Source organism: Lagopus muta, chromosome 5 (genome assembly GCF_023343835.1).
Source record: "Lagopus muta isolate bLagMut1 chromosome 5, bLagMut1 primary, whole genome shotgun sequence".
Taxonomy (NCBI): Eukaryota; Metazoa; Chordata; class Aves; order Galliformes; family Phasianidae; genus Lagopus; species Lagopus muta.
This window is the reverse complement of record NC_064437.1, coordinates 43,289,841-44,443,273: the sequence shown is the minus strand read 5'-3', so window position 1 is coordinate 44,443,273 and position 1,153,433 is coordinate 43,289,841. Positions and strand designations below refer to the sequence as shown.

The 1,153,433-nt window shown below is 36.0% G+C and overlaps 5 protein-coding genes and 2 long non-coding RNA genes across 44 annotated transcripts in view; 4 read left to right on the top strand and 3 right to left on the bottom strand.

The window, feature by feature from the left end:
• Window positions 1–304,475, top strand: part of LRMDA (leucine rich melanocyte differentiation associated) — a 641,727-nt gene extending 337,252 nt beyond the window's left edge. The window contains exons 3-7 of the mRNA XM_048945601.1: window positions 15,437–15,563; window positions 25,432–25,571; window positions 35,745–35,871; window positions 202,597–202,681; window positions 302,326–304,475. Coding sequence (XP_048801558.1) covers window positions 15,437–15,563; window positions 25,432–25,571; window positions 35,745–35,871; window positions 202,597–202,681; window positions 302,326–302,405 — 559 coding nt within the window. The 3' untranslated portion in view covers window positions 302,406–304,475. The remainder of the gene's footprint in view (window positions 1–15,436; window positions 15,564–25,431; window positions 25,572–35,744; window positions 35,872–202,596; window positions 202,682–302,325) is intronic.
• A 31,619-nt stretch (window positions 304,476–336,094) lies between these two features.
• On the top strand, window positions 336,095–348,639 carry LOC125693980 (uncharacterized). Its single transcript, XR_007377345.1, has 6 exons — window positions 336,095–336,141; window positions 336,210–336,308; window positions 344,965–345,032; window positions 345,445–345,559; window positions 346,835–346,853; window positions 347,501–348,639. It is a non-coding gene; the product is annotated as an uncharacterized LOC125693980 (long non-coding RNA).
• Window positions 348,640–421,081: 72,442 nt separating this feature from the next.
• Window positions 421,082–857,365, bottom strand: KCNMA1 (potassium calcium-activated channel subfamily M alpha 1). Of its 31 annotated transcripts, XM_048946538.1 has the most exons (33): window positions 857,217–857,365; window positions 856,514–856,728; window positions 732,757–732,921; window positions 654,511–654,572; window positions 594,518–594,611; window positions 591,186–591,297; window positions 575,346–575,421; window positions 570,740–570,815; window positions 568,571–568,741; window positions 566,697–566,788; window positions 554,223–554,333; window positions 552,218–552,323; window positions 550,852–550,934; window positions 547,796–547,865; window positions 545,354–545,509; window positions 539,087–539,196; window positions 536,628–536,696; window positions 532,624–532,635; window positions 526,952–527,038; window positions 524,066–524,142; window positions 488,795–489,088; window positions 484,673–484,766; window positions 473,819–473,942; window positions 470,722–470,946; window positions 467,370–467,562; window positions 447,628–447,741; window positions 446,839–446,922; window positions 444,250–444,380; window positions 436,533–436,727; window positions 434,891–435,009; window positions 432,811–433,035; window positions 430,685–430,713; window positions 421,082–425,399 (listed from the first exon to the last, which is right to left on the bottom strand). In XM_048946538.1, exons 2-33 carry the CDS (start codon window positions 856,694–856,696, stop codon window positions 425,245–425,247), a joined length of 3,894 nt encoding a protein of 1,297 aa, XP_048802495.1. In that variant the 5' UTR covers window positions 856,697–856,728; window positions 857,217–857,365; the 3' UTR covers window positions 421,082–425,244. The 31 variants fall into 31 exon arrangements, with proteins under 31 accessions (XP_048802495.1, XP_048802489.1, XP_048802490.1 ...); XM_048946532.1 differs by lacking the exon at window positions 857,217–857,365 and having other exon boundaries at window positions 856,514–857,159; XM_048946533.1 differs by lacking the exon at window positions 857,217–857,365 and having other exon boundaries at window positions 421,082–425,396; window positions 856,514–857,159.
• RPS24 (ribosomal protein S24) lies at window positions 516,941–1,076,306 on the top strand. Of its 6 annotated transcripts, none has more exons than XM_048946566.1 (7): window positions 516,941–516,972; window positions 1,071,638–1,071,704; window positions 1,072,035–1,072,244; window positions 1,072,756–1,072,866; window positions 1,073,695–1,073,712; window positions 1,075,391–1,075,428; window positions 1,076,215–1,076,306. In XM_048946566.1, the coding sequence occupies exons 1-5, from the start codon at window positions 516,956–516,958 to the stop codon at window positions 1,073,698–1,073,700; spliced, it is 411 nt and encodes a 136-aa protein (XP_048802523.1). In that variant the 5' UTR covers window positions 516,941–516,955; the 3' UTR covers window positions 1,073,701–1,073,712; window positions 1,075,391–1,075,428; window positions 1,076,215–1,076,306. The 6 variants fall into 6 exon arrangements, with proteins under 6 accessions (XP_048802523.1, XP_048802524.1, XP_048802528.1 ...); XM_048946571.1 differs by lacking the exon at window positions 516,941–516,972 and adding an exon at window positions 606,504–606,508; XM_048946572.1 differs by lacking the exon at window positions 516,941–516,972 and adding an exon at window positions 652,632–652,635.
• On the bottom strand, window positions 923,530–1,025,387 carry DLG5 (discs large MAGUK scaffold protein 5). Of its 2 annotated transcripts, XM_048946528.1 has the most exons (34): window positions 1,023,775–1,025,387; window positions 987,701–987,769; window positions 973,410–973,575; window positions 969,090–969,233; window positions 968,421–968,604; window positions 963,692–963,951; window positions 959,920–960,232; window positions 956,103–956,333; window positions 955,173–955,357; window positions 954,485–954,610; window positions 953,666–953,798; window positions 952,397–952,524; window positions 951,928–952,103; window positions 951,386–951,489; window positions 950,934–951,026; window positions 948,992–950,011; window positions 947,123–947,261; window positions 945,082–945,226; window positions 944,480–944,601; window positions 943,351–943,440; window positions 942,413–942,581; window positions 939,175–939,252; window positions 938,364–938,526; window positions 937,342–937,475; window positions 936,820–936,984; window positions 935,694–935,877; window positions 934,638–934,786; window positions 934,187–934,357; window positions 933,461–933,657; window positions 932,568–932,711; window positions 932,261–932,388; window positions 930,542–930,651; window positions 928,652–928,761; window positions 923,530–926,456 (listed from the first exon to the last, which is right to left on the bottom strand). In XM_048946528.1, exons 1-34 carry the CDS (start codon window positions 1,024,076–1,024,078, stop codon window positions 926,353–926,355), a joined length of 6,138 nt encoding a protein of 2,045 aa, XP_048802485.1. In that variant the 5' UTR covers window positions 1,024,079–1,025,387; the 3' UTR covers window positions 923,530–926,352. The 2 variants fall into 2 exon arrangements, with proteins under 2 accessions (XP_048802485.1, XP_048802486.1); XM_048946529.1 differs by lacking the exon at window positions 939,175–939,252 and having other exon boundaries at window positions 1,023,775–1,025,385.
• On the bottom strand, window positions 1,036,011–1,069,826 carry POLR3A (RNA polymerase III subunit A). Of its 2 annotated transcripts, XM_048946530.1 has the most exons (31): window positions 1,069,710–1,069,826; window positions 1,069,437–1,069,572; window positions 1,068,300–1,068,437; window positions 1,067,546–1,067,717; window positions 1,066,579–1,066,733; window positions 1,065,410–1,065,649; window positions 1,064,331–1,064,493; window positions 1,064,017–1,064,153; window positions 1,063,506–1,063,609; window positions 1,062,627–1,062,768; window positions 1,062,020–1,062,160; window positions 1,060,994–1,061,063; window positions 1,059,931–1,060,058; window positions 1,059,121–1,059,259; window positions 1,058,797–1,058,961; window positions 1,058,339–1,058,511; window positions 1,057,090–1,057,201; window positions 1,056,335–1,056,453; window positions 1,054,906–1,055,043; window positions 1,053,771–1,053,941; window positions 1,052,957–1,053,070; window positions 1,048,684–1,048,770; window positions 1,048,516–1,048,598; window positions 1,046,165–1,046,335; window positions 1,045,492–1,045,585; window positions 1,045,297–1,045,389; window positions 1,044,644–1,044,808; window positions 1,044,162–1,044,326; window positions 1,043,724–1,043,855; window positions 1,042,268–1,042,400; window positions 1,036,011–1,039,767 (listed from the first exon to the last, which is right to left on the bottom strand). In XM_048946530.1, the coding sequence occupies exons 1-31, from the start codon at window positions 1,069,751–1,069,753 to the stop codon at window positions 1,039,619–1,039,621; spliced, it is 4,173 nt and encodes a 1,390-aa protein (XP_048802487.1). In that variant the 5' UTR covers window positions 1,069,754–1,069,826; the 3' UTR covers window positions 1,036,011–1,039,618. The 2 variants fall into 2 exon arrangements, with proteins under 2 accessions (XP_048802487.1, XP_048802488.1); XM_048946531.1 differs by lacking the exons at window positions 1,067,546–1,067,717; window positions 1,068,300–1,068,437; window positions 1,069,437–1,069,572; window positions 1,069,710–1,069,826 and adding an exon at window positions 1,067,099–1,067,203.
• A 43,053-nt stretch (window positions 1,076,307–1,119,359) lies between the features above and the next one.
• On the top strand, window positions 1,119,360–1,137,099 carry LOC125693979 (uncharacterized). Its single transcript, XR_007377344.1, has 4 exons — window positions 1,119,360–1,119,445; window positions 1,134,283–1,134,399; window positions 1,134,990–1,135,152; window positions 1,136,537–1,137,099. It is a non-coding gene; the product is annotated as an uncharacterized LOC125693979 (long non-coding RNA).
• The last annotated feature ends 16,334 nt before the right edge of the window (window positions 1,137,100–1,153,433 follow it).

Sequence of the window (1,153,433 nt, the reverse complement as noted above, 5' to 3'; positions counted from 1 at the left end):
TGAAAGATTAAAATCAGGTAAGAAAGAGGAGGGAAGGGTGGGAGAAGGGGGGAATGAGAAAGAAATTGTTTGTATCTTGTCCAATACACAAACACTGAAAAAGAAAAGAAAAAGCAAGACCTCTTATTAGTCTTACAAGTTGTCAGTTTGATTAGTGAACGGTTGCCTCTCTCTCTTCTGAGAAAACACTGCATCTTTAAATGAAGTCCATTCTTAAACGTAGAAACCCCCGCATTGTGTCTGATCGTGCATAATTGGACTGTCTTTTAATACAAGCAGAGGCACTTGTTTTTGAATATAAACCCTGCACCTCAACAGGTCAGGGAGATAGTAAAAACCTGTTGTTTGGCTTTGTCTTGGGGAATAATGGAGTCACTAATCTACTTGATCTCTGGGAGTCAGATAAAGAAGAAAGTGAACGATGCATACATTTCAAAGATGGAAGGCACTTGTAAAAGCAATTTCTTTGGAGGAAAAAAGTAGAGCAAAGGCTGTTGGAAACCTTTTAATTAGTACTAATTACCTCAGCAGAAAACGTTGGAGGCTTGAAAGGATTTGTGTCAGCAAGTGAAAGATCAAAGATTGCGGCGCTCGCATTTTAATCTGTTGGCTATAAAAACGAATAAGGGGGTGGTAATGGGGCCCATGAGAATGACAACCCAGGTGGTGCAGGGCTTAATCCCTTCTTTACTGCGAGTGCCCGAGGCCTAGTTCCAATTACATAATAAGATGATTTAATTTTTGCTTTAATTTTAAAAAATTAAGTTTATTTTAACCTTCAGTAAGGACAAGACAAGGTTTCCAGACAAAATCCTGTCAATTTATTTCTTTTAATGCCTCAAGTTCAAGCCTTTACTTAGCCATTTTTCCTAGATGGCTGAAGTTGCTGTATGCTAGGCTGTGGGACAGCCAAGGTACTTTGATGTGGTCTCTGCAAACAGGGAGGTACTGGCGATTGGTGGCCCTTGTGATGTCTTGGAAGTACAGGAATGTGAGGACTGAAACTCACTGCTTTTATTTATTTTCTGGGTTTGTTTTTTATTTTATTTTATTTTTTTGTTGCTCCTGTTTTTTAAACAAACTGCCCAGTTGCATCAGTAAAAATGAGTTCATACGCATGTGTGCTCTGATGCTACACTTTTCTGTCTTCTTTCAGAACACTCTGGCTGTGTTCGCATTAGCATGTGTGAGGTAAATTTCTGCATCTTTATTTCTGTGGCTTGAGCAAATTATGTGCACCTCAGAAATCTAATTGTCATTGGATTCCTCCATGGGCAAAGAGTGAGCATATGGCTTAGTCTGAAGATATGCTGATGACTACAGTGTAGACTTCAGATGGATAAATTCAGGAATCTCCAGTGTTTCCACAAGGCAAGGCCAACCGTTCCTTTGAGGGCAAGGGGGATGCATTTCGAAGTAGCATCAGGTTTACGATTCAACTCATGCAGAGAGGTGCTGTCTATATGCTGTGAAAAGGTAGAGGTTGTTTGTTTATTTATTTATTTGATTTGTACTATTGCTTACCCTCTGAGGATTCGAGTACAGTAAGTTGCAGTCACTTGTGCATTTGTTTTTATAGGCAATAGGACTGAAAATCTGAAGACAGTAGCAACATAAATAACCAGGTCTCTCTTCTGTGTCACATTAAAATTTTTTTTACTTGGCACTTACTCAGCAACTAAAGCTTGAAATAAACTGCTTTTATCTATAGACTTTGAGTTTAATGTTGTTTTATATTCAAAATATGCTAACTTAAATGTGTATAGGAATTAGATAATTGCTTGATAATGTATATAATAGCTCATACTCAGCCATTAGCCTATTCTGCCTGCAATTCAGCCTTTTGCTTCTGTTTCTTATAGTCTTAATTTTTATTCTAATATGACAGAAACTGCTGTTGATTTTAAAATAATGTTATTTAGAATGAACACTTCTGCTTTCTCAATTGTCTCTGTACATGTTGGCATGACATTAAAACATGAAAGAAAGCAGATTTCAGATTTCAGTTTTGTCTTCCTTTTGCTTGTCTTTTAAGTATGTTGTGTCTCTTCATTGGAATGGGAAAGTAACAACTAACCCTGGGTTTGAATCTCTTTCAAGGCAGTAGAGATGGTTAACACTAGCCTATTTCAGTATGTCTCTTTTCTATCCAAGCACTCCATCGCCCTGTGAAGCTGCTCAGAAGGACCCAAGCAAAGTGCTTCTGGTTCTTCTGCTGCTTCAGGAAATTTTGTGATGGTCTCCATGCTCTGTAAGGTGACTGTGGGACTTGTTATATTGCTCTCTGATGTGAAGCATGCTTGAATAAATACAGGCAACTGTGACAACTCAGTGTGGTCATAAAATTTGTTTTGCTGGTCACCTTCACATTCTAGCAAATATCCAGTTCTGTGCCTTTTAAAGGTGGGACTTTGCTGGATTACACTTTTCCGTTCAGATTTTATGCAATCTTAGTGATTTGGGAGGAGAAAAACAAATCTAAAAAAAACTATCTTAGATTCTTCAGGTAGTTCTCTTGGACTGTAAGACTTTCCTGCTGCCTTTCCCTGCCAATGATTTATGTGATTCAGTTTTAAATATACTTGCTGTGTGGCAATGCAATGCCAGTACAATGACAAGAGAATTAAGTCTGGAATTTTTTGGTGATGTTCTACCATTTTATAACCTATGTATTGAAAGTATTGTTGATTGTCCGCCGTGTACATTTCTAAGAAATGTTATTTGTTGCAGAGAGTGACAATCTTCATCTTTTCAGAGGCTGAATTCTAGTGTGATGTTTTGACCAAATGTGTTTAACTATTAAATTGTTTATGCTCCCATTCCTGAAGTAATGTGTAAATACTACTCACTATATTGTACAGTATGCACAGTAGGAAAATGATCAAAATAAAAAATAAAATGAACGTTAAAAATAAACTAACGTTCATTGTTTTGACTGTGCTTTTGCTGTTTACTGATGTAAATGCTTACGTGCGTAAACAATTTTAATGAACATTACAGTTGTTGTTTAACTGAAGTGCTAAACCAAAAAAAATTCCAACAATTTGTCGAGAGAATTAATGAACAGTTTATATTAAAGCATTATAAAAAAATTAAGATCAGACAAAGATATAAGCACATGATTACCTCTGAATTTGAACTTTTATGTAAATCTTTGCAAGACTGCCACAAGGCCCAGTTGCACAAAAATTTCTAGAAAGAGTCCTGAGCACTAATCATGCAACAGAGTTTGATTGAGTCCAGTGTGTGGTAATGGTTCCCAAAAGTCACGGAGTGTTTCCTTGCTTTCTGCTCTTTGCAAGAGTGATTTATGAGTTTACAAGTTCCTTCCCAAACTCCATAATTGCCTCGACAGTTCCCCAGATGGACTGTGTCCAAGTTGGTGTAAAACAGTACTCCTTGCAGCTGGGCCTTCAAATTCATCTTGAGTTAGATACAGGACTCCTTGTTCTTATTGTCTTTATTTAGATTTGCTACATCTCTAGTAACATAGTACCCTGTTAAATTGTACTACCTTCCCCTCAAACACCAGACATGCCTGAGAGGAAACCAAACATATTGGTAAGACTTAACACAAGGTTTTAGTGTTAGGAAAGGAAACAAGGATAAATACAAAACTTGATCTTAGGATATACTTAGTACCTTTCCAATTGCTCAGTCAGTCTTCTCTCGGATTCCTGAGATGGTATTCAGAAGGTTCTACTTCAGGTCCAGGTATTTCAGCAGTGCCTCTCCTCAGTCCTATTCTCAGTTCTGATTTAGTGCTAACTTGTGATCCTTGCGGAGTTTAAACCAGAACCTTTGGTGATCATACTTGGAAACTGCTAGTGATTCTGTTTTGCATCTACTGAGCAGCACCTCGTTACCCTTAGAACAACTATTTTATCTTTCTTTCCAAGTATGTCAAAATGACTAGATTCATCACACCCCAGCTAGGTTTGTTCATCTGAATGGGATTCATACTTTCCTGCTAACTGTTACACAAAACAAATACATCAATTTCGCAAATGATCTCTGTTAAGTTGCTTACTTTCTCGAAAGAGATGAAACAGGATATAATGTTAACACAGATGACGCACCCTGTAACAAAGTTATTTTGTTTAAACAGGCCCATGAAGACATGTTTCCCTTCTTACTGCTTGGCAAGTGGAAGCTTGCAACACCAGAACTGTGTACCTCCAACAGGCATCAGGAAAAAGAAAAAACAGTCACTAGCTTGTGTATACTTGTGCTTTAGTATAAGGCACATCTGTATGGAAGATGTGCGGCTTAGCGGTTAGGTAGTCTACTTGAAAGGATTCTAGGTATTCTTATTTGGTTCAGTCATGCACATATATTTTATGCTTTTATCCTAAGTTTTATGGATCTAATAATCTGCTTACTACCTTTTGGGGCTTAAGTGCTAGTTACAATAAGGAAATCTGTTACAAATAATGCTTTGAATGCAAAAAGGAACAGAGAAGATTAAAGATGAAAATGCGCATTACACATAGAGATCACTGAAAGATTTTTAACTCTGCACTTGAAGTTAAATTACCTAAATTGTTATTAGGTACTTAAGTGATTTGATCTTTTTTGAGGCATTAGTCTCACAGCTTTTTATTTTAAGGTCTGTAAAAACTGTTGTTCATTCCCTCAATGCATTTTATAACAGTAGTCTTCTAATTTCAAAGCCAGAAGCATAGTTTTCCAGTGCAAACACCTGTTCTAACATTCAGCCTAAACCTCAAATGGTGAACAGTGACCTTTTTTGCCATTTCTGGACATTTTTTGGACTGATAATTTATCATAAACATGTAAAATACGCTGTGAACTTAGTATTTAACAATTTTTTTTTTTTAATGTATTAAGAATGCTGATGAATGAAGCATTTAGAGAATATTAGAAGGTTTTTTTGTGATTCAAATAAACATTAAGGCACAGTCTGGATCTTTACCTTGAAAGCATAAGGTGGTGGAGTATGGTGGAGTATGCTTAATTTTATGCATTTTTTTTAAGTATGTGTCAAGTTCAGAAGCTTGTGTGAAAAATTTTGTTGATGTAATTGATAAAATGCTTTTTTTTTTTTTTTTTTTCCAGTTATCACTGATGTGATTTTAGGAAGTTTGAGTGCTTCGGGTGTTAATTGAATTACTGATTTTTGTCCAAGAAAGTGCATGGTTGAAGTAGATAGTAAAAAGTAGTAGAAGTAAAAAAGGGAAAAAAAAAAAAAAGCAATAAATGTATCTCATGTCAGTACTTTAAATATGCATGAAAATATTTCAGGCATATCAACTTAAGGATACCTGGGATTTTTTCTGATCAGCAAATCCGTGTAAGCTGGAACATATATTTGCTTTTAACATTTTTTTGTTGTTGTTCTTACCTGCAGGTAACATTTAGAAATCTTTGTTAATATTGACAGCTTCGATATTTTTAGTGTTCTTTTCCTCCTTCTCCCTTGTTACAAATTTCTTGAAAAAATTAAAAAGAAAAATGAATTCAGCTACTTTATCTTATTTTGCTGTACAGCCCTAGAGTGTTCTGATGATCCTGGATAAGCTGGTGTGGCCTTTAGGGAGACACACATCAAATGTAGGCAGACAGCTCCTGTGTCTGGTAACAAAGACTGAGGAGGTCAAAACTATCCCAACAGGCCTGAGCAGGTCAGTTAGAGGCAAATGTTGGAAATAAAATTTGGTGGGGAGGGGAGTAAGAGGCCTGGGTCAAGTCCTGTTCAAAAAGTCAGCTTTGTCAAAAGCTTCAGTCACATTCTTACCTACAGGCAACCTCTGCTGATCCCAACTCATTAATCGAACTGGAGAGCCGTCTTGACCCTGGCTCCTTCTCTTTGAAGTGTGGTGTCCTCTGCAGCATGAGGAAATAATTTGCTGCCTGATTCAATGAGCCATCAGTAGAGCCAGCAGACCTAATGACATGTGAGAATATTAACCTCCTACCACGAAGAGCTGTGAATCTTGAGAGGCAGTCTATAATTCACCCAGCACTCCTGAGCCTTCCCTTTCTGTCTTGTTCTTGCACTCACTTTCTCACTCACAGGGAGAGGGAGGAGAGACCCTCTTGTCGTAAAACTTTATTTTCTTCAGTAGTGGGAGCCTTACTGTGCTGCTTGATAATGAGTTACTTTCCTTTTGCAGCTGGATAAAATTTATATTGAAAACTAGACATCCATCTTACATATACTAATTTCTGTTTAAATTACGACACAAGCTATGTAAGTGACATTAATAAGGGGGGGGTTATCTGAATACTTAAAAAAAAAGTAGAGAATTCTGTGTTACCTTATTTATTTTTCATCATCAAAGGAAAATAATAAAAACAGGCAAACCTAACAAGGATGCATAACATTGACTGTTTATCCTGTATAACATATTTTCTAGCTGCTCTTAGTCAAGAGGATCTTTCTCCAATTTCCCCGTTTTTTCTTTCTTTTTCTTTTCCTTTCCTGTTTAAAGGGAAAAATAGTTCTACTTGCCCAAGTACTATGTGTTATATATATGCACATTAAAGGGTGTATTCTTGCTCTTTGCATCTTTAATGAAGAAATAGATCATTGGCATAATCCTTCTGCTTTAGAAGTCAGGACTGGTTTTCCTCTTGTTGACTCTTTCAGCTTTTTTAGTCACAGATTTGAGTATAATTGTCTGGTAAGCTTCAGAAAGTAAGCCACCGCTGTTCATGTTGGTAAATAATGAAAAAGGAAAAGCAAAAATGACTCAGTGTGTAAACGATTTTCCCCATGAAAATGATGGTGATTATCGGTCTATTGTATATCCATAGGTGTACACATATAGAGTAAAATATCACTGTCGAATGTTGTTGATTTTTTGTTCAGTTTTGGTTTGTTTTGTTAAAGCTCTTTATTTCCTTTTGTAGTGCTGGTTGGTGACACAGAAGGTCAGGATGTGGGTACAAAGGGGAACAGTATCAGCTGGAATCTTGTCTCCAGTCTAGCAAATACTGGACCAAAAGGACTAGACTGGCAACTTAGTATTGCCTGTGCTAGAAAGGACTGTAGTTTGCTTGTTTATTTGTTTTGCTGTAGCCATACTGGCAGTTTTTTATAATTGATAGAAACTTAGCTTGCAAAAGTAAATTAAATTACACTGTGAACAATTCTTTGTGGTAAAAGATGTTTCTCCCTGGGGAGTGAACATGAGTAGTGTAGTTGTAAAGCCAGAATCTGTCAGAAACTGGTTCTGAATTTTATTGGGTTACAATTAGAAGAGTTATTTTGATTGTGGGAGTTGTTGGTAAAATTATTGGTTTTTTTGTGCATCTGGTTAAGGAATAAGTTATCATGCTGAAAGGATAAAGGAAGTAAAGGAGACCTGGTAGGTAGTAGAAGAGAAGAAAAAATAAATGGTGGTTATATGCCATATAAGAACTGCTAGTGTCTGGGGTACGTGCATATGCAAATCTCTATGGTTTTCAGTTGTTGTAAAGATATTTTTTAACATCAGGAGGTTCAGTGTTATGTCCATTAACAATTCTCCGCTATCATGCTTAAGCAGTCTATTAGTCGTTCTCACCTCTTAGAGCTGGTCACAAAGGCCAGTCCCCTTGCCTCCCTCTGCTTCATCTTTTTTATTAAGTTTATTAAAACTAGTCAGATTATACTTTCTTATGGCACAGGCTGTGCTTGGTCCATTCATTATGGTTTCTTATCTTGGCAGGCAATCTGAATTGAACGGCAGCTAGTCCATTATGCACATATGAAGCCCATCACTCCTCCAGCAATGGCCAATTCATCAAACATTTATCTTTTGCCCTCTGAGCAGTGCGTCAATTTGCTTGTCAATCCTCAGCCTTGGTTGTTGTGGAAGATGGGAGAAAAATTACTTTTCTTTCCCCCCTTCTCACTAAACACAAGTAGTCGAAATGGGCTTTACTCTATTCACTCTACAGGCTTGTTACTCCCCCTCTCTGTGCAAAAAGGGGAGCGGTCAGGTTACTGTCTGAATTGCAGAGTGACAGATTGATCCAAGATACAGTCCAGCTTTCATTATGGCACTGCCTTTGCACTTGAATTTGCTCATATTTTCACGATAATACTGTTTTTATAAGATTCTCAATATATGGAGTTAAGAAGAGCTTTTAAAAATAAATATGTTTTTAGCATTTTATTTATTTTTTTTAGCAGGTAAGTTTATATTTTGTAAATTCTGATTCATTCTTTTGCTGTTTTCAATCATTAATGCTTGTTTGAATTCTTCTGAATTCAGGAAATGGAAGTGCTTGATTTTTTTAAAATTTTTTTTTAAATTCAGTTTTGGAGCCACTTGGTTTATTATGACTGAATTCCATGTTAAAACTGGGGGAAAAGGTGAAGCAAGAAATGTGTTCACATCCAAAGCTTCGCTTCTAACTCCTCTGACCTTGTTGTCCATCATTAATACTTCTAGGAAATTTTAGCAGGATGTGCTTATTGTATACCCGTATGTTTAAGTTCATATTTAAGACTTGCCCGTTGAGACTGTGAATTCACCCTCCCTGGGAGTATTCAAGGCCAGGCTGGATGGGGCTTTGAGCAACATGGTCTAGAGGGTAGTGACCCTGCCTATAGCAGGGGGGTTGCAATGAGATAATCTTGAAGGTCCCTTCCAGCCCAAACCATTCTATGATTATAGTATTTCTGAAGGGACATACACTGGACTACAAGGGGCTTCCTTCCAGATTGCCTTTTGTAAAATATGAGTGCACACTGTCACTAACTCTATGCTGGGTAATTTTCAGTTGTGTTTTGCAAATTGTATTGTGTTACTTGATACTTGCTCAATCATTAGATGACTAAGACCTCATTTTTTGATCCATTTTGTATTATTTTGAAATATTTTGTATAGCTTATGTGAAAACTGTCTTGCTACAGGCTATATTTTTACATTGATTGTCATTTTATTTAAACTTACTCAAAATTATAGCGGTAATATCCTGTAAAATCTTAGTGTGTTTAATCCTAAAGATGTATTATAAAATAGTTGAGCAAAAAGAAGCCTAACATAAAAGATATAGCTTGAACTCTATTATTCAGATATCCTCTTGAGTAGAGATGTATTAAATACGCAGTGAAATCTGTGACTTTAATTAGCAGAGAAAGTGAATCTCACCCCAGTAAGTGTGGTTGTTTAGGTAGACCAGAAAAATATATGTATATAGTATTTTTTAACTGAAATCTTGGTAGGAGTGAATGGTTTTAGTGTTAAAATGGTTGACTTCGTGGTTTTGAGAGCTACTGAAAACTGTAATTAGGGCTTGTCGCTTATTTCACTATTTAATGCAGCCTTATGGGATATAGCTATGATGGCTTATTTTACCTTAATGTTCTAAATTTTTCTAATTGCATTGCAAGACTGTAGACAAATAGGCAATGTTCATCCCTCCTCAGTGTATGTACTTCACTGAGTCTCACCTGAAGGCCTGCATCACCTTTTGGAAATGCGCATTTGTTGTTGCTGGCTCCTAGGGATTACAAATAACTAGATCTCTACAGATGTGCATCAGTATTTTTCAATAATTTGTTATTTGCTTAATAACAAAATTTCTCCTTTTCTTTAAAGAAAACTAGATTCTGTATTTCTGTTTTAGAATTGGTTAAAAAAAAAGTATTTGAAAATGTAAATTGTAAAATTCTATATTTAGAATTCAGAAAGTCAGAATATGTATTTTTGTCTGTCTATTTACTGAGCCTTTTGTTTGTGTATTCTTTGAGGTTTGAGGATGGGTTGTGGCTTGTGAGAGTTGAGGGTTTTGTGTGTTTTTTTTTTTTTTTTTTTTTTTTAAGCAACAAAATTTGCTGCATGAGACTCAAAGCAAGATGATAAAAACAGTTGAGGATTCTGGATTTACATTAATCCCTATCATTTATATGTGCTTACATAGCTTTAGTTTGATTGTTCTGCAAGATGTTTTCATGCCTATCTTTTTTTCTAATAAGATATCTCAGATAGTTTCATGATATCAGCATATAAAGAAAGGGGAAGAATGAGAGATGGATATTCATTTCATTGTACATTTGAGAGTTGAATATGACCTTTAATATGAAAAGACTCTGAGACTAATTGTAGATCTGGTTAGTCATCTTTTCTTACTGAGATCTTCTTCTGTCGGAATGCTGGAAATTGATTGACTGAAAGTGATGCAAAATGCTACTTCTAAATGTCTTGTGAAATGCTAACTTTCCCTCTGATATTACACAACTAGATATTTCATGTTTTGGTAACATTGGGAAGCTGTTTCTCCATTGAGCAGAATTGTGTGATTTATATAGTCTAAATTTGCTCTTGGCTCACACTAGAAGGCCAGTATGCAGGTACTGATATTTCAAAACATTGACCTGATGACAAGCTGGTGTATACAAGAGAAAAAATGTTTGCTCTTTGAAACCAGAAAACTAGACTGACAAAATCAATCTTTGGTACTTTAATGCTGGAGTTTGGGGGTTCTTTACTTTCTCTATTTTTTAAAAATCTTCTCCTTCCCCTTTGGTCCAGAAATCACATAAGAACTCTGTTACATCATCCTTTCTGTTTTCTGTTTGAATGTATTATCCAGCTGCTTTGTTTTCTTTAAAATGCTTTATTTAGTTTTCTGTACTTGCATGGGAGAAGTGTGTTTAGAATTGAACCTCTGATAGAGATTTGAAAGTAGAGAGTTGAGTCAGAGACCTCAGTCCAAGACAATTTGCATGGGAGATTCACCAAACTTCTTCCGTCATAAGAATAAAATTGGATATAGCTTTCTCCTCCCCCCCCTCTTATTTGTGTGTTATGATTCAGTTTAAAGGGAAGTTAAATTTGAACAGAAATCAGATCAAGTAAAACTGAAATTACATTATATTTATATATATATATATTTTGCATTCTCAAGGAATTAAGAAAAATGTTTTCTGTTTTCTGTTATTTATTATTACATACACATATATGTATATATATGAAACCAACAGCCTTTGTCATTTTTGGCTGGCAGGTGCTAAGGAATAGAAATTAGATTTATATTTTTAAAATGCTGAAATTATCTAGTACTAGGGTTTTCATGTTGATGCTGCTCTCCTGTAACCTGTTAAAACATATAAGGCAAGAAAAAAGATGTTAAAAAGCTCTTGTAATATAGCAGCTCTGTCTTTAACTTCTGGTAGTGGCTATCTCTTGTCAACAGAGTACAAATCAATTTAAAAGCAAAAGCCAAACTCTCTCATTTACATACTGTTAACTGCTTTCACTTTTCCTGTTAAACAGGAGAAAAAAGTCATTAGATAGGAGTCAGCTGTCTTATTAGAACTGGAGTGAGGTAGAATATGAGAAACACCTTTTTAGAATGTACTTCTGAAGTTCTTCAGGGCAGGAACAACAGCATTGTACCAAGGTTTGTCCATCACTCCATAGGTGCTTCTGCTTTTTTTTTCATTTATGCATTTTCACGTTTTCATTGTCAAATATTACCGAAATGAAGAGCTGCCCTTTATTTTCATTGTACCCAAATCCCATCGGGCCAGGGGGATTGTGTAAAGTACTGTAGCTGGCAATTGCCATGCATGCACATAGAGGGAAAAATCCCTGCCGTGACATTCCTTTATGATTAAAACTTTGTGAGAAATCATGATTGAACTATGGAAAAGAAAGCTGGGAGAAATCAGGCTGATTAGTTGAAGGACTTGGATAAAATGACACTTCTGAGACCTTTGTATTCTAAAGGATTATTTACTGTCTGCTTACAGAACATCTTAAGTCGTTTTGCAGAGGGAATCACTTTCCTGTTTAGTGCAGTGGCTTTGTAAGCTAATGAGGGCAGAGCGTGAGCCACAGGCAATGATGCTGCAATATTAGCTGTGACAGGGAGCTTGATCATAATTATCTTAACGAGGATAGGGTTAATTACAGTGGAAACTTAAAGTTTTTTCTGTTTGAATGAGGTGGCACTGAATACGTTGTGATGTTTTGTCGGTTTGATGTGACTTTGGAAATTGCAATGGAAATCTCTTGGCAGCACTTGCTCTCCTCTGGGAGCATTGCGAGCCCCGTGATGAGGTAACTGAGATGGTACCTGTAGGTGAGATAATGGGTGGATTTTCTGTCATTGCAGCAGGGAAAAGCAACCTGCAGTATACCTTAGTGATGCTGATTAGCTTTCTGAAGCTAGAGAAAACAGCTATTTGCCACTGCCCTTCAGTGCTGGTTCTGATGTAGTGGTAGGGTCATGTGCTTGTTTTAATAAGCCAAGAAGTGGAGACATTTCCTCCACTGTGAACTATGAGAAAGCAGGCCAGATTTAATTTTAGGCTGGTTCTTTTTCTCAGGGGATTTCCCTTATTTAATACTTTTCGTTTGCAGTGTTTCTATGCTTCTTACTATGCCATGTGGATGGGTGTCCTATTTTATAATGGACTCATAAGACGATACGGTACATTAATATAGCTATCTTACTCTAAGATAAATGCTGGCATTTTCTACTAACTTCTACCTCAGCTTCTCTGAATGCTTTCCATGTACTAAGTCACAACTGTAATTCTTTCTTATGTAGGTGGTGTTATCCTCCATCTGCAAATGGGAAATTGAGGCATGTAGAAATTATGGAAGAAATTTCAGCAACTCACCTAAAACTTATTGCACAGATTGTACTTACAACATTTTTTTTTTTTTTTTTTTTTTTTTTTTTATCTCAGAGTGCAACTGCTTGGCAATATTTCCTTATATGTTATGATGATAGATGTTGTTGCCTTGGATTTTAATTTTAAAAATCAGTTTAAGAAGCAAAAATCGGAATTCTATGAATACTGGTCTAAAATATGGATGTAAATTTATGTTTAAATTTATATTTACACCTTCTCCCTGTACTGTGTCAGCCCCTCTCATCTCTCTGGGGTCTGAATTTAGCTGATTAAATCACCAAGTGCACACTACTCCGATGACATGAAAACAACAGTTAATAAGCAACCCTCTGTGTAACACAGCTCCTTTTTAGCTGAACAGCTAATAACATTACATGGCAAAAATTATCAAAACTAGACAGGTGTAAGGAGATTTGTGCACAATTCTCTCTGCCTATCGATGAAACCAGTACCCTTGTATTCAGCCTAGGCTTGTGAAAGAAAGGCTGTTTCAATAAGCAACTCCCTCTAGTGTTTCAGGGCCTTTTGTCCCACTTCATGGCTTGTCATTTTGTTTTATGCCTTCCCTGCAGCAGTTTTGGATGTGTGCTTTCTTCTCCTTGCCCGTTGCCAACCATTTGCCGATTCTTATGATAAGAGTATTATATTTGCATAACATAACTCAGGAACAATGTGTATTTTGATGCTGACACTGACCAGAGCCCAAACAATGTTTTTTCACAAAGGACCTATTAACATCTCATAAGGCTCTGTGGTGTTGACAAGGAGGTGGCCTTCTCTGAACTCCTTTGGCAAGTCAAAGTCTTACACTAAAATGTGAGATTTGGAAATAATCCACTATTTATATAATAAAGATTATTTAAAGGGAATTTACTGAACTAGGTTTGTCAAATAAACTGAAATGAAAAACTCATAACAGCTTGATAAACTCGCAGCTGCTTCCTCTAGATTATTTTGCCTTTTAAAGGTACTTGGGGGAAAGCACTGTCTGAAATGTTCACTGATCTCTCTTCTGATCTTGACTTTGGCAAAACAAAGTTTGTTATGATCCCTTCACTGAAATAACTACTCAGTCTAGCAGCTCTCATCTGTAGATGGGTTATGCAGGCCGAATTGAGCTTTTCCAAAAGAGCTTTCTAAGTGCAAGTGCAAAAATATGACTGCTACTCTGACGGTTGTTTTGGTGTGTTTAGAGTGGAGGCTTTTGCTCTTGCAGCTTCGGAAACTAGTCTCAATATATCATATAGATATGCCATAGGGGGTAGGCTTTGTGAATTTTCTTCAGGTTTGGCTGTCCAGCATCAAAATTGCATTAATAACAGTGGCAACTCCCTCCCAGAATGCCAAGTCAACTAGGTCTGAAGTACTCTGGAGTCCTTAGATTGGAATATACTTTTCCTGTGTTGTGATAAGTGTCATTGAAATGTTCATAATTTAGTGTATAATAGTTCAAAGGTTACAAATTTGATTTTCCAGAAAAAAAGAAGAAAAAAAAACACTGTCTGAATGCTTTGTGATTTATGTGGTCAGGATGTTGCATCTACAAAAATACTATTTTTATTATTGGACAGATGAATGCTACATTGTCTAATTAGGAACACATAATATTTGTATTTTCCTCCAGCTGTAGTGTCTGTAGAACTCTTTAACAGGGACCTTAGATGGATTTTGATCTTTGCCAAAAACTGGGGGAGAGTGAGGAAATCCCTTTGGTATAAATGTCACTGGAAAGTGAATAAATAGTATAGACCTTATTCCCTTATTCATCACATGTTATAAAGCAGCCAAGAGATACAGTGATGATCTTCCCAGTGGTAGGCATAGTAGATCAGCTGTCAAGTCCTGCAATCTCCGCATATCTTTAGGTGTCTGGTAGGTGAATGAGCTGTGAATGTGTCTGTGCCTATGATCTGTATACTGCGCCTCTTGCTTGATTAATATGTGTTTTGTTTTTTTTTTTCTTGCTGGAATGTGCAAGCATTAAGAATTGAGTTTGGAATAGATGCTTTAACAAGGTACCTAAGTGTTCTTTTAGATTTTTGGGGTTTTTTTTTTCCTCCCTATACTGTATTATCAGGGGAATGAATACCTCCAGAATCCTGTTTATTTACAATCCATCATCTCACTTCCATGTTGTGAAATGCTCCTTTTTAAAGCTGCTTTCTGCAGTCTGACCTGTGGCTTGATAGTGGGACAGAAAGTTCCAAGAAGAAAGTAAATGCCTTTTCTGTCTGGAGTAATTCTGCATTTTATTTTGTAGAGAACATTTTACGTTGTTTGCAGAGACTCAAGGAGAAGCAAATTAAGTGGTTAATAAAAGGAGAAAAAAAAACCTTTTTCCATTTCCTATTATTGCATGTAGGGTAACAGCTAAGAAATGATACTTGAAGTTGTATTTATTATTGTTAGTGGGGTATGATATTTCTTGGCAGAAATGATGGATGACAACTTAAATTTGTGTCCAGGGAATGAAGGTGAACTGTGACAGAGTTATTTATCTTGGGAATGGAGGTTAGGGTCAGGCGAGGCTGGGTGCCTGAAGGCACAAGACATTGACAAATTCATCCTGCAGGCCCCATATCTGAAGCCTTTTGTTTTGGATCCTGGCTACTCACTAAGTGACCCCCATCCTTCATCCTGCCAGCATGTGAAGGATGTGTTGCAGTGCCAGCACTCCCTTTGCCACTAATGCTTGTCATTCACTCTTCTGACAGGCCCAAACCAAAACTATTCCCACTCCTGAAAGGGAAGGTTAAAATATTTATTTCAGCTCATAATGGCCTCCCTGATTTAGTGGAGTATCATTTTTCCTGTTGCCTTTGTCGTTTGCAGGTCACTAGAAGGACTGAAAACATTCACTTACTTGGAAGAGCTGATCTTGGACAACAATCTACTCGGAAATGACCTTCTGCTACCCAGGTTACCCCACCTCCACACCTTAACGCTCAACAAGAACCAAATATCCTTTCAAAGAAATACCTGCAAAATGTCAAATGAGTTTTATGTGTCAGCCAAATTAAAGTACGTGAAATATAGTTCATGTGCAGACAAAGCATTCTCTCGCTTGGCACCTGGAATACTTCATAGTAATTTATTATAGGTCATTCATAAATGAAATGCACCATTATATCTTCCTGTTGCTCCATTTTAGTGAGAGATCTAAGTTATGGCTCTGAAGAAATCTTTTTTAATAGATAAAATAGAGAAAGAAAATAATGTCAGTGCTACTGGTGTGCTGCAGTTCTTGTGTTTGCTTGGGGTTCTGTTGCAGGCTGACCTCTAGTGGAATAGAGGGAGCAATGAAATGATATTAAGTTTTTATATACCTCAGTAGCTCTTCAAAGTAAATAATAATAATAATAATAATAATAATAATAATAATAATAATAATAATAATAATAATATAAAAAGAAATGAAAAAGCAATCAAAAATGAAGTTGGTATTAGGCACATTTTCGTAACTGCAACCATTAAATCGAGTTGCTATATTCTTGGTGTTCTGGCTCTGTATAATTCATATGAAGTGCTCCTCAAATCATATATTTAAATATTTCAATGCATGGTTAAGTCCATTCACAACCAATCAGGCAGTTCTCTGTATGTCTGAAGTTAGTGCATGCCTACTTAAGTTTGTTCAGCATAAATATTTCAGCATTTGCCTGAATACTATGGTGATTCAGAGACCCCAATTGGTAGGCTTATATGTAATGGTCTGTAAAAGCTAATTATCTACAAGGACTGGACATGGACTTGATTATTAAATCATTTCTCATGTTTTGACCCTTCTGGAGATTTGAAGATGTGTAATTTATGATTTTACAACAGTGAAGGGCAATCAAATTTTGGCCAAAAGGCCAACTGAGACCTACAGAGCACAGGCTGTGAAAATATTCTCTTTCTAATTGCAGAGTGAGGACAAGGCTGCTCAACTCCAGGCTTTTGTTTCAGACAGTGTAAACAGAGAGCAATTTACCTCCTACTGGAGCAAAATCCTCTTACTGAGGAGCAAAGTAATAACTACAGGTTCTATGATTTCTGCACTTATTTTTGACTTTATAAATAAATAAAAGTCGCCAGAGCAATTTATATACTCAGCCCTGGAAATTTGTCAAGTGTCTCATGAACCATAAGAGTCATCACTTTACTAGGTAAGTGCTAAATTTCTGGTTAATACCGGGACGCTGTTGGTCACTTTGAATAAATGTTTGGTATTATTACTTGCTGCCACATGTAAAATCTGAGTTCAAAGGTCATGCTTTGGTGAAGTATGTATAATAACATTTTTGATGATGCTGTGGATGTCTGATGCGGCATGTTTCCATCTACAAAGCAGGATGTGTGAATTTGGCAGTAAGATTCCTGAGTGTGTGCATGCATGTATGTGGGATAGGAAGTGTCAAGGAAGAACTTTGCAATTATCAAAAGGAGGACATGCATATTAAATAAGAATTAGTTGAACAAATCAGGGGAAAAAAAATTAGTTAGCAGTAATCTTTGAAGAGGTTCTGTTGGGTTTCACAGTCAGACTTAAAATCAAGTCAGTAAACTCAATGTCAGTGATACAATGATAAGCAGGGTTTGACCTATCCAGATATTTTTAAAATTCAGTCTTAAAACTATAAAATTGGAAATTTGGGAGTATGGAGCTACCCATGTTATAGAAACAGCGTATATACATTTTGTAGTATGTTGCCAATAATTTAAGAGAGGAGTTGCAGAAGTGCTTGTTCGATGGCAGTGGTTGCAATTCTCAGTGATCTCTCAAGGTGTTAATCAGTGATCTTTGATGAAATTTTGCTCTTTCTGCACTTCATCCTTGAAAACAGTTGTTCACAAACGTAACTACTGCCAAAAAGCGATGACATGAATAAGGTGTGACTGTGAAGAGAAGGATATTTCTCTCTGGTAAGAGAGAGCTTATAAAAGTCTGGTAAAGATATATGATCACTTTTTTATTGCAAGTCTATACAGTTCCATTTGAAAAGTCACAAGCAATATGTTTATGTCAACTGAAAGTAGAGTTGCAAATAAACTAAGAAATTGTTGGGCAATCATAGAGTCATAGAATGGCCTAGGTTGAAAAAGACCATAATTATCATCTAGTTTCAATCCCCCTGCTATGTGCACGGTCGCCAACCACCAGGCCTGGCTGCCCAGAACCACATCCAACCTGGCCTTGAATGCTTCCAGGGATGGGGCATCCACAACCTCCTTGGGCAACCTATTCTAGTGTGTCACCACCCTCTGTGTGAAAAACTTCCTCCTAATATCTAACCTAAACTTCCCCTGCCTTAGTTTAAAACCATACCCCTTTGTCCTATCACTATCCACCCTTGTAAACAGTCATTTCCCAAAGAATCATAGAATGGCCTGGGTTGAAAAAGAACCACAATGATCAATCTTGAAACCTATTCTCAAATTCCAGAATCACAATGGAAAGCACAGCTGCACATTTATCTGTGTTCACAGGACTGTTTAGACAATGTATTAAAAGCTATAAACTTATTTGCCATAACTTAAGCTTGCTCTGCATTACACCCCATGCCCTGATTTCAGTCTAGATGGGGTTAATAACACACCAGTATTTGGTTAGTGCTGAAGGACTGAGTGGGGCCATTTGGCGGGAAGAGTCTCCATGATGGTGCTGAGCAGGGGGTGGCTGCACTGTGATCTGTGCTGGGCTGCGGATTGATCATGCCTGAGAGAAAAACCAAAATGCTTTACAAGTGGGAAATGCAGAACTGAGGCAGAATGGTAGTAACGATAAATGCATTGCTTATGGCAAAGATGCTAACCGTGCTTCAGATTTAGGGATGATAGGTTTCTGAATATTTGAACATGGCATGGATTGAGTACCTCAACTAAAGAATGTCCCAGTAAGTATTTCTGATTATCATCTGTCTCCACAAAGTTTTTGTCCTAATGCCCAATTCCAAACCATAGATTATAAATTATTGTGCCTGTGCTTGTTTCTATGTTGTCCTAAAGTGCTTGAAGACCTAGAAGTCCCAATCTGTAACCAAAATCCCATTGTGTTAAGTGCAGAGGACTTGATGTTTACATTGAGTGAACACGTTAAAGACATTATCTGTAGATCTTAACCTCCACTAAACAAAGATATGAGCTGAAACAATACAGCAGTATTCCTGCATTTGGTCCTGAGAACTCTCTATGTGACACTGACAAATGTGGCTAAATTTGAGTGTGTAGCTAGAGAACTACAGTACCTGATGAAACAAAAACCTCAATGAATTCTGCAAAATGTTTTGAATTTACTTGAGTCTTGAGCCTTTTTTTTTTTTCACTCTTCATCACCCTCAAGACCACCTTTTTTCTTACACAATGTACCAAAAAGTAAGCAATGTGAATGTATGATGCTAAATGTCTGCAAAAGGAGGTAGTACAGGCAATTCATTCTCCTGTTCTAGAGCAGTAACGGACAAATTTGACTCCAGTTGTCAGAACTTCTAAAAATGATGAGCCACTGCATTTTTTTTAATTATCTTTGTATTTTCTTGGGAATCTTGAACAACTGGAAGAAACAGTGTCAAAAGAAAATCTTTGAAGTACATGATATATGTTTTTTGGATTGATGGATCACTCTAGAGAACCAGAAAAATAATTTGCTTGTGGAAATGGAAGCATTCTGACTTGTTCTCAACTTAGAATAGAATAGTTCAGCTGGAAGGGAACATCACAGATATCTAGCCTAAGTGTGTGACAGCTATGGGGATAATCAATAGTTAGAATCTAATATTGACAGTACTATCTAAATGCCTCTAATTGTATACCTAATGACATTGAAATATGTTCTTAAAACTTCCTGCCTGGGAACCCTGGCCTTGCGGAAAGACATTTGAATTCCCTGGAAACTCCAGTTATGCAAAGAAATCTAATGCTACTCCACTAGACAGAATATCCTCAGTATTCAGCAAATGGGAAGCTCACCATAAGATGTATGGACTTAGTTAATTACCACTTGTGTTGCAACTTTTCTTTCTTGAGCGAGGTGGTTTTAAAATCAGTGAGCAAGACCCTATTTCAGGGCCCAGACAGGGCTCAAGCTAGAATGCGGCGTACAAATGACTGTATGTGGCATCCTATTGCAGAAGAGGAAGACTTGCATAATGCAAGCTATTTCTGTGGTTATCCAACCATGAAGACCTAGCACATTCTAATGGAAAAGCATTCAGGTGGCAAAGATCTTTTCATACTGCATTCAGAGGAGAATTGGTAACTTCTGCTTCAAGGCTATTTGCCTGTAGAATCACTTGTAATTGCTGCAACATATTTGTGATAAAGTTAATTAAAGCAAAAGATGTTACAAATTTGAAAAAATACAGGTAACTTGCTTGTTTAAGACTCTGGTAGAAGGGCTATCCAGCTCTTTTAGTTTCATATTGATTACAGAACCTACATGACATGTGGTTGTCAAAAGACTTCTGAATGACAGTTTTTGGTCTTTCTGTATGGTGGGCTAAAACTTTATGTGATATTTCTAATATTCTCTAAGTAAACATTTCATAAATATTTTGAATATAAAAGTGATTGCTCTTTGCTTTGTCTCTTTGCTTCCAAGAACTTCTGAAAGCTCTAATCACAGAAAGTCATGAATGCAGATAGCTTTTCCTCAACTGTCTGAGCAAAAAAATTGGCAAGGCAAACTACAAGCTTTTTGAAAGAAAATAGCTGTACAACTTGCAAAGCATTGAGAGTGAGAGAGTTATTAGTTTCCTTAGAAAGTCAATTAATTTGAGTGTGTGACTGTTAAAAAAAAATATACTAGCAGTAAAAAAAAGTTTACAGAAAAAAATTGCAGTTTCCTTAACGAACTTTGACCTATATTCATGGAAAAGAAAACCAGGTGGTGAGATGTGAAATTCATATTGGTTAGTTTGTTTGCACAGGTCTATGTAGAACAGCATTTTAATGCACTTCTATAGAATAATTTAATGTAGAAACTGCTACCAGAAATTGTTTCTGTTACCAGAGGTTTGACCAGCAAGTCACATTGCTCATATTTTGCAAAACTGCTGAAAAAGCAATTTTATGAACCAAAAATAAGAGAGTAAGAGAGAAAATAGTATGGAATACGGGGAATGTTCAGCATCATTCCTGATGATGATGTTGAATTCTTATAACAGTTAGACAGTTACAAACCAAGTTAATTCTTACCCAGAGAAGGGAGGTGCATCATTTGCCTTGAACATTTGGCTTGCTCTTTTTGCTTTCTGGAAAACCTCAAAAACTATGTTATTGAGTAGAAGTCAGTGAAAGTGAAAAACACAGATCGTGCTTATTTGTAGGACATTTTTGGTTGCATAAAATTTGCACCTAGAGTTTTATTATATTGCTTAGCAGGTTAACTATAGGTTAACTGGGCCAACTAGGTTTTTCAAGTAATGCTATTGATAATGTTTTGGTGCTACTGTAGCTTATTTTTTTAAAAGAAAGTAAGATGATCAATTGTGTGTGCTTGTGCATATGTTTGTTGTGAGCTTCCTACTATAAATATATAAGCATGTATGTGTGCACACATGTAAAATAATTAGGAGGCTTTAAAAAGTTCATCGGAATATGGAAGAACCAGTTCTCTTTAAGTATTTTCCTAATATAAAACTGAAAACAGTGCAAGAAATCATAATCTTCTGATGAGGATAGAAATTTAAAATACATTTAATAGATTTATGTTAATTGTTGGAGGCCAGGCTGTGTTTTTGGAGGGGATCATTACTGTATTATTGCTAAGAATTAACTTGTTATCTGAAGGGTAGGCAAGTTTAGAAGAAAAACAAAAAAAAAAAAACTTACACATTTTTATTTTGGTCATTGTTCTTCGGAAAGAAAGGCGTTAATAGACCAGTAATGACAACACTTGAATGAAGGTGGTATGCTAAGACATTTTAATTATTTTAACAGAGACAATTTTGAACATTTTTCAAACAATAGAGACTACAGTATAAATATTTTGATCACTGCTATGTATTTACTTGGTGATCATTGATACTGCCTTCAGAAAAATGAATTCAGGGTTTATGTCACTGATCTTTAAATAAGGAAAATTTCCCTTGCACTGTACATGGATTTTATTGTGGCTTTCATTTTTGGAAAGAATATAGATGAGGTTGACCTTAGCAATTACACAACAGAGTTTTGCAGTTCTTTGGCTCTGGTTGCATCACGATGGCAACAGTGAATCATGAACAGGAAAAAGAAAATTAAATTTCCAACTTGCTTTTGATTTTCTTCCTCTGTATATTTAACACTGTTTTAGAAACACTTTATAGTTTTGCTGGCCTTCCACTATTTTTAAAAGAAAACAAATATATGACCTTCTAATTAACTAAATACTGCACTAGAAGTACTCTATGACTTATGTCTCATCTCTGAAAAATACTTAGTCATGAAAATTTGAACAAAGCTTAATTTATTTTTTCTCCTACCTGCTTTGTGAGGAGTAACTGTGATGGCAGGTAAACGGAACTTCTTGGAAAAATATTCTGTACCTTCATTTGCTTTTTTTTTTTTAAAAAAAAAAGGGGGATGGAAAAAGAGTTGAAATCCTACATAACAGAAGTTTTAATTAATGAACTTCAGTGCAATTATTTTAGTTGTGATATGATGTCCTATTCTGGCAACTAAAAGTTGACTATCACAACCTGCAGGTTGATTGGTGGACCAGTGTTCCTATTATTCTGTGATTTTGGAGCTGTTCCAAGTTTGCAAATCTTCATCTTTTACATGAATTAGTGACCTTCTATGTTTCAAGTGATTATGTCTGATTCTTGGGTTTTCTCATGTTTCTGCTCCTGTTGCAACTGAAATCAAAATAATGCTAGGGTGCTAAGTATCTATCTAATTCTACAGAGGAAAATGAGTAAATGATAAGAAAGAAAATGTCTGGAGGGCAACAGCTACATGGTAAGATGTTGATGTGTGCTACTTGTCATGCTTTCTTGAGAGAATTTTTATGAGAGAGTTTCTGTACCAAAAAGCAATGTGATTTGGATGTGAAATATTAGAATCTAGGCACTAATTTCCATCTTTGAGGTAGATTTATGTATTTGAGACGCAGGATATCAACTACTATTTAACCAAGCGCCTTAGTGAGTATGGTATGTCTCCCCTTTGCTTTCTGTAGGACTAGGATTTGTGGTATTAATCTAAGTTGTCATATATTAAATATCCAAAAGTATTTTGATATTTTCCTCTAACTCTGTGTGGTCAAATGGGAGTTAGAAGACATCTGTCTTAATCAATAATCACAAACTTTGGGGAGAAAAAATTCTAACCCAGAAAAAGAAAAAAAAAAAAAAAAAAAAGAATTTCAACTAAAAATCCTGAATTTTTACTTCATATAAGAGTCAAAAAAGTTTATTTTCTTTTTTTTTCTTTTTAAATAGGGAATGGACAGATAAGATGTAAGTTTTGCAACAGCTAACCCCCTGTGTGTCATTGCTGTAATTGAAATAACTGCTGTTCTGCTTTTTGTAATAATAAATTACTTATCTAATGAAACCTTTGTGCAATTTAATCAGTCCTGAAAGAAATTGTTTCTCCTGGCTGAAAGTGCTAGATGCAAGCACTCCTCTAATAGTCTAATAGAAAATTTAAAAAAATCTTATTAGTAGAATATGTGCAGAAAAAGAGTTTGTGACATTCCACCAGGGCGAGGGAGGTAATCCTGCCCCTTTATTCTGTGCTGGTGAGACCTCACCTGGAGTAGTGCATCCAGATGTGGGGTCTTCTGTACATGGACCTGTTGGAGCACATCCAGAGAAGGGCTACAAAAATGATGCAGGGGATGGAGTACCTCCTCTACAAGGTCAGGCTAAAAAAGCTGGGACTATTCAGCCTGGTGAAGGAAAAGCTCCAGGAGACCCGATAGCAACCTTTCAGTATCTAAAGGAGGGGCTATAAGAGAGAAGGGGGCAGACTCTTCAGCAGGGTCTGTTATGACAGGACAAGGGGAAACAGTTTCAGACTAAAGGAGAGAAGACTTAGAATTGATTAGAAGAAAAATGTTTATTATAGTAGAGGTGGTAAAGCAGTGGAACAGTTTGCCCAGAGAGGTGGTGGGTGCCCCATCCTTGGAGACACTCAAGGTCAGGCTGGACAGGGTCATGAGCAACCTCATCAAGCTGTAGGTATCCCTGTTCATTGAAGGGGAGTTAAGCTAAATGACCACTAAAGGTCTTCCAACCTTCCAGCTTGCAAATGAGTCTACAATTCCATGGCCTTCCCATCAAATTTGTGTCCTTGCCGAAAAAGTCATGAAAATAATTTGTTTTAAATGTTTATGTGTGGTCTAGAGGTCTAGAAATGAAGATGAGAATTTTGTCTTTATTGTGGCTAAGATGCCACATATTATATATTATGTGATGCTTCGTGATTCAGTTTTTCTTACGGTCTAGTTAATGATTTGATGGCTGTAGCATTCCATAGTCACATATCTAATTCAAAACTTGAATTTTTCTCACTCATGCAAAATATTTAAGTGCAATTTTCTCAGATATTTTGGTAGAGAACATTAGCTTTGAGTATAACTGCTGTTTTTTAATATGCTAAAATTAATAATTGTCGACATGATCTTATGTTTGGAAATAAAATGAAATTTCAGAACAAAAAGAAGACAATGTTTTTAACAGTGAAGCTGCTCTTTTCATTCTGTATTGCTTCTGTTGCCCTTAAGATATTGAGGTGAAGAAATAAAGTAAATTCCATCACCTAAAAATAACAAAGATAACAGAAACACATAAATCAAGTATAAATAATAGCAACACAAGTGAACTGAGGATTTAAAATAATAGTTGTGGTCTGTAACAGCAGGAGTAGATAAAAACAGAACAGTGAAATAACCTTAATGGTTTTGAATAATTACTACTATTGTCTAAACCAGTCAGGTTTTAAGCACCAAAAACTACATACACACGTACATATGGCCTCTTTTTTTTAGAATTTCAAGTTTTGCATGTAAATTGAACCAAACAACAGGGTGTAGTGTGATTCTCTGAGACTGCACTTCAATAAAAATTTACTGTAGTTGTTCAATCAGTATATTTCAGTATAGTTGAATATTGTTATGCTTAAACCTAAGCAGTGATGTCCAATATTGCAGTGGTTGAAAGATTAATTTCTGCTTGTTTGTTTGTTTTAATACATTTTACAATGTTATGTTCCAAGGAACACACTTAAGTTGAAATGTCTCATAACACAAAGTATAAGGCTATTTTAATTAAAGATATGCTTTATGGACTTCAAAACTTCACGTATAAAATACATATTGAATTCTTTAAGTTGCTTTTATAGAATCATTTATTTGCATGTACTAATTGAGTAATTAAAAATGTATTGCCATGGCACTAAAAGTATTTATATTCTGAGAGTAAAAGTGGATTGTTGTGGTTTGACTTAAAAAAACAAAAAAAAACAAAAAAAACCCCTCGTTTTCCAGTGGACTGAATATATTAGTGATGAATGTTCTGTGAAACTGTTTGTTTCCATGCTGGAAAAGTTTCATGGCAATAGCAATTGCTAGCCATTTTACCACACAGCATCCATCATTTTGTCAAAGTTTTAATGTTCTGTAGTGAACCACCTAGGAAAGAAAAGACTGACAAAACAGCCAAATTATTTCATTCCATGCCAACAAACTGACTAAAGTTTATCCCTGTTTGCCCTTGGAACAATTAATGTGACATTTCCCCGAATGCCATACTAAATTTGATTGTCAGTTATTGAAATGTATGTTTAAATCAGCAGTGATGCAACTCTAAATGCTTTTCCTCAGACATGTCATCGAATCCTTAACACACAACCTTTGACACATAACAGAATTAGAAAGCCTTTTGGATCATTTGGCTGAAGTTGTGCCCTCACTGCAGTATCTCAGTTTGCTTGGAAATGTGGCCTGCCCAAATGAATTGGTCTGCAAAGAAAAGGATGAAGATGACTACCAGAGGTACAGGTTAGTGTCTTCAATTATATATATAAAGTATGTCAGCTTTGTTTTTAATACTGAAGAAATACTGAACTAAATCCAACTCATAGTCCTGAACAAACCATTTACTCTCTCTCTTCTGAAGACAGCGTGCCATGTTCTGCCATGAAACGCCTATGAATTTGAGTAACCCAATTTCAGTGCGATCCCTCTTAGAAAATATTTTGGGACCTATTTCAGTGATGTTCAGATTTAGCTGAGCAGGTTTACACAGGCTTTCCTGAATGAGGATGCTCATATGTATTTGCCTATGTCCCCTCCTTCTTTAAGGCCAAGGTAAGGCAACAGTTATATATACTAGTGGTAACAGCTAAGAATAAAAAATAATAAAAAAAGTCGCTGTACTAAGCCAGTCTCATTGTCTCCTGTAAATGTCTGATTATGGTGAGGCATTTATTCTATTAGAGGTATCAAGACACAATTAAAGAACACAGAAGAAAGGACTACTGTATTGTGGTTCTTTACTGAGAACTGTTGGTTTTTAGAATCAAATCAAATAGGCAAGCCATTTCTATAATGTAATTTTAATGAGCTAGATTGCACATAAAGTGGTTGTGAGTATAGGTCCAAAGCTTACGGAATTTCTGCTGAAGTGACAACTTTTCATAGCTGTAATTGTTAGTCAAGTAAGACATTGATTATTATTATTACAAATAATTTCTTCTTGTTCACATCTGGTTCAAGCTTCAAGTCTCTGTGTACTTGCACTTGAGCTGAAAACGGCTCTCTGTGAGGCAAGTTGCAGCCAAGCGGTACTGGTCAGTGTGCTGACGACCTTAGAGACCGAACTCACTTCTTGTTAGCAGATAACTTGGAATATTCAGAGTTACAAAACTCCTGAAAATATCTTCATGTAATCCAAAGTATTCTGTAGGAGCTAGTATGAAAACAGCACAAAGTGGAGGAGACCAAAAGTGGATTTATTAGGAAGTTGCATGAATTGGATACAGCAGATTGTTGCTCATAAATACTGTAGATTAAAACAGCAGCAGAACTTTTCTGGGTGCAGATACATTTGTTTACTTTGTTCCACATTTTTGAAAAGGATTTCTTGGTTATCGTTAATCTAAAGATTTTTACCTCCTAACAAGTCTACTTTTGAATCTAACATATCTAGAGTATTTTAGTTTTCAACAAGTAGAGCAGCTAAAATTTAATAAAATATTTTCCCATTGCTTTTGCATTTATGTGGAAGATATGTCTACTATCCAGCTTACAGGAGTCTAACAATGCTGTCTCTGTATAAATTTATGTGACATTTGCAGTGGAGAATTGCTTAAAAATGAATGATATTTCTTCAGTTTACTGTTTTTCACTTTAAGTATGTTTTCTGACAATGTCTCCTATTAATCATTTAAGCAAAAATAGTACCTTAAAGGAGCCATTCAGAGGCAAGAACCTATGGTTCATTTAGTGCTGTCTGAAAAAATTCTTTATTGATTGACATCCTCTGTGGTTATGTGATGTAATATTTATAAAATGTCATGCAGCCATACATCAAAACAAGCGTGTCTCTTGTTTCATTTCAATGCAAAATGTTGATTTCAGGGAGGTCAAGGTAGTTGTAGGTCACATCATGGCAAACCACCATGTCAAAAGTGTGAAATGATTGCATTTATGCATCTGCTGGAAACCGCAACATTGCCTCCATTTTCTTTCCTCTCAACTTTTCAAAAACTTGGGTATTTTTTCCATGTAAACTGTGTTAATTAAAGCTTGTTCAAGAAAGACAAATGGACTTCCAATTTGTTGAATGATTTATGGTTCTGCTGCTGTAATTTAAGCTTCCTGAAAATTTTCCATGATTTTGTTACATTATATAACTTGTATTTGCAAGACAGCATTACATTCAAAGGCAAACAAACAAAAATGTTTAGGTATGTGTGTACGCACATGTATAAATACTCATTCTGTATGCATATAATGTGGGTGTGCATATATATATAAATTGTCTTTACAGCAGTATATTTACATAAAGAATAATGATGAAACTGATTAAAAGAAGTCTACTAGTTATTCAGTTTTTAATACGTGTTCTGCAGAAATTTAGACATTTTCTTTCTTTCCAAAAATATACAACTTTAACTCTACAGAATAGATGTATTGCTACTAATCTTAAAAGCAAATAATTGTAATGGTTAGCTTAGGCATTTTTTTTAGGTTCTGAAGTAACTTTTTTTTTAAGCTTTTAGAGAAATTTTGTCACATTGAAAACATCAAAACAGTGTATTTCTGTGAACCTCAATGAAATAAACATTTTATTAAATACTTTGACTCTTTTTTGCAGTGACCACTGGAACCACAGCTTCATTTTTCATTGAGCTTTAATTTCATTCCTACTGAGTTCAATTAGAGTTCAGGCTGTTTAATTCCTCAACCAGAATAAGAAAGGTGCTGGAAATCAAAGCTTTACTTAATCTTCACATTCCAGCAAACTAAAAAGTCCTATAAAACCTAAAAAATTTCAACTGTAAAAAAATTATGCAAAATTAAGTTTTTAAAACTTCATTAATTTACAAATAAATTCACAGCAGAAATAAAAGGAGTATATGTAACTATGTTTTTTTTTTTTTATTGAGGTCTAAAGATCTGGATCATCAAGTAATTCACCATTTCAATGAGCAGTTCAGTGCTATAGCTTGTCTTTTGTTTTGTTTTGTTTTTTCATTGCAAATAGGTTTTATCCAAAAACACTGTGACTTTCTTTCAAAACGATTGCTTTTTTTCTCAGAAACATTTGAGTAGGTTATTTTTTGGGAAAAATAATAGAAACAGTAAAATGTTTTGTTTTGTTTTCCATGCCCTGTTATTTTTCCTTACCTTCAAATGTGTAGGAGAATAAATTGATGACATTTCTGTTTGTTAATGAAATTTTTCTTGGAGAAGGAAAGAAAATGAAAAGCTTCATTCAGTGATATTTTTATAACCAAACTTGTTTGGTGTTTTTTTAAAAGTATTGGGTGGTTGTTTGTTTGTTTGTTTTTCCACTATTATAAAAGTGCTTTAATTTATTTCTGTAAGAAAATATTGTGCTAAGACTCCTATTTTTTTTTTAATTTTATTTGTATTTTTTTAAGCTTTCCAGTTTTGAGAGATGATATTTTGTGAAAGTTTATCTTGGGGTTGAGAGTAAAAGAAAATTTCAGAATTTCTCCTCACTGCTGGAATTAGAATCAGAAAATACAGTGGCAATAGGAAAGACTGAAAATCTTTTGCCTTAAACGGGAAGCAACAAATACGCAGAAAAACCACTTATGAAACAGTACATGTTCTAAAATAACCTATTCTACAATCTCTACTTTGAAGATTGGGTGAAAGCACAGGTCATGACCTGGAGATCAAAGTAACAGAAGTCAACACAGTAATTGCTGGTTGCTTCTCTTGTACCCGCACTTGGTCAGTCCTGTGGGTGTATTGTTTGCTGTGAAAACTTCAAACAGGGTGTTACTGAACTGTGAAAAATCATCTGGGTCAGAATGTATTACAAAGCATTTGCTAATGCTGCAGGTGACCTCACCTATTTTCATTAAAGTGATATGATTGTGAAGGATGTATACCATGTGTGAAGTTTTCAGTGCTTGTTCATTCTTTGTTCCTTATTGACATTTCCTGGAATGATGCATTCATTAAGTGCTGTTGACATGGAAACAAGGGCAAGGGGAAACAAATGCCTGAGTTTATTTTAAATTAGCTTAAAAGTGCCTATATGAGATATGCTATCTTTGGCAAGGGGAGCAAATGATGATAACCTTATGAAGTTCTCTTAAGATATACCAGTAAGAAAGGAAGAACAAGCATTTTGAATGGATACCTTTTCAAGCTAATTCAGCTATTCCTCTCCCAAAGGTTTGATTCGGTGAAATGCTAGGACATCTTATAGACTTTTCAGCTTCCTTGACATTTATAAATATACATAGTGCATTTGTAACCTTCTCATTGCTTTTAAATAATCTTTTCAAAAATTTTTAATGGTAATAAAAATACATTTTCAAGAAGAGATAGGACTCTTCATGTGTCAGTTCAACTATCAATGAACTTAGTAATGCTGCTCCCTCTTGGAAGGAGAAATTTCAATTTGTAGCATTGTGATGCATATTTTATGCACTTCCTGGTATGTTTAGGGGATTTCCTTCTGTCTGTATAATTTATGAATCTATGCTACTTCACTAGTTACACAAGACATTATAATTTCTACAGTACTTGGAAGAAAACTGTATTTAACAGATATCAAATAGCTTCCATGTGAGGCTAGCCATTCTAAAGACTTGGGAGCAAAAGCTACTATAATTTGTTTTTATCAGATAGGTAAATTGATGTCCAGAATGCTCCAATTTGTCCATGCTAACACAGTAAGTCAAAATATAACCATGGTTGTTATGTGTATATGGATAGAATGTTCTAATTCATAGAGATTCCTGTACTGAAGTAGAGCAGAGAAGATTATAATATGTGGAGGACTACATGACTGTCATCAGGTAGTGCTAAGTTTGTATTGAGGCGGTGATCCTGTAGCATCGTGCTCACTGTTCTGGAAGATCTTGGTTTAATGTCACAGAATCACAGAATTTGTAGGGGCTGGAAGGGAGCTCTAGAGATCATCTAGTCCAACCTGCTGCCAAAATAGGCTTCCTAGACCAGGTTGCACAGATAGGCATCATGATCTGGCTTCCTTAACTCTGTGCTGGGAGACATTTTGTCACAGACGGAAATTCTGCAGCCAACAATGTTATGTTCTGCCTGGTGTAGGTTTTGAAACTTTCTTTTGTTGTTGCTTTTTTTTTTGGTGGTGCACAAAAAAGAGTTACTGATAAATCTGGTTGTTTCCTGAACTTGTTTGTTCATAATCTTACCTCTCCCCATTTGAATGCTGATGCAGCTTTGCCTCTTTAGGTTATTTATTATTGCTAATTTACAAGAGTGTAACTGAGAGCATAATCAGCTCTTCAAAGTTGGAAATAGATACATTATTTTCAAATTCTACAATCATCAATAAGAAGGAATGCAGTAACACAAGTATTGTATGGTTCATTAGATGTTAGTTATGATACCAATAGAGCTAGACATTTCTGCATTCTTCTGGGCAAATGCTTCTATACTTTTTCAGTTCTAGATTAGTTCTGAGTTTTAAACTTAAAGCATATAGTTCCCTTTTTATTCCAAATTTCATTAATACAAGTGCAAAATGAAGGGCTAGACAAATTCTAATTCTTATCAAAGTCATCCACTGAAGCTCAAAGGAACGGTTTATTTTATCTAAAACTATAACATATCCAAAATTTCTGTTCTTTTCCTATAATAGTAGGAGAAAATATAGCATTTCTTTCCAAAGTACCTTATTGCCACTTTAAAGATTTTCTTGTAGTGTGGGTTACGGGCAGTGCCAGTATCTTTCAGCATCAGGAGACCAGCCATATTCTGTAACTTGTTTGCTTTTGCCTGGGAAAGTAATAAATGAATCTAGGCCTTTTGATGCTGTGATGTTATATGATTTTTCTTATTATGGTGTTCACAGCATAGGAATTTCCTGGAATTATTGGATACTTGTGTGCTAATAAATAGCAATAATTAATCTGAAAGTTCTTTTTTCACGTTCCTTTCTGAATTCCATTGTGTTTGGAAGAAGAAAGGTTTTGCCCCACTGAGCTTTTGCAAATGTCAATAGCAGCTGTATCCCAAACTCACAGTATCCCTTTGCAAATGCTCCCTGAATTTTATCCCTCTTCTCCTAAATCTTGACAAGCCTGTATAAAAGTTATCAAAAATAATACTGATCACATGCAACACTTACAAAATTGGCAAATTAATTGTTAATCTTCACTGTCATTTTCACTTAACTAAGACTGAAAAACATGAAATGTTATATATATTTTTTTCCTATCCCTGAGTGTTCCCATTTCTGTATGATAGGTATCTATTGTTAATTTATTTTCACAGAACTCTTGACACAGGTTATGGTGTGGGGTGATGATTCTGGACAAATGAAGATGCAACTTTTCTTATATAGTTCATTTTCTTAATCTGCTGTGAACCAGAACATCAGTTTATAGGCAGTGACAGATGGATATCTAAGCACCTTCTCTCCAGTGCTCATCTTTATCCTCATCACCGAAGATGATTACTTTCTTTCATACCACTGCAAATATGTTAAGCGCAATAACAGTAGTCTCAGAGCACATGGAGCAATGCTATGTTTCAAAGTGATCTAAAAAAGAATGGAGGTGAGGGGAAATGCTGCCTGTCAATCTCTAATCTAAAATAAATCTTCCTGAACTTAGAATATAAAAAGTAGATGGATCTTTCCTCATTAAACAGCATTCTCTTAACTAGTGATTTTACAGTCCAAAACAGGTGCAATGTGTCATGAAATTTATGGATCCTAGTACATGCCATAAAGTATTTTATGATGGCTGCATTCTGTGTTATTAGTAGCTGTCTTTTTCTGCAGCCATCAGTGTTTGATAATACTCTTAAAACACCCAAAATTACTTACCTGCAAGCAACATTCCAGATAGTCCCTGTTGACAGTTTGAATAAGTTTAGTGCCCTTTTGTTGTACTTTACCTTCAAAACAGACTGATTGAACCATCAATAGCTCCTGAAAGCTGACAGAGGCATGTCATCTGGTCTAACCCTCTGATAGTAGGTTATCTGTGGGAGTTAACCTCCCTGCATTGTTAACTGAAATGTTTTATGTACTATGCAACTTTAGGATACTGCTGTGATAACCTTAGTAACTAAGTCATACATCACAGTAAAGAGATTTTGTGCAACAAATAACCCTGGATTAAATTTACAAGGGTTGAATTGATATTGTAAAGTGTTCATTCCAGGAATTTGGTAATCCTTTTCTCTACTTTTATGGCAAACTTTTGTTGCATTTAGATTAAACTACATCTTCATATTTCTAGCTAAAATATAACCAAGAAATCCAACAATTTTCTTCAGCCATTGAAGGAAAACCTGCCCTAACCTTTCCACATAATTCAGATTACTTTTATGCCTTATTTAGTAAGAGAAATCTGAATAAGTAGAATTGTGTTTCAAATCAATTTTAAAAAGGATCAGTCACTGACATATCTTTGTTTTACTCTCAGTATAAATGACTTAACCTCAATATTGTCCTTTAATATTTGTACTAAATTTAAATTAAAAAAAAACAAACAAACAACTCTGGCTTGTCATGTAGTTTGTTGCTTAGTTTATGTGGGTGGGTTTTTTTGTGTTGTTTTTGGAATTAGCAAGTACTGGTGCTAATTCTGTTTTTGAAATGCAGTCAGGATGCACTTAAAAATACAGAAATACATTTGTATCGAGGAATGCTATTATAATTTTAAGCTCTTTTAAAATGATTGAGAGACTGACATTAGGGCTGTGATCCAAAGTCAGCAAAGATGACAGTGCTGTCTTAGTCTGTTGTCATTTTTGTTACAGCCTGCTTTTCAGTGGCATATTTCATTCCATCATTAAACATTTGCTGATTTTCCAATACTGATGTTTTCTTCACCTGAATATTCATCTTTTCTCACCCTACACTTAGTGGGTGTCTTTATTCGTTTTTAGCTTCACTCTTCTTCCATCCTGACATATTGTTTCCTTCTGTACATGTCTTCATCTCAAAGAATCTGTTGTCATCAGAGCTTTTCTGCCAGTAACACAAGATGGGTAGATTTTCCTCTACTGAAAGATAAGGGCTAGCAAAATGCCAGAGAGGACTGGAAGGGCAGGCAGGAGAGCTGGGAGGAGAATGTGAATGTGCCTGTCTCTACTGATCAGTAGTATTGCTTAAGAAATGGCCTCAGAACATGATGTGTTTTCAAGGTGATTCTCCTCCATATTCTTCTTACACTATCATGTGTCTTAAGTAGAGCGACCACTCTCTGTTCTTGGTGAAGTCAGGAGGGAGGTCAGTGGAAGTGCAGCCAAGGAACTCTGGAGGCCCCACTTTGAACTATTCAGGCACTGGAAGAATCCCTTGGGAGTCTGCCCTGAAAGTTAAGGAGGTCCAGGAAGGCTGGATGTTCCTTGAGAAGGAAGTCTTAAAGGTGCAGGAGGAACTGTCCCCATGTGTTGTAAGGTGAGCTGGAGGGGAAGAAGTCCAGCATGGATGAACAGAGAACTTTTGCTGAGACTCTGTGAGAGAAAGAGCTTACCTCCTAAGGAAGAATGGGCAACTCAGAGAGAGTACAGAGAAGTTGCTAGGATATGCGGGCAGAATATTAGAAAGGCAAAAGCGTAAACTCGTCCTGGCAACTTAGTAAAAAACAACAAAAATTTCGTTAATAAATATGTTAATAGTAAGAGGAGGGCTGAGGAGAACCTCTATCCTTTCCTAGATGTGGAGAAGTATGATCACTGAGAACAAAAAGAAGGCTGAAGTCTCCATGCTTTCTTTACATCTATTTTTGATAGTCAGACCAGCTATCCTCAGGGTAATCTATCTCCTGAACTGAAAGTCTGGGATGGGGAGCAGAATAAACCCCCCATGATCCGGATGGAGGATGTTGGAAACCTACTCCATCTAGACTGTCACAAGTCCGTGGAGCCAGATGGCTGAGAGAATTGGCAGAGATGGTTTCCACCATCTATAAGCATTCCCGGTCAGCCAGATAGATCCCACATAGGTGAAAAGTTGGACTAGATGATTTTAAACATCTTTTTCAACCTTAATTACTCTATTATTCTATTCTATGATTCTATAGTCAGGATTCTCATTTAAATGGTCTGAGTTTTTCAGCACTGAGCATTTTCAGTTCACTCATTAACAATTTTATGAGGCTATTGCTTTAAAAGAAAGTTGTATTTGGCTGAATGATTTCTTTACAGTATTACATTTTCCTTGGTTGTAGGTGGAGAGACTTACAGTCTTTTTCAAGTGCCCATCTGGCCTTGAGGACGGAATTATAAGATAACTCTTACCTTTTAAAAGAATTTCTTTTTTAGAGAAGTTCTGTTTCAAAATACTGTTTTATGCATGGTTTTCTGCTACAATTTCTTCTTTCCACTGCCAGATGACTTTCTTTTTTTCACAGACCTTCTGACTGACTAGATGTTTATGAAAAGCAGCTAGGCATGGGGGACATTATCAAGCACTTTTTTACCCCCCATTCAGGAAGCTGGGCACTTCCTCACTTTGCAATGGCTGCTTCACATTTGATTGACTAAATGTAAATAACATGTATGTGAGGTGGTTTGGTATTTTGATTTGCTATAGTCATGTGTCTTACTTTGTTTCTGATCTACTGTGTTCTCTGCCTCTCCATACAAGGAATTGATGGTACTTTTTGCAACTAAAATTTTGCTGCTCTTTGAGTAAAAAGGATATATAGGATACTGATGAATACTAATGGAAACTTTGAATTGTGAGAATATTTTTTGAAAAATGGTCTCTCCCTGAGTGCTTCCACATTCAGTCCTTGCCTTATGATCACCTTGTTTCCTGGCAGGACCAAATTGAAATTCTGCTTCCAAATGTGGCAAAACTTAGTTCTGGAGAGTAGACTCTTGGAAAAACTCTCCACGTCTTCTTTTGACAAATTTTTGTTTGATGCTAAGAGAACGCTGACACACACTCCTGTCAAGACGAAGGAGTGTATTTCAGAATGTATGGAAGAAGAAAAATCACATTTCCCCCTGATTTACTATTCACATGAGACTCTGATGTTGCTGATAATTTAGTTTTTAGGAAAATGTAATATAAATGTGAAGAAGTGTTTGCAAATGGTTGTTTGCTGGAAACTCTGGTGCCTCAGATCAGTTTTTTCCCTGCAACATGGAATGGAATTCTTAAAATTACTCAGAAGTTTAAACCAGCAATCTAAAAATAATTTCCAATTTATATTATTCCTGACTATGCCTCATACCTCAGTAATATCTTTAGATTATATACATGTACAAGGTGACAATATTCTGACCTATTTGATCTACATGTTATTAAATTGTTATGGGCAACCTATAAAAAGTTTAATTTCAGACAAAGTATAGTAACTTTTCACATGTTACATTCCATGGAAAGGGCATGAGAGAGGACAGAGAGAAGAAATAAAGACTCTTTGCTATTTATTGCTGTTGCAATAATTTAATTTGTGAGTATATCTTTGTTTATTACTGAATTTTAACTCTATGCTTGTTACTATCTGCCAGGTACTTTGTTCTGCACAAATTGAAAAACCTGAAATTTCTTGATACTCGGCAAGTAACCAGGAAGGAGAGAGAGGAAGCTCTGGTTAGAGGTGCATTCATGAAAGTGGTTAAACCCAAGGATGCTAAGGTAGGAAAGCAAAAGAAAAAGGAGACAATATATTATTCATTAATACTGTTTTAATACAGCTCCAAAATCCAATATGTGTCACTGAGCTTAAAAGAATGTTTTTTTTTTGTCTTGTCTAAATATATGTAAAAATGATATGATATGCTATTGTAAAAGAATGCAGTTTTTATGACAAGTTTTTCCCTGCCATCTGTGTTATGCACAAATGTCTGTTGCAGGGCTCACACCTACAGTGTTTATTAGCCGTTAGTGGAACAGATGATTCTAATTTTCTATGATATTTCTTAATGTGGTGTCCTGCTAATAAGCACTGACAACATCAGAAAAAGTTTAAGTAATCTGAGCTTTTGATACCACTTCATAAACTCAGTGCATACTGCTGAGGCAAATAATGTAAATGTGATTTCTCCACTTTAGCTCTTTTTGCTTTTGTTGATCAATACAAGATAACAACACTGAGTTTGAGTGTTGCAGTGCTGTAGATCTTTCTTAAAACTTCACTCAAGTTTTTGGTCTACCTGTTGTCTGTGTACTGTTTTGTACCATTAGTAATTTATTGCAGATTTCCAGTAATGCTGAATAATAACATAGTATTTGTGGAAACGCACTGTTCAGTAGCATAATACTGTCACTAGATAAATACATTATCACAAGTAAAATTGCTGTGCATAATAAATCAATTCAGATTGATCCGTAGGTAACTATTAGAATGCTAATACTTCAGATACAAGCATAGGTTTTGAGCATTCTTTATTTCTGTCTTCAGTTACTTCAGCTATCATATGTGTGCTAAAGGAAATAATGCATGTTTAAGCTGTTGTGGATATCTTCTTCAGAGCAAACCATCTTTACTGAATCTGGCAAAATGCAAGAGTTGAAATGTATTAAGTATGGCATGTGTATGCTGTGTGCTTTTATAATTCTTCCATCCCTATTTTATATCAGATGTAGTACTCTCTTAACTTTATTGCCAATTAGATTTTTCACTCAAGAGTCTGCTGTTTAAATTTTAACCAGTTCAATAGTATAAGACCTTTTCTGGATGAAACCTCTTTCCAAGTCAGCAGCTGAGAGTAAATTACCTCACAAAAGTAGGGATAGCACTTTTATGAATCCTTTGTGTAGTTTTGAATTATTTGCCCACTGTCGTGATTAAACCTACATTTATTTCATCAAACTTGTCAAAGACACAAATTTATTGTTATTGTTGTTTCATTAAATTTTTTCCCCCCTTCTTTATAAATGGTTTGGTACAAATTGCTGATGGTAAAATCACTGTAAATGCTTTTCATTACATGAAATAATGCTTTTTAAGGCACTACCAAATTATCCTCATCATATGAAATTATACACATGTTACAGAAGTGGCTAATTTGAAACAAAATTTAAATTGGGTGCAGAACCCAATCTGAGATATTATAAACATCTAAAAATTGTTTTGAATTCATGCTCGTTTCCTAGGATATTCATGCTTTATGTCTGTGTGCAAACTCTGTGAGAACACTGAAAGTTTCCTTTGTGCAAAGATATTTTCAAATGTTGATATGTATGCATGCAGTTGCTTATAGCTATACTCAAAGACAATGAGAAGCAGCATTCACCTGTGTTGCAAAGATGATGTGCACAATAACTGTGCTTTCAACTTCCATCATATGCTATCTATTGGATATATAATGATTTTTGTTCTCCAGCCTTCAGGTTTCCTTATGAAATTAATCTGGTGTATCAGCATGGTCATTGATCCCTCTGTTATGTAATTGTTGAGAATTTTGACCGGCTTCAGCCTAATTTAGCGGACAGATACTGGTAATATATCCCAAGCTTTCTGAAACTAGCTAGAGGATAGTACACTGCAGCAGACTCTGCATTGGTCTTCAGAAACAAACTGCATAAGGTGTTGACCTAGTGATGCAAGAGCCAGCTGTTAACAAGCTTCCTCCGTAGATCTTTTTCTGTCTTCCTAAGTTAGTATCTACCATGTCAGACTGTGTTTGCCAGGAGTGGAGTTAGAATCATTAGCGTTTGTTATTAGTGGATGCCGCATGGAAATATGTAATAGTGTAATATGAAATAGTGTAATATCAACAGTGAACCAATCAGACTTACTTTTTCTAGAGGAAAAAAAAAAAAAAAAAAAAAAGAAAGCTAAACTAAATCTAAGTCCCTCTTTCCATTGTGGTAAGCAGGAGATGGTATGGCTTATTCAGCATAAAAAGCACACTGATGATCTAAAGAGGCTGCAATCTGGGGAGTTGTTTACATCTTACTCTTGACGCAAAAAACGTGAGAGTGCAAAATACCCCATGAAGAAAAAAATATACAAAATGAGAATAAAAACAAGAAATTTCCGACTCGCTTTTGCTGAAATGCAAAAGTATGTGGCAATCACCAGTCATCACTCATAAATATTTGTATTTTGTACAAATTTTTAGAGTTTCATTTTTCCCTCTTTTTTTTCATATTTGTAACAGAACACTATTCTTTCACTTTGCTTCTTTTCATCCTTTGTTTAAAATGCATCTGTTTGTGATATGGCTCTTATGGTGCAGTCATAATGAAAGATGCAGTCATTTATTAGAAAACAGTTTAATATTACAATGCACGGTTCCATCTCTTTATGTAAGTGAGCTAAACTTCATTTTTCTGTGATGCTTGTGTTTTCTTTTGTCAAAATATTGAACATAGTATCATGTCTGATTTTAATAAAGATTTGGTAAGCCTAGCTGGAGAAGAGGCATTGAGCCAGATGAGGTAGCTATATTTAATGACCAGACCATGACCCCATTTCACTGACATAAGTGTAGATCAGAGTGGAAGATGCCTGTCCAGTGTGAAGTGTGTTTCTGGGCTTGACAGCTCTTCACATCAGAATGACAGCTTAAGAATACGACAGTCAAAATTGCTTAATTATGTCCCAGCTTTCTAATTATTCATCCTGCTCTTATGAGTACAGTTGTCATTTCTTTGACATAATTATTTAAAACTGTACTCTCCCTTAGTTCATAGGTTGTATGTGAATTGTGCTTCCAAATGTTTAATCTCAAAAATTAAGACATGAAACAGAATATCATTTGAAAATCCATTTTAAGATGCCATATGTTTATATTGTATATGATATATATAAACAAAATGAAGTGATGAAGTATCAAAGGGATCATAATTTCATTTTTTTAAAGGTCTGTATCCGTGATCATTTAATCTAGATGATAAAATGTGGGTATATTCATTATATATAAAATGTGTTTCTGTGCTTACATACTGTTTTAGTTCTCTTTAAATTTGTTGCTTAGTACTGAGTAAGAGTACTTGCTTTTAAAAAATGTGTATATTTCCCTGTATTTTGCAATCCCTCTGCCCAACAGCTTTTTTTTTTTTTTTTTTTTTTTTTTAAACTGTATTTTCAAGGTTAAGATTTTTGTCAGTTATAGTGGCAAAAGCAACCAGTGTATATTTGGTCAGATATAGCAGTCTTGAAGTTCATAGGACCAAATCATATGTGGGTATACTTCCAAATTGTTTTGTTTTATAGCATCTTTACCAGGAACATCTTGTCCAGTGAATATAAAGGAAATTCTGTACAACAAAAGTATTTTGATTTTTTTTTTTTTCCTCTCGGATGTATTATTTTCTTCACAAATTATAATCATTTGTACTTCCTTTTTTCCAAGGAATGAAATGAAGACCTTTAAGTAGAAGATAAGTCTAATATCTGTTTTTTGTGTCGTTAACAGTATGTGATTCTTGCTCATGCTGTGATCTGGAGGATAGAGAATGTTTGTTTTATTATGATAGTTAGACTAAATATTTAATGGTGCAGCTAAAGAACTAAGGAAATCTAAAATCTATAGTTCTGGTTTTAGTTTGTCAGTTTTCTTTTGTTTAAGATCATAGGAAGTTCTATAATATAAAAGTGACTGATGCTTTTAAAAAAATTCCATTACAATCAGATAATTGTAGAGGGGCTCCAGGGATTTTTGTCCATAACTATTTTAAAAAGTCATAATTTTCTTAAATATATATCCTGTCTCTTCCTAAGATGTACACCAGGCCTTTTTACTAACATGTCTCATGGACTGCTATTTACCTCTATCTGAATTAAGAAAATGGGGGCTACGTTTAAAGACTAAATAAAAGGTGACAGATAAGACTTTGTCAGCTCATAGTTCTTATTCTCCTACCATCACTGTGTAGAAATCATGGCTTATGTGCTTAAAGCATTTGAAGCTGATGTAGAACCAAGGACTTTTAAAGTGTAAAGACCCATTTTGTCAGTGAATTGCTAGATAGTAAGGTACCTCTTTGAGATAGCTTCTACAAAATAGACCTCCTTATGGTCCATTATGTCAAAGTTTCATGTAGTAAAAAAGAAGAAAACCATGAATTTAAGATTCCAAGGTAGACTATGATGCAGTAATATTGACTTCAAGACACTGTAACTGTGATGCTATTCTTTGACATGCTGAGCTGTCCATTTTGCACTTGGAAAGCGTAAGCATTTTAAGGAACTGTCCATAATAGTTGTCTGTTTGCCAAATGTATGTGAACTCAGAACTTAACACCGTGAGTCCAGAGACAGAATTTGAACAGTCCTATTCATAAATGCAAGAATACTCTGTTCAGAAGACTTTTTACAGTCAGTAAAACTATCCTCAATTTTTACAGTAACAAAAAACGAGTTCTCAAAATATGGATATGATAGCTGAGAGAAAACATACTTTGTGAGATCTCATGGCGCTTATAGGGAAAATTATGATATGAGATTTTAAGAAATGGGAAATCTAATTCCAACTGTGCACAGTCTGATTAAGTGGTTTAAGAGTGTAACTGCAAAGTTATATATTAGACTAATAAACGGAAAGCTGGTATTTCTTCAAATGACTGATGAAGGTCTGTAGGAGATACCTATGAGGTTGAAGAGAAATGTATGTGGACTTACGAACATTCACTTACAGTACAGGAGCTTACTGGGCAATAAGTGGGGTAACAGTGGATTGAATCTTGCCTGATGTGAAGTCTATGGATAAAACGATTCAGTAATGAGTGATATGTAGTAGCACCTTTTCCTACTGTTGCACATCAAATTAAATGTACATAGGAAGGAGGGCTGTAGGAGAAATAGATCTTTCTGTCTTTGTGTGTGATCGGCAGCAGATCAGAGTAGTGCTTGCTAGGTAATATGTTGTCCTTCTGTTCTTCAGAAGCTTAATGATAAATTTAGTCTGTCTTTGAATTTGCACATCACGTGGGAGAACTTTTACCTCTGGAATTAGTAATGGGACCTGCAACTGTCTTCTAAGGCCAGCAGATAAAAAGTTGTCTTCCAAGTGCTTATAAGGACAACAATGTTAAAGTGCTCAGAAAGCCAGCTTGGAAAAAGTAGTGAAAGGAGATAAAAGCAGAGGTCAATATCCAAAGGAGAGTAGAAGAAAATTATGATAGTAAAGTTGAAGATGAAAATTTTAGTTAGGAAGAGTTTGAAGAGTAAGCACCATGCATACAGCATTGAAGACTGCAAGCTAAGAAATTTTAAGGGAAAAGATTTTTCTTTTCTTCTGTATTTTGTGTCTTGGCATATGACAGATCGCAAGATTAGAGAGAGAGCTTTAGTCTGGGAAGTTTAAGAAAAACAATGAGTTGAAAATGTGAGGACTAAGCTGAAAGCACACAGCTATTGAAACAGTAAAAGAATGTATTCTCTTTGCCTAACCAGCTGTAATTCTGTCTGTCATGAATGAAGAATAGATAGGTGGGTCATGGGTGTGTTAGGGTAAAAGGAGGAAAGACTTTTTCTCAATTGTTTGTTCTCAGGGCAATATTTCTTGAAAAAACGGTATGTATTTAGTTCTTTGGGAGGGTAATATGCAGATTACATTTCAGTATCTCATTGTATTGAAGATACAGTATGAAAAGGGTGGTATCACTTTCATAAAATATTTCCTTCAAAAAAATTTTATGATTTTCATGAAGTCAGTGTCCTTTTAACCAATAATGATCCTGATGCACTTTTCACGTAGAAGGTGTGTTAGTCTTGGAGCTATGGCCTGGTTCCAATTCAGGTAATTACATTCTGCCTCCATGGATTTCTCTGCAGTCTGAATTTACTAAGACATTCTTCTCCACCTTCTGCCCTAAAATATTATGTACAGTCACAGAGTGCTAGTTAACCAGCTGCTACTTTGCACCTGAAAGGTGCCTATCTTTCAGTTGTAATCCCTTTGTAAGAGTTACCTAATGATTCTAAAGCACCTGGAAGTTCTCTGATGAATGGCAATAGGCAATGTGCATCCTTAACACATCTGCTTAATTGAAGAAGCTAGCATGACAGGTTGCTTACCACCTCTGTTTTATACATGCTCTGAAACTAATGCCTCCTATTTTGTTGTATTGTCCCATGACATCTGAGACAAATATTGGCGAGATGGCAGTAGAGGTTGAAGCTTCCCACCAGTATTCTGTTACATTTTGTTAGCATGTGACAGATGGCAGCAGAGGGGCAATCTGACAAAATGGCGTCTGACATGGAAGCATGAAGGTGTGTCATTGACTTCATCCATGCAGAAAAAATGGCACCCTTTGACATAAAAGCTTACTGAATGTTTCTGAAGACCAAACGGTGGGTGTTAGCACAGTTAGTAAAGTGAGGAGGTGTTTTTCAACAATGGCGACATTGACAGTGGGTCACCTCCACTGGTGCAGGGTTTTACATGCACAGCATGAAGGGTCTTCTTCATCACTTGAGAAAAAGTATAGCTAATCATGGAAACTGTTGAAAAAAAATATTTCGTAGCAGAAAATTTGTTCTTTCAAAAATTCTTATTATGCTCTTTGTATCTGTTACAATTTCCATGGAAATAAAGAGAGGATGTTATTTTTGGAGCTACTTACATTTAAGTGTGTGTGTATATATATATGTATATACATATATATAGTGTCATGCTTCATTCACCATGACCCCCAAGTACCTCTTGTTAGGGCTGCTCTTAGTGAGTTCTTCTCCCAGACTGTATACATACTTGGGATTGTCCTGTCCCAATTACAATGCTACAACACATTGCACTTGGTCTTGTTGAAACTCATTAGGTTAACATAGGCTCATTTTCTAAGCTCATCCAGGTCCCTTTGAATGGCAACTCTTCCTCCTGTCATATCAGCTTCTCTACTCAGCTTGGGTTTGTCCACAAACTTGCTGAGAGTGTACTTGATCCTGCTGTCTGTGTCACTGATAAAGATGTTAAAGCTCCCAAGACAGACCTTGGGGTGACACCACTCATCTATTTGGACACGCTTGAAAAATGGGCTCTCATGAACTAATGAGGTTCAACAAGACTAAGTGCAAAGTGCTGCACTTGAGTTGGGGCAATCTCAAATATGTATACAGACGGAGAGAACTCACTGAGAACAGCCCTGCAGAGAAGGGCTTGGGGGTCCTGGTGAATAAAAAGCTGGACGCGAGCCAGTGGTGTGTGCTTGCAGTCCAGAAGACCAACTGCATCCTGCATGCATGAGGCCCCATCTAGAGTAAGGCATCCAGGCCGGGGGTCCCCAGCACAACTGAGAAGTGGCAGAGGAGACCACAAAGATTCTCAGAGGGCTGGAGCTCCTCTCCTATGAAAAAAGGCTAAGGGAGCTGGATTTATTCAGCCTGGAGAATAGAAGGCTCTGGGGAGACCTCCTTGTGACCTTCCAGTACTTGAGGGGAACTTATAAAAAGGAGGAAGACTGACTTTTTGTACAGTGATAGAACAAGTGAGAAATGGTCTTAAACCTAAAAAAAGGAGATTTAAGTTAGATATTAAGCAGAAATTCTTTACTCAGAGGGTGTTGAGGCACTGGCACAGGCTGCCTAGAGAAGTTACGGATGCCCCATGCCTGAAGGTGTTCAAGAACAGGTAGAGTGGGGCCCTGGGCAGCCTGATCTGGTGATTGGCAACTCTGCCCATGGTAGGAGGTTTGAAACTAGATGATATTTAAAGTTCATTCCAACCCAAGTCATTCTAAGACTGTGATTTTTGGGTTCAGAACTATGGAAATTTCAGTTATTGGATTCTGCAAGCATGTGTTCTGGCTTTTGGCTTATTGCCATGGAATTGCCAGGTCACAGCTTGAACTAAAGGCTGGGCACCAAGTGAGAAGGTGTTGCTAACCAAGGGAGCTCAGGTGCAAGCAATGCACCTGAGTGAACGGAAGGTGTAGAACTTGGCCGTCATTTAAGGGTTAGCAGCTGAGGGAGTGCTATCTCTCTGGATAGAGATAGCACTCCTCTTGAGCTGATACTGATCATCAGAAAGGGTGAGCAATTTTCAATTTTTATTTTTTTTTAACCTTATTTTTCTCTGGGGTTTATATCTCTTCCTTTTGCTATATGGCTTGTAATCAACTGACTTATTCCAGTTAACAAATTGCTGTTCAGTAGGATGTAATATTAGGATATCAGACATTAGTGCAAGAATCATGATTTGTTTTCTATTCCCTATGGACCAATGTGACTAGAAATTTTTTCTGTAAGTTTTTGTTTGTTTGTTTGTTTTTGTGAAAATGGAAATGCTGCTATTATTCAAGTAGCACTGCACTCCTTTGTGTTTCCTTCTTTCAAAAATCTAGCGCAACGGGTCTTAATATCAGATGATAGCATTTTTGGGGATAGGAGATGTTCATATGTTGCACTTTATTCCCCTTTTTCCCACAAAAAGGATTTAGTATTGCTTGCACCAAATTCTGGGCTGGCCTGCATCTCTTCTTTTCTTTCTATAGATGATAATCTTTTTTTCTTAGAGGCACTGTATGTGTCTTGTGCTCTCAGTCATGATGATGAGTCATTCTCATTGAAATAGAAGTTGAATTGAGTGTAATTGTTAGAATATATGTTAATTCCTAGCCACAAAATAAAGATCCAATTATATATATATATATATATATATATATATATATATATATATATATATTTTCCTGAGAGGTAGTATGATGTTAAAGAAAGATTTCTGAGACAGAAAATCAGAAGCCAACTATCACTACTGCTGTGACTTTATGCCTTGTTATTTATATTTCCCATCATAACATCCTGCAGTTCACTAGGAGTTAAAGAGTTAGTGCTGCAGTTCTGGTCTCAAAAGAGAAGAGTGAACTACAGATCCCTTCTGCGACTTCATTATTCCATTTCTGTTTTCCGTTCAGAGGGAAAGATAAAACTGACTGGGAGTCACGAGGCTGTTTTCTGCTCATCTGTGCTCCCTAGTTGTCTTGCCTACAGCATTAGTGTGAGGCCATTGGTTTTGGACACTCTCTCTCTCATTTTATTTGATTTATTAGCTTCAATTCCAATTATATTGTATTACATTGTGCTATCTTCCATTCTGATATCATATTTAGTAAATTAGTTTTCTTCCTTAGCTTGTTGCTGCTGTTTTTCTTTCCCTGGGCCCATCTCCCTGTCTTCCCCCTTTCTTGGGGTGTGAGTCTATGGGTCCCTGTGCCTCATTAGTCACAGAACTACGCCAGGCTGGAACGCACTACTGAGGACTTTACTTATAATTTAGCAAATGTGAAGCATCTGGTTCAAAAGTTGGAAATAGCTGCCCCACTGACAATATTTTTTCTTGTTTTGAGTACAATTAGATGTGAAATGGTTTTCATGGCAAATTCTACAGTGCGTACTTGTGCTGTGGTGTTAAGCTGTCTTTGCTGTTTTACTGACCAGTAAAGGTCACCAACTGCTGGAGATAAACATGGTCACAAGGGCCACTGCAAATGAAAGCAAAAATAATTTATGATCATCCTGGTAGCGTGCCTTCTAGGAAGGGACACTATGCTCTCAGGATGATAATGATGTAAACCGAGTTCAGTGTGATGTTATCCAAGTTATTACGCATTTTCATCTGTAGAGCTTTTATTCAGTGTTTGAGGGTTTGTTGTTGTTGCTGCTGCTGTTCTTGTTTGTTTGTTTGTTTTAGAAAGGTGGTTTTCAGATATGAAGCTGAATAGTGTGAACTTCTGAATAGTTTTATTTGTAATGTTCTCAGAATTATAACATTCTTTCAAATCAATGAATCTATCATTGCCATAGTTCTAGGTTGGTGATGTTTTGAAGAAGGAAAACAAAAAGATAGGTGTATAGGGCTTCAATAATATTTGTTTTCTTGAACACTCATGTTCAATTCAATATCATGAAAAGAATAATTGTGAGAAATATATATTATTGATTAAAGATTATACATTATAAGACTTCTCGTCTTTACCTCTCTATATTCTCTTCTGTTTCTGTAGTCCTTTTTCCTCTTATAAATCCAAGGATTTCTATTACTGGAAGTTTCTCCCAGTGTTTGTAGGTAATTTCTCTGTGTTTCATAGTACTCTTATTTCTCTGCTGTAAATTTCACCTCATTCTTACTTTCTTCTTCCCCACTACTTGATTATTGAGGAACGTAGATGCTGAAGAGAAAGTAGTTACTTGGAAGTAGTTACATTTTACTAGATCTTTGATGTTGTGATGTAGAATACCAATAACCAAAAATCATAAAACCATAAATCTTCCCGTGTGATTTGAATGGCCATGTTTTTTTCTTTTTTTCTACCTTCACTAATATAATTCTTTCAAGAAATTTTCTCCTATTATGTAGTTAATTTCTTGTAGTAGTGAAGTTCCTATACTCCATCTTAAGAAATTAAAAAATAAGAAACAGTTTGTGTCATTCTTTGCAAATAGTTATTCCTCCAATATTTGTTTTTGTCTGTCATTAGCAAAGCATTTTTGGTTGTTCAGTGGCATTTTTAATGATGTCTTTGATAATGCTATAGGCTCCAATTTCACAGAGGTGGATTTTATCATACATAATTTCTTTTGACATCAGTGGAATTGTAGTTTACAAAAATCGTGTTACACATTAAGGTTTGAAGATCTAGGGATAAAGGACCATGACTTTGCCATATACAAAGTGGTGCAAGCACAAAATTTAGCATTCTGCTGTGAGATTAACATAGCGTTTTTAGTGTTGACATAGTCAAATTAGATGGGTGGAAAGAGAGAACAGGAACAAAGGAAAATAAGATAAATATACCTGATATTGGTTAATATTTTTAGTCACCTTGGAAATAATGGGCAGGAATAAAAATACAAGTCTAATGCCATGTTGTATGAAGCAGGTGCCTCTTGGGATGGTAGGTCAAGTGCCTGGAAGAAGCAAGCCTTTCTGGAGTTAGCAAGGAAGGCCAGGCCTAGATACCATAAGGTGGCTGAATCTCTTCTTTCCTGTTGCTCTAAAAAGTTACTGTATACTGCAAAATATTGCCAGTTTAAGAACCCTAGAGCATTATAATAATAATCCTCCCTCACACTGATATCATCAGCCAAAATGTATCCAAGAGGCACAGAGGACTGGTTGTGATGAGGTCATCTGTTAAAAGCTCAAATACTCAAAGTCACTCTCTCTTCATTAATGAGTAAAAATATGATCAATCTATAGTTGGTTTATGGGCTGTTTCAAGAAAAAAAGTACTAATAAAAGTACTAAAAAAAGTTTTCAGAGAAGGACTGATATTTCTCCTTCTTGTCACTCTTACCAGAAATACATAGTCCAAAAGTATATTTTGTAAGAAATACTTCTTTGCTTCATGTGTTTTTAAAACTGCTCCATCTGTAAAAGAAAAAGGATGTAGCACAATTGCATCTGCTCCCTTAAAATCATACTGAGCGTATAGATTCTGGTTCTTTGGTGTTAGCTGAAGCTAATATTAAATTTGTGTTGTTGAAATACAGGGAAAATAGTTTTATTCCATGTCTGGTTGGAGAACATAGTGTTAATTATAGTTCATCCTAATGAGGCTGGTCATTGAAAACATTGCTTGGTTTTGTACAAAGCAACAGATTTTCACATGACTTTAGGAGTAGTAGAACAGTCTTTGTGCACTCAGCTTGCACACCTGAAATCTTTACTGATCTATGTGGAATGCATGCATATGCTCACATTGATCTAAACATCTTTTAAAGTGCTTCCATCAACTTTTATTTCTTTAAACTTCAAATTTTCACCCCTGCCACTTTACAGATCAGTGTTGTGCCTTTCTTGAAAACCTTGACTGAAGACTGTTTGGCTGTTTTTGCAAATAATTTCAGTGACATAAAACATGGAAGGTCTGCTGACTTTGGTTATGCATCCCCATTTCAGGAGAAAATAAGAGGTTCAGAATGTGGGAAAAAAAGCTTGAAATCATGTGTGACTAATGACTAGCATCCTGTTTGAAGAAATTAGAGTATAAAGCTTCTACGAGAAGTTGTCCCAGCTTATTATTCACGGAGTACAGGAACAAAGTATTCATAGGAAAACACACACATTGTAATCAGCTCTGCTATTAGGAGTTTTTTGAGAAATAAAGTTTCAATCACATTTCAAAAAAGGCACTTCTTTGAATCCTGTTCTGAGAATGATCTGTTTTGGAGCCAGGGTTTTGTATGGCTTTAGCGGGCAGTGAATCTGTCCTTAAGTTATTTGAATTTAATTTTTAAGTTTATTTAAGGTATGGTTCATTTTTAGTGTATCAAATGGCATTATATCAAAGTGCCTAGTAAATACATGAGACTTTATGTGCTGTCTCAAAGATGATTTATTTCTCTTCAGTCTTGGTGGGGCTTGCAAACCTTAGGCATTCTTTCTCATCAAAGAACCTGTGGGCTATTTGCTTAATGATTAACTTACAGTTACCATTGTGTTTCTAATTTATGAGCTTGAAGCAAAAGAAGATGGAGATTTCTGTTACGTCAATAAAGCAAACCATCCTGCATATCTTACTCTGGCAAGTTTCATTAGGAAATGTATCATTTGGGTTAAAATAAGAAGTATATTCATATTTGGAGAATTAAGATTTTCTTCCTTCCCACACTGTAAGACTAAATATACAACTTTTGTTCACATAACGGTTACAAACAGTTCACTGTGTAGGCCAAATTCTCTCTAATGCAGTAAAATTAAGAAATAATATGCTTTGAAAGTGATTTATGAGTGTGGTTAAACTGCCAGATTTACAAAGAAATAGTTCAGATCTTGGGAAGCCTCAGGAGTCACGTCAAAAATGAATTTGACCATGATTTAAACTGCTACTTTTCTTACATGACATTTAATATGTGTACTTTGGAGGCCCATATGTCTTTAATAAAATAGCATTAAGTTTTAAAAATGATATGAATGCAGTCAGTTTCTAAATTCATAACCTTTTCCACAACTCCAAAATGCTAACCAATAAGGGAGTCATACATGCAATAAAACATAAACCTTAGAAAATAGTTTTTTATATAGAACGGTTAGACAGTTGGCAGCTGTGCCATAATGTAATAAATACATGCAGCCAATGTGGGTTTATCAGCCTTTGTTTACACTGTAATCAACTGGGACCAGACAAATAATTATAACTGACGACCAAGGGTCATGAAAAGTGTGTTTTGTCCAGTGAATATGTTCTTGCTAGGTGAACCTTATCGTGTTAAGAAAAGTAATTTATTAAATAAGAAATGCTGTAATATGCTCCCAGCTGTATTTGTCTGAAGATATAACATTTATTAGGCAGCCATGGACTTTAAGACTGTTCTGAAGAAGTAACTACTTCAAAAAATATGGAAAGGCATAGTTTATAAAGGATATCAGTACTTAGCAAATGGTGGTCAAAAGAGACATAAAAACAAAAATAAAGAGTTCAGTCTATATTGGAGTTTAGACTCAATAGCAGAAGAAGTATGTTTTGAGGGGTGTTTATTTGCAATGTGATGTATTTCATTATTTTTACCGAAATAATCTTTAAGATTATTTTCTGAACCAGAATCTAACCTGGCTTTCTAGGTATCTCCAACTTTTATTCAGAACAGCATTCTGTTCTGAGATTCATTACTCAGCGTGCGTAGAACAGTACCACAGTCCTAATCACAAATTCTAGCTATTCTGATGTTCTAATGAAAGCTATTGAAATGATATTGGAGTCAGGAAAGGACAGATTTTCTGTATGCTCTTAGGAGTGTGTGGACGTGAGGGATAAAAACTTGATTGTGGTACACTTTTTTTCCTCCAAAATGGTTTCACAGATTTGATTTCTCGTTAGTGTTGTTCCAGAAAAGCGGCAAAAACTAAATTAAAGAAATCTGCACTGAGATGTATTAGAAAGCATATATTCAAATGCTAATCTTTAGTCGTCCAGAATTATGAGTCCCTTAGAGCATCCAGAAAATTATTAACAGCATGTAATCCAGCTCAGTGTGAATGCATCTTTACTCTGTTAGCCAAATCTTTATATAATACAAATCATTCTACCTATAAAAGCACAAATATGTTATTGTTCTCAACAGGCAATTTAGTGCAGCTATAGGGAGGGGAATAAGAGAAAAGAAGATTACAAGCTAGCTGATCATGCTTTTATTTCTCTTAAATCTCTCTGCATTTCTCTGTGGTTGTACTTGTTTAAAGATTGTATGCAACTGTGTTGTCTATACGATTTGGAAGGCAAATCAGCCTAAATAACGAATTTCAATGGGTGTAGTTTTTAGGGGATTTGATGCATTTATAACAAATGCACATTTTCCCTGCAGAAGAGGAAACCTATAATCTTTTTTTTTCTTGTAATTCTTCTGAAGACTTAAGTTTTGCTTTGCAAAACTCATTTATATTTGCACCAAGTTGTGAAGCTTTATTTGCAGAAGAGCTATTAAAGTTAATTATTTTCTGAAGGGTTTTATCAAAAGGACTATTAGTGTGAATATGTAAGGGAAGTATGTGAACAAGGAAGAAAAGCGTTTTATTGAAATAATACATGACTATCTCTGGTCATGCTGTGAGGTCAGGATTTTCCTCTGGTGGTGTTATTTCAACATGACTGAGTTTAACGGGTAATTCTGTAAGCAAGAAAGTGGATTCATCCTAGCATAACAGTGCAGTTTTGGTTTTCTTTTGTTATTGCATTCTGCTATTTTTTTCCTCTGTTGTTATTTTGCCAACAGACTGGTGCTTGTAACTCAGACTGTAAAATTTCATCTAAGTAAAGATAATGGTCTTGTTCTGTATGTTTTTCTGTTTTCTAGTAAACAACTGTCATTATAGGTACTGCCCATATCATACATACCTAATTGCTAGTGATTAGGTTTTCATATGAAATACTTGGTATAGGTAACTAGGCAGCCTAATATTATTGGTTGTGAGCATAACACGTGTACTAAATGTTTGTTTTAAAGTAAGAGTTGGAGGTATTGGCACTGGAGTAGTCTCTCTTGGGGGTGGGGGGTAAGGGGGGAGAAATGAGGTACAAGCAGTGAAACTGTGATTCTGTGGAAAGATAACATTCTTGAGTTTGAAACTGTGTGTCACTTGCATGCTTTGCAGTTAGCTACAGGTCAAGTCCATTGGACTGTTGTACAGAAAGCATGAAATATTTGTACTGCTGAGTCTTAGAGCTATTCTTGGAGAGCTTCAGTGAGTAAGGAAAGGGAGAAAACAACAAAACAGAATGGATTTTACTTTGCTGATTTATTTTTTAACATGAAGCTGGAGATATTATTTTTTCATAGCCACTTGTTGATTTCAAGTCTATAGCAACAAAAATTTTGGATCTTTTTCTCTCCCATATGTTTACCAGTTTCTCTTGAGAAAAACTCTTCATATAAATGACAGCTCTTTTTCTCTTCTCTCTCCTCCACCTCCCTCCAAGTATAAATGAATAGATATGTTGTTGGTGGAGAGTTTGCTATGTCCTTTTGAGGTCATATTTTGGCATATGGGGAAGTTTTTTTTTTTTTTTTTTTTTTTCATTTTTCTCGTATGATAAACCTCTAGTGGAATATGGTTTGGCTTGTAAAATCTGCACGCAGAGCCAATGGTTGTCTTGTCCCTTACAGCCTTGCCTTCTACCTCCATCTTAGAACTTAGAGGAAACCAAAGATCACTGATTGATACATTATCGTAGTGGGATTACTCAGAATCCATGGAGTTCTAATTAAATTAAAAATGTTTCAGTGAAGGCCTTATAAATCTTAAGGAAGTTTAGTGTGGTCTAGAGGAACAAGGCACGTGACTAAAAAGTTTTTGCAGTTTTGCAGCTGGGAAACAGTTATGTTGCAATCTAGACTGTCCAGCAGTCTCAAAGAAGGTCACTGGAAGTTATTTTCAAATCTTTTTTTGGTCACAGGATGTTGAAATGCTTTATTTAGATGATAGCTCAAGTTTTTTATGTGATGAAAAGTCTCAGCTGAATTTTTTTGCACTTAGTTTGGCTACTTAAATATTTGAGTAGTTTCTTTTGGTCTATATATTGGTAATAATGGTGAAAACACTGCATCATCAGGGTGAAATTTAGCTAGAAGCATTGATGCATCTCTTCAAGGATGTCAAAAATATTCTTTCATTTACTCTCAGACAGATGCTAGTATATCAGATATGCAAAAAATAGTAGCTACTTAAGAAATACTTAAATTGCTTGTGTATCATTTTCTCATCTGTAATGGTGGAATGTTTTCAGTTGGTAGGAGCTTGCTATATTGGAAATAAATCTTGTGGCTGAATTTTTAGGCTTAGTTTGACTGGTGCCTAGGCTGGGTTTCTTGTAGGCTTTCTGTGCTGGTCATCCTCTACTCAAAAATGAGGAAAAAAGACCAGCAAAGTTGTGTTTTCCCATGCTAGTGGCTTTGAAATACTATCCAGAAGAACAGCTGGGGAAGGTAAGAAACAAATCTTGTGAGGTAGTTGGAGTGCATGAGGTACTATTAGTAGAAGGATGGTAGCATGGCTCTGATGTGATTTGTGTGCAGATTGTTTGTGTCCTATTACCATCCCTCCTGGACTTAAGAGGGTGTTTTTCTGAGGGCCAGGAGTGGCGTTGTTTTTACAAAATCTCTTCCTTCTCAAGGTTCTGTATATGAGAAGTCTTTTAAAGCCTTGTGTCAAATCTGCTCTTTGTGTAAAGTCTTTATAAATATTTATATAGCCCTAGTAAGGAAGAGTCAATCCATTAGAATGCTTTAGGCTAAGATTAGGACTTGTGAAGCCTATTTAGCTAGATTGGAGTTTGTTTTATTTAATAACATTAAAGCAGTGGTAAAAGAAAGCTTCTTTATCAGATAGTGGTAAGATCCATGAAACAGGTTTATTAATGTCTAACTATCAAATTATATTTGCCACAGAATTCACGAAAATAGCAGAGTAATTGCCTGTTTGATTTGAGGTAGATTAACATGTTAGTTGATATCAAAGCTGCTTCCTCTGTGTGCAGATCATTGAGGTCAGCAGTAGCCAACCCTGCTTTTTTTTTCTTTTCCCATGCCTAACAGAGAAGTGTTGGTCTAAGGCTGTGTGGTGGCTGTCTTTCTCCCTTCTCAAATACACGCTACTCCTAATTTTATGACTTTCATTCAAAAGTGTCTTGTGATTGGAAGTTGACTCATGTAGATATCTGTGACTAAGTGAATGTTTACCTAAGACATATCCTGCACATCAGCAACCAGGTAGTGGTGTTAGTCCGTTAGGTTTTGAAGCTGAATCCATTAAAACTGCATCCTAATCCTGTATACTGACTCCTTGTTATTTAGAATTTACATCATTCATGTGTAAGATATTTCATTAAAGTGCCAGAATATAAATCTTGTAGCAACTTCTTAGTCTGAACAATTATAATAGAACACCGAGGTTTCATTGAACTTACTGGCAGTTCTGACACTACTTTCAATGAGGTTAGAGTTAATGGGAAATTTTGAAAGTACTACTCTTAGATCCTTGGAGGGGAAGGTTTGATTATACTCTTCTTTAAATAAATTCAGGTTTGTTTTTTTTTTTTTGTATGTGTGGCTCCATAATTTTTGTGAAGTGATAACTGAAAATGGTTGAAACACACCTTGACCTAGTGTATTAGTAATGAAATAATGTTTTGCTGGAAATAACATTTGAGGGATTGAGGGAAAAGCTACCTTTTTAATAAAATGGTAAGCAATTTTAAAGCTAAGAAACTGTTATTTTTTTAATGCAATGCTGATTACCTCTATAATATTACATATTTTTCAAAGATGCAAAAAATTGTTTTCCAAATATAGCTGTGAATCTCTTTGAACTGAGTGAGGATTACATTACTAGTATGAGTAGACTTCCTGAAGAAAGACTGCGTTTCTACAAATTTCTTTCCTGTGTCTGCTTGTATCTTCTTTCCTGTCTGTCTTTGCAAAGGTGCAGAAGAGAGTTTTGAAATTGTGACCTCCATAAAAGAGATAGAAACCAAGAAGTCTAAACTGTGTTTAAACTATCATATGGTACTTTATTGAAAATCCTTTACTTTTAACTTATTCTCTCATGACAGCATAATGATTACAATATTTATACTACTTGTGTGTTAATTAGTCCTTCAGTGATATCCGTAGTCTAGATTTAACAGGATGTAAGAATTTCTTTGTTTTAATCATTTTAATATAATCAAAAGCTTAAGAACCATGTTGAATTATATATGATTATATCCTTTCGCTGATATTGGGATCTATTGATATGGTACTAATCCAGTGCTGCTAGAAGCCTTAGGATTTTGCATAAGGCAGACCTCTGATAGCATTGGAAACAAATCTACTAGACAGAAGCTTAACTTTATGGTTGTTCTTGCAGATGTACGTAAAGGGTGAGTATACTTCAGGTTCAGCCACATATGCTACTTAAGGGATACCAGCCACTGATGTGTGGATGTCTATTTCCAGTAACCATTCAACCAGAGACCTTTGAAACAAGCATTTTCTTTAATGTTAGGTATATTTATTATCCTCTGGATCTCTGGTATTTTTTTCAGAATCTTACAGTATTCTCTTGGCAGCAACATATGTGAGAATCAAGGTTGTAGCTCTTGAACCCATTGTATTGTCATAGTTCAAGAATACTCTTGAGTTGAGGATTATACAATCTAGAAAACAGTTTTTGCTATTCTTGTGATGTTTTTTTTTCTGTGTATCTAGAACATATTGATCCCAAATTAACACATGTGTGAGTTGCTATCAGAAGCTGATCATCTACTTTGCTGAAGAGCTAAAAGCACATTACTTAGGAAAAATAGCAATTTATGACAGTAAGTGGCAGTAAGCAAGTGGTTTGACTGAAAAATTTGGGAACCATTGGAAAAGGGAAAGTGGCAAGGAAATAAATGATGAAAAATCCTGGGAGAGGAAGACACGCAGATTACCTGCAGCAGCAGAATATTTGAGCCAGATAAGAAGATTTTATAGCTGAACCATTAGATTCATTTTGGAGAGGCTCTCTAGAATGGTGAACATTAAATTGACTCACCAGTTTAAAAAATAAATAAATAAATAAAAAATTCCCAAGCAAATGGACAAATAGGGGAAAAAAAAACAAAACAAAACAAAAAACCCGCTTGGAACTTTATTTGCAGAGATGCATAACAGAAAAAATGATAATGTTTTCAAATGATTAGAATGACCTCTATATTTGTGCCATCCGGTTAAATTTAGTGTCCTTTCATCTGTACTTTCCCTTCTCAAGCAGACTAGAATACCTTATTTTGCAGATGTTAACATGCAAGTTCAGGCAGGTCACGCACAATGAATCCTCTAGTTTTACTAGTCTGTATAGGAAGGATTGCTTAGCTTGTAAAACAGCAACTAAGGAGTGAGTCAGTTTGTTCTTCTGGGTGATGGTCTGGCTGTTGTGAACAATCTGATAATAGAATATCTTCCTAGATATTCATTCTATACTCGTTCTAACTGCTCTCAGAATTAAAAGTGAACGAATGCAGTTCCTATGTTCAGAGCCACTCCCAGTGCATATTGTTGTTTGGGGTTTTTTTGTTGTGTTTGTTTGTTTGTTTGTTTTTTAAATTGAAACAAAGATAATCTTATCCTTCTTTTGTTTTCCAAAGTAGGGAAGACTGACTCTCATATAAATGGTAAATTTTGGAATAACCCTAAAGATGATGTCAAAAGGACATAACTGAAGTACTTCAGAAGACCATAAAAATGCATAATGAAACATTAACCTGAACTTCTGTGACTGCAGAGAAGTCTTCTTCTGTACCCCCCTTTGCCATTGCCATTAAGATGAAATGTAGACTCCATTAGAAAGAGTTGTATTTTGAAGAATAATTGATTCTCTCTTTAATGTGCTTGTTGCAGCTATGCAAAAAGTTATTTCTCTTTTTTTTTTCTTTTTTTTTTTTTTTCTTTTAACTGACTTTTAAATAGAGTCACTTTATTTGGAAAAAGGATATCTGCTGGCTTTTGTCACTCTTGGCCCTTTGTTAGGTACTGGGTAGGCTGGACCTACAACTCTTACAGCTGCCCATGAGAAGTGAAACCAGCTCATAGCTATGGAGATGACTGAGGAAATTCTCAAGCCCACAGTCCCTTTTTCTAAAAATAATGCCGTTATGTTGCTTTGAGCAACGATAGGGAAAAAAAAGTTGCAAAAAAATCCCCATGCATCTATAATAAAAGCACTGAAAAGATGAGTCACTGTTAACTGGATGGGAGGAAACTAGAAGAGTGAAGCAACTTACATTTATTTATCTTGTGATATCAGAAAAGTGCTCATCTGGAGCAATGCTAAGGAAATTTAAGACAGTGAAAATGTTTCCACTGCTGAGAAGCTGCACAGAAATAAAACCCTATCTGAAACCTCATTTGCACAATTCAGTGAGGCCTCACTGTTGTGTTTCCCAGTCACTGAAACACAAATATTAATGCGCACTTATCAAAACCAGGGACTTTAGTTAGCTGCTGTTCAGCAGATGTCAGACTGCTTCTGCCTTTCAGAGAAGTGCACCTCCAGATCCAGAGAGCTAATGATAATAAATGCTTATACTTGTTTTAGAATCCGTCTTGAGTTTAATGCTTTCAAGTATTATACAGCATTTTGTATGTAAGCTTCATTCATCAGAAGTGGACACATTTTTAATAGAAACTCCATGAATGTTGTTTTATCACTGCTTTTGTCTGAAGATTGCCAAAACCCTTTAAATTTTACATATCACTTCAAAGATAGGAAGAGGTCACACAGTGAATCTTGCATCCAAAGATTAGCTGTGTTTGAAGAGCTGAGTCATGTTTTTCATATAAATCATATGGAATGGCTCATTATGAACACCTTGTAAAACTCGAAAGGCTTTATGATTGTTAATAGCAACTGCAATAGTGATTTACTGGCTAATTTGAGACGAAATATGTTGCAGTGTGGGCTTGGAGAATGTGTTACCCTATCTGCATAAATATTAGTATATTATTGGTTGTTCACTACAGAAGCAAATGGAATGTCTATTACCTTATATCTTCCAAGTAGATTTGACATTTCAACTTTTACTTAGGACTTAAATCAACCTGGTTAGTGACAAACTGTAAAGTTGAATCATGCATTAATTTTTTTCCATCCATGTTATCCATCACTGTACTAACCTGTGAACTAAATGTAAGTTGAAACAGTGGTAATCACTCTGTAATTGCAATTTATTCATTTGAAGACTGTCTTATTAGTGTAAAAATTTTTAATAATGATTGTGATAAAACTTTGATGTAACCTAAAGGTGTGCAATGTAAGACATTTAAAATGGCCCCAAGTGCAATATTAACACGGCCTTTTAATCCATGTGAAAGGAGATCAGTCAGTTTTGATTATATTACCTAATATAGGTTAGATTCTCTTCTGGAGTTAAAACTATACTTCCTGGTTCTAAATGTCAAAATTTGTGGGAGACAGTGCAGTATATTCAAATCTGTTGAGGGATACCGGGCAGGCAGCATTGCAAAGAGGAGTTAGGTATTCAATCCTTAAATGTGATGGGCAATGCCCCTTCATGCTTGCACTGTATAAGTGTGCTCTGCTATGATACTTTGTCCTCTGTCCATCAGAACCTAAAAAGGTGAACTCCCATGGCAGCTCAGTTCTCAGATTTTCTGCTGGATGTCTTAAAAAGTATACTCTTCAAAAAGAAAAGTCATCAAGAAATATATTGAACAGGACAGTCCCCAGTGCTGACCCTTGGGGAACTCCTCTTGTATCTAGTCACTAGCTCTGTTTAACTCCTTTCTCTGCCATTCTCTGGGCCTGAACCTCCAGCCATTTTTTTACCCAGCAAAGAATGTACCTGTCCAACTCACAGGGTATCAGCTTGCCCAGGAGAATACTGTGGGAGGCAGTGTACAAAGCTTTGCTGAAGTCTAGGTAGACTGCATCAACTGCCTTTCATTCATCTACTAGGTGAGTTACCTGGTCATAGAAGGAGATGAGGTTGGTCAGGCAGGACCTGCCTTTCATGAACCTGTGCTGAATGGACCTGAGCCCCCAGCTGTCTCATGCATGCTGTGTGATCTCCCTCAAGATGACCTGTTCTGTAACCTTCCCTGGCACCAAGGTCAGGCTGATGAGTCTGCAGTTCCCCGGATCCTTCTTGTGATCCCTGTAGATGTGAGTCACATTGGCAAGCCTTCAGTCCTCTTATTACTTTGTTGTTTTTTTTTTTCTAATCCTTTAAATGTGCCACTTTTTCTTAGTATTTCTTCAGTAAACTTCTCATCTTCCACTAATTCACCTTTTTTTCAAAGAATTATCCTCATTTTTCTTTTTTTTTTTTTACCTTTCCTGTGATTGCTTTGTTGAAGTAGCACAAATTCCTTGTGTTTCCAGGAAATCCATCTGGTTTTGCTAAGCCAGTAATTGCAGCTTATTTTTACCTCTGTGTAAGGTGATGAAATAATTAATCATACTTAACAGCTTGAACTACTGTTAGATTTTGGACTATCCTTTTGTTAAATGATGCTGCTTTTAGAGCACCTGCATAACATACCGTGTGTATGTTTTCAGTAGCCTATAAGATAGGATAAGATGTATTGGGAAAAAAACAAAAAAACAAAACAAAAAAACACAATGAAAGAACAGTAATCAAAGGCAAAAAGAAGTTTGCTGAGAAATAGAAGTTATTTAAATGTACAGTGCATAAAGATGTGTCCCAAACTCTGTGTTTGCCTTAAATATTGAAGATTTCTTGAAATCGCCTTATTGTCATGTGACTCTGTTGTAAGAGTATTTCTCAATGTTTTTTCTGTCACAGTAAAGTTCCTAGTAGAGTAGTTGCATTCAAACAACAGTATGAGTTAATCTTTTCAGAACAGTTAGGTTATGGGTGACAACTGTAGAATGCCAAATGAAAGAAACATTTTGGTGTTACACAAAATGTACTATCATTATCATTTTTATTGACATACACTCTTTAGGAGTACGTTCTTTGTTTTATTTACATTTCGTGAGGAATATTTTGAGCAGTTTAAAAATATTAATGTTATCAGACTAAATAGTTGAATAATATGTATATCACTCTAAAAGTAATACCTCCTATCTATTTCCATGGATATGACATCAGATACAAAAAGAACAATAACACTATTGGATAGAGCAAATTCTCTGCTATGAAGCAGTATTTTTCAACACAATCATCACCACTAGTTGATTTGTGCAGATGAGCTCATCAAGATGCTCTTTATTTCACGCTGTGACTGCTGTACATCACAACACTGCTGTCTGGAACCTGGCTTGTCTCTTACCTTGATGTCAGTACTGCTGAAATGCACTGCTTACTGCCTCACTGTTCTCACGCCTATTATTTGGTCTCCATAAGTGTTCAGTAAATATCAATGAATGTCAATGGGTGCCATTTTTTTTCTGCATGGAGGGATTCAGTGACCCATATTTGGTTTATACTCACTTCCATGTCAGCTTCCATTCTGTCACAGCGCCCCTCCACTGCTATCTATTGCACAGCAACAAAGTGTAATAGAACTTATGTGGGAAGATTCAAGCTCTACTGCCATTCCACCAACAACCACCTCTGATATCGTGGACAAACATAATAAAGTAGGAGGCATTGCTTTTGTAGCAGCCCAGTCTTTTTGTGAAGTGAGCAGGATATCTGGTGACGGTGGTTCTGATTTGAAGAGCTATTGTTCATCTGAATACAGATTCTAGGATAATTCTACTAAAAAGTCATTCCCCTGAAGGTGTATAAATCACCTTAATAAAACTCATTGTGCTTATTACAGGCAGTATCTTATGTGGTGATGATCTTAGTATGCTGTAATGGGTCACTGACAACATGTGGAGGTTCTATCGATTTCAACTTCCAGAATTAATATTCATATTGTTGGATATGTGAGTAGTCTGAATTCCATCTTGGGAGAGAAATAATTAAATTTATTTTCCTAATTAAGATCAGATTGCAAGGTAGTAATTAGCTATAGAAAATAGCCTACTATTATTCAACATAGGAATTACTCCCAGAGGTCAGGTCTTGGCAGGTAGTTGGACATTAGGATTTTTAGAGAGACACGTTGCCCCAACCTATGGAAAGTTTCATACCTAATTTAACAAACTTGTAGTTAGGCTTGTTGGGATTTCGGTTATGTCCCTGGTTTGAAAGTTTTAAATTTGACAATAAGAAATAATTTTGAGCTGAGACACTTTTTTTTTTTTTTTTTTTTTCTCCTTTTCTTGGAACCTCTGCTCAAGACATTACTGAGAAATAAATACAAAAGACTTAATGATTTATTTGGACAGAGACAGCTGCATAGAAAACTCCTGTGATTTTAGGATTACTGGAAGAATTAACTGTTATAAACCACAAAAGCATGCACATATGGTGGAAAAAAGTAGCTCAAAAATAATGTAAAATTTGACAAAGAATATGTGCAAAGACATGTACTTATTAATTAAAAATATAAACTAAGGAGTATAACTAAAATATGTTTGTATTGAGAAGAAAACCAGTATCATTATACTGTTTCTCAAAGTTTATAGGCAAGTAGAAATTAAAATGTAACTTTTAGGAGGATGCAGGAGTTTTGATGTCTTTTTTAATCAGAAGATTTGTATGTGCTTCCCACTTCATCACGATTAAAAAAAAAAAAAGTCATTCTGTAAGTTTAAAAAAACAAACAAACAAACAAAAAACACTGCTTACCTTCCCAGACTTTAATCAGCTTAATAAAATAGGTAGCTCATAGTTAAGAGCACAGGAAAAGAAACATAACATAAATTATAAATACACACATATGAGATCTCAAATTATAAGTGCATCTTTCTAACCACAGATAGAACACTAATTTGTTTAGCATGAAGTTAATGCAAAATACATAATGACAGAGTGAGCATTAGTTAATATCTACACATTGATTGGCATTTTTTTTTTCCCTTTTCTCAGGCAAAGAGGGGACATAATATCTGTCTTTTGAATGCAGTGAAAAGAAAACAGAGCTTTACAATTTCATCAATGAATCCTGCTTTCATATATGCTACAGAAAAGATCATAATTTCAAAATAGTTCAACTTCCATTACTTTTAAGTTTTTGTCTTTTATCTCTGGTATCTTTCTATGCTCTGTCCTCACAGTGTTCAGAGGGAGCTGAATTCCATTCCCAGTTTAGTTTCCTGGTAGATCAGCTTGCAGTGAATTATTTTTGTGGATAACTCTGTGTGCTTTTCAAACTTTTATTCAAAGTAGATTTTACTAACTAGTGGCAAGGTCAGCATCTGTTGCAGAATTCATTTTGTATTTCTACTTTCATTCAAGTAATGCATTAGCATTATTGGAAATGTGTAGTGGTTACTGAGAATTTCTACACCTGTGAATCTGTGAGAGAAAACCTGAAATGTACTTATTATTCAGATCTAGTTTTTATGTTTTGCCCACCACCTTCCTGGTGTGCAAGATCTTCATCTTGAGAATCAGCTATCACTTTGTAAGCTAGAATCATGATACCTCAAGCTACTATATCTGCAGCAGTGAAGTTCTTGCTATTAATAATTAAATTAAAATATATTGCTTACACTGTATTTTTTTTTTATTTGGGCTTAATTTAGGCTTTGATTTTAAGCTTAGGCCATGTAAGTTTAGCCTCTATGCTTTTCCTTGAAAATGGTTTCTCTCTGCACCCATGCCTCCTGTGCTATGCTTTGTCCTCAGTTAAATCGATTTATAGGTCCTGGTAAAGAAGAGCAGAATCATCATTCCAGTGACTATTTGGGAAACAGTACAGCATCACTCTTTTGTACCTGAGTTCAGAGGCCAATTGCATAAGCACAGTGAGCTTTCTGCTGGGAAGAGCCACATCTTAATCCAAAGGTTGTACCTTTAGTTTCATCTTCCCATAAATGTAGCACAGGAAGAGTATGCTTGCAGACAGGTTCTGTTTTCATGTAAGCAACAACAGCTAGATCTTTCTCAGCCCCCATGGTTAAGTCTTTGTACTTGGTAGTAACACCAAAAGTCCCAGGTTCAGACAGCTTGAAGAGGTGTGGGGGTTGATATATCACGGAGTTTAACAATATAGAGGTATGCAGAAAGTGGCACAATCTGTGATCAGAACAGTGGAAAGTATAAAATACAGGAATAAATAAAAATAAATAATAAATAAATAGAATACCTTGTGCAATCTCCCAAGTAAAAAGGGAAAACAAATAACAACAACAAAACTAGTAAGCTATTTTTCTTAGTTTCTTTTTTGTTTTTTGGTGGGTTTTTTGTGTTTTTTTTTTTGTTTTTTTTTTTAGCCTATGGCAACTGGCTTATTAATAGCTACTTCTTTGGTGCAGCTAATATAAGGCAGTTCTTAGAAAAGCATAGTACTAGAAAGGAATTGTAAAATGAAGACCTCAGAGACATAGAATTAGAATTAAGTCTAAGTTAATTCTGTCTTGGTCATGTGTTAATGGAAAAGCATTTAGTACCTGTGATGTGGATCTAAGAAAGAGATCAAAACTAAAAAATCAAAGCAGCAAAAATGTGTCCTCCTGTTGTTTATATTGTTGCTTTTTTTTTGTTTGTTTGGTTGGTTGGTTGTTTTTTTTTTTTTCTTCAAATTTGTGGAACAAATCTAAGTGTTCTCAAAAAGCAATTAGATTACTTGGTTTAATGAATTCATCGTTGGAATTATTTTTTGTGAACTCTGCCACATTTCTTGTGCGTTCCATTCATTTTTTCAGGAAGGTGTGTTTAGTATAATCTGTGTTTATTTCACGTATTTCTTCAGTTGGAATTCAGCCACATAAAATAAGTGCTATGTTTATTATCCCCTTTGACTGCAGTATTTGAAGAACATTCCCTCTTGGACTTTCTCTTAAAGCCTTTTTTTGCAAGGGTTCTTTATGTCCAGGCCTGTTACTCTTAACAAGCTGAGATGAAAAGATATGTGTCTAACTTGCATTACTTGAATGCATGCTCCCTTGTTTCTGAACTAAAAATGTAGACTTTAGAACTGCTTTGTTACAGTAAGATTCTTAGGAGGTTGTGTACAAAATGGGCTAAGAGAAAAGCTCTTTTGGAAAGTAAGTTTGCCACTAAAATATATACATACGTAAAATGTGTTTCTGTATTGCTGAAATCATTATGTGTTATCATATAATAATATGACTAATGAGTTTTGAAATTAATCTTTTTCTATCCTAAGCTTAAAAACAGTTTTATAGAAAAGTATCATTTCCAGGAAATATATATATTTTTTTTCATTGCATTTTGCGAAGACAGTGGAATGTTTAATTGGGAGCTTGTGCATAGCTCCACCGGGCTTCCTTTGTTTTAGAATGGCAACTCCACTACGTACTGAAGAAGTGGCCACACAAAACTGTTGAGAATTGTAAGCTGAGCTGCTGAGCTTCTTCTGTTGGTGTAACCATGAGGGTAGTATGCTGATCTATTGCTAACTTAGCCTGAATTTGGAATTCAAGTTTTAGGAGACTTAGCTTGCATTTACTTTTTTAACTGCTTACAGACTGGACTTTGGCATCTTCAAACAGCACTCATTGTTTCAGAAGAGAAGGGGTGTCATTATTTCTTGGGATAAGATTATTTCTACACGCAATTAAAGGACTAGGATTAAGTATTCACTTTATGAGAAACTGCTTAGTGAGTAACTGCTCTTTCTTCCTAGGGCTTTGCAGTTCTGCAAAATTTACTGGTTACAATTAATAGCCACTTTTCTGCACTTTGTTTTGCCTGTAAGCGTGAATTAACTGCATCTGAATTTACTTTTCACTAAAACAGAGGAAAGTGACATGGAATGCAACTACAAAAATATACAAATATATAGGAAAGGATCAGTTTTTGTTATATAAAAACACATAGTTAATGAGAGCACAAATTTTGAAAAAAGCCACAGTTTAAAAGGCTTTTGGTAAAATTTGGAGGAAATGGGGGGAGGGGGGAAAGACATGATTGAAGTTCCCCCTCAGATTCCGAATTCCTTATGTTCTCTCCAAAAACTCAGGTAGATCTCAAAACTGAATATGACTTTTAAGTTCATATCAAGTTTTGGAACATCAGAATATACAGAGCTGTTGATATATTGTTGGAAGCATGGAATAGCTTAAACTTGTAAATCAGTCAGGAATGTACTTTCTCACAGCTCACAGTGTGTACTGAAGAGAAAAGCGCAAGTTCAGTGAGAGAGAAATAAAAATCTTGCCTTTAATGCAATGGCCTTTCATTACAATAGCCAGGACTGTATTCACAGGGGCTTGAGACAGGTTATCAGAAGTATCTTGATAGCTCTGGTTTCTGAATAACGACTCAAGTCAGTGAGAGTTGTTTCTATCTGCCTGAGAAGTTATTAAAAATATTGACTGGCCCTTGTCTCAATATCTGCAAGGATGTAAGTCTTAGCAAATCAGCCTAATCTCCTACCTGTAGAGTGATAATCATGATTAATGTTATCCTCTACCAAGATTGCAAGTGGAGCAAATAGTTTGAAAAAAGCTATACACAGCTGGAAAAGTACTGATTTTTAATAGGAGTGCTTTCGTGGCTATGGTTAAATAAATCATTGTTGACTTTTAAAGACTATTTGGCTTGTATTGTTCTAGATTATCCAGAGGTTCATTTCTTTCCACTTTTATTCCCAACAAGGATGGTCCATACAGTTCTTTGAGAACCCAAGCTTTTTAGGAGCAACATGAAGTTCTTGTTCCCAATACCTTGGGCATGTGATGTGTTGTGCCCAAAGTTATTCCAACAAATCTGGTGAATGCATGAGAATGCGTGGGTGTGTAATTTGCTGAAACCTCGTATAAGGGTGGTGTCATGTCTACTAAAAAGATGTATTCTTTTAAAAGGAAAAAAAATCAGTATATTTGATGGTTCAGATATTACTGCAGTGTGCCATCATATCATCTTATAGAAGACAGTATGGATTTATTAGGGGTAATTTGCATTCAATCTTTGCTTTAGAATGATGAAATCTTAATTTAAATGTCATTTATTGAACCTACTAAAATAATCTTAAGAGCAGAATAGCTCTTAAGAATAAATGAATTACTTTCCTTAATCTTAATTTGGAGATTGTTATTTTCTTGACAAAGTGCTGCACCTGGCAAGAAAGTCAAATCAGTACTTGATAGAGGTAGCCTGTTTGAAGGTATTAATGAACAATTTGAAATTACAGTCATTATTTGCTTTATTGGAGACTTCATAGAAAATTTGATTTACACCAGCAACAAGCTTTTTGGTGCAGTGTAATAATCTAAAACTGCAGGCTACAGACTAGAGAGCTTTACTGCAGAAGGTTCATTTAAAAGTCATGTTTCCAATACAAATTATATGCAGTTGTGCAAACATGTCAAAGTTTGGTAAATTAGATTTGTTTAATCTAAACAACATTTAACTAAAATAATAACACAAATTCAAAAAAAAAGTCATTATGCTCCCACTTTCAAAAAGTTTGTATAACAACACAAAAAAGAGCTCAACCGTAATTGTGTGGAGATGGATCAAAAAATTGTCAAATCTCTGGAAAGCCAGTTCATAAATAACCTTTCATTTATTTTACTGGTCAATGTTCTAGAGACACTGTAAAGATGCTGAAACACAGGTATATTATATTTCATTGATTCATTGATGCCTGTACATAAGGGTTAGAATATGTGAGATAAGAACTAACTTATTAAGGAATTATTTTTAGCACGTGACAGTTAAAAGAGTGGAAAGAAATGATCTTCCAGGCACAAAAACAATGTTACTTTTAAAAAGGCATATCACAAAAAAGGATTGTTACAGCTGTAGCATCAGTAAGCTCTACTTCTGTAGATATCAATATTACTGCCCTTCTCCAGAATTCTGTGTGTCCTATTAGGAGCTGTACAAATAGATGTAGTGACTTATTTCCTCAAAATTTAGCATTTAATATATTGTCTCTGGGAGAATCACAAAACCTGGAATTAGTATTTGCATGTAGACCTCTCAGAAAAAAGTAAATACAAATCTAATGAGTACTATGAAGTGTGAATAAATTTTGTAACCATAATTGCTGACAATTAGAGGCTTTTGTAGAATCCCATGAAGTACTGAATGCTCTTGCCCTAATCCAGGATGTTATTTGCGCACATAACTGGGTTCTGTTGGTGTCTTCAAAAGCTAACTTACCCTCAATTCTTCATCTGAATTCCAAGATAAACTGAGATGAGATACTGAAAACTTATGATAATTTTGGAATCAAGGAAGAATTCTTTGTGTCAGCCTGATTTGGAACAATAGAGTCCAAAACTGTGGGCAAAGAACAACAGGTTCTTTCCAAAGAAGTCTGTGCACTGCCACAGTTTGACAAGAGTCTGCCAAGGGGCTTAAAGGTCAGTACATACCAAGGTAATGAGTCCAATCTAATGCCTAGGAGAAATAGGCTTTCCAGCTAGAACTGGAATGTTTAATTGCATTTTGAATTATGCAGATTCATGAGATATATTTTGCCATTAACTAGGGAAGGAAAGGGCTGCACAGAGAAAAATCAGATGAAGTTCGTTGTTACTGATCTTGGGAGGAAAGCAGAGCTTCACCAACTAGAAGATATCTGAGGCATCTGTACTGTCTTATACTAATACTGGCTAAAATGTTTGCACTGAATTTATCAAGATTTTTCAAAGCAGAAAAAAGATTATAAATTCACATTGACTTAACCCTCCCCCAAAGCAATGTTAAAACTCACCACCACAACCCCATTATTAGTTAATGAGTAACTTGCTTGTGAACCTGTGCTCAGCTGTGACATGGGGCCTACCTTCTACTTTCTTTTTTCAAAGAGGGCTAAAATGTATATGGCTGTTTCAGTTTATCAAGAGTTGAAATAGCTAACTGATATGTACTGAAGCATGGAAAATTGTAAGGGCTCAAAGTCAGTTTTTGTGTCCTCATTTATAGGTCAAATTACATACAAATGTACTTGTTTTGCAGTTGCAACTACCACTTGTCTGTAGATTCTCTGGAAAGAGCTTTGGTTTAAAAGGAAGAGAAAATGCTGTTCTACTGTTGATGCTGGTGTAGCTACTGGGGCCATTTTGCCTTCCATGGAGGTCAGAAATTGTTGGCAATTCCCAGTGTTGGCAAGGAAATGTCTGGTTTTCATAGCATCACTATTTGTTTTCATTTGGTCTCCTTCCGTGCAGACTATAGGCCAGTAAACCCTTTGTACACTGACTGGTGTAGAATGTTCCAGGTTCTCATAGAGCTTAAATTAGTCTTAACTCCTCAGTGCTGCCTTTTGGATATTAAATTTCTCAATGTTTTGCTGTGCCTTTAGCCCGAGGGTTCCACTGACAGAAAGCAGTGTTTTTATTCCCCGATTGCTGTCTCTCTATAATTTTCGGTGTTGCATTTTTCTGCATTAGTGGAGGTATCTGTGTTTGAAAAAGGATTATATTAGTCAAAACTTAACACAGATGATTTACTCCCTTTCCATACTAACTGACAGAAGTCTAAGCTGTACATAATCTTTTGTAAAGTACAGTCCTTTTGCAGCATATTGGAAATTTCAGAACCAGAAGATTTAGCTTCTTAATACATCTAATTGAAAAGCTGTTGATTTTTGACAGTGGCAGCCAGTAGTGGTATAAGCTGCCTGAGATTTACTGATTCTTTGTTTATTTAACTGAACAGATAATTTTCCCTTATATTTTTCCTTACTTAATGATGATGTTTACTGCAGAGGACAAAAATGAGCATTCCTTAAAGAGTTGTCTTGAAGGCAAAGAGAAATCATTGCCTTAAACCTGAATTTTGAACACTGTAATTTTGGATAGCAGATTTAAGCAGATAACCAATGTTTTATTGAGTATTTCCTGTAACACTGATATATCAAAGGTACAGCATGTCTGTGCATCCTTCAAGTACTCAAAGACAGTCTTTCAAGTATTTTTCCAATACTCTGAAGGATGAGTTATCAAATCTGAGCATATTTTAGTCAGATATAAAACTATTTTGAGTACAAAATACTAGAGCTGCCTCTCAGTAAAGATGCTTGTGTCGCATTTTATTTCAACAATAGCTTCCATAATTTTTGCAGTTCTATCAGCGTGAACAGTAATAAAAAACTGGCACAGACTTTCTAGAGAGATGTTCCCAAAGGCTTTTGTTGATAAGGTATTGAAGTTGGGTGCATTCTGCATTCCAGTCAGAAGAATTTTTGTCCTGTGGTAGTTCACAAGTTCACAGGTAAAGTTAAAAGTTACTTGCCGCTTCTCTTCTAAAGCGAGCTGTCTGTATGTCTGCCATGGAAACCTTTCCTGAGATTTCCTAGTTGTCAAGGATTGGGTTCAGAGTTCATACAGCTTTTTATTGTGTCTTTTTTTAAGGGATAGAGGCTGATTTGCAGCACTATTTAAAGCAAAGATGCCAAATGAAAGTTCCTCGTTTTAAGTTTGTGCTTACACAAAGCTTCTTTGTGGTTTTTTAGGCCTGTCAGACTTGTCAGGCGTAGTAAGAAAAAGTATATTGTTTCCAGCACTTGGATTCCTTTCCTTCTGACATCTGCCACTCTGTAAAGATGATAAATTCCTGCCTCATTAGCCAGGGGTGTGGGATTACAGGCTGACAACACATTAATCACCAGCTTCTGTGGCAGGCTGACTAGCAATAGGCATTGTTAACAAAACTTTTCTAATATGTCACTCTTCTCTATGACAGCCTGTAATCAATCATCTTGATTGACAGTGCTGATAGATTACACTATTTATACTTTGTGTAATGAAAGATAGCGTTTCCACCTACTGTCATTTCTAGGCTAGCAATGGAGGATCACTGAATAGAAACAAACACAACAAAAAATCCCAGACCTCAGCTTGGCATTGTGAAGTTAAGTCAGACAGCATTGTAGGTCTTTTGTGGTAGCTTTCAGATGAGGTGTATTGTTGGGGAACCTGGTATGCACAAGCCTTGAAGTGACTTGAACTGAGTATCGCAACTTGGTTGCGATAAGCTGTCAGGTCAAGTTCAGGCAGGTAGGAGACTGTTAATCTGGCAGATATAGTTTCCTTTTCCCATCCTGTCTTTCTTCTCCAGCTGCACCCCAGCCCAGTCAAGACGAGAGATTATTCAGATGTTGATGAAGTATGTGTACTTCATGATTTAGAAGGCAAAATTATACGTGTTTCCTGTAATTGTATGGTGCAAGGAAAGTAAACACAGGGAGGAAGTGTAAAGCCAACTTGCCAAGAGCAGAGTCTATGTTGAAGCTTGTTAGCCTGTTAAACTTAGAAAACTAGAAACAAAATCAAGATTAAAGTACATAATGAAATAACTTTCAAGTTGAGAATCACTTGATTACGGCCTTTAATTACTCTTAATATTCTGAAATAAATTGCAAGTTGTATTGAAAAATTTAAGATTGGCTATCAAATAAGTACTACAGTTTACTGTAAAAAAAGTTTTAGTATAGGTTTTCTTTTCAGTCTACTTTAGTTTCATTTGATTTAAGTAAAAATAAATGCTGCTTGAATGTTATTACAGAAGCAGTTATCTTTATGAATCTTCATTTGTATCTACACCCTGGGATTTTTTGTTATTATTTGTATCAGTAATTTTATTTCTTTATCTGTCTACCGATGTGTCCTTATGTGCTGGATATTGGTGTTCTGTTGTTTTGGTTTTTTTTTTCCCCCTCATTTGAAAGGTTCATGTGCTCACTCACAGTAAGAAGCTTAAAATCAACCTTTTGATAAGGAAATAAGAGCTAGAGCTTCAATTACAGTATTAGGGAGTTGAGCTAAATTTAGGCAGTTGGACAGGAACAGGGGTGAAGTTCATCTAAACTTTAATCTCTCTGAGAAGAGTTTCATTGTGAGGCCACAATGATTAATGAGAAACCTGACCATCTGATTAAGCCCCTCTGTGTCACAAGACATGATTAGTAGGTGACAGAGACTGTAACAGTATCCAGCCAAGCCTTGTTTCTTTCACAGCTCAGACTGTTATATGATTAATGTCCCCAAGGGCTATCTCCAGGTCAGGCAGGGAGAACCTGTCAGAACAGGTGGAAGTGACAAATTCTGTTGAAGCTTCTTTTGCAAGAGCAGCAGCACGCAAGAATGGATGAATGGGGAGGATTCCAGATGGGCTGGTTGACCTTTCTGTACTCTGAACAGACACCAAGAGCATCATGGGAATGAAACATAGTAAGTATCAAAAAACTGCAGATGTTCCATAGTTATTGAAGAATTATAGCATTGCCAAGGTGGGTTGGTAAAATGCACCACACATCTTACAAGTTATCGCCAGAGGTTTATGCTTTCTGATATGCTACAGGAGACTGTAGATCTAGCGTGTATGTGTATAGACTAGATAAAATACCACACACTGTGTTTTATGGCATGAAAGGAAGATTCTTTGCTTCAGTACAGATAAGACTTGATAGAGTTGATGCTTTAGTGTAGCATTTTCCTGTGCTAGTATATATAATCTATCTCATTCTCATCAATACTGCTCCATTTAGGGCAAGACAATCTTGGAAGTTAAAATAGTTTATAAAAAATCCTCATTCCTTTTTATTAGGTGGTGGTGATCTAGTAAGATATTTTATATCTTCCAGAGTACTTTCACCTCATAGGTCATAGGTTAAAATCCCAGCTCAAGTATCTTGACGTGCTCTACCTTGCGTTATCTCACAACACAGGATTAACAAAGGAGATTGTTAATAATGCCATCTTTCAAAGAAATACAGCTTTTCATGTTATCATACAAATGGTGTAATATATCTTTGTTGTGCTGCAGAGGGAGAGATGTTAATACTGGCATCTCTAGGAAATTCTATCAGCGTGAAGTTAATATTTGAAATAAAACCAAAAATTGAAAGCAGAGAATAGAATCTTTTTTTCCCGAATGAAGAGTTTTCTTCTGTTCTAGTTTTATTTCTGTTGTATCATTACTGTTCAGGTTTTGCACTATTTTTAGCTACTTATAATCTTCATTTCTTTTGCTTGTTATAGCATATGCAGAGTAACTTCTACTACTTTAATGTTTCATGTCAATTTTCTCATACATTATAAATGTTTTTTTTTTTTTTTTTCCTCATCCTTACCTTAGAGAACAATGGTTTATTTCCAGTTTAGAGATAGAAATGTGCAGTTCGCAAATCAGACATAGCATGCACAAGCTAATTTATTGCGGGCCATCATTAGGCTTTTACATTCAATCCATCAACTTTAGTCTGTGCTTTCACCACTTCAAGAGGAGCCATTCTGAATATGGGCTCTAATTTCCGTGGCTCTAAGATTTTCTGCTTTTTGCCACTGTTTGAACTGTCAGAGCCAGGCTTAAGTATGGTAAATGCCATGCTTCCCTGAGCAAATCAGCTTCCATATGCCATAACTTACACTTTCTGAGTTGTTACTGGCTAAGCAAAAGGTCGTTTTTCAGGGTGGTTTTCACAGTAGAGAATTAATAAAGGAAACAGACACACTTCAGTGAACCAGTGACCAGAGATGGTAAAACTCTTCTGTGTGCACAGTCACAAAGTGGCAAATAGAATATGGATTAGAAAATAAGCTCTAAAAGTTACAAAAGGACTGGAACAAAATCCCTCCAGAGATTCAAGTCCAGGACTATTTTGATTTCTATTTTCTATTTTTGCTGAAAAATCCACAAACTCAGAAATTTTAGTAGAATAAAGATTTTAATAGCTATTTCTATTGCTATATCTCTTACTATGTTCCCACAAAAATGATGATAAATTGTGATAACTTCTCTTGTTAATAGTTTGCCTAGCTATTGTTTGTTCCAAACTTTACTGTAGTTGTTTTGTTTTGTTCTGTTTTCTCCAAACTCTTGTTACTGTATATCCTTTCCTGTATGGTGTTCTGTAAATCAGAATGTGAGCCTGGATATGAATTGCTTGTCAAATGCAGGAGGAAACAAGACTGACTTTTTAACCCCCTGTGCAACCCAGAGTGAAACTGAAAGCTGTATCAGCAATTAAAAAGCATATAATTTTATACCTAAGAGAGGCTAAACAAGAGTGTGTTAAATTTAAGGGTAATTTGCTAAACCAGATGCAGAAAATCAGTGTCTAGTGGGATATTCTGAAGTTACCCAAGTCCTTCCGTGAGGTTTGAAATCAGTTTTTCAATGTGACTGCACTGGCAACTTATGCTATTTATCTCCTATGGTCTGGTGCCTGAAGCACCTGAGTTGAATTTAGAATCATAGAATCTTTTGAACTGGAAGGGACCGTTAAAGGCCATCTAGTCAAACTCCCCTGCAACGAACATGAATACATACAGCTTGATCAGATTATTCAAGACCCTGTCCAGCCTGAATTTGAATGTCTGCAAGAATGAGGCATCCACCACCTCTCTGGGCAACCTATTCCAGTGCTTTACGCTCATCATAAAAAAAACCAAAAAAAAAAACCAAAAAAACCCACTTTTTCCTTATATCCCATCTAAATGTCCTTTCTTATGGTTTGGAACCATTTTCTCTTGTCCTATCACAATAGAACCTGCTAAAGAGCATGTCCCCTTCTTTCTTATAGCTTCTCTTTAGATACTTAAAGGCTACTATCAGGTCTACCCAGAGCTGCCTTTCCTAGGTTGAACAGCCCCTGGTCTTGTAGGGAAGGTGTTCAATCCCTTGGATCATTTTTGTGACCCTCCTCTGGACACGGTTCAACAGGTCCATGTTTCTCCTGTATGGAGTATTCCACATCTGGATGCAGTACTCCAGGTGAGGCCTCAACAGCGCAGAGTAGAGGGGCAGGATCATCTTCCTCACCTTGCTGACCATGCTTCTTTTGATGCAGCCCAGGATGTGATTGGCTTTCTGGGTTGCAAGGGCGCACTACTGGCTCATGTCCAACTTGCCATTCAACAGTACCCTAAGTCCTCTTTGGCATAGCTATGCTCAATCCTTTTGTACCCCAGCTTGTATTATAGTGGGAGTTTCAGTGACTCAGGTGTAAGACCTTGCACTTGGCTTTGCTGAATCTCGTGAAGATGTCATGGGCTCACTCCTCAGGCTGTCTAGATCTCTCTGAATAGCATTGCATTCCTCAGGTGTGTTGACTGCACCCCACAGCTGGTGTCATCTGCAAACTTGCCAAGGGTGCACTCGATCCCACTGTTTATGTCATTGATGAAGATATTTAAGAGCACTGGTCCCAGTAGTGCCCCCTGGGGTATACCACTTGTCACCAATCTCCATCCAAACATTGAGCCTTTGGCCACTCTCCAGGTACAATCTCACAACTTGGATGGATGAATGGACTAGTTCCTTGTCCATTGAATGGTCCACCCGACAAATTCATGTCTTCCCAATTTGGAGTGAAGAATATTATGGGGATCTGTCAAAGTCTTTACTGAAGTACAGAAAGATGATGACAGTGGCTCTTCTCTTGTCCACTCATGCAGTTATACCCGCATAGAAGGCCACTAGGTTGGTCGGGCAAGACTTGCCCTTGGTGAAGACGTGCTGGTTGTCTGATACCACTTCCTTGTCTTCCATATGCCTTAGCATGGCTTCCAGGAGGACCTGTTCCATAATCTTCACTGGCAGAGTGGTGAGGCTGACAGATTGGTAGTTTCCTGGGTCATTCTTTCTACCTTTCTTAAAAATGGATGTGATGATTTAGAATTGCCCTAATGATTCTTAGATTGTGTATTTATTTCATAATATACCTAGGTGTATTTCTATTCTTATCAGTAACAATAATGAAAGCTTAATGTTGTTTTCAATAGAGTTTGCAAGCGCGTATGTTTCCTTGTCATGCAGAACATGTGTTTGTACTGTGTAAGCATCTTGTGAAATAGCTGTAATTGAGAAATATGATTTCAAGATCAATGAAATGTTCCTGTGTGGAAGAGCACCTGCAATAGAATGGACGTGATCATCCAAAGGAAAAGCAAAATGGAGCTTTATTTAATCTATGTCTCTTTGAAAAACAATCCATTAAAATATTCAAGTGGTTACAGTATATGACATAATAAGCTGTCCATGATGTGCATACCAGTTGCACAGTGATATTTTTCTTCAAACCTGTTTTGAGCCTTATGGAAAATTGCTACTATGTTGCCTAATGAATGTGCCGGGGTACATCTGGTTTTCATCCGAGATATTTACTAACACAAGGAATGAGAGGAAGCAGTACGACAGCACTCTTCACAAGTGTAACTGTGCCCAAAGTGACCTTAATGTGAACCTCTGCTTCTTCAGAAAAGCCTATTTCATCAACAACTAGCTGAAACTATGCAAGAAAGACAGTTCTTTAGGCTGACAGAATTATAGTGGGAGGACTTCTGGATAGAGCTGTCATAGATGAATCTGCAAATTCTTTCTAGTATACGCAGCCACAGCTTTTGACAAAGTCTGTGTACATGGACAGCAGACCTAAAGGTACAATTGGATCTGTCTTGCCACTGCTGTATTGCTACAGGAGATCTTGGCTGTTCTTTGCCAAAAAAGAATATGAACTGAAAATGAGTTGACGTTTTCATGGTACTGAAGCTTGCAGAGACAATGTAGTATACTATCAGCAAGACTGCACTGCTTGACTATTCTGTAAGCACAGGTCTGAATTCTGGTTGAGATGTACCTGTGGAAGGTAATTTGTAGTTTCATGCAGTTTAATCCAGGTGGGTATTTCTAATACATCTCCTCTTTCCTGTCATCTTTACATAGACAATAAAGATGAATTTGTCCTTGTATTCTTGTCCAAATTTGGAGTAATGACTCATTACCAGCTTGTGGACCTGGGCAAAAAGATGACCACTTAAAATTTTGTACTCTAGTCATTAAACTATGTAATAGGTAGAGGTGCTCTTGATCATCAGCTTATTCTTGTTACAGGAAAAAGGTGAATAGAAGAAAAAGTACTGTAATGTTTCAGGATTTTCTGTAAATTGACAGGGTTTTTTTTGTTGATCTTGTTTGTTTTGTTTTATTTTTTAATATACACATTTACTGTGTGAATTCTGCTCAGCTTTATTTCTGCCTGAAATTTTACTGTGCTGATAACAATGTATAATTTTCTTGGCATAATCTGTTGTAAAATTTGTATCAGGACTGTACAAAAGAGAATATTCCTCATACTGTACTAGTTCCCATACTGCTTTTCAGTAGATTTTCAAAGAACACAAGGAAATATGCCAATAATGAGCTTAGAAAGTATGTATGAAGTTCCTGATTTTGTGACATAATTTTTTTCTTACTTTTACTCTTCATGTCATCTTAATTAGTCCCAGTAGGAAATATTGATTTTTATTTATTTATTTATTTATTTATTTTAAAGCTTTGTGGCTAACATCTGTTGGTATTCCTGGGGTCATTCTTGCACTGTCCTATATTTGACATTTCTTGTAAAAGAAGAGGCATTTGTTCATATTGACATTAGCTGCCTTTGTGTCTCTCAGTGGTGCAGATGGCCTGTGAATAAAGACATCAAGCTAATAGGCAAGATGACAAGCCTCGATAGTGCTGGTGCTCCTCATGCTAAAGTGGCAGGGCAGCATAGATTACTTTTGCTGGAAAGGTGCTTGGTCTGCTAGCCCTAAAGCATATGTTTAGTTAAAAATGCAGCAGGATCCTGAGAAAAGAATAGTACCATGAAAATCCCTAGATGGCTACAATCATTTCTTTTCTTCAGTGTTGTATTTTGTATTTCCTTGAGTGGCAACACTTAAAGCAAAGTATAAGCAAATGGAAGAGAGATACCTAATTTACTCTAGATAGTGAGTGGGACTGCTTAAAGCGTTAGGATAATGCATTGCTGAAAGGCTTTTTCATTGCATTGTTTGCTTGTGCGATATTGTTAGAAGGAAACAATAAGTCTCTTGTGGAACAAGAAAGATGAAAACAGAAATAAATCTATATGAAGATGTGTTAGATACACTGTAAGTGCAGGTTAAAATACTGTCATGGGAAAATGCCATGGAGTCCCAAATATGAAATGTCTGTGTTGACCTGTAGCAGTCATTTACACTATTCTGTGGAGAAGACACACTAGAAAAACTTGGAAATGTAAAATCTAAAAAACAAAGCATGAAAGAGATAATTAGGCTGGAAAAAAAAAAAAAAAAAGTAAAATTAATATGTTGACAGAGTTTTGATGTGGCAGTTGTTTGGAAGAGTTAGTGGCTTAGGGATCCTAAGTCTGTGTGCTGTAATAGTCCTTTTTTTTAGAGCTCATATAAGATAAAATTAAGCTAAGTTCAGAGAAATCAAATGGATTTTTCTTAGTAAGGGCAGGTTCCAAATGCAGGCTTTTTATGCAAAACGTTTACAAAGATATTAATGCATTTTCAATATTATCGTAATGGTGTTAAAACTGGAAAAAGGGGGAAAGAAGGAATATAGCTTCTCCTTCCCCCTACTTTTAATGGAAATTGCTTTAGTTTAAGTAGAGAGGCAACATTCTCTTCTCCAAGTTTTGACACCCACTGTAGAGTTAGTAAGCTCTAAAACCTAAGTGAGCAACACAATCAAGAACAATCATATATATTGTGGAATGTTTCAGTCTACCATACCTAGGAATTGCTGTAATTTTCAGGAGTTTAGTATCATCTGTTCTCACTTGCTCTGGACACTTTTTGAACTAGATGAAAATTATTTTCAACTACTTTAATAAGGGATTTTAACAGCTTTACTTCCCACTTAATAGAGCTTTGAAGGAAAATACCTGCATCAAGATACATTTACACCAGCGAGGATTTAGGAGTGTTTTTATCTGTAATGTATAATAATATAAATATTGATGACATGAGACAGTTATTGTACTTCTCCTTTGCCTTCTATCCTCACCTCAATTTTAAGAATTCATTATGAAGCAGTCAGGTAATAACTTTTAGATGAGGTTCTCAGAATTTTCAAATGTGTTAGCTAAATTTATTTGTGTATCTCTTTGAAGGAGAGGAAAAATTGGCAAATTACACTTGCATGATTTGTTGAGATTATGTCACATATATTAGATGCATGAAGTGACATGCAGGCAAAAGTTCAAAGCTGATTTGGAAATTTCAAAGTTTAATATTTGAATTTCCAGAACTGCTTATTTTAAAAAGTGTACTTTGAAAGAGCTACTTGGTGACCAAAGTAGAATTCTTTAAGGGGAAAGTGATCCAAAAGGTCTTGGCAGTAGTTGTAGCTTCTGGGAGGAGCGTAAGAAGCTTTACCTGCAAAGATTTTGATTCACGCATTTGGTTTAAGAGTCTGCAAGTCCAAGGATGTTGACAGAAATGGTGCCTTATTGTATAGCTACCCGATTTTAGGCCACTTACCATACTTGAAAACCAGCAGTGACTAAGGCTTGATAGTGCTCAGTTTATTGAATTGAAGAGCAGTTTTTGGATAAGTGGTCTTGAGTATCCACAGCTTTTATCATCTTAAATATTTTATTCCCAGCTAAATAGAATTGCTCTTTCATGGCTTCTCTGTCAGACCTGTTGTCCTTTGTGCACCTGATAAGATCTCTAGATCTCTTCTTCCTGTTCTTCATCATCTAAGTGTCTCATCAGAACAGTGTACACCCAGTGTACTCATCAGTACACTGTACCATGCAGTCTCCAAAATACGGACTGCCACTGGAGAAAACCTGCTTTGCTCTGTATGACTTCTTCCAAATCTAATTTGTTGTGTTCCTTCCTCTGTTAAAATTAACTGTCAAGGAAATTCTAGTCTAGACCTATTAGGATGTTCTCTGATAGTCTTTATATAGTGACTGTAGTGACTTTGTTTGTGCATGGATAAATTGGCTATTGATAATTTATTCATATAAATCTTATTCTGACAGATTATGAAGCCACATGATTTTAATAGGGAAATTGTATTGTTCATGCCTGTTTCTTGAAAGTGCTGGTAATTGTACTGCCTTAAATATATATATATAAAATTATATATATACATATATATATACACATTATATATATATATATAATATATATATATATATTATATTATATATATATATATAATAAAAATTGACAGCCACAAAGATGATGCTTGAAGACCATGTGTCAATCCTGCCAGTGAGAGAAATCTTCAGTTTAATACTCGTATAGTAGGCTGTCTTTCACTATAAGTATGATCTGTTTTACACAAAGGAATCTTTAAAAACTATGTAGTCGTTTGTAACAAATAGTTTTAAACATCCCTTAAGGAGTTGTCTATTCAAAGTCTTTCTAGTGCTAAAAAGACAGTATAGCAGAAGACATTATGAGAACCTGAAAAGAGACTAATTTTTGTATAAATATGACAAACTTTTTATCTTCAGTTTTCACTATATACAAGTGCAACATTTCTGGAAAATACAGACCCAGTTTTATTTATGCTGATGAATTTGGGAAGCTGGGAGAACATGTAGGGAACTGTACTGCTAGTTCTTGGTTCTAGCCAGTAGCACTCAGAGATGCTTGCAGGTGTACCGGAGCAGTGTTTGTGTGTGCAGGCTTACATAATCAATGCATATGTGTATATTATCTTGATGTGAAATCAATTTTAAAAAGCTAGCTGAAGAGTAACTGATCCAGATATTGCTGAGCAGTGCTTTGATTGTAAGACTGAGAGGTTGGATCACTCACTTTCCTTAGAGCAGAGCTCTAACCTCTTTGGGACCTTCTTCATCTAAATGCAGGAGAAAAAAAGTGTTGTGAATCAAATATGGTTTTTCACTTGTGCCTTTACATTCTTCTGCTTCCTACTTTGATTTATTTTAATGACTTTTTGTATTGTTTTATTGGTATTTATAAGCAAGAATTTTCTGTGTAGGTTGCATTTGTCCCCTTCTCCTTCAGTCACACATTCCCTTATAACCTGATAGTCCCCAGGAATTCTCTCTTTTGAGAGAAGTCTTTCTGATTTCACAGAATCACAGAATTGTAGGGGTTGGAAGGGACCTCCTGAGATCATCGAGTCCAACCCCCCTGCCAAAGCAGGTTCCCTACCGTAGGTCGCACAGGTAGGCATCCAGGCAGGTCTTGAACATCTCCAGAGAAGGAGACTCCACCACCTCCCTGGGCAGCTTGTTCCAGTGCTCCGTCACCCTCACTGTAAAGAAGTTCTTGCGCATGTTTGTGCGGAACTTCCTATGCTCCAGTTTCTGGCCATTTCCCCTTGTCCTGTCTCCACTCACCACTGAAAAAGTGACTTCTACATGTCAATGGCTTTTACTTAAAAGCATCTTAAAATTATTTGTTGTGTTGACAATAAAATAAAATACTGTATAATCTGCACATAGAATCATTATGGTTGGAAAAGACCTCTAAATCATCTAGTTCAACTGTCCACCTACTAACAATATTGCTCACTAAACTATGTCCCTCAATGTCATATCTCCGTAGTTCTTGAACACTTCCAGGGACAGTGACTCCATCCTGGGCAGCCTTCTCCAGTGCTTGATCGCTCTTGTGGAGAAGAACTTTTTCCTAATATCCAACTTGAACCTCCCTGGCATAACTTGAGGCCATTCCCTCTTGTTCTATTGCTGATCACTTGGGAGAAGAGGCCAACCTTGCCACAGCTTCATTTCAGGTAGTTGTACAGAGCTGTAGAGAGGTGTCCCTTGAGCCTCCTCTTCATCGGACTGAGCAATCCCAGTTTCCTCAGTAGCTCCCCATAAGACTTGTGCTCCAGACCCTTCACAGCTTCAATGTTCTTGTCTGGATATAACTGCAGCATAGGAAGTTCCGCACAAACATGCGCAAGAACTTCTTTACAGTGAGGGTGACGGAGCGCTGGAACAGGCTGCCCAGGGAGGTGGTGGAGTCTCCTTCTCTGGAGATGTTCAAGACCTGCCTGGATGCCTACCTGTGCGACCTACGGTAGGGAACCTGCTTTGGCAGGGGGGTTGGACTCGATGATCTCAGGAGGTCCCTTCCAACCCCTACAATTCTGTGATTCTGTGGATATGCTCCAGGGCCTCAGCATCTTTCTTGTATGCTGCTCGCTGTAATGATTAGCAGTGTGCTGCTATCTTGTCATCTCACGAGGCACTGGAAAACTTTTACTGATCATGTTATGATTAGTTTTGATTCCTCAGTATGTGAGCCTTGAGTCACTGTTAAAAATAAATAAATAAAAATTTAAAAATCTTCTAAGGTGCCAAAAAGTGTTCCATGATGGGAAAGCAGACTAACTGTAGTGTGTTTCTAAAATTCCTTTTGAATTACATTAACATGAAGCAACAAAAAGTGTAGTTTATATTACTTATTTCCACTAGATCTGGACTGTCACATATCGATTTCCCCTTATAGTAAGTATTTTTTTATAGTGACTTTTTAAAAATTGATCAGTCTTTGTCTCTAGAATGTCTTAATTTTATAGTGCATTGCTTCTGAGCTGTGTTTGCACAGTATGTTTTGCAGGACCTTGTGATATTCCAAAGGGAACATATGACACCCCACTGACAATCAGTTTGACAAGGTCTTGTGGGTGGAAGCCTGCTTCAATTTGATACTGCTTATACTGCTTTGCTGAGCTGAAGTGTTTTGAGGCAAATCCGACACGATAGGTGCAAAGTAAACACTAGGAGAGGTTTTTGGATGGACTTTCAGTTATGATTCATTGATAACTTTGCCGTAAGATATGGTAGATAGTGCAAGTTTTAGGGGTTTCAGAATATGAGTGGCAATAGTTATAGGGGGAAAACAAACAAACACTGATTCACATAAGTACGCAGAAAAGGGCCTGCATTAGCTTAAAAAAAAAAATGGAAAAAAAATTAAGAAAATCTGTTGCTCTTGAATATTCTGTCATATAAGGACAGCATAGGGATGTATGGAAACCATGAAAAGAAAGAACTTGCATTTGTTGTTTGATGTCTCATCCACAAAATCTTTAGAGGCAGTGTGTAGAACAAACATGATGTGCCACTTGTATTTTAACATTTTCAGCAGTATTTTTTTAGTGGTTCATACTGCAGAATGCAAGTACATTGTAGCTGAGTGTACCTTGATCTTGTGAGTGTATGTGAAACTAAAATGTTTATCTCAAGCTGCATCTCTACAGTGTACATACTGCTGTTTAAGTATCATAGCTGTTGAACAGTGAGGTAATGTTGGAAGGCAGCTAGCATTATATCTGTTTAAATTTTTTGAAATGCATCTATTTAGTAGACTACACTTCACTGAATTCTAGTTTTATTACTTCTAATTTCTGGTTACTATTTTTTTCCAGCACTCATTATGCCTATTATTATGTTTACCATGTAATTTAATTTCCTTAACATTTTTACTACTGTGGAACTTTTTGTATGCATTAAAACCTGAGTACGTATACAAAATTCACAAGGAACAATCTTTGTTCCCTTGAATTTTCATTGGTGAAATACAGATTTTTAGGAATCTTTTTATTCCCAGAAATAGGTATGTTAATTCTTTAGAATTTGTCTTTATTTGAGTAAAGAAAAAAAAAAAAGAAAAAAAAAAAAGTAAGTTAAGAAGGGGTTTATCTGGTACAAATCATTGCATGATTTTTTGAATTGATTGTGATGTGCCAAGTAATCCAAATGGCAGATGAAATTTATGTTGGGTGTTAGTAAAACTTTTTAATACAGTTAAAGGAATTGAGAGACAGTGTGACAAGCCTTGGGCAGTAATTACTTGAAGCAACCACTCTGCTTGTATTGCTGAATGAATTGCCAATACAATTACAGCCTGTGTTGCATCCTGGAAAACTTGGGCCTTTTGCATTTGCATCCTGGAAAACTTGGGCCTTTTGCATTACTAGCTTTTGTTAGTTACTGTAAATAGTCTCTTTTGTTTCAGACAGTTTAGCTGTTCGTTTCAAGTAAAGATTAGCTTTCTTGTTAGCAGAGTCCTTTGAAAGAATTAAGTTTTTGATCTACATTGTATATGTTGAAACCAGTGTACTATTTTAAAAAAAAAGTTAGTGAGTTGGTAAAATGGGTTTAAACCACTACGAATCTTTTAAAAACTTTTTAAGGTCTGTGAGAAATACAAGCAAGTTCAAACAAATTCTCAGCTTTATTAAAATAGAACCTGAAAGTGTCTGTTGATGCTTAATCCCTTCATTTAATGAGTGAAATGCTTAGTTCTCACATCAGAAGTTTTACAGGTCTTACCTCAAGTTACATGGTATTTGCTGTATTTTGTAGAAAAGGCGTAAGTATGCTGGAGCAAAACTGTTGCAGTATCTTGCTGCTCTGATGCATGTTTAGAGGTTCACATCTCCAATTTGGGTCCTAAACTGCATTTATGCTTTAACCACAGTAAACTGGCGCTTCTGTGGAATGTGAACAAAGTTTTAAAACTTAATATACCATAAACCATAGGTTTTGAAATTTCCGCATCAAATAAGTATCAGGAGCATACTTCTTTGTTCCACTTCTGTTAATCAGTTGAAGAGAAATATATCCACTGATCTTTTATTGATTTTAGTTTTCAGCTAGGAATTTTGGAATTGAACAGGTTAATGTAATTCTGAAAGCCTGTGACAATATTGTATACTGCTGTCCTCGAAATGTGTGTTTATAGATACTGGATTTTTGTTTATTGGCCTTCTAATATATGTCTCCTGCAGCTTGGACATGTTTGTTTCAATTGTTGAGTTAATTTTTACTGTTTCTGCTGTTCTGGCTCTGGAGATAAGTGTTGCCTGCATTTTGTACTAATAAGTGCAATAATAAATGAAGATGGACGCATCAAACAATTATTTTTCTGAGGTTGCTGTCACAACTTGATTGTCTCAAAAGGTAAATATTGGTTGAGAGGTGTTATCATCTTATGGTAACATTTGAAGAGCCTAATGCACTTCAATACTCAGGTACACAGTAATAAAATTTCTCACAAGTCAATATCTAACCGGAAAAAAGTTCCTTAGAGATTAGAATTAGATAAGAAACAACATGTTTGGGCTTATTATGAGATTATTACACTGAATATCTGTTTTGTTTTCAACTATAATTAATATCAATGTGACACAAAGAACCACAGAAAAAATCAAGAATGTGAGAACTGCCATTTGGATAGTCAGTAGAGGAAATAGCTCTTAATTCAGAGCTCAATCAGGTTAGTTATTTGATTTACATGTTTCTTGCCAAATGACATAGATTAAGTTTGTAATGGAGTAGAGAATTTAACACTCTTGAGATGATGACGCTTTTTCAGGGGCCCAAGGATATGAAATTGTCATAGATCCTCGTAAAAATCCAATGAAGTGCTTCTTAAACGTCCTATTCATTAAGCATATGTGTAGCCCAGGGGACAACACTCAGAACTAATGACTAAAGCTCTGCTCATTGCATATGATGTGTGTATGAGCAAACATTCATTGTGAAATTTTAAACTCATAGCTGTAACTGGTAACAGTTACAATAAAATCATAGACTTTACACGAAAGGTTAGATCTCACTGGTAGTAGATCTCAATTGGACTGTAGCTTGGTACTATTGTGTCAGCTCTAGCCCTTATTACTTGTACCTCAAACGTGCAGTCTTTCACCAAAACTTTCCTTCTCAGAACCTGCCTGACAATTAGCTTCTCCACGACCTCTTTCCTGCCTTCTGTCATTATATGAAAACCTATTATTTTCTTCTGTCCTAACTTCTAAGGAAAATGGTTGTTGCACCCCCCCCCCCCCCCCCCCCAAAATCTGTGTATGCCATATGAGAGGTTTTTCTGGTATATATGCTTCCATTTTTAAAAACCTGGCTTCTTGCCTTTTGCAAAATAAAGTTTTCAATTTCTTCAAACACTGTTCTCTTCCATCTTGAACAAGGCCAAATTGTTTTCCCTGTTCTTCAGTCCATTAGTTCCAATCGAATTCCATCTCACTTAGTGAATCACTTAAGAAGTACTGATAGCCTGTTGCCTCTCCCGTCAGAAACATATAGCAGAAGTCTTCAGAGATAAATTATTGTGTTGGGAGAAAAACATTCCCTAATACTCTGATAGGTTCAATACACACACAAAATGAGAGCCCTCAAAATTTTCCAGAACGCTGAAGGAGAGGTGCTAGCACAAGGCACCCTGCTTTCTTTCAGCACAACTCATCTGCACCAACAGACCTAATTTTATCAGAAACTGTGTGTGGAATCTTGGCTGGTCTTTTGCCTTATCTGTAATGTTGGAATGATCATTCCAGTGTATTTTGGTAAAGTAACTCATTGAATGCAGTCACTGTACATTTTTAAAAGACAATAGAAGTTTCTTAGGATTTTATTTCATTTTATTTTTACATTTAATCTGTTCCTAGTCTGTTTGTTTTTTGCCATTTAGTATATGGATATATTCTTCAGTTGTTGTCCATCTACAGAATAATTTAAGACTGCACTTCTCATGTTTTTGGAAACATTTTCATAGAATCTTAAAACCCTAGTAGGCCAAAGAGCAACACAAAAACAATAGAAACAATTTTATAAAACATTTTGCTCATGTCAGAAAATAAAATGGATGTCATGCTGGCTTTTTCACTTGAGATCACTACAAATAAACTTCTGCAACAAATGTCCTGTATGTATTGCTGAGGCTGCTGCAATCTATGTCTTCTGAACAAAACATCTATAGAGAAATACAGATTCCTGTACTTTGCATAGGATAGCTACTTAATGCTCTGCAATGCCAGACAATGTGATAATCTTTTTGGATCTCATTCAAGAAAAAAAAAATTGTGTCCGAGCTCTGAAGTTCAGGATGTGTGGGTAAAGAGTGTTGACATGACATGGATTCTTTTTCTATTAAGTTGTCTCACTTCTTCCTATTCACTGAAGTTGAGGAAATTTCAAAGAAGTTGTTGTAATCTTCATGGAAATTCATTTGTTTGGGGAGGGTCAAAGAATACTCTTTTCCTCTGCTTACGCTGAATTTTGTTCTTTAGAGTAATTTCATTTTTGAATAATTCACAGGAAAAACTGATTTAAATAAGAGTTGGCAAGAGATATACCCCTCTGTATTAAAATGTTGGGTTTTTCTTTTTGTTGTTGTTTTTTAATTCTGGTGTCTTTTAACTTAAAACTGTGCATGTTTTACCTTCCTCACACCAAAATTAAAAAAAAATGCAGCTGTATTTATCTTCTGGACAAGTCCCACTACTTTTATCTTTAATCTACTTGTATGACTGCTAATAGCTTTAATACAGTTTCTAATAGGCGTCTATCCAAACAGCAAATGGTTATATTTTAGCGTAAGAATATATGTTGAAACACTAACGGAATATGAAGTGACTGTCATGCCCCCACCAAATCTAGAAATCAATGTTGAGGAACAGCTTAAATCTTGGCCTCCATAAACTGTACCAATTCATAAAAATACAAGAAAGCAACCTTACTGGTGATATCAACTGGCACATTTTTGCCAATGTGGTATTAAATCATTTGCAGAGTAAATAAGTGGTAAGCTTCAGATGATGATTCTTTTTTTTATTTGCAGCTAGTCATATGGCAATTAAAAGCATGCTTACCTCTCTTGGATACTTCACTTAAGATATTTCATTATTTGTTCTCAACATTTCTATAAGATTTTATCAAATACATCATAGTCTGATAAGTTTGTTCTGTGTATATTGTTACATGCATGAAGTATACACTGTAAGTCAAAACCAGTACGTTTCACCATCTTTGTTTCAGCAAGCAATCACTTTGTTCATCAACACAAAGTTATAATAAAACATTCCCTTACTTCTTTACAGACCACAAAGCTTAATTTAATTAGTAAGCTCATGTGGTTTGAAAATTGCCAACAAGGGTTATGATGCCCAAAACAGATGTCTACAAAGTATGTTAAGTAGTCAAATGCTCAATAAATTTAGAAATTAATTAATGGTGTGGAATCTTACTTAATGAACTATAACAATTAATATTAAATGAAAGTCTTATTCTTTGGTTCACTGCGTGTAATGGTGCCTTGTAATAAGGTTGAGGATCTGACCAGCTCAGGAACTTCGTAGTTGGAACTGCCTCTAGGTGAATCACCAGAGCTCTGCTCTTTTGTGTTTCAGTGCCAGCAAAAGCTGTGCCACACCATTATGAGGTAATTACTGCCTATTCAAACTTTAAAAGTGGTAGTCAGTGAGAGGAGGCGTAAGGATGCATAGAACATTGAGTCATTTACATTGGTAGCAACCAAAAATGATTTTCTTGGAAGAATGAATTATACCAAGTTGAACTTCAAGGCAGTAGGAGACAAGTTGAGATGATTAATGTAATTTTGATAGTTCGCAATTTTTATCATGATTATGTTTGCATGTATGTTTATTCTTGAGACTGTATATTTATGATGGTTTTAGCTGGAGATCAAGGTTACTCTTAATCTAAATGTGAGGGATCGCTGATCTTGAACCAGCAAACTGGCAAAACAATAAAACAGCTAGTAAAAACTTGTCTGTGCTATGAGCTCAACTTATCTGTTTAATACCAGCCAAGTTAGAAATCAAGAAAAGTAGAGTTATATGTGGAATCTTTGACATTTGCCAACTTTGAAGCCTTGCTGTCAGAACAAGAGTTGCCAGTTGGAATAAACAAAAAGCCTTTTTCAAGGCTGATAAAATGTGTTGGAAGTGGCAGCTAGATTAAAGCCTCCACATCAAAATGAATACAGAAAAAGCTCTTTTCAGGACTAAAGAGGAGATTCAAGTTGTCAGCAGCCAGTCTGAGTCTGGCAAACAACATAAAACACTTAGAGCTAGAGAACTTTAATTAGAGCTCTCTTCAGGCTAAACAAAAGTTCTTAGTCTTCATCTTTGATAACTCACTGATTGGTTTCTGTTTTAGCCACAAGTATTGATATTAACTTTGACAAGAGTTCACGTGTGTGTGCTGTGTAATGAAGCCCTGTATTGTTATATAAGCAAGAAGTTCAGTCTTGTTGGACGCAATGGATAATGAAGGTGATACATAGCAGCAGTGGCTCAGAAAGCAGATCGTTGTTTTGTTTTGTTTTTTTTTATACTGTGTTGGTTCTGTTTTACTATCAAAGAGTCTTCCAGTAATAAATTCCTTCATGTTTAATCTTTCCCTCAGAGCAAAATCACTGTATGTAATTTTTACTAGAGTTTATTACTTCTTATGAAGCGAACTTGGCAAGATTTGTAGATGGACCAGGAGTGTTATTATATACTATTAGTTTCAGTGTCAGAAGGGTTTTTAAAAAGATAATTTGGTTCAAAAGCATGCACTTGCAAATTGAAAAATTAACTAGAAATATATGTCAACCAATAGCATACTATAAAATGAGGCATGTTATTTATGAAATGCATTAGAATTTGATCAGGAATGTTTTAGAAACAATATTTTTGTACTTTGATCAAAGTGTGATCATTTTGACCTTGAGTGAAATTACTCATTAACCCTTTCTTAGATTTTAAGGAAAGGTCCCTGTTTTCCTAGCAATGATTTGGATTGTTTTCCAGATTATATCTCAAGTCTTTCTCACTCAGAATTTGTCATGTATACATGATGGTGAGTCTATAGTTTAATATTCAGTGCATTCTTCTTTAATTTAAGAAGCACATATTTTCTGTTGAGAATAAGAAGCTATTATATATATATAATATATATAGTATATAAAGCTGTTGAGTTGTTATCGTATCCATTGAGTATGCAATTAATACTTTCAATAGAAGCAAGATGCACACCCACATGACTAAGTGAGGTGATTCAGTATAGCAAATCTGTACTATTACAAATGCCGTTTAAATTTCTCCAAATGATTCATTGAAATTAGAGCTATAGGAATCTAAATTCAAGTAACTTAATTTTAAGGGGAAACTAATTAATGTATTTTTCATATTTATAAAAAATGGGTCATAAATTTGTGCATGAATTAAAATGGGCCTTTCTTAGAAGGTCTGTTTGCCAGTGATCTTTGCTATCTTAGTCCTCTCATTGAAACTATGTAAGTTTCTCAAATATGGAGAAAGCTCTTACCAACTAAAAACATAAATACCACTTTGGTAAGAAAATTTCTTCCTTAAAATCCTTATACATTTTATCTGCATGTTTTCATTTTTTGACCAGAAAAGCATAAAAAAATTAGGACTAACAAGGCAGCTTCAGGAAATATTTGATAAGCTTAAAGCCAATTAGGCAAGTAGCAATAGTAGCCCTTATAACATTTCTGGTGTTCTTTGAATACACATTTGTAGTAGTCATTTAGACTAAGATACAAAAATATACATATATAATTCTTAACAGAATTATTTTAAAGATTGCATATTTTTTTCCGCAACATGCAAAATGATTTCTATGCATTTCTTTATACCTAGTGCACTTCTTAAACTCTGGTATTTTATATTGTTTATTTCTTAAAGATAATCTCTTTAGAAACTGCCAGGTGTAGTTTCTTAATATATTTATTTTTCTGCGTTACTCTTCTTAGCTTTTTCTAGCTTCCTTTTCTTCCAGCATTTCAGAAAGGACATAACAGTAGCTCCTAGATCTGTCTTCATCTTTTTTGCTGCTCAGATTAGCCTGAGAGTATACCAAAGTTATTTTAAATAATCGTTTGTTCCAAAAATCACTATGGTTATAGTTATATGATAGCTAGTGCCTAATTTGTTGTTGCTGGGTCTCTTTAAGTTTTTTGAAGCTAATGGAGACCACTAGGCTTTTGACCAGGTCTTTTGTCTTTTTGTTTTGACTGACAAATAAAGTGAAGGCTTTTTTCCCTTCATAGCCCATCTTTAGCATGTTCAGAAGTGTTGTGCTTAGTAAGCTGAGGATTTGGAGATACTGAGTAAGTCATAGAGAAATCTCTTCTGTGTCAATGTTGATTTTAGCTGTCAGGCACTATCTTTGCACTAAAGATTTTCAGCCTAGCTGGGAAAATATATATAATGGAGATACTGAACATCGTAGACAAACATCTCTTAACACTTTCAGTTCCACCCATAACAGAACAAGGGGAGCTGAGGCATCCTTCAATAGCACTCTCATTTCTTGTGTCTCAGCATCTTGTCAGAGAAACACTTTCAATTCTTGTGGTGGCAAGGCTTAGCTTCAGTCTGAGTAGAAAATTAAATTACATTAAGGATGGCATCTAAAGCTTTGGGATCCCACATCAACCAGGATTGCACAGATTTCTGTTTTCCAATGGATTTCCAGAGTAGCTAACATAGATTACAAAGAACTGATCTTGTGTCATGAACTTCAAGTTTATTCTGAAATTATCTGAATTTCTGAATATTTTTAAGGCACTGCATAAAATTCACTGTAGTCAGCTAGTCTTAAACCCACAGAGAAGAGAGAAAGGTCTTGTAACAAAGTGTGGTAATGGAAGAACTTCACAGGATCTGATTTTCAAGGGCTGTCTCTAAACTTTCAGTCATTGATCTTTGTTGAGGGTTAACTGCAGCTAAGCATCCCACAGCTGCTCACCCACTTCCCTCATCCTGTTTTGGATCATCTGCATGGCTGTTTCCACTTCCCAAATTCTTGCGCATAACCAATCAGTTCTCTGGCAGGGTAGTGATATACACCTTCCCAGTCTGAGATGGAAATATTCATTGCAAGGCTATGCAAATAGTGTCTAAAAGGTTCAACAGCATCAATAAAGAGGAGAATTCTCTTTGAATTATTACTCAGTATTTCCAACTAAAATGTCTTCTAAATCATTGGCTTACTAGCACAACAATCCCAAAAGCAGAGAATCCCTTGATACTGGGCAAATACGGTTCAGCAACAACTAAAACTTGGATGTTGTCAGCATTGTTTGAGTCAGAAATCTAGATGAGATCACCACAGGAGCTACAATGAAAAAAGTTACCTCCATACCAACTAGACCCAGTGCAATTACGTACTTCTTACTTCTCTGCCTCTGCCCCAAGTAGTTTTGAATCTTGGCTCTTCTCAAAGCCAAGAAATATAAACAGGTTATGTTGTTATATACATATATATATATACGTATGTATGTAGCTACATATAATAAAGATAAGGCAAAAATATATATCCATTTCCCTAATCTATATTAATCATAATCTATCTCACTTGACAGTTAATGCCTTTAACCGTCTTTGCGGTTAAGCTTCAGTGAAGTAGAAAGTAAGTTTCAGTTTCTTTGCAGCAGCATTTGGGTGGCCTTTTTCTGTCCACTACTGGAGAAACCTCTCACCCTGAAGGGATTTTCTGTGTGCATGTGGCACACTGAATGCACACAGTTACACACGACTTTCTACGTGAGGTCTTTGGGAGGGAGAAAAAGAAAGAGAGAAAGAGGATGGGAGGGAGCCAAATACAGTTTAAAATAAACAACTTCTAAATTAACAAAAAAAATGTTAAATACAGATCATCGGCTCAAACCATGACAGCAGATTTAATTCCTTCCTCCTTTTACCTGATGGAGATGCGCCTGCAGGGCTCGCATCAATTACCTGTCGACATGTGGAAAATGATTGATGAGCTGCCTCAGGCACTGGAGTATACTTTGTCAACCACTCATAATTTATACATCTTATCTCTGCCAGAACAAAAGACAGGACAGCATGCACACTGGAAGGGGAAAAAAAAAAAAAAAAAAAAAAAAAAAAAAAAGAATAAAACCTGACTGTTTGGGTTCTAGTATGTAGCATGAGTTGATAACATTGATGGCTATCTACTTGCTCCTTCATCAGACATCTCCTGCCACTTTCTACTGTAGCTGCTTGCTTTTGCTAGGCTATCTGACCATTCCCTGCTGGAAAGATGCTGACATAGAAATCATGGAGCAGTCTAGAGTTACATTTTAATTACACTACTATCTACAAGAGTCTCTGGAGCAGTGATGTTTGCTCTGACCTTTTGTTTTAATCAGCACTCTCAAGGCGTGCTGTTAACCACCACTGACAGAGATTGATAATTTATACAGTGGGGTCGTCTTAAAAGCTTTCATTTAGAACCATTACAGAAATCAGATACTTTTGCATCCAGACATCATTTTTGAATATATTTCAGCTAGGTGAGTTTTATAGCAACACAATAACCCAATTTGAACCTTAACCTCAAATTGGAATTGAACCCAAAATAATATTGTTATTTTTTTTCATAGTCTTATGCCTTTTAAGAATCTGTGGAAAACTCTCAGGTTAAATGTTCCATATTCTAGTTGAATGCTTAAGGAATAGCTGTTAATTTAGGGGGACGATGGTGTAGTGTTTGGATGCCAACCTGAGACAACACACATAAGGCTAATTTCCAAAATATTTAATATTTAGAGTCTTTCAAGTCCCCAAACTGAAAAGCAAATATCTCTTGTGACTTCTGAAAATTTTATTTTCTCGTTAAATAATCAAATTTAATGTGATTGTTATTCCACTCTATTAAGTTATTATGATATTGTATTTTCTCCTCATTGTCTATTGCATTTGGAAAAAGCTTTTTAGGGGTGTTACACTGTGTTTGCTTTGAAAACTGCACTGAAGTTGTCGACAAGTCCAATTTATTGTAGCATGGGATTGTAAGTATCTGTGCTGCTCTGAATCTATACAGTAATAGAGAAGGGTTAAAAAAAAAAAAGAGGAGGGGTGGATAGTACAAATGTAATCTGAGTTGAAAATTTCATAATAGAATGTTTAAGAATTTCAGAAGTCTTACTAAACACAACACGTTGTGCGGTCTTGTGGTATATAAAGTGCAGTGCTCATATACTGCTAAGCTTTGTTTGTATAAACATGTTATCATGCACTCCTCTTGACCACTGTTGTCACCTTACTATTTTTAGAGATAATTGCCCTGACATGTCTGGAACTTTTCAAGACTTCTGAAAAATATTCCATTTCTTTAAATAAATGCATTTGGCACTGCTTTTTACCGTGTGTGGATTGAATGAGGTTATGAGGTATCCTAATAACAGCTTTAATATATAAACTTCTGGTCTGTAGCTCAATATTTAAAAAATAAGATGATGTAACAACACTCCTGATGAAGGCAAAATTTTCACATTCATAGCTTTTATCAGTGAATGCAAGCACATAGCTTTCAACCACACAGATCTATTTTGTCTGCTTTTGTGTTGTTTTTTTTTTTAACTGTGCTCCAGGACCGTTTTCTTGATTCTGTCATGTGATCTATCCAGCAGTGGATCAGATTACGAAGTGGCAAGAAATTAAATTAATTACCACAAGCCCAAACTTGCAGTCATACATAGACTTCAATAACAATCAAATATGTGTATAATGGCTACTGGTTGTTTAATTCCCAAACGATTATGCACATAATGCTCAAAATGCTATTTAGCTTTCTCAATAAAGCTGCTGGAAAAATGACTATTTGCATTCTACGTCAAAGGAAGATTTCATTTTCCTTGTAGCATCATATGTGTGTTTGTACTTCCTTGTTACTAAAACAGACCAAAAAATACAGAATTGGTAAATACAGAAGCAATCAAGAAAGAGTCTGTACTCCAAGATATGCACTGGGACCTTATTTAAGTGTGAAAGTAAAAACGTGTTTAGCTGGTGAATATGATAAACAGGAACTGAAGAAAACAAAATGTTTTGGACAGGCAGGTACTTTTTATGGTTATAAGCAGCATTGTAAGAATGCTGCAGCCCTTTTAGTAAAAACAAAATGGAAATTGTTTACTCATTAAACCCATGAGACTCATAAGTGGTGAGCTAGAAACTTAGTTTCGCTCAAGTTCTGAGCAGATACAACCTTGCCTTGCTTGTGCTTCAAGCTGAGAAAAAGCTAATAAATGTAGAGACTGCTGAGTCTCAGCCTGTGAATCCAAGTGCTTATCAGGGTTTCTTAGCTTTAGGATAGCACAGGACTTAAACAGGTACATGGCATTTGACTGGTTTGATGTGGACAGTGTAAGCACCTTTCTGTCTGTATTGCTGTATTTAAGTCTCTTTTTCAGCAGGTTTCCCTCATAAGCATAATGAGCGCTAACATGCATTGATCAATATGAGAAAGATTTTCATACAATATTACTTTGAGAAAAGGTTCTATATTACAAAGGCTGCTTTAAAGAGATGCATATTTTAGCCAGCAGGGGCACAGTATTTTGGTGTGGGAGAAACAATTTTGTTTTTCCTTTGCTATCAGTGTGCTACATGATCTTGAAGACATTTCTATCTTTATACTGTTTTTTGGTTGTCTTTTTTTTTTTGTCTGACTTGTTAAGTCAACTTGTATATTGCTCAATACAAGGCCTGCATACTGCTCTGTGATTGTGAACAATCTGTTCTGGTGGTGGTGGGCATTGGTAGGGACATTGGTAGTGCAGCTAGTGCTGCTATAATGTGAGTGACCACTGCGGTGTCTTTGGGTAACAGAAACTGCTAGGTTTGGCAGATCATCAGTAATCATTTAAAGAATGAAAAAGGTCAGCCAGCTTTGTTAAAATCTTGCCTAATTTCTAAGGGTATATAACTACTAAACTGTGAAAACAGCACATTTGTTTAATTTCTGAGAAGCAGTTACATGTTTTGGAGTAGTGTGACAAATCTAAGCTAATATTGCCTGCCAGATAACACCACTCGTACGATTTTTTTATGTCCTTATTCAGCTTCTATGAATTATGTTTTAGAGATACGTGGTACAAACATACTGACTCTGTGGTATACTAATCCTTGTATCTGGCTGAAATGGACTGAAGAAAAAAAAGAGAAAAGTCTGTAGTTTGTTTTTAAGTATTTTATTTCTTCCAAGTGCTGAGCTGCTTGTTGTTGTTGTTGTTTTGTTTGACAGGGTACTTGTGGATGGAACAGTTTTCCATAAGGAATTGAAATCATACATCAAATGTATTGTTTTATATGTAAGCCACTTGAGAACAATGAAAGCAGTTGCTGGAACCCAAATACCATTACAAATAGATTTATTATAGTATGTTTTCTCCCACCTTTTTCTAGAAGTTATTACTTTAATCTTCAGAATTTATGTAAGTAGGCTTATAGCTTTTATATGCTTTATGCATTCACTTTTGAGACTTTTTAGCTATTTAGTGGCATGGTGTTTAAAACAAGTGTTATCAAGGAAATAATTTTAGCTTTACATCATTATTTTTTTTTTATATTTCTCTCTGAATGCTACATATAAAATAGCCAGATGGTAATATAAAGGAATTATTGCAAATGTCATGGAAACTTATCTTCACAATGCCCTTTAGCTTTGTGTGTTCATCTCAACCTGCAAACATCAAGAAGAGATAAAGATGTAATATCCCTTTGTCACAAAATTATATAAAATTTCAGTGTCTTCAAACTTTAAATGCATCTAAGAAAAAACTTACTAGAAATACATGCAATTAAAGTAATTCTAGCATTTGTTAAAGAGTGGAAATGCTTTTAAACTGCTCTCCCTTCCACAGCAAGAACAAAGCAGTTCTGAAGAGAAAATAATTCCCAAACCATAATTATGACAAACTAGATCAGATGTTCCTAAGAGAATACATCTTTATTTTTCTGTCATTTTAATATTAAGCCTAAATTGGATCTCAAAGGGGGAGAAATTTATTTACATATTATTCACCCGGAACTTAATACATTCAATAAGCATCAATATGGAACAACATATTTCATTTACAGAAATATCTAAAATATATTAGTCATTATACTGGATGAACTAGAGTCTTGAAATTTGTTATGGTCTCCTGATTTCATAGGATACAAGATTTCCAGTTACTCAGAAAGGAAATATATTTGAAGTTTACTATTGCAATAGATGGAAAAAACAAACGAACAAACAAACACAAAAGCTGATTAGATTGCTGCTATAAAAGGTTTTGTGTTTCCTCAGCATTTTTCAGTTTTCTGGTTCCTATGGCCATGGGCTCTTAGTGTATTTTAGGTGAGCTATCAGATGAAATCTAGTACTGGTAAAGTTGGTGAAACAATAGAAATACATCGTTCTTGCTGAATATTCAACTGATGTCCAAAAATACTGGAGGTGGTATAAATGGTAGGTTGTGAAGCCATGCTCATCATTGTTAACAGACACAAGATTATTAAGCCTCTCAGAGTTGCCACCCAGAGGAGGTGGTTGTGTTCTAGAGATTGACATGAAGAAATTAGAGAAGTAGATATCTCAGTGGAAAAAATAACAGTAATGATCAAATGAAGACAAAAACCATGAAAACAAATTAAGGAGGCTAAAAGAGCCAAAATTGTAGTTGTGTTGAACCAGACTGGTAATCAAAATGTTGTGATTGAGCAGTGAGCAATTTCCTGCTGTATAGGGCAGTCCTTATCTTCTCTGTGAGAGTGGCACTGAATTAATTGTTATATTTCAAAAATGCATTTATTCAGGAAAAAATAAAGGCTATTTTACTTTATAGATCTTCTTGTCATGCAGCATCATTGAAATCTGATGAAATTATGTCAGCAGGATTCAATTTTACTATTAAGTAACTCTCTACCTTGAAATCTGTGGCATATATTTTAGTTAGAATTTGGAAGAAAACAAGGCATATAGTTAAGGTGCCATTGGGGTATCTTTAAAAAAAAAAAAATAATAATCATTTGACACTTAATTTGGTTGAATTTCTTAGGTTGAGCCTGACATCAAATGATAGAAAATAAGAGCAGACTTATGTTTCTTTGCTTACAGCTCCTCTTTTTTGTTGCAAACAAAAAATCAGAATGGTCCTTAACTGTGCCTAAGTGATTCTACTGCCTTATACTTCAGGATATAGATCTGTGATTTGGCATACTTCCTTTTTACTTCTTGAATAATTTCCTGTGTGCTATTGCTACTGAAGCAGTTTTGGTAAGAGCAGCTTTGTTATTGAAGGGACATTGGCTATTAAGTGGATGCTTCAGCAAACCAAGTCCAGGCTACTTCCATGAGTAACTAGTCTGGAGGGAGGATGGCCTGAGATAACTGTATGCCCTGCTACAAATACCAGGATCTTATGGCATTTTCTCTCTTTTCCTTCATTAAATTTCTATGGTAACAAAAATCTTCTCTTTCAGTATGTTCCATCAGTTTTCCACCTAAAACCTTTATTTTAAAGAATAAGGTTTCCAGGGCCCTTTTAACTTTCCTGTCTTCCTCAATATTAAAGAAACGTGAAGCTACCTTCCTTAATATTAATGTCAGCTTTCTTACCATGCTCTTTGGAGAGATGAAAACATTCATGCATTCAAATGCAGATACAAGTAATGATTGAACTTATAAGGAAACATGGGATTGTTGATGTCAGATCCTTGTAGGAAAGTGATTGTCCTGATTTAAGTTTTTAAAGATTATTGGAATTCTGGGGTTGTGCGATAAGTATTATATCCTGCCTTGCATAAACTTTGTTGACTGGATTTATCCTTCTTCCTTTAAAAGTAAGTTCATTTTTTCCCCATAAGAAATAACTACAGACTTAGGAAACAGCACATCATCTAGACTGAGCCTATTATATAGAGAATTGAAGAATAATCTTCCCTTTTTCCTTTTAATGTTGTCACGGTATGAAGGCAAATGGTGGACACAGCAATTCAGAACCTGTGCTGTCATTTATTTCCCAATGTGTAACAGAATTTGAAATGTAGTTTCCAGATCCATGCCAAGAACCTCAATTAGTGCCCCATGGCTACAGAATATTCCTAAACAATTGAAATTGCCAGGTTACAATGTACTTCTGGAAGTGGCCATTAATAAAATAAAATAAAATAAAATAAAATAAAATAAAATAAAAAAATCGCAGGAGCAAAACACACCAATCAGACCTGATACTCTGCTTGTCTGTGTTGTAACTAACAGATTTTTGAAGTGTGTGTAATGTAATATATAAAAATAATCCTACTTCACTATATAGCTTTAGAAGAAAATGTATTATAATTTTTGTGTGCATATCAATGAGTTTAAAAAATAGAAAGGAAATCTGAATGAGTAGCACACAAGAAAAGTGAATATGTAAACATAGTTTTGTGAGTTTTTTAAAATATTAATACAAATATTTTTAGTCTGCTGTTAACTGGTGAGAAGAGACATTTTTCTCTGTTCTTTAAAGAAAATCTGAATTGAACATAATTAGCATGATCATTTTCATGGATCATAGTAGTTCTGTATGTCTGTTGGTAGAGTAGCTCCTTCACTTGATTCTCAGCTCCTCTAGTTCCTTCTTTAGAGAGTTGCAGAACCCAATGTCCTAAATCCATTGTCATTTTATTGCAGTGCTTGCAGAGAGAGCAGTTTTAGCCTTCCAAACTAAAGTATAAAAAATTGGATTGCACATTTGGAGTGGAATGAAAATGGTGCATAGAGAAGTAGATCATTTTATAGGCTACTGTTCTATCTTATGGAATGATAAATAATGGTGTAAAATATGTTTTCCTTTGCATATTTAAACTCTTCAGTGTACATAAATGAATTTAAATTCAAAAATGAGTGCTCAGCCTTGCTGAAGGATTTGGAGAAGTGCTTTCTTCCTACTGTCCTTTTTAATAAATAAGCTACTCTGAATACAGCTTCTTGTATAGATCTTAAATTTTAACTGGACTTTGACAGATTTGAATTTAGTCTGGGCACTGTAACGGTCTATACTGTCACTGCTTGTCTTCTGAGTTTAAAGTGATTTGATATTTTTCGTTCCCTATCCTCCTCCCATCACCTAGGAGTTTTCTATGTTTCTTTCAAGAGCAATATATGCAACATAAATTGACTAATTTCTTTAAGTGTATAAACTTGTACTTGATCTGACTGAGATGGACTTAGTTTTCTTCTTAGTAGCCTGTGTTGTGCTGCACTTCGAATTTATGACTGAAGCAGTGTTGACACCAGCTTGTTTAACCAGCATTTTGGTTAAGGCTGAGCAATGCTTGCACAGTGTCAAGACTGTCTATCTTTGCCCGATAACGGCTTGGAGGGGACGTAGCTGGGATTAAACTTTATTATGAATTAAGTAACACTGATTAATCTAATCTGATTAAAAACTGTGGAGACATGTAATATGACTTTCCTACATTCTTCTTGCTCCTTTCTCTAAGTATATACTACTGTTTTCAATTAAATTCTTTCTAAATAAATGTTCATTTTACAAGTGGTGCATCAGGTGTAAGACAAGTTCAGTATTTTTGTTTCAGCTTAAGGAACTCAGATCAAGTTATTTTAATTATGTTATTGCCTTAGTTGTTTTATTTGTTTGTTTCTCCCTTGGAATGAATCAGGTTAATACAAATGGCTTATTCTGAGATTTGCAGATTCAAAATAAAGGTTTTGGATCAACTGAAGACATTAAAGGATTCCTAAACAAACAGATTTCTATTCATTTTTCCTGTCATTTTCAACTACTACTCCATATAATGAAGAACTGTCTTAAGTACTTGAGATTGATGCTTGTATTCATTCTTTGATAGCTGTATATTATCTAGCTGTTTAAAAAGGTAATTATTTGTTTTATGTGTGGTTCTAAACATATATACATATATATCAGCATTGTGAATAGAATAAATTAGCAGTAACATCCTTAAAAACAAGACAACTCCATTGATTTGATACGCTGACTCTTCTCACAAGATCTTTCACCCTTGTGACTTGCTATTTGAGATGCGTGTTTGAGTTAGCAAGAAATCATAGATAAGTAGAAAACATCTGGTTGTTTCAGACATGTCCATGTTTGACAGTTAAGTTGTAGTATAAATATTTTAATTTCTAATTTTATTTGCTATTAGAGTATGTGTCACACTTGGTTATTATTTTCAGAGCTTCCTCTCTCAATTCCAGTCTTTTCTAGTCATTATTCACTTAAGTACAACATCTCGCCCACTGGCAGAGATGTGCTCTAAATGATCTAATATGTCTCCTCTGTCTCTAACTTATGTTATTCTATGAGTGATAGTGCAGTGCAGGAGATCAACTGTGAGTTTATTGAAGAAAGACAAGGTACTAAAAATGCCTCCATGTCTTAGATGTGGATATACGATTGTATGTGGCAGTTACCTGTACAGACGACACCTGAACATTGGGAGATTACTTATATTCCTTCCTCTTCTGGTCTCTAAGGAAAATGCTTTCACTGTTGAAGCTGATACCTCTTAGCTACACAGATGATCAGTTTTCATTGCATTCCTAAAGTAAAAACTGTGTGTTGGCATGTGTGAAAACTGATACAGAACACTTCCTTACACAGCGTAAGTCTCTTACCTTTTAGGATGTCAGGAGAAGAATAGCACTTAACTTTTTTTTTTTTTTTTTTTTTTTTTCTTCTTTCCTGCGTTTCAAATTTCATATTAAAGCTTTGGAAAGGAACTGCAAAGGACAAGAGTAGAAGCTATTTTTAAAAGGTATTCCACATTACAATCAGACCTGCCCTGCTTTGATACTCAATCTGAATTGGGTTGAGAATTCAAACTTTGAAAAAACTTAGGCAAATTCTACAGTGTTTCTGTTTTATATAGGACATTTTGTGTAGAGCTGCATATAGATAGAGGTTTAGCTCAGAATATATGCAGTCCATCTGGACCTTTCAAAGGAATCAAGAGAAATTGTTTACTGAAGTTCAATTGGAGATTTGATGTGGCATTGGAATTAAAAATTCTAAAAATATAACATTTTTTATAACATGCAATTATTTATTCTGCTCAACTATCAAACAAGTTTCTTTTCTTATACATGCAATAAAATGAAACAGTCTTGAAACTTGGATAAATCTGTATTTGTAAGAGTTCTCTACAGTCTTCTTTTAACGTCTTCAGAAAACTCAGGTAATTTTGTAATGTATATACTGGTCCAGATAGCATCAACATATAATCTCATAAACTCATCTGAGCATATTTAGTTGCTAATGGATGGATTTGTTTCTTTTCCTCCAAATAAACAAATATCTAAAGATTATTATGTGTTTTTTTATTGTTTGTTGTTTTTTATTGCTTTTTTTAAACATTTTATGCTGTATGTCCAGTTTTGTTAGAGATTCAATAATTCTCCTGTGAAAGTTATCTTTGTATTAAAAAAAAAACCCACACATCTAACAAAAGAAATGCAAGAGAGCTTATTTAAAAGAGCATATTTACTTTGTCTATGTTAAACTAACAGAATTAAAGTTGCCCAAATAATAAAGGTACGGAACTATATGGTATTTATCAACTTAATGGCAAGGTTTTTGATTCAGAAACCGGAGATGTGTATATAGGGTGTTAAGTTTCTGGAGAAATCTGCGAAGAGTGTCTGGGAATGTTTGTTAGCTCATTTAAAGAGGAAAAAAAAAAAACAAAAAACAACTGAGTATGAGTTGCATTAAATTTAAAAGCTGTCACAATTTTTTTTCATCTGAAAGGCATCTGCCTGAACTGCAGCCATTTGAAGACAAGGATAAGGCCTGTCAAGCTCCTTCTCCTGGGCCGTTTGTGTTACTGCTTCATCTGCTTTGTTTGACATCTCTAAACAACTCTTTAAAAATGTCGATTTTGGCACGCTCCACAAAGGAGAACTGAAGGGTGTTGTTTAAGTTATTTGGGCCTTCTCTGTTTTTCTTTTCGTGGCACTAAAATGTGCATTTCTCCTCCGCCTTCCCCCAACAAATGTGTGTTTTAGCCTCAAATGACCCTAGAATCTTAACATGTCAGAGTGTTAATAAAGAACTGAGGCTGTCATAATGTGGGGTTAAATAAAGTCTTCATGAGCTGTCTATTAGGCTGATTTTTTGTTTGTCACTTTCTGTAGTTTCTTTATGGATGCAGCTTGTCTTGGTTTGTGGGCAGCCAAGCAAACGGGCTTTGTCTTTGTTCACTGCTCTGTTTAATTCTCCCTCTCATTCATTAATCATTCCTTTGACTATTTATACCAGTGGCAAGTATAGCTAACACACTTAATGTTTTCCTTTGTCTCAGTGGCACTCTTTGTGCAGGCCAGAGGAGGGCTAATTATTAACTGTAAAGTGACATTAAAAACACATAGATAAGCACACAAATGCTGCATCCAGTCAAATGCAGCTTTTTTTTTTTTTCCTTTAACCTTCAAATTCTTGAGGCCAAATTAATTTTTCTTGCTCTGAATAGTTGGGAGTTCACAGTAGCAATGCCAATGTCTAGATAATTAATGAAGAAGCTCTGTAAAACCGAGTGAGTCTGCCAGTGTCAGGTTTTTTAGTTTCATTTCTGGACAGTTTGTACCTTACTAGGCAAAACAGGGATTAAAATTGCTGCTGTTTAGTTGGAAGCAGTTCTCTTTAAAGGTCACATTCCCCTGTTTATAGTTACTCTATATATGCAAGGATCAAAATGCGTTTTTTCTTTTGTTTTCTTACGATGTGAAAAGTTTTAGAAAGAAGCAGGGAAGAAAATGCTATCCATGAGGTTGTCCTGAAATTGGAAATTTGATCTTTGTTTTTTGAAACAGTAGTACTGATTTTCTCTCTTGTTTTCATGAAAGTCTTTGTGGCCCTCTTCCTTCTTACTCATGATTTTGTGTCACATTTATTCTGGAATAAAAAATAAAAACTGTGATATCTAGATGAGTCCCGAAGCTGAGGGACCTCATACTTTCAGTAGGCAAAGTAACCTTGCCCACCAGTGACCCATAGAATGGAGCTGAAGTCATTGTTGTATCATATTTTTGGCTGTCAGCATGGGCAAGGTCCTGTTGAATGAGAAAGGGAGAAGTTGTGCTCTCTTATTTAAGCCTATGTATAAATGAGTAAACCTTCATTTTATTGTTACTGTCAAATTATGTCTTTCAAAACGTTTCATATTGGCAATAATGCTGAGGGTATGACAGTGCACTGTTTCTCAGTAGACCATTAGTTACTGATTACTTTATGCATGTTTTACTTAGGACACTGATATTGTGAATGCAGAGAAGACTTTCTTTGCAATGAAATTGCGAGTGGTGGGAAAAAAATTTCACTTTCGAAAGGTACAGTGACATAAGTGATTTAATGATACTTAGATATCTGTTTTCTCTGCAATGTGCCTGAACAGGCTTTTCCATTTAAAAACAAACGACTCAGAATGTTATGTTGTGTTATGTTTTGAAAAAACAAAGATTGCTTTTGTACCACATGGTACTTTCTTGTCTTCACATGTGCCTAGTACAACTCACCCTTACCATTAATAGTCACATTGAATAAGCTAAACTAAATCAATCTTGCTATACTATTATGGAAGTATTTTGGTTTTTTTGTTGTTGTTGTTGTTTTTTTTTCTGGAGTAAATTTCTTGCACTTAAATTAATAATTTACCAGCCTGGATATTGATATTTTTCATATCCCATTTTAGTAGTGAGGTTCGTAAAGCAGGAGATCTTCTTTAAGGAAGTTTTCCTGGAATCATGAATGAAATTGTTCTCTAGTTAGGCAAGTTTGCTGGAAGACAGCAAAGCTTTTAGGTTTTTCATTAAGGTTTTGACTGTGCAGCTTATACAAGACTTGTCCTGTCTTTTAGGTAGAATGTCATCAGCTCAATAACAAAAAGGAGGCTAGAGGCTTTGATATTTCTATGTACTAAAAGTAAGAGATAAAAATCTCTGGAGAAAAGAGGTAAATAAAATTAATTCATTTAAACAGAATATATAGAAATGCTGTACCTCAGTGTATGGCATGCACAGGCGATTTGTTAGATGAGATGAGATTAACTTTGTGATAAGTTGATTCATTAAGTAGAGCTATTACTTCTAGCAAAGTAGCATTTTCAAATAATCTTAGAATTTTTTTTTTCTGTATGTTGGTTTCCAGGACATGCTTGCTGATAGCAACTCTAATTAGCACACAGTATTTTAACAACTTCACGATTCTAGTGAAATCCTGATGAACTTCTGGAATCAGAAGATATTGGGCTTTGACTGCAAGAAATGTGGAGAATGCAAATCTGTTCTTCTCTGGTGCAGAAAAGCTGTAATGATATAATAGATGAAGCTGACCATAAACTTTAGGTTGAAGGAGCAGTATTTGATACTGATTTTATTTTTTACTCATTGTTCTATTATACTGACTTTTCTACGGGGCCTGCTCTTGAGTTAAGGTAGCTGAAATCCGTGTTCACAAATTTAATATGCTTATTCATTTAAATGTGCTGTGCAGTTATGGATCCTTTCATTTCTTCCAGTCTACATTTTCTTAGTTGTGTTTATTGCATCAATCCTACTCAATATCATCATTTTCGTACACTGAGAAAGCTGTAAGAAGACAGAGATGAGTCCATAACTCAAGTTACATCACACTGAATACTATGCTGTGGTGAATAAATTTAAAACAAAAAAATTCGATCATTCCAATATGTCACATTTTCCTGAAGCGTTTCTCTCACAGAGAACATTTTTCATGTTGAAATTATTTATGAAATGTTTGTTAAAAATAAATAACAATGATTTACACTGTGTCAGCAGATGCACCGTGAACATCCTCCGGCATAATCCAGAGTGTTGATTCTTGTGACCCAAGGGTGACAGTTTTGATCAGCTTTTCTTTACAGTTCTCTTGTCCTGTGGAAGTGTGAGGCAACAATCGTGATTAGCCAAGAGGCACCAGATTACGGATACATGTGCACACATGTGCATGCAAAGTATTTAAAATAATTTAAAAGTACCACGATTAGGATTTCCATGGATTTTTTAGCAAAGTAATGAATGTGGATTTATTTTATTAGAGAGCTTCTGAATAACTGACTTAATAAACACAGGATAACTAGATATTAAGCAATTGTGTTGGAGATAGGGGAGTTGTACCCAGTTCACATTTCTGCCTTTGACCTGTTACGTAGCCTTATGGCCTTAGGCAAATGGTTTAATCACTGTCTGCTGCTGTTTTCTTCTCTCACTTTTTTTCTTTGCCTTGCCTACTCATCTCATAACTTTTGGAAATCTAGAACCATTTTTTTTTATTATGCTACTGCATTCCACTAAGGAATCATTAATATGAATAGACAGTAATTTTATGCTGAAGGTTAGAATCTCCCAATTCAGCAAATGCACTTGGGACAGACCTTTACAGAATAACAAAGTTGAGGGTTTTCAGAGATTTGCTAAAAGTTGTTGATTCTCAGATACTAGATAGGATACATTATATTTGTGTACAGCGGAGCAAAATACAGATATTTATACATAATTTAAAAAAAGATTAGGAGAGATACAACCAATAACTCTAGGTGTTATCCAAAGCAGTTTGGAAGAATGGTAAACAGTTGCCTGGAAGAGGAGATAATATTTGTTTTAAGTGTTCTCTATTCAAGTATCTTCAGAAATGAATACTATATCCCTAGGGAAAATAAATAAATAAAACCAGAACATATTTGGATAGTCCAATTTGTCTTATCTCTGTTCTCAGACTATGCAGTCTGCCTCTGAGATTGTATTATAGCAACACAGTTATTTTTCTCTTGAAAATTAGATTGAAAAAGCAGATTGATTATCAGTATTACAGAAAAAGAAATCAATTCATACGACTCTATGTGTCACTAGTAATGGCTTCAGGGTTTCCTTCAGAATGTCTTCAGATTATTGTTTGTAATGTCTCTCTGACCTTCATCATGCACAGTGTGAAGCAATAGAACTTAGGACAATCATACTAATTTTAGAGTAAATAGTGTAATTACTTTTTTTCCTTGCTTCAGTATGTGTTGGACCATGTTAAGAGAAATTTAATTGTTACTCATCCTTTCTATGGCTTAAATACACAGTAACTGAACATCATGGCAGGCTGCACCTGAGGTCTTTCAGACCTCTTGTAAACAATTTTGATTAAGGATTTTATGTTGTCATTATGAATAGCATTGACAGCTGCTTTTTCTGTAAATATTTTTCAATATTTAAAACGCTTACAAAAGTTTAAAAATAGTGCTTTAAACTTACTGAAAAGTATATTCAGAAGTTTGTGTCTTAAACACTCTAGATAGATGCAGACTATCAAGAAAATGGAAGTCAGTCTTCCAGTCCTGAGGAAATATTGGGCTAGAAACTAAGACATTTGTGCGTGATGTGGGGGAAATGGGAAAATCCAGTCACTTGTCAAGCGTTTGGCTGCAAGAAGAGAGTATGTACTGGAGGATTAATTGGAGAGATATGTGAGAGAAACTGTCCAAGTCTCAGGCATTTCCATTTATATGAATAAACAATGACAGAGAAATGAAAAGCTTTGCTTTCTTAAAAAAAGTTTATTCCTCTTGAGGTAGCTTCTAGTTGTCACTGAGTCTAATTTTCTTCCATAAGGTAGGAAGGCTTTAAGCACTGATCTTGTCCTTTCTTTTTCAGTGTAATAATAATTATTATTAAAGTTACACTGTTTTCAACATTTGCATGACTGCTCAGAGTGAATTGTAAGTGTGAATAAGGATTGTCAGCTGGGATACTGTCTTTTCCAGATAAGTAATGCATTACTTTTTTGTATTCTTTTGCAATTTGTGCAGCCACAAAGATAGTTACTGTGATGTTGTCTTTATGGTATGCATCTTGATTTTTATGTTTTTAATTTTATATGGCTTTTTATCCCAGTTATCCTTGTCAATGCTGGGAATAAGTTTGAATAAAAATTAACAGGACAGCATTTGCAGCATTTGTATCCTATGGGAGTGACAAAGAAGTGAAGAAGCAAAAAATCTGTAAGATAATTTTAGATTTAAGATTTCTTGTGAGACTAGATTTGCTTTCTTTCGTGTCTCACACCCTATTATGATTATTCATTACTGTTAGCAGTATATGGATGCTGTTGAGTTTAATTTGGTACCTTGATAAGATTAAAACTAGACAAAGACTGTGCGACTGTCCTTTAGATTCATTTTCTGTATTCAGTCATGCAAATATTCCTTGTTGGTGAATAATCTTGCCAGTATTCCAGTATTTTGAGAGTCATCCTCTGCCAGGAGTTTGTGTAACTCTCCTAAGCTCAAGGAGGAATAAGTTAGACATCAGTATGCAGAGGACATTTAATCTTTCGCGTGTCCTTAGCAAATGCCAATAGCATCTGTTAGCCTAATAATGTCTGTACTTTTGTGTCTTTAAACTATCATCTTTAGGTCTTATTTTTTATATCGTCCAAGAAGGTGAAAATGTTTGAGTGTTTTTTCTTGTTTGCTTTTAAGTAGGACTTGTTAATATAAAGTATTAGAATGTAAATGTTTAATTCTCTTCTCATTTTCCTTCCATTCAATATTTTAGATCTTACTAAGCATTTCCGTATTTGTTAATAAAGATGGAGTGAGTTCTGGCGTTTGAATAATTTGCTGCCATCCATATATCTTGATGCTGAAAAAACACTCTATCTGGGTGTGTATGTATCTCCTTGTGAGCTATGTGTACACTGTCTGCGAACAGCAGTGCTTTTTGTTGAGTCTGTCCAGAAATCACTGCTCAGTTGTTTTAACAAACAAATGGAAACCATCCAGTAAACTAAAAATTGACTAATACACTACTTCTCTGAGTGGCTCTACCAGCTTTCCTTTGTGATTTTGAATATCTCCTCTCTTCTCTTCAAAAGTTGCATGAAGTATATGAATTATTGTGATTCCCTTTCCATTACTATAAAAATTTTTATTTAACATGAGCTGGTCTTGAAATTCATGTACTTCTGTGTAGAAATGGATAATAGGAAGGCAGAACCATAGTGTGTTTCATGTATTAATGAGCAGGTCTACAAAAGGGATGTTTAGAGCAGAACCTGCTACGTGAGATGAAAGAGTCGGTAGTGTATATAAATAAATAAATAAGGAAAATGGGGAAAATCAGAAGATCATAAAGATAATTGCATTACGCTATTTCCTATAATGATGATAAAGCAAATTGTGTTGTTTTCCAGTCATTTTCCACATATATCTGTAGTAAAGGATAAAACTGTATTTTTACGTATGCATGGGTTTCACTTCACTAAACAAAAGAGGTAGTTGGGTGGAAAAGTTAATAATTGTATTGAGCTGCGCAGCAGAAGAATCTACTTTTAGCTAAGCTTACATCTGTGTATTTTTATGTTTAGTGTTTCAGAACAAAGTGTTGGCTTGCATGATCTGCTTTCAGTTACCAGAGATAAGGGCAAATGTCTAGATTGAAACCTGGGACAGAGTAATAACTCCTGACAGGATTCCTATTTTTATAGTGCACACATGGAAAGAAGCAGGTATTGGTTTATTCAGTCTCTGGTGTTAGGTACCTGTTTCTCGAGATGGAAAGTTCTAGGTGGTGACCAGCAAGTTAACAAGTTATTAGGTTTTTCAGCATGATATTATCGTAATCATTATGATATATGATTGTGATTATTTATTTATTTATTTATTTATTTCTACTTTGAGATTTAGACCTAACTTTCCTAACAACAGAAATTAACGCTTAAGAATTCTTTTCTCTCTTTAGTACTCTCTTCTCGTTCCTGGTGTTTTTTATTTGTTTTTTTTTGTTTTGGTTTGTTTTTGTTTTTGTTTCTTCAGCCAGGTCTCTATGCAAATAATTTACCTTGTAGGAGAGAATGAAGCCTCACATTTTGTCCTGAACAATTAAACTGCACAGTATCTTATTTTTACTACTGTTGCTAATGATAACTTTAATAGAACTAATGTTACACTGTTCTTCTAAATCTTGATCTCACAGAGTATGTTTGTGTATGTATTTTTTCACATTCTACATAGTGATAGTGCAGATGACCCCTAACTATAAATGCTTCTTGATGCACATGTGGATATTAAAATGTGAATTGCAAAGGAATCTAAAACAGTGATTATTGCTGGTTGGCTATCAGTATTACCCTCCTTGGCTATATGAGGTACATATATAAACATTTATCTAACATTATCAACTTTCTGACAACTGTAGCCTTTTTTTTTTTTTTTTTTCCAGCAAACAGAATATAGCATTCATCAGTGCTCTGATGGCAGTGTTAAATAGGAAAAATCACCTTAGTTATAAAAATGCAGAGTTAATACAAAGAGGAAAGAAATTACTTTGATGTTGTATCGTATTAACCTTTTCAGTTTTGTTGCTTAATTGCTTGTCCTTATGCTGAAGTAGAGAATGGAAAAGAGCTCTCATTCACATGGCCGTGTTTTGCCATTTCAAGGAATGGCAGAGGCTAGGAATTGCAGAGAAAAGAACTGATAATTCTTACCCAAACTATGGTGAGAAATATTCTTCTCCAGCAGCCAACAGACTTCACCTGGTGTCTGTTTTCACAAACCCCAAAAGACACATCTTTAAGGGAGAATGCTATTAGCCAGTACAGATTGAACACCCTGATCAGCAGTGTGAATGGAGGCCCAGACTGTAATTGAGACGCATGTGGCTCTGTCAGCAGGTGATGGCAGACAGACACACCTGAATGACAGTGTGACAGGGAGCAGAGACAGGGGGCCCCATTTAGCCACTCTTACTGCCGGAGTGATGAGCGCACGGGAACACAGTCTGTGAATTATCAGCTGGCCAGAATGAGATGAGGCTTAGGGAGGGCTGCCAGACAGTTTGTGATGTGCTACACATTTCTTTCAGCAGTTACTATTTTGCTATGCATAGCCCTTTGCTATTAAGCAGACAGAACAGCTCATATCCTGTGGACGGATTATAGATATGTCATATCACTGAAAAATTGTTTGTCTTCCGCAGGTGTATGGGATGCCTTCTAAAGCAGGCAGAGCACATGACACTTTTCAACACTCTTTTCGATACTGATTTGGCATTCAGGGTCTATCAAAGGAGAAATCTTTCACATGCAATTATGACAGAAAATAAAGGTGATGAAGTGTTGTATACAAAGAATGGAGAGAGATCAAAGGACTGTAATGAAAACTGATTACAATAAAAGAGCTGCTTCAACCCTGAGAACTCTACAGAACTGCTTGGGGCATGACAACACACACTTGCATGCACAAAGAAGTTGCAGATAAAATCACAGGCACTAATTCATAGGAATAAATGAAGAGAAGAATACATAGCTATTTGCTTGGATGTTTTTTAACATATTAAGGCACTAAAATGAGATGAAAACACGGGTCTAATTTGGAAAATTTTGATTTCATACCTCTGTAAAGGCATCTTTATTAAACATAATGTGAAAGTTTTTAAAATTTATAACTTTTCTTCTGATAAGATTGCTTATAGGATTGAAGAATGTTTTCAATTCTTCTATTGTTTTCTTGGATAATCTCCTGGGGGTCACACACAGAATAAGTCACTTATCTAAGTTTAAATATTAGCAAAGAGACTGTTTAGTACTGTTAGTTGCATAGTGCTGAAGAAATTGATCAAATTTAACCCTCTATGCTTTTGACTTCTGTTCTGGTTTAGACTATTCAAATGAATTTTCATTGACTTCAAAGTTTGTTTCCCAAATTCCTGAGTTGAGTACAGCAATCATTCATTGCACAGTTTCAGTCAGCAGTTTTACATCTTCTCAAACTTAGGGCTGTGGTTTATGCTAAGCGCCTTTCACATGGTTCAAAGTTTTGTGCAATTGAGTTCTTTTCTTAATATATGTATTCTTTAATATCTTGCCTACGTATTTGTAGTGAAACAACTATCATTTTGCACAGGGTAAGGAATTGTCACTCTAAAACTGTGTGATAGAACTAAGTTCTGCCAAGATTTCTCATAAGTAGTAAGCTAAGCTTCAAGTCAGAAGGAAGAAGCATTTTCTGAAGATTCTGCAGAGTGTAGGTGTTTTTTTTTTTTTTCCCCAATTATATTCCGAATGAGAAATTTTATTTTCAGTCTCAAACCAGAAAGTTTTACCTGAAGCAACACTGACTCAAAATGGTTTTGATAAATGATTTAGCTCCTTGCTGTGTGTGAAACAAATATGATTCAGTATTTGAAACATCAACTACAAAAGTAGAAACACTGATGTAATTTTAGCAAAAGCCTGAAAAGCAACTTCCCAGTCCTAATATCTTCAAGATGTCTGTCTTCTGAGAATTCAATTTTGTCCCTGTGAACGTAAGACTTACTAGTACTTAAACCAACATATTTTGCCCCACCAACTAATATTTTAAAAATACTGTATCTCATAAGAACCTAAAATGCTACTTTTTATCAACTGTTATGTCATTCAAAGTAAGAACTTTGTAAGAGATGCAGTATGTCTAAGAATGAATGCCCAATATGTTAATGTCCAATCCAATTGAAATGTGGTTGTGTAAAGTGCTCAAATTTTCTCCAAAATTTCTGTTTCATTAGACAGCCAACTAGTGTTCTAATGAGTGTTGACTGCATTTCAGGTTGCTTATTTCTTGCTATTGCATACAGCTGGTAGAATACCACACCAGGGCTGGTAGTCCAAGACCACCTCATAAGACTGAATGAACAAGTTTATGGAGCCAAAATGCATGGTTCTGAAGGAACTGATTGATGTGGTTGCTAAGCCACTCTCCATCATATTTAAAAAGTATTGGCTAAGTCCTTGGTGACTGGAAAAAGGGAAACATCAATTACCATTTTTAAGAAATGGAGAAAAGAAGACCTAAGGAATTACAGGCCAGTGAGCCTCACCTCTGTTTGGAGAACATGGAACACATTCTCCTCTTAAAGCACACGTGAGACAAGGAGGTGATCTGAGACAGTCAGTATGGCTTCACTAAGGGCAAGTCATTCCTCAGAAATCTGCTGAACTTCTATAATGGAGTGATGGCATTGATGGACAAAGGAAGCGTAACTGATGTTGTATACCTCCATTTGCTCAAGACCTATGACACGGTTCTGCAGCATATCCTTATGTCTAAATTGGAGAGATACAGATTCAAAAGAGGGGTTTCTTGGTAGATAAAGGGGCACTGATACTCTCCAACATCTCCATCAGTTACATAGACAAGTACAAGGTGTTGCATTTGGGTCAGGGCAATATTAGACATCAGTACACACTGGGAGGAAAACTCATTGAGAGCAGCCCTGCAGAGAAGGGAATTCTTGTGAATGAAAAGCTTGACATGAGCCAACATTATGTGCTTGCAGCCCAGAACTGCCAGCTGTATACTGGGCTGCTTCAAAGGAGGATGGCCAGCAGGGACAGAGAGGTGACTATCCCCCTCCACTTTGCACTTGTAAGGCCCCATCTGGAGTACTGTGTCCACATCTTGGGCCCCTGGCACAGGAAAGATGTTGAACTGTAGTAGTAGGTCCAGAGGAGGCCACAAAGATGATCAGAGGGCTGTAGTGCCTCTCCTATGAAGAAAGAGGCTAAGAAGCTGGTCTAGTTCAGCTTGTAGAAGAGAAAGCTCTGGGGAGACCTCATTGCAGCCTTCCAGTATTTGAAAAGGAGCTTATGAACAGGAGGGAGTCCAAACTTTTACGTGGGCAGATAGTGACAGGACAAGGGAGGGTAGTTTAAAACTAAAAGTGGGAGATATAGGTTAAATGTTGGGAGGACATTCTTTTTTTCAGAGGTCGATGAGACACTGGAACAGGTTGTCCAGAGAAGTTGTGGAACCTCTATTCCTGAGATGTTCAAGGACAGGTTGAGCAGCCTGATCTGATGTTTGGAAGGCCTGCCCATGGTAGGGGGTTTAGAGCTTGATCGTTAAGGTCTCTTCAACTCAAACCGTTTTATGATTTAACTCTGATTGTGCTATGATTTGTTTCTGTCATTTTAAAGCACTGATTCTTTCTTTGTATCACTGTCAAAGAGAAGAAAACCTCTCTAGAAAGGTCAGTGTTCAGAGAGTTTACCACTGATAATAAGAGTGTCTTTAAAAGTGATGGCAAGAAAAATGATGACGACTTTATCTATGTTGTCTGTTTGCCCAATTTTCCCTAATGATGATTATGCCAGTGAATACCATCAGTCCATATATCAGTGGCTGTAGAGGATGTCTGGGTCTTTAGCATTACGCATTTTATGTTCATATGTTGAAGGGTCGGATTTGATGGTCTCCAGAGGTTCCTGTTCCTTAGCCCTACAATTCTGTGATTCTTTTTTTTTCACTCTGCTTTCAGTACCATTTAGAGTCATGTTCTTAACTTCAAATAAGGAAAATAAACATGATTAGATAATGGTCTGGGTTGAGTGTGAAGAGTTTTAAGGCATTTAATTTGATGAAATGACCACTCTTTTTTAAAATCACTGAAACCATAGCAACAACTTGTGTTCTAGAGAAAAGGGCACAGCAAGCTAGCATTTGCTTAATTTTTGTTGCCCTTTTCATGACCGTGATATTAATATTTCAGACCAAGTATCATTTGGTTATTGAGAGATTTACAGTACCAACTGTCAGAAAATGAAGCTAGTAGAGATTTAAACAAATTTACCTCAGAAAGATTAACTATTTGAGCTTTGACTCAACCTTCTGAGAATCAACTTCTTTTGCAATAACCTAGATCTGCAAATGTAGGTGTTACAGAGCTTTCAGGATGAAATGAATTGGAACAGATTTCAAAGTGTTGAATGCAGTAAGAAAAAAGTGTAAATCATGTAAACAAAAGTATACTGGAATGACCTGGGTTGTACGTGTATTTCTATCCGCTTAAACTGCATAAATTACTCCTAAAATTGTCCAGTGCTGTTGATCTGAAGAAGACATTTTATCACCTGTAAGTGCAATGAAATCTTTGGAAACTGATTGATGTTGTTCACTAAGTATGTAGATCGCATTTCTTGCAGTTAAGAAACTGCTTCTACTGCTTAACACACTTGAGCTTGCATTGCTATCAAAAGTTGGCATTCAAAGTATTTAGTCTGTTCTATATCTTTTAAATATATATTTTTAAGTTATGAAATAAGAATGCTAAGCACAATTTAAGGTTCTTCTTGAGAAGGGAATCTGTTGATGTTTTTTTATAACTCTATTATACTTGATTCAACTCTATTGAATCAAGGCAATAAGTAATAGAAAAAAAATTGAGATTTAATTATGGTGTTTGACAGTCTTGAATGTTCCTGACAAGTTATTGCTTGAACTAAAATTTAATTTCCATAATAATTAAAATGGAACAATAATTAATTATTGGATCTCTGTCCTCTGAGAAAAGATCTTGAATTTCTTGCATTATGTAGTACTCATTTCAAAATTAGTGAGTTGTCCATTCAAGTCTCAAAATAAGGTACAGATATATTCCAAAGTGAACAGCTTACAACTTAATATGCATTGTTCAATCCTTATATATATTGTTCCATAGCTACAAAAATCTCTTTATGTGAAAAATAAAACATGCTCAGAAGATAGCGTAATTACATGAATGTTATGTACTAAGTTTCTTTTATATTAGTGAATTGAGAATAATATTATAGACAGCTTATTTTAAAAAGATGATTTGTGAAATTGGTGTTAATGATTTTTTGGCAGTGGGTGAAAGATGAAGTGATTCTAAGCCTATTTTAACAGTAAGATTTTCTTGTATAGTTTAGAACTGCTGAAGCATGTTTTAAATTATGAAGGCTCCTCTGAAAGTAATGCCTTCTATTTTATTATATTGGCCCACAACATCAGAGATCAATGTTGGTAGCACGGCAGCTGAGGTTGAACCTTCCTACCAATATTCCATTGCATTTTGTTGCTATGTGACAGAGGTAAGCAGTAGAAGGGCAGTCTGACAGAACGGTGTCTGACGTGCATATTAAGCAAAGGTGTATCACTGTTTTCCTCCATGTAGAAAAATGGCACCCATTGACATTCATTGACATTTGCTGAACTCTGATGGTGACCAAATAGTGGATGTTAACACAGTGAGGTGATGGGTGGTGCATTTCAGCAGTAGCGACAGCAATGTGAAAGACAAACCGTGTTCCAAACTACCATGCAGATTTTATGAGCTGCATACAGGGCCTTGTTCATCACTGGAAAAAATGCATAGCTAATGGTGGTTGTGTTGAAAAATAGTTTTTTATAGCTGCGAATGTGTTCTAACAAATATTGTTATTTGTGGTCTTTGTATCTCTTGTAGTTTCTATGGAAATATAAAGTGTTTGGATAAACTTACTTCTGCTTCTAAACCTTCTTCTACTTGAACTAGGTACCTAAAAATCTTTTCTTCAATGCTCCATGCCCACTACACATTTTTATTTATTTATTTATTTTTAAAAAGCTTGTAACTGTACTAATTCTGTGGTGCCATGGTGCTTTCAGGTAGCCTAATCAGCTCAGTGGGAGTATCTTATCAACTCACAGCAGAGATGTGACACACAATGTTCAAACTTCTAGAATCGAGGCCTAGGAAACAAACTTTTGGTAAATTTTGTTCTCATTACTGTTTGTAGCTTTGCTACAACCCATGTGTATTTTTCTACAAATTTGTAATTTTTATTTTTTTTTGCTACAACCCATTTGTAATTTTCTAACAGATTTCCTTCAGTTAAAATCTTCTGGTTTTGCATGTTTATTTTTTTAACATGTAAAGACAAAATATGCATCTTTTTTGCTATAACCACAGAATCACAGAATCACAGAATTGTAGGGGTTGGAAGGGACCTCCTGAGATCATCCAACTCCCAACCAAAGTCCAACTCCCCTACCAAAGCAGGTTCCCTACACCAGGTCACACAGGTAGGCATCCAGGCAGGTCTTGAACATCTCCAGAGAAGGAGACTCCACCACCTCCCTGGGCAGCCTGTTCCAGTGCTCCGTCACCTCACTGTAAAGAAGCTCCTTCGCACACTTGCGCGGAACTTCCTATGCTGCAGTTTCCGGCCGTTTCCCCTTGTCCTGTCTCCACTCACCACTGAAAACAGTCCAGCCTCACCATTCTGCCCCCCACACCTTAGACACTTATAGACCTGGATCAGGTCCCCTCTCAGTCTTCTTTTCTCAAGGCTGAACAGACCCAGTTCACTCAGCCTTTCTTCATAGGAGAGATGCTCCAGGCCCTTCACCATCCCTGTGGCCCTCCTCTGGACTCTTTCCAAGAGATCCCTGTCTTTTTTGTTCTGGGGAGCCCAGAACTGGACACAGTACTCCAGATGAGGCCTTACCAGGGCAGAGTAGAAAGGGAGGTCATTAAAGACTGCTTTTGCAATTATACTCTTCCAAATTATCAGAATGAATATCTGAAGTTCACAAGCTAAACGTTCCTCACGCTGTTTCTCAAAATATTTTTGTTTGTATTAGTTTTAGAAAAGACCTCTATGAAGAAAAAAAATAATATATATATACATATATACATATATACATGCAGTGTATGATATCTTCTCAAAGTATTTTTATACAGAATGCTAGTTTTATTGTTATTGTATGTTGTCAGCTTGTAAAGATTTAATATATTGTCTTTTGCAGCCTTCTGCAATATTGCATGTTTATGAATCTGCCAAAGTGTAATTGTAAGCAATTTAAATCATACTTGACCTGTATAAAACATTCAGAAAAATGTGGAGTGTACGAGTCCAGTAGACATGAGCTTTAGAAGGACTTGTATCTTAGGAAATATTAGCCTTCATCTGCTGTAGATAATGCCATTCGTGGATGTTTGTAGACACGCCAAAAATTCCTTCCCAACCACATGCCTGTAGTTGATTTGGCTCTTCTGCTAAAGCAGCAGTGTGAAGGCTGCTGAAGTGAAGGAAAAGTGCGGTAGTGCAAAAGGCAACCTAGCCTGAGAAACTGAGATCAAAGGATCCCCTGTGGCTTCTAATCCTGTCTCTGACTTCAACTTCCATTTAATTAGAGTCAAATCACTGAGGCCTACATTCTAAAGTGTCTGCTAATTTTTGGCTACCTGACTTTGGGATATATTGGGCTATTTTTCTCACTCTGTGTATCTGCATCTTTCAGGAGTTACATGGAATTGTGGATACTCAGTACCCTTAAAAATCCTGTAATATTTAATTTTTCACTAAGGAATGAGAGCTCCAAACCTGCAGACTTGTCAATGTCAGCCTGCTCTCTGGATTAATTTGCCAGAATTCACTTGCAGATCTCACAAGACTGTGTCAATACCCATAAAATAGCAGAATAATTGCTGAATTTCAGAGGAATCCATAAATGATCAAGTGATGGAACAGTTTTCAAAGGTTTTGCTGCTCTATTTTTTTTTTTGTTTTGTTTAAAAGAGAACAAAACAACAACAAGCACTAGGCTTTAAAAAAAAAATAAAATGCACCAGTCTGTAGCGTCAGTACCAGGGGCCAAAGTTTTAATGGAAATTGTATTTTTGTAGTTGCAGCTTACAAAACAATTAACTTTTACCAAAGTCCCCTCTTGCCTTTACAGTGTAATCACAATTAGTTATGCTAAGAGGGAGAACTTTTGTTTTGTTTTAGAGAGTAATCAATCACGACAATGCTAATCTTGTCTGGATATGTTTTATTGTACCATAAAACAATGACATACTATATTGTATATTTGAGTGCTGCGTGTCTATGTCTAACAATGTTGGAGCATTCAACTATAATAAATTTAACTCCTCAGGGGTATTTGTCTGAGGGTGAGTTAGATCCTAACTATCCACACTGAAGAAGGTAGGAAATCTGTAATTTTCATTTATTCTGAATTTTGAATAACAAGTTCATATTCATAATAATGACAGTTTGGGCAGGAGATAGGGGATAGAAATGTATAAATACATCAAGCTGTTCCTGCTCTCTTTCTGTATTTGTTGAGATCTCCTTTTGTTCATGGTATCTGCAAATGTTTGCACACACCTTAGTTGTATTTCTTAAGACTTACAAAGTAAATTTGTTTATGCTCCCTCCCCCCTCTCCAAAAAAAAAAAAAAACACGAAAAAAAAAACAAGACAAAACAAAACAAAAACAAAAACAAACAAACAAAAAGAAAGAAAACCCTCAAAAAAGAGTTTATTGCTTTTGCACTGCCAGGGATACTAAAATATTCCAGCCCAATAATACCAATCCAATCATTCCAATCACTCCTATGTAACATGACTTATTAAAATGGGATTTATTGTCAATTTAACAAAATATATTGTTTAATCAAATGCTCAGTATAGGTGTTACAAACACAATGTGAATCTTGCTAAAAATAGCAGCAGATAATAAGATTTTTATTAAACAGATCTCATATAATTTGTACTATGAGATGCTAGTATTGTTTCGTTTTCCATTCTTCTTGTTTGAGGAAAAATTTTATAAGTCAAAAATCATCTGTTGCCCGAGGTAAGGCACATTAACTATCTATTGCACTAAGGCTGCTTTTACAGTAACATGCACAAGATAGGCAATTGCCATCAACAGCCACTAAATAGGTATTGTAAGAGTTTTCAGTCACACATAACTTAGTGCACATCTGGAGGAGGGATGCTTCATTAATTGTCTATGGATTAGGACTCATACTTTACTTGTCCTGAGAAAGCAGTATCCCTTTGTGTCCTTATTGGGTGCTTCCATGTATCCCCATTTTAAAGTCATTTGCTTGTTTAAATGTAACTCCAAAAGAAAGAAGGCTGATCTCTTGTTGGATTAAGTCAAAAGAAGAATTTTTCTTTGAATAAGATCTAGCTATGCCAGAAAACTCCACTGACAAATATCAAAACTTGCAAAAAAAACAAACAAACAAACAAAAAAACACCCCAACAACACAACAACAGAAAATCTAAGTCTTTTGTGAAGTGGAAAAAGAATTATAACAGCATTGCTAAAGTACAGGTGGCAGGAATTTTCAGTCACCTCAGAAGTACTTAATTTTCACAAGTGCAGCCCAGCAGCACTGCTTACTTTATTTCTGTCTTGGGTATAGCAATCTACATTTATAGGGAAACAAAGTGGTAGTTTTCACTTTTTGTCGTAGCATGGCTGATTCATTGAGACATTAGAAGTGGTTAATGACTATCAAGGTACCAACATTTTGTGGTTGGAACGTAGAAGTAAGCAGTCAGCAATGAGTAGCTCAAATGTTTTATTGCAACCTGTCTAGTTTAAATGGAATCACCTGTTTCTGTCAAGTAAACACCAGCCATCCTATTTAACTCAAATACAGAAGTCTGGATCAGTACAAAAGTTACTTTCCTACATAAACCAGGCATGAAAGATTTCTCAAATTTTATTTTCAGTTGTCCACAGCATCTTTTCTAGGCTCAGTTGCAATGAAAATCAAAAGTAGAAGCACATTTGAAGAGCATCCTGGGAAAGAACTGTACTGATCTCTTTCAGATAAAAAAAAAAAAAAAGCTGAACCAGAACAAGGAAACCCAATAAAAATCTTTAAGGCCTGTGTAGAGTACAGGGTTGGATTTCTGGCACAGCCCTGTTAAGGGTTGGAGTGCATCTTTTTGCAACTTTTGAGCAAATGTACTGAATAAAAGAGCTTCACACATGGTAGAACTCTGGCTCTAAAATTGTGAGCAATTCTATAGTAAAAGTGGTGCATGGGACAAATGTGTCTTTGCTGTGGATTAGTCTTAGCATATGTATATTCTCAGTTTTGTATTTCTGTTCTTAAAAAGTGTCAGTTGCCTTATGTTCAATGCTATCTTGTGTTCAGATTGATTAAACTCTGCCTGTATCTGTCGTTTACTTTTCTGACGGAGAGGGGAGATCTCACTGAGCTTTCAGTACGGTGCTAATTGCTAGCACTTGACTGATTCTTTATTATCCAGAAGATAGCAGAGACCTGATGTTTCAAAACTGGTTTTCTGGGTAACCTTCTCATGTTTCTAAAACATGCTTGTGCAGCCTGTTATCATGGGAGGATGTCTAATAACTAGTGCATGCTTACTGAATCCATGGCTTTGGCTTACTCCTACTCTGGTGGCTGAAAACTGTGCTGCTGATAATGGATCTCCACACTGTACTTGCTTGTGCTCCAAGATGCAGCTGCTTTGAGATTTCTTCAGAAAAACAACAAATATCCTTCCATGCTGATATGCTTCTGCTAGGCTTCTAGTAGGCTTCTGAAGGACACAACTCTCAGTTTATAAGTTTATAAGTTGCATATGGAAGTGCTGCATTTCTGCACCTACTCTACACTCACTTTCTCTTCTTGTAGATGCTCTAATAAATCCTTTTGTCTAAGAGAAAATATCTTCACATCATTAACTTATGTGAGTCTTTACTTAGTGTTTGTAGGAACACAGTGAAAGATAGTTTGAAGTTGAGAAATTACCATAGTGAATGCCATAGTGGTTTTTTGTTTGTTTGTTTGTTTTGCATAGTTTTCCTGGCAGTACAAAACTGAACCTTGAAAGATTTTCTGGGAATTTAAAACATATGCTCCTGATACTGAGAATCCAGTAGGTTTACCATGATGGCATAAAGAATTCTGGTTTTAGTTTAGCTGTAGTTATTCACCTAGAGCCATAGACAAAGAGGAAAGGTAAAATCTTGGTTTTAGGCATGTATGAGCCAGGCACCCTATCCTTCTTAAGAGTCCTCTTTGTGTCATAAATATTAACCATCTTTTATCTCAGATTATGTCACCGATTAGCATAAAATCTAGTTAAATTCAGAGCAGTTTTTCTCAGCTAATATTTAACTCCAATGCTGCTCGTCTTCTTTCAGATGTGAAAAATGATTTGCACATCAAAATCTCTGTCCACTATTCATAAGCACTTATACGTTATTACCTCTAATGTTCTTTGCCCTCCTTGCAGTGCATTCGTGCCTGTATTCCAGAGTTTACAACAACTCAATTACTTGCTTTCTGATATAATAGCAACCTTGAATATATGAGGTCCATCTTTTTCACTGGATTGATTTAATTTGCTGCTGTCTATTTGAAAGCAGTTTCTTAGTTTTTAGGTTTGCTGGGAAAGCTTTGCTACCCTGTAGTTTTTACCTGCTAGGGAATGCCACAACAGAATTTTTAACATTCTTAAATCAAAGCGTGGTGCCCTTGGGCATAAGATGCTTTGTTTGAGTAATTAAAAACAAAAGTAAATTTTACTAGATCTTTGTGTCTAGCTAACAACTGCATTGTCTGGTTGAATTACAAACTACAGTCTCTATCTTCCTGGATTTACACTTCTGAGACTTTTGTATTTCAAGAGCTTCACATTTGCTGGACTGTTATGACTTTATATATGTATGTATATATATATATATATATATATATCTTGTTGCAACCTTGAGTGTGTATCTACACAGTGGTTTTCATAAAATTTCTCCTTGGTGAAGCACTGCTGTGGAGTAGCATTGATGAGAATTCTAGTAGAAGAGGAATAAGCATTTTTACCACTATGTCATCTACCCTCTCTGACTGACCCCAGAGTGCTAATATTCTGACAGCTGATAGTATCTTATCTTTTATGGTATTCATACAGTTCTCTCTGTTGGAAGTGGTGCACAGATGGCAAATTACAAAGGAAAAGCTGATGTGAACAAGCTAGAAAAATATTGTGTCAATCATCAGTGAGCCATCAGAATAGAAAAGGCTATGTCACTAAAAATAAAGACTCTCTAGATAACCTGCTTAAACCAGGAGGATTGGATTACTTGATTTCTGGAGGTCCCTTCCAACTCCATGATTCTGTGATAGTGTGACTTCTTGTTTTAAGGACAGTACAACAAGTTGATATCCATAAAAAAAGGAAATGGCAATTTGAATGCCTATATTCTCTGAGTGTTTGCCAGAGCAAACCATGGTCTATAGATCAACTGTTCCTGCAATGTGTTCACACTAGTAGCAGCCTACTTGAGAAGTCAAAATCAGCTCCGCCTTCTTTAAGGTGTGCAGTAGAGGGCAAAGGTAGGTATTTTTTCACTTTGGCAAGCGACCTTTTTGTCAAAAAATATTAGCAGGACTTTTAGTATCTAGAAACCTAAATGTGAGGGATTGGCTGCTTGAAATGATTCTTGAGTGTTCATAAGCATTGATGGGACTTTTTAAAGGATGGCAAAAGTTGTGGTTAATTGGTAATGATTAACACTGTCTGAAACGTGATTCGTTGAGTTTTCAGAACACATAATTGTTCTATGCAATCCAGAGCAGCATTACTCTTTCATCTATATTAAGAGATCAGAAAAGAGAGATTTACAGCTTAGGTTGCCCTGAGCCACACATAGCTAACTTAATTTTCCTTTCCAAGGGAATTTAAAGATTGTTGTTGTGACTGGCTCTTGGTGGATTATGTGTTATTTTGAGGTCACCTGTGAGTTTTTGTTAAATGATTGATTGACTGAAATTAATTATTCTGTCAGGACTGTAATGGAGGTAAGATTGAGAACACTGATAAATTCAAAAGCTCAAGAAATTCTTATAAATGCACTTATGTCTTTTTCAATTTAAATAAATTGGGCATAAAACATGTATCTTTTATGGTGTTTTCTGTCCACATGTTTTTCCATGCATAACCAGAGTTTTTTTTCTATGGGGATCCCAACCTTTGAAGAGAAAATACAGCCTTGATATGGAGCAGTACTTAGCAGTCAAGTATGTTCTCTGACGTATCCTAAAAATATGAACTTAAATTCTTTCTTTTTTTTTTCCCCTCAGATAAGCAGCTCTTTTGTTCTCTTTCACAGACTAATTTCAATTAAAGTTATGGATGAAGTGAACAAAGTGCAGACAAAACACACAAGATTAACAATTGATTTAACACTGGAACTGATACTAAAAAGGTGGAAACCTTGTATGAGTTATATCTGTAAGACTGATCTTCATTTAAAAAGGAGAGAAGGGAGAAAGTCAAGGAATGGCCTTTTCAGCTCCTTGTCCTTGTCTAAAATATGCCTGGTCAATTGACCTCTTAAGCATGTGGCAAGGTGAACATATTTTTGTTGGCCCTTAAAGGAGATGGGAGTTAGTAGAATATGGCAGAAGGGAATACTCTGTGTTTTGTAGGTATAGAGCTCTGAGGTTGTGTGACAAGTGTAGAAGGGTTGGCTGCTATGAATTTTTGTTCTCTTTTCATGTCAGAGGCACCTAGGCATGTGAATGAGAATTAGTTTTACTTTCCTTGTGAAATGCGATGCAGTGATATAGAGGCAAAATGGAGTTGGTCACCAAAGTCCTTTAGGTCTTTGTGGACATTCTGGTAAAAGAAAATATAGTTGTATTCTTCTAGAAATCATTCTCTTCTTGGAAAGTAAAGTCATTTGAATGATGGTGCTATTTATTTCACTTTTATTATAGATTCTTTAAAAATGAGTAGGCCTTTTCAAGAAGAATGATATTAAGATCTATATGACTGAGAGTTTGGGTTCTCTGATTAGCTTATAGTTAACCTTATTAAATCTTCCTATTTTGTACAGGATTTCCTGCCTGCAGTGAGGACTAAACATACCAAAATTATTTAAGATGCTGTATATCCCTTGGGAAGGATTAAATTGTTAGTGAATCAGTGAGTTCATCAGACATACAAATTTCACTGATTACTGAAAGTTCCCTTTTGATTATTATTTGTGAAATATGTGGTCCCTAGAAGTGTTTATCCATTTTAGTAACACATCTTGAAAAGAAGCTGTGTTAACAATGTATATGGGAGCTGTTGAGTCATGGCCTGAACCACTCATTGATCACCTGAGGCAAGGACTGAGTCAGCCATGGGAGCACAGGTGAAGGCAATTCAGCTGTGTGGCCGGAAGGGGTGGAGCCTGGCTGCACCTCTCCTAGACCCCTATTTAAGGGCTGACTGCACTTGAAGATCCCTGCTTTTGGAGTTTTCTCCTGTGAGTCTAGGACATGGGTAAACATTTCATTTTTTGATTGTCTCTTTCCACCATGATAATCTTTTTAACTATAAACCTGTAGAATACCATCCTAACCACGCTACTCTTTTAACTGTACATTTGTTCATTGTACAAGTGTAATACTGTGCAGGCACTGCCACAACGGCAGATGATCACATATGTGTTATCCCTCCTAATTTAGCTGTTTTGCAGCTGCAAAAACAAAAGTTAAAAGGGTAATAAAACGTTTTCTTGTACAAGTCAGTATGTTTTTACAGTTAGAGTGTGACCTGCTTTCCCCTTGAGAGCATCGATATATGTGTGGGCAAAGGTTCACTGAATGTAGTAGCAATCTTTCTCATATTTGTGTGTAGAAGATGCTGGACTTTTCTTCAGTTTATATTCTAGCAGTGGGTGAAAAGTGTTGATTCGTATATTGTTTCTTGGAGACTGATAGCCCAGTTCATTTTTGTGGGTTTTTTTTTTTTTTTTTTTGCCCATTGATTTTGTATGTACAGAATCTTTTTTATGTTCATGAAGTTATAATTTAAATGACATATAGGAAGGCAAGATCTAATGCCCTGAACAGATCAATTTCCTGAGATCCTGAAGATCTGAGGTCTTTGTGTCAGATCTGCACACAGTGATACTTTCTAAAATGTAATAAATTCTTTTGTGAAAGCCACAGTTATTTTACAGCTCTTTTACTGAACTATTGTGTAAGTTCTGGCTATATTACTGTAACCCATTCATTGTTTATATTCCTTAAATCTGTTTCATTTAAAAGATAGAAAGCAACCTTATTATACAATTTTGTAATCTTATATGTTTCAATGGTATTAAATTACTGTATGGTAGGTAACTGTGGTCAGAAAGCCTCCGAAATTTATTTCTGCAACTTGCATTAATCAATGAAATCATAAATGGAGTAATAACTTGGTCTAATGTAAGCTTGACCTAAATTGTAATTGCTATGTAATTTGTACATAACTGAGGTTTGTTTTGTGTGTGTCTTTATGAAAAGAGGCTGTTTGTTTTGAAAGAAAAGCATGAAAGCTGAGTGTAAATGCTCTATCATTTGTGACTGTCAATACTGAAACCTAGTTTTAAGAGAATTTGCTGTTAAATATGTGTTTTATTCTTGCACACTTAATGCTGCTAAAGATGTTTTATAAAAAGCCTTATAGGCTGCTCGTTGTCGGTCTTAGATTCATTGAATAAATATTTGATGTAGATAAGGCTGTGTTTCTTGAAATTCAACGTGTTTCTGAGTTACTTCGGAATTATTTTACTTGCTTTTATACAGATATATAGATATATATACAAAGTAAATGTATGTGTATATGGTGAAATTTTAAGCACAGAAAAATGTTTTAATTCTTAAATACATCATGTTTTTGGTGAGAGGTATAAGCATTGGTCTTGTTTGCAATTTCAGCAGCTATTTATTTGCACTGCATTATTTGTGCTAGATTGTTTATTCTCATACATTCTTTCTTAACTAGTGTCTTGTCTTAAACTTCAGTATATCTTCAGAAAGTTTGATATTAGAAAATTTGGAAATTTGTCAGTCACTGGAGGTGGATCTGTAGTTAATGCAACTTATGCCCTAGCCAGAAAGTGGTTGTTTGCCTTGCACGGTCCTTGTATGTTATCAGATCCTAGCGATTTCCAGAAAAGACTCAAAGAAACTCCACAGAGGACAGTTACGGAAATTGTTTGCCCCTGGGTAAAGTTTCTACTTAACCTCATCAGTTAGTTGTTGACTGATGCATAAATACGTGCGTGTCCTTGGAGCCTGATCTAACTGTGCATATGTTCGTGTCTGTTGGGATAGCTGGAAATGGATGATGGGCTCCACATTGGAATCTGTAAATGAGACCGTAGTTAAAAGTAATTTGATGGAAGTTAACTGAACTTTGCAAGTCCTTTCTAAAACTAACACCTTAGAGAATGAAATTACACATTTTCAGAGTTCTGCGTAAAAAGGCATTCTAAGGCATCACTGTGGTATTCAGTGGTATTAGACAAACTTCAGAAACTAATTGTATAATCTTTTAGGGAATTAATTGGAAGTCATTTTCATGCAGTTTCTTCATTGTTGCAGGTAAGTATGAACTATCTGGGACAAGCCACTGCTGATGTGACTGAATGTACTGCTTGATATTGCACTTCACTCCGTTGAAGCTCTGGGGTTTGCCATAACTGATCAAGCTCCCCTTAGGAACTTAAGGGTATTCTTATGCCTTGTGAATTCCAGTGATGTTACTTTTTTGAACCGTTGAGCCACTGAAACTAGAACTTGAAGCTTTATGTATGGTTATCAAAAGACCCCCTTCTTACTTTTTGCCTGTTTCCTCAGTTCTATTGCCTGCAATGTTTGCAGTGGATTTTCAGTCTGAACTATAAGTCTGTCACTCTCTAAAATGAGACCAAGATGGTCTTATAAAACAAAAAATAATAGAAAAGCAACAGAAAAAAGGTACAAACTTTTGATGCAGGAGGACATCTTAATGTTCATTGTTTTAAAATATCTATTGAAAATACAGAATCGAAATGGTACAGAATTTGAAAAATAAGCATATAAGTTAAGGGACTGTTTGTGAACCAGCTACCCCCTCTTAGTGCCTGCTTGGTAGACATAGCAGACCCGTCTGCTGTAGAGCTTAATATAAATTTCTGCAAGATGTTACTAAGTAAACTGGGATACGAAATTTACTTTAATATTGCTGTCAGTGTTTCACTGCAGAAAAAAAAATGCTATTCAGCACACTAATTAGAAAATACTAAACATGATTGACATTGTGTGATATCAATTAGTGGTTTGCTGAGGAAATCTTGTGAACAATGCCCTGAGGTGTAAATTACAAGAGTTACTCAAGTGATAGATGTGGTCAAGAGTGTTAACAAACTGGCCTTGAGGGTGAGTAGAGTTGTTGCAGCAGCCTGTTACCTGTTGCAAAGATCTGTGTGTTGTCTCTGTGGATTATTTGCTGCTCTTGATTCTCTCACCCTCTCTGCAAAATAGATCTTTTCATAATGCCATCAGAATTTTTCTTACTGTTCATCTTTAGTTTAAGTTGAAAATTACAGCAAACTGTTAAAAGCTCACAAGTAACGAAGTGTCATGAGGTTGTCAATCCAGGCACTGATACAGTATACCAAAGTACTGCTGATGACCTCCATACACCTGATTAGGATCTTCATCTGCTTGCTTCTGAAAACTTTTTTTCTGGATTTTGCCATCATAAATATTTTGTTGGATTTTTTTGCCACATTCATTCTTTTTTTGTGTGTGTGTACACTTGTGTTTGAGCTTCAGTTAATGAACCGTAATTTTGTCTGTGCTATTTGACCTTTTAATATAAGTATTTCATAACATGGAATGGAGATTAAAAAAAAAAAAAAGATAGTTTTCACATATGATATACAGGCTTTTTCTGATAAAGAACATCACGTTATGTTTAGCCTAGGAAAATGTTTAAGTTGTTGGTCTTGAGAAGAAGAAAGGAGAGGGATCTCCGTGATGGCACAATGGATCCAGGACAAATAAATCAAGATCAGTGACTGGAGTTTGGAAACTTCTTTAACATTGAATTTAGGTGGTATTTTTGAACACTGAGTTTATAAGGTACTGTTTAGTGTAGTGACTCATTAACAAACTTATTGTATTTTCACGCTGAATTATGCAAGGTTATTGAAGAGTAGGAAAAGCACAACAATGAGTTTAGATAATTAACCCTGCAAAAAAACTAGTTATCCCCTTTAGAAATATTTGCACGCTATTAAGTAACACTTGAAATGTTACTTGTCCTCCACAGTAGAGATATAATTGTTACATCATGGGCAGAAATGAACATGGCTGAGAAAAATGTTTATGGTTATTAAAAATATATATATATATGTATCTTGCTAAAAAGAATGATAATGGATGATAGTTGCTGAGTCATTGAAATTTTATCTCTAGACAGGAGATCATCTTCTGCCTTTAGGGTCTAAGACAGTGTATCTGTAACTTCAGGCAAAGTAGGAGGGAAGTGATGATCTGAAAATCTTACTATCTGCATAGAATGCTCCTTTTCTCCACTCCCTAGTGGGACTTCTCTATACAGGATAAGCATGCTTTTCTTCTGCTGCATTCTGATTTGTTTAGGTAGCTGTTGGAAGCACCACAGCCTCTGTAAAATGTGACATTATTTGCTATGATGTTTAAAATTCTGCAGCCCTTAAGACTTACATGTTTTAATTATAAAAACTGAGGGAACTGGGGCCACCAGTCTAAGCCACTTTCTGTTTCAAGGGATTGCAGGCATGATGTTCTGCCTGAGCAGTCAGCTCCATAGCAGCTTCACTCCAGTGCTGGGAATGACAAGACATGCACTTAGAGAATTAGTGCAAAAGGTCAGTGATTCAAATAACTGTTACCTTGGCAAACATCATAAGTTCATTTTGACATCTAGACAAAGGTAGAAGAACAGCCTGCTGATTTATATTGTCAATTGTTACGCATAGACTCCACCAATATTTTCTATTTCTACCATGTAGAGCTACTATGAGTATCTAGCATAACTCTGTAAAATTTAAATTGTTACAAGTAACCACCATATGGATATGTGGTAGGGGTTATGCAGTATAATGCATGCATATTTTACTCTATTATTGGTATACAGATGTTTATTCAATATTGCATTTCTAAGTTAACAAAATATGCTGAGACATAGGAGGACAAATGTTCTTCTATACATGCTTTGGATTCTGAGCTTGAATGTTGGGAATCTCTAGTTTTGCACATTTCACTTTATCTTATGAACTGGTTCATTTTGATAGCTGTGTTTTCCTGAAGCTCAGCCTTCTAGTCTGTGTTGATTCTGACCTGGAAGTTTTCCTTCTGAGAAGGCCAGTCAGAAATCACAATCTCTTGCTCTTGGTATCCTGGCACTGATGGTCATCCTTCTGCAGAATATTATTCACATCTGTCTTAATTTGGAACTCTTTATTTTACATCAAGTAGAGCATAATCTTTTCTTTTGTTCCAGTCTGAAAATGTTCTTATGTTGCTACTTTCTTCATGCTACCCTCTTAGTCACTAATAACTTTCAGCTCCGCTTGTCTTGAAACAAAGCAAGTTGAAGATTATTGGAAAATAGAGTTGAGGAAAGCCATATCACTTTTCTGCCTGTTAATTTCATGTCTTTGTGAAGGCTGTACTTTTACTGGGGAAAGGAGGACAATGGATTGAATGTACTGAACGTCTGTTTCTCAAGAGAAACTTGAGCAGTAGAGGGGCGACAGCTTTCCTCCTCTGCGAAGGAGCTGTGTCTCTGTCAGCAGCAATTATCCAGCTTTTGGTTTAGACATCCCTGCAACTTAAAGGAATAAGAGAACAGATCTTTGAACTGACAGGTTAACTAGTTTCACAACGGTAAAAAGAAGAATTAATTCAAGGGTTTTAGAGTCTCTCATTCCATTCTGTTGTGACTTCTGTTCCAACAACGTTCTCTCCTTTTCCTTGTTCCCTCTGCCTTTCTCTCTTCTCTATTCTCTTTCATATTAGCTACGTGAATAAGAAATCATCGGAAATACACTTTGAAATTAGATTTTTGTGGTCACTGAAATAATTATACATCTAGGCTAACTATATTCTTTGGCTATGGAGAGATATTTGCAACTGGAACTGGTTGGGGTTTTTTTCCCTCCAGATTTAATGGAAGTGTTAATAAGAAATAGTAGCAGTACTGTTATTACGTTATAATAAAAGCCTACAGAATAAGCTACTTTCACATGGTTTGCAACTCTCTCCTATAATTTTTAGTATCTTGCTTTTGTTACTTGTCATATTTCAAAGGGCGCTTCTTTACAATGACAGAAGTCTGCAAAGTTAAATTCAAGAACATGTAAACTGAAAATGGCTTTTTTCATCAAAATTCAATAACCTTTTAAATCCAAAATTTACTTTCTGTTTTTGAAGAAAAAAATGGCTGATGTACTTCTAATATATTTTTTTTAGTATTAAGTGGTGCTTCTCTAAATGAACTAATTGGGAGAGAAATTGCTTCTGAGATCCTAGTCTGGGACTCCATTGATATTCATGGGTGTTTCTGTCATTACCAAGTAGAGATTTGCATTTGTCAGGTTTCTGTGTGAAGGCACTGATATCTTACTGCAAAAAGGAATGTTCTGCAGTAAGATAGAGCAACTGAAAAATGAGCTGCTGACAAAAATAATAATTAAAATGGGTTCAAATGTAAGCACAGGATAAACTGAATCCCAGTAAAGGAGTTCAAATTTTGAATGGTGGTTGAACTGATGCAAAGTTTGCGTGGTGGTTGGTTTCATTAAGTTCTTCTCATAAGCATTTTCCCATGCAGACTGCTGCCTATTTCTCAGTTTAAAGCTTGACTTTGTTGCTGGAATCTAACTTCTGATCCCTGTCAAAGTGGTGTAAGAGGAAATAACTGTTGTGAAAGGTGCAAGGTCATCTTGTTGTCTCCTGGATTGTCACATGGGATTTATCTGTCCTGCAAATAACTTGTCTTCCAGGACCATTTGTTTGAGCTGGATGGTTTATTCATTAGTATCATAGAGAACTGATTTTGACATACAGTTTTTCCAACACTATCAGTAGACTACAGACCGAATCTACTCCTGTAGCTTTCAAGGCTCATTATGAGTAACTAAAACAGCACAAAGAAGCTATGCTTGTGATGTTGTCTTTTACTTGTATTGAAGAAAAAGACTGGGGAAGATTTTTATATCTAACTCCCCTTTCTGTGTGATGTGGTATAGTGGTAACATATATAGTGTTAACTTGTATATATAGTTCTGTAATAAATTTCAATTTTAAATATATTTTGGATTTGTTAGTTGTGTACTGGCCTGTAAATTAAATAAGGCTTTTATTTCTACTTCTGATCCAAGTTGAAAGTTAGGAAATGAATCGTTTCTTTTTCAGTAGTTAGCTGAAATATTTTTAAACGCATACTCATTTATTTTTTTTTTTCTGGGAATGTATTTTGGGCAAAATATAGACCCCCATCATTTGCTTCCAGCTTCAGACTATTTTTTTTTATTTTACTCTATGCTCTTCAAACTCTTTTTAAAAAGTTACTTTTCTTATATCACAACAAAGAAATATATGTATATATCTAAAGGCACAGTGTCTCTTATTTGTATTGCTGTCACAATAACCTTTAAGTCATGGGGCATTAACATGGATAGTCATGTATGCATTAGTGCAACCAAAGACATGCAGCCCCTAATTGTGTAATGATGCATAGACCATGGCGTCACGCAGTTGACAGATCATTTTACGTAATTATAATGTAGTATTTGAAAATTAGGCAAAAATACACAGATTCTGTGTGGAAACTTGAACCAGAAAACAACATTTCTTTAATAAAAACTAATGGAAAATTACTTAATCAGAAGAAAACTAGTGCAATTTTTACTTCTTTGTTTGTATATGTGGTATATCCTTTATGGGTATTAATAAATTATTCTTGGTGTTGATTTTATAACTACTGACTATGGATTTATCATATGCTATGCCATAGCAAGTTTAACATCCTTCTGCCCCCTTTCCCATTATAAATTTCAGTAGTAGTGAATAGTAGTGAAACCACTTCTATTCTTTTACATATTTATTTATTTATTTATTTATCATTTGTATATATGTCACCATCAATTAAAATCAATCTTTTGGTCTAAAATGGATTAAGTTAACCATTATAAATGTAAAAACATTATCAAATGCATCATGAATCTTGGACCTTGTGGAAAAGAGAAATGGAGGGTTGAAAGAGTGTGGAGGTGATTGCCGTTTTCTCATTTTGTAATGATGAGTACTTTGCTGATGTTTGTGGATTATATGTAAAATTTTTTTCTTGTTCTGTTTTGTGCTGTCTGTAGGTTTTTTTGGCTCATCTGGCAGCAGGGATGCTTTTTGTTGTTGCTGTTTTTAAAAAAAACCCTTTTTGAGTAAAGCTTCCTGACCGTAGAATCTGGGAGGAAACTTTGCTGTAAAAGTATTGGCAACTGAACTTGCATTTATTTTATTTTTTTAAGCCAAGAAAAACAGTAGCTTGAAAATTACAATATATACCTTAGGAAAAAAGGAACCAAATAAAAAACCCAACCTTGTCCAGATATTATGCTGTATATTTAATGAATTATTAATATCCCGGTGCTTGCATCACTTTTGCTAGATTTTTATCAGGTTAATCTTTTGCTGAGAATGTGAATATGCTAAATTTCTTACAAAATTTCAGAGACGGAGAAAGTTTACAGAGTAGAGCTGAGTATTTTATATGAAAATCATGTTTCCACTGCAAATAATTCAATCTCTTTTCTTTTTTTTTTGTATTGGTATATTTTTCACAGATCCCACAGGCACCAGTCTATTGTGTAAACATCCTCCCTTGTAAATACATAGACTTTTTTGGCTGTTTTTGTGTTTGTAGGAAATGAAAGTCTGAAGCTGAGAAATAGTTTTTTCTCTCATAATTTCCAATTTGCTCCTCTTTGATATATATCTTTCTCTTTTCAGGTTCATTGGCTCAACTAAAGTGATTAAAAAATGAGAGTTCATCTAAGAGTGTTCTGTATCTTTACTTTTAAAATTAGTGCTGAAAAATGTTATGAATGTTCAGACACAGGACAGTATCAGGAGCTATGTGACCAAGGCTGATGTTGCATTCTCTGGGAATACGTGGTAAGAAAAGCAGTCAGCAGTGTACCAGGACTGGTACTCAATTTACCAGAATAAATTGATGACCTAAGTTTATGTGTTGGGATTTTTTTTAAGTGGAGACAAGATTCAGACTTCACTTCTAAAAATACTGCCCAACTCCATTGTAAATTAGAAAGAGAATATCTGAGTGCGTCTAAAATGAGGGTACACGTTCCTGAAACGTGGAGGGAGGGTTTTGAACAAATTTCAATTTGTTTTGAATTTGCTGACTACACATTATAGATCTGCTTCTTCTAACTCCATCATGTATTTGTGGTATTTCACACTGTTAAGATTATATATGCATTAACAAAATTAGTTCATATGAGATTACAAAGAAAGAAAAAATCCTTATGGAACTCAACAGAATATATTTATTAAAAGTGTAGTCCCGGAGCAAGTAATTTTAGTTAATTCATTTGAATTAATAATATAACTTTTATTGCTTTTTTTTTTTTTTTTTTTCCATAGCATTCCTTGCAATAGTGTAGTCTTATTTCCTTTAGAAATGTGTTATGTCAGATGAGGAAACAAGTAGACAAAAGGTACAGGTTTCTTTATTGGATGTGTTTGTTTTTTTTTTTTTTTTAAAAAAAAAAGGAAGCTAGATTGTAGCCAAAATGAATAAAAACTATAGTTCAGTCCACTTAATGACTTTTTCATTCTTTTCTGAAGCCTATATTGGGGGTTTAGTCTTATATAAGACAACTGTTGATTATATGAAATCTTGAAAATGAGTGATTTGTGTCATCTGACTGTTTATTAACAGATAAAAAAGAAAACTTTAAGTTCCTTAGATGCATGTGAATTTTCTTAGGTGATGCTAAGGAATGGCAGCTATAATCTTTAATACCTAAGGGAAATAGTTAACTTCATCTGTTAATTATGCTAGGTATATCTTCCCATGTTTTCGCAAAATTAACAGCAAATTTTTAATGATCAAGGATGAAATTTTTACTTCTAAGTTGTTGTCATTTACAAATGATGGTATTGCTCAGGCATAGGTAACCAGGGATTGGATTTGGAGCAGATGATCATTTTTCAACAAAGCTAAATTTGCATTGTGAAGTGCACTAAGAGCTATCTATTGCAAATGATTGAGAAAGGCTTTGGAAAACTATTTATCAGTCCATCCTATATTTTATATATTTATATATATATATAAATATATATATATATATATAGCAACTCACATGTCCTGCCCTCCTGCAGAGACAGCCCTCATGTGAGTTCTGCACTTAGTTTTTGCAGTGGAGAACTAATGCCAGTAGACGGAATGCATAATGGAACAACTGTTTTAGAAGATTCACCAACTGCCTTGATGGGTTATGATTTTTCAGGTTGTATGTTGTGTGGAGCATTGGGCATCCTATCATCTCATTGACTGCATTCTGGTATAAGTACATGGTGAAGGTTGTGTTTGTGTATACCCAAAATGTTATCCCATTTTTTTAGGGATTAATGTGAGTCAGAATTCTAAGTACATTTTCATATCTGGAAAATATCTAGATCATTTAACGTTGAAGAAATATTCCTTATGTTCAGGTGTAGAGAAAGTCTGCTGCATAATAATACTTAGAGATTGTTTGCCACTGGACTGTTTTGATACTATAGTGAAAAATCTGCATAATTGCATTTTCTGTTGTATTGGTTTTCAAATATTTGTATTATAATTGCATTGGGGGAGGTGCTGCCCAATGGAGGGGTGTCATCCACTCAGTGTTTGGTCTTCATAATGTACCTGCTGATTCTGCATATCAAGTACAGATCACCGGAATTAATTTTTGACCTCTTCAATATACTGCTATTATTGCATTTGTCTTTATTTAACCATGAAAACAACATATACTGAAGAATCTTCTAGATGATGAGATTAAATACCTTATGTATGTACAATATTAGAAATAGTTTCCTTTAATTTTTTCCTTCTTGGGTACGTTGCATGTTATGTTAATTCTATAGTTGTACATCTACACTCTTCTCTTGTTAGGACTGATTTGAAAATAGGAAGTAAATAGAACAGATTCTAGAGAATTGAGGAGAATATTGTCTTGTTTTTCAGGTATTAATCAAGGATAAAGTGATTTATAGTCTGTGCTCTGCTATTAGATTTGCTAATATTGCTGTCATATAAAGAGTAGCTGTACAAAGAAGATTTCAATTATACTTGCAAAAACAACATTAATCCTGGCATTTCTAATTGCTGATTTTATTTTATTTTATTTCCCTGCCTCTGGTAGAATGTCTTTTTATGCATTCTATCTTTATGTATTACATGGATGGATTGATACAGGTAAAGTTAATAAATACAGTTATAAACATTAATAATTCACTTTGATGACAGTTCTAGCAGGGTATAATTCAAATTCTTTTTCACCAAGCAGTTATTTAAAACTGAGGGCTAATGTTTTCTCTGAAAACAAAGTCTTCAATAACCATCATAAGATCTTAAAGAAAATCACATGGGATATTGCTGTAGGGCAGAAATGAAATTCAAACACGACACCAATGTATGACATGTAACAGAACTGTAAAGTAACTAAAGGAATCAAAACAAGCTCTCTGTCTTGGGAGTAATTGTTAAATAATTTTTGATAGCTCGAGAAAGATATGTGATTGTTTGTTAGTGGGGCATTCAGCAAACATCAGGCAAAATACATTTTCTAAAAGAACTTGTGAGCTGAACAGACTTGTGATGAAATAAGCATTCCATATGATCTTCTGAGTGAAGAGTTTTTCAACTTAAATACATGTTTCCTAATGCTTTCAAGAGACAGCATCATAGCTAATATATAAGAAATATTCTCAGATTTATTGGTCAAAAGATTTGTGAGGGTACAAATGACTGTTTTGGTTTATTATTTGTTTTGTTTAAATAACGGTGACTTCTTAAGACTCTTTCCATACCCTAATCCTTTATGCAGTATTTCATTTCTATTAGTTCTGTGTGTAATACTACTAATCATCTTGTTATCAAGATATTAATGATTCTGCTGTAATATCATAGTGCTTTGGTCTTAAAAGTAAAGGATGACTGAACTAAGCTAACACAGAAGGCATGTTTAGTAGGCATATTGGATAAAGTATGACTAATGAAATTTGCCTTTCAAAGCCATTGCTCCAAATTGCTGAAATACACTGTTTTGGTACATTGCTATTTTTTCTTAAACTATATGGATGTCTACAGTGTATGTAACCTTCTAGTGGGAAAGTAAAACTGATTTTGCTTTTTGGTAGCTCTTTATCATGAAGTTTAATTTTGTTAATTTGGAACCCTTCCTTTAATTCTTCATGTCACTAAATTATACGAGATGTTCCAGAGCCAAACCATCTGGATTCTATAAAAGCTGCAGAGAGATCAAGGACATTTCCAACTGCTTTTATTGACCAGAGCACCTCGTGAGTCTTTAATGGGAATAGTAGGGGTGGGCTAGTTTGAAAACTAGAAAATTTGGTTTTCACAGCTCAAAGTGGGCTTACCGATGGTCCTTAGAAGTAAAGTTAGCTTTCTATGCTCTGTTTCATAAACCTTTTATGAAAGCAATAGTATAAATAAGGTAAAGGTCCTCTTTGTTTCTTACTGAATTAAAAGGATATTCCGAAAATTTGGAATTTAGTACTTTAGTTCTTCACAAGCTCTGTATGATAGTTGTAAAACAGTCACATCAGGTTGAAATGCCCCAACCTGTAAGGACTTGAAATGAAACAGATTCTGTCTAGGAGTTGCTATAAAAATGGTGGTTGGATAGGACTTCTCTTCACACATTTATTTATACCTTCTCTCTGTCACAATAAATTTAAGTAGAAAATGCTCCTTATATTTATGAAAGGAAAAGTCTGTCAAGAAGTTTTAGCAGCTTAGGGAACCAGTTGCAATCATCAGTATTTCTGTGTTTGTATTCATCAATTTATTTCAAGTCTGTTGTAAGTGGATAAATTAGCTTATTCTGAATTTTAATTTTAAGATCCCTTAGCGTAGAATAGTTGCATGTTGATGGCTGTTTCTTGTCCGTAACTTGCAACCACAGAAAATTTTTACTTGCAGTTTGAAAAATTACTTGTAATGTTGCAGCAGTTAAAAAAGCTGTGAATAGAAGAACAGGAATAATAAAACTCTTTGGTATGATTCTCAAGATGACCAAGATAGCAATCTCAGCTTTAGAACACTCTTTGTCTTTTGACTAGATGAAGGCTTGTTCCTTTAAGTAAGCGACTTACGAGAATTTGATTATAAATCAGGAGGAAAATAACATAAATCTTCAATTGCTTCATTTATGTATGTCCCTTGCTTTCATACTTCTTTCAATTTCTATATGCCCTATTTGCCCCATGACATCTTGATACAGGTGATAAACATATAGAGCTTTATGACCCTGAATCTGTCTGGAACCTATTATATGTCCTAATGTCAGGTTCTCTCAGGGCTCAGTTGCTGTAGATATATCTTAAATAATTTTAAGATCTGATTGCCTTGTAAATGATTTCTGACTTGATCCATGTTTCTGTTGGCTGCTTTGCTTCAGGTAGTTTTGGAATAATATTGAGGTGAAAAAAGGGAAAAAGACAAAAAAAAAAAAAAAATCTGCTAGAATCCATGAGGTATGACACAGTCAAATATTTGTATTCCTAATTACTTGGGAACCTAAAATTCAGACCCGCTGAAATCAGTCAAAGCTATTAATAAATATAGCATGTTTTGTGTATGAGCTGCTGGTGTGGACCACTGCTGGTGTCAGTGTGAAGCATGCATGCAGATCACAGTAGTAATCTCCAAGCAGAAAAATAGATGCAAGCCTTCACGGAAGGACTTAGCATAGGTGTTGTGCCCTGGCTGAAACATAATCCGGGATGCTCAGGTAGGTTTGACATCCCAGATTGTGTGCAGAATCAATATTGCTAATGTCTTCCAGGTACTATGTGCTTCAGTGTAGTACCTGCCTTGAACAAGAGAAAGACAAATGCATGCTGCTTTTTTTTTTTTTTTTTTTTTTTCCTAGGAGTAGCTCTGCATAACTGGTGTGTGTATGAGTGTGAATGAAGTAGGGCAATGCAAGAACAAGTAGTTTTGCCCTGGTTGCCACAGCAATAAGCTATCAAAGATTTGCATAAGGACAAGAGTTGATCCATTTTGTTATTAGAGTATCATATTTCTGTAGTATAACCATTTATTCTGCATTAAAAACTAATAAATTCAAAGTGTGATGCTCTGAAACATGCAGTATGAATGCAGGCGTAAATGTACAAATAAGGCATAAAAGGAAAATAAAACAAAAAAGAGTGGGCAGATTTACCACCCACTGCCCAGAACTATGAAAATCTCCATCGTTATTGCTGGTTAAGAGAGGCAGATCTCTGCTTTGGCTTAATTACACATAATTTGGCTGACAGTTGAAATACAAACCTAAACATCCAGCCAGATAAAGATACACAAAATTAAGTATTTCATGCGGTGTCCAACCCCTTCAATCTTTATTAATAAGTTAATTACATTAATTACAGCATGATTTAGAGTATTGGTAGTACAAAAGGGGGAAGGATGATAGACTCCGCTCAGTAATGAGCTACGTAGCCATTCTATTAGAATTAAGACTATTAACAGAATGCAAAATAGCATAGTGATTTGTAAATATACCACTTTAAAATTCCTGTTCTTTCTAATTTTCTTTATCAAAATCCAGCAGGCATCATTTCAGAGATCAGTCCAAATGTGCCACATTATGAATCATAGAATATTCTCAGGCTAAGAAGATATTTGGGTATTTTGGTATTTCTACTAATTTTTCCCTCCTTAAGATTTGTTGCTATTGTTGCTTACTGGGTTGTATTTCTTCCCCTCCGCTCCCCTGCCATCTGAAGCAGTAAACTAGAGGTAGAAAAAGCTGAAGTTTCTTCTCTTCTGTTCCATTCCATGATGCAGCAAAACTTTTTTCTTTAATTGATGTTTTGAAGCTCTTGTATGTCAAATAAAATCTAAAGATCACACAGAGGATGCATGCATTGGGTCTGGTTTACTGGCTTGTAGCCTCTTCTTTCAGATAATGCTCTCCTTAAACACCATAAAATGGAACATACCTTGGCAGTTCTCGAGAGAAGTACTTGCTAACATGTTTGTTTAAGTACAACTGTATAAAATGGCAATTTGTGTGTATTGCATGTGTGTTTGGAATTATAAGAACCATTTAATGATAATTAGATATATCTACATTGTACCTCATGGAAGTGGGCTGAGTAGAGCCTTATAGCCTATAATGGTCACTACAAGTCATTTTATAAATATAACTTTTCTACTTTGGCTCTTACAGAACACATCAGACAATACTGGTTTGCAAGGGTGTCAGCTTTCTTTATCATTTAACTAAAGAACTTATTGGAATACTTGTAATAAATTTGGAGTATGTTTTATTTGGAAAAATAATTATTTTTGAGTTGAAATCTTAAATTCAAAGGAATGGCACCTCTTTAACAGCCAAGTTGTAGCTGCTATATTTAGTTAAGAATACTTTAAATTCAAATTAAAATTTGCTTCTGCAGCTTATTTTAAACATAATTTTAGAATTGTTAGAAGGCTCTTTCTGTGGAGCTGTACCTTTGGGAAGAGTAGATATCTGGTGATTCTTGCACAATGTATTATTCTTCAACAGGTGGCTACAAATACACATTCATGTAAGAATATTCCTGTAAAATTTCATAAATTGCTTCAAGATATAAAATTGAAATTATTTCAACTGTTTCTGTAATAAGATTTACCATTACTAAGATTTAAAACTATTTACAGGGAAAATATTACCATTCCTCTTGGTTAGAACCGACAGGAACAAATAGAGCTAACAGTAGCATTTTAAAATGCAGATATGGAAGAAAATGGAAAGGTATTCAAAGCATTCCTGTTTGGGCTTGTATGAGTAGTCATTCAAAGTTAAGGAGTTGGTTTTCAAGGATTCGGGTGCTTTGTCATTTCTATGCTGCTTCACTGAATGTCACTGTCTGCCTGGAAGACATCAGTAACTAAATCACTGGAGTGCCTGTCTAAAATGTTTGACTGTAGTTCTACTTACTGTCTAAAGAAACTGAATAGCTCTATGGTGTAGACTGCAGGTGCTACAGAAAAGTGCTTTCCTTATTCTTGCCATGATAAATTATGGATTTGCCCATTGTAGTCCCTTTATTACCATTCTTTCCTTTACTACAGTCACCTGTCATCTGCCTTTATAATTCGGTGATTTGATGCTTATTCTTTGAAGATTTCCCAGATGCGATCTCTTTATACTTTTTTTAATACTTCCGAACTTTTGAATGCCTAGTTAAAAAGCTGTCAACAGTGATAAATATCCACCTAAATGTCTCCATATTGTCACAGTGGTGATACTAAATACTTTAAGAATTATAATGATGATATTTTCCATGGTAGTACTCTTAGATTAAAAGATGCCAACCAAGGTTGCAAGTCTGGAGTATAACAAATCAAAGGCATGCTATGTAGGTTGTTTATTAGTCTAGGAGTAATTTAGCAGTGATAAAAGTGAAGGAATGTTCTTCGCAAATTTAGTCTTTAATTCCAAGTCTCTGTAGATCTCTTTTCTTAGATTTTAATTGTTTTTAAATTTATATTGAAACTGAAAAAGATTGACACACGTGCACACAAAGAGATCTTAAGTAGGCAAAATCATAGCAGCTAGAAGGTGTGACTATGGTCCAGAAAAATTCTTTATCTTTGTAGTTCTTTTATTAAGTCTTGATTAATACAAATACAAGTCTTATTTTTTTTTTTTTTTTTGCTTGATTTTAGAATATCTTTTCTCAGTTTTCTGTAAGCCCAGTCCTTGTACTGAATACAATTGTGAGATTTGTCACTTGTTTGGCCTAGTGACAGCTGCTATGATACATACTGTAAGCACAGTAATGTAATATACATTACATAAATAGCAATTACAAAAATAGCAGAAATTATCTTTGCTATTCTTTTAATGATAGGGTCTTAAAATTCACTTAGGTTACTTTAGTATTTTTTGGTTTTGGAATGCTTGGGGCATTCTGTGGCTGTTCAAATCTAATTGATAACTGTAATCTGAAGCTTAATGCCCGATTTCAAACTCTAGGCATAGAGTTTCAAAAGGCATTTTTTATGAAATATTTTTACTGAACTCCATTCTTCTTTGTCGCTTTTAATCAATGGATACCAAAGTACTGTTTCCTAAAGAGTGCTTCCTGAGAACAATTTGCACTGAATTATGAGATGGAGAATGTATAAATTCTGTGATTATTTTCATTCCTTTTTGTGTGATTGTCTTGATAATGTAATGATTTGGGGAAATAAATATGGGCAAATAAATATAAAATATAGCAGAATGTATTTATTATTTCATTAAAGAATGTTAGGTTTCTTGCTCTGAAGTTTTATTTTGCTGCACAGGTATCTAATTTTGAACTTGCTAAGATGTTCAGAATGTACTTAGGCTGCTGTTTGGTGTTTTAATGGATTTGTGAACATGTATAAATTATGCCATAAAGTAAAAGGCACTATATAAATCTGCATTATGGCTGAATGTAGAAATAAGGTAGTAGGAAACTAGTATACTGAGAAAGTGTTATAACAGTAATAGCTTTTTCAGTTACTTCTGAACTTGTTCCTTCACTGAACCTGCTGAGAATTTTTCTCTAATGTTGATGAATAACTGAGCAGTGAATGTTCAGGTGTGTCTGTGGTTAGATCAGAGCTATATGTCCAGCTTTGAATAAGTACCTATATTTGAAGTGAATTCTACTATTGTAATATTTGGTGAACAGGATTTCACTGGGAACTGATCTGCGTGCAGTGAGAAATAGGTTCTTTTGCACTCTATTTGTAATGGAGTGGAAAATTACATTTGCCATTGCAAGAACAGCCCCATTAGTGAGAAAGCAGATTTTCTTGCGGAGAGCTGGAATGCACCTCAGGCAGTATCAGGGTGACAGTCCAAATAATGGCAGTTTGGAATGAACCTGAAGATACTGAAATGAAAAAAATGTTTTTCTTCATACACTGTGGTTCCTTCGTAAACTTATTGCTACGTAAGGAACAGTTTGATCTAAAAGAGCTTGAAAGAAACATGCACTAATTCTTGAACAACTGTTTTTAACTTGTTTTGAGGCTGCAGCCTACTGTTGTGCAAAGGAAGTGCAGTGTATTATGCCAGATTTTTGTTTTGTATCAGAAATGCAATTACTTACAATTTCCACAAAGTCCAGTACAAAAAACTGTGAGGTTATAATGTGAAGAAGTAGTAGATCTATCTGATGTATCAGGAGTTTAGCGAGAATTAAATGATCTTCAGTTTCATTTCTATTCAAACAGTCCAGTCACTCGCTGAGTATACAGTCAATAACTTCTGTAGGAACTGATCTAAGTGGTAGTATTCAGATCAACATTAGTAAAATATTTGCTCTTGAAGACTACTGAAAATACATAAGGATGTGAGCCTTGATGATCTGCAGATCCCAACCTACTGAGACGAAAATATCTGGGTTTTATTAACCCTTCCTTGTTTTGCATGTAGACTGCCATTTTACTGCCATAGTAATTTCTGGTTGAGTTTTTCTTCAGTTTTATGCCTGTTGCAGGAATGACCTGTTTTATTTCATTCCTCACCTGCAACAAACCTTTGACTCCTCTTTAGGAATACCAGCTTAAATTTTGAATAGATTCCCTATTGTAGAATACATGTAACAGTTTCCATTCTGTGGTAGTTACTATCTGTGGTCAATTTAGCATCCCTCCTTCCTTCCCCTTTTTATTTTGTTTTTAACCCCTCGTATGTGTTGTCTGCTATTCTCAAGTGTTGGGCTCTTGAGGACTAGTGTCAGGCCAGTTAGTGAGTTTCAGATAAAATTATTTTTATCATTACCTCTGTGTTAGGTTTCTACTGGATTATTTTTTTTCCAGCATTCATTCTAAGGCCTAGTTTATGTAGTAGAATCTGTAATTGAACTGAAAAAAGTTTTCCTCAATTGAGGGAAGACCGAGATTTTCCATATTCAGATTGGTTTCTTTATTTGAGAAAGCTTTTATCATACAAAACTACAGTAAATTAACAGGTCCTAATATGCATGCTTTAGGGAAAGGAAAGTATTGCATTTTTTTATTGTTACAAGGGAATTTAAAAGAATGATTGCCAGGTAATGTCTTGGCCCACTGAAGCAACTGTTAAGATTTCTAGAGGACATGTGAGCAGCTTACATAAATTTTAGTTTTTCTTGAAATGTAATCAATTTTTGAGCTAAGAAGATCTTATCAAAGAGGAATGCCTACAGCTGCATGATGAAAGTCCCATGTACTGTAAGGTTTTCAGAGTATAACTATAATCAAAATATTTCATCTTATTAGCAATTTTTTTCCCTAAATTTATCTTCCAAAAACTAAAAAGCCTGAAAACTTATAACTAAAGTGATGTATCCTGGTTTTATTTTATCTGATAAGAAGGTGCAAACACTGTGGGATGAAATAAATACAAGTTTCTTGATGACACCATCTTGGCATTTCTGCATATTCTTTTCTAAATATATTCTTTATCATAGCTGTCTTGAAATACTTTTAATATAATTAAAAGCACAGAATGAGTGCCAGACTTGTCAATTCCAACAACAAAGTGCTGAAATTTTTCAGTGAAACTGAGAGATCCATCTCCCACACGTTGTAATGAATAGGTTCATAAAAGGAAAATAGTTTAATTACATTTTAGTTCGTGGATTGTTAATAGGCTGGAGTATCTAAATTGAATAATGTGATTCTGGTAATAATTATGTGTAAATGAACTTGTTTAAATGATATTTTACAGCTTCTTTATAAAATTACAGCTAGAGGCAATCCAGTGATAGACAGACAAAGGCCATGCAAAAATTATCATAAACTATTAGCTTGTTTGCAAAGGGTTTTATGTTAATCTTTTAGTACTTAAAGCACTCTGCAATTAACATATCACGGGGAGCTGCCTCGCAGCAAAGGCATGCAAATTAAAGTGCTCAGATAAAAAGCTATCCACATAAAAAAAAATCAAAGAAAGGATGGCATAGCACTCGAAGGGTACTGGTTTTATATTTGAGATTAAGGAGGTGTAATGATTGTGTTATCTAACTAGGATTGTAATTAAAGCTTTTCTCCTGCAGACATGACAATAGATACAGCATTGATTTCGGTGTTTTAATTGTGAAAGTCATTTTATTTCAGGGCAGAAGATATGAATAGCCTAAATCAAAGGGCTAGAAGATTGCTTTGTTGATAGTACTTGTTCAACAGCTGCCTTGTTACTTAATACACAAATGGAGAGAATGGTGAAAGAGATCCTGGGAGGTGCTCTGTACTGTAATTCTTCTGCTGATTTCCTTTCCTTTTATGAAAAAGGCAACGATCAATGTACTGATTATAAACAAGTAATCTTTTCATACATCACCAGTGTTTTTCCCCCTTAATTTTTTTCTGAACAAAAGTAGTCATAAAAGCCTTGAACTAACTTTTACAACTGCTCTTTCCAAACTACAAAAGTTTTTGTAATAAAACCATCATCTGCTCTCAGAGATATCACACTTTCAGTGGGAAACAAAAAGTCTCCATGTGGCTATAATTCCTGTTACCAGAAATGCCACCATAACAAAAGGTATGTTCTTAAGAGAATTGGGTGTTAGATTTTATTTACACTATGTTTGTGGCTATGCAGTCTCTGCAGTGTTAGACGAAGAAGGGGTGAGTTTGTTTTCATCACTGTAGTAACTTGGTAGAAAGTGAATGTTCAAAATAAATACATCTGGCTGGTTTTGTGACTGACATATAACTGTTAGTATGCTAGAGGGGAGTAGGAGCTCTTCTCAGCTGCTTGTGCCAGTGGGCAGCTGCACACCTAAACGGGCAAGGTCTGGGTGCATTGGGCTGAAATGGAATTAAATGAGGCTGAATCTAGGATGGATGCAGTTGTTCAATATGGAAAAAGATTTATATCAATAAAGCTTATTTCCTCTCTGGTGGGGAAAAAAGTTAACTCAATATGCAACTACAAGCACATTGGAGGAATTGTATGCTTCATTTTACATATTCACTATATACATATATATATATATTCATTACACATGAAAAGCCTGCAATTTTTTTTTTTACTGTTATAGAAAAGATTCAAGTAATTTAATGAGAGAATTCTTTTTTCCTAACTAAACCAAAACAGCGATTAAAATAGTGTAGAGTCTCACAGAACAGGAACAATCTCAAATTCCCTTGGTGCCTTTCTATGAGACTCAAATACACATAAATAAGCCTGGCTTTCTGCCAGTAGACCTGCACATTTCCTAATTTGAGTTTAAAGTAGAAGACAGTATGTCATGAGGGAAACCATTCCCTTGTAATTTTAAGAAATGAGGACTGGTGACAGTAGGACTAGACTCTGCTGATGGTCCCCACCCTTATTTTTGCTGGAATATTGGGTTAAATTCACAGTTTCTTTCCCATAATCTTCAAAGCCCTCCATGGAACTGGCTCAAACTACCTAAGAAATTGCTTTTCTCCAGCTGCAGTGACAGATTCCCTTGACAGCTACGTTTCAGAGGAACTATGTAACTGTCAACTGTGAGGATGATGCTCATGAGAGCAGCAGACAGAGCTTTCTCAGCAGCTGGCTCAAGGCTGTGGAGCTTAATTCTGGAAAAGAATAGAATGACCACAAATCTCATTGCTTCCAAACCTGTGTAAGACTTGCTCATTCAGCTGTTATCCACAGCCAAAGAAGAAATGATGATGATTAAAGTAAAAGGTGGAAGAGACTGCAGACAGGAAAATTTCTTGGGGGAAGTGAAGAGACAAGACCATCTGTCAACTTGCGTAGAAGGATGGTTATAACCTTTGTTCAAATAAGATATGCTCAGGATCATGGCTTGTTAACTGTGGAAGTGGTGCAAACAGAAACTTTGTATAGATGGGCTATGATTTTTAGCCTGACTTTTAGGCCAAGGGTTTCAGTAGAATCTATATGTGGTGCAATACTTAGGAAACTTAAATTGACAAACATTTAGGAAGACTGTGTGTTTACTATTTATGTTTGTGTGCATATATGAACTACTGGCATTCATCTACTGATTATGCTATTAATGTAGAAAGATTTTAGGTTTTGAGATTAGTCATACTCCTTTAAGTCCAGCTCTAGGTAAATCAGTGAATGGAAGAATCACAGAGCTAATTTGTATAACCTCAATTACTACAACAAACCCCCTCATTTTCCCAATGCAGTGCAGTAACAGCTTCTTGCCTGAAATACTTAGGAAAAAAAAGGTGAGGAGATATAAAAAGATCTTGTTAGTGTTTTGCAACAGGTTGTGTAAGAATTTTCACTATCAGTTGCATGGTTGGTTTTTTTTGTTTTTTGGTGTGTAAGGAGCTTTTTTAAGCTTTGTTGAACCAAGATGAAGTTTTCCCTTTACTCTTATGAGTGCCTTTATTTGTAGGCTTCTATCTCCTTACAAAGAACTTTAAGCTAGGATACTCTCCCACCCAATCTTGTTCTTAATTCATTGTGGAAAATCAGACCGAAGATAAATATATGTCTAGATAGGTGGTGGCACATTTTCCTATAGCCCTGTGTGGGCATTTTCAGGATTTACTTTTAAAGGGCAGAAGCTCTCTCCAAGAAAGTGCATCAGATAGTGTAAAAGTATTTCAGGAAATTCTGAGAGCTCAAAGAAATTATAATTTTATAAATTTATAAAGAAGGAAATTGTTTCTAAAAGAATACCTTCATTCTTCAAGGAGGAGGAGGGAGGAAGGAAAGCATTTCAAGATCTCTTAACTGTCTTTCAGGTATTTGGCAATGCAATGAAAACTGTACCAACAAGACCTCTAAAACATCTTCAGAGGTCTCTGGTAACATAAACGACCTGTGTATATCTTCTATGGGGAAAAACAATTCTTGGAAGTCAGGTGCCTTACGGTTTCAAGACCTATATTGATCACTAGAAGCTTACCAGTATCTTGAGTCTATCAAAGGGCTTGGTCTCTGAGGAAAAAATGGATTTACAGCACCTCTCTTTAGCATTAAGTCTACATGCTCATTGACACTAGCAGATGCACATTTTGAAGGCATTCCAAGAGTAATCTACTTTGGCCTAAGTGGTAATATTCTAAGTAATGCTATTTACCTGTTCCTTCTGGATTTGGATTTCTCCCTGTCTTGAATGATCCTCGAATTTAACCAGACTCAAACCCATCTATGAAACAAACCCATCTATGAAAGTTCCTCTATTATACTCTCCTGATGAAATTTCCTGTGTTTTTGTTAGCCTCTTTGACCTGTAGGATATACTGAGTTCATTCCCGAAATGTTTCAGGCTTGGTATTTTTCTCAATTGTAGCATCAAATTTTTTCTTCACCTTTTTAATGAGGAATTCTGCTGCTGAGGTCACCGTTGCTTCACTAGGTCTGAAGTTGCTTTGCTGAATTTTCTTTCTTCCTGATAACTGATGGAAAGAGTTTGTATTCAGTGTTTCGGTCAAGGGCCATCTGCACTAGTGCTTAATGCTTGCTTATTATTGTTATGTCAGTGCTCTGTCTTAAGAAGCTCAATTATTAATATACGGACTTTGTAACCGTACACTTAATAATAATTCTCTTCCAAGTTAATGTAGAGAAAAAAAAAACTAATGAATGAATAAAATGATGACTACCATGTTTAGCAGTTGTTAAAGATGTAAGATAAGGCAGAAGATTAGTATAATTCCAGTTCATTCCGTGTTGCAGAAAGAATATGAATTCCTTGAAGGTTAAGAAATTCCTGCATCATTGAACATCTCAGTTTATGTGGAATAAGTCATATAACACACATATTCTGTATCAGGGACAATGGAAGGTCATAATCCCTAATTGACTACTATTTCTCCGGACATCCTATGGAAATCAATACAGCAAAGCGCTAATATTAGATTACCTTTATATTCAGAAAGCTGTGTATATATATATATATACATATATATAATATAGAAATAAAATATATAATATACATATATATAATATAGAAATAAAGGATTGTGGTTTTTTTAAGAGCAGTGTTGAATTATTAAATTGAAGGAAACATTTTGTTTGTGTGTACATGCTCAAGTTTAGACTTTTATTCATGGAATTGTCTTGAAATTGACTGTTTCTCGAATATTTCAGATATGCCTCTTTTGCAAGATCTGATCTTACGAGTTACTCTTGCTGGGAATTTCCACCTTTTAGCTCCCTATGCAGTATAGCATCCTATGGAAGGAATTCTTCAGTGGGACTGAACTCTTAATTGTTGAGAATTGTGAGCTTGGAAAGCTTACAGCACTAGATACTGAATCAAAGGGCCTTCTGCCCGTTTTGCTTTACTTTTTTGAACATTACGTAGTATCACCTTGGAAGCATGTTTTAAAAACACTTTCTTTTACAATCATTACCATATTACGGCTTATATAGTATATTTTGCAAGAGGTTAACATTTCCAAAATATTGGATAATTTAGGATTACTAATGAACATGCTGACATGTGTAATATGTTTTATAGAAGGTGGGTGAAAGTTAATGCCCTTTATCTGATCCAGGCTGTCTGCACTTGCTGTGTTTTCACCAACGGATACCCAACCACAAGTTTATGTAGCCTTTTAGGCAGTAGTTATTGTCTCAAATGTATACACAGCACTTAAGAGAAATGAGAAAACTTAACATGCAAATTCAGCAACAGCATCATAGAAGAAATGGGGAACAGTGGATAGACGTGAGGCGCTAGGGTGGAAGTCCTTTGGTTCCTGTCTGGGTCAGACTATGGTTGTTGAAATGGCTTGATTTCCTTGAGCCTTGATGATTTCCTTGATGATTCAGTTGTCATCATTATCTTTAGAGTAAAATCTGAAACAAAGAAAGAGGCATAGCAATTGAGCTTGTCCTTTAAATGTCAGCAGGTTTTGTGGTTTAACCCGACAGGTAGCTAAGTAGCACACAGTTGTTTTTTACTCCCCCTTCCTAGGTGGGATGGGGTAGAGAATTGGGGGAAAAACAAACAAACAAAAAAAAACCATAGAACTTGTGGGCTAATAAATAAATAAAACTATTTACTAAGATAGAGAAAATAATACGTATGTGAATGTATATAACATGTGATGCACAAGCAATTGCTCCCATCCCCTGACCAATGCTCAGACAGCCTCAGAGCAGCAGAAGGGAGAGAGATGAACTCCCATTCTCTTCAAAACTTGCACTTGATGTCATGTGTTATGGAATGTCCCTGTGGCCAGTTTAAGTCAGCTGTCCTAATTCCGTTTCCTCCCAGCTCCTTGAAACCCTTTCGTGAGAATGGCCTTGGCTCTGTACAGCGCTGCTTAGCAGTATCTATAACCATCAGTGAATTATCAACCTTGCTTTTCTCTTGGAACCAAAACATAGCATTATACCAGACACACTGAAAAAAACAGTTCCATCCCAGCTGATGCTAAGACAGTAGGTAAGCAAAGGAAAAGTTTTCCCTGCTTTTCTTCACCTTCAATCTATTCACTTGTAGTCTGTTTACCTGCACCATGAGGAGAAAAAAAAAATTAACGAGGAAAAATGAATTAAAAAGTGAAATTATGATCTCGCATTGGTCTTAAAGAATGAGCCAAGTGCTCTAGAAAGTAAAAAGCTTACTAAGCAAATCTAATGAGAAACAAACAGTTCTATATGTTCACTTCACCTTGTGTTTAGTCTGAAAGGAACAAAGCAATCCTTAGAAACGACAGACAATATCCTCCCCTACACTTAGCAGCACAAAAGATGGGTGGGAAACCTGCTCAGTTCATGTAACGCGTTCCATTTAATCTATGTAGAACAGAAATCTCTGAATACCCAGGAATGCTCATTTGAGTTAAGTAGCAAAGCTGTGCTGAATCTTTCAGTACTCTCATTTATAACAGAAATAGCCTGCAGACTCAACTGTTTATTTATCAGTTGTTAATTGAGTTGATGTTTACTCATGATTGCAAACAGATGATTAATTTATAGCTGAGTTTTATTACTATGATAGTGAAAAGATCATTAGAAAGAAAGATTATAATAGGGTTCTCTGCACTTGTGAGGCTAGTAATAAAGATTGACTAATATAATTAGATAAAGCTTTGTTACAAATACTGCTAAATTGAATCTGGACTTTATTTAAATGCACTGGCCTGTTATCTAAAACGTATTAGCAGGGTGTGTGGGTTAAGTAGAACCCCTGCCTACACCATTTGCTGTCTTCTTTAAATGGCTCTATACTTACTGGTTAAATTGCAATATTATGCTGTGTACATGAATATTATTTTATTGAAAACTCTAAAAATATTATACTTAAAAAAAAAAAAGCTTTCAATTTTAATGAGATGCTGTCCAATCTTTTTTGCTGATGATGACTTGGTCAAACAATTCAAGAAGATGGTGTTAGACTTCTGAGCGTGGTAACACTTTTGCATAATTCTATGCAAAAGAAGCCGGAGTAAGATTTCTGTAGAAATACAATGACATTTTAATGGAGGTTTTTTTGTTTGTTTGTTTTCAATTTTGTAGAAGCATAGAAGGCAACAACAGAGGCTGAAGTGAGATAGCATGTCTCAGAACATAGATCTATTCCCTGTACTTCCTTTTCCTGCCCCCCTCCCCCCCCTGAGTCTAGAGCTTTGACAAGATTTGTATAAATCTTTATTTAAACTTATGCTGTTACATTATGAGCATTTCTTCCGATATTGTTTGACTAATATGTTTTATTCCTGTATGACATTAGTATGGAGAGGCTTTTGGTTGCTCATTTAGAGGTGTGGGTGCATATGTAATCTGAATCTAGTGGAAACAAGAATAGGTGAATATTTAAATTAAAGGTGAAACGGGATACAGGCAGAACCTGTAGCTGTGATGTAGCAGTGGTATTTACAAGTTGTTTGAAAAGAGAATGGTGTCATAAAAGTACTGCAGTGATTATATGGGGACTATAAAAACAAGTGTATTTCTGAGAACCATGAAAGTTATGCTTGGATCACTTTGTAGTTTCATGAAAATTGAAGTTTTGGGGGCCCTGCAAAAATTTCACCCTTTTATTGACAGATTCTCTACAATAGAAAAAAGCTTTTTTCACCTTCTCTAGCCTTATATACTTGAAGACTTAACATCTTCTCAAGGTACTTCAGTTACAGACTGCCAGATTGTGAACCCTTAAGCTATGCGAAAATGGTCTCATCCTGAAAGGTGCTAAGTTCCAAATGAAGCATCTCTAGCTCAGTACTGACTAAGCACGTATCAATGTCTGTTTCCAAATTACCACAAAGCATTTATGTGATCAACTGAGACTTGAAACCATTATATGTATTATGGGAAGTGAAAAGTTCTTGCTCTGTGGTTAGAAAGGGTACCACAGGGCTGTGTAGTCACTGCTGTGCTGCTCTGCTAGCTCTAAGCTCCATTTTCTGGCATGTGATACTCTTCACAGCAAAACCAACAGGCTGAAGTTCAAATTTCTTTGCCATCTGAAAATTACTTCAGGATTTTAGTAGTGAAAAAAAATCTTAATTTCTATTTGGTGGCATTTTCTGTTAGAGGAAGAGATTTGGAATAGACTATGTTATACATTATTTTATTACTAAATAGACAATATTACTAAATAGACAGTAGAGAAATCAGTTGGAATACTGAGACTCTAAATACAACAAACTGGACAGATATTTGAGCTAAAGGGTTCTTACACAAAATAATGTCACCATACTCTGGGAGAGGTTCTGGACACTGTGGAAACTTCCCACAAAAATTTTCTGCTAGTTTGAGCCTTGTATAGCAAGTGAATAGAACTTCGTCTTGTCTGACTTGATAGGATGAGATTTTTATCGTGATTGATAAATTGCTTCAAAAATATGATTTGTCTTTCCTAGAGAAACATTTCTTAACTCTGTGAGGAAAATAGAATCTTTCCATGCATTCTATAAATCTATTGACAAGTTTATCATTATTAGTTTATACCCCAGCACTTGGTCTCAGAGCTGTCAGATTCATGATACTGAAAAGTAAGTTGTCATTCTCCAAGCACTCTTGTCACTGGCTTGGCTTCTGAAATAGAAGGGAGATATTAAAAAATAAATAAATGAGAGAGAAAAAAATGAAAAGAAACAAAAAAAAAGAAAAATGAGTGTCATGAGAAGTAAAGAAGGAAGTGTCTGATAATGGAGGGAAGGTAGAGAAATGTAGAAAAATAAAGAATTTGAGAAACCTACATGGTAGAAATGTATTTGAGGAAATTGGAAGGCAGGTTGGTAGAGACTGCATTGCTCTGTTGCAATTTTGTTTTCTATGAGAATTAAATGTGTTTTCCTTATGAAAAATGTGCAGTCCAAATCCCAGCATGCAGGTTGTTCTGAATGGGTCTCAGTGAAGTAAAATAGCCTCTTGTAGGTGATTCAGAGAATTCCAGCATTAACTGAGGGAATTACTTTGGGTTTCAAAACAAACTTATATGGAACAAGCTCAAGGCTTTTTCTGAGTGGCTGGAATTGGCTAAACCCAGAGAGAGTTATATTAAATCCTGTTACGTATGAACGCATGAAGGCATAACTACATATTAAGTGTTGGTGGAACAATTTTCATAGAGATTTTAATTTTCATTGTAGAATTTGTATCTTCTTCCAAGAACCTATTATAGCAATGCCTAGAATCAGAATTCCAGTTGTAATGTATCTGTAATTCAGGCATTACATTATTTTAATTCTTAGGAATCCTGTGATAAGATAGAATGGAATGCCTCTGATTTTCTGCTATTATAATGTAGAATTGAACTGGTAAAAATAAGTCATTTGTTATTGCTTGATTCAACATTTTTCCGTTCGTTTGGATTTAGCTCCTTTATTTTTTGTTTTATGCTCTAGAGACAATAAACATGGGGACAAAAAGAGTAGGTATTTCTTATAAAAGTTTATGAAAACTGGCACATAGCTGGCATGTGAAAAGCTGTAATGATATTAAAATGTTTGATAGATCTGACAATGGTATACTTGCATGGATAAATCCATGCAGTCCCAAAAGACATCAAATGGGTACTTAAACCCTCTCAAATACACAGACCATTTTGTTCAGTTGTTGAACATTAAGCACAGAGGAATTAAATAATTTTAGCTAGTGTATATAAAGAACTACAGGTTGACTTGTTTTCTTTTCTTCTAATCTTCTTCAAAGTTTCCAAGTCAGCTTTTCACTGAAGAGTATACAATATTTTAGTTGTTTGATAAGTCTTACAACAAGAAAAGAAGAAAAGGCGGCATAGTACAGCTGGTGTTTTTAAAGTAAGTAGTTGTTTGACAACCGTAGAGATATTATAATTGTAATTCATTGAGCAAAGCTCTATGTGGAAGCAGAAGTCCCTGTTGGAACTACTCCATAATTTTCCAGCTGTTATCTGTTTTCTTCACACAAGAAGGCCTTGAATTGCATCTTAAGCCTTCAGGAATGCATGGTGTGCTGGATATAGCCTGTATTTAATTCGGAACAAGAAAATGAAGCCAATGTAAACTCCAGTTATTGCTGGGCCTTTTCATTTCTCTGACATCAGACACAAAAGGTCATGACTGCTTATATCTCATTTAAAACACCAAAAAAGATTCAGAAAACCAAAAGATGAGTGTCTCGATTAAATACTTCCAGAGAAGCAATCTGTTCACAAGTGCTACCTATAGCTCTTTTTATATTCATATGCCATTTCTTAGCAATGATGAAATTAAGAGGTACATTGAAGAAAATGTTCATCTCTAAAGCCTGAGAATAGTTCAGTTCATGAATGCAGTGTTCATTCCACTGTGCAGCAGAACAGACTTGTTTGTTCTCTCTCTGACTGAGTGCAATCATGTGACTGAAATTTTCATGAAAAGGTGGAGCAAAAGTAATCAAAACCCCTAAATTCACAATGGGATTGTGATCCATCATGCCCAAGTTAGCCTGCTATATTTTTAACAAATCAGAAAAGCTAAAACTAGTTTAGTGTCATTCAATCTACAACAGAACTGTAGAGCAAAGGATTAGTTCAGCTGATGTTTGTTCTTTCTAATGCTTTCTGTTTATATTCTTGAAAGAAGGTTATCATTTATATTACCGTCATTAGAAGTGTGTGAGATTGAAACAAGATGGGTTTAAACAAAACAACCCAGCAGATTTCAAATTGGTTTGCAAAAGAAAATCAGTAAAAGAATATTGCTGGGGAGAGAGCAGTTCAAATATAGAATAAGTAAACTGATTAGTAGAAAAGCAAAACATGTCTTCAATTTGAAAGTTATAGTGATATGTATCCTGGAAGCTACTCATTGCTAGTACTGAATGTTCTCATTTCTTATTGCGAGTTTATCAGCTTCTGTTATCTAATTCAAACATTGGAACTGCTAAAGGAATCCTCATTGACAGATTCTTTAAGTGTAATTGTAAAAGTGATCTTAAGGCTATTAAACGAAAACATGTTTGTGTGAGATTTGTTTTTAAAGATCCCTTGACATTTTTTTCACTAAATATTAGTCCTACGGTATCTTCAGTAATTAAGTGTTGTTGACTTCAGATTTATTAAGTGTATATAATAACTATATGAACTGCTGTTGTTATCTATTTACCCAGAAAGTAATGAAAATGTAGTTCAGGTGATAATTTTTCACTTATATGAAAATAGTATTTCCCTTAGGAAAACATGTGATATGCCTTGAAGTTAGCTTTTAATTAATATGCTTGAATTTGTTTGAAAACCAGACAGAAGACCTGTGTACTAGAAGTGTAAGCAGATACTCCGTTATTTCTCTTCCTTTTGTTTCTCTTCTCTCCTAACAAAGGACAAGAAAGAGCAATAAACATGAGTTTGGAAAAGCCAGGTGCTTTACAAATTACTGAAATTTGTGGTATTTCCTAGGATAATGTTTAATATATCATTGCTTTAGGCTGACAAATTTTAAGACTTGTTTAATACGAAAAGTTGGACCTCTCTAATTCTATGCATGTGACCAGCTGTAGTCAAAGGGCTTGGTTAGGGAATATGATGTTGGGGTCTACATTAACTGGAACCAAATGAAATTCATATTTTTCAAATATTTGATCAAATTTGTGTGTTTTGATGTCTGACATTGTCTTAAACTTATTTAATTTGAAAAATACTCTTTTTTTTCTGACGTTCACCTTTGAATGTCTCAAAACAGCACTGAAAACAAGGAATTCCAAAAGAGAGTGAGTGGATAAACTATTCCCCTTTGTGTTTATTTTCAGGGAAATTTGTCTGTTCAGCTCTCATCTTAAAAAATTCTCATAAAAGTGCATCCATAAGAAGAAGAAAGTAGCCAACAACTTTCAGATGAATATGGTCACATTTGAGTTTAGGAGGTCATGTTGTGGGAAAGACATGGGACTCTGCTCTGTGTATATAAGCCATGCTTTGCTCGATTTCTGAGTGCTTAGCTAGTGATGGATGATTTGGTCCCAATGTTAGCTCTGTGTACTGACAGTCTGTCTCTCTGACGTACTTTGAACGATGGATGAATTTTTATATGGCTTTACATGACTATTAGTGAAAACAGGAGCAAGCTATTTCATTGCCAAATCTCAGATGGCCAACCTGGTGCAACTACTATAATTTTTGTAGGTGACTTGAGAAATGTAGTTATTATCCAGCGGTGGGGAACAATGAACGTGTTAATGGCAGGACTGACAGGGCTGCACTTGAGGTTTTCAGAGCAAACAGCTTAGTCAGCAGTCACAGGTGGAAAAAATACCTTTGACTGTGAGAAATATCAGAGATGCTTGATTCAGTTTTTACAGTACTTTGCCAAATAATTTTACCTCCGGCTTAGTCCCTCGCAACTGCAAGGTGGTTTGTTAAGAAAAAGCTGATCTGGCATAGAGGGCAGAAGGGAAGGTTTTATTGAAGCTTTGAACATGGCTTTCAAATGCTTTTCTTTGTACAAAGTTGTTCTGGATCATTCTCTTGATCAGAGACTTTATCCTTCATTCTTAATGCCTGGTGTTTTCAGGATCTGTGCTTTTGTGGACTTAAGCAGAGGTATTTGTACAGTATCTTTATTGGAGATTTATTTTTAAGAGTGGCCAGAGTTACTAATTTTTTAACTGCTATATGGGGCTGTGTGTTGAATCAAATCCTGGCCACGTAAAATAAAACTGTGATACAAGGCATCATAGGCACATGATTTCTAGCAAAGCAGTTATGAGTGAAGAAGCTCTCTATAGTCCTGGAATCTTTACACTCTGTTCTGCATAACGCACCACTCTCCTGTCCTCCACTTGGTCTGCGGTTAAAGAGAAACTCTTTACCTTTTAATTCATTAAAACAAAACAAAACAAAACACAAAAGGGAAATGCCATAGTGCAAGATGAGTCTGAATGAAAGAACTGCAAATGAAAAGCATAACAAAGAGGTACAGTATGGTGATCGATGCAAACACATTTAAATTCCTTATATCTCCAGAGATAGTCTTTCTGTTTTTAATCCTGTTATCTATGAATTTAGTTAAACTTTTTAAAATGAAATTCAAAATTTAGGCAGTTTTGTTCAGATCACAGTAGTTGCAAGCAGGAGAAAATTTTGAGATGTACTTTTAAAATGTTATTGTAGAGAAAATATTGAAAAATCAGTACCGCTTTAATTATATGGGATTAACAGATGAAAGGAAAGTGGTCTCTAGGTAGGTTACTTTAAGATAAAATATTTGGTCTTATTAAACTAAGTCTAACACATACCTTTCTAAGTTCTTAAAGTATGTGAACAGGATCTGGTTCAATGAAAATTAAGATTTTTGAAGGTTTAGGCAATGTGTTATACCACATGATCCTGTGAAATACCATTTGTGATTTTCAAGTTCATGCTGAAATGAATGTTAAAATAACATTTGTATATTGTGCAGATTACTGGAAGTTGAAATACTTCTAACTGCCATGAACGTGTTTTAAAATCTAATGTAAACTGCGTTCATAGATAAAACGCTAGATCAAAGGTTGATGAGATGATGATAGAACTATATGTGGTAAGTGAAGTCAGATTTTCCCAAGAAGCCTTTTCTGTATTGTAAGTCTCTGGAATTAGATTTAAGAATGTAAAATTACTGAAAGTACAATTTTCTAATGATTTTTTTTTTTAGTTTGTTTTACATTTACTATTGATAACAAATATTATGGAACTAAAGTTGTGTTGGTGTTGGGTTTAATACCAAACCTTTAAAATAGTTTTTATCAGTGTCAGGTTTGCAGTAAATGCTCATATGGTTGAGTCTCTTTGAAGATGCCCTATAGGCTCTTTCAGATCAAATCACACCTCACAAAACCCCTCTAATTGAGTCCAAGTTCCTCTTTTGTAGGTCTTTGAAAGCTTTAAAAATAGTGACTGAAAATAAGCCATCCTTTTAGAGGAGATACAGTGTGAATTGGGTCTCTGTGAAGCTGTTTAGAAAACATGCTTCCTATTTAAGGTTATCTTCACACATTTCTTTCAGTATCATGTGAACATTTAGCAAAAAAAGCTGACATTCCTATCATAGTGCTGTGTGTATTCTTCTCCTGTCCTACTCAGCTATTTCCCACATTTGTCAAGGCAAAGGTTGAAGGGGGTATGGACAAGGGAAATAGGTCTCCCATTCATTCCTGTCTGTCAGGAGTTCACTTTGTCATGATAACATTCAAGGAGTATATTTATCTATCCAGCTACTGGAGGTTAAAGCAAGGGTAAAAAAAAAAAAAAAAAAAAAAAAGGGAGAAGGGAAGAAATCATGTTTTAAAAGTTTACAAATTCTACTGCAAAGTCTGTAAACAGAGAGAGGCTTGCTTTGGAATGTGTAAAATACTGCTGCATTGATAGTGATGGGACTGTTAGCTGCTACAAATCCACTCATATAAACAGAGGAACTCTTGCTGCAGATTGGGTCTGTTTTGGCTTAAAGTCTGAGGAACACATTGCTTTCAAAGTGAATTCTTAGGTGTCACTTCCCATAACTTATAGCAGAAGATTACAAAGCTACTGATATAACATATTAGTTTGATGGACAGAATTATACCCCAACGCTTCCTGCTCTCCCCAGTGACGCACACTAACTTAGTGTGCTGTGACAGCTGCCTTGATTTACCACCAGGCTGGGAGGCCAAGTGGGAGAGGGAACATTCACATGAACGCAGGGGCTGATACTGGCCCACAGCCTAGTTTATAAAGCTGCCCTGTAATTCACCACAAATGTGTCACCATTAAAAGGGAAAAAAGGATTGCAGATAATAAATACTCTTTAATTTATTAGCTAACAACAAAGAGATCAGAGCCAGTTGTGATGTGATTGTTTGACATAATATTGTCAAGGAAAAAAGCTAAGTTGACCAAAGATGTATATTACACATTCAAGCAGATGCATCAACTCTTGGCTTGTCACAAGCAGAGCTAAACAAAACGCCAAACAGAGGAGAGAACTGGCAAACAGCACAGTCATTTATCTCTGAAAGAGACATATTCAAGAGCAAGTGAAATAAGACATAGTTCTTTGGGTTTGGTCAAGGGCCAAGTTCTAACTATTATAAATTAAATGTTTTGTGTATCGTATTTGGCAACTGCAGCAGCTCTTACCATCTTGGTCATGGTAGGAGAGCGCTAGATTTTCCTGTCTCCTTTTGCCAGAATGATGGCTTTTGTTGTGGTGGACAATATTAGAATGTGTCCATGCATACCAATAGCCACAATGCATGCTATAAATAAGGCATATAGATTTTTCAAATACAAAAAAGAGCTGTACACATTCTACAAAATCTGATTTTTCCAAAGAAAACTTTTAAAAGTCATGACTCAAAAATTTTCCCTCTCTAGCTTTCTTGGGTTTACAGAACATAGTCATCAATAAAATTATTTCAGGTTCATATGCTTTTAATCTGAGTTTTGAAGTTCATGTAGTTTATTTTGAGGAACCTTTGCTTTTTGTTTTATATGAGCATTGTTCATGCCACCACAGTTAGTTCTGTGTCAGCATTTCCATTATAAATTATGCTCGAGTGGTTTGGATGTCAGCTATAAAAAAGTTTAGCCCTACTTTGAAAACTGATGCACAGAACCAGAGCATGCAGATTATATGTTTATGCAAGCACATTTACACACATTAAAAAAAAAAAAAAAAAAAGATTATTTAAAGTTAGATTCATTGGTGTTATCCCAGAATAAGGAAATTGTGTTGTACAGTGCCAAATGTGTCTCATCAGTGCTGCACAGGGTATTTTCATTTTGGAGGCAGGAAAATAAAATGGATGGTTCAAGCTTCTGTCTGTTCTTCATTCAATGCAAAACTGAAGTAAATTTAGAGGAGTATCTCCAGATGTGTTATAGTATAACTGAATGCCAACATTTAAGAATGGTGTAATATAATCTGTCTTCTGTATAATACTCTGGTGCACATACTTACAACAAATTAAACACACAAATCTGTAGCTGAAAAATATTTTGATTGAGCAGGAGCAGCATTTTTTCCTGTGCTATTAGAATAAATATCGAGGTGGTCAAGGTGCTCTTGTGTACGTCAGGTGTAAAAGAAATATTGTTCTGTTCCTTCACTTTTCAATTTTTCAGAAAAATGAGAAGTTAAAAGGTGGCACCTATTACCTCTGTTAAATAGAAAATGTTCTGTGAATATTGAGGATAAGATCTAGACATCACTGAAATTATGAAGTCAAACAACTTTTTATATCACACGTCCCTCATGCTAAAACTTTGCACAGACACATTGAATTGTTGGAATTTTGACTACTTATAGTACGCTGACATTGTCTTACAACTTTCACAGATTAGGTTTAGAATCAAAACTGAAACTGTATACATATTTTTAAGCACCTGCCTTTTCTCCATTTCTCTTGACTGCTAGATCATGCAGCAGCCAGCTGCATGGTGAATGGACTTGCTACAGCAGCATACAAGAGTGCATGCTCTCTGTGGCAATGTGGCTTTTCTGATGTTGAACAGACAGGAGTCTCTGCAGAGCTGTGAATGGAGCAGTCATTTCTAGTACATCTAATCTTCTCTGTCCTTGGGGCAAAATGTGTCGTGTTTCACATGTATATCAGTGATGAGTAATTAAACTAAACTTTATGAATTATAATATAAATTAAAAAGAGAGGATGGACTGTGCCAAAGTTGGGAACTTAATCACTCCAGTTTTGATGAGTAGGACAGTCAGTTCCCTGGAAGAGGGAACCAGAATGTGCTAAATTTGGAAATGGAAGATTTAGGAAAGAGAGCAGTGTGGAATCCACTTTGTGGCACTGCAGAAGATTAGTGGCAATACAGATGGATTTGTAGCAGGAAATCCTCTATGAATTCTTATAGCTATTACCTGGAAGGGATTTTTTTATTTTTTTATATTATTTATTTTAATGCAAAGACAGGAAAAAATGATTTATAAGAGTCTGGCGTTCTTGCAGTCCGTGTCTTCATTCCCAGTGTTAGGAAAATAGCTGCAGCTAAGGGCAAGGATTATTTTACACTTATATGGCAGAATAATTTTGATTTTTTGCTTATTTTTAATAATAGCATCACACTTTTTATAATTATTTTGAAAAGTAATGATTTCCTAGTGCCCTGCCTTCTAAGTCAAATTTTTATTAGAATCTCAAGTGCTATTTAAGAAAAAAGAGGCAAAAATTTAAAATTCCTTTTTCTCTAAAATTCCTTGTGCAAAAAAAGTCCCATAAATATTCTAATTTTCCCCAAAAAACAAATACACAAAAAAGAGGATTAATCAGTATTTCACTAGTAGTTAATAATTTAAGGCTAACAACTGTAGAGCTGTTGCAAAACAATACCCTCTGATTTTCAGGGATTTGAGTTATGTTCTTGAATCAGCCAACTTCTTATGAAATGGGATTCATCGTCTTATTCCTAAAATTCATGAAAGAAAAGAGTGTAGATACTACGAAGGTGAAATAAGATATAAAAGAGACTATTCTAGCCTGCTATAGTTTTAAAAATAAGCTTTATGGTCTTAATTCCTCTTGAAATATGACACTTAGAAATTCAGACACACTTCAAATGAACTTAGCAGCATACCATGGTGTCGTCTTGGAATCATTATAAAGTTAAAGATGAAATTATATGTATGCATACTTATTAACAATAAAACCATAATATTTTACCTCTGTGACTTCTAAGCATGAGGTAGCTTATGAAAAATTAATGCAAGAACAGATGAAAAATAAATTGTATCAATCCTATATAAAGGCTGTAAAAACTTAGAAATGGAATGCAGAAGTGTAGCAAAGCTGATATGATGTGTAGTAGAACACATGACAAAATGGATGTAACAAATACGAAAAATGGATGCAGCATTGAGGGCTTAATGTAGCTTTTAGCGAAGTTGACATAATTTGTACTGAAATAAATAAAATATAGCAAAATAAATATACATTGTAATGAATTGAATAAAGCAGATAACAGAATTGATTAGAAAGTATGCTGAACTGAATAAAACATAAATGTCATGTACTGAATCAAATAAAAAATATGAAATTAAAACATTATGAATTTATTAAAGCAAAAAAAAAAAAAAAAAAATCCAAACCATGCTGAGTGGAAGACAACATGTAATGTGTGATGATCAAGAAAACCCTGAGTATTACTAGTCCATTTCATGGTCACATGAATAATTTCGTCTTTTTGGCTGCATACAACAAGCAGAGAATATCATTTAGGGGCTGGATTTTGGAGAAAGAAGATGTGCATTTCGTGTTTGGCCCTACCATGCAAAGCTAGTTTCATGTTATGAACATCTTTCTCAGTTGCTTTCTATCACTCCCTCTCACTTCCTTCTCTTACTCTTTCACCCCTATCTTGTTTCTCACATTTCTTCTCTTCACATACACTCTCTGTCTCCCCTCACACACCTCTTTCTCTACCTTTTGTTCTCTCTTTCTTTCTGTATGCTGTCTGGGTAGCAATAATTCCCTCATCCCATTTTTCCATTTCTCGTTTATGAATTTATCAGGTTCTGAACCTGTTTGTGTGCAGCCATTCCATCTTGAAGCTGACCTTCAAAAGAAACAAAAATGATATATTAATTTTTAATGACTAATTGAAGAAGTGGAGAAAAGCTCAGATGAAATGTAACTTTGTGGTTCTTTTAGGCTTCTTTAATTCCAGATTTTTTCTTCTGTACGAACTGTATCAAACCTTATATTCCACATAATCTGTTTTGCAATTCTGAGTTTGTTGCAGATGATTTTCAAGAGTCTTGTTTGCATTTGAGTGACTTCAAGCTTTGCCAAGACAGACTTCAAAATTTAGGTTATCTTCTCTTTCAGTACTTTCTTTTTTGAAATTCAGTTCATCAAAAACCCAAAATGTTGGAAGGCCAACAAGCTCCTAACTTTGTACTTCCATTTCTTAACTATTAATCTTAGACTTTAAATGAAAGCTATTCCTGCTAAGGCTGTCTTTGACAGTTTGCCCTATTGAGTTCGTTTTATTATAATCTATATTCTAAATGAAGTGTTCATTCTGGTTTAACCACAGCCAAAGATGATGTGATAGTTTCCTAGTGAAGCAATACTCAATATAGGAAGTCCTCAATTAAAGAAAGAATGACAGAAGTAGATTGGTTTGTGTGGTAGATAGCTAACTTACGTAGTTGTGTAGTAACAAACCATTAAAAGGAAAACAGTGTTCATGGATTTTTATATTCAAAGCACATCAAGATTGTATCAGAGCTAGACTACCTTAGTCTCTTCCACTTAATGAACTTGACGTACTGTGCTTATGCTGCTAAAAATCACAGTGTAACAGGATATGTAGAGCAAAGCAATTGGTGATGAAGACTCATTATTTCCGCTGTAGATATTGCAGTAATTGAGAAGTGGAGGACTTTGTTTGTTTGTTTGTTTTGTTTTAATACTTTTTTTATTTCCCACTCTAAATATACAAGGGGAGAGGATGCATTGTATTGAATGGGAGGGAGGAGTCACTGGGTATGCATAAATAAACTACATATTAAAAAAAAAAAAAGACAAAAAATCAACAGTGTTTTAGCCTTAATACAATAAAGAAGCTCACTTCCTTATTTAACAGTAACACTCTATTTGAGTCTGAAATGTTGGTGTCGGGCAGTATGAAGTGCTAATCAATATGCTTATAGCACTAACTTAACTGATGAGTTCTTTTTGAAATGTAATGGTTGCTGCATAAAGAAACCTGAATAATGTTCACTATATGCAGTAAATTTTACCAATTTGGATTTTGTTTTAATTCCTAACCCCTTAAAAAATTGTCTTCAGGAGCTGAAGTGAGGTGAAGCACCAAGAATTTTTTAAGCTGTGAACTCCAGTTCACCACTGCCTTTTTTTTTCCTGCTTGTATGTCTTTTGTGTTTTTTTTTTTTCCTTTTGCACTCTATTTTATTTATTCTACTTTGTTATTATGCCCTACTAATTATAAATTTAAAAGTTCTCATCTTGTTACTCTTTACTGTACTTTCTGAGGGTTAGCATTGGCAACATGTCTATAATGAAAGAGGTAGTACACTGCTCCTGACTTAACCTCTTGTGCTTGTACCTCTGACACTTGTTGGCCATTCCAATCCATTAAACAAGCATTAGTCAACTATATACTGAAACTGCCACAGCTCTCCATCAACTGGAAAGACATTAAGCTTTCACAGCGGGAATCAGACAGCCTTCAAAATATAAAGGAATATCTTGCAATTTTTAAACATTCAAACCATATTAATTCTGGTGACAGTTATCCCTTAAGTCATTTCAGGCAGTTGCACACTTCTCTACTTTCGCAGCTTTCATGTGCAGATCATGATTTTTTCTGATTGAAATATTTCCCGTTTGTTATACTTGTATTCATACTGGGAATGTTTTGAATCAGAAGAAAATATTTTATAAGCTCCCAGGTAATGGATTAAACAACAACTAGTGCCTTTAAATGGCACTTTAATGTGACTTTTATGATATTCTAATCTTCGAGGTTTAAATGGATTTGTTAGTTGAAATCAAGTAACTTTCAAGGGCAGGCCTATCATCTCAGTTTCAGTGTAAGTTTATTGGATATTTTTTTTAGTAAGTTACTGAGGAAATCTAAGTAATTTAAACAAGCATATCAAAAGTAAGGTTTTTTTTTTTTTTTTTTTCTGGCTAGTTTAGTCTCTTCCGTGTCCCTCTAGTAAATTCTTATTCAGAAGCCATTAGTTTGCACAGATAAATTTTAAAAAGTTGTCTGCTCTGTGTTTGGAAGTTGAATTTGAGCAGTGTATTGTTAACATCCTAATCTAACTTTTATTTTCTGGAAAATTCAATGGAGTAAATGAAAATTAAGAGTAGTTAAAGGAAACAGAGAAGCAGAAGGCACATGCATAACTTCAGTGTAAGGCATCTGCTGTAATAGTTTTTGTGAGCCAATCTTATAGTGGCTTTAATTTGACTGGTGACCTCTGGAAACTTAACTGTTACATATTACAGCTCTTGAATTTACTCCTGCAAAGAGTGTAATCTTGGCTTGCCATACGAATCATCTTTTTTTTTTGTTTGTTTGTCCTTTTTCCCACTGGGCTAAATTATCAAGGTGTATTTAATCATTTTCATTTTTGTTCATAGTTTTCAATTTTGATGCTGGGTGTGCATCAAGGACATCACTAAGCTTCATTTCAAACTATGGCCACAATGAGTATGTCCATTCCCAACTACAATAAAACATTCATAAATCAAGGAAAAGTGCTGTCCTGTTTAAAACTACTGAAATGAGCTTTTGAGCATTATGCTTACAAGAATGTCAACCTGTCACAGAGTAAATCAGCAAAGTGTCCTTAAACCTTTGTTACATCAGGGAAATCTCTGACTTCATGGCTTGAAGCCTGGTTATTCATTTACTGCCCCATTTCCTCCCACTGAAATACACAGGCATGATTATTATTTTGTTTGGACAATGCATCATTCTTAATTCTATTTTACTTATGGCTAATAATTATAGGTTTTATTGCTTAATCCTCTTTAGATTTTGTCAGAAAATAGTAAATGAAACTTCTAGTGACTCTGGGGCTCTGAAATTCCACAAATAGAATTACTGCACTAGGAACAGAGTTTGTTTTCCAGTATTAGTAGATGCTAATTTACAGAATTTTACAATTAGTGTTCCTGTCTTGCTTGCGATGTTTTAATTCTTCTCTTTAAGGTCAAGTTTCATATGTGCAAGACATCATTCCCAGAGAGTGGCACATAATACTAATTATGAGTTGTCCTGCACCATACACATCAGATTTGGTACTTATATTTGCTGGTATTGGGCATCTCTTTTATCTCTGAGATATTTTTGTCAGATTGAAATTTGCTCGATCTCATTGTCTGTCTTCTTTCTAGCTGTTCAATAGAAACTGTCCTAGAAAGTTCCTTTTGTAAACTAGGTTTTTGTAACTGCTTTCTAAGATGATATCACATTGAATTATGAACTCTGACAGCCCTGCTCTTTTGTAAGAACCTTCTAAGATTTGAGGATTTCTTTGGTAGAAGAGACTACATTCCACAGCCCAAAGATGGATGGATCAAAAGTCATGGAAAGTATTTCCATTAGAAGGTATTTCCATTGCAAGGCAACATTTCATTCCTGTTATTCCTGAACTCCAAGGAGATGGGAGAAAGGCAATTGTTCAGAGGTGATTCAGTTCGGCTTAAAGTAGTCAAGGGAATAGCTGCAACAGGATATTAACAGTAATTGTTTTCTGGTTTTGTACCTGACAAAGTAGTTAATGGTAAATTGTTTTAGATTTCCTTTAACCACCTAGTTCTTGTAATAAGTTTGGTGCATCAGAATAGATCAGGATTAAAGTTTGCATTTTTATGCTTTATGGTATTTCAATGTCTATTAATCTTGAGTTTGATCCCTGAGTTTCTTTTGTTTGTGACTGATTAGTTTTAGGGATGTCCTGGCATTCTTGTGGTATACGTTGTCCTCAGTTTTTCATGTTTAGTTGTCAAGCATAACTTGATTTTTAATTAGGTTTTTTTCTCTTCTCCAGGTTACATAGTGTGTATATGTATACATACACATACATATGTGTGTATATACTGAACTACTACTGCAGAATGTTAGTTAAATCTGAATTCGATAACTGCAAACTATTCTTCCAAGAGGACTACAAGTCAATCTTGTCTTTTTGTATGTCATCTTTTTACAGTCTTTTGCTGGCTTACTTATATTTATCAATTGTCTTTGTTCAGGCAGATAAGACTGTCATACCGGGTGCATAACTGACAAAGTAAATCAAGTGTTAAGTAGGCTATGTTAATTTGCATAATCCTTTTGCAAATCCTTCTAGGTGCATCTTTGTTAATGACTTAGATGTAACATTAGAAGAATATGGTAGAAAGAGAATATTGATGACAGTCTAATATTTCTACTGTTTATTTTGTTCACAGCTCATTTTCCTTGTTTTATTTAAAGGTTGATTAGCAAATGTTATGTTGATAAACAAATTTTTAAAACCTGGTAACTTAATGTTACCACATGAAATATATATAATAAACACAATGTTACCAACACAATTAATAAAATTTTCAACCATACTATTTAACATAGTTAATAAACTATGTATCTTAACGTCACAGAGGAAAGGTAAAAACTATACCTCCTTTTCTGTCTTTGTAAGTTTTATTCTTTTATCTCTGTCTCAACGTGTAGCCAGTTCCTCTTGACTCAAGTTACTGAACTTGAGTAGGAAAGCAAATTACACCATTGCTTAAGCTTGGAAGGGTGTTTTCATTCTATCTCCTCTTCCCAAAAATGGTTTTTGTTTTTTCTAATGATATTGTTTTCTAGGGAATTGAATTGTAACTTTTTTTCTGAAACAGTTATTGAAAGAACATGTGACCTATTGCTTCCTCAGTGTCATTATGAAAAATGGGAGTATATGTGCAGAATCCAGTTGTGCTACCTGTAAGCATGCCATGTTACATGAAAGTTCTAAAGGACATTAGCTGCCCACTCATATAGATTCAGGAAAAAAACCAAAACCCAAAACACCATAAAAATGTGGCTTGATAGTGCTAAAATAACAGAAATTACAACAAGCATGAACTCTATGGAAAGAAAATGAATGTAGATATTGAATATTACTATGCAGTTTACTGAAACAGTCTAAATTATTATTTCTCTGTTAGTTCAGGTGGTGAAAGGAATTTCCTCATGGTGGTATATCCCCCTTCATATCTCTCTCCCTCTCTCCCCATTCCCTCCTCTCTGTCCTCCTCCCCTGCATTTTTTTTTTTTTTTTTGCTTGCGCAGTCTGTGTCAACTCAGAAATATAATGCTATTTTTTGATTTGTGTTTATTTGGGGCTTTGAATTTACCCACTCAAATGGAGAAAGATTGGATACCGCTTCTTAATTAAGTAAATTTACACCTGAAATGAATTATTTTTATGTATGAAGAAACAAGTGAAGCATTCTGAAAGATTGCTTATGCTCCTTTAAACAGGCTGTAATTTTATTGAACTAAATAATTAATCAGAACAAGATTGTTCTGCTCAGAACAGTATCTCCAAAAATGGTACTTTGTGTTATGCTACTTTACTTCAAAATGGTGCTCCTCAGTGGAATGCAGTTACTGTCTAGAAATGAGCATGTGGCTATTTCTATCAACTAATTGTTTTAATTCTTTATAAAGATGGTCACTGCTTATATTATTTCCAATTAATCTCTAGCATATTTAAAATGAGGCACTAGAATATTAATGAATTTTAAGAGACCTTCAGGAATTTGATCCAGTAACAGTTCTCAGTTTCTCATTCAGTGTTTATCTTGTTTTCTGTGACAACATTTTTCAATATTATTGCATAATTTGTTATCATATACTCTAATCTGGTGACTCCTGCATAGGTAGACTTCTGGAATACAAAATGAGATTTAGCTTCTAAAGTTTCTGGTCTTCCCGTCTGCTTGTGTCTAACACTTATCTAGCAAAGGCATTGAATGTTTTCTGGTATTTATAGATGATCCAACAAATCTCACAAACTCATTGTATGAGTTGCCTTGTTAAAATTATCTTCTTGGAATGGAAAAATATGTCTTTGATGCTTCTATCTAGTTTGTTCATAATTAATCAACTGTAGTTTTAATTACACTTTCATAAAATCGCTAAAACCTGGAAAGTAGATAATATTTTTCCATGTAATATCTAGAACAAATATATTTTCAACTCATGAGGAATGAGTACTTTCCAAAACCCCACAGAGGAATTATATGGTCATATTTCTTGTTTGTTGCTCCTCTATCTATTGTCTCCTAATGGAAAAAATCAGGCTGAGGAAAAGGTACAGCTTCTTTGGCTTCAGTAGGGCTCAGCAGTGTACGATCAGCAGTGTACGACCAGGACTGAAAAAACCGCTCTAAACAAATACGAAAACAAGATATTTATTTACTTTTCTAATGTTCTCTCATTTTCTTATTGCAATTAGTTACGTAAGATGACTTGATGGGCTTCGACATGTGCTGAAATAGTTCCACTTTGGAAGATACCTAAGTGTCTGGATGTCTTTAACATATTTTGGGCCCATTTTCTGTCTTATTACATGAGTTCTCCAAGTATGGAAATTGAACCTTTTCTACATGCAGCTTGAATAAAAATTTCTTGTCAGAACTACTGTTGCTTTCATATTGAAACAAGTAGATGCAGACAAATGAGGAGAACGGAGCAGGATAATTCATAGGAGTGATAATAAGGCAAAAATACTTAAAAGGATGAGTAGGTTGTGGATGTTACCTTAGGGATCCAGCCTTGTATCTTTACTGCATTTTTCAAGAGCAGTGGTAGCATGAATCCTGTTGTCTGTTGGTTTGGAAGTGAGTACTGCTAGTCAAAACTGGGATGCTTTTATTATAGTATAAATAGAAACTAAAAGCTGTAATATAGAATTTAATGTTTTTATTATTTTCTATGAACTTACGTATGGCATCATTTCATATAGATTTTCCCCAAGTTGGTTATTCCAAATTCTTCTTCTCTAACTTAAGGAGTGGAGGGAATGGGTTAGGTGACCTTGGTGTTCATTTACTTCTTTGTCTTTAAGTTTAATCTTTGTTACTGGAAAAAATAGTGATGTTAGTAGGAGATAATTCAGTGTGATTTGAAATTTATGTTGTGGTTTGGGAAGTACAATAGTTTTTGATGACTCCCGTGACTATAGGGTAAAGGGAAAACACATTTAAGTTAATAGACTTTTTTTTTTAAAATGATATTTTGGAAAAATAGTGTTAAGCCAAGTTATACACACATTCTGGCATGTTAAGGGATCCCATAAGTAAGCAGAATAGGAAAATTTCCTTCCCCACCCCCACTTCCCAAGGAGAGGATGTAGTAATAAACCTTTTTTTAATGATTGCTTCAGAACTATTTTTTTCTTTTTTTTTTTCTTTTTGAAGTATTTAAGCTTAATTTAGTTCATTTAAATGCTTTTCCAAAATTTCCTTTAAGAATTTCACTTTTTTTTTTTTTTTTTTCCAGAAACCTAAAATGGACAATCATTTTCTGTATTTTCAGATATTCAAAACTTGCTGAGTAACACTGTATCAAGCTGCAACTTGATATGTGAAATAATAGTAAAATAATTCATCCATTATATAGATTACGTATAGAACTAACGTAGCTAGTTTGGATCTAAAATAAAAAACTTGCCCAGATTTTCAAGTTTTTCCTATGATGCAATGTCCTTAATGCTGAAGTAACTGAGTATTTGTTAGCAAACTGAAGTAAAACTTAACTTCTTTTGCATCCACTTCTGAAAATTTGAGATTATTCACATAACATTATTGAAGAGCCTTCAAAACATGTTCAGAAAGGCATTGGAGTTTGTTTTTTAACACGTTCCGAAGGCTCACTGTCTTTCAAACAAACATCTGTCTGCTTTAGAAATAGGGACAGTGAGAGGTATTTAAGTGTTTTATTATTCTTATATTATTCTTTGAGAAATGTGTAATATTTTGAAATGTTTTTCTCATATACTATTTGATGATTGTTCCAAACACCATGAACCATCTATGTCCTAGACTGTTTGTTTTTCTTTTGTATTGTTTCTCTTTTCAGAAAGAAAAAATGTCTTGAATCAGTCATTAGAAGAAGAGTTCACAACTCATGTCAGACTGGTGTAACTCTCAGAAAAAGGTCTAAAATAAACCAAGCTGACTCTTCTTCAAAAGAAAATGAAAACAGCAGCCCTTAAAACAGAAACAACTGTCCTTTTGACTTCATATCCTCCACATATTGTCTTTGATCGGAACTATTAGACCTCCAGTCAAGGTTAAAAGTGTAATTTTGTTTAAAAAAAAAACAAAAAAACCCACACACATACAAAAAAACACACGCACACAAAAAAACACCCAACCATAGTTGTTTTCTAGATAGTGAGCTCAGTAGCCCATAGATGTAATGAGCATCTTCCCTCCTGAGGGTCCCATGTTGTTTTCCGGTGGGCTAATGGAAAGGCTAAGAGCCTTCTTCACTGTTGCCCTATTTGACCTTGTTGAAGTTATGTAAGTTATGAAGTTATGTAAGTTTGTAACATAAAATAACAATGAAAACACAAATGTTCAAATTAGAGGACATGAATTGATCAGTAAACCTCATTTCTTATTTTGCTGACCTAGTCGTGGCATGGTAGGGAGATATAGGCCAGGAACTTGTCTGAAACTGAGTAAGGTAGCAATGAGGGACAAGAGAGAGGTAATAATAAATAGAGATTAAAAAAACATTATTGTATCTATTGTTCAGATCTTGCAGTAGAGGTCTGGGGCAAAAAAAAAAATCATAATCTGACCATTTAGTAAGAATTTATGAAATTAATTAATTTGACAAGGGTGATGAATATTTACTAGAGCTTAAGTATTGTGTCCGTACCTGCAGTGAGGTTTTTTTTCTGTATTAGGGTTCTGCTTAACCAAGGAAGTTAAAGTATTGTATGATTTCTCATGGTACATTGCACATGCCAGGAGCAAAGAACATGAGTGCCAATAACTGCCTCTAATTTCTCCATTCATTAAAAATAATTCTTTGTCTTCCAAGATCTCCAAATCATTTTTATGTCACTTTTTGTGGTGAAACTTTTTCAGATAATTTTCAACATAGTTTCCAGTTCCAGTATGGATTGTAGTGTTAGAATTCCCTAGGAGCACTTTTTTACTTTATTTGTTCTTTTCTTTCTTTCCCCTTTTTTTTTTTTTTTTCCTGAAGTGGTCTACCATAACTGTACAGCAGCTTATAAACCCTATCTGTTTACTCAAACTCTTTGCAATGAAGAGGACAATGAGGAAGTTGTATTTGCAGATCAGTTATTTGACTCTACTTTCCTAGGCATTTTTTCACACTTGGAAAACTGTGATGAGGATTTTCTGCCTTTGTGTGTGTGTGCGCGTGTTGATTCCATCATTGTCAACGTTGCAAAGATTTCTAGAGCTGATTATATTAATGAAATTTTTAATATTTACAACTCAATTTTAATGGAGACAGATTAACAGAAATGAACATGAATTAAACAACAATAATGTAACTACCACTGTCAAACCATTTTCTCCTTACTGTTACTGTGGTCATTGCCTGCCTCTGACAAAATTAAACCATGTAAACAGTGGCAAAAACCACACCACATTTTAATTAATACTCTAATTTTATCTGCTGGAAAAGGCTATTTCATCTTGTAGTCAGCTATGACTGGGATATATTTTCTTTTACTTCAGGAAGAGGGTGTGCACAGGGAAGGGGGTTGGAAGAAGGTTAAAATAAAAATTATGAAGTACTTACAAATGTGCATGTTCTCATGCAGGCCAGTTTTATGTCTATAATAACCCAAAGTAAGTAGCTGTATTCATGCCTCTGTCAATCTATCCACTTCGATTCATATGGAGGTCATATTTCTATATTTTCTTCTGCACTGCACTGCTGAAAATGTTTTAACTGATATGAAGGCACTTTGGAAAGTGCCTTATTCATTGTTGATTGTGAGAAAACCTCCACAACAAACAGTTATCTCCACCCATTGAGTATGACTACCTGACATGTTTTTGCCTATGTGATAAATATGTATGCAAAATGTACTTTAAGAAACCTGAAATCAAAGTCGTTTTGAATGCATGCCTGATCAACACTGTTTACTTATTGTACCTGGTATAGTTCTCAGCTTTGATAATGAACCATTTTTCCCTTGGAATGGTACAGTATCCTTTCAAGCACTGTTAACATTAAAAACAGTGTTTTGGTGGAAAACTTGCATATTTTCAGGTGAAAAATTGATAATCCTATGAAGTTTCTGTAATTGTATGAATTTTATTTCTGTCCCCAGATGTCAGAAATCAAAATCTGCATAAATATATTTTGTGTAAATCCGTTGGCAGCTGCTCTCCAGTCAGGTTCTTTAAGATATTAGCCTGTCTTTGAGTTTATGACAAAGTTAAAAATTATTCATTAAACTGACCTGCAGTATATTCAGTAACTGTAAAATTGCCTTGCAGTTCTATTTGGTTTGTAGATGTGATCACGAGTAAATTTTTAACTTAATTAATTGGCCGTTTCTGTTGACAAGAAATTTATGTGGTAATAATTTGCTCGAAATAGATGCCGACTGTAGGAAATGAGATATCCATCATAGGCTTGTGTTCCACCAGCTGCACAGTGGCTATTATGAAAGTATTTCAGGCTGCGACGACCCCACTGTTTGTGCAGTCAGGATTATATATACCCACGATCCATTGCCTGCCTGAGAGGCGCTCATGGAGGTCTATGATAACAAAGACTTTGTGATTTATGGCTTGCTGTGAAAGCAGAGCTTGATGAGATTAAACAATTTCATAGCACAAGTGTTTCTTAAGACCTGATTTGTAGTTGCAAGCTGATGGTAAATCACATTTATATATCTGAAAGCATGCTCAGCAGAGGAGTGCAATTACAGTTTAAGACAGCTACTTTTTATTTAATTTTTATCCTGGTTTTGTCTCTTTTATATCCCCTTCGTCTGCAAACCATTCACCTTCACAAGTCCTTCCTTGGTTAGAAGGCTTAGGAATGAAGTCTCTGATACTCTTCTTGCTTGTATGTGCTATTAATAATAATAATAATAAAATCTTAGAGGCATTTCACTGTAGCGTTTACTGGTTTGTCCTGACTGAACTGGGTTACTCAGTTCAGCTACAGTTCTACATTTGGTATTCTGTTCAAAATCCAGCATACTCTTAGGCAATTTCTAATCTCACAAATATTTTTAAATACTAGTTTTACTGTCTTGCATGCTGTATCTTATATTTTACAATTTTTAATTTTTTTTTTCTAGTTTTTCTTTACTTTTCATACAGAAGACACTTATTTCTAGTTACATTAATTTGCTTTGAGTTTGAGTGGATATAGCTTTATCAGAGACATTTTTGCCATGCTTCAGAAGCAGCTCCTGCGAAGTATTGCAGCAAAGCTGTTTGCATCAATATTAAACCATGATTTGTGGATCTGAGAGGTTCAAAAACAAAATCACAAATGCTTATAGTACACTTGGCTTAGATGGATGGCTTATTACTCTTCTGACTCAATACCAGATTGAAGTTCAACATGAAATCCCCAATAAAACTGAACAGTTTCAGCTGTTGCTACAAAGACATTTTCATCCTAAAAGGAGAAAATATGCATGTGTTAAAAGGAGAAAAGTAATATAAGCCACGGAGTTACCATTCAAACTCTTTTTGCTGGTATAATAAATAAACCTAGTTTCTTGGTGTGCCAAATATTTCTGGTTATAGTTATACTCTGGCTATGAGTAGCTCCTTGCTTCCTATCTGCTCTCTCAAAGGATCTCATCATCTGTAGTCTATTTTTCAAGGTTAGTTTTATATTGGAAAGGGTGGTAAAGATAAGTTATGCACAATGCAAATTCTGTATTAGAATTGAAATCTTTTGGTTATGCATCACATTACTTGAAATAATGATTGAAATAACTTCTGTGTCACAAATGAAAATAGTAATTCTATTACAGAATCAGAGGGAGAAGACAGAATTTGAGCAAGGTAGTATTGTTTAAATTGCTTTATAATAAGTCAGTATTAAAAGCAGATAAGGCACTTTCGAGATACATGTTTGTTTTTACTAGTGTTTGTATGTTAGAAAGGTGAATGCTCAAAAATTTAAGTTAACCAGGCATATTCTTTTTAGAATCAGTTTTTTTATGCACATTTCTCATTACAAACAATTCACTTAGCTAATGTATCATAGATGTTGAGAGGTCTTTTCTACAGGCTCTAGGATGAGTTCAGGTGGTGGCTTACAGATAATTTTTTTGTTACTTTGGTTGGTATTGGGGCCTGTACTGTAAAGGAAATAGTGTTGCCAGTAGAAGCAGGGAAGTGATCATCCCTCTGTAGTAAGCACTGATGAGGCAGCTCCTTGAGTATTGTGTTCAGTTCTGGGCTCCTCTCTAGACATCAAGGCCCCTGGAGCATGTCAAGAGAAATGAGGGTGGTGAGGAATCCTTAGCACAACACTTAGGAGAAGTGGCTGAGGGTGCTGGGATTGTTTAGTCTGGAGAAGAGGAGGCTTGGGGGTAACCTTATTGCTCTCTACAACTACCAGAAGGGAGGTTATGGTGAGGAGGAATTTAGCCTCTTCTCCCATGTGACTAGTGATAGAAGTAGAGTGAAAGACCTCAAGTTGCAGTAGGGGAGATTCTGCTTGGACATTAGAAAAAATTTCTGCTCTGAAAGTGTAGTCAGACACTGTAATAGGTTGCCCAGGGAGGTGGTGGAGTCACCATCCTTGGAGGTGTTCAAGAAATGTTTAAATGTTATACTAAGGGGCATAGTTTAGTCTGGAAATATTGGTGGTAGGTGGATGGTTGGACTTCGATGATCTTGGAGGTCTTTTCCAAACTTGGTGATTCTATGATTCTAATTTTCAACTTAAAAATTTGAGTCAGGCAGTAAATAAGTCAGTAGAAAATGCACAAAAATTGAATGGATAATTTTCAGAGTTAAAGCTTCTCTTCCATTAAAAACAACAACAGCAACCCATTAATTATGAAAAAATAGAGTGGAAAACCATGCTGATAGAATACTTTTCACGTGATATTGATGAGGTTTTGAGAGTACAGGGATCTTATCTGAATTTTTTTAAATAAGAAGTTCATCTTGCTTGTTGTGACTTTTGAATAAGTCCTATCATTTTCATCCAAATATTTAAATCACAATTTAAATATTTGAGAAAATAAAACCCCCTCAGATAATTGTATCCCTCTTAGACAGATATGTCTCATGCCTGAGAAACTGATCTGTTTTGCCCCAGATTATTGTGGTTTCTTCTAAATGAGTGAGCATAGTTGGCAAAATAAAATTTATAGTAAACTATGCATTCGAGTTATAGATAAAAATGGTTTCATAGAGAAAAAGATATGCCATTCAATACCACTGCTGGTTTTTTATTAGGTATTAAGTACGAGATTCTAGCTTCTCTCTTTAATCAATGGGAGACAGATGAGAGAAGATATTTCCCTTGCTTTTAATAGATGAGGCCATGTAATGGAATACCTTATGGGATGTTTGGTATTCTTCCATGTGATGAACAGTTGCTGAAGAATGATCAAGATCAGCTCCTCAGGTAAAATGCCTCTTACAACTGAAGTGAATTACCAGTCCTCTTACTAGTTGCCTTGCCAAGGCCCCAGGGTTATTTTCCTTGCAAAGGCCAATGTATCAGAATGAGCTACAGGGGGTTGAAGAGCTGATGAAAATGATAGCGTGTGAAGTGGAGTTAAAGAAAGGAAATGGAATGTTTGACTTCTGATAACATTAGGTGGATGCCTTTAGTTCATTCCAGCTGTATAGCATCTGATATTGAAATGGTCTCTTTATCTGGTCTGACTAATTTCATTTTAAATTTACATGCTGTGAAAAGGACGTTCAGTGATTCACAAATTTTTACCTATTAGAAAGAAGTTGAAGCTATTTTGTCCTCTTACATTTAGTCTAATCCACTTCTTGTTACCCTTTTCAAAGGATCTGATATAATAAAAACTATGCTTAGCATGCATTCAGTCATATGTGAGCTAAATTTTGGCAAGAATTCCATGGCTTAGGACAGTGGAATTTTATATTTTTTTGGATATATGCATAATTTATCTTTGATTACATTCTAATAATGTCAGAGCAAGGAACTGCACTTGCTCTCAGACATATGGTGTTTGGTGCGTATGGGAGTGTTTCGAGTCTCTTTTGCTTTTGTGTCTGTTTTTGTTATTAACATATCTGCCAAGCAGTATATCCAATAGTAACAGTGATTTGTTTGGGTCTTTTGGATCTTCCTCCCGTGATCGGCGATTTTCTTAATTAGCATCTCTGAATTTCTTGCTTGTGTAGTTTTTAAAGCTCCACCTACACGGCTATTCTCTGTCACCAGGATTATTTCGGAAAGTTGTGTGTGAACTGCCTCAAGCTGGTGCACTGTCATAGCTGATACTGAAAAAATAAATTTTTCCAAGATCGTATTGGTAAGCTTTAATATGAACACAATTTGCAGAACAGACTGTAATAGTATGGCTTCAGTATAATTTTGAAACCTATTACATTTGGCAAAGTTTATCACTTTCTAGTTTCAACATCTTTTACTCTAAGATAGGCTAAATAAATTTTTATTTGTGGAAAAATATATAAATATATTTTTTAAGCCTCTCTACTGGATGAAAGAGTTTTTTACACCCCCTGCCCATTCTTTTCATCTTTATTTTCCTTTTTCCTTTCTCATTTCCTCTTATCTCTTTTCATTATCTCTTTCATTTTTTCTTTTCTTTTCACTTTTTTTTTTTGCTTTTCTTTTATTCTTCCTTCTTTTTTCTTCCTTTCTTCTTTCTTCTCCACTCTTATCTTCTTTCTAATTATGATTATTATATAATCATATATTATGTATATAAGTATACATTCAATATTAGATAGGAGTTGTTAACTTTCTTTTCAATAGTCTTTAGACAGCACTGTGCTCAGGTGGACTATAGTGCAACTGAAATGATCAGTGAATCTGAAATCATTAGCAGCCTCGAACTACTGCATCCCAGCAAATAAAACATTAAAACAACATGATAGAGCCTTGAGTGAAATGGGAACCTAGAAACACCTGAAGACCAGATGGCCAAAATGGGTGTTCGGCAAAAGCTGTGTAGATTTCCGGTCTTTTGAAGTCAACCTAATTCTGACATTCCTTGAGAGTAAGCTAATATGTTTGACCAGACATGCTAGAATGGATCAGTTCTCATCCTCAAGCACAAGAGAAAGGAAATCTGCTTTTTCAGGTGCTTTCCTGTCTGTCACATAAATAAAATCTTGTGTTGTATAACTAAAAATTAGGATGTATGTGTATATATATGTATATATATATACAGAAAAGGATGTGGTCAGGCTACTTTTGCCGTTTTTTTCTCATGGTTTACTAATCCTTTTGAAACCTAAAACAGTCATGTTTGCAGCATGGTGTTGCTTTGCTCTTTCCTAATTTGTTACTGTAGAGCTGTTTGTGGGTTATTAACTCTAGTGACAGCATTTGACATAGTTTATATTTAGCTAGTCTTGAAGAACATTAAAAACACTGAAGAATGAAATTTGTTACCATTGGAGTCAGTGGTAAAACTTGCTACATTTCACTCCTAAAATTAAACAAACAAACAACAACAACAACAACAAAAAGGAATAAAAAAGCTGGGAAAAAGATGTGCCTGGAAATCTGGATCAAAGAGATAAGTTGCTTGGGTTTTGCATGCCTGGAGACTGTGGCCCTATTTCAAAATATATTTGCATGCCTCATATATATATACAGGGTATTTGCGCATAGTGAAGAGTAATCCTGTGCAGAATTAATAATTCACAAGACAGGGCTGACAAATGCTGTAATGGGGAACTGATATGCAGAGCTGAAACCTTACTGTGAGGTTAATGGTAATGGCTGGAGTAGAGCTGAGTAACCACATCTAGTCTGCAGTGTGTCTTAGTGTACTGCTAGACAACACGCTGTCATGCCTTGTCTTTTTCTTCAAACAGAGACTAGTTCAACGTGTTGGATGCTCTGAGACTGTACTGGTCCTAGAACATAGGAACAGCCCTCTTGGGAACAGTACTCTTCTCTGTTCATGTTTTTTGGGTGATGACTGTACAGTGAGTCAATTTAGTATGTTGAAAATTAATCTTATTTCTGTATTATTTTTCTTTGACAACTTTCAGATAAATCAGACAGGTTATCTGACATGGATGCAAGTGTCAGATCGTGGGAGAGATGGAGATGCATAATACATTTCATATGGGAAAGAGTAGGAAAGCTTTCTGGGATGCATCTGGGATGCATTTTAATTATGTAGTTTAATCCAATTGTCAAATTGCATTTTTAATACATTCTTGTGTATCTCTAGCATGATGGTGAGTGACCATGGTACAAACTCTTAGGTCACAGTAACAAGGTAATTAGAATCAGATCATCTATCTTCCAATCAAGATTGAACTCAATAGCTTCATATTGAATGTGAGATAAAAGCTTGCCCTCTGACAGTTGTGGTAATGCTATTAATACTCCCTAAGTTGTTAACTCAGATGTTTGATCACATAACAAATCCAAAGTGGGAAGGCAGGTGAATAAAGCTTACATACTAATGACAAAATTAACATCTAATTTGATGCTATAGATAAAGACAAACTAAGCACACAAATTATGTACTTAGAGAACTAAATTTGTAGACTAAACACTACATCATTAGAGATTATGATTTGAGAAGTCCGTCTCTATGTTCTGCTATTAAAGATGAGATAACTCTGCAGTGTTTGCTGTTCATTAAACATATTATTTGCAAAACAGTATTTTACAAAAGAGAAGTTTTAGAAATCTGTGATGTCTTTTACTATTTCACATTTATCATTGTAAGACTGTGGCTATCATTGTAAGACAAAGGCTGCGATGAAAGGAAAGAAGACCTCATTTTTGATTATACAATATTAAATGAGCATCGCTATAAATAAATTAGAAGTTCTCTCTGGTCTTGAGATGGATGTTACATTTACAGCATTTGGTTTTTGCTTTCTTTTCCTTAAGTTCTTAGAACAAATAATACTGTTACTTCATCTTTAACTTCAGATACTCAGTTGCAGACACCTGGGATCATGTAATGAGCAACGTACATTTTATACACATACAGTCATAAGACTTTAGAATGTCATCTTAATCTATACATGATAGTGTAATAACTGAAATGTTTTACCATTGTGTGGGATATTTTGTAAGTGAAGTTTTAATGGGTGAATCAGTAACACCTGGCTGTCTGGAATGCTTTTTTTTTTTTTCCCCTCGTTAGACATTTAAATACATCTCTGGAAGGCCCAAGGGGTGTGATGTGACATATAAGCTCTTAAAAGGAGGAAAATTAGTTCTTGATACCATAATGATCAGTGGGATGAACGTTTGCATACTTAGCATTAATGCTGTTAAATGTAAGAGTTTGATTAAGACTCTTAAGGTTTTTTCTTTCTTTCTTTCTTTTTTTAATGCCCTTTCTAGTTTCACTTTGTGAAATTAGAACAGGAGCTGATATTTTTGCTTCTGCCTCTGGAGGAAACTCGAATCTTTTTATAGCCTTCTTTCTTCTTACTGCTATTGTCTATGTTTTCTTCTCAAATAATCTGTAACACCAGCAGAGCCTCTTAGCTTGTAAGTATATTATACACCTAAGTACCAACCATGCAGGAATGCAAATTCAGTGAGATACTGCTCCTAACAGAATATGTACTGTTACATTCTTAAACCCAGTAGAAAATCATTTTCTATTATTGTATGAAAGTGATGTATTTCTAACTTTTTTCCTTGTTTTTTTTTTTTTTGAAAAATTTTTAATTTTATCCATCTTTTTGATTTTGTATTCTGTCAATTGTTTCAAGCGTATAAAAGATGAGAGCAGTAAAATTGCTATAATTGGAACTTCCTGCCATAAGTGCATAATTTTGTCTTGATAGTTGCACGTACACACGTGCACATGGGACCTTAAGATCTTCTTGTGATGCCTCCTCGTGCTGTCACCTTCAGTGTTTATATATACACACCACTTAATTTTAAGATTCAACATTGTAACATATGTTACAAACAAAATTCGTGGGGATCCAGTGTATTGATGTCTAATGGTCAGCGAAGAAAGTTAGACTTTATTCTTTTCTGCAAAGTAATGAAAATAACATTTCTTCTTCTACTTAGATTTCATTGGAAACTATACTTTTGATCAGTGCATAGTGGATAAATAGTGGATTTCCTTCTTAAGTTGAAAGGCAGGAAAACCAGAACACCTCACACTTGTATACATGGCCAATGTATTATGTATCTGCGATGCATGCACTTGTGTGGCCCTTTTCTTAATAGATTTCAAAGCAGTTTCCAAGGTTGATTAGGAGTCCAGAAACACAGCAACCAGGTAAGCCTTAGAATTCTCATTTTTCAGAAAGAACAAAGAATGAGACAATGATTTAGAAACAAGCTAGAGAGAGAAACCAGACTTTTTTTTTTATTCTGAAGCTCCTGCTAATCCATGGACATTCCCTTTCTGGAGAGAGGCTAGAACACTGGTATTCCATTTTACATAGCAAACTTATGCTTGCAAATGTTTGTTCTCAGGTCCTCACAATTCAGTATCAGACCACAAACACATTTAAGAGAATAATTTGTTCCTTTTCCAAATCAAACCCAACATGCATTGTTTAATAGTGCAATGTGAAAATAGCTGTACAGATGTTGTTTTCCAGTCTTTTTTATTATTGAGTTAGGCTTTGTTTCTGAATTTCACTTCAAATTGTAAACCAATTATTTTTGCATATGGATCAATGTAAATTTAATAAACTTTATAAAAAATTTATATTAGAACCAAGATACTTTTTTCTGCATCACAATATTTTCTTGCTACATTAGAATGATGAATATATTTCAAATACAAGGTTAGATTTTACCATCAATAGTTTAAGTATTAAAAACTGGATGACATCATAAAGCAAGTAGTGTTTACTAATTTTGATTAGGGAATAATTTACATAAATGCGTTAAAATAAATGTATACTTTTAAAACGTATTTCATTTCTGATTCTTTAATATCATTTCAAAACCTTTATTTTTTTAAGATAAAATTTGTGCTTTTGGCATATCTTCTGTATTCTAAGTGTATTCAAATAGTTTACAGTTAATTAGAAAGTAAATTATAGAATAACTCAATAAAGCAGTCCAGGTTGTATTCAGATTTCAGTATATTCTCTTGATGTGAAATATTTCCATCAGATTTTAGATTTGCCACCTGTTTCAGTTGTTTATTTTTTCAGTTGTTACTGTACAATGCTTTTTGATTCTCACAGTGGAAACTCCTTCCATCTCTTGGTTCTTGGCAAAACATCTCCCTGCAGAGAAGCTTTTCAGTTTTGCAGAAGCATTTCTCTGGTTCTTTGGCACCCCTACACATATCTTCAAGTGTAGGTTCCCCACAATTGCCTGCAACACTGTTTGGTTTTGATTTCTTCCTTCTCTGAAGGTATCATGAGTTTGACAATTGTGCTCTGATTTACTTATTCCCAAACATCAGACTTTCTTGCTAGTAAGATGAAGATCTGTGCTAAAAATTAAGGCTGAACATTTAGGTACCATGCTGGAAGTGAAGTTTACCAGTACACCCTTTCTTTTCTTCTTCAACTTCTTTCCTTAGCTACTAAACACTGTTCTCATTATTACTGGCAAGTTCCCAGGTGAATCAAGCTAGGGCTTTGGCTCAGAGTTTCAGGTATTCATTCATCTTCTGAGTGCTGTCATCTGCCTTGTCACTAAAGCCAGACTTTCCAAATTCTTCCCATCTTTCTCTTTCATTCTAGTCATTCTTTCTGCTTCGTGTTGCAGCCTTGATAACTCATATTTCTTGTGCATTTCAAAGGTTAGACTTTAAACAGAGGTGTAATTGATTTCAACATCTCTCAGTAAAACAATTTTTTTTTTATTCTGGATACTTTATGATTATAAGTTCTTTGTTCATAACTTTATTATTGCGCCATTTGTCTCACAACACAGTCTTCCAGGCCCAGTTGAAACCTGCCAGCATACTCCTATTTAATCTGAGTCAAGACATCAGTTAAGCAAATACTTTTGTCAGGTTTTAGATGCCTGTACAGACAGATTGTAACGCACACAGATAACCAATGTGGCAGCGACTTGCTTTGCCTGGGCATGCTTCTGCAATACAGTTAGATCCTCCTTTCCCATGTATTTCTTGAGCTTTCAGGTTTTGCAGTGACCATAAAGCTTGCACGTAAATGTCAGTGAGGAACAGTATCCAAACAATCTTATTTATGACAGTATTTTAACAGAATGCTTATTTTTAGGTAGATGGACAAAGCTTTAAAGGTTCTGATTATCCTTGCAAATAAATTTAATTTAACTTTGGTGAAAATAACATGCTTATGTAAAGTTTTGACCTGTATACTGGTGTTCTCATCCAGTTGAAATATGGCTGAGAATTCTTTATTTTTTTACTGTATCAAAAGTGCACAATTGTTGTAGAATAGTTTTAAATGTTTGAAGATAAACTTTTAAAACAGTTTCTGTATCTTACAAAGACTTTAAATTTCTTATATAAAGTCTAATTGGAACATGCCTTTCCTAATTTGATACAAGGATCTCTTCACTTGCCTTAAATTGTTGTATTAATGGAAATGTTATTTACATTACTGGTTTTCAGTTTGCAATTCTGTTAAATGCAGATAATTAGACTTTCCCAAGAATGGATTCTTCCATTTGGAGGTTTCATTTCTAGCAGACGTGAAACATGCGAAATCAAAGAACGGAAGGGACTGTTTCTGCTACGAGTCAATTATAGACGCATGAAGTATAGCTTTGTGGTCTTTCAGTTAAAGAGGTAGTTGTTTACAGTAGATTTTAAAAATAATTAGTGGAAGTTCTGTGCTCTTCTTAGGTTAAGAAGTTAGTCCATGTTACTGACTGGTTTATGATAGGACATGGAGGAATCTTGTTGCTTTTAGGATGGATTCAGAGACTGAAAAATGAATAAAGACTATCTTAAAATTTAGGGTTTAATGCCTGTGCTGAGAGTGATGAGAAGGTTTGACTTCAAAATAGATATTAGGAGACCATCAATGGTCAAATCCTGGAATGCCAGACAGAAAATAACAGACAGTGGTGAAACGAAGTGCATTTTTCTGCCATATTGCTCAATCAAGATAATATATGCCTGTGTAATAGATAAAGGCTACCTCTACCTGGGCATTTCCTACCCTCCTCCAACATATATTTAACACGTATACTGAAATATATCTATCTGTGCATGAGACAATTATTAGGCATAAACTTGATTCTTAAAAGTTGGAAATAATGTTGCCCTAACTCTAGAATATGATGCTAGGCGAGCTTTTAGAACTGAATAATGTTTGACTATATGTTTTGCATGAATGAAGCGAAATTTTAAAGGAGATGGAAGCTATAGAAGTGTTGGTATGGTTCTTCTATTGTCTAGAAAACAAAATGCAAATTGCAAGGAAAATCAAAAGAACAATAGGGTCCTAAAAAACTTTTTACTTGGGTTAGTATGCTAATATTTATGTAGGAACAGTCTGTAAAATCAGTATGAAGCCTTTAGCCCAAAAGTTGATTTTCAACCTTAAGAAAAAAAGTCAAACAGTGATTTCTGTCTAGAAAAAAATTTCACCTTGTGATAGGAGTTTGATATGCATCTAGATAAGTTAGAAGAGAGAATTCAGCTGTTGAATTATGTTTATAGATCTGGCCTGTGATGCAACATCCTTCCTCACATAGCCAGTGCAAGTTCTTCACACTTTGAATAGACAAAATTGACAAAGGAATTATGTCTTCATTAATTTCAAGAGCAGTACTAAGAAAAGTATTGAACAATGAAATCAGGGCATGGAGTTGGGGACCACTGCCTCATAGTATCTCTTACATTTGGACATTGCTTGCATTTTCCACAACATGAATGATGAACCTTTTTTCTGGTTTCAAGCTATATGGCTAGGAGTTCACCAATCACTTTTTCTCTGTATCTCATCTCCATGTGAGATAAACCTTTCTGACCTATTTTGTTTTATATTTCTTCTTTTTTTTTTTTTTTTATAGACTGTTTTTTTTCCTATTTTCTTAACGGTCAAAGCACTCATTAGAAATGAAGGGTAAAGCAACATTAAGTTTAAAATTAATTGAATCATTTATTGCAGTTCTACCTTTGTGTTATGTGAAGCAGAGAATATTTTGTTTTGTTTTGTTTTCAGTTCTTTCATCCACAGAGAAATAGAGATTAGCCTTTGGCTAAAGCAGTGCTTTCAGGCCCTTTTAGCATTCAGTAACTGTTTACTTATCCAGGAATAAATGGGTAAAAACACAGTTAAAGGTTCCAGCTGCAAAGTCAGCTACCTTTTTAAAATTCAACCTCATGAGCTCCGTTCAGTTGAGTGCTTGCTGGTATCAGCCATTAACTGCCTGTTGTATGTAACCTCCCCTTGTCTTACACAGAGCTACACACGAACCTCTGGTACTACACAACAGACCCTCAGTCCATGCCATGTGAGAAACAAAAGCAGTTTAACTTGTGATCAGTGATCATATGATCCTTTTACAGGGCGCGAGCTCAGTCAAGTAGAACTAGTAAATCATTAAATATTCACTCAACACCATTCCTGCTGAGCAGAGCATCACGATGATATTTTTTCTCTAAGTTGCCAGACCAACATTACTAGCAGCCTGCATTTGTATAGCTGAGATTACTTCAAATACTGAATTAATTTTAAAAAATATAAAACTCATTCCAGAGTACAGGATATTAGTTAAAAGCAATAATGGGTTGCAAAAAATAATATGTTGCATTAAAATTGTCTCTGTGGAAGCATGCTATACAATAGCTATTCTGATAGATGCATTAGGCCTACTTCAGGAAAAGACTTAAACTCACCTCAGTTCAGAACATTGTGTAAGAATAGACTTACATTCTGGCCTGAACAAAATAAAGCTACATAGATGTCTCCTGCCCTGACAGAATATTTTCTGTATATTTTACCCTTACAATTTATTATGCAAAGTTTATTGCCTTTTTTCCCCCCAATGAATTTCATCCAACATCTGGAATCAGCATTTTTTCTTGGTTTTATTAGCTCCGTTAATTTTTCTTTAAGTGTGACTATTTCAAAAAACAGCTGCTGCACATGAAATATAGCTCTTTTTCATCAGTCTTCTGATTTGAAATTAGAATAGTTCACCTAGAAGGGAACTACAAAGATCGTTGAGATAAACTGCCTGATTAGTTAGCAGGGCCATCAAGAATTTAAAGCATATCACTGAGGATGTTGTCTAAATGCCTCCTGAATGCTGACAGGCATTGGGCATCACCTCCTCCTGAGGAAGCTGTTCCAGTGTTTGACCACCCACATAGTGAAGCAATTTTTGCTAATGCTGAGTCTGAGTGTTTCCTGGTTTGACCATTGCTTCCATGGCTTTGTGCCATTTGCAAGAGCAGAGCCCAACAATGTGCTCTCCTTCCTCTTCTCAGGGAGCTACAGGGAGCAGTGAGGCTGTCTCCGGACTCCTCCATGTTAGGCAACTGGAGTGCCCTCAGCCCCTCCTCAAAGCACGTAACTCCTAGCCCTGTTACTGGCTTTGCTGGATTCCTCAGGCATTTTTCACCACTGATTTTAGGAGAATGTATTTTTGAGCCATATTAAGTGACTATAGACAGGCCCTGTTTTAATTCTTGTTAGATGAATATCTGACATTTAGAAACATTCCCAGAACTGCCTATTTTGTGAAGCTGTGAAAGTCTTTCTCTAAGATTGTTTCATTGTAAAACTGTAAACTTTTTTAAAGAAAAACTTCCTTTCTCTTTTGAATGAAAATAGAGAGGAAGGAAATGGATAAGGTAATGCTGTAGAATTAAAAGTAGAAACAAAAAGTCAAATTTATTCTGAAAGATGAGAAATCCAGAGATGTCTCACTGAAAAATCTTTTGCTTACTTGAGCTTCATTTTTTGTTTTTCTCAATGAATTTGAGGCTGGTAAAGTGCAAGTAGCAGTGGTAGTGATGTTGTAATTGACTTTTATTTCAAGTAGCTGAGCTGGAAAAGATATTATTTTCTATGCATTTCTGATGTTCATATATTTGTGACTGTTCATTTCAGGTTGTGTGCAGATACAATAGAATATAATTTTGAAACTATATTAAAATAGGTAATTATTTTTCCCTCAGATTAGAATTGAGGTTAAATTATTACTACATTAAATATCACATTTACAGTAATCATGATTTAAATGATTGTTTCTTTTCTCAGTATTATAACCATAAATTAAGAAATTGTAAAAGGATCTATATTAACTTCTTTTTAATAGTACAGAAAAACATTTGGCAGTTCTGTTTCCAGCATGACTTATAGGGGAAAAAATTAGTATCCACACACCCTTTTGAAAAACAGAAGTTTAAGATACTGAAGAATTTTACATACGTGATGTATTTTGGAGAGCAAACCAATACTGAGACATCTTAACCAAGCCAATCTCTTAACCAACACAAGACGTGTATGTGCTTGCTGTTCTTTAAGTAAAAATGATTAAATCTCTGTAGGTGCATGTGTGAATAATTTGCTAAGCAATACAACTGCTTAGGGATCACAGAAATAGGAATAAACCTGATTCCTTTGTTGTCACGAAGGGAAATTAATGAAGTAATGCTAGTCTACAGGTGTCTATCTGCAGGTATGCCTTCTCTAATCTTCTCTAGCTGAAATGCATAGAAGTGAGAATGCTAAAAAGTAACCATTTGTTGGGTGCTCCTTTTTAGGAGGAACATGAAGTAATGAAAGTTGGGTATTTTATATGATACATAACTGGGAGCTTCTCTAGTACTATTTGTGATGATGTAAGAAATAAAATCACATTAAAATCAGTATTTTAGCCATATTTAACTGTGTAAGCTGCTGGGGACATTTTTCTTTTTGTATTATATTATTCTGCCCTGTAAACATGTAATCTTGTGCATGTGAAATCAACAGGAGCTTTGACTACAGTTTTTTTGTTTTAAAATTCAGTATTAGATGACGCAGTTCTTGAAGCCCAATTTAATAATACCTATTTTTAGTGGAAAGTGCTGTTTTATTGCAGTAATAAAGTATTTGAGTAATACAATCATATTGTAGCTTGAGTGCTGGATTCAATTGCCAAAAAAATTTAAAAATGCGTTGTTTAGCACAAAGGTGATTCAATGAGAGAAAACATGGAATCCAGATGCAACAGTTATATTTGTACTTCAGGAATTGAGAAGTTTTGGTTTTTTAAATAGTGCTGTTGGAGCAATTGTTTTGCCAAGTCTAAAACATTTAGTGCATCAATCTGTTTCTAGTAATTTAATCAATAGGTAGGAGCTACAGAAAATGAATTCTAACATGAATAGTCAAAATGTGACATTTCCTTTTTAACTTTGGTAGTTTATGCCTCCTATAGACATAATAACAAGAGTCATGCCAGGCAGTAAGTAGGTGATGAGACCCAGTTCCACTGTGGAAACCACACAGTGTTATGAAAAGCCTTTTTTTGCACCTTTTCCAAATGTTTCACAATCATTGTAAATGAAAATCAGTCTTTCATTTAAATCAGTGTCTGAGGATTGAGGATATTTACCATGATATTTATTTTTGTTTTTCCACTCTGTTCATTTTGTTTCACTCTGTTGTCTAGGAATTTGTGGTTAGAGAACAATTAACTCTCTGTTCTAAAGTGTAGATGTATGGACATCAGATTTGCTACCATGATCTCCATCTTCCATTTCTATATGAAGTATGGAACTGAGGGTACCAGTCCTGCTTTCATGCTAGTATGCAAGTTTTTTTCTGCTAAGTTCTTGTCCTACATAAACAGGAAAAACAAACAAAACAAACAAATGAAAAAAACACCGACCAAACCAAAAGCATTTATTCCAATGGCATTGCCCTTTCGAAAGCTAATACAATGTAGGAAGTGTAAATTCTAAGGAATACATGTAAAGTTCAGACAATGGCAAAGAACTTCTCTTAGAAATGCTATAGTGCTTTGATAAATTACTGTCACTTCAGAGTGTCACTTTGAGAGTGACACATCTTTATATTTTATGTGTTCATGGAATCACACAGAGTTACTGAATTGCAGGGGTTAGAAGGGACCTCTAGAAATCAAGTCCAACCTTACTGCTAAAGCAAATTCCCTACACAAGTAGGCATCCAGATGGGCCTTGAACTATAGAAGGAAGCTTCAGAAACTCTCTGGTTAGCCTATTTCAGTACCTCATCGTTCTTACCACAACAAATTTCTTCCATGTTAGTACGGAACTTCCTATGTTCAAGTTCTAGGCCACTGCTCCTTGTCCTGTCTTTCACAGTATCTCAGCTGATCATGAAGTAACAATAGATTATGAAGGAAAAAAAAAAACAACAATATTTTTTTAAAAAGTGTAGAATTTCAGATCATAGTGATTTACTCTGTTGCTTTTTGCGCTTTTACTCCTAATACAAATTCAAGCACTTGTTGACAGAATTTGCTGTATGCCCCAGGTTTATTTTCTCTTCCTATTTGGTTGCTGAGTCATTCTCTTGTCTGTAGTAAATCTGTGTTGTCTGCTTGTAGCATTAGTATTAGTTCTACACAGTTTTTGTGTGCTAAGGATAAGAAAAGGGAAACATTCATGCCACTCCCCCACACCAGTTTAATGATCCATCCTTATTACCATAATTCCCTTTGAAGTTTCTACTATTCCACAATAGGCATAACACCAACTTATGTGAACAGTTTTAAAATTCACAAAGTATTTGTTACACTATATAAAATGTGTATGCTTTTTCTGAAAGTGTCATCTTATTAGCAACTGCAACCAATTCTGGTTTAACTGTTGTTTTAAGGAAACAGATAGATGACACCACGAATAATAAACGACCTCCTGTTCATTTTGTCCTTTGTCTGCTTGCTCAGTGCAAGCCATGGGCTTCAGTATTGACTTCCTTTTGGTTTTGTAATAATGTTTAACAAATATTGCACTTATTTATTCTTTTATTATGAAGATAGAGTAGTAGAGATTAATCATGGCATACATCTAGTAAATTAAGCACCAGTGAACAGGTTTCATGTTGATGAAGTAGACATGCTCTGATGGAAATCTTGTTTGTTCTGTGCTGTATAATGTTTTCTATTGATGAGATAAAACAAAATCGTTAGAGATAAGGTTTCCATATTTGGAAAGAAATATTGGAAAACCAGTAAATAACGAGACAGTGGAAGTCAGACTGGATATGGGCAAGCAGTATTCATTTTTACAAAGCCAGGTGAAAACACTGTGTTTTCAAGCTATGATTATAGACCAGGGACTTCATCCTAGAAATCAGTAACTCGGAAAAGGACTTGTGGTTATTCAGCTGAATGCGCTCTCCCAGCATACACATCTGATATAGTACTTTAAGATATGAAGTATGAGGGGGAAGTTTGACTCCATCCCCATGTTTATTTGTGGTGCAACTATTATGAGAATACAGTGTTTAGTTTTGGAGAAACTTGTGGTTCTAGAAAGGCACTGGAGGACTAAAAAAGACGACTGATTTGAGGGGGGTAGGCAAACAGATTTCTTAAAAGAATAGATGACATAAGTTATGGTGAGAAATTCCAGGAAATTCTATCTTGGGTAAATAAGGGAGTCTAAAAAAGTATCATCTCTGGTGCCTATCTCATGGATATGAAAAGAGCCACCTAGTTCACCTGAAATTCTACACACTCACCACAGGAAAAATGAATTTTAATGGCAAGGCTAGTTTGTTGGAAAAAGTGTCTTAGAGTTCAGATAGGCTGTACATGGCAGGTTTGTATCTGAAACTGGAAGCGCTCAGTACATCAGTACTCAGTAAGCCTTATGAGAAAGTTGAGTAACAGCTGAAACAAAGAAAAACAAATCCACAGACATCTAAATGAACAGTGACTCCTATGTTTTACAAAAAATAAAATAATTGACCTCTCATCCCTGAACTATATTATGCCCTGAAGATAAGCACATTTGCAGGGAATAGTTTCTAGAGCTGAGGGATAGACTTTGTCAAGTACTTCATTTTACAGGTAAGAAACACTAGTTAGAAGTTTTGCTCATCTAGGACCAGAATCCCTCAGAGAGGCAGAATCCATTGTGTTTTTGGGAGGAACAGTGTTCATTAAGTCCATTATCTCAAGAAATAAAAAATTCCCATCAGTGGCCACACTCCAAAGCCAACTTTTGAGAAACTCATTGCCCTTTCTGAACTCCTCACCACTACATAAAATTTAAAAATGAATGTAATTTCTTAATAAGTTCAAGAAATGTTATTATAAAAATTGATTATGTGATGATGTTCACCCTGCTCTAATCACATGTTTACCAAAACACAAATAAAAACAAGAAGTCTCAGGCAGCTCTGCACTGTTTATATAGGACATTATTTTAGATGGAGTTTATGTAAATTCAAATCTGAAAGCGTCACAGCTTAACAGTTTTTATTTTTGTGTAGAACACTTTTGCTTTTGAGAACTTTTCATACATTTGTATTACATTTTCCATAGCTATTTTTGATTCTTTCTCCCTCCTATAGTGTCTAGTGCCTCCCAACATCTTTAGCTTGATTCAGTAAAAGGCAGGTAAACATACTAATTTGATACTGCTCACGTGGCACTATAATTTATTGCTTTTGTATCTTTCATCTTTAATTTTTGAAGATCTCAATATTATTTCCTGTTCCTTTGTTTAATCATTCCCACCGGCACTTCTGTTTTCTAAGCAGGTAGTTTACAAGTTAATATATCACTTAGCCATATGATTAATGTTTCCCAATTTTCCTGTACTTGTATTACGCTATGTCAAGTCAGTCTTAAAGCCTAAATGCACTTTCCATGACGGTTCAGCTTTAAAATTGGCTGTGACATTGCCTTCTTCTGGCTATCCACTCTGGAAACAAATCTGAACGTAGACTTTTAAAATCATATGCTTTGAAGAAGGTTTTACATATTGGCAGGTGGTAGCTGAGGAGCCAAATGGAAGACACAAAGCGAGTCCTGTTGTACACGCTGAGCCTTCTGTCTGGGAAAAAAAACAACAAAGTCATAAAGAGAGATCTCACTTTATGAACACATGAACAGTTCATCCCGCCAGCTGTCAGGACATAACAGGGAGTCCATTTCTAATTGGGATCCAGATGTGAGACTCTTCAGAAGATATTTTGTCTGACTGTTGTCTCCTCCTCCCTCGAATCTTGCAAAGTTATCTGTAGGCAGGTCATTAACTCTACAAAGAGAAAAAACAGAAATCTGTTCCACGGTCTTCCTTTTTTTCTTCTTACTGTTATGTTGGTGAGCATTTCTTATGGGAACCAGTGTCATCTGCCTCCTTTCTGGTTCCTGTAAGCATATTCAATTAAATAATATTTTTCATGTAGCTAAAAAAAGTTCCTTTAAAAGTTTTGATTGTAAAACAGTGCTCTTGTTCCTGCTGTATTGCTGTACTGCTTTGATGCAGTGGTCACATTCTCGTATTATCATGATGATATACCACAAACCTTTGAGTTTTTGTATGTCTTTCTTCACAAATCTATTAGTTTGTGTTTGTTGATTGTTGTTTTTCCCATTTGCTGATGACTAAAAGTGCTTTAAAAGAACATTCCAGCATTTGACAAAGCTATTTCTGCAAAACTGTCCCTACAAGTATCGGAATGAATGTCATGTTTGAGTTATTGATAGAACATTTTCTATCTGGAGTTGTATGTTTTTTGCTAAATATCGTTTTATACCTTGTTGTATGTTTTGAAGGAAATAATATTTCTGTATCTTAGCCCATATTGCAAGCAATATCCGCACTAGATTTAAAACTCAAAATTTTCATTAAACATCCTTTTCCACTGGCAGCTTTCCCAACATTCTGAAATCCTTCAAACGGCACTGTACAACATGAAGCTATCATATAAACTTGATTTTATGTTTGCCCAGAGTCAAGCTACTTAGTGCAAATAAAATTTTGTGCCAGTCAGCTGGAGATGTGTTACAGCCGTGTTAAAGCCTGGCCTGTTAATTACAAATGGTTTGCCTGATGCACAGACTCCATGGAAAAACGTTTGCTTTGGCACTATGTAGTTTTTCAGTGCAGTCACCAGAATGTTGCACAATAGCAATTACAGGAATAAGGAGAATGCCCAGGCTGTTAAACACTTCAATGCTGATACTTTTTTTTTTTTTTTTTCTCCTGATAAAAGCAACTCAGTTAAGAGAATATTCAAGTTATTGTAGCAATTAGTTTTTCTAAGATGTCTATCTATGTGAAATGTTTCACGGTAGAGGAAAAAAAGCCAGCAACTCTGTGGTGGGATTCAAAGTTTATTACATTTCTAGGCTACATTATCCTTGTCAGCTAGATTAAAGCATTCTCCTAGTTTCTGTCCTATATTACCATAACAAGTGAGGAAATAATGTAGTGTTGTTACACAGAGCAGCTTATAAATTTTGACATAAGTGTGAGAGAAATCAGTTGAAATGTGAAGCAACCAAGAGGAATAATTAGGAACAGCAGAATGATCTCAGTAATATGACAACAGTTTCTAAAGCACCCCACAGGATTGAAATCATCAGGTTTGCTTGACCTATATCTTTAATAATACAGCTCATTGCCCTTGTATTGAAGCTAGAGGGTAGGACAAAGTATAAGCTTTATCATGTTTTAGAAGAAATTGCAAAAAGTTTATTTATTAACATAGCACAGAATGGCCCATTTCTTTGATTACCAAACAGGAAAGCATGTTGGGCCACAGTTCACCACGCAGAACACTTCACAGTCAGGCTTGGCTGGCAAAAAATATTATGTAACACTCACATAAGATAAATGGTTGCACTGGCAGTGGAAATAACCTTCTGTTTAATTAGAAAATAAGAGCTATATGGGACAATAAAAATGGTTACTGCTGCCCTCAGTCACTGTTTAATAAATATGATAGTGCTGAAGATAATGCTAAGTGTTATTTATTTGTGCAATATCGCAGGTTCAGTAATTGTTCATGTTCTTGATAGTTACCCTGCATGTAGAATGAGTCCCTTACACATTTTCTTTGTTTAATTCTTTAAAAACCAGGAGGATTTTTTAAACCTTTTAACTGGTTTTAAAAGACATAGTTGGATAATGGAAGTTTGTTCACCTCTGTAACTAAACTGTGGGTTTTCCTAGCTGACCCTGATAACTAAGCTTGAAAAATAATAGTTTTGTACTCTTCTGTCTGGGTTGTGTACCTGTCTTGAATGTTTTTGTGTCTACAAGAGTAGAGCATAATTTGAATTTTTTTATGCTATCCATTTCATCATGGCTATGTCTGTAGTTAGTGCAGTTCTATGGTCTCGCCTCTAGCATGGGTTTCACTTCCTTTGGAGTTGTGAGTACTGAATGTTCTCCAGGGTACAGTGCTGAAAACAGATGATTTCAGTGAAGTGTTCTCTCTAAAGGGAATAGTTTTTACTAGTAAATCGAGCATCAAATTGTGTTGTGTGCATAGGTATCAAAACTTTCCCCGTGTAGCATGTTTATGAAATATGGTCTTTATTACCAGTTTCATGTACTTAGGAGTGCACACGTATTTATCAAATGCTTGATAGAAAAGCAGGGTAGAGAATGCATTTCACAATATATTTTTACAGGCTTGGTATCCCAGACCTAATGAGTTTTTTCTCAGTCTTTCTATTTTGAATCTACAGTAAGTACAGGGATTTGGAAAAGGATATCAAAGACTTTGCCTATATTTATCCAAGGGTAAATTTCAGAAAATGTTTCATGAACAAGTTTTAGCCCCTCCTTCCCTGCTTACTTCCCCTCCCTGAAACATAGGCTGTATGTCAAGAAGCAAAACAAAACAAAACCCCTTTTCTTCACACAATTCACTTTAAGCTTCAAAATCCTCCAAAATCCCCAATCTCCCTTTGCAGTCTGGTTCCCACTCTCCAGCTTTCCTCATCTCCCTCTGAAAGAAAAAAGCTCTTCTTTAAGGGACTGATAGGTTGTAGAGCGATGCTTAGCAACAACATTCCTGTGCCTTAAGTAGCTGCAAGCCCCTAGCTGAACCCTTTGATGTGACTGTCAGGGCAGATTTATTTTGTTTTAGCACATTGTCTACTTGTCCAGATGTATCAGGAGATAAAAAGGAGTCATGTTTACAGTCTTTTTGGTGAGTGGGAGGAGGAGGAGGAGATGTAATTAAATCGCATTTTTGATGAATCTCTGAGAGATCAAGATGAGGAAAACAGGAATTGGCTTGCACAGAGAGGGGAAACACACACTTGCCAGTCCTAACACCTGACACTGTCAGAAAACGAAGTGTAAAGCTGTAGCACAATGTGTTGATTTGTTTCTGCTGAAGCCTTTGACTTTTTTCCTGTGCTGGCTCACAAGAGTCCAGAAAGGCCCATTAGATAGAAGAGGTAGTGAGCCACAGGCTTCTTTCTTATGTGTCTTTTTTAATACGTTTATTTGTCCAGGTGGGAAATAAGCGTGTTTTTCTTTAGAATGTTAATGTTGTAGATGACATATTCCAGGGCTTCAGGCTGCGGTAAGTGGATGTCAGTCAAATCCAAAAAATAAAAATAAAAGAAACTTATAAAAAATTGAACCTCAGTGATCTTGGATATACAAATGTGCTGTGTAAGGCAGGCCATGCTGAATTCTCCCATGAAACAAATACCATGGATAAATCCATTTCTGTTTATTTGCTTTTTAACTTGCACATTTAGCAACACCACTCTGAGCTCTATTAATAACCTGCAGTGTGCAGTGACAAGTCTGATTCCAGCATTCGGTATGCTGTGGGTATGCCAAGTGAATAAAATGCTAGTTTTAATCTGCTGTTACAAAAGTTACTGTTTTTGCATTTTAAATAGATTACACTACAGCACCCCCTTCTGCTGACTCAGTAGTGTGACAAGAAGTTTTAGCTGCAGTTCAGTTTTATTCCCATATGGCAGAATGAAAGTGCCTTAAAAACATTTTTAACTTTCCATTTTCTCGGTTCTTGTGCCTGTTAAGCAATGTGATTATTAGTGTAACTCAACAACAGTTATTGGGCTGTCTAGTTTAGTTTTTGGACCTTTCTTTCATTTTTGAAATATTGTCCGTACATCTGGAAAAAAAAAAAAAATAGAGCAACCCAGAGGCTGCAGAATGAATAGCAAAGCAAAACTGGCCTTCTAACATTGCAAGCAATTATGTTTCGTCAGGGAGACACACGTGCAGTTTTGCATTCCTCTGATTGTTGTTGACTTGAATTTGTTTGAAAGTGATGGCATTATGTTACTGATTTAATTTATGAAACAGAGGTTCCAATCCAAAAAGCCAAAATTTACCTGACTGGTTCCTCCTTGGCTTTTGGAGAATGAGGACATCAGGTGGACATCAGGTTTGCAAAAGCAAGAGTAGAGGTTCTGAGTCATTTATATTTCAAAATAATGTTCCATGAAAAATAATATACCACAGTACTACTGATAAAGTGTTTTGGAAGTTTTTGTTTTTCTTTTGGCATAATATGTGTGAAATTCACGTAGAATTCCTCACAGTGTACTTTTATGTTCAAGATAACACATTCTGGAGTTCGTAATATTTGACAGAACGTAGAGCATTTCCAAACATTCTCCTAGAAAGAAGGCATTTAAGTCTTCTGTCATTCAGGAGGATTTAGACAAGAACTTTTAAGGAAACTGCTGTCTTTTGTAGTTGTGATATCATAAGTTGAGAAATATGTAGAATGACTGGAGGAGAGTGACAATCTAACAAGTTATCAATGTATTTCCAGTCCCATAAGTGACTTACCTAGCCTTTGGCACCTTCTGCTGTAGAACTCAATCCTGTTCCCTCCTCATTCAGAGCCACTGTGCAGTGAGTGAAACACAGGGAATAACCATGCTTCAGCATTGGGGAGGGGGAATCTTTGAAGAACATTAGCATCTGCTTACATCTTTTGGCTCATCTGTGGTTTGCTCTACCAGACACCTCAAAGAAAGTGTGTGACTTTTCAGAAATTTCTGGCAAGACTGTTTTCTGTTTCAGAGTATAACAGGATTGTTTGTTTGTTTATTCACTAATTTTTTCATTTGATTTTACTAGAATGTGCACTGAGTGAATGCTTCTGCATGCTGCAAATGCAAGCAGTGTAGCATGTATGTTCCCTGAAGATTAACTGATAAAGATGCTGGTAAAGAAATTTAAGAAAAAAATGTAAATTTCTTGGATGAGTTTACTTAGAAACAGCTGGATGTTGTGTTGAGGGACATGGTTTAGTGGGAGCTACTGGGAATAGGTGAACGGTTGGACTGGATGGTCTTGAAGGTCTTTTCCAACCTTGGTGATTCTATGATTCTATGATTCTATGATTCTACTTTCCCAAACTCAGTACAAAAGTCAAGGCAGTGATTTTCCCTTATTCTTTTATCTTTTTTTTGAGTCATATGTCAATAAGGATTCAGAAATCTATTTCAGAGGATAGTAATTAGCAACTTCAAATTTGTTTTGTGGTGTAATTTCAAATTATTTTATTTTCCTTTTAAAACTAGGCATTAAATTTCACATGAATAGATTGTTGGGTTATATTAATAGTTCTTGTTTCATTCACTGTTGTGTTGCAAGCATTGGTAAGTGGTCCTTTAGGGACAAATTCCATTATCTAGCATAATGAAAAATACTGAGCCACTTGAGGTGTAAAATATACAAAATATACAAAAGAAAATGTTACAGTCTGGGCTGTGATTAGGGAGAAGTTTCCTACAGCTTGTAAACCAAATGAGCAGCAGAATCTCTTGCATCCTTTTTGCTGCTAAACACAGGTAGCTAAGATATAATTTTTAAACAGATAAAATGCAAATATCCTGCAATAAGAAGCTACTTTTTTTTTTTTTTTTTTTTAATGCTGTAATTTAAAATAAAAAGCATTAGGAAGATGCTGAAATACTTGGCTTTGAGAGACAGAAGTTGAAAATACTTGATCTTAAAAGTCAGAAAGCCTAATGGGTGTTTTTGTATGCTATATGTTACAGTAGAACAAATCAATTCAGGCTTCTTAGATGCAGTCATTGCCTTGTGATTACATTTGTGTAAAGTCTTTGAGCCTTTGATCAAAGGCATTTGTGACTAGGTCTAATCCAAACTCTTTAAGGTGTTTAACTTGCCAGGGGTGGGGGTGGGCGGGTGGGGGCTGATAACAGCTGGGATTAAAATTTAGTTTTGCTGAACTTTTGTATTGAAAGGATTTCTATTATACACTGCTTCCTTTTCCATATAGAAGATGGATCATTGAGTAAACCTAAAAGGGAAAGAGGATATGGGAGGAAATGGGTGGGGACTTTGAATTAATCTTCTGAAGAAAAATGTTTGATCAGCGAGTAGGAGAGGATGAAAACCTCTGATGTTGACAGCAGGCAACTTTCTGACTAGTGTCTGATTGACAACTTTGATGCTCCAGTGGGGAGCTAGACTCCAGCCGTGCTCAGGCATCCTCTGTCTGTGGGTGGTAGTGTTAATAATGTGGCAACTGGAAAGATTAATTGTGGACAAGCAGCAGGATTACGAGGAGGGTTTCACAGGTCTAAAAGGAACAGTGGTAGGAAGGCCTCTGATCTGTCAGCCCAAAAGGAAATTAGTTAGGGCAGGCTGGAGCAGGCTTTAAAAAAGAGGAGGGGGGAAAGGCGGGAGATGGAGTAATGGAAGAAGAGAAACATTTTAGATATTAACGCAAAATAAAAAGGATATTGAAGTAGGTTGTAATGGGATGGAGGCAGTGCTCTTGAAAGACCTTAATAAACTACATCCTTTTACAGTACATTCTGAGTTCAGATTGTTTTGCAGAGAACTGCTAAGAGAGTTTTGTTTTCAATATGAACCTAAGGATAAACTCAAATTTTGAATTTTCAAAGACCTCTTAAAAGCAAAATATACAGGAGAGAGTTTACTTAAACTGTTCCTGTAAGTAACTGTCTGCTGCATGTTTTACTTCCTCCTCTTTTTGGTAGAAGTAGGGATTTTGCCAATAAATTCTGTGTTACCATTAAAGAGGCCATTCATCATGCTTACTAATGTTATTAATCAAGATACACCACAGTACCCTTAAAATGAGATCATTTTGATAAATCATGTATGACATGAAAAGACTTTATTCCTTTTAAGTGCAATTTAGTCTGTAATTTTTTTCCCTCATTTATGATTCATGGGAGAAACATGGATAAAATTCCCCTGCACATTTACACCTTATCTTTGGTAATAATTCAAAACTGCTCTTAGATGAAAATTCAAGGTCTGATTCACCAAAGCTGAATGCCAGGTCATTATTTTCTGGCATTCAGTAGTCCAAAAATAATGTCCATACATTAGGTGCTTTTCACAATAGTTGAATTTGGCTGCACACCAGACATATCGATTACACTCAATTAAGCTTAAATGCATAAGAATTATCTTATATTCATTTACATCTTTGATCCAGTTGCACCTTGCTTTCAACCTTGCAATTTAATATGAAATACAAACCAAAAGTTAAAGTAAATTCAAGTGAGAAGTGATAATCTCTCTTATATGAGAATGAGAGAAATATTTTTGAAATGCTTTGCGTCATCACCTCCGCTACTTCTGTTAAATAAGCAAAATCCTCTTTTCTTTTCTTGTTAAAGGTCACTGGAATTGGTAGGTCAACCAAAATATAAGATCACTCTTCTCCTTGTCTTCCTGGTCCTACAATAATTTGGTCTATTCCATTAGCAGCATCTGAGATGAAAATAGCATGGCAAAATATCTTTAATGAATATTTGCTTAATTCAAAGTCACACTCTCAATTATAGCTGAAACACTTGTGATATTTATTAAACTCAGAAAAGTCAGAAATGAGTTGCAGCATTTTTTTGCTAACACAGGTATGGATTTATTGGATAAATGCTGGTTTATTCTGACATTTAGAAATATAAAAGGGAAATGACTAGTAGAGAAATTTAATTTGGAAAGAGTCTCATTTAAGATTTGCTGTTTCTTAACCCATGAGTCAAAAAGGATTGGCTTATCTGAAATTCAGTCCCCCTTTATTTTCTTCAGCAGCTGAAAGTACTTGAAAGAATGTGTGTGGCTGCCAAAAATAGCAGTCCATTTGTATTTTTTGAACCATTGGTCTCTACCAATTTGTTTCGATGCAGCAGATGTATAGTATATCCTGATATTACACAAAATGTTCCCTTAGTAGTACCAACCAAATATTGTATTTTTATTCCTTGAATAGTAGAATTCAGGCATTGAACTAATATACTTTTTCTTTAGTTCACAGACTCTTGAGAGTCAGTTGCCTCTATGGAGCTGATTTCAATTTCCTCTGAAATTTAGAACGTATTACCATATTCATTTTTTCCCTTTGTGCTTACCTTTATGTTTGCATACTGGAAAAACATTTTTCACTTTCACATCGTACTAAAAGTTGTGCATGACAGACTTAAGAGTTCAGATTCCTGATTGTTATTTTACAATTAAGGTTATTCGACTTGTAGGCAGAAGAAGACGAAAGCCAATAAATCCTGTAACCCTACCTATACCTGCCCTTTCATTCTCCTCTTTTCTTATGAATTTTCTTCATTATTGATAAGAAAAAAGCTTTTTTCTCTTTAGTTAACAAAAAAAGAAAAAATCTTTGTAATGAGATGCATTTGTAAATTAAAATGATTAGATTGCAGTAGTCAGATTTTATTTGTATTCTGGCTAAATTACTTCTTTTATTTTAATTTTTTTTAATGGTTACTGATAAATGGAAGTCAGTCAGATCTTTGTGATCTTCATCAGAACATGATATTTAGATTAACAAAGTAATACCCTTTCCTTCCAAACAACACTTGTTTGCTGTTCTCCTGTTTTATTTCATTACTATGATCTGGTATCTAAAATCAGATTTTTAAATAAATCACTGATTCTATGCAGGGGAAGGAGCTCATCTCAAGTAAGCTTACAGAGATCAGGCAAGTTGTGGCAAAATCAGTCCCCCTTCTCTTCTTCCCCTCTTTTATTAAAGTGCCTTTAATTCATGCTGCAAGTTTAGTAGATGCAAGTGCTAATCTGTTGTTGGCTGTGTTTAGTTGTGGAGCAGGGGAACCGGGAAATCCCATTTCATCAGGGAAAACTGTCTCCTGTGTATTGTGCCATGTCACTTGTTTGTAATTCTAAGTGTAGCAGCATAATGATTGGTTACAGAAGCACTGGCTTGTTGGAAACCTGCATCCTAATTCACAAAAGGGGAAAGAAAAGCAAGAATTTTTGTTTTTGTAGCCTGCTCTATTCTCATTGTCTGCCTTTACTTATATTTCTAGTTTCATTCTTTATCCCTTTTTTTTCAAACTTTGTCTCTTTCTTTTACTACTTTTCTGTATGGTTCCAGAGTTCATGATAAAGCAGATACGTTATAAATAAATTTCTTCATTCCTAGAACAGTGTTCGAAGACTTGGTGTACTGTTGCTTCCAGTAATGTCTTCTGCTACCATGAGGTTCTCAAAGACATCATAGTGAAATTAAAGCCTCATTGTGCTTGGTACTGTGCAAATTTATGGGAAGAAACATTCCCTCTGGAGTAGTGTTTGATACTCTCTACAAGCATGTAATAAATTCAACCCACAATGAATACTTTTTTTTTTTTTCTGTTAATATGGCTATGTGTCTCTTCACATGTGAATACGTGATTAATGTACATAAATTAATATTTCATCCATAAATGAGTTTCTAGTTATATCTACTTTATTTATCTGTTTATTTATATATATAATGCTGAGCAGGTCTGTGGAATATATCTATATGTTTTATCTCAAATGAGAACAAATCTAGATGGTCTTATACACTGAAAGCCTAGAGATGTGAGCTACTGTAGCCAGTACTAGGGAGTGAATTGACAAGCTGCTCTCCTACTGGTAGAAATACTCTTAGGTAAAGTTTCAAATGTGTAGAAATTATTGAAGGCTGTTGCCATTGTGTTTCTGGCTAAGATACATGTGCCCACATGATTCAGGATTAGTCCTTAAACTAAACAGAAGATTGTGCAAACTTTTATATAATTTACTAGACTTATAATAATCAGGTTCAAATATTGTTAAGCCTTGACTACAGGTGCATTTAGTAATAGTAAACAAAGATTTCCCTCGGTGGCTTTGTATTTGAATTAAATATATTTAGCTAAGGAAATCTCCCTCTGTATGTGTGCACTGAAACAATTTTATTTACCATGTCACTTACTGTAAGTGTTTTGCATATCTGTTAAACTCTTCTCAGGAAGCTGCTAAAATGCTGCTATTTTTCCTGTATTGTAAAATTTGTCACAATAATATATTGATGACTGCTACTGTTACTGCTATGTATAGGTGTGTAAAGAATTGACGCATGTCGTAGAAATAACAATGATCTCTCACATATCAAGGAGAAATATTACTAGAGAAATATCTGGATCCAAATACAAGTTATGTTACGTGACAAAAATAGAAGAATATAAAGTATTAATAAGCATTGAGGATATTCCATTATAGCCAATATCGCATAATATCATGCTATATCTTACTCTTCAAGAGAACGTATGATTTCCTAATCCCCACAAAATCTACAGGCTAATGTTAAGACAGATAGAGACTTCAATTTAGCAAATTTTTGGCTATGTGCATAACTAAACCTGTGAGTAACTTTATAGGCCTTGTAACTTCTATGCTTTGTACTATGTACTATGGCTGGAATGCTTGCAGAAATAAGTGCTTCTAGTAATAATACTATTAGAATTTATTCACTTAGCTATTTGGTGACCTGTACATATAACACTGAAGATACTTCTTATTTTAACCAGCTTTTTGTAATTACCTTCTGCATTGCAACATGAACTTCATATTTCACCAATACTCGAAGACACAACTGTCACATGCCAGTGCAATCACTGTCAAAATATTCTTGTGACTATCGAGAGTAATGTAATCTATACAAATCTCTTTGGAAAATATTTGGGGCCAAATGTCTTCCTGCAGTAGGGAAAACAAATTGTCATTCTGCTGGTGCACAGGTTTAATCAGAAACGTGATTCAGAGTTCCAGGCAATGTTTGTACAAAACAATCCTAACCCTGGATGATATTCCATAGAATTAAAGTTGCTCTAACTGAATACTTAGCTCAAAGGTAATGAAACTGTTCCATATTTGACAGGGAATTATATACTATACGTAAAATTGCAGCAAAACACCAATAAACAAACCTTTCCGTTCTTGCTTTTCCTAAAATTTGAAATAAAGCTCAATTGCCCCTTCACTCCAATCCGCTTTTTAGAAGCTCTTGTTTTGCTCAGTCAGTGGTTTATTGCTGAAAAGGCAAAGTCTCTTCCAGTAATTTTAGGAAAAGCTATCATCAAGCTGTCAACAGTCTAAATTGAGATTAAAAGTATCAAAGAGAAACCTTCACTATTATCAAAGTCCCAGCTAAGTACACTTGAATAGGCAGATAACATCTAGGGTGTACAGTATGTGACCACTTATTCCTCCAGTTTTTGAAATGATTTACAGGGATGAAGTCTTATGCTAAATAGGTAGTGACGTTTTTATTCTTGTCTTACCCAGAATTTCCAGACCAAAAGAAAACAGATAGCTGTGAACACATACCTGCTCCTGGAACTTATTTCAGGTGTCATATTGCTGGATGTTAGAGGCATCCATCTGATCCTGTGAGGTATTAGATATCCTCAGATTATATTGGTTGTCACAGATAAGATCTCCAATCCCTTGTTTGTCCAGTGTGGGTAGGGCTGTATGTTTACAGTTCACTAAAATCAAGAGATCATTCACTTTGTCTGAAAGCAAAAGGTGTATTTACAGTATTACCTCTGTGAAAAGGAGGGTGCACAGTCACTGGTAAGAAAGTGAGCAGAGGATTTTCTAGAGCACTCTTCATACCTCATACATAGCATCATTGCTGTTTTGGCAAACCTGTCTGTTTTAACACATGGTGTGCTCTCCTATTATATCCTGATTTTTGCCAAGGACTAAAATAGGACTGTATGGTCTGACAAACCTGTCTAAAATTCAAAGCTGGCCTTTGAAAACAAAAGTATACAAATCTACTCAGTCACTTACCCTTGCACATTTTAATGTACTACAATCTGTACAGCTATAACAAAGATTTCTAAGTTCTCAAACAAAATATTGGAGATTTTCATTGTTTTGGACTTCTCCATGTTGTTCTCAAGTTTAGTTTGGTTAGAAGCTTTTTTTTTTCCCAAAGACATTTTAGCCCTATCTTATGCTTTCATCTTAACTAGCCTTTGTAAATCTGGTTTTGAATTCATTTCATATACACAATTAATTAAAAATAATAAGAAATTTATGTGAATTGCTTTGAGTGACTTTGCAATTTGTAAGCCAAAATAACATATAGAAATAACAGGAATAGAAGATAACTATTCTAAGATTCCTCTTAAAAATCGTTATGAAATTCAGGAGTTTAGTTTTTGTGTTTTGTTTTTTTATTTCCTTTGTCTTTTCTATCAGAAATTATCGTATAACTTTTAGTAGACGTTGTTTCTGAATGAAGCTGGGCATGTCACTACCATGCTATCTATCCAACTCAAACAAATTTTTAAAATACTATCATGATGATTCCTATTCATCAACAAGATCCATTATTTTCATATCAGCCAAGAATGAGATTTCACAGCTCAATAACTAAAAAGCAAGATGGTAAACATGGCTTTCCTTGGCTTTATGTTGCTCTTCAGATGAAATCTTCTTCAACCAGATTAAGACTGGTTTACAGAAAACAATAACTGTGGTTTAATGTTTTCAATTCAGAATCATAGGATCTTCAAATTTTTCTTTATTATGGGGGGAAAAATGAGTTTCTTTTCTTCTCCCTTAACATTTTCTTTTAAGGATTCTCAGTAAGTCTTCTTGATATTTCTTTAAGTGTTTTAGAAATCTGACATGGGTTTCACCTGTTCATTATTAATCTAGATACTTGTACAACTTTTGAACGTTATATGCATCATTCTTAAGAGATCCCTTTGCTTAGCTTACAGAACAGTGGAATTTTGAAATCTAGTTTTTGTTTTGTTTTGAAAAGTATAGCATCTTATTCCAGCTTTCTATTTTCTATCTTCTTTTTTTTTTTTGCTTGTGAACGTGTAAATTCCTTCAGGTAAAAATTTTTCTATTTCACTAAAAGGAATGTGTTTAATGCTGCCCAAAGTTTTCCTGGTTAACTTGGTAATTCTGTAAAGCTGTGAACTGTATGGCAATATTTTCTAGCAATGAAATTTAATATACTAGTGCAAACTTCTGAGTGCAGCTTCCTTGCAAGATTGAAACTGGTTTCAGTGAAAACAAATTAAGCTTTCTTTCAGTTCTCAGTAGTCTTCCATGATTGCTGATTTTGTGCACCTGTATGTACATCAGAATACTCATTTACAGGTGAATTGTCTCTGTTTACTCAATGACCTTTGCTCAAAACACTGATAGTATTTGTTTTATCACACAGGCCTCCAGCAATGCTGCCTCAGTCTCTCCAGAGATGAGCTATACACCTCTACCTTCAGGATCCAGAGACCTCACCAATCACAGAGGTAAAATCTAAACTTTATTGACATAGATTCCTCTAAGGTGGTAAACTTCACAGTGAGGCCCTCTATGTATCAGTTACTGCTCTATTGGTGCTTTACTAGAAAGGCACTGTGTTCTCTGTAATATATGAGAAAACCATACATTTCAAGATTACAGATTTTAAGTCATATTAAAGAGGAGTTAAAGGAAGTCTACTGGGAAAACAAATCTATAGATAATAACATTCAGTGGTGGGTTTTTTTGTGTGTGTGAGAAAAAGACATCAAGAGGTTAAAGTACTTACATGTTTCTAAGTAGATGATTACATGCAGAGTTGGTAATTTTGAGAGAATTTGTGAAGTTTCTAATATTTGTAAAGAGACAGCTTTTTGGCATTTTAACAATTTAGGGCTATAATTTTGAAACGTTAACATGTTTTCATTGCAATAAAATGGGATTCATTCTTTTCTGTTTTTAAGCCATAAAGGCAGATCAGTGTTCAATTTCCTTTTTCACCAGTAATTACAGCTTAAAAAGCACCTTGGACAAACTCTTGAATTCCTTCTGCATACCTATGGAGCACAAAGTTCAGGGAGCAGGTGAAAAACTGGAGCAGTCAGGAGGAGCACATTCCAAGCTCTTTCTCATTTATTCTGAAAAAGAAGAAATGTATATAGCTTGCAACGTTTTTCAGCTTGAAACCAGAGCCACAACACTCAGTGTTTTCCACATTGCACATTTGATTAGATGGAGACTTTAATATTTCAAATGTTTTTCAAATTGAGACTGCATAAATGATACGTGTAGAGGTAATTTTTATACTAGGATATCAGAATCGAAGTCAAACCTGTATTTTATTAATTAATGCTAACTGGATTTTAGTGTGTTTTCACATTGTACAGCATTCTAGATTAAGTCAGCATTAGCAGATGGCTAATTATTTGAAAATTTGAGAAAGAACCAGTCAGACAATGACTCAGATGGGAAGGGTGAGGAAAGTAACTGATTAGAAAGTAACTTGTGCCAGAGCTTAGATAGCTACCGGGCTATTTCCTGGTATTTGTGTAGGTTGATATGGTGTATGGGAAATCAGATGTCCTGAAGGTGCTGTAGTGTGTTGTGTTCTGCCGGAGATCAGGAACAAGAGGAAGAACTGAACCCAAAGCCTGCAAATCATAAGTCTTCGCTGTCCTACCCCTCCCCCTCACCATAAATACATATATAAATAAAAATCCCAAGGAATATGCATGCAGTGGCTTTGATTTCAGGTGATTTCTGGTAAGCATATCTACTTTGAGGTTGGATTTCTGCTGTTAGATTAAAGAGGTAGTAAGTAGACAATAAGTAGGACTAAAGAGTGTTATAAGGATCTTTAAAAATTAATTAAAATATATAATAATAATAAATATTAAGATGCATGTATCCTCAGACCTGTTTATTTAGATAATGATAAATTAGAGATGTGGCTTCATGGCTGGCTTTACCATAGAGATGCAGCAGCTTTATGTATCAGAAGTTGTCTGATAGGGGATTGTCTTCTGTAGCAGTGTAGCAACATTGTTGCTCTAGTAGGTACTACCTGTGTCTATGGGTCTGTTTGGGTCTAGAGCTTATTGTTGTCTTCTCAAGGGTTTGAGAGTGCCTACTCTCTTGCTATGAAAGTGTAAAATAATATTCCTCAAATTACCAACTTTTTCCCCTTAGCTCTTTGCATAATTCTGTATTTCTCCTGTCTTTACTCTTCCCAGAAACACTCTGCTTTGCATGCTAAACATGTGCTGAAAATTTTGTTGATTATTAAGTACAATTATACATTAAGTGAACAGAGAAGTATGTATGATCCAAAAAAAAAAAAAAAAGTGTAAAATTGGCATTAAAAGAGATGATGACATGCTCCAATAAGTTTTAGAAATAAATATTATATATGCCTATATATGTGCATGTATTCATGAGGAAGTCATTAAGAAATCTTTCCAAAATTCCAGGTGTTGTAAATAAAGCTTGGAACAACCTACTGGCAGGGCTTATTAACTCCATCAACATCTTTTATACAAAGAAAAATGTCCAAGTTCACAAGCCCATAAAACATTAATTGGAGTCAATAGAAAAATATCCAAGAAAAAGTGAAATACTGAAATATGCTATTTTAGGTTTTGTTCTGATTATCTTTGATTTTTTTTTTTCTTCATGAATGCTTTCAGTGTTATAAAAAGTGATTGAATCAGCTGCTGCACATGTTAAATATTGGCTATTTTTGACCCAAAATGAAAAGAAGCATGCTGTATGATTGTATGTGCTTTCATTTGTCCCCAGAGAAACTTGTTTACCAAAACCTGAAAGGCCAGCAAATTGTTTGGAGAATTGCTGTGAATTGATTTTTGGGGGTTTGGGAGGGAGATCAGGAACAAACTGAATGTACCTGAATGGCAGAATGTTACTTCAATAATTTTTACTATATGTTACTGTGAATTTTGCTAGGGGAACAAAATCATGTTCTGGTGGTGTTGCAGCATGCAATTTAAATCTTTTGTATTCATATATTCAGCATGTTATTTCCAGATGAATTCTGGACTTTTGGAGTTTATTGTTTTAACAAATAAAATTCAGAAATTAAAAAAAAATCTCTTTCTCACTGTCAGAACCCACAGAAACAGCATATAATAATGCTGTGTCGGTGTTGGAATGTCAGGGAATAATCACTATAAGTACTGCATCAAATGTTATGATGCTTGAGTGTCTCAGTGCATGAAGAAAGCAACAAATTTTGAATACATATTTGTAAGCCTTAAAAAATTTCTCCTTACTGTGGGGAAAATTGTTCTCCTTATCTTCCATATGCTGAATATTTACTCAATTCAACTTACGTTTCCTAGAAGAAAATGTATTGACTGTCTTTGCATGCTCTGGGCACCTGAGAGTAATATGACTTGATCCTTTATGAGACCTAATTAATGTCCTTCTAGGCAAGTCTTCCAAAGTAGCAATTTTACAGCTAGCTTTATTATTGGTTTATTTTCAAAACAGTGATGGCAAATTCTGAGGGGCCTTTTTAAAATTAGTATTTTATATTTAATGCAATATTTATTTTTATTTGATTTTAGACATTAGTGATGTAGTTGTGTGAAATCTGTACATTTCTCTTACCCAGATTTAAAAAAAAAAAAAAGCAAGCTTATAAACACCTCCCCATCCATGCTCCCTTTAAAAAAAAAAAAAAAAAAAAAAAAAAAAAAAAAAAAAAAAGAGGGGAAAAAAAAAAAAAAAGAATGATTTCTGTTGTACTAGTTTTGAAATTTACTAATGAAAGAAAATAAAATGGGCCTCGCTTTTCTTCTTACTTGTCCAGATGATCTAACAAAATGTCTAAAAGGAAAGCCATTTTTTTTATTGTTGTAGAAATGTATTTTTTGTCATTTTTGGTTTGTATGCCACTGGTACTCTCATAAACATCAATTTATTGAGTATATACTAAGTCTTCAAATAATGCTTTGAAATACTTAATGTAGTTACAACTGATGGAAAATAAAATTGTAGTGTTATAATTTTGAGGATTGCATTCTTAACTTGCAGAAATATGCTGCTTTCTCTCCTTCCCAAGCTATATTGTATATTCATTTTATGTAACTGCTATGGTAAAAAAGTTTTTTTGTTACATTCAAGCATTCAGATTTAAGTTTTCTTTCTAAAAGGGCAGTGCTTTCCATTTGCTGGTAAAAATAGTAATTTATTGTGTTACCTCTTGAGAAGTAAAATTATGAAATAATAGAAATAATGAAAAATTGTGCTGAATGTGCTTTGTGCAAACAGTATTTTATAACATTTTCTAGAACCTGATTTACTTGAAAACCTGTTCATTTGCCAAAGGTATTTGGTTCCCAGTAACATTTTACAAATGGTCTTTTTTTCTGACATCTTACTTCTGGGAACAAGTAGTGGTAAGTCTGCCCCATGGGTTACTGGTAGAAGGAAGAAGAAGCAGTCTCCATTAAGAGCTAAGCCTGTATTTATGTATGTAGTTTTTATAGCCTTAGATTGGATTTATGCCAGGTTTTAATAGTTCCAGTCTATTTTGTCTTTTAAGAACTTCCTGAACAAATCCACTGTCCTGTTTTTTTAAATACTTGGTTAATTATCTAAGCATTCTGATATGCACAGAAATTACCTTTTCTCTTTTATTTTCTCACTTGGAATTATGTGTACCGATATGGGGAAAAAAAATATATTATTTATTCTAAGAATATATTCAAATCACCTGAATGAAACATGTTCTTTTTCAAACAGTCCAATTTGAGACTGAAAGTCTTAAACTGCATTCAGAAGCAGTGCCTAAAAATTCAGGGATGGAATATTTCCTATTAGCCTTCTGAAGGTAATCTTATAAAACAGGTGTTTGGTTGTTTGTTTTTTGTTTTGAATGAAAATGAAAGAAAAAGAAAAGGTATCTTCCTGCTCTCAGTTTCTCTTTTCTTCTGATGAGTGTGGTGAAGAATTGTTTTGGAATGAAGACTTTTCAAAACTTTAGCATTCATGGTCAAGCAAGAGCATGTAGGTGTGCAATCTGTTCTAGAGACTCCTGGACTTGGCACTCCAGTTTCTTCGTTTGACTATTTGTTTACTTTACTATTGTACTCAGTGGATTTGAGTTATTCAATTTTTAGTGATAATTTTGTCTATGCAGAATGCTTTCTGGCTGATTTTTATGGTATGCCATACATGCAATCCAGCCACTGGCTGTGTAGAAGTTATGTGCTGGGCCAAGGTAGAAGTGTTCTTTTTTCAAATGCATAATGAGCATCATGTGATCCAGATTTCCTAGAAGTTACAATCCGATAGGCATCTAAAGAGACTTACTACTTTCAGTGAATGGTGATGAAGATAGGAGATAGGATAACCTTACTTTCCTAAGGTTACCAAATACCAAGGAAGCTATTTGGAGAAACAGAAGGAGTAATTGTGCGATGTGTGAAAAGTTCCAAACTGTCCTCCAGGGCTTTACCTGTTCTACCAGTGTTTTCTCAGCATGATCAGGTTTTAGACTTAAATATTCTCTAGTTCATCTAAACTAATCACATATATTTGTCCTTCAAGGATCAGGTCTAAATTTTTTTAATGATGCTTCAGATTTTCAAGTAAAATTATAAGAATAATGTATGCTTTTTAATAATAAATATTAATAAACTAAGTCTGTATTTTTGAAGGCCTTCAATTTGATATCCTTGCACTCTGAAAAGCTGTTCTATCTTTAAATCACAGGCATAAAAAGAAAAGGAAATTGGTTAGCATAAAAACTTACTTCCAGAAAGATAATTATCCTGTTTATATTATCATTGCAATCTTCTCTGTTGTTAATATTGACACAGTTGTTAGGTACTCATTGTATTTTCAAGCCAGAGGCTTATTTAGAGTTTGAAATTGATTGTTGGGAAAGTCACAAAGCAATTTACGTAGCAACTTATCATAATTAGTTAGGTTTTTTTTAATGTGAACTCACTTTATGCTTGTCAATTGATTTTTCTCTGTATCTACATAAAGCAGCTCGTTGTGTGCTGTCCAAAAAGAGAATAATAACCATAAAAATAACTGTGGGTAGTGTTTTATCATTCAGTTAATCTGATAAATTTTAAAATAAATTTTAACAAAAGTTGTATATGTATGTATATAAAAATATTTACATTAACTCATGTAATACTTCAGACTAGGATGAATAAGAGAACTGCCAATAGATGTAATATCTATCAGGAAGAGATGCTGTGAACAGTGGCAATTTTTTCATTGTTTACATGAGGAGTAGCCGTATTTGCAGTTTTTTAGCTGCCTTATTTTAAACTCTGTACCTCTTAAGACAGGATCTTCAGGATGTTCTTACCATGAGATGACTGACTAAAAAAAAAAAAAAAAAGTTTGCATTAATGGACAAATATTTCCTGGGGGCGGGAACATTCAAAAATAATTTGTGGCACTTCCTATAAATGCCAGGAAATATGTCCCAGTCGTGAGTTTTGCTGGAAATCCTCTTCTTTTGGCACTGTGGGAGAAGACTAAAACATATGTGTGCTATGAAAAAATCAAATTTCATTTGGCTTGCTTGCTTGAAATGAGAAATTGTGTTCTACTAGTACCTTGTTTAGTTCTTTGGTTTGGAACATCAGCATTAATGGAAGCATGAGGTATATTACAGACGAATGGAAAGTGAAGTATTGGTGAAGATGAGTGCCAATGTGAGGGGATACTTGGTTAAGGAAATATTTGGTTTTTGTCTCTTGGTTTCCCCTGAAAAAAGAAAATCTGTCAGTGGTTGGTTGGAGTCCTCAAAATTTGGAGGTGTAAGGAGGTAATACAGACTCTGTTGTGAGTTAATTTTTTTTTTTTTTTTTCTGATGCAGTTGCTCTGTGGGGATGGAGGAGAATAGGTAGATTGGTGAAACTATCTATGAGGGGAAAAATGCTAGAAGGCGTCTCCTTGAAATGCTTCCACCTGATTGGAGGCCCGCGTATGTTATTTGCCTTACGTCTGCAAATGCAGTATCCAGCTTTCCTCCTTGTGACACACAGTTACAGATGTTGTCTTTCAAAGGAATTGAGAGGTCCAGTGCACGTTAATTCACTCTCAATCTTGGAGTGCCTTCTTTCTGAGCAGTAATGAAAAAGCAGATTAAGGAGTATCTCATGTAGTACCTCTCCTGAGCCTTAATCTAGTTTTTGATGGACTAGAACCACCACAATTGCAGTGGTATTCTGTGGATCAATTTTCCCCACTTGCTAAATAGTGATTGTCTCTGCCAGAGACATGCTTTCATTTGCCTGTAAAGCACAACGACTTTCCCAAATGTGGAATGAATTGTGATTGGATTTGAGTGTGACCTTGACTAATATGGTTCAAAAGATGCATTTTCTGGATCATTGAATTCATGTTCTTGTCACTTATACGGTAAACAATTTCTTATCTATGTACTAAAGGAATGTTGGAATCGAATCAGGATACTGGGGATTATTAAAACTTAAATATAAAAACACATAATTATTTTGTATATTACAATGATGAGAACAACCGGTTGTGTGTAACGGTGGTTGTGAAAGAGTAGAGAATGATATATAAGGTACCTTACAGTTTTGTGCAGTCTTTCCTGATGGTCAGAAAAGTTAAGATTCGTTTTTAAATGACATTATAGTTTTAATTTTTGAGTATTCTGTGTTCTGAGTTTTGGAAGTGAACTCAAGGGTTGTGACCAAACGGACCTGAAGTATGTGCTAGGAAGATCACTTTCTGGAGTGCTGCTTTTCTGGGGGAATGCGATACTGGTATTCCTATTTAAGGCAAGAGTTTAAAAGACAAAATAGAGAAATTAAGTGGCTTATCGAGTTTGGGTTAAAATTTTATTCAACATTTAACCAGTTCGGCACAAAACTCCTGTTTTATATCCAGTGAGAATTAGAAGTGTAAGATTCAAGGAGCATTTTAAAATTCCTTTCAAAATTCTTTTTTCTTGATATTGTTTACAATTTCATTTTTCCACAGTGCATATCTCCTAAACTGACTGTTAAAACCCTAACTACTCTCTCTGTCTCTCTTTTCATTCAGTATTCCTCACATTTCTGAGATTACAACATTCTCCATGTTTGCCGAAACTAACCTAGTAGCCTGGGCCTTAGTCACCAATATAAATATCACATTTATATCACAAACTGAATATAATTAATGAGTAAAAATGTGGATTTTTGGGTAGACTGGAAAGAGTCTCATGTTTCACAACGTGGCTCTTTTTGTCATGCCAGCTATAAGAAATCATGAACATGCTCAAGCTTCAAGCAACCATGGCTATAAGTTGGCATAAAACAGAAAACATTGCTTCCTGATTGGAAATGGGATCCAGAATTATAAACCTACCTGAAATCTTCTGTTGTTATGCAGATCAATTAGTGATGCAAAGAGTGTGCAACTGGTAATTTTATTGAAAACAAACAAACAAAAAAACCCTGTCTAGTAGGTTTCCCATTTGGCTTTATAATAAATAATCCTTTATGATAAAGAAGACCAGTTGCAGGCACTGTGAAATTACAGCCCTTCAAGAGGAAACATTCAAAACACAGAGTGCTGCGAGCACACATAGTCTCCTGAGAGATCTCCATGTTTGGTTAGTACTCCAGCCTAGCCTGTTTTTTGCAGGAGTCCTCCAATTTTATCACTAAGGCATTTTTACAGCCCCATTGGAACAAATAAACAAACATCTGGAATCATGTGGTATATTTAATTAAAAACTTTTTGTTTGGCCAGAAATAGTAAAATCATGAAAAATTGCCTGTCTCCAGGCTCAAAAAGGCCAAATGATAAAGCTGTTGGCTACAGACAGTTTTACAATATATTGAAGTTCATAGATATGCACACCTGCTAAAAGCCCCCCTCCTTCATATTGATTCATAACCATTAATGAGTGTTTAGTGCACAGATCATAACCTTTGTTTAAATAAGAATTTACTGTTTTTAATAATGTATAGACATGTGTTACTGTATTGCATACAGGCATACAGCCTGTACCATTCTCTAATACAGAAACAGAAAAAAGCTTTATACTCTTAGTTAAAATGTGTGTGTGTATGTATATATATATGTATATATAATCTTTACAGTGCACATTCCGTTTGAATATTCTGTCAGGTGATCATGTTTTAATTCCAGAGGCAGTAAATATCTTCCTCATGTTAGCAGTGCATATATCAAATGTTGAAAATAAGGAAGATGGTATTTTGGGGTGCAGAAGGAAACAGTAACTTTTCATCAATTCACTTAATGCTTTTTTTGAGGAATATTTCAGGAGATTCTTGACATTTTCATAGGTGAAACTGTTTGCTATGATCTGAGATATTTTGAACTGCACATACCAAATGGTCATAAAAAATTCTGTAGCCTGGGATTATTATTTATGAAAACTAATTAGCCTAATGGACTGTTAATCATTTTGTATGCACTATAGGACTTTGAACATGCAGCATAAAGTCTTATTTTTCATGGAATAATGGAATCATAGAACAGCTTGAGTTAGTAGAGGCTTTAAAGATCATCAAGCTCCAACCCCCATGCCATGGACAGGTTGCCACCCACTAGATCAACCTGCTCAGAGACCCACCTAACCTGGCCTTGAACACCTCCAGCTTCTCTGGGCCTCATGTTCAAGTGCCTCACCACCTTTTGAGCAAATAATTTCTGCCTAATCCAAATCTCTCCTCTTTTAGTTTAAGGCTATTCCCCATTGTCCTGTCGGTTTCCTATTTACAACCTCCTGTGACCCAGCTAGAAAAGAAAGAGCAGATGGGGCTATCTGGCTTTGTCATACCTGCTAGTTTCTTCTGTCATGGGCTCCCAGCAAGCAGCAAATCTCTCTAGAGAGATTATCTGAGCAGTAAATGGCTGCCTCAGTGCCCTTCAGTGTGGAGTCTCCAATAACTAAGTCCCTCTACCTTATTTTGGTAGCTCTGGTTCAGGTCTTTGGTTGGACAGTGTTAGTGTGGTTGTCCCTTTCTGGATCTTAACTCTTATCCGCACACTCTTTCCAGCCCCAGAGCTTTATGTTTGCTGGTTAGGGGGACTCCAGGAGTAAGGGGGTGCATCCTCCTTTTGCTCAAGCAGAGACAAGGGTTCAGTCTCCTTCATCTTGCATGTTTTTGCCATCTCTCTCATCAGGGCTGGAAGCTTACTTATCTTTCTCCCCTTGCAGGGACTTAATGCAGTGCTGTTGGTCTGCCCATGTCACTGCACGGTACCACACATCAATCTCTTTCTGATTGCTGGATATTTCTCAGTCTTGTGATTTCCTCTCTCAACCTGGCCACCTCTCAGAAAGTTTCTCAAGCTGGGCACACTTGCATCCATTGCACTCCTTTCTTCCATCAAGCCCTTTGGTGGCTTCAAGTTTTGAACTTGTACATCTCAGTTTCTATATTACTGAAACCTGCACTGAGAAAATGATATGCACACAGGAAGTACTGCTGCAGCTGAATATTGTTCACAATTCTATGTATTGCTTATGATGAAAATTATTTGAACATTCCATTTGGAGCTACGTTTCTCCAGTGGGTTAGGTCTCTTAGCAGGAGGGGATGCTTACATGACCTTGGCAGCTCTCCTGCAGTTAGTGTTACTGAACTGAATGAAGGGGATGTTGAATATCATCAGAAACAAAGTACTAATTCCTGCATTGTGTAGAAGCGTACTTAGAAAAAAAGGAGGAAAGTTTGGACAAATCAATTTCCTATATAATCAGAAAAGCAACCATCTGCATAACAGGAATGAAACTGTTTATTCCCTTGTGCGTCAGTTCTTTATGGTGCCCACATCATGCTGTAAAGTGCGTTTATTCCAAACTTTGAACAGCCAAAAAGATGCTATGTATTTTGCATTTCTTTGTTCACTATGTGCGGTGTGTAAGGAAGCTGCAGATGAAGTTTCTTTTCTATAATTTTGCCTTCAGCAAAGAAAAGGGTATCTTTATATTATTTCACTGTGTGAAATGCAAGAAGAGAAAGCTGTCAACATTTTGTAGGATATGAATATCTGTATTCATGATCTAATGATATGTTTGCTGATCAAAGTTCCTTTCAGAGCTCTGAAAGCAAATGTTAAGTAGTTTGACAACTTCCCCTTTTTCTCCTATTTTGTGATGGTTTTGTGGTCTTTTACTAGCCTCTTAAAATACTAGCCTCATAAAATAAATGATGGGCATGACATCCTTCCTTAGCTTTGCATTCCCTTAAGCAGAAAGCTTACACCTCTGGAGAAAAGAGGGAAAGAGAGGAGGAAAGAGGTAAACAATGCGTGTAACAAGGGAAAAAAAATTTATTCCCTTATGCAACAGAGGATGATCGATTCTTTTTTTTTTTTTTTTTTTTTTTTTTTTTTGCTGATACCTACTACCTTGCTGTTTGCAGTGTGTGAGATTTTGAAAGTTATTTCTGTTTACAGAGGAGGAAATTCTTTTACTGCATGATTGACAACATTGGTGTGTTTTGTAAGATCCTTTTAAGAAAGCTTGTCTATGACTCTAAAGTGCCTAGTAAAGCTAAGCAATCACCTGAAAGACTCCCCACCTGTGGCTACATAAAACTGAAGTAAAGAAAGGAGAATAATCCATTGTGTATGCACTTTCCCACCTGCTGAGAGCAAAATGCAATGCAATTTTAGTACTTGCATGCCACTGGGGAAAATAGACTTCTAAAATCACATAGCGAAGCACTGGAAAAATTCAGTGAATTCGTGCTAAGCATTGTGTTATAAAACCTAAGGAATCACTGTCTCTACTTCTCAAGTGAAACAGATTTGTATTGCAGTTCTGTTGGAATGCCTACCAAACATAATGATGATATTTAGAACAGTAGGCTGTAAAAACTGTGAGCCTGGTGAATAAGAGTCCTTTTGCAGGAGTGCAATGCAGAGGGGGATGCAAGCAACCCTTGTGTTGTCTATATAAAGACCAAACAAGACTGCAATCTTTCAATTTTTCTTTTTACTTCTAATTAAGTGTTGGGGAGGGGGTAACGTACAGTGAGGTGGAATGTGAATGCAGCCTGAGTTAGCTCTTTCCAAACCATTTGTGTTAGTAGATGTGATTTCTCACAATTATCAGAGAACTAAATTAGTGTTCATGCCTGATCTTTATGCTGGATTTCCCTGCATTAGCTTAGTTTCCTCAGCACCAACTGCTGGTGCTGAGGCACTATACGCAGTCAGAGATGTGCTTAGATAAACTACATCTGTCTCATCTATACTACTTCTTCATAGGAGGGAGGCAATTCTCAGGTAGTGTTTTTGCTGAACTGTGAGGGGGAGCAGCCTGTCTTAACAGTCATTTTTGTTCCCATGAAATAAATGAAGCAGACTCAATGGAAATCATCCCTTGGGACCTGCTGAGAGAGCTGGAATCTATCTGAGAGCAAAATTGGCAATCAACCCCCCCACCAAATAAAACCCACCCAATTAATTCAGTCGGAAGATCTTTTCTGTCTATGTAAAGGTAGTGAATGATGAATTCATCAGAGGAAAGAAAGAGAGCAACTTTATAATAAATAGATTAAATATAAGGTATTAAATCATTCAGAAGCAATTTGTGCTAATGACAACCATTATTGATGTAAAGTACATATGTTAAGAAAAAGAAATGCTGGACGGAAATGACAGTAAGATAAAGTGAGATATGTAGATATCCGCTCAGCCTCTAATTGTACATTCAAAGTTTACCTCCTTATAGGGATATAGTTATGGGTATACCTTATAGGGATATAGTATGATTCTAGGTAACAATGACAGTGGAAGCGTGGAGAATGGTTGAAGGAGTCCCTCTCCTAACTGTTAATTGTTGTACGGGGATTTTCATTTTTGTTTCACTCTGTCATGGTAAAAAAGTAATCTCTTTAGCAAGATAAGTTTAATAGTAAGTTAAACAGGGTCTATCTGATGTATTTTTCATTGAAAAATTAGTAAATGACCTTAATTTTGAGAGGTACAAGAAACATCATTCAGGCAGAAAAAGTTCCTATGAGAGGTTAAAATACGAATCACATTTTGATTTAAAAAAAAAAAAGAGAGAAAAGGTATGTTCTGTAGAGTATGAAGAAAGTTTGAATTAGTTGTGGAGGGGGGCTTGTTCAGTGAAAACACACTGCATGGCAAAATGTATGAGAAGTCTTGAGTGCACTTGTAATGCCAAATTATCATGGAGTCAAGTTTTTTTTTGCCTGGTTTTTTTTTTTTTTTTCTTCACTGTCATAGGCAGAAAAGGAAGAATTAATACTGTTTCTGTGAAGTTACAGTGGTTCTGGATTTTTTCTTGAGCTCAAATGTAGAACTTCAGTGCAGAGACTTTGGAGGGCGCCAATTGCTGTATTAGTTTACAAACTTGTGCAAGTTGATCCCAAGCTGACATCTTGGGAGGGCAAACAACATCTGACTCATGAAGTGAGATCTTGAGAATAATCAGCCCTGTTCTCAAACCTGTATAAATATTTTGGTTTGTATTGCATCAATTATTTAAAATTCAAAACGAATCATTCTGATAGCGTAAAATTTTATCTGGTTCATTCTTCAGAAGGTATTTTTGAATAAAGGTGCAATAGCAAGTTCTAATTGTTTTGTGTTATGAAAGTCAAACTCTCATTTCATTATGAATATTTTGTAATTATGGAGGTGAAGCAAAGACTGAAATGCAAAGCCAAAACCAAACTACAGTTGTACAAACTAACATTTATATATTTAAAGTGAGATAACTAATACATTCCTTAAGTTTTTGCTTGTTTTGTAGTTGTTTTTCTCTTTAGGGGCTTTAAAGATATATGTCTGTTTTCCTGTAAGTTCCAAAGTAAGCTTTTTAACAGCAGTTCACAGGTATTTTGAAATGTCTTAAGTATGAATCTTGAGGTAAATCTTTTTTTCTTATTTTCAAATTCAGTTCTGTTATTAATAGAATAGACATCTGACTTATGTTTCTTGCCTGTTCTTATATTTGATAAACTTAATACAAAGGATTTTTCTATCATTTGATGGAATGGTTTCTCTGATCGGTAGGTTAGAAGTATTGTCTTGAAAGCAAATATGTTAATAAAAGAAGGGAATCTCTAGACTGGTTTCTCTCTCTGGAGGCAGCTAGACCAGCAGAGACTATGGGGAGGAAATCCATACACATGCTGGGCACTTATTTAAACAACTAGCTGCAGGTGTTTTAGCCATATACATGTAGCTGGATATATAATGAGACTTCTCAGATTTTCAGCAAAGTCTTTACTTTAGAGTAGTGAAGTGTTGAAGGACAGGGGAAACAAGATAGATATACGCGTTGAGGTTATAGTGTGTATAATACATTCTCTCTTTTATTCATCTATTGTCTATTGAGCTTGTGCACAAAACAGCTTCAACTCTATAAACCTTTCCTCCCTTTTCCATGATAGCTGCAGCTGTATCCCATACTAATAAATTAAGGTATCTTGGGAATAAATTTATGTGAGTGTGGAAGCTTCTAAAATTCCTTTCCCTATGAGTGAAATGTAATCTTCAGAGTTGGCCGCAGATTGTCAGTTTCATATGATATCCTAAAGTGTCAACTCAAGTAGCCTAAAATTTGTTGGCTACTGTGGGAGTAACTCAGGGTGGAGAATTCTTTTAAGTATCAACATTTCCTGTAGTATCTAGATAGATGCAAGGAAGCCTTCGTCCAAATGTTCGTCATGATTTTTTTTTTTTCATGTTTTTTGCCAAACTCAATATGGCAACAGAATTCTATTCAAGATGCATACGAACTTTCTGCTCCTTTTTAAATGTATCTTAAATATTTTGGTTAATTCATCATCATTGGTATGTGTTTTTTGGTGATTCTTGATTTGGAATTAGACTTGAAAATGACTAAGAATGGCTTGATGAGATTTAACCTCTGTATAGAGAGCTTTATAGATAAAATGTTTAAATTAGAAGGGGGGAGGGGGATAGTGAAATAGATCATATTGTAATTTCAGTAATCAAATGCACTGAAATATGTCATCAAAAAGATACTTATGAATCTTAAATCTTAAGATGACTGTCAGATTTCCTTTTATCTATTAACAATGGCAATCAATTTGAAGATGAAATATACGGTCAGAGCTTCTGTCTCTTTGACAGTCACTCCAATATTTAGACAAAAAATTGCTCTCTCACAGATTCATTAGTCAACTCATGCTTTTTACCTTTTCCCTCTTGTAACTCCTAATATCCTTTGAGAAGCAAAGACAAGTAGAATTGAGCGTTATCTCAGATAAACATAAAAGAAATTACATGTGAGTATGTAAAGTCAGAGGAAATTTAGAAACAATCCCATACATTGCTTGAATGAATAATAAGACTGCATTTGATGATTTTGGATGTGCTTTTGAGCAAATGCACAACATTCTCTAACTGATTTAAAGCCTTCTCCTACATTTACCCGTGCCTATTGCATAGCTGAATAGTATTTAAAAATCTTTGTTTTATTCATATGGAGTTACCATGATGTTTAATAATAATTAAAAAAAAAAAATAACAGCACTTAAGACAGCCTTGAAGAGCTGTTTCGGCTAACAAGCCAGAGAGATTCTGATTAACAAGGCGATCTGCTTTTATGAAGTATCTTTTATGTAGTATCTCTGGGCACTTACAGTGCAATAATCTGTAGAGCTTGGCTAGGCAAAGCAAAAGCTTCAAAAGAAAGAGAATTTTGAAAGTGAGGAAAGAAGATTAGCTTGATCTAATGTCTTAAGGCACAAAGCTTTTGGGTACAGTTCACAAAGAATCTGGCACCTACTGTCTTCAGTCTCTATGTTAGTTTGTGGAAAGGTATAAATATCTGCTCATGGGATGTGGTTCTTTCCTTGTCTTGACTTCAACCCACTCAGGCTCAGCATTTATCTGAACACCTGTGTGGCTATGTCATATGCATCCTTGACTCATGCAAGAGTGATAAAGAAAGGTTACTTATTGAAGTTCAGAATAATTCTACCTTCTTTTTTTGTTTTCTCTTAAAAAAAAAAACAAAACAAAACAAACAAACAAAAAGCCCACAAACCTTATCAATAACAGTCATGACTACTGGAAAGTTAATGCTGGACACTGCAATTTCTTCCTGAAATACAGAAAGAATTCTATAGACATACACCAGAAAGAAGTTGAGGGGGTTTAAGTCCTAATATATTTCAGTTACTGTTCTTGAGGATGTCATGCTTTCTCTTTTTGAATATATAAGTGAAAGTGGTTTTCATAAGAACTTCTGTGTCAGATTGCCCCTCTGCTGCCAGGTGTTGCACAGCAACAAAATCCCTTGTAATGTGGCCAACAGGATTGGAGAAGGGATTGTCCCTTTGTACACAGCACTGGTGAGGCCATACCTTGAGTGTTTTTCGGTTTTCAGGCACCTCATTAAAAGAAGGGCATTGAGTTGCTGGAATGCATTCAGAGAAGAGCAGTGAAGCTGCTGAAGGGACTAGAAAGCAGTACACATGAGAGATGGGTGAAATAATTCAATTTGGAGAAAAGGAGACTGAGGGGAGACATCATCACTCTCTACACCTACTTGAAAGGAAATTTTAGCCAGGTTAGAGTCTCTCTTTTTAGTCACAAATGATAGGACTGAAATAAATGGACTCAGTTTATGCCAGGGAAAGTTTAAATTACATATTAGGAAGAATTTCCTCATGGGAAGGGTGGTTAGACATTTGAGAACGGGCTGCCCAGGGAAATCGCGGAGTTGCCACCCCTGAAGGTATTTAAAAGACATGTTTAATGTAGCACTTAGAGATATAGCTTAGTAGTGGACTTGATAGTTAGAAGATGGTTGAACTTAATGAAGTCCAGGATCCTTTCTAGCCTAAAAAATTCTATGATTCTATCTCATTTGTAGTGATTTTTTCCCCTTTGCTGTTGTACAACTTGATAAATGAATACAATTTCAATAAATGGTTTTCATTTACAAATGTGATATCGTGCCCTTAGAAAGATTTTTTTTATTTCTTTTTGTAGTTTTTGTAGAAGCAATTGCAAAACATGATTTAAGGGAAAGAGCAATACTGTATCATTTAGTGTATTCAAACCCACTATTCTCTAAAGGGTATTGTGAAGAGAGTGGCAGCATCCCAGCTCAGCTTTAATGAGCAGGTGATGAGCAAGCCAAGGGCTTTTTCATCAAAGCACAAGTTTTTTCCTGTCCAGTAAACCCAAATATCAAAATGATCCACACTATACTTTTCTGAGTTGTTCACAAAAATAATTAAGCGTTATGTGATCACTTCTGATGCTGTGTCATTTCATTGCTGCAGCTGATGTTATTATGGCTATAAACTACTACAGCATAACAGCTGTTTATCAAAATATTCATGAAAATTTTCTGTGACAGGAGAAATGGGCATACTTGTAATACTGTTTCCAGGGAAAAAGATGCATGTGCTTAGATTTAGTCAAAATTATGGCATACTGTTCTGAACTTGACAGAACTAGTTCAGCATATAATCCATACTAAAATAGGAACAGAGATATTTAAACACTAATTCAGTGCATATCAGTTTGTATGCAAAGACTATATTTAAGATATTTCAGAACAGGTTTTTTTATAGCAAATGCTACCCAAACTATGGCATGTATCCCAGTAATGGGATATGACTAAAGTCTGTATCTAGGGTCTAAGCTGTGGTTCCATTATTTGCTGTCTCACCTAGTAAAACAACAGTGGATGTTGCATGCATTTTTGATTGATGAGGTACTGAGGAGGATTTGGGAGACTAAAAAAAATCATATTATAATAAAGCCTAGAGAACAGAGGGAAATGGTGCCAGGAATGTATCTACAATTTAGGGTAAAGAAAAATAAGGAGTGTCCATAAAAATAAATAACCATGATGTTAAATAGACTGCAGATCATTTGCACCTTGAGGATTTTCTCAGATTTCATGCCAGTAAGGAAATGTGGTAATAAGCCCTCAATGTTTTTGAGTTTCTTGTGCACAAATTTTAAGTCATTTGAATAGTCCTAGAAATATTTGTAAGTGTGAAGGGGAGTAGAGGAGGAAGATTAAGAGAAAAGTCTCAAAAAGGTTGCGCTACTTTGAAGAAATGTTTTATGTCCAGATTGTCCTTGTTCATATATATATATTTTATATTGTCTCTGAATCTTTCATAGCTGATAATGCCATTCTGAAATCCATTTTGAGCACTTGTAATTATTTCAGTTCTATTCAATAAGAATTCATTTTTGATCACTCTAGACGTGCGAAATGAATCAGTGTGATTTCTGGCCAATTCTTACAGCAATCTTTAAATTTCTCTCTCAGCTTGTCCTTCAGTGTGCCAGTCAAAAAGAAAAACGCTTTGTGTCTTTCTTAACTTAGAAGCTATTGCCTCTAGGTACTTTGGGCTGCAGAGTGAAAGTTAGCTTTTCCTTGTAGGATAAAGTGACGGATCAGCTTTCATAGTTAAGGAAATAAATGCACCTCCCCAGTGTGTGGCCTTGCTTAGTTCTTCTGCTTTATTACAGAAGAATCTACTTGATTAAAAAAATTACCACATCTGCTGATTTCTAAATATCATTCATCTATTTCAGTATTTATTCACAGCCGATGTTATAATCTGATTTGTATATAATACAGTAGTATCCACATGTTCTAATCAACATCCCATAGCTTTCTCTTCTTTTCATTCTTGAGCTTTCATTGAATTTGTTAGATGATTGCACAGATCAGTGATTTCCATCTTCTGTGCAGATTCAGGCAGTTTGCAAATCATTTGGTTGTCATACTGTTGTGTAAGAATTTTTGCAGATATACTCTTTCTCTCTGACTAAATTTGTTGAATCATACTGAAAGGAAATTTGAAAGCAGTGGATTTTTTAGTAAATCTTTATTAGTTCAGTGAAAGGTGGAACAGTCAACAACTTTCTCCATACTTAAGCTCCCAAAGCAAGAAGGAAATTTATTGTCTCCATGGATACATAAACTAGATTATTTTCCATCATTTATCTGAAAAGTTGATGTTCACCATGGTAATTAATCAAACTTTTTTCATGAAGTGTATCTGGCAGGACTTCTTGGCTTCAGCCTTTGAGATTCTGAGTTTCTTCATCCTCTAGGAACAGTGACTCTTCTTATTGCACATCTGAAAGGAATGATGTTGCTTTACTCTTGGATTGTGATTTCACTTCTCTGAGTTGTGTGTATCTTCAAATTTTTGTAGATGGGAGAGGAAAAATGCTACTGTTTATAAATATCTTTGTATTGAAGTTTCTGTTTGCAAACTATAAAATAATCATTGATATGTAAGCAAAGCAATGAAAGCAGAAGACACAATAGTGGGGAATTTTATTAAATGTTACCATTAAATTAAAGATTTCATTAGCAATACAGGTACTTTACCAGACCTTTCATGGGGAGTGAGGGGATAAATTATATGGGTTTATTTATTTAATGTACTATGTGTTAACTGTATTGTGTTATTTAACCTCATCAAATGCCTGGTTAAATGAAACATAGATTCCTAGTTCTATTGAATATTGTTCTTTTTAATAACAGTGTAATAACATTTCAGACATAAAAATAATTTCATTGTAAATGTAAGGGGTTTTCAACAGTGAATTTAGGTAGTATGAAGAGTTCTTACCTTGCATTCAGTTCTGCAGCATTAAATAAATAACAAAAAAATCCCAATTCCTTGTTGAAATAAAAAGAAGTTGCAAATGCTTATGCTTAATTACTGGAATTATTTATTCAAATAAAAATCTTTCAGTTCAGCTTACTAATGCAGAGGTAGTTATCTAATAGCTGATCTTTCCTATTGTCGAGTTATTATTTATTTTTAGTTACTTGTAATAATTATTATTTAATAGCATTAATTAAATTACCTGCCCTACACTTGAGGGGGAGGGTGGGGGGAAACACCATTTTAGCAGTCATCTTAACTGGATTGTGTGGTTTTGCCTTTTCCTGTATAAGGATGGTTCTAAGCATGTAAGTAAAAGACTTATTGAATGAAAGACTGTTTATTGGAACATAGGTTAATGCTATTTGCAAGCTTTATGTTGCTAAAAATCTAGCAAAGATTGAATTTGGTTTAATATTTCAGTGAAAAATGTTGTAAGGCAGAATGCCAACAGGAGATGCATTAATAATCTATGAACCTGTGGTAGCCAACTAATTTGGGACATTATAGGAAATCTTGGCTTTATGTTGGCCAATATTTCTAATATGAGTTTCCATCAATAAGTGCAGGAAATACTAAACGGGGTTATTAATCTGCAAGGAAGAAACTAAAATTCAGAGATCTGGTTTCTCTTCTGGAAGAAGTTATAGGCATTAAATTTTAATCCCCTGCATTATAAAAGGAATCATACATTGTTTCTGTGGACTTCTGAGGAAAGGTTTCTCATTACTAATTAGTAGCAAAGTCTCACTAGTTTTCATATGTGATACTTCTTTTCCTCCCATTTCTGATTCAGTCTCCCACATCTCTGACTGAATGAAAACCTTTGAATTATTATTTAATAATAATTTTTACTGCAACAACTAATGATGATCATGTGGATGTACACATTTTTGTCAGTTTTTCTTCTTGCCTCTGTAATTCTATAATTGTTCTCTGATACAAGGAATTATCCAATTGAAAATCAAATTCCACAATATTCTGAGAAGCAGAATAGAAATATAGATCAATTACAAGTGTTAGTGGACATTCATGATCTCAGAATGTTTACTGTCCTTGCCAGATCTACTTGCTTCCTTGTGGCTTGCCAAGAGTGCTTCCTTTACGGGCTGATAAATTTGGATGTGATGAAGGCTCTCATGTGGCTCATATTTGGGGTTTGTGATTAAGTGAACACAAGGAAATTTTAGGTTAAAAAATGGTTTTGATTTCATTTCAAAATTTCTTTAACTGTTTTCCCCGAAATCTACTCCTGTGTGTAATCTCACCATTCCATTTAATAGAAATTTCTTAGTTTCTCCTGTCTCATGAAATTTCTACGAGCTTTCACCACATTGTCATATAAACAACTGTTCCCATGTAATATGAATTGTTATAAAGTTTTCTTCCAATTGTTCCACTTAATCAGGTGAATTAGTTTATTCCTCCAGATCCACTTTTTTCCTCCCTTTTTGTTAGAGCTTAATGCTCCTTTTGTGTTCTTACACTGTGTCTTGGACTTTCCTTACTTCACTTGCAATTTAATACCAGTTCTTCCTGATGTGAACTGACATTGTTTTTCGTCTAGGAAGATTTTTGAAACAAAACCACTGTGCTATGCAGTATGATTTGACAGTGGTCAAAAGCTGTCCCTATGGAAGTGTATCTATTTGACCATCCCACCGAGACTTGCAGTCCCAGGTCTTTTAGTTCCTCTCTGAATATTTTGTCTGAGCTGATTCATCTGGAATAACTTGTGAAGAACTTAGTAATTGTCTGCAAGATCAGTTTACTACCAGTGCATCAATATAAAGCACATAGCCAAAGTTCTGAGAAGAACATGAAAGCATTAGGGTGTTACAGTCCTTTTAGACTGCAAGTTCTTATATAGCTGTCTAGTCATTATGTATCCTATAGATGCTAATCTCTTACAGGACACTATGTAATGTTTTAACTCTATTCTATACTCCTGCCCCAGTAACAGATTTCCATTGAGTTAGAAAACTTCTGGTATAAATTCCTTTATCATCTGTGTCTGCCCCTAGAAATTTGATAGGAAATACACGGGAGTAAAAATGATTCCACAAATTATTCTTATATTTTATTAATTTTATAGTTCAGCTTCCCTCTTGCTTGAGAAGTTTACTTTTATTGGATTCTACTGTGTTAATCTCCTTGGAATTTAGTGAATATCATACCCAAAATAGACAAGTGCTGCATTCCAAGAGGGATTATCACCTTCTACTAGCAAAGCATGAGCTATGGCTTGCACTTTTTGAAGAAAAAATGAACAAACAAGGAGTTTCTAGTTTCAAATCAAAATATGTCCACCAGCACTAGAAAATGAATAGAAACTTCCTGCAAGCATTCACAGGTAGTAGAACAGAGATACCTGCAGGGGAGGATTGTACTTTTTCTAGCACTTAAAAGAAACAAAGTGAAAAAAAAAGTGTGCTTAAAGATGATGATGATGATTAATTTATGTTCTTGGTTTGTATATAACATGTCAAAGGAATTATGTACCTTTCTCTGATTCATCTGGAATAGGTAATAACTTCTAAGGTAAATTTAGGATATTACTCCGTGAAAATAATAGTCCTTATCCCAGACAGAAAGCAGACAGAGGTTTATGATTTCAATCAGGAGCACCCAAACAATGTCTCTGGCCATATGTGGCCTGCTAGACCAATTTGTCCATCCTGTGTTCTTTTATTGACTGTAGCCTCTCTCAGGAACCCCTTCAATGCTGGCACGGAGTATGCAGTAGCCCTGATGAATTGTTCAGTCAGTGACAGCCTGTTCCTGACTAGTCGTCTTCCCATGAGTCCTTCAGGAATAGGCAAATACTTAGTTGTGTAAATGTACTATAAAGTTAACACTTAAAGTCTGAACCTGCTGCTTATGTGCAGATCACCTTACCATACTGTGTATGTGCTGTAGGTCTGGTCACTGGACAGAGAATTTGATCAAACTGGGGCTTACTTCTCCTGCAGAAAAGCTAGATAAGTTCTACTGGTTTAGGGAGTGAATTAAAGCTGAACTTTCCAGGAAAAAAATGATTGTCCTCATTTACCACATCTTACTATTAAAATTCTGATCTATTTGTTTGAAATCTGAAAATTTATTTAAGATTTAGTTACAGCAAGTTTTTAAAACATTAAGTGTAATTATAATAAAATCCAATGACATTTTAAAAAGGTAAATATTGAGGGTGTAAAACAATGAAATTAATAAGTGGTGGAAATTGTATTTACAATACAACATTTAAAAATTGATAAGGAACATTTTGAGATGTTCACTTGCTAATATTTTCTTGAAAAAATGTCAGAGTTACCTTTCAAGTTTCTGAAAGGATCTTTCTCAATCTCAAATGTATCCTGAGTGTGTAAGAGATGTATTATGCCTAAGCATAATGTGAATCAAGTGGAAACATTTTCCTGTTACTTTTACATAATTATCACAGCTGTGTTTATGTTGGTCACTCTGAAAATAATACCTCCTATTTATTTCCATGGAAACTACAACAGATACAAAGAACACAATAACACTAGCTGATAGAGCAAATTCTCAGCTGCAAAGCACAATTTTTCAACATATTCACCACCGTTAGCTATGCACTGTTGTCAGTGATGAACAAGAGTCTGCATGCTGCACCATCTGGAACCTGGAATGTCTTTCATGTCACTGTCACTGCTGCTGAAAGGCACCATTCATGCCTTCACTGTGCTCACATCCACTGTTTGGTCTCCATAAATGTTCAGTAAGCATTAATGATTGTCAGCGGGTGCCATTTTTTTCCTCATGGAGGAATTCAATCACAGATCTTTGCTATGTATGCATTTTCATGTCAGACATCATTGTGTCAGACTGCCCCTCTGCGGCCATCTGTCACACAGCAAGAAAATGTAATGGGATATTGGCAGGAAGGCTCAACCTTCACTGCCATACCACCAACATCCATCTCTGATGTCATGGGCCAACATCATAGAATAGGAGGCATTACTTTCAGAGTAGCCTGTGTATGTGTGTTGGTTTTATGTTTTGGGGGCAATGGAAGACTTTTCTAAGGCTCTGTGAAACTAAGGATTTTCAAATAATCTTAAGCTGTTTATCATGATTATTTATTTATTTATTTATTTAGCCATAGGATAAGAAAGGTTTAAACATGAAAACAAGCTATAATTATTCACCAAAGCCTATTTAGCCATCTTAGTTTCTGCTAATTGATATTTGCATCATATGTCTATGTGGTTATATGAGATACCTGGTATTAATGAGGAAAGAAGTTCATCAGGTAAAAAGTTGAGTGCTGGGCTTCACTCCTTTGTTTCAGTGGCAAGCTCATGCTCTGTCTACCAATATTCAGAAGAAATTCTTCCTTATTATATTCTCAGGGTTTAAACCTTTTCCCACTTCTTAGTAGTGTAATTATTACACACTTCTAACATACCAGAAGAAAGGGTGACTTCATTCTTCAGTAGCATCTATGTGTTTCTTTTTCTCAAACTACTCATCATAACCTGTAGAACACAGCTCTTAGTCAGTAATCCATCACTCACAATATATTGATATAATTTATTTCAAAAGACATGTTAGTCTGAGTGAATTATAGATTTCTGTAGAAGAAATCTTCGGAACTTGCAATAATGCTTGCAAATATATCTTAAAATGTTTCTCCTACATCAGTATCATAACTAAATATCTATACACCTTTTAAGTAGCCAGTAATGTATGAAGAGAATGGATATTCATATTGAATATTTTAAATAGATAAGCATAAATATGTTAGAACAGTCAGAAGAGGATTAAGTACTATGTTAGTGTGCTTTGTACTCAGAGAAGTGTTGGTTTTACCTAGCATAGCTGTTTCAACTGCTGTACTTAATTGTAGTCTAGCCAAGACTTGAGTAAAGAGTTTATAGTTCTTGGTGAAACAAAAAGATAAAAAGTAACCTACAGCTCTCTATGCTGAGGATTTTTTGTGCGTGTGTGTGTTTTTGTTTGTTTGTTTTGTTTTTTGCCCCTTAGGGATTTATCAAATCCGGTGGGGGTTTTTTGAATATTTGTTTTGTTTTTTATGTTATTGTACTCTATTATCACGGTTTTGTTGTGTAATTAATTCTGTCATTTATTCTTCTGGATTTTTAGAGAACTGTTAGAAGTATTAATTGAACATGAAGTGATCCAATGGCAGTGGAAATCTTATAGTAGTTATTTCTGTCAATGGAACTTGTTAGGTGCAAGCAGAAAAAAACAGTTTTATATATCACTAATGTTTTTCCTACTTTTGAGTAAAGATGCCTATAAAAGATGAAATGTATTAAGTATTTCATAAGATACTCAGATATCTATTTATACAGTGTATCATAGTTGGAATGCTAAAAGTTGAACTAGATTCTGAAGCAGATGAAAAAGCACAGGTCTTTACAATAAGATAAAAATGTAAATTTTACAAAAGAGCATCAATACAGACATTGATCTTCTGTCTCTTTGTGGTCTAGTAATTGCTGAGGAAAAAGTGTCTTCTCATTTGGATTACAGCTTTCACAAGCATGCTGTAATCACTGGAACAATGTAATGACTTCATCTCCCTGAAGAGTTCATCCCATTGTAGTTTTCTGAGAGAAGTTAGATATTTACTCTCACGGCATGCAACATGAAATTCAAATTGAGTAATGAAAGCGGTGTGATTTAATTCTTTTCTAACTTCTGCTGGACACAATTCCCAGAACTCCAGTACATGTAAAGATATAAGTAAAATAATATTAGTTTGACTGAGGTTACATGCTTCCTGCTGCAATGCTTATACATGGTTATGAACATGAATAGAATGTGAAGTGTGTTGACCTCTTCATTTGGATCCAAAAGAAAAGTAGAAATGATGGGAATGTTAATGGGTCATGTTCTTAATTCTCAGGTGATGACTAAGTTTTTCTCACTTTTACTTTTCCATATACCTATTTCAGCAATTATGTCTGCTGAAGTAGTGCAGATTACACTCTTTAAGTAACGAGGCCTTACAGTTTGTCCTCCATTCTGTTATCATGATGACATTTGCTTAGCTCTCCTTTTTTGTCCATCCCAGATCCTGTTTTACTTCTCTCCTTTAGCATCATAATCCTTAACTCACTATTTGACTGTTGCTAGTAGCCTCTTACAGTTTTTCTGTTGATAATGTGGAAAAATGTTTTTGAGGACAGGATATTTTCTCTCAGGAGAAAATATAGTCACTGTTGAAGATAATGAAAGCTAATCTTTTAGGAGAAAGTTAGTGGATTAAGTAGATTCACAGAGTTGGGGCTAGAAAGTGTATATGTGTGTGTGTCTCATGATATCCACTGATACATGACAGCAAAAAAGAGAGTTTGCGATATAATAGGACTGGAAAAGAAAACTTGGAGATTGAGCATGTTACCCTCCCTAAGAGTGTCTGATGAGAGATCCTAATGTTGAGTAACTTGAGTAAATTTTTTGAAAGATATTTGTAGATTGTTAGGACTTCACTATATGTCAGTGAAAGTGGACAGATGTCTAGGCAAAACTTGCCTTTGCACACACACACAGAAAGGTTAAATAGGAGTTATTTGACTAAGCAAAAGGAAGAACACTAGTTGAGTAGGGACAGTACATTTGTGAGTACTGCATATATGTCAGGCACAGAAGAATCATTAATATCCTTCAGAACTAATGAATAGCTGAACAGTAGAATACAGCATGGAAAATATAGTTAATTTACAGAAACAGATAGGGAACAAGGAGGGGGAAAAAAAAGAAATGAATGCAAAATCTACCAGAAGGAACTGAAGCTGAATATAATTTCTATAACTGGGGAAAAAAAAAAAAAAAAAAAAAAAAGAATAAATAAAAAAAAATCTAATGATCTGTCTGGTGGAAAAAGCTGTCTATTGAAAACTGCCTAGTGAAAGGAGACAGAACTGTCATGGATTGTTGTCCATGTTACATATAATGGAGGAAAGAGAATGAAATAGAGACAGAGACTGAAATAGTGACAGAGACTTGGTATTGGGAAAAGCTGCAAAATGGACTTTTAAAATTGGTAACTAGACTCTTATTTTGAAAATGGTCTTTAGCCATCAAAGATCAGTATGTAAGGCAGGGGGAACTTAGAGTTGACCACATAAATGCCTGAAACATGATGGAGAAGTTTTGAGAAACAGTTCCTATATTGTTTGGCTAAAAAAAAAAAAAAAAAAAAAAAAAAAAAGAGAGAAAAATCACGAACATACCCTATGCAAGCCATAGGAATATAGTGAATGCTAGTTGAAATGTTGAAAGATAAAAAGATTTATTCACCTTTGCTGCAGTTAAAGAGCTTTGGATCATGAGCACAGGAGATTTGTGGTTGTTTTGTTGTTGTTGTTTTTGTTGTTTTGTTGTTGTTGTTTTTTTTTTTTTAATTTCCTAGTGTCACTAAAGTCACCCTCAACTTGTTTGATCTTTTTGACTTCTTTTTTTTTTTTTAATCATTAACTGGACAAATGAAGGGTTCGCTGTTATTTCTTTTCTTTATTAAAAGCACTGACATGACAAAATAAATACAAATTTTGTATCAACGCCTGTTTTCTTAGCTTTGAGTAAGTGCAGAAGTTTTATGCTCAGGTGTGGTGAAGTTTATGTGAATTTTCGACCTGCATGAAATTATAGCTATTTTCAATATTATTTTGCCAGAACTGCTCAGTTTTTCTGGTCTAATTGAATCTCTTTAAAATAGAGAAAATATTATTTGAATTTTCAAATGATGCCCTAATTTCAATGAAGTCAATTCAGGTTTTCTGCTTTGGATGAAGATGAAATTATGAACAGAAAAATACAAAGCAACAACAAGAGCAAGAAACAATGCAAAGCAAACAAACAAAAAATCCAGTGTTCAGAGGTTTCTTTGGAAAACCAAAGACTTCTAAATGTATTCAAGCAACAATCTGAAGCTTTGTGTCTGGTAAAATATGCCTCATCTCTAGAGAGAAGTTCTGATAAGTCCAAACATGTTTTTTTGTTTGGTTGGTTATTGTTTTTTTTTTTTGTTGTTTTTCTTGGTTTTGTTTTTGTAACTGCAACCAGGTTTCTTCTAATTATATTATGCCCTGTAGATCAAAATGATTTATTTCTATATGTTGGACATTTGAATTCTATTCTACTCTTGCCAGTGTGTTTTCAGCTATGCCAAAACCAAGCAAGTCTGTGATTCCTTTGCAACATCAGAATGAGGACATTTGTCATTGAGATTTATTATGGGACAGCCAGCCAGATGGTTTGGTATTTTAAAGGTGAATTGTTGAGTCTTGATGGGCTTGTGATCTTTTAGTTAAAGAAAACTATATCAGCTGCTCACTGAAAAATATATATATTTTTTTCCTTTTTAGTAATGTAGAAAGCACTAATATAATAGCAGATGTAACATAAATTGTCATTTTTAGAAATGAAACGAAGTCATGGTCAGTTCCACTGATCACATTATAATTATAATATGATTTTGTTTAGCTTTGCACTGAAACAAAGCAACTTTGTGCTGATAAACAACATGCACAATAAATGACACTTTAGAAGGGCAATTTTAAGATTCAAGTTCATAATATTTAGTCATACAAAGGATGTTTATTTTGCCAAGCTTAAAGAAGCTCCCAACTAAGATGAACTGTAAACACACCACTCACTGCCTTACCATGCTCACATTCACTGTTTGATCTTCTTAAATGTGCAACAAGCATCAGTGAATGTCAATAGGTGCCATTTTTTTTCTGCATGGAGGAATTCAGTGACATACATTTGCTTCATGCATTCTTCCATGCCAGATGCCAGTCCATCAGACTGTCCCTCTACTGCCATGTGCTGCATGGAAACAAAACGTAGTGGGATATTGGTGGGAAGGTTCACCCTTTACCACCATTGAGCCAATACTGACATCTGACTTCGTTGGCCAACATAACAAAAATAGGAGGCGTTAATTTCAGAGCAACACTCATACGTTTATGAAAGCATCAAGTAATATCTTCAGGGCCACTTCATTATAACTGTGTGGCTGCTTGTTGCAATATGTGCATATATAAATTTTAAAAAAGAAAAGGCAGAAAACAAGTTAGAAGAAATGGAAAAGTAATGATTCAAGACATCACATAGTATCAGATATTTCTATGTTGAAATCCCAGAAGTAGCACCTGGAGGCATAAACTTACTGAATGTTAGTAAAACACACCTTTGATTTATCCAGTGCTACAGAAGCCTGAAGTCACTCTTTTTCATTAGTGCCTAATGTTTCCTGAAATAAACATTTAGCAAACATTAAAATATATATACCTGTATAATTTTATAACCTGTTTTCTTTGACAATTATTTGCAGATGATGCATCTCACTACTCAGCTTTAATGATTAGCATTATCTTTACAGATTTAAGTATTTCAGGATTCTCTAGGAGGTTGCAATGTGTTATTTAGACAGGCAATTTTTTGTCCTGTCTTTAAGACTGTCTTTTACCTTCACATTTCTATGCATCTCTTAAAGTAGTCTTTTCTGATCTGCTAAATTATGTGGCCCTGTATAGAGTGAAAGCTTAGGAAGCCTTTATCTACAGTTTTCTCTGTGATGGCATTTATGCAGAAATGTGTAGTCTGGGATTGTTGTTTAGGAATGCAGTCTGTCTTATGGGTCTTAGATTCATAGCATTCTTCTCCCAATGAAGAAGTGGAGAGACAAATTGAATGGACAGCCATTACTAAGCTACTCCTTTTGAAGGCAAAGCTGTTGCTCCAAATGAATTGTACAATCCTCTAACTTAACTCCAAATAAGCTTCATATGTGTAACCTATCTGTATAGCAAAACCTTTTTTCAGATGTGATACATGAGTGTATGCTTTCATTCTACTGAAGTGAGACATAAGCATAGTTTACTGACACACCGACTGAGAGTTGGGATCTCACATTTCCAAAAAGTTTTGTTTGGAATAGGCTTACTGTACTGGAGAGATTTTGGGAAGAGATCAGTGTGTGGGTATGTCATTCTTCTTACCATAAAATTTCCATCGAAGCGAGAGTTTGTAGCACTTTTCCTTAATGACAGAATTTATTACTCTTAAGTTGAATATCTGAGTGTGACTGGCAACCAGGGAAGAAAAGGAGGAGCTGCAAGGAGAGTGATGCCTGAGGTTTCAGAAATTGGCATGAGTTCCTCTTTGTTTCCCATCTGGTTAAAAATGAAGGTATCTTAAAACAGAATTGAAATATTCGCACCTACTTTGTCATCCTTTCAAATAGTGTCTATTCATCAAAGTAAATGTCAATTATATACCCCTTCCCTCCTGTCTTTTAGTAGATGAAGGGATAAATACTTTGACTGTGATAAAATGATGAAGTTGGTCCTGAAGGAAAAGCACAATGCAAAATTTGTATTGAAAAGTGTGGGTGAAATATCATTTGAATTTGAGAGGACAAGGCAGTTCAATTTAAGAATTTGATTGGCTGATGAGTTTTGACAAGCAATGTCACTTCAAGAAGATTCGAATGAATGAATTCCAGAGGTCAGATCTAACATCTGACTCCCAAATACTGTAACTTTGTCCTGTAGTGGTCTGATTTGAACTAGGAAAAAAAACCACAGAACTGTGTGTAATTATGTGGTTAACCCTAGCACTTAGGTTTTTTTCTGTCTTTGCAAAGCTTGTAATTTAAGAAGGTGATCAGAACAACCAAAAGCCTCAGATTTTCCTTCTTCATCCTTATAAAAAACCCATCTGATTAATAATGGAACTCAATAAATTGGAAAATAAAAAATTGAGCTGGTAGATTTAAAGTATAGTATGTTCCTTATATTAAAATTGGATAGCACTAGAAAATGTCTGACTCCACAGGTTAAGGAAATATTGGTGGATGTTTCAGACAAGATAGAGTTGCAAAATCATTTAATTCTTTCTATTGATGTTATATTGAAAATGAGAAAGTAGTGCTATGTGGTTGCAACTCTAGGCTGGATAGGTGTGAAAGCATAAACGTAATCCCTAGCATACTTTCAAGTGTCGCAGTCTTTCTCTATCAGCCTTCAGATATGTCGATGTGACTGCATGCATACTTTTGTGTGGTATCTGTTCATTCAAGCTTGAAATTTGTGGATGACTGTGATAAATGGTTCTCTAGATCTCGTCTCCGGTCATGTTTAGATTTGGCTTTGCATCTGCTGTGTTCAGTCTATGACAGGGTAAGAAGGAGCATTTCATGGCATTCTGAGGAACTATCCATGCTGTCCTTGTCTCCCTTGGAGGCAATCTACATTTCAAGATTTTGGCAACAAAACGTATTATCAGTTTAATTCCCAATGTGTTATTTTATACTGTTTGAATATTCATTTTTAAGATCAATATCATTTTCCGCCGTGTTTATATTTGAATTTTATTGCAGTTGTAACTAGTTTGTGTATATCTAACTCATGTAATGTGCACATGGCTCCCTGAAACTATGACAAAAGGAATTATTAGAGTCCAAAGCCTGGAAGGTTGACTGGATTTGTTGGACAATTTTTTAATAGATAACAAGTCATTAAAACCATTATTCTATTTATTATTTATTTCTTCTGGCTTTTGGTTTCACTGCTATTTTCCCCAAAAATTACACCCTCATTTGACATTCTCTCAATCTAGCTCTGACCTGGGAAATGGTTTGAAGGGAGGAGTTACTACTAGAAGGACTCCAAAACTGCAAACTGGTGAGGCTTTTTGTGGAAATCATCTAAGCTCAAAGCTTTCATTTTCCTTCTGTAGTGCTTTTGAGCTGGAATCTGGTCAATGAATAGTTTTGCTATTGGCTTTATTGATCAATCAATTGGTCTGAGTTTCCAGGAATTAGGAAGAGAAAAAATGCTATTGTTTCTAACTGTAGTATTAGTAAGATCAATACAATTTTCAGTTTGATTTATTTGCAACAATTTCCTGCCAAGCTACAGTTGGCATCACTGATTAACACAGTGATTTTTCTTCTCCCTTTTTCAGGCAACAACTTCATACCATTGTCAGGCCTTCAACAGAGGCTTTTGTTCCTCTTCTCTCCCTTGCCATGTCATTTTTGTCCATAGAAATCTACATTTCCATCAGTATGTCCATCTGGCAGGCAAACTTTAGGTGAGATTTGGCTGAGAAAAATAATAGGCTGAAAATTATCTTCAAGAATTGATAACCCTTAATGAAAATTATGCGCTTTCTACAATAATGGTTTTAATATTTGGATGCACATGCATATGTGTGTTTGTGTATGTGATGGAATAGACCAAAATATATAAATTAATGTGTGCTGGAAAAGTGCTACATGGAAATTGTAATTTGATTACCTCAGATTCTCATTCTCTTTGATGGTCTACGAGTCTCAGCTGAACTAGAAATCTATTTTAGAGACACATTTCTCTCCTTTAGAGGCCAGTAATGTGTCAATAAAGTAACATAGTACCTTTTCAACTCATTGGCAGCTAAGAGTAATTGAAAAACCTGAGAAATTTCAGAATTACTTTAAACCAGCAGTGCGAAGAAAAAATATGATGTAAAATATTGCTTTCTTTTATTTTTTTCCCCAAATATTTCTTATGTAGGTTTTTTTTTGTTTTTTTTTTTTGTTTTCTTCTCAGCAAATTAAAATCAAATTCTCAAAACTCTTTATTGTCACCCAGTCTCCATTTTGGATTTTCACATGAAAAGTTATGTTTGGTTGTAAGCAATATATCCTAGTGACTCCTACAGAAATTATCTTTACTATAAAGGTATACCAGGAAACATATTGAGAAATATGCCATGCATTATTCATTTCTTCATTTGTTTTTAGTGTTGAAAAGAAGATCAAAATAGCAGCATTTTTGTTTTTAATACAATTATGTTGTTTTTTCACCACCTGCGGTCTTTTGACCTTCAGTCCATTGCTGAGAAGTCTCACATGCTGAATGTTACTATCACCAAATTTCACATGCCTCAGAGGAGTAGCTGATAATTTATTTGGATGAAAAAGTGGAAAGTTTTGTTTTTTTTTTCCCCCTGGCCTTTTGCTTAAAGAAAAGTTTATAGTGTATCTTGTATTATCTAATTATGCATTGAAGAAAATACTTTATTTTGCACAACATCTTTGCATGTTCAAATAACCAAGAAGCTATTAACTTAGTTCTTTTTTGCAACATAAATCAAAATATTTTTATTTTTGTAACTAACATAGGCTAATCCATTCTGTACCTAAGCAGCAATCCTAGTTTGTTTCTTGCTGACGTGTTCTTGCCATACCAAACTTCCTTCTAAAGAGAATTTGTGTTACTGGAACATGATGAAGAGCTACTGCTGCATGTTTCATTCAGTATTCAATGCTGAATATTTTATTCACAAATAGTATTTTATATAATGTGCTAAAAATTAATATGCTAAATGGAAATTGCATGGGAGCAAATGCTTTTTTTTCTTTTTCTTTTTTCCCTTCTTTATTTTGTGTAGCAGTTCATTTACCTTTTGTTCATTTAACTTGTTTTTCAGGCCACCCCCTTTGTATTGGTTCTTTATCTTAAATATTGGATATGCAATATGTGGATTTTGTTTCCCCTTTTGGCTACTATTCTTCATTGTCATTCATTTTTCTGTTGTGTTTTCTGGAGAATGTCCCAGTTCCATCTCTTCTGTGGTTGATATTATTGATGTCATGTTGTCCACATTAATTACTGGTAGGTGGAAAACACCTAGCCAAGTATACCTCACATTTCTTACTTGAATGAGGTGTCTTGCAATCCATAGCTCTGAGATCGAGTGAGCTGATTTCATGTGCCTAGCACTGTTAGTTTCAAAGCAGTTTTGGCAATAAAAATGTTTTGTGGTTTTGGGCATGACATTAACATTTGTTTTCTCTTAGTTCTTTTTCCATTTCCTTGATAAAAAGTCTTTGATGCCCAAGGGAGCAATCTTTTCTTTCATATTTCCATAAATTGAGTATTCACTTAGTTTTTTAAGATAGTACGTGTGTAGCCCTCCTGTTCACAATCTGCATTTTTATCTCTTTGCTTATGCTTACTTCTGGTGGCCCTATTTTCCATGTATGCATGTTAGGGTGTCTCTATGTTAGTTATATCTCAGTTATCAGAAGCTTGCAGGACAGAGGGAGTTTTAAATTAACAACTCATTTTAGGAGGCAGAATTTTACAGCTGTCACACAAGGTATTTTGCTTCTCTTTCCTAGTTTAATGGCTCACTACCTGACTGGTATCTCATCAGCCTAATAGCTGTCTGTCAGTTACTGCTATTCTATTCCAGGGTGATTTTTTCTTTTTCTTTTCTTATTCTTTTTTTTTTTTTTTTTTCTTCTCTGGATCTTCATTATTTCACTGGCTCCTTTATGCTGATGGAATCTAGCTAGATGTTTGTTTAAAATCAGAGATATTTCCTTCCTCCATTACAAGTGTGTTATAGAATTTACTCCAGGCTTTAGCATCATAGACTGCAATTCTGAAGCTACTGAAAGAGAGCAGTTTGTGTTTTCCACTTGAAAGATAGACATGAATAAACTTAACAAAATGTTAAAATCAATTTTTAAACCAACGTTTTAACCAACCAACATTCCCAAACATAAGGAGAAATTTAGAAAAAAACCAAACCTACTACTAGTTGAGTGTAGTTATTTAGTAACTTATACTGATGAATTATGTGAGGAATCATGGACTTTTATTTTATTTTATACCAGCCACTCTAGGACAAGGAATAGATTGTGTCTGAGTGTGTGGTGATGGAGTATTGGTAGTCTTTTTGTAGAGCAGGGAGGTATATTGGGGAAAGGAAATTGCCACAGAGAAAAGCCAGATGAAAATGTTCTTCTTTTGCAAAATGAGATGCTTGAGATACTATTCTAATGTGCTTTGCACAGCATTTCACTAGAGATTCCCATGTTTTTGAATGCAGAGAAAATAGTGTGGCAATACGTATTAGCTGTGTTCAAACTTTGGGCTGTATTTCACTTTGCATGTTTGTGAGTATTTATCTGCCTATGGCAAGGGGTTTTTGGAGCTGCAAGAACGTTTAGGTTCTTTCAACCCAAACATTTCTATGATTCTTTGGTGTACACCTTTTAGGGATGCTGGAAGGGAAAGGGACTTGTGATTGAAGCCTCAGACTTAAAAAAGACTGCATCTTTATTGGTTAGCTTTTGGTTTCTTGAACAGCTAAGTATTTCCACATGGAAACAAAGTTGAATTTAGAAATTCTCGTTGTTTACTTGCTTATGGGGAGTGCATGAATATAATATGTATAAAATATCAAACAATAAAAGTAATAGGCTCTATGGGAAAGAGAATTATTTTCTTTTGAAACCATGATGTCATGGTCTTACCTCACCTTTAGTTTCAGCCAAGCAAATAATGTGTACTGAGCTCTCTATCATGTACCATTATAATTAGCTCTGTCAGGTCTTAGCCCTGCAACCCTCATGCAGATAATATGATAATATGTCTTCATAACCAAGTGACCTTACATGCACAATATTTCTCCCCTTATGAAGATTGCATGTCAATAAAGTAATTGAGTCTCAGAGGCTGCAGCGAGTGAAGATTTAGATGATTGGACTTTCAGGGCAGTGATGTATGACTGTTATTATTCTACTTGTCAGAGAGCTGCGTACGAGCGAGGATGGTCAGAAGATGACAGGGATGAAAGGTTGCGTTTCATTAAAAAAAATATTGCTGTTAATCACCACTCTATTCTTTTCAAAGTCATAGAGGAAAGAAACTCCTTTTTCATTTTAGCTCTGTTTAAGAATTTAAACATGAACATGTAGTAGTCTTTCAGAGCCAGTTATCCAGCTTCATTATTGCTTAATTAGGGAAATAAATTATTATTTCACTTAATAAAACACAACACAATGACAGACACAGAGACCACCTGTATACTTTTATCGCATCATTTTAAATTAAATGCATCATGTTAAGCATTAACGCACATTTTGCCTACAGCTTTAAGTAATTATAACAAGTGCTATGAAGCTAGTACAAAATCAAACCATGCTCAATTCAACTATTTTTGCTTGTAATAATTTGTTTGGACAGTTGCAGTGTTTGAAACATTTATATTTTCATACTTTGTAAAAGCAAATATTTTTTTTCTCACCAAGCCATTTTGTAGTTGTAAATTTATCTAATGATATCATAACAGCTGGAAACTTGTAGCTTCACAAGATTTTGTTTCATATTTAAACAGCTTAGAAATTACGCTTGAAACATAGTGTATTTCCTTCTGTGAAACTTTTCTTTGTTGTGCATTATCTTGGAAGTATCTGCAATACATTTTAAAACAGATAGCGTATGTAATCACTTACTTAATAGTTCCTAATGATTTGTATATAGTAGGCCTTTCCTATATACATGAAAAAGACCGAAACAGGCCTCGAGTAGTATTTACTGGGTAGTGCTATATAATGAACTGTGAATGTAGGTTTTGGAAGGCTGATAAGCAAAGAAGCTTGACAGTGCTTTTAGTGGTGGAAAATCCTAACGAAAGCACATATATTCAGAAGAACTGTTTTCAGAAGTCTTTAAATCTTCATGGTTAGGAGATTGACTGAGATATAGCAGCTCTGATGGAGAAAGAGCTTATTACATGATTTTGGGCTATATACAGTAAACCAATAATGTATCTTTTCAGGATTGAATCCCATAAGGACAATTTTCTAAGCACAAGCAATAGAAAACAAGAATGAAGTCTCTGTGTGAAAAGTGAAAATGATAAGCTGTTTTACAGTTCTTCAGGAGCACATTTTTAACCTAGCATGTAAATTGTAAAGGTGCAGACTCATGGTTGTTTGCAGACTCATCTTCACTATTGTTAATGATTTTTTCAACAGTAATGTTCAATGTGATTAAGGCCCTTTTGTTCTATTTGCTGTAAGAATATATAGTTATAATCTCTGTTCCAAGGTAAAATGGGTAGTTGAGTAAGAGTATAGAATGCTTCCAAATTACAGGTATTTAATATCCATATTACCATGTGAAAGTCAGGAGCACAGAACTCTCGACTTCTTTGTTAAATAGTTTGATCATTATCACTTCTTTCTGCTCATACACAAGGTTAGGAATACAACAGTTGTTAGATCAAGGAAATTCACATTTCTTCTTAAAGTTAGTGTCTCTTGACACAAGTTTTCTTGAGTCAAATCACAGCTGTTAAGTCAGCCACAGTGTCAACAAGAACGCTGATTGCTTTCTCTCCTGCAGCTGTAGAAGAAAATCTTAGGCCCTGAAAGTCGTGGAGAGTTCAAAATGTGCAGGGGTCACTAAGGAGCTGGAGGAGAAGGAAGGAATTACGAAACTAACTTGAACAGAAATGCAAAAAGAAAAGCTAATAACCCATTATATTTTTATATGTCCTTTTAGATAAGGGAAGAAGATTGAAACCTTCTAGTCAAATGTCTGATGTGAGCTATCTGTATCCCCTATCAATGTGACATCTGATTTGCTGTTAACAGTTATTGGTGTTGATTGGCACACCCCACACAGAAAGCCAAATGCAGTTGTTTGGATCCCTCATTCTTTTATTTCTATCCTTTCTCCCTGTTTTCTGCCACAATGTCATGTTAAGTTATTGTTTGGTGGCACAAGAGGAACCTCTCAAGTACCAAGATACCAGGCTTCAGGAACAGCATTGAAATTAAAATAATAATGAGAACCAGAAATCCACGCAGAACCTCTTCTCAAGAAAGGAGGCAACTAGTAAGTGTTGCTAGTGGATGCTGTGGAGGGAGAACCAGAGGTGAATCCTGTGGACAAGCAGGTATAGGATAGCTTGTCTCAAAACCCAGTTACTGGCACACTGAGAAGATCAGTGTTGATGTCTGTCACTTTGTACACATCAAGGTGCTTATTTGAGAAAACAGAGTAGTCAGTGATTCACTGGTGATCAATCCCAATATGAAGAGCAGTGTTGTTAAAACTAAAGTCCTGTATTTTTCTGTTTTTCTCTGTTTATCATGCTAGCCCATCTTTCTGTATTCTCTTTGAAGAGAGTGGATACCTTCCCTCTATTGCTTTGCCTAAGCTTATTACCTCATGTTCTAGAGCTGTCTAGATCTCTACATATATATTCAACATCATGTGTGCTCTCTTCTCGCACTGTTCAGGCAGTTAGTTGAGACACAGTTTTCAGATTAATTAATGCTGCTTTTTATATATGGCTGTTTGGAGGGTAGATCATTTCGTAAACTTGTAATTGGAACTTTGGATATTTGTTGCATTCTGAGATAAGAAGTTTGAATAATGCTGCAGCTATAGCCTATCTTTGTATGTTGTTCTTTTGTTGTTTTTTTCTTTGTTGTTCTTTTTTTTTTTTTTTTTTTTTGTATAAATACAAGCTTGATGTACAATACTGACGACAATAATTCTATTTACAGCAATAGCAAGAACAAGAATTGATATAGCTTAACAGTTTCCATTTGTCTAGAATTGTCTGAAATTTTTAGCTCTCTGAGATAATTTAGTGCCTTATTTCTGTCCAGAGAAAAAGATTCATTGGCTGTTTTTCTTGTTTTGTTTGTTTTATTTTTCAAGTATTTTCTCAGGTAATCTCATTGCTTTTCGTATGTTTACATGTTTCATGCATTCATGCAGTACAAACCCATTCAGACTGTCTGTTCTATAACTCACAGATCTTATATTTCATATAATGATCTCTTAACTGTGGTCAGTAAACTGTGTTAGCTAATGCTAACTGATTTACCCAATGATCTGTTCAAACTGTTAATCAATATAAGGTAAAATAATAATAATAATAATAATCTAATTCTTTCTGGCTTCCACTTTCAGTTTTATGAGCTATTTTTTAATATTAATACAGAATATTAGCCCTTTCATATTTAGTATTTAGTTCTTGCATAGAGTAGTTATGTAGTTAAATGGACTCCCTCCAAGGTACTTCCTCCAATAGTTAGGTATTGGTGGAAATATCTCATAGCCTGTAGCTTTTTTCATCACCTTTCCAGTTTTTCAATTGCTTTATAAAACATGATCATCAAAACAGTTTGTACTAATCTAGTCTCATGAATGAAAAGCAAAGTCATTTACCAGTGCTATTCTGTGTTCACATACAGAATTATTTCTTAAACTCACCTTGCTTTAACATTACATTAGCAGATTTTGTTGAAGAACTCGTCCATGGTGTTCCTTAACTTATTTTCAGAGGCTCTGTTAGTGTTATGTAATCTTTATGAATATGACCAATCATTCCTGACAAACACACGTAGATGATGATGACACACCAATAACTGGCATTTCTGTTATAAATTTTGATTTTATTGGCACCTCGTGGTACTAATTCATTAATAGATGTTTGTTGCATAGTGAATTTGTATCTGGTTTTTGTCTTTTCATCAGAAACTATACCATTTGTTATTAGAGTGTCTGAATAAGACTCACTCTTGTTTGTGTCAGTCTCTACCAGATGTTTCTACCACCACCAAAATTTGGGATGTTTTCTCTGTCCAGATAAAAGTAGGAAAAGGTGAGATGCTGGCATAGTGCAATTATACTGCACATTAACTCATCTTCCAGAAGTGACCAAATTTTCTGCCAGAAGGCTCAATATACTGTAACTGGGCAGAAAGAAACACTGGCCCTGAAGAAGTTTGTAGTTCTTATCTCCTCTTTGTTCTGAGAATCTGCATTGTTTTGTTTCTAGCAGTATGTATATCTCTATATAAGTATACACTGTAGAATTTATGCTTAAATAAATCATGAATATATGTAGGTCACTCTGAAGGTAATGCCTTCTTTTTAGTTTGATGCAAACTACAATAGATATGAAGAGCACAATAGCATTAATTGATAAGAGCAAATTCTCTGCTACAAAGTGCTATTTTTCAACAGTCACCACCATCAGCTATACATTTTTCACCAGCTATGAACAAGAACCTGCATGCCATCTTTGTGAAAATCTACACCAGCAGTGGTGACCACTGTCACTGTCACCACTGTTGAAATGCATGACCCACCACCCCACCATGCTCACGTCCACTGTTTGATTTCCATAAACCTTCAGCAAAGGTCAACGAATGTTAATGGGTGCCATTTATTCTGCATGGAGGAATTCAGTTACGCACCTTTGCTTCATACGCACTCCAATTCAGACACCATTGTGTCACACTGCCCCTCTGCTGCCATCTGTCACAGCAACAAAATGTAATGTGATATTGGTGGGAAGTTTCAACCTCCACTGCCATATAACTAACATCCACCTCATATGTCACAGGCCAACATCATAAAGTAGAAGGCATAACTTTTGGAGCAGCCCTCTCAGTTGTCTGGCTTCCCTTCATGAAATAGTGATGTCTTCCAACCCTTTCTGCTGCTTTTTACTGTGATCTTGCAGCCTGCCTTGGGTTTAGTCTTTAATTACTTTGTAACAGAAATAAAAGTGATTGGTGGCTTACCAATGTTTTCTTCACACCTGTGGTTTCTTTTCTACCTCTTAGTACTGTGAAAAGAATCCACTTTCATTAAATGTAGCACAACTCAGAAGTCACTTCTAATTTGCATTTTGTGAAAGTTGCTGCATAAAAATTACTCAGATATTCTTTGTATTTTCTCAATACCCTGGACAACTCTAGGGACAAAATATCTTTTTTGTTTACCTTTTTGAGATGCAATCAATTTACCCCAAAATGTCCTTGTTTTGTAAATCAAATTGCTGTGCTACTGTATTTCACATTTCAACATTTATAATTACACAAAAAATATCCGTAGCTTTTATGATATATGGAGCTTCACTTTGCAGTTACTTATTATTACAGAAGGAACTGGGGCTATTTAGTCTGGGGAAGAGGAGGCTGAGGGGAGATACTATTGCTCCCTTGCAATACCTGAAATGTGCTTACAGCGAGAGCGGGGCTGGTCTCCTCTCACTGTTGACAGGCTAAAGGGAAATGGCCTTAAGTTGTGCCAGGCTAAGTTTAGTTGGATATCAGGAAAAACTTCTTTACAGAAAGGGTTGTTAAGCACTGGAATAGGCTTCCCAGGGAGGTAGTTGAGTCATCATCCTTGAATCTGTTTAAAAACCACCTGGATGTAGTGCTCAGTGACATAATTAAGCAGAGGGTTGTTAGAGTTAGGGTTGTATGGTTAGGTTGTGGTTAGTCTTGATGATCTTTAAGGTCTTTTCCAGCCTGAACTATTCTGTGATTACAGAGAAATGGTCTAGAAGTGTTTTACTCAGAGATGTATCTTAAGTGTCCATGCTAGCAGACAACAGAGCTCTTGCCACACTGAAGAATTTATATGTAGTGATGATCTAGAATGTAAAAAGACAATTTGGGGAAGGTATTTACGTTTCTGTAAATATTTCTTTCCCAAAAAGTTTTGCTAGCTGTATCAACATTTTTATTTTGAAATCTCTGTATGACTATCACAGAGATTACCAAAAGGACAGTTTTCTGATGTGTTAGAATTAGTGATGTTGTACTAATAATGCAGTAGTTAATCAGTCTGAGCATCAGAAAGACATTCCCGGGGAAAGACTAGACACGGAACAATTTGTTCTTTCAGCAAGATGATGTTAACTACCAAGTGTTTCTCTAGATTTTTATTTGCATGTCCTCTAAATATCCTCTTCCAACCACTTCTTAATACTTCCAAAAAAACCCCAAAAGTAACAACAACAAAACAAAAACAAACAAAAAAAAAAACCCCAACCAACAGCTGTTTGTGATGATCATGACAGACTGATCATCACATCATCATGGCAGTATACACAGAAAAACTGTAGTTTTTATCAAAGAAAACCTGTGGAGTTCTTCAGGTGTATCAACTTCACTCATGGTCGACTGCAGTTTTTGTGTGACTTGGCATTAGAAGTTAGCTTTTGACCAGGAGCATTCTTCAGTATCTAAGTTATTTTGGCAGTCAAGGTACCCTTGTGTAGTAACAGCTGCTGACTGAAATTTAGCATGTTCTTTACCAACCTAACTGGTACATTTCAAGTATTTAACACAGTTCTCGTAGGTACTAAGTGGTGTTTTTAACCGTTTACCAGTGGAGATATAATCTGTTTTATTTAAGCCGTTATTTTTATTGTTGTTTTATGTCTCTCCATGTATTCTTTGTACCTTACTCTGAAGCGCTGCTGTGCCTCAGACAGACATAAAACGTGTATATTCCAACTCTATTACTTGCATTTAGATCTTTGTTCTTAACTTGTTTTTCACACGTGGTCTTTGATACCTGCCTGTGTATAGAATACATTCTCCCTGTGGAGAGTAAATTTTATGAATATGCAATTTAATAAAAGCATATGTTATAAATGTTAACTGATGTACATGCGAGCCACTACATTATTGAGTTCTTACTGATATTTTGCTTACTGAGTTCTTTGACAGTAGTGTTCCTTCACTCATAAAGATGTGAAGTGCACCCAAAACTGCTTTAGGTGTTGGTCAGCTGAAACTAAAATTGGGGTCAATGAAAATTTGTTTTGAGTTGATGAATATTTTAAAACCTGAAATGTGCTTATCCTGCGACTGGCCAGAAATACGCACTCCAAGTTTTCTCTCTTGCATGTTGTTCAGAAAAGTGCCAGTGAGGTGGATGTCCTCTGAGGGCTCATACAGAAAGGCCATTCTGTCTGTCTGTATCACAGTGAGAGAAAAGTAGATGTTCATTGTAACTCTAGCCTTTAAGAGCTGTTGTTCTTAGAGGTGAGCTGGAGAAACTTAGGCAAATATGCATAATGAAATAGTTGTTCAATATGTGTTTGGCCAGAGTAGTCCTGCTGACATTTACAGATAAATAATCAGAAACTATTGGATTCTTTTAAGGTAACACATTTTCCTGGAATACACATCTGACAAATCTGGGTGGTTTCTTATTACAGAATTTAACATGCATGAATATTACTAATTCAGAATACATTAGTAGCAACTTCTTTTACTATTTTTTTGAGGACATGTGTTAGTGCCTGTGTTATTATTTGCAAATAACTTTTTTGTATTTTTAAGGCTCTTTTTTGGAGATTCTCAGCATACTTGTACAATGTACAGATAATGCATCTAGATTTGATGTTAATTGGCATTGCTTCTGGTAATTTTGCTAAGTATATAGTGTATCAGGTCTGGGTTTATGTAAACTAAGCATGAATTCCATGGATCTTCATCAGAAGGTTAGTAAGGTTATAGGAATAACAGATCTTGTTATTTAAGGAATAGAACTAACCAGTGAATCATCGTGCTGTAATATGCATGCAATGAAATAGAAAATCCCTGCGGTTTATGGGGTAGAGCTCTTATCTCTTTTCAGTGGAGTTCTGTTGTAACCGACTATCAAGAAGAATTTTTCAAAAGTTATTTAAGAAAGCACAGTACTTAAACTTCACAACTTGAGCTAAAACTCTTTCAGTTGTTGTTTCATCAGCACGTACCCCTTTATACACAGTGAGGACCTTCTAAACCATCCCATCAGAATCATTTTCTGTTTAGCAGCAACTACCTCAGAGAGAAAAGTGATTCTATTCTTCCACCACATCTCAACAAAACACAAGTACAGAGACGTTTTGATGTCCAAGTGCATGTATCTCCTACATCACATCAGAGATGAGTGCTCAAGCCAAAGCAAGTGTGGAAAGTTTGGGAGGGCAGAAGATTGGCTCTTCCCACAGCCAATTTTATTTAGAATAATAGCTTGTTTCCTCCTTAAGCCTAGATAGTAGAACAAAATTGCTACTAATTAAATAGAGTGTCACATCAGAGTTACTTTATGAAGATTGTGGGTTTAGTTTCATTTGTCAATACCAAAGGATCGTGCAAGTAAGCACAGCGAGAGGATTAATATGACATTAAGTAGCATGTTTTAGGCAAATTAATTGCGAGAACGAGGAATAAAAAAAATATTTTGTATGGTAATATCTTAAAATGTAGTCAAAAACATTAAAGCACAAGGTTTTGGAATGATAATTCAGAACTATGTGTCAGCCATCACTGTTTTCTCATTGAATTTATGATGTTTTCATTGTTCTTTATGACAATGAATGTACAAAAATATTCAAGAAAATACTACTACATTTTCATTTAATCATATATGTAAAAAGAAAAAACAATCTAAGATGTGCTAAATTCAGTTCTGGTTTACACGAGAATAAAAAACACAATGTTACCAATTCCTGAAAGCAGCAGAAATTCTGGATATGACCAAAAGCTTAAAGCAAATATTTTAAAAATGCATAATATTTCATTAATTGTTGAAAAGCTGTTTTAGAAACAGAAAAGGGCTTAGAGGAAAATATGAATAAGTGTACTCTGTTAGGGAAATTGTAGGGTGTTAGCTTATAGGGGGAAATGGAGAAGAATGGTTCTGTTACGCTCAGTAAATCAGAGGGAATTAAGCCCCCAGTTCAGCAATCTGTAATTAGTTAATCCTTGATACATGTATGTAACACACTAATGTCCCATTGGCTGTGATAGGATGGTTGCAGTATCAGCAGCATCTTTGCTTGTGTACTTCACTCTGAAATATCACCACACTGTAAGTCTCTGAAGAACAAACTGAATGTGAAGGGTAGATGTGGCCATCATGGTGAAGTGGGCATGGGCACAGTTTAAAGCCGGTAGACATTTAGGACAAGATGCCATGTCTTAGTGCTCTGACTCTTCAGAAGATTTATTGTTAGGTTTCTTCTGTGCTTCACTAACTGCGTATTTATCTATATAAATAAATAGTTTATAGAATTAATAAATAGTATATAGAATTAATAGTTTATAGAATAAATAGTTCTATGTTTGTCTGTCTTGGTTTTGTTTCTTTCTTTTTCCTGTTTGGAACTAGAATGCTTTGGATGTGAGGGTTTTTGTTGTTGTTGTTTTAATATATATTCTGTGATCTAGGTGAATAATCCTGCAGAAAATCTGAGATCTCAGATTCTGAGCCTTTCTGCTTTTACATGCTAGCATGAGAAAAGATTCAGACAGACGGATTACATCTTTTACTGATGGCTGTCCACAGAGTTAGAAATGAGTCAGGATCTAGAAGGGAGCAGAATTTGACCAAGAAATTCAAATATAGTTTCAGTTGCATTGACATGTACGCAGAGATGGTGCAGCAAAAAACTTTTAGCTAACCTTCTGATACTAAAATTAAATGAGAGGAAATACTTGTTCCTTTAAAGTCAGCTATGTTATTTGCATCAGGAGATGACATTTTTCCCTCTTTCTAATTAGGCTAATTGATTTTTTTTTATTTTTTATTATTATTATTTTCTTGGGTTTCCAAAAATATGACGTTCTATAGTCCTTTATTCTAACTTCTTGCCCAACTTTTTTTTTTTTTCCCCCCATCATATTTCACTTGAAAAGTCATTACTGGGAATGATTTCCAGCCAGAGTGGAATAGGCAGTCTTCTCAGATTGTATTTAATCCTATGCTATTGATTGTGATACATGGTGTACACTGTGTTTGATTGTCCATATTATAGCACATTAAACTCTATTGTAAATCTATCTGTTGTTGTATAAACAGAATGAAATACGGCAACTCATCTATCAGGTCTTCTAATTCACCTCTGAATGAATGAAGTATTTTTTGATGTTATGGCTATATTTGCAATTGGAAAACTGGTGAAATCATAATTTTGAGCGAGGAGAATATTTGGGAACTATATTTTGAAATTTTAGTTCTCAAATAAATGTCATGGTATATTCCATGATTGTTTTCATATATTTGTATAATACAAATAGAAAAAATACAAATATATACATATATACATATATATTTTTTAGGCAGAAGACGTGAAAAATTAGGCACTCTGTACCGTCACAACAATCCACCTCAAAGATGACTGCTAGGAAACTTCTTAGATGTTTTCACTTCTCTTTCATAAAAAACTGTCTTGGATGAGAAGGCTTAACTTTATCGTCTTTTCTTGCTGTCATAAATTGAAAATCGTGTCGCATTCTTCTTCTTACTATTATTATTATTAATCCCTGCTGTTGAAAGAAGTCATAAGAGTTAAGAGGCAAAGGATTCTCACAAGACAGAAGTATTGTATTGTATCTGGTATTGTTTACTGTTCTGTAGTCACTGACAGGATTCTACCCTAACAAAGAATTATATTAATGTTTTCAACAAGGAAATTCAGCTGGAAACAGCAAACTGAGAGGGACTGGAGTAAGGAGGAATATGAACCAGGGTTATCATCTAGAATTCAGAAAAGGAAAGAGAGAAGTAAAATGACCTGACATACCTCTCGAAGAGGAGCTGTATCACTCAAGGGCTGCAACCTCGGTGCCACACACACACGTCTTTGCCCCACCTGCCAGGGATACAGACAGGTCTGTTCACAGAGCCAGTCAGAGCATGACAAATGTTCCTTTACCTTTATGTGGCTAATGGGTCTGATGCCTCATGGACTACTGCTATTCTTGTGTTTCAGATAAGTCAGTCTGCATTCAGATGCACATCATTGTAGATTGCTGTCATTCAGGATTTTGAAGTACAATACCTTTTATAGCAGTTTGTTTCACTAGCAGTCAAGCACTGTTTTTTGGGACCTATTTTCAGCAGCCTAAGGCTAGAAAGCTCAGTTTTTCAACAACGTTGTTTACTGGAAAGAAAAAGCTGCATGATCTTGGTGACAACTTGAAGACTGTTGTCTCAATAACTAGTGATAGGACTCTGTTATAGTGACAGGACTGTGCTATAGAGAATCAGCTCTTCTGTTTGTTTTTCTTTTCCTTCTTCATTTTTTATTTTTTTTTTTGTTTGTTTGTTTTTAGTTAGATGCTATGATAACAAACTTGTACAGCCAGGATAACACTAGAGAATAATAAAGTGCATTAAAAGGATTGTAAAGTCCACTCTTGTGTGCTACACTCTTTGATGTTAGAATTTTATTTTTATTTTTGAGAATGCAAGAAATGTTATCTGTGATTTACACTGTGTGACTTTTAATGAGTTCTGGCCCTGGTTTTGCCATCCTGGTGTACAACAATCACTCTGAGCTATTTTTACTTTTTAAAGCCAGGTTTCATTAAAAATACTGACAGAAAATGCATACTGAAATAAACCTTTATTAATTTTCATGTAAACATAATTCTATCATCCATTAAAAATTTGAACATTTGGACATACATTTTATTATTCCATAGAGACATAGGAGGGCTTGAGTTGGAAGGCACCTTAAAGATCCTAGAGCCTTGAGCAGGTAGCCATCCACCAGACAGGTGCCCGGGGCCCCATCCAAACTGGCCTTGAACACTTCCATGAATGTGGAGCATCCACAGATGTTCTTGCCATTCTGTGCTAGTGCCCTCTCATTAGTGAATTTCTGCATAACATCCAACCTGACTCTCCCCTCTTTTACTTTAAAGCCCCCTTATCCCATCACTGTCAGACTGTGTAAAAAATTGGTGCCCCTACTGCTTGTAAGCTCCCCTCAGGGTACTGGAATGTCATGATGTCATGAAGGCCCAAAGCCTTCTCTTCTCAAAGCCAAATAAGCCCAGCTCCCTCAATCTTTCTTCATTGGTGAATATATATTATACTTTTGGCCTTCCAGGCTGCAAGCACTCTTGCCACTGCTGCCTATATCACTGCACAGTACCAGACATCTATCTTTCATTGCTGGATACTTCTCAGCCCAGTGATTTTCTCCCCAGTCTGACTACCTGCGCAAACAGTTTTCCAATTTAGGCACGCCTGCACTCATGACACCCCCTCTTCCCTTGGTCCCTTGGATCACTTTCACATTCTGGAATACCCCACAAGTGAAGTTCTGGGCAGCTTGTCACTCCTCAGGAGGTCTGTCTGGGTGAATGGCAGCCTGTTTGTTACTAACTGATGTTGACTATTTATTCATAATTGATCTTGACTGATTGGAACTATAGTATCCTTAGCCAAAGAAAACAATATTCTATAAAAGGCATTTTATGCTAGTGAGGTCAAGAGTTCCTGCTGGTGTTTTATTTACTTCAGAGCACTGATTACTTCAGCAACTTTGGGATTTATTTGTCTGATCCAGGACTTCCCTATGTTCAATTGTCTGTGGTTATTTTTATTCTTTCAGTGTTTCTTTGCTGAAGAAAAATGTTAATTCAGAGCTTTCAGGACAGTTGCAGCCAAGATTAGTAGTACTGTCCTTCATCTAGAAATAATATGGTGGTCATCATAATTATTGATATTTTTCTTTGGTTATATGAATCTTTCCAATTCTTGTGCTGTTGCCTTTTTCTACTCCTTTCTTCTCATCCTGTCTCAAAGTCACATAGACAGATGACCATAATGCCTGCCTTTACTTCAACACTGTTTTTTCTTATTTCTTTCTTCTGATATATTGCTCACGGTGCCTCTAGAGACTGTCTTTAGTCTTTCATGGCCAATGGCCATACAGCTTCAGAGATGAGCAAAACACTGATGCTAGTCAAATCAGTAACAGTACTGCGTTACGCCAATTCCTTGTTTAAAATACACTCCTGAATCAGAGAGAAAAATAACAATGTGTGCAAATGGTGTACATTATTTATATTATTCATGTATAGTAATAAGAGAAGTCTTCTAAAATTATAAAATTATAATTCTATTATAATTCCTCAAGCTAAATTGCTGCATGCATCATGTGACGCACAAGTAGTTTTAACACATGTCATTATAGAACCCATGGTAAACTACTTCTTTCACCATTGAATTGTTGTCACATCAGTCTGGTCTAGATAATTTTAACTCATTCAAACTTTTCATTCCCAAACTGTCAGAAAACAGTAGGATTTACAGTGCAACCATTTCAGATGTACATATTACTGACTTAGGAACATTAATGTTTAGGTTTGTTGACACATTTTATATTCTTTTGTTATTCAGATATTAGAAAAAAGAGCAATGTGCTGCTGGGAGCATCTCGCTTCATCATATATTTTACTCAATATTGTAGTCTAGTGAGACTTCCTGAGACAGATATCTGCTGGCCCTGCCTTTTGCTTTCACAGTCATAACTCCCTGTCTTTTTTCCCCTGGGGATTTATCAAGTCTCTGGTGACAGCAACAGGGCCAGAAGGAGCAGCATGGAGCTACATCAAGGGAGGGTCAGGCTAGATAGCAGGAAGCGTTCTGCCCCGGAGGGTGGTGTGGATGGAACAGGCTGCCCACGGTGGTGGTCACAACCTCACACACTGGAGATAAGCAGCACTCAGACAACACTCTCAGATATGGGGCTTGGATTTTTTTTGGTGCTGTGTGGAGCCAGGGGTTGGACTTCAGTGATCCTTGTGAATCTTTTCCGATTTGGGTTATTCTAAGATTCTATGAATGCTTTGTTTATGTACATAAGAAAGGGCTTTCTGTTTGTCATAGTAGTGTGAAATTAAATTAATGCACACACACAGCTTCTGAAATTATAGTAATAAATTTGGGATTCTGAAATCCAGAGGAATCACAATAATTAATTATGTCCTTAAACAGTAGTCTTTGCCTTTTATCCTTAGATTAACTTTCTTAAGCAACTTATTTTCACGGGAAACTAAAATCCCATCAACAGCCAATAAGTCCTGGATATACAGTGCACTGACAAATGTGATCAATGAAAAAAATGCCTTGATATTTTGAAATATTTTTTTTTCTCATGCTCTCATAATTATTGACTGAGTTTTCATTTAATTTGTGTGTATATGATCAGTGATACTTTAGGATGCATTAACAGAAGAGTAATGTAATTCTACTAGATATAACATTAGAGCTGCTTTATTTTTAACCCCAAAAATAAGCATGCCAAGATCAGGAATTCTGTGAAGCAGTTACTTTTTTTTTCTCCTGTGTAAGCAAACAGCTGCAGAATTGAAATGTTGCAAAGAAATTTACTTGTGCAAGTATTCTAAGAGATACTGACATCTCTACCAGCTCTGAGGCTCAGATAGACAAGCTCTTCTTATGCTGTTGAATACCAGACGATTACCTGGCAGCTGACGATCATTTTAGGTTATGGCAGGAGGAGATTAGCTCAAATTTATAACAGCTCACATTTTCCATTTTTTTTCAGTTTTCAGAGAGGCATGGAAATTATATTTGTGAATCCCTAGGGACTCTCACATTGGTGTCAGCTTTCAGATTTTGCAAGATACATCTAAATGTGGACATAAAATGTAATGGAAAGAAATGGAAAAAATATCAGTTTCTTGATTCTTTATTACTGCAGAGTTAAGAAAGCAATTCCTCAGGCTATTACACAAATCTTAAACTGAGAATAAATGTTAGGATGAAATCAGATTCCTTACGATTCCTTTTGCCTGTGCATATTTTTCAAAGACTCATCTCCGGAATAGAATAGCCACAAGTGCTTTGAACATTTTCTGGCAAGGCTGTACCTCAATTAGAATTTGGGAAAAACATTTGTTTGAAGATCAATTTTGATGACAAAAGCTAAGTGTGTGATACATGTGTGCATTTGCCTCTTCATTTCCATATTCACCAAATCTTTATCCACCTCAGTATTAAAAGCTAATAAACAAAATACCATAAAATATTTATATTTATTCCTTAGAAAATATTCATTTGAAATTGACAGCGTACAGGAATATATGGCATTATGAATTAAGCAACTAAATTGCATAAAGCCTTTTCTCTAGAATGTTGTATATAAAAACTGTATGATGCTGTATGATTAAACAGGCCTGGTTAACCACCTTGTGAAATGCTGTGTCAGCATACTATCAGTACATAATACAAAACACATTTGGTGCTTTCTCATGGTCTGTTCCTGTAGATGCTAATATTATAAGGAACATAGATGAAGTTGCTGTCTAGGAACTGAAGTGACTGAAAGCATTTCAAATGTTCAAAGTTTAGACTCTCTCAATCTTCGTTTTTCCAGTGTTTGAAATCACTCAGAATGGAGAACTCAGTTTTACAAATACTGCTGATCTTTATGTTGAGCTTGACGTGATGATATAAACTCCTGAACTTTGGAAAGCACATATGCAGATACTAATGTCATGACTTTTTTTGTTTGCTTTGCTTTGTTTTGTTTTCCTTAGAAATATTATCATCTATTTGAATCCATTAAAAACAGAGTGCTTTTATAATTATTAAAATTATGGTTGGAATTTAAAGTAAGCTGAGAATATGTTGGATAAGCCAGAGTGAAGGAAAAGGATTTTTTTATAATTTCAGTGGCATTCCATTTGATTCAGACTGGCAAAAATTTTGAAAAATCTGCACTTCTCCAGAACATAAGTAAAATAAACAAATTAAGGAAATCTTTTGTTGCATGTCAGTCCATTAAAAAACACTGTGAACCTCCTAAACTGGAGTTTAAACACACCAACTGGATAATTGCAGAATTATTTATGCATCTTTTCAGTGTCATTTGACAAAGAGTGAAAATGTATTTCCTATATACAATTTAAACAGTTTCTGAGAAAATTGTTTGGAGGAATGGCCATATCATACTGTTAGAAAGATAAGACGTATGGTGTGTAGGTCATGTCAATGGGGAGAATCTGGTTGACCAACTTAATGCATGTTAGAACCTCTCTTCTATTCTTTGTTTTCCTTGAACTGCCATTCAATCAAAAATTCCTTTTGTTTATCATGGAGAGAAACTTTATGGAAATAACTTCTCCCTCCACCTGCCTGGTGTACTCCTGCAATAGTGATCATGATTCGTCCATGTATATGTATGTATTCTCTGTTTGATTTTGTAGTGTATTAAGCTGGGTAGTAAGTGATTGATTGTTTCTGGATAATGCTGTGTACACAGTTACTGGGAAGTCTGAACTAATATTTGACATTTGTAGCTTGGAAATGTGCCTGAACTTGCTGGTTTGTGCTGCAGCTTAAGTGTGATTTATTGCATTTGTTCTTTGAAAGGTGCTACAAGAAATGATTTGACAGATAGCTGCTCATAAAAGCATAATTAACAGGAGATACTTTTAGATTCTACTACATAGTGATATTGCTTTTGTAATTATATTGTAAATATTATATGGAGACTTTTTTCTTACCTATATATGCTAAAAATTGTTTGTTTGTTTATTTAATAGTCTATAACTCAATTCGAGTGGATGAGTAGTAATGAAATTTTATTATAATGATGTTTCCTGCTCTAAATGAATAACTTTTGGTTATTTCTTAAGATCACAATCTGCATGGACAGTAATGGTGAGACAGTTAACTCATCTCTTAACTCACTACTTTCTCTGTATAGTGTTTAAAGAGGCCACCGTTACCTTTCAGTAAGAAAAAAATATATGAAATAGTTAGTAGCAAACGTATTAAATAACAAGTATTAAAACATTAAATGCTAAGTAACTCATTCATGTATTGGAATGGGCCGCCCATGGAAATAATGGAGTCTCCAGTCTTGGTACTATTTACTAGACTTCTGGATGTGGCATTAAGGGACATGTTTTAATGACGAAAATCAGTAGGTATTCCAATTAAAACATTTACTAATATTAAATATTATTTAATATATTAAGTAAAAAAATGATGTGAAATAGCTGGATAGTAACTTAATAGTGATGTACAGTATTATCAGAGAGATAGCATGGAAAAATTTTACCAAGATGTATGGAATCATTTGAACTGAGAATACAGACCAGTGCTACGATTTCAGTTGGCAGAACTATTTAGTTATATACCTTTAGCTTGTACTTCTCCTGTTTTGAGTATTTTCAGTGTGTTCACCATTTATGTGAACTAGCCATACTTTGTGCAACTATCCATCTTGTGTGAAGTGTGAATCTCCAGAAACTCCTGTTTGGAATGGATTTCAATTTTCTTGACATTTCAACAGCTTTGTAATTTTAAGCCAAGAGCTGAGAAAATTACAGTATCTGCATGAGAAACTCATAATACTATGTAGTTTTTTTGGTATTTTAAAAATTTTGGGGTGCAGTTGCTAATTATGATTATGTAACTTGGAGTAAATCAGTATTAATATGAAAATAGGGCCCACAGATATTGATGGACAAAGCTGTTTTAAATTTCTGAAAGTAAGTTTTTACATCTAAATGTGATTTTAAACATCTAAAAGTTAGTTAAGTTTTTAGAGCACATTGTCTAATTTACTATTGCTTATATCCTTGTTTTCCATGTCAATAATAGCAAGGGCATGAAATAATGTGTTTGAAACTAACATTTTGCCTGTTTAAACAAGTTTTTCATATAGCTTCACTATAAGTTTTCCACTCATGTTTCATGTTCACAGTAAGCTGTCTCATCACAGCTAGTTTTAATTTATCCCCTTTATTTCAATCCTCTTCCTGTTATCTTTTCTTCTTTTAAATCTTGTTTTGCTTTATATAATGATATTTCTTTTCCTTACATAATGTTGCCAAGGCTCTGACATAATTTTGTATACTACTCGTTATATGCAGTTTCAATTACTTCCAAAACTATTTAATGCTCTGTTTTCTAGTATCCATCAGAGATACTTTCAGCTAGGACTATTGCATTCAGGATCTTGCTGCCTCAGCTATTCAAAGAAGCAAAGAATACTACACCCTGTATATCATCTTTATTATCAGTTATCTGCTTGTCTCTTCATTGTAGAACTCAGTCAGAAGCGTTATTACTTCTGCTTATTCCAGTAAGTCTTTTGCATTTTCTTGTTTAGCTGAGTTGGTGCTTCCTCTCTCCCTGCCAGTTCTACTGTTTTTATCTTGTTCTCTCCTGGGTATCTGAAATTGGTCAGTTTCAGTGCAACAAGAAGGTGATTTTGAAAATCTGTTTTGGACACTTCTATTTTGATATTTTTATGTGTATTTTAGCTATCTCTACCAAGCAGCATTGACTTTGTGTTTAAAAAGTACATGTAGGCTTGGATCTTGAAAACTAACAATAACTTACACAGTTGACTATAATTGTGTGCGTAGTATAGCACAACTCATAAGGAAGCACAGATGAAAGTATTAACAAGATTCATTTCAACATGCTCACTAAAAACTGAGAGCTGCACTCATGCAGCTGAGAGTTAATGTGGACTTTGATGACTAATATGCTACATATTCTAATTGTAGTGTTTATAACTTATTTCTGATACTATCTTTTATGATGCTGTAGATATTTCCATTTCTTCTTCCAATTAGGTAGCATGCTTTTGGCTGATGGAGGTGGGTTTTGTATTGAAGGAGTGAAAATCAAAGCCATGCCTTATCACCTCAGCATCATCTATGCTACAATCATTAGAATCCTGTACAACTGCCTCACTAGTTTTTGCCACTGGACTGGAATGACAACAGAGCCAGTTTCTGCCCATCTTTATTTCAGCTCCAGACTCCTTTTCTCTACAACACCCAAACAAAACCTGGAACTTCAGTGATTCTATGATTATGTGTTTGTAAATACACAAGTCCCTCTGATTTTGAAAAAACAGCATCTCACGCGTTTTATAGCTATGTTAGGAGCAACAGAAATAATCCTGTGTAATTAGTTTCATATTTAGTGTTCATGATGAAAAAATAGTTGATTTAGTTATATCTTTTGTGCCTGTTTCTTGAAGCTTACCCGCAGTCTTACTGCTAGAAGAGCTGGTGGTGGGTTTTTTTTCTCTTTTTCACTGCTAAGAGTTTCAAAAAACTGTATCAGGGAAGTGCTTTTTTCCCCTTTCTCTGTCAGGTCATCTTTATCTTACTGTGGTCATGTTAGAAAACCTTTGCTGTCTCAAAGGACAATTACTTCTTTTCTCTTTATTTCAAGTCCTTTGTCCAGTCAGACTGGTAAATTAGTACAAAGTGCTTGCTCAGAACAAAACTGGAATGATGTGATTTTATTAAATGAGGTTTGCAAAGGCTACCGTAAAAGTGAGGAATGATTTTCAGTCACTTCTTCTGAACCGTGATCAAGTTCATGTCCCTGAGAGAGCTTTAAAAGATCTGCAAGCACTAATTGTTTGCTTAATGATTTGGCCACCTTTATAACAAAAAAAAAAAAAAAAAAAAAAGCTAAACTAAGTTTTTCTTTACTGCTTTGAGTCATTGCTCTAAAATCTCAGTGTTTAACAGTTAATCAGAAACCTGAAGTCATTATTTTTGATAGCTTTTTGATATTTCCTAATCTTTTCACAGCATTCCACTCTTGTCATTAAAATAATGATTACACTTGTAGAGATGCAGGCCAAGAATAAAATATAACTGATGTGTGATTGCAATGATTAGCTTTATCATCTTTGTTTTTATTAAAACCATATTGTTTCACATTTTGCTAACAAATATTCAAACTATTACCTACTGTAAATTGAAGCTTTTTAGCCTGTATCCCAGGGACTTCAATAGTGGAACATCTGTTTTATTTTGAGAAAAATATGATAAGCATCTGTTTGCATGGAAAATGTGAATGGAACCAGAGCACATTTGTTTGCAGTGTTATGGATTATCTGGTCTTACATTGTTTATGAATAAATCATGCAGGATGGATAGCACTGGTAACCCCCATAGTATGTTTTATACTTCGTTTAAAGCATAAATTTATGTATTTGTGATTTTTCCTGTAGACAATCAAAAATTTATGTTCTAAATAAAGAAGCAGCCGGTTGCATTTCTAGGCCAGTATTTAAGCTCATGGATACCATAAATTCTTTTAAGCCAAGCCATACTCACTGTATAAAAATATAGGACAATAGTTACTAAGAAAATTAAAAACTTAGCCTAAGCTCAGGATAAACAATATATGTTTATTTGAGAAATAATGTTATGTCATGTAATTGTATTGTGGTATAACATGGATAGAGTTAACTTTGCATGTGTAGCTTGAAAAACACATCTTGCAAGCATTCACGACTATCTGTGGTACTTCTTGCCATAAATTGTTAGTATAGACATCAAAATATTTTGTATTCAGGGGAATCTGTAGATGTAGAAACATTTTTGTGTTCAAGGCAATGGGGAGAGCTCAGCTTGGAGCAAGACAGTTTCTGCAAGCATTTGAGTTGTGTCCGTTTGTTCTGTAGTGTTTGGACTATTATATTTTAAAAAATTTGGTCTGCATTTGGTTGTAGGTGAATGTATGAATCTAACATAGTCTTTTGGTTCTGCAACACAGAGAGATGTATTCTGCTGGACAGTTTATGGGCTGATTTTATACTTAGGAGCTTGCTAATGTTATATGCTTGCTCTGGGACTGCCATTGCTTTATCACTTTTTGATATTCCTTGGAGCCAGTATTGCTGGGCTCAGTGTGTTGAAGATAACTAATGAAGGCAACTCAGTGAAGCCTTAAAATACCTTGTAAGAGTATGTAAACCTTTCAGTGGATTTGTATGCTGAAGTCAGCATGCAAAAAGATTCTGTTGGAGCAAGCAGATTAGGACTCTAGATGTAGTACTTTGCCTAGTACTAACCACAGGCTTTGTGAAAAGTAGACATCTAGTTCAGTGATTACTAAGGTGATCTAAATCAACTGCTTGCTCTCAGCAATCAGGGTTCTCTCTCTGTCTCTTGTGACATGCTGCATACGGCTTTGTATGTGTGACATGGTACGTATTAAGTTCTAAAATGTTAGCACAAATTTGGTTTGCTATCATGAGTGCTGGAATGAGTTTGGGATTGAGTGAGATCTCCTAGCCATGCATTCACATTCCTCATCTCAGCCAGTGATTTATCTGTTCAGCTGCTTAACTAGAACTGGAGATGGAACATATATTTCAATTAGGCAAGTGTCTCTATATTGTGATTTAGTTAATTGAGTTTCTCTGTCCTGCAGGAGTCATTCTTTCTGGTAAGTTGAATCTTTAATCTTTCACCTTGTTTTGGGGATATTTTAGGTATCTTTCATGTTATGGTTGTGGCTTTGGGGCCTTTTTTATTCTCTTCATTTCTCAAAGTTTATCTCCACAATAAATTCATCTGCAAAACAGACTGAGAAAAAATCTAGGGCAATATTCCTCTAACATTGCAAGTAGGATGCAAATTTCTTCATCCACTGTTTCAGTGCTCTAAAAATATGTCGATTTTTGCAATGCATTCCAGGTCAACTAAAAAGGAAAAGCCAAATGAAATACCTTTTATGCATGTATAAGAGATGGAAAAAATATTTCTGAAAGGAAAACTGGGAGGGAGAGAGAACTTTGTATTGTGCTTTCTGTTGATTTCTTCAATCAGGAATAAAGCAAAGGAAGCCTTTTTCCCCACACACCTCCAGCTGTTAAAAACAGCTGAATCCTTGCTAGAAGGGGTCAGTGAAGAGCCCTGACGGCAGCACTTGTTGATGTAAAGTGTCTGGGCTTGGTGTTAAAGGTGGCGGGATCTTTCCTTGCTCCACCATGGCTTTCTCGTAGCAGAAGAAAGGCAAGTAAGGTAAAATTTTACTGTTCTCTGTCAGTTCACAATTGATTTAAGGTTCCTAGAGGAACATGTGTTAGAGAAACACTGTAGAAAATACTTATGTTCTGACAGCTTCCACAGGAGCAGAATAAAAGTGCTCCATTCTGCATCTTTCTTGTGGAACAGCCCAGCTCATTTGCACAAAGAATTGAGCCAACTATTGGGAGATTGTTTCTTAAAAGCTGCTCATTGGGTATAAATGGTTGCTTAAATTATATCAGTCTAGATAATACACAGTAATTTCTGTAAAGTGTGGATATTTATAAAGATACCAAATATCTATGCTTTATACCATGTTCTTTTTTCCTGCGTATTTATTGCTTGGGAATAGGGATAAGAGTAAATAAAATAGAACAGGTTCTAACAAATAATCTAATGAACAGTTCTGGACTATTTCATTTAATTGTGTACATCACATACTTTAGAAAGATATATATATATAAAATATGATTTTATTACCGTTTTGTACTTAACTATTTTGACTGTACTGTCTCTTTTTAGCTAAGATAACTAGGGACTATATAATGGAGGGGGTGTTGCAGATTACATCACGGTTGACACAGGAGTTAATCAGCTTCAAAATATTTTAGTCAGGCTCTTGAAAATAGTGACTTTAAAATCCTAAGACAGTTAAAATCAGTTCATTTTGAGTTTATTTTATTGGGGTTTATTGGGGTTTAAGGGGTTTTGAACTTTTGCATTCACCATCCAAAAAACTTTTGTCCTAAAGCACTTCCTTGCTACCACATGGTTCTAAAATTGCATATTTCATGGGCAGCACGTAGGCTGAACAAGTATTGACCATATTAGAGGATGCCAGAGGATGGAGAACAGAGGCTGTGTTATGACTTTATTAACTTAAACTCTTGAAGTATATCTGCTTAAACAATTATAAAAGAGCAATATTATCATGGTAAGAAAGATCCAGCCTTGATGAGGCCTATTTGGATAAATTGATAAGAGTAAGAAAATTCCAATCGCAACCTAATAATGAAAGTTTTTAAAATGGTGATCAATATTTGAGTTTTAGCTCTGTGTTTTTTGTATGATTTCTATTTATGAAAATAGAAATATTGAGGAAAATAACCTCAATTCAAGAAGGGATTTTTATTATCATAATGAGTTTTTACTGAGGTTATGTTACAGTTGCAGATGCATGGTGAGATATGATTGAGATTTAGTAAAAGAAGCACATACAGAGAAAATCGAGTCTTTCTTATAATACTTCTTGTCAATAATATTGGGATGTATTTTCCTGTCAAGATCTTCTGTTGTTATTATGACTGATGACGGTTTTATCTCTCTCTGTATCTGTTCTTGAACTTGAGATGTTCACATGAAGATGTTTGCTCAGTGCCCTATGGGATGCTAGAATTTTGAGGCTGTGAAAGGTGCCTTTTTGTCTCTTTTCAGAGTCTGTCTGTCTTCATTCTTCCCACTCCTACAGGAGTTTTGTGATGGAAAAAGTTCACTTATCTCTCTTGTGTAAGCCTAGCTTTCCTACCTGGTACACATGTGAGATATAATGGAGTAATGACAAGAATTGTGTGTTACAACCATGCCGCTACACCTAGTTTCTAATTCTTCCCTTCAGGTCTCTCTGGCAAATGTGCTGGAGTCCAGGCAGAAAACCAGGCTATGGTTTTTGAGTGCTTGAAAATGTTTATTCACATGCTGGACTGGGAGTCTGACAGCTCATATGTCTGTAGTAACTTAATTGCGTGTGTTTCTATGGGCCCTTACCCATAAAAAAAACCCAGCACCATATTAATCATAGACTTGCAAGTGTGGAGATGCTTAGGCCATACAGAGATGGTAATGGTTGGATTAGTAATATCCTCTTTGGTGGCATTAATCTGTACCATGAGGCATGCTCTGATGAAGGCTCTTTCCTTAGAGAGGATATGCAGCCTACTTGTTTCTTCCACCTCTTCAATCTATGGTGCTGTCCTTCAGAGCATCTTCTGTGAGAGACCAGAGAGTTCTGGCTCAGGGCAGAGCACAAGGAACTGCTGAAAGCTGCATGCTGTAGTCTACAGAGCAGATCAATGTCCCATTTTGGGGATGCATTGTAGGAAGGGGTGGTGAAAAACTATGTGCATGTATGCAACACGGTTTTCATGAAACATAGAAGGTAAGGGATGCAGAAATATAGGAGTGGCATGATTTTGGTGCAACTGAAGGACTGGAGAGGTGAGGTTATTAACTATTGGGGATGTTCCATCAGAACACAGATCTATGTGAAACTTGAATGCCAGGAAAAGTTGTAAGAAGATAATATGGATTTTACTGAGTTCCAGATTAAGGTTCTGATGGCTAAAATAAATCTCAAGAGTCAAAGCCGTATTATCTAATATTCAGTACTCTCTATATTTCCAATACTATCAGTCTTGAGATTTTACTTACATGTAAACATTTAGATGAACTTTAAAGTGCTTATTGATCGTCTATGCACAGCATGATTTATTGGTACTTTTCTCAGATTTCATAATATTAATTTTCTAATTGCTCCATTGATTTGCTTTCAGCAAAGAAAAACCCCCAAACCAAAAACACCAACACCTGGGGAAACTGAAGACTTTTTTTTTTTGTGTGTGTGTAGTATAGCCATGTGCAGAAACATGTATGTAATGATAATAGGAACATATAGCAATTGTAAACCAATGTAATTGATTCTGAACATGAAACCACAATCTCTACTAAGTGCATTCCTGCCAGGAATCTGTGCTGTACAGTTTGTAGCATTATGATAGACTGCAGTGGTGGTTTTGCAATTTAATTGCTCATATGTGAAGGAACATTAATCTCCTTAGGGACTGAAAGCTTAAAGCAGACCAATAAAAAGTTTTTTCTTTTTTTTTTTTTTTCTTTTTTTTTTCTGAAGGCAGGCTCACATGCCTGTGCAGAGCTTTCTTAATATCTATGCATTTGGGGCAAGTTCTTCCATTCTCTTTCTGTAACAGCTTGCAGCATCTTGCATTAAATAATTAAATATTCCCCAATTTTAAGCTGTCTGCCTCAACCTCATTAAGTATGTGAAAGTTTAAGCTTCTCAACTTTATTTCATCTTTACCTGAACATCCCATTTTAAAACATTTTCATTCTGCATAAAGCACATGATTGGCTTGTTACCTGAATCAGCAGAAAAGTAGTCCATTACAGTTTGTAAAGATGCTTTATTTACATATTTAACACATATATTAACATTGCCTGGTTTCTAAACATTAACATTTAACTTTTTTTTACATTTTTTAATATTACCCGTGTTTCTAAACTTCCCTTTTTGTATTTACTTTGTAGACAAAACAATAAAAGCATTTAAACATACTTTGAATTCCCTTGTGTTGCAGTCTTAAAAGAATGAAAGAGACACTTAGAAAAGCTGCAAGCTTCAAATGATTATCAAATTTTTTAACCTCTGTTAGCTTGTTAGCATTCACAAAATGCAATGAGTTCAAGGATATGCAAAGCTGACTGTGTACTTCTAATTTTCATAATTAAGAAAAAAAGTAGTGTTGGTCCTTTAAAGTAAAACTCGAGAATAGAGGTTCCAATGGCTAAGTTCCTGGAAGTTAGTAGTTTGTTTTTAATATTAAAAAGAGGATATGTATTTTAATAGTAGGAACAAAACAGTAGTGAAAACCTCACTGCAGCAGTCTCTTGAAGTTGTACTATTTTCTCTTATTTTGTATCATGTGAGCAGGAGTAGTACGGAATTTAACTAAGTGGAGCATTTTGCCCTTAGTACTGTATCATTTTGACCCACAGTATAAAACCTAATTACTGCATCCAAAGAAGCGTTAAATAGATTTCATGCTGTTTAATAAAGGCCCTATGTGTTTTTGTCTACTGAAGAACATTAGAGGGAATGTTCATAGTGCATGTTTCTACTCCCTCTTTCACAATTAAGGTGCAGTTTTACATTGCATCTGCCTCAGGAAGACTTGGTAACTATTTTGCTCATCACATCTTTCCTCTCATTGTTATGCTCTATTTGTTTTGGTGTTATTGCATAATTGTGTTAAAATAGATTCTTAATGCATATCTTTACTGCTCACTTCAAATCATGGGGGGCAGCTATTAGCATCAACATATATCAGGCCGTTCTGACCTGGGATTCAGTAATTCTTTTTTCGTGCTGATCTGTGACCAGTAACTAAGAAGAAGGAGTTTACTTTGTGACATCTGTAGCCTGAACCTTTCCATTCTTGTGAATTCTCATTAAAATGTGAGATTTCCTCCCAAGGGTCGCCATTACTGTCAGATCTACACAGCCATAATGGTGACATTTTGTTTCTTATTTCATCCTCTAGCTGGCCTTTTCTGGCCTAAAGCGTATGAAGTACAGACCTTCTAGGCTACATACGCTGAAGTTCAAAAAAAGAAAAATACCACCTTAGAGAAGGGCAGAAGAGCTTCTTGAATTTTGCCCAATTTTGCACTCTTGCTCATGAAACTATAAAATTTTCTAAGGAACTCATTAAGGAATACCTCACTGTGTCTAGTTAATCTATTGTCTGCCTATTGACAAGGTCTCCATTTTATTTTTCTGTTTGCTAGGCTTATCTTTGGCTTTAGATCAGTATTTTCAGAAGCTTTTAAGTGATTTGAGGTTTTGGATATTTTTAAAATATGTTTATGTGAAATGTTATACATTATTCTCATTTAATATTCTGTCAAACATTTATAAAATTTGCAAACTGTACTGAAGTAATTTTCATAACCTGTGCACTGTATAGGTTCATGGCAATGTGAATTGATGTAGAGAACATTGTTGACAAAGCTGTGAATCAGGCATAGAGCTTTGTTTTCCCTTAAGATAATGTAGACATTTGATCAAGACTTAGTGATACAATGTTTTGATGTTTGCTAATTGGAAATTATAAAATGAGTAAAGGCATAAAACTTTTAAGTAGTAGTGATATCCAAGTTTTTGTCCATAGATCACTCTAAAAGTAATGTCTCCTGTTTATCCATGGAAACTGCAGCTATGCAAAGAGCACAATAACACTACTTGATACAGCAAATTCTCAGCTGCAAAACACCATTTTTCAATACAGTGACCACCACTATTCATGCATTTTTACCAGTAATGAGCAAGAGCCTGCATGCCGTGCTTGTAAAAATCTATACCAGCAGACCCACTGTTTCACAGCTGATATGACAGCATCAATGCTAGGAACATACTACCCAGGCAGTCCATTTTTGTTCAGCCTGAACAGATGGAAGTCAGAAGGAATCCAATCCAGTCTAAATGGTGGGTGTGGTAGGACTGTCCAGCTAAGATTGGGAATGTGCTCCCTGGTCTTCAAACTGGTACGAGGCCTGGCATTATTGAGTTGCAATAGAAAGGTTGTCCTCTTCTCTGGCCTGACTCTGGAAGTTGGAGCCTTCAGTTTAGTCAGTGTTGTGACATAGTGATCAGAGTTGGTGGTTTATTTAGGTTCAAGGAAATCTGGAAGGACTATCCGTTACCTATCTCAGAAGGCATTACACATCACTTTACCTGCAGAGGGCTGCATCTCGAACTTTTTCTTTAATGAGGAATTCACATGTTGCCATTCCACAGACTTCCATTTTGGATCTGGCTCATAGTGGTGACATCACATCTCATCACCGGTAATGATGTGATCCAGGAAACTGTCACTTTCAGCTTTGTATTTGTTCATTAAGTTCTGTCAAATGTGTACACAGTGTTTTTTCCTTTCCTGTTTGAGCATTCATGGGACCTACCTGGCAAAAATTTTACTACGTTTTATTAAAATAGTGTTGAACTGTGAAGATGAAGTCAGCATCTATACTTTCCTGTATGAAACACATGCCTGTACACACTGTACTCTGCAACCGTTTCACGTGTGAAACCTCATTAATTACACAGACAGCATACTTCCTTGCTGTCGGAAGTTTCTAGTAGGTCCTCTTAAGTAGCTCCTGAAGTTTGAAAGTTACATATGACTGTGGTAAGCTCTGAGGGAATAATCCTTCAGTCAAAGAAGCCTTTTACCTATTCTAAGTTTTTCTCAAAATCTGTATCTTCCCTGACCATCACTTTCTGGGGTACTAACTTATCCTTGCTTTTGAGTTTTGAGTCATCTCAAATATAGATGTTCTCACCCAATATTATGTTTTATAGGAATATGATGTTCTTTTTTTTTTTTTTTTTTTTTTTTCTCTTCATGAAAACAAGCTTCAATTAACCTACCAAAAGTGCAGAGGTGTGTAAATATACATCAAAGTGTTAGCTGCAAAATGTCGTGGATATGTTTTACCAATTCAGGTTTACCTCGTGTCTTCTTCCTGTGGCTTTGTCCTCAAAAAGAGTCATCTTCTGGCCTACACTTTCCAATCAAGATATGAGTGTTTTATCCTAACCAGAAGATGGTTAAAATCAGCATGATGCCTTTTTCCTTTTTGAGTACTAGATGCTTCGAGACCATTTAGAAATGTTACCACTTTTTCAGGTAAACTGGAACCTAATCTGTTAAGACATGGTAAAGATGAAGTAAAGAAAGCAATTAATATATATATTTTTTCTATTGATGTGTTATAAAAGGAGCTTTTTTGTCAAAACTAAGTTGTTTGATATTCAGGCATCATTGTGTCTGTCTGGTCTCTCAAAAAACTCTTCTATTAGTGACTTCCTAGATGGTAAAGAAAAAACTCCACAGGATTCTGCTCAGTTTCATTTAGAAGGCAGTTAGTCCCCCCTTTCCACAAAGCATGTTACTCTCCTACACTTTGTGCTTGTCATTCTACATATAGTTCAGCCAGGGAGAAATGCCTTCTTCCACACTGAACTGAATAGCACAACCGCTCTGATCTGCTGAGCTTTCGCCATTCTAAATGATGGAATCTGACAAATTAGGTTGGATCACATGTGTACTGATGTGATTGTCTTCAAGCTACATAACCAAATCCATGTGCGCTGTAGGTTGAGACAGCTCATTAAAAATAAGTCCACTGTTTTCTTTTTATCTTCACTAAATCAGGACCTAAAGGGTAAAGCAACAGCATTTGTAAATAAAGTAGGTTGTTACGGTCATGCTCATTTTAAAGGAGCTTTGTGTATTACGTAAAGAAATCCTGATAAGTGACTTTATTCCAGACAATTAAGTATTTCCAAGGTCTCAGTGCTTTCTGAAACTATTTCATGTAAATTTAATTGCAGAATGAGATGTTTAAATCTTCTATTTTTGCATACTTTAGAAGCTAACTTTTAAAATATTTTCTTAAGTGAAGCTTTGGTTTTGACTTCTTTAACTGAATAGTACAATAATAAATTAAGAAAGACGAAATTCAGAGAAGACATTTTCACTGAATGAAAATAGATTTATTTTGGAATTTTCTGTCATGGAAGACATCGTTCTTTATAGGTTAAGTTCTCAGATGGACTGAACTTAGAATATTTAGATCCTTTCTGAAGCAGATTTTTTTGTCTTGTGCATATTAAGAAGTTAATAAGTACCAATACATGCTGTTCAAGAACAGAGAAATTATTTCTGGGTGTTGCATGTTGCAGGGTGATTAAATGCTTCTGTACTTTAATTCATCAACGCTTAACATCTGCTGTTAACAGTCCCTAAATCTTTTTGTTTATTTGTTTATTTTCCTTCTAGACACCTATCTCAAACATGAGATAATCAGCAATACTCAATAGTTTAGCTAAGTCATTAAAAGCTGAACAACAACTGGGATTAAATAGTTTAGTATTAAGCACTTAGCTTTGTAATGTTGACATAGGTGTTCAGAATTTTTTTTACTAAAAAAAATATATTTTTATATACTCTTCTATAGTTGCAAAGGAATAGTTGCAAAGGAATACCTCGTCAAAAAGCAAGCAGACTTGGGGTACATTAGGAATAACTGAGCTGGACACCAAAATGATTATGGTTGTCAGTGTTTAACAGCACTCAAAGCATACCTGCAAAATCATTGTTTCTGCTGTAGTTGAAATAGGAAGTGATTATGTGATGCGTTATATACCTTTATGTCATAACTGTCGGTGAATGTTGACTCTTAAATGGGCATCACTGTAATCTACCCCATCAGCTTCATTGCAAGAACAATATTGCTCTTTTATGCCCAGCAAATGAATAGCTCTGGGTTTTGCACAGTGAATACATTTGACATGGGTTCTGCAGTGTTATGAAATGCATCCTGGATCCTGAAGTTTCTGAAGTTTTACACTGAGTGTATTTCTTAATGATATACTTGCTGTATGGAGAACAAGTAAGACTTATGGCATTAGTGTTGCTTTATGCTTTTGGCTGAGGCATGGTGTTTTGTTGAAAGCAAACGTTAGATGCTACATTTTTGAACCAAGTACAGAAAATGTATGTTGCCCCACATAGAAACCCAGACCTCTCTGATGTATAGTCATAGGTAAAAATGGTGTATGTACATAAATGCCACTGTTATAGAAATTAGAATGTTGAGGCCACATGGAAAACCATTTTTAATGCTCTATAAATTGGTAAAGACTGCTCTGTTTTCTTCTCCATTATTAGTTAAAAATCCATGTGATAAAACAATACACCTTACTTGGTGTATTGGTGCATAGCAAGTGTTTTGACATATGTTCAGCAACTTGTGTGTCAAGAATAACATGTTTATAAAGATTGCTTTCCATCTACTCTAATTGAGGTTAGTAGATAAAAATTTGTATAGATCTTACGATGGTCTACATTTCTTCTCAGGCTGTTTCTCACTGTTTCTTTGCATTTATTTATTAATTTGAAAAGTAATACTACAGTAACTTTGCGTATTTTGCATTCTGTTTCAGATGATAGCGATAGGTTTTTTATCCAACTAAATAAATTGAGAAGCACAGCTGATTCAGAGTGTTTACATAATCTTTCCAATGTCAACAGTCATTTAAATTATCCTAACTTTATACTGAATCTCCAAAATCCAATTATCAGCTAATAATAAGTGTCAGTTTTACTCTAAACCTTTAATGATAGGTCACAAGGGATGTTGTACCAGAAGGATTAAATCGTTGTAGACTCTAGCTATGCCCAGCCTTAAATTACTAGCCTCTTATCTCTTGGTAACAGAGCTACTATATGTTTTGTCACCATTTTTGCTAAATAGAATAAATGTCACCAAAATTAATTTCATCTTTCTTAAATTAGCTTCTTAGTGTGATTTCTCTCTTCAGTCAAAATTTATTTCCTGAAGAATTTAATTTCCATCTTAATCTATTTTCTTTGAGAAAAAGGAGGGTGAACCCTCAGGAAGAAATGCCTTCTAAATCATTCTGTGGTTAATTTTGAAATTTGCCCATTATTAATAATTGCTGATCCCTGTAGGATAGAGTGTTTTAAGTCACTGTATACTTAAAATTAGACCGGTTCTGCCTAGTTCACACTGGCTATGTTCAAGGCAATAAAATCTGAAAAGGGGGAAAATCCTTCTTGTAAGGAAACATAGTGCTCAATCATGTGAATACAAGCTTTCCCATTTGATGGATGATTCAAGGGAATGCTGTAATTAACTGATTTCATTTAGTTGCATTTATTAGTTTTTAATCATTAAGGACACATTCAAGTGAAGAAAAATATACTTATTGTAAGGGAATAGTGTAGAGGGAAGAAATGCTGCCTTGAAAACCAGGCATTGAGAGATGGCAATGTTGTACAGCATAGTGACAGCAATTTTGAACTGAATTGCCAGTGTCCGTAAAAATAGTTCAATAGAAATGAGAATTTAAAAATCATTAAATATGCAACTATTGGCAGACTGCTTTCTATTACATTATCCTTTCTTACAGTTTTGATGATCTCAGTTCAAATTTTTTTAAAGTTACAATGCAGTATTTATCTTAAAAACAAACAAAACCCGTAAATTGAAAGAAGGGGGCAATTGGAAAAGGTACGATTTGAAAGATACACCCAAAGTGACGGGCTCTTTCTGAAATTATCATTCAGCTAGTTTTAAGCAAAACAGAGTATATGGTAAAATCAGAAAGAAAGGAAAAAAAAGAAAAAAAGATCTTTAATGCTCATAAATAAAATCTATTTGAAAATATTGAAATCTAGAGGGAGTATATTGGCTGGAATAGTAAAATATATTAAGTGCCTATGATTTCCTGTTAGGAAATATGTTCCTCTTTAAGAATCTTTAGCATGAAGATCAGGGGTGACTAGAAAGAAAGAAGCTTCTGCCAGCTGCACATGGTTATCAAGGTTTTGTAAACTCAATTAGTAGAGAAAATATATCCAAAATCTGATTAAATATTAGTGCTAACAGGGCAGAAAATTAAACAGAGCATACACATTAATAATCTATTAAATGTTCTGTCAACTTTGAACAGCTGTAGCAGTTGTAATCAGGCATTTCTTTGTGGCATCCTACAGATTTGTATTGGAGTAGAAAGTTGCTACTAGATTAGTGCCGTGGATGGAAAGTCAGAAGTGTCTTATAGTCTTCTGACTGGAAAGGGGATCTGTGTATAGGAAAATATTGCTTTTGTGTTTAGCAGAGCTGCCAGCTCCACTTCTATTTGAGGTGTTAATATATTGAGGCACTGTATCTATATTGTGATATTTATCTGGAACATGGCTGAAATGTGACCTCGGAGAGAGGAAAATCATTAGAACCTCTGCAGGTATATAGCTACCCCTGCTGCCTTGTCACTTCTGAAAAAGAAAACGTGCCAGTCACATAGGATAAATGGAATGTTGCTTTGCAAACAGAATTTTGTTATATAATTAATTTATTATATTTTGAGGACTTGAGCTTTAAATTCTTTCATGAGGGAGATATGGTACACGCTAGCCAAAATAAGTAAAATGAAAATATGAATGATCTAAAAAAAAAAAATTTTTTTTTAAATTGAATAGTGACTTCTTGACATAAAAGTAGGAACCAAATGTGATGGACAAATTCAATCATATAAAGAAAGCATTGTAGGGACTATTAGATGTGTTCATATTGGTAATCAATTCCATGCACGCATAGAGGAAAGCACCAAACAAATGGAGTAAGCTGATTATGACTAAATTAACCTGATGATCATATTCTTCCCAAAGCATGACAGAATAACACACAGTGTTCTGGCCCAGTGTTTTCTCTAGAGTGTGGCTAGAAATAGATGTCTGGAGAAGAAATGAACAAGGTAATATGATACTTTGCTGCAGTACTCTTTAGTTACTGACCTGCAGTGGATCTCCAGTCTCCCCTGAAGTTACTGTGTCCTCTAGGTCCAAAAGCCTTTGGAGCAGAATTTCACATTTAATTTTTGATGTGTGAAGAGCCACATTTTTCTGTTTATTTTGAACCTGATTTCTGTGACTTTCTTTTGATGAGTACAAGATCTTGAACTGAAAAAGACCAATTGAAACTTAATCCATCCTAATCTATTCCAAGATGTACAATTCTGTAGGGTTTGAGTAATTTTAATCCTAAATGTAGTGAGGCCAGATTTCTGGGCATTAATCATTAAGCAAAGCAGAACACATGCAATCACCACTGGTACTAGAAGAAGGTGGGCTCTCTCTTTAGTCAATCACTACTTGCTTTCAAATCCTACTTCCCCGTCCTTAATATAAAAACAAAAATGTGCTAACAATCATCTTTCTGAAAGAGAAGGTTCTCCTTCTCTGAATGCCTTGGTTTTTTTTGTTTTGTTTGTTTGCTTGTTTTAATTCCCTCTTGGGAATATTGGTTTAATTTTCTCTTGGAGAATGCTGCTTTCTCTCTTTTGCATTTTTTGTTTTATGGATTTTTTGGTTTTGTTTTGTTTTTGTTTTAATAACTTATTTTGCATAGTTTTCACTTAATGGAAATGGAACAAGACAGCATAAGTGTGGAAAAACTGAAATCTTTGTTATATTGAAACTACAGAAGACTGTGAAGAAATGGGAACCTAGAAGAGCTACAAAAACAAATTTAGAGATGAAACTTCAGTTTAAAGCTCTGGTTCAAATTTACTCTTGAGAGCTAAAGTATAGCAACATTCTGCAAACAGTTAATGATAGTATGTGCTTTGTGTGTTCTAAAACATACTCAAAAGATATTTTTTCCGAAATATATTTCTGGTTTTGCTAAGTGGTACGTCTTGATTTGTTAGATAATGTTTACTGTGCTTTCATGGTTGTAAATAATCATACTAATTTGGGCAATGCTAAATGTTTTCTTTCAAATTCTAATCTTATCTAAGTTTAGTCAGAGTTACATCCAGTTAAAAATCATTTTGGTAAGATTTAAGGACATATTTCTAATCTAGAAATATTCTGGATTGAGTTAAGCTGTATCTTTTTTAAGAATAATTTTTAAAGTGACCATTAAGTGATCATTATTACATTAGTCATCTCTCTTTTGTTCCTTTTTAGTCTCTCCTTTGAGTTGTTTCTCTGTTCATCTTCATACAGGCTAGATTAAATATATGAAGAAGAAATAGTGTTCTGTTTTGTCCTTAAAAGTCCAAGTGCAAGTATTTCTTTTGCTCTTTTTTTCAGTTAGCAGGAGTACAATTTACTGCACAATGGCACAATCCCAAATGTCCTTGCTGTGCAGTGAACTCAAATTAGGATTAAAGATTGTCAATTTTATTCTGAAAAGCAATGCTTAGATAATATTGGCCATCTACCAAAGCTGCACAAGCTTGAAAAGTTTTGCTGAATGTGCACAGAACTCCATTCAAGCATGGGCAGTTCACACTGGCAAAGGTCAGCTCTCTTTCTCATTCTATAGGGCCCCTAATTTTTCATCGTTAGTGCTTGTAAAGATTGTCATAGGGTTTCACAAGAGATAAGCAGTGAACACTGGTTTATAGTATGATGGCACAAGGGCTACTCAATATTTAGAGTTATATGCCAGGGAATGTTTGGAGATGGAGGAGGCTGTGGAGAATAATAATAAGCATTTCTTTCCATTTTTGTAGAAAACTGGGCTTTTCATAAAATAACACGTGTTAAGTCCATGCTGGGGTGATCATACAAGTGCATTTCCCCTTGATTTCCTCTAAGTGAACAGCACGCAACAAACAAATGGGATTTATTCAGTTTAGGGGTGGGAAAGAAGAGAAATCAATTGCACTATGCTAAGACAATAAATTACGTAGTTGAACTAAATGAACAGAACTAAAATCAAACACCGTAAGCAAATTTTGCATTGCGTACTGTCATGTACTACATGTATTTTAGCAAATAGCAATAACTGACTCTTTACTGCAAGTTTGCTTTTTTTCCACCCCACAGCTGAGAAAGTATTATACTATGCTGAGATGCTTTCTTGCTTTCAGATGAGGGTTATTTTCTGTCACACTGAGTTATGTTCTATTTGAGTTCTTGACCTTTTTGTGGCAAGGCTGTAATGGAAGCCTTCCCTGCATTATCTTTTATAGTAATATGGCTATGCAAACATGGATATATCAGGTTATCCCTCTAGTGAAGAGGCAGTCTATGACAACTTTTTTTTATCTAAATCTAGACACAAAACTCTGTGGTCTGATGGTCACTACAGAAACATCTGCACTTGTTTGTAATGTTAAAAATTATGGGCAAAGTCATAAGGTTAAATTGGGTCATAGCTAAGCTGGAATATGTTAGCCTTGCTCACCGTTAAAGGTATCGTGAACTCAGTCTGCTGCCTTTGCAGTGGAGCAAGTGATGGGGCTTGCACAGGCTATTCCACTAGCTCAGATGTAATGATAGTGACCCTCAGCAAAATATGTCAAAAGCAGTTAGAAACTGAAATGAAGATTAGCATCCTAAATAGACACAAGCATTTCTGTAATGGCCATTTGTCATGGCTTGAAGAACAGATTCAGCATCAGTGCTACACTGTAAAATTCAAGCTTGTCCTGTATGTGGAGTATCATCAAATGGTCTGCTTCTGTGTTCTTTTATTATCCTTGCCATGTGTGCAAGGATGGCTATGAGCATTTGCTTTTAAAAATATGAAAAATGAAAAATTTTAAAAATATGAAAAATACTGGAAAAAAAGGAGTTTTTTGAGGGGTGTGTCAGTTGAACCACTCTCCAGTTTTCACTAATACTAATCTCAAACCTGGATTTCCCCAGCCCATTACCTTTTTTTATACACAGTGCTATTCTAAGTATGTCAGTTTCTTCTCAAGATTTGACAGTAGTTTAGTTGCGTGTGTATGAAACAACACGAAGTAGAAGTTGTCAGTAGTCAGCTGACAGGCTGACTAGTTTACATTCATATTAGAACTGCTGCTCTTTCTGTGATAGCTAAAAGACCTGGATCTTCCCTTACAGTCTGTTGCAAGATGCAGATAACAGGTGATTTTTTTTTCACTTATTCCATCAGATAAGTTCTTGTTTGATTTCCTCTTAAATGGTGCTTATAGCTACTCCAAAGGAAGTAACGGAAATGAGAAACAAGTGGTCTTCTTTTTTTGAGTCTGCGTTTGCATCATTCATCAGAATATATTTCCTTCTAACCCTGAGTACGTTTAGGGATGCACTGGGGCTTGGTGATTGCAAGTGATTCCTCACTTTCTCAAACTAACTTCACATCTTATTTCCAGACATAATGAAATAAACATGATATTTTGTGGTGCGTTCCTTTTCTTCCACTGCATGTAGATGTGTAGACTATGGGCAAAGTCTTTTTTTCCTTCCTGCCTTTTATTTCCAGTAGAGCAGTAATGTGCAAACTGAAAGGCAGAAGGGCTTGGTGTCTGCCCACCCTAGCAAGTAATAAAGGGAAGGCTTGGCTGCATACCAGCCATCCCCTGCCTGTGTTAATAAAATAGTTCCTATTGCTTTTGTATCATCCCAAGAGGAATCCAAGTAAAATTGTGTCCATATTCTTTGTAAGGCCCTACACCTCACATAAATTCTTACGTGAGTCGTTAGCCACCTACAGTGTGGTTTCCGCCCACCCACAGTTTTGACCTGAGCAAGATCACTTAGCTCAGTGAATACGTGGGTCTCTACTGTATGAAAAATGAGAATGCATGTGACAATAGACATCTCTTTATTGCAGTGGTGAAAGGTTTTATTTGGCTAACGGAACTTTGAATCGAATTTTAACAGATTTGAGGTGGGTAGGGTATGTGTATAGCTTCACCGGATTAATTAAACACCATGCTGACTGGCTGCTGAATTTGAAGAGGCTTAGATAATACGATGGTATCTTTTCAGTTCTTACGTAGATGAGATTTACTATGCATGTATTATAAATCTGAAATTTATAAACCTCGTTGACTTTTTTAGTCCCCAGAGACTTAATTCTTGTTCACCCTGGAAATCCCTGATACATTTTTATTTATTTATTTATTTATTTAAATTACGGCCTCATTACAGCCAAAGCATGGCTCCAGATCCTGTCTAGTGTAAATTAGCCAAGTCTTGTGACTAACCCTCACTGATTATTCAGACTGTAAATTGAAAGGCTGTTCTTTCCAGCTGCCTCTTCAAATATATTCCAAATTTTGACCCTGGTGTTAGAAACATTCCCATACTAATGCATTATAAGGCATTTCATTTACTTGTTTTTTGTAACTTCCCCTGGTTAGTTCAGTAGTCTCTCAATATGTCTAAGACTTGCATGGACACACGTACAAACGTAATGCAGTAAATTTTTTCATCAAAGGAATTATAAAAAAGGTGTTTGCAGATAATCAGAAGAAGTGATGAAGGCTGGGTTTTACAAAAACTGTGAATGCCAGATGAGCTTAGGTTTCAGTCGGTTTTTTGGAGTTTTTTTGGCTGTTTAATTTTTTGAGTGTTAAGAAGATCTTAATGTTTGAAGTTTTCTAAAGTACTGCAGTTAATCTGAAGAGCGTCTCATAAAAGCAATTCAAAGTAAAACAGAAAAATGGCTTCACTGAAGATTTCAGACTCTAGTTAACGAGTATCTTTTTTTCCTTAATGTTTTGTAATTCAAATTCAAACCCACCTTGGTATTATTGTGAACTGTGTCAGTTTCACAACTTGTTGTAGGGGTTGCTTTTTGTAACAAGTTTGGTTTTGATTTTTTTTTCCCCAATTTTAACATATTGGAAAGCCCTGGTACCTAATCTTTTACACTTAATCCAAAACAGTTTATTTATAGTTGCCAGAAGTAAGTTCCTAATGTCATCTTAATTAGAAACATGTGGTGAAAAACAGGCAACTCTTAAGCTGACACTATTTTTGAGTTAAAATCTGGCATCCCCTTTCTACTGACAAGCCTGACAACTGCAGCAGCAATCACCTCATCAAATCTCTCCGTTGTGTCTCTCCTGGTTTTTGGCATCCTTCCTGTCTAAATTTTTATCAGATGAGTGCTTTTTTCTTGGCAAGTATCTTAAATACCTTCTTGTAGCTTTATCTCTGCACCGTCACCCTTTGCCCTTAATGTCATTTCTCACATGTAAGACTGTGGCAGAATTCGAAACAAATTAGTTAAGAATGTAGATTCAAAGACCAGCTTTTCCCCTTGATTCAACCACTCCCTTCCTCCCCTGCTTTCTAAACACCAACATGTCAGAGATACCACAGGAGTGCTCAGTTTTTAAGATGCGTTTCTGATACTTTAAAAGCTGTATTGCTTTTCTTTGTCTTGCTTCTTCATGCCATTGAAAGAATGTCGGCCTGTGTTATCTAAACTTCTAAGTTTCTGAAATACTTGATAGGTTGTGTTAGGATAAGAGTGGAGGGTATGGTAAGGATGTTTTAGAACACAGCCAAACTAGATATCACTTTGCAGCTTTTCTGAAAGCTGGACTGGAATAAACTTCCCTTCAATAATTCTGGTATTTCCTCTTCCAGTGGCTTTTGACTGCAAAGTTGATTCTGAACCTTGAAATTCAGATAGACACACGCACACAAAAAAAGTTTCCTGAGAAAGTTATCTAAATTAATTTGTTTCTTCAAGTAAATTCTTAAATATTGAATGACACATGCAATCTAAATTCATATGAATAATGATAATCTTAGCATGTGTCCTCAGAAAAGTCTTGTTTATCCTACATGACATCAGTTATATGTCTTTGCTTAAGATCAGAAATGTGTTCAATCTCAGATGACATTTGTAAGTAAGTAGAGGAATAGAAAAGAAGAGTTCTGTCTTCCCCTTTATATATTGTTTAAAAATGAAAAATAAGTTTCATGGAAGCAGAATCCTATTTGGTCTTTTATTCTTCAGCTGGGTGTACAGTTTGTCAAACTCCTAGAATTTATAGTTCAATACTCAGCCTAAGTTAAGACTGTTTTTTGTAGCTTAGATGGAAAAAAGAAAAAAAGTTTTTTAAAAAAAAGAGAGAGAGAGAAAGAAAAGACAGGAAAAAAATGCAGACAGTTTTGAGCCTTAAACAAATCAATGGGCCCCAAAGTAGTGCTACATAGGCAGTCGCATTTTGTGATTTAATAATTTTATAGCGTACCTATCAGCAAAGTAACTATAAGGAAATTGACAAGCGATGAGGGCTTTTCTGGTCTAAGCCATAGATTCAAATGTGTGGTGTGCAATGTAGATAACTCATCCTTCATGAGAAATGTAATACTTGGACACAACTAGCAATCATTTTTCACATATACTTTGGACAGGACTCTTTAGAAAGAAAAAGCTTCCTGGGAGGACCTTTTTTTCAATATTACAGAGATGTTAAAAAGTTTTTTGACACCTCTATCGTGTAACTTTTCCGTGAGACTGTGGTATTAGTATAGAAAGCCAGATACAATTGCCTTGAGTTTTAATCCTAGAGATACCACAAAATTACAGACAGTGTAAGCAGCTTCAAATGCCAACGCCAATGTCAAGGACAGCTTCTGTGGGCAAGATTCCATGTCCAGTAATTTCTGCCTAGTAGTTGTACCATCGGCTGTTGATGTGTAAACAAAACTGAATCTACTTCTGACAGAAACTGTATCAATGTTGCATATTCCTATTTACAAGTTGCTAGAGTGCCACTAGGTTTTAATGTAGTTATTTTTTACATTACTAAAAAAGATCTAGTTAAGCAGTTAATTCAGTAATGAAGGGTGCTGACTCCAATTCTCAACTATTTTTGTATTGTTTAAATGCTTTCTCTTATGCATAGTTGTTTAGGGAAAAATATTTCTTCTGTTTCAAATGATACATTGTAATTGAAATTTTTATGGCAAAGAGGAAATTTATTTTATCAAATTCCATTTTGTTTGATACTTCATTATCCTTTAGGAATACAGGAAATAATTGTAACATGGAGTAGGGTTGTGTTGGTTGTTTCTGTTTTGAAAATAAATTTTTAAAGACATTGTTACAATAGAAATTAGATTCATTTTAATTAGGAAGAAGAAAGACATGTTTCAGTCAGAAAAAAAAAAAGATATTGAAGATTTTCAGATCTTCATCTTTTCAAGAGGACAGTCCATAAAAAATAAGCAGTAGCATTCTAGATGTACTTTCAGAGGGCACAGCACATCATACCACCACTTAGTAATTTGTGAATCTGTACTGCAACTTGGCCATTTTACAGATGTTCTTCAAATGTGCAGATTACTGTCTAAGAATGTGTCTGTCCAGATCTTGGGCACTCAGTTCCTCCTCTACCTGCGGAAGGAGTGCAGGAGTCTGATTCAACTTTAAGTTGTAATATATTCTATCAGAGTAAAGTGTTCCCGCTGCATATTATGTTTCTGACCTACTTCATACTTGAAATATAAGATTTTCAAAATGTGAGCACAAAATGAATCTTGCAGAATTGTATTTTCAAAAGTAATTTATACAATAGCTCTTGCTGAGAACACTGCAAGCTGCTGAATGCTCAGCAAATAAAACCCCTCTTCAGGGTGCCATGAGCAGGCAATAAACTTCAATGGTTTTGAATTTGAGTAATGGAGCATTAAGGAAACATACTAATTAAGGTAAATTTGGCAATTTTATTGGATCCAGTTTTCTAGTTTCTTTAGTCAATGAGGGTCAGCGTAAGCTGCTGGACACAGAGTATTTTGAGATGCTGGCTGCTTCTTTTCATTGCCTATTGGGAGTTAAGCTCTTCTGAATATCCAGTTGTACTACTAAGTTCTTTTGAAAACTCCAGTTGTAAATCCTAACTTAAGCAACTAATGAATTGGGCTCATTTTCCAGTACTCAACACCAACTCTCCCCTTAAAAAGTAGAAGCAGCTGAGTGTGCTGGGTTTATTTCTATTAATAGACATCTTAAAACACCTGGCCCAGGGGTTCAAAGTGGCTAAGAGCTAGTCTCTGAGGAGATCAATGTGTTTCAAGCTTTTAAGAGCAAGAAATGCACAAAATGCTGATCAAGGGCATGAGTCGGAAAATCTCTAGCTGTATGTGCTTTCATTAATAAAACTGCCTAAGCATGCAATACTCTGTGGCTACACATGTTAGGAGAGGCTGCCATCTTGGCCATGCTGTAGCTTTGATGGCTCAGTCCTTTCCCAGCTTAGTGATTTGCAAATCCTAAATCACTTGGGAGTAACAATGCACTTGGCAGTGAGCAGCATGCACCCCAGCACAGGTCACAGCAGTCACAGGTACATTCACCAAAACACCAGACAGAAGAATAACAACATGCTAATGAGAGTTGGAGGGTATTGTAGAAGTCTGAAGGAGGAACAGGGTTTTTCTCTACCTTCACAATGCCATCTGACAGTTTAATTTTAACTCTCTCACCAGTGACCTCTAAGGAGAAACCTCCTATTAGCTCTCTCTTACGCTGCAACTCACAGTGCTCAGTGGTACACCCTGTTGACCCAGTTTTGGCAAGTGTTCCCAAGCATCATCTCAGTTGGAGATTGTATTCCCTATGGAGCACCACTGAGCTCAGTTTGGCTCACCAGTGCCTGTGCAGCAGCTTCTTACCCAGATAGTCCAGGACGTGGAACAGAGCCCTGTTTATTCCCAGTACAGAGATGTACGAAATGGGCTTTGCAGTATTTTGCTGAATGTGAGTTTAGACTTTGGAAATATGTTTTTTCTTACAAAAACATTGTAGTGATCTGAGGTGCTAGCTATAAACTCAGAAAACATTACGGTTCTCTTTGTTACCAGTTCAATATTTTTTGTGGGTTTAGATCCATATGTGAATTTTTCTCAAGTATTTAAATTAGTCAAGAATAATATTTAGTGACATCTGCAAATTTAATCCTATAATACATTACATTAATTTGGAAATCACATCAAATTAACTTACAATTTTAGTCACTGATGTAGACTATCAAGACTTCAGTGAGGCTTTAGACGTGGTGCCCCACAACGTCCTTCTCTCTAAATCAGAAAGATTTTGATTTGATGGACAGACTGTTTGATGGACAAGGAACTGGTTGCAATATTGTACCCAGAGAGTGATGGTCAGTGGTTCAGTATCCAGATGGAGGTCAGTGACACACAGTGCCCCGCAGGGGTCAGTATTGGGACAGAGGCTCCTTGATATCTTCATCAACGCACTCTCAGTAAATTTGAGGATGACTCCTAGTTGTGTGGTACAGTTGACATGCCTGAGGAGAGGATGCCATTCAGAGAGACCTAGACAGGCTCAATCAGTGGGCCGAGAAGAAACTCATGAGGTTCAGCAAAGCCAAATGCAAGGTCTAACACCTGGGTCATGGCAACCCCCATATCAATACAAGCTGGGGGATGAAAGGATAGAACACACCCCTGCCAAAAACGTCTTGGGGTACTATTGAATGGAAAGGTGGACATGAGCCAGCTATGGACCCTTGCAGCCCAGAAAGCCAACTGTATCCTGAGCTGCATCAAAAGGAGCACAGCCAGCAGGGTGAGGGGGGTGATCCTGCCCCTCTACAATCCTACTTTGTAGTGTAGCCTTCTTTTCTATGACTACTGTTAAAGGCTGATTCAGTCACCACTTTGCACTGCAATTCCATGTTGTTACTTAACAAGAAAAAGCATTTTTGGGATTCTTTTTCTGTTAGGATAGAGGACAGCCAAGACTTTAATTGTCTTGACACATTAAAATGAATATGAATGGTAACTCTTTAGTTTACCACCAAATGTACTGCTAGTTGTTTTCCAGGCTCAGATAGAACATGTGCTGCAAGACATAGGCCATGGCACAAATGGACTATCAGCCTGTTTTTGAATTTCTAACTCTGTGTCATTTGAAGGATCAGTCTTGATGTTACTTAATACATAACTATGTGCAGAAGATGAACTTACAATCTTATGTGTTGATAGAAGAAAGTATTAAGATTTGAGATGCTGACTTATTAAAAGATCTTGTGGAATACTAAACCAAAGATCTTAAAACTTTTATTCAAAGATAATGTTTAACACAAGGATTTAAGACCAAGTGCCTGCCTCAGTATATGTAATGCCAATTTGTAGAATCTGTGCAGAGAAAAAAGTTATAACAATAATGTTAGAAGAAGGTTAAGTACATCTTTATGAAAAAACAATATTGCACAGGGTCATTGCTGTTATTCGCTTATTGCACTGTAGCATGTGCAGCATCCAGGTCATTGCCAGTGCAAACCAGACAAGCTTAAGCTGTGATGAGTGATACTGAAGGGGGGGCAGGGAGAGGGGTTTATGTGTGTGGATCTGGATTGTCTCAAACTCGGACCCCAAGCAGAGATCCAGTGCTGGCAAATACAGTGAGAGTCTGTGGGGGAACTCTGCAACTGAAGTCTTCAGGGAATGGAAAGAGTAGTTCCAGATAGGCCACCTTGACAAAGGTATTAGGTGTAGCAGGACATACTGGTGTTCTGAACACATTGACAGTTATGAGCTTTTTAAGCAAATGTTTCTCATTTCTTTTTTCTCTTTGTTAGTTAAGTTGGATTGGGTGGCTGGTGCTGAAACAATTTAATCCTTGTCTACAAAGCAATTTATTGCAAGTTATTGCATCCTATTTCAATTGATTGCTTTATTGTTGTTGGCGTGTTCTGTGCTTTTTCTCTTACAAATTTCATTTTGCAAATGTAGTAATAATATTTTACATGTGTGGAGAGCCTTTCATCACAAAATGCTTCACAAACTAGACAGAGGTTTTGCTGTCAGTTGTTTGAAAGAGAGTGATGCTGGCACAAGGACTTGCAGTCATTTTTGCCCATGTAGTCTGGCCAGGCTGAAGCTTTATCATGCTATCTACTTTCTTGTAACCTATATTGTCACCTGAGTAATAAATAGCCAACTTCCATTCCTGGCTCAGATGCATTTACTGCTCTGGCTTAAAAACTGAAGTACTTGCTGGGTAAGAAAACACTTTCAATTATACCGGCTGCCAGCCTCTTTGTCTGACTGGCCTAGAGAAAAAAAAAAAAAAAAAAAAAGAAGAAGGAAAAGAAATAAACTTCAGACATAAGCAAATGCATTTTTAAGTGTTTTTATTTTCTCTTTTTTTTCTGCATTGCTTCAGGAGAATGTGATTTTAAAAGCTATCACTGATCCAGATCCTGTATTTGACCAATCTCTGTTGGTTTTAAAATTTGCATTTGTCTTATATTTGTTACATTGTGTGCCAGATCCTAAAAATGAGACATTATTAATAAACTTGACCAGTTAGAGGTAAGGGCATAAGATTTGGTGCTCTATAATAAGCTGGCCCTAAATTTCAAAGCAAATCCTTAAAAAGTCTACGGCATTCAGTGAAAGAACTGAATTAATTTGAACTGAACTGCACGCAACCTTTTAAAAAATAAATCTACTACCAATATGTATAATAGTACTCTCTTAAATATTCAGCTTCAGTTACTTACTTTAATTCAGTGGATTTTTCACTGTCTCCACATAACTTCTGTGTAAAAGGAAAAGATAATCTACTGTTCAGACAAAAGGCTTAAGCTCAGCTGATCTGTCTTCTGTTTCCTTTGTATCATATTCTTGCATTTTTACTCCATCTCTAAAAAGGAGATGACAGGACTTCAGTGCTTCATGATTGTGTAAAGATAAATACATTTATAGTGAGCTGTTCAAAATGATTTAGCCCAGCATATAATTAGGTTCAATACAGACAGATGCTTTCGTATTACAAGTTGGGATATTGGGTCTTGGGAAACTATGGAGGAACAGATTAATGATCTTGTTCAAAGTACTTAGAAGTGAAATGGTTAATAAAATACATATACAGGCAATATTTAGGTTTCAGAGTTAACACCCTATTGAGATGATTGAAAATAGTTCACATCTTGCTGAACTGTCATTTTGAGCTGTCTGCCAATTTAAGAACATATTGCTGCCTCAGTTAACATATGGTTTGAGTTGATACAGTTTTCTGCACAACCATGAGAGCTAGACACATCATTATATGAAAATGAAAACAAATGGCTGAGTCCTGGGCTCTGCCGCTTTCGGCCCCCCTGGTGCAAGTATGAGTTCAAAGCCAGCTCCTCTTCCCCTTTGAAGATTCCTGCAGCATGACAGAGTTCCCGTGTACCCGCTCCTGTGCCATGGGGCTGTGGCACACACAGCCTGTGAGGTTCAACAGCTGGATCCCAAGCTCTTGCTGCATCTTAACTGCATCATATTGTAAGTTAGTGCTAGCAATAGAAAAATAAACGTTCTAAGGAAACACTCTTTGGTGAGCACAGTGAGGAAGTTTCTGATATCCACAGAAGTAAGGCTGAAAATGCTTCCACCATATATAAAATGGCTCTCTTCTTAGACACTTGCAAATGTTTTGCAAATTACATGAGATATATGTATGCATATATATATATATATATATTAAAAAAATTATGTAACAGAAATTCCATGGTTGTACTACAGGTTGTTTTGCTCTAAGATATAGTTTTACCATTGCATTTTTTTTCTACTTAAGCTAGGTAAATTTTGCAGTATTTCCATCCCACATTTTATCAGGGTGTTTTCATTGCTGAAACTCCTGGCATGTCTCTTGTCGTAACAGGAAATTATTTCACTGCAAACAGATTACATTTAAATTATTTTGAAGGTCTTACTAAAGCTGATAAAACCAAAATAAAATAAAAAACATGAAGCTGAAATTCATCTTTTCCTTGCGAAGTGAGGCAAAATGCAGACCAGAGTGATTTGAGTTACATGTATAGCATAAAACTATCCAGATTTGGATAAATGGACTTTGTTTTCCTTGTCCATATGGCTTTGTAACTGGCTCATTTCCCAACATTCTTTTTGACTCAACTTTCAAATTCAAAGGAAGCCAAATATCTGACCAAAATGCATTTAATTTTCTCCTGCCTATTAGAAGTAAGTATTTGTGCAAAACGAAACCACAAATCAGCTCAGACTTGCTTGTGAGATTGATGAACCACAATGAATCGTTTGGTGAACTCAGTCTAAATTTCAAGTATGCAATAAAACACAAAATTTTATCCAGGATTCACTTTGAGTGCATCCCTGCCTGTCTGGTAATTATTATTTTTTGGTCATTTAGTTTTGGGCACTTAGAAGGCAGTCAACTGACAGAAACGCTTCTTAGCAATGCCACCTGCAGATTGCTTATATATATGTATAGTGGTATGCAAACTGCCAAAGCATGTACCAAATGGCATTTTTTGTCTGGTTATATAACTGCAGGGAAGCATTTATTTCTTTGAAGCTCTGCTACTTGAGGATATAGGCTAAAATCTTGTGCTGCTTCATAGAGGAGGCTGTGTTTGGGTCCAACACCACCACCTCTGCTCCCCTTGAACTTTGTTAGAGTTTGTTTCCCATTGTGCCTCAGAGAGCGTCCTGTAATGGGTTCATGGCTCATGAGCTGTGAGGAACCGAGGCATGAGCAGGTTGAGCGTCACATCAGCTTTGCATTAGCAAGGAGTTCAACAAGAAGTGCAACCCTTCACAGTTGATGTTTTGTCATTCACGTGCAGATGTGCTATACTTTTGATTGTCCACTTCCCCAGACTTTCTGAAGCTACATCCTTATGTAGCTTACTGTGTGGCCTCTTTTGCAGCTTTGCCATGGGTTACACCATGCTAGGGTTATGCCAGTTTCAGGTGCTCTCTCTGTGTTTCTCCTCACCTGGGTTGATATTCACCAGTAAGTTAATCACTGGTACCAGGAGCAAATTGTTTCATACTTCCTTTCTTTCATATATATGCATAAATCCATGTTTTAAGATGGCTGCATAGGGACTGTTGCTGTAGGCAGATATCCTAGATGATGTATTAAGCCCACCTGGAGATTTTATTGTTACAGGGTGCAACAGGGAACCAGTTAACTTTGTCTTACATGAGATCTTTGTTTTTTTTCGGATCTAAATTACTGCCAAGGACTCTAATGTCATACCCCTATGAGTTTAGATTACACTGTGACACTGTTTTATTTATAGGTAGAGAAGAGGAAGGAAACCAGGATGCATTTCATTGATCTTTCTGTGTTGTAATTGTAAAATTCATGGGTTTTTTTTTTTTTGGTTTTTTTTTGCTTTATAGCTGTTCTCTTTCCTTTTCCTTATTTAATATGCACTTCATACTGTGCCAAGGGGTCAGCAGGGCAAATCAAGGAGCCAGATGGCTTACCTCTACCCTAAGGAAACATACCAATATTTAGCTGGGCACTTTACCAAATAAATGCAGGACTGGAATCCACAATAAATGTGAGATTTGGTTAAAACCGTATCTTTTTCCTAGATTCACAGCTACAACCTCCTTAAGGCATGAGCTTTTTATACTTCACTGCCACTTTCCAGCTTTCTCTAAGTAACTGCATCTTAGAAGATATTAGAAGGGGGTGCAACTCATTTTATTTATGGCCTTTGCACAGAAATTGCACAGAAACAAGTTTCAGTTATTTTAATCTGACTGAAATAAGAAACCATAATCCATGGATGAAAAGACAGTGGACAAACTCAGTTAAATCCCTCGTACCCTGAGGACATATATTTTGTCCATTTCTGGTTTTTTATGTTCCTTTTTTTTCCCGCTATTATTCCCAACTTTAACTTTTGAAAAACCAAGCAGTTTAAGTGGCCGGGCCTGGGGAGCTTATTTGTATGCAGCACAAATTTCAGGATCTGTTCCCAAGCCTGTGCAGAGTGAAAAATGGCCTGCATTTTCTTGATAGCCCATGTGGTTGTAAAGAATAAATGGCTAATGAATTACAGATGAACATTGACGCAAATTAATCTTCCTGATGTCCCTGGGTTATATGGCAGCCATTTAAAAGTTTAATCAATACACTAAAGTTGAAAACATGCAGGCACTGCAGTTGTTTGGATGTAATAAACATCAGAGGGAAACGGGAGGCTTGTACCCAGTCCATGTATCATAATGACAGGTATTTATGTTTAATGGACTAAATATTTTTTATTGGAAGAGAGCAAATGTCAGCTTAACTTTGTAAGCCCCGCATTCAACTTTCCTTTGAGGTTGGTGAGAGACGGCTGACATGTCATTGAAAATGAAATGTAAAAAAACCAATTGAGACAAAGCGAGGATAAGGAGCTGTTTTGCCGACGAGATGTTGCTTTAATGCTCTGCAACTATTCATTAAATAAAATGTAAACTCTACCATTTCAAACGTTGCAGTAAAATGGTTTACTAGGGCAGACTTTTAATGGTTATTAGGGAAAACAAGAGCCAACCACTGCCAAATATTCTTTTCTGGGAAACATTTTATTTGAAAAGTCTTTTCCCAAGTTACAATTTCAGAAGATTTATAATTACAAAGTTCCGCCCCCCCCCCCCCCCCCACACACACACACTTCTTTCTTTTTGAGACAAAGAAAAACAGAAAAAATAACTTTCAGAACAACCATTTGATGATTTTTTTTTCCCTCCTTTGAACAGACTAATAGCTTTATATAAGCTTCCCAGAGGCTTGGATATTAATTGCACTTGAAGTCAATAAATCTTAGAGCCATGTGTGTCCAGGACTTACCCATCATTGCTATAAATGGGGAAGGATGCTATCCAAGACTGCCAGATTCACCAAGCTTACACAGTTGCTTGGCTATGCAAAAGCCCACAGGAATTTTTCTGTAGATATTTAAAGTCAAAAAAAAAAAAAAAAAAGTTATTGTCATCATTTTGTCTTATAAGAAGACAACCTTCTTCCAAATTAAACAAAAACCCTCGTAAGCAGAAGAAAAAGAGAAGATCTTGTTTTAGCATCTTTATGTAATCTTTTTTATTGCCCTGTTAGCTAGTCTTACCTGAGCGGACCCTTGAGTGTCTAGAATGATCTCCTGAAACTTCTGGCAATGTGTGCTGTAGAAGCATTTCAGAAAAGGAGTATGGTCTCAAGTTGTGGGTTTGTTTCTCTTGTGACTAGTTAAGCTGATCATCTCTTAAGCTTACCATCTCTTTCAAATATTCTGTTCTGTTAAATCATTGCTCTTAATAGTATAGTGAGTCATCTGCTAAAGGTTTGATGCCTGGCATCCCACTCCATGATACATCTTCAAACATACTGTATTGACTTCACCAATGACTGCATAAGGCAGACAGATGTATTGGGGGAGTGGCAGAAATCTCATATTTCTACAGAGGTACCTCATTTCTGTTTTTCAGGTAAGCAATTTTATTTTAACAGCAGTGTTAGTCTCAGCATTAGCTTGTTATGTTGGCATCAGGTTCTACCTCAGATAAGATGGCTACTGATACTGAATAAAGCCAGATCCTGCTAAGTAATGTTGTAGAGAGATGGTGTCATGTTTATAAGGCGTTATACACTGCTTCCTGATGATAAAATAATTGTTAAAGAAGCATCTGGAAATGTTAATCTTGTCTACTCCATGGAAGATGAACTATTTGCATTTTTAAGCAAGCTTATAAATAAATACGTCTACAGCATGTAAAGCAAAAGAATGAAAAGAAGACGTTGGCCAGACAGACTGCAAAGGCAAAAGAACTCAGTGTGGCACTGAATAGAAATCTCCCTTTTCTGACCCCGTGTCACTTGCCCCAAACTGAGTAGCTTCCCAGTCTGAAGGAACCAGTGTGGCCAAATCTGATGATGTTTAATCTTTCTCATAATCTTACATCCTGTTGTAGGCAGTGTGTTGCTCCTTCCATTACACTGCCACACCACACTATGGCTAGGATTTACCTGGAATGCAATGCAAGACAGATGAAGCAATGCATACTGTTTACTGCCCATTGGAAATGGCCTATTGCATAGATCTGAGCTGACTTTGATATGACTGGTGAAAGGGAAAGTTGGAGCCTGATAATGAAGCGTCAAAGACCAAGAAGCAGGATTGCAATGTCCTAATGTATTACACTAAAGTTTAATTCGGTTTCAAAAATTGTCTTCAGTTTCATAAAGCTCAAAAGCAGTGTTGCTGGTAATCTTTAGTGACGTGTGAAATAAAACAGCAGGTATGTATAGCAAAACATTAACAAGATAGCACTGGACAGAAGTGGTGCTAGCAGAAAATTAGAGGTAAAGAGTGGGTAACATTAGTTTGATTCTCTCTGTCAGAACACTCCCTTTTCAGCAACTCTTCACAACAAATATGAATCTTTTGTAAAATGGTATGTTGGTTAGTACAAGCACCCTACTCCTACAGCAGAAGACACTCTATTTTCTTGGTCAATCCATTGTATGATCTAAGTAAACTACTCCTAGTTAGATTTTTATAAGAAATTTGAATTTCAGGCAAATAAATCCTTTTTATTGTGGTTTCTCTGTATTTAACTTCTACAGAGAAGCTGCTGAAGTGTATTATAGGCTTAAAGGATAAAATAGAGGAATTAAAAAAATCTGAAAAAAAGATTTTTTTTTTGTAATGCAAAAGTATTGAGAACTCTAAAATTTCACGTTGGAAATGAGGTTCAACTTAATTGAAAGAAAATATATGAGGATGCACAAAAAAATGGCCCAATGACAGAATTATTACTGATTAAAAATGGCATTTTTAGAGCATGTTTCTTTCAGTTCAAAGTTACATGGTTGCATCTACATACCTAAATACAGAAGCCTCCCACAAGCATCTTGAAGATTTACCAGTCCAGAAACACAAATCTACCTGCTCACCCTTTGCCTTAAATAAATGATGATGAAAAAATTTAATGGTGTTTTGTCTGTCACCAAAAAAAAAGGCGCCTAAGACTACAGGCTGGATAATGCTTTGCAAAGCTGATGCGTTTTGTACATTTATGTAGATACTGCTGTTTAACTTTTTCATAACACTGATGCAAAAAAGATGCACGATCTGTCTGTTATATAGTTATAGGTGTTTTTAAAATTATATAGAACTGTTGATCTAAAATGACTTGAATCTAAATGAAAAAGAAGCTAGGGAAACATGGGTTGGCAATTTGCCTTTTTCTATATCATGTTCATGCTGAATTCCTGAGAAATATGAATGTGGTGTTTGAGGGTGATGCCAGTCACAACCCTCTCAAACTGGGATCTACAGCACTGACAGCTATTCAAAAATGAAATATATTTTGGTTTTGGTTCTGCGTAATGAGTCTATGACAAAAAAAATGGTTTACTTGTAAGTTCTCCTGCAGGTGTAACTCTGCTGTCTGTCAGTTCATCCTGTATTTTATTTTGATGGAGAGCATTAGGGAGGGAAAAAAAAATCTCTTCATCAAAAAGCTTAACAGGAAAGAAAAGTCTCAACACAATGTCATGTATAGCTGATTATTTGTGATGGTTAAGAGAATTATCTGAAAACAAAGAAGTCTTTCACAATGAATCTAAAATAAAAAAGCTTTAATAACATTTACATCTGTGTATCATCCATGTCTCCAAATGCAAGTCATGAATAACACATAAACTAGAGTATATAGGGAACAGAAGTGCTAGCACATCATTTAAAATCCAACACACCCCATCATCAGTGGAATCAAATACACAGCAGGAGTGGTTCCAGTTGATAGACACACAATGAAGTCATTGAAAATGAAAACATATTAATTATGTTCCTTAAGGTTAAAATAGTAATGGTTGAATTCTCTAATCGTAGAATAATACTAATGCCCCAAACCCATGCAGAAAAAGTGTGCAAGGTTTCAAAAACTGTGCAAGATTTAGTTTCAAATTCACGTATTTGGGTCTCACCCATGGCTGACTCCACAGCATGGGAGGCAGCAAGGAGGAGAGCAGGAAGTGCAAAAGAAAGACAAAACCAGAGAGAATTAAAAAAAAAAAAAAAAAAAAAAAAAAGATGTTCTTGGTCCAAACAAGCCTCTTGCACTACGTGAGCTAAGTGTAAAAATAGACCATTTATGAACTGCAGCTGTTATGTGCTTAAGCAAATCCTGCTGGGAGAACTGCTTTGTAGAACACCTCTGCTAACACAGTCACAGAGATCCCTTTAATGGAGGAATTCAAAGTGTAGTGTGTCAGGGAAACCTCCTCCTTTTCTGAATTTTTTTTCTGAATTTGAGCTTACTGCAGGATGTGATCCTACCTTGTCATTGCCATAGATTTCTCTTTCCTTAAATGTTTTTTTCTAGTTTCATTATCTTTTTTCTGTGTTGAATCAAAACAACGGAGGCTGGAGGCAGAGTATGTGTGTGTTGAGAAATGAATAAGGGGGGCTGTGAGGGGATGCTCAGGTTGTGTGATAGAAAATGATAGGTGTCAAAAAAAATATCAACAACAATAAAAAACACCTCGTGTCGTCATGGTCATTTTCTTTGTATTGAAGCATTTTTTTGTTTGACCCTGGGGACTAGTAAGATAACTCTATGGTAGTTGATTTTAGGTATATTCTTTCTTTACTTTTCTTTTTTCTCCTACAAATCCTTATCTATGCAGCCCTGACACATGACTATTGTACCTCGGCTCCTAACTGTATTAACTCCATTGTGTTGGTGTGCTGAGTGCTCTGATCCTTAAACATCTTTATGCAAAAAGCCAAATCCTCCCAGCAGCAAGGGGTTAATTGTCTTCTTTCAATGCACTTTAAAACTCTCAGCTCTTGGGAATGATGTTTCCATGAGGGTTAAATGTAATTACAAAATAATACAGGTACTCTGTCTTATTTTCGGTGAGTGATAGTTCAGTCCTCACCGTTGTTACTGCCTGTGTTTATTTTGGGGCTCTTCCTTCAGCGTACTTGATGCAAGGTATTTGCAAATATGAGCCTTTGGGCTTTAAATGTGCTGCTTCTTCTGTTTCTTATTCACTACAGATTATGTATAATTGATGACCCGCATTTACAGACATGGGTGGTATACAGATGTAAATGTTATTATAGCTTTTATATTTTATGTTCTCTTTGAAAGATCATTTTGTCTTTGAATAATACTCCTGTTCAGATTTTGGGGGGTTTATCTCTAAAAGAGAATATGAAATGGATATTGCACATCGTATATTTCTTAAAAGTAATTCGGAATTTTAGGGTATGGGATTGGCGGTGACTGATACACTGCCTGGATGAGATATATCCCTTTGAAAATAACAGCGCCAGTACATGCCTGCATCTGTCTAACCTCATAATTCACTTTCACATTGGGTTATGGATGTCTGCATTCAGTGAGTCTATCTTCCCTTTAGGTATTATTTCAGCCCTTTGAGATAATAAGGAAAGTTTAATTGCGTTGTTAATTGATTTTTTGCACAACATTATTACCTTGATTGATTGCAGAGTTGATGAAAATGTTAGACACAGGCAGTGTAAAGTATCAGCCCAGTAAGGAGTGGGAGCCTTGTGGAGAATAGATAACCTTGATGTTAAGAGCTATATCCTTCAGATATGTCTTCCCTTGACATATTGATGGCCCTTGAAAAGGGAAAAGCTGATTGTATGCAGAATGCAATCATTAAACCCACTTCAGCTGGCTGTTGATTAATTTGTTTTTTCCTGAAGGATCTAGTTAAAGAGAAGGCCTCACTAGTATCAACAGCAACCATTTTCCAGCTTCAGATTATTCTTAACCCTCTCCTAGAAGAAAGAAAAATGATACTGTCTTGGTTTAGACAGGCAAATTGTCTGAAAACATTCAGTCCAACTGCAATTTGGGGATTATAACACTCACTTTGCCCCGTTAACTACTGCTTCCTTGACGACCTCTCCTCCCCCAGCCTTCAGTATTCAGCTGCACTCCAGCCGCGGCTAGCAGAAAGCCACGTTTGATGTTTTCTGAGTAGGGTGAGCGTCTGTTCTCAGCAGAGATGCCAACAGGGAAGCCAAGCTTTTTTTACGCAAAGACTGAAGTATTTCAGTAGCATGTAGCTGCTTCCCAGGAGCCTCTCTGAAAGGACCAGGGAGTTTGCTGCACACACGTAAGTGGTTAAACTTTCCTTATCCTTGAAAAAGATCTTTCTTGAATCATTTTTTGTTATTGTTTTGAGATCTTTGAGGTCTTCAACAGGGCAGTTGTGTTGTGCATTGCTGCTGTCAGAGAGTACAAAGGATGCGATGGAAATCACCGTGCCTGATAGCACAGCTCTCAGCATTTCCTCCTCCAGGACAAAACCAGGGTTGCCCCAGGTTTGACAGCAGCAGTGTTGTACCCTGTTCTTGGATGTGTTTAACCAAACGGGCTGCATGCGACCAGCTTTCTAGGTGTGAATCCATGGGATGGCCATTGAAGGACAAACTGATACCTGCAGAGCACTTTCTGGTTCTGTGTTTCGGTGGAAGCCATTGTGAGAGCAAAGGTGAAGAGCACTACCTGTGAAAGCCATTGACTAAGTGGCCTTCCCGTGACAGATGGGGCTTCTTTGGCAGAAAACCCTTCTCTGGATTGGGGGACGGCTTCTTTTCAGAGCATTTCTTCCTCTTGTATCAGTAAATGACCCAAGCAATCTAAAACGTTTATGTAGCTTTAACCGAGCAATTGAATGTCTTGGAAACAATGCTGCAGTCTTTATCTTTTCAGTTAACCAGTTAAAGGGCATTTGGTACAGAAGTGGCAGCAGGTTATTGCTTCCTGTTTACCTTGGTAGTCTCAGAGACAGTTGCTGTTAATTTGTGCTTGTGAGTGATACAGTGATCAGTGTTGCTTGATTGTTTGGCCAGATGTGTTTTATTAGGTCCAATGTTCACATTTGCCAGTTGGCTCCTTTTTAACACGGGGACATGTTAACTTACAACATAGTCAAGTCTGACAAATTTGAACCAGCCAAATAAGTGAGTAATATTTCAAGCTGTCAAAATGGGTGAATACTGATTAACTGACACACTCCAAAAGCTCTCACCAATATCCGTGCTCCAGTGGAAAACGTTTACGAAGCATAATACTTGTTAGAAAGTCTTTGGTGCTTTGACTAAACTTTAATGACTCTGACCCTAATGGAGAGGTTTTAATGTGCCTCTCTTGAGCTATTCCTTAGCCTCCTATCTTTTATCTTTAGCAAAAGCTTCCACAGAGGCTAAAAGTACTCTTGTAAACTGCATTCTGCTGTCCTTTGTGATTTAAACTTCAGCCCCTTTCTCATTAGCATGTTTTGAAAAGAAGGCTGAGGAAGCGGAGGGGGAGGGAGGGGGAGGGAAGAGTTGGAGATAGGAAACAATGACAATATTTTGGCATTCAGTACTAGGGGCGGCCAATGTTGGGGAATTAGACTATGACCAGCAAGTATTTGGCGTAGCAGATGGTGGTGTAGATGTGATATAGCAGAGAACTAAATTATATTAAGAGACAGAAGAGGCTTGGTCCATAGAACTAGGTATTTGCTGAACATTTTGGCTGCTTGCATCCAGATGCATTTCTGATTTCATTTGGTGGCATACAGCAGCAGAAGAGGGAAAAGATCTCACTGGCCATGTGGGGTCTGGATGTATCTCACAGAATGCTAAATGCCTTCAGCTTCCACTGCAAATCAAGGGAACTCAGGTCCTTGTAGTATCAGCTCCTTAAGAGTGCTTAGTTCTCTGTTAGAAAGAATCTTAGCAATCCTATCATTAGCGATTTGTTAAATGTTTCCTTTGTTTCCGGGGAAGGAGTTATGGAAAGAACCGAGTAATGGCATGCAAAGAAGTTTCCCTTAACTGCATCATAATGTGACAGCAGCACTATTTCATTAGCCTCTTTAATTTTGTTTGAGAGACTTTCTTTCCCAGCTTTTAAAATGAAAAGTAACTTGTCTTTATTTCACCTAACTCTCCTGAGAAATTTCGAACCAGTTGAGCCAAACTGAATTTTGAATTTTTTTATTTTTTTATTTTTTTTTCCCTAATGTGAACTTCTCCAGCAGGAACACATTTGAGGTCCGAAAGCAAGTTTTACTCATGGGATGAGCCAAATTCGTGTCTAAACTCTCCAGAAGGACTCTACTGCTCAATTTTTTTTCATATATGAATTTGTAATTTTATTGGAATGCTTGCAGACTTTCCAAACAATTATTCCAAATGTTTGCTTTCTGTCCCATAAATCATGGTACATTTGTTTAATTCTATCATACTTACTGAAATAACTTGCTTCCTTTTTTTTTTCCTTCCTATTTTTCCCCTCACATTTTATTCCTAATGCAGTCTATGCATGGTAAAAGTTTGTGAAGTACAATGTAATTATACTCACTTGTTGTTTTCTTAATGACTCTGTCATTCTTAATGGTTTAATTCCATTGCTGATTAATGTGCATATCATTAGTAGAATGTATACCAAAGTATAGAGCAGCCTACAGAAATGCTATTTTTGCATATGTTAGCCAAATTAACTGAAAATATTTTAAGTTAGTGTGGTGAATGTATGCTGAACAGCTGAACTTTAATATACATTAGAGAGAGGATTTTACAACCTCCTTGCCCACCATTCCAAATATAATAAAAGTGTCTCTTAGCATCATTTCAATGGTCACACTGGTGCTTTATCAAAAGCAATAGAAAGATGGTTCTAACATTAACATAGCCCTAACATTTACATTTCGCGAGGCCAGCAAGTGTCACCCCATGCTCTGGGAGCTTGTGGTGTGCTCAGCCATCACCTCCCTCCCATACAGTTTGAGTCTTTTGTTCAGACCACTACGTGGTGACATCCTCTTTGCAGCCATCTGTGTACACAATCTGATGCTCTCCGAGTTTCTTCCACCAGCAGTCAGACTCCTGGGCGAGAGGCTGAAAGCATGAACACAGGCTTTGATCGAGACAGAACAAGAAATTGGCTGCAAAACCAACAAACAGTATTGCTTTAATTGCCAAAGTGGAGTATTTCGCTGGCTGGCGCATTCGTTCGTTAGACAAATGCATGCTGCCCTCTAGTGCTGTTGCTGCCAGCTGCTGGCTGGGGCCCCTGCTGGTCCTCGGTAGTTGCCGTCAGCAGGGAGCGATGGAGCTGCTCCGACACAGCTTGAAAGACGAGGGGATATTTAGCAGTCGGTTGGTATTGGGTCCTTACAGTTATTTGGTCAGCCTTTAGTCTACTGCTTTTATTTAGACTACGTATAAGCAAATGGGATCTATGAGGAAATGTTAAAAAGACGAAAAGAACTGTTAACCCACCTGTCTTTTTCTCCATCTCCCTCAAGAGTGGAATTCTCTATATATAATTTTAAGTACGATTTCACCTGCTATATCGGGTGTGCTTGTAAGATATTTCCTGTGTATTTGGGTTTCTTTAAAATTGCATATACAATTTATGTGCCTGAAAATTTAGAAACATCTGCTTAAAAATTTCAGCACATTCAGTAAGAAATATTTTGTTGTAAAGCCCGTGTTAAGTCAATCCCTGTCACTATCTCAGAGAGTGAGCATAGTAAGGATGGAGGAAAAAGAAAAACAAAAACAAGAAAAACATTCACATTTTACAGTTTACATTTGGTACTTCTTGCTTCATTTTCTTCAGAGTGAGACACCCTCTACCCACCCCCAGCATATTTCTCTGATGATGGTTACAATAAGCATGGAAAGCTTCCAAAGAAATCCCAAGTGTGGGACCTTAAAGTGTAACAATGATACCCAGAGGAGTATGGGACTGGTTAATGATTTAAAGTAATATGCCCTAAATGCTCCTATTTTAGCCAACAGTAAAGATTCTGTAGACAGCACATGGCCAGATCAAAGCTGATCATGTCAGTGTCATTCAAGGAGGGACAGATACCCTCCTTTTCCCCCTTTTCTTCCCCCTACCCTTTTTTAAACAAAGTATGACATCTGAGGAACAGTGTGTTGATTGTTCCACTGCCAGGATACGCATAATGGAAACATTAGCTCCAAGATAACTTTTAATCTGTCAGCCTAATGGCTCCTTAATGTGTAGAGGGCTTTAAATGTATGTCAGCCAGGGCTGTATAAAGTAATATAGTTTGTGGCCTGAATGGATCTAGATGACTCTGCACCATGACACAATATGGTTTATTATTAAGTATCAGCTCATCAGCTTATTCCCACGGACTTGGACAAGCTTCTCAATTTTCCAGTAACAGATTATGTGAGAAAAAGCTTGCAGTGCATTTTTTTTCTTTTCTCTTTTTTCTTTTACTCCCTCCCATCTTCCAAATTACAAGTTTCATCCCAGCTGCTTTGAGAGCCCTGAAGTGTATTTACAGCAGGCTGCACTTTATCACACATCAGCTTGACTGCTAGTTTACACTGAACATTTATGCAGCTCCCTTGGCCTGGGATGCAAACTTCACATCTTTGTATTCCTATCACCTTCACTGCAAATTTTTCCAACATCCTCTCCCTGTTGACTGCTTTCCTTCCCAACCCCCTGCTCTCACTTCTCCACATACTCCCCCTTCTCCCACCTTCCAACAGGCCAGTGAGACTTGACATGTCACAGCACTTGTCTGTGCAGGATACTTGCAATAATTCAGAGTCTTAGTTTCCCTGCTCTGATTCTTCTCAGCTCTAAAATAGGTGTGTAATTCCAACACCACTGCCACAGAGTGGATGTAGATTTAATTTTGTGCTGTTCAGTAATTTCATTCAGTCTGAGGGACCACTTCATGCTCTGTGTGTCCAGAGGAAAATATCATCATTTTTTGGAATCCCTGCACAGGGAGCAGAGCAAAGAGGTAATTCATCTCCCTGAATGCAAAGGCTACCTTTCTTTTAGCAGTGCTACCCACAGAGGGAGGGTGATGATCGGGGCAAGTTGCTTTTTCCATCGGGGGAACTTATAGAGAGGTACAGGCTTCCCATTAGGTGCTCACAAACATATAGGTCAAAATAAGCAAGACAAAAGAAATGGATACAGGATAGTGACGCAGACATGGAGAGAGACGTGACTGTAAAAGATGCCCACTGTACTCATCTCTCCTTCAAAATTCTTATAATGGGGAAATAGACCAGCGGGAATTTCCATAGAAAAGGATGAGAATGGAAAGGAGGGGTTTCAGAGTGTGAGGGCCCTGGGAAATTGGCTGTCAGGGGGACTGAGCATACTGACAGGAGAGTGGGAATTTGTGTTCTGTCACCACTGGAGTGACCCTTCATGTGTGCACCTATTGCTAGAAACGACTGAAAGGGGGGTTAGCCTGCATGAGGACTGGACATGTCTCAGTCTCTTGCAGCTGTAGCGCAACCAAAGTATTTTTGTTTCCTTGTTGGCTGTATGAGCCTCTTTCTATTGTTCCCACTGCACTGGTTTAAGGAGTCTTGACCTTTTGCCTTGAATCCCACATGTAGTCAGGCATTCTGGGAGCTGCAGCCACAACAAGCAGGTTGAATGGTAGTGGGCATGGATTCCTCCATGTTGACACTAACAGCTGCAGCTCTTCTGTTCTTCTGGATCACGTTGCATTTTTTAGCTTGAGCTCTTCCATACTGACAGTGATTTGTTTGCTGCGTGGCACTGGGTTTTATGTTGGCAGGACATGGTGAAAGCTCAAGTAGATCTCTTGGAGTTACATACTTTGCTGCTCCAAGAACACTTAGTGACTTAGATGGTCCCTTACACTTATCTTCCAGCTGATCTCTGGTTCCTGTGTCAGAAACTTTACAGGCTGGAGCATATTCAGTAGGAACAATTGTTCTGTTTCACCAAAAGCAAGTGTGAAGAACAAGAAGTCCTTCTATAACTCATGCCATTTCTGTCCTTCATTAAGTTTATCATTATAAAATTGTAACTAAATTCATAATGGGTCACAAAACCCTCAAATGCATTCTTTTCTGCTTTTGGCTTTAACAGTTCACAAAAGGTAAATGATTTATTGTTCCTAATTCCTCATACTATTGTTCTTGTTTCTACATACCTACAAAAACAACTGGAAGGCCTGACAACAAATAAATGAATGCCTAGAATGTCTAAAATTTAAAGCAAGTGAATGACCTTTGAAGATTGAGTGACTTGGAAAGGCATTCAGTGTTTTTGAGAAAAATAAATGAAGTTCATTTTTTACATTTGTAAAGTATCTCCCTTGTGTTACAGCCACATGACTCAGTAAAACTAAAAGCTCACTGCTTGGGCCCATGTCAACTTTCTGTTTATTCTCTATTTTTCTATCACTATCACTGTTGGGTAGTTAGCATCTTCCCTTCCTCTCACATTCTCCTCAAGTCCAACCTTGTGTTCTGTGAAGCTTTTCATGAATCTGTACTGCGCAAATATTGGGCTGATTTGCCTGAGTTTCAGGCATTTTTTAAAAAGTTTTATTTTCTTGTTTTAAAATAATTAGATGGTCCATTTCAATTAGTTTGTGTCAGAAAATATTTCTTGAGGATAAAAAAGCAAGTATTTTGAAAATGTGTTTGAAAATACTTTGATGCTTTTTACGGCATGTAGTTGCTTTCATGTTCTTAATGATGATTATAGAATAAATAGCTCAGGTATAATTAGAATGATTTTTCATTTATCTTTTTTAAAAAGCACAACACTAGAATGACTGTGAGAGTATATGCATAATGCTGATTGATCAGAACAAAATAGTCTATATGTTACCAAATATATGTTACTAAAAGTCTGAGACTATTAGTTTCCTAGTTTCTTGACAAACCCTAGTGCTTCACTTAATTTAAAATAAAAGAAATTATCAAGTAGATGTAAAGTTGTTAATATTCCATGAAGACAAACATAAAAAGAAAAATTCTTGAACTCCTGACCAAAAGGATTTTTTTTTGTTGTTTCAAAACAGCTTCACTTATACCTTTAGATAAAGGGATTTTAGACTTGGAAATTACTGCAACTGATTTGCCTAAATCAGTAGCATTGTAGATGTGAAATTATTTGTAGATAAGTATTTATTCTCCTCTGAATGTTGTAGGTAGGGAATTATTTCCTGTGAAGGAAGTTCGTATTAATATTTAAGGGAATTTTGCAACTTCTGTTCATTAATTGTAGAAAATGCCCAAGTGCTTGTGGGGAAAAAAAATAAAAAGAAAAAAAAAAAAAAGATAATGGTATTGATATTTCATCCTGAAGGGTCTCAAAACAATTTGCAGATTGGTAGTATAACCACAGTGAAATGCACCCAGCTTCTTGGTGGAACATGGCAGCTGTTTAATAGCCCATAGCAAAACTATACAACAGCAGGTTGTGGAAAAAGAGATGAATATGGATCAAATACAAATTGGCAGTGGAGGATTTAGGTACTGTACTCAAATTAAACTTAGGCAAAGTGAAATCCCATTAGAATATTGAGTCTATGTATGAACAATCTTCTCACTCTGTCTGACCACAGTGGGCTAACCGCATGTTAATCTACATGATAGGTAGGCAAGGGACTGTATGCTGAAATGCGTTACCTGCTGTATGCTGTAAACCAATGTGTTTGGCAAACAATTTAAATTGTGAATACTTTGTTGTTCGCAGTTGGAGAAGGGTTTGTTAAAAACATTTGATGTTAAAATGGGTGCCTGAGGGGCATCTTGAGCAGATGTGACAATAGTTTTGAGTGGGAGAAGCTGAGGTTTTGACTTGACTGTTTAGTTTTAGCCATTGCTTTTTAAAGAAAGATGAATGCTGTCAGAGAAGGCTGTGCTGCTAGCAGATGCCCCTCACAATGATGATAGAAAGGTGTTTCAAATAGATGCAGAGCAGTTATTTATTAGAAAAAAGAAGTGTGACCTAAGAGAGACCATGAGATACTACCAGATAACATTTCCCTTAGGCTTCTGTTGGCTTCAGCTGAATTTGGACCAATAGCTGAGTCCGTCTTATCTATAAATCTAGTGCATCTCACTGCAAATTCTTTTTACTATTTTCTACATAATACATGAAGATCTACAAACTTTTCTTACTCTGGGAAAGTGTCCGGAGACCCAATTGCACAGTAGCTCTCTGAAACACGTGCCCAATTTAAAAGGAGCAAACATGACTTGAACAATTTTTCATGCGCTTTAGTATGCATGTATGTATTTATTTATTTATTTGGATAATTGGGTTTTCCCTCAGCTAGGGAAAAGCTGGTGTTGCTGACATTACAATGTGTTTGTGAAGAAAGACTGATACCAAAACACATGCAAGCAACTGCAAGGTCATTACTTACCAGCATAATTAGAACATCCATTCTGAAAAGGAAAAACATTTAAAAGATAAAGAGTGAATTAAAAAATGATTTTTTCCAATGCATTTTTTTCATAATTATAGTTTTAACAGCTTGTGGTGATGGTAGAAGCAGCTACTTAAGAAAAATTAGAAGCCTCATTTGGGGGAAGATGATCCCTCAAGAGACCTTGTGTTGTCATTTCTCAAGAACCATGAGCAGAAACCTCATTCAGGATGCTGTATGTTGTTTTGATGCATCGGAGGTGTACTTAGCTTATTATGGCCAATGCTGGATATTTTAATTAAAAAACAACACAAAAGTCACGGATTTATTGTTTCCCCCTTGTTCCTCCCCCTGTCTGTGTGCAAAATCTCAAGTGTGCTCACGCCCCTGAACTGGAAGAAGAGAGTAGAATTGCAGATGGGCAGGATGGCAAACTGCAGAATGCTGAAATTCATGTACAACTTATCTTAGCATCAGACTCCTTACTGCAGCTTTTTGTAGTTCTTGGTTTTCTGCAGATGTCGAAGGGAGGTTGGAGAAGGAGAGAGAAAACAAAACAAAACCCAAGCAGTCACTGCATTTAATTTATGAGCCAGGTTATTGTTTTACAAATAACCTTTATGATAAATAGAGTTTCATGGCAGCATTTTCAACTATGCTTTTATCAAGACTCTCTGAGCAGTGTGTGTGTAATATGCCTGGCAATTGAATCACAGCTGTATGCCTTGGTAGGGAATCTCTGTGGAGACAACACTTCCTTAATTTAAACAATTGTAGGCTGCAGGAGTTCAAAAATTTCAGCTGACTTTAACTGTCACTAGCCCAAGCACCTTTATCCCCAGGCGAGCAGCAGCAGCTGGATTTCATTTCCTGCTGCCAGACTGTCCGACATCTTTGCTGAACATCCCAGGAACCGAGCATCTTTACTTTGAGGATTTTATTCAAGGTGACAGCTCCTCACACTTTAGCGTTCAGATCACCTCAAGTAGCTGAGATATCAGTGAAAATGAGAGCACTTCTCCAGCAAGCTCCAAATTTAGATTGACTGAGGTTATCCTTAGGCCTCTAGACCCAACCTCCATGACAGAACAGGCCTGCCAGTAACTTTAAAACTACACTGGAGTTTGTAATGATGTCTGGGGAGAAATATTCTGCTGGAGCAGAGGAGAATACTATAAGCGATAGGAAATGATGTCAGATTTAGTTAGGGCTGAAGACAGCGCAGGAATATACTTGGCATAATATGGCACTGGTATCTCTGTCAGCATCTCTGTTTTCTGTCACCGCACACAATTCGGGGCCTGTCTGTAGTCCTGACAGTGTCTTTTCAGATCAGGTTATTGCCAACTCGGAGACTCACTCAGTGCAGCACCATACAGCCCCCTTTGTTTGAAGTCTGCCCTTTTGTCATTAATGCACTTGATGTCTATTTAAATCTGACGGTGAATGCAGTATCTGTTTTCCTGTCAAGAGATCATTGACAATATTAATACCTCATGTCCTTGCCTCATTTTCTAAGCGCTGACACCTAGCTACAGTCTCCAGCATTCATCAAACAGCTCTCTCTCACCAGCATCTCTATAAACAGTCTTGCTTCCAGTCCTCAAGAAATGCGGCAGACCTCAAACAACACTTCTATCAATGCCAGGGAAAAAGCAGTCTGAATAATACCATTAATAAACTGTTCATATCCTTTACATTTAGAGCTCCAAACGGCCTTGTTACCAACCTAATGCCTGCTGCAGTTTGACTTGGAATACCATCTGTTTAGGGGAAAATATTTGCTTTTTGCTAGATGCTTGTTTAGGAATGAAAACACCGTGCTTTACATGTGGAAACTGTTTTACTATTGAAATGATGGAAATTGAAATTATGAAAGCTCTGTGGAGAAAGGGAGTGGGATCAGGCTCTGCACCATGTTGTCTCCACTTCTGCTTTCCTGAAATGTGTTTTTCACAATGAGTGACAGGACAATCAATTTTTTTTTCTCTGTAAGAATGGGTTACTGTCCTGTCTTAGAAGGAAAGAAGAGAATGGGTTACATGGCCACAGCCCATGCCTTTCAAGACTTTAGGTTCTTATCTGGTGCACATTACACTGGAGAAATAGATGCAGAATATAAAAACTTGCATACTTCATTGATTCTGGAGGTGGCTACAATACCTGCTATGTGAGTTGTGGAAAGCCAGAACTACAGGGGGTAGAGGGTCAGCTCCTCCCCCATCTTTACCCTTTACGTATGGCAGTGACTGTCTCCTTTTGGCGAGGTTATGTGTGCACTTATGGGGATGAGCTAGGTATGTCAGTACTTGCTGTGCTAGACATTCCCAAGATAGAGGAGACTCTTTCACCTTACTTCTGTATGTGAGAGGTGACTTTAATTTGACTGTATGTGCCTGGGGGAACAAAGAATAACTCTGCTAGTAAAATTTAGCATCTTTGAGGATGTTCACAGGTGGGATGTGACTGTGAACTTACGCTTTTGCATACCACTTAGTACCACCAGAGGGGATGCTTTTGAATAAAGTCGTGAGATCTGCAGGTATGTATGTCTCAGTCACAGCAGTTAAAGCTTCCTCAGGCATCTTACCTCCTGCATGTACAGAGAATAATGTGCCTACTCTCCCAAAAGCAGTGTTCTGACTGATTTTTGAAAGCATTCTCCATGTGCACAGATATTTAGCATAGTTAACTATTGGAATTGTTTATTATTCACTGGGAAAACCATTTAAACATAGAGTATGGAGACTGCAGACAGTACAGAATGTGAGTCCAATCCATGTTCTCTGTTTTTCAAAATCTGCAGAGGGTTACTGTGATTTAAAATACAACGTATGATGTACCAACGTGATTCAATTTTTGAAGACATTTATGGATATTTGTTGAACAGGATAGCTCACACAGGTATCTGAGCATACATTTTCCCTGTGGGTTACACGCTGCTGATTGAAGTGGTAATAGTGGATATTTCCAATGAACAAACTTTCTTTTACAAGACAAGAGAACCATTCTCTTCCCTCTTTCAAATTTTTCAATTGTTTTTGTGCTTCTGCATCACTTTCCTAATTGTAATTTCCACCACTTTCCTAATTACAATTCATTTCCTCTTTCCTGTAGGCATCTTGGGAAAATGTCGCTACATTTACTATGGAAAACATTCCGAAGGCAACAGATTCATCCGAGACGACCAGCTATAAAACACTGCATTCTTTCGTGCCACTTCAGTCCCTCCACACGAGAAGCACAAATTGAATCTAAATTTTAAGCCTGTAACTAAAGTCCTCTAGTGCCTTCTGCTGACTTTGCCAGGCCTGTCAAGATCATCCTTCCATCTCAGTCTGAGTAGTCACATAGAGATTGACATGATTGCCTTTAAGCAGGTCCCATCCACCAGCGTGACAGACAGCTGTGGCAGAGCACCCAGCCTGACAGGAGGAGCGCATGATGGATTGCCCGGTCCAGCTGCTGCACGCAGGAGAGCCGGGGTCACACCTGGGCCTTCACTGAGCATGCTCCATTGGCTGGCGCCACACAAAAGCAGCATGTTTATCTCCCCCTCGCCTGTTGAGTGAGAGTGCTGGTGATATCAAAGTGTTTATAAAAGAGTAGGGCTATAATTTCAGATGAAAAAGCCCCTTATCTGCTCTAAGTTTTTTTTGTTTTTTTTTTTCTTGTGAATTAAGTGCTTTTGTTTCTATCATCTCCTATATGCTCACACAAATCCTCTTCACAGGGTATTCTTGGTTTTTCCACAAATGAACCTGTATGGATTACTCTTTTTTTTCAACACGAAAAGATATATCCAGAAAATATTTCATCAGTGAACAATCAATTTGTATTTTTGCTTATAAGGGAAGGAAAAAGATTTGAGCAGTTTTACAGACAAACAAAATTTTCTAGTTATTAAATAACATCTCAAATTTGTTTACCTTGATCTTCAGAAGAGGGGTCATTTTTAATACTGCAATAGTAGCATAGGTTCTCTCTGTAGTTGGAAAGGCACTCAATTACAATATTGACAGTGTATATTATTCCTGGTTTATTATGCAATATATATTTTAGTTGTGTAGAGAGTGCCTTTAGAATTAAGCACTTAAATTTGGAAGGAAAAAAGGGCTTAAAAAGTGGGATGTAAAATAAAATTGCCACCAGATGGATATGATTACTCAGCAGGGAAAAATGTCAATAAAAGTAACTGGCGGAATTAACATAATTAACAGCTTTACTAATATGTTCTGGAGAAAAGTTCAGTGTAATCCCAATTTGGAGTCTACATAAGAAAGGCTACTGTGAAGTTTTCAGTGAAAAACCAACAATGCATATCCTATTTCTTGATTCTCTGAGAAACGGATTGAGATACTTGGAATCATGAACATCTTTCTGTGAAAAATGATCCTGATAATTAACAAATATATCATGTTCAATGCTACTAGTTACAGTGTGATTGGCACAGGAATATGCAAAAATACTGTCCTCTGGACTGTTCACAATGCATGCATATTGTTCCTGGCTGAGTGTCACCACTCTCTGGCTGCGTTTGGCTTGTCTGTAATTAGATGGTGCTCTTAATTTACTTTCCTTAAGGATAAATGTTAATTTTTAGAAGTTGTCCACTGTTTTTGCGCGGAGAAGTGAACTGGATGTTTAAGCCAATCACAAAATTTGATCTGTGTAAAATAGTAAGACTGATGGAGTGACAGAGGAAAGTTTGCTGCTGCTGAGGGTTTGAGGCCTTGCACAGTAACTGGAAGACTTCATTTACTCAAGAAGTCTGTAATAAATCAAGCAGATACTTAAAATCAGTGATGAACAATATAGAGTGATCTAGTTCATACCACTTGCTACACAAACTGGTGTTTGGAAAGTAGGCTTTGGTCACTTGTAATGAGTCTGCTAATGTCCTGCATAGTTACAATAGTTACAATGTCCTGCAAGTTATCCTAGGAGATACTAGAGAAAGGAAAACTACAGGCCCATTTTTTTTTCTTTTTTTTCTTTTTTTTCCCCCAGAAATAGTTCTTAAAAGTATTTATGGCACTTGTCTTCTCTCTTGGCTACTGAAATAACAGCAGTTCTTGTTTGTTCATATTATATTGTTCTTTTTGAAGCCTACACGTGTTTTGGCCATGGCATATTATAAGCAGCAGGTTCTGAATACGGGTGTTTAGAATAACCTAATGTCACTTTCAGTCTGGTTGCATATATGTTCTTGTCTTTATAAAAGGCTTTAACCCTGCCTCAAACAATAAACAGCACTTGCAAACTGACCGTATGATTTTTCCATGTTTATTTTGCTTGTTTACTTTGCCTAATGTCAAAACTATTTGTATCATTTTCAGAAGTGTTTTCTTCCATGCAAAGCTTTGGAGGCAAAAAATATTTTTGGAATGAGAGATCTGATCACAGTGCCATCCATTTTCGTTTCTGTTTTGACTTAAGGGATTATATACCTATAGTTAAATATGATAAAGCCCTAATTACTACTTGCTTAAAGGGAATTCAAATTAAATGTCACTGATTATGGAAAATCAAAAGGATAAAAGGATTGAGCCCTGCATCCCTAAACATCTAGATGGGGACTGGGGGGGTAAATCCCCACCCGCTGTGAGGACAGAGCAGGTCCGAGACAGCCTCATGAGACTGAATGTGTACAAGTCTATAGGGCCGGATGGCGTGCATCCCAGGGTTCTGAAGGAGCTGGCTGAGGTGGTTGCCAAGCAGCTTTCCATCATATTTGAAAAGTTGTGGCTGTCAGATGAGGCCCCGGATGACTGGAGGAAGTGTCATTTCACTCCCATTTACAAGAAAGGGAGCAAGGAGGACCCCAGGAACTACAAGCTGGTGAGTCTCACCTCTGTGCCTGGGAAGATCATGGAACAGATCCTCCTGGATAACATGCTTGATCACATGAGGAATGGGCTTGTGATCTGAGAGAGCCAGCACAGCTTTACCAGGGGAAGGTCATGCTGACCTTCTGTGATGGAGTGACGGCATCGGTGGACAAGGGAAAGGCGAGCCATGTCATTTACCTGGACTTGAACAAGACCTTTGACATGGTCCCCCACCACATCCTTATCTCCAAATTGGAGGGATGTGGATTTGATGGGTGGACCACTCGATGGATAAGAAACTGGTTGAAAGGCCGCAGACAGAGGGTAGTCATCAATGGCTCTATGTCCAGGTGGAGGCCGATAATGAGCGGCATCCCCCAGGGGTCTGTCTTGGGCCCGGCGTCTTTAACATCTTTATCAATGACATCTATGATGGAATCGAGTGCACCCTCAGCAAGTTTGATGATGATACCGAGCTGAATTGTGCAGTTGACACGGTAGAAGGAAGGGATGCCATTCAGAGGGACCTCGAGAGGCTAGAAAGGTGGGCCCGGGTGAACCCGATGAGGTTCAACATGGCAAAGTGCAGAGTTTTGCACTTGAGCCGGAGGAATCCCAGGCATCTGTACAGACTGGAAGGAGCAGTCCTTGAGAGCAGCCCTGTGGAGAAGGACCTGGGGGTCTTGATAGATGAACTCAACGTGAGTCAGCAGTGTGCCCTTGTGGCTCAGAAGGCAAATGGCATCCTGGGTTCCATCAAAAGAGGGGTGGCCAGCAGGGACAGGGAGGTGATTGTCCCCCTCTACTCTGCTCTTGTGAGGCCCCATCTGGAATACTGTGTCCAAGTGTGGAGTCCCTAGTACAAAAAAGACAGGGAGCTGTTGGAGAGGGTTCAGAGGAGAGCCACGAAGGTGATCAGGGGACTGGAGCACCTCCCCTATGAAGACAGGCTGGGTTTGTTCAGCCTGGAGAAAAGAAGGCTGCGGAGTGACCTCATTGCAACATTTCAATACCTAAAGGGAGCCTACAAACAGGAGAGGAATCAACTCTTTGAAAGGGTTGATAACTGCAGGACAAAGGGAAATGGTTTTGATTTGAGGGAGGGGAAATTTAGGTTGGATGTCAGGTGGAAATTCTTTACAGAGAGAGTGGTGAGGTGCTGGAACAGGCTGCCCAGAGAGGTTGTGGATGCCCCGTCCCTGGAGGTGTTCAAGGCCAGATTGGAGAGGGCCCTGGGCAGCCTGGTCTAGTATTAAATGTGGAGGTTGGTGGCCATGCCTGTGGCAGGGAGGTTGGAGATTCGTGATCCTTGAGGTCCCTTCCAACCCTGTGATTCTGTGATAATATATGAATAACAAATCAATGTTAGAATATTGTTTAAAATCAAGTATGCAGGTTTATTGCTTTTTATATAAACATCAATCTTTTTTAATATGTGTAACATTTTCTTTTCAGATGTTTTTGCTTCTTCTGCACAATGTATTTAACCCACTGGTTTGGCTAAAGTGGGTTTAGCTGATGGAGATAATTGGGCACTAAGAAGAATTGAAGATATCTTCAAACACCTGCCTCTTGAATGCTGAAATGGAAGTCCATAAGAAAAACAACAAGGAAAACCCTGAAACAAACCTGCCTTTCCATACATGCAGTTAGCATTTGTAAAGCCCTTCAACCTTTTTTTTCCATGTTTTCTACTTTGTCAGAAGTTCCATGTGTTCTGTATGGATGGACTATGACGGAAGCTTGAGCAAAAGTCTGCCAGCTCTTAAAAACAGCACAGTTAGTAAATTGTACACAGACACATGCAAGAGCACTCACAAAGAAAGGAAAAAAGGTAAAAGTAAAATGTATGTTGTTATGGGAAGACTTTTAGCTTTAGTAGTCTATTCAACCTTTGCAATGGAGATAGAAGCTTTTGTATTTTCTGGACTTCTCTGAGTACAACTGCTATTAAGATAATTAAGGCAAAATACAGGTTTATTTGGTAGCATAATCACAATAATAACAAGCATCTATTGTGCAAACTGTGCTTATGATGTTTTATTAGTGCTCCTTTCTTTAACACAATTACTTGTTTAGAAAACTCATTGAATTTCAGCAAAATGCACTGACTTTGTTGAGCCCTGCAAAGTTACTGTAACAGTGTGGTTTATTTGAGTCTGCAGTGTAACTTGTATGATGTGGAAAGAAAGACTTTCCTTCACATCATCCCATGTTTCAGCATTACCTGGCATCCAGAAGAGTACTTGGATTTAAGGAGGGGACACCTGTGTTAGAGGCAGCAGCACATGCAGGTGTCCTGCCAGCAGTACTACCCTGGTGTGCCCTATTAAAAGGCAACCTTTGCATGCTCTTTTGTAATTGAGGTGTTTCTTAGAAAAGAACACCTTCTGTTCTTGCTATCCATTCCCAAATCTTTCTTAAAACTGTCTCTGGCCATAATACCTACAGGTGACTTTACTATAGGGTGCTGCAACCACAGCTTCCATGCTGGGATGTTGTCTCCTCTTTCTGAATTCTTTCTGTTGGTCGGTTCCCATCTGTTGTTTCTTGTTGAGATTAAAGTTTTGTGCTGATGAAAGCATGTACGTGAGGACGCGGCAAGTGGTAGCTTCAGCAGTGCTGGGGCACAGCACTGTTTCCTTTTTCCTCAGAGGAAACTTCTCTCCAAGAAAAAGATGGCTAAGTGGCTGTAAATTGTAGCAAAATACAGTGTGGAGGAGTCATTCAGCATCTATGGCAGTCCGAAAAAGATGGCCACCTGTACTGTGTAGGCTTTAAAGCTGTTATGTCTTGACAAGATGAGAGTTAGGATTATGATCCTGTACTCCTCCTCTGCCCTAAGGGTGAGGTGGTAGCTACCACCACATTTCTGAGTCTTCAAAGAAAGAAAATGTGCTGTACAAACCAACCCTGAAGCCCCTTAGTTAACACCTCTTGGTATTGCTATGGAAGCAGTTGCTGCCTTTGTGACTCCTGGGTCCCAAAATACCTTAGTGCTCTTATCTTGAAGCAAAAATGTTAACCTGTGCTTGACCAGCACTGCTAAACAAATAGTGTAGGTTCATCTTTACTGTCTTATTTGAGGTGAGCCTCCTGCCAACATCCCAGTATTTCTTTTTATTCCAATAAGAGGTGTATAGTGAAGGCTAGTGGGACAGATGGAGGGAAAATGACACAGAGAATTGTCTAAATCACTGGATATTGGTCTTCCTGTTTAACTCTGAAGAAAGAAGCAAATCTACCCTGTGCTCACGACATTTATTTCTACAAATTACAGGGTTCACTTATTGCTGATAAGTATGTTAATTTTTTTTTCCTGTCAGCTATATTCGCATCTTGGGAAAAGTTTACCTCCAGCAGAGCTTTGCTAGATGCAGCATTTGTGGTAAGGTTCTGAATGAGTGCATTTTGTATAGACTCAGACTGAGCCTCACCACTGTTGGCATATGTGGCATACGGGAAAGAAAGAGATTAATTTAAACTTTCCTGGAATATAGCTATTTGTAGGATCAGTCTGGGGAAACCACAATGACTCAGGTGATATCAAGTCAGGGTTCTTGCATGCTCTGCTAGCTGTTGTCCTCTCTTTTTGTCCTGCCCTGTCTTTATGTCTGCCCCAGTTATCATGTCAGTGCTTCAGTGCTCTGCAAGCGATGACATGAAATAGCTAAGTGCTCCCATTTTGTTTTTCAGGTGAAATTTCTGCTTCTCCGTGATATAAATATTGAAATGCATAGTTTGCTTTTTATAGTGTCTTTACATATACACCTGGTAAACATTACCTCTCACTGCATAGTCTTCTTCTGGTACTTAGTTAAAATCTTTCTACTCGTTATAATAGGAATAAAACCAAATAAAATATGACTGAGAAAACAACCATATACTGCAGGACTGTGGCTGTGCTAACCAGTTCTATGACACAGATGGGCACTGCTATATACAAGCAGGTCTAAATCGCTTGAAGGGCCAAGCTGGCTTATGCCATCTTGTGTGGGACCTCTATTGAGTTAGCCTGTAACTGAGTAACTGATATGGCCTTTGATTCCTTATTCCACTCTGGCAGTATTAGGCAGTTAGAGACTATTTTCTTACCTACAGTTAATACTCATTTTACTTCTGATATTATTAGAAAAGACTACAAAGATCTCAGACAGGTCCACAAAAAAATGACTTCTTCCAACCATTTTTAACTTGTTCTTAAAAAATCTTATGACTATTTTATTTGGCATTTGTTATGTGAGAATGTGCAAGGTACACCCACCACTTCTATCTCATCAGATTTACTTGAATTAATATCTTTTCCATGCATGATACTAAATAACTGAATCTTTCTAAAAGTTACCTTTTAGGTTAGGTGACTCTTGTGGACTTGCCTCTGGTAGTGTTGTCAACCTGGAGTTGACCCTTTCTTAGAGTTGCTGACAATTAGATTAAGGTTTCAGATCAGGATTTTCACAAGCCTTCAAGGAGCAGATATTTTTAAGGACAAACTAAGTCATGGTCATGGCACATTCACAAAATATCATCATCATCTCAACATCCTTAGCATTTTAAGGGAAAAGCATGTTGGAAAATATATTTAGTTCCAAGTTGTTTGTGTTCATAGATTATAATGTAAAAGTGTATTCTATCTTATCGCATTCCATGCAATGTTACAGCTGTGAGAGTAAGTTTCTAAGTATGTTCTAAACATCCTCCCAGCACAAGTTTAAGATTTCTTGGAAATACTTTACATTCTAATTGAATGTTTTGCTGCCAATGCAAAACCATGTTTTATATTAATTTTAAATTTGTGTAGAGAAAAATAAATAATAATTAAAAAAAAAGAATATCTAACTGAAATTGATATAGCTGGTATAACTTTTATTTGCAGTTTTACTGTTACTTTTAAATTAACACTATTTTTTGCAGTCCAGTATTTAAGGTTAAATACAGGGAAAACAAAGAAAGGTTAATATATCTGAATACAAGCTGCTTATACATTTTATAGGCTTCTCTGATTTTAAAAGACCTTTGCAACAATGTGTGCATCCAGTTATTCAGCATTTAGTGTATATATCAAGTCAGGGGACAGTTGTAGACTTCAGGGAATTTTCAAACACACATGCTGTTCAACCTCAGTAATTTTCTTTTTACCTAGGAATTGTTTTCAGAAATTCCCATATAATGAAATTTCTGTTTAAGTTGATAGCTGTAAATGAGGGCACAGTTGCTTCATTTCCTTTTGACAATAAGCCAAATTCATCCCTGGTGGAACTCCATTGACTTAACTCTACTTGAGCTAAGCTACACTGGGGATGAATTTGGCCCAGCTTGAGGTTTTTTTTATTCATCTTTTCTTTAATTTCCTTTAGCTTAGTAGTCTATTTAGGGTTGGTCAGAGGATTACAATGCAGGAGAGGGGAAAAGAAAAACTTCTCTGCTCAAGATCATTTCCTTTTTAATACTCTACTGATTTAGCCATGACTTGTAATGTGTTTCAGGTAGCCAAATTTCAACATCAATTTTGGAAGAAAGTTCACTATACTTCGAGTCTGTTTCCTTGGCTACTTCCCAAACCACCAAATCACCACCTACTCTACAATGTGGATATTACAAAAGGCAATTGAATTGTTAGTGAGCTTAGAAATACAGATAAACTAAAGTTATCAATTGGTGCCTGATGTGTTTAGTTTGAGTTCCACTAATTACACACCTCTTTGGCCATTACTTCACATGAAGGTGGAGCTGCAATATCTATAATATCTAACATACCTCCCCCCCAGCTACTGCTCGTTGCACTTGGGTTTCTCAGAGTTGGGTGTTTTCCGTTCATGTGATGCTCATGCCAATTTTTTTATTTTTATTTCTTTTTTAAATAAGTTTTGGTTATTGTGGATTCACACCCAGTAAGTTTCAGTTTTGAGAAGAAGCTGAAAGTGTTGTTCAGCCAAAACCACTACTGAGCTGTAAGTGGTTTTCACCTGGAACTGTAAATCAGCTACATTCACTGAGGGGTTAGCAAACCTGGCCTGAATGTCAGACCTCTAGCAAGTCTCCCAAATCAGGCTAGTTCTGGCTTTCATTATGAAAGCTTTGCACAGATCTAGCTAAGCCCTCATTTTCCACTTTCAGATAAATGCTTTTTCAGCTGTATTTATGAGGCTTAGGAGTAAAAAACCTACCAGCTGTTAATGTTAATCACAAGTTTACAGTATAAGCACATTCTGAGTCTTATCCTCTTCCCTTTCATGTCAGGAGCAAAGCTTTCAATATCAATGGCAGTAAGAGCAAATATCACAAAACACAGGAATACACATGCAGTTTAAAAAGAAAAAAACAGGTCTGCTTTGAGCTAATGAAGCCAGGAATAGGATGCAGTAGTCTTGCGTATTTTGCGCTGTATATGCATTCACTCTCATCAAGAAGCACTCAGTGGCAATATGGAAGCAAGCACAAGTTTCAGCTTAATGCTGGAATTATTTGAATTTTCTAATGAGGCATCAAAAAAAAAAAAAAAAAAAAAAAAAAAAGGAAAATCATGCTCTTTGACATAAAGAACCAGAATATGCAGTAAAAAAATATGAATGTCTATCATCAGTTGTAAGAATAAAGCCCAGATTTTTAGTTCTGAGGCAGCAGCTGGCTGATAAATTCCTGGAGGGTTTGCCAGTTGAAACACTGTTATCTATCAGAATGGAAATTAATATTATTTTACAGAAGTTTAGTCTATTCCAGAAGTAATTATTCTTAAGCACTTAGTTAGATCCGATGTTTTCGGTGTGTGGATTTTACTCCAATGAAAGCATGCTGGATTTGGTCTATAAGACATTCTGTTACATTTGTCATTTGGTTTTTAAAACTGCAGTTCTCATTTTACTGAATTGAAAAGCCAGACGCGCTTTCTGAAAACTGAGCAAACTTTCCAGACCTCCAGACTTTTCTAACATATGGATTTATTTTTTTTTTTTTACAAAAAGGTAGAAGTCTAGATTTGAGGACTATTCAACAGGAGAGGTGGTTTCAGTTTGTGCTTGTTTTAGTGGTTTACTTTTGAAAGCTACTAAAATAAAAAATATATGATTCTATTTCCATATTGGAAAAGTGTAGATAGTAACATGCCCTTATCTGATAGGATGCTGAGACTAAATTAACTAAAACATTCCTGTCATCTCTGTTTCAAGAAGATATCACAATAATTTCGTTTTCACTCTGTTTTTATTTTGTACAAAACTTTCTACTTTAATCCCCTTTAAAAAAAAAAAAAATTAAATTCCAAATAAATGCCACTGTTAATGTCATTGTTACACTTCATCCCTAAGGGTATTGCAACATAAATAACAATGATAACAGTTATAAATTTTTGAGCAATTTAAGTTTGAGGCCATATTTTCAGAATATTATTCTCATCCTTCTATCCAATGTGCTTGAAAATATCTCTACAAAAAAACAAAAACAAACAAACAAACAAACCTGTGGTTTTGTTTGCCTTCAGAATCAGGGCTGTGTCATGATTGCATAAATTGAAGTAGCTCTTGGCTAATGCAGAATGCTATCTTTTATAAGAAGTCTCCTATCCTGATGACTGCATCTCTCCTTATACCCTCAGAGAAGAAAGGAAGCATCATAATAAGTCTGGGAATCTTATTTCTCGTTGCTTAACCAGTGATGCACAATTGAAAATAGCAAGTATATTCTGGTCCTTTATATCTTTCTTTCTGTCTCTCACTCACCAGTTCTCCTCTTACGTTGAATACTAAAGAAAATTCTTGACTCTATGCAGTATAATTCTGGTTATTTGTTTAATATCAACTTTTTTTATTTGAACTTCAGAGCATCAAGGCAGCATTTGCTTCAAAAATAACTTATTTGGAGTTTAGTAGAAATTTTAGTAGAAATTTTTAAAGAAATTTTGCTTGCAATGATGGTCTTCCATCTAGTAAAGAAATAAATGGTGATCCAGTGCCTCAGAGTTAAAAACAAAACCAAACAACAATATCTGAATGTCAGGGTTGAATGCACGTTGTGGTGTGTACCCAGCAAATGCTGGCTGCGGCACTGAGGAGTGAATCACTCACCTATCCCAGTGCAAGAGTAGATAGCTTTTTAGGTTTGGCAATGCTCTCTACAATGTCTCAGGTTACCCTCTGCTAAATGTCCATCTCACATCTGAGTCCTGCTTTCTTTGCTGTCAGATGTAAATGGGCAGAATGGTTCCCCTATAAAGCAATCACTATCCCTAGAATCCCTCTAGAGGATTTATCTAGTACTAGTGGGAATCTTTGCCTCTATGATATGTATTCAAAAACACATGATTAAATTGCAAATTTGCACATATGTTCTAGCTCCTGTGCCACCATTGCATCTCTCTTCTTGATTATTTTTTTTAATAAGAAGCTTAACTAGGAGCCCAAATAAATATTTTAATAAGCTAAAATTTTTGTATGTCCAACTGCTAGTCAAATTTGGCTGAAACACTGCCAGATGAAATGGGCAAAGAGAGCCCCAGAGTAAAATTACACAGTGCTTAACTGTGTGAAACGTGTGGCTGCCCATACACAGTCACAAATAACTCCAGGAGAATCTGAAGAACTCACGCTGCCAGGGAAAGAAAGAAAAATGGCTGTACCAATTAAACCCAAAAGGAAAATGTCATAATGAAAGAGTCCAGTTTTAGTCTTTTTGTTTGTTTTAATTTTAAAAGACAAAGAAACCCCAATGTGATATTACAGAATTACATATATGTAATTGATTATTATGTAAGACTGCTCTGGTCTTCTGAACTGGGTTTTCAACTCCTGGAGTCCCGCCCTGTTACCCCTTATTATCCATTAGCAGATCAATTTTCTACCTTTACAGTTTATATTCTTATCAAAATATTAATTCTACCAAGCCTTGGAAAAAGCACCCTATTGTACTGTGTATTTTATATGCCAAATTATTCCACTTTAATGGAAAAAGAACAGAAACATTAAGGAATTCATGTGTATCTGAGTTGTGCACATCAATCTTCTAAGGCGGCACATAACAAAGGTCAGAAATAGCCTAGCGCTGTGTTTTGTGTAGCGCATCATTCTATGAGAAAATGTGCCCAAGTTCCTCCTAAAACATTGTTTTCAAGCATGGTTACTACCGAATATATTTCTAAATGACAAGGTTTATTTGCCTGCATTTTGATATGTTTAGGGGAAACTCAGGCTGACAGTTAGAGGAGGCAGGAAGAGGGAGCTACAACAAGTTCCACCCAAACACAAAATGTCATCTCTTCCCCAGCTAGGATACAGAAGCATCCTGATGAAAAAAAGAGCAGACATTTAAAAGTTTCTGACATGTGTCACAGATGCAGCCATTGAGCCACTGCTCCTGATGTAGCTCGAAATGACAGCATCCGAGCCATTGGAACTGGCTGCGGGACATTCAAAGTTTGGTGTGTGTCGCATTTAATACTTGTCATGGCACATCTAGAGAATAAAAAAGACAAATGGACACAGGCAGTAGTGATAGTTCAGAAAGCTTAAAATAAAGCTTCCCAGTCTAATTGATATTATCAAGCTGTGCTAACATTTACCAGCCACCAAGTAGGCAGACAGGAGGTCAGCACCCTTTTTTCTGGAAATCTTCCCCCAAGTCAGAAGCATAAGTCTTTCAAGCTTTCTGTAAGGGTGACCCAAACACATGAACTGTGTACTCAGAAATAGTATTGACTTGCCAAAGAAACTCCTTAATAATCAAAATGTATAAATACTGCAAAGCTTCAGATGCTGATGAAGCAACTTGTCATGCATGCCTCCCTGTTATTTATTAACACTAGCTGAGAATCCAGCCAATAATTATGATTATTGTACCAAAGAGTAAAATTTATTGATTTATTGATTCTATAACTCTGGATATTTTACAACCTGCTTTTTTGATTGCATCCTTGTAAAGGTGCAGACAACTGAAAATAACATTCCTTGCAAGGTATAATCATGTTAAGCTATCAAGATGACTTTCTTTGAAGTAGTGCATCTCTTAATGCTGGCCCCCAAATTTTCTGTAAATAAAACTGATTGTTTGAAATGGCTCAAGGATTGCAGCAAAGATCACTTGAATCAAGAGCTTCATGTCAAGTTTTCCAGAGAATTTATGGTCAGCAGCCCATTAGCTTGTCATTGATTGCAGTGGATGTCTGCCTACTCCTCATCTAGCTTCCAGTTTAACATAGGGGCTACTTTTCTCTTTAACAGCCTGGGAGGTGAGTACAGAGGATTCAATTTTAGCATTTTCCAAATACAATCAGCCTCTGATAATGCGAATCCTCTGGCAAGTCAAAGTGGAAAAAAAACTCTTTTATATTAAAAAGTCAGAGGTACCTACAGGCTATTGGAATGGTTTCTACTTAAATCTTTTGGCTACCTAGGCACAGTGATAAATCAAGCATGGGTTTAACAGTATTTCCTTCTGTATATTAAAACAGACATTATAGATGTTACGGTGGAGGAAGAGAAGTTTCGATGAATGAATGTGTTTACATTTTTTGTTCAGCTTAATGAGAGGATTGGCAGATAAATTTGTTTGTTGCCTTAAATCTATCCATTTTGTTAATTTAGAGGAATGCTGTTTTGTTGTCTGAGATTTAAAAACATTTTTTAAACAGTCTTCTTCACTTTCCCCCCAAAAATACAGCTAAAAGTGGAAAACATTGTAAAAACAAACAAACATTACCGTACTTCTATCTTGAGTTGGAAATACGAAAGTGATAAATCATTGAAGATCTCCCTTTTTTTAACCTCACATGAAAAATAGCTTTAGGAGAAGTCAAGTTGGCATGCTAATATAGACCTGGACTCTGAATGTTTCTCTCTATGACAGCCTTAATATCAGCTACACTGACATTCAAACTTGCTTGACTTGGGTGCCCTCTGGAAGAAAAGGATGCTCAGAATTAGACTCCTCCATTTCATCATTTCTTATGCCTTGAAGGGTATGTTTATGAGGGATTCGCTTGGCGAACCTATTGTTGTGTCTAAACTAAAGGAAAGGCTAGGCACATAGTTCAGTGGTGAGGTTGCAGCAGGTACCAGTATTGCTGACGGACAAAGCAGGTAGATGCTGCCCATAGGGATTCTGTACAGAAGATAATCTGCCTCAATACCAGTGCAGGGGAAAAGATGATCTTTGAGTCTATCTTTCTGCATAAGACAGGTAAAGTGGAACTCCTCTGGAAGGTGGAGTTTGCCTCCAAAATTCTCCTCTTCAGAGATATGTAGTCAAGAACTATGGAGATAACAAAGCCGAAGAAGCATGGCATAAATGAGTGGACAGTGAGGTGGGTTGAGAACTGGATGACTGGCAGAGCACAGAGGGTCGTATTGGCAGTGCAGAGTCTGGTTGGAGACCTGTAATTAGCGGTGTTTCTCAGGAGTCGGTGCTGGGTCTGGTCTTGTTCAGCACCTTCATCAATGACCTTGATGAGGGGATAGTGGCCACCCTCAGCAAGTTTGCTGATGATATGAAGTTGGGAGGATTGGCTGACACATCTGAAGGCTGTGCTGCCATTCAGCGAGACCTGGACAGTCTGGAAAGCTGGGCAGTAAGAAACCAGATGAGGTTTAACAAAAGCAGATGCAGAGTCTTGCATCTAGGGAGGAATAATTGCATGCACCAGTACAGGTTGGGGGATGACCTGCTGGAGAGGAGCTCTGCGGAAAGGGACCTGGGTGTCCTGTGGATGACAGATTGGCCATGAGCAGCAGTGTGCCCTTGTGGCCAAAAAAGCCAATGGCATTCTGGGGTGCATTAAAAGGAGCGTGGCCAGCAGGTCGAGGGAGGTGATCCTCCCAATCTACTCTGCTCTGGTAAGGCCTCATCTGGAGTACTGTGTCCAGTTCTGGGCTCCCCAGTACAAAAAAGACAGGGACCTCTTGGAAAACTTTCAGCTGGTTTTGACTATTAGCACAAATTGGTGCTGAGTGGTTGTTCACCACAGTTGGTTCAGAAAGGAATTAGAATGGGAGACTGAGATTGTAGGTTCTCTTCACTTTTGGATAATATCTTCCTGCTAAGCTGCTTATAGTCTGGAAATATCTAGTTCTGACAAGGTTTTTGTATGTGTTACATTCTTACACACATTGAAATTATGAAGTAAAAACAGACACATGAATTAGTAAGAAGAATATTGTAGGGGTTAAAGCGTGGGGAATGCCTCATGCTCTTATAGTAATGATAATGATGAGCAGTAAGAAAGTCAGAGTGGTTGGAAGTATATTTTTAAACCAGTTTTTTAAATATTTGTGACTATAGTTGGCAATCTTCATAAATCACATATAAGTGTTTAATGATCATTGCTAGTCATTGTGTTCCATGGAGCAGAGATGAGGTTGTGGCAGAAGGTCCATTCCTAAGTATTTTTCTTCATTGTGCATCACCTACTATTGAATACAGGGTTTGGTTATTCTTTATCATAATTGAGGAATTAGTTCAAAGAAATTAGAAGAAAGTTCAGAACAGCTTCATTTGAATTACTGTGTCAGGTTTCATCCATTTGTTTTTTGTCTCGTGCAGAACTTCTTTTGCTGTCAATTATGCAAAAAATTTCATTATTTCTCCCTATAACAGAAACTCCTTTTGTTGATGGTGGTGTTTCTTTTTGTCTTGTTTTTTGTTTGCTTGTTTGTTTGTTTGTTTTGCAAGATAATTCCAGAGCATTTATGTAAGCTAGAGTTTTCTTATTTGCCTTAGTGGGAGTTACCCCACACTTTGCAATGGATCATTGGCACTGCAAAGGAAGATAAGTCAAAAGAACCCTAGAGAGCAATGTTGATTTTAGGTATTTCTCTTCTGTTATAACTCGAATAGCATTCACCTGATTGAGTTAATTTGCTACCTTGTAAAATAAAGCCATAATTGTCATTATTAAGTGTAATTAACTCTACATCTGATCACTGTGCATAATAGAAAAAGACAAATATAGCATAAAAACACTTCAATATCATAATTACTGGTCCATTTGTAGTGCTCTTTTTAAATATGCAAATGCAAAGTAATTTGATTGAATGTGTTGAGCAATGTTGCTTTTTACATATCCTGTGCCAATTACAGTCCAAGATCCAGTCCTTTTTAGCAACATTTTTGGCTTCAGATGTTCTTTTAATGGCTAACTCTGAGAAGGAATGAAAATAAACAGCCCCATAAAGTGTGCCAGGGCCACTCCATAATGCCATTTCCTAGACTTGTACATTCTATTTCTATTTCTAAGAATACTTTGAAAATTTTTATTTATTTAATCTATAGATGGAAAACTTGAAGTGTTAAACCTAGTTATACAGAAATTCAGTTGGAAAATAGTCTTTGTTAGTGAAGTGGAAGGAAAAGAATTTTATACTGTACAGCAGTAATTCACTGCATTTTGGACCAGATTCTGCCTTAACTGCAGGTCCAGAATGGACTTAATTGGTTTTCCTGGTCTGTTGAAGACCCTTGATTCTAGTGCTGGTTAGTTGCCTGGCTAGTGAAGAGAAGAGCAGTTCCAAAGTTTTTAAGGCCTTCAAGATGTCAGTCTCAGAAAAATCTTTTGCCTCATAAATGAAGATGTGCAAAAGCCTGAAAGCTTTCCTAAAAGTAGATAAAACAGCTTGGATCTTTTCTTCTTTTGGGAATTGGCCATTTTTGTCTGCATTGATTAAAGAATCTAAATTCAATGAGATTGCTTGGGAAATGAGCTAATTAATGAGAAAAAAGATTTCAGGATTTGGCACTTGGATAGGAATGTCATGGACTTTAATGGGATTATTGACCAAGGGAAGAGGTTGCAGGACCTCAAGATAGGCAGTTTATGTAAAAGAATCTATTTAACTTGCCTCTGAAATGAAACCACTGTAATGATTAGCCTTTCTGAGGTCTGCCTCTTTATGCTCAGGTGCTACCTCTTTTTCTGCACTGTTTTTCTAGTGCTTATAGCAGCATTACTCCAAGTGCTGCTTCACTCAGGGTGCCACTGATTTTCAGAAGAAATAAATTTCCACATTCCTTTAACATTTGGTAGTGAGGTTTGGGGTACTTTGTTTAGGTTTATTTCTGTAGTGGTCACTCCAGTAAAGCAAAATAGCAGTTACAAAAAGGTATTAGGAAGGAGCAGGAATGCAGGGGCAGTGGTGGAAAATTTGCCCATGGATGGGAAAACAACTTGCTGCGGTGCTGGACTATCTTCTGTACTCTCTCACAGAGATTGGTTGCCTTTTTTAATATAATAAAGGATGAAATGGTTAAATACATCACAGTTTTGCCAATAATAGGTGTTGGCGTATAAGTCTAACTGGCAGTCAGACTGCCCAGGTTATTGATTTTACTGTCTAATAGCTGAAAGAGATGTTATCTTGATTAATTAGAAGTCAAAAAGAAATGCATCTTGCTTCTATTAGATCTTCTGGCATTTGCTTTCTTTTTTTCCTCCCTCTCCAATGTTGTTGTACATGTACCTTTAAAATGTTTTAAACAGAAAAGCTATCAAGGTCAGCAGTATACAAGCCCTACTGACTTTATTTCAGCTGTCAGTGAGTCCTTAAAGCATACACTGATTTTGGTTGTGGAAGGCATTCTTTTAAAGCATAATGCTGTTCGTTTAACCTCTACAAATGAAAATTCAGTGGGCTACTATTCTTTGTGCTCTTGAAATAACTTATTACCTCATTATACTATTGGGCAGAAATGCTGACATGCTGTCTGAATATTACTTCATATATTTACTGATGGTTTTGCAGGAAAAAAATATTTTCCTGTTTTGGATTACTTCGTGTTCTACAGACTTGCTTAATGCTTACTGTGAATAAGCTTTATAAAGACCAATTCAACACGAACATAAAAATGTAGAAAACTTCGTATCAGCTACCTGAATTATGGTCAGTGAGATGAAAGGAAAGAATGATGCATGATAGATGATAGGAAAAAAAAAGTCCAGGTTTATTCAGGGAAAAAAAAAAATCAACAACTTGTAGTGATATATCACATTAATATATCACATTAATAATAATTTCCTGGTGGCTGGTCCTTTATATGCTCTCAGAAAGCCAGCACAAAAAAAAAAAAAAAAAAAAAAAGGTCTTACTGCATTTATAAGCAATTTACGTCTCACAGACAGAGTTCATCTCAATCTCATGAGTAATCATTTGTTTTTGCTACAGTTTTTCTCTGTGTTAAATAAGAGTATGATATATTTTACATTGGGTGTGATAAAATGAAATAACTGTGTTTGTATTTCATAACATTAGAAGAGATCTTTAGTGCTAGAATTGGTCTGATTTCAAAAAAGTTATAAAAATGCAAAGAACACATTTCATATCTTTTCGAAATCTTGGGAACCCCATAAATACAGTAGCTTTCTGCTCGTAACAATATGTGCATTAGAACAGAAAACACAAAGCACTGACAAAAACTTTGCTGCTTCGCCTACTGTTTATATGACTTCCTTTTTTCTTACTTTTTCCACAGTATTTTAGCATATAGTTACTCTGTTTATAAAATGCTGAATTCTTTCCACTAGGTCTTGTTGTCATGAAAGAATAGTGACTAAAGAAGAATGGCCTCCAGCACTGCACAATTTATAGGTGTGGAGTGGTTTAAATATCCAATTTGTAAAGCTTCAAACTCAATTTATGTACTGATTTTCTGGTGGAGTTTAGCTAGACAAAGTGTAAAATGCACAAGACTTCTAGTCAACTACTGCCCCCACTTTGCTTGGCAACTTGCTGTTCACCCCTGGGAGCTGGTTCAGTCCAAGCAAGTGTTTTCTGAAATAAGGATTTCAGATATGCTCTGAAAAGGACAGGAGACAAGCCCTTGCTCACTGAAATCAGCTTTCTTACCATTTATGCAGATACGTATCATTTTTTGCAGATAAACAAAATGAAAATTTACCACTGCAACTGCAAACGTCCGCAGTCATTTTTTACTGTAGACCTGTTGAAATACTGACAGCAATTTTATTTAATTGAAATTCACTTTTGTGCTTCTGATCGTTGTCATATGGAATGCACTGAAAAGCAGGCTTAGGTGGTGGTGGTAGCAGCCATCTTGCATTGCACTGCCACCTTCTGTTCTGAAAGTTCTTCCTCTAGGCTGGGGTATAATTCAGAACTTAGCTTTTATTTGGCGACTGTATGTGAGGGGATGCCTGCTAGTAACGACTGTAGTGCTGAATCTTGTTCTGTAAAAACTTGACTGAAATTCGCTCTATATCAGCTTTATCATATATCTGGTATGTATATGGTTGTTTCCATCTGGAATAGGCACTGAATCTTTGTCCAGCTATGAGCCAATGCATTTACTTCAAATTCTTACAGAGAAATGGAAGTGAACTGGAGTGCAAAACAATAGATACTGAGGAGTGCAGGCCAATGTTGTTATTATCATTATTTTTATTACCCATCCCTCTATATAAGTGATACCCAAATTTGTTAAAAACTGGCAATTTTTTTTAAGTATGTAGGTGTTTCAAAGCCTAACCATTACAATAACAGGAAAAAAAAAAAAAAAGAAAGAAAGAAAGAAAGAAAGAAAGAAAGAAAGAAAGAAAGAAAGAAAGAAAGAAAGAAAGAAAGAAAGAAAGAAAGAAAGAAAGAAAGAAAGAAAGAAAGAAAGAAAGAAAGAAAAAGAAAGAAAAACAAATCACAGATGTTTTAAATCTTTATGGTTACAACCACAATATTGAAAAAGAGACCAAGTAACAGTCCAAGCCACTTGCCTTGGAGTTGGTGGTGTGTGGGAATTGTTGCTAGCTTACATATGGCACAATAACAAAGAGACCCTGCACATGTTCAAGGCACTGGCCTACACAGTCCTGAATTCCCATGCAGGGGAGCTGACCAGGTCCTCTCTTTTCTTCTTGTATTTCCCCTCTTTTTCAGCCTTGCAGCAGTGCTTCTGATCCATTCTTCTTCCCCAAAGAAACATTTCTTCTTAGTAATGTTACCCTCCCTTCGTGAAATAAAGGAAAATAAAAACTGTAAAATATTGATTCTGGAAGCTTACATAAGGAAAATACAAAGTCTTTCTTCTGAGTTTTGGAATTGCTGTCAGAGGGCTGCCTCAGCTGTTAAGAAGGGCCCAGCTAATGCAGTCAGGTTCGCTCCATCTGCCACAGTTTTGAGTGACAGGTATGGCCCAGTGCACATCCACTGAAAACCAGCATCAGGGAATGACATACAGTTTGATAACATAAGATGCTTAGGTTTTTTGGCTCAAGTGAGATGTTCAGAGCTAATAGCCCTGTGAGCAGAGTTTCAGCTGTGATCTGTACCTTGAGATATCGGTTGTGTCTGGCTCAGGAAAAAGGAGAAAGAATGAAAGCTTATTTCTAGAAAGGTTTCCGATGAGCAGCATTTGTCATTGAAGGGGAAGATGGGTATAATTAGCTTGTCAGTCTAGTTTGGGCTGAGCTAGCTTTCTGTGGTAAGAAAGATGGACTAACTGCCAGAAGAGCTGACAGGCAGTCGATAATGCAGCAATTAATGTCATAAATAATTCTGGAACCAATTATATCAAAATGGACTCCAAGCTTTAAAAAGGAACAGAATTCCCTTATTCTTCCTGCTAACAGCAAGAAGCAGCTTTCATTTTTCTCTGTAATTACTTTTCGTTGTATATAGCAATAAAGTAGGGCTTTTCTGTCCATATTTAAAACTTGTCGTTCTTGCCTTCTGCCTCTTCCTAAACCCTCTTTACCTCACAGGACAAGGTTGTTATAGCAGATCTCCACTTAGGTGAATGTATAATCTTTTCACATGGTTGTTACATGGTAATTTCAGCTGCAGCTATGACTAGGAGCCAAGTTTTCTCAAATGTCATGGTCAATGACAGCAGAAAGCACTAAACAGTGGCATTTGGAAATAAAGACATTTGAGAAATAAATTGATTTGTCTTATTATTTTAAAGGTTGCTCTGACTTTGCTTACACTGAACTTATTGATTTTTTTCCTCCCTTCTTCCTGTATGGTTACAACTATGGAATCCAAGCCAAACTATTCCCTTTATGCTGCAAACACAACTCAGAGCAGCCCTGAGAGTTAATGGGCAATCCCTTACAAAAGACAGAGTTAGAAGTACTCTCTAGAGTGATATTCTCATTAGCTGTCTTCCCATGTTCTGTAACACATATGTAGATAACATAAAGTCTGTGCTGGAAAAATCCCACACAGTACTGCTATTGCTAATGGTCTTTTCTGTAGTCTCATCTGCTGTTTAAAAATAATAATTAAAAAAAAAAAAACAATAAAAAACTGTAGAAGAAGTAAATTACTGTAGCATTCGTTCACAGCTTTGTTCAGAGCCTGACAAACGTTTCCAACTTTTCAACTATGGTGGCATTTGCTCCTGGGAGGTTGGGGAAAATAGTTCATGAAGTTCCCACTGTTTTAAAACCAGAAACATCTGTTGGTGTCACATGCAGTTTGTTGGCGGGATCCAAGACTAAAGAAATCCTGCAGCTGATCAGCTCGCTCCTTAGCAGTAGGTGTCAGTATGGTGAGTGGTAATTACAACAGAGAGTTTTAGAGGACACATGATAATTAGGCCAGCTAACAAAAACATAAACACTGACATGTACCATACCTAAAATGAGAAATGCGTCTGCTATGTCTGCACATTTTTTCAGACTGCAACAATAGAAGCGTAATCGAGCCCTGAAAAAGGAACAAAGGCTTTCAGATTTGGGAAATGCAGCTCACTGTTTCAGTAGGAAGAGGGAGAGAAAGAGTGAGAGTATTTTGTGGTGCGCAAAGCCCAGGCATTCAGCAGTGGAGACCCAGCTTCCCTTCCAGCCCTGCTACACGGATGATGCTGAGTTACTTTGGGGCTGCCATGTGCCTATCATTGCTGATTCCCTGTGTGAGAAGTGCAGAAAAGGCTCACCTTGCAAAGGCAATATGAACATTAGTGCTTTTAAAGCTTTCTTAAGCAGTTGGAGACCCTCCACTGGAAAGGGCATGGAAATTCGGTATTATAAAAAGGAAAGACTATCTGTTACACATCTTATTTCTACTCTGCGGTCCAGTAAGGCATGAAAACAAGGAACTGTGTTTAAGTAATACTACCTTTGTTAAAATACAGCACATATAAATTAAACTCAGTTTTTATCCAAATGACCCACTTCACCTGCAGATTACGAGAATTGTTAGAAAAGATAGAATCTTTGAGGGATGGCTCTGCAGTCTTTCAGTGGTTGTGCTCTCAACATTCTCTTTGCTCTGTTTCTGTATTTCTGGTAATAGTACTTCACTACTCTCAAGCCCCAAGTCATTAAATGTACACTTTTTCTTCTAAGGAGATTTTGATGCTTTTCTTGTATTCATAATGATTTCAAGTGCAAAACTGAAATTGGTCGTCTGCAGTCTGAAAAGAGTGATCTAGCAAGTGGTATCATTGTTTTGTCTGCAGGACACCTTGTCACTTCTTTTCTGGGAAAATTCAGTTCATTGTTCAAGTAGACTGTACAAATAAGACAAGCAACTGCACAAAGTGGCAAATTAAATGAGACTAATTTAGCCACCACTCTGTGATGCTCTTCTCTGTCTTTTACCGGTCTTTCTCTGCCTTCTAGTCTTCTGCCTTTCTTGTCTTCTCTGCCTTTTACCTCAAAACTTCTTTTGTTGCACCACTGTTTGCACTGCTTGTTATAATCTGGCTTGTCTGAAAGACCTGGTATGTCCAAACCATGACAGATTTTTCTGAAGTTGAATTCTTTATCATGCAACCAATTAAGAAGCCAATCTGATGGTGGAAGAGGAACAGAAGGGAAACGGGGGGGGGGGAAAGGAAAAAAAAAAGTTGTACTAGTTCAGCATATCTAGGTCTTTGAAATATGATTGTACACATCACAGACATTGATTCCAGTGGTTTGAAAATCTGACCTTCATTAGGTGCCTAAATGAGAATTGAGGAACTATAATATTGTTGTCTTTAGACCACGAGCTCTGAGGGCAGTATGATTTCATGTGAATTTGTGCAGTGCTGTTTCAAAAGGGATTTTCTGAATGACTTTAATAGAAACAGTAAATAATAAAGCATGAGTGCACAGGATATGAGTTTCTTCCTAGCACATTTGTTGTTGAAAGAAGTGTTTTATTTTCTGCAGTGTCTCCAGCAACCAGACTAACATACATTTATTTTTAAAGCATATATCATATTTTACGATTTGGCAGATAGGTGTGTTTAGAAATGTTTTGGTTCATGCTATGTGTGTGTATATATACCTATATATCTATATATACATATGTCTTTCCTGAATCTTTCTAGCTCACGTCTTGAAATTGCAGGGAACTGATCAAGGTAAAAAAGGGAACATAACAGAACAGGTTAAGGTAATAGTATGTATGTAATAGCATGCTAGCTACTAATAATAGTAAAACCTACTATGCAGCATAATGTGAATAGGTCTATGAATCTATACTTGGCTAAAAAGAGGGGGAAAGTAAATCTTGCTAAGGAAAAGGAAGAAAAGCGTGTCAAGTATGTGGAATGCTAATTACTGTAGTATACACAAATGGTTATTTATTAAGCTATTAGACTTTGTATCAACTAAGTTATGGACACTAATGCTAGCACTTCTGTTGATGTTGATGGTGTACTTTAGTGGACACCTGAAAGTTTCACATTATACACTACTGCAGTTTGCATTTGCTTACACAATTCTTGAGTAAAGAGGAAGGACAAATAAATTAGTCTTATTATGATATTACAAACCCTCACAAAAAAATTTGATCTTGGATTTAATTTTTAGTTTGTAATGGCTTTGTTGAGGGAGAGCTTAAAAATTAACCAATCCTTTGTCCTTCCATAAGACTGCCTTCAAATGCTCCTACAGAAATTATATAATTTTAATGTTTTGAGTTTTGAAGAGGATTAGCTCAACATCACTTGAATTCTTGCAATCAGCAGTCCTACTTTTCTTTGGATGAGTAATAATGTCAGGTGTGTTTTTGGACAAGTCTTGAATCTGCGTATGGAGGGAGAATCTGCTATCCTGAGTTAAGACCCAAATGTGGATCTACACTGGGACTCAGAGAGATCATATCTTCTAGAACTGAATGAATTCAATTAGCACAGTCAAAAGATGCACAAAGAAATCCAAGAGAGGGATGCTGAGAAAGTCTTTTCTCATAAAAAACGGAATCTGATAATAATATAGGGCTATTTCTCTCTCAGCAAATGTAAAGCATATATGCTGTGCCTTTAAATGGATGAACACTAAAACTACCAAAAGAATTAGGACACCTTCCAGTTCCTCTTTAGAGTAGACGGTAGAAAAGTTTTAAATTACTACTGAGATTATTTAATCATTTTCCTTTCAGAGACTTTTGCAGGATTAATGCTGATATCCAGTAATAAATTTTAATTTCACCCATACTTTCTCCTGAGGTGCCTTTTTTTGTTGACTGATTCCAGATAAGGGTAGTTGCTCGTGATTCAGCATTAACAGGATTATTGTTTCTTGTCCTCTCCTTCTGCTGATGGGGTTCAGTTTCTTTCCTTCGGTTAATGTGTCAAACACTTCCCTCTCTCCCCACCACCTCTTTCGCTTCCCAAGTAACTAACTTTGTTGAAATACATAAGAAAATAAAAAAGTACACAGTGTAATCAAGAATGAAAAATAATATTGTATACCACAGTAAATCATAGCCAAACAACACAGGTATAATAGAAATACCTTTCCTATGTCTGATCCACTAACACATACTTAGTCAGATAACAAATAACATATTCTTGGAGAGAGTGCCCTGGATTTGATTTATTTCTGAGTATAAGTTTATATGAAAGGCTGCCAAATCTGCCTGTATAAATCTCAACTATCTGAAAATGTTGTGTATGAGGGAAGTGAAAAATTAAGAAGGTGTTTCTATCCTAATAGGGTATGGAGGCAAAAGGTTCTGCTTTTAATCCATTTTGGATATGCTATTTCTCTGCTTGGTACCTGGGAAGAATTAAAGCAGAGCTGGAAAAAAAATACACATATATGCTGTGCCAAATTCTGGTTTTATTTTTTGCTGATGTAAATCTGGAGTAGATCCACTAAAGACTTCAGAATTATTCTGGCTTTGTCCTAGCATAGCTGACAGTGAACTGAGAACCTTTTAAATTAAATAATGGTTAAATCTCACATTGTTAGGATTTTACAGTTTGGTTATAGTGGCCATTGTTTGTTTGAACAAATGAATCTAAAAGAAATCATCTGAAGATACGTGTATACCACTGAAGAAATGAGAATAACAAATCAAGGTCAATATGAAAATCAAGAGTAAGACAATAATTTCTGTAACTATTGTTTCAAAATGTATATTCTTGTCTAGCAACACTAGACCTCACTTAAAGTGTCCGTTTAAACAGTAGAGAAAGAGACATACAGGGCTTGATTATGCCACTTCAACTCAAGTGTAAAGTACTACCATAATCCAGGCATAAATCCTTCCAGTTTGTAAACTCTTCCCCATGGATTGTTATTTCTCTCACTTAATTCAGTGGACATCACTGGAGTTACTCCTAGCTTGTACCAGGAGAATTAGGCACTCTGTCTCCTGAGTGGTTTGGTGAACAAGACACTCTGTGTGACAAAGTGTGTCAATTAGACTGAAGTACTTGCAGAGCCCCAGTTCATCTGGGATTTCAAGGTAGTTTGTTACCTCCAAGGTGGGGGGTTTTAGTTGAATGTGTCATCCTACTCAAATTCATTAGATGAAAAGTGAGTATCATCTTACATTACATAGGTTCAGCTGGAATGTATACAATGTCAGCAGTATGGGAGAAGAAAACATGTGTTGAATACATCTAGTGTGTCTTGGGTCTCTGAAGGTCACTCCACTAAAGTAATATATAGTGCTAGTGCTAGTGGCTCAAGGTCAAGTCAGCTTGCTTTTCATAATGCATAAACCTGAAGCTTGCTCAGACACCAATCATCTGACCTAAACCTTGGAACAAATATTTTACTAAGTAAATCAGTGAGCATGCTGGCATTTCTATTAACCTTCAATGCACTGGTGACAGAAAATGAATAATGATAAATAATAACTCAGGCCTGTAAATCATGCTTAGCATCAGAGGCAAAAGAAAAAAAAAAAAAGAGGAAAAAGAAGGAAAAAAATAAGGAGTCTGCTGTACTACCATCTGCTAAGCAGGATGAGCCTGTAAGAAAAAACCCACAACAGAGGGAAAAGTGCTCTTTCCCTCTCCCTCCCACAAGTGTTCCCTGGGCTTGAAACTTGGGGGTGGAATACAGAGTGCTTTTCAGAAGAGAGCACTTGAAAGTGAAAAGCGGAGTATATGCAAATTGCGGGGAGTCAGAGTAAGAAGCACTCGGTGAGACAAGTTGGTAGGATTGTTTGGCAAGTCTTGAAATAAGTGAAGTCTTTTCTCCTTCTCTTCTCCCACTGTATGACCATTAGCAGCTGTCTGGTGGTGAGCAGAAGATAGTAGACCTACAGCAATTTACCGAGGTTGAGAAGTTGGTTTTTTTTTCCTCCAATACTCTTTTATTTCCTTTTCTTCTGTTTTTCCTTCCAGCTCTTTTGCTAATGATTAAGGTCATGTATCCACAAAATTTGCCTGAAGAAAATGTCGATCAAGTAGTACAACCTGAAAATCATTTAGCTACTGTTCTTTCGCTATGATACCTGCAAATGTTTCTGCTTGATTCAGAAGTGGCCTGCTACTTGTATCCTCTAGATTTTAACTAATATAATTTTAGGGAAGAAAAACATTAGTATTCATGTGTTATAATGTTTTTATAAGGTATTTATTTAAAATGCTATTTGCACTTTCCAACTTTTCTGATTTTTATTATTATAATATTCTTCTGAAATATTTTTGATAGAAAATATTTTTTTTCTATGAATATATGGTTTAAACCATTTATGTTTAATTCAGTGCTGTAGCTTAGAATACGTTTGTGATGAATTGTCAAGTCAGAGAACTTGAGAGCATTTTGCTAAAAGAAGGGAACATAATATGCATTTTATTAGGTTGCTGCTGACAAGAAAATACTGGACACCCATTGAGCAGTCTCATCCCTTTAAGGAAGAATGTCCTATGACCCTTGCATAACAATAAAGTTAGAGAATAGGAGCATAAACTGATGTTTGCTGTTCATGGAATAACAACAGGACGTATATTCAGGGCCATTTACAAGTTGATAGAAAAAATGTAACCACTTGTTTCTAGGCTCATATTGTTATTATGCTTTAGATTGTTGGAGGGTCACAAAAAACAAACCTAGGTAGATAGATGAGGAAGAGTAAGGTCTAGGAGGAGAAGATAAACAGAGTTAAGTGCTATATTTAGTGTTTTTAGTTAATTTTTTTTTTTTCAAAAAAGAGTGTCAAACAGAGTTTGAACTTTTCAAAATTCAAAGGAATTCTTTCTTTCCATTGACTCCAGTCCAAAATTGCAGGCAAGATGCATGCATAAAGTTCAGGGTCATATCTGAGTTTAGATTCCAGGCTATTCTTTGTCAGAAAAAATTCCAAGTCCCTGACCACAGTGTACATTTAGTCAATTTCTTTCCTTTGACCAAAATACAAATAAATGCATTGTTTACAAGCTGAACTTCTGTTATTTCAAATGATTGTTTTTGAACAATATTCCCAATTAGATTACACGATAATATCATGTACATTATGGCCACAATCTGACATTCAAAACAAAAACAAACAAACAAAAAAAGAATGAGTCTACATGGTTCTAAAATTCTTTTGCATGTACAGGTAAAATCATATCTTGGATGCAGCTCCTATTGATTAGGGAAGACTTTTCTCCATATATAATTTTTTGTATGGATCTGAAATCAGCATCTCACCTCTTGAAGTCTCCTTACTCGAAAATAAATAATAATTAATAGTATCTGTGACAATCCTAATGCAGGAAATCTCTTGGTTCCAAATCAATTTTTGTTATATCTATTGCATTTTTAAATGTACCTACGACCCTTTCTTGACTTGGTGCTCTGAATAAATTAAATGTAGATACATTACATATCTCGTTCTTAACTAGTAGAAATTATAAGGTTGAATTCTTTGTGGACTCTGAAGATTCTTCTCTCTCTTTGGATACTAACCAGTTCTCATTTGAAGTCAGACATTTAAAAAAACGCAAGAACTACTGACTGTGTATGGGAATTGTTAACAAATGAAAGAAGGAAGGGAAACCTGTTCTGTCAGTATCTAGGACTACATATCATCAAAGCAAAATTCAAAAAGAGTACAAGATGGCTCAGTTAAGACAGACAGCCTTGGGATATTAAACCACCAAAGGAAAGCCTTTTGAACTGAATAAGTAAAACTTCTCATCTGTCGTTCTGGTATAGTGTAGGTATGGTGCAGTTCTGTATTTGCAGTCTTGCCAACAGTGCTGCAAAATATTCTTCATGTTGAGTGGTGAAGTTTTACATCAGGCCCCAGAAATATGAACAGGGTCTATACATGAAATATGATGTTGTAAAGCTGAGACATGACAAATAAACACTTCTACCACTTTATGTTATGGGTGCTAGCCAGAAAATGTTGCAGCAAAGGAAAACATTCATACCCTAGATGCCAGTATTCTTACCAACAAGGATGGACATCATAAGTAGCGACTATCACATGATTCCTTGCATTATTGGTAAAACACTTTGTAGATCAGAACATACGCTGTACAGCTCCATTTACATGCAGAGCTGCATCAGGTACTGAGCACGCTACGTGTGAAAAGATATAACTTTAAAAAACCTTTGTGAAACCAAAGTGGAATTGGTTTTGAAGCAGGTATTATAAGTGTCATATTGACTATTTTCAATTTAGTACATTAATTAGTTTATCTCCCTCAGCATATCTAAAGCCGTAGTTGATTCTGGTGGCTCACATGCTGTGGAATACAAGGGAAGTTGTGGAAAGTCTGGCATTTATGTCACTGCCAAAGTACTATGTGTTTAAAATCAGCTTGGAAACTAAGGCAAATTATAAGTGAAGAATACTGCCATAAGAAAAACTTATGCCAAATTCCAAATTCCAAACAAGTACAACAAATAATTGCAGCTTTATAACCTTTGGCTAAATTCTTTTTTATTAAAGAGCTATGTCATGATCTTGGAAAAAAGACATCAACAAATTATTTCCCTAAATTGAATGTATGGAAACCACTCCTAAAGAGAAAACTTGTTATCCTCAGAAATTAGGCACAGTTAGCTGCTGCACTATACAATGAATTTTGCAGATCTCCTTAGGAAAAATCAGCCTTGTACAAAAGGAACCATCATAAATATAATTTATTTTGTCCTTTTCTACACCCTAACTTGCCCTTGAGAAGGCATTGTCCATTAAACAAAAGTAAGCCTAGCTTGTATGTGTTAAGTATTTGATGTTGACCATTCCCAGCAAAAGACCAAAAAAAGAATTTCCAGGTTGTAATCTTCTATAACTGGATTGGTAATATAAATATTATATCTCATTTCTCAGACTTTTCCTGAAAAAAAAAAAGAAAAAGAAATAATTTGAGCAAGAATGAATCAATTTTAAAATAAGTCAAAGAAAGAAAGAAACAAACAAACAAAAAACAAGCAAAAGGCAATTGAAAATATGGGTGTGAATAAGAGTTTATATTATTTTCTTTGTACTTTATTAAGCTGTCTCAGTGCCTGAGGGTTCTCATAGGTTGTTCACAATTTTTAAGATTTTCTTTTTGTGTGTGTGTGCTTGAAATGAACTATGGATTAAAATAATAATTCAATCAGTATATGATGAACAATAAATAGATATGGAAATAATGATAATGTATATAAATAGGCCTGTCCTTACTGAACATGCAGTCACAACATGACCTTGAATATTCTTCTAGAAACTGGAAAAGGAATGGAAAAATATTGAAGTTTTCAGTAATAATTGAACTCAAGGACAAAAAGATTTTTTTTTTTCCTCTAATGTCAGCTGTTCATAAAAATTTATACTCTGAAAAGAATGCACGAGTGAAGAAGGTTCCAAGTAAAGGAAATCTGTTTTCCTTTGAAAATTGCCCTCTTGGGTAATTGACCTAAATTTGGCTATATTACAACAGAAAGGTTTTTGTTTATTTTTATTTTTTTAATGGTTCTTTAAGGTCCAATTTGAACTGCTTTCTTGTATATTAAACTGTTCAAAATACAGTATGTTTACAAGGAAAGGGCAGGTATGGGGCCAGGGTCTTTTCAGTTGTGCTCTGTGACAGGATGAGGGCCAACGGGCACAAAGTTCCATCTGAACATAACGAGAAATTTCTTTACTTCGAGGGTGACAGAGCACTGGAACAGGCTGCCCAGAGAGGTTGTGGAGTATCCTTCTCTGAAGATATTCAAAACTCACCTGGGTTCTTCCCTGTACAAACTACCCTAGGGAATCTGCTTTAGGAGGGGATTGGACTAGATGATCTCCAGAGGTCCCTCCCAACCCCTATGATTCTGTTCTTCTGTAAAGGCAAATATTTGTTTCGTAACAGATTTTACAGGCGGCTGGCAGTACATTTACCTCATGATTTATACACTGAAAAATGTCTTTTATATGATACACGTGCACCTAGCTCTTTAAAGAGAATATAGTAGTGTTTAGACAATTGTTGTGTATGTTTCTGCATCCAAAAATTTGATATTTCCAAGAACAATAATCATGGATTGGCTTTAATATTAGGACAGAAGAGAGAATAAGTGCCTCATGACATTGTGAATTTCCTAGCTTACGTTTGAAAATCCCCAGGTTAATAATATTCATTTTATCTTTTAGAACTTCTATGTGCTCTCTGAATTCTTCACATGTCAAATACCCAAAGATAAATAAGCCATTATCCACATAAATAATAGCCAGAATTTTCAAAAATTACTTACACTCAAATTAAACAGCAGCTTCTTATGCATCAATGTGTCTATAACTGATAGCTCTAGAATTCCTTTCACAAATGAATTATTGGCCCTTCAACAATTTCACGTGTATTTACAGGCAAATGAGATATATGGCCTCTACAGACATCTCAATGAACACAATCATGGTATCACAATAGATCATTTTACACTAGTGTATGTTCAGCTCACATAATTTACCATTGGTAGGGCTAGGATTAGCACGGCTAGATTATATGGATGCTGCATAGGAGAGGTTTGGTGCATTATGCTGATGCTTTGGACTTTAAAATGTTAATATTGCAAATGAAAGGTACACTTTGTGTATCATAAATCTAAATGTCTGTTCTTCCTATGTGCCCAATAAATACACTTCTCATCAACTTTTAATTATGCTATTTGCATTTTTCTGTCCTGAAGAGGATAACACTCTGTAAATCATCCACTTCTAAAGTACACTACAGCATAAGTTTAGTTAATTAAACCATATATTTTATTAGTACTTACACTTCCATCTTTTAAAACTATACACACTGACAGAAAAAATAATATAGAGAGGTTTGTTATTTATTTATTATTAAGATTTATTTTATTTATTACCATGACAATATTAAAAAAATTTAGCAGGGTTAGATGTGCATATTGCCTAGTAGCTTTTATAATAAGAACATCCAGCCTCAAAAACTTATTGTCTATCTACTGCTACAAGAAAGGGAAACTTCCTGAACATGTTGACTTTCCCATAGAGCCACTTTCGCATATTTAATGCTCGGCATTTTCAGAACTTTATTAGATATATTCTCATCGAGTAAATAATTTATTATTTTGATTCATTAAATAATATCTCCTAAAATGAAATTCACATTTTGAGGAATTAGGAGATTTTTTTCCTACTCTTCTAACTTTTGAGTTTCTATTTGTTTATTGGATCAGCTTCTGGTCCAGTGTAGATGCTAGCGTAGCGGGAATAGAGTAGAGTCATTCCTATTTGAGGATTCCAGGAGAAGCCATGACACATATGAAAAATAATTTAAAAGTATTGTGACACAGTAGTATTATTTTTGTAAGACATTTGAACACTGTAGCACCAACAACCTTTGGTTGAAACAGTGTCCCCAACTATTTGCTGCTCAGATGCAAAACAAAATAAAAACAAACAAACAGCAACAACATCAACAACAACAAAAACAACAAAAAAAGAGAGTCCTTTTACATCTGGCTAAAATTACGAGATTTTGGCTTATATTTGGTATAAATAAGACTCCCAATTTACTTGAATTTGATATGAACTTTGGTATTATGAGGTATTGCTCTATATTTGGTTCAGTCTAAAACAGCGTATGAAGATTCTTTATTCAAGAATGACACAATCTTCTTTTTCTCTTAATTACTTAACTAGGGCAGCTAAGAATCCCATACGATGCTTATGCCTCTCAGGGTGCCTGTGCTTTATTGATAGCATGGGCTCTTCCCTAGTGTACATGGCACTATGGCTAAGATCAATCTGGCCTAGAGCTCGGAATAAGTATGCCCGGCTCAAGCAGGAGCATTGCAGCTTGCTGCAGACTATGGCATTTATTTAAATTATTATCACTAGTCATAGAGGATCAAAGCAAGGAGAAGCTACTCTTTCATTCCGTGGCAGGGAGGGCAACATACTACTCCTAAGGCAGACATTGCCTCTGTAATGGATGCCAGTGGACCGGGACTGCTTGCTGATGTTCTCCAGTCAACAAGCACCTACAGCTCTGTCTGCAGAGGGTGTGTGTGTTAGGACCTATAATCTTCATGTGGTTTACATGGTGGTTGTGGGCTGAAGGAAACTGAGCGTATTGGAATGGAATGAGCCTGTGCCAAGCAGCTTCTCTTCTACTTTTCTCACTTTTTACAGGCATCCTTTCCATCTTCAGGGATATTTTAGATGTGTTTTAAATGTATTTTCTTTCTGTTCAATTAATAACAGACTGTTATTAATTGAAAAGCTTGAAGCAAAGTGTCTTCTTCTCATTAAGTGTCTGGGATTTCTCAGGATGTCAGAGTTTCAGTCTTTAAGAGGACAAGCAGCAGCATTTGCCAGGGCCTGGCTCACGCCTTGGTGAGGGGCACAATTATCCCCATAGCTCCACCACTGGGGAGAGCCACACTGCACCCAAACATGAATGTTTAGGGTTACAGTTTAAACACCAAGCACCCTCTCTCTGTCACATGCACACATATGAGTACATTCATTATTTGTATTTGGAGAGCTGAGGAAAGTGAGACTGAGGAGTTAAATCCTAACGGGGATTGCAGGGCCTCAGCTGGAGAATCTCCACAAGCTTGGAGCAATCAAATACAGCTGAGGCCAATTTAAAATAAAACAACAACAAAAAATCTGCCTGGTCTCATAGCAGGGAGGAAGGGGGATTTGTAGGGTTGTTCTCAGAACAATGGCTCTAGAGGTATACATAAGGCATGTGTGTATTAAGGCATATGTCAAGTAGGATGTTTTTGTATATGAGTTTGTATGAGGAAAGGCAGGGTATTTGTTTGATTAAGAAGCCCAGAAATAAATATGTAACATCAGAGCTTTTCGTTGTTTAGTCAGGGTGCTCTGTGATCTTCCTGATGTGGCTTTTTTTTTTTTTCTTTCTGGCCCTGTGTAAAACATGGAAGTTAGGAAAAAGAGAAAAAGAGCAAGTGTATTTTTACTTATTTATTTTCTTCTAAAATATGTAATTCATCTCACCAGTAAAAGCTCCCTTGCTCTACAGTAGGCTTGTTCAGAATGTTGAAATTTAGGTTGTTTGTTAGTATTTAACTTGATGCTGGAATTTCTTGTAAAACTTTGCAAGTAATTCACAATTGCATTTTGTGGATTTCTTATGAGCAGTTATTGTGCTTAGGTTTTAAGCATACATAGGTTAAAAACTGGAATGCGAATCAACATAGGTGCACTGTTATTTTTTTCCCCAGAACTAGCATATTGATATGTCATTAAGATTTATAACCTTTTCATTCTTAGTCCAATAGTTACAGATTGCCTTTTTTTCTTGCACAAATGCCAATAGACTGTATTGTTCAATTTGTGAAGAGGGTGTAGTAAATGTTAACAATAAACTGGCCATTCTGGGATTTTAGATGGGAAGCTTTGGAGGAAAAAAAAAATAACTGAGGGGAAGGGGCTTCAGGTATATTTTTACACTTGCTTGATTTTTTTCTCTGCTTCCAGGTTGTATGGGAATTACCAAGTCACAGACTGAATCAATGGCTGAATGTCAGGTGGTAAGTGGTTAACCTAGGGAGCTCAGGTGCAAGCAATGAACCTGAGTAACCAGAAAGGGTGGACTTAGGGTCCACCCCTCTTCACCTTCATTTAAGTGTTAGCAGCCAAGGGAGCAGCGTCTCTCTAGAGATTGTTATTTTTGAGCTGTTGCCAGTCTTGGAAAGAGGTAAGGTAATTTTTCTTTGTTATTTTCTATTGTTTCATATTGTTTATATGCTCGTAGAAAGCACTGCTCTCATTTTTTGCCCTATGTGGGTAGGATAAGGTGAAGCTCAACTGATCATATAACTAATGGTATCATACTGCCTTAAAATGCCCTGTGCATACCTGATACTGTTGTAGAACAAATATCAAATTTGACTAGCATGGTAATTGCACTCAACAGAAATGCATGTCTTTTTTTTTCTTTTACTTTTAAAAGGCAAATCTTACACTATGTTCATTCAAAGGGTTCTGAAGCTTTGTTTTTCCCTAGAAGATGTCCTAGATTTTATTCTTTAATGTTGTTCCTAATTTATTAGATGTCCATGTTTCCCTGGATAGTACCATCTTTAGAGTTATACATCATCAGAGTGACTCATTCCAATGATGTATTGCATTAATACATCATCAAAGCGCCTTGCTCTGCTGTTGCACTAATGATATGTTAGTATAATACATCATCAGAGTGAACTGCACTGATGATGTATTACTTAGGTGGTGATGGCATTCTGTGAAGAAAAGGTTGAGGAGCAGGTTCAATACAGTCACAGGAGAAAAATTAGTCAATATAGAGTATAACTGTTTCTCTGGTAGTGATGCTGATGGTAAATTAGCACCATAGCCCCTGATCCGTACCCTTGCAGAAACACTGAGACATGCATTATCCCCAAAAGAGGAATGAATTCAGAACACTCAACTAAAGGATTTTTACAGAAGAGAGGAGAGGTATAACTATACATATCACTGGAAAGTTAAAGGTTATACATATAGCTATAATTACTGGCTACTGGAAGATTGAATGAATCAAACAGAGCCAGAAAAGGACACGAGTCTGCATATGTTTAGGAGCTGCCTCTGTGCTGGAGAATGAGACACATTTGGAAGACTGAGATATAAGGGCTGTAAGTGAACTGAGTTGAAATGGCTGCTGCTTAGAAACATCTAACAGGGATATTAAAATGTTGCAAAGTATCTAGAAAGGCTATGCCATGATATATTCTTAACTTTTTATTATATTCTTGTCTTAAACATGTTAGGCTGAAGAGCAGAATATGTTGCTGCCTCAGTTCAGTGATCTTTTTATGAACTCAGTAATTGATAAAATTTCTAAGTGAGGTGTGCATAGACAAGTGAAGATAAAAGGCAGTAATACCTGGTCACAGAATCACAGAATGGCCAAGGTTGGAAGGGACCTCAAGGATCATGAATCTCCAACCTCCCTACCATGTGCAGGGCCACCAACTTCCACATTTACTTCTAGACCAGGCTGCCCAGGGCCCTCTCCAATCTGGCCTTGAACACCTCCAGGGATGAGGCATCCACAACCTGTCTGGGCAGCCTGTTCCAGCACCTCACCACTCTCTCTGTAAAGAATTTCCACCTGACATCCAACCTAAATCTTCCCTCCTTCAACTTAAAACCATTTCCCCTTGTCCTGTTGTTATCTACCCTTTCAAAGAGTTGATTCCCCTCCTGTTTGTAGGCTCCCTTTAGGTACTGAAAGGCTGCAATGAGATCACCCCGCAGCCTTCTTTTCTCCAAGCTGAACAAACCCAGCTCCCTCAGCCCCTCTTTGTAGGGGAAGTGCTCCAGTCCCCTGATCACCTTCGTGGCTCTCCTCTGGACCATCTCCAACAGCTCCCTGTCTTTCTTGTACTGGAGACTCCAGACCTGGACACAGTACTCCAGATGGGGCCTTCTCACAAGAGCAGAGTAGAGGGGGGCAATCACCTCGCTGTCCCTGCTGGCCACCTCTCTTCTGATGGATCCCATTTGGTCTTCAAAAATTGTTTTAAAATGTCTTTACACAAGATTAGAAGGATGAAACTGTATGCATTCATAAATAGCTGAAAATTCTGATGAATATTATGACTGAACTACATTGGTATATTTCTAGAAATGATGTGTTATAAATGTCACTATATAAATGGCACTTATTTGTTTTTACGTGCACCTATCTCTCTTCAATTTCTTAGTACAGAATTGCAAGTTCTCTTCAAGTTTAATTAAAGTCTAAATTCTAGGCCTTCTCACCACTGTGATTGCCCAGCTTTACAAAGGGCAGGTCCTTTTCTCTTAACTGTATTGGTACTTAAGGGCTCCCAGAGTGATCTCCAAAGTAAGGTGTTGGAGCTGCTAAACTGTGAGTTTGCTTTCCAGAGGTACGTAAGTGAAAATGTTAAAAGGAAACCCATCAGAATTGTAGAGTGCCGAAAGAAGTTGTTATATATGGATTTTATTTATTTAATATAATAGGCAGACTGTGACATGTATTTTGTTTTCATTTGGTAAAGAAAAATAACACAGGCATGAAAACAGTTGTCATTCTGCTCATGTTCGCTCTGAGCTGGTTCTCTCATTATCTCCTTCATTCTTGTGCTTCTTAACTTCTTCCTCCAGTTTTTCACACTCTTTTGCATGTAAGCCTGGTTTAATGTCTTTCTTATAGCTGCTGCGCAGGTTCTGCAATTCTCTGTGTCTTATTTCCCATTCCTGGGTATGCCCTCACCTGGTGTTGTCTGGTGAGACTTTCTTGGGTGTGTCAGAAATTATACAGGCCCTATGGGTGTGAGCACCCTATGCAAGAGAGCCTGTGCACAGCATGGTGCTGCTCTCCCTGCCTCAGAGCCATACTCTGGCTGTGTAGACAACACATCAACTCCCAGGCAGGTTGCCTTTTAACTTTGAAACTGAGAGAAATTCTCTTTGTGCTCTGTACCTTCGAGTACTTCCTATATTTACCATCAGCCTCATTCTTGATGCCAAACATAAAATGAATAAATGAAACAGCCTCTGATTTTTTTCTGTCTGGACTTATTTGGATGGTAGTAATGCTGTAAGGGAGGACAAGCGTGCCATCCAGCTGCCTGAAATATGAATTAGCTTTTTAGAATGAACCATGTTGTAACAGTTCCTAAAAAGTCACGATGTTATGTGGCAATGTTCCTGATACAGCAAATCATCGCTTATCTTTTCTTTCTTATATTGTTAGATTCTCTTCCCAGGGACTGAAATTGCTGTTTTAAGCTTTTATTTGGAAATTAATGCTTCAGAGTTGCTCAATATTTATATCACTACTGTAGGTATCTTCAAAGTAGCTTTCTTCTGATCCTTTATGATTTCCCCATGAGAAACAGAACAATATAAAATATTTTAAAAGATATCATGAAAATAGCAAACTTATTTTAGGTCCACAGACTTCTGACATATATATTAGACAAAATAAATGTGATAACATTCCAGAAAATGCAGCAGAAACATGAAAAATTTCTTAAGTGGTGTTTAAAAAAATATTGAAAATGATAATTCTGATCACTGAAATATTGAAAATATCTTTCTAATTATCCATTTGTGGATTTGTACTGTTGTCATGTAATTGCAAAGAAGGCGTAATGAAGGAAGCTGTAAATATCCTGAGAATTACTAAGGTTTCTGTGGGGTGTGTATGAAATAGTGTGTACCTGTTTGCTTGACTTCTGTACTCCTGTTGGCAGTAATGGCTTTTAATAGTGTAAGAACTGGAACATACCCTTTGGGGCTGGACAAACCAAGGCTGTTTTTACATGGCTTATGTGTATGTGTTTTATATCATCTGAGACAATCTGCCATAACAAAGGACAAAACATGATGTTCTATTTTTTTATAAATAAAGCTTTTGTTAAGATAGAAATTGCCAATTGCAGAAATACAGACATTCATGATTTATAAACAATAAACACTCCTTCTGGCAGCCTGCCATGCAGGTCCTTTTCTAAACTGTGAATGAGAAATGATGTGGAAGTTACAAACAGTACAGCTAACAGACCCGATAGGGTTTGAAGCAATATTGGTGGCAACCCAAATGCATGTTAGATGCTGTTAGGTTTGAATAGTTCAGAGATATAATACAAGTACCTGGAGGTGTCTTTATCAATGAAATGTAAAATGAAATATAGTCTTACAGCTGTGTGGTAAAAGCAGTACATCATCTGAGACTTTGTCTTTCCAGTCTTTGATGTAATGTGAGGATGTAGATAAACAATTAGTTACCTGCACATCTGGATTTCAGGTGATTGAAACTTCAATAAGCTTTATGCTTAACTGCAATTTTGCATAATTTTTTTGCATAAATTTTAAGTGAAAAACTGTGGGAAGTTTAGGCCTCAGACATGCCGTGTCTAGCAAACAGTTGGACCACTCGCTTCTCTGAATCAGGCATCCAGCTCTAACAAGTCAATTTGTTCTTTTTCTGGCCTCTTCTGACTCAGCTTACTTGCTTAGATTCACCTGTGATGTTTCCTTCCTCTTGTGGTTACCCTGTCAGTGAAAAGAAGATATCCAACTTGAAATGGGTAACAGCTGCCCAATATTATGTTCACATATTGCTCAGGCTTCTTGAGTGAGTGGGAAGAGGTGCTAACCGTTCAGGCTTTTCCATTTGATTTCATATATGTAAAACTTATTCAAATTTGATTTGGAGGAAAAAGCCATTTTTCAAAAGTGTTTGTGCTTCTATCTGGATGCTACACTGCTCTCATAGCATTTCTGAATGTGAGTACTTGCATGACTATACTGGTAGGAGATCCAGTGCTCTCTAATTGCTTTGAGATATCTGGGTTTGATTATGCTCTAGCATTTTCTTGTCTACTCTGACAGTTTTCCTGTGTAAATACCTATTGTTTTATAGCAGTGTTTTTGTTTTACTTGGTTTACTGACACTGCACAAAATAAATATATATGATCTTGAAGAAGTGAGCCGTTTACTAAAGTTCAAATATTTATTCAGAATAAGTCTTAATTTTTGAGAGGAAGTTAAGAAGCTAAAGACTTCTAATTTATTCTATTATTATTATTTTTTTAGTTAATTTTTTTAACTTCTCTATTTGTAACTTATATACTGAAATTGCAATTCTCCATTGATTAAAAATGAAAAAGTCCATTGTTGTTTTTTTTTTTTTTTTTTTTTTGTCATTTTAGTGTTTCAGATATGGTTTGTTACACTGGCTAAAGGCCTGAACAGAAGCTCACTGAAGTCAACGGAAGTCTTTCAGCTGACTCTTATCAAACACTGGATCAAATACTAAAATGCACCTCTTTCTACTTAAGTACAGCAAATCCTTTACAATGTTATCAATAAGGGAATGCTGTAAGAGAAGAACAAATTCATATGTATACATACATTTTTTGCTCATGAATGTTCCCTTAGGGTAGGGGACAGTATAATAGTGTAGCAAGCATTGCAATAAATCAATTTTTAAATTTAATTGCATATTATTTTGTTTTTATGACATGTCAGTCCATTAATAGGTAAATATTCATAAAACAGATTAAAAATTGCAAATCTGCCAAATCAAATATTTAAATATGATCATCCCTCTGCTGAATATAAGGATATGAAGTTCCTAATTTGGCTGGAATAAAGAACAAAAGTATTTTTGCTTTCATTAACTGAATACACATTTCCAAAAGTGAATGATGAGCTGTGATGTGTGTAAAGAAAGTCTATCTCAGTACTTCAAAAATTAGAATGTTTATTTAAAATTGGCAACGCTAACATAAATCTCAGTCATTCTAGCTATGATAATGTCAATTTACATATGTAGTCATTCAGTAAAGAAACTGCAGAACCTTACTTAGCTAGCAAGTTTCACTATTTAATCATTCATTAATTAGCAAACTGGGTTAATTAGTAGTCTGACATTAATGATTTTTTTCATTCACTGACTTCATTGAATTGCTAATTCATTGTGTATTAACCTCTTGTAACCAAATTTGGCTACTTTGAAGGTAACTTACATAGGTTCCTTTCTTTGCTGAGTTATTACTTAAGTCCGTTGGTAATGATTCTCTAGTTGTGTCTATTTCATTATTTTCTACATTACAATCATGATGTAGTCTCTTGTTAATAATTGAATGAACTCTTATCTTTCTCGATTTTTTTTTTTTTTTTTTTAACTAGGTATCCCTTATTTAATAACCTCATGATTAGTATATCTGTTCCAAACCTCAGTTTATATGTGTATGACCCAGTCTTATTGTCATGCTAGGTAAATTAACCCTGTTCTTGACAAATATGTTGAATGTAACAGGCCAATGCCTCTTTACTTTGAGGGTGACAGAGCACTGAAACAGGCTGCCCAGGGAGGTTGTGGAATCTCATTCTCTGGAAACATTCAAAATGCACCTTGACACCTTCCTGTGAAACCTCTGTAGGGAACCTAATTTAGGTGGTGGACTAGATGATGTTCAGAGGTCCCTTTCAACCCTTATGGTTGTGGGTTTTTTGTTTCATTTCCCCATACAACTGAAAAATGAGATGTTCCTATAATGTCTATAGCCATTTTGATATCAAAAGGAACTATTGTAGAAAGGGAGGGGAAAAAAAAGTATCTCATCTAGGCTGCAACTTTCTTGTTTCCTTTGGGAAGTAGGTGATGCCATTGTGTCAGAATATACGTTCAAATGTAGAATATGTTGGAAAGGTTTCATTCTTTCATTCTTTGGATGTATGTATGTGTAACAGTATAATAAGCTTTTAGACTTGTAAATGGTTGGTTTCGCAAATTAGTAATTTCATTCCAGTGTTTGGTTTACATTAATGCCTAAATGATGATGTCAGCCAGGTTTGAGTCTCTTTCGTATTAGCTAATGTAACAAGGAATATCCTGTTTCATTCAATAGTATTACTCCCTCCCCACACACAGAAGGAAACACTGGGTATATAATATTATTTTCAAAAGGAGAAAGCCAATTTGTTAAAAAGAACTTGTTGGATTAGAAGGCGTGTTACGTAGAAGCTCAGTGAACTAATGTGAATAAAGTTATGATCAAAATCCTTTCTGTATAGGTTGCTAGTTGAGAATGAGTTATTGACTATAATTCACATAGCAAAGGGGTGACAGCAAGTCAGAAATTTCTTGCCCTTCTTATTTTCCGTCTGAGAGTTCAGAGTAGCTATCTGGGTAACTGAGAAAGGGAATCTTTAGCGGTTCTTGACATGGAAATCATGTGAAACTGCTTCAGGAGAGGGTTGGGATGATGTTTCTTCAATTTGATTTAATAAAGTACTTCTTATTTGCTTTACTTTTGATTACTTCAGCCTTTTCTAGAATCAAAGAATCACAAGGTTGGGAACGACCTATAAGATCATCTAGTTCAACTGTCTTCTCATTACCACTGCTACCACAAGCTACTAAACCATATCTCACAGCTCTTCATCCAGATGCCTCGTGAACACTGCCAGGGATGGCAACTCTACCAATCATAGAATGGTTTGAGTTGGAAGGGACGACAGGAATCTTTGAATTCCAACCTTCCTGCCACAGACAGGGCATACAACCGCTAGATCTTATACTAGACCAGTACCCCATCCAACCTGGTCTTGAACACCTCCAGCAATAAAGCAGCCACAGGCTCTCAGGGCAGCCTGATTCAGCACCTCACCACCTCTCTGTAAAGAACTTCCTTCTAATAACTGGGTACTTGGGCTGCAGAAGTTTCATCCAAAGAAAGCTTTTAAAAGCCTTTATCTAAGAGACTGAAGACAAAGTATTCCTGGAAATTAAATTACTTCCAAATTTTCTTTTATCTCTTCAGCATACTACAGAATAGTGCTTTTTAAGCCTGAAATTTTATTTTATACAGAAGTTTATCTGGTACTGGCCTTTCATTCCTTAACAACATGCTCAACTAAGTATGAAGCATTGGAAATTTCTTCAACATCCTGTATCAGCCTCTGTCACCTCATGTCATTATTGCTATCCCTAGTTCTTAAGTATTCAGGAGATAAGTCCCCACATGTTTCTATGTTCAATATGACTTCAGCTTGATGTCAGACATTTCTGTCAACAGTGAAGAAAAACTGTTACAGAAGTTCTAAACCATGCATACAGCTAAGAGCAAATCTAATGTCTGTACAATAAATTTCCTGGGCTTCAAGATGCTTTTTATCAAAGACAAAGTAAATCACAAAATAAAATGATAACAAAGTAACAAGATTGAGACTTGAGGGAGATGAGTTCCATTTGTGGCCAACAGCATCAGAATTCAGACTGAAAATAATTTGTTAAAATTAGAACCGGTTTAGTAGGTTCAGAATGAATATTTTATTGCATTCATTATCCTGTCATCAGTAAATTGTCTGTAAGTAGCTAGTTCCTTTAATCTCTTAACATGCTTTTCTTTTTTGAAAGCAGAATTTTGATTTTTTTCTAGTGAGCTGAGGTTTTTCTTAAACTCTTGTTTCCTATGTTTGTGACACATTTTTTGATATTGTCAAGTTATCTGACGCTATGGTAGAAGCTTAGCTCTTAGACAAGAGAACTGCGTTGGATCTGCACATCATGAAAGAAAATACTATGAAATTTTGTTCGAAGGGAGCAGGAGCTATTCAGTGTTTAGATAAGCACTTCTTGTTACTAGCTTAGTCTGGCTGACAATCCAGGATGAACCTTTATGAACCTTCTTTAGAACTCATAGTTATTTGCCACTCTTTCAATATCTTTCATCAAGTACTAAATCTCCTTACTATATCTCAAAAGTCCATGCTTTTTACTAAACTGTGGCATTTTCAACTAATCAAATCTTATCACAGCTATGATGCCATAGACTGAGTACCGTTCCATGTTATTCTCTTGTTACAGGCTCTTTTCTCTTTTACGATGAAAATTATGTGGGAGTTTCCCCTGTACATATTGGAAAAAAAGCCTGAGTATGTCGGTGTTGCTTTCCACATTCACAGATAAAATGGTGGCTCAGTATAGTCATGGAAGAGAATGATTACTACGTAACGGCATAGACTTATTGAAGTTTGTATGATTCATAAAATTCTGTGATTGTTTTTGTGAAGTTTTCCTTAGAATACTACTGCACTTGGTTATAGAATGAATATATGACCATCTGCAGTTAAAATATCTACTGGTAAATTCAGTTCATTTTAGTGTTATCTCCTAGGATTTATATATAGCTTAGGAACCAACAATTTGTTTATCTCTCTATTTATTGCTTCATTTAATAGTTGACAAAAGAAATATCATGTTATCGGTCAAATCTTTTCAAATAATTTCTGGGCTGACAATATCATGAGATTTTAGTACTAAGCATTGTTCTTTCTGTCAATACAGAACTTCCATTATTGATACCCTTACTGATTGCAGAATGCTTTTCATGAGCATGAAGATATTTGCATTGAGGCTTTTGAGTGCTTGACTTCACATCTGAAGAGTGTAACTGACAATGGTATGTTCCTGTTTAAAAAAAAAAGACAAAGGGGGGGGGGGGGGTAAATAAATATATATATATATATATATATATATATATATATATATATATATATATATAAAGAAAAAAAAACTAATTCTGGACTTTATTTAGTTTCTTATATTCCTATAATTTCAAGGAAAGTAAGGGAAATATTTCTTATTTTGTTCTACTCTCTGATACCCTAGGATTTACAGAGGAAGGCTGTAATATTTATATAATGTTTTTAATATACATTTCTGTCAATTATACACTCTGAAACATGTTCAGAATCATACAATTAAACTGAATATTAAAAAGTATAAATTATTATATCAGTAATGAAATAAGGAGCACTATGCTTTGAGTGGTGTAACCAATTATGTATTTCCTCATTAATTAGTTGCATCTGTAGTAGAGGACTTTATGAAACTGAACACATATGGCTGTCTTACACAAGTCTGAAAATATACAACTTCTAAAATATACCAATTCAGTAAGGGTAAGAGAAGTAGGCATGAAATAAAGTCAGAAACCTTTCATATTTCAAGTGGAGGGTAGAGGGGTAAATGTAAAGTCCTGGAACCAGAAGATAGACATGAAAATCTGAAATAAAAGCCAATGTAAATAATTATTCTTATTGAAGTGTGTTGCAAATGAAAACATAGACTTTTTTTTTTTTTTTTTTTTTTTAACTAAGTGGAATTATCTTGATCACAAGGCCATTATTTACTTTTCTTTTTGGGAGTGTAATTAGGAAACTAATTAGACAAATACTGTTAATAATTTATTTAATAATATTCAAAAGGCTCAGAAACAAACACAGTTCTCAGTACATGTCTGTGAACTGCATTTGTTTAAAAAAAAAAAAAAAAAAAAAAAAAAACAACTAACACTGTATTTTATTATGAAACACAGGGAGGGGGGGAAAGGGGAGGTAATGTGATCCACTTTGGCTTGCAACTCTGATAACCAGTCTTGAGATAAAGAATGTTGTTGGTTAATTCAATAGTAAATAGGTATCTGATTTCTTTGGCCTAGGAGTTCAAGGTAGTTGGATAGGATGTGCACATCCTACAGCCTTTGTTCAGAATGCAAGACTGTGAAAGTTCTATGCTGAAATGATTAGCCAGCTGAAATTACATAAATTCCTCAAATGTTTCCTCCAAAATGTTTGGGATGTCTGGGGGAGTGGGGTGGTGGTGAAACTTGTCCATTAACTTCTGTTTTAATTTCATTCTTTCTAAATTAAAACTCTGATCTACTGATTTGGAGAAGTGGCAACTTTCTAGAGGTAAGTCTAAAACATATAATGCTGAAAATTTCGTTAAGGGATTTTTAAAACTTTCCAAGGTCTTCCTGTATGTTCTACTGTCTCTTATTTTTAGGGGGAAAATTGCATATAATTTCAAACAGATTGTTTTGTCTGTATAGGATCTTGTGTAGATTTGATTAACACCACACTGTCAAGTCTTTAGGGTCGGGGCAGATTGTATTAGAAGCATGACAAGTAGTTAATGAATTTGCATTGACTAATCCATACAAAGCTAAAGATTTTTCTGTCAGGATTAATGTCCAAAAAAGAGTAGGACACACTATTTGATACATTATCTTGCACTGAATCACATTGTTATTGGACATAAGATTAAAGAACTATGTTATTTTGTTTCCTTCTGTAGATATACAACTGTTATTTGCTATGATGCTTATGTATAGTCATTAAATTAAGAACTCATTTAATCATCAGTGATGTTCTCTTGTAACTTCTCAGTATAAGGCACATATACTTGCAGTAATGGGATAAATACAGAGTCTGGCACACGTCCATGTCCTAATAGCTACTGCTGTGTAGCCATTCAGAATCTTAGAAAGTTTGATATATGCCTTCAATTTGAACAGAGCTGTCAGAAGAGTTGGTAATGAAACATTTTGTGCTTTCAGATGTTGCCTAGATATGTCATGACCAAGAAGAGCTGCTGTTTCTTAAGAATCTAGTGGTCTAAATGAAATAAATATTCTGCAGTCCTGTGTTATTTCAGGAGTCAGAATTTGGTGAAAAATATTGTTCCGATTCTTTTTAGGGGGAAATAAGATGTTGCTAGTATTTTCTCAAAATGGTGAGAGGAGATAATGTAGGCCACTGGTACTGAAGAAGAGAAAGAGACTGAGAAAGATATATCATCGGATTCAGAACAAAATTTTGTACTCTATGCAAAATAAATCAGTGGAAAAAAAAAATAGTATTGTTGTCATAAGGGCTGTCAATTAAAATCCTGATTAAAAAAATTACGGTCCACAACAGCATGAGAATGTAGAGTTAGGGCAAGACATTCTCCCTGAAAGTATTATTATTTTTTTTTTTTAATTAAAAAAAAGGTGATTGCTTTGTTTAGGACTAAGTCATATAACTGAGTGGAAAAACTCAGACATTAAACACGTCTAATGCTGCCCATTTAAATAAGGCAGTTTGTGCTAGTTACATAGAATCATGGAATCACAAAGGTTGGAAAAGACCTTAAGGATCATCAAGACCAACCACGACCTAACCATACTACCCTAATAACCCTCTGCTAACTCATGTCCCAATTGCTCATGTCTCATGAGCAATTCTAAGAGGATACTGAAAAAAAAATGTATTTTGAACACTTATTTGATATCTTCAGTAAATCTTGTTATCTATTATATACAGAGTGTCTATGTTTAAAGAAAACAAAACAAAACCCCAAAAACAGAAAAACAACCGTACAAGATTTCCAAACAACAGATTACTGTGTTCCAGATAACATTCAAACTAAATATCACGGCAAGATATTAATAGGAGACAAAATAGCAAAATACTTTCATTTGCAGATTTTTTTAAAAAATTGTTTAGGGATTGTTGTTTATTTGTTTTTGGGTTTGTTTTCTTTTTGTTGTTTGTTAAGCTAACAATCAATAATTCTAAAAGAATACATAATCTGGAACAATATGATCTAGGTATTTTAAGAAGAATCAAGACTTTGGTATTGTGATACATAAATGATGAAAATGGCATTTCTGTTCCCAGTGATGCTGAAGAAAAAAGAATAGAGTATTAGGATGTAATAGGGAAAGATTAAAAAGCAAAAAGGGCTGTTCTACAAATCTATGGTATGTCTGTATCTTTAGCATTTTTACATTTTGGTGTGCTGTGCTGAATATTCTGACTTTAAAAAAAAAAAAAAAAAAAAAGGAAAAAACTTCAGAAAATTGAAGTCAGTTTGAATGTTCTAAGGAACAGAAATGAAAACTACACTGGGTAAGACTTTTCAGTTGAAAAGGTATTGGGGGAGGAAATAAATCAATCCATTCAGATGAGAAACTCCCACCAAATCAAACGCTATCAAGTCCACTACCAGAAGCTGTGTGAATGTAGTGAAAAGTTTGTGTTTTTTATGTATTTGAATTATTTTTTGAGAACTGGTGATAGATGGAACTTATTTGATTATGAGTCCAGTAATCTCTTCCTCTGACATACAAATGATGTTCACATTCTGATCAAAAGTATCTATTACTGAGTTCGTTTATTTTGCCATTTCAGAAGACAGCTATGTCTTCTCTTCCCCTATATCAGTTGGTCTTTGGGAAATGTTTTGTTGTCTGGGGCCCAAATATAGTTCACATGTGAATTCGTTATGGGGGAAATGTTTGGCAACATGTAAAAAAGCTTGAGTATGCTCAGTGCTGCTGAAATACTATCCAGAAGAATAACATGGCAATATAAAGGCTAAAAATTAGTTCATGAATAATACTGGCCTATAAGATAAGAGCAATGGAAGGTTGTAAATTAATACCTAGCGCACATCCTTCAAAAGTGGGAAAATACTGAATGTGATTTACCTTGCTAGTAAAGCTGTTGGCTGTGTAGATTACATTCATCATTATCACTTATAACATCCATCTCACGATAAATGTCACTGGCTGATATCAACCATTTTGGTTCCTGAGGTGAATATGATCATACAGTTCTTGTAAATAGTACTTATTCTTGTCTCCAGCCTTCTCATTTTTGATCAACTCTCTACTGTAAATGCTTGCCACCTACTTGTGTACCACATGGTACATCACAATGCATTTATGTATTGTATTTAAGTACTTTCTCAGGTGCAATAGCTCTTTTATCTGTGGACAGATCTCTGTAACTTAGGTCAATCAAATGGCAAATAATTCTTCTGGGCAAACTTCAGCACTCCAGAGTCTAAGAACCTGCTCAGGTTCTTATCCCTTCTTGGTCCTCTGTTTCCCATTTGTGACCATTCAACTCATCCATGCCAAATAATCTCTTTTAATATGATCTAAATTTTAATTATTTTTATTGTGTTTTCCCCAATTGCTTATATGTTTAGTGAAAGCACTCCTGAGTAAAGATTCTTAGTGAAATCATAATTATTCCCTGTGGCTGTTTTCCCTGTAGCTTTTTAGGCTTGGTAGTTTTGAGAGTCAATTAAAATAACACTGTTTGCAACTCTGATATATGAGCTGTTACAGTGTATTGGTTTCAAACTTTCTAAAAATAATCTTAGAGAACATGCATTTGTGGTGGAGTACAAGGAGAATTAATTTTAACTTAGTCATTCTGAAGAGATCATTTGGTATCATGGGACATTCAAAAAACTGGGTAATTTTTCCTTTGCCAGGATACCCTTTTCAAGATGCTCTTGCTGTTTCTTTGAAGAAAATAGAAGTGATATCAGAAGTATACAGATAATGTTGCTGTTTGCATTCTCTTAAGCTGTATATAAAATTGAGGCAAATGAGGTAGTGCCCCCTTAAGCTCTTTGGAGCTGTAAGAGGAAGGAACACTCAAAAGTGTAATGGAGGCAACAGTTTTAAGTGCTTCATTAAGGAAATGAATCAGTGCTTTGCCATTAGATTTAGAAAAAGTCTGTTTAATTTATGGATTAAACAATTTATTTTTGACATAAATCTGTGTAGTAGTTAAATATCTTTTGAACATATTTGATTTCCAGCTAAAGAAAAGGATTTCTCTGTGGCTGAAGAACAATTATGTAAATCAGAGATCATAACCACAGCTTAGACTATTTTAGTATGACATCCTGAGTACTGGAATGCAGAGAGAATTTTGGAGCATTATGCAATTATGCTTTGTACTGTGTCAGGCCAAAGAGTGATGTGAATTTTGTGGTTGTAATTTTGATGGCTTCACCTGTCCACTCCATGCCTCCATGCTTGCCTCGTCCAATGCTCCCAGTAGTTTGAAATGTTCACTCTGTCAGTCAGTGTCTACTGGCACCGTTACTTTGCAACTGAAAGATAGTAAATTTCTACAATAAAGAGGAAATACTTTAATGTTGTGATGAACAATCCAAGGGGGGGGGGGAGGAGGGAGGAGGAAGGCTGTTTAGAGTGTGGGATAATATGGCTACTAAGGATCAAATTCATGAAATGTTCTTGATTCAAATAGGGATGGTGAAGGACTAATTTGTATATATTGTTTTCTTTGAATTATGGTTACCAAGTTGTTTTGGTAGCTCATGTGAAGCACTTGTTTTGCAACTAAATAGCACTATTGTTGGTACTAGTTCACACTACCATCAAAGAATAGGCAACTTTCTCTTGATTCAGACTCATTACTAAGAAGGATTAAAATAAAAAAGTCATGTTTTCTTATTTATTTTGCTTTGCTTCTAATGAGTTCTGTTTCCAGTATATATAATGATTTACTGAAGACCCCTGGATAAATTATGGATCTACTGGCTGTGTACTGTAGCTTGCCAGAAAGGAGGATGCACACAAAGATATTAGTGGAAAATAATTAAGTAGAATTCATTACTTGACATCAAGCTATAACAAGTCTAGCAAAAGCTTGTTGCAGATCTTAAATCCATCATGGCTTACACTGTTGAGAAAATAAGAGTATTTCATGGCAATGCTGTAAGATGAGACTGTTCTTAAATGAATATTTTTGTGGGTGTGGATCTGGATTTTACTGTCTAAATCTAAGTTTCTTTCAGAGTTAGCATAGTGTTCTGACTTGCACCGTTTTTTATTTGTGTTATGTTTCCTCTTACACTTTGTGAAAATTCATTTTTGCTCATCTAGGCTGAGAATTTGGGCTCTATGTAAACTACTGTTGTTAATTTGAATATCTCAGTGTGAAAAGACTGCTATTTTAATTGTGTATTCCATTCAGTAAGAATATCAAAGTCAGAATCCAAAGTACTCAATTCACTCCTTCTTGCTTCTAGTATTCTTTCATCATTCAGCTAGGAAAAGACAATTAAATTTTAATTCAGTTAGTCTAAAGTTTTTAAACTCTAATTTATTTTGGAGGACATTTGTAGGGATAGATACGGACTTAAACCAGAAGTTTGGAAAAAAAATTCCCTAGTGGAACTCTAATATTACCTATTTATATGCCAATTTCCAATTTTGGCATACAGACATAGTGAACTTGTAACTCAGGTTGATTGTTATCGTACTGTATGCATTGTGAATTGAAAGGGGAATGCATTCCTCTTGGTCCATCAAGGGAGTTTGCTGCTGCTACTGTTCATCAGTTCACAGAAACTGCCAAAATCAATGTCTGCCTTGCCCTCCTTATGTCTAATGCACTTTCTCTATAATCTCTGGGGGTTACACCAAGCTTTTATAACTGGTAGCTTGGTATAGCGAGAGAGGAAGGCAAGGTGAATGAAAAAAAAGATACTAAAGTTTCTTACTAGGACACTAGGACCATTGGTCTTCATCAGAGCCACCTTTGTGAAACACTGATCTTTCCAGCAGCCTTCAGAAAGTCATACTTTGCCACTAAGTGGAAAACCACAATTATGCTCTGATGGATGTTCAAGATTACAGTATTTCTTATTTTCACTTTTTACAGTTTCAAATAAATGTCTCCCCTGTTTCCTGCTGCCTTACTGCTCCCAAAGAGTACATTCACATGAGTGGAAAAAGTCTTTATGAATGCTCATGGGATTGCTAGACTATCTGTTTTTGTTACGTCTTTTTCTACTGTCTTCTAAAGTCAATAATTCATCTACATCTCTTTTCCTCTGATATTCCAATCTCCTATCTGTCTGTATGTCTGTTCAGTTTTTGAGTTTTAGGATCAGGGTGTTTTTTTCTTACTAGCTTGCTTATTTACCTATGAATCACTTCCTCTATCTTGTTTTACTGTTTTTTTCCATTGAAAGTTTCAGTCCTGCTTATAACCCAAAGTTAACAATTCTGCTCATTTCATTACTATTACATTCCTAGAAGAAGCAACTACTCCAGGGCACCTTGCTCATAGAAACTAATTACTACAATTACTTCCTGCCTCATGCACAGACTGTTCTATTCTTCAGACTATCCCATTTCTTTGACATTTCTCTATTTATTATAATTTACAGACAAAAACAGAGTTTTGAATGTGTTAGGCTTAGTTTTCAGGCCATATGTACATTAAGAGACTAGACTAAAAATAATAAAATAAGCTGTATATCCATTACTGATTAATCTTCAGGAGCCTCCTTCTAAGGCTGATATTGAAAACCTTAAGTGAAATCTCTAAATTCCCTGTTCCATGCATGGGAAGACAGCAATCTCACAACAGCAGATATAGCTGGTATCCCACTGACTGCTGCTCTTCAGACTGCACTGTGACAGAATCTAAGCACAAGTTAATAAGAACTTGACAAATTTTCTTCAAGGAGGAAGTAGTTTTCAATTTCAGTACTGTAGTAAACTTGTATAAATCTGGAGTTTTATTGTGATGATTTTATTAATTCATCAGTTTTGCACCAAAGCAACAAGATTGGTTTTAATAGGGTATTTCATGGTTTGCATTACTGAAGGACAGAAAACCCATTTCTTATATAAATTTCATAAGGTCATTTACACTTTCCTGTTACTGATGTTCCTTATGGGTTGTATGTTAGCTTTTTCAGTAATCTTTTATTTTCGCCTTCTTTTATCTTTATCCATGTATTTACCAGTAACTGTCTTATTTGTTCATTGACAGTGAGAGAATAGCTAGAAGTCTTACTTTCTTTCAGATTCCCTTTCCTCCAAAAAACAGTACACTAGCAAAGAATGAGTAAGAATAAAATGTAAAGGTAAATATATAAATGAATCTCTATAATGTCTCAATAGTTGCAAGATAACGAAGCTGTTAGATCTGCATCAGACTGTGCTTCCTGATCAGTAGCAGATACAGTCTGTCTGCTACCAAGTGAACAGGTACGAGGAAAAGAAATTAGTTTCTGTAAGTGGCCTTATTTATATAGCTGTTATCTACTCTGCCAGTATCAGAGATGGGACAGTTCATTTAATGAACAAGTTTTTAATAACTCTGTGTTGCTACTCAGATTTCTATTTCTTTTTGACTAGTAAGCAGCATTCATTTCTACTTATATTGCAGATCCTTTTCCCTTATTTTATTGACTTCATGCTTTTATCAGAATCAGCACAGCTTTTAATGTAACTAGTAAGCCTGTCATTAGGGACTTGATGGAAGCCTTCCTCAAATTGTAAATAAATTATACTTTATGTACAGCCATTATCATCCTTCTCTGGGGGTTTCAATGGCTCCACGCTTTTGTGGTATAGGCCATATCCCTTTAGGCAACATATCCCTTCAGGATATTTCCCTTCAGGCATGTTATACTTGTTGTAGTCATTACAATATTACTTTGATTATTCTCCAAATTACCCCTCATTACTGTACATTTTCTTTGCTTTCCTCATTACAGATGTAAACATGAAGTGTCTTGTTTTTTTGTTGTTTTTTTTTTTTTCAGTCAGCCTTCCATTCAATTCTGTAAAATACAACTTCTCTCAGTAATTTTTAATGGATAAAAAACAAACAATATAAAACAGCTAAATAACCAACGTGTATTTCTCACCATATGTGCTAAGTTTAAAATACAAGGAATTGGAATATAGTTTATTTAATTTACTGTGTTTAAGCAATGGATTAGCTGCAACAGCATAGTAAAAGGCATAGGCATCCTTATGGCTCTATTAGGAAGTGTTATGAAATAGGCCTTGTTCTACATCTTAATTGTCTACTGACCTGGGCTCTTTCATATTTATAATAAGAAAAATGAATTCCAGAGGTGAAGAGACTTTGCTAGGAATTTCCTGTCGACATTCCCTGACATTTATATTTAAGGACTAAAACATTGTAGCTGACCTCAGTTGTCACAGTGGAATACAGGGGAAGAAATAGGTTACTTAATTACAGTCATTCAAAACCTTGCCAATGCTTAACAAGTACTATATTATGATTCCCACTGGGTTATACGGTTTTGTGAACATCAGTGCTATTGTCTGTTACATCACCTCCTATGGGAACATATGAGGATTTATCATTGAAAAAAATTTTTATGACAGCATCTTGAGCTGACATATTCAGAAATGTTTTACGACCTCGGTAACTTCCTTTTTAGTTCTTTTTAATATTAAAGTTATACCCTCAGCATTATACACGTAATAGGTACAATTAACTTTCATCAGCATCAGTCTGATTATTGCACTCTTTTTAAAAAATGATTGAAGATTCAGAGAAAGTTGAGTCTCCACTTAAAAATCATTTCTTTCTCAGTGCTTATCATGGAATACTGCTTATGAGTGTCAAGTGTTCCTCTTGTCATTACCTTTTATAAGCTCATCAGTTGATCTTAATTTTCGTCTATCTTTTAATTCACTGTCCATGTATAATGTAGTTTTTATTCTTCTTCCATAGAAGATGTTATCATTCTATCTTGGGTAAATTTCCCTTTTCCTGTGCAGGTCTTTGGTTTTACAAAATCTCTGGAACTACAGTTTTTCTCTGAAATATTTTTAATTAAAGAGTTGGTCTTCTACAGGTTTGTTGGTTTATTTATGTTATATTGTTGAAATTCCTTAGGAGTGTTTAGTCATACTTTCAGGAAGAAGTTTGGCATCAAGTGGAACCTCAGTTTTGTTCTTCTGAAATTGACTGTGTTCCACTTTGTATTATGATCAGACTGCACAACTCACAAAATTCTCATAGTAGCAGTTAATTTTTGAATTATATTTCCTATTGCATGGGTGGTAAAAGAGCAGGAGTAGCGATCTTGAAAATGCATGGTGGTAATTAAAATAATCTGTATTCACATATAAGATAGTACTACTGCTATCTTTGAACAATTTAAATAGCTGATGAGAATATAAAGCTAAGCCAGAAACTATGAAGGATGAAGAAAAACTTTAATTATCACTGAAGATTTATGTGTACTACTCCTTTCTCTTTTATAATTAATTTACATTACCTTTATGTGGCTACATCTAGGAAGTTAACAGGCTAAGTTATGTCATGCTAGGAAAGTTGGAACAGATTGGGTTTGGCTTTTCAGTCCTCTTTCAGTGAAGAAACAAGTATTTCTTTTGCAACTGAAGGTAAGGTGCATTCTGCCAGGGCAGAGACAATGCTTATTTTAAGAGCTTTGTTTCTTAAAGATCAATTTTTGAGGTCTCTGACAGTAATATCTCACTATATTTTATATTTTTGCTGTGTAGTTGGTATGTCATTTAGGCTGAGTATCAATTTAAGGAGATTCTTTAATTTGTCTGGTGTTATCAGTACTATTTCAAAGAAATTTTGGTTGCCACGTGGACACATGCTTGATGGGAAAGGAAAATTAATTACCATGAATTTTATGTAGTTGGTATAGTTTTTCAATTCTGCTCCTCTTTCACCCCACTGTGATTCTCTGTGTGCTGCAATAGCACAGAGCTCCAAATTCAGAGATAACTGAGAAAAAGTAAATAATATTAAGTGAAAGGCTCTTACTGTTGTTATGTGGAACTTGAAAGACATTTAAATAAATGATGAATTCTAAAGGATGCCATTAGCTTTAAAAACAAGCCTTTGGTTCTCTTTGAGTAATGAATTTCACAGAACTAGCAAGAAAATAAATTATATTTCAGAAACCTCACAAACAATTTATGGGGCCAAAAAGCTTGGATGTTCTTCTTGAGGGACTCAAGCCTTGCGCACCGGAGGAGCCTGCCTGGGGATCTGTTTAGCAATCAGAATACCTCAAAGAGCCTGAATTGGTAATATAAGATAAGCAGATGTTTTCCGTAAGAAAAACAAACAAAAAAAATCCAAGAAAATATGATAAGCGAATTCTCTTCCTTTCAGTTTTCTGAATAGCCTCCTCTGTATTTCATGGTAGTCCTTTTACAACTTTTAATTTCAATTCCTGAAATCTGTTGAATCTATGATGTATTCAGTGATCATTTGGATTTGTCTCAAATAACAGATGCTTGGCTGTGGCTTTACTTTGTCACAAATGAATTACTATGCTAATAATTTTAGGTTACTTGTTTTTTTTCTTGTTAGCTTTCTCATTTTGCAAGCCTTCTAGAAGAATATTCTACCAAAAACTAAAAAATAAATAAAAAATTCAGCTACCTGTTGATAAAATCTATTTGTTTACATGATAGGTGACTCTTGCTAAGAGAGGATGTCTCTCCTAAAATTTTGTGGTTTTGGAATAATCATATACCATAAGAAAAAAAAAAACAAACCAGTACTACCTGACATTTAATTAGGCAAATATATAAAGTATGATGTCAAAAGGTTCATTGTTGAAAAAGTTTTTTTCCAATAGGCATTATTCAAAGCCTTCTTTGTATTTCAGTTTGTTTGATCTGGAATGGGAAAGTTTAGTAATAATCTTAACTTTTATTTATATACAAGCGTCAGGAAACGTATGTTTATTTTCTCACTACTCCTTCTGGCTTGTGTGAGGGCACCATTCAGATGAAAATTAAAATATCATCTCTTGATAGAGACAGTAACTGTCATCACTGTTAATTATGAAGTACCCAGAGGAATTCTTGCCTGACAATCAGGAAATGACTCAATTTTGATGATATCTGTGCTTGTTAGAAACTGAAAGAAGTGCCTTATACTGTCTTTTAAGATCTGTGTGGTATCACAAACACAAATTTCCATCTTCTCAGAGCTAATGTTTAATGAAAATAAAGTCACTGAATTTTAAGTAAATTAGCTTTTTTATTTTCCAGTTACTGGAATTTTAGTTTGCTTTTTTTGATGCTTTTCCTTCCTTTAGAATATTCTGCTATTGTGTCAGCTTTAATATGAATTTAGAAATAGATAATATTATCTCATTATTTTCAGCTAACTTGAAATGGAGTTTCAATCATCATATAAAATGGGAGAAGTGTTAGTTGCGTTTCAGAATTAACATATAAAAATCTTGCCTTTTCCTAGTGTTCTTTCTCATGCCTTCATATACTGTTAGAGTAGAAAGTAATTCAAGATTAGTGAAACATGGTCAGGTTAATTAAAACAAGTAATTAAATCATTTCCCAGTGAAAAACCTTAATGTTTTTGAATTCTTTCTATTGGGTTGTACAGGCCTAGTACCTATTACAAAAGCTGCCATGAGAGACATGGAGAATATTGTTAACTGTACTTTATCAAACTACAGCAGAGCATACTGGAACATCATGTATATACCATATTTTTCGAAGATTTTTATCTAGAGTATATTTTGAAAAACGTTTAAGTAAAAAAGATCAAAAGAATATTGTAGGTTTTTTTACATTAGAGGAAATTTTATACTACAATGTTAAATTTGTTCAAATATTTTTTTTAGTTTAAATGAAAACAAATGAATTGCACAAGTTTACTGATGTGTATATGCTCTACCCAAATATTCAAAACAATGAGCAATGATGTGAACCTTTTCTGCAACATAAACTAATAAAAGTAAGAATAGAACTCTCAGTTGGTGAAGAGAAATGCACATCATAAAACCTGATGTTGAAGAATTAAAGTAAGCTCATATGACTGTATGACATTAGTAAAGCGTTTAGAATACAGACTGAGAATTTGTGAAGAAAGTCCAAAATTCTGTATACTTTGTCTAAGATTTCCTCTTACCACAAATATGATTAAGAATTCATTTCTAGAATGTTATCTTTTCCTGTTTTTAGATTATGAGTGACAAACTGTTTAAAATTTTCATTGCCTGTTGAATAAAACCAGAGTCAAATTCTGAGATATTTAAATGTATTCTATATTTTCTAGCTTGTCTGGTTACAGTTCAAAGCTTGTTAGATCTGAGATGCAGAAATGAAAGTCCTCTTGTCATATACAGCATGGCCAGCATTGTGGCAGTGCTGCAAACTTTCCCTGTCTGATCTGTCAACTTCTGGAGGGCATGACACTCAGCAGCTGATAAAGTGCTCTATGCTGAAACCAAAATTATGTGTTCTAATGAACCTCAGAAATGCTGCTGTCTTTGAAATGTGACTCCCTGTCCAGTGAGAAGTGGACTGTTTTCACAGTATTGAACAGCCACTAGATGATAATGACCTTCAATAGCTACAGCTTGGGGCTAGATTTCGGTTTGATACTAAGAGGTGAAAAGCTTTCAGACTCCGTACCAGTCCCTCGAGCTATTTAGTCCTCTCAATGACTTATTTCTTGGTAAACATAAATCCCCTTTGTCCTCATCATGATTGTTACTCTGCAGTGGGTTTTGTACAGGCTTTCTATTGTATCTTTATGGTAGATTTCCTTTCAGTTTGAACCCCTAGTCTATTCTCATTTCATATCATCTGAAGAAAAAAAATAGTGCCTCTTGGTAAGAGAAATTATTGTTTACTAACATCAATTAGCTCCACCATTGCTAGGCTTTGAATCTTCACTGTAAAGATTTTGGGCATCTGTGTATTTCTTCTTTATCCTCAGTGCAATCCACAGCTCAAGCTCAGCAGTGCAGCATGTTTCTCTGCAATCTAACTGGCAAAATTCAATTCAAATCTTTTACAAATGTTGTTGGTAAAAGTACATCTTTAAAACAATATATGCTTGAGGTTGAAACAAAAAATCTCTCAGTTTTACTCAGAGATCAGATTTTCTCATTTACATGCATAAAACATTCTTTCCTCCTTGTAACTTCTGTCTTCCCTTTGATTGAGTAGGTCAATAATGTAAACTGATAAACTGCAGAGAAACATGATACAGACATGAAGACTTTCATCATACTGATAATTTTTGAACGGCTTTGGGTGAAAACCTTTTATACCTACATGCTTACACGTCTTTGCTTTATTCTGAGTATTTAATAAGCATTTTCATGATAGCCTCTATATATTGTGGGACATAGTGTAGCACTATGTATTTGTACTGGAAGCAACAGATCTAAAGCATCTTTAATGTAAAGGATATTTGATACAAACATTACACAACTGGAGTAAGACCCCCTTGTGTAGGCTGGTAGATATCTAATAGTTCCATTTCATTAACTTTTTTTTTTTTCCTGGTGAAACCACTGGCTGATTACTCCTGTATTTAAGGTACTTTTTTGCATCTGCACATTTACTCAGAAGTTGTTAAATCCTGTTACAAATATAAATTAATTGAAATCCTTAGAAACATAGCTTGGAATGTATTTTTAATGTATTTAACATAAATTGTATTTGACTCTAAAGAATCAAGTAGATTGCAAACATGATCAAAACAAGAATATAAACTATAAAACCTTGTGTGCCTTTGTTGTTGTACTTTAATTCTGTTAATCGCCCTAGGTAAAGATTAGCTGCTGTTGTCAATTTAATTCAGCCTCAAACAAAGCAACAAGGTCACTTTTTTCCTTTCTTTCTCTCTCTCTCTTTTTTTTTTTTTTTTTTTTTTTTTTTTTTTTTTTTTTTTTTTTTTTTTTTTTTTTTTAAGCAAACAGGATTGAGTTGTCATGTAGTTCTAATAGGCAGCACAGGGAATCATTAGTCCACCTCAACTCCTTGACTGATGGGCATTTCACTTCAGTCATCTGACTGAGCACTAGTGGCCCAGTACTATTGACACTATGTCAGAGCTGAGAGAAAATGCCTTAATCGGCTCAGACACTCTCTGCATTGATTTGACAAGTTGCTGTAATGACCTTCTTGTTTTTCTGAAGGATTACTGTTTACCCAGGGAGGTGCTGCTGAGTGCATATACTGCATTGTCATGGAAACAATTATTGTTGCATCTTGATCCTATTAATGCTGTAGTGTGTGACACAGATATGAGAAGCTGAATATTTCAATGAAGTACAGTGCACCTCAATAATACTGATCATTAATCATTAACCAGTTTTTCAAAATTTATGGCTAGTCCTGCACAGCTTGGTGAACATAAATTAAATTGCTGTAATGACTTAAGGTTTTGTCCTGCCTTATCTGAGCATTTTTTGAAGCCAAGGCAGCGTCTCTTAAGGATCAACTTGCCTCTGCTTCTTATGTCTTGCATGTTTGTTTGTTTGTTTGTTTTTATAATTTTTTTGTTCTGTGATGTAAATTCCTGGTAGAAGTTTAGTGAGCTCATTGCTGAAGAAGAATATAAGCAAAATAGGGTAAAAAGAACTCCACATATGAAACATGAATATCTATCAAAACTTTTTCTGTTTTGTTTGTTTTGTGGTAATATTATGTGGTGTATGGAACATTTTCTGGATTACATCAGAAGTGTGGCAGACTATAGCTAATACTATATTGTTTTTTTCCTATTTTATTGTAGCTTTAAGATAATGACTATATAAAACATATCACACATCTTACAACTTTGAAATCTCTCTTTTTCAGTACAAGCATAAATTCCTTAGTGGTTTTCTTCTGACATTTGTTATACTAGTGTGCATTAGTCTTGTCTTGCTTTCTCCAGAAATTAATTTCTCAGTACAGTACATTTGGGAACAGGTCGAAACAACCTGGCTTATACCAGTGATTTCAACAAAAAAGAGTGAAAGAGAGAACTGATACAGACTAAAGCATTCTAGAAGATTAGTTTGTTAGACCTGGTAGCTGATTTCCCGGAAAAGGCAGTGTAGCAGACTCTCTCTCAGGCTAGATCTAACGATTAAGTAGCAACAGATGTGGTTGTTCTGACAAATTTGAGCAATTTCCTGTACATTGATTTTTGATGAGAAGAAAAGAAAATCCCTGATGTTTTTTATGTGAAGAATCATATTTCATATATGGCTTAGTAACTGAGAAATATTGTTGAAAAGCATGTCGATAGAAGGCAAGCTCTTAGCCAGTGATCATGAGTTGCAAACGAAAGAATGATGCTATTGAAGTAGCACTCTAGGAAGAGGGTCTTTCATTTGAAGATGAAGAATTATCTCCATTTTATTCACCGTTTTTTATGTTACATGTTGCAAGAATGTGCAGGCTTAGAACCAGCTATGCCATAAGTTGTCTAACTGAACAAGATGGAGAAATCGGCTTCTAACTGTAGTAACACTCACTGTTTTTTCTCCATTCAAGCTTACATATAGTCATCAACTAGTAGTTTGGGATATGAACAATAGGTTGTTTAACTTGGCAAATAATGAAATGACTTTCATAGTACTTGAAAAGTACTGAGAAATATTTCTTCCACCATGCCATCAGTTTTGGTCTGATTGTGTAATCTTTAATATTTCTACTCTGAGTTCTCTTGATGAGATATTGTCATAATATATTTGTCAGTTCATTGCGTGATGCAGTGTGCTAACTGCTCTTTGTAGTATTCCTTGAGAAAGATGTTTAAAAATCACAGATCTTGAAATATTTACGTTTTCAGCTCACAAGACATGAACGTTTCATCTATTAATGTCTTCCATACCACAAATGCAAGCGTCTAAGGGTTTTTCCACTGATTAACTATTTCAAATGTTGTCTAAAGAGCAAAGATGGTTATGATTGGTTATGATTATATTTTCATTTTTTTAATGGAGAAGAATAAATCCTTTACAAATACAGAATGACTGGAAATCTTAGGAAATGTAGAATATGTTTTCACATTTAAAACTATTTCTGGGGTCATTCTCAGTATGGAAGTGTTCTCTTTGAGCTAAGGAAATTGTTTGCATGAGGGCTTACTTGAGCCAAAGTAAACTAATAAAATGACTTCTGCCTTGGGAAATATTTGTCAGATTGAGATTCTGAGCTTTTGTTTGTTTGGAATTTCCTAATACCCTGTTGCGATCATGAAAATTATGGGCAGTGCTGAATAAACTCTGGAACTAGTAAGGGTCAGAGAGTCTAAGCAAGTACTATATTCACTGCTTGAAATTTGTATGTACTAAAAAGGGCTTGGTTTCATTAGTTAGAAAAAATTGATTGGGACAAAAAATGATTATTTTTCAACATTTATCAGTTGCTAATTACATGCAACAGGAAATAGAATCCAGGAATTTCCTTCCCTGACTGAAACAAACTTATGTTACACACACCTTCTTACTCATTGAAAATACAGCCTTGGGTTGTCAATTTTAAATAACCAGGCATAAGCAAACATAATTAGTAGCATTCCATATCTTAAAATTCTCTATGGATTAATCTTATGCATTTGTAAATACGCTTATGTGTGAGATGTATATTTAGTTCATGCATTAAATAAAATATGCTTCTATATGTAAAGGAATAGAATATGTACCTATTGTAAAGTATATTTATGGATTTTGGGTAAATAAATATTAAAAGAATGAACTCCAGAAGAGATTAACGGAAAGTCTTCTATTAGAAAGTATGCTCTCTGTTGTATCCATATCTTATTGCCCATGATCCCTAGTAGAACAGTGAGTGAATGTGGAATTATTGTGAAACATATATGAAACGTACTCAAAACTGATACCTTGGGATTAGGAAGGAATACTTAAATGGTGTGAAAATATTGATTTAGGCAAAAGTTATATTGCACGCAACTGAAAATATATCATAAAGTGTCTCATGACATTAAAAGTAGAAATATAATCAGTTTATATTTGTTGGTTTTTTTGTATGTTTGCTTGTTTGGTTTTCCCCCAAAGGTATTATTGAATGAGCCCCTTCAGGCTAAGACAGAATATTTAGGCTTAACTTTTTCTGCTTGCCTGTTGACTAAAAGTTGCTTTGGCTTTGTTTGAAAGTTGAAGCATACTTCTATATTTGGAAGAAAACTTTCCTGAGTTCTAGTTTTGTGGGTCTTCAAAAGTGAAAGCATTCTTGAGGCCTTTTCTATCTGTGAAGGTAAAGCAGCCTTCTATGATTTGTTGTTTAACCAATCTGTATGTTGTTTCATTTTAATAAAGCTATAACATCTAATAGACATCAATACTTCACATGCACTCATTTGAGAATTGCTTTTAAATGCTAAGCATTTGCTGTCATCTAAAAGACTCCTACCTGATCAAATCAAGAACTTAATTTCACGTGTCCAAAGTGAAAACTTCTGTGATATCTTATTTTTTTCCCTAAGAACATTGACTTTTCTCTTATAAATAAAAATTTTACCCTTCCTAAGGATTTCTCTTTATTCATTTTTTTTTTTAAACCAATATCCACAGCTGTTGGGAACTTACACAGAATTGATTTATATAGAGATGGATTTCAGCATCTAGATGTAAGAATCAATACAGCTGCATTCTATATCTTTAAAACTTCTTCAGCCTTTTCCTGATAGGCTTTAATGGGGATCCTCATTATAGAGCTTGATATATAGAGAGGCAAGGAAAGGAGGGGGTATCTTTCCCATGTACACCAGCCAGTAGGATTGCACAGCAGGGACACATTTCTGCTAGTCTTTAAACCCCACTCAGGAGTGTTGCTTTCTTTGTTTGAGTAGAACTTGTATTTGGAAACACCAGGACTGGATTCCTGTGGTTTGTTTGTTTGTTTTTTTTTTTCTTTTTTTTTTTTAAAGCAACTAGTTTTATAAATGGTGTTGTGAGGAAAGACTAGGTTATGACAGCTAAGCGCTAATCTTCCAGGATTCCATACTTCACGAATTATCTCTAAGAGCTAAGAACTGAAACTTCGGATTGGGCCTGCTAAGAAGAGGCAAGGTCAGAGAAAACAGCGAGACAAAGTTGTCTGTTAAACTTTCTTCTATTGTGTTATTTCTGCCCTTCATACAGTCTTACTATTGCTACAGTTAAAAATGATATTAAAAAAAAAAAAAAAAAAAAAAAAGCACTGGTGAACCATTTGATATTATTAAGTAAAAAGTGTAAACTTTAAGGCTTGGCTGACAAAAAGATAGCTTGACACTATGTGCAAAGTAAGAAAAACTGTAAGTAGACCAGCTGCTGCCTTGCATCTGAATGAGTCTGGAAGGTAGACAGATGATTCTTTCTACAAACAGACAATGAATTTGTCTCTGCATGAAACTAACCACAAACTGCAAAATTTTTTTCCATCCCAAAATATATAGAAAGAATTGGTGTAGGTGGGGAGGGGGGGAGCAAAAGGTCAGTTTTGGTATTTGAGGCATGAATTGGGTCTTGTATTGATTGCGTGCTTCACTTGCTATTGTCTTAGCTGTCATCAAGACATCTTCATACCTATCTTAGAGCACTTAGAGTGTTGTAATGCCAAGTAGTCATGGGAATGTTGTATCTCTTCTCATCAGCCATACCATGTGCTGGTTTTTGTGCCACTATGACAATAGAAAATAGTCCTATCTACAGCCAGATTGCTAAAGACTAAGTTTACATGATTAAAAGCAGATTGGACAAAACTTGTAAGGATGAATAAGTTTTTACTGGCAGGATATTGGTCTACGTATTGTAAACTCAGTGGATATTTGAGATGATTATTTTTTGTTTGTAGTATGTAAGTTCATAGGTCCATAATATTCAGTATGAAGCCACAGAAAATACAGTAAAGGTTCTCTAAAATAAATCCGTCTTGTGGCATACCAAAATTTTCATGAACAGTAATTATTAGTCCTGGTCTGAACAACAGCTTGTTGCTTGCTGCCCACCTACAAATTTTTTTTTTTTTTTCAGCTGAGACCTCAATATTTGCTAGATATTCATTTTTCCTAGAGGAGAATGTAAGTACTTGTTGAAACCAATATTCACATTTTCAAGTAGAAGTTCCAATTGCTAGTCCAGTAGTAATAAAAGATGATTTATGCCAGGATTAAAATTTTAAGAAATATTTAACAGTATATGATACAGAAAGATTTCAGGTGTGTGTCACACACAGTGTATCTACTTTGGTTCTGAATTTTGTTATTTTGTTTCCTCTTGCTTCCTATAGCAGAGTACCCAATTTTCTTAAAACTGAAGTCTGATCAATTTTCATTTTGCTGTTTGCAATCAAGTATTGTGTAGCTATTCAATTTTTTCAAGTTGAATAGCTATGAGTTTTGCCAGTTTTCAATAAATGTATGCTCTATCATCACTCTTCTCCAAAGCTTTTATTTCCCTTTTGTGGGTCTTCTCAATTCCACTTAATTGTAATTCTGTTTGGGCAAAAATATTATATTTCGTTTAATGACATCCCACTGTGCAGCACAAAGAAGCCTCATCTCTTCTAAATAATTTTTTCATTTTTTTAATTATTGTGTATGAATTGCGTTTCATTTAGTAGTCATAGAAAATAAGAATTTCCCAAAGATAACTGCGTTGAAGGCAATTGGGAAAGTATAAATCTATTGGCAGTTGGGTGGAACTCCTGGAGACTAAGAATGTGAGCAAGTATTCATCTGAATTTTCTACTGAAAATGTTACATTTCTGGCAAAAACAACACAACAAGACTTGTTTAGCTAAGAGGAGCTGGATAGTGTGTTGTTGTTCTTTTTTTTTTTTTTTTTTTTTTTTTTTTTTTTTAAGGAAAGGGTATAAATAAATGATGCTTAGCAGATTTTCCTTAATTAAGGAATTGCAGTGAAAACTTTTTTATGCAACTATCAAGTACAGACATAGACCTCCCTACGTCTTTTAGCAGAGAACAGTATCATTGCATAGCAGTGAATAACAATATTTTAATGATACTGAGCTATATTTTTGTCACTTCATTCAAAATATCATTCTGTTTTGTTCCCTAAGTTTTTGGATTTCTTCAGCACATTTTCCCCAGTTACATTTTTTCACTTTTGTAAAGAGATAGTACAATTTTGCACTTGTAATCTTGACCTTAATTTAGTTTGTCTTAACACTTCTCAAGGTAATTTTTATATGTCATTATGGTGAAAAAACTGTCTTTCATTAGGACGCACCATGCACTCTTCTTTCTTTTCTGCATTTGGTTATTTAAATCTTAAGCCGTGATTATGCCATTTGTCTGCCAGAAAGTAAGGAGGACTGTACACATGAAACAGCAGTTGTGCTCTGGTAGCTGCCAGAATACATCTTTGTAGAAGCGAAGTAGCGTAGAGCTGTGGTAGATGAGTGCAGATGACATTGCATTTGGGCATTACCAGAATGACTACAAAGTAGGGAAGTATGTGAGCTTCCTCACCTTATTATAGCTTATATCAAAGTTTTGCTTTGTTAGAGCAGAATGTCTGGAATTATTTTGATAGAATAACCTTTGAGGTTGCTAAGGGTTTGTAGCAACTGCTTTTTAAAACCAAGAGTTGATATAATTGCTGTGGCAGCTTTCCTGTCTTGATTTTCCTCTCTCTTGTGCCAGCATGTGAATAGTAATAGGTCCATCAAACTAACTGGAATGAGTAAAACAATCCAAACTTGATTTTAATCCATATTTGTGTTACTTCCTATGCTTACACACTTTTGAGCAATAGAAAAAAATGTTTCTTGTTCTATCTATTTTCAAGAACATTTCTGAAGTTCTTAAGCCACAGCCTATGTATTGCAAATACTATGCGTGTTGCTTTTTATTTTGTTAACTTCAGTTGTATATCTAAAAAACATTATTTGGTTTAATCATTTAAATGTATCGTTAGTACTTCAATCTGTTTCTGTTACTATTCCATTTTGTCTGCTGCTCTAATTGGTATTAAATTGCCTAAATTTCAGAAGTTATTTTTGAGCAAAGGTGTATGGTGACCTCTCTTTTGAAGTTTCTTTTTGAAAATGCTTTCCATACCTTTCAATTTCAATACCTTTCGATCTAGATTTCTTAAGAGTAGTTTGGAGGAGATGCTTGTAGATTTACTGAAGTATTTCAGTAGCTCTGTGAGGCTTTTTGTGTGCGTGTGTTAGGAGTACTTTGTGGATTTTCTTTCAATTTTCTGTGTAACCTACCATGTAAAGAACAGACATTTTCAAATAATTTTGTGATACCTTTCACATCTTCCATTGAGACCTAGCAACCTTTTCCACTATACAGCAATGAGTGGCATATCTGTCAGCAAGGGAAGGAAAGGAGAAATCATTTTGATATTACGGCTTTCAGTACATTGTATTGTTTAACTGAATATGTTGCTTATTGTTTGTGCTGACCAAGGTAGTAAATAGAGCTAAAGCTGTTGCATATTGCTGATGAGAATACGTATCTCTTAGTGCTCCAAATCACTTCTCTCCTCCTTTCCCCATTTAAACCAACCAAATGTTTTCCTATGTCATTATATGCACATGAATTACTACAGAGAGGAAATATTGCAAATCATTTTTCTACATTTTTGGACATGAAACTCTTTTTTGACTTATTATAAATTAACAGCTATAAATTCCCTTCATCTGTGAACAGTTAGATTGCATTATTCACCCAATTGACTATAGCAGTTAAGACAATTACCATCAGTGATCTAAATATATGTTTCTGTTGGAATGCAGAAAATATTTCATTATTAACATGTTCTTATAAATCCAGCTCTTGTTGAGATGACAGTCAGTTCACTTTTTTGTCAACCAGTTCCAATTTGTTCTTTTATTTGATTACTGTTTGCAAGTTGCAAATTCATTGAAAACATCTTTGAATAAGGCATGCAGGTGTGCATTAATACTGCATTTTCCTAGATAGATCACCTGTTCATGATAGCTGTAAAATCATATGCTAAAATATTCATGGCAAATTCATCTAAAAGACTGTGAAATATTGTATTTCAATCAAAAGAAATAAAGTGTTTCTTTTGCAGTAGTTGGAGTTTTTGAATGAGATTTTTCAAAGCTGTGGAGAACCCAGAGTCATTTATTTAAACAAGTATTCAAACAGAATTATTGAGGTTTCTTTTGATACACAAGAACCAATAAGTTTAACTGGTGTAAACTGTTTCAGCTTCACTTTTTGTCAAATTTCAAATGTCTCCTCAAGGTTAGATGGATTTCATACCATTTCCAAATGTTTGCCATGCTGATATGTCATTCTTGAAAATAAATTAAAAAGTAATGCTGGAATTCTCTGGCAGAAGCAAGTGTCTGAATTGAAAAGTCAGCTGTTTTAGAAGTTTGGTATTGCACTTCCATTACCTGAGGAAGTTTACTATTACTATAATTAATGAATTCATTTTTATCATTCTCAGATTCACCATTTCTATCATCTTTAAATCTCCAGAGGTTGCTCGTGTTTAGAAAGACATTGTAACTTATATTCAATATTGTGTTCTGTAGTGGGAAAATCTATTTCCCCTTTCCCTCTAGTGAAAACGAGAATTATCATAAAGATATGCCTCTTGAATAAGGTACGCAAGCCAGATGAATAAAACTGCCGGTCTAGTTCTTACAGGAGATGTATGGTAACAAATTCAATCTTGTAGGCTGTGATGGTCTGTTTTCATACCGGAATCAAAACCACATATTACTACTTCTAACATTTTGGGTCCTATGATTTTATACTTTGTTTTCAATCAAAATATTTATAATAATTTTGAAGTATGGGAGCCTGAATTTCATGGAATCACTGAATCACAGAATTGTAAGGGTTGGAAAAGACCTCCAGAGATCACTAAATCTGACCCCCATGCATAGCAGGCTCCCTACAGCAGGCTGCACAAGTTGGTGTCCAGATGCGTCTTGAGCTTCTTTAGAGAAGACTTGACAACTGCCCTGGGCAGCCTGTTCCTGTGCTCCATTAGTCGCAACATGAAGGAGTTGGAATTTTCTATGCTCCATTTTACAGATCTTTCCCCTTGTTTTGTCCCCACAGACCACAGAAAAGCAGTTGGCCATGTCCCTTTGTCTCTCACGCTTAAGATATTTATGAACATTAATGGGATCTCCCCTAAGTTGTCTTTTCTCAAGGCTAAACAGACCCAGCTCACCCGGCATTTCCTCACAGGGGAGATGCTCCAGGGCTTTCATCATCTTTTTGGCCCTCTGCTGCACTCTTTCAGTGAGATCCCTGTCTTTTTTGTACCAGGGAGCCCAGAACTGGATACAGTACTCCAAGTGAGGCCTGCCCAGGCCAGAGTAGAAGGAGAGGATCTCCTCCCTTGACCTGCTGGCCACACTCCTATTAAGGCACCCAGGATCCGACTGTGCTTTTTGGCCACCAGGGCACACTGCTGGCTCATGGCCAGCACTTAAATGAATTACTGGGTTGTTCTCATCCTTTTAAGAAAAAGGAAGTGGAAAGAATTCAGGTGCAGAAGAACTGTATTGAGTTTTTCTTGAAAAGCCACAAAGACTGTAATAGCTAAGAACTTAGAACTTTTTATTTTCAAGTTAATGAATTGCTATCATTGTGCAGCTACTCTGCTGTATTCATCTGATTGTTATGGTTTTTGTGTGGTTAAATGTAAGTCAGTTTTCCCCTCAATTCTCTTTACTGGCAAGCACTGCATGGAAGAGCGTGTACGTATATAGATTGGTCTGAAAGTGATGCCTCCTATTTATTTCCATGGGAACAGATACTTTGTATCTGTTGTAACAACACTCTTCAGTAGCGAACCTTCTCCGCTGCAAAACACTATTTTTCAACACAGTCACCGCCATTTGCTATGAATAGTGATACAGCAGAGAACGAAATTGTGTAAGCTGTGCTTGTAGAAGTCTGCATGGCATTTTGGGATGTGGCTTATCTTTCACATCTCTGTCACCACTGCTGAAACGCACCACCCACCATCTCACTATTCTCTGCTTGGTCTCCATAAAATTTCAGTGAATCTCAGTGAATGTGCATAGAAGAATTGAGTTTGACGCCCTTTTTTAATCCTCACTTCAGTCAGCTGCCATTGTGTCAGATTGCCCCTCTGCTGCTGTCTTTCACATGGCAACAAACCGTACTGGAATACTGACAGGGAGGTTCAACCTCTATTGCCGTACTACCAACACCATACCACCAACATCCACCTCTGATGTTGTGGACCAATGTAACAATCTGGGAGGCATTACCTTCAGTGCAGACCTTGTATGTTTGTTTGTCAGCATTCAAATTATAGATCAAGAAGGATATACATTCAAGTAAAAAGCACACACTTCAATGTATCAACTACATTGTTGTGCTGCATACAATCACAATAGCACATGCTGGCATCTTTTTTCTTGTTTTTTTTTGGTTTTTTTTTGTTTGTTTTTTGTTTTTGTTTTTTAAGAATAACTTTATTTTATGTTGACAATACAATTCATGCTTCATTTTGTCTAGAATTTTACGCTGCTTTAAGTCTGCCTATAGTCTTTTGTTACTGATGTTGCAGCTTTTCTTATCAGTTTATTTTTTCCAACAATTAACTTTTTCAGAACTCAGAAAAGACAAATACAGTAATTACATGGCATAGTTAGAAAAACTTCTATAATGAGGTAAGATTTTCTAGATTAATAAATACCTGAATGTGAGCCTGATAATCTGCTTAATTAATCACTAAGTTGTGGAACCGCTGCTATTCATATGTCAATCTAGGCTCTTTTATGGAAGTGATTCAAATTAATTGCTAATGAAAATGTGAAATTTAGAAGTAGCTTTTTGACTTTCAAGTGACAGGGCTCATATTTAAGTCAAGAAATGTGACAGTTGATGACAACACAAAAGTACTATGAATTATTTACCAGATCATGTGAGAATTATGGCGTCACCCTATTGTAATAGTTCATAGATAAGTGTGAAAATAAACAGTAGCAATTACACATTTAGATATCTAGGATGTCACTTAAAATATAAGACGGTCTGTCTGAAATAACCCAAGGATATAATTCTAGAAGTGTAGCAATATTAAATAAAGAATTCTTTGACCTTGCTACATAGATGGATTTACTTTTCCTATTGTTAAAACCGTAATTCTTTAGAAATTTGATGTCTTTATTAAATATTGTAATCTACTAATGTACTTTAATGGATATTCTTTTTTTTTTAATGCAGTTAACATGCTTTCTATTACTTAATTCTTTGAACTTAAGCTATTTTTTCTGTTGAGCTTGTTTTCATAACTTTGCATTTCCAGCCACACTTCAATGAAAACTTTATGCAGATATAATGAGATTTATTATGTTAATGAAATATCAGTTGTAAGTGCACTAATCAACAATTAATTTAATTAAGGTACATATGAGACAATACTGTTATATAATGAACTGAAAACTGCACATTTAACACATGAGTATTTAAGTTTTCATTTATAAATTTGTTAGGAATTTTTAGATCATGTTGTTTTAGGGATTTACATGACAAATAAAATTCAGGTGTTAGTCAGAGAGGTTCTGAAATAGGCATTAAGTGCCTGAATCATTTTGACAATCACGTAGAAAATTTAAGCAATTTTTTCTGCACTGAGAATGAAAGTATGTCTTCATGGAAGTGAAATAAAAATCTGCAGGACGCTTATTGTAACCTTTGTGGTTCAGAACTCTAAGAAATACTATGAGATGAAGTTATATGTGAGAAAACATTATATACTTGAAAATTTTTCCTTAAAAGAGATTGTGAATTATGGAAGTACTTTTGTAATTCCCTTCTAAAGCCGGATCATTCTATAAACATGCTCTTAAGATACCTTACTTATTAAGGACTATGTTCTACTAATAATGAAGTTACCTCATTTGCTGTGAGTGAAAAATATGTGATGTATTTTGCAAAGTGTAGCTTGTATTTTGGATCAGTGTAAAATTTTTAAGTCCATTTAATATGCATACTTTGTCTATGCAAAGCACATTGACAGCTATTCTGTTTCATGCCATTTTTATCATGAGGCCTTCAGGAACTTCAGGAGCATGCTGTCCTCCTCATGATTAATAGGAAGGAATCTAGTCAGTTCAAGCTGTTGGTGATTGGTTTGGGCTATGTATCCTATGAAGAGCTATGAATGAGAAAGTCCAAGCTTCCTATTGGAATAGATTTCAGATGTCAATATGCTCTGTTATTTTAGAGAGAGTATTTCTGAATGGGCATAGGCAGTCTTTGTCTTGTACTTTAATCATATTAATATGATTAAAGTAAAGTGATTCTGCTGTAAATTTCAAAGTTGGTTTTTTTTTTTTTTTTTTTTCATTTTGGAGCACACATTCTTGCACGGGTTTGGATTTAAAAAATCATGTTTTCATGTTTTTATGGCAAATTACATTTAATATTAATAATTTCAGTAAACTTTTTTTTCAAATAATAATAAAATCATGTCAGAAAATACCTCAGTCAGTTCTGGGAATAATGTAACATTCTAAAAAAAAAAACACCCTGAAATACATTTCAACATGCACAACTAACACAGAAGTCCACGTTGATAAACAAATGAGATGTAGCAATTCTTAAAGAGGCACATAGATGTAACCTCGGCAGTTCTTCCCAGAATTACCTCAATTTTGTTTTCTAAAAAAGCATGCTGTGCCATGTTATATTTATAGTGCCAAATCAAGGTAGAATAACTTTTTAAATGGTTTCAATCAGTGCAGAGTAAAGGTGAAGTTCATACTCATGCCTAATGGATCATATTCATTACCTCAGGAAGAACAATTGAAATTATGAAAATATCATAACAAATGAAAATATTTAGTGGAGTTCCGTTTTTTAACTGTGAGAAGGAAGAATTTTCAAAAAATGAATTTACCTTTTTTTAAAAAAAAAGTGTTTAAATTGTAAGTAGAACTAATGGTCCTCAGTATCTCTCTTTGTATCTCAATTTTGGAATGAATCTTGACAACTAGCTTCTAGTCTCTAGCTAACTTAAAATGGCTTATATTAAGGGAGATGAATTGCCATCTTTATGCAGTAAATATTCAGTATATGGTTAGAAGTAATAGAAGTTAATAGCAGTTGGGACTTTAAAAATTTTATTTAATTATTTCATATTGTTACAGTAGCTTGAAATAACTTTAAAAAGCACTTCCTTTACTTCTCTGTACAACTGCTATGAATCATTATAAACAGTAATTATATGATTAATTAAAAAAAAACACAACACGTATTTAGCAGTGCAGTTAGGTTTAAATTGCAGTTGTAAGGCAGTATTCTATATGAGCACTAGTAAATAATTGCTACAATATTTAAAAGAAATGCTATTCATAGATAAATTTTGTATAGTCACGTGCTTATACAGTGAAATGAATTGTAGGCCTTCTCTTTTATACATAGTAAGAGGAAATATTGCATTCTCTGTTTTAAAACTATGTTTATTATACATTATACATATCAAGAAATAATTCTGTACATCCTCATATCTTCCTTATTAAATCACATAAGTTTTAAATGCTGGTTGGTATTTTTCCAGGAAACTACACAGAGTACCAGATAAGATTGATTTCTAAATATGTTTTCAAAATCACAGGTTTGGCTCTTGTGCTTTCTTTTGCCAGCACAACTAAGATCACTTTTTGATTCCATTCTCTTATGATTGAAACAAATGAAAATACCTATAAAGATCGAATTTCCTCTGATAGGATCTTGATCTTATCAACATGCTGGGTAGACATAAGCTGGTTATACTTTAAAAAAAAACAACCAAACAAAATCAATCAAACAAACAAACAAAAAAAAAACAAAAGAAGAAACACATACACACGCGCGCACACACACACAAAAGTTGTTTTTTTTTTTTTTTTTTTTTTTGCAGAACACAAACTTATTCACAGCTGAAGCCTCAGTGATAAAAATATCTCAAGCAATATTAAAAGAAATCCTCTTTTGCTAGAGAAACCCCCGCAATTTATGTTAGTAAATCTCTGCAAGAGTGCCTGCAAGATTTTTTTTTTCATGTGTATTTTGCTGTAGGTGCTAGAGTTTTTTGCAGACTTTTTCCTTGGAATCTAATGTTGGAATAATTTCTGTGAAGAGGCAAACATTTTTCCATTCATTCATTGCTGATCTTGGACATCAGCCATACAAAGTAAACTAAATCTCCTCTGTGATAAAAACAAGGCAGAAAATCTAAGGCAGCTTATTTATTAACTGGAGTGCTACAAAGTGACATGATGCTCTTGTTGACCCAGGTCAAAAAAAGACAGACTTCAACTCTTTTGCACCAGTCTTATGATCAATATGCATTTATTTTTTCTCATGCAACTCATATGGAATAACTCAAATGCTACAAAAAACAGTAATGCATAGATGTTGTTTCCTGTTCTTGTTTAAGAGCAGCATCTTTGTTCATTCCTTTTTTCAGGACTTCATAACCTACCTAGGCCTCATTGCAAATTGTTCTCAAAATTTCACAGGTTCTATTATATTTGTCTTTTCAAATTGTAGGTATTTTCTTATAAAAACTGTAAATTACTATGCCATGGGTAAATTATTTAATGGCTAGTGACAAAACACAAAAGGGCTTTCCCAGTGAATCTTGCTTTTAGTTCACACAAAAAGAAACATTTTTTTTAGATCTAGTATGTTAGAGTTTGATGTGGCTATCTCTGTTGAAATTCCCATTTAAAGCTCCAGTTCTTGTTATGCCCCAGGTAGTTCTGAGAAGGAGGCATGTTCTCCTTCCTCATGCCCCCAAAATATACTTTACCTATTCTATTATCACACTGCTTATAGTAAATGTAGTACCAAACATAAATTACTGCCCAGAAAGGATATAACTACTTCGGTTCTGCAGAGCTGCTTGGTGGAGGGGAGAGCATTGCATCAATTTTTTTACTTTTCAAGCTTAAGGGTTGTGACATGACATTAGTCCAACTTACTGAGTATAAAACTATATTAAATCAATGTATTACACACACCTCAAATATGCCTCAAATTCAGTTCATCTACCATTATTGAAAAGTATCAGATTTAAATCTTAATAATTCTTTACACTAGAGTGTTGTTAATGTCATCATTATTATTATATTTCCCTATCTTCAATATACGATAGCTGTTAGAATTCAAGCAAAAAAAAAATCATTGGAAAATTTGCATTTGATATAAAATATTCTAATCTATCACAATTAATTTTCTTTCCTGAATTATGTTAATTATCCTCTTCCCCGCCTGGGAAGAAACCCCTATTGCATTCTTGACTAGATTTAGATCTAAAGCTGGTTCCCTGCAGTGCAAATCTTTGATAAAAATTCCATGCTTACTCTCTCTTTACTTCTGTCTTTTGTACGCAAAGCACAGTAAGAAACTAAATGAAAGGTTTGGCTTGATCAACAGTTTTTGCATACAGAAGACATCTGGTATTCCTTTAAATAGGAAAAACAAAAACAAAGCACAAAAAAAATTCCTAAGCTCTTGCCCATGGGCAGTTAGGCTATGCACATGCAATTTTGAGATTAACAGCTGCACTGAAAATCCATTCATGATCGACTGCTCAAGTTCATACACATCAAAAGAAATATCTTTGACAAGCAGTTATCTTTCAGTTGTTTCAAAGGTTAACATATCTCCTTGAAAACTTCAATCTCAAAAATCCTATAAATCCTTTATTATGAAATTTATGGATGACCCCTCCCTGGAGGTGTTCAAGACCAGTCTAGATGAGGCTTTGAGCAGTCTGGTCTTGTGGGAGGAGTCCCTGCCTATAACAGAGGGTTTGGACCTAGATGATCTTAAAGATACACCTTCCAACTCAAACTATTCTACAAAATTATTCTATTAAAATGTTCATTGTTACTGAGGACCTATTCTCCTGTATACAAAAAATTTAATGTCTGATTTATCAGAAGGATAATTCCTTTAGTCTGTTGACAGCCATCACCATACTGGCTTTTCCAGTCCATTCCTCAGTGGATAAGAAGTTGTGTTTGCAAGTTACTACCATTTGCACTATTTTATGTAAGTCTTAGTTATCTAGTTTATATTTTCTTCGATGAGTTTTGCTAAAGTTGTGAAGCTGTCCTCTTTCCACTCTGTTTCAGTTTAAAACACATTTCCTATTTCAACTAAGTCCTCAAGACAATAAATTTTCTCTCCTTTAGTTTTCGCTCATACTTGCAATGCATGGTCATGAGCCCTGCCTTACCTGGGACCTTGAAAGTGCCATCTATACCAAAGAGAAATAATTCACTGGGAGAGTGGGAGGAACCAGTACAGTGCTGGGTCTGTAAGCACAATGCTTTAATGTAATGGTTTCAGTTTCTTGTTTATCTGCCTCTTTGTTCATTCATCACAGCTTATCTTCTTGATAAATTATAAATTTATCAACACAGTCAAAGAGTATTGCTAATGCTGACATCTTCTCAAATGCTAAGTTTCTTCTGAATTGGTAGGCAGGAGGTGCATGTTATTTGATGTTTTTTTTCTATTGCCTTGCAGTTAGTATATGTAAATGTTGTAGTGTAATTTGCAAGTTCCCCTTTATACACTTGACCTGGGGAAATTTTATAAAATGCTAGTGAAGTGTCACCAAATCTCTCACTTCAAAATTTTGTTTCCAGTTTGATAGATGCTGTGAAGTCAAATTGCAGGACAGAGGGAACGATGAAATGTTGCTTGATTGCAACAACAGTTCTCTAACAGTTCTCTAGACAGAAAGGTTTACTGGAATCTGTTTCCTTTGTATTTTTACTTTTGTAAAATTATCATTTACAGAGACACAGCATGCTCAGAGGTTTGTTGACACAGGAACTAGTTTAGCAAGAATGATTCTGCTAGGTGTAAAATGTCCCAGTCTTCTATAAGGACTTAATTAGATTATACATAAAAGCGATTGTGTTATTCTTCATTCCTCCAAACTCTTAGTTATTAGCAAATTATAACTACAGTATAACTAAATTTCCTCTGGAAATCCTATCAATAGCATTTTGGAACAAGGGAAACTACAGCAAGTAACCTACAGGGAACAGGTATATATTAATTATAAACGAATTTCTATGTTCTTGAAGACAAAGCATTAAACTATAAGCAAAAATATTTGGCTCCTTGCATATGTTTGAAGGTCATTAAACAACTTTCCTGGTATCAGGTTGATACATTTGAACAGTGCTAGAGTAGATCAATGATAAAAGGACGGGAGGTTTCATCCTAAATTTGCATAAAACGAAAAATCTTTTGAGAACTTTTCTCTTTCTTGAGCAGAAGAGCCACAACTTCGCTTACACAGAGTGCAAGTGTTTTTCCCACAGTTACACATACGTGTATTTGCAGAATGCTTAGCTCTCTCAGGGTTATCCTTTGAGTGTATAAATCACAATAGAATATATTCAGTCATGATTCAGGAAAAAATAATTTAGAGAAGTCACATTAAAAGAGCATATTGTGTTTCCTGATTTGCAGTTGCCGTGAGAATTTGTTGATCTCACCAGTATCCAGAAGATGTAACGGTGTAAGGAAACTGATGCTGACAGTATGCACTAGCTCAGTTTGGAACTGCTGAAGCTCTCAGCTAAATCTGGGATGAAATTTGTTATGCCTTGGAGTTTTTCCCTTCTCATCTCACTGTTTCTCATTGATTCATTATTTGCTAAGACATTCATTGAGTTTTCCACTATATTTTATGCATATATATGAATACTAATAATGTCAGATACTCATGCAGCAGAAGTTTGAATGAAGTTTGTCTGTTTCCCTGTGACATTCTTGTGAAGAAAATTCTATGTGATATCTCATGCTCAATACTTGTGCTTGGTTGTCTTTGAATTGCTAGTCTTATCTTGAAGAAACATGTCTTGCTCAGCTCTGAACCAGGTAGCTTATCTCACCTCTGAGGCTGCACATCAACCTGAGGTCTGGAGCGAAATGACTTCTGTGCTATCAGATCAATTTGTTGTGAGCATCCCACATCACAATACTAGCACTCATAATTCAGCTGGCTCTAGCAGTTTATTCAGTAGAATGCTAGGCCTACATCTGTGGGAGCACTGAATTATTTCTTCTCTCTGAAGACTGAGAGTCAGAAAAGATCCCTTCAGGTCAGGACTGAGGTCTCAGAGTGAAGCCAACAGTGAGGCAGCTAAATTTTACTTCAGTGTGTTGAGTATCCAACACTTTTCAAGGCTAAAACACTGAAGGTTATGAGGCTAATCTTCCCAAGAGCAGATGATCATAGAAACTAATAAGACATACACAGATTGCATGTGGTTTCCTGATTATCCTACTTAATAACTGCTTTCTATGAAATTGTGACCTTTACTCCGTTTGCAAAGAGTAGCATTTATTGTGTGAGTATCCAGAGATGCATTTGATCAGCTGAAAAGATTATTTTTTATTTCCCTTCTTAGAAACAGTTACATTGCCCTTCAAAAGCTTATTTCATGACGAAGGCATGTTCAACAAATTTGACATTTAACATGCATGTAACAACTCATCTTATGCACAGTTTTCTTTTATGCTGATAATCAGGGTTATTCTTGTAGAAAAAATAAGTAGTTTTAGTAGTACATCTGTCAAAGTATTTAACTCTTTGGCCACCAATCTTGAAGTTGATATCTGATTACTATTTTTATTTCTGTTACAAATTTCTGAAGAAAAGCAGATGATGGTGTGTGATGATATGTTATGCTTCTAACAAGTTACAGTAAAATAACAGTTTAGATTCAGAGCACTTCTTCGGATATCTACTTAAACGTGTGAGATAATGTGCCAAGCTGATAGTGATCTTAATACTTACAGGACTGATTTATTTATGTGCTATCATTCCTTAAGTTAAAAAATGGGTGTTAGCGAAGAACTTTTCAATGACTACTTTTAATTTGAATCAATATGGTAACTATTAACATTTGTCAGGTAAGGTTTTTTTTTTTTTTTTTTTGTTTTGTTTTGTTTTGTTTTGCTTTTGACTCTAGCTATTGAACATGTTGTTGCTTACTCTCAGAACTTAAACATACACAAAAAAATGTATCTCAAGTATTGCTAAAAGCAGAGAGATTAAGAAACTGAACAGGTTCAGAGAAACAAAACCTTTTTTCTGTTCCACTGCTTCCTGAAAAGGCTGTTAAAGCAGATCTTGTCTAGTAAGTTGGCCAAAATTCATTTGCTAGCAGCAGCATCTGCACCCCTTGCTGTGAATAAGATGAGAACTGCTGCTCGCACTAGGGCATACTTGGTGTTTTTCTGTAGCTTTAAATGTAATTAAAATAGGTGGAACATCTATGACAAATGTAGGAGGAAGTATAAAGAAAATCGGAGAGATTTCAAATGTTAGAGAAGTGAAGAAAACATTATGGATGAGAGATAGTTATAATTATTTTGCTAGACTTCTACCTTACTGATGCCCCTGCACTTGTTATCAGCTCAGAAGCTGGGAGAATCTATCCTCCTATCACCTACGCACATTTTCTCTGACACCTTTCACTTACACATATACATTGTGCTCCCCATGGAGTTTTTAATCTTGTTGTAAAAATGACTCTTTCAGGGATATGACTGTAGAGGCTGAAATGTTGATTACCAGTATTAACCGTTTCTGGAAATACCAGTCTGTAAAGATGCTTACCCCTCTGGTGCACATATAGGATATGTGGAGAGGAATAGACACAGGGTGTGTGGTAGTGTGTGGGACAGGGGAGGAAGAAACATTTATTTTTTGCCATTTTGGCAATGATTTATCATTTTGTGGTCACATTTTAAAAATACTGTTGAATTCCCAAACCAGTTAATTGAGTCTTCCTCATTTGGTAGTGCTCTGTACTGGCTTCATGAATATGTAATGAAACTTTCCCTTGTGCCTTCATTGTCAATATTTGAAAGCACGTCTGCAGGGAAGTCTTTAGACATCACTCCGGAATCCCACTTCCCTCTCAGCTGCTTCTCTCCATATTGATGGCATACAGGATAAACAGAACAAGTTAATTTGTAATCTTAGATAGAAAATGATAGCTGCACTGTTTCTGTCATTGAGCACACTGCCAGTTTAAACAGCTGATTAGTCAGCTTCTGTGGAATCGATCTGAATCAGTTCCACCTGCATGCACCCACCAGGAGCCACTTTATTGTAAATCAATCATTCTGAAAACATCTCACAAAGGGGCCAGTCCTCACTAACAAGCCATCAATTTAAACTGTCTGTCTGGTGCACTCAAGAAATTAGAAGTGCAACAAACATTTATTCTAAAATTATGGAGAAGTCATTTCTTTAAGCCAGAATCTGTAACTGTTTGGCTGTGGTGATGATTTTCTTGCTTTAAAAATTATAATAATAATAATAATATGCATCAGGTTACTTTTCAGACATCCTGAAAGCACATGTACTATTTAATGGGGAAAGAAAACCACAATATGTTGGGAATTTTAACAACAATGGATAGCCTTTATTACTGGAAGGCAGCATTAACAGTAACTCAGAGACTTTATATCCTGCCCTCGTGCCCCTTGGGTGTTAAGATCGATCCCTAGAGTCAGAGAATTTCTCTTTATACTTTGACGTGATGAATTAGTAAATTATGCTTGTGCAGAGAGTGGGTCTTCCAGCTGGCAGTAGTTGGAGAAGTTGCCCCAGAGGGGAGATACAGATATATGTCTTAGTCTCCAAACTCTTCTTTTAAGACACTTCATACTGCCCTAAATAAAAGAGAGTGAAGAAGGCATATCCTACCTTTTTTTTTAATTTTTTTTTTTATTATTATTATTATTATTTTTCCCCTTTTATTGACCAGCCTGGGCATTTCACTTATGTCAACAAAAAAGCTGTGAGAGTCAGGTTTTCAGGTTGAGTGCATTGTTTAGAATCTCTGGAGTCTTATTCAGCTTGAGAAAAATATGGCAGCACTTAGCTTGCAAGGTGCAGCGCAAAATACGATGTGCAATGTTAGGCTGTATAATTACATGTTGCCACATGATTGCATTGTCAACACTCTGTCTGATTATGAAGTAATTACTTAGTTACTGGCTTTGATGCAAAACCTCTCTGAGAGTTGTGTATTACACAAGTGTCCCATTCTTGGAAATATAGTCAAAATAAAAGTTCATTGAAATTTATGCGCTAGCGCAGAAGGTAATTTTATACTCTCAGATGATGTTGAGCCTGATTTACTCCTGATAAACCTCAGATGAAATCTTCTTATTTATTGTAGGCTGGTTTGGTGAGATATCTGTTGTATGACTGTAGAGTATTCACAGCAAATTTGAATCTTTGGATTATCCCTCTGGCATAGTTGGAGTTTGAGTGGGTTTCGCAAATTTAATGACTGTAGGTCATACACGAGACTGTCTCTCTAACCAGCCCTACTGAAAAGTCATAGATATGAACAAGACAATGCCAGATGGTAATTCACTTTACCATTTGACTTTTTTATTATGTGGATAAAATTATATATATAATATATATAAATATATGTAATAAATAAAATAAATAAAAAATTATTTTTTATATTTTATATATATATATAATGTATTTATTTATTTATTTATATTTTATATAATATATATAATGTATATGCCCTCCAAAAAATGGAGGATCAGGAGCTTGGGAAGCCTATTTCTTCTCCAGTGCAGGAAATCTCTTTTAGAAACCTGTTCAGAATTGAGGATGGTGAAGATCCATTTACACCTCTGGTTTGTAGGGCAATGACAGCAAGACACTGAGAAAAAAAAAAAAAGCAGTAATCACATCCTTGGATATAGCATGTCAGATGCTCTGTGGCAGGATTGATATCACTTAGGTAGGAAGAAGTGCCAGACCTAGTTGATTTCTAACCCAAGACACTCAAGAAGAGAAGATCTTTTGGCAGTCAGTAAGATGTCTCTGGGTTGAAGGAAAACAAGTTTTTGAGGGATCCTCTTTCCTCTATGGAAAATTCCTATGCAACTTTTCTGTTAAAACTTTTTAATCTTACCTCAAAGGAACTTCATCTGTCTTCCTGGTCTTTTGAATGAGACTCATACTACTCAGCTGTCTTCAGGTAGAGCTGGACCAGCTGCTTCCCATGTCTGCTGCCTGGTTGTTCTGTTTAAATGACTTCCTCTATTATGAGAAGCCTATACAAGGAGACCATTTTTTGGTGTTATCAGTCAACTCACATTTTGACACAGGCGGTATTTATGCCAGCATTAGTCATGATTTCTATTTAATTAAATTTGTGCTAATCTGATCTTCAGCAAAATCCTTTTACCCATTTGTCGTCATATTTCTAACTGTAGATTTTGAGCTAAGCATGGATAGCTTATAGAAACTGAATAATGGTATTATAGTTTCCAGAAAGAAGAATGAAGTCAATCCACAGATGAAAACATAGGAAAAAAATTCCCTTAAACCTAGCTAGAAATCCATTACTGCACATGTATTAATTACTCTCTGCCCTCCCAGTTTGAATTAAGCTGTATATTCTTAGAATCATACACTCACAGAATGACCTGGGTTGAAAAGGACCACAATAATCATAGAGTTTCAACCCCCTGCTACGTGCAGGGTCACCAACCACTGGACCAGGCTGCCCAGAGCTGCTTCCAGCCTAGCTTTGCATGCCTCCAGGGATGGGGCATCCACAACCTCCTTGTGCAACCTGTTCCAGTGTGCTACCACTCTCAGTGTGAAAAACTTCCTCCTAATTTCTAACCTAAGCCTCCCCTGTCTCAGTTTAAGACCATTCCCCCTTGTCTTATTGCTGTCCACTCTCATAGTCAGCCGTTCCACCTCCTGTTTACGTGCTCCCTTCAAGTACTGGAAGGCTGCAATGAGGTCTCCCCGGAGCCTTCTCTTCTCCAAGCTAAACAATCTCCGTTTCCTCAAACTTTCTTCATAGGTGAGGTACTCCAACCCTCTAATCATCTTAGTGGTCCTCCTCTGGACCTGCTCTAAGAGCTCCATGACCTTCCTGTACTGGGGGCCACAGGCCTGGATGCCATACTCCAGATGGGGCCTCACAAGAGTCAAGTAGAGGATGAGAGTCACCTCACTCTCCCTGCTGGCCAAACCTTTTTTAATGCAGCCTAGAACACAGTTGGCCTTTTGGGCTGCAAGCCGCATACTGCTGGCTCATGTCCAGCTTCTCATCCACCAGGACCTCCAAGTCCTTCTCTGCAGGTCTGCTCTCAAGGAGATCTTCCCCCAGTTTGTATAAATACCTGGGATTGCCCCAACCCAAGTGCAGCACCCTGTACTTGGCCTTATTGAACCTCATTAGGTTTTCATGGGCCCGCTTCTCCAGCCTGTCCAGGTTTTTCTGGATGGTTTCCCTTCCTTCCAGTGTATTGACTGCACCGTTCAGCTTGGTGTCATCCACAAATTTGCTGAGAGTGCACTTGATGCCATTGTCTATGTCACTGATGAAGATGTTGAAGAGCACCAGTCCCAAGACTGACCCCTGAGGGACACTGTTTGTGACCGGCCTCCACAGAACCATTAAATCACAGTCTTTCGGCTGCGTACAGCCAGCCAATTCTTAATCCATCAAACAGTCCATACTTCAAATCCACACCTTTTCAATTTAGAGAGAAGGATGTGGTGACAGACCATGTCAAAGGCCTTGTAGAAGTCCAGGTAGATGACATCCACTGCCCTTCCCCTGTCCACTGAAGCAGTCATTCCATCATAGAAGGCCAGCAGATTGGTCAAGCATGACCTTCCCCTGGTAAAGCTGTGCTGGCTCTCTCGGATCACACGCTCATTCCTCATGCGATCAAGCACGTTATCCAGGAGAATCTCTTCCATGATCTTCCCAGGCACAGAGGTGAGACTCACCAGCCTGTAGTTCCCAGGGTCCTCCTTGCTCCCTTTCTTGTAAATGGGAGTGACGCGACCCTTCCTCCAGTCATGCGGAACCTCACCTGACAGCCATGACTTTTCAAAAATGATGGAGAGTGGCTCGGCAATCACCTCAGCCAGCTCCTTCAGAACCCTGGGATGCACGCCATCCGGCCCCATAGACTTATACACATTCAGTCAAGAAGAAGAAAGAAAAGAGATGTTATCTTGGTGAGAGCGATGATATCTACAGACATTGAGTTCATTGTAATTACTTATGAAAACTTAATTTCTCAATTTCTGCCTAGACTGGTGGTTTTCTTACTGACCATATTTTAGTTCATTTTAGGGTGAAATGGAATAACTGTACACTCTGTTGTACACAGAGCCATCTATCTTTTCTTCTCTGTCAAGTAGTTGATGTATTATGGATTTTTTCCATGCTTTTGCTAAGGAACCAGTAAGGAGATGACTAGCCAAGACAGAATAATGTGATGGGACAATGCAGTTTCATTGAGTACAAGTTTCATTTTCTTTAGGACTCTGATATGAAAAATCCTACAGAAGGATGTGTATGCTTTCAGTCAGTGAAACTGTGCATTTCTCTACTGATATGTCAGAGCTCCCTGGCATGAGTTGTTGACTTCAAAGTATAAAATAAAGCCACACTTACCAGAGTTCAGAAGAGCAGCATTAACTATAAAAAAAATAAAAATAAATTCTCAGAAATGCAAGGAGCTACACTGCAGGTACATGCATTATTAGCATGATGCTAGCTTATGCATGAAGTATTGAAGGGTTGAAAAGTGAAAACAGTTCCATCTATTCTTGCCAAAAGAAATTAAAGTAGAAAACCATACCTTTCTAACCGTCTTCAGTACAGAAGGCATATGTAGTCTTAGTTATACAATGCAAGTGCTGCTCCAGAAGTGATGCCTCCTAGTTTCTTATGTTGTCCATGATGTCAAAGGTGGCTGCTGGTGGTATAACAGCAGAAGATGAACTTTCCCACCAGTATTCCATTACATTCTGTTGCTGTGTGACAGATAGCAGCAGACAGGCAGTATGACAGAATGGTGTCTGACATGGAAGTGAGTATGAAGCAAAGATCATAGAATCACCAAGGAAAAGACCTAAAAGATAATCCAGTCCAACCATTTACCTATTACCAATAGTTCCCACTAAGCCATGTCCCTCAACACAACATCCAGTCTTTCCTTGAACACCCCCAGGGTCGGTGACTCCACCACCTCCCTGGGCAGTCTATTCCAGTGCCTGACCACCCTTTCTGAAAAGTAATACTTCCTAATGTCCAGCTTGAATCTCCCCTGCCGTAGCTTGAAACCATCCACTCTGGTGCTATCACTAATGGCACAAGAGAAGAGGCCGACCCCCAGCTCACTACAACTTCTCTTCAGGAAGTTATAGAGAGCAATGAGGTCTCCTGTGAGCCTCCTCTTCTCCAGGCTGAACATTCCCAGCTCCTTCAGCCTCTCCTCATGTGGCCTGTGTTCCAGACCCCTCACCAGCTTTGTTGCCCTCTTTTGAACACATTCCAGGGCCTCAATGTCTTTCTTGCAGTGAGGGGCCCAGAACTGGACACAGTACTCGAGGTGCGGCCTCACTAGTGCTGAGTACAGGGGAAAAATCACCTCTCTGCTCCTGCTGGCAACACTGTTTCTGATGCAAGCCAGGATGCCATTGGCCTTCTTGGCCACCTGGGCACACTGTCAGCTCATATTCAGCCAAGCATTAATCAATACCCCCAGGTCCATTTCCTCTACGCAGTCCTCCAGCCACACTGCCCCAAGCCTGTAGGTTGTTGTAGCTGAAGTGCAGGACCCAGCATTTGGTCTTGTTGAACCTCATCCCACTGGCTTCAGCCCAGCTCTCCAGTCTGTCCAGACCCCTCTATATGGCCTCGCTACCCCCAGGCAGATCCACACTTCCAGCTAATTTGGTGTCATCTGCGAATTTACTGAGGGTGCACTCGATGCCCTCATCGAGGTCATCAATAAAGATACTGAAGAGGACAGGCCCCAGCACTGACCCCTGGGGAACACCACTCATGACTGGTCACCAGCTGGATTTAACTCCATTCACCACCTCTCTCTGTGTCCGGCCCTCCAGCCAGCTCCTTACCCAGCCAAAAGTGTACACATCCAAGCATCGAGCTGCCAGCTTCTGCAGGAGAATACTGTGGGAGACAGTGTCAAAAGCTTTGCTGAAGTCTAGGTAGACCACATCAACAGCCTTTCCCTCATCCACCAGATGGGTCACTAGATCATAGAGGGAGATCAGGTTGGTCAAGCAGGACCTGCCCTTCATGAACCCATGCTGGCTAGGCCTGATCCCATGGTCATCCCGCACATGCCGCATGATCTCACTGAAGACAATCTGCTCCATAATCTTCCCTGGCACCGAGGTCAGGCTAACAGGCCTGTAGTTCCCCGGATCCTCCTTACAACCTTTCTTGCAAATGGGAGTCACGTTGGCAAGCCTCCAGTCTTCTGGGACCTCACCAGTCAACAAGGAGCGCTGACAGATGATGGAAAGTGGCTCGGCTATCACCTCCGCCAGTTCCCTCAGCACTCTCAGGTGGATCTCATCTGGCCCCATAGACTTGTGGCAGTCCAGTTGGAGTAGTAGGTCTCTGATTGTTTCTTCCAGAATCACAGGGGGTTTAGCGTGCTCCTCAGCTGAGATTACCAGGTCAGAGAGAGGAGTATCCTGAGGATAATTGGTCTGACTTTTAAAGACAGACGTAAAGAAGGCATTCAGAACCTCCGCCTTTTCCTTATCCTCAGTGGTCACGCTCCCAGCCTCACCCAGAAAAGAGTGGATATTCTCTTTTGTCCTCCTCTTACTGAGAATGTATTTATAAAAGAGTTTCTTATTCTTTTTCACCCCAGCGACCAGGTTAAAAAGCTGGGCTTTTGCCTTTCTGATTTCACCTCTACACATCCTAATGACTTCCTTGTATTCATTCTGAGTTGCCTGTCCCTCTTTCCACAGGCGGTAGATTCTCTTTTTCTCCCGGAGCCTCAAGAATAGCTCCATATTCATCCACACTGGTCTTCTTCCCCGCTGGCTCATTTTGCAGCTCAGGGGGACTGCCTGCTCCTGTGCCCTTAAGACTTCCTTCTGGAAGAGGAACCAGCTCTCTTGGACCCCTTTACTCGCCAAGACTGAATGCCAGGGGACTCCCCCATTAGTCTCTTGAACAATTCAAAGTCTGCCCTCCTGAAGTCCAAGGTAGCAGTTTTACTATTCCCCCTCCAGGCTCCACCATGAATCAAGAAATCTATCATTTCATGGTCACTCTGTCCAAGACAGCCTCCAACTTCCATATCTCCCACCAGACCTTCCCTGTTTGTGAACAGCAGGTCTAGTGGGGCAGTTCCTCTCATGGGCTCTCTGACCAGCTGCATCAGGAAGTTATCCTCTATGCATTCCAGAAACCTCCTAGACTGCTTCTTCTGTGCTGTGCTGTACTCCCAGCATACGTTAGGGAAGTTAAAGTCCCCCATGAGGACAAGGGCTGGCGAATGTGCAGCTCGTGATAGCTGCTCATAGAATACCTTGTCTGTCTCTTCATCCTGGTTTGGAGGTCTATAACATACGCCCACAAGGGTGCCTGTCTTGTCAGCCCTTCCTCTGATCTTTACCCAAAGGGATTCAACGTTATCATCCCCAGTCACAATCTCAGTAGCATAAAAGCATTCCTTAACGTAGAGAGCCACACCACCACCCTGCCTTCCTTGCCTATCCTTCCTGAAGAGTTTGTAGCCATCCATTGCAGCGTTCCAGTCATGGGAGCAATCCCACCACGTTTCTGTTATGGCAACTAGGTCGTAGTTTGCCTGCTGCACAATGGCTTCCAACTCTTCTTGCTTGTTGCCCATGCTGCGTGCATTAGTGTAGACACACCTCAGCTGAGCCCCTCACCTCTCACCTAATCCCAATACCACTTCCCCAGGCTGATCTCTAGAAGGCCTGGCTTTATCCCCTTCCTCCTTCCTATCTAGTTTAAAGCTCTCTCTACAAGTCCCGCCAGCTCCTGGGCAAGTATCCATCTCCCTTTTGGAGACAGGCAATTCCCATCAGCAGACCCCAAGCCAGGTGCCAAGTAGAGCACCCCATGATCAAAGAATCCAAAATTTTTGTGCTTGCACCAGCCTCTCAGCCATGCGTTTATAAGATGGCTTTTCCCGGTCATCTCAGTGTTTGTCCCTGCCACCAAGGGAATACTGGCAAACACTACTTGTATGCCCGCTCCATCAACTAACTCCCCCAGTCTCCTAAAATCATTTTTTATAATCCTCAGGCTTCTATTAGCGATCCCATCACTGCCAGCCTGAACTATCAATAAAGGGTAATAATCAGAAGGGCGGGGAAAACTCAAGGCTGGGGAGTTCTCTAGAAATATCCCTGACCCAGGCCACAGGAAGGCAGCACACCTCCCTACAGGGAGGGTCAGGTCAACATATTGGACCCTCTGTTCCTCTCAGACGAGAGTTGCCTACAACTATCACCCTCCTTTCTTTCTTGGAGGAGGCAGTCTTCAAACATGGAGCTGACTGCCTCACCTTAGGCAAGCTTGGCAGCAGTGCTCCCACGTCACCATCACTCACCACTCCCTCTGGTTTCAGGGCTTCATATCTGTTACAGGGAGGGACCAGGGGAACCAAGGTAGGTTGGGATTGGGGTTGCCTGCATCGCCGGGCTAAGACCTGTTGCCATTCCTCCTCTCAAGCTGTCTCTCCCTGTTTGACTATGACGAAAGAGAGGGTCCATTACTCCCTCAGTCTGGGAAATGTAATCTCTGTGCCTGTCTCACAGAGAGTCATTCCACCAGTCAATCTCCCTCTCACACTCTCTGATGGTTTGCAGTCTATCTACCTCCTCCCTAAGCTCCACCACTAGGTTGAGCAGCTCATCCAGCTGCTCACACCACACTCAAGTGGCATCCTTCCCCTCCTCCCCTGGCAGCAGCAGGCTGAGGCACTCCTGGCAGCCAGAGACCTGAACTGCCACATTATTGAGCAGACCCTCTGTCTAGGTTGCCACAGTTTTTGCATGGGAAGCATATTTCCTGGTGAGGACCATGTTTGAAGTGGTGATGTCAGGGCCTATCAACATGAGAGCAAATCACCTGAGAAAAAAACAAGAGCACTCACCTGTGCTGACAAGATACAGCTTCCACTGCCACTGCTACCTTATTGAATAGGCAGTGCAGGTAGCCCTCATACACTATCTCCACCCTAGGTGATCAGAGCAGCTCTCCACACCTTCTGTGTTGTGTTGTGTGGGTGGGAACTAGTTCCCACGCTCCCTGGTCTCTTTTTATCCACACAGCAAATGGGTCAAGGTCAATCTCCAGAGACAAAGAGCAGGCAGTGCCAGCTCCACCCCTGGTGAGTCAGGAGCCTACCTATAAGCTGCTAGCCCAGGCAGAGCACTGTTGCTGGCTCCAAAAAAAGTCTAAAAACCAGTTTTTTGGTTGCTTTGCTTTGCTCCAGATCTCTTGCCTACTGCAGTTTTACCTGCTCAAAGCTACTCTCTGTAGCAAAAGACTGATGACTCATGGTAAGTAGCTTGAGTACTGCCACGAGGTGTCAGCTCTGCCGTGGTGAGTCAGGAGCCTGCCCACAAGCTGCTAGCCCAGGCACAGCACTGTTGTTGGCTCCAAAAAAGTCTAAAAAAGAGTATTTTTGGTTGCTTTGCTTCACTCCAGATCCATTGCCCACCGCAGTTTTACCTGCTCGAAGCTACTCTCTGTAGCAAATGTGCCATTTAATTCGTCTTTAGTTAAAAGATGTGCCATTTAATTTTTCCATGCAGAAAAAAAATGGCACCCATTGGCATTCATCAACACTTGCTGAATGTTTAAGGAAGCCAAATAGTACGTGAGAGCACAGTGAGGCAGTGTGTGGTGTATTTCAGCAATAGTGAAATTGATGTGAAAGAGAAGCCACCAGGCAGCCATGCTGAGTTTTACAAATGTGACATGCACTTCTTTATCACTGTAAAAATGCATAACTAATGATGGAGACTGTTGAAAAATAGTGTTTTGTAGCTGAGAATTTGCATTATCAAATGGTGTTTATTGTGCTCTTTGTATCTGACGTAGTTTAGATGTATCTAAATAAGAGGCATTGTTTTCAGAGTGATCTACATGTAAAAAAGGTGCTTTAGCAAAACAGTGAAAAATTGCCATTATTTCAATCCATGCTTATGCATATTTTTTTCCTAAGCCATTGATGGTTAGAATACCTTCTCCAGTAGGCCACTCATACTTTAAGCTGCATGTCTAGTACAGCTCTGAAAGCAGCTCTATTATACATCATTTGGGGCTTTTCTATTTATTATTATGCAGTATTAGTTGTGCTTATTTTGCAAACTAAATAAACTATGTTTGCATTTACATGCTAATTTTGCAAATGTAACTTGGAAATGGGAATAACAGTTTCTTTTTATATTTTTTACCTTGACCCTGGTTACAGAAGTTGAGAATTGGCAGATATTTCCATAGCTCAGTTGAAACAGTTCTCCAATCCAAAGTCTAAAGTACATATTTCAAAATAGTATGGATTATGCGTAAGCTAAAATGGATTGCGCTCTAGCCTCTGCAACATTTCAGAGCCAGTTGAGCTACAATAATAAAAAGTGATAAAATGTATGTGTATCTGTCAAGTGAGCAGATCTAATTTAAGATACATGTGCAAGAAGAGGTAAGCAAATTTTGTTCTGTTACTTTGGTTTAAGTCTTCTATTATTCCATTGATTTAAACTGAATTTCTGTGGACTTATTCCAATGTAGTTGTGATCACATTCAAGTCTGTGAAGCAAAACTCAGCGCTGACATGAATGATGGTCTAAATTACACTACCTGTTCTTTCACAATGTATTTCTGATCAGCTGACACTTCATGTACTTCTTATTCACGTTCTTACTCATGTCAACCCAGCCTATTGTCTAGCTCTCGTAACCATTTATTCCAGTCTGTATTTTACTAAACTTGACTTCAGGTGAGCGATTTCAGTATCTTCTTTTATGTCATATCATGTGGTTCCACACTTCTGGCTATAGAACAGCAAGAATTAACTGAGAGTTAAGAACATAAAGAATAATATATAAAAACAACTGTGAGATCTGTTTATTTTTAAAAAAAGCATACACTGTGTCTTTGGGAACTATTTTGTCATATCCTTTGTTTAGATTAGATATGTGACTATAATATTTATTCCTAATGGAGAATATCATTGAAGCACTTTAATAGTTTCTTTGAGAAGTGTTGGGTTTTTTTTTGTTAACTTTCAGCCAGCAGTTTTTTGGATGGTATGGATTGCTCAGTGTATTTAAAAGCAAAGAAATGGAACCGCTCTTGGGAAGCTTTGGAATCCTGTTATTTACCATCATTATTATTATTATTATTATTATCAGATTAAATGCAGAGCTGTATGTAAAGATTAACTGTGCCTAGGCACCCTGTCCAACATAGCACTCTAAAGAAGGCTATTCTATTAATTATAAAATCTATTGATCTCACTAGTAAGAGGAACAGGACCGATCAATCCTCCTCAGCAATGAAAAATCAGGCAGTCTAAAATGCTAGTATGACAACAATGTATAGTTTGGGACCTAAAAAGTGCAATGACAATAACAATAAAATTCCCATTTATGGAGCACTTTGTCAAACAAATATCTCAAGGCACCATACAATAAAAACATAAGAAAATGAAATCAAACAGAGCCATACCTTGATTGAAGGGAAAATCATTGATCTTTATTCCTAAAAGTACAATGAAAAAAAACCCACCTTCATCTCTGAGGTGAGGCATAAAAGTTAGAAAGCTTTAGAGTCCTACAGAAAATGTCCTGGAGACAATTTCTTTTCTTGTCCATTCTAGACTTGTTATGGCACTACACAGAATTGAGTGCGTGAAACAGTAGATTGAAGCATAGCTATCACCTTCTAGTCCAAAGGGTAATTCACAATTACAGAAATGATTTTCTAAAATATTTCTAGAAGTATTATCTGCCTTAAATTTGAGAAATGGTGCAAGAACTTAGGGCTGATCTGTTCCTTTATCTGATTTCTCTCCTTTTCTTTTTTGCAGCCCTCTGTCTTTGTTTCAGATTTATGCAGGCAAGTCTAATAAATTAATTTTGTATCAGTCACAGTACAATCCCTCCTTTTTCTGCTTTCCTAGTTCCATGCTCCCTTCTATTGATGCCAGTATTCCTGTCTTGCATCGAGCTGCATGACATTTGATTATAACTGTAAGCTCAAGTGCAAAGTGTTTTCTCCATTCTTCAAATGTAAATGTAGGCACCCCCAAAACTGTTAATTTTCTAGTTAGGTATGTTAGGTAAAGAGAGTGAAATACATATAAAAACAGACAAAGAAACCATTATTAATGCTTAATTCCTTATATTTGGGATGGGAGAAAGTTTTGCTCTTGTTTATTATCATTTGCAATGATGTACATGTTAATTCCATGGGACTATACAGCTACTTATATATGTCAAATGTTTATGCTTACATTTTTGACCACTCCTCCATAAATCCAATGAGATAATAATAACAACAAGGAAAATGACTGTGAGAATAATTGCTTTTTTTCCTAATCCTTAGTTTGCAGTTAATTTTGATTTTCAAGTTGAAAGCTCAACAGCTCATACAAGTGAACTAACAGATATGGATCTCAGATTCAGATCTTAGCACTGCTTTTAACAGTACTCTGAGACACTGTTACTGGAACACTGCTATGAGTTCCCTACTCTAATTGCTAGAATGTATATGCAACATCTTTCAGGAGAAAGAGCCCTGAATGAATTTCATTGTAATAATTTTATTATTTGGAGTCTGAAGTCTTGAATAGTGAATCTTTACTGAACATGGAATATGCTCTTTTTCATGTTTTTAAATGTGTAATTCTTTGCACTGGTTTTACTTGTTTCACTACCAAGGAAATAATTGGGCCATAATGTCCTGAAAAGAGTGTCAGAAACAAAAACCAATAGTACTTCTAAATGTAAGTTTAGATTATATTGCCGATAATTCCTGGTGGCTAGCATGAACTGTTCTGTCTTCACACTAAAGCCACTTTCTGGACATCTAAGTCTCAGTATCATTAATATATCTAGACAGCCTGGATACTGTTTTTCAAGTAGAACTCCAAACATACCCTGTATCTGTGGCTCAGAGCACTGAAATAGATATGTTGTAAGAAAAAGAGCTAGAATTAAGCTCTGAGGAAGATCTCTGGAGTGATAACAACGTGTTATGGAGCTTCCTACAATATCAAATAGAGACCATTAAGAAAACAGACACTGGCAGCTGAATTCATTCAAGTCCTTATATTTTATAAGAGTACTATATAGAGTGTTGCAGTGACCCCAAAGAATTATCTTCCTCTCAGATAACAAAAAGCATGGTTTGCTAACATAGAAACTGCTGAAATAGAAATCAAAGATTTCTTGGCTCAAGGCACATGTATGGCTTCATGAGCTTGAGCACTATGAAGCGCAAGGAATGGGCCAGGCAAAATGCGCAGCCCACTGCAGCTAGACACTGTCACAGGTCACACATAGGTTCTGATCATACAAAAATTTGTCAAAACAAAAACTGAACCAAGTGGTTTCTGAGGCTGAAGGTCAGATATTGCTTTACATCTCATCTGTAATGCCAGTGGAGCTGGAGAAGCCTATATACAATTGAGCTGCTGCAAGATTTCTCTGAGTCTGTCCCTCAAACGTAGCATGAGCAGTTGACTTTCTGCATGACCACTTCAACCTTGTAAATTTTTCATGTGACTGTTTCAACTCCGAAATGATTGAAAAATAAGTTGAGGGAGTCCCTGCTCGTTACCTAACAAAAAAATGGTAACCCTCCTTTCTATGCTCCATATCTATTGTCAACAATCAGATGCAATGAATAAGCAATAAGCTCAGGACAGCCACAGAAAATATCATTTTCCTTAGTTTCAGCTCTAATTAACTTTAGTCATGTAAGTTTGAACATTTTATTATCTTTAGACATTATTACTTATATGAACCAAAACACTGCACAGTAAAGATGCCATGTGGAAGAAGCCATCTGCAAAGTCATCACCATTGATGAGTTTCATCAAACTGATCAACGTAAGTTGTAATAGCCTGTATAACCAAGATGTTATAATCACAATATAATTGTGTATAATCAATAGATATCAAGATGTTATAATCGCAATATAATCAAGAGAGTAAGGCAAAGCAAACAAGGATCACAAAAAGAGAATAAGTGGAAGAGCTTACCCTTGGGTTGAGCTCACCAGAAGATACCAAAAGAGGGGATCTCCAGAAGAGATCCTTCCCCCCTGCTAGCCAGCTCTTAAATAGGTCCAGGAGGGGTGGAGCCAGGCTCCACTGGCATTTGCCTTCACCTGTGCTCCTCTGGCTGACTCAAGGCTCACCTCAGGTGATTAATCAGAGGTTCAGGCCGTGACTCAGCAGTTCCCATACATAGCCCTACTTTTGTAAATTCTACATTAGCAGCACAGTTTGATCCTACAAATTGTTCTCTAGAAACAGAAGACAAAACATAGTCCAGAAATGGTAGGCAGTAATCTAGAAAAAAAGATCTTACCTCAATCAGGAGTGCATTTTAAATATTCCCCAGGGTAGAGACAGATCTGAAGTTAAAACCTTTTGTTCAGCAATATAAGGCAAATGTTCATATAGAGAAGCATATTAATAGGTTTAATTTCTCCAAATTTAAATATGTATTTCATTTCTCTAGGCATTTAATGGAAATCTACATAAAAGAACAAATCAGACTTACTAAAGGTCATGATCAAGGATTTTCTTTCCTTATCAGGAAGGTTTAATCCTTAGCAATTAATTTTTAAAATAAACTTTGTTTGTTTGTTTGTTTTAATCAAAGTATATTGCAAAATACTAATCATTGTGGTTTTGGACATGTTAGTGATAAGTTTCTGTATAGAAGTGTTTACATTTTATTTACTTTTGAAGTCAGCTGTAAAACAGAAAGAACCATTTTTGTGAATGTATTTTTCAGCAGCTGCAGTCACTGAATTCATCTCATGTTCATTACCATTCATTAAATAACCATGCTAAGTCAGCATCAAGAAGTTCTGTGCTGACCATATGTACTGATAATCTATAATTTTATCTCAGCTATATTACAGAAATTATATCAGATCTTTCTTACATGTAATTCAAATGTACTGATATGAACAAAGGCTTCCATTAACTTCAGTTATTTGTTATATTTCAGATCTCTGGGACCAATCTAGTGTTCTGCATTATTGCAAGAGTTTCAGTTTGACTAGGATAACTGGTAGGGCATACTTTGTGTCAAACATAATATGATAGTGTGCTTTCAGATTTCTGCAAAAGCAAGAATATCAAGATGTCCACCTTGACATCTTGGTTTTTTTTAGCAATGCCGGATTCAAAATATTGAGAGCAATAGCCATGCTGTGTAAGTACAACCCTTTTTTTAATTTATACTGGAAAAACCAACGCTTCACTAGGGATAATCTTGCATAGTAAAATATACTTTGTCAAAGTTCATCTTGGGGCAGAATCTGTAAGTTTTCAGTCCTACTTCATGTTCTTTTCATATACATTTACAGTTCATATAACTCCCTGTGGCTCATAGGTGGTCCTTGTAGGATCATCAAGAAAACAAATCAATTATGCCCCATTGAGTTTGATGTACTGTTTCTTTATACAGTCATTCATCTCCTACTGTGTAGTAATAAATTGGTGGGACATCAGAATCCATCTCTCCCTCCAGAAATAAAAAAAAATAACAGATCTCAAATTGCTCACATTTAGTGATAACAGTATCAGTCTTCTTGTTTTGGACTCAAGATAGAGCATGTGCTATACTGTACATGTAATGGCGTAATCACAAGTGTTCTCCATTAATGACAGCTTAAATGTAAGAGTCTAAAACTTTCTGCCCTGAGAGACAGAGAGCTTGCATAGGTAGAATCTGAGATATCTTCATCTTAATAACTCTCTATTTTGTAATGTAAATATTCTTCACTAACTAGTTTTAATTAGGGAAAAAAAAATCCTGCTTTTAATTTCATTAACGTGCTCTTTTAGCACACCTCTTTTTGCAGAATAAGATATCTTTAACAACAGTGACATGTATATATTCAGTGTTTATTATTAGATTTAGTACTGTTTTTAATTGAGAGAGTTATTAAACATCAATCATATTGCAGCTAATAAATAAGAAGAATCATGGGAGCAAAAGCCCATGTGGCTCTTTAATACAAAAATATTTATTATGTGATGCTTTGAAATGATTTACAGGAACTGAACATTCAGTTCATTACTAAGGTACATATGGGAATAGTGAGATTGACAAAAGATGCATATTGTACATGAGACTCTGCATTTAGATTTAAGTCTCACGTGAAAATTATATCTCAAAATGATGTGAAGAATTGAATACAAGTCAACAAATTGATTACAATGTAATGAATTAGTTAAAAATTAATGAACTGACATTTTATTGTACAGTTGGATAGAACATTTAAAGAGAGGATATTAAAGCAGTAGGTGCTGTGAAATACACAGACTTATGAAAACAGCTACTTCTAGTTTGGATTTTGAAGCCAGTGAGGACAGATTCTGTGGCATGGAGGTGGAGCAAGGAGAGCGGGAAATGTGAAGAAGTAGCCAAGAAAACTTTGAATTTACTAATAACTTTTGTAGCTTTAGCTAATGCCAGAAGGTGTCACCACTGACACCAGTAGAGGAGGACCAATAAGGGGAAAGAAATCTGTAGAAAAGGCTGTGTGTAGAGAGGGAAAATGATGAAACCTAGCGGCCTGCAGTGGTGGGATGGGAAAGATACATAATATGATAAAGCTTGGTAACTAGCATGTGTGATTGAAGAAACCAATGAAGAGATAACATTTGAAAGCTTTACAGCTTGGAAAGCTGTTAGCAAGCTGGTGTCCCCTTCATCATTTTTAATTTTACTTTTACTGCCCTTCATTTGCTTTGACGGGTTGATGTTGCCATGGTGCAGTTGAAATTGTCATAAAAGTGCTGTTACCCTTTCAAGATGGCTATTTTTTTCCTAGGGTTTATACCACACTTTATAGTTATGTCAGAAGGTTTACTTGGTTTATGAATTCTCTGAGCTCTGACACTGCTCTGAAAACTCTGGGTTGCAATTTAGCTTTTGCGTTTTAATTTGTGAGATTTAACAACCACTACACCAGTTTGTTACATCCCTACATAATTACAAAGCTCATTTAAAATACATCCTTTTGTTAATGAGGATAAAATTTAAGCTTGTCCCTCACCTCTTTGATCTCCTGTTTCTTTGAGAAAATAGAAACACTTTCTCACTCCAACTACGAGGTTCCTTTTTATACTTATTTTCCAACTTTCAAAAGTTTTATCTAATATAGGAAAATAATTTTAAAAGATACTTTTGCTCCTTAGGAAATATAATACCGTGTGGTCATAGAGATGCTTTTATACATGTAGTGGAAGTTGATTCATGTCAAATGTGATTTGGTCCCATGGTGCCTTTGTAATCAACTAACTTCCCTTTTGCCTACTCTGTAGCAATTCAGATTAGGGATCTATGAAGTGAAATGCCTGTCAGTGATGCTGTGATTTAAACTTTTTGCAAGATGTGTTATAAAACCAATGTACATGTTTTGGTAAATCTGAAAGGCTGTTAGTCATTAAAAACTGTGTTATATGACCCTTACTCAATGTGAACAATAGCCTCACTTCATAATTTGTGTGGGACTTTGGGGAGGAAGAGGTTGGAAAGGGCAAGAGAGGAGTGAAATACAGCTCAGTATGATGAATGATTTCAGAGCTGGGCCCTGCTACATTAAAGTTTAGAAAAATAGTTCATGAAAATAAGTCCTGTAAGAGAAGCTGGTGTGATTCATCCATTCACTATCATTTTTTGCTATTGTTTTGAAAGAAAATGTGAATTTAGTAAGTGAACTGTAGCTGACTTTCATAGCAATATTGGTGTTAGAGGAAGGAAGGAAGGAAGGAAAGTTCGAGACACAGCTCTATTGACTTCATGTTTATTTCATTCTGCAGAGTTAGAAACAAAAATTTAAAACTCCATCTTTGCTATCATCTCTTCCAAAAAGGTCCTCTAGTAAGGTTCTGGAAAAGATACTAAACTGTGTGATTAAATGCAATCTGAACTAATCCAGAAACTCCTGTTCATCCAAACATAGCTTTTGAGTAATCAAAACTTTAGGCCTGCTCAGAATTTTCTTGTTCTAACTTCCAGAACTAAAGTAAAATTAAAAGAGTAAACAGCATTTAAATGTCAAATAGCAGCCAATAAGTGAATAGAACAATACCCAGGATCATCCCTACAAGTATTATCACATGCATCGATTTCTTTAAGTACTTTGGTGAGACAGTGTATTGAAAGACAGCAGTCAGGTATGATTTCATGATGTTTTGGGGAAAGTATACAGAAAATCTCATATCTAGACCTCAGGAGATCTACACAGTAGATCTCTATATACATAATATGTAGTCTAGATCTAAGAATAGCTATTACTACTGCCTTCCACAGCTTTGCTTTTATTTTCCACTTTTCATTTTTTTAATTTTTCACTATTTTGTGCTATAGTGTACCAGCCAGTACAGTCATCCATATGCATAGCACAAGCACTATTTCCTCACATATAACTGAGTTATATCCCGTAAGTGATACAAGAACTGAGGTAGTTTTTCTGAATTTGTTATATACTGAATAAGTTTGTAATTTGATTGACACTTTTACACAATTGTCATTTAGAAGAAAGCTTATCTTAGAAATATGAAAGATTAGAAAATTGCATCTGTGTATATCAGTCATGTAACTATAGATCTGATCGGGTCATTTGAATAAAGAATATTCATTTGCTCCTATTTACATTTGTAATTCAGGGATAAGTGAAAGGGAAGTGAAAAACAAACACTTTTGATTCAAGGGTACAATGACAGTATCAGTTGTTGTATTTTTATTCTTCCTCCTAAATTAATGGATTAGTTTCCATCACTCTTAGCACAGTATTAAATAGCTCAATATTGTTATTTTATTTGAGTTGAATAACAACGTAAATGTCATCATAATCCTGATTTGTCCTTAAAACAGTATCATTTCGGTTTGGTCTCTTGTAAAATATTTTCCTCCTTAATTGCCTTTCCATTCAAAAAGAAGACTTACAATGGCTACCATGGTACAGCTGTAAAACAATTCATTGTATCAGTCACAGACTCTCATAATAAAGCACCTTAATAAGACCAAGTTCTGTACTTTGTGAAGGCACAAGATAAATTGAGTTCATAGTCCATTATTTGAACAAGGGTATCTGATTTCTGGCAAATCTATCTGAAAGAGTATTGTAGAATTGTATTTTATCTTTAAGAAATGTGTTTTCTAAAAGTAAGATATTTACTTCTGTTGCAGTAAAGGATTTAAACAGAAGAAATCTTTCTAATGTTTGCTGAATCATGTGAGAATGATGAGGTAGTAGAGAGCCATACATCAAACAACTTAATATTTTATTTTATTTCAAGAGGGAAGGCTGAGTACAGAATGCCCAATGGTTTTGCCAAGAGTACATTCTCTCTTCCTTATTTACCAAGCTATATATACCGTGAGGAAAGTGGCAGACCCTCTTAAACTTTTTCTACTGCTGAAATTTACAGATGTGTACATTTACTTTTTCTTTTGTAACAAACATCAGAATGCCAGTGCCAGAGACTGCATTTTTCCAGCCCTGTTGAGCAGCTATGGTGTAAAGGAAAGGAAGACAGCTATATTTTTTCTGTAGCTACCTTATCAATTCATCCTCTTTATGTAGTGGAGAGCTGGAAATGGGTGTAAAGGGAAGTCTGGCTTTCTTCCTAAGCTTGTTTTTTGTTTCCTTGCTCTGTAACACAGGTAGGATTTATTTTGGTAGGCATTTTCTAATTAGGGGTCTTCTGAAGCAGGCATTAAACAAACCAATACCAAGAACTCATTCTCAGTGTGCCTATGCGGCACCATCAGGCAATTACTGAGTTTTACTGGAGGAGATTCAGATTTACAGTTTTACATCTGAAAAATGCTATACTGCACAGAGATTTCCTATGCAAGTTCGTTTGGCTTTGGCTCAAATAGCATAATCAGATTTAATCTTCCCATGTAAACACTTTCTTCTAATCTTAACCAGAAGCATCAAAATATTTATGTGTCAGCCAATGCTTTATTGATAGTTCCTGATCCACGAATAAGATACAGATAAGATTTGAGCTGGCCAGAGTTTCTCTTTATATAAAGTTTCTTAAGAGATGTTAAGAAATGAGATATTTTTGCTCGTACCTTACCATTTCCTTCATTTCAGTGCCTCAGGGTCTGTGCTTGTAATTTTAAACTTCTGTTTTATGAATAGAGCTTTTTCACTTAGAAATAACAGATTAGATAAGTTGAGTGGGGAAAAAAAATGGTTATTATAAGACTGCGGCTCTCTACTGCTATGTTTTCTACTACTTTATTTCTGTGTATGATTTTACTTTCCCAGTACAGAGCAAATGAACTGTGCTCAATCACTCACATTCTCTTCAATCCTAGTGAACAGGCAGCCTGTAGAATCATTGCAAAGTCATTGAGGTGAGGTTGAGACTGAGGAACAAGAGGAAGGTGAGCCATTAAAATGTACCTGCAAATGTAGGGTTCTGTAACCATGAATGTTAACAGCAATTGAGTTCAGTGGTACAGTTTCTCCTTGTCCTGGACAAAGACTGTCTACATAGCCAGGTGGAGATAATGGACCACTGAAGTCCTTCTGGTAAAAGCAGTTTAATTCAGAGCAATAGGTGTGATGCTGTAGGCATTTCAGTGATTATTAGAAAACCTCCACCAGAAGTGAGAGATGACAAAGTAAGGAGACCAAGGAAAGTGTTCATAGATGTTTGTCTGAGCAGTTAATATTACGATTGGATGTCTCCCTCCTCTTTCTTACTTGAATAAGGAATAGTTCAATTCTTTTTGAAATACTAGAAAACATGTTGTGCTACTAACACACCAGCAAAATTTTGTAGCACTGTGATTGACATGACATTACTACTGCAATTATTTTACAATAGTAAAAGCTTTGCTGATATCCCAAATCAAGGGTATGATTAAACACAAAATAAAATATATGCTATCATGATGGGAACAAAGGGAATGTTATCTCTGGAAAAAATATTCTTGGGAAAAAAAACACTGGTGTTGATTTTCCAACAAAAAAATTAAAAATATATATGTTTGCCATATTTATAATACAGTTCTCATGCTTAAAAAGCATCCTGCTGACTTCACTTATATTGACAGAATGACTATCATAAATGTCAGGATCAATAATCACAGCAACAGTTGAACGTAGATTCAGCTCTGCTAGAGCTATCCTTCTGTTCTATGTGCATGTGGATGTTCATACAGTGGGCCTCTAGTCCAGAGGCTTAAAAGCTGAAAGTAATAGTACTAGGTAGACTTTTATATGTTTGTTTATCTAAGATACATGTTTCCTTGGGATAAGACAGTGATAGAAATTTGGGGAATGATCTGTATTCAGAGATAAGAATTATTGTATTTCATGATTTTACTAGGCTGTTCTGAATTGCGGCTGGGCCTGCCCAAACAGTAAATGCAAAGAAATTGAACTGTTTCATTTTTGAATCCAAAGCTGTCAGATTTCTGAGTCCTCAGATTGTAATTTTTGTTTCAGCTTTTCTTCCCTAACCTTAATTGTATTTTGAATTTTCCATGCCTGGCTTAACATCCAAGGTTTCCTAATATTGGAAGTTTGGGGATCTTGGGAGTGTGTTTCTGTTGAGGACCTTTTCTTGAAAGAAATTTATCACACATAGCTGGGTGGACTCTGGTGCAGCTGAAGTGTCTGATACTAAGGCAAATGACATTGCTTGAAAATGATGGCCATGAAATGTAAGTACACTGCAAATCACTCAGCTGCAAAGTCTTGGAATAAAAGCACTGTGCAACTGATGTATGGACTGATGCTGCCATTTAATGTGGTTTCCCAGCAAACCTTTCATAAAATTCATGACTGTAGCTGACCTCTGTTACTGTGTTCCTCTTAAGGGAAAAAAAAATAGGCTATAATACAGCTCTCTAAGGCAGTGCACTGAAAAGTGATGTGAAGCAAGGTGAAAGGAATCATGTTCACTTCACCACAGACAGTAGAGGTGTGCCTGTAGTAAAACAGTTGATTAAATGTCACAGCATATTCGACAGCCTTCCAGGTTGACAAGGTTCTCTTCTGACTGGCTTCAAAGTAGGAGGCTGATTCAAATCCTATTACCTGTGAGAAGTCCAAAATTGCTTTACACTTACGAAAGTAAAAGCAAAATCTGCAGTCAGATGCCACCAGCAAAAATACAGCTTCTTTATGTTTACAGCTTCTTTACAGTATTATTACTATAACATATGAAACATGATGTTGCTTATACTGTTTTGGTCTTTTATTAGATAAAGTTATTTGGCTTCTGGCTTTTGTGTGGCTGTGAGTGCTGATGTTTCCTGAAAGCAGAGGTTCTGGTCCATCCTAGAAAGTCTTAGCTTCTTGAGCTTCTGTATTACTTTTCATGTTCATTGTAGCTTAAAGACAGTTAACAGTTGCTGATGTTAATATATTAAGTTAAAAAATGCCACAACAAGCTGAAGCAGAGGCTAAAGAACTGATGGTCATGTCTGAGTCATTTCCAAAGAGAGAGGAGAGGAGTGCAGTGGGGGCAAACAGCTAGAGGGACTCTGGTACCATGATAATATGGAAAGAAGAAAATTATATCTTAAACAGACAGATTTATCTAGATGGCACATTTAAAAGAGGAGACATGCTGAAGATGTCCTCGTTTTCCTCCTGTCTCTGTAAAATGGTAAATGCAAATCCAACTCCCATTCCTACTTTCCCGTCTTTCAACTTCCTGCCTTCCTCAAAGGAAGCTCCTTTAGAATATGAGAGCTGAGAAGACATAATCTTTCATGTTGTAAGATGATTTGCTTATTTTATAAAACGCAACTTGCCTCAAAGGAAAGTTATCAGTTACTAGTACACATTCTTCTTGTTATCACTAACTAAAAATAATTTAGCTCTTCCATTCCCTTAGATTGTTTTAGTAAACAAATATGTGCATAATGATTTTGTCCATGTGTTAATCTATACCAACCTGATGAAAGTATCTTGTGAATACAAACTGAGGAGACTGTGTCACTCTCAATCACCTGTGTGATTTTGATACCCGCACTATCAGTAGAGCATGCCACAGTGTATTTGTTTGTTTAGGAGGTGATGAATTAGTTCCCAAAGTCTGTGGCAAAGTTAGGAGCAATTGCTTTCTTCTTCTTACCTCTGCATTCTCTCTCTTATTGCATATGTGTATGTGTGTATATAATGAGGGAGGGTGGGAAGAAGATGCAGGAAAGAGCCAGTTTCCTGAAATGTAATGAATGCATTTTCTTCTAGGGCAGTAGGGTTTGCCTACAGAACAAAGTGCCTGCACAATTTTTTGCAGATCAACTACCAAAACTGCTTTCCCTGTTAATGATGTAGTAATTCACAATGGAAGCTACAAGTCAGAGCTTCCACTGTTCCATCCCATTCCTAGCCCAAACAAGCTGTACAGTAATACAGTGCAATATTGTAAAAAAAAAAATTACAATATAATTACTTCATTTGATTCCTGTTTTCTCTGGGCTATATAGTCCTTGGCTGATGCTTTATTTACTCCGTAGTATTCTCGTTTTGTAGTTAATTTCTAGCTCTAAGGTCGATCTAAGTATGAGATGTTCCTTCCGGAGATGAATTGTGAATGGTAACAACTGGACAGTGTAAATGTTGATATTTTCTTCTTTACTATTCTAAAAATCTAGCATAGAGAGAGAAATCGAATTCAGCTTAATCTCCCTAAATTCAGATTTTGAGTTTGATGTCATTACTTCGATGTCTGAGTAAATTACAACAGAATAGTTGCAAGGTGAAGCAAAGCCATGCTCAAGTTGTAATTCTCCAGGATTTTTTTTCCTTTTCCTTTTCCTTTTCCTTTTCCTTTTCCTTTTCCTTTTCCTTTTCCTTTTCCTTTTCCTTTTCCTTTTCCTTTTCCTTTTCCTTTTCCTTTTCCTTTTCCTTTTCCTTTTTCCTTTTTCCTTTTTCCTTTTTCCTTTTTCCTTTTCCTTTTCCTTTTCCTTTTCCTTTTCCTTTCTTTTGTAACCACTGAAATGCAAGGAATAAGATTCTGTATATTTTTAATTTTGTGAGATTATTTTTCAATAATTTAATATATTGCTTCTATTTAAAAATAATACTATGACTTATAGACAATGTTAGGGATTGTGTGTCATGCTGGCATAATCTGTACTGTACCAGGGTATTAATCAAAGTGTAAAAGTTATAGCTACTGTTCTAAATATTTGTTTCATGAAGACAAAGAGTTTTAACATCCATTCAGCACAAGTGATTAATAGAAATTGAAACAGAGAAGTACCACACTCAGCAGATCCTCTTTCTTTTCCTTCTTCTGGACAATATAAATGTGCTGGTGGTGCTAAATGCCTTCATACATAAGTGAGTACAAAAAGATTAGTCTTTAATTATTTCTGGCGTATGTCCTTTAAATTCAAAGCCTGTAAATTGCAATGGGCAAAGGGTAATATGTCTTAACAGGTTACACCTCCCAAAGGATTTGTTGATTGACATCAAAATTGTTTCCCCTCCCTCTTTTCTGACTGACAGAATGGCAGGTGTGAAGTGATGGCAGTGTGCTGTAATAATGTGTCAAAAGACCTTAAATCAAGACTAATGTGGCTTCAGTGATAAGCTCCCAAACGTTTGTATGGCAGAAAAGGGGACTGTAGGGCAGATTCATCTTGGGACTACTATATCTTTGCATTCTCTGAAAGTGCTTTTTAGTTTGGGTCCTTGAAAAGTTATGGGGTAGAAGTTTTATAAGTATTTTTCCTTACAAAGTCGTAATCGGGAGACAAACATTTCTATGTTTGTTACTCTAACAAGAAGAACTTAATTACTAGTGTTTTCTTTGCACACCAATCTTTTAATAGCAATGTAATCCAGAACTTGGAACAGAAAAAATATACTTGTTTCAGCAACAGTCCTGCCTGGAACAAAACCCAACATTTAATACTCGAAGAAACACTAGAAAGGCAGTAAGCATAAACAAGGGTGAATACTGCAGAGAGATTCATATGAGCTACCTATTTGGTGTAGTTTGTACAGTGTTTTTCAACATACAGTGAAAAAGAATTCTGAGTTGAAAGGATGATGAGCCCAATTTACTCTAAAAGAGTGGATCTTTGCAAAAATATACATTTAAAAAAAGAAGAAGAAGAAGAAGACAGTATCACAGCAGCAGCTGTACTCCAGTAAAATGAAATAAAAAAACAAAAAACAAAACAGAAAAAAAAACCAGAAAAAAAAAACCACAAGAAACCCAGAGACCATGTACAGAGCCCAACAATGGTTTGAATTCTGCATAAAGGCAGAGAGACTTTCTCTGATCTTCCCAAAGATCCAGATCTGTTTCTAATTATGAGAGCACTTAAGAGGAGTAGTTGAGAGTACCAAATGCAGATTTTTGTGTGAAGAATTCAAAATGTTTTTATGTGTTTCTACAGTGTCTCTCAAGATGAGAGATCTTGCATTTCTTATACAGGTTTAGCAAGAATGTTATGAATTTTAATGAGGAAAAAATGGAAGTCCTGTTGATTATTTCTCTTCTTTGGAAAACAATTTTTGTACATTAAAACTTTAGGGCATTTTAAGATAATAATTATCTAGACATTTTCATGTTAAAAAATTATAAAAAAACATGAAATATGTTACTTGTATTGTCTATTTAAGTAAAAGCTTTTCTATATTAATAAATGCAAATATGTATGTATAATATTAATCTCTATAAACAAACAGGAAAGTCATTTCATGATACGTACATGGTGCTAAGAAAGAGATTTTTCCCTTTAAGTTTTCTGGAGTCCATTGAGGATAACTTCCTGATCAGATCAACCGGAGATGATGTGTTACTGGACCTGGTGCTCCCCAATGCAGAGATCATCAAAGGGGTTAAGATTAGAGGCAGTCAGCTCTAGAGTGACCATGCTCTGTTTGAGTTCATGATCTCAAGGAATCTGGGCCTGGCAAAGAAGAGAATCAGTATACTGAACTTCAGGAGAGCAAATTTCTGGCTGCTTAAGCGATTATTGGATGAGATTCAGGTTGGATATTAGGAACAACTTATTCTCAGGAATATGAAGGCATTGGAATGGACTGCCCAGAGAAAAGGTGGAATCACCTAGAATCACCAGGTGTTCAAGAAAATTGTTAAGTATGCCGCACAGGGACAACTTAGTGGTCTTCTCCAACCTTTATAATTCTGAGATCACCTAATAAACTGTCCTTAGGGACAGAGGAATGAAACAGAGCTGGCAGCCCTCTAAGGACTCCTTTCTCAGAACACAGTAGCTCTCCATCACCTGGCATAAGAAATCAAGCAGAAGAGGCAGGAAACCAGCATAACTAAGTAAGGAGCTGTTGGTAAAACCGAGGAAGAGAAGGAAACTTACAGGCAGTGGAAGCAGGGATAGGTGGCATGGGAAGAATACAAGGATGCTGTCCAGACATGCAGAGATTGGATCAGGAAAATCAAAGTGAAGATGAAACTAAACTTGGTGAGGAATGTGAAAAATAGCAAAAAGGGATTTTACAGATACATTGGCTCAGAAGAGACAGACAAAGGAGAGCGCACTCCTTTTGATAAATGAGAATAAAGAACTGGTTTCAATGGACTTGAAGGTACTGAGTGAGTTCTTCGACTTGATCTTCACTAGCAGTCAAGCTTCTCATGCCTCATGTCCTTGAACCTCTATGGGGTGTTAGGGGAACAAAAATCCCTTCCACTGTAAGAGCAGACCAAGTCCAAGACCACTTCATGAGTACAGGCATATGGGGCAAAATAACATCCCAGTGTCCTGAAGGAACTGGTGGATGTGATTGCTAAGAAATTCTCCATCATATTTGTAAAGTTATGGCTGTCAAATGAAGTCCCTGGTGAGTAGAAAAAGGAAAACATAACTTCAATTATCTATAGTGGATTGATGTCATCAATAGACAAAGGAGAAACAAATGATGTCATCTACCTGGATATGTGCAAGGCCTTTGACATGGTCCTGTACCACATCCTTGTCTCTAAATTGGAGAGATGAAGATTTGAAGGCTGGGCTATTCAGTGAATAAAGAATTGGTTAGATGGTCATAGCCAAAGGGCCAAGATGATCAAGGCTTCTATATCCAGGTGGAGGCCAATGGTGAGAGGCATCCATCTTGAGTCTGATGCTTTTTCATGTCTTTATCAAAGACTTTGACCGTGGGATCTAGTGCATCCTCAGCAAATTTTCTGATGAGACAAAGCTGAGTGGAGAGCTTGACATGTTGACATAAGAGAAGGAAAGGATGCCATCCAGAGGGAACTGGACAGACTTGAAAAATGTTGCCAGGAGTATGTGCTTGGGCTGCATCATAAGAAGCCAGCAGGACAAGGAAAGTGATTGTCCCCAGCTACTACGCTCTTGTGAGGCCCCATCCGGAGTATTATGTCCAAGCCTGGAGTTCCCAGCCCAAGAAAAAAGCAGAGCTGTTGCAGTAGATCCAGAGGAAGGCCAATAAGATGATCAATGGGCTGGAGAACCTCTCCTATGAAGAAAGGCTGAGGCAGCTGGGCTTATTTAACCTAGAGAAGGCTCTGGAGAGACTTCACTGCAGCCTTTCAGTACTTGAGTGGCGCTTATAAACAGGAGAGAGGCTGTCTTTTCACATGTCCTGATAATGATAGGAAAAAGGAGAATAACTTTTAAGTAACGGACAGGAGATTTGGGTTAGATGCGAGGTGGAAATTTTTCTGTCAGAGGTTCATGAGTCGCTGGAATATTTTGCCCAGAGAAGGCCAGGTTGCATAGGGCACTGGGCAGCCTGAGCTGGGGGTAGCAGTCCTGCTCATGCCAGGATGTTTGGAAATATATGGTGTTTAAAATTCCTTTTACTGTAAGCCATCCTATGATTTGAACAAGAGGAAAAAGATGGATGGAAAAGTATTGGTGTTTTATAAATGATGTGATGGTTAACACTGAAGTGTGCAGGCCAGCACGATCTAGTTGGTGCTGATTAAACATAGTTATACTTTGCCAGTGTGGAGAGTGTACAAAGGTTAAATTAAAAACTCTGAGTACAAATAGCAACAAAGGCTAATTATTTCTTTGGCCTTAGACAACATCAGATAAAAGGTGAACCAACCTGGCAGGGCAGGTGGAAGATACTTCCAATATTTACTAGTGTACAACTCCTGACCTTTGAGGAAATAGAGGTTTTAGGTTATCAGGACTCTTCAGATAAATTAAACTGAAGATAAAATAAGTTAAGAGCTTTATTTAACACTTGTACGTGCAATATCTTGTTTCAGGCTCAAACCAGACAGTGACAATGAACTAGGTCAAGAGACACTAGAGGGCAGGTCTTTTTGGAGAATTCCAAGGAATTTTGTGCCTCCACCTACATATATAGTACTCCTTAGAGACGCTTCCCAAAATGTGCGTATGGAAATCTTGTAGTCTTCAACAATACGTAATATTTGATAATAGATACTGGAAAGGATTGTATGATACTTCACTGTGGGTCAAGAAAAAAAAATTTGCTATGTAACACTGTTGTTTCTAGACAAGCTCAATTGTACTTACAACTCCAACTGCTTGCTTTGGTATTTAGCAAGTGTAATAAAATTAGGGAAGAAGGCAAGGTAACTCAGGCAGCCAATAAAGTAAACCATTAAACAAAACTAAAGTTAACTAAAAGTAAAATAATAAATTAAATTATTTCTATCTGACAGGCAACAGCTTTGGAGAAAACAAATTTTTCCAATTTACCAACTTTTCAGTGCAAAACTAGAAGTTGTTTGTTTATGTCTGAAAAATATAGCATGCCAGCAACCCACCTTTACAGAAGCATTATAATCCTCTGGCCCATTATCGTGACTTGAGATCATGTCCATGGAATTTCAGTACAAATTTTTCAAGTCACGCATCTCAGATGTGCCAACATTCAAGGCAAGGCCTCCAGCACTTAAAACAAAGCACACACTCACACTAAGTCAGATGCTTGCATTACACACTATTCAAATGAAAATACACTACTAATTGGGGTGGATAATATTTCATTTTTTTGCCATTTGAACACTTAAATTGAGAGATTGATTTCAAATTTTTTTTTCTTGGATTAGGAATAATAATTGGGAAAATGTCTGTTGAAAATAATTGGTCCTTTGTTTCTGGAGTAGCATATTTTTGTGTCTGTTGTTGCTGTACAATGTGAGCTTATTAATTGTTAGATTGTTTGGTTTTTTAGTTAAAGCAGAAATGCACTATGTTAAAGATTTAACTTCCACCTAAGCGGCCTTTTCAGGAAATTGTCCTTTGAGAGAGATTGGTAAAATTTGACAATAATCTTAAAACTTGTTTTTCCCTCTGAAGCTTTAGTTAATCCCTATGAAGTAAATTTAATCACTGAACTGAGAAGCTGAGCCTTTAAATATGGTTCTTAACTACACATCTTATTGAAACTTAAGCGTCACTTCCACTGTGTTGGTTGCATGCGTGTTTATATATATTAGGAAAGCAAAAGAAATATTTTTCATGCTTAGATATTTATTTTTCTATGCTTATTTCAAAATAGGGCTGGCATACAAGCAGACTTTTTTTTTTTTTTTCCTCCATTATGAGAACTACAGTTTGCAGGCTTTATTCTTTAGATGACTAATGACCAAACTAAGAGGGTTCTCACAGTAGTAAGGCTTGTTTCTGGAGCCAGAAAATATTTGTTTTTGCTTACAAAGACAGTGCATGCCTCTTAAGGTGTGTTTATTTGAATTATTTCTTTCTTTAAAGACAATTTACATCTCTGACTTGTGGCACAGTATAACCATTGCTGTGGGCTGTGGCAACAGAAATTTCCCAAATCTAGGCATTCATTTGCATTAATTAAATCTCTATGTGTTACTCTCCGCTCCCCTCTTTTCTAATCCTAGTAATTTTTGTGCTTTCTAAAATCAAGCTGTTTCAGATATGAATAAATCTGTATGTCAAACCCACCCTCTTCCCCACAAATACACATTTGAATATGAATGTCAGGGCCTGTGCACATGCTTAGTTTCTGTATGAGAGCATTCTTCCTATCTGGAGAAGTGATTTGACTTCTCTGTATTGCATTAGACCACTGTCATTAATGACAGAGGTGTCATTTTGATGTGATCTGTGAGGCAGTAGAAGCTTTGAAGTTGAAAGATAGAATAGACATGGATAAATTGTGCTCTGAGTATGCTGCTATTGCACTATTATTGCTGGCAATTATTTCACCAAGTGACACATCTGATAAAAAGTCATCCGCCTTGCTATGGAAAGAAATCGCAGTTCGCTGAAGCACATGGTAGATCTGTCGATTTTAAAGCCTGACAAAAAGCTCATTAGTTTTGGCGTGATCATTCTGTACCAATCTTGAACTCCTTTACAATTGTTCTCCCTGTTCCCTTTGTTTTCAGTTGGTTTTCTTTACTGAGATAACACTTCCTCTTTTGTATTTTAGTCTTTCACCATTTGCTATCTTCTCCTCCATCCTACTTTCCCCAGCACAAGCCTTGTTAATGATGTTCCTCACCCCTCCCTTAAATGTACTGAGCAATGTTTATTTCTTTGTTGGTCTCATGAAGTGGTATTTTTTCAACTTTTTTTTTTTTTTTTTTTTTTTTTTTTTTTTTAATTCACAGAGCACGTGAAGTCTATGCATAAGTAGCAGCAGATCCCAGGTAATTACATTTTATATTTTATATTACTTTTAAGTTAGACATGATACAGATGTGTTCCCTCAGGTATGCATTATGTGTAGAGAACTGTATTGTAGCATATCAGTATTGTGAGGCTCCACCTAAAGTAAATGCTCCAAATAATGGGGAGCCTGTAGAGCTACTGGCAAAATTCTGACTGGAATTTATTTATATTTAATCTTTTCCTTGGATGTCAGTGTGTCTGTGAAGGAGGAAGAGGGGACAACTGAGTGCAAGCAGAAATCCCTTTAAAATCTACTCTGTGACCAAGTAAAACATAAATGAAAGTACATGTTTAAGAACTTAGGGTAACAGGAGAAAATAAAAGTTTCATAATTCATCATCAGATATCTATTTTTCTGGCTAGACAAAGAAACCAACAAATAAAACCAGATATTTTATGGCAAGAAAACAATTACACTGATCAGCATTTTGAAAATATGAAAATAAGATATAATGGAATGAGATGGCCATAGTACTCATGAAAAGTAAACACAGCTTTGGAGTATGCTCTGTGAGATTCAAACACAACAATATGTCAGTCTCTAACAGCATGAAATTTACCAGAATTGTACTATTCAGTCTGGGGGATTTAAATATTGAAAGTCTTATAGACAGTATTATTTTTGCTCTAAATTGATGGTCTTAGTTAAGTCCTTATAATTATGCTTTCACAGCACTTATTACCAAGGGACAGGTGATTTAACTGACCATAGAATCTCAGTCCCAGTAGAAGCAGGCCTGTAGGTCAGAGATGTAATGATAAAACAATTGCTAGAGAATGATGAACTAATTCTGCAGCCTCTAATAACACTAAATTGATTACGAGAGACATACTAGAAAAAAAATTAACCAGCTACCTATGCAAATCATACTGCAGATATAGTTATCATTGTGATTGCAAGTACTTTTTTTTGAGAAGGGGAGGGGAAGGGATTTCATCATAGCTGAGGTCATATATAAACTCTTCTGTGGTCACTGTACACCACACCACAATGTTTTAGAGGGACAATAAGAATAAAGTTTGTGTCCATCTCTTGCAAGATTCATACACACTGTCAGCTTGAGGTATAAAAGACACTGTTTTGTAGAGGACTTCTCTGATGTGCATTCTTCAGGTATATTTCAACAATAGAAAGAAGTAATAGAAGTATTAATGTAAGTAATGTAAGTATTACATGCAACTTATGGTTACACATCGTAGGAGGTAAAAGCAAGAATGTATTGCTGATAGAATAGCTCGCTGATAGAATAGCTCGCTGATTTCCCTACAAAATGCCCTGCAGCCATTCAAGCATGCAGTAAGAGGGCTATTTTTTTGAAAGTCCAACTACAACAAATTGAATCAAATTACTGTAAAAAAAAGTTTCAGTGCTTGGCACTACAATCTTCTCTGCAAATTCTTTGGACAGATTCTAAGTCCAAGAAAGCATCTGCAAAACCTACAGTGATGAATTGATATATCCTTGCAGAAACTGATCCAACGCTGCAAGGAAACAATGAATGCTGAAGCAATTAGTGAATATAAAAGGATTTCTTTGTCATGCTTACCATCCATAGAAATGTCTGAGTTACTTAGCTACCAAAAATCTCTACATAGCTTCAAATTCCCTCTTATATTAAACCTTCTCAGCTATAATTATTATACATAATTAAGTATCTCTTTTCCTTCACCTTCTAGTCTCATGTTCAGTCCTCGTGTTTTGTAATAATTTGATCTGATTTTCTAAAATGCTGTTTCTCAGCAAGTCATTCAAAAGTGTGAGGATGTAAGTCAGGTAGCCTAATGTGATGACTTTCTGGGTTTCTCTCAGTTTTTCACCATCTTTCACACTCTTTATTTCTCCTTTGCAAGTACGATGAAAGGCTGGAGGATTGTATTAACCTAGTAGAATATTGCAGAAGCAATGAACATCTTGCATTATGAAAATACAGAACAGAGATGGCTGATCACGGGTGATGTGGAATTGGAAATTTATTTTAAAGCACACTTCAGTAAGTGTATCACAAGGAAAAGTTATCTTTGAAACAATCTCTTCCTTAGCAGGAAAATGTTATGTATGTACAGATCATCACCTTTCTTGTCTTTTGCTGATATTACAAAGTTATCTTTAAAGTAAAGGAACCAGTACTGTTTCCATCAATTTCACATTAAAGTATCATGATCCTGGCTTTTAAGAAATATTTGCATTCAAGTTGTATACTGGGAGGGGGGAAGAGGAGAGGATGCATAACTCAGCCTCCCCACATGGCTCATACATTCTACATTTAAAGACTTTGATCTATGCTTAAACTAATACTTATTGGTTTGTTTTTCACTGTACCTTGAGGTAGTGCATTTCAAAATATATATTGTGTCTAATGTTTAACAAGAGGTTAGAAGTGTGCTGGATAACATTTGAATGAGTACAATGAGAAAAAAAATTGTTTACTGTTCCTCAATAGTAAATTTCAAGTACAAAAGGTTATTTTACAAACCTTTACTGTGATTTGATTTGCAGGCCTCTATGGAGAGTCTAAGATGACAAAAATGTTAGAAATAAGAGTTTCTTCTTCCAAGCAGGAAGAGAAAGTGGGAACTGAATAAAGTCATAAAAAAGTGCTCTGGAGTGTTCATCTCTCTCCAATACATCCACTGGGACACTCTGAACTCACTCTCCCACTGATCATAAGATCTTTTGACAGAGATGGAGAGTGTCTGGTTACTGGACACTAGTGTCTAGTTGCTGGAAATAAATGAGAAAGTAGAAACAGGCAAACTGCACCCAAAGGTAGATGAAAATTTTGGCATAATGGATGTTCCAAAAAGAAGTTATAATAATATATATATATTTAGACCCTATGATGGGTGGGAGCTGGGAGAGGTGAGAAGGAGTGTTTTTAAAGTGGTTGATCATGTATTAGAGCCAGAAATAATTCTCAGGACCTGGCTTAGCTGCAGAAACAATACATAGTTTAAGCCCTGAAGGATATATAATTAAAGTCTTTTCTAATGTATCCACAACTGCATAACTGCATAAAATCCTTGCAGATGAAATCTGTCTATGTTATTTCCAATTGTGTTATGTTTGGATATTATTTGATATCATTTAATATCATTTAGTTGCTTTTTTCCATCCTCCCCCCTTCTCTCTCTCTCTCTCCCCCATTTTCTTTCATAGTCAGAGTTTATTAGATATGTAATACCTCTTTGAAAGGTCTTCCAAAACCTTTCAAACTCACTTGCTATATGAAAGATAACATGAAACTAATACATGATACAAATAAGTTCTGAATACTAATTCAGAATAATGGACTCCATGAATCCTTAGAAAGGCCAGTGTAAGTTGACATAGTTACATTTGAAAAATAAGCAGCGGTGCCAGGTCTGGAGTCCCTTTCTAGAAGAAAGAGAGACAGCTAAATGACAGAGGATAGACAGGAAAATATTGCCTTATAGATTAGTTTTTCCTCTTGATCCCCTGGGGACAGTAACAGCTTTCAATCCCTCATCAGTCACCATTCTTTCACAGGATGAGGAGGAAAGGAGGAAAAGAGAAGAACTAGGATAAAAACTTGAGTAACTCTATCAAATACTTCCCATGAGTACACAAATCCTTTCTTCTGATACACTGTAGAGATTCTCTCACTAGCTCATATTTGTAACTCATCTATATCTCTGTAGGATGAAATTACATGGTAAGTTCTCTCTCGTAACAAATCCAGTCTAAGTTACAGGTCCCAGCTGTGCAGCCTCTACAGATTTCTACACTAGAGAGCCAGCAAAGTAAGGCATTCAGCAGGCCCAGCAAACGGACCTGAATGAGAATCCACACTGTTGATTTGGGCTCGAAGTCTCCCTCTGCCCATGCCATGCCCCAAGCAAGGTTCACAAGCACAAGCTCACATCCCATCTTGCTTAGCTCAGCTCTAGGGATGGCCAGGGGTAACATATCTCTTCCAGTGTAGGATAACAGAAGCCCCATTGACTAAAAGCAGCAGGATTGACTTGTGACCTTTGTCTATCTGGATCACTGTTTTATTGTTTAGGCAATTACATGTTAAGCTTTCTGAGGATATTCAGATGCTTTGTTGCACGTTAAATTGTAGTTCATATACACATACAAAAGAATAAGCTGCCAGGAGCTGCTGATACTTCTTTCATTTTAATAGCTAGTCACATTACTTCTCTCTTCCTCTCTTTTTTTTTTTTTTTTCCCACCTGTTTTTTTTTTTTTTTATCTGTTTTTAGAGCAGCTTCATATTCCTGTTTGGACTAGGCTCACCTTGCAGCAAAATATTGTGGCGCAGGCAGTCAGTCCTCTAGTCTCAAATCATCTGAGCTCCTCACATTTATCAGTCACCCTGCTTCAGGCTCCTTAGATCCATCTTTTGTTATAGGTGTGAGTCTGGGGTAGGCTCTGCATTTCGACAAGATGGCTGCATACCAAAATAGGCACCACTGCTTAGGTTTCTACTGCTAGCTAGGTGGCAGAACTTAAGCTGTTACAGCTTGCTTTTTTTTTCCAAAGGGGAAAAAAATTAGCCAAGTTACAGGTATGGTAAGCAGCTGTTTATTTGAAAGCCACATTCATGTATATGTAAAAACTTCTTGATAAAAAAAAGCTCATTCCAATGAGCCCCAGAGTGTAAAAAAAAGCTTGCTCCTATGAGCCCTACAGTGTAGGTCCTCATGATAAGGCTTAACTTTTAACTAGGAGGGAATGTGCTGTTTCCTGATGATGCGGACTGTAGCCTACAGTGCAGATAGTGGGATTACCAGCTTATAGTAAAATGTTTTATATTATTATTTTTATATTCTCTGCCTTTCCAGAAGTTGTAATGACTTTACGTTTAGAGCTCAAGGCCACAGGATTAGCTGATTGATTTATGAATTAGTACATTTTTCAAAGAAGTTAAGAACTACATAGCTTATTTAGGCCATATTAGTTCACACTGATTAGAAGCAGTCCAATGCCAACTATCTGACATACAGCTCTTTCTGTGATAGAATAGTACAAAGAATCAGATGATACATAGCTTTTCCTAATCAAGAACATCCCACCACCAGCGAGCAATACTGCAATGGCATGACCTTACAGCGTTAATATCTGCAGCTATAAGGGATGTAATCCTGGCACATGTGCTGCCCACAACTGTTCCATTGTCACAGAATCACAGAATCACAGAATTGTAGGGGTTGGAAGGGACCTCCAGAGATCATCGAGTCCAACCCCCCTGCCAAAGCAGGTTCCCTACAGCAGGTCGCACAGGTAGGCATCCAGGCAGGTCTTGAACATCTCCAGAGAAGGAGACTCCACAGCCTTCCTGGGCAGCCTGTTCCAGTGCTCCGTCACCCTCACTGTAAAGAACTTCTTGTGCATGTTTGTGCAGAACTTCCTATGCTGCAGTTTCCAGCCGTTTCCCCTTGTCCTGTCTCCACTCACCACTGAAAACAGTCTGGCCTCGCCATTCTGCCCCCCACACCTTAGATATTTATAGACCTGGATCAGGTCCCCTCTCAGTCTTCTTTTCTCAAGGCTGAACAGACCCAGTTCACTCAGCCTTTCTTCATAGGAGAGATGCTCCAGGCCCTTCACCATCTTTGTGGCCCTCCGCTGGACTCTTTCCAAGAGATCCCTGTCACTGTCTGGTGGTAAGATTTGCCTTTTTTTTTTTTTTTTTTTTTTTTTTTTTTTTTTTTAAATGTTAACTGTGTCTAAGGTTTGTAGTGCTCAGGGAGAGAGTGTCCAGTGATAGCCATCATTCTTGTTTTTAACCTGTATCATATGAGATCAGGGAAGGCAGCACAGTTGGTCTACCAAACAGTAATATTGGTAGATTTCTGAAAGAATGGCATCATGTCACAAAATTTTCATCACTGCTCTTGTCATTAAATGAATCTTGTTTCACTGTTGCTGTCAAAGATGGTGAGCTTGTACAGATAACAACAGGGACTGCTGGAAGGTGCAACAACTGATATTTGGCTAATGACTCACTTAATAGGAGTGTCTCCGAACTTAGAAATAGGCCTGAAGATCCTCTACCTTTCAAGAAAGATGGTGAAAAGGGTGAGATGGTGGTGAGGGACAACAGGAAAACAAACAAACAAACAAACACCCCAAAAAACAGCTTTTTATTTGTTTGCTTTGTTTTCTATTGCTGTAAGAAGATTATAGCAACTCTTTTAACTCCCCTTCAAACTGTGAAGCAGTAATTTCATTCATGTTCCCCATCCCTAAAATCTAGCTCTTGATCAGAACTGTTATTTATGTCCCACACCTCCCTCTGGGGCATAAAAATAACCCACAAAAACACCAACCAGCAAACAAACAAGGAAACAAAATCAAGCTCATCTAAAAAAGAAAAAAAAAATAAAGCAGCTTTACACCCTCTATATGTTCTAGGCAATACATATTTTCTAGTCTCAAAGGTATGCCTTGATTGTGCAAATCTCTACTTATGAAAACACCTCTTCATCTTATCATACATTTGCAATTATATAACAGAATTATTTGTTTATCATTATGTACTAGAAAATGCAAACGTATCGTATTGAACCTGCTTTGGCAGGGGGGTTGGGCTCGATGATCTCTGGAGGTCCCTTCCAACCCCTACGATTCTGTGATTGCGTAGTTAAGGTACTACCGTGGAAGTATAGCAGGCTTGCCTCGTAATCTGTAAAATGTGTAAGCAGCCTGCCTGGTCACTGAAGCCACTTGCTAATTAGGACTATGTCGTTTTTGGGAGGAGCTGCAGTGTGTTTCTCAATTTAATCTTTGTATCAGTGAGTAATAGAATTGTAGATACAAAAAAACAGCTTTGTACCTTAGCTGTTCATTGGTCAGGTTTGATTCTACATATTTCCTGTCTGTATTTTGGTAGCAAACAAGATCTATGATTAATTAAAAATGTAATGTTCCTGTACTGAAAATTAACGGTGTTGACTTTAACAAGGCTAGTTTAAATTGCAAAATCTCAAACACATGTATATAATCTTACAGATCTCAAAGAGTCTGGCTTTTTTATAAAATAAAAGAACATACATCTGCATGTACAGTTATGCTTGCTTTCCCATCTGAAATAAAAGAAGTGCAATTAAAATTTGGCAAATAAATTTAACATATATAGATAATGTGATGGAAAGTATAGCAACAATAGCTGAATGGCAAAATCCCAGGTTACAGCAAACAAGAACGAGACCAAATGCAGCAGCTGTGGACACAGAAACAAAGGAAGAAAAACTTCTTACCTTTGGAAGGCCTTCAGTAGGCAGGGATCTCCAGCAAAATACCCTTACCCCCACTGTCAACCTTTCAATGAGGCCTGGGAAGGGGTGGATCCCAGCTCTACCCCTTCTGGTCACTCAGGTGTGTTGCATGCACCTGAGATCCCCTGAGTTGACCTGCCTTCCCACCAGGCACTCCATCACTTGTTCAGGCCATGACATCATTTCCACTAAACTGTCAATCATGAGAAATCAAAAAACTCTGTCCATCGTAACCTGAACTATTTGAGCTGAATTTGTTGAGAGATGCTGTGTTCAGCCACTTAAAGCAGCTAAATTGTACCACATTGCAAAAGTGATTGCATAACTAATGTAAGGATGATATTTGTTACAGCAGCAGAACTGTTCACTTATAGCTCTCACAAATTCTGTAACAGCAGCTGATATTAATTATTTTTAGAAAAGGGCTGGTCTTGGAGAGCTGTTTGACATCTGTGTCATTCTTAGTTCAAAGTATTAATAATAATGGGTTTGTGAATAAAGTATTATTGACTTGGTGATGCATATTACATTGCTTTTCAGGGCACAATCTCAAAGAGGGAAAAAGAACACAGAAATATCTCCTTGTTTTAGAACACAAATACATAAATTTTAATCTGAGAAAAATACAAAATGAAACCATGTACAAGTTATGTACAAACCTTTTTTACAGGACAATATATTTATCACTGGATATTTATTACATATGACAAAGTCAGGTAGATCATTTCTGAGCACCAGCATTTGTTCTCTCTCATAAATCCATAATGACAAAAAGTAAAATGATGAAGTCATACTCCTTTTTCTTGATGAACTTTCTTGTAAATTGATAGCTGGTTCACAGAGTACTCCCCCCTATGCCCACCCCTAAACTATAACTAAATAGATGCAGCATTAAAATATATTGTATGCATAAGTTTGTGTATTTATTTTCTGAAAGAAGAAGAAATCAGCCTTGAACTCTGTGGAAATGCAAAAGTTATGGTTATATCAACTATTTTTGACTGAATTTAGATTATTTGCATTGGTTAAGCACGTATGTCCCAAGAAAAACCATAGCAGAAGCAACATTTTTGAACATCTGCTTGAGATAACTTCCGCTGACATTTTTGTGTCATTCCTTATAGTTATTGTCCAGTTAACAAAATGCTCATATGCCCAATTTTTAATTTCTCAAAAAGATATTTTTCTATTATATGCACTCAACTGCCTATATATTGTGTTGTTTACTGTTTTGTTTTGTTGTTTTTTTTTTTAAGTTATAAAGCTCTCCTCTAAATTGATTGAAGCAGTAAGAAGCTTTCTTTTAACCTCAGTGAGGCTCTAATTAGATACAGCGTTACTCTTTTTAGATTCTTAAGTTAGATATTACTGTTAATTAGATAAAAAAAAAAATATGTATTTCCTTTCTCCCCCCAACCCCATCCCTTCTCATTTGACAGTTAACAGTAGTACATCATTAGATAAAGCAGAGACATTAGACCAGCAGTCCTATCTATTGATTTCAGTGGAACTTACTTGGTTATATAGACTATTGAACACCATAGGCTATATAGTTTCAATGTGGCCATATGTTCTATAGTAGAGAAGATCTATGTGTGCAGGATAGCTGCATTAGTTATATAAATGTAGCTTTGATAAATGCTGGGCTAGAATTGTCCACACTATAGGCCCATGTAGGTTCCTAGGCAGTGGCCACAGCTGAACAACTCCATTCCTTTCTTCATTTCAAATGGGCTGTACTGACACCTACTAATATTGCTCAGTAGAAAAATTCTACAGATTTTATGCCTTCTATTAAAAAACCTAGAAATGAAGCATGCATTTGTAACAATTTTTAAAATTCTTGCTTAGCCTGGATTGATAAAACAATTTTATAAAAAATAAAAAGTATGTTCAAATGCTGGGGAGAATGATGGTTCACATGGCAGAGAGAGGAGAACAAAAGAATGAATATCAAGAACTCTCCTTTCACCTGACATGGGTTGTGTTTTTTCGTTTTTTTTCATGTGTCTGCCATTGCCACTGACAGATGTTTCCAGGCCATTATAACTCAGGGGAAGGATTTCTTTTTTCACTTTGTCCAGCTCTTCCCATTTCACACAATTGCTTTAAGTAGATTTTAAACTTGAAATGAAAGTTGGAACACACACACATTATTGATCCTGAAGATATTCACAATGATAACACCCTTAAAAATGAAATCCACCACACCTCAACTTTGTTATTTGCTCATTTCAAATACATTGGTATTCAAAAGCCATTATGAACATACTTCATGGTGATAGCATGTGTTTGCTCTGTTTTCGGAGTCCATGTGAGTAGGCTGTAAAAGGGAAGTTGTTTACAAGTTTATGAATTAACTGGTGAGTGAACAGATAGTGAAAACAGACATGCAGAATTACCTATTTCTTAAGTTATTGCTTTTATCATGCATTAGTTTATGCATCCAGTTATTGCAGTACTGTCTAGACACAGTTCACAGATGCACACACATACAAAACCCAACAAAAATAGTCCCTGTGAATGAGAACACCTTCTTACTCTTTCCCTTCCTTTTCCTTCCCTATAAGGACTTCAAGAAATGACAATACTCCTACTTTGCCAAAAAAAAAAACCACCTCACCAATAGCAACTACCTCTCCTTACTATCTGTCAAACTTTAATAAAAACTTCAAATGCTCTTGTTGCAGTGTCTCATTGCAAATTACATACAAACTACATTTTCTCTTTTCTGTGTTTGGCCAATTACAGTTGCACTTTTTCCCATGCATATTTGAGTGATTGTGTTGCTTTTTTTTTTTTTTTTTTTTTTTTAATAAATGAAAAATGGGGGGAAAAAGAGATTTAGTGTGGCCTAAACTTTGTACAGCCGCATCTACTGCAGCAGCCTGTAAGCTGGTGAATGCTTGGCACCTTTTTTCAGAAATCTGTGGGCTCAGTAAGGGCTTCATCACTGTTAATTTTATGGTATTCACCTTGAATAAGTAATGCTTCTTTTCCCATCAAACATAAATAGGGAATAGCTGTGAGCTAGGAATGCTCTGGGTTTCACTGACACACTCTCACTCCTTGTCCCCATGCTCCTGTCTTTTGAACTAGCAGGGCTTGCAGAGTCTCTTTATACCATAGGCAGAATAATGACCTTGTCCATGTACTTGTAGTACATAACAATACCCTGGACAAAGAAGCTTGTACTTTGAGCCATATGACCAGAGCTGTTGAGTTGAAAAAACAACAGCTGTCAACATAGGGGTGACATTTTTGGAAAATCTTTGTAACATTCAAGGAAATGGTTGAATCATTTCTTCTATAATTGAATTCTCTATATTTTCTATAAGCATTTTCCTTTTTTTCAAAAAATATATTGTGTACCCATCACCTTACAAGCAACAGTAAAACAGTCACATTGAGGTCTTTAGCATCATATTTAGGTTCTAAACATCTTTTTTCCACATTCATGTTTGTTGTGCTTGGATGTTTGAGGATGTGCATGGTGCTTTGCCCAAAGCTTTGGGTGCTGAATTAAAATACCAGACAATAGACAGAGCCCTGTAGGCTTGCAGGCCATACGCAAGCAGGTGAGCATGTGCATGCGTGAGGAGGGGTCAGTACTGTGCTGTCACTGCAACACCAGACAATTGCCAACCAACATACAGATTCTCTTTGCTCAAACCAGGCAAGACTGGTAGGTACAAGCTCTCCATACGCTAGCTCATAAATAACATATTTCCTTTCACTTTGTGTATGTCTTCTCCTCACCCCTCCATAAAACATAATGCCATGCTTCTCGTGATGATTCTGGCTGGTAGCAAAGGCTAAGACAAACCCCAAATCTGTGTGCATGTATCCATACTTGGATATATATGTCAACACATATACGTCAATACATATGCGAACACACATTCACATGTGCACACACAATCCAATACCTGATTTAAGAAAAATTGTTTAGCCTGGATTGATCTTGCATGCAACTAATGAGAAAGTTAAAATCCAATTTTTTCTCTTCTCATTTGACAGAAGGTGAGAAATATTTAAGAGGTTCAAAAATTTATTTCTCTATCAATCATCATGTTTCCTGTCACCTATTACGTGGGCCACTTTTCCAGCCACTTGCCTTAATGTAATATATGATATTTCGAAGCATTGGTGCTGACCTTATTGTGGTGTTTAATGGCTCTAAGCAAAAGATTTCCACTGGACTTCCACTTACTTTCCACTTACACCTCCCTCCATCTAATTCCCAGAAACCAGTCCTGAGTCTCTGATCACCAAGAAGAGGAGAAAATAAAGATCAATGATTACTCTTAGGCTTTCCACAAATGGGAAGTGTAAATAGCGTACTTATACCTGTATTTCTCTGTTTCTTGCTCTTTGTTTATTGATCTGTCTTCCTACCTTTACATATAGAGTGATCAGAGCTTGTCCTTTAGTTGTGTACAGATGGCAGCATGGCATTTTGATGTATGACAGTTAAACTGGACAGACGCACAAACCTTAGTGATGGAGGACTATTGTGTTTGATTCATTAGTGCTTATTATAATTTGAGTACTCACTTCTGAAGGAAGGATATTCAGAAATGGCACCATCTATGATAATGTACACATACAATTAAACAGCAGTCTTCTAAAAAAAGATAATTTGTGTACAGATGTGAAACCAAACATACATTTCAGAAATTCTCCCGTATGGAGGACCAGCTTTTTTTCACTGTGGTTAGTATGAATGCAGTTCATAAATGAAAAAGGAGCACTGACTTCAAAGTAAAGGCTTAATGTGACCCAACACAGAAACTGGTTGCAGATTACAGCATGTTAATAGCTCAAGTAGCAGAGATTGGAAGAACTCACCAGAATTGTCTTTTGTTTTGGGAATGTGAAATATGATAACCACAGTCTAAATAATTGTAACAAAAAACTGCTTAAATTGTTTTGTTTCTTTGCAGGAGAGTGAAATATCCTAAACAATCCAATTTTACATATACTGTATAACAATTCCTGTTGTTTTTGTTTAAATAACTACTCTACAAAATGTAACAACAAAGTAATCACAGTCCAAGAAGTCACTCCAGACTAAAGCCTGTTAGGTGGTAGTGTGGCTATATTTGTACTGCAGCCAGTGGACAAACATTGAAGCTGAGATAGTTTAGCTTAAATGTTGGATTATATAGTGGACATAATTGTTTTCACAATAAATTAGTATCATCTGCTTTTTATTTGTTTGATTCACTGATACTTCTCTAAAGATAAAAATACCACGGTGTGTTTTATTGTGGTATTTCACAGTTCTGCAAAATTACAAAGCCTCAAGTTGACTTGCACAATGGAAATCTGCTTTTCCTGATAATTGGGTCCTAGGTTTTTGTTTTAATCCTCAGTAGCACAGTCCTATTTTTTTTTTTTAATTTTTAATTTTTAATTATTCACACAGTCGTGTCAGATGTTGCTAATCTGAGATATAGAGAGTATTACTGAATCATTTAGAACATCAAATGCTTGGGTGAATAGATACTGCAGCACAGATATGAAACATCTTTGTCTGATGGCTGTAAAGCTTGTTGGCAACTTTGTGAAACTGCTGGCACAAAAGGCACCTGTCAAAGGCCTTTTGTAAGTTAACATTATAGATACATTCATTGCTTGTACTTTGATTTGGTTATTTCTGTACTTTTGTATCTGGTATCCCAGCAAAGTAAAATGAAAGAAAGAAATAAAGGAGGGGAAAAAATGTTAAAAGATGATGTTGCTTGGTACAAGAGTCAACTGATAACATTATGTTGAGAGATTGTGAAACTGAAGCTAAGCCAGATGTTTCTATTCTGACCTGAACTCATCGAAGGAATCTCAGTGTGCCTCCCACTGAGGTATGTGCTATTACCAAAGGTCTGGAGATAAAGCTCATGGCTGATCAGGACAGATATGGGACCATCAGCAATTCTGAAGTAAGAAAACAACAAAATATGGTCGATGAGAAGACATATGCCTTATGAGTTCATGCACTGTTTATGCACCCTGCCTTAAAGCACTGTAATAGGTGGCAAAAGAAGAGGAACTGCCTGGAATTGCCGACAGCTGATGGCCAACAGGCAGCACAGAATTGTCACATTTGCCATTTGTAACAAGTGCTATCTGGGAGCACCTTGCCATGTCCCTAGCTCAGGGTGGTGTTTGCTATGCTTAGTGTCACAGAAGACGCACGCCTTCTGCAGGGATTGCTCAGTGTGGGGTGGCTGGACCTGACCATGGCCATGGAGTTGAGCTATGTATGGTAATAAAACAAAGGACTTCTCAACAGAATGTTACACATACAAAAATATGACTTTCAACTTTGAAAATAAATAAGTTCAGTTTATTAAGAGCTGGTGTCAATGCTGAACAAAATACACATCCTCCAGTAAAGAAACATGTACGTGAACTATTTTTTTTTCTGGTTTTTTTTTTTTTTTTTTTTTTTTTTTTTGATTTACTAAAATACAAGTTGGACCTTTATTTATTTATTTTTAAATGTATTTTTTGTCTCCCTTAATTAAATGTCTTTATTACTGTGACCATCATTCTCCTTTATGCCAAAGACTGAGGTGTGGTTGTTTTTCTAATATTTCTTAGGAGTCTGGCCACATATGCAATTTTTTTAAGGGAAAATACTTGACAATGAAAAAAAAGAAAAAGAAAAAATATATTTTTTCTAATAAATAAAAATAATTTAAAATGCTAGAGGCTATACATGACTAGTTCTGATTATGTTCATTTATAAATGAAATAGTTTCCAAAATATGTGGAAGCAATATTAAAGGCAGACAAACAAAGATCTGTCTACTTTATTTTTCCATTACACTTGCCCTTCGTAACTTCTCCATCAGTGGTTCAGCATGTAAGAGGAATAAATGTCACATCACCATTCATGAAGTTTGTCAGGCTTTAAAAAAATAGTTCTGGCCTCGGAGTCAACATTCATCTTCAACTTCTCTGATTGGTGGTATCAAGCTGCTTGTCGATTTGTATTGATTGATCTGATTGGCCATGTGGGTGCTCATGGGCTTGATTTGAATGTTTCTGGGATAGGCATTATCCGGCTCATCTGTAAACCATTTCTTTTCTGCTAAGAAGCAAAATGGGTAGAGACAGAATAAGGAGGGAAAATAAGAATTTTAATTAGTGAAGCACGCAGAAGCAAAAACACCAAAAAAAAGAGGGGGGTAGCAGTCAGTAAAGTTTATAGAGAAAAGGCAATCAATAGAAAGTGACTTTGACTAATTAATAGCGATACAGTGCATTAGATTAATACCTCTGAAAATAGTCTTTATGGATGGAGCATGACACATTTGCACATTTGATAGAAGTTAAACAAAACTGACAGTTTGCTTGTTGTGAGAGTTCTTCTTGTTTTCATGCTCAAGTGAATGCCCTCTGATTCATTTATTGAAAAAAAAAAAATACAATAAGTACAAATAAAAGGCTAAACTGAGAAGCCAGGGAGAGCAGGTGGGGTAAAGGTTGTGCAGAAGAGAGCTTGTGAGTCCTATACAGAGAAGTACCCCAAAAGCTGGGGGGCTTCTCTGTCCTGTTTCAGCCTGGAGGTGTTCACACTCATGCAGAGGAAGACCTGAAGGACATCTCACAGATCCTGGTGCCAGAGGACATGGCATGGGTTTGACATGGTTACTGAGCAGCCCGGCTGTGGGTTTTTGCCCTGTACAGGAGGATGCAATCTACCTGGTGCTGCAGGTGGTAAAGGCTCAATCCTGAACTGATTAGTTGTGATACATGACAGCAAGGCATGGGAAGCAAGGGTTTACTAAGATATTAGTGGGGCCACCAGCCCTTCGGTATGTTTGCGCAGAGCCTGTTTCCATCATCATGGGAAGAGTTTTATGGCACTGCTCTGGGGTAGGCTGGGAGAAGGAGAAATTATAACATTGCAGCCACTCCCTCACTGCATAGGATTATGGCCGCTGTTCTGCATTGCTCATAATGCAGGTATGTACAAAAGCTTCACAAAATTCACAAAACAAAGAAAGGATTTCCTTAAGCCAGTTCTAACACTGGTGTCATTCCTTAATGGCAGGTATGTAGCTTTGCAGGATACCTAAGTACTTTGAGTACTTAAAGACTCCTCATCATCATGCAATTTATGGTCATCAGGTGCTTGTTCTTTAACACATTGTGAGCAGGGTTTTCCTTCACCCATCTCTCTTTCTCTCCTTATCCAGTTTCCAGAGGTGGGTGTGCAGAGCAATGAGTTCAAATGATGCTGGGGATAGGATTCTGCAGCTGTGGCATTTTCATTGTTACATGCCATGTTCAATGTATGCTACATCAGAGTGGCTGTGCTTACATTTATGCAATACTTCTCATCCCTGTGGGAAACTCAGAATGCTTTGGCAGCTTCACTGTCTCACTGCATAATACAAACTAGCACTTCAGCTTACCCCTGAAATGCTGCTATCTCAGGGCTCAAATCAGGGAAAGAGAGGGGTGCTCCTTTATTTAAAAAATAAAAAAATAAAAAAATAATTCATCTCAGACCAAGCTCAGGAGGCAGAGCTTAGAACAGAAATTGGAAGAGCAGAAAGAGAGACAACTATCCAGGCACAAATGTGTAAAAATAAGCAACTAGCTGTGAAGTTAGGGCTCTGAAGAAGGGGATTAATTTCCAGAGTCCCTTTACTCAGTCACTTTTACCTGCTGTGGATTTTAAGCATCTACTTATGACATTCCAACCCCAGCAACCAACCCCTAACTCAGGAAAGCTAATCCATTATTTTTACTGACATATTTGTTATATGTGCTTATGCATTTATAATAATTTTTAAAAATTATAGAAAGGAGTTGTATCATCATTATTTGATGGGGATTACTGAAATAGAATGACTGCACTGGTTTTCCTGTCATTATTAAAAATATGATTTTCTTTTTTGGGAAATATCTGACTCATTTTGGATGAAGGTAAATATTTTCCTACCTGCTTAAAGTTGCCTGAGTCTGAGCAATGTTTTCTTTCCCATGTCTCTCTCTCTCTCTTACCTATTATAATTAAGTTCCCTTTGATTTGAACAGATTGGACGATAGGAATTCATAATGTTACATCCTGCACACTGAAGCTAACTGATTAAGTGCTCTAAATTATTCTTCCTGACAGAATGATAAAGTTACAATCTGTTCAGAGATGATCTACAGCTTGCCAGACTCCTACTGCTTCTTTCTACATTCATTTATCTTTTTGTCAAGCAGTTTAAAAAAAAAAAAAAAAAAAAAAAAAAAAAAGCCTCAATTCCATAGATCTTTTAAAGTCATCAGAACATCTGAATTATTAATGAGACTTTAAGGGAATGGCTCCTGATGGGAGCTGGTTTAAGAAAGGTTGTAGGAAAAAAAATCTAGGAATGTGTACACATCAAAATAATTTCAGCTCCATTTAAAAAACCATTTAGTTCAAGTGTGACACATGAACCATTATGCATTTGTGAAAACCAATTTTATGTGATCTACGATTAAACTAACCTTTCAGAGAGGTGTAAAGTGTGATGGTTATCATGTTTTAAAAGCCTTGCAAGATCACATAAACAATTTCAAACTAACAGTTTTCTAATGGTTTGTGTTTAAAATGATTTTGAGGCAAGTTAAGCACTGTGAACTTTTATCTCTAGCTTCTTTTTGAACATACAGTACACAAATTTTCCTTACAAACAGAACTTGCTGCAAATTCATGCAATCTCAGAGCAAGAAGGGAAAGAACTGTGCTGGTGCTAAGGATGAGCAGCAGCGTGCTGTTCAGCAGCAAGTGAAAAGCACTTGCTTTGCCCCTGCTTTCCCCAGAACTGCAGAAGAAGGTAATTATATGTTAATCTTTACAATAAAACTCATGTCCAGGGAGCCGATCTTTAGAAACTGACACCATCAAGTCTCCTCATGCCTTCACCCGGCAAGTAATAAATACAGAAGATAATTAGTAAATGCAGAAACCTGTAGATTATTTTCTTTGACTTCTTTTGCTTTTTAAATTTCTTTTTGCGAGCACTGAAACCTTAATCCAGGCATTACCATCTCCTGCATCAATGCTTAGACCCGGCTTTTCATTTCTCCTGTCCTTCTTCTACTGTCCAAATTGTCTTTAATAACATAATGATGAAACTGCTGTGGAAGTCCATTACTCACTATACTTACCTTTGAAATGGGAGGAGTGACTTTCTCCATCTTTCCATCTGATGTGTTCTGTTCCCAGTTACTAAATATTCTTCTTGAATCCCTTACACACTTTTAAGTCTTTTTTGTTATGTTTACAGTGTTAGCACAGATCTTTACACATCTTACAAAAACACTTTTTCCTTAAAAGTCTAGACTATTTTTTTTTTTAAATCAAGACTGCAGTTATTGATTTATCCACCAGAATGTGGGTAGTCCTCTGTTGCGTCCTGTCTGTTTCTCTCCTTTTTGGCACATGCATACTGATCCTAACCATACGTTACATTGAGAACAAGCCTAGTTTTCAATATTTTTTTTGTTGTTGAATTTTTTTTTTTTTTTTAATAAAAGCTCTTTAAGAGACATACAAATCCTTCTACCCTATTTGATGGATTTCCTTTTGACACCATCAGTTGAGAGACTTTGGAATGTCTAAGTAACTTCAAAAGTATCACAAAGCTGAAAACAATCACCTTCTTCTCAGACATATACTTGTATTTGTTATGGGTTGTCAGCACCCAAATGCATTCACGGAGGTCTTAAGGGCTTGCATCACAAAAAAATAAATAAGTACTAATAACTTGTGTAAGACTTCCTTGAAGCATAAATCAAAAATTAAAAATAAAAGATTAGTTCAATACATCTATAACAATCTCACAGTTCTCTCAAACAGCTGTTTGGTTTTTTTTTCCCTGTCTTTAAAAATTCTGGCCTTTGAATAAATGTCACTGTGAAAAACCTTCTGAATAGGGCAGAGGTGAAGAAAGTACCAGCTAAAGATGATGCTAAATTTTACTGAGTCTGTATTCTCACCATAATCCCAGATTACCTTACAGTTGTTTAAAAAAGGATTCGTATTTTTTTATTTCGTGACACCAGTTTCAAATGAGGCTGAAAAGGATGCATTTGGGTTGTCCCACAAATTACTCACTTGTTTAAAATTAAGCCAACAATTCTGCTGCACAATTTCTTCCTTTATTAGAAAAATAAAAGTTTCTCCACCTACTTTAAAATTCTTGTTTGGCAGATGAATATTTTATGTGAGGTAGGTAGGAAGTAATTTGCAGGAAAAGAGAAGGAAGAAATTATTCTTGCTCCCTGTCAAGGCCTTTAGTTTGGTCCTAGGCAGCTAAAATTTTGGGACAAAAATACTATTCTGGACTTGCTTTTGTTGATTTTTTTGTTTTTTTAGGTTGCAAAACAAATTCTACCTTTGAGAATGGAAAATGTCTGACTCCACCAGTGGGAGCTCATGCCAAATATCTTTTAGGTGTGCAAGGTGCCAGATCCTCTACATTTAATGACCAGCCTTCCAATTTCATCAGTATATCCACGTCAGAACATCTTCATCTCTTCAATAAACAACTGTTGGTCTGTATGACTATATTTAATGTGAAAATTGAATGGAATAACTGAAAGTAAGAACTAATTCTGCAGACTTAAGATCAGAAGACAGAAGAAAATTAGATTTCAGGATGATCAAAAGAATTTAGATTTTCACCCATATTAGGCATTCTTCTTTTGTTCACAAAGAAGACAAATTGTTTCTCTAATGTAGACTGTTAATATGTCTCCTATTTGAGCTGCACATTTACTATTTTTTTAATAAAATCATTATTATTTAGTAGGTGACAACTGGCTTCATATTAACACCCTTCCTTCCTCTACTAAATGGAAACCAGATAAAACATTAATGGGAATGCATTTTGGTGTCAAAACCATTAACATTCTTCCAAAATGCATAACTGTTCTCCATTATCTTCAGTTAATATTGCCAACATAAAAAGATGCTCATGAACATACACAAGGGATGGGAGAGAAAAGAGGGGAAGAAAGGAGCTGGAATGAGGAATGAGAAATTAATGTCTGCACCAGGATAGGCATCTTCATTGAGTAGGAACCTGGATGTTTATAAGAGGACACGTGCAATTAGAAAGGCAAGCTGATGAGAGGATAAAAATAAAACAGGGTTGAGCAACAGCAGCAGCAGCAGCAGCAGCCAGTTTTACTTCTGGATTGGAGGGAAAAATAAAGGCAAAAAAAAAAAACAAACAACAACCAAACAAAGAAACAAACAAACCAGTAACTGAATAAAGTTTTTAACTACTTTTTTGTTTAATTCCACAAGTTTTCACAAGGACAAAGTTATAGAAGGAAACCCACAGCAGTTGCTAGGTCATGCAGAACCATTAATTGTCATACCTTGGCCCATTCTATTCATCCTTGTTGCACTTTAGAAAAAGAAGTAAGCTATGTAAGTTTTACAATGCTTTTAAATTGTCATATTTCCTGTAGAGCACTTTAACTGGCACATCCTTATAGAAATAAATATTCTCAGGGCAAAACACGGTAACTTTCTTTGCAAAAAGAAAAACATGAATTTGTCTTTATGATCAAAAGCAACTGTAATATATTGATTTGTAGGTGAGCAACCAAAATTTGCAACATATTTCACTGACAGGACTCACAGCTGCATTTGAATGCACACACACATATATACTGTATTCCAATTGTTATGCTTAATACTGTGCAGTGGCTCTCTGTAGCCCACTTATATGGTTACAGGTTTTGTCAGTAAAAGTGCTTGGCTTCATTGTCAATTCACACAGCAAGCAAATCTTCAAAATTACCATGCTTGGGGAAGGGGAAGGTAAAAAACAACACTAACCATAAAAGCACCTTGTCTGGGTTGGCAGATGCAATGCTAATCACTCCCATATCCAAGTTTTTTCTTTTTTTTCTCTCTGCATGCTTTCTTGCTGGGTAGAGAGTGAAGGTGGTACAAGTTTCCAGCCTTCCTACCCATCACCCAGGGAACTTCGTCACAAAGCCTAGAACTATTTCTAGATTTCAGAAGGTTGGCATTTGAAATTTAAAAATAAGCCTCAAGTACCATTTTTGTGGCTCCCTAGGATAGGTTTATTTCCTCTACTTTATGTAACTTCTTGCAACAAGCTCTGTTTGGCTGGGTGAGTCATTGGTGAGAATACACAAGTGCCTAGAACATGATGCCTCAGTACAGTGTATGTTTCCACCCCAGCTCTCTTGTTCTGCTTATTCATTAGCCATTTTGGCACAGCATCTTTTCTTCCCAAATGGGAAGGAAGCTCACAGATCTTAAAGGCACTCAGTTGTCCTCCCACGTATTCCTGCTTACCATGTACTGGCATACCTGCTGAAAAGAACTGGCTAAAACATGGCTTGGGATTTCTGGAGGATCTTTGCAAATTAGGACTCTCATTGGAAGATTTATACCACCACTCTACCTTTGAAAAGTTAAACTACCATCTGGGGAAAGGAATAAAGTCCCCTGGGAACTGATACTTAAGCATAGAAAAATGCTTGCTCTTTTCTGAACATTATTTATTCTGTACATAAGGTGACTAATTCACCTTTTAAAGACGTAAAAGTCCCAGCAAGGCAATTTTTAATGACTTACATCCAATATTTATGATACATATGGCTTTTTATCCCAAATGTCAAAAGTGAAAGAAAATATAGCTATTCATGTGGCAGTATAAATAGACAGAATAATAATTTAATATGCAATTAGACTCTTTCTAAACTTAAATTAAACCATTGGAGTTTTACAACTCTATGCCCAGACAATGTCAATGTTAAAGGGAAAAAAAACACTAACTCCAAAATGCTAGTATTTTAGAGAAAGTCTTCAAAGAAGCAGAAAAGTCCCTGATGTTGCTTTGGTATACAGCAGGTGCTTAACAATAATCTATACAAAGAGCACAAGTGCTATATAATTTAAGCTTAGCTAGTGAAAAAGCAGTAGGTGTGCTATTGTTTTTGTGGGCTTTTTTTTTTTTTTTTTTTTTTTTTTTGGCAATAGGTGAATTTCATAAGCTTCATATAAATGTATCAACTCCTGTAGATGCAGTTATAAAAACCTACTGCAAAATACATCAACACTTCTGCACTAAATGACTTTTTTTTGTGTAAGTCTAACACCAAAAACAAGTGTTCATGTTAAATATAATCTATTTTCTGATATCTAGGTAACTGCAGTGAGTTATTTATGTTTTCAGTGTGCCTATTAGTTTTAGATTTTTTTCTCCCCTAGTATTATAAATAACTTTTGGTCCGTCTGCTTTGTTGCTGTTGTGCTTAAGGGTTTTATGGTGGTGAAATAAAAATGACAACCACATGCACACTGTCATACATATGCAAAATATGTGTACAAAAAGGGAGAGCTCCATGGGAAAACAGGGAACATTACTGTTGGAAACATTAATTGGGGAGAATGGGTGGTGAATGCAAGTTTCACACACAGTGGGAGCAGATACACATATCAAAGTCTATCTTCCTGCACATACTTCTGTTTTTCCCGGGAATCCCTGGTCTTGGTGCGGTTCGGTCGGTTTGCTGTTGATGGGATGGAGTGAGCTGATGAGCTCTTCTTGCTGGAAGAATAGGAGGAATGGGAGGAATGAGAAAGACTGGCCCGGGATTGGCCAGCGTTGTGGTCGAACTGCATCAAACAGAAGATCAAGTCTGTCGGCACAAGCTCAAACTCATACGGTGGGTTTGTGATAACATAACTGCAAAGAAAGAGGGAAGAATGTTTAGATTTCAACCAAAAATTTCCTCTAGAGATGGACATCCCATGAACATTTATAAAGATTTCTGTTTCTTGAATGTGTACATGATTACAGTTCACATAATACCACACTTTTTTCAATGCCATCTTATGTCAGATATCACTCTGAAAGTTTGCTTAGTGGAACAGATATGTTGACTTAGTAGGATGTTCTCCAAGGAAGCCACATCATGATTTTTCTGAGAGCACAGCATACAGCTTATCCTCCTTTCTCTAGCTGCTTTGGAATGCATTGCCTCTAGTAAACTGATACAAAAAACAATATACCTACCAGAAATGACACTTAAAGCTGGATTTTACTTAAATATAATATAATAGTATCAACTGTTGCTCGTATTACCACTACACATAAAACAGGTTAGGAAAAATAAGTAAAGTTAATTCCTTTTTTCATTTCACCTTTGTGGTCAGTTTCATGACCACAGTTTCATGACAAAGAAAAATACAAGGATCCTATATTGATAGATATACATATACAGGCCTGAAATAAAAACTTTGTCAACCTCAATGATCCCCCACCTGCAACCAAACCTCTTTCAAAGACAGTAAAGGCTTTTAGATCTTACTGCTAAAATCTTTCATGTGTATAAATGCGTTGTATTTGAACAATATATTTGAGCAATAGGAACTTTCTTTATAAGAAAGGAATGAGTAAGAATTCTGAAACACACAAATTCTTTTCAAATTCAATGTTAGCAAGATATCTGGTTTAACTGCTTCAGAGACTATAGTCACTTATTAATTCAACTAATAATCCCAAATAAAGCAAGTACAGAGTAAATCTAAACTGAAAATCATTTTTCTAAACATTCCATCAAAATTGTTATGGATGAAACCACTTCAGTGGGATGTAGTGTTGCTTATTGTTTATTGCCATGTCTAGCCAATGCTTTTTGTAAAGAATGAAATAGTAATGGATGGCATACTTATGATAGTTCTGATGTGGGTTTATGTGCATATTTCTAGTGGGTGCACATTTCAAGTAAGCTGCCAAATAGCCTTTGGGTTGCAAAGATTGAAATGTATCCATTCTGTTCAAAGTACTGAGTTCAGCCTCAGTTTTACCATAGTTAAAATGCAGTCTATTAACAGAGGAATCTACATTTATGGGAGGAAATGGTGATTATATAAAACACAGAATCACAGAATCAGAATCACAGAATCACCCGGGTTGGAAGGGACCTCAAGGATCATGTAGTTCCAACCAAACTTACACATTCAGATCAGGTTGCCCAGGACCCCGTCCAACCTGGCCTTAAACACATCCAAGGACGGGGCATCCACAACCTCCCTGGGCAGCCCGTTCCAGGGCCTAACCACTCTCCTAGTAAAGAACTTCCCCCTAACATCCAACCTAAATCTTCCCTCCTTCAACTTAAAACCATTTCCCCTAGTCCTGCTGTTGTCAGCCCTTTTGAAGAGTTTACTCCCCTCCTGGGTGTAGGTTCCCTTCAGGTATTGATAGGCTGCAATGAGGTCACCCCGCAGCCTTCTCTTCTCCAGGCTGAACAAGCCCAACTCCCTCAGCCTGTCCTCATAGGGGAGGTGCTCCAGCCCTCTGATCATCTTAGTTGCCCTCCTGTGGACCCTTTCCAAAATCTCAAAAAAAACCCTATGACTTCAATTCCCTAAAGTGTTACCACAAAGTATTCAAAGATTTAGCTTTTGCTGCAAAATTATATATAAAAAAAAAAAAATAGGAGAAATCTACTTATTTAGATTTCTTACAGGCATTAGGATATCCTCATCCAGAAGTATGAAGAACAGTGAGAGAGATGTTCTAAGATCACACTTACCGTTTAGTGCATTGGCTGGGAGTACTTAGATGAGCATCCCTTAATCGATAAATTCCAAAGCAAAGCATGTTATATGTTTTCAGTGCTTTACAAAATAGATCTCCATAACAGCCTCCATCCTAGGAAAGGAAAAAAAGAAAAAAAGAAAAAAGAAAAAAGAAAAAAAAAAAAAAAAGAAAAGAAAAGAAAAAAAAAAAGGAAGAAAAAAAGAAAAATAAAAAAAGAAAGAAGAAACACTGTTGCTGTTGTTTTTTTTTTTTTTCCTCTTTTCTTATTTAAAACCATGACAGAGAAGTAGATTTTCAGTAGGAGTTTGTACCAAAATGACAATGTATAGACAGCCTGTTTGTGTCACAAATGAGAGTCTTTTATCAAAGCAAATGAATAAACTAAATGTTTTACTTCAAATAAGTAATTACTTCAAGTGATCATTATTTTGGAGAGCCTAGATCCATGCAAAGTTACTAAACTGGCAAAAGTTAATGATCTGTTTTAAGATGGAAATGCAAATTTTGGTATTAAAGAATGCATAATTCTACAAATTACATAAATTATAGTTTTAAAATTGTTAGTATTTGTGACCCTTTTAGGAAGCAGCCATGTTATCATCTTGACAAACTCACTGAGGAGAGCAACCAAAACAAGGGATCTGAAGAGTTAAATAATTACAGATCTCCCACTTTAAAATAGTGATGATAAGTATGCCTATTTCATAAGCAGTATAAAATTATTGCCTTGAGTAGCAAAAGCATTAATTTATATTTGATAATTTGTATATTTAAAATATTCTTAAGTAATGGTGAGTGTTCAGTACATTCAGTGTTCATTGACACAATGCAGTTGAAGATCTGGCAAAGCAGCAGTTGGACTGGTATTTTTCATTTTAATTGTGAAAATGTTATTCTGAGTGCCCACATGTTCTGATGAGCTACTAGTCTCAACTATGAATGGAGCTTTACAGGTATTGACAGGTTTTTTACCTCCATCTGTGTGTTCTCATTGGCTTTAATTCTTAATCTGGTGTTTCTCAAGAAGAGTACAAGATTTGGCCCAGAAAACATTTTTAAATACTACTTTATCCAAGCATGCCATTTTTTTAAAATGTTCTACTTTAAAATTTTAATTTTCCTCTTAGGACAGTTGAGTGAAAGTGTCAGAAAACTAGGATTTCACAAGTATTTTAGTCCATTCAGAAACAAACAAACAAACAAAAAAACATTATAGTTTTGTTTGCCAGACAATAAGTGTATTAGAAGAAATTAAAGCTCTATGGAGAGACTAAAAAAACTCATCAAAACCCAATAAGGGTACAGATATTTTCATATATAGACTGGATTATTAGTAGGACGGTTATTTTCTCCAAGTCAGCTCATGCATATCTTTAAATGAGTAAGAAGAGCCATAGGACTTTTCACTCTGCTTGAAATACTCAGGAAAGTAGACTAGCAAGTCATATAACATCTTAAAAAGAATAAGAGCAAACCTGACACCCCACGTATTCAAGTGTCAAGCCATCTAAAAGCTTTATTATTTGAAACTAACTAACAGAAATCATGCACTACGATAGTTTTTTAATTCACTCTTACAGAAAATAAATAGACTTCATACCAGCTTTGGTCCTACATGTGTCTCATGCTCTTACCCCTAAGTCTGCAAATGGCCCATCGTACAAAGCCAACTGAGCAACTCGACACCTGTCCCTGTTTGCAAGTGTCTGGGGCGTGCTGTAACCTCCTCTCAAAGCATTTTCCTCAGCAATCAGTGCTTCCAGCTCTGGTGTGGCTCCTCCTGTTACCAATGTCCGTATCAGTGTGAGGATATTGTCATTGAAGTATGTCTGCAGAGATAAAAGAAAGCTCTTTAAGCAAACACCATTAAAGTCACAACTGAAGACATCCAAATTACAACTTTTCTGGGTTTCTGCTGTTTAAAGTTCTTGGCTGTCTCTTCAAATAATTTTATATAGAAAGTGAAAAGACAGCAGCCTCCAATTACTCTATTTTCTTCTATCCCATTAGGCTTCTATACTAGATCCTTCCTTTTAAACACCAATTCTGGTTGATTTTTATTAAAGTACAAAAATTTGAATGATTTATGTTTCCTATAATTGGCGTTAGTAGTGATGCAATGACTGCTCTCCTTCTCATTGCCTTCATGTCTAATAATGGGCTTTAGGACATGTAATTGTAAAATTCAGACCACATTTAAAGCTTACACAGGCTAGATTGCCTTTTTACTCTTGTCACCAATTCGTTGGGGAGCTGCCTTTGTGCTGCAAATGTCATTACTTATTACTGTGGCTGGACTCTAGCAGTCTAACTGAGGTATTGTACTAAACATCTTATTACGAGACTTGACAGTGTTCAGACATAAGCATGTATCAATTAAACATCTTGAGTTCATTCCAGATAAATGTATGATGAGTTTGGGATCCTGGTGGTCCTTTTAAAAAACTCTAGGGTATAGGGTAAGTGTGGTTTATTAGGGAAGATTTACTCCACACTGACATTTTGCCAGCATCTGTAGCATTGCTGGTCTGTCAGGCAAACAATGAGCATTTTAAATATTAATTTAATGCCAGATGAATGACTTTCAAGTTCACTTAAAAGTATACTAGTATAGTTCAGAGATACACAGTTAAGTATCTGCAGTGCAATGTACTGGGCAAAAAATAATGATCACCAGAAAAACAAGACACCATCATTTACAATGACACCAATGTCTGGGTTTTCAGAAGCTTTCCAAGTGCAGCATATGAAAAGAAAATGAGCTAACTGTAGTATACATGGGATTCACATTATTAGATTTATGACTTTTGTTGATTTTAGGACTTGGACCAAATGTAATCAGATAACATGAAAACGAATACTGCATTCTCAAACAATGCTTGTTGTGCAAAGACCTCAATAATACTTTTCATTGAAATTCATTATTTTTCCCATATAATGCAATTGTTTGTAACACACAGTAAACTGAGGTACAGGTTGAAATGTTTTATTCTGAGATCAAAACACAGAACTGGCTCCCTATCCATGTTGCTTTGATATTCTTTCTTTGCATAATGAAACCTCAGTTCTATTGTTTACTTGAGCTGACAGATAAAACAGGAGAAAATGAATGCTATGTGGCAACATTTTTCACTGTTACATCGAAATTTCATAACTTCAAGCTGCTTCTCTGCTTATTTACATAGGCATATATGCCATTCACCTGTTGACAAAAATTAAAATGAGAGGAAAATACTATTATTATCATGCAAACCCCAAACCAAATACTTGCATCATATCAGCTCCCATATATTTTAATTTAACCTCAGTATGGCAGTACATGTTTTTAAATACAAAGTGTACTGTGACGGTAGTCTGATACTAGCAGGAGGAATTACTCTAAAACAACAGCTAATCTCAAACCAGCTCATACATGTGTGGATGAAATGTGTAATAATTCAAGGGTAACACAAACTTTTCTTAACATAAAGTAAAATCATTGTGACTCCTTGCAAGAAGGAAAGTCTGGAAAGATTATATGATGCTTAACAGGAACTGCAGTGGTGACAGGTAAGACAATCAGGTATTAATGCTTATTTATTCTTCAGTTAATTACTTCTTACTTGATTTCATGGAGGTAAGAATCGGAGCTGCTTTCTTTTGGCAACTTGCTATACTTTTTCAGAAATAAGAAAATCTCAGAATCGACAGATCTGCATTAAGTTTGGTCTCTTTTCTTGGCCTTTGCCAGTGTATATTATTTACCAGGCAGAATTAAAATAATTAGCATAATTCCTTAGCTCCTGTAGTTTAATCAGCAATGTTTCTTGACACCAACTTCATATATATAAAGACATACACTGACAGATCTAGAGGTTGGAGACATTGGAGAATGGTCTACTAAGAAAATACTAAGAAATTACAATGGGGCCACTTTGCTCATTGTACCATAGATCTCATATTAAACAGAGAAATGAGAGACAAATTTTAAGTGACGTATCAAGGCAGGCACCTGTCATAAAGTTATTAATAGGAATTAAATAAAATGAAAATGAAAATAAAAGTAAGTAAAGTAAAATAAAATAAAATTAACCTCCACAATGTCCATTACAACTAAGAAAAGATGGGCCCAATTCTGACTTACATGCCAACCATGAGCAACTCTAAAAGCCATAAACTGCAATGAAACTGGTGCAAAAGGGAAAAGAATCCAGCCTATTGTCAACATAGCAGAATGTTGTCATGCAACAAAGGCCTCTCACTGCTAGACAAATGTTAAGGCAAAGCTAAGATACTTATTAGCAAAGAAGGAAACATTAATTTTTGAACAATGGCTTAATTTGGGTTTCAGACCATGACTGATATGGATGTCACCATTTAATCAGATGGATGAGTGCAGCCAAATGATTGTTTTCTTCAATTTCTGTCAATGAGTGTAAAGATTCCAGCTTTCAGGATGGATAGTGTTAGCACTGCAGATGACCAGAAACTGTCCACCTGCAACCAAGCAAGGATGGGTGAAAAGGAAGTGGTAACTTGGCATCTTTTGCTAAATAGTGTTGCTTCTTCCCGTACTTTGATTTAACACTCCTCAGGAAAGTCCTATCTTTCTTTGCTTTTGATTGTCACAAAAATCATACTCCCTTTACAACCTCTTGCCGGTATGGAATTGGGGAACATTGATCTTCATGTTTGCCTTTTCAATCCAAATCGTTCCTATGATTCTATGATTTCTATGATTATAACGCTGAAAAGCTGAACTAGCTGATATCCATTTCCTTTGGAATAATAATACACTGAAATTAATTTGAGAGTGATCTCGTACTTGCTCTGTGGGAGGGTACATGGCCTGGATATGCCAGTACTTGTAAGGAAACACTCTACAGAATCACTTTGGAAAGGTGCTGCTGTACTTAAAGTACAACACGACATTCTTCAGTTATGGCAGTGAATTACTTTTCTTGGCTGTTAAATCATAGCTGAAAATATATTTGTTTGCTCCTGCCATTAACTTTACCCTATAATGAACATCTGCATAGTGTCACTGTAATCAGCATCCACAGTGAGAATATGACACGGTACAGGCTAAATAAAGAAAAAAGAAAATGCATCATAGACACTAAAAGTGAGCAAATAACAAGGAAATTCTGGCACAGATATCTGAGCTAGCACTGCCACCTAGCCTATGCGCCTGAAGTGTAGAGTAGCTCTTTCCAATGATTTGGGGACCCTTTCCTTTTTGTTCAATTATTTTTTAAAGTATAATTACCAGAGTGCTTATATTTTGCAGTTGAGGCTGTCAAGTCTCTTCAACTAATTGGTCCTTCACAGAAAATTTAACCAAAAATTAGCACATCTTTTAATAACATTGCTTTAACTTTAATGGCATTTTGCTTTTCATTTATAATTACTCTGAAATTGTCATTTTCCAAGCCATATCTGCCATTTTTTATGTTTGCTAGTGTGCTTTTTTTTTTTTAATGAGTTCATTCTAAGAATGCAACTCCTCCACTGCATGCAGTTTTTTAATATCTTTTTCAAATAATTTTTTTAACTTCTTTTTCCAACTGGAGGAATTCTGATAAACAGATAATTTACATGCAAACATAAAGACTGACTAAGCCAACATCAAGGACTTCTACTAAGAACAAACGTGTATCAGATAGAATGAAGAGCAGAAAAGTAACAGCAGGGTTTTAGTGTCTGAAAATGGATTGATTCCCAAAATATTGTCCAAACTTTAAAGAAGTTTTGAGCAGTTTGAGCTAAAAGATGCTGTTTGCTGACTTGCACAAGACTCGTGTTCCAAAATGTCCATATTATAGATTAAAACAGTTTCTTTTCTGCATAATGAGACTATGTGAGACTATGAGAAACTCTTGAGGAAGGGAGAACTCTTGAATACAAGATATACAGCAAAGTAGCTTTGTAGCTTTGAACTGTTGTTCTCTTTCACTGTTAAGCTTTTTTTTTTTTTTTTTTTTTTTAAAGGAATAGGATTTTGTAATATAAAAGAAAAAGCAAGACCCAAGGTAATAGCACAAGGAAATAAATTCTATAATACCGGTTGTTAAACTGCAGTCTGTTTCTGGAGATCCCTGCCTCTAGGCTCTGGCACTATTTAGGTGTAAGCTTCAGGACCAAAAGGAGACATGGACAAGCTTTGGCTCTCAAGCCAACATTGCAAATATTTAAAGGTACTGCATTTATAAAACTAATTAGTTCACATGCGCAGGATTGTCTGTTATAACTATGTCATTATCACCCAGAAAAGGAAAAAGTTCACAAAAACAAAAGAAAACAAAAGAACAACCACCAAACCTTGTTTTTCTTAAGCTATCTTTTTTATACATTCCAATCTAATGATTTTCAATTATTTTCAATTTGGTGATGACTTTGCTTTTCAGGAGTGGCCTCACCTCGAGACTAAAAAACTGCATATATTCTTTTACTGGGTTTGCACGCATTATGACATTACAATTATTCATATATCATTCAAGTCACTGATGGCAGTAGATGCCTCTTTGGAGTGACAATAATGCTTAGCTGGCATGATTTAACAGCAGTCACTGTTCACTTAAAACATGAACCATGCGTGCAGTCTTCATACAGAGTACACTCATACACTTCTGCTGAAGCCTGAGGAGACCTCTGTTACCAAATCATTGAAAGGACACTGCAGTTTTTGAGCTCATTATTATCTTCTGAGCAATGATCTTCAAACTACCACATTGTGAAACACAGGCTTTGGAATATATTGCTTTTGCTGCAGAAGACAAACCAGATAGCCTGTAGGCAGTCTTTTGAAAAGTGAACTTCGTTAAGCCTTTTACCTTTCAAATAAGAAAATAACATGACTTCAAATTTGAAGTGTACAGTATTGTCATTTTATAGGAAATAACACGAAACCAGCAGAAGATAGTGCCTTCCAGTATTCAAATTTGAATCAGAATTTAACCGTACTTTCTGAGATTTGTTAATCCACTATTCCTATATTAATACATTTATAAAAAAACAGGAATAATCAATGCCATTTAACACTTTTGAATTAATATTCAATGACTTGATAGTTTAACTGAAGTGCCATATTTAGCAATATGACTTGTGAATACAACCTGGCATAGAAGCTCATGCAAAAGGATTTACTGTGCAGTACTTATTTTGCCCCTCTTTTTCTATGCATAAACCTCCATATGTAATTTTTAAGTTGTCTGGAAGTCAGAAAGAATACTGCATGCATGAATATTATTCCACTGTCTAATCTTATTCTATTATCTAATCTTTCTTATAGCTGTTTTACTACAAAACTCCAACAATGTAAAAAGCGATTCATTCTTAATGGAGCAGTTAATCCATTGTGCATTTGTATTTTAGCCCATGTGAGGTATTCACATTCCTGAAATAACAACAGAGATCATAAGTTGGAACTTTGCTATAAAAATTAAGTAACAATAAAATTGAATCACTAAGTGGATTGAATATTGAACTATTTTCTTCCCTCAAAATGAGCTGGCAAAGAACAGCATGAGGTGCATTATTTCCTTACAGCACAGAATTCCTGTGTAACTAATAGGATGAAAAAATAACTGTTGATCTCACAGTTTCAGATTTTGATTTTACTTTGCCACTACTGGGTAGAAACTAGGCAGAATAAATAGATATTATTTCCTAAAAATAAGCATACTCTAGAAAACAAACAAAACAAAAACCAATGAGATAATACAATGCAAGTAGATTAGTTTGACTGAGAAACACTCCTTTCCTTGGATGACCCCTAAAAGGAAAAATGCTTGAAAAAAAAAGTCTGTTGAAGAAAAAAATGTCAGAAATGGAGGGACATGTTACCAAAAACTAGAAGTCTATGAAAGGCAGCAAGAACTTAAAATATTGTGAGGATTATGTGACAAGTTCTGAGGAAAAATTCTAAACAGTAATGTTCTCTATTTTTCTGATTGAATCTCTGTTATCTAGATCATGTATCTTTGTACAAGAAAGCAATGACATCCACAACCTTTTGCTTTCTTTTTGGGGGGATGCCAGTCATGATCAGAAGAATTAATACAACCCTGGAAATGGCCTTCAGAAAGATTCATCCAGAGACATTGCTTTAGATAATAATGTGGGTATATAAACAGTACTCAGTATAACAGTTTGGAATCTTCATGTTAAATTATTCCCATTTACAAGGAGAAAATGATAAATATATTATTCATAGAGATTTTAATTAGAGAAGGTACAAAGTTTAGATGTGCTTGCTTAGGTTTTCTGAATTTGTTAAGTCTGCAAAACATGGCCAATAACTTTCAAAAAATGTATTTTCTGAGTTTACTGCAAACTCCTACGCTGCATTAGAATAAAATTTTATCAGTGTAGACTGATACTATTCAGCTGTGGATGGAATGTATAGGGAATATAGTAGAGAATAAAAAAAATGAAATAGGTATGTAAACTTGTAATATGAATGAAATATCAAATAACAAAGATCATTGTGAATTTTTCTTAAAAGCAAAAAACTTCATTCTGAATTTAGGTGAAGGTCAGAATTGGCTCTTAAAGAAATCAGTCTGCTCATGTCTAATATTATGCGAGGTTTACAACAGATGATTGCTGGCAACATGGAACTGTATTACAGGGAGAGCTCAGAAAGCCTATACTCAGATTTTAAAAGGGATATGTCCTTGCTACTTCTAACAGAGCTTAAGGTTCCTCTGAAGTGTAGCCTACAGAGCAAAACTGTTCTGAAAAAAAGCCAATATGAAACAAGGGAGGATGAAAAGGAATATGACCAAGATGTTTGCTTTGAAACTGTACTAGAGCTGCAAACCAAAACCCTAGTGTAGGCATTACTAAATGCCACCATCTGTAGGTTCCAGCATGCACTTATGCCCTGATTCATATGACAATTCATTTGAAAAAGGGATTACAACCTCTCTTCACAAAAGTAGAGTCCACTTGATGTGCACATTGGCTTTTGTATTTAGTACAGTTCTATCAGTGTCCTGCAGCACCCACAGTACTGCTGAGGGCTAGAAGAAATTAAAAGTTTAAAATATGGTTGTTTTGCACAGTGTTATGTACAGTGAGCATAGACCAATGCACTGAATTTGGAGATACAACGCTTTTGGAAACTATTACCCTTTAAGTTGGATAGGAAACTCTGCTTTTAAAAACTGTGGGTTCATTGTGGTCCTAGGTATCTTCTTTGTTTTGGATGCAGGTCTCTGGGTCCAACAGAAAAAAATTCTAGTAAATGTTCTGGAATTCTCTTGACATTAGGAACTATATTCTCCTGACTATTTGCACTACAAGAATTACATTTTTTACTATTTCCCTGTAAGTCTGATGGAAAAAAAAAAAGTTTTGTTCACTTACTGCGCTCATGAGAGAGTCCAGCACGCTGACAGCAAATGCGGTTCCACATGCAAAGGGCTGTGTGAGGTACAGTTCTGTGTCTGGGTCATCATCATCATCTTGGTCCAAGAACTGAACATTTGAATCATTTACTGAAAACAATAATCATAATAATACAATCATAAAGTGCCTCTAGGTCACCAGTATATGACCTTACATATTACACAGTCAGAAAGAAAAAGGAACAGCTTATGTCTGGAAACACAGACTTGTGCCTTTGACGTCACTGAAAATGAAATCAAGATGGATGTGAAAATGTGCATTTACATATAAAAATCTTTTTATCGGTATCCTGCTTGTGAGAGGTGACTCTTGCTCTTGGTAGTTGACTATCCCTTTGCTGTAAAAGTAGCCTTGTGGCAATGTCTGCCTGCACACAAAAGGGATACACACAGCTCTTCTATATACTGAAACAATCCTGGTATTGGTCAGGTATAGTGGCTAAGGTTGTATGCATGCATGTACAGTGAAATGTCATCACAAGACACCAAGTCAAAACCTCTTTCTAAAATAGAGGCTGCCCATAAAGTTCTAATTTAGCCCACAGGCATCTGTTAGATGTGTTGCTGTGATTCTTACTGGACTGGTGTTAATGCATTTACAGCTCAAAAGAGGATAAACTATCCCTTTAACATGCATTTATCTGAATGAATAAACAATATTCCAACTATTCTGTTGCAGCACTGCCTTTTGCTCAAATATTTGTCTCTATAACCTCACTTCCACAAATTCTGTATTAGCCAGTGTGAAAAAGGATCTATATTGGACTGCTCTAGAGAAAAGCACAAAGTAATATTTGTCATTTAGACTTTCTCTGGCATTTTATTGTCACAGCTAAGCTCTGTGGCTCTACTTCATACTACTAAAAATAGTTGTTTCCTTGACATCAACTTATCAAGTGAATAATATTACATTACATATTCAATTTCCATATTAGCCCTCCTTAGACATGAAAGCATGGACTGCTTAGCAATGTCACTGAAATAATATTTATCTTATTAAATGACAAATTAATTTAAAGTCCTGTGCAAGGAAGGAAACTCAGAAAAGTTTTTGGCATTTTCAATGGCATTCTTTGACTATGCTCCTAATCCTTACATGAGCCCATCTGTTGATCCAAGTCAGGGAGCTTAGAAATCAACATGACAGCTGCTATTGGTCAGATTTTAGCTTTGGACTTCTAAGTTTAGGAATTCTGTCTGCAATTCTGGTCATCCTGTGTAGCTTCATTTTCTATCCACTCCTTTCTCAGCCTGTGTATACTACCAAATTTGCCACAGTTTGCTAGCAAAACATGAATATTTACAGATAAAGGCTTGTTATACCCCTCTAAAAGGCATGAGCGTTGCTATCTTTCTCTTGCTGAGCTAGCACTTGGCTATGTTCATACAGCAAATCAGGACCAGAGATGAAGTAGGATTTAAAAACCGTATCTTCCCTCTTCCAGATGTAACCATGCAAACATAACTCCTCAGCATTTTAAATGGAGAAGCGTTCTGCTCTATGAGCTGAAAACTTTCACCCTAGTAAACGCCAATATCTACACTATTCCTTTCTTTATATAATGGCTATCAATTTATCCTCCAGGTTCTTGAGCAAAATAATATTTGAAAGCCTGATGTATCATTTCAAAATGTACTTTTTGAAGAGCTCATGCCTTAGTTTAATTTGCTCACTGTGACCAGGCACTATTGACAGTAGCATTCTTTTACCACTTACATCTGGCAGACTAATACCTGACTTTGACACCTGCTTACTACTTATGCATGGTGTCAGCTTCCACAGTACTACAAATCCAATGTGAATCCTGGGAGTGCTGCTTTATCCCCAATATCTTTATCTGCCTGATGAAAGTTAGCTGCTACTATGTCTATGAAAGGTCTCTAGGCTGGGTGAGGTAGGCCTGGACATCTGCTGCTGCACCGCAGGAAATGCTAATCAAACACTGCTCACAAAAGCTTCTGAAATCTCTCTTTATGGGGAGGGAAAAACACAGAAGCTTCAATGCTTTTTTTGCAGCTTCAAAACCTAAGGTTCAGAGAGATGGCCTACTCCCCCCAAAAAACAAATAGCTGAAGGGAAAGTGTGATACTGGGGGTTCATTTCTGATATCTTTTACTTCTTCTTTGACTTCCTCTGAGCACCGCTAAGGCATGTCCACCAAATTGACAATAGGCTGAAATAACAAACAGAGAGAAAGAGAAAGAGAGAGAAAAGGAGAGAAAAATTGGCAGGCGGAGGAGGGGCCCAGGAGGTGGGAGCCCAGGCCAGAGAAAATGAATTGGTGAGAGGTGCTATGAAAACAGCCGGCAGGTCAGACGAGTGTGATCAAAGGTTTACTGATGCTGCGTGAAAAAAAAATCATTAAGATAGGCCAGAACAAGACAGTCAATTTCAACCAGAACCACAAATAAAACACATTCAAAGCAGTGCCATGAGGGTAGCCCCTCTGATACAGCCAGATAAATAAAAAAAAAAAAAGCTGATGACAGTAAGAACAACAACAACGGAAAATAAGACAGTGATGTGAAGGAAAAAGGCACTTCTTACCCAGTTCAGTTATCATTAGTATGTGGGTTCCACTGTTTTTTTCCTGACTGATTGAAACCAAAGGCAGAAGTTTGCCAGGCTTAGCTAATAAGTAAAGTATTTAGGGGGAAAAGAAAGTACAGAAAGAGAATAAAGTAAGGGAAAAAGACAGGTAAGGCTCTAAAAAATAAAACTGAAAAAGAAAATAAAAGGACAAAGGACCACAAATCAAGTTTGTATTTGCCATGAAAAAGCAGAACAGCTTCTGCACTTCACATCACACCACTTGACAACATAAATACCCACAGTCAGATTGGAAATCAGAGCCTGGTTACCTACCATCACCATATTCTCAGGGGTAAAATATCTCATACTGTTATACAGAGTTTGGTTACACATGATTAAATGGTTCTGGACCATGAAGAGATAAACAAATAGCCTCTTACTATTGACTAAATGCACAGGAAATGTCTGCTCATACTTACTATGGGGTATTTTGGAGATGTTTTTTTTTATAACCTCATCCCAAAGAACTCTGCTTATTTGTTACATTAGGTAAAAAGCATCTTGTCTGATAGTTTGTTTAAAGAAAATGGAGAAAACACAGAGGAAAGAGAGAAATATATTTCAGTTGTTCAAATAAAGTGAAACAGCTGTTACTAATCTTTCCTTGGAAAGAGCAATTCAAAGGAGTTATCAGAAAACACGGCAGTGTAACATGCAATATAGGGAATTTTCCTGATGCCACATAAGAAGGAAAGTGGGAAAAAGACAGGGAAACGTACATGATAGGATAAATGCTCTTCTTACCTAGCTCTGTTATAATAGGGATGTTGGCTCCTGTCGTAATGGAGGGTTGACGTAACAGGCCGTGGACAGGACTGTTGTCTGGAGATGACCTATCCATACCAGGGGGTGTAAAACCTGAAAAATAAAATAAAATAAAATAAAATAAAATAAAATAAAATAAAATAAAATAAAATATCAAAGATATTTAGACATTAAGTCTGTATAAAAATGAAAAATACTTTTTAGGCTGATTGATATAATGACAGAAATTAAAAAAAAAAAACAAAACACCATCATCAAGGAATTTCCTACCCATTATTTTTAAGAGAAGAACAATAAAGACATCTGACTTTTTTTTTTTTTAAAGATTAACTTGATCTTCAACAATAATTTCTTAAAAGCATAATCCTTCAGAAATATAGGTCATTTAAACAGAGTAAGGTAGTAATTTGGTAATTTGGTAGCTAATGGAGAAGCTGGAACACATTTTTTTATCCTGGGTACTCCTTATATCAAAACACACTAAATGTTTTGCTTGCTTAAATATGAATAAAAATAATAAACACACACACACAAAAAGCAACTTCAATTTTAGAGAGGTTTATTTTTCTTCTCCTTTTAGCACTTGTATTTGTTTTGAATGGGATAGTTAATTTTCATGGCTACCTGACAAGTTAAACCACATTATTTCAAGTAATCCTGAAACAAGTATTCTTCCTCAAATCTGAATTAAGATTATAGTGTTCTGTTTCTAAAACAGTAGTTCAACCCCAGTAGCTAAGTGTTTCCATTAGTAAGTCTGATGTTTGATCAACATGCAGGATTTAGGATTTGCTGTTTTTCAGGAGCAGTAAAACCAACAGTATTTTGCCTTTCAGACATACATTGCATATGAACATTTATGAAGATTACAGTTACAGAAATACTGAGATGGAAGGGTACATTCTAACAAAAAATAGAAAAGATGGGAGGAAAAAGACACAGATTTTCAAATGTTATGGAAAAGTGATGCATGAAAAGAAACTAGAAAGAGGCTTACACCTTTGGGGATGTATAAGAAGGTAGGAAAGACATCAAGAGGCACTCAAAGGAGAAAAGATCTGGAAAGCAGCAAGGCTTATCTCTAGCAAACTGATAATCTTTATGTTTTCAGCCTTATTCTCTGCACAGTTTGAAATGAAGGTCTTGGAACTAAGCTTTTTTTCTTTTCTTTTTTTAAATTGCAAAAACAAACCCAAACCAAAACAAAAAAAACAACCTACACAAAGCCTTTGGAGTTGGATTGTAAATGGTTGAATATTGGTGGTTATACAAAACTTTATGCAACAGTTACTCTAGAAATTCACAGTTTGTCATTTATTAAAGCTGTAGAAAGCACAGAAATGCTCATCTCATAACATCATTGCAGAGGTGATGATGAACCCTGAGTTTGAATTTAGGACTTCATTTAAGACCACTGTCAAAAAAGTGTTTTTAAGCAAATATTTGTCAGCTACGAATAAAAATAGGCCACACTTGCTTTAAAATACACATTTCTGAGAATCTTTTTTTTTTTTTTTTAAACTGCATTTTGCCTGAGTTCCTTGACTTCAGCCCAGGGACAGATTTCTGTCTCTCTCATTACTGACCTGAAATAATTTTGATTTTTTTCTTATGCCAATTCTAAATTAATCACAGAAAAATTCCTGATGTAACTTCATTGTTTTCTTGCAGTGTGGAAACTTTTTCCCTCAGTTAAACTTGTTGGTACAGTCATCTGCTACTGAACTCAGAACAAGATGACATAGTTCATTCTTCAGCTACTTTGCAAACCAGAAAATCTCTAAACTCAACTGTATTTTTTAACGTGTAGCACTGGCTTTATATTGGTTTTTGTGAAGAATTTTCAATTCTTTTCCAGTAGCAATTACCCTCACTATTAAAATTGTCTCTAAACAAGTCAAACTATAAAGATCGCTTGATCTAGACTTCTTGATGTAATGGAATTTTTTATTTCATGTTCAGTTTATTTCTCCCTAAATCCCGTCTAAATGAAATATATAATAGATAACTAATAAAACTGGAATCACTAAAAGACTTAGCCCTCCAAAAGATGCCAATATGAATTTCCTATTTACAGCATGAGGTCTGTAAGGAGAGAATGTTATACAAAATCGCCAGTGCTTCTGCACAAGGTTTGCCATTCTCAAAGAAAGTACACAGAAGCAAGCTAACAGTCATCAGTTTAATAGAGAGGTACTCACATTACCAGGGTGGCTGGTCGGTCAGTCTCCACCAAGATCTCATTACTGATGGTGGTCAGCTGGTATAGAGTCTGCCCTGGGACTACCCCTGGCAGATACCAGCTATGGCAGGTCAGCAAGATGTCCACTAACCCAAGCACCCTAGGGCAGTACTTCTGGGGCCAGCCATGAAGGAACTGCTGCCCTCTTTTTCCTGATGGCTTCCTCTCCCTATCTCAGGATGCACTATCTAAAACATCTTTCACTGAATCAGACTCTCCAGATGATAAGAGCACATCAGTATTTCCCAGTCAGCTACAAGCAAATTGAAGAAAGTTGGCATAAATGCTTCTAAATGTGTAAATTCTTCTTACCCACCTACTACTGCAATGTACACACATGCAGGCATGCACCCATGTGCACACACACACATTCTCCATACGTGGCTGTTTGCATCCACCTCTCTCTAACCCCTCAAATATTTGTCTTCCTAGACAAATGTCTAGAAGTGTTAGAAGATTGAAGTAAATGTGGCATTTCTGTTAGACACAGACTGTCAGGAGCTCTGTAATTGCACACTGCACTCAGTGCATTCAGTCTGAAATGCAAGAAGCATGTTAAAGGGTATTTTTTTCTCCTTGAATGAAAAACAGACTCATGACTAAATATTTCTCATTCTATGATCTGGGAAGATATAAGAAATATTTGCTATTTTAATTTAATTTCCCTGCCTGGGATTAATTCAGACACTTCTACAAATCGACTTCTGAAAAATATACAACTACTGGAATATTTTCAAAAAAAGAAGAATTGGAATTATTAAAGATTTTGTGTGCCTATATTTAGAGTCAAGGCATCATCCACATTCAGGCCACACTTCTGCTCCCAAGTCATAAGGTAAACTCTACGGATAGGCTTTCTAATTTTTTTTCCCTCTAGAAGGAAAAAAAAGTGCAGGAAAACTAACCTGCTTTATCAGAACTTTCATTTAAAGGCATGAAAAACTACAAGTGACAGCTGTGCAGATTCAGTGAATGTGACATTTTTGAATTTCTTCAACTTGACAAGTAAACACCTTAAATCGGTAATGCTATATGCATAATACATGACCTGTATTTTGACATCCATCATCAAATGCTGACTTGAGAAAATACAGGCTTGTACGTCAAGGAATAGCACCCATAAAGCAGGGAGAAATTCAGGTCACAGGGTATTAGGAAAAGTCTATTTCATTACAGAAGCTGAAACAAGCTAAGGCATCAGATTTAAGATCCATTTTCTGCTGTGAAAAGATCCAATTCCTCTGCACAGAGCATTCATTTAGAAATGACATGCTTTCCTCACAGCCTCTTTTCATTTTCCTTTTCATATTCCATTTTCTCCTTCAGTCCCCAAACCTTGTTCCATTAATGCTCATAAAAATAGTAAAGCAGGGCTGATAGTTGTGATCTTCTTATAACCATAGTGTCTCCTTGCTCAGCAAACAACTGAGGGAGTTACAGCTACAATTGCTCAACAGGATCAATCTCTAGAGTAAAATTCACACAGGCTCCTAAAGCTGAAGTCATTGTGTAAGGAAATACAATGGCAACTGGGGTCTTCTGGAAAAAAAAAAAATAGAAAAAAAAAAAATCTGGGGTCATCCTACCACAGCTGGCAGTAGTGCTTGCATCCATAAGCTCCAAGGAAGGAAATGTCTTGGAGAAATCAGGAAATTCAGGCACAGCTTCACAGTGACTTCTGCCCACTGAAAACACTGGCAATAATTATTGTTTGCTCTGCTTACACAAGGTTTGGAGAAACTCATCTGATGGCCAAATGATCTACTGATTGTGCTGGACACAAACTTGTTTTTTATTCTCATGCAGTTCACTTAACTGAATAACATCCTGTGAAATGCAGTAAGACCTGCTCTATGTAGCAGCGAATAGATCCTTTTAGTTTGCTGGTGTTACACTTTAATGGAGTTTTAAAATAGATACAAATTTGGCTGTTGGAAGGATGCACTGGAAGAATACTTCTGTCCCAGGAATCCAGATGAGCATATTCACAAACCAGATTTTTATGCTACAATTATCAAAAAATCTTCTGTTCCAGAGAGTCATAAAAGATAGTTTACGGCTCCTAGCCCCTTTGCTATTGCCTCCTTTTCCTTTCAAAGGATACATATTTTATTAAACTGGAAGTATAAAGGCAGAATGTAGTTTACGAAATAGAAAACTCTAAAGGTTGTGATCCTGTCACTAAAGTGCGTTGTAAATTGATAATGCCCTTTAATTAAGGCTATTCTGGGGAAAGGTGCCATGGGATTCACTGGCTAAAGCAAGCAGTGAAGTCCTCAAAAATATAATTTGTAAATCATACATGCTATGAACTAGCTCTGGCTCACCTGAGAAGCATGAAACAGAAACCATATTTTGGGCATAGTCAAGTAGCATGCAGGCAGTGAACTACCAAACACATCACTGACAAGTGAATATGGAGAAATATGAGACAAGGATTTTCATTAAGCAGAGTCAGAAAAAAAGAAATAATTCTCTTACAAAAGGATCTCACATCTCTATCCCTTTGTTACTGTTTGCTGACAATGTTCATTAATATTCTGTTGAATTCAGTGCAATGATAGACTATACCTGTTATTCTCTGAAGTACAGCCACTGGGGTACACCAGAAAAGTTCAGCAGCAGTCATGCAGCTAAAAAGCTGCTGACATTCATGGGAATCTGTTACAGTCATTCAATTTAGAAGCAATTCTAGCTTCAAACATCCCGTGCGGTCTCAGACAGAGAGATGTAGTTTGGCCTCAGAATCTGAATATCCTAAATTCTGATACCAGTTCTGACTTCTATTTTAATTTGTGCCTGAAGATTTAAAAATTCTTTGGAGATTATCTCTACAGGTCTTGAAGAGAAGAGGAATGCAGGAAAGCAGAAGTGCCTCTGTAAGCTCCTCGCTCTCTCAAGCTGCAATCTCAGCAGCATCTGCACAGATGCTCTCTTCCACATCTGGGCCCAAACTACAAGGAATGAGCCCAAGCTACAAGGAATGAAGAGTAAAGAGGATATCTGTCTCAATTGTAACAAGCCTCCAGTGCACTGAGACTGGAACAACCCTTAGTGCAGTGAAGGCTGAGAACACCTCTGCAGAGAAAAAGCTGTTCATCTTCCTTCCAAGAAAGTGCTCTTCTCTAATGCCTATTCATTCCCATTCTGTTGAATTACTCATAGTGAAAACATCCAAACCAAAACTGTAATGAAGGCACAGGACAATGCTGACATTTGCTCTTCCAGCTGTTCCTGGATGTGTTAGCAGACCCACATGTTGAAAGTGTAAAGGACTGCTCTAGTGAGGCAGGGTTCAGTTGTAAAATCAACGATTAAGGGCAGGATTGGAGTTTCATCATCTTGAGATCTGGGGCTGAATGACACCATGTTGTTTCTGTTTTCAACTTTGAGGCTTTTTATTCACAGGCACTTATCTGAGTCCTTTCCCAGTTTGAATCTCATTTAGAGTTTCACTATCAACCGCTTACAAAACCTCATTATTAAGTCCTTCTGGAAATGCCTGATCTTTACACAAAATCTCATACAATAATTACCCAGACCATAACTGCGGAGGTTTACCATAAGCTTACATAATTCAAAGCTACCAAAACAAATGGAATATCTTTACCAAAATCTTTCAAAGCATAGTCTTGATATTCTCTTGACACATTCTTTGGTTTTTCTCATTTTGTTCAGGAAGTACCAGTAGAATTAAAGACATATTTGAAAAGAGGTAGAAGAGATACTTATATTCATTCATTCAACATGTTGTGGAACAGTAATTATCCAAAACACTGTGGAGTATGCTTACATCCATAACATAATCAGAAATGATAATTCCTGCTTTTCTACACACTTTAATTAAAACATTAGTGCTCAAGGTGTTCATTTACTGAATTGTTCCTACTCTCCACCTACCATTTTAAAAGGTTTCTATGCTAGGTACTTCCTAAAGTATAAAGTTGTTAGCATCTAAGTATAGCACAGGCTTGCAGCTAAAATAATTTACTATAAAATGATGTCAAATCTTTCTCAGTTTGATCATTAATCGACCTTGCACATCTAGACCCCAAACAAAAATAAATAAATATGCTGAATAAAACTTATTAAATAAATCAAGCTATATTACCTAGTTCACAGAGACAGGTATTCAATAAATACAAATAAAACAGAAAGCTTACCATTAAAAATGATATATAATCACGTTAGGCAAGATTCTACATTATGTCATTATGTCGAATAAAGTAATTTTTTTCCTTAGTAAAAAGGAAGAGCAAAGCCAGATTTCATATCAAGCAAGTAATAAAAACATTTTGATAAATACGTGAAACAATGCTGTCCAACACATGATTGGCAACTACTGAAACATAAATTAAACAAAGTTCCCATTGCTGCTTATGGGAAAATTATGCAGATTAGAATTTGATTAGGTTTATATCATGAGACTCAATTTGGACTTTTAATCTATTAAGCTCCAATAAATGAGGCATCTGAATAGCTCCCCTGAGCTGCAACAGTAATAACCACAGCAGTCATTTTTTGCAATATGTATTCTGACAATTTCTTTAGCAGATGAAGTTAAGAAAATTCCACATCTTTAAGTACAATTACTTTATAACTTTACAAAATTTCAGGTGTATGCAGGGAGGAAATAGATCCATACAAAATGCTTAAACAGACATTTTTTGATAATCAACATCTGTCACTCTGTTCTAGCAATATTGTTTTTCCATTGACTTGGATTTACTTGTGTTAGGCTTCATGGTCTGTGTGGGCTAAACAGTGCCAGCAGACTTTTAAATTGCTCAAGCTGGAATTGAGCTGGAAACCTATGATAAGATGTCATTAAGTTCTCTATAGGCTGAGTCAAAACTAAAATCCCACATTCAAGGCTGTCCTGGGGATCAAAGATTTAACTGTGAAGGCTAAGGCCTCATTTTATCAAAGAAATCTGAACTGGATTCACAGAAGTGAGTGCTGAGACAGGTTGGATTCAGATCAAGACCACCTCTAATTTATATGGCAAAAGTCTACTGCACATTTCCTGCAGTTTAATCTCTATACAAGTATCCATAAATTCTCAAGACTCACTTCATTTTGTAAAAAGCAAGTCTCAGCAAAGAGTGCCAACTAGGGAGCATTTAGCATCATGTCAGATTTCACCAAATCCTGTCACAACTGTTTAACTGACAGGATGCCATAAAACCACATAGACAAATGTCAGTACACAGGTGACTCCCAAAAATTAAATTTCTAGGACTTGATTAAATGCTTGGAAGAAAGGGAAACTTTTTTTTTTTTTCATTTTAGTGTGAATATGTTTTTAAATATATTAACAGAGAATTATATTATTAGCACAAACATAGCATCAAACATATCAAGAGGAAACTACGTATCAAAGAGAAGTATGTTAACATAGAATTTAAATATTTTAACAGAAAATAATTTCCTTCTGGTCTGCCATACTAGAAGAAAGATTCTCCATAAGCCAACATTTTTTAACAGAAGTCCAAGTTGAACTCCTTTTTGTCACTCACACATTGCTTTCGGTAACACACACAACTTCAGAGTAATAGCTCTGCTAAAGATATGTCATATGCAAAAATGAATTTCATATTCTGCCGAACACGAACTCAACTAACTTTTCTGGAGAAAAATTCTTCTCACCCGGGTGCAATAGGGCTTGGAACTAGGTGATTTTTGTGGTCACTTCCAACTCAAGCCAATCTATAACTCTGTACTACATCTCTGCTGCAGTCTAATCAGAACCTTGCGAATAACACACTGTGCTGAATTTTAAATGGGAATATAGAAATTGAAGAGTTTTAGAGATTTGAATATATTTTTTCAATGTATCAATTCAACAGCACAATTTTCAGAAGTATCACTATAACTAAACTGTATGTAAACCAGCCCTGAACCTGCCATGAACAATAAAGTAAAAAAGTACCTCCAGAAAGTACTTCCACTCAGCCCTCTAATTCTGAAGTTCACAGGAATGGCTAACACATCAACCCAGCCTTATACTCTGTTCATATCAATAAAATCTCCCTGTTCAGTATATCATATATACAGAATGGCACGTGCTATTTTAGTTTCAATATAAGTCTAGCAGGTACTAAAACTGGTTATTTTCTTGCAACTACTCCTGATTCTGACTGAAAATGCACATACAATGAAATGTCCTGATTCTTTCTACTCCTTTTTTTCACATACAAAATATATAAATAGAAATTGCACAGTTAAGGAATACTGATGTTACCCAATTGGCAAGGTTTGAGAACCTCTGCTTCACTCAGTATAGCCTCTAGAATCAAGAAGGAAAAACAAACTTTCATTGACTAAGTTTGCAACATTTTCGCTCAAAATTTTTCCCCTCTTCACTGAATATTAATCATAGAAAGAAAAGAAATTCAATCATCATTACAGAGTATCTCACATTATTTTGAATTTTTGCTAAGATCCTTGAGGATTTGGCTTATCTCACGTAATTCAAATATATTTGTGTATTTGAAAAGTACCAGCATAAGTTCATTTACACACACCTGACATTTATTTAATTTATATGGTCTTCAAAATGCATTTTTTACTAGAAATCAAGCTGGCGAAGACAATAACAATAGTAAACTGTTTTGTGACATTATTTAAGCAGTGAAAATTAAGTGGCAACTATATAATGTATGACATGGTATCCAGTACGCAATACAATCATTCTGAGAATTTATGAGCTCTTTTTAGTTTTCAGCATAATACTGACTATTTACTGTCACTCGCTCATCTAAACATTACTGCGGGTTTCAAAAATGGCTTAATAAAATATTTAAACAATATATTAACTTTCCTACTCAATATTATTTATTATAAAGTTAAACAGACTGTTACAAATTGTTTTCACATTAGAATTTCAGTAGTACCAGTATGAGTGGAAATAGCCATCCTTTCAAGTATGGGCTTTTAATATTTCTGAGCATCTATTTCTTGTTATTTGATTCTAATCAATATTCAACTTGGAATCTGGATTTTTTATGAAGTTTGAGGTAGTTCAAAAAGTTTGAATCTGAAATATAAACCTGCAGATAAATAACATGCTCTACTTCAAACTACACAATGTCAAAAACTTAGTCTTCCTTTACAGTTGATATGGCCAGTCACAGAACCATAAAAGACAAAAATGTTGAGTATATAAATACACACACAAACACATGCACACACACATATAGGAACTTATTACTGAAAAGTTTCAAGTTATGCTTCTAAGAAGATATCTTCATATGGGAACAGCTAGAAAAAAAATTATAAGTTACTGAGTATTTACAACAAAGATGGTCTTTAAAATACAAAGGTTAAAATCCTAAACAGAATGGTACAAGTATCTTATATGAATTTAATTTTCATTAAAGCATAAACTGTTTTTGAGCAGGTTTATTCTTGTCAGTAAAGGAACATTTATTCTTAAGAATTTCTGATGTAATTGTAGCATTATTAATCCAACCCATCTGTTCTCAAAGAACACAAGAAACAATTCCCCTAAGTGCTTTTCAGCATCTTTATGACACTGGTTTCAGAAAAATTTCTTTTTTTTTTTTTTTCTGGTTGGAGGAGAAATTTTTTCAAAAATTTCTTGCTATTTTTGCCCTCACTTCGAGATTAATTCTAAGTCACAGAACATATATAAGATATAGAGATATAAATTTAGCAGAAATAAGAAATTCTATGAAAGCACCTAATCTGATTATCCTATCAATGTATTTGAAGAAAAACTGTAAAACAAACAGGAAATCCATTTGAGGCTGCTATGAAAGTAATGTCACCTATTTTATTGTGTCCATGATGTCAGAGGCAGATGGTGGCGGTACAGTAGTAGAGGCTGAACCTTCTCACCAATATTCCATCAAATTTTGTTGCCATGAGACAGATAGCAACAGGGGCAGTCTGAAAAAATGCATCTGACACAGTAGTGCATATGAAGCAAAGATGTGTCATTGAATTCCTCTATGCAGAATAAATGGCACCCACTGATATTCATCAATGTTTGTTGAATGTTGATAGAGACCAAACAGTGGATGTGAGCAGTGAGGCAGCAGGTGCTGCATTTCAGCAGTGGTATCAGCAACAGTGAGTCACCTCCATTGGTGCCGATATTTACAAGGATGGCATGCAGGCTCCTATCCATCACTGGTGAAAATGCATTGCTAATGGTGACGACTATATTGAAAAATGTTTTTTTCTGTGTCTGAAAATTTGATCTATCAAATAATGTTACAGAGATCTTTTTATCTGTTGCAGTTCCCATGGAAATGAATGTAAGGCATTATTTTTGGAGCAACCTATGTATCTACATTGCAGAGATACTTTGTCTTCTAATACTAACAAGTAATCATGACCCTATATTAGTAGTACAGTGTTTGAAATCTGAATCTGAATAACAACCAAAATTCAAATCAGTCTGAGGAGTTCAATCTCAACTATACTCTCGTAGGAGCTACCCTACATCTCTAAGAAGAGTTGGCAAAAGATCACAAATTGATATGTTATACTACCTCTTGTATCCAATGAACCACAGAAATTCTATATTAATATTGGGGATTATTGAATACAAATAAATAACTAGTCAAGAACGAAGTTCACCCTTCCTTTAACAAAAAAATCCTACTGTACCATTTGTAAAATTCACACCCTTTTCGGGTTCAGTTTATTCAGATTTTAAAAAGAAAGGCTATAAAAATACAGCATTAGGAACACAGAAGGTATCAATCCTCAAATGAAAGCAGATCCTCAGCATGGCCTGCATATCAATCTCTGATGATGCTAAAAGTTTTGGAAGGTTGTAGGTATCCTGAAACTACCAAGCTTTAGAGACTGCCTATTTTGCAAAGGCTGGTCTGCTTCAAATTCAACCGTGTTAAACTTCAAGTCTATTCTGATAGAAGAATATGCAACTATTTATTAAGTTTTGTCCAAATGCTGGCTGTCAAATGGCAGTTCTGCAACTCACTAGCAGAAGTTAGCTTCCACTCTTCTACAACGACTATTACACCAGGATTTAATTGCTATAAACAAAGAAGTAAAATCTAGCTTTCTCCTGGAACCTTTCTAGTTCCAGTGAAATCTGCAGGATTTCACCAAAGCTTCCACACTACATACAAAAACAGTGACACTGATCTATGAATTCAAGTATGTCCTTCAAAATAAGCAATCTTCATGCATATAAATTACAATTTATTAAACAAACAATACGTACTGAAACAAGAAAGCAGAATTAAGCTCATGAGGCTGCCTGGTACGGCATATAACTTTCAAACTATCTTGTAATCCTGTAATATATTATCTATATATTCCATTTTCTTGAAGTTATCTTCATAATCAGGATGCTATCACAACTATCATGGGCATTGGAACTATTTTTAATTTTAATTTAAAGAGCAATTAAAGAAAGACAATGGATACACAAGATAATAAAGTAAGTGATTAGCAGGATGCAAATGACATAGGCTTAATGATAATACCCTATTCTATTCTCCAAAGGGCCTGTTGAGAGGAGCCTTTTCTACATGTGGTTGTTCAGCTAATGTGCCTCTGCCTACAATTACAACATTGCTGACACCATTAACCACTGAAACAACATCACTTTGTGAAATCCTTGTTGTCTCATTAAAATGCAAAGGGTCAGATAATTTACCACATTGTGTGTCTTCTTTCGCAGAGGGTAATTAGCAAGCATTACCCAGTATGAACTCCTACTGAGAACTAGTGAAACTCTGTGAAATATTAAAAAATATTAAAAAAAAATATTTGATGGAAATGTGCAAGATTAACAATGATAATCTTAATATACCTTTATAGTCAAGAGGCCTTGAAATATAGACTTTTTATATGTTGAATATCAGAAGACGTTATGGTTGGCTGTTTTAGAAACTAATCTTTAAATTTTCAGAAATTTCAGAAACTTATGCAATCTAGATCTTGCTTAAACAAATCTAGACACGTATCTCCTGCAATTAAGAACATTAAAGAAACAAAGAAACACAGCTGCAGAACACCTTAAAGTTTCTTAAAGGCTTAAAAAGCAAATCTTTTTTCAGAAAGACTTTTTGCAGCTGAACACACAGATTGGAGCAGTACATTCAAATGTCCAAGTTCCTGTTAATTGAAGTCCTATACCATCATTTAAAACAACCTTGATAACATTCACTATTGGCTTATATCTCGTCAGGGAGCAGAATGATCTCTTATTCTTTAAATGGAAGTTTGGGGACATAAAACACATTCCAATAAAAGTGAACAGAAAATTATGAATTCATTAAACTACTTTGGTATCTTGTGCTATATATAATATTTATATTCCAACTACTGTAAAATATGCTTTAATATCTTTAGGCAACTATAAGGACTTAAATATTTATAAAATGGCTAAAGATAAAGTATAGCTCTCTTATTCCTACATACAGATGATGTAAGGCATGCAATCAAAGACAATAACACTTTCAACCCATTTGTCATCTTAAAGGAGCCTTTCAACTTCAGATCCCTTGTGTGCAATCTACATAAGAGTTGTTGCCTACATAGGCAACTCCAAAGGAGTTTGCTCCTTAAAAACTACCAAGAGTGCTATACTTCACATAAAACAGGGTTTTCTGAAAATGGAGACAAAACTATAAATTTGCAGGCAAAACAGCTCCAAGTGGGGCTTCAAAATACTGCTGTATTTATCTCTGGGACATCTGGGAACAGGAAGCATTTTGATTTAATATTTCATAACATAGAGGCAATTGCTTCCTTGCCTAGTGTATAATTAATGCTCATAAAAAGAGCAGTTTTTTTACTCCTCAGCATCAGAAATGCACGAAATAGTGCACCTTCATAATAAGGGGTTTGCTTTCAAGATGTTGAACAGCAAATAATAATAAAATAGAGTCACCATGGATTTATAACAGTCATGGGATGGTTAAATATATTTATAGTATACGTGTGAAATAACATGCTTGATGTACTGTGCTATCTACCTCTTTTTGCCCAGTTTTATCTTTCTCTGGCTGAAGCAGAAGACGTCCCGAAAGCAGAGGAGAAAGAAGCAATTGTGAAAGTTTGATAGCATTTGGGCTAGAACCTACAACCATTTCTCATATACATGGAAGTTGTATAAAAAAAATGCGTCTCTCCAGCCATTCCCTAACACATTTTTAGTTTATAAGCAACAGAATCAAAAATCTCCTTTCTTAGCAGTTTTTTTTCTCATCGTGGGAGAACTTTGAGGGAAAGAAGAAACTGTTCTCCATGCATTTAAGCTCCAGCAGCTAATGTTAGGATCCAGCTATGAGGAGAAAAGAGGAAATGTAAATGGTGCTAGGTGGGAACTTTTCTCTCTGGAGTTCTCGTGAAGAGTGGAAGGCTGGTAGTGTCCTGTTTGAAAGAAGGAAATGACTCCTAGCACAGACATCTTTGACATCCATGAAACAAAGTTAAAAGAACAGTCTGTCTCTCTTACTGTCTCTTTATTTTATTTCTGTCCAAATCTTGCAAAGACTTAGACATAATCTAACATTACACAGGTGGATAGTTTCACTGAAGTCAGAGAGATTTATTAACAGGTATAACATTAAGGACATAACTTAAGTTTTGAACAAGAAAAGCATCTGATTGTAAACCTGCCAGGGCAAAGGCTATATTTTATTCCTGTATATATCAAGAGTATGACAACAAGCTCTTAATTCCATCTAGAGCTCCAATATGCTACAATGAAATAAAAAACAGCTATCAGCTGATCCATCTGGTTCAGCAGGATAAGAAGTCGTGTGCATGTTGAGAGTAATGCTAAGTTACTTACTTATCATAGTGACCTAATCTTCAAATATGGGATTTATTTTCTTTTTTTCCTTTTTTTTTTTTTAATTAGCTACAATTTGTTATTAGTTTGTTATTATGATGTAGGACACATGCAGGGAAATTAAAAAACCCTTATCTAGTTTTTCAATGACTAACTTCATTACTTGGGATGATCAGTCCTGGTTTCGAAAAATAATGAAACAAAACTACAACAAACATTCCAAAATTCAGTTGGTTAAACAATAACAACCAACAAAATGAAATAATAATAATAAAAAAAGCCAGATGTTATTTTTGTCTATCTGCACAGAAGAATATTTACAACAACTGATGATAGCAATAGTATGCGGTACATTCAGGAACACAAAACATAAGAATATGCTTATCAGGTGTAATCTATGCGCTGAACTATCCAACCTGATGAACCAGTAATCCAGATGTATTTGAAAGTAAGGTACTTTATTTTTATTTTTTAATGTAATATAACAAACGAAACATGAGAAGCAGTGCTGGGTTGCCACAAAATGCTTTCCCTATCAGCACAAAAATAACTGCATTTATGATCAAATAATACATTTTGAAATCTTCATTGAAAAACTTATGAGTGTAAAGTCAGACAAAAAAAAATCCACATTCATAAAAAAATCCTCCTTTAGAAATAATCAGCTCAGAATTTTAATTTTTTTAACATCTGAACTTATAACAAACATCTCTAAAATTATCTCTAACAATTATCTCTGAAATTGACACAGTACCTTTGCTTTTCAGACATTTATCCTTCCCCTTGTTTTCCACTTCAAGTCCTGATAATACTATACTTCCTTCCTTTTGCTAACATTTCATAGATAAAACAATGAAGAATAATTAATTAATAGAGGAGAAAGAAATTGCTAACTCCAAGAACAATGGAATGTAGATCTGAAATTTATTTTAATAAGAATGTTCTTGCAGCAGATTGGTAGACTTAGTCCATCAAGAGTTGCAATAATATAAGAATCTAAATGAATAATCTAATGAAACTCAGTGGCCTTATGAGTGACAACATCTCTTCCTGTACTATCAATCATAGCTTAAGACTCCTCCAACAGAAAATGATTATGAAACTAGAAGTAATTTTAAAGGAAACCTTAAGAAAACGAAACAAGGCTATTTGGACTTGTGCAAGTTTATTTTAGCTTGCATAGTCTGTGCTTGAAATTTAGTGTCTATAATTCTGTGTATATTAATTTGATTTTATAGGATTTTCTGCAGAAAATTCCTGCCATGACATATTATTCAGGAGTTGATCCCTTCTTTTTTTTTTTCCTTTCTTTCTTCTCTCTTGTTGGAGGATTTTATTACAAGAACAGTCAATGTAGGCCTAGAATGCCTCTCTTGTTGAAGTAGCATTCCTAGGGAAAATTCTCAGAAATTGAAGTGGTTTATAAAACAGTTGCATTTGTCACTAAGCTGAAATACATCTACTCTTCTGTACCATGAGTTGTCTTGTAATGCCCATTGAAAAAAATGCTACTATACAGCCCTTCCTTTCCGTACTTTAGACTGGTTTGAAACCATAATATTTGTTTTTTAACTGTTTAGTAAGGTGGGTGGGTTTTTTTGTTTTGGTTTTATTTTGTATTTTGTAATGAAACATACTGTTCCTATTATATAGGCCTGACTCAAAATAAGATGTAAATCACTATCCAATAAAAGCAAATTACTGAGTTTGGTATCTGAATTTATAACCCAGAGGCTACTCTGGTACAGTATTTATAAATCTCTAAACTGTTAAGTATAACTGTCTGGCTTTTGGGAAGAAAGCCAAATAGCATTTTTAGTTACAACTCAAGAAAAATATCTTGTGTTCATCTGGTGAGTAAAACAAGTAAAGTTCCCACAATTTAAGACTCTGAAAGAAAGTACAGGAAACATGAAAAACTAGATAGGAATAGTCAATAAGTGTTACTTGAGGAAGAAAGGATGGAAAAAGTATGGGAAGATCAACAGAATGGGGGAAGAATTACTGGGGCTCCCTGAATTTACTGCCAAGGCAGAGCCCATCCCAGACTCCTTCCCAGGTGCTTTGGAGGAATGGAGTACAGATGCTTATCATGGATCTAATATTCTTTGATCTTCTCTCCAAAACACATCTATATAAAATAATTCATTTTCTAGTTGAGGGAACACAATTAGAATCAGAAAGGATCAAGCAATAAGAACAAATCTGCAGTATCTGAGGTTGGTTTTTCTTTCTGCCAACAAAAATGTAACTTTTTATAAACCTTTCTAGGAAGATTATCAATGAACATCTTGTTAAAGATAAAAAGAGGACTCCACTTATCACAAATAAAAGATCTGAGTTTATGAATCATTCTGTGAAGATGTAGCCAGAAATCCAACTTTACCAAATTTTATATTTCAGAAGTTGAGATGTCCTACGGAAAATGGCAAGGTTTGCTGCAGATTCAGTGGGATATACTTTGGCTTTGTCCTTGGAATCTACATCTCCCAACTCATTCTTTGGACATCAGATTCTGCATTCCTCCCATTTAGTGAGTCTAAAAAGTTGCCCAGTCAGATTAGAAACCTTCAAAAGCCCTTAAAATAGTTTCAGCATAAGAGATTTTAACAACAGAAGTCCAATTTGAAGAATTTCCTTCTCTTTTTGAGTAGAATAACACAGTACACTTTATGTAGGGGAGTCTAGTAAATCCTTCCACAACAGTTAGGTTTTTCCTTCTAATATATGCTGCTCCTGTGTTGTCACCAGCTAGACAGTGATGATGAGCATAGATTTGACAACTTAAGTAGTTTAGTCTCATCTGTTCTGGGTACTCCAGGGTCTGCAGTAATTCTGGTCCAGAATTTATTTTGTTTTCTCTGCCTTGGAATTGTGAGGACAAGTAAGCTACTTATTCCGTTTCCTTCAGAAGGTCAAGGCACTGTACTCCCAATGGTTAGTAGATAATACTAATATTAACAGTATCAGTTAGTATTCAAGACAGACAGACCAGAGAACAAAGATGTTGTCAGAATATTTACCAGGTCTGGACAATTGATGCAAGCCAGCTCAAAAGCTGAAGAATATTTTAATGATATGAAGAGACACTACCAAGTCTTTGTTTCTGCGTGATAACTCCTTTGTCCTTAATAAGTTCACCTTGAACAACTAATGAGAAAATACTTCGTTGATATAAACGAGATTAATTCAGGAGACTTTCTTTTATCAGTTAATTTAGCTTGGTTATGTGTTTAAAAAAAATTCTGGTAACCAGAGGCCTTACTGTTATAGAATTTTGCCTACCAAGAAAATTTGCCATGGCATGTCCTTTGCTCCTTCTACAAGCCCCTTTATCACCAATTTCATATGTCCAGTTGTTGTTATGATTCTATCTCCCTTGCTGGAAAGGGGTGGCTTTGATGGATGCAGAAGGTTGGCTAGTTCTGAATGTTTATGTGACTAGGGTGGAAGTGACTTTGGAGTTAAGGGAGGTGAAGAGGATGAGCCCCTGTAGAAAAGGGAATGAAATCTCAAAATTTGATAGTTCTTTTTTCCTCATATAAAGAGAAGACAAAGTATTTATAGACATGGCACTATATTTCTGTATAGTATGACTATTTCATACTGGCTTATCAGGATTTATTTAAGAATCAGATCTGTATCCTGCTTATGGCACACCTTTTGTATTTGCAACATCTGTTACTGAAATGAAATAGTCACAGGCAAAAATTTGAATGATCTTTATTCATTCAATAACCTATAGATTAAATGACTGTCAATTTTTTTCAGAGAATTATATATGAGGTATTCCTATGAGATTGCACTTAGTGACTAGAGCATTATATTGACCTTCTGCTTGGAGTAGCAAGGCTAATTCCCTCGTTAATTTCCCTCACCAAAAATCTTGCCATGTAGGCTCTGTGTTTCTCACATATACTGTTCACATATATTGTTTTATTTTTATTTCTTCTCTTTTCAACACCCTCTCAAAGGTCAACTGATGTTCTTTCACAAACCGAGATTTTCTACTGTCAGTGTTCCTGTGATCAAAAATAGACATCACGTAAAGGAGCAGCACAGAACCCTTTCAAGGGATGGTAGTGGTGAGGGAAGTCATTCAAAATGATGCATTCAGAACTAGAAAAGCTTAAAGTAGCAATACTTAAGTTTGCATAAGCTAATGTGAACTGAAACATTTTCCCAGAATAAGACCCATGAAAAAATAACCAACAAGCTGGTAGTAAATTTTTGGTTTTGAGATCAAAAATATCAAATCCCATTTAACATCCCAGTAAAAGAAAGAATCTGAGTGGCTGTATTCCATTTTTCCAGTGAATTTCTAGTAATGACCACAAGTCATCATAATGGGAGTAAGTCAGACTCTTTTTATAATTTTTTCGTGGTAATTCTAAAATACTTGGGGTTGCCTTGTTTGTGGGCCCTGGAGTTGAAACTTCAAACAAACATGAAATGGAAAAAAGATCTTTTTCTCCCTCTTTAAATAAAGTTGTTATCCAGAAAACTATCTAAACTAGTTTTGAAAAATTCAAATTCTTAGTTTTCCAGTGAAACTCCAATATGAAATTCCAACACACTCCGCTACCTTTTTCTTTTCCTAATTCTGATGAAGTCTTCTGTATTCAAGCTCTTTCTATGCATAAGAAGTTAAACTTTTTCCTCTGATATTTGAGTCACAATTTCTAATTCTTGATTACAGTGTGGAGAGAGCAATTACCAAACTTAGTTTTCACATTCCTTAAGGGAGAACTATCTCGAGTTCATGCTCACAGGAAAACTGCAGACCAAATCACTATCTCTTCTACACCTACAGTTAAATCAGGGCTGGATCCAGAGAGAATATTTGCTGTACCACTTACTACGTTCATTAAAGGTAGGACTTCAGTTGCATAAGCTGCAAGACCCTTCAGGGATGGAAAGATGATTTTTTTTACACTGATGGTCTTTGCCAGGGTGCTTATGAGTGCTTTGCAGCTGCTTTGCACAGGCACAGTTGGTGTAAAATAGCCTTTGGCTACCAAGGAATCAGTCCCACCCTCTCAGCAAAGACTGAAGGATTTTCTTCAGTCTTTAAATGGGATGAGTATATGTCAAAGCATGGGAAAAAATCAGCTTTGAGTTAATTCAAAGTGGCTTTTTGATCAAGAAGGCACAAAATAAAAAGACATTTAATCTTAAATTCTTGTTCTTTTTGTTTTACTTTTTGACTTGTGTTACTAAGCTTTTTTTCTCTTTGGCTCCAATGCTCCAATGTGCTTCACATAAAAATGAAATCTTGTTAGACAGAAGCAGCAGGTATTCAAAATTTAATACAAATTAGCTTTGGCTACATGAAAGCAACTGCCCTGATGAGAAAACCACTGAGCAGGGCATTGTGAACACGCAATGATTTTTAGATTTTTTTTTAAGCAAAACTTTAACAAAAAGAAAAAGAAACATGCAAAAAACAAGAAACAGTTTCATGTTCATTCATTTTTACTCTGCAGGATGTGCTTTGTGATGTAGCAGAGAAACTACGTGACTGCCCCTTTAAAAGCCATCATACCAATCAGCAGGTTTAACTGTCAAGCAAGCTGATGTAGGGCTCTTTGAATTACTGAGTGAGGGATATTCTTCCTGCCAGGTCCTGTCCCCTGTAGGCACTGCAGAGAAGTATTATAGGGCAGTCCTTACCTTGGGAATTAGCCTGCAAGACCCCAATGCTGTCATCAAACTGCATAGATTTGATGTTGAGTGACGCCAAGATGCATTCCTTGTCCTGCAGCGAAGCATCATCAATATTATTCTGATTGGCTGACAGGATAACGCACATGTCGCAGAGGTTGATGTTGACAGCCCTTAAATCAGCCCGACTTAATGGTGTACCCTTCGGCACAGAGAAAAAAAGATTGGAGGGGTTGGGGGGGGGGAAGGTTGCAGGAGAGGAAAAAAAAAGAAAAACAAATTAAAGATTGAGAAGGAGCTTTGGGAAATTATTTAACAAGTATCTTTTTTATGCTCTGACATTAAGCTGGTCTAACTATGTGCCAGGGAATAGGAGATGTGTGCTAATCTAAAGGGTAGTTGGTGCTGATGGCAGCATTTTAGGTTCAGTCTCAATACTCAGTCAAGCTAATACTAACAAACAAGAAAGAGGAATAACGCCAGCGTTCTGCATCTCATCGGTGACTTGAAATTGTCTTGATTTAAGTTGCTATCATGTGGCAATCTCTAGCTCTCTGAATAACTCTTGAATAACAAGAGGCGTGTTTTAAATGTTCTTTTATCTACTACCAAGTCACAATGTTTAAACAGAAAAGTACTACGTGTCCTACACATCTGAAATGTAATCAAGATAAAGCTGTTATTTCAATCTAGACCAATACACAAAAAAAGATCTTAATCCTTTTCAACGCATGTTTTTGGTACGTCTGGAAGGAAAACACATTGATCTTCAAGGTTGTGTGATCAAACTGTTTGCAACAGAAACAAGGCTGACAATGGATATAACTAATGTATCACCCTCTGTTACCACAATTCTCAATTAGAGATGGCAATATTTAAAATTAAACATTGTGGTAGGCCATGGGTTTCATAGTTATCACAACAGAGACATGACACTTAACCAATTACGTTTTCTTTGATGATAAAAGTTGTCTTCACATACAACAGTCTGTATACCTCTAGTTACAAAATTTCCTATCTATTTCATAAGGGCTGCAAGATCCATGAAAAACAGCATGATTTTCTATGGAAACAAGATTCTGATGTGCCACATCATATGGTTTGGCACCCAAAGAGCCTAATGATAATGAGATTAAGCTGTACCTTTTGTAACACAATGATTTTCACAAAACACAGCCAAGATCCTAGACTGTTAGCTCCTAATCAATCATGGTGAGCATCTCCTGAACTCCACTCAAAATACTCAATGCAAAAGTGAATTTAAAACATGAAAAGTAAAGGCAGGACTCAATTCTTCAGTGACAGCCACTTAGTTTCAGATGACTGCATAATTATTTCAAGTTACTTTAAATAATTTGAGGCCAAACACCTTTTGGAAAATAGCATACATTGAATGGATAAGGTTTCACCATAAAGCACTCAAAACTTAAGATATGATTATTTCTGCCACCTTAATTCTGCTCTTTGTGTCTGTACTATGCACCAAGAGAAGCAGGATTCCTGTGGGGAAAAATAATATGTAATCATGTAATTAATTAAAGACTTACTCTTAATGACTTTATGCAAAGGGACAGAACTAAGTCTGCCTGAGGATATTTAAAATTGGTATTTGCTTCCTTTTAAGGAGTTTACTCAGCAGCTTAAAAATATCCTTAAGTATAAACTTTATATGAAATATCCAAGGTTTTTGTTTGTTTCAAACCAGAACAAATGTTTATATACTGAGATGCAACAACATCCCCTATCAGAGATTAGCAGCAAGCTTTACTTTGTGAACAAAAGCATAGAGAATAAGGAAATGGGTTTGAGTGGCCTCCATTTAACATACGACTTCCACCAGTATGATCTCAGTCACTTTAGTAGACATCTAACAAAATAATGCTGATAATTTTAACTTAATATCACCATTCAGAATAAGATAGGCTAGGACAAATAAATAACTAGATAGATAAATAAACACATAAAAGCCTTAAAGTCTGCATGGTCTTTAGCATCCTTCATTGCTGTATAAGTAAATAACTCCTTTATACATTCTGTATTTTTAAATGTGAATTAATCAGTCATTTAAGCTGCTTAACCTGAAATTTGTCTGAAATTCTCTAAAATTGGGTGCAAACTGATTAGAATAAGTAATGCCGCTTCAGAATTTCAAATAAAAACTTTACAAACACACAATACATTACTGTATCATATTAGATAGCTTGGAAGTAGCAGCTAGATTCCATTCTGCTCCAATAGTACTATCAATTTAATTCTGATTCCTTATTCTTTAGCCTTCACAGTGACTGGAATTAAAAGGGATTGGCAGGAAGAGGAGGATATTAACAGACTAAATCTGATATTTACACCATTTTTGTGACAGCGGAGAATCTTGTAACATCTGTTGGGTCAATTTCCAGAAAAAAAAAAGCCAAGGACTAACAATAAAACTGTATTTAATGTAACAAAGTCTGAATTTATGAGGAAGTGAAGGCTGTCTTTCCATTCTACTGCTGTTTTCTTGATTATGCAGTTCAGATTACAACCATCATTTATTCGTTTTCAATTGTTGAAATGTAGTTATTAGGAACTGGTAAATTCATAATTTTTCACTGAGTAAAACATCCAAACCCATTTTATAAAGAATAAAGCATTGCTCTTGTATTTATATCTTAGGGTCATTTCCCTCCTGACTGGATCTCTGTGGGACATTTGAAGTTTTGAACATACCAGATCAGTAGCGTGGAGGTCTTCACTGTTTTGTGTGCACAAGAGAATGATACTAATATAGAGAAGTGGAAAAATAGGACCTCTGAATTCTGGTTTCAGTGGTTATCCTACTAAGATCAATAAGAAACCTTTCCTTAATTTCAAAATGGTAAGGATATTTTAGAATGGATATGGTAGGAATTGAAATGCTATGACAATTTTCCTATAATGTTAGCCAACCTCCAGTATGTTGTAAAAAATATAGACACACATTATGTAGGGAGTGTACAGTAACAATATTTTTAAAAGGTTTTGTGAGTATAAATACAACTATAATTTCATAAATAACAACTGTCATTTCATGAGAGAAATCACACCAGAACAGACTACATGCAGTGCACTGCAGTGAATGTCTGATATGTAACACAACCAATACGTTTGATAGCAGCTGAAATTCATCCAATGAGGATGATGAGGCACTGAACACTGCAGCAAATATCTTCTAATAAGGTCTCACAGGGCTCTGTTTTCATGGATACAGTAAAGGGAAAAGCTAAGTCCTCAGGCCTATAAGTAGACAAAAGTAAAAAAATGCCTCTGATCAAAGTCCATATGAATCTGTCCAGTTGGTGTCCTAAATCACAAAATATCAATAATATGGCTTTGGACTTACAGGCAAGATTGAAACCTTGGGGAAGTTATGCAGTGTCTCCCATTCCCTTCTCAGGTATTCAAGTGAACCCACAAACACAATGTGCTTGAGTTCATGGTAGTGAAAGTTGCTGGCTCGTAATGGCATCACTAAATTTCTTAATCCAATCAAAGCAGATTTAACATCCCCAAATATGCAAACGACTACATGCCCACTTAAAACTGTCATCGCTGCTTCACTTCGAGTCTAAAAAACAAAACAAAATGAGAAGGGAGAAATGAAACAAAGGGAAGCTTAAATCATATACTGAGTTTTAAATCATGAAAAATGCAACTATCAATACTGTTTATGCACAAAGAAGCATTTCGATAATAGGCTGTTCATTTTCATACTTATTTATCCTTCATTAAATATGCTCAGAAGAAGAAAATTCCGTTCTTGGTAACAAATCCTTCAGCGTTCAGAAAGACGCACTGGACCAAATTCTGATCCTTTATATGTTGCTGCACAAGTGGATTAAGACTGGTTATAACAACAGAAGCACTGTGTATTTAGTTAAGAACAAAATGTGACCTACAGTGCACTTAGCTGTTAGGGGGATTATAGGAAATATATGCAAAATCATGCCCTAGCTTACAAATCTCTAGTGTTTCAGGATCAATTTGAAAATGAAAACAATGAGTGCCCAGTGGTCTTAGTAGGTCTTCATGGCATCACAGGAACCTTGTGTGTCTTCTTATTCTCTCAGGGTCAATACACCTATTTTAGGACAAGCTGCTACTACCATGAGAAGCATTTGAAGAACCCTCTGCATGGCTCTGCTTTACAGTGAATGCCCACTGCATTTCACAGAGCTCCACTTAGTAAGAAACATCTCATGTGCAAGGCCGTGACTAATAGTAACTTCTCAAGCCAATCAGACTTTTGGAGTTGCTGAAAAAAAAACAAACAATAAAATAAACACCAACTCATGGAGAACATTTAAATGATGCTCAGAATTACCTTCTCATCTCAAGACAAAAATTACATTTTTGCACTAATCTCATCAGTGGCAGTATCAGTTGAGTAGGCAATTCAAAAACCACTGTGATTAAATAAAGTCATTATGAAACCATGATCTTCATATCTCGAGCCAATCTTAATATTACTGCATTCCATCAAGTAACTGCAGATCCACTCATATCATATATCATATTGTAAAGAAGTTTTGGCAATGAATAAGACTGCAGGGAACTGCAGTTTTCTCCCCTCAATTATCCATGCTGTAAGCCCTGTTTCTGAATTGTGGAAGTTTGACAACATATAAAACGGACCGGAATATGAAGCAGAATTGTTCATTACACGACAATTAGTAATTTTCTAATTTGTTAAAAAAAATAATAATACATGAGCTTTCATTTTCTCTTGGGCAATTAACATGGCTGCCCATTTCTATCATAACAGTGGTCTTGGCTCATAAAACAAGTGAACACAGAAGTGAATGCTGGAGTTGAGCATGTAAGTCATCCCATGTATGTACACATGGGTCTGAGCTACTGAGATTTTAGAAGCCAGAAAACAAGATCTTACTCTATAATCATTAAACTGTATGTAGTTATGTATATTTATATGGCAAAAAAAAAAAAAAAAAAAAAAAAAAAGGAGTTGTTACTACCTGATAACACTGGAAACTTGTAGAGTCAACACATACATTGAAAAAGAATTATTTTCTGATTGAGGCATCATCAAACATCAATTAGAAGACAACTTCAGAAATCTTTAAATTATATTCTAGTTTGTATGTCTGTGATCTCTAAGGATAATGTTAAATTTGCATAGATCATAATGTAGGCATAAATTGTAGACTGAGTTTGAGAATGTGTAGGGAAGCATTTTGTTTATAAAATCTTCAGCAGTGATGATGCACGAAACAGAAAGATCCTGGCCAGAGTCACAAATTCAGAAGCTAATAGGGAGAAAAACTGAAATGATATCATCAAGAGATAAGAAGTGAGGCAGTCCATAATGACATTTTCAGATAAATATTCTTCAGAGTGGGACAGCATATAAAGGTCATTTTGAGTCATCTGCTAAAATGCGTTCAGAACATGAAGGCAGATTTCTACTGCTGTCTATTACAAAACACAATGCAGCAGATCTGCATTTCCTTGCCTGCTGAATACATATAAACACAGACTAATTAAAATTGTTCAGCTAGCTCTGTCCCACAGCTCAGCCTCTGAAATTTAGAATTGACTTGCTTGACTGTCTAAACACTGATACTGCAATACCAAGCAATGTCATGGTTATTACAGAAACCCCTGAGGAGAAGGGGAAACAAGCTTTTTACCCCTGATTGTTACAATAAACCAGGGCTGTCACCATCACTGGATGCACCATGCCACAGTGCAGGAAAATCTAAGAGAACAGGCTGAGGAAAAGCTTTATAAAGTGCGACAAACTGAAGATCCAACAGGGAGTTCATTTCAAATATCATCAGTTTTGTGAATGAGATCTGGAGTTAGTTACTTGTTACTTTTAGGTATGAGTACATGAACACAAGTGGCACAAACCTTTACTGAGCAAGATAGATTGTGATAGGCCTTCTAATTATTTTTAATGACTTGAGTCAGTTTGATGGCTTCCTCAGTTAAACAAACGAAACAAACATAAAGTAGGCTCTCACTGAAACATGCTATGAAAGCAGATTAGTGATACTACTTACTCTGGCCTATTTGGGCATCTTGACATGTTGGAAATTGAGAGAGAAGTTTAAAGAGAGCAAAATTCATATAAATAAATAAAAGATAATGCAAAACAATGCCTGCTATTATTAGAATTGTTACTACCTTGCTTGAAGAGACAAATGGGGTAAGTAAACATTTAAATATTTCCAGCATGAATTCTCTAAAGATTTAAACTCAATATGCAAATTTCAACTTATGAAAAAAAAATTTGGACCACTTTTATTATTATATTTGGCATATGGGTTTACATAACTGCAGTTCCTTAATGGAAACAGTTAGCTTCAATTTCATAATTTCACTGTTTCTGTTTTCAATATGATAGCACAGTTTATAAATTAATTGATTAAATATCAGTTTTATCAGTTCAAAAACCTCTTCTCATCAATACCTACCAAAATGACCTTTTCAATATCCTTGGCCGGACACCAATGAAACATTCCTGTAGAGTCATATTTTTTCACATTGGCATCCATATTGTCAATCTGTTCATTGCCAGGAATTAACAAGGGGTCATGCCTGGGGAAAAACAAGTTGAGGACAACATAAGTGGAAAATATAATGAATTATGCATGGAAAGATATCCCAGGAGCAATGTACAGAGGGAAAAAAGTAAAAAATGAAATGAATTTACACTTTAACATGCTTCCTATTAGGCACCTTAAAACAAAAGCTAAAAGCAAAAAATGGTTAAGGTTTAAATATGAAGTGCAATTTGAAATATTTTCTATATGTTTTCTACACCAATAACCATTTGGCTTTAAGCAGGGCTTTCTGACACCATCATGTCTATGAAAGTTTTTTTTTTCCAGTCCCACTTCTCAAAAATAAATATCAGAGTTGCTATTAGAATCTGCAATGAAGTAGAAGGGATAGGAACACAGCCCCATGCTGACTGACTGGCATAAGTATGGAAAGCCAATTGCTTGCTTTTACCACATACAACTTCTGACGTGATGCTCTTCACAGTAAAAGCTTTAACAGGCTGCACTTTAAATATTTTAGCAATTTGCCCAATCATATTTTGCATTCCCAAACTGAAGCCCTTTAAAGATTCAGCAGTATGTCATTTTAGAGCAGACTGACTAACAAATGCGCACATCTGGAATACATGATTTTAATACCAAACAACAATGTCCATTTTTTTCTGACAACTGTATTTGTGATAACCTCTTAAGTGTTGTGAAGTTTTTTTGTTTGGTTTGGTTTCCAAAAGATTTGAAAGCTGAAGGCTTTTCAAAGAAGAAGGAAATCAATATTTTTATAAACTTGCTTTCCAGCAACATAGCTACACTCAAGCACAGATACATACAAGAGAGAATCCTTTAATTATATACTAAGAATCAGACATTAGACTGAGAAGCAAGTGACTCAAGAACTCTTAGATTACAGTGAAGATCCCTCTGTGACATCATTAATTAGTAGCATTAAATGAGGACCTTGTTTGCAAAGCACAGGAAAAAAGGACCCCTGAAATCTTAAAACTAAGCAAGGAACAGATCTGAGTCTGGCAGAACTATAGTCCTAATGTTTCTGTTGTGAATGCTAGAAATATTCTAATAAAGAACAAGCACAAAGAGTATATTAAAGAATAAAATATTTTGCAATATAGGAATGCACTAAATAATCAGAGGCAGGCAGACAAATTTTAAAGGAGTTTCTTTTCTGCAATCTTTTAAAGAAAATATTGGTTGATAGTAGTTGAACTCTCAAAACTGGCAAGTTTCCTGCTTTTCAAGCATTTGAGCATGCAGGCTGTGGTAAGGCACTTGCTTTTCCATTGTCCACTACAGCAAACTTTGAATGCCGTTCACGGTATAAGTTAAATTACACTGAATACTGTCTAATAAGTTATCATGCTTATGGCAGTTAAACATTTATGGCTTAAGAAAGGCATATTCTCTAATTCCTTTTAGGTTATTAATTTGTGTAATTTCACAGATGTTTTAAATAGTTATTTTTTATATAGATGTATATGTGTTTATCTATCTATCTATCTATCTATCTATCTATCTATCTATCTATCTATACTATTGAATGTTTTCCATGTCTGTCTCTGTTTCTAAATAAGAAACTTGGTCAAAAGTTGAAGAAAGCATCAAGAGCATCAGCTGTGAGATGGTTTTCTTTTTTATTTTTTCCCCACGCTTTCACAAGACAATTCTCCATGAGCCTTTCCTAGAGTAGTACTGAAATAAAAGCAAAGTTCACTAATCAAATATTCCAAATTTTCTTCTTCTCTTTCTGTTCATCAGTGAAACTACATTAAACCAATCTAAAAAATGCCACATTCTTACTTCCTAATCAGTGTGCCCTGTCTTCTCTGAGACTAAACAGATCAGCTGAAGCTTTAACAAAAAAAGAGTACTTAATAACACTCTAATCTTTTCACAGAAAGGATACATATTGAAAGGTGATAACAGATATTTGACATCAAATGATGTTCTGCTGTCTTAAGGTCTGAAACAAGTTTTAGTGTATGAGTGCTCTAAGTCTATCGTACTTCTCTCCGATAAGGGCTTTGCATACTATTTAAGGAATATTCAAGGTAATTTGTGCCAAAAATAAATTAGAATTTTACTTAGATATTTTGCTTTCTTTTTATTTTAGAGCTTAGTGCTATGGGAGGAGCAAAGAGTATGAATAATCGTATATAAGTTTCTATTGATGTTTTAGGTAATTTTTATTTTTATTTCTTATATATGTTACTTATTTGCAAGATAGTAAACTATCTGGATCCTCTACTTTCACTTGGATTACAGAATCTTAAAAGCAGCAAGCAGGAAGGGACATGCAACAAGAAAGTATGCAAATAGATTCTGTTGTACTACTTTTGTTGTACAGGAATTAAACACTGCCTGAGAAGGACACTGTGATAAGACTAGTGACACTATGTTACAGGATCTCCGTTCTTTTGTATATAATTGTACTGATTAAATTTGAATCACCTGAGCTACGCTAATATTTTCATGTTTTTAGTCAGTAATTTTTTATCTTCAGTAAAGCAATCACTGGAGATGCCTTCAAAGGTTGAAAATTGTTTATTACTAAGCTTAAACTTTTTCCTCAGATGACAGAAAATATTTAAAAACAAAAATGATCTCCAAACTTGTTTGTGTTTTAATTCCTGCTCTTTTTATGAATTGCTACATTAATAGCACACTATTACTACTATAGATATATATATACTGTCATAAATCTGATGATGAAAACCCGTTTCACAAATACGCAAAATTAATTAAGACAGACACAGAGAGGCCAGTGCTGTCAAATCTGCCTAAGGGGCTTAACACCTTCTTCCCATTAAAATCCATGTCGCAAGAAGTATTACAGTTGTCCTTACAGCCAAATCAGTGACTAAGTATTTCTAGAGCCCTTCTATCTGCCTTGCCCTTGAAGATGTGCCTGTCAAACTCTGCCTGAGTTGCATTGGCTGGTTATTCTGGAAGAACTGCATTTGCATTGCAGCCACGCTGCAGACATGATCTCCAGAGATATTAAGATATCTTGATGGCTTGAAAAAAGCTTGAAAAATTCACACAATGTTTGTTTTGACTTTATGCTTGCGTTGGCTTGCAAAGCATCTGGTCATTCCAGCTAGGAAAATATAAGCTTGTGGGAAAAGAGAAAAAAAAGTTGAGTTCCTCTCATTCATAATCTCAGTTTAAATATAACTTCTCTGGTTCTCACGGTGGATACTATATACATATGACTTAAAATGGAGAGCAAAATACAATCCTTTCAATTTTTGAAAAGCATGTTACATCAGTTATGATAAATTAAACTTGAGAAAGATAGCAAAAAGAAAGTATCAACCCCCAGAAGCTTGACTGGAAGACAACAGCAAAACCATAAATCCCATGTTCAGGAAACTTGCTACGAGAAAGCCAACATTACATTTTAAGGAATACTTTCCTTGCAGTATAACTAGTGCAAACCCTCAGTTTTTGAGTCTGGATCTTCCATGTAATGACAGAAGGACAGAACTGGGAAGACTGACAATTGTAAGCATATCCTTTGTCACCTTGTCTTAACCCTGCAGCTGTCACTTAAGTGCAATTGTGCATGAGAGAAATATACATTCACAGATCTCCAGTGGAATTCTTCTGTATTTTGGGAGCTAGGAATTAGAATACCACAGGACGAGTACAGACCCTGATGTTTTTTGAAAACTTGTAGTCTTCACATCATTAAAAAAAAATTACTTTTTTTTGTTGTACCCTTATATAAAAATCAGTGGCAAAAACATCCCCAAGAGCAACACATCCTCTCTTTTTCACATTCTTGTAAAAGTCTGCTGTTCTACCCTTCTCATGCAGATAAACCATACGTAGACTTTGTACACAATATGACAGTAAGCTGTCTGCTACTTGAGATTCAGGGTCTTGAAACTCACCATGCATATATGCCATGGACTTTTGAGTTTTCCTAATTGATTTTGTGTGTGAATGCGGGTGTGTGTTTGTGAGTGCAAGCACACACATAACTTTAGAAGGAAGGACGTGGTTTGCTGAAGACAAGATTGAAGGCACACTAGAGAACGTTTCATGCCTTTAAAATTTCTCCTACAGCTATCCTAACAAATTGTGGCAATTAACATGTTGTTAGTGTTAGATGTATGCAGCCAGTGCAGGTGCTAATAATTGAAAAAGCATTTAGAGCTTTTACACCCTGGCTGAATATTTCATGATGTGCTGCATGTTTCACTATTTACTCAGTGGGCCTCTGTCACTTCAATCTTCTCTGACTGCTTTGACTGGTGCTATAAAGCTCAACCAAGATAGAGTGACGGCTTGTCACAGGCAAACTTCACCGACTCCTGCAGCTCACTGGGACTAGCTGTGAAGGTTGTCACGACATTCTGATGGAATTCAGCAAATGTTTTGTGACTAATACACCCAACATTTGTCGGCTACCATTAGCCATTACCTGTGACCCTCTGCAGTCTGTGTGAAAGGCATTAGTTTGTAATGAGAATTTGTTGCCTACGTGTATCATACTAATGACACTTCAACTGATCTTTACTTTCACAGGTTAATCAGCAGTGAAGTTTGTAAGGATTCAGTGTACAGATGCAAGGTGCTTTACAGAAGAAAACTGCATGCAACTAGAGAAAGAAAACCTGGAGTTTTATCATTAAATGCTTTTATTGTCACATACAGAATCCGTACTAATACTGGTTTCAACATTACTCTGCCTTATTCGTTCCCTAAATCAGCAAAGAAGAATGTACCTAATACAGAGATTATATACAGCATCAGCTTATGGGTTGAAACAATCCTCCTTCCTCCCTATTTCTTCTTCCCTCCACTCAAATACCAAAAAAGTTTTTTTGTGTGTTTTCTTTGTTCATTTTTTCATCCTCAAAAGAATTACGGATGAGTTCACATTAATTTATCAAGACTACCAAGGATGCTGATATAGGGCTGCTTACTGAAAGAATTTTGCTCATTAAAGTATCTTGATACCTCAGGACATGCTCAGATTATGCTTCTGAATTATGAATCTCTTTATGTAAGAAAGTAACAAAATACTTAATTTTCAGACTTTTATCTAGGAAATTCAACAAGGAGGAGACAAGGCACAAAGCCAATACATCTTTTGGTTTTAAAATTTCCCATTCACATCTGCTCAAGCGACAGAAGAAGCAATTGTTGAGTGGTAGGAGAAAGAACCTGAAAAACTAATTTCTCATTTGTAAAATATAAATGCACAGTTAAGTGGCACTATAAAACATAGAAGTGTTTTTTTCTACTTAAATGAAGTGTACTCTTTAGAACTTATGACAAAAACTACCTCTGTTGCACACCAGCATTACAATAAATCACTGTTTTCTTTAAACCTTGTATAAAGCTGAAGAGCTTTTTCTTTCCTTTGCTTTGATCTGAGTGGGTCTCCTTTTATTCTGAACTTCATAAAAGGCCTTGTTGATTTTTCCACTGGAAAATTCTGCTTTCTTTCTTGACACTACCCTCTCATCTCAAAAACATTTGCAGAAGACTTCACATTTCAATTTGAGAGTGTTCTTATTCTCGTGGTTTGCAACACAACTACTAATGGTAGCAACAGAGGGTTAACATACACTACCTCCCAAAACCACCCAAAACTTTCGTTCTATAAATTTGTTAAAACAGGTCTAAGACAACAGAGGGACTACTGAACTGTTCCTGATGCTTGTATTGGTAGAAGTGAACTCATAAAACAGAACCAAGAGGTGAATTGTGCTACTAAATGCCTGCTTTGTCACAGTTTAGTTATCATTTCATGTTACCATTGCATAACGTTAGCCTTAGTAAAGCCTTAACAAAGGATATAAATTCAGAGCTCAGTATGAAAATTTCCAAGTACTGAGGTCACAGATAGAAACAGTTATTATGGCTAATCAGTGAGTTTTACCTCTTCAAACCTTACCTGGTTTAGGGTAGACTCAGAAAATGATCAGATTAAAGTCATTTTAACAGTTATTGTTTGAGAAACGTTCCCCCTCTAGACCTCTCACCATTTTTTTTTCACTTCTTGTGGAAAGCTAAATTTTTCAGCAAGAGGAAGAGTAGCACTACAGTGGCAGGGACTGAGTGGCACTGCTGAGTGTACGTGCTACTGTATGGCACTGGGTAGGCAGATGAGGAGATGAATGTGCACAGTCACTGTTCACATGCTTAGAATATTATAGCCAACTTCAGGAAAACAGACAGAAGGTTTCCTTCTCACCTTCAGACAAATAATCTCATAATATCTTCATAAATGTATGCCAAAATCTCACTTTTTCTGTGTTACTTAGCTGGACTCTGAACCAGTTTTATGGTTTGGTTGAGAATTATTTTGGATCTTTGATAAAGCAAAATCCTCAGGCTTAAAAAATTCTCCTTGGCATCACACTGAAAACCCAGTGTCCTCTGATGCCTGGTTCTTATGTGATCAGGGACACTAATGATAATGACCCTTTGCTGAGTATGCTACTTGTCTAGAGGCCTATGTCAACTACACCACTACATTCAGAGTGGACAGGGACAAACTATTTGTTTGCTCTTCAGGCCCCTTGGGCCCTGTCATATACTATTTGCTCCTGCATTAAGAGGTAGTTTGATTCAGCTGGGCTGACATTTCCTTCAACTCAGTGTATTCCACTCATGCAGTAGCAGCCACCAAAGCATTAAGTGAGGACTTGAGCCCCAGCAACAATCCTTTTAAGGAGCTTTTTTGATTTAAACCCAGGGCTTTTCACATTTTATTGGTTACTCTAGAATTGAAAATGACACTTTTTTTTTAAACTAGCTTTGCTAGTTGATACTCAGGCAACACAGTCTCCTCAAGTTTAATGTGGCTATTCATGAATAACACGAATCAAAACCTTTGACTGTCAGATGATGAACAGATGATCTGATTTCACTTCCTGACACCAGGAGCATCAAATGGTCTCACTTTCCTCTCTAGCACATGAATAAGGAAACTTGATATGTGATTATTTTTCATGACTTTCTTTTCTTTCTGCTTTCATTTTAGTTTTATACCTCATTGTAATAGGACGCCCTTGTGTTTACATCTTCATAGAAGTATTATTTGTTTTTTCCTGATAAAGTTTAACTTACATTTGAAGTGTGTGTTTAATGGGGCAGCCTTCTGCTGAGGAAAAACAGGTAGAAAGTAATCATGACAGTGCAGAGTGGTTTAATATTTATCTAGTTAATTTTCATTTATTGTTCCTGATTGATCATTTGATTCTTTCAGTGTCACATTAGTGTGATCTCATTCGATGTGATGCAGGAGTTAGTTAGAACGGTAACTTTCCAAATGTGAATCTAAAGTACATGTGATACATGCTGACCATTTTTGTATGGCTTTTTTTTTTTTTTTTTTTTTTTTTTTTTTCAGTTAGTAACTTATTGACATCTAGAGAAAACAGTATCAAAAGATGGGATTGAAAAGATGTCTTCGTTCCAGCTATCAGCATCAGGTTTAATCATAGAGATTTCTATTTATGTGTGAGTGAATCTCAAAGACACCCACCTTCTGACCAGGTCTAAATAGGCAGATCTCTTTGTCACAATCTCCCAGGAAATGCCTATGATACAGATTCTGTTCTCTGTTCTGCTCAAACGGTAGCAGGAATCCAAAAGCTGCAGCTCATGGCGTTATACCTTCTTCCCTGATTTGCTCCAGCTACTATGGAAATCTAAAATCTATACAGCATTTTAATGTTATGTTAACTATAAGGCTGCTCAGAAACTGATTCTGTAGTTGCAGACCTGATTTCAATTTAAAACTTAAATTTCCTCATACTATTTCTCTACTTGTACTCTATTTATAGAGATAAGCTCTATTAGTTTTCCTGTTCTCCAGGTCTTCTATAGACCCAGGACCACAGCTGAGGAAATAGTCTGCCAGCTGTTTCTGTGGGAGAGTACGGGTGAAGCTGCCTTTGAAAACAAGCTCTTAATGTAAATTTAGGAAAGACACTGCAAAGGTAAATATCAGCTGCAGATATGACAGTGTTTTAACTGATTTACTTCTTGTGTATTTTCAGTTCATACACTGAATATTTCTGGGCAGGAAAACAAGTAATTGTCACTTTGGAAATTTGAAAGTATACAAAAATGCAGATAATATAGTCCACGTTTTTTATGAAATAGCTGAATGGTGCCTGGCCATTGTACACAAAGCTAAACTGTTTTCTTCATATTCTATTAGTTTTCTCTTATTTAGCACCTTGAAACAAAAGTTAAGACAACACAGATTAAGGGTAAGACAAGTAGACCATTGGATCTGGGAGAAGGCTGAGGGTGCCAAGACAGGGCTGGTAAATAAATTTAGCAGCAAAAAAGAAAAAAACAATGTCTGGATCCGGAAGCCTAGCAAGTTCTCCGCTTGCTGCTCGACCCGTATTTAGCAATTCTGATGTGCTACTGAGCAGACAGCTCAGGCTCAGGACGACTACTCTCCCTCAGTCCCTCTTCAGCAGGCAATGAAAGCAGGCTCCACTTTGAAAATCTTCCCCCATCATGCAAACTGACACAGGCATGCTTTTCAAAAACCCACAGCCAATCTGTTGATCATTACTTATTTACAAAGGCCTTCGGGCAGAAAGTCCTGTAAAAACCATACTTGATACGGTATACACTAGCTTTTTCTGCTTGTGGAAAAAAGTACCCCTAAGGCTACCTCAAACCATCACTTTCTATTGCACATAAAATGTACCGTGTAACACTAAAGTATTTAATATATATGGTATAATATATCTACTGGAAAGGCATTTGTGTAGAAGTATGTTACCCTGTATTTGGTAATTTGATGTTTTGCTGAAGGCTATGACTTGAAAAAGCCTGCACCTAGTACAGAGGACCTGTCATCTCAGTACCCAAGAGCCAATAGAATAAAGAAGTACCCTTAAGCAGCAAAACTTTGACACAGCTTTGAAGCATATGAAAACAGTATAACTCCCCAGAATTATTATTACTCAAGATCAAAGAAATGAGGCATACTTTACATAGCAAACAGGGACAGTGCACTCAGCTCCAAATGTTTCAGCTCTCTCTCTCTCTTTCTTTCTCCCTTTTTATTTTTACTTCCCCCAAATTAGGATTTGGTCATGGGGCAATCTCCCACAATTTTAAAACTATAAATGGTTAAAACTGTTACTGCTAAATAAGAAGTCTGTCCAAAGGTAAGCAAACTGAAAATGATGATAGGATGACAACTGGCATCATAAAAATGAGAAGCTTGTCTGTATGCTCATTTTATTCCTCCTCATAAGCTGTAAAAAAGCATGCAAATCAGTGTCATATGGGCAAGACTGAGGAAACAAAGGCAAAGAACCTTTAATGATACATTTAACAGAAATAGATGGTCAATATGAAAAAAAGGATTTTGGGTGCATTTTCCTCTGTGAATCAATCTCACTTTCAATTCTGTGGTCCAGACAGAAATGGAGAAGGCTTGTATAAGTTATGCCCTTAACTATATTGCTGTAACAATTAACAAATATGGATGCTCCTTTAAGTGGCCAAACAAAATTTCTAATCTACTGACTAAAATGTAAAGAACAATATTACCTAGATGTATCCAAAATTGTTAAAGGAACAAAATAATGTCAACAATAAAAGAAAAGCATGAATGATTTTATATAAAGAGATATACTTTCATATCATTTCTTTTCCTTTAATTTCTGCAAATGCAGAGCAGCTACTGTTATACATACACCCCAACCCCAAACTGTATGTAAGTGCCTGTTCATATACCTAAGTTTAAGTTTTTTCTGTATACGTATGCAGTGGAAAATCTCCACTACGCGACTTAGTTCTGGATACAATTATGGATTGAGATTCTAGGCTGTCCACTTCAGATATGCAAAATAGAGGAGGAACAGCCTCATTTCAGAAAGCTTCACATCTACTATTTGATCCTGTTCGGACTGACTTGAGCAGCCAAAGGGTAAAGTACAGTAGATAGAATACGCCATATTATTTTAATAGATTCCAATTTCCTATTGCAATTCTAGTTTTAACAACTCTCTTAGAGGAAAACTGTCCTATGGAAGAGAACTACATAGTAATACAAAGATATTACAAGTGTAAAATAATGTACATATAGCAACAGGGGAAAAATATCACTAATGATGATGTTTTCATTACCTACTTTTAGAGTATATACTACCCTTTAAAAAAATCCTTGTATTTCATAATTAACGTGCTTTTAGCCTGAGTAAAACTGCATTCGTTTTTGAACTTTGCTTTGGCAAGCACATGGATTATTAGACTTTTTTATCAGTCTAAATCAATTAACAGAAATTTGATTTCAATCGACAGGATAAAAGGAAGGTAATATTCAGGTTCATTTTTGATTGTGATGATACATCTCACATATGGCCTTAAGTACAGAAAACAGTACTCAGAGGGAATCCAACAAAAAGAGAATTGCCTAAGGCAAACTAACCACAAGAGTTCCTCTGATTGGTTAGTGCTATCATTAGTGCCACTGCTGTTTAAGAACTACACACGGGCAGGACAGGGTGACAGCTAAGACTTTAAAGCCTATGTATTTTTCAAACAGCTTTTCAAACTGTTTTTCATGACAGAATTTTTTTCAGCTCTATCATTAACTGCTGACAAGCTGACAGAATAAATACTTCAGCCTTTCAGAAACCATCTAACAATCTTTTTTTCCACTGCCTCCCCTTATTTTTTGATGTGGGGGGAGGAGAAGAGGAAGAGAAGAAGAAAGGAGATGAAGATATGAGTTTCTTACAGTCTTACCTCATCAGTTTGGGTGAGGAGTTGGGAGAATTTCGCATGCCTCCATTTCGTTGCTTTTTTTTGGGTGACAGTGTTGACGGCTGCTCATCTTCAACTGGAAATATAAGGAACTCATGAGATTAAGCACTGTTCTACATGCCATATGAAATACAAGTGAAGTAGCAAAGAACACACACTCTATGTCCATTCACGCACTGATACTTCATTGCTAACATAGGCCTAACAGTAATAAAAATCAAATACATGTTAGTCAGAGAAATTGGTTTGAAGGAGAAGCAGGTAAGAGTACCAGAGTTTTTGAACAAAGGTGTTCAAATTGGTTTCAGACTTCAAAAACATGGGAGGGAACCACAGTCGGGTTATTCTGAGCGTTATTTTTAGTTAACGTGTGCTACAGAAAAGTAGGATTAGTGCTCTGCTATATTTCCAGAAAGATAAAGTACTATTTGCAATACAAACATAACAGCTGCCAGCCTGCTTTTGCTAATGAGCCAGACACCAGTTGGTTCTTGCTCCTCACATGCCAAATAACAGAGTCTTCATGAAGAGACGTAAAATATTCAATGCCTTTATGTTCAATGATTCAGTTAGTCAGGACTGTGAGCGCAGCCTGCCATTGTGCACAGATCTCCAGCACAAGTCAGACCTCATCACTCCACCCCTCTCACAAAAGGGAGTTGTAACAGGATTGAACAGAATGAGGTTGAATGGTAGTGGGGAGACAATACCTGTGTAACAGAGGATGCATATGTTATGCAATCTTTTAATGAGGATGAGGTGCACTTTCAATGACAGATCGATTTCCAGATGTAAAATCACTCACAATTTTGTCAATCATAAACTGTTCTTAGATAACCTAAGCCACAAAGCGCGTTGCTTAAACAAATGCAGCTTTCTAAAACCTCCTCTACAAGAATTAACTACCATCATTACTGGTTCAAGATCATTACTGCACTTAATAATCTGCACACAAGGTTTACATTTGCTAGTAAAGGAAATTATGCTTTCTATCTCATATTCACACTAATGCTGAATTATTCTGATGGAAAGAAGGAAAAATAGACTTATTTCCTCCTATTGTTAACTAGAAAATGAACTAGAAGGTAATACAGCTGACATCTAGAAATCTGCTAAAAGGCAAGAGATTAGTAGTAGTAGCAGCAGCTGAATTAAAAGAGCTTAATATACATTAGCAGTGCACAAGCAAAAGCCAGAAAAAAATCAGTTTGCAGTGAACTACATCGGAGGAACACCAAAACTACAAACCTGGATATGTGCCACCCTACATTTACCTGAGGACAAATTAGGTAATATTCTTCTCCTTTGGCCCTTTTCTGACATTATTTTATTACAGTCTCTGTTCTAGTCTGTCACATCTAGTTTTTAGCCATAAAAATTTATTTTGCCTTTGTCAAAACTAAAGGACTAGGCCCTGAAAAGACAGATGTGCTGTCTTAAGTGACCTGGCACTACCTAACACATCCAGGCAATTGAAGCAAACTATGGCATTTCAAATAAAAACAAAAACAAACAAACAAACAAACAACAACAACAAAAAAAAAAAACAGCTGAACAAAAAAATGCTCCAAGTAGTTGTGTAAATGGTTGTACATAATATAAGAACAATGACTGCCTTATAATGATTAATTTCACTAATTTAACTTTCTTTTCTTCTCAGGCAGCATTCATAAATAGAATAACATCTTCCGATTTGACTTGATTTTAGATGCTTATTGATTATTAGTTTAGCTCTATTCTTTGTTTGGCTGGGAGATAGATAAGCTCATAGAAAATTCCCAAGATTATGTAATTTGAAATTTTCTCTCAGCGACATTTTCTTTCTGGGTTTAAGTTAGATCAATTCACTATTCAGTTTTTTGTAACCAAGACTGTGTGTTTTCAGAATTATTTTGTTTGTAATATCTTTTAGTTTCTGATTATAACAAAGATACAATTGATATGTTTCATACTCCTAGTAGTAATAACTCTAAATTTCACTTAATTTTATTGGCTACTGTGGAGCTACAGAAAGATTGTCAATAGATTCAGTATTGTACCCTAAGTATACTGCTATATGATTTTAATATTGTAAGAAATCTATATACCTATCATGACCACCTATCATGCAAAATCTTAGAGGAGTACAACTGTAGATTGTGTTATATCCAATATAACAATATTCAATATCTGTGAACAATAAAAAGCACTAGTATGGAAGACTATCAAGTTTTCAGCTAGTTAAAGACTCATCCAAACCTTTCAAACACTAAACGTAAAACACCAAAAATCTTTTATACTGCAAGGTCCAACATTAATGTTCTCCAGTGCTAACAGTTGATACTATTTCACCACTCAATTATAAAAGATAATCTTGGTACTAATCAGAGTAACCACACATAGATTTCTGCTGTTACTTTTGATACAGCATCTACAGTAAATAATCTCCCTCTTTTGATACGTGCTTGTCATATTCAAACTACATTACGCCTGTAAAGTCCAAGGCTCATGTGGTTCACTAGTTAACACGTCACCAAATCTGGGATTTCAATTCATAACTAAAGTAATGCCCTTCTTAAGCCATGAGGCCATTTATTTTTATTGCAGTAATGAAAGATAATGTATGTTAATCATATTACGTTCAAACAAGATTTTGCTTTTCCATGAAATCTGTACGCAGTTCATAGTGCTTTTGCAGTTTTAAAGATGCAACTCCATCAAAACAAGAGAACAGAATCTATGCAGCTGAAGAATATGAATGGAATGGAGACCATTATGACTTGGTTCCTAAATGCACTGCAATGATCACTCACTTCTTAGTAATAAGTAGGGTATAAAACATATTTATTGATTATCCTTCAGAGAAAATTATATAATTCCTGCATATTTGAAGAAATAGATCCAGAAAAATTTTTAGTAAAGTCATAAAATATCATTTCAGTTTCATGGTTTTTGCCTGCATTAATTTAAAAGGGAGTCTTTGATGTGCTTGTTCTTAAGAAAGACAACCACATTTGAATAATGGGCTGTGATATATGACAACTCAACTCTGATATTCTATATTTGACTTAGTGCTTTTCTTACTGAGAATGTGCCCCCACCATTCTTAGTATATCTGATGTCTTTATGCTACAGAAGTTGTTTTAAAATACAGTCATATTATATTATGGAAACTTTCCTTACCAGCTTTCAGGAAAGTGCAAATAAGTTCAAGAATTGGCCACATTACAGAATTTGAATTCATTCCAGCCTCTGAGTTCTAATAAATTTCAAGAGCTTGTTTTGCACATCCCTAAGTATAAAACTTAACATAGTGCTGTAACAATCCAGTGCTCACTTGTCTATCAGGCACAGAATCTAATAGTCTTCCTGAACTGCAAAACTCGGTGCTAGAAAAATGTCAGGCAAATCTAATGAGGCTTCAGATACTCTGGTTTATGCTGAAGTTTAATTTAAAGTTACGCTGATGTTTTAACATGTTTGCTTATTCTTGAGTAAAGAGAATTCATTATTTCAATGACATAACCTCCAGACAATGTTCCATGAATTGATTTAAGATGTGCTGGTAATTTTAACAGCCTTAATGTGGAGTTGAACATCTGTAACAACACAATACTTGACTTTTATTCTCATTCCATTTTTTAAAGTAAAATAAAGAGAATGTCTTTCAGAAACAGTGGACAAGCTCATAAGTTTTTTCTTTTTTTTTTTTTTTTTTTTTTTTCTAACCACTTTTTAAAATAGATCTGGCTCTTTCACTATCTCTCTCAGGTCAAGAGAAGACAGCTTATAGACACCATATTTGGACCACCAAAAAGAACTATGATTGGAAATACCATTTATGTTACCAAACGTCACGCGTGTAAGAGCTGGTAAACTCATCTTGCCCAGAATGTAAGTGCACCAGAGCAAATAAACCGTATGAAAGATAAAGCACAAACCACCCAGAAACATTAGTTGACAAGCTATATTGATTAACTTATTAATCACCACATCTGGAGAAACCCACATCTGTAAGCACTTAACAGAGCATTAGTAATGTCATAGTCACATTGAAAACAGACTGCAAAACCATGCACAAACCAATTGGAATTGCTTTATACATCCAACTATGGGGCTACCTACGGAGATCTTGGTTCAACCCAGGCTTTTGGGAGTGGTAGCGATATTTTACAGGCAAGCTGAGTGCCCTTTGCAATCTACAGTACGTAGATTTTCCTTGTTCAACAGAATTCAATAAATTAAGTTGCAGCAGCGAGGGATTGTTGGGTAGGAAGAGGCTCCCTTTACGGTTATTAACAAGTGGAACAGGTTCCAGGGCTCCTTCAGTGGACTTGGGACCAACCAGTGCAATAGTAGCTGTATTCTTGAATTGATATGAGCTTTTTGGGTAACTTGATCTAGCTGCATTCTTTACTTCTAAATAATAAGAAAAAATGTAAATTAATGTCCTTGTATTAAAGATTATTTCAAACCATGAATCAATTTTGACATCACGTGGAATTACAGACCTTATAGCTAAAAGTATCAGTTTCTACAGTTGAAATAAAGATTTATACCTGCAATTTTCTTTACTTTTCCCCTAAAAAAAAAATATCTGTTTATAAAAGAATACTTATAAAAGGATTATTCCACAATATTATCATCTTTAAGCAATAATCCCATCCTAGGGTAAGTGTGTTTGAGGCAACTCTTATTTCCCACCTGTTGATAACGGTTTTGAGATTTACTAGCTGTAGAAGATGTTTATTCCCTTAAATGACAGAGGAGGCATAATACTCTGTTGCTGTTAAATAAACAAGGAATAATAGACAGAACACTTCAAAATAGTGCAATCATAGTTATGGAAATAATCCAGTGTTTATGAACCTACATAAAAGTAGTTGGATATTTAGAACTTCTGAGTGCTGTGCATTTCAGATCAGGTACAGAACCCCTGAAAACAGGGCTAATAGGTTTAATTTCTGAAGTATGGTTTTGACTTGAAATGGTGATTCTTAATCTTCTAACATATCAAAGTTCACCAAACAAAAAGAGCATTTAATACCTCCAAGCATTTTTTGGTACAAATATGCAGCTGTGATCTTCTTCAAATGCTTGTTTCATCATGAATGAGTATATCGAGAAGAAGGTATACTACTGAGCCTGTAAGATCTTCTATTTTCTTCTATTTTGTTACGTATTAAGAGGAAAAGAGATTAAATAGGAAGTAGTTTATGGACTGATAATCTTGCAGCATTATTTGCATACGTCTGAATTGCCTTGAAGTTTCCCTGAAGAACTTTGAATAGGCAACAGCTCAAAACTGTTTAAGCAAGTTGGCATGGGTTTTGGTGTTTTTGGGTAGTTTACCATCAGATAGAAACATTATCTGTTAAATAGGCAGATACATAAATAGCATCCACATGCTTGCCATTTGTATTCAAGCACAAAATCTACCTCTATCAGCAAAATGTAATTATATGTGAACAATAGGAGTTATTTGAATGTACTCTTTAACTAGGTTCCAGTACTTAGTAACAATCTATCCATTCCCATTCAGTGATCTCTGCTTGCCTCTACTATGAGTGATACAGAGAAGAAAATCAGTAAGCGCCAAACCAGAGTCTATCATGGTGTTTCTCTGTCTTTGCCAATATAGAACATCCAATCCATCTGATGGATTTAAAATCATTCATGGAGAGCATGTATCTGATTAGCAAAACTTCCACACACAAAAAAGCTATGTATTATGTTGGAAATGTGACTTGAAAATTATCAGCCTTACCTTGGAGTCAGTGTTTTTTGGTCAAATCTTGTACTTCTATCTTTGCTTTCCCTCCACTGAAACAATTTTCAGGTGATAAAATATATCTGCATAGACTATCTCCCTACACAACCCACTGGTCAAGCACGTACTCATACAATTTAAAACATACCCATTCAGTTCTATTTCAGTTCTACCAACATTGGAAATAATCTATATGTACCTATTTGCCTGCATCAAGCATCTTTACAAACACTAGAAGACTAAAACCTATTAATAATGTTTATCACCCCTTCAGTAAAATTGTTTAAGAAAACATCATCCTCTTATAATCATTTATGGAATTCAGTAAGCGATCATTTCACATATCAGATCCAATTATCAAACACTAAACTTCCATAGTAGCGTATGTCTTACGGCATATTCCATATAGATATAAGCAAGCTTTCCCAAGATTGTGAGTGTTCTCCATTCCTCTAATACAATTACATATTTTTAACCTTTGGAGAGTAAAATTGGTTGCTTTTATTCTAAATAGTTTGTGTCAAATACATCGGGATACACATGGAAATACATGTGTAAGCAGAGATGCAATTCTGAACACACATATAACTGTGTTCTTAGATTAAGAAGTATTGTATAACTAAGAGAGAAATATAAGCCAGCACTGTCACTTCTCAGACACATAATATAACATGCAGAACTTAAAACACTTGTGTTTTTAAGTGTATTCTGTTGTTCAGCAAAAGCATTTTACTTTTATGAAGTTTTTTAAAAATCTGATATCATTCTTGCACTGCTATGTGGGCTCAATTCCATCAAAAACATATTTGCAAAACAGAGATTGCTCTTAATTATATGGAACTGAATACATCCTTACAGACTGTCACTGCCTCATGAGGTTTGGCAACCAAACTGTTTGGATTGGGGTAATCTGTTATACCACTATGCAATTTTAAACCAGAAGTTCCACATCCATGAGGGTCCACTTCCAAGTATGTGATGAGTTTAGCATCAGCAAGCCTACTGGAAAAGAGCTATTTTCTTGTCACAGTTAAATTAGGTTTTCTTTATCTAATATGATATAAGCAATTATTTTCAAGGAAAATGGTTGCAGAATGAGTGTTCTGCCCGCATTCTACACATTTCCACAGTCTGTAAGAACTATTCAGGACATTCATCATGTACCCAAATGGTATTATTATTCTTAATTAAGAATCATGGCATTTATTGGTCATTTTGAGAGCAAATGAATAGCTTACTGAGAATAGCAAACAATAAGGAAGTAGATAAGAGTAGTAATTTAAGAAATTCCATGTTTTCTGTATTATTTCTAACTGCAGTCTGGGTGAACATTCAAGGTATTTTGGAAAATACTGTTCAGAACTTGATAAAAAACCCTGTCAACATTAGACAGGTAAAAAGTATCGCCTTTATAATGTGAGATATGAATGGGATTTAGCTAAAGGTAGTCTGAAGCTACGTACATTCTTACCCTTTCCCTTGACCCTCAACAATTCCCCTTTAAGCTCAATGAATATATGCTTGCGTATAGAATGTATTAGGGAATCATGACTGTTTCTATTTCTATATATTTTATTTATTCTAATGAAGGTAATTTGAAATGCAATCTGGAACTCCCTGAACATTTTTAAAACAACCAATGCAGTTAATCTAATGCCTATGGCAATCTCTATTTATTCTTTGTAAGTGTACACTTGCCACAACTTAAAACCAGGCTGAGCTTTAATTTAAATGCAACAAGGCAGAATACCAGTGCAGTGATTTCAACAAAATGGCTGAAACTGGCTTCAGCATGATTTGCCTGGAAGGGAAGTTGAAAATGTGTTTTAAAGGAGAAAAAATATATCCCGTCCAAAACCAGACATTCTAAACAACCACCACCAATACCCACCACTCCATTCCTCCCCCAGCTCTATCAGCTGCTGGGCTTTCAGCGCCTCTTTCGCCAGACACTAACACAGTGTTTTCCTTCATAGTCAGCCATCAGCCAGAGCTGTCACTTGCAGATACTTCATTTTTGTTTCAGCCTAATTCATACTGCACCCTCTTAATCTCTGCAGTGAGTAATGCCATGTCCCTCTGCAGATACGCCAGATCCAACACTAGAAGCACAGAGAGTGCTTTTAACTATTGGACTATCATCGTTTGAAGAAAGATTTTTTTTCTCTTCCCTCCCCCCAGCATCACTGTTCTTTCTCCTAAGCATCCTCCCAGATGCCCTCCAAAGGAGCAATCACTGCTCTGCAATGTGGCTTGTCTTCCACAAAGCCCAGCTTTCACGTGGTGGGTGAAGACTAGCTGCAGCTCTGCATTACTCAATGCAAATAATCAATATGCTGATTGAGCTTTAGGCTACCAGAGATCTTTCAATGGGAGCGACAGCAAGCCTGACTTCCCTCTTTCAATGACAAGCCTGTTTAGACTTTGCTACCTACCACTTTGTGAATCAGGCAACTGAAAATACCCACAGCAATTTCTCCAAACTGTCAGCTATTGCTGTGATTCCACCCAGCACCCCCTGAACAAGACAACAGATTAACCATTAGGCTAGATATGTTGAAAATATACAGCTTCAACCTTTCCCCAGCTAGCTCAGAGCGATGTATAGATGATTATTTCAACCGTCAGCTGCCGCATAGACTTAAACCCCTGCACAATAACTCCTGGATTCATCTGCCCCTTGTCAAACTTGCACAGCTTTAGTTTGAGCATACATAGTGTGGCAGTTTCACTGCGGATCTAGAATAATCCAGACGGCTGCTGTCTCTTTGTTAACAGGAAGCTAAACTGATGAGTTTGTAATGCATTTCTTATCAAAGGTAGCTTCAGAAAAGAAAATGTGCCCCATCAGTTTTGGTTGGATTTTAGCAGACTACCCAAATATGGGTTAATCAGAACACATCTAGACAAAAATAATATTATTAATCTTCTTTAAAAATCACTTTATAACAATGAATTATTTTTGAGATATAAATTTATAAGTACTACTGGATTTTTCTTTTATTGTGGTAAGAGATATAATGAAATATTTGACTAGAAATAAAAAACACTGCACTAGACCAGTGCAGTGGTGCTTGACAAGATACAAGAACATTAATTTTAGAAATCACAGAGCAGTGTTTGGTGTCTGAAATGGTAATTCAAATGAAAGAAGATTGCGCTTTTGGTTTATATATGCACTGCAAACTCAGGGAACGTCATTACATTGCTTTGTTTTGTTTCCTTTTTCATACAAGAGACAGATATGCTGCACGTCTATACATTTTAGTACCATGAGAAAAGCAGGAGAGGCTCACTGACGAGACACACTGTAGCTGCAGTGTGCCATCTAAAGCAGGTAAGAAAACATCAAGATCCAAGAACGTCAAGGATGCATCATTTCAGAAAAAATTACACATACTGAATGGTGCTTACATGAGACATTCTCTGAAACAGCACAGACCAATAAAGCCTCTTTTTGTTATTATTTAGTTTTTGTTGTCCCAGGCTTCTATCTTTTGGCTAAATGCTGTTAACGCTCATAAAATACCAAATGAATTGCTCTACTTTGGTCTTTTTTTTTTTTTTGGTTGTTTGTTTGCTCGTGCATGTTGGTTTTCCTTTTTTTTTTTTTTTTTTTTTTTTTTAATCTATTATTAATACAAAATTTAATCAGTGCCTTTCAGTCTTTCTTATTCTCATCACACAAAATGTATTGAAACAGGTATAGATTTCTTTCTCATCCTTGTTTTTACCTGAATGTTGTAAAAAAATACTTAAGACAAAATGCAGACTGCTGCTAGAATGGATTTGCCTATGCATTCTAGATGGCTTCTCTGATATTGTGCTAGACTCTGACAAAGTAAGTTAAACTTTCAGGGTCACATAAATATATAGAATGAAAGAGAAATTGCAGTGGTGGTTACAAACCCTGCAAACTTTTAACTCAATTTTTTTGATAAAAAAAGCTCAGGCTATGTATGGTTTTATAGTACTTGCAGCATTAAATTTATTTCTGAGGGTAGAGCAACCCCTTAAGGTTAGTGTAGAACTTTGATTTCCCTTTGCTCTTCCAGTTTAATTCAAGAGCTTAGATACTTAGAACATTTTCCAGGGGTACCAGTAGTTACCATTTCTCTATTATTATGACTTCAGCAACTGAAGACTCCAGTTAAGGCTGCTCAAATTGTGGCTGATCTACAGTCTGCTGAAGTCAAGAGAAACTCTTATATTAATTTAAGTGGACTTTGGATCAGGAGTTATTCACATCTCATGCTTCAGGGCAAAAGTCAATAAAATGGGACAGGAAGAAAGTACTTCCCATACATACACTATTTCATAATTGGCTTGGACACTTTAGAGAAGAAAGGCTTCAAATTTCATGGGCCTGGCATATTGTTCCTATAGAGAAGTATATATGAAGAGCAGTGCTGTTTGCATGTAAAAACCATCTTCCCTTTCCTAGTAGTGTACACAGTAGAAAAAAAGCCGCTTTATCTCATTTCTAATTAAATCCTAACTTAGATTAAGTCATAATTCCACTGAACATTTTCTGTTTCCAATTTCAGTATTCTGTCATACATTTTTCTTGATTTTTAGGTTCTTTGTTCTCCACTGTCTTTTCAATTTATGGCACATTCTGCAATTGTTTATGGAAGCCATTACATTGTCATTGGCAAACTGTCAAATTAAAAGTCACCGAAATTTAAAAAAAAAAAAAAAAAATCCATGCACTTCTTTACTGTCCATTTAGTTACCAATTGACTTCTCCACATATTGCAACCACACAAAATACTATTTGGGATCAGGGTGAAGAAAGAGAGACATGCCTATACTGCAGGAGTCAAAACTGAACTTTATCTGCATTCAGGGGAGGTCTGTTTTCCAAACAAAAACCAAACTAAAAGCAACTGAGTTTGCCTTTTGAGTGTGTACTTTGAAGAAAACTCATCAGTATAAATATTCTCCCTGTTAAATTTAAAGTTCTTTTAGTCCATTTTGACAAGCTGCTTTGGTGTATGAACACCGAGGAAGGAAAACAGCAAAAATGTTATCCCTGTGTCTGAAATATAAGAGCTGTTCAAGCCCTCGCGTGCCCTACCCTGTCACAACCAGCCTGGAACTCCTTTTTAGAGCTCCAGCTGCTGCATCTAGCAGAAGTATAAAAAGATTGGTCAAAGCCACCTTTTAACTTTTTAAATAGAAGATCTGATGGCCTCATGGCTACAAGCAGAGGACTGGGAATCTACTGGCTTCAAATTTAGTTCATTCACTGACCTGTTACACAGCCTATGGTTTCTTGCTTACAGTCCTCTTAAGTGTCCTCTTAAAAGTATTGTTCACTCATAGCTCTTGCTAAGACTCAAGTGGCTAAATTATCTGAAAATTTTGCTGACAATCACTCATTTCCACAGATCTGCCCCGCATATCTTGAGGTCGCTGTTTGGAAAATACATTTCATAAAAAACGTACAACATGCATGCAATAGGTGTATATTGCTATTAGTGTTTAGTTTGTTTTGCTGTTTTGTTTTAATTAGACAAGACTCTTACACCTCAAATAACTATAACATCTTTTTTCTTTACTTATAAAATAAGGGAACAAAACAACCAAACAAAAAGAACAGAGTGTCTTTTAAAGGATTTCACTATGAGCGGTGTTTTGACCATTCCCCAAGGCATGACATGTAAAAGCAAAAGGTGTCCTCTGGGGGAGCTTCTTAAGAGTAGTATCACACAGCAAACAGTATTGTTAACATTTTCCACACCCATAGTTCTAAATCCACTGCACTTTCATCAGCGATCCTTGTCTTAGTACACAGCAATCCAGTGTACTGCCTCAGAGAGGATTTCAACATCACAGGTGAAGGACACAGAGGTAAAAGCTGCAGCAAGAGCAGCAGTAGGCTATGATTATGTCCTTCTGTCAAACTGTGGAAGGAATCTGTCCTGCTGCTACTAAATAGAAGCTTCCACTTAGTTACTGAATAAACTCAGCCCATTTAGTCACTGCTAAATCCATAAGTTTTAACCCTTGTTATAAAGAAAATCAGAATACCAAAGACCAACATTTCGTCTATTTATAATTTCCATCAGCTCAACTGTATTCAGTGGAAAAATGTAAAACAGATAAAAATAACTTAGTGAGAAGAAAAAAAAGAAAAAAAAAAATCACAGGAGACCCTGCTGATTGGTCTGTTCCTTGAAATTAGAAATCCTGTATTTGCTGAAGAGACAGCATGCCATAGGAGAGTGTGCATAGAAAAGAATAGTTACATGCTTGCTTAATCTACAAATCTGAACAAGTTCTTGTTGCAAATGTTTCCTTCCTGAGAGTTAAGTTCAGATTTCACCATGCAGATATCTAATTAGAATTACTAATTTGCTATCCAGTTCAATTTATCTCTACATCTTAAAGACACACATTTCCACTGTGACTCCAGTTTACATATCCTGAAGCTTTAAACTGAAACAACTTTTCATTAGCCTGCTCACGACAAGTTCAAAAATACATTTTTGATGAAGATGTTTTCATCAACTCACTTCCTGAAAAAAAAATACATGAGGTCCCCTTGCCCATTTCCCTGTCAGCACAACACTGCTGAGTGAAGGACAGATTTGCATAAACTTCTTATAAAGATAGGGGACTGTATTCTTAACTTCTAAGATGATTCTCAAGTTCTTCTTCTGCTTCCTTGTGAGTTGTCTTAGTTCCGAAATACACAATTTATGGGAAATCGCTTTGGTGATTTTCGTTCCCTTTGCTTCTAAGTGGGCTTTTTATTTGTTTGTATTAATTAGGTTAATTTGTCACTGGTAAATTATATTTCTGTTCCTCTATAAACATAGCTACCATTGAATTTTTTTTCCCTTCTGGCAGTTGTTTACCCTAAACAAAAGGGTGTAGAAGTGCTTTTGTCTCTGAAGAACTACTGGAATCTTGACATTTAATTCTGCCTTTCTTATCATCAGCCTTATCTGACTTTCATCCACATCAGTGGAAAAACTTCAATTTATTAAATGTTAATAGGATCAGACTCAGTGATCCCCAAGACTCTTTCAGGTTCAGCTGTAATTTTCCTTTGGGATGGAGATCTTCACACTACTGTTACCTGTAAGCTCATAATATTGCTTTCATATGTTTAACTATGCATGTGTATGTAGAAGTTGGCTTCATATGCATACGCTTACGCTGTATATACCTATTCAAGAACATCCATATACAATGGATGCAAGCCATATGAAATAGTATACTTTTTTCTTTACATAATATTATTTCTTTAAAAAAAAGTATTAAAAAGTTATTGGAGAGGTTTCCTTCACTACTTATTTCTGAGCTCACAGCACCATCTGCTGGTTATATTGAGTTTTCTCCAAATATACGAAAAAGTGTAGAACAGCATTTCTAGGCAGCTGTTATAAATAGGTATTGTATTAACAGAAGACAGATTTTTAGCACGCTGGTTGCAGTTTAGCAATACACCATTAATGAAAGTATGGCTTTCATAAAAACAGGGAACGTTAATAGCTGACAAACCAATTTTCATATGCAAAGTACTGTAAGTCACAGGGTAAACATCCAAATTAATCAAATAGATTCAACCTACTGTATTAAAAGCCTATTTTTATATATGATGTTTTTATCATTTACTTATTAAAGTTTAATATCGTCCATGACATTAAGAAACCAAATTTTTTTTCCTAAATGCTCCCTATTTTAGGAAATGCTTAGGAATTACTTTACTTCAGTGTCGTAAAGCCCTGTTTATCTCTGAACAAACGTATCTTGAAAAATCCATTATTGCATGGTAAATATATCAATATAATAATACACAAGATACATCTACCTAATATTAAATCTATAAAAATTAGAAAAAAGAAAGCAAGATCTGAAATAGAAGTAGAATATATGTAGGTTGCTCCAAAAGTAATGCCTCTCATTTACTCCCATAAAAAATACAACAAATGAAAAGAGCACAATAATACTAGTTGATGGAACAAATTATCAGCTACAAGACACTATTTTTCAACATAGTCACCATCATTAGTTATGCATTTTTGCCAACAATGAACAAGAGCCTGTATGCTGTGCTTGTAAAAACCTGCACCAGTGAAAATGACCACTGTTTCACAGCTGCAATGGAAAGTGTTGCCCATGCACTCCATCTTTCATCAGCCTGAACAGATGGAAATCAGAAGGCACCAAATCCAGACTATACAGCGAGTGTGATTGGATAGTGCAGCTATGATTATCAATGAGCTCCATGGTCTTCAAACTGGGATGAGTCCAGTGCAGCATCTGATGATCAGACTCATATGTGAATGATCCAAATCTTTTATTACAAGTTCCCATATCTCTTATATACAAGTTTTCTTTTTCTAGCTTTCCCATTCATCCCTTCATCTTTCCTACCCACCTTTACATGTCAACAGAGCATTCCACAAACACTCTTCAACTGTTCATGCGTGCACTTATCCGATCAGAGCCATGAGATGTTATTTCTTCTAGAGGTGTTTTTGGTTCTCATTCTGTTTAAATTGCTCCACAGCTGCTGCCGTGAACAGTTTTTCTTGTATTCCCACAATAGAGTTGCAAAAGAAAAGTTCCCTTTTTCTCTGGCCTGACTCTGGAAGTTGAAACCTTCAGCTTAGTCAGTGCTTTAATATAGTGGTCAGAGCTGATGACTTGTCTGTGTTCCAGGAATGTTTGAAGGGTCACAGAATCACTGAACCATAGAATGGCTTGGGTTGCAGAAAACCAGAAGGATCACCCAAGTTCCAACTTCCCAGCCACAGGCAAGGATGCTAACTAACAGATCAAGTACAAGAACAGGCTCCCCAGGGCCCCATCCAACCTGGCCTTGAATACCTCCACAGGTGGGGCATCCACACCTGTGGATGGGCAACCTATTCCAGCACCTCATCACCCTCCCAGTGAAAAATTTCTCCATGACATCTAGTTTAAATTTTCTCCTCTTTAGTTTAAAATGATTCCCCCTTGTCCTATCACTATTTACCTGTGTGAAAAGTTGCTTTCCCTCCTGTTTATAATTTTAATTACTGGAAGTCATAATGAGGTCTCCCTACCTTCTCTTCTCCAAACTGAAGAAGCTCAACTCCTTCATTCTGTCTTCACAGGAGAGGTGCTCCAGCCCCCTGATCTTCATGGCCCTCTAGACTCTCTCCAAAAGCTCAAAATCTTTCTAGTGTTGGGGGCCCCAGATCTGGACACAATATTCCAGATGGAGCCTCATCAGGACAGAGTAGAGAGGAATAATGATTCCCTCACTTGCTGGCCACCCTTGTTCTGATGTAGCCCAGGATACTGTCAGCTTTCTGGGCTGCATGCAGGCATTGCTGGCTCATGTTAAGCTGTTGTTTTGTTTTGTTTTTTTTTTAAATCAATCAGGACCCCTAAGTGCTTCTCAACAGAGATACTCTCAAGGAGTTCTTCTCCCAGACTGTATGCATATATGGAATCACCACAACACAAATGCAAAACCTTGCACTTTGTTTTGATGAACTTCATTAGGTTCACATGGGCCCACCTTTTGAGTTAATCAAGGTCCATCTGGATGGCATCCTTTCCTCCTGCTGTACCAGCTGCACCACTCACCTTGGTGTCATTAGCAAACTTGCTGAGGGTATCATCTGTGTCAGTGATAAAGATGTTAAAGTCCCAGGACAGACCCCTGAAGGATATCACTCTTCACAAACCTTCAACTGGACACAGAGCCATTAACCACCACCCTCTGGCTCTGACCTTCCAACCTTAACCACTTAATCGTCCACCCTTCAAATCCACATTTCTCCAAGATAGATATAAGGATGCGGTGAGGAACCATGTCAAAGATCATGAAGAAGTCCAGGTACATGATATCAGTTGCCTTCCCTTTGTCCATTGATACCATCACTCCATCATAGCAGGCCACTAAATTGGTCAGGTATGACTCTTCCTTGGTGAAGTCACATTGGCTGTACCTTTAGAACTCCTTGTAGTTTTTAAACTTCCCTCTCCAAGCTCCATTCTATCTGTGTCTTGGCTTTCCTAATGCTATGTCTGCATGCCTGGACATCATCCCTATATTCTTCTCAGAAGTGTTCTTGTTCGCACTGCCTGTGCATGCCCTTTTTTTTTTCCCCTCAGTTTGACCAGCAGGTCCTTGTCAAGCTATGTTGGTTACCTGCCTCCCCTGCCTGCTTTTTTATTCTGAAGAACAGAGAGCTTTCGCATGCGCAGAAAGGCATCCTGAAAGAGTAGTCAGTTTTGCTCCAACCTTCCCAGGAGATCTCATCCAACAATTACTTGAACAGCCTCAAGATCACTCTCCTCATTATCAGGTTCCTGATTCCACTCTATGCCAGGCCCACATTCCTCAAGATCACAGGGGTCATTGCAGTCCAGGTTGCTTCTGATCCTAATGTCTTTAACAATCTCCTCTGCAATGGTGAGCACCAGCTCCAGCAATGCTTCACTTCTGGTCAGTCCAATATTCCAGTGCTGTCACCAATGTTTTCAACATATTGAAGATGATATTCAGCTCTATATATAGCTCCCTGGTCATACATAGTCTGTTGATTTGTGTGGATGAGCTGATTGAGACATTTTATTTCATGGTATGACAGCTGTTCATGGCCAACTGAAATGTGCCTTGTCTTTCATGGTGCTGTTGCCACAGCTGAAATGCACCACCCACTGTCTCACTGTGCTCCCAACCATGGTTTGGTCTCCAGAAGCGTACAGCAAGCGTTGATGAATTTAAATGGGTGCCATTTGCTCCTCATGGAGGAATTCAATGACACATTTGATTCATCCTCCCTTCCATGTTGGACATCAATTTGTCAGACTGCTCCTCTGCTGCCATCTGTTACATGGCAACAAAATGTACTGGCAGATAGGTTCAACCTCTACTGCTATACCACCAAATATATAGGCTATACCTGCCTCTGACATTGTGGGCCAACATAATAAAATAAAAAGCACTGTAGATTCCACTTGGAGTACTGTGTCCAGTTTTGGAGCCTCCAATGCAAGAAGGACATGGAGGGGCCACAAAGATGATTAGAGGTCTAGAGCACCTCCCTTATGAGGACAGGCTGAGAGAGCTGGGGCTTTTCTGCCGGGAGAAGAGAAGGCTAAAGGAGACCTTACAGTGGCCTTCCAGTGCCTGAAGGGAACCTACAGGAAAGCTGGGGAGAACTTTTATAAGGGCAGGTAGTGACAGGACAAGAGGAAATTGCTTTACACTGGACGAGGGTAGATTTAGACTAGATATTAAGACAACATTCTTTACTGTGAGAGTGGAACAGGTTGCGAATGCCCTCCCTCTGAAACTGTTCAAGGCCAGGCTGGACGGGGCTTTAAGCAACCTGATCTAGCAGGAGTTATCCCTGCCTATAGCAGGGGGGTTGGAACCGAATGATCTTAAAGGTCCCATCCAACCCAAACTATCCTATGATACTTTTGGAGCAGTCCCCATAGTTCATTGCTATTGAGAATTAGAGAAGTTTAGAATGCCATTTTAAGGTAAGCAATGGAAAAAACAAAGAGGAAATATATAAATACATATTTTAAAGGATGTGATGTCTACCTCAGTCTGTATCTTCAAAAGTACCTGCAAAAAAGTTAATATTCACATCTTTACCAAAGCATACAGTAGTTTGGCTAAAATTCACTGTTAGGGAGAAGAAAGGGCTGGCAATTTCAATTACAATTTTGCTTACTACTGCAATTTGATCTGTACTCAAAAGGATGGGTGTATTTGGGAAGTATTACATTTTTAATATAAAACGAATCAAAACACCTCTATACAGAGTAAATAAACAGAAAACTATAACTTCCCTCTAATTAGATTTCTAATAATTAAAACTACAATGAAAACACTGAAATACACATTCAAGTTAGGGTCGAGCTATTTAGAATTACTTTAAGAGGGAAATGCATGCTATCTTACATGCACTTCATGTAAGACTATCTACAAAAGTAAAAAGGTATAAAAATGCAGACTAACAGCTTATGAAGGAAGCTAGCAATACTGAATATTCCATCAAAGTAAATTGATAACAGCTACTCCCACGATGAGGAACAGCTTTAGAAAGGAAGCTAAATCGAAGTTAAACACATTGTGCTACAAACCACGATGCAAATATGGACATTAAGGGAGGAACCAAAGGTAGCCTAATAGCAGCATCCTCATTGCTAGTACATAAAATATCCTGAAACAAAAGGCAAGGAAAGATGGCATGGAGAATTCTGACAGGATTGCCGTAGTACTGAATTAGCAGTGCGTGTTGCCTAGCTAAGTCCTGCAGAACACTGGTATGTTCACTGTCATACCAAGGAAATCACTTAAACTCTGTGAGTATAAATTTAAAAACAGAAGATGTACATTTTCAAAGGAGTTAGCATGATAAAGAGGAAGGACTAAGAAAACAAAACAAAAATCCAACACAATAACACCAACCCTATAAAGTAAGTTTTGCAGGAAACCTCTGTTATCATTGCTGTTTAATTATCACACTAATTCCACAATAACGACTACAGTCAACTGGAGAAGAACAAACTCTTTCTAATAAACAGAGAATTAATATATTGGCTATCATAAGATTTATGGGTCAGTTACTACCCTAGAAGGAACTATATGAACCAAAAATGCCACAGGATGTTGATATATTTGGAAATAGCACTGCTGCCAGATGTTTTGAGAGTCGGATACTAAAAGAATCCAGAAATGCAGTGCTCAAGGGACACTGACAGCTGTCAAGGAAGTCATCATCCCAAAGCAAATTGCTTGGAGCTCTACCTCTGAGGATTTTATTTTGTCCTGCCTCAGGAGAAAGAAGAGGGCAGACAAAAGACTCATTTGCTAAAGGCAAATTAAAAACAATGCCTATTTTAACAGATTTTTTCTTTTCCTCACAGGCATAGCCCATCTATACTGCTGAAGAAATCTGTGGGACCTGAGGGACAACTTCAGAATGTTTCTTGAGGAGTATGCAGAGTTTGACTATCAAGGCTGAATATAACAGCCCAAAGACACAATTCCTGCATTTCCTCAAGCTACAAATTGAGATGCAAAACAGCAGATTTTCTATCTATTTAGGAGGAGAAAGGAGAAATCTCAGGAAAACTGTGGATGAATGAGCTGCAGCATTTAAATCAGTTCAATCTACCAATTAAAAAAAAAAAAAAAAAAAAAAAGCATTCGACCTTGATCAGATGCTAGGCATAGTAACATAAAAAACCTGAACAACAAAAAAAAAAGTATGCATTTTCATTCAAGAAGGAGATTATTTTTAGTTCTGATTAATTACTGAAAAGTCCCAAAGACCATGCTATAATTAAAATAAAGGCGATAATTGTCATGGGGACATCAAAATCAAAAATTGAAATAATTCCCTGCTCAATAAAGTCAACTGTAAGCACAGAGACTTCAAGAACAGCAGAATTATACAATAACAGTATATCATAGTGCATATATGAGGCACAGGACATGGGATGTAAATCAACATGCAGATGGCAAAGCTGCCCATGGGTTAAAAGACTACTAACTCCTGCTTTTGTAGAATTTCAGTCTGATTTTATATCAGACAAACCTAGACTTACCTGATCAGAGAGCCTTGGTTTGAGTCTTTCCTGTCACTGCAAATTGTGGGCTCTTTCAAATGTAACAAAAGGCTTTTGCTGAGTCGTAACTCTCCAAAGTGCAAGATGCCTGTAAGTTGGACTCTTTAGGGAAGGATCTTGTCAAATAGTGAGTATTACATTGCTGATTCCAATCTCTACCAATCCTTACGTTGTGATTATCACCACAGAACTTGTGCCGAGCCTGACACCTGTCTTTCTTCTCTCATCTTTCCTCCAAAGGCACATATTATGACTGAATGAAGAAATGAATAAGGTACATCCTATCCTGTTAGCCATGACAATGACAAGCAAAATATATTCAATGAAATATTGAATATATATGTAGGTTGGTCCAAAATCAATGTCTCCTATATATTTTAATGGAAACTACATCAGATACAAAGGAAACAATAATGCTATTTGATAGAGCAAATCCTCAGCTACAAAACACAATTTTTCAACATTGCTACCATCATTAGCTATGCATTTTTGCCAGAAGTGAACAAAAGCCTAAATGCTTTTAAAAATTCCTGCACTTAAAAAAAACCCCACTATCGCTGTTACCACTGCCAAAATGCACCACCCACCACCTCACTGTGCTCACACCTGCCGCTCAGTCTTCAGAAAATTCAGTATCAATGATATCAATGGGTGCCACTTTTTCTGAATGGAGGAATTTGGTTCCACTCCTTTGTTTCATCCTCCCTTCCGTATCAGACTTCATTTTGTCAGACTGCCCCTCCACTGTCATCTGTCACACAACAGCAAAATTTAATGGAATACTAGTGGGAAGGTTCAACTTCTACTGTCATACCACTAACATCCATCTCTGATGTTGTGAGTCAACATAATAAAACTGTATGAATTACTTTTGGAGCAGCCCTCATATCCTAGAAAAGGTCAGATTCTAAAAGAAAACAGCAACACAAATTTCTACAATACCATATGACATATCTACTCATCCATTCAGGCAAAAATTTACTCAAGAACTTCCATTTCTTGTTGCCACTCCTCTGCAGTAAAGCCGTTGTAATGTAAAATCTCACTGGAGCTCTGTGAAGCAACATGTACCACTTATATTAGAGAGTAAAGATGTTAGGAATATGGGAATGGAGATAGCAGAACACTTAATGCAAGTAATATCTATGTTAGAACAAAGGAAATGTCACGACAATCCTCTAAGATTCCATAATGTGTTTTTTTGTTTTGTTTTGTTTTTTTTTTATGGGACCTGCTGATCTTAGAGGACTTTTCCAACATAAATGATTCTATGATTCCATTATTTCATTCAGCAATTCCTAACAGTAAATAAGATCTTCAAAGTAAAGTTTAGAATCTGATGAAAACTGTAGACAATTATTTTTTCCCCAGTGATCTAAACAGAGATTTGTCCCTGCTGCTACAAATAAACGAAACCTATTAATGCCCTCCTAGTTAGCATCCCTTTTCAAAACCTAAATTAGACAGCAGCAAGGCAGTTCTGATAAATTCCACATTCCTCCTTTCTGTTATGCATTTCACTTTCCTCTCCTCGCCACGCACCTATGACCTCTTTCAGCAAAGATCAGAAGACATAAATAGCCTCCATAGATAAATCACTGTCAAAAGGACGCCTGTGATTATATTTAATGCTTCAAAACAATGATCTCAAAGCACTGTGTAGCATAAAATGTAATACAATATACGGAAAAGAAACAATAGTCATGCAGCAAGTCAGTAGTTCAGTCGAGACTGGAACGTCTGCCTTGTGCCATTGTTTCATTTTTGCTTAGGTAGAACTTCTAGTCAGACTGAAATATCCACAGAAACGTTTAACCAGATCACACTGACCACATCTTACACTCTAGTAACACTTTTTCCATCCTTCCTATTCAGAAGGATTGAACTGTACTAACAAGATATGATCTGGTATCAGTGAAGCATGCACGTGTGAGGTAGCATATAGTGTGTTTCCTAGTCATTGGTAAAAAGTGAATCACAGCAAAACAGTACTCAGTAATATATAAAATATCACAGTGAAAGTTATATCAGTGAAAGTTACAGTGTGTTATAAAAAGGTAACGCTAGCAGAAGCCAGTAAATATTCTCAAACAGTAAAAGTACAACTGAAATTTAATCTAAAGTATGTTATCAATGTATTTAAGAAGTTATATGCTAAATGAAAATCCATGAGTCTTCTGTTAAAAAAAAAAAAAAGGAAAACTTCTATTCAACCACCTTCCCTCTACTATAACCTCTGCCAAACCAATCATACAGCATGGGTGCTTGGTTTTAGGTACATAAAGAGCAAAGATGAAGTTATGTGACAACAAATCTATTTTTATATAGCACAGAAGAAAACTCACAAGGTGTATACAAATATTTGGAAAGGTTCTTGGAGCTCAGTAGAAAATAAGTTGAAATGGAAAAAATTGCCTTGCAAATTGCTTCTGGATTCCAGGCTGAGAGCTGGACCACTTAGATTTCAAGAAGTACTTCCTTCTGTACATTGTAATAAATATAGATACAATAACTTCAGAACACATGAAATGTAAAAGACCTAGGCAAGAGGACTTTTTCTATGAATGTGATGGACAATATTCCAAGTCAAGAAACATATTTTTTCTCTAAATTATAGAAGAAGCCAATCAATAAAGGCATCAATTAAAATAATGGCAATAATAATAATATTAATACAGTATGAGAAGTACTGGCTTTACAGATCAACTGTTCATTTTAATTTGGAAGCAATTTGAAAAGAACACAAATTATGCATTAAAATGTATGGGTGATTATCATGAACTGATAATTCTTTGCTGTTATTGTTTCAATATTAATTTGAGACCTTGATCAATAACATCAACATAAATTAGCTCAGACTCAAAATGGCAATCAATTTTGGGGACCTCTCCTGAAATATGGTACTAACATCTCAGCAACAATGAGCTTCTCAATCCTGCAGCTGTTTCTAAAAGCTTCCTCCCAAAGGCACATTTAAAACTAAATTAAATGCAACTTTGACTTAATTAACGTTTTAAATGATAATGAATACAATGTAGATTCATAGAAGGCATTTACATTGTGTTATAAAACTGATAAAATTTTAATAACTCTTTGTTAATAAGTTATGTCTCTCCAGACCAATAAAGCCTAAGGCAGACAGTGCTGTAGTCTAGGGCCTACTCTAGGTTCCAATGCAGGTGGAATAAGGAGGCAAGAGTCTGACTTGACACTTGACATTTGCTCCAAGCCTGTTCTGGATCAAGTCACTGCTTGTTCATAAGTACTTTATTTCATACAGTAAAGGTCAGAATTTGGGCTCAAGGCAGGGCTATGACAGAAATGCTCAAGCTGAATCTGAGCCAGCTCTGGCATCTGTCGTTTGGAATAGCTCAGAAACAGTAGAGATGGAGAGCTAACCGGCTAGCATCTGTCCCACACCAAGGAGGTAACAGGAAGAATCTACTGCCTGGTGGTAAGAAACTGTCGTGGTGAGTTTCATGACAACCAGCCACACTCAGGAACTAAAAATGCAAACATAATTTCCATGTCACCTTGCATAAGACCCTCTGCTTAATTCACTGCACAGGATGCTGACAGCACTTTTTCTAGCCTGTCCCCATCAAAGGAAGCCACTCACTAGTCCCTTCCCCATGACCCTGGTAAGAATCACTACTTGATGTAAAGGAACTAAATCCAGACTTCTTGATTTCTCTCTTCCCCACCTTTCCAATATTTGAAAGATATGCTGCTAAATTTAATATGCCCTCCATCCTTCACCCTCTCCACCACAAAGTGATGCAAGATTGCATCTCATTGTCATAGACATCACAAGTTAGGCAGAACATCCCCCTGTCAACATAATGGTATATACGGCATAAAAAAAAAAAAAAAAAAACCTCATTCTGAAAAGATGTGCTCCATTATTTATATTTTCTGGTCATAGGTAACAAGTCTGACTTTTACCATTCTACTGCCTGACAAGGAACAGCTTTGTTTGGGAGGGTTGTTTGTTGTAGGTTTTTTTTTTTCCCTACTCTTGCATTTCTGCAACTATTTTTTCACCTATACACTCATATTATTTCCCAAAGAAGGTTAAATAATTTAGCAGTTCTCAGGCTCTATTAAAATATACAACAATGAAAGAGATTCATTTTTTGTCTCTTAAAGCCAAACTACAGACCTGAAGCTATCCATTGTAGAGCACATCATTTCATGCTACTCTTTTCCCTTCTGTATTTAATGTTTCCTATTCAGCTTTTGAAACGGAAATATAATGGTTTCAGTGCATTCACACACATAAAACAATACACAAGGCTTCTGATTTCCCATTATCACAGGTTATAGAACTGGTTAAAAATATGATGAAACTCTCATGTGCACAAGTATTTGACTTCAATGGCTACAACTAAGCATGCCAGTATAATCTCCCATTTTGGTATTTTCTTTTACAATTATTCCACTGTCTAGTTTTACATGTTTCTAAACAAAACTAGCTAACAGGGTTTTTAGTGGTTTTCTTGACAGTAGCTCATAATGAGAAGAAAGATGAGATGATTTTCTCCATTATCCAGTAGCAATACAGATTACATTAATACGACACCCTGTGGTATGTCTGACTCTTCTCCAACAGTGTATTTCTATGTAAACCAAGTTACATAAAATATCTTTCCTCTGTGAAGGTGAACACTCTCTAAAATATACGCACATGTTCATTTTAGTCTTTTTAAATTATTTTTGGTGTTTTTAAATGACACACATACTGTCTTGTAAAGGTATTTAGCAGTAATATTATGGCCATGTGAATTCTCAGGGACACAATCCAGAATCCAAGTAAATTCACAGACTACTGAGGAAGTGAAGTAAAAATCTGTGAGAGGAAAGAAGAGAAAAGAAAAAGGAAAAAAAAAAAAAAAAACAACCAAGAAAATAAGAAAAAGAGGAAAAGGAAAAAAATTTGGAGTTAAGTTCATGTAAATCTATCTATTGCCCACAACATGGTATGCAGGCTTACTAGGAGTTTATTGGACAGTTATAAAAGGCACTTCATGACTTAGTTTGTTGTTGTGAATTAATTTGAATTTATTCGGCACTAGGTCTTATTATAATTGTCCATTTTCATCAATCTCATCAAATAAAAGCCTAGTGGCTACACAAATAATGCCATCATTCTCTGGTATAAAGAGGTGGTTATTCCACAAAAGTAAGCTGATTATAATTACTTTTCTAAATCTTAGAATGCTACTACTGATAGGTAATATTTCTGTCTCCTTTCCCAGCAGACCTGATCAGCTATTTATTCCTTCAGTTTTTTCATCTTAAGTCACCAAAGGCTTTTTGCATGAAAGAAAAAGGAGACAAATATGACCAAAGGGCGTTCAGTGCTTGCACCAAGGAGAGCCTCCATCCTTCCTGTAGTCACAATGGAATTCTCACAACTTGGGAATGGTGCTGAGTGCAGTGCAGAACTCCACCTTTTCATTCTAAGAGTTTTATAGATAAAATGTAAAAGCAATCACACTTACAATTGGTGTAGCAATCCCAAAATCTCTGGCCTCTGTAGGGTGATATACATATCCAGTAAACAGGACAGCACTGTAGCTTTATTGTGAAAAGAAAATTCCAGTGCTAAAAGCTAGCTTTTTGTAGGACACATACAGGACTTTCCTGCATCTTAACTCATCCAACAATTCCTTGTTGTCTTGGACAACAAGCAATAGGTTAGCCTCACTAAGTTGAAAGCATATAACAAAGTTGCCACATCCTAGGAGGAGGAAAGACTATACTGTCTTTTCAGCCAGAGTATAACCAATGAATATACAGAAGTTATAACTAAGAAATATACAACAAAGTTAGGCTAAACAAGTTAGCACACTACAGAAGAACAGATGGAAAGCTTACCCTTGTCCTGGGCTCACTGAGAAGACTCCAAGAGGAGCAGTCTCCAAAAGAGATTCTTCCCTACTGGTAGTCAGCTCTTAAATGGGGTTCTAGGAGAGATGGAGCCAGGCTCCATCCCTTCCAGTAGCACCGGTGAATTACCTTCACCTGTGCTCCCAGGACTGACTCATTCCTGACTCATAAGAGTCCAGGATTTCATAATCAACTCACTTAGAAAAGCCAAAGAATATTTATACAGCTGACACATTTTAGACATATTGACCAATGTCTGTGCTTGTCATGTCAATGATTTATTCCCACTGACTAAGTCATCAAATCTCTGGCTAAGTGACATAGCACTTCAACTCTGGTTATGGAATTTGCTTCTTTAAGTTGTAAGGGGGCACATACAGGGTATGCATTGTCCTGTGTAACACAAGACAGTGAGACAGGTAGAGTTTCTTTGACTTGGATTGCTAGCTACTCTGACAAGCATAGCTTCATCATGATATATCAGCCTTGGCTTAACAGTCAATACACCCCAAAATATTCCCCCAATCTTACTGAAAATAATTTTAAGACTTTTGAGAAAGACTCAGCAGCTAACTTGTCTGTCCTATATAAACCACTTGATAGCACTAGAATTACAGATGGAATAGACATTTCTAGACTGGGTTTGGCTTACAGATATATATATATAGTATGTACAGATATACATATATATACTTTGGCAACTCTCAAAAGTTGAGTTTTCTCCTTGGTATCCAAAGTTTATCTTACTACAGTCTTTCTTCCCAGATAAGATGCATAGGAATTTGGGCTGATCCCTGAATTAAAAATATAGTGATCATTAGCTTTTATTTTATTTTTTGCTCTAGAGATCTCTAATATTCACCATGGTGACACGTAACACTTCTCAGAGATATCAGAACACGCCAAAGCATGTTTTCTTACAAAGTGAATTAGATAGGCCTGGACCTAATTTCAGGAATGTCTGTGCTTGGAAATCAAAATTCCTGTGGCAGTGGACACAGCATAAAGACTTTCGGAGCTTGAAGTTTTGCAATTCAAGCAAGGCAGCCATATGGTGATGCAGAAACACAGAAATTAAATGTTTCAGGTTAAGATTCTGTCTGTATCAATTAATCATTTGAATGACATCTAAGATTTGGCACGGACCTAAACAGAAACATCATATTATTAGTAACATAATTTCACTTCATAGGCCACCCCAGGTTTTCCAGTGGCTGAGTGTCCCTCTACACTCTAATTCATGTGAGTCTGAAATAGAAAATATGCTTGGACCATTTGCCTGCTGTTTATGCAGCAATCTACCAAAAATGTGAAAAAAAGTGTACACCAAAAAAAAAAAAAAAAATTAAATCTATTTACTTAGATTTTCTTGTTTTGTTGATTTTGCTTTTGTTTGTTTGCTTTTACAAACAGCCGTCTATAAACTCAAAAGCTATTTCAATGCAATTATATTTAGTGAAAATAGGATTTTCATTCATGGCAAATACAAACAATTTAATATTATAAAAGAGAAACTCATTCACAGTGGAATATATTCTGCAAGTGTTACTTTCTCTACATTGTCAACAATTAACACAAGATCCCATGTACATCATCGAATATGTAAATTGATATTTTCTACTTGAAGTCAGATTCTTAACAATATTAATTCTTGCAAAAACTATTTTCTTTTTTTCAAGTAGTTTTATACAATGTTCTGATCTCATTTACCTTAAAAAGAAATGTCTGCTTTTATAACCAAAAGGAAAAAAAAAAAAAAAAAAAAAAAGGAGAGGGAGAAATGCATTAAGTGATTGTAGAAGCAAATCAACTCAACTGGGGCACCACGACCAAAGCAAGCCCTGTAATAGTATAATGACCTTTAATGAGTGTCTGGGGAAACAATACAGTCCTAGCATAAAAGACAAAGGGCAAAACCCATCATGGCTCCACTGACACTAATTTAAAATGATTTTCAGAACAACTAAAGAATGTAAGAGAGGTAATCTGATCCACCAATCTGACCTCACTTTGATTCTGGGGCCATGCTGCTGCCATTTCTAATTGTCAAACACTCTACATTTCACATCTGCTCATATTTAATGAAAAGCTGACTCTCACCACCACTCTTTGAGTTAACTAGCTCTGTCAAGATGGGCATCATACAACCCCTGTGCACTGCAAAAAAAACACAGTGATTTCTGTTGAAGCCATGCCAGTGAAATTTTGCATGTGTATATATACTTTTTAATTGGAAAAGAAAGGCTTCTGCTGGCATATAAAGAACATGAATTGGTATTGATTTTTGTACTTATTATTAACAGTCAAGGGTGACTAATCTCAAAAGGGGAAGAGTGAATTCTCTTCTGATTTGATGGAGTGATGAAGGGGGGAAAAGGCCTTTGAAAGATAGGATGGTAAAAATCCTCAAAGTTGTCAATATCATTCATCCCTCAAAATATCACATAGATTTAGCAAGTTTCCCAACAGCACTGTTTTTGATGGCAGTAACACCATGCAATGGAGGTTTTTGGCCCAGCTAGCAACAAAATAAAAAAATGTTTACTTTTACTACTTAAGTGAATTCAAAAGTCTTAAGTGAATTCAAAAGTCATTTTGAATTCACAACAAATTATGTTGTGTTTTTTGTTGCTTTTTTTTTTTCCGTGCCAAACAGTGCTTATGGCAGAAATTTCACTTATCTGTAGGGGACTCACTCATTTATCCCCATCTGGTAGCTGTTAACACTCACACTGGGACCCAACCACTTAATCTCTGTACTAGTCTGTATTAATGCAAACAATACCAGACAGTGTTACAGAGGCTGTTAGGTCATAGAAGTAACACTGCCTACAGTAACTCTCAATCCAGGAAAGTTTCACAGTCACTGTTCTTAACAAACAAGTACGATTTTCTGTGTTTTACTCTTAATACAGGGCTCTCTAAAGGATAAAAAACTCCTATAACTTGGAATAATAATTTCAAATGGCTCTTCCCTTAGCGAACTCCCACCAAGTAAATAAAAATGACATTCACAGTGCTTGTACACATAAACCAAGAAGATTTCTGCCAAAATTCCTATGAAATTCTATTAGAATCAATTTAATTGAGACAGTCTTCAGACATAAAAATGATAACAAAGATCATAGTATTGGTACATACACCACATCTCTGTCTGGAAAAATATTCAAATGTAAAAATAGCTACAGCAAAGTCATTTACTACATGGACTACACATTGCAATAAACTTAAGGCATCAAAAGGCAACCAGATGCATAATCTAACTAACTATGCAATGTTCTTAATAGTGGAATTTGTAATGACTTGTAGTGTAAAGTGGACATGCTTTCCCATCCAAACTCCTAAAATTCCTTCTGAATAACTTGTCAGTTTTACTTTGCATTTGGTTAGAGAAAGCGAAACAAACACATTCCAAGATATAGTTCTGGCTGTAATGGATGTCTGAAGAGGATAAGAGAGTGAGAAAAATCACTGTTTAACAATCTTTCTCAATAGTTGACATCACATAGATAAAGGAAGCTCTAGAATCCCTATGGCTTACCTGAAGAATTAATGACTACACAGAGTTCTAATTTTTCTCTTTTCCCCCTCAAACTCTAGTCTTTCAAAAGAGCTTTTGGAGCATATTCCAGAATAGTACTGTCCTGCTGGAAAGATTTTGCTGCTAATTTCAGTTAAAGAAATTAAAGATAATGGTAGCAGTCTAAACTAGAATGTCAGCTACTACAACTAAGCAGTTAAGTTGTATCCTGTACATTTATTCACTGACTATTGTACACTCCTATGCTGACTGTACTATTTGCATCTGCCCACTTAGCACGTCACAGATTTAGACACAGACCTGTTCCTCCAATAACGCACATATTGGTTAATAATTAAAATTTATATTGTGTGAATTAAATTAAAAAGATATCACCAAATTGCACTACTAAGTTCCTGCAAGCTATTGCAAGAGCATGCTTCATAAAGAGCACAAAAAGCAAAATAACAAATTACATTTTTCATATTAAAAATAAATAGAAACAGAAATATAAATACAGAGCTGGATTAAAATTTGGCCTTGAATTTTTTAAAAAGCATCAGCCCGATAAAACTCACAGAACTACAATGTACGACACAAGACGGGGATGATACCACAGACACCACAGACATGGAACAGCATGTGTTGGTGTTAAAACTTACAGGCACGTAAACTGGTGGAGCAATCATTAACAGAGACAGAAGAAAGTGGGAAGGCTCTCTCAAGGGTGTCCATGTTACTATGTACACTGCCTGACATGCAAGAGCAGTCACGCTCAGAGCGTCCGCAATCAAAACAACATGCCAGTTTCATTCTCTTGTAGATGGACATCTTGGCTATAACCATGTGTTGGATGATAGGAGAGGAAGAGCAGCAGGTTAATGGCAAGGTTATATATATAACAAGGCAGCTGGAAGGTAATTTAAGGGATTTAATACAGGCCTTAGTTTATGTTAACAGTCTTGACCCAGAAAAAAAATATGCAATGAGATTATTGGTAACACTTTGGCTTTACATTAAAAGCAGGGCAAAAGATAAATTGTTCTTTATTTCTCTTCAGTCTCATAGGGTGACCGCAGACATAGGGAAGAATTACTGATTACAGTCAAGTGTTTGGATCAAAAAAGAGCATAGTATAAGCAGAAAATCCTAAGAATATATTCCTCCCTTGGCACAATTAATACTGCTGGGCTAAAATGAAACAAACATATAAAGTTGATGATTCATTAGCTGTTTTTGGCTAACTCTGCTTCATATAGAAGTTGAAAACTTTCATATATATGTGTATATATATATGAATATGCATGTATACACACACAAAAACACATACACATATTCTTACACACACACATATACATGTATACACATACATACATACATATACACATATATATATTTATCCTCAAACATATGCTAATAATTGCTTTTCATTAAACTGTGCCAAGGAACTCCTTTATTGCAATAAATTACACGTTACTGGAGAGTTACAAGATGTGCATAAAATTTTCTGAAAATTTGATTTCATTTGCATTGCATCTTCAGGAATCCAAATTAACTCCAGACAGAATACCAAAATTTGCTGATATAAGTGACACAACTAATAATGGCAAATATGCTTAACATTAAAATCAGTTCACAAATAAGGCATCACCAAAAGCACACAGAGCATTGGTACACTGAAACATGCTGAACCAATCCAATCACCGGCATGCTTTCTGCTCCAACAATTACTGAGTTTGTTTAACCCAGGAAGATTGAAAAGTAGATTGAGAATAAAATAACTGGACATATATTTAGGCACCAATTCCAAATGGATTTCCAGGTTGGAATAGACCATTTATGTCCCTTAGGCACAGATAGGATATTCTCCTTATTATGTATTTCTAGAAGTATACAGCATTCTGTTTTATAAAAATGCTGTCATGTAATTATCTTCATACAAATGCATATGTTACCTCAGTCTGAAGTAAATTTAAGTCTGAAGAACTGCAAAGGCCGCATAAATTGCTTCACATGTTGCATTGAACCAACACTTTTGGTAATGGTTTAGATTGAACTGACTCAAATTATGCTAAAAAAAAACCAAAAAAACAAAACAAAACAAAAAAAAAAAACCAAAACAGAACACCAACAGGCAAAAAGAAAACCTTAAAAGTAAAAGGTAATGTTTCTCTGGCCTGTGCCTTCAGTTGAATATTGAATAATGGTAGCAATATTAGATTTTTACTAGTTTCTTTTTTTTTTTTTTTTCCCCTTTCCTTTTTCCCAGTTTTTTAATGCTACAGTCACCAGGGAAGAGGGATTGTATTTGTTCAAATGGGTCAAGTCCTGTTCTAAGGCCTTGATGACTTGCCATACAGTATATTTGTCAAGCAAGGGTAACATTATGATTGTGGAAAACAGGCATTGAGGGAGATGAATGAGTGATCTCTTCAGCAGCGACTCCATTCCTCTAAAACTTTGCTCACATGACTACTGCCATGTTCTTTCAGCATCCTAGTAGAGTTATCTTAGAGCTGTTTGAAAAGTCATCATGCATCATCAGGCTTGTTCATTGCGTGGTACATCATTTCTCAGAGCTTGGCTTTTAGTAAGATTTCCACCGCAGCTTTTGATGCATTCACATTCAAACTACACAGAAGATTCAAAACAGCATCTGTTTTCCCATAGTTTCCCTCTCTCTAACTTTTCCCAACATATTCTTTAAAACTGAAAAGTTGGGCAGAGAAAAAATGTTACCAGAAATATGGGAGTGTTTTCATTATGCCTATTTTATTATTGTCATTTTAAGGAAACAAAAGAAAAATAAAGAGCATTTATGAGATATACTAATAGTAGGTGAGGGAAAAGGAAGGACCATTTTGTTTCAATTACAGCTGTTTTGAAAGACATTTTTAATCAAATGCTGTAAGCAAAACACACTGACCAGATATTCTCAGCTGCTGGTTAGTAACAGTCCCTGGTTTTCATTTACTTGAATCCATAACTTATCAACAGTCAATAATAGAAAAGGTCATATTTATTAAAATTAAAAAAAAACAAAACAAAACAAAACAATCATCCTTGATGGCAAATGAGATTGGGAAAGAAAACTTTTTGTACCATTTTCATCAGACTTAAACCAATGAAGTTGGAAATTTAAGCCCATCTGTTCAATTGGGGAGGGAATCCATGGCACTTCTCAAAAGTAATGCCCTTTCAGGGACTGTTTTTAACTATTATTGTCAGTTGTTCTGGAGATCATGCATCATTTTAATATTTCACATCATTAACATGCAGGAAACAGGCTTGGACCTGGAAATATAAGTAGCAGATATGACTTGCCATAAGGCTTTCAACCAGTATATAAGCAACTGCATATCAGAGCAATACATTTTGTAAAAAAAAAAAAACATGCTGTTACTCTTCATTCATTTTAAACAGTCATTGTAACATTCACACCAAATACAATATTTATTTTCTTTTAAATAAAACAAAACATGGGTTATTATTGTTAGGGATGAGTAGTGACAAGATCAAAGACAAGACAGAAATGATTTCAAATGGATCAAGCCACACACATACCATTCCTATCAAACTTCCATAAAAATTAACAAAAAATGGGTACCATCAAAGAGACAGGGGGACCTTAAGAACAGCCTCCGGTTGTTAAATTCATTTGACACCTGTAGCACCTGCATAAGAATCATCTCATTTCTATTCATAGAAATGTTACGGAGATTGAATAGAACTGTTATGTGCAACTAGTATATATACTAGTTATATAGTATAAAGGGATATAAAGTAAATTACTTCCCTATTTCCAATTGAACAACAAATGGCTAAAAAGGAAGAATAGATCCTTCTACTTAGTATTGATCACAATTCCCTAGCATTTGTGAAAATATCAAGGGAAGTAATCATGGACACAGAAATTAGACTACTTAAATGATTTACTGACAAAACAAGGCCTATATGGATCACAGTAATTTTCGGAGTTGTTAAGAGCAAAACAATATCAATAATTGTTAGTTATTTAAAAAAACAAAGAAATACATGAAAAACTTTTTGTTGCATTTTTTTCTCAAAAGGTAATGTCCTATCATTCCAATAAGGAAAAAAACATGGCTTAGATGCCTACACTTGTAGGAATATCTTGTTTTCCGATCTCAAAAACTCAGAAGAGCCTAGTCAACTTTTCTAGATTGTCTGGGTCTGATGTGTAACTTAGAGTTCACAAACAGTAGTGGGAAACATTTCCAGTTGCAAAAATAAGCAAAGGAAGCTGCAGGTCATTGTCTTCTTAGTATATCATGAAACAGCTCCTTTGTTAAAATAAATAATAAGTAAAAATAAAGCAGAAAGAAGTATCCCTTCATCTTTCCTGATTATTATTATTTTTTTTATTTTTTATTTTTGTTTTAACTGTACAGGCTACTCAATTCTAATATTCCACCCATCACTATAGCAATCTTCCTTGTAACAAAAAGTAAATCTAGGAGGACATCTAGTGGTTCTCTATGAAACAACAGCTGGTTAAGAAGGATCAACTGGAGCTTTCTTGACCAGCAAATGGTTCCAAAATGGTTCCACTACATTTAAGAATTGAAATGTATGTACAGTGTCATTTCAATTCTGCAAGTTCTCATTATCCACACTAAGAGTAAAAAAACAGCAGCATTAAAGGAAGACCGGACTGACTTGATGACTTGTAAGGATGCTGGTTAGCATCAAGAGACAAATCTTCAAAGAATTTCCCTTAGCACAATCACTTTATGAAAAATACAGCAGCATTTCTTAAATTATTTTTCACAATTTATTTTCTCTTAACACAACAGGCAAAGCTATCTCTTCATTATTTAATTTTTAAAGAACAACTTCAATACCACCAACTCAGCTTTTTCATTATCTTGCAATTTTTTTTGCAATCAAAGGTAATTTGTCAGTTGCTTGTGATAATGTCACCGTTCTTTCTCAAAACTGTACAAACAGAGGACATTCTGCCCTCTTTAGTAGCTAGAAGTAATGTTGTATTTATAGACCAACTTGTTTTAATATTCAAATATCACTGTGAACTTATCTTTATTACGTTAAACTCTCTCAGCCAGCATACTCTCAGAGCGAGCTGCATTTCTGAGCAGACAGAAGATCTGACTTCTTTTTTATTCTTATCAATTTCTGCAATTACTTTTTTAAATACTTTTTTTTTTTTAATTTTTTTTTTTTTTAGGAAAAAGAGCTCTTTTATTTTTTTATTGCTATTTCTACTACTTTGTGTGGTCCAGAAAGGGCTCAATACAAAAATGCATTTAAAATTAATACATTGCATCCAAATTACTTCCAGTGTTTTGCCTTTACATCTACAGATTCATTCATTCAAATAAATTAGTTTCTTTCTGATTTGTAAACTCTTACTCTGCTGTCCTGCCTTGATAATCTGTTGGGGTTTTTTTGTTTGTTTGTTTGTTTGTTTTTGTGTGTTTGTGTGTGTGTGTGTGTTTCCCAGCTTTCTGCTGTGTCATTCTACTGGCAGGCAATAACTTTTTTGAGAAATTTCTGTTCTGTGTATAAATAATTTCTACTACAGTGTGAGGAGGGGAGAGATCTCATTCCTTTACTGTAGCAATGACATCAAAGCAAACAAAAAAGAACAAAATAATGCTAACTATCACACAGGCCACCATAATTACAAGATGGCTGACAATATATCACGCAACTCTAGGAGTATCAAATTTTTCTGGATTCTTTGCAAGATTCTATGGTGTGCAGAGCTGAGAGGTGAAAAAATATCACAGTCTGGATTCAGATCTGAAGTGTTATAAGAAAATAAATTCATAATGTCTGGCGAAATGGTGAAAAGTCTCATAGTTTCACTTATTTAGAATAGCTGCAGTTGTATGGTATAGCTACCAGCCTCAATCTGATGCAGTAGTGAATGCTTTATTGCATCTGTGAAATGCTTGATCCCTCCTGCTGTTTGAAAGAACAAATCCTATTATTCTAAAACTGCAATACAACCAGTATATTTTTAATAGTTGTCTTTCTAGAAAGTTTAACTCTTTCCATGTCCAAAATGCTTTTTTTAATGTTTATTTAAATTATCTTGGCTGCACATAAGTGGCTGGTGAGAGCCTCCACAGATTCTGAGCACTTTGAAGTGGTCAGATTTAGATTGATGTGAAATGGTCTATAAACTTCATATTCTATATATAATAGTAACAATGTAAAATTTTACAGCTTAGGTCCTGAAAAGACAGTCTGGCTCTACCCATGTAATTATTTTCATAACAAGCAAAACTGTTATAGTTGGGGAAAATGATCACTGTAGCTTGTTTGCTATTGATGAAAGTTGTATCCTAACATATTCAAAGTAAAACACATATTTAATTCATTGTCCAGCTTTCTCCCCCCCACACACTTTTGTTTTTGACAGTGGGGAGAAAGGAGTTAAATAAGGACAGTAGAAGAGTGCTGTTCTGTCCCTTGTGTCAGCTAAGCAATGGAAACCAAGTACAAAAAAAAAAACCTGAATACAGATCTGTCAATGAATTTGGCTTAATCAGGCAAACAATGCTATAGTGCTAATTATCCCAGCCTAACCAATAGCTCTGAAAACTCATGAAATATCTCTAGGATCATTTCTCAGAAATGTCACTGCCACGATCTCCCTTTCAAATAGGGATAAAAGACAAAGTTGTGGAAAAAAGGAGCAAAAAGTGGAAGAGGGGAAAACTGCTGTATTTTCTTCAACGTCACCCTAATCTCCGTGGGTGGAAACGATGAGAAACTTGTGGGTATGACGTCACTGCTACATGCAACATAAATAAAGAAAATAACCAAATACTGAACAAAAATACTTTTCTGCTAGAGAAAGACAGGTTGGACCGTACTCTGGGCTACAGGGAACCCATTTTTACTCACAATAGATCACTATCAGTGTGCAGTTAAAATATAGTAGGGGCCGTGTTCCAAGGCAGCAAGAGGAAAAATAAATCAAAAGTTTGTCAATTATCATAGAGTATAAGAAATTCCTTCAAACACATCAATGTACACATGATATGTCCCTTCTGGGGTTCAACCCCCACTGTTCACAGCAAGCACTGTCACTGGAAAAAATATATACAGAATTAGACCACAGTTGTTGTACAGAATGAAAGAAACAGGAGGAGTAGGTCATCCAGTTCAGAGATTTCATCCCAACATGGCTGCATTTTATATAAATTTATACATGTATTTGGCCCCTTGCTGAAAAATCTACAGTTAAATGACATAGGAATAAGATTGAAAGCATTCAAAAAACATGTTAACAATCTGTGAATAAAATTTCCACACAAACATTTATCTGGACATGACATCAGCATTCATATGTTATTCAGGGAGTGGGATACGTAAGGAGAAAGAAGGGTGGCAGAAACTGCGAAAGGAAAGCAAGGTTACATTAATTATCCGTGGCCTCATAGAAATGTACTGAACTTCTCTGAATTATTAATATTAGGCCTAACAGGTTTGGACAAATAGCTATGTAGGTCAAACTCACGTTTAGACCCCAACAGTATCAGAATGTACAGATAGTTCTGAAATGATGTGCAAACTCAGATGTATTACTAAAAATGTGGTCTTCCAGTGTCACAGGAAGCTACATTATTTAAAACTACAATAAGTAAGATTTCAATTTAAAGAAAGATAATCTTCCACATTCAATTCACCTGAAAGTGTCAATATTTACAAGCAGCCCCCTTCATTTCATCTTACATGTTTTCCACATTCATCTGTCACAAATTGCTATGCTGCTCACTAATTAAAATATATATACCTATATAGGACCACATATTTCCATATCATTATTTTTGTTGTCTTAAAAAATCAAGTTGTTAACTTAACTGTTGATGGTTCAGTTGACAGTTTCCTAATTCAATGGAGAAAGTATTTATTAGTGTATGTTTTGTTATGGTTAGCTTGCAGTTTAAGACCCAAACGTTTGTGTAATTTGCAGATGGATAACACAAGATTTTCAAAAGTGGTGATTTATAAGCTAAAACTAAGGCATTTAATGTGAATAATGGTCTTTACCTTAAGACTTACCTTTTAAAAACATATACCCAGTCCCATAAAAGGGATCTTGAGACTGTCACTGGAATTAGTGATCCAAAATTACAAAATAGTGCTGAAATTTTTCATTTATTTATTTATTTATTTGCTGACTGACAGAACTTTAAAAGCAAACAAACTGCATTACTCCCAATAGTTGTGAACCCTGTGTTAAGCGGAAGCTGTTCACTATTATAGTGCCTCTAACCATATGCATGTGTGGTGGTAGAGGTGGGGAGGTCAGATGGGAAAAAAAGGAGAGACGATTAAAGGGAAAACCAATATTTTGCTGTCTTTTGTTTCTTTTTCACCTTACTGAGAGGATTCTCTCCTTAGTGCTTAGTCCTCACTGCAGCAGCTCTGACAGTCTCCTTCCTCAGCCTCAGTAAATCCGTCATTTTGTTTCTACATCTGAGCAGTATCTCCATCTGTTGGACCAACTGTCCCTTTTGGGACATTCCACACTGCCTTACATAGAAGTTCTCACTGTCACCTCTCCATGGCCCTGCAGTTGGTAATGCATCTATTGTCCTGGCAGGGTCACAGGATGCCCCATTTTCTCCCTGGTTTCCTAGTACCGAGGTTATGTTACTGTTCATGCTTTTGCCCTGTATACCACAAATTCCTGATTCCTACCTTCTTGCAACATCTCCCATTAAACACCAAATTTTCAGATTTTTCTCTTTGAAACAGCACATTTGAAAAGCATACACAATGTGAAGGAGTAGAGAAGAGCATACAATTAAATGTTATTTTTTGTTTGTTTGTTAAGAATTGAACAGGTAACATATTCCTTCTCAAGTGTTGTGTGAATTAGGGGGGGGGGGGAATAAAAAAGCAATTGGCTTTTGAAGTTACTGTCACCCTGCGGCATCTGAAACTTGCTTTACCAGAACTTGCTCAGCAGTCTCATTGGCTTTGGCAGCAGTTCAAAGATCACATTCTCACATGGATAAACTGTTCTTGAACAATATATTAGGCAATTTTTTTTTCCAATATGTTAGGCAATACATACATTCCTTCCACATCAGGCATGCTTTCCATGTGCTTTACTCTCCTTGAAACTACTGGGAAGAAATTTCCATTTTCCATTAAGGCCTCAGCTGTTTTCTCTCAATTACACTACTTTGTTTCACAGTTCTGTGGTTTGGTTCGTTTTTGGGGGGGGTTATTTGTTTTTTTTGTTTTGTTTTGTTTTGTTTTGTTTTTTTAGAGGAGCTTCTTAAAAACTCATGACATATGCCTTTTTTTTTTTTTTTTTTTTTTTTTTTAATCCATAGAATTCATCCATTTCAGCTGTTCCTTAATTTTAGATAAGGTCCAGCTTAGAAGCCTTATTGGCTTCTTCCAAAACAGTAAAATGATGATGCTATGAATAAGCTCACTGAATGAATAAATATGGCAGATTTTTTTCCTCTTAAAAGTACTGGTGGGACAGGTTCTATCAAACTCTTTTGAGATGTTTCAATTTACCTAGTCAGTTTGTAATGACAGCTTCTCCACAGCAAGATGGAATGGAATGCACATAAATATTTGTGCACCCATTGAGAGACTGATCTCTAAATCCTTTTGATTTCAATATTACAAATCAAGCACAACTATGTCTAAAATGTGGTTATCACAGTTCCTGCAAAATATCTTCAAAAAGAGTATCTAAATGAAATAATAATTTCTATATATTTATAAAAGTTGAGATGCAAAATCTGATCTCAATTTCCAAACTCAATTAGTTCTTTACACACAATTTTCCAAAGAATTTAAACAGCAGACCTAAGAATGCAACTAAACCAAATGCTAGCATTTCAGCTATGGATATTTTTTCTATTGAAAGAATATGTTAAAGGCACCAATCTTTAATTTTTTCCAGACAATCCCTTTCTCCAGGAACTGATGATTTATTTCAGTAATAGCTTAGTTCAATAGTTACGGTTTAGGTTAGAAATTAGGAGGAAGTGCTTTGCACAGAGTGTGGTGATGCACTGGAACAGGTTGCCCAAGGAGGTTGTGAATGCCCTATCCCTGGAGGCACACAAGGCAAAGCTGCATGTGGCTCCAGGCAGCCTGGTTTAGTGGTTGGCGACCCTGCAAATAGCAGGGGGGTTGAAACTAGATGGTCAGTGTGGTCCTTTCCAACCCACCCCATTCTATGATTCTATGATCTTCTCGTACAGAATAGTATTCAGCAAGGAAAACAAAAGCTCTTTACAGAAAAATATTGGAATTACTGGATTTCAGCATGAGAGCAGAATTTCACTGTTAGCTCATTTTTAACTCAGAAACTTCCGTAATTATATCTAGGTAGATGGACTGTTTAAGTTTTGTTAGCTTTGGACCCTAATAGATTTTTTTATGAAGAAACACGTGTAAATGGTATGAAATTTAATAAGAACAATTACAAAATGTAAATTGCACTTATATTGCCATGAATTTACTTTTTAACTTTTCTTCACCAGTGTGTGAAACATGTAACTGAGTGTACAATTGTTCTTCAGGACTAAATAGTTAATGAGAAAGAGAAGGGAGTGATAGAAATATTACTTACGCCGTTTGCAGCCACACTTTTTTATCCTTTTGGGATCTGTGATGTCATCATGGCAGGCCTTGCAGTAAAAAAATGCCCTGAAGAGACAGAATGGAAAAACTGACATATTTCTTAATACATACAAATGAAATCAGTCCCACATTTCTTCTTGTGGCAGTATCACATTAATGAAACATGCCAGTGCTAATTTCCTTTAATCTTTGAAACTATTTAGATATTTAAAGTAGGAAATATTTGCTTCAAGACCATGACATTCAAACATAAGACTCCAAATTAGTGTTTCTTTTAATATACTTGAAACGTAATTGGGAGAACAGATGATAATTATGACAGTGTATTCTTGCAGTTGTCTTTCATCTTTGAAAAATGGAGCACCCAATGAATTTTGCCAAGAATGTGTGTGTGTGTATATATATATTATATATATAAATTGTATATACATATTTATGTATATACATATTTAATGAATTATCTGTTCCTATCAGAAATACCAGATATTTTCTTTTGGAAACATCATCTAGCACCCTCGTCTAGTTTTTCAGCCTGGTCACAAGTTGGAAAGCATCTTAGTTAAAACTAAAGATTGTAAAGTGATTGATGTGACAATATGTCAGATGTACGCTTTATCCCCCTCCAACCCATCCCCCTACCCCCCCCCCCCCCCCAAAAAAAAGAGAAAACCTACAAAAAATTACAAATTACAAATTACAAAACCTACAAAAAAAGTTTATATAGGAATATATAAATGAAAGAGCAGATATAGTCTTGCTTCAGACTAATTTTTGTTTTTTATATTTGGTGTTAGAGCAGAATCGTACTCTTTTTGAACAGATAAGAAATGAACGTTTCTAAGAAAAGCATGTAATTACAAAGTTGAACCATCTAGGTTACCATGTGATAATCTTGCTTATTAACATCTACTATTGTATTAACACACTCACCAATAGCTGAAACACAAAGAGAACCAAGTAAAGGGAAAAGAGTAAACATTTGACTTTGCATAAATATCAAAATAAAATTCCAGTTAATAAATATGCATCTGACTGCTCTCAGATGAGTTTAATTGTGCCTGTCAATTCAATATGTTGCATAAGGCTATTGTGACATATCTCACAAGTATCACATAAGTGGCCTGTAGCAAAACAGTTACAGTTCACCAGTATTCCTGCTGGCATAAAAAAGAAAACATAGTTTTTAACTTGCTGAAATGCTGGTACATATCCTAATCAAGATATGGTAGTTCCATACATATCTTTTCCAACCTTCTCCCTTTGCGTGCATCTCAATAGAAATTCACTGTAAGCTATCATTCTATACCTGAAATTTAGCCATTAGCATATTTTAAAAATTGATGATAATTTGAATTTCAGGCATTTGACTTACTTGTTTTCATCATATTATACTTATTATCCTTTTCACTTTCTTTTCTTCTCCAAGACCTCACCTTCAGAACATTCTTTCTGAGTGATTCACAGCTCAAAAGAGTGTAGTCAACACTTTTCATAATTGGTTTTGTTAGTTGAAGCATATCTGATAATGACTTGCTTTGCATAGAACAGCAACAGAATGTGGCAAGGTTCTAAACAAAATTTTCTGCAAAAAGTCAGGCAGAACTGGGAATTCTATCTTAGCATGTTATTAGATAAAACATGATAGACGAATGATAGGCAAATTCTTTCTAACCACATTACTAGCAGTCAACTGGTGAAATAAATTATATGTCAGGTAATTTATGTGAAATAAGTCTGAAGTAATTTCATAGGAGATTGTAAAACGCTCTATAAAATGAAAAAACTACCAACATCACAGGGGTGCGAAGACTATATTCAAATGGATGAAAGCAAAAGAGAAGAAAAAACTGTATGCTGAAAGGCATTGTATCTGACACAATATTGGTTGCAAATATTCTGAAGTCAGTGCTAGACATATGAGAGAAGTATTACTGTGCTCTTATTTGTGCTTTGGCTACACAAAAACTGTATTAACTGTTTCAACAAAAATATCTTTCAAATTCTCAGCAATTTCATGATTGTGATGTTTTGACATTCTTTATACACTTATAACAAACATGCATTACTTAAATATTACTTTTCACATAAGTTTAGGACTAAGTAAATGTCATCATTTATATATTTTTATTATTATTATTAATTCAAGGGACATAAAAGAATTATTTATTTCAAACACTACTTTCTCACATTGCTATTTTATTCCGTCCAAGCATTTTATATCCTAACAAACCAGAATAAATATGTTTGGCACTAAATACAAAAACATAAAACTCTCATCAATCTAATGCAACTATAGTACATCTAGCTACAGTGAACCAGTGAAGCTGTCCTTAATGGTTGCAATATATTTCAAACGGTTTTATTTGTGTTTATTTTTATGGGGACATAGAATATATAGTTACAGTAAAGAAAAATTAAAAGGTCATAAATATTAATTTGCTAATGCAGTTAGCAAATAAATACACCAGTTTGCTCAAATCAAGTATTTAATAGATTGCATACAAATAAGAACTATTTGAAACCTTAAACTCGGACAAAACTGTCAACCCAGATTTATCCCAGAGCAATTTCACTAATTAATTTATAGAAAAAAAATAGATCAGTATGTTACATTTTCTAGTAAAATTCTGAAAAATAACCTCTTATTTTCTTCACATACTTGTAAAATCATTTTATTTCCTTGACATTTAAAATTATAGTTAAGAAATTTATACGCATGATCTCAGGGAAAGGTAATTTCATTAGTTTCTTAACTCAGTTTTCCGTGAATACCTTTCAACATAGTACAGTGAAAATCAGTGAATGTGTTTACAACTAAAGGAAAAAAAATTAAATACTGTATGTTTAAATTTAAAGATAGAAATATACGAATTACCTTTTTACTTCTTTGGCATCACTTGCAATGAAGAATCCTAAGGTACCTTCTTGAATCTTGACATGGTTTCCAGGATTGATTAATATACTGCTCAGTGAAACAAAAGCAAAAACAAAATGATAAATTTTAATTACTTTTAACGTAATGTTCAAAACTAGCTTTATTTTATTCTACTATAGGGTACCCACTAGTTATGAAAGGCTGCAAGGAAATTTTAAGCCATTTTTCCTTGCAATTTCCAATCAAATTACAGTTTTTACATGCCATCATTTTTACGAAAACTTTACTTTGAGACATTCACATGCCTTCTCCCAGAATCACATTAACTGTTCACATATGTATTCTTATGTTTTTGCATTAAGTATGGATTATACAAAATCAACAAAGCCTCTCAGAAACATGATGTGTGAAGCTGAGTTTTTAGATCTCTTGCTCTGTCAATTCAAGATATGGTGAAAAGAACAACCAACCACCACTCAATAACAATACAAAGAAGCCACTCATGAAGATAAACCCTTTTATGCAAATTTTTGCCAATTTCTAGTGATACGGAATGTTAATGGGACCCCAATCTGGACATAATATGTTATTGTTCAAAATAATAAATGCACACATACACTCAAGGGGAATGGTACAAGACAACCAGTCACGATAGCTGAAAAAACATAAAATGAATTTAAAAAAATTTTAAACACTGCTACGTAGGCATGGAACAAAAGAAGCACAAAAATAACCCAACCGCACTGACAAAATAACCTCAATTAAATATGATGAAGGAAATTATGAACTGCTATCAAGAAGTGAGATATTCTGTATCTCTTTATTAAATATTTTTATTTTCTTGAAGATTTAACTCTAGATATTAGCTAAGGTAATTTGCAAAGTACAAAGCTATATATCCATGCACACAGAGATATATTTTCCAATACCTTTTGCTATTGTGGAATGTAACTAAGCTTTGACTTGATAAAATTAAAACAGTTTGCATTTTTTTAAACTTGGTCTTTGAAAATTACAGTAAGATAAAGTGTTAATCCATTTTATAGATGAATTACTAATGACTCAATTGAGTCAATATGAGGCAAAATATTTATTTATTTAGGATGCCTACAACTTATTTTTATTAATATTTAGCACTGTATAACTCTTTATACAGTTTCTTGGGACTTCTGCTGCAAGTAGAAATGCTCAGTGATTGGTTCCCAAAGTATTCAGAGATCACCTGTAAAAAGTTTTGTTTAAATTGTCACACAGTTTTCCTATGGCAGGAACAGAAACCAGTTCTAAAATAAAGTGTTTACTCAGATATCCTTCCTCTTCCTTCACTCACAGTTTCAAACTTTGCAATAGTTTAAAAGCAGAGAACTAAAGAAAATTTGAGTGCATCACTGCAGAAAGCAGCTCCGCAGCACATTTCAGTAGTATTGCAAAAAATAAAATGTGATGATTTAAATGATGTCTACGTATAATGCGTACAGGTAAGTGAATATGCATTAAGATTGCACAGCTGAAGTTCACATCTTTTTCTTAGTTTCTTAGTTTATTGGGCTTACTGGTTTTGCTTGCAAAACAAAACATTTATTTAATGTTTTGTTTTGTTTTTTAAAATGCAATTTCCCAGGTTTTTATATGAAATAAAGCTGACAGAAAACAAAGTAAAACAGAACAATCAAACAAAACTAAAACAAAAAATCATTTGTTCAAATGAAATAAGTCAGTGAAGTCACAAATATATTGGAAAATTTAGATTTCGTGGACAAAGTTTTGTCACTTGAGTCAATGTACCAAGTCAAAGCTTTCTGGCTGTTCCAGGGACAGCTTAGCAGGCTGCCATTAAGGCAGATTAGATGTGCTTAAATGTGCTCTACTTGGACACTACCAGGAAAAAAAAAAAAAAAAAGAATTGCCGACATATAAAGCCATGAGCCCAGGTTAAACCAGGAGGCAATCTTTTTGCTAATAACAATCTGAAGTTGTTCTGCCAAAATATTCCATCTTCTTAAATTTACCTGCCGTTATGTCTCAAGCCTTTGCTCCTTCCTGTGTCCTTATTTTTATTGTCATTTTGATGATAATTTAGCTGTAAGAAGTCTACAGAAGCTAGTCTCATTTGTTTCTAGTAAGCTGCTCCTTCTAAAATATGCAAACATTTACAATGCGTTAGGTTTGACTACATTTCTTAAGTACCAGTGACTACTGCTCTGTCAGACTAACACTTCTTTTATCCCCCTCTTTCATTCTTTGCCCTTAATTGTAAAGACATTAATTACAGCTTTTCAGTGAAAACAGATGAACACATTTCTTTACATAGACAGAACTTCCAGAACTTCAAGCTTGACATATATATAATAAGCAGGTCTTTTAAAAGGCAGTGAACATAATCTTAAAACAGAAGTGATTTAAGTTGCAAATGTAGTGTGAACATGCTATTGGATCTCGAAGTTTCCTGGGACACATGAAATCAATTCAGTGGGTCAGTATAGACTTTTTTTGTCAGATCTTTTATGTCATTCATAGCTTTTTTCACAAATACATTGTATTTATAGCCACAAAATATAGATGTGATTGCAGTTAATGCAGTATGACCCAAGCATCAAAGACTTTGGTCAAAATTAAAAATTAATTTGCTCCATTGCTGTACTGACAATGAACTACAAGAAAGGCTCCAAATACTTTTGTTTTATAGGCACACACTGATATTTAACCAGATCACAGTCATGAGCAATTTCTACTGAGTATATATGGATTTATTAAATATGCTGCTTATTAAAGCAGCAATTGAATTATTTCTAGAACTGGGGTGTCATAGTTGAAACATAATTAAAGTTACGCTCTGATAAACACAGTAATATGTACAGTAAGCGAAATGTTTTGAATTAAAAGACTTAATCATAGAGGGGAAAAGGAACAAATAAAAATAAAACAGGCTTTAAAGCCTACCAAGAAGAATGCATTCTTCAGTTATTTAGAGATGCATATATATCTTAAAGCAGTTCATGAAAATGTGCACAGATATATATTCCCCTAGTTGTGGAGATAAGTACATGACAAAGTAATGACTCATTTTTATATATTATCAAGACTGGGAATTTCCCTTGTCATCAACTTGCTGCTATTTACTGCTCTTTTTGTTCTTACTTTCAGGATAACAATTTAGACAGCACTGAGAATGGGATTCACCTCATCTGTTTTAGAATAGAAGCTGCTTTCAAGAACTGAAGTCTGAATAACTAAAAGGAATTAATTAGGTCTACACTGATAAAGATAGGTGAGATGAATGCCAGCATCAGGGATCAATTGAACAACTAATCCCTTCATCAAGGAAACCTGTCTGATTGAGTGGCATTTCCTTGTTGTTTTTTTTTTTCTGATTTGCAGATACCCTTTTAAATGCTATTTTTATCTTAAAAAAAGGAAAAAAGAAAAAAAAAGAGAAAAGAAAAAAGAGAAAAAAAAGGAAAAAGAAAAAAAGGAAAAAGGAAAAGGAAAAAATCAATTGTTGAATTAAATGAAACAAAAATGGCAAAATTTTGACTAAAGAAATGACAAAATCTGTAAAAACTTATTTTTAAACCTTGTGGTAGATGTACTGTACCATTCCCCACATGACTAAAATAGTAAAAATATCATATATTAAATTCAGAAATATAAATAATGACTCACTGTTATTAATAGAGTAACTAAAACAAGACTATTTGATATTACTGAATAAAGCTATCACACTGTTAAATAAAGACAGCTATTTTTCTTGTTCCATGCCACGCCCAGATGAAATGTACCATTATTAGCCTAATGGTCTTTTAAACTGTGCCATGTTATTCACACTACAGACTTAAAATTACAAAATTAGCCTTAGGTGATGTGTATTTTCTGTGAATGATTCTATGTGGAGTGTGAGGGTAGGTGCACAAATCCCATAGTGGGAGTTGTGTGCATACCAGCTTCACACTGCATGTAACTCGTGAGTATTGCTTCTTTCTTCTGGGCTCTATCATTGACATTAATTCAGATTCATATTGTTCTACACAGAAAAATCCAGTAAGACACTAAAAAGCATACAAGGCAAAAGACACGGCACATTACATGCTACAGTATATTAACTTTAATTACTACAAGCATACAAAAAAAGGTTGCTCCCAGGAGTTAAGTCCTTCACAATAGTGTCTACTACATCATGGATGTAAGGTGTTTTTACTGGGGCATAATCCAAAATTGTTCAATGGTGCTGGTAAGTTCAGTATAGTTTAAATAATTAAGTTATTCCTTCTGGTTCCAGAAGTGATTTATTATCAATACAATGAAGCAGCACAATACAGTTTATTCTGGGAGCAAGCAACTTTACTTTGTACAATACTTCTTCATATTGTTCATCATGCCAGCGTTCACATGCCTTAACCACAAGATAATATATACTTAAAAGCAAGAAGCGAAGTAGAGGTGCAACAACTGCAGATCCTTGAAGATGCTAAGTGTTGCAGTAACTTCTCTGCAGTTGGATCATATCAATAATGCCAAACTGACAGGAAGCCACCTCTCTTTTCACACATCTACTTAGAAACCACAGGAGAATAAGACTAAAAATTAAACATAACACACAGCACACGCAACAAAACAGACGTGGAAAGTAAACTTTAGGGAATCTGATGAAAGAAATTAAAATGTCTGAAAAATGAGAATGGGTCTCTGAAAAGCAAAACCAACAGATTGCTCTAAGCAATTAGAAAAACAAATGGGAGTGATGGAAAAAAAGATGAGAAGAGAAGGAGGAGAGGAGATGAGAAGATATGGAAAAGCATGCCTTCTTGATTCCATTAAAACCAGTAGCAGCACGATAGAATGTTGAATAGAGAAGGACTCTCAGCATGGTGTAGTAAAAGAAAATGATACACATGCCATACCCCCCAAAAAAATCTTAGAAAAAAATTGAGTAATATATTCATAAATAATCTTAATAAATGTCATTAAAATGAATGTGATGTACAGCACAAAATATCCATGGTACTTTCACTGGAACAGTACAACAAATTTAATGAGTACTGTATTACGATTAACTGGGCTCAAAATGCAAAGAATCAGGCATTAGGTTGTTGTTAATGGAAGGTGAGACTACAAGAGAAAATGAACCACTGTACTCTCAGACGTGTTTTGAAGGAAGACTAGGGGAAGAAGGACATCAATGAACTTATGAATATGGAGACGACTGTCAGCACAAGGGCTGGTAAAGACGAAAACTACATCGTCATGATACAGTACAAATGAAAAAAAGACAACAGGAGGGGTTAACAGTAAAGTCTATTTTTCAAATGTAGCAGTCTAATACACCAATGATTCCTTAAGGGGACAAAGATAAAAGCCTAAAACATATACTGTCGTATTTTATATTTCCTGCAAAGAAGTTAGTGCATGAGTCACAAGAACCAACAGAGAGACAAAATGCTATTCCTGTCTCCTTTTTGAGATTGGGGGCTCATATATAAATATACACACATATAGATATATATATATACACACATAGACAGATGAATATATATATGTATATATATGTGTGCATATACAGAGAAAGATAGACAAAGTTGTTATCTTCCTGTGTTCTTGGCAAGGAATTAGTCCTGAAGTTAGAAGGAGTGGAGGTAGGATTGAGGTTGGAAGGAAAGGTAACGAAGAGGGCATACCGCTTTCGGCTTCTGCAAACGACAAGAAAAAAATTGCAAATCAAACACTTTGATAGGAAATCAACTGACATCAAAGCAAAAGCAAAAAAAACCTTTATATAAAAGTCTCAAAGGCTCAAAGGTTTTTCCGCTGAGAATGAGGACAAATATATGGACTGACAAAGAGAAAATTTAACAAAAGGAGTAAACAGAAGGTGCAAAAGGGAAGAATCCAGGTTAGGTTTTCCTTCTTGCTTATGTGGAAAAAAAAGACAAGGAAAAATGAAGCAAAAAATATCACTAAAAGGAATTTTAGACGAGGAGTTTGAACATCTGCATTTAAAATTGATATTTTTTGCTATCCATTGAGTAAACTCTGCTAGGACACACTCAGGTTGATGTTCCCCATATTCCTTCAGCATATTTTTCTACAGGTGAAATAAAACCTTCCAGTAAATGAACTAAGAACATTATTTAAAGTATTTGGCTTTCACCAGGTATATAAACAATTTACTAACAAAATGCTTTTTTCTTAATAACAATGACTATAATACTTGCATAGATGAAGGAAGTTATAATATTAATGATGGAGGAATGTCTCATACTGTGATATGGAACAACTAAAGTGCAGACCTCAGTAGCTGGTCAGAAACCCTCTAAAGTCAGTCACATTTTGTACATTGAAAGGTTTCTGTGATAACTGAGCAGTAATTCAAATATTATTAATTATATAAATTTATATCTATATCTAAATAAATTTAAGTATAGCTATAATTAATCTTTTAAGTACCCTGATTAGAAACAATTGTATAAATAAAAATTAGGCCATATTTTGGCTATTATTTGACTCCATATTTATCGTATCTAAGAATACATTACTTGTATCAGGGCTTGCAAAGCTCATTTTACTTCAGAGCACTTTCACATTCTGATTTTAAGCAATCTTTTAAAATCATAACTTGTTTACAATGAACAATCTAATACATCTTTCTGTAGCTTTAATAGGAATTGTAGGAAAAAATGAAAAAAAATTGAGCAGGAAGCTCAGCTAGTGCTAGCTGGCATACTAATATTGACTTGGATAGATTTCTGATGATTTCAAATGACTACTGATCTCAAATTCCCTATGGTAGAATTAGCATAAAGTTTTAGAAAGCCAGAATCAAGGAGACTGGCTGAAAAAAAAATAAAACAAAAACATCATAACTTCAAAAGTGAAAAAAATTTTAAAGAACTTAAAGAAGATACTAAAATAGTCAGTGAAAATTCTGTCACCCACTCAAAATGATAGTGCGATGTTTTTCTTAACAGTGAGGTGAATGGTTTAACAGGGAATTAGGAAGTATATAATGACCTTAAATTACTACGTGTGAGAGCTGCACACATTTCACAATTCACTTTGTGGTTGCTTTAACAGTCATTGCAAAGTGATGAAAGCAGATGAAACTAATTAGATATATAGTTTACCTCAATATACTATACGTATTATATATGTATAATATTATATTAATATTATGCCTTAAAACTAGTCACAAAAATCAAAGTGGTGTAAGATCTTCTCATTGAGTTGGCAGAAGGAATGATTTGAAACTTCTCTCATCCTATACCTACTTCAGCTGTAGCAGAAAATAGCTTTTTCTACAAAGGTACCACCTTGATACTATTGCAGTCTTTTATTTATAGTAATTATTGTTGTGAACTATGTAAATTTCTCAGTATTTTTTAAAAATATGAATCCGAACTGTAATCATAAAATATACGAGTACATATCTCCTGTTGATCACCCTCCTGATAGAATGAATGTTATCATAATTAATTTTCTCTTCACATTTATGGATTATCAATGAAGAAATGAAGATGTGAAGTAGGGTAAAGTATGTCCAAAGACAATCAACAAAAATAATTGGTAAATGATAAATTTATCACGTTCAAAGAACATTTTCACTTGTAAACCATGTTATCCTACTTTTTATCTTAATTCTTCATCATTTAAGAATGCAAGGAAATATAAATAAACATAAGAAGTGAGAAAAAGGTTTGTTATATTACATTTCTGATTAGATTAAGAGGCTCCAGTGCATAAAAGCCAGAAATATGTACTCAACACATGTTGAAGAACACAGGGACAAGTAGAACAGTAAAATTATCCTGCAGGTAGCAGTTCGATTCTCCAAAGAGTGAGTATAAAATTATCACTGCTTACTAAAGTCAGAAGTTACTACTGTGGATCATGGTCAATAAAATGATATGACTACTTAGTTTACCTGCTTTCTTTCCGTTATATATGTTTGTAAAATCCAACTGTTAACATCCCTTCATTAGTATAGCTTAATGCAATTTCTTTTCTACCAAACTAATTCACTGTGAACTTTTACCTCTGTGGACTTGAGTAACAGAAAATATATGATTGGATCACACTGTTTTACTTTTTGTGGGACCTTCTGCATCACCTTGTGATTAAGAACTCAAACCAACTTCCATTGAAGTTAGTTCAAATAATGATATGAAAGCCATGAGTTATCTGTTATTATTGAAAAAGACTGCAATATTAGCACTTATGTAACTAAATAACATGCAAAGTAATGACAACCTAAAGTTGGGCAATAGTTGTCAGAGAGAGCCAAAGGAAACCAAGTATTTTCCAAATATTGTAATCTCAAAATATATTAATGTACCACTGCTGTTACTAATGCATTCTTCTTTTTTTTTTTTTTTTTCCCCTACAAAATTTAGATTAAACTTTTAGGAAAAATATTTTTACATTACATTTACTTTATATTAGCAAATGCAGAATTTAGTAATCTAATGGAAAAGTATTTATTTTAAGATAAGCCCAGATGAGCTGGAAACATTAAAAAAATCTGTTGTGAAAAAAAAATAATCAATTTCTTAATTAACATAACGTGGACAAAAGTAAAATCCAGTATCACACACACCACCTCATATATCACTTACCCCACAGGAAGGAATCAAGCAAAATCAAGTATAGGCCATGGAAATAGTGTCATTAGTAGTTGCAATAATTGATTTCTGTGTCAAGTGTCCCACATAGGTTTTATATAGGCATTTATAAAGGAATATACTTTCAAAACCTCAGGAATCATGGCATGAGCTCAAATAATAGATTTGATTCTCCTTGGAGGAGAAACAATTGCCCTCAAAGGTTTAGGTAATTGGTGGCAATAAAAATATTATTTTGTCGTATATGTAACTCCAGATTTACTGTAACACTTACAAATGTCACTTTTGACAGAGAAAACAAAATTCAGATCAAAGTCAGAATTACCAGATTTTTGTTATACGCCCCTCCGCATGTCACAGAGCACATGCAGAAGAATTTTTGTACAAAAAGAAGAAACACTTTCTGTCCATGAATTTATAGTGATTTATGATCAGGAAATTTATTTTCAGATAAAAAAGGTGTCAATCAGTTGGCAATTTCAAAACTACGTGTAACTTTGAGTTACCTGATGGTGTTCATATATAAATCCTTTGTCGTAACTGATACCATATAAATGTTTATTCTATATTTCCATATATCCTGTATCCTATGAAGACTGGCTCTTCCAAACTGATTTATATTAAATTATTTTATAAATGTTTATTTTGAGAAATAAACATTACCATAATTACTATTGATACCACACCTGCTTTCCACTTTTCTATTTACAGTAAATTGTTGGACTGTTGGACTGTCACTTAAAGCTGACAGAGTATAAACAAAAAACACTGAGCAAGGTATGTTTTTGTTTAAATAAAAATGAATTGCACTTCTGGAAGTGGACACATAACACTGTACCCCTACCTTACACTAAGTATTATAACTTAAATTGATTTGGGTGAGGAAAAAACAGAGCAGAAATAAAAGCCTTTTAGCGCTACATAAAATGGTGTAATGCGATGGCATGACAATTATACTCTGAAACGTTTTCAAACGTATAAGGACATCTATGTTTATTCTCAAATAAGCAGGCAAAATTCTTGACAGTGCATTCCTACTTCAGAATTTGTAGTCTTGGACGTACCTGCTTTCTCTTTTTTCCGACTTGTATTCTATGGCTATCATTAAGAGCTTTAGTTTCGCAAACACCAGTCTGCAGGAAGACAAGAGGTCAAGAGTCAGACCTTTTTCACAACTGACATTGTATAAATAGACATGGCTGAGAATTTGCACTCATTCAGATGTTTACCCAGTCTTCAGTAACATATATAGCTCATATATTAAAGTCTTTCTGTTTTGAAGATAATAAATGCTTCTTCATAAGTACTATAAACTGACAACTTTAGAACACATCCTAAGCAGCACTACTACATTACTAGATCTACTTAAGATATAATAACAACTGTCATAATTCAAAACATAAAATTGCATTTGACTATAGCAGTGGATGTCTTGAGGAAATTTTTCAAATCTTTGCTAAAATTTAGTCATATTTTGATTGCAGTGCACAAAACATGTATATATACTGGCCAAAAGCAGGAGTACACTAATAGTATGTCAGCATTTATCAATTTCTATGACAGAGAAACAGCATAACTGGAAGCTATTTCTGACCAGCACATGGGAAAATGCATGCTGATACATTAATACACTTTTCTTTTTTTTTAGTTGTTAGTAGCAATTTACTAAAACAAGTATAATATTCTTTATAAACTTGGAGAGTGGAGTTAGTACAGCAACACTTGTTTGAAGCTGACAACTACTGTGAGAGCAATCAAAGAAACCCTCAATGTTTTTTTAATAACCAGAAACCAGTGATTTTACAATGTTATCATTGAAATATATGCAAATTTCATGCTACTTGCTTCCTATTCTATGAAATTGTTCATGCATTCTTCCATGCACCTTTCAATTATAGTATAATTATAATGGAAACATAAACCTCTGTAACTTAAACACACGAAATAAAGAACTGTGCGGAGTTTACTGAAGTTTACTGTGTGCTGACCTTTACTGAAGCAGCCTTTTCATATTTCTGACTGGACAGCTGACATGGCATTAGGGAGCACAATAAGACTTACAACCTCTGTTTTCACATGCTGGCTCTTGCTGTCTCACAAGTGTGTCTAAGGAGACTATTTAGCATGTACATGTTGGCTGAATGAGGGACAGAGGGGATGGCTGGCCTCTTGCAGGGATGGGACAAAGGAAAGTTTCTGAGAGAGCTCGAAGGAAAATGTAAAATATAAGGAGATTTCTCTGGCAGATTCAGATGAAATCTGATTTTACTCACAGACAGAAGATGAGAAAACTTTATTTAGAGGAATGTCAGGACAGAGTCTGACTTAGCTGTTAGCTGAGCTGAGCTCAAGTTTGTGGGGTCTAGAATCCGACATGTCTGCAACACTGAATAAAATTCAGAGTTCAGGAAAAAAAAAAACAAAAAAACTGCTATAGACTGATCCAATATCACTGCTTCAGAGAGGCAAAAAACTGTAGTGAGCATATGATGTGTTGATTAGGTCCTAACAGTCTAAAAGTGCCTCTCAGATGAGTTGAATAAAACAATTCATATATAGAAGCAAGAACTTAACACTGACAGAGAATTCATGATGTCTTACTCTGCAATAGACAGCGGCTTAATCTGGCATCGGACTAGAAAGTGCTACTTCTTCGAATACTCTCACAAAAGAAATAATCTGTTTTGGAGCTGAGAGAGAATGCAGACAAATGTTGAGCCTTGCCTATGTTTTAGTAGCTTGACACAAAAGTGAAATCTATTTCTGTGACAAGCACTGTTATAAAAATATACCACATCGAAATATAGATCATGTACCAAAATTGCAACAATATGCAACAATATGTTGGACAAATGCAGAGTTAATATCTCTAATATTTTACCTTTTAATTAAATAGATGTGAAAATATGACTGTGCTAAACTGTCCTATACTTGTGGCTATGGTATGTACTGGAACAACCTTAAGCATACAATTGTGTCTTTCACAGAAAAAATGTAAGACAAATGTAAGTATTTTCAGTCTCAAAAATTAAAACAGTAGTATGGCTTAGATCATGGTTCTATACTACATGTTTGATTGCAACCAGTGCTACAAAGCTCTGGACACCACACTACTTATATGACTGCACTAAATCTGTCTCAATTAATGAATGGTTTTCTTGGAATGGGACATAAGCCAAGACAGTGATGCTGACAAACACTACTCAAAGAATGGGATTCATTAAAAGAAACAATAGGACAGCTCTTTCAAGTAAATAATTTAAATGGATTGCTGATTAATTTGTCCAACACTGAAAATATTTATGGTTTCATTTACAATCACTTAATTCCAAATCTCATAAGAAAGCAGCATTATAATGTTTGGAATACTTCCATGCTGTGATTATTTTAATGTTTACTTTATTTGATTTCATCTGATGTAGCAACATTAGGACTGTAGCAAAGTGACGTCTCCTGTAGAAATCTCTGATTTCACTTGAAAGCATGTAAATAATTATGCTTAATAGTATGTATTTCTACTTACTCACAAACTGCAGGGAAGGACAAACCCACAAAGGCACTAGACAGATATTCTGTATACATTTCATTTGCAACTCCTTCCAGATAGTATTTCTGCCACGTATCCTCCTCAATCTAAAAAATGAAACAAACAAACAAAAAAATAGATACAGAGATCTAAATAAAATGAAAACTTCATTTAAAATTATGAACAACTTTTTAAACATGTATACATTTTTAAGTAAATATGTTGGTATGTCACTCAAGTATTTTGGCAATATTGCCAAGAAAAAGGACAGTCAATCAAACATACTATGTAAAAATGAATCACTTGATTATTGGCAGGAACATTTAGCATGACATGAAATAAGGAAATGGAGAGCTTGAGGAAAAGCATCTATTTTCTTTTTCTGAAAATTCTCTAGTGAAATGGTTGCATTATATTGCTACTTTTCAATTGCTTTCACCTTGTTCAGAACTTGGCTAGCACACACAAACACACAAAAAAACATCATTAAAAATTCTGCAAATTCATTTTCTGCATCTCTAGCTAGCAGGAAACAATGAGAAGTAGACATATTGAAATGGTTTCAACAGTCATAAGTGTTTCAGAACAGAAACTGAAGAAAAGCTTCACTGCCAAATTCAGACATTTTATTGTTGAAAGAAAACGAGTCAGATTTTGGTGAATTTGGTGTGACATAATAATTGTGGGGTTTTTTTTTTTTCAGTATTAAAAATATACTGCAACAGCCATTTTAAACATGATTTGTGTAGTATTTTATATATGTTTTGTTCTATATACTTAGTTTAAATTTTGGATTCACCAGTCTTTTCCTCCTGCTATGTCATTAAAAAATAAAATAAAAAATTAAAAAATCACTCTTTCAAAGGAATATTTAAAAGAAAAAGGATAGCAAACTTCTAAAGAAGTCAGTGAAATATTAAATACAATTCTTTATTTTATATTTTATTTTATTTTATTTTATTTTATTTATTTTATTTTATTTTTTCTGATAATAGGCTGCCAGGTAAGAAGTTACTTCAGTTCTGGAGAAGTAAAAAAAAAAAAACAAAAAACTGCAAGAACAAATTGCAATATGGAGAGGATTCAAATCATTTCCTCCCTGACATGTGGGCTGCAAACAATCAAGAGAAATTTTTTCCATATACATTGTTTCACCATTCGGAGACCATGTGGGATGCTAGAAAAGATTTGCATTGTGTTATTCTCCACCACACACAGAGAAGTCATATCACATTTTTTATAACTCGTTTATTTATGTGAAACTTGCAAATGTTGCTGATCAGCAGCTCTTTATATACAGAAAACAGATAAAGTGCAGACTGGGTAAAAAACAGTAATGATAGCAATATGTTTGTTACTTATGCTCTATTTCATGGCTTTTTCTTACATTGACACCACCTGGGGTTGGAAAAAATGTGCAAGGAGAAAAAAAGCATAAAGATGGCATAAAGAAAATAAGAGTAAGGCTGTTTTCCACTCAATTTCTCATTTCTAGTTTCTTCCCTGGCTTTCTTTTCTTTAAGCAACCTGTTTCAATTTGGAGGAAGAATTTAAATAAAGTAACAAGCACATTCTTAGCCAAGAATCAACGAAAGGACTGGAAAACAACAAAATTCATTTACAAAGCAGTGATCAAGATTCATAGATACTGGTTAGCATTACATTTACCTTCATAAATTCATTACAATGTTGAAGATACTTTCTTTTATGTTACTGTGAAATACTAATAAATGAATTTTAAGAATCATTGATATATGAGATGCTATAGAACATTACTAATGAAGAAAATATCTTTCTATTTTATCTGCCTCAGACCCATGGCATTTTCCCTATATAACTTCTATTAACAATTAATTTCACTTATCCTTACAGATCAGTAAGGAGAAAAAATATATTCTTTTTAATTTAATCAGGTACAGATCCCTACTGTTTCTTGTTGATTCAGTTATTCAATGTATCTGCTTTGGTTTTGGCATGTTATGCTTATATACCTTGTGTGCTTATAATTCAAACCTGCAGAGTTCAGCAAATCTAAAGTAATTTTCTTCAGCCTACTCTTTTTATCAAAAAAACAGAAAAAAATATTTTGGTAGGATTTTTAAATTATAGTTAAGATTTTAAAACTGAAGTTTAAAAAATGATATGCATTCTTCTATGATATGCTTTCTTCTATGTCCATATAACACAAGAATCCTGCCACCCATTAAACTCAGACTTAAGGATCTACTGAAGTTTACTTTTACAATTCTGTTCTCCACAGCATTGTTTCTGGTGGACTTCTCTGTTTGTTTGTTTTCCCAACTACATACATGAGAGGAAAGGGCAAATAAGAATGGATTATTCTTGAATGGTAGCTGAAATGAACTTGTGAAATTAAACCTTTCCCCATCTTCACCCATAATGCCTTTCAGTCCATGGAAATTGCTTGTGCAAGTGTTTGGTTTTACTGTACATTTAGACATTGGTATTGAAATCTGACACATACGTAGAAGGCTATAACCAGTTCCTACTTTCTTTGCAAGCTTCTGAGGTTTACAGTCTTATAATCTGATTTTCTTAAATATTATAAATTATCAACTATCCCTTTATTCAATTCCATTGATTCCCTAACTCAAAAGTAACAAGTGCTCTTCAGCACTTGTAAGTGTAATAAAAAATCTTCAACCTCAGCCAACTATTCTCACAGTTCTTCCTGTGTGCAAGAACATTTTCCAAAATTGTTGTTTTATAGAATACCATATAGCTAATTCAGATTGGCTTTTGTTTCAAATGAGAGATCTATGTGCTTTTTCATTGCTCGTGATAATGTAGAATATTGTAGTAGTTAAAAAAAAAAGACAGTATTCTTGAATACTATGAGATGCAATTCTTCAGATATCTTGGGAATCTCCTTGGATGCCTGGCTTCAATGGGTTTAGATTCAAAACTATAGAAATCATACTGTTAAAAAATAACGCTGAAATTTAAAAAACAGAATAGTATTTCTATCCAATCACAATGTAAAAGGCAGATTGGTTTTGATCTCTTTAAACAGCTGACTGAAAAACACACTCTGTGGTACACTTCAGTCCAGGACAAATATATTACTTTTTCCCCAAGGATTGACATTATTTCTAATCAGCACACAGTTCTCAACCACAGCAGTGTTTAGTTGCTATATTAAATGATTAAAAAGATTCTATTCAGGCAGGCCTTTTAAAGAATAAATGTTTTTGAAAACAGGCTACATTAGTATTTGGCCTAAAGCCTGGAAGAAGTAGTTGGCAAAGGAAGAAAAATGTTAATTACCAAGTACTCTGTTGATTATGCAGCCCCCTGAGGAGCTTCACAATATACAGACAAGTTGCTCTTCCCTCCCCCCCATCTTCAAGCTCTCTTTCCGTAGAAGAAATTCACCAAGCAAACCCCAGACTCACACTTCAGAACAACCTATTGCTGCCTAGGTGGCCAAAAATAAATACAAAGTCAGTTAACATATTCCATCAGTGCATGTAAGCACCTGGCTGCCATAAATCTGTGCAGTTTCAATATGTCCATCTCTCAGGCTAGATTAGAAAGAAATGTAGTGGGAGAATTACATATATGTGAGTGTGAGCACAGTTGATAAAAGAGCCCACATTCCTGCTCTCAAAATAGCTGAAAGAAGAACTGAAACTGCTCTAGATCATTTTTCAGACCTCGAATGATGCTTACACAAAAACTTGTTCATTTTATGAACCTGTGTTACACTCAAGCACCACATTCCAAATTTTAAAGAGTCACAACTTCTTTATTCATACAACAATAGCACTTTCTGCTATGAATAGATTATTGAAATACACTTTACAGTTGTAAACATCATCTACATTTTTCCCTCAAGATTTGCTGGACAATCTTCTTTCCTTTAAATGTTTACAGAACCTTTTTGTTAAAACTGTATCACACATTCTTTTTGAGCTAATTTTCTTTTTATTCAGGTCCATGCCAAAAAAGAACATAGAAGATTCCATGTGAGATTACATCTCTAAAACCAAAAGGAAAATATAAGACACAAAAATAATATTTTGAGGTTTCTTAGTTTACTTTAGCTTTAATACCGGGCAGACTGTTTACACAAACCATTTTGCTGTAAAGTAACACATAATGAGTTAAACATGTACAATGTCACCATCAATCATGTTCATTTGTGTTTGACTGCTCAAACATTTATGGCTATTAAATGGCTTTCTAAACACATTATGATGAAGGAGGAAACAACACACATTTCAGAGTTTTTTTCTTTTTATATATATTTTTTAATAGAGAGGTTTCAGTAAATTTTCCTGGCAATCTCCTAACTTGTGTTAGACTCAACTAACATTTGCCCAAGAAATTTAGGAGGCTCTGACATACTTAAATTCAGAGCTCCAAACGCAAAGGAGCAGAAGTCCTCTTAGGAAATGCACATCTTTCTTTTCAAAGGAGTCGTACTTAACAATTCCAATCAGCGTAGCTGCTCTTCCACAATACACTCTTGATTCACAAACACCACTTAGTAATTGCTATCTCTTTCAAATAGTTTTTAGAGTGAGATAGCTTGCACAAAGAGCATCCTTTCAGTTAAGTGAAGTAATAAACCTACTATCACTAGTTGATTTGGATTCTCATGGAAAAATGTATGTACTCTGTTGTTGGACATTCATTCTGTTTCAGATTTTAACACTCAAACCTTCTCAAAAACGATGATATCCATTTTAGTTTCCTGGACAATTCATTCTTAGTTAAGTAGTAGACATACTTATAACCAATAATAGCACAGTCTACCCAGAATTTTACAGTATTTCTTCTGTGCCATGTAAAGTAACCTAATTTAATTATCTGTACCCTACTCTAACTCTGTATATTGATGTAAATGAGCATGTCAGCAAAACTGGCATTAATTTCTTCTTCTAAAACAAACTTTTTGCTATTTTTTCTATTTGTTCTACAAATATAGGAATATTCATAATCAATATGATGGTTTCTACCTTAGTGAAGGGGTAAAGTGCCTTGAAAAGCTCAGTTTTCAGCTCAGAACTGTTTTCACTGAGATAGTCTGATTTGTCAATGTACTGAAATTATTACAAGATTATCTTATATGTGAATCTTATTCAGTTCCCAAATTTGGCTTTACTGAAATAAAACAGCTTTTGTTACCTGAACATGAGTAGAGATACAAGAAGTTTAACTACAGACATAAAAGTGAAGAGACAGGATTTATTTTTGTCCAGAAAACAGGCAATTTTTTCAACTGAATATAATAATCTGGAATATTTATGACACATAAGAATCTGTGGTCTCAGTTTTTGGAAAGGATTCTAAAGGATATCTTAATAAAAATTTCACAATTTTCTGAGAAGACTCTCTGCTGTATGTCTGTGCATCCCTACAGGAATATTCCTGGCTTCTCACATGATAATATTAGGCTTTGTGGGTTTTTGGTTGCTTTCTTGTGTGTTTTTTAAGGCACGGTTTCTGGTGGGGATCTTTTTTGCTAACTTACACAATGAACTTGAAGTGAACTATGTCCTACCTTGTGACTACAGTGCTGCCTGTCCTGTTATGAACACTCAAGAGATTGGAAATAATGCATCTTTGATGTTTGGAATCAGTGCCCAAGAATGAGGAAGGAAGCACATGAAAAGAAGCACTGACTGCTACAGTCAGAGCCTTTGTCCAGAGAACTAGTATGACTGCCTCAGAAGTGTAGGAATAACAGGGTTAAAATTTTGCCATTTGAGTCTGAAAAGTTATTTGGATGAGGAGAAACAAATACACAAATGATGTTGAAGGAAGTTTAGGCTTCAGCTCTAACATATGTTCTTTATTTATTGTCACAGTCAGAGGTCTACTAACAACTTAATGTAAAAGACCAAAATGATCAGTCCTTTCTTCTGCACACTTTTTTACTGTATGGGACATATATAAATCATATATTTGTTTTAGCAGCAGGGGATTTCCTTTTAAATAAACACATGGTTTCTTTAAAACAACACAAAAGACCAGAAATATCCTCCAAGAAATGAATGACACTTTTAATGGCCAAACACTTGTCAAATAAGAATATAACTTTGGCAGAACCTGGCTGATTTCCCCATTTGCTGAATAAATCTTCTGTAGGTAAGCTGTTTATTTCTATTTGTTTGTTTGTGTTGCAAAAGCTATTAATGTGTTCCTATCTGTTTTACATTTGAGCCATATTCTCTACTCAGCTCTCTGACAAACTGAATTGCAGACTTAACATACTCTAATATGACAAGACATTACCTTTATGAATGATCTCATGGAAAAGAGGTTGGCTAACATTGTTGAAAGGCCTGGTGCCAGGCAACTCTGAGCTATGAAACCCAGCTTGAGCTCAGCGAGACAGATTGCATCATCCCCTTCTTTCCAGTTCCAACTTGGAATATTTAACAGATGAGCCTATAAAACAAACAAATAAATAAATACATAAAAACCCAGAAAGTGAAGAAGCAGAAATATTTCTGCAAATAGAATACAGTATTGGAGGAGATAGCAGTAAATGCTTTTGTTATTGGCTAGACATTTTCCGAATAGGAAAATTTATTTCAAAAATCTTAAAATTTAACTTTATGCTAGGAAGTGTAACAACCTTTAATGCATATTTTTATTATAGTCAACTTACACATTTCTCAAGTCATATCCTACATATATGCCTGTGAATATATGTAGGATATACTACATATATTAGTATATTCATACTTACATCTGAGTGAGCCTTAATTTTCACCTTAGTGTTGTTTATTTTCTCCTTCCCATTTGGCAACTACTGGTCTACATTGTCATTTAATTCAAAATCACAATAAATGGCCAATAAGAGAATACGTGTTTTTGTAGCTATCCACAAAGAAATGACTTCACTTGAGTTGCCTAGAAGCCACCAATTTATCTTGGGTAGCTTTAGTGCAGGCATGCACAATCTGCAGCCCACAGGCCAAAAGTAGCCTGGCATAGCTTGCACTGTGGCCTGTCTCCTGCTCTATGCCATCATGGCTGTGGCTCTGCCCAAGGCCTGCAACTGCTACTCAGCATCAACCAAATATCAGTCTGCTATTAACCCCATCTAGGCTCAAACCAGGCCATGGGGTGCAGTGCAGTGTTAAATTATGGCAAATATATTTAAGGATTTTTATATAATGGCTAAACACAGTCCTGTGACCAGAGAAATGTGCATTTGTTGCCATTGTGATACAGGAATATGAGAATAGGTTTCAAGATTGAAAAAAAAAAAAAATAAATAAAAAATTTTGGCTTATTTCTCACTCAATTTTCTGTCAACATAAATATATAACTTGCAAATTTTCAAATGGAATGTACGGAGTTGCAGTCAAAAACATGATTACATCTCAGAGCTTTATAAGCCCCCTTGTACAAGAAAGAAACATCCCTCCCTTCATAATAACACAGTATTCACATCATCGCTTTTTGGCAGAATGTACATATGTGACCAATTGTTGTGAAGGGCAAAGTACAGAAAATTTCATCAAAAATCTCTGATGCACACCTTGAGATCTCTCTAAGAATTGCAACCACTGCCATCAAACCAGACTGATGTAGTAGTTTTAAAAAAGCAAGGTCATATATCCTACAAGTTTTACATGTTTGTTGCTCTTTTTCTATATGCTTTAATTAAAAAAAAAAAAAAACACATTAAAAATTAAATAAAATTTTGTTACTTATATACATTAACTATACTATATAGCTTATGAGGGCTCCTCTAAAAGTAATGCTTACTATTTTATGATGTTGGTTCATGATATTAAAGGCAGAGGCACAGCAGTAGAGGTTGAACCTCCCAGACAATATTCCATTACATTTTCTTACCATGAGAGAGGTGGCAGCACAGGGGCAGTCTAACTAAATGGTATCTGTCATGGGAGTACATATGAAGCAAAAGTGTGTCACTCAATTCCTGCACGTGGGAATAATAGCATTCACTGACATTCATCAATGGTTACTTAACATCTCTGGAGATTAGTGGATGTGAGCACAGTGAAGCTGTGGGTTGTGCACTGCAGGGCAGCAACTGTGAGTCACCTACACTAGTGAAGATTTTTCTGAGTGCAGCATGGAGACTCTTGTTCCTTGCTGGTAAAAATGCATAGCTAATGATGGTAGCCATATTGAAGAGTGGTTTGTAGCTGAGAATTTGCTCTACTAAATATTGTTATTGTGCTCTTTGCATGAGCACAATAAAATTTCTAATAAAATTTTATAATTAAATAAAATAATAAAATATAATAAAATAAAATAAAAATTTCTTCCCATGGAAATAAATAGAAGGCATTTCTTTCAGAGCAGCCTCCATAGATGTGGCCCTAGACAATTCCTCTTGCAGCTCAGGCAAGCCAAAAATTTGGACACTCATGCTGTAGTGCAGTAAGCTTGGCAAAATTTATGGATGCTGACTGGTTAAAAGCTCATCTGGAATCAATAGCAACAACAAACACTGTAGCTTTGAGAATTATATCCAAGATGGTTGATAAATGTCAGAGATTTTGATAAGGTCCCTTGCATATATAAATAACACTGAATTAACTAGTTACAGGACTAAGTGACAAGGTTTATTAGGGTGCTCATGTTAGGAAATAAAAATGCTTATTATTAGTGACGCTAGAAAAAAATTGTTCATGAGTGCAATGTAGCAAAACAAATTGCAGAAAGAGATACTAATAGTTATCACATCACCTTATTGTGATACTGCAACATCTGAGTGATAATTCTTATCTTCGGATGATAATTCTTTATTGAAATAACTCTAAAAGTAAAAGAAAAAGAAAACAACAATTAAAATAGCATTTTAGCTAGTAGGATATTTGGATCACGTATCCCAGTACCTCTACTTCACTGTGTTGTCACGTCCCACAGATAAAACTGTATTCTTTTATTTATTTGTCTGTAAAGCATGGTGATTGAAGTCAAACCTATGTAGTCTCTACATATATTCAAATTCAGTTAATAATCAGCAGGTAATACTAGAGAACACTGAATTTCAGGAATTACTTTGTTGAATGGTATCCTTATGGAATTTGAAGGAAAAAAAATACTTTTGTTTTAGCAGCTCTGTTCAAGATGCCCTACTCATTACATTAAACAAATAATATACTTCTAATTATTGTCATCTTTAGTAATTGTTTCTTTGAATCAATATAATTGCTTGAGTTTTCCAATGACATATGTCTAAAACAATTTTCTTTTATCTCCTTTCTCCCTTATTATCTTTTTTACTGTTGCTAGACATTTACTGTATTTAAACAGCTTGAGTAATAATTCTATTTTATATCAATTCAAGTGCAAATTCATCTTCATTTTTTCTAGATTTTGTCAAAGCTCAATACTGAAACTGATATCTGAACTCAAAATTTAAAAAACATATGGCTACTCCCATAATTTGCAACTTGACTCTATTCTTCATTATTAAAATAGGTTAACATATATCCCGTTGTTTGTCCATCAAAAATGAATTCAAAGAATAATTATTTAGAACTGAGTAACAGATAGTGTGATATGAAGTGAGGAATATACAATTAAAAATGAAAAAAAAAAAACCTGTTCAGCAAAATCAAAGACAGAAGCAAACAAAAAAAAAGTCAGTCCTGTAAGAACAAATGGAAGTAAAAAAGGAAAACCATCAAAAGGGAAAATAATGTCAATTACTTTAGAGTCATCAGACTCATAAGATTCTCAATGCCACAACTGTTTACAGCAGTGTTCTGTAGGAAACATCTTGCAAAATTCTGGTTTTGCTTGAGCTTCAAGTATACAAAAACTAGGTCATGATATGGATTTAAAAAGATATATGGACAATTTCAATTTATACTTTATTTTCAGAGAGAAAACCAACTCTTCCTAGTATTTTTTCAATTCTTACTGAATTGAATTCTTACTGAATTTAACTAAACATTTAATCTTATTGAATTAAATTCATTTAAATACAAGAAAATGCATGAGAATTTTAATTCTGAAATAAAAGCTCTGCATTTTATTAGATTAAAAGTAGTAAATGTTTTAAGAATGCACTAATCTGCAATTGAAAGTCTTTTAATACATTTATGCAATGAAAACTAAAAATGATTTTTGCATTGAAACAGAAAAATGAAATTAGGCATTGGAACAGGCTATGCATGTAACAGAGAAGTGATGGAGTCACCATCCCTGGAGGTGTTGAAAAAACATGTAGATGTAGCACACAGGGACATGGTTTAACAGCATGTGATGACAGATTGATTGTTGGACTAGATGATATTAGAGTTCTTTTCTAACCTTAACAATTCTGTAAGACCTGCTCCTTCCATATACACCCAAATCTCTTGTTCACAGTGAACTTTGCCAAAGGCGGAGTAGCATTATCATTTAATTTTTTTTCTCCTTTTTCTTTAACTCATGGAATGCAAATATCTGACAGACCAATAAAATTGTTTAATTGCAATGATCAGTTCCATGTTAGAGAATTTTTGACAAATCCTTGACATTTGATTTTAAAAAACAAGAAGACTGGTCTCATTTATTTTTACTGTAACTCTAGATGCTCATCCACTAACTGAGCCTTTGACCTTCCTTCACAGAATAGGAGGAGGAAAACGGGACAAAGCTTTGGTGGTTCCTAATGTTGTAAATGCTCTGTCAATTAACATAAGAATCATTCGTCTTAAGTGTTAAAAATGAGCATGGAGCTAGGAGACTATTGCATAGTTTCCATCATGAAGTGTATACATCACTTTCACCAAGCTAAGTAATTACTTGTTGTAGCAGATTTACTGAGGAGCAATAAGGTATGAGGCGATTGAAGGTCCTTCTGTCTCATGATCAACACCAGCCTTTGCAGGGCATATATTTTTGTAATATATTGTTGCCGCAGCATAATTAAATGAGGGGAAAGGACATGCAATTCTGTTGGTCCTTTGTGCAGCTATGAATACTTCAATGCTAAGACCTATTAAATGATCACACGGCCTTGTCATCCTCTCCACAACGTCTAGACAAACTGCATTCTGAAGTAATTAGTGCAGTGACCAGTGAAGATCCAAGAGATAGTGCCAAGCAGTGGACTTGGAGAACATTAATAAATTACTGTGTTGGAGCAACAGTAATCACAAGCCAAATAAATGCAGCTGATTCTATTTTGGATGCCCTTTGAGAACTGTAAAGTACTCTGTAAAGTGGTCTGTAAGCAATTATAACAAAGAAACAGAAAAGGTGCTACCTAGAGCTCTCATGTCCCTTTTGAAAGGATGAATTTTTAGAAAGCATCTCCTACGCCATGAAAATAGAGATTTAAAGGCAGTTTCTGAAAAAGAGAAAATCAAACTTCATTGACTTAACAGAGAGGAATACAGAAATTGTTAGTAGTTCATACAATTACACTGGAACTGTGTTGGAAGAAAAGCAATCAACATATCTGAATATGGAAAGATACTCTAAATGAGTAAAAATGGCCAATACACAAAGTTCCAAACAAATATTCTGATTCAAAATTTCACTTTTGGTCTAGTTTGTTCTCTTGACATTTTCTCTTCTCATATGCTGCTTCTAAAGCAGCTAAATTAGAAAAGGAACTTAAGAGCATCCTCATCTCTGAGCTTCTGAGGCAATCTTATAATCTGCCTTCTAAAGAAAATCTTGTGATGCTCTTCAAGTCCAACAGATCAGCTATAAATTGGTGTGTGGCTATGGACTATCTGGATACCAGAATTTGGCTAATCAGAGTTAAGAATACAAAACCTATTAAAAAACAATGCGTTTACCTCATAATATTGGAGGCATCCTCAGCATCTGGGTCAGCGCAGTATTTATTGGCAAGAATTAGGCACGCATCTGCTGACTCTATCTGAGACACCAAAAAACACAGCAAACATAAATAGCAACCTCTTTTTCCAACTTTTCATTCATCATAAAGTATTAGAAAGTACAACACTCCTATCATAGGCACGAATATCAGTTTACAGTGCTGACAAAATTTTCAAGATTTTATAGTTGCTGGGCAACAGCTTCACATACACACAGTAATTTTGTGAAGCTTCCTCAGACCTGTTTGGTAGTTTAATTACCTGATTACTACTTTGTATAAGCTAAAAGCAAGAAGGTTTTAACAGATGTTTCTTTTGTAAGCAGGTATTGAATTTTAGACCTCTAAATGCATAAAAAGTTTGTTATATCAGTACACTACACACACAAGTCCTGCAGTTTGTTTGAGAATGTAAGTACTTTCTTGTTAAAGAAAGGAGGAGATGTTTGAATTTCTGATTCAGAGCATGAATTTTCAGACAGCATGAGTAAAGAATTAAGAGGACCTCTACATTCCCACAAACCTTAACCCTATTTAACATAAAGCATATAAAAAAAATTCTGTTCTGCTGAACTGAGATACAAATTGTAATGGACTACAAAGTGTTAAGCAATCTGAAAGCCAAAATGCATAGAAAACATGATGATAACCTAGAAAGTGCTGATATTGCATTAAAATCTATTTGGCCAAAATAAGTTACATTTTATTTAGAAAAAAGAAAAGAAAAATGAAAAAAAATAAAAAGAGAAAAAGAAAAGAACATGAAATGACACCTTGCCATTTTTTTCCTTTAAACTTCATACTTTTTTAAGAGTATAAAATAATTTACAACGAAGACAATACATATATCTCATTTTAACTAATAAGTTTCTTAAGTTGCGTTTTTATCAGGATTCTAGACAATGGGAAAAGGATTTGACAGGTGAAAAATAATTTTCTAATTGTATTGATGAAGATAAGACAATAGTATTTTAAGTAATTACAATAAGTATAAATAATAAGTAATTGAGACAACGATCTACTATATCAAACATTAAATAGACATGACTAAAATCCAATGAAAAATTCTTAGAGTTCAATAGAATAGGAAATTATCTTAAGTCATAGTGGTACTGTAGCTTTGTAAATCTAAAGACACAAGGAAAATAATATCTAGAAGGATAAACGTTGTAATTTATTACATAAGCTAATAGAAATGGAAAAACAGTGTTTTGAGTTTACCTGTAGAATGCTACCATTACTTAAATTATTTTTGTTTTAATCAAATAATGCAATGAGTACTTAAGTTGAAGTCAGTTAACAGAACAGAACAGAAGAAATATTACCTTTACTCTTGCCAGGTCATGGGGATTGAGGACTGAACCCTGATAAAATTCCACCTGAGTGAAGTGTCGTTTAAAAAGAGCTTCCAGCTCAAGGTTAGGGGAGATACTGCATTGAGAAGAGGAAGAAAATACAAAAACAAATGAAAAGCCACTTTTTTCCATAACAGTTTCATTTTCTTCTTTTATTTATAAACTGACTCGTTTATTTATTTTTATTTATTTATACATTTTGAATTTTCACTGCTTTTCCTGTGCTGTGGAAAGAATATACAGTACTTAAACAAATATTACACTGCTTACACTTCCCTACTTCTATCTAGAGAACATCTGGTCTGATTAACTGTGCTCTGAATGCTTATCTCACTTTCTCAAAGAGGTGAATCTAGAAACAGTGATGCAAACATCTGAAAACATCCTCTCTATGGAGGAAGTATTTTCCACAGAACTTTTCTATTAAGGCAATCATCTCCTGCACATACCTACTGCTGGCTAAACAGTTGACTGCAACAAATAAAAGAGGTCAATGGGAAATAATTACAAGCCAGGGAAGGAATCCTGTAAGGATCCCTTGATGCCTATATGAGCTGGAATTAAAACAAACCTAATTTTTCTCTGGCTTAATCTCACTTCATTTTGCCATAAACATGACCAAATAGAACAAGTGGATTCAATAGCTACGTAACCACAGCCTGAGAAATTTCTGACGCAAAATGCTAAGTTAGTAAGAAAATAAAACAAGTAAACACAAATATTTGCCCATGACAGCACAGGAAAAACAAAAACATAACAAAAACAAACAAACAAACAAACACCAAAAACAGGCACAAACAAGTAACCAGGTGCTGAACTTTCTTCACATGCATTTGCAGTTTCCCATTTCATGTCACCATGCATTTTCACTGTGGAAATCTGGATCTTCACTTTCCTCTCAAAGTCAATTCCCATTACTACTTAAGAAAGGGGAAATAAGAAACAATGCTGTTCCTCAAGGATAACATGTCTAGTCTAGTTTTAAAGGAATTAATATTTAAAAAAAAAGTGCAAGAGCTGATTATTAGTTTGTTGAATCATTAGTAATTATAAACTTTTTAATCACTTTCTTTGAAAAGAAGAAAAGTGCAGAACTTGTTGCAAATGCAACTAAATGCACAATTATCACTTATTCATAGATTTTGGCACATCTAAACAGGTGCTATTTGAGATCAGAAAAGACTACTTACACTGTCACTCTTTTGAGCACATGGCTACTTCTAACAGGTTCTCCCATAGGGAGACTTCATGTTGCATCACTTGCAATGCAGAGGCTGCAACTATCAATGTCCACCTTCAGACACCTTTCCAAATCCCACATAAAAAAATATTTAAGAGACTGTGTCTGTGGGTATATTTGGGTAAAAGAGCAATACCAACTATTATAGTGATGAGAATTTACTTTCTACCTTCTCTATCAAGTACTGCGTCATTTTCATATTAAAACTATATTTTCATCTGCATTTTTGTTCTGTAAATATTTTACAATGCAAAATCATTTTTCCTAATGAAATGAAAACAGGTGTTTTCAGATGCCATAATTTCATACCATTCACTGGTTTTCACTACTTTTACTTGTTTTACCAATTGTGCCTGTTTCACTAGAAATATTTGCCACTTAAAAAAACTCTCATGTCTATTTATGAGAACTTTTTTTTTTTTTTTTTAATTTTGTAATTCCCTTCTCATTTTAGATATGTCTTAAGATATTCTACAACACAACTTATACGACTGGCTCTGAAATCTATTTTCTTGAAATACCCATACTACTGTGCTTAAGAATGGATTATAAAATAACTGCAAAAAACACTCTTTTTCTCAAAATAACTTCTGCCAGTGGAAAAACAGAAATGGTATACATTAACTTAACAATCACTTGGACATTGGAAAATCCTATATTTTCCCCAAAGGTACATACGTTAATTCAATAAGTTTTCATAATATACAAGATGGCTTATTTTGAAAGATTACTCACTTATGCAGAAAGACGATTTCTACGTTGACATCATCCCTATCCTTGTGCAGGAAGTCCTTCAGGAAGTTGGACACGCTTTCAAGTGTTATATGACCACAGACAACTATGTGCCTGTTACAGAAAAATGAGAGTTAATCTTGCAAAGAAAGTAAAACAAGCAAGCAAATAAAGAAGAAAATGGTAATTTATTGCCTAAGAAAGAGTATTAGTTTTCATGATGTCTCTCTAACACCTATTCCATGAACCTAAAAAAGTAAAACATCAATTCCAAAAGAGGTTTTGCAATTCAAAATACATTTACATTCTCACCTGCAAAGACTACAGTCTTTGGTTAAGTGCACATTTAACAAGACACATAATTTATACAGATGTTTATACACTGTATTGATCAGTCCCTTTCAAAATCATATTTCTCTTATTTCACAGATTTTCATCTGCATCTTAAACTTTTCTGCTGAAATTATCAGTTTAAATTTTTGTTTTACGATGTAATAAGGCAATAAATCTCCCTAAAATTATTCTACATTTTTCCATGAAACCAGAGAATTATATCACTGAAGGCAGTGCAAAGCTTGTCAATAAAATCTGTCAGTAAAAGAAGAATCTTTCTCCTATATTAACACCTACATGGCATGTACTTTGAAATAAGAACTTATTATTTGATGCATTATAGAAATGTATCATTCCAGCTTGCACACACTAAGATTTCACATAGGTTCCTTCTGTTTCACGGTTTTTCATTTGTACCAGATTTACCTGAATAGATGACTTGTAAGAGGAAAGCACATGCCTACACACACCTTCTTGAATTATACATTTTAAATAAGAAGCTGACTTAGGAAACTGCACAATTCCTGACTTAATGGATCATTGTTCCTTTATCACTGTAAAGCAAAATACATTTTCTGATAAGGATATCCTATGCTGTCTCACAATTTTCTTCATGGAATGAACTTAACCCAACCTTCTTTACCCTTACTATTTTATGATAGACTGTGATTTTTACATGCCTAATACTAATACTTCCAATAATCACATTGCTTACAAAAGACAGACAAGGTGATCCAGTTGCAATTGCTGAACTAAGAGAAAGAAAGCCAGATTCATTATAGTCATATAGTCTATAAACAAATGTTTCAAATGCAAAATTTCACAAAATTGTCCAAATTTTCCTGCCAAATATGAAGCAAAGTATTCTAACAGTAAAAATTAGACTATCCCAGTCACCATTACATAAAAACTATTTTGTGAACAACTGAGTAATAGAGCAATCTCATTGGCTGGAAACAACTAATAATAGGTGGCAGCAATGATTACTAATATAATGGGCCTGCACTTGCTTCATAATTTGGTGCTTGATGTGATGTGTGTGAAAGGTGCATGGAATTCATTGGAAAAAGGATGACACAGAAAAAAGAATAAATCAACAACATGCTCCATATGGTGAACAATAGAAACATTATGTACTGTTACTTTGCAGTGGTTCAGGTCACTAGGAAAATGAAACTGTATTATTCCAGTCCAGTACACTTTATGATATTGTTCTATTAGTACCACCTTTACAAATAGTGTAGGGTAGTTTTAAAGTTTGTTTAGAAATATGATAACCTTGAACTCTCCTTTTATAAGATTTCTTAGTGACATCACTACACTTCATAGGCAGTTTTAGAAACAGTAACTAAAAGAATTGTTTCATTCCTTTTAATAGGCATGGAATACATAATGACACGAAATTTTAACATGACTTACTACTATGATATTTTATTGATAAACTAGCTACCTGGACTGTCTGCTTCAGCTTCACCAAAAATTTTCTTCAATTTTTATCTAAGCTTTTCATCTACTGTGTACAAAATGCAGTTGAGTTCTCAGACTAAACAATCCCTAATTGCTTTTCTGTAATATAAGGCAGTAAGTACAATAACAGAAAACAAAACGAAAAAAAAATATATTTTAGTTCATCCCTTTTTAGTACAAAGGGTCCCTCAGAGATTTCATCTGGGACATTTGCAGCTTGGCAGAATTGAAGCAGCCCTTAGGCTGCATAAAACCCTACCTGCATTCCCATTCTGAGCAGTCTTCCTCAGTTTTCCTAAGGGGTTGATCACCTGAGCTGCTGGAACTGTGTGCATGCATTGAGTGCACAGTTCAGCCAGAAGATGGTAGATTAGATTCCCTCCTTACCAAATGGATGAAATTCCATCCAATAGATTAAATTTACCAGAAATTCTCAATTTCAGATTCTGAAAAGATGTTCAAAATCTTAGTACCTTACTAGAGTTAAATTCTGAACAGACTGAGATGGGTACACTACATTACACTAGCTCTCCAGTGCTATTCAGAACTTTTTCTGAATGTGAGCCTATCTAGAGTCAAGAAAATGATAAATAATGGACAGAAAATATGGAGTTGTATTCCTGACACAGCATAGGTTTTCTAATAATACAGATGAAATGGAGTTGGAAAAGACCTCCAGAAGTCATTTACTCAAAACATCTGCTACTAAAAGCAAATGTATTGGGTACAATTATTATTTCTTATGATTCTCATTCAGTGTTGTTTCACATAATCTGATCTAGTAAAAATAAAACTTTTTTTTATATACATTTGCACATGAGCATCCGTACTAATTCTTTTGAAAGTGTCAGAAGGTATTTTTAACATGTGCACTAATTACTACTCTGATTTTGGGCTACTTTGGTATCAACTCTCGTCCTTGCTGTACAGCCCAAAAAAGCATTCTAAATAGTGATTGCTAAAAAAAACTTTCCTGGTTTTCAAACAATATTTTCTGATGAGATACATTAATTTTTGGTTGAAAATTCCCACAGAAAAACAAACAAACTCTTTTCACCATAAGTAATATTTTTGCTTAGAAGAAACCGAAAACAGATTTCCTACTTGCCCAGAGAGAGTTATTTGGTACATAAACTTAGAAAACTTGGAGAGTTTGTATTGTTCCAATCTGTCCTGTGTATGATCTGAAGATTTATAACTTCCTCTGTTTGTGCCAATAATCATTCCCCTTCCAAACACCACCCAGTTTTTCCATGCACCAAGTAAAATGGATATCTTCTTTTTATGGCTAGAGTTCTTTGGTAGGAAAATACTACATTAAAAATGTTGATTCTACAGACAGAAAAGTCTAAACTTTGCACTTAAGCTTTGTTTATGACAATCCTCAGAAGTATGATATTCTTTTGTTTGTTCTTTAAAAAGGAAATTTAGATTTTTCCCCATTATATTGAAAAACAGGACTCAGGATTTCAGACACTTTTTGCCATTACGTAATCAGGAAGACTATGGTTTCTGTGAAGTAACAGTTGTCAGAACAACTGCATCAGAGGTGAAATTGGTTCAATACAACAATGGAAATCCATATTACACAATTCTGATGCTGCAAAAACATTTCACAGAGAATTCAAAGCCTATCAAGGGTATATTCTATCAAGAAAGTGTCAGATTAATCTTATCACATATCCATTTATCACTCTGAAATATGATTAGTGTGACCAAATACAGAAAATTAGTACACTTATGTGACGAAATCTTTTTACAAAGCTGAAATTCTCTACAATATCTATCTTTTTTCCTCACACAGACAGAATGAAACATCATATAAAAAACGATGCCTTTTTTAGCTCCTTATAAAGTAAATAGAATTACTGTCAGAAGACCTCTACCTACCACAAATACAGTTTCACAAAGGAAAAAATGAAATAAGCAAAAGCTAAATCATCTAGAATTCCAACAGGAGATCACTGAGAACACATATTTAATTTGTGTAAATAGCGCTGTAAGTGAAAACAGAACCACTGAGAACAGGACTCGTCAGAAATGATTTTACATGGTTTTTCCTTCAGAGGACAGAATACTAAATATAAATCTTTAGCTTGTTTTGAAAGAAATTATATCCTTTTTTTTGGAACAAGTAAAAAGAACTTTAAAAAACTCAGTGTCACTCATCTGTACATATTATCTTTTCTATTATATCAGTGGAATGTATTCTTTAAATGTTCCTGTGTACAATACATTTCTAGCTGCTTGTGATTTTATTATTTATCTGTTACTATTCAAGATAATACTAATTCAATTCAATTACATGAAAACTCTACACATACTCATATATCTCTCCCCTATTATGCAGTATACATAATACAACAACACAATTCTTATTTTAAACACAATTCTTATTTTAATAGAAACTTCTCAGACTAACATAAATAGATTTTACAGTACTATAGTCATGATTTGATATATTTCTTTCCTTCCCAGAAGACTTCATGGACCTCTAAGACTAATATATCATTCATCAACTTTAGGACCAACGGGAAAAAAAAAAACTTTGTGTGTGTGTGTGTGTGTACACGTATATGTGTACATGTGTGCACATGCATGTGTTTGCTTTTTGTTTCTATCTGATGCAGATATTAGCTTTCTATTTGACCAATACATGCATAAGGAATCAAGAATGAATCATTTCCATTTCTTAAACTCAAAATTGTTAGTGTGCCCAAAAAAGATACAGCCACATAAAAGACATCTTGATCAGTTGTGAATTATGACAGCTAGAAAACTATAGCAAACACACATATTCGAGTTTCAGTCCTGTTCAGTGAATATTTGTGATATATATTTGTGATATGTGTTATAGTGTCATTTGCACTACTTAAATGCTCAAAAATGTTTTTTTCTGAAAAACAGCGAAATAATAGACTGATGCAGGTCCTCAAATATTTTTTGTCCAAGTAATACTTTAACTAGAGAACACGCTAACAGACAGAGCGCATTAAATTCTGGAAAATTGTACATTCCTTTCTTTAAACTGGATTTTAGAGTATGCATCTCCATATGTTTGCAATAGTATGTTCTTCTAAGGGATTCCCCATGAACTTCTTTATTTCAACTTTCCTGTTCATTTACAGCTAATTAAGTTTATCTTACACTGCTATGATCTAAGGAATGGTGCAAAACGTGGCTATAAAGCAAATTAAAAAAGAAAAGTTAATATTCTTAGCTTGATGTCTACCTATAAAACTGAAATAGTAAGAAAATAGTGATTTGTTTCTGCCAGGATCTGGATTATATAGATGGCTTCCACTATAGCTTAAGGTGAAGAAACTATTCTTTCATTCAGTCTTGATGGTACTATTATCCTCATCTAGAATTCTTCTACTTCTGTAGAAAAACACAACATACCTACATCAAAATAAGAATGCACAATCTACTATAAATACAAGTAAAAACTATTAAATGCAATAGCATACATCAGATCCATACTAGAAAGCTTGTAATGCAACACAAGTGTAAATGACATCTTCATTATTCGTGTATCAACTGCAAACGAGCTTCTTTCTTGTATTGTTTTGTGCAGCAGATATCACATGTATTTATTACATTGTAATTTGGAAATTTACTGAAAATATTTTGCCTCAAATAAACTGCTTTCTATGTCATTATTCATTTTCAAAGTTGCCTTATGGGTTTTTTAATGTTCAATGAGTCAAAGAGCTATTAAATTCTTTTTAGATAATGCAGAATGTACCAAAGTCTAATATTTTTAAGCACTTCATTCATGTCCAGAGCTAATGGTCATTTCTTTCAATTGAAATCACCACAAAATGTAATTGCTAACTTTGTGGAAGAACAAAAACAAGTCATATTTCACTAAAACTTGCTTATTATTTCACCACCTCTGCCATCTCATGTTGCCTTCACTGCAGTTTTCACAATGAAACAAGGTATATCAGCAATTTCTATACTAGACTCAGTCTTTGTTGGGACATAAATTCATAAATTGGACAGAAACTATTACTTTGAAATGAAACCCAAAAGCCTTTTTTAAAATTCAGGCAGAGAAAAGGAAAAAAGTTGAATTTAGTATATTCTTAACTAGAAATATTATTGCTATTAAAAATTATTGCTATTATTCAGGAACAGAAGATGATTTGAGAACTAGATGCACTTCAGGGGAAAAAAAGTCAAAATATTATTATATCTCAATTCCCACACTCCTTTCCTTGCTTTCACAAAAATTGATACAGTTTAATAAGTATGCAAAATTGAGGAAAAGATTGTCCTATTAGTCCTATCTGTCAGTCTATTTAACACTCATCAGAGTGAGACTTCACTAAGTGAAACTTCATTTGAAACAGTGGAATCAGAAGAATGGCTAGCAGATGTGAAAGCGAGACACTGCTGGGGATCATAATGCAATCCATGTCACATTCTCCTATTACAGTCTCATCCCACTGGAAAATAGTATCTTACATACTGCATCAAACAATTTAATATAATAATATTATGTCACTTTCTTTGGAGCTATGTCTCTCATTACTGCAGCAAATGGACCTTTGCCAGAGTATCTGGATGAGTCTTTAAAAAAAATGTTCTAATTTTTAATCAAAGTCAAATGTCTAATGAATCCAAGATGGTCTGTCAAGTTAAATTATCTGTTTGTCTTTCTGTTTACCATATCTATCTGTCTACAGTTTTTATTTTCCTCTGTGAAGTTTAGTTATTGAATCCCATGTTTCCTTCTGGAAGGAATCTCTAACAGATGATTCTTCCCATTGATATGCTGATGATTTGCTAATTTATGGCTTGTAAATTTAAGAAATCTGAAGAAATGTCTGGGAAGCAAAGTAGACCATGAGAGAAGAGAAACAGGAGATTTTAATAGCTTATACAGTAAGGACTGTGATTTCATTAAATTGCCATTTTAAATTTTTATCTATAGTAATGTCTTAAAATTATTTATATATATATAAACTCAACAAATCTTAGCAAATATATTAAGTTACTATTAAGAAAATGTACACATAGAAAGTAATTATAAAAATCCCCCTCTCTTTTTCTATATCTATTCATGTGAAGCCATGTTTTACTCGCTCCCCTCATAAAGAGTTTTAAATGGAGGTTTGCATATAAGAGGCAAAAACAACTTAGCCCATGCAATTAATATGTAATTATTCAATGCAGAAGAAAGACTGAAAAAAATCATTACATCATCCAGTCCCTCTTACAGCCCATCAGTATGCAAATATTCTATTCATGTCTTCTTAAGCTTTGTGTAAGCTAACTTACAATAAGCGACTGTTTTCAAATGGAAAACAATTAACAGAACTAAAATCCAGCCTGATTACATGAACACATGAATAGAGAAATGAAAAAACTAATTAAGATAAATCTTGAATCTCAAATAAACATGTAAATCTGGAGCAAAAAGTTAATAATTAATTACCAGAGGTAAAACAGATCTAAACCTGAATCTAAGAAAATCTCAGAACAGAAAATCCCAGACTGGGATAATATGAAGGTTAAGAATAAATAAATGATTTTTTTTTGCACAAAAGAAATAACAGATTATTTTGTAAATTCTGTTTTGTCTAGGACTGAAAGTATATGTTCTGAACATCACAAAAGTTCACTTGTAGAATTTTAGTAATCTGAAAACCAAATGTTTCTTGAAGAAAATCTCAATCTAAAAAGCTTGAACTTTATAGAGAAGTTGGTTGGAGCACTTCAGAAAAACATCCAGAGCCCAAGTGATCACCACCTCCTCCAGACTTCCAGATCTATGCGTATATGAACTAACCAGTAAGCTAATTTCTCAGTCAAAAAATAATAGTTTATCAGCACAATGAAATTTATGCTTTTCTTCCTTTTATAATACTTCATGTGAAAATGATGCACTGAATAGTATTTCAGGAGCTCTACAAACAGGTAATGGAAAGAATTCTGTCAGAATAAGTGAACCTGAGAGTCTTAGAGAGAAAATATGCAGATAACGTGTAGGGAGCCAAGCAACAGTCTCAAAATTATTCAGAACAATGGCATAGGGAAGTATCACTAACACTCAAGCTATAAGTCATTTCAATTTGCAGCTTATGAAAAAAAATGTAAAAGAAAAAAAAAAAGCCCAAGTACTTTATATATAAAAAAGATATTATTTTCTAAACAAATGTCTAAATTAGACTTTTGTAGACCTTTCATAATATTGTGATTTCTTCCTTCTGCACCTTGCTATGTTATATCTAGTGCTTATCTCCAGTAATTTGTCATTAAAAAATGGTTCATTTGTTCTTAATAATACAAGTTTTTCACCAGTTTACTGAGTGTTAATTTCCTCACCTTGTACAGTAGTCAATAACTAAGCTATATATTCCAGTGTGATATTTAATACTTAATTTTAAATCTTCAATATTTAATTCATTTTACTAGTTTTCTATAACCATATTTATGATGTTTATGATATTCTATCATCGTTGACTAATAAACATATATTCAGGAAAAGTGAAAAATAGATTACCTGAATATAACTTTTTCTCAAGTATCATTTAATTATTTATTCCTTGGTTCTCTAGCATGTTTCCCAAAGTTTGAGTAAGATATGCCCTATGGAATACCACAGACATTTTTAAGAGTGATGACATTATGCTTGATGATGAACAGATTCATAAGAATTTAAACCTCATTATAAATTTCTATTCTGCATTTTAAAATTCTTTGTAATTTTCAGAAAACATTTTTCACATGAGACTCATTTAAAGACTCCAAGACTCATTTAAGTCTCACAAAAAATCTTTCAGGTAGTTACTAGTCAATTAATAATAGAAATATTGTATCAGTAGAACACCAGCTAATAAATGAAGAACAGAGGTAACATCTGCTTTGCAAAAGATATAAAATCATGCACTAGAGTATTCATTTATGAAGATGAACTGTAATGAAAAGTGGTATGGAATATACTGCTGATATGATAAAGAAAAAAAATTATATGATAAAAGAAAAATTAAAACTTCACTAAGATACTTCTTAACAATATAAATAAATATTTTTGTAGCAATGATAGCTCCTTATGCCTGAATTTTATTTTCCAATTACATCTTAGATATTTTTTAATATCAGAATGTTTTCTTGTCTTTACAAGCTTAGAATCTGATCTTCTCCGTATCATTTGTACTTGGCGATTGTAGACGGAAAAAAATTGTTTGTTGTTCATAGAACTGAACTCAGTAAGATTTTTTTTCTCATCTACTCATCATCAATTTAGTGTATCAGGGTACACTGTAAATACAGAGTTTCCTGGTGAAGTGAGCTGTGATTTGTAGCAAATCGTTATTAGCACTAATTTTGTTACTTATGGAACATCTCATTGCTTACAGGTCTAATATTCAAGAAAAGGATTAGTATCTTTTTGGAGTAACTTCTCATTTATTTAATTTTTCTAGGTTGAGACTGTGTCAATTCATCATCAAACGTACATATTTGGTCTTGGCCACACTTCCTATTGATATAATAGTATGTATTTTACTGTTTATACGTCGAAGGATTTTTGTTGGTTTAACAGGCAAAAAAAAATTCCCGCTTTGTGTTCTTCAAGACCTTGCAAATCTCATCACAGGAATACCTTATAAAGTAGATATTAAAAAAAAAAAAAAAAAAAAAAAAAATCCATATGGATTTCTGAAACCAAGCTATCTAGTAAATTTAATCAGTGATAATTGCAAACTGCATATAAACTACCTCAGTTTCTCAACTCTGTACGTCTCATCTAAGAGAGTAGAATGTTTCTTTAGTGTGTAAAACATTTCCTGTATAGTTAATGAGCCTTTCCATGACCTTACTGGCTGAAAAACAAAATGAAATGTGAAATAAAAAATATCTTTTTTATTTATTTTTTTCTTTAGTAAGAGAAATCTATACAAATACTTCTTACACATACACTCCAGCTGCTTCAACAGTTAAAATTCTTTACCAATGCTTTCCTTGTAGTAAAGACATGTAGTACAATCCTTAAGAGGTACACAATCATATGTTAATTTTAACTTCCTATCTAAATTTTTGGTGGTAGTATAGAAGCATGTTATTCCACAGACATAATTCACAAGGACATGTGCATAAACATTTATAGAAATGCTACAAAGCAGATTGCATATAGTTATCTATTTTGGAGAAAGAACTAAAAGTATACACATCTGCTATTTTAAGTGTTGAAGCAGTATCTTTCAACAAAATTTACCTCCCTTCATTTTGTACTTGCATTTAATTTTATCTGGAAACTTTCTGACATTAGAACTAGAACAAATGTAGTTTCCCATTATGTATGCTGCCAGAATCTATGCTTGGTTGCTCAACTAAAGAGCTTATATTGCTAATTACTACCACATGCCCAAATCCCAAGCAGAGGAAAGCTTATTGGTTCTGACAATCCATTCTCTCAACACTGAATTCCAAATGAAAACTTAAATTTTGGCCAAACATAACATTTCATCAATCTTGTTCTACTGACTGCAAAAGCAACATCAAAAAAAGGATTACTAATAGCTTTTTACTGTGCAGTTCCCAAGTTTAGATTCTTTGATGAAAGACCCACACAAGCAAAAGACTTCTTTATACTACTCAGTAATTAATATTTGAACCAGAAAACAATGCATTAAGTAAATCGAACATTTTGCATGCTGATGACAGAGCTGTTTCAATTGAGAAGTTATATGGGCAGTAGAGATCTGCAGAATAAGCACTGAGTGAGCTAAAAAAAAGACAGTTTATAAAAAGACAAAAAAGAAAAGGAGAGAAAACAAAATGAAGCACGCCCCAAAGCTAGCAGGAAGTCTTTGAACAGGAATTGAGGTTTTCAGGATGTGGGATTCTGACTGAAGATCAAGTCCTAGTTTAGAGGCAACTGAGCAATGCTGGGTACTAGTGACAATGTAGAAAGTGAGAGACTAGAACTCTGTATTTAAAATGGTTTTTAAAATATATTCACCTCTTGTAACTCTTTTGGAGTTACAAGAGTGAAAAATGAGGTGCAAATTCTGTATTTGAAAATCCTCTTCTTAGAAAACAAAGTATGAACACAAGCATGAAACTGAGTAAGTCTCTGTCACAAATAAACATTTTGGGAACTGTCAGAAATAAATGAAGACTTTTTTTTCATCTTTATAAATGAATTATGATTTATGTTTGCAGTATTAGATTTTGCAGTAAAAAATAACTTTAGACACTGGATGGTACCTTAAAAATGGAAAGCCTGAAGTTGTCATTTACGAGTCATTATGACTATTATTGAATATGTAACAGTATTAGAATAAAACAAATATTGTTCTTCGACCCAGTGATTTAAACCAGTACTCTCAAATTAGTTCTTTGGGGCAAATGTAGTCTTTCTTCTCTACAAGGAGAAGAAATAATTTGATGAAATCATGATTTACATCTGCAAAACCATGCATGGGAGATAACTTAGGGTGAACAAGGTGAAAACCCTTTCTGCTTGAAGTATGGAAAAGGACAAATTAGATAATTTCCTAAAGTTCCTTCTTTTTGTTCTATGGAAAGGATTTTATATAATTAGTCTTTTGTGGTAAATACATATATCTGCTAGAGAATTTCACAAACATATGTAATGAAACAGAAGATGGCAACATTAATGGTGATAAAAATAAAATAATATATCTGCATTTACGTCTGATTTATTGAAGGCCAGATCTCAGATCTAGATGTTGGGACTGCCAGAAAAAGACGTTTTTAACTTGGTCATGAAAACAAACAGACTTTCAACAGAAATGTAATGGGTTGAAACGGTCTAATAAAAACTACCTGTTGCTACCAACCAAAATGATTACTTTTTATTTTCATTTTTTTCCCACGCTACATTGATACTAAGGATAATACTTCCTCTTCTTTACAGTGGTTGTGGAAGAAAATAATTTTAAAACTCTTGGTCATACATTCATAAAACCACTATTTTTTGCAATATTCATATGCAATCAATAGGAGCTGCTTGAGATCCACATCTGTTATTTGAACAATAACAATCAGTATTATCAATTGTCTCAGACAGTTGTGGAATAATCCAATTGACATAAATATCTCATTTTTCACTCCAGCAAACTGAAGTTATCTAAAGAACTGATTTTCTCCAAAATCACATTAATTACCATTGTGACTTAGTTAAGAGATCACCAAATAATTAAACGATGCTCAAAAATGTGAAGGGATGTTAATCTCTTTCCAGAAGCTAGCTGCATATGCAAAAGCAAGATATTTATTTATTCATTTATTTATTTTTTCAATTTGTATCAGTGTTCTCTTGAAGCAGGAACATAATGTTGTGACTTGTACCGTAGCATTAGCCCAGGTCTCCAACTATAGTGTGACAGTTCTCCAGTGGTAACATCTGAAGTCAAGCAATACAGCTTTTTAAGCTGCAGGTCAGCTATTACCACCTTCAGGGTATCTTTAAAGTCACACAACCACACCTGGTCTTTTTTGACTTACTTTCTGCCTCGGGTTGAGTTAAAAGTCCCGCCGTATTTCTTCCGATTAAGGATGAGAGCAGCAATTTCTGGCACGTAGCGAGCAAACATTGCCTACATGCATGAAACAAAAACACAAAAAAAAAAAAAAGAAAATGGCATGCAGAGAGTGTTCTACTGCAGCAGAGGCAGCAGAGCCTCTTGGGATACTTACTTTCTTCCACTAACCGCACTATAGGAACCACCATATTTCTTGCGGTTTCCTATTAACTCTATGATTTCAGGGACGTAGCTGGCAAACATGGCCTAAGAAGAAGACAGGAGACAGAAGAAAAGACTAAAAAGATAGGCCAAAGAAAGGGGGATGATGAATATTTTCAAGAGATAAATATTTTTAAGATCTGAAAATGCAAAAGAATTAGATCTACAAAGGTGTTTAAAAAGAAAATTTTAAAAATGTAAAAGTTCTTATCAAACAAAACAAGAGGGTTCAATGTAAAAGTTGGTCTTAGAGAAGGTGCATGTTTTATAAATTAAAAAAATGGCCAAAAGAGGAAAAATAGGTACACAAAACAAAAGAAGAACAAAATTAATTCAAGCTGTTAAATAATCACAAGGTACAGTTACGTCTAATTCTTCTTGAAAAGGGGAAGGTAAAAAAAATACTCATCTTGACTGGAAAGAAAAAAAAAAAGAAAAAAGAACAAAACAAACAAACAAAACAACAACAACAACAAAAAAAGCAAAGCAAAATTTAAAAAAATATCACCACCAAAAAAAAAAAAAAAACCCCACAAAAAATATTATCACAATGGATTTCTATGGATATCACAACAGATTTCTATTTTTTAAAAATAAAAAAAGAAGTTTTCCCCTGTGATTAGGATCTCAACAAAGACAAAAAGATAGAGTCAGGGGCAAATCTTCCTTCTGAAGAACAAAACAATCACCACTACCCCCAAAAATTCTTTTTCAAAAGGTTTTGTTTTTAAAAGGATTTGAGTAACATGTGAAAGAAAAAAAAAAAAAAAAAAAAAGATTTTAAGGAGAAAATAAAAATTATTCTGCCATGTTTTGTCCAACAAACATCTCCCTTGTGGCTGGATACTTCGAAGAGCTACTGCCAGTTGGCATGACCTCTGTCCTTGTTTGTCAATAAACATAGATGGAAATGCATACATATACTTTTATATATGTACCTGTGTGTCTGACATATATGGTATTCATAAAATCATTTTATACATATCACTCCATAAGGTGTATGTATATGTGAAATCAGTATGAGAGTAAAGTAACAAAAAGGATATGTATGTATGTGAATTAATATATATCATTAATTGTCTGTACAGCACTTACCTTGCACTGTCTGAATAATGAAATAAACCTTGCTGCTTTAGAAAAAACATTGCAACAGGTTCCATAGAATTACTAATAGTGATAAATAATAGAAAAGCTGATAGAAGACAACTAGCAACCTTGGTGCTTTGTACATATAGGACAAAGAACACCAGAATTTGCTGATATAAAATGGTACTGGTTATGACCATGCTTCATGTGACAAACTGAATTAAAATTGAGCTATGTTACATGAAACGATGTTTGAAATTAAAGAAAATGTGCTTTGCCATCATCAGGGTCAGGCAAGCTGCTCTTTAAGGCAGTCCAGAGCCACAGTGTTTGTTGGAATTCTGGGAAGGAACACAGAAGGATGGGTAGGACTTCTGAAACCGCAAAGTGCCTTTAAGTATCAATATTATGCTTAAAAATATGCCCAACATTCAGTCACAGAAAAGTAAAATACTAGGACTAAGTTTATAAGCAGAAATGCTAAGGCACTTCATGTATTCACATGCATTACTTATTTCAGTGGTTTATAGAAATTCTGACTCCTATGACTGTCAGAATATTTATCTTTAGAAAAAATATAGTGTATTAAAATTATTTAGGAGTTTTAGAATTAATTTTAATTTATTAAGTTAAATATTATTATTTCTTCAGTTATAGCACTGAGATTGAGATATACAGAATAAGAACTAAATTAGAAGAAACTAATAAAAATGAAAAACAGTAATATATATATTTTTTTACCAATCCCCCAAGGATGAAGAAGACCATGAAAAGGCGACCAAGGGTTGTTTTTGCATAAACATCTCCATAACCAACAGTAGACATTGTAACCATCAGTAAATAAACGCATTCCCAATACGTTAACTGTTGATTATTTTGAAAATTTTCCCAAGGATCCCCTGAGTTCTCCACCTAAAATGAGAAAGGAAATACACAGTGAATAAACTAAAAGTACCATAAAATATCTCTACTGATACAAAAATACACATATTTTATTGGCAGATAATACTCTGGATAAATAAAACTCTGGATCCCGTTCTGTGATTTGTTTTGAACATACAGAGGACCCAGGATTATAGATTTACCATTCTCTTGCCAATACACATAGAATTGCCACTGCAACTGTTTATCGAGAAAAGTTTTTCCATTCACTACTAAACAATATACATTATTAAAGAAAAACTAGGGCTTATTTGATATCAATTTGTCCGGATATTTTTTCAGATATTACTTCCAATGCAATTATTCCACTTAATATTTTTGTTATATAATATGATATAGGTATTTATGACATTAGTGACTTATCACTGACTTGGAAAAGTGACAGAAGTTATAAATTTAACAGCAGGAAAGAAGTATACGAGTATACTCTGTACGCATAATAGCTATTAAGTTTTGTTCCACACTAGGAAACCTAAAGATTGAGAATTCCTACAGCAGAAAAAAAAAAAAAAAAAGAGAAAATCTCCTTCTATCTGATGTAATTTTTAAAATGGTAAATTCTATGTTTTTTTGTTTTGTTTGTTTTTAATTCAAATCTAGAAAAAGTGAGTGAATCTGTGTTTAAAAAAAAAAAAAAAAAGAAAAAAAAAAAAGCTGCAGTGGCCCAAATGAATGTATTACTGTTAAATGAGAAATATATCACAAAAAATACCACCCAAAACCTCAGTTCATCTTCCTAAGACTGAAAATTAAACACTGACTTCTTCACACTGGTAACCAGTGATGGGACATGTGGAAATGGCACATAGCTGGGTGTCAAGGCAAGTTCAGGCTACTTAAAAGGACAGAATTGTTTACTCTGAGGAAGGTCAAACACTGAAACCAGCTTCCTAGGTGGGTGTTTGATGCCCTGTGTCTGTTAGCATTCAAGAGGTATCACTGGATAATGCCTTTAGTAATATGTTTCAAAGTTTGATTAGCCCTGAACTAGTCAGGAGTTCTATCTCTGCGTGTCCCTGCCAACTCAACTAGTCCATTTCATTCTAAATGATTTCTGGTATAACTAGAGGACAAGCATTCTGAATTGTATCTTATGTAGACAAATGTAGCCCAAGGTAATTTAAGTGAAGTCAACCAAATTCTTCAGTTGAAGTTATTTTTAAAGTCTGGATTAACACCAATATCATCAAATCATAACATTACTTCAAAATCATCCTAACTTATTACTGCCCTGAAATTTTCCTGATTCTAAATTCATCATAAAATGTCCTTAAAGGACAAATATTTAGTTATATTTAATTATATTTAGCAAGTAACTTAGCAAAAGCTATTGTTTTTAAATTTGAAAACATGCAAAAGACACATACCTTTTATATACAAGTATATTAATATTTATGAAATGATTTGTAATTCTATATGAAGCATCTTATACTTGTCAGGTATTTTTAAGTGCAGAATAACAATTATGACAAAAAAGTATACTATCAGTGACAAATAGAAAAATCAAACACTAGAAATCTAAGAGAAAAGCAGAAGGAATGCTATCCTAAATGGTTGCAATTCCACTGCATCTTGTGGAAATACAGAATGGCTTTCTTCTCTAGCACAACCATTGATTTTCCAGGACCTCACTCTCATTTCATACTCAGACGTCCCATTCCAGGAAGCACTTTGAGTAGTTATTTAGGCAACATTGCCACCTACTGGTTAAGTATTATCATTCAGGAAGTTATAATAGTTCAAGTCTCACACTTATCTATTGCTGAAACTAAATATAGGGGTTAAGACATAGATTAGTATTACTTATAAAATAATATTTGAGTAAAAGCTGAAAACTGAAGAAACGTCAATTTTTTTTAATTGTTATTTAATAATGAAATGTACTAAGGGATCATTCAGAATAAGACAATTTCAGATAATAAGGCAGTTGTGAAAGAAAGCCAAAGAAATATTTGCAAACATGCTTACCAAATGTATGAACCCAGCTGCTGTCAGCCATGTGCTGATAAATATAGAGCACAGATTCACTAGCTTGATGGAATTACTGTGGAGAAAAAAAAAAGAAAAAGAACATACTTTGGAATTTATCGGACATTCCTCTCACTACTCTTTCAATTTTCCTTTCTGTACACATCAGCATTTAAACACATTCAAACATTCTGATGTCCTGGAATACATCCACGCAGACACAGTGAATTAAACAAGGTAATGCCAGCTACCATTGTCTGCTGAACACTGTATTTCCACCCATGACTGACTGATGCTTTCTGAATTATTTCATTTTTCATTAGCTTGTATGCTTTTTCCATACTCTTTTTTTTTGTTGTTGTTTTTGTTTTTGTTTTTTTTTACCCCAGACTTGATGAGGCTTTAAATGCCAATGTCAAGAAGATTTTCAGTGCTGACTCATTGCTAATACTTGCAAATATTATCATAGAGCAAGACCATCTTTCTAGAGATACAGCAAGCAGTAATGAACTATTGCAGCCAGTCTGTGAATGCCAGACTGGTTTTGAGGGGAAAAAAATAGGATTACCAAACTTGGGTATTTTGTTTCTGTGTAAAGTCCTAAGTCATTTTCAAATTAAATCATAACATATCTCATAATTCACACTGACAGTTTCAAAAACAAAACAAGAGAAACCCCACAAATTCTTTTTAGCCCTCCTGAGTACGATATACTCTACTGTAGACAAAGGTGATTTTAAAGCAGGAACCTCACACTGAGTTCAGCAGAAAAGCACTATACTGAAGAGCTTGTGGAAAAGGTTTAAGTAAAGCCTGGTCCTTCTATTCTAAAAAATATTACTGCAATTTGAAAAGCTAGGAGTTACATCCAGCAAATACACAATGAACTGAAGTTATCTATTATTACGTGTTAAAGACCTTACACTTTCAAGGAATTTTATTGAAAATAGCTCTCCTCTGTTTTTGAAAACACATTCAGAAAGAATGAACACATTATCAGAAAACTCATGATTTCCAAGCCAGTGTGTTCCAAAAGAAGAAATACTGGGGGGGGGAGGGGGGGGGGGGAAGTAGTTGTTTTGGTAGTAGTCATAGTAGAAATGTAGTGATAGAGTTGATTAATATTTATTTTTCTAACTAATTGAGGACAATTTCTAACCTAAGTTGACAAATGAAACTGGAAAATTAAACAGATAGTTCCACTGAACATAATTTTTAACTAGTACAGTTGAGTGGGCAACTGTAGGGACTAGTAAAGATACACAACTGGCTAACAAATGACAGTTGCTGTAATGATTACTGTACTCAAGTTTATGAAGCCATGCCTTCATTTTTACAATTAATTAATGCTCATGCACATCAAAGCATATCCGCTGTGACAGTTTATTAAGGTTTGTTTGGTTAATTTTAACATTTTGTTAATAACAGCATTCATAATACCACAATAATGTCAGAAGACACTAATCTCTAGGTGCCTAGATTAAACAAAATGATAGAAATTATACTGACGTAAAGTTTCATTATGAAAAGCTAAATATAATTCTTCACCTGAATTTAGGTCAGAAGAAACTCTCAGTGCAATAAAACAACAACTGTTCTCCACATATTACTGTAATATATGTAAATGACTGCAGTCATTAAAAATATCTTCTCATTATGTGTTTAAAAATTTTTATTTTTTCAGGTTTATTAAAAATTGTACCTTCTCTGTCCTCTATGAAATACGCCTGTGTTTCTGCCAGAGTCTAAATATAGATGAAAGATTAGTCACAAACATTTTTCTGATCTTTAATCTCTTTGCAACATCTGTGCAAAATCCCTTAGTGTGAGCCCTAAGTCCCTGCAGTTTTGTTGAGAAAATATTTGAAAGCCATGAAGTAGAGAAATTTCCAAATCAACATCACACAACTCTATTTTATAAACACAGGAACATAAAATATTCTGATATTTAAATGCCAATGTCAAGATGTATTTCATTTCAGAGTAAGGAAACAAATAGATTACTGGCAGAGGAATATCTTCTAATAGGCCAAGGTAGATCTTTGCTTTAGTTGTTCTTTTCAAATAAAACAATAATTATGTTCTCATGATTTTCTCATTACTTTGCTGATCGTGTCAATATCTGAATGTGTTTGAAAACCATTTTTAAGTGGTGCTCGGGGACATGATTTAGCAGAGGGTTGTTAGGGTAGTATGGTTTGGTTGGGATTAGACTTGAAGATCTGCAGAGTCTGAGCAATTCTGTTATTCTATGATTAATGTTAACCACAATGAAATACTTCATTAAATTACCTCCATATTTTTTCAAATGAATGCATATAACCTTAAATAGCTATGTCTTTTTTTTTTCTCTTATTTTATATAATAAAAGCATCTTTTTTTTTCTTTTCTATAATATACTTTCAGAGCTAATAATGAAATACTGAATTTACTGTTTTAGTTCAGCAGGTTGAGTACTGTCATTAGTTCTTGGTCTTTATTATAGACAAACTACGAAGTTGAAAATTTCATGAAATCTTTATAAGTGGTAGGCAAGGACTATTGAAATTTCTTAAGTTAACAAGGTTTTTAGACCCTTCTAAGCAAAACAATTTTGCAGTAACTGGTCAAAACTATAAAATACAAAATGAAAATTTATGGTAATAATGAGAATTTATGGCTACTGTATGTAACTGAAACACTGCTCAATTTTAAATAAGTAGATTTTATTTAATTGAACAGGGATTTAATGAGGATAACAGCATCAGTCCTCTGGCTCTCGAAAAATTTCTAAAGATTGTTCATTAGACACAAGTGCTCAGCACTTTCAGTTTAGTTTTGTGGAGTTTTTTTCAGAAAGATTAATAACGCAGAAATAGAAACTTCCACTAAAATAGTATCTTGATACTCTAACAGCATATGTGTATCCATCACCTACACTATCTGTTTTCTGGCCATTTGTTGCAGATTGATTCATTCACTTTACAAAATGCTGCTTTGTGAACATCGATAGTATTCAAATAATTAAGTTCACTTCAGGTTTACTAAAATACACAGAGCAGACATGTTTTTCCACTGAAGAAATAGGAACAGGGAAAAATAAAAAAAAAAAAATTGAGGCACCTATTGTTCTTAAGTTAAATAAACTTTACTACTGATGAGCTGCTGGCGGTTAATCAGTCAAGTAAACTGAAACTGTCACATTAGAAACTCTGCTTTGCAGCCTTAGTAAAGGTTGTAAGCATTTGGGTTTTACAGATATTTAGGCATTCAGATAGAAAATTATAGAGACACTATCTAATCTAACATTTAAATTTCTACTAGAAAAAAATGCTATTATAATGAATCAGTTAAACTTAAGTTAGCAAGCTGTGAATAAACTGCAGTTGATCAATACAATATCCCTACACTTATGGACCTAGAAGTTTACAAATTCATCACTTCTGACTTTATCTAAAACCATTTGAGTTTATGGGACATTTCTATTAGTTGCCATGTCCTCTGGTGAGGTTGTTCTTGTGTCAAAAATACTGGATATTCTGAGCTTCTGGACAAATTTTTCACTTTCTTTAACAAACTGGTAATAATCTAAGCTAATGGGCTAACATTTTCCCTACATGTTCATTAATTTCTCTATTTATCAAGGACTGGACTTCTTACAGTCACACAGCTGAAGATATACAGATTTTAAGAGACTAGAGCACATAAAATAGTTTTAAGCTTAAGGACTGAAAAATCAGCTCTTCACTATGAGCATCTACAATTCTCAAGGTTCTATTTACTCATCACAACCAGTTTACAGGGGATGTGGACACAGTTTCTTGCTTACAAAGTTCTCACACAAGCTTCTCAACTAATGGAGAGAATATAGTATTTTAGAATTGAACTGAATTTACATTAATTATTGGAAGGCTGGTTCAATTCTTTAGCTGGGGTAATTTAAGGAGTGATAAAAGGCAAAGCATCTACAGCAGTGAAGCAGGGAAGGTTCCTGTTTTTTTGTTTTTTTTTTTCCCTCAGAGTGATCTTTTGTTCCAACCTATGCTTTTTCCACACAATTAACATGTATTATTGGCCTAAAGAATATGTGAAAAACAAAGTTAATCAGAGGAGTTTAAAGTGTTCTTTGAAAGGAATGCTAATGGCAGTGAACACAATAGAAACATAGCTGTGTGTAAAATTATTTTTTTATGTGAGGAAGGATGCTCAATTCAAAAGAACTGAAGTAGAGCCACAACAATTATTTTTTGAAATGCTTTTTAGCAGTATTCCTGAATTAATTGAATTAATTTCCGTTATGTAAGGCAGTGGAATACAGACTGACAATGTGGAAATAAGTAACATTTAATCAGTGAAGAGCTATGCAATTCATTCTGCTCTGAATTTATCAATATTCAATCAGATATTCCAAGCAAAATCTTCTCCTGATAACACGGAAAAAAAAATGTTTACTCTGGTAAATCAGTGGTCAGCTATGTAAAAATTTTGAAGAACAGATATTGAACTTCATTCTTTTGGCTGATTCTTTTTTCTGACAAAAAAAATCATATATTACTAGGACCACTAACAGAAGCCATTTAAGTTACGCCATCAATACAACCACTCAAAATATAATTAAATGTCTTACCTTGTTTTAAGGATATTCAGAAACTGCAATATTTCTGAAAACTGTATCAGTCTAAGGGCTCTTAAAAATCTTAAACCTGCATTAAAGAAAAAAAGACTCTAGTAAAGAATAATCGAAATTCTAGCAACACTTCATTTACAAAGACAGCGATCATGAAAACAACATAGGCAGCATACAGTCTGTCAAATACCTTTGAAGTGTTCCTCCATATTTAACAGTTTCAAGATCCTCACCAGTCCTTTTTGGAATAGTTTTAAACTTAATTCCTTAACTGCTGAGGTATTCTACCGGAAAAACTCAGTTTAGCCGGGAAGCCATGGAAGGAGATTAATTGGCTGAAAGCTAAGAGGGAAAAAAGCCTCTTTGAGGTTCTGTTGGCTGTTCTAACACACATGACCTTCTCTTCAGACTGCCAAAGACACGTACAGACCTGAAACTTCTCAATTTTCCAAGCTCCCATGATGCTTAGTGAAAAATAAGAGATTATGAGCAAAAGATCTGATAACCCAGATAAACTAGACTGTGGATATGCCTGATTACATTGGCAAATCTTAATGACGTAAAATCTTTTATTGCAATAATGCCCCTATCTCCACCGTAATTTCCAAAAAAATCAAGTAGTACAACAAGAGGACCACACACTCTCTCCTAAAAGTTTCAAATTTGCTATATAATTATTTCTATTTAAAAAATAGAAGTTTTGTGTTGAAATCAGGTTGCCTGAGTAGCAATTCCTAGACGACTGTAAAGCCAATGAGAGAGAGTATGCAAAAGAAAATACTGTAAAAGATTAAGGGCTTAAATTATTAAAGGAGACTTATTCTGATTCTAAATTGGCTACAGACCTCTGGCATATGAATAAGGGTACATAGTGTACAAACACACATCTTATAACATTGAAACAGCACTTTCAGGATATTTTTTTAGTAAACAGTGCAGCCAAGAGTTTCAGGATATTTTCAGGATATTTTTTTAGTAAACAGTGCAGCCAAGAGTTACTTAAAAAATTGTATAATATGCTATTGTGAGTATTGCAAGGCAGCTTCTTGTCATTCAATCTCGTGTGTTATAAAACATTTTTTCTCCCTAGAAACTTAAGGAAAACAATTAAACATCAGCACAACCTTTCTCATCCCAGTGAAGTTCAGAGGTTTCCTTCAAAAGTAAAGTTGTATGTGGTCAGATGTATGCTAAATCAAGGCTTTATTTTAACAATACTATAGAAAAGTTGCTAAATAAATTTTTTACTCTTGTTAAGGCTCACAGCTATCCTTAATAGAGCTATCCTCTTATTTGTGTACCATACATATACAAAGTTTATAGAAAGTGTGTAGCTCTTAAGATTAATCACAACTTGAAAAGTGGATTTGGGGATCTCAGCAGAAAAAGCCATAAAATGATGCTTAATAAGTCCAAATTTCAGATCCATTTGCAAGTAGAAGGTGATCATTTTATATCAAATTTCTCAAACTACAAGACACTGCTTCTGCTGTGCTTGCAGGAGTAGTCCTAGTAGCGCTAGAGTTCTAGCAGTTCCTAGAACTGAAACGTTCAAAATTGTGTACATTTTGAAATTGTCCACTCCCTAGCAAATTTTTAATAAACATATCACGGAAGAAAAATAGCTCATTTCAAATGCACTGCAACTAAAGAGAATTTAAAGATATATCCATTGCAATGTTTCAAAAAGAAGCATAAGAAAGAGAGAAAGAGAGAGAGAAGGAGAGAGAGAATTACAGAGGCTTTAAGTCCAGCTTCCGTGACCTACAAACAGAACTTGCTTGTACAGAATCAGCTTGTAACCTCTGCATCTTGTCTAGGACACTACTTTGGGGCTTTGTTTTTTCACTAAGGAAACTTCAGTGCATTGCCTGTTCTGCATAGTTCAAGCACGAAAAACTCAAACCATAGATAAAAAATTTTCCTTATCATGACAGAATCTAAATCCTTTCCATTTATCTAACCTTTTCAATAACTGAATAAATCTGTTAGATTTTTGCACCCGTGCCATTTTAGATGATCTTTGGTACTTCCTGTCTTGTAGATAATGAGTTTACAACAAGAATATATGATTTAATAAGAATCTCATCCCATATTCATAGTATGAAGACACAAGTCATAAACCCTATGAAAAGCCAGATTCTGTAAATGATATATAAAACTTCAGAAGCTGTCATGAACCCTATATGACACTACTTCATCATATTTTCCAGAAAACTTGTTGATATAAATATATATTTTTATTTTTTTTTTTTTTTTAGAAAAATTAAACGAAATTAATTGAAATAGAAAATTAAAATAGACTACAAGAAGCAACACCTAGGAACAAACTGTAAGCACAAAGCTCAAATGAAATAAGATCACCCCTGAATGTATGTTATTCATATCATCTTGCACTTTGCAAGGTGATGATGAATATACTGAGCAATTCCTAAGAGGAAAAGTCCAATAAACACTTCATTTTGGTTCTGGAATTAACAATATATCAAAGAGTGCAATCATGTATATAACATAAACTGATGACATAGTAATCCTCACAGCAATAACCCTGCTGCAGTGCAACTGTTGTCGGATTAAAGATGGCCCAAATTATTCAGTGGGTAGTTTACCATGAATCCACATGAAAATTAAGCAAAGTTAAATAGAAAAGATTTTGGGTAGTCTTACTCAAGAATAATAACAATGGATCCATAAAGAATAGCTAGGTTATGAAAAAAAAGCATATGAAATAACTGACACAATTTCCCATGTCATGATCTCCCACTGTTCCAAATCAAATTTGACTCATTTAAAAATAAGAATTTCTTTCATGTTCACCAACTCACCAGGAATAGAAATTTATGACATTTTCTTACACATCAAGGATACTAATCAAAAATCTATAATGAGAACACTAATAAAAAAATTCATTCATTTTCAAAAGCTGTGTGAGATACTACTACTCTTATATTTAAAGAATACAATCAGTAATTCAAATAAAATAGATTGTTATGTAATATAGTTATGCCAATTTGCACTGTGAATGTTTAATGGGATCCTGTCTTCTAAAGTCAACTGACCAATCTGCTAAAAGCCAGACTCAAGGATTATTTGCAATTTTGCCTCCTCAATTCTTCCTTGGCAAAAGGTTTTATGTTGGAACATTCTTGTGGGATCTAACTGGAATAGAATATTATCCTCTATTACAAAATGAAAAAAAATATATCAAAAGGTTTAATTCACTTAGAAATTCTCTCCAATCAGATAAAAAATACACATGCTTCTTCACTGAGCTAATCTTAGTTTCTAAATTCAAGACCAAGGTGTGTTTCCAACCTGGAATTTCTGAGCTCTAAGATGAAGTTGAAGATTTCATAGATTTCTAAGCCAGAAAAGACTATTATGTTTATCAATTCAGATACTTTTAATATAAAAAAAATATTTTATTCCATAATTTCAGTCTAGTCCAATAATTTCAGTTGTACATATAACAAATAATTCAAATGAGCCTCAAAGTATACCACGGCATTATTTTCTAGCTGAGGAAATATTTGTTCATCTACATGTTTCAGCTATGACAACTAAAGAACAATTCTGAAAGTACACTGAAGATTTAAAATGTGTGTAGTAACTTGTATTATTTTATCAGATAATTTTCTAAATCACATAAGAGACTACTGGGAATAAAAGAAGTAATAGTGGGGAGGTTTTGTTTTTTTTTTAATTATAATTAATTTACATAATGCTTATACTTACTAGAGCAGATAATTTGCAAGAGGCAACCAGTAAGTCATTTGATTAAATTAAGCTAACAGAAAACACTAAATGTTTGTATTAACAACAGATTAAAAAAATAAAAGAGAACAAAAATATCACCAAGACTCCCAGAGGAGGAAATGAAGACAACTAAACAATTATTTATTCTTTATGAGATTCCAGAAAACAGAAATAGGAATTAGGATCTTTCCTTAATTCAACAAGAATTCAATCTAGTGAAACAGCATCAAGTATTACATTACGTCTTCAAACAAATACATATTACCTTTCTTATTTTCATATATTGCTTATTCTGAGAGTAGCATATTCAGAGGTACTGGTACAAGGACTCCACATCACAGAGATTTTGCATACCAACTACATTCTTTGCAAACCATTCATCCATTCACTAGAATTGTATCTTCAATGAATGATTTCACTATTCATGAAAATTATCAATGGCCACTGCTACTCTATTTGACTGAGACCATATGGTTTACAGAAGACTGAAAAAGCAAGAATCAGTACTAAGAAAACCAGAAAATTTTCTGAGATATATAGAATAGAGGGGTAATTTTGGGGATGAAAACAGCTCTGTTCTGAATGCCTTCACAATGTGCAGCAGAACAACCTGAGATTCCACTCCCTGTAGATGAGTGTCAAAATGAAAGCTCCAAGAACAATACAAGAAGAAGTAAGAGAATCTGCAACATAACCAAATTATTTTCATATATTTCCTTGCTATTATTATGCAAGTGTACATATGAACCAGGTTTCACTGCATCAAGTTAAGAATCTATATAGATTGCTACTAATTCCTTTCAAGCAGTGCCATATCATAATTGTTAATAAATATCTCCAATGCATATTTTTAATTTACATTTACACCTATTAAAATGATAGCCATCTAAAACAAAACAAACAACAACTCTATATCACTGTAGAAAATTACTTTCCATTCTTCAATAAAGACTATTATTTCATTTTATTTGGATATCAAACCCTTTTGAGAAGGCACTGCATATACAGGCACATTACATCATGCAAGACACAGAAGGAATTTTTCCTATACAGCAGCTGAAATCATATACCAGGAATGGAAAAAATAAATACAATATCTGTTAAGAATTGTTCTAGCACTAGAGACAGAATCACAAACTACATTTTGAAGAAAAAGTTTAGAGTTGGACCTTACCCCAGTATGAGCCGACCCTGTAACAAGACACCAAGGAGTTTCGAAAAGAATGCTGTTCTTCCTTCTCAGGGATATTATGTCCCGCTTTGACACGATATCCATTTTGGAATAGTTCTCCAAGAGACTTTTTACGTCTTCTGGTACTTTTGTAAGTTTCTGTACGCGTGCCCCCAGAAGGGCTGTGGTAGACTAAAATCTTGCTGGGAATCATTACTATCTATCTTCTGCACATAAGATGTATTGTGGTCCAGTCTTCAGTCACAGCATCCACTAACAATGAAGATATTCATACACACCTCTTTTTTTTCTAATTCAGTATTAACACAGAGAAAGCTCAGAATACTTTCTTTAATAGAATTTTTCTTTGGAAGCAGATTTACTTAACACGGCACAGTTTGCAAATTTGTATTATATACAAATTTTAACTTTACATGTTGTTATCAAAAGATAATTCAATATAATCTAACTCAGTTCTGTTAGCATGAAACAAACAGAATTCATGCAAATATAGAACTCAGCCTCACAAAACACCCTAGGAATATCACCAAGTGGATAGGCGAAACAAATCAGAGAACAGACAGGCAGGCAGGGCAGATGCTCCTCTGATCCGTGATGTACTAGAGCTTAAAAGCCATCTTCTATCCGGATATTACCACATAAGCTTCTTTCAGATACACCAAAGAACCACACCCATCAATTCAAAACCCTCAAATGTGATGCTGTTCACTTGAAATGAACAGGTACTCTCATAAAGAATATAGCTATAGCAGATCATAAAGGGAATTATTTGCTGTGTACTCTTTTCTTTGGCAATATACACGTGTGTCTTCTGGTGAAAGTTATTATGCAGAAGGCAGAGGTCACAAATCAGCCAACTCTTACAGGATTTATCCCAGATGAAATAAACCCCTGTACACACACAACCATTCTTCATCTAATCCCAGCTAATGGCAGCTATATTACGGAAGAAAAAATATATATATCTTTAGCCATCAAGCAATAGGGAAAGAATAGAGCACATTAGTTCTCTCAAGCAGACTTGTTCTGTGAATATTCACAACAGGATTTTTGTTCAGTCAGCTACCACCTCAATTAGAAAAAAAAGCTGTTTCAAATAAAATGTAAATGTGAGATGGTACTTTCCATGAGACATGATGTGCTTGCCTGGTCAATGTCCTGGCTTTAGAGAATAACGTACATACTCCTTCTTGAAAAGCTAACTTCATTTCAAGAAATATGTTTAACGTGCCAGCATCCCTATTACATTTTTTTTTTCTGCACTAGAAAAGCCATAAAAATATATATTCTAAAAATATATCAATGCCATCTGGAGTACAGTGCAAAGCAGATATAAAAACAGACAGTATCATCTGCTTATAGGAAATATACAGGATCTCAAAGCACTTTGAAAATGTTATTGAAGTGTGACAAGGCCAAACAAAGAAATGGGGAGCACGTACACACAAATTTAAAATGCCAAGTATTATTCAGGGAGTAAATAATAAGTAAACCATTTCTGTGATTCTTTTACATCGTAGCATTTACACCAAGTTCTTACAAACACCCTGGTCATATTCCCACTGGTCACAGAAGTGAAGTTCCATGGAGTTCATTGGGAATTATGCGCTTTGACTGTACAAATGCATACACACATATTTATAAACTATCTGTGAGCATTTGGATTATTCCTTTCAAACTGGAAGGATTTTAACAAGGCATTATTTCTCAGAACATCCTACTTTTTTTTTTTTAATTATGTAAGGCATATTATTTTTCTTCATTTTTGTATTTCACTTTAAATATAACTATATTCTTGTTATGTTTTGAATTTTAAACCTATCATTATCTTACTTTGTGGTGTTTTTTTGTTTGGTCGGTTGTTGGCTTTTTTTTTGCTTGTTTGTTTGTTTTACAGCAAACATTTGGATGTAGAATTCAAAAGTGTTTTGAGTCTAGCACACCTCTAAAGCAAATCAGTGCTCCATTAATAACTAGCAAAAGCCAAGCTTCTTGTTTACATAACCTACATTTTGGGTTTAGTAATCTGACAGTATTCTTTTAACTCTTTCAGCTCCCTGGAACAGAGGATGTTATCCAGATTTTTATTGATTTTCTCCCTTTTTGTTTCAGAGCACTGATAAAACTATTGAATACATCAAAGACTGGGAAAAAATGAATTAAATAATAGAAAATGGAAATAATTTTAAAACAAATCTGATCCACAATTAAAAAATGCAAATCTAAATTTCTAACCCTAAGCAAAGGAAGGACAAAAGCCAGATGTAAAATCTGAGTAATGCTACAGCACTCTGTTGCTTGCAGACTTGCAATTCTGCCTGTCTTTGCAAGCAAATACAAACGAATTAATTTAGAAAAAATAATACTCCACAAAATTGTATATAATTATGATACAAGTGTGAAAAAAAAATTCTACTTTTCTGACCAGATTGTGCCACACACTTTGTAAAATATTTATGCCTGTAAACGATGAATGATGGTCTTACTATATAACTCCCTGAAGGTGGAATAAATTCATACTGTAAAAACAACAAACAATATTTCATACCAGCTATTAGATTAAGACTTCAGGCATAAAATTCCATAGAAGTCAAAGATTAAGTTGCTTTCACTGTCTGGTGTGAATATGGCTGTCACATAGGTCCATACATTACTTACTAGTATCCCTATTTTCACCTCATGCCAGTACTAGAAGTCTTCACAGATCCAGTGTTGTAACATATTTAAATACAAAGTCTGAGAACTGGAAGATTCAATACAGCACTAAGGCTGCCTCTGGAATAAGTCCAGCAAAGAGAATAGTGTTTAAGACTCTTCAAATCAATTTCAGACAGAAAATCTGCCTGTGGTCTGCCTGCTGAGATGCAAATTCTGAGGGTATTTTTACTGCTCAAAAAATGGTTGCTGTAATAGGATAATATATTATCAAAAGCTAGAGTAAATTACAAATATATTGCCACAGAACTACCAACACTAAGAATAGATTGTGAAAAAGGATATGCACTGTCAGAGTAGATTACAATCAGCTTCTAGAAAAGCAGGTGTCTCTGATGTTTTTCCAGAAGACAGCCTTCCTCCAAATACGGGCATTATTTGCCCTATACTCTTGACTGCTACGTACTTCCCTATGTGATTAGGATGTATTTCCATAGTAAGCATGAACATGAGAGAATCTAGAAGATCCTATCATGGATCATTTTTATTTCCTAGGTGTATCTGCTTTTCAGTTCATTTTACAATGCTGTAGTGTGGATGCTTTGCCCATAGCAAGAAAGAAAGTGAAGGCAGGCACGAGAGACCAATCTCAGTGTTACTATGAACCTCTATAGAAAATGAAAGCTAGAACCACAGTACAAATTGTAGAAGCCACTTTACAAATTATCCTATTTATTTTGAATTTATGATTGCAATATATTTTGAGTATAAATTCTGTTGTTCTGACTGCCACATCATCATACATATTGTCTGCCAAATAATCACTACAAACCTATTATTTTCTTGAGCCATCATTAAGCATTACATTAAGTGTGCATTAGCAAGCATCTAAAATCATTTTAATTATACATACGTATTAAAAATTTACAAATAGTTTATACATTATATGAATTTTAATAAGAATAGTAAGCTACCTTCATTTTGTATTATTTACATAATTAATCATTTAAGAACATAATTAAAAAGTGAACTTCTAAATAAGATCTGAATTAAAAAGAAAATGTCAATTTCCCTGCAAAAATCACATTTAACAGAAAGAAAATGGGTTTAGGGAAAAAAAAAAAAAAAAAAAAAAAAAAAAAAAAGTTTGATCTAGAGAAACACAGTTTCCCAAACCAAAATGCTGTGTTTCTGTGTGTGTTTATGTTTTTAAATTAATTAAGGCATTATTCTGTTTTTTATATTTCCTTGCCATCTGCTATATTTTTTACTTTACAAACAAAACTGCTGATGAAGTTGAATGCAGTATCTCTGCTTCTGGCCTGAATTAGCAGCTAGTGAGATTTCATAAGAAAGTTTATTCCTGGCAAATGTCTGTGCAATTTCAAAGACATGATAAGCTTAGATATTTTAACCTAAAATACCAAGAAAACTCAGATTCATTGACCTCATATTCCTTTACAAATATCAACCGAGAAAGTAGAATTGGTAGCTAGATTTAGAGCAAAATGTTTCCTAACTAGCACAAGCTTATAATAACATTCGTAAATACACTCTACTGATTTATTCAAAAAGAATTATATACTAAATGCTGGAACCAAATAAACATTTTCCAAAGTTTAGTAGTGTCTCTTTTAATGCTGTTTCAAATTGAAAAAAAAACTCCAGACTGGAGGAAAAAAGAAAAAAGCAAAAAGATGCCAAAGCATACACACAGAAAGAGCAAGCAAATGCCATCTGAACATCATTAGTTTTGCTGGTAGAGACTTTCTAGCAATCCATATGGAATATGGAATAAAGTTAATTCAGTATTCCACACTCAGATTGGACCTAAATGCCTACTAATACTATGAACAGAAATAGAACATCTCTCTTTCCTTTATGGTGAGTATGTTCTACTGAAAATTAAGCTGCAATTAAGGTACAATAATATAATTTTTTTTTTTGTATAATACACATGGAAAAAAATAGTTTGGTTTACACTAAAAGAATGTCAATCTAAAAGAAATAGGCTGAAGAGTACTGATAAATCTTTGAAAGTTCTAAACATTACAACTTCAAACTGTTTGATTCAAGTAAAGGAGTGCCTACAGGACTCCATCTTAGCAGATATTTTAAATTGATTATGAATAACAAACTTAGGCTGCTTAAATAAAAATTCTTATTAGCGAGTACATTTACTGTTCATGAATAATAATTAACACAATTTCTAAGTAGTAATAAAATATTAACATATATTTTGTATCTTAAAGTACTAAATTTCCAAAAAGAAAGTGTTTTTGATTGACGTTAACTAATGGAGCTGAAGACTTCCTTGGGCCTGGCAGACATTTTAGTAATAAGGCAAATAAGGCTGAAATCTAATACATGTTTTGAGAAAAAGCCAATCATGTAATTATGGCATAACTGCCTTCCTAAAAGGACTAAGTGAGACATTTCTAAGTCATCATATCTGGGTACCTTGTATTTAGTAATTTTAAAAATTTGCTCTGCAGTCTACTTAACGTTGGTTTTCAGTAAGTCTGGTACAGTCAGTTGAAGTTCCAAAAATATATAAGAAAGTTAATATTATTATCATATGTTTAAAAGTAACCACAGACCATAGTTAACCAAATCACAGACAGAGCAAGGAATACTACAGCAAAATACTTAGGAGTTCAAAATAAAGAATTGTATTTATGTATGCAAAAAACATCCCATTGCCATTAGAATTTACATTTGAACAATAAAGATGTACATACTGATGGAGTTAATGCAGCATTGCAATGGCATTAAGCAAAAAAAGAACTGTTATGCCTTTAAATAGCATGCTGTCCACGGTAACCTTGTCAGGGAAGGGTTCTTGACCTTAAGTTAATATTTCTATTAATATTCTGGAGGGAAAACAAAATCCACATTGATAAAATTAATAGATGATACTGAAGAATAATAAGGAAAAATGGTTTGATTAAAAGGAGAGAAAATTGTATTCAATATTATACATGTGATACAGTCTTTTCAGTGACATACTATTATCAGAAGACATAGCACATCATAGACTATTAAGAGTGATATTCTTTAAAAAATTCTTCTACCTGCTTGAAGTCACCTGAAGTGAATGAAGAAATGTTACTGCAAATGAAACTAATGCATACGTATGAAAAACACTATTTCCCTTAGAAACTGAACAAAATTGTTCTTCCAATGTACATAAAATATAATGTAAGTAAAATTACATAACATGTTTTAAAGCTGTAAAAAGTACACCAGTTTTGTAAAAGAGAAAAAAACTGGCATATTAAAGGCATATTTGGACGTGTATTTATAGTATTTCCCACTAGATGGCAGAAATACATAATACTTAATGTATAAACACACTGAAAATTGACTAAATTAAGGGTGCTAAGAAGAGCGTATTTCAGAGGGCTGTGGATGTATCAAGATACAGCAGATTCTTATAAGGTTTTGGAGCTCCTGTCTCACAGGCATCCCCACAACTTGGTTATTAAAGCACTTCGTGTCATTAAGGTACTCTGTTGCATACCATTTTCCAAAAGGCGTAAAGCGTTCAGCAAATTTGTACAGACGTTTAGGCAGAGTTGCTCTGTAGAGCATACGTAAAAAAAAAAAAAAAAAAAAAAAAAAAAAAAAGGTACTGAAACAAATGTTTTCCATGTCACTTTTTCTCACAGAGATTTTCAAAGTTTCAACTTGAAGCACACTTGCTGAATGGCCAGAAGGCATTTGCAACATCAGCTTAAACTATCAATTTTTCTCTAAAGTTACGCATCTATTTTCATTAACCACAAGGAGAAACTAATTTCATTTTCTGACTGACATAAATAGTTCTCTCTACCAGAGACATTGGAAACAATTTTCTAAGTCCAAGAAATGATACTGAAACAACAAGTCAGATCCAAAATGACTTGGGAAGTCTGTAACAGAACCTGAACAGGATTTCAAGAAAGATTGGAAAAAAGAAAGCCCTCGTTTGAATAAATATGCTTTCCACCACATAGAGAGATTCACTATTCATCTATGCTGCAGATATGTCTGCATTTGCACACACTGTCTGCCTTCTTTCCCCCCACTGTAAATCTCAAGTTACTTTCTAAAAAAATAGCACAACTTCAGCAGCAGCCAAGACCGCCGAGGAGATGTCAGATGAATCTATTAGCAATCAAATAGTTTCTAAGAATTAAAATGTTGTACAGTAGAATAAAGAGGAAAAGTAAACTGATCAACTGTGATTCAATGTTAATATGAAAGAATATAAAATCCTTATAATTAGTTAGGTTTTATTTAAGTCACTGTAGTTCCTAAGGTTGATTGGTCTTTGTTCACATGTCCTTGTAAACATGAATCTAAGGTGGTATTTTACACATTTAATCTTCCCCTATGAACATCACTCTGTCAAGGCAATTTTTCAGTTATTTAAAGTAAAGGTTTGCTCTTACAGAAGATAGAGTAACAATTTTAAGTAGAGGGTACAGTGTTCGTATATCATTACTAAGTAAGGCTAGAAAATATTCACACATTGCAGGCATCTCCAGCTTAGTAGATTGCAAGCTACCTAAGAAACAAAGGTCTGATCACCTAAAGTTTAGCTGTGATTCTCAGATCATAATGAATTTGTGTTAAAAAATGAGTTTCGCCAGAACCTCACTTCTGCCATTGCAAATCTTTTTTCCTCCAATGGCACTTTTAGCCTAACTTCATTTACAGAAGTTATATGTGCTGTAAATACAGCACATTTAGCAACTAATAGAAAGCATTTGGCTAAAATTAATTATCAAAACAACATGTAAACTCTGGAGCCATAAACACCATTCTTTGTTGTTACTGTTCTTCCCTTGGAAAGATTCTCCCCACTACACAGAAGTCTGCAATCACAGTGGATAATTGTTCTTTTGTCTGTATTACCAAATTTTTCCTACAGTTCTGCACAAGAAGTATTTATTTTACATATAAATATCTGCTCAAATGTTACTTTTTGCAAAACTGTGCTGAAAAAACATCAAAGGGATATAGATGCAAATGGACTTCATTAGAAAACAGTTATGTTTTTAACTGTAGAGTTTTAAGTATTAGCATAAGCAATTTAACACCACTGACTACTGAAGTAATATATACCACTGAACTACTTAGATTTAAATTTTTAAATTTTTAATTTTTTTCTTAAAAAAAAAAAAAAAAAAAAAAGTAGGTACTTGACCTGAAAGTAATACAGTGAAAACATTCTCCCTAGCCCTCCACCCACACTTCTGCCTTTCCACTGTTACTTATAAACATGTCGCAAGCATTTCAGCTCCTTCAGGAAAGTAAATTCTCTTTCGAAACTATGAAGGAATACTCTTCATTAATACACTTCTGTGTATTTGCTTAAAAACTCTTTCACCACAACAATTCCAAATGACATTTTGCTGGTCTAAATCACAGACCCCAGTAATTCACATTTTTGAATAAGTAAATTATTTCATTGAGAATGATTTTCCCTAATGTGAAAGCTCCTCTGGAATAAACATAAAAGAAGCAAGTGTAAATGCTCAAACCTCATAAATATGTTGCTCATAAGCCAGCTACATAATAAAAAATTAAACAAATCTGTGTTTCAGCAGGTGATAAATACCTCTAAAAAAGGATTCAGTCAGAAAACAAGTGGGACTATAAAGAAGAAATCCAGAAAAAGTGAAATTGGTGCAATTACGAGCAGAGGAAATCCTTTTAATACAATAAATAAATATAATTACAACATTTAACTTCGCCTGCAAAATGACATGGATCATATACAAAGTATTCAGGGAAAACTGATAAATATGAAGGCACTCTCATTATTCTTGTTGGTTCTGTTAGATTGCTGTGTCACCAAGAGTGAGTCATTTACACAGTCACTTTCATAAAGTATATTAATTCCAACTTATTATCTTTTTGCATAATTTTCTAGTGTGTGTTTTTTTTTTTTTTTTTTTTTTCATTTTTGCTCATTTCATATTCATTTTCTATGGATGCTAGTTTTTCCTCTCAGTTCACCTTCATCTCCAATGACTTAAATCTGAAAGCTGTGGGAATCTATGTTACATGAGATTCAAGTATGAAAACACATCCTACTAAATCACATTACATAAGATTCTGGGATTTTCAAATCTGGGAAAACTGCTAGTGAAATGTGAATTTTCTTCTACGGATTAGTTCATTTGTTATTGACAATTTTATTTCCTATAAAAAGTATGGTACTTTATGACATTTTCTACTTCAAAATTTTCATTTAATAAATATGGTAGAATGCAATTAAGACTTTAACGATATGTGGATCTGTAATCATCTTTTTTGGCTGTTTTGCTGCTTTATTCTTTGGTTTATTAATAACCGCTAATGTATATGATGAACCTGAACATGGTTATGCAATCTATTAGTCTCTTTTCATACAGCACTGAATTATTGATAATTTCTGCATATTTGTATTTCTGAAATTGAGAATATCATAATTTTATTTAAAATTCTCTGTTTCACTACAAGTTTCACTGCTTTCAGTTTTCAGTGACAACAAGCAGTAATGTTTCTATAGAAATTGATAGACAAATGGTGAGGTTTCATTTGTTATCTAAAAATATAGCACTTAAAAAGCATGACATTTTGGAAAGTTTTCTCCAAACAAAAGGTCCCAAATTTTGATCCTCATTTTATGTAACTAGATAAAAATATGCCACTGGTACAAGAAACTTAGTATACCATAGTACATGACTATTTTTAGCTTTTTTTTAATCTACTTTGTTTCATTTTGTGATCTTTTTTGTGTGCCATATCTTTTTCCAGTGCACTCCTAGCAGTCTTTCCTACCCAAGGTTTGAGACCAGTAACATCTATCCAAATCTCCCAAACATATTGTTCCAATGGCTTTAAAATTTTCTTTATTGGCACAAAAAGTGAAGGAAACCTCTTGATTTCATTGCTGATGACTCATGACAGTAGATTTCAGTGAATAAATGGCTAGAATAATCTGTTCAAGTAATAATTATACTATATTCCCCACTTTGTAACAACAGACACATATTAAACTGTATTCTCTAGATGGACCTTACCAATACCTATGGGAGGAAATTATATTCATAGAATCATAGAATCACCAAGATTGGAAAGGATCTCTAAGTTCAACCATCAAACCATCACCACCATGCCCATTAAATCATGTCCCTAAGTGCTACATAGACATGTTTCTTGAATGCCTCCATGTGTGCTGAGTTCATCACTTCCCTGAGCAGCCTGTTCCAATACTTGGCCACTGTTTAGGAGAGGAAGTTTTTTTTCCTAACAATCAACCTTCACCTCCTTTGGTGCAACTTGAAGCCATTCCCTCTCATCCTATTGCTGGGAAAAGAGGCTGAACTCCACCTTGGTATATTCACCCTTCAGAGTATTGTAGAGAGCAATAAGGCCTACCCTGAGCCTCTTCTTCTCCACACTAAGCAATTCCACTTCCCTCAGCTGCTCCTCATAAGACTTGTGCTCCAGTCCCCTCAAAGCTTCAATGCTCTTCTCTGGACATGCTCCAGGGCCACAGTGTCTTTCTTGAAGTAAGGGGCCCAAAACTGAATACAGTACTCAAGGTGCAGCATCACCAGTGCCAAATACAGAGGGATGATCCCTTTCCTGCTCTTTCTGGCTAAACTGTTCATAATACAAGCCAGGATGCCACTGGCCTTCTTTGCCAGCTGGGCACAGTGCTGGCTCATGTTCAGGTGGCTATCAATTAACATCCCCAGATCCTTTTCTTCTGCCCAGCTGTCCAGCCACTCTGCCACAAGCCTGTGGCACTGTATGGAGTTGTAGTGACCATAGTGCAGGACTAGGCACTTGGTCTTGCTGAACTTCATCCCATTTACCACAGCCCATTGATCCAGCATATCCAGATCTCTCTGTAGTATCTTCTGACCCTCAATTAGATCAATACTTTCTCCCAACTTGGTGTCATCTGCAAAGTTACTGAGGGTTCAACCAATCCTCCTGATCAAATCATCAAAAAGGACTGGTCCCAATACTGACCTCCACGGGGAACACCACTCATGACTACTCACAAGCTGAATTTAATTCCACTCATTTGGCTGGGTCATTTTTCTTGATTGACTTAGTGCTTTTTTCTGACATAACTCACCTGTCTACTGAAATGGTAGAATCACTTCATAAGGTGAAAGCATTATCAAAATATGCCAAGTTTAGGTATTTTTATGATAGCTATTAAAAAGAGAAACTCTATTACTTACCGAGCCAACTTCTGTTTAAATATACTGAAACAAACACTGGAGGGACCGTGAAGAAATCTACTACTGAGTTAACTTCCAGCCAAAACCATAGCTTGTCATTGGCTGCTATGAACTGGGGAAAAAAAAAAAAAAAGAAAAAAGAAAAAAAAAGAAAAAAGAAAAAAGAAAAAAAAAAAAAAAAAAGAAAAAAGAATCAAGTTAGATTTGTGGTGTGTACTTGCATGCAATACTTTCCATTATAAAATATTAAACTTCAAAGGTAATTTAATAACTAGCTCCAGACAAAACAGTCGGTATCACTGGTAAGAATTCTGTGAAAATTCTATCTAAAGAAGCAGAATATTTATGTAGTAAGTTGTAAGATCTATGGTAAAAACTACATCCTTCACATTTATTAATAACATATCAGAAATATTGGAAAAATAAAGATAAATAGAAAATATTCCAAAGTATATCACCTTTACTGCAGCACTGCAAGCATAGTAGTAGTAGTGTCATCATGTTGCTGTTGTTTTTATTTGCAGTTTCTAAATACAAGGTATTTTATTACCAAGATCCCACTATCATCCTATCTAGAGTTAATCAGTATGATGAATCCTTCAAGCAATAATTTAGAAGTGCAGCAGGACTTCAGTTCTCTGCATTGTACTCTGGAAGACACCCTTTCTCTCTAATGATTATGAAATCAGCATTGGGAAACTGGGAAACTTAGATTTCAAATACATCTTTGTGATCATCAAAGACCATTTTTATCTGGTGTTTAGCGGGATTAAACAACTGTTCATATTCAAAATATGGCTAAATTTTTTTTTGAAAATATTAAATAGTTATAAATAAATATAAAAGTTTAATGAATTATGAAGATATTTAGTGAACTGGTTTTACTCATGCAAGACTTGAATCTTAGACTAACATATTTTATTTTATTTTATTTTGAATGGCAGAAAATATACCCTGTCTAACTTTCAAAGAAAGTATTGCTATTCCATTCACTTAATCCTCTTTCTACAATTACATTAAAATTTTATTTAAGGGAAGCATTTGGATAAGGGGATTCGACTTTTAAGATCGTTGAAGTCATACTTGAGAAAAAAAAAAAAAAAAAAAGACAATATGAGCAGCATTTGCTCAGAGAAGATTCAAAAATGGAAATGTATTGACATTTTGTTATTCTATATTATACAATTAATCAAAGCTTCAGCATGAAAACTGAGCAAAACATATCCAGTTTCATCAAAACTTTTCAACTCCTTTTTAACGAACTTAAAAGTAGTCACAATATATGGAATGCAAACCTTTTCAGGATCTCATGTTGGTATTTTCTGAAATCATGTTTGATCTAGTCAGCATTTCACCACTCTGAGAGGGACAACATTTTTGCTCTCAAAAAGGTTAAGAGGTGTTACTCAAAAACCAAAACAAACAGCATTGACTATAAAGGCCACTCACAGTTTTCTTGAAAGTATTTTAACAGCTATTTATTTAGATAATTAGCAACTAATTGAAGCGCTTTACATTCCAGAAGTGTGCTTGAAGAGATAACATGCTTTTCTAGAAGCAGGAGCACAATTCTGTGTCATTCATTTGCCAGACTATTGCTTGATTATCTGCTAACTCATGCAATCTGGGCTTAGTCTTCATCAGCAGCTCGTAAATGTCTTACTTCTCACATAGTGAGTTACTAGCCCATTAGGGTTTTAAAATGGATGTGTGTGTTTGAAGGCAAATATCATCTGGAACTGAAGATATGGTAGTATCTTCATGAATTTGAATTGTGACATCATTTCAGGGAGAACAGATGGGAGAAGATGAGATTTAAAATATTTATTCAAGTACTTTAATTTGCCAGTGAATACTCACAGGGCGTATTTGTCTGAAAAAAACAAAAACAAAAACAAAAACAAAAAAACTTAAGTAGCTAAAGGTATGAGATGCCTGTTAACTCAGCTTGTTAAACCAGCAAATTCATCACTGACACAATCCTTGTATGCAAACAAGCTGAGTATCATTTGTTTCTCCAGGAACTCCTGTTCAGTACAGCAGAATGTGTTGGAGAATGGATGCTGTATGTATATAATCATTTTAATTTACACAGAGAGTACCAGTTCTGATGCAAGCCCTTAATATCTTTGCTTACTATACTTTGGCTTGCATCACAAAGCAGTTTTGGATAACACAAACATTTGATTTGGTTGAAGCAACAACTGAAAAAGTTATTCTAGTAGCCCATCTCACAAACTATAACCAGTAAAGTACATTCAGTCCACAGGATCAGAAGAAAGAGAGACAATGTTACTCTCTCCTTTTAAAAAAATATAGTACACATTTAAAAGCATTAATTAGTATTCACTGCTACTGTGTTCTTCCAGTTAGCTCAGCCCAAGTTACTGCTTTGAGTAGGTGGCCAATACACAATTTTAAATTTAAATTTTCTTCTGGTAGGAACATACTACCTTACCACTAATATAAATGTTAAAAAGTATCTGAATACTTCTAAGTAGAGGTTTGTTGGAAACTCATAAGTATCATGGATTGAAACTTCTGTGTCAAAAGGTCAACCTGTACTGAAGTTCTCCTGAACAAACACTGAATAATTACAAATTACTATGCTATATGTTTTCAAAATGCAGCACAGACTATGTATACAGCGGTGCAAACACTGACGGGAATTATCTGTACAACTAAAGAACAGAAAAGGAAGGAGGGAGGGAGAGGAGGAAAGATTAAAAAACAAGTAGAAAATCCTCTTGCATTACAGGCATTATGGTCCCAAACTTAATGAAAAAGTGCATCTTCCTTTAGAAATCCAAACTTTTAGATGTTGAAATTGTATTACTGCATTTTCAGAAAGTGAAAAGCATGTTCTACGGATACATGTTGACATTCAGCATGTTGACTGGTATTTACAACTTACACAAAATATTCATTAGCAGTCTGGAAAAATGGAAGTGCATAAAATTGAGATTGGCAGCTCTACCAGCTGTTATCTCAACTTGCAACTGCCAAAGACAGATCTAACAGCACAAAAATAATTCAAGTACTTCCCAGTTTTGCTGAGGTAGTTATCACACTGAATGTACTGAAACGCAGTTTGACTATATTGACCTACATTATCATAATTTCACTTTCTACCATACTTGAAGAGACAGACATAGTAGGGTTGGAACCAGCCATTCAAATTTATAAAACTCCTGTCTCCTTATCTATCTTATCTGTTTATCTTTATCACTTAAATATTCCAAACCAAAAGCTTTGATCTTGCATTTTAGAAGTTGGCTTATTTTTTTTTATCATTTTTTAATTCTGCCTGTCCTCAACGACAAACTACTTACACGCAAGCCGAAGTAGAGTAGGAAGAACACATTGAAAGCCATGTCAATCTGTAATGTGAAATCTTTGTAGAAATTCTGGCAGGATTCTATTGGGCTATTTGAAAGAAAAAGAAATCAGAGTGAATTGTCAGTATACGAGTTTCTGTTCTGGTGAGATTTTAATGCATTTCATTTTAAAACCTTGATTCAGAAATTACTTTTTTTTTTTTTTTTTTCTTCTCTCCAGTCATTTACAAGATACAAGCAAGCATTTCAAATGAATTACTTCATTCAGTCAGTTAGTCATTCATACAGTCTTAATATTCACCTGTTCAGGTAATATCTGAAAATTAACATGCAGATACCTTCAAGAAAAGACAAGCAGGAAAATACTTTAGGATTCCTTAAACCCATATTAACCCTTAAAGAACTGACTTCTTTCTACAGCATACATGCCTACTACATTTTAGGAAGAAATCTGACATGTGCACAGCTACACTGAAACTTTATGTTTTAAATTTATGCTTTGATGTAAAAACTTTTAAAAAAGAGAAGTAGCTGTTTAGGAATGTACTACTCATTAGCAACCTGGGGCATTAAGTCTTATAGAATCAGTTGTTTACAGTAAGCTTTGTTTTACTTTTTTTTTTTTTGTTTTTACTATTTATGTACTTGATATACAGTACTATAAAGCTGAGTAGAAAAGCAGCATAGCCCACTGTTAAAGTTATACAGGAAAACAAATAGAATAATTTGAAGCAGTACTGTAAGGGTTAATTTCTGCATGCACGTTATTTAAACACCTTTCTATATATCAGGCAGCCATTGCAAATTCTTGCTTACTATATTATGCTTTATTTAACAGTGAGACAGGTCCAAAGCATACTCTATACAAACTGGTACTTAATAAATACACTTTATCTAAGGAAGAAATAAATTCCAGAAGTGGAATTAGTGATTTATTTGTGAAGTCAAACAGGTCAGTGAAGCCATAGAACAATGTTGAAGCTACAGACTTACAGAAGTGAAAGTCATGTCCCAATATATGCTGATGTATATACTACATATACATATGATGTCCCACTATATATACATACATGTACACACATATATTGCAAATGATCATGTATTCATCATAACTAATAAAGTGGAGGACTAGAATGTGGATCACTGGAAACCTAGAAAATATTCTATGAGGAAAGAAATTCTTTGGCTTCACAGGTCAAATAAATCACTGAATGTGACTGTAATACCAGTTAGTATAGCTGCAGGTCTGCAAATATAATGCTAGACTGCTCAACAAGCAAGATTCTATGCGTTATGAAGGTCAGTTACCTAATATAAGGCATAAAGGAAATAACAGGGGCTAATAGGCCATTACACATGCAGCCAAGTTTCCCATTCCTTGTATACATTACAGGTCAAACAAGTTAAGTACAGCATGCCCTCTTTTGGCTTTAGATGCAGGAATGCATACAGCAAATTCTTCTTGATGTACAATAGCTTTATAATTTAAGAAGCCACAGTGACACAGGAAATTATATTAAAATGTTGAAAAAAAAACTATAAAGACATTGTAGCTATGAAATATTTCTGTTATAGATCAAATAAAATTGATTTAGAAAAACAGGCAGAAGGGAAGAGAAGCCAAGTTAACATATAGGATAGAAAACAGCATCTTGTACTTTACAAACACAGTTTTTGCTACAGAGAATGAAATCCAATAAACCAGAATGCTCGGTTTCTGTATGGCATTATAGAGAGTAAAGTATTTTGTTAAAATAAAGAAGGCTACACATTGAGTCACTATGCACCCTATCAACAGGTACCACAGGAAGCACAACAAAAGCAGAATGAACAATCCAGTATCTACAGAGGCTGGGATCCCTAACTCAGGGTTAAGTAAAAGTAAAAAGCCCCAGATACTCAGTGGAGTTAACGGATTTGCACAAACTTTTAACTCCAATAGAGATAGCTTCATTATCTTTAACAGCTATTTGGTACTTATCATGAACGTTAATAAGTTCAGCTAAGGTTGCAGCTAACTGCTCTTCTTTAGCACCACTGTCCTTTACAAAAACTACAAAATCTCACAAATTAGTTAATATATAATATATAATCATCATGTTTACAAAATACTTAGTAGTATTAGCCATTCTTAACAATGGAACACAATCCTAATTTCGCACTGCTGTTTACCAGTAGCTCTGGTGAGCTAATCTCACTGTTAGTTCTCTTCCTAAGGCACCCTTCATTTCAGATATTGTCCCTCTTTTCAATTTCTAAGTTTCTAGATAACAAATTCAATGTCCTATCCTTTTTATTTTAAATAAAGATTGTCAGAAAGGCATGTCACTAAGTCTGAAGAAATCTTTCTTTATACACACTGGATAGTGGATGCATTTTGCTTTCCAAATTAAATTTTGGTGACACTACTCACCAAACGTGGATTGTTTGTTTTCATTTGTACTTCACATTTGGGATGAGAAAAAAAATACAGCTACTAATCTTTACCAATGCACTAATCAGCATTCTGCAAAAAAGGAAGCCAATCTGAAACCCCTTTGCACTAAGTTTCCCAAAAACTAAAAAGCTATAGTTCTTGCAATACTAGGCAGATGTGAGCTAGGATCTCCAGGATATTTCCTGTTGTGTGCTATAATCAGATGGTTTTTCCTATGGGATTTCACCATTTTAGGCCAGCAGAGGTTTCACCTTAAAGGAGGCAACATTGTTAGAAACTTTATTTTTCTACTGTGTAAGTATGGTTCATTTTAAGTGCAGTTTCACATAGGTATGCTGCTAAAGTCAGGAGAAACTACAGTAAAAATCAATGGAATAACATTACAGTAACAATACAGAAGATGTAATATATAAAACTTATAGAAGTAACGTAAATGTAAATGCAAAGTACACTTGATTTGAAGCTGATGGCTTTATTCAGGTCAATGTTTATATAAAATTATTCACCATAACTGTGAACTAACATTTAATACAAAAGCTCTATATAGACTGCTAACAGTGGAGTTAGTTTACTCAATCAGCAGTAAAGACAGAGCTTTACCTTTGTTTGCCAAGCATGGGCAATCCCTCTATTAATTTTCTTCCTTTTCTCATGCTCTTTGAACATTGTTACTCATCCCAGTTTCACACTGAAACTTTATTTACCTGTTCTGTTTATTATTACAGTATTTTTATGGCAATACGAGTCTTTAAAAGCCCAGTAATAGAAGTATCATAGGTATAAATCCATTCACTGAGCAGGAACAAACTGCATGAGAATTAAGAAAATTGCTCTAATTTAAACAGATGAGTCTAAATTTTGATATTTCCAGCTCCATTAAACCTTTTCTGCAGCAGGTATAGAAGCTGGCACTATGGAATGATTTTACCACAGCTGAGCAAACAAATGAACCACAGTTTTATTTTACTCCACAAGAACTTACCAGTTTTCAATTAGTTACTGCGGTCACTAATTCCTATATACTTTTTATTATTCTCACTTATTTCTGGTTAGTTTGAAATGTTTCTAAAGCATTTGGGACAGTTCTGCTGGGGTTATTCTCTGTATAGTCATAGAACAAGTGGGAGAGGGCAAAAAATTGCATGCATTTTAATGCTTTCTCAAATTACTCATTTCCACAAGAATACACATATGAAACTTCCCACAGAACTCTTCAGAAAATGTTTCCAGTATTCTGGAAAGCAACTAAGCTGAAAACCTCATGCGTATTTTTTCTGTATCATTTCATTTCTTGATAGATGCTGCACAGCTCATTTTTAATCACAGCTCAAAGCCTGGGCATCATATATCAATTTGTGCTACAGTGCAATCACTGTCATGAATACCACATAGAAGTAAAAGGAAACAATTCTGTTAATCTGTTAATTCAGAATTTATGCCAGTGTTGTGCATATCCAACTCCGTACTCGAAGTAACCACCCAATATGCAATCTTCATGTCTGCATTCCAGTCCTCCTATGTAAGGAAGTGGACTTGTGTTTTGGATACATCATCATGTCCTCCCATCCCTTTCTCTTAATGGGAAGACCTACAAGACGATCCTTACTGTCATATTAATCTGGTTACAATTTACAAAATATTTTGATGATAAGTAATGCTATGCAAAAGATACATGCAACTCCTTAAAGAAAAATGACTTGTCCTGCAATTTCAGCAAAGACCAATACTAAAAGATGTTAGTATCACACAGGCTTCTGCACCTTTAGAACTTTAAGAAGTTATTGAAAACTTTAGAAATTGAGAAAATTGTTCTAAAATAATGTCTTAATTTTTGAAAGCAAACTTATCTTCTAAATAGAAGTAGAGAAAAAGCTAAGTCCATAATTACAATTGCAAAAGGTATAATATAATAAAAGTTAATTAAATAATATGTAAAATTCAGAAATTTGGAACTAAAATAAACATTGTTACAAGCTTAATTTGTCTGAGAAATAAAACATCATACTATGAAATTTAAATTTTCATTGTTCATGAAAATTCTTAGTTTGCCCATTACACGAAAAAATAGAATGATGTTCACTTTCTTTTAGAAAAAAAGAAATTCAATGATGATATTGAATTTTAAGATCAAGCGATAAGTATGTAATGAAATACCAGTAGAGATGGCTGAAATACAATCAGCACACATAAATAAAGGAGAGAAATCACTGAATATATAAAAGTTCTTTAGTATCTTATCACTTGAAGACATTCCACCCACTTGGTGATTTCAAATTCGTAATTAATTAAGATCTACTAGCTTGGGTACAGAAATTCTCTTTGTTCACACAAAATTGCCTTAAGTAATCATTTACTCTTAGTTCCCAAAATCTTTTACTTTAAGATCATCTGTAATACCATTTTCCCTCATATTCATTTATACAGGAAAAAAAAAAAAAAAACAACGTTACAAATTCTAGAATTAAAAAAAAAAAATTCGGCACAAATTTGATATGATAGTGTCCATTCATACCCCTTTAATACATGTTTTTAACAATACAAGGAAGGTAGATTATGGGGGTTATGGTTAGCTAATTAACTGCATTTCAATAACACAGTGACTAAGTACAAAATCAAGGAGAAATCCAGCTGTACCATTTACTAAAGTAAAGTTCTTTCAGTGAAAAAAAAAATTTCTATTCCTCTTACTCTACTGAAGTTGTACTACACAGAAGGGAACAAACTGTTAAAAAAATCTCTTTATGTAAGCAGGCATGAACATATAGAAAAAATATAAACGTGGATGCCTAGCTGGTCTTATCCTCATGAAATAAATAACAAAATTAAATTGATGAGATTAAATAAGAATCAAAGTTATTTAATACCTCACCATGACAAAGAGCGTGATACCTTTTCTCTTACCTTAATGGCTTTCATTTTTTAATCAAGTTGGAGTCACAGAAAGAAAACAATTTTCTTGGGATATATATAATGAACTTTTAAGTGCAAGATAGCTTGTTAAATTCCTCAGTTTATAATGCCTTCCTTTGACTCGTAACATCAATAAGGCAATTCCATTTTTGATGGTAACTGCCTTCTAAATTCACATACTGTCATCTACCAGTAGCAAAGTTTTGCTACTAACATTTTCAGTCAGTACTCCAAGATATGCAAGATGACTGGAGCCTTCTCTCTCCAAGAACCAGCTTTCCAGACAGCAAATTGTGCTATGAAATTTATCATAGCTCTAAGACTTGGGATCCATAAAACTTCTTAGGACCACTTCATCTCTTGTTTTAGATAGTCTCTAAGTTCTGCGTACAAGGAGGTTGTGAGTAAAAAAGGAACAATCCCTTTCTTACTGAATTTCACAGACACTTGTCACCTAGTGATAAGTTTAAGGATGGTGCTGTGAACATTTCCATTTATCTTCTTATCTGGTCAACACTAACAAAATATTTCAGCTATTTTTGAGCATTCAACCTCCTAAAGCTAGCTCTCTTTCTCCAATGTGCACATATATAAAACCAGAGAGCTTTCTGCTACCAATACATTTAGGCATCAAAGCTTCTGTTCTTGTTCATAGTTAAAATGCTGACTATGCTTGGCTGTCTTTCATCTTTTTCAGTGTACACTCTCCCTGGCTAGTCTCCACATTACCTATCACTTTCTCCCTCCTATTCCTTGAGAAAGCTTCAGACAAATATTTCTGTACTTTTCATTGGGACTTCAACAAATACCTTTTTCAGATTCTCTGTTCAACTGACCTTTCCAAAATGGATTAAACAGTGATTTCCAGTCTTAAAATCTCCACCATTTCAATATGCAATGAATTTATATTTATTTAATCTACACCTCACTTTGTTGCATCTCCATTTCTGCGTTTTTAACATTTGCTTGCATATTCAACTTTCTCTTTCACATTCCCTTTTAAAATCTTCTACTGACCTTAATTTCACCAGCACTAAGCCGAGTCTTAGAATCACACCAACATTCAGTATCTTTGTTCAATCTTAAATTAGATTCTTAAAATATAAATTTATTCAAGATTAAAAAAAAAAAAATGAACTGTTAAAAATCTTCCAATATTTCTGAGACTATTGCTTAACTTATAAGTTGCAAGGGAGCTGTTTTTCACACATATGTATCTCTCCTTATTTCCCTTTCTTCATTGCTATCACAACATCTGTTATTTTTTCAAGTCTGACAGATCACAAGCTGGCACTAGAATACTATCCTTCTAGTTCTAATCTAATTTAAAAATGCATCATGACTCATCTGTTTTGCAGATGCTTTCTACTAACTACTTCTATATTATGTCCGTAGCTCACAGGGGAACTTGGACAAACTTTTAGTCTAATATGGGGTAAAATTAGCAAATTTCCTCATCCTTTTTTGTTTAAATACATCGTCAGAAGTAATAAGCAACAATAAAAACACACCAATTAGTAATACAGTGGTGTAAAAGTATCATTTAGTAAAGATTTTTCTAAGAATCAGTGCTTGAGATGTACTAGGTTTTCCACGTGCTTCTTTCACTTGCCTCCTTCCCTGATTCATGTAGCATTTTTTGTTGTTGTTGTTGAATGTTGATTTGATTTAGATGTAAGAATCTATCTATACAAATATACAAATTTGGCATAGATTAAAACAATTTTATTCACATTTCACAAAAGAAAATAATATTCATTTCATATTGCATGCCTGCTCTCCTGCTTGTAAATTAAGTTTCTTCTGGCTACCAAAAGCTTTTACATATGTCCTTGGAATAGAATTTGTTGAAACTGCACACCTGCAAAAATGTCATGTAGATTCTTTCAATCAAGTTCCACAATAAGAAAAATATTTTTCATAACAGGAAACAAGTACTTGTCACAAATAGTAAGAATAAAAGGCTATCATTTTACAGTTTCTAATGCCAAACTAATTCAGTTTAGAAACTGAAATAGAGAAGAAATTTCAGTAGGAAAGATAGAGACTACTAATTTTAATTTTTGTCACACCCATACATTGAGTGAAATTAAGTTTGCACAACTTCAGAACAAAGGTCACTTCAGATGCATAAAATATTTCCTGGCATAACTCTGCTGACTTTTACAGAGTTATACACAATTGACAACTTATCTAATGATAGAAATAAGTAACTTTGCTACTAGTTTGCTTACATAAATGAACTAACAGAACTCAGTGGTGATGCAATAGTCTTTCCTTGAGGCTGCGTTTCGAAAAATACGGAAATAAGGAATAGAACAAATAAATCAATACCTGAGCTTGGCTAACTACGATCATATATTCTGCAATCTCATCTGTCTTTGCTGTTGAAAAACCACTTCTCAGTATAATGTAGTTACACTTCATCTTCCTAACTCAAATTTTTGATAAATTTTAAGTACATTATGCTTCTGCATTGGCTACCATAGTAAAATTTAATCACAAAACTCAAGCAAAATCAAATTCTTATCTTCCTCTGACTATCCATTAAAGCTGCATATAAGTATGTTTAAAATAATCCTTTCTTCTCATTTTTATATTGAATTGCTGGGAACTGCAGAAGAAAATGACATAGGTAAAGTACATACTATCTTACTTTGCATTAGTTTTGAAACTGTGTACCAAAAGCCAAGAATACTAGCAATTGCAAATAGCATTACATTACCTTGAGAAAACAATCTAACTGACGACATCATTCTAAAAGAATGATAGATCAACAATCCCCGAGTACACATTTTAATTAAAGATTTTGTGTGAATTTACTGTCATATTAAAGAGAAAACTTCCAGTATATTGTTTCAACTAACAGTACATTTTTACTTTTTTTGACAATATTTAGGAAGCCACTTCAATTATCTCTGCTATGGTAATTCTGTTAAATTGCAGATGCTATTTAGTAAAGTTGGCAATCTTGCATGTTTCTACTCCGTAGATCCCTTCCTATTACTTCTTGTCTGCTTATAGGATTTAATACAGTTTTTCTTTAATACTCTTTATCAAAATGTATCAAGGAGTTGTAGCTGTTTACTCTGGACAAGAGAAAGTAATTGTAGACATGAAAAGACAATACTGTTATATGATGCTTCCAAAATCATAATAAGCCCTTTGCCATGTTCACACTGAATTAAACAATGGAAATTAAGTTAGCCAAAAGCATACTGGAGCATAAAACCTTTTCAGTAGAAACATACATCTAAAGACTGGAAGGAACTTTTTAGGGAGAAGAGAGAATCACAGCTTAAAAAAAAATATATATATTGGCTAATGATACTTTTCAACTTCAGATATATGAACAACTTACAATCAGCAGGATTATTTAGGGTTGATCTCTAGAGAGTGAAAATTTCACAAGTCAATAAAATCAACCACATACATGAAATTTCTAATATTTCCTACTCCTATAGGAAAAGGCCTAGAAGAAACAACTCTGAGGGAAGTGTCAATTTCAATAGATGTACAGCAACATTGCATCAGGAGGAGTAGATGACTTCCTGAGATTTCTTCTTGTTCTATTTCATATGATTCTATTTTGCAGTCACTGTCTTGTGAAGCTACCCAAAGATGTAATTCCATGCACACTATGAACTTTCTACACACTTGAAGTTTTCAATGGCCCACCATCATTGTTGGTTTCTAGCTCCAACTACTCCCCCATTCCAGAGTCTTTTATCTTTTTATTCTGTTCATGTTGTCATCTAACTTATGTCATCTTCATCTGACTGCACCCTGAGGAAACTACTGCAATCTTAAAAAATAAGAATGTCTTCTACTTATCTTATTTGACTGACTATTTTGAGACTATTAATCATTATGTTTTTGTGCATCATCATAAAACTGAGATCTGGTTTTTTGCTTGATACATATAGCAAACATTCAATTTCTCCAAATGGATTTGAGTATTCATTCTATATGCTTCTTGCTTGCTTACATATCGTAAGTAAAAAGAAAAACAAAAACGTTTCCTAAAAAATTTACAGCCTAAATTCAACTATCCTACCTGAAAATGATAAGTGTAACACATGAAACAAAGTCTTAAAATATGTACAGGTCATTCATCTGACCGTTTTTTCTGGAATTTCCCTTCTCTGATACCTTAATTAATAAAAATAACTTCTATCCAATTTTGAACGAGAAGTAGCAAACTTGAACCTAAGGTACACTACTTAGCTTTAATTTAACTGAATAATTTAACTGAACAATAAAAGGCAAAAGTACTAAGAAGTGGTAGAAATCTGACATAAAGTTTAGTGCATATATAGTTTCTACACAGATCTACTATACATGCAATAAAGCTGCATTGTGTTATATTGTGTTAATTACAATTTTAGAGAGTTCCATTAGGCAGAAAATACTGTCATATTTTAATGGCTTAAATATAAATATGAATGATATATACATTCCTTCCAAAATCAAACCAAAAACGCTGCATATGGCTAGAAAACATACTAGCCCCAGTCAAAATTTAGTCATTTTGGATTCTCACTCTGCCACTCTTCACAAGGACCTGATAGCCTTATCTATCTCATTAACATATGTGGCCTTCAAAACATCTATGTAACCTAATACATAGGGTGCCATAAATCTCACGTATTTTATTATGAAACAAGATAATGCAACTTATGCATTCTAAGCCTCTGAATTATTCATTGTTTTATCCATTTCCTTTTAAAAAAAAAGTCTCCTTTCCCTGGTGAGTCTTTATTATACATATCTTTTAAAGTAAAGCACACAAGTATACATGCAGTTTTTTCGTCTACCACTGTAGCTTTCCATACGGATTTAACTAATAGTTTTCGTTTCTAGAGTGTTCATGTCCTAATTGTTCCGGCTGTAGGACCTGATTGTTAATTAGCAGCCTTAAAAACAGATTACCATATTCTTAAAGCAAAATGTTGATCCCAAGAAAGACTCTGTGAAAAACCACATTCACTTTGCAAAAAGAAAAAAGAAAAAATGTTTTAAACAAAGAAATAAATAATTAAAAAAATAATAACTCAACTCTTTCCTAGTTCAACTTCTCAGATAAGGAAACTAGACTGGAGCCTGAGTGAGAGTCTCAAATACAGTGACATTTTTAAATGACAAAGGCAAAGCCCTTTTTAGGCAGATTAATGGTAGTACATCATTCTTTTTTAGCGTTCACTTTATCTCCATTAATAAATGGAATAAGGTATTGCCAACACCTGTAGCAGTTGCTCAAGTCAATTATCACAAGCCTGGCATAAAACCACTTTACATCAATGTAAGAACAGCATTATAATGATGTAACAAAATGAATATATAGCAGCACTTTTTTTCTAGCACTAACTCAGCATGGCTTGCAAACATGCATGTTATAGTCCAACACATTTTTATCCTAGCTACTTTGCATGGAAACATGAATGTGTAGTCAAAGATTACACACAGAGTCAAAAATGGACTGGTGTAATAATAGTCCATTTTGCACTTATTTCAGGTGGAAAAACGTAACGCTGTCCTATAGATACATCTGAACAGTCTGACATTCGTAGAAGAATTGTCGTTCATTAGAAGAAAAAAAAGACTAAAAAAACCCCACAATTAGAATCTAGGAATAAAACAAAACCAAATAAGTAAATATTAGCTAATCCTGAATAGCAGACAGTGCCAGAACAGCCAGGTAACAACATGAGGGTGACATGACAACAGTCGCAGATTTGAAATCATCTCCCTTGTTTATTGCTTTGACTTTATTGCATGTTGTTGGCTACTTGCTTATAAGTACAGACTAAAAAACACATTCTGGCTTTATATATGCATATATCTGCCAGTAATTATCATCTTTCATTTATAACATTTCATATTACTTGACCTCAAAATTAAGTAAATTAAATATGAACAATTGCATTTACTGCAACAGACATTAATTTGTAGATTCGTTTTGACAAAAAAAAAAAAAAAAAAAAAAAGCAGAATGTTACCTCTGATCACATACCCCTGATGATTTCACTGATCAGCAGTGCTAAAAATTGTGCTCAGACAAAATGTTTTGTGTCACTTGCTAAAATGTTTTATAATTATATTGGGAAACAATAGGATTAGCATTAAATCATATCTTCTACTGTGCTGATGTAGGATTTATTTGAATATGTTTTAGAACACACAAATAAAGATTTGTTTAGGATGGTCAGAGTCTTTGGCAAGTGAAACCTAGAGCAATGTTACAATTGTCTGTATCAAATTTCATTTTATTGTTATTTTGTAAATAAATACATTTTAAATTAATTTGCAAGATATTTAGTAACTTAACTTCAAAATACTTCCCAAATTCTGACCTTTAATGAATAATTACTGATAATCTTACCTCTCGTCTCTGTCACCTGCTGCTTAAGATGATATCAGGTTAAGATTTAACTTTCTGAACACTACTGGCATCATTCAGTTCTTTTCACAGCAGAATAATTGGAACACTCAATTTTCCCACACTTTGATCACACTACAATTGTCTATCTAGTCCATAAACTACGGTAATATGCTGGAAATCTTAAATATATAGGACCTGTTACAAATACATATTAAGATCTATTCATTCTGTGTTTTTCTAAAGATACTGACAAGATTAATTTACATTTGCTCAGCTTTCTATAATCTCATGGATTCCTTTAATTCCAGTTCATGCACTTGATGCTTAGGCTGCATTCAGTGTATACACCATTATGGTAAGCACATTTGGCATGCACAGGCAATACAAGAATAGATTATAATTAACCCCATAAACAACCAAAAAGGGTGAAGTTGCATCATGCAATGAAACCACAGCTTGGCCTGGACTGCCATGCAGAAAAAAACCTACATCAATGAGTCTGCAGTACGGCTCCTAGGTAAGAGTTGATATGAAAGAGGTGAGTTATTTCAGAAATGAAGTCATAGGCTGAAAATGTTTATACTACTGTAAACAAAATACTGCACGTAGCACCAGTATTACTCCATGGGGGAAAAAGATGCTTGCAGAGGAGGACAAAAATGACGAGGAATAAGAGGAGGAGGATGAAGTATAAATTACAGTAACAAGTCTGAAATCTAATCCGGTATTTTTTCATAAGCATGTGGTTATTTCATTCAAAATAATGTCATTGAAGCTTTTAAAGAAAACCTTAATTTTTAATGTATTTTCAATAAAACATTAGGTGAAAAAATGAGATAATTTTAAAAGATCACAGTGTCATGGACAAATAACTGAAGATAATACACAGATATGTAGAAGTGAATTTCTTAATGCAAGGTACAGGATCTAAACAACACAACCTTCACTGATTTAAACACAATGTATTGAGCTTCTATTTATTTACTTTTTTTTTTTTTCCCCTCTAGAAATAGTAATATTCTGAACTGCCTTTACTTTATTCACCTCCATAGTTGTGAATGTAGAAATACAACATGAACAGCAGGGAGACAACCTGGCTTGTTTTAAGACATGTTTACTAGACCTAGTAATTCATAGCCTGATTCCAAGTAAGCTCAGAAACACATGTGATCTGCTAGTTAATTTTAATACAGCACTCAAACAACAGATTCTACTCTGTGATGGAAGCAGTGTCATGTTACATGAATGTTTCACTACATAAAAATTTGTTCCATATTTATCAATAGGTATGCTTTTGAGCATTTTTCCATAATTACATTTAATTGTAGGAGTTCTTTTAACTGTATAACAATTTGCAAATATATCAGCTAATCATGTAAGATGGTAATAGATGGAATATCAAAAATAGCTTTATTAAAAAACTATAATTTTATTTACTATACAAAGATTTTAATAGAAACGATAACTGTACCAGTCGCAGAACAGAATTACAGAATCACAGGGGTTAGAAGGGATTTCTGGAGACTGAATTCCACCCCTCTACTAAAGCAGATACCCTGCAATAAGCAGGTAGGCATTCAGACAGGTCTTGTATGCCTCCATAGAAGGAGACTCCAAACCTCTCTGAACAATCTGTTTTGGTGTGTTGTCACTTCTACTATAAAGAAGTTCTTCTGCATGCTTGTATAGAACTTAGTATGTTCAAATTTTAGGCCATTACTCCTTGTCCTATATCTACACACCACCAAGAAGAGCCTGGCCTCATTCATTTGCCTCCCACTGCTCTTTAGATATTTATAAACATTAATCAGATCCCCTCTCAGTCTTCTCTTCCCCAGGCTGAACAGACCAAGGTTATTCAGCCTCTCCTCATAAGGGAGATGCTCCAGACTCATTTGCTTTTGTTATGTCTATTTTTACTCACTGTATCTTTTATGAAATATTAATCTTTTTATGTAGTAAATTTCCACAGAAATTTAGATCAAACTAAAACTCAGCACAACTGACAGTATAAATTATTTTCTTGACTCTTGAAGTTCATCAGGAGAATTGCAGGAAAACCTGTCAGCATCTTTTGAATTCAAAAGGTACAATTCTTAAATATCAAAATATGTATTAAGTTTCCAACCTAACACTTCTATCTTTCTCACAGAAAAAGATGCCCCAGTCACAACAGATACTACCTTTAGCCACTATGTGCTATTTAACAAGGCTAAAACGATGTTTCCTTAGTTGTCTATTAAAGATGCAAACATTTTCTTGGTTGTACAGGTATGCACTTACATAATGTTGTATCACAAATACAAATGCTACCAAATAAAAATATTCCTCAAAATGCTGATGGAACACATAGCTTGCCTTAGTTCTACAATCTAGTTTGGATATGAACATTTCAATTTTAAAACCTCAGTAAAAATTTCAAATCCTGCTGTATCTGCTACTACTGCAATAGAGGATGACAGAAACTACAAACGTGAGATATTTGAAGATCAGCTTAACACACATCTTCACTATCGTTACTATCATATGATCTGTGGTTTGTTATAAAAACAGCTAGTCTTGGGAAATCAAATATTAGGTTTAAGAAGAGAATCAATCTGTTTTCAGATCATTGCTATGAACTCATCTCAGCTTAGAAAAGTCTTTCTGCATTAGGTAGAGAGAGGAGGCTATCTATCACCTATCTCCTAAAATGACAGAAGTTTCTCTATTTCTGTGTAACATTTTAAGACATTAAAAAGTTTATATAATTCATACAACTCTTTTGCAAATTACAGTCATTATGAAGGATACTCTAACACTGAAACAAAATGACCAGAGCAATCAAATTCTAGTACATTACTGATGTATTTTGCCCTGAAATTTGCTTTCAATTCCTTCCAAGCTCTGAGCAAGAAATTCCTTTAATAAAACATCTATTTGATGAAGTTTATTTTGACAAAACATGCATCTGATTCTAGTTTTCTGCTTTTTCTTATGCATTTTGTGATGCACAGCAAAGAATTCAGAAGGGCCACACTACAGTTTCAATGTCATAAATATGTTTGCATATTTACTCCAAGTATTTTACCTAGCTTATTCAGGAGCAGCGTTAAGCATATTTGCCTTTTCTTATTAGTGACTTAAGATACCAAAAGACAAAGATATCTTGCACACATAGAAATATCAAAAAATAAACCAGTCCTACTTACTCACTAAGCAAGACTGTATTCAGAGCCTTTTCTAGTAGCCTGTTCTGAACACTTGCTTAAGGAGATACTTCAAATCTTTAGATAACTTGTTTCAATTCTTACAAATACAAATACAGAAACATATCAAATTTAATCATTAGTAATAACAATAACTAATTAAAAGTGTTAATCTTTACTATTCTTATTGCTTTTATCTGTATTTAAGAAAATGTTCCTAGTAAGAAGAAATTGTACTTCTGTCTTCAGAGGGTACTTTCCAACCTGCTGAATTCTCCTTTACTTGCTTTCATTATACCTAAGCTTCCAAAAGAATCTATAAAGAAAATACTATTCAGCATGCAACCTGCATTATTTGTCTTAAATTTGCTAAAAGTAAAGGTTTATATTTTAAAGAAACCTAATGACTAAAGCTCCCAGTGACAAATGAAAAATTGTAATTCATTGCATACTACACATACCATACTATTGGGAATGTATATTAATGTGTAAATGTTTTTCTGTGAATTATTTTTTCAATTATTTTTCCTACTGACATTTCACAAATTCATTTCCTTTTCCTTAGTCAGATATGTTGCTAAAATAAAATTCAAATTCAAAAAAAGTAAAATAGTTTTCTAAGCATTCTTTGTTATTTTCCTAAAACTAAAACAAAGACAAAATTTGAAAAGTCAGTGCATTTAAATTTAAAAAATATATTATTGAGACCAATACATATTTATTATATAAGTTCACAAGTACTGTTTCAATAAGGAATCTGAAAAATTCATCTATACTTTTAATAAGTAGAAATTACCTGCAAAAACTATCACAGGTTTTCACTGATGTTAAAATAGCATTCACTGCCTCAGAGAAATTAATTTACTGATAACACGATATTAGACAAAATAGCAGACTATGGATATCTTTTTCCCATGATGGAAGCACTTGAGCTTGACAATTAGAATGAAGATTTGCAACAATACTGCAATTAAGCATCTTTACTCTCGAGATAAGAAACATCATTCAAACAGTATTATTGCAATTGCATTATATCGCATGGTATACTAGAAATAAAATCCCTCTGAAACATCGTCACAGGTGATTTGCTTTATAAATAAGTAGCCATAAAATAAAACCATTATTTATTATCTCTGTATTTCATCATACAGAAAAAATGCTTACTCTTCAATTAGAATTTGTTCTACAAAATTACATCATACTTTGATAGCTGCTTAATGAAAAGAGAAAAAGATTTACAAAATAATTAACATAGTTGAAAAGAGATTTTTCTTTCAAAAATTCCTTTTATAAAATAACTAAGATTATACTTTGGCAACATCAGAATAAAATTAACTGCACATTCTACATCTATACTCCAGTTCTGAGACTTCGGAAAGAATAATATGAAATTCAAATAATAATTTATCCCTTGACAATATCTAACATCAGAGCACAAGGAATTACAGTTAGAATTTTATACGCTAGGCTAAATCTAGGAAAGAATGAAAATAGAACATGAGCAAATATGAACTTACAAATGTAGAAATTTCACATCACAGATCATGCACTGAGAAGACTACTGAGAACAATCTAATCTATGCATCTCCAGGTAGCAAAGCATCGGCAAATTACTCAAAAGAGAAAGGGGAAAAAAAAATTCAAAGAAGCTGATTCAACTGGAAAAGTATAATTAGATACCTAACTTTGAAGCACAATGTACACGGAGCAGAATATATGAATATATCAAGTATAAACAATGTAGGAAGTCTGGATGATGTATTTAAAGTAATTAATAAATACTGCATTTTAAAAGACATGAAATCAAGCTACTGAATGAATAAAAGCAATATGAGAAATATTTCACAAAGTTGTGCTAACATAACTATTACTACAGTCTATACGATCCCTTTCTAAAAGTCTTTGGAATTGGTTTCAATTTATCAGGTAGCTTAATTACTGAGTATGAGTAACCTATTGGAGTGAGGATGCCAATAATGTGAGTCACTGGAGATAGGTGAATATCATGTGACTAGATTGACATCCATTAAAAATGGTATTTCGAACAATTACACTGCATCTTAGCTACCAAATCAAATGTACTAGATTTCCAAATTTTCTTATGTGGCCAAACTCATTCAATTCACATTTATGATAGATCTCATCTAGAAAATGCCCATCTTTCTCAGGACCTTACAGTGCCTTGACACAAGCCTTGGGATACTGCATTAAAGCAGCTCTCATGAAGCGTACTTAGTGGTTATCCTATCACACACAAGCATAGACTGACACCAGACTGCCCTGATGGCTGTAGCTGCTTATCTAACTCACATCTTTCTTCCACTTAATCAAGCCCCATTATATTTCTTTCCCAGAAATTATTCTTTCCCCAGCCAGTCCCTCTCACAAAAATAACCCAAATCCCTCTCAAATTCTTTCTCTATAATCACTCTTTAAGTATCACAGCATAGTTTGCCACTGTCTGCCAGGGATTGTCTCTGTATTGTGCTTTTATATGTTGTCATAACTACTGCTAACACAGCCCATCTTTTACTCAGCTCCAGAAGCGCTTCTTCAAGCATCCAGACTAATAATACATGAAATGAAATCAAATCAAATTTTAAAAAAAAGAGCTGACATGGTCACTGCCTAGCTGTCCTCTGACCAAGAAACTGCTGTTGCCTTTATCAATTGAAATGAGTTGCACCTGGACAAGTACACTGACCTCTGTGATTAAAGGGCAGACAGTTCACATGCATTCCTTTGCAGTGACATCTCAGTTTTCCCTTCATTCATTACTTATCCTCACTCCTACTCCCATTGCCAAGTCAAACTAGATGGAAAAGGATTTTATCTTTTACTGAAAATCAAAGAGAGTCAAGAAAAGAAAAAATATCGCACATAATATCTAAGTCATAACACTCGCATCAGTGTTTTCTCTGCAAGTAAATTAGCACAACAAATACTACCAGCTGTTAAGTGATAAGGGGCAGAAACCCCTAGCTGCGCCGAATGTATTTGGGATAAAATATGCAACCACTGAGCAGGTGTTGAATTTTTAATTTATGAAAGACAGTTTAAAAAAAAAAAAAAAAAAAAAAAGGAGCTGAATAGTTTTCTCTAATTTAACACAGCAAAAGGTAATTTAAAAAAAATAAAAATAAAATGTCTTGAAGTGACATATCTGCATAAACACATTTGCCAAGTTAAAATACAGAAATAGCCTGGAAGCTTAGAAATACCAAGGAGAGAAGGACACATCAAGTGACTTCTGAACCCAATGGCTGAGCTTCCATATTCTTGACTAGGAGAATAAGCTAAAGAAAAAGAATATAAGAGAATTTTAAGCTATAACCTATTTATGGAAGAGAGATTCTATCAGAACATAATTTTGCAAGGTTACAGCTCTCTGTTACTTACTGGGAATATCATAAAGACTGTTACTAGAATAATTAAAATACCTTTAATCACAAAACTGTTTGTCTGAACAAGGAAGAACTGAGTCAAAGGAAGGAAGTAGGGAAAGCATTTCTGATCTAGTGAAGTTTAGGCATTTGCTTCTAAAGTAATTAAATCTGTGGGCTGAACCTCCATCTCCCACTGAATTCAGCAGCTGTTCTGAGTGCTCAGTACATCTGTAAACTTAGCCACTAATTGTATTGGACTCAGATGTTTATTTTTTGATACTAAGCTTGGAAAAATTAGCCTTGAAAATTACCTTGGGTACTAATAATCTGAGTATTATAAATGGAGGGACTTTTTCCTTGTACTGCTGTAGAAAATAATACAATCATTTGTATTATATCATCATACACAAGCAATAAAAACTCACCTGGGAACAAAATATATGAAGTCTGCTTTTTATATCTTCACCTAGCACTTCTGTACAGAAACATTCATTCTGTCTCTCTAGCAACAAGACCCTTGCACCTGCATTTAGTTCATGGCATAGTAAATCTTTCCCATGTCACCATATTAGAAATTCTTAATAATCTCCTGTTATCACTATGACAAATGACACTCTGTGACGCTAGTAGAATTAATGTTTTGGAAATTAAGGAAATCAGTTACAACCCTGATAACCCACAGAATCTTTGTTAACTACATTACTTGTGATAGTATGATGAAATAATACAAATGATTGCATTATTTTCTACAGAAGTACAAGTAAAAAGTATACGAGGTATTTAAAATTATTTTATATATGCTTTTACTGTTTAATTAACTGTATTTCAAGTTCATGATGTTCCTAGAAATAACTGTGCAGAAATATGCATCATCCATACTCTGAATCAACAGCTGCTTTCCAACTTAAAGTAAGAAACTATAAAAATATTATGACAAATATTATGACTACCATGTTTGATATTATGCTAAAATAAAGTTACGAGATTACTAATCAAGAAGATTTCAATAGTTTTCATGGACAGTATTTTCAGAGGCCTCTCTAAATAATTCTTCAATCAGTTTGACATATAAGTGTAGCTGAAGGAACACAGTAACTCAGTTTTTCTCATTTCTATTTTTTTTGCTCTGTGAAAAGTCACGTTAAAGTAGGTAACATGAGGTTGCAGTTTTTATTGATCAGTGTATTCCCTCATCTAGATTGGAAATTTCACCTATTGGTAACACCACAACTATGCGTAATAGTGTTTCTGAAAACATATAGAAGAGTATGAATAGTAAATATTAAAATATTATGCATCTGGAGACATTTGTGTAAATAAAAATTGTACACACATATAAAAAATGGTAATTTATCTGAAATAACTATTGAAATAACTTTGAGGTAAATTACAACACCGACTAGTTTAGTTCTGCCTATATACACTCTCCTCATGTGATGTGTACTTGTCATACAAAAGACATTTGAGAGATCGAACTAAAGGCATAGTGAAAAAGATTATATATAGATATATGTATGTATGTAAGTATGCATTTAGAAGGTACAAGCTCCATTTCTGTACAGTTCCTGCCTTTCATTACTCCAAGCAAGAAAAGGGGCCTTAGATATCTCTGTTCCACGTAGATATTCCCATAACATACAAAATGACTTTATTCAGCTTTACACAAGGATATCGAGAAAAAACAGTAGGATTCCAAGATCAGCACTCAGAGGGCTTAATACTGAAAATTCTTAATAAATTTTGTTGGATGTCCTGTACATCACAAGCCATTCAGCTTCACCAATTTATTTCCAAATGGAGTCAAGAAATCAGCATTTTAACTTAAGTATTGTTTATTTTTTGATGTAGTGCATCTTTAAGAAAAAAAAAGCAATCATTGCCAACACAAACACACAGATCTTTTTTTTTTGATAGAATATTTCAGTGGGTACTTACACAATTAACATTTTATATCTTATTTTCTATTTGAATTCTGCATTCCCTCCAATACACTGATTCTTATTAAGGCTTTATTTTATTAAACAGTCCTTTACTTTCTTCCACAGATGTACTAGTCTATTATTATAACCAGATCACACATCAATCTTCTTTTTGATAAACCAGAGATTAAGTACTTCAAATCCCCTACTCTATGGAATTTTCTCCAGACATCAAATTTCCTATGCTCTCCAACTTCCACTTAATATGACCTTAAATAGTTCAACTGCAATCTCCACAATATCCTGCCACAGAATGGAGATAATACCCCAAGCTGTAAGATTGTTTATTTAGAACTCTACAGCACTAAAATAAGGTAGTTTTTTCAGTGGAAGACATTGTGTATAACACTGAATCAAATTGTATGCTTTGGATTGCATGCAGCTTGCATTCTCTTGTTTCCGGAAGCTGAAAAGATTATAAAATTGTTGCAGATCCTCGGAGATACATTTCAAATCATGTCTGCAAGCCATTGAAAAAAGCTTCCAGATATCCATGTAGAAGTAGAAACAACAACAATTTCACACTTAGAACGTTTGGGTTTTTTTTCCCCCCTTAAAAAAAATAGGTAGGCTTAAAAAAAAAAATGCAGACATTGAGTTACCAGATATAAATGTACTCAGTGTCCTGACAGCTTCACATTTGATAGAATACTGCACACAATAAATTCCTTGTACAGTTAGACTGCTTACCTGCTAGACCTTCATCACTCCCTGGCACATAAATTACACTGAAAAGCTGTACTCTGCAGTGTCTTACAGGTTAAAAATGATATAACTAACTACGGCTTTCATTATTTCAGCTAGGAAAAAGCCTTAATTTTCCCCTTTTTGTCACCTATAATTATGATCAACTTCTTTTATGTCAAAAAAGTGGGTAAAAAATTGCATATAATGTTTCCTTACATGCAGCTGGCAATTTCTTTTCCCTGTGGAAGTGTTGGAAATTTGTATGGGTCTGTCTAGCCCTTCACTAGCAGAACAGAACCCATTCTATTTTGGTCCTTGATTACATAGGCCTAGCTGTAGTATTTTCATTTAGAATTAATTCTAAGTTTATAGGCAAACAATACTTGTACTGAGACTCACAGAAACATAAAAAGGCACTTAATCATTTGTCTCACAATGAGAAATTTGTGTGTGTCTAGTACTATACTTTGTTGAAAGCAATAATAAAGGTCCCTTTTTCCCCAGCAAAGACAAAATCATCACAGTTACTGTTAGTTTTCAATCAATGAAGAAAGACTGACTGGGTTTAACATTTGGTAACTGATCTAACCACAGTGATCCAATATGAGGATGAGTATCGAAAAAGCTGATCCAACTTTTAATGAGTTATCAGTTTCTAGGGAAAAAGAAAACAAATAACCAAAAACATAAGAAAATCTGATACTCATACATCATGTCTCATTTCTAAATAAGACATTAATATAGGAATAACATAGAGCAACCACTCTTTATAAAATGAGGAGGCGCAGAGAGTGGAAATCTACTTGGACCTGTTTGAGCTAGGATGACACTGAGTTGTCAAAACTCATCTTGTGAAGGTAGCAATGTTTTGCAATTGTGGAGCCAGTAATTAGTACTTCCTAAATCCAGGTTCCCACCTGCTGCCTCCCATTTGGCTATGAGCTTCAGTCTTTGCACCCTTATAAATATACACTCATTGCTTCATATAAAAAAGTTAAAAGGAGATTAATATATCTACATATATCTTTACTGCCTTTTGTTCTTTGTTACTGAATGCAAGATGTTCCAAGGTACAAAATCATAATAGCGCAGTATCTTCAACATCTAAATGTCTATTTACTGCAAGGAATTAAACAAAGTTTTATAAATCATGTATTTCATCCTTTTAGTCAATTTGCTATCGTCTTCTCTTTTCTCTCCTCACTTCAGTTTATTTATTGAATGGCTGTATGAGACAAGGCATGTCCAGTAGGATGCTGTACAGAATCATATAGTCATAGAATGGCCTGGGTTGAAAAGGACTATAATGACCATTGTGCATTGTGGCCAGCAGGTCGAGGGAGGTGATCCTCCCCCTCTACTCTGCCCTGGTAAGGCCTCATCTGGAGTACTGCATCCAGTTCTGGGCTCCCCAGTACAAAAAAGACAGGGATCTCTTGGAAAGAGTCCAGCGGAGGGCCACGAAGATGGTGAAGGGCCTGGAGCATCTCCCCTATGAAGAAAGGCTGAGTGAACTGGGTCTGTTCAGCCTTGAGAAAAGAAGACTGAGAGGGGTCTTGATCCAGGTCTATAAATATCTAAGGTGTGGAGGGCAGAATGGCGAGGCCGGACTCTTTTCAGTGGTGAGTGGAGACAGGACAAGGGGAAATGGACGGAAACTGCAGCATAGGAAGTTCTGCACAAATGTGCGCAAGAACTTCTTTATGGTGATGGAGCACTGGAACAGGCTGCCCAGGAAGGCTGTAGAGTCTCCTTCTCTGGAGATGTTCAAGACCTGCCTGGATGCCTACCTGTGCGATCTGCTGTAGGGAACCTGCTTTGGCAGGGGGGTTAGACTCGACGATCTCTGGAGGTCCCTTCCAACCCCTACAATTCTGTGATTCTGTGATTCTGTGACCATCTAGTTTCAACCCCCCTGGCGTGTGTAGGATCGCCAACCACCAGACCACGCTGCCCAGAGCTATACCAGAAGGATACAATCAAGTCCACACTTGGAATAAAATGTGGTATTTATGATGTTTGCAGCCTCAGAAAGGTCAATGTAAATTACAACGGCTTGTGTGGAAAACTACAGCAGTGACTGGGAAATGAGAAGACTATTCAATAACACACAAAAGTTAAGATCATTTAACATAGCAAAGTAAAGATGCTGAATGAATATGACTTCTATCTGAATGCAGTGTAGATTGGCACCATGTAGGGAACAAGTTGTAATCCAAGCAATATAGTCAGAAGAAAAATGACTACTCACTGCACAGAATTAAATTTAGATTGAAAATAAAAAGATTTTGATCTATTAGAAGAGGACAGTTGTGGAACAATCTGTAAAAGAAGGACAGGGCAAAAGAAAACTATTTTGTAAAGGAATTAACTTTGTTTCATTTATTTTACTAAACCACCAATGAATATCTCTCCTATTTACTAAAATATATTTTTAAGAATTCATCTAGATCATGAAAAATATTAATATAAATAGCTATGCTCCTGCGTGGAATTTTACTAAACACATGCTATGAAGTTATTGGTCAGAATATTGATTTGCTTAGCAGGCCTCCTGTCATAATAAGTTTTGTTTTCATTGTATGCTACCACTTCGTTGCATGGAAATATTTCCTTGGATTATTTTGTTTCCATGGAAGTAACAGTTCTTTGGGAAAAGTTTTTTTAAGTACTATACATGCATTCATAAGTTCACAGACTTGTCTGTGCACTATCACCTATTTTCTGTCCTCTTATGGATGCCAAAAAAATACAAGTCTAAAGATTGCTTTTCCAAATGTTGAGAACACTCTTAAGTGTGATGTCTGCCAATTTTAAGATCTAAAACTTACAAAAAGATGAAAACCTGTCTTTAAATAAACGTTGTAATTCTGCCAAATATACTATACATTTTTCCATCTTTGTGGTATTTCACTACCACTAATCTGTAGTTCTCTGCTTGTTTACTAGTTCTAGACTATTATCTTTTGCCTTTTTCCTGTCCTCTGTCATCCTAGGTTTTTATCCTTTTTGTTGTGTGGGGTTGCTTTTTTTTTTCAGCATACAGAGAAATGGAAAGGTCCAAATATTCATTAGGTACAAGCTCTCTGATGAGAGACTTATGATATTAGACTAGTCTCAACAGATTTTGTTCTCTTGCTGGTAAGCAATTTATTTTCATTCATCTCCTGTCTGAGAGGTTATTCCACTGATTAATCTGCAAAGGCAGGTTCATTCTCATCTCTCACAACCTGAGGAAACTGTTAGTGACAGCCCACATGAAAGAATATTGATGTACTTTTTACTGTTCGCTCACACGCAAACAACCTCTTTATTCATAATGCAAAGTTTTATCTATATAGCAACTAAGACCGAAAACTTATTTCTGGAGTATTAACTAAATTTTTCCACATATTCCCATTATTCAGCTGTGGTGCAAATCCTTCATGAGGTAGTCCATGTTCAACTTGGTACTCTTAAGTGGCATCATTCCATTCTAATAATTTCTGGTTCCCATTTACTAATAGGTTGCTTAGTTGACAAGCACAGACTTCATCTACAACACAGAGGTGTTTTGTGCTTGACAGCTGTATTAATAATGATGACTAAGTACAAACAATATGAACAATCATCTTCACCAATTACTTTAATACAGCAGGAATCATCGATGACACAAATTTCCTAGCAAATGGGATTGATTTTGCTTTGTAATTTGTAAATTTTCACCTGATTTTTCAAAGAAGCATTTGAGAAAGACCAATACCTAAAGTGTAAACAGAACTGATCCTTAAACAACTTTCCAAAATCATTGAATTTTAAAAAGGAATTTTGCCTTAATTACAATTTTGCCTTACTTATTTTGCCTACTGCCATGATGTCAGCTGGAATTCAACCCAAAAGGTTAATTTCAGTATCACTGATGCATTTCAAAAATGGCAGAGGCAAGATCAGTATGTATTGAAACATTTATTTTGAGTGGAGTGGGAGAAGGCAGGGGTGGCTTTTCTTTTTTTCTGAACAAGGTTATAGTCAGAAACCCTTGCAAGTGGCAAAAAAATAAAAAAAATAAAAATAAAATAAAATAAAATTATACAGCTGCATATATTAGTAAAGAAAAACAGTCTATGAAGTACTTTAAGTCTCTAAGTTGAAAGACAATTGTTTTAATAATTTCTCAGCTTTTCTCACTGCTTTTGAGAGAAAAGTGCTGTTTTCTCTGTTGTCAGAGAAAATTGTGGCACTTGTTGCACCTCCCAGAATAGATGCTTATTAGCCATGGCTTTGTAAATTCACCCAAATACAATATGTGAACTGTTTGAGAAGAAATTCACAAGTATCTCATTGCAAGCATGTATTGCAAGCTGTATCTTGAAGTACTAAGGCTTAGTTCACAGATAAAAAGGCACTGTCTCAAAAAGGTAAATAACAAGCTACATACTCTTGCAAAAGCAGTACTCCTAATGTCACACTGGGGTTCACTTCTGTCTACTCTTCTGCTAATAAAGATCTAAAATCTTGGAGAAATCTTCAAGAGTATGCTATCTTCTTGCTTTTGTGCTTTAAAGAGCCAAAATATTCCTATCTCCCACTAGCAGGTACTACTAATAAACCTCTAAGAAACTGAACTGAAAACTCGGGTGTATATATCAATAACTGCTTGCAAAAGAATGCATACTAAGCTAAGACACCATAACTGACTCTTGAGACATTACATAACTCCCACTGTATTCATCAATTTCCTGTTATGGACAGTTTGTTCTCGCTGTTGATAAAATTTCGTCACTAGGAATGCCTCAGTCTCATGGTCACAGATGTGTCCAACCAGCCACTTCTTTAAAATTAAGTTTGCACCTTCAAACATTGCTTGTAGCTAAGTGCTAGAGCAATTCTAGAAAAAAAAACAAAAAAAAAACAAAAAAAAACAAAAAAAAAAAAGCAAAGCAAAACAAAACCAAAACAAAACAACAACAAAAAACCCACAATGTTCAGGAAGGAAAAGGTTACTACTTGGGCTGGAAAACTTTGCAACTCTAATGGCTCTGGTCAGGACATGAATAGGGCATCAATAGCTTGCTCTCTTAACTGAGCTTATTTTGTCATCGCAGTAGCACAGAGCAAGATTCTGGAGTTGATAGGGACCAATGAGAATCAGATTTTTCCTTTCACATCTAAAATATTACTATGAACATGAAGAAATTATTTTCAATTCTTATTCGAGGAAATTAATACATCACTATTAATTGATTTTAAATCAGGGTCAGTTTTGCCAATTCAATGAAAAGTAAAAGCAGAGTAAAAGAATCACCAGGAGATGCCCTTAAGTACCAATGTGGGAGCTCTTCTGTCTGTTTTCAAAATTCTGATTCCTAAACTAGTATCCACAACTTTTTTGATGACTTACATGACTTGCACCTTCTTCTATCATGTTCATATACCTTTCTCTATTCCACAGTTGGTAGAAGTAGATGAAAAGAGCAGAGGGAAGAAAAAAGCTAAAGCTAGTAGCAGATACTAGTTCAGCTTTCTGGGAAGAAGTCTAGAATTATTGCTCCATTTTTTTATGGTCTCCTCTGACGATAATCCTAATTGTTCTTTTGCCAGTTTCCAATTCGTCTTTCCTTTATGCACAAACAGAAATAAACTGAGTGAGTTGCTATTAGGAAATATACAATCTGAGAATAAAAGCGCCTGTTGGTGGCAGGTGAGGCCTGCAATCCGTAATTATGAGCTGCAACTGCAGTCTTAAGAAAATCAGTCAGAAATTCCTGAGCTAACAGCAGCTGTTCAGGAGATTGTGAACAGCTGCCAAAAAGTGACAGAAATCCACAGGAGTCCCAAATATTTAGAGAGATCTGGCAAGTAAGATGATAACCACTACATGCTAATCCATAGCTCTAGATCCAAAAAGATGTGGCACACTGCCCAAAATGAATAAGCCTAGTGATTTAAATTTATTTTGCATGGGAAAATGATCACATTATTTAGTAAAGTGGCAAATAATTTCTTTCTTGCATTCTTTATCATTTCTCCTTTTGGCTTTTTTTTCTGTGTTTTGTGTGTTTTGTGCACACATACATTTTTAAAGGTTTTTAAAGGTTAAGATGCACATGCCTTTGGCTTATCACTAGCTAACAACAATCTTAAAATCTTAAAATACAAACTACTGTTGCTGGAATGATCACCATGCTACATGAATACTAAAAACTCTCTTTTTTAATCTGAGATTGCTATTCCAAGCACCAGTATAAAAGGGAAGGGGAGGAGGGAAGGGACTTACAGCACTGCTGCTATTATCTTACAAAATATTATGTTGCTAAAATATATCTTTCAAAAATCTTTATTAAACAGATATATTTCACATCACGTGATCAATTTCAACCATAAAATAATATCTGAGCCACAATATTCAACCCAAATTGATGTTTTACTGAAGAAAAGGTGAAACAACTGAGGATAATACATTTGAGTTTGCATAGTAGTAAGCAAAAAGAATACTGAGGATTCAAAATACTAAAATGGAGCACTAATTCGAAAGAAGAGAAGTCATGCTGCACTCAAAAAAATTCTGCCCATGTCTCTTGCCTCCAGCAGTTAAATTGGGATTATAGGTTTTTGGATTATTCATTTGTCACATTTTGTTTGGTCTGTTGGTTCTTGTGTTTTCTCCTTCTACTTGTTATTCATCCTACTCTATGCTCGCATCTTTTGCCTTGCATTTGTTTAAAATTAAACTGACTGGAACCTTGATCCTAGAGACTTAGTGTCTGCTATAGTATAAATACTGTACAGTAATACAACTGCTTATAAATTTTCTATCTGGATGCCACAGAAAACTTTGGGGTTACAAGAAAATCCTGTTGTGTTTGAGTATACAGGCCTCCAATTTCTTGAGCTGACGTAAGCTTTTACAATATATACATTGTCTTGGTGTTGAAGCAAATTGTAGCTAACTGCAGCTCACTTGTAAAGTTAATGTAACTGATGGAAGGTGAAATTCTGAATTAGGAGGTATTCTACTTGCACAAAATCACATTTTTATGGCATAGAAAAATATAACTGTAATAATGTAGTAAAAATAATCAGTAGGGAGATTTGTGATGATAAAACAAACAGCATTCTGTGTCTGATTGTTAGCTTGCATTGCCTAGGACATTAATTTTTAACCTCCAAATTAAGAATGTACTTAAAGGAAGAAATAGAAGAGCAATAATTCAGAAATTTTATTAATTATCTATTTCAAGGGAATTTTTTCAATCTATTCTTGACTTGTAAACATATTGAACATTAATTTTTAAATGTATTCAGCAACAGAGGTACCATAAACTCTATCAAATTTCAGGCAGAATGCTCTGGTGCTTCTTCAGACATCCAGGTTTTAAACCAATCAACATATTTTGAAACAGAACTGTTTTGGGTGGGTTTTTTTCCACACAACTAAGTGAAAGCTCTTCCTCAGGTAGAGTTCTCAAAATTGACTTAAGTACTAAAAATTAATTTACAGGGCTTTAAAGTAGTGAAAAGAAATGACAACAAAAATACAGTCTTCTGACTGTTATGCTAAAGATATAAATGAGACGTAGCACTTTAAAAATGAGCATTTATCTGCATCACTTCATTTTGTAGTCACTACTAGTGTTGTTGTTCATTAAAAGAAAAAATAACTACACAAATGTGCATTATTAAGAAAATACAATTTTTGCTACATATCCTATCCATTCCAAGTACACTGGCAAACATGCTGCTGTAGTTTGATTGCATATATAAGTTAACAGAAAAGGACTATGTTTTCCCAATCCATTTTATAATACAAAATTACTCTGGTCTTTTTAGAAAGAAGTCCATGAAAAAATTAATGTAATTCTTATGTGTTTTAAATATCAGTACATTTTTGCAAAATATATTCTCATATTAACAGTCAAATAATTTGAAAGATAGGAAAGTCAAAGTAAATTGCTAAATGATGATTTGATGGCAGAGAAAAGTAACATGAATATATGTAGGAATAAAACATTCTGAACGCTGTTTATAGAAGTCCTAGAACTCCCACTAGGCTACAGAAATAATGGATTTCTTGGGAAAATACTGGCAAATGATGTTAGGTCAGTCTCATCCTACCAGGAAAAAAAAAGTCATTTCATAACAATGTTGACTTTGCAGATTAAATACTAAACTTTTTCTTAAGAAAATGAAAATGTTAACCCAATATTAACAGTTGACTATAGACTGTTTCATAGACCTCTATCACAAGGTCACAAATTTTTTTTTGTTTGTTTTTAACATTTTACTTCATAAATCTTGGTTGAATCTAATCTATGTTTGATCTCTAAATGGCAGTCACTGAAACAAAACTTACAAAAGCCAACTTCTCTCCTATACGTTTCCTATGTTTCCTAAAACAACTACAGATTTTAACCTGCAAGCAGTCTGATCTTAAACTATCAGTATTTGGAAGCACATTTCAACTTTTAGGGTCAAACACATAATTAACATGTCTTGATAGAGATAATTTAGAAAGCGACTGGCTAATGATTACAATATATTTCCTTTTCTGAAACTTTTTCTCACATTAACATTTTAAATATTAGGATTGCCTGAAAGGGTAAAGAATGGTGCATCATTGCAAGTTGTTTAAATTGTGAAATAATTTAGTTCTTCACAATAATACCCTTTGTACCAAATAGTGAGCTAATGGAAGTCTATAAGGTTTCCCGAGAATGAAAGGATACACATTGCCATTATTACAGTAGACAATTTTGCTGTAAGTCCATAGTTTTGAAGTTCTCACTGTAAAATCTGCCCTTGATTCAGCAGTCAAAAATCCTTCAACTCTCAACCCACAAACTCCTCACAGTCAGCCCTGTAAAGTTGCCTATATTTTGACACCCCACAGAGTCTAATGGAGTTTTCCAAGTTTGCCATGTAATACAATCTGAGTTGCTGGCAGCCAAAACTGCCTCCACATGCCATGTCTTTTTTATCTCTACTATTAACAATACTTTAAGTGTCAACAGATGTCATCATGTGTAAGATGTCAAGAAGAGTCAAGTGTTACGAGGAGCAGCTGAGGGAGCTGGGGTTGTTTAGTCTGGAGAAGAGGAGGCTCAGGGGAGACCTCATTGCACTCTACAACTTCCTGAAGGGAGGTTGTGGTGAAGAGGGGTTTGGCCTCTTCTCCCAGGCAACAAACAGGACCCAGGGAAATGGCCACAAGTTGTACCAGAGGAGGTTTAGGTTAGATATGAGGAAAAACTTTTTCTCTCAGAGAGTGGTCAGGTATTGGAATGGCCTGCCAAGGGTGGTGGTGGAGTCACCATCCTTGGCAGTGTTCAAGAGGCATCTGGATGAGGAGCTATGAGATATGGTTTAGTGCTTGTGGTAGCAGTGGTAATGAGAAGATGGTTGGACTAGATGATCTTGTAGGTTGTTTCCAACCTTGTGATTCTATGATTCTATAACCCATGTAAGCTAGAGTTCACAGATTTCCTTCCAAAGATACATGTATTATATGTATTATAGCCATTCCAATTTGGAAAGTTCAGTTCAGTGTTCACTTTTAAAAGATAAATGTCTTTGATTTTATTTTGGCAAAAAGAGTGATTGGGAAGAAAAAACAATATCCCTAAAGCACACCACTGACAGATTTTTCCTGCACACCCATGAATATATTACAGATACTTGGCAACCTGGAGATGACTACCTCTCATATTGCTGGCTAGATATGACTGTGGTTTAACCTTAGTATTAACATTAAACCTCCAAAGCTCAGGAAAAACTGTGAAATCCACCATGTGCTACAGTATAGCACTTGCACACACATAAGAGAATGTTCCACTATGGTTTCCAGACCACAGTCATTGAATTTCAAGACTAAGATTTGCAGATTAGAAGCATCTGTATGCCTTACCCACATATCTATCAAATTAATGGAAATTCCATTTCACTTAAATGACAGGGCTCATTTTATCCTGTTATGAATTGAATCAGTAGCTTCTAAACAATTTCCTATATTTATGAATACACAGAGTACTAAATTTGCATACATACCAGACCAAAAGTGATCAAAAAATATTATGGTAAGCGACAGCAGTCTGACGATCTCAAGTCAGGAAGCTAATATATCGAGTCAATTACAAATTATAAGAGAATTTGCCAATGTAGCTCTCACTGTTCACATGTAGTTGGTCAGATGCATCAAGAAAAACTTTTAATAACTGCAGCTCTTTTATTTTTGCTTTTCTTTTTAAAAAGTATGAGTTCTCTGTGAAAACTCTTCTGTACAAATAAAGGAAAAATATTCCCACCAGAGCAGAATTATTCAGTATTCTCCAGTTTAGAATGACATCATTTTCTGATATGATAAAAAAGATAAATTTTTAGAGGCCGTGTTAGTAAAAAATAATATTTCACAAAAACTCTAGTCTACAAACAGTCCCACACAATCACTTGCCAATTGTCTAAAGTAATTTGTCAAATTTTCTCAAAAACCAATTTTGAGCAACTGAAGAATGATACTTAGTTTATAATGGTAATCCTTTGACAAGCGCTCACATGAGTTAAGAGTTTTCAGTCTATATATTGCTGATTGATATTATTACGAAGTATTTAACAGTAAATGTTGATCTTACTTAAAATGATACACACTTTACACACAAAGAATAGCACCACACTACACTCAAATAAGACAGCTTGTGGAAATAATTGCCATGATAAACAGTCATCCATTTGCATTCATGAGCGGTTTAAGGAATACATGGTTCCACCTGCATTGCTTGAAGAACAGCATCAACAAAAAAGCTAAGAAAATACAGATTTCAGACACAGTTCCATTTACCAGTAAGATATTTCAAGGCATAAAATAGATTCTTTTGCTGAAAAGAATTACAGTATTACAAAAAAGAGTCATAATACGCTGTGGAAAGCAATTGTGAATGAAAAGTAACGATAAAGAATGCACTCTGCTAAACACATAGGATATTGGCAAATGGCCAAATACTGTCAACATTTGAAAGCCATTTGGCGATCTCTTTGAAGCTAATCTGGAAATAGCAGTGTTTTTGTTGAAAATAAGGCCAGCAAGTTCAGAAGTTTTGGCAGCCTCATAAATAAAGTAAGTGGCTCGCTAGATCATCAGGATGCATCTTACACTAGTTAAAGTTCCATTTAAGTATGCATATAAACAGGAGAAAATGTCTATATGCTCTAGAATGCATAATAACCTGTTACATTCATTCTGGCACTTATCGTAGGTGACAGACAGACACAATTATTTTCAATTACTAGAATTACTACACAATAACAGGCCAGATAAAAACATACATACAATTCAGCCTCTCCTTCAATGACTAAATAGAGAAAACTGAAATATTTAGACAGATCCCTGTAAAGCTGAGAGTTACTTGCTAAATATGCATATGAATTCTTATTTCATACATCTGTAAAATTAAGCTCATTCAAATACTTTTGAAAAGATGGACATTCAGTCACAGATAGCTACTGTGTTAGAAAGAACAAGCAATACATGTTACAGTTAGAACTCTTTAGAATAAACAGCCTGTAAAATAAATCAACAAAGAAATGAAGAGAACCCGCATTATTGCTTTGGCCACTAAACAGACCTGTAGTACTATGTCTTCAGTACGAATCTGCCTATTACATATCTTATTATTTCTGCACAGATTATATTTAAACATTATATATTCAGATATATACTTTAAAGTGTGTGTATAGATATAAAAAGTCTCTATGCTGACAACTGATATAAAAATTAGTGTAAATATATTGTTAAACTTTTTGTATTACAAAGAGAGAAAAAACATATTACTGTGAACTTTAAGATGTTGCAAGTCTGAAGAATTTATGTTCTGTCTTGCAATACATAACTTCACTTGAATTGTAACTGCCTAAGTGATTATATGATTTTACTGAATTGCATTAAAGCAGGAATCAGAAAATCTCACATGCCAGGATCCACTCAAGGTTCCCATCCTTTTTGTAAAGTTCTTGCCTATAAGCAGGATTTGATAGTCCAAAACTGTCAACATTCTTTAGTATTAAAATTACAGAACTAATTTGTTTACTAAGGCATATGTATATTCTAGTAGTTAGACACTAGTCAGTGCCTAATCTACAAAAGTTAAATGAGAAGAGAATGAGGAGAAAAATCTCCAAACTCTGGAATTTTTTGAATAATATAATATTGAAAAAAATATATATCTAGTCTTTTGTAAATATGGAACTTACCATTCCCCTAAAATCCCTGCAGACAGTTAGGGTCTGAACACTCTGAACATTCTTCCTAGCACAAACTCTTTCCTTTTAGTTGCCACTGATCCCATTCTCTCTAAATGACATAAGTTCCATTCATTCAGCTAAAGCACTCCAATAACTAAAGATGAGGCCTAATTCAAATTCTGGATCTTGACACTCCAAATCTATGAAGCATATCAATTGAGATCTAGGAAAAAGACAAATTATGTATTATTACACCTTTATAAATATATACTGAGCATTGCTACAACAGCAACATAATGCAGTGCACTAAGTAGTCCCAAGGGACAAAGTAAGGACTTTGTGTTGTAAAACTGAACTCCTGCAGCTCAGTTTTCAAAGCTTGTATAAATGCAGTTAAGTCTAGCTAGATTACTTTTTCTCTCTTTTGATGCTACTGCAAATATAGAGAGTTTTGTGAGGTTTTGCTATACTATAAATTTGGCTTAGTAAGTATTACATGAAAAGAATAATTGTTTACACACAGTTTCTAGCAGCCATTCCTAACTGTAAAGTTGCTGATTAGGAAAATCAGCAAGATGGAAGTTGACTTTATACAGACATGAACTGACTAGAAAAGAACTGAAAACACTATTTTATAGTTTTCATCACTGCCTTCAATAAAATATTTTTTAAAAGTTTCCCAACCCCCTTATTGAGGTAAACCAATTGCTATAACTTCTTCAAAAACCTGTATTATTGCTGATTTTGCTTCATTTGCAACCTTTTTTTTCTCTGTTCAGAAAGGTCAAGAAAAATACTTGGTTAGATTGAGCCTCTAGTCCTCTAGTATTTCAATGTGAAGAACAGGTATGGAATGACTTAACATCACCAGTGTCTATGAGAAATGAAGTCAGTGGAGTCTCTAGAGAATCAAAGCGACTGTAAGAAACACTAAAATTGTTCCATATAGAATATTCTTCAGGAAAAATCATACAGAAGTATATCTAGTGAACTCAGTTTATATACTAGCATGCCAAAAACCACTAACTTCTTTTCCAGAAATTATTACTTTCATGCAGAAAGTAGCCATCTTTGCTTCTATATGTTCAGAGGAAATATTAAGAGCTCGTAGAGAAAGCTCATTACTCTCTCCTGGGCTAACACGTGGAATAAAAGGTCACCTTTCTCTAGCTGTCAACAACACAAATTAATGGGCAATATGCGATTAGCAATTGCTTACTCTTCTCAAACTGTTGGATTAAGGTTACATACATGCATACCCAATTTGAAACATCTTTTCAGTTTCTGAGTTTCAGGTTAAGTTATAATTATGTGTTTGTCTGAATACAGTGGACTTTGTCTTTTCCCTCTACTTCTGCTGGCTTCTTAAAGCTTTCTATGCTTCTTATAGAATATGCCAGGGCTTATCTTACTTCTATTGCATTTAATCTCCGTATGTAATATCTTCATAGAAACACAGATTTAAAGAATTTATTTCTGTATCTAATGTGTTTCAACATTAGTACCTTTGATCTAACTTTGAATTTATATTGGAAAATCTCTTGTAAGTTACGTCATGATCATGTAATGATTCCTTCCTTATGTTGGATGGGATCTATCTCAGACTCCACAAGTTCAGGTAGTCTCTATGTTAACAGATAATAGACTCCTGAATCACATTAAGGCCCACATTGAGTATATTCAATTCCATTGGCATTTGATATGAAACTCCCCAGGTGGGGGTTGGAGAAGATCTGGTAGCTGGTATGAGTGGGAGTAAGCAGCCTAGGGACAGTATTCAAAATACAGCAGTGAATGACACTTCCATTTTTATCAGAAACCAATCCTGGTTAAATTCTTGTTAAAGAATCTGATCTTGTTCTTAAAAATATACCTTTACTTCCTCTTTCTTACTGATACTTCCAGCACTAAAGTAAATTCAAATTCAATGCAAATTGTGAAAAAAGGAGAGCAAGTTTTCACTCTAATGTATTCTATTGTATATGAGGAGTATTGCACCTCCAATTTTTGATTGTGACCACCCTTCAAAAGTCTGTGCCTTCTAAATGAAGACTAAAATTTCTAAGCAAATGAAAGCAAAAGTGGCATGCTTTGACATTCAGTATCCTATGAATGCTTCCATACAACTAGAAGCAGAGGCAGCTATATCACTTTATAAGTCAGTGAGAATTGATCGTGTGCTAGGCTAGAAAAAGGTCTACTAAAATCCCTGGCTTTATTGTCCTGAATCAGAGCTAAGAGTGGATGTGTAGTATGTACTGTGTGCTTTACATAAGCTCAATGGTTTTCTACAGAATGTGTGATATTTTAAACATGTATGCATGTACACAGACATCTAGAGATAAGAAGAAATATGATAGGATATCTCTATGTTTTATACACTTTAAAGTTTAGTTTTAACATAAGAAGTATTAATTCTATTAATTTATAATTTTTATTTTAGACTTTTCATACTTCCAGCAGCATAACTTACATATTGATATTAAAAATCAATTAAATGAAATTGCTGTAGATAGAAAAAAAAAAGCTACTAAGCAAAGATCTGATTTCTCAGTATATAGTATCTGAACTATCAAAGCTGTCAATTATCTTTAACTCTTACTGATTTAAATAAAATCAGAACTATAAAAAATTTCTTTTGTACTCTTCATGTGTTTACTGAGAAATTGCTTGCTTCTGTGTGTGAATTAATCTAGATAACTTAGTAATATTTTATAATTCAAAATATTAACACTGTGTTATGATAAGTAGACATCAAAATTATTCCCCTATTACCACAAGATCCCTCCTGTGACATTTTGTTGTGTTTTAAAAGGATATTTACAACATAATGAAGTATCTTCAGAATATAATGAAAAAATGAAAATGAAAAAAAAATCCAACCCAACACCTAAAGATAGCTGAGTGCAGACTATTTTTTTTTAATATACGCATAAATCATATCTAAACAATTTCCAGCTATATTTATTGACTTCTCATTATTTTCTATATGTAGAAGTTACCTTAGTTGTTAAAATCCCCACTTCAGGAGAGACTTATTTCAATTTCATATAAAAGTATGTATGTAAAGACATTTATCAAGCATAAAAATATAAAATAGTTCCTTTCCTATCACTGCTAGAAGGAAAAGTGGTACCTGACAGCTAGTAATCTACAACGTGACCACAGGGGGTCGTTCATCTTACACAAATATTCTAGTACAGATAATTTACTGTTCGACATGGAAGAATTTTTTTTTTTTTTTTTTTAACAGAACTAAGTATTTCTAAAGAACACTTGAGATTAATATTCAGAGTTACTAATGGCTTGTGGCTTCTAATTGCATGCAGTGGGGGGAAAAATACTACATATACTTTCTGTAGTGAAAGTTTATCATCAAGAAACTGAAAAATTAGGCTCATCATTTAATACCTACATTTATAGAATTAAAAAAAAAACAAAAAACAAAAAACAAAAAAACACCTTTTCCAGATATTCTGTTACGTTCTTATTGTGACAAAGAGGAAATTGGAGCTGCTCTGATATGGATTATGGAAAATGAAATGCTCTGAGCTCAGATTTACCCTGTATGATTTACTTGGGCTTTTATCAAATTGTCCTCAATCCTTCCAAGCACTATACAGAAGTATCAGAGAAAAGTGAACTCATTTCTAACATTGAGAGAAAAACAAGCATTTGATTTATAAAACTGTATGCTAAAGAAACAATATAATTTTTAGAAGCATAATTGCACTGTAACTTTTTATCAGTCAACTGCAAATACAAATTAAAAATCAATCTTCACTGCAAAAATAACTGTAATATGTTTATCAAGGGTTCAGAAAACTTAAAGAAAATAACCAATGGGTAGGTGGACAAAAAAACTCACTTCCAAACTTTTTAAAAGTTCAGGAAGCAGCTTGTTTATCTTATACGTAAGCTTTACATATATGTTTATTTTCATGAGTGTATGGTTAAGAAGCTGAATCACACAAAAAGTCACTTTTTTTTTTTTTTTAGTAAGAACATACTAATTATACATTGATGAGGAATGATGTTGTGATGTTGATGCCATTTTTTCCTGCAAGACACTAAAATCAGGTCTTCACTTACTTGCCTAAATTGTATCTGTGCATGGAAACAGATCACAAGACATATCGAATTACAGAAGTAACCTCCTAAAATTTTGGTCAGTGTACTACTGACACTAGACAATTTGGCAGCTAATTTCTGATCAAGAAATCATGTGCTTACAAATTACAGAATCACAGAATTATAAAGGCTGGAAGGGAACTCAGGGGATCAAGTCCAACCTCCTCCTAAAGCACGTTCCCTCCAGTAGGTTGCACATGAAATCATCCAGTGTGGTCTTGAATATACCCAGACAAGGAGACACGACATCCTGTCTAGGCACAGAGAAAAACAGAAAGACCAGTCCTACATTTCAATGTATATTCTGACCCATTACTGGCTCCAATTTATTTTTCCTCAGTATCTATGAAGAGTATCTTATACTACAGGTGTAGACTTGTATTAGGACAAAAAGAACATAAACAAATTCATTATTGAGGTAATAGTATGCTCAAAGGTAATAAATAATAGGGCTTACAAAGTATACCAAGAGATTTATTATTATTCAAAAATAATATGCTTAATGATATAATGAACACACATACACACAAAAACCTGCCTATCAACTAAATACATCTTACAGTTTATTACTTCCCCTGTTTCTCCAGTCTTCACTATTCCAAAATTACTTTTCTTACAGATTTTTTTTCAGAATCATCAGCAAGACCTGGAATCTCATCAGGCAATTTAGACTTGGCAAAATAACTTTGCCAAAAGAGGAGGAAGTTCACACAGCAATACACCCTCCATCAAAAAAGAATATTGTATAGTGGGAGAGAGCACTCCCTGTTTTTCTTTCTATCTCTCAGTGTTCATTTACATTGTCTTTAGTCAATTAAACTGAGTTATTCATTTCAGAAGCTAATATAACCTATTTGCTTTAGTAGTAAATAATTTCCTTTGGGGGGGAGGGGAGAGGAACAACCATAAAATCAAGCTGAACTTCTGCATAAGTTATCCTTACCAAAAGAAATCACCACAACACAAGAAACGTGTGTGTTATGCTTTTTGATAATTACAGTTGATACCTCTGCAACATCCAGTCCTTCAATAATTTTTGAATACAATACAACATTACTCCTAATACAACATTACTCAATCAACAACTTTTTGTCTACTAACTTATCTCTAAAGCTTCTAAAGCTTTGGAATCCTTATCCGAAAAATACATCTCTCCAACGTTGCCAAGGGGGTTCTATGACATCTTTACTAGAGCTCAAATCTGACTTAATGGAGGAAAACCCGTGAAAGACAGATGTGTAGAAAACATATGTTCCAGTTCTCAAGTGAATTCAAACTGCTGCAGCCCCTCTCAGTCATATGATTCTGCAACTAAAACCAAAGTAAATCCAATTATTTTTGTTTTGTTTTGTTTTGTTTTGTTTGTTTGTTTGAACAGAACATTAAATAAAGATGATACCAGAAAGAAAAAAAAAAACAAAACAACAACAATACAAAATCCTACTATAAAATTATGTCCACACTCCTAGTTTTGTCAGGTAAACAAAAAATGATAGCACATGGTTGAAGAAGAGGACACAGTATATGTAGCAGAGACCAATAAATATCTTAGTTTTTGAAGCAGTGAATATGTTTGAGTCAGAGACCTTTTTCTCAAATCAGATTTTAAGAAAGAGTTCAGAACAATTTTGAATGTTCCCTTTCCTATCATATCTTCATTCTTCTGTTATGATCATATTTCAGACAAAAAAAAAAAACAGAACCAGTGATAACTGGTGCCAGCTGGTGCTACATTACTTCATAGTACTTGCAGCAAATTCTTAAATCAAGGAAGCTTCAGATCACTGTGAAATCGGTAAAGAAAACAAACATGGGTAGGCACACTGAGTCACTGTGGGGAGTATGAAATACATTCCCTTCTGTCCTTTGGGAAGTCCCAGCATTATTAGTGCCTGAGTAATCAAAGGACTTTGGCTTCTCTTACTCATATCAAGATGAGAAAGTTCCAAAGTACATTTTTCATTAATTTTGTTCCCATTTCTAATCTGCACGTTATAAAAACACGAAAATAGAATCACTTCTTTATCATTTAATTTCCTAATTCCTGCATATTTTTTTTACATACCACATCTTTCATTCTGCAACACCAAACTACAAGAATGAGGAACACCTTACTGTATTAGAAAAACTAGCACACAGAATTTAGGATTCCTTCACCTCTCAGATCACTCCTCAGGACTGATGAAATGATGCACAGTATTAAAATGTCCTGCACTGGAGTCTCTCAGTTTTACCCCATTTACCTTATTTACTAATTACAGCTTGTATGTATCAAAAACAAATTAAAAAAACCCTATCAGAACAAACACCACCCCCTCAAATTTAAAATAAAAATAAAAACAGCTTACTTATAGTAATAAACAAAAGCTGTGATAAATCTAAAATGCAGTCCAGTTCTCTGGACTTTAGATGATTGATTATGAGGCTGGGAACGGCAAAACAGGATCGATATAATACCACAATACTACAACATCTCACTAAGTGCATCCAACCAAGACATGAAAATAATTTCAGCAAAGGTGGCCTTAATTTACAGCAATAAAGGTAGATACAATTTCAATAAAAGCGGTCTGGGAGCTCTCTGGATGTATATCTGTCAGCAATTTAGTTTGGACTCAAACCTTGTTTTTTAAGTTAATTGCTTGACTATGCCCACCTACTGAATTTTAGTTTCTATTGCACAGTATTGTCAGAGCAAACAAATGAAACTCTTAGCAAGAAACTAAGTAGGATGATGTACTGTTGGGAAACAGTGAATGGCCCTCACTTGCTGCAGAATCTTCACTGCCTGAGTCCAATTAGGTCAGGCATGCCTGACCCACTGTCTATGGGTTGCATGCGGCCCAGATGTCTCCTGCCATCATTTGCCATTGTTAATTTTTAAATCAAATGTAAAGAGTTACAATCAAAAAAGTGATCAAGTCTCTTTACCGTAATTTTATAAGCTCTCTCTTACCAGTGAGAAACATCCCTCCCTTCATAGTCATACCTTATTCATGTAATCATCTTTTTGCAGAATGTACATTTTTGAACAACTGTTGTGAAGGATAAGTATAGAAAAAGTAAAATTTCACCTTGAGAGCTCACAAAGAATTGCAACCACTGCCATCGAACCAGACTGATGCATTAGTTTCACAAAAGCAAGGTCACACATCCCACTAATTCTACATATTTGCTTTTTTTTTATGTTTTATAAATAAAAAATATTTAAAAATAAGTTTTGTTACTTATATACATTAACTATATTATATATTTTATGAGGGCTGCCCTGAAATTAACGCCTCCTGTTTTATTACATTGGCCCACAATGTCAGAGGAGGATGTTGGCAGTATGGCAGCAGAGGCTTTTGTTCATCACTGGTGAAAATGCATAGATAATGGCAGTGATTATGTTGAAAAAGTGCTTTGTACTTGAGAACTTGCTCTATTAAATAATGTTATTGTGCTCTTTGTATCCAATTGTATCTTTGTATCCTTGTTGTTTCCATCAAAACAATTAAGGAGGCAGCCCTTTCAGAGCAACCTTTAAAGATGCAGCCCTAGACAATCCCTCTTCACTCAACATGGCCCAGGAGAGCCAAAAAGTTAGACACACATAAACTAGAGCCAGTCTGAAGGCAACTCCTTTAGGAGGATAGACAAATGCTCGTTAGAACCAACTATTTTAGTCAAAGAACTAATACTGCTTTCAGGCAGCTCTATTTGCTAACACAGACCCAGCTTTTCTTTTCATGTTTGTAATATGTATTTATTTACTTATAGACAAGGATTTTCTTATTTGGACAAGTATTGTTTAAAAAAGATCAGTCATTAGTATTGATTCACTTGCCCTCTATTCCAGATATTCACTCTGTAACTTTTTTGGCTTCAGTAAATTTGCTCTGAACATACATAGATATGAGAGAAGAATTAAACAGTCTTTCTCCTAAATTCCCAGCAACCTCTAAAATCCCACTAATCCCTAGGAAGCTTATCCTCTACCCTTGTTCTCCTTCCTGCTGACAAATCTGGCACGCATTGCTATCTCTGAAGTGGATGATACAAAGATTCTTTGAAGAAAGGGGATTTGCATTTGATACAGTCCTGGTTTTCCTTACATAGATGATGATGAATCCCATGATACTGGATGCAGAGGTACAATGACAAGCCAGGGAGAAAAACAAAAAACAAAAAACTTCAAAATCTTCTGTTAAAAAGCTGGGAAAGTTCCTTCCCTCATCATCTGAAACTGAAAGGTCACAATCAATTGTAGAAAACCAATTACAGCCCCTATTTATTTCCAATTATATCTATACACTATACTAAAAATCAAACACATTTGTGGACTTGCAACGTATGATAAGGAAAAAAAAAAACAAAACTATAATAATTACTAGCAGAAAAACTGCTGTACAAAGGCAGAACCTTCTACAACAGCATGTCTTTGAATATACACGTAGGAGAATAAACTCTACCTATGTTCCGGAAGTATATCCCGTCAAAATCTAATTTAGAATTCAACTGTAAAAGCATCAGTGTTAATGATGACTGCAAGATTTGCAAACCTCATTTAACTTCTGGATGGCCAGACAGAGGATCTGTGCTTTCTCTTTGGAACACAGTTTGAGGATTGAAGAAGTGCATATAACACCTCATTTCTTGAATAATCACACTTTCTAATATCTTTCAAAAATATTTATCCCTTCTGCGTTTTATCAGTCTGCTTCAGCGCTACCATACTGACCTAAGAAAAGATCTCTGCATAAAAACCTCATCAACTTTGTTCCAAAATTAGCTAATCCTACACATCTTAATAAGAAATATTAGGTTGACAGAAAACAGAAACAAGCATTCTCCCATCTACTTAACGAATTCAGTAGTTTAAGTGGAATATAGACTCATTTCCATATAAGTCCTGGAAAATATATCCCATCAGTGTTCACAATCCAGTGGCTAAGCAACAGTACTTGAAAATAAAAAAGCCAACACGCATATTCCAAACAACACTGTTTATATCCACTGGTCTACATTCCATATTATATGCAGTGACATCTTGTAGGAAACTATATTTATCTTTCTTAGGTTCAATATGAGGATGATTTATTTCCAGATTATACAGTCAAACAATAGATCCTGAGATTATTGACCATTATGTTATATTCTAAACACCAAAACCAGTATCTGAGAATAACAACTTGCCCTTCTTTCTAATGTTTTCTAGAGGACGCCCTACTATTCTACATTTTCCCCTTCTACAAATATTTCTAACCAGTCATGAACTAATGCTACAACAAAAAAATTTGAAACACCTTTTTAATTCTATTCATTACAGTTTTGTAACTTTTTGTTTGTGTTCTGTACATCACAGGAATGGTGACAAACTGGGAGAAGAAAGAGAATATATAAGTATTTGAGTTAAGATACTGTGCTAATCTGTGCACAGATTATTCATATCAATTAAAGCTCTAAAAACACATTTTCGGAAATGGGATTTCTTTATACGCACACAAACAATTTATTATGTAGTGTGTGCTAACATATGCATATAATACCCAAACATGAATACAGCTCTCAATGAAGATTGCTTTTACCAGTGTAAAAAGAGTTAATTAATCTTGGGTTTCAGTTCAAAAAATAATCAATTTCTACAACATGAACTACAGGACAAGTTTTCTTCCTTACTGATAGCATTGTTTTTTATTTTGGCTAAATGGACAGCAGTAACTGCTGAGCATTACATCAACTATACCTTTCATAATTCTTGCCTTCCATGAATAACCAGAGGAGAAGGAGAAAATGCAAATACTTGAAATTAATAAAATATTAATGCCAACTAATATACAATTTTGACTGCAAAATTCTTGAATGTTAGAAACAAAATGAAAATACAGAGGCTTTTTTTTTTTTAAAAAAAAAAAAGCTGCTATAATGATTCCAAGTGTAAAAATTTGTACTATTTTAAAATACATAAAAATGAGTTGAGATTCAGTTAATTAAAAAAAAAAAAATAGGAGAAGATAATAAAAAGCAGTTTGCACACGCCTAGAGGAATCTGTGGAAAATATTGCTGCAAGTTCTGATAATCACTATGTGAAGTTTTCAGGATAAATGGAACATTTCATGTCACATCATACCTTTAAAATGAAATCTGAAAAGATTTCTGATCAGAAAATACAAGTCTGAAGAATAATACTGCAGGAATGCCTACTTTAAGAAAAATGGCAAATAAATCATGTTAAGTCTTTTACCTTCGCTTCCAAAACCAATGGCATTTCACAAACTTTTTTAGCCTTAACTCCAATCTACAACAGAAATGTGTTATTTAGCATACCCTTTCACAATACTGTCACATGCATTTAAGCATAAAATACAAATGCGAAATATTCCATAATTATACAGTGGGTAAGCAGTCAGTGAGAGTAGTCAGGATGATTTTAACTCAGCTTTATTTCTAATTTATAAAATTTTCAATATCAGTAGGCAATAAAATCCATTTCCACTAGTGTTTCCTCCAGTTAGGGCTTATCATTGAAAAGAATTTTCCAGGTAGACTTTTACAAATTAATTTTAATTTAGATAATATTAAAGTTACTTTCACTTCAATTTTTGACCTTTATTCTACTCTTGCAACACTTAACTGACAAAGTGATATAATAGCTTTATACAGTCTGACAGATACTCAGAGTGGGAGAACTACATTTAATTTTATTTTCATTTTATTTTTAAAATATGATTTATTCTACACATTTCTCATCTGAATTTTATGCTGGCAATATAATGTCTGTCACTAAATACAAATCTAAATTATCAAGTAGGTTATTTTTATGATTAGCGTACTTTTGAAAGATTATGTGCAATGAGTAATGTATTTTCTGCAAATAACAGTATCTTAACTGTTAGCTTCAGTACTGTCTTCTCTTTTTTAAATTTGCTACCCAAGAGACTTTTGCTGAAATGGACCTTACCCATAGTGATATTGGTGTCTCCTAAAGACATAAATGAGCACAGAATCATTGGGGTTGGAAGATCTGAACATCATTGAGTTCAACCCCCTGCTTAAGCAGATTCCCTATAGTCGGTCATAAAAGGAAGGTGCCCAGACGGGTCTTTAATATCTCCAGAGAAGGAGTCTCCACAACCTCTTTGGACAGCCTGTTCCAGCTTTGTTCATTTTGACAGTAAACAAGTTCTTCCTTGCATTAGTATGGAACTTCCTGTGTTCCATTTTCTGCCTGTCGCCCTTTGTTCTATTGCTGCATGCCACAGAAAAGAGTCTGCCCCCATCAACTTGACTCCTAAACTTTAGATATTTATAAACAGTGATGAGATCCCCTCTCAGCTTTCTCTTCCCTAGACTGAAGAGTCCCAGGTCTCCCAACCTTATGCTTTTCAGTGGCCTAATTTTTTTTCAACAGAGAGGAACTATAATTCATACAGATTTAAGGAATTGCATGTGAGTAGGAAATTCCCTTGCTTTGAGAAAACATTAAATTCAAGAGGTTAATAAAAACAACACATACTACTAGTGCAATATTGCTTAGGGCTATTAGCATTAGAGTAAGAAACTACCATTAGCAATGAATCTTAAAGACATAACATTGTCTCTAAAACACTCCTGCAATGTCCCGGATTTTAAGAATTATTTTATAGATGTCAGAAATGGACCAACTTGCATAGAATTCACTGTCTCTTAGTGTTCACCAGAATATAGATCCTTTGAGAAAAAAAGCAGTCTGCAAATTTTCAGAAATTTTTATTGATCTGTTTTCATGTACCTTCAAAGTATTCCATACAAATGGCTGGCCCTCAGTTTTGAGGCCAAAACATTCCTAATACTACCAGATGCATAAATACGCCATGTACTAACAATTTTACTGAAGAACTGAATCTGACTTTCTCTCCCTAATTGCACAAGATAGTTGTTAAATAAGCAAGATCTCAAAACAGCAAATAACCACATTAAATAATCCCTATCATGTTGAGTCTTATATAGGCTATCCCATCATTGGCACTTTATGCTGAATACAGCTGATCAGTTGATCACTGTTCTCTTACAGCACTCTGGCTGTGCTTATTTTGAATACTTTACAGCTAAAAGGTTTAACAAAACTGTAATGTTCCATTAGTGATTTTCTTCTGTACACACCAATTAGACCTCCCAATTTTTATGAAGCTGATATTGTTAGAGCTTAAAAAAGAATTCAATTGCACTAATTACCTATGAAAGACTAAAATAAGTTGGTTTAATTTAGGAGAACGGAGAAAAAAAAAGAGAAAGAATGAAGCACACAAGAATTCACATCCACATACATGGGATTTCCTTTTTCTTCTTTCACTGCCGTTGGATATTGGTATGATATCTACTGAAGAAAGAGCTTTGTTTTCCTTGTTTGCTTAGTTAACATGGCATAATTGGCCCCACGACTCTGTCAGAAACAACATATGCGTCAAAAGTGGAATGGGTGTCCTTGCTGCAAGGAATTCTATTTTTAAGCACAAATGACTCATCAACGACTGGGGTGTCCCAAAAGCTACAATTTGTCAAGCTGTCAGGAGAAAAGGAAGGATGAAAAGAAAAAGAGGTCATATCTTTATTTTTATCTGTAGTTTGAAAAGCAAGGGATATAATACTGATTGTACATTCAACTCAACTCTAAAATGCAATCTTCCACACAAGTCATGTTTTGATAACAGTTATGTAGAAAAATAGATATTTGAGAAAAGTATCCAGTCCTTTAAAAACCTTGTCTGAGTTATCTCCCATTTTATATCAGATTCATAACCTTGTCCGATTATATTGTTAAAAAAGCATGCATAACTAATCTATCCACTGGGAAAGAAACCATGGGATGAAATATCTGCAAATGCATTTCCAGATGATTTAGAATGAAACAAAACAAAACAAAAAAAAGCAAAATTAAACTTAAAAAGAGGAAAAGCATACTAGCAAAAGATTCTAACCTGTACGTGAATTACTGTTATGAATTTTTCATGAATTTTAAATATAATTTCAAAATACACCCCCACAGGAATATTGGAAATATGCATCAAGCATGAGTCTGTAAAAACAGAGAAAGTGAAATGAAGAATGCAAAAAATCTGATCCACATCCAGTACATGGTAAAAATAAACATGGGATAGACTTCCTAAGAACTTGTTCCCAATGACTCTAAGCTATGGTTATATGCTAATTTAAACTTACTTTTAACAATATTTCTTACATTACTGATCATTATAAGAGATTTGAAAAGAATAGTGGCTCTGGGGCTGTGAGGTAGCAGTTTCCCTATCCTCATATACATACCAGTTCCTGCAGACACATGAATTGAGCATGCTATCACAACAAATGCAAGATTTATGCAAGCAGTCTGGCAGAGGACAAATTAAAGAACTTAGAACATTTTTTTAAAGAAATATGGCTTTCTAGAGTTGCATGATTAAGGCATCTGCTCAGAGTCTTCAGGGGAATTAAAGCACAATTAGGCTTTTCTCGTTCTTTCACAAATCAAAATTTGAAATCCTGCTCTACAAAAACTAGTGAAATTTGAAACCTGCAGGGACAGTCTCCCCAAAACAGACTTAGAAAACAGTGAAGAGAGTCAGGAATCAACTAAAAGAAAGTGCCAATATGCTAACCTTTTTTTAATCTTGATGCCTTAACCTGATGCAGAAGCAATCCATTGGGAAGGAGATACAATTTGGCATGGAAGTACACTGAATATAAGCAAGTTACAGCACCCTCAACATTGGGCAATTGCTTCATGAATATCTGCCACGTGAAGTAATAAATATTGAAAGCAGCCCTGTGGAGGAGGACTTGGGGTCCTGATGGACAAAAAGCTGGACATGATCCAGCCATGTGTACTTGCATTCTGGACAGCCAACAGTATCCTGGGCTGCATCAGCAGAGGGATGGCCAGGAGGGAAGTGATTGTCCTCTACTCTGCCCTTGTGAGGCAGTATCGTGTCCAGGTCTGTGGCCCCCAGTACAAGATGGATGCACACAAAGATCAAAGCACTGGAGGACCTCTCTTATGAAGAAAGGTTGAGAGAGTTGGGCTTGTTCAGTCTGAAGAAGAGAAGGCTCCAGGGAGATTGCATTGCAGCCTTCTAGTACTTGAAGGGAGCTTATAAACAGGAGGGGGACCAACCTTTTACAAGGGAGTATGGCTTTAAACTAAAAGAATATTGATTTTTTACTCAGAGGATGGTGAAGCACTGGAACAGGTTGCCTAGATAGGTTGAGGGTGCACTATCTCTGGAGGAATTAAAGGCCAGGCTGGATGGGGAAGCCTGATCTAGAATTTGGCAACCCTCCACATGACAAAGGGGTTGGAACTAGATGACCTTTAAAGTCCCTTCCAAGCTAAGCCATTCTATGATTCTGCTACACATTCTTTACCAAGAGACTGTCTTTTTCAATTTCCTTCCTGTTTATGGAGCTCAGGTATCCTATATGAAGCACAACAGCACTGAAATTAAATAAATACATGTGGCACAACCTTAGATAAAAATAATTTGCTCCTCAAAAGCAATTTGCACTTTGTAGTGCAAATTGATGAAGAAATGAAGCTGAATTACCAGTTGCTCCATTTTCACTGTTATAATTTCTATTATTTCACTAAATCTAAGTCATCACAAACATTCCCATGCAGATTTGCAGGAAGGGACAGTATAGCAGTCAGTAAAACACTGACGACATAAAATGATAATTAACCATTCTCTCAAACACTGTGGCTTCTCCGGGGGACAATACCTATTTTCATGACTTCAAGTCTACTTCTTAAGAACAGATATAAAAACACCAATATAAACTTTCTTGCCATTAATATTATTTGCTGTAGAGATCACATAAGTGATCTGCAACACAGCAAATGAGAAAAGATTTTTCTATTTTGTATGCACTGAAACTAAATACTTGTCAGATTTGTTACTCCTTTCCCAATAAGCTATGAAATGCTAACATTTCTCTGTACATTTTTTGTCAAAAGTATTCCTGTGTGCCTACACCGTCTCGGAATTTAAAAATTAAAAAAAAAAAATAATCTATTCCTCACAGATCAGCTATGCTAAAAGACCAAACTCTCGTCTGAGTTACCTTGAACTGCAAAGTGATAAGTTACGAAGAGTCTGCCCTTGGCCAGAAAGCATCACATTTTTTCCTCATGCCTCATTCACTTCAGAATCATTTCAGTTTCTCTGAGTTCATCATTACAAATGAGAAAAATTGTTACATGGGTGAGTGTGTTAAAAGTCAACTTTTTATCAAGAGTATTTTCTATGAAAAAAAAAATATATATATTGAAATCCTACTGATACCCTTGCTGTGCTGCAGGCTCAGCTCCTTGCAGAAAAAAAAAATCATCTTCAGTATTTCAGTCTTTCAGTATTCCAGACCACACAAGTCACCTTTTCATTATGTTATTATGTTAAAAAAAGAAGAAAAAAAAAAAAAGAAAAAAAATGGAATGAGAAAAACTCTATAGCTTTTTCTTCACTTTCATCTGAGCAAGGTGGAAAAAGTGCTGAAAAATTACTTGAATTCCCAGTAATGCTCTGTCCAAAACTACATACATTAATTAGGACTGCAAAAAGTCTGATGTGCCATGACAGTACCTCCACATCAGAGCCAATGACCAAGTTGCAATTACAGAACTGGAAAATGTTCTATGAAATCCAATGTAAGATTTCATTTGTACAAGACACAGTAACATATATGTTGCAACAATCTCTCTCTGTCTAGTTGCTGGCATCATCCTGGACACTCTTTGTGACCAGGAAACACAGAGTTAAAAAGAATTGAAGCAAGAAGGAAAAAAAACTTTGAAAAATTTCTTAATGTTACAGGAAGTTTTAGGGTGTTTTAGCACTCGGAAATAATAGTACAACATAGATTCTTCATGGTAGCAGGTTTTTTTTGGAGGAAAGGTGCATGGAAACACGAGGATTTCAACATTCAACATGAATCTGTACAACATTTATAACAGCTTATGTTTAAACCAATCATCGCATTATTAGTGTCAAGATAAAAAAAAAAGATGCTATCTTATGCAGCTTTACAGCTAGTATTCATAATCAGGATTGACCAAACTAGTACCAAAAGGATCACACTGCATACATGTGTGCATGTTGTAAAAACAGCTGAAAAATCAGTCTAAAGTTCTCCATACAACATGTATTTGAAATCCACTGTCCTTCAGTTCCTTTTCAGTCACCTAGCTAATAGTTTATGCATAGAGTACCAAACTTCACTGTATTTGCTGTATGTCACCGCAGAAAATGGACTTATTTGAAATTCTGCCAGTAGGATTGAATTACATAATCTGAGCCAGCTAAAACTCAGAAAGATAGTCTGCATGTCTCATGAAACAGATAAGTAGCAGCCAGAATCGAGCCCAATTTTATTTTGAAACAAATTAAGAAGTGTAATCAGTCAAACAGCATAAAGTAAAACATTTGCAGGCCCACTTCAAGAACTCAATTTCGAATTCTGAAGGTCCTGTGTTCATATGTAGCACAGTGAAACAGAATATTTGGCTATAGTAAATAAGTCTTCATTGCTCAGAGTACTCAATACTGTATACCTGCATCACATAAGAAAAATGAGCAAACAAAATTAATGAATTTGTGACCACATTCAAATTTTGTTTAAGGGAAGAAATATGAGGAGGAAGGCAAAATAGGCAGAAACCTATTAATATGGGACAAACTGCTGGGGTTAAGAACATCTCGTGCCAATGACATCGCAAGGGCAGGATATAAATAAATCAAAATAATCAAATAAACAAAATAACACATCGTCCTCAGGACAGTACCTGGTGACTACAAAATGGATGGTTCAACAACAGGCATAGAGGAATTTCACAACTACAGATTTTTTGAAAATGTACAAAATTAGAATAAAAATCAAGTGACAGCAAGTAAACTAAATAGAAAGTGCTGTAAAAGTTAGATTCATATCTAAAGAACTGAAAAAAAAAAAAAAGGATTCAAAATAAGTTTCAAAAAGTCCAAACTTACACTGCTGTAAAAGAGTGAAGCTTACATTACATAAGAGAAACACACTGCTGTCATTGAATTAGAAATTGAGTAATGGAATGAGATGCATCTTTCTTCCATTTTTTGGTGGAAGAAGATATTTGAAAGAAAAATCATATCATATGCTAGACCCTGGAAATACGCTATACACGCAATACAAAAGCAATACCACAGTAAAGGTATTCATAATTTGCAAAATATTTTAAGGAATGCATTGAATTTAAATTTCCTCCAAACTACATAACATAGTTATTATGATAAAGTGCAGAGATGTTGGAATAGCAAGCTAAGCCAGAATCCAACAAGTATACACAGAATCACCAGAGAAGTAAAAAAAATAATAATAATTTTAAAAAATAGCAGATTATTCACTATTTAGCAGTGAAACTAATTTCAGTGTCTCAATTATTTTTTGTGTAGGCAAACATTTGCTAGAAAAGGTGCATTATACTAAAATAGTCAAAGCTTAAACATGTTCAAGTTAACAACTCACTAAATGTAACACAAGAATAACTATTCTAACATCAATCCAATGAATAAAAATTTCTATAATTCATCATTTCTAAAAACAGCACTAGACAAAAACACATTGAAGATCTAGATCTGCCTGCAACTTTGATAACACAGGAGAAATATTCTGTGTTGGCATTAGCCTGTTGTTACACATCAGAACATTTGCGGTATTACCAAGAAGCTTCTAGATACACTCATCTTTAGTTTTCCATACTAGGATAATTAATCTCATAGCCAAGGTAAATTTCAGCCCAGCTTTGCTGAATAAAGAGGCTGCCAGTCACTGATTTCCAATCTGTGTGCATAAACTACAACTTAAGGGGTAAATTTTTTTGTAAACTTTTTTCTGTATTTTCTCCCTTTTCTTTAAACAGGAAGCCTATCACATCATATTCAAAAGAACTGAAAGCAATAAAAGTGAAGATCTGAAGCAAGAGATAAAGAACTAGACAAAACATTTAGACATCTCATTACTGAAATTTAGAAAGATTAAAGAGAAGAGCAAACAGAATTCTGAAGAGATTCAGAAGAGAAAAATAGAATTGAGGAAAAACAATTGAGACCAGGGAAGTACCTTTGACTGTCAGCAGACCTCTAAGGTACATCAGACAATAAGTTTTAAAAAAGTTTTCAGGAGGATAATTCATCCTGAACAAATCCTATATGAACCACTTCTCATTCTTTTCATTTATCTATCACAGTAAGTTTTCTGAACTTTCAATCATCATTTTCCTCATCTCTCTTTATTTTTTCTGCATATTTCTGATACAATGGTGCAGGGAAAAGAAGAATAAAACATGCTTTGAGAGCTCATCAAGGATACAGGTACTCTACTATATTTGTCTAGAAATATATATTTATACACAAAAATATATTTGCATTGCTATTAATCTTTTCAATTCCTTCCCCACCAAAAATAGGAAACAAGATTTTAGTGTAAAATCCTGCTCCCTTGGAGCAGTCTTATTATGTAAATATAGCTGACAGACTATTTAGAAGAGACAGCACGTAATTTAGAGCTGAATTTCCTCCATTTGTCCTTAAGAGAAATGAACAAGAGGCAGTATCGTGTCACATTCTCCTACTGAACAAAAAATTTAAAAAAAAAAAAAAAAAAGGCAAGCTCCTGAACTTCAATCATTCCTTGGTATGTATTTGGCTACAGATGTAAAGCAACTCTGCAGAAAAGGATCTTGGGCTTCCAGTAAGCAAGATCAACATGCGTCAGCAATATAGCAGTGTGCTCTAGTGTTAAAGGTCAGCAGCATCCTGGGCTACATCAGGGAATGCATCTCCAGCATATCGAGGAACGTCATCTTTGCTGCTGCTAAGTACTGGGGAAGCCATATCTGGAGGTCTTGATCTGCCCACCAAACAGGAGAGACAGGCAAACTGAAGTGAAATCAGTGAAGGGCCATGAAACGATTAAAGGACTGCAATGTCTGTCATATAAGGAGAGATTGGGAATGCTGGGACTATTTTTTTCCTTTTCTTTTTTTTTTTTTTGGAGATGAGAAGGCTCAGCAGGATTTTATCAATGCGTATAAATAACTGATGGAGTCTCCTTCAGGAGCAAAGAAAGATCCAGACTCTGGTGCCCAATGACACCAATGACAGGACAAGAGGAAATGATATTAACCAAAATATATACAAACTGGGAGAAGACCCCCTTGAGGGCAGCCCTGTGAAGAAGGACTTGGGGGTTCTGGTAGACAAGAAGATGGACATGAGCTTGCAGCCCAGAAGGCCAACTGTGTTCTAGGTTGCATTAAAAGAAGAGTGGCCAGCAGGGAGAGGGAGGTGAGGCCCCATCTGGAGTACTGTGTCCATGCCTGGGGCCCCCAGCACAAGAATGATGTGGAGCTTTTGGAATGGGTCCAGAGGAGAGCCACTAAGATTATCAGAGGGCTGGAGCACCTTTCCTACGAAGGAAGGTTGAGGGAATTGGGCTTGTTTAGCTTGGAGAAGAGAAGGCTCTGGGGAGACTTCACTGTGGCATTCCAATGCTTGAAAGGAGCATATAAGCAGGAGGGAGAACGACTGTATATGAGGGTGGATAGTGATAGAACAAGGGAAAATTGTTTTAAACTATGACGGGAGGTTTAGGTTAGATATTAGGAGGAAGTTTTTCACACAGAGGGTGGTGACACACTGGAACAGATTGCACAAGGAGGTTGTGGATGCCCCATCACTGGAGGCATTCAAGGCCAGGCTGGATGTGGCTCTGGGCAGTCTGGTCTACTGGTTGGTGACACTGCACTTAGCAGGGGTGTTGAAACTAGATGGTCATTATGGTTCTTTTCAGCCCAAGACGTTCTATGATTCTGTGATGATTCAGTTTTATCCCATCAACAAGACTATGTACCATGATTCCTAAGTGACACCAAAAAATACAAAACAGTAACCAAATATTTCCCAAAAGCTTCATATGCCAATTATTATAGAAAAAAACACCAGGGGGGTGGGGCATTTTATCTGAAAACTATCCAGAATATTTCTCATTTAATTCAAATTCAACAAATAACTAACTAGTTTTCACTATTAAAGAAGCACAAACTGCTGGTACTGACTAATAGAAACTTAATTGGGTTGTTCTGTTTTGAGAAAAAAAGTATGCTTGCCTATTTCCTACCTAGTGATTATGTACATCTACTGGAAATCATTTGAATCCAATGTTACTTCCTCAATACAATAAACAATGCAGAAGAACAACTCTATTTATATTAATAATTTAGCTGAATAACACTAGAAAATATTCAGGTAGTGTTTTCCAAATTTTATTACATATAAGCTGTGAGATGGATAACACAGAAAATATACATCTAAATTCCACGTTTCATTATATATGACATTTTTTGAACTATTTAGGAAAATTCCTGCAGTGATTGATTGCTGTATCACAAGAAACAAATATCTGCCAATGAATCTATGAAACATACAGTCATACCCGATCCTCTAATAACAAATCAAACAGAACTATCTCATCTTATATCTTGTCACGCATTACTTGTGTTAACACTGGTAATTGTGCAACTGCTTTTGAATTTCTTCAGTCATTCCGTACACCTCAATTCAGGTGAGATTTCAAAAGCTATAAATTATGAAATCTAAAAACTTCACAGATAACATTCTTGCAATGTGACCCTGCAGTCGTCAGCTTTGTATTTATTAATATATGAAGAACAACTATTTGTTCAGTTTTTATTTCCCCTTATCATGGCTTGCTTCTTTTGCTTTTTGCAAAAAAAAAAATAATAATAATAATAATAAAAAAAAATCACATCACTGTTGCAGCTGGATTTCTCTCATAGTTAACACAATCTGTACCTAACAAAGACCATTATCTTTCGGCTATTCTGCAGTCTCTGCACTACATTTCATAATCACCATCCTTCAAAATGTAGCATTATGAATGCAACAGTGACCACTGAATCTTACCTATGGATATTTTCCTACAAAAGTGTACAGAACAATGAGGAAAACTTATGTTCAGTGCAACTGAAAAGACTTTCCTCTGCAAACTGCTTTTAGATTAAGCCATCAGTGATATACGCTTAGCTATTTACTACATGGTAAAGTTAAAATGAGCTGTGTCTGCCCTTATGTATTACCAAAAATCTTATTCAGTGGTCTAAAATGTGTTGTGCATTTTATCAAGTGATACATTCTATGATTTATGAAGAATCAGCAATAGGAAGAGCTGACATTATATTTTTGTTATAATGGTAAAGACTAGACTATTTCAAAGTTAATGGTCCAGGAGATATTCCTTTACATCTAATCTAGCTTTTACATTCTAAATTAAGAACTATCACTGAGTTTGACTATTGATTAGTTGATAATATTAAAAGCTGTATAAGCTTAAGAGCTCAAGGATTAACCCCCTTTAATTTTTCCTGTTTTGTTGTGTTGTTGTTACTGCTGTGGAAGTGTGTGAAGAACAAATCCACCTAGATTTATCTTAGCATTAAACAAAATGTATCATAACTCAAAGTAACTGTCAGAAGTTGCTGTAGTATTAACAAAAATAGGATGAACAAAAATCAGAATTGTGAATGAGATTGGCTGCAGGATACTACAGGGGATGTGGATGATCTGTATGAGACTGCATTATGTCTGAAGAATTCTCATTATGGAGACAATAATACTGTTTTAATCTATTTGCCAAGATACAGACCACTGTAATTACAGCAATTTGAACAGTGGTAAATACCATCTAACAACATTCCCTTGAACTAGATTCCAGAATTTAATTCATGCATCATGAAAAAAAATGAACCACACTGTATCCTGAAGCTTATAATAAAATGTATTAGAATATTTTGTGAAATTAAATCAAAGATCCAAAACTTGAACTTACTCTGGAAGCTGTTTTCCTGAGCATCTTTGACATGTTAGTTATTACAGGTCAGGCCATTGGGATTCACTGGAAGTTCAGATATAACTACTGTCTAAATTACAACTGAAATTTCAATTGCTTTTCACTAAGGGTCATGAAACTGAGCAAGGCATCAAAAAGTTCTGTTATTAGTCCAGATTATATGGAAAAGCTGAATGACTTTTAATGAATATACGAGATTGATGTCTAAAAACTTTTTTTGTATGTGTGTGTGTGGCACTTTTACAGGTTTACCATCTATTCAGTTAAACTTCATACCTCAGACATATTTGTAAAAGGGGTAACACAGTCTAAAACGATATATGAATCCTCCTGAGCAGTAAGCAAATGTATCTGCACATTTAAATATATAATCCTCATCAGGTTTGCCATTTGTAGAATATTTTGCTGTGCTAAATTGTCTTTCACAAGACAAAATGGCAATAGTAGCAAAGAAAGCAAAACTAAACATGGTGCTAAATTACAATTTATCCACAAACATTCCCACAGAAAATCTAAATTAATAAGGACTTGAAATAAAATGGAACATAGAAAAAGAAATTATTCTACTAGCAAAATAAGGCAAGAAAATGTTTTGCTAATGTTACTTTTCTCTGTGCAGAAAATTCCTCAGACAACTTATTTCCAACTCAATCTTCCAAAAGTTTTTCCATGCAAAAAGTCTCAAAAACAAGAAGCCTGACTTGTTGTTGTTGTTGTTAGAGAAATTTCTAACATAGCATCTCTGATAGCTTGGTTTCCATCTACTATTGTTACTAAGTAGATGATAAAGACTTGTTTCACTCTGAATAATAAAAACAAGCCAAAAATCAACTACAAGATATCACAGGAGACACTGAAAGCCAATACAGGAATGAATTATTTCTAAAACTCACAGACCAGAACACCATAGTGCAAGTAATGTGTCACTGAGAGAGCGTTTTCAGACAGCCAAATATTTATGTGGACTTTTTTAAAAATGTATTTAAAAAAAAAAAAAAAAAAAAAAAAGCATACCAAATAATGGATAATGACACTCTAAGCAGAATGTCAGCAGTTAAGCAATAGACACGACAAAATAGCTTTAATTTTTTTTTCTATTTCCTTAAAATATTTTACAGTTAATGTTTGAACTTAATGTTGTGACTCCTTATCACAAAACACTGCCTCAATAAACCATACCTTAGAACAAGGCTTTAAACATAATTAATCTGATCAATCTGATCATATCTATCATTTTTTTAAAGAAACTTGGGAAATTTTATGGAAAGTCTAGAATAGACACATTTTCCTCACAGTATGTATAAGACAAAGGACATAAGATTTACACAAATGGGAAGTTACACAATCAGTATTGAAAAAGAGCAAGTACTTCCATGATCCTCTCAGATATTCTAAGAAAAGTAGAATATTAAAAAGTAGAGTTGTCTAAAAGATTTTTATTAATATTATTTCCCATGTACAAAAAAATAAATCTGTCTGATTAAGAAAGAAACAGTTGAGAACTAGCTTGTGATCCTATATACTTCTGTGAATATTGTGTACATCTTCCCATTCACAATGCCACTGTTATTCTTAGATCCAGCTGTTTTACACTCCTTGCCAGATGGCACTTTTATGTACAATTCTAATTAAGTATAGTATGTGGAACAGTACTGGAGAAAAGCCAGCTATTGAGCAATAACTACACTGATACCTTTGAAAATATGAACACCAAAAAAAGCCTAAACTGAAAAACATAAGTGAGCAGAAGATATAAAGTAGCGAGACATGTTTTCACCTCATCATTGATTAGCTCTATCATTTTTATGTGGATGCTGAATGTTAAGGGAAAGAAATCCAATAAATGAGGTAGACTTCAGGAGATAGTGCAGTAATTAGAAGGCAAGCTATGTAGGACAAGTATTACATTTCTGTACCTGAAAGAAACAGCTCATATCTACGGTTGTGAACTGCATTTTACCCCAGAAGAGAAATAAGAAGCAGAGAAAAGAATATTCACTTCATAATCAGTTTCCATGCTACTGAAATTGCAAGAAAGTGAAAAAAGGGAGTTCTGAGTTAACAGTTTAGTGGAAAATTAGGAAGGTCTTTGCTAGTGCATTTTCTGGTCATGCCTGAAGATGATTATAGCAATTTTTTTTTCCCCACTCTATTCAAGCCACTAGTGAAGTATGAAATTCAGATGTCAGGATGACAAAAGAAAAGAGGCAGTTCACCTTCATTGTTGATGTCAATAAAACTCAGAGGAGTAATTCCAAGTGCATATGTTAAACCACCTGTTAGAAGCAGAAAAATAAACCAAACTGGACAGAGGAAGGAAGGAAGTTGTGGAAACTACTTATGTGTGGAAAATGAAAAAGTATTTGCAGAAAACATGCTCTATGTTGTAGTGCTGCAACACTACAGCAAACTAGAGAACCGACTGAAGACTGTCGGTTTTACTCTTAAAATTGAGGAAATTGAGGCACGCTTCCATTATTTTCTTATCTTGAAGAACTAAATTATAAACAATTTTAAAGGAAACATAAGTTGGAAATGAACCATTATTAGCATAAATGATGCTATCTTGTACAAAAGTAAATCACTTTCTTATTAAAAAATCTTCTGTGTAAGTGCTATGATTTTTTTTTTTTTAAAGGTCTTCTATTGAAAGCAAAATTAAAGACATAAAATGTCAATGCTTTGGTTATTATCCAAAAAATTAATTATTTGGGTAATATTTATAGAATCCCTCTATAAACATTTTTCATGTTTAACTGCTATTGCTAGTATTGAAAAACACCATTGTCTACGGAAACAGTATTTTATGAATGAAATGCTACAAATAAAGGAAGGAAAGAGGTTTTTTGTTAGTACTAAGTGAAACATTTCCTATCAGGAAGTGACAAGATTTAATTGTTAGGGATGCCAAGGTAGAAATTTCTCTTCTAAAGGATTTTCCATTTTTAAAGACTGAAATATTCCATTAGTTACTAGCATGAAAAAATGTTATATGCACATCTTGTGGCACTAGGAGACAATGATTCAAATCAGTGGCATGCAGGAAATAAAAGCATGGAGTTTACACTCCTCTCAGCTGTAATGAAATTTGTTTTGCCAGCCTGTTTTTGCCATTACTTATGCCATTACTTCAGTTGAGGGAACAATAGGTAATATATGCAGGACTGGCCTTACTGAATTCCTCATTGTCTGTCACTGGAACTAATAATGACAAGTCTTTGACACAAACCACTCTTTTTCCTTCCCTCATCCAAGAAAAGGGTATTGTAAGCTGTTTCCATCTTTCTTGAATGCTGTTTATTGTATGCATGAAGTTATGTAGGGTTTCTTCAAGGATATAGCTGACCATTGTGTCTAGAAAACTACTGGCAGATTAGGAAAAAATTATTTTATTCTGGACAAATGCTTACACTAGTAGTCTTCAGCTCTGTATAGAACACTTGATTTTTGTCACTGTACATGTGAGATCAAATAATGTCTAAATGTCCATAGCACAGGCTGAATACAGCAGCTATAGAATGCACTGTCAAGAGGAATCACACGATCACATATGTCACTGTCCAATATGCAACTAGATCACTTATAGGCTAGAACACATTCTCCACTTTCTCAGTTATTTTATAAAGGGGATTGCAAGTCTTCCTCACTTCTCACCTTCATCATTTCAAACTTGACAAGATCCTAAAAGGAATTACTTTTACTAATGATACACTTAGGATTCTAAAATAACCTATTCTGTTTGACAGTTTTGACATGGATATGTAGAGCACCCTGAAGTTTTTGCACTGTGTTTTAAAAACATCTTCAGAAAAGCTTAGATGCTTCAATAGTGACATATTAAAGAAAATAATCCTCCTACGAAGGGGAAAGAAGTATTGTCCATATTTCAAGGAATTTCACAAAAGTACTTGGATTTTTCCTCTCCACAAAACAAACAAACAAACAAACAAACAAACAAATCTCTAACTTTCTTGTGTTATGCTTGGTTTATCTAGATTACAAAGGTATGGCTTAGCTGTTGCAGAAAAGGTAAGCCTAAATGTAGTTTAGAAGAAAATGTTCAAGACCTTTGAAATACTGTTTATACTTCAGAATATCATCCTCTCAAAATAGTAAATTCAAAAGAGTAGCGTTTTATTAAATCACAGGTTTCTTCTGCTTTAGACTAGTGTTTTATCTATTTCACTAGTGCCAGCATCAAGCTTGGTCTAAAATGAGGGTAGAGGATGAATGGGACCAAAGGAAGGATATTCCTAGTTACATCGTTACATATCAAAACATCTCCTTTAAGGTCAAGATGAAACTTATTGCCTGGTTAAAACCACAACACGGTATTATAATGTTGGTGTGTCAACAAATAATTAAAAACATATTCAGATTTGGAAAATTTTTTCCTGCTGCAAGCTAATTTTATTCACAAATATTCTTCCTCTATGTTTATTACTGTAGTCTTGAACATGAAAGATTCTACATATGCCCAATGAACATAAAAATTTCACAACACTATGTGTTCTCTCAACACAAAGAAGCACAGTTTTTCTGCCTATGCTTTCTACAAATCCAATGTGAATATGTTCAATCCAGTTTACATAAGATCTTTTTCCCATCCTTGAGTTATTTGGTAGACCATGCAGTATTACAGAATTCTTCACAATCTGGCAATGAGGCCAAGCTCAGAGTTGAAGTAGATGAATGGAGCAATATAAAGACGTGTAAGAAAGACGCTGTAAGAAAGGAGGGAAAGAAAAATGTACAGAAATACTCACTTTGATGAATCTATGAAGTATATTACAAGAGCACCAATACTAAGAGCGAAGACTAAGACAACCTACAAAAGAAAAGAGCAATTATTAAGAGTGTTAGAGTGAAACAGTTATCGTTCTACACATCAACATACACAAGCAAAAGACAAGGAAAATGAATCATAAAATAACATTATTTGTATTTCAGCTGTCACTTTCTTTATGAAAACTAATCCTACTTGAATTTCAAACAGTATATATTATTACAGAATGCTTTCTTGTGTTGAAAAGTAGCCACAAACAAGTTGAAGCTCTTTTCTGGTCAATCCAGATTACAAATAAGTCCTAGGTCCTAACTTCTACTAACGTAGATTCTTTAATTTCAAATGGCTTGTAATACCAGCACGTGGCATTCAAGTCACAGCACGGCTTTTATAGAACTGGCCTTGCTCTTAGATTATACTGTTTTTTTATTATCTATATACATGATTGTGAAATCCACAGGTTAAATGTAAGGCTATGTAAAATATATATATTCTCTAGGCAATCACTTCCATTGAGACAACTAATTATTAAATAGGTTAAAATAACAGCAGGTACACAAACAGAGCACTCTGTAGCCCCATTATCTCTGCTTTAAATTTGTTGATTTTTTTTAAACAAATGATTATGTTAGATATGGCATCCAGTCTTCATTAGCAATGTAGAAATTGCTTTTTTGGCTAACATAGCAAAAACTGGATTCATCCCATCTCCATCTGTCTGTAACTTTATTTTCTCCAAACATAAAGCCAATACAATTGTCTATTCTACTGGCTGTGACAAATTCTCTAGTAGCATGAGAACATTCAGTTTCACATCCTACCTGAAGTAGGACAGCATAACTGAAATGTATGCACCCTAATTTTGAATTGAAGAATCATGAAGTACACAAAGTTTGTGAATCCAATGTAACTCAGATGTCTGACATAATAAATCTGGGTTTATGTCTGTTGAACAATACAATCCACAGGATAATTTGGAACCTGAAAACATGGATACAATTAAGCAATTTTTATGTGCTATACCATGATTCTGCAGGAAAAAAATCAGAAAAGATCTCTGTCTGTACACTAAGAATGAAAAACAGATGGAAAATTATGTCTCCTGAAACTTTTATCTGATTTGCTTGCCTACAGAAACAAAACAAAACGTCCTTTGGTCTTTTGGCAGCCTTAAGTAGCTGCTTAGATGTAACATCCTTTAAAATAAACCTAGAGAATAGATAACTCAGGACTGCAGAGTCCAAGGTACTAGTAAGTGGACATGTAGCTTCTCACATTTTCAGTTAAAATACATCTTCTTAGGTCAGTAATGGCTAAAAAACACAACATCTAAACAAGTACATTTGTTAAATGAACTAATGGTGTCATTCCAGTTCTGACTGAGCAGATTTATTCATCTCTTTGAATTTCACAACTAATGTGCATTATCACCGCAATTGCTACTTTCGTTGACAATCTCAACTGTTCAAGCAACAGATGAGCAATGAAACAAAAACTTGTTCACCCAGTAAAGGCTTTAGACCTAGAAGTTTTCACTGGAAATTCTGTTCCAGTTACTAATTTCTTTATAACTATTAAACTAACTTATTTTTTTTTTCCACCTTTTACCTGAGTATCAGTACTTGTTGTCTTATCTGACCCTTTATCATAGAATCACAGAATATCCTGGGTTGAAAAGGACATCAAGGATCATCTAGCTTCAACATTCCCTGCCATGGGCAGGGTTGCCAACCACTAGATCAGGCTGCATTTATAACCCAAGTCAGTCAGAACTCAGTCAAATTCAAGGAATGAAGCATGAAGCTCTTCAAATATCATTTTGCTACCTAAGTTTCAAAGTGTTAATATCTGCAGTTTGAGTGTTCTTTCATTAAGCTGCATTATTGGTCAGATGTGTACAGGTGTTTTAAGATGAAATAAATTATTAAAACCATATTAGCATCTGACAAGATATTAATGTGGTGAGCAGAGTTTGTTGATTCTCATCTGACAATATACAGCAACTTCTGATTTGCAGTGATCCTAAGTCCTACATTTCTCAGAACAAAGATCCTGGGAATTAAACTGATCGTAATTCCCCATTTCTCCCATCTCCACAGTATTCTATGCCAGACACAATCACAGAGCTTGCGCTTGAATCAAATTTGCCATCTAGCTCTAGGATTATTTACTCTCAGAACATTTCAAGTGAGATTTGTTTGTTTTCTTTAAGAAACATTGTTAACCAAATTGCTGAAGCCCCTGGGAGTACACTGCTTACATTTTTGGCCCAAACTTCTTTTAAACGTAGTATTTAAATATTATCTGCTTTGAAGTGCCTAATGGTGATTTTTGATCTACACTCTGTAGAATAACTTTTAAAGTAATATACTGTTATAACCATTACAAAAGTATCTCCTAAACAATGACAACAAAAAAAAATTCCAAAACAGCAATTTTGATACAAAGAATGTTAAAACTATCTCATTTAATGATGAAAATGAAATTTAAGAAACTAATCTTCGAATCTTATGGGGATCCTATGACTGTTCTCACTCTTTCAAGTACTGCAAACTAAACAAGAGAAGTTGGACTTAGATTTTCTATTTTGCTTAGTAAGTAGTAGGTCACAATATTCAGTTACTGCCTATTAGCCAAAGGAGACCTCTGGAAAAAAAAAAAAAAACAGCATAATTTTATACTAGCATTGCATTTTCATTATATCCAGTCTCTTAATAATCATCACTATGTGCTTAAATAATGTTTTACGTATCCTGGTTATGCATTCTCCCAAGATGCTTAAGTAATTTAAATGTTCTGTGACAGTTCATATTACTGGCATCAAAATGTAAATACCTAAAGAATATTTTGTAAGAAACTCCACATTCCCATGCTTCTCCAGTTACATAGTACAAAGCAACTACACTGCTTGCCTATTGTAGAGTACTGCAGATAAAGGTTTATTTCCTCTTTTCTTATCCCAGCACAGATACCTGGCACTACAATTCATAATGTCCCCCAGAATCATAGTGCCTCAGGAGAAAATGGAATCTTAAGTTTCATTTTTAACCCACTGGCAGAGAAACACACTTTTCTTTTGCTAAGTGAGACATCAAGATGAACTTGAACATGCCAAGTGTTTGGGAGAAGTAAGATCTAAATCAGGTTAAAATTATATAATAATAATAATAATAATAATAATGTCCTTCCATGATAAATAAATCTTTTTGATAAAATCTCAAGTGCAAAAGTTTTTAGCTGTATTCCTACCCACAAATGCTGAATGCAACCAGGTTATTTTGAATTTACGTCCTTGACATCGGCTGTTGGGAGCCAATGTCTATTTATGAGAACTTAGTATCTTTCAGGAGAAGTACAAACCTAGACAGACTGATAGCCCAAACCCACAATAACTAGAACCTACAGGAAGAAAAAAGCTTGCATGCATGTGAATTATTGCCTCACTTGTTAAGTAGGCCATGGGGAGAAGCTTGCTGGCTTTGTTTATTATTCCAATGCATTTGGCACAACACTTCAATTGCTACACATCTATTATAGCTTTTCTCTGGAAGGAAAGAATCTTTTAATTTATAATAAATTATTGTTTGTTTAAGACTGAGAAACATAAAGTCATATGCTAGCAGCTACACTGAGTACTTAAAGCACTGAGTTAAAAATAAATATAAGTCTGATTAAAAGAAGGGGTGAATAAACATGGAATAGTTGCTGCATATCCTTAAATCTTTCTTTAAAAACAAAATAAATCCAGCTAGAGTTCAACAAAAGCATACAATGCCTATTTTAAGCAGAAGTCAGAGAAAAAGCTGAAAAAAATCAACTTAAAGAAAAATAAAGAGTTTTGCTCTCCACCACTACTGAGTTGCCCCAGAAGAACTTTGTTCTGCTGAGATACTTTATTAATCCTCATTAGGAACAACCACAGAAAGTAAAAGAAAAGAAGAAATAAAAGAAAAATAAAAAAGGACATTTTATAAGTGTATAGTAACATGAGTTGCAGAGAAAGCATAAGCATTCTGCAAATACTATTAGAACGAACCCATGATAACAACAGTGGAGCTCAGCACACTTTCCAGGACTAGGCCTAAATAACAAAAGGAAGAAAATGACGATGATCCAAAGGGTGGCACTGTTTCTCCTACAACTGCTTTGAACTACTATCCCTGTATCACTGAAGAAGCATGGAAATGCTGTTCACATTAGAGAAAAGAGAGATAATTGTTACATACACACCAATGGGTAAATTAAAGATTCTACAGTGGGAACACTTTATAGATGTCAGCCTTGCAAGGAATGCACCAGAAACAACATACCAAATATCTGGACTGTTTCATACCCTTAAATAGCAGCCTGTGTTCCTCAAATTGAAGTATAAGTACTACAAGTGCTCTCCTTGAATTACATTTTGGTACATATAGCCACAAGTAACACTTTAGACCATTACCAATCATACAAAAGCTACAAATTCATCTTGAAAGAACATCCTTTTTGTAAACGCGTATCAATGATAAATACATACACAGAGGTTTCCAGAAGGAAAAAAAACATAATATGTTGAATTTGTTGTTTCTGAAGAAACTAGCACATGCATTCTGTGTTTTTTTTCCACTGTGTTTGTATCAAGATAGGCTGTTTCAGTGCAAAAGACGCAGAAGGACAAGATTTGTTGTACATGCTATGCAGTGGGCAGACAGCAGAAGTCACTCAACCATCCATTTAGAGGTTGCCCTGAGGGCAAGTACGCCAATCCCTGCCACAGGAGTCATTTTGACTTGTCATCACAGTAAAAGCATACTTATCATACTTTATCTTTTTTTGATTGTGAACTATGTTTTCTGTGATGACTGAATAGTCTTGGAGCTAGTGGATGTTGCATGAGATTTCCATTCACTACATCCATTATTTTATTTTAACACAACATTTATAGAAGACTAATAGAATAAATAGTCCCTAATAAACTCTTGAGGCAGGGATGGTGGTGGATCTAAATAACCAAATAACTTATTTTATGTTTACTAGTTCTTCACTCCTTATTTTGTCTTCTCATGACAATCTATTTGTACATTGCTCCTTCAGAAATCTGTCTGAAGCTCTTGATATTTGAAGGTTAAATTATTCACCCCTAGGCCTACTGTACTGCTTATAATATATTACATTGTTCTATTAGCATTTATATTTTGAATTAAGGATAATGTGAATTATTTCTAATGACCACAAAGCGACATCCTGGTATAACTCAAGGATCCACTAATTTTGGAACTCTAAGTTTGCATTAGTAACATGCCAGTAGCCTGAGGTTTTGGCCTAATTTGAGAGAAAATTTACATACTTCAAACATCAAAACAAACTGCCTTTGACCAGAAAAAAATGAAACACGATTGTATTCCTTTTATAGATATATAGAATTTATCTGTCTGATTCTGTTGGGAATGGAAACACACATTTCTAAGGATACAACAGCTGCAAGTTATATTTCAGAAGCAGAAATTACTTAATCCTTGTTTTGCAATCCAAGCATCAATTTGCAGACTCTAGGATATGCACCAGAATCTCTGCAATTATAGTGGTGTAACAAAAGTAAGACTTGAGCAAGACTAGACCACAAAAGAGCCATAATGGCTTGTTTAAATACATGTTTCATTAACTGGCCTCCTGCATGTAAACAATGAAATCCAGACATTATCTGCTGTAAGCAAATTCAGAAGTAGTAAGAAATTATGCATTGTGGCTCATATCAACAGCTGAGCAATTAATATCTCTTAGGTTCTATAATAAATACACATAAAGTAAGAGCTGTTTACTGTAAGATAGATTCTTCAAAAATGAGTGTTCTCCAGTCATTTTTGGTAGCACTTCATTAAAATTTATTATTATTATTATTCTCTTTGGTCATATCACAGTTAACTAAAGACGCTAAGTGATGTTTAATGCAATTCATATTAGTTCATCAGCAGTCTTCAGAACTCTATGATTTGTCGAGACAAAGTGAAATTTGCATTTTTAAAGCAGTCAACAGGAAATTTCTACTTAGACACAGCTCCAACTGTATTTTGATACCAGGAGTAGAGGCGGGACTATATCTGAAATTGATCAGCAGGACATAGTACCATACCATACTCTGGAAGGAGCTGTACACTGAGCTCTCTCTGGGCTGACACGTTTTGCCATGTCCAGTCATTCTGCTTCAATTTTCCTCTGTCCCTCCCAGACCAATACATAAACAACTGAAATAATAAAGATACAAGAACAAAATATGAGGAACACTACTCTTTCCACCATGGACTCTGTAAGGATATGAATTCCCAGGTGCTCTTGAGAGGTCATTCTATGTCATTCAGGTTTCCAAGGTCACCTTGTTATCTAACTGTGATGTACCAGCTGTTTTGATCCACCTTACAAGACCAAACGAGGATAAAGCAAGCAAATGAGTGGTGAAGTCTGTGAACAAGAGGATAGTTTAAAGTGATAAAATAATAAAAAGACAAAAATAAAAATCTGATTATCACTTCCACCAATAAATAATAAATATAAATTAAAAAAATGATTCTAAGAAGTTGGGAAGTTTCTTGTCATTTACCTTGTATTCACAAATATGAAGAATAGATTTTCTAGCTAATATATTCCCTGTAAAAGAGCCATACTTGCTGGAACATAATCATATGAAGAGCTAGCAGTGATATATGCATATGAGTACAGCCAAAGTGCAAATTCTAGTCAGCACCTGCTGCTGACAACAGGATACATACTAAGTGCTATGAATCTTAAGGGATACATTTACTGGATAATGTGCTAGCTCAAAAATCCATCTTTGTGGCTTACTGATCCTATTCTTTTGCATGCAGAAGCGGCAGACAAGTTAAACTAAACATTTCTACTATTTCTTCCACTTTGAATACTACACAGGATTTAGAACCTAGATCTAGAAAGAACCTCCAAAGTGACCTACCTAACATTTTAGGGAAGTCAGAAAACATTTGAAAGCACCCATGTCTTCTGAGTCAGCATTTTCCAACTCTTAGCTTTGAGTTTGTTTCAATTAAAGCACTAAATCTAAATTTTGCAGTGTTGATGACCACATACATTATAATCTTCTCAGAAACCCCAAGACTTGCAAATGTTTGCTTGCAAACTCTTTCCTTTCAATTACACTACCTGCTTTATTACACAGTAAAGGTCACTACAGATCTAATTAGCTATTAAATTATATGCTAAATAAACAAGTCACCAGCATGCAGTAAAAAGGGTACTGGAAAACTTGGCAGCTTTATGAGATTCACAATACAAATTTTGCTCTTGTTCAGCAAAGCTGAAATAGGCTTACTGTTTAACAAAAAGACGGTAAGTTTACTCAAAAGGGGGACTACCTGATGGACCAATAAGAAATAAGGTCTCAGTGAATTTATCTAGGCAAACTAATAGCAAGGATTTCATTTTAAAAATAACACTGAAACAGCAGTAAGGCAGATCAACATGATCATAAGCCATCAGAAAAATTGGTTATTATTCCTAGTCCTGCTGCTCACTTGTGAGACTGACAGCATGTTACTTTACTTCTCTAGGGTTCTGTTCCTCCCTCTTGCTTTCATTTTGCTATGGATTTAGCTTTGACCGCTACTGCAATTATAATAAGAAGAAGCCTGAGAAGGACAATGTGTAAATATATCAGTACGGTCTATAACATCATAGAGTCTTTATTTAGTCAAAAGTTTTATTTAAGTGGAAAGGCCTCATTATCTCTTTTTATAATAAACTTCTTGTCTTTCTAGTATTACAGTTTAATCAATTAAGACATTACCTAGTGTTGGAGGCTTTAACTTATTCCTGACACTAAAATTATGGATTTACTGAACATCTCTTTACAGTTCATATTTAACGAATTCTTTTCATATATTTTTGTAATAGCCATAATAAATAAGAAATCTAGAAACAAAATTGCTGGGAGAGAAAGCAAGTATAGCAAATACAGAAGAGTTACCAACATCAACAGCTCCAGTGTATTGCATTTGTACATCAGGACAGTAATCTGACTATTATCTGAACATGCATACTAAAGGCCTGAGTCACTCTGAGCTTGCAACTGTTCACAACTGTAGTACTTAAGACAATATGTCACTTGGAGTAGGATAGGTGACAGCTCTGAAGAAAACAAAACAAAACAAAACAAGAATCATTAGATTGACTGTTTTAATGCACTTCTGTTTTACACACACAAATATATACACAGATTCTCATTTTAGGAAGAATCTTAAATATCTTTGTCATATCTTACTCTGTACATGCATTCTAATATTAGTTTGCATTTCAGCTTTATTTTTTCTTTCTTTATGCAAAGTGGCTTCCTCCTCAACTTTTAGTGACATATTGACAATAAAATGAAATTTTCTGCTTAACCCATACATTTGAAAAGACTGAGATTTTCTAATTAGAGAAAAAATACAAGAAAAAAGTCCCATCTGTTAACAGTGTGGTGTAGTTTGAAGTTAATTAGGTTTGCTGGGAGAGTGCCTGATGATATGATCAATTAAAGTGCATACAACTTCGCCAATTTAATATGTAATTTAATTAGTAAAAAAAATAGCAGTACTTTCTATTACAACATTCTCTAGAGATAAGCGTTGAATTTATAGCATTACATGTATGTATATTTCCTCCACTATAAGAGGTCCTTCCTCCTGATTACCTATCAATTATCCAAATCATTCCCCGTTAATATGAACAAAAGTAAAAATCACTTTTCTTATGACAATAAAAGCAGAACTCACACTGATCTCTAGTTGATGCATGACTAGCTTTACCATCACACTGAGCAAAAGAGATATGTCTGTAACAGGTCTCATTTTGGTTGGTAACAAGTTTCTCATAGCATGACTAGCTAAGAGCTGCCAGTGAGCCCTCTGCTACAATGGAAATTGAAAGTCCTTGGCTTCAGTAAAACCTACTAAAATTTATTCAAGAAAAAAAAAAGCTAAATGAAGAAATGATCAACTAATCCTTATAAATAAAAAAAAGAACTTGAATGATAATATCTGCAAATGAGCGAAGCCTTGTGTTCATTGGTCAAGTTCTACATTAAGTCTAGGAAAATCCATAGCTGATTCACAGACTTCCAGATACAGGTAGCCACCAACGATGTGACTTGTTAATTAAGGCTATGATATCTTCAGAGATTTGCATGAGCCCACTGTATCCCAGTTCACATGGTCTACTCAGAAATTAGGCGTAGCTCATGCTCAGTCACACCCATAGCCCTCTTGTAGAAATTAAATAAAATATCAAACACTAGACATCAATGCGTGGAAATTATTCTCAGAAGGACGGGGAACCTGTTGGTATAGTTGAACAACACAGTAATTATGAAAGACACCTTTGCAAAGATTTATTTTATTTTCACTTTAGCACATTCTCTTTTTTCTGGCACAGTTTGTCCTTCAGTCTTTTGCTGAAATTGATAGCTTTGACTGATATCCACAAGAAAAATCTCTTATACCAATCTTCTCTGTAGACTAAAAAATTGATTGTTTTTTCAAACTACCTACTTAATAATCCAGCTTATATAAGAGTTTGCAAAGACAAAAAGGTGCCTTTAATCATTATACAAATGGAAACTAAAAAGAGAGCAACAGTTTAAGCAGTTACTGTAAACTGTAGTACTACATTAACTAAATTTTAGACAGTGTACAGAATTAATCATAGAATCAAAGAATCACAAGGTTGGAAAGGACCTATAAGGTCATCTAGTCCAACCATCTTCTCATCACCATTGCCACCACAAGCACTAAACCATATCACACAGCACATCGTCCAGACGCCTCTTGAACACTGCCAGGGACAGCGACTCCACCACTTCCCTGGGCAGCCATTCCAGTGCCTGACAACTCTCTGAAAGAAACAGTTCTTCCTTATGTCTAATCTAAACCTCCTCTGATACAACTTGTGGCCATTACCCCTTGTCCTGCTCGTTGCCTGGGAAAAGAGGCCAAATCCCTCTTCACCACAACCTCCCTTCAGGAAGTTGTAGAGTGCAATGTCTCCCCTGAGCCTCCTCTTCTCCAGACTAAACAATCCCAGCTCCCTCAGCCACTCCTCATAAGACTTGTGCTCCAGACCCCTCACCAGTTTAATTGCCCTTCTCTGGACACGCTCCAGGACCTCAACATCCTTCCTGTAGTGAGGGGCTGATTGTGTTGCCTGATAATTCTATGCAAGAGCATTGCAACTCATCTGAAAATAAAAAATAAAAACAGCCTAATAGCTTTCCAGTGGCTATTTAAAATTATAATTCTAATCAGAAGTCCCAATTTTCCATGGCAACATAGCTACACGAGCTCCTTTCTTTTTAGATAAATTTTAACTGCCTGCCAATAAATTCTTCAATACAGTCATTAATCATGAGATCTCAGATCTATATGAAATAGCACAAAATTTAACAATTTCACTCAGTGCAGCTAAATATAAAGAAAACAATTGTTCAGGATCATGCTGATCTGGGTTTAGGGAGAAACATGCGCTTGTGCTAAGAAAGGCACTTTTGGTTTTTGAAGTAAACAAAGTGATTCCTGCTCCTTTAAAATACGTGAGTGTAAATTTTGTCTTTTGTATAATATGCACAAGTATAATGATAGGCTACTACAGGTGAAATCTTAGTTCACAGTTCAACACAATGTTATGCTGCTACATGTGGGTTTCTTCACACTTCAGTATTTCAGAGAAAAGCATGGAAACTTCTGATACCATTTCCTACAGGAACTGGTGATTGAAGTGTAGTTGGAATTATGATTCAATATCAAGTAACAAATGATGAGAAAACTACATAGGGTATGAAACAGAATCAATCATTTGCAACTATCACTAAATCTAATGCAAAAATATTAGTAATGACATAGCAACTGAAGGTAAAATGCCATTTTTTACAGAACAAAAAAAACCTCTGCTTATGAGGAATATTTTTATTTTTGGGTGGAGGGAAAGGAAAAGTTTCTCTGTAAGCGTTCAGACTGATTTATTCAGCAAACTTGTTTTCTTCAAATGAGTGTTTCCATGTTGTTCTGTGATAATTCTAAATCTGCAAGTTTTTCTTACGAGCATTTTTTGCACAGTTCAAAGACAAAATAAATAATCATATCATTGAAGGCCTGTAGAAACAAATTCCAGCGTAACTCTCTCCAACAGTCCAATAGCAAATGACTGTGTGGTGCTTAACTACCTTCTGGTTTAAACCACAACACATCCTTGCTTTTAAAAACACACATGGGTGGCTACCTAACCTTGAGACCCAACAGTTACCTCAGCTGACCTTTTCTCATTAGAAGCAACACTATGTCAGATCCTTTAAGCTACTTTTCATCCTTGTGTGCCTTGGCTTTGGCTGTTCTTTTATGAAACACGGGAAGTTTAATTCAAAGATAACTTTTCAAAGTCATCCCTTCCTCTGGGCCCACTCTTTTCATCTTTACCTCTTTACCTGGCTCTAGTTAGCCCAGGGTATCTCCCATCAGTGTTCTTTTTTTTACAGCCTTCCCTTTCAGTATGGCAAGCTACCAAATGATCTTCCTGTATGCTTTACTTGTCAAGGTTTAAGTCTTTAAGATAGCTGACTTTCATTTTACAGTAATTTTATACACAGAAATAAATAAAAAAACAACACTGAGAATGATGAACACAATTTCAGTTTATGTTCAATCTCATTACGCTCACAACGTAACTACTTTTTCACCTTTTCTGAATGCTTGCTTCAGCCTGGTTATATTCTCTTTCTGGGGAACTAGAATGACATGAGAGTTTATTTTGAGAAGGACTAAAAACTGAAATTGGACTAACAAATCCTGGGCAAAGAGATTTCTAAGTGGTATTGTTCAGCTCCAAGTCTTTACATAACCAAGCAGTTTTAGTTCACATTTCAAGTATTACAGAATGGGTAGAAGATGGAAGTACATAATGGGGTCTAAGGATTTTTATCTTTAAGTAATGTAAGAAAAACATGATATGTTTTTGCATGAACTACACAAAATCTAACACCACGCTTTGCAAAAGATAGAAGGGTTTTCTCTGAATGAGTACAGCAGAAACTGACTGGGATTCTAGCCAGGTAAATTATGCTATTGAAGTTTAAACTTTTCTTCTTCACATGCTCTCCTTTCCTTCTTCCAAAGCTTCACTGATCTTCTACACAGATTTAGTTCTATGTATTTAAAAAAATAAATAAATAAATAAATTAAAATAGGTCACTTTTCTCAAATATGTTATAAAGTATAAAATTTGAAAGCTAGGCATGGGGAGATTATCTTTTAAACACAGTTATCTTAGATGTGACAATGGTGTAAATCTGCAGCTGGGGATCAGAAGCTTCTCTGCCTCTCAGCAGAAAGCCCAGCTCCTTTTCCTCATGCCCTGCACCAGAAGAATCTCCACCTTGATGCTCAGCCCCCTGAAGACACTGCTGCTATTCTCTTTCAGAGAAGAGTGAAAGAAAATGCAGCAGGTGAAAGAGGAAGAGAACCAGTGTGGATATGTATTTGGGGTTTTCTGCATCTAACATAAATCTCAACAATCCCTGGGTTCTACCAGTGACCTCCATCCTCCACTGAACAAGCTTACTGTCCTTACACCATGCACAACACTAAAAAATGGAAATAGTAAACAAATTCAAATGTCACCTAATGAAACTTTAAAAAATTCTTAAATTTACAGATGAGAAACAATTACAATCTGGTGATGACATGGCATAAGAACAAACATCAAGTTCTAATAGCAACCAATAATTTATTTTCTTGACAGCCTGGCTGATACACTTCCTCTCTGACTTCTAAACAGAGCTGGAAGAAAGAACTTTCAACATTCATAATTTCAAACATTACATTAATATACTTTTTGCTGATTGCCTAGTACCTCAGAATCCCTCTTTGATCAAAACAATCTTATGACAAACACCTATAGAAAAGCATGCCAAGGCAACTGAACACTGCTGACTCTGAAAGAACGTGCACCTACTGATCCATTAACATGACTGCCAGCAGCACGGATGTATTCCCTAAAGTTCTGTCTCTTGCTTAAGCAATTTCTCAGTTCATAGCTTGATTTCTTACAGTAGATCCAGGTATACTAGACATAAGGAAGATTAAGCACATCCATATCTGCTCACCCACCTGGTTTTAAAGCTGCAGATTTTCCTTAACTATGAGAGCCATAGTAGGATGTCACTAGTACCCAGAAAATGCTGCAGGGCTACCTCACAATTCAAAACACAGACTGGAGAACGGGCTTTCTTCAATGAGCAAAGCTCCTGTTAGAATGGGTGACATACACTGCTTGTACTAACAAAAAAACAGTGGGACAGGCATTCTGCCACTGACAGAGGAGATACAAACTGCACATTTAGTGAGTAAGCTGTCTTGTCTTTATTCCAGTTCCTTTCTGGGTTAGAAGTCAACAATCATTCCACTTAATACACAGAGCACTTCCTTAGATTGTGTTGACTCTGGGCTCTTTACGTATTTTCCCAGATCAAAGCCCTCTGTGTGATTCAACAGAATTTAAGCAGGGTCCTTTCACTTGCAAAAAAAACAGGAGTCCTTTTTTCACCTTCTTCTCAAATCCACCTGTCCCTTACAAAAGGCAAGTCAGAGCAGCAAACATTTTTGAATTATACCTCCACGCATATTAGGACTACATGGAATTGATTATATGAAAAATTAAGTAATAAAATTCAACTATATTATTTAAATAATCCATTATTGATCAACTTACTTTTTGAAATAATTCTGTGAAAAAAATTGAATAATAATGAAAAAGATGAACAAAGATAATATAATTCCATTCTTCCTCTCTGTTACAGACTCTGATAAAAAGATTCTGGACTTTCCACAAACACATGCAATCAGTAGTACACCCACTTATGCTCAAATCATATTTTGAAATGCTTCTTCAAGAAAACAGAGCTAGAAACATACTGTGTTAATAACTACAGTAATAACTCTGAGTATCAGAGTGTGTTATTTTAAAAAATGCACTTGGTGAAAAAGGGTTGCTTTTGCTTTCTCTGATCATGAAAAATATCCAGCTTCTGTGTGTGTGTGTGTCTGTGCGTTCCTGCAACCTAGAAGGTTCTGAGTGATGAAAGCTCAGAGATCATTCTGAGCCATAAAATTACCCGTTAGCTTCAGAAAAATGACTTTTTAATATTAAGACTCCAAGATTGCTGAAGGAAATTTTTAGCTAAAATGAGATTAAAGAAATTCTGATTTGGATGTTAAATTTCAGATTCTGAACATGAGAACCTGGGCTCCATCTTTCTCATTTTCTCTTGTCTATTCTATTTTGTGTAAATAATTAAATATACTTTGGAAGAGAAACATGCCACATGTCTTGCAACCTAGTTAAGAGCTATAATTACTCTGTTCCTGAGAGAAGTTTCTTATTCCTCTTTCTCTCTTCTCACACTCTCCTTCTTGTAATTTTTTATTATTTTTAATGGGCTTTTGTCCCAAAACAAACTAATTTTCAGAACGAGACAAGTCTTTACTACTTTGATTCTATCTTCTTACCTTCGGGTGTTTTTGTTTTGGTTCGGTTTTTTGTTTGTTTGTTTGTTTTTCTTAGGTCTATATTCACAACATATGGACAGTGACATTTTTTCCTTGACTGCTGTTCAGCTGTTCAGTCTTGCTATGAAAATAAACCTGTACAAAGGTATATACCTAGCAACAGTGCAAAGGTACTGCACAGTAATTGATCTCACTATTCTTAGGTGACGTTGGATAACTCAGGTGTAAACATAAATAAGAACTCCTGAGACTCCTAGGTGCTGCAGTCTCATAGAAGATGAGTGCTTTAGGAAGTTGTTTTTATTTTCGCCAAAAAATGCCTGAGTATATTAGAGTCTACCTCTTTCAATCAAGGACTTAAGCTGTATTGCAGGACAATTTTGTGCCAAGGAAACTAATAGTGAGCCACGATTGTCCTGACTTTCAGACCTGTCCTGCAGTTCAAATCACCTCCATCCAAATTCATGGAAGGAAAAATGATGTTTTGCTCCTCTGGTAATACTCTAGTCAAACAAATATTATTAAATGTTAATTCAAAATACATGCGAATATGAACATAAGTTACTCTTTGAGAATGTAGATTTTTACAGAAAAACACTTGTTTTGATCAAGTCAGAAAACAATCAGAAAAAAAAGTAATCGGTGGGCTCTATGTAAAAGGAGACGAGAATAAATATTTTCTTTTTTTCTTTTTTAATAGTTATCACCGCTGCTCATTAATCTGTTTCTGGAAATGGATCGTTTTAATTTTTTGCCAAAGAAAATATAAACATTGGCATTCTGCTGATGCTAGTGAATTGTGTAGACCTCCATCTCATCAGAGCAAATGACAAAAAAACTGCCCAAAAAAACGTTGATGCATTACACATCAAAGCTAAAGCCCAATTCCATTTATTATGCAACAAACTGAGGAATCTAATGCCTTCAGCACAAACCTTTAATAAGTGGTTCTCCAGTCTAATCAGATTTCTGTAAACCGCAGCATTATTTGGCTCATTATGGGGTTTGAACCTGGGGGTTTTCTTTATATGGTCAGTTTTATTTTATGATGACTCCCCAGACAAAATCTTGGGAATCTGTCATTTAAGAAGTGATATTATATTATAATTCAAAGAATGTCAACAGCATAGATCCTGTACCAAGAAATAATCTCCCTTTCTGATCATATAAAAGAAGTTCTAACAGTACTGGCTAGAGATAAGAATTTCTAGCCAGTAAATTTAGGTGAATTTCAAATGCACAAGAATCTCATGCTACTGCATAGCATGACTACATTTTTCAGTTTTCCAAAAGTGAACAAATAGTGAAAATAAACAGAAAAAAATTGTAGTGGGTTCATGGGTGTTTGTTTTAGAAATGCTGAACTTTGAAGGAACTTCAGTATGCAATATAAAAAGGTGCAAGTCAGTTGATAATAAAGCAAACATACTAAGAGCATGTATAATTAATTTTAGATAATTTGTTATTCTAGTCACAATAGAAATTTTCATTATTTTCCAGTAGTTACCAAATCATCATAATAACAAGCTTTACTGTTCCATTTTAACATTTATTTATTCACAGTGCAATCAATCACACTAAGTGGCCTGATGCTAACTGACATTATAAATAAATGAAGTAAATAATATGTTATAAACAGAAGAAAATAGTAGCTGGCTTCCAGATGAGTTCTATCAATCTGCATACAGAATCTGAAAAGAAGGCTGTGCTAAAGCAATCAGACGCAACTTCATCCTGAAATAAGCTAAATATGCTATGTGTAATCCAGACACTTGCCATCCCAACTTTAGAGAAGTTACCTCAAAGTGTTGAAGAATATGCATGAGAGTAGCAACTTGACTAGCAACATCACAACTGAGACCTGGCTCACAAAAATTTTCCTTAATTAACTAAAAAAATTTAAGGTACCCCCTACTATTAGTCACTAATTCATATCCTTCAGAAATGAAGAACTGTATATAGAAGTCATTCTTTTAATACATTTGGGTTTGTTTTGCATTTAATTCATCAAACTATTCTGGGGTGCGTTAAAAGGAGTGTGGCCAGTAGGTCGAGGGAGGTGATCCTGCTCCTATACTCTGCCCTGGTAAGGCCTTTTCTGGAGTATTGTGTCCAGTTCTGGGCTCCCCAGTACAAAAAAGATGGATCTCTTGGAAAGAGTCCAGCAGAGGGCCACAAAGATGGTGAAGGGCCTGGAGCATCTCCCCTATGAAGCATGGCTAAGTGAACTGAGTCTGTTTAGCCTTGAGAAGACTGAGAGGGGTCTTGATCCAGGTCTATAAATATCTAAGGTGTGGGGGGCAGAGTGGCAAGGCCAGACTGTTTTCAGCAGTGTGTGGAGACAGGACAAGGGGAAACAGCCAGAAACTGTAGCATAGGAAGTTCTGCACAAATGTGTGCAAGAACTTCTTTATGGTGACGGAGCACTGGACCAAGCTGCCCAGGGAGCTTCTCTGGAGATGTTCAAGACCTGCCTGGATACCTACTTGTGCGACCTGGTGTAGGGAACCTGCTTTGGTAGGGGGGTTGGACTCGATGATCTCTGGAGGTCCCTTCCAACACCTACGATTTTGTGATTAAGGGTATTTTTATCAATAAAGTATTAAGCTGTACTTATTTATGTATGCGTGCATGATATTAAATACACATAGTTACAATTAGCTCAACAAATCACCCGTATGCAATAGCTAGCAGATCTGCAGTGATAGAAAAGTAGACTAGAATGACCAAACTCTGCCTGTGGTGCTATCAGGCAAGGTATTTAAGGTCAGCAACCAATTAAATTTAGGCTTTTTAAAAAGATGGGCAGATTTTCACATGAATCATCTCCCATTTCAATAATCTTGACAGTAAAAAAAATGCTTGGCAATGTTAGTATCTGAGCATTTCTGAAAATGTAGTCTATAGGAGTGATAATGCCATCATAGGATTTTTTCTTTCTTATTTTTCCAGAAGCTTTTAAACCCTGGAGCCAAATCATATCCATGTTATTTGATGTTCAATCTGATGCACAAACCAGAGAAGGATGAACATTACACAACTGTGTTGCTATTGCTTTGTCACAAAAAAAAAAAAAAAGAAAAAAAAAAAGAGGGAGAGAGAGAAATCATTACTCTGTGACAACAAAGTGTTTTCAGTATATGAATAATATTTTCTCATGTTAGCAGACTGAAAGTATCAGGATTTTATAATCTCAGTTTTGTTTACTCTGTATTTGTTCATGTCCTCAAAACACTGCCTCTAGCAGGCTGATGAAAAGCACAGACTTTCATCTCTTTATAATGATAGAAAACATTTTAGAGGACAAAAGCTCTTGCCTGCAAATAAAGCAACTGAAGCTGCTTGTTTGTGATGCAGAATTCAAAGGAGAATCTGAAATACCACTCTCAAGAATGTTCCAACACAGATGTAGACAAGACAAGAATTTGGGGAACCCTGCAGGTTTGACCAGAGATGACAGCTTATGATTTAGATTGCTATAAACTTTGAATAAATGTCTCCATTCCCTTGCAGTTACCTCAATTTCTGTGAGATGGAGATCTTCTGTGATTTAAATCTCAGAATTCCCTTAGACTTTCCCATGTCTTAATCGTAGATATACTTCTTCAGTACAAAGCAGAAAACTCTCCCTACCATATGGCTCAGTTCTCCACTAGTAACAAATCTTTTTACGTACAATAGGTTCTAGAGGCACCATATTATAAGTAATTCCATGACTTTGACTCTAAATTTGAAATTGCGTAGTTGGGTGGCCTTATTAGGAAACTAATTGCTCTTAAACTCAGATCCACTACACTCTTAGCAGCACAGAAGTATAGCAAGAAGCAAAACAAAGACAGAGCTAAAAAAGTAGTGGAATTTGCCTGGGTATACATTAGATTCTATTTAGCTTTAGAATCCCGCACTTCTTCAATTTTTCAGTTTATAGCATGCACACTTTCTTCACACTATTACTTTCACACCATGTGGGCTGACACAGTTGAAAAGTAGGCCATGTAAGTTTTGGCATGAATGGTGTACTTTAAAACTTGCTCTTACGCTCTGTCAAAGAGCCAGGTAGATCTCTCTTATCCCTGTGCAATAACATCAATCCAGAGTCTGTGACCTATGATATTTGGGCTTCTTGGAAGACCACAACTTACCTTGGCTGTGTGAAGAATGAACTTGTTTTAAAAAACCTCCTCCCAGTTTTAAAAAAAAAAAAAAAAAAAAGTTTTTGTAATGCTTATTTGATGCTTATTTTGAATTCATTTTGCCTATTAAATCTTCAACCAAAACTCACTTTAAGTAACAACTTCCACTTAAAAAAAAAATGAATTTGAGAGAACTTAGATTATCTGTTTCCCCTGTACCAAAACAAACACCAGTTTGAACAATCAATTCACATTCATCCAGCTTCATTATAATATTTCAGTGGTATGATAGCTTCAAGCTCCTCAGCTTTAATGATCAACAGTGTAGCAGTATACACTAGTAAGCTTTCTAATGACACTGCAAAAAAGCTGCAGAGGATATAAGCTTGAGAACTCCCCTAGTCGGAATTTAATGGACTCTTGTTTAATATAATACAACTATGTATTTTTCTTGATCTAGTCAAGCAACTTGTCTCTCATTACCTACCAACCAAGTGTGAGCTTGATAGTCAAATGTCTTTTTTTTTTTGTTGCTCAATTATATTGATGCTTTCATTAACAGTTTTGCATGCATATTTGGAGGTGAAATTTGGAGAGGCCTGTAAAGCTGAGTGATATGGCAATAATAAACATAAACCAGACAAAATGTTGGTTGCTGAAGACAGAAATTTTCCATGTCCAGCAGTATCAAAATGGGACACTTGCTCACATCTTATTTGGTTAATTCCCCAAATACAGAAAAAAAAAAAAATTGGGCAAATAGGTAGCAACAAACTGATGTTGGCAACCCTGGCATTTGCAGGGGGTTGCAGCTCAAAGATATTTAAAGTTCCTTCCAACCTAAGTCATGTTATGATTCTATGAAATAAAGTATTTCATAATTAAAAATTTTGAAAAATGAGAAAGTGTTAATATTTATGTGCTATTTTTCCTCAGGAATAAAGAGATCCAGCTTCAATAATAACATTTAGTTGAGAAAATATATTTAAAAAATGATTAAAGGTAAATCGTGCAGCACTAAACATAGTGATAGTTCAGTTCTTATTCATTTTTTCCCCACAAAAACACATATCTGAAGCAATCTAAATTGTGAAAACTTGTGGGAATTTTTCAGTATTATTTGGAGTAGAAAATAAATGTTAATATTTCAAGATTCTTTAAAAAAATTATCTTGTAATTCCTTTCATTGCACAGTTGATTGCTCTCTAACAGATAAAGCATTTAATAAGAAAAATAATTTGTTGTTCTGTGCAAAATCTAAAATAGTATCAAATATAATATTAATTTCAGCACCTTGTTACATGTCATAAAAATTAGCTGGTCTGCTATCTATTTCCATTGGCCTAATTACAGTTTTACAGACTTTTCTTTGTTTTAAAATGCAGGTGCTTATTACAGTGATCCATCTGGAAATGCATCTTCCTCACAAGAGCCTTCTGACTTACTAACTACCAACAACAAACTTCCTCAGTAAGTTTCCAGTTTGCAAAGCTGTTCATTAAAATTCATGTTCTTAAGTGTTTACTGCTTTGTTCCTAAAGCAAACACTGGAAAGCGCTTGCGGGGGAGGGGAGGTATAAGTAAACCTTCCAAAGACTCTTATTAATAAATAACAAAACAGACAGCACATTATCAGGTTTGGCTCATTGTTTTTAGTTCCAATACGGTGTCACAGCATAACAAGGTAATTAATGTATAATGCATGGACAGTAACAGTTTCCATGATGTGAATGAACCCACATTTATGTTCTACTTCACTGTATGCCTTTTTATGAACTCTGCATAGTCGGCAAAGGGAAATTCATTTTGTTTGTTTTTGTCATGTTTGGAGTGGCATTAAAGATTCAGTTCCTCCAAGAGATCCAATTTGAATTTAGACTGATCAGCCAACCGTATTTCTACTCTAATACAGTGTCCCTGACAAGCAGTATCTAATTAAAGCATGCACTAGTAAATACTTCCTAAATCTTCCTAAAATGTAAACAAGCAGAAATATTTACAGAATTTTATCCCATACCAACATAACTGGGTCTTTAGAAACTTTTTAGCAACTTGTAATAAAAGAAAGGTAATATTAACTGTGGACTTCAACAAACAAATGCTTTTCTTAAAAAAACATTACAGCCTAGATTAGCTTAAGACTTAAGAGACAAAAACATATTTTCACAATTTTAACAATCTCTCTATTATGTGCTCTATTCCTTCAAGGGAAGATGCGCCCTTTTGCTTGGGACTCTCAGTCTTCACAAAAGTCTTGTGAAAAGTTAATTACTGATAAAATCTAGCACAGGGGATTTGATAATATCTGGGTGTACTTAGTAGAACAGTTCTGAAAAGTTCCTCCCACAAAATAATTAACTGATTAGCCTTGCAAATGTAACACGGCAGGGTAACAGATACAGGATGCAATATTCTATTTTAAGCAGGTAAACCCAGATGTTTTATGACTAATGTAAAATAACATTCTCTTTGATGAAAATTTCACCTGGAGATTAGACTTAACTGACTACAAAATAGTGAGGAAACATCTGAATTTCTTTCACAGTGGACACTGCAACAACTTCACTAAACACAACACGTTCTTTTTTTTCTGTTTTGGCACACAGACTTCCATCTGTTTTCTAAGACAGTCCAGTTAAGTAAAGTCATCTGCATAATCTCCTTACAGCATGTCTAACACTCCCCAAGCTCCCTGATATTTCAACCTGCAAATTGGAAGAGACAAGAACCCTGGCAGAGCCTGCACATCAAAGTATCGTCAAGCGCTTTGCCAAATCAGACAAGAACATCTTTAAGTAGTCTGAAATTATTGGTAAAGACAACTGTAATATTTATATAGCTTTTTTTTTTGTTGTTTTTATTTTTATTATTGTTAATTAACAATGATCAGGAGTTTATTTCATATGTATACTAATATCAGCCTTTATAAACTGAAAGATTCTGGTTAATGACAACTAAAGAGGACATATACGCTTTCTGGAAATGTCAGTAGCGTAGACCATCTCAGTACACCCCTACTTTTATGTGGCTGTATCTTTTAATTTAAATTTGTTTTGATAATCCATTTTACTTCTTTTAAGAGGTAGCTGAGGAGATTCTGATTCAATGATTCTAAATCTAATGACACTGGGAGCAGAAAGAGGACAATTTACATTCCAGAAATGATATAATTGATGCCATACAGCTCTGAGTCAGCCAATCATGGCTTCCTATGCATGTTGTTTCCCCATTTCCAGTTTCACTTGTTTCACTCTATGAGCTATTCACCTTAATGGGACGCCATTAAAAAATCATCACATAATGCTTACATTGAAGTAAATAAATACTAAGTAAGTAAAATATAAAAAAGATGTTTGTCTTAATATAAAAATCCATTGCACAAAGAAGGAAGTAATCAGAATCAGGCCACATTGTTCTTAACCAGGAGATTAGCTAGTTTATGGGATTAACAAAGATATTTTTACGGCCTTTCACTAAGACAAACCTGAATTTAGCTAAAGTTGATGGTGAACAAAACTATATGAGAGTAGGTCATCAAAGTAAAATATCTTTCTTCATGAATCAATACACTTCTCATCTACTCTTCTCATCAATACTCTTCTCATCTACTTTGCTCATAAATACTCCCCCATTGCTAAAATTTTTGCATAGCTAAATATGAGGATAGGGACTGCAATGCCTCTCTTGAAAGCTAGATCCCTATGAGTAGCAGAATGTTTATTCTGCTCTCACTATAATACTCATGTCTTTTTCCTTCTGTGTTCTTTCTTCAAAATCTCCAGTGCCTTTTTTTTGCACTCACCCTAGAATGTTTTTCAATGATTTTTTTTCTCTTCTGCCAGCCCACACTTCAACTTCTGCCAAAGGAATTTTAAGCCATTAATCTCTGTGTCAGATTTCCATACTCTAAATGTAAGTGAATTCAAACAATTCACTCATCCATAATGTAGTAGAATAAATCAGGAAAAACAAGCAAACAAACAAAAACCTACTGCAGAATAATGGAGTGCCTTAGTTTTCTAGAAGATAATTTCACTTCATATTGAAACATTCTGAAGGGATAAACAGGTATTGAAATTCTCTACTAATCACGATTTTCAGTTAAAATGTTTACACGAAGAGGATCAGATTGCATAAAAGAAAAATGATAAAAGGATAATTAGTTGCTTGCAGTTTTTTGTTTAATTTTCATAAACTGGAATATTATTTGAAATACACAGTTTACCAGAAAGCTCAATACTCTTATAACGTATCTACTAATTGTTCATAAAGAGACAGTGCAGCATTAGACTAGTTTCTCCAGAGATCTGCTGGGATCTCTGTCCTTGGAAGCTCAGTTAAATAAAATCTCAACTGACTTAATCTTGTGTTAGCAACCATTCAAATTCAAGCAGGGTTTTCAACCTCCAGAATTCATTTCCAATGTACAATTCTTTGATTTTATTTCTGGGATACATGGCAGCTGGACTACAAACAGAATTTTCTAAGGGATCATTTTGTCATTATTATATATACATACCAAGAAAACAAAACAAAACAAAACAAAACACCTAGAAAAGAGAGGATGGGTCTAAAATAGATAGTCCTAAGCATTAATTTAGAGGTTTATTAACAAATATAGTTAAGTATTAAATAAGCAATGCATAACGGTTGTAAAACAAGTGAAAAGCAATCCCAGATTGAAGTAAAATACAAATTTGTTAACTACATAGGACAATTTGATAATCGTAATGAACTGCAAAAGGAAAAAAGAACTAGGCTCCTGATAGCTTTCTGAAACCTGGTTGCTTGGTTTAGTGGAAATACTGGGAATGAATAATGTCTTTGAAGTAAAAATGTTTGGTTGTATTATTTAGATAGAGAAGCAAAAGAAGATCTAAGTTGCTTTTTGTTTAATAGAAATACTGAAGTAAAGCAGCTTGTTGGTTATTAAGCTGAACATAAGGAGATCTAGCAAATGTAATAGACTTCATAACTTCTTTAGTAAAAGTGATCTGGGGAAAATAACAATAAGTACGGAAGTTCGCAACTAAAAAATATGCTTTATATTAGCAACTGGAAAATAATCTCAGTTCTCTCTGCATATCCTTTGTTTTCAGCGAGTCTAATACATCGGACTTCATTATTTTCATTGAATTATTGCATTTGGTACTCCTTATTTTTGTTCAGGTTACGTATAATGCTGAATAAGCTTCATCAAATAATGCTTTCTGAATCTGTTACAGATTTTATTCATAAATGGCAGGATAAACATAAGTTTCATGCTAGTTTCATTCAAGTTTGGTTGCCACATTCACTGAGGAAATTTTTAGTAGTACACAACTGTAAGAATTACATTAACTGCAGAAAAGAGTACTCATGCAATATGACAATGTGATGAGGAAAAAAGCATTGAGTTATATTAAAATTTTAACAAAAACAACATATAACAAAAATTTGAACTGAGACCAAGAGAATCATCTGCAGAGTGCAAGTAGAAACTAAACTGGCTATAAAAACAAAACAAAACAAAACAAAACAAAACAAAAAATCCCTGAGCAGCAAATAACAAATTACAAGCAAAAAATGGCCAAAGTGATTATTTATTGTTGCTATTGTTTCCTTTGTTTTATGAAGTATTTTATTACATTTCTTTCACGTTGATGTTGAAAATGTGGATAATTCAGTATTTCCAACATGTACAGTGTCTCATGTTTCCTCAAAATCAGTTTTCAGTAAATGAATGACTACAAATGTTAATCTCCTACTTCAATTTTAAACACTCTTTTCAGCTAGGGACCCTAAAGTCCTCATTGCAGTTCTTATAAATAGACCTTGACCTAAATATCCTGAGATTAGGCAAGCCCTGAAACAGCTCCAGTTAAAAGCATTACCTGTAGAGGATTAGACAAGTAGTCACGTTTCATACCAGACTATGACCTTCATCTAATACAAATGTCACATTCACTTAAGAAAGGTATCTGAACATGGAAAACAGCTCTCCTCTCAAACAGTTTTCTCTGAACCACGTGGTTCAACATATTTCATTTAATTCAGTAAGTGCCATTTATAATAGACCTGTAGTTCAAAACTTTGCCATGTTCCATTTCACAGAGTGGAAAGCAAGACAAACTCACTCAGATCTGTATTTTCCCCTTAGTGTATTCATAACTTCTGTCACTGCTAATGAAACTAAATTACACTCATTGGTTAATTACACTTCCTATTCAACTTACTTTTTGGTAATTTGTCAAACTGCTTTAGGATGCAGCATCAACTACAGGCCAGAAAAAAGAAAGCAATTGTCTTATCTTAATAGATTTCTGTTCATTTTCCAAACATTGCTTTTTATTTAAATGTTTGACAATGGCTAATATAAACTGATCTAAAGAAATCAGAAAATGAATTTAGATTTACTATTCATTTATATTTAATAGCTTTGCTTTTGCTTTCACTTTCTTTTTTTTTTTTTTTTCCTAATGCATATTGGTAAATGGAGTAAGGAAAATGCTGTATGTATTTTCCTATGTATAAACTGCATCACTTTAGAACACAAATCTTTTGCTGGAAAAAGTAACATTATCACCTTTTTTCAAGCAAAGTTAATTTGTCATGCCACAGAATACAAAGGATTCCTTTGATGGCAAATAAGCTACATTGGGCACTAGGATAAATAAATTATAATGCAAAGAAGATACAGAAGAAGGGAAGAAAATAGTTTACAGTGGAAAAACTATAAAGCTTTAAGCCAGACTACAGTTTCTCAGATTGCATTACATAAAGAACAGCCACTCTTACAGAGGAATCACTTTGGAAAGGATATAATTTTTTTAAATAATTGCGTTGAGGATATAGCAATTTAAATATAGACTAAATGAAATATTTTAATAGCAGCAATTGTTGCAGTAAACTGTTCTGCTTTACGTTAAAAGTGGTTATAGCACAGAAAATACTTGTACATTTATCAACTGTAATTGGGGCTTGGACGTTCCATGGCATCATCATTTACTGCAGAACTCAGATCCAAAATCTGATTTCAGTAGCTTAGAGAAATACAAACTGGAAAAACTCAGAGCTTAAAAATTATTTTACAAATATAGGATTTCATATGGAAGATGTGGAGCAACCATGATGAGAGGTAAAACATCTAAAACAGTAAGCACAGTTGCTTACTTGGTCACTTAAGCACTGAGGAATGTCAGAACGATAAGCAGAGATGAGATTGTTTGAAACTGATCTCTTGGGTACATTTTCTATTATACAGCACATAGAAGTATATTATCACAGTAAAATAAAATAGTCGAAGAAATTAGTCAAAGAAATAGTCAAAGAAAAGAATTAGTCAAAGAAAGAGTTAAAGAAATTCCACTGTTAAAATTCACCCTGGTAAATATCAGTTACTTTCTATACTAAAAGACAACAGAAAATAGTTAAAAATTTTAATTATAATTATGTTTTAAATATAAATTTGAAAAATATAACTACCCAAACTTGAGAACTTTTTCAAGTTCTGTCAAATTTCAAACATTTTTACGCAATCAAGAAATACTTTCTGGGCTTATAAAAGCTTTTGCCACTGTCACATGGTCCCAGTTAACCATTTACCTGAATGGGAGTATATTTGCCAAAGTCACAGCAGGCATAAACAGAAAAACCACCATTAATATCACTGCCTGCTTTCATTGTAGTGCTTTGGGCCTTGAAAGTCCAAACCTTTAGGGATCTGCTGCAATGAAAAACTCTTAGAACAGTTTGACAAATTACCAAACTATTCTAACATTTAAATAGCAGGCAAAGCTACAACTAATCATTTATCTTCTCCTCAGGACTCCAATGACAGTAGAATAAAAGCATTCAAAGCAAGCATCCTCAATGCATTGCACATATAGTGTCAGCGTGTATGTTTCTTGGTTTGTTATGTGGAATTTCTGCCAATATCTTTATAAAATGCATGAATTTAAAATATTATTAGGAAAAACTATTATTTAATGTTTTAGTATAAAAAGGTATTTTTGGTGATATTTTATGGGTGCTAAAAATATTTGTTCTGTTACAGGTTGAAACTAAAGAAATAAGCTCTAGGCTTGTAAATTGTTATTAAAAACAGCTTTTGTGAGATTTTTCACAAATGGCAGATTACACAGTCCTGCTTTATAAATGTGAGTGGAAACAAACTATGGCACTATATTGCATTGGTAGGTGACTATTACACATAGCTCCTCCATTGCTCTGTTTTTGTGCAGACTCATACAATCATAGTTCTGATTGAAACAGAAAGCTCATGTCATTAATCTCAGATGGGTATTATAAACATTAATTAAACAAAAAGTAATTATTATAATAGGGTTGAGGGGAAAGAAAACTGTAAAGTAACACCTAGTTCTATAACCTGATTCCATTAAATTAAGAAAAATAATGTTTGGAGTTTTGCTTTTTTGCCCTTACTTTTCCAAACAGAGGGAGCACCACTGCTTTCTAGTAGAATGAACTTTGCTTATTGTGTACAAAAATCAAGATCAATTATATTGTTATCTCCAGAAACTGTACTCATGAGTTAGACTCTAGGCTAAAGACAAGCTTGTCCTGTTAGGATAAGGGCAGCGAAAATGTTAATTAAAAACATACTACATTTCTTATGGTTCTTATCATTTTGAATACTTTGTTGTTTTATTATACTGTCTTTGAACTTCACAGAAGCTGAGCCTGTGCCTTGTTGTGTACCTCTAAGATTTTGACCTGCAATTCTGACTTCTCCTGGCTTTACTAGCTGCCTCACAGTTCATCAGGCTCTCTGAACTCTTGGGCTGAATCTGACTGAATCTAACGAACCAATTCTGCTCCTGTTGGAGTACTGTGAGATGGTGCTCAGTTCCTGGATCCCTTTCTCTATGCAGCAGCAAAGTCTTTCACTCCCTGATGGAAGTTACTGAGGCAAAACAAGAGGTAGAAATAATGGACATAGGAGAACTGGTAAAACAATTACAGAATTGCTTTATAATGCACAGTCCAACAAAGATCTAACTGAAAAAGAAACTTAAAAATTCTAGTCTGCAGTTTTGGACTGCATTACCTGTAGTTTTGGACTGCATTAATCAGGTAAATTTTGAGTATTTGCCGCTCCATTCTACACAGCTGAAGACTTTGTGATTGATAGGTACAGTACTAACCTGTAAAAGTTCTATGATGGACTGGCCTAAAGATTATTCTTTTTTAACCAGGCTTTTCTGAAATAAAGTTTATCTTCTCAGCCACAAGGCCAAAAAGACAACATAATCACAAATCAAGAAAAAAAACAAAGAGAAAAGTTTACAGACTGTGTCTAAGATGCAAAGCAACTTAACTAATTTCAGCTGGAATTCTCAGAGCTTGGTAGTTCAGGAATTCAAGTGAAACTTATATAAAAGATTATTTAGCAACTTTATATCACTAATATCTTGCTGGATGTTCTACAATAGACTGTCATTTACACAGAGAACAGGGAAGATTTTGCTTTGCCTCCTGAATCTACCTTGCTCTCTTTCATGCAATTGAATAAAGAAATAATACCATTTACTTTGCAGTCACAAATTGAGAATTTGTTGAGCAAGACTGACCACAGTAAGTACACAAAGAAAAATGCGTTAAAAAGACTTGAAAAAAATACACCTGAATTTTTCATTGTACAAAGGTACTCTTACCTTTGAATTGTTGCATATTTAATTCTTAAAATGCCATAAGTTAGTCTATGAGTTTAATATATGATCACAAGATATAGTCAGTATTACAAAATGTACTCATTTTATACATGGACTGCATGGCAAATAAAATTGAATATTTTAACTTTACCTTTTCTAAACGTATAAGACTCATGAGGTAGGCATCAATGAAAACCTGACTTAATTTTAAAATTGAATTCAGAGTTTTTCTGGTGCAAATTATTTAAAAATCATGCTTTTATGTTTGGCTTTGAGATTCTGCCAAAATATCTTTAATTTATCTTCACCTTTAATGTCTCAGGAAGAGACATATTTTGACACAAAATAGTTGTTTGCAACTCCACTGTGGATGGCCTTTCCATAAATAGGTATTTAAATAAAGCTTTCTTCACTAAAACATTCTGAGATGAAACAGTAATCCATCATTCACGTACACTGAAGATCAGATCTTGAAAGGTGAATATAATTCTTTACACTCAAAGATGATCTAAGACTGATATGTGAAGGTCTGAAATGTAAAGAGATTATTAGAGGCCAATAAAAACAGATGAACTGATAGATTTTTGTTTGTTTGTTTTTTAAGGCAATGGGAGAATCAGAAACAATATAACTATTTTAACGTTACGTAACAAAAAAAAAGAATAGTCTTCAGTTGTGGTACTGCCAGGCAGCAAAAACCTTAGGGTATAATTTTCTTAATTTATTCCACATTAAAATGTTAAAAGATGTGATGTATCTTCCACTTTTAAGGGGCATGTTTGATCAAATTTTATTTCAGCACAGAAGTTTTAAATTCCTTAGCACAGCTCTATTGTCTTATTTACATTCTTTCACTGTGTCTGTCAATGACTGACAGATATAGAGAGGTCAATCACATGGCTTATAAAAGAAATAATATCAAAACAAAATGCAATCAGTTAGTGAAAGTGCTCCCACTACTGTGAATTTGTTACAAGACTATACAAAAGCCAATCCAAGCATGGGCGGCAAAACAAATTACTGTGGAGTGTGGATGAAAATATTTCTTCCAGTAGATCACTCCAATTACTTGAAAGCTATTCAGTTACTTCCCAAGGACTTTACATCACACTAGGACTTTCTGAAATCTCCATATCTAGATTGAAAGAAAAAATGATTTTGTAATGGTATCCTATTCACTTGTCTAGTCTTTTTAGCTGCAAGCAGAGATCATAAGCTTTTATGATATGTTCACATACTGCCTTTTGCAAAAACTGCAAAGCATAATCTACTACCATAATATGTAGATAAAAATAATGAAAATTAGACAATTGTAATTGATATACACATTTTCTCCCCATAACAGAACTAAGGGGAACAGAACACTATACACGTTTCTCAGAGAGGTTGTGGGATCTTCTCTGGAGACACTCAAAACCTGCCTGGACACTTTCCTGTGACCTAACCTAAGTGTTCCTGCTTCAGCAGGGGGACTGGATTAGATGATCTTTTGAGGTCCCTTCCAATCCCTGACATTCTGTGATTCTGTGATAACATTCTTTCTATCTTGCCATTTTTGCCTTACATAGTGCTTTGACTTCTGGAAAGGAATATTACACTGCACTACAGACTAGTGATGAAATGCTACCTTGATTTTTTATTTTTTATATATTTTTTTCATTGCTAAGTCTTCCTCTCTCTGGCGAATCTAAGCTCATTACAGTCTACTCAGTACTTCTGCTGTAATGTTCATAAGGTGATTTGTCAACACTGACATATAAGAAACAGACACCAAGTACCAGACATCAGTCTGATTAATGAGGAGGATGAAGTGTAATGGGAATTTCTAACGGCTAATGTAGGCAACAAGAAAGAAGATAAACAAAGGATCTGGCTACTTTGTATTGGAACTGTGTGAAACACAAAAATACTTACCTAAACCTGTGAACCTATCTAAACCAATAAAATTCAATTAGTTTTAAATTATGCTAAAGTCATATAATTCAAATGAATTAAAAATAAAAAAGCTAAGCATGTACTTCCAAATGTACTACAATATTGTGATACGTTGCTTCAACCCAACCGGAGTTAACAAAAGTTATTTATTGTTCAATGAAAATGATGAACGAAAAAATCAAGAAGCAGTGGACACAGTTGAATAGTTGAATGCATGAAGCTGATGGAAGATTTTCTACTATGAGGAAACAGAATTTATGTTTAAATTCTTGTCCCTGTTCAGTGTTCTGAACAAAAGGAAAAAATATTATTTAATTATATGGAGAACATATATACAGATATGCATTTCTATCTTCTAATAATACAATACAATCCCAATGTCTGAGGCTAACACTAAGCATTTAGTGCCACTGTCATTGTGATCTAATCTTTCAAAACTTCTATCTTAAAAAAAACCAAACCACTATAATCATATTTATGTATTTTACAAGTACTTTCATTTCTTTAGGGCTCGTGTTTTAAGATGCCTCAAGTGACAACTCAAAACATGTGACCAAGGATGAGCCTTTATCTGCTTTTATCCATATAGCAATAGTCAGTGGCTAACTAGGTCATCAGTGCACATCTTAGAACAAGCAGCAACAGCATTTATCATCTGTAGTCTTCCTGAGGTCACACAACTGAATGAAATAAATTTTAGAAGGATTTGAAGGCCTGGAGTAAAAAAGGGATCAGAAGAGATTGCATTAAGACAACTGTATGGAATAGGTATCCCCTGGAAAAGTTTCACCAATATGAAAATAATTAAAGTAAATACAGTTTGAGGTTAAAAGGGGTAGTAGGGATGGTCTGAAGATATTGCAGTGAGGAGAGTACTAATGCAGCAACATAGGAACCATGTTTCACTAGATTCTTAGCTGCACAATGAAGATTAATGAAATGTTACATTGAGTAAGTGACAGCAAGCCCTAAATATGTACACACACATTGTATGTTAGCCGTAACCACTCTGAAAAGCCAATCAGTTGCACACTGATTTTTGGTTAATAAGATGAAAGAAAGGAATTCGGAGTTCAGTCCAGCTCCAAGTCAGTGTTAATGACTAAACACTTGTGGGGAAAACTAGAAAGGAAGAAAACTTCAGCCATTCTCAAATTGTAACTATACAGAGAAACAGAAGAGGTATTTCAGTCTGCATCTCCATTGAGATGAAGAGAGCAAACAGATGAAGAGAAAATCAGACATGGTCATTACAACAGTGGCAGAGAAAACAGCTGATCTTGAGAAACAGTGCTAACTGGGAAATCATGCCTGTTCTTTTAAACTGACACAGTAATCTCCATGGCAAGCATACCATCATTCATCTTCTGAATTTTTTTTTATATTTTCATTCCAATACTATTGTGCAGCACAGACCCAGACATTTAGGTTAGCATTCTACTTAAAAAACAAGAATTGAGATAGCTGCAGAAATGTCTTGATGCTATGCCTAACATCGTATTTCACAGAGACTTCTCAATGCAAACCAGGAAAGGTTGTCTTACTACGACTTAGGCATCTTTGGAATCACACCTGTTATTATAAAATGACTTGGAAAGCATTTTTATACATTATTTTTGGTTTTGGAAATAATAGTCATTGCTGCTTCCAAATTTCAGCCTCCTAACTCAAAAACCAAATTGTTGTACAGTTTCATAGTTTCATACAAACTATGATACATGCTCTCTGTGTATATGTGGATATACTTTCACATTTGGGAAAAATTAATTGAATTAAAACAGATTATCAAGAATTTCAGAAGAAAAGTAAAACATAAAGGAAGAATTTTAAACAGTTCCTCCTCAAGTCAATCCCTGCAAGTGAAATGGAAGATAACAGCTGTCTTTTTTTTTTTTCTCCTGATCTTTTTTGTTTTGTTTGTTCTTCTTGGTTTTTATTAAACAAGAGTGTCTGATATTGTCTCCATTTTCAATTTCATAAGGGAAACAATTTTTATTTTGAGATAAACTCATCTGACTGAGGTAAATTAATATATACTCCAGATGATGTGAAAAAAAAATTACATTCTATTTTTTAAGATAATTTCTATCCAATCTAGCCACAATCTGGGAACTTTTTCACTGGTAACTTTTAATTATCTAACAATTATTTTTATATCTATTGTTATTACATTTGAATTGAAATTTCTGCTAGGGAAAGGACCAAGAGAGACTTATTACCATGTTGTCAGCAATCTGACAGTGCTACCTTATGTAGCTAGGGGCAAACCAACAATACATGTGCTGTATTTGATTTAGAAAAAAAATATGGACTTTCTGTACTTTCCAGACTTTCTGTATTTCATTCTGTCTACCAAGTTACTGTCATTATTTATACGTACTATCACATAAATTAATCTGAACTAAACAAGGGGCATGTATTTGGATATCTAGTTGGAAGGACTTGTCACTAATTGCTGTTTAAATCTCACTGAAACTTGCTGGCAAATGATGCTTTCACATGTCAATACTAACATCTGAAATACTATTTAAAATATGCAACAAAATAGAATGCTGCAAAAATAAAATAAAACTCATCTTAATTAGCATTTGCAAGAATGTGCATGACTTGTAATCTCATTTCAAAAGCTTATCTCTTGCAATGACCTGAATATCGATGTATCATATATAAGCTCTAGGAAACAGGTGCATATGCCTAAATTTATTAAAAATGTGTTACTGTCAGGTTGTAATTACTTCAGACATTTAAAAATTCTCCATTACAGAGCATATTTAAATGTATAACAATGACATAGAATCACAAAGAATTTTATCCATTTTGTTTGTATACACTTGACCTACAATACTTAAAGTTCACTTAATTATAAACATTTTACTATAAATATATTGTATTCAGTCCTTTCATTTTTCTCTTTTAATAGTTTCATTGGTCTAGAAGCAACTGCCAATCACTTTCACAATCAAACCATATATATGCAAAAACAGAAAGTAAGGTTCAATTCTCACTGGTATATAATCCTCTGTTCATATTTCTTATATGCAACAGAAATTTGCACTATCGACAATGCAATTGCTAGAAACATACTCCTATTTTTTGGGGGTGGGGATGGGGTGCATATCTGTCTTATAATGCTTTGTTTTGAAAATGTCTAAATTTCACAAAATTTCCACTTCCTCCCAAAATTTCCTCATCAATGCAGTTTCCGTTTTTTGTATTCTTGATCTGCCTTGGAATTTCCAAGATACAGTAGGCAATGTATTCAAAACAGAGCAAAAGCTTAAAAATAAGCTGGAAATACAGCATCAAATACACTCCTCACTCCCCACAAGTTTCTCTCTGCACCATAGAACACCTGAACTGGCTCACACACTGTTTACATTTAAGAATGTGAGACTTGAGTTAGAGCCCAATGAGCTCAATGAAAGTCTTTCCACTGATGTCATTTGGTTTTGGATCAGGTCCTAAACTAACAGAGGTCATTAAACTAGTCTCTGTTCCTTTTTTTTCTCTCCATCTCACTCAAGTTCCAGAAAGATATCATATAAACTGTCAAAGAGAATTGATTGATTTTTCCTTTCATATTAACAGTTCCTGATAGCCAACAAAAGTATTCCTGTGTACAGATATTTATTTTTAAGTAAATTCCTGTTAGTGCCACATAGTTCAGTCACCCAGTGAGATCATTTTTGGCTCTTCTTATGCAATTTGGCACTTGGAAATAAATTTTTAACTCCAGTATGCAACATCCTTTACCCTTTTCAAACATCTCTTTAATTTTAGCCTATGAATTTTAAACTATAAACTATTTTATAGTTTATAGTTCTATTTATATGAAAATTGCATGACACAAAAAAGAGTGAATTTATATTTACTTTATTCTAAAGTTTTTTCATCTTTTACGATTTTAAAAAAATTTTATATATATATATATATATATATATTTGCCTATCACACTCATTTTATCTGATAGTGCTCAAAAACAAAGAAATAACAACAAACTACTTCAAAGAATTTGGAAATGTGAGATGCAAACAGCACTTTCCCTGACCCTCAGCGAAATGGTACCCTCAGGGTACCTTTAAAAAGTACTTTTTCTGGGAAATTATGTAATGTCTTTAAACAATAGTAGTGATAATGTATAAAATGTATCTAAAATCTGATCTGTTAAAAAAAGCAACTCTGTTCCTGGAGGTTTAAATAAATCACAAACAATTAAAACTGGGTGTGAGGCAGACTGACATTTTCATTTCAAACTCCTGTAAGCTCAGCATAGATCCTTCCAAGATTCTTTATTTGATCCAGAAATAAATGCTGCTATATAGGTTAAAGTGAAACATAAGAGAGCACTGGAAAAGAAACACTGCTTTGTTGGAAAGCCATGCCTCAAGGAGCTTCAGGCTTTAAAGAGCTGGCAAATCTGGCCTCCTGCAGATGCTATTTTACTAACTCTCCATTTCTTCTCTTAGCACACTCAGTTGGCTCACTACATACTGTTAATGTGTTAGGAAGGTCATTATTTCTGGCTAGCCAAATTAGTGTTGAGTGGAAAATATTTCAAATAAAATATAATATTTATGATTCTGTTCTTTCTAGATTTTGTTTCTATTTCCCTTAGAGTTGACCAGAACTGAAGATTAGGATACTTTCTACATTTCAAAAAAATAAGTATGTGATTAGACACCAGCATAACAGCAATTATTTACTTCTCCAGGCACTAGAGAAACAGCAATGTCTGATACTTTTTTCAGGTGGCTGTGTTGTCATTACATTTGATATTCTATTTGCTACAAAAGTATTAAAACTATTGTTAGAGGAAGGGGGAAAAATACTACCTATGTATTCCAGGAGGAGATGTGGTGCATCACTGCAAAGGACATAAGTCAACAAACAACTTAGTAAAAGAGCAATGAGGAGATTACACCATGTGCCTGAACATTTGTTTGTGATAGTGATAATGAGTCTCTTTATGGAGAATATGTTATAGTAAACGATTTGCAGCTCTAGAAAGCATGTCTGTATTTAATAAGAATATTGATCCCAGATCAAAAAACTCCTTAAACTTAAATAAGTAAATATATCATTTCTCTTTGCGTTCAGCACAAAAAAAGTCCAAGATTGATTTTCTTTCCAGTCAGTTCTGTCTTCCAGGCTTCACAAGTTAGGATAATGCTGCTATATCGAGCAATTATGGAAAACAAAAACATTTGTTAAATTAGACTTCCATGCTGTTAACTAACATTGTATATTTTTAATAAATTCATTAAGTGCATTTCAGTAAATTCATCATAAGGAATTAAAAGAGAGGATCTAATCATTTCCTTCCTACTCAGATAAGTTTTGAGTAGTTCATATAGAAAAAAAAACTATTAATGCCAATATAGTACCTTGAATGATATCTGTTGTTCTCCACAGTGCTGGTGTTAACAAGTTAGTTTTATCATTTATACATTTTAGTTCCAAAAATTATCTCAACTATAATCCTGAAGTATCTGACTTGAACAACATTAAAGTTATGTGATTAGGAGAGTACAAAATTATTTCCTGTTTTTATATCATCTTACACAGAAAGAAAAAAAACCACCAAAAAACACTTTCTTACTAATAACAGCTAATTATCTGTATCCAAAAGGGAGTGTTTCTAGACAAAACTGTTTAAAGTCTGCCTCTGAATCTAAAGCTTATAAAAATTATTGAAACATCGCTTCATTTAGAGACTACTAGACAATTCACACAATTTTAAAATTACAAGAACTTACAAATTTAATTAGTGATTATCTACCATTTACAAAAACATAAATATATTTATGCACTTACTAGATTTCAGTAGAAAGAGTGCCAGCTTTTACAGAAGCATTTCACAACTCAATTCTAATAAAAATAAGTAGGTCTCATGCACCTAGATAGATCAAAAACTACACCAAAGGCATTTCATCTTTCCAGGTACTAGCTTATAAAATACTTTTACCATCAATAAATACTAAAATATATGAGTGCTCCACCGAAAGTAATGCCTCCTATTTTAATACATTGGCCATATCAGAGGTTTATGTTGTTGGTATGGCAGTAGAGATTGAATCTTCCAGCCATTCTGTTAAATGTTGTTGATGTGTAACATATGACAGCAGAGGGGTGACATGACAAAATGGAGTCTGACAACGGAAATAGTGGAAATGCAGATGTACCAAAGACGTGTCGCTTAATCCTTCCATACAAAAAAAAATAGAAGCCATTTACATTCTCAGTGCTCACAGAACATTTACAGAGATCACTGCGAACACAGCGAGGTGGTGGGTGGTGCATTTCATCACTGGTGAAGTGACAGTGGATCACTCCTGCTAGTGCAGATTTTTATGAGCACAGTATGCAGGCTTTTGTTCACTGCTGGTGAAAATACACAGCTAATTGTGGTGACTGTTGAAAAACAGTGTTTTGTAGCTGATAATTTTTTCTGTCGAATACTACCATTGTGCTCTTCATATCTGTTGTTTTCAGAAAAATAAATAGGAGGCATCACTTTCAAAACAACCTATATATTTTTAGACAATTCCTTTTCACTGTGTGGGCCATGGAACATCCATGTTAAGCCCTATGAAGCAAAGTTCATAGGAAAAACAGTAAATAAGCCCGAGTCCCCAAATAGGAAGTTCTACAGAAAGTGCTCTATGGCTGCCACTGGTAAGACAACATTAAAAGAAACTGAGTAGAAGCTGAGAAGCAGCTCCAAATCCTAATCAATCACATACCTGGAGAAGAAAGACTGAGTAATTATAACAAGATGCCCATAAATACAGGTAAAAAGAAAGAATGCCAAATCAGTCATTTTGTATTTAAAGCTTAAAAGTTATGTTGTTCTACAAAATACTTACAAGGAAACAGGATTTACCAAAGTTGGCAACACTGCTATTTACCACCTCAAGGATTTTTAAGGCTCAGGGCAAGCTAAAAATCTGTCTAGCACAGCCTAAAATTCACTCACACAATAAAAAGTACAGTAAACACTTTATTGCCTCTAGCAAGCACCTGTTCTGCCCATATGTGGTCACTGAAAATCCAGTATAAATCCTGTCTTTTCCAATAGATGTTATACATATGAGAAAGAAGTGTGCTCTGTTTGGTATGCAACTCCATGGCTCAAGAAGCACAGGCTTCAACAATCTTTGATTTTTCACATGGTTGGTATATGCAAAAAGCCAATTACATTAAATCTCATTCACTAAACTCATATCGCTGCCTTCACCTGAGTTAGTCTTTTATCCTTTGAAGTATATTGTACAAATATCAGTATTACATCATGTATAGTTTTAGTTACATTCTGTAAATTCCCCCCCCCCCCCCCCCCCCCAAAAAAAACACCTCAAATCTACTGTTAGTTTCTAGTAGAACAGGATGGTGGAGAGAGAAAAATGGAGAAATTATGAAGCAAAATGTTTCCTCATTTTCAGTGTATTATAACATCAAGAAGAGTTTATTTTTAAGGTTTTTGCAAGCATCTTATGATTCCATGCATGAATGCTGACATGCAAATAACAAATTAGTAGAGGTTTTAAGAGCTGCTCATGGATAATTAAAATTACTTGCATTCAGTGGACACCTAATCCCTTAAATATGTTTTTAAAATTCTAATTTTATATTACTTCATAGAATGGATTTAATTACAAAGTTTATTTTCACCAAGTTCACACTTCTTCTTACTAGGCACTATAATTCATTTTATGGCTTGTTACATTCATCCGTCTACCACTGTGGCACACAGTTCATTGACTATTTTAAGTTTCCCACTATATTGAGAAGTTTTTCAAGCATCAACAACTTGGATGTAATTAAAAGACTGCTAGAACACAGAAGATGGACTCAATACCTAAGTGTAATCAAATTCCAGAAACAAGGGGAAGAGTGAAAACAAGCAAAAAAGCACAAGCGAAAAAGTACAAGAGAGACGGAGAACAAAAGACAGAATGAAGCCCCGTCTTCACAAGGTAAATGCTCAAGGCTTTCAAATTTGCAATTAATGCAAAAAAGAATCGATCCAGGAAAGCCATATTTAAAGATATCAGATATTCCAAATGACTAGCTAAGAAAGCTAACGGGCATACAAAATAAGATTATATGGAGAAGGTTATCAATGCGATTCTGTAAAAAAGGCTTTGCCTCTACCACCAATTCCTGAACTGGGGAAACAAACAAACAAATAATAACTTAAAATAGGAATTTTAAACTTGTTATTCCACCTTTGAAATTTTCACTCAATACTGGCACACAAAGGATTTCTGATAGAAGGCAGGGTCCACCTGCATCTTATCATGGATAAAACGCTCAGCCTTTTCCCTAGCATCCTTCCCTTGAACTGACAAATCATGAAAATTTACCAGAACTGGCTGGGAGCTGTTCTAGAACAGCAGAAACCACCACTGTTCTAAATACATATGCATTCTGGCTTAAGGCTTTCAGTCTTCCTGGCTGTCAATCTCATACTCTATTCTGGAATTACACTCACTTAACAAGGAAGAGAAGAGGTGCAAAATAGTACGATATGTGTCCAGTTTCTTGACATTAAGTATGTACTTAATTACATAAGTAATTACATCAGTATAGATCTTTGTCAATACAACACTGCGAGTCAAGGTATGTATCTGTGAAGATTTCCTCTTTGCCACACATCAAAATAAACTGTCCCTAACACCCATGTGCAGAACAAAAAAAGGAGCCGAGACTTATTCATGAGTTTTGAATGTCAAGTGTCTCTGCACATCATGCACACAACATCAGATCTATATAATGAAATACATGATGTCAGCTGCTATGGCTGGATGTGGTAAAAGAATGCAAAACATCCTGATGCCATATTTAAATTGACAGTGCTTACTATATTGGGAATTTTGCTGTCTCAGTGGGAGCCTGGGGACACTGCTGTCAAACCAAGTAGCAAAGATTGCCCTGTGAAAGGAGTCCTGTCAACTTCTTTTGCATCTTGTGTAGCAAATGCTTCTCCACATTATTCAGACTTGGATTCTCCATGTGTTTATTTCAGTTTCAGATGCACTTCTTTAACTGTCAGCTATTTGAAATATCACCCTCCCCTATGTCTTTTCACAAAGATAGATGTTAGATATTGGTTGTATTACAATATAAACATGGAAATGGGTAAGAAAATAGATTTGTAAATGATCCACTGTTAGTACTCTGCTTCACAAATATCTAGCAGTGAAAAACTGTAATTCATATTGCTCCTGCAATTCAGAATGAGAAAAGCTGCATGTTGCTACTTGTGAGTTTAGAGTTCTTGGTAAATTAGACCCAAGAATATGATGACTTAAGAAAAATTGGGATACCCAGCATCAGCAAATGCTTTGTAAAAGGAGTGCTTTTAGTCTTTGTCATGATTTAAACATGCACACACAAAAAAAAAACAAAAAACAACCCCAAAGCAATAGACAACTGTACTGCATTTTGTTCACACTGCTGAGAGTTTCCAGTTCAGTACTGAAAGCTCTTACCAAGCAACAAAAGATGAGATACTTAGGGGATGTTTCCAAAACAAACAGGACCCTGGTTAAACAGCTTCTCTCTGACATGCTTAAGTCTTGTAAACCACTGTCAATGAAGCTGGTTAACATTAAGTACCAGATAGCTTGGAGTTAATTTCCTTTAAAATATACATATACATACACACATACATACATACATATATATATATATATATGATTTCCCATTTCTCATTCAGCTTTTGAGTTTAAAGACTTAAGACATTTACTAAAGCTTCATTAACAGTGATACATAAGAACTATTTCAAGCAATATAAAAACCTGTAGCTAGCTAGCTTTCAAAGCACAGGTTAATTTTGTGACATCTCTGTTTGACTTCTAATTGACTTCTAATTTAATACAGAATTGTCTATCTGATGGACAGGTGACAACTGTAATGCTGCCTTCTCTGGCAGTATTGCAACAAAATGAAAATAACAGATTTTTTGTATTGAATGCTGATGCAAAGCATTCAAGCCAAAAGATAAAGGCAAACATACTCATCCTGCATCTCAATTCCCATGGAGGCATTCCTTTGAAAACCTTGAAATAACTATAACAGATCATTTAGTTATGTTTTATTTCTTCAGCAGCACTGGTTTAAAGATTAGAATTTACATTAATAAATATGTTTAGACTGAGCTTGTTTATGTGCCCAAAAGTATTTGCAGACCCAATCATGTACTTACAAGTTAGTAAAAAGAGAACAATAACACTAGATTTTCTGTAGAAAAGAAGCTTCATTAAAGAAGAGCTAAATGATTTAGGGGAGGATAAGTGATAAAATATTCCAAAATTCCAAGCACTGAAAAATCACCTGGCAGCATACTCCAGAAAATGCAAATGCTTTATTTGCTAGAAAGGTTGTAAGAACATTCTTCCCATGCCAAACCCACATACTGACTGATTTGACAACAAAGTTTTATAAACTGAAAATGTCAAAATAGACAAAATCAGATAAATCTTTAGTATATTTAATATGGGAGTACACTAAATATGGAATTACTAGGATAGCAGCATTAATAAGCCATTTCTCTATATAAATACCTATTTAAATCTTACAACTTCCTTTTACCATATTTGAAACTGGGAAGGTGCTCTGAAAGTAATGCCTCCTATTTTATTATCTTGGCCCACAACGTCAGAGGCAGATGTTGGTGATATGGCAGAAGAGGTTGAGTCTTCCTGCCACTATCATTAGACACTGTTGCTGTTTGGCAGATGGCAGCAGAGAGGCAGTCTGACACAATGGTGTCTAACATGGAAGTGCAGATGAAGCAAAGGTATGGAACTTAATTCCTTCCTATGGAAGAAATGGCACCTGCTGAAATTCACTGAAGCTTGCTGAATGTTTCTGGAGACTAAATAGTGGATCTGAACACAGTGAGCCTGTAAGTGGTGTGTTTCAGCAGAGGTGACAGTGACAGTATGTAACTGCCACTGGTGCTGATTTTTATGAGCATGACATACAGGCTCTAATTCATTCGTACAGGCTGGTGAAAATGCATAGATAATGGTGGTGATTATGCTGAAAAACAGTGTTTTGTAGCTGCAAACTTTCTCTATCCAATAGTGTTATTAAGCTCTTTGACTCTGTTAGTTTCCACTGAAATAAATAGGAGGCATCACTTTTGGAGCCTTATTCTGTGAACAGGAAACTTACGATCCAAAGGATTTATTGCACAGAATTTACAAAATAACTGATGATGTTAAATGAATTCTAATTTTTAAAAACTATGAAAATGTTTTAAAATGCAGAAAAAAAAGTTGAGGAAAGTAAACAATTTTAAAATATATCTAAATTAGTTAAGGCTTTAAATAAATAACAGTATTTTTAAAATAATCTCTTAGGTTAATTTCCTAGTTAACTTTATGTTAATATCTTTTTTTGGAATATATTATTTCCTTAAATTATTGCATTTTTCCTTTGAAAAAATCAAATTCCATATTTTTTATGAGAAGAGTACAAGATTTAAAGGAATGTTTAATTTCAAAACTATTTTATTAGTAGTGGTGTATTTCCCCACCCCACCCCCTCAACGTAGAAATGCCTGTCATCTTCCAACAGTCACTCAAGCACTCTAGATTAATTACTGCTTAGAAATCACTATGTTATGCAAAATTCTAGACCAACTGATGCATCACATAAGCAGTAGGACCACTTTTGTATTACTCCGCAGTCCAGTGCAAAGCAACAACGGAAGTATAGTAAGTCAGTTAATACCTTTCAGTCCAGCTAATTCATTTAATCATTTTATGGGAGCTTTATCAACATTTAAGAAACAGAATACAACATTATTTTGATTTTACTGCACTGCTACTTGCTGAACACTTGAATTTGACTGATATGTGCCACTGAACCTGTAATAAAAATGAACTTATTGAATTAGAATACAAAATTGTTGTGAATTTGATAGCCCCACTACCAAAAGCAAAATAAAAGTTGATATTGCAATTTAATATGTTCAAAGATATTTAAATTAGATTCAAAAAATAGAAAATTATACTAAGATGCAATTGAGATGAAATTAATATCTAGATTAGATTAAAAGTAAGTGGATATTTTAGAGTGCAAATGTCATTGCAACTTGCAGACATCTTCAAACTGATACTGTTTTTTAGTTCCCAGTAAAACTGAGTGAGACTGAGGACAGATTTGAGTGCAAGCATGAAGTTCTTTCAGCTACACACATCATACAACTAAATATTCCTAAGTATGTTTAGGTTTTCCACTCAGCACTTTTATGTGGGTGGATTTTCTAATATTTGATCATTTGTCTGGTATTTCAGATGTGCAGATAAAACAGAGAAAAAGCACTCTGTCCACTCCTACTGGATGATCAGATCAATGCTTTGCTTTGGTCTTTGAGCATGAGCAGGAACAAAAAGTGAGTCACACAAAAAGGTGTGGGCTTGAAGCACAGCAGGCTGCTAGCCTGCAGTGAGCTCTGCCTCCACCAGCTGCATTAGCTTCTTGAAGTTCCAGCACATTTGGCCAGATTGCCATAACTGAGAAAGCTCTTTTTTCCCATGAATCAAGTTACTAGAGTGACTGTTCAGTTGTTATTCAGCCCAAAATAGCACATCCATCTGCTGAACCAAGTGTATAATTAAAAAATTTATTGTTATATAAACTGCATATTCCATACTGTTCCCATATCAATTTTGGAAGGTGGTAAGCCAAATTTGGTTCTGGGGCTTCCCTTCAATGACTCATGATTCAGCCCATTATTTGTCTATTAAGAAGCATAAGTTACAGGGGGCGGGGGGTGCTGCTAACCTACCCCTGCGAAACAATTTGGCTGCAGAAGCACATCAGTTGTTGTCTCCCAAACCAGCATAATTCAACCAACTCTGTTCAACTCCAGCCTACGTGGCAAATTACAGCTCTATCTTTGCCTCTTCAAAATCATCTGAGGTTGAGGAAGGGTTCATGCATAAGAATGACATTCATGATATTCATGAATAAGAATGACACAAACTTCCCTTTGTGTCAGGCTTCCTCCCTTAGTATTTTTTTAATTTCCCAGCTTCTAAGTTCTTCTTCTTCATTATTTTTACTGTATCAAAAATGTGGTAGTCCAATCGGAGGTGAAGAACTGGGACTATAAAGTTTCATGCAGTCCTTATTAGAACCATTAAGGCCACTCAACTGTTAAATTTCAAGTTTATTATATAAAAGATATTTTCACGATTTAACTGTACGTGAACATCGCAGTATTATTATGTCTTCTAGAACCAGTAAAAAAACAAATCACTGAATGCTTTTTGTCCTTTTTCCAGACCCTAGTATAGTACTGAGATAATCACACAGCTCAACTATGCTCTGCAAGCTCCAAATCAGATGTTGATGCAACAGGGAACTACCAGAACCTGCTGCAAGAAGCCCACCCCAGAGTTGAGAAATAAAATAATTCAAATATGAGTGGATGCTAAACCTTCTATCAAATTCTAGGCACATGTAATATTGTTGTCTTCATATATAATCTTGTACTGCTGCACAGAAAGTACAAATTAACAATAAAAAAAAAAAAAAAAGGAGGAAAGAAAAAAAGACGCTTGGTTTAGAAATAATAACAGGATCCAAAAAGGTTTAAAAATATAAAGTTGTCCATTACTGAGCTCTGAGTGATAAAAGGCTTCATGAACAGGTTTGTGCAAGCTGAAATGTAGTCTAAAAAGACATGAAGGGGTAATGGTATACAGTTATATTGTGAGGTTTTGCTGCTGTCATTGACTTTTTGGTTTGGTTTGGTTTTGGGTATACAATTTTTTTTACTTTTATTTTTTGTAAAATTATGTATTATACCAATGACATTAACTACTAATTAGGTAATGGCCACAGGATAAAAGTTATTAAGGTTGAACTAAAAAAAATTTGTTTTAGAAAAGTTAGGATATTACTAAATAAAATTAGTGGTTATTTGTGCTCCAGGAATAGCTACAGATTTAGAAGAGTCAGTGTGAACAAAACATAGCCATACATATGGACTGAAATCTTCACAACTAACCAGTGGAATAGTACATGTACTATTTCAAGATTATGTGTTTGCTTGAGGATTTTCAGTAGTGGCAATCACTGAAGTACTCAATGAAGCAAAATTGTAAAAATTAGAAAAGTCTATCATTCTTCCCATTAAAAAAAATAATAATCCATTTCACATCAGTAAAGCACTCTTTGCTTCATTTTACAAGTTAAATTAAGCTTGGCATTACAACATTTTACAGGGACAAAAGGAGAAATCTAGCAAAAATCCTCCTTCTCTCCAGGTAAATCAAACATTCCTATGAATTTCAACAGAATTAACATTTACTTACACTGCTCATAAAACTATACGTTGTTAATCAGCTTTTCAAATCCAAAATCAGTGTTATGAAAAAGGGGTGCATAACACTTTCCTAGAGGAGCCATGCTCTCAATATTACAAGGAAGTCAAAGAAGTCTGTAGCATTTTATAAAGTATTACTATAAAAGTAACAAAAAAAAAGTAAAAAAAAAAAAAAAAAAAAAAAAAAAAGTAGAAAAAAAAAAGTAAGCATATATTGACACTTTGAGGTGTAATTGCATTATTAGGGTGGTTTTACTGATACTAGTTATTCAAAACCAATTCTAGCTCATCAACCTAGTAATATCGAACAGAATCACAGAATACCCCAAGTTGGAAGGAACCGACAGGGATCCCCAAGTCCAACTCTTAGCTCCACACGGACTACCCAAAGATCAAACCCTATGTCTGAGAGCATTATCCAAATGTTCCCTGAACTCCAGCACTCGGGGCAATGCCCTCTGCCCTGAGCAGCCTGTTCCATGCCCACTGCTCCTTGGTCATGAACCTTTCCCTAACCCCCACCCGCCCCTCCCCTGACAAAGCTCCATGCAGTCATGATAATCATATTAAAGATAGAATCTGAGACACCTAAAGTGGCAGTGAAATGAGAGATGGCAAAAAAAGGGCTAAATAGCATGAAAATTAGTATTTCTGTGCAGATAATACAAGCGTGATCTAGACTCAGGAAATTTTAAACAATGAACACAAGAAGTTTGTCAAGGAAATGAAAAAAATTGCTAGATAAGGAATAGAATACATCCAAGGAATTATCTACAGTCTTTCTTACACCTGTTTTCCATTCCTACAGCTTTGCCTTTCCACCAACAAATCCCCATTAAATTCAAGTATCCTACTTACTTTATATAGCTCCTGTTACCATAGTATCTTACTACCAGTTACATGAAATACCAGATTTCACAAGCTAAGAAAATGTCATTTAACACATTTTAGAATGGGAAAAAGATACAAATGAGTCTTGCCAAAAGCCACTTATGAAATCCACTGCAAAGCAAGACAATAAATAAATTCATACAATCATACTAAGTGTTGAGCCATCTTTCTATTCTAAAGAGAAAGGGATAGTCAGTGAACATATACTAAGCATAGATGCAAAGCTTTTATATCATTTCTTCCTTGACAAAATCAACAGATTTTCCAAACAGAACACTGAAATATCTGCTGAAGTTCAACCATTCAACAGGTGGATGTGTTAAGGCAATCCGTGTGAAAAGTATACCCAAAACCACTTATAAACAATACATTTATTCACTGGTTCATGAAAAGTTATTGAGCAACTCTTTCTTGAAAAAGAAAGTTGGGTGCATCACAAAGTGAAGATTTCTGCCTCACTGCTTTCAGAATGAGAAAAAGAGAAAAAAGGAAACATCTCCTCCCAACCCAGCACAGATTTTTCAATGGGTTTGGGAAGAAACATCAGGAAGGACAGAATCATCCAGTCAGGGAGGACTGACCCTACTTGCTGTGAGACTTTGTTAACAGCAGAGCTTTTCAGTTTTCTGCCCTCCTTTTTCTTTCAATCTGTTCAACTTTCTGATTTAGATATAAGATTTTAAGAGCAATGATTGTTTCTTATTATATTTTGCTAAAATTTCTACTTGGCATTAGTCTCAAGTGAGGCTTCTGAGCAGCAACATAGTGATAGTTCAGAAGTTAAATGTAATATAGCACTACGCTATTCCAATAATCCAGTAATTAGCCTACAAAACACATATTTATCACAGAATAAAGCAACACACTGGATTAATACAAAGCGAGCAGCAATAGAAAACATAAGGTTTCACATTCTGTATCGGATGTCTGAAAGAATACATTTCTTGATGTGCACTGACCAGAATGAATCATTTTTCCTAGATAAAGTTCTTCCCCAGCACTTACAGTTTACTCATACAAGTGAGGCTTTGAGAAACAGATATGGACAGTCCCTTTTAGCTAGGCAAAGGCAACAAAAAAAGTACAGGAGTAGGTTCTGCAACAGATATAAATACAAAACAATTTGTTTGCACTAGTCAATAGGTAGACACCATTGATGTCGATTGATATTTCCAAAAAGACTGAAATATCTGAATGAGCAGTAAATTGAAATAAATACAGAAATGTCCAAAGTAGCCATCATTAAACTCAGAAATGGAAGGATTCTGTGGCAGAGATAGCAATATTGCTCATAATACTTGAATAAGATTTCAAGATATAGATATTCTAGAGACAGCAGATCTGATAGAAGCATTTAAACAAACAGATCACATGGCTCCCAAACGATACTGAGTTCTTCCATAGTGGGAAGTTGCCACCATATCCCTGATCTTGATGATTTCTCATTACAGAGAACATACAGATTTAAGAAAAATCAAAATTATAGAGTAAATGATCACACAAATCACCCTTAAATTACAACTAAAATTAAAAGCATCCTTAATAAATATCCACAGAGAGTGCCACCATAGATAATAAGAATTTAGGAAGTAAATATAAAGTTAATCCTTGTCAAAGTTAAATATCTACTATTTTAAGAGCTCATTTGGCTGCAAATGGCTGTCATTTCTAATCCAAGAACTGTGCTTGCAACAGATGTTGCTTTAATAAAGTGATCTGGGCTGGAGATGCTTATTAAACTGCACACAACAGAGTAGGATTTACTGCTCCATTGGCTCATCACAGTGGATTTCAGATTCTCCTCCCTTCAATGGAAACTTACTATTAGGCTGGCAAAAGCAGATTTCAAAATACAATGCAACAGGCTTTGGCAGATCACTGACGGAGTGCTTTAGAGGATAAGGTAGTGCATGGTATAGACATGATAACAAACAGGATCCCCAGGGCAGCTATAACATTGCTTTACATACTCCACCAGTCATTCAGCTATCGTGTCAGTTACTAAGAACTAGCAGACCTATTCAGAAGTACTGCTTATAAATATGTAAAAATAAATGGAAATTAATAATTTCAGAGATGCAATGGTTAGGAGGACATCTTTATTTCTCAAATGTCCGTTGTAATTATTGTTCCACAGGGAATGAAAAAGCATGCTTCACAGGTGCAAGAGATCTAAAGACAACAAAGTTAAGAATATAAGCTGCACCCAAAAGAAACCCAGGATCTGTTTCTGCCCAATACAATTCCTGTTCTGAAGCTACACTGAAGATGTGTAGCTTTAACAGAATTTCGAAGCAAGGTAAAATATTTTTTAAAAAGAAGAGTGTCCTTACTGATAGAGTGAGACAATTCACAGATTCAAGTTTTGGTTATGTCTCCCCAACAGCACTCTGCAAATACTTAGATTGGTGGATTAAGCTTTGCAAATTGTCTTTTTATTTATTGTTGGGATGGTTTTAATATTGTGTGTAGATACAACTTCTGAAATTATTCATTCTAATGTTTTTTGCTTTATGTTATAAAACAGATTAGCCTCAGAAATCTGTCCAACTGAAAACTCCCACAAATTTTATGAATACCAGAATAGATACTGCACTTTCAAATGTCTGCTTGCCTTCTAAACTAATTTCCTTTTTGATCTGAAAAGTACAAATCCCAACAATACTAAAGGAAAAACAAATTTAACTACTGAGATCTCCAAAAGTGAACATACTTTCTTTTGAGATACCTTTTCATAGTTGATGATGGACTTACATAATACAAAGTTTGGGACCTTTGGTTTATATTTGGTCTAATCTAGGAAAAGGAAATCTGAGCATCTGAAGTGGGAAATATTTTATTAATTTGGTATATAAGAATAACAGAACATATATACCAAAACAGATAAAGCCAGACTACAGAATTATTAATTCATTATTTTTGAGATTCTAAAAATATCATTTTGAATTTTTGCACACTGTTCAAGCTTTCCATCTGTTGTTTCTCTTTTCTCTGTTTCTATTCAGAAAATTAGGATCCAAATTAAAATTGCTTTCTCTCTTAAGAAGCACCCTATGAAAGCACACAGGGCAGTATGCTAAAAATATAAATATCTCTGGTATTCAAATTCTAAAAGTCTAAATTCAATAATTTCAAGTAGTGAGTAAACATTAAATGAAAATCAATCAGTTGAATCCCAGCTTAATGACATGAGCTGGACTTTCTGCAGTCATATACAGTTCTACATACGACAACAATTTCCGTCCTATTGTCAGTGATGTCTTCTTCATGCAAGCCACCAGAGGCATTGAACCTGGCTGGCCTCTCAATCGATTCATGCAATGACAACAAATTGTTCATGGGAAAACAAAAAAGAAAAAAGAAAAATCGATACTCAGCACACCTAAAATTTACCTTACATATAACTACTGTTTTAGAAGAATCAAATTTCTATGCATATTAGAACACAGTGGTGGCATTTGCTGTTACTTTCTAACTCTCAGGAAGAAGTTTACTTCAAAATCAGACTTCTTTATCTTTTTCTTTGATCTGCCAACTGCAATTATGTGCACGCTTATGTAAAATTTAACACATACTGTGGCAAAAGTTAAAGCTTTTAGTTTACTACACAGAGGGCAGTATACACAGTATTAAAAGGCAGTGTGCTGCATTCTACATGGTCTGTACAGAAACAGAAAAATATATTTCAAAAAAGAAAGTGAAGCTGTTGATAGGATTAAATTAAAAACAAAATTAGGCACTACCACCTTCTCTTTCAATAAAATCAATTTCTGAAGATAAAAGAGAGACACTCACAAACAAAGTTTGTTTGTGGTTTGGGACAGATTTCAGAACATGAGGAGTAAGTAAGCGCTCTTATGTTCAGAAACATGATTTTGTCATCTAAACCATACTAAAGGAATCACATGCAAGATCAGCTATTTCTATATTTTACAGATGCTCTAGTAGTTGTGGAACATCTTTTAACATTCTGCAGAGGGTTCAGTAGGTGCAGGAGGTATTCCTCAAGTCTAGCTGCTAAATTACACTGTAAAATTGATTAATATTAAAATACCATTTTTCTATTTAACAGTGGATGCTGGGCACCAGTGAAAAGAGTCTGGCCTCATCCTCTTGACATCCACCATTTGGAGATTTATAAGCATTGATAAGATTCTCCATCAGCGTTCTCTTCTCCAGGCAGAACAGCCCCAGATTTTTCAGCCTTTCCTCATAAGAGAAATGCTCCAGTTCCCTCATTACCTCTGTAGCCCTTTGCTGGACTCTCACTAAAAGTTCCCTGTTTTTCCTGAACTGGGGAGCCCACAACTGGACACAATACTACAGATTCACCCTCAATAGAGTAGAATAGAGGGGACAGAGAACCTCCTTTGACCTGCTGGCTATGCTTTTTTAATGTGCTCCAGCATACCACTCAATTTCTTAGCCCCTAGGGCACAGGGCTGTCTACCAGGACACCCAGATCCTTGCCTGCAGAGCTTGTTTCTAGTGGATCAACCCCTAACCTGTACTGATGCATGTGGTAATACCTTCCCTAAAACTGTGCTTTTATTCCTTATTAGTTTTAAATAGAGTTTTGAATTCCTATCTCTAATCGTACGAAGATGAGAGTCAGTGGAGAGAGTAAACCTATTTTGTCTCATATAAACTTTTCTGATTTCAATGTGGAATGAATAATCCACATTTAAAATATAGGAATTTCATTACGAACCCTACAAAAACCCTTTTTTGTATCTAGCATATAAGTGAGAGTTTGTTCCAAAATGCAGTTAAACTGTGCCAGACTGGATACTATACATATCGATGGTGTGTTCTCAATTACTATGCTATGAATAGCTCTGATAACTTCACCTAAAAAAAAAAAATAAATAAAAGTAGAAGAAATAGAAAGTGCGTGCAGACAGAACACAGGCACAGCAAACAAATACCAGCTGCCTGAAGTTAAAAAAAATAATGTATATATACATAAATTTCTAGATAGGGTAGTTCACAGTTGTTTTCAAAACTTCTCCTGAAGGATTTTCTTAATATTATCAGACATAAAATAATAGGGCAGAGGTACATAACTGAACACTAAGATAATATGATCAAGGGCAGAGCCATTACTTTGTTTGCTATATCTGGGATTTTGCATGCTAAATAAACTACAAGTATGTATGTGAATTGTGTGAAGTAAATGTAAAATTATGGTAATTTAATAACAAATGAATCACAGAATGTTTTGGTTTAGAAGGGCCTTTAAGATCACCTAGTTCCAACCTCCTTGCTATACACAGAGGCACCTCCCTCTAGACCATGCTGGCCACAGCCCCATCCAGCCTGGCCTTGAACACTTGCAGGGAGGGGGCATTCACAACCTCACAGGTTCCAGTGTCTCAACACCCTCACAGTAAAGAATTTCTTCCGAATATCTACTCTAAATCTACCATCTTCCAGTTTATAACCATTTCTCCTTGTCCTGTGGCTACCTACTCTTATAAAATGTCCCTTCCCCTTCCCTGCTTTCCTGTAGGCCCCTCTCAGTACTGATAGGCCACCATAAGGTCTCCCAAGAGCCTTCTCTTCCCCAGGTGGAACAGTTCCAGCTCTCTCTGGACCTGCTCCAAAGCTCCATGTCCTTCTTTTGTTGAGGGCCCAGAACTGGATGCAGTACTCCAGGGGGAGGTCTCATGAGAGCAGAGTAGAGAGAGGCAGAATCACCTCCCTTGACCTGCTGCATTTCTTTTGATACAACCCAGGATACCGTTGGTCTTCTGGGCTGCGAGCACACATTTCTAGATTATGCTGAATCTTTCATCAGCCAATACCCTCAAACCCTTCTCCTCAGGACAGCTCCTAAGCCATTCGCCACCCAACCTGTATCTGTGCTAGGGATTGTCCCAACCCAGGGGCAGGACCTTGCACCTGGCCTTGTTGAACTTCATAAGGTTGGTATGGGGCCACCTCTGAATCCTGTCCATGTCTCTCTGGACTGCATCCTTTCCCTCTGGCATGTCAACTGCACCACTCAGCTTTGTGTCATCTGCAAACTTGCTGTGGTGCGTTCTCAGCAAAGAGTTAAATCCATGTTATAAATTCAAGTGAACAAAATGTTCAGGTGAGTAGGAAGACAGACATTTTGATTAAAAGGTCATGCTTCCATTAATAGGGAACTAATAGGTTTTCCAAATGAATGGTTTTTATTTTCAGTTTGAGGTGAGAGTATGAGGTGATGGCGCTGAGGTTGAAAGAAGAGTTTAATCTGTGTATCAAGAACCGCTGTTGCTGAAAAGATAGTGAATTGATGAATTCATCTGCAAACTGTAATAAATTCCTATTGAGAATTAATTATCCTGGGACTTGGTTTCTAAACTGGAAACATATTTGATCCCTGAAATCAATCTCTTTTTTTTACCTTCTATTATCATAGACTAGATACAACTGCATAAGTTCAAGATGATTAAATTAGTTATGATTGCTTTTCTGTTTTTACCATGTTGGAATACAAGCAAGACAACTCTTACAATAGTCTCTTCTTACCTTTAGTAGAAATTCTGAATTCTGATTGCAGCTCATCCCAAATAACGTGACTGGCCACAGTGACCAAAAAATTCAACGGTATCCTGGGGCACATTAAAAAAGAACATGGCCAGCAAGTCAAAGGAGGTTCTCTGCCACCTCTGTTTTGTCCAGTGAGAACACATCTGGAGTATTGTGTCCACTTCTGGGCTTCCCAGTTCAAGAAAGACAGGGAACTATCTTTTTTGAAGAATAAATTTGAATAAAACAATTCTTTCTGTGATCCTCCATAGAAAGTGGAATAAATTTTTCAATTTCAATTTTTCAATTTCTGGTTTGCTCCCCTTGAAGTGTATTCAAGTTTATATTACAGTCTTGGAAAGATTACATATGCAAGTCAATAGCATAAAGTTATACATAGATTCAGGCATTTTCAAGCTTGGAGATCTACTAAGTACTGTGCCCATATACATTTCTCAAATGTGTAAGTTATGAAAAACTGTGAGTTTCAGCAGATCATGGTAGAGGTCCATAACACATAAGTTTAATGCTTTTAGGTCTCAATTATGCAATTTATTCTTATTTTCTAATCCACAGTGTTACGCATTTGCCTTAATAATCTGATATTCTATCTATTGAAAGACTGCTTTGAGGCTGTATTTAGAGAAGTAAGGGAGTTTGAATCTACAAAGTAAACTACCAAACAAGATCTTGAAACTTCTGCAAATAAATAATGCATTAGCAGAATTATACAGACCATCTTCTTAGAACAAGTGATATTCTAGCGTTTAATTTTAGAAAATTTACTTGAGAATGAAAAGGCAACTATTCAAACTAAATGATGTCTAATTATTAGAAGGTGACAACAGGAAAAAAAAAACAGGTTAGGAGTGATAGACATACTCAGTTTTATAACAGTCTTAGATGATATTTGGCAATGCACTTCCTCAATACACTAAAACAAGAGAAAAAACAGTAAGAATGAAAGTGTATTTAATGTATATATCCAATTAAGTTACACTTTGCAGCATCAACTGTTGCCCTTAAGCTAATTGAGAGTTTAAAATGATCAAAATGATATAGTATTCCGAACTTTAAAACTGTTCTTTGCACAGCGAGGATGAGAATCAGATGTTACAACTAATTCTAATTGCTGAATATTCCAGTTTAATATCATCTATTGCGAACTCTAAGAAGCAATAAGGAAATTCAGGATTACTGCACCAGTCTACAAAGTAAAAGCAATTGCTGTAATGATGCATTATGCCAGTGATAAATTTGAATTGGAAAAATTGTGAAAAGCTCTTATTAAAAATCATTTTCACTGCCTGCCAGAGGAAGTGAACCATGATACACTGATGTAAGAGAAAACAAAAACCAACATTATTCAAGTGTGTTGAAAGCAAGAGAGCTACAAAACTCTTTTTAATTTCCTGACATTGAAGCTTGCAAAGGACAGGATGTGCTGTTTTTCAGGACCACAAAAAGGGCAAAAAGCTGCACTCTGTGACCAGTGTAATCATTTTCTTCTCGGATGTGGTCCATATGTACATTTTCAATCATGACAAAGAAATCAGGAAAGATCTAGGATATTCTTTCTTTCCAAACATCACATACTTTAATGCAAAATGATAATGTAAAACGTGAAGGAGCAGTTTTCTGTTTTGTTTTCTTTTTCCAGTTGTTTTGTTTGTTTTTGTGGGAGGGGGAAAAGTGGAGAGTATAAAGTAATTAAATGAAATTCACATTTTGGAAGTGCTTTTGAAGGAAACTGCCATTTCCCTACAAAGTTAATTACCAACCATTGCTGTAAAAGCACATTCTTACTTTTGTAGTTGAAATAAAAAATACCCAAACACCTCAAAAGAAGCAGAGGTATCTGGGACACACAATTAATGGAGCACTATCACAGTCCATAATCAGATCATGATATGCTAGAATCACTTGAACTAATTTGCAATCTGTTTTTTGTTTGGTTGTTTGTTTGTTATGTTTTTGTTTTCTACCATTCATTCTCATTGTCCGTTTACTGGGCAAGTATATTTAGATTTACATACCTTCAGATTACAAAATTAACCACTGATACAACCATATCTCTGAATGACTCTCTGTTACAGATAACCCAATCATCAGCACTGAAATACCAAGCTAATCCAAACTGCAACATTTCATGTTTTATTAAATTATTTCAAAAAGAGTTGGCAATTCTGCACAAGTATTCAGTCTCAGCTCTGAAAATGGAAAATAACTACATAAGCTGCCAAACTTCTTTCTTGGATTGCTTCTAAAACAAAATCTCCTAGGAGATGCATACCTTAGATCAAACCCAATTCTATATATTCATGAAAGGGCTAAAAAAAAAAATGGTGACATCCTGGTTAACAAAATAAGAAGCTTCAGCTCCTCAAAATCTAATTGCTAGAACTGTTCTTCTATATCTCGTATCTGACTTGAAGACACAAGTTCTTTATTCAGATATGCTGTATATATCAAACTCTCTCTTACACATGGAATTCATTTTCTTAGTCATATTCTAATATTGATCCAATTTTACACAGTTTGAACTCTACCAGAATCAATGACATTGTTTTATAGTGTCTCAAGATGTTAGGAAGAGTGGATCCTCAGAATCATGAAATAAGTAACATCTTAATACAGTGAATGTCTTCTCTGTGATACAGATGTGTGGATAGTAAATACTGAAGTTTGAATGTCACTAATTTTCTTCTTCACTAATCTCTTTAATTATGTGCTACTACTCACCTGAAAATCAGAGGATTCTTTAATAATCCACATCATTTGAATCATGAAAGATTGATGTGAATTTTCGCTGCATTAACTGGAAAGCCAAATTATCCTATCAGTAGAATGGCCTTGTCTATGTTACTCTTTTGTCAATTTAAAGGTGAACTTGAAATAGTGTGTAACAATCTTGCATTTTGTTCCTGTGTTGCAACCCAACAGAAATTACAAGAGCATCCGGAATTAGAGAAGTCTAAGAGCATCTTATAGAAGTACGCAGGTATACATTCTTCAGAGGAGACTAATGGAGCATTCAGCTTTTTCATTTGCTACAGCTTTCTGTTTCCACATCACGCCACCCACACAACGCTGCTGCACAGTGCTGCAGCTTTCCTTTGGAACTCCAAAGCTCTGTGATTTAGTGAATTCAAAATATATATAATTCAATTGGTAATTTGTATATTATGGGAATATATCAGTTTTCTAGGATGTCATCCCTAGAACTCCTATTTTCATAAAAATTAAAGGTGGGAATTCCAAATCAAATCCAAACCAATATATTCTAGGTATGCTTAAGTCATCCTATAGATAGCTCAATTACACTGACTTTTGTCAGAAAAACACCAAGTTTTTTCTAATTTCTGGAAAAAAAAGACTGCAGAATTAATATGGTTTTCCCTGAGGACTGTGAGTAAATAAGCATCAAGAGAATAAACAAACAGATATTTAAAAAAAATCCACATAAAGTTATAGTAAGATAATGAGGCAACTACGAACACTTTATTGGTTACCAAGAGAGACATCCCATAATTAAATAAAACTAAATGTCAAGGACATTAAATCAGCATTAGTTCCTTACAGCCAGGAATGCACACAAGAAAGATTACTGTTTCATATCATTTGTAATGTTTTGTGGAAAGGAAAGGTGGGAATATAGCATTAGATGTACTAAAAAAAGAGTTAAAACTAATTTAATGTGTTTCCAGTATAAGTCCCAGTAAAACCTTCCTATGCATCTTTGTTTGCTATCACAATGGTGACAAAGATTAGTAATTTTTCTTTGCATCTTTTTTTCCATAAAAAATGGATAAAAATAAGATTAACATTGCACAGAATAACTTCTTGATTTCTTGTTCTGTTTATTCACTTTTCATCTTACCTCTAAAACTGAACTATAAATAAACCTTCAAGTTAAACTATAGCTTAATTGGAGTCAGTCCAACTTGATAAATGACGCTTTACATGAGCAGTAATGTACAGAGGACTAAAGATGAGGGAGAGATATTACGAGGTACACCACAGACTGAAGTCTTTTGCTTTTCATTGTCAAACCTCACTTCACTCCAAGCAGAAGAGTAGTGCTGCTTTCGATGAAATCTGAAATAACTTATATTCTTTTGACAACATGAGATTCTTTTGAATGTCATGTCTTCATATGTCTTAGGACGTTAAAACATGACTCCAAGGTCAATTAAGGTCAATTCCAATCAAAACATTCTGTGATCCTGCGGTTCAAATAACTGTTTAAAATATTTTTCATATAATTTTTTTGTTACTAAAATTTGTCAAGAATCTTTTTTTTCTTAATGTATCAGAATACATCAGGCACTCATTCAATTTCTGAGCAATAATTTTTTTGCATGACCAGTCTAGACTGAATTGGCAAGCATGTAAGATTATCACTACTACACATGGATAAATTATAAAAGACCTCTGTGCAAATTAACAGATCCTTCCCCAGCTGTCCTGACAGTGTTTCATACTGGACACAATTGGATATCCATTAGAAATATGCAGGTCGCACTGAAAGTAATGCCTCCTATTTATTTCTTGAAACTGCAATCAATGCACCATCAATGAAGAAGAGCCTGCATGCCACGCTGATAAAAGTCTGTTCCAGAAGAGATGACTTGCCATCACCACTGCTGAAATGCATCCACCACCTCACTGTTTTCTCATCCACCATTTGGTCTCCACAAATGTTCAAAAAGCATCAATAAATGTCAGTAGAAGACATTTTTTTTCCTGCATGGAGGAATTCAGTTCCATACCTTTTCTCCATACCCACTTCCATGTCAGATGTCATTTTGTCAGACTGCCCCTCTGTAACAACATTTAATGAAACATTCATTGATAGATCATTCATCACTCTATTGCTATATCGCTAAGATCTGCAACTGAGGTTGCGGATCAACATATTAAAAAAGGAGGCATTACTTTTTGGAGGAGCTCTAGTATTGCCAAGGTGCTCCAAGACAGGCTCAGATTGGATGTTAAAAGAATTCTTCATGGAAAGGGTGATCAAGCATTCCTTAGTCTGTCTAGAGGAGTGGCAAACTTCCTGGAGATATTTAAGACACTTGTGGTCATGTCACTAAGGGATATGGTTTAATGATGAGACTCAGTAGGTGGGGTTGATGTTTGGACTTGTTATATCTTTCTTAAATTACATGATTCTATGATTCTACTACAGCTATTTATATGTCTAAACTATCCATAAGAGAGGCAGACAGATAAACATCTCATAGGAGTTCGGTTGGTTGGTTTGTTGTTCTTGTTTTCTTTATATATGTGACATTATTTTAACTGTGCCCAGCATTAAATTTGGTACAATCTTTGTATCATTCCAATAGGATGTGCAGGGTAATAAATACATCTAAATGACTTTTTATTATTAAAAAAAAATCACTTGACAATTATTCAACAAACTTAAATTCCCACACATAAATCAAAGCCAAAGGCCAACAAACTGGAAACCTGAGTGTGTTCAAAAGCCGCATTAGGAGAGAAATGAAGAATAACATATCTGACTAGCAGAATTCTGCTGCAATGCTAACCACTAGACTGCAGAAATAGACAGCTTTGTTTAATAATGAGATCAGTACAAAGCCTTCTTTTGTAGAATGAAAAACAGAAACTAATTGAAGAAATGTACTTAGCAAATTATTTAATTATCATGAAATTTTTCCAAGACTGGGATTTCTTCCAGGGAATGATTAATTTGTATCTACGGTTTTCAGAAGTTACCCATAGAGATGACTGAACAACTTCATATGCAACTTTATATATTAAAAGATGTAAAAATGCTACTTAGTAATGTTGTGTTCACATGTAGAATTTATATAAAATACATGTTTTCTGAGAACATTTACAAGTCATTATTGATGACTGTAAGCATTCCAAACAGATGGAAAAGACATACAACTAATATTCCTGCTGCTGTTTTGAATCACAGCTGAATGGTATTGCTAAACATAAAAATCCCATTTTCCCATGACCACTCAGACTTACTGTACAGTACTCCTGTCTATCTATCCTGTGGTTTTTTTACAGCACTGTATAAAATCAAATTTGAGATGCTAGGTTTGAAGAACCTTACAGATTATCCTGGAATTTCTACACTCTATTGTCATGACTACTACTAAAACTGTTCCCAAACAACAATATTATTTATAAGCAGCACTATGTTCATTTCAAGTTGTTCAAAGATGTAGGCACAGGAAGAGAACTAAGTGCTTAGTAGAATATGCAGGAAGATCAGCTATAAAGCATACTCATATGGATTTGCTTTAATGACTCTCAGGTATAAGAATTTTTGTTTAACTTTTTAGGAAAGAAGTCAGAAGTGGAGATGCAACTTATTACTATATTTCAAAGCAAATAAATGAATAAAGGAAAAGAGAAGAAGAAAAAAACCTGTATCTACTGTTATGGAATAACATCTCTTTTCCTCTCTTCCAAAGATTAAACAACTTTCTTGACATAATCTGACATCACTGGCTAGGCATGCTTTTTAGAGAAAACACTACTTGAAGGCAAGTATCTAAAGTAACTTTAAAATAATATGTTAAGTCTATAGATCCGAAGATATCTCCCACCACCAAGTCAGCCTCATTTCACATGTATCATAAGGAAGTAGCCTCAGATGCAAACTGAAACAACACTGATTTTTCCAAAGCTGTCCTACTATCACACAAAGCAGAAAGGGGTTACCATAGATTTTATTTTACTACAATAAGTCTATTTCAAGACATACGAAACCCAAAATTCCCTTCTTTGTATTGTATCACTACCAGAATTCAAAGTTTTTTCCAAATAGTACAGCTCAGCTAAGTAGTCTTTGCAGCCAGCTCTGGCTCTTATCAAGGGATAAAGAACTAAATGTAGTCACAAGCCTCTGAACAACAGTACTGTGTAGTGCAAGAATAAAATATATTTATTTATTTATTAGGCAGAGTATTGAATTTGGATGTAGCTCTGACTTCGGCACTCCTTTATCGGATAATTTGCAGCACAGAATTTCCTTCTGGGACTCATGCACTTTACATCTTCTGTTTGTCATAGAATCATAGGGTTGGAAGGGACCTCAAGGATCACTAAAGCTCCAACCCCTCTGCCACGGCAAGGCTGTCAACCTGCATATCTAATACTAGACCAGGCTGTTCAGGGCCTTGAACACCTCCGGGATGAAGCACTCTGCTTACTCAAACTAAAAGCTCTCTGAAAAATATGTCTATGTGCTTGTGCATATGCAGTGCTTAGCAAAAGAAAAATCTTATAATAGCTTTTTTTATGTATGTTCCTCTTCTAAGAAAGGTCGCATTCAAGATAGTGTCATTGACCTTATTCGTCCTCAGGGCATCACAAAAGCATGAAAATCTTGAATCTTCCTGTTGAATTTGAACAGCAAGCCCACTCAATATTTGTTAAATAAGATGGATGTGACAAATCTACGAAGAACTATATAATAAATCAAACATTTATATTCTAAGTGCACAAAAATAAATACTTATGGGGGAATAATTGATTTAATTAGAAATCTCTATTCTTGCTTTCTGTTTTGTCATGGATTTTTTTTTCTTTTTGTTTTTGTTTTTTTAATTTCCATATTTTTCTGCAAGACATTTCTGATTCTTATAGGAATTTTAAGTCAGTGTATCCTGAATCTGACAATCTCAACCTTCCAGGAAAAAAAAGCTTTTTTTTTGGTTGAATATTCCATCCTTCTTCAAACTTGAATGTTTGTGTTAAAACTGAAATACACAAATTTTATCACTTGTTCTGTATTAAGATCCAGAAGGTATTTAATGAAACATTTCCTAAAGGGTAGCTGCCAAAAGATGGCTAGAGTTGGAATCAGTAATGCAGCATTAAATGCCCAAATTAGCTTTGGGAAAGAAAGAAATTGCTAAAAAATTTGGGAAGGGGGAAGAGTATAAATCCTTAGTTAATCGAAAATATTCATTAAATGATTTGAAATGTAATGGGGGACAGCTGAAATGTGTAATAAACAGCGGAAGGGGAATTGTTTTACTTTTCTTTAAGAAAGGGAAGGGGAGGATGAAGAGCTGAGATACAAGAAGCAACTAGTTTAATTTCTACTCCCAGACTGAAAGCAACTGGTTCCTGAGATTCATATGATGTGATCACAAAATGTTCCACCATGCAGTGATGTTCAACCATTACAAAACAAAAGAACAACAAACCTACAGAACTGAAAAAATACTTTCCAACCTATTCACCTATGGGATACTTCACTTAGTGAGTGATAATGCCCAAGAAGAAATCAGTAAAAGCACTGACTTAATTCAGGAGATGATTTGCAATTTTCTTTAAAATGTAAATGGATATCACAGAAAAAATATATATATCTATAGGTCATAATCAAGATGAACAGGATGAGTTCAGGAACTCATAGGCCTGAATAGGAATGAAAGTATGGATACTGCAGCCAAGATAGTAGGAAATCTTTCAAGATTTAAAGAACTCACCAATTAGACTGCCAGACAATCCCTGCAATCCCAATTTTCATATATCTTCAGGAATACACTTAACAACTATGTGTTAGGAACAAAATAGAACTGACCTTATCTTGGAGCAGGGAGACCAGATGGTATACTGAAACCTCCAGTCTTCATTCTATCATCTGATAGCAAGAAAATCTCAGAAATCTTCTAATGAGACTGTTTCAACCAAACTGAAACTCTGATCTCTCAGTACAGCATCTACACATTTCTTGAACACCTACAAGGACAGTGACTCCTGCACCACCCTGGGCAGACCACTCCAGTACCTGACAACACTTTGGGAGAAATTTTTCTCATCAGCCTGTTCTGGTCTGATCTAACAACACTTTTCAGAGTTTGATTCTAGATTTAAATTTTGCCAATATGGAAATAACAAAGTGGGATAGGTACTGAGTAATGTAAAGTTAATTTGTATCAGAGGTGGAAGCATATTTTGCTAGGAAAAAAAAAAAAAGTAGTTCATACTACTAGGTAAATCACTGCTGTTAGAAAAAAAGAATTTTGGGTAGACAGTTTTATCACATAAAAGGTTTTATAGAAACTCAAATATTGCTGGCTCCACCTATATTCAGCTTTCCAGGTTGTATCTTTCAAAGACGTAACTTAAGATGAAGCAGTATTTCCTGCCTATCAGACTGCTAAGTTATGCCACTTCTGTTCTATGGCATTTTATATCACTGCAAGTCAAATTTCCAATCACAGTTAATAGAAACCATTATGCTGTCAAGTTATTTCACAATATTAACAGTGGATTTATACTCTTTTTATGCTACTATTTCAAAACTTCTCAAAAGAAATGTTTTGCAATTTTTACTATTTTAATTTCTGTGTTACCAGATCTATTGATTTTAAAAGAAATTGATGACAGTAATATAATGCTTTCCTTATAAATTGTAATACCTCTTCCAGAAGAAGACTATTTTAATATGCTTCAATATAACTCTTGGACAGTAGGACAGGAAACAATTAAAACTTCATTTTCATTTTGCTTTTTCAACTACCATTAATAAATTTGAATTATGACTCTTACTCAAAAAAAGTCTTTACTTCTACCTATGTCTCTATTCAGGGAAATACTATAAAACTTCACTGAAGCAATGATCACATTAAAAACATTTTGTATAAGTACAGAAAGAAAATATACTGAAGGAAGAAAGAGACCTAATCATTAAGCTTTTTGCCACAACTTCACATGATCTTGCAGTATTAAATAACTGTAAAAAAGAAAAAGGTCTCTACATGGCTGTACTAAACAAAATATTCTCTTGAGAAATCTTATTTGTAGCCTAATAGAAAATATACCATGTAATAGTAGGAAAGAAGACATGAATTAATGCAAAACTTTCAATATTGGTATTTTTAACAGTTCTCACAGAATGCTGAATATATGGAGCTAATTAACTTCAGTGAGACAAAGTCAAAAAATGAAGTAAACAGATTCTGTATTATAAGCAGACATTTGTATCTCACAATAGTGCAAACAAGTAGGAGTTCAGTAACTAATATTAAGGCTATATCCATCTCCTCAAAAAATTAACAGAAAACACAAAATCATGAATTCCTATTTATTTATTACTTACTGAACTACTATATAGAGACCACATCTCAAATAGTCTGTTCAGTCTTGGACCCTCACAACCAGATGGACCACAGAACTACAGTATCACAGAATTGCAGAGGTTGGAAGGGACCTACAGAGATCACCAAGTCCAACTCTCCTGCTAAAGCCAGTACTTTACTACAAGTCCCACAGATAGATGTCCAAACAGGTCTTGAATATCTCCACAGAAGGAGACTTCACAACATCTCTGGACAACCTGTTCCAGTGCTCCATCACATTTACTGTAAAGGATATTAAGTTGCTCTGTTTTTCTGAAACTTATTTGTTCACATTATCTTCCTTAAAAACAAACAAACAAACAGAATAAGGAAGAGTTCACTGTTTCTTTCATGTCATCTACCAGGGAAAGAAAAAATGGTGGGAAAACTGGTGAGACAAGACCTCATCAGTAAGTTCAATTTTTACTGAAGTTTCCAGCATCAGTTACCTATCTTGTAAGTAATACAGTCAGTTACACAAACTCTGCAAGTAAGAGAATGCTATGGTATTCCAAGACTGAATGAATACCTTGAAAACATAAAATTGTTATAGACAACCATATAAAAAATAGAAATATCTCCAAAATAAGAAGCTGCTTCAACCAAATTTTTTGCTCAAGAAATAACTGCTATTAACATTTGATATGAAATGTATGTGTATATCTGGTCATGCCAAGGGGAAAGCCTAACAAGCAGAGTTTTGACAGGACTTCATTTCTGTTAAATAGCATCTGATCTTGAGTCCAGAAAATTCCCTAGAGGACTGTGGCAGGCAACTTTTTCTAACTCTAAAGTCTATTCATCTTACTTTAAGGAATATTCCATTATTAGTTTTACATTTATCATATGCATATTCATATACTTGTCACTGAATTTCTTGTAAGGTGGGCAGGACTCACTATTTCTGATAAAGTCTGGTTTGTCTTTAAGAAGGAAAGGGCTTTTCCAAATTCCACCTAGAAGCTAGAAAAAAAAATTAAGTTTCTCTTTGAAAATGATTTGTCTTACAGTTCTGTAGTTTTTTGGGTTTTTTCTCTTCTAACCTATTTTTAAGCATTTTCACAAGGTATCACACTGTTTTTCTTTCTTAATACAAAGTAAGCAAGGAAACGTAATTGAAATAACGTGTGAAAAATTCTGTCAGTTAAATTCACATGGTTTAGGATTTCTTTTTCTTTTTCCTAGCATTAAAGACATGTATTGTAACAGTTCTTTTTTATAATACTTGGTTGTATTTCAACAGTACTTTAAGTTAAGTTCTTACCATAACAGACATACCCCAGCCACTCCTTTCTATGCAGAGAGTTTAAAATGAAACAACAAACTGGTACTGAGGGCAAGGTGATATAGTTACATGGTTTAAAGTTAAAAATACTATAAGAGGAATATACTTTCAACTACATTGAACTATATTCCTTATTATGAATCGATGTCAATATTGTTACTGTCTACTTATAGTATAAGTACCCAAATGTAGGTCAAGGGTTTTTATATATATACAAGTCTGTCCTTATAATAAACACATATTAGGCAAAGTAATGTCTTATTTTGAAAAGTGGCAGTTCTTTGTATTGCAGAAAAGGAGGAATCATTTGTACCTTGTCCAGTAACAAAGACTGAAGAGAACATATGCAAAATAAGTCATTTCATCTCCTGGGCCCTTTCATTCCTATATTGCTGTAACACCCCATGGCATGACATATTTTTGCCAGCTCAAATTGGGCTCTGAAATTTTAACCTTCAGGTATATATACAACTTAAAATTTATTAGAAACTACATTAAGGTGAAAACAGTGCACACCTTACTTGTACCAGAAAATTCTGTCAAGAGAGCTAACTCCAACTCAGTTACCATAATGCAAGAGAACAAGGTCATGAGGAAAAGATTCATCACTGATAAAATGTTAAATAGTATAATATAAGAGGAAGAAATGCCATCTAAAGAACCTGGACAAGCCTGAAAAGTAGGCCTACTTGAACCTAATGAGACTCAACAAGGCCAAGTAAAGTGCTGCATTTAGACTGGAGGAATCCCAGATATACGTACAGACTGGGAGAAAATTGCTTGAGAGCAGCCGTGCAGAAAATAATTCAGCACTTCTGGTGGATGAAAAGCTTGACATGAGCCAGCAGATTACCCTTGCAGCCCAGTGGGCCAGCAGATCCTGGACAACATCAAAAGAGGGGCAACCAGCAGGTAGGACGAGGGAAGGGATTGTCCCCCTCTGCTGTGACCACAGGAGGTCTTGTCTAAATAAAGGAGATAAACTGTCAATAATATTTTGCTCCTAGTAGAAAAGTAAAGAGGTATAAATACTAACTACACACACTCCCATATAATCAAAGTTTCCCATATGAAACTCATGTTTTGGTTGTTCAATATTCATTCATACACAGTGTTAAACCATATCACCTCTATTTTTACATATTTCTAAAGCTGAAACTAATCCATCCTCCAAGACTCATAGTAGACTGTCAGGAAGCACCTAGTGTCACTTCACTTAATGTCTAAACCTTCAAAATAATTATGAATTACATTTTTCTTCAATGTAATTATGCATTTCATCAGGAAAACTGAAGAACATTATACCATCCACAGGAAGGAAATAATAGGAAATTTGGTACTTTCAAAAAGAAAGGATGTGCATGTTTTTCTGCAGCCATAGAAGAAGTAAAGGATCTTCTGCCTGCCATAGCAGGGGATTGGAATTAAATGATCTTTAAGGTCCCCTTTATCCTAACCCATGATTATAGATTATGATTAGATAGACCATGATATAGATTATGATTCTATAATAGAAATAGAAGTGTTTTGTTGTTTGTTTGTTTGTTTTTTTAATTATTTTTACTTTATTTAAAATGAGAGAGCATAGCAAAAAGTTACAGCTTCTCAAGTTACACATACATACACATACATATGCATGCTTCTACTTCTCAGTAAACTCACAAGCACAGGAGTTTTTAAATCTTGTAAAGGAACTGTAACTTCAGGGTAACTTTTTGCTGTTCTTAAATACAGCTAGCAGTTCATATTACTATGCTTAAATTTGTATGAGATTATAAGATCTGAAGAAACAGAAGACTAGCCTTACTTTAGCACTAAATTAATCCATTGAAATGCTCACTAAGATAACAAAAATATAAAAGTCTAGAGAAATTTAAGAACATCCAGAGTAAACACATGCCTTTACGAATGCCTATACAAAATCTCTCCGTACCGTATTTTAAAGGCAATTACATATTCAGTTCTCACACAATTCTGGCTGTAATTGTCTGTGAAGAAAGCTTGGAAATGTTGAAATCTGGAACCAACAATATCAAATGATGATTAATTGCTTCAAAGAGATCACTGAATAAAAATTTTAAAAACACCTGGAAGTGATTACACTACAATTTCCCTTAAATTTACTTCTGGGCAAACAAAATAGCATGAATGGATTCCACTGCATTACATTACATTATGAAAAGTGTTGAAAATAGTTCATTTTAACAAATCAATGGTCTCAAAATGTTGTTGGTTAAAGAAATCGGAATGTGTATATCAGCAATGTCTTCAAAAGTTTCTTCTTTCTGTATTACTGATCAAATGAAAGGACTTTCTTGACAACTACAGGATCAAAAAGGGAATAAGCATCCTGAAGTACATAAAAAGTTTGGGGGGATTAAAAATACCAATGTTTAATACCAGTGAAACAAAAATGCAAAAAATATTTAAATCATTCAATGGCCAATCATCCAATTAACTCAATGGATTTTTAGAATCATTTTCATAGCAACATGTTAGTTCATTTTTATGAAAGTCTCAAGGGTTTACCCTTGGGGTAATCTGAGCACATTGGCAGTAACCAAAGACAAAAACTATCTGATCTATTTATACACATCTGTATCTAATGTTTTAATTGACGCATTTATTTACAAGTGGATACTCAAAATATTTCAGTCAGATACTGTCTGTTTAGGAAAGTTTGCTAGTTTTGGTATTCTAACTTTGTAAATCATATCAAACTGTGATGATTAATTTGCAGTGAAGACGCTTCAGAAACTACATTATATTTTCAAAGTGTATTTATGATACATATTTTTAAAATTACATAAACAGCTAAATAATTAAACAAAACTCTTTTGGCAACAATTTCAGCACCAATATCCATGTGAAGTCAATGCTGATGAAATATTCAACCTTTTCTACAGCACAGTGGGAAAGAGGATTCCAAAGCTTTTAATCATGTGCCTGTAAATGAGACCTACATAGAAGGTAGTAAAGTTGCTAATGATTAGCATACTAATTATAGAAATGGATTAATAGGATTAATTTTCCAGGCTTTTTCAACCATCCCCCCAAATACTAGAATGCTGAAGATTCCCTTGTAAGTGGAAATATTTAATGCCAGTATTATTTACTATATCTGATAAGATAAAGCAGAAGATTGTTTCAATCCAATGCTTACTTCGTGGCAAATCAAAATTTTTCAAACTTCAGCTTCTATTTATTTCCGTAACTTCATATCAGTGAATCAACTCATGATTAATTCTCTACTAGTAATACAAATTGAAGTTTTAGAAAAACTATAAAGACAGACTCTGATTTTCCTTTCTTTGTTGTTTTTTTTGTTTTGTTTTTGTAGGTTTTGTTTTTGTTTTTGTTTTTTTACTAAAAGTTATATTCTCTTAAGAAAAGATCTCACATAGCAGATTTTTCATGTGTAGAAGCAAAATTGATGTTCTGGATTTGCAATAGAGCTGCATCATTAAAAAAATAGGTCTTTCATGTCAAGAGCCATCAGTTCTAAAGAGACCATGAGCAACTAGTGTTGATGCCCAAGGCTCTTTCCAGAAGCGAATACATAATGAGTCTAATGGACTGAACGGCAAGGAAAAATTCAGATTGTTTATCTATCTGTACCTATCAGGACCAGAAAAGATAAAAAGCAGAAATGCAGAACTAAAGCACCAGGGAAAAGAGCCTGTACAATGGAATAATATGTTGATGCATGAATATGCCATCTTCAATTGGCAAATGTGGAAATAAAAATAATTCATACTCAGGCATGGAAATATTATAATAAGTATCTATCTACAGAGAGAGAGACACACAAATTTACAAGAACAGGACAGAAATTTATATTACACAGACGCAAACACACAGGCCAGAAAAATATTTTGGCCCTGCAAACATACTCTAGCTGAGTAAAAAACTTTATACTTATGTTTCTAATCAACTCATCAAAACAGCTTTGCAATGTTTAATGTGAGAGAAAACAAGGTCAATCTTAAAAGTAATCCAGAGGGAAATAATTTTCTAGTGTTTGCTAGAAAAGTATCTATAGAATTTTCAGACATATTTCTGTTGGTGCAACATGTCAACCATTTATGTTAACATGCTGATTTATGTTGCTGTTTTGTAAAACAAGAATTTCCAATTCTCATGTACTTCAGAAGGAGTGAAGATTAGATTGTTGAGCAGCTATGCTGCACTTCATGAAACAGAAATTTCACAAGGTACTATTTTCAAACAACCTTCAATTTAAAGACTGGACTTGCATCTCTCTTTTTAGTAATATTTAAAAATCCTTTAAAAAATTTTAAGACTTCATGACAGAGTGCAGCTTTGTCATATTCAAGCAAAAAAAAATTTTAGGCATAAACATCAATTTGCTCAGACCTTTACAGAGATAAGGAAAAAAGATTTAGTTTATGGAGGAAAAAAATGAAAAAGGAAAAAAGAAAAGAGCAAATAGCAAATTGATGCTATATTCAAGAAAGATCCTGCTGAATGCACTTTTCTGTACCTGGGATGAGTCTCCATACCTAACCTGTACGTTTGAGAATCTAGAGAATATGACAATTCAGTTTTATTTGTTTGTATTGCTTCAAGTAAAATTATCTGATTTAATTAAACAACAACAACAAAAAAACAAAAAACAACAACAACAAAAAAAAAAAAAACCAAAAAAAACAGACAAACAAAAAAACCTGATTGTGCCAGGTTCTGTTTACATGTGCATGGTTGCTGAATTGTAGCATACAGCTAAATGGCAACATGCAGCACTGTCCAGCCATTCTAATGACAATTCAAAATATGCATACATCAGCTGCCCTAGTGGCTCTTTGTTAGTAAATTTTAATGAAAAAGAGAAGTCTGAAGTTGAATGCCAGCTCCTCTCCCTGACTATTCTTTTCCTTTCTCTCATGGAGCAAGGATTTAGCTGTAAAGTGAAGCTGACAAGCAAACTCAAATATATTTTTTCTTTAGCATATTTTTCATTTATAGACTCCAGCAATTACTTAAATTAATACAGTTTTGTTTTTGCACTATGCGTGAAATACTTGTCAGATAGAAAGCTTGAGTAGAAGATACTTTCCAAAGGGAAGCTGAAGAGATTCTTCCACTTCAAAATTCTCCAGATAATGTTTTACCTTAATGGCTCTGGTTTGGACAGATTTAAAATTTGAAAACAAGGCAGCGAAAGACAATGTGGTCAGACTTCATTTCCCCCTATTTTTTCTTCAGGAGGAGTAGGTTTAAGAAGAATTATAAAACTGAACAGCTCACAAAGATGTTGCAAACATTTTTCATTGACACTATCATGCAGACAACGTATTTCTTGTTACCAAGATACATGGCTATTCTTTTCACAAGGTATGTTTAGTATCTTCAGAATGCATGTTATGTTAATAAATATGATTGACTTTTCAGAAAGCTCATGACAGTATCACATTTTGTGTATCACAACAATCAGATGGCTAACTAAATCTACTCATCTCTACAGAGGAAATTCTTGCAAGATTTTAGCCTAAGAGGCATAAACTGTTTTCTTAACAGTATATAGGAGTAGCATGCTTTTCAATGAGAGGACTGTGGGCATCAGACAGCACTTGATGACACAGTTTGTATGCAGTGAAGAATAAGTGTATGGAAAGCAAAATCAGGTTCCACATTGCATTTAGATTCCTTAGGTGGCATCAGCATTCTAATCACTAATAATCACACCATGTTTTAAATCATAATGTTAAGCTCCACAAAGAGATAGAGAATCCAAATATGCTTCCTTTTCTACTCTATACTTACTCTGCTTCACTTAGTTTGGAAAACTCCATCCCATGATCACAGCCAGTGATTCTCTAACTACTGTCTTCCTCCCCCACTACAAGACATGGATTTACGTTGCAGACATTACCTTATCACCCCAGATAGCTAGGCTGAACAGAAGAAAACTTTGTAGAAAAAGAGATGCAATCTTCTCAAGACCGAAAGAAGCAGCAGGACTACATCAGACTTCTGAGAAGTTCTTGCCTTTTTTGAGAAAATAATAACTCTCTCAATATCTCCCACCTTCCCTATTTAAACATTTTTCTCATCTTCATCCTGAGACAAAGGGAAATATCTATGGCATGAAGATTCTCTGATATGGAAGAATGGAGCAGAACCAGCCAGAGCACAGATACGTGTTGCTCTATTAAACATAGTGAATTTTGCTCCAGACTTCTGGAAAATTCTGAGATTTTTCAGATTCTAGTTGAAGTACACATAACAGACAGTTAATATTCTCATATTTGTTGCTATGAATTCACCACTTTTGACATGGTTTCTACCATTAGATTTTCTGCTCCCTTCACACGCAGACAAGTTTTGTGTTTAATACTTCAGACTGAACCAACCTTTCCAAACCATATAAATAAGGAGAACTATTAAAAAAAAATAATTGTCTTAGTAATACCTCAGACATGCACTCCACCTACTCAGTTTAACATTAAGTCAGCAAGATCTGTATTCCAGTATCCAGCACTTTAACTCATCCCATCTGAGTGGCATACTATTCCTCCAACAGCAGGAGAGACACTAGACTTCACAGGAAAAGTGGGACTTCCAGCAGCTTTAGTGGTAAGTTGTCAAGTTGTCTTTCTGCAGCATTTGGAACTGCAACTAAACTTTAATTACACCAGAGAGGATTCTCCTGTGCCCAAGAAATGCACGTTTAAGAAGTCTTGTAGAACTTCTGAAGTCTATTAGAATACATAGAAAACAATTCTTGGGAAGCTTGCAGATTCCAGTAACTATCAAACAACAGTTAGAAAGAACATACTGAATATGTAAGACATAAAAGGAGACTAACTTTGATATTCTGTATTCTGTTTGGACATAAAATACTATTTTGTGCTAAACACTGAAATGCAGATTATTTTAATATCACGAGTTAAGCAGTTAACCTCAGAACAACACACTGGTGGTAAAGCTGCACAAGAACCTAAGCGGAAACATATTCAAAATCATTCATTATTTCATCAGTGTTTTATTTTTTATTACAATCACAATTTTAGTAAGTATGCTAAATGTAGGAAGACTATATTAAACAGTATTATTAACTGCATCATTACAGCAGCCCTTGCACCAGAGATCACAGTGTCTCTTGAGAATTTTACAAATATGCTTCACTTGCAATATGTGCCCATACCTTTTTGTCCAATATCCAACTATTTTAAATCTCCCACAGGTGGAAGCAAAATTTACTCTATACCAGTTTTATCAAGACAATGCAACATACTATTATAATGAAGAAAATCTGAATTTATGCACTTCCCTCTTAGCTGTCCTCAAAAAAGAATTAGCAAGGAATTTTCCTACCCTGTGTTTGACATTAATGTAATCATAAAGTATTACCAATATTTTTTAATAAAGACTTGCATAACAGAACATATCCTCTTCAGCAGTAGCTTACCTAAGTCAGTTTTAAGCCCTAAGCCATGCTCTAAGAGTGCAAATGCTAACCACGTTCTTGACTTTTTCTCAAAATAATTCCTATCAATATTTCTCTCTGAATAATATTAAATACTTAAATGTATTTAATTAAATGTTTAAAAATTAAAAAAATAAAAATTATTTTATTAAATATGTATAAAAATACTATTAAAACTTAAATAAATTAAATACAACATGATTTGCAACTGTGTTTGCTATTCCTCATTGTAATGATAGAATCCCTCAGGTTCTTTAATTTAGGAGAAAAAAGGGCAGTAAATTTCAAAAGTGTCAGTAGATTTTACTTAGTCTCACTGTGGGAAAAAGTCTTATGCTTGACAACAGCATTGTAACTGATGCTGTAAGGAAAGGCATCTATCTAGAAGGTACAGAATAATTTGCAGTACAGCACAAAGTTTCTGAAGTTATCTTTATAGTAGGTAACTCCCATAGTAGAAGTTACAGAGTAACAGGAACACTACAAATAGTCATTTTAAGATAGTTATTTCTGAATTGTATCTAATATATATACTTAAATTTCTACATTTTTCATTTTCTGAACTAGGAATTCAAATGAATGGTTTTAGGTCCAGTTCTCAGTAAACTTTAAGTCATTTTGTTATAAACAAAAAGCATATCCTATTCTTGATTTGATTCTAACATGTCCATTTACCTTCACACAATCCACCTTCACATAGCACTACTTAAAATCAGTAAAAAGAGAAAAAATACTATTTATGTTTATTTATCCATATATTCCATGGAAGACAGAAAAAGAGATCAAGAATGCCATAGATTAACACTGAAAGTAAGCAGAGGGAGGAAGGAATTAGCCACATTTCAACTCTTACCACAGCATCAGAGGTAATAACAAAGTAACTTATTTGTCCTAGACATTGTTCCATACTAGAAATTTGCATATTTTTGTTTTAAATAATTTAGTTTAACCACTACATTTGCAACCACTACACTTTTTCCAATTTCTCTCTCCCTTTTTTTTTTTTTTTTTTTTTTTTTTTTTTAAATTATGAGAGTTTTTAACAAAGACAACATGGTGGTCATCTAAAGGAGTACTGACAACCATAAATGCTGTAGTTAATACTGCAAAATTGAAAAGTCGAACTCTAAAGAAATGTGTATGCTAATAGAATTTTCACTCCCACAGGACTGTGGGCATAAGCAAACCCATCAGTTTGAAGCAGAAACCCAACAAAACAATCCTAGGTATTATCAATAATAAATAAATATTCAGAAAACAAAAAAAAGCATAAGTGGTAGTTAAGCAAACTGCAGTTACCAAGGAAACCAGCAAGACTTACTCAACACTTCCTACTCTATTCTATTATCATTCAGTATGATCTCAAATGGAGAAGCACTGTACCTCCTCCTTTGAAAACGTAGGAAATCACTATTATAGGAGATTAAAGTAATCTAGAAGACATCTCTTGGATTTATGTGCCACTAAGAGCTAACACACATTAAAAATAACTAAACAAGCAGATAAACTCACTTCTCAATAGTGAGATGCAAAATCCAAACTATCCCTAAAGAGCATAAGAGAAGCGGAATAAATTTGCAAATAACAGATCTGTGCAGCTGCACTAAAATACAGATAAGTACATTCTCAGTAGCTTTGTATCTAGTCTTCATAAAAGCTTCCTAACGTCCTAAGTCTACATTCTTTAGGGGTTTGGGAATTTTTTCCTTGATTCATTGCTGTATATTTACACACACTGAAATTCATCTGCCACCTACTTGCTACCATGGGTATGAAAGTGCTACTGATTTCCACACATTAAGGTAATTATTACATCCTTAAGTTTTTACTTTACATAAAATGCAGTCATCTGTCTTAAGAGATAGCTGTATATATATTAACATATATTTATTTTTCTGGCATACTCAGAGACACATAGAAAGGGAAAGTAATGGTAAATGTAATTAGATCACTTATTATAACACCCCTGAAATGTTCAAGAGTCTTGAATCTCAGTTTTACACTACAAAATGGAAATAGGTACAGTACCAAGCAGAAAAAAAGAATAATGTTCTCCCTCCTCAAATAGGATGACAGTAAGCCTTGTAGAAAATGTGTAATGAACATTTTGAAAAAGTTTAACTACATGCAAAGAAAAACTAATTTTGTTTCAGCTTTTGTAAATGATTTTATTAGTTTATCAAAGTGAGTCTTGATATGGATCTTGGTTCAATAAACAAATGAAAAAAACAGTGAGAATATGGGGCATCACATTACTCCAGCCTGTGCCAAAAATGCTTCCATGCCTGTACTTTGTAGAAATAAAAAATAAAAAGTAAAAAACAAAAAGAGGGAAATGTGTCATTATTTTCTATATATTTTTGACTAATTATGCAAAGTTTGCACTAAACTTTCTTTAATTAGCTAAGAAAAATTGCCATGACTTAATCAGTAGATTGGAAAACAAATCCTCTTATCCAAGAATGTAAGTACATCATAAAAACATTACGGATGCCCTGCAAAATAAATAAATAAATAAATAAATAAATAAATCTGTTAATTCCAAAAAAAAAGTTCAGTCGCAGAGGACTCATGAATGACAGGATCCCATGCTGGAAAGAAAAAGACCAAAATTTACAAAAAAAAAAAAAAACCTTGTTTGCCATGGAGAAAGTATGTTGAACTTCAAATTCTGTGATGTCACATACCAACTAATACTTCTCTTCCTGCTCTGCAAATCTAGTATAATAGCCGATACTGTCTTTGGAAACTGCCTTTGGAAACACAGAAAAACACCAAATAAATTCTATGCTGTTAAATTTGACTTTGGCTGCTAGGCAACTGTAAATTACTGCAAGAGGTAGTTGGCTTTTTTTTTTATCTAATGTGAAAAAAAAAAATCAAATGTTCTTCAGAAAAAAACAGTAGAAAGAGTGGTGAAGCAGACTGTAAAAACATCCTAAAAAAGAACCAAACAGTACTTTGCATACTTAAACTTTCTTCCAGGAAAGTCTATTAGAATTACACTTGCTTTCCTCCCCCCTCCCCCCCCCCCCCCCCCCCCAAAAAAAAAAAAGAAAACAAACAACCCAGCAGCTCTCAAACCATTCTTCTGAATATAAATATTTAAGAAAAAGAAGGTATTTTTCACTCCATTGCTTCACGCATGCTTCCCCCCTCCCCTCTGACTAGGGTACTCTATCTTTTTTCTATAAAGATCCTCTTTATGACATATTTAAAGACAAAACATGCTTCTTGAAGGAAAAATAACTGATGTTTAATAATGCTTGCCTGAGCAAGAATGCTGTAAATTTACTTGTATTTCAGAAACATATTAAGACATGATAATTATAATGAAATTACAAAACCTGACTGGTTAAAATTTTCATAGTCACAGAAATACACCACTCTTCCACTGAATAAGCCCAGTCAGGAATCTAGATTACAAATTTTATTACTAATCTTAAAACTTGGCTCTATCTTGCCAAAATATTAACAAGACTTGCACTTTTCATCCTATGAACACACAAGCACACAAGGCATCCAGGTCAGAAAATAAATAAAATAAAATAAAATAAAATAAAATAAAATAAAATAAAATAAAATAAAATAAAATAAAATAAAATAAAATAAAAAATAAAATGACTCCTGGTCTTTAGTGATATATGAACAGAGTTCAGCAACAACTATTATGTCCAATCAATTTGTCTTATAGAAACTTCCTGTTTCATTTTGAATGCATGCTGGGAAACTTTTTAATTCAAGTCAAGAAAGCACCTTCACATGAGGTCTTCCTCTTCTTTAGGTAGTTAATGTAGTTATTAAGAATTAAGAACAATAAGAAAGCAACCTAGACAGTTTTCTAAGAAAATAATTTCATTATCATACCATTGCCACTATTTGCCCATGCTTCACCCCTTATTTTTCCTCTGGAAGCTTTTATTCTCCTTTTTTCTAACAATGCAGCCAATTTAAGACCTCTTTATTACATAGCGATAAAAAAAGCAAAACTTCAAGCATTCCAGTTTAAAACAAATTTGCCTGTTTCTGTTACTGTGAGTCCAGGCAGCATGCTAAACCACCACATGACACTCAGCACTTGACATACATTAAAGCTCCTTTCTCTACTATGCATTTACATGTCATGTGTTTAAATGCAAGAAAATAGCAATTTGCTCTTTCATTTATATCTCACAATTAAACTAATGATTTTATTTCTTAGTTTAAATCAAAGCCCTCAATTGTGCCCTACATTAATCTGTAGTAACTTCAACAGTATACTTACAGCTTTCCCCTGTATATCATGCACTTTAAATTGCTTAATTAAGGAAGTCTTTTTCTTCTTACTTGAATGATTAAAAAAAAAAAAAAAAAAAACTAATTTCAGGAAGCAAAAACACCTCCAATTTCCTGATTGTTCAGGTTAATTATGAATGTTTCTGATTCTTATTTGAGAAGCCTACCTCAGGAATTTTTATCTGATACTTGCATCATCTACCGCATTATACTGTAGTACTTCAAAGTAAATCAGAATCTCCCTGACTTCTACTTTTATCTAATTTAGATTTATGCCATCGCCTACAAACAGCACTACATGAGTTCAATTACAGTGTTCTTACACGATTTGCTTATGGAATTAAATATGGACACGTTTTTTAAAACTTACAAAGGCTACTCCAAGAGCAATGCCTCCTGTTTTATTTTGTTGGCCCAAGACATCAGAGACAGATGTTGATGGTATGGCAGTAGAGGCTGAACCTTCCCACCAATATTCTGTTAAATATTATTGCTGTGAGACAGACGGCAGCAAAAGAGCAGTCTGACACAATGGTGTCTGACATGGAAGTCTGTTTTAAGCACTCCCACATAACTAGCAGTGAGAGACAATGGCTTTAAATTGCTCAAATATTGGAACAGGCTGCCAAGAAAGTAGTGAAATCACTGTCTTTGGAGTTGTTCAATAAACGTGTAGATGTGCCACGACACACGTGGGAGATGGTTTAATGGAACATGGTGATGATGTGTTGACAGCTGGACGAGGTGATCTTAGTGATCTTTTCCAATCTTCATGATACTTCCAAAACCCACCCTTCAGATGAAGCTGAGTGCTGTAAATATTCCTTCATGTACAAAATGTTTTTGAAACATCAAACATAGAATTTAAGTTCCTAAAGCAGTAACGGATGTGTAAAGACTGACTTTAAAAATCTCACAGTGTAAAAACGTTCTATAATTTCTTTGTCTATACATGTCTTATACAATTTTGATTCCATAGTACTGTGAAGCCACTAGCTCATTCTCCAGGGGAAAAAAATAATCCACGATTGATACGTGGATATACACGATAGCCAGTAGGAACAGACTGTGTTAAGGTAGAATAAATTCATAAGTAATAGTCTTTTCAAACAATATTTGATAAATATATTAACTTAGCAATATGCTGTATCTACAAATAAAGAGAAAACTCTCTTCAGCACAAACTTTCATTGAAGCAGTTAATCTTCAGCATATATAACCATAATGTAAATTTTAAGTGAACAGTTAATGTTCATTTTGAAAATGGTCTTCCAGAACTTAAATCCTATCAATTCACATCCTGAAACTGGTATATTAAAATAAATATCACTCAATTTCTCAACAAAAAAAAAATTAACTAGTAGGTCCCTTAGTCTGCCACTTGTTTCTCAGCTGTTTAGCTGAATTGATAAGTGTACAGTAGCTGCTGTTACATGTGAGAAAAATTCAGATATACACCCTCTCTCAGAAGTAATCTGCCCAATGACTGCTCAGCTGACTGCAAATAAAACTGGAAATAAACATATTTAATAAACCTTTTAAAATTCAGTGGTAAATTGTAAGTATAAGATGTTAACCAAAAAGGAATAAGCACAATCAAATGGAATTGCACAAGTTCTCTCATCATCTTAAATAAAAATACAAAGTAATATGTGTTATATTTTATGTTTTGGCCTTAACAGTTGGTTTGTATTTGTGCTCACATATACTTCACTAAAAACAACAATGACTAGTTTCTGAACACATAGCCAGTAGCAAAAGAATGGTTTTGCATGATCTAACCATAGTACTTAAACTGCAAAAAGAAGTTTGGCTCTACAATTTGTTATTTTTAATAATGAAGATGTCAGAAAAACATGCAAATGATCAATATGCTGCTTCTCGTAAGATGATCAATACGTCAGTTTGATCCTAAACAGATATATAATGCTAAAAGTGGCACCTGAACACAATTTCAACCTATTGATAAAAGTCCTCATTTAACATAAGCAAATCAGCAGAAGGTACTTTGTTAGAAAAAATAATGAAAATAATGTAATTGCACAACTAAATAAGACAATAGCCATCAAGCCACCGAAACTTTTCAGTGCAAAGGACTTGATTAGAATTAATTTATTTCCTGTCTTACACTTTCCTTCCCACCACTAAATAAATACTTAATAGAAAAGATCTGACTCACAGTAAAATATCTCTTAAAAAAAGTAGCCACGGACACAAATTCTGTTTTCATTTTAACCCAACCTACTTAAAGAACCTCTGGAATTACACAAATTTTAAATGGGACTTAAAATACTTCAGCTATTTGTTAGTATGTACTTGCTTTTTATCAACAACAAAAAATTACACAGGGGACATCTTACACATCTGTGAATTCCACAGAAAACTCAATTAGGTATGATTTGACAAGGCTATAAAATAATTATATTAAAATAAAGTGAAAACCTGTTAGGTTTTTACCAGAACTTTAAATTACATGTCATCACTATTTGTGACTCTATTTGATACATAACTGTTTCATAATAAAAACATTTGTTAAGTTCGTAGAAGAGATCAGGAGAACATGAATTCACTTCTGTCTTTTAGAAGTACCATAAATTCCACTACATGTCTAGTTCAAATGTGTCTCAGGTTTACAGTTCTGATAACAATCTACATATATCTTTACACTTACTTTCCAAGTTGGCTTCCATTTTTGCTAACAGAACAGAAATTTTCTAATTTCCTAAAGAAAATTGCCAGACAAAATAAGCCTATAGTTTTGTCATATAATATGAATATGAATTTACTAAGCTTAGTCTTCAAAACTCAGAATCATGGTGTCAGAATACTGAAATAGGTTGAGGCAGGAGATCACCCTGAAGCTATGATAGAAAAGACCATTCCTTACTTGTTGTCTCAGCTTATCTTTGCAGTGGGAATTAGTCTGCTATTTTACTTCTAACAAAGAAAATTGGTCTTGACTCAGTGCTGCTGCAACAAATCAACCACAAGTCCTCCACTAATTCTGGGACACAGTGTTTTATAGCAAATGTTCTTTAAAATACAAGAATAGAAAATCACAGAAAACTTACAAGTACTCTGCCAGTTAGTGTCTGGGCAGATATCATGACTCCTGCCCAGTCTTTCACAGAGGTCATCCATCCCACTTCTGCTGCCACATTCTCCTCTTTTTCATCTGTTGGTTTGCAGGCCCCATCTGCCTGCGTATCTCCACCACCATTGATCTTCTGGGCCTCCTACAAAATAAGTGTTTGGGTTTGTTAATGTTTAACAGTTTGACAATTGAAGTGAACCTAGAGTTATTGCTAGGAAATGCTATTAGCAAACCTAGGAACAAAATAGTCCGCTGGATTTCTGCTACGTGAAATTAAGCACCCTGTTAGCCATGTCTCCCCATAAGCAGTAAAGTGCTTGACTAACAGAAAATATTCTTCATTACATTAAACTCCAAATGCATATATTTGGCATCAAATATGCTCTGTGTTACTTCCTTACATGCAACATAATCACCAAGACTCTTGTATGCATTTACAGAGCTACCTGTAAAAGAATTTAAGACATACACTGAAGGACTGCTTGATCTATAGTTCAAAACAGTGTATACTAAGTGTGAACATGAAATACATACAATTTTAAATTATTATCATTACAATTAATTATCTGGGTAAGCCTTCACTAAGAAGCATTATGTAACAAGACAATAATACACCACAGAGAATCTGCAGGGAGCTGCCATGCTATCATCAAACCAGTGTTTCAATGAAAGTGTGTAATACATCACACTGAGTGGCTCTCATAGAACAGATAGCTAGAAATTAAAGAGGAGCCTCAGCTGCACTAAGCTGACTGATGAGTCACACGCATTGGAATTCAGATCAGTCTCTCACAAATGCTGCAGCAAAGATTTAACTGCCTACTATGTGCTACAGTCATGAATGCTGCACAAAAATCAAGGGAAATGACAGCAAAAGCCAGTTTAGATTATACAGCATTTAAAACACGTCATATGCAAATACCAGACTGCCGTGAGCATGCTTATGGTGACAGCATAATACTAATGACTTCCAAAATACTAGACAAGTTACATTAAACAAGCCAGCAAAATTCAGTGCTAATGTAATATTGAGCACTTGAACTGCACATGGATATACATTAGTGCTTCAAGAACTCAGCACAGACAAACATATTGAAAGATCTTGCTTATAGATCATTCTGTAGACAACTAAGAAGCAAAAATGTTGTCATTAACCCTGCTGGGGACTCCTGTTATAAAAGCAAAGATGTTTGACATTGGTTGAGTGATTGTTACTGTAGTAGGAATACTATGATTATTGAGGTCATAATTTGCAGCTGTGAGATGACCTTGAGGATACAGGTGGTCAAAAGCATATTGGCATTTCTTGAAAACAGTACTGAACTAATAAAACAGTTACACTGAATCTGTCAAAAGGCAGTCGAGCAGCGCTAAACACGTAATATGGGGGCCAATCGTTCTTTTTGTAGAATCTCAGTTTTGCACCACAATTATCTAGTCAGATTCTTGCCTGGTACTCTCCTACTCGAAATACTCTGTCTTCTTACGAGCAATGAGCATGATACAGTCATATTGTTCATAAGTTACTCACAGTTACAAGAGTAATTTAGTGCTTTCTAAGCAAATAACCAGATAAAAGATAAAAGCTATTGTGTATTTGCAAAGCTGGACCTCATTCTTTGATAAATACGGATACAATTGATGAAATGTGTTGCACTCAGCACTGAAGAAAACATACCACAGCTTTACTCAGTTATGAAGTACAACCTACAGAATTGTGCTAATTGCTTAGACAGAATACTAGAAAAATAAAATAAAAGTAGAAAATTCATATTTAGTCAATAGCCAAGGCCCTGGCCGCTCCTCCAAGGCCTCCCCACCCTACCCATAGCATCACAGATGACGGGCTTTAGCTCTCCACAGCCCTACCAAGCCACGGGCACCATCAAGCAGGGCCCATTAACCTGGCCATCCCATAACTGTCCTCCATCATTGGAGTTGATCCCAACCCTCACTATCCTGGCCCAAGAGCAGCGCCTGGACACCAGGGGCTGCTCTCTGCTGTCTTGACTGGGGCAGCTCTGGCTGCCAGTCCAAGTCTGCAGCAGTCTGTCTGCCAGGGATTTGTTAAAAATTACATGTGCTCCACATTATTTAGTTCTCTCTTCCTACCAGTTTATCTGCCTTTTGTGACTGTTAAAGCTTGTATTTTAGACTGTAAATTTTTCACATCCGATTTTAATTCACAATCCTCTTCTGTGAAGCACGTGGGCCCCAACCTGGCTACACACTTGCATTCACTGAACAAGCTCATAATGGGTATTAATGCAGTTTTCATAATAGGAGAAGTAATTAGCTTTTCTTTTTGTATAAGAAACTGAGACAGTAATTTGGTGCCTAAATCAGTCACCCGTTAAGGCACAGGCAGAATAAGGATGAAACTACAGATTTTGTTGGTTTATTTTTCTCCTAATATTCTTATTTGAAATCACAGGCACCTTGCTGAAAAATAACCCTAATTAAGGATTTTGCTCTAGAAAGTCACATAACCACAGGAAATTAAATAAAAATGTCTGAATAGAAAAATCCATTCTATTGCAGTGAACTTTAAAATATTAAGGTTGGAAAATATTATTGCTTACATGTTTCTTACCCACAACCTTCTTGTCAATGTATCAAATAATTTACAAGACATAACAATTAATAAGAACATAAAAATAATATTTCCTAACATTCTATAAAACTAAATAAGTTACTTTGTTAAAGGAGAAAGGTAACATTTTTCAATACGTTCTTATTCTCTAGAGCTCTTTGCAGTTGCATTGACTTTTGGTAGCCAATTGAACATAGCAATAAGATGTGAAAATTCTATTCAAAATATGATTATCCAAAGACACTGAAATCTGTAGCACTGGGGCAGCTCTATTTATGCACTTATACTACTTATTTTGCCTCCTTTAAAATCTCCTCTACCCATTGTTTCTTAACATACTCAAACAATCTTTCACTGCGAAGTATTCCTTGAAGAAGAGTCTCATGATCAATTACATATCAAGCCTGCCATTGCTGTAGCTATGACTAATATTCAAGCAAATTACTGTCATGTAATAATCATATTATTAGGAATGTTTTCATATTTTTCATCTCCATGGCTTACTTAAATGCCAATTAAATATTAAGGAAGGTTTATTCCCAAATCATTATCCAATTTGGCAGAGATCACTAAGGGAGATTTGAAGGCCATTTTCGTTTACAGTGTGTATAAATCAGTCCTGCTATAAACTGCACAGTTCTGCCTTACTGCCATTTCTTCACCTCAAAGCATTAACTAACCAACACTGCCAACCTGAAAAAAGGTTGCTTAACAATAACCTGACAGTGATGGTAATTGCTTAATTATTTACAGGATCAGTAGCTACAAGTAAGACAATACTATCTTTATGCAGTCTGCTTACCTGTTGTTTCACAAAGAGCTCATTATTTTAATTACTAGATAGGAACATTCAGGTAGATAAAGTGAGAAGTATTTTATCATATATCTTTTCTGAATTTAGTGACAAAATAGAACAGAATACATGATGAGGAGGGGAAGGGAATACAGGAAGAAGGACTCACAGCTTTAGCAGTGGTTTGCCACAGTCTTGGATCAGAAACTTTAATGTTTTGTCTTACATTTTCAACAGTATTTTTTTAGATTGCATAAGCAATGGGATGCCTAAACATAGTCATTCTACGAAAAAGAGAAAGACACTCATGAAAGTCCTTTATTTCTAAAAACATTGTCCTGCCTGCTTCTCTATTTCTTTCTAGGATATCTGAACAAAACCAGAACTACACAGACACTCAATTCAACTTAGAGCTACATAAAATAAAATCAGAAAAATATTATGAATGCTCTCAGTTGATGCTCAAGTTATCTCATTCCTCAGAAACCTTAAAGAAGGAGGGCAGTATGGTAAGAACTCTCTGAGCTTGGTAAGCTCTCTGAAATGTTGGTATAGATAAAAATGTGATCATTTTTAAAAATATGCTAGAAAACATAGGAGACAGGGAAGTAATGTGAGTAAAAATAACTGAGTTAAAATGTGATGAAACAAAAATTTTGATTACCTAAAATTTAACTAGTATGACTATAGTATAAAACTCATGAAGTATCACTGTAATGGGAGTACTGAGTCATGCCCGCATCACGCACGTTGAAGCAGTATGGTCAATTAAGCAGATACTTAAAAGCAATCTATTTAATGCCATGTAATTATTATCTCGCCATGTTGATAGCTTAAAACAGGGATCTAAAAAGCCCAAATATTATTCTACGTTCTCAGCAGCTGGATAACACACTGTACATGTCAAAACATGAGGTACCAAATGAATACTTTACCACAACAGATGTTCTCAATCCTTTACAGTTACCATCTGTAATTTTCATTCTAAGTAGTTAATAAATGCCAGTTCATTCAGTGTAAAATAAATAAAGACAGAAAGAAGTAGTTCATCTGTTCTACTGCAGTTTATCCAACAAAGGAATGCGACAGAATATTAACAAAAAAAAAAAAAAGCAGGTGAGAAAGGTGAGAAATAAATAGCAAATAGCTGTTGGGAAATGTACAAATTTCTCCAGAAACAGTGAGTCTTGTAGGAATGAGAAAGCAAAGGCTAAAGAAATGGAATATCATGTAAGAGGTATTCTCTATAAAATGGCCTATCCACAGTACTTCTCAGAATGTAAGGTTTATAGTCAATATTAGGTTGCATTGACGTCAGCTATCATACTGTAGCTACGGCTTGGCTAGTATAAAAGGATTAATAATTGATATACAGAAAAACATTATTCCTTTCACTGAATAAAAGGAAACACAATGATCTGTGGAAGACATGACTGATGAGATTGCCAAGCATTTTTAACTCATAAAATATTCACTGGCTATGTAACTTGGGTTTTGCAAATTTGGCAGGATAAGAAAAATTAATTCCTAAATAGATTTCAAAACTTTTGTGACCACTATGTTTTCTTCATTCTTTCAAAACTTCCTTTCCAGTCCTTAGTTACAACCAGATCCTCACTTTCTTTGCTGACCAAAAACTCCCTTACTGTGAAAGCTCTAGGATGCAGGGCCAAATGTTTTCTTTTTCCAGTGACAAGCTTCCTTGTTGCATTAGCACATACTTTCAATAATCCTAACATATTTTTTTCCTTGTCCTTCATATTTCCAATGCATTATTTGTTTAAAATCTTCTTTTCATTGTTTTGACTGACAAAAATTGCTGTGGTAGAGGAATTAATGCTAAAACCTTGACCTGAGAGGCAAAGGAAACTACTTGAATAAGATGCAGCATTCCAGCCATGATCCAAAAACAGCATAACAATATGTCAAATTATGTGTTCCTGAGTATAGTTCACACTTCATAATAAAATACAGCAGAGCCCTACATTATCTGAAATTTAAAGAAAGTACAAAAATTCTGAGTTAAACATTATATGACCCTCTAACAACAGTCCTTTTAAAAAATAAAAATTAATGAAAGATACTGAAAAAAGGAGAGCACAATTTTTACAACTGAAAATCTCGGATACAAACAAAGTCATTTCAATGTTGTATGCATTTAAATGGACAAACGAAGTGGTTTTTAAGAACTTATGATGCTTAGTACAAATTAGCAAAGTTTTATGGCCACAGTTATACAAACATTGACTACAAGTTCAGAAGTTTCTTTGATCAGTTTCCTTTCCATTTACTCATAAAAACAAATCTACTAGCTTCCCTTTGTTACTTCTGGTTGTATAATCAGACCATGCTTATAGAAATAAACAATAAATTTGCTACAAGTCTACATAGCAATTTACTGTCTGCAATAAATAAACAAACCAGACAGGTCAGTGATGTAGAAGTATTCACTGGAAGTACTTAACAAGTTTTCAAAATAGCATCCACCTGGTACCCACAAATTTATTTTCCTTTTCTGTAATCAACAGGCTATTCCTTACTAATTTCTTGTAAGAAGACTTCAGTATTATCACATTAAAATCTTCCCTAAAGCCCCTGTTCAATTATAAAGTAGCCAGGAAAAGGGCAAAACAAGCATATCATTTTATTAATGGGGACAAAGCTTAAATCAAAGAGGACATATCATTATCATAGAAATAGGTGCATTAAGCAGATCAGATGCTTACTATGTAAGACAGGATTTGTGTTTAAACAATCTGTTTCATGATTCAAGCAATATATTGCTACTAATTTTTCAGAAAGTGTATTTTATAAAGAACTTCAGAGTAACCATGCCAGATTACCAGCATTTAGTATGACAGATACTAAATTTGTAAAAATATATGAAGCAATGTCAGAAGCGGTTGAGTTATCAAAATTGTAAAATGACATTGGCTGCTTGATGGAAAAACATAAAGTAAGGAAAAAAGGTGCGTATATCTTCTTTTACATCCTCCCATTTTGTTTTCTCCCTAACACAAGTGAAATCAAAGAAAACATAACTGCAAATACAGGATATGATCATTAAATGAACACTATCAAATTATTCACAACCCATTGACTCTTTAATGCAAGAGTAACTTCCTTCTGCCACAGATGCTAGAATATTTTATGTACCAATAATTAATCAATAATTTCTTACAAGCAATAGAAAAAAAAATCACTTATTGTCTTCATACGTAACTAATTTGTGTGACACTACATTCACTGCAAAACAAAAGTTTGGAAGCACTTCCTGAACACAAGAAAAAAAAAGACTTAATCAAGGAAAAAATGACCTAAATCTGTTATCTTGATCATAGGAGATATTTCAGCTTATTTCATATAATTTTGTCATTGCTGTTAATATTAACATGAAACTCCAAAAAAAAAAAAAAAAAAAAAAAAATTGCTTCTATCACTCCCTCGTATTCCTTTTCATCAAAACTACTGTTAAAGGAAGAGTAAATGGAAAAAAAGGAATTATTTGATTTTGCCTAATTTTAAGACAAATTACCAGTAAATCTTCTCTATATCATTCAAATTATGAAAGAACATAAATATAAATAATAAAACTGCTGAAAAGCCCCTCTTCTACCAGGAATGTTCATAATTAGAACAGATCATTTAAAAACTCCAGTGGTAGAAGTTTTATTTTATTAACAGACATGTAAATTCAGCATATAAAATATTCTGTCAAACTGCTTTGCAAGTAAAATTAAATTTCTCAATATCTTTCCAGTAGCATGCTTAGCTGCAGAAGAGAAAGCTTTTATCTATTAGCAAGCAGTATGCTTTCTTTCATGATATTGATTTTGCAATACTTTCTTCTTTGAGGAACAAAAAGTATAAGATAGAATGAGATGACAGACTGGATTGTAGATGGTAATTCTTTCTACCTCGCCTTTTCTCTTTCCAAAATCAAAGTGAGAAACAGTACAGTTAATGGTATGTTCCAATAGAGTAATTTTCAAAGAGCTCAGCTGCTGTGTATTACAGAAGATGAGAAAACTAGAGCACCTAGAACTAGCAACTCTCTAGCACCCCTTTCTGATACCCCAAAATCACAGACTCGATGGGTCAAAGAAAGGCATTGCACAGCTTTAGGAGCGGTTGCTAACCACAAGGCACTGGGACTACTCCAAAGCTGATATCTTGGCCCTGGCATGACAGATTCAACTCCTCATTTTCATGAACTAGAGAACTCCCTAGAAAAATTGTTCACAGAAATCTTAGTCACTCATTTCATTCAAATCAAATGTTTTCATGTGGGAGGAAAGGACATGAACACTCACTGCTTCTATTATAAAAATAGGGCGTATCATTTTGGAGTACAAGCAGTCTTTCTTGAGTCAAATAAACTTTATTTGTATTTATATTTTTATAGAGAGACTTAAGATTTTTCAAGAGGCTTTAAAGCTAGTAGGATAAGGAAGGAGATAGTGGGACAAAAATAACTTTGAGACTCACAAACGTAACTACTAGGTATTACCATTAAACACATAGATCAATGTCGACTTGAAGAATACAAATGTACATATCATTACCTTGCAAACTGGCCAAAACAGTCACCTCTAAGAACTTTTTTGATTCAGAAGTAGTTATACAATATTTATGTTTATTGCATTAAAACTACAAAGGAGGTTAAAACGAATTAAAAGCAGCTCCATAGGATACAAAACCATATCTAAGCCTTTGCTGACTTACGAAATTAAGTTCCAGCATGTAGCATATAAATATTTGAAGAGCAGAAAGTCAGCCAATAAGTAATTAAAAATATTTAATATCACACAGCACTTGTCACCTCAAAGATTATAGAGTATAATGTAGCATTCAAGCTGGAAGAACTTCATGGGAGTTAGAGTGAGACAGAGCACATAAACAAATAGGCAGGAAACTGGAGGAAAGGTACAGAGCTGTAATTTTCAAAAACATTAAAAATGCAGATTTAGCTGTAAAGCAGCAATTTAAATCATTATTTTGAAATCAGTAAGCATTTTACCCTAAGGACATCTTAGACTAAGAAATGTACAAGTGCCATTACTTAATCAAGTTGTTATGACCTTGTTTGTTAAAAACTGCTAAAGAAAAAACTATTTGTGTGCAACCTTAAACTCACAACTCCATTACACAGGAAATTAAATGGACAAAATTTTTAAACCGACAAGAACAAAAATTTACTCTTACTAACAAATTTCTTCTAGGTAAAACAGTGAAATTCATTTCACTTTCCAGACAATAAATATCAGCATCAAAATTATCCAGAATAGTATCTTATAGACTACGTATACAGCAACCAGTATATTTATGATGCAAATAAACAAACAGCTTCTGCAAATTCATAGATACTGACTCAAATCTAAGGTAGAGTTCAGGGAAAAGCTAAATTTTTGTTTGACTTGCATACTCTAGCTCCATAAATTTTAATTCAAACCCTATAGAATGAGAACAAGCCCAGTGAATTCTCTATGGCTTTCTTAACCTTACCTTGAAAGCTGCATTATAGGAAAAATGAAATCTATCTACCAGAAGCAAAGCAATACCAAAGACTGAATGAAAAAAGGGACAACCAGCTGGAGATAGAACCCAGCACTGCACGTTAAATATCTGCTTCCACAAGGGCATGGTACGGTCCCAACATAATCTGTCGTTTAACAGTTCTTGATTAGGTTTTTGGGCTGCTGTTTTTGAGGGAGATTAGATATAGAGAGTGACAGGGAGCAGACCGGACTGCAGCGTCAAATAAATAAGACCCACCCACATATACAAGTTTCTGAGCAGCAGCATAGGACAGAAGTAACAGCAATCACTGCACTAGCTGCCACAAAAATGTCTGATATGTCCACTTATTACATCTAATATTTTAATACTAAAAACAAAGTAAAGTGCAACACAAGTGTCAAAATTAATTGACTTATTATTGTTCTGTAGTGGCAGATTAAAGTTTCACATGTAGTAAGGTTTTCACCTTTGGACATGCACTGCAGAACTGGTTAAACTCTAAACGTAAGATGATTGCTGGTTGGAGTTTCCCCCTAGTGTCTTCTCTCATACTTGAAACTTTATGGACTTTCTTTCCAGCATTTCAATCAACAACCATTAGCAGGAACATGGAAAAAAATCAATAATTCCAAGGTCTGAATATTCAAGAAAAAGAAAAGCAGTATTATGAGGTATTTAAAAAACCCCAGATTTAAAAAAAAAAATAGGAAAACAAGGATGGACTGTCATTAAGTGCACAGTCTATGTTGCATTTCAAACTAAATTACACTAAAAGCAACCCAAAAGTCAAGATCATAAAAAAATTTAATTTGATAGGATTCTTGCCCAGTACTCCAAAATTGCCTAAAATTTTTTTCTGAATTAAAACCATATTTCTGGCCTTAGATAATTTGCATATCCCAATTATCATCAGTTTAATCAATTTATTTTAAAGCTATTTTGTAAAAGAGCAGAAAGTCTCATTGCAAGCATTTCAGCCTAATTTTTCAACCATTGCTAACAAGCTATTAGAAGAGGTGGCATTCTGTAATTTACAACTTTCATATCATTTAAATAGTGGGAATAACTTTAATCTGACTGACAGAGAGATTAGCTCCTTCTGTTACGAGTGTACCAGTGAGGCGCTGCTGCAGCTGATGCTTGACCATGACATTGAACAGAGCCTTTGTAAGCGATCAGAAGGCTACAGGAAAATAAAGATACTTAGTGTCAGTTTTTCACTCTCATAACAGAAAGGCTTATATTTTAGTCTTCTTGCTTATACAAGAATGAACCTGTCTGTTGCAAACCCTGGAGAAGAAGCTTCTTTTGTGACTGGTCTTTTTCTGAATGAGAACAGCCAGTTGCTCAGAGGTGAGAATTGATAGGAAAGGTCCCTACATTAGTAGTAGAGGGCAGGAAAGGTGCTTGACAGGCAGGTGTTTTCAGCTCATGATTCTGCAGTTTTTAGCTTCAAGATTTACCAAACCAGCAAATATTACATATCACATAAGAATACATTACCAAAGAATATTCAATCTGTCCATAAATTTCACATGACACAGATAGCAGTTACTGTCCACTGACAGGGAAAGATAACAGAGAAAGTCTATTTAAATTCTTAGCTTTTTCTAGATTAAAACATAGAAGGAAAGAAATTAAAGGATAATAATTGTTGAATCATCACCAAGTACTGAGTTTTAATCTGCTCAGCCATCAAGCAGGGCAGAAGTTGACAATGATCTGTAATAAAGTTAATTCTACTGCAGAAATTTCAGTCTTTAAAGGTGGAAATCAGCTATGCCCTTTGTTTTTATCCTGCAATTTGGTGATAATCTGATATTACATAGCCTAGAATTCCTATTTTCCTTCTGAATTTTATATAAATTATTCTGGTTAAAGAGTCTGCAGCATCATAAAGATCAGCTGATGACTTATAAACAAACAGCTCATCAAAGCAGGCTGTCACAGTTTACAATGTTCATGAGCTGTGTTTTACAGAACCTACTCACCAGCCAGAAGCCTTTGAGTCTTTCTCTGTTTACAGTGCTGTGTAAGCACCTCACACAGCTTCCCAAGGATGCAGGTGCCACCCATAATTTTTATATATATATATATATATATTTTTTTTTTTTTAACAGCATCCCTTAATTATTATTAATGAAAAATTAAAAAAAAAAAGTTGCTTGTGTTTCTCTACTACTTCTCTGAGTCTCTGAGTACTACCATCTCTAAAGGGATCACAATCTGAAAAATTAGATAGATTAATGTAAATAACTGTTGTGAAGCATCACAAGATAATAATAAATACAAAATGATACCACTCTGTCCAGACATATGGTAGTATAGAGATTAAGCTGTATCTTCTGACTAATCTCCTCACCCCCTTATAAACCTGCTTTTTCTAAATGTAACATTTCTTAAACCTCTGTAGTCTTTCTGTTTTATACCTCTAACCATGTTAAGATGTTTATCCTAATGCTGTAATAATGACGGAAAAGAGGCCTCTGTGCTTCCATTTAGCTCAGTAGAACTGACTAAGAAAAATAGTAAAATATAAGATTTGTGAACTAAGACAGTTAAGGAGTTATGAATATACGAGGGCTGTTCCAAAAGTAATGCCTCCTATTTTATTGTGTTGAACCACAAAACAAGAGATAGAGGTTGGTGATACCTTCTGAACCTTCTCACCAATATTTCATTATGTTTTGTTGCAGTGCAACAGATGGTAGCAGGGGGGCAATCAGAGTGTCTGACAAGAAAGTTCAGATGAAGCACTTTCATGAAGGTGTGTCACGGCACCCACCTTTCATCAACACTTGCTAAACATTTCAGGGGACCAAACAGTCAGTATGAGCACAGAGAGCAGTGGGTGGTGCATTTTAGCAGTGTCACAATGACAGGAAAGACAAGTCCTGCTCCAGACAGATTTTTATAAGTATGCAGGCTCTTGTTCACTGATGGTAAAAATGCGTAGCTAATTGTGGTGACCATGTTGAAAAATGAAGTTTCGTAGCTGAGAATTTTTCTATCAAGTATTGTCATTGTACTCTCTGTTGCTGTTATCATAGAACTAAATAGGAGTCATCGCTTTTGGAGCAACCTACATACCTTCCTTCTTAATTTTGAATTTACTATTTGCTTTGCTGAGGGGAGGGGGGATTGAGTCACTGTATAATAGTTTGTCTTTTGACGTCAGCAGATTTGGCTCAGAACCACTCTTTTCATGATTATCTGGTTCTACTGTTTTTATTGATTGTGGGGGCACCAAGTACTGAAAAGATGATCAATAGCAGCACACATCCTCTGGGTGAAAAAGCCAAACCCAGGGATGGAGCCAAAAACTGAAAGCAAGACTGACAGCAGGTCCAACAGACACACTGAGGTCACTGTTCAACTAAATCAGATCTTCATGGGAGGTTACATGCCAAGTTATCAAAGTAGTTACAAAGCTTTCACTGGAAAGATATATATGTATTTTTTGCTAGAATAAAAAATACAGGGTTTTTTCCTTTTTTTTTTCATATCATTAGACAAGGTCTAAATTCTGTAGTGTGCTTGGCAATGCTAGTGCAACTGGGAAACCAGAATAATAAAAGCTACCAGATGGAGTATCAGAACTGGAAAAGGAGGATGAAAGTTGCATAGTTTTGATTATTTAATTGTAGAGTTTCAGGAATTCCTGAAACAAATCTGTCACTTAAACAGTTTCCTGATGAACAGTTTATAAGAATTAGAGGGAAAAGTGAATTTGTGGAAGCTACTCAGACTCAAATTTAGATGTATCAGTACAGAATTTATTTGGAGAATGCTTCACTATTGCTTCGTAAATATTTATTTTGCTTTGTAAACTAAGTCATAAAATTTAAATACAGTTCTTATTTTGAGATCCATGACTCACCTTACCTTGGGGGAAGAAGAGCACAGCTCTTGCTCCTGGTTGCCAAATCATTGCAAAGGCCATACAATTAACTTACATAAAGAAGTAATTTCTTTCACTATTAATTCTAGGTTATTAGAATACAACTTTGCATCAGCTTCCTGACATCTTAGAATATTTGACACCCAGCATCCCAGCGATGGTGGCATCATGGGGGCTTGTTGTTCTCCAGACACTGAGCTCAGAAGAATGCTTTCATTACTCAGAGGTAACAGTGATATTTAGTAAAATGATCATTTTTAAAAATTGTATGATTTTTTTTGCTGTGCTCTGCACTCACTGTAATCAGCAAATCCTGCTGGAACCCAAATGGGGGAAATTTTTCATCCACAAAGGCGTATCAATTATGAGAATACCAGCCCTGCTGGAAGCCAGGTTCAAACTGTTATTAGGGAGGCTGTTTGTGAGATGACTGGAGCAAAACAGTAGAAAAGTATAAAATGAATGGGATACTTAACAGAAAAGCTAAGGTTAGAATTGCATGGAATTTGAGTGCAAGTCCCATGACACCAGAGTAAAATTGTTTCTTCTCTCATTCCTTCACTGGGATTTGGAGTTGTTTGTTTGGCAGCTTTTCCAATTAGTTCTTCACATTCACACGCATTTTCTATGTATTTTATAATAAAGGTAATTTTCAAAGTACTGATATATTAATAATTTTGATAACACCCTTATCCTTTGAAGTGCAATCACTTTCACTGCTAAGCATAAGACTGACAAAAGATAACCTAACTGATGCTGCTGTCTCATGTATGAATAATTATAAACCATTACATCAATAAAAAGTAAACACTTCACAAATCTTGCCTTGTGATTTCTATTAGGCACAAAGTTCTCTATCTGATGTTATAACTATATATAGATATGATATCTTGATAACAACACAATGACTAAAGAAACATGATTTGGCTGATTTTGAGAAGGAATTCCTGCTGAAAAAGATTTGGTAAGAGCACTTATATCAAAGAACTGACCCCCAGGAATCAGGACAGTCTCTAAGACAAAGAAAGATTCTAGCACAAACTTACTGGACACTTAGAATTGAGATTCTGAAGAGATCTCAAACCTGGCAAGCTCCGACTACTGACATATAATTTCAATGCTGTGACCAAAAAAAAATCTCAAACAAAAAATTTCTTCAGCTTACCACTAATTCTGTCCAAATATATTCAGACATACAAACAGTGCTACCTCTGATAACTAGATCTTTTAGTAACTCTTCTTAAGTTATAAAATCTTCAGAGCTCCAGAGGCTCTATTTGTATAGAGTATATTTGGAATATACTTCCAAAAGAAACAAATAACTTTGCTTTCAAGAAAACATGCACACATGTCTCTCAAGTAGTCTTAATGCTTCCCTTTAGTCCTATGAGTCACTGTAATCAAAATGTAGCTTGTTAAAATACCCACTTTCCTTAAAATGTGATGAGAGAACACTGCCATCAGAGGACTTCCAGGTAGTCTAATTAAAGTTAAAATCTCTATTATTAGAACACACACAGAAGAAATCTCATTATTCAACTAAATGAATTCTGAGCCAGTGACATAGACAGTAAAAGTATAGCGATTTAGAAGAGCTAAGGACTGGGCCAGCAAGTACAAACACACATTCCCTCCAGGACAGGACAAAACTCTGCAAATAACTCCATATTGCTTTAAAATTCTTCTCCTTACCTATGTAGTATTTGACCCAACATATGCTATCTTTATTACCATGCCTATTTTATTATATTCCAGAACCATGTTAATCTAACTTATGACATATAGTGTTTATGCATACTATGTAGTACTTACAAAAGCACAACCTGAACAGGATTTTTTCACAGGCTACATAAAAAAATGAGTAAAACTGTAGTCAGTATTCAGTAGCAAAGATAGCATACAATCTCACCCCTAGAGAGTTCACTAGATTTGTAGATTTCCAAGGGTAAAATATACACCCCAGCTTTGTAATGGGAAAATCACTAGTATCCTGATTTACTTGCTGCTTTGTACACAAAGAATTACAAACAGTTGCATTTTGACCTCTTCAACCATGCTGTGGAAAGTAACTCAGAGAAAACTATTTACTTGATGACTGCTTAACCTCCTCTCAACAGGCAAAAGGAACTGTCATCCAACCACTTAGAAAGGCTTGCATTGTTCAGTATATGCAGTTTTAATATTTCACGAGGGAACTGCCATATATATTTTCAGGTGTCTTTCGGAGTCAAAATAATTCATATCAGTGAGTACCCTCAGTTTTACAGCCACATATATCAGTCAGTAAGCTCACTTAGTTCTATTGATTCAGTTTGGGAACAAAAATATATCAACTATTAGCCAAAAAAAATTCCCGCAGTTGTCAACTAGTGCTGTTTGATGACCACTAGCCAGCCTGTTATTTCTGCAAAATGAATACAAATGAGATGTCTTTGGCTTTATATAAAGGAATTTAAGAATTCTGTTACTAAATCCACACCCAGAGAGATTGCAGTTCTAGTGGAAAGGAAAAAAAAAAAAGAAAATGTTGTTAGAGACAGCTACCCATTACATATGGCAACATAGCACGTGTATTTAAAATACTGAAAATAATAACTTTACAGACTGTATAGAAGACTTGGGTGAGTCTCACCACCACTTTTCACTAATGCAAATTGGCAGCTTTGTTCTTTCTCATTTCAAGGGCTCATAGACTGCTATCAGTGCAAATAAAAATAACTTGAAAGAACACTTCGAGGGAAGATTCATTGGGCTTCCCTAAAAGGTTAAAGATCTTGTTAAAAAGATTAAAAAAAAAAATTAAATGTTTTTATAGAGACCATAAACAAAGCTGAAGCCAAACATTAAATGTCACCTGTAAGTAATGAAACAAAACTTCAAAAATATTTTTAAAAATGAATATTTGAATGTATGTTGTATAGAAAAATGCTCCCACTTCCATAAAATTCAAATGATCAAGAACATGCAGTTATCACGATGTACTAATTTGTCAAGTTTACAATATTCCATTAGAGAATAAAGGACATAGGACATAGGGCAATTAGACAAATGGGATATGGTGTTAACTACCATGTTTGTTATTTCAAACACAAGAAGAAACACTTGTGCACAAAGTTTTAATTCTAAGAAATTTCTCTGAGCTGTATATAATTCCGATGAAGTCTATTTGTTTTAAAGCTAGGAAATAAAGCACAGAAATGCATAATTTAAACCTAACTTTCAAGGAAAAAGAAAGATTATTTTGCTACGATGTTAAAACAAGCTTGGAAGTCTGTTCAAAATTTTACAAAAGGACAACACATTTTTTGCACTCATAATTTCTCACCTGAAATGCTAAGTTATCTGGATGGCTTCAATTTTATCTGTGTATTAACCCTTGCTCTACTTTACCCATAATGCATCAAGGTGTCCTCAGGAGAAAATCCATGGAATAAATAGAAAACAATAGTTTTCTGCCTCAGTATTTTGCTGCCCAAGTTTGTCTTCAGACACATTAACAAGGAAGACCAAGGACAGTAGCACATGCTATATTCCCAGTGCTGTTCTGGGAATATACTCAGGATTCTATTCTGCAAGGATGTTAATTCAATATTTCTTGTAAGTACTAAAAAGGAAACTAAAAGAAACAGTAAATCCTTGTAAAATATAACTAGCTTGGCTCTTTTAGGATTTTTTGAGACACTGATTAATAGTGAAAATTACTTTATGCCTTCTGTCCACATTAAAGTGCATTATTTTCAAGTGAAAAAATTTTGTATCACCCCTCTGCACAGCAAGCTTAGACTGCGAGTAATGTATTAAGCACCTTCCAGAAATATTAAGATATTTCCTGCAGTGCAGCCTTCTTTCACAATTTTATAATTCGTTATCAATTGAAATACAAGGTAACTCATGGAAGGAAGAAGTCCTCTGTGCACAAATCCTTTAAAATGTTACTGAAGTTTGAAATATTTAACCAGATAGACAAAAACCAGCTGCTCATAATAATTGAGGAAAAAAAAAAAAGCACAATTATTTTGCAAGTGAAAGGAAGTTAAAAATGCTAACACAGTAAAGTTCAAATATAGAAACTTTTATTTTGTCTACTAAAAACCCACTCAGTAATGAATTTTCTACTCCTTGGAGAAATCTCCCTTCACCTTTAGATTTTGTATCTTAGAAATACAAAGATAGTGGTGTCTTCTGCTGTAGACTTCAAGTCACTGTGTATATTCCCTTATTTAAAGTGTTGTCTTTCTCTACTAAATTTTACAGATTATTTGAAGTCTGAAAGTATTTCATGTCCTGCTCTGAGTGGAAGTCTGTATACTGTAACAACGGTATAAATTGAAGGTTATTTTCTGATTCAAAATCATGTGAGTGTTTTAAGACACTTTCAACACACACTGCTCCCCATCTCTTATCTCTAATGCAATCACACTGAATGTGAGAACTGGAGATTGTATCAGTAATCTGCACTTTTATCGGTACCCAGTATTTGATGCTGGGTGCAACTTAAAAAACCGTTATATACACTAATATTTAATGACAATCATCTCAGTGTTGGCTCTTTTATTTTTTCACCTTACAGAATAATAATGTTCTGTTCATTTCACAGCATGCTTTCTGAGTACAAATGAATATCAACATCATTAGGAGTCAAAAGAAAAGCAGAGTTAAGGATAGGAAATTTTTAAAATAAATCTGTTTATTTCTCATCAGTGGTTCCCATAATTCCCCTTAACATCTTGATTGTTGTGCTATGAATTCCCTTTTGTCCTCCAATTATCTAAAATTACAAGTTATTTTACATTTTTCATGCCAACTATATTGTTCGGTACCTAAGACTGAATTTCTCTTTTGCAATATTAACATCAAATAATCTATTATGTAAACACAATTTTACATGTGAGAACCCCTGATTATTCTTTAGAAATTAATATAAATGTTTTTTACCATACATATATATTAATTTTATAATTTAAAAAATTTAAAATTCCAAATCTCCTTAAAAGCCTTTAATTAGTAATGACCTCTTATTGGCAATATTTCAAGGCTTCCAAAACAAGTTTCCATTCATGTTAACAGGTCTGCGAATAGGAGAAATAGTTTTTCACTACCACCCCTTTGTATTCTTTTCTTCTTCCAATGCCGAGAGAAAAATTTACCTATTTATATTTGTTTTTACCATACAAATACAAGAGTTTTGTGTTTTAACAAGAGATGAACCAATTATTTTAGTTGAGATATGGTGTAGTCTAACAATTTAAGACTGATGTTTCATTCAATTAGTCACAAGCAGAGAAAACAAATCAACGAGCACTATACAAAGCAAATGAGATACAAATGAAAAAGTTGCTTGGAGCCAATATAAAATGTACTTATCATAATGAACAAAAAATATTAAATCAGGAATCTTCCAGCTGACAATGGGCACGCAGAAATGCAAGTCTAAATGCACTGACACATCCTCAGACTCAAAGATGTCTCAGTTAAAGAAAATAACGTTCTCTAGTCAGTAAAATACACCACATTGTAATGAGAAGCATTATCTAGAAACTGAATAGCCTCAAAAGATTGATAGTCTAATATACAGTAGAACAATGCATATATATCAGTACAGGAACACAAAACTACCAGTATGCATATATATCTTGCATATATATATATATATAAAATACTATATATATATACGCATATATATATACTATATATGCATATAGTAAACATGTACAGAAATACTCCAACAGAGATCATCGTAAGTTTTTCAAGTTGCTCACACTTTATTTCTTCCCAATGGAGGACTAATAAAAATAAATAAATAAACAAACTTTGTTTGGGTTGTTTTTGGGGTTTGTTTATTATGACATCCCATAGAATATCAATTATATTTTGTGGCATCGTAAATATCAGACTCAGTTACTATACACCTGTTATGTAGCATCACTTCTATAGTTACTTGTTTTATGAATCTTCACAGCTTGAAACCTAAGTGTACTTTCTACTCAGTAGTATTTGTATATTTATCTTATGATGCGTGAACAACTGTGCAAAGTTTATTCAATAACAAGAATGTCATTTTATCAAAGCATGTCATTACATCTACTGTCTATCCCAAAATTATTTTCAGCATTCACACCTTGAGTGTGCAATTCCCTATTAAATGATAAGTGTGTATTGACAGTATTAAAAAGAAAAATATCTTCTAAAATCTGTTTTGTTTTGTGTGGTGTTTTTGTTTTTTTTAAATACAATAGGGCTTTTTACATTATCACAGAACATTTTAGTAATAGCTCTCAGAAAGCAAATGGGAAGAGGTCAGGGCTTTGTTTTTGTTTTTGTTTTTTTTTTAAATAAAATACTCATGTGTTTGCATGGTAAAAACAAATATAAATAGGTAAATTTTTCTCTCGGCATTGGAAGAAGAAAAGAATACAAAGGGATGGTAGTGAAAAACTATTTCTCCTATTTGCGGACCTGTTAACATGAGTGGAAGCTTCTTTTGGAAGACTTGAAATATTGCCAATAAGAGGTCATTACTAATAGCATTACTATAATGCTAGTAAACACATCTATTTCTGGATTGCCTGACAAGCAATAGTATATATGGTTGGATATTATCACTACTTACCTGTCAATAAAGACTTTGAGAATTACATGGGAAATGTTTCTTGGAAAGCAAGTTTGGCATAAAATATTTCTGACATCAGTTAAGATATAGAAAATAGGCAATGGATGAAATCTCAATAACTTTAACACAAATTTGGGAAAAGTCTTTCTACCTAAACAGTCTGTTAAGTTCACTTAAGTTCAGAAAAAAAAAAAAAAAAGTGTGTAATTATTTAGCACCAATAATATAGTAGCACTGCACATTGCTGCAATAGAGTCAAATCAAACACTGCTTCCTGCATCAATACTGGTAATGCCTCCTAGCTGATATCAATTCCGTACACCATTACAGAGCCATTCACTCAACTGCTATCAGTTGCCATTCTCTACTAAGAAATAAAAAGAAAGGTGCTTAGTATGATCAATTTTGGAAGAAGGATTCTATATGCATGGTAAGCAGCTGCCAATAAGCTGATACTTCTGCAGAAATTACAGACTAAAATCTACTTAAGCAAGTCATATGACCTTTTGCAAAAAGGATGAGAAAAACAGGATTCTGTAATTTTATTAACTAGAATAGGAACAGTGGGCTTGAGATCCAGAATACATGTACTAACAAATGTGCAGACTAATTTCTCTGACCTCTCTGGATAGTTCATTCTGTACTAAGCTAAGTTTGTACATGCTCACTCATTCTGCAGATAGAAGATGGAGGGTAAAGCACATCTAGAGACAAAATAAGCCTAAGGAAGTACTACAGTTTTTCAACTAAATGTTAGTTTTCTATACAAGGAAAATTATATTCAATCCCTGTCATGATTTTGCAGCTTGTCAGGCAAATAACCAAACTAAAGTTTTCTAATTCATCACAAACCACACACCCTTACAGAAGAAACAACATTAAAATTTAGATTTTTTTTCCTACAACAGCCTTTTCAAACCAAAATTAACACAAGCAATACTTTGGAGCTTGATTTTATTTTCTATGTAAATAACTTTTCTTTCACTTACTAAAGAAAAACGCTGCATGGCAAACATTTACTTGACATGCATACAAAACCTAAGTACAATGTATTATAAAACAGGAGAATTGCACTAATGAAAACCCCACATAAACAGAAATAAAACCACCAATTTTACTGGACAGGTTGAACAAAGGCAAAGTAAAAATATAGCTTTATATAAGAAAAAAATAGTTGATTTCTTAAAATATATTTCTCGTTGCTCTGTATTCTCCAAATTTTTCTAACTGGAAATATTCTGATGCCAAAACACCAGAGTTAAACTTGTATGCAAAATTATCTACACATATTATTCTGCCTTTCAATAGAAATCATCACACTAATCCTGCATGGAAAGACTACCGATATTAATACTAGTAGCAAATGAATCCCAAAAATCATTTACTTTCATCCAGTTGCTTACCTCAAAACATTGGCTGTATAAAGTTTGAACTGTTCTTTGCACACAGCAATATACAAACAAGTTGATAGTTTAACTCTTTTCTACCACCAACAGACATCACAGAAAGCTAAATGGTGGAGGGACATTATGAAGATATAGAATTCTGACAAGTTGTGTTCAATAACAGAGATTATTTTGCACTTTTCAAAAAACAAAAAAAAAAAAAAAAGAAAAAGAAAAAAAAAAAAGAAAAAGCAGGTACAGAAAAATAAAAAGCATACAGAAATCCTGTAATTCCTGGAATATAATACAAATTCTGGTTGCCTGTTTTAAACTACAGTACTAATGAAAGGAATAACCTTCCTCTTCCACGTGATGCACATAAGCAGAACCCTTTGCCTGACTAAGCAAACCATATGCACTTTAAACTACTTTTCAGAAATCTTGTGCATCTCCTAGATATCATCTTTCTGAATTAATCTCATGATCCTTGGTGTATGCATGAAATGTATTCCTGATAGCGTGGGTCCTTTGACAATTTCCTATTCTAATTAGCTTCCATTGAGCTAAAAAACAGACTTCTTTCCAGTAAATTTAGCCCATGTCCTCATTTGTTCCCATCTTTAAAGAGAGAACTTCATCATAATCAAAGCTGCTTGCTAAGCCAGCTGTGGCAAGTTTGTAAGACACTGCCTTATCATAAGAATTCCTGCAGTAAAGTTTTCTAAATGGAAACTAATAACCAATTTCATTCTTTCATTAATTTGTGTCTACTACCAGAAACCCAGAGCAGATTTTTTTTTTTAATTTTTTTTTTTTTTTTTTTTTTTTTTTTTTTTTTTTTGGATAAGCATGTCTGAAGTTGTTCTCAGTCAGAAATAATAATTAATAAATAAATAGATGAGTAAAATGCGTATCTACTATTTCAGTGATTTAAATCAGTCTGGAAATCAGACTGGTTTCCTGTCTTTCTAAATTAAACAGTGCAACACACTTTCTAGAGAGTTGTTGTGTCTAGAAAAGTGACAGCCTCTATTATTTTAAGGAAACCATCTTACTGAGAACTATAGCAATTTACAGTTTCTATTCTTTTTTTCGTTGCCTACAGAATAAGAGGTGAATATTAGCCTGAAGTTAATTTACTGATGCCATCTGCTACAATTTCTGAATATTGAGATTGTGTTTTATGTGTCAGCTTTGCTAGCAGCATTCAATCAACTGAACTATTGCTCTATCAGCCAGCACTGCACTCAGGTAAGCATATTAAGCACCAGATTACAATCACAAATGTAGTATGTCTAACCTTAGTACACAACAAACACAGAAATATTCAATCACCGAAACCATAAAAGATGCCTAGAGCACATTTAAAGCATTACTCTGAAGTCTGAACATTAGCAAGCAGCTACTAAGTTAACAATGACAAATAAAAGGCTACATGGGACAGTACTTTGATGACAATAAATTTAACATTTAGCAGCAACACTTTCGTAAGATAATGTTTATAAAACACAGAAATAAGTCTGAGTTTTGAAGTTCCATCGCTGAGGATATTCACCTTTCAGAAGTCAACAGATCTCAGAAAACAGCTCTGAGAACAGCACATCATGGTTGTCTTTAGATTCCTACTGTGCCAATGAGAACTCTGTTAGTTTTCAATTTCCTTCTTTGGTATAATTGAAATATTTTCTATATTTTTCATATAATTCTTTTTCTGCTGATCAGTTATGTCAAGAATGCAATACATCTACATCAGCTTGAATTACAGAAGCTGAGGTTTGGTTCACTGAACTCAGTCTGTACTCATCCAATATTTAGAAAGTTAATGAACAAAAGAACTTTATCTCATTTGGTTTCTTGCTGTTATTTTCCCTCAGCTAGCACTGCTGCTTTTAATGACTGCTACTGTTGAAAAAAAAATCCAGTGGTATGGGAGGGGGCAATATTCCTCATAATATGGAAGAACTGAGGAGACCTTTTATCACATTTTTGTGACAACAAGTGACAGTGTTTGAATTTCATCCTGTAAAATAAAACCAGAGGTTTCCACTGTATGGGGAATTCTCTCAAAGATTAGTGTTATGTTTCTCTAGTATTTTCAAAATGCACTTCTATATTACACTTCATATTTATCTTCTTTGGTAATAAACATAACAATATGTTTCTAAGACCATAAAAATCAGAGAATATGGACACTTCAGCATTTTTTTCTTTATTTAATGGAAGAAAAAATGAAGCTATTGGGAACATATAAAATAGATTGAGCAATGACTGTGATTCTATTAATTATCCCTCCAGTAAGCAATTCAGTGATTACGAAAAAAATAAACACAACAAAAAAAAGCCACCATTCTTGGAAATTCCTTCTTCGTAACTAGCTACACCTTGACTTCTTTGTGAACACATTTCCAAATAACAGATTATTTTTCGAGTAAGACATGTACATATTATTTTGTTAACAGCTTTAAATTGTCTGAAGAAGTGCAAAAAATTACTATAAGATACAAAGTAGTTAGTAAACTGATAGCTTGACAACTATAAATGATTAAAAATCTACCAGAATATTTCTAATTTCTATTATATTCATAATTCACATCAAAAGGAACATGAGCAGATCACAAGAACCTTCACTTGAACTTTAACTGAAAAAGTACTACAGTGATGTGATAGATGCATGGATATGTACTCATCTACAAAGCATATATTAAAAAAAAAATGCAAAACCTAAAGATAAGGGCTCTCATTGACAGACTTCGTTGATGAAACAATGCCAAGTGATCTACCCAGTTTTAATTTGCTTAGGTAACAGATGTTCTGTGATATCTGAATACAGACGTGTGTAGGAAAAGGCAAGAGGGAAGCAATTTTCTTCTCAGTCTGACTGCACCCTCTTGACGATTTGATTTCTAGAGTAAAGAAAACATCGATCTGAAAGTCTGAAGCATCCTGTATCACACTGATGAAGCTATGGCATCACGAGAGTCTGAAAAAGCAGTAAGAAAAATTTCTTTTCACGCACAGAAGTGAAAGCATCCATTAATTGCCTACAAAATACAAGATTCTAAAAACAAATTTTAATTCACAGGCTCTAGAACTGTATAGTCATGCAACATCTGAGTTGGAATTGACTCACAAGCATCATCAAATTCAACTCCTGGCTTCACATAGAACTACCTAAAGATCAAACTCTAGAGAGCATTGTCCAAATGCTGCTTGAACCCCTGCAGGTAAAGACCCCTGTTAGGTATCCTGTTAGCCTGTTCCTGAAGCATGATGCAGTAGATGCTATGAATTTGTTTGGGTTCAGAAAGAGACTCAACGAGCTCATAAAAACAAAACAATCTGAAGAAAAAAAAAAAGCAAACTCATCTGCAAACAGTTGAAGGTTTGGAAAAGAACAGAAAGGATAACTGTATATGCCTGCCTTCTTTAAATTGTCGTCTATAGGCATCCATTTTAGCTACTGTTTGTAAAAGAATATCAAGCTACATTTATCTTTAATACCAGTCTGTTCATTATGTCTTAATAAAAGGAATCTATTTAGATGTTATCTAAAATAATGTTTAGTTTTGAATTAGTCACACTTAAAAACAAGAAAGCAGAGCAAACGAATCCTCAAAGAAATTAAATGCTAATCAGTAAAGCTAAAAGGATTATAGTCATTCTGTATGACATATGTGACATACACAAATGCAAAGTTTTGTGCCAAAAGTTCCAAGTTATACACGTGGTTCTGATGATGAATATGCTCCATGAATTAGCTAACTAACTTCCATGGTGGTGGCTATCATGTATTTAAATTTTGGAAGTATTACTATATAACGTTTTCTACAGTCATCACTGCATTTTACTCTATTTTAACTAAAGTTTAACAGGAAGCACAGAAAGAAAATGTACTTAAACTGATTTTTAATTATATTTTGATACATCATAAAATCCAAACGTGAGAAGAGTGCATCTGTAGCTAGTTCACAGTGCAAACAATCACAATCTATACTTTTCTTTCATCTACAAGGCAGCAAACAGATCCTGACCTCAATGCTATTCACACCAAACAGCTGCAGACCACCAGACAGCGCTCATGAGCTTTGGTCTGACATACAGAATTTCTGAATGGTTTTCTCTAAAACATACACAAATGAAAATCCATGTTGGAGTCCAAGTACCAATTGAATTTCAGAGGAACTAATGTGCTTTAGTTTGCAGCATACAAACACCACATGTTTACCATTCGCTACAGATGCTGTATGCATCATATTGCCCACTGCTGTGACAAGGCTGGGTTGCTGCTGCAGGCTAGAAAAATACTTCTCTGTTTTTTCACCAAATGAATTTTGTTTACTGCCTTTGCTGTTCAGTGAGTGAAAAAACATCAAATTTGGATCTGAAAATGCAATAGAATCAGTAGATAAACTCAGTGGATCCGTGCAGCTAATTGTTTTCCTTTTGGCTATGGCATATGTATTACTCGACTGCTAATTTCACGCTCTGATACTGCTTCTTTATAGCAGCAGATGAAACTGAAGCTCTGTTCAAATAGGCTGATAAATATGTATTCCACCCCTTCGCAATATGTTTGACACTCCTCACCCATTGTTATACTTCTCTTTTATGAAGTCTAACCCCTCACTAATTTAGCTCTTATTCATGTAGTTGTCACACCAGCATACGTGCTTCTGGCTTATTCATATCAAAAGAGGAATTCTAATTTTCCTGTTTACAGAAATCCTCTTATATCACTAGTATATTTAAGTTTTATGTGGATTTGGGTGGAGCTTTTTCTGTTGTTGTTTGTGTGGGTTTTTTTGTGGTTTTGTTTTTTACTTGGTTGCTTTTGGCACAAATTTCTGACCAGTAAACTTCTGAAGAATCTTTAAGAGAATAAGAGCAACACATTTGCCTGCAGATGGATACACAAACACTGAAGAAATCATACAATTCTACATGCACAACTGAACATATCAATTCAAGCTGGCACTCTGATTCCATTTGGGAGCACAGATATTGCTATGTGAGTTAATTCTGACCTGGATCTGTAGGCTGAGTTGACAATACAACTGTGTGTTGCCAGCCTAAGAAGACAGCTACTTTAAAACTAAAGCTCTGGCTGTTCCCTGGGATTACTGGAAGCTGCTGACAGAAAGCAATATTTCTAGTTCTACTTCAAAAAAAAAAAAAAAGGAGACTCAGAACGCTGCTATCTTTCATATCAAATTCAAGATAATTACACAATTGTGGATCATACAAGAACAGTAAAAACTGTATTGTTATGAAATCAAGAATAAATTGGATGAAAAGGAAAAGCAAATTTAAGCAGACAAATCCTATTGGTCTAATTCAAACATGCTTATTTTCACTAAAACATTACAGTGGGAGGGAGTGGTTGGTGTTACAGGTTGTTTGTTTTTTTCATTGTTTTGGTTCTTAGAATTTTGAGTGCTTATTGAGGCTTTGTTGTTTGTTTGTTTGTTTTTTGTGTGTGTAACTAAGGAGAGGACCAAAATCCACACAATAAATAGGAAATGGGAAACAAAGCACAAAACTTTGGAGAGCTGAGATGCTGAAGAAGCATAAAGAATGACAGGACTTGCAATGAATAAAAGCATTTGTTATATTCAAGTATGAAGGCCTAAGATGTGAAAAAAAACACTAGCATATACAAACTTTTACTTTGTACTTACTTGTGAATTTAGCAAATATATAAATGCATGCATTTATATACATAAAAATAAACATACACTCACACATGACATGCATACAATTTTAGATCCTGGGGAACACAAATCTGGTTTCCTACAGAACAAATCTTCTCCATTGCCTAGCAACCAGAGCTATTTTTATGTCAAACTGCAATAATTCAACATTTCAGCTTTACCTCTACTAGGATTCAGGAGTGAGGAAAATCACCTAAATCCCAGCTCTTCCCATTTGCCCTCCAATTCTCTGGTACTTGAACTTTTGAAAAATAAAATTCACTCTTTCACGAAAGCCAAATTTGGACAACTTCAGCATATAAAATCTGAGGAGAATTCTGAGTATAGAAAAGGGCACTTCTTCAAACCACTCCTATGGTCCCATGTATAGGTATATTTCACTGTTAGCATTTATGCTTCCTGTTGTCAGAATCCTCTGTGTTTTTGGAGGCAACAAGAAAAGCTTTGTGCAGCTAATGCTGCCAAATACTGAGAGCATGCCTTGGTTTCTTTGGCCAGGAATAGGTTTTGAAATTCATATACTAATTTATAAAGCACATCCCATCTTTAGAGAGTATTGATTAGCTATGCTATAAATAAAGCTTAAGATATCTGCACAGTTTAAATCGATTCTGAAAACTTTGAAGTCAGATTAGGGTTCAGTCTGATAAAGTAATCGAACATCTGACAACATGTATGCCTGTGGAAATTACATAGAGCATATGTAAAAATAAGGCACACGTAAGGAATCATATTGGAGTCCTCATCTCTTCTAATTCCATGGATAACCCAAACAAATAAAAAAAATTTTTTTTTTTACTGAATACTATTTCTAAAAGGATGCTGACATTGTAGCCTCTCAAAAGAGATCCTCTCAAAATGTTCTTTGAGAGCACTTAAAAACATTTAGCATTCTACGGTAATTAATTGGTTGTTCAAGAAATTACACTACAAATTATAATAACAATTTCAGTATCAGTACCTTAGGTCATTCATGAGTAACAAGAAGAAATACCAAGAGATGCAAACTGAGTGTCAGTACCTGTGCTAATTTAAAATCCATACTCTTCATGTACACTTCTGGACATACATTTAAAGGCATCTGTGAATCTCCATAGGAAACCATAAGTGGGTATGAATATTTGCAACATTTTGCAATGCTGCATACAGAAAACATAGAATATAAATGTAAATTTATGGAAGAACAATGTATTTAGCTTCATAACATTTAGAAGTGTAGCAAATAAAGATATTAATGGTACCTATGCAGTTCAGACTTTAATCAAAATATCAGAAGTTCCAAAAATCTTCCTCTAAATCTATATATTCCCTCCAAGAAGTTGGAAAAAAAATAATTTTGTACTTGATCAAAAAATTATAGCTTCTAGGTACTACTACAGATGGTAAGGAATACAGTCCTATTCAGAATATATTGCTTCTTTCCATTCTGTATTTCAATGAATGCCATTATGTTTAAGAATGTTTCACCTCAGCAGATTACACAAATAAATGCACCTGCACTTCAAACTACAGGTTTAACAATGTCACTCTCTTCTCACCAGTTCAGCGTTTGAACCTAACTCAGCTCAGCTGCAGTCATGATTTCCAGTGCAATCTTAATTGCGACCACACACTACTAGTCCACATTTACAGATTTATGCTGTCTCTCTTTCTATTTTGGAGTCATGTTGCTTTTCTGTGTCACAAAAGTGTCTGTAATATAGTTTCATCACTTTCACGATAACAAATGGGACAGATCTCAGAAGCTTAACGCAGACTTTTTGCTGTTAGATATTCTAATTGCATGTTACTCTAGGGACTCCCATGTTTATGTTTATTTTACATTTAAGTACAAGGAACACAAGGATTAAATATAAGGGCTGCTCTGAAAGTAATGCCTCCTCTACTTTATTACATTTTCCCACAACATAAAAGACAGATGGTGTTGGTATGGAAAAAGAGGTTGAACCTTCTTCCCACTAATATTCCACTACATCTTGTTGCCATGAGAGAGACAGAAGCAGAAGGGTAGTCTTACAGAATGGTGTCTGACATGGAAGTGCATGATGCAAAGGTGTAGAACTGAATTCCTCTGCACAGAAAAAATAATACCCACTGGCATCCACTGATACTTGCTGAACATCTGTGGAGACTAAACAGTGGGTGTGAGCACAGAGAGATGGCGGGTGCTGTGTTTCAGCAGTGGTAACAGTGGGTTACCTCTACTGGTGAAGATTTCTACACAACATACAGGTTCTGGTTTATCACTGACGAAAATGTAAAGTTAATGGTGATGACTGTTGAAAAATGTTGTTTTGTAGCTGAGAACTTTCTCCATCAAATAGTGTTATTGTGCTCTCTGTATCTGTTGTAGTTTACACGGAAATAAATAGAAGACATTACTTTTGGAGCTACCCATGTGTAAAAGTCTTCTTTTTTAAAGAACAGTTTATAACAGACAGAGAGTTGGTAAACTATACAGACAGAAGGTAAAGAAGTCCCTAAGGCAATTCTCATGATGAAAAAGCCAAAGAGGTGTTAACACTGTATAGTCTGCAAATGCACAAGATTAAAATCCCTGAGGCAAAGCTAAACTAAAATCTAGCCTTTAGCTATTAATTTTCTAAAATGATATATATAAGCAAGAAAGCCACAGAAACCTACCACAAAGCATCCCCTGGCTGGCTTACCACTTCCAACCATTTAATACGATTCAGCCAGAGCGTAGAACTGTCTCCCCTACTCTCTTCATTTGAGAATATGAAAACTAGCACAAGAAAATCTCAAGAGGCTGAGAAACGAGGAAGGTCATTTGTAAATTTCCTAATTTGAAAAAACTCAAAAAGGAATTTCAGGCAATTCCCAATGATGCTAAATTTAGGGAAAACGAGTTTCAATGACGCGTTCCGAGTCTGGCAAGTACTTAAATTTTTTATGATTACCTACATTTCAAGGATATGAGTAGTTAGAAGGTTACACAGAAGAGAATAAAAAAAATAGCAAATTTATTAAAGAATATTATAATTATTTTGAATTATACATCAATTCTTTTGTAATAAAGACACTTGTGATTGTTTCATATCCATGTGATGCATGAAGCATTCACTATATAGGGACTGACTCCAGATTTTTTCTTTTCCAGATTTTAAAATGCTATTAAAAAACCTTTAAAATTGCTTTACTCTGTAGGGTTTTTTGCAGAAACAAGTTTAGCTATCATACCTTTTTTTCAGCTATTCCTTTGGGAATTTTAGTTCTTTATATATGATTTTCACAAAAATACTGTTTCACAGAAACCAATATTGATGCCTAAGAGCCATATTCAGCCATGTTTGAGCAAATAAATTTCAATTCCATATAAAATGACCTGTAAAAAACAGCATAGGAATGTAATTCAGAGATAAGGGTCAAGAAGCCAAAGATGACTCAGAATAACCAAGTTCAGTTACAATTTCAGTTGACAGAGGCAAGACAAATTTTCACATGCTATGTGCTGAGCAGGTTTGCTTTTCTTCCCCAAACTGAAAACACATCAGACATTACACATAGCACTTGCGTTTGGGACCTCCAAACTCAGGGCTTCTGAAAATCAAGGCAATGTAAAAGCATCTTATTAAAGATGATAATTGCTCCATAAGAAGTTAGAGTTTCACAAAGAAATAGTCACACAAGTGAGAGTCTCATAAAGTCTAAATCCCACTTCCAGAAGACAAATATCAGAGCTGACAATTAATTCCTTAATAATTGTCCATAAACTATCCTGTATTATTTCTTCAAGCTTTTGCTTTTCTGTACTAGCAAGACAGTGGCAGAAAGCTAGAACAATTTTTTCTTAATTGGGATGTTATCAGACTTCTTAGGATTCCACACAGATGTCCTGTCTGAAAGCTCAGATGTCTAAAATAAGCATATTTTAGATATATATTAAGTTTCATATACACACATTGTTAACAGTTAAAATATACCTTAATAAAGCGAAGCGATGCAGAGTAGTCTAATGGTACAACACAGGATTCTCTTGGCTCAGGTGCTCAGTGGCCATGTGTTAACTTACACAGATCTGAGTAACATCTAATGCAAAATGTTGGCTATCGTACATTTGGGTATTATTATAGTAGCAAATTATTATCTCTTATGTTGATTCTATTATTCTAACAGTTATAAAAAAAAAGACAAAATATTCTGAAACTATCAAATGCTGTGTGCTGCTTTTTAGTTTAATCAGCCTAAGCTTCTATCATTACTTATTGTATAACCAAGATGTTATAATTGCAATATGTATAACCAAGATGTTATAACTGCAATATAATCAAAAGAGTAAGGCACAGCAAACAGGGATCACAAAAGAGAATAAGTAGAAGAGCTTACCCTTGGGTTGAGCTCACTAGAAGATATCAAAGAGGAGGATCTCCAGAAGAGATCCTTCCCCTCTGGTAGCCAGCTCTTAAATAGGTCCAGGAGGGGTGGAGCCTGGCTCCACCCCTTCCGGCAGCACAGGTGAATTGCCTTCACCTGTGCTCCTCTGGCTGACTCATGGCTCACCTCAGGTGATCAATCAGAGGTTCAGGCCGTGACTCAGCAGTTCCCATACACTCCACCCCTTCACGGCGTGAACCAATGATCAGGTTAACAAAAGGGTAAGCTTTCCCTAATACAGAGATCCGGTATATCGCGACGCTTATACAATTTTATCGCGACGTATGTTGGTACAGTTCAAGACAAGTGATGATTAGTGGATGTCCATACTCTTCTATGGGCCAGTGCTCGATGATGTGCCTGGAGGCAGCCAATTGTCTTTCTTTGGTGATGAGAATGTCCTTGCCAAGTCCTTGAAAATAGTCTGCCATGCGATATGGGGAGAGATTGCCCATAACACGTAAGGGACCCCATTTTTCAATGATGGCAGCTAACTCGTAATAGGGCGATCCCTCAAACCCTGGGATCTGCCCTGGAATCATTTTCTCTAGGGGAGTATTGTTCTCCCCCTTGACCCATTTATAGAAATTCCACAGGAAAGACATGTTAATTTTAGAATATTCAGCCTGCCTGGCTCGCCAAGTGTATAACCAAGATGTTATAATTGCAATATGTATAACCAAGATGTTATAACTGCAATATAATCAAAAGAGTAAGGCACAGCAAACAGGGATCACAAAAGAGAATAAGTAGAAGAGCTTACCCTTGGGTTGAGCTCACTAGAAGATATCAAAGAGGAGGATCTCCAGAAGAGATCCTTCCCCTCTGGTAGCCAGCTCTTAAATAGGTCCAGGAGGGGTGGAGCCTGGCTCCACCCCTTCCGGCAGCACAGGTGAATTGCCTTCACCTGTGCTCCTCTGGCTGACTCATGGCTCACCTCAGGTGATCAATCAGAGGTTCAGGCCGTGACTCAGCAGTTCCCATACACTTATATATAGTAGAACAACTGCTATGCGTATGGGAATGTTAGTGTAAATGAGGAGTAACAACGATAACATTTTAGAAGATATAAAGAATAACCACAAGCAGCAGCAGCCTAGAGTCTTTAGTAGTCAAGTGGGTAAAGTAAGTTCCAACAGACCTATAAAACCTTCTGGCTTCAATAATCTTTACTTTAAAAGTTAATCTCATAATATCAGTTACAAGAAATAACTGTTTTTATTGCTTGGTCTCAGCTCCCCAGATCCCTCCCTTTTCCTTCTGCTGTTTTCCCTTTGGAATACTGCCAGTCTAGGTAGGCAATTAAATAATAATTTCATTCATCGCTAGTAATATTGTCTGCATTGTTGACCAATAGATATATATCATTTTGTAATCTGGTGATACTAAGAATGCAGAGATGTTCTTCAATGAAGCAGCAATGAATATTTATCTAAGATACTAAAAATTAATATCTTTAATACGCAATAAAATTAAATAATATTATTTTGATTATTGTATTTGACATATTTGAAGTAAAAAGGATAAAATAATGAGGTAACATCTACACATTAGAGTGCAATTGATTTTTATGTTTTTACCTCAACCATTCATGCCTGCACAGTCTGTGAAAACTAGGTCAGGCCATGCAATTTCATTCATGCAATTCTGTTTTTCTCTGTCTATTCAAGTTTTTATTCATTTATGCCTTGAACCCAAGGAACACTATTTCAAGAAATACTCAGAACTGGTACTGCTGTTTTTAGTCACATAATATAGAGCCTTTAGCCAACCACAGCTAAATTTTAACTTTAGTCTAACATAGGAAAAATGAGGTACACAGGTACTGCTAGGAGTAGTACTCAGTAGCTCAGGATTAGAGCTAATATTAGAGCACAAAGGACAAATTCGGACATCTTAGTATAGTGGGATCACTCCATCAAGAACACTGGTAATGAATAGCACCCATTAGTAAGAAATTTAGAATTTGGTCCTGAAGTGATGAGGGGCAGGCATGAAACTACCTTTTTTATGATAGACAATTACAGTACAACATTACAGCTAATTTCAGTCACTAGAGAGATTTCAAGATTGTATAAAGAACATAAACATCAAATATCACATAGAAATAAAACATCAACTATGTTGCCTCCATCATTTGGACCTATGAAGCACAACCCATTTAACTGAAAACAACAGAAGCAAAAACTTTCAATATTGAAAGTCAGTTCAGACAGATTCAAATTACTACTCAATTCAGCAGTGCAACATGTCATCCCTTATTTCAGAAGGAAAATAATAAACTTGCACTGTGCAAATGGTACCAGCACAAAGAAACCACAATGTTATAATAGGCATGAATCACAAAACAAAAACTGCAATGAATTCTTTCTTACTTTTCCATGTTTGATAGCCTATGGAGCACTTTCTGAAATTACTTCATATTAAATCCTCTGAAAGGAGGCTGGATGCAGATGCTAGACTTGCAAAACAATAATAGCAAAAATGAAACACCAAGCTTCGCTTGCCTAAGTTTTAGCATGTACTTTTAGGTTTGTATTTGACTTATAACACATTTGCTTTTGTCAACTGCCCTCCACAAAAGGATCAAAACACTATGCGTTACCCTTGATACTCCAGAGTAAATACATTTATATATATATATAAAAATTTTATAAATATATAAAAACAGAACAAGCTTTTCAGTCTGAATCAGATGTACCATGCTCCCTACTAGAAGAAATATACACATGCACGCGTCATTATTTCAGGATTTCTAATACTCACTAGAACCTCTTCAAACAAATCCTTTTTTAATTTTGGAAAAAAAAAAAAAAAATTACCAGAAAAATCCTTGTCACCTTCACCTCAATCTGTTAACTCATTTAAATCCTTTCAACTCCATTGTCTTCAACATGATTTTACTTCACACATCAACTAACACAAATAAAGAATAAATCTTTTTCTATAATGGAAAATATAAGAAATTTTCAAGTTTCAAGGCTCTCACCATTTACTGTGGTAACAAATGGACTTGGTTTCAAAGTTGTGGGGTGTTTCAGAGCTGTTCCTGCTATAACAGGCCTGAAGACTAATCTTTAAAGATGCAGCTATTTCATTGCCAAGTAAAGCTGACATGGTGTAAAGCACGACCATAAACAGCTCTGATCTGTTGCTTGAGGAAGCAGACTCAGCTCTCTAACAGTCAGCACCATTCATGCTTTGTCACTTTCAAAGAAATGGAAAAGTTCATGTCCCTTAGATTCCTGAGATTACTTTGGTAGCAGAGAGAACGTGAGGATGAAAGAAACACACTTTAAATTATTTCAGAAATCACAGACGTCCAGTTTTAGAGTTCTGCTATTATAATACCATATGTTAGCTAAGATTTCAAAATACTAACCATTAGAGGTATGCTAAGATTTTTAAATTTTCAATCTGTAATCCCTTAAATGGACTTTTTTTTTTTCCAGAATTAGATAAATCACTGCATTCTGGAAAAAAAAAAAAAAAAAAAAAAAATTAAGGCACCTTGGAAAATCACTAATTATTGAGTTCACTTTTCATTTTCTTTAATTCACTGATGTTTCACCTGCTGTGAAAATGTGTTTCCTATTCAGGGCAAAAGAAAAAAAAGCTCTTAAGGAAAAACATTCAAAAACTGTCAGCTTGTTAAAAGAATTACTCAAGAATCAAGGTTAAAAGACCACCAGTATTTATTTCTGGTTAATTATGAAAGAAAGATCAATGTATTTATCTGAAGTAACTTGAGGTTGCTGCTGACAGAAACAGAAGTAACAAAGAGAAAAGAAGACAACTAATCTCCGGGATTTTTTGATGGGTTTTCTGACAGTGCGATACAGTGACTAAGATGAAAAAACTCTTCTCAAAACAGTAGTCTCAAAACGACTACTGAAAGTAGTCATCAAATCTTTGACTTGCTTGCAGGAGAACAAGAAAGATGTAGGATATGGACAATTGCCTTGCCACTGAAAGTACATGTAGACACATTCACGGATTAAATTTTTTTGTGTGACTTCTACAGTTCACTTCCAACCCACATATTCTATCTGAGAAGAAATTAATCTCTTGAAACTAGCCATATGGAACGTCAAAAATCAAAACACAAAAACTGTCTTATATTTTTGCAGGATGATAGATATAGAAAAGCTTATTATTAGCTATGCCACAGAGAAGAAAATTCTACAATAGTTCTACAGAGTAAACATGTGCTATAATGGTTAAGTAGTTAAAAACATAATTGAGTTTCCTAAAATCTTGAAAAAATATTCTATGCAAGCCTTGAAAGTGCTAAATTAATTCCACAGCTGAATTTCTAGGCATTGCCATTAACCTAGAACTGAAGGTTAATTTCATGTATTAAAAGCCAGAGAAAAAAAAAATTATTAATTGTAGTGGGATTGCATTTGGCCTGAAAGATACAAAATCACAAATTTTGTAAGTCAGTTTCTGGTCATCTCACTCTTGATACTTCCAACTATAGTATTAATTATATACATTCCACAATAAATAAAATAACAGTGCTTATTCACCAAGCAGCATGAATATCTGTACTGTCCACATAAACAAGGTTAAATGGCAAACAGAAAAGCCAGTCAAGAGAGATTTAATTGGTATCCCACTGAGATCTTGGCTTATGAAATTCAGAAGCTCCAAAACCAATTTTTTTTTTTTCCCCATAAATATTTCAAGTGAGGCAAGATCAAAGCCCCTTCCACTTTTCAGGTATCTCTGAGCTTTCATCCTCACTCAATATAAAAATACTAAGAAACGATATACTGAAGTGGCAGCCAGAAACACTATTCCTTAGAAAACGACTAAGAGAGGAAATGTCTAATCCAATTAAAGGTACCTGGTGATATGACTGGCAAATTTTAGAGAATCAAATCCAAAGTGGCAAACATCCAGCGAAGAGAAATATGGGTGCAAGACAGGGAAATGTGATTTTTTAGAGATTCAAATGATGAAAGTAGTCGTCAAATGCTCCAAATCTCAATGCTTTTCTCTGGTACATTCCCACTCCTCAGCCTATACACAGAACCTAGGAATTTCATGACCCTGGGTTCTTGCAGAATTCTTTGTCTTGCTTGCAGGGGAACAAGATGTAGGATATGGACAATTGCCTTCCACTGAGAGTACATGCAGACATATCCACGGATTAAATTTTTTTCTGTGACTTCTATAGTTCACATCCAACCCACATATTCTATCTGCAGGTAACTCTCACAGATGGAGCACTACTGTAATATATTACCTACTTAGCAAGTTGTTGTTTCACCCGCATATCAGAAATCTGGTGTACCATATTTTCCAGAAAGTTAATTTGGTATCAATGATATAGCTGTGTGAATGCACTGACTTCATGTGTATGCATTTTATTCATTTAACTTCAGTTAAAACAACAAGCTCCCTGAAGATATATTAGAACAATTTGAATTATGCTTAATCTAAATGGAGAAGAATCCTTTTAGTCACAGTAAACAGAGGGTCCGACTGGTACAAAAACTAAACATCTCCGTGCCTTACGAAAGCACGTGTCTGAGATTCTCCCAGCATTTCTTATATGACATGTATAGAGCAGCACAGGATGTTGTGAAGTGCTATTTGCTTTGTGATAGCTGGAGATGAGTAGAATAATTCTGTGGACATCTCAAAATTATACATCTGTGCCATGGCTGCCTCTGGAAACATAAAAGCTTTGTTTGGCATATTTGTGTTTTGCATTTCAATAAGAAACCCAGAAGTTGCATCAGTTCTGTAAAATAGAATGATATCCATTTTTTTGTCTTGATTTTATTTTACACTGGAATAAATAATTGTCATTGATAATGCGATAGTGAAGAAGTGTTTTGATTTCTTCATCACACAGTAAAGTTCATATGGAACTGAAAACAATTCACTAAATCAGAACCAGGTTAGCAGTAGAACTGATTCATTACTGCAGGAAGGGATAAGGGCAGGCTTTAAACTCCTAGTGGAATGGTAGGTAAATAACAGGTTTGCATATCACTGTAAATATTATATTCATCATTTACTTATATAGATTAACTGTATCTAATTAAAAAAATCATTATATACTGATTTTGAAAATTATTTTTAAGTCAGTGAGCATACAACAGCTGAGATTTTATAAAGGTTTGGAGGAAGCAATGAAACAAACTAGAATGACAAAATAAAGAATGAAGAGGAGATAAGCTCCCTGCTGAGTCTCTCTAAATGGAACAATATTTGAAATTAATTGTGCTGTAAATAAGCACTGTTACATTCATAATTGTCATTTACATTGCCACAATACTGTCATTCTGCATATAAAAATAGATTTATTTTATGGCATCTCCATGCAGGAACTGAAATGCTACATAACTACTTAACAGCTCACGTTTCTAAAACAATTTCCTGGAGAGTTCCAAATGTCTTTATACATATGTTCAGATTTTCTCTTAAGGCTGAGGTATGTATGGCCAACAAATAGCTAAATCATTTTCTAGCAAGAGTCAGCATTTTCAAGCAATACCACTTACAGACTGATGATGCATAGTATCTCCAAATAAACTCAGTAATTGTGACTTGCAGGGCAACCATACAACAAATAAACATAAATAAGATTTCTCTCAATGTTTTGAAACTAATTTCATTACTGAACTTAAAAAGCATACGAAAATCACCTTCTTCAAAACGTTATATCAAAAATTTGACTACCACAGGTAGGTAAAGGCAGGTATACTGGTAATAAAAAGACTATGTGGTTTAAGATTCCTAGGCCAAGCCTCAGGATTTACTCCCTCCCATTCTGCAGTAGATAAAATTAAAGTAACCACAAAATCACATATATTAATCAATCAATATTTGTCTCCTCCTTGCAAGGAGCTAGCTTTCAAACACTTGCCTGCATCTGAGGATTTCAGAAACACTCAACATGAGTCTTGATTACAGAATTGAAATGAAGAAAAAAAAAAAATGCAAGGAATGTAATCAAACCTTAATCTACAAATTATTTACAATAACCCACTACTTTAAGGCTCAATACAAACAAAGTTCCTTCCTCTCTCCCCATCCCACCATCCTTTTCCTTTTTCACCCTCCAGTGAATTCAGCTGTGATCAGATTTGGTCACAGTGGACTACTGAGTTGAAGATGTGTGGAACTCCTTCCTGAGTTAGAGCTTCCAACAGCTTGAGCAGTCCATGCCAACTGGCTTACATTAAGACTGTTATTTTACTCATCAATCTTACCTTTATGTGCTTGTCACAGAGAGATCAAGAATATAAAGCTTCACTTGTAGAAAACTGGATTAAACTTATTTAAATGATTTAAATGTAAAAAAAAAATAGAGTAATCCAAGCAGATAAAGCTACCTCAAGAGGTCTATTGGAGGTAGTTAACATCTTAAATTTTCCAATATTGTTCTAAAAGATTTCAAAAGGAAAATCTGTTCCTATAAATAGGTAAGAAGAACTATTCAGCACTACATTTTACAGCAGAGCTATAGAAATTCTCCAGCACACAAGCCATACCTGCAGACTTGTTAGCTATAGTATATGCAAATTAGTTTTATGGATTTGTCATCAGATCATCAATTGCAGAAGCAAATCAGAAGCAGCATTTCCACTATCGATTATGTATTTAAATAACTAATAAATTCTATTTATTTGATGCATTAGGATGGTCTCCATTATAGTATCACAATACAGTTCTTAGAAAATGTTTCTTTATGGAACTGAAATAACATCACAGCTCCACAACTGCAAGTGGGAAACAGATGCATAAAGATTTCCCCAGCACCAACCAAGCTGCCTGGAACAAGACAGAGGTTTTAACTCTGGTCTCCCATGTTCAAGGTTGCACTCTAACCATGAGACTTTCACCTCTTACAAGTTTTGCATTGAAGAAGAATAAATAAAAATAAAGTCATATTGCATGCAAAATAACCAGATAAACTTGTGTAATAGACATGCATGATTTGGGAAAGTGAATAAGTTGTTACCTAAGAGATGTTAAACAGCAGGGACTAATTTTCTCTCAAACCGGTATAAACTCAAATCACACCCATTGTGCAAGCTCTAGCAAGCAGGAAAAATCAAGCAAGCAGGAAAATATTGTAATCATGTTTGAATCAAGAAATACACAGGTTTTGTGGTTAAAATCACCATCATTTTCCAGGAAAAAATGCCTCTCATTAAGAGCCAACTTCCAGGTTCTGGAGTGCCATCTTTGCTTAATAGTTTATTTTTTATTCCAATCCAAATTATTAAACCAACCATTACCTGTTACGAAAACTAAAAGTTTCCTGCAGGTTTAAACAGAAAAACCTTCTTGTTTTATCCTTTAAAATACTTACATGCAGGTAGCTGTCTTATGTGCAGGGGGATTGTTTGTTTTTCTAATAATAGAACAAGTTTCCATCTACCTGTACTAATTTTACTCAAAATTCCACTCAGAGTGAAAAGAGCAGTCACAGGATGATCATAGCATTTCTTCTGGTGCTTGTCTGAAGAAATTGCACAGCAGAAGAGGGTTGATGACAATTACAGCTTACAAATACACACCAGAACTCAACTGCTTTTTACTTTTTATCTTACCATCTCTGTCATATACATGCCCATATATATACTTGAACACCAAAGATTTCTCATCTTTTCAAGTATCAAAACTAAAATTCCTTTATCATGTGTACTAAATAAAGTACACATCAAGTGTATAACCATTTCACATGATGCAGAGCTCCAAACTCTGAACTATAAATGCCCTGTGGGAAATACTGTTGGAGCACAAAAATGTCCATTCATTATAAAAAAAAAAAACTATTAAACTTTCTCTTGTTATACCCTCGAAGCTATTTCCAGATTCTCCCTTCCCAGAACTGGGTCACCTTCACTTTATTTTTCTTTATCCCCAAATACAACATTTGCTAACATTAATTACCTTAATTTAAAATAAATTCAAATAAGCAGTACATGCAAAAAGGACTCCAACAATACAAAAATTGCTTCTAGAAACATCAAGAGGACAAGAATCAAAGTAGAAGACTGAAACTAAGCCTCCTCTTCTGAAAGAAAAAAAAATACAGAATAACAGAATACCATATGAATTTTCTAGATAGAAAACAAACACTCCTATCTAAACTCATTACTTCTCCACAGATTGCCTTTATAAATAAAGTTGAATAATAAATAATCTGCAATGATTTACAGCTTCCAGGAAAGAATGTACTTCTGCTCTATTCTGCACCCTAATCTCTCAACAGAACTGTGACAGTTCCTGTACAAGTTACAAGAAGTTATCCACATTGATGGGTCCACTAGGCCCTTGGATGGTATCTTCTTTCCAGAGCTGCTATCCCTACCCTGTACATTGTGGTATTATTACTTAGTGTCCTTCCATCCTATCAAGGAGGCTCACTGTATGGAGACAGATTTTGATACAATCCTTGACCCGAAGTACATATATTTTATGCACAAGGAGACTCAGTCAGTAATCACAACGTTGTTCCCACTTCTGAAGTGTCAGTAGATGTCCCAGTCCACGTGCCACACGTTTAGATGACATATTTTGTTTGGACACTGTTTGAAGGTATGGCAACAGCACATTATGAACAAATGATACTGCAGAAATACACCATTATTTTAGACAGTTCATGGGACAAGTAAATAAATAAATCTGTGTTCTCCTAGGATGACCAGAAATTACATTTCGAAAGCATATGAGGTGGGCCCACTTGAAAAAAAAACTTAGGTACAGTTTTGGGGCAAGGGGAGAAAGTTTATTTTCTAACCGAAATTGAGAACAAGGAAGGGAAGTGATCAAAGAGTAAGAATTGGTAAGAAATAAGCAGCTAAAAAAAAAGAAGAAAAAAAAAAAGAAATCACTGCTCTCACTCAGTCTCAAAAGACACAATATCTATGCTATCCCAATGGAGGAAGAAGAAAAAAACAGAGAAGTGATATTAAGGACAACGGAAAAGTGGAGTCAGTTCAGCCAGTGATGAGCAATTAATAGAACAAGGGAGTGCAATCATACTAAAACTATTTCTTAATTAAAATAATTATATTAGCTGGCCTTTAAGGAGATATATTTATAGCAAGTGTGACAAGCTATTAAGAATTCAATTTACATGAGAAATCTCGAATTATATCTTCAGGTATGAGGGAAAGAGGAAAGTGAACTGCTTCCAAGCAAAGTACCTCTTTTCACTTTGAATTAATTTATCTCTGGCAGGGGACATAACAAGAATTATTCTGTTAAGATCAGAATTCAAATAACTCATGTACATGTGCACACATAGAATATCAAGCATGATATCTTCAAGAAACAGCTGTATTAGTTGTCAAAATCGTCTTATTATGTTTCTAGAATTTATGTTGGCGGGTATATACAAATACCTCCATTTACAACATTGATAGGCTTTGATTATTAAAAGAAAAAATTTCTATCCAGTAACCATATTAGGCTCTGACAGTTGTATTCTCCTATATAAGTTGCTGAACACATTTATATTTTCCACCTCTGGAAAAAAGAAAAAAAAAAAATCAGTTCAATGGGTGGTAGCAATTTCCAGAAGCAGCACATTAAAGACGACTGAAATATCCACATCGGAGATGTGTTTTTAGGAGGTGAGTGAGGATTACAGGGAGGAAGAAAAAAATCATAAAAAAATTATCCAGGCTTTATCCAAGCACTTAAACAGCAAAAATGTTTCAGAACTGTGGTTTATAGGTTTACAGGTTTAATGGGAATTCAGTAGGTTTATCTTTCTAAATGTAAATATTCCATTATCAGAAAAAAATTCATCTTTCTCTTGCCATGCAAACAGGCTCATCAGATGAGTTTTAAAGGATAAATACATTATTATTGTACAGAAAGGTGTTTTGAAACTATAGCAAAGGTACTGGAGTTACACTAGGAGGTAACTGCCAGCAACAGACAACAGAAAAACTGTGTCAGTTAAACCTGTCAGAATATACTACAACCCCTAGAAGTTATCATTTTAAAAAGTTTTTACTCATTAATATAATCACATGCCAAACAGTACAGTGATACGTAGAAAAATAATGTACATTAAGAATTCAAGAAAAAAGTAACCTGACTGGTCTTTTGAAATTCATATATTGTCATCAGCATTTCTCATCCAGCAGAGACTTTTTCTCATTAGATTTCCAATGCCTGTCTGCTCCATAATGCTAAACCCTTGCCTCAGGACCACTAAGGGCAATTTGAATCATTTTTGTGATGCTGTTTCATTCCCCACATACTGTTATTTCTCAGGAGTAAGCTTTTCCTCTGAAGCCGTGATCGTTATCCCTCTCCAAGCACTGATGGGTATTTTTCATTTGCCTCTGTATTATGGTTATCTGCAATGATTTATTGATGAAATTAATTTCATCCCCCAAGCACAGTGGTGTATTAATAATCTAGAGATTACTTCAGTATGTCAGAGATCCATATAGCAACGTGGGAAGCCCATTTGCTACCATGGACAACAAATTAGATTTCTGCTAATAGCAGGAATAAATGGGATAGCCCAGCATTCTGAACTTGTTGTTATCAACTGAAGTATGCCAATCTGCTTAGTAAACACCCACCTAATAGACCTCACCTTCCTATGGAGACCAGCACTCTAAGTCACCAAAAATTCAAGAGTACGCTTTGCAGCCCAGCGTGGAATGTCCATATAGCAACACAAGAAATTTTTCTTTTTTTTTTCCTCATTAGAAGCAACAGACATCCATTTATATAAAAGCAAAACAGAATAGGCAGAGATGGTAATACCCCTAGGACTACAAAAGATTTTCTTTCCTGCTCTGCGATGTTCAAACTAATAATAATATTTTCAACTTATTACTAAGTTCTTCATTCTTTCAGTGGCCTATGTCACTTGTTTTTAAAGCATTAAGGTTTAAACTCTATCCACTGTATTATCTGAAAGCAGTTAGGAATTTCACCTTAACCTGCTTCTCTCAGGCATTTTCTTCCTAGCGAGAATGCAAGGTAAAACAAGATGCAGGTAAGTTCACAGTGATAAAACATGCCACACACCATGACAACCATCTTTGCTCCCATTTATCTCAATACCAAAATATCTGCACTAGATACTTCATAGTATCAGAAGAACTGTTATTTAATAAGCCTATGGGTGACTTAGATTTAGCTGTCAATTTAGGTCAGATTAGAGCTGGCATTAACCTGCATAGAGCAACAGTTATTTTCTCATTTCTATTTCATGTTACTGCACTACCTTTCCTTGAGAACAAAGAATATGCACAGTTATGACATTGCTGGCTTTAATACGGAAGTTCACTTACAAAGAACTCAGTGGACGGCAGTAAACAATTCCATACAAGATGCCTCAAGAACATATAAGAAATATATTTGCTGAATGTATATATGCTAAACTGAAGTTAATAACGAAATTACTAAACAAGACATTTTGAAACATGTATATTTAACTTTCTGAATTCATTAGAAAACAATTACAGAATGGCTTAAGTTGAAAGGAATCTTAATGTCCAGACAGTTCCAATTCCCTGCCATGGGCAGGGCAGGCTTCTACTCACAAGATCAGGCCACCCAGGGCCCCATGTAACCCAGCCTTGAATGCCTCCAGAGACAGGGCATCCACAACTTGTCTGGGCAGCCTGTGCTAGTGTCTCACTTCCTTCTAAGAGAAAAATTTCCCCAATATCTAATCTAAAACTTCCCTCTTTAGTGTAAAACTATTGCCCCTGGTCCTGCCACTATTTCTCCAACAGGTCATAATAGTTTATAAGCTCTCTTTAAGTACTGGAAGGCCACAATGAGGTCTCCCCAGAGCCTTCTCTTCTCCAGACTCAACAAGCCCAACTCCGTCAACCCTTCTTCACTGAAGAGGTGCTATAGCCCTCTGATCATCTTCATGCCCTCCTCTGAATCCATTCCAACAGTTCCAAATCCTTCTTGTACTGAGGGCCCCATGCTTTGGGCACTGTCAGTACTCCAAATGAGGCCTCATGAGGACAGGATAGAAGTGGACAATCCCCTCACTCGCCTTGTTGCCACTCCTCTTTTGACGCAGCCCAGAATACAGTTGACCTTCTGGGCTGCAAGCACACACTACTGGCTCATCACACATCAGAAACCAGAAGTCTTTCTTAGCAGAGCTGCTCTTGAATTCTTCTTGCAGTCTATACACATACCTGCTCTGACCCAAGTACAACACCTTGCACTTGACCTTGTTCAACATCATTAGATTCATAAGGGTCTGTTTTTCAAGCCTGTCCAGGTCCCTCCAGATGGCATCCCTTCTTTGTATTGTATCAACTGCACTACTCAGTTTGGTGTCATGAGCAAACATGCTGAGGGTATAATCGATCTCACTTTTTATGTCATTGATGAAGATGTTGAAGAGTATCATCATTTTAAGGTGTCCGTGTAATAAGCTTCTTCTTTCCACTGCACTGTCTAAAGGTATTACTATGCTCTTGATACAGCTATTAGCACACCACTTTCAGGAAAATAACTCCATTTAAATCATCAGTCTGTTAACTGGTCTGAAAGTACACTCAGCAATATAAGAAACAATTGAATCATAGGTTCTTGAATTTTAAAATATTGAATAAATCAACAGTGCAAACTTTAAAATGAGTATATTTTAAATTGTAACACCCCCCTCATGTAATAACATTTAAATATTTTCTATACTTCTTTTCAAATATTAGGCTGGAAACAAGAATAGTAATAATGACCTCCCCTGACAGCCTTACAGCTCTAATTTGGCCTAAAAAAGAGGAAGATGATGTATGTCCTTCATACACTTATATCAGAAAGACAGAGCTCCGAGGTTATTACAACAGTCCAAAAGCATTTTATTCTATAGCACTGAAATGAATTCTTAAGTCCTTTCATTTTATTTAATCAAAGCAAAGAATTCATTTTAGATTCATGCAGTTCATTCATCAGTCTGAATTAAATTTTTGATAAGCCACAGTTAAATTTTTCATAACAACGATCTGCAGTATAATAGCTCTTTCCTTTGCTTTTTCTTTGCCTTTGCCTTTCCCATTCCCATGTCATCAGGCAGACTAAAGGGCCAAAGGGCAGACTGAAAAGAAATACCCCCTACTTTAAAATACTAAATACCAGAATAGTCACAAAGCTTCAACTCAAGCATGGGTAATCAAAGTGGAATCCACAAATTCAGGCTTCCTTCACAGGAAAACCAGTCTCTATTTGAGGGTCTATCCCTCAAAATTTCTCATACATTCCAGATGCAATAAATATTCTTTTAATTAGTCCTACCAAAGTCAGTCTAAGAGGATCAAGAAAATGCTTTATAGTATTGATCAAATCTTTTTGCATGAAATGTTTATTCAATTCTTGATTTAATTAAAGTATGCAAAAATGGAAGTACATTGATAGAATGTATTGGATTAAAAAATAATAAAAATATCAAGCAATTCTTCTCTCAATTCAGTCTAATTTCTTCTCCTGAAAATGGGTATTTGTTACAGCTGCTTCCAAAATAAACTTCCTATTCAGGAGCAGGAAGAGGAAGCAGAGGTGTCTGAATTTCTGATGAGCTTCCAGTTTCACTAGTCTGCATTCAGCAAATATGTACCTAATTAATTTGCCCAAAGAGCCCCTTGTCTTTAGTTCATGTATTCAGCAGAGATTTACATTTATATTCTTTTAAATTGAACTCTGTGTTAATGAGACATCAAAAGCAATTTTTAAACTATCATCCCAGCTCCCTCAAAACCTTTACACTTTCACAGAAAGACTTGGGCTGGCAGGGATCTCTGCAGGTCACTTCATCCAAACTGCTGCTCAGAACGGTGTCAATACTGAATTCAAACAAGGTTGCTTTGGACCATGTCCAATCGTGCTATATGTTCAAGCACCATCACAGCCCAGGTGGTGATTCCTTTCTCTGCATCTCTAGAAATTCTTGTCGAATACAGAATAGAATATACGGTATTTTCTGACTGCTTGATGAAATAGGCAAGTTATCACAAGCATCTTTTCATTGTCTCAATTAATCAATAAGCTAATGAGAGGATCCCCTTACTATTGAGTTCTTATACTTGTGAGCTCATTTCAGTAATTAAGAGGCAAAAGAAAGTTTTTCATTTGATTGTGCTGTTATTCTTCACACAATAACAGATAAAATGAAGAGAATAAAATAAATTTTTGAGTGTTTATGAAAAAAGGGGAATTTGCCAGTTTTCCCTATGCAAGAAAGATACAGCATGCCAGTCTCCAATACATAGACTGCAGTACTGCAGCAATATTTGTCTGACTATAGACTATGTTCTATATATATAAAAAAAGAATCACAACAATAGAAAACTAATAAGCCACATGGCCACTGCTATTTCTTAAGTGTCTCTAGCAAAGTGCTACATGTGAAGCTACCACACTCACCAAAATTTAGTCCATCTCGTACTGTGCAAATATATATATTTCATACATAAACATTCATGCACAAACATTCAAAAAGACAACAGTTACATATAGCAGAATTTTCACTGGCTGTAGTTTAAGAAATCATGTAGTGACACACTCCACTTTCAAAAACAGATAAGCACGCCCACCATTAGCCAATCCTGCCCATTGATGAAGCAGAGAATATTATGACATCAGATAAATACAAACTCATTTTAAAAATAATTAATCTTTAATGAATTTCGTACTAACAATGAAAATACTTGAGGAACATCTTATCACTAAACACACATTTAGAGGAGAGAGTAGCAGAAGCTCACACTCAGTCAGGCCAACAAGGAAAGATGACCTACTTAAAGGTAAAAATTGTAAAAATTATGCTCCAAATTAAGTACAGAACAAGGCCAAGAACACAAAGAGCACTGAGTGACTGTGTCCTCATATTTAAAATACGCAATTATGGTATTTTTCCCTTAGCATGACTGCAACAAGAAAAGGGGCCAAATCCCTACCCCATCCTTTCCTCAGCCCCTCTCAAAGTTAAAAAAATAATAATAATAATAATAGGATATTCCCACAAACTATGACACTTTGTTATATCTATAAAGGATGGCTGTCTTGCAATTTATTTTTCTGAGGTGGCGTTCCATAAGTAAGGTGAAGATAACTAGTGAAGTTTCCTTACACTTTCATAAACACACCGTATCCTTGCACATTATATTTCATCAGATAGTCACATGTCTAAACAACAAATGTACTGCCTAACACTGCCTATATCCACAAAGCATCCCAACAAATCTTTCTAGATACTCCCAGGGTGAGAAGTAGAAAAAAATATTCTCAGGCACGGACAGAGCAGATAAGCTTTGGAATGGTGATTGAACTGATGCTATTTTCATTGGGGCTATATGGTCTCTAGTTTGCATATCCATGTCAGATAAGACTGACAACGGTGCATCCAGAAAAAAAGAAGAGTGTAGCAATGGCTCAGATTTACACAGTTTTAATCCCTTATAATTCCTCAATAGGCCCCATGCCTGGTGATTCTTATTGGTTGGCTCCTGCCTTGCAAAGGCATGTAGCCAGTTGGAAACATTAGACAAAATGACTTAGTGGAATTAGGTGGAATTTAGGCTGTGTGAATCTGGGCCATACTATGCAATCCAGTTTCTGAAATTCTCAAATAGTGCCAGTATGTTTTGACCCAGGAACAGGTTACAGATGGATTAATAAGAAAGAACTATATCTGACTAACATTTTGTACTAAAATCTTAGCACATACAATCAATGGTTGGTTCTGATACTTTTGGTTCAGTTTCTGCAGCATACATACTCAGCCATACATAAGAAGTTCATGAAGAAAAAAAAAAAAAAGGATTTTTGTTCTTCGTTTTGCTTTCTAAGTTTAGTTACACAGTTTATCTTCTACAACAAACTATGCAAAAAAAGTCTTTTGAAGGACACATTAAACTCTTCTACTTTGTAAACATCACCTTTCAGTCATCAACATGGATCCAGTTAGAATCATGTTACCTACTAGTTTAGTCCTCAGTGTAAATAAAGGGAATTTTACACCCTTCCACTGCAAACCTCAGTAGAAAGATTATAGAATTCGAATTGGATTACAGAAATAGAAAGGCCAAGAGCTAGAGGTACAGAACCTTAATGATCTTCACAGAACCTTAGGAGGTATCTCAACAGTACAGCTTGGTACGCATAGCCACCACATCTACTCACAAAGGAATGGTTAGGTAGCTTTTGTCTTCACAATATACATTTCATAGCCATACAGGAGCCATTCTGCCAGCTAATTATCTTAGATAGAAGCAATTAATTTTGTAAAACACTTTTAACTTCTGTTAATCTGTACAGCAAATGACTGGTAGGCAGTATTCCTAAGAACTATCCCCCCCCCCAAATCTTACGCAAATACTTCCAAAATAAAAAGGAAAGTACACATCATTTGGAACACTACTTAACAATTATTTCTTTGAAGACATTACACCAGACAGGCATAAGTCACTTCTGAAGACACAGCAGTTAAATATTGTAGAGACAAGGGATAATACAGAGAGCACTGGAGAGTGGGCTGATTTGCACTTGTCATGTAATGAATATCAACAATCAAAAGGGGCCATATCTTCCTCTAATCAGACCAAGTAGCTGGGAGGTCAGATAGGAAGTAGAATGAGTTACATGTGAAAGAAGGATCACATTATCAAACTGCTGAAAACTTCCATTTTTTGTTTTCTTCTCCACAAGGTCTTAAGCCCCCACAACCAATAATGTAAAAGATCTGTTACCAGATCTTACTTGCAAAGGAAACATTCAGAATGAGCTTTTACCCTCCTGACTTCCCCTCATTAGTTTGTTTAATGGTCCTCTTAGCAAAACACATAAAAATGTGCACTTCTGTGCACAATTCATATAACGGTTCCATTACTTAAGTCAAAAAGTAAAAATGTAAATCTAAGATCCCAGTCAACTTTTAAAAGACTTTGACCTGAGTGTAAGTACAGACAATTCTTCAGCTAATGAGCAGAAGCATAGATTGTGTACATCCTTCAAGAAACCGATGGTGTGGTTTTAATTCAGTTGTTATAGAACCCTGCAAATTGTGAGGGAGGGCTAGAGAATAAGTCAGGATGCCAACTGTGCTATAAAGTCTTTGTGGTTTTTTTTCCCCTCTCTAAGTTTATTTTGTGATTTTGCTGTGCTAGTGTAGATAGTCATTCTGCCTACTTTATTTTCGGATGGACCCAGGTCTTGCTCAGGTTGATTTTGCTAGCCATTCAAAAGATGTGACCAATGAGAGCAGAGGTTCTGCTAAAATCCTCTTGATTTTCTATGTGATCATGAACACAGAGTTAAAGATAGCGTCCTCCTGTATGTTTTTCTACTAAGTTGACTGCAGGTTTATATATCTTTTCAACTACATATACAAGCAACATCATAATTCAGTTTTTTCTTTACATAACATGTGGAGATTAAATAGGACTCCAGTGAACATAGAATCACTGAATTGCTCAGGTTAGAAAAGACCTTAAAAAATATCATCATGAAGTCCAACCACAACCTAACTATATTACCCTAACAGCTAAATCATGTCCCTGTGCACCACATCCAAATGGTTTTTAAATACATTCAGGGATGGTTTTTCCTGATATCCAACCTAAACCCCCCCCCTTGAACAACTGGAGGCCATTTCCCCTCATCCTGTCACCAATGAGAAGAGAACAATCTTGCTCTTGCTGGAAGCACCTTTGAGGTATTTGAAGATAGCAATAAGGTCTTCCCTCTGCCCCCTCTTCCCCAGACTAACCAGCCCCAGTTCATTCAGTCACTCCTCATAGGGCATATTCTCCAAGCCTTTCACAATCTTTTTTGCCCTTCTTTGGACCTGCTCCAGCACCTCAATGTCCTTTTTTAATTTACTTTTATTATTATTATTATTGTTTTACTTGTCAAACATTACTTGAATACCAATTTACTACATTCCAGTCCTGGGTGGAAGGTTACTTTCCTATGTACTCTGCTTTTTTGTCACCAATTTTTTTTAATGTTATTTCCTTTAAGAAAGAAGAGGTGGAACTCCACATGAAAAGTTTGTTCTCTCAGATGTAGGTAAATTACTTTTTTCTCTTTCAAATCTTCTTCTTCATATTGGTATTAAAAAAAACCAACACCCTAAATAAAAGCATGCTATATAATTAAACATCGTTCATGTTATAAATCATCGTAGACTAGATTTTCTAGCATATTTATGACACAGAACATACTAAATAATTGAATTTTCCATGGCTTGCAAAAATATGATAATCGCAAAAAAATGGCAGCAATTATCTATAAAAAAATATTCTAAATGCCATTAAAGAATGCTGTACATAGTGTGTTTGATTGCACACTAGAACACGATCAACACTACGTCTAGGACGTAGGTCTACGGTCCTCTGAACATCCAATCTTAGACATCCTGCCTAAAACAGACAAAGGTTAAAACAGCAAATTTAAGCAGTCAAGCAGAAATCCTTCCAGAATTTCAAATAAATTTGTAATTAACTGACCCCTTTCAGAAACACACTTCTAGTTCTCATTTCCTTTTTTCTAAATACTTTGCTGGCTGTTATTTTGAGGCAGCTATTAACCGCTAGGTTATTTTTAATGTCCTGCATGTGACAGATGTCTCTGAAATAAAAGGCAGCTGAAGGACAACAAACTCATTCTCCAGGACTGTTCTAATGCCCAGTATTACTGTAAGGTTCAACCCCAAACATCCTCTAATAAATTCAGAAAAAACACTGACAGTTTTCATGTAAATAAATAGCTATTGAACACCACTGCTCTCTCTTACTCAAAAAAGTCTTGAATTTGAAGGAATCATTTGAAGGATTTTCAAATTTGAAGGAAACATGGTTAACTGTGTTGAAAATGCAGAAGCAGCATGCCCTTAGTTGAATTGAGCCAGAGACAAGGAAACAAGCAAGTGCCGGTGTTGTTAAAATGACAGGAGGGGCCACCATACAGGATTGCAAGTCAGAAGTTCCAAAGAACTGCCAAATACCAAGTAATTTCTATGGAAAAAGTGGGGAAGAAATGGGGCAGAAAGAAGAGAGACAAATCTCTGTATCAGAAGATAATCCTCAAAGCAATAGTACATGAGTTATCATCGCAGTTTAAGCCACTGTAAGGATTAAACACTCTTCCAAAATATACCATCAAATAAGGTCTCTAAAATGTACACATTTCTGAAATTATGAGGTAAACAGAGCACTGAAGAGATCAGATAGGTAAAACACTACCCCTGCCTCTTTTATCCAATGATAAGAAAAATACCAGATTGCTCAAGATGAAAGAGTGCATTCTTTACTCAAATACCTAGAAGAGTGGTAATAACTGGTCTTGAGTGCTTGAAACAGAAGATCCTTTTCTGAGTCAACATCTGGGCCTGGTATAAACTGAAGTTTGGAATCTTCCATTACATACTAAGGGGTGTGTTTGCATAGCAATACACAAGGTCAGTCTTCTGGAACGTAAGCTCTTCCCGGCACCAGTGCTATTACACTGGTACCAGTCTTAGTCACATTTGGGTTGCTATGAAAGGACGGCTAAAATGTGATGAAAAGCACAGTCAGTCATTCCTTTTTTTTTTTTTTCAAGTAGGTTACATCAGCCTTTTCGGATGTTGCTGAGGCAGAACGTATAACAGGTGCCAGAGAAATCCATCTGTACTCCTTGAAAGTGCCAAAACACATAACTGGAAAATGTTGCTGCAGACATTCTCAGGTCAAAAATGACCACAGAAGACAAAGTAAACCACCAGCCAGGGACTCTTGTAATTTATGGCAGCAGTTCTATTCTTATCCCAATTAGATATTAAAGGCAAACTTTTATAACATCATTACTTCATTGCCTGATACCTGTTATTACATATTTACCATGCTAAAAAGATATGATGCAGATGTTATTACAGTTGTTTTGCCTGAGGATTCAGCACACTAAATCACAGTAAAGAAGAGACAGAGAAGACAGTCCAAAGTTCCAAATTTAACTTGGATCCAGATATATCAAAGAGCTCAGAGATTTACTATCAATATGAATGCACACATCTTAACTTAGAAACACTAAGCAAGCTATAATCAAATGGGCTGCTTCTGAAAACTAATTCAAAACCAGTTTCCTGTGAATCACTGTCATTTACTCTACTGTGATGTAACATGAACTTTAAGATCACAGTATTTATGTATCTGGAACTCAAAGGACCAGAAAACTTGCTGCTGCAAATACTGAGAAAAACAGAAGGAGGAGGGGAACAGCTTACTTTTAGCAGTTAGAACTGCTAAACTAGTGATTATCAAAAATTTAAGCTATTTATTGACAGTTTGACTAATTGCACCATTCGCTTAATGGCCCCAATTCTTATGGGCTTTGCACAGTAATCTTCCTTAATGAATTTTTGAAGCAGTCATCTTTGACTCACTGTCTTTAATTCATTCATAATAAAAATCCAAAACAGGGTCAACTGTTTACTCAACTACAGCAAAACTGCCGCTGTACTGTATAATTCCCTTAGCTTCCAGATAACAGACAAATAGAAGCTTCTTAACAGAGAGGTGTGGCTAATACCAGAATGACAGTGAGGAATTCCTCCTATTATTGAGGAAGAAAGTCACTTTTATTTACTGAAAGAGTTATAAAACTGAGCAAATACAAAACTGGAGCTACAAGTAATCTCAGCCAGAGATCAATGACACTTCAATATGGCAATTGCAAAAAGTGTCCTATAAAAAGATTTTTGTCTTTATTAATGTGAAATTTGTAAGGTGGTAACTTGTACATTTTTCATCAGTGTATTACATACACAGTCCTCGAATTCTGAGACAGAACAAAGCAGTTAGACCAAAAGCTGAGAAGTCTTGAATAGCATTTGGGGCAAAATTAGAAACATTTTTGTCTGACAGGCATACTTTCTCAGCACTTATCATACTTCTATTATTTCTTCCTAATGATGACTAAATTATAAATTCTATGTGCAATTCACCTTAATTATGGAATCTCTAATTAAAACATCAACCACTGATGGAAAAACACAATCTAAATCCCAAAGACTATTCAGGTCAGTTTGGAGTTTGGTTAAGAACAACAACAACAGGCTTTTTTTTTTTTTTTTTTTTTAAACTTATTGAGAATAAAATATAAATACTTTCTCTCTACACCATTTTTTCCATTTGAAATGGAAGGGAGAATGAACACAGAAGAACACAGATAAAGAATTTCTCAATTCCACTCCAGTCTACTACAAGCTTCTGTACCTTAGCACTCAAGAAACTATTTGCTTAACTGCTAGTTTTTTTTGTTGTTTTGTTTTAAAAAGATTGAACAGTTGAATGGTGAAAAGATAACTTTCTTGTAATCATAAATCCCACATTTGCATAATACTTTGAAGACAGCAGTTGAGTGGTAACATGTCCTCAGATGTAAATACTAACACATTCTTAATAAGTATGTCCAGATGATCTATAACTGCTTTAAGAGTTATGATGCGCACTGACTTAATTCCACCTTCTTTATTTTCAGAGGACATCAAGAATATGGCAAGAGAATTAAGCAGTTAGCCTTTTCTACTTTGTTCCCTCCTACACATACATACATATTCTTGCACCAGGAGAAGGAAAAGTTAATTGCTGCCACAGTTTTGATCTAAAAGGATTTGTATCTTTAGTTTAGAAGGACCTAAATATTATCCCCAGATCTCAGGAGACTATAAACAGTTCTTGCTATTTTCTAACTGCCAATCAAACTGCACAGAGGGCTCTCAAGCAAGTACAAAATATTTTTCTAATGTAAACACTTGTTGATTTCCTTTACATAACTACCATTATAATAATAGTTAGGTTTTTGTTGTTGTTGTTGTTTGGTTGTATTTTTTGTTTCTTGCATAACAACTTCCTACAAGAGAAGGCTGCTTTAAGGTGCTTCAAGCTTTTTCTTAAAATCAATTAAATTAAAGCACTTATTTTCTAAACTGCCTTTATTTTTCCAGGAGATCTGAATTTGTCAGTAAAATACAGACCAATCAAATGCAATACCAAGGTGCACATTCTTTAGAAAAAGCCACAAAAATAAAATAGAATAAAGTTCTTTCTTATTATTACAATCTATTAACATGCATCCTTGTTTTTCCCCTCCAAACTGTGCACTTGGTTTTGGGGTCAGAGAGTGTTTTATTTTATGGAGCAAGGGAAGTAAGAGAAATGTAAAATTATCTAAGGCGTTAAACAGCAAAAGCAGCTTAAAAGCGTAATGCCATAAGCTGCACTTAATGCCTTCAAGCTGCTTAAAGGAGGAGTAGAGAGGGGAAAAAAAACACAAGGAAGAGAAAATGTTAAAGAAAACAGGAAGTCTTGCTGATATACAGAACCAAGAGACACTTTTGCTATTGTAATTTTTAGAGCTGGACGTTTGTAACATTTCAAGCAAAGATAAGGAAACTTAAGATTAGCTTTCAGGAAGATATGTGCGCTGCTGGTGATTTGGAGGTGACAAAGTAACTAAATGCATAATTTACTCTTGATTATGGATGGCTACAGCTCTGCAATGACTTTGGATTATAACTTCTAGTGGTGCAGCTGAAAAGGTGGGGATGGAGGGACAGTAGAATAGGCAACTAAATACAGCACGAAAATAAATGCAACCACGAGAATGCATACCAAAGCACCTCCGAGCATAAATACAAAAATCAGGTTTGATCATGGACTTCCAATGTGAGACCTTTCTACCATGACATAAGTTGATTTTTTCCCACATTGAGCTTTCATATTCTATATTACCCATAGACAGAGATGTAGTGGAAGTAACCTACCTTTGAAAAGGTTGGATGTTGTGCTCAGGGGCACGATTTAGCATAGGATTGTTATTTAGGGTAGTATGGTTAAGTTGTGGTTGGACTCGATGATCTTTAAGGTCTTTTCCAACCTGAGCAATTCTATGATCCTATATTAACCTGTCTTCACTAACCTTCTCACTGGTCTGGTTATTATTCTCCCAGCCAGATAATATATCTAGTTAATATTGTCTATACCAAACAATATTACTGACTGTAGGAGGAAATCTACAATTAAGAAATAATGCATCTTGTAGTTATCATACTGCAAGCACTAATGGAGACTCCAGTTTCAGGAGCAAATCAGGGATGAGTTAGTATTTCACACACTGAATATCATAACACCACTGGATTGACAGACTCAATGTTTACCTTTCCAGAGAAATATAGTTTAATACACGGGATATGATCAGCATTTTCAGAAAATGTTTCTCTTTATTTAGTCTTTTTTTTTTTTTTTGAAGAAAATTGACTTGTTTAGGCTGTTTTTAATTATGTTTATTGCATAAGAATATTTTTTTGTATCCTTGAAGAAAGATTCATTACTGCACAAGAATGCTCCCTGATCTAGTCTGACACTGATATTCCATACAAGTGATCATTCAAATCTACTTCATGCACCAAAATAAATACTAGGAATTGACTTCTAGGTGTCTAGATATTAGAGTCCTTCACAACTTTGAAGGTGGGCCTTTAACTGCTCTTAAATAACTTGTTGCTACTCGTTACTTACGTAATATGATCAACAAGATTCTGGAGCCTAAGTGTTCCATTCCTCTGTACTACCTAGAGTTTTATCAGATAATCTATTTCACTTCTCATTGAAGCTCAAGCAACCCATATTCTCTGGTGCTTGTAAAAAAGTAAGAGCTGATAGACATGAATTGTCACAGACACTTATGAACACAAATTACCTAGCTCAGGGGAAAAAAAAAAAAAAAGAAAGCTTGAGATATCAGGTCATCCAATATAATTGTTTAAAATATTTATGGCCTTAAAGGGCTTGAAATTAATACTAAACATGAACCATAGCAGACATTTTGAAGAATCTCAAGATCAAAACCAGTATGATTAACTACAGCAGATGAGTCTCCCTCTCAGTGCGCTATTACCTTAGAACCACTTGAACGTCATGGTTATTTGCAGAGAATTGTAGGAGTGAAATCCACGCTTCCCCCATTCAAGCTCTGCTCAAATGGACTTATGTACTTATTGTTAAATGTCTATGTAAAAGCCAATGACTTGTACCAGCCTAGATATAGAAAAACAGAAACTGCGCATTGTCCAAAGCAGCTCATCTGCAGAGTACAGCCTTCTCTCAGAATAAAACTGATGCTTAAGTCTCACCAGGTTTGATGGGGAACAAAAAAGCACTTCAGATGTTTTTTCTGTATCGCTTACAGTTAGACTACACATTAGTTAAAATATTACTTGAAAATTCTCATTAGGAAGCAGTAGCAGATACACAACACTGATAGGTTCACTGTCTATTTAGCAACAAAAATCTATTTTACTCTAACAGAATTTCACAAGAAAATAAGACAATTTCATTAAATTTCTTTATAATTCTAGCACAATTAAAATAGGAAGAGATAGTTTATATACTTGTTTTTTTAATACACTTCCCAGCTTTTAAGTAACATCATAATGTTTTCTTAGCTAAGTAAATCATCATTTTTTCCATGTCACTTCTCCGGTTATTGCTTATTGAATTCAGTGACCCCTTTTACTTAGAGCTATAGATTAATGAACATTTCCAGAGTCAAAGTATTTAAGGATTATTTCAAAGTCAAACCAGTGAAAGGTAAAGTTATTTTTATGCCTGTATTAAATTGTTCATTACCTTTGTGATATTATAATAATTAAGGACACAGTCAAGGTAATATTTCCTAATTAGAACAATATCTGTACAGTTTGCGATGAGTTCTTGCAAACTTAAATATGAGAACTGCTTCTTCAATCAAAAAGTATTTTCTCGATCTGAAACCAACAGAGAAAATACAGTACCTTGTTATGGTGCTGGAACTGAAAGTATTAGAAATATTAGAAATGCTTTTATGCTGCTTTTATCAAGTGGGAAAAAAAAATAAAAAAGAGAAGTTAAAGGGTATTTTGATGACGTAGAGGAAGAAAAAAAAAAGTCAGGAATAAGTTAGTAAGGGTCATTCCAGGAGATCCTTTTCAATTTGCTGGACACAAAATTTACTTTCTTAAGCAATCAGAAGTGAAATGACTCCATTACAACAACACCTACTTTTATGAAAAATTATCCACAATACAATTTTCAGGAAGTGTAGTCACAATTCAAATTAACCATTTCAACTCCTTTTTGAATTGGGGAATGTGGAAAAATTATATGAATTCCTAGGGATGCATAAATTTTCAATTCAGCATTATGATATTCACTGTGTTATGTCCAAAGTTAAAAAAAAAAAAAAGTTAACAAATTGCACTCTTTTAGAATACTATCATGGCTTTACATTTTTTCAGGTGAAAAATATGAAAAGCAGGACACCATCTTATTTATCCACTTTCTAAGCTACACTGTTATTTTCCTATAATTTGTTTTTCCTGGCTAGCTACTAAAATCGTCCAATGGTACCCACTGACAAGATATATTTAGTATATATATATATAAAATTTATTTTATATATAAAATATATTATATATATATAAAATTTATATATATATTTATATATATATAAAATATTATAGCATGCAGTTCAATATGTAAAGCTCACTGGAACTGTGGAGATTCAGATGAACTTTAGAACTGATAGTATTTTCTTCACGGTAGGCCAAGCCATGCTTCTCCTCAGACATTGAACAAAAACATTTCTGAGAGGTTCTGTAGTTGTTTTTTTTTTTATTATTTTTTATTTTTAAATAGGCCTAGAGCTTTGGTTAGAAACAGAAGAGGTGGTGCTAAAATATCAAGAGGTTATTATGGATGTTCTGCAGAAGTCTGTAGAAATTCCAACAGATAACACCTGGTTGCAGCAATTGTCTGCAGAGCTTCAATTATTGAAAGACACATCCAGCTGTTAAACAAAACCACTTAATTTCTATCAAAATATTTGGCTGTTAACCATTCTTGGTATTATGGTTGTTGTGATGATCCAGTTCACATCAGACCTGAAGGCTCACAATGTCAGACATTCTAGATGCCATCTTATCATAATTTCTTTTCCGTTCGCTCTGTTTTACTCATTGTTTGGAAAGCTCTGCTTCAGAAGACCAAAGAAATTTTTGAGCAAATGGCTGCCATTATAACACAAAATCATAAAATCAAATTAAAAAAAAAAAATCCAGAGCTTCTAGCTTCATGATTTTCCCCCATTCTGTACTGTTCAATCATTAGCATATTCATATTTTCTGGATCGTGCTATCAAAATCTGCATAACAGAGATGAACTCCCTCACACAGCAAATACGTGTGAACATCTCTTAGCAACAACCGGTCATGAGCCAGCAAGGAAACTTAACACTGATCCCACTTAAAACATCCCACTTATGCGTACCAAATTATAATGCCAGCAGTAAAAATCCAAACTGCTCACTAAAGCTGCAAGCTCTTGAATGTTTTAAATTAAATTTTCCCCACAGAAGCCAGACACCAGAAGGAACTACGCTTTGTCCTTGACAGCTTTTCCAAGAACACTTGCAAAGAACAGTAACGTGTATTCTTGTCCCCCAACTGTTTCAATCCCAAAAATCTTCCAAATGCAGGCACAACTTACAATTCACATAATGTGCCTACATTAACACAGGAATAAAGAAAGAGAAACAGGGAAACCGTAAGCAGCCTTCTGTGTTAATCAAACACATGTAATTGTGCAAGGCCTTCTCCCTTTCTTTTCTTGCCCTTTTCTGCTCAGTAGTTAGGCCTTTAAGAATAATCAAAGAAATACTAACTCTTCTCCTTTATTAGCATAGAGAATTCATCGTTATGACAGATACTTATGCTTACAGAAGGTGATTCTCTCAAAAGTCACATTTATATACCTACAGATGTATTTGATGATCTATTTTATGCATGCACTTTTTTTTACTGGTATTTATCTTGGCCAGAAGGTTTGGCTGCATGACATGCACTTTCACTTCCTGGAATTGCAGTTCTTTTGGTTTGGTTTTTTAATTTATTTTTAAATCTAAAACCCGTTTCATTTTATCATAGGCTCTAGAATGTTTAGCGTTATGCAGCAGACTTTTCAGAGAGCTACCATATATTAGAATCATAGAATGATTTGGGTAGGAAAGGACCTCAAAGATCATCTAATCCCAGCCACTTACACCATACCAGGTTACGCAAAGCCCCATCGAACCTGGCCTTGAACACTTCCAGGGATCAGGCATCCACAACTTCTCTGGGCAACCACAACATAACTAAATAATATAATTAATTATAATATAATAACTTATAAGGAATTGGTTGAAAGGCCGCAGACAGAGGGTGGTGGTCAATGGCTCTATGTCCAGGTGGAGGCCGGTAACAAGTGGTGTCCCCCAAGGGTCTGTCTTGGGACCGGTGCTCTTTAACATCTTTATTAATGACATCAATGAGGGAATTGAGTGCACCCTCAGCAAGTTTGCTGACGACACCAAGCTGAGTGGTGCGGTTGATACGGTGGAAGGAAGGGATGCCATTCAGAGGGACCTCGACAGGCTGGAGGGCTGGGCTCGGGTGAACCTAATGAGGTTCAACACAGCAAAGTGCAAGGTTTTGCATTTGGGCCGGAGGAACCCCAGGCACCTGTACAGGCTGGGAGAAGTGGTCCTTGAGAGCAGCTCGGCAGAGAAGGACCTGGGGGTCCTGATGGATGAGAGACTGAACATGAGCCAGCAGTGCGCTCTGGCAGCTCGAAAGGCAAATGGGATCCTGGGCTCCATCAGGAGAGGGGTGGTCAGCAGGGACAGGGAGGTGATTGTCCCTCTCTACTCGGCTCTTGTGAGGCCCCATCTGGAGTACTGTGTCCAGGTGTGGAGCCCTCAGTACAAGAAAGACATTGAGATTTTGGAAAGGGTCCAGAGGAGGGCGACTAAGATGATCAGGGGGCTGGAGCACCTCCCCTATGAGGACAGGCTGAGGGAGTTGGGCTTGTTCAGCCTGGAGAAGAGAAGGCTGCGGGGTGACCTCATTGCAGCCTATCAATACCTGAAGGGAACCTACACCCAGGAGGGGAGTAAACTCTTCAAAAGGGCTGACAACAGCAGGACTAGGGGAAATGGTTTTAAGTTGAAGGAGGGAAGATTTAGGTTGGATGTTAGGGGGAAGTTCTTTACTAGGAGAGTGGTTAGGCCCTGGAACGGGCTGCCCAGGGAGGTTGTGGATGCCCCGTCCTTGGACGTGTTTAAGGCCAGGTTGGACGGGGTCCTGGGCAACCTGATCTGAATGTGTATGTTTGGTGGCCCTGCTAGGCAGGGGGGTTGGAACTACATGATCCTTGGGGTCCCTTCCAACCCGGGTGATTCTGTGATTCTGTGATTCTGTAAATAATTTTGTCCTAATATCTAATATAAATCTACTCTCTTTATTTTAAAGCCATTAGTCCTTGTCCCATCATTACATTACCTAATAAGTTTTGTTGTGGGTCCCCTTTAGTACAGGAAGGCTGCTATAAGGTATCCATAGAGCCTTCTTTGTTCAAGCTAAACAACCTCAGCCTGTCTTTAAGAAGTGCTGCAACCCTCTGATCATCCTCATGACCTTCTCCTTCAATCCAACAGTCCTTCCTCACGTTGGGGGCCCTGGAGTTCTCTAGGTGGGATCTTAAGAAAATGAAGTAGAGGGAGTAAGACAAACACAATTAAAAATTCACAAATCTGCTTGGGGTAGGTGCTAAGAGAACACTGCTGTTTACAGAATAAATCAAGAAGAGATGAGCAAACTAGATCAGAAAGCAGGATAAAAACAAAATCTGACTTTTTGCATAATGTGTGGACCATACAAGAAAAGGGCAAAAATTAACTTCACAGGAGGAAATTTTCCCCAAATGAGATAGTAAATAAAATAAATGCTAATGATGCTTTACTGAAGAAGGAAGAGATGCAAAGAGATGCAAATGTCTTTTTCTTACCTTTCATATTGTAAGAGATGTTTTCACTAAATTTTATCTGATTTCTTGAAATAAACCTTTAATTCAGGCAGCAAATTTCAATTAACAGGGATGTATGAAAGAAGTAAATGCTTATAAGCAAAATAGAAGCAAAAGGAAAAATAGCAGAAAACATTTTCAAAATACTTCTTGAGTAAAACTTCCATCTCAAAAAACACAACTAGAAATTCTCAGGAGAAAAAAAAAGTGTCTTTACTCAAAATCGTGTAATAAATTTTAGGGAAATGCATTACATTCTTTAACAGGAGTTAGTGCTCACAATAAGTAAAAACTAAACCTATCTCAAACTCATTACACTTGCAGTAACTAACATTTTCTAAAGTACTCCTCTCTCATGTTTCTGTCATCTTTTATTCAACCTTGCGTCAAAAACAGACATGCATTTTCATCCTTTTTTTCAGTACACATGGACTTGTTTGAATTACAATCACTTCACTGAAAATTACACTGCCATTCAGCTAGCTGTGACAGAAATAACTCTGAATTACTATCTAGGGTAAGCATCCCCAGTGAAGACCATTATCACTGCTAGATATTTTATTCAAAGTCATCCAGATCAGATGTTAGTTGTTCAGCTTCATAGATTTTTCATCACATTTTTGTACTAGTATATCTCAGAGTAAAAAGCAAATTGTTCTTAAGCTTCAGCACAAAATGATCCAAATGTTCAGCAGCTTATCAGTTCAATCCTGTCACACTCATTTTAAATATATACCATACTCCTATTATCTCTAAAATTGTAAACACTTGTTCTAAAATAACTTGATAGGTAGTGTTACCAGTCACAGAACTATCCCTACTTTAAACTATTCTCCTTCCTGTAACTGGAAGACCACCTGTACATTACTCATACTCTGAACTTCTTAGCTGATTTCTCATCAATGGATGCATCAACCATCTTAATTACCTTTAAAAACTAGTTTATAGGGAAAAATGAATTACAACCTTTTTCTTTCTTGTCTGATTTTAAGATTTGTCAGAAGCAGCATTTTGCTGTCAGGTCATTCTCACAGTTTCCAAGAATTCTAACAATTACAAAAATCATCTGAGATACACTGTAGCATGATGTTGCATTTTATACTGCAATCCTGATTTCAGTTCCATACACTTCATACAAAGCTTTGCAAAATAACCTTTTGCTTCAGTTTTAACTTTTAAGCATGTCAGAGATTGAATTAAGTAAAGATAGTACACAAAGCACATAACCAATACTCTCCAGTGAAAACAAAATCAGATGAAGCGTGGTACTGAGCAATTGCTTGGGGCAAAACAACCAAAAATGAGGTTTGAAGAATTTAGGGGCCATGCAAGTAAGCTTCATGTATCCTGTCTAGCTGCAGAGTGAGCAAGAGTGAGCCAACACTCAGTACTGACTTCTGGGATGAGAGCACCCCTGACAAGGACTCAGTGCTGCAGAGTTTATAGTTCCAAGCATCTCCCAGGTCATCCCACAGTCTGATTGAGTCATATTTGCAAGGGAAATCAGCACCAAATAAACAAGGAGACTGAGTGCCCCTCAAAATAAATAAATGTGGTTATTTATTCATTTAATGTCTATATTAAATGTAGAACATAAGCTTATTCTGAATTATGATGGCCCATTATTCGGACACAGAGCTTCAGTATTAACAACTCTAAGAAGAGGGAAATCTGTATGTAAAGTTGAGAGAGGAGTTGTCAACAACAGATCACCGTTGTACAGATCAGGTATCTTGGGACCATTGGATACCGAAGATGGTAAATGACACTGCAGACTCAGGGAGGCCACCACCAGAACAACCTTCTACAAGACTTAAAAGAACTTTTCATCTAAAGTCTCTCATAATGCCTAAAGCACTATAGGTTCACACATTCAAAGCAAAACTGTACAGAAGGAAACTAGGTTAAACCAAAAGGGATACTTTCAGAGAAAAATCCTTCAGCAATTTTCTAAATCATTAAAATTTGTAATTAATTTATTCAGTTCTAGACTGAATTTAAAATGTTTAAGATGTGTAATGTAATAAAACAGAGAATAAAGCAGAAACCACCCTCTTCTGATACAACCAGTAATTATGGATGCCATTTGTTGTTATGCAGCTGAACTGACTCAACATTCTACATTAGCCCTTGTATTGCAGCCCCTTTCACATACAAAATTGCCAGCTCAAGTATACTCCCACATTACAACAAGCACACCATGAAATGGCTGTGAGACACAGATGGAGCCAGCAGAGTTCTCCCCATTTTCATCTTTAGTCACTCTGCAGGCAGAAAGTGGACCGGCTCCAGAGCACCCAACTCAAGAGCCTCAGCAGCAATGCCACGTTTTGCCGCAGACATTCATATTACCTGCTCCTGCCTCTTTGGTCTGAAGATGTATACTCTGCATTCACTGCACACAAAATCCCTAGCAAGCTGCTGACAGTGAACCACTTCTTTTAAAACCCTCATATTAAGGCATTCACCTCCTGCCTTAGTATGCAGGATAGCTCCTACACAGAGGTGAGTTCTGTGCGGATATGAAAGGCGCAGGATAGAACTAACGTTGATCCAAATTTGGTAAGATTTCAGATTTTCTATCACATAGCTACTTCTGTAGGTGGTGTCTTTGCAGAATATAGAAATCACTAAGCAAAACAGAAATGGGGATTTTTTTATTTATTTATTTTTTAAGTAGCAGAAGGAAGTATTCCAGTATATCTAACATTCAACACTTTCAAAGTAGCCATCTGACTTTCTGGAAGCAGAAACTACTAATTTAATGCCATTAGCATATGGTTCCAAGTCTATTTAAAAACATTACTATTCTCAAAAAGTTTTAAAAGACTTCTGCATTATGCTGGAGAAAAAAAAAAATCTCAGTCTCTTGGCCAGCACTCTTCTGGTAAGCATCCTGCTCTCCTTACCTTTTCATGATTTACTCTCTACACTTCCAAACTTATAATTTTTTTTTTCCCTTCTCAGAAACATCTAAATGTCATTCTTCCTACCCAGTTTTGGTGAGAAACATTAGTTTAACCAATTAGAAATACTGAGTCTCTTTAACAGAAAACAGGACAACGGCACACAACACTGAGTAGAGAAAAGCGCTGGTTCACAATGTGAAGAAAAAAAAAAAAAAAAAAAAAAAGCAGAATCAGAGCATGGTGTGGCAGCACAGGACACGGCTGTGCAGTGCAGCAGCAACCTTGCTATCATCCTGTCAGTAACATGTACCCAATATCATAGAAGCCTAAAGGATCTGTGCTGCTAGTGTGACATAACATACAGAAATCTTTTCATGCAGACATTGTCAGTATAACAAAATACATTCACAGGACTGCTGCCAGGTTTTCTAGTGCTCTCACAAACTTTGGGATAAACTAAGCTAGGTTAGATGCCTGCCTTCGCTTGTGCAAAATAGCTGTTCCCCTATAGTAAAAGCTATGAAGAGGCTGGTACATACCCTTGTAAAGTTGAATATTTAGTACATCAAATTTAGTATAAAAGTAAAGCCAGTTCAAGTAGTTTATCCTTTAACAATAGAGAATGCCTGTTACTCTAAGGAGAAAATATGCTTTCTGATGAATTCTCCTTGCCTTCTTGCTCCTATCCCTTACCTGCGAATATTGCTGTCATGTGGTAGCGATGACAGTGGCTTGCTGAATTATGTGCTTAACATCATTGTCTTTTCTCTAAGCCATGACTCTCAATTTTGAATTTCATTTCATGCATAGGTGCAAAAGTACATGTGCATACTCTACTGTGCACTTAGAACCAAGCTAAAAATAACTTCCTGTTTCTCTTTAATGTCTCTTTAACTACAGCCTACACTGAAAAAGTAATCAGTGTGCCACATCTCACCACCTGTATCCCCAACAGCTTGCCCTGCAGTATAGAAGTACAGAAAAGAAAAAAAAGAGAAAAAAGAAGAAAAAAAAAGAGAAAGGGAAGAAAAAAAAAGAAGAGGAAAAAGAGGAAAAAAAAGAGGAGAAAAAAGAGGAAAAAGAGGAAAAAGAGGAAAAAGAGGAAAAAGAGGAAAAAGAGGAAAAAGAGGAAAAAGAGGAAAAAGAGGAAAAAGAGGAAAAAGAGGAAAAAGAGGAAAAAGAGGAAAAAGAGGAAAAAGAGGAAAAAGAGGAAAAAGAGGAAAAAGAGGAAAAAGAGGAAAAAGAGGAAAAAGAGGAAAAAGAGGAAAAAGAGGAAAAAAGAGAATAGGGAGGCAGCTATTTGACCTCAAGAGCTGTACCACAATGCCATAAAAACAAGATGATATTTCCTGCTGGGACAGGCTCATGACACAGTCTACTGCTCATGACCACTAACTGCAGAGCCCATGGACATCTGTAATTGCCTTCTATTCTCAGTCACAGAGCAGATAGAAAGTTATTTAGAGATAGTTAAAACAAGTCAGCAACTAAAAAACTTTAATCATTCAACATTTTCCTAGGCAACTTGAGATAGCAGAGCTGCCTGTGATTTTTCTCTACCCATTTATTTCTCTCTCTTTACTTAATACTCCAATACATTTTCAGGTGATTTCTGTGCCTTGCATAACACTAGACAAAGGCGTTATTCCCTGCAGTCTTTCCAGCTGTGGAGCTCCACTGAAAAATTTATTTTAACCTCTCTCCCTATGGCCAGCACAATACAGAAACCTACAGACAGCTGTGCAGGTGCTGGCACACCAGGTCTAAGCACGACCTTGCCCGAGTGACCTAATAATTCTATTATTTTTTCAGTTCTGATTTCTCATTTATTTATTTATTTAAGTATAAGGGAAGGAATAAAAGGGGAAAGAGTAACTTACCACTGCCTGACTGAAAAGGCAAATCAGGGCAAGAACTTTTCAACAAAACAGAAGTTTTTACCCTCCTTAAATCAAAATCAGAGCTTTAATCCAAGCTCCTTCACATTTCAGTCTCCAAGCTAGTAGTGAAAATAACTGAGACCCAACAGAGAAGGAAAATATAAGAGTAGACTTCATATCTCCCAGCCACACATAGTTATGCAGACCAACAACCCATGTCATTCACTTGGACGTGTGCAATACCCTGTGGAGAAGTCTGAGTCTTAAAGTAGTTCTCTTGAAGTAAAGGAGGAAACAGTGCATGATAAACTAACTTGTCAGGAAACCTTCTACTGCTGCTCCAACTGGAAATAAGCTACATTCGCAAGGAGCAGCAAAAGATAGATAGGTGCATCTGATAGGCTTCATTTCTGAGCACAGAAAACTAGACCGAAAAGCCTGTTTACAATGCTTAAAAGATGTATTAATACCAGGGAACATGAGAAGACCCCTTATAACTACTGGGAACTAACTACACAGGAGAGACAAATAGATCCAAAGGGGAAAAGAAGCCAATCGTAATAGCTGCAATAACTGACAATTAACATTTTTTAATTGCAAGGCAAATCTGCCTAAAGGGGTTAGAGATTGTACCTTTTCCCTGCAAAGGTTCTGTTACTGTACAACAAAGATGAAACAAGACAAAAAAGTTCTAACACCTTCACTTAATGAAGCAAAATATACTCTAGTATGAGCCTTAAAAATATTTTTGTATCAACCTCACCTTAGTTTTTGATACATGTTAATAATCTGTTGTTCAGCATGCTACACGTAATTCACCTGTTGTAAGATCTAACATTTTAGTATGAAGTTTCCTGTTTTCCTAAGCACTAAGAAGTAACTGAACATTTCAGCATATTACTACAGATGTTAAACCTAAGGGCAGGCAAAAAGCCAGCTTCTGGACTTGGGTATATACAGGTTTCCCTCTGAAATAAGTATCAGCTACTTATATTGATTTGGGGGGAGATTTGGTCTTGGCGAAGAACAGCCCTTTAAGCTATCATTTGCTTTTGTGAAACCTGCGCCTAAAAAAGCAACAGAGCAGTTTAGTAGTCTGGAATACAGCTCTCAGGAGAAACTCTCCCCTTTCCTTGAGGATTAGGTGAAGCCCACCCTGCCCTCCCAATGTGCAGTTAATTGGAGGAGCAGGGAGAGAACCAAAAAGGGAACCAAGTGTGTAGCTGTTGCTTTGCCAGTTCCCCAGGGCTGCGAGCCTCTCATCCAGACCAGGCAGGAACCCAAAGCCCTGCAGCCTCTCTGCCACTGCAGGCAGAAGCTGGTCTGTTAACATTGCTGTTTTCCCTCTCACCTCTAAAAAATCTATCCGTCCTTTCTGCATCCTTCTCTCAAGAGGGGTTTTAAGTTGGAGAGGAAGAATCATGGCATTTTTTATTTTTATATTTTTTTTAATTTTGAGCTAATCTCTGCCTGACTGATTACAAGATGACTGGTTATACAAAATCACACTTGATCTCTAACTATTAACATATCCTTTAGTTTTGCAGAGTACTTCTGTTACACATTAAACATGCATCACATCTTATCAACTGTATCTTCCATAGCCATCTCTTGTTTCATGAGGAAAAGAGGAAGAAAAATATCAGACACCTGCTAAAGCTCTGCAGCCAGTAACAATCCAAGTTAGATTTTTTCTTAGCAAGTAAAAAAAAAATCAATGATGAGAAGCTTATTGCATTTAGAAACCTGTTCTTCCTTCAAGGCACTGACAAGCGAAGCACCTAATTCTTGTAAATGCTAAGCAAAAGGCTTCCTCAAAAAAAGCAACAGTTAATGAATAGTTGATGGAGTTGACTATAGCCAAGACAGCGTGCAGAAAACTCCATATATTATGTTAACTATACATACTAAAAACTTTGCTCATGGTTAAAAGCCAAGAAACAAATATCCCAGTATTAAGGAAGAAGTCTTGTAATGTTAGTTTCTATTGCAGAATACCAAACAGACAGGCATGAAGAACCAATTCATGAAGAACTTTTAAGCCTTAATACATAACTCCAACAAGCAGCAAATTTTCCATATAGTGCAGGGCAAGAGATATTCAAAGTAACCAGGGCTCAAGTAATTATACTCCACTGGAATACTTCTCCCAAGTTTTTATCCTGCCTTTTATATACGTATGTGAAGAAAGCCAAAGACCTCCAAATTTGCTGTTCTTTCAGTGAATTTCAAAAGGAAAATTCCCATGCTTTATCCTGTTCTGGCCTGCCTGGAATTTTCTTCTATTCCATGTAGCACCATATTCTCTTTCTTCCATTTTCAGCATCAGCCCCATTGTCTTCTACTAATTTACCTTTCATTGGGCCACCGCAGCAGCTGTGTTTTTGTCTCTTCTCTTCTGCCCTCTCATCTTCCTGACAGCAAAACTACACTCTACTGTTAGAATGTAACATCTGGACTGCTGTGTATAATTTATTGAAACAGAAGTATAATTGTACTGCAATTTGAGGCTAAAGTGTGCTGAAACCTCTAACTTAAAGCCAAGTATCTCTAGAGCTATATAGCTTGCCACTCAAATCTTGCCTATTAGCAAGGTAAAGAGAAAAAGAGCAAGAAAAACAATTTAACAATGTCTGCAAGATGCCTTAAAGTACACCCAGATAATAAAACCAACAGAAATCAAGATGATTCTGCAAGAATTGCTCTAGAAATCCAAGCACCCCAAAATAAATTATGCATCATATTTAAAAGATTTCAAAATCAGACAGATTGTGACTGTAGATGTCCCAACTTCATAATTACACAGATGAGGTAGAACAGTCTACAGTGTTTCATTATTGTGTTCATCCATCATATAAAAATAGGTCAGTCTGACACCTGGCTATGTCAAAAAAGAAGCCAGAAAAAATATTGTCTTTGGAGTTGTTTTTTTTTGTGTTCTTCTTATAGATAAACTAGCTCCAGCAGGAGCTAAATTCAGAATTGTTTGTGGCACCTACACTGCTGGGCCCTAAGTGCAGTTACTGAGAATTCCAATAACTATTTTTTTTTCCTCATTTTTAAAAATCTCATTTTTTATTGCTCAACGTTTATCCTATGTAGTCCATTACCATACATAGACTTCTGGCAGCAGTGCAAAACTGGCAAAAGTTTATTCCTCTGTGCCAGATCTGCAATTTACTGAAGTGGCATGCTAAGTCTCCAGGACATTTGAAAAGACTAAATCTTTTTTATTACCCACTTTTTTATTCCCCAGATGGCATTACTAGACAGCTGTGTTCTATTTGCCACAGATACCTCATACAGCAAATCCTACAAAATCTTTCTTAGTAGTTTTCTAGTTAGCTAGGAATACCTAGGAAGTTTAAGCAAAGGCTGAAATAATTATGAAAACTAGATCAAGGATGAAAATTGATGTCCCAAACCATAGCAACTGATACACAGAAAACAAAATATATAACAAAAATAACTGGTATGCTGACTATTAAGGAGCAAATCCATCTCCAGGATTTAGAAGTGTTTCAGAGTCTGCTCCCTGAAAGCAGCCAGTACAAATCCTGACCAGGTCATAAGACAAGTTCAAAATTAGCTTTATTCTGAATAGATAAAATAGTGCTGAAATTGCAATCGCAGCTGAAAGCTGCAGAGAAATCCATGGAAATTGTTCAGAAACTTAAAATATGCACTTTGAAGAGCATAAATATGTAACTGGGTACAAGAAGATTACTACTGGATCAACCTGGAGAGTCAGCTTTCTCAAGATTGTCAAAATTGGTCCAGCTCCAAAGTAATAATTTAAGTTGAAAAGGAATAAAGTAAAATCAATCTATCAGCATTTAATGTAACTTACAGAACCAAAACTGCATACAAGGACAAAATAGGTCATATAAGCCTGTGCAGAAGCATCAGCTTCAAAGTAGTGGTGAATGGGGAAACTTCCTTTTACAAGGAAAAAGGCATTTAAAGGGATGCATTCAAACATTTTCCTGAAGCAACAGTAACAGGGATTTTCAGAATAATTGCTTACTAACTTCAGAAAAATTCAGAATAATTAGAAGCTAACTGAGGACACACACTTCAAGACCATGTATACTCAGTAAGAAGTTGGAGACAGAAAGGACAGAAGCAAAATAACACACTCATGAGTTTCCATACCCATATTAGTATATTGGCATTCATGACTTGACTTTTGTCCTCATGCAGCAATAAAAAAGCAAGTGAAAGAGGTGCCTCAGGAAGATTCTCAATAGTAGCAGGTGAAGGGAAAGTACATTACTAAGTGTAAAAATAAATATACCAACAGCTATTCCTTTCATTTTCATGCAGAAAACAATGTTTTTTCCCACTTTAAATGAATTTTTATAGTTTAAGATTCTTAAATATTTAGCTAAAAATAAGTATTTGGGTAGTAAACAGATATTAGTGCACTAAAAAAAATCAACTTATATTTTCATTTTGAAACTTCTATGTTTTGAAAGCTTCCTCTAGAGAAAACCCATATGTTGGAGTGAATACCATTGATACTCAATTAATATTTTGTGCCTGCTAAATAATGCATTATTTATGTGTCTGTCATTGGTTACCAGTACAGTTCTTGACGCAATCACATTTAATTGCAATTCTTACTTCATTTTAATTTAATTTGAGGACCAATCCTCACTGCTTTTCAACTGGGGCTTTGAAGTCATATCAACATTTACTGATTGTCTTAATTTCACTATACCTTTGACATTACCGATGAACATTGCTTTTTAATTATTCTAGAATTATATTCTATTTATTTTAAACAAAAGTTACTTTGTAGTTTTTCTCATATTGTTTACACATAACACTGGTAACAGAAAGTTTTATTATGTCTGTTAAAGTCTTGAAAATGTTTAAATGTAACAGAAGAATTCTAAGTAATTGATGTTTTATTTGTAAATGTAATAAATGCAATAAATGGTTATTGTACTATATTATTTTGGTGACAGTTTTCCTCTTTTCTTTTTTTGAAACTCTTCCACTCTTAACATTAAGCTTCAATAGACATCAGCAAGTTTCACACCTTTCTGCACCTGATGATTATTTGTAAAAATAGGTCAGCCTTATCTTCATTTTGCAAATAGACACTATGTAACACAAAAGAGATTAAAGTGGTTCTCACAGAAATACTCATTAATACATTAGAGAATGAAATAAGGAAGCATGTTGCCTTAAATGCATTCTAACAATTTTCCCCAGAATCTGCTTCCAACCTCTGCACCAAAAGTTGCTTATTAATATCTTCCCACGAAAATATTGTTGCTTTCTGGGATCTTTCAAATGTGTTGTTCAAATAGAAAAACCTAGAGAGGAATTCTAACTCTTTAAAATCCCCTTTTTCATCTACACCCATTGAAACTATCAGAAAATAACTACTTTGTCCTCTGACAGAAGTTCAATATACTGGACCAACAAACTCCAATCAATCACTATTCTATTTTACACTCCATTTTCTGTGTAACAAAATCTCATTCATTCTAGTAAAACACCTTTGTACAACAAATACTTTTTCATAATTTTTTACATAAATCAGAAGATGTATAAAATTGCTTTCAGAATTATACTCATGCATTTTCAAAAAGCATTCCTTGAATAAAGGAAGTTTTGTTTTTAATCAATTGTACTTTTTAATAAAATAACAGTATAAAGACTGAAGGGCCAGGCTTGGAAGTGTACTGTTTAGATATGCAAGCCTCAAGGTCAACTGTCTATTTTTTTAAGCCAGGCAAGAATGCTTTTTATTAGCACGTGTACATACATAAGATAAATAATATGCTCAATGCACACTACTCACAATTCAAATTTCCCTGTCTACCAGGTCTGAATAACAGCTGTTTACATTATGAACTTCAGACCCTTCTCTCTTTACTTCTCTATCTCTTTAATGAATAGTAGATAAATATCAGGATTTTTCTTTGAGATTACAGCTATAAAGTGGTGTAATACCAATTCCAATTCACACTAAGCTCAATTAGAAATGTACAAAAAAATCTAGTAAGTTAAAAAGAAGATGAACACCATGCACAAAATGCATTTATGCCCACTGTTTTTGCCACTGAATTAGTCACCAGCAATTCCTCCTGCAACACTTCTGAAGTTTCCCACACTGTGGTATATTTTCAGAGCTTTCTGAGTCATTGGGCCAGGAAGGAGACACTCCTGGGTACATTATCTTCCTGAAAAAATGTCACGTCATGCTAAACAGTATTTGCCATGATAAAGTACATGCTTCCCACTGGTATTATTTAGATGTGAGATAAGAAACCCAAATACAGTTCCAGAGAGAAAAGTCATAAGAAAAAAAGAGAAAAAGAATGAGAGAGAGAAAAAGAACAAGAGACAACAGCAAAATTTAATTCGACTGAAAAGATATTTGTGTTACTACACAGTTCAATCCATCCCTCTGCAACATATTTTCAGCAAATCCCAAAAGTAGCAATTATGCCATTTCATTTTTATTACTGCTCAGCTGATGCAGACTAGAAACAGACACTTGGGCTGGATTATGTCACCTTTGGCCATACTAAGTAATATCTCACTCCCTGAACAGTTTCATTTAACGTATTTTGCCTTAACAAGGGTCTAATAAGCATTAAATTATCATTCAATGAATCAGAGTATGAAAACAAAACTCCTAATTCTTATTTATACTATCTGTGTGGCATTTGTAAATCTACTCCAAATCACATGAAGTTAGCTTTATTCTTCTAGAGGAAATCAAGGACTCCAGTAAGACACCTTGTTAGTTAGGTAGAGATGCAACTTCAAGAGGAAAAAAACAGTATTCAGTATTCACGATCACAGTTATGGTTTATTATTTAGTAGATGGGATGAAATATCTTCTCCTGAGGTTAGCAAGAATTTTTCTTGCAGCACCTCTGCTCCCAGTCTACTACATAAACACCAGTGTGGTCTAAAACCAAAGACTTCTAAGGAGGAACCAAACACCTCTGAAGCACACCACTTAGTCTAGAAGGAAAACCGTCACTAGACTCACTGCTTTCTGAGAGAAGCTGAGTTAGCAAAGATGAGTCAATGTGGGTTTATTTAATGAGTTCTATCAGGCCATCTCATTCTTGGTGGTAGGGTCTAAAGAATTTTAGGTAGGCACTGGAATGTTTTATAACAAACATACTAACCTAAGCAAGCTGGAATTGACACAAATAAAGCTAAACTGTCACACTTGAAAACTAAATTCGAAACAGCAATAAACAACACAAAGGAGTTCTACCAGTGGGCAGCTAGACCAGTTTATTATACAAAAATTTACTGTATGCATACTAGCATACTTTAATAAAAACTTTCTGAACTTTTCATCTTAGCTGTAAGATGTTTTTAAAATGCTGTTTTCTGTGTATGTTATTTATGCTGTATTACTTCTATTATAAGTTTTAGATTTTCACTGACAATCCTTTATAGTTATTTTTGGAAGGTGGGTTACTTGAATTTTTTTCCTGTGCTTGAGGATCAAAATCACAAAAAAAAATTCCTGATGACAGAATGAAAATAAGACAAAATTCAAAAGTTGCCAAGGAAGAAAGAAAGGAAAAGTAAAAAAACAACCAAAAGCCCAATCAGCAAATCTAGCTGAGTGACAAGTCAAAATGGCTCCAGGTCCCCTTTCAGGACTGATTTCCTTTCACGGTGTTTTCTTCTTATGACTCATTTACTTTGTGGAGTATACCCACTAAATAAGGCTTCGCTTCGCTATGAATGTGTTCACTTCCTCCTTTCTGTATGTGTCATTACAGTTTTTGCTCTATGTTCCTTAATTATCTGAATCACACATACAGCAACAACTCAGGCAACCAGCGCATACAGCCTTGCAGAAGGATTCTGGACAAAAATCTTCATAATATGTGCTAAAGAAGAATACAGGAAGCTTTAGGTTAGGATAGATGACTCAAGCAAAATAATATCTGTTTTTTTACGTTGTATACTATAACCTATTCATTAAAATAAACAGCCAAGAGCATAGGAAGAGAAAAGGAAGCTGGCTTTGCACATCATTGCTTAGTCAGAGTATCAATGGCATTAACAACCAGGAAATGAGAAAATGCATGGATGACAGCCTTCCACCTCAAGAAAACCAGCACTGACTTTCACAATGCTCTTTTCAGAGTTATTGTTTGTACCTTTGCAGTAATAGAGAGCTCTGGAAGCCTTCATAAAGTTTATGAAGTACTTGAAGAAAAAAATGAGTTAATTCACAGTCATCCTGTTAGACAAGAGGAACACATACACCTAAGATACTTCTTAGGAAAGCACTGTAAGCTCCAGATCAGTGTGGCATCAGAAAAAATATGTTTGCAGACCCCTACTCTTTAATCCCACTGGACTCAAACCTTGTTTTTTTATTAGCCCAGTGGTTACAGTAGAGCAAGGAGGTGGGAATTTTTTTTATAACATTTAAGGAAACTGAAGACGTTGCTAACAACACTGTTCTTGATCTTGATGTTTCTGATAATATTTTGTATGTTTAGTCATCATGTTTTAGGAGCACTGTGGTGCTGTTTGATATATATGTACATAGATACATACACACACACACATACGTACCTACGTATGTAATTATATATATTACACGCATATACATACATGTTTTTAAAATGACAAGTGATTTGAGGAAACCTGTTTATTGAGTATGAGAAACCACTAATGAGTTTGGAAAAACAGTTCTGAGATTTCTCATTCAATTTAGTTGAAGTACATTCTTAAGATTTTCCTGTACCTACACAAAATTACTTATGACTGAATAAGAGGAAGCATTTTAGTAAATAACACCTCCCAGAAAAAAAGGGAACCGAAAGTCCACGTTACATACAACACTGGAAAGCCCTACTATTTGCTATAGCCTTCAGGGCATCATAAAAATAAGAATGCTTTCAGCTGTCAGAAAAGCTTGATTATTCATATTTTATTTTGATTATTTGTTCTTAGCTGTATTTCACATGCTCAGTAGTGGCTATAGTGTGACAAAACATCTTCTCAAAGGAAGAAAAAATACTACCGTAATGTAGTACAGAGGCACCAAACTTCCTGGCTCACTTTCTTGCCACAAAAAAAAAAAAAAAAAAAGCAATTTCTCTCCCACCTTCAGTTTTCCAGATAGCCAGAAAAAGGCCCTCAGAGATCAATTTATTTTCTTATTTAAAAATCAGGCTTTCACTTAAGCCCAATTTGAACCTTTTTTTGCTTATTCATTTCTCAGAATAGTTTATCAGGGATTCTTTCGGATGTGACTTTGAAGTACTTGGCAAATGAAATAGCATTTTTGTATACAGAACTAACAAAAACATAAGGGAAACTGCTGTGTATCCTTGTGTTAGGTACAGTGACAGGACTTGCATTTATTCTCAGAAAAACATATTTCCTACAGTCATTTCCAACTGTGAGCAACACATTCTACTGAAGATTCTGATACTCTTAAATTTATATATATATATTTATACATATATATATATATATTTTTTTTTTAAGTTGCAACTTTTAAGTTACAAAAAATTACAGATAAAATTTTTTCTAGGATCTGAGCAGCCACATTAGAATTGCTGTCCTTCAACCTGCTTCCCCTTGATCTGTAAAGGTCTCAGCCAAATAATTTAGATTTGAACCATTGTCCTGTTCATTAACAGTAGTTACTGATGCCTCTTTACAACAAATGTATCAGTGATGAGAAAAAAAATGTGTGCTGGAGGCACAATGAATAACCAACACAGAATACACACCAGAACTTTTTGGACCATACTCCATAGGCCTTATCTACAAATGGAAAACACAGCAGAACAGATAACATGCGATTGGTTACTGTTAAGACAGACCTCTGTTACATTTCTGCCTTATAACCATGGTATCCTGTACAGCACATGTATTTTTATATTAATATAAACTACACAATGCAACACTGTCTGAATAGTAGAGGATGGCAGCAGTGGGTCACAAGGGGCACAGCAAAGGCAAACAGTTCGACAGGTAAATGATAAAATAAACTTCAGTGATAGATTTGCAGAGACAGGAGGAGTACAATCATCATTACTATATTCTCAGCAGCTGCCAGTCCTCATCAGCGATACAGTTTAACTTTACAAAAGAGATTTCAAAACAGTGTATTCTGCTGACTATCACTCCATTAGTCATGCAGAGGCAATAGCTCTAGATGTAAGCATACATCTATAGAAGGCTAAAACAGGTTAAGACCAAAACAAGACAGGGCAAAACTGCCTCAAATTCATGCCTAGAATTCATTCATTCCAGGTCAAATTTTCTATAAAGGGCATTAGACTAATAGGTAATTCATTAATTACATATTCTTCAGCACTCATTAAATGTGCTTGTTTCAGACTCATTAGACAGCATTCCCCGTATTACTGATATTTCAGACCTACACTTAAGATATCTCAGGCTGTACACTTCCTTAATACACAATTGTATTTAGAAATTAGATGTGGTATGGAAAATATTTTTCCCCACTATTGTACAGCAGGACCTCCTATTCTGAACTGCACCCAAGAGCTTCATCTCCATATTGCTATGCAGAAGGATCAGTGTGTATTCCTGAGGTTACAGAAAGTACTGCCTGCACACTCACTGCAGAAAGAGCAGAGGGCTACTCCAGTAAAGACAGTCTCTACTAATACATAGACTAAGTACACTGACCACAGACTAGATCAGACAAATTGAACTGAGAATTTCTATCCTCCCAAAAATGTGCATCTTTATTTTTTCAAGTACAATTTTGTTTTGCACCAAGCTAATGCACATCCGGGAAGAACACCTACAGGCCCTGGCGCTTCCAAGAGCTGAGAGGGAGACATGCAGGATGAGGTCTGTGCCCCAAGAAGCAGGTGTTGGAAATTTCAAGGTAACAACAAACAAGGTAGCTTTCCAAAATCAACATGCGTTCTGGGGAAAGACAGACTGATTTCAGTTTTGATAGATTAGTACGTTATAACAAAAAATATGCGCTCAAGGTATGACTGTCTATAACGCACACTGAAAAACAAGAACCATACAAGTTGTATGGAGCTGGGACCTTGCTCATTCAGAAATACCATGTCAGCTTACTCCCAGCAAGCAGTACTAGATGATCAGATAACCCTTGTGAATAGCACAAGGAGGACAAGTGCTCACACTGAAGCCACTACCACTCTTTTGGTAAGGGACCAAATGTTTCACCATCTTCCTCATAAGCATATCACACAGGGATTACTGCAGCCTCTCATGAAATACAATTGCTACATTTTTCACCAAATAAAACACTTCACAGAGTAAATCACAAGAAGGCTAACCAACTCCATCCAAGTCTACCTTGGTGACTCGGACTGGCACAGAACAATTAAGACTTTCTCAACTTTCTGTTGGTTTGGGAATGGAGAGAGGCTAACATAAATGGTCAGCTATCACATACCATACTTGTACATTCCTGTAGAACAAATTTAAGGAAAATCATTCCAAATTTATATTAAAATTAGGTTTACACCAAAGCTTAATATCTGCCCTTGTACCTAACACCAAATATAACTCCCTGTCAGCTTTTTCCACAGATATCTCCAAAGCAGTAGCTTACAGGTGTCACATCATCTACAGTTGTTTCTAATCAGTTTGAAAACAAGATACTGTAATATAAAGTCACTATATTTTCTGACAATTTTCATAAATTAAAAATGACTAGATGCAAGTAAAAGAAAAATGTTTGTTTGATTTCTTTGATTAGAAGTCATTGCATAGGCAGGGTTGCAGCACTCCCACAGTGAATGCAAATTTTGAAATCGTTTTAATATCTTTCATCCTGACTACACTATATTTCGTATGTTGATGTCATTCTTCCTCTCTTGCAGCAGTTTTATCCAAAAAAGTTTTCATATTTAATTCCCCCCCTCTATTTTTTTAATACAGATTCTCTACTAATCAAGCTCTCACATATTTCTCACTGCAAATACAAGGTATTTTGTTGCATCTTCTTGTTTTGCACCCTGGCACTTCAGCCAGCAATCTATTTATGTCATTTCCTATGCTCAAGAATCTTCCTTTCCTACAGAAGCACAACTAATTAAACTTCCCTAATTTGTAGAAGCTGATACCTGCTGGGTTCTGAAATCTTAATGACAGTAAACAAACAGGCCTGTTTAGCATGCTAAAGGTTAGCAAAACCATGAAAACATATCCCTTGCACAACAGCAAGGGAAAAATGAAGGTGGTCTGGAAGGTAGCCCCAATGAGCTCTGGCAGGTACCAGCCCGTATATCAGCACACACACAAGCCAGCAGAGCCCTCTGATTCCATTTATACCTACTCCTTCCTTTCATACCTTGCCAATAAGGTATGAAAACTGAGTGTAGACTGATTTGAAAGCCCATATGTTGCCACAGAAAGAAAAATCTATGTAAAGCATTACATACTAAATAAGCAAACAGGCCTTTGTTCAATAATCACAAGACTAAGACATTTAAAGAGCTTAATGAGGGATGGGATTATATATATTATCTTTTGTTAATGAAAACTATTTAGTTGATGTATTACCTAAATGGCTACAAGTTGAAAATGTTAGGTCACTTATTTTTCATATAGATAGTTTTGCTTTTGTTTTTTTTTTTTTTTTTTTTTGTGTCTTTCTTGTTCGGTTACTTTACAAACAGGTCTATGATAACCAGTTCCGGTTAGGATATTTCAATTTTTTTAATACCTTTGTTGAAGACTTCAGCAATAAAACTCATTTTTAAACCTGATGAGGCTGCAGACTGAATATCTGCATGTATATTTTATTGTTAGAGAAGTTATCTGTTAACTTCTATATTGCTAAATACCATTTGTTATGTATATTTATAGGATTTTACATTACAGAAAACACATTTGTATTACATGCATTATATAATTTTAACTGTAACGTACATAAGCTTATAGATCTTGATACATAGTTTATACCTGCAGTTCATGAACATAAGCTTCTGACAAAACAAATTACGAAAAAAAATCTAGTTACATTTTCATGTTCTTTTGCTATCACTGGGGCAAGTAATATGAAAGCTAACCTAACTTCTTCTGACCCGTTAATGAGCCCTCCTTTTTTCCACAAGCATTATGTATTCCACACTAATTAAGAAAGAAAGTGAAGCTGCACTCTGTAAGGCAGCCCGCTTGGCTTGAGAACAGGAGCTGCCCTTCATCTCCTCTCCAATCAATAATCCATAAAGCAGGGTTGAACGCACAGCTTCTCTGCCAGACAGCTGAAGCCAAGATCTCAGCAGCTCTTCTGAGCCTTTCCTTCTCTTTTGTGGTTCAATCAGCTCTGCCCAAAGGAAAACATTTCAAATGAATAAAATAAGACCACATCTTTCTGGATCTCCAGTTTGTCATTTAGTCCCCTGCAGTGCAACATTTCTCACACATGGCAAACTCAGATTTTAAAGAAGCATCAAGATGTATGCTGTCCAGCATTCTACTAAATAGGTTAAAGGTTACCTGTGAAATGCAGTAACACACACAACCACCTGTGTAAAGCTTTAGTTTAGAATTATTAAATCTACAAGAACTCATTTAGTTGCAAGCTTTTAACTTTAATGCTTTACAGGCATTCATTACACATGCAATGCCCGCACAGATCCTGGTATACAACTGTGTACTTTCAACTTCACAGGAAAATTTTGGTGGGTTTTTCTGCTGGTTTTTGCTTTGTTTTTAACTGATACACCAAGTCATAGGTAACCTTAACAGGTTTTATTTTGAAGTATCACTTGAGCACGTTTGACTTTTAAACCCTCATACCACTGACGCTACTGTATTTGGCCTAAGTTAACTACTGAAAGCTTTTCCACTATTCTCATAATTCAAACAGGTATTTTCAAATAGCTATGCAAAAACAGTACTTCATGTTAGATAAAGTCAGGAGAAAAACAGAGAAAGCAACAACATGGTATTATTGACCATGCTCACAGCTAAGAACAGCAGAATGCAATATATTGCCTGGCACATTACCTACTATTATGTATATAACATTTCATTGTAGGTAAGCAAGTTTTCTTTCTGTATTTATTCTGTTTTCATCACATCGTTTGGCTGTTAAATATAAGCTACCATGCTGCTATTTTAAATTCTCAGGAATTCTAATTCTTCTCTCTAGGAAGGTGAAAATCACAATCTTTAACAAAGAAAACATCCTGGACAGATTCTTGTCATTGCTTGCTATTTAGCTTTGGTATAGATTTAACTTGAAAGAAGTGATACATTATGAAAGTGCAGGGACACTAAGAAGTGAATGGTTTCATGCATAGTTTCCCGTACAAGCAAATCTCTTCAATACAAGATTTCTTTGAGAGATGGAAGCGTTTTGTGCATACACAATGCATTAGCCATCGATAGCCTGAATTGTAATGGATACCTGATCTCTTCAATTGACAGTGAAATGAGAAAAGGACAGATGGAGAAGGGTGAGAAGCAGTCTTTCAAGTTTTCAGTTTTAATTTTTAATTTCAAAATGTGTCATTTCAGCAGCAGTGACTAAACTAAGACTACATTTGAATTTAAATCATTTGTTAAGCTTCTGTGCTGTAGTATTACATCTGAAAAAGGAAAGATTCACTTCAGCACTACAAATTCCCTCTGAGCATTCAGCTTATATTTTAGCTTATCTGTCATTACTCCAATCTTTACTTTGGAAATAAATTGTCATTGAGTAAATAAGTTTAGACTAACATGCCTGTTTCTGTAAAAATCCTAGCTGAAGCATTAAAAAATAATACAAGACATGACCTGAAATCTGGTACTCTGAAGACCAAAGATATTCATTACTACCATTGCCTTGAATTCTATCTTCTCAATAGAAAGCTTGTCAATAGGAAGCTGTCACTTCCTAGAAAGGTTTGGATTCAGCCACTAATCTAATGAGGGACACAGAAAAGATTATACATCTGGTGTGCAATGCTATTTCTTCTCCATCCATATCAAGTCAGGTGTCCCCAAAATGCCTTGAAAGGCATGTGCGTGCTTAGAGATATTGTTCAGCAGTGGACATGACAGTGTTACACTCAATGACCTTATGGGCTTTTTTCCATTTAAGTGGTTCTATGTATGGGTGCAGTTGAATGTGAAATACTGAAATTTTTTTTTTCCTAAATCAACATTTACTATAAGAAGGAAAGTGGAAGAAAAAAATTTCAATTAATCTACATTCCACACCAGATTTTTTTATTATACTTCGGCAAAAAGAAGCATTTTAAAAGAAAGCCACCTTTTTACAGTCACAAATTCATTCTGTGATAGAATGAATAAATTTTCAATTGAAATCCTGATGGGACCAGGGGAAATAGAGATCTTCCTATTTTCTTCTCAGTTTCCAAGATACCTTAATGACATTCAAAGCTGGACTGTAGATAATATCTAAAAGGGATAACTTGAATTGTAATACAATTTCATGGCAGGACATGTGACTGTGGGGCAGACAGCCTTGGCGTGCTGCAGGGAACCTGAATGTAGGGAGGAAGCTCCACAGATACACTTGCTACAGGATGCAAAGTTAAAACCACTAAAACTCTACAGCAAAATAAAACAAAAATGAAGAAAGGATAATGTTACGTTGGGAGAAAAGATTGCGTTTTGCATTTCTCCACTTGAGTTCATGCTCATATCATTCTGAAACACTTGTCACCAAACCAGTCATACATACTGCTGGCAGAGAAACGCTGCCTTTGGGGCACTACTTCTATTTTTAATTTCTAGGGCATTGTTCTATCCAGCACATGGGCAAGGGGGAAATTCCTTAAATGAAAACTGAGTGAAGACTGAAGTCATTCAGCATTAAATGATTCCATATTTTAGCAAGACAGCAACGCGCTTTGTAGAAAAATAACTCATTCACCTGCATAAGAGCTGGAAGCAGTCATTTGCTTTTACAGATTTACCCATCATACCAAACTCGCTATATTTATACAGTGACATCATGATGTAATTTTACTGCAGTGGTAGCATGGACTGTAATATTATCTGGAGTGAAATTACACATGATGCAGCATCTATTTGGATAACACGGCCCCAGTGTTACATGGTGAAATATTGCTCTGGTTCTCAAGATTACACAAAATATATCTGGCACAAGCATACCTGCTAGAAAGGAGAACAAATCTCTTCAAACTGGGGCTTTTAAACTGGCACAAGGAGAAAAACAGTTCAGAAGATTTTATTCAGTGATGAACAACTTATTTTAAAAGTGATCATTAAAGAGACTCTGTGATGTGACAGCAAAACACACATTTTCTTTCTCAGCTCAATCCCTACTGCTCTCTCTGTTACCATTTGTTTTTCTAGAAAAGATGCTGAAATCCAGTGTAAAGGGAAAAGGCTTTCTACATAACATTTTGTTGGAAAAGAAATGCTTAGCCTCTCACCATATGCTTCATGCACACAGACAATTTTATGATCTCCCTGAGGGTGGGCACAGCCCCTGCCCAGCTTGCAGCTCCAACACATGCTGGTAGCAGAGAACAGCAGCAGGACTCAGACACTGCTTCCTGCCTTCAGGCTGGGTGCTGCTTCCAAGACCCGCAAGGGCAGTTCCACACACCTCACCAGAAGGCTTTTGCCATTCTGGTCAGCCCAATGATCCAAATAGCTCACATGGTGAGAAGTGTTCCTCACCATGAGGAAGGTATGAAACTTATTTACTTTAAAAGCTTCCTATTCCATGTGGCATCTGCAAAGCAGCCAGCTGCTAGGAGCTCAGGTTTTACAAGAGGAAAGCAGCCACACCTGTGACATAGGTACAGAGTCCAGTGCAAATCCAAGTACATTGGATTGCAAGTCCAGATAAATATTTTATCCTGCTTTTGTCTTCTTGCAGTTTTAAAATGCTCATACCTTACCATCTTTACAAAGTATTCTGAGTGTAAATTTAATTTTTTAAATTGGAAGATCATTTTCACTCTGCCAGATTGAAGCATTTTGATAACAAAGCATCAATGAAATGCAATTCTGATTTTACTTATCTGTAATAAGTAAGAAACGATCTACCTCAGAGACTTCAGTGAATGTTGCTCTACTAAAGTCTCAAGCAGAGAGCCAAATTCTGGATTTGTAAATATACATGTGCCTCTCACCAACATCAGTGCAAACCCTGTGAATCAATCTGAAAGCTGAAGTTGATTCTAATTCATGTTTTCTGTCTAAAAAAAAAAAACAAACAAACAACAGCAACCTGATAATAATCAAATGGTTTAACTTAATTTTTGCCTTGTATTTTTAATATGTTATAACAATAGTAAGATCAGGTAAAATAAATTCCAAACACACAGCTCCTCCTCAGTGTAAAAATCTTAAGCATCAGTGTCAAAGAACCTAAACACTCTGGACAAACAAGAATTAGGATTTCAGTTTATACACACACACCCCTTCAGTTCTGAGGTAATCATTTTAAAAGTAGGCTTATTCCACACAAGGGAAGCTATATGAACTAACTCACTTGGCTTCAGATGAGTTCATTTTCACTTACTGTGCAGATGGATGAAAATCCCACAGGCCAACAGCACAAATAAGAATAAGAATGATTGAGAAAGAATAAAAACAGCAAAGAAAAAAAAATGAAGGTCAGAGGACTGAAGAGCAATCTAAGCAATGCAAGGGACCCCCAAACATCAACGCTGTGGCTTATCAAGCCCACCATGCTTGTTATTTGCTGAACTAGATTAGTAATATTTCTTTGATTTATTGCAACATTTTTTTTTTATAAATCTGACAGTGTTCCACTACAGCCATCCACACTCACATCAATGAGAAGCTTGAAAGAAGTACCATTGATTTCTAAAATACATTTTAAAGTAACTTGCCTGTTAACATTCCCTTGAGGAAATTTTGTCCCATATAAACACAATTATTCTTGATTTATTTATAGAAACTAATTTAATTGAATGAGTAATGAGATGTTCTTTTCCCAGCTGGGCTGGAAAAGTAAAACAGTTTATGTATGCACCTCCTTAGAAGATGCAATAAAATTAAAATATTCATATGCTAGGGAAGCTTCATCTTAGCATGTAAAATAGAAAGGAGTAATTCAGGAATTATCACATCTTTGTGTTCCTTGTTTAAAATTGTAACTCTGCAGACAACTCAAGACCCAGAATCACTTCAATCACAGCAAAGACATTTGGTGACGCTATTCAAGGAACTCGAGTTCACTAAGAAATCACAAATGGCCTTTCAAATGCTGATGTTCTGTACTTTCTTCCTTGTTTTTAACAGGATTTCACAGCTGAGACAACTCTGAGTTGGGATCTAGCTGCCTGCAAGTGAACTTGCTGGAAGTTGTTAAAGAGAATTAAATCAAAAGAACATATCAAGGTAATAAAAAAGAGATTAGCTGGAAGAATGTAAACCTGTAAAATGACTAGGTAAAATTTGCTGCCTCAGACAGTAAAAAGGACACAACCTTTTACGCTGCCTCATTTTCTAGCTAATCTCCACTCATCTCTCAAACTGAATCAAGCCTCCACATATCCAGTAAAGTGCCTTATAATTATCTCTGAGTCTGCTTCTTGTGAACAACAAAGTCCTTCTCAACACAACTTCTCCTGATGGACCTTCCTGCCATCAGCATCCCCAATTCCTACTTCTCCAGCTGCCATCTCTCTGCCTTTCCCCTCCAAAGGCTTTCGTAACCGACCAAGCTCACTGCTCCCAAAGGAGAAGCATTTCCCTTTTCCCTGGGGCTGGGGTGCATTTGACAGAACCCAGACTGCCCCTGAATAGACAGCACAGCCTATCTTCCTGTAATACCCACTCCAGCAATCTATAGAATATATAAGTTGTAAACAGATATAATGGAAGAGGTTGCCCAGAGAAGTTATGGGTACTCCACACCTGGAGGCATTCAAGGCCAGGATGGATGAAGCCCTTGGGTAACCTGATCTGATGGCTGACAGCCCTGCCTTTGGCACAGATGTTGAAACTAAAGGATCTTTACAGTCCCCTCCAACCTAAGCCATTCTATAATCTATAACCAAATATACTTAAGTTTCTGTAGTCAATTGATCTAATTTAACTTTGAGCAGCCTTAGTTCTATTAACTCTTCATATGTTAAGTAATGGTAACAACGGTTGAGAAACGACTTGCAGTTTTTAATTTTTTTTTTTTAATTTGGCTTTTCTAATAAGGACATATTTTAGCCTGAATAATGAAGTATTCATTCTGAAATATGTCTCAAAGAAATGCATCTAGAAATAAGCTTTATTACTTTCTTTTGTCAGAGGAATCCTACATACTCTCCAGGTTTTGGCTGGAAAAGGTCCAGTTGCCCCACACATGGATCTATTTCTAGCTATCCTAAAACAGGCTCTGCTGAATCTTGACATGAAAACTATGACCTTCTTGAAGTACAACCCAAGCTTCACAACTTGCCTGAAAGTGGCTAGGCCAAGTAGAGCTTTGTGTCGCCATAACTACACCATTGTTTTCACCCAAACTTTAATCTAGATAGGTAGTTAACAGCAGCCTGTCCCCTTAAGTTCCTGTCCCACCTTTGGCTGCTGTGGAGACACACAGTCTGATTACCCAAAACACACAGGTCTCCAACAAGAAGTAATTTTCACAGGGTCTACAGAAATAGAGAATTCAGTTCCTCCTTTCCTTCCCACCCTGCTGCCAAAGCAGCAGGCATTTCCTAAGTACGCCCTACTGAATTTCTAAAGGTGGTGTTCAAATATAAATAGAAGTGGTTTGGCATGATGAAATCCCAAGGAGTAAATAGACTCATTTCAACTCCTAACACAAAAATGCAACAGTCAAATTGAAAAAGACATATCTACACTTAGACTTACTTCCAAACAATGAGGAAAATGCTCAAGAACAATAAATTTACAAAATAACTAGCAATTGTGATGGATTTTATTTCTTTCCCCCCAAACGCGTTTCATTCCCAACAGACAAAAAAAAGGCAGTTACTCATCTTCTATAATGTAAAGTAACTAGGTCACACCCAGGGTTATTTGTCTTCTGCTTCCACCTGTAACTTCCACTTAAAGAAAGATCTGGTCCGTAAGCTTGGCTCATTTTTCATTTTATTAATTCCACTAGTCTTAAAAAAAGGCATAAGGTCTTTTCTTTTGTGTGGCCTTTTTTTGTTTGTTTGTTTTTCTGTTGTGTTGTTTCGGTTTCTTTGAAGAGTCGTCCAGCAGGTGTTAAGGATATTGAAGGACTTGCCATATTTCAAAGCAGCCCACATATTTACACAGGATAAAAATTCACTGGGATAAAAATTACTAGCAGTCACTTCACAATTATGTAACAGCACAGACTGGATTAGATCCACATGTTCAGAGGCATCACTTGCTGTACTAATGCAAGGCACAAAGTGCAGAGACCCAGACAGCTACTAGCAGGTCTCGGAAACACCATCTCCAACAATGCAAAAATCTATTAGGTGACCCAAGTAAGGGGCTAGGACACAGCTAAAACAAACTCCTCAGTTCTTCAACTAGGACACAGCTAAAACAAACTCCTCAGTTCTTCAACCAGTAATTTTATACACAGATGTTGAATCAAAAATAAGTCCAAATCCTGCCTGCAAACTCCTTTCTAGTGAACATTCACACTCTCTAGAGACTACTGAAGGAGAGGACATTAATATTTTAAACAAGAAATCAAGATGGAATTATTTCTCAAAATGCAGAGCTGGGTTTCTGATCACTATAAAGTTCGAAACCTACATAAAGTGAAGGAAACAGGATGCCGCATAGCACTAGCAGGGAGGGATGTTCCCTGCAGCTGGCACTCCAGAGTAATACTTCTTTCTCCAGACCCTTAGTACACTCTGCTCATTTTCCCTGTGCAGGTTTTCATTACATGTTTTTAGTACAGGATACTGAAACACAGCCAATATTTACACAGTTTTTATTTCTGCCTTTGCAGAACATTAATTGATAAGCTACTTTTTGTTATTTTTAATTTCACATGCTGCAGATAAAACTTATCTGTGTGCCATGCAAGGAACTAAGACAGATAACAATTAAAAAAACTTGGCTATTGTAGTGTCAGTATTATGTAAGTATCTGATGATACATTTTATAGCTTCAGCTGGTCTCCCGCCAGACTGATAATACTTCTGTTTTAGGTGACCTGTATAAGGACACCAAAGATTAGGGATGATGTGCATAAGAAAGTATCAAACTGCCATGAGTTCACTGTACAGTGTGAGCACTCATCCTGTTAGTCAAGGATGCTTTCTCAGTAGGTAAGAATGATATAGATGGCAAATTAGGAACAAAAAAGGCAATATAATCTCTTATAAATTCAAGCAAGAAAAGGTACAGTCACTGCGTTCTCAGCTCAGGTTCACTATGTCATGCTCAGCATCACAGAGCAAACCTTGAGCTGGCAGAAAATAAGTTACTGCTTTTCACTCAGCATGTCTAGATATTCTTTTTTATATATATATTATAATATATATATTATGTTATTATTATATATATTATATTTATTTATTTATATATATATATAAAAATAAATAAATATATATAATATATAAATTTATATATATATATATAAATAAATATATATATATATATATAAAACTTTGCAAGAACAGAACTTCCCAGCTTGTCATAAAAGTACAACAATTCCCAGAATGGCCTGAAAGTGGCACCCAGAGGGAGAAACAGTTAATTATATACCAAGCTGTTTTTGAAAAACCTTTCTATTTTGACTTCAAGAAATTCATTTAAGTCTTTAGCCTTTTTTTTTAAAGTTCTTAGCCTTTTTTTTTTTTAATACTTCTTAAATGTCGATGTCATTTTAGTCAGTCACAACACCACCAGTACTCAATACTCAAATGCCAGCAGCAGCAACTACACATCATCCATACTAAACACTCTAAAAATGGGAAATCCTGGCAGAAATTGATTATTGCTCTACGGCTTCTTAAAGAGGAAGATATACACCTTTCAGAAGAGAGTTCAACCTTTCTCTGTCTATGAGCTTCTGGTAATGTAACTTTATTTGGACTGAAACCTCCTCCACAAGAGCCAATTCTAGACATGGGCAGAGTAAACAAACTGCTGGACAGTAAACATGGGAGAAGAAAAACAGTCCTAACCACCCTATCTGCACCTGAGCCCTTAAAAATCCACCTACTCTTGCTGTCCACTGTTGCACAGAGAGGTCCAAGTACAGCTACTGTTGAGACCAGCCAAGAAGAACTAGCTACTGATTAAACCTTCCTTTTGTTGCCAGCAGTAGTAGTGCCAGCCTCTCCACATCCCCAGTGCATGCCAGAGAGCCCTGCCCAATGTCTATCCCCATCCATCCCTGAGAAGGCAAGGAGAAAACTGGAATCCCAGCATCAGAATGCCAGGAGTTTTCTTAAACACAGTCTTAGATGTTTTCCTTTCAATTTTATCTTTTTCCTTGCCCCTTACTTTATTCTCTCCAAAATAAATGCTTTTAAAACTGAATGTGGCAGTAACACATCACTTGCCTGCAATTCCTATCTTCACGTTACAGATTTTTGTCTATGCTTCATCTCACTATTACAATTAGTCTGCAAGTCCCTCAGGGCAGATAGTTACATAACATTAAGGTTTTGTGCATTGATTAGACCACCACTCAGTAACTCCCATCAAAACATTGCTATTACTTGATTTCATGCAAATATTTATATATTTTATGTTAAATGCTATGAAATAATAGGTATATATTAAAATATATTTTCTTAATAACTGCACATTTAATGGTCCAAATTCTTTCTCTGTTCCGATCAGCCTTCCCATTTCTCCATAATCTTACCTTTCAGTTCAAGTGGTAATGATTCACAAGAGGCACAAAGAATAGGTCCCTGGAAGCAATCTTCTCAAGAATGGCATTTCTGACTTCATTAATAGTCTGCTGATATTCAGGCACTAGCATTTAAGTGTACTTGTGCTAGAGGCTGGTGGTGGTTGTCAGCTCATGAGAAGGCTGGCATGGCAGCTCTGCTTCGTTATGCTTAGGCTGGCTAGATTTTTATAAAACCGCCTTTGTTATTTATCCAGCACTCCTACTATTACAACATATTATCTGATTTCAAGACTAATCAGTATGCTAACGCTTACTAAATATTAACGAGGTACACTTCTAAAAATATAATTTGAGAATATCTGGGTGTTGCTGTACTTCCATACATTATATACTGGACAGACAGTACTGACCGAAATCCTCAGTGGTGCCTGCCTGATCAGAAAAGCACAAAAGCTGCCAAAGCAGATTTTGATTGACAGACAGCTATTTCAGGGAACTGAGCTTAGAGCAAGCACCAGTTTCTATGATGGAGACTAACTCTCAGAACACAACAAAACAGAACAAGCTTGACAGACTGTAAAAATGCTGCTCTTCTAACAAATACTAATGCATGATGCAGGCCAGATTTATAGTCAAATATGCCTGCTATCAAAAGTCACGTGGAAAAGACCAATTAAGGACAGCATCTGTCCTATTCTTGGGAAAGTAAAATATTATACAAATAACTTCCAGTGACAATTCAGAAGATTCTTGTATGCCTCTCAGGTTAGCGGCTCAGGTGTTTTACTTCAGAAATTACTAAGACCTGATCCTTTGCTGATCAGAGTGAAAAAACCTGAGAGACTTAAGCACGTGAAATGTTAGCCAGAGAAATTAAGATGTACCCTGGTGGTTCAGAGAAACAGCTATCAATATTCTCACACTTTCCTTCAAGATAACTTGCAGAAAGTCAGCTACGTAATATTAACAGAGGCTGATTCATAGATTTAAACAAGAAATTAACCATATTTTAGACTCATCACTTGTAGAATGGCAGTTATCAGAGCTGCAATCGTGCAGCAATCTAATACCAAGACTCCTAACAGCACAGCCATTACACAAACAACACTTCATTTTCCCTAAAAACATTAACTTTTAAAAATTAATTTTAAATAATTAATGTTGATCTGATTAAATACTGGTTAAATCTCATTTAATAGGTATACTTTTCATAGGTAAATCATATTCATACCTGTTTGTTTTTTTTTTTGTTTTTTTGTTTTTTTGTTTTTTTTTTTTTTAAGAATTCTCAGGATAGAATCCCACAAATACAAATTGTCTATTTTGATACTTTACAATGTTATGAGTCTACAAGGCATACTCCTGCCACACGGTCTATGGACAGTTACATCACCCTGTTTATATTGTGTTAAGTGCATGTAATCCAGCCAGCTTCTTGGACCTATTAATTCTTCTAATTTTTTAAAGGACACATACATAGGACAGTTACAATGCCAGTGCAGATACACACTTCATTCTGTGATTTCTGTTGGGTTAGTAGATAGTTTACTGATTCTGAATTATTTCTTCATTCCTTTTCACTGCTTTCATTATATCCCATGTTGAAATATGAGCTGTGCTAATAACAGTGGGATCAATGGAGAAAACTCGTTAAGGATTGGAGGCAGCAGATATTAAGCCAGTTTCAGATCACACAAAAAAGGCAGCACTCACAATCCAACAACAAAGAAGGAATTGCTTACCCCTTTCCAATGATCAGGACTCACTGAACACTCCAAAAGAAGCAATCTCCAAGTAGAGATGCTTTCCTTGCTACTGCCACTTATTAAGGCTAGAGAGAGATGAGCACTGGGTCCAGCCCTTCCCCTTCCACAAGTAAATTGCTTCCACCTGTTCTCCAAGGGCTACACCCCTTCACCAGGTGCTCAATCACTGGTTCAGGCCATGATTTAACAGTTCCCATACACCTGAATATCTCCAAAAGCTTTCTTAGGGTAGTTCTACTAAATACTGTTGTGTTCTAGGGATGAGTAGAAGTCTTCCAAATAATTGTACTTCGATTAATGACTTACACTCCAATGCCATGATACACCAGGAGAAACAGAAGGCCTCTTTTGTTTGTATCTAACTTTCTCATAGCATTCAAAGGCAACCAGTCTCATCTGATATGCAGTTTCTTAAACTGTCTTGAATGCAGTGAAATTACAGCAATTACTCCTTACTAGTTCAGCTTGTCCAGTGAGGACATGCTAAATCATTTAAGTAGCTTGTTTTATAAGGGGATTTTTTTTCCCCCTCCCCCTCTAAACTTTTGGACAGGTTTAGAATCACGAATTCTCAGTCTTCAGGAGGAAACTGCAAATAATGAGGACCTGGGAGAAGCTTCTGTGTCCCAGGTTGCACAGTACCCTCAAGAACAAAATTAGGAGTGTGAAAAGACAGGGATGGCATTTGCACTAGTGGCAAACATCCTATTTTTAGCATCCTAAAGTAGGATTTAGGGGATATAATTAGTCAGGTTGCACTTTGAATAAAAGTGAATTAAACTACCAGAGTTAAAAGGACAAAACAGAATACTGCTGGACTGAGATAAAATTCAAATCAACATCACACTTGAAAAAGCACAGGTATTTTAAATAAAGTACATTAAAATTTCAAAAAAAAAAAAATTGAGCTGTGATCATCAAAAAGAAGGATCAAAGGGAAAGAGGCATTTGTGACTTCACTTCTGAGTTTGTTTTTTAAGATGCTATTATCTTTATTCTGTACAACTACACTTTAAAAACATATTCTTGACCTTAATCAGCCATCACTCTTCTTACCCCATCTCCCTGCAAAAAAATCAGATGTTTAGACATGGTGTCACAAAACCAAATTTCAGGTGAAACTGTGGAAACTTAATTGAATTGGCTCTTACTTGTATAAAAAAGGAACAGCCCAGATACTTTATTTCTTATTGTAAATAAAGTATATAACATGCCGATATACATGTATAGGTATAAAGTCAGTGTTATGAGTAATATATATATGAGTAATATGTATATATGAGACACATATATACAGTGAGAACATACATAGATGTGTGCTATGATATATGCTAGCTCATATAATTACCTTCACATAAAAACACTTATTTAACAGTACCTATTCAATTATTAAAAACAGGTTAAAAAAAAAGTTCCAAAATCATTTCCAAAATCATTTTAAGGAAAGATACAGTAGTTACACTGTTAGTCTCCACTTGTCTCATATTGCCACTAACTGTTACTGTGGCAGGGAGAGCAGGTCATTGTGTTCTAAATCATAATCCACCTGCCAGACATGAGAAGAGCCAGAAACTCTCTCCTAATAACTACAGCTGTGTGTCTAACCAGAAGCAGCTTACACAAGATCACAGGTACCGAAGGAGCTGGAAGCATCACCTGACAACAGGTTACTTTTAAGATGAAAGGAGTTTCCATTCAAGTGATGCAAAGTACTACTTGGCACGTTGCAGCTATACAAAAGAATCATCACTACTGTCATCTAGGTATTGAGCTTACTTTTATTAGAACATATGCCATATGTCTGGCTAAGATGCAGCATACTTAATGAATGTATCTTCCCAGTTCCTCACAGCTAAAAATACAACAGCCTGCACTCATGACAGACTTCACAAAAAAGCTAAAGCCAAAAGATCCTAACACAGAACTTCAACTCTTTATATCAACTCTTTGAAAGGGTAGATAACTGCAGGACGAGGGGAGATGGTTTTAAGTTGAGGGAGGGAAGATTTAGGTTGGATATCAGGGGGAAGTTCTTTACAAAAGAGTGGTGAGGTGCTGGAACAGGCTGCCCAGAGAGGTAGTGGATTCCCCATGCCTGGAGGTGTTCAAGGCCAGATTGGATGGGGCCCTGGGCAGCCTGGTCTAGTATTAAATGTGGAGGTTGGTGGCCCTGAATGTGGCAGGGAGATTGGAGATTCATGATCCTTGAGGTCCTATCCAACCCTGGCTTATTCTGTGATTCTCTTTGAACAGGGCAGGACATATGCACCAACTGCCCAAATGTTATCTTTAAGAATAACTAAGATTATCCAAAATCTTTATGTGTAACAACACAAACTGTTCACTACCAGAGCTGCTTGTCTTAAAATATACACTGGAGTGTCCTACTTCATAACCCAAAGAAAACATACATCCTTCCTTCTTGCATATTCCTAAAATCCTGGCCTACTCCACTGCACTCCAAAAATGTTCCCCAAGATCATGAGAATTTCATCTTTGATAATAAACATATTGCTTTTGAAAGGAGCTTCATCTTGGTCCTTTCAATCTACCCCAGAAATTGTAGCAGTTCCTTTTCTCGTTTGTTTGGTTTTTTTCCCCTTTTAAGTAGTAAAATAATACATTGACATGTAAGCAAAGCTTTATAAGAATTAATTTCTTGCTGAAAAAGATTTGTTAAAAAAAAATCCTTATTTTAAGGACAATTTCTGTTTCTCTCTATGACAAATATTAGACAGTATGCATATTTTTGTGTACTATTTTCTAATCTTGTAATAATAATTTATTACAAGACATATTTGATGTTTATCACATTCAAGACCTTCCATCTTGACACACAACTTCAAAACTATCAAGTTCTTTTACTTAAAGGCACTAAATTAAGTCAGCATCTGATTCAACAAACAATTGGAAAGCTCCCTAGAAAATAGAAGAACCTCAGTATTGCTTGGCGTTAACAAGCAAGTCCGGTATATTCTTCTGAGTACTCCTCTAGAAGTGTATCAAATGAATGTCATTACAGATATGTCTGCAAATTCTTAGGGAACTACTGTGAAGAAGCAGAAACTTCTTTCCTCACAAATCAAGCCCTTGTAAAAGTGGAATATTCCCACTGACTGGGTGTATAACTGTTCGGTCAGTGTAAACCACTGATTGAGCACATGGAGAAAAGACCCGGCCAGCCCTGGGAGCACAGGTGAAGGTAATTCAGCTGTGTGACTGGAATAGGTGGAGCCTGGCTGCACCTCTCTTAGACCCCATTTAAGGGCTAACTGCCACTGGGGAAAGATCTCTGATTAGTGGGTCCTCCCTTGTGGAGTCTTTCCTGTGAGCCTAGAGATGGGTGAGCACCTTTCCTTTGTAATGCCATGCCATCCGCACTAGTTCCTTTGCTGTTATGCTTCTCTATCACTTTCCACCACACTGACCTTTTTGATTGTAATAATGGACAAGAGAAAAGAGACACTACTATGTAAGCAATGCTGCTACCCTATGAAGTTGAGAGGAAAAATGAGCAAATGGGTGCATGCGTTTATCTGAATGATCCTATTGTTACTTATAAACTCTTGTACCAGAGTCTGTTATTGATCTGGACAGAGATGCGTGTGAACATCTGTATCATGCTTTATGTATATATAAATGATTTAAAGAAATAAATTGACCAAATTTTTTTTTTTTTTTTTTTTTTTTTTTTTTACAGCTAAAAGGTAAAGCATCACCTTTAATTTACTACAAATTTACTACAAATAAAACACAGAAGAACTTACCTATTTTCATTTTTCAAAAAGTCAGTAAGCCATCCTTTTACATTTCTACAGCACCTTACATACCATAGATCTCAAGTTACTTTACACACTGTCAAATGACATCCACCTGGCAGAAAAGTCTTTTGCAGGCAGGAACCTGGCAAGTATTTAAAACCAAGTGCACCTCTTCAAAAGAGGTCATAAAAATTAAAGAACTAAACACTATTCTTCTTACAAGTATATTTTCTTGTAGCTGAACAAAATAATACCACCAGGTTCAAAACACTGGCCCAGAACCTTACAGCCTCTTCTACAGAAACACATTTATTTATACTGGCCAAAGTCTTCATTGCCAATACTTATTCCACAAATACCAACAGGCAGACACAGATTTTGGTGGGGCTTTTGATGATTCACCACTACATACATACTTTCCAGCCAGAAGCATTTGTTGGTGGAGCTCTTGTGACTCACTTCCAATGCACTTTCTTCTCCATCACTGTGGTCCCGTGGCAGAGCATGGGTGATTCATTAATACACAGCTAGTCACTTCAATTCAAGAAGTTTGCCAAATGACTACACTGTGACTTCTGCTAGTTACATGAATCGACAGTGCTCTCTAACTGTCCACATCTTAAGCAGTTGAGCTCCCAAAGCAGAGCTGTTCAACAAGCCAGGACACCAGTGTTTAATTTTGATTTGTTCTACTTGTGGGAGCTACTAGAACACCTCACCTTGGTATTCCATCTCATTTCCCTTATGGCCAGGTAACTGCAGACAATTAACTAAAGGAACTCTTCAGAAGATCAACAGCACCATGAAACCTCTTCCAGACAGCCCAGCCTGTTGCACATCATACTGAATTCCCAGCACCAGAAAGAGAATAGCTACAACATTACAAAGTTCATGATGCTAACCAGAAATCCAGCAGCACACATTTCATGCTCGCTAGCCATAGATTTATCCCAAGTACAGATCATTTCTTTTTTTGTTTACAAGGGAATACCTATCATAAAACAGTATAAAGGAACTTTAAGCTAGAGCCCAGGAATTACTACTTCCTTAAGAATAAAAAAAGAATTCCTGAAGATTAAAATCAGGGATAACTCTGAAGGTGCAGAAATACAGGATACGTACAGGTAACCTGAAAAACATTCAGATTCAGAACACGCTGCCAGCCATGGCATATTAGTCCATATGGACATGCATATAACAATAATTATGCTTATATTATATTATGTTCATAACTAACATTGTCGTTAGCACAGAGGATGGTTTCCCCTATTCCCTAGTTTCTGACTGCTCATTTGCAAGTTGCTCCAGAAGTAATGTCTCCTATTTATTTCCATGGAAAACACAATACATACAAATAGTACAGTAACACTATTTGATAGAGAAAATTATCACCTACAAGACACCATTTTTCAATAGCCCCCACTATTAGGTATGCATTTTCAACAGCACTGAAAAAGAGCCTGTATGTTGCGCTTGTAGAAATTTGCACTAGTGGATCTGACCCACCATCACCACTGCTGAAACACACCATCCACTGCTCACATCCAGTGTTTGGTCTCCACAGACATTCAGCAGGCATCAGTTAATGTCAGTGAAAACCATTTTTCCCTCATGGAAGAATTCAATTCCACACCTTTGCTTCATATGCACTTCCATGTCAGATGCCATTGTGTCAGACTGTCCCTCTGCTGCCATCTGTCACAAAGCAACAGAATGGAATGGAATACTGGCAGGAAGTTTTCGTCTCTACTGCCATACAACTAACATCTACCTTTGATGTTGTGGGCCAACACAATAAAATAAGAGACATTACTTTCAGAACAGCCCTTGTTTTCTGCCCAATGAACTGAAAATAAAAAGTGTCAAAAACTACAGAATATAATACGTGCACAGAAGATTTTTAGGACTCAAAATTATTGTTAGATTTTACTTCCTCCTCACTTTCCCATCACAAGTTTCCTCCTTGCCCTATGTTTTTCCAAATGCTTTTCACGAAGAAGATTTTAAACACACAGTAATTCACTACTTTTTAAAATGTTATTTTAATTGCTTTTGTTTATCTATGATACTATTATTCTCTTTTATCTCAAATATAACACTATACATTAAATCTCATACCCCCGTGTGCCATGGTACTTCGGGTTACAAGCATCAGAGTTCTTCCTGCAACTTTATTCATTGCAACATGCATCTAAACACATAGCAGATTCTATGCTGCTGTCAATGATGAAGACTTATGTCCATGGTGTGCACTGAATAGAAGTCCCCAGAAAATAAAGTTACGTCACACAGCTTTGGTTGCAGTCCAACTTACATCCTTTAGTGTGAAACAATGATATTTGTATAATTTCTTAGTATCATTTCTTCTTCCTCCTCTGTCAATCACTCACATCTTAGATTAGCTGTTACTTCCATTTATGCACATGTACATCTCAACAGATCTCCTTTACTAGTGCAAAATGGTGCAGCTTTCTCTTAAAATTTTCCAGTTTGTTTATAAGTTGGCCAGCCCAGCAAATAGTTAAAATTAAATGCTGTTTACAAAAATTCTCAGATCTGTGACTTTCAGAAAGAAATAGTTCATTTAATAGTAATTGAATAAATTCATGCCTATGTATTGAACAGTACTCACCTACAAAGAAAAATAAAGGCCTAACAGTACAAAAATGCTTTATTCTGCAAATTATCATATCACTCTGAGAAAGGAAAATTAGTAGGCCTTATAGAAAGGAAGATTTTCTGTTTGTTTGTTTATTTTGTATTTGATGATCGCTTTGATTTCTATAGCATAAAGCCCTGTATCCAGCATTGCTCTTCCATACCTTTAGAGCCAATCATTACACCTTGAAAGCTGAATGGATCAACAGCTCAGCTACGCAGACAGTAGAACAGCTGTCAGCAGCATGACCATAAATACACATAGTTACATTTCACATACACAAAATAACAACCCTCTAGCTATAATAGAGTTCAGCTGGAAAAATACTCAAAAACAGCTCATAGGATATACTGAACAGGAACTTGTACATCCCACTTTGTCTCTGAAAAAAAAAAAAAAGATTACAGCAAATATTTCTGTGCACACCCTCTGACTCAAACTGAAATCTAACGGAAAAGGATGCACACAACTACCCACCTCTTGGGTAAGAAGGAAGAAAGCTATGAATTCTGTCCATGAGTCATAAACCTCACCAGGATGTGAAACTATACAGCACATCTTAGCTTGTCCCAACCCCATGACAGAGTGAATGTTCTCCAGTTGTGGTGATGAGTAAGCCACCAATGCTGCTACTCTATCCCATACAAATATGTTTTATGTTTAGATACATGTAGAACTCAATAGGCTGCTATCATACAGAAAAGATTTGGGATGACTTGAATCTAGACAGAGATGAAGGCAGCATGGCTTCACCTGTTGAAACACTCTTCCATTCTCCTGCAACTAGCAGGAACACTGGCAACCACATCAGAGGAAAGAAAGTGAAATCTTCCAGTACAGCAGTGAGTGCTTACATCCCAGAAAATGCTGTTCCAAAAGGCACGGGTCCCTCAGAGGCTCCAGATTACCTCTGTCAGACGCATGTAGTTACTGAGGGATATTCTACACTGACATTAGACATCAACACATCAAACACATCAAAATCAATACCCATGTGTTTATAAAAGCACAAGTTCTCTCAGTATATTAATACTTCCTTCATATATTAATCCTAATAAACTTACCACAGGAACCAACACCCCCGAAAGCTATAATATGGAGACACTTATTACTGACATCTTTCATTTTTCTTTGATCACCAAAGGCAAATTTGAAGCTGTGTATTCCATCAGTGGCTATTAAACAGCTCAGAAACTTCACCCCCGAAAGTCAGCTATTATCTAAGGCTGTTCATCACATGAAAGAATCTGAACACCTAATGCTTTGGCTTATCAGCAAAAGAAATTACAAAGCCCTAGAAAGTTGCAATACTGCATACAATCAAATTCAGTCCTCAGGAGCACTGACAGAAAAACAAGCAAACCCTCAGAACACTACAAATTTGTCCCCAGACATTACTATGAAAGCCATGTTTGTTTCAGCTGCATATATTCTAGAGCCAAACAGACAAAAAGAAAGAATACTACTTCAGTCTATAGTATCTGTATACTTACAGGGAACCTCTGTAGTACATGCATATCCTGCAAAGCAACAAATCCAAGATGTTCAGCATCTGTTTCCCCTACTACACAATTACTCAGCTTCCATGATCACATCTCATACATGAAACCTACTAGATTTGCACTGACATGTTAATGAAAAAGTGTAATTATTACTTCTGCAACTTCCCTGAAATTATATTTGAAAGCAAAAGGAGACAAAGAAGAACATAGTTAAATACTATTTTCATGTGTTAATAATCAAATGCAGCCGAGTAGTCCTACTGGTGATTTATTTTGTGTAAATCAAACTTGTACATAATTTTAAGTTCTGTTTTGTTCTAGCATTTTGTACAAATGCTAGAACAATTAATTTTAAAATATATACATTTAAATACTTATTTTTAAATGCTTGCCCACTGAAGGAAAAAAGCTAAACTGAGCTTTATTCCATATAGTTATTTATTTGTTTTCATACTTGGAGCAGCATTTTAGGCCAGAATCCCTTAACCCGAATCAAGGAAGGGTCTCCATGAAGCATACATTCATTTTACACTTAGTACACAATGAACCAAGTCATACAGACACTACAAAAAAAAAAAAAAAAAGTCAGGCATCACCCATTATTTTGTTTTCTTAGCATTACCCAGCCTATCTTTTGTTATGACAGCTGCAAAATCACCCCATCATTCAAACCTCTTCTCTCTGCCCAGGTTTATATATTTCTTTGCCTTTTGCACACATCCATTTATACACACCCTGCAACATTGGCAAGCTCTGAAGAACCTTCCTTCCACATTAGCCAGGATGTTAGCAGTTATTTTTTCCACTCTTCCTCAGAATCAGGCTGACACTGACCTGTCACTTCCAGTACCAGCCTGCATCCTCAGTGTCACTCCTTCCCTTTCTCACCAAATCTATCCAGTGACTCTTTTCTCTCTCAAATCAGCAGAGAAGACTGGGTTGATCACATTCCCCTTATCATATATCAACATGCTGTCCTCATACAGGTCCTGTAATTGCCTGTAATTACTGAGTTGTTATAAAGTCATACAAACTGGCAACAGCTCGGCAGTTCCCTGGTAGAATTATGTGTTCTGAATTCTAGACTTAGCAACAGAAGAAACTGAAGTATTTCAGAAGATGGAAGGATAAAATGGAAATAGTTTTAGAGTATAAAACTAAGAGATGGGACAGAGAGGAGAGCAACCTTCAAGTAAATAACAGTTACTCAATGTCTTTATGCAGAGATTCTAATAGAGTAACACACTGTAATAATAATTTAAAAATGCAACTTTTCATATCAGTTGGTCTGCTTTACAGGCAGTTGCATTTATTTCCTCCCAACTGCATAAACCAAACAGGGAATGTCCTAGCCACATTTTAAAGTAACTCAAAATGTTTTGGAATATTCATTGGGCAGCTGTGCAAATCCTGCACTCTGCCATTCCTCTGATTACTCCAACAGGAAATGCCACTCTCTATTAGCTGACACTTCTGCAAAGTGAATATGAAATCGTATCGACACACTCATCAGTGCAAACCTCTGACTCAGCGCCCCTTCGCAGTGTAAACAGTTGCCTCAGGAGCAAGGAAGTAAAGACTGAAACCAAAAGTACAAACCACTATTTCTTTTTCCCACTGTTAATAATCTCTTATTTATCTTTTCTAATTCTTCATATCTTTTTAAGCTACTTGTGCTTACTTGTTGTGCTTCACAATTCTGTTTGCCTGTAACATTACTAAACAAAGTATGTTTCAACCTCAAGATACATACTACGCCAGAGAATATTTGGCCCAGTAATTATCCTCATATTTCACTGATTAAGTTCAGTCCTACTGGGCAAAATATATACTTTACTGAACTTGTCCTGTAGATTGAGTCTGTGTTCATAAGCATCTTTGATAATAAAAGATAACATATAGTGATAGATTATATATGATGATTATAGAAAGAGACACATAGCAGCCTTTAGCTTGCTCACCTGTGATATTTTGACCCACATAGATTTAGATTTTTTAAAACTTCTCCCTAAAATTCACTTTCAATTCACTACACCAAAAATTTATAAAACAACTACGTGAAAGAATAAAACTCCAAAGAAGGACTTGCAAAGAAAGATGGTTATGTACCACAGTTGATTATGCAGTCAAAATGTATTGTCTTGGTCTTGCCTGTATTCAAAGACAAGCTCTCTCTTCACAACACATCGGTGTACATGTGCTTATAAACATTTTCATAACATCTAGGTAAATAGAAAAAAAGTATTTTAGATTTTTAAATTAAGTCCTTTTAAGCAAACTTGGAAAAGATGTAGTGTCTGCCCAGCATTGAGAAGATGGCTTAGATAGAGCAAATATGATTATTTCACTAACTGCTATTAAAGGCAGCTTTTTAAGTCTTGAAAAATATATCCAAGAAAATAGTAAAATAGGGCTGGAAAGTTTTCATTTCATTCTAAGCAATTCATACATAAGAAGCAGAGCTCAGTAGACAAGCATTCACATAGCATTTAAATATCTAAAAGATCTGGAAGCAAAGAGACTCGTGTGAGCCTGCAGGCTGCAAGTATTTCATATTAGCATTGACGTGAACTTAACACGTGGTGTAAGTCATTGAATTAAAGTGCCAATTGCAAGCAAGCCAGCTTTTCACAGCTCATCTTGACATTCACCCATGGCACTTCATCCCCTTTATTAGTTATGAGGAGTTATGGGGTTCAGAGCCAAGAAACATTCTCCCAGGTTCCCACAGGGAATCAGAAGCCTGGATTTCTGACAACATAAGAAGGTAAATAAATAACACCACATTTCAACTACCTAGACACTTACCTCTCAAACAGCTAACTTCCTATATAAAGCCAGTAAGAATAAATGTTATTAAAAATACAGAAGGGAATATTGAATAATGACAATAAGAAAAGACTCTACAGACCTATTTTATAATCTTGGTTGAGAAAGATAATGCTTGTGTCTCTTGAGAATCAGAAAGAAGCTCTCTTTTGTAATCAGGTTTATCAGAATGAAAAGCAATATTCAACATGTTTACTAGCTTTTCAATAAGAATTATAAAGACATCTCCATCAGAAAAACAGAAGTTGAAAAATTGCTGGAAAATGCAAGACAAGACAGAATAAATATAATGGTAATAATGTCAGAATTATCATTTGAATTCCATTTTAAAACAGAAATCAAAATATGATAATTAGGCCATAAAATATTTACAAATCTTAGATCATCAAGCATGCACCCAATTAGATGCAATTTTCTGGTTTATATTCTCAGATATCCTATTGCACAACCAATAAGATCTCTGCATTATAGTGAAACCACACCCTGAAATCTCCAGCAGACTGTGCTTTCCTAGGTAAATATATTACAACTTAACTCTAAGGTCAACCATTAACCAACAGCTACACTATAACAAGAAAAGTCTTTGAAAGTATTAATGCCAGTGATGCATACCCTTTCATGTGTAATGTTTTTCTAAAGTAAATAAATATTGGACAGTTCATAAATAAAGATATTCTCAGTTTCAGAGGCGCCAGTGGTAAAACATCTCTGCACTTCTCAGGCCTTCAACAATCAACTTGCGGTCAAGCATAAACCTAGACGTGGGACGGAATTATTTTTGCTTTCCTCCATGCTGGCCCACATGGGACCATTCTGGTAGGCAAGTTTCATCATACCTTTGGGCTTCCTTAATTACTAAGATACAACTGCAGGAGTGGAAATTTCCTGCAGTGATGAATGTCAGTTACCAGCAGACTGTGGTCAAAATATGCTTACCAGATTCATATTTGAGGCAAATTTGTTTAGAACAAATTCAAGATCAGTCTGGCCATTCAGACCTCAGATGTCTTGTTTTCTCAGTATAACCTATGTGTGGCCTCACTGCTTCACTCATTAAAATGCATTTCTTGTCTTCTCATTAAGTCAGAAGAAGGGGGAAAAAGTGGCTAAATGTCTCAGGACAAGTTCTCAATTTGATCTGATTCAATGATTTAGTGTGAACACCTCCTCCAATTAGGACTGTATTTTCCCTCCCTCACTTGAGCAATATCAGATTTCCATTTTAGCTACTGCAACTTCATTTCAGCCCCACTGAAGGTGAGAAGACTATTTGCAGTTTCTCTGTAGAAATAGAGCTGTACTGTGAATGCCACAATTTAGCTCTGGCTCACACTTGGTATGATTTCTGCATGATACAATAAACTATTACAGAAACGATAAAGTTAAAATCTGCTTATCTTCCACACGTTAATAATTCAAGAAACAATAATGTGTCAGTTTTACTGTCCCACCAGAACCAGAGCCAAAAGCTCTAAATACTCGTTTGCAAAGGCACACCATGCTGTGAAAGACAGATAGAGGAGTTCATTGTCTTTTGTTCATACATTCATACATGCCCAGAATTTATGTTACAGATGATAAACACACCAATATTTTATCTTTTGGTCTCTGCAGAACAGCAGATGCTACCATTACTATGGAAAGAAAGGGAGGAGTCAGAGTCATCAACTACGTGGGGCCCACTTTCTAAATGCTCAAGACACTTGCAAATCCACAATCAAAGCTTTAGTTTGCAAGATTAGAGACTTAAAACTACTTGGGAGCATTTCTGTCATTTCAACATCAGTATAGAAGCATGAATCTCATGTACTTTATACCCTTCTATAGCTGCCTCCACATTGTGACCCAACAATTGCCATGTGGTAAGACTCCACAGTGCAGATATTCTGATGGTCACTCTTTCACTTATGATTTTTTCCATGGCATCAGAAACATATTTTTTTCTAAGTATATTATCTTTTATCTCTTAGACATCAGTGCTTCAAAGATTTGATCCACATACCCAATCAGCAATCAAATTTCCAATCATTCTGTGTCTAAGTGATACTAGCATTAGATCCATAGAAAGAAACAGACATCTTGCACAGACAATATTTTAGGTTACATAGCTCTCCAATTGACCAATTGTATAGAAATGCAATAGTGAACAGGCATACCAGGTTTCCTAATTACCTTAAAAGTAAATGTCAATTTTTTTTTTTTCATTATGATGCTTTTATTTCAGCAGGGGATCACAGCTGTGCCAACATTATCTGCTTCAATTAAAACTCCAATCACCTCATAAAGCTGAGACAGCTGCAAGTAGGAACATCAATTTATACAGGTATCATATACGTTTCTCTTCTTTCCATATCATGCTACTATATTGTTAACTACCTCTCTTCAGGCACTGGAATGGACTGCTCAGGAAGGTGGTTGAGTCACTTTCCCTGGAGGTGTTCAAGAAACATTTAGATTCGTGCTAGAAACTAAGGCTTAATCGGTGAAATATTGGTGGTAAGTGGACAGATGGACTGGATGATCTTGAAGGTCTTTCCCAACTTTGCCGATTCCTTAATTCTCTTAAGTTTGAACAAAACAAAGCAATTTTCTTTGTACTTGCACTTTGCAATTATCATAGGTAGCTCATATTTAAGAATCTCTTTCATCAAAAAGGAACTTAAAATCCTTCTCAAACTGCTGCCCTCCCAAGGGTTATAAATGTGTCATTTAAGAAGTTGCCTTTCCAAGAGATGTATAGCAATCACATAATTTTAACCTTCCATTTTAACAAAGTAAATTTCTGGTTCCTACGGAGAACATGAATTATCCTCATTTTACTGTGATGTTTGTTTACATTAGAATTCCAGGCCTGTCTCAAAAAGAGAGAACTTTCACAACAGTTCACCGGTCTCCAAATGCTCTGAAGAAATATAACTGGCAATCTATTTAAGGAACTGTTTTGTTGTGCTTTGGTTCTTTTTTAAACACCGAGGAGAAATATTTTGACTTTGGATAGAATACAATATTCCCACTGAAGTTGGTGAAAAAGACTGTTTGGATGATAAACTGAGACCAATAGTGATGTACCACAATCTTTTCCTATTTATACTGGATAAAAAGAAACCAGTGGACACTGACCAAGTAAACGTAAAAATATTTTTTTCTAGCCACAACTTCCTGTAGGCTATCCAAGTCTCCTACCCTCTTTGCTGCCATTCATCATCCCAAATGATTCAGTACCTGTTGTTTTTTTTCCCCTTCACCCTGCTCTTCATCTTTTAAAACAACCACCCTGAATGAAAACATTTAACCTTGAGAAGGTTCACAGCAGCTATTCTTCATTCCTTTTATACTGAAATTTTTGATCTGCTCCTAGCACTCGCAGCAAGAATGAGACACATTAATTTTCTTTGTGTAGCACAATTTTTCTTTCTATAAAGCAGGGTGGTGAACATAATATTATTTCTACAATTGGTGGGTTTACTGATGCCAGAAGAATGCTTTTAGGCCATTCCCTGTGCCCATTCAGTATTCTGCCCTCCTTTTACAAGGCTGGAGAGTTCACCCTCCCATGCAATTGCTGCATCTTTCCATTTTCTGGGGCATGGGATAAACACATTCTCCGACTGGCTGATTCTATGCTCTTTTAAAGCTTAACTTCCTAGGACCCCGTTTTCTGTAGTAGTTTTTTTGTTGTCATCATTCTCATCTCTTGAAGAAAGTAGCATAATATATTCAGAAAAGCAGACGTGAACAGTTAAAAGAAAATGCGATTTTACTCATGTTATGTATATCAAAGATGAAATGGAGTAGAGTACATGGAACATGGATGAGAGAAAGATACAAGCATGCAGAAATGAAGAATGCTTTGAAGGATTTTAAATAGCCAGAGATCTCCCAACTTCTTACTGGGAAACTCAACTTTCCATCAACATCCAAATCTGGATCTCCTGGGGTCATTCAAAAAAAAAAAATTAAAAAAAAATAATAAAAAAAATATCTAATCATATGCAGTGTTTTATATTTATTTTAATTGAACTTGTTGTGAAATTGCATTGAATAGCTGTGAATACCTGAAGCCAAAATTACATTGATTAAAGTATTCCTCGCTCTTCTTTCTTTCTGGAGTGCTTCTATATGCTCTTACACGGCTGCTATGCTCCACTTCACTGATGACAGATGCTCTTGACACCCATACACGTTTTTACTGAGATCTGTTGTTGCTCAGCTCTTTCCCCAGCTTCCTATTCTATAAAGTTCACTGAAATTTCAGTGGCTGCCACTGCACTGCATTTGCATGTTTTACACCCATGCTTTATAATGCCTGGAATGCCTAACTCAACATGCATTATTTTACATTTCCTAACAAGGTCACACCTAAACAATGTATTCATACACACCCAAAATCTTAGACATTTGTTCTGAGCTAAAAGGAAACATTTTTCTTGTTTCAGTAAGAATGACTTTTAATGAAAAATAAAGAAAAGCCTGAAACTATCAGATCTCTATATGGAATCTCAAAAATAAAAAGGATTCCCATGCCACATAATGCTCCACTACCCCTCTGCGATCTTTGTTGCCAGAAATAAAACACCAGGTTATAGTATTACTGGTGCTATTCAATACCAGTCCCTGCAAGGTTTATTTAGTATTTTGTTTGTTTTTCTTCTTAAGTTATTCACCCCAGTGATAAATTTCAGACAGTCTGTGAGTTTAAAGGGAAGATTTCATCTCTGGAAACAGACTGTCCAGGATATCACAAAAACCTGTCATTCTCATGTTTTCAAACTTGATAAACTCCTTACAACTGTTATCAGAAGACTTTAGATACTTAAAGAATTAAACAGTTGACCTTTTCAAATGCTGGAATTTAACTAAGATGGCAATGAATGGCTTTGGACCTGAACTGCTTATGATAGAAGGCCGCCAGTTCCAGCTCAGGATTTGCTGAGCTTAGGCTGGATTCTTGGACTGGATTCTAAATCTCTGTATTTGTATTTCAGGCTTTGGCACTCACCCATTATTACCCCTAACAGTAATAAATTATGCAGTTAAGAATTCCATACTGATTTAAGAAACTCAGCTATCAGTGACTTCAGTAAAAACTGAGAGTTCTCAGGACATTATGAACAAGGTGAAAACAGTTTCACTTAACTAAGACTACTTTGTAGATGCTTTAAAAAAAATACATACTTGGATAACACCTCTGAACATAGAGAACGTTATTTCTTTTCACAGAAGATGTCATGTGTATTAACCTCTACAAACAGAATGAGGAACAGCAAGGTGAAGAGAAGAGTGGGCAACCTAGCCAATGCTTGGCTGAGCAGTGGGAATCATCTGTGAGACAGGAGTATTTCATTGGAAAATGGTTGGGAAAAAAAGAAAAAAAACTGGTTGGTCACTGAACTGGAAAAATAAAGCTGCTAAGAATTGATGAACAAAAGCAATACAGCATCACTTCTTGGAAGTCATCTGTCAGCACACCATAACTTTTTTTTTTTTTTCCCAAGGTCTCTGTAGAGATATTTTGGATTGACAAAGATATCCATTTCCAAGAAGTACTTGTGAAGTAGCTACTCGGGAAGTATCATTAGGGGACAGTAGTAGCATAGTACACTTTTTCAGGTATGCAACCACATGTAAGAGTTTTAAGAACCTTATTAAATTATTGCTTTATTAGCAATGACCACAACCTATTCGCTGATAGCTTCTAAAAATCAATTTCCACCAGTTTTGAGAGGAAACATTAGCTCTTTGCTGCAACTATCACTGTTAAATTATAAAATTTTTTTTTATTTTAACCTCATCACGAAGGATGGAATAGAATGCTTTTGCCATTATCTGGTAACTAAGCTATATTTAAATCATTAATGATTACTTCCTAACATTAAGCTCTGTAGCAAGAGACCATCTTTCAGACAGAATAAAAAGATCCTGTTGTACAGCACCAAAGTAATCAGAAAATCATTGGATGAATTGGAAATCACTTGTTAAGATGAGATACCTCACCAGTACTGAGCAATCATAGCTTCAGCAGAGGTTAGGCTGTAGACATTTTGGTGCATTTGAAAGCCAAACACTTCAGAGCATCTTTAAACAGAGTACTACAGAGCTAATCAATCAGCTGTAAGCCTTCCTGGCCTAAATCCACTTCTAGCCTAACTCAGCTCAGAATAGCATTCCTGAAGCTTAAAAAAGGGTGGGGGCTGGAAGGCTGAGAGTGGAAGGGAAAAGTTATTTGATTTTCTTGGGGGGGAAGAACAACATGAAGATGCCTATCTTAAATGTAAAACTGCCACATTATAATACAACAACCATGCATCACACATTTTCCAACTTAACTAGACAACACTGTGGAATAGCAAAGATTTGTTTAACATTATAAGCATTAGCCTCCAATATACATTATAAATAACTATTTCAGACCTCTTTAAAATGTGAAATATTCTGGGGTATCATCAATCTACTTCTCATGTAAACATACATAAACAGCACTAAACCCTGTCTGTAATCTGTCTTGCCAAAATTCTGCCACTAACGAGGAAATATAAAATACACTCCAGAGGCAACAGGCCTCCATGTTCCAATGTTCACCTCTAGGAAAAAAAAAAAAGAAACAACGCAATATCCAAACATGGAGTGCTAACTCCTATGTAATTTATTGCCATTCTGTGTGGGAAGCAGCAACTTCAGATAGATGAAAGAAAACAGCATTACAGAGCTAAATCCACAAACACTGCACAGAAGAATCAGGTGAGCTACACAGATTCAAAAGATGAGTGAAGAAATGGCCTAGAAAGGCACAGACGCACCAAGGAATCTTAAAAAATATGTAATAATATTTTCTTTTCACAGACCAGCTTCTACTGTAACATACACTCCTCTCACCTTACCACTTCCCTTTCTTTAAATCTAGTCTTGAGAAGCTGCGTTAAAATTTCCCAAGGGCTTATCATTCAGTAAGCATGTGAGGTGTTGCACTTGGGTCAGGGCAATCTCAGATATCTGTGCAGACTGGGGAAGAACCCATTGACAGTACACTTGCAGAGATGGACTTGGGAGTCCCTTTTGGTGAATGAATATCCTGACACAGCTCACAGTGAGCACTTACAGCTTGGAAGGTCAAATGCATCCTGGGTTGCATCAAAAGAGGGGTGGCCAGTGAAGTGAATAGCACAATTGCTCCCCTCCGCTCTCCCTTCACGAGGCCCCTTCTGGAGTACTGTATCCAGGTCTGGGACCACCAGCACAAGGAATGGAGTTGTTTGAGTGGGTCCAAAGGAGGGTCATGAAAACACACAGAAGGCTTGAGCACCTCCACTATAAAGAAAGGCAGAGGGACTTGGGCTTGATCAGTATGGAAAATAGAAGGCTCTTGGAGGACCTTATTGCAGGCTTCTAGTACGTAAAGGGAGCTAATAAAAAGGAAGGAAACAGGCTTTTTACATGGACTGATAATAATAGTTTAAAATTTTTCACTCTTGTCCTAACAGATGTGGGCAGGGGGGTTAGATGAGATGGGTGGATTAGATGAGATGGGGGCAAGAAATTCTTTGCTCAGTGTGTTGAGTCACTGCCACAGACTGCCCAAAGAAGCTGTGGATGCTCCATCACTGGAGGTTTTCAAGGTCAGGTTGGATGGGGCCCTGGGCAGCTGGACCTGATAGGTGGCAGCCCTGCCCACGGCAGAGGGTTGGAACTGGATGGGCATTAAGGTCCCCTCCAACCGAAGCCATTCCATGTTTCTGTGAAGTTTGCCTGTTACAACATTCACGTCTCTGCTATAATAGCTATTTCAACAAATAAACCACAAAGTTCTTAACAAATCTACAATGGTAAGAAAATAGAAGATTTATTGAAAACCAATGCAACATATTAAGTGGCTGCCCACAGCTTTTATAGTCATTTGGACGCTAAATCCTTCCTTATTATTTAATTGATTTGGGGGGAGTTGTAGAATTTAACTCCACAAAGCAAGAAACATATCAAATTACTTACTCTCACATGCTTTCTGCAATTTATTTTAGACATCAAAATGAGCATCAAGTTCATTTACCCTGATAGAGCATCATAATACAGAAACTCCTAACTTTGGTATAACTGTTAATAACAGATTTAGACATACATAATACACAAAAATGTATGTCTTTTATAAATACAGGATACAGCTATGTCCTAGGAATTGAAACATTCACAGAAAACAGCTAGGCTGAAAGCAGAATTTATGTATTGCATAGAACTTCAAGTTCAACAAATTCACTTGTTACTCAGAAAGATCTCCTTGCAACTATAAGGATATGTCAAGATACTAAACTTGAAATAAGAATGTGAATCAAGCTTTTAATTTGCTTCAGTTGTTTTACTTTACAGTAAACAGAAAATAAATACTTTTAAGAAGAAGTTAAATATTTATATTCTGTCAGAAAAGAAGATTTTTATAAATTCAACTTTTTCCTTTCCCCAGTAAATAAAACGCAGTTGAACTGACAGTTCTTAAGCATTCCAATTTGGACAGAACTACATTATTTATTAAAAATGAAATTCAATTCTCTCCTCTATAAAAAGTCAGCCAAGATTTATGTAATTTACCAAGGAATCTCAAATCTTTCACTCTAAGGACTGGAAATTCAAGTAAAATGAGACAAATTCATGTGAAATTGTCATCAGGCTTCCGTGCTGCGGTTCCCAAAAGGTGAAAATTACACAGTAGGAAATAAAAGTTCAAAGAAAGCGGGGGGGGGGAAGAAGCTACAATGGATGAGGGTGAAATTTCATTTAAAGGCAGGTAATGACATTTCTTTAATCTCGATAAATATCTAACCAATCAGCTTCTAGTGTTCAAAAAAGGTCTATGCCCTATTCCCTCCATTTCTTTTAGACTCGTGCCAAAAGGCCCAAGTACGTGCTCTGTCCTCATGAAACGTTTCCACAAACACCGCGCATTAGAAGTCTCCTAAAAAATATATGCTCCACAACACAGCCAATGACACAGAAATCATGCTTAACTTGTGCCATTACAGAAACAGCATGTGCATTAAAGAACATTGCCAAACTACAGACAGATACAATCCTTTAATCTCTTCCCTGCCATTTCTTTTCTAATCTAATTCAGTTCTTTTCAGTGTTTACACTGTTTACCTTTTGCATGCCTCCCAACTAAGGTAATACAATTCAATTCTTACAATCATTTTTACATTTCTATTCCCAGTGATACTATGACTGCATTGAATGTAGTGCAAAGTACTTAAAGAACAAGGTAATTTGGGCAACAAAAACATCTGCAGAGATTCTGTATTCTTCTTACAGAAATACCAGTTTCAAAACAAGTCTGATTAATAGCATACTTTTGATCATTTTAATTAAGGATAATAGTTTTTCATCTAAGCAGTTATACTATTATATATAAAAATGGTGACCTTTTTCAGTTCAAATAATTTCAATCCATTAATTTTCAAGCAAACACATATAGGCAGTTGCATACTTTTTATAGGATGGATTAATTGCATGCGTCTTATTAACAGCAAAAAATAAGAAGTTTATTAGCAATACAACAGAAACAAGTTTTTGAAATGCAATATCACAAGAACCCTTTGACTTATAAATGATGCTCTAAACAAACAGTAAATAATCCAACATGGATTATTCTTTTGTTTGTGATGTGCTACAAGTTACATACAAATTACAAGTTACATAATGCATTGTATGTTTATTCTGGCTCAGATTCTTTCACCTGTTCTCCCCTGGCACTGCTAACACTACCAGATGGGCCCATTTTAAATTTAATTAATTTGCCCTGTCTCCTAGGATTTCAAACGAGTAAAGCACTGACAAGAACCCTGATTCTTTCCTTTCTTGGTTACAGAAAAAGAACCTAGATGGAGATTTTCCTTTTAAGAACAGAATACAACATTCACAAATAAATATCTGGGGAGAACACGTGTTGTTCAAAGAAGCTAAAAATAGTACAATCAACAAGCATATGTTTCGCTGGGAACCTTCCTAGACTCTAAAAGTAACCTTATTCTTCAGAGTCAGTGTGAATTTAGGTACTCAAAAAAAAAAAAAAAAAAAAGCTACGCAACAAGCATGTTCATCAGTCTGTGTATGCACAGTGTGCACTGCATAAATTCTGCATACCAAACTACATAGATTCCCTCCTTTTATGTTTTCATCCCATCATTTTAATTGTTGATTCTTTCAAACAAACCCCTCAATGTGCTGCAGCTAAATTTTTGTTTCATGGAGACTTTAAAATTCTTTTATTACCTGCTTATGCTAGTTTTAACCGCCTGCAGTTCTTTTAAAATGGCAACTGCTTTAAAGAATTTGCAAGCCACATTTCCTTAGTAACTCTAACTAAGGAGCAGGAAGCTGCTAATGAAGACTTCTGCTCATTCTTATCATCAGGAGGCTCTGCAGACGCATGGCCAAACCAATACTTCATAATCCCCTTCTCTCCTGTCACTCCTTACCACCTAAACTCAGAACATTAGATGCATAGTGCAGAGGATAACCCCTTTGTGAAAACCAGCAATAGGACTTGACAGTAAACTGCACGGCTTTTGAATACTACAATAATAAAACAGCGTTCAGCATCTCGTTTGGGTGTTTTGAGGTTTCAAAAGGACCTTTCAAGTTGCTAAGTCCAATTTCAAATACACTATGCTCCTTGTATACAGTGGAACATTTTAAAGCACTGCTCTAGAGCTCCTGTAATGAATTTTCTCACCTGTAGAAAATACTACTAAAACCTTTCAGTCCTCTGAATTGAGCTTAAGTCGTGCAGGAGATTCAACCCAGCAGAAGAATAAGTTTTGCTTCAAACATAAATATGAAACACAGACTGGCTTACAACCAGCATTGCCACCTCTCTGGAGTCTGCCTGTATAACGCATCTCTTCTGATACTAAAACATCTTCATGTCATTTCAGCTCCTGGTGTCATGTAACCACATAAGAACATCAAGTTTTCTCCTCCACAAGTCTGCTTAAAAGTGCTAACTCAAGATCATGTGACATCAAAAGCCTTAGGCCAGAAGGCAAATAGAAGCAACCTGTAATCAAGTTCTGAACAATGATTTTTCCAATACTTAAAATCAATGTAGTATTGTCTACAAAAGAATATGCATTAAACCACTAATTTAAAAATCAGTCATTTTTAAAAATAAAAATAATATCTAATATTTAAATATAGCTTGTTAGTCTTTTAAGCAATGAGAAATAAACCCAAATAAGCAAAAAAAAAATAACTTGGCCAAATAAAATCAAATACCCAGAAACCAATCCGAATTCAAAGACATGATGAAATCTCTAACCAACATTAATGGCTAAAGCAGTACTATATTCTTCAGACATGCAATTAGCTCTAAGATGTTACAGATGAATGGCCACTTCTATCAGCTTACCAAGCACATTTTCATTTACTCATCACAATTAGGTCTATCAGTTTTTCAAAAAAAACAATGTGCATTTTCTATAGGAACAATAGCCTACAGTAGCCAAATTGGAATACTCTTGAAAATCCAAGCTATACTTTATAAACCAACAGAAACTACAGTTAGATATTCACCTCTGAAAAAAGTCTGTTTCCAAGACTAAAATTTCTTGTCCCAAAGAAAAAACAATTCAATCTGAATAATATAATGATTTAAAAAAGCCCACACTTCAAAGGTGCCTCTACTTCTTGCTAATAAAAGAACATTTTTTTTACTGAGCTGACAGTACAAATATACAAGAGACAATCTTTACAATCTTTTTATATTTCCAGAAGCTTCCAAGAGGAGAACTTTTACCTTTCATTGAATCTTTCCATTCCATGAAATGTTTTAAAAGTTAAAGAGTTTTCCTTTCCCCAGTTCTCACTGATGTCAAAAGAATCCTGAAAACAGTTTGAACACTAAGCTTTATCAGCTCTTATCATGGACTATGATACTTCTTTTTTTTTTTTCCCCTAGGTCAAAGAGGCAAAACTTGCTTTAACAGACTGCCCCAAAGCAATTTCTTTTCTTCTCAGCCAGGTTACAAAATACCTTCATCCATATCAAGTCTCCAAAATTCTCATAAAATCAATAAAAAAAAATAAGAGGTCATTTTGGAATATTTATACTGAAATCAATAGTTCTTTCACAGTCCAACCTGTGACATTTTAAAGCCATTATGTGTCATCCAAAGTCACAGGTCTCACCAGCACCTTTGCCAGCCAGCTGGTTCACTGCCCCATCCTCAGCATGCAGCCAACCTGGGGAAGCCGGCCAGGGCCACAGCAGTGCAGGCACAGACAGAAGCCCAGAAGAGCAAACACAATTCCAAAAACAATGTTACAACACAGTAACAGAAAGAGCTCTCTAGAAATACAATGGTAGGTAACTGTATAGGTTGAACTGGTTTAAAATAAATTTAAAAATCTCACCTCTAGAAGAAAGGAAAGGCAGAAACTTTCAAAAAAACCTATTCTAGCATTTTTCCCTAAAAGTACAGTCTAATCAGAGACTAACTGCTATTTGCAAAAATCAAGGTCTATTAAAGGAATATCAGAGCTCCCTGCTAGCTGTCCTTCAGCAATTGTACCCTCAAGGCTAGCTCTGAGGATAGAATGTGAATGCAGCTATCAGTTGCACTAGAGCTCATCTTACTGCATGGCTTCCACTAAAGGCAATCCACTTAGCAACTCCTGAAAACCTAGAGTTTACTTTCAAAAGTACATTCATTCTTGATCTAAAATATTAAAGTAAACAAAGCCATATTCACCAAATGGACATCAAGAAATTAATATTTCCATATCTACTAGAATAAACTGTCAATTAGACTGATGCTTAATAATTAAGTCACTTCACATTTAAAACATCTCAGTACTCACATTTCATCCAGGAAGTCCTTTCTGCCCACTAAGAGCACCCTTAAATGCTTATGCCATTTAAGGAAAAAGAGCTGCTAGGAGCTGACAGTCACAACCCGTCCTCAATACAGTGAGGTCTGGGGCTCTGCTGAGAGTCTCCTCATTATCAATATAATCAAAATAACAACACAATCAAAAATATTGGAGCCAGAAAATGCTTAATTTGCTCAAGTGGATTAAATTTGTGGTTTTTTAAGTGATACATGATGCAGCTTCATAGCTTCAACAGCCATTAAATCAGATCAGATACAGTCTACAACACTTTCACTTCATATAAAGTCAGAAACTTGATGTAAACACCACATCACAGAACTCAGACACCTTCACAGGACTCATCCTGCAATCAGACATGCTCTCAGCCTAATTAGTCCTCTCTCACCTTCTGAAGGATGCATGAACTCAGCATAAATGCTGACAACAGCCTCAAAATCTACCTACCATGATCCAAGCCTCCAACATACCCACCTCCTCAGTCACTCAACCTGACCCACCTGTTAATACAGTGCAGCTGTATCCCAGCTGATCATTAGTGAAGGATTTTGGTAATTTGTAAACCAACAGACTTTCTTCTCTTTCTGAACCCAGTGCAAGTCTGGAGTAATTTCTGCCATACCCTTGAGCTATTTCAGAAATAAATATACCTGTTACAAAACTGAATGTTCTATTTCTCCATGCACATAAAGCAAACAGACAAGTCCTTGAAATTCTGGATTTTCTTTGTTGCTTAATAAAAAAAACCACTTCACCCAAAATGTTTAAGTATTTCCTTCTACAAACCATGAATGAAAATGCATTCTTTCATTCAACCACTCCTTAATAAGAAAGGAATGCTTCTGAATAAACCTTCTCCAGTCAATAGTAAGACTGCGTTTTACTTTTCTACACAGCTAGCACAGGAATAAAACTAAGACCTATTCATTAAGCCACCGGTTCTTCTCACCTTAAAGAAAGCAAGCCCAAAGACAAGTAATCACGTGTACAGTCACCAAAAGCAAAAGTTTATATACAGCCTTATTAAAATAACTGTAGACATAGAAACCTGTTCTGATTACTCCCAAGTTTCAATATGGGAGCATTAAAAACCCATTTCTTACTTATTTTTTATTTGAGCAAGATCTAAAAGAAACAACGTAATAAAATCGGTATTTTTGTTTAGGGAATATGTATTGACCTCTTAGGAAAAGAAAATTAAAATTAGAGTATTAGATGATAATGCAAGAGATACTGCTGCTTTAACGAGCTTTAAGACTGCGTAACTTCACAAACAATGAAGCCAAGAGATTAGCTAGATCCTATTCAGCTTGAAGTCCAGGATATGCTGTAAGGTCAACATCAGAAAATAAATAAATAAATAAATAAAATTCAAGAATAGGCTAACAATGAATCTTTCTAAAAACATCTGAAATTATCAATATCTCTGAAATAAAACTCCTTAGTAAGATCTTAAATACATATTCTGGTGTCTAAACAACTGTTCTGGGGAAGCATTGACTTCAATTTCACATACTAAACCTAAAGAGCTGCTGTGAGTTTTCTTTAAAAACTACACACTACTTAATAACATCAATTGGAAATCAGAAGAATTATATTTTTTTTCCTTCTGCTCCTGGAATTACATCTTATCATTCAACTCAAGGATATCAATGTTTTCCTTTAGTACATATCATTAAAGTTAATATTGAATTGTTATCATTTAAATAGTCCAAGCAGAGACAAACTTAAACACTTTGGGCAGCATTTTCCACTTCTAGAAAATGAAAAATTCATTATATTCTAGGGACGCATTCCAGTGAAGCAAACAGCAAAAATGAACTGTGAGTATTTATTGATTTTATTTTACTATTATTTTTTAGGAACAACAGATACAGAATATGAATTCTTGTACTACTCATGAAAAGACAACATAACAACAACTTACACCTATATGGAGGAGCAGAGGAGATAAAGTAGCACTTAGGTCAAATTTTGAATGGCTTTATCCCAAAAACCAGACTCTCTCCCAGTCAAAGATATAACTCCTTAACAATATGTTTCACATCTCCCTGTAAAATCACAACAAAGCAAATGCTCACCCTTATCCCATTGCAGAAAAAATAAAACTATGGTAAAGGACTCAAGAAAACAAGAATAGATTTCTCCTGAAAGCCTTAAGTAATATGAAAATTGTGTAAACATACAAACCTGTACAACGTTTCTCATGCTGATGGAGTCAGAAGACTAGATACAAATGTATTGGAAACAGAAGAAAATCAACACAAGAAGTTGGTGATAACTTCCCACCTGGTACAATCAACTTATCAGGAGTGTATAACTAAAACATTAAAAAAATTCCTTTATGCTCAAAAACATTTGCACCACATAGAAACATACTATTCTGCTAACTAGCTAGTTCTTTTCTTCCAAGTGATAAAAAGAAAAAGGCAGAAAAAGGTTTCTTTCCTTCAGTCCTTAAAACTCAAGTAGAGTTTATCAGCTTCCTTACAAAACAGTATTTATAGTAGGATAACCTAGGAAACATAAAACACAATATTGACTTGTTGATTGGCAAATGCACTATCAAGAAGTGACAGTGAATCACTTGTAGCTAGAGGATTCACCAGGATATCTGAAAGCACCTGAAGTGTTCTACTGCTCCATACTAGCTATGATCTTTATAGGTCAAAGAAGCTAATAACCTGTTTCAAATAATTTATGTCCAGCAGAATACCAGTGCATAATCACAAGTGAGTTTAATAGAATTCACAATGCAAAAAAAAACCTGCAAAATGCTTAAACAAAAATCAGACTACAATTATTCCATTTTTGTAATACATAGGTCATTACTTGCAAATAGTTTTTTTTAAAAGACATATCTATAATGTTTACCCTAAACTTAAAGCAGAAAATAAATCCAGCAGCAATAGTGCTAAAGTTAATTTATCATTAATAGCACATTTAGAGTGAGTCACCTTTTCAGTTTAAAAAGTAAAAGATACCACATTACATAAAAATCTAGAAGATAACATGAAATAAATGAAACAGAGAAGAAAAAAAAAAAAGAAAATGGCATATTTAGTCAGCACTTGCTTGGACAAAAGGAAACAAACCTGTATTACAAATTTATTCCTCAGTATATAAAAATCAATAAAAACGCAGCGCAGTAGAGCTATATCTAACAGTTATAGTGATAAGCTTCTCAAACTCGAGCTCAGTTGTTTTGGTACATTACAATTGTTTATTATGTTACAGCACTTCTCAGCAGCCTTCTGGCTTGGTAATGAGATGTCTTTTTTTATCCACTTTATGTTAGCAGTTCTGATACCTGTGCATCTGTATAACGGAGGTGGTGACGCTAAGCATGTGCAAAAGGATTTCCAGGACTGCCAACACATCCCCTGCAGAACTCGTCTGCAGGCGAGCCATGGAGCAAAAGACCTTTGTCGGTTCAATCAAATGTACACTGCCTCCCTAAGAAACACGCAGTGTTTGTCCATGCACATCAGTTTGCAGGAGAGATGCCATGATACTGCCAAAAGTTCAAGCACACAAGTTTTTACTTTCAAGAGCAGTGGGGCTGAATGGAGGTGTGGTCTTAACTGGAATGGAAGCATACCTCATGTGATTTTTAAATACTGTTTCTAACGTTGAAATTCCAGACGTAATAGCCACAAGCCAAGTAAATATATGTCTCTACAATAAAAGAAAAAAGTTCTTCAAAGCTTAAAATGTTAACATAAGAATTGTTTGGGAAAAAAAAATCTGATTCATCTAGAACACTGTGAGCATCAAGGCCTGAGTCCAAACTAATGAAGTTATTAAGATTGTCTCCCTCTATTTCAACAGGCTTTGGATAACGCTCTCAGTGTTTCTGTAGCTCTCAAGCTCACAAATATATGCAATATATCATCTCAAAGCAAACTGAGCTCAACACATGTCAGTGACAGCACATTCATTTAAACAGAACTATGCATACTATATATGGGAATAAATTGTTCCTTTCAAAGATGCAAACCCAGTGTATTCTCACACTATTAATACCACCAGGATTCAAAATGGGTGTTTTCTGACCAATACATCTCTGCCAGGCATGGAAGATAAGTATCTTCTTTTTTCATTTATTTGTACAGCTATATTATTGGCAAAAGAACTAACAGAAACTTCTGCTACAGTGCCACCTTCTCTTATCAGCTAAGACAATCTATCTGCTATAGAAAGCATACTTGCACTTAAAAACCCATGGGTCAAATCTGGGACTGTGTACCTAGCCCTGTGTGAAGTTGGTATAAGCTTTACTCCAGCTTTGTGATCTCATAGGGTTTAGCACTCCACATGGTGGGAGCAAGAGTCAGGCTGTAAGCATCCAAACCCAACAGAGAAACACAGCATTTTGTGATAGTATTGTCATTTGCAGTCTCTTTTGTCACTGAAATGATACATGGGAGAGAAAAAATACATTTTCAACAATTAATATCCACACACGTAATGCTCCAGCAATCTTTCCCTCAGAAAGATTCTATCTGAGCTGTATGTACTTTATAGAGTTCCCACTGAAAAACTGATGATCTTCATATATGTAAAATTCATCATTATAAGCAATGTCAGTAAGTATGCCTAATAGAACACCAAGAGGACACCTCATCTCCTAAATTATTCCAAAATTATTTTATTCTTCCATCTCGCTAACTCCTCTGGAACTTCTGTCCTACCATTTAACACTAGAACGCTTCACTGCCTCTGAATTAGAGCTTGATCTTGTAGAAGTCACCAGCCAACCCTGAAATTCACCTAAACTTTCATCAATGAGAGCTGGATTCCACAGAGCAGCAGAGCCAATCTCCGCAAGTCCCCCTGGGGGGACCAGTGACCATTGTTCTGCATTTTGCCTGCTGACTAGAGATTAATGCTGCCACTGCTTAAGATTCGTCCCAGGAAGGACACTCAATGACTAAGATTCACAATCCACTTTCTTGTAACAGTACAACACAGACACGGAACATCATTGCTTTTCTAATTATAATCATTAGATCCTGTCCCTGCAGAGCTTATACTTAGAAACACTGCTCTCAAAATTTTCAGTGTCTCTGTATCTGGGACTGTAAATTGTCCTCATTCCGCATTCAGAAATCCCACAGCTTCAAAACTGAGTATGTAGATCACTGTTATTAAAAAGCTTTTTATTCCCTATTGCAGGCATTTCTTATGTTGTGCTAAACTGCAAAAAATTGTGAAATCTAATGGTTTCCAACCAGCACCTACAAATTTGCAAATGTGTGAGAGTTGCAAATTTTCTGAGCACAGATTTTCTTCTTAAATGTATGCTTTGCAAAGCCTTGAGAATAAGTATTACACTGCATCAAAATAACATTTCTGTCGAGATTGTTAGGTTTACAGCTTAAATCCTTGTCCATACATTTTCTTTCCTGCATACATAACCAATTTGATCATGTCTTTGTAAAATGTGAAATCCATTACTAGCTCTAGAGAGCTGAAAGTGCTTCCTATTTCACAGCAGACCAGCAGCTTGGCACAGAGCTGCACACCCCTCTCCACATTGCTGCCTCCTCCACTTATCCCAACACCATCTGCACAGAGCCACCAGCTCCCCTTTTCCTAGCCCTTGACCCTTGTGCCATGCCATGTCCCAGCTGGCCACCTGTGTGGCAGGACACCCGCGGAGCACTTAAACACAGACCACATGACAGCCATGGGAGGGTAATGATCCTGTTTTGTGATCCCAATCAAGCATGTGACAGAAGGGCATAACGCTTCGCAGCCCACTGCTAATCTCTTGAGCTCCCAGTTGTTCATCACCTTCTGCTCTTTGAGGGAGTCCAAGTGAGGTTTCCACATGCAGATTTAAGTGGAGACATCTCCTACATTGTGTACCCACACGTCTTCTACTTTTCTGAGTAGATGGTGCCTTGCTTTGTGTTTGTCTCTTCAGTTTTATTTGAAGATTTATTCAAGTACTGCTAGGAAATCAACCAACTTGGCTATATGAGAGGCAGTGTGGTAGAAGCACTTCTTGTTTTAAGGAAATTAGAAATTAATGTTCCAGGGTTCGCAGGCCTTGATGAAAATTCTTAACTTCTCTTAACTCAAGAAAACATTCAGCAAATATTGTACTTCTAGTAAAATTTATATTTTTCTACTGAAAACAAACAGGAATGTTGGTCAGATTCTATTGGCCCAGTCTAGCACTCTGTAGTTTATTAAATTTCCAAAATATGCAGACTAATATCACAGGAAACTGCTGCAGCTTGTCACTGCAGACCAGCAATTGCCATCTATAATTGTGGGATTCATTTGATACACAGAGGAGTCCTGGCTTCTGTGGAGGAAACACTGAAATACAAATGTACACACAGTGACAAAGACACCCCAAGGAGTAGGGGCACAGGGTCCAGCCCATCCCTCTTCATAAGGAGACAGCCCACACTCTCTGCACAGCCAAGGAGTGGTGTGCCCCAGATCTGGCCTTTCACGTTCCACAGCACCACTTTCTTGTTTATGAGTTCATTCAAAGCCAACACTGAGCATCACATAATGTTTATGAAATGGAAATTTCCCTTCAGGAGTACACAAAATGCAGTCACAGATCCATAAAATCAAAAGATTACAAATTGTATTGCAATATTTAGTTACCCTGTGTAACTGTGTACATCACTGTGAATATTTACTTTCTTTTTCTATATTTTTCCAGAAACAAGACCAACTAACAGCGTTGCTCAGAATCCTTTGAATGGAAATCTCACGTGCTACCTTCAATACACAAACAGGAATGAGCCCATCACGGGGCAAACAAAAGGCAAACAAAAGACAAGTTGTTTAACAAAGTCTTCTCTTAAAATGTGCATGTAAACGCTATAGAAAAAATATTCATCATTTGCTATATCTTTCCAAAACCACTGTAGCTAACTTTGTGAAAATTACATGTAAAATTATAAACCAAATTGAATACAGTAAAACAAGGGCTTCAATTGCAATGGTTCATATTACATGAAATACTGACAACACATGTCAAGATTTACATTTTTCTTTTCCTCAGACTTTAACTAGTGTAATCTAACAAAGGAAGCATAGAGCATACAAATCCTGTAAATTCAGCAATCACTGTTAGCACATGATTAATATTAATGTTCTATTAGTGTACGGTGACATAAATATGGAGTTTCAAGGAGCAGTGTTTATCATTCTGTCACCAAAAGTTTTTGTATTCTCAACTTATAATACCTTGACTTTATCTCCACAAAAATGAAAACTACATATTGGAATTTCATACCACAAAGTGTTAAACAGTTTTGTGCCACAATTTTAAATTCCAACCTTAAATTCAATGAGTTGAGGAGAGAAAAAGTTCTAAGTCCTTCCATGCAGCCATTAAAAAGGCTCACATTCACCAAATAAAGTTGACAATCACTGATAATTCTGAGGAATGTAATGTTGAGATCAAAACCTAGCAGGAAGAAAATTGAAGTTTTTTGCAGTGCCTTGCAGTAACTCATATGGACATAGGTGTTAGGATAGCAATTCTGTGCTCCTTTTAGTATATATGAGTTATCCAGCAAGAAGCCAGAGACACAGACACGAGAAAGATTTCTTTCCACTCACTCACTGATATCACTCTATGCAGTGGCTGAGAGGATGCTGGCAAGCCAGCTCTGCTGCAACCTGTGGAGCAGCACAAGAGCAGCAGAGGGAAGGATAGGTCCTAACACAGAGAAAATTTCTTCAGTTCCACAGCAGGAGGAGCTGCTTCTTGTGAAATGGCCCTCACTAGCAGATCCAATACAGTTGACATAGCATGCGTGTGCTTTTGCATTTTTCACCTGCAGCTCAGGCAGCCCATCCCAAGTTACCATGTGTCACAAAGCGTGTGCTTGGTAACAGCCAAGTTTAAGGCACTTCTGGACCTTCCTTCCTCCTTAATACCCTAACTGGTAAAAATAGCATTCTCCATTAATTAGTTACTCCTTACCCACACAGAATTCCCCCAGATTAACCATTTTAGCCTGGAAGGAATGCACAATCAGTCCATGACAGTTCTTGCTCACTAGAGACTTGGAAACCTTTACTAGCATACCAGACACAACCTAAAAGGAGACATCTATCTCCCCCTGCCTGCAAAGCCCTCTCTCCTCTTGTCCCAGGGACGCCCATGGCCATAGTAGCTCCTCCAGGTCTCACATATGTGAAACACTCGGATTTTGCAACCCCACACAAGTGCCATCTGTCAAATCACTCAGACTGTAAGAGTCAGAACCCCTTAACAACATCTGTTATTTAACTAATAGATACATATAGCCCAAAAGATTTTAAAGACAATTTAGATATGCTTCTCTGTACTGAATAAGAGCTGAATTATCTGCTTGAACTATATCCTAACAATAGGCTGTTGGACCAACAAGACCCACCAGGACATTACGTTTAGAAACTCTGCACAGAAGCCTCTTCACTCCACTTTTAATTCTCTCAAGGAAAGAAGCAGTTGGCAATGACCTGTAGGATTTTCTTTTCCTTCAGAATCCCCTTTGCAGCTTTGTCTCATCACACAGAGAATACTAAATACACACAAAAGAAACTGAGCATAATTCTAAAATACACCACCACTTGAAAACTGCTTGTAGGAAATGGTACTTTACAAGACATGTGAATTATCACAAATGCATTTGAGCTTTGTCATCATACCAGGCTAACACCTCTCTGAAAAAGTTTGGGTTTGGTTTTGTACAGATTAAGACATGTCTACAAAGAAATGATACAGCCTGGGAGGTTTCCTACAGCCTAAGGCCAAGTTAAAAGCTTTTATTTATGCTCCATCTCTCGCACTCCCTTCTTCCATAGATAGGCCCAGTTCCTTGCAAGTGATCCACCTTACAATGGCAGAAGAGGGACTCACTGAGACTCCAAGGCACTCACTGAGCTCATGGTGAGCAAAGTGGGAGCTGCTTGCACCACAGCTTTGGTGCTGATTCCCATAGGTGCTGGATGCTGTGAGGAGCCTTATGGAGTTTGCTTCAAGGGGAGGAGACAGGAGAAAGGGGAAGACAGCTCACTGTACGTCAAAGCAAACCAGCAACCTAGCAACCATATATTAAAAGGTGTGTGTGTTTTTGTGGGTGTCCGTGTGCCAGGAATAACTGAAGCAGATATTATTCCATTTGTAATCCAAAAAATGTGAAAAGGGAAGGGGAGAAACTCCAGCTGCTGGTCTATTCTGGGGTCTGTCAAAATCCCATACAAAATACAGAGTCTTAACACTTTCTATCCCATTTGTCTTAAACAAATATGAAAGCCTGGACCTAGGTGAGATCTCAGCCTTGGCCTGATGGAGACCTTCAGAGCAGAAGCCAACCTTACTGCACGTACTGCAATTTCTTCCTGCCGGTAATAGGCAAAAACGCAAAAGGTCACTTCCAAGATATCACAATTAGGTTAGAGAAATGTGATCTAGTGCCTTACTTATGAATGTACTCTAGCAGATACTCACACCTCTAAATACTTACACCTAATTTCTGAAACAGAAGCGTGAGAGATGAGAATCTAGAGTCGTGTAGAACTAGCTTTAGAAAGACTAACTGGAACGAGAAGTTCACCTCGTTAATTTTGCCGAAGTTTCCCACACAGCGAACGGAGGGCTCACTCCGCACAACGAGCACCATCGCCCGTCAGCCACGCGCGGCCCCGGCGGTGCGTACAACTTCTGAACCGCGCCGTCCCAGCGCGCTACCACTTCGGTGTCCCCAGAGCCGTGTCTCCATGTGGGCGAGGGGAGCCGGGGTCACCTCTCGGGTCTCGCCCACCTCCACCAGCTTCGCTCCCCGTGTCGCAGCCCCATGCGGCCCTGCAGAGCAGGCACGGCGCTGCCGCCCACCCGCTCACCCACCCGCAGCTCCGTGGCACTCCCGCACCGCCGAGAGCTGTCCCGGGCAGAGGCTGAGCTCCGCTCCTCCTCACCGCCACACCGCCACCGGGAAAAGAAGGGAAGGGGAGTTACCTTGTTTTTGACCCCGCAGTGGCAGCAGACAGTCCACAGGTACTTGAGGGTCCTCCACAGCAGGATGATAAACAGTCCCCCAAAGAAAGTGACCATGGATGAGGCGAGGAAAGCCCACCACATGCGCTGTCCGCGGCTATCGCAGGGCACCTCCATGGTCACCGGGATGATGAGCGCATCCATCTTGGGCACATTGACGGGGGAGGAGGACGAGTCTGTGTTGAGATTGTTGGCGTTGATATTGTTACTCATTCTAATGCCGCCGCCGCTGCCGCCCGGGTAGGAGCCGCCGCCGCTGCCATTTGCCATAGCTAACAGCGAGCCGGGCGCGCAGGGGCTGCCGAGAGCTCCTCCCGCCGCCAGCGCCCCCCAAAAAGCCCATCACCAGCCATATTGCTGCCGCCGCTCAGCGGGAAAGGGGAAATAACGGGAGGGAGAACAAAAAGCCAAATCAAAACAAACAAACAAACAAAAAATAATCGAGAAAGAAAAGCGACCGCCGCAATCCCCGGTCCCTTCTCGGGAGCCGGCAGGCCGGTGAATTCCGAGCGTCCTCCTTGCGCGGCGTAAATAATAGCAATAAAAATAATAAAAAATAATAATAATAACGGCAAGGTAGTCCGCTCCTCAGCTTCCCACCCCTTCCTTCTCCCGCATACGCAGCCCCCGCCCGCCCACCCCCGAAAAAATCATCCACCACCACCGCCACACGCCGATGCCGCCGAGCGTTGCTCCGAGATCCCCAGCGCTGCGAGCCCGCTGCCGCCGCGGGGATCGCTCGGCCTCCGCCGCGGATCTTCCCGGAGGTGCTCTCTTATTATTGTTTTTAGTCTTTAACTTGTTATTAGCGATACTCAGTCCCCCCCGCGCACCCTCCTCCTCCTCCTCCTCCTCTTCCAAGTCCAGCCCCTTCCTCTCCTCTTCCCCCCGCGGTGCCGGCAGCAGCCTCCTGTGGCTCCTAATTCATCCTCCGCTGGCCCATCTGCGCGGGCGCTGCCGCCGCCGCCTCCTCGCCCATCCTTCGGGAGCTCGCTCCAGGGCGCAGGCTGCCGCTTCTCACGCTGTTGCTCCCACTCGCGCAGAGGCGCCACCGGCTCCCGCCCCTCCTCCTCGCGCGCCGCCGGGGGACGCGCTCCGCAGGAGGGTGCGGTGCGGGACGGCCCGGGACGCCGCGTGCGCCGAGGGGGCGCCGGCTCAGACGGCTCTGCAGCTCCCCATGGGGCCGCCGGGTCCCGCGGGCGGCGAGGGAGACGTGCCGGCGAGTGGCGGGGCGCGGCGCGGCGAGGGACAGAGACTGCTCACAGGTGGCGGTGAGCGGCCGCTCCGACAGGTCCCGCCGGCCCGGGCGGGTCCATCGCCGTCGCCGCACAGTGGTCCCCGCAGCCGTAGAGGGGCGGGGGCGGGCGGCCGGTTCGGAGGATGTCATGACGCAGCGGCTAACGCACGGCGCTGCCGCGGCCCCCGCTGCCGCGCTCCCCGCGGAGCCCATTTTGCCCGCCCTGCTCCGCAGCAGCCCGGCACGACATGGCTGGGGGCTGCCATCACCCCTTGGGGCAGGGGAACGGGGCTGAGGGGGGCTGAACGGGGCTGAGGGCCGTGCAGGGTCACAGGAGGCGGCTGAGCTGCAGCAGCAGGTGCCCGCGGGGCGGGAGGGCTCTGGCGAGGCCGGGCGGCGGGGAGCGAGGAACAGGCGTCGGGGCTCGCTCTGTTCCGAGAGCGTTCTGGGATATTTTTTTTTTATTATTTTTTTTTTTTTTGTGAATGGACGCGGGGAAGTGTGGCAAACGGCCCCGGAACGTTCCTGAAATTAACCCTTAGAAATAGGAACAACGATTGATAGTGACGCGTTGGAGCTGGGAGAATCCGACAAGAAAATCCGGATCGCTGTCTCCTTGGTGTTTTTTTTTTTTCCCCTTCAGATTTCCACTGTAAAGCAGATGATTATTTATTTATCTGTCTATTTATTTATTTATCGATCTCTTTATTTATTTATTAAATAAAGTCCTCATTTGGCACACGGTCTGCTCACCCAACTGCTGTACAAAGTGTCACGCAGATCCTCTCATTTTTCTATGGGCAAAATGCAAAAGCCTGAGTGTGGCCTTCCACAGCCCACAGAGTCACAGTGTTGTGCACTGGGCAACCACGGCAAGATGGTGAGCTGGTAACCTGTGCCAGGAGTCATGCCTGTTTCTGCAGCAGCCATGAGTTTGTTTGTATTTTTTACTTAAGTGATGGTAATGACATTCTCTGAGTCTTCAGAATTTTTTATGGGTCTCTAAACCTTTCATCTCCAGTTCTTGTTTAATAACAATGCTGTTGGTCTAACTATGACCAACAGCACAGTAACCACAATACTGCACTTTGGTGTGTTCATTCAAAGAAGATCTTCCTTCTGCAGGGGGGTGTTAATAGGGGCCTCTGAGCAGAAAAAGCATGAGCCAGCAATGTGGAGGTACATATGTACAAGTGATGAAGCACTGCATAGCTATATTCCAGAGAAAGACAGACACTCAGTTGCATGGTACACATCCTGCCAGCTGTAAAAGGGAGCTAACTGAGACTTCGGGGTGCAGAACAGAGGTTGGAAAGAAGTGTTACAGTTGCCACTCACAGCCTCACTCACAGGGTGATGCTGTGATGCCAAGTCCCCTGGTCTTTATCAGCCCTCCCTGCAAGTAGAAAGCCACCAGTTACAGTGTCATGTTGACAGGTTACACATCTGGAGACCTGAACCCCGTCCCAGTAGCCATTTGCTCTGGGTTGGAGTTCAGGGAGTACCCGTCCCTTTGCAGTCACGCATCCCCAAGTCCATTCATCCACCAGCAAACCATGGAATGAGGGCAGGACATCAGGATGCAGCCTCTCAATGCTTGATCTTCAGAAGGGCTGCAGGTGCTCACAGATGTCCTTACAGCTAGCAGAAATCCTGAACCACAGCGCTGTACACACAGATACAAAGGATGGTCCCAAGGAAATATTCAGGTGCAAGCAAGCCAAGTCCACTGAAATATGTAGACTATGCTCTCAAATCATTTGCTTTGAACATGTTTATGCAACATTTAAGGCTTAGATGGGGATAGGAATTTTATTGTGAGCACCTGTACAAAAAAACTGACTGAAGTTCAGCTCCTCAAACATTCATAATCTAATCAGCCAATACACGCATCGGAACTTGTAGTTCGTAAATGTCACACTATATACCAGGGAGTGATCTGTGCTAAGTGAACTCCTGTTATTTGTGTAAACAGGTCTCAATATGCTGCAAATGTTTGTGATGAAACTCACACACAAAGATCAACTGGTTGATGCCTGGTGAGGCATCGTCTCAGAGAAGTTTGCTTATTATGAGTTGCCTTTTAAAGGCAAAGCATATATAAAGAAGGAAACTTTGTATTTTGTTCATGGATTTCAAGGTAGAAATACAAATGACACAAATGACACAAAAAGTATCAGCCAAATTAAGTGCCACAGGAGACTGCTCGCTGTGGATAAGTAAAGGACTGCTTTCTGGTGTCCTAACACCTGCATTTCACATTGCCTGCAGAGCAAACCAGGTTTTCCAGCTATGTTTCCTGGAGCAATCTATTCTCGGTAAACACAAAATTTACACTGATTAGTCTTCTATTTACTATTTCAACACAGTAGGTCCAAATTTACTTATTTGACTGAATAATATTTACAGAACGTAATGAGCACCGTGTTTAGCTGTGTTTTTTCTACTGCTGCCATACACCATTGTCTGGGACACAATCATGTCAGCTTGACTTAAAGCTGGAGAGTTTGGTTGCTGAGAGTATTTTAGCAGCAAGAAAATTACTTCTCCTTATGTAAAATAGTTCCCTCTTGTGGATATTCTGTGCACAGTATCACACAGAAAGTATTTAAAATATTCATCCAAACAGGATCTTTGCAATTTAAAAAAAGGAAAACCTCAATTCAGAGAGGATCTTGACACACAGGACAAACTTCTTGTTAGCAGTTCCACATACAGCTGAAGAAGAATGAACTATTGTGTTTAATCAGATATATTTGACCTGCAGAATTGCTTGTTATCAATAACAATTGAATTAATTACAATAAACAAAACAAAGCTAAAGTTGTATAAGTACACCTGTTTGAGTCAAGTATGAATCAGAGAAGTTTGGTTGGTTGGTTGCGAGAAGCCTTTTTTGCATTACAATAAAGAAAATCATAATTAAAAAAGAAGGAAATAAGGAAGTGTAAAGAAAGGATATAATAACAGCAGAACAGTAAGGATTAACAAGAGCCCCTGAACTAGTTAATGAAGGCAGAGAAATTGTTTGGAATGACAAATTTTTCATTAAAACTGAAGAACCGAAGCAAGCAAGAGCCACAGCTTCACTGGTGACACAAAGGTATTCATTTGGCACGATGGTTAAAAAGCACATGTGAGTGCAGTAGCCATGTAAGATATGCGTGTTCCCTACATGATGACTATGTTATACAGAGAACATTCCATTTTGTTAAGAAATGAGCTGTGGGAGACCAAAGACCTAGTCCCCAGTTTTGCCAATAGGCATCTGATCTAATTCAATCTGGGGAAAGGATGGAAAGCTACAGCATGGCATTAGCATACTATTATCCTGAAGGAAAATGCTAGATAAATAAATAAATAAAATAAAAAGACAGAGTCCTCTGATAGAATGCAATATACTGTAAACTTCTTCACCACAGCTTTTTTTAATGTTTATATTTAAAATCTCCCCATCTGATTAAAGGTACAACATAAATGTTAAAAAGCAGCTTAAAGGATTTCAACATTCCAAAAATTAGGTATTTATTCATTTTCTATAACACCAGGCTTTGGGCTGCTACCTGAACAGTCCTTTTGTAGGATGCACTGTTGTTGCCTCCGTTCATAATGCCACTAGGCTAAATAATGAGCATTTGTGGCCAACACCCTCCTTATTTACATTTTTGTTACCACAGCAGAATGAGCGTTTATATAAGTTCAGTAACTGTGTCAGAGGAAGAATTTATTCACAGAAGTACAGGGAAATAATAATAAAAATTGTTTACTAGTTCATGGGCATGACTTGTGTTACTGAGCTCAGTGGGGCATTTGTTCTTGACCTCATAATGCAGACACAATATCAGCTGGAACTAGGCTTTACGTACAGTCACAGATGCCTTGCATAATTAAGTCTGAGCCTTGCTTTAAGAGTATTCCTTACTATTGCTAGCTTGTCCTGGGAGAAGGGTAAAAAAAATAAGACACTTCTAGTGATTAGACAGGTACAGAATAAACAGCATGAGTTAATTCTGAGAGATCTGTGATTTATGCAAAATGTTTGCTCTCTGTGACGCTGAGCTGCTGTCGTTAAACAGCGCTAAGTGTGGCTCTGCTGCCTTAGCCTTAAAGAATCTGAAGTGGAAATTTTTTCTGGAGGTGATAATAATGGGCACAGAAAACTAGCGTGACCATATAGCTATATATTTTTATATGACAAATGATTATCATTTGTTCTTTCTATAGAGTTTAGACAAATTATTTCAGCATGTATTAATCAACAACCTCATCTAGCTTATTTTGCATATCCCCAATCCCTGTTAAAAGACTAAAGTATATATTTAGCATGATAATATATTGCACTCTCTAACACCTTCTTATCAAAGCACTTTGCAAATACGAATACATTCAACTTCATCACATCTCTCTGTAACAGTATACGTGAACACTATTCTTGGCAGCAAGATTATATAACGATTTCCTTGAATTAGTTAAAACTTTGGTATTGAAATCTATTTTGGCACTTAAGCCTGGCAGAATCCTCCAGCTGGCAGGACAAAGATATACCTCAGCAAAACGTTTTAATGGGTTGCCCAATCATTCAAAGCAATCATCTCCAAAATACTGGAACTCTCGTGCTCAGTCCAGCTAGATAATATATTAAATAAATTGCCCTATTCATATTAATCCATGCAGTATGAAGAGAAATGTAAAGAGGTTAGTATTTGCAAACATAGAGTATTTGCCCTTGGCTTCTTCTTTTCTTTTTGAGTTGGTCCTTATACTTTTTTCATTAGCTGGGTCCTTCAGTGAGCCATAAGCATACCTCCTTGTCCACAGCTTTCCCTTACCAAAAGACCTGAGCCATGCAGCATTTGGTAGAAGTGATATTTGTTGCCAATAGGACCATTTCATACTGGAAAATAAGTGTGCTTTATGCATTAGTTGAGTGATAAGACATCTGAAAAAAGGTGACAACAGAACTGATTGCTTCAGGAACAGTATTAATTTAGCTATATTATATTTCCTAAGCTCTGGAAGTGCTTTTAATAAATATCAGTCTGCACACATGAAGGGGCTCTTGACTTCTTAAAACCAGAGCGTGTTTATTACCACTGGTACCAATTTTGCCTTCCAGTCAGGGATTTTGCCCCGGGGGAACAGAAATCAAAGTTGTAAGGAGGTATTCTACTTGAAAGTCAAATTGACTGTACAGCTCTGCTTAGACTTTTCAAAGTATCTGCATCTAAAAAAACACCACCACCACCAACAGCAACAACAAGCAGAGATGAAGAAGACAGAAAATACAGAAGAAGGACTGTGATTCACCAGTTTTTCACTCCCACAGCTAGGTGACATAGGTTGTTTTTTCAACCCAAGTAGTATATGCTTTATAGAAAGCTGTGTCTCTTCGACATATGAAAGTATTCAAACATCACTATGAAGATTTCCTTTTCAAAAAGAATAATTTGATTGGGTGAGCAAGCACTGCATACTGAGAAATAGGAATCTAACGTGTTGCTGTGTATACTCTAAGATACCTTAGGAGGAGAACGATCTGGTCTGTTACAACAGAAAAATGCTACCTTGAAGACTGAAGAGGAGCAAGCATTGTTAAACCCAAGGAGGCTAATTATGTAACAAAGGAGATACAGGAATAGCACAGTTAAATAATGCATCAAAAAATACACAGAACAAATCAAATAACATGCATAAAAGACCTCATTCCATTTCTTAGCCTTTTTCTGAGTGGGCCTTGACATCCATCTAATTAATGAAAAGATAGAGGAAGCAAACCCTTCATTCTGCCCTCAACATAAGGATAGAATATCAGAGCAATGAGTAACATGCAATCAGCCACCACATAAGCAGGGTAAAAATGCTCTGACCTTGCTTTCTGCCATTCAGGCTGTGTTATATTAAATCAGGATGGCCACATCACCCTGCAGTGTAATGTCAGGACTTCATTCTGTGCTCCTCTGCAGCTTTGTTCTTTGTACCAGTGTTGGCATCCTTTGGTGCTTCCAGTTAGGCACAGAAAATTCTTATGAGGAATATACAGCGAACATTATTGTAATACAATAAATACCTAAGTCCTCTCTATGTGCTACCATCATGGAAACACCAAGTAGTGAGAGTGTGCCTCCCATATCTTAGCACAGCTTCTGACAGTGGTGTTCCCCCTGTGACTTTCACTACCAGCTACAAGTAAAGCATTCCTGAGCTACTCTGTATTGCTATAGTGATCACAAAGCCAATTTTTTTTAATGTAATTAATTTGGAAGGATACATGGTTATTATATCATCTTCTAATATTTGCCATTCATTATACATGATACCTTGTTCACTGAAAGTGCGTAGGCCAGATAGCTTTATGTAATTGCTTCTAGGAACCATTTGACTTTCACTCTAGATCTTTCTAAGGTGTTTCTAGAAGAGAAGGTTGGAAACAGGCATTTCCCTTAGACTTGCAATTTGTTTAGAGATGCCTGTTCGCACTAGGCAGTCCTCTGTCATATCCAGCAGCCAACTGTGCCATGTGGCATTGCAGAGAGATGCTGCCGGCAGGATCAGTTCCTGCTATGGAAAAACTGCCCTGAAAGCCGCTGCCAGCCTTCATGTTCTGTAGAGTTCAAAAGTCTGTGGCATACAATTTGAAAAAATTATTTAGGCAGCAGAACAGTAGCAACAAGACTGTACTGCTGTTCTGCTACAATTAGACTAGTGGAAAATTTCACCAGAAACACTTTAGTTCTTTTCATAAAGATCCAAACAAAGACAGATTTGAAGATATGTACGTACTGAAAATATCCACCACAAAAAACAGTGCTGAGCGCTTAGTAATTGAATGTCCATCAGGTATAAATCTGCTTAACTCTGACAGATCAAACATCAGGCATACTAAACCTATAAAGAAGAGGACATATGCTTACAAGCAGCCACTTCATTTATTTGCAGCTTATTGTCACACTTATGCTTTGTTCTCCCCAGGATATAGTCACATTAAGAATGTCAGTGATAATTTTTGAGAATAGCCTTAACATTATTTCAGGAAGAGCTGTATTTGCTAAGATCTGCTTTGCTTACTTGTCTCTCATACCTTTATGGAAGAGAATGGTAGATATACAACTGAAAATAAATTAGAACAGAAATAAATCATGATTACTTGTGTTATCACATATCAGCAAATACAATGAATTTTGAAATGATGACTTTCAACATAATCAGAAGACATTCTGTCATCCCACTACATGAGCATGTATCCACCAAAGAGTCTCTCCAAATGGAAGAAGAGATAAGATCCAGTCGATGCTCAATCCTGCAAAATGCTGAGCATTCCTGCTTTGATCTAGCAAAGCATTTAAACAGGTGTCTAATTTTATGCACAAGTAATCTCATAGAATTCTGTAACCAAGTCACATGTTTAAAATTAAGCATCTGTTTTAGGTCCAGGGTGACAAGGCTCAGCACCTTGTATGATTAAGTGACTAGTAAGCTGAAGAGGTTGTGTAGGAGTCATGTCCTTAATTGCTTGCTGACTTCATCAACACTTAGATGCAACTGAGGCTGTATTTTATGGTGTGCAATATGAAGGTGACCTTTAGTTCCAAAAGGAATATGACTTTAGGATTCCCTTTCCTTTTTGGAACGATATGTTCTTCCATTAAAAAAAAAAAAATGAAATAATAATACCCAACTTAGTCACAATTTCGGAAGGATCAGAGATTAACTGATACTGTAGTTGTATTCTTGAGAAAAGATGAACATCTTGAATAATAGTCTAAGCACATAATACTGTTTTCTCACTGACAGATCCAAATACATCCTATCATGAGTCAATGGTGCTGCTAAGAATCAGATATACACCAGCAGTCACAGACACATGCCAAATGACAGAACTCCACTAGTGCAGCAGTCTTATATGCAGTACTGAGCCTGCAGCTAACTATAAAACAAAATACCCTCAGCTTGAACTCTAACTAACTGAAGTCAAGTCTGTAATGATAGCTGCCTTAAAAAGACAACAGATCTTATCATTTTATCTTTTTGTTTCTCTTGTGCTAAATTCAGTGGATTGTTGGGATATTTAATGGCAACCATGAGAGTGAAACTCTAGTTAAGACCTCCAGCTGCACCCTCTAGGCAACATGATAATGATGAAATGGAGCTTTATGGACTGAATATCCTCATACGCTACGTCTATTCACATACATGGCTTTAATTTAATTTGATCTGTGGACAGATGTTCGTTTCTGTTTCCTAACAAACTAATTTTATTTCTCCCTGTATTTCACCAAGTATGAACTTGGATAAATTATTTGGGAAGAGACATGGATTGTTTGTGTCTTATTCACACAGTTTTGCCTTTTAATCCAAGTCTGTAGCTGTATCAATGAAAGAGATTATAATAATTTACGAGTGTTTGTCTAGTAATAGACACAGGCTAATTTGAAATCAGTGTAGCGATATGTTTGGGGAAAAGCATAATAAAGCATTCTTTTTTTCATGAATGTTCACAGGTAGATATTCTGCAGATAATTTTTTTATTATTAACATGCAGCTTTAGGCAGTGGAATATTAATTGTATTTAAATGTGAGACATTAATCACAAACTTTCCACCTAATCACCATCTCAATCATGTCTCATTCAAAGCTTCTGACAATAAACTTTTGTGTTTTATGTATATTGCTTTATCTCACACAACAGGTTTTCCCAGTGCCTCTCACTAGACGGAAGTTTGCCATTATACATGTGATAATAAATTATTATTTATCTAACGTCAGTATTTGAGGAACAACCATACAGAGTCTACTGACAACTTACTTCTAATTTTTACATACGGATTTTCTACAGTTTTTATAGTACATGAACGTGTCCTTCTTTTCATAAAGTATGGTTATCATTAAATGTGTATTATAAACTATTAATAGTTTCAAGACTTACTGAACTTAGCATCAGGACTCTGAATTTCCATTGTGGTATTTCAAGTGTTTCCTTCCTGTATCAAGGAATGGGTAACTCAGAAGTTTTTAAGATCTATAAACTGCTGATGTCTTATAAGCATCTGTGTCCCTTGCAAAGATGTGTAAGTTATGTATTGCAAGCAATTGTAAACAAAATATTTTTAAGAGTTGGAGACATTTGCTACCACAGAAAGATTGTGTAATACAGATTATTTTTTCAATAGTCTGAGTGAAGCCTGGGAGGACCTCTATTCATGGGGTATTCATTCCTATCTAAAGCAAGGAAGAATTGTTGGATGCATGTATTCATTCCCAAAGACAGAATGGGCTGGTTACTAATTGTTTCCCTAGAAGGAAACTCACCTTCCTTATCTAAAAAAAAAGTCATAAAACACTTTATCTTTTGTTTGCGGAAAGTTTCAGGTATTTAGTGACAGGTAATCATGAGCAAATTATTTACTAACTGCAACAAAGCAGTAGAACAATGAAAGTCTTTCAAGGGCAGGTTAAAATTAACATAAATAAATACAATTTTTATAGACACTATTTAGACTAAACACTTGGCTCATTGTACATCAGATTAGTGCCCTTTCAGTGACAAGCACTGTCAACTAATTAGGATGTGTTTAAATCCTGATTGATGTATAAAAACAACACACTTCTGTGTGCACTGTGAGAATCACAGAGGCAGATTTAACCAGTTGTTATCAGTATCTATAAACTGAAAAACCTAGCCTAAATTATGTTATACAGGACAGAATTTTGCCGTAAGAAATAAAGAGATAATGCCCACTGAGTGCTTTCACTCCTTTTTTTGAGCTTTTTTTTTCAAAGAAGTCATTCAGATTTCAGAATCAGGAGCTTACAGACTTCGCTAAATCACCATAGTTACTGTAATTTTTTGAGTACAAATTCACATCACTATTACAAAACTGAATATATGGCATTTTGTGTATTTAAAATGTATTTGAAATTAAAGTTAGGGAATTAGGCCCTGAAAAGATGTTATGCATATGATTACACACCTTTTTATTATCAGCTTTTGGCTGCTGTCTACATTTTACAGCAGAAGCTCATCTTGAAACCCAATTTTTGAGATATTTTGTTCTAGTGTGTGGCAGCACAGTGATACAGCACCTTTAGCCATTATTCTGCAACAACAGGAAATACACAGGAATATAAAAGTGTGTAAGAATAACAGAAACTAATTATTGTCCAGTCTGAGAGATAATATATTGGTATTTCAGGCCTCCTTATAATTACAGTAAGGCAAACAACTGTCTCTTCTAAAAAAAGCAGTTGTGGCCAGTGAGGACTTAACCACTGTTTATCTATTGCATAAATTTCTTCCTGCCTCTCACCTAAAATTGGACAAGTACACTTATCTTTGCATAAGCACAACCAAATGGACTAGGCCCACTTAATTCTCTGTGGTCTCTCCCACACAGTTTTAAATACAAAACTTTGCTGACAAAAAGTCAGTCTAGACTGTAAACAACATTTGGTCAGAAGAACTTCATGGAAAAGCCTTGCTTCTCTGACTGCAGAAAAAACATGGCTGTAAGGAAGTACATAGTCAGAAATCATTTGTGCTTCTCTGATGCACTGATGCCAAAATGCTTGCATTTTTATTGACCCTGAGAGTATTAGGAGTGCATCCCATAAAGAATCTGAGATGTGTCTGTCTGTGGTGAGAGCAGCATCATGACAGTGTAGGCCAATAAACAGTCAGAAAATGCAGAACTCTGTTTTAACTCCCACGGGCATCCTTTTAATTTCACATAGACCAGAACGAAGAGCCTGATATAAAACTAAGTTGTATAGACTTAGCCTCTTTCTCCTGCTACAAACCTCAGCACAAACTCAACTCAGTGTTCTGGGATAGATGAATGATATTCTTTCATACCTCTCTCTATATGTATACAAATATGTATTTGTCTACATGGGACACTAAAGGTATTGCAAGCACTTCTCATGACCTTTCTTCTGCACTACCTCCGAACACATTCTTGTCCAGGGTAGCAGTATGTTATAGAAAGCAGGGAGATTTATAATAAAAGTGGTGAGTGTAAAGATTCAAAACTCTTTGAATCTTGAGTTTGAACATCTGAACTCTGCTGATCTTAAGACTTAGAAGTGATTTACAGTGGTAGCTGGCTTTCTAACACCTTCCATGTTATCTGGTTCCCACCTGCAGCAGTACAGAAACACCTTTTTCTTATCATCTCACTCTAAATGTAGTAAAAAAGCCCCAGTTCTGTATCTTTTCAACCTTCGTAGATAAAGGTGAGTTCTTTATGGATGCAAGATACTGAGGATAGCATTTGTTGTGTAGTGAGTATAAGCTGTTTGTTATGAATCTGTGCTTCTCTGTGCTTGTATAAAGTGACTGTATTTTGGACTTTGCCTACCTGAGTGGGAATACACAAGGGAACACCCAGAGGCTGCATAATGGAACCAGAGGGTGAAGAGTCTGAGATAATTTTTTTAAGTAGTTGGTTGTAAAGTAAAGGCATGGTACAGTTTCAGTTAGGTCCTTCTTTTTTTTCTTCTTCCCAGTTAATGGTTTGAATATTCATACTGGCATCATATTAAACCTGATGCACTGGATGTCAACACACACACTTCCTACTGGGTTTTCCTCATGATGCCCTGTGTCTCTCCTGCCATGTGTACATGTTCTGCCATGTGTGCATGTTCCTGAAAACAAGACAGAGGCGTTTAAACCTCATTTAAACCAGGCAATGTAACTATTACTAGAAAGTACTACAGATGGTTGACTAATTGAACTATGGAAAGCATTATCACACCATTTCTCAATTTAGAGCTCATTATTCGAGTTCAATCTCATTTCATTACTGTTACAATTCCACACAAAGTTAAAGTGGGTTTCAAATTTACGCACCTGCACAAAATTATTTTGTAATCTTTTTTGGACTGGTATGCCATCTACAGCCAGTCCTACCACACCACTGAGAGTGATTTTTTTTCCACTTATTTATTTTCAGAGTATTTGGAATTATAGGTTATTTGCTAGAGCAGAAGCCCTAAAGCCAGAACATGTGTGCAACCTTGGCTCTGTGACTTTGAGCAAGTCACATGCACTCCCTGGGTCTCATGTTTACTACTTGCAAAGAGCATTGTGGGGGTTAATATTTCTGTAACACTTTTAGAGCTTCACATGGAAAGCACTGCAGAAGCTCAAAGCACTACTTATTAATAATATCTATATTTATATCTTTCCAGTTTATGTCTCAGGTATCTAGCACGGGGATTTTTATTTCTACAACGCTGAAGGCCTTCTCCAATAAAAGAGTATGGCAGCTACTTATTTAAAGTTATTTTGCACCAGATTAACTGAATGCCTTAGAGAATGATACTAGGTCACCTTCTTAAAATGGCCTGAATACCAGCAGAAGATTAAGAAATGGTGGGAGTGACTATATTTTGTTACACTGAAAGCACTGCAAGCAAAGAGTATATGAGCAAAGTGACATTCAGTGACAGATTGAATTGCATTATGATAAACTAAAAATGGCAGAGAGACTCAGTCCTTTGGAATAGTAAGTCTTGAAGATTTTCCATTTTGATAATCAGTTGATTGACAGAGGAGTTACAATAAGAAAATGGCTGTGATTTTTAGTTACATAATGAAACACACAAAAGCCACCTTGTGATCTGACATAGTTTCTACCTTACAGTAGAGTAATGATCTGTGATTCTATGAATCCCCAATCACTCTTTAAAAAATTACCTAATCCTTGACTTTCCCAGCAGCGGCACAACAGCAGCTGTAACCAAATACTCATAATACCAGATCATATGTGATGTAGGAACACGAGCTACCTTTCATTTGGCTGGGACACTTACAGTGCAATCCTATAATTAACTATTGCTGTGACTTGATTTAAGATCATATGTGCTAAAATACAGTTGGAATTTTGACATTTTAAAGACCTTAATACCCTTCACTAATTTGTCCCATCTATCCCCCTGAAGTATCTTAACGCAGAACTTGAGTGCGTGAATTATTTTAATAGCATTGACATAAACATGCATCAGAGAGAGTGGTGCTGTGTTAGTATAGATGAAACAAGGAGAAGAATAGAAAACACCCAAAAATAGGCAGAACTGCTATTGGCAGACTGTAGAAAAATAGAAGTAGGAGAACAACTGTAAAACAATATAGTCCAAAGAAAGATGACCTTTTAAAAAGGAAAAAACAAAACCAAACAAGCACAAAAACACCTTGACTGAATTTTTAACTAGCGTGTTTGTAAAGCAGGTTATTTTTCTATGTTTTTTGGCTATTTTCCTGTTTAAACAAAAACATTCACAAACTATAATCTCAAGTGTTTAGCTAATCAAGGTTAAGCAAGCACCAGTTTGTCAATAATGTGTCATTTTATTTGAGCAATATATCTAACTGATTTAGCACAAGTAATGTTAGTGGACAGTTAAGCATGAGAATTTGCACTCAATGTAATAAACCTCTAGTATAGCTGTGCACATATTTTATCTGTTGTTTTTAAAATGAAATACATGAATTCAATTGAATCTTCACTTTTGCTCTTAGAGCAAAATTAAAACGAATGCTAAAAAAAACAATTTAAAAAAGTCGATATAAAAGATACATAAAAGATAAATTTCTTGTGTTGTTTTCTTTGAGAAAAATAAGGCACTCAATTTGCTAGTGGACTTCAAAAAGTTATATTGCTATAGTGGTCCTTAACTGACAGTGTTGCAGCAGTAATGGTATTAATGCAATTTTATAGCATCACATATTTATGTGGAAAGGGACCTGGGTGTCCCTTTTTATTATTATCCCTTTTTTATTATGAGGAAAGGGACCTGGGGGTGTTGGCTGATGCTCGGCTGAACATGAGCCGACAATGTGCCCAGGTGGCCAAGAGGGCCAATGGCATCCTGGCCTGCATTAGAAATGGTGTGGCCAGCAGGAGCAGGGAGGTGATCATCCTCCTGTACTCAGCACTGGTGAGGTCACACCTCGAGTACTGTGTTCAGTTTTGGGCCCCTCACTACAAGAAAGACATTGAGGCCCTGAAACGTGTCCAGAGAAGTGCAACGAAACTGGTGAGGGGTCTGGAGCACAAACCTTATGAGGAGCGGCTGAGGGAGCTGGGATTGTTCAGTCTGGAGAAGAGGAGGCTCAGGGGAGATCTCATTGCACTCTACAACTTCCTGAAGGGAGGTTGTGGTGTAAAAGGGTCTGGCCTCTTCTCCCAGGCAAATAGTAGGACCCGAGGAAATGGCCAGAAGTTATACCAGAGGAGGTTTAGGTTGGATATTAGGAGAAACTTTTTCTCTCAAAGGGTGGTCAGGCACTGGAATGGCTGCCCAGGGAGGTGGTGGAGTCGCCGTCCCTGGCAGTGTTCAAGAGGCGCCTGGATGAGGAGCTATGAGATATGGGTTAGTAATAGGAATGGGAGGGTGGTTGGACTAGATGATCTTGCAGGTCATTTCCAACCTTGTGATTCTGTGATTCTGTGATTTTATGTTGAGTGCTACTGAATGAGATGCAACACTAATACTAAAAATAGTAGAAAGATTTCCTAAAATATAAAAAGTAGGTAAGGTTTTTGGGAGGTTTCACAGCTCCACTTTAATTTCAGAATTTTGTTACACATTATATTTCTTGCATTTGCAATAAGGAAAGACTTTATGTTCTTTATGGCCACTGTCTAACTTCCAGAGTTCCCATTAGAAACAGCATTCTGTCCACAGAACAAGTAGAAACGCATCTATACTGTTCAGACTATTTGTAATTCTAGTATTACACAATGAATTTTCAGCATTATTTTTCACACCAAATTTTTCACATGTTTTGTGGTTTCTTTGGTTTGCTTTGCCTTTTTCTTTAAGATGGCTTTTCTGAAAGAAAGCTGTAGGGTGAATATAAAGTTACTAACTGGCTGATATCAGTACAGAAAAGGAAATACTTTTTTTTTCCAGGCCTAATAACATCCAGTTCAGAAGGATATGTATTATTTGGTATGCCACAAGCTTGTCAGACTGCCACTGGCAGCTCAAAACCAGGTCACAGTGTTGTACAAGGATCCTACTGCTGGGTAGTATTCTCTAACAGAGAGCATACATGGACAAAGGTACAAATTGCATAGCAGCAACAGCTGGGTGAAAGAAGATTTAACTGCTTATTGGAAACAGATGGTGGGCTATTAGAAATAGTCTAAAGCTGCCCTGGAGGAACAGGAACAGGCTTGAGAGAGACTACAGCAGACAAGAATTGAAAACATTAGTGCAAAGACTTCGTAGGATGAACATGTTGAGGCATTCATCCTAATGTCTTCCCACCTCTATTATAAATTTTAAGGGCCATGAGCAGAGGAGAAAGATACAAATTATAGAAACAGATGGAGAGTCAGTGAGGCATAGAAGTGCAGGTGCTATATGAACAGATGGAGTGAGAGGAAAAATGGAAAGAAAGAATGCTAAGTCTGGGAGTCAGTGGATTCTGCCCATCTCCAAATACATCAAATTGTGCAGGTGTCTAATGGCTTGGTCTTGGAGGGGGATTCAGAAATGAGTTACATCACTTTCCTACTCAGATAGCTCACTCCTTCCCATTAGGGGCACTAATTTCTTCACTTCCTATGTACATAAAAACAAGCTAACTTGTCCTTGAGTACATCTGACTGCCAGAAGTTTTCAAACAGTTATATGTGACAAGGCATAACTAATGGGGAGCCTTTATCTCCTTAATATCAAGGGATTGCCTATAGGGATTGCCAACTATAGATGACATTGGTTTACAGATCAATGTAGTCAAACACAATGGCAATGTTGGAACACTCTTCCTTTTAATTCCTCTTTCATTTTCCAAGGCTGATAATATCACTTCTAAAAGATTGTGCCAGTAAAGGCATTCAGTCTGGTTAAGCACCTGATAAACTTAGACTGCATTCACCAAATGCCAACTCCAACATCACCTTTCCATTACAGAACAAGGAACAATCCACTATCTGATGTTAATTACAACAATTTTCCTTTCGTAGTAAAAGGACAAAAGATAGCTATTACTCAAAAAATTGTGTGGAATCAGGTTTTTTTTGTTTTTTTTTTTTTTAAATGAATTACAAAATGTGAGTACTTTTTTTTTCTCCACCTCTGCCGATTCAGCACAGCAAAATATCATTATGAATAGCACCACTCTGCAGCAACACTGCCTCTGTGCAAGCTGCAAGATTTGACCTTATGGCAATGCTGCCAGCAGCAGCCTGTGGATGTGAACAGGGCCGGCTGGCAATCTTGTGACTGGAAAATTCAAAAGTGATAGTCACTGTGCCGACCAGCAGCAGCTGGACACAGGGATGAGGCCATTAACATCTAAAGACTATTTCTGTGTGTAATTCAGCTCTGATTAAAATGCATACACGCCTGACATCCTGAGGGTTCCATTCTGAAACATCATGTTTGGAGAAATTTCCATTTGAAAGGTAGACATGGTATTTCCTTCCTTTTATCCTTATACATTCTTTCATCACTTTTTGGAAAATAATGACTTAGCATTCCAGGCATTACTTGCTGGATATCACTGATCACAAAACTCTCAGATTCTCTGTTTTTGCGCAAAGTCTCCAATTCTTTTCTGCGATACCATGTTTATTTGAAAAATAGGATTGCTGGCAAATATTGTCTTTTTCTCATTGAATTCAGAAGTTAGAAGGCAAAAAATCCTTTAGGTTAAGTAGCCTGCCCTCTTTCAAGAACAAGATTTCTCCCTTTCCCATGTTTTACAGTACAAGCTTTCCAGGACATCAATACTTTGACTTGACTGGAAGAACTCTCTGCTTTGCAAATCATTTTCAAAGATTACTTCCATTGCTCAAACAGAGAAATTGGAGTCTAGGATCATACTTTTAACATCCACATCCTGCCCACAGCAACACTTTCATGCAAACCCCAGATACTACTGTAAACACTAATATTAAGCACTGTCAATGCTCAATCCTTTTCTGACATGTAGTCAGAATAAAGGTGAACGCACACAAATGCAGCAGAACAGCCTCAGAGATGCCATCACACTCATTTTCTTCATGGTTTCTGCACTACTCCGTATAACTTATTATTTAGCCTCAAGAAACAAAGAATGAAATTCTTTATTTATCTCAGTTATATTAGTGTGATTGTTTCAGTTTGGTTATCTTTAGTTATCTACTAAATTTTAGTTTAGTTACCTTCACTTATCTCAGTTTTGTTATCACTCAGTGTTTCACCATCATATCAGAATGATATCACAAAGATCTGCTAGTTAGCTGAGGAGCCAGGTTGAATGCTTATGAGATTTTGAAGGCAATTTGCTATAGACTATTGCTGTAGTAGATTTATGCAAGTCATGTAGTCCTGTATCACTACTACAAAGAGATGTCTCATAAATTATTAGCTTTGGGAACACTGCAGGATAAGGCATACATTAGGCAGATTAAAAACAAATAGGAAATGGCAAAAGACAATAGCAGCCATTAAAGGAAGGATCACAAGATCTGTTGGACAGAGTAAACATTCATAATGTGGAATCACTCTTGCACAAAATTATTTCAGCTTGCTGCAGTGCTATTTAGTGCAGCAAGGGGACAAAAAAGCTGTCACTGAGTGCCTTGAGAAGTGTTGAAAAATTCAGCGCAACCAACCACCATTAGCACAGGGTACTCCTGTCCTGAATAAGCTTGTCTAACAAAATATCTGAAAGATATTTGTATACAGAGATAGTTAAATAATAGGTCATGATTGTCTGCGCAATCATTATTTTCACAACTGCAAAACCCTTTTAGACTGGCTAAAGAAATATGTTATTTACCTTATCCAATACAAGAAGGAGCTGAAATCTTGGTGAAGCAAAAAAAAACCCTGAATTTCAGTATTAATATAATTATCAGAAAAGTTTTCTGTAGGTGGAAGAAAAGAGACTTTATTAACTAACTTGGTTTTAAAATGTCTTTTGGTCTGGTTCTTATATGATCAAAGAAACAAAGGGAATAAACAAAAGTGAGTTACAAAGTGGTTTTTTTTTTTTTTTTTTTTTTTTTGCATTCATGCACAAATAGACACAAGAAAATGTATTAAATCTACAGTTACTTGCATGACAGATGCACCCAAGGTCTTGCTGACATTGGCAGCCTTACAGGGGCAATCTGTATATAAGGACAGCATGTTCTTGAGCAATTTCTCCTAATGAGGTAGGCATACCAAAAAGTTCCTTTAATATCTCTGGCATGAAGTCTAGTCTAAGTCAGTATTTTTTGCTTATGAACTGAATACCACAGAATCATTGGAGGACAATACTGAATAATAATTAATTTCTTAGCAGGTAAATGGCAGGCCCTGAAATAGATCCTTGTAATATTCCTATCAATATTGTAGAATATAATATAGTATAATATATAATATAATTTAGCATATATATATATACTTAATTATATGATATAGTATAATGTATAATAATATAATATAGTTCCATTCACAGAATGGAACACCTTTCCTGTGAGGACAGGCTGAGAAAGCTGGAGCTGTTCAGCCTAGAGAAGTGAAGGCTGTGAGGTAACCTAATAGCAGCCTTTTAGTATCTTTAGCATGAAAATGCAGAGGAAATCATGTACATTGTGAAAAGTAGTCTAAAAGCTCTTGTAATTTAAGAATCACATGAAACATTGAAAAAATGTAACTACAGCTTCTAGGAAGGGATGGTCAGTAAGAAGAGTTATTTAAATATTTGCATATTTAGTCAAATTAAATGCTGTTTTTATTTTAGTAGGTAATAAATAAAATGTATTATATGATACCTGGAAACAAGAAAGCATTAAAAATGTTTCATTTATTTAAGAACTAGTTGAACAAATCAAAGTTGATATGTCATCAGGAATATTTGAAATCCTCTATCAATAGATGTATGGCAAATAGTCTCCATCCTGATCCTATGACAGCAGTATGAATGTAAATCCTGTTGAACAACATCATTTGAAAAAAAAAAAGAAAAAAAGAGGCTTTCTAATAGCTCCAATCCTGATTAATGTGATAGAATGAAATAGGCTTATGAAAGCCTCTAACTACAAAAAAATCAAGGTAAGATAGCAAAATTTATTTCCTTATAAAAGATCTAGAATATTTTCTGGGTCATGGTTTATCTGTCCTTCCTTGCATCAGCTTCTTATCTCTGTTTTTTGTGAATAGAACAATTACCCAAGGAAATGTCACCCACTTCCCTTGCCCTCCCTCCCAAATCTCCTACTAACCGTATTCTGTTTTTGTATGGCTGAAATTTTCCGTACTGAACACTGCACTCTTCTAACTACAGTTTTAAGAACAAATATTTCATACTTCTCATGAAGTGAACTCATGAGGTGTGAGTTGATGTAACAGAAGCTAATGTTTCATACTTAACTATAGTAAATTCCTTTAAAACATTTTTTTTTTCTAAATGTTTTATTTAATGCTTCCCTTATTGACTTCTCTCTGTGTGTACATTCCTAAAGCACAATGGTATTGATGAGGATTATTTCTTGATTGAAAAGATTCACTAATTATATATTAGATTATATTTAGATGTATTATCTGTATGTGTTACTACGTGACTTGGCTGTCCTAACCAATATCAATAACATTGAACAAGTTGCTGTTATGTTTTGTAACTGCCATCTATTCAAAAAGCTCTGTTTTGCTTCTCCTTTTCTTTTTACAATTTATTTACTAAGTGTATACCTTGCAATTAATACTTGATGGGCTTAAAGAAATAGAGAAAAGCGATATAAATTTGTAAACTTTTCTGTGATGTTTGCCATTGTGGTATCTGAGTCTTCCATGGGTACTTAACGTACAGGCTCTAATTTGTCCACACTGTTTGTAGTTATTCGTATACTGACAATAATTCCAAAATACACCTGATATGGCAACATTATTTTCATTAGTGGCAATAAAAGTGGCACCTGAAAAGGTAGTTCTGCTTCATCTAGCCTCCTAAATAATTGATTAAAGAAGAATAACCATCTGCATAGTGCAGACCAAGAATTCGGTCAGAGAAATGATGTTGCAAGCCAACAGCAACCTGTAAGGCAAAATTAAACACAGAAACAAAACAAATGAGCCACACTGTAGCTCCTGTTCAATTCTCTTCAAACAGAGTCTGGAAATTGGAGACCAGCTGCAGCAAGAAATGGCTAGCAGGGGTATGTTCACATAAAAACTTTCTGGAATTGAATGCTATGCAACATCTACTGTAGTAATGTACTGGATCTGGAGATCTTAGGTCAGTCAATTCATTTTCAAACATCCTGCTTAGATCTCAACAAAGTACAAAAAAGTTTTGAATAAATAGTTAAAAAAAAAAAAAACTTTAAAAAATTACTAATTTTGGTAGGTTTCTCACAAATAACAGCAAGCATACTCTTCAAAGAATGACTGTCTTTCAGTAGCATAGAATAAAGCCTGCCATTTATTTTCATAAGGTGCAACATAACCATCTCAGATGTATTAAGGTCATTTTTTTCACCATTCATGTATTGGTTGATCATACTTTCATGATATTATGTGTAGTAAATTGTCATAATTTTATGCATTGGTTTTGGCAGCTATTTCCTTTTTAATACCCATTGCATCCAGCTCAAAACTTCAGTTTGTTATAATTTCTTTGAAAATAATTCTTCTGTATGTGTTTCTTTCCAACTAATAATAAGCATTGAGTTAGTTCAATACTTCATTTTATACCAGTTAATAACTAAAGAATTCCTTTCTCAATTTAAGTTGTTTGAAAACTTTTAGTACCTATTAGAAAACAGCCCAATATTTGATTGAATGAAGTTGTCACTTAATAACAAAAACAGACACATTTCTGAATAAACAGAAGAGCCCATGGACGATCCATATTAATATTACTTAAGTTTAATAACTTAAACTGCCTTATTTGTGCACTTTATTGCATTAAGAGAGGCATTACCACAAGCTTGGGGCAGTCAAACAGGTAACAAGATCAACAAGGTATTTCAATCTAAGTGACACACATAGGCTTCACCAAGACAGAGGCATGCCAGAGTTATAAAAGATAGAGCATAGATGTCATTTTTATTTTGTGCTTTGGGCTCATTTGCTCTAATTAGCTGTCACGCTAATTAGCTTGAACAGACATGCCTAAATTCTCCCTGTAAAACCAGCTGAAATGAGTCATGGGCTGGGGAACTCCATGGTCTCCACTGATGTCCATTACCACCACTTCTTCAGCACAATTCCTGTCCTCACAAACAGATGAGGAAAGGACTCAGCATGCAGTAATGACAACTTGAATATCTTGTGATATAGAGGGAGCCCTTCCTGAGCCAGACTTGGTGATCTACAAGTTACTATATCTTGCTTTTTCTTTGACTAACTATTATTTATTGCTACACATCCCAGTAGCTAAAGGGTAGGGACAGAATTTTTCTTGTGTTTATTCATGAGCAGAGAACAGGGTTTATGTTTCCCTTAAATTCTCAAAACAAGGATTAAGTGTGACGACTGCTGTTGGCCCAGCTTGTTCTGTTACAGAGATGTGTGTAATTCATCTAGTCCGATCGCAACAAAACTATTTTAGTCTCCTTTTCCAACTGGTATTAATGCTAACTTCTGCAGAATGAACCTTTTGCAGTAACAGCTGGAGTAGTGCTGAGAGGCAAGAGGAGTACTCCTGAATTTTACAAGATTTTTCAGCTTTCCCTAGATTTAGAATTGTTCTAATGTGATCACATTTTTTCCATTTTTAAATCTGCTCCTTTATTGGGGTCTTTTTTGGATTTTTGTATTGTAGTTTTTCATATACTTATATGTTAATCATTTATTCCAATTATATTCCACTTTCTGAAGAACTAAAATTCTAAACTTAAAATTACTAATCCTTTTCTATTATGTCAAGTCTAACATCTTGATACACAAGACTGCTATGATTGGTTATTTAACGTCAGATGCTCTAATAGTTTTTTTGGACACGGTCATTATTGAAGCAGCTAATCAAATATTTTGAAGGGATTTGATCTTTACTTTGTTAGATGGGTCTTTTTTATTCCCTAAAACTTAGAAAATGTAGTTGGAGGCTAAGTCTTGAAGCCCTTGTTTAATATATCAGGTAAAATCAGAACTGCAACATAGATAGCCCTGAGGATGAAAAACAACCACCTAAAGATGACTCAAGGGAAAGTTGCTATGACAATGGTTTCTGAATAGAATTAAAAAGAAAAACTCCACTTGCTTGTCAGTAGGAAAGTATGACACGAGAGGTTGAGGTCATTCTGAAATTAGATCCGCTCCGACAAAGTTTTCAATTAGTCCCCCTTCACTGGAGCTTTCAACCAGCTTCTAACAGAGCTTTTGTGAACCCAAACCTCACTGTGACCTCCCAACATCTGTACAAAAGTATGAGAAATATTATACATAGCTGAAAAAAAGGAAAAAGAGAGACCTAGGTAATCTATGCAGATGGACAGAATAAATTGCATGCTAAGCCTTTAGGAATGCCAATGAACATTTTCATTATTAAATATTGTTTGACCATTTTTATACGTGCTGCATTGCTGTATCTTACTACATGTAAGAGGTACACACACCGTTCTCCACTCATTACTGAGAGAAGGCAACTTTGCATGCTAGGGCTCTTCTAACATCTCAGCAGCGTGACATGCCTGGTATGCACTACTCAGAACATGTGAGCTGTTAATTGCCACAGCACAAGATTTCCCTTGGAGGAGAATTCCCATGGTGAGATTTGTCTGCAGGGCCCATTCTATGCTATTTAAGAGACAGCTGTTACAGCAGATGACAAAATCTGAAAACAAATTGAGACAAGAGTAGTTTTGATATGTGGAACTGCTGTTTCAGAAATACCAAGAGGTTTACATTACAGCATGGCTGTAGAGGTGGAATTGCTGTGAACCTTCAAGATCTGCATTTGGCACACAGTCTGTACTAATTCAAGGAAATGCAGCTGGAATGACACTGCTATCGGAACAGGCAACATATCCAGCATATATGTTTTCAATGAAGATGAGTTTTGTCTCTAAAAATATGAACTACAGATTTAACCTTAAAGTTTACAATAACTCTTCCTTGAATTACTTCCTATGATCTCCACTTCAGGAGGCCAAATCTGAGATTAATTGGAGATGTCTCCTCTACTAAATCAACACATTGCCTCTGAAATTATATAAAGGATTCTCATGCTAAATGCCTAAGATAAAAAGCAGCCCCACTGATTGATTTTTTCTAGATTTTGTTATTCCTGCTATCATTGATTTGTGCATTATCTCTTGAGTAAAGTGAAGCCAATACATCCTACTATAAAGAATATCCAGTTCATGCACTGGGCCCTCAACACATATTTCCTACCGGCAAGAACTTCTGTCTGCTTCAGCCACAGAGAATTAAATTTTGGAATAATAAGCACAAAGATGGTCATGTATCTTACTAAATTGTGTTACAACAATAACAAATACTCTGAAATGACAATGTGTTTTACCAGGAAAATGAGAGCATGAAGATACAGAAAAAACATGAATTTTTGTAGTTAAGAGTTAATATACACTACCACATGATAACTGTTTATATTAAGCTATGAAATTGAATTTTTAAACTAAGTGCTAACCTTCTGCTAATTACATATAGCATATAATGATAAATATAAATTATTCTAAAATGTTACAGTATGTTGTGCCAAATGAGAGGCTGACCGATGTCTGCAGCATGCAGAGGGCCAGAACAAATGCTGACTGCTCACTACCAGCCTACACAGAAAAAAGATGCTTTTACTTATTTTAAAGATATTTCAGATCTTGATCCATTTATTTAATTATCACACCAACTAGTTTCATGGCCCAGTTCTGATTGCTCAATAGGAATAGAAAACTCATTCTGTATTCTTCCTCTTGCATTCAAATTTCATTAGCATAAGACCTCAGATCTCTTTTAGAGTTGTGCTTCTCTGCTTATTCAACCTGTGTAGTTTCACAGTCAAGACAAAAATAGTTTCATGAATGATACCTATACGTATATATAAGTATGATATATGTATGTGTAATGATATATATGTGTAATGTTCATAACATAAATTAAATGCATCCAGGTTTAGGGTCACATCTCTGCCAACCTCTGTGTAAGGCAGCAGGTGATATCGGTGCTGTTAACATGAGCCATGGTGACAGACCTTTGCACAACAGACAACGGGAGATCCGCTGCCTCACACAGCTGGCCCCATCAGAAAATCCCCAGGTGGGACCTGCAGCCTCCTCACATGCATGCAACACTTTTTCTTCCTTCAGCTGCTGCACTTAGGACAAGCTTGGCTCAAGCATTTCCAAATGAAATCACACAAACTGCAGGATGTGGATAAAGCAGCCCCATTTGGGCCCTGGCTGGCCAGTATTACCCCAGGCTGTCTTGGGCTGGCTGCTTTATCTCTGCTAGCATTCTCTAGCTCTTGCTGCCCACTTCCTCCATTCTGCATGCCTCCAACCAAAGAGGAGGCAATATTTCTTTGCCAGACAAGGCAATTACAGCTTTTTAGCTGCATAGCTTTCTCCCAGATATCGACTGCATTGCCTTCAAAACAGGATAGTGTCAGAAAATTTATGTCTCAAGCTTAGGCTCAATCTTCCATTCACACTGAAAGCTATAACAGCCAGAAAGCATGTCTAGAGTTCATGACAAAGAGATCAACTCAGAGCACTCACTCAAAATATGCTCCTGAGTAATTTAATTGACATCCTATATCACAAAATTAGAGCATTTATCTTAATCACTGACTAGAAAGAATAGCTCCCTGCTGTTATTATAAAACATTTCCCTATTTCTTGAAGAGAATCTGTGAATTAATCCTCCCTTACCTCCATCTCTACTGAAATCAGTATTAGAAACGGGGTCTGAAGCAGACAAATGGGATTTGGTGGGTTAATTTGCTCAAATAATTCTAATGAAAATATGTTCTCAGTTAGTAATGGAAGGAAAGTACTATTGTAACTAGAAGACAGAAAATATAATGAGATAGCAGGCAGAAAAATGTCATGTTTTAAAGACTAATGTTCTTCAAAAGACATTTGACAGTTAGATGCTCTAAAAATCTCAGCAATGCGGTGAAGCTTGACCTGTGTAGTTCCCACAGCTTAACATACCACAGTATAAAGCAGAGCAGCATTTTAGCTGAATCATAGTTAAATCCATCCTACTACAAACTTTCTAACCAGGGACAAGTTCCAGTTGTTATAAAGGCAAAACAAACACAGAGGCTGACAGCCACTTTCCAGTAACAGATGGAGACCCCAAATTTGCAATCATGAAGTGATTTCATGTATAGTAAGTTGTCAGATTTCTCTCAGTAGCATTAATATTGTTCAAACACACAGGTTATTTTTAAAAGAACTTGGGAGTGTTTTTTGTATAAATGATTTGATTTATTCCTTTCTTATTATTTTAACTTTTACTGCAGTACAAGGAAAAATTTCTGAAATATAAATTCCAAGTGAATTTCTTCCATAAGTGACTTGTAACAAATGTGAGTGTGCTGTTTTATATATTTAGTAACTGAGCTTTTGTTTGGCTCCTACAAAAATGCAGCGCTGGTAGTCCTGGAGGGACATGCCCTACAGAAGGGGCAGCCCTTGAAAACTGTTTCTCTCAAGGCCCTGTTTTAAGATAGTCAATGATTCATTTTTTAAAATTTCATGAGAAAATATAGTTCAAACCCAATATCATCTGAAAGAGTACCTGAGGCTCTTAGCTTCTGAGTCAGCGGTGCCACCAGCTCTTCAGAAATAGGGGTTAGAGGGGTGTTGAAGCTGTGATTTAGAGTGAGTTTTGACATCTCATCACCAAATCCCTGCAAGCTTGTCACATGAGCTGGTGTCCTGATCTACCTTCTATGAGAGGAAAGCCTGCTCACCCACAAGGCTGCCTTCTCTTCCCGTTACAGATGTCCGAAGGCCTGCAGCAGGAGCTGCAATCCACTTGCCTGGCCTGCTCAGACATTTGATGTGATCATGAAAAGGTGATGGCAGAGTAACAGCCTACATTGACCTGAAGTTACAAGGCCAGCATCTTGCCCAATCCTGCACTTAGATGACTTTCACATGGAGGAGAACTCGGTGCTTGAGCCCTGTATGCTCTGCCAGAAGAGAAGGCTTTAATCCTGTTACTGCATGGAACCAGCTGCTCTCTGGCAAGAACCATTATGATGTTATCTGCAATTAGCAGTCGCCTCCCCTGAGCCTGAATACACTCCCTAAGGCAAAATAAGAACTTTCTCTCTCAGGGTGTCTTCTGTCATAAAATTTTGAGCTGAAAAACCCCAACTAGGTTGTTATGTGCATTCTGCTGCCATTGGGAGGGACCATGCACAACCTGTTTGAGCACTTTGTACATTGCATTTTCAAACTCGAGAGCATCTGCTCCTCAAGTAATGGATCTAATTGAAAAAAAGTTTCTCTTTTAATATTTACAAGGGCATATGAGTGCATTCCTCCTCTACAAAATAGAAGTTAATGGTTCTGTCTTTTCAGATGTATATTTGATTACTCATTTTATATGTTTGTAAAGGGCTATGCACATAGTCTGAGATGTAATATTTGATTTCTAGGCCTCTGTCATAAACAGCACTTAGAGTCATTAGATATTTTCATTCAATAAAGAAGGCTAAAAAGGGATAACCTTAATGGATGCCCTGTCATATCTCATCCATCTTGAAAAATTTACATCTCATAGTAAACACAAAACCTCTAAACATGGCATGGTGCCTCACTGCCCTGAGCTTTCCTTTCAGCTGTGTAAACTGAAGTCATTCAGATTCTACAGATGCTACTCATAGCACCTTAAAAAGTGAAATCTCAGCCCTAGAACACCTGCCAAGAGAAGAGAACAAAATACTATGAGGAAAGACTGTAAAGGGATTCGGAAGTCTCAAATCCCTGAGAGAGCTATTATTAGATGACAGATTTAGATTTCATTTCTGCTAGAAAAAAATTTAGACATGGGGGACGCTTAGTCATTAGTAGCAAAGCAGGAAATAAAATGTAGTGACTTTTACCACATACTCTATTTGAAACATAACAGATATTTTAACCAAAAACTGTTCTTGAAGTACAAATCAATGTAGTCAAGAGAGGCTACTGGAAAGTTTGCCAATTTATGTCTCAGGGGAAAAGTAAAAATTGTAACCTGTCCTAAAAATAATCACGAAGAAGCTAGATTGGCCAGCAGGCCTCACAGAATTAAATGGGTTGAACTCTGAGAGGAGACAGACCATGGTATGACTTGAGAATGTCTGGAGCATTTATTTTCTTTGGGAACATTCCAGTGAAAATTACAGAAAGTAAGACATTAATTTCAGTTTTTCTTTCTGATTCTTTTTACCTCTTCTATTTATGTAATCTTTTTCTCCAATAGAAAATAAGCATGCGGAAAAAGGAATAAAGCAGCTTTAAAAAACAAATAGCTAAAAATGTTTAAGTTCATAGCAGCTAAAAACAATTTCATAAAAAAACTGTCAGTTTCTGAGAAAAATTGTGTACCCTCTGCCGCTCTACTTATATGAAATCCAGCACTGATTTTTAGCAGTTACAGCAACCATTCATGAGAAAAATATAATGGGCTTCCTTTTTCAATACCAAGACACTGAAAGGGGGCTAATAGAAGAGACAAGCTAACAGGAGGAAGGTGAGGACAGGGGAGTAACTCCATGGGTGGCAGGAATAGCAAAGCTTTATCCTGCAGCCAGATCACTAGCAGGGTCTCCTCTATATTTTCGGTTGTTCTATAGAAATGATTTTATTTCATATAGAAATTATTTTTTTTTTCTTTCAGTCAAATGATGATGGAATCAGTCAACTACTTTAAAATATATTTCAGTAAAACAGTAATTGTCAGAAGCAGATATAGACAGTATAGAAAGTCCTCTTTTGGAGATCAGACTAGAATAAAACCAGGCAAACTTTGTACGACAGTACACTTTCTACAAACCAGAAAGCTGTGAGCCACCACTCACTGCTTGGATGTGGTGCTTTGAAATGAAAATGCACAAGGGAAAGTTTGACAGCTAATTAAACTTTTTCCAAAATACACATGAAGAATTTTATGAAAGAGGTCATATTTTTCTGACACTCCATCTTCCTGACAGCAGCTTTAATTTGAACGTGATCAATTCAGTAGCCAGAATATGCTCGAGGATGCACATGTAAGTCTGCCGGGGGCACTGGTTCAAGGCTGAGTTCTCTTTTTGGCATTGCTTGTCTTGCAGCAGGATCTTCAGCAGATGTCACTTTTCGTGTTTTTCTTTGCTTGGTTTTGTAATTTGTCACCTGATCTTCCTTGTCCACACAGCCTGTAAAGTACCATAATGTTAATTTTAACTTTAGGTGTACCTCAGGCATTGTGTTTTGTTGCTGTCTTTCATACTTCCTTTTAAGCAGGCAGGGTTTTTAACAGAGAATTGTATTTCTCTGAACTTTAGAGTTCACCTTATCATCTTTCCATGCTTTAGTGAAAGAATTAACCTAAAAGCCTAAAGACTGTACAAATACATATTTTGTTTGAAAATAAGAGCAATGAATAATGCATAATGCATAATGCATAATGCAAGCAGTGGTCACACTCTAGATGTACTTAGCAATAGTTGGGAATAAGAGTAATCAGCATGGGTCTTTGTAAATACTTGTAAGGAATTTCTGTCGATCCTGTAAAACATTCTTATTATATTTTCTACTCTCTGCACTCTAGTTCTTTTCTTTTCTTTTTTCCACAAGCATAATGATAAAACAGAAACTTGTTCAGAGGCAGAGATTTGTTCTTTAGCCCCTTTGACTAAATCACACTTTATATTGCAGAGAAGGAAAGTTTTTTTGTTTATTTTTGGGTTAGGCCAGAGCAGGTTTCTCTGGCTTTCTACTTGGAAGGTGCATCTTAAGGAAATGACAGGATTCTCTTGTTCTTTTCTTCATGTTTTCATTGGCAAGGTATTCCTTCTTATAATACTTCTTTGGTGATAAGAAATCCTCTTCTGGTATGCAATACATTTAATAAAAGAACAGCTGAAGAGCAAAGCACCCTGTCACCTATGACTTCTTAAAACAGAGGAGGTCTGGAAACAGAGGTTTTAAAAGGAGCTAGTTTGAGTAAAACAGCCAGACCCCAGGAGTGTAAGCTGGAACAAGACCCTTGCCTACAATACTTTCTACCACATATCACCAGTGGTTTAAAAAACAAAAACAACAACAAAAATAGAAGAAAAGGAATAGACAGCTTCATTTGCTAAATGCGTGAATAATTTGACTGTGAAACAGGGCAGAAGAACAACAAAGGCATTAATATGTTAGAAGAGCTGCCTGCTGGTGTTTTTTTAACCTTATGTAATGAAAATCCATGTAATTCATATGGGGCTGTTGTATAATTAGACCTCCGCACTGCCAGAAGTCTTTGATCTGTCAAAATTGGACAAACTTTCAATGAGCTTTCTTCCCAGTCATACCAATATGTTTAATACATACTGCAAATACATAAGTGACTCTGAAATTAATGCTTCCTATTTAATTATGTTGCTCCAAATTGTCAGAGGCAGATGTTGGTGGTACAGCAGTAAAGGTTGACCCTTCCCATCAGTATTCTGTTACACCTTTTTCCTGTGCAACAGACAGAGATCTATATAGAAAAAACTGCAAATATATATGTGCTAAGGTTAAAAGCTTGTCCAAAATAGATGTAAGAAGACAACAACCTAAACAACTTCCACCTGGTGGTTGTTAGCCTAGCTCTTGAAAAGTTCTGAAGACCTGCTGACTGTTTCACATGCAGTTTAACCTGATCAAGTGAAGAAGTTAGTGTTCCCTCTAAGGCACCGAGCAGGCATGAACTTTGTCTTTGAGAGCTCTCAGGTGCTCCAGAAGGCTTACCTTTTCACAATGCAAACAGTTTAGTTGGAGATCATTCAAAGAGTCACAGAATTAAATAGAATTACCCACTTAGGTAATTAATTAATTACTCTGCACTTGGAACTACTGAGGCAGCACCTTAAGTAGTAAGTTCAGTTTTGGGCCCCTCACTATAAGAAAGATATCAAGGCTCTGGAGCATATCCAGAGAACACCAATGACATTATGAAGGGTCAGGAGCACAAGTCTTATTGAGAGCAGCTAAGGGAACTGGGATTGTTTCCTATGAGAAAAGGAGGCTCAAGGGACACCTTATCACTCTACAACTACCTAAAAGGAAGTTGTGTGAGGTGGGAATCAGCCTCTTCTCCCAAGTAACTAGTGATAGGGCAAGTTGCCCTAACTAGGGATTGGCAAGTTGTACCAGAGGAGGCTCAGGTTGGATATTAGGAAAAATTTCTTCTCTGAAAGAGTGGTGAGGCACTGGAATGGACTGCCCAGAGAGGTGGTGGAGTCTCTGTGCCTGGAGACGTTCAAGAAAAGAGTAGGTGTGAGACTTAGGGACACAGTTTTGTGGACATGGTGGTATTGGGTTGACAGTTGGACTGGATGATCTTAGAGGTATTTTCCAATCTTAATTCTATGGTTTTATGAAAAATAATGGTAAAGCTGTTTTGGTATTTCCCAAACATTCCACATGAGCTAGAAAGTAAGTCCAAGACAAGATTAATTAAGAAAATTGTATTTGATTTTTAGGATGATTTTCTTTCTAACTTCTTTAGCTTGGAGAACTGTTCTTTGCCAAAGGACACTTCCTGTTCAACTGCAGCTCTAGATTGAGAATAAAAATCATTCAAAGTAAAATAAAACTTTATTTTTTTACACAAAATAGCTTTTTAGCAAAAGCTGTGTGAAGAATTTCCCTACCAATGGATCCTATTATTGTGATAACAAAGGAAGCCACATTGCAACTCTTCACACTGTGCTATCTACCAGAATTACTTTCTGCAATAGACAATGCTCTTGAGTCTCCACAAGAGTTGATGAGAAGACATTCAGATGTATGCACTGTCCCAAAACCTTCAGTTTGCCCTACAGTCCAAAAACAAAATCTAGCCCTCGATGAAGTCCTTGGAATTCACAGACTGCTCACCTGTATGGGCAGTTCCTCAAAAACAAAACAAAACAAAACACTTTTTTTTCTCTTTTTCTGGGTATTTTTTGTATTCTATTGATGTATTCAAGAATTCAGCACATAAAAGCACAAAACAAATTGCTCACTGGGAAAATGGGGTGATAAATTCAAATAGAATTCAGGTACAGATTTATGTGAACATAAGACAGCTTGTAAAATATTAATTGAGCAAGAAGGACACCACAGAGAATTGCAAAGTACTACAAAAACTGAAAATTAAAGAAGATAGGTTCTGAAGCCAGCTAAAGAACTAGCAACACGGCTCATATCATGCTAATCTCTCTGGTTTCCATTTCGCATTCTTTTTGTTCATATATATGTAAACATACAGACAGACATGCACATTGGTTAATCAGCTGAGATTTTCCAGATTTAGTTGAATACTTTTTATTTTAGCATTCTGATCTCTTGTAGTGTGAAAACATTCTCTGTTGAAATATCTGGAAAGAAAATTTCCAAAAAATGTAGTATTACATCAGAGTGATGCATGTGTCAACAAAACTTCATAATCCTTGGTGTAAATTGTGTGGTATATTAAAATCAATCAATAAATAAAGAGATATCAGAAGAGGTTTCTTCTGGTCCTTATAGAACTCTTTCCTTACTTGAGTTTGAAGAAAATGAGAACTGGGAGCTTCACTGAAAAAGGAGATTTCAGCTGATCAGCTGGAGATCCATATTGCCCTAGGAGCTGCTTTGTTTCTTCCTCTTGACACTAGTATTCAAATGGCTACATGTGTCAAGCCTTGCTTGAAAACCTAACAACTTTTCAGAGATGACCTACTTGATCAACCAGATGACCTGCTTCTCCAGCAGCTCTGACGCAAAAGAGCGTAAGAAGCAATATTATGGTTAAACAATTATATCTTGTTAAAAATGTGGTTATTTTGTAACTAGCCAAATTAACAGTAACCGGAACAACATTCCATACTGAGCTGTGAAGGAGACAAAGTTCACTCTAAGGAGTGCAAAGGGCTTCTTTTGGCCACTTGTTCTCTGGTTAGCTCTGCAGAGATGGGCACAAGTGGTCCATATAACAACAGGCATTCACTTATTCATATTTGGTTGCTTCTTGACATGTATAATAGTCAACCTGCAGAACTCAGCCTCAGATTAAAGGCAGTTTAGCATAGCACTGCATTTTTTGCCTTGTTGAGTTGAACTCAGCATCAATTGAAGTCTCAGTGATTGACTTAAGTAACAGATAGGAAGGAATAGAAAATAGAGAATGATACAGAACAGCAGTTCTACCAATCCTGCAAAGGATACACAGCTCATTTAGAAACAGGAGGCTCACACAGAAGCTCATTACCATCAAAAGAAGCTGTTCCCATGCCCACTGCTCATTAGCTATGCATTCTCACCATTTCTGCTGTCAGTACCTGCACTCTGGCTCTTCAGTGAGCCAGGCAAGGATGTTCAACCAGCAAAAGACCTCTCTTCCATTTCCTATTCCCACAAAGAGCATCTTTGGTATCATATCAATATTTCAGTCTTATTTTTTATTTTGGAAATTTCCCATTGAAATCAAAAGAAATTTTTATTCCTTCTTAAATGAATGAAGCTGAAAAACCAGACATTTGGAAATACCTCATTAGCTTGGTAAGAAAAATCTTTATGCTTTGAAAGAAAAGAATCATCAAATGTTGCTTCCATGTCTTTGTCCAAATCTAGATGACAAACTAAAAAGGCCTATAATATGTAATAGAATATATTCAACAACAGTAAATAGAGATACTTTGCACTTCTACAGAGCCTACGATCATCTACAAATTGTTACACATTCATACGTCTCTGTGGTTTATCCCTTTCCTTTTTATTAGAATGCACTGTTTCTTTGTTTCGTTTTTCATTAAAGATTATACATTTTAACACTTGAGAGCAGTAGGGAATTATTTACCTCTTTCTTCTCCTGGAAAGCAGCTGCTTTGGTAGTTAGTTAATTTGCCTGAAGTTGCAAGATTTAGCCTAATTCACTCTCTGAATATTTTGTTGGGCATATAAGCTGTGACGTGGCAGAACTGCAGATTTGCTGAGCTATAGAGTCATCAAAGTAAATAAAGATTTGTACCATTCCACTGGTGTACTACTTTAGCCCCTTTACTTTTCCTGAAAGCTATTCTTTGTAACTTTTAACTCATAAGGGTAGTGTACACAGTAAGTTACTGGATAAAGACTCACAGGAGAACACCCACGACAATGAACTTGTCTACTACATGTGTTGCTATTGATATTTGATTTATCTAGTGTAGGGATAGTTTCTTCTGCATTAGACACAGTCACAGCAGTACTGGTAATATTCTCAAGGACATATGGAACACAGAAATATAGATCAGCAAGGCAGCATGTGCCTGACCAAGTCAAGACCTCCAGTTGCAGGGAATTTATGCAGTAATTTTCTGTCTAGCTCAAAAGAGGTACATCTACTGCACATGTGTCACAGGCCACAGAACACTGCCATAAATGTACCACAGAAAAGACAGCCTCAGTCATAATAGCCTCAGGAAGAGAACAAGAGAGTCAAGGGAATCAACATCTAGAACTTCATAAATGAAACTTCCAGATGACTTCAGTTAGCAATAGTGCAGAAAGAAGATAAAGACCTACAGTGAATCTGGGCTGGGCTCTCCCCAGCTCCACTGAAGGGTATTACTTGAAATAAAGAATAAGTTCTTACCTGCAGGTGAAGGTAGATGTCACCACAAACAAAATTTGAGTTTCATGTTTAGCTTCCTTTGTTTTCCATCTATACCTCTTTTCCAAGACAATCTGGACAGAAGAAAACGTTAGAGTCTCAGAACCCCCTTTTATTTCAGTTCTGAGTGCAGATATATTTATCACAGACACTCTTTCTAAAAAACAGTAATAAAAACAAGAGAAGCGTCTAAACTACTTACTAAAGGAAGTTTATGTTCATGTATGTCATCCTGTATTATCACAGCTTAGGCATTGCTCTGAGTCTTAGTGAAGCTCATGTGAGATCAGTTATAAATGGGAACTGTGTAGACCAAGTGAAATAGTGTATCCGAGAAGAATCTGAGAGAATTCTGAAAATAAGATTCTTGGAAGAAAATGTGAATACGTTGGTGAAACTCTACAGAAAGCAACATATTCTTCCACAAAGAGTATGTCATTGCCAAGAACCATTTTACCTTTCTTAAATGATCTCTTCATATAAATGCTGGGCTGTAAAGTGTTTTCACAAAAGAAACAAGTTTCTCTGTTTGTGGTGCTCATTTTGCTCTAGAGGATGTAGAATCTTTAATCTCCTTTTATGTTTTGCAGCTTTTCAGATGTCTCTATCTTCCGAATTCTGATGGCTGAAACATGTTTAGAACAAGAACAGCTAAAACTGTAAAGACACATGCCTTTTCAAAAAGTCATGGCTAATGAGAGTTTTTTAAAATGAGTTACTCTGTGTTCTGTATTTTCTGGAGAACTGGTGGGAGGAAGGAATTACATACATTTGTGGTTGCTCGCTTCAGTTCCTCATTCTACTTCTGAAATCTACTTCTTCTATACCTTGTTGAACCAGTTGTTGTGAAAAAGCAGAGAACTATAGCCCTTTGTGCTTTTATCAGTTGTGTCTTAACCTAAGCACAGAACAGTTTATCATGGAAAATATTCATCCAAATAGTTCCCACGAATATAAGTTCTGTCCATTTTTCACTTCACGTTTTCTTATGTCTCCTCGCCTTGCCTTTATTGAAAACAGAGGATTAGCTGGAATTTTTCAACTGAAGCAATTCTGTGCAGGAAACATTAGCAATTCAGTTAAACAACTTCATTTATTTGTTATTTTAGATGCTGATTTTACACAGATTGTTTTACTTTTACATGAAAGTAGAATACTCTCTCTTATTCATTTGAATGTATCTGTTTCTTCCCTAGGATTCCTCAATGAAATGTGTCTATGCAGTGGCCAAGACTATAATAGGAAGAGACCATGGTGTACAGCCACAGATAAATTTTCTCCAATGTAGACTCTACAAAAAGAGCACCCATCCATTCCAAGAGAGAAATACAGCAGTATTCATTTGAAATATATGGGTTATTTTCTGTGGCTTTTATCAATACTCACTCTACATTTTCACACTGTGAAATGACTCACTTTGAATGTCAAGTGCAATGTTATGTGGTAAAATTATTTGGTATGGATGCTGTGATATATAGCCTAATTCATGGTACACTTGTTTAAGAAACAAATGAAAGCTTTTAAACAAAATAAAGATCAATGACTAATAATAGTTAATGAATTAAAGCACATGACTAATTGATGTAGCTGTTAAAATTATGGTAACAGCTTATATCCAGTGCTTGCAAATTTGCAATATTGAACCAGGGTCAGTACTGTTGCCCTTAGAGATATTACATTATACAATGCCGAGAAAGCAGAATATAAAATCATGAAAAAATTGAGAAATTGATACAAAACCAACCATAATCTTGTTAATTTCTGTAGTTTCTTAAATTGCTAGCATATTTCTGCCATAAATGAAGTCTTTTGCTGACAAAGATATGCATAATTGATGTCAGAGCAACACAGAGAATGTGCATTCCTATTACCTAAAATATTTGAGCAAAATGCTTCCTGCTTTTAATACGTTTAACTCAATAAACATCATCAAAAATGTACTGGATTTCTTTCATGTATACTATCCAAATGACAATGATGAGCAACATAAACTGCAAATACAGATTATGAAATAAGTTCGCTGTGCCTATTAAACTGAAAGCTTATGGAAGTATGCTAGTGAATTCACTATTTAATTGTGCGTCCACTTCAGCTTACATTGAGTATCTGAGAAAGCTTATGTCTACAGGAGTTTTTTCCAGAAGAGAACATTTATTACAGTTGTCTTGGCAACATGAGCACCACGGAAATATAAATCAGAGCTTAAGAAGATTTTGTTTTTAAACTCTGAAATAAAACAATAAAATTAAGAGCAGAACTTTATGATCTGGTCTCTGCTAAGTGCATTAAATGGCTAAATCCATTATACATTACAGTATTTCACCTTGCTTGGTGTTGCTGAAAGTACAGGTGGAGTTCAGCCTTAAACAGGAGAAAACATGTAGTGAGACAGCCACAAGCAAGCTACGTGTAGCCTATATTAATTCACAGAAAATGACATTAGACTTAGACGAATATGACCCTTGCAAAACTCTAAAATACTCTATCCCACTGTTGGAAAAACCAACCCTATAATCCTCACCTGACTGAGCCCAGCAGAAAGCTGAGTGCTTACAAGTCTGTCACATGGCTTAGAGCAGTTACTACTGTTGTTATTGTCTTAATATTAACATTTACCGAGAATCACAGACTTCGTATTAGGATTCAAAGTCAAATAGCCTTTCTTCTCCTGTTAGGCTAAAAGGCTTGCCTACTGTCAACTGCAAAGGGAGAGTCCAGACAATGTGCAACTTTAAGGAAAGTACGTAGCTTTTGTGAGCTGTCCCTGTTCCTGTCACTAGTTTTGGTACAATACACTGGAAATATCTTCTGAAAGCCAAGCAGCTGGCCAAAATGTTTCAGACTAGCCTGCACGTAATCCTGATTTCAGCTGGAGGCAGAGGAGAAAGTACTGAACTAACCAAAAGACAAATTCATATCCAAGGATGACATAAAATGTGGATTTCAGCCTGGATTCAGATTTCAGGTGAGTTTTGTCTTCACTTTCCCAGGACCATGGGATGTCTTTCTGGACAGCAGCCACAGTACTAATCTAGAAAGACCAAAGATGTTTCTTTCTAAAGTCAGAAATAGCTAATAAATATACAGAGTAAATAAACAGTTAAATCTAACCTCACATCAACCACTTATCAATCAAGTTGCAGCAGCAACAATAAGGACTGAATAAATGCCACTTATTGATGCCTTTGCCTTTAAAAATAAACTGGGCTTTGTGAACAAAACCATAAAAGCAGTAGTCAGAGACTGAATATCCTGTAATTCAGTGTGAATTTCAAAAATTTCAGTAAGACTTCTTTTCAGAACTTTTGCCCTTTCTTAATCCCATAAACTGATCTCTTCATAGCTGATGTTCTCAAAGTACTCCTGAGGCAATTGATAGATAAAACATAACATAGAAGCAGCACATCCGGACAGAAATCACTCAGTGTCTCTGTAATTTTTTCCCCAAGAGGAAAAAAAAAAAATCCTCTATCTTTGGAAGTCCCTAACTTGTTCCTGTCAAGGTGAAAACGGGGTCTCCCTCCACTTTCTCTTGCTGTTCTTTCTTCTTCACCTCTGTTACATTCAGATGTAACAAAGCACCTCTATGCCAGCAGGGCAAGCATACAACACACAACAGCAGTGATCTTGAAACTTGCTCGTCTTCATTTCAGATCTAGTGAGAGAAGGGAGGGCCAGCCACAGGAAGGGGGCTTGAGTTTGTACCGGCACCAAGAATCACACAGTACTGCCGTGATAAAAGAAAATTGCTTCAGAGCATGACCCATTCAGCAGAACAAAGTCAAAGTACAGGCACTTAAAGAGGCTCTGCAAAGCAAGGAAGAATTCCCCAGCTTTAAACTATTTTTTTCATAAAGTTTATATGCTTTCAATCACACATGAGTGTAAGCCTGACTGCTGTCTGCTCACTTGGTAAGAATTTCCCTTGGCTGAACTTGGCTAAACTGCTATCTCTGATTCTTCTATGCTGCCCATTACTAAAGCATCCATTACAATGCATGATGCACTTTTCTTCAAAGGATGCCAGCAAAAAAAAAAAAAAGTACGATTTGCCCCATTTTATTGATGGGTAAGAGACCAAATGCATTTAAAAACTGTATCTAGGATCTCTTAAGAAAACTGGGAGACTGAGGGAAAGAGCTCCATTCTTCTACATTTCCTTGTGCCCATACAAAATCTTCACTGCAAAGAAAGTTTTTTTTTGTTTGTTTGTTTTTTTAATTTAAATTTTGTGGTATTTTTTTCCTATTTGCTATTCATGTTTACAGTTTGAGTGACTCCTGATACCAACAGTAAAAAAGCAGAGGAAATGAAACCTAAGATACGCTTTTAACTTCTTGATATGTCTTGATAAGAATCTTCCTTATTTGTATTGGGACAGTTTGCAGTGCCAGCAAAGTTTAATTACTTTTGATTTAGAGAGATCAATGAGTAGAAACTAACAGCAAAGTTTTATTACCGTTAGGCAAGGTATTTCTTATTGGCAGCAGTGAGGCAGCATCGAGATAACTCTCCAAGAGAGCTCCACAAGTTGATCGTTCGTGAGAAGGTTATATTTTCACAAATATTACATATTCATTATATTCCCGAAATCATTATCCTATCGATCCCCAGTGATTGCCCTACAGACAGCCCTATTTGTCGATCTTCACTGTCATCTAGCCGTCTAGCACGTTAATGGTCCACCGTCAGTCTATTGTTAGTCCTTGGGATGGCTGTTTACTTCCTCCCAGCAATCCTTTTGTCCCAGTTTGCTGTTGAATGCAAGGACAATCGAGAAGTTTCTTCTCACACAGATCAGGAAGACAAAATTGAACATCTTGATGCTGTCTGTCACGTTCTAGGCAATCCATTTTTGTTTCTTTTGCCTTGTTTAAAGCAGACCAGCCTTATAACACGTCTCCCTATCTACAATACTACATCATAATGATCATCCGCAATATCTAAAGACTAGTGTAGTGTTGCAAGCGTTAACAGAATATATTGTGTAAATTACTTCTTCAAATCACCTTGAATCAAATTGAAGTGTGTTTAATGCTGGTGATTTGACTACCTCCAAATCTTTATTCCCTCTGATTCCTTGGAATGATCCTATTTGACTCCAAATTAAAAGGAGCAAGTTGACTACTTGTGGCTGGGTTATGCAGATATTCTTGAACAGGCTGCAAGGTTTTTTTTTGTTTTGCATTTCAAAGGTGGAAGAGTGTATACTTACACAATGGAAGTAAAAGGGAAAATGATGTTGGGCTTTTAGTTGGAGAAGACAGATGCTGAATTTTCACAATTGCCTGCGATAATGTGTTTTCAAAAGATTCCAGTCTAAAAGCTGCTCTTTCACTTGCCATATTGCCCTCAGAGACAAGTTTCGCTCATGTCAGGGTTGAGCGATCTCAATATCTGAAATGGCAGCATGATGACAAGCACATAGGAGAGCGAGAAATAAAAGTACTCCCTCTTCATTTCAATCTCATTTCATTTGATGCTTGCTGGTGATCCTACTGTGGCAGAAAGCATTTTATTTCTGGCACAGAGTCTCTGGTTGGAGACTCAGAGCTGGAAGATTTAAAATGTGAAGTTTTCTTTTGATTGTCAACAGGTACTTTTGCTTTATTAATGGAATCCAGTGCTCTTGTTGGAGGGTTTTCCATGCAGAGGAGTATGTAACTACTAAAAGAACTTTAATTTTCTTTATCTAAAACTTGTTTCCTGGCTTCTAAGTTGTTAAAAAGAAAACCAAAGTGCAATGTATGTATGCATTCTGTATCATCAAAACAGCAGCTGGTATACACAACTAGGCCTTTCTTGATTTTAAGGTTGCAAAGTAAGCATGCGAAGAGAAGAGGGAGCAGCTTTTAGAAGGAAGAATTGTTATGACATGATGTTTACAAAACCTATCCCTCTTGGGCTGCATGTGGCTTCTTTCCAGATATTGTAATTCAGTTAACATTTTTTTCTTTCTAAATCCATTCAAACATCACAGTATAGCAAATAACATAAAACATCAGGTCTTACCATTAGAAAATCTGATTGAAAGTACACAAAGTATAGTGTGGTTTGATAACTATAATCCACTAGAGCTGAAATTCAAAAGTACAAAGCTATTCTCCATCTGGGCAAATAGGTGTTTAAGGGATTTCTCAGCTCTTTCTGATTTTTCTTGCAGTTGTTTCCTGAATTTTTGAGATTCCATAAATCACACTTGATAGCATTTTAAAGTATACGCATACGAAGACACATTTTTAATTCCTTACAAATGCTGACTGATTTCCTACCCAAGTGACTGCTCTAAAAGCATGAGAAATTTTCAACTAGAATTCAACACAGTGTGGTCTGAAGTTCAGATTTGTTGTGTTTGCTATGTCAACCCATCAAGTGCTATAGAACGTTAAGTGCTCTGAAAAAAAACCTTTTACTCTTGAATATATATCTAAAACTAGACTGTCAAATCTGGCAAACAGCTTTAGTGTGAATAACTGTGTTCCACATGCCTCCATCTGTAAATTTTGAACAGTATCATTCATTTTTATTTCAAGCGACAGTAGTAATCGAAATTAATACCAGCACACAGATTAGTTAATTTAGGGGTGAGTCCAAAGAAAAGACCATGAAGAAAGTAGCTACATTGCTACTTTGCCATCATAGCAAAGTAATGATACAGGTACAGAAAATGGCATAAGTGAAGAACAGTTATACATCACTGCTGATTTATTGGGGGAGAATCACTGTGAAATTAGTAATTTCTATTATACACTTATTTTAGACAGGTCTATTGGCTAATCTCTCTCAACACATATGCTAAAATCCACAGATAACAGCATTTCCCCACCCTTTTTCTGCTTCAGCACATTCTTGAAAACTACACCATTACCAAAGTCCTTGGCAAATAGAAGTCACACTGAAATTTTGCTCAGAATGACCAAGTTACAGAGAAAGGGCTTCTGTGGAGAATATGTAAAATATGTACTAATTATTCCATGGAGAATTAGTAAAACAAGAACCATGAAACCTTTTTCCCTGTAGAGCTATTTTGAGCTGGGACATGCATACAGCCTGTCAATTGTTTAGTCAAAATATGCTTTGCTCTTAGGACTTTGCTGCACATTTGTACAAAAGGGAATTTCAAGAATTGACTCTCTGAGAAGTTCCCAAGCCTACAGCACACACCGTTTCTGAATGTGCTTAATTAGGAAAAAAAAATCTGAGTTTTTACCCTAAGTATTTTTGACTGCAAAGATGTTCACAAAAAATACTACAGCAGTGACTTTTAATTATCACATTCCTCTTTGTCTCTTACTCTCCCCTACCTCCACCAAGGCAAAGACTAAAAAATACCAGATATGATCAGAATTAGACTTGCGCTACTTAGCTTAGTTAACTTGCATACACACTGCAGCCCCGACAAAGAGTGCAACAACCTAATATTTGAGAGAGTTGTTAGGAAAAGTTGAAGAAATCTTAACTACCATTGTTCTGGATCCTTCAAGTAGAGGCTTCTGATTATCCCCTACCAAGCAGGATTACACTGACTGGGAATAATGTTTTCCTGTTAATTATACTGTGTTTTACAAGGCATGAAAAGATGCTCTGCAAAACAGTGTTATCTTTGAATGTGAAATTAAAAATAGAATCTTAATATTTAATCAGCTTTCCAGTATTTCTAAAATTGTTTAAATAAAAGCTACATAACATTTGCCCCTTACATTCTAATGTATACTGTATTCTGATACATTCTAAATACAATTAAGACATGACTGTAGCTCATGATAAGATATTTTGCTCAGCAGATATGAATCTGTCTTGTTAAATACATACATTACCATGGACAGAAAGCTCATGTTAAAATCTCACTGGAATAACAATTTACACAATAAGACATCAGCATTAGTGTTTTTCTCATTATAGCTAATGACAAAACTTCATTGATTACAGCACTTCAGTGAGCATTTCTGCTTACTTTTACTGCAGGCCAAATGAAAGACCTGCAATGTCTGGAACCCTCAGTATTTTCCATTGCCACATCAACAGCTGCTAGCAAGTGCTCAGCCTTTTATCAAGTGCATATTACTCTGCTGCTGTCCCCAGCCGGCCCACCCTGCGAGGTCACATCTGAAACATATACCTCTCGTTCTTTGAATTGTCCTTCCCCCCTTCTGGTGACTAACCTCAGCACAGATTTATATCAACTCAAATGAAAGATGTGAGTGACAGCGATATCTAGGTGTAAATCTCCCTGCATATACCAATTTGGGGGTAGTAGATCAATTCAGTAAATCAAGATTAATTACTGAAATACAAAATAATAAAATCACCATCAGCTTCAAGTAGACAATGTTTGTTTTAAATCATACTCTAATAGTTTGATTCTAATGTTCTGTTTTAATTAGCTATAGTGCAAGGGTATTGAAGGAGAACAGATGATTCTTTTCTTATGTGCAGAAAAAAACTGCAAATGCTGCTTGCCATTTGTCATTTTTTGAAATAAAGATGCTTCAATTATTCTCCATTTTTTTTGTTTTCTGTGGCTACAACGAATGAGATATTGGTTTTTGACTTGGCTCATGTGCAGATATTGAACTCCAAAATCTATTTGTCACCATCAGTTCCTTTCCACACGTTTAAGCTTTTCCTCTTTTCCTCTTACTCAGATAAGATACCCGCAACGTTATAGCCCACGTAACCACACACAGCTACAAGTAAAATAATATACATTCTTAAGAATCACTCTCCTTGAGGTAATTCCATAAATTGAAAAGCTCCTCAACTTCTACATGAAAACACAGAACAAGGATTTACCAGAGAGCCACCATTTGGGAACTCATGCAAACTGCCAGCTGATGGATACAGATGCACACTCCTTTGGTTCAGGTCATGGTCTGTATTAGCTGCTCTGAAGGAAGATGTGAGGAACTGACTACAGGCATGGGAAGCTGTGAGAAAAAATAATGCTGAGTACTTTCCAGGTAGTGAGAGTTAGTTTCAAACTTCTGGCTATGAAGATCACTATTTTTTTCATTTAGTTAGTTTTATCACATGAAGCCACTGATTAGGTCAAATTCCTCCTATCAATCCAAGTTTTCTGTGCCAAAGTTTCTGTACTTTTCTTACTTATGGCACTAAGGGAAATAATCAAACTTTTGCCTTTTGTCTGCACTTTAGCCTCCATTTTTCTATTGGAGAGGACAGTGAGATCATGATTACACTGGAATTATAAAGGATAAATCTGTTTGGTTTGTCTTCAGCCTGTACCATCTGCAGATATGGGTCATCACTTATAATGATGCCAGCTGCAGAGATGCTGAAGGCATCATGAGCCAAAGCGTGTATGAGGGGGAATTGACAAATTGACAAAGCTGTAAGATAAGGTGCATTCATTATTCTTAATTACTCTATTTTAGTAAGGTATGTGTTCAGTACAATGAGACAGAGCAAGCAGTATCAGCAAACTTCAGCTACCTTAGAAAGAATCTGTTAACAAAGACATTCACAGCTTTACCAATAAAGTCTGTAATGACAATGCACATTGCACAGAGACTTTTTATGCTGCAACAGGATAAAGACTTGAAGCTATTATCAAATTGACAAGGCTGCTGACACAAAGCAGGGCAGGCAGGCAACTATTACGGATGGCTATATCTCTCACATTATTCTGACATGATACCACTTCTTTTCCCTTTTGATGCCAAAGTGTAATTCTTATGAGCATTCATATTAACTATGCAGAGTAGCATGTTAACTCAGTGGATGCAGCTTACAAAGGACTGGACTTATAGTGCTCTGTTCTCCTTAAGGGATAAATTTTATACAATTTGTATTTCTCTGCCTGGTAGCCCATTAAATGTTTCTGCAGAAGTGAGAAAGCCTAACAACTGCACTGCACTCAGAGAGAATGAGGCAGCAGATCAAGAAGCCTTTAGGACACGTGATGTAGGAAGCCCACTTGCGGAGTTCAGCACTTCCACGTGAATGGACATAATGTCAGTATATCCTGACAGGTAGGAGCTAGTAATGGGTAGGAAAAGAACTCCAAATGTTTATCACAGAGCAGTTTTCCTGTCAGAATATGTAGCTTTGAGAAGTAGGTTGCAAGGGAAATGTGTATTAGTTTCCAGAAAAAAAGGTAAAGAACTAATTAATACGTTGGCAAACACGGACTTGTCAGATATTGGCATCTTTTTTCACACAGACTCACTCCCTTCTTCCCTAGCATCTTCACAGACACGTGTCTATGAATTTTATTCTTTCTTGCAACTGGGACTACTTTGCTAAGTATGTCAGACTTTCAGTCCATCAGCAGTCACTCTTGGATTCAGGCTGTGTAGGTCCCGGTCCTGCACTCTGATAACATTGTGAGGAACAGGTAACATTGCATTACTGCATAAGCTACTCCATTTTAAATGCATTTTTTAACATGAAGATAAATAATTCCAGATCCTTTTTACAACTGAAATTAGCAGTTTTCTCTAAAAAAAACAAACATATCTTTATGTCTTATTCAGGGTAAGACTATTTCTCAGCTTAATGCCTGTGGTTTTTGTTCTGTTTTAAAGAAAAAAAAAAAAAAAAGAAAAAAAAAAGAAGAAAAATTTCTGCTGAAAGAACTTAGATCATCTTTTCTCTCAGTGGTGATGCACCCAAAGCATTGACACTTTCATCAGTGGCTCATCAGCCTGCTCCAAACAACTCTGAAAGGCTTGCTAGTTTCTGGTGTGATAAAACCTTGTTTTGTTACCACATGAGCAGGATGCTCCTGTGTAACTTCACCATCAACTAGAAAAAGGTTAGGCTTATTCATAGAAGCTTTCCTGGAGATTATTTCTACATTGACAGATTTATTTTACCTCCTGTATACGGATGTGAAATCACATTGGCTTTTGAAGGTCACTAAAAATAACTAAATAAAATGCAAATGTAGTGGATTTCTTTCACCTTTTCTCCTTAAAATAAACACTGTTCTACAGAGTGCTGCAGTTAGATCTTAAACCAGTACATCACTTCAATCTGACAAATTAGAGAATAATATGGAATGTCATATCCTGCATTATGAGTGCCATGCTGTTTAAGTAAAATGTCATAATATGGCATTTAATACCGCATTACTGTAATACATATTCTATTTTATTAAAGACTAAGACAAGCCATTACTTCATGCAGATTGACATCTCATCTAATTTATCAAATAGCCTGTGATATAGATGAACACCAAATACAATGAAACTGTTTGTTGCTAGGAAGAAGGAAAACAAATTAGCATTTGGTGTACTAATTAGAGGAGCAGCTATTTTCTGGGTTTGTCTCTTAGCCTGGAATCATTTTTCTAGGATATAGAAAACAGATGCTCTTTTAATTAGAAGCAGAGATTCTGAGTTTCAGCCAGCAACACCCAAGAGTATGCTTGACTGTATTGGAGATAAAACACAAACTTTATATCCACTCCACCACCTTCTGTTAGGTAAATGTCTAGTTGTGTATACATACATCAGCTAGACGGCATCGGACAGGTTAAGGAGTGTGCTTCTCCATATGGTTGCGACAATCTCCTTTTCATGGGGGAGAGAATACTAGACAATAAACTAGCATGAGCTGTTCTTTAATATAAGTGGTCAAGCCCTGTAGCTTTTTAAACACAAGATCCTGGATTCTGTCCCCAGTGCTGCCTATATGCAGTTCAGCTGGCTGTCATCTATGACTATATATAGAATCAGATTTATTACTATGGGTGCATTATTAAGACAGTAGACCCAGCCTGATAGATGGAAAAATACTAGTCTCCTTTGGCTGAAAAACATTTTCTTTAGTCTGCTCATCCTTCTCTCTTTTATAGTCACAACAGCAGTAATTGATGCCTAAAAAAATACCTAGGCCAGAATAAATATGAGCAGAGAAGACTAAGTATTACGCTCAAAAATTTTAATTTTACAACAACAAAAACACAATAGCTGCAAATTACAGCTTCATACACAGGGAGAAACCAAACTCATGTGTTCATCATAGGTCATTCCATGTCTAAATGTGGATAATGATAATGAAAAGGAAAAAAGCAGTCTTGTTTATAATACTGTCTCTTGAGGTTTAGGCAACCATCCCAAAACAATGGCCAGTATGTCACAACAAAAAGCACGTCCTGGACCTTACCTATTTTTGTATATACATAGAGTACAAGTTAACTATATGTTTCAGTTGGAAGCAGACAGGTAAAAGTGCAAGGGGAAAGGACTCTGTTGACTCAAAATTATACCACCAATCACGAGACTTTCCTAAGCTGAGGAAATGAGCCTTTACCTCCAACACTTTGAAAGTGTTGGAACCGCAGATGACTATCAAAGACTGTACAGCTCTGATAAAAGAGAAAGACAATTCCTTCCTAAGCTTTCTCAGTTAAAGAGCAAGGAAGAAAGTGAGAAAGAACTACTGGAACAGGACTATAATTGGCTCACCAGTTCTATGGCACCTGCAGTAATTAGCTAGTAATTAGTAACCCACTCTCACTGGATTTCAATACAAAAGTTTAAGATACTTAGGATGTACAGTCATACTAAACATATGTACAATATCCAGACTCAGCTTGCAGACCTCAGCCCTCAGCAGACCACAGGACATCTGAATGCAGACCATAGTTGCTTGTTACTATAGAGAGGACAGTGTGGGAGGTAAGCTGTTGAGTTTTAAATAGGCTTTCAGACCTAGAAAAAAAGCCTGAGTCAACTGCAGTGAATAGAGAGAGAGTGAAGGAAAACCGATACAGTGAAGTGCATGAGCAGATTGGCAAGACTTGTGACAGTTGGTGTTTTCTTTAGAGTCTCAGCTCTTAGAATTAAGAGACTAAAGAGAGGGTGATTTTATGTAATTTTGAAACATTTCTAGCTCTTGACAAGGACATTTCCACATTCAATTTGTATTTCCTATTTTAAAAATCAATTTAGTAAGAATATTGAACTCTTCAGACAAGTGAAAAGATCAGTATCTATGTCATGTTTAGAATTTAACTACTGAAAGCCAAAACATTCTTAATGTAAATATGATTTTGTTTTGAGAATCAGTAGTTCTCTGCCAGAGCCATGTGGAAGTATAAAGAGAACCAGTAAGATTCTGAAGATCTAAAGAGTAAGATAGGACAAGAAGGAAAAAAAAAAAAAAGGCTTTCCTTCCTTTTAATCTGACTAGGATAGTTGCCTTAGAGCATTTAAAAGCTTGTTACAATTCAAAATGTTGTCTGAAGTAAATGTAGAAATCATGGCAATTTAAAACCAGAGATTGGAAGATACATTATGGAGCCTTGGTCTTGTATGACATGACATAAATGTGTTACTACCAGGAAATTATTTGAACTTTTCAACGTAAAAAAATCTTTCAGAGAAGTGAGTGTAAAATACACCTGTGTTCTCCTGCTCAACATTACTACAGTTCCAAGGATCTTTAAGCACTCTGTAAGTATGAATTCCATCATTCGCACTCCGGAGCTGTGAACCCAGCATTATACCTACTTTACAGTTTGGGTTTACCACATGATAAGATCAAGGTCACAGAGCAAAGAAGCTTGGAATAAACCAGCATATAACTCCTGGTCCCTCCTGGTTGGCATTCTTTCCTACTCCTATGCTCGAGCTTAATGACTGTACAGCACTGTAAATACCAGCCAGTCCTTCAGCACAGAAGGACAGCGTTTGCTTTAGTGCTATTTTTAGTTAAGCAGATCCCACTTCTAAATCTGCAATGCCTCCATTTTCAACATCGTGATTATGTTTGATGTTCCACAGGAAGATGAGGGAACTAGGGTGAATCAGAAAGCACAATGCAGAGTAGGCAATACCATGCTGCCTTCTGAAACAGCAGCCCAGAGCAAGCAGAAGCTTTGGTGGGGACTTTGCACAGGGAAGAGGCATCAGGCAGCTGGACGTGTCAGCTGGGCGCCTCATCAGGCAGCTGCTGCAAGTGGAAGGTCAAGAGCGAGTTTACTGTTTACTGAATTCGTAAATTACTAATTATTCAGCTCGCTAAGCAAGGCAGGCTCACTGCCTGCGCGTGATACTTCCCATCTCCTCAAAGGGCATATGGAAGAATAGGAATTCTCAGCTATATTTTGATAGATGAAAGTCATTAAGGTGCCATAATAAAGGGCATAAAGAGCTATAATGGGCAGGTCACTAATGAGTGCAAGTGTATTTCCACGTTTGTCAGAGAACGGCTGTAGAAGATAATGCCTCGATTTGTACCGAAAAAAAAAAGTGTCTGCAGAGAGCTTGGGATAGCCTTGCTAAGAAATAGAGAAATGTGCAGTCTGCATGCATAGGGAGTGACTGCCCAGAACAAGTTAAAGCAGCTGTCAGTTATGGGGGACAGACAGCAGCTGGAGGAACCACCTCTGAGCTGTGGTCATTTCAGATGGACAGACAGAAGTTACCAGAGCTGCCACATGAAGAGAGAGACTGTCACAAAAGGAAGAAAGGACATAGTCCACAACATGTGGATCAAATGCAGTGAGCCTAAACCAATAAGAAATTTCTTATGTCCTGTATCTGTCAGTGTAAGACAAAAAGGTAGCTTTAGAGAGAAACTATCCAAGAATAAATGAGAAAGAGATCTGAGACAGGAATATCATCCTCTTGACCCAGTGCCTGACTGAATTTCTTTTGCCCTCAAAGCAGCATGCCTTTCAGTATGGCTGTACGGAAGCAGGCACAAATAAGATTGGTCCACAAAGGTGGCTGGCATGAGGAAGCACCATTATAAAAGCCAGTACAGTAGAACTTTAACCTAGTAAGCCTAAATGAAAGGAAAACTTGGGGAGAACATATCGAGATCTTGCAGTGACTTATATCAGCTAAGCGACTGAAGAGACATATCTTTATCTACAAAAGTGTACCACTGCCCAAGGAGATCTCAGTCAAATGAAGAAAACTTACAAAATGAGTAGTGTTAAGAGATGTGGTTACACTCTCTACAAAGCCATTGGTTGCTGCAATATCCACCAAGATCTTTTAGATTTATTCCAGACTGAAAACACTGTACAGACAAGAATGGGAGTAGAAATTAACAAAATAGCATATTCCCATGATGAAGATAAGGATGACAATTGCAGAAAACTCAAGAAAAGTAAAGCCAACGTTCAGCATGGGGGGGGATGGAAATATGAATCAGCAGTAGCAGAAGAATGAGATAGCATGTCTTCCAGAATGTAGGAAACAGAAGCAAACACTTCAGGTGAGAGAGATGAAGTTAAACACAACAAATAAACAATATACTTAATGCAGTGGGAAAAATAATAATGAAAAGCAGCTGTCAGTCCAACAGAGAGTCTGTGAATGAATTACATTGTTTCAGATGAGTGACTATGCCAAGATACTTCCAAGCAAGTCATCCAATCTACACACACTGAAGCCAGACTTCACAGTGTTCAGATGGGAAGTGATGCACTGGTGATAGAGAAATGAAAAAGAGCTGCTGGATATGGCAGAAAGGAGTTGGGTTTTGGGGCAGCAGCTTTGGATTTTTGATTCTGGCCTGCAGGAAGAAATAAACTGGGCTCAACTACTGTTGCCTACAATGCAAACAACAGAAGAGAAAAGGCAGACAACTATATCTTACCTGGAATTTGGTTAGAAACAGCTTCTTCCTCTTTGCATCCATCCTCTCACTGTCAGAAAAGGGCTGTATGGCAACCCAGGGAAAACTGCAACACAGATCACACTTACTAAGCACACTTACCATGCACCACCTGAGTTTGATACGTGGAGTATCTTGATTCCACAAACATTTCACGCTGATTCCTTTCTGAACTACATTTCTACTCAGTTTTCCATTTGAATTTAAGAGAACAATCACAAAATGACACTTCAAAATAAAAAAGGCTTACTTACAGATCCTCAGGCTGTTGAATAATGTCTTCAAGTTTTAGAAAGGGCAGAAAGATAGGTTGGATTACAAGTGATTTTAGCACAACTTTCCAGCAAACACACACATTATATGCATGACAGTTTTTCTCTGATTTCTGTAGAAAACAGAGCAACTTTAGTCAATTTAATTAAAGTCTGGAAGCTTCCTTTGGAAAAGAAGTGCAATGATGAGATTCAGACTGCAAGTGACCACCTTCTCCATATTGTTGGTTCTGCTGCTGCACTGCCTCTGAGACTCAGTCAGCCCCAAGCTGAGCTTTCAAAGATACATTAGAAATTGCTGCAGAATAATTACTGCAGCACTTGGATCCATATCTAACTTGGAAAGTGCTAAATCATCAACTCTGTAAGCCATAAATTGCCAGTTCTGGTCAGTCTCAGTGAAAAAAAATATATGAAAGCCACAGCTTCTGTGCTGACATCCAAGCCAATTAAGACAAAACCACATAATGAAAACATTGTGTAATACTCTCTCCAGTAGCTTGTGGTGCCTTTAACACAAAAAGCAACACGGACAAGGGTGGCTCTGAGACTGAGCAGTGCTCACCCTGGACACGTTGGCAATGGTCTAATCCTGGCCTGAAACCGGAGAAGACTCATAGTGAAACTTTCTCATGTTAACTCAAAGGTAATCGCTAACGCTTTCCATTTTGGAGCTCAGTTGCCCCTTGTTTTGTGCTTGAATATAAGGAAAAAAGTAATAGACATAGGATTAATGGTCAAGAGGTAAACACACTTAGAAAAAAAATTTTGTTTATGAATTGACATTTAATGTTTTCCAATTTGCACATGTATTCTAAGTAATTTCTGCAATCAGTTTTCAGCCTAAGGATTCTGTGTGCAATTTACCTTTTTTTCTTTTTCTTTTTTTTTTTTTTAAATTGCAGCTTTGCAAAGCTCTTGATAGATAGCTCATGTGGGTTATTTCCATTACACTGACTGAAACCAGGCTCTTTTTACAAATAGCTTTACTTTAGAGTTCAACATTTGCCTCCTTTAAACACTTCACTTTTATTTGTCTAAGATTAGTTGTTTCAAAACGTTCTTCACCACATTTTTCTTTAAACCATTTTGCTAAAATAATCTGTTAAGATGAAAGTACTGCTCACAGATAATTCTATTCTTCTTCCACCTGAAAGTGTCTTTTGTCACTTGTAAAGACGCCAGTCCTGCTGCATTCCAGAGCCTGACAATCCTATTCAGGGAATGTTTTTATAGGGAAAAAATACACTAGTGCTCCTATAGTACTGAGAGCAGGGATTAGGAGTCCATACAGCCCTATAAGGATGACCCACAGCTTTGGACTGACCGGAGAACAAAACCATAAACTACACTGCATTTCCATTAGAAAAGCTTATTTTTTCCTGAGAAGAAAGAACAACGGTATTTTATGGATTGACCCTTGCCAAGAAACCCCACTCATCTTCATTGTGTGCACGTCAGAAAATGTAATCATACAGAATACCAACAGTAAACTACCGGCAAGGTGGTGTGATATTTCAAAAATCACAGGCTAACAGGAAACACACAATTCAAATACTAAACAGAGATCCATCTAAGATTAAAATCTTTGGTCAAAATCATCAAAACTGAATTGGCTAAAATCTCCAGATTTTTATTCCAAATTTTTGCTCTCCATATCTTAAAGTTGCGTCAAGTCTGTTAAACACAGGCTCTAGTTGCATACATGCAATATGTATAAATACTTGAATGGAACAAAAGGAGGAGCGAGGGATGCTTTCCTGATGCCTCAGAAATCTGGAGGCAAGACATAATAAGGCAAAGATGACATAGGCCTCTGGATGGCAGCTGCCCAGAGCAGAAAACAAAACCTGAACATAAGCACAATGCTCTAGGAAAGGGAGATGCTTCAGAAGGGGTGTTAAAACTCCCCATGCATTGAGCAGGGAGCTGCTCTGTGAAATCTAGATTCTGAGGATTGGTGGTGGTGGAAGGATGGGAACAAAGCTGCACGTCCATTCACTGGAAGGCTGCAGGATCACAGCAGGGAAGGGTCTGTAGGAAGGAATGGACAAACAAGCATTTATGACGGCAGTTAGACACAGAGCTGATCCGGGTGGTGTATTTAAGGATTATTCCAGGCACTACTCTTTATTTTACTCTCTGACACTTTGTTTAGTTTCTGAATCCCCACAGTACTAAGGTAGGATGTACTTTGGCGCACCATGAGAAGTCCCAAATTACTGTGAAAGATTTACTAAGATAACTCTGTAAAAATATGCATGAGTCTGTACAAGTACCCCATTTACTTCTAACTTTGAAGGTAAAAAATGTCAAATGCTTAAACTAGCTAAATATTTATAATAGCTTCTATCATGCATGCAATGCATAAAGCCTTCCAACTACTTTAACAAGCTAGAAATAGCGAAACATTCAAAGCTGAAAGAACCATATTTGGGGTGAAGAACTGAAATTGTTTAAAAACACCACCATCAGTGAGAAGACAAATGACATATTTTAATAAATGTACTATTTTCAGTTAAGACTGTAAGGATTATAGTTAGAATTTGGCCAGGATATTACACTTGCAGAAGAAAAGAGCTGCCAGTAATGCAAGTAAATCAGCAAGAGGAGCTCTCCAAAGAAAGAAATCTTACATCCAACCCAGAATCTGAACTCCAGAGTGACCCATCTGTGAGGTTTTTGGTGTTCCTTCTGAAGCCGTGAACCGTGAGTTTCCTTTTGATAGGGCATCCCCTGAAATAACCCTCTATTGTCCAAAATTATACATAAGATGCCCAAAGCATGCAATGTAATTGCATTAATTTGTCTTATCAGGTTCTTATAACGTGGATTGTCTTTCTTTACTGTCATTTTTTTCTCACTTAACACAAGCAGCAGTGCTCATTTTGATATCACATGGATTTCTTCCTTAGCATTGCAGCTCTCTGACTGCTACAATTCTGTAGGCAAAGTGTGAGCACAACAGCAATGTCTACAGCGTTCTTTTCAGGACATCCCTGTATTTTCTGCAGATATAAGCCATCTTTGTGAGATGTCATGATGCTGGCAGAAACAGCCAAAATGTATGTATTCTAGGGGTGTTACAGCTGTCACTGTAGTCAGTTGACAGTGGATGACAGAAAAACCTAGCTCTGACAGCTTAGTCTTTGTCTTCATTGCTTTGGGTACTGGTCAAAAATCAATTCCCACTCTCTCCCTTATCACAAAATGCTGTTCTCCTTACAGGGAAAGACCAAGGCAACTCACACATGCTTTGCAATCAATACACCTCTCTTTAGAGGCAAAACACTGGGTAAACAAACAAGACAGCTAATTGCCTCACATTCTTGAAAATTTAAACTATACACATTGTATGTATAATCCCTTAGCCAATTTTATGCAGCATAGCTACTAGAAATTGCTATGAGTATCCGCAAGATGCAAACTTCTATTCCCTACAAAGCTGAAACTGCATTGTGGCACTTCTGCTCCCTGTTTACTCCTGCTTTTAAAACTTGTTTGTCAAATGCAGTATTTCTCTTCCCTGAAATTTCACGACAGATGGTGGTTGCAGCTTGATAGCAAGGCATTTTCAGAAGTGATGAAATTACACTTGACCATTCTCACAAGCTCCCAAAGAACCCAAGCTCAGGGCAGAGAAGAGAGCAGAGGGAAGGGCTGCTTCTCACATATCTCCGTTGGGACTCAACCGGGGTACATCAATGTACTGGAAACTAGGACCAACACTTAACACTTATTTTGTTAGCTGCACTTTTGGCAGTTCCAGACACTATCTTTCACCTGGTAGACATGCTATCTAGAAGTTATCACACGTACTTTTTTCTCCATATACACATTCTACACATCTGCCTATTTGGACTGCACAGAGGCTACGGATGAGGTAGCGGCCTCTTCCTACAAGATGTTATAAATTATATATCAAAAGATATTTAATTTATATATTTAACATTTAACATATACATTTAACATATGCATTTAACAAGACTGGCAAAGAATAATTGTATTATTTAGCCAAATGAAAGAGAATAGTAACTACTTTAGAATGTACGTACAAGATATAGATAGCCTAGGAATGAGATACATTAAGGAAAATAATGTATACAACTTGGGGGAAAAAAAAAAGTTGGCATAATTTATGCCAGTTCTATAGTGACTGTAATACTTTCCTCTCTTCCCTTCAAGTCTGCTAAGATTTTCATGGCCTATCTACCAGACTGACCTACCTGGGATGCTAGAAGAAATGGGAGACAAATTTCTCCTGACTCCAGATAATAGCTTTATCATCGCTTCCTTATTTCTGCATATTTCAGCACCACCATGAACTGAATGCAGCCTTTGCTTTGATTAGAAATGATACATATCAAGAACTCCAAAAACTATTAAAAAACCATCTGGCTGACAGGAGAATCCTCCATTATATAAATATGCTATATAAGCACAGCTATACATGAGAATTTCTTTAGAAGCAGATACCTGACATACTATATGATATTTATCTTAAGCAATAGTGAAGCTTCAGATTTACTTGATCATATGTGTCTCAGTACACTCACTGAACCTCACTTGGTTCAAATAGTAAGGCAGTCACTATGCCAAAAGGAGATGTGGACTGCTCTCAGACAGGAGTCTCATTTTATGCATCTTACACAAAGCTTTCAAAAAAGCAGTGCATTAACACAAAACACAAACGATAACTGAGCAGGATACAAAGAGACTGTTCTCACAAATGTCTCATCAATAAACATCATAAAAGACTTGCGTCAAGAAACAGTACTCCATCTACCAGTGCACACAGATCCTAGTAAATAATGAAAACATAAATAGCAGTGCAATAAGGAAGACAAGCAGGGAGTACAAATGATATCATTGAAACAAAAAGCAGCAAGGTTACAGGTACATACTGAGAGCATTTTCTTCTAGGGGAATTGTGAATACCTTTCTGCTAGAAGATAGATTACTACCAGGGTGAAGGATAAAATGCACGGACTCATTCCTTTCTGAGACACAGACTGTTTGCAGAGTCACTCGGGAAAAACAAGCTGAATTTATTTTCAGTGGAAGTAATTGCACATCTCAAATTGTGTAAATGTGGTCATCAGAATTCAAGGAGCTTTTGTTTCTGCAATGTAACTCACTTCAAAATGCCTCAGTTCTTGAATGAGTGTATCTACACCTTCCATTTTGTTTGAGCAATCAATATTAAATTCACATGACTAGATCAACCATCTGAAGTCCCTCCATATATAGAGAGGCACTGAAGGAGAAAAGAGAAAGAAGATGCACCAAGAAAGAAAATACAAGGACAAAAAGGAGTAAGATAAGACAATAAAGCTCATTTTATGTTGTGCTGCAGACAAGGCCTGCCCCTAAAGACATCACTTAAGCACAAATGCAGTAGAGGATGATTCTTCAATTCACAACAAAAATTCAACAAACATGCAGATGACATTTGCATAAAAAAGCTAAAATACATGTGAAAAATGAAAGCATTAAAAAACTGAGTTAAAGGTAGAAATTGGAATCTATTTCAGCAATGTTCCTCAAGCACACACATTTTCTTTACTTAGAAGCAAGCATCCATATAAGAAATACAACTGTGTAACTTATAATAGCCGAAGCATAAGCACAATCACTTGTGATGGAAACTCCAGATTACACGCTCGCATCTTGACCTTGGAATCAACATGTTTCGCTTTAGCTGTAATTTATGCCCATATATTAGGAGAGCAGTGACTTTGCAGGGAATGTCAGTAACTGTAGGCATTCTCACATCCTTAGTCTTGACAAGCTCCACAGGTCAGGACTGTATTTAAGGCTATGACACACCAGCAGCTGGCCAGCCAGTACCTCTTTCATAGAGGCAAAGGATTGTACACTGAAATTCCATGTGGACACCTCATTTTCAAGCAGTGAACAGGGCACTGTAACGTTGATCTTTTTCCAAGTAAATCTTCCTTTTTCCACTTTAGAAAAGGGCCTTCAGTTTGTTCACATGTTAGAGTGCTATCAGTCCAACTGAGTGCAGATGATGTTTCAGAAGGCTGTGCAAGCAAAGTGCAATTAGCTGGCAGCTGATGCTACCCTTTATGCAATAGGTTTGCCCTTCTGTATCCTACAACGTGCTGCAGACAGACTAGAGGGATGGAGAGAAGAATGCAAGGGAGAAAACTAAAATGATCATGAGAAAGCTGGGAATATCTGTGATGGAAACAAAGTGGCCACTTCAGACTGGCTTATCAGACTGTCAAAAGACAAATGTTTTGTAGGCACTCACATGCAAACCTTAATAAACAAAACAAATGAAAAATAGAGAACTCCATTACTGCTTTGTGTTTTGTCTTCCAGAAGCTCAAGCCCAAACAACACGTAAAAGGATCAGCCTTCCTGGAAGTCCATCTTTAACAGCCATGATCTTTCAGAAAGCAGAGTACTCGTGACAGCTGGGAATAAAATAAATAAATAAAGCTTTTTACTGCACAAAATTTCCTTAGTGCCAGCTTTTCAGAGGTGCTCAGGACTGCCTTTTGCCATTAATGAAAAGGGTGGCATATTGCTGCTTAGTACTTGAGAGAAATCAAAGCTGTAATTTCACTATATTTCAGCTCTCCTGAAAAACTAGAGCTACCCAAGAGGCTGCATAACAATGACTAATCCTTTGGTATGAAACAGTACTAGATTAGAACAAACTCCATTAAACTAAACGCTAATGTCGTCCAGACCCTTATCCTTTAAATTCCTCTTTGTTCTACAAGCTTACAGAAGGAAATGCAAGCAGCCAAAATGAGAAACTGAGCAACTGTTAGAAGGGATTTATGTCCATTGCTGCCCTTCATCAGGTTAATACTGACTGACCCTTCCTCCAATTCTGGCTGGAGTCCACAGCAATATCCATTATGTGAACTGTTACAAACTCAGCTTTACTTCAAAAAAAGGGCCAAAGTGATCTTTCAGCAGTCTGAACAATGATAACAAGTAGCAACAAGTTTTGCCTTTGAGCTGCCTTCAGTGCCACTAGAGCTCGAAGTTCTTTCTGGAAGACCAGAAGAAATAGGAACAGAATGATGCAAGAAGAAAACTAGAGAAATGCTGATTGTGAGATACTGAATCGTTATTTCCTGGACTAATTATTTGTCTCACTCAGTATAACGAAATGTGCGCTTCTTACATAATATTCTATATTGCACTTCTGTTAAGATACATACCTACACTGATGTACCTCACTGCTGTAAGGCATCATTTAGAGTACCACACTATTCCTTCAAAAATTATCCAATTTCTTAAAAAATTGTTCTCATTTCTTTGCACCTCAAGTTCCTTCTTGTAAAAGAGAACAAATCTGTTGAGAGGCATAAAAAGGACTCCTCTTCTGGGACAGAACACAAAAGCCAAATGCACTGAAAAACCAGCAAGTGGCCAGTCCCAGACAGCAAACCTGATGGGACCTCTTGCAGACCACATCACTGCTCAGGGGTTTGCTTTTGCTGTTTTCCTTGGGGTAGTAGCAGCTAACCACTCACTGACCCTTCCTGCCCTGTTCTCTCTTTCCACATTCTTAGATTTCATCCAGCTGTAAAATTCAGGTTATCAAACAGTTTTACTGTATGTCTGTGGTCTCAAAGCAAATGTGAGGAGAGAAGGTTAGCAAAGGGAAATCCAAAGCCTCCAGCAGGGTGAGGAGTGATAAGCAAGAAACCCAGCCAGCGTCTCAGTCCCTGAAAAAACAGCAACTCAAAACATACAGGGAAAACACACAGCAGGCAGTGCTGGACCACAGCCATGCTTCGCCCTGTGCCAGAGCAGGGCTGTGTTCCTCGTGCCCTTTGATGGTAGGAACTAGCACTGGAAACGGGGCACAGTTCACATCAAAACCTGTACTCAGAGGTGTCTGTAACTTGAATAAAGAAATTTAGAAGCGAAAGGTCATGGCTCAATGCATAGAACGCAGAAGGAAAGCCACGTAGCAACTTCTAGTTAGGCATTAGGATAATGTGCGTATGTCGCATACAAGACAGCAACACATGGCAGAGCAGTAAGCTGACAAGTTAATGACTGCACTGCTTACCTCGGTACCTAAACAAAAGGTGTAAATCTGGGGGGGAGTGGGGGGTTTCCCAAGTAAAAGGAACAAGTTGATAATTTCGGAAACAGGTATCCAAAAATGAGCATCTGTCAGGGGAAAAAAATTCTGTTATCACTGAATTCCAGACCTTTTAAATTTAAAGCTCAAAGTCAACATAATAGGGCACTGATATTTCTCAAATATCTGCATCTTAAGAGAGTTTTCTCTATATATTTGTATTGGGTGTATCTTAGAGGACTGCAGAGAGCTGTGAATAAGTCCTAAAACGAAAATGCTACTCAGGCTGCGTATATGTTTCCATAACAAAACATGTATTGAATCTGTGAAGGCTTATACAACAGTGACTTCTGCTGTGAAGGACTTGTCAAACAAGCATATATGTTATTAAGGTTAAAGCTTCCTGGTATTGCTCTGATTGCTCAAAATACTTAATATGCTTTAAATAGAACTTAACAATATGCTTCTGGCAGGACTGTTCATAACATGAGAAGCCTCGGTTCCTGTTCCGTGCCTACAGAGAGGGGGGTAAAGTACCTTAATGTAGGGGGGAAAAGAACAGGGATATAAAACAAGTCAAGAATAATAAAACCATGCTTTATCAGGAAATTCTGAATGTTTCATTTTAAACACAAGTGGATTCGAGAGGGTTTCTGTCTGATTCCATTACCCTTTACAGAGCCAAAAGCAGAGGTGGTTTCGGAGAACTTAATGTGTTTTAATTTTCTGAACACTTCAGGGTATTTCCTTCCATGTTTAACACTCCTTGCCTCTAAGGAAACAAACAAACAAAATTCCATAGAATATAACAGAGTAACAACCATTGGAGTTTTTAGGAAGTCACAGTAGTGTGGTTTCAAGAAAGAGCTTTACCTATGAGAAAAGAGCCAATGAACCCTCACAAATCCTACTACAGTTATATTCTGGAAAACAATTACTAAATAAGAAAAACCATCTGTTGCCCATAAATTACAGTTAAATGCCCATCAGAAAAATATTTATTTAACAACTAAACAAAAGAACCATCTGCAGCACACTGTGCTTAAAGCCGGTTTTCTTGCCTGTGTATTTTGAATAGCTGGAAAATAACTCTGCGCAGGCTGAGCGCATCGAGCTACTCAGCACAAACCATCACAAAGGCTTTCCATTTTAAGTCATACCTTTTATAAGTATGACTTGACATCAAGCCAGTCAGCTTGATTCTCTCTCGTGCTTTTTGCATACTTTCAAGACTAGATTATTATTGTCCTGTCTCAACTAAAGGTCTATGGCCATACAAGGCTTAGTATGCCTTTGTTCATTTGGAGTGATTGTTACAAAGTAGCCCATATTAGGTGTTAAGAATTTACACACAAGAAATATTGCATTTACAAATAAAAGACATGCAATGTTTTTCAATCTCTTCACAACCCTCATCATTGTAACCCTGACTGTGCATTACAGACTGCTGCATACACTATTTTAAGATTCCAGTGCTTTGTTTTTTATGCTGGGTGTGAAAGCTGTTGACATAGAGCCATCACTAAGGTTGCAAATTCTCACCACTAATCTTGCTAACACATTCTGTCTTAAGCAAGGAATTTTCGCAGAAAGCATATTTTTTATTTTATTAAATCTAAAGGTGACTGCCTGGTTTGGGTTTTCATTATTGAAATTCTTCATTGCTTGCAAGAAACAACAACAACAACAAAAACAAAAATAACCAACCACAAAAAACCAAGTGAAGAATGTTGTCAGACTTGTGACCTTGCAGATGACAGTTTAAACGTCTACCCCTCATCTTAGGAGAAAAAAATACAAATGGCTGTAAAATGAAGCGTAACTATAAAAATAAATAGAATGTCAGATGTCCTGCTTGATGTGTCAGTCTGCATAAAGGGAGAGCTTCTCAAATTCGAAAACAAGATTTGATAAAATGCAAGTCACCTCCCATGTATTAATGTTTCTGTTGAAGAAATACTTTTAGAAGTCTTTTTTCAGCTCTTGTATTTTTGGTTCTGGCTATATTAACATACTGAGGAAAGCAAGACTTAGTCTCATACACACCAGATTTATTTTTTCATAATGAATACATTCTGTCTAGTACACAGACTAAATATCCCCAAACAAAACTTTTAATGATGAATAATTACATGGTATAGCTCAATTTTGAATAGCTGGCTTGAGACACCTTTGTATTAAGTATCTGGCTTCTATCCCTGCCAAGAGTGGAAAAGCTGCAAGGCTCTTCCAGATGTTGCAAGTCCAGATGCTCCCAAATCACCAGCCCAATCACATCATGTTGGGGGAAAAAAGAAAAGAATTTTTGGGGGGGAAAAGACCAAGAAAACTGAAAATGAGAATTTTTAATTTTTCTGTGAGAAAAAAATACTTTCCTGAAAGGAGTACATACTGTGAGATAGATGAAATAGAACAAGCCGTCCCATTGCTGAAGTTGAATACCTAACAAATCAAAATTCCATTTTAAGCATCTTCAAAAATTTCATCTACTTTTTCCAATTAGAACTTTCAGACTCAAAACAGCTTTTTAAGGTAGTTATAAAAATACTTAAACAAGGCTATACTGAGAACCAGAACACTGTATGTGTACATAATCCATCAGCCTCATCCTAAACAGTCTGGCAGCTTTGTTTCACTTTAACCACGAAACTACAAATCAACAACTTACCTCTCGGAAGTACCATTGATTTCCAGAAAGTATTCTTGTTGTCTACTATATTTGCAGAGTTAAACAAAACAAAGCAAACAAACAAAAAGAACATCCTTCATATATTCTAATGGAAATCCCATAGGGGACAAGCTAGCTGACCCAACTTTTACTTTTCCTGAGATAGAGGACACAGAACCATGACTACAGAATTACAGTTTCACAGCATGAAGCAGACCAATTCAATGGGTTATGTCAGAACAATCCCTTATTTAAACAAACACATCTGACAAATAGCAGAAGGCAAGAGAAAAATGAGATAAATCCTCTGAACAGATTTGGTTTGCATCTGATACCCTTGAAAAGTTGTCTCTGGATTAAAGACCTCCTTTAAGAATTCAACAGTGAAGTAACAGTCTGTTTCAAAGCTTGAGGTAAGACTGTGGCAGAGCTAGAAACTTTCTGTAAACAAAGCTTTCCTTGCTCCAATAAATTTCATTACTTTGTGCCAGAAAGCAGCTCTGTTCCTTTACCAGTGTTAACTTTAATGCCTGGAAAGCAGTATTTCCATTTGTTCATGTGGTAGTAAACCTGTTATTCCATTCAACCTATAAAAGGTGAAGAGAAGAGCCAGCAGGAATGAAGAATCTATAAGAGACTTCAATGCAAGTTTGCTTAGCTTAATAAACAAAAGCTGAAAGTGCGCAGTATCACTCCGAGGCTGAGAAATTAAACTAGAACAAGGACAAATAAGTATGAAGGTGCTACTGATGCATGTAGTTTGGACACCAAAGTACTAAAACTAAGGGAATTTGGAAGTTTCACTATCAAACTACTGAAAGGAAGAAAGAAGATGCCTTTCAGACCATGGTTTAATTGTTTACAAGGGGATTTCTATTTCAGAGTGGACCGCACTGCAGCTAAACTAAAAAGGATCTTAAAGAGTCCTCACCTTCTAACATCCAGCAATACTTTGCTATACTTTCTTTCCATCATATTGTATAGTACTGACCAAATCTTCTAAAGTGTTATCATACAGAGGGATCACAATAAAAATTGGCCTTTAGTGCAAAAGCAGGGCGGGAAAGAAACAAGACGTGAATTCTGGTGAATTCTAACATTTCAGACCTCTTCTTATAAACTGATCTCTTTTAACTTCAGTAGCAACTTAAGTTATACCAAAAAAGGTTAAAAACAGAATAACAACAGTTTATTTCTCCTGAAGGTCAAACAACATTTGTGAATTTCTGATTTGTAGTAAGTCATTTCAGCTATACTTCTGCATACGTTAACAGCACTGTGTTACTACAGAAAAAGAACAGTGTAGAGGGAAGTACAAATTAATTCAAAACTTGCAGCCTCTGTAAGCCACCAGAGGTGACAAAATCCTAAGGCAGGTGTGTGGACTTTCTCAAGTTGTCTTCTGTTGCTTACCAAGTCGTTTCTCTTACGAATGTAGTGCTGACACTGTTGGAAACATGGTAAGGCATCGCTTTCAGACTTGGAAGCCTTGCTAAAACATAATCCAAAATTGTAGACTGCTGCATATTCAAGTGAATCAGGCACTGCTGCTCATGAAGATCATGAACAGGGAGCATAATAAGTGCCTAGAACCAAATCAGTAATTAATACAGAACTGCAGAGCATGCGTTATGAAACAAACTGACTTTGCATAATATCCTCAAATACTTCAGCATTAGATAAAAGGGTAAGGAAGAGAGAGATTATGTTACATCAGCAGTGGAAAAAAAAAATCTTTCTGAGTTTAAATAAGTAGGAGAGCACTGCTAAAAGTGAAGAATCAAACAAGGAAATGGTGCAAATAGAAAGGCTGTGCTGCATGGAAACACACATACCAGCAGCAGCGAGACTAAAGCAAAGGGAAAGGGAATATGCATCCAATCATAAAAGAAGGGTCTGTTTTTTGATTTACCCATACCAGTGTTCTCCAATAAACCAGAAGTTCATTCCTATTCCGAGAAAAATTTCAAGGAGCACTTGCCAAAGTTATCTATCTACATACACAAGCAGCAGTGAAGAAATAACAGAAAGGATAAATACAGCTGTAATTACTAGTCAGAAATCTCATTTTAACAGCATTCTGCTCTACTTAGCACTCTCCTGGGAAGAGGAAAACTCATCAAATTGCCAAGGTTTCCCCTAAAATGAAAAATATTTGCACACTCTTCTGAAGCACCAAGAGGACTCAAGAAGGGCTTAGCCAAGGTACAGTATGAAGCCCTGGAAGTCACAGAACTGCTGACATGTCCTATAAGTCATCCAAGCACACTGAGGCCAGGACTTGAAACATCTTGCTAGGGTTAGCTCATGCAAAAACTGAAGCATTAGGAAGTATCAAATGGAGTACAACTGTGGATTGAAGCCAGTGCAGTCCATGCTTCTGAATTCAAGCGTCTCCTGGAGTCCAAATTCTGTGGCTCTAAGGGAAACTCTGCTATGTAAGGTGGGGGCAGATGGAAGAAGACATGCAACAGATCTTACAGCTTCATTTGAGTTATTCTCTAGCTGTAAAGTACTCACTCTGGCCCAAACTGAATTACATTGTACCACCCTAAAAATTCTAAATAATTGAAAAGTGAATCAGTCACAGCAGGTCTCAAAAGATCACACCATAATTGCAGCTATTAAAGACACATTTTTTACTGCAGCACAAGACAGGGAATAAAAGCTGGGGTATTCATTTCACATTTGTAGCCAGAAACTCTGCAGGGTCACACAGCTCAGCCAACCATAGGTACAAGCAATACGCATCTGTAACTGTGGGACCAACCTTAAGGGTTGTTGATGACTTGCAGCATGCATCACCATTCTGGAATTCTGCTCCACGTATTTGGGGTTTTCAAAATTGTGCTGCTTATTTTTGCATCACAAATCTACCTGGTACTAAAACAGTGTAAGCAATTGACAACACATTCAAATCATACCTTCAAAGTAAAACAAAAGTTTTTCTCTCGTGTGAGCCTGTAACTTAACACCACCAATTCCACTGAAACCATCCTCTCAAAACGGTGAAAGTAACTGTCATCAAAGAACTACAAGATTAAAATCATACTTAGAGCCTTTGCGTTTATTAGAATTGAAACAAGAGATTTTCAGTCCTGTTATGGCTTGTACTACGTAAATATCAGACAAACTTCAAACTGAAACACTGAAGTTTATCACAGGTTGACTGTAAACACCGCCTTAAACTGGATTAATCAATGAGATTATTTGAATAAAGTAATTTTACTACTTGTAGAAAAATCTAGTCAAGTTATGAGGATTTTGATTGGCATTATTTTTAATGAGATAAGATGAATCAGCAGCAAAACCAGAAGTTCTGGGAAAAGGGCTACTTCCTCTGCAGAGCAAAGTCACTGTTTCAAGAAAGCTGACTGTCCCCTGCCTTCAGAGGAAGAGCACGGGGAAGATTATATAAGACATGTCACTCACATTTGCACTGAAAAGACTTCAAAAGAAAAAAGCCATTGCATATTACAGTGTAGTATTACCAGAGATATTTTAAAATGTTCAGCACTGAATGACTTGGTTTCAATCTTACAGAATTCACTTGTTTTGTTTTGTTTTTTGTAAGAAATGCAGTATGTGCCTAGATTAAGTTAAGGGTTCACTGTACTTGTTTTCAGAACTTTAAAGAGATCTTTTGGAAGCCAGGAAGGAGACAAAATATTATGAAAAGCCAGTGCTGACATTTAGGTAGTAGGGCTTTTTTGTTTGTGTTTTGGCATTGTTTTTTATTTGCTTACCGGAGGTAGTATCCTAGTCCTTAGAGATTCCCTCTATACAGTGAATGAGTGAAGGAAACAGTCATAAATCAAGACAGAGTATCTCTGAGAATGTTCACAGCAACTGATGTTATTTCAAGACGCTGGGCACAGAAAATAACCTAGTCAACACACACAGAACATAATGTTCTGGTAGTAAAACATAGCAATGACAGATAATTCATAGTAACGTGAAATGACCAGGCTACAAAGTATAAAGATATTGGTGATTTGATTTTTAAAATGATGTGAAGAGGTCTGCCTCTTCCCCTTCTACATTTTTGGGGGAAATCTTTTGTTAAAAAAAAAAAAAAAAAAAAAAAAGAAAAAAGTTCACATTAAATAATTCCACACTTTACACAGAGGAAAAAAATAAACAACAAAAAACTTATTGCTTCTATAAGAGATACATGATCTTGAGCAAAATTAATCACAAACTCATAACTGAATGAGATCCACTAAAATCAAAGATCCTTAAATGTATCTTTCTTGCTGTTATTAAACAAAATTACCATATGCAATGGATATAAAATATAAAACATTTTCAGTACTGAAAGGGCTACAAAATAACTTTCAGTATTTAGAATAGGATTTGGGTTAATTTGCAACATGCTTTTTATGCACATTGTATCTAAAAACAAAACAAAAATTAAGATAGTATTTAAATTTCAAGTTGTTAAGCTAATCTAAAACTATTTGTTATGTAAGAAATTAACAACCACTCTTCTGAAAGCTTGTAAGGAACTGTTTGTTAAAACAGTGCAGAACAATCCCAGGTTAAGCTAGCGCGTTTACGCTGATGTGACAGAATCTCCTATTCACCTGGTTGTGGATTCAGGTTGTGCTACTAAAAGCATCTCTTTGAATACTAAAAGAAAAAGAATATAACTTGGAAAGTTAAACATTCGCATATTCATCAGAAATGTACTTTTTTTTTTTAGAGAAAAACACAGAGGCATTTTTAAAGTAAAACAGCAGAGACCAGAGGCCAATGGAAAAAAACATAAACAAAAATACCTGTCTTTAAAAGCGATCAGGTGATTAAATAAACCGCAAACTTTACATTCACATGTAAGAAAATTTTCAAGAAGAGACCAAGCACCATTTCTGTACTGCTGAGTTCCTGCTGCAGGCCTGGGACCTTCACTAGGCATTCAAAAACACCAAACTCTGCCCTGCTGGATATTTCTATATTTCACAGCAATCTCTTTCGTTTCCAAACCAGTGCACATTTTTTCCACTGTCAGCGTGTTTCAAAAGAAACTGTCTATTGTGAAATGGAAATGAAATCTTAAGAGATTACATGCAGCCTTAAACATAATTCTGGAAAAGATCAGAAGACTGAACTTAAGCCACGAATACATCCCTCTGAGATGCATCTAGGAAAGCTGGTCAAGACTGTTGAGCACAATGACTGGCATCTGCTGAAAAGGATCATGAAACAAATGTATCAGAGACTGGAAAAGTACCCACATCTGATGTAGAAGGGTTGGCAGCTGCCAGACTAAGTCTGTGTCTAGCAAACCCTTGCCCTACTATTCTGATCACAGTTTGCAATGCAGAGGCCTGTAAGCAAGCAGAAAAATACTTGTTGATATATTAACAACATATGATACAGGTGAGATGGATTGTATTCAGCCATTTTATGCCACAGTTTAGCTATGGGAAATAAAGTAAAAATTTACAAGCAGAAGGGGACATACTGCAGATTTTGTTCTCTAACCACATTACCTTTAAGGCATTGTCAAAACAGGCACAGAGCTATATTCCTATTTAAACACCTCGATAAAGTTCTTATTTTGAAAACAATGTTCAAATCTAGGTCCACCATATAGCATTATAAAATCAAATAGTGTGTCAGATAACTTAATGAGAGATAAAGGAATCTCACTCATGTTTAACCGAGCCTTCAACTCTACTTCCTTGTGATCAGTAGGCATGCATGGCATGGCTTTTACTGACTGACCTGCCAAAACCTGCCTATCCTCATTTAATTTGTACTCTGTTTGAAGGTGGTGCCAGAGTGGTTTTTGGAGCTGTTTTTTGGAGGGAGTGTTTTTGGTTTTTTTGTTTGTTTCCTGAAGAAATGCAGAGAAGGAGCATGTCCTGTCTCACAACGAAAGGCCAGTTGTAGGTACTCAGGTTGCTGACCATCTTCCAGTCTGGTTCCTGCTCAAGCTGATAATTTAGCATTTGAGAATAAAGCAACTGATGAAGCAGAAAAATGTACAATAATAGCTTTTCCTGAATTTAACTATTAACAGAATAGGTTGGTGTATCTGAAGCATAAAGACTGACACATGAAATTCTACATACATTTTAACTATTAATAATTGCTTCACCATTCAGATTTTACCTGAAATTCAGGTAGGAATTCTCAGGGATACAAGTATTGAAAGTAACAGTAATATATTCATTCTCCCATTAAATCCTGCATTTGCAGGAAACAAATAGGAAACAAAGCATCCGTTTGAAATCCTTACATACCACTTGGCCACAGAAAGTTAAAAATACGCTAACAAAATCTCCTTTCTTGTCTCCAGCAGTTTTTAAAAGTCTTTGGCATTTAAGTACACAAGGCTGGGTAAAAACACTAAACCAAAATTTGTTTCTTTCAAGATGGACACTTAAACTTATATATAACTTTAGGCAAAAAATAAAATGTATTTTGAGACTCAACTAAGTCAAGTTATAGAAAGTGACCTTTATTTAGTAATCAGTTTCTTTAACTTTTTTTTTTTTGATACAAAGTGACATTTTTATTTTAGTACAGAAAAATCATGTCAGAACAGTACCTGTCTGTTTCAGTTGTACCACTGAAGTCTACTCTGACCTCAAACTTTAAAAAACAAAGAAACAAAAATGAAATAACTGAAAAATAACTGCTGTCCCTCACCATGACAAATACATGCATACCATCTTCTATTTCATTTATATATATACACACAGTATTACAACAATATAGTAGAATAGTAAATAAAATAATACTGTATATATATATATATATGTTTTGTATGTATTACAGTTCAAAAATACTCTCTCTATATAGCATGTAACTATATATAGTACTTTGAACTATAAAATAGCATCTGCAAAATGGAATTTAAATTTAGGACCAAATGTTTCTTTGAAGACCTGTGCAAGAAGAATCCCTTTTTCATTTCAACAAGCTGCAAACAAAACTGTAGGTTGTAGTGTAAAACTAGAAACCCCTACATAATGAAATGTTAGGAACAACGACTGAAAAGCAGTTCTACTGAAATTATATTTTAAAAACAATTAAAATACAGTACCCAAAAAACATGGCACAAGAGACAGAAGAGACAGGTAAAAAATCTGTGTTAGGAACACAGAGTCAGAAGTGCAAAAAAAAAAAAAAAACAAAAAACAAAAAACAAAAAACAAAAAACAAAAAGGAAACTGATACAATGGAGTTTGGTACAATAAGTAAGTATTGCAATCAAAACTAAACAATCACTTACTTTTTACAGTGAAAACATTAACAATTCAGTACCTTTCTACAGGCTTTTAATCAAAGCCCTAAACCTGTGGCTGCTCTTAAATAAAAAACTATGTGAATGCTACACACTGAAATACAAAGCTTCAGAATTACCCTGCAAAATTGCACCAACGTAAGCTTTCCATATTTACAGTATCTGAAAGTGACAGAACACAGCATGCTAGGCCTAGCTTACGACTCTTGCCCACCTGTATTTATCCAGGCCCAACAACCAAAAATTGTTATTTCTCAACACACAATAAGTTTGGATTGTTCAGTTATATTATGACATTTAAATATCAGATTCATGCATAAGACAAGAAACAATGTCTTTGACAGACAAGTGTTGACATAATACAAACAGTGGTCTGCCCTGTAAAAGAGTGTACTTCCTTCTGAACTTACTCCCAAGACGTACCAATAAAATCCTGTATTATCTGGTTGTCAAGTCAATGTGCTTAGAAATGGTAAAAACTGCAGGTAAGAGTCATGTGCATAAACCATTCACTCATACTCAGAATTTCACTCTGTTTTGAAGAGTTACCTCATTTTGTGAAAGGACACAGAGTTATAAAATAAAACAAAAACAACAAAAAAGACATTCAAGTAAACAGCAACAACCAAATACTTTTGAAAAGGTTTTTGTAAACTTGTTGTTCTACAGGGTTTTGCAGCATTGCTAAATTGATTATTTACGGACAAGTCCACACAGGCTGTAACCCACATGCCAACCTGTCACATGTATAGCAGAAGAGACAAGCTCGGTGAAGTGATCTACCCTTCCCAAATGCCTTGTTGGTTCTTCTTGTGTTCAGTGTTATCGTTCCCCTTCATGAAACAGGAATCACTTACTTACATCTTTATAAAGACAGAAACGGGCAGAGTCCATTGAATAGAAAGTTAGTTGGTTATTTACACCTGCAAAGCAGTTTCACAGCAAAAATAAATCTACAGTGGGCCAGCTGGGATCCACAGGACTTTGTTTTGTTCTTGATCGACAGTTGTCATAATCTGAGTGCAAATGCTTGAAAGGGCTCCTCCCTGGACAATGCCTAGAGAAAAAGATTTCCCCCCCACCCAAAAAAAAAAAAAAAATTAGGTTGAAACAAACAGTTATGACTAAGTACAAAGAGCAGTCTTGGGCATTTTTATGATGTTTATCAACAGATCAGAATTAATTTACTCAATTCAATATTTTCCAGATGCATGAGTATTATAACAAGGAGAAGAATAAACAGAGCAAGGAGTCAAATGTCAGTATACAGTCCCTTCTGCTAGCTGTTGAAATAGCCCAGGGAAGCAGTAGAATTGATGGGTATAATTAACTAAGACAACTGTTTTGTTAGTCTTCCATATACTATTTTCAGAGGCATCAGGTGGCAGTTTAAGTCTAAAAATGGTCAGAACATACAATATAATAAGCCTTCTCTGTTCAGCACGTAGTGCTACAGGTTTTGAATTTATGTGGTAATATACATAGAGACTATAGCTGTAGCAACTAGGTACTATTTGCAAATATTAGAAACAAATTAAGAGGCAGCTTACAGAACACAGAACAAAATAAAACAGCTGTGGTTGCTACCTCAACTCTTACTAGCAATTATACTCAAAGAACACACGACCAATAGCAAGCAACTCCCTGAAGACTGATTCAAGAGGTAAACAAAGAACACCCTGCATTCTGCCCTTGCTAAAGATACCAGTTATAAGCAGTATTATAGAAGAAGTAAAAGGCCAACACTGACACAGAAGGGGAAAATGTGGAACCCTTAAGACTTAAAAAGTGAGAAACTTCGTGACTTGAGAAATACATCAATTAAACATCTGGCCTAACACTAATGCTGAAAGCATACAGGAGTCTACAAAGCTCGAGATGTAATTTCCAGTTCTGAGAAGACAGAATTTAATTTGTGTAAAAAATGTAAGTAACTCTGCAGTATATACTGCAGGTACTGATGTCATATAAATTTGGATACAGAATGCAGAAAAGAACAAAGCCTACGAAAGGTGATTAATGGCATTTAGGAACAACTTAGATTACAAGTTGTGCTTATAATTTGGTACAGGAAACAAAGCCAGTTCAAATGATTCATAAGCAAAAAAAAAGAAAGGCAGCACTTAAAGTAGTCACAGAGTTTAAGTTGCAGAGTATCCCATACAGCTTCATGAGGAAGCTATTAGACCTAATATGCTTAACTACAGCCTTATCTTATACACCAAGTTATGATTTCAACAAGCTTACACATCAGTGCAGTTTGAACAGCAATCCTATCTGACTACCATCATCTGGAAAAGCTGATGACAGCTGGAGACTGCTATACTAACACTAACAGAGGGGGGCCCCTCCAACAAGCCACGTGAGAAGGCACGTGAAGCACCTTGTTTAAGTGAGTCCACTTTCACTATCAGAGGGAGATTATAATACAACAAATGCCTTAACAATTAGCAGAAGATAGTGCATGAACATCATTTAGATTAATATTTGTCTTAGGATACACCATGACAGCTCTATACTAAATGTATCCTTCACCTTCCACTCCTCTGCGCTTGGCAAGTATATTTCAAAATAATTCTGTAAGAATCTCATTGTTTTGAGAGCCTGAGGTTGGGTTCTGTTTGGTTTGGGTGCTGTTACTTTTTTTCTTCATTTTAAGTTGTGTTGCCATTCATGTTAAAATGGATAGGATTTCACCGTTACTCTTTTGAATGCATATAGAACCATAAGAAAGTATACTCTGAAACAAGTACAGGCAATTTATGGACACAGCAGCATTTCCCTGGGAAAATATTAGCTGCAGTCCAAGATTTGAGTTACAAATCTAAAAGTGTTGAAAAGGCCTCTGATGTTTTTTACTTTAAATTACAATGCACTTTTTGTTCATTAGTTTGTTTTTCTTTTAACATAACTACAGAACAAATTATCCCTTATATGTAATAAAGCTGACAACATTATTAAATTATCTTCGCTGTAGTTTTGGTAGCCTGGGCTTGTAATAAAACATTCTCAGATTCTCCTTGAAATACAAAATTCATAAACTCCTAAAAATCAAAACACGTAAAAGCGAAGGACAGCACTTGTATCTAGAGATTTTCTCTCCCAGAGCAAGAGGTTGCCAAGTATGGAAGTAGAATGAAAAAATAACAGCCAACCAACTAACCCCTTGAATCAAACAACATATTTCAAATTACAGTATAAAGTGAACAAATTGCCACAGTATTTCCAGTGAAACGCTGATTAGATACTAACCTGTAAAGTACTTGCTATACTCTTGTTCTATTTTTTGAGCTGTCTCAAACTGTTCTTTGGAATGTTTTTGTGTAACTTTGTCCCTCAGGAAGATTGGGTCTTTTTGCTCTCTGCAAAAAAAGAAAACAGGAACAAAGAGATAGAAAGAAAAAGATTATTATCATTTTTTTTTTTTAATCTGACTTGAAATACATAATTGCCTTTAGTTTGGTGAATGTGAGGAACCAATTAATTTGCAACCATAATGCTGTGAACAGACTGCCATCTACTGTGGTTCAGCAGTATTGACATAGGCATGAGAATCATTTCTGTTCTACAGATTTCTATTCGCTGTAGAAGAGCAAGAGTCTTCCTTACATCTCAGAGATTGGGTACAAGCTGAAGGAGAAAGAACACTAGTGCTCTGTACACAGAATTAGAACCATGGCCCTGCTCATTTAAAGGGCCTAAAATAAAGAGCACTGTGCTAATGGAAAGTAAGAGAATATTCTCCTCATTTCTACCTATTTCTCTGTCACCTTATATAAGACGCATCAATGAGGTCAGTGTTGTACAAACTTGTGGATAAAATAAGAAAAAACATAAGGAGAATTGGCAAAAAATCTTCATTTAGATCAAAGCTTGTAGTACTTTTCTTTGAATAAGGCTTTGATTTCCCAGTAGGGGATTCTGTAAAAGGAGGCAAAGTTTATAATCAACTAGTAAAGTCATATAGATATGTACTGACCCAAAATAACTATTGTTCTTTATAAAAGCAAGAAATAAGGCAAAATTTATTTTATAAATAATTACAACTTAGCTTCAGTGCTGTGAGGGATTGTGAAATTATGCAATCTGGAGGTGGGGAGAAAAAAAAATAAATACACAGAATGCTGACAGAAGTTGTGGTAAACAAAAAAAGTTTTTCAGAAAGACCTTAGCTGCCCAGAACAGGCAGAGGCAAGTGCCAGTTCATCTTTCTTGAAAGCTATTAGAAAGCTTTGCTTCCCGACACTTAAAAAATAAACAGCTTTGATGCTCAATACACTATTTTCAAACAGGCTCAAGCTATCATGATATGACAGCTTCATTTATCATTCCATATCATTCCACAATCCTAATGAAATACACGACAAAACTTTGTCTTGCTCATATTTGAAAATGGCGATACTTATCTTCTTTATTAAACAGTCCTCATATTTACCTAAAGATCAAGAATATTAGTCTTCAACTTTCAAAATGAAGACAGTAGAAGTAAAACAAAATTACTTCTTAATACTTATGTAGGGAGATTACGTCACTTTTTCCACTTCTATCAAAAGGTACAAATGCTTCCTAAAATATCAGCAGAAAGACCGGGGTTTTTAACTCCCAGATTCTGTTCCTGACTATTTTTAAAAAAGAAATTCCCAATAACTTAAGGAGCACTGCCTGACAAGACCACAATACATTCACTTTATGGAAAAGGCTGACTTCCATTGCTGCTTTTACTGGAGAACAAAGGTGGTAAAGTCAAGGTTAAGGATCAGTTGCCTAAATTGTAAGAGAGGAAACTCAGTGCATTCTCACACTTGGCCCCACTGAGAAGGATGAAGCTCTTCATTTAATCCCCAATATTATCATGAATCACAATCATATCTATCTTATGGCTTACACAGTGGTGTGACTGAGAACCTGAATACCTCCTTAAGTACACAGAGTTTGTTATATGTTGTTTGATTTCTGAACGATTCACTTAATTGTAATGCAATCAAAATAAAATCAAGATCATGTGCTTCACAGGTGGCTTTTGTGAGGATTAATTTCTGCATTTGATATACAGTTAAGATAACTAGGATGAAAGAAATAACAAAGACTCAGAATTACTTTGTTAAAATAAACATCACAGAACTACATCCCTCACAGACTTACTTGATTTGTTTAGCATTTTTGTAGCGAATAAAAATTACTATGGGGTAGATATGAACACTGTGGAGCCGTTCGATGGCATGAGGAGCGATGTCAAGCAGACAATGACAATCCTAAGATTAAATGTAAATGAAAAACATTCTTTCAGTTAGAGAGCACAAGCACACCTACAAATCCCCCACTTCTTCCCTTACTTAAATCACAGCAACCTGACACTTTCACAACGTGTTTAACATTTAGCAGCTACTGAACAATTTGCACCCATAAGAAAAACTGCAAGAAGTTGCATTTACAAAAAACATACATCAACAGAAATCCAAGTATTTGAAGTATTAATGAAATGAAAATCTCATTATATTTATCTCAGATAATTTTTTTTTTCCCAATTTAAATAAATTCATTTGCTCTTTCAGAAATCATAAACAAACAAGAGTTAAAGTAATAAGACTGTATAGTTTGACAGAAAACTATAAACAATGAATAGATTTTTATTAACATCTGTTAATTAATCTGTTGCCATGATCATTATGTTCACAAGATAGATATGACTGCATTAAGTCAAACTGCTTAAAAAAAGCGAAACAAGCAACTAAACTGTCATTTCATAGGGAGGCAAAACCTATAGACTCTAAAAAAAAAAATTACTTCTAACTTTATATAATAACACTGCAAAAGAACATGCACATTCCAAGATGGAATCAAGTGCACCCTCAGCAAGTTTGCTGATGACACCAAGCTGAGTGATGCAGTTGACACAGTGGAAGGAAGGATGCCATTCAGAGGGACTCAACAGACTTGAAAGGTGGGCCCGAGTGAAACCTGATGAGGTTCAACACAGCAAAGTGCAGAGTTTTGCACTTGGGCCGGAGGAATCCAGGCATTTATACAGACTGGAAGGAGCAGCCCTTGAGAGCAGCCCTGCAGAGAAGGACCTGTGAGTCCTGATGGATGAAAAACTTAACATGAGCCAACAGGGAGGTGATTGTTCCTCTCTGCTCTTGTGAGGCCCCATATGGAGTACTGTGTCCAGGTCTGGAGCCCCCAGTACAAGACAGACTGGGAGTTGTTGGAGAGGGTCCAGAGGAGGGAGGGCCACAAAGATGATCAGGGGATTGAAGTACCTCCTCTATGAAGACAGGCTGAGGGAGCTGGGCTTGTTCAGCTTGGAGAAAAGAAGGCTGCAACATGACCTCATTGCAGCTTTTCAGAACCTAAAGGGAGCCTACAAACAAGAGGGGAATCAACTCTTTGAAAGGGTTGATAACAGCAGGGCAAGGGGAAATGGTTTTAAGTTGAGGGAGGGAAGATTAAGGTTGGATGTCAGGGGGAAGCTCTTTACTATGAGATCGGTGAGGTGCTGGAACAGGCTGCCCAGTGAGGATGTGGATGCCACGTCCCTGGAGGTGTTCAAAGCCAGGTTGGATGGGGCCCTGGACAACCTGGTCTTGTAATAAATGGGGAGACTGGTGGCCCTGCCTGTTGCATGGGCGTTGGCGATTCATGATCCTTCCAACCCAGGTCATTCTGTGATTTCTACAAAGATGGACTAACATGAAACTGTATTTAAGTAGTTACAATAATCACTTTTTTTTTAATTTTATTCAGTGGCTTGGGGAAGAATTTGCTGGACAATGCCAAGACAAAATTTCCACTTTCCCTGCTCCTTAGAATGACTATATAATGCAAATCTTACCAAGAACTACAGCATTAATAGTGACTCACCTTTTCTGTTATCTCCTTTATTGAAGCAACAGTTGTTACATCAAAATGTCCACTCCTCCGTTTATAATCTATAAATAGGCAATCCTTCACACCTCTCTCAATGGCTTGTTGGGAAGCCTTCATAACCTCTGTTACATGGAATCAGAAGAGAATCACTGCTCATTCCTATTTTTTAGGCACAGAACAAGACTAACAGAGTAGCCTGTAAATGAAGATACTCCTTTTTTCTGCCTTTGTGCTACCATTTAATTCACATACAGACGTTACCATCTAACACAGAAGAAATTAGTTATATTCCCATTCTTACCAAGAGGACATCTGCAAAATTTTCCTGGGGATTCTTTGACCAACATGTCTTTCACAGCATCAAGTAATGGTCCTAGAATAAGCACGGGTCTAGGAGAGGTACAGTCCACTTTCTGTACACGCTGATACGCCAGACTTGCAGAATCTACACCAAAAAAAGAATTATAAAAGTAGATATTATTCTCCTGGCATTCTTCAGATAATGTGGTAACTGTAATTGTGAAAACAACTTCACATCTGCTTTTCAGCAGAGAAGGGCCTTCAGAAATACAAAAATGCTAACTATATTAATTACTGCAATTTTCCCAACCTGACAGCTTAAAAAAAGACATTAAAAAAACAAAAAAAAAAAACCAAAAAAACTGAACCTCACAATTCCAACCCCTCCCATTTTTTAAAAGGAATAATTGCTAGTTTGTGCTAATATTGTGAGCAATATACACTAGTCACTTAATTTGTTAGGTTGAAGGGAGTGTTGTAATCAACACAACTTTTGTATAGCAATAAACAAACTGAAGATTTTTGAGTGTGCCCAGGATTTCTGCCTAGATTAAGTGATGCGGACAGAAATTGAGTAGTTGGAAAGAATGATTGAAACAATGCATCAAAATGCACCAAAAGCCCTCTCTCTCTGCAAATGAAACATCAGTGTCAATTATTAGGAATAAACTACCAAAAAAACCCTTTCTTAAAAAGAGTTTGACAATCTGGCTTACTATTTAATACAGGTTTTTTTGGGTTTTTTTTTTTTTTTTTTTAATTTGCTCCTGCAAGAAGTGTACATTTATCATTTATATGAAATACCATACAGAAAGGTAGGTTATTTGTTAAATGTATTGCTGCAGACAATTGAAAACAAAAAGATACCCTCTCGAGTACAACAAAGGTACTTGCCATCCAAGAATGGGATTGAGTCTGTGCTGATTGTATCGAGAGCAAGCAAATCCTTTCCATCTTTGGAACCACTCCGTTTGTGTTTATGCTTTCTCCTAAAAAATGACCTTCGTGCTGCTGCTGACAATGTCTTGGAAGAGCTGTTCTCATCCTTAGTCTCAGACATGCTGTGTCTCCTATAGAATTCCTGATCCATCCTGTAGTAGAAGAGTTACAACATGGAGAAGATACTATTAGAAGAAAATATAAAGGAAAGCAGAGGGACTAACAAACAAAATATATAACTTGGCAATAATTAATTTGACTTTGGTAATAATTTAAAAATGTTAATTCCTCCATGTCCCTGAGCTGTTCTACCAACATTATGCAATTGTGTTTGATGCAGTTTTCCATTAACATCACTATCCACAGAAAAATAAAATCACTGGAACTTTACAAGAACAAGTGCTGCGCCATTGGGCTAGAGCATATTTTTGCTGTGGTAACTCTCACTTTCTGCTCTTGAATTATCTATCACAACATTGGGCTATGAGTGCTTTCCATTTATTATTCAGTGACAGTATAATTGAGTTGGTAGAGAAATGTATTTAAATACATCTCCCATAAAATGATTTCTGAGAATCAATATCTCCTAGAACCAACAGAAGCAAGCAAGTCTTACATCAGCTATCATTTGTCAGACAATTTTGAAGACTGAGGTAAGTAACTTGTATGGTTATCACTCACATATATTTACTAGGAATCTGTCCTCTTTCCAGTTTCTGAGCATTCTCATCTAGCTGCCAAGCCATCCAGCAACCAAAGTTTCCTTGTGGTAAAGTATCATCAACATACAAAATGTCATCCTTCTTAAAGCTTAAGTCCTGTTCCACCTCTGCCACACGGTCATAAAGTGCTCTGGAAAGAAAGATAAATATGCTCTTCAACTGATCTCCATCAACTGAAACACAGAACAAGTTTCTTTAAAGAAAATGGAACAGATTAGAGCACAGAAGTTTACAATGAAACATGCAGACTTACTATGTTACAAATTGTGTATTCACAGTCAAAGAAACTAGCTGGGATAAATTATTAACTTTGAATTTCTAAAAGGTGGCAAAAGAGATGTATTATCTCTTTTGTAATAGTCAGTATCATCCTAACCACTTTACTTTGTTATTACGTCATGCTCAAATACCTGATAAAGAATCCATCTCCAGGAAGCTCTTTTATCCTATTAAATTCCTCAATTCTGTATTGAGTCTTTATTTTGATATTTTCTCCAGGTTTCAACATTTCGAGGTAAGCTTCCTCAGCTGTTTTAGTTCGCATATCAATGGATCCATACTACAAAAACACAAAACCCTTAAGCGTGATACAAATCTTAACAGACAACAGAATTAGGTGAGCTTGAAAAACCATGTAAAACGAGTCTGTTTTTCATAATGGAACACCCTACATACAAGCAAATCTTGTCACTTACCTATAGCAGTTAGTACCTTAAAATGTCTATCAGGAGTTGCGATAAAAGGCAAAACACAAACTGAATGTAGTTGGCATAACCAGGAGAGACAGCTTACACTTCTTTTAAGTAGTATGGAAGCATAAGCTGAGAACTGCAGAATTCAAACAGGAAATATTTTTTTTTAAGGGAAAAAGGTTGCCTGAGGGAAGTCAGAAAATTTCTAAGCAAGATCTACATCTGGATACTAGAGACACAATGGGAGAATCTCAACAGTCAGAGAGTATTAATGTTCAGCCATATCTGAAAAGCTTATTAAAAGAAAAATATACAGCATCTTAACAGTCCTGTCAAGCAGAGAAATAGTCTTGTGTCAAATTAAGATAGTAAAGTCAAAGACATTTCATGATTTTCCCCAAAGTCCGATTAGAATTTCATTGTGTTAAATTCAATAGTCTTCTGTTTCACAGTATGTTCCATATTCCTATCTTTGTTGTCTATACAGAACTGTATTCAAGATTTTCCATTTAGATAAGAATAGCTGTTTATAATTCCAAGTAGAATATATTAGTCCTTCAAAATCATGCAACCTATGCTCTTGGTGGCAGTTCTCCAGGTCTGTATAATCAGATCTTCATACATTGCAGTCAGAATAAAATAATCATTTTCACAGTTTTCATGTTAGGCTCACAAAACATTTCCTATTGCAAGACAGCAAGATCCTCTGTACAACTTCCTCTCTGTACCATCCTAGACATTTTGTCTGCATGCAGTAAAGTTTTCTTAACTTACCTCAAGTATCATATCACCCAAAACTAGTCCATCAGGTCCTTTAGCTGGGCTATCATCATCTACATCTGATACAAATATTCCATACAGATTTCCACCACATATCTGGATCCCAAGATCCACTTGGGATTTTTTAACAACAACAGTTCTTGGTTCAGGGGTCCTTTTGTTTGTGTCCACAGGGCCCCTTTTGATAGGAAGAAATAACAGATATAGTTCAATTTAAAATCTTGCATGAAGAGCATACAGTCAACTAGCTGCCATGAACAATATACGAGGACTGCTCTGACAGCAATGTCTCCTATTCTATTATGTTGTTCCACAACAACAGAGGCAGATGTTAGTGGTATGGCAGTAGAGGTTGAACCTTCTCACAATATTCTGTTACATTCTGTTGCTGTGCAACAGATGGCAGCAGAGGGGCAGTGTGACAAAATAGCATCTGACATGGAAATGCAAATGAAGCAGAGGTGTGGAGTTAAATATCTCCATGCAGAAAAAAAAAAAAATTCACCTACTGACATTCTCTGATGTGTTGTGAACATTTATGGAGATGAAACAGTGGATATGAGAACAGTGAGGTGGTGGGTCGTGTGTTTCAGCAATGGTGACAGTGACATGAAAGACAAGTCGTTCCAGACAGCCATGCAGATTTTTACAAGCTTGGTATGCAGGCTCTTGTTCATCACTGGTGAAATTGCAGCGCTGATGTTGGTGACTGTGTTCAGAGTGTTTTGTAGCTGACAATTTGCTGTACTGAACAATGTTATTGTGCTCTTTGTATTTATTGTAGCTTCCACAGAAATAAATAGGAGGCATTACTCTCAAAGCAACCTATGCATATCTACGGAATTATTATTTAAAATAGGCTATGTACAGATATAGTCATATAAAACAAACTTCATGTTATTTACAGATCCTTTTAACTAAACCAGTCTCATATTACAGTTCCTCCACTCCTTGCAGACTCAATCTTTCAAATACAGACTGAAATCATGCAGTTTTACCTTGAGCCCAGTTAGTTTGTCTGCTAACTTATTTCAACCGGGCCACAATGTATACAAAACTACTTTTTACATCTATTCTGACAATACTTATTTTCTTCATTCAGGCAAAAATTGTTCTGTACCTAAAGGAATTTCGGGGACTTGTGGTCGGCGTGGTTTGTTTGGATGGGGGTGTCATTGTTCCTTCATCCTGTTCACTCACAGTATCGATTATGGAATGATTGTCGGGAGTTGCAGCTCCACTGCCTTGAGGGGTGGAATGATTACTCACAGGTTCTAGGCGAGAACTAATAGGAAAAGAGAATGAAAGGCTAGTGGCTAGCGTTTCACCAATGTCAAATATTTTTGATGCAAACAAACTTTTTAATATGTCAAATAATCTACATTATCCATAAATCCAAGAGAAAAATAAAGCTCAATCTTGAGATTTGATCATGCATCTAAATGGGATAGATAATTTCACTAAATCATACACTTTGTCTAATTTTGGGAAACTTTCCAAACTTCTCAACTATTAAAAAAAAAAATGGTTTGAAGTACCACAGTCTCCTAATCCTAGGAAGTCATTTTTAATTTTGGTTAAATTATTTATACTGAAATAAAGAGGAACATGTAAGTGTTATTTTGAGTCTAGTCACTCTTACCTTGATCGTGAATGATTGCCAAGCTGATACATGTGTGGGTTATACTGAGCCAGAATAGTAATTGTGTCGCACTGTTGTCCAATGATTAATCGAGCCTGTTGCTCTGTAGCATTTCTCAAATTTATTCCATTAAACTACAGAAGAAACAAACAAGAAGTTGTCAAATTTTCAAATGGAAACTAGTAAAATCATTCTTTCAATCTCCTAGTCAATTCAACATTTAAATGTTGATTTATTTCAACAGGAGTAAATAGGATGACAGATGTCCTGCAATGATTCTTAAGTGTCTGAACTCCTTGGAAGGATTCACTAACTTTATTATTTGGCATCCCAAGCATGAGTTTAAAATCCTTTTACTATTGAAAGACATAAATATTCTGTACTGTGTTATGATTTGCTATAACTGATTACATGCAGATTGGTTCAGACTATTGATCAGAAAAAAAAAAAAAAACAAGACTTAAATATAAATTTATATCCAGAATCAATTCAGGTCCATTTTCAGTCATTCACACATGCATTTGCAAAGCAACTCTTTACACACTGTAAAACTCTTTGTACATTGTAAAATCGTCTTCCATATATTTATTTAGTGCTTCAGATCAGACTCTTAATGCAGCTGATCTAACTGATTATTTTTTAAACCAGCTTATCCCAGGTATGGATATAACCAAACAATAGTAGCACAAAATAGTAGTACAAGCTAACTGTATTTACTCATCTTATCCTGGAGAGCATGACTTTGGGACTACGTTATTTAAGTACCTAAACTAGCTAGTTTAAAATTGACATATAACAACTATAAAAGGTGCAAGCAGATCTACCATCAAGACATTTTATACTGATGCCTGACAAACAGCCACTAACAATCACACTTACTGGACTACCACAATACAGAATAACTCTGCCACTTCTCACAATACAGAAGCTTTCACAAGGCGTTCTTTTGAGGAAGGTAGTTGTTTCATGACATGTACGAACGGATTAAAAGTCATAAGAATAGTAAGCAAACAAACAATTACCTCTAGTAACTGATCACCGTACTCAAGTCCAGCTTGATGTGCAATGCTCCCACCTGTTACTTTAGAGACAAATATTCCACCATTTTCTCCACTCACAATGGAAATTCCTAGTGGCTCAGAACCCTTCTGCACTTTAACATGACGTGGCTCTTCCATGTAGGGCCTTTTAGAGGAGAAGGTTAAAACTGATTTGAACAAAATCGCACTTAAACCATAACGAAGTCATTTTTATATGACACACTTTATGGCTAAGTTGCAATAAAAAAACAAGTTTAAACAGTTACTTAAAAAAAATTACCGTCAACTGCTGCAAACGCATTCCTTTAACACCATGCAATGTACAGTGGCAGAATTAAATGTATACCAATTACACAACTGCTATAAAGCATTATGGTAAATATGAATTACAAATAGTATGATGGGGAAGTTGGTAGGAAATGAACTTCCAGATCCATACTATATAAAAGTAGTTTAGCTACAGTATATAACATGTAATTTACAAACCATATTCCAGAAAGGTATGTGACTATTATAAATGCTGGGAGTCTTTACTGGCCATGAAAATAAATATAATAAATGATGAGACAAATCAAAGAAAAACAATGCACAATATCAGATTTCATATTTGTATGCAGGGAAACATAAATTAGTAATGAAAATTAAGCAGTTGCAAACTCAAGCCATTAAGACAGCAGTTTGCATGGTATCATTACAATTACCATGCAAATTCTCCTCAGGGCAATTATCCAAACGTAAAATAGCACAAAGTGCGCAATACTGCTTGCGAAGGACAACCTTATATCAGGCCAACCTCAAACTCCTTAGTGATGAGAACCTAGGCCTAGGAGCCACAGGGATTCTCAGAAAAGACCTATTACGGAACAGATATCTGAAAGATGGAGAAGATTTGAGAAGAAAAGAACACTTAGAAAAAGACACACAGTAATACAACACCAGTAAGTATAACAAGAAAATGGATCTTATGAAAGAAAATCCTGATACGTTCTCCTTTCCTCCCCCATACTTGGAGATGTATCCACCCATACAAACAGGGCTAGTCCCTCCATGGTGTGAATAAACAAATAGGAGCATCCCAAAAAGTACTGGTTCATGTTATGATTAACTCAACAGAGTCTACATAGTGAAAGGCATCACGGGGTATTCAGAATGGAACTACTTGGAACAGTGATGGATTTAGGTCCCACTAACAGCAACTGCAGGTCTTGGTAGTCCTTCTAGCATACAATTTTAATAGCATTACACTAGTTTTTATAAGTATTAATAGGAGAGTCTTCTTTCCTAACACTTGACTATATAAATTAGATACTCCCTAAGCTGTGCAGACTGTTTCAATTACTTAAATCCTGCTGTTCAGATATCTGATGAGTTAAAGGAAGTTAACTGCTACTAACATATGTAGCAAATGAAGGGTGCCTTTGGAAATAGTAGAATTTGGGGCACATGTGAGGGGAGGGAAGAAGACACAAATTCATAATAAACTATGCTTAATGTTTCACAGTCTTTGAAGGCAAGCATCTGGTAGTCTTCTGTAACAAGGACATAACTTGTCAGTTATTATTGTACAACAGAAAAACTGTCAATTTGAGACAATCTTATCAAATCAACATCACTATTAGAGACAATATCTACCCCTGGAGCTTGACTATCAGTGCACTGAAGGTATAACAGTTTTGAGTTATTCTGTGTATTATCAAACACACAGGACTAAAATCACTGATGTTACCAGTATTACATACAAAAAATTTTTTACTATCAGCAAACAAGTACCAAAGCAGCCTCTCTGCTCTTTTTCCATTTTTAAAATACATATAGCTTATCTTACCTGAATCATGCTAACTCCCAGAAAACTGGCACTTAATAAACTACTTTTAAAACTATGTAAATCATGACGTAATGTGAAGCCTTTTACTTAATATCACAATGTGATTACATACTAATGGTCCAAAATAAAATTTGTCAAGGTCTAATAGCTGATTGAATACTAGAACTATATTTCTGTTATCTGTCATAGCCTTATGTTTCCGCCTACCACATGCATTTTCCATTTGGATTGGAATGAGTAAGAATCAAACCCACACAAATTGCACAGGATTGTACCTTAAGATTTTAGTAAATACAAAATGAAAGGCAACTAGAAATGCATATAGTAGGGAAACAAGAATGATGTAAAACAGAATGGTAGCGTCAAAAATGTATCTTACTTTGGTAAGCAGTGTTTTTAAAATCAAATGAAGCACACTCTTCTACAGTATTCAAACTGCCTGCCAGAATCACTAAATGCTGCTTAGAAATAAGTTGTAATTGATCACATTTCTTTAAATTTTCATTTAAATTGGTTTTCCTAAAAAAACAAAAGAAAAATAAAATAAAAAAAAAAATCAACAGAACAAACTTTTTTTTAATCTGTATTATATGATATGGGGAAAGGCCAAGCAAATTGCTTATATTCTGTGAGGAGGACAGGTGAGAAAAAAACAACCATTTAAAGATGCTATCTAGGCATCATCACACATTTGTTTAGGATACATTTAATTCAGAAATACCTATTTTAACAAGCCTTTGTATTTCTGGGATATGTGGTTTTTTTCCTGAACAAAATAATATTCTTTTTCAGCTGAGGGAGTCATCCAGACTACTGCCTATACATGGTACACCAAGAATAAAAGGGTTGGAGCCTGACTGTATTTTGACCTTCGGATCAATAGTAATAAAAAAATTTTAATTCTCAGAGATTAGAATGTACATTTTGTACTGACAAAGCATTATAAGGATATCAAAAAGCCAGCTTTTGCCACTGAACACTATACATAATCATTAGTCATGTGAAAAAGATAATAAATTGTGACTTGGAATTTGCAATTGACAAGTAGAAGAACATTCATATAAGAAAACAAACATAGCACCAAAGTCAAAAAGAAGTATAAAAGCATGAAAAACCCACGAAGACCTCTTCCATTCCCTTTCAAAGTTGCACTGTATACAGTATATAGTGTCACTACAATAACTTAGTTACAGATTCTTTTAACTACTTAAAAAACAATTCATATAACATTTTATAAATAGCTTTTTATTACTACCAGCAAACTTAGGATACAGAATATCCTTATTCCTTCATTCACATTCTTATAGTCAGTCCTTTTACAGAAGTTGGGCAATACAAGACAGTCCTAAAGTCCACATAAATGTAATCTATTTCAGCACATCATAGATCTCTTATACTGCCCAGAAGACATTTAGTTGTCTCAGTGTGAAGAAAAGCCTGAATCAGATTTGTGTTTTATTGGCCAATGCTTTGAATTCATACAAATTGTTTCATATATTCAGTCTAGCCAGATAGTGATGTCCAAGACTGATACCATAAACAACAAATCTTGAATGTATTCATAATGAGATGAAAATTCAGTAACAGACAAATTTAATCATCTTAAGAAAACAATATCAGGTTCAAACTGTGCAAGCAGCTATGCAAAGACTTGATGCTATAGCTCTTACTGGTCCAGGTACAGCCAAGAGGATCACAATAGATTATTATGTATGGATATATTCTTGCACTAACCATCTCATTTTTGTTTATCTGGCTGAACTGAATCAAGGCATAGAAGTTAGAGCACATATTGTACAATACTAAGCCAGTTGATATTTAACTATCAAATATTACTAGGTATTTTATTTAGTTTTCTAGAGTACAGAACAAGCCTATCATAAAAAAGCATCTGAGCTCAAGTGAATGTATCTCAATTTAGACTGTATTTGGCATGGCTATTAATCTAACGTGAAAAAAAGGAAACCTTTATGAAATTCCTTATATTTCTGAACTGAAGACATAGGTTTTAAAGAAGAAATTTATACAAAGATCTCTATGTACTTTGTAAAGAAAAGAAAAACATTAAGTAACAGGAACTCAAATGCATCTCTGTGCCTTCATATTCATCATTTATATCAACTGTTCACATTCCTTCCAAGCCGATAAATGTACAAGATATCACTGGACACATTCCTATAAAAAGCAAATAATGTGGGGACCTTACCTATCTTTCCTACGTTCTCCAGCAGATACTGGGCTAATGGAAATTCTAGGTAAAGTAGAAAGGGAGTTCTGAGATTGGCTGCTGGCAAAGGAAGATGTTTCCAAGTTAAGAGGTGACTGGGGAGGAGTTATCAAGCTGGGACTGCTACATTCAGAGTGTGACAAAGAGCCTACAAAACCAAAATCAAAACAAAAACATAAAATCAAGTTAGGTTTTAGTGTACTGCATTTGTCATAGTTAAGAGATCTACAGAGACATAGGGAATGATACAGTACATATCTGACCAAACCATTTGCTAACAATCTGGCAGAGCTAAGGGAAGCCAGTCTTCTAACTTCGGTAATTAAATTTAGACTTTGCAAACTCACTGCCCCTAGTGTCTATATAACAAATGTCCTCTATAAACATGCATATACGTACTGCCATTCTCACCATAGAAAGCTGGTACAGAAAAGGAACATTCAGTAGTTTGCTTCCTCTGAAAAAGCTACAAAAAATACATCTCAAATTGCTAATTATGAAACTAAAAAGACCAACTAACAGTTGCCATTTACTGTAATAGAATTTTTAACATACAATCAGTAATAAAATAGTATGAAAAATAACACATTGCAATAATTTTAAAAATACTGTAGGTAATTTCACTGTCAAAACATTTAAGACATCATTACACAAGAAAAGTGCAACCATAAAACACAGCTCAATAGTTACTTTTTTGTTTCATTTTTTCTAGTATGTCATGGCCTAGAATCAACTAACAGAGAGGTTTTTGTTAGATTTTTGCTTTTTGTTAGATTTTTTTTTTTTAATTACACTGTATCAAAATACAGATTTTGTAACATTCATAAAATTATTGTATTTAGATTTTTGAGCAACTTCACTTAGTAACTGACAAGGCTTTGAATTGGAAATAGTGAAAATACTACAAATAAAATTACCTCTGTCAGAGCCCATGACGGACCTTGGATATCTTGGCGTTAAAGGGATCTTAATCCTTTCTGTTCTGTACTGCAAGTTACTCGAAGAACCTATTTTTAGAATAACAAAATTATACCTTGCCAAATTTTAAAGGAATAATATGAAAAAAACACATTTACCCTCTACTTTTTCAATAAGCAGAAAAATGGGTTCTGAATTTCTGCAGAAGCATTAATGATTATTCTCATATACATGGTGTCTAACATACTTCTGATAGTTACATGGTGAGTACAAACAGCGCAGTGCAGTCATACAGTGCATATGTACAGTTCATTCTTCATTGAAAAATATTTAAAATTTTTGATACAACTGCAATTTAACTGAAGTCTAAGCAAGAAACTAACACTTGAGGTTACTAGGAACCCATGGGCCTTGACAAAAGGTATTTAAAGCATTTTTATTATATTCTGCTTGGATGAAGACATTATTCCTTGGTACTGTTTCCTAACTGCTGTGACTTTTTGTTGCTGTTGCAGCTACAAAGCTGCCATGCTTTATTCAAATGCAATTATAATAACTGATGGAACTCAGGAACACACGCACGCACAAAAAAGGTAGTACGTGATTCAAAGTGAAAAAAAATTCTATAATGTTAAAATGCTTAAACAAAACATACATTTTCTTCGGTTCTATTAAGATACATGTCAGTGTATGTTATGTCAATGTCAATCAAGTAAACACAATTACAACTATTTCCAACAAGATGATTTACAGCAGGTTATTACTTTTTTGTTCTGGATGCTCTTTCCTTTTCTCATCTCCACCTCAGTAAACCTCAAATATAATTTGTCTGGACATTCCATCTTCATGAGAATACTTCCAAATAGTAATAGGTGTTGAAAGGATAATTTTGCATCACTCACAAATAATACTTTAAAAGAGACTATTAAGAGCAAATTAAATAAGGCTACTTCCAGGGAACGCCACTGAGCATAAAACCAGAAAAATGAAGCAAAGAAATTCAAGAAGCCTTTTAGGCTGTGCAAACTTTGGCAATTCTATAAATCATGAAAATAAGGAATTTTCCATTTATTATTATTCTCTTGTATGGAAGAGTCTCACATGAAATAAATCAGAAAAGCAAGTTACCAAGTCTTGCACTGGATGGCAGTGAATTTGAGCCATGAGATGCTCTTGTACGTGGATTTTCAGAGTATTCATTGGAGTGCTTATGACTCAGGTCCAAGCTCAAGCGACCTTGATGCTGGGCACTACATCAAAACAAAAAACAGGGCAACAGTCAGAACTGGGTGAAGTGTCTCAGCAAACAATAATTAGCCTACAGACAATTTTGATTATCCTTATCCTGAGTAAAATGAATTCTGCCCTACTTCTCACTTCCTAATTGTCCTGTCATTTTACTAGTTAAGACAACTCAGAGAAAAGAGAGCCTACAGTGCTTTAAAAAAGATGGAAAGATTTCGTTCAAAAGACTAAAACAAACAAACAACAAAACAACAACATTACAAAGTAGTTGCTTAAAAAAGTAATTTCTTTTTCAGCATTAGTCAGCAGAAGAGGAGGGAAAGACAAACAATCAGTTTCTGAAAGACATGAAAGCAATTGGCAAATCATGCTATTGAGAAGTTTGAGTCTAATAGTGTTCCACTCCACACTGAACAAACCAGCTACCTGAAGCAATTTCATCCTAACGCGAACAAAAACTTAAGGTGATAGAAAGTTCAAAACACCTGGGATGCAGATGCTGATGGCATATTTGGCTGGCAACGGATGGGCAATTGTTGGTGTGTACTCTGTGGCTCCATGCAGTATAGATGGGATTTCGCATGACCGCAGTTACTGCAGGGCACGGTGCTAAGCTTCTTGGTACAGTACCTGTTTAAGAAGACAGAAATACATTCTTACCAACATTACTAGCGTATAAATTACAGGTATATTTAATACAGTATATTTAAATAGTTGCATAATTATACATTGTTGTTTACATTTATGTTTATCTATAATTATAATTTATCACCATACAGGCAAATAATTCCATGCTTTTAAGTACAACGTGGTATTTTGAATCTGGATTATAATTTTCTACCATCAGTAAATTAAGTGCCTTGGGACTACAGAAAAAAAATCATTCACATCATTTTCAAATAGACCTAAAACACTTTGTTTTCAACTGTTAAACTTCATTATACAGCAACAAGAATCTCATTTTTCTCTCTGTATAGTCATCTGCCAGAAACAGAAGTTTTTATTCTGTACTTGAACTATCTGCAGTTAAAACCATTTGACCATTCTTGTTCTTCTGTTGTCTTAGAATCCCACTTCTGACATGTCTGATGGTTTTGGAATACAGTATTTCGTATCTATTTATTCAGAAAACGTATTACTTAAGCTGTTCATTGAAATCACTCATCCTTTAGTACTCTACTTGATCAATTTCCTCTTAAATGAGTATTATAGCATAATACGCTACAGCAAAAACTTGCATTTCAAGACATATCATCTAATGTAGATTTGATTTGATTAGGTTATATAACACGAAAGAAGGAAAGTGATATGAAAAAGAGTAACAAATCACAGAACAAAAGTTTCTTTGAGCTGAGATACAATTGAGCATGCATTTACATTCTGAAAACTGGATGGGACGACTGGGTCTGAAACTGCCCGTTATTCTGTATACACAAGTCATTACCTCTGACATAAACCTCAATAAGTTTGCCATAATTTTGAATCTTAGCAGCAACTTATGGATTGCAGAAAAAATTGAGGGTAAATTCATAAAAATCAATGTTTTCTTGGACTGAAAATCAAGTATCAAATGTAACTGCTGAAGCTAACTATACAGTGAAGACTGAACAATCCACCTGTCAACAGGTCTAACCAAAATGCATCCTGACCGGTTTAAAATAACTGGTGTACAGTAACCTCATTAGCTCTTCAAAGCACTCTGTTTAGTCTGTGCCAACTTTAAAGCAGTTAGTTTGGATAACTGAGACAACGTGCTTTCTGTTTTCCATTTTACCTGATCATATTGATTTTTGTGTGAGCTGCTTCTGAGACTTCTCTTCAACAGCTTTGAATCTCAAATGCACTAACTTTTAATCTTTAATTTAGATACACTAAGATCACAACCAACTGGGGCATTCTATCTCATATACTCCAAGAACACAGTTCCCAACAGATAGAGACTAATATGCGACAATTTCTGAATATCAAGTATTTTTGCTTTGAAGTACTTCAGAATCTGACTGTAGGTAACATGCAGGCTGCATCCACTTACTGTTCACTTTCAAAATATCTGGAAATCTTATTTGTCTCCCTATGCACAGGCTACACGTTGTTCACCACTGACACATTTGAAATTCCTGTACAACACAGAATCAGATGAAACAAATCCTTCAGATGAGAGCTGTTCAGTTTCTTTGATGGCTCTCCAATACATTAGATTTCTTTACAGTCCATAAACTGAAAATATCATGTTCAGATTACAAAAGAACAGAAAAATATGTTTTGTATTTCATATTTCTTTTGCCTCATCTTGACTGATATAGGCAGATTCCTTGCAGCATTCCAAGAAAGTAAATATGAGTTCTTACCTAATTCTAGGGAAGATATTTAGAATATAAGAATGTAACTGAGCTTATTTCTGGAATACAGTAATTAACAGGGTGAAATTTTACAGTTAGTATTCAGGATCTCAGGAAAGAAGTCCATGCTAGACATCTCTGACTTGAGTAAAAAGAGGCACTTGCCGTCCACATCAGCATCACTCACCTGATGACATGCCTCCAGTGTACAAAGTGGAAGACACAAAGCCATCACTATGCCTAGCAGAACGTTTTGGTGAATACAGTGCCCATTCCTGTACCTCTGGAGACAGGTGTTCCTCACTAGCCGGTGTATATTTTTGCACCTATAAAACCAGAAAATTTGATTATTTGATTAAAGGCAGTTGGAGATACAGAAGAAAAAAAACCCTTAAATTCCATAGGCAATAATCAACTTCAAATTTTTCAGTACGTATTCCAGAATATGCTTGCCACCACTTAACATGACAGTCAACATATAACAATATAGTTGTTATATCTTTACTTCATCTTCCACTAGTATTATTCAGTTCTACCCCTTCTTCCTCCAAGCCTCCAGTTGTTACTATTTTGTAAGCTTCTTAGGGCAAAGTTTGAAACTTATCTGATACATTTTCCATCAGTACAGTACACCTGAGTTACACTTCTCCTTCAAAATACTACTATCACAGAATATTTCAAGCTTAGATTGCATTCTTTAGCATATGTACTCCATGTTACTTTAGCCACTACTGCAAGTGTTGCCAAATGAGAGCTGGCTAATAAGCCACAAAATATTTTCCTCTAAGTCTGCATAATGACATCATCAACATAATGATACAGGTTGTGAAGCCATTGTAGTTTCTGTTCTGTATGCAGTGAACAGACACTGGTGTGTCAGCCACTCTCCCTAGCTTTGTACCATCAGCAAACTTGATGAAGGTGCATTCTATCCCTTCACCCAGGTCACTGATGAAAATGTTGAGCAAGACCACACCCAGACTTAGCGTGGTTTTAGTACACAAAGACCATTCCATCAAAACCATTTTCAGAGTGAATGGTCTCAACTCAGAGGCACAATACCACCACTGTTCTCTAGTCAACAATTTTAGAGTTAAATCCCCCATTACTTTCTTAGATACTGGAGAGAAACTAGGGGAGCTGGAAAAACAAAAAAAAAAAAACCACAGAACTCAGACTTAATTTAACCCTAAAGATGGAAATGTGCAAATACCTCAAGTAACCTTAAAAAAAAAAAAAAAAAAAAAAAGAATTTCTAAGTCTGTAATATAATTTTGTTTGTCTCCATAGATTAATACTTATATGATTATTCTGGCATAGCAAGGTACAGAGCAGGAAAGGTAAAGAAAATGACATTCTAAGTTCTTTTGATGTTGATTAGATGCAAGGAAAAATAACTTTAAAACTTGAGATTTCAGGTGGCAAATACACATTGCACTTTTTTTCCAAACTGAACAAACCTGAGATGGTGGACCCAAAACTACATTATTGACTATTCTACTTCATTTTATGTGGTCAGTTAAACAGGCTAGTCATTCTAGATCACAGAGAATTTTTTCTCGACCTTCCCTGGTAGGATGTTACCCAAAATCTCCACAGTCAAATTTATTTAAACAAATGACAGACCTACTTTGAACAATGTTGCTGAATCATATTCTTATAAACAGTCCATCTTTATAGTGCAATGAGTATATTGCTCTGCCAATTTCAGATTACATTAGCACGTATGTAGACAGACAAAATAAAAAATGTCACTATGAATGGTAAATCTTTTTCCCCTAATCTGTAGATTTGAGCCAAAGAGATTTCTGAAAAGAAGCCTTTGGGTAAGCTCCTATTTAGAGGAAAGAGCCCTGATCCTCCACAGAAAACAGTGAAAATCAAAATGGAGTTACAAAATAGAACCCAATCATTCTGTTTGGTGGTCTTGTATTTTGTGATACTTGCAACAATTGAAGGAGTAGCTCCTCAAGGGACTTGGATTTTGTGAACAGGCTTCGTATTCACATCGAAGCCAAAAAAAAAAACCCAACAGATTTTCATAGCAAAATTTTACCTGAAGCGCAGGATTAGGAATGGGCATAGGGGCCATTTTATGTCTCAGGGCAGGAGCAGATTTTGGCCTTGGCCTTTTTATCTCTGGCTCTTCAACTCTTTGAAAGCCGATGTCATCTTCACAGGATTTCCTTGAGGAGAGATGAGTACAGTCAATTCCCTCCTCACGATAATAATTTCCAGCATTCCTGTTGCGCCCCTTGAGAGTAGCAGAGTCTTGTTTAAGTGCCAAGGAAACTGGAGCTTGGGCAGTGGCTGGGCTGGTAGGTGGTGATCCAGTTGTTACTGTAGACTCTGAAGCAGAGCTTGCCTGCTGTTTATGTTTAAATTTGATGGAGTCACTTCTCTTAGGAGGAGTTGGAGGAGTTGAAGCCACTTCAGCTTTTGATGGCTGAGGTGAATGGCCTGTCACCTGATTTGGAGAAAGGTACTCTGGCTTAGGAGGAGTTGGCGGCCTTTTGAAAGTATCAGGATCAAAGATAGATTTCCTTTGTTTTGGCTTTTTGTACACAGAAAACTTTTCTGTTTCTGTTGCTGAGATATTAACCATGACTTTCGGCCAGGTACCACCACTATGCTTAGTACCGTGTCCTTTGTCAAATGCAGTCTCAACCACCATACAGTCATTATCTGTAGGTTCATAAGGCAGCCTCCTGTTGTCCAAGTCAACAACTCCATAGCCTCGGTCCCCATATGTCTCTGGGTTGAAGGAGCTGAGACTATGTTCTGAATTACTGTGGCAACTGTGCACTGTGTTCCTATGAGAGTCTACTCGTAACGTGTTGTTAGGGAAGGGTTTGTGATCACAAAATGAACGACTGCCCTGATCATTCTGGTCTTTCTTGACATCCATGATGTCTGGATTGAAAATGTCAGTCTGTGTTGAGCTGTTGAGTTTCAGATTTCTTTTGTTTTGGGCTTGTATCTCTGATGCGTGAACCCTACAATTTGATATTTTTTCTGAATCCTTCAGATTTTCAAATATATTTTGACCACTCCAAGACGAACTCTGAGGAAAAACCTAAAAAAGAACCAACAAAAATTAAAAACACAACAACAACAACCACCTACCACATAATAACCTTAACTAAGTCTGATTTCTATTTAATTTCTGCTTAGCACAAATTATATTCTAGTCTTCTTTATTTACTTCAACCTGAATCTGCATATGCGTGGATACATTTGGGAAAAATTTAATAAAAGTCTTGCAGATTCAAAGCAAAAGATGGATAAAATGAAGCCAGATTTTTCTCTGAAACAATTTCAAAAGGGCAACTCTCCATGGTGGCAGAAGCACTGAGCAAACAGCAAAAGGACCTCAATACTACTTCTATTTCTGTTCAATGACACTAATAATCATCTTTCATTGCCCACTGCTTCACAAACATTTCTTTTTTTTTTTTCAGTTTCTTAAAAACTCAAGGTCTCACAGGCTGGAATTATCACTGACTGAACCTTTTTGACAGGTCCAGTGTAATGGGATTCTAAGCGAAACAATATTTTTATAACACTAAGTTTGAAAAAGAACTAGTGCTTATCCCTGATGATAGAGTTCAGTTTTCTGTGCAACTCCCTCCTGGCCAACAGTAAACTATAGTCAGGAAGCAATTTATCTTTCACAAACAAAATTGCTGCAGCAGTTTTGAAGCAGAAAGCAGTAAGAAAGAAACAACTGTGCTGACACTCATTTAGTCATTTAGACCAGCAAAGAAATGGGAAAAAAAAATACGAGCAATAAATAAATTTTATTTCCTACCAGAAGGCACAATGTCCTTACTCTGGAAATAACTATTTAGTGTACCATCACTGAAATACATCCAGATGATCTTGTTATTAGCAAAGACTTTCCCATGGTGATATATTCATTTTTAATACACTCTTTCCTTAAGAAGTAAGATAAATCTGTTAAAGAAAATTCTGCAAGTTTAGCTTTTCCTACTCACCTTCAACAATGACAGAGTAAGGGAATCCCTGCAGTTTCGTAACAAAGCTTCACATTCATTAAGTGACTTATTATCTAGTGCAATGCCATTGATCTACATATAAACAAACAAACAAAAAAAAACAAAAAACAAAACACAATTGAGATATATAAAATGAAAGCAGCAGATGGAGAACACCTAAAGGTATCGCCTCTGAGAGAGGGAAAGCATGGTTTTGTGTGTCATGCACATAACTGAAGTCAGGTTGACTATATAATGCATTTACCTATTCTCCACTAGAAGCTTAGTCTCCTATATATTTTTATTCCTAGTAGAGATACTATTTAGTAACACTTGTTTGATTACGTTAGACTTTATGCATTTGTATGTCTGTAGTAATGACATTTTGTCTCACAGGAGCTCATAAATCATAAATAAAAAAATACAAATCAGAAGAATGTATTCAGACTTACAGCAATTATTCTGTCTCCCACAGTAAGGGAACCCTCTTTGGCAGCTGGGCTTCCAGGCACAACAGCAGCAACAAATATTCCATTTTCTAGACTTACTCCACTATCTGAAATTCACAAAATAAACATTAATTTACTCCTGCAATTCAAATAACTACAAATATGACCTGCATACAGGATTAAGAAATATAACTACCAAAGCAAATGAGATCTCAATCTCTAACAACCCTTCCAAAGAAAGGCAAAAACATGAAAATAGAGATTTGGGGTATCCCAGAACTTAATGTGATTATACACACTAGGACTGACTGGTTGGTTTAGCTTTGTAGAAGTGTGAAAATAAAATTCATTATATTTATGGAATAAACCTATCACAAATATGATCATTCTTAGTTTGATGACAACAATTCATGAAAATCACTATCTAGTAGGTAGTAACAGCTGAAATGTGTTTTAAATAGAAGCTCAGAACATGCACTTCAATTTCAAGACATGGTTGGATGGACAAATGGGTACCATTTACATCCAGCCTTCATATCCATTACCTTTATGCCCAGAAACATTGATGTGAAGTGGTGTTATCACTCGTCCACCCAAGGACTTCCTTCTTCGAACCACCATGTTAATAACACCTCCTCCATTTAAGACAGCTTTTATAACTTGCTTTTTATCCTTATTAGTAAGATCGACATCATTTATCTTCAGCAACCAATCATTTACTCTGGCAGATAAATACAAATAGGAAGAAGCCATTGTTACAAGCATGCTGGATGTAGCACATACATAACATTCAGGAAAAGGGATACAATGGAATTGATATCTTAAAATGCTAATCCTCAATTATCTTAATATTTTAGGTATTGGTCTTGTCAGTGCCATTTCCTCATCAATATTACTAAGGTAGACATGGTCAATTATAAAAAAAAAAAATAGTCAAAACTGAAGACTTTGTAATATGCTCAATATTTTGTTTATGATTAACAAAAAGACATACCTTCCAAAGTAAAACCCTACCTTAATCGACCATCCACAACACTTCCTTTGTCTACTTTGGTAACAAAGATCCCACAGTCTCCAGGGAGGTATGGTTCATTCACACCTTCTGCCACATCAAAACCAAGTGCTTTCAAGTCCATATCGTCCTAATAAAAAATATTAACAAGAGACTCAATTGTACTGATAATTACATTGTGCCTTTGCCTGCTCACAAGAGGCATTTCTTTAAGCTTGTCCTATGTCCTCATATTTACAAAGTATCTTTTATGGATAAATTCTTGTATTTTTTACTTCAATATATAAGCTCACAGTTTCATCGGGCATTAGGACAATCATTCATAGATCATAGTGTCATTGTACTAAGTAAATATTATTTCTCCCATTTTTGAGCTGAGTGATAATGCAGAATACTGGCATAAGCAGACAGGTAGTGCTGAAGCAAAAATAAAGTGATTTAGACTTATTCACTTCCATAATCTCCACACAGAAATTAAAATGCTGGTAAGGTCAACAAGGATTTCCTCATGTATCCTATCAAGGTTGGCACAATATCATTACTACAATTTGATGTCTAGATGCTGTTGTAAGTGAAAGACAGCATGGAAGACTGTATGTATGTTCTACAGGGTCAAAAAATGACCACTAGCAAACAGTGAGCCGCATCTATCAAAAATTTTAATTAGAAAATGATACACAACTTGAATAAGGAACAGTGAAATATGAACTCCAGACAACAAAGAGGAAAAATAAAATGAAATTATACAATTAGAATAATAAAAGGATGAAGAAGTTTTCTTCACGATGTAGCATCCTTTCAACACAGAAGTCTAAACTGAAAGGCAATGCTGCACTAAAATAATGTTCATTAAAATTTACTGCCATATCTGAGTAGGAAGAGGTGAAATAGTTTCACGTTAGTGCTTAACTATTCCATGCACAGATAATAAATGATTTTGCCTTCTAGAGTAGGTGCCATTGCATCTTAAGTTTGTGCCAAATTACTGCCATTTCTGTGATAAATCACCGATTTTAAGAATACAGGATTTAACTTCGCAAGAGAGAGAAATATTTTTATTTATACTCAGTATGAAAAAAAGAAAAACTTTGTACGTTAATAACTTGTTTTTGTCAACTTGTTTCATCTAGATGTTACTTGAAATGTGCCTGGCTCCCATCACTAAAGAGAAATAAAAAAAAAAACAACCAACGCATATAGCATCAAGATGTTATAATAGACTTCAAAATTGATCAATATACAAAATAATGCAGTTAGCATCTTTGACTCACTCTGTCTTTTTCAAATTCCACTACTTCTGTTTCCCATTCCAGAGAATCTGTGTCTATGGCTGAGTCGTGGGAACTATGGGCCATCAGTTGACGGAATCTGGCCTCCTTTTCCAACTGATTCTCCATCTTCTCTCTAAGGAAATAAAATACTTATATACAGAGAAGTCTTTTAAAAAAAACTGATGCATAACATTATAATTGTGAGATGTTGTCTAAGTAAAAAAATCCAAGCTGCACCAGAAAGCTGCCCTCTGCTTCTATTTTTCCAGTATCCTTTGGCTACTGCTGAATACTTTCATTTTCTATATATCATGCTAACTCACTTTAACCTTTTCGTTGTTTGCGTTGCTTTTGTATGGCTGTCATGTACAACTAGAATTCCTACATAACTCTTCCAAACTGCATCTAATTTACCCTCAGATGAACTGCAACAGTACGCTTACATGTGCACATAATATCAAAAGCAAAATCTTTTCAACAAATCATTGACATAACATATAATGTTTTGGTTTTTTGTTTGTTTGTTTTTGTTTGTTTTTTTTGCATTCATAAACTAAGGAGATTACAGTTGAGAGGAACTAAACTGCAATTAATCCAACTTCAGTGAAAGAGTTCGTTTAAATGTATCTCCACAGTAAAAGGCTTAAAAATCTTTCTCATTAATATGATAAAACTGTTAAAATTGGAGGACTTAGAACCTCATACTTCCACGTAAGTGAAAACAATTCTAGTGACATATTGCTAATTCACAGATGCAATTAATGAACCAAAGTTTTTATCATAAAGATTCCACAGATTTTAATATATCCTACAACATACTTCAGTTCCTTCAGTTCACGCACAGCATCATTTTTCTGCTTCCTCATGTCATCCAGATTGCGAAGAGCTTCAGCCAAGTCACTCACAGCTCGGTCTCTCTCCCTCCGTAAGTTGTCACACAGAGTCCTTTAAAAGCAAAAAAAGCAGTTTCACAAAATCTCAGGAAAAAAAAAAAAATGAAGCAGAAAAAATTACATACTCTATCATACTTTATGAAAAAGCTTGTCAGGATAACTGAAGCTTTCTTCACCTCTTACAATACTTTATTTTTACTGATCTTTAGAACAGAAAAAAATTCCAGTGAAATTTTTTCCCTTAATTCCTTACACGTGTCTAATAACAAGATAGGTATCCTTTGTCAGATATCCCTAAAGGTAAATAATTATTTGAAGGACTATAGGCATAGCAAAGTATATCAGGACTAAAACAAGCCTTCATTTGTCATTCGTAGCCAGCAGTGCTGATAGGCTCTCTGATACTTAGAGACATGTTATGGTGATAAAAGAACAGACTAAACAAAATGTCTGGTAACATGCTCTCAACTTCAAACATATCCACTGATAGTTAATGCACAAGTTCCAACAAGTTAAAAAAAATTGCAAGCAAAATCCAATATGTCCTAGAACTTCATTAGCTGCACAGAAGGTATTACAATATATCTGTCATGTACCAGCTAACATTTATTTACCGTATACTTTCCCTTTCTGCAACAATCTTATCTCGCTCTTGGAAAGCCCAGTCTCTCCTGCACTTGGCTACTTCTGCTTCCTGGACAGCTTCCTTTAGTTCTTGTGACATAGCCTCATATTGTTTCCGAAGCATTTCAATTTCTTTGTTTGCTCTTTCTATGTCTAAGGTAGCAGAATCTTGTATCTAGGAATTAAGAAACATAGGTAAGGATTTTAGGCACAACTTTTAGGTACTCACTGTTTTCCTGGGACAACAATTTCCACAAATAAGAATCTCACTTCAAAATAACATCAATGAACACATTATATTTCAGAGGTAACACACCATGCTTATATCCTGCTCTGCTTAATACTCAAGATCCTTCAAGAATATTTAGGAATTTGATACACTATTATGAGTAGTTATAATACAGATTTCCTACACTAACGTCTGTTAACTGCCCTGGGACTATGCTCTCCCTCTCAGTCTACAGAGAGAGATACAGATATATAGTCTTCATAATAAGAATGCGTACAAATTAAAACATTTACAATCATACTTCATTTAACTTTGGTTATTACATGCTAAAACCAGCTAACGTTCTGAACTGGTCACAGGCATGAACACCACACAGTATAGAGGGCATCAAGCCTACCAGCAGGTAATAAGCTGCGAAGAAACCTGCTGTGTTACAATATTTTATTGACTTTATGTATTTTTTAATTTAAAAAAATAAACCAGAACAAAAAAAGCCCTGAAGCTTAACATGAAGTGTGACTGTATATCACTATTTCTTAAAGAAGATACATGCATTTATACAAATATCTTCTACAGTGACTCCAGGCAAAGGAAATAACACCCAGAATGCCCAGATTTTGATCAAGTCTCATAAAAATAACTGATTCCTAATAGCTAAGAAGGAAAAGTCATCAGTAAACAACCGCAATACCTGACGGGCTTGATAGTATTCCCTTAATAGATGGTCCCTTTGGATTATGGCTTCTGTTCTCTCTTTCCTGGCAACATCTCTTTCTTCCTTCACTGTCTCTATATCCTTGCAAGCTTGATCAAGCTCCTTCTGGGCCTCAGCTTTGTCCTTCACTTCATGACAGTATTTTTCCAGCAACTCATTCCTCTCACAAATTGCTCGATCTCTTTCCACTAAAGCTGAGTTCAGCTCCTAAAACAAGATCCATTGTTCACAGCAGGTTAAGCACAGAAGGAATCAGTTCATCTTTTCAACTGCATATACACTAGAGAGTCTGCAACAAACATTCTGAAAAAGGCAGCAGAATAAGACTGCACTTACATTACATACAAGAAGTATTAGCAAAGAATATTAAGTGTGGTATTACAGGTTTCACATCACCAGCATGTCTAGCAAATTGATTTGACAGAACAAAGAAGAAATACATTAAGTAATATGTGTCTCATTAATTACTTGCAGTACATTTCATGTACATGTTCAACTGCTGAGGACTAGAAACAAGAAATAGGTATTTTAGTATGTTTCTATAAAGAGTGAGGCATTGAAACAGTTGAATTTCAGATTTTTAGGTGCTCCAACTTTCTAGGAACATTCAGCAAGAGCTACAAAGAAGCCTTTCTATATAAAGACACTCTTTTGAGCCAGAAAGCATTTATATTTTTATTTTAAAAAATTCATCAAAGATAGTTGACATCTGAAAAGCGAAGGCAGAAAAGCGTCCAATGCGTAAAGATAGAAAGACAAGAAAGGCATCATGCCACATTCTCTACTTTACCCTGTGATTTGCATAGAATAAAATTGTATATTTAAAGCATAGAAGACAATTATTATATAATTGGTTTTGTGTTACAACATCTAATTAAGGCTATTCAAGTTGTTAAAACAGTTCTGTAATTGCTTTAAAACAGGTAATTTTGTGCTAAAGCAGCAGGTAAGTTGTAGAATTAATGTTTCAGCTTGTGAATTTTGAAGATATCATTGAATCTCAATTAACAGAGAACTCAAGCTTGGGTTTTGGGTTTTTTTTGTTGTTCTGTTTGCTTGTATATCTTTGACTTAACATCAGCAAAAGCTTCAGTTGCTCAATAAATGAAGAGAGAAATTCCCAACCCATATGGTCATGCAAACAAATTTCAGTAATGAAAGCAACATTTTGCACAGTTTAACTATTGTGCAACCAAGTACATGTCTTAAACTCACACAAAAATATTAATTCTTTTCTAGCATGCAGAAGAGGAGAAAGTCACCACAGTATCAAGAGAGAAGACCCTTAATTGAAGAAGAATCTAAGGTACTCTACAATGATTGGGAAAAAAGCCCAGAACATTCTGCCATAGTTTATTCCAGTATGCTTGGTATAAACTATGTGAAGAAGAGTAGCTGTTGCCTCCAGTGGTCAGTAGTAAAATTTCACTTCTGTCTTTTCCTGTGACAACTGCACAGAACTACAACATGTCAGCATAAATCATCCGCCATTTAGCACTGGTAAGAGCAGATACTGTTATGAAACATTACAGTGCTTTGATTTTAATAAAGCTCTAAAATGGTAAATTAGCCTTATGTTTGAAGCAGTTTTTGCATTTGAAAATGATACAATAATCTCATATAGGACAAAACACAACAGCTCTGTTAAACAGAAGGGAAGGCTGACTGCCAATAGTTTTGAATTTAGACATTAAATTAGGAAACTGACTCAACCAGTAACTGCTCACAATGAAATATTTAAAAATAATTCCTCCATTTCAGCAGCTTTTACATTTCTTCTGGACAAAAGGTAAACATATACAAGCTTCATAAAATGAACTACATTTAAAACCTAAATGTGCTACCACAGCCATTTACTGAGTATGGGGTAATGGCATGTAAAGCTGCTATACAGCAGGAGTGCACTGCACAAAAGGCACAATTTGGCAAGCACCAGAGCAACCAGTTTCATATAGGAAAATCCTGCCTACACAGGGACATCTTGTGGGATACTACTTGAAATGATTACTTGATCGATAACTTTTTTTGACCTTTTCAACACCTGCCTTGCCAGAGCTAGAAAATCCCTTATCCACCAAACGCAACTGCAGCAAGCCAATACAATGTTCCAATACAGGAACATACCTGATCACAAGCACAAGAGTCACAGCTACAGGAAAGGAAAAACAAGAATGAAAAGAAAACTCATAATTGTGGCATTTTACACAATTTAGCACACTACAGAGTTATTTCAGCTTTCTGATGGGCCTGTTCTGGGGAGTGAAGAAAAATGCATGTCTGCAGCCTCTCAGTATCTCATTCACCAGTCCTAGGCTCTTTCCATTCTTTCTCAACTAGCCATTCAAGATGGCCATTTTAGTAGGAGGGAACAGACATATATTTTAAATCTTCTTCTCCTTTTTATGGAAGTACTTTGGAAAACTACCCACAGTGCCAGGAAAAAATACCAGGATTATTTGAAGCAGGTGTGCAAGAGAACTACCACTGCCATCAGTATTTTCAAGCTCAGGGAGGGTAGATTCAGGTTAGATAAAAGGAAAAAAAAATTTTACAATGAGGGTGGTGAGGCAGTGGGACAGGTTGTCTGGTGATGTGGTTGATGCCCCATGCTTGGAGACTTCCAAGGTGAGGTTGGATAAGGCCTTGGGCAACCTGATCTAGCTATGGAGCCCCTGTTCATCATAGGGAAGTTGGACTAGATGGCCCTTAGAGGTGCCTTCCAAGTCTAAGGGATTCTATGATTCCATCCCTTACTAGCTACTCTGATTCCACTGAAATTAATATAAAAATTTTCTATTGGTTTACTAGCTTTGATTAAAGTAGAACAGGTACAAAACATGATTTGTACAAAACCTCACTGTACAAGTTAAGATGTGTAGCAAGGTAATTTTGAATTCTTAAACCGAGAAACTAATTATTTTTAAAAACTCTTATGCCATGCATCCACATTAAGCCCCTTAAGAGTGTAATTTAAGAAAAAAGCTCCATGCCTTCAATTTAATAAAGAGCATTTTGTTTCCCTGTAACGTTATGGAAGAAAAAAAGGTAAAATGGAATCTACAGACAATGGAATACATGCATTTGTACGTATTTGATGCTAAATTAAATATTTCTAATAAAAACAGCGAAGTGCTTACAGGCAGCCAAAATGAAACAGAGTAGCAAGCTGTGTTTCAGAAATTTTAGCAGCAATGTTATAACGTATTTGTATTATAAACATTTCAAGAACATACTGCTGAAAGAAGTCCAGGTTTTGCATACTTCAAGGTATACATCAACTCAAGTGAAAACTTTTATCTTCAAAATATCCTTTAATCCTTGAACTGAAAGCAAAGCAGGAGTGAAAAAGAGTAAAAATATGTCTACCAGTGAAGGCTTTGCATAAATATTGAGACTTTCTATCACATAACGTCTTAAGTCAGAGTAAAGGGTATCCAGTGGTTCCTCCGGAGTTTAAAACAATGAATGTTGAGAACTATTTATTTATTTTTAATAGATATTGTTACTTGTGAAGGTCTGTAAGGTGAACTTAATACAGGAGAGCTTTATAACGAGCAGAAGAAAGTTAAGCCAAGTAAAGAAAAAATTTCAACTGACAGTCTACTCAAACATGGAGCTTAGTAAATTGACAGTAAAATGGACTGTTATAAGAGAACAGTTAGAGGGGGAACATCAGTACGAAATTCCTCTTTGCAACGCAGTTCTGTTTTCCATCAATTGGTTATACATTTCTAACTCTAGCATCAGTAATGCATACTTATTTCCCTTCCCCATCAAAACAATAGCTTAGTACCTGTCTTAAAGCTTCCATCTCTTCACTAGCCACTCGTTTCTCAGAAGAAGTGTTCTTCAGTTTGGACTCTGCAAGCTCCAGCTCTGTTTGAAGCTTATCTACCTCTTTGATTACTTGATCTCTCTCACTCATTATGAGGCGATATTCATTGAAAACTGAATCCCTTTCTTCCTTGTATTTTTCTGAATCCTTTGCTGCTTTCAGCTGCATTGTTTTGAACCTTGTCACCTCTGACTGTAATCGCTCCATCTCTCTCTGCAACTCTTTGTTTTGGGCTGTGGCGTTGCTTAGTTCCTGCTGTACTGACTCAAATCTAGGAACAAGTAGAAATGTCAGTAAGATATTTATACCTCACTTTCCCTTTTTCATATATTAAGGATTTTGTCAGATAATCAAATGTACCCATAGGTAAAACACAACTTCAGTGGACATCCTAGACATCAGACAGTGCTGCAAAATATAATTTAGACTAATTATTGCTTTTGGAATATCAGTGTGAAAGGGAGAACCTGTATGAGGAACTGAAACAAAAATTTTTAGAAATTAGAATTTTATTATTAAAACAGATTTACAATATGTTTTCAAAAAGAAATGCAAAACATCACCATTTTTGATAGCACAAGCTTAATGTGAATTTAATGCATTGATTACTGATCATCTTCAAACGGAATTCCTTCCCCAACACACATTCCTAGGTATGTGGCAAGAAGTTAAACAAATGTAGAAACTGAGAAAAAAAAAAAAAACAAAAGCAGAGCAACTTCCACATGCCCAAAAATGCCATAAGTTTGGTTGGTACAGGACAGGTTAGAAGGAGACAAAACAAAATAAGTTTACTGTAAAAAAGTAGACCATGCACCTAGAACAGTAACTCGAACATCCTTAATAATTTTCACCCACGTTCATCCAGTGACAATTGAAAGCTTATGTACTTTACCAATTATGAAGTTTAATTTCTCAATAGTATATATAGTGGCTTTTGTGTTTATACTGACAAAATATTTCTAAAAGTGAAAAATTAACTCTGCATATCAGTTCACAAATAGGCTTAAAAATTGAACTTTCCTCAAGAGCAACATTCTATCATAACAAGACATTTGGGTTTTCTTGTATGTCTTTTAACAGAAAACTCCCAGCAAAAGCCCTTGGTGGAAACACTGTACCCAATCTGAAGGAACTTTCAGGATCATCTAAATTTGAAGTGCCCACAAACCTTTGGAATACTTAGTTCTCTATCACACACACACCTCTACTGTTCAAGTGTCATTTTGTGTCTATTCCAGCATGTTGCCTAACGTTTCCCAAGAGAAAGCTGTGAACTCAATTTCATGTATTTCCTCAAAAGTCTCAGTAGATTCACAGGATTGACACCACATTACTGAGGCACCTGACAGTAATTTCAAAACTATTTCCCTGCTCTTTTTGGGAAATTCTTCTGTTTAAAGAGACCATCAGGACAGGATTTCTAGTATTACAAACTATATTTGTATTTTCTTTTCAGAACAGCGAACATGAAGATAAAGAAGAATATATGATACTACAATAGATACAACAAGGACATAGCACAAATCTAAAATAGAAACTATTCCAAACAATCTCATTGCCATTTGAGAACCCACATTATTGCTGGAACAGGCTGCCCAGAAAGGTCGTGGATGCCCTGTCCCTGAGGGTGTTCAAGGCCAGGTTGGACGGGGCCCTGGGCAGCCTCAAATTTGTATCAAATGTGTCAAACGTGGAGGTTGGCAGACCTGCCTGTAACAGGGGTGTTTGGGCCTTGATGATCCTTGAGGTCCCTTCCAACCCAAGCCACCCTATTTTATGATTCTATGATATTTGAAAAATATTTGGGGTCAAATCAAGGACAACACAGAAAATACAGGGGAGAGGGGAAGGGGAAAGACTTAATGCAACATTTTTCAAACAAAGAAAATGATATCAATAAGAAAGAAAAAACTACAACTAGCATGCTGGCATGTCCTTTATGAAAGAGGTCGGAGGGATGAAGAAAAGTCTATGCCTCACAATGCTATTCTATTTTAATATGTGTATATGTAACAACTGAGACAACTTGAAAAGAAAGTTCTAGCTAAAATACTGTTGTCCCACCTGACTTTGCAATGCCTCCTAAGGAGGAAATATGGGCAGCTGGATCAAATTGTTACAGATGCCTTCTATAGGGAAAAATGCAACTGTAACTGGACTTTGTAACTTGAATGGGTTGTAAGTATTGGGATATTGCAGCAATAAGCATACCTTTCTAAGTAGTAACCAAGATGTCCTGTTTTGTCTTAAACAACTGCAAACTGTGGGCAGATCTGAGTACCACAGCTCTCATTCAAAATGAAGAGGGACATTAAAAGTGAGGTTTGGCACACTAGAATTAGACGTTTCCATCTGCAGTTTTACCTGCAAAACATTCATCAGCTAAATTCACCAGGTAGAGCTTCCTATGCCATTATTGAGACAATTCCACAGATGCGAGAAAAATAAAAGGTTGAAACTGTCATGATATTCTAAGGCCAAAGACTCACTCTAAATGAGATTTGGGACACTATTTAAGTCTTGCTCTTTCTGCTCTCATTAAACAAAACTGATTTACTGTTGGTATTAATAAAAGAAAATGGTACTACTGCAATTTATGATCAACTCATCTTTAAAATGAAAGCTTGTTGAGTCTGATTTTCTGAAAAATACACACACCTGAAACATATTAAAAATTTTTTGCTCAGCCAAACAAATGCAGTTTTGGTTATGCAAAAACGATATAAAGAGTAAGACAAATAAAGCCTGAATTTCTGTAACTAGCAACCAGTAAAAAGAAGTCCAGATCCAAAGATAAAGAATTTATACCTTTTAGTTAAGTCCCACCTTATTAACTCAACTGAATCATTGGTTCACAGGAATAAGGATATCAAGCCTGAAATTCCTAAAACTGACCTTTGCTCATCATCAAACTAACTTTTTTTCTGAAGAAAAACACCTAAACCACAAGTCATAATACAAATATGTTGAGCTCCACCATGGTTCTGGTGTTTGCTGCAGTACATATGTGAGACTTTTTCTCACTTTCCAGAATCCATGCCAGTCTAAGTTATGACTTCTTTTATCTTACTATACCTTATAACTTATTAGAAAGATTAGAACTGTATACATGCTATGCATATGTATAGCACCTATGCTCAATTTAATATTTTTAAATACAATCTGTCTACAAAAGTGGTAAACAACGCTTTCTTGGATTTGGTCTGTTGGAGATTGAAGTAAAAACATTCTCCACATCTACAGATGTACTTTGGATTCTTAATGACTGTTAGCATTCATCTTAACCAAGACAGCAGACCTAGTATCAAGCTGGAGCAGAGAGAAGTTAAGTATGGTGTGATATTGTTTGTGTCCTTCTGCTTTGACATTTGTGCTGCTCTCAGTCACAACACCTTCCCAGTGGGCTAAGACACACAGATGCCTCCAGTGAACTCTGCTGCAAGGCTTAAGCTCTGTCTCAAGAGTCCCCCATGGTCTCAAAATCTTATGTCATAAGAAATTAACTTGAGAATATCTTCTCTAGCTAAACATCTTTTGGAAATTATATATACTTTTTCCAAATAACATCCCCTTCACATATTTTATGCTGTTCTAGAAACTCTTTTACGCAAGCTTACACATCTCACCAAGAGAAAATACTAGAATTTCTTCTGCAGTGAAAATAAGATGCAATGTTAAGATTGTTAGAGCCTACACAGCATATCCAAATAAAAAAGAAACCCTATACCTTCTGAGAGAGGACGAATATTGCTGTTGAAAATGTATTGCTGTGTCCCTTTGCTTCATTAGCATGTCAATCTGTTTCTGAAGACGTCTGTTCTCCTCCTCAGCCTGCTCTAGGCGACTGAGATCTGTATTGTGACTTGCTATCTTCTCATTGTAACGCTTTCTTAAGGCATCATAATCCTTCTTCACACCCTCTAGCTTGTCCATTGCTGTATCATAGAGCTTATTTAATATCTCTGATGACCCATTTTGCTTCATAACCTAAAAAAAAAAAAAAAAGAGAAACTTTAAGTCTTGCATGTAGAGAGAAACGCATGCCTTGATGAGATGTGAGAAAGCATTTAAAGATCATCTACTTTTACTTCGCGTGTAAAATTATTGTCTCCACAGCAAAAGAAGTCTTTATTTAAGCAGCACTTGGCCAATGTACTGATGAAATCTCTATATTAAAATAATCTTAACTTCAGCCTCCTAAAAACCAATAGTATCAGAAATAAACTTTATTTTTAATCAGCCCGATGCTTTTATCAATAACGATAAAACAAAAAATACACTCTGCAATTTTAATAAATGTTCTTTTCTGTGATTAAGAAAGAATAGAGCCTCCACTTAGCATTACTGCTACTCTAACCATCACTATATCATCTGCTTAATGTTAACTGAAAAAAAAAAATCTGCCTTCTCATAAGTCAGTGAAACTCTCTAACCGTAATTGCTATCAACGAATATTAAATTTACATTGTTTTTGAAGTATTTTTTAAGTTTCGGAAAGAGGTTAATTGCTATTCGACGAGCAAGATAATGGTTGCAATTTAGGAAATGACCAAGAGGTGGCACTCATGACAGATTCTATGCTCAGGGAATAACTCATTTAAAACTTGAAGAGAATGAAATCTAATCCAGACACACAGGCATTTATTCTAATATTTATACAATACTTAATCTGAAAACTATCTACAAACATTCATGCTTCAAAAGCTATTCAAACAATATTAATAGGGACACAAAATCCACTTTAACATGCAAATTCTGACCAGAAAATTAGTTTTAAATTAATTTCCATTGAACAAAGAATTGTGCTGTAAATGGCAACATTTATTGTAAATGACTTGCAAAAACAACAAACTCATGAACTTCAGAAAATCTAGTCTTTTCATAGTAAAGGGCAAAAAATGTGCACAAAATGAGGAATTTTTTTTTTAATTTTTATATGCCATACTGGTTTTCTCCTCTTCCTGTATTTGAAATTGAAAACTAGATTTGATGGAGCAATAGGAAGAAATAGGGTGGCTTGATACACAGAGGTGCCAGGAGTTTACATAATCCTAACATTAGCCCATACATCTATGTCCTTTAATGTCTGAAAAGATGAGCTCTATCAAAAGTTCAGAACAAACACATAGCAACCACTCCACACAAAATCAAACACATTTCAACTACCAGACTTGGTTCTTTAGTCATCTGCTCTAGAGCTGAGATAGCACGATTTCACTACAAAGTTGGAAAAGATTTTCCCTGCCACGCACATTGATCCCATATCACTGACACTTTCAGGTACCTTTGGCTCTTCATCTTTTTCTTACATTCAGTGCAAGGACATAGGAGATGGGACGTCTGCACAGAAGAAACTGTTGCCACCATGCAGCCTGCCCACTCAGTGTGCCCTACTCACTGCCCATAGGTAGCACCAATAGGTAGGTCTACCTATGGTAGACCAATTTTTACTGTCAGAAAAACACTTCTGTGCACAAAGAAGAGAAGAGGTAACATTCTTTAGCCTGATGCTGGATGCTGGTCTCCTTTAATTAGTGTTCACAAAGCACTCCAGGAACAAAACTGAGCTTTAGGGAATCTCATCAGCATGGTGAATTCCATACATACGGACACGTTCTCGTCAGTTTCAGTAGCACAAGCCACACAGAGCTGGAGGCGTTGGTAGCTAGCATGAGTCAGTGAACCATTTTAGAGAAAATAAACATGCCAATGTTGCTTCTTATTCGAGAACATACTATTATTCTGTATAATAAAATGTAAGCATATGTAAAGTGTAAGTATGTTAATTTACATTGTACTCATGAATACTCCTTTCCTGAAGATTAGTTCCCAAAATAAGTTTGAAAACAGAGTTCTTGAGAATCCAAACAGAAACAAGCCTCTTCTCACTGCCTAAGCATACATGTACTGTCTTTTTGTCGAAAGCACACTAAATAATTCAAGAAGGACAGCTATGCCAGAAGTTTGATGGAAGTAAGCATAAACTTGCTAAAAGAGATTTCACAGAGGCAGAAAGAAATGCCATAAGCAGGAAACAGAGAAATGAGGAAGGTCTTCTATTCAAAACCCCAGCGTGAGAAAAAGTGAGTAGTCCCAGCTGGACCAAGGAAGACAACTACAAGAAACAGTGTGAGCAGCAGGAACATAAGCTGGGCAGCTCCTAAACAGCAAATCAATGACAAACTAAGAGTAATTCAATCAAAAGTTTGTGCTCTCCAAGGCCAATGAGATGCTGTTTTGACACAGCCTGAAGATGAAACAAGACATCAGAGTTATCAACAAAAACAGAATTAGACTAATACAGATGAGAAATGACACCGACAAGATAAGGATCTTGGCACCCCTTCAAGACATGATTCACTTTGACATGCTGAGAAATGGAGCTACACAACTTTCTCATTGAGAGTAACACACATACTTTAAAGTTTTAATCATGATGTTGTTGACGTGAGACTGAATTTCTTCAAATAAATGTTTAAAATGATGTTTCAACCTTCCTTTGTGCTGACAGACAATTTCAGATTTAGACAATCTCAAAACACAGCAACCTTCTCTTGGAGGTTTCACACCTCTGCCTTGCAGCCTGACAAGCTGATGCAAAGCTGATGCACAGAACAATTATGCCATTTGCCCAGGTTAACACAGCAAACTATTCTTGCTGCACAGAACATAACCCACATTCTGAATCAATTCAGCAAACCACAACAGAACTCTAAAGATGAATACTTGAGAGGATTGGGCCACAAGGAAATGCAAATTGCCATTCCTTTTTTCACTAGCTCTCAAATATCTCCTAAGGCACCACTTATCATAGAGAGCTTGTTTTGACCTTTGCACCTCCTACCCTAGCAAATGATTATTTTTGTTTACAAAGGTTTTACTTCTGAAGTCTAATGTTTGACTTGTAAGTTTGTCCTGTGAATCAGAATACACACACTCAAATAGGATATTCTATTTAGCTGTTCAAGATGTTAGTGTAACTACTTTAACTGTTCTGGATGAGAACCGTGGACCTGATAGCACCAGTCACTAATGACGATTCCTCTTGGCTTTCCTTCTTCAGAATACACAAGCAACTTTGCTGTTGAGACTGTTATACACAGCTGTGTAATGCCTTCTTCCAGTTCTGAAAAGACTTTTTTTTTTGTTTCAAGTTCATAAACATTACAGAATCACAGAACAGCCAGGGTTGGAAGAGACCTCAAGGATCATGAAACTCCAACTCCCCTGCCACATGCAGGGCCACCAATCTCTCCATTTATTACAAGACCAGGTTGTCCAGGGCCCCATCCAACCTGGCTTTGAACACCTCCAGGGACGTGGCATCCACAACCTCTCTGGGCAGCCTGTTCCAGCACCTCACCAATCTCACAGTAAAGAGCTTCCCCCTGACATCCAACCTTAATCTTCCCTCCCTCAACTTAAAACCATTTCCCCCATGCCCTGCTGTTATCAACCCTTTCAAAGAGTTGATTTCCTCCTGTTTGCAGGCTCCCTTTAGATACTGAAAGGTTGCAATGAGGTCACATTGCAGCCTTCTTTTCTCCAGGCTGAACAAGCCCAGCTCCCTCAGCCTGTCTTCATAGAGGAGGTGCTCCAGTCCCCTGATCATCTTTGTGGCCCTCCCTCCTCTGGACCCTCTCCAACAACTCCCTGTCTGTCTTGTACTGGGGGCTCCAGACCTGGACACAGTACTCCATATGGGGCTTCACAAGAGCAGAGTAGAGGGAGACAATCACCTCCCTGTCCCTGCTGGCCACCCCTCTTTTTGATGGAGCCCAGGATACCATTTGCCTTCCAAGCCGCAAGGGCACACTGTTAGCTTATGTTAAGTTTTTCATCTATCAAGATTCCCAGGTCCTTCTCCACAGGGCTGCTCTCAAGGACATTAATTGATCTATAGCTTTGTCCTAACTCAATAGCATCGGTGAACCTAAATAACCAATCTTTGTTAATTCCTCTAAAATTTGTCAGTAAAAGAAAGAAAAATGTCACTCTTTTCTTTTCTTCCTGTAACACATGGCAAAAAAAAAAAAAAAAAAAAAAAAAGCATAACATCCATTTTAAAGCTTGTCCTGTCTCATACATTAATCCAGTACCATAGCCTTTTTCAATCACCTTGCAACTTCAAACTAGGTTTTTGATGCCTCCCCTATCAATTTAAAAATACCACATAACATACGATCTTCTAAAAAACTCGTTTCTTCTCTGCATCAAAATCTCTTCATGCTATTTAATATTCTATATCCCCTGTTCTTTCTCCAGCTAGGTACAGAAAAAATTAATTCAAATTCACATTCATCCCTAGTAACATGTAAGGCTTTTTTTTTTTTTTTTTTTCAGACTCAGTGAGACATAAAATGCAGCAATGCTACACGCTCATTTTTCTAGGCTTATTTGTCAAAGAAAAAAGTTAATGTATTCTTCTAGCACATACATTACAAGCTGTAACTTACCTGCTGCTGCTGGCTGCGTAGGTCTGTTATCTCTTTCTGATCCTCATCGTGAAGCCTTTTCATTTCCTCACACGACTGCTGGAGATGGTTATGTTCTCTCACCAACTGTGTGTTTTTCCTCTTCAAGGTATCCATGTCCTCCTTCAGCTGTGATTGGTCACTCAGCAGTCGACTGTGCAATGTGCTGTCATGGCACAGAAAAACACGCATGGGGAGAAAAATTTGCCCAGAGTGTTCTAACTAGTTTCAAGTAAGAGCTCGCTACCTAGAAAGCAGATCAAACTAACTCAATTCTTCAAATTTTAGAATTACAAGAACCAGAAAAATCAGAGAAGAACATAAAAATAGCAAACTACATCTTCTCCAATTACCTTCTGCTCTCAAACCTGACTATTGCATTGTAATTGCAAGTCAACAACCAGGCTTTCTTTGTCTACGTCCCTCCAAGCTATCAGGGATTTCTATCTCAAGTTCTCCAAAAGTAACAGGTAGCTCATATTTTTATCATTTCAAATAGTCCCAAATTATTTTTTATCTGATGCATGCAAACATTGATCGTGCAATTAGAGTGGAATAACAGAACAAGAAATCATTTGTTTACCATACTTTAATATGCTACAATTTAATACTAATTGGTAAATTGCTTCTTACAGATTTACTAATACTTACTGATAAAAATCAGCCTCTTTTGCTGCTTCTTCACATCTTTTTAATGTCTTAGTATGTTGATTCTGCAGGGACTGTAGGTCTGACATGGCCTTCATGCACTGAATCTTCAGTCTTTCATAGTCATGATTAGGTTTTGGACTAGGCCTAGGAAGGAAAAAGTATTTTTGAAGTTAAATAAACATTACCACACACCTGAGGCTGTTGGACCCTTGCTGCGCTTTAAAATTCATATACTGTTTGAACCACAGAATCATAGGGGTTGGAAGGGACCTACAGAGATCATCGAGTCCAACCCCCTGCCAAAACAGGTTCCCTACACCAGGTGTTCAGGCAGGTGTTGAACATCTCCAGAGAAGGAGACTCCACAACCCCCCTGGGCAGCCTGTTCCAGTGCTCCGTCACCCTCACTGTAAAGAAGTTCTTGCACACATTTGTGCAGAACTTCCTATGCTGCAGTTTCTGGCCATTTCCCCTTGTCCTGTCTCCACATACTGCTGAGAAGAATCTGGCCTCGCACTCTGCCCCTCACACCTTAGATATTTATAGACCTGGATCAGGTCCCTCTCAGTCTTCTTTTCTCAAGGCTAAGCAGACGCAGTTCACTTAGCCTTTCAACCAAAGAAAGCAGTAACTGACACTTCTCTGGATTCTGTGATGAGGTTCAGCATTAAGCTGTTGTGATCTTACTTAACAAGTATCAACAACTACACAGATTTGAATAGACTGCTTTGTTTTGGTTGTTTGGTTGTTTTTTGTTTTTTTTTTTCTGACTTCTGAACAGCAATGCAGTTCCCTTAGTACAAATGCATCTTTTTCTTGCTAAGACGTAGGCCCTTGGAACAGCAGTGTAGAACATACCGCCTTTGCAGTGCAGGCTTTTTGTTTCCTGTAGATCAGCTAGAATGCAGGAAGCTACTGGCAGCATTGCTGTCCATTTCTCTTTGTAGGCTGATATTTATATTTACCCACATGATATCCTTGTTTATAGGAATTATTTTTTTTTTTTTTTAGAGTTCAACAATACATGAAACATACATGTAATTCGTGTATGAAAGCTAGACATGCCAGACAAGTTGTCACCGCAGCTTTGAGAGAGACTCAACAGTTACTTCTTAGAGAAACTTCTTGCAATGAAATATTTTGCAGTAAGGTGGATTTGATTAACTTAGTATGAGTGTATGTTAACTGGACTCAGTAAGCTTAAAGCTGCAACTTAGAATTAAATGTGTTTTAGTTCATGTTCTCATTTTAGTGACTGCTGGACAGATAGTATCAACTTTCAAAAACCTCACTCTGAAGTCTAATTTAAATCAATACTTGGATTTTCAGTGATTCTGTCAATGGTGCAAACATCTCAAATAGAGTTTTACTACTGCTAATTAGAATTATATTTTAAAAGGGAAACTAACACTACAGTAGTTATGGTAATATATTTGTAAGACTGCACGAGTGTTTTCTTTTTATACCCAGAAACAGATAGTGAATTCAAAAAGTAACAATATAATAGAAAAAAAAGACATTCCTGAAGACTTGACTTGAACATTCAGTTTCTTTATATGAATTTGTGTTTTAATTGTTACTGCAGTCTGTCAGTAAAGGAAAGAATTGATGGGTTCTTTCTTCCCCCTTCTTCCTGGAGAAAGGGGCAAAGGAGGAATTACAAGACCTTATTACTGAGCAGCTCAAATACAACCAAGTTTCTAAAAAGTACCTTCACACCTTTCAGACATATGCTAAGCACCTGTGAGTCAGATGTGACTGCTATGTGTTTTCTTATGACTCTCAACACTGCAGCTATGCAGAACCATTTTTACTTCAATTCAGTTGCCAGATGAATTTCAGTTCCAGAATCCATGCTGCTGTTCTTGTATGAATCGAAGAGAGTTCTGGTTACTTCTAAAGCAGAGCTTACAGCCATTTTCGAGAGTATGGTGGCAAGAAAGGGAGACAGGGCAATCTGTGCAACAGTGGACTAAATGTGATATGAGACTGAACAAACTAGACATCAACTGATTTTTCTCCTTCCTCCCCCCCCATTGTTTGTTAGAGGTACAGGATCCAGGAGAAGACGCACAGACAGCTGTAAGAAACTTCATTTTGAAAGTAGAAAATACAGTGATGAAAAAACAAGAAAGCATAATCCCACTAAATCCAGGTTTTAAACTTTATGATTTATGATTTTATGAATTATTTTCTAACATAAAAAAATGCATCAAGTACATTGGATACACTTTGTAGACATTATCTGTGTTGGTCAATTGCCAGACAGAATAAAAGTGTTGCTGTGAAAGTCATGCCTAATATTTTATTAGGTTGGACTACAATGTCAGAGGTGGATGTTGATGGTATGGCAGTAAAGGCTGAATCTTCCCATCAATATTCCATTACATTTGTGACAGATGGCAGCAGATGGACAGTCTGGCAGAATAGCATTTGAGGTAGAAGTGTGAATGAAGCAAAGGTGTGTCACTGAATTCCTCCATGCAGAATAAACAGCACCCTTTGACATTCATTGACAATTGCTGAATGCTTCTGGAGATCAAACACCCAATGTGAGCACAGTGAGGCCATCAGTGGCGCATTTCAACAGCAGTGACAGTGGGTCACCTCCAATGGTGCAGATTTTTATGAGTGCAGCATGCAGGCTCTTGTTCATTGCTGGTGAAAACGCATAGTTAATAGTGTTGAAAAAGAGCATTTTGTAGCTGATAATTTGCTTCATAGTCTTATTGTGCTCCGCATCCATTGTAGTTTCATGAATCTACATAGGAAGCATTACTTTCAGAGGGAACTACAAATACAGAGCGCACCTTGACCACAATAAGTCATTTGGTCAAAGCCCTACTTTAGTACTACAACACGTGTATGCATACAGTCACTCTCATGTGACTCAATCACAGCATGAGCAATCCTACTCCTGTCCAACAGAGTAACATGTGCTACTCTGATTTAGCTCATCACAATCCACTTCTGTGGTTCCTCTTCCATTACTCTAGGACTTAGTCAACACTAGATTTCAAAAACAGCTCTCAATTTTGCAACCACCTGCCTTCTCAGCCAGCACAGCCTAGCCTACAAACACTTTGCCAGCTGCAGCTATTTCTAAGCATGCCACCACGATTTGTTGAGATTCACCTCTACAGCACCCATGTTTGAGAGAACCACTGTGATACTACAATGTCTTTTAAGGCTGCAAAAGCCATCACCTAAATGGTGGCGTTTCACATTTCACAATTCAGAGTGGCAGTTGGCAGTGTTGGTGCTTTGACAACTGGAAAGCTAACGATGTTTTCTGTATGAGGAAAGTACAAAATACCATCAAGTTTTCAAAAAGCAAAGTAGCATATTTATATGAGAGTAATATTTTTTTATTTTATAAAGGAAAAGAAAAAGTCAGCTAGTAACCTTTGTTCATTTTCCAGCCATCAAATATTTAATTTTTTGGAAGCTAGCATCCTCCATTTTATATAAACCACCCAAACACTGTCCAAACAATGTTTATTGTAATGATTTTTCTTTAAGCTGTAAACTTTCATATTTTCTGCAACGTACAAATCTTAATATTGGCAAAAGATTGATTTGACAACTAAAGAAAGAAAACTAGGGCAGGCTAGAGCACAGCTCATCAGAACTTCATTAATAGTATCCGGGATTATAGAGAACAACACTTTAAGCTGTAAAATCCCCAATGCCTAAGCTCTAGTGGCTTCACATAAGAAGAATCTCTGTTCGAGTAAGAAATAAACCAAAGCTCTGTCAAAGATATTGATATTTGACAACCCTTTTTCTCTCTTCACCACAACACTTACAGACCCTCAAGATAGAACACAAAGCTCCCCAAGTCCCTGCAGTAGTCTTCCTTCCAACAACCTCAGGGTGAGGAGGCTGAAACAATCAGCTAAGGAGCAAATAATAAAGCACACAGATTTTCTCATCTTCAGTTCACTGGCTCAAATCTTGAAACCTCTCGTATGGACAAGATTTCTATTAATCACCACTTCAAAGCAGCAAACACTTCAGCCACTGTCTTCCACATCCTCCCATAATTAGCAACTAGCTTGTTTTCTTCTCTCAAGATTGATTCAAGTCCTATTCACCTGTTCCCCTCAATCCCACAGCAAAATTGCTGTAAAAAGCAGGAACACGCATTCCACATGCAGCTCTGAAACCTCTTTGTGGTCACCCTACCCCTACATATGCGTCACCACAATGTATGTACCTCAAAAGCAACATAAACACACACTGCAATATTACTGCTACTTTACAAGCAAGAAACTAGATACTTGAAAATTAACGAAGACTAAGTTGAAAGGAAATTACCTGCAGTCATCAAAAGTTGATCCAGGAGATGAAAGTGCAAGTCGCTTGCGCAGCTCATCCCTCTCCCGAGTTACCTGTCGGAGCTGAAATAATATTGTCTCCAGCTTCTCACTCATCTGTCTTGTATCTGATACAGGTGGTGGAGATGATGCTTTGCCAGTTGTACCTGACCAAGAGACAACGAACTGACAGTCAGAGAACTCCTCAAAAGAACAAAGCCACTTCATTGAAATAATTAGTACTATTAAAAAAAAAACAAACCTATGTTTTCTTTTACAGATTCTTGTTCAAAAACAAATTGTTCAAGTTTTCATCAGTGAGTTGACACAAAAACTCAATTCAGTCAGACTTCACATTAGCAAAACAGCTTTATTTGTGTTGCTAGTAATTTTTTCATGAGTAAGTCCCTTGCTTCCTCATGTACTTACAAACTACCATCTAAGAAGGGACAACTGATGGGCAAAGTAAGAAGAATTAGCCATATGGCTTGCCTAGAAAAAAGGCAAGGTACTTTTGGACTCATAACTGCAAAGACCTCAAACAACAAAACACAAAAAGTCTCACATAAAAGGTCATTTCCAATGAAGTATCAGGTTCCACGCTTTAAGAAAAAAAATATATATAAAAAGAAGAAAAAATACACTTAATCAACTTAGCTCAGTGATAGTAGACAAACTGTTACATCAGAGGGACTCTTCTCCTGATCCTTTAACCTTATAGATCGACTATTTCATAGGTATACTATGACTAGCTTGATTTTTTTTTTTTCCAGGAAAATCCTGTTTTCATACATTACAACTTATCAGTCATGCATGCAAAGATTTGACTTGGCAGCAAATTAGGAGAGCCAGGCTTCACTTTTAACAACACTGGTTAAAATGAGCACACTACAATCACTGCAACTGGACAGTACATGCAGGATCTCATCACTATCACCACCATGTTCATCAGTGATAAACAGTCTTTTGCCCCACTGTCTTTTTGGTATCTCATATCAATACAAAGAGATTCGTCCACAGAACGCAAAAACTCCCTCCAGTTTTTAACTAGAACTTCCTGTTCTCAAGTTTCCACAGCAAACTAACTTCAGGGCTAGGGCTAACCACATACAGAACATCCAGTGTAATAGGATCCCTGTTCCTATTCCCTTCACCTATTAATTTAATTGCGTAACAAGAATTTCTGAGCACAGACTATTCTTTTAATCTAACTATTGCAGAGTTAGAATAATGCATACAAATGTTTTGATAGTTAAGAATTGCAGGAACATCCCACATTCTGTAGAAAGATACAAGACATGGACTAACACTGCTCTAAAGGACTTTCAATAGAGCCTACAATTAGGTTTTTCTCCTGCTAGTCCTTCATTCAAGAGTAACCTCTTCCATGAAGGCTACGGATCTCACACTAATAAAACACAAGTGTGTTTCTTTTATTTCCTAAAACAAGAATTATTCAGCATAATTTTTAATGAAAGATTGTTCAGAAACACCATGCACTATTCTAGGCTCATGTTGTAATGAATAGACAGGAAATAATAAATGGAAAAGTCAAAATGCATGTCCATTTGGAACAGTATGGACGTTAATGAGGAAGGCAGTTTCATCAACAAGTGAAAAAGTAGACAAATATAATTCCTAATTCAGGAACTGACAGGGTGCACAGTCTTAGGTAGATTCAAACTCCAAGCTACGCCAGGCAAGGCAAGACTGCTTTAAATAAAATCAAGCTACCTAGCCTTAGGAAAGAAGTTCCTGGACAAACATGAAGTCATTAACCTTATTACCAGAAACAGTTATTTTTCATTAACCTGTCACTTTTTATGTTTACATTAAAAAAGTATTTTTGTATGCAAAGTACAATGATGATACTGTCAACATATAATACCAGTGAAGATTTAAGAGCTATATGAACAATATTCCCTCTAATCCAAACCCAAAAAAATGTATCTTTGCTCAATAACAACTTCACATTTTTAATAATTGCATAATGTTAAATTTGTGGACATTCCAAAAAATCTTCAGTGAACTTCTCTTTCATCTGAAAAATTCAATTTCAACTCTCCATTTCCTTGAAAGGGATTGTTACAGTTGAACGCTAAAAGCTTTTTACTGCATCTGACATCCTGATGCAGTATAGAGAAAGTGACCTGTGCTTCCAGCTTTATATTCTTTTTCCATCTGACTGCATATTTACATAACAGTACTTCCTTTCTGCATTTTAACCACTCAAACTGGTCTTAAAATCTACAAGCCTAAAGGCTAAATTTCCATTATCCAAATGATGCCATCTTACAACAACTTACTTGCTTCCTCAGATAATCTGGATTTGTTAAAATGGATGTATTGCACGTCTCGACAAGTGCAACTCATCCATCTGCTTAGTAAAGCCCAGAACTCCTTTTCCATATCAGCTCCCCTTTGATGCTGAGGATCCAGCAATACCCAGCCACATGCTGCCAGCCTCCAGATAGGCAGCATTCCACTGTCTCCAACAACAGCCCCACAGTGGGGGCACTACGTTCATAATTAGTTCATGCAGTATACCAATGAAGTCCTGAGTACACATTAACTGAATCAAAATTTTGCCAAATTTCATACCTGCATTCTATAAAAGAAAAGCAGCTATAACAGAAGCTAAAGCAATTACATCGTCCGCAGTTTAAGCATGTGATTTCATGGAAGTCACAATGATCAAATAATTATCAAATACAATTTTTGATGGCTACTCTAATAATCAATGTTTGGACAGATAATACAGCCACATAGACACTAGTGCACAGTTACCTTCATTTGCATGTCACTCCCAGTATTTGGGGATAGGGCAGCACACTTTTTGGACTAAAAATAACATTTTAAGAGGAATGTGGCTGGGAAGCTCGTTAAACTGGCTAAGATGTACCACAACACTGAATCAGTATAACGCTGAGGTGGGAAAATGAGTACCAATGGATGAGGAATTATTTTTAAGAAATAAGATGAAAATACCTTAAAAGTTATAACACATACCTTTTCCTTTTTGAGAAATACACTTGGTATGATATACATATATACACCAATTTAAAAGGCAGCCATCAACTAACAGAATACTTGTAATTGTATTTCAATTTTTTTCAAGTCAGTTTATAAATGTGTGCCAATTCTTGCTTGAAAACAATCAGACTAGTCTATGTACAGCTGATCCTCCTCACACCTTACATTTAAAAAAGAAATCAACATGGATGTCCTAAGTACCATTTCTTTAAGGTACTGTAAGTCATGAGAGAATATGTTAAATAAACACTCGCAAAATAAGACAAAAGATGTGTTGCAAATAAGGTTTCTCCCCCAGCTCAGGAAAAACTTATTCCGGCTGCAGGAAAATCTGTGCTAAAATATTTACTTTCTTTCAATAATTTATGTGCTCTAAAATGGGATTACATAACAGAATCTACGCTTTGATGCATTTCTTCAGATGTATCTTTAGAAGTGGCCTTGAAATAACAGACAGTGGAACAGAACTGCCTTGTAGGTGAAATAAAACATTAGTAAAAAAAGCAGCAGTCCATAGAGAAAGGGAAACTGAAAGGTACAATACTGAACTGTGGAAGAGTGTCATCTGACAGACAGAAAATCTAATAGGTTATGAAAGCAGTGAGGATCGTGTAACATGCAAGAAAAAGAATGTGCAACACTCCAGTATTTGTCTTACTACAGAATATAATACCCTAAACAAACCCGCCAGCACGCAAAACAAACTTTCAACTTAAACTTAAGACTTTAGAAAGAGCTGAGCAGTCCTACTGGAAAGATCAACATGAATGAAAATCTACAACCCAGTACTCAGAAACTGCGAGGAAAGAAAATAAGTACTAATTATATCAGTTTGAAAAGTTCTTGCAGAACTTTTCCAAGCTACAAAAGAGATTAAAATCTGTATCATAGCCAAGGAAATACAGTCAGAACTTCTGCATTTGAGTAGCCAGCATCTCCTGGTGGGAACTATCAAACCTAATGTTTATCAGGTTAATAAGTGCACAGCAGAATCATAACCTGGGCTCAAGTACCCCATCCAAAAAGTGCGGGACAGCTGCCGGGCAGTCGCTGCACACCAACCTGAGGCTGAGACTCCACTGATGCTCGCTGCCACAGCTTCTCCCACAGGAAGCTCTGAGCATCATTTCATCATACTGTTTAAGAGCCCAAAAAGAAAACTGCTGACACCAAAATGGTTTCCTGAATGCACAGACTGATAAAGGGATGCAGGGACTAGGGAAAGACATCATGTTCCAGACATGCTGTCTGGAGTGCAGGAGGTGTGGATTCACACATGCTGCATTCCCATTCAGATTATTACAGATTGAATCTTCAGGAATCTCAGCAATCTGCTGCCGAAGACTGATACTGAGGCATATAAAACGTTGTGGTCAGATCAGGGATTTTTCAAGCTCAATTTATGCAGAATCATTAAGAGGTCAAGAACTAATTCAAACTGATTTTTTGAGGTAATGCAAAAAAAAAAAAAAAGCAACAACAACAACAAACAAAAAAACACAAAAGTAAAAAAAAAAAAAAGCAAACCCACAGCTCCCTCTTCTCTGAGACTGTTTATTGGTAAAGTTAATTTCCTAACTTCTTTATGACTACTGTTTTCCATTTGTTTAAATTTTATTTTAAATCAGGGTATCACATCCACTGAGTAAATCTTGAGTGGCTCTGAAGTGACAAGAAATGCATGACTACACTTAAACCCATAGCTGCCAGGAAATGGATGCTATAAAGTCAGTAAGAATACAATAAAGCAATGCAAAGTGCTTGCTACTTAAAAGACGGTGGTTAATAGCAAACAGACTGAAAACCAGGCAAAGAGATGAAGGATTACCTATATGATTCATAAACTGAACTGAGTGAAAAAGAAGTGTGAAGTTCTTCTAAGTTTGTGGAGGAGTGTGGGTATTTCGTAACTTTTGTTTCCAGGAAACAAAACATGTACTAAGATCAAAGGACAAGAAAATTACATAGGATTTAGAGCTATAAAAAGAGGTTTAACTTGACTGTTGAGTTGAAATTTTACAGGCATATCACTTTTGAATAGAGGTTGATCATCTAAGCCAATCACTGGGATACACAAAAGGATTCAAGTGTAATGTACTGGTAGCATTCCCGTTAAATTTTCTCCTCTTTTGTGGCCCTTCAGCAGGTGTAACATTAGCATATGCTGACAAAGGAACAAGCAACAGCTGTTATATTTATCCATCGTAAACTTTGTTTGCACTAGTTGGAAAAAAAAAAAAAAAAAAGAAAAAAAATCAAAACCAAGAGATTCCTACAGACTGACTGTCAAGGAGGAGCAAACAATTGGAAAATGCTTTTTTGAACAATTAAAGAATGTTTATCTATGTGGGTTATTATCATAACCCACACCTGCCAGCTCCACTTCCTATGCATAGTAAAAACAATTACTAGCTTGTTATGCACAGCTGCATCAAGTGTGAAACAATAAATGGAAAACTCGGCAATGTAAAAGGACATCTATTTAAATGACCGACATGAAACTTGGAAGCAGTAAAAGAGACCATGTTGGGAATTATCATCAGATGGAAGAGACACAAAGTTTGTTTTGGAGTAAGAATTAATAGCCTCAGCTTAAAATTTTGAATTGCATTTAGTGAAAAACTACCTATAAATAGCTTTTCAGGATGATAACTTAAAGAGTTAAGCAAGGAAACACTGTTGGTTAAAGTCAAAATTGGAATAGATCAGTGAGAACAGATACACAGTACCTGGAGTCAGAATCATAGTGCCAAAGACGATGTTTATTAGAGACTGGAATGGCAACTGACTCAGAAAAAAGAGCGATGTAAACAAGTGGGGGGGAGAGAACAACAACAAAACAAGTAGAAAGGTGATAACAAAAACCAAACACCTGGAATAACAGTATGGTTCAAATTGGAAGATACGCTCTAGAGTACGTAATGAGGAGTAAAGAGCTGACAGCTACAACCACAACAATTCAGAGATCTAGCTATGGATAGAAGGAAAGGATATATATGGGAAAATGGAGGGCCTCTTCCATTCTGAATAACCTCTCATTAGTATTCTGGTATATTTTTGAAGAATGGAAGACTATGCAACACCATTCTGTTAAAAACGCATCATAAAAAAGCATAACACAGACTACCTTCAGAGCCACTGCCCGATTCCTGAGTGTAACTGCAGGTTTCTATTAAACGTATCTTGAAAAAATAAAATAGTGTGCAGCAAGTAAAGGAAGAAAAATTTTATTTTTATTTTAAGCACACTAAAAGAAAAATTTGATGCTCTGTAATAGTACAAAGGTTGGTTAAAAAGTTCCAGGAACTATAATCTTGTCACAGTATCACGCTACTTAGGTCAACAGTGTTTTACTGGAGGTTACAAAAGTACTGCATATCTAAAGTCTAGAAACACAACCTTTAAGCCGATTCATAGATACTTTTTCAAAGAACATGGGCCAGAATGATGACTTACCTGTTTATCTAAAATGAGACAAAGAAGATTGACTTTGGAAGAAAAGGGGAAGAAAATTTAAAAAAATATTAAAGTTAGGAAATAAAGTAAATAATAGAAAATAAATAAAAGATAGGAAATGAAATAAATCCAGACATGCACAGAAATTAACAGAGATATTGTGTTAGTACACACTATTGTAAACAAATTTGGCAGTATCATGCTAAAGCATAAGTGGAGTGGTATTCAGCTGATATTCTATCATCTGCAGACAATGCATCAGTACTCAAGCTTCTATCTTACTTTCACGTTTAAAACAATATCTTCTGGGATATGCTAAGTGCAAAAATACTTAAAATAATTTAAAAGTATACTTCAAAAAATGTAACAATTTTGGCCTTAGTTCTTTATTCAGACTGGTATATGAAGGCAGACAAAACAACTCAAGATTCATGGTACTTACAGCATTTCTGTAAGTCGCCAGCAATTTAATATTCATACAAAGTACTCCACAATCCCTCCTGAAGCAGATGTAAGTAATTAGCATCTCTTTCTCTCTGTAACATTGCATTTACAGAGATAACAGACAATGCTATAAAGCCCAGTATCTGATACTGTCTAGAATGCACACCATACAGCAAGAAACATACAGAGACTGAAATTAAACTGCCATTCAAAACTTAATATATACTACATTGAGAAAAAAAAGTCCAAGACACACATTCCTTAATACTCCCACTATTTTGTCTATCTCTTTTCAGTCATCTTGTCCCAGGCAACAAGAAAAATAATTATTCTCCTTGTGTCAGTTCAGCACTAGAGCAGACTTCAGTATACCTTCGGCTGTCAAGCAGCCTCCAACATGTGAACTTAGAGAAAAAACAGCAACATCTGAGGTTGGAAGACAAAGAATCACAGGACAGCCTGAGTATAGAAATAGATCTTAAAAATCACCGAGTTCCAATGCCTGCTGTGAGCAGGGTTGCCATTCACCAGACAAGGCTGCTCAGGTCTCCATCTGCATAATCAATGAATATACAGATGTTATAATTATGAAATAAACAAGAGAGTTTGGCTAAACAGGTTATTATAACAAAAAGAGAATAAATAAGAATGCTTACCCTTGTCCTGGGCTTACCATAAAACTCCGAAGGAGGGATCTCCAGAAAGAGACCCTTACCCACTGGTGGTCAGCTCTTAAATGGATCTAGAGAGATGTAGCCAGGCTCCACCCCCACCAGCAGCACAGGTGGAGTGCCTTCACCTCTGCTCCCAGGGCTGACTCATTGTTCACCTCAGGTGATCAATCAGAGGTTCAGGCTGTGATTCACCAGTTCCCATACACCGTCCATCTTGGTGTCGAACACCTCCAAGGACAGAGCATTCACAGCTTTGCTAGGTAACCTGCTACAGTGCCCCACTCTTAAGAAAAAATTTCCCTCAAACATCTAACCTAAATCTCCCCTCTTTTTGTTTAAAAACATTCCCCCTTGTCCTATCACTATCAGATCACATAAGAAGTCATCTCTGTGCTGTTTGTAAGCTCCCTTTAAGTACTGGGAGACCACAAAGAGGTGTCCCTGGAGCCTTTTCTTCTCCTGACTGACTGAACAAGTCCAACCCCCTCTGTCATCCTTCAAAGGAGATGTGCTCCAGATCTCTTAGTGCCTTCACAGCCGCCTTGATCAGGTCACCACCAGATACTGGTCTGGTCCCTAATTTCAATCTACAAACCCTCAATTTGATCACAGCCATTTTTTAAAGGCAGCCCTTTGCAATCCATCTGCTTCTTAACATAAAGGGCAACTTCCCCACTCCTCCTGCCCTGCCTAACTCTTCTAAAAAGCTTGTAGTCCTCAATCATAGTATTCCAGCTGTGTGATTTGTCCCATCATGTTTCTGTGACAGCAATTAGGTCATAGTTTTCTAATTGCAAAATGCTTCCAACTCCTGCTTATTTCTCATGCTTGTGTTCATTGGTGTTGAGGCACTTCAGGTGGGCTACACACAGGGTTACCTTTTCAGATCAGCTCTCCTGAATTCCTCTGGGACAAACCTGAAGTTTTCCCCTGCTGTTTCATAAAGTGACAATGTCTCCCAGCTCTTCTCTGTCACTCAGAAGTACATCCCCTCTTCCTGGAGAGGATATCTAGGCCGCCTCCCTGCTCCAGGAGGCCATTAGGCACTGGCTATCCATAACTATGTTATACAAATTTACTTCAGCACTTGGTGAATATTTATCTCCAAAAATTATAAATGTTAAATGATTGAATGCACCATACCAATCAACAAAAGATTTAAAAAAAAAAAAAAAAATCTTTTATTCTGTGCAGTCTTCTCCTCCATAACCATTACTGGTCAACAGGGGGGTTAGCCAGTGCCTGTCACATACAGTGCTGTTGCTGGCTCCATCTCATTCCTAAGTAACACTTGGTTTGTGCTTGGCACACCAGGCACTCCATAAATAATTATTCTGATGTCAGAGATGCAGGATTGTAGCTCCACTGAGAGAGTATGCTGGGCACAAAGAGTGGGCAGATGAAGGATGCTTCTGTTTACACACAAAATATCTTTGTGACTAACAAAGAATAAGAGGTAAGAAACAAAATACAGAGAGAGTATGACAAGCTAATAGGGATTTTTCATCCTTTGGGGGGAAAGAAGGTGGGGCTGAAGCACAACAGTGGTATGCAGCAATTGTGAAAGGTTGTATCTCTTTGGTCAATCAAAACTGATTTTTTTTTTTTTTTTCCTCCCCTCAGAACTCTCCGTGTCCTCACTACCTATTTCACATACACAGCATGAACTCGATACAGCAGAAAGAAACGGAAGGAAACTTAAGGGAACAAAGAAAACACAATCATCTAAAGAAGTTTTGAGTGGCAAGGAAGATAGAGAAGGTAGAACTTGTATAGCATAAGGAACTGCTTCTCTGCATTTTTTATTAATACGCAGGCAAAAGAAAGAAATAGGACAGATCCATCTACAATGTTCCTGCTCCAGGACTGCCACCCTAACTTCTACTCAGTGGCTTCTTCTACCATATGCACACAGTAAATCCACAGGTGGCAGGAAGTTCATTCTTCCTGCATCCCTCATTCCCTGCAAGCCCATCTAAGCAAAAAAAAGTGGATGACACAGCAGCACATGGGACAGAGTGGTCCTGAGCTATTCTGCAAGTCACATCAGTAACACTGTACTTGTTACATCATTCCTTGCTCTCTTCTCCTAGCAGAACTATGACAACTGCTGAATACTTAGAGGAAAAAATTAATTATGAATATGTACCAGCAACATGAAAGAAGAGCAATTTCATGAGCTGATACCAAATCCTATCTACATCTGTGCTTACCTATTTTTGGACAGTGAAAAGTGCATAAAACATTCAAACAATTGCTGTGGTCAAAGAAAGGAAACCTGGCTCAGTTTCAAGAATCTCACCTAACACCTAATCATGTAATCATATTGCTACTGCATGGCATCCTTGCCAGGAAAATCCTATTTCCTTCCACTCTAAACACGAAAACCCCAGCAACATCAAGTGTTATATAAGTCACTCTGTACCTTAGCTTACTGTAGGGAAATGAGTGCAAAGGGACTAATTATTGACTCTGACTAACTGTAGAACGAAAGGAAAAAAAAGAATTAACCATTTAAGAAAAAAAACAAATCAAAACAACAAACCAAAACCAACAACTAGAAAGTCACTGGGGATAAGACAAAACCCTTTTGCAAGATTAATTTTACAATTGTCAAAACTCCCCTGATTTCCTATAGGACATATACATTTCATGGTCATAACAACAAGGCTACTGTGGTAACAGAAAAGCTCATTGATCAAGACAATGATTTGGTAAAAATAAATAAGTCACTCTGTGTATTTACAGCTGTATCTTTACAATGCATATTTCTCACCTTGAAGCTAACAGCTAGACACTTTAAGTTTTTCTCTAATAGAGGGCCTTACCCCCCTCCCCCCCCCCCAACAGACATTTTTCCTCTTTCATATCAGTTCCTCATTCAGTTATCAGTGGATGGATGAGGTCATTTTCTCATCTTTCTTTAGGAACTGCTGCTTCTCTGATGAATGTTACCATAGGCTTGTCCTACCACAGAGGGTCCAAGTTCCTGCCTGGCTGCTGAAAACCCACATACACAGAACATGCAACAGGAAAAATAGAGTCCAACACACAAACTGGAGAAAACAATCTGCAGTGCTGCATTACACCACAACTGAATGTCCTTCCTACAGTCATCTGTTGTCCTTCATTACCAAAACTCTCAAGACACAGCTAGTCTGTTTCTCCTGACTGAAAGAAACAAACAAATAATTGATAACTAGCTAAAAAGCACTAAAAATATATAAACAATCAATAGTATTACACAACAACAACAAAAAAAAACATTTCAATGAGGAAGCATCTGAGATGGACAGAATTAAGTTAACATTAAGCAACTGCATGTAAATAATGTGTTCACCTTATTATGACATTTTCAAATCCAATTGAGAAAAAAAAATCAGTTAGCAACAATTTACCCCTGCATTCATAAAACAATGGAGAAAGGGCTGTGGCACCACAACAGATCACAAAGCTCACAGACTGACAAACAAAAAATAATTTTGTACTTCAGCATCAAGTTTGCCAGTCTCACACAAAATACTATCTGCTGATCAAGTATGTTCAAGTACAAACATAATAGTTCATTTATGTTATATTTCTATAATTAATCATAAATCCTCATACTTTCTGGGGATCAAGATTCCCAGCTATTTACTCCATTAAATATACATAAAATGTAGAGCTATCGGACAGTTTGAAGATGGTTTAAATGCCCTCTACAACAATGACATCAGTGATAAAATAAATATAACAATTTTACAGAACAAACTTTCCTATCAGGAATCCACCTATTACTAAAAACAATTTCTAACAAACAAATAAATAAATAAATTGCCCCAAACTGCCACTATCTAGCAATTGACAGCTCAGGAAGTTACCTGAGCCAGAGGTTTCACCTCCATGAACATGTTCAATTGTTTGTCAGGCTCATATCAAATTTAAATACCTGTAATATTCTCTATCATGAATCGCTAGAGCACAGTTGATAGAATCACCTCAATTGTGTAACATCCTGGAGCTATTTCAGAAAAAGATAATTAAATTAAGAATGCTAGCTGTAGAAACTACCTGAAACAATGGCTAGGATGATTAAGATTGGAAAGAAAAGATAAAACGCATAAAGTAACTCTAGTTACTTTATGAACAATGGAGTATAAAGACAGTGAACAGAAGTTTCTATCATATCTTCTAGTTGGAAGACACTAAGATGTATTATCAGCTTATTTAACTGGGCTTAATTAGTCTCCCTTCTCATTTTCTCTGAAAGCTCAAATGTGTTTCCATGTTGTTTGACAAACATAAGCAAAGCTCATCAGAAACAAAAGTGTTTTAATATTAATGGTAAGGGTTCTGAACTCAGGAAATAAAATATAGTTCTTCTCTGTCCCATAAAGAAGACACATGTGACTGGAGAAAATAAAATATTCCTTTATATGCATGTTTGGCAATGATAGTTGTACACAATATATTCCAAAGCTTACACTGACTCCAACCTATGAGCTATTCACCTTTTTCCACTGACACATTCATTTCACAGAAAAAAAAAACAAAACTTATTTTCACTGTCCTACACAGCCCTTGAAAATGCATTCCAGTGAGCCAGGTTGTGGTGGAGATCCGTGGTGGAAGGAAGATGCTTCTAAATAGTGAAACACTGAAGAAACTCAGGTTTTGTTGGGATTCCCTTCAAATAAGTCATAAGAAGCCTTTAGAGAGTTAGCATGCAAACACCTTCCGTTACAATGGCTTGTCACTCAACAAATCAGTCAGTATCAAAATAACCTCACAACAGCTTTGAAGCGACTTGCAAACGCGTCTATTAGGACATACTGGCTACTAAGTAAAGAGAATTTGCTGCTGATATTAGATCACATTTAAAATATTTTACCTTACAGAACAAGATATGTGAGAGAGAAAATGATTTGGAGAAGAAAATAAAGGATATTCATGAATAACAAATCTGTAACCAGACTGTAAAGATGTCAGTTTCAAACAAGGAACTCTCCTGGCTGTTAATGTAGTTAATATTAAACATTCAATTCACTTTAACCATCTGGAAAAACAAAAAACAAAAGCACACCAATAGCTATGGAGAATATATGGAACTATGGAACATAAATTTTATTAAATAATGGCGATTTTATTTTTAGGTTATAAATAACTTTAGATCACTGCATACACAATACACTTCTGAGGATAACTTAAAGGAAAACATACAGGACAGAATTTAGTATAAATTTTAATATTTTACAATATCAGGTGAACAAAACAGTTTGAAAAGAGTTCAGTTCTGACTGATATATGGGAATAAAGGGTGTCTCAGAAGCAAAATACCAAATTCTAAATAAGTGTTCAGAAACAGGAATCCCACACCTGTATAAGAGACCATTCCACAACAAAAAAGAAAAAAAAGAAAAAAGAAAAATGTAAGTCACATATATATGGCCTCTAAGTGGTAGATGTTAAAACAAAAGTTTGCACTGTGATGGCAAAAACTAGTTTCTAATCTCATTAAGTGCCATTTGTTAGCCTTTACTTCCAAAATTGTAAAATATCAGTTACAAAGAATTAAGTATGTGCACTCAGGAAGTTATAAAAGCTGAAAAAAACAAACAAGCATCCCTTCTTAAAGTTAGGAATATGGGACCAGAGTGAACCACCTGCACCCCCTCATATCTCAAGCACCACTAGTTATTCCACCAACTTACTGTATTTCACACTCTTTGGAAGTCTTTTTGAAAGTCTGGTTACCCAAAAATTTCTCCTACCTTTAGCTCCTATTTCTTCATAACAAAACAAATCCTGCCCTTCTTTCAGGTAATAACATACAATCCTGAATTGGATAAAAATAAGACTAACATGTCACAACTTTCCATATGTTCAGTCAACCTTAAAACCTTGTTTCTGCACGTTGGAGTTAAAAGCTCATCTTGATGACTGCAACAGATGTCTACACACATCCCTAAACAGACAACTGACTTGCCTAATGCTGTCAAGGAACTCTACAGATGCCTGACACAAAATTGGAACTTTAAGTATGTGAAAGCCTACATTCCCTATCCACAGCAAATTACTTCTACATGGATTTCACAATAAAAACATTTCTATAAGAAAAGGAAAACTGACAGTGATCACGGCTGTTTTGAGATCATCTTGCTGTTGAAGGGCTGCTGTTCACATTCTTTTTTCCTTTTGTCTTTTTTTTTTTTTTCTCCCCAAGGCTTTAAAATTACAGAAACCAAAGCAGCTTATTACACTCAGCCAAAAAAAAAAAAGTTAAAGCTTGCACTCACTTCGAAAAGTTTTGAAATATTATTAGCCAAGTTCATAGCCTTTCAATATCTGTGATGCTTTAGACCAACTACAATTTTAATATCTACATAAATATATACATATATATCTGTAAATGTGTACATATACATACTGACATTTTTACATTACTACAGTAATTTGCAGCATAGTTACGTAAATTCATGTAACAGCTCTTATTGGCAACAACTACACATAGCTACAAAAATTGTGAGCTTGCACTACACAAAAAGGGTATACTTATTCCTTGTAAAGATGCATGGCTGTATAATACAGTTCAACTTCTCTTCTGTTACAACTTGTATCCTTCTACCTTGAAAAAGACAACTTTAAAACCACATTATCCCAGCAGCCAAAAGATTTGTTCAAGTTTTTAAATTAATCCTTTACTCACCAATGCTACTCAGAGAACTGCTGCTTTCAGAATCAGAAGGCATTATGGACAGCACACTGTAAGTAGATCCTAAAATTAGAAAAAGACAAACTATTATTTTTTTTTCCCCTCACAAAATCAAGCTAACCATTTGTTTTCTTGACTCTGTAAAAGCCAAACCCACGTAATGGTTATCAAAGCTTAAAAAACTAGTAGGAAATGAATAACTTGTAAATGAATGTAACACTACGCATTGAGCAGGAAATGGTTCCAGTTTAAATGGTAAAAAAATGAATGCAGAAAAAATACAATAGTTAATTCTGACGTACTGAAAACACCGAGTTTTTTCTTTAAGTATGCAGACAATGATGTCTTCAATCTGTCTTGTCTGTCTGACTGTCAGAATCTACTTTGGTTACCTGTCTTCTTAGATGTATGTACCAGCTCCTGTTCCATTTGTCTTACTGACTTTACTTCTTTCCTCTAACTTCTCAGACTCTGAAACATAATTTCACCAGTAAACAGATTTTGCTTGCATTCATTTCAACTTTTGGTATCTGACCTTTTTAAGGAGCGACACGCTGTCACTGACAGTATTCACAGCAGGTTTTTCCATATGTATATAAATAGATGGGGCGCCTTTTTTTTTTTTCCAGTTTGTTCAGAAATGCACCAGAAGAACTAGAAAATCAGGCCCTGATTCAAAAGCTTATGAATTAATCAGCTCCACCATCCCTCAACAAACAAGATCAACATCCCACAGCAAAGAAAGGGAGAGATTATGTGGGCAAGTGAGTTGAAATCCGATTCATTTTCAGCAACAACCAGAACATGAGCTCAAAGATAAACTCAATATTTTCAGGAGCTGCCTTTCTCCTATGATCTTCCTTTCTATGTTTTGCTATGTGTTTCTTCAAAGCTCTTTGAAATTGAAAAATGAAAGCTGAGAAGCATGAGATTAAACACATGGGCATACTTTTCAAATAGATTAAAGAAATACTAATTTTTGCTCATCTTCTGCACTTCCTTAGGAAAAGGAGTAACACCTGTTACAATATCAGATGAAAGAAAGACGAAAGAAAGACAAGAAGAAGTAAGAAAATTAGGCTGACAACACAAGCAGTAACACCGAAGTGAAATGAAAAAAATATACATATAAGTCAATGAGGACATGGTCTCCAGCCAGACTGAAGTGGATTAGAAATAAATGGAAACTGAAAAAAGCTCAATATATTGAACAAATTAGAATATCTTTTTGACAGACAATGTAAATCAACATCACATAAACTGCGTGACTCCAGCTCAATGAAATCTGCATGCCAAGATGTGACACTCCGCAATGTAAAATCACTCACTTCCTCCAAAAACTTACATACAAAGTTTAGGTCATCTTAAACTGCTGCAGCTTCTTCTTTGAAGTGGAAAAATAAAATCTTTTCATCACAAACACTGAATGAGTTTTTTCTCCCTTTCACAGAATTGTTGAAAGAGACCCAATTGCAACAATCATAATAACAATGATGGAAGACACAGAATCCCAATTTACAAATAATTAATTTGCTATTTTGTAAATGATCAGGGTATCTTTAGGTATCCAAATAGATACACAGGATAGTCTTTTAATTAGGGTACATCAAGCTTGTATGACCTGGATCTTGCTTCAAGTTCTTTCAGTCTTTCCATGCAATCTTTACTAAATCATCTATTTGTTACAGTTTCCCAACTATAAGCAATTGAGGGAAGGGAGGGTTAGTTGATCCAGCTGGAAAGCTTTAAAGATGGCCTGCTGCATGTGCTGTACAGAAGTCCAAAGCAAAATAGAAATAAGCACAGGCTTTTCTACCTGACACCTCAGTTGTCTTCTCAACACACAGATTTAAGAATCAGCATGAGAAATTTAACAGATGCTTTAGACATATTCTGATGCTCAACATACATCATCTTCAAATTTTCAAAACGGATCACATTAGATTAAGACAGATTTGTAACAGTACTTTGAATTAATTACTACCATAAATCTGTATATAAGAAACAGCCACAGCTACGTTATCTTCAAGTAAAACAGTAACTCTTATGAAAGCAGTTGACATTAAAATACTACTACCTATACAGCAACCACAGAATGAAAGACTTACAAACATACACACAGAAGCTGAAGGAAAAATCAGCAAGGTGACATTTCATAGCTGTCATATTGATTGTACTTCATTAATAAAACCAAAACTTAGATTTCCACACTACTTGGGTGATCAACAACTTTTTCCAGAATAATATACTATTTTCTACTAAGTTTTAATCTATGTCAACATTCTTTTTCACATGTATGCTTTCAAGTGATGCTTAACTGATTACCAGATATATCATATGTTACACTCAACTGTTTTAATTCATAGATTGATGACCTGACATTCACAAATCCACAGTTGTAGAAAGGGGAAGAAAAGCATAAGCATGCTCTCCCTTTGCACAGCAGATTTGCTTCGGGGCACATCTTTGCTCATCTGAATTCAAACTTCAGATCAGTTCCATGCTATATTAAAGAGCTCTGGCAGAACAGAGAGATTGAAAAGCAGCTATCATCTACACTTCAGAATTTTAACAATCACATTTCCTTTTACTTAAAATGATTAAAGCAAGTCAACATCCCTCATGTTTCTACTGTCCTTATTAGTCTGATGGCAGAAAGGCCACTTGGAAACTTTCAAATTGAGGAAGAGAATTACTTGCTTAGCTGTCGAAGTCACCTCTGAAGGCAAGAAAAACAGGAACCTGTTTTCTCACAATTTCTAAGCACTTGGTCTACACAGTGACATACCTTTTCCTTGTTAAAAAAAATAAACTGTGCAAGAAGTTGCATATCCTAGAAAGACACCAACTGTCTAATTGCGGCAGTTCCTCAACAGTGGTGCCAAGTCTAGACTGATGGGATTACTAGATTGATAGGATTAAAGTATGGAGTTCCAAACTACAACAGAACGGTTCTCCATCCCTCCTAATCACTGAACTGGGAAATACCACATAACACTGGGCACTGTCCATACTTGAAGGAGTCTAAAAAAGACAAGCCAACTATCCCAAAGTAGAGCCTCACAAACAAGACTGTATTTGTGCCTTCTAGAAGAAAGCAGTACAAAGGATGAAATAAAATTTCTTCCAGCACTAAATGATACAATTATTGAAAGAATTCTAAGGAAATAAAAACAATGACTTCAGATTTCATTCTATCACATAACCTGAACATCTCCTCTAGAAAGATATGGACAAAACACCATCTCTGCTCATAACCCTAAAGAACACTGTACAGAAGGGGAACTGCAGTGGCAAAATAAGATACACAGAAATCAGGTTTTCAAAATTCTTTATCTGTGTGTTTTGAATACACTTTTTCCCCCCAGGAGGCATGTTTTTCTCACAAATACTTACAAAGTTAAAAATGTGATCCAGCTGAAAGAGAGTACTTGGCAAGTCCGAAGGCTATTTTATTTTCCAAAATTTGCCACACTAACTAAATAACTGTGTAGGAATAAGAATAATCACTCCTCCAAATACACACCTTAAGAACAAGAGGCTGGTCTACCAAACATGCCTCAGTGTGTGAAGAATCAGGGTGTAATTCACAAGACATTAAGTGCTTGATTGCACAAGACAGAGAGCATGCTGGTCTTAGCTACACAGCCCATGGCACACCACCCATTTATGAATGGCTATATTTCAGATCTGCAATACTGCTGACTCTAAATTAAGCACGTTTCCTAACTAGGACACTGCATTGCAGGACTAAGCCTAGGGAGAGTAGTTTCCCCACACAAGTTTCCTCTGCTTACAGATGACATTAAACAACTCTCCACGCTCCCCTGCTGTGAATTTCCTCTGTTAATTAAACTCTTCTACTCTCAACTCCTTCCTGCACTGTGGCTGCAGCTGATCCAGCTCCTGGGCAGCAGAGGGCCATCCTAAGGGAGGCCCAGAGCACCGGATGCGAGCACAGCGTGACAAACAGTTTCTGATCCATGCCTCAGCACACCAAACCAAACTGCCTTTGGCAGGACTCCTACTTGCTGTGGGGGAGCAAACAACTTTGATTAAAACTGGAAATGACCCAGATTACAACATTCCCATTGCCTTTCACATCACAACAAACAGAACTGCCTAAGGAGCTGAAGACCACATGGATCTGCCACACTCCATCTCCAAGGCTATTATTCCTTTCTTAGAAGCCTGGACAGCCAGGTTTGTCAGAAAACATAAAATGCAGTCATGTCTTGCCAGCTGTGTGACATTCAGACCTTTAATCCTGACCTTGCACAATACCTTCAATTGGGTATTTGCTCCTGTTCATGTCATCTTCATTTTTGACGCCTGACAAACATTTGCCTTTAAGGATACTACCAAATGAAAACATAAGCAGTAGAAAAGTAGCAGAGGTCATATCAGCAAAAACCTGCTCTCTTCATCCACCTCCTTTTAAAAGCATTTTTATCGCTTATTCACCATGCCTACAGTTCCTTAATACTACGCCCTGAAGCACACACACTCTTTTATTGTCAGGATAGCATGAAAACCTCATGAACATTAAATGGCTTTCCAAAGCATCAAGCAACTTACCATTTTGATTTCCCAAATACCTCACAGAATTTTTTAAAGAGTGAGGGTTAAAATATTTATCTTCCTTTTACAGTTGAGAAGATATTTTAAAACAACTTATTTAAGACAACACAGATATTAAAAAGTAAGGTCTTGGAGAAGACATATTTCAGAGCTTAAGCCACCCTTCAATTAGAAGAGATTAAGAATAAACTCCTCTTGAGGACAGAATAGTTCAGACATGTAAAAATCAGCACTGGTGACAGAGTAACAGATCAGTCTGATTGTAATATAATATGACAATTTTTGTGCAGCTTTGGATTCAGGAAAGTTAAGTAACATGCCTCAGGCCAGAAACATCAGTAGAGCTGCTCTGAGTTCAGATGCTCAAGTTCCAAGCTATCAGTCATATAATTAAGTACAACATCTGATCTTCAGGTGTCAAAAACAATACTAGACATTGGTATCTGGAAAATTCCTGTTTTCATAGCTACGTTCTTTTCAAAACACTTCATAGGAGATCAAAGCCATGCATGTATATCTAAATACATGTTCTTAAAAAGGTCCTCTCTAGTAATGAATGCATTCTTTGCCATGGATAATTTGTTGCTGGCCAGCAAGCAATGCAGTGAATTATACCTAAAAGAATTCAAAATGTATTTTTAAGAAACCTAAATCACTGGACAATAATTGGGCATCCTACAACAACCTGAACTATGAAAGCCAAAGTTGGCATTTTCAATTTAAAAAAAAAAAAAGAAAAAGAAAAAAAAGAACAACAAAATGAAAGAAGTGATAAGAAGAAGAAATTATTTGCTTTCATATGTTACAATTTTATCATGAGCACACACTTGCTGCTATTCACAGTCTATTAGCATTATTTATTCTTCTGTGTGCCACTGTGAACACTGGGTCAAACCACCCTTTTTACACAAAAAGATAGAGAGAAAAGATTAAACAGCTTTACAAATCTAAATTTGCATAGTTCTGTCACAAAATTATAGTGTTTCAGCTGACAGTATTCAAACTGCTTTGTCACACACTAAAATTAACTTAAAAAGTTGTAACAAAAGCAATTTTTAAGAGCCAAATTACCACGATGTTTTATCAGCTTATATATTACCCACTGGTAACTGTAAGCAAAGGCATATAAAAACTTAGACTGCCTTAAAAACTAGAGACAACAACAAAAATGACATCCAAGTGTATCAGATCAACTGAAAATAATATGATCCTTGATACCATTCACACTTTCATTTATTTCTTCATAATTTTAAGAATGACTAATTTAATTTTTTGCACCTTGAAACAATATTAAAAGCAGTTATTTACTAGAGCAGCAAAAATGTATCTGCTGGAGCAGCAGGACCAAAGATCCAACTACATTTACTACTGCTATTACTTATTCAAAACATCCTGTAGCAATTCAGGTTCTGAACGAGAAACAACAACTTTAACCTCTGTCTTCTGCTTTCTGACTGTGATGGCTTTTAACTCTGCTTTACTTGGTGCATTTTTTCTTGACAAGTCACTTATCTCCAACCCTCGATGTCAGGTGAGCTGCAACAGCACACAGCCAGGGACTACGCCCCTCTCTTACAGCCCTAGATGCCCATTAGGTAATATATCAGATGGGCGACAATTTTTCAGCAGTTCTTTTAAGACATACCTAGCTACCATAAAAATATGCAAACATATTACATTGAGATCCTGGCAAAAGAGCAATTTCACATTTGTAGAGCTGCACGTACAGCCTCCAACAGTAACCTTCTTAAACAAGGAGTATCGATTTTGGAGGTTCACATTCAAAAAAGGGAAGAATAACAGCTAGCTGCAGATTCTTTAACTTCTGCCAGACTGCAATTCTTAAGCCTTTGTACAGACAGGAAAAAGTTGCATTTAAGGTCCTAGTAAAGCTGCAATGTAGGCAGGTGAAACAAACTGTAAGTATTCCAGCTCATGCAGATTGTAAAGCAAGCCCTTACGTTAAGGTCAGTTTCCTTATCTTTATGCTACTTGGTAGCATAAGAGAAAATCCAAATGATCCCATGCTTTCTGCGGATAAGCAACTACAATTTTTAAGAAAGGTTCACTGGCTTCTTACGGTCAGAGGACATACGGTGTTGTAAATACACTGCCAAAAAATCTGCAAGCAATACCACTTCTAAAAACATTAACAAGCCTACAGGCAGTATAAATCCTTTCAATAAAAGCAAACAAAAAACACACGTGTTTTTTGCAGACAAGCTGCAACAAGTCTCAAAGCTGCAACTACAATCTGAAGCTTGACATAAATGAAACAAAAATCAACTCTTCAGCTAGCAGAGTCTGAGCACAATTCCTACACAAAGTAATTAAAGATTTATTTTATCATATCTGGTACTTCATAGATTTGGAAGTATATATTTTAGCTCACCTCATTCAAGGTTAACTTCAAAGCCCAACAGCAGTGACCAACTGACTGTTACAAATATCCAACTTCAGCATTAGCAACATAGTGTGGGATTCCTCTGTCCTTGGACTAGACAGTTTAAAGAACTTCTGAAAAGTATTCACACACCACAAGAACCTGAAGCACTTTATGCCTGCTGCAGCAACAAGTGGTCTGACAAAAGAGGCAGAGTAAGATAATTAGAGCTGCTCAAATGAAAAAACAGAAAAAGCAAAAACTGGGAGATGATAAGGAAGAAGAGGTAATAAATCAAAGGAAAGAAACGAGTGTAGTAGCGATGGTGAGCACAATCTGTCCTACTGTAAAGTGCCACGAAGTAAGTTTTTTTTAAAATGTGCACAGCAGTTGAAGCTCTGGAAAACAAATGCATAACAGTTTATATATATACCCTTAAACTTCACTTGGCAAACAGAAAGGCTGGACATGGAGAAAACACCTGGTCACTGTTTCACAGTGCCTTCCAACTCGCACTGCACAGTTGTTCTTCCCAACTCCCCTAATGCTGGGATATTTTAACATCATCATCAAGATGAGAAACTGGTAACAATTCTTAAAAAATAAAGGAGAGTATACATTCATTTTTATTCTGAAGGAAAAAAAGGACAGATGAAAGATCCATCAAGTCACATCACACATCATTATTTGGGCTAGGAATAGACAACTCTTAGAACATCCCTTCCTGCCATTAAGCTTTGGCAGAAATAGTATTTACGAGTACCTTCAGATCTCCTTGCTAACATATTTAAAACCAGACAGTAATACATTTACACCTATTTTTCTTAGTATGCTAACCAAATCTTGAGGCTTGAAGAAAGACTTGTTGCTTGTCTATTTTGCTATGCAGCAGCCTTTTCAGAGAAAGCTCACTTTGCACAGTTATTTCCATCTCAGGAGGCAATGGTTTTTATTTATTTTACCTCAATTTATATTCCAGAAGCTCCACAAGTAACGTGGCTAAGATTTCTAAAGGATGATGCAGTCTGCCCTTCACAACTGATCCTAAAAGATGCAGATAAAAGTGAACTCCACGTACTCAAAATGCTTACCCATATATTTACACAGTCAGAAGGAAGAAAATGGTTGTGAGATGAAGGTGGTAAATCCCAGATCCCTACAAAAATGTGCTCTCAATCTATTACAGCAAACCTACAAAATTGGCAATGGTAAAAATTAAGAAATACAAACTTCATTTAGTTTGCATAGATATACACATGGCTTTGCAATATATCTTTTTCATCAAATAGTTGTACAATCAGGTAATACGAATAGCAAAATATAACGCCAGAACAAAATGCTACACTTAAAATTTAATTTTTATTTTGCAATTAAATTAAAGTAACTACCTAATTATGCTTGTAGAGAGATCATGCCATAATTAAATCTACATGGAAGAAAAAAGAAAAAAGGAATTAAAGTTACTTAAAACTGCAGACACTGATGTTCGAAAGGCCAAAAATCAACAAGGACACCAAGCACTGATTTTAAGATAAGACACTTACTGTATCCAGTATTTCCACCAACTCACTGTCTTGTCACCAGGTATTTCCAGGGCAGAACATGCTGACTGGCGATGACTCTGTCTGTCACATGCCTCACCTGAGCTTTTGTAGCAATTCAAGAATGGAGTTCAAGACACTGCTACAAGGAGGGTACAAGTCTCTGCTACCTACAGACTTGAGGCCTAAGCCCTCTTGACAACATGTCCAATTAGAGGAAGCTCATCAGAACTGCAAAAATGCAGCAGGAATATGACAAGTGGTGCAAAAACAAACACTGAATGAATAGCAATGCAACTGAGATTTCTCTGATACTGGTCAGATTGGAGCAAATATTCTAAGCATCTGTACAAAGACCTTTCCAGACATGCACAAGTTTTCACAAAGGTAATAGCTTAACCAAACAACCATATGGAAAGGAATATCATAGAATTATTAGTTGCAACAGACCCTCCAGGGTCATCTAATCCAACTCCCCTGCAATGAGCAGGGACACCTACAGCTAGATAAGGTTGCTCAGAACCCCATCCAGCCTGACCTTGGAAGTCTTCAAAAACAGAGCATTCACCGTCTCTCTGGACATCCTGTTTCGGTGTCTCATCACCCTTACTAAGGGTGCCCAGGAAGATGTAAAAGCCTTCTTCCTTACATCCAATCTAAATATCTCCTCTTTTAGTTTGTAACCATTTCCCCTTGTCCTATCAGGACAGACACTGTTATTGAGCCTGTCCCCTTTTTTTTTGTAGCACCTCTTTAGATACTGAAAGGCTGCTATCAGGTATCCCTAGAACCTTCTCTTCTCCAAGTTGATCAGCCCCAGCTCCTTCAACCTATGAAATATGCCAACTACCGATACGAATGACCTCAGAATTAGGGATGGAAAAAATTAAGACAGGTTTAAAGCACAGGCTATATTTTTTTCAGAAAACAAAGAAGTACGAAAAGAAACTGCACTTATGCCTCCATTTAAACAATGAAGTTAGGTATGTCCTGAAGTGTTCTACTGCACGGATGATTATTACAAAACCCTATATCTATGAACTACTTACAGAAGTAACTTGTTGCAGAAATACCCACGGTGAGCTTTATGCCTCTTCTAGTTCAAGCTGAGGACCCACCAGCACTGCTGTGCCCATACCAGAGGTAACTGGCTGTGAGGATGGCAGCAGACAGGTGCCTACTTAGCTGGCATGAACACCATGAGCCACAAGGCACACTTCTCAGCCTTTCTAACAGGAAAGGCGACATGTCATAGAATCATAGAATGGCTTGGGTTGGAAGGGAGCTCAAGGATCATCAGGCTCCAACCCCCATGCCACTTGGAGACCAACCAACTTCCACATCTAATACTAGACCAGGCTGCCTCGGGTCCCACCCTACCTGGTCTTGGATGGGGCTAATGGTATGTGACAAAAGCCTTCTTTCCCCAAGTACCATGGTGCTCAAGAACATAAATGCTCTCTCTCTCCTACCTGCAGCTACAAGCAGAAAATGCTGGAAACACAATTCAATTATGGCACACATTCCTCTCCCTCTTCTTGCATTTCTCTGCAGGATATCTGGACAGCTGCTAATCCAACTGTCACAGTCATGGCAGGGAGAGGAAGAGATTGTGCTGAGATGCTGTCCTTCGGCGCTGCCAGGGCTCAGCCCAGCCCAGCCAGGAAACAGCACAGCCTGCCCAAGCCCTTCCTGCTAGGCTAGAAGTCTGCTGGCATCAATTTCAGTATGCCAGGAGTTCCTTCATTCAGATTCACAGAACGGCTTAGGTTGGAAAGGACCTTGAAGATCATCCTGTTCAACTTCCTGCCATGGGCATGGTTGGCACTCACCATATCAGGTTGCCCAGGGCCCCATCCAACCTGGTCTCAATCACTTCCAGGGATGGAGCATCCACAGCTTCCCTGGGCTAATTGTTCCTGCCTCATCAGCTTCTGTAATTCCTTAGTGACGAATTCTATTTGAATACTAAATCAGTTGTAGAGTCTAGAAAGCACTCTTCATATGCAACAAGGGTATCAACATACTAACTGGGCATATTAGCCTGAGATTTTTGAAGGGAGAAAGTGACTAGAACTGTCACAACTCCAGCAAGAGAGTAGTTGATAACTTGAAAACAATGGCTTCTTAAGCCAAGTAGATCTGGGTAACCAAGGAAGCAACTGCAGCGTGCATACAAAGAATAACTGAGAACTTGAGACATCAGTGACAGATTGCAGTGATGGGAGGATTTTTGAGGCAAATATTTGCCACTGGATCAATTACAAGGAGAAAAAAAAGTCTGCAATACAGGCAGTTAAATCCACTGCCAGTATATCCACTTCATCAATTCCAGAAAATGTTTTAAAAGCTTAGTGTGCAGACAGTACATCTACAAAAGGATGAAATTACACTCTGAGCAGGAAGTAGTATCACTATCAACATCACATGATAGAGCACACTGAGCTTAATGGAGTAAAACAGGCCTCTCTGGAAGAGGCAGGCTACAGAACTGCATTCAGCAGAATGCAATTCCAAAGGCAAATGCAATCAGTGCAACCCCTAGACAGCAACACCCAAGACGACAAAAGTAAACGAGATCACAACACTGATGAAGTGGAATATGGCATACTGACAGCACGAGTCAGAGCTGCTGAGGACAGAAAGTAGCCTCTCACCTCAGAGAAGTGAGCCAGCCAGAGGACCAGAAGCTAACCTGCTTGGAAAGTCAACTGCCTCCCTGCAGCACAGCTGTGAAGCCCTCAGCCTCATTTCACCTGCATCTCCTCTGAATGGAGGAACAGCGGAGGATGCTGCCTCCCCATCAGCACAGCACTACTTGTCAGGCATGAAGGCTGACTGAGGACAGCTTTCACATTCATGTTGAGGTTTTACAGTGTGCTGGGACTGGTGGTGCCAGCACAGATATGTCTTAAATAAGCACTCTAGGTGGTCTGGAGTAACACTGTATGTAAGCTTTGTTGCCTCTTCATTTAACCATATAAACATGGACACATTTTATAGTTCCCATACCAACAACAGAAGAGACATTAAAAATTGTGCCTCCAGAGGCAGACTTGAAATGGACTATGCCATTTCTGCTCCACTTTAAATCTCTGGTGAGATAGCTTTCTTTACATCTGCCTCCCTGAACAGACCCTGCAGATTCTGGGGATTTCTCTAATGAAGATGGTGTCAGAGCAGCTGCCAGCAGAGTCAATCGTTTCATTTTGCTTCCTATTTCCCCATAGCAATGAGAGCAGCAGTAGCAGCAGTGAGGCATAGCATACAGAAGAACAGAAACAGCAGGAAGAGAATACCAGCGGGTTTAAAAAAAAAAAAAAAAAAAAAAAAAAAAAAAAAAAAAAAAAAGCATCCATTGCATCTACTGTTTTTCTCATGCACAAAGTGCTTGCAGTATGAAACACTAACATAAGTTATGATTAAATCATAACCAGAAATACACATTTTCCTAACACAGTAAGAAAAGGCTTCTCTTCCCTCTGCTCTCCTCCAGAAGAAAACAAATAGAGATGTATTAACATGCTAATCATAGAAGTGTTTGAAACAGGTACCGATGAAGACCAAATTCAACCAGTCTAATGTGAAAAGGTGCTTAGGAAATGACTATATAAACATTAGTTGAGATGAATCACTGCTTAAAAGTGCAAGACTAAACTCTACCCCATTGTGATTTATTGCCATCTCTGATATAGCAGGTCCTTTCTGCAAGGCATTTTCATTTTAGGGAAAAAAAAAAAGAAAACATCTTAGTCTTGCATATTACGGCATAATTTCCTGTTACATAAATTATTTTCATTCTACCTTTCCATTACAAAACCAAAGATATTCAAGATGCTTAAATTACAAATAACTAGGTTACATTCAATTACAATATTTTTACATCCATCTGCTTTTATGTTGGCTCAGGGACTTAACATTAGGAGCACATGATTGAAAAAGAAAATAAAATCAGAAGTTTAATTGGAGAAAGTGGATTATATGAAAAGAAATAGATGATCTGATCTCAGGTTAGCATTTATACTTCATTAATGGTACTATAAAATAAAGTTTCCCATGAGAAATCTCCTCTCCATGGATAACACCATCCATAAGACATTTCAAGTACACTGCAAGATTTGTCAGATACAAATGTGAATATTAGCTTTGATCCATTAGGAAGCGATTCACGCATCAAAACTCACAACACAACCAATTTCAAGTGTTTAGTAGGTATGAAAGCACAGAAGGATCTCTTTTTCTCTCCGAAACTAAGATCAGTGGAAAACCAGTGAAAACTTTGTAACAACTTCAATTCCTCCACTGAAAAGGTTGATAGTAAGTAGCTTTTTGAAAAATCATTGTTTTCCCTTCCTCCTGCTATATCTTCTGCTACAGGGAAAACAAACATCGCAACTTTGCATTCAAAAGGAGTAGTTTGATGTATATTTAGTGATTGTTTTACTACAAATGAGATTCAGAAAACCTTCCAGAAATGCACAATATATTGCCGATTTTTAGAAAAGGTATAGAAAAATATAGAAAAAAAAGTATAGAAGTAAATTGAGGGGAAGGAGGGAAAAGAAATCCAACCCACTGTACATATCTTTGAAGGCAAAATAGTAAAACAAACAAAAAAAGTTGTTTCCAATCAGAAAAAAATTAAAATCGCTACAGACTTTCAGATGAGTCCAGGCTTTTTCTTTCCCCCCCCCCCCCCCCCCCCCCCCCCCCCCCAATCAAGGACAAAATCAGATAACCTACATGCTACTATCCTTGCTATGAGGATAATGGGATAAAGCAGTGTGATTTAACCTGAGAGCACTCTTGTTTTTCAGAACATTCTCTGAATGCATTTAGTAATGTATCCTGACAGACATGAGCTTGGAGGCTTGCCATAGTTATTTATTTTTCAGTCTCATAAAGCATGTTTTTCTCTTTTCCCTGGGCAAATTTACTATGGAACTCAACTTACAAATGTAATTCAAATGAGGAAAATGTAAAAGAAGGGCGTAAACTGCGAGAGAGATGCTGAAGTACCTGCCCTGCCTATGCAAACTCCCTGTATTACCCAACCACTTGACAAGAATGCTAAGCTGATGACTCGCCCCCAGCTCCATGTATGAAGCACAGGAGCTGATTGTTCCATCCCTGCAACTGAGCAGAAGCATCCTCTCCAAGGCATAAAGGAGAAGCTTTACAATCCAAAAGTCAGGTCAAGTTACATCCAAGAAGATTTGGACCTGTTTGATTTTAAAAAACACTGGAAGTTTCTACATTAATAAAAAAGTACTGCCTCAAATGCTTTTTGGTGATGCTGCCTTAAAGCAATTACAGCATGGAAAGGAAGCAGGGAAGCTTTGAAAAATGAAACTCAGGATATGAGCTACTGTAGTGCTTCAGATAGGTGAGCAACATCCTTCTCCCAGAAATCTGTAGTAGACAAATGTGCTTTTAATTAAACAGAGATGCATCTCTCCTGGTTTCAGCACTTACCTCCCCTGCTGTTTATGTCTACACTGAGCCTTTGCAAGCATTCTGGGAAGTGCAAATACTAGCCATAGCTATTAATCCTCTCATGTTTGGGCACAGTAGATATGCATCATTATACTAAATTCTGCAGAGACAATTATACAGCATGGATGACCTGTTTCTCAAAATGATAGGCTTCTAGTTACAATTTACATACTTTTTAAAGGTAACCTCTCTGGTTCCTCAGCTCACTGTACACAATATTTCCGGAGATCAGTCAATCAGCCCCCAATACCTGTCTGTGTGGTGTATATATATATATACACACATATACACACACACACACATATATATATAGATATATATATATATACATATATATATATATATATACACACACATACATGTATATATACACACATATATACATATGTTTCTTCTGCCCAGAGAGGTCCAGAATCCAGCAGAAAGTACATATTGGCAGAAGCAGACCTGGAATGATTTTTCTTCCTCCATGCAAGTTTATGACCTACCCAGAATTAGTAGTAAATTAAAATAAAAGCAACATTAAACAAAAGGATATCAGTGATCATGGCAGTTGAAGAGGACTGAAGACTCAATATTTCAAAGAAATACTGAAGATTAATACTCAAACAAAAGCTCCAGATCAAACGATTAGGCCACCAAGTTTTACTGGAACACAAACAGAGGCATTACAATTTGCTTTGTGTTTTCTAAGTACAGTGGATCCTACTAACTGTTCCCCTCCTATCAGATACAGAAGAAAACCAACTAGTATGACTAGTAGAAACAGGATAAGGAAATTTATAGTGGTGATTGTACTCCTTCCTTTTCCTCACAAGTAGAAATCCAACAGCCCTGCATTACTCCAGCTCTATTTCTCATCCTCCCTAAGTAGAGGTGGCTCATTTCTCCTACTTATATCCCACTGTAGAAAGAGATGAAGTCCGGCCTCTTTATCATAGTCTTCTACCTAACTTTGAGACACTGCTCATCTTCTTACTCAAGTAAATTTCTTTACTTTTCCTTCTTTTTGTCTGCCTTAACAAGAAAAAGACAATGAATTAATCACACAGGGAAAGGAATATTCTTATGACTAGCATTTCTGGAGAAGAAAAGCTGTTGTCTGAAAGCAAAACAGACCAGTTTTATAGGACTGAAAATTCCCTACCATGATGTTTGAACTCCAAACAAATACATGACAATTTCTCAGAATATGCATCACTGCATAATTTGTCTCCTGCTCATAAACTAATATTCTATTTCCAAAACCAGAGGCCATACCTGTATCTTCCATTTGTCAAGAAAGGTTGGGAGAGTAGGGAGGGTCAAGGAGGAAAGAGAAAAAATTAATGAGGTCCAGGAGTAACTAGAGGTTAGGGACATCTTAACCCAAAGTAGAACTAAAACTGCAACAAAACAACTTGTTAATGACCTGAAAACACTTGATCTGCTTTAAAATGTCTATTTCTTTATTAAACCAATGATGGTTTCTCACTTAAGTAAATACTCCTGGAATGCACACCTTCTGTAGCTTTTTGTTTTGTTGTTGTTTTAGTTTAAGTGTAATTCTGCATCTGGATAATATATATTCACAAAGTAGAAAAACTGAAGACTTAAACGACAATACAATGAGCTGCTTATTTGATCTCATTTATCAAGACGAATTTTCTGTCATAGTTAGACCAACAGATATCATATGTTCAAAATGACATTTGTACTAAGACTTGAAACAGAAAAAACAGTAACAGTGGCTGGACTCACTTTTTTGAAACAAAAATAAAAATCAAGCATCACTGCTGGCATACAGAAGCAAGATCATTTTGACTTATCTTCTCAGAACTTTACACCGATAGAAGACAGTTATTTCCCTAATCCCAACCTCCACAGTGGCAAGATCTACAATATTTTAATCCAAATACAGTAGTCTACATTTAGAAGATGAATGTGTCTACTGACAACTGAAAGCATTATTACTATTTCGAAATTTCAGATTGAGATTTCTAAAATATATCCATTGAATGTACACTATACATTTATTGTTCTTCCTACAAACAACAAAAATAAAGATAATTGATGTTTTTAAACAGAAATATTCAGTATGAAAAAATATGAGCCTTCAGAATTTTCAGATTACTGAGCATTTTCCCCAAATGGGAAGCAGGAGGCTTTCTGGGAACATGTCAGCAGAGTAATACCACTCCTAACACAGTGGTTAGGAGTCTCTTGTCCAATGGTAAAGCTTTGAAAGACCAGAAACATTTATAAAACACTGCCTCACCCTATGGAGGGGGTATGGAAGAAGTTGGTAAAAAAGAACGGAGAACACACTATTTGCATCACTAACAACAGTAATAGGCCAGGAGAAAATTAAGCCATATGATATGCAGTGTTCACCTATAAAGCAGCAATATCACAAGGAACAGATTCCTGCTCCCTATGCCAAACCTGAAATACTTCCATCCGTGACACATTCAACACACAATGTGCAAAACTAACATGAGAATGAATCAACTTCTCGCAGAAAAGCTACACATTAAAGTTCCTACCTCCATACAAAATATAGACTGTGGCATATATAAAACACAACAGTTTCCAAGATTTCTATTCAGTTCCCAGTTTAGGCTAAAAAATGTGCTACAGTTGCAAACTCAACTTCATTACAAACAACACTGCCAATACAAACTCTCCCATGGAATTTCCAGGATAAGCTCTGTTGAGAGAGACCTGAAAAATAAAAACATATTTAGGGGGGGCTGGGGAGTTACAGAAATTAAAACACTTCATGTCTGATGGTGGTCACTAGCAAGAACTCCCTCTACAAAGAAGTCCTTGTAGCAAGTCCTAGATGTCAAAATCTGGGTTTGTAATGCCTTGGTTTTACAGTCCCAGCTGCTAGTGAGCTGGGAGTCACTATCATTTTTAACATATAGTTAAAAAATACAGAATGGTTAGTTGAGAAGTATAAACTCAGACATTGCACAGACATTCACAACTTCAATGTCATACACAGAAAGATTATTTCCTTTCTATTAAACTATGTTCTCAGTAAGAAACACATGCAGACCAGGAGTAGGTGGTCCAATATTATTCATATTTTTTCAGAAAGCCATTTTACCTATCGCCAATCTGCTACTAGAAGCCACTGAACAGCTCACCCATACAAAAGTTGACAATGAAGGAACCTGCTGCAGCTTCTGTATGAAGCTACAGCTTACAAAGAAATTATTCTACGGCACATACAGCAATATCACATACAATATCCTGTGTAGGGGTAAAAATATTTTAAGGAAAAAAAAAAGAATTATAATCTTCCCTCATGTGAGGTTTTTAATCAGTCTCAAAACAACCACAGGAAGCCAGAGTGGTTGGAACTTCAGCTGAAGAACTTCATATACTACCGAGCACTGTAAAAGGGAAGTGGGTTGTGACCCAATCAAAACTAAACCACAAGAAAAGTTTGATTTTAGTTTCAGAACGTTTGACTTCTTTACACAGTAGATCTTTTAAGAACGACATTAAATAATGTCCACATTGGACAACTGACTACTTCATTTGCCAATAAAAACATTTTTCCTTCTATAAGGGAATTTTGGCAATTCCATTATTTTTTGTAAACAGCAACATTCTGTACTACCACAAAGAATGGCCAAAGCAGATGAATACCCTGATCAAGATGCAGATCCCATTATAATCAAATCTCTCAGAAAAAGAGGAGCAAAAGAGTGTTCAGAAAACTGAAACATGAACCCAGAAATCTTCATATCTTGCCTCTATTTCCTTTCTAAATGAAGCAGAAAGGCAAAATAATAACCAAAGAGCCCATGCAGCCACCAGTACCTTTTAGAGAAGCTTCACAGTAAAACATTTCAGCTTCTGCTCTCTTCCAACTCATCTTCCAGCTCAAATCCTAAGACTTCAAGTTGATCACACAGATGGGATAGCACACGTTGCTTCCCAAGTCCTCCCAACGCAACAAAGCTTTGTTATTATCACTTTGCTGTTGTGTTCCTCATCATGCCTGAGCTCCCCAACAAGTCTCTGATTAAAGCCAGACAAGTTGCTTAATAATCATAGTAATTATCACCTAGTTTCAGGTGCTCTCCACGTAACACTTTATTTTCATTCTTTTTACTATGTCATAGCATGCTATAATCTTCAGCATTGATCCTGGGATGAATGACATCAGCAAGTATGTACTAACAGAATTTAAATAAAACTGATACCTGACTTAATGCAAAAAATAAAATAAAATAAAAATTAAAAAAAAAAAAATCAGAATAAACTATGGAAAAAAAAGCACAAAGGAAGCATGCACACATTTTGAGGGAAAAAGAAAAAACCTATCCAGCTTAGTCCTTGTGATTAAAAAATGTAAGATAACGCTGGGGGGGGGAAACAGAAGAAATTATAGTTGTGTACACTTAACAACCATGTATTACCAGTATTCCATTAGTCAAGCTGCAGAATGCATTTGTGTTACAATGGCAAGATATAAATAACAGATCTAATGCTCCTAGGAGCAATGCCTGAATAAATGTGACACAAATTCATAAGAACTCCATGCAAATCAGTTCAGAAACATTTTCAGAATACTTATAAGAAAACTGCCATGCTAGATAGCATATAAAGCAACAACTTCAGGATGTTGAGAGAGGAGAAAGCAGATAATTGTGTCTCCAAATTAAGTCAGTTTCAATGTATTAACATTCAAACTTTTTAAAGCTTTATTTCAAAACCAGAGCATCTACCTACACAGCTCTGAAGAAAACAATTTAAAGTAAGTTTTAACACTAAATAAATAAATAAATAAATGCAAGTCTTTGTCTCATAATTGCTGAAGTGAAAAAGCAGTTGGAAAACCCACTACACAACCCACCCTCCTAGTACGCTTTTAGAAGTAGCTTCACTTGTTATGAACTAAATTGTAACTAAACTACTTGTGAAAAGGCAGATGGAAGAATCCAAGCCAACACTGCTAACCCACCCAGAAAATCTCACCACATGTAGGGCACTGCAAGATGTGCTACAGCACAGACAGGAAATACAAAATGAAGCAGAACAACTCCTCACAGCCAGAACCCAGCAACACTCTGATAGCCTCTGGACTTTGCGCTGCCACTGGCATGATTTACTAGCACGCAAGCCACCATTAGGCTGGCTGACAGGTCCTGCAGCCTGCAGGCTGAGCAACCTGCTGCTGAGGCACCAGGGCCTCACCAAAGGCCACTTGTTGTCAGCCAGCGCTGGGGCAGCAGCCTGACCAGTCGGCCCAGTACAGTGCTGGGCTGTGGCTGGGTAGGACTTGCTGCGACCTCGACAGACAATTAGTGTGTGTTGGTGTAGAGTTACACAGTTTTGGGAGGTCATTTGCTGACAGATTTTACTACTGCAGAATTACTAACCCTTTTCAAAAGCAGCACTATTGCTTCATTTGTTTGCTTTCAATAGCTAGCTTTCAGATTGCTCCCAAACCTAGAAAACTAACTGCAACACTATTCTCTGTATGTTACTAAAATATTCAAGTGCTATTCCACAGATAAGCTAAGTACCTTTAACAAGCACATACTGATTTTAGTTTCTGTAAGTTCTTTCTCCCATAAACCCCAATGAACACATTAATTGAGAAGCAGATGAGGAACAGGATAAGCAGCTGTGGAGAAATTAGCAGACAAAAAAGCACCCGATTGTCAAAGACACAAAAGCTGCTACATTAAAGCACAGTATTCCCTTTAGAAACTTTAATCAGCACAATCTTCTCCAAAGAAGAGGAAAAAAAGAAACGACAAATTAAGTAAAGCTTTTCAGTTTTGTACATACACTATAAAAACTCAAGACATACCTCCTTAGGATGAATACTAACTGAGCGTTCTTCTTCATCCAAGAAAACGTTAGTGCCAACACCACCTATCCCACCACACAGCACTGACCTCCTCATTAGCTCGGATCCCCACTTTGCTGGCCTAGAAGGATAACTTTCTTGGCAATAACACTCCAAAAGACAAAATTTCCCATTTTAACTTAAGGCAACACGCAAAACTGTAATAAAGAAAGACACAAACAGTAAGATGGCCAAGATATCAAGGCATCTCAATACCACACCAGTCTTTTAATCAAATATAAAGGAAAAACAGGTTGTCCAAGGAGGCTGTGGATGCCCCATTTCTGGATGCATTCAAAGCCGGGCTGAATGTGTCTCTGGGCAGTCTGGTCTAGTGGTTGGCGACCGTGCACATAGCAGCAGGGTTGCAACTAGATGATCATTGTAGTCCCTTTCAACCCAGACCATTCTATGATTCTATGAAGAGGTTTTAGTTCTTACATGATCCAGCAGTAAAACTCTGCTCCAATTTCTTACTTCACTGATGACTCTTAGTACGCCTCCAGTAAAGCTAAAGATCAATCGTTCAAGGGAGGTTAGCTCAAGTCAACAACTCTGAACAGTCAAATATTCAAGAGTTTTATGGCTGGCAATCCTGTACTGAAAGATTCAGAGACTACCTCTGGCCAGCTCCAACACATCATAAACAAAGGAATTACTTGGCTTTATTTTCTTTCTGTGGAAGACAACAGACTTTAGATAGATTACTGCCAAGAGAAGAAATGTATGAGATCTTGGTGTGATGAATGGCTTAAAAAATAGACTGGAAAACAAATCTGATAATATTTACAGTCCATATACTAGACACATAATTTCCCATTTTTTAAAGTGTACACTTGTCACAGATAAAAAGAAACTTTATTTTTCCAATTATTAAGGGAACTTTAGGAAGTTCTATTATGCCCCGTTTCACTTCATAAAAAGGTTCAAACAAATATACAGGGGTCTGAAAAAGGTTTTTGGTGTTCTTCCTTTAGTTCAGCATTTGCTTCAACATTAAGAGCATTCCCTGTCTGAGATAGAGTGATGAAGTTAGGCATTTAATTTCCAAATGATGCTAGTAAAACTGGAATGCAAGCAACACTATAAGAAAGCAAATTTTATTTGCAAATCATATGAGTAAGTCAGGCCCTGGTTTGACAAGATTATTAAGCATGACCCTAACACTAACTCAGGCAAACAGTAAAATCATTATAAAACCCAAGAGGGAAAGCACTCTTTTGCTTACAAGCGACATACACTTATGCACCTTGTTGTACCACACTGAATCTTTAGTATCTTGGCATTTAAGGAAGGGCTTTAGGACTTCCTCCTAATTTTTAAGGTTGTCTTACTCAAATCTACTTCTGAAGAAAACCTCTGGGGTCCCAAGTATTTTATTCCAGCATAAAAAACAAAAGTTTGGAAATTACATTGAAGCATTTCAGATTAAACTAAATACTATAAAAAAGAACGTCTATTTTCCCTTTTGTTTTCCTCTTAGCTATGTCATTGGAACACACAGAATTTCTCTATCACATCCTTCTCATTCTTAACAAGACTGTTTCCTAAGAGCTCTCAAAATGTAGTAAGTAATTCCCACGCATTCAACTAAATACTTCCAAATTCTAGCTTTTAGAAGCTGACTAATTTCGGCCAGGACACCACCGGAATCTGAAACTTGAAAGAACAATCTTACAGTCATAGTTAATCCCTCAAACTTATTTCTGAAAAAATGGTATACTTTTCAGAAAAGTGCTGGTTATCAACAACAAGCTGTTTTGCACTCAATTCCAAGGCATTTAGTATATTCATATCAATAGCTCAGTTATATTCAACAGCAGTAAATTCCAAAACTAAGAAAAGCAGTACTTTTTCATAGTGCTCAGTAATCTTTGAAATGTTACTGTGAACAGTCAAGTCACTCACTTCTACTTGCTTTTTTCTTCCAATTATAAAGGCAAAGAAGAGTGAGCAAGATGATGGAAGCAGAGAACAAGATGAAAAGAGAAAAAATAATCCTATGGCATGGAAATATATTTATAATATATTTAAGATATTCCCAAATTACGAGAAAAGAAAGATCAAAACATTTTCATTTGCCCTATAATAAGCATTCTTTCAGGAAAGAGTTTTAAGATTTTTTTTTTTTAAATGTAAAGTGGATTCTAAATTCTAATTAAGATATAGCTGCAAGCCAGGATCCTCCGTCACACAATTAATCTTAAATCCAACCTCTAGCAAAGCAGGCTGCAAATGAAGTTACTCATGTAATTACAAAGTCCATCAGCAGTAAGCCAGTGGGAGAGGCTGCAGGCTTTCCTCCATTTCTTCTTTGTACTGGGGAGGAGGCTATTTCTGTGGAAATGTACTAGGAAGATTCAGATGCTGTGATACTGTCACGGCACTTAAATATTAGCTTTAGCTTACAACACATATTTTAAGGCAGCAGTTTTGAAAATAGAGTCATTTTTCTGCAGGCTGCACCATCTAATAGAGCACTGCAGCAGATCTTCTAGCCTTGCTTATGTCTTTCAGGGTTGACCTCCCTTTGCTACTCCTCAACCGTAAAACCATGTTTTACCACAATTCTGAACCTGTGAACTGAGATTAGGTGCTGAAAAATACAATTCTAAAAAAAATACTGTGCAACTTGACAGTTTGTGTCTTTGTAAAGCACCATCTGCTCTGCCACAGACCTTCATATTCAAATATTAGTATCCTCTGACTGACAGAAATCTTCTCCAAAAGCCTTCCAATGTAATATTGACTTTCCAAGCAAGCATTTAAAAAAAAAAAAAAAAAAAAGAAAAAAATCCATTTTTGTCAGTTTTAGTTGCATCTAAGAATAAGCTTTTCTCATGAAAGTAAAATGACACTCAGTCTCAAGGAATATATTTGTAATCTAATGTCTAAACAATATAGCAACTGTAATTGAAACTATACTTACATAATTTCCCATTTTCTTACAGCACAAACACTGAGCATTGAACAGCAATATCTAAAGCAAGAGACACAATACTGAGTTTGACTTTGTTCATTAACTGCAAGACCATGAGCACTTTCTGATTGGTGTTTGAAAACAGCGTATTTAAAATTTTAACATTTCCACTTCATTTACAAGTAGCACCTGAACACAGTAGAAGATACTGCCTTTGCACATACGGTCAATTCACATTCTTTCATCTTATGTGAACCATTTCTCTATATAAAAGCAGCAGCAAAGATTATAAGTAAATCTGCACTAACAATTTTACTGCTGTTATCCTACCTGACGTGTGGAGGTCACCCACATGCCCCACATGACATAAAGAGTTTTTATAAGAATTTTACACAGTCATTTAAAAAATAATAACTAGTACAATAGAAATCATATCTGATAAAACATCACAATAAAACTGTTAACTTTAGAGTCACGCACTAACAATTTAAGAAAACAAAACGGAGTGAGGGGTATTCATACATATCTTTGAGTATAGATCCATGGCATATCTGGCCATGCCTAAGCCCTGAGCCTCACCTCAACAAGCATCCTGACCTTTGCTTTTGTGTCCAAACTAATATACCAAAAACTGATATGCTATATTAGAGAGGCAACAATTATTTCAGCAGTGCTAATATTTAAAAAAAACATTTCTTGCTAGCAACAGGGAGTTCTTCCTGCAAACTTAACTACTAGCGAGGATAATCTAAGCCAATATGACTGACATTCCATCAAGGCAAGAAGGAAATGCTTGCTATTGCCATTGCTGAGGTAGCTCAGGAGGCCTGTTCCCACTCTCACAGGATCTCCATGCACTCCTAAGCCCCACTCCTCTGGTTAGCCCAGCACCATTCCACCTATTTGTATACAGTAGGACATCAAGCCCTGCTGCCTGCTCTCCTCAGCCCAGAGTTCCTGCGACACTCAGTCAGCTGAGAACAGTGATAAACCCTATTCCTATCCTGCAGCCCAAGTCTAAAGAAGAGGCTCTGCAAGAGGCTTAAGCAAGCTGATATAATTGCCTATGATCTATCTTTTCTCTTTACAAAACTACCTGTATTCCTCATGTATAGAAGTTCTTACAATGAGTTGCCTCATACTTCATTAACAATATATCATTCATATCTTACTTTGAATTCTGCTGCAAGGTTACTCTTTTTTTTCTCCATCCACAAAACAGCTGAAACAAAATTCTAAAGAAGACAGTAAAGAAAAACTCCCCCTAAAAAGCTGCTTTTTTGAGGCTGAAATTCTTTTTTGTACTACCATGAAATGAGCACTCTCAGCTGAAGCACTATCAGGTTCATCCTCAATGATGCTCTTAATGAACACAGAGCTATCTAGAAGAAGAGAGTTAACAGCTCTTCCCTGCAATGCTATTTCTAGTAATAAATAAATAAATAAATAAAGCAGATATGCACTGTGCCTGATGGAAACAGAATAAAATGGTCAAGGACACAAAGTTAATTTATTTAAACTTTCTTCTTGATCTGAGAAAAATATTGAAAAAACTATATACACATTTCATTATTTTAATCGTGCAGATTAATCTATGCTTAATGAAAATTAGTCTTGGATAATTCCTGTTCACAAAGAATCATGCAAATATATCCAACCTGATATGAAGCAAAGATTAATACTGAATAAATAAAAAACATACAAAACTCTTCCTTTGAAGTGAATTTAAAAAAAAAAAAAAAAAGCTTTTAGGTAAGACCTATAATACTAACAGGTTTTTCCAACAAATCAGAGCATTATGTCCTGAAGGCTGCAGATATACACTCATTTACTAAGAAACTGTTGGAACAGAAAAACTAACTCCCCTACATCATTTCTGTCCCATGTAACAAAATAATGATGATAATAATAACAATAATAATTTTAAAAATTAAAAATAAATAAATAACCAAAACCAGAGAACAAGTTCATTTCTTAAAAACTTTCAAAAATCCTTTCCTGAAAAACCTGGTCACTGGCACATCTTGCAGTTCAACAGCAAAAGACACAAATGTTTTGTTCTATCTTCCTAATGTGCCACATATTTATTTATTTATTTATTTATTTACAAGTGCTCAGAACAATAGTTTTACACAGAGCACTAGTATTATTCAAAATTTGCTATTAATAAAAATTAAATCTAAAGGCCACAGTCTCACAACTTTGTCTACAGGGTTAGAAATCTTAAAGCACATATAATCCAAAGTCACCCCCTCTGACTAACATCAAAAGTAGGGAATTATTTCCCAAAATTAAGCCTTAACCAACAACAAATTTATTCACTCACAAACTGTAACTTCGTCCCTACGTGGTATTTCACCCAACTCCTCCTTCCAGCTCTCTTTTGCTAACTAGCTATCCACAACCAAAATAGAAAAGTTCAACATGACACAATTTTACCAGATGCACAACCAAAAAGTATGCAAGTTTTATGAAGTCATCATAAGCTGGGATACCAACACAACCATCTCTGATTTTGAACAAAGAAGTCCACAAGAGAAACAATGAAAGCAAAATGTATGCGTTCTTGTACAAGCAAATACAGACAGGATACATAATTACATTTTTCTGCCTTTCCTATGTTTGGCCAATTTCTTTCTGAGGTCCTGTCTTACAATGCACTGATGGAACACTCGGAGAAATACAAGTCATGCACGCACAATGTATCAACCAAAGTTCAACCCAGCCAGAGACAGAAAAACAGCCTCAACTTCACACAAGGTTTTTCTCCCAGTTCTGGTACAAATTGCACACAGGTTTTGGCCTAACAGAATAGGGCTGTCAGACTTGCTTGACTCATTTTCATATTAATACCAATACTACTGATATTCTACCAGAATCTAAAAACCAGAGGCAGGACACATCTCTGAAAGCATTTGAAACTGCCTGTCAACGTTACCAAGGAGCATCCTGCTCAGCCAAAGCACTGCTCTGCCACATGCTGCCACACAGCCCACTGCCTTCTCCAGACTATGCAGTATAAAATGCCAGAAGAATAAATGAGGCTCATAACCCAGGGCAACAACAGATGAATACATTTGTACAGTGAGCTCATGCAGCATATACCAAAATGCTGGCCTACACTTTTCAAGGCCAGTGTTTTAGAAAAATAGCTCACTAAGTATCTCAAAGGTCATGTTCTGCACTCTATACCTAAGCCAGCCTCGTGATGCTCAACAGGCTTGTGGATTTTTCCCCATTAAGTCTGACTAATCTGACCCTTAACCTAAAGAAGCAGTCAACACACCTTAGAGAAAGTACCCACTCCTAGCAGCAACCAGAAGTCTTTGAGGCATTCCTCCACCAAAAGAAAAAAAAAAAAAAAAAAAAAAAAAGGAAAAGCAAAATCTGCCTATGCACAGATACAGCAAAGGACAGCTGCTGCAGCATATCTAAACAAACAAGGAACAAAACAGGCTGGCTGAGCAACCCAAGGACCACCACCACGGGTGCATGAAGTGCTGAACAATAAATCAGTTTTGTTTTGTTTTGTTTTTTAAATATTCATTTCTGTTAGAAAGAAAACCTACCAAACAACATTTTAAGGTAAAGTCATTTAAAATCAGTGAATTCTCTCCTCAAGAGAAGTATTTTGTAATTCTGAGTGGAGTTAGAGTTTTATTTTTAAAAAACAACTATTTCCAAAATTCAGGTTGCACCTACAGAGCTCACTCAGAGCCTAGCATCACTGAAGAACTATATGATGAAGCAGCTCATGAAGCAACTCACAAGTCAGTTAATGAATTACAAGTAGAAGCCTACAAATAAGACTTGTTTTTGCATAAGACTCGAGCATTATAGTTTCTTTTTCAAACACACCCACGTAAATTAATGTCCTTAAAGAAACTGAAAAAGAAATCTGTTAAAAATGAACAAGGACCCATTTTTGAGTAGAATTTAAACAAGCTCTCAAATAGTATCACTTTCTCATAAAAGCATTCACATGACAAAGAAAAAGGAGAAATCAACCCAGAGAACTATTCCTGATGATTTTAAAGATTAAGAAATGAAGTTAATATCCAATTTTTTCACTGTGATGTTACAGACCCAAAGAAAATCTTCTGATCGTCTGATCTCATCACTGTGCTTATTCTCACATCACTTGAAAGCCAAATCATTGAGATCTAAATAGGAAGACAACCTTAAAAATCATTCCAAGCACTCACAAGATCATTCAGGAAGCATTAAAGAGTACTTAAACTACACAAGTAAACTATCCTCAAAGAAAGGAGTCACTAAAGCCACCTCCTGCTGACTTCTGATGAAGAGCTATTGACATCTCAACCAACACTGCCCTCAGCAAGAGGATCATGAGGAAGATCTAAAATTAAGTGCTTGAAAAGAGCAAGATCACATGGCGCAAATAAGAACCTCAGATCTCTTGTCAAATTTATTTTTCATGAAAGCACGCAATAGGAGAAAGCTATCAATAAAAAAAGGGAATAAACATAGCTTCATGATAGTTAAAATAACATATGAACAATTCAGTAGCTCTATTTGTTAATTTTGATGTTTACTGCATCAGTTTTTTGTTTCCCTCATTCTGTAAGTTCTGAAGCTTTTAGGAAAAAAAAAAACTGTAAAAAAACAATCCTTAGCCTGTGTCATACCAGCCTGTATCACCTGTCCCTCCTTCCTCAACCCTCTTCCTATTCAGCTTCCCCAGCTGAAATACTTACAGGTTTTAAATTTTACATTCCCTTTGGACTTGTTTCTCCAGCTACAGGAACAGATGTATGCCTGGAAAGCTCCTGAACTAGGTCATAATGCATACAATTAAAACTATTTTTTCAGTCAATAACTTAAAAAGATTCTTCTAAAATACAAACAGCAGCAATCCAGAACAAGCTAGTTAATACTGTGAGCAATTCAGACCAGGAATCGTGAAACTGGAGAATTCAGAAACTGATGGAGAAGGTGACTGCCAGCTCTCAGCTTCCTCTGACATCAGCAGGGTAAGAAGGGCCTTTGAGTTGTAGTGAGTTTTTCTTTATTGCCCAATAGCCACTCATCATCAAGAAAAATATCCTTATGTATTCGGCCCAAGTAGCCAAGTTCTTCTGCCAGATTCCGCAAGATCCAGGGATCTCAGGAACTCAGCCTGTCAGCATGTTTTTTTCAAGTCTGCAAATATTGTCCTGTATAGACTGAGTTCCATTTGCATAGCAGCTTACAGAAGGAGATCTGAAGCTTCATCTTACTTGTTAGTTACAACAGTAGAAGCTGCTGTACCACCTGTTACCATCAGGACAACTGCTGATGCAACACAACCCACGGTAAGTATACAAACACATCCATAGCACAGCAAACACTGGACAACAGGCATTTTGAACTGGTTTCTGCGCAGTAGTGCTGTGGGCCTCCTTCAACATACTACCAGCTCCACCACTGACAAGAATTAGTAGTATGTCAGAATTACACTGAGAATCTCCAAACACATTCCTTGTGGTATGGCAGGGCTCTGAAGTTGAGGATGCAGTAAAAGCTTTAGGCTCTCCATGGGACAGTACCATTCTTTTAAGCTTTTACAAGAGAAATATTGGATAACCTCAAGTTGAAGCTCAGTGCAATGTTTCCAGGATGATTCAGTTCTAAATCAATACTTTTTACTAAATGGCAGCTAATAATATTCATAAATTCATAAACATTTATAAATAAATAATATTTATAAAATAATATTTCAGCACTGATTACACAGTATAATGCAGAAAGTCATTGAAGCCTAGATAGAAATGTAATAAAGCCTCAACTTTATTATTACAGCTCAACTCATACAAAGTTATTTGTGCTGACATGTTTTGCTATCTAGATCAATTTTACTATAAATACAGCATTTCAAGATTGCTCATATATTAAAAAAAAAAAAAAAAAAAAAAAGAAACAAAACCAGATTGCCTCACACTGAGACATTCAAAACGTGCAGAGCATTGAACAGCTCTGAAAAATGTCTCACCTGAGATTTTACGGTACAAGAGGCTCTGCCGTAAAGAAGTTGAAATTAGAAGGAAGGAATTCACCATAACATACTGGCATCTTTTGAATGATGCAGCTTTTGAATAAGGAATTGTGCTATAAAATAATAATGGAAATTGAGATTAGGACTGAATGGAATAAGAGTTCATAGGAGTAAGGAAAGATAAGAAGCAAGTTGAAGGAAATAAAGGTGGAGTAGGAAGAGGGAAAAAAGAAATAGAAAGTAGTAAAAGTAAAGAAAAAAGGGGAAAAAAGAAAACTCAAGTTGCAGACTGTTTAAACCTGAGAAGCCCAGTCACTGCCGTGTGGTGGCTGCGGTCCTTGCTATCTGGACCAAAGGTCTAAAAAAAAAAAAAAAAAAAAAAAAAAAACCAACACCCTTCACAGCAAGAGTAAGACAGTAAGTCTGTAAGTCTTGTTTATGTCCAAAACAGCTCAATAACTGTAGGCACAGATACCCCCAAAATTACTATTCATTTTACACAGCTGAAAACAGTGGCCACATGAATGACTAGCTACATGAGTGACTAGCTTTCTTCTTCTTTTCCTCCACAGCAAAAATATAATTGAGAGCCATCACTCTTGGGAGTTGTGAACTACTAAATACACATTTCCTTCTTTGGAAGCGAAAGATCACTTCCACCCACTGTTTTTCGTTGGGAATTACCCCCCTGAACACTTGCTGGAAGCTTCTTGCATTTGTTAGCCTGATACTTGGAAGGGATACTGTGTAATTGAGGTCATCAGATAACACATGTACTGCGAAACAAGCACCGGGTATTTTTGCAAGTTTAATTATTGCTTATCACTGTCAGAGACCTGTACTTCTCCTAATGTAAGTGACTTCTGACACCACTCGCTTTTTATCTGCACCATTTTTTTAAAAATTAAGTCCTGTATCATGGCTTGAGAGGAGACCATAAGAACTAATAACAGGTCTGACATAACCAGGCATATTGTATGCTCTACTTCTCCCACTCTTCAATTTGCAGCACTAGAAGAGAATATAAATTGAGCTTAATTGCAAAATTGCCTGTTCAGTCCTCAAATCAGAAAATTACACTTTTACAATTTCTCTTCATTCTCATTTCCCTTTTTCCCAGGGAATGTACAATTCCAGTATTACATTTCGTCTTCTCCAAACACTTCTACAATCATGCTTCTCTACTCTGCCCCTACCCTCCCAAGCTCCTCTCTTCTCACTCCTACAGGACAACACCGCCTGTCTCCATACTTCACAGCCTTGCTCCACACAGCCTCTTGGCCACTCACTGGCTCCTCTGTTACAGGGCAACATTCTGGGGGGACCAGCGAAGGGGCAAAACGCAGAGAGCCCAGACCCAAACACCAGCTGTTCTGCTCCCAGCATCTTGGGCACAGTTCCATTTTTTGAGCACTCCTTACCTCTGAGCTGCCAGCACGAGTGCTGGGTCTCAGCCTTCCATCTCCTAACTGCTGACACAAAAGGCAACTACTCTTTTGTTTCTACATGCACTCAAAGACTGCTGCAATACTGCAATATTTAAAAGTCATCTGTGATTTCAAATTAATTCTGTCTGAAGCAACACACTTAAAAAAAAAAAAAGCACCCGAACACCTGGAGAAGCAGTTCCTGGCCTTTTTCCTACTCCTACTTTTTCCTATTCTAATAAAATGCCCTCACATTTATTTTCTGGACTAGAAATTAACATTCAATCCCTGACCAGAATTAGGAAAAAAATAAGCCTCATAAAATATAAGGAAACTATTCAATTTTCAACCATCTTTCTTCTTTCCTTCATGTCCCTTTCAAGACCTTCCTTAAAAAGAATTTAAAAAAAAAAAAAACAACCAATCCACTAGGAATTTTAAATTTTAAAATTTTAAAACTTAAATTCTTATATTGAAATAGATATATAAAACACCACAAAAGACTGACATAATCTGCTTTTGAAATCTAAAATAGGGCTCAATGCTTAGAGTAAAATGAATGCACTGTTTCTATAAAGCTTACAGATATACACACTGACTGCAACTGGATGATTACAGAAACGTGGGAGGTCAACTGCTGATACAGGGGAGATGATCAACCTACAAGTTCTGAAACGTGCGGCAAAGCTTTTTCAGTTCAACAACGTGCCCAGCTAAGGATGTAGCTGGGAACAACTTCACAGCCACTCCTCAAGATGAAATTGTAACCTTGGCAATTGAAACAGCTTTTTTGAAACTGTTTTTTCAATTTTTTTAATATCACACACACACACACAAAAAAAAAAAATTGAAGTACAATTCAATTGTACTGACAATTGTTTTTAGCAGTCTGAAATCCATGTAGCCTAAACAGATTTCTGTTTTGACCCTTTAATAGTGCTCATCATAAAGAAATATCTTCCACTATATTCTGTCATGTTCTAAGTTAAAAAACATTCTTCACATCAGTATCAAAGAAGACTGGTCTAGTATGGGATCTAGAACAAGAGAAAATTATGGAAGTCACTAAACTCCATGTCAGGAAGGATATATTTGACTGTCAAAATATAGGACTCATATGGGATAGAGGTAAATAAATAATAATCCACTAGTAAACCAACATAAACAAGAAAAAGCAACTGGCACACTACATAAAAGAACTAATCCCTGTGCAAAGCACTGGGAGATTTTAAATCAGGAGAATATTCACTTACACATGGACATGGACGATTTCTCACATAAACATTTACGCAGGAACGCATAGTTACAACCAAAGGTATCACTCAAGGAAGGACTGAATGCAACCTCCAGACATGACTAAGGAGAATGGAACAAATGGTGCCTTCAGTTCTTTTGCTTTGACAGAAGGCAGCTTTCTCATCCATTTTGTTTACAAACACTGGTAAGTAGAGTATTCTTGAATTAGAAACAAAGCAAGCTTGGAAAGATACATTTAACAGAAGCATATAGGAACTATTCTGAAGAACAAACACATCTAAACAGAGACCGAAACAGGGAAAATTCTATCAAGAAAGCTCCTTGAAGCATAAGCACAGATACCCATGCTAGAAGGCTTACAGCAGCTACTAGGACTCCAGTTCAGACCCTGTAGCAATCTGAACAGCTGTTGACTTCCTTTCTGTTGTGCAGATGAATACCTATAAAAGTGTCAGTACTACATTGTCCAGTCAGCCACAAGAACTGCTGGTGTAAACAACAGCCTGCATTTCCAGCACAGTTTACATATTATCACTGAAATTCAAAAGGTTATATTTAAAATGAGACAGAAGAAAATACAAAGTTACTCTGCAATTGAAAAATATAGGGAAAACACAAGTGAGGTTGCATACACTGAAATGGAGGGAGAACCACTCTCTCAGCACGATTGTGAGCAGTCAGTCTGTGAACCCTGCAATCTCAAACAAAAGGACCCTGCTGACTGCCTTCCCACTTCCTTCACAACATCAGACAGGAAGAAGAAATCACCAATTAATTGTGAAACAAGTTATTGATCACTTCTAATTTTCACCTACAATAAGCATCCATGAGATATCATTCATACAAGAGCACGAGCCTGCCTTGGTGTGCCCCTGTAACTTGGCATTTTTCAGATACTAACAGTAATTTTAGAAGTTGGATAGGTTAAATTAAAGGAGATACTTGGGGGGCTTCTTTGGTGGTTTCTTTTTTTTTCCTCCTTGTAGGTAATACACAATGCTGAAGATCATTTCTCTCAAGTATTTTAGATACAGAATCCCTGCTTCCTTGCATACAGCTTGGTGCAACACCCAAAGAGCAAAAAGCAGCTGGGCTCATCTGCCTTCAGCACCCACAGGGACAGGGAGTGAAAACCCCACACAGTCAGCAAAAGGCAGCCAGGCAGTCAGACTTCCTATGGAAGAACAGAGGACAGACCTATCCATAGACCTTACCATAGACCTTTATGAGGAAGATAGACCTCCTCTGCACGTTACACCTGCACACAAGTTCCACCACAGCTACCCTCACACATTAACCTTTTGCATAACACACTCAGAACAAAGTCAGCAAAGGCAGAGTTTTTTGGAGGCATTCAGAAGGCACAAGTAGTTCCGTGACTTGTTACAATTAGACGCGCTCAGAGCAATCCAGCTGGAGCATACAGAATAGCTCAGAGGGCTCATGTCCCCCACCTCCACACGTGAGGGCAGCTCACTACTAGCAGCCTCCCACACACTCATTTGTAGACATGTCTATCACAAGGCAAACAAAAACTTAACGCTTCAAGTTGGCTCTTTTTGCTTTCATTTACCAGTAGCAATGAAAACCACTGTGTCAGGGGAACATCCTTCCCCACACTGATGTTAATGTAACACAGATGATCCTCAGGATTGGGTTCAGGCAAGGAGGACACAGTTCACTTTGCCAAACAGGCTACACTTTTCTTGTGCACTCACTGTTGTGAGATATTCCATAATTCTTTCATTTTAGAACTAAGCATTATTACACACAACATGCATTGTATTTTTCATGCCATTCATGTTTTAGGACTTTGCTTTTTAGGCTGAGGAATACTGGTAGCCCAGTGCCATTAATATATGTTCCCAATAAGATAGGGCCAAGCATTAATCTAATCATACAGAAACATCACAAGATCTCATTTCCAAAAGCCAGCACCCATGCCCACCACTCACTGATGTCAGACCACATATGCTGGAAGTGCTGAGATCTATTGTTCCATCCATTTTCCCCTGTTCTGTGAGGTCCTGGCATATATCATTAGAAACAGCTGTACATCGTAACACAGGGATATGCAACAAAATGTAAGAACCTCACACACATATTTTGGTGTTTCACAAAGTATTAGCATCAGCAGTACCACTCCAGAAAAGCCAAAGCAAACAGTACACATGCAAGCACTGCTTTCCAGGCAGAAGAGCTCTGCAGAGCTTAATTCTATGAAAATCTTTTATTCCATAAAAATTGTGGCAGTCAGAAGTCATCCCCAGAGACTGGAAAAAGGAAAATATTCCCATAATCAAGAAAGGGAGAAAGGATAATCCAGGGATCTGCAGGCTGATGAGCCTCAGGTCTGTACTTGGGAAGATCATAGAGCAGATCCTCCTCAAAGCTATGTTAAGGCACAGGTGAGACAAGGTGGTGATCAGAGACAGCCTGCATGCCCTCAGCAAGGGCAGATCATGTCAGAACAATCCAGTGGCCTTCTATGGTGTACTGATGGCATCAATGGACAAAGGAAGGGCAACGGGCAACTGATATAATCTACCTGGACTTCTGCAAGGCCTTTGACTTGATCCCACATCATATCCTTATCTCCAAATAAGAGAGAAAGATTTGAAGGACTATTAAGTGGATAAAGAATTGGTTGGATGGTCCTAGCCAGAAGATTGCTGTCTATGGCTCTATGTCCAGGCGAAGGCAGGTCACACGCGATCTCCCTTCTGGGGTCCATCTTGAGACTGTTGCTTTTCAACACCATTATCAATAACCCAGACAGTGGGATAGATTGTACCCTCACAGCAAGTTTGCTGATGATGCTAAGCTGAGTGTAGTTCATGCAAAAGGAAGGAAAGAATGTCATCCAGAGGGACCTGGACATGCTCAAAAAATGGGCACATGAGAAGCTCTTGAGATTTAACAAGGCTAACTATAGCTATATTGCACTTGGTTTGCATATTGCATTATAGCTATACAGCTATATTGCATTATAGCTATATAGCTATATTGCACTTGGATTGAGACAATCCCAGATACAAGTAAAGACTGGGAGAAGAACTCATGAAGAGCAGCCCTGCAGAGAAGGATGTGGGGTCCTGATGGATGAAAAGCTGGACATAAGCCAACAGCATGTTCTTGCAGCACAGGCGGCCAACAGTATTCTTGGGCTATAACAAAAGCTGGGTGCTAGCAGAGAGAGAAAGGGAATTGTCTCCCTCTATTCTGCCCTTGGAAGGCTCCATCCAGAGTACTACGCCCAATCCTGGGGCCCCCAGCACAAGGATGCACAGGTGTTGAAGTAGGTCCAGAGTAGGGCCACAAGGATGATCAAAGGACCCAAAGGACCTCTCCTATGAAGAAAGTTTGAGGGAGTTTGGTTTGTTTAGCCTGGAAAAGGGAATGCTCTGGGGAGACTCCACTGGGGCCTTCCAGTATGGAAGGCTCTTGTAGTGATAGTACAAAGGGTTTAAACTAAGAGCATTAGGTTAGATGTTAGGAAGAAATTTTTTACTCGGAGTGGTGAGACACTGTAACAAGTTGCCCAGAGAGTCCTGAGCACTCTACATCTGGAAGCATTCAAGGCCAGGTCGGATAGGATCCTCGGCAGCCTGATCTAGTGGTTGGCAGCCTTGCCCACAACAAGAGAGTTGGAGCTAGATGATCTTTAAGGTCCCTTCTAAACTAAGCTGCTCTGTGATTCTCCTGAAGAAGAGGTATAGTCTGTCCCAAACCACACAACAAGAAAAACAAAAACACATTCTTCATCAGCTTGATGTAGGCAAGAAGAGAATACCAATCGCACAACCGCTTGTTCTTCACTTACATTTATTCCAACCGAAGTATTTCTTATCTAAAAACACAGCTCCACTCACAAGGCATCGAGGATTACCACTAAATCCTTTTTTTTTTTTTTTTTTTTTCTTTCCTTTTTGAAGTAGATTCTGATTTGGAGAGGAGGGAGAAAGGAACATCTCTGGGTCAAAGACAAACTTCAGAAGGTCTGCACTGCAAATTCTCACCGTGATTTGCAGCTCTATCAATTGCTTTTCTGTTCTAATCGCAGCCGAGTGCTACAGCAGCACGGCCCCAAACAAGCCCACATTCATGGGAAGAAAAGGAGTTACAACACTTATCTGAGGGCTGAGCACGCGCCTCCCCGAGCTCTCCCCCAGGAGCGCGGTAGCGGGGCCGGCAAAGCGGGCTGCCCGGGCGGGTACCGAGGCTCGGCTCCGGCCCGTCCCAGCGGCGGAGCCTACCGGGGTACGGCGGGGACCGAGACGCTGCTCGGATAAAGTGCCTGGAAGTATAGCATCCGCCGTACTTCGGGGAACAAGCGGCAGCGCGCTGCCCAGAAGAGAAAGGAGGAAGGGAGCAAAAAACAAACACCGAGAGTCCGAACGCAAGCGCGGCAGCTCCGTTTCCCCCGGAAAAGCCGGCGGGCTGCGGCGGAGCCAGGACCCCCGCGCTCGTCCCGCTCCGCCCCGCTCCGAGTAAGGCGGCCCGGGGGGCCCGCGCCGCGCGGCCGCTCCCTGCCCGGCGGGGCTGGGCGGGTGCAGCCGCTCCCCTCCGCCCTCCCCCCGCCCCCGCCGCCCGTGCCCCCCTCCCTCTCACCGGCCGTCTCCTCCGCCGCCGCCGGCGCCCCCGCCACGCCGTTCAGGTAGAGGATGGAGAGCAGGTGGGGCTGCGTCTTCTCCAGGGCCACCCGCAGGTCCTGGAAGTGGTCCCGCTCCTTGGCCAGCAGCAGGGCGATCAGCAATTCGGCCTTGCCGCCGCCCGCCGCCTCCAGGTCGCGCAGGTCGCGGGGACCGAGAGCGCCGGCGGCCTCCAGCAGCTCCACCACCTTGTCCACCTCAGTCATGGCCTGCGCCAGGCTCTGCCGGCACTGCGCGAGCAGCTCCTTGTGCTTCGGCTCCATGGTCGCCGACGGCCAAACTTCGGCCCCCTGCCCCACCGGTCGGCCGCCGCCCCCGGGGACGCGCGGGTCGAGGGGGAGGCGCCGCCGCCGGCCGCCGCACGACTCCGAGCCGGGGCCGGGCCGCCCTGCGCCTCCTCCTCCCGCCGCGGGCTGCCGACCGCCGCTCTCCCCTCGGGCGCTCGGGGGGGGGAAAGCCGGCTGCGGGGCTGCTCCTCGTCCTCCTCGGCCGGCGCCGCGCTCTCCTTTCCGCCTTCCCGGCGGCCAAACAACTTCTCCTCCCCCTCCTCCTCCTCCTCCTCTCTACCGCCGCCTCCTCCGCCGGCAGCCGGCGCCCCCCACCCCGCGGGGCGGCTCAGCCAACTTCTCTCCTGCGCTCACTGCAGGCCGCGGGGCGAGGAGGGGTGGGGGGAGACGGCCTCAGCTCCAGGCGCCTCCTTTCATTCGCGGCAGCGCGCAGCCATATTGGTCGCACACGGCGGCTGCCTGCGCCCAGACGGTGCCGCGGCGGCGCATGGCCCGGCCCGCCCGCTCCGCGCCTCCCGCCGCCGGCGGCGAAACACGACGGCCTCTGCCCCGGCCGCGCTCCGCCCGTCACTCAGCGGCTCCCGCCGGCCGCCGGGGGGGGCTACAAGGAGGCGGGGCGCGGGCGGGGCGGCGCCGAGAAAGACCCGAGCCTCGGCGGCGGGAAAGCTATGGTGGGGGTCGCCGGCTGGCCGGCCGTCGACGGTGTGCAAGGCGATGGGGAGATCGGATCACTTAAGGGGCCGGCATCCCGCCAGTTCCGCTTGTCCCGCACCGAGCCCAGGCCCCTAAGCGGCGGCGGCGGCGGCGAGACAAAGGCCCCGCGGGGCGGTGCTGCTCGGCAGCGGGGAGCGCACCGCCATCTCCCGGAGGCGCGGCTCTGGGAGCGGGGCCTGGAGGCGGCGCGGCCCGCATCGGGCAGGGCTGGCGGGCTCCGGGCTGGCATCGTCCCGAGGGAGCGGTGTCTAACAGATACACCGAAACTCGTCTGATCCGACGGAAACGCCACAATGCGGACAGACCGCTGGGATTTTTGTCCACTAGGAGTTACAGAAATGAGAGTTTCAAATAAAAGGTGTACATATTAGAAACGGGTGCTGTCTCATCTTCTCCTAAATGGGATTTTGGCTGTTCAACAAACAACTGTTAACTTACCAATGGAACACAAATGGCCTTGTACTCAGCAGCTGCAGAATGTAATCGTTTGGCAAATAAAAAGAGTAACAACGTGTGGCTGAAGGCAAGCAGCCTGTCTGCGTTCCTGTCCTGAACAGCAACTGAACCCCAGACAACCAGGGCACAGGCTGCAGAGCGACTGTGGCTACTTAAATCTGAAGTTCACATTTTATCTGAAAAACCCTCACTGGGTAACCACACAAAGATAACAGCGGCACTCACGGCACAGCAGAAGTGCAACCATTGATTGTATCATCTCCATCACATCCAGTAGCAGTTGGGTGACCTGAAGGTGCCCTGGGCCAACACCTGTGTGCTATGTATAATGTCCATAGTGCTGCAGTCAGGGAGCTCATTCTGTTTTCTCTGAGCTTGCTGACTGGGAGCATTGAACTTCCACACTGTGTATCAAGTTGTGTTATGCAGTTCAACAGATGAGGATGATGTCTCACTTATGTATAAACAGCCTTGGTTTCTGTGCATAACCGTGATACCAAATCTACTACACAGTTCTTAGTGGCAATACAATATGAAAGCATTTTTTCCTGTCTGGAAGGTCAATATTCAAAGGAATATCTCTCAATATTTGCTAGTATGCAATGGGTTTGAAGCAAGTTTTTTCCATGTTTTATCCCTTGTTGCTCATGCTTTTGTGGATTCCTTTCTTCTAAATCTGCATCAACAGTTTTCTTAGTGAGACTTTTACAGGCAACACATGCAGAGCTTTGCATCACTGGCTAACAGCTGATGTTGTAATACCTGCAAACTGCATTATTCTGAGGCCATTTGATTTTATCTGAAAATATGCCTATTTCTCTCCAACAAACTGGATAAACTTTAGTCAGGAAAGCAGTAGTACATTCCAGAAATACTGGTTAATGCTGGTGTACATGGCTTGTTTTCAGCTCTGCAAAAAGAAACAGAACGGAGCCACCAGGGAGGTTAATGCAGTGTACGGGTGAGGCCAGTACAGGCACAGGTCTTGTATTCTTCTAGCAGTCAGCAACCCTGCATGCGGCACACAGTTCTTGGAATGAGATTATCTTTAAGGTCCCTTCTAGCCCTAGGCATTCTATGATTCTGATTATTGTAAAAAATTTGTTCCATATTTCCATTCTAAATCTCCCCTTTTTTAGATTAAAAGCATTTCCCTTTGTCCTATCACAAAAGATACAGCTAAAGAGTCTTTGTTCTTTCTTACAGCTTCCCTTCAGATACTAAAAGGCCTCCTTGAAGGTCAGGTCTCCTTGAAGCCTTCTCCAGGCTCAGTAGCTCCAGCTCTCAGCCTGTCCTGACAGGGGAGGTGTTCTGTCCGCTAATGGAATAGATATACGTGTTATATTTGAAAGCTTAAACTATGGAACATGCAAAATTATTGTGCCAATGTGAATTGAACAAGATTTGGATCGTTACGATACCCCAGAGTGTACAAGTCTTCTGCCAAGATAACAAAGAAGCTAAATCAATTTTCAAGGAAGCCTCCTCCAAAGTCCTCAAGAAGAAAGGGAAAAACTCTCCCTGGTTTCCCTGCCAAGTTTTCTCGGATAAACTATGGAAGAGATTTTCAAACTTAGATTTAAGTTAACCAAAGATCTTTGACTGAAACTCAAAGTCTATTACTTGCACCGAATATTCAAGAATTTTCTAAGATTTGATATCACAAAAACAGTTTTTTGTTGTTTTTTTTTTGTTTGTTTGTTTGCTTGTTTTCTCGTTTAAAACAAGCAAAATGAAAGTTTAAAAAAATATATTCATTAAAATATACTCTGTAATAAAAAGCTCTGCCAGAAGACATCCTGTGTGTTTATATAAAGTAGGATTGCAAACAACTCGATGCAGGAAAAGATCAATACATTTTCTAAGCTGCATCTTTGGAAGCCAGACTACTGGGAATGTGTGCTTTGGACATCAGAAAAAAATGCTGTGACCTTCAGAGATGTTGTTAAGGTAGCAGTACTTTTAGTCAGAACTAGAAGAATTACTATTTTGAAATCATTCAGTTAAGCTAAAATATAAGGTATGGAAACAGTGTCTTGTAACAGGCGATCCAACAAATAGTCATACCAGCCACATGTGCAACACTTCCCTCATTTGTTTATTCTTGAGTTGCCTGTGCAATTTGAGAAACATTTAGAGGACAGGATATCATAAAAAAGCAGAAATTGGGTTAATATTATAATTTATTTATCTTTTTTTGAGAAAGAAGTAGAACACTAGTGTTGCCCTGCAGAAGCAAAGTACTCAAACATAGAGTTTGAAAAACTAAAATGGGTGTCTACTTGGTAAATCTGCCCCTCAGAAACTTCCCTGATTTACACTGAGGACAGCAAAGCACTTTTAAGCCCTTCTTTTGCAGAATTTTCTGTCAGGAGGACAGCATCATCCTCAACAGAAGCATTAGGTTTCAGCAATTCACAATCATGCAACTGAGGATAATTTTTCTTTTCATTCCATTAAACTCTGTGCAGTGTATGGAATCCCATTAAATTTCACAAAATTAATGGAAGTATATTGTATATGTATGTATATATGTGTATAAATAAAGCCTTCAGAAACTTTAAACACAGAGTAAAGGACAGCAGGAGCAGTATTCAACCTTTAGGACAAGAAGAGTTTGTTCCTGTAATTTCCTGTACACCTTTGTTATTCTGCAATCATTATCATGCCTGTGTATGCAAACTCACCATGTTTCCTGAAATGAAATGTTGTGTTATACATTTGAGTTAGAATCTGAAAAGAGATTGAAGATCCTGCAGCATAGCACAGCTTTCAATGTAAAAGTGTATCCTCCACACAGATCAGACAACTGAAGACTGAAACTGAGGTGGTTCTGAGCATCATGACAGCTATATAGAAAAGAGATAGAGGAGAACAGAAACAGACAAGAGAGATAAAACAGCGGAAAAGAAAATCCTACCTGTTTTCAAGATGGATTTCAGTGTAATCATATAAAGCATCGCACCTGCAGTGGCAGAGACTGTACCAGTGAACATTCTATCTTGCCAGTTCTCTGCTTTCCAAAGCCATTAGGCAGTGAGATTTATATTCTATGTCAGTGATCCACATACTGAGCGACACTATTGTGCTATTTTAGTTTGGGATTTTTTGATAAGACACCCGCTAGAAACATCTGGGCTTTCAAACAGATTTCTTATATTCATTTTAATAGGCCTTATGATAGTCTTCAGGGTAAAAAGTACCTGTCACTCAGTCTCAGGTACTTTATCCTTCTTTGAAGCTACCAGCTACTGGTGCCTGCATCCCAGCAGCAGCCCTGCTGCTATAATTTCACTGATGAATCACCTCCTCAGTAGCTTCAATGTGAACTGTCAGAAAGTCTAATGCCTCAAAGGAGAGATATTCCTAGATTTTTTTTATTTTTTTTTTTAATATTTAAATACTCAGGAAACATTTTGTTTTTCTTTTTTTTCAGAGCCCTTAGGATTCAGGTCTTCAAGCTTCATTGGCAGCCACTTAAGCTAGAGGCATAGTTTTGCAATGAAAGCTAAGCTTCTCACGTAGCCATGTGACTCAAGCTCCCAGGGCTTAGAGAAAAATATTGAAAGCTACAGTCTGTTAATGGAAGCTGACAACATTGTGTGGAATTTAGGAAGGAAGATGATTAGATATTCCACAAGCAGGAGAAATACAAGCTGTTATCAAGGTGAGATTAAAGCAGATAAAGCAAAGTAAACAAAGATTTTGTCTTAGGTACTATGGAACGGAACAATATGGAACAATAGCAGCCGAGCAGATCTCAATGGAATTGTATTGTTTTGGACTGATGTAATTTAGAGACAATAGATTAGTGATCTCAGAATAGGAAGGTGCAGGTCTACTGGTGCAGTGGATCAGAAGGTCTCACTGATCCATAAAAAAGGCAAAGATGTAGAGGTGCACATAGATGTAGAGGTGTAGCATGAGTGGCGCAGGGCATGTCAGTGGCACTGAGGGCACCGTGCTGCCTACAGACACTGTGCTCCAGCCCCAGGGAGTGGCTGGGGGCTCACAGACCACAGGGGCTTATCTGTCTTCCTAAACATGTGTGACCACAGGCTGCAGGAAACGGTTTGGTCCTTCTTCAGAGAGCTGCTGCAGAGCACAGCACGAGGGGAACCAGACCAAAGTATGGTGTAGCTTTTTTTGTAGCCTTAATAATCTATCAGTGGTTTCACCCTGTGCTGCCTGGGGCAGCTTTCTTCAGCCTATTCCAGCTCTGGGCAAGGATTGAACTGATAACTCAGATTAAAATGAAGATCAGACAGCATCTTCAGACAGATTCCATAGAAACAAACCACTCTGTCTGCTGAAGGCTTTTAATATTTCTGAGGCTAGTGAAAAAGCAGAAGCAAATCAAAATTGTGTTTTACTTCAGCAACTAAAATTTCCCATTTAAAACCTGAAATACTGCAGATCCACATGACAATCCTCCAGGGCAAGAATTTCATCTTGCTTTGGGAAGGATGCACCAAGCTGCACCTCTCAGATACCAGTCTGTCCAGAACAAAACTGAAGACAATGGATTTCCTAAAGGAGCCTGAGCTAACTTTCACATGCTTAACTTCATCTGTAAGCCAGCAGATCTTAAACAGTCCATTTTGAAGGCCATTGCTTGTAATTTGCTGATAGTTCCATTACTAAGTCAATTTTCAGCTAAAATCAATACTGGCAATTTATACCATTTACTTTTATTTGTTTTCACAATAATGGGGAGGAGTTAAAAGCAAATGCATGCCCTCAGCATCCCTGGGAAATATCTATAAACAAGTCACACACAATCTGAGAACTCATAAGAAAAATTCAGCTGAATGTAGACAGCTGTAATGGCAAGGACTATCCGTAAGTCTGCTCTGTTTCAAGATCTTCATTGTTCTTCTGTCAAATTTTATTGGCTATTAGAGCAATGAATATTTTCAAAGTGGTTCTGGAACTAAAAGGGATCCTCCTATTGATTTTGAATGGCTTTGGTTCAGTTATCCAGCTCATTATCCACTAAAATATACAATTTCACTGTATCAGTGGAAAATGTAATATGTTAAAAAAAAGCTGCAAGAGAGAAATAGAAGTTGTTGTGATAGGATATAATGCTGTCAGACATTAGCCTGATGGGTATAGAAAGAAAAACCATTGTGCCTAGCAGGCAGAATTGACAAAGCAGAGATTTAGAAGGACTTATAGGCAGAATGCTTGCAGAGCCACATCGGAAGCATTGCCTGAGAAGCAGGATGATGCTGGGGAATGTGGGGCAGTGCTTCAGTTGTGGGTTGGCTGGGGTCAAAGCTAGGCTTGAAGGAAAAGGTTCTTGCTGATGACACAAGGATGTCCCAGATGTTGCTAGCCCAAGCCCAAAGAGGTACCTGTGGAAATGGAGACAGCTATGCCTCCAACTTTGGTTCTCTGGGATTCTCTGGATTCTGTGCAACAGCTGAATTATCACAGGATTTATCTAGGTAACCACTGTAGAAATTCTACAGACTTGCAATTTGAAAATAAATCTTTACTTTTAACATTGCAGGATATTCTTTGTGGAACTGAGAATTAAGTTGAGGTTGTACAACTTCCTACAGTCATCCTTGCTCAGATAAAGCAGGCTGTGGTCACAGATAAATACTAAAGATCATTCCACACTACAAAAATGCTGGGCTTAAGAAAAGTCAGTTCTGAAAACAGTAACTCGTGAAACAAAGTAACTCCTGTGTTGCACTCCCATTTTTGAGAGGAAAAGGAATAAAGCCTGAGCAAGTCTCTACGCCTTGGCAGGGACAAGAAAGCTATCAGCCATTTCCAGAATGGAATCATGTCTGCTTGGCACAGCGGCAGCTCCACTACCAGCTTTATGAGGTTTGGTTATTCACGTTAAAGTGAGGTGCCTATCTCCTGCACAGCTGTATTCCACCGTCCAGACGGTGAAGACAAATTTAAAAATTAAAAATAGAACTTTTCAGGTTCACAAATATTTTTCAAAGAAAAGTGCCATAATAGTAGTTTAGAACTTAAATTATTATAAATACCAAGTTGTGTCTAATTTGAACAATATTTATATCCAATCCCCTATTTTCAGAGGGGAATCAACGTGTTGAGCTAGAAGCAGAGCATCTGCCATTGCAGATTTGTCACTGGGGAGCTGGTGAAATGCAACAACAGCAAAATATCCTTGTTTTATATAACTCCATTAAAAATAAATAAATAAATAAATAAATAAATAAATAAATCACACACCTTAATACTAAATGGAAAGGAACATACAGACAGTGTCCCAAAATAAGCAGAAGCATCTGAGACAAAGTCCTGAGCTGCATGTGAAGCTTTAAGAAGGATTTGGATTAAAATGCTCCTTCCCAGATCACGTCCGCAGCAACACTGTTTAGAAAAATGTTGTGTGACTGTTTGAAATGTAGAGAGGTGCATTAACCAGAGGGGGATTGATGGATATGCATTTATAAAGCATGTATCAAAGCTTATCCAGTTCTGCTGAGCTAGAGAGAGCTCTTAAATTGGTTTCCAGGGGACTTGGATTAATCTCCAACATGGTAATGAAAATACTATGCAAAAGAATAACTGAATTGAAAAGCCTCCAACTCTGCTAGGGATATTCTGCAAAGGATAAATACACCTCACCAGCAAGGCAAGCCAAATATTATCCTTTTAACCACGGGCTATTTGTACTAATAGAACTTCTAACCTTCATGCACCTCCCAGGCCATAGAGGTTGAATCTTCCTGCCAATATTCCATTACATTTTGTTGCAGCAGAGGGGCAGTCTGACACAACGGTGTCTGACATGGAAGTGCAGATGAACCAAAGGTGTGGAACTGAATTCCTCTATGTGGAAAAAAGGCACCCACAGACATTCATCAACACTTGCTGAATGTTTCTGAAGACCAAACAGTGAATGGGACACAGGTGGTGCGTAGTGGTTCTCAGCAACGGCAACAGCAACAGTAGCTCACCACCACTACTGCAGTCTTCTACAAGTGCGGCATGCAGGCTTTTTCTCATTGCTGGTGAATACGCATTGCTAATGGAGGTGGCTGTGTTGAAAGATGGTGTTTTGTAGCTGAGAATTTGCTTTATCAAATAGCAGCATTGTGCTCTGTCTGTTGTTGTTTCCACGGAAATAAATAGAAGGCATTCCTTTCAGAGCAACCTACGTACAGAGAGCCTATGGATTTCCCAAGATCACACAAGCGTACAGCAGGAGCAGCTGATCCTACACATGCCTGTCACCACGCTCCTGCACTGAGCATCTCTTCTTATTCTCAACAGAACACATGCAAACACAGCAAGTAAAACATCTGTGCTGGGTACCACAGGAAGGAACAAATGCAGGCCAGTGAGAAAAGCAGAAAATTAAGCAGATGAAGAGTTTTCAGTGATGACAGAAAATCCCATCTAGCAGGGATGCCCTGTATTTCAGTTCAGAGCACAAACACACTTCCTTACATAACAAAGTCATCAGCTCAGAAGTTATTTGACCATAATGGTAATTTTGATGGCAGTACATTTCCACATCCAGATGTGCTGAGGAAGTGTTTTTTCCTCGAGTGGTTTAATTATCCTCTGGGCAAGGGTTCACAGCAACCTCGCATGGCTGAGCTGAAGCCAGCCAGTGGCACACTATGGTTGACATAGCACTGCTACAGGGAAGCTGTGTCACCAGTAGTGACAGTCACCAGGGCCCAGAAGGGAGAAACAAGGACAGGAAGAAAACGAATAAATGTAAAAGGAAACTAGAAAATGCACTGCAGTGGCCTAAGTCAGAAGAATTAAGTATCTTCTTTAAATTGAAGTATAAAGGAAGTCAGTGATGGAACTGGAAAATACTTGTATGAGCTAGAAACCTGGAAGATTTGCTTATGGTAAAAAGACTTGTGGATTTTTCAAGGTACCTTTATGTATATACTGCAAAATCTTTAATATCACTGCACTGGCAAATTGCAGGGGTCAAGTAGCAAGCAGCATGAAGAAGGTTCTCTGCCTTCTGTACCTTTCACTATCTCACTGCAGAGCTATGATCAAGGCCATTCCCACCACAGCAAAGACCAGCAAGAGTTTCCAGCAGTACTGCTCAGATGTGAGCACAACACCAAACAACAAATCAAAGAATTTTGAAGTTTCACATATGCCTAATGCTAGCACCTTCTGGGACCATTAAAGTTTACCTCAGGGCAGTCTCATTATTCTGTATTTCTTGGCAATTAACTTTCTTTATTTTACTTTTAAAAATTGCACAATGTAACAGTTAAAAAAGGGTATAAGCAGATAAAAATACTGTATGCGTGGGAATATTAGCTGACCAACACCCACTTTCCCAGGAAGGAGAAAAAAATATCTGCAGTAAACAACTCAGCTACCTGCTGCTTTCACAACAGCTTCATTTCTGGTTGCCAGTGTCTCCCGTTGACAAAACACAGGCAACATGGAGGTGAAATGAACCTGGTTCAGCAGTGCATGCCAGCTTTCAGCAGAAAAAGGAAGCCACTCACAGAGGCTGCACACCCTCCAATCTTTTACTTGTATACTAGGACTCACCAACACTCCTCAGTGGTGGTAAGCATTCATTGCAAATATAGAATCATAGAATTACAGAATGTATTGGGTCAGAAGAGATCCTTAAGGGCCATCTGGTCCAACTCCCCCACAGCGAACAGGGACACCTACAACTCAATCAGGTTGCTCAGAGCCCTGTCCAGCCTGACCTCAAGTGTTTCCAAGGTTAGGACATCCACTGTCTCTCTGGATGATTGTTCTGTTGCCTCACCACCATTTTTATAAAAACTTCTTCCTTGTATCCAATCCAAATCTCTTCTCTTTTAGTTTAAAACCATTTCCCCTTGCCCTATCACAACAGGCTCTGCGAAAGATCTTCACAGACATCATAGCTTGTCTTCTAGTGGGAGAGGCTACACCACTAGCAAATTAACTAATGTCATTTCCATCTCTTGGCCTAGCAGCAGGAGTTTCAAACTATTTAAAAGTCCTCAAATAAGCATTTTCCTGGAATACTTGTGATCTAACCAGAGTTATCAACACCAGATTCCTTACTGCCCCACTTTCATATATTTGTATATCATCTTCTGCATGGGCTGTATAGAATTCAATGTGCAGTTTTTACACTTAACTGCACTCACTGTAATTCAACTCCTGTATTTTCATACCGTTGATTGAATGACTACTATAACCTATATATAGTATATATACTATATGCTGATAACTGAAGGAAAATAATTCAGTTATTACTCATTATTAGTAATCACCTAATGAGTAAATGACGATTTAACTATCAGTTGTCTTAGTCTGATTTCCAGTAAAGATGATGAAATCTGAATTCTGAGAAATACATGTTCTTTTTCTGTCATTTCCATTGCTTCAATAGGATGGCTTCTAGAGATTACTAACATCTATGTGCCACTTCACCTAGTTGGCATGTCTTTCCACAGACATGAACTTCCAGTCTATTCCCATTCTCCTTTGTTATTTTTTTGCGTTGTCTTCCACTCTTCTTCCTTCTATATTCAACAACTAGAGAAACAACTATTCCCATGCTATGTCAATAACACATACCATCATTTCTTCCAAAAGCAACAAACACTCTAATGTTGCAGGCTTATAAAACTCACAAAACAGACTCTTTGGATTAAGAAGCATCTTTAAGCATTTGATGAATACAGATGCTCTATATTAGGGCTGTTCCAAAAGCAGTATCTGATAATTACATTGGCCTATGATATCACAGGTGGATATTGGTGGTATGGCAACAGAGTTTGAACCTTTCCAACAATCTCCCATTACATTTCCCTGCAGTCTGAGAGATGGCAGCAGGGGGACAGTCTGATACAAGGGTGCCTGATATGGATGTGTAGATAAAGCAAGAATGTAGAATGGAATTCCTCCATGCAGAAAAAATTGCACCCATGGACATATATCAACACTTGCTTGAGTGCTCACGGAGACCAAACAGCAGATGTGAGCACAGCAAGGTGGTGGGTAGTACGGTAGTGACAGCAACATGAAAGACAAGTTGTGTTCCAGATGGCCATGCACAGCTGTCACATCACAAAATGAATGGCATTTCAACCAGCTCATGTTCACAAATGGCTAACGGTAGTGAAAATGTTGAAAAATAACCCTCTTTGTAACTGAGAATTTGCTCTTCCAAACAGTTTTATTGTGCATGTTGTAACTGCTGTTGTTTTCACAGAAATAAACAAGAAGCATTACTTTCAGAGCAATTTATGCATATAGCTATACCCCATAATCAGAACAAAAAGTGGTTTGGACAATGCTGTATTCAAAGAATATCACAGTCAGCAGAACTCTGAAGTACAGTCTAAGTTCTCGTACAAAAGACCCCTGTGAACTGAGTTACACAGCAGAAAGGCACTCACACAGCTACAGTGACTTCATAGCTTTCAGGCAGTGAAGAGGAAGTCATCTTTCATATGTTTTGCAGTTTGCAATTATGAATACACACAAGACCACCTGTTCCATATTATTTTCAGTCTTAGACATTGGTATCTTGCATCTCTCGGCATCACCTTCAAGCATTGTTAAGCCAGCTTTGCTCCAGTGCTCTGCAGCAGCTGCAGAATGTGAGATGATACCCAGTGAGCTGCCAGAACTTCATGCTTCTGAGAAAATCTTGGAGCTATTATTTAAACATTCACCATAGAGAACACATGTAGATGGTAACAATTCTGCATTTTTATAAGTTATTTTTTAAGCAGGATGAGGCAAAAAAAAAAAAAAAAAAAAATACAGAAAAAAGCAAGCCTGTCCCAATTCGTGAAAGAAGCACATCAGGACTGTTTTCTCCTCTACCTTCCTTCTCTTCACATATACTGTTTTAACAGGTTACCTTCCTTCTCATAGCTCCAACATTGGAAAAAAAAAAAAAAAAAAACAAACCCTCAATTAAAAATAGAGAATTGCATCTCACCTTTCTTTTCCAGAAACGATAGAATGTGATCTAGTCACACTCCATGGAATGCTTTAAATTTTTTCACTTTGTTAGCTACTAGAAACCTTAATTTTCACAAGCACTAGCATACTGAAGTACAAGGGCTGTTTGGTTTAATTTTGTTCTTTTAGATTGCCCTGTGAGATTTGGATCTTTATTCAAATAGTCAAGATAAATTTGCATTGCAATTACATCAATGCTGTAACCACGTCTCAGTGACCCATAAAGTATTTCTTCACTAAAGCATTAATATTTTTTTTTTTTTTCTGATTTGATCCCTTTTAATTTTTCACATCTTACGCAACAGAAAATCCCAGGCAAGTTTTTACTGCAATATTTCTTCCCCTTCCACATTTTGATTACTGACAGATTTTTCCAGGTCTAAATACATAGTTTCAGCTAATCCTTTTCAAAATGCAATATTCATGAGTTATATTCTTTCCAGAAGAATTTAGGCACATAAGTAGATACTACTGAAATCTTTGTCATTTGCTGAGTTTCTAAAGGCGTTCCTGTCTGCAAGCACAGTGATAACCAATGCTACTGAGGAACTGCCTACTGCAATGGCTCTTTGAGCCACTGTTTTTCTTCCTTTGAGCAGCACAGTTAGATCCCAAACTGTCATCACTTCAGAAGGACAGCAGTAGTATATTAAGCCCTTACTGATCTTTCTTTCCAGCTACCAGAAACTTCTTTTTTGGAAAACTCAGTAATCGTCAGCTGTCTTAACTAAGCAGATGAGGGGGAGAGAGAGGGTCAGGTCACCCATAAATCTATTATGCACAAGTTATAATGCATCAATAAACAAACACAAGGTTTACATTATAATCTCTGCCTCTTTTTATTGTCATACTATAGGCCATGATAACAAATGTAATTTACTGAATACTTAAGACATACAAAAGAGTAAAGCCACCATTTCAATAGCTTCTTTTCATCATATTTGCAGAAGAAAACTAGGTGGCCACTCATACCAATACAAACTTCACACAATTAAAATTGCAGAAGAATCTTCAGAAGGTACTCAAAAAAAAAATGCCAAGCTCTTTCATGACAGTTTCCCATGACAAAATTAGGTATTCATCCACAGGAAAGCTTTACTGGCTTGCTCTTCTTTTGGTCCCTACCTGTCCTATTCTCCTACACACACACAAAAAAAGAAATAGAATCTACACAGACAAATTGTTAAAAGGCAATCTCGCTGAGATCAAAGAATTTTATTTATTCTGAATTCTTAGCTGTTAAAACAGCAAAATACACATGGCTTTCAGAGCAGGTACCAAATGCATTACATTCCAAATCTTTACCCTGCCAAAATCTAGACAGAAGAATATTTCAGTACTACATAAAAAGTACAAAAACATTTGAGAACAGCAACATTGAATTTCACATTGGGTCTTCTATGCACAATTTGATGAATTAAAAAAAAACAAACCCTAAGAACAGAGGCTCCCTCAATTTAAAACAACAGGTTTTACATTGCAGTTAAGTAGCATTACACTTCTCTTTTGGTGCCATGTCTGCAGCACACTCATTCCTTTTAAATGCTTTTTAAAAGCTAGATCATTTAGCCACCTTGTCTTACTTTAAGAGTGTACAACTTGAGTTCCTCTCTGTTTTTCTTGACTGATGTTGTAAGTACACTCCTCATCCAAGTACTGCCGACAAGAAAAAGAACCAAGACAGTTTCTGTCCACAGAAATGAAGTTTAAACATGCTACAACTGAAATAACTTACAATGTGTATTCACTCTGAAAACTAGTCTAATAGGCTAAAGATTAAAACACTTTCAAATGACTTCATGTCCACACTTGAAAGCAGCTTTGTTTCTATTTCTGCTTTATGTATCAAAATGGGATTGAGTTGTTCAGACAACCCCACTCACTTATAAAACTTCCAAAACAAAGGCTGCTTTAAGTTGCAGATTCTAGCAGTGTAACAACAAGTGCTATAATATGAAAGACTATTTTTGGTTCATCATGTTCTTATAATCATCTTTGCAGAATTTAGTAACTGTTTTATAATCTGCCACTTTTTATAGCTATGTCCTAAAGCACAATCCTGGGGAGGAAAACACCATTTCCTGGATAACAACTTTGGATAAAGGAAAAATAGAGAAAGAAAAAACAACAAGCTAAGAACAAATATTTCAGATGCTTTTGACACCATTTCTTAAGTTAACACAGAATAAGTGAAATCAGCAACACGATTCTAGTTTTCTTCAAGTCTCACTCCTTAGGAACTATAGAATGATCTCTGCTGCTTCTGTTAAGATAACATTTCCAAATATGCAGTGTGCAAGCTTCCAGAATACTTCAGCAGGTATTTTTTTAATCAAGTCTGAATATATCTGTCCAGTACTGAGTTAAGAACAACTTGTTAACAGTAATGAAAATATCTATATATAAAGCAAGCTATTATATTGCACAAGTTTTAACAAATACTTAAATATAATTACTCTTCACTTCCATTTGTAGCCAATATTACAGTTTCATAAAGTATACTTTTCTCATAGTCATCAGTTGCTCACAATTTCCTTCAGCCTCCAGAATAACCTAGCTCTCAGGAAATAATGAGCAAGTTGTGGAGCTATTTCCCCAAACACATGTAGCTTTACTATGAGGTTTTAGCTATACTATTCGCTTACAAGAAGTTTGTACTGCCTACAGAACCACAAAGCAAGGCAACAGTAGCTTTGACACTTGAGATCCACCCACACAGAGCACATACTTCCAAGTACAGCACTTCCTTTCCTCCAACACCATGTTTTGACATGCTTTTCAATGTTTGTTCAGCCCTGCCGCAAGAGCACCCGAAGCAGAATTATTTCTCATCAGTTTCAGTTATCTAGATACAAATCATTTCTTAAAAAACCCAAACAAAAAAAAAAAAAAAACACTGCCTCAGATATTGTAACATGTATATTATATTCTAAGCACTATTTTTACTTCGTAGGCAGCAAGAACTGCATGCCGAAAACTCAGAACTTTTCTTGTGACAGTGAAGAAAAACTTTGATGCTGGTTTGTATAGGAGCAACTAGCCTGGGAAGTAATTCCCAGAAGGTACTAATAACTTCGAATCATTCCAAAGCATGTTTCTATTTTTATTATTTGTACCATGGAAAATGCTAGCACACGAAGAAAACCATCAGCTGAAGTACACTTTACATCTATTTCCACTCTCTGGTACAGAGAAATTTCTCCTTTTAAGAGACCATACAAGTAACAGATGTTAAATAATTAGGCAATTCTTCTGCTAGTATTTCACTTACCAATTCAGTTATTGAAACACACAGAACTGATAATACACATTCCTTAAGATTCCTCAAGATTCCTCTTTTTCCCCCTCCCCCCCCCCCCCCCCTTCTATTATGCCTAAATGTTATGTAACAATGGGGATATGAAACTCGTTATTATCAAATACCAGAGGCCTCCTAGGAGGGGTTGATTCTTTGTCTGCTTTGTGCAAAAGCTTAAAGAGTCCTGTTCCAATATTCATTGGGATTCCCATGATGATGCACTCAGAAACACCTAGAGGGGAAAAAAGCAAACCAACACACTGAACACATGAAGAACAAAAGTTCAGATAAACTGTAATTGCTTTAACATGCCCATTCTGAACATATCACCTATCAATCTCCTTGAATCTCACATGTGAAAACCAATCTCTCTTTACTAGATTAAATGTTATGCTTATCAGAATGTTAGATCAGTATGTTATTCAATGGGTGTTACTTACATTCTAAATTGGTAAAAATTCAACCTAACTTCAACATCATCTCTGCCAGTAACAGCACCATAAGGTTAGACAGAAGATGCATTCCACTTGGTGACAACACCAGAAGGTGCACAGCAAATTCACTTTATATTCATTTTTTTGAGTTGGAGAAAACAATTCAGTCAAATCTGGCCCTTCAAACATCTGCAATTTTCCAGTGAAAAAGGTGTATTCACTACTTTAGTTTGTTGTTTTTTATTTATTGCATTTTCTTAATTCAAAAACTGCTTGGTTTGAACTTAAAGATTCAGTCCGTCTGCTTTATTTTTCTTTGCTACTAAGTTTCCACAGCAATGTACTGACATCTCAGACACTCTGATGTACTCAATTTTTCTACTGAGCACGCCATATTAAAAGTAAACTATTAGAAATCAGGTTTTTTTTTTTTTTTTAATCTCTTCAGACTTCTAATCCAAGATAACACTTACACATATTCTCGTATTCCTGAGAGTATGATCCTTCTTGTATGCATTAAAGAAAACCAAAACAATACAAGCAACAACAAAAACAGGTAATCCTATGAGCAGTAAAAAACAGTGCATTTGAACAAACATTGAAGACTGAAGGTTGAAGATTCATTTCCTTAAAATTCTAGCAAAATTTTACTGATCGTTTATGTCTACAAATGAAGATTCAGTATTTTTGCTCTTAGCTGATTGCTGCATTCTACTATAATGCTACTAAGCATTATATACTTAAAAACCTTATGCATAACAGAAATCTTAGGTTACTTACTGTACATTTAGGCCTACTTCTTTGAACTGCCTTTGCAGCATACTTGTTAGAATGTATGAAGGAAATACCTTTCTAAAACCTAATGAAATAAAGCTTTCCTGGTTTCACATAATAACTTTTCAAGCAGATCCAACTCCTGAACCATGGAAAAAAACATTTAGATTTTGAGGATCATTCTCCCCTAGCAATACTTCAATTTAAACAACCAGGAGCCCTTCTCTCCCCATATCCTTTTGTAGTATCTGGCATTAGTCACATGTAGCAGGAAACATCTGAGCAGAAAACATTGCTGTATCAAACAAGCCTGTTATATACATGTGCATTTTAACATATACTAGGATTTTGCTCTGCCCACTAAAAGCTGGCATCAGCAACACAAAAAATGCTTGTCTTTCAGGTATGTAAAGCATTAAATCAGCTGTTCCTCATTTTCTCAGTCAAAAAACACAAGAACTTCAGAAGCCACATTGCCCAAAACTACATCCACACCATTCTGTAGAAGCACAGATTTGAAATGCCATTCAGTTCAGTACCTATAGTTGATACTGAGCACCTACTCATTTTTCTTGGCAATGAGTAAGTTCTCCTGTTCTGGAGAAGGAAAAGTGTGAGTAAGTGTTCTCATAGCAATTCAAAGGTAACTCGTGATGACCAGGTCAGGCAGTTACACAGCTAGTTTTCTTACAAGAAAGATCACTTCCTAAAAGCAAGATCACTTCAGTCTGAGAAGACAAGCAACAATTTTCTGTTCTGTCCATTCTGTTTACATATTGGAATCAAAATATTTTTCTAAAAGGCAACATGAAAAGATCTTTAGTTTCCACACCATTCAAAACAAGATTTTACTATCTCAGTGGGAATTCTGAGAAAATCCTTTCTTTTCACTACTGTACAGAGTGGAATCAGTTCCGCACAGTATTTTTGCTTTAGCTTTGGACAGAATTTTTAAAAACATTACTGAAATCCCACTCATGTAAAGTGCTGGACAGCCAGAAATTGTCAGAGTTCTTAAAATGCAGACAGGTTGTATAAAGGTTTCTAATAGATATCATGAATTCTGAAAAGATTCTGTCTACAAAACACTGAGTAAGACTGACTACGCTTTAAGATCTTCAAATACACACGAGCCAGTAAATCTTAGTGTATCACAGTTGTCTTATTAGAGTTTCTTGGTGCTAATGAAGTATAATGAGGAGTTACAGCTCCTGGATGATAAGCCTTAAAGACATGATGAAGAGCATAAAATCTTAGGCCTCTCCTTTTCTCAGTTTAGTTTAACAGCAAATCCACATAAGCAAATGTGCTTAAGCAACATTAAACAGATGTCCAACTGAGATTAGTACAGAAACATATACCACACTTCTAGAATCAAGAAATACAGATCAGTCTCAGACCTGACATTTCTGACATCTAAGTTGAACAGAAAGCTTAAAAACACCAAAAAAATCTAATATACTTTGAAGAGCTTTAAGGCTATAGGGTAAGGACCCAAACTACAACAGGATTTGCAATACCTACCACAAACAGAGTCCTTCTGTCCAAAGTAGGCAGCATCAAAGAGATGGTCTGCAGTCTTTTCAAAAGAAGCCAGCATTAACACACTTTCCTTCATTTTTGCCAGTCCAAACCTGGTAATACCCAGTACTTCACCCTTGATTGATGGAGAAAACCAAAGAAAGAAGCTCAATGTCAGTTATGCTTAAAAAGAAAAATAAAGAGAACAACAAAAATGTATTTTTTTATTCTGACAAGTACATAAGACATGTAGTAGATAAAGCACTAGCTCCCATATAGCATTTTCACAATATACTGCTTCACAGCTAAGGATCTTGAAGTCAGTAGCTCTACAGTAACAAGTACTTCAAAAGATATTCATGCACTACAGAAACATATAAATTCTAAATAAGGTATTTTGTGACACAAGAGTATCAAGACAAGAATGAAACAAACACGGACATGAGAAAAAACACAAATAAGCCAGTTGCTGTGCTACAAAATTCTGCGGTGTCTCACACTACAGCTATGAAAGCACTGTACTGAAACTATTGCCTATTGTCTAACAATAAATCTGATTTCAGCTGCCAGAGAACATATTAAGTCTTCATTTGTAAAATCTCCTGATAAAAACACTTCTGTTTTTAAAACTATCTTGATGTATTTCTGCCTCTGTTTGTAACAAACATCCCAATTATAACAGACTCAATGCAGTTTTGTGGTGAAAGAATGCACGGTAGGAGCCCAAAAAGTGTAAAGTGCTGCACTCTGATGCCCTTTTTCCCATTGTGTGGCAGCTCTGCACAGCCAGCCCCAGGGACTGCTTCTGCTCAGTACAACAAAGCCCTACAGTTTTGAGAGAGGTCTGAACTTCTTTATGCATTTCCCTCAGATCAAACCCTTGTGCTCTGGCAGGCAATAGTGGAAAATCTGACTTCACTAAGTGGACCCAAATACATCTGAAAAAACATTTTGGATGTGAAGGCAAAAAAAAAAAAAAAGTGAAATCAATAACAAACAGAGATAATTCTTTTTATTAAAAGTTCAGGAAGTTTCTTGATACTCTAAATGCAATCTGATTCTATTTGCAAGGTCCGTATTCTTTGACTTCTATGCACAGTGCAGCTGCTTTGAACCCCATGTAATGTTTTGCAAAGCAAGCCTTAAATTGCATGCAGAATTACCCAGCTGATTTTCATTCTGCTATTTTTAAGCTTGATTTCTAGTATGAAATTATGATTCTCTATTCATTGTATCAATATGTCTTCAATCAAAATAGAACTTTCACCCACTCCCCATAATTCATCAGCCATTTTTGTTTGATACACAATCAACAATATTTAGTTGGTACAAATTACAATTCTTTGAACTTTCAACTGATTCCTATCTCCCTATCTGACTCAAAATTATCAATGATGGTAAAATTAATTTGTATAAGCAGACCAATGTTAGACTGAAAAAAATAATGCACAGTACAAACCTTGTAAGTCATAAGATCAGACAGCAACATAACATGCCTCCTGTCAATGCTCATACCATGGTTCACCATTGTATACTGAATCTCATTGATAATGGTGGTTCGAGCAGCTTCAATTCCAAGTGTCTTCTCTACCTACAAGAAAGATTACGTAGAATTAATGACTAACCTTAGACAACATGTGTGCCTGAACAAATACCACCCAATGTCAGATAACACTGACATTAATAGCATTTTGTACATCTTTGCTTTAAAAATATTTATTAAAAACTCTGAATTGTGATGCCAGTCAAATTATTCTCGTGTTAATATACAGTGATAACTATTAATGAAGTCAGTCTTCATTATAAATAAATTGCATCTGAACACTAAAAAGCACTTGTAGTAAGGATGCTACTGGAAAAACAAAACCAAAACACAACTATAGCAACTGCCCCTTACCTCGTAAGTGTTGTTAGAGGATGTTTTTGTTCCTTTCACTCCATGAGTAGCCATAACAGCTCGCAGGTTATCACCTTCAACTAGAAGTTTGTACTTTTCCTTACCACTTTGTTCATCAATATGGATGACAGCACGGGAAACCTCTGGTATACCCTGCACAACAACCTGCACAAAACAAAAAACAGGAGTTATTTCAACATCTACAGCAATGCAGTATAAAACAGAAACCCTAATCAGAACTTAAATCCGTTTTGAAACTTCACTCTTTGGAGCAAATACTAAATTCAAAAATATATGAAATCAGATTTTGGGCTCTTATCTACATTACTACAATATGACATTCATACTGTACCAGTAACCTTAGACACTACCTATATTTTCTATTTTATGCTATCACACATCCTCATATACAGACCCATATCTCTGAATTATTATTACTGAATATCTCCCAAAAGAACACAAAACAAAGACTTTGCTTTAACCTTTGGTAGTTCTTCTTTCAGGGACTGCAACACATAATACATTGAACTCTTGCTATTTTCACGGGGCGTCACACATACGACTGCTTCTCCATGGACAGCAACATCTCCAGGCTTCACTCTGAGTTTAGATATGCAAATTGAGTAGCGCACAGTCTCCGCATTCACCTGTGACAAGCATCAGTCAGCAACATCTGAATATCTCAGCATATGTAAATCTGCTCAAAGACATGCAGTAGACAATATTTCGGCCCTCCCAAAAGAAAAAAATCAAGAAATGGAATGCAAAAAAAAAAAAACCCAAAACAAAAAAGCCCCTAAAATTACTGTTAATTTACATGATACACCAACCTATGCTGAATGTACATATAGGCCTGTATGTTCTTAAAGATGGGAAAAAAAATTAATACTCTTGCACTGAAAATGACACCAAGAAATGAATTTACATTCTCATTTCCAAATACATGAAAAATTATCCACTTCACTAGTAATAAAAAGGTAAAAGATACAGATGTAATAGAGCCACAGAACATCCTTTCTATTTCCCCTTTCATAGACTTTTCATTCTTTTCTTTCATTTTTATTTCTGTGAAAGGATTAGGACACCCTCTGAAACCTTCCAAAAGCATGTTCTGATTAAGAGCTGAAAAACCCACCTCTAATCTCAGTAGTCTAATGCGCTCCAAAGACAGCTTCACTAGGATGAAACAGTCATCTGGAAGAAACACTTCTTCAATATATTCTGATATCTTGAAGATGAAATAGTTAGCATATAAGGATGGTCAAAACGCTTTATTGTAATTGACTAGTATTTATATTTAAGACATTACCAATAATACAGTTTTTCCTACCTCTCCTAACAAAGTCTTCTCAATTCTTCCTTTAACCAGGCGGGCAAAATCAGGATCATCATCTGTGTCCAACTGTGCTGTTATAATAGGTGTGCTACAAAGAACAAGCACACAAGAAAACAGAGGTAGAAAATTGCTAAACTAGATCAGAGATGGCAACACGAATTACAGCTCACCTTAGGAGCTCTAAGAGTGGCATTTAAGAACACTGAAAGACTTTGAGTCTTCTCAGACACATAAAGAATATTCATGTACTTTAGGTTGGTAAAAATTAAGCAAATTCGCAAAAGATTATAATAACACAATAGTTTCTATTTTGACGGCCTACACTACTCTGGTATTATTTAAAGAATAACTTCAAGGATATGCAGGTAGATTTAACCATCACTAAACACTAGAAAGCTTCACAATATGACATACCAGCAGAATAGTAAAAACTTGAGTAAAAAAATTTGTCTCAATTTTCAAAACAAAAAGCAAAACAAACAAAACTGATTTAAAGCCAGAAAAATAGAACACTTAGTTGCAAAGACATTAGATTCTTCTTCTTTGGGTATTGCATGGATTCAGTATTGCCTAATATGTTACTGACAATAGGAAAATGCTATCATTACGTTTTTCTATCAGATTTCACATAGAGGGGAATTAAAAATAAACAAGTAAATGTTAGCACCTAATTGCTTTTGAAGCATTAATAATTTCCTTGATTCTTGGCACACCCAGAGTAATGTTCATTGAAGCAACCCCAGCAAAATGGAAAGTCTTCAGAGTCATCTGTGTGCCAGGCTCACCGATGCTCTGTGCACAAAGAGCTCCTACTGCAGAACCAGGCTCCATCTGTGCCCTGACAAAGAAAGAAAGAGTCTCATAAAAATACAAGAAACATGGAACTCAAGGCTATCCTATGCAAGCAAAGATAGAGACTATTCTGGTAGATTTAATAGGATTTTATTAATCGTGAGGTTCTTTTTTTTTTGGGGGGGGGGGGGGGGGAGGGAAGGGGGGGAGGATTGTTTGCTTTGCTTTTAAATAAACAAGCAATAGAAGAGGTTCAAGGGTAACCAATGCACAAAGGCAATGACCTAATTCAAGGCAAGAGGATGCCTTACCACATAGACATTCCACAGCCTCACAATAACATCTGGAATAGAAAACTATCCCAAAACTATCACAAAACAGACAGCAATTCTAGATTCCCCATTCAGGGAACTCCCCTACCAATATTTTCAAAATTCCCCTTTATATTTTTAAACAGGAGAGATCTTTATTAAGTCTTCAATAAATTCCTTGGCAGACTACTTCTAATTAGAGCAAAATCCAGACATTAATGCCTCCTTACTTTCACCTTAAACTGATGACTTACTTCCCCTTCACTTACACATTTAATGGGAGCATCCCATATTTGTCCCCTTCTAAAATGTATTAATTTATTATTAATTTACTTGGAGTACTGGTTGTCCTTACAAGACAGAAAATGAAGCTGACCACAGTACACCATGCAATCTCAAAATGGTTTACATTCTCCCCTACAATTTTCTTCAGACCCTGTAGTTAATGTTCTTAAGCTCACAAAGTATGCAATGTTACTAACTCTTTATGTTCAATAACACAAGACAAATATCTTAAGGTTATGTGAGTAATCAAATTAGAACAAAATCAAACAAAATAGATGCCACCAACAACTGTACACCAGTGAGGTCTCCAAGAGACTGGAGACCTTTAAGTAAATAACTCTTACGGGTAGTATAGATGTTCACATCTCTTACTACTACTTTACTGTAATAAATGAAAAAGCTTCTAAACAGTCCATAACAGATTTGAGAACGTGTTAGTCCAAAATGTGACATAGGTCTCCATGGACAGCTTAGATCAAGATAAACTATTAACATTGTTATGGACTGAAACAGACATTCATCTATTACTTCTCACAGAGCCTTTGGAGGCGGTCTCTTGCAATCAGAGGAGGAAGAGAACATCTCTACCAATGGATATAAAAATGCTTGATGTTACATAATATCTTCTCCCACTCTGTACACATTGCTTTTGGCTTTTACCAGAATCTGCTATCAAAACAGGATCTGTGGACATAACTGGTAATTAGCTATAAAAGAAAACTGCGGCCTCTGCAGATATCCCACAATCATAGTGATTGGAAGGGACCTCTGGAAACCCATTAAGTCCAATCTCCCCCGTTGAAGCTCAGTAGTTTGCATAGGAAGGCATCTTGGCAATTTTGATTATCATCAGAGAGGAGGATCAGAGAGGACCCCACCATCTCTCTGGGCAGGTTGTTCCAGTGCTTTATCACCCTCAAAAGTAAATTTCTTCTCATGTGCAGATAGAACCTTGTGTTCCTGTTTGTGCTCAGTGCTCCTTGCCACATTGCTCAGCACCACTGAAAAAAAAGTGTCCCCCCCCCACCAGTTGACACTCATCCTTTAGATATTTAGAAGTGTTAACAAGATCCCCTCTCAGTCCTCTTTAGGCTGAACGATTCCAGGTCTCTCTGCCTTTCATCGTGAGGGAGGTGCTTCACGCCCCCAATTATCTTTGTAGCCTCCCTGCTACAGCAGTATGACTCCTATTATCTCAGAAGAAATATACCTGAGTACAAGCAGCTAGATTTATATTGTCAAGTCTCCTGATGTAAGAAGAAATATAATATGAAATACGAACTATTTTTTCCTGCAGTGTAAAAGGAAATAAGTAATGAGAATCATCTAACAAAATAATCTGATTAAAACTCAACAGCAGAAAAAATGAAAACTGTATCAGTCAAATCTCAAGAACTGACTCACAAGACTCAACTCTGCCTTCTTTTTATTCACACCCTACCTTGGTCTTCCAATTTTTGTTGAGGTCACTGAACTTAACTACTTATTTGAGTTGCACTTACAACAGAATCCATAGAGTAAAATAGCAAAATGTTGTTTTTAGCATTTGAGTTACTCCTAGATGGCAAAGATAGCAAAAATACTAAGCTGGTTAAATAAATAGAGAGAAAATAACAAGCCAAACATTTACCTCATGTATTTGTCCCTACAGGTCTCTAGAAACTTCTCCAGTTGTGTTGGAGTAATCCTATCCAACTGATATAAAACCCGTGGCTATAAAGAGAACAGAACAGTTGAAAAAGAAATAGCTTACGAAGACTTAAAATAACAACATAAATGACCAACTGAAACTATTTACCTCAGTCGTGCCATTGTCATTGATACCATACTTGTCCCTAGTTTTTTTAATCTTCTCAGAAACACCTTTGATGAATTTTTTTATTTCCTGAAATTACACAGAAACAAAAGTAAGCAAAGATACATTCTTTATATTGAAATCTTCAGCAATTACTTTCTTAGGGGTCCAGATGAAATGTTTACAACAATATATTAACTGCACAATACAAAGAGAGAAACATTAAAACTAAACACACTAAAATTCAGCAAATCAAATTCACTTTTGTGAATTAGCAGCAACACAGAGGAGTATGGTCCACACTGAATAAAAGCATCCTTCCTGAGCACATACTGAAAACAAAGATTTGACAGTGGTCAGTTCTTTCTTCCTACTCACCACTCACTGAAATTCTTCTCCAGTCAAAAATGTCATTTTATAGTAAGAAATTTTATTTTCTTACTATACTAACAAAATGATTTTCACTCATTTCTCAGTATTTAAAATAAATCAAAATTGAAAGACCACAACAAGAGAAGTATGTAAAGGATTCCCAATGAAAACTGTTCATAGTTTCAGAGACATACTTTATCTGGGGTGAGAGGGATTGAATCAGAAAAAAAAAAAAAAGTCAAATACCAAAAGAAATAACCCCTTAAAACTGATAGAAATATGTCAGTCTACATTGCTTAGTTCAAATGATTTCTCTATATTGCTGAGGGGCTTTGCAAACAAGAGAATTAATACATAAACCAGTCACTTTCTTATTAGGTTTACCCAGAGGTAGTTGCGATAGTCTTTACTAGAATGCCACTGAAATAATACTGTTACAAAAATATCCAATACTTCTATGGAACATCATCCAGGCATGCTTAGGATATAGACATGAAACAAGAGGTTCATAACAGCATTTTTTCATTGAAGTGGACTCTGGGCAAGTCATTACTATAACAGCTAATGAAAACCAAAATATAAATGAAAAAAATTAAAAATCAAGAGGAAATTCTTGTAAGCAAGCCTCTACAGAAGAGCAAAGAGTTTGATTTTTAGAGTCCATTTTAAACCCCTTTAACCCTAACAATCCTGCCTGCCAACCAGAATGATCATATAGTATCACTCTTCAGCCACTGTTACACTCCTAACTCCTGCAGTAGCTGAGCATTGAAAATAACTTGTGAAGTTAAGTAAATATTTGAGTAACTGCCCTTTTTTTTATGATTCCATTCATAAATCACTATCAAAATGCTTCTTTTATAACTTAACAGAATCCTCAGATTCTCAAAATAGAACATTCTTACTGACATTCCAAGTACTTGCAAACAGTTATATTCTGTGACTATTAGATCTAAGATCAAATGAAGGAACTGACAACAGAAGCGTGCTGCTGAAATGGATGCTTTATGTTGTTTCTCATTTGGGTGAAATAGGTTGCATTCATACATTTCTGCCCCTTTTGCAGTCATAACTCACAAATGAAATACTGTGACATTCTGAATAGTTTTAATCATTAGATCCTTTGGATAAAATTGACAAATTTAATTATTTTTTTAGTTTAACGTACTAATGCAGCATTAGAAAGATTAATCTTCTTGTTGGATGACTAAAAAGAATACTGCGGGACTTAGAGAAGTTGGTAACACTTGATCAGTATAAAAAAAATACAAGAGATGCTTTAAAAGTAATTCCACCTTGAAATACACTTCATTTGTGGAATAGGGGAAAGGGAGAATGACAAAATGTGATACCAACTTCTCCCTCTAGAACACCATAGGATGAGCACTTTTGTTTTTATTTACTCTCTGAAAACTGAGGGACAGGAACAATAACAGCAACAACCACAGTAATTCGAGAGAGGCTATCATACTGACTGAAGGATTAGTCATGTGGTCATATGGAGCAAGTCTGCAACAGGAAAATACATAACACCAAAGCAGTATAGGGCAGCAAATGGCATTGTGGACAATTTTATTGCCAACTTTTACTCTTTTACAGTCCCTAAGAAGTAAAATATGTACATTTAAGTGTCTAGTATTATAAACCATTATGTTCTCCTATACAATTCTGCATTATAAAGCATCATTTGAGTACCTTTTACTTCCATCTACTAGGAACAAAGAAAGAATGGTGAGAATTAATGAAAAAACTCTTCAGTTTTATCTTATCAACACATTTTATTCATGTGGAAGTAACAGAGAAAAGTGACCTTTGACCCTCAACTTTTTATGATCTTTTAGTAGTTTATTTCAACTATGGGTTAGTTCAGGCTACAAATAAAAAGAAGAGGTAGATGATTCCTTTCAAGTCTGTCCCTGTTTATGGAATTATCATTTGGAACATGATGCTCCATAAACACACATAACGCAGCTCCCAAGTCATCTTTTTCACACAGTCCAAACCTATCAAATCTTTTAGTCACGACATGTTTAACAAAAAGGCACTAAATTGACTTGGTAAGTTTCTATATTAAAATAGCAATCTGCAAAGCCTGGTCACTCAGGTATTTAAATAAAATAAAATAAAAATAAAAAAAAAAAAATCAAGGCTTCCTCATTTCCATATGAAGAAAATTTTTCTACTGCTGTATTTTAACATATTTAAACATTTGTAATCAAGTGTTAAGCCATACTGGAAGCTGATCCAGCCAGCAATGCACTTTTTCCATCAGCTGATCTCCCTCTAGTGAGGAAACAGTGCAAGCTGAATGAGCACAGCCTGCTTGAAACAGGTCATTTAGACATTCTGCTTTCTAGACTAGAATGGGTAAGCCATTATAATAACCTCCTCATAAAACAGAAGAGAAAGTAGAGGAAGAGAAGGAACAATAAGAAAACCCATGTTAATATTAATGCAAACTGCAAGAATGAATTCTAGAAAGGAAAGTTATGTAGCAAAAAGAAAGTTCTCAAATCCTCAGATTACTAAGGAACTGCAGTGATGAATTCATGTGTCACATTGTTTTCATAATTAAAAAAAGGACTTGGATAAATTACTTTGATTGATACCTAGATTAGAATTTAACAAGCAGCAATGTATATATGCTAATCAGTTCTTTCAGCACTATACACATCTGTAGCTAAAAAAGCACTAACATTAATGCTCACACAGTGCACACACATGCTACAGTTACCTCATTATATTTTTCATAACCTGTTTCAGTTAATGTCTTCAAGGTTGAACAGAAAAAAGGAAAAGAAATAAGAAAAAGTAATAGTATTTGAAACTTAAAAATCAAAAGTGAAATTCATTATCATTAATGCTACATAAATATAATACTTCAAAAGGATAAATATAGTTAACTTTTACTGATGTGATTAAAAATGAATAACACTTCAAAAAACACTGAAATTTTTCTTTTTTTTTTTCCTTACAGGTGCAGTTGAGATTCACAGTGTATTTCAACCATAGATACAAATGATTTTTCTGCTCTGCTCTAGCAATGCACATCAGATTACTCACCAGTTTTGCTACCTTAGAGCTCTAAAGTACTCTGATCTATTAAAAAACCTTCAAAACTAGGTTACTAAATTCATGTTGCTGTCATCACTGCCAAAAATCAGAAGGTCATCAAGATTTTACATATCCACGGTCAGCTTACTTCTGCAGTTTTTAATCTGTCTCCTACTGTAGTCTCAAGTAGGATACTCTCCTAAATACTCCAATACTTAATGCTCTTCTAAACAAATAGTTTTCTACAATTTCAAGCACAGTCATGTGAACATTTACTCTTCCTTGAAAGATATGTTAATGTTTCCCAAAAGATAAAGCCATATTTAGCAAAGTGCTTCATATGGCTGAAGTTTTTTAGCTGGGTTAGTACTTAAGGAAAGCAACATAAAAAGGTGTAAGAATATAGTCTACTGGAGGAAAACAAGCAAATACCTAGAAGCAGTTCTTCAGAAGGTCAATTATATCAGAACACACACAGGAGACAGATTAAATAATAGTTTCTAATGAAATCAGTGAGGATTATTTAATTTCTGACATCCCAGAGACAGCACATAACTGCACTGTTGTGCTATAAACAGAAATTCCAGCTAAATAACTCTGAGATCAATGATACCTTATACCTGAAAATCATTAACTTATGTCACTGTGGTGTGAACATCAACAACATGAAGAACAACTTGCCCTACTTCCCCACCTCTAAAGCGTACAGAAATATATTACTGAGCAAACTGCTATCCCTGTTACTAATGCAACAAATGCAACTATTGCTCCTACAGATCAATAGAAACATTTCCTTGAATTATAAGGTAAGGTTACTCACAGTATGATAAGAAAGTGACAATGATATTACCTGCAGAAAGCTGTCTCGGCAGCAAAGAAATTCATTCTTCTTCATGATAGATTCAGATGTTAACACCAATTCATTTTTACTAAGGGCTGGTTCACTTCGGCATGGATATACAGCCTTAAGAGGAAAAAAACAAATTATTCACATGAAAATGAAATTTCAATATAGACCCAGAATGGAGATATATGCAAATGATTAACAGTATACTTAAGTATTATTTTTAAACTCCATGTTTGATGACTGTGAAAAGGCAGTCCGTATACATTTGTGTTCAAATACATCTGAAGGTGTACGCATCCAGATTTCCAATTCTGCCAACATATTACACTCAGATTACAGAAACCTGGACAGTCATTTCAGCAAAAGGCTTTATGTTGTGAAAAAGAAAGCAAAACCAAAAATAAATACTGTTTTTAAAAAAAAAAAAAATAAAAAAAATCACAATATTTCAAGAGTTATTCAACAGAATGTTAGGATGACCTAAGCAATACTTCAGCACAAAAAAGTTTTGAATTAAATAAGAATTGTTTCGTGTAATTTAAATCCAACATAACATCTGACTGAATCAGTAGTAACTTTGCTACCATATGGTGTTATATACGCCTATATATGTAAGAACACAGCTTTCCACTGCTCATACACTTAAGTTCCAGTTGTTCTATTCTGATGTGAAAGGTACCTATAACTCTTAGCAGACATGATAAAAAAAAAGTGACTTAAATTCTGAATCAAAAACTGAATCAACGCTCTGCATAATTTTTCCCCTTCCCACATGCATAAGTCTTTTCACTTGGAACAAAATGTCATTAATCCTTACTCTGATATTGTCTAGAACTCGCTTAAATTCCAGTGGTTCATCCTTCCCTTCCATTGCTGCAGGATCCAAGCCATCTCCTCCATAAATAAACTGAATAATGTCACCAGTAGAACTTCTGACTGTCAAATCATACTGTGAACAGAGATCTTCAAGGGACTTTACCAGCCGCCTCTGAAGGAAAAAAAGATAAAAAAAGAAGATAAAGCGTGACTGCTTTATTGGTTGGAACCATTAAAATTAAAGAAAATAGAGTCAGAAAGTACATTTGACAGAGCAGGCACAAAAGCCTATTTTAAGCTACACATTCCCTAGACCTTCCCCATAACGTGAGAGACAGCAATAACAAGATTTAAGGCCATAATACAATTTTGTTATTGTTTCCAATACTACAGAGTTCCTGAATGCCAGATTGCAATAACCTATTACAATCTAAAGACTATTTGTGGTTATTCATGACAAAAAACCTCAAGTCTTGTATTCTTTTGTATTCTAGTCAGGTTTGTTTCTCAAGTGATATTAATCTTGCATGCAGCAACAAAACCAGACAACAACTGCTTTCACTGACAAAAAAAAAAAACAATTAGCTCATCCATCCAAAGCCAATAGTTGCCATTCTTCCATCAGCGTTAGCTAGCTATTGTCTCTTACATAGATTCATTTTCTGGGAAATCCAAGTCTCTACAGACTGCCACCTAAAGAGGACAGATACTAAAAGAAAGGATTAGACATATTTATATCACCCAAACATCTTACTTTCTGTTTCTCATCAACATATCAAAACTGAAAAGGCATTCAGCTCAAACCTATGTTATATCATATCTGCACAAAAATTAAAGCACCTTGAAAACAGTCCTCAATATTTACCTAGAATGAGGGCTTTTTTATCACCTACATTCAAAGCAAAACAGCTTAACACAAGCATATTACTACACTATTGCTTGACATCTCTCACAAGCCTCACACCTACCAGAGAACAGAGCAAAATCTACTTCCCAATATAAACTATTCTAATATTAAAAACATACAACAATAGAAACCTACACAAAACACATGCACTGCCCCCTGTCCTATCAAGCATTAAGTAAATAGTCTCATTTGGAAAAACTGATGAAGCTCCCAATCCACTGACAGTTACCTGCATGTATCCAGTTTCAGCTGTTTTTACAGCAGTGTCAACCAGACCTTCTCGACCAGCCATAGTGTGAAAAAAAAATTCAGTGGGAGTCAATCCAGAATAGAAGCTGTTAGCAACAAAGCCTTTCGCTGCTGGAAGCTACAGGAAAGAGTGGAAAGAAGTTGAAATACAATTAACATCCCTTACATATATAACAGGAAGAAAAGATAGGTGATATACAAGCATAGAAAAATTTATCTCAGTTGTGTTTAGCCCTGAAACGTAATGTATTTTAAATCTGACACAGGCTTCAGTATCCTCAACTAGTTTTTCCCCAACTACTAAACCAGATTTTAGCTCACTTTCAAATCCAGCCATGCCTCTAGCCACTTCTGCAAACACTACACCAACTTCCAACAAGTCAACTTCACTTAATGATAAGAGAATTGAAAGGATAATACAAATGTTCATGCCAAAGACCAAGGAATCCAGAAAAAAATATGGAGATATGTACATAACTAATTCTTGTTTTCCTATGATGTCTGAGAACAGCTCTTGAAAATGAACTTTATGCAAGCATTATGAAGTCAAAAAAACATCAAGCTGTCTCCATGACGACACAGAATCACATATAAGCTACAAAAAGGTTCATGCTTGAAGACTACCATATGCCACTATGTAAATAGGAAGTGCTTTCTAAATCAATAAAAAAAAAGCCAGAGTTAAAACTTGAACTTTTATTCTTACATAACGAAAGAAGTTTTTTCCTCCTTTAATTTACTCAGAAAATATAAGATTTTATGTTGCAGAATTCATAAATTGAAATTTGGAGTTTAGTAACAGATCTAAATGTCACAGTTGTCATCTGACACGAGTTAAATCTGTTAACAAGATTGATGACTGGTGTAAAGAACTTTCTCTGGTGATCATTAAGTCTCAGACGAGCAGTTAAGGAAAAACAAACCAATAAGCCACAAATCCCATTGATTTGCATTAACAAGTGTATGATTCCTCATTGCTATGTACAAAGCATCCAATGATATATATCCTAGTACAGAAAGAAAAAAAAAAAAAAACATACTCCAGAATGATTTTTCTGATGTGTTTCACTGACTGATAATACACCCAAAAGTAGTATTGAAAACTCGCAATGCAGTGAGAGACAGCAAAACAAATTAGCAAATAATTTTAGAACCAAAAATGCATCAAGCTTACTTTAAATTACTAAATTAGAATTCTACCATGGAAAACAGCAAGTTCCAGCTGTAAATATTTAGGCTAATGAAATGTCCCACAACAATTCACAATACTACTACTAAGCTCCACATTACATTCAAAACATTTTAAATTAAATGTATGTGTTCCTGTTTCTTTATCATGCACCTTTCTTAAAATGTTTTAAGTTACCTCGTTTCACTTTTCTTTACAGTGTTTTAACATACAGAATTACCTTAGAATGCTTCTCAAAATGAGGCAAAGACCTATTCTCAAATCCATCAGGAACTCTGGACCCACTGATAGCCTGCTGACCTACACATGCAATCATCTGGGATATATTAATGAAGGAGCCTAAAAAGAAAGGAAAAATCTTACAAATGAGTAATATCAACACCCTGACAGAGCTGCCTTAATTTCTTTGAAGACAGTTAACAATTCTATATTTTATTGGAGCCATGGACATTCATTTTAGCTCAATACTCTCCTGTCTTGTGTTATGGATTCTGGTTTATGAAACACAACTGTAGTTTTAGTATTTTGATTCACAGTTTCTCTAATAAGCATATTTCAACATGTATTTCAAAAGAAGGGTTAAGTGTTTACCATGATTTCTACAACAAAATAAACCTCAGATAATGAAAAAGCTTTATTTGCGGTGAAAATGGCTTTTTCAAGGAATTATTTCTGGCTGATTTTTCCACGACAGATTCTTCAAATAGGAGGTACAACAAAAGTCTTCAGAACAAGTCCTAGTAGGATGCTTTTCAAGTAGTACAAAAAAATTAAAGACAATAACTGAAAATGAGCTGGTGAACTATTTAATGAGAGCCAACTAGCAGTTACTGAAAGGAGTAACTTCAACTTTGCAGGATGTGAATTGTGTAACTGCACAACTGCCTGCATCAAATAAGCTATTATGACAGAACAAGTAATTTTAAGAACACAGATGGAATTAGCAAACTAACCCTGGAACTCAGCTATCCCTACCTTTAGAACCACAAAGAGCCATAATAAGGGGACTGTTGCTCTTGTCCAGTTCTCTGAGACAGGCACTGCCAGCATGATCTCTGATAACAGAGAGTTCTTTAAGTATTAAAGCCTGAAATCCAAGAACAGAGATTTGGTATTAGTAAAGAAAGCCATACGCAAACAATATATTACCATTTTCCAGCAGTACCTTCAGCAGTGAATAAGTACTAAAAATAGAATTAAGAGAAATAAGCCTGTAATTTATTTTGGTAAAGTTGCAACTTTTAACTTGGGTAACTTTCCAGTTTGCAGCAAAGTAATTCTTTGTTGGGTTAAGGCAGCAGTATCTGGGCACATTACAACCTCTTAAGCTACTTACACCAAGTACTGAACTAAGCTAAGCTGTACTATGTGAAAGATTACTGCAAAGAAGTAATTTTGGAATGCTCTCACAATGTACAGTGTTAATATCTCTGATATTTTATAAACTATACCAAAAACCAGGGTCTCTGAGGAGAGGAAAAGCATGAAACACGGGAAGACTTCTTTCAGGCAAAACGTAACTAGACAAATGTGGAAGTACTTCACAGGGTGGGTTTTCCTGTCTGTTTTTCCTCATACACTTCCTCCCCTACATCCCTTTCTACTATTAAGAAACTAAAAGAAAATACATTGATAGCCAAGAGAACAGACATATAAAACTATTAAAGTCAATTAATATAGTATTCTTCAACTCATTAACATAGTATTATTCAGATATCATTAAGATACTATCCCTAAGCTTTTGGATAATGTTAGCTGATATTGATTTTTTTTCTTTTAAACAGAAAGAGTCAAAAGAAAAAAGTGTAACTGAAGTCCACTTGACAGCTGTTCTAATAGGATATAAGAAAACATACTGCTTGTAGACAGAATTCTAATTAAAAGAGTTTTGTTTCTTGGACTAAATTAATTGTTGTTACTGTTGTTTATTAATTCAGTAAATATTGGTAAATGCAATGAATCTTGTTTTCATTCTCTTATTCTGTGTCACTTCAACACTTCCAGCGGGTTGGGAGGATCCTGGTATTTAACTAACATTTTAACATTTAGCTGGCTATATGCATCTAAGGGATTAGATATTCAGACAACAAAAGTTGCACGCACACAGACCATACTTCTTATATTTTTAAGCATCAGGAGACAACGTTTAGCTTCACAAATGAAGCTAAATATACATTCAAAGTTTCTATTCTAAATACATATTGACTTAATTTAAAATGCTTACCTCTAGCGTCTCTTCTGCAGTACAACCAGGCTGCTGCTGTAGCTTGCCAGTGTTCAGTGCTTCAATATATTCATCACATTTCTTATAACCAGCATGCAGCAGCTCATACTTAGCTTTTAACAGGCCTTGACCTGGGGTAACGTCACCAATTCCAATTGAAAAGCCACGATTAGCTGTCATAAAATAAGATTATAATGCTAGCTCAATCTCATATGTAAAAATAGAAATGAAAATCAGGACATTTTGTCATTTGGAACTTTGTTACTTTGTTATTTCCTCCTACCATGTGACAGACACAAGCACTTTGTAAACATACCAATTGTTTCACTACTTGACAGTTTAATGACTATCTTTTTGTTTTTTTCTTTGTTTTGAACAGGATACATTGTATATGAAACAAATTTTGCTTGATTGTTCTGGATTTCCGCTTTAAGATATTGTTTTACAAGGAAACTTACAAAGATAGACAGGAGCAAGTCTGGCTAGCCTTGACATGGCATCTGCAGCTTCCACTTGTCCCCAGTCTCTCAGCAAAATGTAGAAGATATTGTTTTTTGATCCAGAACCTAGGGTTCCTTTGTCCATACTGCCACTCATTAACTCACTGTTCTGAATTGTGACATCTAGAAATAGAAAAGCAAAACTAATTCAGAATTCCAAAGCATGACTCAAAGATTCTCATACTCAGTTCACCTCGGAAACACATCCAGAAGCAGTCTGAATTTGAACATCTACAATGTTATTGAAAGCTTACAAAACGCAGTTTTAGAAGTATTACTCACAAGAATCATTGTAACACAGATCTTCCCCTTTGCCACAATACTGCTTGCCCTTGGTTCGCAGATTGGCTTTTACAGGACAGTCATCACTGGGCTTGAGAATGAGGCTGAAAACCTGCTTTCCTGTCCAGAGTGTTACAGGCTTAGGAAAATAAAATGACAGGAATTAGGGTTACAGATTTTATGATACAACTACTAGAAGCAGCAAGTAAGAGTCTAATTGTAAAATTCTGTTTTTAATTCTTAATCTTTCCATACTAAATAGGAAGCCACATAATGCTATTCCTTTGAATAGAAAAACAATATGCATTTCTACATAAATAAAAATGCTGATTCCCAAATGTCTATTCTTTATGTAAGGGTATGTGCATGCATTTACTGAGACATGCTCCATTGCTCCCTCTCATTGTCACGTTTCCCTGATTAGGAAAGGAAAAAAATATGATGCTACGTGAATTTCATTTCACAAGCTAGGTATACATTTATAGTTACTTATGTAATGCTGTCTGAAGCTATAAGAGATTAAAGATTTATGTAATTATGTACTTCACTCACTTGTAGTTAAACATAAGTAAACACATCACTGCTAAAAGCAGCTATATCTTCTCATTTTGAATGAGAAAAAGCAGTCAAAGAAACACTGCTCCTTGTTAAAAAGGTTCATATAAACTCAAAATGAATGCACTTTATTTCTTACAGTATCTAACACAAAACAAACGGCAGAAAACATAAGAATGGTCTCTTCACTGAAAGCATCCCCATAGGTAAAGAACATATAAAATGTTTATAATATTAAATAACAGTGTGACACACCTTCAGAATTGCTGGGGGAGGAAGACGAACTTTAATTTTTTCATCCTTGCCAACCAGAATAGAAGCAATGATTTGACAGGCTTTTGCTCGATCAAAGAAAGTATCTTTTAGTGTAAGAAGATAGGCACCTGAAAAGTGATTACATGTAGAGGTTATTGCATATTCGGTATTAATGACCTCGTTCTGATACTAAGTAACTATGTACTGCACAAAATAATAGTTTACACAGCTTTTCAGATAAAATTAATTCTATGACATTCAGATTTCATAGAGTCACAGAATCATGGAATCACAAGGTTGGAAACGACCTACAAGATCATCTAGTCCAACCGTCCTCTCATCACCACTGCTACAAGCACTGAACCACATCTCACAGCTCCTCATCCAGACACCTCTTGAACACTGCCAGGGACAGCGACTCCACCACCTCCCTGTGCAGCCATTTCAGTGCCTGACCGCTCTCTGAGAGAAAAAGTTTTTCCTTATGTCTCATCTGAACCTCCCCTGACACAACTTGTGGCCACGTCCTCAGGTCCTGTTTGCTGCCTGGGAGAAGAGGCCAAACCCCTCCTCATAACAACCCTCCTTTGCTACCCTTTGTTCTTTTTCATACACTGTGCCATAAGTAAAAAAAAAAACAACAACAAAAAAACACAACTTTAGCACTGACTTCGTACACTTTCATATATTCATTACTTCTCTTGAAGAAATAATGCAAACTGAAGATGCTTACTGTAGGTTAAAACTCATTTTAGGCTAATAAGTTTAACTCCTCTACCATAATCATAATTTACACTACATAACATGTGAAGATCCTAAACGTTCACTTTTGATGTTGAAAAGACCACAAACAGCTACTAAAAATAGCACCAACTACAGTTGACAGTATCAGAAGCAATCTGAAGAACATCCTATTTCAGACTTAAAAAAATGGCCTTACTCTCATACAGTACTTTCACTTGTACAAGACAAAATTTTAAGTTGATCTAGAAAAAAAAACTACTAAAAAAGGACTCAAAGAATTATTACATTACACAGCTCTAAAATAAGATTAACTACACACCTGTTAAGAAATCTTGAATAGCAGCAATTAGAGGTTCTCCATTCCTTGGTGTTACCAAGTTTGCTTTAGTCTATATGATGTAAAATTAAAAGTTACACACTGCAAAACACTGATATTCCATTTAGGTAGATTTAGATACCAATTCCTGCATCCTGACACTTCACTCAAATATTTTTAAAATACATCACTTCCATGCACTAAACATTAAAAACTATGATTTAATATGTATCACATACATCTCCTCAAACATCATACTACAGCAAACAAATTGAGTTTAGGGTAAGGAGCTCCCACTCACACTATTTCCTGCTCCAGTTAGTCATCTCTATAACCCCATCTATACAGTACCTGGCTGCCTCAGATTTGCCTGAACTATTCACAGGACAACAAAAACCTAGATTATACTTTTTTTTTTTTTAAATTGTTGAAGCTTTCTTTTTAAGCTCCCAAATCACCTCAGCAAGTCAATACATGCTGCAAACAACAGCTGTCTTCGCACAGCAGAACTAGTCACCCGAGAGGACCAATGTCCTGGAAAATCCTCAAATTACTGCTACTGACTCCACTTTCATGCTACAGATAAAGCACTGCAACCACCATATTCCTCTATTTACCATTTCCCCCCCCCCCCCCCCCCCCCCCCCAATTTTTTCCACCCTCCTAAATAAAAACCTACTCATCTGTCTCCTCTAGTAACTATTAGTTCAGCACAAACCCACTATTTTGGCAGCAACTGATAATGGTAGTCAAGCAGAAACATGTTGACAACATGTATTTATTTAAAAATCCAGAATTTGCCAGGAATACTAAATGCACATGTATTAGACCATCACCCAGTCTACTGTCAGACTAACAGCTCTGTTTTATTCTCAATTCCCTTTTTCATTTTGCTTCTAAGGAGTTTCATAGCTGCATACTATCCATACTCATTGAACCTGATGGTAACTTTAGATCTCACATGTAAGATAAGTATTACAAGGCATGGCCATCACTAGCAAAGTCCTAACACATGATCTACATACATACCCCCATTAAAACAAGTGCTTCTGCTTTTGCTTCTTCTGTCTGAGGAAGGTGAAGGTTCATCTCATCTCCATCAAAGTCTGCATTGTATGGCGTACAGACACATTCATTAAATCTGAATGTCCTATGGGGTTTTACTCTAGCCTGTAAACAGAAAAAAAGTGTTTTGCATGCAGCGAAGCATGTGGAGAGAAGACTAAGCTCAAGTGCTTCTTTGTAGGCATTATACACTCTATCACAGATATGCATCAAAATTTCTGACTGTGGGACTCATCACAGCCATGAAACAACAGAAACTGAATACATTATTGGTTACACAAATACATCTAACTTCTATTATGAAGTATTTATACAGAATGCTTTCTAGAGGCCACAAGAACTTTACAATAGCGAAATGCTTACTCAAAAACAGATTCTGAAGTCAAATAGAGCTGTTAAAAGAACTGTCTGGCAGCATACTGTCCAGTTACACATCAATTCCCATGCAAAAAGCACAACTGCACAGTTAAAAAAGCAGCTATTTCTGTACATGCAAGAGATAAATAGCTGCAAGTGAAGGCCTCTTAATCACATGATGTACTACCACCTTACTATTAGACTGTGCACTCACAATGTGAGCCATAATGCTCAGCTTATGAAGAGAGGGCTGTCGGTTGAACAGGACAATATCACCATCTATAAGATGCCGTTCCACAATATCACCAAATTTCAGCTCCTGTGCCATCTTTTCTCGGTTTCCATATTTCAAGAATCTTACAACAACGTGTCATTTAAAAAAAAAAAAAGACAAAGACTTAGAGAACTTCGAATAAATTCTGTGTTCACAATGCAAGCTTCTCCATTAAATGTTGAAGTATTTGTATTGCAATGACTAGATGACAAAATGTAGGGACTGCATCACTGAACATTAGATCAGTTACTATTTTAAGTAACAAAATTGTGGTATTAGTAAAAGTGACAGTTATTACCACAAAAACTAGGAAAGCCTACAAAGACAAACCAATTATTTTTGTTGTATCAGGGAGAACAGGGAGTTTCAATCTCATACAATTACTTTTTAGTATCCATAAACTGATAGCCCTTGGGTGAAAACAGCACAAAATGACCAATATTGTCTCCTTTCACTTATCACCTCTCAGTAAGACCCAAAACATTCATCTCATTCAAGTTTCTATACCTACCTATGGTATCTAGGCCTCGATACCAAATAGAGACTGCCCTAAAGTAATCTAATTGCAGTTCACTATCATTAATATGTGAATTTTAAGTATATGCATATATATACAGTGAATATAATCTCTTCAGGTTTAGTATGACTCCTTTTCATATATATATATATATATTTTTTTTTTTTGCTACTATCTTATATGAAAGATGCTAGAGAAAAAAAATGATGCCAATCCCTTTAGATATAATTGATTCCACACAGCAGCAAGAACAAGCTCACGAGAAGAGATGAAAAGTGGATAATTACAGATAAACACGGTACCTTTTCATCTGTGTGTGCCTTTGCTGAATGAAGTTGGCTCCAGGATGAATATCAGGACCATTTCGGACAAGTTTCCTCATAAAATTAATATTTGCTTTGTTTACCTATTGCATAAACGTTTCAAACAGGAAGAAATGAAACATTCACAATTTTTCAGCACAACTGATTATCCCCCTCACAGCCTTCAGCCGTGAAGAAGAGAAAAATTTAGAGCACAGTAACGTGAAAAGTCTGGGAAGGAAATTCAGAAATAAGACAATCACTCATTAAGCAGATAAATCAATGAAAATATGAAGCTATATTTAAAGTCAGAAAACATCAAGGTAAACCATTCTATCCTGGTCTGTCACTCCTTACCCCATACGCTTCCACAGTACTTGTATACACCTGATAGTACAAGTTTTGTTTACCAGCAGCAGCCAAATCACATGCTAAGCTAACACCCCAAAAAAAAAAAAAAAAAAAAAAAACACAAAAAGGCAGAGAAAAGGTTTGGTTCTGTGCTACCTACCTTTTCAGGAAAAGTCAGTATTTTAGCAACATGAATAGGCACTGCTACTTCATCTATTCTTAAGTTAGGATCAGGGGAAATAACCGTTCTGCCAGAGAAATCCACTCGCTTTCCAGACAGATTCCCCCTAAACCGACCTAACAAACAAACAAGAGTTCCTTCAGAAAAAGTTAATTTCAAAATGCTGCCTGTTAGGATAACACATTAGAATATCTTTGAAGGTACATAACAGTAGCACAACACAATGGTAACAAAGAGATGCTTGAGAATAGAAAATAGTTTTAACTTAACTAAAACCAACTTCCTATACAAACCTTGCTTTCCCTTAAGTCTCTGGACAAAGCCTCTAGTCCACTTTTTAGGTGCCATGTTCAGAGGAATTCCAGAAAGCTCACTGTTGATGTAAAGGGCACACTGCAATTGAAGGAAGTCCCAATCTTCCATAATCATCTGTGTTTTAGCTCCTGATATCCTGTGCTAAAAAAAAAAAAATAATAAAAAAAAAATCCATTTCAGAAAATAAGCAAAGCAACAAATTAAACTAGTAAAGAGTTTAATTCTGACAATGAGCACAACTCTTTTTTGGAAAATAACATCAAAAAACTTCACACTCATTAGAATGAGAAAGGCAAGGCAGCTTTCTATTGCTGGAGTATAAGCCTTTCCACAAAAAAAAAAAAAACAAACACAGAAATGTTGTTTTTGTCAGCTTTTGACAAATGCATAAACTATGAATTCCTTTAAACTGTACATTTTTCCAATCTGCTGAAGATAATATAATTTCACAACCAGGAAAACAATCAGTAGTTACTCATTCTTCAATCACAGGAGAATTTGCTAACTTCGCCTTGTTTTTCTGACAAAAGATCAGTTTTGAAAATATTGAAAAAAATTAGTCTGGTAGAACAGTTCTTCTAAACAAATGGTAAACCATCAGCCATCAGATATACTTCTATTCAGCTCGATAAATGCACTAACTGAAAATTGATTTCTTAATAACAGATAGAATAGAAAAAGGTCAAGAACTAGAAAGGTTTCCACAAAAAAAGAGTTCTCACTGTAAGCAACCATTAAAAAAATGTTACAATAATGAGAAGGGGGCAGGAAAAACCCACAAGCAAACATAAAAAATGAATTCACAGGCCAAAACCAAAATGAAAAATCTTGTCCCAGGTCTCCAGTACATCTTTAGCACATTCAATACCAGAAGCAACCAGAGAGCTAGATCTACTTGAAGCAACTTGATTTCTTTCAATAGAATTCCAAACACCACAGTGGTACAACACAGACTGTTTGCAGGACTGGAAGTAGCAGTACATATAAAACCACTTGCTATAGTCAGCGCTAAACATTTTGAAAGTAACAGTCTCAGAGAGCTTGAAGGATGACTCACCTTTTTTATTACATCATTGAGGAAAATGATCTCTGTCAGTTTCATTGTCAAGTCATCTTCGTTGGTGCCAGACTTCAAGTCACTCACGACAGAGGGTCTGATACACAGTGGAGGCACTAGAAGCCTTGTGAGGATCAAATCTGAAGGCTTACCCGCTTCTGGGTTCATTAGAAGCAGAGGGATATCTTCTGCTGGGATTCTTTTAAAGAGGTTCAATACTACTAATGGATTCAAATTTTCCTACAAAATCAAACAGAAAATGGTAAAATCAAGCCATCATGTAACAATTTGCAACTCCCTTCATCTACTCTATTGTTGAACAATCAGTATTTAAAAAGAATAAATAGAAAACCACTATCAACACACAAGAAAAACACTATCAACAATTAGTTTATTAATTCTGAACCAACCTTTATAGTTTCTTATACTTGCCATTTTTTGTTGGCTTCCTTCATTAGCATTAATTTATTTTTAACAGTATTTTTTAACAGTATTGCATAGTTACTTCTTAAAGCAATGTAATAGAGGCATTACAAACTTAAAATACTTTTCTTACTTAATTAGCAGAAACTGAGATGAACTACAGTACTTCCTAGTTTTTCTTTAAAAAAACTAAGACAAGAAACACCTTTCGTTTCTCTTCTAGTACACCTACTTCCGCAGTATGAAAAACTCCAGATGCTCATTAGTTTTGCTGTGCATATATCTACCCAGTTCAGCAAGAACAAAAAGAAACAACTGCACACAATGCAAAGCTGTATGAAACAATAACAGTTGATTAAGTCTCTTCTCTCCTCATCATTATTACATTCTTCTGAAGAAAACATTTCTATGTATTACAGTCCACTCAGAGCTACAGTAAATCTAGAGGTACACAGCATTTCTTTGGATCTACATGTCCTACCTCCTCCATCCCCCCCACTTTTTTTTTTTTCTTAAGCTTCTTGAATTCTTACATATGAAGAGCAACCCCCTCACCTACAGGCAGAAAAGTACATACCAGAAGACACTGATAAACAAAGTAATGGTCACAATACAGTAAACATTCTTCACGTGTCTTAGCATTTTTAAAATACTGGTTTACAATAAACTGCTACATTGAGAACCTTTCAAAAGCTTTATTTCATGCACAAAAAACAGCAAAAAGTTCAAGTAATAACAAAGCTCACCTGAGCTCTTCCCAGTAAGGGCTCTACTTCTTTGTTATGTTCTATGGCAGTTTCAAAGGACTGCAAGAAAGTGGATACTATTGGATCTACAACTTTCTTATTGGTTTTGTACTTTTCATGTATTATTTTCAGTAAACCACACTTCTTCACAGTTCCTGCAAGAAAATGTTGTCGTTTTAAAGAAAAACTTAACAGCAACAAAAAAAACCATAAAGAATTGCTTCAAAATCAAGTCACCCTTCCAGAAAACAGTAAGCATACACTATGAAGAACAATTTAATGGGATTATGAAAAATGAAGATCGGAATTACAGTTTACAAATGCTTCCAAAATAAGGTACCAATCATCAACAATAGCTTGCCACATTTTAAGCAAATGGTTAAACAGGGCTTTCTATTTTTGGCCCTTGCAGCACAATAGAAAACATAGCAAAGGCAGTAGAACAGCAAGATCCCAGACCGCAGCAAGAACTTGCTTGAATACAACAGCTGTAGGCACAAAAACAAAGAAAAGATACTACTCATCTTCAAAAGGCCTCAGATACACAAGGATTTCCAGAGAGATAGACCTATCTCTGCTGCCAACCCTTAAATGAGGTCTGGGAAGGTGTGGATCCTGTTTCCACCCCTTTTGATCACTTATCTGCATTGCATGCACCTGAGTTCCCCTGAGTTGGCCCTGCCTTCACACCAGGTGTTCAATCACTGCTTCAGGCCGTGACTCAGAATTTTCAATACACACCTTATTCAAATATTAAGTATTGGTCATTGTAATGAAGAGATGCATAAAAAATAAGTTACTCGGTCAATGTCTACTTCCACATATGTGAAATATCAATAAGACTTTGCTTAGTATAAAGAATGCAACAACCTGTTTCTTTAGACAGAGAAAATATCCATTAACTGTGGAAAGAACAAGGATAAAAACCAGTAAAGAACTATGAAAAACTGCTGATGTCAGTGCTCACCATTAAAGGCACCACAGTAAGGACAAGTGTTTTTCTTCCGGCACTTTTCAGACACCTTCTTTTTCAGCCCCCTCTTCTGAAGATATGTAAGGCCTGGCCGCTTCAAGTAATCCAAAAACTGTTTTTTTTCTTCTACTGACAGCATGATACAGCAACAGGTTTTGCAGATCATCTTTAATGTGAACACGTAAGCACAGTCATTTAACACAACATGCAGAGTTGTAACTTCTACCACAACCTGAGCTCTTCACTAGCACACAGGATTTTTTTAACAAAAATACTGTAGACTTGGATGAAAGATGAATTCATATATCATAACAACAACAACAAAAACAACCAGGTTCATGGTAAAAAAAATACAGAAAAAAAAATTGTCTAAGTTCTGCGGAACTTAAAAAAAATACAAAGCAAACAGAGCAGTGATTCACTGGAATGGCTTAAAAGGCAAGTTATGCCAAACACATTAACTTCAAACAACTAGAGAAAGATATCAGATTAATGATTCTACGATTTGATTCTAATCTGTTTGGATCAAAAAGAATAACACTGATGCATTTACACTACTAGAATTGATACTTAAACATACTTATTTACAAAACACAAATTGCATGAAATATTTAACACAATCTTACATTTGTCATCTGAACGACTGTTTCTCAAGCAGTACCTCTTGTATCATCTCAGTATCTCATTTCTCTTTAATCATTTCCTTTTACCAGCCTAGACATTGATAGCAAATGAAAATTAAGTTTACCTGCAAGATGCCAATCACAGCTTTGAAGTATCCAACATGAAAACACGGCAGTTCCAAGTCAATGTACCCATAATGTCCCAAACAGTCAGCCAGGTTTTTTCCACAGGTTTCACAGGGACGATCTTTTTCACTTGTTCCCTTTGAAAGGAAAGGAACACATGCACAGAATAAAGCTTTAGCTGTAATCAGCTAAATATGTAAAAGACGGAACAGTCCTTAGGCTAGGCAACTATTTTGATAGCAGACCCACAGCCCTCACTCTTTTTTTCCCAGTAACAGAAGCATGTCAGTGGCACTTCATGAAATACACATCATAAAATCCCAAGGGTTGGAAGGGAACTCTGGAGATCAGTGAGTCCAACTCCCTGCTAAAGCAGATTCTCTACAGCCGGTCTAGTAGGCAGCAGTCCTGATAGATATTGAATATCTCCAGAGAAGGAGACTCCACAACCTCTCTAAGCAGCTTGTTTCAGAGCACTGTCACTCTTACAGTAAAGAATTTATTTTACATATTTGTATGTAACTTCCTGTGTTGCAGTTTGTTCTCATTGCCCCTTATCCTAGTGCTGCATATTGATTAGATCCCCTCTCACCCTTCTCTTCCAGGCTGAACAGTTTCATGTCTCTCAGCCTGTCCTCAGGAGGGAGATGCTCCAGGACCCTCAACATTTCTGTGGCTTCCTGTTGGACCCTCCCTAGAAGTTCCCTATCTTTCTTGAACTGGGCCCAGAACGGGACACAGTATTCCAGATGTGGTCCCACTGGAGCAGAGTAGAAGAGGAGAAAAGTTTTCCACGCAGCACCTCCTAACAGCAGAGACACTGAACCATGCAGCAGGTGCCACTGAACCATGTGGCACCTGATCTGCAGCCCACAGACCTCAGCTCCATGTTTTGTGGATGAATGTTTCTGGGTCTCTAAGAATCAGGTAGAGAAATCTCGTCTGCTAACTCCCAAGAGTACTTTGCTGAGCCATCCAAATTGTCAAGCTGCAGATGCCATTGCAACTAACCGCCTATATTGTGGAAGTAGAAATATACTTGTGTATACTTTGAATAGTAAACTTCAGATGTCTCATTTGTAACTATTTCATGCCAATCCCTAAAAGTGACGTTGTAGGAAACCGAGGGTCCTCACCATGCGGTGGTCGAGCACGCCGTACTGCAGTGGGGCGTGGTGGTTGTCCTGGCTGTACAGGTTCTTGCTGACCACCTGGATGTGGGCCTGCTGCCGCATCTCCTCTGGGGATTTCATCCCGAAGCAGATGTGGCTTCTGGGAGGCGAGAGTTCACACAGGGTCATTCAGGGCTGACTGCGCACACGCGGCCCCCCCGCCCACACCACCGCTTTTCCCAACGGCCCCTCCAGCCACCCGGTCTCAGTTGCCTCCCGCGCCACGGTCCCGCTCACATTTTCTTGGCCACATCGCTCTCGCGGAACTGCTCCTTCACCATGGCGCCGGCGGCACGGAGATTGCATGCGGCGACAGCGGCAGCAGACCGCCTACCATAGATCGATGGGAACGCGATGGAGAGAGCGACACAGCGCCCTCCTACAGCGCCCCCTGTCGGAGAGAGCGCACGGCCTCCCGCAGGTGCGAGCGCCGAGGTTCCGCGCCAGTCCCGTATTCCCCAGTCTTCCTCACCGGGTGCAGGACAGAACAAATCGGCAAACGAGCAGAACCAGATCACAGCGCGAGCCTACTGAGGCACCCCACTTAGCTACAGAACCCTCACGCGAAGCCCCGCCAATACGGTCCTACTTTTTCTACCCAGCTCCGGCACTGGAACAGCCAGGCTCGCTCATGGGCCCACCCCCAGCTGAAGGCCCCCAGCGCCGCCTTATGATTGGCTGCGCGGCGGCGCCACTTCCTTTTCTCGTTCGCTGGCACGGAGGGAGCTGACAAGATGGTGAGTGTGGGGCTGTTGAGGTTGTGCTATCCATCCTGTTGTGCTGCCATCCGCGCTCCGAGAGCCTCCTGGGAAGCAGCGTCCTGCTGGGTTGGCTTGCCTGCAGGGGGCTGTGCGGGTATGGCGTGCGGCGGATGGGGGACGGTGCTGCTTACAATCGGGATTCCTGCGGCCTGGTTGATGCCGCTAGGTGCTGTGGGGAGAGAGGCTGGGTGTGTGTTGGGCCTGCTGAGCAGCCTCTATGCTGCTGGGGGGAGCGGCCGTAGGCGCAGGTGGCACTGAGGTACCGAAGTGCTGTGTCCCTGCTTCTGGGTGGAGCGCTGTGGGTCTTACTTGCATCTTAGTTCTTTGGTGCTTCCTATCTGAAAAGCCCTATCAGGACAAAGTGTGTAGCTTTCATAAGGATCCTTATCTTGTTATAGTGCCCGGAGATAATTAAAGGTTGTAGGGCTGACAACAGCAGGACTAGGGGAAATGGTTTTAAGTTGAAGGAGGGAAGATTTAGGTTAGATGTTAGGGGGAAGTTCTTTACTAGGAGAGTGGTTAGGCCCTGGAATGGGCTGCCCAGGGAGGTTGTGGATGCCCCGTCCTTGGACGTGTTTAAGGCCAGGTTGGACGGGGTCCTGGGCAACCTGATCTGAATGTGTATGTTTGGTGGCCCTGCTAGGCAGGGGGGTTGGAACTACATGATCCTTGGGGTCCCTTCCAACCCGGGTGATTCTGTGATTCTGTGATCTGTGAAAGGTGTGGAGCGTTTCCTGCATGAGGAAAGGCTGAGAGGCTTGAGATCTTCCTGGAGGAGAGAAAGCTGAGAGGGCAATACGTTGCTGTTTATAGATATCTAAAGTATTGAGTTGATGGGGGGGGTAGGTTTTTTCAGTGATGAGCAGTAGTAGGATAAGAGATAATGGGCAGCAACTGGAGCATAGGAGATTCTGTACTAATGCAAAGAAGAATTCCTGTGTTATCAGAGTGGCAGGCACTGGAACAGACTGCTCAGAGAACTTGTGGAGTCTCCACATCTGGAGATACCAAGACCTATCTGGAAGTCTACCTGTGTGATCTGCTGTAGGGAACCTACTTTCACAGAGAGTTGGGCTCAGTGATCTTTGAGGTCCCTACCAACCCTGATAATTCTGTGAGTTTGTTAGAGCTTCTTTTTTGTAGTCTATGTGTTTGAATAAAACTATTTCCCCATGTTAAAATAAAGGGGATATATATGCTTCTGTCTGGCTCATGGGCTGGGAGTGACTGTTCTTCAGTGTACTTTAGTTCTGTAGGGTGAATCCTATAACATGAGACAAATGTGTTTAATTGAGATGCAGCTGACTTCAAGTAGAGTGCTGACTGCAGTGGTGTCATGCATTATATACACATTAGGCTTTGTAAACTATGGCTTTGTATCACTTCTATGTACTCTGTTTTGCAGAATGACACAGTGACCATAAGAACTAGGAAGTTCATGACAAACAGACTGCTTCAGCGCAAGCAGATGGTAAGAAAAACGATCAATACTATCTTCAGTTGTTTATTGGTTCTTGACTGCATGTATTTTAAATCATTATAAGCAAGGGGCCTTAGAAGTGTTAACATTATCAGGTGTGTAGAGGTTTATACACATTCCTGCATGCTGAAGGTAAATCGTCGTGATGGGATAGCAAGCTGAACTGTGATTTGAAGCAGGAAACTGTTAGGATTAGATTAATGATGCTTTGTATTGCTAGGATGGCCTAGTTCAGGTTTTGAGTTTAGGGTGGGAGTCCAGTTGTTTTATTGGGTATTGACTGTCTTTGGCTTTTATATGACTTTTAAAAAAATTTTTTAGGTGATTGATGTTCTTCATCCTGGGAAGGCCACAGTCCCCAAAACAGAAATCAGGGAAAAGCTGGCGAAAATGTACAAGACAACCCCTGATGTAATATTCGTATTTGGCTTCAGAACTCACTTTGGTGGTGGCAAGACAACAGGCTTTGGCATGATCTACGATTCCTTGGACTATGCAAAGAAAAATGAACCAAAACACAGACTTGCCAGAGTAAGTTATTTGTTCCACAGTAACTAGAAAATAATTTGGATGACTTTCAAGTGTTTAGTAGTTCGTTTTCATGTGGAAAAAAAAACAAGCAACATACCTGTAGTCTTGTGGGGGTATTGCTGTGCATAGGGAATTTAGTGTTATGTAAGAGGTCTTAACATAGTATGGATTAGCTTTTGCATTGGAAAAATAGATTGCTTCTAGTATAATTAGGTATAATAATAAGGTAGAATTGGGATGGCAAAACTGATATTACTTGTGATCTTCTGCAAAGAAGGATTCCTTATCCATTGCTAAAACTCTGTAACCATAAACAATGGGGCTGGTCCTTGCAAGATCTTAGTTTCCTTTATTTTATCATCTGTTAATGAAATTGTCTTGCTCTTTAGCTGTTATTTCAATGAAACAGTACTTGGAAAGTCTAGCAATACTAAAACAATTGTATTTCTTAGAATGAAAACTTTGGTTACTACCACTGAACAGATATTGAATACAACTGTTTTTTTATTAGCATGGTTTGTATGAGAAGAAGAAGACTTCTAGGAAGCAGCGGAAGGAACGTAAGAACAGAATGAAGAAAGTCAGGGGTACAGCTAAGGCAAATGTTGGTGCTGGCAAGAAGGTATGATGAGATTATCTGTAGGCTAGAGTTGGCATGTTATTATTGAAATGTTAATAAGAAGTTATTCAATAGAATAACCTTGTCTTTCTTCCATTTCTTTTACCTGTTCTACCGGATCACAGAAGGTAATCTGTGTGGTCATGTATAGCTTGTTAGCTCCATAGCTTAGTTCTGCTCCTCACTGCTGCAGCTGATAAAACATGAGGCAGTGCTTCTTAAATGATTGTTTCTTACATGTCACTTGAACTAAAGTTAAGCTTTCTTAAACCTAACAGTAATGCTCTAATCTCATAACTCAGTAATACTGTGTACAAATTACTCTACTTAATGCTAGTTACGCAGACTACCTAAATATCTAACATGTATTCTATTAAGTTAGTATTCTTTTAAGTTTTAAGGATTTGTTGTAGGTGGTGAAGACTGTAAGTAGAAATAAGAAACAATAATTGCTTTATATTGGTTCTAAGGGGCTGATTAACAACTGGGTTTTCTTGCTGCTGGGAGCTTTCTATGCTGTGGGCTGCAAGTCAGTACAAATCTAGAAAGCATGCAGTTTGAGAAGAGACGGAGTTCCTTTATGATGAAGCAAAATCATCAAAACTGAGGAGAAAACAGTATGAAGATGGTCACTTTGCTTAGCAGCTTCTTGCACTTTAGATAACACTGAGTAGGCTTGTGCTGCTAAGTGGGTTTTGCAACTGCATTTGAATAAGAAGAGGTTGTTGGGTTTATTGCAGAGATCTGTAACTGTTAAATTGCTTTAACATCTTGAACTTCAGTAATCTTCACTTCTGCTTTTTTTCCTACTTTCTTGGGATTCTCCATCAGAAATGAAGTATCTAGCAGGTACTGAAAATGAGCATGGATGTGACTGAACTATACATCACTGAAACACTTTTTTTTTTAATCATGTCACATTGAAGCACTGTACTCCCTTGCATGCTTATATGCTAGCTTTGCACTTCTATCTTGTACAGGTTCAGATGACTATATAGTGAGTTTGTTCTGAGCTAGTGAAATGACATGGAAAATGTGGAGTTTCCAGTAAGAAGGAGGCAGGACAACTCATTGCTTTTGATACATTTGTTCAAAATTCTGGTTTGGAGTAGTGTAGTGTAATTGCATGTGTAACTTGACCTTAAGACAAAAATACCTGTGCATCTTTATGAAGACTTAAGTCACAAAACAGCTTAGTGGAGGTGGGCCAGTAGTTGTAAACTGCTTCTGTTGTCAGCATTAAACTTCTAACTATTCTAAGCTGCTCTGGAATTTTGTTTTGTATAAATGAAGTTCTTGCAGTCACTAGATAGATGAGGATGCTATTGGCTGTGATCTGGAATGTTTTTCATCTTTTCATTTCAATGCTGGTTGAATAGTGAAGTCATACATTGTTTAAAGTAGGAAGGTACGAAATATCCTTTACTGCAGTTATAACATTAGCATGCATCTATTGTGAATGCTGAGGGGAGTCAGTGCTGCACTGATACCTGGTATGGGAAATTCCCTTGAGGAGTTTTGGCACTTGAAGGTAGCTGTAAACAGTCTTGTATTTTTACACTTGTTAACTGTTATTTGAGTTAAAGTTTTCCAGTTTAAAATCTCCTTAACTCTATGAGTGTTTTTGAGATCAGGAGTAGGGATGTGTGCTGTGGTAATTAGGCAGCAAATGTGGCATACTTATCAAATGCTTGTCAAACTAGCATGCCTTCTTAGTAGTAAGGGGACAGCATTTTGGTGTAAGTTTTTTGATGTCCTTTAAAATTATCTTTAGGTATCATTTGGGTATGCATGGTTAAGATCTTGTTCTTTGTTTGGCCATCTTTGTTGATCCTTGTCCATGTGTTAATAACTAAGGACAAATTAATTAACATGCCTTCTGGAAAATCTGTTTGGGGAAAATTGTTGTATCACAGAAAGGAATTGCAGAATACACTCCTGCCTTAAAGCTTTGTCTTGTAGAATGCATGCTTATACATAATTGTGCCGTAACATCCTTATTCACAGCCATCTGCATTTTCATTAGGAATCATGAAATTTTAGTGTCCACCTATGTGGTCTGTGAGAATTGTTTAAATCAGAAGTTTTTAGGCACTTGATTAGACCTCTTCAGGAAAGTAACATTTTTTTAAGGATAAAACCCCATGGCTTCTAACGCCAAGCCATTTTGACAGGTTTTGGCATGTGGATTTTTTAACAGAAATGTTTGGGTTTTTTTAAACATGATCAAACAGTAATGTGGATGGATGAGCACTTAAAACCAATGTAGCCTTCAGCTATAAGTGAACAGGTAATTGCATCCTGAGAGTTACTTAAGCTCTGTACAGTCTTTGTTAGATTCCATTTTAAGCTTGAGGGAATGCATGAAATCCAAGTGTTTAGCTTTTATGGTAATAAAAATTCAGAGGTTTTCCTATCACATGTAATTGTGGTAACTGGAAAAAGCAAATTGTGTTTTCAAGTCTGTGTCATTTACAGTAGTGGAACATTAATAAAACTATTCTCATCAAATGTTTTTCTTTTTCAGTAACTGGATGTACTTCAGGTGTGGAAAATGGATAACAGGTATGACTTGGGGGTCTACTTTCTAAAAGTAGACATTAGATAGCCTGTAGTTACACTATGATGTAAGTTTAATGTTGGTGAAGTTTAATGTGAAGACTGGTATTTGCATGTTGTTCTATATCAGTATGAGGGAGACTGAAATGTTTACAGATCACTATTCTGCTTACTACTAGTTGATTATTTGTTTCTTGAGCTTGCATGAAATACCTGGCTAATAGATAATCTGAAGTTTTATAGCTTGGGCCAAGTTCTGATTTACTGTTCATTGAACTTGCAGTGAAACTAACTTAAAATATGATAAGGATAGGATAGCTTTGTATTTTCTGAGGCTGTTTGGATTTATGTAACTTCAGCTTTGGAAACAATTCTGTCTTAGTGATACTTAAGTAGATGCCTGATATTACTTCAGACAAGTGCTAGACTTTGTTTTTGTGTTTTTGCTGCAGGAACAAGTAAAATAGATATGCTGTGGACAGTAACCATTGCAGATCTAAGTGTGGTTTTATTACAGATGCTATAAATGGCTCATTTTTAAAGTAACTGCCTGGGGGCTGATACAGTGAATATAATGTCTTGAGCAGGAGGTTGGTAAAGCAATTCCAGATTGAGCTCCTCTAGAGAAGCGCTGTTATCTAGGCTCATTCCCATGATTATATTGTGAAGCTTTGAACCTTATGTTTTTTCTAAGGAGAGTAATATTTGGAAAGGAGTTATTCAGACCCCATAAATGTGTGAGTATGGGATCTGTTGTAATCTTCTGGAGCTGACCTTTCTCTTTCTTTACAGGCTACATAATTCCATCAAGAAGTATGGGAAGAACTGCTCTGGAAAGAAGCTGTTCATCTGGCTTTAACATTAAATAAACTATGTCAGTCAAATCCTGGTTTGCCCTTTAGTTTTGATTTAATAATTACGATCTTGTAAAGCTTGGGAACTTTAATATTGGTGTGCTATTTGCATTATATTAAAGTCATTTCGTAATTAAGCATCTTTTTGTTTTGAGTATCAACCTGAAATATGAATCAAAGCTTTCTATGGTGAATAGTTTAAAAGTTTGAACAGGCAGTATCTGTTCAGTGGAGGTAGGCATACTTTTTTGTCTTGTGGTGCTCAGTCTGGTTTCAAGAGCCCTTCCAAATATGCTCGTTTGATGGCCTGTATATGTTCTACCTGTGGAGTAGACAGAAGACGATTGTATCAGCAGAGACATTCAAAGCTGAATACTTTACAGTTGAGACTTTAACTAATATGAGAGTCTAGTACAACTAGCTCTTCATTCCTGGGTTTTTAGGGCAGACTGTGGGGTCTCTGCTCTGTGAACTGTGAAGTGCACCTTTAATTTCTCTGGAAGTGTTAAAGGAGTTGTTTAAGAACCCTCTAATCCAATCTTAGTTTAAGTGCATTTAAAAAAAAAAAAATATACTGCATGTACTGAGGTAGAAGATTGTAATACATGCAAGATGAATCGTGTTTGGAGGCCAAGGAGGGGAAGCAGTCCTTGAGTCAGAGTGATTGGAAGAGAATACTAATGTTCCAGTAAATTCCATATGAGATCTGGTAGGTATGGATGAAACAATCTATTCTAATGCCTTTAGTTGAACTAGTGGGATTATTTTTAGAAGTTCTTCAAAAAGATATATGCAAATTAAAATCTGAAGATTTGTTGTAAGCTTATTAAAAATGAGGTTTGTGTTGCTACATAGTATATGTATGATGAACTCTCCAGTCCATTGGAGTGTTTTAAGCAAGTGAGAGTAAATTTCTGACTCGCAAACGGATTGGCAAAGATATGCAGCAAGTATTATTCATATAAGGGGTGGAGTTCAATCTAAATAGGTATTAACTGGAACAACAGTTCTCCTTACCTGTTGGAAACTGGAGAAGCCGTGTTAAATGTAATTCAGTACTCACTAGGGGGTGGTGTGAACACAGTGATACAAATATAAGGAAGATTCCTACAACAATTTTTCATTAAAAAAAAAAAAAGCTGGAAGGAAGCAGAATTGTCCTGCCCAAGAGGTCAACTGCTTTGAAAGTAAGCATTTAAAATAGATGTTGAGGATATGAAGCTGTGATATATTGGTTCTACTGTTTGTTTTTAATTGAATGGAAACTTAATTTCAGTCAGGACCACACAACTTTCAAGTACGTTGATTACTTCAAAGCTGTATAGTAATCTTATTCAAATTTAAGTTGCTCTTCAGAATCTTTCTTACCTTAATTCTAAGCAATCAACAGCCTGAATAAATACCTGCACAAACAGGTTTTGCAGAGTTTTGATGTTTTAAAAATACATGTTTTGAAGTACATGTGATTCCTGAAGCATAATTTAGTTTTGGAATTGAAGGTTCCCTCCTCAATATTGTAATATTTGAAGTGTTTTCATTACAGGTTCACTCAATACGGTAGCAAATGGTTTAAAGTAGGCTGTGTAATTGCCTGGTACTATGGTGCTCCATTATGTTAATTTAAGATTGACAGCAAAAAATATTTACCTGGTGATTCAGCCAAACAATAGACTTTCCTTGTTATGTGAGTAGGTTATAGCCACTTATTGAGAAGTTCTGCTCTTGCAGTGGAAGGCATCAAGCATTAAAAATAGCGGGGGGGGGGGGGGGGGGGAAGGAAACGTTTGAATGATTGAAATTAATTGGTCAAATCAGGTCATCCATCTTTGCACTACTCTGCAACATTTTCGATGTGGCTGTGCTATCATTCAGCTTCAAAAATAGTGGACAACCAAGGAGTGTTGTCAGAACTGTGCTTTTACAGTCTGGAGGGAGAAGTGGCTCCTCATGCAAGTTTCTATTCTGCCACCATTTTGCCTTTGTATGCTTACTGTCTAAGCAATGTATAGCAGATGTTCTGTAATTCAAAAGTTAAATGCACGTATCATGCTGTGGAGAAACTCCAGGTTAATCCCCTTTCCTGTGGGAGGTAAAACAATTAAGTGGAAAGCAGTGATGAGCAGGAATCTTCACTTCTTTCCCTACTGTGTGCTGAAGGTTCCCTTTTATTTCCTGCTGATCTCAGCACATCCCATCATCTATAAGTGATAGTTTTTTGTCACAGTTAGCTCCTTTTGGACATCAGCCTGGCCTTAATATTAGAATATCAATTTCTAAAAATGCAGATTTCAAAGACTGCTTTTATGTTTTGTATCTATTTAATGAGCAGTCTGGAGCCTAAGTTAGACAACAGGGTTTTTGTAGAAGATTTTTAGAACTAATTGTAGATTAATGTGCATGGGAAGACTTTTATTAACTCCACCACATTCATGGATAGGACTTGTTTGAATTTTTCTATTTTTAGAATATAAGGAATTTTCTCAAATCATGGAGGGATTTTTCTTGTGGTCACAGGGACTCAATCCTATTGCTTGACTAGTGAGTTAAAATGAGTTCTTCCTCTGATATATGTTAAAAATTACAGAAGCCTTAGGGGGTGACTTAAATTAAGCTGGCTCAAGTAGCCCAACTTGTTAGTGAGGTTCCACCTCCAGGCTCACTGAGATGTATGTGATGTCTTATAAGGCAGTTCTTATCTGAGGGAGTGTAGTCTAGAAAGCATAAAAGAAAGCTATAGCATGTCAAATTCAGCTTCCCACGTGAATCTTAGGAGAAGGGTGTTGTGAGGTCAGCTAAGGACAACAACCATACCACAAATGAAAGATGATAAAATTTGGCTTTAGCTGAACAGAGAAGTTGTCTTGGGAACAATGTGGAGCAGGCATGAGAACAAATGTTGAGGTGGGAGAAAGCTGCAACTGAATGTGAGTTGAAGTACATGAGATAATGTGCTCTGAGAAGAGTGCAGTACCAGTGTGAAGAGGGCGAAGGGCAGTGTAGCTTCTTGCTGGGAGGGGAAACAAAACGTACATACTTAAGTAATAAGATACACAGTTCAACTAGTTGTATTCAAAAATCAGAAGAAATTAACTTGCACTTATTTGTGGTTTGTTCTACAAATCTCACTTTTTAGTCTCTAGTTTTTGTACATGGAAGAAATAGAACATGGTCCTGTAGCATCTGCTGATGTTTGATTCATAAGGTAAGTCTGAACGTCTAGTTCAAAATGTTTTCTGCTCATGTGTCTGTATTTGACAAGAACCACAAAGTGAGCTTTGTGGTAGTTTTTTTGCTCCAGTTGTGAATGTGAACACAAGTTTCCAATATGGATGTGAGTATTTTTGTTCACTGATAATGCAGTGTTCATTTATTCATTCAAAACATCATGGCAATAAACCTAAATCATGTTTGTGAATGCATTTGTTGCAATGCTTCTAATAGGTAGAAAGAAAGGTTTAAGCTTTGATGGGTCAAAATCAGAACTAGACATTCTTTAGTATTCTAATGTATTTTGTTTTTCTTCTCTTTGAAGAGATTAAATGGAAATGTAGTCCTAAATTGTATGTTGGTAATTTGTTAACTCTACAGTGTTCTGTCTTTAAAAACCTGGGCAATGATGACAAAACACCTGTGGAATTCTATCCATCTGGAATTCAATAAGCTTTTTCCTGATTTATCTTGGCTCTCTATAAAATGCTGTGGTTAATGAAACAGCTGCAAAAGCGTCTAAAAAGCATCCTGTGCACTAGGAAACTATTGTGTTGTGGTTTTTTTTGTTTTTTTTTTTTTTTTTTTTTTTTTTTGGCCAATGCTGCAAATAATGATGGGGAAAAACCTCTCTCGTCTTTGTCAGTTGTTGCTACTCATTCATAGAGCTCCTGTGTAAGTAGTGAATTGAGGCAGAGGTATATTCAAAGCACCTGTGACTTATCACACTAGATGACATATGCTCAGCAAAAGAAAAGTGCTAGTGCAGTGCTTTGTTACAGATAATGGTTCATAATTGTATTCCTTGGGTTCAAATCCTGCTTGATATGTAATGAACTGGCCAGACTGGAAATACCCGTGTTAAGAGAAATATGCTTCACTGCCTTTCCTGATGATCTGATTTGATAGTTCTGAGTTACTACCCTGCTATCACTTCATGTCAATTCTTACTAGGCTGTTTACTGAGCCAGACATCATTTGTGTTGATTTGATAACGGGTTTCAATCACTGATAATAAAACTTCTGCAGCAAATGACCTCAGATCTGTATCTTCTGCACAGCATTGGCAGTTAGTATAAAATTGGGTCTGACGTTTTCCTTTTCTAATCTTTTTGCTTTAATAACCAACTTAAAAAAAAAAATCATAATGAAAGTAGCTTAGTATTGTTAAATTTCAAGGGGGAAAAGGTTGATTTCAAAATGATGGTAGCTTTTACACTGTTTCTCATATTGTTTGATGGATCCTGTTGCAGGGCAGAAACAAGATGAAGCCTTTTTTAAAGGTGAATAGAAAGGGCTACTGTAAAACCTGGGTGCTGTCTGAACTCTTAAGTATTTAACTGATCAGATCTGGTTATTGAAGAAAAGTTTATTGAGGGTCATGCTCCTGGATTTTATGGTATTAACAACTAAAAATGTGACAAGACGAGATTCTGAGAAGTTGCTTCATACACAACTTTTTTTTTTTTGAGGAGTATATTTTTGTCTAGCACTCAACTCTGTAGCATTTGTTTAAACAAATGCTGAAGCACTGTGCTAATGCATAAACCAGAGAAAACTTTGTGAAATTGAGTTGCTCAGATTTGAATTGCTAAAAACTAAACATCTAGCCTTGAGTGTAAAGTAAATAAAAATCTGTCTCTGCCCATTCTTCCCTGTTATTAAGAGGTGTGAATGCTTGTTAGTTGCATTTCCTATTTGCTTTAGAGAAAATAATTTTAGGTCAACAGAATTTCTTGGCTACAAGCGGTATTTTATTTATTGCATGGCTTATCTGTGTATGTTTTGAATATTTTTAGAGAAGACTCCACAATGCCTCTGGGCAGCCTGTTCCAGTGCTCTTTCCCCCACACAGTGAAGTTCTTTTGCGTGCTTGTATGAAACTTCCTGTATTGCAGTTTTCTCCTGTTGCCCCTTGTTCTGCTGCTGCAAGCTACTGGAAAGAGCTTGGCCTCATCCATTTGACACCTACATTTTCAATGTTTATAAACATTGCTAAGAACTCTCCTGTCCCTCATCCTTCTCTAGGCTGAACAGCCTCAGGTGGTCTCTCTGCCTTTCCTCATGAGGGGGATGCTCCAGGACTCTCAACATCTTTGTGGTCTCCTGTTGGACTCCCTAGGAATTTCTTGTCTTTCTCGAACTGAGAAGCCCAGAACTGGATAGTACTACAGCTGTGGCTTCATCAGAGTGAAGGGAGAGGATCAGGTCCCTTGATCTGCTGGTAGTGCTCTTCTTTCTGCACTCGAACTGGAAAAAGAATGCTACAGCAGACACCTCTCACATAAATACTGAATTGTACTTGTAATTCTCTTATTCAATTTTTCTTGGTAACTATTGGCATTTGACAGTAATACTACACAAAACAGGCCCTCCAATCTCAGAAGCTCCTGTGCTTCCCCTATTTTTTAGCTCAGTATTCAAAGTCTCTTTTCTTATTTGTCTTATCCCTTCAGTAGCTGTCTTGGAAGGGACAGTGCAGGACCATGTATAAAAGATCTTTTATAGAATTTGCAGAGTGATCAAAAATATCTTAACTACTGATATGAAAAACATATTCTATTTTTCACTGGAGGTGCATGAAAGGAAGTACTTAGATTAGCAAGGAGTTGTGCAAAGTAGTCATTTAGCCAGCAGAGGACTGTAGAACCACATATCATACAGTTAATGATGCAAAAATTTTCAATCACAAAGAATAAAGGGCAAACCCATGTAGCAAGCTATGTAGAAAAGGCAGTCTCTTAAATGTGGTAAAATACTGAAAAGTGTGGGCTCTATTCTTTGTTTATTTCTCATTAAAGAATTTAATTTGCCTCAGGTTCCCTTTGTTGATGAAGATCTATGGGAATTTTGTTTACACTTGAAAGCTCATTGCCAAGAAGGGTACTTCCTATGTGCTGCATGCTGAACCTTTTGGGGGAATCACAGCGCTGCGCTGATGCAGAGATGGTGGCACGTTCCCTAAAGGAAAACATACTTCCTTTGTAATGAACATTATGTCTGCAGAAACTAATGGCACAACCTCCTATTCAGTTTATGTAAAATAAAACAGGCCCATATGTTGCTGCTTTAAGAGTTTGGGTGTTTAAATTAAATGTTGTTTAATGAATATTCAAGCCCATTTGCTCAAAAGTTGTGCTCAGCATAGTGTTTTTCCTCTGCCTTCAATCCTACCTAGAATATTAAGCCATTACAAGAAGGTGCTAAAACCAAGGCATCTGTTTCTAACTAAAACTTGGGTATTAAAATGCTTGAGCAGATGAGATGGTAAATAAAGACATACAGTAAGAAGATCATATTATTTGTTGTTTTGTAATTAAGACTGAGAAGTGTTTGATATGCATGATGCCCTTTAAGAAACAGGAACAATCTCTGTGCTGTTGCAGCAGATTGGGTGCATTACAGCAGCACATTCACTCCCTGTCTCCTGTAGAAGAGAATTTAGCCTTTTCAGTACTTATGGGCAAGATGCCTGTGTAGTAGGGCTGCCTCAGGAAGCTGCTTCTAGAGGCATGTGTACATAGACATACATCCACAATGGTCTATACGCCATAGATCTTCCTACTGGTGTGGGCCTGAGGGCTGTGAGATCCTTTTGTTATCAATCCCTAGCTCAGAATCAAACTGTTATGTTATCGGGCTGGAAGAAATGCTCTGGAAGCTGGATCTGTCCTATTGACTGTTCTTTTGAAGAGTCTAGACCATTTAAACCTGGAATGTGTTATGCATTCATCATCAAAGATCAGTAACTGTGCTGAGGTTACATTGAGTTAGGAAAAAACACTCTGCTGTGGACAAATGATTGAATTCAGATTCACTGTGCATCTACTTATGTATTTTACATCAATCTTTTAACTCATGAAAGCACTCCAGTATATGTTTAGATGATAAATTTTCAGAAAAATCTCACAACTCTAAGACTATACTGAAATGCTCCTTTGAACTTTATCTCCAAGTCCAGAAGTGACAGCACCATCCTCTATTTATTTATTTATTCATGTACTTATAATGGCATGGGAAAAAAAATCTCATTAGAAGACAGCTGGAATGTAAACACAACTCACAATAATTGGCTTTTACGTGTTTTCATGAGGGTTCTTCAGATGCTTGTTTTTACTGCACAAGTGCAATATTGTAGATATACAGTGAAGCACTCTTCAGAGAATAATTGATACATGGATAAAATACCTAAAAGCATTCCCTAATGCTGTAAATCCAAATGGAGGCCAAGACTTCTACGTGAGAAAAGAAAATATACAAACTCTTAAATTCTTGCAAATTCTGTTGTTTGCTAAAGCTTTCCTTGCCTCAGTGATTCCAGTCTCTCCTTAGCCAGGTTGTTAAGCACCCATTAGTGCAAGAATGGGGTAAAAAATTGCCTGCTGAACCAGGTGTCACCTGTGAGTAGTTAACCTGTTCTGGGCACTTCTGTAGGCATAAAAATTCACCATTTTTCTGTCTCTTTTAAAACATATTATCTCCAGTTAGGAAAAGAGATATCTACAAGATTAAACAGAGATAATGAAGTTAGCAATACCATTACCTTTCTGCAATGTGAGATTCTGGAATGAACTGAACTTGAAGTTCTCCTTGTGTGTCAGAGGGAGACGGCGCTGTTCTGGCTACCATGGAACAAGCAGTAAGAGACAGTTCCATGCCGAAGAACTAATTTTTTTTTTCCCCCATCTCAATTTTTATCTCATAAAACTTATTATACATCAGAAAAACACTTTTTCCTTTCTTCTTCTTCTTCTTTTTTTTAATGAATAAGGAAGATTTTAAAAGATTTTTAAAAGTAAAATAACTTCTATTATGTATGAAAATGTGACTTATTTTAGATTAATTTCCAAGGCAGTCTTCCGTATATGTTCATGTACGTTCAGTGAGTTTATCTGCTCAGTGTACTGAGACAGCTCTTCCTGATTTTAGCATTCATTTTTTATAAGGAGCCATCCCAGACAATGAGGGAAAATAGTAAAGTCCCTTGCTGTTTGTCATCAGTGTGATCTCTCAGTTGTTGTCATTATCCAGTTTTTTAAACCATCTGTGTGCACAGGGCCAGCAGCAAAAAAAAATACCACCCTAATCGTTGGGATGTTTTGGAACAAAATTACACTGCAAGTGAATATACGTCCTGGTGCTGCACTGTGCTATATGGTAAATGCAGTCTGGGTAACTTACAGACTTCTTGAATTCTCTTTTTAATGTGTTGGAAACACCAGGTAATGCATTATGAGATGTGGCAGGGGCAAATCACTAGTTAGTTAGGTTCAGCATTCTGACTGTAGGCCACAGGTATGCTTTTGTTTTCCTGTCTCTTCTTCTGAGCGATTCCCACCCTTTACCACTTAGAACCTGTTTAAATTGCAGACAGCAAACTGCTCTCCAAACACAAGGAAAATATAAAAGACTTTTTTTTCCCTATCATGTTTTAAAACATACCAGCATTTCCTTCCTCACCTTTCTTCTTGTCAGATATAACAAACACAAACTGTCCCCAAGGAGAAAACAAACACTTGCTGCAGTATGCAAACACACTATGAATTCACGCCATCAGTGCTAACATGGCTTGTTTCAGCACCAATTTAAAATCCATTCTGCACCTTATGTCATCTCTTTCTGGCTGTCTATCCACCTTCTTCCACGTTTGTTTTACTAATCTGGAATCCACCCTTTTGAATGCTAAAATGTGCTATTCTCCTTTTCTACAGTTGTGCATGTTAAAACATTGAAATGTTTTTGCATCTTCCTTAACGTTCTACAGTAAGGATGAAAGAGACTGTGGAGAGCAATTGTACATTATGGATCTAGCCCTCAGGATAGAAATGATACCGATGGCAACCTATCCAAGTGCTGAGCTCGTGTTGTTATTTCCATTGAAGGGAGAATGCAAATGAGGGATAAGGAAAAAAGAAAAGCTTCAGGATGGGCAAGAGGGATTTTCCTGCAACACAGTAGCAAACACTGTCAGAATACTTGTAACTACGAGTCATACATTTCTCCATTGTGGGAGCCAGAAATGTCTCTCTATCATTTACACTCCTTTCCAAGGACGTTGTAATGCCTGAAAGAAAGCAAATCTAGACAGATTCCACAAAGTACAGAAGGAAGATTTACTTCATGAATCTTAGAAAAGCCTCTTGGACTCTACTTGCTTACTGCCTGCTGGGAGTTATCTTAGTGTGTGCAGTGAAAGTCGGTGCAGTTCTGTGAAGTTCTAGTTTCATAGATAGGGCAAATTCACATCAATAATATTTGATAAAACAGTTGAGGTACAATCCCTTCATGTAGATTTTCTCACTCAGTTTCAGTTGGTCTTCCACTGAGTTTTCTTAGGTTGATTAGACAGTTGAACCAGTGCTCTTTATCAATGAGACCTTTACAATGATGCCTAAGTACTGAAGTTAGTAGTAAGGCTGCAGCTGACAAATCTGAGGAAATATGAGTTATAAAGCTTACATTTTGGATGTATTTCCACACTTTATTTTAGATAAAGAACTGATATGCTGCAAGATGTAAATTTTTCTATAAGATAGCCAGTAATTGCCCTATGTGTGAAGAAATCTATTCCCAGAGCTCACACGGGTGTTTCTGAGAAGGGAGGAATTCTGTTTTCAGCCCAGCTTTTAGGCAGCACAATGAGAACGTAATCAAAACAAGACAGTAGGCAGCAATGGGTAGAATCACTGCAAGGAGGAAAGCTGATTCTATCCAGTTCCATCTTCCTCCGTGCTCCTCCCTCCCTTTACTTCCCCACTGACTTGCAGGTAAGACATTAAAGGAAGTTGTATATGAGGAACTGAGAGTAATCGGAGCACAGCAGTCTTTCTTGATTTATTACTTCATTCATTAATCCATATATAAAATGCAATTTAGAACAAGGCTCAGAAATCCTCACTCTGACATATTCTCACATATTTGATAAATGATTCCACTGGAAGAGGCTTGAAGGGCATCTGCAGTAAATTCTGCTGAGATCTATATCTCAAAACATTTTTACACCTTCATATCAAATTAGAGGATATCTCTTAGATAAGGGTAAGTGATGAGATTTCTATCACTTGGGTGAATGTCTCATAATTCATACGGGTGGAAAAGGACAAGCAACCAGCACCATAAGGAAGGCACATCTTTAGGATAGTTCCCTTGGAAATAACTCTCAGAATTGCTTTTTCCTTTTTATTAAAGCCTGAAGTCTTTAATAATCATTGAGATGTTTGAAGACATTGATATAAATACTATTTTCTATAACTACCCAGAGGAAGAAGCACTGTGATATATGGATTCCATTTGAGTTATTCCAGACAGAACATGGATTCTTAGTGCTAGTTTGAGTGAGCTGAATTAAATTTAAATACAACAGTCAAATAGTCTCCAGGATGACTCAGTGAACTAGGAAACTGCATTCCTTTGATTGGGTTAGAGAGCAATGATGGAGTAAGGAGTTCCAGCTTTGCAGAACCCAGTTGCCTCTCCAGACTGGCTCCAGAGCCCATCATTGCTCTCTTCTTAGGCCTTCCTAACTCACCCCACTCTGAATGGGGGCAAATGGGATCCTGGGCTCCATCAGGAGAGGGGTGGCCAGCAGGGACAGGGAGGTGATTGTCCCTCTCTACTCGGCTCTTGTGAGGCCCCACCTGGAGTACTGTGTCCAGGTGTGGAGCCCTCAGTACAAGAAAGACATTGAGATTTTGGAAAGGGTCCAGAGGAGGGCAACTAAGATGATCAGGGGGCTGGAGCACCTCCCCTATGAGGACAGGCTGAGGGAGTTGGGCTTGTTCAGCCTGGAGAAGAGAAGGCTGCGGGGTGACCTCATTGCAGCCTATCAATACCTGAAGGGAACCTACACCCAGGAGGGGAGTAAACTCTTCAAAAGGGCTGACAACAGCAGGACTAGGGGAAATGGTTTTAAGTTGAAGGAGGGAAGATTTAGGTTAGATGTTAGGGGGAAGTTCTTTACTAGGAGAGTGGTTAGGCCCTGGAACGGGCTGCCCAGGGAGGTTGTGGATGCCCCGTCCTTGGACGTGTTTAAGGCCAGGCTGGATGGGGTCCTGGGCAACCTGATCTGAATGTGTATGTTTGTGGCCCTGCTAGGCAGGGGGGTTGGAACTACATGATCCTTGGGGTCCCTTCCAACCCGGGTGATTCTGTGATTCTGTGATTCTGTGATTCTGTGATTCTGTGAATAAGTACTGTTCTTATTTCTATGCATAAGATGCCTTCCTCCTAACTTCCTTCGCTCTTGCTAAGGCTTTCCATCCAGTTAATGCCACGTAGGAAGCAGTCAAGGAAAAGCGTGTCATCGGGAAGAATCTGGGGAAAGAATGAAGTAGGAGCATGTTAACATCTCATGTATCTGCATGCAAATGCATACATCCAGTCAAGGTAAAAACAACCATCTTCAATCTTGCTGTATCAAACAAGGATGCTACTGTGGGAGAAAAAACTCATTTTTGGATCTTCTGTTGTTGTTTTTTTTTTCTTTAGCCTTACTGTCATTTGTGTATTCATTATATGACAGTATGCATATATACAAAGAGACAAGTACACAAGCACATTCCCGTGTTTCTGCCGTTGTTTGAACAGCAAAGAAAAAATTGCATATTTTCCAAAATCCCATGAGTATAGCAGAAAAAAAGGATGTAGGGATTCCCCCTCTGTTCTTTGCTGTAAGCCACTGAAGAAAAAAACCAGTTTAAGGAACAACAGTGTACTCAGAAACCTGTTCATTTACAGCTATTGTCAAAAGCTATTGTCAGCAATATTCCTTTCTGACAGTGTGAATGAAGTGCTTTAGTGCTTTATTTTTCAATGACAAAAATAATTATAAAAAAGCAAGCTTTGGTCTTCAACAAACAATTTCAGTTCAGAGCTAATAAACTGATTTGATGTCTATTTAAAATCTCAAGATTTAAAAACAGGAGTACATTGAACTAAATATATAAGATCTATAGATTTAATTTTCTTCCTTGTCTTTGGATTATGTTTTGTTGGGAAGATATGAATTAGGCTGAATTCTGCTGGCTGCTTCTTTCTTTTCTTGATACTACCCCTTTAGTTCAAGAACCTTTTGTCCAGTTCTCCTGAAACTGTGCATAAAGTTTCATCCTGAAGAAGTAAGCTGCTGGTTTTGAAACTGGGAAAGTCCTAGTAGAGATTTAGCTTCAGTATTACCTCTGCACTAGCACAACCCATAGTAAGCTGCCTGATCTCAATCATTTATTCAAATTCTCTGTGGTCATATAGATTATTGCTGCCGTGCAAAGGAAATCTTTCTGCTACCCTTGAGTAATATCCTCTAGCCTTATTCAGACTGGAAGCATTCATCAGGAAGTCATTACAGCTGTTTTGTTTGTATATAGCTTTCACTCCTTCTATTTAAATGTGTGGACAGCATTAGCTCAATTAGTTTAGTGAATGAGTAGGTCTTTTAATATTTACTATCTAATTAGTTCTTTGGCCCACGTGGTATGTGCCAAGTCAAACTATGTGATGCTTTTGGCCAGAACTGTGCAACTGTGGTCTATTTTTATGCATGAGGGCTACTCTGAAAATAATGCCTCCTATATTATTACCTTGACTCATGACATCAAAGTCACGTGTTTGTGGAATGGCAGTAGAGGTTGAACCTTTCTGCCAATATTCCATTATAATTTGTTGCCATGTGACAGATGGCAGCAGACGGGTGTTCTGACAGAATGGCATCTGACATGTAAGAGAAGATGAGGCAAATGCATGCTATTGAATTCCTCCACGTGGAAAAAATTGCACCCAACAACATTCACTGATGCTTGCTGAAAGTTGATGGAGAGTGAACAGTGGATGTGAGCACAGCAAGGCAGTGGTTGGTACATTTCAGAAATGGCAACAGCAGTGTGAAAGACAAACCATCTTCCAGACAGCTATGCAGATTTTTATGAGCACAGCATGCAGGCTTTTGTTCTTTACTGGTGAAAATACATAGCTAATGGTGGAAATACTGGAAAATAGTGTTTTGTAGGTGAGAATTTGTTCTATCAAATAATCACAGAAACATAGGGAATGGGACGGACCTCCAGAGATCGTTGAGTCCAACCCCCCTGCCAAAGCAGGTTCCCTACACCAGGTTGCACAAGCAGGTGCCCAGGCAGGTCTTGAACATCTCCAGAGAAGGAGACTCCACAGCCTTCCTGGGCAGCCTGTTCCAGTGCTCCGTCACCCTCACTGTAAAGAAGTTCTTGCGCACATTTGTGCAGAACTTCCTATGCTGCAGTTTCTGGCCGTTTCCCCTTGTCCTGTCTCCAAACGCTGCTGAAAAGAGTCTGGCCTCACCACTGTGCCCCCCACACCTTAGATATTTATAGACCTGGATCAGGTCCACTCTCAGTCTTTTCTTCTCAAGGCTAAGCAGACCCAGTTCACTCAGCCTTTCTTCACAGGGGAGATGCTCAAGGCCCTTCACCATCTTTGTGGCCCTCTGCTGGACTCTTTCCAAGAGATCCCTGTCAATATATAATGATAATGTTATCGTGCTCTTTGTATCTGTTGTACCTTCCATAAAGATAAGTAGGAGGCATTACTTTTGGAATGATCTACATAAGTGGGGCCCTGTGCTTTCTGAGGCAGAAAGAGCAGACTGATTTCTGTGCATGCCCTCCTAGAGACTGAGAGAACAACAAAGATTCCTGTAAAGCTGATGTTTCTGCCCTACTAAACTTCTAGCCAGAGAAGTCTGAATCTCTTCTGTCTGAGGAAATTTGAATAGAATCAGGGAAAGCAAATGTTCCACCATCTTTTGATTTCTAGTTTACATCTAGATTGAATGATTAAAAAAAAAAAAAAGGCTACATTGAAAAATTTGTAGCAAGGATTATGAAGGGCTTTACTATCTACTTTTCTCTCTCTACAGGGAATAAAAGAATAAACGCATAACAGATGTTAGTTATATTACTTATTAAGCACATTAAAAGTGCTAAGCTATTTCAATGAAGAGCTCAGATCAAAACATATATATACAGCATTAGTAGAAATAATTAGAACAAACAATGCTATAAATAGCTGATGTAGTTCAAAATTCTCTTAAAAAGCAGAAAACCAAATTTAATCATACTTTTTCTCAATATATTTATTATTTATTTTTTTTTAAAGTTTGGACAGTGACCATTATTAGCCCTAACATGGAGGCTGCTGTCTAACCCCAGCTGTACCTACTAATGGTATAGAAGGCACAGCTGATGCTCATTTTCTGTGCCCCAGTCAGCAAGCCAGTAGTGTAACAGTCACAGCCAGGTGAGGAAGGGTTTAATTATTTAGTTAGTTAGTTACTAACTAACTGACTAACTAACTGTGCCTGGTTTGAGGATTGTATTTATAACTCAGAAAATTTGATGAAAAAGTGATGGCTGAACATTCAAAGACTGATTTTCTTTGGATAAGAAAGTAGAAGAATAACTGCTTATTTGAAATATGTCTGGATGTTTGAGGAATCATCTTTGCTAGGTATTTGAGGAGAGCACATTCAAGAGTTTTTCAGGTCAGATTAAGGGAGGAAACTTGTAGATTTTCTGTTTAAGACCAGCAGAATTTTAGTATTTCTATTTCGTAATGGGAAATTTTTGTAAGAAAGATAGAAGTGTTTAATAGTTAAGTACGTTAATGTCTAATTTATTCTTTGTATTTTATTTAAAGTAAAAAATCATTATCTGCTTCTGAACTTAAAGGAGTTCTCCTTTGTTGTCAAAAACATCAGGAAGAGAACAGAGGAGTAAAAAGGTAGTGCTGCTGAAAGGATCAAGAAAAGGATGTAGAAAGAAATGCCTGTAATTATTTATCCTTACTGCTTTTATTCATTATTTCCTTACCTTTTGAGTGAAAAGGTTATGGAAAAGATATTCTTGAGTTAAATATCAGCAACTAGCCTTAAAACTAAAATCAGAAAAATTTTTGTTTACATATTCTTCTTTACTCAGAAACCAAATAGCATGTCCCACAGACTGTAGGCTCTGTAGCTTTATATATTTTAGATTGTGTCTTTTATAATATCCATTTATTTACCTTGAATAATTCAGTGCCATCGTGTAGATATGTAAAGCATAAAATGAAGGCTTACATAGGCTGTTATGTGACTGTGACTTTATTGGCTGTACCCCTTAATGTGCTGGATTGTAAGGCATTCCTGTTATTTTCTACAAGATACCCTTATTTCTACCAGTAAGGAATTGGCCTCAGAGGAAATTTAGGTTGTCTTCTAATACCACTTTAATCAAGTAAATAGGTGTTGTAAGTTTCCATGCATGCATCTTGGATTATTATTATTATTATTTTTACAATTTCAGCTGAGAAAGTGTTAGTAGCATTTGTGTTTTGGTTGTTCTTTATTGATGGGAGTAGACGCCATCTAGGTCCAGTCTAGGGTTGTCAGCAGGGGAGAGCCATGGCCTTTACGGCACAGCAGCAGTGGGGTGAGATGGATCCAGGACCACTAGTCTCAAGTAGACCAACAGTTATTTTATACCATAAATATATTCTATGCATCATGTGGAAGGCCATAAAGCTGTGGAGAGTTGGCTAGTGGGCAGCTGCTGCATCTGTCAGTGAGCAGTTGTATTGTTAGCTGGGCATCATGCTGGTGGAGAGTATTGTATTGTGGAGATGGATAGATAGCTATATTTTATTTCTGTCTCAGTAAATAGTTTATATTTAAACACGAGTTCCATTTAGTTTCCAACTCTGTTCCTCATTCCACCTGAGGAGAGCAAACAAACTGCTGTGTGGTGCTTACCTGCTGATATGTTAAACTACAGCATTCTTTCCTTAACTGGAGGGGCCCAAGTTATGCCTCAGTCCTAATAACAACATCTGCAATTTAGTGATCCATCATTAAGATGGAAAGGACTGAAGGAGCTATTTTAGACTTAGGGCTCTGTATAATCAATGGATATTAAGATGTTATAATCACACAAGACTTAGGCAAAATAGACTAGGACAGTAAGGAGAATAAATGGAAGGCTTACCTACAGAAAGCACCAGAAGAGATCCTTCCCCACTGGTAGCCAGGTCTTAAATAGCCAGTTTAAATAGGTCTGCACTTCCGGCAGTACAGGTGAATTGCCTTCACCTGTGCTCCTCTGGCTGACTCATGGCTCGCCTCAGGTGATCAATCAGAGGTTCAGGCTGTGACTCAGCAGTTCCCACACAGGGCTCTCTCCTCTTCCCCCTAGCATACCACCTCTTTTAACAATGTTGCGTGGGACTTCTGAAATGAGTTTTGGTGGCTGAAGTCATTTGTGAAGCATCTTAAAACTTCAGTGGATGCTTCTAGCAGATTATTGATTAAGAGTCTTATAGAAGTAAATATGGGAAGAACAGCTTCTCACTATTTCATATGGTTTATTCATACCAAACTCAATTGATTCACGTAGCATCAATATTATTGTTGGGTGATGTCCGCATGAAGAAATGTAAAACCACAAGAAAGAAAGGGGTTCTTTAAGAGGCAATTCTGCTTCCTGACTTTCAGGGAGATATTTACATCTGGGCAGGAGATAGGAGATAGATTTTGCCTTTCATGTCTCTGGATTCAAGAAGTCTTGACCATTATTTTAGGGCAAGTCAGTTCTCTGATTTCCTGTCTTACTAGTTAACATGCTTTTTGACAGTGGGTGGTAATATGCACTGATTGCCCCTGCTGTCATGGGCTGTAGTAGAATGTTCACTGGTACTGACATCCAAACAATCATTGCTCTGATTCAGTACTAGCAAACAGATGATGGTAAATGGCTCAGACCATCTTTGGAGTGTGTTGGGAAGCTGATTCTATCTTGATTTTTCTCTGTGGAAAGCTTAAATGAGTGAGCTGGATCTTTGTAAAAAGTCTTTAGTCAGCCAGAAGGTTTTGTGCCATGACAAAACTTTCTGAAGGTGCATGGCTTCCTAAACATTTGTCTGCACTGCTAAGCACTTCAATACCTTCAAGAGTTTGGTGCCACAGTTAATGGTTGTAGAAATATCAACTTGTATGGTGTACCATTGTGTCAGCACATCAGGAAGCTGCTTTGATTGCTATACCTGTAATATTGATTGACTGATCAGTAACAGTGCAGTCAAAAACAGCATAAGCACTTAAGTTTTGCATCTGACTTCTAGCAAAATGGGAATATTTTGCATTCTGAAAAAGCCTTCCTGTTTCATCTAGTGCTGCTGCTTTCCTCCTCAGTGGTGTTGTATCTAATCTATGATGGTGCACCTCTGAAACAAGCTTGAATGCTGCTTTGCAAACATTTATGTATGTTTATAAATTGGTCCCAACATATCCTGTTATCTTATCTCTAGACTCCGAGTGTTGATAGAGTAATTTCTGATCCCTTCTACTTCATCAGTATACATTCGCATAAATTCATCTGGCAGTTTAAAGCCAATTAAAATTTATAAGCCACAAGTAGTGAGTGAAATTTTGAGGATTAATTTACTCACTAGAGTATTAATCTGTGTAATGTAGTAGGTTATCCTTCAGTAAACTTGGCTATATGTAGATAGGGAGATGCATTTCCTTGCGTGTTTTACTGTAAATGCAGTAATTAGTCCCACTGGGCTGTGGAGCTTGAACGGTTACAGCCGGCAGTACTGCCGCAGCCTTGGTGTGAACTCTGGGAGAAAGAGCCCAGTCAGCAGCATGAAACAGCCGTGCTCATCCTGCAGGATCCTTTCTGCCTTTCATTCCCTGCTCTGAGTTGGAAATCAGGAAAGTAAATGAAATAAAATTAATTTCAATTAAAAAATGGGGAACGCCCCTTGTTGTGAATATCAGAAAGTATAACTTATTCCCCCTATCTTTACTCAAACTATTTTAAAGGAACTATTGGGAAGGAGTTTGAGAAGGAAGAGAATAATAAATGACTTGATACACTCAACAGAAGGAGCTTGCTCCTTAAGTCTTGTAAGTTAGGATCTTGCTACACTGGGAGAACCTAATTGATCAAGCCTGGTCAGTCTGACTTTTGTTAATGGATTTTTAACTACCGTTTATTCAGCTAATGGTATCACCAATAGTGAGCAGGGACAGAAAGATGCCATGGCTTGCAGAGGGTCACAGGAACAGTTGGTACCTGGTACGACATTTTAATTTAGTTCTTTTCCTCTTTGCTTTAAGATTGCTCACTTCAAAACAACTGCTTTCCTCCCAGGTTATTAACTGTGGACATGTTACAGTGAACCCACTGGAATTCAAGTACGTTAAAAAAAAAAATAAAGCTGGTGGAAAACAGGGCTTAGGGGAGCCTGGGAAGATAAATTATTTTCAGAGTTTTATTCTATGGAGGAAAAAAAACAAACGAAAAACAAAACGACACTCAGGACAAGAAATTGAATAAATAAATACAGGAGTTAAAACAGGAGTTTTGGGATGAGGAGCTGCAGCGATGCTTGCTGTCCTGAGGATGCTCAGATTATTCACACTGCCACTGTTGCTGGCCATGAGTGGAAAGCCAGCTTCTTGGCTGTTATCTTACCGGATTTATCTATCATATTCCCTCTGACAGGGATCATGTTGAAAGGCCAAAACCTGCTGAATTGCCTTTGTCTGGATGAGTTATTCTTGTTTAACCTTCTAGTCCTGATTCTTCTGTTTGTGGATTGATGTGGAGCACAAATGAGGGTGCGGAAATGCTTTCTGCAGATAGCTCCTGTTGGTTCAGGGCACTGCTGCAGGAGGAAAGTTCTCCTTCTGCCCTGCCTCTCTCCATTTGTCCCTTCCAAACCTGAGTGCCAGCCCTTTGGGCAGCCTCAGTGCCTGCTCAAGTTGTGGCCACAAAATCTGTGGTCATCAGCTGTGTCATGCTGGGTTTAGAGTGGAGCTGCCCATGGGCTGGTGGCTGGGTAAGTTCTGTGGGACCTGCACTGCTGCAAAGCCTGGCATGGTAGCCTGAAATTCAAGGGTTTTTAGCCAGAAATTCTGTCACTGTGTGCTCATGTATGCAGCTGTGATAGAATACCTTCATGAAGGCTGTCTGGCTCTTAAAACAGGTAATGGAAATAGGGTTTTATATATATATGTGCTTTTCAAAATGTTATGCTGGAGAATCTGCTGTTGTATAATACGTATGAAAAAGTCTACTAAAGAATTTGAGTAGAAGTTGCCTTTCAGATTCATGTATCTAACAGAATGAGTAACTTCAATCTCTGTCCTGTTCAGACACGTACTATCTGGTTTTAAACATTACTTTAGTCAAAATTTACATGTGTACTTTGAAGGAAAAAACCTAACTAACAACCTTGTATGGTACTTTCTGAACTAACAAGGGATAAAGCAACCTTGTTTAAACCCATGTTATTTCTAGATTGTTAACACTGATTTTTTTTTCTTTCATCTTCTCTCTGTTTATTGAAGCTTGCATAATTCCCTTTTCTATGTGTGTACAGGTCTCTTCAATTATCTTCTACAATATATTTTTAGTCTATCACCATGTAGAATAATAGAAGATGGTGGAGATGTATAAAATGCATTTAAAAACATCAAATAGATCTGTGAATGTAGGAAAAATGATTGTTTTTTTCTTGTTTTTTACCTTTTTTTTTTTTTTTTTCTGTCTCCATTCAAACAGTGACCTTCAGGATACATATTGGATCACTGCAGGCAGTTCCATGATATTATCACAGAATCACAGAATCACAGAATTGTAGGGGTTGGAAGGGACCTCCTGAGATCATCGAGTCCAACCCCCCTGCCAAAGCAGGTTCCCTACAGCAGGTCGCACAGGTCGGCATCCAGGCAGATCTTGAACATCTCCAGAGAAGGAGACTCCACCACCTCCCTGGGCAGCCTGTTCCAGTGCTCCGTCACCTCACTGTAAAGAAGTTCTTGCGCATGTTTGTGCGGAACTTCCTATGCTGCAGGGATATTATTTTCTGGGGGAGTCTAGTAAGTCACCTTCCATAAGACTTCCCTAAACACTAGTGCCTGTCATTTGTTTCCACAAATTTATTTTGTTGTGTGTGGCTCCAATTGAGTCACTCTTACAGACTGTTGTGTGTGTCTATGTGTACATACACTCCCAGGGAAGAAACCTCTGTGCTCACCAGCTCCTTCACTTGAGGCAGCTGAGGCCTGCTGCTGCTCTGCCAGTGCTGTAGCAGCTGTGGATGTGTCCAGCATCAGCTGAGCTGATGTGAGCCTGTCCTCATTCCCTTAGAGGTGAGCACTGCTGGGTTTGCCCCTGTCTGGGGCAGGGAAGCGAGGCCCTGCTGTGCCCAGAAATGGATGGGTTGGTAAGACAGGACCTGGAGTGACTTCAATCTGGTAGTTGTCATGAAGTTGAATTTAAAAAAAAAACAAAAAACAAACAAACAAAAAAAAAACCAAACACAAGAAACAAACAAACAAACAAAAAAAAAACCCACAAAAAACAAAGGAAGGTTTTAGATCTTTCAGGCTTAATTAAGTTTTGAATCAGCACTTCAGTCGATACTAATTTGTTTCTTGCAGAAACTTAAGTGCTGTCTGCATTTACCTAAAACATAATTATGCAAAATACATAGTGGTGCAAACTGCTATTGCATAAGGAGTTAATGCCATGGACTGTGAAACCTATGTTGCACAGGCTGTGCTTCTGTCTGATACAAAGAACATCCAGCACAGTGCTACACTCAGCTGGAAGGGCAGATATAAAATTTCCTTCAAAGCACTGAGAGACTGAAGCAGATTTTGGTTTATTTTGGATCTATACATACCAAAAAAGAGTGGTAAGGTTGCATACATGAGAGGTTTTTAGCAATCAGTTAGGCCTCTGGGAGCATTGTGATGGTTATTTTTTTTTTCTTACTGTCAGGATGTGGTCCTTCATGGGATACAATGGCACAACTTCGTGATGAGAACTTTGTCTTTCTTGTTTCTTCAGTGACCTGTTTACACTGATATAAAACTGACCGATTTAACTTCCTGTAGTATATTGTAAATATTCCTTATTATGATTTTTAGCTCAGAGACCAGTGAGAAACAGCGGTATCTCTGCTACTCCAGTGCCACTGGTGTCAGCTACTTGCTGTGCATGGTACCCAGTCATTTCAAGGGGACCTTGTTGACCTGCAGCTGAGTCTGCAGTGTCTCTGTCTTCAGACAGACCTTTGATTAGATCTGACCTCTAACTGGATCTTTTTCTCCTCCTGTTACTTTTTATAGCGGGAGATGCTACTCTCTGCTGTTGAAAATGCAGGATGAACCAGTTGGCATTGCTGTTAGCAGATGTTGCCCTAGTCACTGGCTGGGGTGGAGAAAACATGGAATAATAAGCTGTAATCCTTGGTAATGATACATATATCAACTGAGGCGGGATGGTCTGCATGTTTCATAAGGCTCTGATTTGAGAAGCCTTGCATCTTTGGGAAGCAGAGATGGAGATTGATTGCAGCTTTTGTCCACTGACATTTACTTCCCATTTATTTTGTTCATGACTTTTGTTTGTCATGAGTTTTATCACACGTTTACAGACTCCGCCATGGTCTTCTGCATGTCAAAAAGTTGGTTTGTCAGGCAATGTTTTTAGGTCATAATTCCTGTTTGTGCACCAGCATATTTCTATTTAAGTTTGTTTAGTAAAGAAAAAAAGGCTTTTAAAAAAAAACACCCCAAACCTACATACACAAGAAATAGTTATATGGCAAACCCTATAGCAATGGCATTACAGTCCTCCTGACTTGTAGCGGTGTGTGTACAGCCACCCTTCTAGAATACAAAGATTTGTCTGGGTTGTAACAGAAGGGACATACTGCTGTACGTGCTTTGTTTTTGACCAGAGATGCTCTATGCCCAGGATAATATCTAGACCCCTTTGGTGAGTACTCGGCTCATCCTAGGTGGAACTAGGGTGGTGGATGGAGAACATATAATTGCCTGGAGCTATGATTATTGTGGAACTGCTGCTGTGTCCTTTGCTGTGCCGGCAGGTAGAAGGCGCTATTTACTGGCCACTGGGTCTCCGCTGCTGTGCACTGGCTTTGCTTTGAAGGGTTTCCACGAAGAGTGGGGAGGGAAAGCCATGGCAGCACAGCTGGTTTCCCTGCCTTTTGCGGCTTTCCTTGAACTTGGCTCCTCTAACAGAGATGATGATACAGACCTGTGTGTGTGTTGTGATGGCAAATGGTTTCCACTGTTTTGGGTAGTATCGTATAATTGTTTTGACAAAATATCTTTTCAAATTCTTTTTAATGAAATTTTCTATTAATTTTGAATTAGTCAAGCCATAGCCTTGTTCTTGCCTAGACCTACACACAACACGTTTGGGTCGCAAATTAGTGGAAGAGTGGAGCAGGAAAGAGAGATGAGCTTCCTTGTTAGCAATTATTTTCCACGCTTGGCTGCTTGTATCCATATCTGTTCATACCCATAGGCTTAGAGGAGTTTTTTTTCTGCAAACTGGGTCATGAGCTGCTGTGCTATATAAACACAAAACTGCTGCTGTTGGCAATATTCCCTTGGTCCTTGTTACATCATAGAAGTGTGCAGTTGCCTTTGTTTATACCAGTTGTCTAGTTGACTTCTAATCATAAAAAGTTTGTTTAGAGAAAGAAAGGAGCATCAGAAAGGTTGAGCTCCTGAAAAATGAAAGACAATTGAAGTGTATGTTTAATGTGAATAGATTCACCGCTTTGAGTCTGTATATGGTGATGGAAATCGATACATTGCTATGGTCCCACAAGGCCCTATACAGAGCATTTTTTATACTTTTTTGTGTTAGATATATGCAATAGAGTAATTTTACAAGCCAACATACAGTAGAATTGGGCTATGTTTGAATGTACGTTATCTTATGCAGGGATTTGGTTATACAGAGTATATTAGCTTGTATCTTCCTTAAAGGAAAATTATAAAACAAGGGTTTAGCACACAGTGCATTACTGTTGCCTTGCAGATTGGATTGGACCCAATGATCTTGAAGGTCTTTTTCAACCTTGGTGATCCCGTGATTCAGACTGCATGCTAAAGCCAATCTTAGCCATGCCAGCCTTGTGATGCCATTGGCTCAAAAGAAATCATGCATTACTGAAGAAGTACATATGTGTTCTGCAGAGACACCATAAAAAACTGGCATTTGAGCCTCCAGGAAATATGGATCTGGTGTTTTTTCATCAGCATTAAGCATTATCAGTCAGTAACTTTCATATCTTCATGACTATCTAGAAACAGGTTCAAATCATTGCAGCTGACTTGTTCTTAGTTTATGCAATACTGATATTCTGAGAAGTTTCTTGAACACACATCAGCTGTAAGATGGGTGGAAGTAAGAAGAATGCAAACGTCAATTTAACTTTGAACCTAGTTCTCTTGATGTACTTTCCAAAGATGCATATTATTTGGTTAATATATAAAATTTCATTTTGTTCATTGGGTACAAAGAGACCTTGCAAGAAGTTGTATATACAGAAGTTACCATGTAGAGATTCCAGAGATCCTCATATCTAAACTTTTCATTGAGAAACATCAGAAAAGTGCTCCATCATTCTGCTGCTGACTTCTTAGTACTCTTGGAAGTTCACATCTTAACTACTAAATATGTTTGCTCCCAGTTTGTTGCAATAACAGGTGAAGTTTGGGCGCCATGCAAACTTGAATGGTGGGATGAAGCCAGTCCTGTTCTGCTGCTGTGTCTCAAAGTGCTACTCATAATTTCTTTGTTAGATGTTTTATGGTTGGAATTGCAACCTCCATTTCACTTCAAGCTGCTATTTCATTTCTTGTTTCATGCAGTACTTGGGGCCTTGTCCCCTGCAGAGTCATTAAAATACAAAATTCACTCTGGCTTCTGCTCAGTGTTTTCCAGTGGCCTAAAACACTGCCTTACTCTGACAAAATAGCTGGATGCTCCCATACAGAATATGGCAAATGTTTGTTTTTGTCCTATTCAGGGAAATGGATTCCGATTGATCAGGATGAGTGCTTGTTTTAATTTCTTTTTAAATGCTCTATTAGTGGGCAACTTGCAGTCTTTCGGAGAGACATTCTTTTTTTTTTCTTTTTCTTTTACTCTTGGTATATTGCCAAATCCCAGGACTGTATTGGTCTCCTTGTTGAATTATCTTTTCTAAGGTATGCAGCTCTGACTCTGAACTGTACAGCATGTTATTTAAGTAAGTGTACACTAATATTTTGAAGCACAAGGATTTATCAGCTTTAGCATATGAGGGATTGCCCAGTCTTCATCTGTATGTGTACATTAAAAAAACCTGTTCATTTTCCATGCTCATAATCCTTCAATTTATTATTGCTTTGGCATTATTAAAGAGGGGCTAACTCTTTTTTTTTTTTTTTAACAGACATAGGAAGAATGTGCTTTAAATGTTAATTGTTTTAAACTCCATATTATGTGGTTCATTAGGATGAATATTTAATTTAATGCAATCAAAAGATTAATGCCCATGTTTATTTCTAAAAAAGGCAAAGATGCTGCAGGACAGCATCTAGCCCTGTTGTGCTTTAGAAAATATAGCTGAAAATATTCATGCAGCAATTGTACAGATATTTCTTTTTCCTCTCACTTGTCCTGAAATCTATCCATTCTCTCATTCCTTATTCCTAAAAATAAGCCATAGGGTTCTAATGGGGACACTGATTAAATATTCTGCTCTGTAATTTATGCAAAAATGAATCCCAACAGGAATCAGAGACTCTGAAAATCTGTTGTGAAATAATTATCCTGAATGACATTGTAGAAATGGTCCATGAGGATGCTGTCAATAATACATTACATAAAATCTGTTTGAAATAAACCTTGAAAATTACATGATATTCACGGGAACCTGGAAGAATTATCAGTAAACAAATTTAATCAGCTTGATGTTATGCATACCACTCAACCTCTTATTATCTGATCATCTAGGTTTTAGAATGCTGTGGGGAATTGAATGACAATTAATGCTAAGATAGAGCTGTAGGAGCTCTTGTGGTGGCTGCAGGACTACCTGATTCTCTTAATTTCTGCTCATCTCTCTTCATTTGCATTCATTTCTTGTTGCCACAGTCTTCAGTGACACCCACTGATGGTGACCTGGCTGTTTGTTGTAGCAGCCATTCCCTTAACGAGAAGGCACTTGCTAACAAAGAATGAATCTTCTTGACAGTGAGATCATTCTAATTCTTCCCACGCACGGTAAAATGATTTTACCGATGTTTAGGCATTGCTTGTTGTGATATACAAACTGCATTGCAAGAAAGTAATATGCAGCATAAACTGCATGTGGGGTCATTTTCAAACTCATTGATGTTTTTTGATGTTAAAGACAGGGCTGTACCAAAATCAGTTCAGAAGAGGTGGCACCTCCTTCTTCACATTGAAATTAGTGGAAGCAGAATGTAAAGAAGAAAATCTCTTGCTGTATTGTAGAGGCATGTTATAGGATGAATGGCACCTGTTCATATTGAAATTCTGTGTTCCAGTCTAGATAAATAACGCTTAAAACAATAATGTCCACTTGACTATCCTGTACTTTTCGAACTTTTCTCTTCTTGTACATAGGTTACTCTAAAAGTAATGCCTTATTGATATGGAAACTATGACAAAGAATACAATAAAACTGTTTGTTAGAGCAAATCCTCAACTATAAAACACTACTTTTCAACATAGTTGACACCATTAGCTATGCATTTTCACTGATGATTAACAAGTGCAAACATGCTGTGCTTGTAAAATAAATAAATAAAAAATAAAAAATTCTGCCCAGTGGAGGTGGACTGCTCCAAAAGTATTACTAGAAACACCCCTGCCATAGAGTAGCCACTGGATTTTGTTATTTTCTGGGTTAAATGGTTTCACCTTTGTGTTACTTTACAGAATCTTAAAAAAAAAAAAAAAAAAAAAAAAGTCAAAATGAAAATTAAGCTGACTGGCAAAGTTTCTATTTTTCTGTTCTTATAATAAGAACACTAAAATTAATAGTGAGTGCTTTATTACTTTTTCTTTAAATTACTTTAGGCTTGAAAGAAATAAAATTATGTGAGACAGAATATAACTTCTATTACCAAGATAAAATATCTTAGCCTTTTTCAGAGGGAAGATGACAGAAGCCAGCCAAGTGTTATCAGGAGATGATGTGATTTACAGCTTTTATAGTTGTACATACTTCAAGCGGTGCATTTAAATACTGTTTCTCTTTGAATCAGACTCAGTTAAGCAGCGTAGCCTACTAAAGAACTTACTAATAAATTGTTCAAGAAGGTAAGTGGGGACAGAGGAACAGGACCACAAGAATTTAGGCATAGTCTATTAAAGAATCATTATCAGAACAACTTGCTAGGTTTCAATGGGTTACTTATGGGTTATTTGTAGCTTACTTCAGCATGGACCATGGAGTGAAAACGTTTAGAATTTAGAGTGATATATTTCACAGTATAAGGAAGAACACAAATTTGTAGAAGACAGAAATTCTCTTTTGGATTATGAGGTTTAATAAATGTTTCACCCACTTGGGCAGCAGATTAACTCTTGATGGTTTTAATTCCTAGTTATAGATGGTTTGCATGCAATGAGAACCATTTTCCTGTCACATTTTAACATCTATATACACTTTAAAGTTGTTGCTGATATGTGCACATTAAGTAATTACAAAAAAACTTGCTTGTGCTCAGTGCAAGAACTGCATTGTACAAGCCTATAAAGCACAGAGAACCCCTATGAACCCTTCTGCTTTAAAGGTTTACTGAAGCATTCAGTCAAACACCTCTCATGTGACTGGAGTTTAATTGTAAGTAAGTATCTACGCAGATGATGTTGTTTAGGTCAAGACAGGCTGATGACATCTAGCACTCAGTATGTTTTTCTTCATTGTTTTCTGTCTTGCAGAAGAGTTATATTCTGTTCATTAGAACTGACAGTCTTACCTGAGGTAATGGAATAAGAATTGTGAAACATGAATGAGAAAGGATAACTGATTTGAATACATGTAATTATTGCAAGATTACATAATGCACAACTCAGCGAAGAATAGTTAAGCTGGTTGATTAGCTGTTTGTGACATAAATTAACTGTGTTACTTTACACCAGAACAAATTCAGAGAATATTGCCTTGACAAAGAAAAGACAGATGAAGTTTTGTACTTGTAGAAAGGAATAGGACAAACTGCAGTTAAAAACCCAAATGAGATCTGAGAAGGACTACTTACCTATGCCAGTCCATGTTAAGTGCTCAAAAGTGAAAGCCTCCTAGCAAGTACAGTGTAGGTATATCCTGTCTTGTGATAAATTTTTTGTCTCATCTGGGATTGTTAATACATCAGTTTTAGGCTGGATGTTCTGACTTCATTCCCTAGTACTTGTCATAGGTGTTCTTGTCATAGATGCTTTTTTACTGGTTTAATACTTCATGGAGCTAATAAAACTTGGCAATTCTGGCACAATGGTAAATCGGAAGAACTTAACTTGCAAGGCCATGTCTCACACTGCATGGAACTTTAGAATGTGTTATCTTATTGCAGCACATGTTAAGAATGTCCTGGAAGTTAGTTTTCACAGGAATGTGGAAATATGTGGACAAACCCTTGTCTTTCTTCAGTTTTAGAAACTAGATTTCTTTCCTGAATCTCTTGTTCATTTGTTTCATTGCATTAGGAATGCCATCTTCCTCCATTTTTTTTTTTTTAGGCATCCTTTCTACATATGCACTTTGATATACATTGAGAAGGCAGCAGAATATATCCAGGTATTAACAGGTATTCAGCTGTACTGTTATTCAGTTTGTGTGAGTTTGACTAAGTCCTCTTGTCTTTGATGCCATTCTCAGTTGGCCTTCTTGCTCCATCACCTACCGTTTGACATTTTGAAGCTTCTTCCCTCCTTTGAACTGTCATTAGCTTTCACTGTAATTTCATTCTCACCATCCCTTATAGGAAATAACTGAATTCAGCAATATGTTTTCTGAGTAAATATGTCAGGTTTTCAAGGTGTATGTCATTAGTTTCAGCAGTATCCAAGTACAAGATCTTTGGTTACTTTGGACTTCTTCTGTTTTCCTTTTCTCTAACTTTTCTGATCATCATTGTCAGCAGTGAGTGGACTCAGCAAAACAGCTTGTAACAATCTTTTGGGTGTCCCAGGATGCCATAGCCTCAAGAGGACCACTAGCTTTCTGTGCTCTGCTCCTTGCTGATCAGCCTGTGCCACTCCTCCCAGATGCTAAAAGCTCACCTTCAGATCTAGGAGTTCACCACTGCTATGTGCAAGGTTCTGTTCCATGGGCTTTTGAAGGCAAACTTCTGAGGTGTCTGAGGTTAGTATTGCAAGCCTAGACTATGAGAAGTGTATGAATTCACCTTTTAAAAAATCAGGCTTGCAGGCTGTGAGGGTGAGACTGAGACTTGGAGACACAATTGGTGCTCATCTAGTGACACAGGCTTGCTTACTACATAACCACTCCTACATATTTGTCCAGGTGTGTTCATCCTGGTTTCAATATTCTAAAAGATTATTTAAAACTGGAAATTTCTTAATCTTCCACACTCTTATCAGATCTGTTTTGTGTCAGTCTTTCAGACACAAACTGAAATCTGTCAGAACATAACCAGAGAAAACATTTTTGTCTTCAAATCATCTTCTTGAGAACTTAAATGAAAAGCAGTATCAAGGTAATCTTCATTTGTCTATTCCAGGAAAACTTTGGCAATCCTATTTGTTAGTGCAGATCTAAATTATTCAGCAAATTCTTATTAGCAGACCTCGGAATATGCTGAGAAGCTGAAAGTACCTATGTTCAATAACTGCTCACAATTACTTGACCACTTCTGCGAAACACTGTAGCTGTCCTCCAGCAGTTGTACATTGTTTAATCTTCTTTCTGGATTGCTCAAGTGATGGTGTTTTCTGTGCTCCTTAAAATAACTACTGCACTCCAGCAGTAAGAGGACTACGCTTGAGCAGTAGGTTTAAAAAAAAAAAAAAAAAAAAAAAAAAATATATATATATATATATATATATATATATATATATATATATATATATATATATAAAATATATATATATATATATATAAATGCACTTGTTTGCATGCTGGATATTTGCAGTAGGTTTGAATGTTAGTGTATGTGCACACACTTAGGCAATAAACACCTGTATAAATATCAACATATCTGGACATGATTAAATAGAACTTAATTTTCACTGGTAAGTTAAAGTATTACTTCCTTCTCACCTTCTCTCCCCATCTTGAAAACTGAGGTTTTTTAAAATGAGTTCATGAATTTGTGGGAAATGCAAAGAAAATGGAATTTTAAGGGTACAGAACAATGGGAAGTCAGTCAACTATAGTAATAGATGTCACAACAGTTTATAGTCTCTGGTATACTTGGAAGGAGGTTTTTACTCTTTATATCTGCATACCTCTACCTCAAAGCAGTCCCGGGAAGAATGAGTAGTAGTCCTAACTGCTTCACCTCAGATCATGATTATTGCCTCTGCTGATTCAGAAGCAGATGCTGTAGCTGTCCAAATCTTCTGAATTTGTAGACTTCAGACAATCAATATAGCAAAGCTTGTGCATTTTACTCCTGGCACCGCAGGCTTTCAAAAGCATTTACTATGTTGGTTGTGTCATTCTGCATTCTAGTAAGAGCAATCTAAAACTAGTGCTGCAATGGAATAAACAAAACCTAGCACATTCATACTGGCACTGTTGATAAGTGTGTAAGAGCTCTTTGGGGAGGAGAGTTCAGTTTTCATTGAAAATGAAACTACTGAACATGAATTTATAGTCCTGTTTCTAAATGGAATAGAGAAAATATTTTGCTCTGGGAGAACAGAATTTACTAGTGGATTCTAGTGTAACTTCAGGAACATACAATTGTATTGGATGTGGCAATATCATGGCATTATTTTATTGGCAGTTAGATTCCAAACTGGCAGGGATGTATGAATATAAGACTCAATTATGGGACTGTGGTGTTTTAATGCCATCTGCTAACAGTTTGCTCCTTATGCTGCAGCATGTGTACCTTTGGAAGGAGAAAAAATGATTTAATAAAATGAGAGAAGAGGTAAAGCACATCAAATTGTACTCCAGGTCTCTTAACAAATGCTGTCACTTAAAGACTTCATAGTACAAACAAATTTATACTTAAAAAGCCATACAAGCTGTGTGGTCTCATGGTTCATGAGAAATATTGTAAAAGATAGTTAATATATGCTGTGTGAGATTTGTTACCTAGAAATTCTTGCAAAACCTGATGTGATAGTTGTGTAAGAACGTCTTAACTCCTTTCTGAATTACTGTTTGCTTTAAATAGCATTTTGTAAACAAAGTGAAACCTGCAAAGGGATTTTACAGATTACTATCAAACTCTGTGCAAAGGTATGGCCGGTTTTCAGGTATAATAACAGTATTACAGTTATTTATGATAATTTTAATACATTCTTCTGTTAGTATTTTAAGTGCTTCAGAAATTTGTTGCTGAATAATCTTTGCAATTATTTTTTTCTAGTAATGAGTCATGACATGCTCTTGAGCTACTGATTATGAACACACAACAGTGAACTTATTCAGATTAAATTAAAACAATGATCTTCCTCTTGAAAGAAGATGTAATATTTAAGAAGGTGGGCATGGACAAATTGATATTCTGTTCTTAATTCCAAAATGACAGAATTGAGATAATCTCCAGTGACCTAGACCATAAATTCAAATCTTATGCAAATAACACTGAAGTTGTATTTTAGAATGACACAGTGACAATGAAGATATCCCTCTCATGATTAGGACTCTGTGCTTAGAGGTAAAATATGTTGGGAGAAGAACCTGCTGTAGTAATAAATGATATCAGTCTGGCTCTGATTTGCAATTATCAATAATGTGTTCAACTTAATAGTTTTAGTGCTGCTGAAATCACAGATGTGATTGATATGTATGTAAAAACATAGGTAAGTGCCCTAAATTTGTATTTGCATACAAAGAATGGTATTATGAATTTTATTCAGCAAAGCAGACTCCAGTGATGTCTACTTATGTTTTCAACAGCTTCAGTTTACTTCCAAACCCTCTTTCTTGCTTGACTTTTTGCTTCTACAGACATGATAACAGTTGAAATATTGATTGAACTACGAGAGAAGGTTCCAATATGTGGTAGTGGTGATGATTTCTTTTACTTTTCCATGTCCTAGTTCTAGGGGTTTTATTTAGAATAAAAAAGGAAGGAGCTAGTTGTATATCTGGAAAAAAAATTACATAAGGAAGTAACCAGTAACTAGGATTGGTTAGGGATGCCCATGCTAGGGACAGGATGCCAATCAGAGAGACCAAGACAGGATGAGCAGTGGGGTCATCTAAAAACCTCATGAGGTTTGACAAAGCCAAGTGCAATGTTCTTGCACATGGACTGTAGCAAACAGCACTATAGGTACAAGCTATAGTGAAGGGACAGAACATAGCCCTGCTGGAAAAGGCTTGGGAGAACTGGTGGATGGCAAGCTGAACATGAGCCACAAATGTCTTCACAGCTCAGAAAGCCAACTGTATTCTAGGCTGCAACAAAAGAGTGGCCAGCAGGGGGAGGGAGGTGATCCTGACCCTCTATGCTGCACTAGTGAGACCTCACCTGGAGTACTGCATCCAGGAGAGAGATGGATTTATGGGGAATGTGTCCAGAGGAGGGCCACAAAAATGACCCAAGGGATGGAACACATTCCCTATGAGGGCAGGCTGGGAGAGCTGGGGCCATTCATCCAGAAGAGAAGGTTCTAGGGAGACCTGAGAGCAGCCTTTCAACATCTAAAGTAAGAAAGAAGTGTACAGACTCCTTAGCCATGTTTATTGTGGATAGGGCAAGGGGAAATTATTTCAAAATGAGGAGGTATCTATACTCCCTAGGAAGAAGTCTTTTTTTACAATGAGGGTGATGATTGACTGGAACAGGATGTCCTGAGATATGGTGACGCCCCATTCCTGGAGACGTTCAAGATAAGTCTGGTCTGGACTCTGAGCAACCTGATCTAGGTGTCCCTGGTCATTGCAAGGGAGTTGGATTGGATGACCTTTATGGGTCCCTCCCAACTACAAAGATTCTGTGTTTCTAAGCTCTGAAATGGATATGAAGTCAGGTTTTTTTTTTCCCCACGATGCATCAGGCTCCTTGGTAGGGTCATTTGCTGCTGCTAGAAGTTTTTAAGATTTCCTATTAGATGTAAGAGTTGACTGTTATTTATTTTCATAGTTGTTTGGAAATATTTCCGTTGGAATAATAATGTTCCCACTTACTCATGATAAGCTCTAGAGAACAATTGTCTGCATCTAGCAGTGCTTTGGAAATCCTCTGTAGGTCCTAGCATAGATCAAAAATGTCTCCACAGACTTGAATGGTCTCACTGTACTTGATGATGCACTCTTTGGATGCTTAAAACTGAGTGCTTGAGTACCTTGTTGAGTAACATGTTGAACTGGCATCCTGATATATTCCCTTGAGTTGTTCTAGGGTCACTCAACAAACAAAATAATTAGGTGAACAGCAGGGCAATATATGTAGATGTCTCATATTTTAGAAGTAGCCTTTGTATGATATTACTATGAGAGCAATAATTTTGCTACAAAAAGAATAGTAGCATTGATAAAGGGACAATAATGTAATATGTGAGAAAATGAATTTGTTAAATAAGCGGGGACAAGATGACTGAATTTCACTTGCTTCTGGAAGGTCAGGCTTGTGTTTATTCATCCCAACTGTTCAGGCTTTGTTATGGTAAAAATTATGGTGATGTGTTGTTTTTTTTTTTTTTTCAACTTGGAGTAAAAGGCTGAGCATCTACTCTTTTTAGGTGGATATAGACTTTTAAATTGTAATGCTTAAGCATAAAAGCTCAAAAATGTGAATCCTAAAATATTAAAAGCCATTAAATTGAATTGTGATGCATTGTTTTTACAGTCTTTTTTAGAAATGTTTATTTTGATCTGAATATATGGTTTTGAACTATGGGATCCTCCAACTAAAGCTGACAGGGAAATCTTTTCATGTATCTGTTTTTTACTGACCAAAACAGAACCTTTTTGGGGAACTGAGTTTGTTGATGCATTCTCAGAAATGTTTACTGGTAGGATCTAAACTAGATTCTGAGTGAGATAGTAAATAAATGATCATTCTTGACATCTCACCATAAATATGGCTGCGTAAGGGTGTCCTCCTCAACCTCTGCTTTGCTTATGGATCCAAATATTGATAGTTTCAAGAAAGATCTCCTTTGTTAGGAACTGCTTTAATTGTGTTTATGAAAAGTTGATAGACTGTAGTCCTCTGGTTAATATCGGGGCTGCCATAGAGGAAGAGGAACTCAAATTTGACTTCAAAATTTGTCTGTGTACTGTATCCAATGGAATCTGTAGCTGCTTCTCTAGTGATTATTGTTAAGTAGCTTTGTCCAGCCCTATTTCTATTCCACTTGTGTGAGAACTTGAAAAGCTTCTGGATTTGACTAAAGAATCCACAAATGATGTAGGGGACCCAGTAAAACAGAACTGCGCTTTTTCGTGCCAACTATTCTGGCAATACTAGATTTCATGGTTCAGAAACATTGGACTTGCTGCCCCCATCACTCCTGATAAATACGTTGTTCCTTAGGACTGACAACCTGTGATCTCTTGCGATCACTGCTTTCTCTATGGAGTTTTCACAGATGGCTTGGAAAGGGCATGTAAATATTAGTAAATGATAAATCTAACACTTGCATTTTATGTTACCTAAGGGTTGTCTAATACACACTTCTGCTAGGAAGATGAGAAGGTCTTACTGCCTGATGAAGTTGCTACATCTCAATAAATTACTTTGACAAATCAGATGATGATCAGATTTAAATAAAATGGAAAAAGGTTTCATAACTCACTTCTGAAATTCTTTGTCTCCATTCAGCAACTGCTTACATGGAGGCTGAGTTGATGCTGCTGTTTCACAGCTGATTTGGGGAAGGAAGTTATCTCAACTGGCAGACACACCCAGACCTTCGGGGCAAGTCTCAGAGTTTTTGTTTTTCTTTGCTTTATTGCAACTTGTACCACAGTAGCAATGAAAGAAAGCTGTAAGTCTATCATTGCAGACAAATGTCTTCAGCATCCAAACTATGCCTATTGCAGTTGACTCTCACTCTGGTTTACTCAGTCTCAAGATAACATTTTGTTGCTCAAGCCATTGAAGCAGTGGGATGGTAAAACCTGGGGGAGGGAATAAATACAGAGAAAGAAAAAGCTCCGAGTAGATCTTGACAGATGGTGCTTGAAAATGAGTATCTGTTTGGCACTGTGAATACTCCCTGAGGGGTTCTTCATTCTTCGACTCTTTTACTTTCTTCTTCCCTCCACTTGCTCCCTGACACTTCCTTCATTTGCTGCAATTTAAATGAAAGCACAAAAAAGGCATATTTGGTTTTAATATGTAAAGAGCTACTCTTGGGTTTGAAGCAGCCATTTAACATGCAGGATGAGCGAGGAGAGAGATGGAGGCTGGGGCTGCTGGCTGTCAGTTCCTGCCGCAGCAGTTGCTGCCATTGCTTGGCTGCTATCAAAGATTCATCAGGGGGGAAGTTGCTGCTTTGCAGACAAAAATAACAGATGGTCGTTCATGTTTGCCTTACTCTGGGGGCCTTGCCACCATACACGAGGTCCAAGAGAATTTGCATTATTGGGGGCGGTTGCTTTTTGTGTGTGTTCATGCATATTTGAACAGAAATTTTGTTTTTGGATTTTATAAACTTGCTAATGAGTTTAATGACAAACGTATAGATTTCCTGAGATGCTTGCAGGATATGTTGGTTTTGAAGTGACTTTTAATTAAAATTTCCAGTACTCATCCACAATTCAGTGCTGTTCTGTTACAAAACAAGCTCCTTACCACAGGTGGCAGGGCATGAATGCAAGTAACAAAAAAATCTCTCCCTGCTGCCAACCCAAATAAACATGGTCCATTTTGGGAAAAATACTGATTACATTATTTTTTTTGTCTTCAGTGCAGTAGACACTATGTAGGCAAAATAAATGCCTGTTTCAGAAGATTTTTAAAAAAATTTTTAAGAACTAACCAGTAATATTTTTACATAGAAGTTGTTATTTAAAACTTTATGTCAGAAACAGATACCTCTTAAATATTGTTTGTGGCCAAGATATGTGGCCTTTAGTCTTGTTTGTCTTCATTTTTTATTAAAACAATGTTTCTTGTTAAAAAATGTCACATTTGCTATTCAGACTTCCTGTATAAGTCAAAGTCACTGTGAGCTATCAATGAATAAACACTAGAAGAACTGGCATTGCAAAGAAGCTAAGTTATTAATGACTTTTCCCACCGTATTACTGGTTTTCTTAGTTAAAATGCTGTGTTCTCTCTAACAAAAAAAGAAATCCAAGGTATCTAAAAACTTGCATTTTTAATATTTGTATAAAGAAAATTACTGCTTCCTAGGATGTGCCATTGCTCTTAGAGCGTGCAGCCAGACCTTTTCCATGTTGGTAATTTAGTCCTTTCCATAGGCTGATCCCAGTAACTGGGCACTAACTCTGTGAAGCCATTCTCCTTCACCATTAGGCTTCTTGTTTTGTAAGTGAAATGTAAGACTAGGGTTGATCTTTGTGTACGTTATACTCACATTCTATTGATATTGCTTTTCTACTTCAGAAAAGTATTGTTTTTTCCTTTAACGTGCAATATATTTTCCAGTGTTTTGCTGCTCTTCATAGGTCATAATCGGTCACAGCTATGGGGCATGTTGCTAAGTTAATCATTCCAGCATTACGTAATTATCTAAGTTATCTGACCAAGCAGCCAGCTGAACTGTCTAGTTGGGACAGGAAGAAATCACTTCAGAAGGGAAAAAGCCACTTATTTGTTGATGCTGGGTACGTACAATTCTTGAAGCTGAGAGAGTTTTCTTCTCTTAAATAGATGCAGAGGATTTTGCTATGCCCTCACTTTTATTTTCTTCTTCGTGTATCTTTTTATACTATAGATCTTCTGTTCTAAAAAAACAATGATTTGTGCCTTTTGGCACAATAATTTGTCTATAAGAACATATCAGGCTAGCTGACAAATTTGAATGTAGGAGAAGCTTCATACTTTCAAGATATTTTTTTAAAATACACTTGTTTTTTTTTCTTAATCTACCTACACCTTAAGACAAGAAGCACAAGGTATAACTCAGCAATGTTAGCTGTGAAATGAATCAAGCTATAAAGGCTGAGTAGAAACATTATGCTTATGCTTTTGTTTTCTAGTTCAGTGTAAGAGTGTTTCCATAGGGTTATTTTTCCCTTCATCATAGTGTGCCTTGTGGCAGGACTGCTGAAGTACTTGTAAACTGTTCTCCAACAGCCTTGAAGCAGTTCTGAGATGCTTAATATAATTTCAATATGAAAAATTGATGCACAGTATAAACCAGGACAGCTGTGCTAAGAAGTGGTGGGAATAAATCTGTACTATAAAAGCTGATGACTTACCTGTGATCAGGTCTGCATGTGGCTGGACTCACATTTACCCAGTCAGCTTTTCAAACATGTTTGAGTTCTACCAAGATCATTTTGACAAGGTTTTGTTTTTTTTTTTTTTTTTTTTTTTTTAAGTGGCAAAACTATACCAGGTGCTGAAAACCAAACCCCACTACTTCTTCCCCACCCCTCAGGCACCAGAACCTGTTGTCTGGATAGCTGGAGTTACAAAAGACTGGATGGTGAATCCACAGGGTCTCACTAGTACAAAAGGCTGGTTAAACCATAACAAGAACAAGACTTTTTTGCTCAGGAATAAACTACCACCTCCCTGTGATGAGTGGTTGAAACTGCTTTGAATTAAATTTGTGTTGCTGATGTTCTGCTGTAAGGCTATGTACGTACTACTGGAAAATCAGAATTTTATCTAGAAATCTATAAAAACAAGTTAATTATAATATCTGTTAAGTGCTAGAGATTAATCTCACTAGTCCTTTCTTGTAAATCAAGACCAAAGCAACATCATCAACTTTTTGACAAGCTATGTTGATAAAATGGTTTTATCAATTTTTTTAATATTCATGGTTGAACCCTTCAATACGAGTTCCAGAATGGAACTTATCTACTTTACTTCCTGGCTGTGCTACAAATCTCCTGCTTGTTCTTAGGACTGTTCCTCAGTAGAACCCTCTCTGTTCTCTAGTAGTAAAAACACCACTACATTTTTCTTCTGTTTTGATTGCAGCTTCTCAGGAGATTCTGATTTGATTGCAGATTCTCAGGAGGAGCTTCTCACTTTGCATAATCCTACAATGGATTTCTCATTACATCTGCAGCTGAAAGAGAGTGAAATAATGTCACACAGATTCTGTCACAGTGGTCCTATTGAGATGATTCAGTTTCTTCAATCTTTTTAAACTGAGGATGTGTAATTCTTTTTGCTTTTTGAAAAGTGTAATAGCTACCAGACCATAGGATTTTAAGCATAGGCTGTGGAGAATGTGAACAAATGAATCTATTCCCAAAATTTAAAATAGGAAATCCAAATGTTCCTGTTCAGGGAAAGCCTTTCATCTCCCTGCATTTTCTTTTTTCAACTCTAAAATCTGGACGTGCAATTTCTTTGCCCTTTTGAAGATCCTGAGAGACGGTCAGGTATTTGGTATAGGCTGCTCCAGGTTAAGACACCTTTCAACACTCTTCATTTGTATGTGTGATTTAGATGATGCTTGGGATGTTATTCTGTGCAGTTCTTTTCAATTTGGCAATGTTATGACCCGAATACCTAGTAGCGAGTGGATCTGGCAGGCATATAGTTAAGGGGTTTAACTCTAGACTACCAGATGCTCTTCAGTGTGCTAACAAGGATGGGTGGATTAGCAGGTGCCTCATGCAGAAAGGCTAATGAGGTTCATTGGCAATTGGGGATATGAAACAGGAGGGGAGGAGTAGGAGAGATTGGGATCTGGAACAGTGGTGGTGGGATTTCTGGCTGAATAAGACTGTTCAAACTATACTACACTTGCCTGTTCTAGTTATCTAATAGAAAATATTGTTTCGTATGTATTTCATTTGTAAGCTATCTGTAACAAATATTGTGGAATTCTTTCTCATGCTTGTAAATGCTAGCATTTGAATTAATTGCTTTGTCATCCCTTCACTGCAATTCTTACTGTTTGATTGTAGCTGCTTGTAATTATATTGCCCATGCTTATTCTGTGCACGCTTATTTAGTAGCTTTGTCCTGAGAGATTGTGCCTTAAACTGAAAATGCCTCACCTTAATGAGGTGGACCACAGATGGTGGAATCTTCCCTTCCAAAGTTTCTCTGCTTCAGCTGGAATGTCAGTGTGTATTAACTAGATGAATTTGGTCAGTGCAGCTGAACTGATTATGATGGTACAAACACTGGTGGAAGGCACCACACAGGTGTCAAATCCCAGGCTGTTTTAAATCTACATCCCCTCTGACTCAAGAAATAAAAGCTTTAACACTTTTTACTTCCAGAGGTTGTTTTATTTACTTGGAGTCAAATGCATTTTTTTTAACTTTATTCCTCATTTGTTAAACCAGTTCTTGCAAAACCTCATGTAGATGCAAGAGATTTACTTACATGAAAGTAGGAAAAATTAAGAAGCGATTAGTTCTCTATTTGTTCAACTGAGTAAATTTTAAGTGGCAGAGGGTTGATTAACTCTTCAGAAGTATTCATGACTTTCTTTCCAGTTTCTGATACATAAAATAACATATTTTAGATTCTATAGAGAGTTAAGACTGGGGTGGGGGTGGAGAAAAGGGTATAGATTAATTTTTTGTGGGTTTTTTGTGTGTGTTTTACTTCAAGTCGTTCCTTAGCTCTAGGGATGAAAAGAATTACAGGGCTTCCTTGTTACTCTGAGTAAACTAGTTTGTTTTTAGGTTATTCTTTTCCAACTACAGAGCTGAGGCAGACAGGACTTGTGTATAGGTAGTTTCTTCTGGACTAGATGTTCTGTATATATGCTTACTTGCTGGTGTATCACAATAAAAAGTAGTACCCTCTTTCCTTGCAGCATTTTGGTGTTTTTTGGTGGAATACTTTTACATTTTCCACTGAAGAAAATAAAAAAGATTCTCAGGGTAAGGGTGTGAGTTTAGGTAATATGTAGCTGCTGTTTCCTTAGAAAGGTGAATGTAGGTATGGATGAACATAACCCTACAGTGATGGTACATTTTATCTTGAGGAATTGAGGAATAGACTTGAAAAGGTCAAGACTGTATGTGAAAATACATCCATACTCCTTACAACACTTGCAGATCACTTGCAGAACAGGATGAGAAGTGGGTGTATTTGCACCCCAGGCAACAACACCTTCTAGTCTTGTGTGGCCTGATGACAACAGGAGCTCATGGTGCAGTGCTGAGCTAACTGGGTTGGTAGGGCTACCGTGGTGTTTGTCAATAGCAACTGGCTCTTACTGTGATATAGTGTTACGTTCTGCCAATTGCAGTGTTTTATGTAAAGTACATGCATTTTTAAATTACTTTAACAACATCAGTGCCCGTACATCCTCCAGCAGTTTTTTCTTATTCCTGCCTGTTCAGCTGGCTCAGTCTGTACCATTTAGTGTGTCCCTTTCTGACTTTGTTCAGTAAACAAGTGAGGAGATGAAATTGAGTTACCTATAGGTTACATCCAACCATTTTTCAAGAGTATCCCTCACTCACTGTTACTCTTCTTTTGTGTGCTTTCTCTCTAAAAAAAAAATTATTTATTTACATAGAATCCATGATTCTATGATTTCCAATAAACTTTTTTTCCCTGATAACAGGGAGATTTTGGAAATACTTTCTCAAATCTTTCCATATTCTTATAGATCTGTAAGGGAGCTATATGTTAACAAGTAAACGGGAGTTGAGACAACACATGAAACAGCTGTAAGAGTCTAAGATACACAGAAGTGTGGGAAAAGCTGACAGGTTTTCCCCACAGGCAGATGGAAAATGACTGGGGAAAGGGGAAGAGAGTTGCATTCCTCAGCTGTAATCCTCAGCTGGACTCCTTAATGCCAAGATCAGTGGTACTCCTTATGCAGGAAAGCACTTCAGTTTAAGCCTCATTATAGTCAATTGCTGCTGGCTGCAGAGAGCAGAGCAGAGGTAACCTGCCAGCTTTGAATGAGATAGCTCAGGTGTTAGAAGCAATTGAGGTATAGAAGTACAGAACATCGTCTGACCTGCTGAGACCAACCTTGTTTCTGGAAATAAACTAGTGTGTAGCATTTCAAATACAAGGTCAGGTATTTCCACACTCTAGGCAGTCGGTAGTTTAGACTAATCCTCAAATACATGTTCAAGTGCATGAGGGGCAAGCAGCGTGATAAGCAGTGCAGAAGAAAAGACAGGACTTTAGAGCAATTTACATCATTTGGTGACCTGAGTCTATTCAAATAAATACTTTTAACGTTGCCCAAGGCAAGGATAGACATCTAGGGCAAACAAACCCATGGTTTCCTAATTAGCAACTGTATCTTAGACATCAGTGACTCCTGATCACTGCAGCAGATTAGTGACTTGGTGTGAGCTACAAGTGCACTGCAATGGAAAAAGGCAGGATGGAATGGCAGAGCTGAACAAAGAAATAGCAGTTAGGGATGATATTATGCCTTTGTGCACAAGTTGATGCAGAATTCCAGGCCAGTACTAGGTTACCCTGTGCTTGTTCCACAGTTCCAATAAGACACTGGAATAAAAAAGGAATGTAGAACAGAACCACAACCTGTCTGAGGTCTGTTACTCAATAATGGGTTTAAGAATAGCATGTTTAGCTTGTCAGCAGGATTAACTAGCATCTTGATGGTTACGTTGGTACCTTTACTTTGAGAAATTTCTAGAATATTAAGTATCTGTTTCTTCTTATGGGAAAAACATAATAAACACAGCTGTCAACAAGCTGAAGCTTGTAAACTCAAGTTAAATATGAAACAAAGTTTAACTAGATGAAGTTGGTTAGCTGTTTGACGGGAGTGTCAAGAGAGCTGTGAAGTGTCTTTCTATTAATTCCCTCAGAAAATGACTACAAAGTATAATTTGATCACAAGAAATTTTGGCCTTACAAATGTAGGTAATTAGCTAAATTTTAAGTATTATCTCAAGTAGGAAGCTATATTACCCTGTAACACATTCTTTATTTTTAATATATCTGATCAATTTTGGAGGGAGGCAGAGGGGGGAACAACAGTTTTCTATGTTACTGAAAAAATTTCATTAGAGATTAGCCTAGAGAAGAAAAAATTCTTATTTTTCTTAAAGAGACTGAATTTATTTATACAAAGACATTCCTATTAATCGAAAATTAATGTCAGTAGAAAGCATCTTCTTTGTGAACTTGCTGCTTATTTTGAAAATACATTTCAAGAAGCTGTGCTGTGGTGGCAAATTGTTGCATATTTGATAGCTCAAGATCAGGAAGAGAGGACTGGAGATCCTTAGAGAAAGGTGTACGGTGTTTGTTTACCATCTACTGCTGTTCTTTTGAAATACATCTGTGAGCAGAATATTCCCAAAGGATGCTTATAAAATAAGCCAGAAGCTTGTCAGCCACTCAGCATTTTCACTGCATTCTGGTAAGTTATATTTCCTCTGTGTCTTCCTATTCTTCTTGTAAGACAAAAATAATCTGAAATCCACAGCAGTGCAGACAATTATCTGGCAGCAGGGGGGCCTGGCAGCTCAAGTATCCCTTTATGAGGAGAATTAGTCTTGGCAGTATCTTCACAGACTGGGGAGCTCTGTTCATGCTGTCTGGCTGGAGTACTAGGAGCTTCTTTCATGCTTTCATCATGCAACTCCTAGATAACGTATGCTCATTATTAGAACTTGCTTCCTTAAGCCCTCTCTTTAGTGCATAGTTTTGTAAATGTTTTGCCAAATGTTGGCCATAGAGGTGTTTTTTCGCTCTGACACTCTGAAACCATGCAATTAGTAAAGTACTTGCATGTGATATGTTCTGTGCCATTGCTACTTTCAGGAATGTTTTTGTTTGGTTTCCAACTCGCATCTCTATTCTGATGGTTAACAGTGACATTTTGTCAGCAGAAGTTGAAAAAGAACTACCTTCCAAAAATAAATAAATAAAACCAACAAACCAGGGCAGGCCAAAAGAAACAACAGAAGAAAAAACCCCAAATACTCCCTAACAATCCTATAGCCCTAGACAACTTTCATGGCCTCGTATGCCTGAAAAAAAATGACACCATTTACATCTGGAACTGCATTTGAACTTCAGCATAAGACTTTAGACAACTCTCCTTTCAACTCTGTGCTTAGTTAGATATAGGCTATGCACCAGATTTAAGTTGAATTTCATACTGTTAGTCAGTTTGAAAATTTTACTACTAAAAAGATTCTCGTGTAATATGTTACTCTTAAAGAAAAACAAAAGCAAAACATATGTTTTGCTGTGCTGCTCTGACAATGGTTAGTTTTTATTAACTTAAGTGGAAACTACATATGTATGTAATATTTTCAATGAAACTTTCATTCAAGCTCCTTGGCCTTCCTTTTAAAACCCTGTTTTGGAAATTTTCAGTGAAATATCAAACTATGATAATTTGGGGATCCTAGAATCTCTTTCAGAGGGCACTGGGAAATAACAGATCACTGGATAATTTTTGTACGCTGCCCTAGGCTTCAAGGTTGTTAAAACTTGATCTAAAAGTGTAGAACAGCTGAAACAGGGATGGGTGGGGGCTTGATTGTCAGTGAAACAAGATCCAAAATAAGAGTGAAATTTCAGTTGCTCCAAGTCTCACTAAACCAGATCTGAAATCAGTTGAAAGGCTATGTATGGAAAATGCAGAGTCATGGCCTGAATCTCTGATTGAACATCTGCGGAAAAGACCTGGTCAGTCCTGGGAGCACAGGTGAAGGCAATTAATTCAGCTGTGTGACTGAAAGGGGTGGAGCCTGGCTGCACATCTCTTAGACCTCATTTAAGGGCTGACTGCCACTGCAGAAAGTTCATTTTCTGGAGATCCTTCTTTTGTGAAACTTCTCCCTGCAAACCAGGAATCTTCTGATTATGGGTAAGCAATCTTCTTCCCTTCCGTCATAGCACCTTTCTATCCTGCCGGTCCTTCCGTCATCACACCTTTATTACAATGCCTTTCACATCATATTGATCTATCAATTGTTACAGAATGTTTTTGGAAATTTCATGTGCTCTGTAAGGTCCTGAAAGTTGTTAATGGCTGGGATTTTAAAAGTGAAGACGACAAATGAAAAGCAACAGTAGAAACACCCGTCAAAAACCTAAAAGAAACTCCTCAAACTCACTGAATTTTGTAGTAGTTTCAGATCAGTAGTGTCTATGTAAAATAAAGTGTAATTGTGCATGTTGCTTAAGTCTGTAGGGCATTTGTTGGCAAATCCCTGAGCGGTGCTTTGCTATGGTCAGGGTAAAGGGTGATCCATAGGCCCTGAGTGCAGTAGGCAGATCTTGGTGCTGATGCTGGTTTTCATTGAGATATTCAGACCAGTTGAGCCAGCTACAGAGGCCTCCATGGAGGAGGGTGGCGGTATGCCAGAGCTGGATTTGAAATGAGCTGCAGAGGATGGATGAAGAGCCATCCAGTGAACTCCCATCTGGAGGATGCTGCCCTGCAGGGTAACTTGGGCAGGGTGGGAGAGCTTGAACCTGGCCTGAAATAGGACCTGGGCTTATCATGAGCCTTGGATGAGGTGGATCAGATCAGACAAAGGCTGTTGGTGCCCTGGGGGCCTGACAGTTGATATTTTCCGGAGTAGAACAAGCTTTTCCAAAGGATTTTCTATCTAAATGGAAATTTGATAATGATTATCTGTACTGCCTGAAGGGAAGAAATTGATGGATCTCCCTGCTTCTCCCCTCAGGGCAGAATGGTGACTGTCTCAGGGGGAAGCAGCAGGCATTCTGCTGCCCAGCTAGGACTGTGGTGGGGCTGTTATATTTTCCACTGTGAGGTCTATACTTGGCCTCACCTTCTTCCTTCTGAAACTGTCTGCACTGGCCCCTGGTGTCCGTTGTTCTCAGTGAGGTTTAAGTGCAGACTCTCAAGGGCTTTCAACACTTATTGGGTTTGGTGCTTTACAGCTGATGGCTTGTGGCTTCATGGTGTCACTTCTCTCTCTTTTAGTCACGTGGGATCTTGATTTGTGTATCTAAGAGATGCTTTGATTGCCGCTTTACTGAGAGGATGATGTATAGTTTCACTAAGATTTGCTCATAAGGGAGGAATGTGTCAGCTTCAGGTTAGCCAGCTCTGGTGTTTGATAGACATGAGCTGCAGTAATATCCTGTAGTGAGTCCTCAGTGGAGTGGGTAATACCACAGCACAAGTTCTCCCACTGCAGTATGAGAAACAAAGTTTCTGGGACCTGGGAAAGGTTTGGGCCAAATAAACTTATATTCCAGATGTGGAGCAGTGAGTCTTGCTGGATTATGGCTTATGCATGTACCTGCTTTGTAGCCCTGCTTGTACACAAAGAAGCTCCAAACAGTGTAATTGCATATGTTTGTATAGACAGTGATTCATGAGAAAACTAATGATCATAGACATTTTCCAGGAGAAAATTTGGTACTCAGGTTGCTAAATTAATTTAGCTTTAGGAGCTTTCTCATGTGTAGGATTGAAAGATTTTTACATTTTATAAGCAAAAGAACATATATTGTTGTTATCTAAAGGTGCTACCTGAACTGACGAAAGAAGTCTGAGTTGCGGTGTCTGTTTATCATGCTTTGAACTGAAAAGATACAAAAGATATTACACAAATTCATTTGAGAAAGGAACTGAAGGTATTAAAACATCTGTTTGCCTTCAGTTTGTGTCTGCTTTCCTCGCTGTGCGTGCTACTGTCAAGAGCACTAAGCATCCACTTTATTATTGCCTCTTGACATACATTACTATTCAAGATGGGTATGAAAATTCAGTTTTTGTTCCCAAAGAAATAAATTAAGCCAAGAACCTTACAATACATGTTACCTTTTGTCTTGTGAGACGTGAAAGGAGTTAAATCTTTCTGTAGGACAAAATGCTCTGTGGTAACCAGCAAATGGTCCAAGGTTTCATTTGGTCAAAGAGAAATGCCTTGTGAGTATGAATAAGCAGAATTCCATTTTGCCTGCAGGCCATATATGTTTAACACTGTTCCTGGCTACAGCACAGTGAGGCCACGACTCTAAGGCTATCCAATTGCCCTGTTGGCTGTCAAAGGAAAGAGTTCTAGCTCAGTGTATGAGGTGCCTTTGCAAATCAGAGAGCAGACTGTCTTGCTCAGAATTGCTTCTCGTGGACACAATGGAGGTCTTGGGCTCCTTGGGGCAGGACCACCTCCATGTACTGCTGCTGGCTGCAAGATTCCTCACTGCAGAGGATGGAGGGATGAGAGGTAGAAGCACTTGTGCAATTGGTGTCAGTTTGGATGGAGTGAATTTAGATTTTCCTGGTTTAAGGCAATTCCAGCTAGTCATTTGTAAATGCAAGCTCTAGGAATCCTGGAAGTACAAAAATTGAGTATTTTGGCATAGCAGGGAGGATCGTGTGGAAAAGAATGAACAGTGAGAATACTAGAAGATTCTTGATACAAATCTACAATACTGCTGAGCTCTTTTGATAGCTGGATTTAATTCAAGGGAGTGTGAAACAGACTTTAACCTCTTTCTGGTCAGGAGAGTACTTCTATTGAGTACAGGTGAGATTGGAGAAGATTCCAGGAGGTAGAAGCAGGAGAACAGGGTCATTCTCTGCCCTGTAGGCTCTGATAAAAAGTTATGTTTCTACACTTGTGTATCATAGTGACTTCTGAGATACTTCACTTTTATTTTATTATTTTTACTTGGCAGCATTTTTCAGTGGTTTGGATATAATATGCAGGGTAGTCCATGTGTGGAAATTTAAAAAAAAAAAAAAAAAAAAAGCATCAACAAATTTTGATTAACTACTACCACCTGTTTTTCTGCCACATATTATGTGATTCTTGATTAAATTCCTTAAGAATTTTGAGGAATGTGAAATTGTGTTTATTTCACAGATGGACAAGTTGAACCAGAGTGCACATCAGTTTCAGAAATCTGCTATGGTATAAAGGCATAGCTCTCAATTTTAAACAATAATTTAGTAACTTCTGTTGTATTGAAATTGTAAAGACTTCAGCTTGAAAGAAATTTGGATGAGTAATTTAATCCATTTACTGTTGTATAGTAGTTCGGTGCATACTACTCAGAGTAATATGAAAATGATAAACTCATTCTTGCCTCACTGAAGCCTTTAGAAGGATGTCTCCTGACTTCTGATTCCTAATTCTGTTTTCCATGTGCCTTGTGGTAGTATATTGAGCTACGTGTGTTATTTGATGTTATCAAAATGTGGAAATGATTCTAATTAGCTGTTTTTGTCCCTCATCTGACTTGTTTCAGTTTTCACATAGCTAACAACAGTGCTTCTATGTGCACCAGTGCTTTTGGATGAGAGACTTGTTACTATAACACTTAAATGGAGTTTTGCTGATATTTATTTTTCTTTTTGATACAACTCTATTACTGGTGCATTTGTTCCCTTTTAATCCTCAAAAGCATCAAACAAAACTTGTCTTTGAATGTAGGTTATGAATTGCTTTCTAAAAGCAGAGGTTTCACTACTGGCACCAGTTTACTTAATGCAATTGGGTAATGCAAACAGAAGACTTTTAAGTGATTTAATCCCCAGTGTATTTGAAAAACAATAAGCCTACTCATTTTGGGTCTCTTTCATCTGCTGCCAGTATGTATACTTCATGTTGAATTGTCCAAGGGAGAAAGCTGAACAAAAATTAAGTGGAATAAGGAAATAAATTACTTTCTCCTACTTAGTATCTAAGTGCAGCTTGACAATACCTTAGGTTGCTGCTACTACAATTTATCATTTGTTCTGCAGGCTGTATTAGAGGTGCACATCACTTGAGGATTGTTCTGCTGGATGGTTTGACACTAAAACTGTTGTAGAAGTATCAGGAAAATTACTGGAGATAAAAAAAAAATCGTACATTAACTTAGCAACTATTATATTTGCAAGTTGCAAATATTTATACATCTCCATGAAATCATGCAGTAAGAATGAGATGAAGAGGAGAAAATGTTTCTGCTCACATAATAAAAAGCTACCTTTGATCAGTAGTCATGTCAACAGTGTTTGACTAATCTTTTCCTTACATTCTATGCGTCAAGGATATTAGACAAGTTTTCACCCAGTGCCAAAGGTGATGGGAGAACATATCACTTGCAGTAAGAAATAGGGCCAGAGTGCTGAAAAGACAGTAGCTGTTTTCTGATTAAATTACATTTGTCTCCCCAACCTCCTCTACATGGCAGTTGATTTTTTTTATGAATTTCCCAATGCTGTTTTTCAGCCAAAGGCTAAGAGGGAATGTAGGTACACTGCATGCCTGTAAGAGAGGCAAGAGACTAGAATGTTCCGTCTCAAAAATAGCATCTGTATTATAAAGACAAGATCCTACATCTTCCGGCCCCGGTGTCCTTGTTATTTGCATCAAGGCACCAGCATGAATCAGTTCACTGCGGCAGCAGTCCAGCTGCTGTGACTTGCATTATTATCAGGTACCTGATTGCAGTCTCTGGATGGATGGAGGGGCTGGATGTGACTGGCATACCAATGTGTACTTCTGCTGTCTGACAGTCGTCTGTGATGAAAACAGAAGCCCACCCAGCCATGCAGAAAAGTTCTTCAAGGATACAAAGAAACCACTTAGAGAAATTTGATCAGTCAGTATGATTGTGCTGTTTTTGATATATTTCCCACTTGTCCAGAAGATGCTTTAGCAAATGTGTTTAGGCCATGTAGAACAAAGATGATACAAGGCTTCAGTTCTGAAACTGCAATTGTTTTCTTTTGACAAAATTAGTTTGGAAGCTGAGATAAATTTGTGTGGTTCCAAGGCTACAGTGGTCCAAGTGATGGATTCCAGCATGATATATCATGATTTGCCTTTCTGTTGTTTTGTTTTGATTTTTCTGTTTCCTGACAATGTAGCTATCTCACTTCATAAAATTTCGGGATCGTGCTTATGACTTTTTAGGTGCTCTGTTAACTGGCTGAGACACAGTGTCTTGACTTGTCTGTTTATCACAAATCTATGTAATCTGCTTTCAAAAGAGCAGTCCTTGATCAGTACTACTTGCAGATTGTTTAAATAGCACATTATACAATACCAATCTAATCTGAATCTGATTACCAAAACCAATATATATATATATATATATATATATATATATATATATATTTATTTATTTATTTATTTTTAGGAGTTAGCAGAAGAAAAGCCCAACAAAAATTCTTGATATTTTTTTTTTTTCTGGAAATGAAGACAACTTGGTACCTAAAAGAAACTAACATGCAAAAGTGATGGGGGGGAAAAAAAAAGTGTGCTGTGAATATTAAGACAAGTGGGACATAAATAGGTTCTTTGTTGCTCAGTGGCTACCATGCCTGGCATTAAAAGGTCATAAATTGCTTCTACCTCTAATTTCCACATATATTTCCATCATTTTCACTTGCACTCTCTGCCCTGGCTTTCTTGGCTATGTGCACTCAACAGAACGTTTGAATGCTGCGTTTAGAATTGAGCAGTGTGTGTCACCCCATGAGCAGTTAGTGCTAGCCAACATGAAGCCAAACAGACCTCTGAGTTCTGAACTTAGTGTTTTCTGTTTGATACTACTGCATTTTATTTTGCTTGAGAGTTTGAGTAGAAATGAGCACACTGAAAGGCTATTGGGAAAAGTTTTTGTAAGACTCTTGAAAGACTGCGTGTTTTGTAGAACTGCATAGTATATGGATTTCCACATGAAAAAAAAATGTACATTCCAAATTCCACGTAAGACTGAAAGCATTCAGTTGCAGATTGGGCTTTGAGTACAGGTTCTGTCAGACCATGCTGGTTATATTTTTGAACTTTTCCAATTATTATTCATGCTGTATTTTGAATAATTGGGAGAAAATCTGAACTTTTTAATGCTCTTTTGAACAGAATTAAAACTATTCCTGCACCTTTTTCACTGTTGAAAGTGCACTGTATTGCAGTGAGCTCTCTATTGCAGTCTCATCCATTCTGTGAACTATCCTTTGTTAACTTCTGATTCCTTGCTGAATTATATATTTCTTTCAGAATCCCACTTAGATGAGGTATTTGGAGCTCCAGGACTTCTCTTATCACATTCTCAGTAAGAAAGTACAGGATAAAACAAAGTGAAGCTTTTGGAGTAAAATGTTAATTTACAATGCAGCAGGGAAAAGAGAAATTAATAGCCCTCAGAGTTATGAAAGGGAAAAACCACGTTCAGATGGAAGGAGATGCTTTTAATTTCTGTGTGTTAAACAGGATCTTACTGCATCTTTGAAACTATCTTGTTTCCAAGTATGAGGGATATATTTTAGTAGAAAATGCTCTTCTCAAAAGTGGACCTAGACAGTTTGACATGAATGTTATTAATGCTTGTTCTTTCCCTTATTAATTTTCATCTGGTATGCCATTTGTAATGACTAACAATGTTTTTTAGCAGTGCTTTTTTCTTTAAAAGCAACAACAACAAAAACTCTAAGTTATTAAGTTGCACAAACATATGACTAAGCCAACTGAAATTTAAGTGCCTGGTCCAAAGATAAGGCAAAGACTTAATACTGAACCTATGTCAAACTGGTAACTGGGGACTAAGGACAAAAGTAGATCACTCATATTTAATACTAAAAATACTAACTTACATTAATACATCTGAGTGCCTATACTTCTATCCATATATAGAAGTAACAAATGGATCTTGAAATACTGGAAATTAATAGCTCAGTTTAATGTCAAAACAAATGTAATAATGCTGCCTGATTCAGAAAGAGAATGCTGAGAAATCTGATGTGTATTGGGGGGAGTTGCAGAAATAGCTTGAGGAATGGAGACATGTTCTAGCAATGAGAAATGATACAGCTTCTGAGAAGCATAGCAGAAGGAAGGTTTAGCAACAAATAACTCTGTAACTGTCTGCACAGCAAGAAAAGATGGGATGCTGAACATGCAGAAAGACTTAAATTGTTTATAGGGAGACATTAGAAGTCCAGGAAGTTCAAACCATGGATTAGACATAAATTTTTAACCATGGGGTATAAATAATTGGAGCAGACTTCCATGGGCAATGTAAATTGTATATTACTTGGAGTAAGTATATAAATCAAAACGATGTACCTCAGTAAGAGAGAGCCCCATTTAACATATTAGATAAGAATGACTTCTTGAAGCCATAGTAAGTAGAATTTGGTGTAAGAGACTGATTGTCTCTTTGCTTTTCTTTCAGCCATTTATAAATAAAGTTTTTTGCATTCATTAATCTAATGCATGTGAAATATTAACCATATGGAATAAAACAGTCAAAAGAGGTCATCAGATGTTGAAGTCCAGCTGTCTGTCCATATTGGAGCTAATAAAAACACACTAGTATGGTTATTATTGAAATGGCACTTGAATACTTATAGGCATGTGACATTAGCCACCACTCTAGAAAATCTGTTCTAGTGTTTGACCACTCTCATGAGAAATGAATCTTTCCTAGTGTCCAGTCAGAAGCTCATTAGATGCAACTTCATATTCAATATTAATGATGTTACCTTTTCAGGTCTCATAAGATAAGCGTAAATATTTATTGGCTGGAAAGTGCAAGTCCACGTTAGTATTTTCTGACTTCAGGAAGGAGGCAAGTATGCTGCTTGGAGTACCTTGGCATCATGTTAGGTGCTACTGGTAGAGTTGTTATCAATAGACTTAATGTGCAGACAACTGATGAGAAATCAGGAGTAATTGTTGTCTTTAACCTGCCAGCATATATATGCTTATAACACCATTCATGTAATTAAGGATATTGCATATAAATGAAATTTCTATAGTAAGAAAAATCCTTCATGTTCTAACTAACCACTTATTCAAGGAAGAATAAAACACTACTCTTTCAGGAATCTGTACTGTACCCGACTAGTGCTGGAGACAGATTTTTGAGCATAGTATTCTTCCTATTACAATATGGTACTGTTATTTGCAAAATTTAATTGTGTATGTTAGTACATTACAGAAACACAGAATTGTATGGGTTGGAGGGGACCACTAAAGATCATCTAGTCCAACCTCCCTGCCAAAGAAGGCTCCCTAGACTAGGCTTTGTGTGTAGGAGGCCAGATGATTCTTGAACGTCTCCAGAGAAGGAGATTGCACAAACACTCTGGACAATCTGTTCCAGTGCTCCATTGCCCTTATCATGAAGAAGTTCTTATGCACATTTGTGTGGAACTTCCTATGCTTCAGTCTGTGGCCATTTCTCCTTGTCCTATTGCCTCTGAAGAAAGTCTGGCCTCATCCCTTTGCCTCCCACACCTTAGATATTTATTTATAGACACTGATCAGATCCCTTCTGAGTTATCTTTTCTCAAGGCTGAACAGACCCAGGTCACTCATAAGAGGTAAGAGGCTCCATCTTTGAGGCTCTCCTCTAGAGTCTTTCAGGAAAAAGTTTGTTTTATTAAAGATTATTAAAAATTGCAGTTACTGGAGGTTATATAACTAGGCAAAGCATTAAATGTCTACTTAGATAACTTACATAGCAAAATGCCTTTAATTCTCACTTTTTGATTGACAGGTAAATAGCAAGAACTCAAAAATTAACGACCATTATGTTTCCAGTTGCAAAATAATTTTCAATTATGTGCAACTTGTCTGCTTGGAAGAAGAGCAAGGAGAAATGAGAGGCTCAACACACAAAACTGTCTTAGTTCCCAGTATTTGCTAATATGAAAGGTCTGCAAAACAAATTTTGTCCAAGGGAAATGAATTGCATTCACAAAGAATGCACACAGATAAAATGAAAGGCAAATCATAGAAACATAGGATGGCTTGGGTTGGAAGAGACCTCAAAGAACATCAAACTCCAACTCCCCTGTTGCACACGGGGCCAAATGAAGTCAATTGATCATTTTTGTTCAGTTTGCTAAAAGATTCTGTACTTCAGAATTAGAAATAAGAATAAACTTGTTGTGTGCTTAAAGAAGGCACAGTGTTCCCTTTGGGAAAGGAAAGTTAGAACAGCTTCCCAGTTTTCTATGGGAAATCTGCATGCTAATTGAGTGTCTCTTGTTTATGCAACAATAAGGAATCAAAGATCATCAGGATTGGCTCCTTGCAGATGTTCGGATAGATTTGTCTGCCATTATGTGGCAAATATTCCTTAAAAAGCTGCAGCACTGCAAAGCTGTAGACTCTGATCCAGTGCCTTCGTTGTGCTTACACTAACATAGCACTGTGAAGGACTGCTCAGTTTCTTTGATTGACAGTTGGAGATAGGAATGTTCACCTCTTGTTTGGAAAAGGTGTTAAAACTTCAGTTAGAAATAAAAAACAACAACCTCATGAACAACAAAAAGACAGCAACAACAACAAGAAACCTTGACAAGCCCTCAGCCCAATTTGTTGATGTCTTATGTTTCATATCACCTGCTCCATGATAGTAGTTTCTACAAAATGTGGTCTTGCACTTTTTGTTGAATTGTGCAGGTCTTATTTCTGTAGTAATTTTCAAGAAGATGTTTTCTCTTTATATGTGCATATAGCTTTTGTTCTTGCTTTGGACTTTTAGATCTTACTGGCTGCATAGGAAATTTGTGACAGAAGACACTTTCATTTATAAAGAAATAAGCCTGTACCATTTGGCTGTACCAAATCGGATATATATATATTTTTAATCTTAAGGAGAGGAAACACATTACTGCATCAATGAAAATACTTGTTTGTTTGTTTGTTTTCAAGATGCTTGTTCATTAATAATCCAAGGTGAAATTTTTAAAGCAATTGAAGTCATGCAGACAAGCAATATCTATGAAAACTCTCGGTATTTTGAATCTTGATATTCTTGAATTTTCTGAATTCTGAGTTTATTTCTGTAACAAATTTAACAGAAGTGATAACCTAATAGTGATCATTTAGTTTAACCCTTTCCTTCTGAAACTCCTCTAAACATTAATGATGAGGTTATTTGGCAGCACAGAGCAATCTCTTCCAACTGCTACGTAACATTTTTGTATATCTTTGTTTTTGAGTTCTTTGTTTGCAGCTGCTATCTTTTCCTTGAATCATTCATTTTCATTCCTTTTTGTGTTGCGCCATGAACTATATATAATGCAGCCTTGGATTAAGCATATTTCAGCCACTTGCAAGAATGAGCAGGTTTTTGAACTGTTTTTCTCATACTCAAAGTTCCATCTTTTACCTTCCTTTCACAGCTTTTTGTTGGATTTCTTCACAATACTGTCCTCACCAAAACAGTGTTGACACATGATTTGGGCTGATTTTATTGCTAGTTAACAGAAACTGCAGTTTATACTCACTATAAGCTGCTCTGTTCCATGCTTTTGTTTTTTCTTCTAGAAGTTAGAGCCATTTCCATGTGAAGCATAGAATATGGAGAGTCTCTTCAAAACTGAAGCTGAATTAAGTTGTGGAATCTGACTTGGAGAAAACTGCAAACAGAGATGAGAGAAGAATGTATTTATACTGCCATTTCTTGTCCATTCACATTGATCCTGATGAAGTCAAGTGCACACACAGTGTCAAGGCTGTCACAAACAGTATGGCCTTCTGAGCTGTGCATGTGCTGTCTCTGTGTGCTCAGGGTTTGCAGCACACTCCCTTCTGTGCTGTGGCCAGCAATTGCAGCTCTCCAGAGGCACGTAGGGCTCTCGTTCCCAGGAATGCAATGACATGGATGGTTTCCTGCTGTCATATGCCTTCCCAGGGTGTGTTTTCAATTGTACGCACAGGGTGGGATCTATGCCCGTAGCTCACCTCGTGCTTCCCAAGGTGCCTTTCTTCCAAGAGGAAGACTGCTGGAGCTCTCAAACACAGCTCTGGAGCTAAATAATAATAGTGTAGGTGTTTCTCTTGGTGAGGTTACTCACTGGCTGGTTGGGATAGTGACTAGGTGCTGGGCCTAAATGCTAACAACTTGCTGAGAAATAGTGCAAAGTCCTGGTTGGGATAACTGAGGCTCTGAAGGAGCAGTCAGATCAAATAGAGCAGAGTCATAACATTCAAATTAATACATGTGTGTTGTTCTTCACACTTGCAACATCTATGGTATATACTTGTGTACATCTAAATATATAAAAATACATTTATATATATTATTTGCGAGATTCTAAAGTATACATCTTCAGTAATGGAAAAGTCTGAGAGCAAAACTTATGACTGAAATCCAGCCACAAAGGCAATGTGTCTGACACTTAATTTTTTGCTGTTTATTAAGAAATAACACTTTTGTGTGTGTACAGACAACAGGATAAACCTATTATATTTCAGATCCTTCTGAAAGTTGGAAAATAGTTTAAATGCCTCAATGTGTTCAAGTCCTTATTTATCTGCTGTCTCCTTCTCCCCAGTTGCTGTGTCTGACAGAAATGCTAGCAAAAACTGAGTAGAGTGGGGGGGGGGAAGGTTATGGGATACTGAGGAATTCAAAATAAAAAGCTGTATAAATTTGGGAAGCACTTCTATGCTAGAAGGAGAAATGTCTCACAGCTTTGACTGTTCTCCTCTTTTTAATAGCTATTAATTCCTCATGAAATCTAGGATAGAGGTTTTCTGTCTTTTGAATGGCTTCTTTCCAGTTCTCTTTGTTTAGAGAAAAATATTATTCTTTTCAAAATACGCCTTCCTTCAATTGAAGTATTTCAGGAAGATTTTCAGCAGCGTGTAAGTTGCTTTCTTATTGATTTCCAATGCACTGTGTAACTTCATATCTGTTTACGTCTGAATTATATTTGTTTTCATTGTTCACTTAGAGCACAAGAATACCTTCTGCCACTACCAGATGGAGAATCAGAGATACCTTGTATATTCTCTTACATTTGAAAATAATTTTGGAAAAGATGAACCGTGGAGGAATTAAAATATGCACAGAATCTAATTATGATGCTAAGAAAACCCACGTTTTCATGGGTTTTATTAATGGTTCTGTTCAATTATCCCCCTTTTTCTCTGCATAAGGAAGAATGAATTTTCTAGCTTTGGTAACTAAGCTTCCAGCTCCTGGAGCTGATGTCATTAATCAGCTGTCCAAGTAAGCACATCACAAAGAAGTGGTTTTAAAAGCCATATTTGTGCTTTAGGCTGGTGAGACTAGGAGGTAAACTTGAGTGTGTGGTTTGTAATGCATAGAGCTTTTGTGTGCCTGTGATAATACTGAGATCTTAAGTCTTAATGAGTTGTGTTAATTCTCAAAATAGATGTCCAAGAAAATTTGCCAATGAAGCTAGTTGTCCCGTCCACAATTCAGTTGACTTAATTGACTTAAAAGCATATCATAATCTAATAGATTCGCCACAGCCTTATTTAAAGATTTCCTTTTTGCTTCTTGGTCATTTGCTAATACGTATAATGAGGAAACAGAGAAGAACTGAAAGATTTGCCAGAAAAGAGAGTAGCTTGGAGAAAGAAGACTTCAGGGAGAAAGTGAATCTGCAGAAACTCCTCCAGTCTGCTGTGACCGGTGACTTACAAGTCTGATTCAGCACACTATAGGTTCCACAGCTTGGCGCAACTTGCTGTTTCACACCCCTTTATGTTGAGCATGCTTTGCTCTTTCTGCTAAATCATATGAGAACCCCTCATGTTTCTCAGGTCCACACAGTCTCACTACTCAAAAAAAAAAAAAAAAAAAACAACCAAAAACAAAAACAACCCACCACCAGCAAAAAACATACAGAAGTAATGAGCAGACAGAACAATAAGGGATGGGGTATAAAATGTCTTCTAAGAGTTTTTTTTTCAATTAACACAACAAGACTTTGGAATGGATGCTTAGCAGAGGCTCCTGCTCAGGCAAGCAGGTTTCCTATGTTCTAGTTAATGAGCTATATATTTTTGCTTCACTGATAAATGACTGTTTTCCTATATATCTGCAGTCAAATTACTACAGGAAAATCATAACATTTAATGGCAAGGCTGCTATGCTAGTAAAATTTATTTAACTTGTCTGCATTCAACTGTTGAAATGAGACAAAGACCCCATTCACTCAGATTCCAGCAATATTACTGTTGCCACTTAAACATTATTTCTGAGAGTCCAGCTGGCCAGGGATGCCAAGGAAAGATGAAGCCGCGGTGAAATCTGGCTGATCCAACCACACAGCAGTCACTGACTAATCTCCTGTTACTGGTCTTCAGGGATGTTGTGACATAAGGGTGAGCATAGCAGTTGTTTTCTGGGGAGATGAAAGTGACAGTCTTTAACTATTAGTGGCAGAAATATAATCTCTTTGCTTTTACCTCCTATGTGTTATTTTACAGTAAGTCTTCCCAGACTTGAAAAGCAGAGTGCAGTTTAAAAATTAAATTATTAAAATGTTTTTGCTCTTGCAATTTATTTCCAAGAATAAAGGTTCAGGATAGAGGTGAGAATAATCTTTAATGACAAATGGATAGAAATGACATCAAGGTCTTCCCATCATTAAAAAATATCTATTCAGCACTTAACTATAAATCTTCAGTGCTCCTAGGCTCTTTTTAGGAATTCAGCTCTTAATGCTATCTAAGCATTGGTGTTTTGCAATTCAGAAATGTAGAACTGTGGTTTAGAAATAAAGATGTCAAATGATTCTCAGTGGGGAGAAAAATGTACTTGGTCACTGAGAAATCATTACTGAACCATAGCAATACCAGATCGATGGTTTATATTCTGGTGATTTTTTTTTTGTTTGTTTGTTTGGTGCAAGGAATGCAGACTTTAAGTGTTCCACTAAAATGAGTGCACAGTGGAAAGCATATAACTTGCTGTCTGATAGAACATGATTTGGACAGGTGATTCCATTTTTACTTGTGTGTATGTATCAGAAGGATTGACACCATGAGGTCAAGCTGATGTTGAAAATGTTAAGAATATCTGTTACAATTGCAATAGCTCTGCTGGTGATTGAATCAGGGTGACAACTTGAACAGAGCAGTAGCTGCTGAAGTTTTGCTTTGGTTTCTTACACTACTGTGTTTCAGGTATTTATCTTTAAGTTTCAGTATGGCACTGGAATTCTCTTTGCTAATGTGCATTATCTAATTGCTGTATCTGGAAAGTTCATAAACCTAGTACAGGCACAGGAAGTTTTTCTATTAAAAAATACAGAGGTTGAGCATGTGTGGTTTCATGTGGGTTACAGTGAATGATGTTTTTTGAAGTTTATCCTGCAGGGGAATTTGCTGTTGTTATTGTGATTAATGCTAATCTAATGAATATAGAAGATACTTGGATTCTCCTAGGAACAAACAACTTAAAGAAAATTAAAACATCTTCCATGTGTTGTCCATGCACATGCAAAAGGTTGTATGAGAGGATTTTTGAATGCCTGTTCAAGCTGTAAAAGTCATTTCATTTTTCAGTATTCCTTTGCTCTAAATACCTATATACAATATAGTTTTAAAGAATATACTTGTTAGCTACTTGTTTGTTACCAGTAGTGGAAATTTGCCTCAAATTCTTGAGATTTTCTATGCAGAATATTAAACTAAGCCAACTCTAGAAGAGATGTAACTATATGCTACTCTAAAAATCAACCATATCAATAAAACTCTGAAGTTGTCTGGAATAAATAACCACTTAAATCCAGCAACTATCTAAGTTAATGACATCTGTGCTCTGGAGAACCATCAGAATGAGTATGTAGGTAATATCCATGTGCTAAAATACTTATTCTGTATTAAAAAAAAACCCACCAAACAAAAAAAAACCTCTTCTTAGTGTTGATTGCAACTTGATGGTGAATGACTTTAGATTCAGAGAGGCATCTAGATCAGAAAAGTAATTACTGAATTCTCATTCCAGAGCCCTTTAACGAAGATGTCTGAAATTATGAACTATTTGAAGTAGCTGGATAGGACGACTGGAAAACAAACTTGGAGTGAAAGAACATTATAGCTAATGAGGAAACACTGTATACTTGTAAGTGCCTATGGTCACCAGTTAGTATCTAGTCCTAAGTTTGTTTAGCATTTTCATTCCAATAGCCTGTTTCAGATACTTTTGTGTCATAAATTCAGAGTCCAAACCAACTAGACTCAATGCAAGACTTAAAGGGAAGCACTGATGTAGGTAACTGGAGAGGTGATGAATATTAGTTTTTTTTGTGGTTTGCTTGATACTGTTTGGGAGAGGTCTGCTCTTCTGATTCCTTTATGTTGGAAATGTATAACTAGAGTGTGAATTACTTCAAGAACACATTTGTAATGCATAGGCTGAATTGCTGATTCCCTGATAAACATAATCGAGTTAAAACATCTTAAAATGAGCAAGGTAACGATACTACAAAAAGTGCATTGTCCATGTTGATGAACTGTCTTGAAAAGCTCCAAAAATAGTATTTAAGTTGACTATTGATAAAACTAATTCTTAAAATCAGTTGCATGATACAGACAGAAAAACAGCTGTTGCAGTACCCCCCTCTGTAGTGTAGGAAAAGACACCCTCTAATTCAGATCTTGCATTAGGATCACATTCTTTCTTTTTTCACGTCCTCCCCAATGTTCTTCCAGATCTCATGCAAGCAAATGAAATAAACTTAAAGACTGGAAAAGTACAGAATTCCCCTAAGGATGCAGAGAGGAAAAGAAAAGAAAGGGTTGAGGGGAGACGCTTTGGAACACAATGCAGAGGGAGATTTTCTAGGAGAAGAGAATGGCAAGTTTTGATCACAGGGTAGGTATGAAACAGATTAAAAATAAAAAAAATAAAAAAATCACATCTTAAGTGATCCCAGAGGGAAAGACTGGCTTCAGTATGGAGGTACAGAATAGAACAGGTTTGCCTGTAATAAGCAGATAGTGTATTGTCAGAGTAGCTTGGCTATACATTATTTCATATCATTCGCTGTTCCCCCTAATAAATTAAATTAATGATGGTTTTGCTGACATAAGCCTTGCAGCCATAAAACTTGTGATCCACCCTTAATAGGCAGATGAGGGACTTGCAGGTAGCATGCAGCTCATCTCCATTTGTGACCTTGTGCCTAAACAGAGACCTGCTAAAAGGAGAAGGGGGGTAGGCACTCTGGGACTCTAATTCAACTTAATGCTTGAGCATGATTGAAGCTGTCTCCATAGGCAATAAAGTATGCACTACATAAGTTCTAGGAATAATGACACGATGTAAATTCATTTAATTTTAAAAGCTTGCTCAGAGGTAGAATTACTAGAACCACTTCAGCTTTAGTCTGGTTCTTGGATCTGGCTTTTTTTAATTATTATTATTTTTTTACTTCTTGCCTCTCCAGGCAGCAGTTACTTAATTACAAATATGGCTTTAAACATCTAATAAACTGGATACAGATTGTGTAATCACTCATAGCAGAAACCCTGTGAGTCACTATACTGGTTTGTCTTTCTGCACTGTTACAAGCATGGTCTAAATATATATATAACCAGTGCAGTGTGCCCACATCTATACAGTGTGCAGTCTAAATTTTGCCTGTACAATGGGTGTACATGGCAGCAAAAGATAAATGAAATGTGACTCATTGTCTTAGCAGGCATGTGCTTGCAGCCCATGTAATTACCTGTCTCCAACCAGGCTGAAAAAAGCTTGTAACCTCAGAGTGAACTCCAGCCCCAGACTTCCACACAACAAGCAGAAAAATGGTGTGCTCCAGCAACAACTTAAAAGAGAAACACTGTGATGCAGTGCCCTCACAAACTGATTTAAATTTGAAGGCAGGGACATGGGTTCTTAACTTTACTGATAATACAGTTTTCTACAGATTGTCTTAAAGGTTTCCTCTAGGCATTACGTGACACTATTATGCAATTTTAAAATAACACATTACAGTTTGCTATTAAAGGCAATAATGATCTTTGCTGCCTGGAAACAGCCATTCTTAGAGACTATAGTGCTATAATTATTGCTAATAATGCTGCATACTCCACTAGAAGAATTCTCCACTCACTGTGCTGTTTCTTTATTCTCTGCTTATATGAGTCCCTCTTCTACAGTGTTTTGATTCAGATGCCTTAAAATCTTTGTTACTAACTTTGCTTTGTTTTCTGGGGAAGATCTGTGTGCGTCTTCTTTGTCTATTGTGTTTCAGGGGTCGTTGACCTTGACTAGTAACGAAAAAACCTAATCATTTTCACCCTATGGATGATCAAACCTTTCTACATATCGGACTTCAAAAATGATGCCTCCTATTTATTTCCATGGAAACTACAACTGATAATAAGAGCTCAATAATGTTATTTGATAAAGCAAGTTCTCAGCTACACAGCATTGTTTTTCAACGTAGCCACCATGATCAGCAATACGTTTTCACCAGCCATGAACAATAACTCACTGTTTCATATCTGCTATGAAGGTGTCATTGCTGAAATTCACCACCTACTACGTCATTGTGCTCACAGCCACTGTTTAGTCTCCATAAACATTCAGTAACCGTTGATGAATGTGAATGGTACCATTTTTTCTTCATAGAAGTATTCAATTCCTCACCTTTGCTTCATTCTGTCAGACTACCCCTCTGCTGCTATCTGTCACGTGGCAACAACATGTAATTAAATATTGTTAGGAAATTTCAGTCTCTACTGCCATAAGATCAACATCTGCCTCTGATGCTGTGGGCCAACCTAATAAAATAGGAGGCATTACTTCCAGAGCAACCTTTCTTTTTTTTTTTTTTTTTTTTTTAAATTGCCATGAAGTATTTTGGTTGTTGCAAGCACTGATGGAATGCCATCAAGGACTGTTTAATTACCTGATTCTTACTAGGTTTTTAATAGAATATGTGCAGAAGAAACGTGGCATGGATGTTACAGCAACCCTACACAAGCAGACAAGCAGACTTTTTTTTTTCCCACTAAATGTGAAATGCAATTGTGATTAGTTATTGTGATCTCCTGTATAAACGAGGGATGAGCTGTATGGTACAAAGTTTTATGCCAAATAAATACTGAAAGTAAAAATAACTGCAGAAAATTCATGGGCCAGTGACAAATAACAGCATACCCTATGTAGTGTGGAGCTGTGGGAATTTGATAACTCAACACCTACGTGTTGGAGTTCATCTCTGTTCTGGAAACCAGTACTCATACACTTGTGTTTTCTAAACATTCAAGGGGCTGATATTTTACCACGAAGATAGTTTTCAATGGTGGCATATAAACCTTTTTCTAAAAGAAAGACCAGGAGGTGGCTGCCTTTTAAATACAGGAGACTGTGTAGTAGGGAAATGTATGTGAATGTAATTCAATAGTTCTTTTCCTTACAGCACCAAGCCCTGATACAAATGCACTGCAGGGAGGTAAGAGGGTACTTTTAAAATGGAATCAATTAATCAAAATGCTGCTTTACACTGAGATGTCATTGATGCAATGATAGGTCTTTGCTTAATGTATTCCAAATGTAAGCTATTTTTTCTTACAATAGTAGTTACAGAATATAAAATCTGGTTTAGAGTAACTGCTGTTAATCTCCTAAACAAGAATACTGCATTCTGAGTAGGTTGGAAGGTGTTCAGTCCAATCTCACATTTAAATGTGAGCGAATGTTCCTACTCTGAATCATTAGCTTGCCTCTTGCCAGGAAACTGGTATAGTGGTATACTGGCTGCGTCCTGGGAAGGCAGTCTTCACCTCTGGAAATGGAGAAGCAGTAATAAATAGTTGGGGTGGAGAGTGTTGTATCTGTCACTCTGCGAATGCCAAGAACTAGCTCTTTTATTTTATTTTCATTAAAGGGTATTTGGAGATCTGCAAGTGTCTATATTCCCAATTTCATGAATGCAAATATCCTTTTCTTTTCTGAAATATTGGTCTACCTGAGTAGTAAGCAACATATTGTTATCTGGTTTATCCTGATTTTCTTAATTAATCTTGTGGGTGTAATTGAAAAGATCTTTGAGCACAGTTAGTTTCTCATAAAAGCAAGAAATACTTGGTTTTTTTGTTCAGAAATTAATATTTGTCCCCATTACTGAGGCCCACCAAGAATCAACATTGAGCTAGTCTTCTGTCCTACTGCCCCATTCTTTTTTTGTCCTGTCTCAATAGCCGTGAAGAGCAAGGACACCTATGCCATTCCACAGCATGCATTTCATACAAGTGACTCAGCAGGGGATGTTCAATTTTCTTGGACCTCTTCAACTTGTATAAAGGCAGAAAATATCCTTGTATGGGTGATCTTGTACTGGGTTTTTATAGCTGCTACACTATGTGTTTCAAAATGATAAGTTCAGTCCTTACTCTAAGCAGAGAATCAAGTGACAAGTGAATTCTGTACTTAACTCGTAACTACTTTCTGGAATATTTTTTCCAAGGCTTGACATTTCCCTTCTTGTAAAGCATATCACTCCCCGTGCATTAGGCTCTTTTAATTTCAGAACGCTGTCAGGATTGATATTTCATATATCCATCCACATGTGGAATCTTGTCCCGCTACTCAAATATTTCTACTCTCCTGCCTCAAACTAGAGATGTTCTATGGATAAGAAAACATTCTGAGTATCTACAGATGGAATTAGTAATTTCTCTAAAATCTTTTAAAACTATATAACTAGTATGCAATTTTGGAATGGAATCAGGAAACTATTATGAAGTGAAAAACCTGTGTAGTCACAACCAGACTCCAGTATTTTTGCTCCAGTACTAGGCCTGTAGTGTAATTTTAACAAGCAGACACTGCTTTAGTCATCTTGCTGTTGCTATGGGATGTTTCAATTGTTAACCTGGAAACCAAGGCATTCATGCATACCTGGACTGTTAAAATGAAAGTCTTGTGTCTTTGGGGTAGCTCAGTATATACAACTTCAAACTGTGGTGAGCCAAGTCCTTCCTGCTAGTGCTTACTGATGTCCTCATGTATTAAGAAGTGGAAGACAGTCTGTGTGGGAACTGTTGAGTCATGGCCTGAACCACTCATTGAACACCTGGGGAAAAGACTGGGTCAGCCCTGGGAGCACAGGTGAAGGCAATTCAGCTGTGTGACCGTAAGGGGTGGAGCCTGGCTGCACCTGATTTAAGGGCTAACTGCCACCAGGAAAGGATCTCTTTCTGGAGATCCCTCCTTGGTGGAGCTTTCTCCTGCAAACTTGGAATCTTCTGATACAGGTGAGCGATCTTCTTCCCTTCCTTCATAGCACCTTTCTATCGTGCTGATCACCCCATTGTATTCATCTGCCCAATTGCTACATAGTCCAAAAGTGAGTTAGAGCATCTCCAAAATGTTCTTGTTCAGCTATGCTTTATGCATTTTGTAAAAAATTAGTAGTAATCGTATTATAATATATTCTAATCCTTCATTTCTCAGTGCTTATGTGGGGACTATACTCTTCCCGTGTTTTGCTCATGTGCTGTTTTATGTGAACACATTATCCTGAAGAGACAGATCTTTTGCTAGATGCCTGTTTTTATCTCTATTAACATTTTATGAAATAAAATACAAGGGTTATTAGTGAGGTTGTAATTTTTGTGCTGGAAGATGAAACATTCAATCTTTTTCTGAGGAGATATTATAAACCAAAGAAAGCATGATAAAAGTAGATAGAATTTTATCCTTACAATTCACAAAGTTCTTGCCAAAAGGTGCCACTTCTTTAGTCAACATTCTGCACCTCAAACTGACAGTAATTAGGATTACTGTAATAAAAGGGACCCTGAAGGATATTAAAATGGAGTCTGTGTTAAAATATGTCTAAGCTTTATGGATCAGACCTAGTACTTAAATATCCATATGGAATGAGGAGAGTCCTGTAATATCTAAAACATCAGCTTAAGAAATGTCCTCTGGGAAAGTAATGTGCTTAGATGTTGTGATTTTGGTTTCTATAAGGCAAAATGCTATGGGCAAAGAAAGAAACCTGAACTGTTGTTCTGGGAGATGAAACTGTGCTGCGCTGTCAAAAGTCGTCTTTTTTTTTTTTTTTTTTCCCCCCTGAAATTTCTCTGTATAAAGTACTGGTGAGAATGTTCTCCTGAAACTACTCATGAATGGGTAGTGAAGGTTTCACAGTCAAGACGTAGCTCCATCACAAGTGAATTATTGAATGCATTATTTTGCATGTTCCTATGGAAGCGATTTAAACCTCATAGAAAGTTTAGCTGTGAATTTGTGCACTGTAGCCCACTGGGAATCCATTTGGGGTGTGTCCAGCAATGCAAGCTGTGTAGAGGGTTTGGAGCAGTCTAGCTGATGTATCACTTGCTTCTGAAGAAGGCACACTGCATTGCTGCCAGATACTCCAGAGGAGATGAGGCATGTGTTCCCATTAAGGGCCTTGACAAACCTGCTGACTGAAAAAGGGGGAAATGTCCAAGCTGTCAAGTTAGGTGATTTCTAGTGGGAGTCTCCTTAGAGCTATGCCTTTCTTGAACAGAAATCTATATATTGTATGGTTATTGTTTTAATCATTACTCCTTCTCTTCTAAAGTTCTTCTAATGTCTGGAACCATACGTTTCTCTGTGTACTTAATTTCCTATTAGCATTATCCAGTTGGATGTCTTAGTCTCAAAATGGGGAGGAGGTAGTAAGCAAACTAGTAATACCTTGAATCCACGGCCTTCCTCTTCTAGGAATGAATCAAACATACATATGTGAAAGATGGCATCAAAATAAATGAACATGCTTTCTGAATATTCATTTCTTAGAAGTTGAAAAATATGTCCTTGGATTTTGGTGGGAATTATTTTTATAAGTATATTTTCCCAGATACTGTTCAAGTTACTGCTGCACATTTTAAAAAGAGAATGGCAAAGAAGCCTACACCTCTCAAAACCAACCAAACAACCCCATACGCTTCCTCCCCATTTGATAATTTAGATTTATTCATACAGTGTGTCTTCTCTAATTGTAGCTACAGGCAGCCAGTTGTCAGTATTTTCTGAAGAGAGGAGGTAAAATTAAAAATGACTACTAGTTTTACTGCAGCAAGCAAGCCTCAGTTTAGTATCTCTGTGTAGTGGAAATGCTAAGTCATGGCTTGAACCAGTGACTGAGCACCTGGTGAGAAGGCAGGGCCAATCCAGGGGAGCTCAGGTGCATGCAATATTCCTGAGAGACTGGGAGGGGTAGAGCCAGGATCTCTCCTTGTCAGAACTCACATAAGTGTTGGCGGTGGGGAGGAGGGTACCTTGTTGGAGATCTGTGCTTACCTGAGGCCTTCAAAAGGTTAGGCAGTTTTATTTCCTTCATTTCTACATCTACAGCTGCTGCATTTGGACTTGTCCTCATTTGCTGCAGCCAAAGACTTTGCCACCCCACTATTGTCGCTGTATGTTCTGTGGCATTATAGCAGTAAACTCTGTCTCAAATAATAACTACTGATTAGATGGATTTCTGTTTATAGTATCTTGAGTAGTTCTGGCTTTTTACTAAAACAGCCTCTTCATGAGGCTGAAGGACCGATTCCAGCTTCCTGTAAAGTTTTAGGTTGTTCATGTTTCAAGACAGAGGAGATAAGTTTGGCTGCATAGCTGCCAAAGATGCTAGTGGAACGCTAGTGGAACGCTAGTGGAACGCTAGTGGAACGCTAGTGGAACGCTAGTGGAACGCTAGTGGAACGCTAGTGGAACGCTAGTGGAACGCTAGTGGAACGCTAGTGGAACGCTAGTGGAACGCTAGTGGAACGCTAGTGGAACGCTAGTGGAACGCTAGTGGAACGCTAGTGGAACGCTAGTGGAACGCTAGTGGAACGCTAGTGGAACGCTAGTGGAACGCTAGTGGAACGCTAGTGGAACGCTAGTGGAACGCTAGTTATGCTTGCTTGGCTGTTTAACTTCACATTACTATGTTAAATAAAGTCCTTGGATTGATCTGTCTCTACTAATGCTTCTAGTAGAGATTGGGGGGGGGGGGGGGGGGCGAGGAGAGGAATGATTTAAAAACAAAAAACACTACTTTTCTTTGGGAATATGGGCTGTGAAGCCTTGTCTGAGGATAGGACTTCCTTGCAGTTTAGAGTTTTGGATATAGGAATACATTTGAATGTTTTGATGTTTTAATAATACTGAATTCTAGAGGAGCTCAAGAGGATACCCAGCTTCTGACTCATTTGTTTATATATGTCTGTCAGAATGCTTGTTTCACTGTTTTGAGAAGCACAAAGCTGTGCAAACCATTCACAGTTCTTCATATTTATAGCTTTTTTTTTTTTTTTTTTTTTTTTTTTTAGAAAACTGACTTCTACATCTTTCTCATCATATTTTGACTTTTCAGAGAAGCAGTGGTTCTGAGTGTAGCTTATCAAGCTGCTTTCTAAAGTTTCAGGAATCAGAACAAAGCTCTTTTTACATACGTAGCCATATACAAGTCAGTTGTATACATTGCCTTTGGAAAAGTGAAAACAAATCTTATTTTACTGGGATATGTATGTATAATAATTGAACAGGAGTTTGCTATTATAATCAACTCTTCTAGCACTCTTTCTATCTGGAAAAAATCTGTCACTAAATCAATTTCTTTGAATTGTTGTTTACTATTAAGATAAACATTTGTAAGAATTACATTTACAGTGTAAATCATAAATGTGATTTATGGCTTAAATGGTTAACTTACTGCAGTTGATTGTGCATTTCTTCTGTCAGTTACTAACTGTAGATTTACAGGATTTCAAAACTAAGTCTCATGTAGAAACTTGTCTGAGAGAGAAAGAAGCTTAGCACAAACAAATCAGAGGGGTAGAACTTGGGACACAGACCTGGAGTTTTCTGCTGTGGGAAATTTAGAGGCAGCTGACTAATTGGAGGTTTCCATGATCCTGAAGCCTTCAGAATCATTGAAATTCAATGCCAGTTTCTTTTGTTACAAGCTGAGTGATTTCCTTAGTTGACTTTGGATACCTTATAGCAGTGAGCACTCCAAGAAGGAGCACATGCTCCATTATGGCTATGTTGTGATTCCATAAACAGTGAGTAAGAGCACTGTATGGGGAAGGCTTATCTGATTGCCCCACCAACTGCCTATTAGTTTCAATGCAGTGGACTATTAGTTGAGAGGACTCCACGGAAGATTTTTCTGCATTCAGGTATGTTGGTTGGTTGCTCTGAAAGTAAGTATTTCAAGTATTTGTAAACTTTAATACAAAATCATGCAGAACAACAGAATGGCCAGGGTTTAAAGGGACCTCAAGGATCATGAATCTCCAACCCCCATGCAACAGGCAGGGCCATCAACCTCTCCGTTTGATACTGGGCCAGGTTGCCCAAGGCCCCATTCAACCTGGCCTTGAACACCTTTAGGGACAGGGCATCCACAACCCCTCTGGGCAGCTTGTTCCAGCACCTCACCACTCTCTCTGTAAATAATTTTCCCCTGACATCCAACCTTAATCTCCCCTCCCTCAACTTAAAACCATTTCCCCTTGCCCTGCTGTCATCTACTGTTTCAAAGAGTTGATTCCCCTCCTGTTTGTAGGCTCCCTTTAGGTACTGAAAGGCTGCAGTGAGGTCACACCGCAGCCTTCTCTTCTCCAGGCTGAACAAGCCCAGCTCCCTCAGCCTGTCTTCATAGGGGAGGTGCTCCATATTTCTCTCAATATAGGACAGCAGATTATAGCAGTGACCTGTGGTGTAAGTGGATTTACTAAGCTTTTAAATGATTCTCTGGAAGATAGCATTACGAAAGAAGATAAAAATAAGCAAGCAAAAACCTTTCACAAACCAGCTCTGCAGGAGTCAGTGAGTATCAGACACAAAGAAGAGCAATTTGGCCAAAAAGTGTTGATCCACTCAACTGTGAACAGAAGAGGAATATATATCTTCAGAATGCTAATGTCAAAAAAAAGAACACACGAATTCTTTCTCTAAATGCGCAGAATGTCCATTTGTTGATAGGAAAAAGATGCTTTCTTCCTGTTTTGATAATTTTAATCAGAAATAAAATTATGCATTGATGGGAAAAGTCCATCCTTACCAGGTTTCTGTAGGTAGCCAGTGAAGAAAGTCCTGGAGAACAGGATCTGAGTGCAAATATAATGAAAAGAAACCACAGTCTCTTGTAGTTCTCTGTACAAAAGACCACACTGGACACATGGATTCAAATATCAAGATGATTTTTGTCTTTTTAAACTCTCCTGAGCTGCCTTTCAGTCTTTTTAAAGTATTTATTGAGCTTGAGCTCAAATCAACCTCAGGTTCCTTATACCAGTTACTCTGAAAGTGTCCTTTTACAGGATTAGTCAGAATAATATTCATGACTAAAGCATAGCTGTTTGATCCTTAATCTGTCTTTAGCAGTTTTTATCCCTCCTTGATATATTTATTCCTAAACATATTTCTGAAGTCAGATATTCTCTCTCAGCATTTATTTTCTACCAGAATAAGCTGTCCTCTTAATATCTCTGCAGACACTCAAGTTCTCTAATCGCTGCAATAGGTCCTCTACAAATTAATTCTAATTTAAATTCATAGTTCTTGCACACACAAGACCAGAACTGTATATAGTATTCTAAATGACACTTCACTTAAGACTTGTAAATTAATGCTTGGACTTTCCTGTATCAACTAAATACACCTCATTTGATAGAGTCTAAAGTCATATTTCTACTTGGTTATCTCAACCAACCTTATTGTTATGCTGCAAATAAAAGGAGAGTTTTCCTAAAGTTTTCACTGGGCAGCATCCATTAGTCTGTATCTGCTTTTTGAGAGTGAATGTATATTCTTGGAAGTGGCAATATGGATAACATGCAGCTGTAGGACTTTTAGTTTTCTGTTATCGCTGCTGATTAATTTAAGAATTTATGCTATGATGGATGGTGAATTAGTGAAAACATGAACGAATTTTAGCAGACGAAGTCCTAATCTGGCTCTGAAATATTTGACATGCTTTTATAAAAGGGGGTTAGCGTCAATTTTTCTGGATCACTCTATAGTGAGAATGTCTTTGGGGGCATGTAATAGTGAGGAGAGACCCCTGCTGATTTACTTCAGTTAATAACATTTTGTTTGAATGGAATTTGCCACGTTTACTCTCATATGGAGATGCTTCTCTGAAGTCCAATTGCCCAGCATAGTGAAAGCATGTTTAGATTCAGCGCAACCTGCTGATTCTGCTCACTTAGCTTTTCCATTCTAAGTAGCACTGTTTAATAAGCCCATACAATTTCACTCCATCATACATGCTGCAGAAAGCCTTCTTGTCTGTAAATACTCAATTTTATTACTGCTGCTTCCAAGGTGGGTGGACAAAGAGTGACCTCATTGTCAAACTGAGGGTACCAAAGTGTTGCAGGCCAGGGAGTGAGAAACTGAACAGAGCTTTAAGGTGCATGCTCTGGATTCATAGCATTGAGAAAGTGTTAAGCACTTTTGTCAACCCTGTGTGTACATGATTTTATACACACACACAAATATATATATATATATGTATACTTGTATACAGCAAGTGTTTTATCTTGAGCCTTTTTTTTATTAACTGTTATATTATCCTTTAGCATTCTTTAGACTGTGACAGGCAGTGATAACTGTCAAGAGAGGACCCTTTGGCTCCAGGGATGCTGTGATTAATGGCTCACCAATGCATTCAAAAGTAAAAACAACTTGCAGTCTCTGCCTTTACAAGATAGTCGTGAAGCTAAAGTTTTGGAGCTGTGTGGCTACGTCTATGTAGGTTGCTTCAGAAATAGTGCCTCTTATTTATTCTCATGGGATCTACAATAATGAGCACAAATAACACTGTTTAGTAGGTAGGGGAAATTCTTAGCTACCAAATGCTACTTTTCAGCATAATCACCACCATTAGCTGTTCATTTTTGCCAGTAGTGAGCAAGAGTCTGCATGCCATTACTAGTGACAGTCTGCACCAGCAGAGGTGACCACTGTAGCTACCTCTGAAATGTACCAACTACCATCTAGCTCTGCTTGCATCTACTGTTTGACCTCCATAAATGTTCAGAGAGTGCTGATGAATGTTAGTGGGTGCAATTTTTTCCACATGGGGAAATTTGGTTACAACAAAATATAATAATATTGGCAGAAATCTTAAAACTCTACTGCCAGATCACCAATGTACACCTTTTGATGGTTTTGACTAATATAAAGTAGAACGCATTACTTTCGGAGCAGCCCTTGTATTTATTTTCTGTTGAGGTCTCTAACAGAATATTCAAATGCTTTAAATCCTAAGAGTGGATTTAGAGACTTTAGTCAGCTACTGAACTCCAAAGCCCATGAGTGCTCTGAGGCTCTGCCTGGTATGCTTCTGAGCATGAGCAGTGCTGCCTGCTCTTCACGTGGATTTCCAGGGATGTTCATGGAGGGAATTACAGCAATTTGGGATTTTGGTTGTTGGTGGAAAACTTAAGTTCTGAATAAAAGCAAGCCTTTTACATAACAACGTTATGTTTTATGCTTGGTCATAGGAGGAAAGTTTGAAAGAGTCATTGAAAGATTCAAAAGACATGGAAAGATTGAAGGCTTAAATCTCATCTATTGGATTTTATGTAAGATCTTAGAGATTAGCTATTCAGAATATGAAGATCTATGCAGGGCAGATTGAAACAGCCTTCAGTCGAGTATTTAGTTGAGGTTTGGCTTGGTGCAGAAAAAGAGATCCTTTGGCTTATATGAGAATCTGGCCTTCCAGAATGTTCATCTGTATGTTGTCTTCAGTAAAGAAGAGCAGTGACTTGGTTTAAATATTTTTCTTAAAATGCTATGTAATAAACATGCAAGTAATTAATACAGGTACTTCTTTATTACTGGTTTTCTTCCACAGCTTTATACAATTTAAAGTTTGACATAACACTTTAACCTATAGTTTCATAATTCAGTAAAGACAAATCAATCAGCAATTAAACTGTTTATACAAAATCAAAATTGAAGAATTTATTATTGAAGTACCATAAAAATAGAATCAATCCTGTTAATAACAATAATTTACATACACACACACACACACATCACATTTTTCAGTTGTTTCATTCACAAGGCATGCTGTTAGCTACCAGACTGACGTAATTCTATGAGGTTATAATTATGTCTGAGATACATGTGATAAAATGGTGTGCAGCACACAGTGCAAAGTTTCGCAGTGGTGAAACTTCTGTCCCTGGCAGAAGGATCTGTAGAACAAAATAGTGCTGAGGGTTCTGCTGTTGTGAACAGGGAGGATTTCAGCCTTATCTGTTTGGTCAGCCTGAGAGAGTTAAGTGAATTATGGAAATTCTATTCAGGTGGGAGATCAATGCATAATTTCAATATGTTTAGCTAATTTCAGTTATGTCATTATGGTAAAATGAATTATACCATAGAGAGTGAAGAAACATTTCTTTGTCTTTGGGATGGTGTGTGACCAAAAAAAAAATACTTTGGATCAAATTTTGGCAAATGGACGGTTTGTTTGTTGCAATATAGAAGCATGAAATACAAAATGCCAGAAAAATTTTTAAAATTTGCAATTTTAAACATCGCAGCTGCTCTGAAAATATTTTGCTATCATCTGAGCTGTGGCTGCTTCAAGTAGCAAAGCACTGATGTTGAATGTACTGTGTATGTATCTTAAAATGCTTCAACTAATTATTTGTCTTACTCATCACCACAAAGTGTGAGCACTCACATCAAGGCTTTATATCAACCTGCCTACTTCAGAGTTTGCAGTGGTATTTTATCTTACCAGTTTTGGAATCCTACAGAAGCATCTTGAAAATTTAGGTTTTGAGGTTTGTGATTGTGCAATTTATTCCTATTCTTCAATAGTAAAATATTTGATTTGGAAACAGGAGATGTTCTTGCTAGAGATCAAGTAATAATGTTTCACCTTTGTTGGTGAGTCGGTTATAAATGGCATTTTCAAAGATATTCACGCCAGCATGCATGCCCCAGTATTTGTATGATGATTTTCTTATGCAGATACACTGTTTCCAGATCACGGAGGCACCGAGAGAAGACACACTGGAGCGATGTGCTGTTTATATCTCCATCAACTCCTGCAGGAATGCCTGATGTTTGTTTGTTCCTTTGTTCCTTTCTTCTCTGTACAGCTCTTCAGTCTCTAATCTGAATGAAGGGGTTGGCTGTGTAATATTTTATTCTGTGAATTGCAGGTAATGCAGAGCAGAGAATGGTGGTTGGCTGACAGTGCTAAACAGTGCACACCAGGTGGCACTATTTGGTGACTTTTGCTTAGAGCAGCGTTTATTATCTCATTATATATGAATATATTGATAAATTCATGATTCTTCTGGCTTTTAAAGGAAGCATTAAATAAGGTACATAATCTGTAGTGGTATATATACGTGTGTCCTCCCTTGTAATGATTAATAACTACATTGTACTTTGCTAAGCTGTTCTATGTTGTGTAGTTAGTAAAAAAAAAAATTAAATCTTGCTAATTATTTTGAGTGGCACTTATAATAGGCATGACTGACTTCTGTGGGACATTCTGGAGGAGTAATAGTGTTTAACTGCCATATAGCAGTTATTTTCAAGTGACTTAAAGGTGGCATAGACCAAGAAGATTGTCTTTAAACATACAGCTTTCTTTTAATGCCCTCTTTATTCTGTTACCATGTCACAAAAGGCAAAGCCAAATCTGGTCCTCCTTAGATTATGCCTCTGCTCACGATGGGAAGACTTGTCACGTTGCTTTTTCAGCATACTAACTTGTATGCTAAATACATTCCACTGAACAATGATGAGCAAACATGTCTAGAAGCATGCACAGAAGTACAAGTGCTCTTATGTCATATTATGTTCTAACAGTACTTCTGTAGTGGGGAGAATTCTCTGAGGCAGTCCAGACAGTATTGGTAAATACTTATACAAAAAAAATATATAATCCACTGTATATTACTCTCAGCTAATTTTATGCTTGCTGTGGCAGTTCAATAGCTGTAGTAAACCTAAAAATGTCTGAAATTCTACAGATGAATGGTATACTTCTTTTCTTTAAAAAAAAAAAAAAAAAAAAAAAGAGAAAAAAAGCAGTGATGTGGAGAGAGTAAGTGGTTAGCCAGCATGCACTGGTTTCTGCCACTGTTCCTTTTTTAAAGTACCACAGAGTTATTTTTAGCAGTAGAAAGTGCAAAACATGTTTAAGAGAAATAGACTGGAAAATGCGACATGCATAACCCATCTTTGTGGGTGGATGAGGTTTCTCTGTCAGGGTTGCTCTGCGTGGTTTCATTTGCATCCTGCCGCTGAGTACTCTGCTCCTTTGAATTACAGATGTGTTTTGTGGCTTAGAAACCCTATCCAAGCATATCACTACATGACTGGAAAATATATTCAAATGATCTAACACACACTAGTGTTGTTGTTATAATCAATTTTTAGAAGAAATGATTCCTAATATTTTGATTCAGTATTTGTACTTTGTTTTTATCAATCTTAAAGTAAAAGCAGACTGAGAAGAAAACGTTTCACATGGTCTTAATATAACTTTCTATTTTGCAGGAGCAGGGAATAAACAAGTACTTCTTAGTTGTTTTAAAGGATGACTAACATGCTTCCAGGTAGGACTGGGGAGGGGGACCTCCAGTTTGTATTTTTTGGCTTCCCCTATCCTTAGTCCTGCTACATGGGACGAGTCTTTGGATTTATGCGTTGCCCCTCTTAGCCTTTGAAATGAGCATAGTGATTCTGAATTTCTTGTTCAAGCACTTAAATATCTTTGGATGAAAAGCATTTCCTAATGGTGTAGTAAATCTCACATGTTTTGCTTCTGCCATCTGCCCGTTTGCTGGCCCACTTACTCTAAGGAAAGGAATCATGCTACACCCTGAAGTGTTTTCCTTTTCTCTTTGGTGTACTCAAAATGGAGAGTGTGGGTGATGCACAAATAATTGGCGGTTGGATAACTTGATATTTAAGCAAGTAGTGTCTCTGAGAAGTACACATCACTTTGGTTTGAAGAGGGAGAGCACAAGGAAGGCTATGTTTCGCTAGTCATATGATGGATAATTGAGAAGAAAAACTACTTTTTTTGTGTGTGTACAGCAATCTTCAGCTCCCCTGTTCTTTTAGCCAGAAAGGGATAACTTGACTTGTTGCAAGCGTTATTGCTTCCCTCAACATTACATGGTTGTATGTAACATCCTTCTCTCTAAATTGGAAAAATACAGATTTGATGAGTAGACCATTCAATAGATCAGGAACTGGTAGCAAGATGATGTGCAGAGGATCTTGACCAACAGCCCAGTGTTTGGATGGAGGCCAGCGATGACTGGTGCTCCCTCAAGGGTCTGTACTGAAATTGTTACTCTTTAATAATTTTCATCAGCGACATCAGCAGTAGGATCAGATGTACCCTCAGTATGATTATGGATAACATCAAGCTGTGTGATGCGATGATTGTGTCTGAGTGACAGAATGTCATCCAGAAAGACCAAGACAGATACAAACAGAGGGATCAAGAGTTCCTTATGAGGTTCAGCAAAGACAAGTGAAATGTTCTTGCGTGTGGACTGTAGCAAACCCCATTACAGGTACAAGCTGGAGAATTAAGGGATAGAACTGGTGGATGGCAAGCTGAACATGAGCCACAAATGTCTTCATAGCTCAGAAAGCCAACTGTATTCTAGGCTGCAACAAAAGAGTGGCCAGCAGGGGGAGGGAGGTGATCCTGACCCTCTATGCTGCACTAGTGAGACCTCACCTGGAGTACTGCATCCAGGTGTGGAGTCCTCAGTACTCAGGAGAAAGATGGATTTATGGGGAATGTGTCCAGAGGAGGGCCACAAAAATGACCCAAGGGATGGAACACATTCCGTATGAGGGCAGGCTGAGAGAGCTGGGGCCATTCATCCAGGAGAAGAGAAGGTTCTGGGGAGACCTAAGAGCAGCCTTTCAATATCTGGAGAGGAGTTATTAGAAAGAAGGGTACAGACACTTTATCTGGGTCTGTAGCAATAGGAAAAGGGGAAACGGTTTCAAACTAAAAGGAGAAATCTAGATTAGGTATGAGGTGTGTGGGGTTTTTTTTTTTTTTGGTGTTTTTTTTTTTTTTTTACGATGAGCATAACGATTGACTGGAACAGGATGTCCTGAGATGTGGTGGATGCCCTGTTTCTGGAGACGTTCAAGTTAAGTCTGGACTGGGCTCTGAGCTGTAGGTGTCCCTGGTCATTGCAAGGGAATTGGGCTATATGGCTTTTATGGGTCCCCTCCATCTCAGAAGATTCTTAGCTGTGAAAAAAATCACTCTAGAAAAGAATGGGAAGGTAATGGGAAATAGAAATGGGAGGTATGGCATATCTCTGTAACCTTTGTTCATGTCTGATATCACCCCATTACTGCAACAACAGATGAAGTGCCCTGGTTTTGCATGTGCTGGGTTTTTGTCAGTTGTATAGCAGGAGTGTTAGGAACCACCACGTATGTGAAAGATGTATTATAAACAGTTCTTTTCCTTCAAAAGGAATCAAGAAGAAATATCTATTTTGACATTTTAGCTTATGTAGCATTTTTGGTGTCTAGTTTGTTAACATGCAAATATTAAAATGAGTATGTATTCTACCACATATAAAGTCTCATATAGCTGTATGAAGTCTGTTACATATCTGCAAACATAACTTTTAGTATAGAAGCATTAGTGTTTAAGTTTAGTATTACCACAGAGGCTGTAGAAAAGGGGAATAATTTTAAACTTTTTGTGTACAGGATAATTCAGATTATTTGAGCCTCCATTCACCACCCCTGCTTACCAGAAATCCTGATTATCTAAATATGTTCATTGATCCCAATGACTTCGAGGTTATCAAATTTATAATGCTCACGGAAATTAGACACCTAACATTTGGACTAATTCCTTGTGACATCTTGAGGTCTTCACCACAGAAAGTGTTCAAGGTGTTGATAGAAACAGTGGCTATCAGCATATATAGTATTTAGCAGCAAGAATGATTGCTGGAAGTTGACAAGGCTGTCTGAAGACCTGAAGACTTCAGTAGGATGGGCAGCAGAACATTTTGCAGGTTGACACTGAGCCATTATCAGCTGTTAACATTAATGGACAAGCAGTATTTTTGTTGTCTTTCCATTAATTAGTCCTATTCAGACCACTTTGCCCATGGTACAGATAAGCATCTGAAAAACAGAAGAGAAACATCTGTGTAGGAGTACAAAATTCTCCAAAACCTTCAAATCATAAACGATTTTCTGTACAGAATGATTTATCACACACTTGTATGTATCTATTTTTTTCCTCAGCTTTTTATTTTATTAGCTTTTGAATGCTTTAAATACCTTTCCCTGTATCTTGTGGGGAAGTATTTAGGACTTTCCACAAAGCCAGTATCTCCATTTGAGTGCTTGTAAGACCTTTTAAAAGTGCAGGCTATGTAATTTTGGCTTAATATGTCATTGCTCACTATCTGGTGTTCTGTTTTCTATTTCCACTTCTTTCATGAGAATAAGGATGATACTCGGAAGGATAGGCATGAGGCAAATGAAATGAGAGGTTCATTTTCTTAGAGTCATTTGTAAAATAACCACTGTGAGACGATTTACAGTTTACATAGTGTTGCGAATATTGGTATGAATCTCTCTCTGCTTCTGCAGGTGCTAGTTTACAGAGACAAATATAACCTCCAATTCCCAGCACACTGATCTGTCTAAACACAATTTGACATGCGTTGCTATTAGCTTAGCACCTTATCAAATAATGTGCCCTGATAGAGATAAAAGGTTTTACAACCTTGCCGCCTTTGTTTCTGTGTGTGTTCACCCACAGAGACAGCTCTGCAGCAGCTAATAATTAACACAAAAGACAAAGACAAATCTATATGGCTCAGTGTTGGAGGCTCCAATGTGCATGCTAAGCAGTTGGGGAAGTGAAATCTACAGCAAGAGGGCCTGGAATGGGATCTTGAATTGAGTCTTTAAATGAATTGACGGTCTTCGTAAAGACTCATTTTTACATGATGGAGCGGATGTCAAATCGTTGTCTGGAAATCAGCGCAGTTCTCTGTGTCAGAGCATTTACTCAAATCTTCAGAGAAGCTCTTGCTGCTCTGTTAGCAGTAACCTTGTGTCGCTTTGCACACCAAGTGTAAGCAAAA

Bases quoted from the DNA above. Each gene is read 5' to 3' on its own strand.
- RPS24 (XM_048946566.1), top strand. The intron at 1,071,705-1,072,034 runs GTAAGAAAAACG...AAAATTTTTTAG, and splicing joins TGCTTCAGCGCAAGCAGATG to GTGATTGATGTTCTTCATCC. The intron at 1,072,245-1,072,755 runs GTAAGTTATTTG...TTTTTTTATTAG, and splicing joins CAAAACACAGACTTGCCAGA to CATGGTTTGTATGAGAAGAA.
- POLR3A (XM_048946530.1), bottom strand. From the start codon at position 1,069,753: ATGGTGAAGGAGCAGTTCCGCGAGAGCGATGTGGCCAAGAAAAT. The intron at 1,064,154-1,064,330 runs GTTTGTATAGGA...TTTGTTTGTTAG, and splicing joins GAGACTTAAGGGAAAGCAAG to GTCGGTTTAGGGGGAATCTG. The intron at 1,058,962-1,059,120 runs GTGAGTAATACT...TTCTATTTCTAG, and splicing joins TCTGTGTTACAATGATTCTT to ATGTCACAATTCAGAACAGT.
- DLG5 (XM_048946528.1), bottom strand. From the start codon at position 1,024,078: ATGGAGCCGAAGCACAAGGAGCTGCTCGCGCAGTGCCGGCAGAGCCTG. The intron at 987,770-1,023,774 runs GTGAGAGGGAGG...TTCTAATTTTAG, and splicing joins GGCGGCGGAGGAGACGGCCG to GATCTACTTACAGTGTGCTG. The intron at 952,525-953,665 runs GTGAGTCAAAGA...ATTTTTTATTAG, and splicing joins TGGAATTTGAAAAAGACAGA to GACGATATGGACTTGAAAGC.
- KCNMA1 (XM_048946532.1), bottom strand. From the start codon at position 856,822: ATGGCAAATGGCAGCGGCGGCGGCTCCTACCCGGGCGGCAGCGGCGGC. The intron at 467,563-470,721 runs GTAAGTCCAAAG...TCTGTGCCGAAG, and splicing joins CCAAGGTTTCAATCTTGCCT to GGTACACCATTAAGTCGGGC. The intron at 435,010-436,532 runs GTAAGAGCATGA...TTCCTTTCCTAG, and splicing joins GGCCATTTGCAGACTTAGGG to GATGGAGGCTGTTATGGAGA.